Source organism: Alternaria dauci, chromosome 10, assembly GCF_042100115.1.
Source record: "Alternaria dauci strain A2016 chromosome 10, whole genome shotgun sequence".
Taxonomy (NCBI): domain Eukaryota; kingdom Fungi; phylum Ascomycota; class Dothideomycetes; order Pleosporales; family Pleosporaceae; genus Alternaria; species Alternaria dauci.
The window spans coordinates 454,344-1,496,279 of record NC_091281.1 but is presented as its reverse complement, the minus strand read 5'-3'; the positions used below and the strand labels follow the sequence as shown (position 1 = coordinate 1,496,279).

The 1,041,936-nt window shown below is 52.6% G+C and overlaps 329 protein-coding genes across 329 annotated transcripts in view; 169 read left to right on the top strand and 160 right to left on the bottom strand.

The window, feature by feature from the left end:
* ACET3X_009904 (uncharacterized protein) overlaps positions 1 to 938 on the bottom strand; it is a gene marked incomplete at both ends in the record, with an annotated part of 3,062 nt that extends 2,124 nt beyond the window's left edge. Inside the window, 4 exons of the mRNA XM_069456071.1 lie at positions 1 to 56; positions 104 to 350; positions 398 to 749; positions 796 to 938. The exon at positions 1 to 56 is cut by the window's left edge and continues 2,124 nt beyond it. Coding sequence (XP_069302737.1) covers positions 1 to 56; positions 104 to 350; positions 398 to 749; positions 796 to 938 — 798 coding nt within the window. The remainder of the gene's footprint in view (positions 57 to 103; positions 351 to 397; positions 750 to 795) is intronic.
* A 751-nt stretch (positions 939 to 1,689) lies between these two features.
* ACET3X_009903 (uncharacterized protein) lies at positions 1,690 to 4,382 on the top strand. The gene has a single exon (XM_069456070.1). It carries the CDS (start codon positions 2,112 to 2,114, stop codon positions 4,140 to 4,142), a length of 2,031 nt encoding a protein of 676 aa, XP_069302736.1. The 5' UTR covers positions 1,690 to 2,111; the 3' UTR covers positions 4,143 to 4,382.
* A 2,545-nt stretch (positions 4,383 to 6,927) lies between these two features.
* Positions 6,928 to 8,670, top strand: ACET3X_009902 (uncharacterized protein; the record flags this gene model as incomplete). Its single annotated transcript, XM_069456069.1, has 3 exons — positions 6,928 to 7,048; positions 7,095 to 7,747; positions 7,804 to 8,670. 3 exons carry the CDS (start codon positions 6,928 to 6,930, stop codon positions 8,668 to 8,670), a joined length of 1,641 nt encoding a protein of 546 aa, XP_069302735.1.
* A 106-nt stretch (positions 8,671 to 8,776) lies between these two features.
* On the bottom strand, positions 8,777 to 9,544 carry ACET3X_009901 (uncharacterized protein; the record flags this gene model as incomplete). The annotated part of the gene is made up of 1 exon (XM_069456068.1): positions 8,777 to 9,544. The coding sequence occupies one exon, from the start codon at positions 9,542 to 9,544 to the stop codon at positions 8,777 to 8,779; it is 768 nt and encodes a 255-aa protein (XP_069302734.1).
* A 2,288-nt stretch (positions 9,545 to 11,832) lies between these two features.
* On the bottom strand, positions 11,833 to 13,155 carry ACET3X_009900 (uncharacterized protein; the record flags this gene model as incomplete). Its single annotated transcript, XM_069456067.1, has 4 exons — positions 11,833 to 12,331; positions 12,382 to 12,476; positions 12,525 to 12,932; positions 12,985 to 13,155. The coding sequence occupies 4 exons, from the start codon at positions 13,153 to 13,155 to the stop codon at positions 11,833 to 11,835; spliced, it is 1,173 nt and encodes a 390-aa protein (XP_069302733.1).
* A 1,512-nt stretch (positions 13,156 to 14,667) lies between these two features.
* On the top strand, positions 14,668 to 16,550 carry ACET3X_009899 (uncharacterized protein; the record flags this gene model as incomplete). Its single annotated transcript, XM_069456066.1, has 2 exons — positions 14,668 to 14,809; positions 14,872 to 16,550. The coding sequence occupies 2 exons, from the start codon at positions 14,668 to 14,670 to the stop codon at positions 16,548 to 16,550; spliced, it is 1,821 nt and encodes a 606-aa protein (XP_069302732.1).
* Positions 16,551 to 19,830: 3,280 nt separating this feature from the next.
* On the top strand, positions 19,831 to 21,086 carry ACET3X_009898 (uncharacterized protein; the record flags this gene model as incomplete). Its single annotated transcript, XM_069456063.1, has 4 exons — positions 19,831 to 20,044; positions 20,096 to 20,190; positions 20,242 to 20,423; positions 20,471 to 21,086. 4 exons carry the CDS (start codon positions 19,831 to 19,833, stop codon positions 21,084 to 21,086), a joined length of 1,107 nt encoding a protein of 368 aa, XP_069302731.1.
* Positions 21,087 to 22,854: 1,768 nt separating this feature from the next.
* ACET3X_009897 (uncharacterized protein) lies at positions 22,855 to 24,470 on the top strand (the record flags this gene model as incomplete). Its single annotated transcript, XM_069456062.1, has 4 exons — positions 22,855 to 23,081; positions 23,141 to 23,408; positions 23,468 to 23,599; positions 23,661 to 24,470. 4 exons carry the CDS (start codon positions 22,855 to 22,857, stop codon positions 24,468 to 24,470), a joined length of 1,437 nt encoding a protein of 478 aa, XP_069302730.1.
* Positions 24,471 to 25,425: 955 nt separating this feature from the next.
* Positions 25,426 to 26,729, bottom strand: ACET3X_009896 (uncharacterized protein). The gene is made up of 2 exons (XM_069456061.1): positions 26,445 to 26,729; positions 25,426 to 26,325 (listed from the first exon to the last, which is right to left on the bottom strand). The coding sequence occupies exons 1-2, from the start codon at positions 26,513 to 26,515 to the stop codon at positions 25,830 to 25,832; spliced, it is 567 nt and encodes a 188-aa protein (XP_069302729.1). The 5' UTR covers positions 26,516 to 26,729; the 3' UTR covers positions 25,426 to 25,829.
* Positions 26,730 to 28,210: 1,481 nt separating this feature from the next.
* On the bottom strand, positions 28,211 to 34,259 carry ACET3X_009895 (uncharacterized protein; the record flags this gene model as incomplete). The annotated part of the gene is made up of 4 exons (XM_069456060.1): positions 28,211 to 28,336; positions 28,386 to 29,840; positions 29,888 to 33,950; positions 34,015 to 34,259. The coding sequence occupies 4 exons, from the start codon at positions 34,257 to 34,259 to the stop codon at positions 28,211 to 28,213; spliced, it is 5,889 nt and encodes a 1,962-aa protein (XP_069302728.1).
* A 647-nt stretch (positions 34,260 to 34,906) lies between these two features.
* ACET3X_009894 (uncharacterized protein) lies at positions 34,907 to 38,720 on the bottom strand (the record flags this gene model as incomplete). Its single annotated transcript, XM_069456059.1, has 3 exons — positions 34,907 to 34,976; positions 35,027 to 37,812; positions 37,857 to 38,720. 3 exons carry the CDS (start codon positions 38,718 to 38,720, stop codon positions 34,907 to 34,909), a joined length of 3,720 nt encoding a protein of 1,239 aa, XP_069302727.1.
* A 205-nt stretch (positions 38,721 to 38,925) lies between these two features.
* On the bottom strand, positions 38,926 to 40,817 carry ACET3X_009893 (uncharacterized protein). Its single transcript, XM_069456058.1, has 2 exons — positions 40,098 to 40,817; positions 38,926 to 40,043 (listed from the first exon to the last, which is right to left on the bottom strand). The coding sequence occupies exons 1-2, from the start codon at positions 40,806 to 40,808 to the stop codon at positions 39,120 to 39,122; spliced, it is 1,635 nt and encodes a 544-aa protein (XP_069302726.1). The 5' UTR covers positions 40,809 to 40,817; the 3' UTR covers positions 38,926 to 39,119.
* Positions 40,818 to 43,243: 2,426 nt separating this feature from the next.
* Positions 43,244 to 44,105, top strand: ACET3X_009892 (uncharacterized protein). The gene is made up of 2 exons (XM_069456057.1): positions 43,244 to 43,384; positions 43,436 to 44,105. The coding sequence occupies exons 1-2, from the start codon at positions 43,304 to 43,306 to the stop codon at positions 43,967 to 43,969; spliced, it is 615 nt and encodes a 204-aa protein (XP_069302725.1). The 5' UTR covers positions 43,244 to 43,303; the 3' UTR covers positions 43,970 to 44,105.
* A 448-nt stretch (positions 44,106 to 44,553) lies between these two features.
* Positions 44,554 to 45,928, bottom strand: ACET3X_009891 (uncharacterized protein; the record flags this gene model as incomplete). The annotated part of the gene is made up of 4 exons (XM_069456056.1): positions 44,554 to 44,796; positions 44,854 to 45,432; positions 45,532 to 45,694; positions 45,750 to 45,928. 4 exons carry the CDS (start codon positions 45,926 to 45,928, stop codon positions 44,554 to 44,556), a joined length of 1,164 nt encoding a protein of 387 aa, XP_069302724.1.
* Positions 45,929 to 49,070: 3,142 nt separating this feature from the next.
* ACET3X_009890 (uncharacterized protein) lies at positions 49,071 to 52,166 on the bottom strand (the record flags this gene model as incomplete). Its single annotated transcript, XM_069456055.1, has 4 exons — positions 49,071 to 50,750; positions 50,800 to 51,969; positions 52,025 to 52,093; positions 52,152 to 52,166. The coding sequence occupies 4 exons, from the start codon at positions 52,164 to 52,166 to the stop codon at positions 49,071 to 49,073; spliced, it is 2,934 nt and encodes a 977-aa protein (XP_069302723.1).
* Positions 52,167 to 52,362: 196 nt separating this feature from the next.
* On the top strand, positions 52,363 to 54,488 carry ACET3X_009889 (uncharacterized protein). Its single transcript, XM_069456054.1, has 4 exons — positions 52,363 to 52,920; positions 52,969 to 52,998; positions 53,649 to 53,890; positions 53,942 to 54,488. The coding sequence occupies exons 1-4, from the start codon at positions 52,687 to 52,689 to the stop codon at positions 54,201 to 54,203; spliced, it is 768 nt and encodes a 255-aa protein (XP_069302722.1). The 5' UTR covers positions 52,363 to 52,686; the 3' UTR covers positions 54,204 to 54,488.
* Positions 54,489 to 55,796: 1,308 nt separating this feature from the next.
* On the top strand, positions 55,797 to 58,561 carry ACET3X_009888 (uncharacterized protein). The gene is made up of 6 exons (XM_069456052.1): positions 55,797 to 55,895; positions 55,989 to 56,391; positions 56,445 to 57,034; positions 57,085 to 57,404; positions 57,479 to 58,078; positions 58,124 to 58,561. The coding sequence occupies exons 1-5, from the start codon at positions 55,837 to 55,839 to the stop codon at positions 57,598 to 57,600; spliced, it is 1,494 nt and encodes a 497-aa protein (XP_069302721.1). The 5' UTR covers positions 55,797 to 55,836; the 3' UTR covers positions 57,601 to 58,078; positions 58,124 to 58,561.
* A 166-nt stretch (positions 58,562 to 58,727) lies between these two features.
* Positions 58,728 to 60,019, top strand: ACET3X_009887 (uncharacterized protein; the record flags this gene model as incomplete). Its single annotated transcript, XM_069456051.1, has 3 exons — positions 58,728 to 58,821; positions 58,879 to 59,593; positions 59,653 to 60,019. 3 exons carry the CDS (start codon positions 58,728 to 58,730, stop codon positions 60,017 to 60,019), a joined length of 1,176 nt encoding a protein of 391 aa, XP_069302720.1.
* A 2,897-nt stretch (positions 60,020 to 62,916) lies between these two features.
* ACET3X_009886 (uncharacterized protein) lies at positions 62,917 to 64,161 on the bottom strand (the record flags this gene model as incomplete). The annotated part of the gene is made up of 4 exons (XM_069456050.1): positions 62,917 to 63,307; positions 63,361 to 63,829; positions 63,913 to 63,956; positions 64,010 to 64,161. The coding sequence occupies 4 exons, from the start codon at positions 64,159 to 64,161 to the stop codon at positions 62,917 to 62,919; spliced, it is 1,056 nt and encodes a 351-aa protein (XP_069302719.1).
* An 831-nt stretch (positions 64,162 to 64,992) lies between these two features.
* ACET3X_009885 (uncharacterized protein) lies at positions 64,993 to 66,923 on the top strand (the record flags this gene model as incomplete). Its single annotated transcript, XM_069456049.1, has 2 exons — positions 64,993 to 65,244; positions 65,316 to 66,923. The coding sequence occupies 2 exons, from the start codon at positions 64,993 to 64,995 to the stop codon at positions 66,921 to 66,923; spliced, it is 1,860 nt and encodes a 619-aa protein (XP_069302718.1).
* A 1,515-nt stretch (positions 66,924 to 68,438) lies between these two features.
* On the top strand, positions 68,439 to 69,357 carry ACET3X_009884 (uncharacterized protein; the record flags this gene model as incomplete). The annotated part of the gene is made up of 3 exons (XM_069456048.1): positions 68,439 to 68,916; positions 68,965 to 69,123; positions 69,200 to 69,357. The coding sequence occupies 3 exons, from the start codon at positions 68,439 to 68,441 to the stop codon at positions 69,355 to 69,357; spliced, it is 795 nt and encodes a 264-aa protein (XP_069302717.1).
* A 1,957-nt stretch (positions 69,358 to 71,314) lies between these two features.
* On the top strand, positions 71,315 to 72,205 carry ACET3X_009883 (uncharacterized protein; the record flags this gene model as incomplete). Its single annotated transcript, XM_069456047.1, has 2 exons — positions 71,315 to 71,384; positions 71,439 to 72,205. The coding sequence occupies 2 exons, from the start codon at positions 71,315 to 71,317 to the stop codon at positions 72,203 to 72,205; spliced, it is 837 nt and encodes a 278-aa protein (XP_069302716.1).
* Positions 72,206 to 72,665: 460 nt separating this feature from the next.
* ACET3X_009882 (uncharacterized protein) lies at positions 72,666 to 74,260 on the bottom strand (the record flags this gene model as incomplete). Its single annotated transcript, XM_069456046.1, has 2 exons — positions 73,992 to 74,260; positions 72,666 to 73,924 (listed from the first exon to the last, which is right to left on the bottom strand). The coding sequence occupies exons 1-2, from the start codon at positions 74,212 to 74,214 to the stop codon at positions 72,666 to 72,668; spliced, it is 1,482 nt and encodes a 493-aa protein (XP_069302715.1). The 5' UTR covers positions 74,215 to 74,260.
* Positions 74,261 to 76,321: 2,061 nt separating this feature from the next.
* Positions 76,322 to 77,458, top strand: ACET3X_009881 (uncharacterized protein; the record flags this gene model as incomplete). The annotated part of the gene is made up of 1 exon (XM_069456045.1): positions 76,322 to 77,458. The coding sequence occupies one exon, from the start codon at positions 76,322 to 76,324 to the stop codon at positions 77,456 to 77,458; it is 1,137 nt and encodes a 378-aa protein (XP_069302714.1).
* A 4,159-nt stretch (positions 77,459 to 81,617) lies between these two features.
* Positions 81,618 to 82,927, bottom strand: ACET3X_009880 (uncharacterized protein; the record flags this gene model as incomplete). The annotated part of the gene is made up of 2 exons (XM_069456044.1): positions 81,618 to 82,444; positions 82,498 to 82,927. The coding sequence occupies 2 exons, from the start codon at positions 82,925 to 82,927 to the stop codon at positions 81,618 to 81,620; spliced, it is 1,257 nt and encodes a 418-aa protein (XP_069302713.1).
* Positions 82,928 to 85,090: 2,163 nt separating this feature from the next.
* Positions 85,091 to 86,938, top strand: ACET3X_009879 (uncharacterized protein; the record flags this gene model as incomplete). The annotated part of the gene is made up of 2 exons (XM_069456043.1): positions 85,091 to 85,318; positions 85,370 to 86,938. 2 exons carry the CDS (start codon positions 85,091 to 85,093, stop codon positions 86,936 to 86,938), a joined length of 1,797 nt encoding a protein of 598 aa, XP_069302712.1.
* A 179-nt stretch (positions 86,939 to 87,117) lies between these two features.
* On the bottom strand, positions 87,118 to 88,780 carry ACET3X_009878 (uncharacterized protein). The gene is made up of 3 exons (XM_069456041.1): positions 88,385 to 88,780; positions 87,850 to 88,334; positions 87,118 to 87,786 (listed from the first exon to the last, which is right to left on the bottom strand). The coding sequence occupies exons 1-3, from the start codon at positions 88,514 to 88,516 to the stop codon at positions 87,180 to 87,182; spliced, it is 1,224 nt and encodes a 407-aa protein (XP_069302711.1). The 5' UTR covers positions 88,517 to 88,780; the 3' UTR covers positions 87,118 to 87,179.
* A 227-nt stretch (positions 88,781 to 89,007) lies between these two features.
* ACET3X_009877 (uncharacterized protein) lies at positions 89,008 to 90,664 on the top strand (the record flags this gene model as incomplete). Its single annotated transcript, XM_069456040.1, has 5 exons — positions 89,008 to 89,016; positions 89,068 to 89,154; positions 89,211 to 89,369; positions 89,420 to 89,718; positions 89,857 to 90,664. 5 exons carry the CDS (start codon positions 89,008 to 89,010, stop codon positions 90,662 to 90,664), a joined length of 1,362 nt encoding a protein of 453 aa, XP_069302710.1.
* A 442-nt stretch (positions 90,665 to 91,106) lies between these two features.
* On the top strand, positions 91,107 to 93,751 carry ACET3X_009876 (uncharacterized protein; the record flags this gene model as incomplete). The annotated part of the gene is made up of 4 exons (XM_069456039.1): positions 91,107 to 91,188; positions 91,236 to 93,191; positions 93,245 to 93,343; positions 93,393 to 93,751. 4 exons carry the CDS (start codon positions 91,107 to 91,109, stop codon positions 93,749 to 93,751), a joined length of 2,496 nt encoding a protein of 831 aa, XP_069302709.1.
* Positions 93,752 to 94,294: 543 nt separating this feature from the next.
* ACET3X_009875 (uncharacterized protein) lies at positions 94,295 to 96,170 on the top strand (the record flags this gene model as incomplete). Its single annotated transcript, XM_069456038.1, has 3 exons — positions 94,295 to 94,363; positions 94,683 to 94,689; positions 94,861 to 96,170. 3 exons carry the CDS (start codon positions 94,295 to 94,297, stop codon positions 96,168 to 96,170), a joined length of 1,386 nt encoding a protein of 461 aa, XP_069302708.1.
* A 1,431-nt stretch (positions 96,171 to 97,601) lies between these two features.
* Positions 97,602 to 101,909, bottom strand: ACET3X_009874 (uncharacterized protein; the record flags this gene model as incomplete). The annotated part of the gene is made up of 5 exons (XM_069456037.1): positions 97,602 to 98,633; positions 98,861 to 99,953; positions 100,007 to 100,550; positions 101,178 to 101,644; positions 101,706 to 101,909. 5 exons carry the CDS (start codon positions 101,907 to 101,909, stop codon positions 97,765 to 97,767), a joined length of 3,177 nt encoding a protein of 1,058 aa, XP_069302707.1. The 3' UTR covers positions 97,602 to 97,764.
* A 10,733-nt stretch (positions 101,910 to 112,642) lies between these two features.
* ACET3X_009873 (uncharacterized protein) lies at positions 112,643 to 115,835 on the bottom strand. The gene is made up of 2 exons (XM_069456036.1): positions 113,923 to 115,835; positions 112,643 to 113,872 (listed from the first exon to the last, which is right to left on the bottom strand). Exons 1-2 carry the CDS (start codon positions 115,669 to 115,671, stop codon positions 112,814 to 112,816), a joined length of 2,808 nt encoding a protein of 935 aa, XP_069302706.1. The 5' UTR covers positions 115,672 to 115,835; the 3' UTR covers positions 112,643 to 112,813.
* Positions 115,836 to 116,051: 216 nt separating this feature from the next.
* ACET3X_009872 (uncharacterized protein) lies at positions 116,052 to 117,486 on the bottom strand. The gene has a single exon (XM_069456035.1). It carries the CDS (start codon positions 117,207 to 117,209, stop codon positions 116,223 to 116,225), a length of 987 nt encoding a protein of 328 aa, XP_069302705.1. The 5' UTR covers positions 117,210 to 117,486; the 3' UTR covers positions 116,052 to 116,222.
* Positions 117,487 to 120,809: 3,323 nt separating this feature from the next.
* Positions 120,810 to 121,856, top strand: ACET3X_009871 (uncharacterized protein; the record flags this gene model as incomplete). Its single annotated transcript, XM_069456034.1, has 3 exons — positions 120,810 to 120,964; positions 121,011 to 121,525; positions 121,576 to 121,856. The coding sequence occupies 3 exons, from the start codon at positions 120,810 to 120,812 to the stop codon at positions 121,854 to 121,856; spliced, it is 951 nt and encodes a 316-aa protein (XP_069302704.1).
* A 926-nt stretch (positions 121,857 to 122,782) lies between these two features.
* Positions 122,783 to 123,886, bottom strand: ACET3X_009870 (uncharacterized protein; the record flags this gene model as incomplete). The annotated part of the gene is made up of 1 exon (XM_069456033.1): positions 122,783 to 123,886. One exon carries the CDS (start codon positions 123,884 to 123,886, stop codon positions 122,783 to 122,785), a length of 1,104 nt encoding a protein of 367 aa, XP_069302703.1.
* A 6,619-nt stretch (positions 123,887 to 130,505) lies between these two features.
* On the bottom strand, positions 130,506 to 131,292 carry ACET3X_009869 (uncharacterized protein; the record flags this gene model as incomplete). The annotated part of the gene is made up of 2 exons (XM_069456032.1): positions 130,506 to 130,641; positions 130,697 to 131,292. The coding sequence occupies 2 exons, from the start codon at positions 131,290 to 131,292 to the stop codon at positions 130,506 to 130,508; spliced, it is 732 nt and encodes a 243-aa protein (XP_069302702.1).
* Positions 131,293 to 131,846: 554 nt separating this feature from the next.
* On the top strand, positions 131,847 to 133,646 carry ACET3X_009868 (uncharacterized protein; the record flags this gene model as incomplete). The annotated part of the gene is made up of 6 exons (XM_069456030.1): positions 131,847 to 132,141; positions 132,201 to 132,299; positions 132,358 to 132,519; positions 132,571 to 132,735; positions 132,790 to 133,114; positions 133,178 to 133,646. 6 exons carry the CDS (start codon positions 131,847 to 131,849, stop codon positions 133,644 to 133,646), a joined length of 1,515 nt encoding a protein of 504 aa, XP_069302701.1.
* A 2,102-nt stretch (positions 133,647 to 135,748) lies between these two features.
* Positions 135,749 to 137,284, top strand: ACET3X_009867 (uncharacterized protein; the record flags this gene model as incomplete). Its single annotated transcript, XM_069456029.1, has 1 exon — positions 135,749 to 137,284. The coding sequence occupies one exon, from the start codon at positions 135,749 to 135,751 to the stop codon at positions 137,282 to 137,284; it is 1,536 nt and encodes a 511-aa protein (XP_069302700.1).
* Positions 137,285 to 138,401: 1,117 nt separating this feature from the next.
* On the top strand, positions 138,402 to 139,960 carry ACET3X_009866 (uncharacterized protein; the record flags this gene model as incomplete). Its single annotated transcript, XM_069456028.1, has 5 exons — positions 138,402 to 138,489; positions 138,539 to 138,840; positions 138,887 to 139,303; positions 139,353 to 139,814; positions 139,871 to 139,960. The coding sequence occupies 5 exons, from the start codon at positions 138,402 to 138,404 to the stop codon at positions 139,958 to 139,960; spliced, it is 1,359 nt and encodes a 452-aa protein (XP_069302699.1).
* Positions 139,961 to 142,083: 2,123 nt separating this feature from the next.
* ACET3X_009865 (uncharacterized protein) lies at positions 142,084 to 143,602 on the bottom strand (the record flags this gene model as incomplete). Its single annotated transcript, XM_069456027.1, has 3 exons — positions 142,084 to 143,125; positions 143,178 to 143,298; positions 143,353 to 143,602. The coding sequence occupies 3 exons, from the start codon at positions 143,600 to 143,602 to the stop codon at positions 142,084 to 142,086; spliced, it is 1,413 nt and encodes a 470-aa protein (XP_069302698.1).
* Positions 143,603 to 144,111: 509 nt separating this feature from the next.
* ACET3X_009864 (uncharacterized protein) lies at positions 144,112 to 144,837 on the bottom strand. Its single transcript, XM_069456026.1, has 2 exons — positions 144,560 to 144,837; positions 144,112 to 144,471 (listed from the first exon to the last, which is right to left on the bottom strand). Exons 1-2 carry the CDS (start codon positions 144,809 to 144,811, stop codon positions 144,229 to 144,231), a joined length of 495 nt encoding a protein of 164 aa, XP_069302697.1. The 5' UTR covers positions 144,812 to 144,837; the 3' UTR covers positions 144,112 to 144,228.
* A 268-nt stretch (positions 144,838 to 145,105) lies between these two features.
* ACET3X_009863 (uncharacterized protein) lies at positions 145,106 to 145,906 on the bottom strand (the record flags this gene model as incomplete). The annotated part of the gene is made up of 1 exon (XM_069456025.1): positions 145,106 to 145,906. One exon carries the CDS (start codon positions 145,904 to 145,906, stop codon positions 145,106 to 145,108), a length of 801 nt encoding a protein of 266 aa, XP_069302696.1.
* A 378-nt stretch (positions 145,907 to 146,284) lies between these two features.
* On the bottom strand, positions 146,285 to 148,636 carry ACET3X_009862 (uncharacterized protein; the record flags this gene model as incomplete). Its single annotated transcript, XM_069456024.1, has 2 exons — positions 146,285 to 146,401; positions 146,453 to 148,636. 2 exons carry the CDS (start codon positions 148,634 to 148,636, stop codon positions 146,285 to 146,287), a joined length of 2,301 nt encoding a protein of 766 aa, XP_069302695.1.
* A 195-nt stretch (positions 148,637 to 148,831) lies between these two features.
* Positions 148,832 to 151,587, top strand: ACET3X_009861 (uncharacterized protein). The gene is made up of 3 exons (XM_069456023.1): positions 148,832 to 149,154; positions 149,203 to 151,308; positions 151,368 to 151,587. The coding sequence occupies exons 1-3, from the start codon at positions 149,038 to 149,040 to the stop codon at positions 151,542 to 151,544; spliced, it is 2,400 nt and encodes a 799-aa protein (XP_069302694.1). The 5' UTR covers positions 148,832 to 149,037; the 3' UTR covers positions 151,545 to 151,587.
* A 313-nt stretch (positions 151,588 to 151,900) lies between these two features.
* ACET3X_009860 (uncharacterized protein) lies at positions 151,901 to 152,897 on the bottom strand (the record flags this gene model as incomplete). Its single annotated transcript, XM_069456022.1, has 3 exons — positions 151,901 to 152,285; positions 152,341 to 152,560; positions 152,615 to 152,897. 3 exons carry the CDS (start codon positions 152,895 to 152,897, stop codon positions 151,901 to 151,903), a joined length of 888 nt encoding a protein of 295 aa, XP_069302693.1.
* Positions 152,898 to 153,125: 228 nt separating this feature from the next.
* On the bottom strand, positions 153,126 to 153,921 carry ACET3X_009859 (uncharacterized protein). The gene is made up of 2 exons (XM_069456021.1): positions 153,658 to 153,921; positions 153,126 to 153,543 (listed from the first exon to the last, which is right to left on the bottom strand). The coding sequence occupies exons 1-2, from the start codon at positions 153,711 to 153,713 to the stop codon at positions 153,207 to 153,209; spliced, it is 393 nt and encodes a 130-aa protein (XP_069302692.1). The 5' UTR covers positions 153,714 to 153,921; the 3' UTR covers positions 153,126 to 153,206.
* A 3,352-nt stretch (positions 153,922 to 157,273) lies between these two features.
* On the top strand, positions 157,274 to 158,393 carry ACET3X_009858 (uncharacterized protein; the record flags this gene model as incomplete). The annotated part of the gene is made up of 2 exons (XM_069456019.1): positions 157,274 to 157,458; positions 157,508 to 158,393. 2 exons carry the CDS (start codon positions 157,274 to 157,276, stop codon positions 158,391 to 158,393), a joined length of 1,071 nt encoding a protein of 356 aa, XP_069302691.1.
* A 210-nt stretch (positions 158,394 to 158,603) lies between these two features.
* Positions 158,604 to 160,074, bottom strand: ACET3X_009857 (uncharacterized protein; the record flags this gene model as incomplete). Its single annotated transcript, XM_069456018.1, has 4 exons — positions 158,604 to 158,881; positions 159,008 to 159,353; positions 159,426 to 159,697; positions 159,750 to 160,074. 4 exons carry the CDS (start codon positions 160,072 to 160,074, stop codon positions 158,604 to 158,606), a joined length of 1,221 nt encoding a protein of 406 aa, XP_069302690.1.
* A 214-nt stretch (positions 160,075 to 160,288) lies between these two features.
* Positions 160,289 to 162,058, bottom strand: ACET3X_009856 (uncharacterized protein; the record flags this gene model as incomplete). The annotated part of the gene is made up of 3 exons (XM_069456017.1): positions 160,289 to 160,686; positions 160,749 to 161,910; positions 161,957 to 162,058. 3 exons carry the CDS (start codon positions 162,056 to 162,058, stop codon positions 160,289 to 160,291), a joined length of 1,662 nt encoding a protein of 553 aa, XP_069302689.1.
* A 490-nt stretch (positions 162,059 to 162,548) lies between these two features.
* On the bottom strand, positions 162,549 to 166,323 carry ACET3X_009855 (uncharacterized protein; the record flags this gene model as incomplete). The annotated part of the gene is made up of 2 exons (XM_069456016.1): positions 162,549 to 163,234; positions 164,061 to 166,323. 2 exons carry the CDS (start codon positions 166,321 to 166,323, stop codon positions 162,549 to 162,551), a joined length of 2,949 nt encoding a protein of 982 aa, XP_069302688.1.
* Positions 166,324 to 166,866: 543 nt separating this feature from the next.
* ACET3X_009854 (uncharacterized protein) lies at positions 166,867 to 172,383 on the bottom strand (the record flags this gene model as incomplete). Its single annotated transcript, XM_069456015.1, has 3 exons — positions 166,867 to 167,792; positions 167,843 to 167,934; positions 167,987 to 172,383. The coding sequence occupies 3 exons, from the start codon at positions 172,381 to 172,383 to the stop codon at positions 166,867 to 166,869; spliced, it is 5,415 nt and encodes a 1,804-aa protein (XP_069302687.1).
* A 682-nt stretch (positions 172,384 to 173,065) lies between these two features.
* ACET3X_009853 (uncharacterized protein) lies at positions 173,066 to 175,069 on the top strand (the record flags this gene model as incomplete). The annotated part of the gene is made up of 1 exon (XM_069456014.1): positions 173,066 to 175,069. One exon carries the CDS (start codon positions 173,066 to 173,068, stop codon positions 175,067 to 175,069), a length of 2,004 nt encoding a protein of 667 aa, XP_069302686.1.
* A 944-nt stretch (positions 175,070 to 176,013) lies between these two features.
* On the top strand, positions 176,014 to 180,562 carry ACET3X_009852 (uncharacterized protein). Its single transcript, XM_069456013.1, has 2 exons — positions 176,014 to 178,173; positions 178,280 to 180,562. The coding sequence occupies exons 1-2, from the start codon at positions 176,237 to 176,239 to the stop codon at positions 180,231 to 180,233; spliced, it is 3,891 nt and encodes a 1,296-aa protein (XP_069302685.1). The 5' UTR covers positions 176,014 to 176,236; the 3' UTR covers positions 180,234 to 180,562.
* Positions 180,563 to 180,639: 77 nt separating this feature from the next.
* ACET3X_009851 (uncharacterized protein) lies at positions 180,640 to 181,695 on the bottom strand (the record flags this gene model as incomplete). The annotated part of the gene is made up of 1 exon (XM_069456012.1): positions 180,640 to 181,695. One exon carries the CDS (start codon positions 181,693 to 181,695, stop codon positions 180,640 to 180,642), a length of 1,056 nt encoding a protein of 351 aa, XP_069302684.1.
* Positions 181,696 to 183,747: 2,052 nt separating this feature from the next.
* Positions 183,748 to 184,027, top strand: ACET3X_009850 (uncharacterized protein; the record flags this gene model as incomplete). Its single annotated transcript, XM_069456011.1, has 2 exons — positions 183,748 to 183,780; positions 183,860 to 184,027. The coding sequence occupies 2 exons, from the start codon at positions 183,748 to 183,750 to the stop codon at positions 184,025 to 184,027; spliced, it is 201 nt and encodes a 66-aa protein (XP_069302683.1).
* Positions 184,028 to 184,544: 517 nt separating this feature from the next.
* ACET3X_009849 (uncharacterized protein) lies at positions 184,545 to 185,972 on the bottom strand. The gene is made up of 2 exons (XM_069456010.1): positions 185,671 to 185,972; positions 184,545 to 185,619 (listed from the first exon to the last, which is right to left on the bottom strand). The coding sequence occupies exons 1-2, from the start codon at positions 185,675 to 185,677 to the stop codon at positions 184,898 to 184,900; spliced, it is 729 nt and encodes a 242-aa protein (XP_069302682.1). The 5' UTR covers positions 185,678 to 185,972; the 3' UTR covers positions 184,545 to 184,897.
* A 1,516-nt stretch (positions 185,973 to 187,488) lies between these two features.
* Positions 187,489 to 188,937, top strand: ACET3X_009848 (uncharacterized protein). Its single transcript, XM_069456008.1, has 3 exons — positions 187,489 to 187,638; positions 187,695 to 188,052; positions 188,103 to 188,937. Exons 1-3 carry the CDS (start codon positions 187,581 to 187,583, stop codon positions 188,839 to 188,841), a joined length of 1,155 nt encoding a protein of 384 aa, XP_069302681.1. The 5' UTR covers positions 187,489 to 187,580; the 3' UTR covers positions 188,842 to 188,937.
* A 311-nt stretch (positions 188,938 to 189,248) lies between these two features.
* ACET3X_009847 (uncharacterized protein) lies at positions 189,249 to 190,724 on the top strand. The gene is made up of 3 exons (XM_069456007.1): positions 189,249 to 189,447; positions 189,808 to 190,053; positions 190,106 to 190,724. Exons 1-3 carry the CDS (start codon positions 189,391 to 189,393, stop codon positions 190,568 to 190,570), a joined length of 768 nt encoding a protein of 255 aa, XP_069302680.1. The 5' UTR covers positions 189,249 to 189,390; the 3' UTR covers positions 190,571 to 190,724.
* Positions 190,725 to 191,325: 601 nt separating this feature from the next.
* Positions 191,326 to 199,862, bottom strand: ACET3X_009846 (uncharacterized protein; the record flags this gene model as incomplete). The annotated part of the gene is made up of 2 exons (XM_069456006.1): positions 192,948 to 199,862; positions 191,326 to 192,863 (listed from the first exon to the last, which is right to left on the bottom strand). Exons 1-2 carry the CDS (start codon positions 197,602 to 197,604, stop codon positions 191,326 to 191,328), a joined length of 6,195 nt encoding a protein of 2,064 aa, XP_069302679.1. The 5' UTR covers positions 197,605 to 199,862.
* A 980-nt stretch (positions 199,863 to 200,842) lies between these two features.
* ACET3X_009845 (uncharacterized protein) lies at positions 200,843 to 203,303 on the bottom strand (the record flags this gene model as incomplete). Its single annotated transcript, XM_069456005.1, has 2 exons — positions 200,843 to 202,552; positions 202,605 to 203,303. The coding sequence occupies 2 exons, from the start codon at positions 203,301 to 203,303 to the stop codon at positions 200,843 to 200,845; spliced, it is 2,409 nt and encodes an 802-aa protein (XP_069302678.1).
* A 913-nt stretch (positions 203,304 to 204,216) lies between these two features.
* On the bottom strand, positions 204,217 to 206,862 carry ACET3X_009844 (uncharacterized protein; the record flags this gene model as incomplete). The annotated part of the gene is made up of 1 exon (XM_069456004.1): positions 204,217 to 206,862. One exon carries the CDS (start codon positions 206,860 to 206,862, stop codon positions 204,217 to 204,219), a length of 2,646 nt encoding a protein of 881 aa, XP_069302677.1.
* A 202-nt stretch (positions 206,863 to 207,064) lies between these two features.
* ACET3X_009843 (uncharacterized protein) lies at positions 207,065 to 208,928 on the top strand. The gene is made up of 2 exons (XM_069456003.1): positions 207,065 to 208,369; positions 208,419 to 208,928. The coding sequence occupies exons 1-2, from the start codon at positions 207,472 to 207,474 to the stop codon at positions 208,901 to 208,903; spliced, it is 1,383 nt and encodes a 460-aa protein (XP_069302676.1). The 5' UTR covers positions 207,065 to 207,471; the 3' UTR covers positions 208,904 to 208,928.
* A 455-nt stretch (positions 208,929 to 209,383) lies between these two features.
* ACET3X_009842 (uncharacterized protein) lies at positions 209,384 to 211,070 on the top strand (the record flags this gene model as incomplete). Its single annotated transcript, XM_069456002.1, has 4 exons — positions 209,384 to 209,564; positions 209,619 to 209,722; positions 209,771 to 209,842; positions 209,892 to 211,070. The coding sequence occupies 4 exons, from the start codon at positions 209,384 to 209,386 to the stop codon at positions 211,068 to 211,070; spliced, it is 1,536 nt and encodes a 511-aa protein (XP_069302675.1).
* A 324-nt stretch (positions 211,071 to 211,394) lies between these two features.
* On the bottom strand, positions 211,395 to 211,889 carry ACET3X_009841 (uncharacterized protein; the record flags this gene model as incomplete). Its single annotated transcript, XM_069456001.1, has 3 exons — positions 211,395 to 211,557; positions 211,628 to 211,794; positions 211,860 to 211,889. The coding sequence occupies 3 exons, from the start codon at positions 211,887 to 211,889 to the stop codon at positions 211,395 to 211,397; spliced, it is 360 nt and encodes a 119-aa protein (XP_069302674.1).
* Positions 211,890 to 212,339: 450 nt separating this feature from the next.
* On the top strand, positions 212,340 to 213,472 carry ACET3X_009840 (uncharacterized protein; the record flags this gene model as incomplete). The annotated part of the gene is made up of 4 exons (XM_069456000.1): positions 212,340 to 212,438; positions 212,492 to 212,678; positions 212,731 to 213,235; positions 213,283 to 213,472. 4 exons carry the CDS (start codon positions 212,340 to 212,342, stop codon positions 213,470 to 213,472), a joined length of 981 nt encoding a protein of 326 aa, XP_069302673.1.
* A 434-nt stretch (positions 213,473 to 213,906) lies between these two features.
* On the top strand, positions 213,907 to 215,727 carry ACET3X_009839 (beta-tubulin). The gene is made up of 4 exons (XM_069455999.1): positions 213,907 to 213,997; positions 214,116 to 214,139; positions 214,197 to 214,319; positions 214,376 to 215,727. Exons 1-4 carry the CDS (start codon positions 213,986 to 213,988, stop codon positions 215,558 to 215,560), a joined length of 1,344 nt encoding a protein of 447 aa, XP_069302672.1. The 5' UTR covers positions 213,907 to 213,985; the 3' UTR covers positions 215,561 to 215,727.
* A 48-nt stretch (positions 215,728 to 215,775) lies between these two features.
* ACET3X_009838 (uncharacterized protein) lies at positions 215,776 to 218,309 on the bottom strand (the record flags this gene model as incomplete). Its single annotated transcript, XM_069455997.1, has 3 exons — positions 215,776 to 216,486; positions 216,545 to 218,041; positions 218,103 to 218,309. The coding sequence occupies 3 exons, from the start codon at positions 218,307 to 218,309 to the stop codon at positions 215,776 to 215,778; spliced, it is 2,415 nt and encodes an 804-aa protein (XP_069302671.1).
* A 291-nt stretch (positions 218,310 to 218,600) lies between these two features.
* ACET3X_009837 (uncharacterized protein) lies at positions 218,601 to 220,020 on the bottom strand. Its single transcript, XM_069455996.1, has 3 exons — positions 219,404 to 220,020; positions 219,027 to 219,350; positions 218,601 to 218,979 (listed from the first exon to the last, which is right to left on the bottom strand). Exons 1-3 carry the CDS (start codon positions 219,917 to 219,919, stop codon positions 218,929 to 218,931), a joined length of 891 nt encoding a protein of 296 aa, XP_069302670.1. The 5' UTR covers positions 219,920 to 220,020; the 3' UTR covers positions 218,601 to 218,928.
* Positions 220,021 to 220,182: 162 nt separating this feature from the next.
* On the bottom strand, positions 220,183 to 221,759 carry ACET3X_009836 (uncharacterized protein). Its single transcript, XM_069455995.1, has 4 exons — positions 221,481 to 221,759; positions 221,136 to 221,433; positions 220,383 to 221,081; positions 220,183 to 220,331 (listed from the first exon to the last, which is right to left on the bottom strand). Exons 1-4 carry the CDS (start codon positions 221,722 to 221,724, stop codon positions 220,316 to 220,318), a joined length of 1,257 nt encoding a protein of 418 aa, XP_069302669.1. The 5' UTR covers positions 221,725 to 221,759; the 3' UTR covers positions 220,183 to 220,315.
* Positions 221,760 to 222,109: 350 nt separating this feature from the next.
* On the top strand, positions 222,110 to 226,281 carry ACET3X_009835 (uncharacterized protein). The gene is made up of 3 exons (XM_069455994.1): positions 222,110 to 222,992; positions 223,050 to 224,273; positions 224,326 to 226,281. The coding sequence occupies exons 1-3, from the start codon at positions 222,387 to 222,389 to the stop codon at positions 225,412 to 225,414; spliced, it is 2,919 nt and encodes a 972-aa protein (XP_069302668.1). The 5' UTR covers positions 222,110 to 222,386; the 3' UTR covers positions 225,415 to 226,281.
* Positions 226,282 to 226,948: 667 nt separating this feature from the next.
* Positions 226,949 to 229,005, top strand: ACET3X_009834 (uncharacterized protein). The gene is made up of 3 exons (XM_069455993.1): positions 226,949 to 227,496; positions 227,548 to 227,660; positions 227,715 to 229,005. Exons 1-3 carry the CDS (start codon positions 227,123 to 227,125, stop codon positions 228,731 to 228,733), a joined length of 1,506 nt encoding a protein of 501 aa, XP_069302667.1. The 5' UTR covers positions 226,949 to 227,122; the 3' UTR covers positions 228,734 to 229,005.
* Positions 229,006 to 229,157: 152 nt separating this feature from the next.
* ACET3X_009833 (uncharacterized protein) lies at positions 229,158 to 230,583 on the top strand. The gene is made up of 5 exons (XM_069455992.1): positions 229,158 to 229,279; positions 229,340 to 229,379; positions 229,428 to 229,444; positions 229,543 to 229,648; positions 229,728 to 230,583. The coding sequence occupies exons 1-5, from the start codon at positions 229,240 to 229,242 to the stop codon at positions 230,128 to 230,130; spliced, it is 606 nt and encodes a 201-aa protein (XP_069302666.1). The 5' UTR covers positions 229,158 to 229,239; the 3' UTR covers positions 230,131 to 230,583.
* A 70-nt stretch (positions 230,584 to 230,653) lies between these two features.
* ACET3X_009832 (uncharacterized protein) lies at positions 230,654 to 232,428 on the bottom strand. Its single transcript, XM_069455991.1, has 2 exons — positions 231,564 to 232,428; positions 230,654 to 231,509 (listed from the first exon to the last, which is right to left on the bottom strand). The coding sequence occupies exons 1-2, from the start codon at positions 232,153 to 232,155 to the stop codon at positions 230,815 to 230,817; spliced, it is 1,287 nt and encodes a 428-aa protein (XP_069302665.1). The 5' UTR covers positions 232,156 to 232,428; the 3' UTR covers positions 230,654 to 230,814.
* A 396-nt stretch (positions 232,429 to 232,824) lies between these two features.
* ACET3X_009831 (uncharacterized protein) lies at positions 232,825 to 233,969 on the top strand. The gene has a single exon (XM_069455990.1). The coding sequence runs from the start codon at positions 232,963 to 232,965 to the stop codon at positions 233,629 to 233,631; it is 669 nt and encodes a 222-aa protein (XP_069302664.1). The 5' UTR covers positions 232,825 to 232,962; the 3' UTR covers positions 233,632 to 233,969.
* A 1,849-nt stretch (positions 233,970 to 235,818) lies between these two features.
* On the bottom strand, positions 235,819 to 238,505 carry ACET3X_009830 (uncharacterized protein; the record flags this gene model as incomplete). The annotated part of the gene is made up of 7 exons (XM_069455989.1): positions 235,819 to 235,886; positions 235,992 to 236,029; positions 236,082 to 238,035; positions 238,094 to 238,160; positions 238,219 to 238,295; positions 238,358 to 238,375; positions 238,424 to 238,505. 7 exons carry the CDS (start codon positions 238,503 to 238,505, stop codon positions 235,819 to 235,821), a joined length of 2,304 nt encoding a protein of 767 aa, XP_069302663.1.
* Positions 238,506 to 238,803: 298 nt separating this feature from the next.
* Positions 238,804 to 239,618, top strand: ACET3X_009829 (uncharacterized protein). Its single transcript, XM_069455988.1, has 3 exons — positions 238,804 to 239,233; positions 239,289 to 239,391; positions 239,441 to 239,618. Exons 1-3 carry the CDS (start codon positions 239,089 to 239,091, stop codon positions 239,466 to 239,468), a joined length of 276 nt encoding a protein of 91 aa, XP_069302662.1. The 5' UTR covers positions 238,804 to 239,088; the 3' UTR covers positions 239,469 to 239,618.
* Positions 239,619 to 239,680: 62 nt separating this feature from the next.
* ACET3X_009828 (uncharacterized protein) lies at positions 239,681 to 241,334 on the bottom strand (the record flags this gene model as incomplete). The annotated part of the gene is made up of 5 exons (XM_069455986.1): positions 241,226 to 241,334; positions 241,047 to 241,130; positions 240,566 to 240,986; positions 239,755 to 240,513; positions 239,681 to 239,700 (listed from the first exon to the last, which is right to left on the bottom strand). The coding sequence occupies exons 2-5, from the start codon at positions 241,110 to 241,112 to the stop codon at positions 239,681 to 239,683; spliced, it is 1,266 nt and encodes a 421-aa protein (XP_069302661.1). The 5' UTR covers positions 241,113 to 241,130; positions 241,226 to 241,334.
* Positions 241,335 to 241,843: 509 nt separating this feature from the next.
* Positions 241,844 to 243,088, bottom strand: ACET3X_009827 (uncharacterized protein). Its single transcript, XM_069455985.1, has 4 exons — positions 242,827 to 243,088; positions 242,661 to 242,777; positions 241,995 to 242,513; positions 241,844 to 241,946 (listed from the first exon to the last, which is right to left on the bottom strand). The coding sequence occupies exons 1-4, from the start codon at positions 242,887 to 242,889 to the stop codon at positions 241,869 to 241,871; spliced, it is 777 nt and encodes a 258-aa protein (XP_069302660.1). The 5' UTR covers positions 242,890 to 243,088; the 3' UTR covers positions 241,844 to 241,868.
* Positions 243,089 to 243,470: 382 nt separating this feature from the next.
* On the bottom strand, positions 243,471 to 245,354 carry ACET3X_009826 (uncharacterized protein; the record flags this gene model as incomplete). Its single annotated transcript, XM_069455984.1, has 4 exons — positions 243,471 to 243,627; positions 243,680 to 244,790; positions 244,839 to 245,105; positions 245,165 to 245,354. The coding sequence occupies 4 exons, from the start codon at positions 245,352 to 245,354 to the stop codon at positions 243,471 to 243,473; spliced, it is 1,725 nt and encodes a 574-aa protein (XP_069302659.1).
* A 168-nt stretch (positions 245,355 to 245,522) lies between these two features.
* ACET3X_009825 (uncharacterized protein) lies at positions 245,523 to 248,180 on the top strand. Its single transcript, XM_069455983.1, has 2 exons — positions 245,523 to 247,758; positions 247,814 to 248,180. Exons 1-2 carry the CDS (start codon positions 245,548 to 245,550, stop codon positions 247,946 to 247,948), a joined length of 2,346 nt encoding a protein of 781 aa, XP_069302658.1. The 5' UTR covers positions 245,523 to 245,547; the 3' UTR covers positions 247,949 to 248,180.
* Positions 248,181 to 248,650: 470 nt separating this feature from the next.
* Positions 248,651 to 250,296, top strand: ACET3X_009824 (uncharacterized protein). The gene is made up of 4 exons (XM_069455982.1): positions 248,651 to 249,104; positions 249,162 to 249,646; positions 249,701 to 250,074; positions 250,127 to 250,296. The coding sequence occupies exons 1-4, from the start codon at positions 248,775 to 248,777 to the stop codon at positions 250,267 to 250,269; spliced, it is 1,332 nt and encodes a 443-aa protein (XP_069302657.1). The 5' UTR covers positions 248,651 to 248,774; the 3' UTR covers positions 250,270 to 250,296.
* Positions 250,297 to 252,230: 1,934 nt separating this feature from the next.
* On the top strand, positions 252,231 to 255,719 carry ACET3X_009823 (uncharacterized protein). The gene is made up of 4 exons (XM_069455981.1): positions 252,231 to 252,584; positions 252,826 to 253,001; positions 253,048 to 253,556; positions 253,731 to 255,719. The coding sequence occupies exons 1-4, from the start codon at positions 252,340 to 252,342 to the stop codon at positions 255,444 to 255,446; spliced, it is 2,646 nt and encodes an 881-aa protein (XP_069302656.1). The 5' UTR covers positions 252,231 to 252,339; the 3' UTR covers positions 255,447 to 255,719.
* Positions 255,720 to 256,088: 369 nt separating this feature from the next.
* Positions 256,089 to 258,891, bottom strand: ACET3X_009822 (uncharacterized protein). The gene is made up of 3 exons (XM_069455980.1): positions 257,976 to 258,891; positions 256,662 to 257,869; positions 256,089 to 256,589 (listed from the first exon to the last, which is right to left on the bottom strand). Exons 1-3 carry the CDS (start codon positions 258,182 to 258,184, stop codon positions 256,129 to 256,131), a joined length of 1,878 nt encoding a protein of 625 aa, XP_069302655.1. The 5' UTR covers positions 258,185 to 258,891; the 3' UTR covers positions 256,089 to 256,128.
* Positions 258,892 to 259,042: 151 nt separating this feature from the next.
* ACET3X_009821 (uncharacterized protein) lies at positions 259,043 to 261,487 on the top strand. The gene is made up of 3 exons (XM_069455979.1): positions 259,043 to 259,231; positions 259,284 to 260,180; positions 260,233 to 261,487. The coding sequence occupies exons 1-3, from the start codon at positions 259,186 to 259,188 to the stop codon at positions 260,421 to 260,423; spliced, it is 1,134 nt and encodes a 377-aa protein (XP_069302654.1). The 5' UTR covers positions 259,043 to 259,185; the 3' UTR covers positions 260,424 to 261,487.
* Positions 261,488 to 262,364: 877 nt separating this feature from the next.
* Positions 262,365 to 264,780, top strand: ACET3X_009820 (uncharacterized protein). Its single transcript, XM_069455978.1, has 5 exons — positions 262,365 to 262,887; positions 262,960 to 263,024; positions 263,088 to 263,342; positions 263,392 to 264,066; positions 264,125 to 264,780. Exons 1-5 carry the CDS (start codon positions 262,774 to 262,776, stop codon positions 264,552 to 264,554), a joined length of 1,539 nt encoding a protein of 512 aa, XP_069302653.1. The 5' UTR covers positions 262,365 to 262,773; the 3' UTR covers positions 264,555 to 264,780.
* Positions 264,781 to 265,345: 565 nt separating this feature from the next.
* Positions 265,346 to 266,455, bottom strand: ACET3X_009819 (uncharacterized protein; the record flags this gene model as incomplete). Its single annotated transcript, XM_069455977.1, has 1 exon — positions 265,346 to 266,455. The coding sequence occupies one exon, from the start codon at positions 266,453 to 266,455 to the stop codon at positions 265,346 to 265,348; it is 1,110 nt and encodes a 369-aa protein (XP_069302652.1).
* A 589-nt stretch (positions 266,456 to 267,044) lies between these two features.
* Positions 267,045 to 269,438, bottom strand: ACET3X_009818 (uncharacterized protein). The gene is made up of 3 exons (XM_069455975.1): positions 269,277 to 269,438; positions 268,315 to 269,213; positions 267,045 to 268,268 (listed from the first exon to the last, which is right to left on the bottom strand). The coding sequence occupies exons 1-3, from the start codon at positions 269,395 to 269,397 to the stop codon at positions 267,081 to 267,083; spliced, it is 2,208 nt and encodes a 735-aa protein (XP_069302651.1). The 5' UTR covers positions 269,398 to 269,438; the 3' UTR covers positions 267,045 to 267,080.
* Positions 269,439 to 269,766: 328 nt separating this feature from the next.
* ACET3X_009817 (uncharacterized protein) lies at positions 269,767 to 275,044 on the bottom strand (the record flags this gene model as incomplete). Its single annotated transcript, XM_069455974.1, has 5 exons — positions 269,767 to 271,728; positions 271,775 to 274,231; positions 274,277 to 274,365; positions 274,421 to 274,627; positions 274,900 to 275,044. 5 exons carry the CDS (start codon positions 275,042 to 275,044, stop codon positions 269,767 to 269,769), a joined length of 4,860 nt encoding a protein of 1,619 aa, XP_069302650.1.
* Positions 275,045 to 275,280: 236 nt separating this feature from the next.
* ACET3X_009816 (uncharacterized protein) lies at positions 275,281 to 276,321 on the top strand. Its single transcript, XM_069455973.1, has 5 exons — positions 275,281 to 275,551; positions 275,605 to 275,684; positions 275,735 to 275,860; positions 275,909 to 275,988; positions 276,037 to 276,321. The coding sequence occupies exons 1-5, from the start codon at positions 275,479 to 275,481 to the stop codon at positions 276,095 to 276,097; spliced, it is 420 nt and encodes a 139-aa protein (XP_069302649.1). The 5' UTR covers positions 275,281 to 275,478; the 3' UTR covers positions 276,098 to 276,321.
* Positions 276,322 to 276,475: 154 nt separating this feature from the next.
* Positions 276,476 to 277,438, top strand: ACET3X_009815 (uncharacterized protein; the record flags this gene model as incomplete). The annotated part of the gene is made up of 3 exons (XM_069455972.1): positions 276,476 to 276,536; positions 276,588 to 276,748; positions 276,800 to 277,438. The coding sequence occupies exons 1-3, from the start codon at positions 276,488 to 276,490 to the stop codon at positions 277,436 to 277,438; spliced, it is 849 nt and encodes a 282-aa protein (XP_069302648.1). The 5' UTR covers positions 276,476 to 276,487.
* An 84-nt stretch (positions 277,439 to 277,522) lies between these two features.
* ACET3X_009814 (uncharacterized protein) lies at positions 277,523 to 278,418 on the bottom strand. Its single transcript, XM_069455971.1, has 3 exons — positions 278,340 to 278,418; positions 278,207 to 278,287; positions 277,523 to 278,156 (listed from the first exon to the last, which is right to left on the bottom strand). The coding sequence occupies exons 1-3, from the start codon at positions 278,404 to 278,406 to the stop codon at positions 277,594 to 277,596; spliced, it is 711 nt and encodes a 236-aa protein (XP_069302647.1). The 5' UTR covers positions 278,407 to 278,418; the 3' UTR covers positions 277,523 to 277,593.
* A 164-nt stretch (positions 278,419 to 278,582) lies between these two features.
* ACET3X_009813 (uncharacterized protein) lies at positions 278,583 to 279,725 on the top strand (the record flags this gene model as incomplete). Its single annotated transcript, XM_069455970.1, has 1 exon — positions 278,583 to 279,725. One exon carries the CDS (start codon positions 278,583 to 278,585, stop codon positions 279,723 to 279,725), a length of 1,143 nt encoding a protein of 380 aa, XP_069302646.1.
* A 711-nt stretch (positions 279,726 to 280,436) lies between these two features.
* ACET3X_009812 (uncharacterized protein) lies at positions 280,437 to 284,553 on the top strand. Its single transcript, XM_069455969.1, has 4 exons — positions 280,437 to 280,796; positions 280,867 to 281,773; positions 281,823 to 281,938; positions 281,985 to 284,553. The coding sequence occupies exons 1-4, from the start codon at positions 280,765 to 280,767 to the stop codon at positions 284,377 to 284,379; spliced, it is 3,450 nt and encodes a 1,149-aa protein (XP_069302645.1). The 5' UTR covers positions 280,437 to 280,764; the 3' UTR covers positions 284,380 to 284,553.
* A 2,835-nt stretch (positions 284,554 to 287,388) lies between these two features.
* On the bottom strand, positions 287,389 to 287,890 carry ACET3X_009811 (uncharacterized protein; the record flags this gene model as incomplete). The annotated part of the gene is made up of 4 exons (XM_069455968.1): positions 287,389 to 287,393; positions 287,445 to 287,578; positions 287,666 to 287,714; positions 287,770 to 287,890. The coding sequence occupies 4 exons, from the start codon at positions 287,888 to 287,890 to the stop codon at positions 287,389 to 287,391; spliced, it is 309 nt and encodes a 102-aa protein (XP_069302644.1).
* A 332-nt stretch (positions 287,891 to 288,222) lies between these two features.
* On the top strand, positions 288,223 to 289,227 carry ACET3X_009810 (uncharacterized protein; the record flags this gene model as incomplete). Its single annotated transcript, XM_069455967.1, has 4 exons — positions 288,223 to 288,225; positions 288,691 to 288,710; positions 288,801 to 289,024; positions 289,079 to 289,227. The coding sequence occupies 4 exons, from the start codon at positions 288,223 to 288,225 to the stop codon at positions 289,225 to 289,227; spliced, it is 396 nt and encodes a 131-aa protein (XP_069302643.1).
* A 422-nt stretch (positions 289,228 to 289,649) lies between these two features.
* ACET3X_009809 (uncharacterized protein) lies at positions 289,650 to 291,879 on the bottom strand (the record flags this gene model as incomplete). The annotated part of the gene is made up of 5 exons (XM_069455966.1): positions 291,689 to 291,879; positions 291,463 to 291,633; positions 291,168 to 291,404; positions 290,464 to 291,112; positions 289,650 to 290,416 (listed from the first exon to the last, which is right to left on the bottom strand). The coding sequence occupies exons 1-5, from the start codon at positions 291,749 to 291,751 to the stop codon at positions 289,650 to 289,652; spliced, it is 1,887 nt and encodes a 628-aa protein (XP_069302642.1). The 5' UTR covers positions 291,752 to 291,879.
* Positions 291,880 to 292,050: 171 nt separating this feature from the next.
* On the top strand, positions 292,051 to 293,259 carry ACET3X_009808 (uncharacterized protein; the record flags this gene model as incomplete). The annotated part of the gene is made up of 3 exons (XM_069455964.1): positions 292,051 to 292,617; positions 292,678 to 292,909; positions 292,964 to 293,259. The coding sequence occupies 3 exons, from the start codon at positions 292,051 to 292,053 to the stop codon at positions 293,257 to 293,259; spliced, it is 1,095 nt and encodes a 364-aa protein (XP_069302641.1).
* A 779-nt stretch (positions 293,260 to 294,038) lies between these two features.
* Positions 294,039 to 295,541, top strand: ACET3X_009807 (uncharacterized protein; the record flags this gene model as incomplete). The annotated part of the gene is made up of 2 exons (XM_069455963.1): positions 294,039 to 295,238; positions 295,293 to 295,541. 2 exons carry the CDS (start codon positions 294,039 to 294,041, stop codon positions 295,539 to 295,541), a joined length of 1,449 nt encoding a protein of 482 aa, XP_069302640.1.
* Positions 295,542 to 299,939: 4,398 nt separating this feature from the next.
* Positions 299,940 to 302,963, bottom strand: ACET3X_009806 (uncharacterized protein; the record flags this gene model as incomplete). Its single annotated transcript, XM_069455962.1, has 7 exons — positions 299,940 to 300,439; positions 300,492 to 300,525; positions 301,007 to 302,425; positions 302,477 to 302,520; positions 302,568 to 302,640; positions 302,696 to 302,705; positions 302,938 to 302,963. The coding sequence occupies 7 exons, from the start codon at positions 302,961 to 302,963 to the stop codon at positions 299,940 to 299,942; spliced, it is 2,106 nt and encodes a 701-aa protein (XP_069302639.1).
* A 118-nt stretch (positions 302,964 to 303,081) lies between these two features.
* Positions 303,082 to 304,137, top strand: ACET3X_009805 (mitochondrial 54S ribosomal protein uL10m; the record flags this gene model as incomplete). The annotated part of the gene is made up of 1 exon (XM_069455961.1): positions 303,082 to 304,137. The coding sequence occupies one exon, from the start codon at positions 303,082 to 303,084 to the stop codon at positions 304,135 to 304,137; it is 1,056 nt and encodes a 351-aa protein (XP_069302638.1).
* Positions 304,138 to 306,303: 2,166 nt separating this feature from the next.
* Positions 306,304 to 307,512, bottom strand: ACET3X_009804 (uncharacterized protein; the record flags this gene model as incomplete). The annotated part of the gene is made up of 1 exon (XM_069455960.1): positions 306,304 to 307,512. The coding sequence occupies one exon, from the start codon at positions 307,510 to 307,512 to the stop codon at positions 306,304 to 306,306; it is 1,209 nt and encodes a 402-aa protein (XP_069302637.1).
* A 505-nt stretch (positions 307,513 to 308,017) lies between these two features.
* ACET3X_009803 (uncharacterized protein) lies at positions 308,018 to 309,172 on the top strand (the record flags this gene model as incomplete). Its single annotated transcript, XM_069455959.1, has 1 exon — positions 308,018 to 309,172. The coding sequence occupies one exon, from the start codon at positions 308,018 to 308,020 to the stop codon at positions 309,170 to 309,172; it is 1,155 nt and encodes a 384-aa protein (XP_069302636.1).
* A 348-nt stretch (positions 309,173 to 309,520) lies between these two features.
* On the top strand, positions 309,521 to 311,245 carry ACET3X_009802 (uncharacterized protein; the record flags this gene model as incomplete). Its single annotated transcript, XM_069455958.1, has 5 exons — positions 309,521 to 309,529; positions 309,581 to 309,778; positions 309,955 to 310,112; positions 310,188 to 311,136; positions 311,189 to 311,245. The coding sequence occupies 5 exons, from the start codon at positions 309,521 to 309,523 to the stop codon at positions 311,243 to 311,245; spliced, it is 1,371 nt and encodes a 456-aa protein (XP_069302635.1).
* Positions 311,246 to 311,692: 447 nt separating this feature from the next.
* Positions 311,693 to 313,450, bottom strand: ACET3X_009801 (uncharacterized protein; the record flags this gene model as incomplete). The annotated part of the gene is made up of 3 exons (XM_069455957.1): positions 313,126 to 313,450; positions 312,139 to 313,063; positions 311,693 to 312,078 (listed from the first exon to the last, which is right to left on the bottom strand). Exons 1-3 carry the CDS (start codon positions 313,330 to 313,332, stop codon positions 311,693 to 311,695), a joined length of 1,518 nt encoding a protein of 505 aa, XP_069302634.1. The 5' UTR covers positions 313,333 to 313,450.
* Positions 313,451 to 314,565: 1,115 nt separating this feature from the next.
* Positions 314,566 to 315,200, top strand: ACET3X_009800 (uncharacterized protein). The gene is made up of 3 exons (XM_069455956.1): positions 314,566 to 314,714; positions 314,775 to 314,867; positions 314,954 to 315,200. The coding sequence occupies exons 1-3, from the start codon at positions 314,696 to 314,698 to the stop codon at positions 315,049 to 315,051; spliced, it is 210 nt and encodes a 69-aa protein (XP_069302633.1). The 5' UTR covers positions 314,566 to 314,695; the 3' UTR covers positions 315,052 to 315,200.
* Positions 315,201 to 318,821: 3,621 nt separating this feature from the next.
* On the bottom strand, positions 318,822 to 320,765 carry ACET3X_009799 (uncharacterized protein; the record flags this gene model as incomplete). The annotated part of the gene is made up of 3 exons (XM_069455955.1): positions 318,822 to 318,883; positions 319,298 to 320,561; positions 320,607 to 320,765. The coding sequence occupies 3 exons, from the start codon at positions 320,763 to 320,765 to the stop codon at positions 318,822 to 318,824; spliced, it is 1,485 nt and encodes a 494-aa protein (XP_069302632.1).
* A 1,042-nt stretch (positions 320,766 to 321,807) lies between these two features.
* On the top strand, positions 321,808 to 323,368 carry ACET3X_009798 (uncharacterized protein; the record flags this gene model as incomplete). Its single annotated transcript, XM_069455952.1, has 3 exons — positions 321,808 to 321,948; positions 321,996 to 322,779; positions 322,830 to 323,368. The coding sequence occupies 3 exons, from the start codon at positions 321,808 to 321,810 to the stop codon at positions 323,366 to 323,368; spliced, it is 1,464 nt and encodes a 487-aa protein (XP_069302631.1).
* Positions 323,369 to 323,613: 245 nt separating this feature from the next.
* ACET3X_009797 (uncharacterized protein) lies at positions 323,614 to 324,164 on the bottom strand (the record flags this gene model as incomplete). The annotated part of the gene is made up of 2 exons (XM_069455951.1): positions 323,614 to 324,099; positions 324,153 to 324,164. The coding sequence occupies 2 exons, from the start codon at positions 324,162 to 324,164 to the stop codon at positions 323,614 to 323,616; spliced, it is 498 nt and encodes a 165-aa protein (XP_069302630.1).
* Positions 324,165 to 324,304: 140 nt separating this feature from the next.
* Positions 324,305 to 328,606, top strand: ACET3X_009796 (uncharacterized protein). Its single transcript, XM_069455950.1, has 3 exons — positions 324,305 to 324,895; positions 325,020 to 325,904; positions 325,955 to 328,606. Exons 1-3 carry the CDS (start codon positions 324,818 to 324,820, stop codon positions 326,195 to 326,197), a joined length of 1,206 nt encoding a protein of 401 aa, XP_069302629.1. The 5' UTR covers positions 324,305 to 324,817; the 3' UTR covers positions 326,198 to 328,606.
* A 237-nt stretch (positions 328,607 to 328,843) lies between these two features.
* Positions 328,844 to 331,588, top strand: ACET3X_009795 (uncharacterized protein). The gene is made up of 2 exons (XM_069455949.1): positions 328,844 to 331,364; positions 331,447 to 331,588. Exon 1 carries the CDS (start codon positions 329,194 to 329,196, stop codon positions 330,952 to 330,954), a length of 1,761 nt encoding a protein of 586 aa, XP_069302628.1. The 5' UTR covers positions 328,844 to 329,193; the 3' UTR covers positions 330,955 to 331,364; positions 331,447 to 331,588.
* Positions 331,589 to 331,986: 398 nt separating this feature from the next.
* Positions 331,987 to 336,566, bottom strand: ACET3X_009794 (uncharacterized protein). The gene is made up of 4 exons (XM_069455948.1): positions 335,599 to 336,566; positions 335,334 to 335,550; positions 334,530 to 335,279; positions 331,987 to 334,478 (listed from the first exon to the last, which is right to left on the bottom strand). The coding sequence occupies exons 2-4, from the start codon at positions 335,484 to 335,486 to the stop codon at positions 333,090 to 333,092; spliced, it is 2,292 nt and encodes a 763-aa protein (XP_069302627.1). The 5' UTR covers positions 335,487 to 335,550; positions 335,599 to 336,566; the 3' UTR covers positions 331,987 to 333,089.
* An 8,502-nt stretch (positions 336,567 to 345,068) lies between these two features.
* Positions 345,069 to 351,408, bottom strand: ACET3X_009793 (uncharacterized protein). Its single transcript, XM_069455947.1, has 5 exons — positions 350,921 to 351,408; positions 350,533 to 350,856; positions 350,292 to 350,470; positions 346,316 to 350,239; positions 345,069 to 346,267 (listed from the first exon to the last, which is right to left on the bottom strand). The coding sequence occupies exons 1-5, from the start codon at positions 351,075 to 351,077 to the stop codon at positions 345,680 to 345,682; spliced, it is 5,172 nt and encodes a 1,723-aa protein (XP_069302626.1). The 5' UTR covers positions 351,078 to 351,408; the 3' UTR covers positions 345,069 to 345,679.
* Positions 351,409 to 355,655: 4,247 nt separating this feature from the next.
* ACET3X_009792 (uncharacterized protein) lies at positions 355,656 to 359,336 on the bottom strand. Its single transcript, XM_069455946.1, has 3 exons — positions 358,689 to 359,336; positions 357,617 to 358,636; positions 355,656 to 357,562 (listed from the first exon to the last, which is right to left on the bottom strand). The coding sequence occupies exons 1-3, from the start codon at positions 359,058 to 359,060 to the stop codon at positions 356,147 to 356,149; spliced, it is 2,808 nt and encodes a 935-aa protein (XP_069302625.1). The 5' UTR covers positions 359,061 to 359,336; the 3' UTR covers positions 355,656 to 356,146.
* Positions 359,337 to 360,701: 1,365 nt separating this feature from the next.
* On the top strand, positions 360,702 to 362,604 carry ACET3X_009791 (uncharacterized protein). The gene is made up of 3 exons (XM_069455945.1): positions 360,702 to 361,083; positions 361,234 to 361,614; positions 361,669 to 362,604. The coding sequence occupies exons 1-3, from the start codon at positions 361,043 to 361,045 to the stop codon at positions 362,429 to 362,431; spliced, it is 1,185 nt and encodes a 394-aa protein (XP_069302624.1). The 5' UTR covers positions 360,702 to 361,042; the 3' UTR covers positions 362,432 to 362,604.
* A 1,848-nt stretch (positions 362,605 to 364,452) lies between these two features.
* ACET3X_009790 (uncharacterized protein) lies at positions 364,453 to 365,209 on the bottom strand (the record flags this gene model as incomplete). The annotated part of the gene is made up of 3 exons (XM_069455944.1): positions 364,453 to 364,815; positions 364,881 to 365,133; positions 365,202 to 365,209. The coding sequence occupies 3 exons, from the start codon at positions 365,207 to 365,209 to the stop codon at positions 364,453 to 364,455; spliced, it is 624 nt and encodes a 207-aa protein (XP_069302623.1).
* Positions 365,210 to 365,735: 526 nt separating this feature from the next.
* Positions 365,736 to 367,707, bottom strand: ACET3X_009789 (uncharacterized protein; the record flags this gene model as incomplete). Its single annotated transcript, XM_069455943.1, has 4 exons — positions 365,736 to 366,503; positions 366,554 to 367,340; positions 367,412 to 367,542; positions 367,624 to 367,707. 4 exons carry the CDS (start codon positions 367,705 to 367,707, stop codon positions 365,736 to 365,738), a joined length of 1,770 nt encoding a protein of 589 aa, XP_069302622.1.
* A 252-nt stretch (positions 367,708 to 367,959) lies between these two features.
* Positions 367,960 to 368,608, top strand: ACET3X_009788 (uncharacterized protein; the record flags this gene model as incomplete). The annotated part of the gene is made up of 2 exons (XM_069455941.1): positions 367,960 to 368,395; positions 368,440 to 368,608. The coding sequence occupies exons 1-2, from the start codon at positions 367,995 to 367,997 to the stop codon at positions 368,606 to 368,608; spliced, it is 570 nt and encodes a 189-aa protein (XP_069302621.1). The 5' UTR covers positions 367,960 to 367,994.
* A 51-nt stretch (positions 368,609 to 368,659) lies between these two features.
* On the bottom strand, positions 368,660 to 370,275 carry ACET3X_009787 (uncharacterized protein). The gene is made up of 5 exons (XM_069455940.1): positions 369,810 to 370,275; positions 369,153 to 369,756; positions 369,083 to 369,100; positions 368,858 to 368,896; positions 368,660 to 368,806 (listed from the first exon to the last, which is right to left on the bottom strand). Exons 1-5 carry the CDS (start codon positions 370,197 to 370,199, stop codon positions 368,763 to 368,765), a joined length of 1,095 nt encoding a protein of 364 aa, XP_069302620.1. The 5' UTR covers positions 370,200 to 370,275; the 3' UTR covers positions 368,660 to 368,762.
* A 1,412-nt stretch (positions 370,276 to 371,687) lies between these two features.
* ACET3X_009786 (uncharacterized protein) lies at positions 371,688 to 373,173 on the top strand (the record flags this gene model as incomplete). Its single annotated transcript, XM_069455939.1, has 3 exons — positions 371,688 to 372,108; positions 372,163 to 372,540; positions 372,590 to 373,173. The coding sequence occupies 3 exons, from the start codon at positions 371,688 to 371,690 to the stop codon at positions 373,171 to 373,173; spliced, it is 1,383 nt and encodes a 460-aa protein (XP_069302619.1).
* Positions 373,174 to 375,201: 2,028 nt separating this feature from the next.
* Positions 375,202 to 377,365, top strand: ACET3X_009785 (uncharacterized protein; the record flags this gene model as incomplete). Its single annotated transcript, XM_069455938.1, has 6 exons — positions 375,202 to 375,491; positions 375,548 to 375,576; positions 375,718 to 375,940; positions 376,087 to 376,997; positions 377,060 to 377,120; positions 377,185 to 377,365. The coding sequence occupies 6 exons, from the start codon at positions 375,202 to 375,204 to the stop codon at positions 377,363 to 377,365; spliced, it is 1,695 nt and encodes a 564-aa protein (XP_069302618.1).
* A 428-nt stretch (positions 377,366 to 377,793) lies between these two features.
* Positions 377,794 to 379,083, bottom strand: ACET3X_009784 (uncharacterized protein; the record flags this gene model as incomplete). Its single annotated transcript, XM_069455937.1, has 1 exon — positions 377,794 to 379,083. One exon carries the CDS (start codon positions 379,081 to 379,083, stop codon positions 377,794 to 377,796), a length of 1,290 nt encoding a protein of 429 aa, XP_069302617.1.
* Positions 379,084 to 379,686: 603 nt separating this feature from the next.
* Positions 379,687 to 381,747, top strand: ACET3X_009783 (uncharacterized protein; the record flags this gene model as incomplete). Its single annotated transcript, XM_069455936.1, has 1 exon — positions 379,687 to 381,747. The coding sequence occupies one exon, from the start codon at positions 379,687 to 379,689 to the stop codon at positions 381,745 to 381,747; it is 2,061 nt and encodes a 686-aa protein (XP_069302616.1).
* An 884-nt stretch (positions 381,748 to 382,631) lies between these two features.
* Positions 382,632 to 384,467, bottom strand: ACET3X_009782 (uncharacterized protein; the record flags this gene model as incomplete). Its single annotated transcript, XM_069455935.1, has 1 exon — positions 382,632 to 384,467. One exon carries the CDS (start codon positions 384,465 to 384,467, stop codon positions 382,632 to 382,634), a length of 1,836 nt encoding a protein of 611 aa, XP_069302615.1.
* A 335-nt stretch (positions 384,468 to 384,802) lies between these two features.
* Positions 384,803 to 388,327, top strand: ACET3X_009781 (uncharacterized protein). The gene is made up of 3 exons (XM_069455934.1): positions 384,803 to 385,327; positions 385,375 to 388,005; positions 388,058 to 388,327. Exons 1-2 carry the CDS (start codon positions 384,851 to 384,853, stop codon positions 385,978 to 385,980), a joined length of 1,083 nt encoding a protein of 360 aa, XP_069302614.1. The 5' UTR covers positions 384,803 to 384,850; the 3' UTR covers positions 385,981 to 388,005; positions 388,058 to 388,327.
* Positions 388,328 to 388,349: 22 nt separating this feature from the next.
* ACET3X_009780 (uncharacterized protein) lies at positions 388,350 to 390,737 on the bottom strand. Its single transcript, XM_069455933.1, has 4 exons — positions 390,666 to 390,737; positions 389,989 to 390,446; positions 389,360 to 389,574; positions 388,350 to 389,309 (listed from the first exon to the last, which is right to left on the bottom strand). The coding sequence occupies exons 2-4, from the start codon at positions 390,427 to 390,429 to the stop codon at positions 388,505 to 388,507; spliced, it is 1,461 nt and encodes a 486-aa protein (XP_069302613.1). The 5' UTR covers positions 390,430 to 390,446; positions 390,666 to 390,737; the 3' UTR covers positions 388,350 to 388,504.
* A 442-nt stretch (positions 390,738 to 391,179) lies between these two features.
* ACET3X_009779 (uncharacterized protein) lies at positions 391,180 to 393,846 on the top strand. Its single transcript, XM_069455932.1, has 5 exons — positions 391,304 to 391,375; positions 391,455 to 391,663; positions 391,729 to 391,845; positions 391,901 to 393,186; positions 393,239 to 393,846. Exons 2-5 carry the CDS (start codon positions 391,509 to 391,511, stop codon positions 393,673 to 393,675), a joined length of 1,995 nt encoding a protein of 664 aa, XP_069302612.1. The 5' UTR covers positions 391,304 to 391,375; positions 391,455 to 391,508; the 3' UTR covers positions 393,676 to 393,846.
* A 1,043-nt stretch (positions 393,847 to 394,889) lies between these two features.
* Positions 394,890 to 396,641, top strand: ACET3X_009778 (uncharacterized protein; the record flags this gene model as incomplete). Its single annotated transcript, XM_069455930.1, has 1 exon — positions 394,890 to 396,641. The coding sequence occupies one exon, from the start codon at positions 394,890 to 394,892 to the stop codon at positions 396,639 to 396,641; it is 1,752 nt and encodes a 583-aa protein (XP_069302611.1).
* Positions 396,642 to 397,516: 875 nt separating this feature from the next.
* ACET3X_009777 (uncharacterized protein) lies at positions 397,517 to 398,544 on the bottom strand (the record flags this gene model as incomplete). The annotated part of the gene is made up of 4 exons (XM_069455929.1): positions 397,517 to 397,579; positions 397,635 to 398,188; positions 398,241 to 398,276; positions 398,505 to 398,544. The coding sequence occupies 4 exons, from the start codon at positions 398,542 to 398,544 to the stop codon at positions 397,517 to 397,519; spliced, it is 693 nt and encodes a 230-aa protein (XP_069302610.1).
* A 428-nt stretch (positions 398,545 to 398,972) lies between these two features.
* Positions 398,973 to 403,068, top strand: ACET3X_009776 (uncharacterized protein). The gene is made up of 3 exons (XM_069455928.1): positions 398,973 to 401,603; positions 401,863 to 402,372; positions 402,428 to 403,068. The coding sequence occupies exons 2-3, from the start codon at positions 401,911 to 401,913 to the stop codon at positions 402,815 to 402,817; spliced, it is 852 nt and encodes a 283-aa protein (XP_069302609.1). The 5' UTR covers positions 398,973 to 401,603; positions 401,863 to 401,910; the 3' UTR covers positions 402,818 to 403,068.
* Positions 403,069 to 403,237: 169 nt separating this feature from the next.
* On the bottom strand, positions 403,238 to 404,830 carry ACET3X_009775 (uncharacterized protein). The gene is made up of 3 exons (XM_069455927.1): positions 404,742 to 404,830; positions 403,916 to 404,652; positions 403,238 to 403,865 (listed from the first exon to the last, which is right to left on the bottom strand). The coding sequence occupies exons 2-3, from the start codon at positions 404,431 to 404,433 to the stop codon at positions 403,442 to 403,444; spliced, it is 942 nt and encodes a 313-aa protein (XP_069302608.1). The 5' UTR covers positions 404,434 to 404,652; positions 404,742 to 404,830; the 3' UTR covers positions 403,238 to 403,441.
* A 106-nt stretch (positions 404,831 to 404,936) lies between these two features.
* ACET3X_009774 (uncharacterized protein) lies at positions 404,937 to 406,213 on the top strand (the record flags this gene model as incomplete). Its single annotated transcript, XM_069455926.1, has 4 exons — positions 404,937 to 405,005; positions 405,118 to 405,130; positions 405,195 to 405,694; positions 405,743 to 406,213. The coding sequence occupies 4 exons, from the start codon at positions 404,937 to 404,939 to the stop codon at positions 406,211 to 406,213; spliced, it is 1,053 nt and encodes a 350-aa protein (XP_069302607.1).
* A 173-nt stretch (positions 406,214 to 406,386) lies between these two features.
* Positions 406,387 to 407,575, bottom strand: ACET3X_009773 (uncharacterized protein). The gene is made up of 4 exons (XM_069455925.1): positions 407,120 to 407,575; positions 406,932 to 407,006; positions 406,796 to 406,873; positions 406,387 to 406,687 (listed from the first exon to the last, which is right to left on the bottom strand). Exons 1-4 carry the CDS (start codon positions 407,373 to 407,375, stop codon positions 406,473 to 406,475), a joined length of 624 nt encoding a protein of 207 aa, XP_069302606.1. The 5' UTR covers positions 407,376 to 407,575; the 3' UTR covers positions 406,387 to 406,472.
* A 407-nt stretch (positions 407,576 to 407,982) lies between these two features.
* ACET3X_009772 (uncharacterized protein) lies at positions 407,983 to 410,690 on the bottom strand. The gene is made up of 5 exons (XM_069455924.1): positions 410,566 to 410,690; positions 410,246 to 410,358; positions 408,894 to 410,150; positions 408,692 to 408,830; positions 407,983 to 408,644 (listed from the first exon to the last, which is right to left on the bottom strand). Exons 2-5 carry the CDS (start codon positions 410,255 to 410,257, stop codon positions 408,520 to 408,522), a joined length of 1,533 nt encoding a protein of 510 aa, XP_069302605.1. The 5' UTR covers positions 410,258 to 410,358; positions 410,566 to 410,690; the 3' UTR covers positions 407,983 to 408,519.
* Positions 410,691 to 411,087: 397 nt separating this feature from the next.
* On the top strand, positions 411,088 to 412,432 carry ACET3X_009771 (mitochondrial 54S ribosomal protein uL2m). Its single transcript, XM_069455923.1, has 2 exons — positions 411,088 to 412,115; positions 412,169 to 412,432. The coding sequence occupies exons 1-2, from the start codon at positions 411,161 to 411,163 to the stop codon at positions 412,336 to 412,338; spliced, it is 1,125 nt and encodes a 374-aa protein (XP_069302604.1). The 5' UTR covers positions 411,088 to 411,160; the 3' UTR covers positions 412,339 to 412,432.
* Positions 412,433 to 413,610: 1,178 nt separating this feature from the next.
* On the top strand, positions 413,611 to 416,530 carry ACET3X_009770 (uncharacterized protein; the record flags this gene model as incomplete). The annotated part of the gene is made up of 6 exons (XM_069455922.1): positions 413,611 to 413,896; positions 413,950 to 414,250; positions 414,303 to 414,822; positions 414,876 to 415,367; positions 415,420 to 415,742; positions 415,813 to 416,530. The coding sequence occupies 6 exons, from the start codon at positions 413,611 to 413,613 to the stop codon at positions 416,528 to 416,530; spliced, it is 2,640 nt and encodes an 879-aa protein (XP_069302603.1).
* Positions 416,531 to 417,249: 719 nt separating this feature from the next.
* ACET3X_009769 (uncharacterized protein) lies at positions 417,250 to 420,507 on the top strand (the record flags this gene model as incomplete). The annotated part of the gene is made up of 4 exons (XM_069455921.1): positions 417,250 to 417,322; positions 417,377 to 420,227; positions 420,280 to 420,357; positions 420,417 to 420,507. The coding sequence occupies 4 exons, from the start codon at positions 417,250 to 417,252 to the stop codon at positions 420,505 to 420,507; spliced, it is 3,093 nt and encodes a 1,030-aa protein (XP_069302602.1).
* Positions 420,508 to 421,291: 784 nt separating this feature from the next.
* On the bottom strand, positions 421,292 to 424,537 carry ACET3X_009768 (uncharacterized protein). Its single transcript, XM_069455919.1, has 5 exons — positions 424,212 to 424,537; positions 424,037 to 424,134; positions 423,773 to 423,986; positions 422,874 to 423,725; positions 421,292 to 422,827 (listed from the first exon to the last, which is right to left on the bottom strand). The coding sequence occupies exons 1-5, from the start codon at positions 424,374 to 424,376 to the stop codon at positions 421,709 to 421,711; spliced, it is 2,448 nt and encodes an 815-aa protein (XP_069302601.1). The 5' UTR covers positions 424,377 to 424,537; the 3' UTR covers positions 421,292 to 421,708.
* A 1,041-nt stretch (positions 424,538 to 425,578) lies between these two features.
* On the top strand, positions 425,579 to 432,703 carry ACET3X_009767 (uncharacterized protein; the record flags this gene model as incomplete). Its single annotated transcript, XM_069455918.1, has 7 exons — positions 425,579 to 428,290; positions 428,347 to 428,647; positions 428,700 to 428,826; positions 428,877 to 429,813; positions 429,860 to 430,532; positions 430,580 to 431,346; positions 431,394 to 432,703. 7 exons carry the CDS (start codon positions 425,579 to 425,581, stop codon positions 432,324 to 432,326), a joined length of 6,450 nt encoding a protein of 2,149 aa, XP_069302600.1. The 3' UTR covers positions 432,327 to 432,703.
* Positions 432,704 to 435,492: 2,789 nt separating this feature from the next.
* Positions 435,493 to 438,091, bottom strand: ACET3X_009766 (uncharacterized protein). Its single transcript, XM_069455917.1, has 2 exons — positions 437,800 to 438,091; positions 435,493 to 437,745 (listed from the first exon to the last, which is right to left on the bottom strand). The coding sequence occupies exons 1-2, from the start codon at positions 438,061 to 438,063 to the stop codon at positions 435,685 to 435,687; spliced, it is 2,325 nt and encodes a 774-aa protein (XP_069302599.1). The 5' UTR covers positions 438,064 to 438,091; the 3' UTR covers positions 435,493 to 435,684.
* Positions 438,092 to 438,447: 356 nt separating this feature from the next.
* Positions 438,448 to 438,939, top strand: ACET3X_009765 (uncharacterized protein; the record flags this gene model as incomplete). The annotated part of the gene is made up of 3 exons (XM_069455916.1): positions 438,448 to 438,678; positions 438,840 to 438,849; positions 438,899 to 438,939. The coding sequence occupies 3 exons, from the start codon at positions 438,448 to 438,450 to the stop codon at positions 438,937 to 438,939; spliced, it is 282 nt and encodes a 93-aa protein (XP_069302598.1).
* Positions 438,940 to 439,473: 534 nt separating this feature from the next.
* ACET3X_009764 (uncharacterized protein) lies at positions 439,474 to 440,511 on the top strand (the record flags this gene model as incomplete). Its single annotated transcript, XM_069455915.1, has 1 exon — positions 439,474 to 440,511. One exon carries the CDS (start codon positions 439,474 to 439,476, stop codon positions 440,509 to 440,511), a length of 1,038 nt encoding a protein of 345 aa, XP_069302597.1.
* Positions 440,512 to 440,647: 136 nt separating this feature from the next.
* On the bottom strand, positions 440,648 to 441,993 carry ACET3X_009763 (uncharacterized protein; the record flags this gene model as incomplete). The annotated part of the gene is made up of 2 exons (XM_069455914.1): positions 440,648 to 441,612; positions 441,660 to 441,993. The coding sequence occupies 2 exons, from the start codon at positions 441,991 to 441,993 to the stop codon at positions 440,648 to 440,650; spliced, it is 1,299 nt and encodes a 432-aa protein (XP_069302596.1).
* Positions 441,994 to 442,487: 494 nt separating this feature from the next.
* On the top strand, positions 442,488 to 445,865 carry ACET3X_009762 (uncharacterized protein). Its single transcript, XM_069455913.1, has 3 exons — positions 442,488 to 442,636; positions 442,692 to 443,131; positions 443,182 to 445,865. The coding sequence occupies exons 1-3, from the start codon at positions 442,538 to 442,540 to the stop codon at positions 445,235 to 445,237; spliced, it is 2,595 nt and encodes an 864-aa protein (XP_069302595.1). The 5' UTR covers positions 442,488 to 442,537; the 3' UTR covers positions 445,238 to 445,865.
* Positions 445,866 to 446,474: 609 nt separating this feature from the next.
* On the bottom strand, positions 446,475 to 447,122 carry ACET3X_009761 (uncharacterized protein; the record flags this gene model as incomplete). Its single annotated transcript, XM_069455912.1, has 1 exon — positions 446,475 to 447,122. One exon carries the CDS (start codon positions 447,120 to 447,122, stop codon positions 446,475 to 446,477), a length of 648 nt encoding a protein of 215 aa, XP_069302594.1.
* Positions 447,123 to 448,860: 1,738 nt separating this feature from the next.
* ACET3X_009760 (uncharacterized protein) lies at positions 448,861 to 450,814 on the bottom strand. Its single transcript, XM_069455911.1, has one exon. The coding sequence runs from the start codon at positions 450,760 to 450,762 to the stop codon at positions 449,062 to 449,064; it is 1,701 nt and encodes a 566-aa protein (XP_069302593.1). The 5' UTR covers positions 450,763 to 450,814; the 3' UTR covers positions 448,861 to 449,061.
* Positions 450,815 to 451,842: 1,028 nt separating this feature from the next.
* Positions 451,843 to 456,906, top strand: ACET3X_009759 (uncharacterized protein). The gene is made up of 5 exons (XM_069455910.1): positions 451,843 to 452,156; positions 452,325 to 452,526; positions 452,579 to 454,271; positions 454,324 to 456,588; positions 456,640 to 456,906. The coding sequence occupies exons 2-5, from the start codon at positions 452,427 to 452,429 to the stop codon at positions 456,677 to 456,679; spliced, it is 4,098 nt and encodes a 1,365-aa protein (XP_069302592.1). The 5' UTR covers positions 451,843 to 452,156; positions 452,325 to 452,426; the 3' UTR covers positions 456,680 to 456,906.
* Positions 456,907 to 458,267: 1,361 nt separating this feature from the next.
* On the top strand, positions 458,268 to 459,368 carry ACET3X_009758 (uncharacterized protein; the record flags this gene model as incomplete). Its single annotated transcript, XM_069455908.1, has 3 exons — positions 458,268 to 458,500; positions 458,554 to 459,168; positions 459,221 to 459,368. The coding sequence occupies 3 exons, from the start codon at positions 458,268 to 458,270 to the stop codon at positions 459,366 to 459,368; spliced, it is 996 nt and encodes a 331-aa protein (XP_069302591.1).
* Positions 459,369 to 460,531: 1,163 nt separating this feature from the next.
* Positions 460,532 to 462,377, top strand: ACET3X_009757 (uncharacterized protein). The gene is made up of 4 exons (XM_069455907.1): positions 460,532 to 460,962; positions 461,036 to 461,288; positions 461,356 to 461,864; positions 461,922 to 462,377. Exons 1-4 carry the CDS (start codon positions 460,645 to 460,647, stop codon positions 462,261 to 462,263), a joined length of 1,422 nt encoding a protein of 473 aa, XP_069302590.1. The 5' UTR covers positions 460,532 to 460,644; the 3' UTR covers positions 462,264 to 462,377.
* A 1,372-nt stretch (positions 462,378 to 463,749) lies between these two features.
* ACET3X_009756 (uncharacterized protein) lies at positions 463,750 to 464,820 on the bottom strand (the record flags this gene model as incomplete). The annotated part of the gene is made up of 1 exon (XM_069455906.1): positions 463,750 to 464,820. One exon carries the CDS (start codon positions 464,818 to 464,820, stop codon positions 463,750 to 463,752), a length of 1,071 nt encoding a protein of 356 aa, XP_069302589.1.
* A 3,064-nt stretch (positions 464,821 to 467,884) lies between these two features.
* Positions 467,885 to 469,296, bottom strand: ACET3X_009755 (uncharacterized protein). Its single transcript, XM_069455905.1, has 2 exons — positions 468,529 to 469,296; positions 467,885 to 468,461 (listed from the first exon to the last, which is right to left on the bottom strand). Exons 1-2 carry the CDS (start codon positions 468,866 to 468,868, stop codon positions 468,025 to 468,027), a joined length of 777 nt encoding a protein of 258 aa, XP_069302588.1. The 5' UTR covers positions 468,869 to 469,296; the 3' UTR covers positions 467,885 to 468,024.
* A 338-nt stretch (positions 469,297 to 469,634) lies between these two features.
* Positions 469,635 to 471,639, bottom strand: ACET3X_009754 (uncharacterized protein; the record flags this gene model as incomplete). The annotated part of the gene is made up of 6 exons (XM_069455904.1): positions 469,635 to 470,296; positions 470,357 to 470,480; positions 470,532 to 470,901; positions 470,949 to 471,129; positions 471,183 to 471,365; positions 471,486 to 471,639. 6 exons carry the CDS (start codon positions 471,637 to 471,639, stop codon positions 469,635 to 469,637), a joined length of 1,674 nt encoding a protein of 557 aa, XP_069302587.1.
* Positions 471,640 to 473,133: 1,494 nt separating this feature from the next.
* On the top strand, positions 473,134 to 475,260 carry ACET3X_009753 (uncharacterized protein; the record flags this gene model as incomplete). The annotated part of the gene is made up of 8 exons (XM_069455903.1): positions 473,134 to 473,226; positions 473,280 to 473,374; positions 473,556 to 473,713; positions 473,759 to 474,006; positions 474,056 to 474,353; positions 474,414 to 474,646; positions 474,699 to 474,930; positions 475,019 to 475,260. 8 exons carry the CDS (start codon positions 473,134 to 473,136, stop codon positions 475,258 to 475,260), a joined length of 1,599 nt encoding a protein of 532 aa, XP_069302586.1.
* Positions 475,261 to 478,605: 3,345 nt separating this feature from the next.
* Positions 478,606 to 480,300, bottom strand: ACET3X_009752 (uncharacterized protein; the record flags this gene model as incomplete). Its single annotated transcript, XM_069455902.1, has 3 exons — positions 478,606 to 479,072; positions 479,125 to 480,159; positions 480,207 to 480,300. 3 exons carry the CDS (start codon positions 480,298 to 480,300, stop codon positions 478,606 to 478,608), a joined length of 1,596 nt encoding a protein of 531 aa, XP_069302585.1.
* A 441-nt stretch (positions 480,301 to 480,741) lies between these two features.
* Positions 480,742 to 483,058, bottom strand: ACET3X_009751 (uncharacterized protein; the record flags this gene model as incomplete). The annotated part of the gene is made up of 4 exons (XM_069455901.1): positions 480,742 to 481,248; positions 481,299 to 481,305; positions 481,946 to 482,453; positions 482,605 to 483,058. The coding sequence occupies 4 exons, from the start codon at positions 483,056 to 483,058 to the stop codon at positions 480,742 to 480,744; spliced, it is 1,476 nt and encodes a 491-aa protein (XP_069302584.1).
* A 1,251-nt stretch (positions 483,059 to 484,309) lies between these two features.
* ACET3X_009750 (uncharacterized protein) lies at positions 484,310 to 485,281 on the bottom strand (the record flags this gene model as incomplete). Its single annotated transcript, XM_069455900.1, has 5 exons — positions 484,310 to 484,471; positions 484,524 to 484,635; positions 484,686 to 485,071; positions 485,125 to 485,185; positions 485,241 to 485,281. 5 exons carry the CDS (start codon positions 485,279 to 485,281, stop codon positions 484,310 to 484,312), a joined length of 762 nt encoding a protein of 253 aa, XP_069302583.1.
* A 241-nt stretch (positions 485,282 to 485,522) lies between these two features.
* On the top strand, positions 485,523 to 486,213 carry ACET3X_009749 (uncharacterized protein; the record flags this gene model as incomplete). The annotated part of the gene is made up of 4 exons (XM_069455899.1): positions 485,523 to 485,632; positions 485,687 to 485,793; positions 485,846 to 485,941; positions 485,996 to 486,213. 4 exons carry the CDS (start codon positions 485,523 to 485,525, stop codon positions 486,211 to 486,213), a joined length of 531 nt encoding a protein of 176 aa, XP_069302582.1.
* A 148-nt stretch (positions 486,214 to 486,361) lies between these two features.
* Positions 486,362 to 487,305, bottom strand: ACET3X_009748 (uncharacterized protein; the record flags this gene model as incomplete). The annotated part of the gene is made up of 3 exons (XM_069455897.1): positions 486,362 to 486,967; positions 487,022 to 487,245; positions 487,302 to 487,305. 3 exons carry the CDS (start codon positions 487,303 to 487,305, stop codon positions 486,362 to 486,364), a joined length of 834 nt encoding a protein of 277 aa, XP_069302581.1.
* A 204-nt stretch (positions 487,306 to 487,509) lies between these two features.
* ACET3X_009747 (uncharacterized protein) lies at positions 487,510 to 490,399 on the top strand. Its single transcript, XM_069455896.1, has 3 exons — positions 487,510 to 488,128; positions 488,187 to 488,771; positions 488,819 to 490,399. The coding sequence occupies exons 1-3, from the start codon at positions 487,525 to 487,527 to the stop codon at positions 490,348 to 490,350; spliced, it is 2,721 nt and encodes a 906-aa protein (XP_069302580.1). The 5' UTR covers positions 487,510 to 487,524; the 3' UTR covers positions 490,351 to 490,399.
* Positions 490,400 to 496,074: 5,675 nt separating this feature from the next.
* ACET3X_009746 (uncharacterized protein) lies at positions 496,075 to 496,442 on the top strand (the record flags this gene model as incomplete). The annotated part of the gene is made up of 3 exons (XM_069455895.1): positions 496,075 to 496,149; positions 496,210 to 496,319; positions 496,394 to 496,442. 3 exons carry the CDS (start codon positions 496,075 to 496,077, stop codon positions 496,440 to 496,442), a joined length of 234 nt encoding a protein of 77 aa, XP_069302579.1.
* A 2,841-nt stretch (positions 496,443 to 499,283) lies between these two features.
* On the bottom strand, positions 499,284 to 500,247 carry ACET3X_009745 (uncharacterized protein). Its single transcript, XM_069455894.1, has 2 exons — positions 500,060 to 500,247; positions 499,284 to 499,965 (listed from the first exon to the last, which is right to left on the bottom strand). The coding sequence occupies exons 1-2, from the start codon at positions 500,130 to 500,132 to the stop codon at positions 499,397 to 499,399; spliced, it is 642 nt and encodes a 213-aa protein (XP_069302578.1). The 5' UTR covers positions 500,133 to 500,247; the 3' UTR covers positions 499,284 to 499,396.
* Positions 500,248 to 500,397: 150 nt separating this feature from the next.
* ACET3X_009744 (uncharacterized protein) lies at positions 500,398 to 502,967 on the top strand. Its single transcript, XM_069455893.1, has 2 exons — positions 500,398 to 500,543; positions 500,600 to 502,967. The coding sequence occupies exons 1-2, from the start codon at positions 500,421 to 500,423 to the stop codon at positions 502,898 to 502,900; spliced, it is 2,424 nt and encodes an 807-aa protein (XP_069302577.1). The 5' UTR covers positions 500,398 to 500,420; the 3' UTR covers positions 502,901 to 502,967.
* Positions 502,968 to 506,200: 3,233 nt separating this feature from the next.
* ACET3X_009743 (uncharacterized protein) lies at positions 506,201 to 509,459 on the bottom strand. The gene is made up of 2 exons (XM_069455892.1): positions 508,857 to 509,459; positions 506,201 to 508,806 (listed from the first exon to the last, which is right to left on the bottom strand). Exons 1-2 carry the CDS (start codon positions 509,043 to 509,045, stop codon positions 506,719 to 506,721), a joined length of 2,277 nt encoding a protein of 758 aa, XP_069302576.1. The 5' UTR covers positions 509,046 to 509,459; the 3' UTR covers positions 506,201 to 506,718.
* A 1,599-nt stretch (positions 509,460 to 511,058) lies between these two features.
* On the bottom strand, positions 511,059 to 511,996 carry ACET3X_009742 (uncharacterized protein; the record flags this gene model as incomplete). The annotated part of the gene is made up of 4 exons (XM_069455891.1): positions 511,059 to 511,549; positions 511,599 to 511,708; positions 511,760 to 511,824; positions 511,937 to 511,996. 4 exons carry the CDS (start codon positions 511,994 to 511,996, stop codon positions 511,059 to 511,061), a joined length of 726 nt encoding a protein of 241 aa, XP_069302575.1.
* A 600-nt stretch (positions 511,997 to 512,596) lies between these two features.
* On the top strand, positions 512,597 to 514,496 carry ACET3X_009741 (uncharacterized protein). The gene is made up of 4 exons (XM_069455890.1): positions 512,597 to 512,649; positions 512,702 to 512,796; positions 512,845 to 513,114; positions 513,166 to 514,496. The coding sequence occupies exons 1-4, from the start codon at positions 512,637 to 512,639 to the stop codon at positions 514,381 to 514,383; spliced, it is 1,596 nt and encodes a 531-aa protein (XP_069302574.1). The 5' UTR covers positions 512,597 to 512,636; the 3' UTR covers positions 514,384 to 514,496.
* A 322-nt stretch (positions 514,497 to 514,818) lies between these two features.
* ACET3X_009740 (uncharacterized protein) lies at positions 514,819 to 516,781 on the top strand (the record flags this gene model as incomplete). Its single annotated transcript, XM_069455889.1, has 4 exons — positions 514,819 to 515,021; positions 515,079 to 515,186; positions 515,239 to 515,603; positions 515,653 to 516,781. Exons 1-4 carry the CDS (start codon positions 514,869 to 514,871, stop codon positions 516,779 to 516,781), a joined length of 1,755 nt encoding a protein of 584 aa, XP_069302573.1. The 5' UTR covers positions 514,819 to 514,868.
* A 1,835-nt stretch (positions 516,782 to 518,616) lies between these two features.
* ACET3X_009739 (uncharacterized protein) lies at positions 518,617 to 520,592 on the top strand (the record flags this gene model as incomplete). Its single annotated transcript, XM_069455888.1, has 2 exons — positions 518,617 to 518,926; positions 518,980 to 520,592. 2 exons carry the CDS (start codon positions 518,617 to 518,619, stop codon positions 520,590 to 520,592), a joined length of 1,923 nt encoding a protein of 640 aa, XP_069302572.1.
* A 577-nt stretch (positions 520,593 to 521,169) lies between these two features.
* ACET3X_009738 (uncharacterized protein) lies at positions 521,170 to 522,816 on the top strand (the record flags this gene model as incomplete). Its single annotated transcript, XM_069455886.1, has 1 exon — positions 521,170 to 522,816. One exon carries the CDS (start codon positions 521,170 to 521,172, stop codon positions 522,814 to 522,816), a length of 1,647 nt encoding a protein of 548 aa, XP_069302571.1.
* A 461-nt stretch (positions 522,817 to 523,277) lies between these two features.
* Positions 523,278 to 524,716, top strand: ACET3X_009737 (uncharacterized protein). Its single transcript, XM_069455885.1, has 3 exons — positions 523,278 to 523,788; positions 523,852 to 524,160; positions 524,223 to 524,716. The coding sequence occupies exons 1-3, from the start codon at positions 523,520 to 523,522 to the stop codon at positions 524,560 to 524,562; spliced, it is 918 nt and encodes a 305-aa protein (XP_069302570.1). The 5' UTR covers positions 523,278 to 523,519; the 3' UTR covers positions 524,563 to 524,716.
* Positions 524,717 to 525,265: 549 nt separating this feature from the next.
* On the bottom strand, positions 525,266 to 526,591 carry ACET3X_009736 (uncharacterized protein; the record flags this gene model as incomplete). The annotated part of the gene is made up of 1 exon (XM_069455884.1): positions 525,266 to 526,591. One exon carries the CDS (start codon positions 526,589 to 526,591, stop codon positions 525,266 to 525,268), a length of 1,326 nt encoding a protein of 441 aa, XP_069302569.1.
* A 1,788-nt stretch (positions 526,592 to 528,379) lies between these two features.
* ACET3X_009735 (uncharacterized protein) lies at positions 528,380 to 529,345 on the top strand (the record flags this gene model as incomplete). Its single annotated transcript, XM_069455883.1, has 3 exons — positions 528,380 to 528,570; positions 528,630 to 528,763; positions 528,841 to 529,345. Exons 1-3 carry the CDS (start codon positions 528,475 to 528,477, stop codon positions 529,343 to 529,345), a joined length of 735 nt encoding a protein of 244 aa, XP_069302568.1. The 5' UTR covers positions 528,380 to 528,474.
* Positions 529,346 to 529,444: 99 nt separating this feature from the next.
* Positions 529,445 to 530,350, bottom strand: ACET3X_009734 (uncharacterized protein). Its single transcript, XM_069455882.1, has 3 exons — positions 530,266 to 530,350; positions 529,795 to 530,187; positions 529,445 to 529,742 (listed from the first exon to the last, which is right to left on the bottom strand). The coding sequence occupies exons 1-3, from the start codon at positions 530,270 to 530,272 to the stop codon at positions 529,690 to 529,692; spliced, it is 453 nt and encodes a 150-aa protein (XP_069302567.1). The 5' UTR covers positions 530,273 to 530,350; the 3' UTR covers positions 529,445 to 529,689.
* Positions 530,351 to 530,494: 144 nt separating this feature from the next.
* ACET3X_009733 (uncharacterized protein) lies at positions 530,495 to 535,480 on the top strand. Its single transcript, XM_069455881.1, has 3 exons — positions 530,495 to 530,608; positions 530,657 to 530,760; positions 530,813 to 535,480. The coding sequence occupies exons 1-3, from the start codon at positions 530,549 to 530,551 to the stop codon at positions 531,420 to 531,422; spliced, it is 774 nt and encodes a 257-aa protein (XP_069302566.1). The 5' UTR covers positions 530,495 to 530,548; the 3' UTR covers positions 531,423 to 535,480.
* Positions 535,481 to 538,216: 2,736 nt separating this feature from the next.
* On the top strand, positions 538,217 to 539,455 carry ACET3X_009732 (uncharacterized protein; the record flags this gene model as incomplete). The annotated part of the gene is made up of 2 exons (XM_069455880.1): positions 538,217 to 538,516; positions 538,778 to 539,455. 2 exons carry the CDS (start codon positions 538,217 to 538,219, stop codon positions 539,453 to 539,455), a joined length of 978 nt encoding a protein of 325 aa, XP_069302565.1.
* A 5,316-nt stretch (positions 539,456 to 544,771) lies between these two features.
* On the top strand, positions 544,772 to 545,568 carry ACET3X_009731 (uncharacterized protein; the record flags this gene model as incomplete). The annotated part of the gene is made up of 2 exons (XM_069455879.1): positions 544,772 to 545,412; positions 545,463 to 545,568. 2 exons carry the CDS (start codon positions 544,772 to 544,774, stop codon positions 545,566 to 545,568), a joined length of 747 nt encoding a protein of 248 aa, XP_069302564.1.
* Positions 545,569 to 545,680: 112 nt separating this feature from the next.
* ACET3X_009730 (uncharacterized protein) lies at positions 545,681 to 547,374 on the bottom strand (the record flags this gene model as incomplete). The annotated part of the gene is made up of 5 exons (XM_069455878.1): positions 545,681 to 545,776; positions 545,931 to 546,202; positions 546,252 to 546,739; positions 546,796 to 546,880; positions 546,939 to 547,374. The coding sequence occupies 5 exons, from the start codon at positions 547,372 to 547,374 to the stop codon at positions 545,681 to 545,683; spliced, it is 1,377 nt and encodes a 458-aa protein (XP_069302563.1).
* A 951-nt stretch (positions 547,375 to 548,325) lies between these two features.
* ACET3X_009729 (uncharacterized protein) lies at positions 548,326 to 551,663 on the bottom strand (the record flags this gene model as incomplete). Its single annotated transcript, XM_069455877.1, has 4 exons — positions 548,326 to 548,693; positions 548,749 to 548,870; positions 549,019 to 550,799; positions 550,854 to 551,663. 4 exons carry the CDS (start codon positions 551,661 to 551,663, stop codon positions 548,326 to 548,328), a joined length of 3,081 nt encoding a protein of 1,026 aa, XP_069302562.1.
* A 624-nt stretch (positions 551,664 to 552,287) lies between these two features.
* Positions 552,288 to 553,160, top strand: ACET3X_009728 (uncharacterized protein; the record flags this gene model as incomplete). Its single annotated transcript, XM_069455875.1, has 1 exon — positions 552,288 to 553,160. One exon carries the CDS (start codon positions 552,288 to 552,290, stop codon positions 553,158 to 553,160), a length of 873 nt encoding a protein of 290 aa, XP_069302561.1.
* Positions 553,161 to 553,308: 148 nt separating this feature from the next.
* ACET3X_009727 (uncharacterized protein) lies at positions 553,309 to 556,232 on the bottom strand (the record flags this gene model as incomplete). Its single annotated transcript, XM_069455874.1, has 5 exons — positions 553,309 to 553,789; positions 554,022 to 554,381; positions 554,430 to 555,078; positions 555,132 to 555,388; positions 555,631 to 556,232. 5 exons carry the CDS (start codon positions 556,230 to 556,232, stop codon positions 553,309 to 553,311), a joined length of 2,349 nt encoding a protein of 782 aa, XP_069302560.1.
* A 1,175-nt stretch (positions 556,233 to 557,407) lies between these two features.
* ACET3X_009726 (uncharacterized protein) lies at positions 557,408 to 558,669 on the top strand (the record flags this gene model as incomplete). The annotated part of the gene is made up of 2 exons (XM_069455873.1): positions 557,408 to 557,902; positions 557,950 to 558,669. 2 exons carry the CDS (start codon positions 557,408 to 557,410, stop codon positions 558,667 to 558,669), a joined length of 1,215 nt encoding a protein of 404 aa, XP_069302559.1.
* Positions 558,670 to 560,613: 1,944 nt separating this feature from the next.
* Positions 560,614 to 562,612, top strand: ACET3X_009725 (uncharacterized protein). The gene is made up of 3 exons (XM_069455872.1): positions 560,614 to 560,830; positions 560,883 to 561,473; positions 561,521 to 562,612. The coding sequence occupies exons 1-3, from the start codon at positions 560,774 to 560,776 to the stop codon at positions 562,511 to 562,513; spliced, it is 1,641 nt and encodes a 546-aa protein (XP_069302558.1). The 5' UTR covers positions 560,614 to 560,773; the 3' UTR covers positions 562,514 to 562,612.
* A 113-nt stretch (positions 562,613 to 562,725) lies between these two features.
* Positions 562,726 to 563,763, bottom strand: ACET3X_009724 (uncharacterized protein; the record flags this gene model as incomplete). The annotated part of the gene is made up of 2 exons (XM_069455871.1): positions 562,726 to 563,487; positions 563,542 to 563,763. The coding sequence occupies 2 exons, from the start codon at positions 563,761 to 563,763 to the stop codon at positions 562,726 to 562,728; spliced, it is 984 nt and encodes a 327-aa protein (XP_069302557.1).
* Positions 563,764 to 564,389: 626 nt separating this feature from the next.
* On the bottom strand, positions 564,390 to 565,824 carry ACET3X_009723 (uncharacterized protein; the record flags this gene model as incomplete). Its single annotated transcript, XM_069455870.1, has 2 exons — positions 564,390 to 565,593; positions 565,643 to 565,824. 2 exons carry the CDS (start codon positions 565,822 to 565,824, stop codon positions 564,390 to 564,392), a joined length of 1,386 nt encoding a protein of 461 aa, XP_069302556.1.
* A 283-nt stretch (positions 565,825 to 566,107) lies between these two features.
* ACET3X_009722 (uncharacterized protein) lies at positions 566,108 to 567,529 on the top strand (the record flags this gene model as incomplete). Its single annotated transcript, XM_069455869.1, has 3 exons — positions 566,108 to 566,235; positions 566,455 to 566,783; positions 566,835 to 567,529. Exons 1-3 carry the CDS (start codon positions 566,213 to 566,215, stop codon positions 567,527 to 567,529), a joined length of 1,047 nt encoding a protein of 348 aa, XP_069302555.1. The 5' UTR covers positions 566,108 to 566,212.
* A 576-nt stretch (positions 567,530 to 568,105) lies between these two features.
* ACET3X_009721 (uncharacterized protein) lies at positions 568,106 to 570,471 on the bottom strand (the record flags this gene model as incomplete). Its single annotated transcript, XM_069455868.1, has 7 exons — positions 568,106 to 568,198; positions 568,252 to 568,317; positions 568,374 to 568,618; positions 568,681 to 568,893; positions 569,108 to 569,243; positions 570,167 to 570,342; positions 570,411 to 570,471. 7 exons carry the CDS (start codon positions 570,469 to 570,471, stop codon positions 568,106 to 568,108), a joined length of 990 nt encoding a protein of 329 aa, XP_069302554.1.
* A 3,793-nt stretch (positions 570,472 to 574,264) lies between these two features.
* On the top strand, positions 574,265 to 575,596 carry ACET3X_009720 (uncharacterized protein; the record flags this gene model as incomplete). Its single annotated transcript, XM_069455867.1, has 1 exon — positions 574,265 to 575,596. The coding sequence occupies one exon, from the start codon at positions 574,265 to 574,267 to the stop codon at positions 575,594 to 575,596; it is 1,332 nt and encodes a 443-aa protein (XP_069302553.1).
* Positions 575,597 to 575,619: 23 nt separating this feature from the next.
* ACET3X_009719 (uncharacterized protein) lies at positions 575,620 to 577,440 on the bottom strand. The gene is made up of 3 exons (XM_069455866.1): positions 577,136 to 577,440; positions 576,435 to 577,068; positions 575,620 to 576,384 (listed from the first exon to the last, which is right to left on the bottom strand). Exons 1-3 carry the CDS (start codon positions 577,352 to 577,354, stop codon positions 575,684 to 575,686), a joined length of 1,554 nt encoding a protein of 517 aa, XP_069302552.1. The 5' UTR covers positions 577,355 to 577,440; the 3' UTR covers positions 575,620 to 575,683.
* Positions 577,441 to 578,335: 895 nt separating this feature from the next.
* ACET3X_009718 (uncharacterized protein) lies at positions 578,336 to 579,878 on the bottom strand. Its single transcript, XM_069455864.1, has 2 exons — positions 578,740 to 579,878; positions 578,336 to 578,689 (listed from the first exon to the last, which is right to left on the bottom strand). The coding sequence occupies exons 1-2, from the start codon at positions 579,692 to 579,694 to the stop codon at positions 578,337 to 578,339; spliced, it is 1,308 nt and encodes a 435-aa protein (XP_069302551.1). The 5' UTR covers positions 579,695 to 579,878; the 3' UTR covers position 578,336.
* A 355-nt stretch (positions 579,879 to 580,233) lies between these two features.
* Positions 580,234 to 581,707, top strand: ACET3X_009717 (uncharacterized protein; the record flags this gene model as incomplete). Its single annotated transcript, XM_069455863.1, has 2 exons — positions 580,234 to 580,301; positions 580,351 to 581,707. The coding sequence occupies 2 exons, from the start codon at positions 580,234 to 580,236 to the stop codon at positions 581,705 to 581,707; spliced, it is 1,425 nt and encodes a 474-aa protein (XP_069302550.1).
* A 488-nt stretch (positions 581,708 to 582,195) lies between these two features.
* Positions 582,196 to 583,598, top strand: ACET3X_009716 (uncharacterized protein; the record flags this gene model as incomplete). Its single annotated transcript, XM_069455862.1, has 2 exons — positions 582,196 to 582,367; positions 582,421 to 583,598. 2 exons carry the CDS (start codon positions 582,196 to 582,198, stop codon positions 583,596 to 583,598), a joined length of 1,350 nt encoding a protein of 449 aa, XP_069302549.1.
* A 1,952-nt stretch (positions 583,599 to 585,550) lies between these two features.
* Positions 585,551 to 589,920, bottom strand: ACET3X_009715 (uncharacterized protein; the record flags this gene model as incomplete). Its single annotated transcript, XM_069455861.1, has 6 exons — positions 585,551 to 585,571; positions 585,621 to 585,888; positions 585,937 to 586,557; positions 586,611 to 587,137; positions 587,627 to 589,078; positions 589,129 to 589,920. The coding sequence occupies 6 exons, from the start codon at positions 589,918 to 589,920 to the stop codon at positions 585,551 to 585,553; spliced, it is 3,681 nt and encodes a 1,226-aa protein (XP_069302548.1).
* A 1,896-nt stretch (positions 589,921 to 591,816) lies between these two features.
* On the top strand, positions 591,817 to 595,374 carry ACET3X_009714 (uncharacterized protein; the record flags this gene model as incomplete). The annotated part of the gene is made up of 3 exons (XM_069455860.1): positions 591,817 to 591,834; positions 592,042 to 594,040; positions 594,098 to 595,374. 3 exons carry the CDS (start codon positions 591,817 to 591,819, stop codon positions 595,372 to 595,374), a joined length of 3,294 nt encoding a protein of 1,097 aa, XP_069302547.1.
* A 2,148-nt stretch (positions 595,375 to 597,522) lies between these two features.
* ACET3X_009713 (uncharacterized protein) lies at positions 597,523 to 599,073 on the top strand (the record flags this gene model as incomplete). Its single annotated transcript, XM_069455859.1, has 2 exons — positions 597,523 to 597,840; positions 597,907 to 599,073. 2 exons carry the CDS (start codon positions 597,523 to 597,525, stop codon positions 599,071 to 599,073), a joined length of 1,485 nt encoding a protein of 494 aa, XP_069302546.1.
* An 827-nt stretch (positions 599,074 to 599,900) lies between these two features.
* Positions 599,901 to 601,524, top strand: ACET3X_009712 (uncharacterized protein; the record flags this gene model as incomplete). The annotated part of the gene is made up of 5 exons (XM_069455858.1): positions 599,901 to 599,957; positions 600,011 to 600,296; positions 600,356 to 600,933; positions 600,989 to 601,393; positions 601,444 to 601,524. 5 exons carry the CDS (start codon positions 599,901 to 599,903, stop codon positions 601,522 to 601,524), a joined length of 1,407 nt encoding a protein of 468 aa, XP_069302545.1.
* Positions 601,525 to 601,883: 359 nt separating this feature from the next.
* Positions 601,884 to 604,551, bottom strand: ACET3X_009711 (uncharacterized protein). Its single transcript, XM_069455857.1, has 3 exons — positions 604,278 to 604,551; positions 602,831 to 604,211; positions 601,884 to 602,452 (listed from the first exon to the last, which is right to left on the bottom strand). The coding sequence occupies exons 2-3, from the start codon at positions 604,125 to 604,127 to the stop codon at positions 602,364 to 602,366; spliced, it is 1,386 nt and encodes a 461-aa protein (XP_069302544.1). The 5' UTR covers positions 604,128 to 604,211; positions 604,278 to 604,551; the 3' UTR covers positions 601,884 to 602,363.
* Positions 604,552 to 607,403: 2,852 nt separating this feature from the next.
* On the top strand, positions 607,404 to 609,683 carry ACET3X_009710 (uncharacterized protein; the record flags this gene model as incomplete). Its single annotated transcript, XM_069455856.1, has 4 exons — positions 607,404 to 607,971; positions 608,036 to 608,201; positions 608,266 to 608,553; positions 608,609 to 609,683. The coding sequence occupies 4 exons, from the start codon at positions 607,404 to 607,406 to the stop codon at positions 609,681 to 609,683; spliced, it is 2,097 nt and encodes a 698-aa protein (XP_069302543.1).
* Positions 609,684 to 609,739: 56 nt separating this feature from the next.
* Positions 609,740 to 610,569, bottom strand: ACET3X_009709 (uncharacterized protein). Its single transcript, XM_069455855.1, has 2 exons — positions 610,499 to 610,569; positions 609,740 to 610,442 (listed from the first exon to the last, which is right to left on the bottom strand). The coding sequence occupies exons 1-2, from the start codon at positions 610,530 to 610,532 to the stop codon at positions 609,994 to 609,996; spliced, it is 483 nt and encodes a 160-aa protein (XP_069302542.1). The 5' UTR covers positions 610,533 to 610,569; the 3' UTR covers positions 609,740 to 609,993.
* Positions 610,570 to 610,720: 151 nt separating this feature from the next.
* ACET3X_009708 (uncharacterized protein) lies at positions 610,721 to 611,746 on the top strand (the record flags this gene model as incomplete). Its single annotated transcript, XM_069455853.1, has 2 exons — positions 610,721 to 611,674; positions 611,726 to 611,746. The coding sequence occupies 2 exons, from the start codon at positions 610,721 to 610,723 to the stop codon at positions 611,744 to 611,746; spliced, it is 975 nt and encodes a 324-aa protein (XP_069302541.1).
* Positions 611,747 to 611,808: 62 nt separating this feature from the next.
* Positions 611,809 to 613,607, bottom strand: ACET3X_009707 (uncharacterized protein; the record flags this gene model as incomplete). Its single annotated transcript, XM_069455852.1, has 2 exons — positions 611,809 to 612,928; positions 612,979 to 613,607. The coding sequence occupies 2 exons, from the start codon at positions 613,605 to 613,607 to the stop codon at positions 611,809 to 611,811; spliced, it is 1,749 nt and encodes a 582-aa protein (XP_069302540.1).
* Positions 613,608 to 613,983: 376 nt separating this feature from the next.
* On the top strand, positions 613,984 to 614,855 carry ACET3X_009706 (uncharacterized protein; the record flags this gene model as incomplete). The annotated part of the gene is made up of 2 exons (XM_069455851.1): positions 613,984 to 613,995; positions 614,043 to 614,855. 2 exons carry the CDS (start codon positions 613,984 to 613,986, stop codon positions 614,733 to 614,735), a joined length of 705 nt encoding a protein of 234 aa, XP_069302539.1. The 3' UTR covers positions 614,736 to 614,855.
* Positions 614,856 to 618,761: 3,906 nt separating this feature from the next.
* Positions 618,762 to 619,452, top strand: ACET3X_009705 (uncharacterized protein; the record flags this gene model as incomplete). The annotated part of the gene is made up of 3 exons (XM_069455850.1): positions 618,762 to 618,788; positions 619,038 to 619,178; positions 619,384 to 619,452. 3 exons carry the CDS (start codon positions 618,762 to 618,764, stop codon positions 619,450 to 619,452), a joined length of 237 nt encoding a protein of 78 aa, XP_069302538.1.
* Positions 619,453 to 619,823: 371 nt separating this feature from the next.
* Positions 619,824 to 621,965, top strand: ACET3X_009704 (uncharacterized protein; the record flags this gene model as incomplete). The annotated part of the gene is made up of 2 exons (XM_069455849.1): positions 619,824 to 619,920; positions 620,020 to 621,965. 2 exons carry the CDS (start codon positions 619,824 to 619,826, stop codon positions 621,963 to 621,965), a joined length of 2,043 nt encoding a protein of 680 aa, XP_069302537.1.
* A 5,069-nt stretch (positions 621,966 to 627,034) lies between these two features.
* Positions 627,035 to 629,042, bottom strand: ACET3X_009703 (uncharacterized protein). The gene is made up of 3 exons (XM_069455848.1): positions 628,641 to 629,042; positions 628,061 to 628,589; positions 627,035 to 628,011 (listed from the first exon to the last, which is right to left on the bottom strand). The coding sequence occupies exons 1-3, from the start codon at positions 628,936 to 628,938 to the stop codon at positions 627,378 to 627,380; spliced, it is 1,461 nt and encodes a 486-aa protein (XP_069302536.1). The 5' UTR covers positions 628,939 to 629,042; the 3' UTR covers positions 627,035 to 627,377.
* Positions 629,043 to 629,161: 119 nt separating this feature from the next.
* ACET3X_009702 (uncharacterized protein) lies at positions 629,162 to 632,334 on the top strand. The gene is made up of 2 exons (XM_069455847.1): positions 629,162 to 629,388; positions 629,436 to 632,334. The coding sequence occupies exons 1-2, from the start codon at positions 629,187 to 629,189 to the stop codon at positions 632,204 to 632,206; spliced, it is 2,973 nt and encodes a 990-aa protein (XP_069302535.1). The 5' UTR covers positions 629,162 to 629,186; the 3' UTR covers positions 632,207 to 632,334.
* A 7,137-nt stretch (positions 632,335 to 639,471) lies between these two features.
* Positions 639,472 to 640,459, top strand: ACET3X_009701 (uncharacterized protein). The gene is made up of 2 exons (XM_069455846.1): positions 639,472 to 639,706; positions 639,777 to 640,459. Exons 1-2 carry the CDS (start codon positions 639,691 to 639,693, stop codon positions 640,235 to 640,237), a joined length of 477 nt encoding a protein of 158 aa, XP_069302534.1. The 5' UTR covers positions 639,472 to 639,690; the 3' UTR covers positions 640,238 to 640,459.
* Positions 640,460 to 640,805: 346 nt separating this feature from the next.
* ACET3X_009700 (uncharacterized protein) lies at positions 640,806 to 641,737 on the top strand. Its single transcript, XM_069455845.1, has one exon. The coding sequence runs from the start codon at positions 640,882 to 640,884 to the stop codon at positions 641,530 to 641,532; it is 651 nt and encodes a 216-aa protein (XP_069302533.1). The 5' UTR covers positions 640,806 to 640,881; the 3' UTR covers positions 641,533 to 641,737.
* A 2,498-nt stretch (positions 641,738 to 644,235) lies between these two features.
* On the top strand, positions 644,236 to 647,453 carry ACET3X_009699 (uncharacterized protein). Its single transcript, XM_069455844.1, has 4 exons — positions 644,236 to 644,809; positions 644,865 to 644,948; positions 645,013 to 645,175; positions 645,229 to 647,453. Exons 1-4 carry the CDS (start codon positions 644,589 to 644,591, stop codon positions 646,516 to 646,518), a joined length of 1,758 nt encoding a protein of 585 aa, XP_069302532.1. The 5' UTR covers positions 644,236 to 644,588; the 3' UTR covers positions 646,519 to 647,453.
* Positions 647,454 to 648,067: 614 nt separating this feature from the next.
* Positions 648,068 to 649,125, bottom strand: ACET3X_009698 (uncharacterized protein; the record flags this gene model as incomplete). The annotated part of the gene is made up of 3 exons (XM_069455841.1): positions 648,068 to 648,301; positions 648,353 to 648,797; positions 648,896 to 649,125. The coding sequence occupies 3 exons, from the start codon at positions 649,123 to 649,125 to the stop codon at positions 648,068 to 648,070; spliced, it is 909 nt and encodes a 302-aa protein (XP_069302531.1).
* A 1,959-nt stretch (positions 649,126 to 651,084) lies between these two features.
* Positions 651,085 to 651,831, top strand: ACET3X_009697 (uncharacterized protein). The gene is made up of 2 exons (XM_069455840.1): positions 651,085 to 651,391; positions 651,481 to 651,831. The coding sequence occupies exons 1-2, from the start codon at positions 651,188 to 651,190 to the stop codon at positions 651,631 to 651,633; spliced, it is 357 nt and encodes a 118-aa protein (XP_069302530.1). The 5' UTR covers positions 651,085 to 651,187; the 3' UTR covers positions 651,634 to 651,831.
* Positions 651,832 to 652,068: 237 nt separating this feature from the next.
* ACET3X_009696 (uncharacterized protein) lies at positions 652,069 to 657,005 on the bottom strand. Its single transcript, XM_069455839.1, has 2 exons — positions 656,740 to 657,005; positions 652,069 to 656,568 (listed from the first exon to the last, which is right to left on the bottom strand). The coding sequence occupies exon 2, from the start codon at positions 656,527 to 656,529 to the stop codon at positions 652,690 to 652,692; it is 3,840 nt and encodes a 1,279-aa protein (XP_069302529.1). The 5' UTR covers positions 656,530 to 656,568; positions 656,740 to 657,005; the 3' UTR covers positions 652,069 to 652,689.
* Positions 657,006 to 657,542: 537 nt separating this feature from the next.
* On the top strand, positions 657,543 to 659,577 carry ACET3X_009695 (uncharacterized protein; the record flags this gene model as incomplete). The annotated part of the gene is made up of 2 exons (XM_069455838.1): positions 657,543 to 658,022; positions 658,449 to 659,577. Exons 1-2 carry the CDS (start codon positions 657,745 to 657,747, stop codon positions 659,575 to 659,577), a joined length of 1,407 nt encoding a protein of 468 aa, XP_069302528.1. The 5' UTR covers positions 657,543 to 657,744.
* Positions 659,578 to 659,970: 393 nt separating this feature from the next.
* ACET3X_009694 (60S ribosomal protein uL29) lies at positions 659,971 to 660,933 on the bottom strand. Its single transcript, XM_069455837.1, has 5 exons — positions 660,865 to 660,933; positions 660,687 to 660,701; positions 660,561 to 660,625; positions 660,351 to 660,503; positions 659,971 to 660,298 (listed from the first exon to the last, which is right to left on the bottom strand). The coding sequence occupies exons 1-5, from the start codon at positions 660,865 to 660,867 to the stop codon at positions 660,157 to 660,159; spliced, it is 378 nt and encodes a 125-aa protein (XP_069302527.1). The 5' UTR covers positions 660,868 to 660,933; the 3' UTR covers positions 659,971 to 660,156.
* A 189-nt stretch (positions 660,934 to 661,122) lies between these two features.
* ACET3X_009693 (uncharacterized protein) lies at positions 661,123 to 661,873 on the top strand (the record flags this gene model as incomplete). Its single annotated transcript, XM_069455836.1, has 2 exons — positions 661,123 to 661,185; positions 661,256 to 661,873. The coding sequence occupies 2 exons, from the start codon at positions 661,123 to 661,125 to the stop codon at positions 661,871 to 661,873; spliced, it is 681 nt and encodes a 226-aa protein (XP_069302526.1).
* Positions 661,874 to 662,087: 214 nt separating this feature from the next.
* On the bottom strand, positions 662,088 to 663,038 carry ACET3X_009692 (uncharacterized protein; the record flags this gene model as incomplete). Its single annotated transcript, XM_069455835.1, has 1 exon — positions 662,088 to 663,038. The coding sequence occupies one exon, from the start codon at positions 663,036 to 663,038 to the stop codon at positions 662,088 to 662,090; it is 951 nt and encodes a 316-aa protein (XP_069302525.1).
* Positions 663,039 to 663,425: 387 nt separating this feature from the next.
* ACET3X_009691 (uncharacterized protein) lies at positions 663,426 to 665,759 on the top strand (the record flags this gene model as incomplete). The annotated part of the gene is made up of 1 exon (XM_069455834.1): positions 663,426 to 665,759. One exon carries the CDS (start codon positions 663,426 to 663,428, stop codon positions 665,757 to 665,759), a length of 2,334 nt encoding a protein of 777 aa, XP_069302524.1.
* A 254-nt stretch (positions 665,760 to 666,013) lies between these two features.
* On the bottom strand, positions 666,014 to 667,855 carry ACET3X_009690 (uncharacterized protein; the record flags this gene model as incomplete). The annotated part of the gene is made up of 3 exons (XM_069455833.1): positions 666,014 to 667,373; positions 667,427 to 667,742; positions 667,804 to 667,855. 3 exons carry the CDS (start codon positions 667,853 to 667,855, stop codon positions 666,014 to 666,016), a joined length of 1,728 nt encoding a protein of 575 aa, XP_069302523.1.
* Positions 667,856 to 669,453: 1,598 nt separating this feature from the next.
* On the top strand, positions 669,454 to 670,751 carry ACET3X_009689 (uncharacterized protein). Its single transcript, XM_069455832.1, has 3 exons — positions 669,454 to 669,696; positions 669,746 to 669,960; positions 670,008 to 670,751. The coding sequence occupies exons 1-3, from the start codon at positions 669,511 to 669,513 to the stop codon at positions 670,699 to 670,701; spliced, it is 1,095 nt and encodes a 364-aa protein (XP_069302522.1). The 5' UTR covers positions 669,454 to 669,510; the 3' UTR covers positions 670,702 to 670,751.
* Positions 670,752 to 672,196: 1,445 nt separating this feature from the next.
* Positions 672,197 to 673,880, top strand: ACET3X_009688 (uncharacterized protein). Its single transcript, XM_069455830.1, has 3 exons — positions 672,197 to 672,949; positions 673,115 to 673,198; positions 673,346 to 673,880. The coding sequence occupies exons 1-3, from the start codon at positions 672,415 to 672,417 to the stop codon at positions 673,501 to 673,503; spliced, it is 777 nt and encodes a 258-aa protein (XP_069302521.1). The 5' UTR covers positions 672,197 to 672,414; the 3' UTR covers positions 673,504 to 673,880.
* A 314-nt stretch (positions 673,881 to 674,194) lies between these two features.
* ACET3X_009687 (uncharacterized protein) lies at positions 674,195 to 675,472 on the top strand (the record flags this gene model as incomplete). Its single annotated transcript, XM_069455829.1, has 1 exon — positions 674,195 to 675,472. The coding sequence occupies one exon, from the start codon at positions 674,195 to 674,197 to the stop codon at positions 675,470 to 675,472; it is 1,278 nt and encodes a 425-aa protein (XP_069302520.1).
* A 490-nt stretch (positions 675,473 to 675,962) lies between these two features.
* On the top strand, positions 675,963 to 677,564 carry ACET3X_009686 (uncharacterized protein; the record flags this gene model as incomplete). The annotated part of the gene is made up of 2 exons (XM_069455828.1): positions 675,963 to 675,995; positions 676,053 to 677,564. The coding sequence occupies 2 exons, from the start codon at positions 675,963 to 675,965 to the stop codon at positions 677,562 to 677,564; spliced, it is 1,545 nt and encodes a 514-aa protein (XP_069302519.1).
* A 679-nt stretch (positions 677,565 to 678,243) lies between these two features.
* ACET3X_009685 (uncharacterized protein) lies at positions 678,244 to 680,201 on the top strand (the record flags this gene model as incomplete). The annotated part of the gene is made up of 5 exons (XM_069455827.1): positions 678,244 to 678,391; positions 678,445 to 678,897; positions 678,957 to 679,168; positions 679,215 to 680,075; positions 680,136 to 680,201. 5 exons carry the CDS (start codon positions 678,244 to 678,246, stop codon positions 680,199 to 680,201), a joined length of 1,740 nt encoding a protein of 579 aa, XP_069302518.1.
* A 323-nt stretch (positions 680,202 to 680,524) lies between these two features.
* Positions 680,525 to 683,918, top strand: ACET3X_009684 (uncharacterized protein; the record flags this gene model as incomplete). The annotated part of the gene is made up of 7 exons (XM_069455826.1): positions 680,525 to 680,531; positions 680,587 to 681,029; positions 681,080 to 682,005; positions 682,056 to 682,227; positions 682,292 to 682,609; positions 682,950 to 683,275; positions 683,327 to 683,918. 7 exons carry the CDS (start codon positions 680,525 to 680,527, stop codon positions 683,916 to 683,918), a joined length of 2,784 nt encoding a protein of 927 aa, XP_069302517.1.
* A 361-nt stretch (positions 683,919 to 684,279) lies between these two features.
* On the top strand, positions 684,280 to 685,233 carry ACET3X_009683 (uncharacterized protein; the record flags this gene model as incomplete). The annotated part of the gene is made up of 1 exon (XM_069455825.1): positions 684,280 to 685,233. One exon carries the CDS (start codon positions 684,280 to 684,282, stop codon positions 685,231 to 685,233), a length of 954 nt encoding a protein of 317 aa, XP_069302516.1.
* Positions 685,234 to 685,775: 542 nt separating this feature from the next.
* ACET3X_009682 (uncharacterized protein) lies at positions 685,776 to 687,459 on the bottom strand (the record flags this gene model as incomplete). The annotated part of the gene is made up of 3 exons (XM_069455824.1): positions 685,776 to 686,459; positions 686,516 to 687,033; positions 687,084 to 687,459. The coding sequence occupies 3 exons, from the start codon at positions 687,457 to 687,459 to the stop codon at positions 685,776 to 685,778; spliced, it is 1,578 nt and encodes a 525-aa protein (XP_069302515.1).
* A 1,065-nt stretch (positions 687,460 to 688,524) lies between these two features.
* ACET3X_009681 (uncharacterized protein) lies at positions 688,525 to 689,754 on the top strand (the record flags this gene model as incomplete). Its single annotated transcript, XM_069455823.1, has 3 exons — positions 688,525 to 688,777; positions 688,828 to 689,248; positions 689,304 to 689,754. 3 exons carry the CDS (start codon positions 688,525 to 688,527, stop codon positions 689,752 to 689,754), a joined length of 1,125 nt encoding a protein of 374 aa, XP_069302514.1.
* A 454-nt stretch (positions 689,755 to 690,208) lies between these two features.
* On the bottom strand, positions 690,209 to 691,270 carry ACET3X_009680 (uncharacterized protein; the record flags this gene model as incomplete). Its single annotated transcript, XM_069455822.1, has 1 exon — positions 690,209 to 691,270. The coding sequence occupies one exon, from the start codon at positions 691,268 to 691,270 to the stop codon at positions 690,209 to 690,211; it is 1,062 nt and encodes a 353-aa protein (XP_069302513.1).
* Positions 691,271 to 691,564: 294 nt separating this feature from the next.
* ACET3X_009679 (uncharacterized protein) lies at positions 691,565 to 692,569 on the top strand (the record flags this gene model as incomplete). The annotated part of the gene is made up of 1 exon (XM_069455821.1): positions 691,565 to 692,569. The coding sequence occupies one exon, from the start codon at positions 691,565 to 691,567 to the stop codon at positions 692,567 to 692,569; it is 1,005 nt and encodes a 334-aa protein (XP_069302512.1).
* A 197-nt stretch (positions 692,570 to 692,766) lies between these two features.
* On the bottom strand, positions 692,767 to 693,723 carry ACET3X_009678 (uncharacterized protein; the record flags this gene model as incomplete). The annotated part of the gene is made up of 1 exon (XM_069455819.1): positions 692,767 to 693,723. One exon carries the CDS (start codon positions 693,721 to 693,723, stop codon positions 692,767 to 692,769), a length of 957 nt encoding a protein of 318 aa, XP_069302511.1.
* A 632-nt stretch (positions 693,724 to 694,355) lies between these two features.
* ACET3X_009677 (uncharacterized protein) lies at positions 694,356 to 695,276 on the top strand (the record flags this gene model as incomplete). Its single annotated transcript, XM_069455818.1, has 2 exons — positions 694,356 to 695,144; positions 695,232 to 695,276. The coding sequence occupies 2 exons, from the start codon at positions 694,356 to 694,358 to the stop codon at positions 695,274 to 695,276; spliced, it is 834 nt and encodes a 277-aa protein (XP_069302510.1).
* Positions 695,277 to 695,854: 578 nt separating this feature from the next.
* ACET3X_009676 (uncharacterized protein) lies at positions 695,855 to 700,820 on the bottom strand. The gene has a single exon (XM_069455817.1). The coding sequence runs from the start codon at positions 699,794 to 699,796 to the stop codon at positions 695,948 to 695,950; it is 3,849 nt and encodes a 1,282-aa protein (XP_069302509.1). The 5' UTR covers positions 699,797 to 700,820; the 3' UTR covers positions 695,855 to 695,947.
* A 185-nt stretch (positions 700,821 to 701,005) lies between these two features.
* ACET3X_009675 (uncharacterized protein) lies at positions 701,006 to 703,341 on the bottom strand (the record flags this gene model as incomplete). Its single annotated transcript, XM_069455816.1, has 4 exons — positions 701,006 to 701,773; positions 701,829 to 702,050; positions 702,103 to 703,054; positions 703,112 to 703,341. The coding sequence occupies 4 exons, from the start codon at positions 703,339 to 703,341 to the stop codon at positions 701,006 to 701,008; spliced, it is 2,172 nt and encodes a 723-aa protein (XP_069302508.1).
* A 64-nt stretch (positions 703,342 to 703,405) lies between these two features.
* Positions 703,406 to 704,134, bottom strand: ACET3X_009674 (uncharacterized protein; the record flags this gene model as incomplete). The annotated part of the gene is made up of 1 exon (XM_069455815.1): positions 703,406 to 704,134. The coding sequence occupies one exon, from the start codon at positions 704,132 to 704,134 to the stop codon at positions 703,406 to 703,408; it is 729 nt and encodes a 242-aa protein (XP_069302507.1).
* Positions 704,135 to 704,677: 543 nt separating this feature from the next.
* On the bottom strand, positions 704,678 to 706,103 carry ACET3X_009673 (uncharacterized protein). The gene is made up of 3 exons (XM_069455814.1): positions 705,991 to 706,103; positions 705,668 to 705,941; positions 704,678 to 705,620 (listed from the first exon to the last, which is right to left on the bottom strand). The coding sequence occupies exons 1-3, from the start codon at positions 706,073 to 706,075 to the stop codon at positions 704,780 to 704,782; spliced, it is 1,200 nt and encodes a 399-aa protein (XP_069302506.1). The 5' UTR covers positions 706,076 to 706,103; the 3' UTR covers positions 704,678 to 704,779.
* Positions 706,104 to 706,975: 872 nt separating this feature from the next.
* Positions 706,976 to 708,257, bottom strand: ACET3X_009672 (uncharacterized protein; the record flags this gene model as incomplete). The annotated part of the gene is made up of 5 exons (XM_069455813.1): positions 706,976 to 707,325; positions 707,395 to 707,462; positions 707,514 to 707,902; positions 707,950 to 708,054; positions 708,108 to 708,257. 5 exons carry the CDS (start codon positions 708,255 to 708,257, stop codon positions 706,976 to 706,978), a joined length of 1,062 nt encoding a protein of 353 aa, XP_069302505.1.
* A 3,134-nt stretch (positions 708,258 to 711,391) lies between these two features.
* Positions 711,392 to 715,212, top strand: ACET3X_009671 (uncharacterized protein; the record flags this gene model as incomplete). The annotated part of the gene is made up of 7 exons (XM_069455812.1): positions 711,392 to 711,830; positions 711,886 to 712,152; positions 712,200 to 713,177; positions 713,228 to 714,377; positions 714,428 to 714,629; positions 714,679 to 715,084; positions 715,151 to 715,212. 7 exons carry the CDS (start codon positions 711,392 to 711,394, stop codon positions 715,210 to 715,212), a joined length of 3,504 nt encoding a protein of 1,167 aa, XP_069302504.1.
* Positions 715,213 to 715,614: 402 nt separating this feature from the next.
* Positions 715,615 to 717,762, bottom strand: ACET3X_009670 (uncharacterized protein; the record flags this gene model as incomplete). The annotated part of the gene is made up of 1 exon (XM_069455811.1): positions 715,615 to 717,762. One exon carries the CDS (start codon positions 717,760 to 717,762, stop codon positions 715,615 to 715,617), a length of 2,148 nt encoding a protein of 715 aa, XP_069302503.1.
* A 302-nt stretch (positions 717,763 to 718,064) lies between these two features.
* ACET3X_009669 (uncharacterized protein) lies at positions 718,065 to 719,387 on the top strand (the record flags this gene model as incomplete). Its single annotated transcript, XM_069455810.1, has 1 exon — positions 718,065 to 719,387. One exon carries the CDS (start codon positions 718,065 to 718,067, stop codon positions 719,385 to 719,387), a length of 1,323 nt encoding a protein of 440 aa, XP_069302502.1.
* A 3,694-nt stretch (positions 719,388 to 723,081) lies between these two features.
* ACET3X_009668 (uncharacterized protein) lies at positions 723,082 to 724,763 on the bottom strand. The gene has a single exon (XM_069455808.1). It carries the CDS (start codon positions 724,467 to 724,469, stop codon positions 723,543 to 723,545), a length of 927 nt encoding a protein of 308 aa, XP_069302501.1. The 5' UTR covers positions 724,470 to 724,763; the 3' UTR covers positions 723,082 to 723,542.
* A 6,062-nt stretch (positions 724,764 to 730,825) lies between these two features.
* On the bottom strand, positions 730,826 to 733,551 carry ACET3X_009667 (uncharacterized protein; the record flags this gene model as incomplete). The annotated part of the gene is made up of 2 exons (XM_069455807.1): positions 730,826 to 733,336; positions 733,390 to 733,551. The coding sequence occupies 2 exons, from the start codon at positions 733,549 to 733,551 to the stop codon at positions 730,826 to 730,828; spliced, it is 2,673 nt and encodes an 890-aa protein (XP_069302500.1).
* Positions 733,552 to 733,975: 424 nt separating this feature from the next.
* Positions 733,976 to 735,211, top strand: ACET3X_009666 (uncharacterized protein; the record flags this gene model as incomplete). The annotated part of the gene is made up of 1 exon (XM_069455806.1): positions 733,976 to 735,211. The coding sequence occupies one exon, from the start codon at positions 733,976 to 733,978 to the stop codon at positions 735,209 to 735,211; it is 1,236 nt and encodes a 411-aa protein (XP_069302499.1).
* Positions 735,212 to 735,371: 160 nt separating this feature from the next.
* On the bottom strand, positions 735,372 to 736,388 carry ACET3X_009665 (uncharacterized protein; the record flags this gene model as incomplete). The annotated part of the gene is made up of 1 exon (XM_069455805.1): positions 735,372 to 736,388. One exon carries the CDS (start codon positions 736,386 to 736,388, stop codon positions 735,372 to 735,374), a length of 1,017 nt encoding a protein of 338 aa, XP_069302498.1.
* Positions 736,389 to 739,046: 2,658 nt separating this feature from the next.
* ACET3X_009664 (uncharacterized protein) lies at positions 739,047 to 739,654 on the top strand (the record flags this gene model as incomplete). The annotated part of the gene is made up of 2 exons (XM_069455804.1): positions 739,047 to 739,100; positions 739,160 to 739,654. The coding sequence occupies 2 exons, from the start codon at positions 739,047 to 739,049 to the stop codon at positions 739,652 to 739,654; spliced, it is 549 nt and encodes a 182-aa protein (XP_069302497.1).
* A 469-nt stretch (positions 739,655 to 740,123) lies between these two features.
* ACET3X_009663 (uncharacterized protein) lies at positions 740,124 to 741,309 on the top strand. The gene is made up of 2 exons (XM_069455803.1): positions 740,124 to 741,040; positions 741,105 to 741,309. The coding sequence occupies exons 1-2, from the start codon at positions 740,242 to 740,244 to the stop codon at positions 741,254 to 741,256; spliced, it is 951 nt and encodes a 316-aa protein (XP_069302496.1). The 5' UTR covers positions 740,124 to 740,241; the 3' UTR covers positions 741,257 to 741,309.
* Positions 741,310 to 741,497: 188 nt separating this feature from the next.
* On the bottom strand, positions 741,498 to 744,480 carry ACET3X_009662 (uncharacterized protein; the record flags this gene model as incomplete). The annotated part of the gene is made up of 6 exons (XM_069455802.1): positions 741,498 to 742,275; positions 742,325 to 742,696; positions 742,753 to 742,793; positions 743,120 to 743,227; positions 743,279 to 744,177; positions 744,225 to 744,480. 6 exons carry the CDS (start codon positions 744,478 to 744,480, stop codon positions 741,498 to 741,500), a joined length of 2,454 nt encoding a protein of 817 aa, XP_069302495.1.
* Positions 744,481 to 744,968: 488 nt separating this feature from the next.
* ACET3X_009661 (uncharacterized protein) lies at positions 744,969 to 747,201 on the bottom strand. Its single transcript, XM_069455801.1, has 3 exons — positions 746,697 to 747,201; positions 745,576 to 746,646; positions 744,969 to 745,527 (listed from the first exon to the last, which is right to left on the bottom strand). The coding sequence occupies exons 1-3, from the start codon at positions 746,873 to 746,875 to the stop codon at positions 745,017 to 745,019; spliced, it is 1,761 nt and encodes a 586-aa protein (XP_069302494.1). The 5' UTR covers positions 746,876 to 747,201; the 3' UTR covers positions 744,969 to 745,016.
* Positions 747,202 to 747,331: 130 nt separating this feature from the next.
* Positions 747,332 to 750,180, top strand: ACET3X_009660 (uncharacterized protein). Its single transcript, XM_069455800.1, has 6 exons — positions 747,332 to 747,632; positions 747,687 to 747,787; positions 747,842 to 748,526; positions 748,574 to 748,805; positions 748,871 to 748,962; positions 749,012 to 750,180. The coding sequence occupies exons 1-6, from the start codon at positions 747,438 to 747,440 to the stop codon at positions 750,146 to 750,148; spliced, it is 2,442 nt and encodes an 813-aa protein (XP_069302493.1). The 5' UTR covers positions 747,332 to 747,437; the 3' UTR covers positions 750,149 to 750,180.
* A 67-nt stretch (positions 750,181 to 750,247) lies between these two features.
* Positions 750,248 to 751,291, bottom strand: ACET3X_009659 (uncharacterized protein; the record flags this gene model as incomplete). Its single annotated transcript, XM_069455799.1, has 2 exons — positions 750,248 to 751,099; positions 751,154 to 751,291. 2 exons carry the CDS (start codon positions 751,289 to 751,291, stop codon positions 750,248 to 750,250), a joined length of 990 nt encoding a protein of 329 aa, XP_069302492.1.
* A 627-nt stretch (positions 751,292 to 751,918) lies between these two features.
* ACET3X_009658 (uncharacterized protein) lies at positions 751,919 to 754,237 on the bottom strand. The gene is made up of 3 exons (XM_069455797.1): positions 754,049 to 754,237; positions 753,334 to 753,973; positions 751,919 to 753,282 (listed from the first exon to the last, which is right to left on the bottom strand). The coding sequence occupies exons 2-3, from the start codon at positions 753,962 to 753,964 to the stop codon at positions 752,054 to 752,056; spliced, it is 1,860 nt and encodes a 619-aa protein (XP_069302491.1). The 5' UTR covers positions 753,965 to 753,973; positions 754,049 to 754,237; the 3' UTR covers positions 751,919 to 752,053.
* Positions 754,238 to 754,358: 121 nt separating this feature from the next.
* Positions 754,359 to 755,868, top strand: ACET3X_009657 (uncharacterized protein). The gene is made up of 2 exons (XM_069455796.1): positions 754,359 to 754,788; positions 754,840 to 755,868. Exons 1-2 carry the CDS (start codon positions 754,668 to 754,670, stop codon positions 755,826 to 755,828), a joined length of 1,110 nt encoding a protein of 369 aa, XP_069302490.1. The 5' UTR covers positions 754,359 to 754,667; the 3' UTR covers positions 755,829 to 755,868.
* A 663-nt stretch (positions 755,869 to 756,531) lies between these two features.
* Positions 756,532 to 758,998, top strand: ACET3X_009656 (uncharacterized protein; the record flags this gene model as incomplete). The annotated part of the gene is made up of 3 exons (XM_069455795.1): positions 756,532 to 756,917; positions 756,974 to 757,981; positions 758,032 to 758,998. 3 exons carry the CDS (start codon positions 756,532 to 756,534, stop codon positions 758,996 to 758,998), a joined length of 2,361 nt encoding a protein of 786 aa, XP_069302489.1.
* A 1,373-nt stretch (positions 758,999 to 760,371) lies between these two features.
* Positions 760,372 to 761,649, top strand: ACET3X_009655 (uncharacterized protein; the record flags this gene model as incomplete). Its single annotated transcript, XM_069455794.1, has 3 exons — positions 760,372 to 760,875; positions 760,940 to 761,021; positions 761,072 to 761,649. 3 exons carry the CDS (start codon positions 760,372 to 760,374, stop codon positions 761,647 to 761,649), a joined length of 1,164 nt encoding a protein of 387 aa, XP_069302488.1.
* Positions 761,650 to 764,776: 3,127 nt separating this feature from the next.
* On the top strand, positions 764,777 to 768,242 carry ACET3X_009654 (uncharacterized protein; the record flags this gene model as incomplete). Its single annotated transcript, XM_069455793.1, has 6 exons — positions 764,777 to 764,810; positions 764,892 to 764,970; positions 765,036 to 767,541; positions 767,597 to 767,682; positions 767,740 to 767,905; positions 767,970 to 768,242. The coding sequence occupies 6 exons, from the start codon at positions 764,777 to 764,779 to the stop codon at positions 768,240 to 768,242; spliced, it is 3,144 nt and encodes a 1,047-aa protein (XP_069302487.1).
* Positions 768,243 to 768,521: 279 nt separating this feature from the next.
* On the bottom strand, positions 768,522 to 769,577 carry ACET3X_009653 (uncharacterized protein; the record flags this gene model as incomplete). Its single annotated transcript, XM_069455792.1, has 2 exons — positions 768,522 to 769,370; positions 769,500 to 769,577. 2 exons carry the CDS (start codon positions 769,575 to 769,577, stop codon positions 768,522 to 768,524), a joined length of 927 nt encoding a protein of 308 aa, XP_069302486.1.
* A 423-nt stretch (positions 769,578 to 770,000) lies between these two features.
* Positions 770,001 to 771,376, top strand: ACET3X_009652 (uncharacterized protein; the record flags this gene model as incomplete). The annotated part of the gene is made up of 3 exons (XM_069455791.1): positions 770,001 to 770,081; positions 770,150 to 771,172; positions 771,368 to 771,376. The coding sequence occupies 3 exons, from the start codon at positions 770,001 to 770,003 to the stop codon at positions 771,374 to 771,376; spliced, it is 1,113 nt and encodes a 370-aa protein (XP_069302485.1).
* Positions 771,377 to 773,330: 1,954 nt separating this feature from the next.
* Positions 773,331 to 774,454, top strand: ACET3X_009651 (uncharacterized protein). Its single transcript, XM_069455790.1, has 5 exons — positions 773,331 to 773,462; positions 773,532 to 773,571; positions 773,626 to 773,703; positions 773,766 to 773,873; positions 773,924 to 774,454. Exons 1-5 carry the CDS (start codon positions 773,457 to 773,459, stop codon positions 774,214 to 774,216), a joined length of 525 nt encoding a protein of 174 aa, XP_069302484.1. The 5' UTR covers positions 773,331 to 773,456; the 3' UTR covers positions 774,217 to 774,454.
* A 330-nt stretch (positions 774,455 to 774,784) lies between these two features.
* On the bottom strand, positions 774,785 to 776,174 carry ACET3X_009650 (uncharacterized protein; the record flags this gene model as incomplete). The annotated part of the gene is made up of 2 exons (XM_069455789.1): positions 775,626 to 776,174; positions 774,785 to 775,575 (listed from the first exon to the last, which is right to left on the bottom strand). The coding sequence occupies exons 1-2, from the start codon at positions 776,116 to 776,118 to the stop codon at positions 774,785 to 774,787; spliced, it is 1,284 nt and encodes a 427-aa protein (XP_069302483.1). The 5' UTR covers positions 776,119 to 776,174.
* Positions 776,175 to 776,379: 205 nt separating this feature from the next.
* ACET3X_009649 (uncharacterized protein) lies at positions 776,380 to 777,780 on the bottom strand. Its single transcript, XM_069455788.1, has 3 exons — positions 777,564 to 777,780; positions 776,940 to 777,514; positions 776,380 to 776,891 (listed from the first exon to the last, which is right to left on the bottom strand). Exons 1-3 carry the CDS (start codon positions 777,613 to 777,615, stop codon positions 776,526 to 776,528), a joined length of 993 nt encoding a protein of 330 aa, XP_069302482.1. The 5' UTR covers positions 777,616 to 777,780; the 3' UTR covers positions 776,380 to 776,525.
* Positions 777,781 to 778,183: 403 nt separating this feature from the next.
* Positions 778,184 to 779,405, bottom strand: ACET3X_009648 (uncharacterized protein). Its single transcript, XM_069455786.1, has 4 exons — positions 779,256 to 779,405; positions 779,190 to 779,202; positions 779,075 to 779,135; positions 778,184 to 779,022 (listed from the first exon to the last, which is right to left on the bottom strand). The coding sequence occupies exons 1-4, from the start codon at positions 779,324 to 779,326 to the stop codon at positions 778,292 to 778,294; spliced, it is 876 nt and encodes a 291-aa protein (XP_069302481.1). The 5' UTR covers positions 779,327 to 779,405; the 3' UTR covers positions 778,184 to 778,291.
* A 6,207-nt stretch (positions 779,406 to 785,612) lies between these two features.
* On the top strand, positions 785,613 to 788,277 carry ACET3X_009647 (uncharacterized protein). Its single transcript, XM_069455785.1, has 5 exons — positions 785,613 to 786,537; positions 786,587 to 786,928; positions 786,976 to 787,355; positions 787,420 to 787,724; positions 787,776 to 788,277. The coding sequence occupies exons 1-5, from the start codon at positions 786,413 to 786,415 to the stop codon at positions 788,208 to 788,210; spliced, it is 1,587 nt and encodes a 528-aa protein (XP_069302480.1). The 5' UTR covers positions 785,613 to 786,412; the 3' UTR covers positions 788,211 to 788,277.
* Positions 788,278 to 788,859: 582 nt separating this feature from the next.
* ACET3X_009646 (uncharacterized protein) lies at positions 788,860 to 791,463 on the bottom strand (the record flags this gene model as incomplete). Its single annotated transcript, XM_069455784.1, has 1 exon — positions 788,860 to 791,463. The coding sequence occupies one exon, from the start codon at positions 791,461 to 791,463 to the stop codon at positions 788,860 to 788,862; it is 2,604 nt and encodes an 867-aa protein (XP_069302479.1).
* Positions 791,464 to 795,881: 4,418 nt separating this feature from the next.
* Positions 795,882 to 797,266, top strand: ACET3X_009645 (uncharacterized protein; the record flags this gene model as incomplete). The annotated part of the gene is made up of 2 exons (XM_069455783.1): positions 795,882 to 795,956; positions 796,007 to 797,266. 2 exons carry the CDS (start codon positions 795,882 to 795,884, stop codon positions 797,264 to 797,266), a joined length of 1,335 nt encoding a protein of 444 aa, XP_069302478.1.
* A 483-nt stretch (positions 797,267 to 797,749) lies between these two features.
* On the top strand, positions 797,750 to 798,863 carry ACET3X_009644 (uncharacterized protein). Its single transcript, XM_069455782.1, has 3 exons — positions 797,750 to 797,997; positions 798,056 to 798,588; positions 798,677 to 798,863. The coding sequence occupies exons 1-3, from the start codon at positions 797,971 to 797,973 to the stop codon at positions 798,768 to 798,770; spliced, it is 654 nt and encodes a 217-aa protein (XP_069302477.1). The 5' UTR covers positions 797,750 to 797,970; the 3' UTR covers positions 798,771 to 798,863.
* A 566-nt stretch (positions 798,864 to 799,429) lies between these two features.
* On the bottom strand, positions 799,430 to 803,479 carry ACET3X_009643 (uncharacterized protein). The gene is made up of 3 exons (XM_069455781.1): positions 802,563 to 803,479; positions 799,676 to 802,511; positions 799,430 to 799,616 (listed from the first exon to the last, which is right to left on the bottom strand). The coding sequence occupies exons 1-2, from the start codon at positions 803,383 to 803,385 to the stop codon at positions 799,867 to 799,869; spliced, it is 3,468 nt and encodes a 1,155-aa protein (XP_069302476.1). The 5' UTR covers positions 803,386 to 803,479; the 3' UTR covers positions 799,430 to 799,616; positions 799,676 to 799,866.
* A 171-nt stretch (positions 803,480 to 803,650) lies between these two features.
* ACET3X_009642 (uncharacterized protein) lies at positions 803,651 to 806,059 on the top strand (the record flags this gene model as incomplete). Its single annotated transcript, XM_069455780.1, has 2 exons — positions 803,651 to 805,684; positions 805,742 to 806,059. 2 exons carry the CDS (start codon positions 803,651 to 803,653, stop codon positions 806,057 to 806,059), a joined length of 2,352 nt encoding a protein of 783 aa, XP_069302475.1.
* A 570-nt stretch (positions 806,060 to 806,629) lies between these two features.
* ACET3X_009641 (uncharacterized protein) lies at positions 806,630 to 809,371 on the bottom strand. Its single transcript, XM_069455779.1, has 3 exons — positions 809,113 to 809,371; positions 808,523 to 809,060; positions 806,630 to 808,469 (listed from the first exon to the last, which is right to left on the bottom strand). The coding sequence occupies exons 1-3, from the start codon at positions 809,279 to 809,281 to the stop codon at positions 806,894 to 806,896; spliced, it is 2,283 nt and encodes a 760-aa protein (XP_069302474.1). The 5' UTR covers positions 809,282 to 809,371; the 3' UTR covers positions 806,630 to 806,893.
* Positions 809,372 to 809,919: 548 nt separating this feature from the next.
* Positions 809,920 to 815,819, bottom strand: ACET3X_009640 (uncharacterized protein). Its single transcript, XM_069455778.1, has 7 exons — positions 815,743 to 815,819; positions 814,889 to 815,313; positions 814,814 to 814,840; positions 814,687 to 814,765; positions 814,308 to 814,634; positions 810,507 to 814,257; positions 809,920 to 810,458 (listed from the first exon to the last, which is right to left on the bottom strand). The coding sequence occupies exons 1-7, from the start codon at positions 815,747 to 815,749 to the stop codon at positions 810,320 to 810,322; spliced, it is 4,755 nt and encodes a 1,584-aa protein (XP_069302473.1). The 5' UTR covers positions 815,750 to 815,819; the 3' UTR covers positions 809,920 to 810,319.
* Positions 815,820 to 815,962: 143 nt separating this feature from the next.
* ACET3X_009639 (uncharacterized protein) lies at positions 815,963 to 818,617 on the top strand. Its single transcript, XM_069455777.1, has 5 exons — positions 815,963 to 816,180; positions 816,236 to 816,260; positions 816,328 to 816,339; positions 816,398 to 816,800; positions 816,852 to 818,617. Exons 1-5 carry the CDS (start codon positions 816,161 to 816,163, stop codon positions 818,204 to 818,206), a joined length of 1,815 nt encoding a protein of 604 aa, XP_069302472.1. The 5' UTR covers positions 815,963 to 816,160; the 3' UTR covers positions 818,207 to 818,617.
* A 5,292-nt stretch (positions 818,618 to 823,909) lies between these two features.
* ACET3X_009638 (uncharacterized protein) lies at positions 823,910 to 827,371 on the bottom strand (the record flags this gene model as incomplete). Its single annotated transcript, XM_069455775.1, has 1 exon — positions 823,910 to 827,371. One exon carries the CDS (start codon positions 827,369 to 827,371, stop codon positions 823,910 to 823,912), a length of 3,462 nt encoding a protein of 1,153 aa, XP_069302471.1.
* Positions 827,372 to 827,892: 521 nt separating this feature from the next.
* ACET3X_009637 (uncharacterized protein) lies at positions 827,893 to 829,007 on the top strand (the record flags this gene model as incomplete). Its single annotated transcript, XM_069455774.1, has 2 exons — positions 827,893 to 828,111; positions 828,252 to 829,007. 2 exons carry the CDS (start codon positions 827,893 to 827,895, stop codon positions 829,005 to 829,007), a joined length of 975 nt encoding a protein of 324 aa, XP_069302470.1.
* A 289-nt stretch (positions 829,008 to 829,296) lies between these two features.
* On the top strand, positions 829,297 to 830,007 carry ACET3X_009636 (uncharacterized protein; the record flags this gene model as incomplete). The annotated part of the gene is made up of 1 exon (XM_069455773.1): positions 829,297 to 830,007. The coding sequence occupies one exon, from the start codon at positions 829,297 to 829,299 to the stop codon at positions 830,005 to 830,007; it is 711 nt and encodes a 236-aa protein (XP_069302469.1).
* A 2,462-nt stretch (positions 830,008 to 832,469) lies between these two features.
* Positions 832,470 to 833,445, bottom strand: ACET3X_009635 (uncharacterized protein; the record flags this gene model as incomplete). Its single annotated transcript, XM_069455772.1, has 2 exons — positions 832,470 to 833,027; positions 833,113 to 833,445. 2 exons carry the CDS (start codon positions 833,443 to 833,445, stop codon positions 832,470 to 832,472), a joined length of 891 nt encoding a protein of 296 aa, XP_069302468.1.
* Positions 833,446 to 835,683: 2,238 nt separating this feature from the next.
* ACET3X_009634 (uncharacterized protein) lies at positions 835,684 to 836,320 on the top strand (the record flags this gene model as incomplete). The annotated part of the gene is made up of 2 exons (XM_069455771.1): positions 835,684 to 835,788; positions 835,838 to 836,320. 2 exons carry the CDS (start codon positions 835,684 to 835,686, stop codon positions 836,318 to 836,320), a joined length of 588 nt encoding a protein of 195 aa, XP_069302467.1.
* Positions 836,321 to 839,641: 3,321 nt separating this feature from the next.
* Positions 839,642 to 841,281, top strand: ACET3X_009633 (uncharacterized protein; the record flags this gene model as incomplete). Its single annotated transcript, XM_069455770.1, has 3 exons — positions 839,642 to 839,682; positions 839,748 to 841,049; positions 841,104 to 841,281. The coding sequence occupies 3 exons, from the start codon at positions 839,642 to 839,644 to the stop codon at positions 841,279 to 841,281; spliced, it is 1,521 nt and encodes a 506-aa protein (XP_069302466.1).
* A 5,041-nt stretch (positions 841,282 to 846,322) lies between these two features.
* On the top strand, positions 846,323 to 847,097 carry ACET3X_009632 (uncharacterized protein; the record flags this gene model as incomplete). Its single annotated transcript, XM_069455769.1, has 3 exons — positions 846,323 to 846,453; positions 846,520 to 846,666; positions 846,716 to 847,097. The coding sequence occupies 3 exons, from the start codon at positions 846,323 to 846,325 to the stop codon at positions 847,095 to 847,097; spliced, it is 660 nt and encodes a 219-aa protein (XP_069302465.1).
* A 14,217-nt stretch (positions 847,098 to 861,314) lies between these two features.
* ACET3X_009631 (uncharacterized protein) lies at positions 861,315 to 862,810 on the top strand (the record flags this gene model as incomplete). The annotated part of the gene is made up of 3 exons (XM_069455768.1): positions 861,315 to 862,396; positions 862,452 to 862,521; positions 862,571 to 862,810. 3 exons carry the CDS (start codon positions 861,315 to 861,317, stop codon positions 862,808 to 862,810), a joined length of 1,392 nt encoding a protein of 463 aa, XP_069302464.1.
* Positions 862,811 to 864,805: 1,995 nt separating this feature from the next.
* On the bottom strand, positions 864,806 to 866,704 carry ACET3X_009630 (uncharacterized protein; the record flags this gene model as incomplete). Its single annotated transcript, XM_069455767.1, has 1 exon — positions 864,806 to 866,704. The coding sequence occupies one exon, from the start codon at positions 866,702 to 866,704 to the stop codon at positions 864,806 to 864,808; it is 1,899 nt and encodes a 632-aa protein (XP_069302463.1).
* Positions 866,705 to 867,644: 940 nt separating this feature from the next.
* On the top strand, positions 867,645 to 868,661 carry ACET3X_009629 (uncharacterized protein; the record flags this gene model as incomplete). The annotated part of the gene is made up of 1 exon (XM_069455766.1): positions 867,645 to 868,661. The coding sequence occupies one exon, from the start codon at positions 867,645 to 867,647 to the stop codon at positions 868,659 to 868,661; it is 1,017 nt and encodes a 338-aa protein (XP_069302462.1).
* A 965-nt stretch (positions 868,662 to 869,626) lies between these two features.
* ACET3X_009628 (uncharacterized protein) lies at positions 869,627 to 870,917 on the bottom strand (the record flags this gene model as incomplete). The annotated part of the gene is made up of 4 exons (XM_069455764.1): positions 869,627 to 869,974; positions 870,028 to 870,509; positions 870,543 to 870,798; positions 870,861 to 870,917. The coding sequence occupies 4 exons, from the start codon at positions 870,915 to 870,917 to the stop codon at positions 869,627 to 869,629; spliced, it is 1,143 nt and encodes a 380-aa protein (XP_069302461.1).
* A 574-nt stretch (positions 870,918 to 871,491) lies between these two features.
* ACET3X_009627 (uncharacterized protein) lies at positions 871,492 to 872,801 on the bottom strand (the record flags this gene model as incomplete). Its single annotated transcript, XM_069455763.1, has 2 exons — positions 871,492 to 872,275; positions 872,326 to 872,801. The coding sequence occupies 2 exons, from the start codon at positions 872,799 to 872,801 to the stop codon at positions 871,492 to 871,494; spliced, it is 1,260 nt and encodes a 419-aa protein (XP_069302460.1).
* Positions 872,802 to 878,847: 6,046 nt separating this feature from the next.
* ACET3X_009626 (uncharacterized protein) lies at positions 878,848 to 879,938 on the bottom strand (the record flags this gene model as incomplete). The annotated part of the gene is made up of 3 exons (XM_069455762.1): positions 878,848 to 879,282; positions 879,340 to 879,678; positions 879,732 to 879,938. The coding sequence occupies 3 exons, from the start codon at positions 879,936 to 879,938 to the stop codon at positions 878,848 to 878,850; spliced, it is 981 nt and encodes a 326-aa protein (XP_069302459.1).
* An 859-nt stretch (positions 879,939 to 880,797) lies between these two features.
* Positions 880,798 to 882,118, top strand: ACET3X_009625 (uncharacterized protein; the record flags this gene model as incomplete). Its single annotated transcript, XM_069455761.1, has 4 exons — positions 880,798 to 881,065; positions 881,121 to 881,462; positions 881,515 to 881,610; positions 881,670 to 882,118. 4 exons carry the CDS (start codon positions 880,798 to 880,800, stop codon positions 882,116 to 882,118), a joined length of 1,155 nt encoding a protein of 384 aa, XP_069302458.1.
* A 513-nt stretch (positions 882,119 to 882,631) lies between these two features.
* Positions 882,632 to 883,799, bottom strand: ACET3X_009624 (uncharacterized protein; the record flags this gene model as incomplete). The annotated part of the gene is made up of 3 exons (XM_069455760.1): positions 882,632 to 882,942; positions 883,000 to 883,488; positions 883,547 to 883,799. 3 exons carry the CDS (start codon positions 883,797 to 883,799, stop codon positions 882,632 to 882,634), a joined length of 1,053 nt encoding a protein of 350 aa, XP_069302457.1.
* A 1,280-nt stretch (positions 883,800 to 885,079) lies between these two features.
* ACET3X_009623 (uncharacterized protein) lies at positions 885,080 to 886,009 on the bottom strand (the record flags this gene model as incomplete). Its single annotated transcript, XM_069455759.1, has 3 exons — positions 885,080 to 885,098; positions 885,155 to 885,884; positions 885,970 to 886,009. 3 exons carry the CDS (start codon positions 886,007 to 886,009, stop codon positions 885,080 to 885,082), a joined length of 789 nt encoding a protein of 262 aa, XP_069302456.1.
* A 1,519-nt stretch (positions 886,010 to 887,528) lies between these two features.
* On the top strand, positions 887,529 to 889,958 carry ACET3X_009622 (uncharacterized protein). Its single transcript, XM_069455758.1, has 2 exons — positions 887,529 to 887,606; positions 887,972 to 889,958. Exon 2 carries the CDS (start codon positions 887,973 to 887,975, stop codon positions 889,809 to 889,811), a length of 1,839 nt encoding a protein of 612 aa, XP_069302455.1. The 5' UTR covers positions 887,529 to 887,606; position 887,972; the 3' UTR covers positions 889,812 to 889,958.
* Positions 889,959 to 890,419: 461 nt separating this feature from the next.
* Positions 890,420 to 891,675, top strand: ACET3X_009621 (uncharacterized protein; the record flags this gene model as incomplete). Its single annotated transcript, XM_069455757.1, has 3 exons — positions 890,420 to 890,473; positions 890,586 to 891,058; positions 891,105 to 891,675. The coding sequence occupies 3 exons, from the start codon at positions 890,420 to 890,422 to the stop codon at positions 891,673 to 891,675; spliced, it is 1,098 nt and encodes a 365-aa protein (XP_069302454.1).
* A 461-nt stretch (positions 891,676 to 892,136) lies between these two features.
* Positions 892,137 to 894,724, top strand: ACET3X_009620 (uncharacterized protein; the record flags this gene model as incomplete). Its single annotated transcript, XM_069455756.1, has 4 exons — positions 892,137 to 892,777; positions 892,830 to 893,466; positions 893,869 to 893,981; positions 894,055 to 894,724. 4 exons carry the CDS (start codon positions 892,137 to 892,139, stop codon positions 894,722 to 894,724), a joined length of 2,061 nt encoding a protein of 686 aa, XP_069302453.1.
* Positions 894,725 to 897,837: 3,113 nt separating this feature from the next.
* Positions 897,838 to 898,540, top strand: ACET3X_009619 (uncharacterized protein; the record flags this gene model as incomplete). Its single annotated transcript, XM_069455755.1, has 3 exons — positions 897,838 to 897,851; positions 897,902 to 898,042; positions 898,117 to 898,540. The coding sequence occupies 3 exons, from the start codon at positions 897,838 to 897,840 to the stop codon at positions 898,538 to 898,540; spliced, it is 579 nt and encodes a 192-aa protein (XP_069302452.1).
* A 334-nt stretch (positions 898,541 to 898,874) lies between these two features.
* On the bottom strand, positions 898,875 to 900,064 carry ACET3X_009618 (uncharacterized protein; the record flags this gene model as incomplete). Its single annotated transcript, XM_069455753.1, has 3 exons — positions 898,875 to 898,932; positions 898,981 to 900,011; positions 900,062 to 900,064. The coding sequence occupies 3 exons, from the start codon at positions 900,062 to 900,064 to the stop codon at positions 898,875 to 898,877; spliced, it is 1,092 nt and encodes a 363-aa protein (XP_069302451.1).
* A 302-nt stretch (positions 900,065 to 900,366) lies between these two features.
* Positions 900,367 to 901,874, bottom strand: ACET3X_009617 (uncharacterized protein; the record flags this gene model as incomplete). The annotated part of the gene is made up of 2 exons (XM_069455752.1): positions 900,367 to 901,729; positions 901,778 to 901,874. The coding sequence occupies 2 exons, from the start codon at positions 901,872 to 901,874 to the stop codon at positions 900,459 to 900,461; spliced, it is 1,368 nt and encodes a 455-aa protein (XP_069302450.1). The 3' UTR covers positions 900,367 to 900,458.
* Positions 901,875 to 902,159: 285 nt separating this feature from the next.
* Positions 902,160 to 903,837, top strand: ACET3X_009616 (uncharacterized protein; the record flags this gene model as incomplete). Its single annotated transcript, XM_069455751.1, has 2 exons — positions 902,160 to 902,707; positions 902,757 to 903,837. The coding sequence occupies exons 1-2, from the start codon at positions 902,655 to 902,657 to the stop codon at positions 903,835 to 903,837; spliced, it is 1,134 nt and encodes a 377-aa protein (XP_069302449.1). The 5' UTR covers positions 902,160 to 902,654.
* Positions 903,838 to 906,772: 2,935 nt separating this feature from the next.
* Positions 906,773 to 909,601, bottom strand: ACET3X_009615 (uncharacterized protein; the record flags this gene model as incomplete). Its single annotated transcript, XM_069455750.1, has 3 exons — positions 906,773 to 907,534; positions 907,585 to 909,481; positions 909,576 to 909,601. 3 exons carry the CDS (start codon positions 909,599 to 909,601, stop codon positions 906,773 to 906,775), a joined length of 2,685 nt encoding a protein of 894 aa, XP_069302448.1.
* A 2,080-nt stretch (positions 909,602 to 911,681) lies between these two features.
* Positions 911,682 to 912,630, bottom strand: ACET3X_009614 (60S ribosomal protein uL1). The gene is made up of 2 exons (XM_069455749.1): positions 912,364 to 912,630; positions 911,682 to 912,312 (listed from the first exon to the last, which is right to left on the bottom strand). The coding sequence occupies exons 1-2, from the start codon at positions 912,545 to 912,547 to the stop codon at positions 911,843 to 911,845; spliced, it is 654 nt and encodes a 217-aa protein (XP_069302447.1). The 5' UTR covers positions 912,548 to 912,630; the 3' UTR covers positions 911,682 to 911,842.
* A 237-nt stretch (positions 912,631 to 912,867) lies between these two features.
* Positions 912,868 to 914,731, bottom strand: ACET3X_009613 (uncharacterized protein). Its single transcript, XM_069455748.1, has 4 exons — positions 914,163 to 914,731; positions 913,958 to 914,113; positions 913,530 to 913,905; positions 912,868 to 913,480 (listed from the first exon to the last, which is right to left on the bottom strand). Exons 1-4 carry the CDS (start codon positions 914,578 to 914,580, stop codon positions 913,297 to 913,299), a joined length of 1,134 nt encoding a protein of 377 aa, XP_069302446.1. The 5' UTR covers positions 914,581 to 914,731; the 3' UTR covers positions 912,868 to 913,296.
* A 278-nt stretch (positions 914,732 to 915,009) lies between these two features.
* ACET3X_009612 (uncharacterized protein) lies at positions 915,010 to 918,817 on the bottom strand. The gene is made up of 3 exons (XM_069455747.1): positions 917,994 to 918,817; positions 917,261 to 917,888; positions 915,010 to 917,213 (listed from the first exon to the last, which is right to left on the bottom strand). Exons 1-3 carry the CDS (start codon positions 918,465 to 918,467, stop codon positions 915,241 to 915,243), a joined length of 3,075 nt encoding a protein of 1,024 aa, XP_069302445.1. The 5' UTR covers positions 918,468 to 918,817; the 3' UTR covers positions 915,010 to 915,240.
* Positions 918,818 to 919,426: 609 nt separating this feature from the next.
* Positions 919,427 to 921,789, top strand: ACET3X_009611 (uncharacterized protein). The gene is made up of 2 exons (XM_069455746.1): positions 919,427 to 919,732; positions 919,801 to 921,789. Exon 2 carries the CDS (start codon positions 919,902 to 919,904, stop codon positions 921,696 to 921,698), a length of 1,797 nt encoding a protein of 598 aa, XP_069302444.1. The 5' UTR covers positions 919,427 to 919,732; positions 919,801 to 919,901; the 3' UTR covers positions 921,699 to 921,789.
* A 345-nt stretch (positions 921,790 to 922,134) lies between these two features.
* ACET3X_009610 (uncharacterized protein) lies at positions 922,135 to 923,173 on the top strand (the record flags this gene model as incomplete). Its single annotated transcript, XM_069455745.1, has 2 exons — positions 922,135 to 922,168; positions 922,251 to 923,173. 2 exons carry the CDS (start codon positions 922,135 to 922,137, stop codon positions 923,171 to 923,173), a joined length of 957 nt encoding a protein of 318 aa, XP_069302443.1.
* A 1,138-nt stretch (positions 923,174 to 924,311) lies between these two features.
* Positions 924,312 to 929,129, top strand: ACET3X_009609 (uncharacterized protein; the record flags this gene model as incomplete). Its single annotated transcript, XM_069455744.1, has 7 exons — positions 924,312 to 924,868; positions 925,214 to 925,509; positions 925,663 to 926,549; positions 926,604 to 926,730; positions 927,701 to 928,279; positions 928,328 to 929,054; positions 929,120 to 929,129. 7 exons carry the CDS (start codon positions 924,312 to 924,314, stop codon positions 929,127 to 929,129), a joined length of 3,183 nt encoding a protein of 1,060 aa, XP_069302442.1.
* Positions 929,130 to 929,572: 443 nt separating this feature from the next.
* On the bottom strand, positions 929,573 to 933,669 carry ACET3X_009608 (uncharacterized protein; the record flags this gene model as incomplete). Its single annotated transcript, XM_069455742.1, has 4 exons — positions 933,213 to 933,669; positions 931,534 to 933,157; positions 931,367 to 931,483; positions 929,573 to 931,320 (listed from the first exon to the last, which is right to left on the bottom strand). The coding sequence occupies exons 1-4, from the start codon at positions 933,495 to 933,497 to the stop codon at positions 929,573 to 929,575; spliced, it is 3,774 nt and encodes a 1,257-aa protein (XP_069302441.1). The 5' UTR covers positions 933,498 to 933,669.
* Positions 933,670 to 933,975: 306 nt separating this feature from the next.
* Positions 933,976 to 935,386, top strand: ACET3X_009607 (uncharacterized protein; the record flags this gene model as incomplete). The annotated part of the gene is made up of 3 exons (XM_069455741.1): positions 933,976 to 934,048; positions 934,096 to 934,214; positions 934,268 to 935,386. The coding sequence occupies 3 exons, from the start codon at positions 933,976 to 933,978 to the stop codon at positions 935,384 to 935,386; spliced, it is 1,311 nt and encodes a 436-aa protein (XP_069302440.1).
* A 219-nt stretch (positions 935,387 to 935,605) lies between these two features.
* Positions 935,606 to 936,872, top strand: ACET3X_009606 (uncharacterized protein; the record flags this gene model as incomplete). The annotated part of the gene is made up of 4 exons (XM_069455740.1): positions 935,606 to 935,682; positions 935,736 to 936,094; positions 936,145 to 936,552; positions 936,634 to 936,872. The coding sequence occupies 4 exons, from the start codon at positions 935,606 to 935,608 to the stop codon at positions 936,870 to 936,872; spliced, it is 1,083 nt and encodes a 360-aa protein (XP_069302439.1).
* A 5,000-nt stretch (positions 936,873 to 941,872) lies between these two features.
* Positions 941,873 to 942,693, top strand: ACET3X_009605 (uncharacterized protein; the record flags this gene model as incomplete). The annotated part of the gene is made up of 2 exons (XM_069455739.1): positions 941,873 to 942,278; positions 942,329 to 942,693. The coding sequence occupies 2 exons, from the start codon at positions 941,873 to 941,875 to the stop codon at positions 942,691 to 942,693; spliced, it is 771 nt and encodes a 256-aa protein (XP_069302438.1).
* A 479-nt stretch (positions 942,694 to 943,172) lies between these two features.
* ACET3X_009604 (uncharacterized protein) lies at positions 943,173 to 953,055 on the bottom strand (the record flags this gene model as incomplete). Its single annotated transcript, XM_069455738.1, has 6 exons — positions 943,173 to 945,887; positions 945,941 to 946,498; positions 946,563 to 949,534; positions 949,773 to 950,460; positions 950,635 to 951,077; positions 951,294 to 953,055. The coding sequence occupies 6 exons, from the start codon at positions 953,053 to 953,055 to the stop codon at positions 943,173 to 943,175; spliced, it is 9,138 nt and encodes a 3,045-aa protein (XP_069302437.1).
* A 1,954-nt stretch (positions 953,056 to 955,009) lies between these two features.
* ACET3X_009603 (uncharacterized protein) lies at positions 955,010 to 956,282 on the bottom strand (the record flags this gene model as incomplete). Its single annotated transcript, XM_069455737.1, has 4 exons — positions 955,010 to 955,713; positions 955,762 to 955,905; positions 955,998 to 956,026; positions 956,132 to 956,282. 4 exons carry the CDS (start codon positions 956,280 to 956,282, stop codon positions 955,300 to 955,302), a joined length of 738 nt encoding a protein of 245 aa, XP_069302436.1. The 3' UTR covers positions 955,010 to 955,299.
* Positions 956,283 to 959,116: 2,834 nt separating this feature from the next.
* On the top strand, positions 959,117 to 961,437 carry ACET3X_009602 (uncharacterized protein). The gene is made up of 3 exons (XM_069455736.1): positions 959,117 to 959,679; positions 959,729 to 960,239; positions 960,288 to 961,437. Exons 1-3 carry the CDS (start codon positions 959,611 to 959,613, stop codon positions 961,010 to 961,012), a joined length of 1,305 nt encoding a protein of 434 aa, XP_069302435.1. The 5' UTR covers positions 959,117 to 959,610; the 3' UTR covers positions 961,013 to 961,437.
* A 2,659-nt stretch (positions 961,438 to 964,096) lies between these two features.
* Positions 964,097 to 965,021, bottom strand: ACET3X_009601 (uncharacterized protein; the record flags this gene model as incomplete). The annotated part of the gene is made up of 2 exons (XM_069455735.1): positions 964,097 to 964,281; positions 964,334 to 965,021. The coding sequence occupies 2 exons, from the start codon at positions 965,019 to 965,021 to the stop codon at positions 964,097 to 964,099; spliced, it is 873 nt and encodes a 290-aa protein (XP_069302434.1).
* Positions 965,022 to 965,470: 449 nt separating this feature from the next.
* Positions 965,471 to 967,946, bottom strand: ACET3X_009600 (uncharacterized protein; the record flags this gene model as incomplete). Its single annotated transcript, XM_069455734.1, has 6 exons — positions 965,471 to 966,011; positions 966,075 to 966,243; positions 966,304 to 966,968; positions 967,027 to 967,364; positions 967,569 to 967,877; positions 967,935 to 967,946. 6 exons carry the CDS (start codon positions 967,944 to 967,946, stop codon positions 965,471 to 965,473), a joined length of 2,034 nt encoding a protein of 677 aa, XP_069302433.1.
* A 549-nt stretch (positions 967,947 to 968,495) lies between these two features.
* Positions 968,496 to 973,166, top strand: ACET3X_009599 (uncharacterized protein; the record flags this gene model as incomplete). The annotated part of the gene is made up of 7 exons (XM_069455733.1): positions 968,496 to 969,013; positions 969,063 to 969,330; positions 969,381 to 969,650; positions 969,703 to 971,235; positions 971,285 to 971,411; positions 971,460 to 971,612; positions 971,668 to 973,166. 7 exons carry the CDS (start codon positions 968,496 to 968,498, stop codon positions 973,164 to 973,166), a joined length of 4,368 nt encoding a protein of 1,455 aa, XP_069302432.1.
* A 591-nt stretch (positions 973,167 to 973,757) lies between these two features.
* Positions 973,758 to 975,776, bottom strand: ACET3X_009598 (uncharacterized protein). The gene is made up of 5 exons (XM_069456257.1): positions 975,627 to 975,776; positions 975,491 to 975,570; positions 975,148 to 975,427; positions 974,788 to 975,083; positions 973,758 to 974,723 (listed from the first exon to the last, which is right to left on the bottom strand). The coding sequence occupies exons 1-5, from the start codon at positions 975,652 to 975,654 to the stop codon at positions 974,082 to 974,084; spliced, it is 1,326 nt and encodes a 441-aa protein (XP_069302431.1). The 5' UTR covers positions 975,655 to 975,776; the 3' UTR covers positions 973,758 to 974,081.
* Positions 975,777 to 977,103: 1,327 nt separating this feature from the next.
* On the top strand, positions 977,104 to 980,010 carry ACET3X_009597 (uncharacterized protein). Its single transcript, XM_069456256.1, has 8 exons — positions 977,104 to 977,387; positions 977,441 to 977,479; positions 977,526 to 977,558; positions 977,608 to 977,725; positions 977,776 to 977,783; positions 977,839 to 978,592; positions 978,658 to 978,732; positions 978,781 to 980,010. The coding sequence occupies exons 1-8, from the start codon at positions 977,184 to 977,186 to the stop codon at positions 979,962 to 979,964; spliced, it is 2,415 nt and encodes an 804-aa protein (XP_069302430.1). The 5' UTR covers positions 977,104 to 977,183; the 3' UTR covers positions 979,965 to 980,010.
* Positions 980,011 to 980,167: 157 nt separating this feature from the next.
* ACET3X_009596 (uncharacterized protein) lies at positions 980,168 to 980,992 on the bottom strand. Its single transcript, XM_069456255.1, has 3 exons — positions 980,900 to 980,992; positions 980,480 to 980,763; positions 980,168 to 980,411 (listed from the first exon to the last, which is right to left on the bottom strand). Exons 1-3 carry the CDS (start codon positions 980,900 to 980,902, stop codon positions 980,387 to 980,389), a joined length of 312 nt encoding a protein of 103 aa, XP_069302429.1. The 5' UTR covers positions 980,903 to 980,992; the 3' UTR covers positions 980,168 to 980,386.
* A 306-nt stretch (positions 980,993 to 981,298) lies between these two features.
* ACET3X_009595 (uncharacterized protein) lies at positions 981,299 to 983,392 on the top strand (the record flags this gene model as incomplete). The annotated part of the gene is made up of 3 exons (XM_069456254.1): positions 981,299 to 981,365; positions 981,416 to 981,595; positions 981,645 to 983,392. The coding sequence occupies 3 exons, from the start codon at positions 981,299 to 981,301 to the stop codon at positions 983,390 to 983,392; spliced, it is 1,995 nt and encodes a 664-aa protein (XP_069302428.1).
* Positions 983,393 to 986,046: 2,654 nt separating this feature from the next.
* ACET3X_009594 (uncharacterized protein) lies at positions 986,047 to 988,779 on the top strand. Its single transcript, XM_069456253.1, has 5 exons — positions 986,047 to 986,520; positions 986,570 to 986,768; positions 986,822 to 987,023; positions 987,115 to 987,459; positions 987,511 to 988,779. Exons 1-5 carry the CDS (start codon positions 986,255 to 986,257, stop codon positions 988,344 to 988,346), a joined length of 1,848 nt encoding a protein of 615 aa, XP_069302427.1. The 5' UTR covers positions 986,047 to 986,254; the 3' UTR covers positions 988,347 to 988,779.
* A 255-nt stretch (positions 988,780 to 989,034) lies between these two features.
* Positions 989,035 to 990,033, bottom strand: ACET3X_009593 (uncharacterized protein; the record flags this gene model as incomplete). Its single annotated transcript, XM_069456252.1, has 2 exons — positions 989,035 to 989,884; positions 989,939 to 990,033. The coding sequence occupies 2 exons, from the start codon at positions 990,031 to 990,033 to the stop codon at positions 989,035 to 989,037; spliced, it is 945 nt and encodes a 314-aa protein (XP_069302426.1).
* Positions 990,034 to 990,676: 643 nt separating this feature from the next.
* ACET3X_009592 (uncharacterized protein) lies at positions 990,677 to 992,418 on the bottom strand. The gene is made up of 3 exons (XM_069456251.1): positions 992,219 to 992,418; positions 991,388 to 992,143; positions 990,677 to 991,323 (listed from the first exon to the last, which is right to left on the bottom strand). Exons 1-3 carry the CDS (start codon positions 992,219 to 992,221, stop codon positions 991,195 to 991,197), a joined length of 888 nt encoding a protein of 295 aa, XP_069302425.1. The 5' UTR covers positions 992,222 to 992,418; the 3' UTR covers positions 990,677 to 991,194.
* A 316-nt stretch (positions 992,419 to 992,734) lies between these two features.
* Positions 992,735 to 995,786, bottom strand: ACET3X_009591 (uncharacterized protein). Its single transcript, XM_069456250.1, has one exon. It carries the CDS (start codon positions 994,845 to 994,847, stop codon positions 992,808 to 992,810), a length of 2,040 nt encoding a protein of 679 aa, XP_069302424.1. The 5' UTR covers positions 994,848 to 995,786; the 3' UTR covers positions 992,735 to 992,807.
* A 381-nt stretch (positions 995,787 to 996,167) lies between these two features.
* On the top strand, positions 996,168 to 997,010 carry ACET3X_009590 (uncharacterized protein; the record flags this gene model as incomplete). The annotated part of the gene is made up of 3 exons (XM_069456249.1): positions 996,168 to 996,243; positions 996,298 to 996,807; positions 996,865 to 997,010. The coding sequence occupies 3 exons, from the start codon at positions 996,168 to 996,170 to the stop codon at positions 997,008 to 997,010; spliced, it is 732 nt and encodes a 243-aa protein (XP_069302423.1).
* Positions 997,011 to 998,293: 1,283 nt separating this feature from the next.
* ACET3X_009589 (uncharacterized protein) lies at positions 998,294 to 999,387 on the bottom strand (the record flags this gene model as incomplete). The annotated part of the gene is made up of 2 exons (XM_069456248.1): positions 998,294 to 999,142; positions 999,199 to 999,387. 2 exons carry the CDS (start codon positions 999,385 to 999,387, stop codon positions 998,294 to 998,296), a joined length of 1,038 nt encoding a protein of 345 aa, XP_069302422.1.
* A 58-nt stretch (positions 999,388 to 999,445) lies between these two features.
* On the top strand, positions 999,446 to 1,000,264 carry ACET3X_009588 (uncharacterized protein; the record flags this gene model as incomplete). Its single annotated transcript, XM_069456246.1, has 2 exons — positions 999,446 to 999,841; positions 999,917 to 1,000,264. The coding sequence occupies 2 exons, from the start codon at positions 999,446 to 999,448 to the stop codon at positions 1,000,262 to 1,000,264; spliced, it is 744 nt and encodes a 247-aa protein (XP_069302421.1).
* Positions 1,000,265 to 1,000,602: 338 nt separating this feature from the next.
* ACET3X_009587 (uncharacterized protein) lies at positions 1,000,603 to 1,002,246 on the bottom strand (the record flags this gene model as incomplete). Its single annotated transcript, XM_069456245.1, has 1 exon — positions 1,000,603 to 1,002,246. One exon carries the CDS (start codon positions 1,002,244 to 1,002,246, stop codon positions 1,000,603 to 1,000,605), a length of 1,644 nt encoding a protein of 547 aa, XP_069302420.1.
* Positions 1,002,247 to 1,003,267: 1,021 nt separating this feature from the next.
* Positions 1,003,268 to 1,004,579, top strand: ACET3X_009586 (uncharacterized protein; the record flags this gene model as incomplete). The annotated part of the gene is made up of 3 exons (XM_069456244.1): positions 1,003,268 to 1,003,327; positions 1,003,379 to 1,003,958; positions 1,004,014 to 1,004,579. The coding sequence occupies 3 exons, from the start codon at positions 1,003,268 to 1,003,270 to the stop codon at positions 1,004,577 to 1,004,579; spliced, it is 1,206 nt and encodes a 401-aa protein (XP_069302419.1).
* A 54-nt stretch (positions 1,004,580 to 1,004,633) lies between these two features.
* Positions 1,004,634 to 1,005,757, bottom strand: ACET3X_009585 (uncharacterized protein; the record flags this gene model as incomplete). Its single annotated transcript, XM_069456243.1, has 2 exons — positions 1,004,634 to 1,005,522; positions 1,005,576 to 1,005,757. 2 exons carry the CDS (start codon positions 1,005,755 to 1,005,757, stop codon positions 1,004,634 to 1,004,636), a joined length of 1,071 nt encoding a protein of 356 aa, XP_069302418.1.
* Positions 1,005,758 to 1,006,364: 607 nt separating this feature from the next.
* ACET3X_009584 (uncharacterized protein) lies at positions 1,006,365 to 1,008,472 on the top strand (the record flags this gene model as incomplete). Its single annotated transcript, XM_069456242.1, has 2 exons — positions 1,006,365 to 1,008,399; positions 1,008,450 to 1,008,472. The coding sequence occupies 2 exons, from the start codon at positions 1,006,365 to 1,006,367 to the stop codon at positions 1,008,470 to 1,008,472; spliced, it is 2,058 nt and encodes a 685-aa protein (XP_069302417.1).
* Positions 1,008,473 to 1,008,798: 326 nt separating this feature from the next.
* ACET3X_009583 (uncharacterized protein) lies at positions 1,008,799 to 1,009,788 on the bottom strand (the record flags this gene model as incomplete). Its single annotated transcript, XM_069456241.1, has 1 exon — positions 1,008,799 to 1,009,788. One exon carries the CDS (start codon positions 1,009,786 to 1,009,788, stop codon positions 1,008,799 to 1,008,801), a length of 990 nt encoding a protein of 329 aa, XP_069302416.1.
* Positions 1,009,789 to 1,010,845: 1,057 nt separating this feature from the next.
* ACET3X_009582 (uncharacterized protein) lies at positions 1,010,846 to 1,013,142 on the bottom strand. The gene is made up of 3 exons (XM_069456240.1): positions 1,012,461 to 1,013,142; positions 1,011,578 to 1,012,412; positions 1,010,846 to 1,011,527 (listed from the first exon to the last, which is right to left on the bottom strand). Exon 1 carries the CDS (start codon positions 1,012,997 to 1,012,999, stop codon positions 1,012,589 to 1,012,591), a length of 411 nt encoding a protein of 136 aa, XP_069302415.1. The 5' UTR covers positions 1,013,000 to 1,013,142; the 3' UTR covers positions 1,010,846 to 1,011,527; positions 1,011,578 to 1,012,412; positions 1,012,461 to 1,012,588.
* A 584-nt stretch (positions 1,013,143 to 1,013,726) lies between these two features.
* ACET3X_009581 (uncharacterized protein) lies at positions 1,013,727 to 1,015,104 on the bottom strand. Its single transcript, XM_069456239.1, has one exon. It carries the CDS (start codon positions 1,015,071 to 1,015,073, stop codon positions 1,013,763 to 1,013,765), a length of 1,311 nt encoding a protein of 436 aa, XP_069302414.1. The 5' UTR covers positions 1,015,074 to 1,015,104; the 3' UTR covers positions 1,013,727 to 1,013,762.
* A 768-nt stretch (positions 1,015,105 to 1,015,872) lies between these two features.
* ACET3X_009580 (uncharacterized protein) lies at positions 1,015,873 to 1,019,123 on the top strand. The gene is made up of 2 exons (XM_069456238.1): positions 1,015,873 to 1,016,840; positions 1,016,892 to 1,019,123. The coding sequence occupies exons 1-2, from the start codon at positions 1,015,997 to 1,015,999 to the stop codon at positions 1,019,033 to 1,019,035; spliced, it is 2,988 nt and encodes a 995-aa protein (XP_069302413.1). The 5' UTR covers positions 1,015,873 to 1,015,996; the 3' UTR covers positions 1,019,036 to 1,019,123.
* Positions 1,019,124 to 1,019,286: 163 nt separating this feature from the next.
* ACET3X_009579 (uncharacterized protein) lies at positions 1,019,287 to 1,024,235 on the bottom strand. The gene is made up of 2 exons (XM_069456237.1): positions 1,020,513 to 1,024,235; positions 1,019,287 to 1,020,464 (listed from the first exon to the last, which is right to left on the bottom strand). Exons 1-2 carry the CDS (start codon positions 1,024,141 to 1,024,143, stop codon positions 1,019,932 to 1,019,934), a joined length of 4,164 nt encoding a protein of 1,387 aa, XP_069302412.1. The 5' UTR covers positions 1,024,144 to 1,024,235; the 3' UTR covers positions 1,019,287 to 1,019,931.
* A 762-nt stretch (positions 1,024,236 to 1,024,997) lies between these two features.
* On the bottom strand, positions 1,024,998 to 1,026,878 carry ACET3X_009578 (uncharacterized protein; the record flags this gene model as incomplete). The annotated part of the gene is made up of 4 exons (XM_069456235.1): positions 1,024,998 to 1,025,681; positions 1,025,732 to 1,026,159; positions 1,026,216 to 1,026,474; positions 1,026,525 to 1,026,878. The coding sequence occupies 4 exons, from the start codon at positions 1,026,876 to 1,026,878 to the stop codon at positions 1,024,998 to 1,025,000; spliced, it is 1,725 nt and encodes a 574-aa protein (XP_069302411.1).
* A 784-nt stretch (positions 1,026,879 to 1,027,662) lies between these two features.
* Positions 1,027,663 to 1,028,367, bottom strand: ACET3X_009577 (uncharacterized protein; the record flags this gene model as incomplete). Its single annotated transcript, XM_069456234.1, has 1 exon — positions 1,027,663 to 1,028,367. The coding sequence occupies one exon, from the start codon at positions 1,028,365 to 1,028,367 to the stop codon at positions 1,027,663 to 1,027,665; it is 705 nt and encodes a 234-aa protein (XP_069302410.1).
* Positions 1,028,368 to 1,028,917: 550 nt separating this feature from the next.
* On the bottom strand, positions 1,028,918 to 1,031,260 carry ACET3X_009576 (uncharacterized protein). Its single transcript, XM_069456233.1, has 3 exons — positions 1,030,873 to 1,031,260; positions 1,030,462 to 1,030,819; positions 1,028,918 to 1,030,411 (listed from the first exon to the last, which is right to left on the bottom strand). The coding sequence occupies exons 1-3, from the start codon at positions 1,031,219 to 1,031,221 to the stop codon at positions 1,028,965 to 1,028,967; spliced, it is 2,154 nt and encodes a 717-aa protein (XP_069302409.1). The 5' UTR covers positions 1,031,222 to 1,031,260; the 3' UTR covers positions 1,028,918 to 1,028,964.
* Positions 1,031,261 to 1,041,936: the final 10,676 nt, after the last annotated feature.

Here is a 1,041,936-nt window from a genome sequence, read left to right as displayed (position 1 = left end):
TCGGTACAAGTGTAGCCGTCTTTTGACATCGTAGGCTGCCAACAGAAGGGTATTGTCTGCCCCGAGTTAGTTTGGTAGTGTCAGCGGTTGAATTGACACTTACCATTGTTGGACGCAAATGCCGCATGGGTGAATGACTCCTTGGTAGAGATCATGGGCCCAAGCTGGGCAGACACCTCCTGCCAGTGGTTGTCAATCTGCTGGAAGCGAAGCCTAAGTTCGCCATGTCTCTTCAGATAGATAAAGGACGCTTTTCCGTCTATGGGATGATGTGCGTTGTTGAACATGTGTTGTTTAATGTTCCATCTCCATTTGCCTCCTTCTCGTGCAGCTGACCAGGCGATGAGGTTCTGGGTACATGTTAGAATTACACTGCCGAATGCCTGGGAAGTCTTGCCTTCTGTGCATAGGGTAGGATGGCCAGCCAGTGCATCCCAACGACAGCATCTATTTCAGACTCTGGCTGAGCTACTTCGGCTCTGGTGAAATGCATGCGGTCCAAGGCCATGGCGCATGAGAAGACCATGACCCGACCTGCCTCGTCCGTGACAGCGAGGTCGTTGCCTAGGTGACTCCATGACAAATGGGTTAGAGGGAAGACATCGCGGCCTTGCGGTAGCTCGAGAGGGACGCTTTTTCCGAGGTGCCATTTGCCAGATTCAGGGTCGCGTGAGAAAATCTTCAGGTTGACAGAGTAGCCGTCTGGATTTATGTACGCGACGCAGCCATTCTTGGACCAGGATATCTTTCTATCACCTGTTAGTGAAGGCAGTAGACTCGCCCCAGCTCACTTACTGGCAACAGCCGCTAGACGCAAGCTCGTCGAGTCGGCCGTCGAAGCCTTTTACTGGGGGCGTTGTGTTGATGGTCTGTATGTTGACATGCTCCGAGTCTCCGAAGAGATCATCCACGTCCATGTTGTAGCTTGCACCGTCCATGTTGGTGAGAAAACAAGAGATGGGAAGGAGCTTGGCAAACAAGGCCGTACTAGACGGAACGCGAAGGTGGTGACGAGCAAGTCGCCGGGTATCACAGAGACTACAAGGAAAGGAGAAACAAAAATGCAAGAATGCGAACAGAGGCGCAGAGTCTCAGAGGTTGATGAGGCTGCGCTCCAGTTGTCTGGGATCAGCTCGCGGCAGTAAGCGATGAGCTAACGCTGGCTAGCGCGGTCCCATCTGGTGTGCTGTTGGTAAGAGGGTTCGCACACAATCGTCATCTCGAGCCGTCACCATGGTCAGAATGCGGGCCAAGATTACCGCAAGAGCCCAGAACATGGTGCGAGGCGCTCGCAACCGCTATGCGATGTCAGGATGGTCACGGTGTAATAAGCGCATTGCGCCGATCGCTCAGAGCCTGGGAGGGGTCGCATGCGCTGTGGCTGTCACGGTACCTGGGCAGAGCATGATACCGTGCCGTCCGAATGGAAGCATGACGGATGGAGACTTGCTGAAGCCCGCCTTTGTGCTCCATGTTTACGGCTTCGGCACAACACTCCTGAGTGTCTACATGACAATTCTGCCGATCGGACAGCGCAATGCTCGGTCAAGCACAGACATTTCCGCAAGCGTAAACATGTCGAGTGTTTAGGTTCTTTTCTTGGCGTGACTACCCGGCGCCCATGGTTGTCCAGGTCAACCAGCGTTCGCCCGTCATCGCATCCACCGCCAAACCTCTTTACCTCTCCCACCCACCCCTTCACCACCACCCACAGACGCGTCTACCCCGGACGCGCGCCTGCCCTATCGTTGCCGCGCCTTCTCCGAGTTTCACAATGACCTAGCGCGTCTTTTCCATCTGACGGATTTCCTCCACGGGGATCCAAACGGCAGCGACGGCAGCGACGACCGACAGCCCCCCAGCCCACGTTCTTCACACACCACCACCACCACGCACACACACCACGATTCACGCATATTCTCAGCACACGGCACACCTGGCATCAACAGACCAAATTTGATGCGCAATTCGACCACGCTCGCCAAGCTGCACGCAGTCCTGTAACACAGACGCGTCGTGTCCCTGAAGCAAGGCGCTTTGCGTTCACCGTTGAGCCTTCCTCACAAGACGGCTGCCGCTGCCTATTGTTGTGCACCCCGCGCGCCTTCACAATGGCCGGCATCACGCTAAACAACGAGCCAAGCTCGCCCTTGACCGAGATCTTGGATTCGGATCTCTCTATTCTTTCTCGGTCACCCACTCCGCCGCCTGAGCTTAGCAAATCCTTCGCTCAGCGTCGCGCATACATGTCCCCGTCCTCCTCGCGACGCTCGTCCGCCAAGACCTCACCCGCACCAGAAGACATGCCTTCTCCGCCTTCCAGCAACGACGATAACCCGCGCCCAGCAAAGAGGAGGAAGACGGCAGAGCCCAAGGAGCGTACGGCAGAGTACCTGGACCTCTCAGGGTCTACTGTGGAAGAAGACGAGCTACCACAGCTGCAGCGCTTGCTGAGTGTCTTGCACAAAAAGCGCAAGATTGTGGTTATAGCAGGTGCAGGCATCTCGGTTTCCGCTGGTATCCCTGACTTCCGATCCGCTTCGGGCTTGTTCAACACTCTCAAGAAGGAGCACAAGCTCAAGTCCTCTGGCAAGGACCTTTTCGATGCGTCCGTGTACCAGGATGACACGTCCACGTCGACATTTCACGACATGGTGCGCACACTATCCCAGCACACAAAAGCTGCAGAGCCCACCGCCTTCCACCATCTTCTCGCGACCCTAGCTCAAGAAGGACGCCTGATGCGACTTTACACCCAGAATGTCGACGGCATAGACACTTCCCTACCACCTCTAAGCACACAGGTTCCCTTGCCTAAGAAGGGGCCTTGGCCCAAGACTGTTCAGGTGCATGGTGGTCTAGACTACATGGTGTGCTCCAAGTGCCAGGAAGTAACCGATTTTGACGCCGAGCAGTTCAAGGGACCCAGCCCGCCACCCTGCCCGAGCTGTGTGGAGAACGATGAACTTCGTCAGTTCGCAGACAAGCGAAGCCACGGTATTGGTCGTCTGCGTCCTCGAATGGTCCTCTACAACGAACACAACCCGGATGACGAGTCCATCGGTTCATGTGCGTCCTATGACATGCGCATGAGACCAGACGCTGTTATTGTGGCTGGCACCACGTTGAAGGTGCCTGGTGTGCGGCGCATAGCTCGCGAGATGTGCAACATTGTTCGCGATCGAAAGGACGGCGTCACAGTATGGTTGAACAACGACCCTGAGCCAATGGGCAAAGATCTTGAGGACAAGTGGGATCTCGTAGTGAAAGGACCCTGTGATGAGGTCGCACGTCATGCCAACATGCGGCGATGGGACGACCCCATGCACTATAAGACAGTTACGGACGAGGATCTAAGCAAGATCAAAGAGAAGCAAAGAGCAGAGGTCATCATTGGCACTCCCCGAAAACCTGGTGTACTCCGCAATGCAGGACAGCTCACACCTGGACAAAGTCCACGTATGCTACCACTCTCATTTAACAAGGAGGAGCCAGATACGCCCTCGAAGAGGGGCACAAAGAGGAAGGCAGATGCGCAGATGGATTTGTTCGGCAAAGTTGCAGCCAAAGCACCCGCAAGGAAGCCGAAGGCACAGCCAAAGAAGGCAGCAACAGCGACCAAGAGCAAGACGAAGAAGGAGTCCAAGAAAGAGGCTCCCGCCATCAACAATGTCTTCAAGGCTACCAAGGGCGGTGCCAAACCTGCAGGCAAAGCTGCGGGCAAGCCTCAGGCCAAAGGATCTGATCCGGCCCTCACCATCATCGAGTCAAAGTTCAACTCGTCAACCAAACTGGATCCGAATGAAAACATCAGCGACGTGATTCATGTCGAGAAGCGGCGGGCCCCGTCTACTCCCAGAAAGCCAACAAGGCTGACCAAGATAAAGTCAGACTTTGTGTTTCAACCTGTATCCAATGCAGATGGCCGCAACAATCACTCACCAAAGCGACCATTGATGGAGAGCTTTACTCCAACCAAGGACCGCACGCCTAGTGTTCAGATCCAGGAGGAGATGGCTTACGCATATGGGGCAGTGACTAGGTGTGATTCTCGACCCTCATCATCCGGCAGCGCACAGCGGCACGTTATTGAGAGCCCGACAGGTGCGGTGCCCAAAAACATGAATCACCTTCTTTGCTAGCGACCATTGCATTTCTCGGCGTTGGTGGATTACCTTTCACAAGCAGACGTCGCGTTCGTATGCGCAATGCATTGGATAAGAGGCGTTTGCTCGAGTGTGCAGAGGAGACAACAATTGTACCAGTACTTTTCTCATTGTTGGACATGCACATCTTACCTTTTGACTGCATGATACCCAGGAGGACCCCTAGTAGAGGCAGGTCCGGGTGCTTTGGCGTTGTTTTATACGCAAGATAGTGAATCAAATGATAGTTCACGGCTCCGGCCTCGATTGATATTCGCGACAAAGGCGAGATGTTTGTTGTTATGATGTGTTGATGGTATTGATGACGAAGCTCTTCATATTCAATAATGTTTACAGTCCGACAATAGTGTGCAATACCCTTGAATCTGTGATCTCGAGCCATCCGTAGCTCCGATAGGCCTCGGATTGTACCTCGTACAACACGCCTCGAGTGCGCGCCTTCCCAATATGGGGCCTTGGCGCTTGGTTCGGCCTGTGCACATTAGCTGACGACAACTTCTCAACCTTTTGTCTTTCACATAACCACGTCTTAGCGAAACAGGAGTTGCCGTCTACTTCAACTGCAAACTGCGTGCATCCCCAATCACTGTTGTCGGTCCAGATTTGCGAATCTGAAGTGTTTCCAATTGACACCTCAAGCTGGCCAGCACCTACGTGTGACAACGTGTCATGAAAGCCCTCGATCCTAAATCTGCAGTACCAAGGCCATCGAAACATCTTAGCCAAAGTGAGCTAGGGACGACCAATTATGATTCCGCCACTTACCGTTCGGAATCTCACCCCCATTAGCATCACAATCCAGCGTGTTGAGCGATTTGAAGACCCAAGCACGCTTCAGTCCAAATCAAGCGGATATTTTCTCGGCAGTCAGAGTAACACTTTGGCCACACCGACATCACCTGAGCTCAGCGGACATGCGCAAAGCTTCAATCATCAAGATCTCGATGTTCTGTTGCAGCCCTTTGAGTCGTATACGCTGAGATTCCCAGACTCGGAGCAGTCCAGCAGTACGTCTACTATTTCAAATCCAACTCTTCGTATTACGATTCGGACATCGCATGGTGAACGTCATCGTATTGATGCGCATCCCTCATATACGCAGAAATCCATACAGTCTTTCACCCCACTGTCCGGAATCTCATCAGCGACGTACAAAGCCCTTTTCCACCCGTCGAAGCCGGTGCCTCATCTCGCGATTCATGTCAATCACCTTCCGGACTACACCTGTTGGATGGCCACATTGCCAGATGATCTACCTTTGTCAGCTATAAGCATCCCAGGAACGCACAATTCGCACACACACTACCGAGCTCTCCCATCTGTGCGTTGCCAGGTTCACGATGTAAAGACACAGCTAGAGAACGGGATCCGATTTCTAGATATACGGGTGCAGCCAACGCACGCTACAGATGCATCGAAGAAAGACCTCTACCTCGTACACGGTGCATTCCCAGTCAGTCTGACAGGGCCGAAGTATCTTGAACCGATCTTGAAGATATGCTACGACTTTCTTCAAGAGCATCCTAGCGAAACAGTGCTAGTAAGTTTGAAACGAGAAGGAGTAGGAAGTGCTACGGACGAACATCTTGCTCGTATTTTAGAGGAACAGTACATCACACCCAATGCGCGTCACTGGTATACGGAAAACGCGATACCTTACTTGGGATCTGTGAGAAGCAAGCTGGTTCTGGTGCGGCGGTACAATGTAGCGCAAATTGAGAATTCGTATTCGAGTCCGGATTGCAGGAATGGTGGCCTAGATGCAACAGCGTGGCCGCACAACGCAACTCACGCCGTCTTCCCGTCGCAATCTACTTCACCGACCTTTTGTCTGCAAGATTTCTGCGAGGTTATGGTACCGGACATCATTCCAACGAAGGTGCAGCATTGCAACGACCATCTCGTGCGCTCGGCTGCTGCCATCCACCCAATTCCCGGCGTAACAACAGATGTTGCGAACCCAGTACCGCCAGGCCCCCTGTATCTCAACTTTCTCTCTGGAAGCAACTTCTGGAAGAAGTCTTGTTGGCCCGGGGCTATCTCTAAGATTGTCAACAGGGGTATGGAGGAGTGGCTTTGCCAGGGACATCATCTGGAGGTTCCCAACACAACGCCCCGCTACCCGGATGTGACAGACAAAGGGGAAGAGAAGGGGATAAGGAGGGCAAAGAGCGGCGATGGCAGTACGGGCGTTGTTGTTATGGACCATGTGGGCGAACACGGGGACTGGGAGTTGGTCAGGCTGATCGTGGGCATGAACATGGGAGTGTTGGCGAAGATGAAAGCACTCGGGGAGAGCTGATGGAAGATGGTGTGAATACAAGCTTGCGAAAATGTCAAAGTGTATATCCGGGATCCAAGTTGTAAATGTACCATATGAGATAAAACCAGTAATGTGAAGCTTGTACTGTAGGACTGGCGTGGCTGACGGAGCGTCTGTGCATCTCCGAGATGCCGATGCAACATTTTGGCGATGAGCATCATGCATGTGGCGCGCCAAACCCCACGAACGTGCGTATCATGCATTGCGTGCCCCCAGCAAACCCGGCTGGTGAGACGACAACGGAAAGGTAGCCTATACCCAGCCTCGACTTTGAGTGTTCTGATTGTCGTGGGGCGGCGCACCTCACCCAATGTCTCTCCTCCGGCCAACGTGCGCATCACTTGCGCGGCGACTGTGTACTGCGCAACCGCATCCAGAGCAAACCCTGAGGTCGCCCTTGCTAGCCCTCATACAACGCCACCGATCCTCACGACCGCAATGCCGTGCCTTCGTCTCAACACCCCGCTACCGAGCAAGAGTTATAGACACGCCACAGAACCCGAGCGTCCCCCAATCACGCAAGCGCACAGTCAGGATAGGCCCTCTGCCCGACGGTCCAGTCAGTGAAGGGACCATACAACGCATCTTTGGGAAGAGACTATCAGCCCACGATGGCAACAATGTTCTGCGGATACTGCACCACCGACGGACAGCAGGCTCGCTAGCCGACTATGGCGTAGACAACCTGGGCAAGCAATACACACACGTGAGCAGGGACACTGCACTCAAGGGCCTGGAGTGGCTGCGGGAGAAGTACCCCATCGACGAAGCGCGCGCAGCAGAAGAATGGGCAGAGAGAGAGGCAAACCGCATAGCCTACGAGCTCTGGCTGGCCGACCCAGAGACCGAGTCCAAATACAAGGATCCCGCCCGCGCGTTCAAAGAGCAGATGGAAAAGGAAGAGGCCGAGAGGCAGCGCCAGGAAGCCGACGAGCGCAAGATTGGTATACTGCATGCGGGCAAGAGCCAGTTTGAGCTCAACATTGAGGAGAAACGGAGACAGCGACTCGAGGAGATTACGCGGATAGCCGAAGAGAAGGAGCAGAAGGAGAGGGAAATGGAGGAGAAGCTGGCGACTGGAGAGTATGTGCGCACACCGACTGGCACACAGCTTATGAAGCCCGGCCAGACGGCTTATGTTGATATCTTTGGCCGCGAACAAGTCAGTCGGAGAAAAGAGGAAATGGAGAAATACAACAAGGCTGCCCAAGTGACGGATGCAAAGACGGCAGAAGAACTACTGGCACAAACCACTCTTGTCAGTTTTCCTGCTCCCTCTTTTTTCCTCTCTACATATTGCTAACAACACTACAGGCTCAACGTCTCTACCCCATGTCCGCCTTTGTCCTCCTCACGGTTCTCGCCTGCTACGCCTTCGCACACTACTACCTCCCGCCTTCACCCTCGTACCGCCTGTTCCCAGACCTCAGCCCAACAACCGCCACCATTAGCGCGATCCTTGCCGCGAATGTCGTTGTGGCAATAGGATGGCGTATCATGCCCCTCTGGCCCTTCCTAACAAACTACTTCATGCACATCCCCGGCTACCCCCGTGCCATCCAAAGCGTCACCAACATCTTCAGTCACGTGCAATACGAGCATCTGTTCGCCAACATGATGACGTTGGCTCTAGTCGGCCCCGCATGCTGCGACCTCGTTGGCCGTGGAGTCTTCATGGGAACCTACATCTCAGCCGGCGCTGTCGGTACCTTGTTCTCCCTGTACTGGGCTAACCTTGGTCGCGGAGATATTGCTGCGCACTCTGTTGGTGCGTCTGCGGCTATCTGGGGAATCGCGGCCCTGTACTGTCTCCTTACCGATCAAGAGAAGATCAAGATTCCTTTCTTGAAGGACAGCGAGGTGACGTTTTGGCCCAAGATGTTGTTTGCGGCGTTTGTCTTTTTTGAGATGCTCACCGCGTTGAGGAAGGGGGGTGCTCCCTCTACTATGGACCATGCTAGTCATTTTGGTGGCATGTTTGTTGGCATAGCTGTTGCTGGCTATATGCGAACGACTGGCTGGCAGGGCAGACCGTCTTTCTTGGACAGAGAGGGTGGTGCTGTGCAACAGGGTATCCAGGAGAAAGCTGGTGTAGACGGCAAGACAGTTGATGTTGGTGCCATGGCGAAAGAAGGGATCAAAGAAGTCAAGGAGAGTATATCATCGAAAGTCGGAAAGTAAACGTCGCTTCGTTTGGTTAGAGAAATATGAACCATTGGTATTGTATCATAACACGTGTACAACAGAAAGTCAAGGATATGCCATATCCATTCCTCCCTCCCCCTTCCTAAACCTTGGGGAAGATGTAAACACCCTTCTCCAGCGCACTCTTGACAGCCTTGACCGGCTTGAGATACTTGCTTACACCCGGTACCTCCGTCTTGATCAACATAGCCACCAGGTTGCCAAACACCACACTCCCTTCCGCATTCAAATGCGTGCTATCGCCCGCCTTGAGGTCATACGTAGGCGCCTTCTCCGGCCCAATCGCATTCAGATACTTTGTGCTCGCCGCATTCAAATCGATAATGGCAGCGCCCGACTCGGCCGCCGCGTTCTTCGTCGCAGCCACGACATCGGCCAGGTCGGGCTTGATTTTCCCGTCGCTGCCGTACTTGCGCCGGCTCAGCGACGTGACGAGGATGGGCGTTGCGCCTGCGCTCTTCGCTTCGTTGACCAGAGCGACGAGGTTGGTCGTGAGCTGAGCGGCGCTAATGTTCTTGTCTGGCTTCTGGTCGTTGTGTCCGAATTGGATGGTGATGTAGGGTGTATAGTTTTCAGACGCGTTCTTTGCGGACGCGAGGACGGTTGCCCAGTTGCCGCCTTCGCGGAACGAGACGGTTGTTGCGCCGTTGCGGCCGTAGTTGATGCCTGAGGCGCCGCTTGTGAGCGTCGTGGTTAGGAAGCCGGTGCCCCAGCCGCCGCCGCCGGTAGATTGTACGGCTGTGGTGGAGTCGCCGGCGAGGATGAAGAATGGGGCTTTTGCGGCCTTTGAGAGGGCAAAGGCGGAAGTGGCGAGGAAGGAGATGTAGGTGAGTGGTGTGGAGAGATGCATTGTGAAGGGTTGAGATTGATGTCACTGTCAAGTTAGAATTGAAGAGACGAGAATTAAATAGTCGAAGTTGACTCGGTAGGATTGCCTTGTCTGACTTTGAGAAGGACAGGTGTGTGTTACCTTTATACTTTGGAACTTTATCCCCTAGTCTTCTTCTTGTCTACAGTCCCCTCCCTAGTTAAGATGCGTAGCACCTTTTCTTTGCTAATCTTCTCTATTATTTACTATATACCCCTACTAGAGCTTACAAGTAATCTTTATACTCCTTACTAGTAGCGTTTCTACTTAGTTAAGTAAGAGAACTAAGAAATAAGCCCTAATTTAGAGCGTATTCTTCCTTGTAGAGGCTTTTTCTGCACCTCTTTCCTTGCTCAAAAGTACGCTACGCACCTCAACTTGGGAGGAATGTAGATTGCATGCCATCCAGATGACACTTTACCGAAGTGCTACCCCATAATTTCCTTTAGTGGGTGCAGAGTGGAGAGTATGGGGTAGCATGCGACGTTCGTGTTGAAGAATTCCCACCAATCGGTTTCGAGGCAGCATGTCACCCAGCCATAGAAAAAATGGGGTCGGCTATAACCTAGCTATATTAAGTAATCTAAATCTTAAAAAGGGTCTATGCGCACGCTAGTATAGCCTAGTATAGATTATATAATATACTAAATATATTCCTAATATATTCTAAACATGTTCTAGATATTTTTATAAGTTCTTGTTTTCTTAATATCTCTATCTAAAAAAAGATTTTTTATATTTTAAGATAGATAATACTGTCAAACAATAGCCGTGTTAGATACTGGATGCACAATAATCAGCGTGAACAGTAGTATTGTTCTCAGGTAGACTAGAGACGAATCGCTATCGAGCCACGATAGCTAAAGAAGGGGTATTTAAGTCTGCCTCGGTCCGTTCTGGACCGGAAGGCACCGGATGCGTCCAGTTCCTGACAAATACTAGTATTATCTACTATATCTTTATTCTTATAAAATATAATAGATATAGATAAGAGTAAAGGTAAATATATCTAAACATGTTCTAAATATATTTAGAACATGTTAGGAGCTAGTCCTAATAAATTTAGCATAGCTGACCCTATTTTTTTCATGGCCGGGTGATATGCATCCTGATCGGTTTCGTGAAAGCCCACAGGTACGTCATGGATGGTGTCGACGGAAAAAATCCGACGACGTGAAGAACAGGGTCATATCCTAGTGAATGCACGATTCCCGTTCATCCGGCGGCGCAAGGTGAGAAGCACGCACGTTGTCTTTGCATATGAGGTGACTGATGTTCGGGGAATGCCTAGTGCGTTGAGGCTTAGTTTCGCGTTTGGTGAGAATGGAACTGCGCAGCAGGGTAGAACCTTGGAAATCAACGGCGATAGATCTAGATGCAGAGACTTGTGAGATCTTAACTGGTTGCGTGTGCGCTCCAGGTAATGAGGTACATTCATGCAATACGTCGTATATTTCCTCGGTTGAATATGCGATGGAGATGGGAGAGCAATACAGAGGCGAGGCGAGTACGATGGGTACATGACAAAGAGTCTCGTACTCACCTATCGACGTTGTCAAACTCTAAGAATTGAGAAGGGCTGGAACATACCTAGGTGCTGGTTCCTGATCGGAGTAGGTATTGTCGCGGGTTCTGAGAATCCGCTGAGTGAAGAAGGTCCCACCCCCGCACTTTTCTCTCCCCGGAAATAACATCGCTCTACCTAGTGCCATGCTGTTGTCGCAATTTTGCAAATGTGATTACACTCAAAACCGACTCATGATTCATCTAGGAGCTGCGATACGAGCACGGGATGCTGGATTCTTACACTGGGCCTTTCGCTTTTCGTTGATCGAGACGGTGGTCCACAGATTTCGTTTCTGTGAAAATCGCCTAAGCCATCATCAGCTCGAGTAGGCGAGGGCTTGCCAAAGACATGTTCTTATTCGTGGATGCAGCGCAAGCTGCAATAAATGAAGTAGTCGTTCAGGATAAGCCTAAGATTTTGTTCCATCCGGCAGGTGAGTATCAGCGCCCATCTTTAGCGGAGATTTCGTCCTTTCCGTACAGATAGGATAATTTGCTTGTTCCACAGGAGGGAAATGATTGGTATTCGCACATTTTGAACAGTATTGACTTGAAACAAGCAAAGCAAAGCTCATCCAAACGAGCCTGGGCTCCGGTGTCGGTCCGATACCCAGTGCATCAACATGCCAGCCAGCCACAAATAAATCCACGGGTCGCAAGAATACGATAAGCAAGAGTAAAAGGGTATAAGGTATGGCGACGCACTATTGATATCCTGCATGCCTAGACCGCCGAATCCAATCGAGTCGACACACGAGACAGATGAGTTCAAGATCTCGGTAATGCTCATTTAGCGATGGCGTCTGCGAGTGCGCATTCCCCTCCTGAACGCTCACTTGCGTTGTCTTCATGATGTTCACTCCCTGCTTCCTTTCTTCAAGCTCCAAGATATGCCGCTCGCTCTCGTCGTCATCCTTATTATCCAGCTTCGTGCGTCCTCTAGAGCTGAAGTGCGAAGAGGATGCGTGGAACTGGCTATTGTTTTTCCGAGAATTGCCAGCGCCGGTTGCGTAGCTTCCAGGTAGAACTCTGGAGAAGAGATTCAGGATGGTTTTACGCAGCGGTGGTAGGTTCGCGATGATTATGCCGACACAGACCTCGTTGATGCTGCAGATGCTCAAATCGATCGCGTCCCACATCATCTCCTCTGACCGCAGGAACTTGTACGTGATGAAGGTTTTCGCGACGGACAGACCGGTTCCACTTTCTCAAATCAGCGCTTGTATCTGAGTAATGGTACAGAAGTTGCTTACACAAGTGCAAGCAGGAATACGATGCTAACGCCCCACTGCGTCCGTTTGCTGAGCTGTACGCGCCTTAGATATACGATCGGCGCCGCAGCATAAATCTATCGTGTATCAGTCTTTGCCTACAAAGGGGGTATGTAGTTGCCTACCAGATCTGTAAAGATGTTCGACGCAATCTGTACGTACGCCGTCACCTCACTCACCGCTTCCGGCCAGCACTCTCCTTGTACGGAAAAGTCCCACCGAGAGTAGTATGGCCGACAATACGCGAAGTGCAGTATCAACATCATAATGAAGTTGCATATCACCACAACGACTACCGATACCCATATGAGGATTCGGTAGCTGCGGCCGAAGTCCAGAGCCATGAGGTATGCGCAAATCGAGGCCTTGACCAAGAACATGGCGTACACATTCAAACACTGCGAGATGAAGATCAAGTGCAGTTCTTTGGATGTCCTCCCTGGTACGAGCCACCATGGATCTGCCATCAAGCGACCTTGGCCACCTTTTGCACAAAGGACGGAATACGGCACACACCCGAGGAAGTTGAGAATCTGTACAAAGTCAGTTGTCTTTTGATGTTATACTGTCTCGATTCCAACGTACTACACCACCGATCATAAGCCAGTCGCTCATCCCCAACCAAGGCTTCATCTGCATTCGGACAACGATGCGGAAACCCGCCACCAACGTGGAGAGGGCGGCCATAGTTGAGGCAGTCACTATAAGCTCATGCCCCCGATTGGGCCATTCTCCAGTAGAAGGTGAGTCGGCCATTACGAAATGATGGGTAGTTCTTTCAAAGTAGATCACTATAAGGCGTTCATAAAGCAGTGTGAGTGATGAGTACTCGAGAGATAGGAACAAGTGGCAAATATTTCATATCCGCCATGTATCAGAGTAGTTATCGCAAGAAAGACCGACAGAATGGTTCGAGATCCCATAGGAAGAAATTCGCCTACGCGGACTTGCAGATGGGACGGCTCCTGAATGCGCCGGTACGAGGCCTCCACTTCAGTCACTCAATCCCCCACAACTTCCCAGTTTCTCGTCATCTCAGGGACTATGTTGCATGGGATCGAATGAGCTCGGCCTATTCCTTCGTACCAAGGAGCCGGCGCGATTTCGTATGCGGACTTCTGAAAATTAGCCCTTATTCGCGGGATTATTCTTGGAAAGGAATACGACATGTACGGGTCGAGAATACTAGGTAAGTAAGCAGGTATTTTGTAGAGCATAGCAATCTCTTGTCCTCCCACAACCCCGTGCTCATGCAACTACCGTCTCGGCATTGAAGCCACTACAACGCTCAATTACCTGTTCAAGCAGGGGGCTGAATCCTGCAGACGGGATGTCAGCATGTCTGGGCAACAGAGCGAAAGTTCAGTGTATGAAGATATTTCCATCGAAGGAGAAAAGAAGAACGTCATCAGGAGATGATTCAAACCTCACGCTGTACTGCAAGACTCGATTGTGTTGCTTTTGTAATGCTCTGGGCCCACGTATATCCCACTGCGAAGGGGACAAGCGGGACGTTAGCCTCTGTAAATGGAGTTGATTCCCGTACCTGGCGACGCGGCTCGACAGAAGTCTTCGGGTGAGATTTGGCCCGCGTGGGTGGCGACAGCGCTATACCTGATTAGCTGTGGTGGAGAACCAGCCACTTGGGCAGCATACCAAGATCGCGAAAATCACCAATCTCGTAGCAACTATCGGAGGCTCCTGAGCACGACAAAAGATGAACATTGTTGCATCTGGAGAAGCAGCGCCCAGTGGTAGTGCTGAACCTTCACGCGCCGAACCGCCTCGTAGCTTCCGTCGCCCGTTGCGCGTGGACACGGCCCTGACAGACCCGTGGACCCTGATTAAGTCCCATGCCGTTGGTACATCAAGTTATCAATCATCATGACTAGTAATGTCCCGTCCCGTCAATTACCCACCAGCGTTCTCTCCGGTGTATTGCCTCCGATGCTTGACACGCACCATGTGCTGACCCGGCCCTCCGCTCCAATCCATCGCTGGAAAACGCGAGCTGTTCGCCCATCCTTCTGCGAGGCCGGCAGACGAACATGCGTCCGGACCTTGATGGATACCAAAGGCCCAGGCTTTGCCACATGCGAGGATCTTCTTTGGCCACTTTCCTTGAGAAACTCTTAAGTATTGCTTGGACAGCCTCATGCTATCCTCTGCACAGTCAATCGTTTAATTTCGCAATCCGCGTCGATTGGTCCGGTTGGAGAGCGGCTTTCCTTGTGCGGTGTCTATCGTTTTCCTCGTACTTGGCTAAAGATGCATTCGTTCATTGTCCCTTCATTCTTGGGCGCTGCTGTATTGGCAGTCGCCTCAGCCCAAACCACCTACGACTATGTTATTGTCGGTGGAGGCACCACAGGCCTCGTTGTTGCGAACCGATTGAGCGAAGACCCAAAGAGTAAGTACTGAACGATTGGAAGTCGCCTCGCGAGCACCAAAACTGACGACGATGTACCACAGAGTCCGTTTTGGTCATTGAGAATGGCGCTCTCAGCAACAGCACCTTATCTAGCTTTCCTGGCAACTCTGGCGGACTCAACCTTGCTGCCATGTATGACATATACAGCGCACCCGTTCCGAACCTCGGCAACCAAACTTTCCTGGTGACAGTTGGCAATGTTGTCGGCGGCGGGTCCTTCGTGAATGGAATGCAGTTTGATAGAGGTGCCGATGCTGACTACGATGCCTGGGGTCAGCTTGGGAACAAAGGATGGGACTGGAAGGGGTTGAAGCCATATTTCATGAAGAGCAACGACTTCGACGCGCCATCCAAGAAGACTACCAGGGATTTTGGTATCACCTACGACGACAAGGCGTACGGCAACGGACCGCTCAAGGTATCGATACCAGACTACCAATTCCCGGACATGAAGACGTTCTATCACTCGTGGGATAACGTCGATATTCCACATCCGCAAGAAGGCTTCGCACAGCCTGTTGGGCATTACTGGTCGCCGAACTCGATAAACAAAGCGACAGCTATGCGCAGCACATCGCGCACTGCGTACTACGATCCCGTAGTATCGAGGAAGAATCTGAAGCTCCTGACGGACACTCATGTCGACGAAATCACCTTTTCAAAGAACAGAGTAGGTGTCCTAACCGCCACTGGTGTCAAATATACGCCCAAGAGTACCAACAAGCAAGTCCAAGCCATTGCTGCGAAAGAGGTCATTCTCGCCGCTGGTGGTGTGTTTACGCCGCACTTACTCATGTACTCTGGCATTGGACCCAGCGACGTTCTGACAGCTGCTGGTGTCGCCGTCAAAAAGAACCTCCCAGCTGTGGGTTCCAACTTTCAAGACCACATCGCTAACTACATGAACTTCGATCTGCAGAATCTGAACCCCGAGAACCAGGGTGCCCTCAACACTAATGCAACCTTCAACCAGACCTCCTACGACCAGTACCTGGAGTCACGTACCGGCCCTTACTCTGTCGGAAAAGCCCAAGGCCTCGTCTTTATCGCACTACAGCACTTCGACTCTGCCTTCAAGAAAACTGTAGCCAAGATGCGATCTCAAGTGGCTTCCAATTTCCTCCCCGAGCGTTACGCCAAAGACAAGAAGCTCCTCGCCGGCTTCAAGAAGCAGCGCGACATCCTCGCGAAGCAGTTCTCAGGCGCCGACGCCGCCGTAGGTGAGATTGTCATCCAGCCCTGGGGCTTCTCCGGTATCGCCAACAACAAGCCCCTCTCACGAGGAACCATCACGCTCAACAACACACATCCCGCCGCCTACCCCATCGTACAATGGAACACGTTCCAGAACCCTGTGGACGCAGACGTCATGGTAGCTCTTACGCGATACAACCGCGCACACTGGGCGTCCAAGGAACTCGCACAATACAAGCCTGTAGAGACCTCGCCCGGCCCCCAATACCAGACCGACGAAGAGATCATCCAGGGCGGCATTACATCAGGCTCGCTGCAACCGACGTTTGCGCATCCGAGTGGTGGGTGCAGTATGATGCCTGAGGAGCTTGGTGGATGTGTTAGTGACGAGCTGTTGGTTTATGGGGTCAAGGGACTGAGTGTTGTGGATGCGAGTATTATTCCAATGATTCCTGCTGCGCATTTACAGGCTACCATGTATGCGATTGCGGAGAAGGCGGCAGACATAATCAAGAAGAGGGCGTAGGTGAGGTTGCTAGGCAGACACGTGGTAGTTTAGCTAGTCTTCGTTGTGTTTGTATTGGTATCACATTATTCAAAATGCATTAACAAACTTGGTATGCGTCCAGTCTCCTTTTCCGATAAGGCTAGCAGCTCGTCACGTTAGTCGTACACCCTCCCCATGTCTGCCTCATGGCATATCCATTGTGGCACATCTTGCTTATGTCTGTTACTTCCTTTTCCTTTCGGCATCAGCGCACCCGAACCTTGGGGTAGCAAAAACAACGAAAAGAACATGGAGTGAATATTCGAGAAAAAGACGAGACACATTCTGCGCAAGCCTTTGTTGATCATCATTACCACGCCACAGTAGTATAGGTATGAAGTGTGATGCGATCATGCCAAGAGAACAATATCCTTCAAACTACGCATCACGTATGTGTGCAGTTCATTCGGCGATCGTACATACTACGTCATCCAGTTGCAACGAATCACAGGGAGTTTGTTATTCTTAGGCCTGCGTTATTCCTTCTTTACGACGAAGTGTGTGTGATCGGGGTGATCGGGGCGTCCGGGGCAACACCAAGCGCACAACACTGGATCAACACGGGTATGCGAGATTCCCTGGCGATCTTGTGAAGGGTGTAGGATCACAAAGGGGGACGCTAAGCGGACAGATGAGGTCGACAGTATTAGCCATGAGGCCGCAGAAGTATGTACTGTGACAACCGCTTAGAGTAGTCTGTTGTTGGAGTGATATAGCCGCTCGACCGAACGTATCGAGAAGCTAAGAAGGTGCTCAACATAGTCTTTTAGGCAATCAGCTCCATGCCCTTGACGCGGAACAACTACCGATGGCGTGACGACGTGATGAACTGAAAGTCATCGTGGGTACCTGGGTATCGGATAACGAACGCGGCACCAGTGCTCAGCTGCCGATGCAGGACGCCATGGAATATCGCTGGTGAATGTGGCTTCATCATCATCGGCGACGTGGGTGGACTGGCTTAACCAGGGGAGGCGAGATAGGCTGGCGTAGAAGTTCTTAGATATCAGCGAATGACTACACGATGCGGTTTGACGAAGACGAGAGAGAGAGTCAGCACGCTGAGGTACGTGCGGCCTCGCATACCCTTCCGCGTGGCAATTGCACGGGCTAGGGCATCTCGAGCCGATAAAGTTGACGCCGTCTGCGGAGAATTTCATGAGGATGTAGCCAGGTTGCCGACCAAGATTGCGTTGTCGATCTGGCCCGATGGCCATGACAATTCTTGATCAGGGCGAGCACAGTGAACATACTTCTGGCCATCGTGCGATCCTGTTCAGCTGCCACATCCTCGATGAGAGAGGCATCCCCTCGTCGAGGACGTTGTAGTCTTCAACGGTGTGATACTAGGGCCAATAGCTGGTCAATGGGAAGCGGTTCCGCATTGGTATAGCAGTCGAGCCCTATCCGTTAGGATGGGGTGATTGTGGGATGCTCTGGATTAGTCCTGGTATGGTGCAATCGAAACCCTCTTCCGAGGAGTCGACGATATGTTGAGCAACGAAAGCGGATATCAATCAGCTTGGACATGGTGTGAGCATCCAATCGTATGCGATAACCGAGAGCAGACGGGAAAGAGAAGCTTTGTTACTTAGCCGCTGGGGTTAGCGGGTCTCTAATTCGAGACCGTACCCCACACCACTGGACCCACGCATTGCCAATAAGGATAGATAGGAGCAAAACCCGTGTTGTGAAAGTGTTTTTTGGTAGCCAATACTTGGGGAGCTGAAGAAGTAAAACCGTTGCCAACGAGCGAGCACGGAAGCCGTACGCACACCAAGGCGTCGCGTGCATGTCGGTAAATGAGCTGCATACCTCGAAGGAGTGGAGCACAGTCGCGGAAGGAGCATTAGTCTCTTGACTGTGGAAGTACGTAACGGCTGACTGCAGTGGCTAGTCCCAGAGGCCAGGGAATTCTGGCCGGGGAAGCGGTTTGGAAAAGGTGATCTTTGCAAGGAAGAAGGAAGAAGGTTTTGGAAGACCAGGAGCAGGCATCTAAAATTGACAAGTGGAATCGGGGCCTTCGTACCCGTACCTCCAACTCGAAGCTTCTGCGTGGCACAGATGGATGGCGTCCGATTGCGCCTGCGTATGCAAACCCGGTCTTAACATGTCTCATAATGTGGATCGCGTGAGTTTGGAGACCATCAGCCGTGTGTACCTGAGGGTAAGCTAGAACGGTGATACCAGTGACTGTGGCTTCTTACATGCAAGACACAACGTGCTGACGACCAAGCCTGGGTGTGTGGTACCGAAGACGAGACGTCACCACGGAGTAGACGGCTAGCAATCGATGGCGAGTAGGTGTTGTGGAATAGAGGCGGGCGGAGTATTGCAAGCCACGAGAGAGCGGAGACTGGGACTGGCGCCCTTGAGAACCCGCATCCGCAGCATTTCGCGCATTGCGAAGGCGGATCACACATAGGTGTGATGCGGTGAGGTTATTCGTTGTCGAGATAGACGAGGCCGGGGGTGGCCCCTGCTGCTGGGCGGGCGATCCGAGGCGCTTCGCCACGACAGGCAAATCTCAACGCTGGACCCTTTGCGTCTTCCATCCACGACACGCGACAACCGCGTTGGCATGAAAAAAAAAACGGGATCATGGCTGGACAGAATGCGGCAGTCTAGATGACGCCGCTGGTCATCCAAAGTATCGGCTCAATTTGCGGCCTCCAAATCAAGTTGAGCTGCGGCAAAACGTCCAGACGCCGGCTTCGGTACTACAGTCCAGCTACCCCGGCATGGGCAAAGCGATTGGCTAAGCGTCGAATCTCGCTCTATCCACTGATGAGCCGCAGCAACAAGTTGCCTGGACCCGGTCACGTCGACGCTCCACAATCAGCTCCGGGCTACTGGTCAGTCATCCACACTTCACTTGTCTTTTGTGCCAGTCACGGTGCGAGCTGAAGACTGCGGATGTCGCTGGTACCTGGACCCCTGCGGGCGAAACCGACACTATTCCGTACCCGCTACGGAGCTCCCGTGAAGCGCTCCCAATGGTACTGCGCAGATGAGCTTTGTGTACTTTGGCATTCCATGCGTCCCAACCATGGCCAAGCCCCGCTTGTATTCGAGCCTTTGTGCACGGCGCAGCTGGAGCAGACGAGTGGACATCTGGCTCGCCCTGAGTTGATGGTTATATTCCTGTCCATTCCCAGTCCCGTGCTCTTTGGACGCTGGTGACGCTCGTTCCTCAGTCGTCTTATACTCCAACCGATCAACATACGTTCACGGCTTCCGAAACACACACGCCATCACCATGAGGTCCCCGCCGCCCGAGGTCCTTGCGACATGGCCCGAGCCGAACTACGTCGACCCGGTCACAAGAGGTTCGGCTTTGATGATAGTCGAGTTGACACTATTACCGATTGCTATGATTGTTGTATTTCTCAGACTCTGGGTACGGATAGCATGGCTGAAGAAGAGCTGGTACGACGACTACCTCATGATTCTGGCAATGGTCTTCAGCATCGGTACGCAAGTCCATCTTGTGCTGATTCCCCATCATCTAACGTTCAATACAGGCACAACAGTGATTGTCATCATGGCATCCCAACTCTATGGTTGGGATCGCCACGTTTGGGACCTTACACCTCACGAGATGATGGTCGGTAGACAGGTACGACAGTGTGCAACCCGTACCACCACAAGCTGATATTGACGGCGTCAGGCGTCCATGGCAGGTCAGACACTATTCGTCCTTGCTTCGTCCACCGTCAAGATGTCAATCCTCGTATCGTACTTCCGCATCGCACCAGAAAAGTCGCTCTTCCGTAAGCTCGTCTGGGCAACCTTCGCGCTCGTATTCGCTGCCTTTGTGGTCTTCCTAGTGGCACTCTGGGTACAATGCATGTATGTATATGCACGTCTTCAAGTCATTCTAGTGCTGACAACTACAGCCCAATCTCCAGCTACTGGGAGCTCAAAGCCGATCACCGTGACTGCATTCCCGAGGGACCACCACTAGTCGTGCAAAGCGTGCTCAACGTGGTGACCGACTTTATGATTTACGCCCTTCCGATCCCCACGCTATTCTCGCTTTCGCTACCGTGGAGTCAACGCATCGGTCTCGTTGTTCTCTTTTCTGTTGGTGGCGTCATTGTCGTTGCGAGTAGCTTCCGAGCCTACTGGGTCCACTACACACTCTTCGAGACGTACGATTCCACGTGGGAAGGATACCAGATCTGGCTTTGGACCGCGGTTGAAACAAATGTTGGTGTCATTTGCGGATGTATTCCAGCGCTCAAGCCATTACTCTTCCCCCACCGGGCAAGGGCTCAAGGGTCCAAGTACGGCAACAACTCGCAGAGCAGCAAAAGAAAGGAAAAAATCACCCCTGTCCTCGACCAAGTCGAGCTGGATACCCGAAAGCTCACGGACAACGATGAGACGCGGCCCGGGACCGCCATTGCCCCGGCCCATTACCGTCCCCTCTCGGAACGACCGATGAGTGGCGATACCGATAAGAGTCGATTCGATATTGATATAGAGCAGCAAAAAGCTTTCATGTACTGATTGCGCGGCGCAGTACTTTCTATTTATCTCTTAGTCTAATATGCGCACTCGTTCAGCGAGCGATGTTTCAACGGTCATTAGTTGGTAGGCTCACAGAGGCCAATTTATACTCAACTCACCTCAGCTCACCGTAGCACCTTTCTTTCTCTTTATTGTCAATACCCGTCGGACACGACAACTGGGCGGATTTCTCAGATTTAGCGAGTCGCGCTCTTAGCAGCAGCCTTCTTTTTTTTCTTTCTCTTCGATCAAAAAGCGTCGAGCACGATAGCGAATAACACGATTTCAAACACTTGTTTGGCCATTCCTTCTTTTATGTTTGGACTACCATTGGCTCGTTGTTGAGTTGTTCCCACGCGACACGCACCAACCATACCACCGCTTCTTTTGCGTCTCGCGTAGACTGCGCCACCGGTTGAAGGTGACGGTGGACTGATTGTTGCATTGTTGCATCGTCCTTCCTCCACTGTCCGGACCCGAAGCAAGGTATTTGGAGATTGTTTGCCGCTTGCTGCTTTATTTTCGGGCGATTTCATTTCGTGGATGTATACTGCCGAAGCGGTCATCATGCGGTGAGACGGATTAATCGGAGGTTCACTCGTCATGCCGCCGCATCAAACGTTGTCGAGATGAACAGACACTCTGGTGGTGTGGAGCGTCGAAGCATGGTGCGACGAAGACAGCTCGTTGCTTCTATTCTGCCTCAGCCGGACCCTGAGCTCATCTCTTTGTTTTGTTAACGTTGGGCTGGTGGTCGGTCTGTGCGGCGAAGATGATGTCACTTTGCCAACTTGCCTTGCTGTTCTACACAACTTCCATTGCGGTCGCAATCTCGGCCTCCTCAAGGCTTAAAAATGTCATCGCCCTGGGCGGGATGGTGAGTTGTTAGGCTCGCAGAGAGGCCAACGCAGAGGCATCATGGCCTCAGTATGACGTCCACGCCGCAATATGTACGGGCATACGGCGCAGCGGCCTTGGATACCGAATCATGGCCCGGTCGCAATACCGGAACTGCGACGTCTCACACAGCGAGCGCATCCGCAATCCAGTCGGGCACGAGAGCTTTTTCAAGAGTCAGGAACCAGTCCCGATTGTGTGGGCGGCTGGGCCTCAAACGGTGGCTTGGAAACTAGTGGCAGGGCTGAAGGCCAAACCTCGGCACCAATTGAGCGGCTCCAGAGACAGACGGCATACGCTCTGCAGCATGACATCTGCAGACAGCTGTTCACCGCTTCTAGCGCCCTGCAGTGTGATTTTAGCGATCGCGAAGCATCCGATGCATCCTCGAGGCGCCATCTCAGCGGCACTGTGAAAGGCAGCCCTTCGGCAGTGGTGGTTACCTGGACTACGATTATGCCAGGGGTGAATGTTAATGAAAAATCAATGCTCCAAGTAGCAGACCCTCGTCTGAGGCGTCACAGCGGGCGCCAGTGCTTCGCCGCACGACCGTTGTCCGTTCAAACTTACCTCATTGATGCTCCTTCGGGCCTGATGAGGCTTGCAAATCGCCCATCTGGCTTCGAGGTAAGGGTACTAGTCTTGCTCTTTGCCGTTTACTGCCAACGCACCGTGCAGCGCCTGCCCAGCTCGCCCTCTTCATCTTCTCTCGCAAACGAGAAAGTCATGGACCCAAAAGGATGCAGGGACCTGCAGACGCGTCCCTGCCATCTATTATAAGCCGCAACTACTTCGTCGTTTCCCCAAGATTTCTGTTGTTCCCATTGTTGCCATTGCTCGCTCAGCCATCCTCCATTCCAATCTCCCAAAAATGTGGTCGACGCTAGTACTACCATTGCTTGCCCTTTCATTGCGCACAGCATCGGCCCTTCCTCAAGGTCGTCGATGCAATTGTGAAGAGCACCCAGTATGCATCATCGGCGCAGGTCCCGCCGGCCTGGCTGCTGCCGGTCGTTTGGAGGAGAAAGGCATCAAGGCAGTCATGTTTGACCGTCAAGCAGAGGTTGGTGGTAAATGCCAGGCTTGGTACAACGACGAGTAAGCGTTACACAGCATCCGCCTCCATGCGCACTAGACGCGGCTGACCACCCTTCCAGAGGAGTTTTCCACCCACTCGGCGCCGCCTTCTTCTCAAACGCGACATACACAGACACCATCAGCATCCTCAACCAGACCAATGTCTCCATCGAGCCCTTTGCGCTTGCCGGTGCGCGCGAAATGTACCGCTACAACTACACCACCGGCGACATCTCCATCAACCCCACCCTAACCCCGCAGTTCACTGCGCAGGTATCCGCGGAAATTCCGAGGTACATTCAGCTGTGGAATCAGCGCTTTCGACCGATTAGTGTTGTGAACTACAAGGTACGACACCCGTTGCAGTGCGCCGTTGCACAAAGTGCGGCAGGCTAATGCAGGAACAGAATGGTGTACCAGACGAATTCACCGTATCGGGCGCAGAATGGTTCCGCCAGAACAACTTCACAGCGCTGCCAATTCTCCTTGTCAACCCCGTCGCGCTTTACGGTTACGGCGACATCAACATCGTTCCAGCGGTACGTCATCCTCTGAAATTCTTGCAGGGATTGCACATGCAGGACGCTAACGTGTGATTAGCTGTACATCCTGCAGTACTTCGCCCCGGATATCCTCACGGCATTTGTCGGCCTACACAGTGTCTACTACATGGATTTTCACAAGATGTTTGTCGAGTACGCCAAGAACCAGCTGTGCAAGACGCCCATCCACACCTCGTCCGAGGTCCGTTGCGTTGACCGGTCTGGCGACCACCCTATCGTGACATACACTACCCCTGCACCCAACGGCAGCTATGTCACCTGGGAGAAGCAGGAATGCTCCTCGGTCATCTTCGCATTCCCGCCAAGCATGGAGAACTTGGAGCGCGTTGGCGTAGATTTGACAGAACAGGAACATGACACTTTCGCCAACATCACGACCCACCAGTACTACTCTTCCGCTGTAGAGCTGGAGCTCCCCTTCGGCGTCTCTTACATTGCGGAAAGCTCCAACGATACGGTCCCGCCGCCAAACGACGGCGAGCCAGTAGCCGTTCTCCACCTGAGCCGTGAGTCCAACGTCTCCGTAGCCTGGTCCTGGGGCCCCTACGAGTTTCAAACCGAGGACGCTGCACGGGATCTGCTCGTCGAGAGCCTATCTCTAATCAACAAGGACCCACGCAACGCCACGGTGCCACCCCAGCCCTTCTGCGAGGACGACGTCAAGGCCTTCAAAAAGTGGGATTACTTCCCGCATTTCGAAGGCGACGCGCTCTCCAGCGGCGCGTACAATAAGCTTAATAAGCTTCAGGGCCAGAAGAAGACGTACTACGCCAGTGGACTCAGCGGCATGGAAATTGTCGAATGGGCCATTCGCGGTGGACGTGACGTTGCCGATACGTACTTCTAAGGTCAACCCGATCACGAATTTCTTTTTGTTCACTAGATCATGACCAAAAGGCTCAGTCTTCGGATGAATACTGAGCTGGAGAGGAATCTTTGCATGTTGCGACATGCTCGTAAATATCTGGGGGACGACTATTTTTTTTTCTGTTCTATCATTGAGATGATATCACGGCAGCAGGTTTTGTTTTCGCACGCGCTTTAGATGATGATACCTACTACACGCCTTCGATGAGCGTCATGATCACGGTTCCAGGAGGGGTTTGCGACCTGGGAAATGGTTGCGGGACGGAGGAACTTTACGATTATGACCTGTTTTCTGCCCTTTTGGGGGCTATTTAATGGTAATGAGATTATATATGTAGACATGTAGATATGTAGATAATGCGATTTGCACTAGAGTGCAATTGTCTCGATTGATTTCTCCGGCGCTGTATTGTTTCTCTCCTACCTTCTTACAGTTCTTACTGGGTAATATTATACGAACACTTTACCTTGCTTACGCTGTACATGATATCAATCATGCTGTTTCATCCGCATCCCACTAGAAATATAAGGCAAAAGATGTAACGCAATAATCCCTTTTTGCGCCCGGGGGGTCGGATGTAAGTACTTGAACAATAGGCCATATGTTCTTCATACGATTGATCAAAGACAGTGGGCTCCAACAAGAATCGTACATTTCGAGACTCCGTTTTGCCAAACGCAGCATTCTCAACATCCATTCATGGTCCAATGAGCATTACAGAGTCCAGAACACATCTTTGTCTTCCGAGGAGGTGTTTCTATTTTCGGAGCGTGTTGACGTCGATTCACTCAACGCAGTCCTGTTGTGGGTCAGTGGAAGGGGTCCGACATGGGTCTAGGTTCAGCTCAACACGAGGAGGACGCGTGTTGCTTACGCCTCCCCACGGACCTGGGAGAACGTTACTTAAGTACGGTGTTTCAGGCATCACTTCATCACATTCATTCTCGGCCATAAGCCCCGTCCCTTACTGCATCGACTGATTAAATATTAAAGCTATTTACAACCATCTACCAGCACCATCCCCGAACTCGCTCGCTCGCTCGAACAAACAAACCAGCAACCCGGGATGCATAAGCATTACAGTCAGAGTTATCACATGAAGATCCATCAATCCGCCCATTCGGTTTTTCCTCCCCTCATCAAATCCAAAAAAAGTCAAAAAGGTATAGTGCGAATCGTTGCCCAAGAAGAATAACAGCATCGCGTCGTAAAGAAACGTTAAAGTGAAGACGAGCGACAGGCTGCAGCAAGACGCATGACTTCAGATGAACTCATGACATCTTAGTGCAGCCTGATATCACGAACCTAGAATGCAGGACCAAGTAGACAAGTGGACGTCTACAAAGCGAGCATACCAAGAACCAGCGCAGCACCGAGCCCAGCGCCGATAGAGAGCTTGGAAGCCGCGCCTTCGAACTCGGGGCTATCCGGAGTGGAAGAAGCAGTGCCACTGGGAGCCAGTGTTACACTGATGCTGGCACCTCCCGTAGCGCTCATAGTAGGCTTGACCACGGTGCTGTTCATTGCCGTTGGGTAGGGGGTGAGTTGGACGCTAGAGCTCTCTACAACACTGCTGCTGCTCTTCGCGACGTACGCACTGGAAGATGGCGTGGGCGTAGGTGTCGGTGTAGTCTGAACGGGAGCAGGGTAGATTTGAGGCAAGAGGCTCTGGACGTCCGTGGGGAGCGCTTGGTACCAGGTTGGTGTGTTGCCAGCGGAGAGCGACGATGCCATCTCAGCGGCGAACGCAGAGGATGATGCGAGCGCGTATGCGACGCTGTCCGATGGGATCGCCTGAGCGAGAACCATGAGGACGGATTGTTGAACTTCGGGCCTACGTTTACCAGCATGTTAGCAAGGATGTAGACATGATTGTCGCGGGTAAGCCGCGTGGCAGTCGCGTTGCGGGTGAGATCAGGCATCTGGGGGATGTGGGTTGTGGAGATGTCTTACGCAACTGCATCCTGAGCCCTCGCGCCCATGGCAAGCGCACCCAGCGCCATGATCATGGTGTTTGCCTTCATCTTGAACGGTTGTTTCGTGTTGAAAATCGTAATTACAATGAGCGTGATGGACCCGTGTGTGACGTGTGGCGTTGGAAACAACGGACCGACGATGATTAAAGAATGTGGAGAATGCTGACGATGACGGGCAGCAAACAGCAAACACTGGGTCGCAAAATAGCAAGGAGCGTAGAGGTTTGGAGAGCGATGCGGCGAGGAGAGATGAGAAGGGAGGATCCCCGGCTGTATTTGAAACCGGGGGTTCGACTCAGGAACTCACGATGGTTTGCTCGCCTCAGGCCCTCTGAGGGGGTGGAGTACCGGTAGCGGCTAACGGAAGGTGGAAAAATAAGATTGCAACACCAATCTTGTGACAAGGCTGCGGGCGAACAAATGGCTATTGGAATTGGAATCGGCGCGCAAGCGAGAGTGATTCGTCAATGGACTTTGCTCCTTTATGCTGTCATGTTTCTGGTTGGGTGGGCGTTTAGATGCGCGACGTTTGACTGTTCGTTCTTCTACCCGTTTGCTGCCCACTCCACCTCTTCAAACACTCAACACCGTCGGCCATCGTGATGCGCGATATCTTCATTGCCGTGCGATGGCGGATGGCGGCGCTCAGAGCCATGGGCCTCATCTCCTTGAAGCGCAGAGAAGCTCCTTTAGCAGGCCAATCAGAATGGTTAGCGATGTCGCTAGCGGCAGTCAAATTTCCACTTTTTAAACAAGACAGGGGGTTCTGCGAGCCGTCTCCACGGCAGCCCACATGGCCTCAACTCGAGTGATGCAGGGACAGATGGAGTTGCATATGTTATACTTTGCAGCCTCGTTCTGTTGCGTAAGTAGCTTGAGCTGCGTCATAGGTACGCTTGTGGTGATGCAGCGCGTGAGTGCCTTGTATCGTACTGCTCCTCCAGACTCAGCGGCTAGAGGTAATGCTCCTCAAGGTCAATAACTCCGTCGCGATATTCCATGGTAGATGATTGGCGACCTGAATACCGACAAGCGACATTGCACATCGCAATTACCCCGGCAATTCGGCAGTGTTGCCCAGATGGAAAAATATCAAGCAACCACGGTACCACGCCGAGAACCACGGTACAGCAGTGACCTAGATGAACCTAGCGAATTGACAATAAAGCTATACAATCACCTGTTCCTTAAAGCAGAACCTGATGATCATCGCGATGCAATAGCCTCTACCAGGAGACTGACAAGCGACTTTACACACTCGTGGAAAAACATTAAGCGCTTTTTGCTGTTCCTCCATCAAGACATCGCGAACTTGGCCATCGCGTTGCCCAGCATGCGAAATCTCGTTCATAACGGCACAAATTCTTTTGGGTGATTGCACCATCGAACAACGGCAAATGGCCGGGAAGACGACGAGAAGAGACATTGTCGGCGGTCTGGCGGATCAAGGAGCGGGCCTTGCTATCTCACATTATTACGTACACAATCAAGATAACATCATACACCCTTCTGGCGAACCTGACATGTGCTGCGACGACGATGCAGCCATTTACGAGAGAACCACAAGATGGAAGTACAATCTACAGCAAGCTGGTCCATTGGGGTAGTATAGTAACTACATCCCATCAAACGACATTGCCAAAGAGCTTGGACGAGCGCGATTGAGATCTACGGAACCCGTCTACACAGAAAGCTCCACGATCGAGGCTGACGCGATTCACAAAAGCGCCGAATGATTCACTCTCAGATCTCCATCTCCATTGCGCGCGTTACTCCCGCCACAGCGGTATGGCTCCGACCACCAACACGCTCACCACACTCGGGGCAACGCGCCACCTCCATAGGCATGCCACACTCTCCGATCGCGAACTGCGTTGCGTTAGAATATACTTTGTGAGCGTGAAGAGCAGTAACTTACCGGATGTCCGTTGACACATTTGTACCAGTGTCCAGAGTGAGTTGCGATACCGCCGCGCCCGCTGACCATAGCCTGTTTGATGGACTCCAGCTCCTCCTTCGATACTGCCTGATAGAACTCACTGTTCAGCATCTTTGACGCTGCGGCGATGGCTCGACGCAAATCATCTCGACCGCCGAAGGGATGCTCGCAGAGCTTGTCTGCCTTCGCCAACAGATCTTTTGCAGTGTTACGGTACGCGATAGCTTTCGCACTATCATCTTTGTTGCCAGCCTGGACACCACTAAAGGCATGGGCAACTTGGGCGTAGTGTAGTGTTGCCTCAACTGCAAGTTTAGGCAGGCTCTCATGTGTGCTGTCACCGATGAGCTTTTCGGTGTCTTTGAGAAACTGATGCGCCTTCACAAGCGGCGAACCCCCGGAAAATTTAAGAGGCAATTCGCTGTGAAGATTCTTCTGGCCCACGGCACGCATGACCTCAAAGTTGTCTTCAAGCGCCAAGCAGCGAACCTTGATCTCGAGCAGTCTACCCCCGAGAGTGATACGTTGGTCGCGGTCGCGCTTGGCAGACGTCTCCGAAGAATCGATCGTCAACTTTGCGAGTTTGGCATCTAATGAGTCGTCTCGTGATATGCTATGAAGAGTTGCTTGGTGCAACTTGAAGGTCGGCTGATGTCGATTGTCCATCCGACGTTGGAATGCTTTGACTGCATTTAACAACTTGATAGTGTCTCCAGAACGGTTCCTGATCTCGTCGTTGATGGACTGCATGGTAAACTCATGGGCCGCCTGGCCACGTAATTGGACGATTTCAGCCGGAACAACACCCTTTCGCGACGCTTCAAGCTTTTTTCGGACATCTTCAAGCTGGCCTTGTAGTTGCTGCAGTTCCTGTTGACCGTTCACAATGAAGCGTTTGGACATCTCGTCAATGACAGCCCGATTGATGAGACGATTGTAGCGCTGAGTAACGTATTGCTTGATAGGCTCTCGACAGTTCGGGCATTGTGGGATTGACGCTGAAAGCTCGGCGTTCTCAATCAGTCCGGTAAAGAGACCCGTGGTTGCGTCGACACTGTACACATCTTTGAGGCCGACAAGCCCATCCAGTGTTTCAGTCGTGAAGAAATGCCCGCAACTAAGAACGACTATAGGTGATTCGTTCAAGTCAACGTCAGCGTACGGCACCATCATAATCATGTCTGGCTGCTCTTCAGATTTCATGCCACACTCTTGACAGTAATCCTTAGGGCATGCTTCGCCGCAGATACTCGGACATTGGTGACCGCATACAAGAAGCTTGGTACAGCGCTCGTCGCATGGCAAGCGACTGCACGGGGCCGAGCAAGGCATCTTGCAGTCGCCTTGGTGCTCACATGACCAAACACATGGCTCAATGCACGGTGCGCACGGCTCATGACACCTCTGTGGACATCTAGTGTGCTTGCAACGTACCTGGATGGAGTCAGAATGTACTCTGGGGATAGACAGATGTCACTTACTTCACATTGCGCTTGACACAGACCGCAGTCTGTACCGTCATGGCATAGGCGACCGCAATCGTGATTGCAAGTTCCATGCTTTCTTCCACATGTCTTCGTGCAAGTAGCGTGCTCGACAACTGGTTGGTTGGTCATATCCTTGGTGTTGCACCGACCGCACGTTCCAGGACATGGATGACCACAAGACAGAACTGTACTGCACGGAGTGGGGCACTTGAATCCTTTCCTGGATACATCCACTGAGCATTTTACGATTACATCGTGTTTGCAGCCAGGTACGGACTTCGAGACCTTGACGTCGCATGATATGCTAGACATGTTTCTGGTAAGGTGGCAGGCGACACCATGCTTGACATGACCGCATGGAAGCTGTACGTTGTCGAGTGAGACCATGCAAATTCCACAAGACTCTCCGCATGTGGTTTTCTGGCAGGCGTGACCACAAGGTTGATGTCGGCGCTGGCATGGTTGCTCGCACAGGAAGACCTCATGCATCGCTTTCGAATGGCATCGGGCTCCACATTGATGACCACAACCGAGACGATCGGCGCATGCCTCTCTGCAGCCACCTTCAGGACTCAGCCTATGGAAGTCTTCAGGTTGCTGAACTTCAGCGTCCGTATGGGGATGTCGAGGGCAGGACAAAGCCAGGGCCTTGCCCACCGAATTGGTGGCACGTAGCATACCAATGACCCTCTGCCACATTTCGACGCTAGAGTAGGTGTCTGCGTTGCCGATGAGATACATGCCATGCTGAGCGCGACTCAACAAGACATTGATACGGTTTGTTGTCTTCAGAAACCCGACGTTCTGCCTCTCATTGCTTCGAACAAGGGAGACGATGATAATCTTGGCCTCTTCACCTTGGAAGTTGTCCACCGTAGCAATTCTCAATAGCTCCGACAGCTGCTTCTTCTCCAACGGCTTGCCTTGATGACTCTCATGATCGGGTGTCGCAACCTCCGGACTGCTGTCGCTGTCCACTGCAAAGCCATCCCTCTCGAGCGCTTCTCGATCGCGATCGCTGAGACAAATCTCAAAATCGCTGCGCATAGCGGCTCTTAGTTTCTGGAGCTGACCGGTATATGGTGTCAGTACCGCGATATCATCCGGTTTGTAAACACCTTGTCGAACGACGTGTCGTACTAGTGCATGCACCATCTTGACTTCCCACATATTGGACTTGGACTTGGTATTGTGTACATCGCTATCCTTGTCGTTTTCGAGGTTGGTGTGATCAAGCCAGAAGACGTTATGGCGCAATCCGACAACGTCAGGCAGCTCGGTGGTAGATGCATGATCCTTGAGTTTGTCATATATGGTCTCGCGAATCAGCGATGATATTTGCGGGCGCATGCGGCGTTGCACATTGAGCTGAGCAACGGGCATAAGAGGCCGCCCAGGCTCACCGATCGAGAGGCGTTCGAACTGACTCCTGTCGAGTGCATGAAGCTTTCCTCGATCGCTTTCGAGCGATAGGTCGCGGAAATTGCTGACTGAAGGTCGGAGCTGCTCGTGATCACCAATCTGGATCAGGTGCTCAACATCAGGAAGTAGCGCAGAAATCATATGGCTCTCCATGACCTCTCCCGCTTCCTCACAGATGATGACCTTACACTTCACCTGCTGGAGGACCGAGATACGCTTCGCTAGACCAGAGGTCGTAACACCAATGACATCTGCATTCTCTAGCATTCGACGGTTGAGCTCTTCGTGGATGTTACTCAGCTCGAGCTGAGTCTTGGCAGCGTCGTTGACAATTTCAAAAAGCTCGCTGACCTTGTTGTTTTGAGCCTCAGAAATCCAATGAGCGATCAGCGCGCTCCTCTCCTGCATTGATAGGGAGAATACGTTTACGGTCGCTTTTTGTACGACTTGTCGCAAGACTTCCGCTGATAGTGCTGGACGATGATGCGTCTCACTATCTGCAATCCATACATCGAATGGGTGGCGGCCAGCTGTTTGGAAGCCTTCGTCATCGAAGCGACGGAACTGGTTGTAAATTTTCGGGTATTCCTCGTGGATATGACCTTTGAGATTGTGCCACTGCGCACGTTTTGATAAGCCGTGAAGACCTGCAAAGGTCTTTCCCGCCTCCTTCTCAGTCTCATCCAAACTCTTGTACCTCAAAGCTGCCATGTACTTCTCAGATTTAGTCTTGGTCTCCATGTCGCCCAGGGTGCGAAGGTTGTGGTTGGAAAGCTTCTTTGACTTACTCATGCCTCCGACACGGATGAGCTTGTTGACGCCGATGTCCAGCAGATGTTCCAGAAACTGGTCCAAGGCATGGTTCGTATAACATACGATGAGTATAGGCCCAAGGTCCTTCTTTTTCTTCTTCTTCTTGATATCCAGCAGTATTTTCATGATCTGGAGACCCAAGTGGCTCTTTCCTGTTCCTGGAGGTCCTTGAATGAACGCAAATTCGCGGGTCAACGCAGCGACTAGTGCGCGACACTGTCCACGATCAAGCTGCGTCTTGGTCTCAAGCTTGTCAAGTAACGCCTCGTCGTCGCATGATGCGGTTGGTTCGATTGAAAACGGCTCGTCGTTCTTGTCCTTCATGAGCGTTGTAGCTGGAAACCTGAAGCCAGCAGTGCGCGCGTAAAGAGGTGGAGGGATCTTCTGGATCCCACGTGCCCCTGAAGGATCACTGTTCTTTTCTGGAACAATCCACTGCCGGAAGGGCAGATGATTCAGCCGCTGCATAGCCTGTAGGCGCTCCAGAGTTGGTGCGAATGTCGCCGGCATGACCTTTGGGAACTCCAGCAAGAGGCCGCGGGCCACTCCGATGTTTGCATGCATGAGCATCTTAACTGTTGCTCGGTCTTGAGTTACCAAGCTCGTTGTGACGTAAGCTACCTGGTTGTGGTTTGTGAGACTATATTCCTTCTTGGGATCAGTGGTCTTGTCTGAGACAGTGAGGAAGATGTGTTGAACGACGTTGTCTTCGATCCAGATGAACGACAGGAGCGACCCATCATCGAATCGCCGGGACTCCTCCCACCACTTCACCTTTTGGTCTGGATTCTTCTTTCGAATGATCGCAGGTTGCAAGAATTCGATCTGTGCCTGCAGGCCCTTTCGCTTGTTGAGCGTGACGTAGGAGACGCGAGCGTTGGTATACTGATTGGCGCGCATGTCTCCAAGATTGGCATAGGACAGCGCGCTGGGATCTTGGGACACTGCATGCATGATACCAGCCAAAGAACCTTTCAGCTCACCAAAGATGTCGTGGCGCATCAGCCGAAAGTAAGTGTCGATGTGGCGTTGTACTGGGTCTTCCAGGAAATGCGGTTGATCTGGATCCGTGTATGGCAGAAATTCTTTCTCATCAGTCATGATTTCATCACGAGTTGGAAAGAGTACCAGGTCGCCAATGTCCTTTTTGTCGTTATCGAAGCGGCCCGAAGGAACTACCAAGTCTCTTGGATAGGAGGACTTCTGGCCACTCCCGTCGTCGTGGTCGCCGGTGTCATCATCACCTACATCATCGGCAAGCAGTCCTTGCGCACGTGCTACCAGGGCTCGAATGTCGTTGAGGCGGTTGGTAATCCGTGCAGAAATATCTGGAGAGCCCTTGCAAGCATCGCTTGCAGTCTGAATTGAGTCGACCAGCGGGATGACATCGTCATTGAAACGTGCTCTTCGCTCCCGCTTCAACAGCTCAAATAGCGCCAACGCCATTGCCAGAAGCGTTGTTTGATGATCCTCTGTAGACGCTGCGGAAGACGTAGCTGTTCGAGCAGCTAAAAGAGCTTTGGAAACTCGCTGAAGATACTGTACTGCCGTACGCCCCCCGACCCCACCGAAGAGGTTGTAAATGGATCCGACATGTGTGTCGACGGCGAGACAGCGCAGGAGTGCGGGGTGTGTAAGCGTGAGGAGAAAGTTGCGGGCATTATCAAGGAAGGTGCGGTAGTCCGAGCCAACGACGGCTGTGCGTAGAATGGCGAGAATGTGGCGACGAGCACTCTCGTCGTTGGAGTCATCATTGAGATCTTGCGGGAGTTGCTGGCACCAGTCTCTATCTCCAGTTTCGAGTATGCTCAATGCACCTTCCCTAAAGTGTTAATGGGAACAGTCAGTGTGTGTCTCATAAGTAGTTTGGACAATGAAAAGCTTACCAAAGGCGCCGCATATTTGTCGGATCAGTCTCAGCCTCACCAAGACGGCGCTTCCAAGAGCTGTATGACTTTCTGGCGTCTCTCTGCTCGTCCGTCTCTTTGGCTCTAGCGGGTCTCGACTCATACTGTGGTTTGCCATCGCGATTGCCGTATGAGTTTCCGCCACGACCGCGGCCGCGACCGCGATCAAAGCCTCTTCCTCCTCGCCAGCCTCGTCCACCTCGTCCACCGCCGCGTCCAGACATATTGAGTCTGTTCGAGTGTTATCTTGAGTGCAATTTGCGAAACAGTGTGTCGCTACAAAGATTGTGTTGTTGGCGAATCTTGCTAGGAAAGAGCAACTTGTTAGCGTTTGTGTTGACGGTAGTCGAAGACCCTCCTTGCTGTGATGAGAGGTGAAGGTGAGGTATCGGCTTCCTTTTATCGGCAGTGGAACAACGCGCACCGTACGATGGAGAACAAACATGCGTGCATACGGCGTCTGCATGTGTGCGCAATCATCGGCCAATTGTGGCGTTCCAGCTTTTCAGCCTCGCGGGCGCGTACAGGTGCCAATCACAGGATTCCATCTCTTCAGCCTCGCAGCATATCTAGGCAGACACTCTACGCATGATAAACAGAACTGCTTTGGGCAACATCGTATCATCCTTTGTGTCTGTCTTCATGCCTAAGGTATCCGTACTTGGAGAGGCCGCCACTATGACGTATTGAAAGCAAAGAGAGGAAAGAGCGAGTGACCGTAGTTACCACAAGAAGACTAGAACCAGAACAGAACATGTAAAAGTGGATTTGAGACATGAAACAAGCATGATACCAATAGATCCAATACTCCACCGTGGCGCCTACGCAGAACGCCAGCTATGCAATACCATCTCATGCATACCGTTGAACATTACCTCGTACCAGCATCCGGAAACAAAACCTGAATCATCTCATCCAGCAGCGTAAAAGCAATATGCGTACTACATCTCGTTAGCTCTACCCTAAACACTGAAATCACTTGTAAACTTACTTCAGCCTTGTATTATTAATGGTCCCCTCAATCTTCTTTGCCGCCAACTGCGCGTTCTGCCTCCCCACCACACTGCTTGCCAACTCAGGCACGAGTGTACTAAGAACCTCGCTCGCCGCCTTCCTACTTCCCTCTTTGTCTTTGCTGGTCCGCTCAACGCCTGCTTTCATCCTGCCGTTGGGCCACATGCTGTCCTTCAACGTATCAATGTACTTGACGATGTTATTTTCAGACAGCAGGTTGTCAAAGGACTCGCGGACTTTGCGTTCGATGGTGCCGCCAAGGAGTTGGTGGAGGACTACGACCACGGCGCGACCTCGCAGCCAGTTGTTCTCGCGGTTTAGCTCGAAGACTTCCAGGAAGATATCGCAGATTGGTTTCACAAAGGGCTCGAGCTCTTTGTTTTCAAAGGCAAGGAGTTCAGCTTCTGCTTCTGCATCGTTGTTGGATTCGCCGGCGACGAGAACACCGGAGGAAGAGAGATTGCCAGGTTGGGCTGTTGCGCCATTTGTATTTGCGAGCTGAGTGGTAGCGGCGGATATGAGGTTTTGACCTGCGACGGATAGTTGATCGAGCACAGGTATATTGCCCAAGAATTCTTCCATGCCATCAGCGACCGAGTTGTAGATACGAGTCACAAAGTCGTTGGAGTTGGGATTCTGGTTTCTCAACGCATCGGCAGGACTGATCGCTGCCTGAGAAAGAAAGGCGCGTAGTTCACGGCTGCGGCACACAGCTGGGATGAGTAGGAGCTCTCTCAGGTATTTCTCAAGACCAAGCCGCCTCTTGTGGAGGAAGTCTTTTTGAAGCTTGAGCATCATCTGCCGGCGCGGAAATTCTAGATTCCGGACTTGGGGAAATTTCGCTCGAAGTCTTTTGTTGAGTTCGTGGAACTCGCTATACCGTCGTGAAACGACCCAAGTAGCGGCAGGCATCTGATCACCAGCACGTCGTCGAACCTCGATGACATACATGGCGTACTCCTTACCGTCTTCCTCGGTACCGACCATGATCGATTGGATGAACACAGTCGCTCGTCCGTACAAGCTGTTATCGCTCTCTTGAACAATGTACTGCTGACGTTGTAGCTCCTTCCTCTGTATCTCTCGCTGAAGGCTAGCTTTCGATTTTCGTAGGATCCTCAGTTCGGCGGCGTTATTTGTCAACTCGGCCTTCGACGTAAGAGAGTCCACGATAGACTCTTGCGATACAAGACGCTCGATATCTGCAGTAAGCGCATCGATAGCCTCAGCAAGACCCAGATCTCCAGGCGCTGCCTCATGTATCTCTTCCTCTTCGGATTTACTTCTTGGTATGGGATCATCGATCTCGTCTTCCAGGAATCTTTCCTCATCGCCAAAGATATCATCATCAAAGACTCCACGCGTTCTGGGCTCGCCAACCAGGCCTAGTGACGCTATACTTGGCTTGAGGTCTTCCTTGCTTTGATGTGATTGTGCTTGAGGGCGGGGGGACGACACTCGTGGTAAATCGACGGATCCGCGCATTGAGACATTGTCTAGTGGCGACTTTAGACTTGGCTCATAGAACAAGGATCCCTCAGGCTCATCCATGATATCAATAATAGCAGCTTGCATGGCATCGACTACTTGCGTGTTGTTGCCGTTGGTGCGGCCATGGCCGAAGTCCGAGTTAAGGCTTGCAGTCGAGTGTGCAAGAGGGTCGGAGTCGTAATCATCGTCAAAAAGTGGCGGACGTGCAGACGGCGTCTGTACATCTAAAGAGCGTCGTGCGGGCGGTTCGGCGTTCTTGACATTTCCTTGGCTTTTCAAATCTGACGATGATGCGACGGCTCGACGCAGGTCGCTATGCGGGATCTGCAACGCGCTCTTCTGCCGTGACTGTGTCCGGACCATGGTAGGTGCCGCTGCAGACGAGTTGTCGAGCGTTTGCGCTACAGTCCTGGTATTGACGGTGCTATTCTGAGCGTTCGCTGCCTCATCCATGGCTAGCCACTTGTAGTACAGATTGGATTTCTTGAACCTCCGGAAATAGGGTTCTTGTAACTGGTCGTATGCCGCCGTCTGCGCGCGCAACAATGAACGCCGCGCATTATGATATTGCTGCGGTGTCGCCTTGCGTCCAGCTTTGAGAAACTCCGAGACCGCCTGCCGGGCTTCAGGTAGTATCTTCAGCTCCGGTTTTGACAGATATGCATCGTGGATTTGCGCCAGGTCTGCACGGTCAGACTCTGTCCAGGCAGGAAGCGCGCCTATATAGTCCGGCGCTTCTTCAGTCTCTACTTCTAGCGGATTGCGGAAGCCATCGACCACGATCCAAAATTGCACTAGTCTCATCAAGTCTGCCTGATCCATGAACTCCATGAAGCAGGACAAACCCGAGGCATCGTACAGCACCTCGCGCAGGGACGCGTTTGCGAATTTGGACGATGTACGTTTGTGCTTTGGTTTCTCCTGTTCGGCAACTTTTGCCCGAACCGAGCCTCCAGCGCTGAGGTTGGCAACCTTTGTGTCCAGAATTTGCCGCGCTGTTTCTAGACGCCGAAGATATACAGGATCTTGCCCGTCCACCATTGAGTCCTTCCGTAACTGACTTGACACCTCGCTGCGAAATCGTCTCGCATCTGCAAGGGTATTGGTTTGCCGGATGGCTCGAATGAAACGTTCAAATCGTCGCTCGTTGTCGCCAGGTGCAAGCTTCGGGAACTGAACGTTCTTGGGGTTCTTCGGTGACGGCGGAGCGTGCTCGTCGAGAGCAGCTCGAATCTTGCGAACAGTCTTCCGTTCTTGGATCAACGATTTTCCCTACCATGTTAGCTACGTCCTACCGCGGGCGGGTAAACTCTTACATAGCCCTCCATAAGCTGGTTCCACATGTCTGGGTCAGCGAGCATCTGCATCACAGGAAACAAGACTGCGCAGGCTACAAGCTCCTTGATCAGCACATTGACGGCAGGACTGGTGGACATGTTCGCAGGCATGATCTTTGGCAGTAGTCGCGCGACGATGCTTCGTAGATGTTGCTGCTGTATAGGCTTGGTATTCGAGTATGCCAACGAAGCCGCCGGATGCAATCGACCCTCCTTGTATTTGGCGGCAATAGCCAGGTCAAGCTCCTCGGAATCTGTGATATCCCGTGACAGCTTGCGCCCACGAACTATGCGCTCCGCTTCATACGATGCCCGCAAGTGGTCTGTGATAAGAGGGATCATGCGCGATACGACTGTCTCGACCATGTCCACTGCCAGTATGCGTTCGCGCACCTCGCCCATGGAAGCGCGTATCGCCCGGTCCACCTCGTTGATGAACGTCGGGCTTTTGCTGATGCTGCCATACCAGCTCTTCACAAAGTCGCGCATTATCAGTCCGATCAGCACGTCAATGCTGTCTGATATCATAAAGGACGCGGGGTATAGCGGCTCCATCATGTACGTGTTCCTCCTGTCCATGGCCTCCCTCTCAGCCTTCCACCTGCCCGGCGCAACGAAGGCGACATGGCGCGGCCCGTAGTCGACATTTCCGCCGCTCCGTATGTCCCTGTCCCAGGCAGTCGTCAGGGTGAGCCATGCTAGGAGCGCAAGCGTCGCGAGTGCGCCGGCGATAAAGGCGTAGGGTAGGTAGTGTAGCTTGGGCTGCCAGTGCGTCAGGTACCCCCAGGCGATGAAGATGGCGATAGCGGCGAAGACCACATCTCTGTGCTTCACGGGGGCCATAATCGTGCGGGTGCCGCCCGTTTCTGCATCTTGAGCGGGATGGTTGGGAGTGCGGGAGGCTTGGTGTTCTTTGGACAACCCACTTTCAAGCTTAGGCCACTGACGTATCCCGCGTATTCCGTATTCACATGCATCAGGCTGGGCACACTCCGGGGCTCGTTACTGCACAGCTTCATGTTGATTTGAACAAACCTGGGCTGAGGGTTACTCGTGGAACTATCAGTATCGTGCTGAGGCTTTGTATGCGCTATCAACAACCGTGGAAATGGTTGCGCTCTTCGTGCTTGGTATAACCTCCTATGCTAATGATGCCATGATCCCAATACTATTACATTCTTGACGCCAATCCAACTCCGAACACTATGCACACGCTACTTCGTCTTCCCAAGCCAATCTACTCTAAAACTTCCGCCGTCCGAGTGTCGGCTGCCAGTCGAGTGGATGTGTCTCTTGAGTAGCGTCCTCATCCTCCTTCCAAATCTTGATTGATTTGTCCGACTCTCCAGTGATGAGACGCAGACCAGACTTGTCGAACGTCGAGCACATGACACCTGCTTCTGCTTCAAGAGAACCCGGTTGCGCGATGCTTTCTGCGTGTTGGAAGCGGTGACCTGTCTTCCAGTCGTAGAATGAGGCCTCGCCGTTGTCGCTACCAGCGAACATGACGTTATTCTCGTTGACTGACAGAGTGTTGATGATGCTGTCGACGGGCGAGAAGTTCTGCATAAATTTGCCTTCCGGACACAGCCATTGCTTCGCCGATTGTGCAGATCCAGAGGCGAATGTGAATTCTGTTGGATGTGTGGCAAGAGAGCGAACAGACTTCTTGTGGTGGGTGAGTACCGTGCGCGTCTTTCCTGCAACGAGGTCCCAGAGTCGTATTGTGCTGTCCATGCTTCCCGAAATAACTTGGGGGTCGGCTTCTTGACACTGGATGGAAGAGATGGTTCCCTTGTGGCCCCCCAGGACGTGGATGTTGCTGCGCGATCGCATGTCCCAGACGCGGACTACACCGTCTCGTCCTCCCGTGCAGAGCACATCTACGGTCGGATGAAGCGAAAGCGAGTAGACTCCGCTCAAGTGACCGTGGTAATGTCTGATTACCTTGTTGGTCTCGAGATCCCAGCACTTGACCATCTTGTCTTCTCCGCAAGAGAAGAGGTATGGATGTCTCGGGCTCACTGCCAGTCCTCTGACTGCAGAAATGTGGCCTGTCAATGTGATCTTCAGTTGGCCGCTGATCAGATCCCAGAGCTTAATTGTCCTGTCTGCGGCACCCGTAGCGAACCATTGGTTTCCAGGCTCCATGGCCACCGATCGCACCTATACAGAGTCAGCTACTATCGCTATCGCGCGTGGTAATGTCCCGTTGCTTACCCATCCCATGTGTCCGCTAATGACCGTCTTGATCTTCCAGGGCGCATGCCAGTCTGGCTTCGCTTGGCGGACCACGTCCTTCCTCACCAGCGCGCTGGACGTCTGGTCTCTATTTGGGGTAGGTCCTTGAGCATTTGGCGCCGTACCCTTTCCTCCAGCCCTCACTGCCAACTGCATCGACTGCGCGTCGCGCGCCTTGTCCGCCTTTTCTGCGACACCATCAATCATCCTCTGCATCTTAGGGTCAGATGCCTTTTCTTCGGCGTTCTGCGCCTTGATCTTCTTGCGTCGTTCGGCCGCCGTGGATGCTGCGCTAGCCATTTTCGCGGCCAGCGCAGGTGGGAGCTCGCGTACATGCTCATATTCGCTGCGGATGCGCGATGCGACGCTGGCCTGGTCGGCGGCGGCCGAGGGTGCTGGTGTGGTTGGGTGTATCGAGAAACTGCCATTAGAGGCGTGGTCTAGTGCGGCCGGAGACGCAAAGTCGGCGGCGAATATCTCTCGTGTGCGCTTCGAAGAGGATCTGATCAGCTGTTCCGCTGTGCTTTGCGGTCGCGAAGCTGCCGTCTCGGCCATGATGACGACGTGTTGTGGAGCTTGGAGATGGACTGGACTAGCGTGAGCTGTGATTGTTCGCGACTGCAGCGGCGGGTATGGAAAAAATCTACGTGTTGATGTGTTGGGTGACACCAGAGGCCAACTGCTGGTCATCGACTCTCCATCGTGAACACTGGCGGCCGAAGTTTCACTAGCGCGTCTGCCTCACCAAGCCGAGCTAGGACCGAGCGTCATCTTATCTGATGTCTAGCACTGCCATCTTCTGAGCTTGCTCAGCCTCGCACTCGACTTCAGCACGACATATGTTGCTATCCTTGCACCATTTTCTGATTTCCTATATCACCAGTCGCGATATTTTTTCAGTCTTCATTGCATCGAATTGCTGTCATACCCTCTGGTCTTCCAGTGACCATCGGTACACTTCGTCCCTTTTTGCACGGTTCCGTTTCATATCAACTAGGACTCTGAATATCGCAATACATATACATTTGGTTTTTTCCAGAGAGACGACTTCTATTTTGATCACATTCGTTGTCAGAATGGACAGTGTCGGTCGCTGCGCAGATCAGCAGCAGCATCATACTCCAGCCCGCGAAACGAGATGGGCACACATACCTTGCGCGGTTCCTCTATTGCAAACGCCCCTGGTCGTGAACGCGTCAAACTATGGATCTGTTGCATCCTCTGAAGCGCAAGCTCTTATGAACCCAGTTTGAGGAATTCATTGCGTTCAATTGCAGCGTATCGCACAACAGCATCACTTTCGATCATGTCGTTTGCTCATTGTTACAGCTTCGTCTTCCGCCAACCCCAACCTGTGAAAATTCAGGGATCGAAAGATGGCACTCAATAGCGGCCGCAAGATCGGTGCGCAGGCCTCGTACAATACATCTCGATAGGAGGAAGAGCCCGGAATGTTGGGAGCTCGATGAGGTTACATAGCCGGCAACCTTGTACGTAAGAGAGCTGGTGGGCAATCTCCTATGGGTGCCAACACCGAATCTTCCAATATCTGCCATGGTTAAATGGTCCAATGCACGACGCTCGCACATACACACCACATTTCGAGACCTGCAGGGGCAATACGAGACCCCGCGCCGCAACATCGTAGAGCCACGGCACGGAGCTCACATGTCAGATACTGTGAACAACATGTGTGGCGTTCACCGAAAAGAATGTTCAGACAATCACAACTATGACCACGCAATGCGTCGCGAACACGTCAACACGCCCCGTCCATGTCCATTGCTACGATGCTTGTTTCCCCAGATCTCCCGGGTTCTCCACTTTACACCTCATGGCCCCGGCTCCCTGTGATTGCGCAGGAGCAGTGGGTGGGCGCAAGTACAAGCACATGCTGCCGAGGAGCTTGAAGCCAGAGACAGACCGAGCCGCCAAATCCTTCCAGAGGAGGAAGCTGACTCCGCATAATATGACGCAGGAACAGCCATACCCTTGCTCTTCAATAACGACGTCGTACTGGTCTCACGACAGCGCTATACACGTCAAGAAGTACACCCTACAGCACCGCACCTGAAGATACACAAGGCGACTCCCTCTTCTCAGAATGCAGGCATAGCAAGGCCGCCACGCGTACGCCACCCAATCAATCGTCATTCTCTGAGTATTTCACAGCGATCAGCGCTCGGATGGCACGTTCACTCGACGAGTGGGCCAGGTTGCTGGCGACTTTCTGCGCGACTAGATGGGAGCTTAGCCAGAAAGCTGGGGGCATGGATTGCCCCGGGGGTATGGCCGGGAAGGGTCGAAAGTTTGCGGGGTTGTAACAATGGATCCAGCGCCAGCTATCGATTTTGTTTCGCCTTCTTCCTGCCGCCACCCAATCATCATATTGCCCATGCTCGAGAGGGCGTGTTATCGACGGATAACTGCTCAAGCCAGTGAGGTGCATCCTCGTTCAGTTTGCGTTTTGGCATGTGCAAGCGTACCTTCCAAGACTGCCCCGGATTTTCATGCACCGCACTAACTCCGAAAGCGGTTAAATCAGGACGGCCAGCTCCGTCATTGGCTGCAGGATGCCCAATGAGCAAAAGCTTCTAGTGTCTTGGCGCCTTAACAGGTTCTTTCCCCCGTCCCTTGCCTGCGCCTGCCATCGCCTGAGTGCCAATCGTTACCAATGACATCCAACCGACACACCAATAGCTCGTTACTCACGTACTCTCCCCAGTTTTCATTTACGATATGTCAAGAATATTAATACTCAAACTACGCGGGTAATAGGTCCTTCGTGAATCACGACCAAGTATGCGGCGAGGCGCGGCGCGCTTCGTTCCGTGGCAGTGGCAAGCAATGGACTTTCCCATCATCAGTCCAGTCTTGACCAGCCGCCGCTAGCAGTTGGTAGTCTGGGGTAGCGTCATCAAGCTCTACCACATTGAGCAATACCTCCAGGGGCTGCACGCAGATCTTGAAGGGGGGGCGAACGAGATGCCCTCTGCAGTATCCACTTGGGTGCTACAGTGCTAGCTTGTTTCCCACCAGGACTTGGGAGGCCTCGAGACGCGGTTGATATAAAGAGCTTGTGACAGCCGGCTACTCGTTTTTCTGCAAGCTTCACTGTCGTTGTACACATACCAAAGAAATTTCACTACATCCATTACTGTATCAACACCAGAACTTTCGTCAAAATGAAGACCTTCACCATCGCTACCGTCGTCGCTCTGGCCTCCGTTGGCGCCGCTCAGCTCAACAACATCCCGTCTTGCGCTGTACGTTGGCAGAAACTTTCCGTGGGTGTCATGTAAACTAACACTGCACAGCTCAACTGCTTCATCGGCCCACTCACCAGCGACGGCTGCGAGTCTCTTACCGACTTCGAATGCCACTGCCAAAAGGGTGCTCAGCTCCTCTCCCAGGTTCAGCCCTGCGTTGAGGGTGCATGCTCTCCTTCGGACCAGGCCGCCGCCATCTCCGCTGTTGAGTCCACCTGCGCTGCCGCTGGCGTCCCCATCAGCATCCCTGAGGGAAGCGCCCCTGCTGCCAGCTCTGCTGTAGCCTCCGCTACATCTGCTGCTGCCTCGGCCGCTTCCTCCGTGGCTTCCTCCGTGGCCTCCCAGGTGACTTCTATCCTGTCTGAGGCCTCTTCCGTTGTCGCATCTGCCGCTTCATCCCTGTCGTCTGCCCTGTCCGACGACGACGACGAATCCACGTCCGTGACCGCTACCCCTACCGCCACTGGCAGCGTGAGCACGACTCCCTCTTCCTCTGTGTCTGAGTTCACCGGTGGTGCTGCTCAGGCTACCCAGGCTGTCGGTATCCTTGGTGCCGCCGCCCTTGCCATGTTTGCGTTGTAGATACCCTTCAAACTCTGGACGGCTGCATGAATCATTGACTCGTTAGTCATGGTTTGGACATAATGGTACAATGTTGGGACGGCATGATCGGAATTCTGTAACTATACCTAAAATCAAAACGATAATGCGATACTTAATATCTTCACTACATCCTCTTATTTCACTACCCATTTGGGCTATCAATGAAGACCAATTGCGCTAAGTCTCAAGGTCTGCATCCGCGAATGTCCCTCTCTGCACGCTGTAGCTATAAAGGCACTATTTTTGTCTCGAATTGAAGGCTAGAGGTGCAAAGTTGGTTCCCAAGCTGCTGCCTGCACCCACCCAAATCATCTCATTACCGCATGCACAAACATATACGCTTGTGGCGTCGCATGATCCGCAACCGAAAACCAGTCAGCATAGTCTCAGTAAAGACGACTTTGAGAACACACAAGTGGACAGAACGTTGAACTCCATACACCTGCTAAGGAACATCGCCCTTGTCGAACACGATGAAAAATTGTACATACCAGAAATTGCGCAGAAGTCAGTGATACTTCTATTAGTGTGTCCAATTCTCTATAGTTGAGCTGGAGACCTATCTACACATAGATATAGCAAAATGGCCCACCAAGCGTGCTCATCGCATCCTTGATCGTAATGTTCTCAAAAGTATCCTGGAACATCGGACCCAAGGTCAAAGTGTCATTGAGCGTACCGTTGCGACTCGGCGGTGAGTTCAGAAAAGTGATGGTGCCATCGATCGCGTTCCTCCTGTTCTTGAGATCTTGGTTCTGCCAGATCCACCATGTGCGGTCAATCTGGGCGTGGTGGAAGTAGAAAGCCTAATGGAGTTAACAATCATTCTCGGTGAATATGAATCGCGACAAAAAAGAACTTACAGGGTCAGACGGCGAATTGAAAAAGTCGGAGCCTTGATCTCCTCCAACGGTATAGTGACCAGCGCTGTGGACGCCAAGGTAACCGGTCGGGAAATCGCCTTGCATGCGATTCTGGAAGGAAAGAATGTCCTTGCTGCTCTTGATAAGTTCAGTGATCACTTCGTCCCTCGACCTGTAAGCAGCATGCTTGTTGACATCACGACTCAAGCATCTCGGGTTGTAGCCCAAGCCGTCAGCCTGCGGGTTCGGCTTGATTCCCTTGACCTTGGATTGGATAGGCCCAATACCTGAGGTCCAGTTTGTCAAAGGACCGGAGATACAACCACCGCCGCTTCCAGGCTCGAGTTTGATGGGACATCCCGCCGCTTCGGAAGGTAGGCAAGTGTAGTTCCTTCCGGGAACGTAGGCACCAGCATCACCAATACTGGTATCACTGCCGTCGAAGAGCGGAGATGAGGCAGGGTCTTCATGCCACCATGCCCAGTTGTAGTATGGCAAGTAGCCTTTGTAGCCACACTCGTCACGCAGGAGCTGCTCATAGGCCCAGATGTAGTATCGGTGCCAAGATAGGAAGTTGGCCTAATAATGTCAGCACACCATGTCGCCCCGCCCGCTACAGTGTACCAAAGAACAAAACGAGTGGTTTGGCTTGAAGGGATGTTCGAAGTTTAGACATACAGTTGCGTGGACGGCGTACGTCTGTAAGACGTGAGTCACGACAAAGTCGTCGAAGCGGCTTTTGGCACCAGGCGCGACCCCAGCTGGTGTGAGAGCAGGCTTAGAGTGGAGACACTTGATGGCATCAATGTAGTTACGCCTCTCAGGCTTTGTGAGCATGGACCTGGAAAGATATCAGTCAACTCGGTGTACTTCAAATCGCGAAGTGAAGTACATACCATTCACGTCGAACTCTGACATTCTTCAGAGTGCATTGGCCAGGGTTTGGATAGCCATTCTTTGCAACATCAATCCCGACATTTGCTAGGCCAAGAGCAGCCAATTTATCGTGCTCCGTGACTTTGAAAGCACCAGCACCGCTGACAAGCGCCAAGGTCGCAATATCGAAGAAGCGCATATTGGCGAAAAGACTAGTGTCGATGGCGCACCTTTGCTTCTTTAGGTGGAGGGAGGATCAATGAACGAGAGACCTAAAAAGAATATTGGTCTGATGCGTCTGCAGTCTCCTAAACGATGCCGCTCTCCATATATACCTGCCGCTCTCTGCAGACTGCCGCTCTCGGCTTCCGCCTCCCCTGCAGGACTGCGTGTGCGCGAAGCGAGGAACATGCGATGCCGACTCAGGACCTGACATGAAGGATCTACTTTGCCATCCTGCATCGCAATCTAGATGCTTGGATGAAGCCTCATACAATCCGTGGTGCGGAATTAAACAAACGACTGGATGCGGCCTCGGTACATCAACTCAACGGGATGCAGGTAAATCTCCCCAACGTTAGGCAAACCTGTTGGGTAACATGGGCAACCCTTCGTCAACCCTTGCGTAGGATTGGATCTAAAAATCAGTGGGTATTGCTGCTCCGCTGCGGTAGCTTGATGTACATGCGGATGCCGTTAATGGCAATGGCTACAACGCCTCAAGCCCACGGACTTTTTATGTTTCTTTTCAGACGCAATCAGGAAGTCTACTATAGGATAACATCCGGGAGGAAGGCCGGGCTCAGGCCGGGCTGTTATGAATGACGACGGGTATCCGGAGGTTGATGATGGTTAGCGCACGAAATCTGTGGAGGCAATAATTTCGACCCGCGCCGCAATGCCAAGCACGCCGGAGGCGGCTCGGGGCACTGAGCCGCCGCACGTTCATCTTGCTTTCTCCACCTCCTTACCTCTTCTCACCGCGCATCCTGCAATCACCTTGGTTGCATCCGCGCTTGACCAGAAAACTGTTGCGAAACCCCGTCTCGCCTATGTCTTGCCACATAATATTAGGATAGCACCAACAAGTATTACGCTTTCCTTGTCGTTCTCAGTTCGCCATTTGACACTGCCGTGTATCAAATCCAACAACATTCTCAACTATCTTCTCGATACCCCATCATGATGTACATCTGGTACGTTCATCATGTTGCATTGAAAACTCTGCAGCCTCGCTTAGCAACCACGCCACAATCCTGCTGCATGCGACAGGACATCTAGATTGGATCGTGGAAATAAGACATGGTGGAAAAATGCCCCCCGAACCGTGTCCGTTATTTGGACCAAAGGATGTCTATCATGCTTACCGGGTGCCTGGTTCATAGTCTTATGGTCCAGGAAGAATCTGTTATACCGAAGATGCTTGAGTCGGGACACGCATCAGCCCATGCACTAGCACGTTGGTTACTTCCTTCAAGCAGTGGTTCATTAGTTGTGAAAGCAGGTTTCTCCGCGCCTATCTTTGTGACGTCTATGTCGCTTCGAGCTCCTCCTACCGAGCTGGTCCTCGAAGCCGAGTCTACCAAGCACTAGCCTATACATGGGAGAACAGCAAGGGATCTATTACACTGTCAAGTTTCAGCATGAGAGATTGACGACCTCGGAAGCCTTTCGGTTCGTGCCGCATCATAATGAGACGGCGTAAGGCAGTCTGTATTAAGTACAGAACTCCTGGGAGCGCCCCAAAGAATGCATGACTCTTTCTTGATCTATTCACTACTGCTTTTCACGCGCACTTCCCACGTTCATCATGTCTGGTACAAACCCGGCTGATACAGATCCTGATCTCTCGAATCCTGACTACATCGCCTACACCAACGCACCCCTGCTTCTAACACAAACTGGCGTCCTATTCGGAGTCACAGCCTTCATTGTCTTGCTGAGATGCTACGTCCGGACTTTTATGCTGAGATGTTTCGGCAAAGACGACTGGACAATACTACTTGCGTTTGCATTCGCCACGGCGACTTTCGTCGTGTATACAGAACAGGCTAAGGTGGGCCTAGGGAAACACCTCTCAGTGATGCGGATGAACCCAGCAAATGAACGACAATTTCTAAAACTTCGACAAGTGCAGTCGATTATCGTTGGCATTGGGGTGGGGCTGGTCAAGATATCTATTGCTTTTTTCCTGCTGCGGCTGGTTACGAGAAAGGCGTACATATGGTTTCTGCGATGTTTTATCGTGTTCATGATTTTGTTCACTACGGCTTGTGTTGGAACATTAGGTATGTGGTCATGAATTGTAACAAATAGCCGCCTGACTAACAACGTACTAGTGAGTTAGGACCTGAAGACGCCCGTTCAACTGCAACCATAACTGATCTTACCTAGATCTGGCAGTGCATTCCCGTAGCAGCTACATGGGACCTAAGGCTCCGTCCGCCACCCATCGGAACAGGCACTGCTGTGTGCTTCGACCAAGCGACGTTTACCGGCATAGGAATGATGAACACGGGTGAGTGAGCTCCGTCCTTTCAACGACAAACACTCACGCGATATAGCCGTCACCATTAGCACAGACTTCCTCCTTGCCCTTCTACCGGTTCCCCTCGTTTGGCAACTCCAACTCAACGGCCGCACAAAGATAACACTGGTCTGCATCTTAGCTCTCGGGGTATTCACTGGTATTGCTGCTATCATCAAGTCCGAGAAGCAGAAGACCGCCCTCATCGATCCCGATCCATACGTGCAAGACACATTTACCATGTGGCGTTTCATCGAGTACGATGTTGGGATCATTGTTGCGTCGTTACCGTCGCTCAAACCCTTGTTCCAGCATATACTGAACAACGGGACGCGAGGTACGACGGCGAACTCAGGACACCAGGTTGTGAACAGAGTGAGGTATTCGATACGAACCAAGGTAGTGGATGATGATGAGATACCACTGGAAAACCACAGAGAGGTGGGCAACTCGTGTGAGGTGTCCTCGGGAATGCCTAAGACGCCGGTGGAGGGCAGGAGTAGTGAGGAAAGCGTTAGACCGTTTCAGTCAAACGCCATTTTCGTCGATACGAAATGGCGCGTAAGCTGAAAAATACTTTTATCACTATGTTGACGGCCTGATACAGAATGGACATATGAACGAACATGAATGTGTGACACCTATCAGCTATACAAAGCCAGCTGCATGGTTAGTCGAGCTCATCATCCTTGCATTTTTCATTGTTCAACATGGATAAATGAAATGAACATTCCAGCGAGTTACTGTATCTTCCTTTCATTTCATGCATAACCCGTTCGTCAAAGTTCACTTTAGTCAGATATCCCCTTGCCACCTAGTCCGAACCACCAACACCCATAACGCCTCTGCCGAACCACTCACTAATAACAGCAAAACCATATTTACCTCTCTTGAGCGCGTCTTGGAAGAGATCATGCCTCTCTGCGCTTTCCACCTGCGCCCTCCGAATAGCCTTGACTGTCGCATTGTTGGAGCTACAAATTGGACACTCGACCTCCGCATCATGCACGTCCTCATCCGTACTCAAACAACTCTGATGATAGCTATGCTTACACAAAAAGTGCACAACAGGTAACTCCAGACTCTTCATGCAGACCTGGCAACGCGAGTTCTGGAACACGGCAGGCTTGGTGTTTAGGTTCTCGAGCTCGTGCTTCTTAGCAGTGGTGTCGGCGCGGAAGGTTTCGATATTGCGGCGGTTGGCGGCGATTTCTGCGCGCTCGCGCTCGATGGTGGTGCTGAGATATGACTTTATCATACCCATTGTTGCGACGCCGTTGGTGGAAAGGGTTTGGATCACTTGGAGGGGGGCCATCAGACCGTCTTCGTCGATCTTTTGGAGGACTGAATCGAGTTCGTCGCCGGCTTCTGCCAGGATTTCGGGGGTGGAGGTGAAGTAGGCGAGGGCTGCAGGGTAAAGTGCTGGTTCCTCCGGGCCATATTTACGGAGAGCGCGGATGGCGCCTTGGGTGTCGCTTGCTGCGGTGAAGGACCGGAATATATCAAAGTGCAGTCCTTGTTGCTCGCGGACGAGGATCGCGCCATCGCGGAAATTGGAGAGATGGGAGAGTAACAGGACGTTGGATGTATCTATCGGTATGTCCTTGCCTTCGACGAGCTTCTTGGCTTTGTTCTCCCACTCTTGTCGTTCGCCATCCTTCTTCGATGATGCCGTGTGGAGGTACATCTCGAACAACGTTGTGTAAAGATCGACTTTGTCGTCTTCGCGTAGCTCGTCGGATGCGATACATGCCTCGAGGAAGACTATAAACTCCTGGGGATGGTCTACAAATGCGGAGAATGCAGTTCGCGGTTTCGGTACTTTGTATTCAGGGGCAGGCTCATCTGTAGTCGTTTCAATGATCTGAGCTTGGCTCATAGTGCTCTTCTGTTCACCACTGGGAGGTGATGCCAACGCGTTGGTGTTCATGTATGGCAGGGGAAGTAGTGCAGCGAGGTTTTGAACAGCGCTCGATGCAACTCCTAGGCCCATACTCATACCACCACCGCCTCCCCCTGATGCAGGCGCGTTCGGTATGACTATAGCGTCTTTCTTAGGTCGGAACTTTCCGGTGTAGTAGTCGATGAAAAGTTGCGTTGTATCCTTGGGGATGTGCTGCAACAGTGTTGTCGCGTACTTCATCAGGTTGAAATAGGCTACCTCCGGCTCCAACCGCCATACGTAGGCAAGGGCTTCTGCGTACCGCTTTGAATCCTCAATAAGTACATCGACGACCAGCTCGTGTTCACCGTGTTTTCGTGCAAGGAATGCCGCTTGGTCGTAGTAGCCTCCCTGTCGACACATCAAGATGGCGGTATCGAGGTCGAACTTGAGATCGTCTGGTGATTTGATGAACTCTTCCAGCTTCTCTACATCCTTTAGCTTGGCGTAGCAATTCAGCAAGAGAGTTGTGTGGTCTGATGTTGCTTTATGATGATCGTGGAGCTCCTCAAGGTACTCTATCAAGTTGTGTATCCGTTGCGTGTCGAGGAACTGCATCATGTGTTAGCATTAGTCTTATTGCGGATCAACCACAGCATACCTTTCGAATGACCTGGGATGGCTCAGTGTTGTCGATGGCTTTCAGGTATTGCTGCATAGCAGTGTCGTAATCTTGCTTGGAATACAGGTAGTCGCCAAACTTCCGGAGGATGATGTTTTGCTGTGACGAATCTAGCCCGGCTTTCTGGGCCAGATTGATGGCCAAGACGTATAGATTGCGCTGGTACAGTATGTCGAGTTTCTGGGCAAAGGGCTTCTCATGGTATCTGAAGATCTTGCCGTCGATTGTGAAGACAAACAGGTCGCCCCATTCGGAGATGACAGCCTTCACTTGCGACGTCAACTGCTCCTGGTGTGCGACAAACCTCAACTCTGTGTTGAGCAGGGTGAAACTTGACGTATTGAAGACATCGTCAGCGGCGCCGATGCCAAAGGTACGGAGAGTGTTCGACCGGGGCATCGCGTTTGATTTGGGAGGCGCGACTATCGCAACGTAGTCCTTGAATATGGAGATCATCTTCTTCTCGCCTTCGTATGTGTACGGCGGCCCGCGACCATGTTGGCCATAGTAGTATATGGCGTCGCTTCGTGCGACGACAACGTCGCGCGATGCCTTGTCCACGGCCATGCAGCCCACACCACAGCCATACTCGTCCAGAGACTTTGCAGGCTGTCCCTGTCCCCTTCCAGATATCACTAGCGTCATGATGCGTGAAGTTGTCGCGATGTACAAGGTTGTGATGCTCCCCTCTCTGAACTCTATGCCGGTGACGGGCTCCTCCGATTCGAACACGGTCCGTTGTCGAGCGCCGCGGTCGTGTATGAGGTCGCCTCGGACAACGGTGACAGCACCGTTTGCGAAGCCGACGGCAAGCTGCGACAGGTCGTCGAGGGCGGCGAAGGCAGATATGGGGAACTGCTTGCGCCCGTTGTGGACGGTGAGGGTGCTCTGGCAGCGCGGAACGCCAGTCTTCTTCTCCAGCTTGTCCAGAGCCCATACTTTCAGTACCGGCTCCGCAGAGAGATCTTCGGCTATGGTGACGAGAAGAGACGTGCCCTCAATCTGCTTCATGTGCGTGATTGCGCCGGCGTCATGGGCCTTGAACGAGCGCACAACCTTGAGGGCCTGCGACACGATACGAACGACGCCATCTGCGCTGCCGAGAAAGATGCTTTCGGATCCAGATGTTATGCACGTGATGTTCCCGATCTGTTGAGCTTCATGAGACTGGGTGGCTACGCATGTGTGGAGGGCATCGTCATACCTCGGACAGGAAGGAGCTCTCGTCGTCGGGGAGCTTGACTTGCGAGACGTCGAAGAACTTGAACTGCCACTGTTCGCGCATTAGCCTCGCCATTGTGCAGAGGGGGGGTGAAGGGTGCAATACACACCGGAGTGACTGCCATAGTTGCTATCGCTCCATTGTTGTCGCCCGTTGCCTGAATGGCAGGAGCTACTGTCACTCGCGACACCCAGGGAAGCTGCGGGCAGATGCGACCGTGCACGCTCGCCAATCAGCACTCACCAAGCGTGCGTGGCAGTGTCGGGGCTTGGCGCGACCCTCTCTTGTCATCCTGCTGCCTCGCGCTCTCCCTTTTCCTCATCTTCCCATCACACTCCTCTTTATCGAATACTCCACCCATCTGCCCTTCATCATCAGCAGTCCACCACAACCAGCGCTACACTCTCTACTTTCGCGCAAGCCCACTCTGACTCCCCCTCCAGCGAGTCTCACCTCGGCGACGCGACCTGTCATCAAACGCGCCCCTTTGTCCTTGCAGCCTTAGACCGCTTCAGTCACTCCTCCATCAAAGAGACTCTTAGCCGTCGCTACTTTATCTGCTCACGTCGCCCCCTCGACAGCAGCGCGCAATCCCATCAACGCCCGCTCATCAAAGTATCACCATCCCTCAACCACTCATCACCATGTCTTCAAACAAGATGGAGCAGAGCCTCGACGACATCCTCAAGGCCTCCAAGACCTCTCGCCGTGGCCGTAGCGGTCGCAAGTCGACCGGCACTGGACGACCTGCCGCCGCCGCCGCACCTGTCGGCGGTGTGTCCAAGTCCACCAAGCAGCAAGGCAGGCAACCCAAGGCCGCTCCCACCGCACCTGCCGCCTCCCTCGGCGGCGAAACCAAGATCATGGTATCCAACTTGGTATGTCAACCACCGCAATCATGCACAAACACAGCTAACACATTGCAGCCACGGGACATTGACAATGTCCAACTCCAGGTATGTAAGACCGATGCAGGTCTTTGAACCTACTGCAGCTTCGCTTTTGCAAGCATGAACGAGTCCGATACAACGAACCGAGCCATTCCACCGCAAAACCGGTATGGATGTTGAGCCATAGCTTGCGTAAAGTCACGCCGAGATCTGTGTTGGGCACACAAGACCGGTCGAAGACTAGCAGTATGCGAACAATCCAGGGTACCGCAGCGACGAAAGTGGGTGATCCTAGACACATGCTACACTTTGCAAGTGCAAGCAAAGACGGCAGCACACCGGTGACATGTTCCCGGTAGCCCTGCAGCAACTCCCAGCGATCAAACGAGCAGCGAGACGCGAATCCAGATCCAGTTCTGAATAGCCGCATGGCTTTCACATGAGTGGGCAGATAGCACAAGACTGGTTCGCAGCGTTACAAGACGTTACTCGCAACAACTGCTCTCGCGCTGAGTATGCTTTCGTCTCACTGAACCTCGTGTTCGTTGTACTCTGATCAGGACACCCACTTTCCGAGCGTTACCTCTTGACCGTGTGATATGCAATCGACGAATACCCACCGCCGACGCCGGAGCCTCTTTATCGAACCTCTTTGTCAATGATGATCCATTTGCGCGAATTATAACCCCTGGTACGAGGACTAATACGCCTTATAGGACTACTTTGTTTCAGCTGTTGGTGTAGGTCGCCCCAAGAAGGTTCTGATCCAGTACGATGCCCAGGGCCGCAGCGTGGGTAGCGCTACCATCATCTTCAACAAGCACGATCAAGCCGCCAAGGCCACTGCCGCTCTTGATGGTGTCAAGATTGATGGTCGCCCTGTTCGCGTCGAGATGCTCGTCAGCGCTGCAGCCATCCCTGCCACCACCCGCCCCGCTTCGCTCGCCGACCGCGTAACGTACGTATTATTAATCTAGTGTCTTGGTATCAGCAACTAACCAGTTTGCAGCCAACCAAAGAAGGACAAGCCCAAGCCCGCCACCGCCGAGAAGGCAGCCCCTGGCGCCACGCGTGGCCGCGGTCAAACTCGTGGCAAGGGCAAGGGCCGCGGAGGCCGAGATGCTCGCCCCAAGAAGAAGACGGTTGAGGAGCTTGATGCTGAGATGGCCGACTACTTCCCTGGTGGCGAGACCAATGCTGCTGCTGGTACTGCTGAAGTTGCTCAGATCACCGCCGGCGGTGACACTGCGATGGACGACGAGATGCTGTGAGCTGCTTTCGCCTTAAGACGTCCTCCATTTACTTCAGTTTTCACGGTTTAATCGAGCATCAACGACATCGGTACGGCTTTGTTTGCCAGTTGGTCTGCTTTCAATCTTTCTTTTCTTAGAGGCGTCATCTTTTCGGAAACAGCTGGTTAGCACTGGACACGATTTGACTTTTGTACACTACTCACGGACGTTCATGTACGGCTCCCAAATTGCGACGTGAGCCTTGAGGTAACTTCAAACAAGAATGGCTATGGTTTCGGGAACATGATCAACACTTCTCTCCCCAGTGATTTCGCACTGTGATATTCCTTTATTAAAACAACGCCTGGTTACATTTGCATGTCTATGGCCACGTGTTTCGAAAACGAATGGGACACGAATATGATGCAGATGATCGTCGCATATGCCGAATTGATAAGCAGTCATTCCCACCCAAGTCGACGTCAAGATGTGGCAAGGATGGATTCCACGTGGACGCAACATCAGGACTGGCATGCTTGAAAGAGAAGATCGTATGGGAGATCTGCGAGAGCTTGGGAAGCTTGCCAGAACAGTCGGCCATGTACAGCGGAATTGCTCCGTGCTCTTACGTTCGGACGACTCCACAACAACATGAGATATGAAGCCTACCCGTGGCTGACTTGGGCGGGGCGTTCCAGGCACGCATATCACGCCATCATCTGTCCATGTGTGATGTTCCGTCGTCGGGTTCACAACGTCTTCGCCTTTGAAGCGTTCCTATTCGCGCCGCAATTCCCGTTCGTGCGAAAGTATCACACATCATTAGTCCAAATTTCGTCGCACGTTCCCCGCGATCGACTAGGTGATGGGTGTGGAGGCCCGCGGCTATCTTAGTCTCGCGACTAGGATATGGCTGGGCTGGGTGAAAGGAGCATTCATCCGATGCAGCTTACGCATCGGACGAGCTGGAAATTTCGAATACTAAACATGTTCCCAACAGGCGAAGAGCAAATATGCTGGCTCGGTGAATGGATCAGAGGTGGCCGTTGACACACGGGAGCTCGCTTTAAAACGGGCCGAGCTTGCTCGGGGTGCGACGATATGGGCCATAGGGCTGCCGCTTCGGATTTAGCGCTGTGGCTCCGATGGTGGGTATGTTTGGCTTGGTACGTGTCTAGAGCTCCCAGGTTAATATATCAGTAATGCAGATTGAAAACCACGCTGTGTCGAGACGGCCACGCGACGCAGGTGGAGACTCGCGAACTTTTTGCGGATGCGCATGAGTTGCCAATAGGTATCTATTCCAAATTGGATGTCCAGCACGCGTGTAGCAAGGTTAGGTGCGGCTTCAGCGACTCCCAGAGGAGAACTGCGGGGGAGGGGTAGCTTACCACTGGTTGCAAGAGCGGGGCAGGAGCTTCCGCCGTTGCGTCAAGCTCCACCCGCCCATGCATCCACCCTACACGCCATAGGCTATGGAGCGTTCTCGAGACGGGCTCCTGACGGCCGAGGCTGCTTAGGCGATCGTACTGCTGTCCCTTTGTCCAGTGGAGATAATCTCTAGCGTCGTCATGCGGAGCTCCTGGGAGTACTTAAGATTTGCCTACGCCTCTACCCCTCATGCACTGCACCTCTCTGTTTTCTTCATATACCCCAATTTGTTTTCCCAGCCATGACATCTGTAAAGCTCACAACCCCCCAGACGGGCGAGTACGAGCAGCCCACCGGACTGTAAGTTGGATATCAGGCCTCCGAAAACCTTCGGAGGCTGTGCAATGCTTCGGCATTGCCCATTCCATGCGCCCGCACTAATATCCCAATCAGCTTCATCAACAATGAGTTCGTAAAGGCCGTTGACGGCAAGACCTTTGACGTCATCAACCCAAGTACCGAGGAGGTCATCTGCAGTGTTCAGGAGGCCACCGAGAAGGACGTTGACATTGCTGTCGCTGCCGCCCGCAAAGCCTTCAACGGCCCATGGCGGAAGGAGACACCCGAGAACAGAGGAAGGCTACTCACCAAGCTCGCCGACCTTTTCGAGAAGAATGCCGACCTTATTGCCGCTGTCGAGGCTCTCGACAACGGTAAGGCCTTTAACATGGCCAAGAACATCGATGTACCCTCAGCCGCTGGTTGCCTGAGGTACTACGGAGGATGGGCCGACAAGATTGAGGGCAAGGTCGTCGACACAACACCTGACACTTTCAACTACATCCGCAAGGAGCCTGTTAGTGAAATCTCTTCTTCTCAGTATTCAAGTCTCGTAGCTAACAAACCCAGGTTGGTGTTTGTGGTCAAATTATTCCATGGAACTTCCCCATTCTCATGTGGGCATGGAAGATTGGTCCTGCCATCGCCACTGGTAACACCATCGTCTTGAAGACTGCTGAGCAGACACCTCTCTCCGCATACGTTGCCTGCACACTTATCAAAGAGGCCGGTTTCCCACCAGGTGTCATCAACGTCATCACTGGTTTCGGAAAGATTGCCGGTGCTGCCATGTCCGCTCACATGGACATTGACAAGATCGCCTTTACTGGTTCAACCGTTGTCGGTCGTCAGATCATGAAGTCTGCCGCTGGCTCCAACCTGAAGAAGGTCACTCTTGAGCTTGGAGGCAAGAGCCCCAACATTGTCTTTGCCGACGCAGATATCGACCAGGCTATCCACTGGGTCAACTTTGGTATTTACTTCAACCACGGACAGGCTTGTTGTGCCGGTTCGCGTATCTACGTGCAAGAAGAGATCTACGACAAGTTCATCCAGCGCTTCAAGGAGCGGGCTGCTCAGAACGCTGTCGGTGACCCATTCGCCGCGGATACCTTCCAGGGTCCTCAGGTCTCGCAGCTCCAGTTCGACCGTATCATGGGGTAAGTATGATCCTTTTCGTTTGGAACGCTGTCGCTAACCTTCAACCCAGCTACATCGAGGAGGGCAAGAAGTCTGGCGCAACCATCGAGACTGGTGGCAACCGCAAGGGCGACAAGGGTTACTTCATCGAGCCCACAATCTTCTCCAACGTAACCGAGGACATGAAGATCCAGCAAGAAGAGATCTTCGGCCCCGTCTGCACAATCTCAAAGTTCAAGACAAAGGCCGATGTCATCAAGCTCGGCAACAACAGCACATACGGCCTTGCTGCCGCCGTCCACACATCCAACCTGACCACTGCTATCGAGGTTGCCAACGCGCTCCGTGCGGGAACCGTCTGGGTCAACACCTACAACTCTCTCCACTGGGGTAAGCATCCACCTTTATCTGAAGAACCTGAACCACCCGAAATACCTGAAGTACCGTTGCTAACACTAAAGCAGCTCTTCCGTTCGGCGGGTACAAAGAGTCTGGAGTAGGGCGTGAGCTTGGTGAGGCTGCTTTGGACAACTACCTTCAAACCAAGACGGTATCCATTCGTCTTGGCGATGTTCTGTTCGGTTAGCGCAGATAGAACTGCTCTTAGCGCTCCAAATGTTAAACATGTTATGAAACTTGGAAAGGTCCCAAAGATCTGGTGGCTGGAATCGTGTTGAATTACAAAGTTATTGCGGTGGTGGAGAAGTACAAAGGTGGCCCGCAGAGTTTGGATACAGAAAGCATCGACCACGCTGCGGTATGTCATACAAGTCGGTGGTGGGGAAAGATCGAACACCTAACACCAGGGCACGGGCCACACGCATTCGATCATTCCCCATCACAGAGTGCAAGGGCAAAATCGAACGCCACCCCTGTAGTTGCCCAGGTAGATCATCACCATGCAGGGAGGATCAAGTGCTCTTCCTGTAGTTGCCTGGGTAAATTGTTCGATTATTTTTTTCTTGTACCTAGGTATGGCGTCTTCTGAAGAACAGGAACATAAACATAAACATCAACGTCTCGAAACCATTATAAAATTCACTATCCGCACGACTATATTAAGAGTAGGTATCTGAGAGACGCTAGAGAAATTAACTAACAGCAGGCAGTGGCGGGGAACTAGAGAATTGAATCAATAGTGGGTATGGAAAAGCTAGAGAACTGAATCAATAGCTGGGCGTGAAAGAGAGCCTCGGGGTATCATGCCGTCGTTGGAACGTGTGGATCGCAAAGCTGCCGCTATTTTCGCTCTACTCAGTAGACTTGCTGTTCTGCTATGAAATGGTTAATAACTACGCTCTGAGGTACTGTCGATGGAAAACGTACGTCAGCTACGGAAGCGAGCATTGGCGGGCTTTCCTTTCTTAAGCTAGATGCGTATGTATACGCACAGTTGTTATTCGAATAAGACTAGACGCCGTACAGGACAAAAGTCGAATGCTCTCAAGGTCCCCGATAGTTGCCTTGGTAGAGGATCTCCATGTAAGGGGAAGTTTAACGCCCCCTGTAGTTGCCTAGGTGGGGCCATGGCTATCAATTCACTGCCCTGCTTACTCTGAGCTTCAAGTAAAGGCAGAAAGTAGCGTAGATAGATACATGAATCAGTCTCACTGGTTGATTCTATCCAAGTCTCCTACTTCCCACACTCATAATTCAAGATTACTCCACATTCGGGCAGCAAGTTTTCCCTCCAACAACCACATAGTCGACATTATGGCGTCGGTTATGGTATCAGTGCCACCAGAGCTTTACGTGGAGATCCCGCCTACAGTGCTGTATGCTGAGCTCTGCAACCAACGCGATCATGGTGAGAATGACCAGCACTAATGTGCGTCTTCGAATACTGGCTGAGCATTCCTCGTAGCGATCCCCGGCACACCCGCAAGTAACTTCAGCGTGGACGAGCCTGTTTGGCCTACTGACAACGCCACGGCTATGACGAGGGCCCGACTGTTATCCGCCTATTTCGGTGTGGTCCCGCTCGACATGCAGCACGCCGTCGTTGGCGTTGGCCAAAACCCTGAGGCCGTGAAGCTTGCAAATCAATTGTTCAAGAAGGTCCGGAAGAATATCCAAACGGAGAGATACGGGCGCGGCTCGTTCATCCAAGAATTTGTGAAGAGAAAGGTCAGCACGCTCGACTTTCAAACACTTGTTACCAACTGGACTCTCGACGCGCGCATTTGTGAGATCGAAGTTACAGGCGAGACACCGGCTGCCGCAGCGATCCGCAATGCTAACCGTACGGTCTATGAGACTGCATTGACCGAGCTCCGACAACTCTGGAGGGACACATATGAACAGGCATTCCGGTCAGCTTCCGCAAACGTTGACATTGCCGGAGGACTCAAGAAGAAGCGGTATGAGCGCGCTCGTGACTTGTACTACATCATGAAGGATAATCCACCTGCCTCACAGCCAAACATTGGCCAACTGAGCGCACGTGAGTGCGAGCAAGCTAAGGAAGTTCCGTTCGCCTTCCGCGCAAAGCAAGATCGTCTAGCAGTGTTTCGGGGTTACATGAAGAAAGATATCGTGGCGTCTCACTTCAGCACTGTGATGAACGTGGTTGATGTTCGGTAAGTGTTAAGCTTTCGAGTTTTGCGTGGGACTTCATGACTGAGCTAACATTTGCTAGTCGGTTGGCCGTAAATGCGGTCGTACCAGAAGGCCGACCTCGGATTCCAGCATTTTGGACAATGGTTTCAAATCATTGGGCCAACGCGTGCGATCTGATCAACAGCATGATTATATCGTTCCAGGTTGATGCAAGGAGTGAGGAACTGCTCATGGACCCCGGTCTTCGATCGACTGGGTACGCCTGGTCTGACCGCACATTTGAATGTTACGACCAGATACGCGGATTGTTCGACTACCTAGGTTTCTTCAACGAACATTATGGCTCATGGACAGACACCCCCATTCTGAAGGCAGAAAATCGGGGCATCAAGCGAGCCAGGAACTACCACGCAGGGGCGGGTGGTGGAGCTGGAACCGAGAACTAAGTAGGCACCTATGAAGATGAAGGCCGGGTAGTAAGGAATAAGAGTGTAATCCTAGTGGGAGAAGCACCAGTTCACAGGAAAAGTGTGTTACATGAAACATTTCAATACTGGTATCTTCTTCATTGAAATGATACAAATGCGTTTCGCGCAAAGCTTAGCCATTGAATACGCTGAGACAGAGGCACAGAGGCTGCGAGACTCATTTTCCCAGCCAAGGTGGAGACAGCGCATCATCCAAGGATGGCAGGGCACGGTCTCTCAAGGTTTTGAGTGGCATGAGTACCAAAGATCACACATATGGCCTCACTGCTCATGTGGGATCGTATTTTATCATATTTATACTAGATATTAAGAGATATGAGGCTCCAGCCGTGGGCTCAGCATTCTAATCGTATCATATCTGGTCACTCCCACAGTCTTAAGAATGGTCAAATCCCGCTGCCCGACTCGCATCATGACGCTCGCATCTAGACATGCATCCTACGCCTTTTTCTGACGTTTTGGCACACGCGGGACCCAATATTCCAGTGCCACAAACACCTCTCTACAGCTTACTCTATTCCACTCTCCATTCCCCTCTTCCGCCTCGCAAGCCTGATCACCTCCCTGTCGTAGCAGCTCTTCAGCCTTGTTCTTCTTGCTGCTGACCGGGAAATGGTACAGAAGCCAGACAGGCGCACTGTACGGGCTAACGTGAGTGACATTTGACCATTCCCTTGCGGCTCTGATCGTCTCATACGTCGGAGCTTCATGGTTCTTGTGCTTGATCTTCTCCATTTGGATGAAGTCCGTGAGATCCTGGGCATTCATCTGCTCTCTGCTCTCGAAAATAGCTCTGACCTTGTCCTTGCGTTCGGTAGAAAGCAGCGTCGGCGATGCATGAAATATTTTTTGTTTCTTCGCCTGTGTGCTTGTGTACTTGGCCTCGTTCCTCTGCCTCTTCAACCCGCTTTCTTTCTGCTTGCTGCCTACACCTTCTTTCCTAGCGGCATCCAATTCATCGAGCTCGGTCTTTGAAATCAAGATAAGGTTACCTCGCTGTTCCCACACTTGGAAAGCGCTGCTTATGAATTCACTTGGGCGCCAACCTTTCCTCCCCGGCTTGATCTCGGGGCAAACCGTGTCGTAGTCAATCTCTTTTTGAACACGAAGACTCCCCTCAGAGTTTCGGTGTGTAGGTCGTGGGCTCAATGGTTTGTCTTTGACTTGAGCCGCTGAGAAAGTCTTGGGTACAGAACGCGTACCACCCATTCAGTTCGTATCGCGTCCAGACTGGGCAGGGAATGCACAGTGTCCAACCAAGTAGTTAGGCTGCACTCTTCTTCAAACTCGCGTACGCTTTCTATATGGTCCTGAGGTTCGGTCAATGAGGCTCGCTCTTTCATGATGTCACTTAACTTACATATCCCACGCCTAGCCTCACATCCTCTAATCCTCTCTTGATGACGGCATCGATTGTATTTTTGCTCTCCGATATTTGTGCAACCACGTCTCTCATCCGCTCATGCAGTTGGACATGGTCACCAACAAACAGATCGAAGTGACGTTCCAGTAATTCGGCGTCTTCGTCGGATGATGTGTCGGAATCATCGTTCATGATTTCAAGCGAGGGGCTGCAGCTGGAAGCGTAATAGCAGTGGCGTGTTGATGCGAATCTTTGTTGGTCGGGGAACAAAGCCAGGCAGGGATGTCGTGATGAACCAGGCACGTCATACAAGGGAAAAATCGAACGCCACCCCTGTAGTCGCCTAGGTACTATATCGCCATGTAAGCAAAGAATAATTGCTCTCTGTAGTTGCCGAGTCGGGTGTTCGATTTTGCCCTTGTATAGCGTGCAGGGTCACCGACTTCTTCCGGTTCGTGTTCATGACACCAAAGCGGTGCCTTGGAAGCGAGTCTCAATCCGGCTAGCCTCGATCAAGCGGGGCAAGACGCTCGACCGACCTCTGATAAAAAGGAGTGCTGCCTCAGTACTATCGTCCTCAGATGTCGATATCTGCTTGCACTCCAGAAGCGCATGATGATGGTAAGAAGAGGAGGGATGCATGCCCGCATCCGACGCAGCAAGACGCACGTTCTTCCGTTCGCCGACCATGCTGGCAAAGAGGCGCTTATGGTGTTTGATGGCACGGAAACATGTCCCCTTCCGCCGCTGTACAGTTTCTCATTCTACTTCACGCACGAAGGCGTTAACGCGGCGAATGTTCAGGCGGCTGCCTTGCTAAAAGCCATTCTCCAAGACACCCCGCTCGTTTCTTATCGATGTCCATTTCGTCTGGAGATATATTTTCTGCCTATGCCAGGTGTGAAAGTTGAAGAACGCGACGAGGCATGCATCACTCACTACGAAGAAGAAAAGCGAAGCCGAGGGATCTACCACCGCCAGATTATGGCGTTCAAGGCTTCCATCAGGTCTGGCCGCGATAGCAGTACCGACCGTGGACGTCTGCCTGGCTTCGTATCTAGTTACATCAACGACCGGTACTGCGAATATCACCGGGGGCTTCTCTATAGCTATCAAGGACCCGATTGGCATACAGATAGGCAGCCAGCACGTCGGATCAATTTTCATGCCATTCCGCACGCAGAGAATGACTTGTTGGCGGATGAAGTAAAAGAAAACGAGATCTTTACCCCAGTCTACGTCACTCTGCAAGCCATCCAGAAGAGCGATACGGAGTGGCATGATGTAGGAATAGTTGGCGAAGGAATGTTTTACACGGCACATGGCGAAACGGAAAATAGGACGAACGGGCCATGGCAGGAAGCAGAAGAATGTGGGTGGACCACTTGGCAGGAGATCTGATATCACGACTTGGTGTAACTTTTTACATAGTCACCCTCGGATATCTAGCGGAGAACTCGTGCATTTGGATAACGAGAGATCTTCTTGGGAGCTATCTGTAGCTGGCACTACCCGCGTCGCTCTTTGGGCCTGTGAAACCCTGGTAGTCTTCACACGTGATTGTTGTATCTGCCACTCCATCCCCCACGTGGGTAAGCGGGTACTCATCATGTTCCAAGCGGGCCTTATTCCTCAGCTTGTTTTCCAGACCAATATGTGCAGAGTAGCCATCACGGTCCGATGTGCTAGCTTTATTAGAAGTCCATAGGCGGGCAGGTGATACGAGCTTGAGCAACGGCCGCAGAGTCGCAATACAGCAGTTGATGATGGCCAAAGCAGGTTCGGCGACGGACCAAAAGGCGGCGTCGTGCATGGTGTAGGAGAGGTTCGTGAAGTCGACATGAAGGAGGACGTTGATACGAATAATAGTAATGGCTGTGACACTGTGATATGTGTTAACTAACGGACACAAATCTGTTACACCAAGTGAACGTACAAGAGACCTATGCTGAAGATCGCTATCAGCCCAAGCTTCGTGCCAACAGCCATCTGTAAGCTCCTCAGAAATGGTATAGGCAACAGCATAATGATCAAGTCAGTGATCATGTTGAAGATTCCGATCGTTACAAATGCTGTATTGTAACTTGCGCAGTGTCCACCAGGGATGGTAGGGTTCCAATTCATCTCGAAAGGCGCGCAGATGAGAAAGATTTGAAGCATGCTGCCAAGCCAGTAACCACCAACCAAGCTCATGCAGATCCATATCCATTTACGAAAATCTTCCTGGGGGAATATGCGCAAGTAGAACCAGAGGTAGGACAGCTTGACACTAGACATGGCTGCGTAATATACCGCCTGATAAGCTACGAGCTGCTTCGCCATGAAGACTACATTGGCAATCGGGAGTTCGTCGATGTGATAGCGCATCCCATGATTCGCATATGAAATATGCATCACGAGCATACCTACGTCAACGTTCAGCATCATGATCTGGATAAACGACGTCGCACTACATTGTTCGTATGCTCTGTCGAGAGGTTACACACACCTATAGTGAAAACCAAAGAAGTCACCGCGGCGACATCATCCCACCTGCAGTCTTATTAGATCGGCTTGGTGAAACCAGGAAATCAGTTGCGACTTACCATACCTCAGTTTTCCGGACGTGTCTAGCGACGAATCGCAAGGTAACGAGAGCAGCAGCGAAAATGACAAGGAAAAAGTTGGCAGCTAGCTGTTTGGTGACGATATCGAACTTGAATACATCTGTTTTGGTCAATGGATCCGTCGCCAACATAGTATTAGTCTTTTCCGGCAATTTGATGAGACCACATAGGGCAGATAGTGTGGTTATACGGCTACCGGCCATGCGACGAAATGAACATTACGGCATCGAGCAAAGGCGGCAAGCCCAGGGAGGGGAAACACTAATCATTTAATTCTTGCTCAAATCCTTCATAACGAGAGGATTGCATGACGCCAAGGACCTTCGAGCACCCTGGTCTTGACTGTGCCGCACACCTGCAGAACAAGTACTGCAACCTCGGAAACAGATTCGACACTCGGACGCACGAAAACGCCTTGTTTTAAGACATATATATACCAGGGTAGATAATCTGTGAGCCGCGTGCGCTCGTATTGGTAACCACAGTCGTACAGTGAAGGTCTCGCCAATACTTTCAGGGGCGCAAGGACGTGGCTTTGAGGCTGAATTGGGTCTAGAGCGAGCCCGACTGCATACGTTGTGGTCGTCGCTCTAATCAGAGAACTGTTGGTCAAGTAATGCTTCCCGGTGTACGCGCCCGTCATTTGCAGCGGGGAAGAACAGCCGCGTGTTCTGACCACGGTCCGTGAGCGTTGAACAGGAAGGTGGTGGAGGAATACCAGGAACATGACAAGATACCGGCATGCTATACGCGCTGCTGTGGATCCTCTTAACCTGCTTTGGCCTCGCTTGCTGCCTTCCGAGGTAGTAGCTGCCATTGGGCTTAAATTCATCGTTTCTCGTCGAATGAGTGGGTCGGTTTTACAGGAAGATTACTACTACTTCTGTTATATATCGGAGCTGTTGCGGTGCGTTCACGTTTGTCAACCATTCCTAGATACAACAGTCTGATCGCAATCGGCCATGGTCCAGCATACCGGCTGCGTGACATCTATCGATGCGCTCTCCACGCAAGAGCCTGACTTTATCGTCATTGGCGGGGGAATCGGTGGTTTGGTCGTCGCAAACCGTCTGAGTGAAGATGCTGAAAAGACGGTACTCTTGATCGAAGCGGGGGCCAATCGTAGAGGAGACCCCAAAATCGACACGGTTGGCATGCTGTCAACCCTCTACGGAGATCCCGATTACGACTGGAACTTTATGACTGAGCCTCAGGTGAGTTGCGTGTTGCGATGCCATATCGTCGTCTGGTAAAGGTTTGACAAAGACTGACGATTACCTTAAAGTCGCACGTCAACGGCCGGCAGATCCCACATCCCCGAGGAAAGGTTCTCGGTGGGTCTTCAGCAATTAACTTTGGTGCAACTGTGTATCCGTCAAAGGCCAATTTTGAATCTTGGAAGGCACTTGGCAATGAGGGCTGGGACGCCGCCGGGGTGGCGCCATACCTTCGCAAGTTCAGTCGTTTCACAGCACCCAGTGCGGAAACGAAAGAGCTCCTGAGCATAGACTATATCAACGAGGAGTTGCACGGTAAAGACGGCCCTCTTCCAGTAACGATTCCGGACGTTTACGGGCCTTTTCAGGCATCATGGGTCAAGACTCTGGATAGTCTTGGCTGGTGTAATTCGGATGATCCCATTGAAGGCGAGAAGCTGGGCACATTCGCTTGTGGGCTATCCATCGATGCAGAGACAAAGACCCGCAGCTACGCTGCATCAGCCTACTATACCCAAGAAGTTGCAAAAAGACCTAATCTGGAAGTGTTGACGGAAACATTCGTCGAAAAAATACTTACCAATGTTTGTGACGGCTCCGTACAAGCGACTGGTGTGAAGGTACGAACAAAGAGTGGAGTGCATGAGATCAGGGCGAAGAAGGAAGTTATCCTTTCCGCAGGCACCATCCAGTCACCACAGGTTCTTGAGCTTTCTGGTATCGGCCAAAAAGAGCTTCTTGAGAAGCACGGCATTCCGGTAGTTCTCGACAGTCCTGGTGTTGGGGAGAACCTCCAGGATCATGCCATCTCGGCGCCCTGCTTCGAGATTGCGGATGACCAGCTCTCTGCAGATATCATGCGCGATCCAAACATCGTACAGGCCGTGCTTCAACAATACATGTCCACCAAGACCGGCCCACTTGTTGGCATACCGATCAGCGTGACTATGCTTCCGCTTATCGACTCTAATGGCCGCGTCAGTCACGATGAAATTGCCCAGCTGGCGAAGCAGTGCAACGAAGACAAAGACTTGCCTCTCTGGCAAAAGAGACAATACGAGCAGCTCGAGAAGCAGATATTAGGTCCGAAGGAGGCAACTGGATATGCGATGATGCTGCCAATGCAGTTGAACATATCCGCGGGAGCCTCGCAGATGAAGGAGCTGCTTGCGCCATCGAATCCCAAGAACTTCATCACCATAATGGCGGTCAACAACCACCCCTTCTCTCGTGGCTTCTGCCACATTCGATCCGCAGATCCGAAAGAAAAGCCAGTTCTAGACCCTCGGTATCTTTCTCATCCCCTGGATCTGGAGATCCTTGCCCGTTATACGCAATACATTGAAACCATTGTCAAGACTGAACCCTTCGCTTCGCTGCTCAAGCCTAGTGGGCGATTACCCGAGGGCAAGCGAGCCACGGACCTAGATGCGGCCAAGGAGATTGTCAAGGAGCGATTACTGAGCACCTTCCACCCCACGGGTACATGTGCCATGATGCCCAAGGAACTCAATGGCGTCGTCGATAGCAGACTAAAGGTACACGGGACGAAGAACCTGCGGGTTGTTGACGCGTCGATCTTTCCGATGGAGACGTTGGGAAACATCCAGGCGACTGTCTATGCGGTGGCGGAGAAGGCAGCGGACCTTATCAAGCAGGACTGGAAGAAGAAGTAGTAGTGACGTGCAAATGCAACTGGCTGCCTGGACTTGATGAGCATCGGCCCCTGAAGCCGACAGCCCGCAGTTTCGTAGTCCGAGTTGGCGTCTCGATGCCTAGGTAGTCTTCAGCAGTTGGCCAAATGAAGTGCACGTCCTGCTCGTATCTGCATCAGGGATCGCTTGTTAGCGTCGAGTTCAAGGCAGCAGTCACAACACGTGCAAGGCAGTGCAACAGGCAGCAGCTGACAGTCACGTTTTCGCGCCAACTTAGCTTCGCACGGTCCAGCTGCCGTGTCTATATCAACACGGCTTTCCCACGCCCCTTAGTCTTTTGCCAGCTTCCTTTGCCATTACGGCTCAGACCAAGTGTAGTATCTGTTCTTTGTAGTTTAATCGCTATAATGCCACTACGGTGGCTTTCCGATTCTTATTTTTGAAGCACGACCTTGGGTCCCTGAGCCTGCTCACACCCGAGGCCACAGTGCCGCTCCTGCCTGCACTACCAGGAGCTGGCGCGACTTTTTCATTGAGCGTCTTCGCTTGCGAGAACCTTGAGGAAGAAGAGAAACGCTATCCTTCACCTACTGCTCCGGTGGCTCTGCGCGACATCGATTCGTAGCTGCGCGTCCAATATTGGCTAACCCAAAGCGTCTTAGTACAGTGCCTTAGCGTCATATGCACCTACCAAGAAACTTTGACATCGTGCTGGCCATTACTCTGATTCCCCCAGAGGCGTCTCTCCAAACTAACTACCTCCTATAATGAGTGATACGAGGCCAAAAAAGAAGCGGAGAGGCGGGCCTCGTAGTAGAACAGGTAGGTATCACTACGCTTGCCTGCAGTCATGCAAAAATATGCTGATTCCATCAAGGGTGGTATGTTGCTCTCGATGTGGAAATCTCGACTTTGGACTGATTGTGTTGGTCCAGTGCCACCTGCAAACGCCGTCATACACGTTGCGACGAGAGGAAGCCTGTGTGCGGAAACTGTGAACGCCTGAATCTCGATTGCGAGCCATCCGAAGAGGTTGCGTGGGCCGCTTCACAAAGTGATGCAATACAGGACGAGCCAAACAATGAGGCGATGAACGATGCGCCGTTGCTCGTTGATGTCTTCAGAACACGTATGAATGATCTCGACCTTCCCGAGGACTCGTTGTTATTCGGTCAGAATTACATACCCGTGACTGGGATTACACCACCAGGACCGACCGAGACGAGCGGTCGCAAGAAGATACGCTTGACTCCGGAGAGCGCGTTTCTACTGCAAACCTATGTGCGCACTGTAGCTACCTGGATGGACATCTTTGACCATAGTAGCACCTTTCAGCATAAGATTCCACAGCTGGTCCTGGCATCACCACTGTTGTTCCATTGCGTGTGCGCCTTTACCGCAAATTACCTCGCGCTTTCAAACTCGAGCCATGACCCTTCTTGGCAAGTCACGGCTAGGAAGCATTATGGAGAAGCGTTGCGTCTGCTGATAGATGCCTTGAGTGTTCCATCGCACGAACACGCGCTGACCGCAAGTATGCTGCTCTTGAGCTACGAAATTCACGGAGCCTTGCGCTCCGAAGACTATCGCCGTCACTTTCTAGGCCTGACAATACTCATCAAGTCGCGACACGTCACTGCGCAGTCGAGCGGGACTGATCTGGCGAACTTCTGGATCTATATTCGGCACGAGATTGTAGTCGCCATGGCAAGCGAACAGCCACTAATACTGAACCCTGCAGAGTGGGAGGTATCTTGGATCGAGGGCGAGACTAGGGAAGATGTGCTTGGAAACCATGTTCTCTGGATACTAGCAAGAGTAATCAACCTCATTTTCGGACCCAACGGACAAACAGCAGCTGGTAAAGAACAACGCCAAAACTTCTTGCATGAGATAGAAATGTGGCGCAGAGGGCTCTCCGATACCTTTGTAGGCATCGGATATGGTGACAAAGACACGGATGGCTTTCGCAAAGTGTACTTTCCTGTTGCTGCGGCGGCAGCGGCAGCTTTTTGTGCGTACGTGCATGTTCTTGATACTTGATGCGTTCTGACCTATCCAGGGTATCACATAACACATATTCTGCTCTATGCGGAGCCAGAGCTTCAGGATGAAGCCTATATACCTCTAATACAGGAGCAGGCTATGAGGATCACTGACATAGCCATATCGGATTTCCCTCCAGCGTTGATGGTATTCTCTACGCATGGTTTGTTTTACGGTATGTGTTCGTTCATATCACTGGACGTTGTCACCCATCTTTCCAATCGTCTCAAGCTCGGTCTAACTATCTGCAGCTGCAAAACACATCCACGGCATATCTAGGAAGGCACGAATCTGGAACATACTGAACGAAGTCGAGCGTCAAACCGGATACAATACAGGAACGACCGTGAGACTCCTCCAGACTTTGGTTGAAGAAGACGCACAACATCGTAACGGGAGCATCCCGTGAGCCACTTGGACTTCGCCGAAGATACTCTGGTTCGAATGTATTACTTGTCGATCTGAAGTCCGACTGCGCAGGACCCATATCTTCTAAACCCCGTACCAGTGTTCCACGAGAACCACGGTACAGTTGGTGACTCAGACGAATAAGACCCAGCGAACCAAAGCAACACACAATCAACCGTTCCCCAAAGCTCAACTCTAATGATTATCGCGATACAGTAGGCCTCTGTCGCTGAAACAGCGAACTTCACACTCTCGTACCAGGGTTCCATCCGGTATCAGAACACACCACCCAGTCGATCGGCTGTAGGCTCAAGCGAAGCCAACAACTGATTGAACATCACGACAAAACTTTCCAGAGAGATGGGGTGGTTATGGTGCGCTGCTAAGACTTTTAGCCTATCACTTTCCTTGAACTAAGCCACGGCGGTAAAGCTTCGGATCTATAGCGCGTACAGCACATCTGTCAATGGCAAACATCACCATAACCTACGTACTTTCTTAGGCCCGAAACGAGCCCTGATCAAGTAAGCTAGGCGTTGTCGTTATAATAGAATTAACTGGGATGTTCAGTTGACGGATCACTTTTACGCAAATCCATTTATCATATTTCAATTCTACAGAGATTGGAAACAAGATCCGGAACGTGGGATTTGGGATTTGGATGTGGGATTCGATGTGCGACACTGCGAGCTTCGCCACCCGCACAGCCCACAAAGGTGCAGGTAGGCAGCAACACAACTCGTCGAGACATGTTCCCTGTCCAAACAAGCGACTGGGCATCGCAGATCAATGTCCTTTTCGAGCCGTTTGTGAACGTATCGCATGAATTTGCTCAGCTTTTAGACAGGATCTACGCCACAACTTCGTTTATGCGCGGGTAGTCCCTCAAGGCCTCAGTCATGAGCGACAAATCGTTTTGCGCAGCACTGAAGCATCGAAAACAGCTTTTAAATATATTCACCACTTCAGCCGGGTTTCTGCAATGTTATTTCCACTCCATCGTAATTTATGATGGCACCTCAACTCAACTCTCAAGACGACCGTGCGGCGTTCGTTGATGCTTGCATTGATAAGCGTAAGAGGGCGATGCATGTTTGGGAGTCGCTTGGCTTGACTAGTGAAAGGACTGATGATTCACACAAAGGGTATTTTGTCAAGAAAGAAGCCAACGAGCTGCAAGAGGCGATTGAGCAGATAGCAAGGCCATTCGCGACTTCCCATCGTGGCAGGCTGGAGGAGTTGAAGTCCTACCTGGCGGATGAGCATGCCTTCTCCGATGACATTTCCAGGCTCGGAAGGGAGTACGGAGCAAAGATATGGGGTCGTGTGGAAGACGGCGAGATACGCTCGTTGGGACAATCCCAAGGAAAGGGGATTGAAGAACATGACTGGGACGACGCTACAGACCGCAGAAAGTAAGTTTCAGTTTGTGATGGGGTGGGCGACTTTGTTAACTATATTACAGCATTCTCTTTTACTTCCGTTGCTGGATCATATGCACTGTCGTAGCTCCACGAAGATCAAAAGGAAAAGGTCGAGGCCGAGAGTCGGGTCCATCTGAAGACCATCGGAGCCATGTCGTTATCGATCTCTCTGAGCCTGATAGTCCTGCCTCTCCAGGTTTCTCTTTCCGGGCACCCGAGCCACCGAGCATGTACCCAACGTCTGAACCGCGCAGGGAGACGGATAAAACTTCAGGCATTTCTCTGATCTCCGTAACTCAGACTAGAAGCAACGATAATACAACACCAAGCAAGAGGAAAGCGCAGGGCTCCCATGAACGAGCACCTCTGGGAAAGCTACCAAAGCCTTCAAAGAGCCCTCGAACGGTTCCAGTGCTTACACCGCATCAACGAGATACCTACTCGATTCCCGACACGCCCCCGGCGTTTCCAAATCTACTGCATTCATCATTGGAGAAAAGAAGGGAGACCATACTCGATACTGATGCGACGTATATGCTTCGAGGGGCTACAGCGGACACCGAGACCGTGGTCGGTGACGAAGAAATACGTACGAGAGAAGTCGGTGAGTTGAGCGACCCGGGAAAAGACTTGGTATTCAAGCTAACTTGGATATCAGACTCCCGCCTACAAAATGCCATTGCCATGGCTTGCCAAGACGAAATGCAGTACGAGTATGAAGATGAGAACGCCGCTGGCCCATCGGGTACCTATATCAACCCCCTCAGGCAGGACTCCGTCATTCCAAATGACACTCAGATGCAGAAAGACATGCGAGAAGACGATACAGCCACCGATGCATACAACGACGCGATCATCCGCTCTCTCATCTCCGACTCCTCGCATGACACCAGACAGAACCGCACCTACCGCCTTGAGCTTACCCGACTCCTCATCTCCTATCTCGACGGCATTAACGAGTTTGACTCCACTAGCTACGACTTCGCAGCCGAAGAACGCATGAACTTCTTACTCCACCACTTTCAGTGCGCCGAGACAGAGATCTGGCATACCAACCACAGCGACAGCGCGATTCGCTTGGACCTCACGCTGGAGCGATGGATGACTATGCGCCACCGCTTAAGCGCGTTCCGCAACGCAACGGGCTACTTTGGCCCGCCGGGTCAGCAGTGGGAAGAGTTTTTGCGAGGGTTAGATAATGCTCCGCATGCAAAGGCCATCTTAGCCTTTGTGGAGTTGAAGGACGACGGAGAGTTGGAAGACGGGAAAGGGATTGGTGCTGGGAATGGGTTCAATGCGGATCTTATGGTGGTGTTTGATGGACTGACGAGGATCAAGGGGTGTAATGGTCCGGACGCGTTCAAGGGCGTGAAGAGGTTCAATGAGGGGCTGTGGAAGTGGTTTGACGGGTGTGAAGAGAACTAAATGAACGGTAGGACCTGGTGGCGATGACGCTGATTATGACAACATAGACATTTCCTTCTTGTACTAGTAGATCTCCGACTTCCGAATTAGACGTTCCCATGTTCCTCTACGATGTGATAAGCAAGTCTCTGGGTACCCTGAAATGTAACTGGATTGGATGCTGTAGAAGGGAATCTAATATGCAAGTTCCAAAAACGAACAAAAAAAAACGCTTAGACTCAAGGAGACCGCAGCTTATGCTTTCCCGTCGAATCTGCTCCATCCGTGGTATCTCTGATGCCGCCACTTTGTTTCTTCAAACTACCCGTGCCGCAACGCCCTGTGTGAAACTCCATTTTGTGAACCTCAAGCTGCCACATGGTGGCCATCCATGCCAGTATAAACACCATTCGTGAATTTCCTTACAACGCCATGGATATATATGTGTATGTGTGCTCAAACGCCGTATCGTCCATCGTGCTCATGACTGCTCGTTGGCGTGACCGTTTGTCGTAGTCATGACAGGTCCATGGACCTTGACGGTAGAGATGTGGTCTTGTTCGTCGGTCATGGTCACCTCGGTGGTCTGGCCGTCGGGTATCATCTTGTGTTGTAGAGTCCAGCCCGCCCTCCGCGCCAGTTCGGCCACGACGACGTCGCAATCGCCGAGGAGGTTGATGTCGAAGTTGATGTGGTGGATGGGGTCTCGCGAGATGTAGATTTGGGGTACGTCGCGGGGCAGGAAGTTTGGGATTTCGGAAACGGGTGCGACCTTCATGCTCGTGCCCATTACGATGACGAGATCAACCTTGTCTTTGTCGACATCCTTTAGTCGATCGAAGAAGTCGTTGGGTAGGGCTTCGCCGAAGAAGGTAATGTCAGGCTTCATGATGCCGGGCTGTGGGATGTCGAATGCGCCGTCTGACTCGGAGTCTTCGTCGCTCGATCGCTTCTTCCTGGCACCGTTGCCGTTGGACGTCCGCTTGCGCTTCTTGCTTGGCTGCGCAGCAATCTCGTCCTTGCAGCGCTTGCACTCGGCTGGCTTTTGGGCACGCACACAGTCGAAGATGTCCTCGCCGGGCACCTTGAATTTGCATTTTCTGCATGTCGCAGTCGCCCACGAGCCGTGACACTGGATCAGCTTGTCGCTGCGTATGCCGGCATGTGCCTCGACGTTGTCAATGTTCTGTGTGTAGTTTGTGAGCAGCTTCTCCTTGTCCTGCAGCAGACGGATGAACTCGTGCGTGGGCGTCCACTTCTCCAGATCGGGTATGATGTCGCCGGCGAGGGCGTAGAAGGTTTTTGGGTTCTCGTCAAAGTTGTGAATGTCAAAGACCTCCTCAGGCTCGTCGAAGCCCATCTCTCGCAGGCGCGAGTAGAAGCCCGTGTTCTTTGAGCGGAAGTCGGGTATGCCGAGGCTTGTCGATATGCCGGCGCCAGTGATGACCATGATGTTGTTGCGTTCGCGCAGCAGCGTGGCAGCGTCGTCAATGGTCTTGTACTGGGCCAGCCGGGGGCGCTTGTTGAGCTCGCGGTTGATGGCGAGGCCCAGCAGCTGGTAGAAGTTTTCGTCGGGCGCATCCTGGAGGAACTTGGGTATCTTGACGCCAAAAGCGGTGCACAGCTTGCGCGCCGTCATCTTCTCGCTGGTAATGTTCTCCATGACGAAAGCGCTCGCGCCAATCTGGTGGAGGCGCTGGCGCAAGCGGCGTGCCTCGTCGGCGGTGCACGTATCTACGCCTATGCGGGTGTCAATGGTTGTTGTGGCTGTGGGTGTGGCTGCCGGCGCAGGCCAGGCCCGACTCACCATCGTCCGAGTACTCAAAGGCTTCCACTTCGTCTAGAATCTCCTCGTACAGCGAGGCCTGGTCCCACGCACCGCCATCGTCGTCGTCGTGGTCGGGCGCAGGCGCGTCCTCGTCTCTGCACTTGGTCGCGCCTCCCGCCCCTGGCTCCGCCTTGGTGCCGGCGCCAGGCGGCGGGGCGGATTGCTGGGCGACGGCGGGTCCCTCTGAGGCATGGGCAGCCATGGTGAATGTCTCCCGCGTGCACTCGCTGTCGGCCAAGCGATGCGGGTCGAGAGGTTGAGGCGAAAGGTGGTCCGACGGGGCAGGTTGGAGACACAGGGCACTAGCCCCGTTTGGGCCGGACGGACATGGCCGCACCTAGTCTGCCAATCCGGGCGGCGGACTACCTCGGTGCTTGACATCCATGGCCTGCGCAACGAGCTGTCGTTGTCTGCTTCGCCAACCTCAGCACATATAGGTATGCAGTCATCGAAAAGAAACAAACCGCATGCACGAGCTGCATACCGCGACGCAGCCACCCGGAACTCGACTCCAGCAGACAAATCACAGCTTCGTGAATGCACCTTTCGGCATGCCGAGCCAATCCTGGCCTGCATCCTCCACTGCCCGCCACGCCTGCTACCTGTCGCTTTTTCGCCCAACATCCGGTATAAGGCTCTATGCCTGTCGTATGGTCGAGGTAAGGTTTCTGCTCCTTCTCATTCTGTCGCCCTCTCCTCTCCCTCTTCATGGCTTCCATGACTGCCCTCGCTACCGGGCTGGTCCCTTCTTTGCTGCTCACTACGGCGCGATTGCTGGTCGACAGCCATGACGACCTTGTACAACCACCTCCAATTCTAGCCTCGCCTAAAATCCGTCCCCGCGGGGTTCCCTCGTTACCCAATTCGGGTCGATCTAGCAACGCCACATCTTCATTGAGCAAGCTAGAATCCTTTCCCGTCGAGATAGTTGACCAGATATTGTCCCATCTCATACACCCTCGCTGCCGCTTGCCAGGTCTCACCGAGTCCCAGAGCCAGTACGACGTTTCGGAACAGCAGAAGCGCAGCATCAAGAACCAAGAAGACCTTACCCAAACAGCAGACAGCCATCGGTGGGCTGCCGACATTTTCTCCCTGCACTTGCTTCCGCATCCCTTCCATTCTCTCTCCCTCACGTCCAGGCGGTGCAATGAGTTTGTCGAGGGGTACTGCTCGCATCTCGTACGGCATTGCAACATGTTCAATCTACCCTTCGCCCAGTGGGACATGTACGGCATTGTTTACCCAGATCTGAGTCATATCGTATATCGAAGACTATGGCTGCAGCGTGCTCCGCGGAGGTGTATCTACTGCTCTGCAGTGCTAGACAATTATCCCTTTCGGCTTGTCAAACGTGTCATCACGGCTTGTGAAGGGTGCTTCTATCGTCAGACCTTGGTTAGTGGCATCCAACCTTGGCTTCTGCCGTCTATATACATCAACTAACGAAGAGTACCAGACAGTCGACGAGGTACAGATGCAATACCACATCTCCACTGCTACTGTTCTCTCCTCTCGAGACATCAGAGGAAACCAAGGTTCAGTGTGGGTCTTGCGTGTCGATGTGGAAGAACTGGCACTGCAACTTTACCGTACGCGGGAGTTCCACAGCGCTCGCAAGGAGCAGTTTGGTAAGCCGTGCTCTCTCTGTGCCATTACCAGATTCAGACCGGAGCATCACATTGGCAAGCCACGGCCGACCCAAAAGGCCGCTGTCCGCTTAATGGCGAAGAAGCGCTCGACGAGGCGCTCAACCCGATCTTGAGTTGTCGATTTCAGTTCGGGTATTTCGGTTTCTTTGCTGACGTTTCCATCTTCTTGCTTAATTCTGCATCGTGACAAAATAAAGGGTGTGAGAGGACGGTGCTGGATACATAGAATCCGCAGATGTAGCTCGTGTTCCTTCCAAACATACATTTCTACTTTTCCAGTGACATGTTGAAGCATGAATTTTTAAAAGAGGTTTGCATACGGCCTGGGTTGCCGTCTGATTTATCTATACTGGGATGACGCATATCAGCTTGAGCTAATCACAACTTCCTCAATTCCCAATCATCTGAACGAACAGGTTCTCTCAAAATATGAGAATTCGCAAGTAAAAGGATGCATACGGCGTGTGCAGGACCGCAGAATGGACCACATGCTAGCGCGTTGGGGTCTGCGTCATCGGGCTGAACAACGCGTTCCCTTGCCGAAAGCCCACGCGACAAAAGTTCGGTCCGCACGTACCTACTCTTCGCGCAACTCCAGCCCACTGCCAGCCGCACCTGCGCCGAACCCACGCCCCCTCTCGCCGTGACTCGCACAAGATGCTCGATATACACCGTGCCGATTCTGCACCCGATACGAAAATATACTTCTCCCACAGCGTCCTGCCGTCGTACATTGACCCGCAAAATGTCTCGACAAAAAAGAAGCCCTTCTCCGCCTTCAACAAGCAGAAATACAGCCACACCGTAGACGCGATTCTTCCCGAAGAGATATACGAGCTTGTGAAAAATGAGCTGAACCGCGCCGACAGCCCTGCCAGAGCGCAGTACGCGCGGCTCCACATGAAGCTTGGAGAAATGCTCGAGAGCGAGTTCCTAGACACGTACATCAAGCAAGGGAACATCATGATGCTCAGCGAAGGCCGGCCACTCGTCGACGACCGGTTCGAGCTATACGAAGGCACTCTGCGCATGGAGCTCACGCGCCCGACGTACCAACGATGCGGCCTCCAGGGCACCCCAATCGAAGACGGCGGGAAGAAGCACCAGAAGCAGCGGTGGGTGGTGGAATACGACCTGCGCGCAAGTGCAATGAAGCATGGGAAAAAGGGATTCTCGAGACTGGAGTGGGCGTGCAAGAACGTCCTGGATCGGTCGCTCACCTGGCTCTTCTACAACTTCAATCCTTCTTCTGCCGAGTCGCTTGCTGAGGGCAAGGAACCCATATCGAAACACGCGCCTTGGCTACACAGTATAGTACCCGAGGAGACAAGCATGGACAACGTTCTTGTGCCGCAGATCCCCGTCAGCGATCTCACAACCCTGTATGCTGAAGAAGAGGCGCTCGGTCTCCTCGAGTACCTCCACATGCTCCAGCTGAAGTCTCCTCGAGTAGAGAAGGGCGACAGCATCAATCCGCACCTCGCGCGTTACGAGGTTCCAGATCTGGGCAAAGGTGTCGCTACCGGGAACATGGTCACCGTGCGATGGAGAGGCTTCATGTCGCCGGCGTTTGTGCGCGACCTCTTCCTCATGGTGAGAAGAGAGGGCTTCAAAAGCAAGAGGAAGCTCAATGGCACACAAGGCACAGATGTGGATATGGAAGGGAGCAGCATGGTCAAGGAGGAAGAGGCGGCGTGGTTTGCTATGAGCGCCCAAGCCTTCGGAGGCAAGAATGCCTGGACGGTGATGCAGTTTGCAGGACGCGAGACTCTCGTCTGGGAAATGGAAAATTGAGCTGTGCTAAACGGCAAAGCACAACTTTGACCAAGTACACATCACCGTACCTCTCACACGGCACTCCCATCTACGGACCCCTCACTCAGAAGAGAGAGAGCCTCATCCCGAGCACAAGCGCTAGGCTTGCACTCTCCGGGACAGCATTTTCGCCCAGAGTTCCTTGGCATATATGTACCACCACATTGCAACCACCACGCGATACACGCACATGGTCGTGCTTCTGAAGCGGGCGTCCGGGCCCCTGCGGTATGCAGTCCTCATAGGCACAAGGTACGAGGCACGAGACGATCTCAATGCCTATTCTCGGTGGCCTCGTATGCAGGGTGTAGGGCGACAAGATGCACGATGCCACGTACATGGGATCTTGTCACTTGACCATGCGGCGGGCACCATCGCTATCGGTGTGCATTGACGTGTGGTCGCATGCCTTCATGCACGAAGTATGTTAACCTCATCAGCGTGTTTTGATGGCTGCACAACCCGTGAAGAGGTTCGAGACAGCTAAGCCATTGCATTGTCCGATGACATGTTTAGCCTTTGACTTCCAGCAAGCACTATCTCGATACGACGTACTAGTCATCTCTCCTTCAGCCATGAAAAACGGCCGTTTCTACCCACTGTCGTTAGCTATTTGGCAGTCTTTTGCAGCCATCACAACTTGTCGTTCTGGTTTTTACATTATTTTACCCGGTTGACAGAAGTCATGTATGTCAAGCACCCCCTAGATCGCTGTACATCAGTATCCGAGTGTCGCCTCGAAAAAGCCTTTCAACATCTGAAACTCAACTATAACACCTAGTCTCGGATCCTCGTGATGGATGGTACGCTTGCAGTCATCGCTACCAGAAACTTGATGGCATGCTAACTTTAGCATCGAATTTCGTGTGCATGCAGGGTAGCTGTACGAACCGCAAAAGAGCTGTGAAGTCGCCCGACGGAGTGTTATTTAGAGTTTCTCACTACTCAATGGCCAAGGCTTGATTCAATAGCCGCCTCGGCGCAACCCTCGGTGCCGAGGATGCCGAACTTAAATATGAGCTCGTCCAGCGATTCGAACGTTGAGGCTCTTGAGTGCGTTGCGAGAGCTTGCGGAGTGGTATCCGAGACGCGTTTCTGGGTCAGTACGAAGCCACGATGTCACGCCGTCATGCATTGTGACAGACCCTGCATCTGCTTGATACCCTTATCTTGTTATCTCATTAGGCTTTGAGTTCGAGATTTGTTTGGCAGACAGATGTGCTGTGTGTCTCTCGCACGACAACGTGACACCTCCTACTGGACATGATGTATGCAGGTCTTCTGGTCGCCAGATTGTGGATCCTAAAGGCGGCACTGCATCGCTGTATGACTGCATTTCTGCATGGACTGTACGAGCATCTCTGCAACGCGAGTGCGGGTGCGGGTGTACTTGCAGGTCAGACTTGGAAGCAAAGTCATGAACTTTGGGGCTTCCCTTGACCTTGACAATCCAGACATGGTTGCGGCTCTACGTTTGGGCCGACATGAAAGCTGATGCTGAGGCCGCAACTCAGAGTCCATCTCGGTTCTTATCGCCAAGTGGCTGCCATCCCGTATGCTTTGGCTGAAATGACCCTCATTTTAACGGGGTAGAGCGAGGTATCCGCCCTGGACACGAGAGCCCATTTTCCAGTTCAGATCTATGGGGTAGCGGTCAGCGTAGTGCAACTTCGGGGCAATGGTACCGATAACAAAGAATTGTGGCTGTACGAAGAGGATGGACTACACGAGCAAAGGGTCAGCGCCTCGAGTCCAGCATGGTGCCTGGACTCTCATGCTCGTGATCGAACGACTTGACGCGGTGTGTTGGATCAGGCTTCCTCGCGCAGATACGCAGCCGAGTGAGCCTAATCTTGAGTGGCTGATGACTGAGCGGGGATCGAGTACCTGTCCTGAGTCAGACGCTTAGCAGTCAGCCACTGCTGCAGACGTCAGCCAGCACTGTCTTGGAGATATTGATTTTGAAGGGCCTGAAATACTAAGCAGACGAATAAGAGCGCTCAGAGTGGTGATCGAGCAAACTTCAACCTTGAACATGTACATCTCAAAATTTGCACGCGCCCAACAAGGATTCCTCGACTACCAACTCCACGTACCCAGAGTGATGTTGTTGACTCCACGCCTAGGCCTGCACTTACATTGTGATCCGCAATGTTTCCCTAATGAGGTAAGGCTGTCAAAGGATCTCATGCACATACGAGCTCCTTTACTCCACAGTATGGACTGTTTCTCCGTCTGCACCCTCACCGGCCCGGAACCCTTCGGCCAAAGTCTTGGCTACCGTGCCTGGAAACCTGATGTTCGCGGAGCTTCTGCCAAATCAGAGCAACATTTTAGGTAATCGAGTCCGCTTCATAAGCAGAGAGCTATTTCGTTTTTTCGAAGCTACACAGTAATGGTTTCGTTGTTGTATCATTTCTCACCTGACGCTTGCGAAGAACAACTCTGAAGCCAAAAAGCTTGGTACGTTGAGTAAGCCAGCTAGTTGTTCGCCTAGATTTCAAAAAGCCCCCCGTTTGTTTTTCCAGGGCGGGAAAACGAAAGCGGAAATACGATGCTAGGCCACCCGTTTAATGCTTAGCTGCTCGTCTGAGAAAACCGAATGGACATGCGACGCTGCAGATACCAAGGCGGTAGTTGGCTACCGTCTTCGTGTTGTTTTCGTTCCGATCCGCGCCGCTAGTGATTTAAGGTCGGCTAAAAATACGCCTAGAGCTTGTGAACTAGGAATCCACCGCTCCACAACGATACGAAATGCGATCGCAAACTTTCAGCTGCGATGTGGGCTCTCGTATGGCAGCAAGTGCGGGGCGTCCAAGTGACAACCAGTCACTTGCGATTCAAGGCAAGCGACTTGTATCCACACTCGAAGCTGCATCGGACGATAGAAGATATAGTAAATATGTTGTTGGGCAATGCAGGATCCATGCTGCATGCACGGGTAGTGCCTTGTGTCCTTGGTAGCGAGAAAGAAAGGAGAATAGCTGCTACGAACCAAACGCCGGGTTGGGCTCCGTGATCCGCCTCGGAGATAATACGAGAAGTATTATGATTGCCATCAGGCCTGATTCATGACAGGGGATTGATGTGCTGAAACTCCTGTTAGCTGCCTAGAAGGCTGAGGGTCTCTAAGACATACGATCTTTGGGCTTACTCTTCTAGGTTTGGAGGATAATATTATGTCATCTGGGAGGCTCACGCCACACTGTCCATGTTGGGTCGCGGAGATGTGCGATGACGGGGAAGCAGGGACGCGGTGCATGCGCTGTCTCGTCGATGAGCAGTCAGACGGCACGCACTTGCCGTGCCTCTTCTGACGCCACCCACCTTTCACAACGGTACCTTCTGGGCCGCTCTGCGACGGAGGCTTCGAATTTCTCTGCGATGACACGCACACTGGTTCCAAGCGTTCGGACGTCGGAGAGGAGATCCATACCCTGGAGCGATCATATTAGCTCGCATCCCCCACCAAGCTATCAATTAGGAAGACCCACATGGTTCGATGTTTGCCTCGATACTGCGCGACCGTGTCTTCGCTACGACCTGGAAACCTGCACGACCCTTGTGTTCCCACATTCGGGGCTATTGATGTGGCAGAATGCCGGGGATTTGGTTCGTGTCACGTCAAGAAAGGAGGCTGCGCTTGTAGTGCTTGCATTGTGCAGGCAGCAGGTAAGCCAGCCATGAACAGGGGTTGACGACATTGGTTTGCGGGCGTCAGTGTCAGCATATTAGCGCCGCTGCCAGGGCGTCAAGGCGGCTGTCGTGGCGTATCAACGGATAAATTTACCTAAGGTTCCATCTTGGTGTCCGAGTTTGGTCATTGCTCGCATAGCGGGGCAGGGTTCAGAGGATGCCGAGGATGCATACCTAGGTATTGTGTGTGACGTGTTGACAGCACGAGCAATGCAGGTGGGACGACGATGCAAGGCGGCTGTAGGTAGGCGGCAGCGTCAGTGTCACAGAGGCACGGCAGATGCAACAGGTAAATGCTTTGGATAGTTTGGTAGAGAAAGAGTCATGAATTCGTTTGACCGGTGCTATGCACATCAGTCGTGCTACATGAAATGCGCGCTCAAACAACAGCAAATGTAAATCAAATAATTAAAGGCCCGAATCTAGCACCACCCAAGATTCACTACAACCGCCAGAAATGACCACCGTGCTTCTTACAGGCACTCACTGACGCAGAAGGAGTTATCGTTGTTGTCTTGGTAAATGTGCCGCCATACGTAATGACCTTGGTTGTCGTGGCATAGGCTAGCTTGAACTTGGTCTTGGTCGGGGTTGGCAGCGTAGTGGTCAAAGTCAGAAGGCCAGAGAGAACAGTGGGAGGAGGAAGCGTTGTCGTAGCAGAGGCCGTAAGCAAGACAGTCTCGGTTGTGGTGATAGCTGGCGCAGTTATAGTGGCGTTCACTGAGACTGGAGTTTCGTAGGTGACGGTTGTCGTGGGAGCGTCAGGAGCACGGCGCTGAAGTTTTCCAGCCTGCTCCGCGCGCCTCTGCTTTGCAGCCTCCATGCGAGCGCGTGCCCATTCGTAATCAACTTCGCGGTCGCCCTTGCGGAACAAACGATTGGCGTTGGGGATGTGAGTTGGTGTCTCAAGGGCGGCGGGGTGAAGCTTGGTGGGAGAGTACTCGCAAGGCTTGTCCGGCTTGCCAACATGAACTGGGGTAGTGCATTTGGCTTCGACAGTCTTGGTAGTGACACCAACTTTTTTGGTCCAGGAGAGCTTAGTGCGAGTCATAGTCTTCGTGGATGTCGTGGTGACTGCCTTGGGTCTGACCGTCTTTATCTTCTTGGCCGTGCCACTGGGTACGGTGACAGTGGAGAATGGTCCAGCAGTGACAACATCAGTCGAGGTAGTAGTAGTAGTTTGGGTTATTATAGGTGTCTCAGTCATGGATGCTGTCACGGTTGGGGTGTATGTGGTAGTGACCTTTGTACCAACGGTCAAGTACAAATCTGAATTGGTCAGTAAGCCATCCCTGCAGATCAGAGGATTGATGAAAACTTACCTCTTTGCCAGGCAAAAGGTTTGCCGAGTGTGACACCATCAGCTTCATAACCGTTGTTTCCCAAAACAAGAAGTAGCCAGTGTCCTGAAATCATCTGATTCTTTTGGATAGGACATTTCGAGAGCTCGTTCTCATTGTCAGGGGTTGTAGGGATTTGATCGCATATGTATTCCTTCTCTCCAGGTGCATCGTCAGGCGCGATGAGCATGACATCGGCCTTGCCATTTTTGTTGCAGCCTTGGAAGTAAGAGACAGCACTAAAGCCCTCGGTCAATGCTGAGTCAATGAAGTAGCTTCCTTCATCGATAAAGTCAACACCGTATGAGTAGCAGACGGCGCCGTCGCTGGGAACGTCGAATTGGGGAGCAGCTCTAACGAACGCAATGGAGGCAGCAGCCGCCGTGAAGAGTACAGAACGAGAGTACATCATGATGACAGGTCAAGCAAGCGACCGAAGGTGCAGGTATGATACGTTGAATGTGATATGCAGAGTCAGTGGGCCATGACTTCTTTTGTACCCTGTATGATGATCGAGCTGAGCAGGTTCTTCAAACAATACGGCTTATCTTTTGCGCATACGAATGTGCTCCGACCGCCGAGTAAGCCGGCTTGGATCGAAGATGCAATGAAAATAGTCTAATGAAGATAGTCATGGCAAGTGCTTGATCTAACACAGTCAACACGGAAGCCTGGAAGCGAGCTTGTGACAGAAGGGAAGATGTGGGCCGGGCAGGCGGTCAGCACTTCGTAAAGACACTCAAGCAGTGTTCTGCGCCTCATCAATACCTAGTCCTCGTAAGGCGTCACATCGCCTTGCAGAAGGAAGAAAAAATGGTGCTAAGTGGAGGAGGCAAAGGCATGCGGCCGCTATGAAAGCCACTCGGAACTAGTGTCAGCCCGTGCTTGGGTTAGCGCCCATACCCCTGAACCGATCTTAGTGTTCACGTCACCTCACTCGGCCCCAACGTCCGCATATTCTTGCAGCGTCCTGCCCAGTCAGTGGGTTATCCATGGCGATGATAGGCTCGTCAGTCGCTTGTCAGCCTGTCCCGCTGTTTCCAGCGCGTTTCCACAAGCTGCGCCTGCCGATCCAAGCGTTTGTCAACCAAACTATCACCTCCGCGCTCGTGTCTATTCGTGGGCGCACCCCCTTCTACTGAGATAGGCGCATCCATGCATCTATCTCAAGCTTTCCTAGCGGTCGGCTTGTCGGCCGTTTATTCGGATGCATAATTTGGTCGCTGCAGTGTATCGAGTAAGTTTAGTTGTCGGAAGGCCATCCCTGAGCCCTGAGGTCGAGCTACACAGCATGCATGAGAGGCATGTCATACCACCTTGGACGAGGCGTGGAATGGCAAGGCCAGACCGACCAGCCAATTTTCATGGACCCCTTCAAGCTGACAATGGTTCCGATAAGCCCGCGTCTGATCGGGTCAGTACAAGCCACAGCAGGGAAACTGGATATCGACCTCTGATGCTCAACGTCAGCAAGAACATGGTAAGGATACCGCTGCTTCTAAGCTTCTGTCAGCCTGACTCTGATCCTAGATTTCGATGCCATCTTGGAAGAACCAGCAGTCCGGAATACGGCTGGTCCATGTAGCATCGGTTAGCTCTCGCATCTGCCGTGTGATGTTATTCTGGTAACAGAGCTCAACACTGCGTTGGATCCGCTTGTGTAGTTGGCTTGCCTTGGTACCGAATGAGATGGTTTCATTCCCATCTTCCATTCGCGTGGATCAAGCCACACGGTCCGCACAAGCAATATGTGTTCTTCGTGCTTTTGTCACCTCGCAAACAGATTCTGCATCAGGACTAAGACACGCCTTACACTGGCTCATACACCCACATCTGACTATACTGTTCGAGCCCTTCTCCCCGATAAGCACATGGTAGCTCGAGGTAGCGGCATTGACTCTGTGGAGTACCGGATCTGCAATTCAATAGATCTTGCATTTGACAAGGGTCTACCATCTTACGCGAGTTTTAGTATCGTTTACCTCAGAAAGATTTGCAACACGAGTAGGGCCGCCCATCACCGACCGTTCCTAGTAAGTTTGGACTGCCAGTGAATTAGCGCCGGCCTTGTCCCTACACACCGGAAGCCTAATGCGGAGTTATATCCGTGCATCGTCTCATGTCTTGGCTTCATCGACTTCGCCTGACAGTCACTCAGTCGCCGACATGCTCGTAATTGATCCACTACCATTGCTGGACTTCAGCCCACCGGCCTTTGTGTCTACCGACATCGTACACCCGTGTCGATCTGACCACCTGGACCACGCGGGTCTAACTGACATGCAGCAACAAGCGAGGAAAAAGTCGGTGTCACAGCTAGGAGGGCTGGCTGACTTCGCCCTGAGCAATACCCATGGCCAAGCACGCGCTGCCGCCACCGTCAATGACCTGGGCCTGGGGCGTCTTTCGAGATGAACTTCATATATAATGGGTCCTGTACTCTGGTCAGCCCCTGCCTTACATTGATTAACTCCAGGGCCCATCCATCGTTCATTGGCCTGGTCAGCATCTCTTTACATATATCGACCAGAGTTCCATTCTTTCCTCGCATTCCTATATTGCATTTTATACCACCATGTTGGTCCCTTCATTAGCCGTATGGCTCTCCTTTGGATCGCTTGCTCTCGCTGGTCCACTACGGGCCGAACCGCTCTCAGATGACTTTCCGTCTTATGAAGAGATTGTCAAGAGACAAGATGGCGCTTGCACCAACACAGCACGAACAAGAAGCTGCTGGAGCGATGGTTACAGCATTGCCACCGACTTCGATGCTAAAGCCCCTCCTAATGGAAACACCGTGACTGTAGGTATCTCGCCGCATCTGCCACTTGAACGCATGCTGATTGGTTTATAGTACAACTTTGAGATTACCAATGTTACTAGGCCCAATCCAGATGGCAGTGGCACTTCGAAAGACATGATGTTGGTCAACGGCCAATATCCTGGTCCTCTTTTACGGGCAAAGTGGGGTGATACTGTAATCATCAATGTCAAGAACAGCCTCCAGCACAACGGAACCGGCATCCACTGGCATGGTCTCAGGCAACTGAACACTTGCCAGGACGACGGAGTTCCTGGTGTCACCGAGTGTCCAATCGCACCTGGAAAGACCCGACAGTACAAGTGGAGAGCCACTCAGTTTGGTACATCTTGGTACCATTCTCATTTCTCGGCTCAATACGGCGATGGCGTCGTGGGCCCCATTATCATCGATGGTCCTGCCACTGCCAACTATGATATCGACCTTGGCACCCTGCCTATAACCGATTGGTACTACAGGCCGGCTTTCACGCTTAACGAGATTGCACAGCATTCTACGCGTGGGCCTCCCGAGCCTGACAATATCCTGGTCAACGGTACCCACATCAACGCGGCCAACGACAACGGACAGTATGCCAGGATGAACGTGGTCAAGGGAAAGAAGTACCGCATCCGCCTCATCAACACAGCTGTAGATACCACATTCACTGTATCCATGGACGGCCATCCTTTCACCGTCCTGACCGCCGACTTTGTGCCTATCAAGACCTACGTCACCGACCAATTGACCCTGCAGATCGGTCAAAGGTACGACGTAGTCATCACTGCCAACCAGACTGTGGACAACTACTGGTTCCGAGTAGCCGTAGGAGCATGCGGTAGGAACGCCATAACCAGGTCTGGCAAGCAAGTAGGTGCCATCCTCCACTACGACGGCGCACCCACAACCGGCAACCCCACTTCTACCACCACTGTCACCATGCGTACATCGTGCGACGATGAGCTCTCCAGCAATCTCGTTCCCTTTGTCCCCAACACGGTGCCCAATACCGTCATGGGAGACGTCCAGGGCCATAAGATGGAGGTAAATCACTTCTCCGATCCTACGAAGAACAACCTCTTCCGCTGGCTCATCGACGGCACACCACACATCGTGGACTGGAACGACCCGACTCTAGAGACTGTTCTCGCCGGATCCAAGGACTTTGGTCCAAATGGCAACGTCTACACCATGGACGGATCTGGCTGGTACATGTGGTGGATCCAATCCACGGCCACCATTACACTCCCCCACCCTATCCATCTCCACGGCCACGACTTCTACATTGTTGGCCGTGGCGCTGGCACTTGGGACGGATCCACCAACGGTCTCAACTTCAACAACCCTACACGTCGTGACACTGCTGTGCTACCGGCTGGCGGTTACATGCTCATTGCTTTTCCCGCTGACAATCCCGGCATGTGGATCATGCATTGCCATATCGCGTGGCACGCTAGTCAGGGTCTCAGTCTGCAGTTCATGGAGCGCATGGGTGAGATCAAGGGCAAGTTGGGCGACACCAGCGTGCTCAAGAACGGGTGCGACGAGTGGGACTCTTACTGGGCGGAGGGATCAGCTCCTGATGATGATAGGCCGTACAACCAGACTGACTCTGGTATCTAATGGGCGTCCGAGATGAAGAATAATGATTTGCTTGATGATTGGAGCTTGGCGTTTCCTGATTGGGCAGAAGGGGGTATTTCCGCTTCATGTGGCAAGCAAGCTCGAGCTTGTCTCTGCATTCGACTTCTACGTATATATTGCAACGCACACTGTTCTCAAATGAAAATCCATTGAAATAATCGACGCTGTAGATGGCCTTTGTAGGCGTGATGTATTGAGATCCATGCAAGTACTTTCAAGCTTATAGCTCATCCTTGTTCTCGTTTTTCTCCTCGTGCGCTGTCACCTTCGTTCGTGCTTGGTCGATAAGGCCCCTCCGTACCATGCTCGTAAGTACCTCGTAAGCGACTTGTGCGGCTGCCATTCCCGTGGTTTCTGCTGAACCATCATACGCTGGGCTGACCTCAACGATGTCGGCACCAATGACATTCATGCCTTCAATACCTCTCAAGATGCGAATGAGTTCACGCGTAGTCCAGCCACCCGGTTCTGGCGTTCCAGTGCCTGGTGCTAGGCCAGGGTCGATCACATCGATATCGATACTGAGGTAGACTGGCATCTCGGTCCCCACGCGATTCATGATCGAAGTAATGACTCCCTTTACTCCGATCTCATCGATGTCGTCTGTTGCAATACGAATCCAGCCTTGTTGCGAGTCATCAGTATAGTCCTCTGGCTCGTCGCCTGAAAGCCTTGTCCTCAGTCCCGCATGTACGCTCGAGTCGTTTGCAATCAGGCCCTCTGTTGACGCGATCCAGAACATACTGCCGTGGTTGAAGAAAGACTGGGTGGAGGGGTCTTCTTGGTCAATCCAAGCAGACGGGTATTTCGCCGGGTGCCATGTATCGCTAGAGGTTGGGTTTCAAAGTCAGCATACATCTCGTATACACCTAGGGAGGGAAAACGCTTACAGATGAGCGTCAAAGTGCACCACAGCAACCGGCTGCCCATACACTTCCTTCAGAGCCCTCAGGGCTGGGAGGGCGATGCTGTGATCCCCACCCAACGTGAGCAGTTTTGGCTTCTTGAGATATTGTACACCGCTCTCCGTGCTTTTCTCAGTCGCAGGTCGCTTTCCGAGTTCGAGAAAAGCCTCGCTCATTTGTTTCAGCGCCAGAGTATTATCGAAAGGCGTGATTGGTATATCTCCGCAGTCTACAATCTTCGCCCATGATGTGTATGGGTTGAGGTTCGCGCGAGGATTGAAGCCACGGAAGGATGTCTGACGGCTTGAACCTGCGCGGATTGCACGTGGTCCGAATCGAGCTCCCGGCCGGTACGAAACGGCAGTATCGAAGGGAGCACCGAGGATAGCGATGTCGTATGTCGTTTCTGGGTGCGTCAAGCAGCGCGTGTGCGGTAGGTGGGCGAAGGTCGAGATACCCGAAAACCCCCACTGAGAGTACTTGTGAGCCGAGTCCAGAGGCGGTTAACGAAGAGACTTACATCTGTGCCCCATTTCCTCTCTAGCTCATCCAATCGTTCCTGGGAGAAAGCCTGTTGATCGTCGACATGATGAGTTGCGTGTGATGAGACGCAAGCTGCACTTGCAGCAACAGCTATCCAATTCCACCGCATGATGTCTGTGGTGTACCGTCTCGAAGATTGTAGGAAGAAATCATCGGACTGACGCACTTGTGGGTTGGCGTGTAGGGCGGACAATTATGTAAACCGCGTCTTATCATGCGTCGATGTCATTCCGATCCCGCAACCGGCGTGTTGCGGGGCATCCCAGAAAGGCAGGTCCATCCCTCTGTGTCTAGGGACGATGGCACTCCATCAGAATTGCGCTGTAGAAGCTCAGAGGAACTACATCCATGGTGGGTTGATAGCATCGAGAAGATATGACAAGGGATAAGACGGAAGATGAGTGGTGACGTAGCGGGCTTACCCCGTGAGGACGCGTCTCGCGCTAAGCCTTGGACGCGACAATCAGGGTACTACTCTCCAGCTCAACTCACGACGGCGGTTCCATCGAGTGGCGTGTCGCGCATCATATCCTAGCTACTTCATCTTCGCAGTGCATACTCGTGCGACTATACGACAGAGTCCAATCAAGCGTCGAAGCCATGCCCGAGGTCAGGACGCGTCCCAGCCGCACGCGCATAACAGCTGCTGATATCAGGTAGATCGCAGAAGTTGCGCGCATAGTGAGCTTCCTGAGGAAACATGCAGTTGGAAAAACCATCGAGGCCGTCAAGGCACAGGAGGACAACGTAAGCCTTCCACTTCTTATTCTGGCCAGAGAAACTCGACTCACAACAACATTCAGATCGTCTTTGGAAAGGTCGGCACTTCCGCGACCGCCTTTAAGGAGGCCTTGACCGGCAAGAAGATAGTAGATGCGCGGCAACAAGGCAAATACTTTTGGCTGGTCATGGACTCGCCGCCACATCCCTTGATGCACTTTGGAATGGCGGGCTGGATGAAAGTAGGCATCATGTTTCTAATCCATTGGGCCCAAACTGACGATCCGAAAAGTTCAGCAACGACGAATCAGCATACTACCGTCCAACAAAGCCCGAAGAAGCAGAATGGCCCCCGAAGTACTGGAAGTTCATCTTGCAGCTGAAAGACTCCAAGAACGAAGTGGCATTGGTGGATGCAAGGCGACTTGCTCGTGTTAGATTGGTGGATGCTACTGCCGAAGACATGAGGAAGACTACACCACTGAAAGAGAACGGACCGGATCCTGTCATCGACAAGGATATTTTGACAGTGGATTGGCTGAGCACCAAACTGCGGAGTAAGAAGGTGCCTGTGAAAGCATTGCTCCTTGAGTAAGCATAGACACATCGATCCTATTGTGCAAGTGAGCTGACGGTCGAAAGCCAAGCGAACATCTCGGGTATAGGAAACTGGGTTGGGTAAGTCAAACCCCGTCAAGATTCATGTGTTAAGTTTGCTAATCCTTGTAGTGACGAGGTCATGTACCAGGCCCGTCTACATCCGGAACAATACAGCAACACCTTCAGCGACGAGCAGATAAAGCGGCTGCACGATGCCATCATGTACGTCTGCGACACCGCCGTAGAGGCCAACGGGGACTCGGATGCCTTCCCCAAAGACTGGTTGATGAAGCATAGGTGGGGCAAAGGCAAAAAGGAAGCACAGAAGCTCCCCACGGGAGAGAAGATTACGTTCCTCAAGGTTGGAGGGCGAACTTCGGCCATTGTACCAAGTGTCCAGAAGAAGACAGCAGCTGTTGCTGGTGACGTATCTGAAGGTGCAGATGAAGAGGATGCAGATGAGGAGGCGAAGCCTAAAAAGGGTGGCAAGCGGAAGGCAAATACTGTCAAGGAGGAAGACGATGAAGTCGAGGAGGACGCACCAGCCAAGCCAAAGCGAGGGCGCAAGAGTGCGAAGGAGCAAGTCAAGGAGGAGGTCAAAGAAGAATCGTCCAACGAAGCAGAAGAGATGCCAGCCAAGGCCAAGCGGGGACGCAAGAATGTCAAGGAGGAAGTTGAGGGGAAGACAGTGGATGCTGCGGAGGAGAAGCTACCAGCAAGAACGAAACCTGGCAGCAAGAAGGCAAAAGAAGACGTCAAAGAGGTCGAGGAGCAAGTCGACGAGGAAGCAGCTGATGGAGCGGAGGAGATGCAGCCAACCAAGAAACGCAAGACTGCTGCGAATGGCACTGCAAAGAAGACCAAGGCTCCAGCTAAAGAAGTGACCAAAGGCAACGAGACGGGTGAAAAGCGACGATCAGGACGTCTGTCGAAGTAAGACGCTGTCGGAAAAGTGTCTAGATAGTTCCCATAGCTGTATTAAGTATTCTCGGAATGTGTCTCAGCGACGACGATGTGACGACTATATGCCGGCGGGGTGTAGAGATGAGCACGTGCATGACGGACAAACTGGAGGGTGCGGGCGGGCGTTGTGGTCCTCGCACTCGGACATTGAATTTCAGAGCTCCCCACACACGACGTAGTGCCATACCCACCACCAGCCACCAGCACTGCGGCTGCTCATCCAACGATAACTGTCGCGATGATATACTGCGCCGAATAAATCTCCCATTCGTCAGCCCCCAAACTGCCCCCTCATCCCGCCCCAATTGCGTCAATAACAATAACAACAACTTCCTCCTGTCTATTCCGACCGGGAGTTGTGCGTAAACGGAACCTCGCCCACACTTTGCGCCTTGGACACACAGCCCGCCGCCGCGATGCCGCAACTACTCCCCAGCAAGGAGCAGACGCTCTTCCGATCGCTCGTCAAATTCTACGAGGGCAAGCTGTACAAGAAGGGTAGGCGTCAATTGCACGACAAGACACACGGCCGCTGACCCCGCCAGGCCTGAAAGCTGCCGAGCAGATCTTGAAGAAGCACCCCACACATGGCGACACCCAGGCGATGAAGGCCCTGATCCTCAACTCGCAGGGCCAGGGCGACGAAGCCTTTGCCCTCTGCAAGGAAGCCCTCCGCAACGACATGAAGTCGCACATTTGCTGGCACGTCTACGGGCTGCTGTGGCGGTCGGTCAAGAACTACCCCGAGGCAATCAAGTCGTACAAGATGGCCCTGCGCCTCGAGCCCGGCTCGCTGAACATTCTCCGCGACCTCGCCCTTCTCCAGTGCCAAGTCCGCGACTACGAGGGATACATTGAGAGCCGGCGGAAGATGATGCAGGAGCGACCGCAGCTGCGACAGAACTGGACGGCGTTGGCAGTGGCGTACCATCTGTCAGGCAACTATGCCGAGGCCGAGAACATCCTCAAGACGTACGAAGAGACGCTCAAGCAGCCCCCGTCCAAACTGGACCTCGAGCACTCGGAAGCGACCCTGTACAAGAATCAGATAATATACGAGTCCGGCGACGTCCAACGTGCGCTGAAGCACTTGGACGAGGTGGTGCGTGTCAGTCTGGATCGCTGCGCTGCGCTAGAGTTGAGGGCCAAGTACCTCCTGGAACTCGGACAGAAAGAGGAGGCTGAGAAGGCCTACAGGATTCTCCTGGGCAGGAACAGCGAGTACCGCGCATACTTCGACGGTCTGGAAAGGGCCCTCGGGCTGGACCGATCCAACGACGCCGACATCGAGAAGCTGAACGAGCTGTACCAGTCTTTCGCTAGCAAGAACGAGCGCAACGATGCTGCAAGGCGGATACCCCTGGACTTTCTTAGGGGCGAGGCCTTCAAGACACAAGTAGACCAATACCTCAGGAGGATGCTGAACAAAGGCGTACCCTCCACCTTCCCCAACATCAAGTCGCTCTACCGCGATGAGGAGAAAAAGGCAGTCATTGAAGAGCTCGTTCTCGGCTATGCTTCGGAAAAGCAGACCAACGGCGAGACCAACGGCGACAACTCTGATCGCTTCGAGCAATCTGTACTATACTTCCTGGCCCAGCATTACAACTACGTTCAAAGTCGCGACTTGAACAAGGCCATGGAGTACATAGACAAGCTGCTTGAGAAGGATCCAAAATCGGTCGACTACAACCAGACAAAGGCCCGCATTTACAAGCACATGGGCAATATTCAGAAAGCTTCGGAAACCATCAACCATGCGCGAGAGCTCGACGAGAGAGACCGATACATCAACACCAAGTGCGCCAAGTACCAGTTGCGAAACAACGAGAACGAGACGGCGCTGAACACCATGAGTAAATTCACCCGCAACGAGGCTGTGGGTGGACCCCTCGGTGATCTCCACGACATGCAGTGCATGTGGTACCTACTCGAAGATGGCGAGGCATACTTGCGACAAGAGAAATACGGTCTTGCTCTAAAGCGCTTCACAGCTATTGCCGACATCTTTGATATCTGGCACGAGGACCAATTCGACTTCCACAGCTTCTCGCTGCGCAAGGGCCAGATTCGTGCTTACATCGACATGGTCAGATGGGAGGATCATCTTCGCGACCACCCTTTCTTCACTAGGGCAGCTACTCAAGCAGTCGAACTATACGTGCGTTTGGCAGACAACCCCAAGTTTGCGAATGCAGACGAGCTTGATCTGGAGAAACTAGATCCTACAGAGCGCAAAAAGGCTGAAAAGAAGGCCAAGAAGGAGCGCGAGAAGGCTGAGAAGGTCGAGGCCGAGCGCAAGGCCGCAGCTGCAGCAAAGGCAACTGCCAAGGGTGACGATGGCGAGGCTAAGAAGGAGGACCAAGATCCAAACGGCGAGAAGCTTCTTCAGACGAAGCAGCCTCTGGAGGACGCACTACGTTTCCTGCAGCCGATGCTCGAGCTAGCACCCAAGAACATCAAAGCTCAAAACGTAGGTTTCGAGGTCTACCTCCGACGAAGTAAGTTTCTCGAACTCAAAGACCACATGATTGGAATGCTAACGGCCGTCCAGACAAATATCTGCTCGCGTTGAAATGCCTGCAGGCTGCACGGGAAATCGATCCAGAGAATCCTAAACTACACGAGCAGAGCGTGCGCTTCCGTCAGGCTCGTAAGTCAAGTTCAAAAACACCCCTCCAGTCACACAGCTAATCATACAGTCGCCAAACCTGTCGAGCCACTCTCATCTCAAGCCTCAGAAGTCATCAAGGACTCGTTCACCACGCCGCCCGCGGATGCAGACCTCAAAGCTTACAACGACGACTTCCTTGCGAAGCACTCGCAGAGCGCATCCCATCTGCAGTCCGGATACAATGTCAGGTACATCCTCGACAACAGCTCGAAATCCCAGAACGAGCAAGACCTACAGAAGACTCTAGAATTGCCGACCATCACGATAGAAGAAGCCCAGTCTGGGCTCGCGTTGCTCAACCAGTGGGGTAGCGAACAAAAGGTCAAGGACGACTACAGGGCGAAGGCCGCAGATCGCTGGAGCGATGCTACCGTGTTCAAGAACTAAGAGTAATCTTTTAGCTCAAGTGGAATGCTTCTTGGTCGTATGACTGTACATGTGGTTATGTTTAACGCATTGCATCTGATTACACGCCTGGTAGATGCCGCGCAGCATGTGCATTTGCAAGGCGTTTGAACGCTACACAAAAGCAATGAATAGAAATCAGCAGACCACATCAATGGCGAACGTGAAGTCTAGATCGCCACGGGACGATCAACAAGATGTCGAGGGTTGCGTCACACGTAGGAAGATCCGAAACGTCGATGCTTCCGGATGTTCCATCAGCCAATCACAGATCGCGCAGTACGAAAACTACCATTCGTGGCTAGCTCCAGGCCCGGTGTGGGGAAGCCTCACAGCCGCACCTTACGAAACATTCAATCTCGAACTCAATGTCCTTTGTACGCTTCAACAGCGTCCCGTATATCGTGTCAGCGTTCTTACTGCCGTAAATAGACGACCTCAACGTGTCGTGACCTCATCGGGAGCTTCGGCCGCTAATTCATTAATTACTCCTTCTATCTTTTTACGCCACTGTATCCGAGAGCCATGGCAACTAGACGATCACACAACAAGACAAGACTTGGGTGTAAGGAGTGCAAGCGGAGGAGAATAAAGGTTAGTAGTTTATACTAGTCTCTTCTTGCATCGTTATGCACACCGGGCGGATAACGCCGGCTTGATACATCTAAACCATGGTGCTCGCTCAGCGCCAGGGGGCAATCAAGGTGCTGGTCTGGAGATCACGTCAGTCTCGGCCGGCCTTGGGTTCTTTCGAAGAAGTCGAACTATGGCGCCCTAGAATCCAGCAAAGACATGTTACACAAGGCATCATAGATGTTCAACGCCATTATCTATGCGACCAGAGAAACGACCTACTTGCAAAAGAACCTAACATTGACTATCCCATCGCCCATGATACTAATTTGGGTTTCAGTGCGACTGTAAGCATCCGTCATGTGGGAATTGCAATAAGCGAGGAGATACATGTAGCTTTCTTATGTTGGCTCCTTCGTCACGCCTCTCGACAACTTCAACTTCGCCCGCATCAACACAACAGCTCGCTATATCACCATTTCCTACACCAAAGACACCAGAAACCCGAAACGCGCCAGCATACTCGCCGACCAACCTCATCGCATTCAGTAACCAAGTAGCCCTCGCGGCGCAAACACCACGTCACACTGAGGTCTTTCTCGACGACTCGCCACTAGAATTCTCCATCAGCTCAACGGCATCTCCTTGCCAACAAGGATACTCTACAGAGCTTACTATACCACCTTACCTCCGCTTAGACGATGCCTGGAAAGATGTTCGGGAGCTTCTTCCGCCACCGCTGCAAGAGGTCTTGTGTCATTACGAGTTCACGACGTCTCTCACTCTTGCAGGCGATGACCCCGCGAAAGCAGCATGGCAGACCTATGTCCCTGAAATGGCGCAAAATCACGAGTTCTTGACCAATTGTGTACTCTCCGTCGCCTGTTTACATCTCGGTCGGCTTTACGATCGCAAAGAGGACAAGAGGAGGATGGAAACCTTGGCAGCGGCACGGATGAACAAAGCTCTGGTAAGGTACAGGACTGAGCTCGAAACTGTCACTCAGGAGAACGCTGCAGCACTGTTCGCGAGTTCGACATTCACAGCTGTGTACCTCTTCCGCACATCCGCTATAGATATCGAGAATCTACGAGCTTCGATATCGCCAGATACCGTTGTCCCGCCACCCGATATAGTAGACAAGATGTTGTCTTGCGCGCTAAGAACGATATGGGCCCTTCGTGGTCCCCTCACCGTTCTTCTGTCAGGCTGGAATTGGGTCGTAGGAAGTAAAATGCAACCAGTCACAGCACGTGAATGGTGGCCAAAAACCTCTGCGCTAGCGACTCCGCGCGCCCTCGCAGAAGACCAACGTCTCGAAACCATCGAAAAACTATGGATGGACAGCGAAGCATTTTCGGAGCCACACTGCGTCTACCTCTCCCAAGCCCTTCTCTACCTCCGTCAAAGCTTCAGTCTGATCAGTCAACTCACCCTGCCCGAACGCTACCCGCCCATGACAGCCGTACCCTATTCCGTCGACGACACCACCATCTCTACGCTCACAGATCGGGGTGCCATATTCGTCTGGGCAGCCCGCATACCCCGCGAATTCATTGCTCTCATCGAGGCCAAGAATGCGCATGCCCTTGTCATACTAGCCCACTACGCTGTTTTGCCTGGACGAGTAAGGAACGTATGGTGGTTGGAGGGTCTGGGAGCTGACATTGTGACGGCGGTAGCAATGGCGTTGGGTCGCGAGAACTGGGCGTTGATAGAATGGCCTGCTGGCGTTGTGGGTGTGGATTTGAACTGCGCGTTCGGGTCAGGGAAGAGGAGGGACGAGCTGGAAGGGAAGCCCTCTGAGATGCATATGGATGTTATTTGAATGGCACCGCGTGATGGGTTTAACTCTGGGATACTAGAGCTTCTGTGTGTTATGGAGTAGCGAGTGGGTGTAATAAAATAGAACAGATCTTTTAGAGACTTTGCAAAATTGATTACACGCTTTCACACTAAAAAACTACTTTGTGCCATTTCCAAGGCTTCGAAGCGCGCAACACTGGGTGGCCATCGTGGTACGTTTACGTAGCGTACATACTACACAAGTGTCCTCGTTGGAGCATTGTTTGATGTAACCTGATATGAGGACGACGTACGACAGAAATACTGGCCACATATGAGCACTGAGGCTCATGGAGGAAGATTGGATTGAACATGCAAATACGAGAGGATCGACCTTTACTTACTTGATGAGGGTTGACGCGATACACCAGCGAAACACGGCGCGCATTTGTATGCCTCCCAATCCATGTGCATACCTATAGACGCTACCTAGGTACTTGCAGAATGTAGAATATCTTCCGAGCGGAAGTTACTCAAACTAGGCTCATCCCATGTGCAGAGCAAGCGAGCAAGTAAGCCGAACAAGTCCGGATACATCCTTCTTCCTTTCAATACACGAACTCGGCCTTTTTCTCTCTACCTACTTTTGCTGCCTTGCCCGCCGCAAAATACACCAACTCCCAGCGACCACAATTGGCAAACCAATCTGTTGTTGGCTTGCTGCAAAAAGGAAAAAAACGCCATGGGGGTCCAACAAGCGCCCCCGAACGACATTGCATACGCTGCGGATGAACCATCAAATCTCACACGCGCAAACCACACCACTTCGCCGTTCAGCCTGAGGGCGTCGGCGTTACATTGAGGACCTCGCCGTCCATCCGCCCGCGACCATCAACAGCCAATCAAGCAGGTAGCTCAAGGATCTCGCATCCAAGCAGGTAGTGGTGAACAAAGGCCACGTATGCGGCCAGCACAGTGAGGTCCCAGCAAGCAAGCAAGCAAGCCCCCAACAGCGGAGGTGTTACGCGATTGTGAATCCTGCTTCATGCACGCCTCAATGCATAATGTTTGTCCGGCACTACGCCTCGAAGAGAAGGCAGACGGAACAGAAGTTATTGAGGCGCTGGGCTATACGTGGAAAAAGCAGCTGCGCAATCATGGCATTGAATGGCTAGTTCTGCGCTGTAACGGCTTTCTCTTCGAGTTGGTGTTGTACGACAAGGACGTGGGTGGTGCCCGTGGGGCATGGCAGCGCCCACGCAGGCTCATGGTCTGGAACGGCTGGGGACGGCTAAAATATCATATGCAACGATCTGGTTCGTTGGACAGTCCCGATCAGCGGCCCGGAGCTGTTACGATTGTCCGATAAGTCTGTGGCACAGTTCATTGAGCGATGCACTTTGGCTGCAACGTTGATTGGCTTCATCGCATCATTCGCAAGATAAGAAATAAAGTGCAGAATCGGGCGTCAGGCCCTGAGGGATATATTACGTGGTTGCTAAAGGTATACAGATGTTGGATATTAAGAGCGCCGACTGCGCTTTGCTGATTGAATTATGCCATGGACACACCAGCCTTCTAGAATTTGCTGTGGTGGGGTCATGGACAAATGCAAGGAGGGGCAGCGAATGAATGCATCACGCACCGAAACCTAAGCCACGGACGGTCTCATCATCGCCTAGTGCAAGTCGCACTTCATCTTCACCAACGCCAAGCCTCACGCGGCCAACTCGCTCGCCATGTCGGGCCTCTACGCCTATAATGCCAGCCTCTGCGAGCTCAGTGGCTGCAAGTGCAAGACCGAGTGCTCTCGCTGCCTTGGGGTCCGACTGTTTCGAGCCAAAGTTAGCGAGAGCGTCTCTGTTCTTTGACGGCGTAGTAGACTGCGCTACGCCGTTCATCATTTCACTACTGCCGTCTTCAGGGGCGAGTATGTAATCGTGCACTGGCAGCAACTGACTCATGAGCCCCAACCGTTTGGCTTCATCGACAACGTCTCCCAGGATCGCTTCGCCAATGCCCGACCTGCGGATCCGTGCCAAGAGTGCCGCAAGGAATACCTTGGACGCCAACGGTAGAGCCCGTAGTGCTTGCTGCAGGGGGCTACTTGTAGCCTCGTTGATTGCCTGTTTGATCGTCGCCATAGTAACTATACCTTTCCGCCCCGCCCGATCTTTTGACCGACCATCCGGATCTCCGGTACCTTTAATTGACCGAGAATTGTGTGGCAGATTTTCTTTGTCACCCCGACCGGTCCTACTGGGGGTAGCTGGCTGCGCCTCATCGTCCCGGTCCTGCGATATCGTCTCCGTTTCGGCGATTTCTACGGCGCGTCTGCAAATGTCTAACGCGCGTCGCGCATCGCCGCTAACAGCTGCCACCTTGCGTGCAGCGAACTGAACGGCGTCAGGGTGTACAATGTTGCCGGGTACACCTTCAAGTCGAGACTGAATAATTTGCATTAGCTGGTCATGTGTGTAGCCTGGGAAGGTGATGCGTGTTAGGCCTAGAATATGCGTGTTAGCTCGTGTCTGTCAAATAACGGCCATACCGGGCGATTCAAGTCGCACCGATAGCATCAAAGTGATACGCAGATCGTTGGAGGGCATCGGCCTCTCCTTTTGATATCGAAGCGTGATTTTTTTTCTCTTCCTTTCTTTTGATGAGGGGGATCGAAGGCTGCCAAACGCGTGGGGCGTTCCTGAAAGGATCGCTATGCTAGCTGGGACATACCTAGGCGACTGCTGATCTTATTACTCAAGGTTCGCTCGGGCAGGTCCATGGTGTTGGCTACAGCGAGGACGATTAATCTGCTGTGCCGCAGGCTGGGCCAGTTGAAGAAATTGTACATGACGGACTGGTTCTTTGTAACGAGTTGGTCGAGCTCGTCCATCAAGACGACGCAAGGTACCCGACGCGGACTAGGGGTGGAAAACTCCCGTTCTAGCAACTCGAGTGCATGTGACGGGCTCAGCCGGTCGCCGCGCAATGCCTGCCACAGCAGCGAGTATGATTGGTGGGGGTCCGTGACCTTCATGCCATTGATCTCAACAAATATGAAGTCGTCCAACTCCTCGGCTTGAACTGAGGCTTGCAGTTGGGCAACGACCTCGCGTACAGTTGCGGTCTTGCCTGTACCAGGCGTGCCCGAGATGTAGATGCAGGAGCCCGAGCCGTCCGTGATGGCCGCGTCCAAATGGCTATAGACGGTAGAGAACTCCTCTTCGCGACAGGGGAGCGCGGCAGGTACCGAGGACACATGGAGTTGGTTCCGCGCGATCTGGAATGGTGAGTTTAGGGCCGAAGGGTCGAGCACGCGTGTACCAAGCGGTGTGAACTCCAACTGCTTCTTGATGACTATCCGCTTGTGTGTTGGAGTAAGGAACTTCCTGGCAGCCGGGCTTTTCCTGGTCGATGTGGGGGTGGCCGCTTCATTAATTTTCCGGCGCTTCCGTGGAGTCTTTGGTAAGTCGTCAAGGTCTGAGTCAGGGACCACGAACTGGTCCAAGTCGGGCTGCTGTTGCTTGTTAGGACGAGCACCGGCAGTTCTCCTAGTGGCTTTGGTCTGCGTCTCCACAAGATCGACCAATGTTAGGATGTCCTTGGCGTCTTTGTATACGTCTTCCCATTTAAATTCTCGAGTGTAGGTGGTCGTGCGCGTATTGCAGCCCCGCTGGCAGACAAAGACCTTGCCGTAGTCTTTCGAGTTCTTCTTGACGCCGGTCGGATACAACTCCTGAAATCGATCCAGGGAGAAGATCTTGGCAGTGCCGTTGATCGAGGCCAAGGGGTTGTCGTCGAATGCAGCGGATATGTAGAGCTCGTTCTGGCGAATGTCAGTGTGCATAATTCTGGCATACGGCCGAAAAGCGTACGTACGGGAAGAAAGTCGGAACGCTTTTTGCTCTGGTTGCGGATCTCCTTTTCGGACGAGAACCACAGGAACTTTGCCATTTTCTCGTGGTCGTCGTCGTCTGGGTCCTCGTACAGCTCGCAGATGATGCCCACCCATGCCTGGTTGCCCTCTGCCTTGAGCAGCACGGCATCGCCCACGCGGCACTTGAAGCTGCCCATGCGCGCACCGACGATGCGCTTTGCGGGCACTGAAGGCGCAGCTTTTCTCTTTCTTGGCGAGGCTTTCTGCTCTGGCTGCGCATCGTCGATGGTGTCGTCGTCGTAGATCCACTCCCAGGGGTGGTCTTCATAGCCAAGCTCGTCGTCCGAGTCTTCGCGGAACACTGCGCCGCCCGCGAGGTATTGTCGTGCCTTGTCGACACGCGAGCGCTTCGTGGGCGCCATGTGGGAGTCGTGGAAGAAGTCGCCGTCGTCGTCGTGGGTCGCAATCGGGGTTTGTCGCTGACGTTGCCCACGCGGGTCTGGAAGGTACGACGCGTCGCGAGGGGGCTTGGCAGAGCTGGCGGAGCTGGCGGCGGAGCACGCGCGGGAAAAGAAGCTATGATCTCACTGCCCATGGCGCTTTCCTCGCCCTCTTCACCACTCACTGCTGCTTGCACATTGCCCATCACTTGCCCATTTCATGCACATCTCCAAAGTCAGACAGAAACAACGCTCGAGTAGGTAAGAATATATTCATTCCTGTGCGGTCCTACCACTGGCTCGCACTGGCTCGGGGGCTACCTATCCTAGCGAGCTTCGTCCCCAGTCATGACACAACAATCTCAGTGAAGAGATGGGTAACGCCACAAACTCCAAATTCCCTTGGTCAAGCGAGGGACCTTTGCTAAAACACGACCAATCGCTGAAATGCAGAACAAATAAAAAAAATCTCTACTATAAACACAAAAGAGAGAGACAGTGTCTCGCAGAGAAGAGTAGTCAAAGCCCGTGCACCACCGTCGCTGCCTCACATGGTAGAGAGCGCATGCAACGGAGGTGGCCGTGGCGTCGTTGGCAAGTCAAAAGCCAGTGTCGTCTACCGGCGGCCGTCAGTGGTTGCTCGTCCAAGTAGTAGCAGCGGCAGCGAGTGCAAAGGTCGGGCGTTTATGCATAGTAGGGTTGGCGAGTAGGGATCCTTACAGAGTCTGCGTACGAGTGTGGTGGTAGCATGTCGTTGCCGCAAATGGCTGCGTAGCCCACGCCAAAGGGACTCGTATCTTCGTCGGCGTAGTACTCGTTCTTCATGCTCGGCACAAGGCTTGGTAGGCCAGTAGAGTACGACGACGAGTGAGGCGGGGGCAGGTAAGTGTAGCTTGGCATCTCCGGTGTGAGCGTCGTGGGTATTGTGTGGTAAGGCGAAGTCGAGTACGGCATTGAGTAGGCAACCGCATCCGGGGCTGGGTATGCCGACGAATACGACGCTACGGAAAAGGGAGGTGGGCTGGTGGAAAGCTGGCGTGTGTACTGGTGCGAGAACATGCGATCCTCGGCAGGTGGGGTGGTGTACGAGGATTCCGAAGACGACGGAGAAGGAAACTCCTGGCGCGGGGATCGCTGTGGTGGCTGCAGCTCGGCAGGCTTCTGCTCAGGTGAAGCTGAGCTCGAGGCAGCACGACGCTCCTGCAACCCGATTAGTACGCTGTTCCGAGCGGGTACGAGGCGTGGTAGCACGGGAACTCACCAAGTCTTCGAGCCTCTTCTTGAGCTTCTTGCGGTAGTTGCGTTGGGCAATGCGGTTCTGTATCCGCCTGCGCTCGGCGAGATCTGAAATCTTGGTCCAGTCTTCGTTGGGGTTTGCTGAGGCAGAGAAGGCTGACGAGGTGCCCGAGTATCTTGTCGTGGTGGGCGCCGGGTTGGCATATGGGTAGGCAGCGTGTCTGTGCATGGTGATGGTAGATGTGGGAGACATTTACACACTGGAACAAGGGAAGGAGGAATAGAGGATGGAGGAATGAGAGAAGGATGGTGGTTATAGAGTGGGATGTGTCTGGTTATCAGTGGGATGATGAGAGGCTCTGGCACTCGGGGAGGACTGTATATTTATCTGGCCGTCTTGTCTACGTCCGCAGTCGTTCTTGTGGAGCACAGACTGGCTAGTGTTGGTCCCCAGCTTCAGGCCCTCGTATGTACCCTGGGCTACGCGATGCAGGCTCGAGCATTTCTCAATTTGGTACGATTTGGAGCAAAACCCTAGCTGGTGTACTTTCACCGACTGCGGTCTTGTAAATTTAGTATGGGCGCTAGCGCCGAGTGGCCGCGGGCCAGTGAGGGACGGGCAGACTGGCAGCTGAGGGCACGGAAGCGTCGGGCTGGCAGTGTATCGAAACCAAAACCCTCTACTGGGGAGCGGTGTCCTGATCCCATGTCCTCTCTCGACCTCCCCTGTCGCGTCCCCACCAACCCTGCTCCCCCTGCTACCCTGCTCCCCTGCTCCCCTGCTCCCCTGCTCCTCTGCTACCCTGGCTGCTGGCGCATTGCACATCACAGACAGCCCTATGACCCCGGGGCCTGTCGGTGCCCCGTCACTGAACCTCACGCGGCGCCGGGTCTGTCATTAACTCCGTCCCTGCGTGCGGCGTGTGCGTATGCTCTCCCGCATGCGTCGACGTCTTGCGAGGACTCGCTATCATCACGCGTCGGCTCTCGTCCGAAGGCACAAGCTTGGTCAGTCCACTGCGCCGTATGCCCGCCCGCACACGGCATGGGGGCCAGAACTCACGACGCGGGTCAAGATGAGGGCGACGACGACGACGACGACGGCCATGAGCACAGGCGAATGCGATACCCCTCTGCAAACAAATGCAGACGTCTCGCTGCCGTGGGTAAATTACGCCTTGACCGGCTCACACCAGATCATCACACCCGTCCATTGCCCGCCGCCATTGGCTGCTCCCCACTGCGCCGTTGTGCATGCGCAACGTCTTTGACGGCCTGGCACACCGCGACTCGTCCCCGTTTCCCTTAGCATTCCGACAGCTCCGACAGCTACTCGACACCGACTCTCCCGCACTCCATCGTGGGATTTAGGAAGCCTGCTGTATCAGGACCATATCCTGCATCCAGCTAGCACCAGGGCAGCGACCCAGCCGTTCCCACCCTCTTAGTCTGCTTTGTAACGCGGTACCCAAGTAAAGTACCCTGCTGCGACAGCGCCACCACTCGTTGAGCCCCAGACATCCACTTGGAACAACAGCATAGCATCCCACCAGCCCTACGCACTGTCCCATATTCTTCCGCAGCCGCATCAGCACCTTACTGCAGTGTCGGTGAGTTCTGGGCCCAAGTGCGAAAAGAGGCAGTCAGCCCAAAGCTTAGCCATGCATTGTTTCCACCCACGACGCAGCAAAAGCCAATCACTATTGAAACTCTATCCTCTGCAAACACTACCATACACGCCAGACATGCCTTGAACCCGCCTGTTGCTGGCAAAATCCGCTGTTAGCGGTTTGTTGCCGTTATTTCCAACGGTACGCCCTACGCCCGGCGCTCGAGGCTTGAAGGCTTTGCGCCTTCCGTAGCTGCGCCTTCACTGAGCCGCCATTGTAAGATATCCAAGAATACCTTGATACCACCATGGTACCGTTTCATGACTGCTTCTCCTTGTCAACTTTTTATACTCGTCGTCGACGAGTCTTGGATGATGGCCTGGCACTACATAGCGCTATCACGTGGTATCCTTTGACATTGCATCGTCCATCTCTGTTTCACATACACCCACTACAGGCGCCGTGCTTTCGGTCCACACGGCGACTGGCGGGAAATCACTCGCCAGTTCCATGCATGGGGGCGCCATTATCCGCTCAGATATGAACGTACCTTGTCCCGTTGATCCCTGGCTGGTCATGGGCGAATATCAAACATCTTCAGCCCTCACTAGGGGCCAGTCCGCGCGTGCGCTATATGGCTTGGTGCTGTTGGTACCATTGCCATTGCATAGAGCATGGAGATTGCGCGGGCCGATATACAACCATAGGAGCGGCGAATCGAGTCAAATTCGAACAACACGACTGAGACACACGCGTTGGCTCAACGTCGATCACAGTGGCTCGCTTGCGCTATCCATCAAAGAGGAAAGAGGGCATGTCAATATGCTACACGTGTTGCGACCTCGACCTCAGCTACTCTTGTAGCGCTGCTCGGTTCGATTCTAGTCTCGTCATGTGTGGGGCTCTGAGCCTGTCTAGAGCGACACGCCTCGAACATTGGAGCTCATATCCCCGCGCTTTAGAGACATTCCCCACTTTGTTATCAGACGTTCAGCTGTAGCAGTCGTCTAGCATCGTTCAGATACCGACAGGGGACATGTTTACCGACAGTGTTGCAGCTGTTGTGACTGCACGAGTTGGCTCAGAGGGCACTGACATTGCCCATTCGGCTCTCTGATTGGGCATGTCTCAACGAACCTAAATGGGGACCGTTTCGGCTCGTCAGGGCAAATGGGTCGGATATATGCAGAATGTACCTTTTAGCCCGACACCGGGTCAGCAACGTGAACCCAGAAGACAGGCTAACGGTGTCGTGGGCCGCTGGAGTCGCCCACCCGCTCTGATATCCAGACTCGGCAAGCTTTCCTGGTACACTATACTCCCAACTTCGTGGTGCCGGGAGACTCTTCCTTCCCGCAGGCGCTTGCCAATGTACATCAGCATCGCACCAAGCCATTTTCACTCACTCTTCGCTTCAAGCAAGATGGACTGGCTGTCGAGGCACAGCCTCGGAACATCTGAATCATTCTGTCGCTGCAGATGCCTGCTTGGAAATACTCTCTCGTCTAGCATGGCTGAGTTACGCCCTAATGGCGGAGTTTCTCAAACGTGAAGCGGTGCTCTGCGCACTAACGAGCGTCAGGAACCCCAGCTTGACCAGCATTACCTACATGTCTTCTTTTGACCCCATGCACCGAGTCGGCTTGTCGTTGTAGCGCACAAACTGAAATGGTCCACACCGTTTGGGACACTACCATGCTACGGTGACGGATGGCACACCGCAGGAATGCCTGGCAGCACTTAAACCGCGCAGTGCATAGCCAAGCTCATGATCGGTCCACGGTAGCTGAAACGCATACTTTTCTAGGCGGATATTCAAGTCGTGAGAAAGCGACATAGAAGTTGAAGTCGTTCCGACGGTGAGTCTGCTAGGCGGATAGACCCACGCGTACACCCCAGAAGGCTAGCGGCGTTCGGGATCCCTGTTAGCGGTTCTTGACTTGAGCTGTGATTGGTCGAACAACCACTAAGACCAATCAACTTCCTCTTCGGGGCACTGTGCGACCGTTCCATCGGGCATCCCGGGCAAATCTCACCGCTGTACGCAATAACTACCTGAAAGACGTGGATGCTGCAAAAGGTCATGTGATTTCACCTGGAGCCGTAACAACGGGTTGGCTACCAGCATACCTTGGTATACTGCTGCGCTTGGCCGGGTGTATGCCCAAGACGAGTATGTGCTGAGTAATTGTACAGCGAGTGCAACATTACCAACATGAGCATGTTGCTCGATACCAAAACATACTAACCCGTCACTCGCCATACACGCTCTCGATGCCATGTTACTACCCCAATATCTTCAGACGACGATTCTCGGAGGGTAGTCACTGTGCTAATGTTGTCCCTTCCATATTTATCGCGAAAAGCAAGAAGCATTTCTGCAGCATGCAGCCGACAAACGCGCTCATTCGTCGCAGGAGGAGATGGCCTATATTTAGCGGCCGCTGTGCCAAGTCAAGCCACTTTCCCCATGACAGTAACTCATTCACCCCTCTGTCGCAGCCCTACAGCCCTACGACGCACACAGTCCAGCACCTGAAACACCATCATTGGTTTAGCAACCATGCGACGCATGAACCCTTCTCCATGTGCCCACTGCGATTCTTCTAGCCGTGCGCTGCGGTAACACCAGAGCAAAAGACTGTGACAACTGCCGTTCGTCGAGCACACCACAACTTGGTGAGGGGCACTCTGTAAACGTCCGTGTATGCGACCATCTCGCACAGTATCAAGCTCACCGGCAGCAGGGCGTACCCGGTAGCAAGGAACGACCAGCGTGGTGGGAAAGCCTACCGCTACTCTTGCCATTTGTCGCTGAATTCACCGAACATCATTTCCATATCTCATCGTGGACAGCAAGATCAGTGCCGCATTTGTCGCGTATTGCGCAGAATCGAGCATGCTCGCTTAGAGAGTTCCTGTATACCCAAGCGCCCGTTATTATCCACTACCCTGTTCACCGATAACCATTGGTCGCCTTGCACACGGACGGTGTCGCCAGCGCGGTGCTTCCGCACGCAGAGGTCACACCTCGTGGCAGAATGGCAACAAAAGGTCTCGGCCTTTGATCTTTCTTAAAGCAACGTGTGCAGCCATAATACGCGCTCGCTTCCGTCATCATGCAGCTCAAGGCAGACACCCACACTCTGAGAGTGGAGGGTTACAACCAGCCGCAGCATTGTCGTCTCAGGTCCGTGGGTCGAAACACATGCAATCAAGAGCTAGCATCATCTCGACACGCTTCGGCTCAGTTTTACAGCATTGGCGCATTCGAGGCCACAAAACTGCGAAGCGACGCTTCTAGCCCCATCGCCGTCGAGGCTTGAAGGCGTTTCCGTGCCAAGAAGGAGACTTGCCTTTCCTGACCGTTCAGCCGTTCTCGCGGGAACGGTAAGATCCCTGAATGAATCCTTCGAGGCCCCCGTTCACGCCCGTACTGCGAGCCGATCTTCGAAGCGCTCGGGCGTAAAGGTGTGCTGCAGACCAAGAAAGTCTGAACCGAGCAGAACCACAGAAGCGATGTTGGTACAATGCGCACGACTCGCTATGTCTTTGGTCTGAACATGCCCGCCCGTTACACAGTCCTGTGAGAGCAAACAATTCAACTTGTGCGCCTTTCCTGAACAAACAAAAGATCGGCTATGCCGACGCTTGGTATAAGTCGCTACTGAGTGGCTTGCTTCGACACTGGGGGTCATCTCCCATTTGAGTGAGTATGCCGTGATTCCGTAAACATACACTGAAATCATACCATGATCGTCATACGGAGATCCGCTTCCCGACCGCCACGCAGGGACTCTACCGTTGGACTTTGGCATGGCGCTGACCCTGACACACTGCAAACGTGGAACTTGGGGAAACATGCTCTCCACTGCACAGGTCCAGAATGCTGATTCATCCGCGGTATGGACGGAGAGCACGAAGATCTTCCAGTATGACTCCTCTTTCGAGAGTGCCAACGTAGGCAGCATCATTTATCAGCATGTCAGAGTCGGATTTAAAGTCACGTAGCGGACCCGAGGGTGCAGCTCGACACACTGCATGCCCAAATGGCGCAACTTTCTGGTTTTCAGACAAGGGCCCACCACATCACAGCCTATCATTGGACGCTACTCCTAAGCAACTATATAACGAAACTACCTCGTAAGTACCGGAGTGAATTACTCAGCCCAAGCTGTATTGAAGGTGCTTGTTACTTGCTTCTGCAGCACTTCTAGAATATGTATGGAGTGCGGGCAATGATAGGGCTGAACGAAACAGCTGACCAAACGAGGCTGGGATCGCTGCATTGCATCAGTCTTGACAAATCAGTATGGGGTTTTGGTTGTTATATGGGAGATTGCTCAACATTGCTACAGCATCACGGACTTTGAACCGAACACACCACGTCTCTCTCTATCAGAAAGCTGCCATCCGTGTTCATCTCTCCCTTTAAGGTTCTGCACTACATGGAGAAGTAGGATTATTGATCATGCAACGCGCCTCGTTCATGAATGGTAGTTGTAGAGAAAAGATTCCCATTGCATTGTCGCTGCGAATGGATAGATTATTGTTTCCATTTCAAGGGCGCGCACTGGTACACACCTGCGCGTTGTCCCCAACATGCAGGGTGACTACAAAGAACACGGGTACTCGAAAAGAGCAAACACAACGCATACAGCGGCACTAGTCAAATAGTTTGCAAGTTGCGCGTCTTGCGATAGTTGCATCAGTCGCTGAATCTACCAATTCAGGTAATGCGCCGTCGAGTACTAGGAAATGTTGATCTCTGAACAATCGTCATCGCATCTACCCCGCGGTCCCCCAAACAGCCCCGAGTCACCGGATGGTCCGATGGCAGCCACAAGCCTGATTCAAAGCCCACGAACTCCGACTTGATCTCGCCGACTAACATTTTCTCCTCCATTGACATTCGCGCAAACAAGCCTATCTCTCAGCTACCGGTCAGGCTTCCCACCGATGCAACCCTACGCGCCTGCGGCGTAACGATGTGAACCTGAGCCAGCCAAGACGAGTTCCGAACAGGAGCCAACCATATCGCTTCCACACAACGCGTTTATTTCACAAGCTTGCGAGGTGCAGCAGCGTCATAGGTATCGCACATACACCTCAAGGAATCCTACATGCGAGAGCAATTTGCCTTATCCGGAATCATATTGCGACGCCTGCGCCTCGTGGGATTCAGCCTCTAGCCGTGGGGCTGCGTGACTGTGCCTACGCAGCATGACGCCTCGCAAGTCATGTACACATAACTCATATTTGAAATGATACAGGAAAGTATCCACGTATGCTCTGTTATTGTGCACTACAACTGCATATCTAGCTCAAGAAGCCTGTGGATCAGTCGGTACGCATTCCGCGCCACGAGACGCCTCACTACGTCTTCGCTACAACACGGTACGCTCTTCAGCATACTGAAAGCAATCTAGCCACTCACGATAACTGCGGGCACTCGGTGACCGGTTTTTCGTCACGTGCAGAACGCGAAGGAGTCGCGGCGCGGAGTGGAGTCCGACGCTACTTGGTGGAAAGCATTGTGAGAGGCTGGTGTGAAACGGCCAGTGGCACAGGCTTTCTTCGCGGGCCCAACCGTATCTCGTTCTCTTGCCCATTTCACGATGCTATTCTGGGCCCCATGCCACCAGCAGGCAGCCATCCAGCAAGGCCACCAGCTCCGCCTTAGTATTTTGCATGCGATAATTTCAGAACGCAGGTTTGGGTAGCCCCCATCGTGATTCACGACACGTATTCTACTCGCAAAACATGCTCTGACTTTGATTGTTGAAACGCTCGCGCCACTTAGTCGTGTGCAGTAGGGAGTCGCACATCACGCTCGGGCTGGTGCACCGCCCACGAGGATCGTTACGAAAGGTATGCCTCCCTTGCCGCTTTGTCAGCCAAAGAGCAGGGCCCGCTGGACGTAACTAAACGCATAAACTGTCTACTGCTAAAGCTTTGACAGGACGTTTTAGCGCCGGTAACTATCGCAAGCCGCTAAGCACTCTGTCCATCCTTTTGCGCGGTCCCCAACGGTCGTTCTGTCGGTAATAACGCCCTTGGAGCTCCACCACCGTTGATCTTGGTCGATCTTGGAATTGTACGATTAAGTTTGTATTTCGAGTTGAACGTTGTTAACGCTCCGTAGCGTACAGCGCACACCACGTTATCGCTGTCAGCCACTGACCTTTCCAAGGCGACCCCACATGGCACCTGTCGACTCATTTCAATTCAGCCTTGCTTTCGTACGCTAGGTAACCATGGGATTTCACATGTTGACGACCCAACGAATAGTGTTCGTTTAGTGGTGGACAGGCGAGTACGAGGCCGCCTAAGCGCTTTCAGGACAATGCAGAGAAGAAGGAAAGACCGCAATCCTTACCCAGAATGGCAAGGTTTCCAAATTCCCGTGCGAGCCCGAAGCACAGGTATTCGGCGATTTGTGCACAATCTCTCGCACTCACGCAGACCCGTCTCCGGCTGGTGACGGTTCCTTGGAGTCCGACAGCGAAGTCGTCCTCCACCACGTGTCATGTGCACCAAAGACGGACGAGAAACCAGAAACTTGGTCATTCTCGCAGACAAGTCACATGCGACGAGGACTTCAAATCGGTGCAATCGCGTCATGTTGCTCACATAACCATCTTGTGGACGGCAGACGTTTCGTACCCCGGATCTCCCACGTTGTGAAGGTCAGCACTCAAACCTCCTAGGGGGTAACTCCACCGGCGGTTGCTCGCGCAAGGGCTTACCGATCTGACAACCGTCCGCGTGCGTTGTAGGGCTGAAGGGAATTTACCTCCCACGCGGGGTGTAAGAAGTCGTGTCTGACATGTACTCCTCGTCGTCTCCTGGCGTTTTCGGTCTCGCAACACTGCAACCAACGTCTCGAAGCAATACGACGTCAAAATCGCAATCGCGACCTACTTGCTACACATTCCCAGCAGCGGAAGCTTCGGACGCCCGCGCGTCGCGTCCATTACCGCATCCTTGTCGAGGCCCTCAGATGAACAGCACGCGCACGCACGCCGAAAGACTCTCCTTGCCCCCAGTTCTCGTGAAACCCCTATACCGCAAGAAACCTGCGATGAAGCTGTATTTCTCATCGGCCAAATCCAAGGGTCCGAAACCCGATTTTCGCACAAAACGGTACAGTATTGCGAACAACCACGGTTCCCGGTCTATCCGAGGAGATTAAGCTACAGTCAATCCGCAACGATCCGCCCATCAACCCATCAGCCGTCCTGCTACCGGCATATCCCATCGAGACAGATACTTGCTCATCGTGAGTCCGGCAGTCACGTTCAGGACGTTTAGTCAGGATCAGAGAGCCCGAACATGATCAACACAGGCCATAAGCAGCCTAGACCCATCAGTAATGAGATATCCATGCTCATAAATTCGCTCCGAATACTGGTCGCACCGATTAAATCACCAGCAAACGTCCTGCGCACACCGTACAGACTGCAGGGCCAGAGCCTTGGGAGTTTGGTCCCCTTTCTTTGTCCTCCACTAGCCGCATAACGTATCAAGTGCCAAGTTTCATGGGCGGTCAGGTAAAACGCCGCCCATGTCGACTGCTTATCTGAGAAGGGAATAGATTGTTGGGCTGAATTATGATTCATGGGCTCTGAAATGACAGCGGGTGATAAGTAGGGCTGAAGAGATCAGCGTTTGCATGGGTCACTTGACATTGCCCTGGATGTGGGGGCTGGTGGAAAAGGAGGCAGGGCACCGACCAGATGGAGAGTTCCTGGAGGAGATTTGAGGTGAGTCTGGCATGTGGCGAATGGAAGGCATGACTAAGGGTCGCGCTAATTTGTGGGGCGAAGATCTGATTGTCGGATTAATATGGGCGTGCTTTTAAGGTTTGGTTGGAGTTGATTTGGAGTAGGGTGCGAGTTGCACCACATGGACATTCGAATCGAGCTGGCAGCTTGAGCGAGCTTGGGACCTTGGGTCAACAACGTTCTCGCTTGTCGGCCCGCCTTAGGTCATCCCATTCGCTTACCCTGGGTACTCTTGCCGTCAACGATTATTCGAATCTGTCGCTGATTCCCTTCCCATGTCCTCTCCCATACCTATTCTTGCATCGGATGCTGTGTGTGCTCTCCGGGCTGTTTCTGGTAAGTCAAACGGCGTTTTCCATAGGCATCAAGTGCAGCTCGTAGCATCCATCCGAGGTGAACGCATCACCCACGCACGAAATCAGACATACAGCCTGTCAACAGACTATTCAATTACTATACATCGTGAGAGCAACATGTGCTGCTGTGAATTCGCATGTGATTACTTCCTATCCAAGTCTAAGTTCTGAATCTGTTTGTGTGGACCAGTCATCTGCTTGGCTATCATGTCTGACAGCGGGATGCTATTTAGAGACACTTAGGTATATCAACGCTTCCATGGACTTCCAAAGGGGGGCATATGTAGGCCTCAAATCGATGCATCTAGATATTAGTGCGCAATGAGCACCAAACCTATCTACCTAATACCACACTAGCACACTCACTCTCTTTGTCTCAGCAATAGCGCAGCACAACTACCCCTCTTTCAAGTATCACAATGACCTAATTCTCCCTCTGATGACACACCAACATTCCAAATAGAAGATACGCCCACTCACAAAGGCTTGCTACCGCCCTCCAGATGCTGGCGACATCCACACTCGAAACCTCTCCACGGAACATGCAGCGTCGAGTCTGCACCACGCGCATGCATCGTGGACACTTTGCCACGTCCCGCCTTAATTAGCTGCCTAAAACCCAAGCCATTAACCAACAATACATATTCCCACTGGTTTCACTCTCGGATACGAAACGTAGCGAACCATCGGGTCGAATCAGGGCAGATAGAGCGGCGCACTGTGTGGGTGGGCTACGCCTACGCCCCAGCGTCTATGCAGTTGTGATGAGCTGATTACGCCACTTACGCCCCGAGTAGCGTGGGGAGCGCGACTTGTTTCGCGACCAGCAAGCTAATAACGGGGCAAGATGCACTGGCTTGGTAATATATGTACCGTAGGATGCCGCCTTGTAGGGCGAATGTGCTTGTATGCTTGATATAGGTCGGACGAAAAGTGCGTGGATAGTCAGTCTACTGACTCTGTTAAGACCGTGCTTCGAGGGGCGAGTCTTGCTGGATGCCTGAGGAGTAGTAATAGATCTTGCACTGTTCATGGGACTGCGCCTGTTCGAGGTACGATTCGGCAGGATGACGTCCATCCTCCTTCCAGTGCAGTAAGAGCACCAACCCATGACAAGAGTGGTGAGTGACACGTTACTAGACAGGGCGAACGAGAAAGTGTAAAGTTTGAAACCTTACATGAAGTAAGCGGACGCTCGAAGCGAAAAGTGGAGATGGATTTGTTAACCCTATGCTAATGCTAATGCAAACTCCTATTAAATGGCGTACGAAACGGGGTATAACTTGTAGAGGCAAGCAGAATGTAAACTCCGTACCGAAATGCCGTCAAGCTCGATGCCGATCCGCATCCTCTGTCATTCCCTGGCCACTATCTCCCGTACTATGCTGCTCCACCAAGAGCCAGCTTCTTCTTCTGTGCTCTCATCTCTCTAATCGTACCCTCCTTCCCCAAACCCCTCCCCACCTCAACAACAATCATTCGAACAAAGTCTTTATTGATCCAATAACTACTATGTGCACCCAGCATGGTCAAGTACTGGATCTCTAATGGCCCACCACCATACTTCATATAGAAGTCAATCTGCCCGTTGTCATTGAGCAGATAGGCTCTCTTCTCAGCAATCTCCTCGCGTGTGAAGTTGTGGGTCTCGAGCTCGACGTTGCTGGGCAGACGAATGGGCGTTGGCTTGTCGTGCGAAGAGTGATTGTAGCTGGAAGTGGAAGAGCGAAAAGGGTTCAGAGAGGCGAAGTAGGATGTAGATGCCGATGGGATGGTTGTTTGTTTTAGCATAGAGGCGTATACGACATCCACGGTTGGATTTATGCGACAGGCGACAGGATCGTAGGGATTGATGATGTTGTAGATGTTGTCGACAGCGAGACATCCGTACGTGCCTTGTTCGCCAGCCACACCAGGAGCAGCATACGAGTCTGCGCCTGGCTTCTCTTTGTCGCGACGCGGAAGCAGGTTGGCGTTCTTCATGAGGAGGAAGAGGCCGACAGGGCTACCACAGACAAAGAGGTCGGTGGTATTGAAGATGAACTGGTCTTGGGGCAGGTCGGCTTCGGGGAACGACGGGTCGGTAAATTGAGGATCAACATAGGTCGGTTGTTGGCTCAGGATATCGATGGCCATTACCGAGCCGAGCGAATGAGCGATCAAGTGCACTCGCCCATACTCTGCGAACCCCGGGTTGTTGTGGCACCACAGGCGATAGATGCGATTCGCCTCTTGTATACAAGCTGATATCATCTTGGGGTTGTGCATGGGCGAGAGGTAGTATGGGATGTCGAGCATAACGTCGCTAACGATGCCACGAACCGAGGGCAGCGTATCTGGGGTGATATCTTTGAGCGTGTATTTGTTCGCGGAGGGGTCTTCGAGCTCGGGAGTCTCGGTGTTGTCGACGTCGAGGGATACGCGATGCCGCCAGTTGACCTGTTTCATGTCAGTATCCTGGATTGAAAATCGTGGTCATGGTGACTTACTGGTAAACACATGACGCCTCCCATGTCCTTTCGCAGATGTCGCTTTACATCTGGAGTTCCAAGCTCGACGTTCATCTCCCTGCGAAAGGCGTTCATCGCGTGCGTGAAGTGAAATGTCTCCATTCTCTCCGACAACTTCTGCCCAATGCCGTGAATCACCAAGACTAGATCTGACACTTTTGGTCTCTCTGACTGCGCGAGTTCGGGGTCCGACTTCTGTCGTCGATATTGGGGAGCGCCGGCTTGTGACGATGAGACACCTTCGCGCGCGGCTTGTGCCTTTGGCGTGTTCTTGCTGGGATGTAGCTTGTCCCAGATGGCCTGATCAAACCCACGAACGACGTGGACACCGATGGCTCTGCCCTTGCGAATATAGTTTGCAACCGGTCGTCGCCCGTAGTAGTCTGAGGGTTGGAGAGCTGGCTTGAGGATGAAAGCCTCTTTCTCATTGGAGTATATGACACCGGCTTTCAAGTACGTGCGCTTCCTTCCGTCGGCACCGTATTCCAGGTCTCCGGCTGCCTTGTGGTCTGGTCCCTCTGGACCAGTGGAGATGTCGATGAGGTCGCAGGCGTTTTCCACAATCTCACGTCGCTCCTTGTCCGGGTCGTCGTCGTCGTCAGCAGGCAAGGTGCTCTGAACGAGGCCGGCTGACTGCATGATGCCCTGCGAAGTCGAAGGTCTGCTCTCCGATCTCCTTGGCCTCTCGGGCCACAGGTGGTGTAGTATCTTCATCTCTCCAAGAGCACCAACCTCGACAGCACTGTTCAGCTCGTCGGTCCAGGTCTGGGTCCAGGGCTTCAATTCGATGTACCCGGCTTCGAGCATGTTGGCGACCTCGACCTCGACGGGCATCATGCTGTCCTTGTAGAACCACGTGCCTCGAACAATCTGAGCGACATCGCTGAGCGGCGACCAGTATATGGGCTCCATGCGTATTGCGTCAGTGTCCATGACGACGTGGTGTAGCCTGGAGACACCCACGGGCACCTTTGCGGATGGCCCTGGCTTGTGCTTGGAGGACTTTTTCGCGGGCGCCTTGTCTTTGGCAGTGGACAGAGCAGGCTCCATGGCGTCATCCCACCTGTAGCTGTCGACCTCGTGTATAGTGGGCCGGTGGCCTCCGTCCATGGGCGCAGGCTTCCATGACTTTGCCAGGCTGCCTCTCGAGGGGGCTCGGATGAAGGGCGTGCCGGTCGTGGCAGGCTCGAGGGGGGAGATGGAGCCGGGATCGTATGCCTTGAGCGAGGCCGGTATGGAGTGGCCGTAACTGCCAGAGCCCGAGCCGGGTGTCTTCTTGTCGACGAGCTCGGCAGACCTCGAGTACTGCCCGCGGCTTGATGAGCGGCCGGAGGGGATGTCCCTTCCCTGGATCGAGCCTTCGTCACTCGACGCGCTAGCGCCTCTCTTCCTCTTCAGTCGCTCGACGGCCGGGTTGGTGGGCGTGCCACGGCCCGTCGCATCCTTCTCGCCAAACTCCTCGTTGTGCTTCAGAATCTTGCTGCGCAGCTCCAGCCACGACTGCTGGATGGCGTCGTTGTCGTACTGCGAAAAGGGCCGCGGCGGCACTCGCTTGGCCGTCGAGGAGCCCGTTGGCGGCGGCGGGAGCGGAGACAGCGGGTCGTCTATGGCGAGGGGCGACGTGTAGAAGTAGCGGACGTCGATGGCGGGCGGGGCCTCGGTGTTGTGCAGGACCTCGCGGATGTACTGGTTGGCGCGCGACGAGAGCGTGGGCTCGTTGCCTGCCATGACGGATGGCGTCGTTTGGGTGCGTGCTGCAACTTTGCAGAGAAGCAGTCGTGCAGGACTCACATCATATCATGATGCTAGCGTATCCTCTGTCCCCTCACGTGTACATGCGAAGACGACAGCTGGCTCGGACAGGGTGGTAGCTCGAGGATGCTTCCTTGTTGTTCTAGGGCGGTATATTTCCCATCATCATTCAGAGCACTGACGCAACCGCCGCGCTAAGTCGACGCGCGCCTGAGCATGTGAACAGTCCTCCCTCCCCCGCCAAGCCCCCAATGCAATCGAACCCGTACACAAACAGTCGAGCAAAGGTCCGTCGCGACAGTTTGGCACATGGGCTGCGACACGCGCTTTACAGTCAAACATGGTAAATTTCATCTTGATTAGTGATGATGAATGTTTCGGGTATCTTTTTGCGCAACAAGTACTCCTGCCGAAGCTCAATCAAACAACCGCCTTTTCACCTCTGAGCGCCGTATGTATAGGGAACCGAACAGGACTGTAGGAAACTCCGCCCCGTAGCCCATATAAATATCAAGAGCGCCGGGCAACTACCGCGTGTGTGTGCTTGCACCCAGCTCCGCCGCACCCCTTGCTGCGAGCCATTCATTGTCCGCCTCTTGAGAGCTTCCAAGCAGCGTCCCAACATCCACCTCAAACTCCGCCCAGAGGGCCTCCTCGACCTTCTCCTTGAACTCTTCATCCCTGCCATGGCTACCTGACAGCACTATCCTGCCTGGTGGCTTTCCCACTCCACCAACGGTATGAACAACAGCTTCCTGCAGCTTCGACCAGAATTTCGCTCGTGGCGCTTCGAAAACCGGAAGTTCCCACCAACCAAGATCGGAGCGGGCCACGTAGTTGATCATATATTGCCGTGGCTGTGAGGATTTTTTATTGCAAGACGTTTGATGCATGCTCGCGCTGAAGGAGCTGTCGTCGAAAGCAACAACGAGAATGTGTTGGTGTTGTTCCTGTAGTGGTTGCTGAGTACACGAGGCATGTACCAGAGCAGCATGAATAGCGTACGGTTCCGGGTATACGTCGGGACTATCCTTGGAGTGTTTGGGCAATGCGAAGCCGGCAAGTAATAACGCGCTTTGGAACAGCGTCTTCTGAGCCCCGCGAAGCGGGAAGACGACAGCTGATGTCATCTCTCGGACGGGAATTTCAAGCTGAGCTTCGATGGTTGTGTGAACATTTGTGAGAAATGCACCTAGTACAACGCTGTCGTTCCGGTTTCTTAGGATGTCGTAGTCTGAGTATCGAAACATCCACCGCGACATTAGCTCCGTGTAGCCGGCGTCTCCGGGAATTTGTACCACGTCGATTGTTGTTCCATTCGGATATCGCGCAGCAACTACTGTCTGTGTTGTTGTAAAATGGACACCGATGCTAGGCGTGGCATCGACCTCCATCTCTTTCGCGCTTGTGAGGTCCTTGGTGGTTTCTTCGGCCATGGGTACCTGATGGTGGTATCGCACAGGTCGTGCACTAGCCAAAGGCACAAGGAAAAGAAGAAGACAAGAAAATTTCATTTTGAAAGTCGTGAAGTGATTGCTACGAGAAAAAAACGTACGTGCCGAGAAAATCGCTTTTAAGAAATGATGCAAGGAGAGACAAATGAGCGTTGGAACAAGAACAGAAGGATACGTCAACAAAGCATGAGAGAGAGAGACGGCAGTGAGTAAGACTTGTAGGTGTGGTGGATGAAGAAGAAGAAGCAGTAGCAACGACAACGGCGGTACGCTCGTCGTCCCCTCCACCCGTCAACGGGGCGACTCCCGACACCTTATAGGAGTCGTCGCAAAGCACCCCATTGTACCGTCAGGGCTTGGAGGATCCGAGGTTCTGGCAAGGGACATGTGGACCTGCTCACTGTTCCGCAGGAACTAGTCCCCTATGAGCTAGCCTGGTGTGTGGCTGGTGCAAGCTTACCATCTAGAATCTTCACGTTTCTGGTCGGCGCAGGGAGACATGCGCGTTTCTTTGTCCCGACAGCCATATCTTGGAGACGCAATTGGGTTTTCTGGGCCCTCGGCGAGCGACGTTGGGCGCCTATGTGAGGCGGTTGGAAGCGCTGCCCCGGTGGTGTCGAGGTGTCAGTGAGCTGAAAATAGCAGCTCGTGCCAAGACTCGGCTCACTCGGCTCTACTAAAAAGCTTGTCTACCCCTCTCTCGTACTTTTGTGCTAGTTATCAAGGACAATAGCTGGCTCACACGAGCCCTAGGCCGTCTAACCAGTTAGCACTCTATTGATTCATCCCATCTGCTCCGCAAAAGGTTTCGGCCGAATCAAACTACCTCCTGACCGTTAAGCACTGTCGATAAAAACATATACTTTATCGGGCATCGGACACCGAGCGTCGCTAGCCGTGTACCTGGGTGCGCACTCTGCATACCTGTTGCATCCGCCATGGCAGTCGACGAGTCGGTCCCAGCTGCAGTATAGAGGCTCCTGGCGAGTGTCGAGACCTGTTCTGTTGCCCTAGAACATTATTGCAGCCTTTCCGATGTTCAAGGGCGGCGACAAGTCGTGGCCAGGAGCTGTCATCCAAGTCGCAAAATATGGTTGCCGTCGCGTCCGCATTTGGTCTAGTGCGACGCTGCAACAATAAGATTCGTGGCATCCTGCCTGGGGTGTTCAGCCGCACTGCTCATCACCTCTGTCTATGATGTCTGGCAAGTTTCTCTTACAGTGTGACTGCGTACATACGCGGAACTCTGACTGGAAGACAAGCCGAAAACTGCTGTGATCTGGATGGGATTGGGCTCGCCCAAGAACGTCCAACTCGCTCGGAAGCTCGTCAAAGGCATTGGTAGTCGGATGCTTTCAATAACCACACGCCTTTCCGACACGCACCATGGAGTTATTGACGTGCTGCAGTTCCATCTCTACGGATATTTGAGGGATCCTCGCTTCGCTTCGCTTCGCTTCGCTCCGATTTCCTTCCCTTCGGGATCTTGGTACCGTCCAGAAACCGAGCGGCTGTGTGGAAATGCCATGATCAACGTCTAGATAAGGTCAGAGATGGGTTAATGACTTGGAGGTACACCGTTGGCGTGCCCTAGTGATACCTCACTGGCCTGAAGATGGGAGAGGAGGAGACACCAGCCGCGTTCAGGACATCATACCCTATAGCAAGCGAGAACCTGACAGGATAGAGATGAGCAAATCGTACGTAAAGACGCCTGGGCTCACGAGCTTTGAAACAGTTCAGCGCTCGGCAGCGCGATCTTGAAGACACTGTTCCACCTGTGGAGGCTGAGGCCAACATCAGCTAGCATTAGCGATGTGTACACATATGCAGCTCTTGATGAGCATACTACATTTGACTACTCAAAAGGCTGGCTACGTAGCACCGGGCTTAGCACGAACTGTCCGCTCCTACAGGATCACGAATGCGACTGGCTGAATGCGTCGAGTATCGGTACGACGTAACATTCGATGATGTCAATCAGCATCTCGGGGTCAGGCACTAAAGCTCACGAAAACTTGTACCGCGACGTAGGGGTTCTAGCGAGCGATGGCGCCAACCGTCCAGCAACTCTATTGACCTCTTCTTAACTTTACGTCGGCTTGTTCTTCGGGATGTTTCGGACGGGAGTGGTTTATTCGACTCCCAAGTTCCACTCAGACAAATACACCCCAGAGGTAGGCATCTATGTTGGGCACATATTGCTGTGCATTCTCCGAACTGCATTTGGTCATTTGGTGCAGATCAAGTTTCTGGACCACTAAGTAAGATACTGGACACATGTGCAGAGCTTCTCCGCTTGCATATAGGCTGTGAACGAATGAGAGTATCTCTGGGGCTATTTGTCAGTCTCCGAAACCAATTGTTTCGGTTCACTTAGTGGGAACGATTCGATCTGACCGTCGCCACGTAGTGATCCCTACTGATCTTATTAGATCTACGCACCATCTACCTACGCAAGCCCTCTCTCGCATCGCAAAGGAAGGACCTGCAACACTTTGTTCTTAATTTTTCCGCATTATTTGAGAACCACGAGTTCTGCCGTAGATTGTCGATGCTAATGTGTCGGTATGGAGCGGGATTCCAAGGAAGACGATAGAAGGACAACTGCGACATCGGCAGAGCTCATCCTAGGACCTACCGAAACCGGGCATACTTCGAGACGGCAAGAGAAGTGCGCGATGGCGTCCGGCGGAGTGTCGTAGTTCCTGTACGGCTATCTTGGCTCCAAGACGATAAGACCTTGTCGAGTGTTCTAGGATTTGTTGCTCACCGAAGATGGTCAGCAGGATTTCCAGCGTGGAAGCGCGAAGTTTAAGCGGTTGAACACGGCGTCACCTTGGGAACATCAGCGAGCCATGAATTTCGTCAAGAGCTAAAAACGTAAACGAATCAGTCTCCGATGTTGTACTTGCCTCTGACGGAGATATTTGAGTGAAAAGCGCGCACAACAGCCACAGAAAACGGGAGCAACGGAACGCACGTGGATCTGTTATAAGGAATTTCGTGTTTGCGGCACTGTCAACCACACGGTTCCAGCTCCGCCGCCGTTAGTGCGAACCCAATGAGCCTCGCAAAACCATCGTCCCAACGCCACAATACCTAGCAACTCCCGGTCGATCGAGAATTGCCAACATACTTTCCGGCGTTTACGCAAGAAAAAAGGCTGCTTTTGTGGGACCGCAGCGGATGTCATGTTGGGGAAAGGGTCCAGTTAAGGACTCAAGGGTCCCCAATCGTATGATGTTTTCATCACATTTCTCTTCTTACGTGCGTGCACGACTCGTTTCTGCAGCAGCCCCAGGTTTTCACGGGGATGTGGCTCGTTGGTCTCCTCTTGATGCAGGCTCTTACTGCCCAAGGCTTCCCTTTGCATATGCGCGGAGAGGACCTTCGGAATTCCAACTTGTTCATCAACAATGGCGAGCTTCCGCGGGATAGGTCGATCTTCACGATCATATCATTGGTATGCATGATGGTGTTGTCCTTATTATTAGGTAGGCTCACCTCCCGCATTGAATCACATCAGAGTTCAACGATGCACCTGTTATATGTGCTCCAAATCATGGAATTCACCAAGCTTGCAATCACATTTTAACACAGAGCACAGGCTTGCGGTGGGCAAAACTCAGACGAAGCATCGTGGTTAAGCGCAGCCTCATGTCAACGCTTGTTCTTATGATGTACGTCCTGGTGTTGATGTTCATCATCTGTTCGGCTGTTCTCGTAGCAGGGCAAGGACTATATACGTATGGACTATGCGTTGCAGGAACATGGGTTTGTTTGATCTTCTACACATTCATCAAAGCTATCATGTGAGTTTGTCCTGAAAACGACACGAACAACTGCTAACGGTGATAGCTACGTCTTTCTTGTCGAACGCATACACGTCGTCCGCGCACCCTTCGTCAACAGGCGAAACGACAAGATATACCTTGGTTGCATGGCCATGATAGTCATCATGTACAGTGCCGTCGCCATCAACTCGTACTGCAATCACGTCATCGAATTACGCGCATCAGACGGTCGCTGCCACTTTGGTATTCGCGGTGCCGTATCAATACCATTCACCATTGTCAACTTCTTCACAGATGCGGTTCTGACAGGTGTTTTCTTTTACCTGCTTCGTCCTGTCGTACAGGTACCTGGCCTATCTGCTCTCTCAAAAATTTTCAAAGGAAAGTCGAAGCAAGAGGAAGACACAGTCGATGGTGAGAATGATACACCAGCTCGGAAGAACATTAGGACACTGTTGTGGAAGAGCATTATTGGCTCCCTTTTGATCGAGATCCCCATGGCGGCGAATATGATCCAGTTTGTTTTGACGGAAGGCGAAGAATTGGGCATGATTTGTCTTACAATCTGCCTAGTCGATGGTAGGTTGTTTTTCTCGCACGTCTCTCTCATTGGAACTAACAATCTGCAGTATGCTGGGATGCATTGGTACTTCATTGGCTGACCTTCAGTGCCTCAGGCTCGGCAGCCGAGAAGGACTTGTCGCGATCGACAGAGGAGTCATCTCGCGACCAGATACCACCTAGAGGTCGTTCTCGATTGAGTCTTCGTGGCGAAACCAAATGCGCCACGGAAGACACGACCGAGAAGTCGAACAACCTACAGCTCAGTGCGATAGACTTCCGGTGCGAGAGCCCTCGGGATTCAACAACTGATCTAATACGACCTGCGGCTGCGAAGCGATCAAAGTAAACGGTGTCGTCAATCTCATTCCACAAGCAACGAGCAAAATATCAGCCTGCATGTAGACGTAGTCCTCCTGGTCTACGTTAACACCAAAATAAATGTCTTTGCCATCCCAGGTCGTTTCCCAAATGGAAATCAGCTCTTCAGCTTTGTTATCCTAAACAAGACCGAATTCGAGCGCTTTGAGCATGATACTGGTGTCATGCAGAGCACAACATAACTCGTGACGGCGAAAAGCGAACCACTTGCTCATTCCGTCTCCCAGTTGAAGATGTACACAACCTTGGAATCAATCGAACTTTGATCTTCGGAAGGAAGCTGCACGGTCGCGGAACCAGACATTGTCGCCCATCAACACTGCGATAGGCATAATACCGGCCTAATTCGCAGCTTCGATACTGCCAACTATCGCCTGCGAGAATCTAAAGGTTCAACGCTTATTTCGACAAGAGTTTGAAAGCTAGCAAGATCCACTGCGGAATGTGAATACATATGTGCGATAGCCAAGCATGAGCGCTTTTATGAGCAAGATTGCTGGGCTGTAGCCATAAATAAAAGATTGGGCGCGGCGAACTCTCTGATTGCCCATATTGCTCCCCAGAAGTTATGCAGAGCAGAAAAATTGGTGGAAGAAAGCCAGTAGCAGCGACAATTTCGATGTCACTTATATCTACCATCTCAAACAATTGGTCACTGACAACCAAGTCACTGCGACAACGGGTTACTGGATCATACAGTGACAGAAAAAGCCCTATCAATAACCTGACTTTCCTGGGACTATCTTGTAACATGGTCCGCCCTTCCCAAACATACTCTGCAGATCCGCAACGATCACATCCGGCCTCTCGTGCGCGGCGAAATGGCCACCCTTATCGTTGACACTTTCATGGACAAGAGGACCTATCCGCATGTAAGTATAAGCTTCATGCGCATCATCGTAAGAGAGTCATACCCAAGGTTTTAGCCCACAGCCTTGGAACAACAGTTATCTCATTAGGAAAGTGTGCGACACCAAGCTTCACACGATCAACCCACTGAATCGTTCGCTCTCGATTCGGGATCAGGTCCGTGGGGTTATGTTGCGCTTCGTAGTAGATCCTGATATGCGCATTGGGGCCCGCGGTACTGAACCAGTAAACACTAACCCAAGTGAGAACCTCGTCATCAGTCCACTCGTAGCCATCAGTCCAATCAATCAGCTTCTCGTAGATCCATGCCAGCAGAGCAACCGGGCTATCGGCGAAGGCATATGAGAGTGTCTGTGGTTTGGTAGCTTGTAGTTGGCGATACGCTTGACCGTCGTTGAGAAACCATTCAGAGCGCTTTAGGCCTTTAGATTCGGCATCTGTGTAGGGGGTAATTGCGTGCTGGAGAGCGAGTACAGGCTGTGATGCAAACGTCGGCGCGTGCGCGCGTACCATGTTGATGTGACTGGCGAGCACACTATCCGGATAGAGAATACCCATCGATCTGGTTATGTAGAAACCCCAGTCGCCGCCTTGGGTGACATACTTTTCGTATCCGAGGTCTTGCATCAAGCGGTGGCAAGTCTCCGCGTACTGCGACAGTGCAAAACCAGGCTTGAGGATCTTCTGGCTGAACCCAAAGTTCGGTAGCGATGGTGCCACGACGTGGAAAGCGGGCTTGCCCTCCTTCTCGCCTTTTTCAAGAAGTGGAAGCAACTTTGTGACCTCGAGAAATGAGCCTGGCCATCCGTGACTGAATAATAGAGGCACAGCATTTGGGTTAGAGCTCCTCTTATGTACGAAATGTATATCGATGTGTCCAAAGCCTTCAACCCGAACTTTTGTTCGGAAGTTTGGCAACTCGTTGATCTTGGATTCAGCTCTTCGCCAATCGAAGCTGGTTTCCCAATGTTTTGCTAGACGCTTGATGTCAGATAGTGGTGAACCGTATGGCCACTGGTCAGATGTTTCCAGTTCATCGGGAAAGTCAGCATCTGACAGCTTTCTTTTCAGCTTGTCGATTGCAGTGTCTGCAATTGAGATGGTATAAGGCTCGGGTTGCGAAGCCATTGTGAATGGGGTTGGAAATGTTGCAGGTGTCCACCTCGTAGTTGTTCGCTCTTTAGGTAATGCGACCCCTCAGTTGAGTCCAAAGCCAAACAGCGCCCATTTATCTATGTACACGTTGACATCATATGCCAAGCATACGCTCTTACCATGTTTGCTGCGCGTAGTTACTGCCATAACGCTTAGTAATGTCAAACTTGTAGCAGGTACGCCCACCCAGAGCTGTATTAGGGTAATTTCCCATTCGGAGCAATTTGCGTTGCTCCAATGAGGTAAGCATATCTCCGTGTCATATGCTCCGCGATCGTACAATATGCTGCTGATCGTGCTGTCGGGCGAGCTGATAAGTGGGTGGCTGGGTAAGACGACGGCTAGTCCTCTTCGAACGGTCGCCTAGGCGCGTGTCGCCTATGCCATCACACCATCACCAGTGCGTCATGCACGAAATTCACAGTCTGTCCTTGAGCTCGCGAACCAAATCCCCTCACGGTGCCTGCGCGATACTTCCATCAAGCACACATCTCTCCGACAGCACCCCAAGTATTTACGTAGGTAGGCTCCGACAACACCGAGAAAAGCGATTACAAAGTCTGTCAAAAGATACTGCCATTTGCGGCCGATCATATTCTAGTAGAAGCTAAGTGAGCATTTCGAAAAGGTCAGGCCTATGAAGGTCGCATCGCGTAGGACGGGTGATGATCGTGGAAGAGCGCTTCGAAGAGGTTGTCGGCATTTCGGAATGCATCACTCGGAACTGGTCGGAATACTCACGGTGCCAGCTATCGCAAGCGCGGGGTCTCCGTAAGCCACTATGACATTTATCACTATAGTGCATCACGAGAGTGTTGTCATTGGCTCTTGATAGGGGACCCGGAATTATTGGTTTTTGTTACTGCGATTGCTGAGTGCTTCAAATCGCCTGTGTTTAGGTTTGTTCTAAACATTCCGCAGTTCTCACGGGCTTGGGGTGAGCTTGTCGCATTCGCAACACTCCAAGATTGTTGAGTCTGTGATCGAAGAATCTCGCAACCCGAAAACACAATCAATGGATTCAACGAGCGAATCAACATCCAGAACGTGAGTGGCAACAAGTGTCAGGCTATTGTACGGCAAATACTCCCACGGCAAGGTTCCGAACGTCCATCTCGGACCGAAAGATTGGCAGGTCTATACCGGCCCGCTCGGATTGCCAGACTTGCAAGTATATTAGGCGTTGTATTCCGCAGGAATTTCTCGTGCTTTTTTTTTATCGCTCTCTTCTTCCAAAATGAGCTCAATGGCGTCGGCAAACCACGCAAAGAGCGTATATGCTACTACCGGCGAAGCACTCCAAGCAGCTAAGCAACGGTTTGCAGAGCGGAACACCAAAAGCTCGCATCTACACGAAGAATCAAACAAAGCCCTGCCAGGCGGTAATACGAGGAGTGTACTTCACACCGCGCCTTTCCCGGTGTTCCTAAAGAGTGGCACAGGGTATCAAGTCACGTCTGAGGACGGGCAAACCTACACAGACCTCGTTGGCGAATTCACTGCCGCTTTATATGGCCACTCGCAACATCTCATCCAATCAGCGCTAGTCGATACTATAAACAAAGTTGGTCTTAACTTGGGTGGAACGACCACATTGGAGATGAGGCACGCCGCCTTGATTTGTTCGCGATACAAGCTCGATCTTATTCGGTTTACGAATTCGGGCACAGAGGCAAATCTCCATGCCATCCAAGGAGCGAGAAAGTTTACCGGAAAGAGAAAGGTTGTAGTTTTCGCTGGGGGCTACCATGGCGGTTGCTTCACCTTTCCGGAAGATCATCCTGCCGAGAACTGTGTCGATCAAGAGGAATGGATCGTTGCAGAATTCAACGATGTTGAAGACGCGAAGAGAAAGATCGAGGAATCTGGGGACGTTGCTGCAGTACTCATCGAAGGCATGCAGGGAAGAGGCCCGTGTCTCGTGGGTACTCAAAACTTCCTGCATCAGGTCCAAGAATCAGCAAAGAAAGCCGGTGCAATTTTCATTCTCGACGAGGTACAAACAAGTCGTTTGGCGCCGGGCGGACTGCAAGAAGTCGAGGGGTTAAGGCCGGACATTACGACTTTGGGCAAGTTCCTCGGTGGAGGCATTACATTTGGTGCCTTTGGGGGGCGAGCAGACATTATGCGTATATATGACCCACGAGAAAAAGGATCTTTAGGACACTCTGGCACTTTCAACAACAATACACTTGGAATGACAGCAGGATACACTGGCCTTGCCGATGTCTATACGCCCGAAGTCTGTCGCACCTTCAATGCAATGGGTGACAAACTTCGCCACCGTCTGCAAGAGCTTTCACAAGGAACCAAAATGACCATTACGGGTTTGGGAACGATCATGGGTATACACTTCTTGCATGATGGAAAGAAAGAATTAAGAAGCTTCCGGGATCGGCATGAGGACCTTGATCTGAGCATGTTGTTCTGGCTTGAGATGATGGAGGCAGGATTCTGGATTACCCAACGCGGTAGCATAGCCATTATCCTAGGTACACCCTGGGAAGAATTGCAAAGGTTTGCGGACTGCGTTGGGGAGTTTTTAGAGAGATACAGGGAGTTATTGAGCCTTTGATCTCGATGGGTGAGAATATCAGGATACACTGGAAATTGGATTCGTGGCCTCCCGGCCGTTTATTGGCTATTCTTCCGATGATTTGGAGTTCAGCAAACGTACGAGTGAGTATTAAGCCTCTCGCTGCCAGTGTGGTTTTAATAGATCCGTTGTGTGGGCATTAGGCGCACATGAAGATTTTCTTGGTTAGCTGGTGCATTCTAGCATCTTTGTATGATCGTTAACTTGTTGGTGTATGATGAGCGTCTCACTACGCTCCTACAGGTGTGGGATCTTCAGAGTGCTATCTGGTGTAGGGTCGACTTGGTACAAGGTGGAAAGCCGGCTTCTGCTGTGCTGATTAAGCCAAAGCGATAGAAGATGGCATTGGAATTCGTCTCTATTTTTTCGGGGGTACTTGATGGCTAAGGAAGGTGTGGAGAGTAGGCGAGTTTTAATGAGCCTATAGGTATCAATAGAACCACTGACGGGAGTGGAGATAATCATGTGTAGGCCTGGAGGCACTCGATGGATGGCGGAGGAAATTGGCCAGTATGCCGGTTTGAGCTTGGACGCTTGAGCATTATCGCCCGGACGAAATTCGTCCAGCGCTTGACTGGAAGCGATCTGGACAATTCCTCGTATCTGCGTGGCACGACGGTTTCTTGTGTTGGACTGACCGGTGCGTACGTAACACCAATCTGAAAGCACCCGACGAGAACACTTGATCAATAGGTCTGGGTTGGCTTCCGCGTAACGTGAGTCGAGGAGGGTGAAGTGTTCATCTTCCTGGATGATGGAGGTGAGTGCGCTGATAGGAATGATAACAATGGGTGTGCGGGGTGTAGAGAGCAAAGCAGAGCGTTGATGCGAAGCTGTCTGTAGTCTGCGTCAAGCGCGGGTAGTTGCCACCTTGGCTGACACACATCGCTAAAGGGGTATTTGTAGCAAATTGTCGGAAAGAAATCACTCATGGCTCGTCTCGGCACGCCAAGGCCGAGCAACCAATCGTCTCCATTGCAAGTGAGGATTCATGATTTTGTTTGTGCCCAGGTTGAAGAGGCTTGCGCGGCAAATCAAAGATCGCAATGATATTCCAATGTTCTTGGTGGATGTTCTTATGAGCTAGTTTACATTGGGGAATCAACTAGTCTACTTTAGGTCATCGGCACTACTATGGTACCTAGCTAGTTTCTCATTTCTCACCACAGTTCCACTCCAAAAATCACAGTACAACGATGACCTAGATACACCCTAGCGAAACCACTCCAAAGCTATACAATGATCTATCTGTTCTCTAGAGCATAACCTAGTAACTGTCGCTAGACAAATCATGCCTCCTCTATGAAGCCCAAAGGCAATGCTACACACTCATCGATTGAGTCAAGCGCAGAAGATGAAACATACCGTTGTCGCACGAACCAACTTTGAGCACCACATGGCACATGTCATGGTTTTCGATCAATGGTACAGATGTTCATGACCGGATGCCGTTGCCGAAATACTGCAGAGAACGGCCCGAAATAGGTCACCGTGGATACACAGCCGCCCTCGTCTTCACCACACCTGCATCAGACCGCATTGCCACGCTGCCTTACAACCAATGAGCTTTCGTATTCAATATATTCATTCATTATCGGGGATCAGAACTTGCTTGGTCTATCTAACGCAGTTCCATTCTGCCATATGGAATCTAAGATCCCATATGTCGACTTTTGCGAGCGTGTCTTTGCTATTATTTATGTCAATAGCGACACATTCGCAGGATAACCCCGAGGTCTTGTTAAGAAGGAAGACATGACTCTGAGCAACGCTACCTAGTTATAGTACAGTCAAGTACCTTCATTGCGGATCATCTTTCTCCCATCAATGGCTGTTGCAATGATTGTATGGGATGGCAAAGTTCCCGCCAGCCAAACACCGCTCATTTGGGCCACTCGAGTACCCCTGAGGCCTTGATCAAGATCGCGGCCGACGTATTCCATGACTCGTCTACGATAATCTGCCACATCTGTTTGACTGAAACGAATTGGACACCACCGCCAATCATTAATATATAGTGGGTAAATCTGTTCATTCAGATAAGTAATCAGGGACATTGAATCATAGTAGTCGATCTACATAGTGTTGGCAGGTCTAATTTCGGGGATAGCTACAGAAAATATGGAACCCTGCCTCTCGGCATAAGATTGACGGAATCTTGTAGAGCGTTACTGGTTATATAAGGAACACTGAGTATTCGTGCTTGCAAAACAACTACAACATCCTCCCTACTTCAGATCCTTATCAAGATGCAGATCACCATTGTTACTCTCCTCTCTCTTGCTGCTTTGGCTTTGGCTGCTCCTCAACGGCAACTTCCTCCTTTCTGCAGCTCTGCCAATGAATGTGCAGGCTGGTGTGGAGGGGGCCGTATCCCATACTGCGAACTTTACCCTGATGGGTAGGTCACATAACCCTCTCCAGATACGAGCCTTACTGACAGTTTCGTAGCAGTGGAAATCGCTGCGTCTGCAGTGGCTAGAGGGCATGGAAAGAAAGATGGTAATTACTCAACCCTTTGGACTGCAGAATGAAGCTGATTACCTAGTTCCATACCCAGTGCGAGCATTCATGCAAGTTTCAATCTTAGGGGCGATAAGTGGTATTAGTTGATCTGCAAATTACAAGCTTTTACTTCTGCACTTCTACTTTTTACTTAGTTGTCTTAATCATGAACATTGCCTGAATGGAGCTTATTAAAAGCCATGTGCATTATCCTTAAACAAGCCGCCAACCAGCTCTTTGGAGCTCAAACCCACTTAATCCCTTCAGCGCAATGTGTCTTCATACTTGTCTTCCTCGGTTCTCCACAGTCCTTCCTTACTTGCTTATCCAAGTCATCAAGGGGTATTGCTAAGATAGAAGATTTCCAAGCAGCTTTGGCATTCATATGTCTGTAGGCGCTTCTCGTCTTGTAGATCGTCGAGCCTAGAAACCGCACAGTCAAGAGCACCGAGCTAACAGATAAGGACACACGAGCTCATTATACTCGCATATACGCCTCGTCTTATACGGTTCTTCTATTGCGTACATAGCTTGCGTCTACTATCGAATCATAGGTGCCCATAAACGTATAGATCGCTTTTGTAAGCTAGTGAATAATCTTTTTCAGCCGGGACTCAAGAGTTAACTTAGAATAACCAAGAGAGACGGTGTCTCATCGAACGAAACTTAACGGTTGAGAGTTCTTGATGTTTTCATGGAGCTCGAATTGGTCCATCCTTGCACTGTTGGTGTGGATTGTTGGCGAGAGTCTGCAATCCACGACTAAATCAGGAGGACGAGTCCATGAAGATACATTACTCGTGGTCTCTTCATATCCTTCACTCTCTATCTGGACCAAAGCAGTAATATTCAACAACATGATCTCTCGCTCTACGGGCCAAACCTTGTTGGAAGGTGACAAAAAAGTAGTAGAGTCCGTACGCTCACAATTCCAGCACACTCTGTACTAATTATGACGATGTCCGCTTCGCTCGGGGATTATATGTGGAACGTAGATGGTCGTTAGGATCAGATTCAGATGTTCAAAACGGATGCACGGAATTTGAGATTGGTCCACATTACCATCTGAGGTGTCGTTAGAGAATTGTGGTACGGCGCTGAACCGACGACGATACATATACGCCTGACGAAGCACGGAAATGGCCGCTGCGCAAACCGTGCGCACGCCTCCCCGCTTCCTGAGCGTCTCCAGCGTGTGGGATCTCCTACAATCCTTCTTGACTGCGTACGTTGGTCCTTATCGAGAAGAGTGGGATGATGTTGATAACGGAGATGGTTTGCCGAAGTGCAGATCGACAAGGGCGTTATCGCTTGTTTTGGAAGATCATGCATGCTGGCATCCATCAAGTACACAAAGACATCTAGTGGCGTTCTGGGCAAATCCTTCCGCTCCACGTTCACTTGGCACGACCGTTAGATGTCCTGATATCGAGACAGTACCCTAGCCAAGGTACATCTTTTTATATTATTATGCTGTGAATCAATACCACCTTACTTTGAATTGGCATTAGATGCAGATATAATTCCATGTGCCATCTCAGTGAAGGAATCCGCAGTAACGTCCATTTCGCCAAAGAGATTGTCGCAGCGAATATTCTCCCAGATAGTGCAATATGCAGCCTTGAATCTGTTGCTTGGTTAGTGGCGGTAGTGCAAGCATTGATTCGACTGTGGAAACCTACCCATGGATTTTGGCAGCCGCTACATCCCAGTTATGCGCAGCGGCAAACCATTTCTCATCCTTGCCCAGCTTCTCTATAATCATCTGATATACCTTCGGATCCGGTTTACCAATCTTGGCCGTGTCGCATGAGACGAAGTTCTCCTTAGGCATAGGTATACCATTGTAGGTGAAGTAGCCTCCGACGCGCTCCACATCTCCTGCTGTCAACGCCCAGACCGTAAATCCAGCCTCCCTCAGCATGCGAAAGCATTCGGCCACACCAGGTCGCGCCTCGAGCTTCTTGTACTGCTCCAGAACGTATTCCAAATCTTCGTCGCTAGCGAACGTCTGAGGTTCCTCGATCCCGGACATGTACAGCATACGATAGAAGAGACTGCTGAAGATGTCGCGGAACCCAATATAACGGCCATTCATACTGAGGTAAGTATACTCTCTTTCAGTGACTTCGATCCACAGGTAGCCGAATAGTCGTGGTTTGATGCCTTCGGCACGCATCTTGTCGCCCAAGCGGTGATCAAGAGCTTCAAAAATTGCATCGTAGGAGACACAGGTACCGACAATGTCAAACACCACGTGCTTATTGGATGAGGACATTGCGACAGCGTTGTGTGTTCAAGGTGTTGGACTTCCGATCAGGAGTTTGGAACTTTCGAAAATGGGTGATGGTAAAGGTTGATAACGGATCCTACTCGCATGTCAGCAACGCACCATCTGGGCAACTATAACGAAGCAACGGCGTGTGCTGCAACGACATCGGGGCATATCTGTGCGAGGATTTGGGCATGATAAGCGCTGGTCCACTTGAACCTTGGCCAGGTAGGGGCCTTATCTTGGCGGAGTCCGCATCGACCCAGCATCACTGCGGGGAGCGACTACTCACAATTCTGTCCGAGATTCCTGGGCCTGATAAGCACAGATAGGAAGCGGGACTCTGGGTTCATGACTATCTGATATAGAGAATATGGGCTGATACTAAGCTCAAGCCGCTGAGGAGTGCCATGCGAGCAGGCATCCGGGAGTGTGCAGCCGTCAAGATGCAGGTATATGTCTTGAACGCAATGTCTGTCTCTGTCGGCTGAATTCTTTGTTCGTTTGTTGTCACATCCGAACGACCTGTCGCCCATCTCCACATACAGGCGAACATAACCATGACGTCGAGGGATATGGAAGCACCGGGGGTGACGTTGAGAACCCCATCTATGCCAGGCGACGAGAAGAACAGCCCGCACATACAATATGGAGAAGTCGAAGATGCAGTGATCGTAGCCGCACTACAAGGCTATGTGCCGGGTACCACGGAAGAGAAATGTTTGGTCCGAAAGATCGATTTCGTTCTGCTCCCGATCCTTTGGTGGATGTATATCCTTGCCCATCTCGACAGGAGCAACATCGCCAACGCCAACGCGGCGGGTATGAGTGAAGACCTCGGACTATCCGATAATCGTAAGTGTCTGAACGTGGAGCACTTGACAGTGCCAGAAGTCTAAGCTGACAGCACATAGAGTATGCAATGCTCGTATCACTCTTCTTTGTGGCATACGTCATCTTTGAGGTTCCTTCGAACATGATACTAATGAAGGTGAAGCCTTCGACCTACTTATGTATGTATGCTCGATCAGCTGGAATGTGTCATGGCAGGACTGACGAATATCGTTTCAGCCACGATCGTGTGGGTCTGGGGATGCGTTGTTCTCGGAATGTCGCAAACCAAAAGTGCGACAGGATTGCTTGTTGGACGCTTCTTCCTCGGAGCAATCGAGGCGGGCTTGTATCCGGGCGCGCTTTTCATCCTTACTTGCTGGTACACAAAGAAAGAAGTCGGTATGTACGCCGTCATGTGCTTGTAACATGGGTTGTTGACCAAGTCTCCAGGCAAGCGCTTTTGCATTTTCTACACCTCGGGGTGTGTTTCTCCAGCACTGGGCGGCATTATGGCAGGTACGGTAATATCCAGCCTAGACGGCGCTCGTGGAATTCCGGGTTGGCGTTGGCTGCTCGTGATAGAGTCCGCGATTACCATTGTCTGTGGCTTCGGACGTGAGTGATCTCCACGTCAGTTTGTGAAAGCTTCTGACTACCTGCTAATGTTAGTGTATTTCATCCTTCCCAACTGGCCGATTGACTCGAAGATGTTGTCACCGGAACAACGCGTTCTTGCTCACGTCCGCATTCTCCGCGATCGGGACGAGTCTTGGGACACCGAAGAAAAGGCCCTTACGCCACTACAGGCGTTCCTCGCAGTGATCAGAGATGGCCGAACATATCTTTTTCTGATCATTTATACGGCGAACTGTCTGGCACTGACCGTTTCGTACTTCATTCCGACCATGCTCAGAGGAATGGGCTATACGAGTACTAGTGCCCAGTGGATGACGGTACCTATTTGGAGTTGCGGCGCTGTGTTTCAGCTGTTCTGGTAAGTACCTCCTGTGCAAGAACAAGCCAAGAAGTATTCCCTAATTAGACATCCGCTGTGTAGGTCGTGGACCTCGGACAAGACCCAAGACCGAAGGTGGCACAATGCTGCCCTGCTCGGTTTTGCTGGGATCACTGCACTGGTAGCTCTCCTCGTCAGCAACAATGCGGTAAAGTATGCTATGCTGTGTCTCCAGACTGGGGCAATGTACACAACCATACCTCTGATTCTCAACTGGACGAGCGAAGTTCTGTCTCAGCCGACACGTAAGCGATCTATAGCTATCGCGTTGGTGAACTCATTTGGTCACACGAGTTACATTTACGGGAGCTTCCTGTGGCCCAGCGCCGAGGGGCCACGTAATCTCAAAGGATTCGCGGTATCGACTGCCGTCTTGTGGCTTGGCGTCTTGATGGCAGTATTGATGCCAGTGATTGCGAATTGCCTACCCAAGCCGCAGCCTGACGGAACGCTGCATGGACAAGAGAGGTTTGTTGCTAGCGAAGAGAAGCTTGAGAAGCAGAACAAATGATGCTGCCGTACAAGAGCGAAGAGCATGCAGAACGATGCGCACACGGGTTTGTGGAGTAAAACCGAACAACCTACTCAGACCGCTAGCCAAAAGGGGTTCAATTTTATCCTCCGGGTTATCCTCCGGGTTACCCTCCGGGAGGCGTGCGTAGGATGCAAAGATAACCGAGTCACGGAAGGTAAGGCTGCGATCGTGGAAGGGATTGCTAGGCAGGGATATAGTGCCTACAGTGCCCGTGCGCGTGACGAGCCACTTCGCGTGACAAGCCACTTTTTACATATAAATCTCTAATATTAAAGTAGGTATAACTTCTCTAATACTTGGTATTTTAAAAAAGCTAAATACTAAAGTTATAGAGCTTAATAAGCTCTATAAATCTAGAATTTTACTTTTTTAAAAATAATATAAGGTTAAAGAGTTATTCTCTATATAAAAGTCTAAAAAAGTTAATTTTCCTACTAAAAAGTGGCTTGACCCGCGAAGTGGCTCGACCCGCGCACGGGCACTGTATGCCGAGATCCAAGCTTTAGCGCAGAACGCAAGGGGAGAATCTACGCCCTAAGATAGTGACGTCCGTTTTCCCCTGATCTAGACCTCCTAGCTTCCATTTTGCAGCTTTTCTCAACGACCGTGAGCGGTGCGCTGTTGCTGAGCTCGTATTCGGGCTTTGCGAATGAGATTGGCTTCGTTTCAATGCTACAGTACATCTTGTGCTCCCACGTACCACCTGGGCACGTACGAGAATTACGCCCATTACGCGCCGGATTGACACAACCTCCATGAGCGCCCGTACAACGTAAGGCACTACCGTTGGGAGTCGACTCGATCGCCCTTACCTACCTGCTTGGGTCTGCCGTGGCTTGAAATCGAATCCCTGCTGCAACATTGCTCAACGCAAATCTCACGCCCTCACCGCTCCAAGACTACCTACCTAGGTAGCGTAAGATGGAATTGGCAACGCACCGAAAGAGGACCATCTCGGATGGAGACAGAGCTCTCCTCAAGGATCATTGAATCTCGACTACGTGACTAACGTGACTAGAACCCTGTTTAATCGTCTAGTTACAGTATCTCGGCCTAGTAGAGTTAAGCGCATGTCGAGCACGAGTGCTGCCGTCGAGGTGATTGGCAATCTTCCGGTCGGATGCTTCAGAAATTGCCACACCCCCTGTGTCGCCCAACGTTTAAGCGCAGTCTACACGACAATCGAACTTTGCCGTGAACGGTCATCACGCTACGGAGCATTGGAGCAACAGAAGTCTACCTTCGTTGATGTCGAGACTCATGCTCTACCCTGTTGTTGGGCATCAATGATTTTGCGATCCTCAACGGCACTCAACACTTGGGATCGTATGCCGGGTTGATGTCTCCAATATCAGAGGCACTTGTGCCTTACGTTGCTGGCTGGGTCTATAAACACTGACGAGCGCCCAGCGATACAAGTGCTTGGAAGGTCGATAACTACCTAAGTAGGGAACGCACAGCGAGTCCACACGTACGCTAAGGCACTTCGTCTTGGGTTCTCACATCATTCGTGTTACCAATGTCTCCAGACCGGCCTAGGTCGCCGTCGGCCTCGGCCGCCCACTGTGTGCACCTACCCTTCTCATCTGTCGATCGCAATAATCATAGGGCTGATAGATACGAACAGTCTACTTCCCGAGAGAAACATACGATCATGACGGAACAAGCATATACCTTTGTATCCCAGAGAGCCTTTCATACACAGACGTTGCCAAGATGGCGTGTAAAGCGTTGTTGACAAAATAGTGTGCTTCGTCAAATAAGCAATTTTGCATTTGCTTAAACTACATTCAGGGTCGAATCTTATGCCATGCGCTTGGTAGCTTCAACTACCGATACTCTTGTTTGTACAAAGTTTCTAATAGGTCCGAACTTTGAGGCTCTTTTGCTCACGGGTATCAGGGTCCCCCAGCTTCGGGCTGGTAGGGTTCAATACAGGAACGCACATGGAGTCACCCATCTTGGCGAGGAATAGGGCAACGGTAGCACGAGGTAGAGTACCTGAGCGAGGTATATAAAGTAGCTGGAATAATGTGAGTTTCTGTATAACTCATCGAAGACTACATTTTCATTCTCTAATGTCAAACGACACTCTTTCAGGCGGCCTATGGGCTGAGCATCCTTCCGTCGCTCAAGGCATAATAGCAAGCGACTATATGCTACGCTGGAAGCTTGCTGGCGCTCTTTTCGTCATGCTCATCGTCTCTCAAGTCACTAAGATGATCTACCGCGCCTACATCGACCCTTTGCGAGCCATACCGGGGCCTTGGATCAGTTCAGTCACATCAGCCTGGATTCGCTTGCAGCGATGGCATGGCCGATTGTCCTTTGAAGCGGACAAGCTTATGACAAAATACGGGCCCATCGTTAGGATCGCTCCTAATCTCGTCATCCTGAATGATGCCGAGGCAGTGGAGAGGATCTTTGTGAGGAAAGACCTCGACACTTCACCAACATCCATCCGAGCCTTGCGCGTAGGCGGCCACGACTGGACCGTCACATATCCACAACACCCGGTTGCTCGCCAAAGACGACATCCCGTAATGATCGCTACCACAACGAAGAACATGAAGCTCTGGCATGACGTCTTCGTGACCAACATCGAAGCCATGGTTCGCGATCTCGCAAAGTCAGACGGCGGAAGGTCCGAAGATATCGTATACCACCTGCGCATAGCCACCCTGAAGAACTCCCAAGTCGTCATGGGCGGCTCGGGAGTTGACCTCGACTGCAGCGACTTTCCCCGCGTGGTTGGCGAATACAACTTTCTTGTCGTCTGGCGCCTCTGCCTTCCAGAGTGGTTGTTCGCATGGCTTCAATACGGTCCTTTCGCGCACCCACGCTTCCGAGTACGATCCAGTGACAAGCTTTTCGACTTGGGCGCAGCGCTGTGTAAACAAGCAGCTGAAGGGGGAGAAGAACCAACTGATAACGTATACAAATTGTTCACTGCACCAAACGCCAAATATCCCGTCGAGCAATCGTGGACAAACCCGGAAATCGGTGCGGAGATGGCAGGACAGGTACTCGCTGCGACTGAAACGACTTCATCGGCTCTCGCTTTCATATACTACGAATTAGCAAAGAACCCAAGTCTTCAGGAAGAGCTGTATGGGGAAGTAGCCGCCCATGAGGGCTATGAAGAGCTTGACTCCCTAAAACTTCTCGATGCGTGCATCAAAGAAGGTCTGCGTTACCGCCCACCTGTCGCTCTCACAGGTTCGCGCCTCGTCCCCGCTGGCGGCATCAACGTCCTTGACTATCACCTCCCTGCCGGCACTGTTGTGACCACACAGTCCCTTAGCATGTCTCGTCAACGCCCCGATCTTTTCCCCGACTTCGATACCTACAACCCGCGGCGCTGGCTCGTCGAGGACGAACATAGTGCCGAGCGTCGGAAGATGCTCGTGCCTTTCGGCGTAGGAGCGAGGCGCTGCCCAGGAGGCAACATGGCAACCTACCAAATGCGACTCATCTTGGCGGCAACATTCAGGGCGTTCAAAGTTGAACTTGCACCAGAAACAACACCAGAGAAGATGGCGCCATTTGAGGCAAACGGATACCGAAGTAGGCATGATCGGTGTGACCTGATGTTCCAGCCTAGGACGGCGTGATGATGTGGGGATAAACATAGGTCGTTTATTGTCTTGATTATTCTCCTGTTGTTACTTTTGTTACTTAAGCAACCTTTGTTGTTTTGCTTTTGTGTATTTGCAGCTCTTAGACCGCGTCAATACCACTCGTCATCAGTCCTTCCCAACTGTCGTGGAGTACAATTGAAAGACCCGTACGCATGATCGAAGAGGCCATCTGTATGCTATAGATGTTGTGATTATATCCGCGAGAACTTGGGCGAGTAGCATGTTGCGCGATGGCTGGTGACCAATTGACCAAGCTTCCCGACAGGTATCAGTGATGACGCGTGTCTAATGACGTCACCGTCCCACCTTTACCTTTGGAGTTGGGCATTTGGGAACCACGACGTACACACCACGCTATACGTGGACATGGCGAAGTCGAGACAAGACACATACAAGGAACTTCTCTTGTTATCTGCGCCTCGGCAGGGCACATGCTTGCAGCTGCGATTCCGCCTGGTGGAATCCCACGAAGTGGGGAGACGTGGCTCGCGGTTTGTAGCGCTTCCGGTGGGGCCTCAAGTTGCATCTTGACACGTCCATCGAATCAATCAAGAAACCTCACATACCTCTCCAGATTTCAGATCGGCCAGGCTCACGTTCGTCGCATGCGCAGCCGCGCCAATACCTAGACAGCACAATCACAACCGCAACCGCTGTCTATCCGTCCGGGTCCTTATCTTCAAACGCCACAACCGTAATATCCGGCATCATCGTGCGTCTGATCTGCAAGTGCAATGTTTCAGGTGCACCATATGCATTACCTGCAGCCTAACGGAAGCTTGATAAAGCTTGGAAAGCTTGGCCACATGCTTGTAAGCCCATGACCACTGCTGCGACAGTCCGGCCGGTGTGCCCGCCGGTTCCTGGTCGAGAGCTGATAATTGGAGCGTTCCAAGTTGGGCCAGTAGGTTTGCTGCTTCAAAGTGGGTGTTATGCATGCGTTGGTGGAAAGCACGAAGGTATATATGCCGCCTCATCGATACTTCCAGCAGAACAAGTTCGCATCTCCCATTCTTCATTACACTAGTGCTGTAAAATAATTCTCCTCTATCAAGCCTGCAATAACATTCACAAACAGTCTAATAACAACATGGCATCTCTGCAACGTCTTGCTGTTCAGCGTAGCCCGGCATATAAGCCCGCAGGAGTCAAGAGCTATGTCTACGCGATGACAAAGTGTAAGTGACCTATCTGATTCTCTCCTAACGTCTGGACTGACATGCGCAGATGGCTTCCATCCGACCAAGCCAGGCCCATATTTCCAAGCCAAGGTCATGTCACAGCAAGGCAAATTTGGACGAGTCGGCGGCCGCATGCGATCACACTACGTTCTAAGAAAGCGCGAGCAAACATCAGCACCGGGCGGAGTGCAGAGCAAGGTCGCTGCCCCAAGTGACGGAGGCGGAACCGAGGGCGAGGTTCCAGCCGAAGACATCCAGAACGATTCGCTATATCTTTGCGAAGTCGGTGTCGGAACACCTGAACAAAAGCTGTACTTGGATTTTGATACCGGATCTTCGGATCTTTGGGTATGTGAGCCATCCGGGTTCAGGTAATATATGCTAAGACGTACAGGTCTGGTCCACGGAGCTTCCCAAGAACATCCTCAGTTCGGCCAACCCTTCGAACCAGCAGGTTGCTTTTGACCCTTCAAAGTCAAGTACATTCAAAAAGCTCGATGGAGAGACCTGGAAGATCTCGTACGGAGATTCTTCATCAGCAAGCGGTGACGTAGGCACCGATGTTGTGGATCTGGGTGGCCTCAAGGTTGAGAACCAGGCCGTGGAGCTCGCGAAGGAGCTCTCGCAGCAGTTTGCACAGGGCAGTGGCAGCGGCCTGCTCGGATTGGCGTTCAGCTCCATCAACACTGTTTCTCCAACTCCGCAAAAGACGCCAGTCGACAACATCATCGCCCAGAAGACTGCCAAGGAACAGCTCTTCACGGCGTACCTCGGTAGCTGGCGTGATGCGAAAGAAGCTGACAAGGGAGAAGTAAGTTTCTTCTTTCGCATCTCTGCGGTTTGCTTTAACGTACCCACAGAGTTTCTACACCTTCGGCTTCATAGACCAAGACGTCATGACCGCCTCCGGAGCCTCCGAACCCAACTACACTGACGTTGACAACAGCCAAGGCTTCTGGCAAATCCAGTCTACATCCGCCACCATCAATGGCCAGACTGTCAACCGATCTGGTAACACTTCCATCATGGACACTGGTACTACGCTCTGCTTGGTTGATGACGCTTTGGTTGATGCCGTCTACAAAGCTATTCCAGGCGCCCAGTACGACCAGAACAACCAAGGCTATGTCTTCCCCGCTTCCACACCCGCAGACGACTTGCCAGAGATCAAGCTCGCGATTGGAGACGCCATGGTCACATTTCAGAAAGAAGATCTGGGCTTCGCCGACGCCGGAAATGGTAACGTGTACGGAAGTATCCAGAGTAGAGGATCCATGGACATGGACATCTACGGCGATGCAGTTTTGAAAGCCATGTATGCAGTAAGTCATCATGAATATGCTTAGATCGGTAAAGCAGTACTGATTTAGCTTTCCAGATCTTCGATATGAACAACGGTTCGCCGAGGTTCGGATGGGTGCAGAGGAAGGAGGCGACACAGAACACGACTGCTCCCCCGTTGCAGTAGATCGCGACATGCACTCTTGAGAGGCGATGATCACGCACAGAACAGGAGGTACGACTGCTACCGTTTGGTGTTTCAAGTTATGTGGATGTTCGCAATAGGCTTTCATGCGGCAGATGCTACGCTTCGGTGAACGATAGTATCTCAAGATGCATTTGACGAAGTTTCTTTCGAAACCACAAGTTTCCCCACATCCCTCAAATCAGGTACAGCATCTGTGTCTCTATCGTCAGCGTCTTCCACGTTCAGTATCCATTTTTTACAAAACGTCTGCAAATCCCTCTGCGCATCGTTCTGCATCGAGGCTCGGTCTTGAAACCGCTCGCAATCATCCTCGGGGTGGCTGCGACTTCTGGATGATAGTATGAGGCCCATATCCATGGGCCTACGCCACGGCGGACTTCCGATAGTGAAGAGACTGCAACGCAAACGCGCCAACTTTTGCCTACAAGTATGCCGAAAGCAAATGGGTTCGTGTGTTCGGTGGAGAAGGTGCCGAAGGGAAGGCAGTGATGAAGCAATACAACCAACCCCTATTTCGACGTTCGAACAGAGAACAATGTGGGCAGTCCAAACTGTGCATCACGTTAGCCTTGGTGAACCATTTTGCTCAAGGGAGTAGGAATTCAAAGCGTACATGGTACGTCTTTGCCCCCATCGTATTTGTTGATATAAGGGATTCGGATAACAGTGATGATCGACGCGCTGGGTCGGGTCAGGTCAGCCATGAGTACTGGAAGAACATGTTGGTCATTGACCCAATCAACTGACTTACAAGGAGGCAAACGATAGCAATGCTAAAGCTTGTAACTTCTGTTTCCTCTTCATGTGCGTATCCCACAGGATGATGGCTGGCACAACCACGAGTGCAAAGTCCGTTACAATTGTCGAAACAGTAGCAACGTGACCAAGGATTATAAAAGTAGATATCGGTGCGCAATCTCCTTGGCGAGTCCATATCGCACTGACTGGTCGACAGTACAGCAGGACGCCGACGAAGGTTACGAGGAAGGACGCCCATGTCGTGGCTAGTAGCGCGTATACGACGATGCGTAGCCTAGGCTTTGTCGCAGTGACGAGCAGGATTGTCGTGCAGATAGATGACTTGACGGTCGCGAGCGCGGTCACATACACGAGGATCCAGATCATGTAGAACTTTATCGCTTCGCTTGAGTGCCATGCATCGAGATACTCGTCTCGTCTGCCCAGGCCGACGAAGAGAGCTCTTATTGCCAAGGAGGTAGTAGCAGTGTAGAATACCTAGCAACCGAAATGAGCAAGCATTCGGAAGCAACTATACTCCTGTCCCACCCCCTGCGTAAGAAGTGACTTACAGCGCCGGCAACCATGAAGCCATCATCTAGCCTGAAGAGGCTTCTCGAAAGCCGTACATACGTTCTTAGTGAGATGGCAATCAGGGATAGTCCAAAGAAGGTGCATGATATTACCATAATAGCGAGGGGTAGACCATGGAGGCGCGAGTAATCCCGTTCCACAGATACGAATGGCGAAAACATTGGGCAGGTCAACTCATAACCCCCACGAGAAGAAACATGCTGTTTAACATATCAGCTTTCAACAAACTGACTCCCGGCTCTGTGATATTAGGTTTGCGCTGAGTCGGCGGCTCCGCTTCTACGAGCTAGCTTGTTCGGGCGACTGAATTTGAACACAAGGTTTAAAGTTGCAGTAATTAGACCGAATTCGGAAACGTTTGTTAAGATCGAAACCGGGCCGTTGGATCGTTCCGACTATAACTGCCGCGCCGACATGTCAGGCCGACATCTAATCCATACATTTGGGAAAGCAAAGCGTGGAAAGTCCTTCGCGATGACATACTGAAGCGCTGTGATTCGATGTGGTTGCACAATCCGATGCTAAGGTACTCGATCTCACAAGATCCCAGCATATCAGACGATCGTTACCCTCACACCTCTATTCTCCTTCGTCATAGGCACAAACATATCGTGGTCATATTTTACGTCCTCCTCAGTCGTATCCGACAATCGCATCTGCGGCAGAACACGCAGTACCAGTGCAGCCAGACACAAATTAAGCTCACACAAAGCCAAACTGCAAGATCAATGTTAGGAACCGTCTGCCAGATCTATACGGATGTGTTGCACTTACTTCATGCCCAAACAAGAACGACTTCCCTTTGAGAAGGCCAACATACTACGCTCAGCTTCTTTTCTCCTGTTGTTGTTCTCGTCTAGCCATCGTTCGGGAGCAAAGGTGTAGGAATCGGGGAAAGCGCGTTCGTTATGGTGGGTGACGTAAGCTGACATGCCGATAGCATAGCCTTTGGGAATAACATATTCGAGAGTCTTCTTGTTCCACTCTCCGCGGTAGAGTAGGCTTTCTTCAGTCGGCACACGGGCAGTACGGCTAGAGACCCCATAGGACAATCTCAAACCTTCTTGAATGACGGCTCCAAGATAAGGTAGCGTTTCCAGCTCGGCCCACCATAAGTTCCTCGGGTCATCTACGACCGTTTTTAGTTCTGCGGTGAGCTTGGCAAGAATCTCCGGCTTGGTCAATAGATGATAAGTCATAACTGCCAGCGCCCAACTTGTAGTCTCCGTACCAGCACCCAGCACAGCCTGCGCCTCTTCGGACAGACGCTGGGGCTCCTTGTCCAAAAGCTCGAGATCAGATTGCAAAAGACTGGCGAAAATCGTTGGTCGGTCATACGTAATCCCGGCATCCATGTCCTCCTTGGCCTTGCGTACTTTGGCCGGCAGATCAATCTGCAACGTCTTGACCATGAGCGCAATATCCTTGGGCAAGTAATCAACAAACGCCGCCGCCAACTTGGTACTAGCTTTCGTCCAAGGGAAGAAACGGAACACAAAAACAGGACGCAGGATCGAAGCCGTCGGTTCTCTGAAATTAGGGAACCAGCCTGGTTGATCGAGAAACCCGAAGCTCTCGCCGAAACTGTAACCGGATATCGCGTCGGAGGTGAAGCAGCTGTATGCCATGGTGACGTCGAACGGCTTGTTGTCACCTGATTGCCGAAGGAGCTTGTCGCAGAGCTTTTGGACTCCAGCAAGAAGCTCAGGTTCGAGTCGCGTGATCATTGCGCGGGAGAAGAACTTTGCTAAGGGGATGCGGCGGAGACGGTGGATGTCGTGGTCTACGGTTCCAAAACCGGCTTCTCCGAGACTGTGCAATGGTCAGCTGGAAGTCGTGGGTTGAAGGGATATGAGAGACTTGCGCTGACCCATTGATCTGGTGCACAGGCTTATCGCGCTTTCGACCGCCGACGGCGTAGATTTCGTCGGCGAAGCTGATGTCGTCGCAGTGGATTTCGTTGGGGTTGATGCGGATGATGGGTCCTAGATGTCAAATCAGCTCCTGTACCGGCATACACTGTCAACTCATCTACTCACCGTATACCTTGTGCATGCGTGCGATCTCCTTTGTATAGCAGCCGAACCTAATGACATCGTGGTAGAACTCAGGCAGATACGTCGCTGCCGCTAATCGTGGTCCAGGGATCGAGCTCAACGGATGAAAGGGCGAAATGTTGTAGATGGCCTCCAGAAACTTGTATGCCAGCCAAATACCTGCAAGGCCCAGCACGTAGCCCACTGGAGGAATCCATGATCCCGACGTCGAACGAACACCTTCCGAGTCCATTTTGGAGAACAGTACAAGAAAGAAACCTCTGTTCTCACAGGAGAACACATTGCATTTACACTATTTCCTATTCGTACAGAGAGACAACGCTATTGTACCGAGCTGCAGGGTCTGAAGCGTGTCTGCGGCAGAACCTGCGTATCTAAGTGGGGTGAAGTCGCTGGGCAAAGCGGGAACACGGTTAATACACGTTAGACGTTACGGTTATTCGGGAGCGAGCGGTTTCCGCGCGAATACCGACATGTGATAGAGTAGTGAGGCGGGACACGATACGCAAAAGGTTGGTGTAGAGGTTGGAAATGAGGGTCCAGACTTGTGCGTGCGGAGTGGAGCCGGTTTCGAGTCAGGTGAGCTAATGTTTCCGATCTAGACTTAGTCGCCCTCGAGTTGACGCAGCAAAGACTGGTATGTGGCTATTTTCATCTCACGGTTAATATCTGAAGGGCCGTTCGGTAGCGAAACAGTGAATTCGATGCAAGGGTTTGCCAGAAGAAAAACAGTTTTGTTGTCATTCATCATGCTCGTGCGCAAGGCTTGCAAGGTTCCGTGCGTCTCATGCTTCGTCGACCTCGAACGTGTCATCCAGTTTTACATGTCCTGGTCCATCAAATCTCTTTGTTCTGCCTTCAGGACGACCTTGGTTGAGGTGTAACCATCTTTCCTCTCGCCGCAAGCGCAAGCCAGCCTGCGATAAGGCAAGCCCCGCCGATCGGCGTGACAGGCCCCAAAGACTTGTACTTCTTGGCATCCAGCACCAGTAGGTATATGCTTCCAGAGAACATAGTCATGCCCGCAGTGAAGAGTGCCATTGCGATTGTGTTACCCGGTGCGACGACGGAGGTCATGGTCAGAACGACGGAGTGAACAAGCTATTCGAGTCGTTAGTAGGAGTCCATGGGCACGAGGATGCGGTGTGCGAAGAGGGGCATGCATTGGTGAAGCGGGGGGCAAATGTACCTGGTATTGAGCAGCGGTTCCCCAGCTCGCGATGAGCGCTGGATCTCTAATCCGTTGCTTCAGCCCATGCGCCCCGAAAGCGCCGAGCGCAACGCTCGAAGCACCGAGCAGCGTGCCGATTGTCCAGAATGGTGACATGGAACTGTAGGTTGTGCCGTACGATCTGCTGCTGCTGTAGCCGGACTCGTAGATGGGATCGTGCGATCGGGATTTGCGAGATGACGAGGATGAAGATTTCTTGGACGAAGACATAACCGCAAGTGAGTGTTGTATGGGGGGTGGAGTGAGGTGGGAGCGCAGGTTTCACAGAGCGAGAGCCGCGGTCTGCGGAGTCTCGGAGGTGTGCGTTGTCTGATTGGTCTGTGCACACAAAGACGGAATAGGGAGCGCATGAAGGTTGTACATTTGTGTTGGTATCGTAGATGCTGAAGTTTGCATCCTCCTATATTTTCAACGCCATAACGCCGTTCTCATGCAATTGAGTTGCCGCGTGTCGCACGAAAGATGCGACCAGATTGACGCGCACAACGTCCCATCGTCCGGCATCTAGTCCGAGTCGATTTCCATGACTTCTCCGTCTGCCTGTCTCTGTGGTGTTGCCTTCATTGCACTTGTAGTGGCCTTTCTCTTCCCTTTCCCGCTCTTCTGTTGTGCCTCCTTTATCTCCTCTTCGGAGATCAGGGCGCCGTCGACACGCAGGAAACCCTTGCCCTTGCCCTTTCCATCCATTCTACCATCAACGTCTCGTATCCTCACACGCAATTCTCCTTCAACCTTTTCGCCATCTCCATTCACCCACCAGCCTCCTTCATCCGACAATCGCCCATCCCAACCCTTCTTCATGTGACCGGCTTCTTCCGAGTGCCACGACCAGTCTGAGGGCAGACATTCCTTGAGTATGCTAACGGGGAAGGTGTTGAGATGTGCGAGCGTAAGGTGCGTCTTCGCCTGGTCCGTAATATGAGCGGTCAGGTAAGCATTTCGCGTTGGGCGCCACACAATGAAGGATGCAGTGACCCAGAGGAATGGCGCTGCGTACTCGTCGACGTGTCTGAGTAGTAGAGGCTCTGCAGGCGCATCATCGGAGCTGGACTCGCTTTGCTGTGGTGATTTTGACTTTTTGGATTTCGAGGCTGGTGCGGATGGTGGTGTGCTGCTCAACTCGACATCTTCGTATGCGAGGACTACACCCTTCGCAGGCGGGAAGTATGTGAGGAGTAGTGGTGATAGTACGGTCGCGCACACTGCTGAGAAGGGATCTGCGAGACACGACGGCGGGATGCTGACGTATTGCGATATACGCTCAGTGTAGAATAGGGAATCATCTCCGCTCTGTGTTGGAGCCATTTTTGGGGAAGCGTAAGCAAAGTCTGAGGTGCAATGTGGTTTGCGATCGCGTCGTCGCGGATGTGCTGAGCTTGGAAAAAAGTTGGAGATGTCGGCGTGTGAAGATACCGACATGTGGGGTACAGTGCTAGGACGAATTCGGCTAGCGACAACCAGCACGCAGCATTGAGAAGTGAAAGTAGCATAAAATCTAGATTAAAAACGCTTCATGACAGCGTGCATGTCTTCTGGTATGTTTTCCGATCTATAAGCAAGTTCAACGCCAAATGTCGCTACACCAGATCAGGCCTCGTTTGTATGATGTTCATGCCGATGCCAATGTTGAGCTCGCCTAGGACCTTTGTTTTACAATTGATTTCGTAGCAAATCCGGAACCCCTCATCTTCTGGGCTTCTCTGCTTCCTTCCGCTGAAGCTTGGTAACAACACGCTGCAGAGCTGTCTTGATCTCACCCTTCTTGAACTGCGACAAGTCGTAGTAGTTTGGTGAAATGTCCTGGCAGATGTTAGTATCACAGTTAACAACCAAGGTATGAGGACAACTCACCAATAGCCATTCAGGCTTGACCGAGGTCACTGTGCGGATATAGTTCTTGGTTGTCAAAACAAACTCGTTGTAGATGACCCATTCGCTGTCCTCCGCAAGAACAGTGCTAGGGTGCAAGAGAACGTTCTGCTCGTCCTTGACAGTAATGTAGCTCTTGCCGTTGCCATCGCGCTTGGCGACTTGCATGAAGAAGCCAGCCACGAGTGCACGCTGAATGTTCTCGTAGTACTTTTTGTTTTCAAATGGTGTTGACATGAGTTCAAGTTCCTCGCGCTCCATTATGCGCTTGAGTTGAAGACGGACGTTGTCGGCTTGCTGCAAGGCTCGGTAGGAGAGGAAATGGTCGTGGCACCACTGCTTCGGGTTTGCTTGTGCTTCTTCGCTCTTGAATGCGTGGTAGACATTCAGCATGGTAAGCTGGTCGCCCTTGGGATGCGCAAAAAGCTCCTTCATCTCATCTGCTCGCTTTCGGTTGTTGGCCGGGCGGACAAAGATTTGGGGCACCGAGAGTAGCGCAGTAAGCGACAAAATCTCATTTGAGCAGTAGAACTCGGGTGATGTGATGAGCATGACGGCCAATGCGGGGTCCAGGGGAAACTGCGAGGCAAGCGCTCCAAGTGTGGTGAGCTCACCTTCGTCGTCGAGACATGCCAGATAGTTGAGCTCCTCCAAGGCACGCATCAGCGTCTCTGGCGCAGGCGGGTCCATGAGATCGAAGTGTACCAGATCATCGACTCCAAGTTTCTTCAACTCCAGAACGGTGCTTGCCAAGTTCGATCGCAGAATTTCGGGGTAGGTCTGTTCGATGAGCTCCTTCTTGAAAGCCTGCTCAGTGTACAAACGGAAGCATTTACCAGGCCGCGTACGTCCTGCACGACCAGCTCGCTGTTGGGCAGAGGCCTTGGAGATGGGCGAAACCAGGAGAGATTCGACACGGATACGAGGGTTGTACACCTTTTGCTTGCTGAAACCAGGGTCCACGACGTAAACGATACCGTCAATAGTGAGAGACGTCTCAGCGATGTTGGTGGAGACGATGACCTTGCGCCCAGGACGACCGCCTGGAGTTGAAGGAGGAGGCGCAGGGCTGAAGATCTTCTGCTGTTGTGCGGGCGGCAGAGTTCCGTACAGCGGGTATACCACGAGCGGACCAGCACCGCCTTCCCGAGAAAGGTCCTGGGCCTCGAGGTTGATCTTCCTGCATGCGTCCTCAATCTCTTCTTCACCAGTCAAGAACAGCAGAATATCGCCCTCGGGTTCGGTGGCGTGGATCTGGAGGACGGTGCGTAGGGCGGCTTCGACGTAGTCTCGCTCGGGCGCGGGTGTGTAGAAGACCTCGACGGGGTGGGTTCGTCCGGGCACGGCGAGCAGCGGGGCGTTGTGGAAGTACTTTTGGAACTTGGTGGCGTCGAGCGTGGCGCTCATGATGATGAGCTTGAGGTCGGGCCGCCTCAGGACGACCTCCTTCAGCAGGCCCATGAGGATATCTGTCGCCAGGGTCCTCTCGTGGGCTTCGTCGAGGATGATGGTGCTGTAACGAGTAAGGTTGTGGTCGTTCATGGCCTCGCGCAACAGCATTCCGTCAGTCATGTACTTGAGGATGGTGTTGGGCCCCGTCTTGTCTTCGAAACGGATGCTGTATCCGACCTCCTCGCCGAGCTCGACGTCCATTTCCTCAGCCACACGCTGGGCGACGGACATGGCAGCGACACGACGTGGCTGGGTGCAGGCCACCATCTTCGCATTCTCCTGCGGCAGGTCGTCGAAGAGGACAAACTGGGGGATCTGCGTCGTCTTTCCGGAACCCGTCTCACCGACGAAGACGAGGATCTGCGACTCCTGGTAGAGCTTGAGGAACTCGTCGCGCTGCTGGTGGACGGGCAGGTCCCGCCTCTTGTTGAGGATGCTCATGTACTTGCTCGAGAGAGGGCGGCCGGTGAAGGCGTTGTTGGGGCCGTCTTCGGCGGCGTTTGCCTGGGCCGTCGTCGTCGCATGGCGCTTGAAGCCCTGGAGTGCGGTGCCGGTGCCGCTGTACTCGCTCTTGACGGCCTTGTCGTCGTCCCAGTGCGCCAGGTAGGGATTCGCCGCTGCGTCCGTTTTGCCCTGGCCGTTGGACTCGGTCTTGACCCGCTTGACGCGGGCACTGTCGTCGTCGCCGTACTCGCGCTTAGTCATGGCAGTCATGGTGGTGAATGGGCGTTGTGGGCGGCGTCGTGGGCGGCGGCGCGTGTAAAAGGCGACTGCAATGGCCGTCCCAGAAAAAGTTATGCGACGGGCCCAGGGAGCTCCACTTACCGCGACTTCTCGAGCTTGGCGCGAACGACGACAGGCTGCAAGGCACCACAGCAGAATCCACACGCCGCCATGTAGTCGATGATATATTTCTCCACCTCGAGTGGCCCCCTTTCTTCCTGTCCAGCGCCATACCCGCCGCTGTCGTCACCCTCACCCTCCCCTGTCTCGCGCGCGCCCCAGCACTGCATTCGCGACTGTGCTGACCCCGCGGTAGTCCGCAACATCCACCAACTTTTCGCCCGCCCGACCAAAATATTCCCATATTGGCCCGAAGAGCCCCCGGCTCTGATATGGACTACTCGGACGGCATGGACGAGTCGGCCCCCGTCTTTTACATTGGCCAGCACGAGTCGAAGCGGACCCTACAGGTCTCGCCCGAATTGGTCCAGCATGCCCAAGATCTCGGGGTAAGTGTCTCCACGCACTCGGCAGGACCCTGGCTGACAACCCGACAGTATGATATGCTTACTACCACCATCACCAACGACCACTTCCAGAACCGCGTCTTGGGCCTCCTCAACTCCTACACCCAGACCCTCGCCGAGTCGCAAGACCAGCCCCTGCCCTTGATACCGGCCTTGGACAACTTTGACACACCACTTACTCCCAACGACATCATCGGCCAGCTGGTAGCCTTTACCAGCTCCTGGATTGACCTGTCCTCGCCAGACCCAATCATCTCGCATTTGTCCCGCCAAGTCTTCCATCTCGAGGTTGCCTATGCTGCTTTCTGTGGTGTTACCAATCTCGTCATCCCTGGGCCAAGACTCGCCCACGGACAGACGGGCGTATCTCAGTATGCTCGATCTATCAAAGAAGCGCTCGTCACTGGATCCTACATTCAGCTGCACATCCAGATGCCCATGGACGGAAGACAGCCAGACTCCAGCAGCGACGACATGGGAGACCTAGCTCGCTTCGCAAGGCCCGAGTTCGAAGCGAGCAGTGAGACGAAGAGCGTTGACTCTTGGAGCTCATGGGACGCTTGGAACACCATCAGGTCCATCTGCAAGCACCACAACCGATTGTCAGTCATGCTCGATCTCCCGCGTCGCCTTCCATCCTTGGCCGTCCAGTCACGCTGGTTCTCCGAGCCTGTAAGACTACTCAACCTCCTCGCCTCGTCTTTCCTTGTCAATGCTCGCCAATCCTTTGTCCTCTCAAAAGCGCACCAGGTCTTCATCTTCCGTTGCATGCGCTTGCAGCGTGGACCTTGGCTACTCATCTCGGATGTCGGGCCACTACCAGGCATCGATGACCCGGACATGATCATGTCATACTCTACAGGCCATCTGTCTCCTCGTACAGTAGAGGATGCACCGAGCCCCGGGGCTTCACCCATGGCCGCCCCAACTCCAGCTGAAGCAGCCGAGATTGCAAAGAAGACATCCAAAAAGAGCAGTAGCAGCAACGACCCAACTCCTCACCTGAGCTACGTACGCTATCTGCAGCGCAACCAGCCACCCAAGAGCCAAATCGAACGGTTCGGCGGTGGGTTCCAGGACTATCTACAGAGCCCATTGCAACCCCTGACGGACAATCTCGAATCTATTACATACGAGGTGTTTGAGAAGGATCCGATCAAGTATGCGTGGTACGAGCGAGCGATTGCGCAGGCGCTGAAAGATTGGCACACCGAGCAAAGACCCACTAGTTCCGACAACGGCGCTGTTGTTGTCGCCGTTGTAGGATCGGGTCGTGGTCCTCTTGTCACGCGTGCGCTCAACGCCAGCGCGAGCTCCGGAGTCCCTGTCAAGGTCTATGCGATCGAAAAGAACCCAAACGCGTACGTACTGCTGCAACGGCACAACATCGAGACATGGGGCGGACGTGTCACTGTTGTCAAAACGGATATGCGAGCCTGGAAAGGCCCAACACAGCCAGACGGTACTTTCGGCAAAGTAGACATTCTCGTCAGTGAGCTCCTTGGATCTTTTGCCGACAACGAACTGTCTCCCGAGTGTCTCGATGGCGTCCAGCACGTCTTAAACCCAAATCACGGAATCTCGATCCCGTCCAGCTACACTGCACACTTCACTCCCATCTCGACTCCCAAGCTTTGGTCCGATCTGTATACTAGGAGCACCAGTGTCGACCCAAATGCTTTCGACATCCCGTGGGTGGTCATGTTGACACAGTTTGACTACCTCTCGACCGAGTCCCAAGAAACATTCGCTTCTCAACAACTAAGCAACGGCACCAAGATGCAGCACTTCAACCTTGAAGCGCCTCTTACACCCAACGTGCGAACAGCATGGGAGTTTACTCATCCCCTCCCACCTTCTGTTCTAGCACAGTCCTCGCTGCGCAAGGGCGGTTCGGCAGTGGGTGGCGGAGGCGGCTTCAGCGGCGGCGACGGCGCAAACGAGCACAACCTGCGCTACTGCAAAATTGCATTCCCTATCCAAGAACCCGGCGTCTGTCACGGTCTCGGCGCGTACTTTGAAACTGTGCTCTACAGCGGGTCTGAAGGACCTGTGGAACTGAGCACGAACCCTGTGACTATGGAGCAGAAGAGCAAGGATATGATTTCTTGGTTTCCCATCTTGTTCCCGCTCAAGGTATGTTATCCGTTCAGAAATGATGATGCATAGAGGACGAGGACTAACGTCATGCGTAGAACCCCATGCAGCTTCCTGCAAACTCAGAGGTTGAAGTCAGTTTCTGGCGACAGACGGATGATCGCAAGGTGTGGTATGAGTGGCTTGTTGAGAGCTACATGACGGTCAACGGACAGAGGATACGGCTGAGTGTATCTGATCTTCACTCGAGCAAGTCTAATGGCTGCATGATGTGAGGGGGAGTGTTGAAAGTGTTCTCTTAGTGTCCGCTAGATACCACCTCATCCGCAGGACAAAAAGCTGCTGATTACCCCTGCTTTACCAGTTCTATACCAGGGCCATGTCACAGTCACGCGTAACACTACTGCAGTGCCACAACGACAGGCTGGTGCACGAGGAGCGCATTATCAGCGTCATGCAGCTTTACGACGAGATACCAAAGGCGCTCAACGCCAGAGTTCAGGATATCGCTTATGATTCGTGGTATCTCAAACTGAAAATAGTTCTCCTTTGCGCCATGAGGGTCTTCCTGCCGTGCTCTCCTCTGCAGTCATCCTGTCCTTTTTGCAGTCAAACACACTTCGCATCCACTCTACAAGTACTCCTTCTTCCGTCCCGTCCTCGTGTACTGGTTGAGATGCCATTCCACATCTCCCTCCTTGTTATCCAGCGTCCCTGCCCTAATCTCAAACAACCGCATGCTCATCCGCGGTCCCACCTCGGCCAGCTCGACCGACTGGAAACCAGTCTTGACAAAGACGTGATGTCGCACTTCAATCGTATCCTCAATGTTTTTGAACGTGACGACGCGGTTACCGATTTTTGCTGTGGCTTCACGGGGCGGGAAGAGGTGTTTTAGGATCTGCACGCAGCGCTGCCCTAGCTTGGTGGAGAAGCCTTCGAAAATGAGGTGGGGGTAGGATTCCGAGACTGTGCCGCGGGAGGCGTTGGGGATATCGGCGCGGAGAACGACGTTGCTGGGAAATGTGTGTAAGTAAAATGGACTATAGAAGACGCTGGTGGAGTGCTTACTGTAATGAGAAGCTGGCGGTTGGGCCGTGGGGGAAATGCGACACTGTTAATGCCGTGGGCGTTCCTCTGTGCTCGTGAAGCAAGACTATGTCGCTCAGTCCACCCGATTTTGCGCTCTCGACGAGGTTTGGCAGGATCATGTTTCCGCGGTTCAATCGTATCGCCGTGGGCAGCAGTAGTCTGATCTCCTTTGCGAACGTGCCCAGTCTGCTGGACGGGTCTATCTCAGCGTCAGCATGGCCCATGTCTTCCCACTGCGCTTAGGCTTTTGTACCTCTCGAAGTTGTGACCAGTATCCGCGGGTCTACGACGCCCGACAGCTGCGCATATTCATCGTCCAGCCCAAGCTCTTCCTCTGCCGTCCGGTCCGCCCTGCTCTCATCGTATTTGTAGTCCTGGCGCAGGGTCTGGTCCTCGGCGACATCTTTGGACAGAGGCTTGCCGCTGGCGAGGGAAGCTTTTAGCGCTGCTCTTTTCGAAGCGAGCTCGGCATCGCGGAGAGTCAGAGCGCGGCGGTACAGGTAGTCGCGGCGTTCTCGGGCTTGTTTTCGAATCATGGTGTGCGTGTGCGTGTGTGTGTGTGGCGTGTGGTTGGGGAATGAATGGCTTGAGGCGCAATGTTAGAGTTCGCGACGCAGCGAAAAGTAAAAGTGGGTCGGCTGAAGGAGCTTATCGATAACACGGCCAGCGCAATTACTCCAGACCTCCATCGACTGCAAGTTTGTTTGATCACGTCGGGCTTAAGGCCCACTGGAAAGACATGCGCCCTCAGTCACTTGGTCATACCTCGAATCATGGTTGAATTCTTCTAGCTTGTATTTCCAGTAGTTGCCAAATCCAGAACGTTCGTATCTCCCTCACTGCCACTAAAGACGACCTGGAACCACAGAAGCTCTACGCCGACGAACCCGTGCACCAGGAGGCGTGGACCCGAGATCCTCGCTCCAACACTCATAAAATGCCGCCCAGTTGTTGCTGCCAAAGTCCGCGTCGACAGGACCCTGGAACTCGCCGATGAGATATCCAACGCCACGGGTCGCCTCGCTGTAGAAGTTGCAAGCATGTGCAGGCTCTACGTGATAGCTGGTGGGGTTGATGTAGTAGCCATCTTTTCTGTCCGAGGTGATGACGCGGATGTTTTTGTGGCCGGTGATGTCGAGCTGGTAAGCCTTGCCTTCGCTGTCGGTAACATAGCCCACCTCGCTGGTGAAGGTTAGCATTCAGCTGCAGCATTTGTCGTGCATAGCGTTTGTTGTCGATTGACTTCCGCTACTGCCATGGTATGCTTCGACACAATCTTTGAGAGAGGTGACTTACTTGGCTACAGCGGCAGCTGCGAATGCAAGCGCGCTGAGTATGGTGGAGAAGTGCATCGTAGAACTGAAATTGACCTCTTGAGTTGCAGGCTGCCAATAATCACGGAATGACGGTTGGAGTGAGGACAACGGCGTGCGGAAAGAGGAAAAGATGAGGTCAATCACTTGAGAAAGGTATGCACAAACGCCTCTGTCTTGTCGCTGCCTTGCATGTTGTTGAAGCAGGAGCGTTTGTCTCTTATACAAACGGACACTGAGACACGATACTTATCCTGTACATAATGGCGTTCTTCTAGAATGGTCACTACCGTGGGACCGAAGATGAGCTGAAAGAAAAAGGAATATACAGAACACTCTAGTCTGTATTCGGTCCTACCAGAAACTCTTTTCCTACGCGCTCTAGCCTAAACACTAATTCAGAAGGCATTCAATTGGTTGTCGCAGTGTAAAACACTAGACTAGCGACAATGAATCCAAAAGCGTGCTCTAGTTTCGCATCTGGCCTTTGACAACCACCATGTACTGCACCTCTCCGCAGAGCTTGGTACTACACAGTCGTATATCGAGGCTCAGACAGGAGGGTTGTGGCAGCTCCAAAAGTTAGGCGACTTCTTCCATCGCCGTTCCTTCCTCGTGACAACATTACAGCGCCCAAGCCTATCGATAGTGTCGTCGACGCCGCTGTTGCAGGATCCAGAGTCGACAGAACTAGGTAGGCAGAAATTAGTACGTAGGCCTTCAGCGTCTAGAATGGAAATCGAGACCATACGGATGTTCTCGTGTTTTCGGGCACTAACTGGCGCCCGCTGATGATCAACGGGCGCGACGCAGTGATCAAGTGTTTGGTTGGCTACTTACTAGTACAAGTTGCACTCGCAGTTCAACATCTTAATGCCAGTGACATTTTCTGGGTCTAGAATCTTCTGGCACCCGTTGTAGTCCAGCTGCTGGTTGACCCTATCTCCGATCATGACCTCGGCACAGATGTTTGAGTTGATGTAACATTTATCGTTCTTTGCAAAGGAACCAGACATTGCGAGAGAGAAGTCTCGAGGATGTTTTGTGGCAAGCGCGACCGAGAACAAGCCAAGAAAAGCGACAGAGAAAGAGTTGAGGAGACGCATATCGTCAAGGTCGCAAGGATTCGCCTAGAGACTAGTGTGCGGGTTGAGTATCTGTTTCAGGTAGGGTTGGTACACGGATTTGATTTGCGTTGCAGTGTCGGTAGGAGCTTGGAGTCGGTCTTGCTGCCCACTGTCGTTTGACCTGTAGAGAAATAGTGAGAGTGAGACCTTTCGTGCCTGCTCTTATACGAACCCGCGATGACACGCTAGATTGTGCGATGTAATGAATTCGCACGCAGCTCTTGGTCATGTACCGGTGAGAGTGAATCACTCGAGGAATGTATGCCCGAGCCCACAGAAGGCTCGCGCTGTATGGCTCGGGCCGTGCCTTCCACGGAAGTCAAACCGTACGGGAAACGACGAACGCACCCTTCCAGACACCATTGATATTGATTCAGGGTCGCATACATGCGTGTATATTGCCAGCTCATCAATCATGCACTGTTGTGGCGTGAATGGGGGCCGATGCTGCTCCTCGAACGTCAATCCAGACCCCATCTCGTATGCGAGGCGCAGTAGGGTGAATCCTCTTCCTATTCGATCTATTATTGACATATGGCTATGCGGTCTAGACTTGAGAAGATGGACTGTACTATCACTAGGCCCGGGGACTGATAACTCAGTTCGAAAAAGCGAGAACGCGTTCGCAACGTTTTCACACACTCTATGCGCAAGCAACGACACTGCGCATTCATTCGGGCTAACATATCAACACCCGGCTACAAAAGAAAGAAAGAACAGGTTGAAAGAGGCATCTTACCATGCTAGCGAAGTTATGATATAATCTGCCTTCAAATCTATCCAATCCACTCATCAAGTAATCAGCCAATCGTCGCGCACTTGTACCACTTCGGTTTCGGGTCCTCGAAGCAGGGTTCCTTTCCAGGCGTGCCAGTTGGTCCTTCATACATGGGTGGGTGGGTTGCTCCTTTGCATTTCTCCTCGCTCCTAGTAGTTGTCAGTATACATCGTATGGAGGGTGCTTGTTCGCCTTCGATAGTCCAACCCCGATGAGGAGTGCGTCCATGCAAGCAAATGTACGTATGCTACTTACAAGTGGAATGAGCATTGGCATCCCTCATAGAGGCTGTAGGCGTAGGCGTCTTGATATCCAGGGATGGAGTGATTGTAGTAGATCGCCGTGCAATCGGAGTATGCGGAGATACCAGCATAGGCACTGCTGTTCCGGACCGTAAGCACGTAGCCGCAGTTGTATGGCTCGCCATACGTAGGTGCGGAGAGTGCGATAGGCAAGGTAGAAAGCAAGCTCGTGAGAATGGTGGTGAGGTGCATCATGGCTTTCAATCGATAATTTTGGCTTCGATCGAGACGCGGTATGTGACTGATATGGTTTGGAGGATGTAGAAGATGTGGTTGTGCCGGCTACAAAAGAGCTGGAGGCTTTTGAGGACTGTCTTCCAAGTGTTGTTTGGACAATGTGCAATGCTCCAACAGAAAGCAGACGAAGCCTAAATACCACGTATGAGTCGCGATGAGCTCATACCGCATTGGTTTCGACAGTCGTAACCGAGCTGTCAAAATGCAAGTTCCCGTCATCAGCATGGCCTTGGTACTCCCTTCCTTGCCTATCTTGGCTGCTAGCGTTACACCTATATACCGTTTGGACGTCACCTTCGGTATGCTGACGAATGCGCTTGCCACGGTGTCCTATCAAGCACAGTGAAGACGATCAGGAGCCATATGCGCAATATGTCGGTCAGGCCGAGTTGACGTGTTCGGAGGTAGAAGCAGGTTGACCGCTGAACCACGCCTCTCCGGTACAACGTTGGAATATATTCGAGACGTTAGCAGCAGTAGCATGGCGTAATATATGTGTCGATAGCATAGCTCTGGTGTACTTGGCACGGTTTGCTACTTCATCTCTATAGAAGCGCAAACACCGATTGGCCGACGGTAGCGGTGAGTATAGTTGGAGGTGTTACTGCAACGGTATGACGAAAGAGAATGAACTTAAGTAGCGCTCGAAGCGGTCGTACCAGTTCCCTAGATAGATGTGATACGAGCAAGTTTAGCAGCATCAGGACAAATACAGGCGAAAACCAGGACTTTCATGTTACAATGTATGTAGTGTTCTGAAAATACAGTCGTCGGCGTCGAGAAACTGGACATGCGCCATTACGCGTAAACCAGGGCTCAAGACCGCCTAGTCGAGTGCTGATAGTGGTCATTGAAGGCTGTCACAGTATTTCGTGTCGATGGCTTAGAAACTGGTGTGATAGTGTATGTCTCCACGGTGACGTTAGAGATTCGTCGTAGTAGAAACGCGAGGAATTCATGTGGCGTGATGGGGCTGATTGGCCTGTCTAGTGAATGTGGTCAAGGAGATGAGGAGAGAAGACGCGTCGATGCTGGGGATGATGACGAGGGGTGACTTTAGCGTGCACGTGAGAACGCGAGACCTGACGCGTCAACATCGACATAGGATCAAACATCCAGACCCATACTCAGACTCAATACAACTCCCACAAAAATATGAGCAGGGCAAGCATAGAACAAGCCCTTACGGGCTTGATACCCACGCTGAGCGGGCCATTGCCAGCCGAGCTGGTAGAGCTCGCGCTTTCGCTGCTCACGCGATCGCGAAGCGTTGCGACATCGATGAAGCCAGACGAAGAGATCGCACGGCCATATGCATGTGCGCAATTAGCATGCGAGAGGTAGAAAAGCACCCAACCCACGCCCTAACCCCACGCTGACATGCAAAAGGCTGAAGAAGCGTCTCAATCTCCCTACCATCACATCACGACCGCCCTGCCCTCCACGCATATACAAGAGACTCTACAACTACCTCAGCAGCGCACTCCCAGAGAGCACAGCGACCCGCGAGCCAACAACACCACGAAAGCCAACAGCTTCAGCGCCCGCGTCAGCACGCAACACACCGTCCAAAACGCCATTGAGCGCGAGGAAGACACCAAGGAGGGTTGAGAACAATGGCGAAGCACCAGAATGGGTTATGCCCACTATACGCGGCTTAGCAAAGTCATTCGACTACCCCAGTCTGATACCACACGTATACACAGGAGTGGAATCCATCTACCCACTGCTGTCCCGCATGTCCGCCGCCGCCGCCGAAACACCCAGCAAGCGACCTAAGCGAACCACACTATCATCCCATGGAGACGTCAGCGATGCTCGTGTACTAAGTCTCGTCGTCGTCGTGTTCCTCCTAGCCTATTCGCGCATGAAAGACATAGATGTTTCATTACAACAATACAATGAATGGATGGCAACAGCGATCAAGGCTGTCATAGAAGTACCTGCTGCCAAGGACATGACAGACGACGAACTTCAGATCAAGATAGAGGAGACGATGAAGATGGCAAAGGAAGAGAAATGGCTGCAGATGCAGTGGTTCGATAGTGTTAAGCCTCAGGCTGATGGAGATGAGATGGAAGGTGTGGAGATGAGTGAGAATGCGACAGCCAAGGCCAAGGGTATGGGGTTGAGGGCTGGTGGTAGTGATTACATCGGCTTGGGGACTATGATGCAAGATGCGACTGATTATTTGGGTGAGCGCCAGCAGGAGGATTACATGAGGTGGAAAGCAAAGATCTTGGAGAGGGTGCAAGAACTCGAGGGGTCAGCGTAGTTGGGCCTTGTGAAGAGTAGGATGAAACACGAGCGATCTGTCGCAACAATACACGAGAGAGCCAACTCATGGACACACATCACCGAACACCTGCATGGTATGGTCCTAGAACCTCGACGGTATTTGCAGCATCTTTTATGGTCACATCTACATTACAGATTTCGATGCCTCCCCCAGCCATGCCCGTCATTCAACACGCCATACACAACTTTAAGTCATTACGGTATGCACCCGGACCACGTTCTTCCCCCGCTTCCTGACGCTGGCGACTCGGGTTTTCAGCACGCCAATGGGCTCATTTGGCCTGGTTACTTCAACGGTTGGTACATCTTCGATACTGAAGAAGATGTGTAAATCATCCGAAAGACGTCGATTCTTGAATGGCGATTTCTCATTCTTCACTACAGTCACCTTGGTGATCCTCTTGATACCAAGTTCAGCCTTGTGTGCTGTAAGCAGGTGACCGGCCGTGGCGCCTATGGGTGAGCCTGGAGGTAATCAGCACAAGTTTTCAACAAAGCCAGTGAGCTGACAGTAAGGTCAGGAGCAACCCCCTCGGCTCTCTTTGTCAGTAGTCTCAGTCATCAAGCATGAATGTGTACTGTAAGACTTACCAATCAGAGCTCTAAACTCCTCGCTCCCAATGTTGAAGACGTTGCCCGGCCAGACCGATAATCGATCTGCACCGACGTTCTTCAAGGCTCGAGCTACCAAAAGAGTTGTGTCCGTATTGATGACATTGTGAGCGCCATAGACCCGAAAGTTCTTGACATTGGGGTTATCGCGGAACCAGTAAGCCCAGAAGATGTCAGACGCAAACTCGATTGCAGGAAGCTCTCCAGGGTTGGCACTGCGACCCCAAGACATCGGACTGAGAACGGCATGGCGTGGACTCTCAATGTTCTTGGCAATGAGACCTCCATCGTGGTTGATGGCGAACTGGTAGACGCCGGCTGTGGCCTATCGTGTTTTATTAGCATCAAATCTCGCTGCAAGATCCTGTATCTACCTGTGAACATGGATTTGACGTACTGTATACTCCTTGCCGTCGACTTTGTACTTTTGGTCTTTGATAGGGATCGTCTGACCCCATTCGTCATCAGGATCTGCAACCCAGAATTCGTCGTAATGTTGAAGTGAATAGCAGTCATTGCTCCCTTCCTGTGGATCACCCTCGTCGTCGTACTTTGATTGTGAGTTGAGACCGAGACTTTCAAACGTTGTTTTGAGTCCCAGGCCCTCGAAATCACACTCCCAGCCCTTGTCGTACTGCGACTCGTGCCAGAACCATGTTTTGAGCTCAGCTATTCGAGTTTTAGTCTAATTGTATCGGAAATCCGAAGAGATTGTGCTCACCTCGGAGATCGCCTGTCCACTTGCTTGCAGCGGAAGGTGGTTGTCTGGTATCCTGCTCTAGCCATCCTGCGCCTGCATCCGTAGCCTCCATCAAACACATCATGTGGTCTCCCTTTTTGAGGTATTTGTCCCAGAGAGCATCGTCAGCCGTCTTTTCTGGATCGAACACGTCACCGCCCAAAGCAGGCGCGAACTCAGGAGGGTTCAATTGGGAAGGCACCGCCGAGGAGTCAACACTGAAGATCTCGGGTGAGAGCGCAGAGCTCTCGCCAACAGTCAAGGCGGCGACTGCGATAGTGACACCTGAACTAATTCGAAATCTCATGTTTGGAACTTCTGCGGTAAGTTGAGGGTGCGATGCAAATACCAAGAGGTGCGTGGTAGGAAAGGAAAGTGCGTTTGTCCCTCAATATTTGCTAGCAGTACGTAGCAGTAGAGTGAAAGAGCGACCAGTGGATAAGGCACTAGCGCGCGACAGCTGGATCTCGAGATCAAGGGCTCCGTAAAGTAAAATTCAAGACTATGATATAGACACACACTTATTCCTTGTACAGTCCTGCAGTCCTCACCCTCCCTTCATCAAGCACACTGCCCAGGAGGTCACTCCCACTACCACCTCTCGGCACAAGCCTTACTCCAAAGTCCCTTGGTATTGCCACTAAAGCACTCTTGATCGCGTTGTAATCCACGTAATCCGTATTCGGTGGGTGTGTTACGCTGGCCTCAATCCTGTACAGGCTGAGCAAACGGAACAGCGCAGCATAGATCAGCTTGCTCGCTATCAAAGCGCCGGGGCAAGACCTGGATCCGGCACCAAAGGAGAGGTGAGGCGGGTTGGCGTGCGAAGTCGGCGTGTGTAAGGCGTCTGGGGATGAAGGGGGAGTGAGCCAGCGTTCTGGGTCGAAAGTAGCGGCAGTGGGACCCCAGTAGTCGGTATCTGTGACTCGTTAGCCATCCATCACATTCCCGTCAATTGGCTGCAGGTGGATGTTGTCGTACCGTGGTTACCAGCTTGAGCGTTGATCAACACCATTGTTCCCTTCGGGATGACAGCATCCCCCCACCTAACCTCTCCCATGGTCTTACGCGGTAAACTCATATTACTAACGGTGTAGTACCGCCCCGCTTCCTTCACGATAGCATTCAAGTAGGGTACGGTCTCCTTCTCAAAGTCTGTTGCCCAGGCCTCCTTTAACGCCGCATCAGTAGGATACATCTTGCGTATCTCGGCATACGCCCGATCTTGGAAGACCTGGCCCGCGGGTGTAGAAAGAGAGCCGATACAGGATACAAGCGTGCCAGGTATGGTCTCGAAGCCGCCAGAGACAAGGGACAGACAGATGGAGCTTACTTCTACGCCTGTGAGGCGGGTTTCTTCGTCCTTGAGGATGGCGGCACTGATACATGGTTTTTCGGTGCCGTTCTTGATCATCTCGCGGACTTTGTCGAGAAGTTCGTTAAGATACTTGTCTCGTCGATCACGCAATTCCTTGGAACGGCGGTTCTTTTCGTTGTTCGGCAGGTATCGTAAGATGGGCACGTAGTCTTGGTAGTTCTCGGAAGCAGAGCGGAGGAGCGAGATGGCGGATCCCACTTCAAGAATCTCGCGGAGAAGGTCATCGTAGACCGCGTCCATGCGGATGCCGTAGCATAGTGTGAGAGTTGTGTTGAGAGCGTAGCGCTGGATGTACGGTCTGATGCTGACCTCAACTTCTCCACTCTTGCTGTCGCGATGGAGGTCGCGAAGGATGCAGTAAGATTCCAGGTCGAACATGTCGTCGTAGTTCTTCATCATACCCTTACTCAACGTGGTCGACGCAGCCTTGCGCTTGTTCCGACAACTCTCGTCCCATGGGGAGCTTCCAATAGTGAAACCTTGAGTCGAGGAGATCAGACCATGGAAAGTATACAGTTTCGGTCGATCAATCAGTCCTTGCGAGTTCGAAACCAGAATCTTTTTGCAGTCTTCGAAGGAATTGACAATCACAGCGCGTGTGTTACCAAGTCGAATCTGGAAGACGGAGTTGCCGTATTGTCGCCGCCATTTCTCGCATACTGTAGCATGGTCATCGCCGAGCTGGGTGAGATGACCTGTGATAGGGAGGGCGCCTGGTATCTCTGGTATACCACGGATGTACGGGATGTCAGTGCGAGTGAACAGCTGCCAACATTAGCTCATGTCTCATTGGTATCCATGGCATGTTTACCTTGTATATTATGAGGATTGCAACTGCAAAAATCGAAGCCACTGCGACATGACCAGAAGGCAGGTACCTAGCATGTGGTACTATATCCGGTAAGTGATCCATTTTGGAAGAAGCAACACGAAGCTTATCGATCAGTAGCAAATAGGAACAGCCATTGGTAGGGCGTCAAAATGGTTTACTTATACTTGCCATAATCCAGATCTACTAGCATACTGTCCGCACCCAATCCTATCATGCATGATCGTGAGGGGTTTGTTCGGAAGCATTCCGAAGATAACAGCCGCTTATCGGTGCTGCTCCCACCTTTGGCTTCCTGAAAAGCCACTCAACGCGCTGACATCGCCTCTTGACCAACATAAAGTCGATTATCGTGGGCCTAAAGCTCCTTTCGCATGGAGCTTCTAAATCAAGCTAATGGCGTTTGCGCAATGGAGAGAATGTAAGAGTACTGTATACCATCCCACCGTTCGTCGCAGTCAAGCCTGACAGGCCACAGTGAGAGTATACACCGCAGTCTGCGTTGCTGTACTAGGAAAAAAGGGTAACAGTGTACGCCTTCAGAGTACGTTGTCGCGTGACTGTTAGAACAAGATCAAATGTCCAGAAGCTTAGCATGCTTGACATCAATCCCATCGATGAAATCTCCAATATCCCCAATCTCTGCGTATCCCTCTGTCTTGCCAAATTCCAGGTGTTGCTCAACACTTTTCCACGGACAGAAAGCTACAGAGACGTTTTCTTTGTCTCCTTTCCCACCAACACACCATCCACGCCCTGTCTTGCCCTCCAACCCTTTTATATGACCCCGCAAGAACCGCAGCTCTTCATCAAAGGCATCGAGAAACCGTTGTCTCTCATCAGCCTTGACGTTGCAGTGGACGATACTCCATACTAGTTCCCCACGACGCGCTTGTTCGAGTTGCGCCGGAGTTGTTGGTAAGGGGAGCTCGGCGTTGGATACATCGAGGTGTTCGAGGTTGGAGTCTACGGTAATGACGTCTTTTAGGCTCTCCAGTAAAGCTTGGTTATCTGCGCTCGGGATGAAATGGTTCAAGTGCTGATCGAGCGAGTCCCATTCTCCGATGACGTAGATGCACGACGGGTCTTCCGTCTGCTGCATGTAGTAAAAGGTGCGGCCCGTATAATTCTGCAGGACTGTCTTTGCGTGCGACAGCTTCGAGCGAAGGGTGGCATCGTCTATTGTGGTACCGGGTGTGAGATGAAGGAGAGCGAGTTCGGTGATGGGCATCGTGGGCGCGTGCTCAGTGGCTGCAATAGCTATGTTAACGCGTTGTTAGTGTATCATCAAAACGACGTGTCGCTCTTTATAGCATTATGGAGGTGAGCGATGTTCGCATAAGGCAGACATGGCTGCGTAAACGTGTTCAGGCAGAAGTCTGCTTGCGTGGAGAGGAGGATTCAGGTTGCAGTGGGATGCACAACGCGCGAACGCTAGCCAGCCACCAGCGGTACTTTGGCCCCCTGGGCCCGACGGTATCACCATAACTTCCTACGCCGTGTCCAACTAGGAAGCCGAAAGACACCATGCCGCATGAACAAGTTCACAACTTAGGTCAAACATTGTTGTAGCTGTCCGTCTTGAACTACCTTGCCGCCGCCGCACATCACTCTCCAGCCCTGGAATCTACGATAATGCATCGCATACGCGTCCAACCCGTCAAAGACTGCCTCCCTGGTAGCGGACCTGACAATTATGTGTATGTAAAGGAAGGAAAGTCCCGCTATAGTCTGCTTGTATGCGTGTCATCCTGAGCCACCTCTTTATCTACCTAATCATTGGTGGTATCGCATACAGTCCACTGTCTCTACGTATGCCAGACCCGTGGCGGCAGCAACCCTTCTCAACCTCTTGCTTGAGAAGTTCCGTATCTGTTGTCAACAGGTCTCAGCTACTGCCCCATCAATATCTTCAACGTCTCCACCCCAACCCCGAGCACCTCTGGACTTCTCGTCCCCTTCAGCACTTCCTTCAAATCCTCCGTCACACCCTTCGCCTTACACTTTTCCACCCCCTGAGGCACATCCACCACACTCCTCAAACACACAATCCCCCGATACCTGATCCCCTCGTCCTCATCCTTACACAGTCCCACCAACCACTCAACACTCTTCTCCTGCTGCAAAAACTCCAGCACAGCGATATCAACACTCAGCAGCATAGCCAGCGCGCCGCCAGCCGCCGAACGCGTAGCAGCATCATCCACGTCCGTCATAGCGAGCAGAAGGTGCAGCCGGTGTTTTGCGCGGGGGCTCCCGTCAGCGAAGTTCCCGATGCATACTGGTGAGGCCATAAGGTTGCATAGGAGTTCTGTTGCCGCACGCCGTATCATGGTGTTTGAACTGAGTAGCAGATCGTCGACAACAGTATCGAATGACTGGCGTATGATATGGTCTTGTGTGTTCCGATCCAAACTCGCGAGGTTCGTGAGCGCGAGCAGCGCTTCAAATGCGTGTAGTTGCCACGTGCTCGACTCTGTTCGCTGGAGTTGGCTGAGGAGCGGACGGATGGCTGATGTAGATGGCAACGCGGCGTTGAAGACATGGGAGGGGTTTATGCTGATCAAGAGTCGGGAGAGGGCTTGTGCGGTTGTTGGTAAAGCGGCTGGCGGGAACGGCGTTGTACCTGTGGTTGAAAGGTCGTTGGTGGAGGATATGTGGTCCCAGATTTGGATGAGCAGTTTTACAGCGCCTTGCTGGGCCATCAGACCCCGGGACTTGGTGTCTTTCGAAAGTGAGAGAAGGATTAAACTGCTCTGAGTAAGGATCGATGGGGAGTCTTTCTTGCAAACGTGGATGAGGAGGGGAACGACTCCAGCTTCGAGAACGCGTTTGCACCGTATGGCGACATCCTCGTCGTTGAGTAGGACATGTGGTGCAGATGGCTTCTGGACGTTGGCGTAGGCTTTCAGTTGTGCCATGCGTTTCTCCTCTTCCGATTGCAAAGGGAGGTATTGTGTGATGTTGACGAAGACGGTGAGACCGCCAAATATGATGTTCTTAGGTGATGAAGGATCGCTCATGGTTTCGATGAGGCGTTTGAGGAACTTTGGCGATTTGGAAAGATCCTCTCGTACTTTGGGTTGGAGAGAAGCATATGCAAGACCCTCGACAGAATCCTGCTTTGAAGATGTGTCGCCGCCTATAACCATCGACTTGAAGCTAGCGATGAGATCACTCTGATCTACTTTTTCCGCCCTGACGATCCTTGGCGCATCCTCAGACGGCTGCTCCTCGCCCAGCTTGACAAGTATGAGCGCGGCTAGATTAGCTCGCTTCTTGTTTTGGCATTCTGCAACCACGTCCTCTAGCCATTCTCTGCAATGCTTGCTGATCGCTTCTCGGCAATTTTTATCGACACACGCAGCGCTAATCAGCTCCAAAGTCGCTTGTTCGAGGTTGTGCGACTTCTTGCTCTGGACCTTCGGCACTAACGTGCTGACGAAGCCATCTGTGAGAAAGAGGGCAGCTGCTGGTGTGACAGCGACTGGAAAGATGGCTGCAGCCGCTGAGAACGCGATAACGAGATCATTCGCTTCTCCCTTCTTGGTCCGAGCCGCAACAAATTTCGATATCAACTCGCTGGCAGTTTCGGGTGCAAGTTCGAAAAGCTTGATGCTCGCAAGGGTAGCTTGGCTGCGTAGGCTGGCAGGCAGACGGATATCCAGTGAAGTGAGAATCACGTCGAAGCTATCCGCATCGATGATACCCTTGAGATGCTCTGCATAGTGAGCGAGCAGTTGCGCGATGCCTTTCATCGCACGTTCTGGGTGCTCGAGCGCCTCCTCCATCATCATGGCCAGACTGAGCATGAACATGTCCCGATGGCCTTGCTTGAACGATTCGTCGTCGGGCCAAACCGCTCGGTTGAGCAAGACCTTGAGCAAGCCGTCGATAGAATCGTCACCCCGCTCGAACATTTCGTAGTAAATCCGCGTCGGCTGCTCCCGGACAGCTTTGGCAAGCCACATCTGTGCTCCTGGGTTCTGCAGTAGCTCGCCCGAGACCTGGTCCAGGACATCATCTTCGCCCTTGAAGTCGAACAAGATATCCATCGCTTGTTCCGCCTCTTTTTGCTTCAAGCCATGCGACTTTATCGCCTTGAGTGCCTTTTCTCCATCATGTTCATCCTTGCTCTTCACCCAAGCCCGACAATAACCCAGCAATTCGCTCTTGTCTTCCTCTTCCTTCAGCGCCACCCATGCTTCTTTGATGCGCGGATGCTCGGGCGCAATCGTACTAGCCTCACGCAGGTACCGAGCTGCAACGGCTAAGTCGCCAGACTTGGTGCTCTCGTTTGCCTTTTCTACAAGCTGCACCGCCCAGTCTTCATCAGAAGTAGTCGTCATTGTGAGATGTATGGTGGATGGAGATCATCTCGACTGACAAACTTGTGGGCTCATGGTTGCGTACGTGTCACGGGGCCTGGAACGATTTGATGCAAGATGCACGGGCCTCAGCGGAGCAATTTAGTGGAGCGCGGGGGGATGGCTGATCAACTCACCCAGATTCAGTCTGCAGCGATCCTGAGGGGTCATTTCATCGAGAGCACTTGCCAAGTGGGGGGTGTGTAAGATAATGTTCATTACCAAATACAGCTCGTGAAGTCATTACAATAATCTAATCCTCGCTTTTCAGCAATGAAGCCTACGCGAATCTGTTCTGCGCCAAAAAGATGCGCCTAAAAGATGCTCAAATACTAAATGCTTCGCGAAGAACAATGAAACCAGCAGACACAACTCCGAATGTATCGTACAAGACCCCAACCAAAGTTATATGCAAGACGCTATGCGAAACCCAATGTGTGATTGCGAAACGTGCGCCAACCCCACTCCCAAATATCCATGTCCCCACAACGCCGTGCTTATATGTTCTAACCACCGTTGACGCCGCTACTGGTCGTCGTCGACAGCAGTATCTGCTCGTTTGCGCGAGATGACGCCGAGGAACACCAGGCGCTCCCATACGTCGTCCTTGACGAGCACGCGCGTCTTGTCGAACGGCAGTCCGTCTAGCTCCCTTAGGCTCCTGCACATGTTGGCAAGCATCATCTCGGTGACCCGCCGCCTAATGCGGGTTTCGTAGTCCAGTCGCTGGAGGTGTTGCACATCTGCTTCAACTTCCCCTTCAGGTAGAACGAAGCGGTTCGTGAGCTGCTCGTCGGAGGGTTTCTGCCTGAGAGACATGATCCGGTTTTCGCATGTTGGAGCGTAGAAGCGAAGCGTTAGCGGATTGTCTCGCCAGTCTAGCTTCGCAAGTGTGCCTAGCTTGCCCAAAACCACTGCGTTGGCACGTAGACGCTCGAGCTTGTTGCCTGCCAGAAGAAGCTCGCTCAGTCGCTTGATATTGAGAAGCGGCCGAAGATCTGTCAAAGAGTTGAAGTTGAGGTTGATAAATCGAATATTCGGCGTCAGCTGGCCGAAGTTGTCTGGTAGTTCCTTCAGACCCATGGAAGCCAGTTCCAGGCGCTGAAGACTCAGTAGATGTTGCGAGATCTGGAGGCCATAGGTTGGATTGAGCGAGAGATATAGGTGGCGAACTTCTGCATTCCTGACAAGATTGCTGGCACACATCTCCATGTCCGACTCCGAATTGAGGACCTGCTCGCGAGCGGAGAACGTACGCAGGTGCCGAAGATGCTCCAGGCCAGAAACTTGGGTCAAACAGTTGCCATCGACATAGAGAGACTCGAGTTTCGGAAAGTACTGATCGACATCAAGCATCGTGGTTCCGTTCCGACAGATGCGGACAGATCGTAGGAATCTGCAAGGCTTGAAGGGCGTATCAATAAGGGGAAACTCTTCTATCTCGTTGTCGTCTGCGTATTGTTAGTCCTGCCTCAGCAAATGTAGAGAGCAAAAAACATACCAAGATTGAGATGCTGGAGCTGTGGTAGGCAGTGCAGGTTTCGTACTTCAAGCAAGTGGTTCTTCCTCAAATCCAGATCTGTGAGAGATTTTCTATCAAATAAATTAGCAGGCGATGGATAGAGCAGAGCCTGAGCGGACTCACAGACTCGTTCGGCTGAAGTCAATCGTGTCGATCTCGTTGCCACGAACGCTTAGTTCCATCAGGCCATCAAGATGGAGAATGCCCTGAAGAGATCTGATTTTGTTGTTGTCGGCCTTGAGGGTTCGGAGATGCACTAGTTCAGCGAGACCGTCCAATCTGTCGATATCATTACCGGATATGTCAAGGTGTTGTAGGTTGATGAGGGTCGTCCAGGAAGTAAGTCCATTCAGACAGTTGTTCTGTGCCTGCAGTCGTCGCATGGAGTAGGGAATGCCCTCAACCTGATGAATTTTGTTGTCTGAGACGTCGAGTTCCTCGAGCTGGTAGCAGAGCTCATCGAGACGGTGTAAGCTGCTGAGGTCCTTTTTATGGAGATTGACAGTACGGAGATCTTCCCAATAAGGCTCATCAGGCTCGACATCTTGTAGTGCCTTCACAAGCTCAGCAGTACCTTGTGCATACCGATCCTCTAGAGCTTTAGAAAACCGGCTGCCGTTATGTTTTACCACGACCCGATCTGGGAGATCAAACTCATCGACCTGGTTGAGAGTAAACTCAGGTAGGTCACTGAGCATGAATGTGACATCCTTTACAGGTGATGACGGTGCAGTTACAAGTGTATCCCGTCGTCCGTGGCGAAGAGAGGGCGCCGAGACGTTCATCGATAGCTCCATCCGATAATTCTTCGATGGACCATCATCCAAGATCGACAGGTCACCATCTCCGTTGAAGACGGGTAAGCGGCTGGGTCGTCCTTGCGACCTGGAACGGGTCCCATTTGTCTGTCCCCAGGCTGGTTGCTTCTTATCTGACATCTGCTGAGCACTGGAGGGTCCCCACTGTTGGCGGCGCTGTCCTTGAACAGTTTCGGTTTGAGAGTCACACGCTGGACCCTCGCGCTCAGCGATGGAGATTGTAACATTTCGTACTCGCGGACGTCGCACACTTGCAGGAGGGTGATCTCTTCCTTCGAAATACTGGATCTCATGTTCGATGTCGTCTTCCTCCGACTCCGGAATGGCATACGTTGTAGGCACCTGAGGCATCTTGTGTGTGCTGTAGATCCGCGGGGCTTGAGTGCTCCAGGATGTAGCTCGCGTGTCAGTTTTGGGGAAGCTCCAGCCAAAGTTTGAAGCCTTGGAAGGTGCCGAGCTTGTTTCTGTATATGCGACACCCTTGCCTTCACGAGTCACTGGGCGCGAGTCTCCGTCGTCGTCAGGCTTTTCTGTGTCTTCGAGGATGGTTTCTGCTGTAGGCTGGAGGCGGACCGGAGAGCCTGTCTTAGTATCTAGCTCAGTTGTATCTTCTACTGTCAGATCTGGGATGTTGCCGAAGGGATCATCTTCACTAGCGTTCATGGCGCTCTGCTCTTCCGCTTGTAGCTGGTGCTGCCTGGACGGGTTCTTCTGGCGAACCCAAATGTTCTTGTCACGATCAAAACTCATGCCAGCCACTTGCTGAGGGATAAGGTGAGCCACCGCTTCGGGAGCTAGAGTCGCTACACATTCCGAACGACGTGATGCGTTTGTGACTATTGTGTTTCCAAAGGATGAAGCTGTCGACAGGAGAGTGGCGTTTCCGCGAGGTGCGGAGCTAGGGCGATGTTCTTCGTCATCCTCGGTCTGGTGTCTGTTGGGATTGTCCGTAATCCGAATATCATCCTGCTCAACCACAACGCTCTCTCCCTCCGGTGTTGCAGATCCTCTCAGACGCGATACTCTGATCGAGTTGACCGAAGAGTTCAAAAAAGTGTCGTTCTCGTTTTCTTGGTATTTGCGGAGGTGATTCTCGATTCTCGCATCTATGTCTCGCTTATTCGCATCCTGCCATGATGACTGTCGACCTTCCTTGCTTGGGGGCCTTTCAAACGTTAATATGCTGGAAGGCTGGTCGTTGACTTCTTCGAGCAGCTGGGTTTCGGCCTCCGTTTCTTCGAGGCTAGCCAAACCGCTAGTTGGTCGACCCTTGGTGCGGATAAAGTCCATGATTTTGAGCGCTTCATCCAGGAAATCTTGTGTGGTTACAGATCGTTTGCGAGTCTTATCGCGCGCGCCAGGCTGCCTCCTCAGAGTAAACGCTGCAACCTGGTTGGCGACCGCCTTTGCATGGTCTCGTTCTAGGTCAGTATCTGACATGATAGACGAATCCAGGTGTTCGCGAATAGTGTTGAGCTTTGGTGAAGCTTGGATGAACGCCTCTGTAGCTTCCATGATCTCTGCTTGTATCTCCTCTCGCCTCCGTTGACTAGGCGTAGGATTGCGGGGTCTCAAGATGTGTCGTCGGGCTAGCGTCTCCGAGTCGGCAATGGTCTTTGTGGGATCTAGGCTGCCGTCCTTCTGCGTACGTCCAACAACTGCTTGTATGGCTGCATGCGAACGCTGTATTGTGCCTTCTTCAGCCTCATCTGGGATATCCTCGTCGTCTTCATCTTCATCCGCTGCAGTAATTGTTCTCCTACGTTTGGGAGTGGGGTTCTTGAACGGGGATGTCGGACCTCTCTTCCCTTCAGCATATTCGTGAACAACTTCTGAAAAGTCTTCTTCCGGAAAGGCCTCGGTCCTGGAGTCAGAAACTTTTCGGTGCGCCACAAACTTTGGTCGACTGACATTCCTCATCGGGTTCCCTGCCTGGCTAGACACTCGTCTAGCTTTTGAAGGCTGCCGCCGGACTGGTGATTCGTCGAGCTGGAACTTGAAAGGTTGGCGGCTGCCGGGTGGCGCGATATCGGTAGAGGGCGACTCGTCGGGTGCGCTATCATTTTGCGCATCGTAGTCGTCATCGGATGATATTGCGGAGAAGTCACCAGAGAATTCGTGCTGATTTAGCTGGCCTTGGCCAAAAGAAGGGAGTCTGAATGGCAGTTGGGATTGGCTTTGTTCGATGTTCTGCATGCTCTTCTCTTCCACTGATGTCAGTCTCGATTGCTTCGGCGCCGCCTTGCTTGACTCTGCCGTGCCCTCTTTGACACTAGAAGCCTTCTCAGATTTGTACTCGAGCTGGCTAAGTCGTCTCTGTATACGGTTACTTGTGAAGGTGTCATGCGCATCGAAGAGCTTCAACGGGCTTCCAGAGCCTTTTGCCCGGTCTGGACTCAAGAATTGTTCGCGTCGACGATGTGGTGTAGATGGGTTGGTGACCAATGCTGGAGGAGGGGAAGGGTGTTTCGCGGTTGCACTCGACTGGACCGTGCTGGCACGGCTACTGGATGGTCGCGATCCAGCTATCCGTTCTGGCGACGGGCTGAGAGGCTTTCGATGGAAAGATCCGTCCCTAGAATATCCGCCTCTTCGAAACTCTACGTTTCGGTTCATATCCGCCATGTCAGGAGTACCAGCAGGAAGGCCTTCCGGCAGCGACTCGTCTTGCAGTCTGACCAAAGACGAGTCCTCGCGGCTGTATCCCAGTGCGCTTTCTTCTTGCTCAGACTGAAAGTGGTCCGGGGGCGGCGATCCGATCTGGCGCAAGCGGTTGGCGAGTTCGGATCCTCTGAAGTTGGGGGCAGGGTTGGCAGCCTGGCTGGTCTTCATGTTCGCGGTCATGGTAAGATACACCGGGCTGAAGTTTTCGTTCTCGTATTCTATCTGGCCGCTCACGGTCCGTACAGCGTCGCTTGGCGGCGGGATGACGTTTGTAGAGCATTCTGATGGCTCTTCTTCGTGTATTGTCTCGCTCTGGGTGGGTTCCTCTAGATCCGTTTGTTGTTGTTGTTGCTCCTCATCTAGTGTGGCATCCTGGTCCGGTTCCTTCTGGCGCGCGTTCCGTCGCGTGGCTGGCCATGGTGGTGGACTCGAAGGTAGCGGAACAGCAGAAAGCCCTTTCAGCAGCCCGAGCCTGCGCTTCGGTTGCGCAGAGTCGTCCGACGCACCTGCAGCCGGCGGCTGGAAGATGTTCTCAAGACCTGTGGGGCCAAACAAGTCGGTCTGGCCGCCGTAGCCTACCTCGCCATTGACGAGCCTGCGCCTCCACTCGGGCGTGTCATTGGAGCCTGGCTCTTTCGTGGGCGATCTCGCGACCGTGTTGTGTGCGACTGTTCCATAGTGGATGTCTGAGCCTTGGGAGATGGAAAAAGACGAGTACGAGGCGCGACGCGGGGGCTCAATGTGTGACGCGTTGGGCGATGACGGGGCGGGCGGGGTGTTGATGTCGCTGTAGCTACGCTCGAGCAGGGCGCTCCGCTGCTTTGGCGGGCGCAGCTCTTTGGCGATGCTGCGGACTTGGATTTCGGAGAAGGAGCCTGAGGATTGTCGCATGCGGGGAAGACGACTGCGGGCCTTTGCCGCGCTCTGGGGCGTCGCTGCCGCGCTCTGGGCAGTGCGTGCAAGTGTGGCGGGCGATTCCTGGGGCCATTCTTCCGAGAGGCCCTCGAAGTAGCTGGGCTGCGGGGGCATTTTGGCCATGGTGGTGGTGGTGGTGGTTGTCTCGGCCGGGTGCCGCGGTGGCCGTGTTGATGTCTCGAGTTTGGGCGCGGGAAAATGAAGCGGTGAGGAGGAAACTTGCTGGCTGGCGCCGACGCGTCAAAATAATGCTGCTATCTTAGCGCAAACGGGCACATTGCTTCTGCAGCGTTCTCAATGGCGGGCGCAGTGTCGAGGAACGCGTCGACGAGTCGTGCTGACTTGTTATCGGGTGTATATCGATATACTAGCGAGCATCTATGACATCTGATGCCGGATGCACGGCCTGTCCCCGCGTGCGCTAACCGCTCGTTCCCACAGCAACCACATACGATCTCCCGTAAACCGCCTGGCGACAGTGCGCCGACAATGCCTATCCCGTCAATCACGACGACTAGACCGTCCCGAGAAAACGGCTATTCCATCTCTGAGACGGTAGCAGATCCTGGCTTGGCGCTTCCATTCGCTTGTCTCACGAGCTTGTCTGTTGCGCTTGGTCCTCCCTTCACGCCGTTGTGGCAGCCGCGACACAAACACACGCCGACCGACCCATGCGACCTGACCCTGACCCCACCTATTTTTACATCATCACTGCTGCTGGCCCGTATAACCTTGTCACATGTTGGACTCTAGGTAGAGGTGGATTGTGTCCAGGCCGAGCTTCTCGCCACGATTGTCCATAAACATGCCGCTGTATTTACACCCGCACCTGAAGCGGGGACTGGACTTTGATGGGTTCTGTGTCGACCCCGAAGACCTCCTCGAAGAACCGCAGGCGGAGTACGAAGACCCAGAGTACCGGGCAGCGAAGCGACGAAGGGTCGAAGCCATTGCATCCCGGTACCTACGCGGCCGACCACCTGTCATTGTCACAGCAGGATTGCGAGGGCCCTTCAGCGATGGCTGGAAGAACCCATGGGCGAAACCCATAGTGGAGAAGAAGAAGACGAAGAAGAAGATACCAGACAAGGGCAACAACGCCAAGACCAAAAAGGCCGCTGTTGGTCAAGAAGATGCAGGCGGACGTAGGGGCGGCGCAAGACGGAGAAGTACCGAAAGCGTCGTCGTCGAAGAATCCGCGCCACCCCAGACAGAGTCGCCAGAAACATCTAGAGCTGCCAAGGACGATTTGGGCCGCCCCGAACACGACGATAGCCTTGACGAAATCGAAGTACCGCCCGCGACAGCGCCCTTACCAGACGACGACGACGATGTTCCCTGCACAATAGAATCCGTGAGCATATCCACGGCCAGATGCATACAAAGTCGCTCTCCCATGACGAACCCATTCTGGTTGCGTCGCCCTGACTCCGCCAGAGTCGACATGCACAAAGCCACAAACCGCAACACGGATACATCTCCAACACGGTCACGGTCGCGGAACAGCGCCTCACAAACACAAACATTGGCAGAATTGCGACTCAGTCTCCCGAAAGCGCCTTTCCAGGCGCAGACGTCGGCTCCCGAAGTGTTGGAGCAAGAGGAATGGAGATCAAGCGCGTCGGCTTCCATGATGATTTCCTCACCAGTCAGGAGTGCCGATATGGACGTCCAGGCACAAGTCCCAGCCGGTGCAGACTCGTACATCGACACAAGTAACGCTACGGCTCTGACGATAGCAACACCTCAGAGCAGTCAGCTGGGACAACGTTCGCAGCGGACGGTACCGATCATCACTTCTTTGATAGGTAGTCAAGGAAGACCTACAGGAGACAATGCACGGCTGTCTGCGGAGCGCCCTGTCGACCCGACACCAACCTCTCAAACAATAGAACGGCCACGGCGCTCCAGTCGTCAAAGTACACAGAATGCGTCCACGCCTAGGCCAGTTTCGAGAAAATCGAAACTGAGGCCAAGAGCAGTCAATTTTGACTCGTCGCCAGAGAAAGCTCCTTCAGTCAGAGAACCAGTCGTTGAGAAGACAGCTACCCAGGACGAAGCCGAAATTGAGCTGCAGGAGGTCTGCACACATGCAGTTGCCGTCGAAGTGCAAGCGTCCCCGCAGGTGGAAGGACATGTTACCGTGGTCCAGGACGAGAATCCGGACTTCCGCACAAGTCGGGGCAGCCATGGCTCTGACTGGTCTACACAAGCTGCTTTGCTGCGAGCTCAGCTTGAGTTCCAGCAAAGCACTTTTCCCATGGTATCGCCTGAGGTCCTTCGGTTGGATTCACAAACATCGCCTCAAGACACACCCCGTCCGTATTTGGCCGCACCCATTGCAGCAAGCACACCTCTTTCTGGCTTCACGGTACAGCGAGACGAACCGCTCGCACCCGAAACTGTACTCCAGGTTCCACCCATCAGTACGCAGGACCTCTTTGGCGCAGCGTCGCCATTCGCGTTCAGCACAGTGAAGAAGAAGGCTGAAGAATCTCAAAGAAGCAACCTAAGATTCGCTTTCAGCCCTTGTGATGGGGCACTGAAAGCTGACGCGGTCGCTAAGAGCCCCACTCCTGCTACCGACCGTATTCCATTGAAGGACAAGAACAACATTACATCGTTCTGGAGCTTCACCACCGACAAAGCCTCACAAGGATCCCAGGGGCTTTTGAGTGACAGGCCAAAAGGAGGGTTGAAGGACCTTAGACTTCCAGCGGCGGACATGGACACGTCACTGGGTGACTTCGGCCCTACTGGCGATCTGGGTTTTGCAGATGGATTTCTTCGTACTATAGACGACACTTGAATACTATGACAAAGAGGAAAGACCGTGTCGTCTCTAGGCAATGGTGCACGAGCTAGAGCTCGACGGAAGCAGCGGCATGTTCACGCCCCACCAGTGGCCTTGGGCGCCGTGGCACTCTGTTCCTGCCAGATGGAAGCATTCCTGTACCGGTATCACAGCGACGTGCAGCGATAGTCACGTAAGGATGCAGCAGGCGGTGAGAGGCCACGTTCTCGAGTGATTGGCCGTCGACACTTGAAGCCCATGCATAGTCGATGCAAGCAAGAGAGGTTGGGCAGAGCACGGATTGATATCGGCGAAAGGGGTGAGGCAATCGTGATGGGATGGTATAGCCGGAAGCGCATAGTTTGGGTACGGGCCTTTGCTACGGCCACGGGGAGGAAGGCGCGGAGGCGGAAAGCCGTCTAGCTTGTGTCGCAGCTGTCAAGAACTGTGCTTTTCCAATTTCCCACGGAGCCGCAAAGTGAAGCTGCAGCGAGTGACTGCAGCCTATGGTGATGGCATGTGTCGTGGGTTGAACCTTGGAAGCGTCCCAGGTCGATTAGCTCAGTGCGTGAACCGTGCCGACATCGTTCATGTGGCTCTGCTCTGGCTCTTTGTGCACGGACGCTCCTGCCTCGTCTCTCACATGGACCGGCAATCACGACGTTGCACGAACTGCCCGCGCAATTGCCGCCAAGGCCAATTGTCTTTGTCGCCGTGGACAAAAAACTGCCAGGTCAGTTCTTCGGCATTGTGTAAACAAAACATCGCTCTGCACTACACCCATCGCGACACGACCAACCATCTCGGGCCATCTGCTGCACTGACGCGCTTTGTCAACGCGGTGGCAGTCAGGCAGACGTCATTGGGCCGCTCGCTTGGGACAATCTTTGCGCCACTTTGGCCTGGACGCCAAACCACACAGAATTAGAACGTGGACCTTTCGCATCTCTCACTGGTGTCTTGCTCGCTAGCACCCTGCAACCACGCCTGCAGCCCTCCCATCCGCCAGCGCCGCTGCTCTGCACGCTAATCTGGAAGATCCGCCCCTGCTGGCCCTCCGCTGTGTCTCCGCCGCGCCCAAACGACCGCATCCTGGCCAACGACCTGAGCGCCCACCCGGCAATATCAGCCACCCATCCTGCCACGAGGTGCCTTCCCAACGGTCGAATCAATGTCGAGCCCATGTCACCCCAGCCGGACGCCCAAGGAAATACCTCACCCCCCGCATCGGTGAGGGCCAGCGCCAGCCATGGAGTTCGCACGCCGGACCCCGAGCACCACGACCAAGTGACGCCCAGGACGCTCTCCCAGACGGGCCGTTCACGCACGGCTCCCATTGTCCACGATAACAACAACAACACTCTCTGGAAGTCGTCAATTGACCGCCCCCAGCTCGACGAGCGCGACAGCATATTCGCAACCACCTATCTTCACACCGACAGCCCCATCTCCTCTCCACGCGCCACCGCACGCAATGTAGACCCCGCCAACGATGCTCTCGAACACAGTCTGTCAGAGATGGCAGCACCAGCACCTCCTCAGAGGCGATTGATGGACCCGCCCATCATACGCAGGAAGCATTCCACCCTCCCTCCAACTCCTTCGTCCTTCGACCACCAAGCCGTCCTGACTACCCCTTTCAACCCCCGCGCAGCAATTGCGGCCGGCATGGGCTTCGACGCCATTCACCACAGTCCCCCGCCCTTTATGAGTCCCGTCGACTCGCCCGTACAGCACCCCAGCACCCCACCGCGTCCCGAGCTCCAATACGAGGCTCTGCTTGAGAGCGAAGAGAGACGCAGAAACAGAGAATGGCGCGAAGGAAAGCCTGTTCCGTTCAAGGGCAACATCATTCCAGACCAACCTGTCCTGGACGTTGAAATGGAAAAGAAGATCGAAGCAACCCTTGCCAAGACAGAGCAACCTACGTCAGCCCGCAGTCGCAAAGCAAGCCACTATCTACGCGTATTCAAGGATGGCGACCCTACCGAAGAACCGAGGAAGAAGGACACCAAGGCGAGAGAGCGCCCGTCTGCCGAGAGGACTCTGTCCACGCTTTCAGAAGAAGCCACAAACGAGACTGTTTCTCTTATCGACCAACTCCGTCGCGCATCAATGGCGTCCTCCGTCGTACAGTCACCTCTAGGCGGTCCAATTGAGTCATACTTTGAAGCAAAAGCCGCACCTCGCACCGACACCGGCGCTGTCGCGACTCCCCCCGACGGAAGCTCGCGACCGGATGTGAGCACTCCAGACAAGAAGCAATTCCCGCGGCGTCTTCTCGAAGATATCCGCGGCTTCGGAAACCTGACTCCTGGCGCTGACCCAAGGTCGTTGCTCTCACGCAGTCTTCCCACGTCGGCTGTCGAAAAGGTTCACGCGCATGCACCAACGAACGGATCAGCACACTATCACGAGCCGTCCGACTACTTTCAAGTCGAAGATCGAGGCAGCAGAGAACGTACACCGGGCTCGGAGGAAGACGACGAATCGGAGAAAGAGCAAATCTCCTCAGCTCTGTACTTCCCCCACAGGCGTCTCAACGCAGGTGAGCAACTGCCTACAGAAACACAGGACCGAGATAGAGAGGTGAATGATGTCGAGAAGAGGGTTTCGACTCACGAGGTTGCGGGGCCAAAGGGCTGGGCCACAGAGAGGGATGTTCAAACCCCACAAGAAGTAGAAATTTCTCTACAGTCCCAAGATACCAATCAATGCCTTCATGGTGATATCTCTACGGCGACGTCCGCAAAGAAAGACAAAGAACAACCGCTGACGTCCGCTGGCGATGCGCTCTCAGCTGAATCTGAATCTGAGTCGATTGCCGAATCTACTCAGTCACATCTTGGTTATGAATCCAGTGCGACTGATGACCTAGGAACGACGCCCACTGCGACTACGCACAAACAGGAAGTTAAAGCCGCTGCGCCACAGGTAGCTCAGCCACCCGCCCCACTGGGAGCTGTGGAGCTGAAGCCGTACGATCACCAAGTGGGCGGCCATTCCACCGTATACCGTTTCTCAAGGCGAGCAGTTTGCAAGCAACTAAACAACCGCGAGAATGAGTTCTACGAAACAGTAGAGCGGCAGCACCCAGAGCTGTTGGAATTCTTGCCAAGGTACGAAAGATTGCCTCTGCTACCGATCAAAGCTGAGACTTCAGCAAGATATTTGCGTTCGTTCCAAGTTTTAGTCAAGACAATTGCTAACATTGTCATCTTTTAGGTACATTGGCGTCTTGAACGTGACTTATCGGAAAGCACCCAAAAAGAAAAAGGCCACCAAGGACAAGGCGAAATCCGACGCCGCACCTACTGCTTCTGCAACACAATCAGAAAACGCGTCAAGGCAAGCCTCCAAAGCCCCTGGAGACCGGAGCAATGGGGAACAACCCCGCGTAGTCAGCCACTCGCAACAAGTCGGCATGACCATTCCTCAGGTAATATTCGAGAACAATCGGCATATCATCCCAGACAACCTGTTTCGTGTGCCACCACGCTCCACCACTCCCGATCCATGGATGAGTAACTCTTCGATCTTACAGCAACAACATCGGCGAAATCAGAGTGATTATGGACATGTCTCTAACAGTCCGAAACGACCTGCGTTGCAGCATACCAGCAGTTGGGGTGTCACAACAATCAACAGAAAGTTACAAGAAGAAGTGCTCCGTCAAGTTTTCGCACCGCCACCCATTCACCATCGGTCGCGTCACAACCACCATGGCATCTCTACTCGTAAGGCTGGAAGAGATGCACCACAGACTGTGGCTGGCTCTGCACCTACTATTAGGAGGAACAGCACGGATGTGTCTGGGTTGCATCCACCACTCACAGAAGAGTGCACACGGAAGCAAGTTTTGAAGGCTGAAGCACATCGACGTGCTCCTGAAAGAATCGCCGACTCTGCCCCCTCTAGCTCGGCTGGACGGCCAGACATGAATAGCGATACACTAAAGCCGTCGCAAAACGCTATGCCCCGCCGCCGCCATTCTGGAAGCGGACTTACTAGGAGACCTTTGGGAATAGATACTGTCCAGAGACATAACCTGGAATACTACGAAGAGGATGGCTACGGTGGTGATGCCGAAGAGGAGGTATTTGCCATGGACGAGGATCGTAACAACCTCATCGATGCAAAGGAACAGAATAGGGGTCGATCTATGCAACTTCCTGGCGCGCTCAACGGTTCCGATGCCCAGAGGCCGACTGAGGGCACCATGCTACCAGCTCCAGCTGTGTCTAATGGTATGGGCTCTCCGCTCAAGGATGAGCCCTCCAATCCTGATCAGGCGCAACACCAGCCCGACGAGCGCGTTCAACACTTCATCCTCCTTGAAGATCTCACGGCAGGCATGTCCAGGCCTTGCGTCTTGGACTTGAAGATGGGTACGCGCCAGTATGGTGTGGAAGCCGATGAGAAGAAACAGCGGTCTCAACGGCGCAAGTGTCAGATGACCACTAGTGCTCAACTTGGCGTGCGAGTCTGCGGTATGCAAATCTGGAACGCCAAGACCCAGAGCTACATCTTCGAGGACAAGTACTTTGGTCGAGATCTGAAAGCAGGAAAAGAATTTCAGGACGCGCTCAAGCGCTTTTTCTGGGACGGGACGAGTTACAAAGCAGCAACGAGACATATACCCGTCATACTGGAGAAGATCAGCCAGCTGGAACGCATGATACGAAAACTTCCAGGATACAGATTCTACGCGAGCAGTTTGTTGATGCTCTATGATCGCGGGGACGGTGAGTTGAAGGAGAAGGATCCAGCGCCCTCTTTATCGAACCAGACCAACGAAGACGACGCCTCAGCATTAGCATCTGGATCTACATCAGCAGCGCCAACAGCCCCTTCTAAACCGCCACCCCAGAAGCACGGAGAGATCAAACTGAAGATTGTCGACTTCGCGAACTGCGTGACCGCAGAAGACCCTTTACCAGACGATCTACCTTGTCCACCTCAGAACCCCGATGGCATCGATAGAGGCTATCTCCGTGGTCTCCGATCACTGCGTCTCTACTTCCAACGCATTTGGCATGACATCAACGAAGAATGGGTCGAACGAGGCGAAGGTGAGGGCATGGCGCGAAATCATCACCATGGCCCTGGTTTAGGCGAGGTTGGTGCGGGCTGGATGGATGACGCTGGTGGTGAGGATACAGGCTACGTCAGCTTCTAAAGAAGAGGAGGAACACAAAGCTGCCCCCACTGAGCGGAAGTCGGGCAGTCGATCTCGCCACGTCTATCGTTTTTCTCTTCGTTTCATGTTCACGTTCAGTTCGTTTTACATTGTGTGTGCTTTGGGTTGCAAGCATGGCGTTTTGGTGCATCATGGTAAGACAAAGGGGAATGAAATTGGTAACTCTTTTGGCATGCATCGGCGCAGCATCTCGTGGGCGGTCAAGACGTTTGCGTTGTGGCTTTTAGTTTCTGGGTTTGCAGGATTTGGGTTGTGGGTGTTTTGAGGCTGTATATTATGATAAAGAGTAGGGTAGCGCTAGCTCATTAATCCAGCATTTTGAATGTCCATCATACGCTGATCCACACGCGCACGCAGGCATGTAAACCCTCGTCACCCAGAAATCTCATTCAGAAGCTATTTGCCCAAAAACATCCACGCCTTTTCTTCCCAACGCCGTTCCCACCCCTACAGCTCCTGCCCCAACACTCCTCATTCTCTCAAACCCAGCCTTGTCCTCCACACCCCCGATTCCAATGATCGAGATCTCCATCAGATTCTCATGTTTGTCCAGCATATTCCTAATCGTGAACACATTTCCCAGCGCAAGAGGATGCAAAGGCGCGCCTGCTAAACCACCTATACCAGATCCATTCGCCGACTTCAACGTAGGCCTCACGCCTTTGTCCGCCTCAGCATCCGGTACCATGAGTAAACTCGAACCCAGCGTATTGACCGCTGTTATAAAGTCCACTGGACAACCCAGATATACTGGTTTCATGCCCACGCTTTCCTCCAATACACCGAGCAGTCCCTCAAATTGCTCCTGATACGTGTACGGCGGTACCTTGATGCCCACGGCCACACGCTCATTTTCGTCCATGCCACCTGCTTTTACCAAGGCGACATCGATCTCCGTCTTGAGGGCCTCTAGATACGTCCTCAATGCAGCGAAATCGTACGCTGGCGGCGTTTTCCCGGGAATATTCGGACAAGAAAGGTTGATTTCCATGGCTAGGCGCATTTTTACGGATTTTCCGAGCTCGTGGATGAGCTGGTAACACTGTGTTATTTCTTCCGCGGAGCCCGTTACCGAGATGATGATGGGCTTGAATGAGTTTCTGCCGCTGGGCGGCACGTCACCCAGACCATCGCTGATTGCTTTTACGAAATCTAGGTATTCGGACAGTGGTGTGGGTGAGTATCCTAGTGTGTTCAAACTACCAGTCGTGCTTGCGTCACCGCCGAGATCTTTGTTTGGAGTGCTGGATGCGTGGGTTGAGGGATCGAAGAATGCGAATTGGTGATGTCCGGGGTCATGAGGGAAGCCTTGGATGAGCGAGGTGCGGGTGGTGATGGCGCCTGTGTGGGGACAATTGTAAAGCTCTTGGAGCTGGTCGAGAGTTGTACACCAAGGGTTGGCGGAGTTGAGGAGGGGCGGATTAATGGTTAGAGGGGCCATGTTGAAGCTGGTGTCGAGTTGTTGCTGTTGAGCTTCACAGTCGTGGGGGAAAGTAATGTGTCACGGAATCGGGTGATCGCTGCCCAGCACAACTACGCCATACAAGGGAATGATCGATCACCCTATTAGGCAACTACAGAAAGCAATTAATCTTCTCTTATCTAGCAATACTTGACCTAGGTAACTACAGGAGTAGCGTATAACTTTTCTCTTGTATAGCGTGCAGCTTTAGAAGTGGGGTAAGCTGATAAGCTTCCAAGGTGTGCATTGCCGGCTTCGTGATTTCAGATAGTGCACGCTATGCCTGTACAACTGCAGATGGAGCATTTGATATTTCTCTTGTACGCTGATACTCTACCTCGGCAACTACAGGGGGCGTTAGACTTCCCCTTACACGGCGATACCCTACCTAGGCAACTACTATAGGGAACCTTAGGACCTCAAGAGTATTCGATTTTTCCCTTGTATAGCGTGAGTGCGAATGATGCATGACTCATTTTGAGCTTATACTACCTAGGTAGGCGCGGTAGATGGGTCAAAACTTTGACGTATCCATGGATGTAACCAAGCAAGAATCACACATTTCCAAAATCTACCCATCTCCGAGAAGAACCTTCACCAGTGCCTCTCCATTCACAGGGCTTTCAAGTTCACCGCAGCGATCGTCGAAGATATCCAGGCAGCCAATGACTCTGGCATCACCCCTACCCTCATCTCGGTAGGTCTCGACGGCTGGGCCTGTGACATAAGGATGATTCACCCGTGGCTGCAAGCCTCAAACCTCCTGTTTGAACTGGTCATTCGGATCGCGAAGCCGGCATATGGCATGACAGATCAGTTTGTGGAGAAACATGGCAATGTCTACTGATGGACATACCAGTCCAAGGCAATCTGGCAGGCGCTAGAGCAGGGTGCTGGTCACGATGAGAAGGCAGACGAGCTGATTGCCGTCTGGAAGCTCTTCCAATCTAGCAAAGACGTTACTTTCGGCATGTCGTACGGTCGCAATGCAGTGGACACAACCTTGGAACCCCTCAGTTACCCGAGATCGAATAAGCTTACTTCCACAGCACCGTCTCTATCTATCTCCTGCTATTTATTTGTTCTCTTTTCGCGACATGTACATCTATTTAACAGCTATATCTTCCCTGGTCGCTTCTTCTTCTTCTCATGTACAAACGACGTAGCGTCTGCATCTGCACTGTCGTTATATGGTGTTTCATGTAATCCAAGCGGTATCCGAGAGTAGATATTTCTCTTTCTATCTTACTATGTATAGACGGTCACATATCTTTCTTTTAACGACAGACCTAGCGAACCAAAGCTATACGCAATCAACCGCTCCCAAAAGCTCAACCCTACCTAATGATAATCGCGACACAATAGGTAGGCCTCCCAGGAGCCCGAAAAAGCGACTTTACACTCTCGTGGAGCACTGGAATTCAGTGTCCCGACATTTGCAATCTCAAGTATGAAAATCTCTTAGTGCGACTTTCGGGATTTGAACTATGTTGGACAACCTATTTGTGGGACTGAGATCCAGGGATGCGTGAGGATGCAGCGCCAGTCTGGTGGGACAATTTGGGATATAATGTTTTGATTTGGCAAGTTTTTCATCAACAGCATAGTCTGGGCAAGATGGCCGAGTGGTCTAAGGCGCTGCGTTTAGGTAGTTCTAAACATCCTCCGCAGTCTTCACGGGCGTGGGTTCGAATCCCACTCTTGCCAACATTGTTTTTGCACTATATATCTATGCGAGCTTCGCTTTTTTTTGCGTTTGAAGCTGCAGTGGTCGTAACTGTTGCGCTGGCAAGTGCGGGATGCTACTTCTGCCTAGCGTATCTTCTTGTTTGCTCATTTCGCAAGTCTTACTTTTGCAGCACACTCTTGCTTGAGCCTCACGCCAGCCTTACCTATCAACATCCGCTAATACTCCAATCCGGTGCAGACACTGGCGTCAAAGGATCGCGCATCTACTCTTCCTTGCATCCTACTTGGATGCATAACTCAGCGATTGTCCAAAAGTAGTTTCAGTAGCATCTAGCAGGTACTATGCCGACTCAGCCGGACGACTTGCTCATGTCCGTAAGTCATGTCAAGTCCTCGCCACCTTGAAGCAATATTGTACACAGCAGTGAGCTAGCATATGGCTAACTCGCTCTAGCTCCAATCTTCCCTCCGCAACACGCTTGCAACGTTCGGCGCCGAGAGCACACAATATCGCAACACCAAGCTCATCGTCGACGAGTACATGGCCAAGCTCGCCATGGAGGGTCTGTCAATCTCATCAAAAGAACCTCAGCAGGACAACCCAAGGATGCAGAGAGGCTAGGAGGTTGAGGAAGCATGCAGTTGATGCAGGTGAAGCAAACCTGATACCGTTGATTGCTTCATGTACATGGGAGCGCTTGACGCATTCATGTTCTCGTTGACAGATGAGTGGGGTCATGGTCGAGGGGCTTGAAGGCTTTGCACTACCTGTGGGGATACCCCACCACGAACTATAGGTCTAAGCGAGCGGAGCCCACACACAGACCTTAGCAGCTCCCAAACACATAGAGGCGTGATTACAGCATGTGTTGGTAGGGTTGGGGGAACGCAGATCTGCGTGCTCAGCCCTTGTGCTGGATATCGCCACGTACACGCTCAACCTAACCAACATTTCCACCAGATGAGACAATGATTCTGTAGACCATATCGCGGATCATGTCATCGCCAACATTGCGCATATCATCGTGCAACAGTATGGAACATGCACATGATCATCGAGTGTCAGTGTGAGTCTTAACCAACAGTCATTATCTACAGTCACAGTCGGGCAGGGCTGAGTCATAGGACATCACAAGACTCGCGACCACAAAGAGTCAATTGCAAAATCATATATTTAACAAGACTATCCCGCAGGCTTCAGCACGAAAGCGCTCGCAGCTATGAATGCGTCAATCAGAAACGAACAGCACCACATTACCACCTACACCAGGCGGAGTCAATCGAAAACCACAAGGGGAGACTGCACACCGGCGATAACAATGTAAGATCAAAACATGAAAACACCATCCAGCCGAAGACGGGAAGGTGGCAGAAGCGAAAGGAAATACCGCGGGAAGCAATACGGAAAGGAAAACTTTTGCCGAAAGGCAAGGCTGGTTTCTTCACCAGCTCCTTACGACCACCGGGAACCATATGAGAGAGACGAGGACATTCATTGTCCGCTGTATCCATGAGCCATAGCAATGCTCTTCCACTTTTCAACTTCAGCTTCGAGCTCAGAGTTGCGCTGCTCGAGGGTGCTGACATGGTCAAACTTCCGTTGACGCGACTCACGAGCAGCAAGGGTGTTACGTGCTCGCTTCAAGGCAACCTTGTCACTGGGGTCGACGGTGATGCTGGGCAGAGGACCCTTGCGCCGACGAGACTTGCTGATGCCGTTTGTTGCAGGTGAGTTGGTGACAGATGACTTTCGTCGAGAATAGTTGTCCAAAACGAGAGGAGAACCGGTGCTGGAAGAACCGGATCGCTCCATAGACTGGCTGCTCATAGTGCGGTCCATAGGCATGGAGATGGCAGGTGCGTAGACAGTGTCAGGGATCTTGGTCTCCTGTTCCGGGAACAGGGAGAACCAGTCGCTCGTGTCGGAAATAACAGGCTCGCCGTTGAACATTGGAGAGCACTCGAAACTGTCGTTGATGAAAGGAGAGTCACCAATATCAGGGGAAGTGAGGTTGGTAAACGCCGTGGAAGGGGGAGCAGACCCAAAGCCATCGTTAAAAATGTCCTTGGGGGACACGGTGCGCGTAGACCCGGCGGCAACGGAAGGGTCGTTGATAGCCGTGAATGCGGACACCGAGTCCATAGAAAAGCCTCCGTTGTTGAAGTTGGACATCAGGCTTGCGCCCGAGTCGAAGGAGTTGTTGCTGTTCAAGTCTGCGGGGAAGGTGAGCTCGCGACGGAGAGCGGGGAAAGCGCGCGGCGTACCTGCCATGTTTGTGACGTTGTGCAGTTGAGGGGTGTTGTTGCTAGAGCTGGAGAACAGTGGAACCGGAGGACGTTGGCGTAACCGTGGCTGTTGGAATTCTGTAGTCGATGACGGGGCAGAATTTGCGTAAAAGTGCTGGCCGCTGTTAAACGTGTGCCCAGGCTGAGGCGCGCTCGGTGCTCGCAGAGGCCGCTGGGAGACCTGTTGTGGTTCGTAGAGCACAAAGTCCGACTGGGGATGGGCGAATGCGTGTTGACTCGTATTTGGTTGCCGAGAGGCTTGGGGTGCTGGTGAAGAGAGCCATGATGACTGTTGGGAAGCCGTGATGGTCGACTGGAAGTCGAACGGGAGGGGAGACGGCGAACTAAAGCTGCGCGAGGCTAGACTTGAGTTCAGAGGTTCCTGGAAGGAAGTCTCTGAGGTTGTAGTTGAAGAGGGGAGAGTGGTTATGGTTGGGTAATCCAAGGTGTCGGCTGTGAGCGGACGGAGAGGCGCGGGGGAAGTTAAAAGGCAGCCATTGTTCGTGACTGTCTTGTGTATTGCTTTGTGGTGTAGTGTGATGAGCTGGGAGTAGAGGAAAGGAATTCAGGCAGCGAGGGAAGTGGGGGATTAATAGTAAGCCGAAGCGAGCGCGGCGCCAGAAAGGCCCGGATTCTGTGACTCACAAAACGTGCAGCAGTGTCGGTCGCTCCCCAGCCAATGACTTGGCCCTCCGGCGCCATTCTCCATCAGCCCTAGGCTCCAATAGGGCTAAAGAGGCATCACGCTCGCCAACCTGCACGCTCCCTTTTCGTCTTTTGGTGTGGCTGCGCGGCCTCTCCATGGAGTCTCAAGTCTGGCTATGCCTGCTACCGACGTCGAGGAGACGTCGTCGCATCCCACATTTGCCCACACAAAGCAAAGTCGTCAACCCTCGCGACCACGGTCAACTGTGGCCTCTATCCAGCTCGCGGCCACCAGACATCAGGCATCAGCTTTTGTGCGCATCTACCAGTAGGGCGCGCGCCATCGAGCATGGGGCACCCTAGTCAGCTGCACATTGTTCCAACCGGTCGAGCTGATTACGAAGAAGCCATCCCAAGACGGGTGTGATGCAAGAGCAAGGCGGAGCAACTGCGCCCTTTCCATCAATCGTAGATTGCCAGATGCGCGCGGTATGCGCCTCCGTTATCCAGCTTGATTGCCAATACCGTACTCTTCTGCGCTATTGCGCAAAGTCTCTGGGAAGCCAGGTGAGACCCAATATTTGGCGTTTGGGAGCGGTGAACAACTGTGTGAAACATTACGGTTGTCCTGCCACACCCAGCGCATTGGGTCCCCCGGCAACTCTGACGGTCTTGTCGATATTCGGAGCCGTACTCAGCCTCCAACATGCTGCAAAGTGCCCAGTATGACATTGGTCAATGAAGGCGGCTCCGCGTGAATCCTGGCACATCTTGCCTCACTTCAGTGACTAGCCGTCGCACTTGCTTGGTTGAACTTGCGAGTTTTTGTTGTCTTTGGTTCGTCTCTTGACAGCACACCTTGACGCGACCCGCCTGTCACTGCGAGCATTTCCAAGGTTGCAGACTCCTCATTCGGCCCTACATGGCCACTGACAGCTAGCCATGTTTCAGGTTGGAGTAGCACGCCAACGAACAGCTTACCTAACATTCACAGGAAACAAGGGCTCTGGTATTCCATGTGTTAATGGTCGATGATCCAACACGTTGGTATCCCGTCATCAGGTGGGGCTAATCTGCGCAGCCATTCTCTATAGGGATGAGCATGGCAGAGCTGGCGGGTTAGGCGTACTCAGGTCATCATCCCTGGCCCTACGCGGAACCACGACAACATCTTGATGCTGCTTGAGATCCCCACTTTCTGCGCTATTACTTCTCCAGCCTAAGCATTTTTGTGACACGACACAATGGTACAAGAAAATGTGAAACCAGCGGGAAGACTCCATGCGGCTTGCGATGAGTGCCGTGAGTACCTCATGCTAGGCTCCCATCTGCCCCGCGCGACGCTCAATTACACCCAGGGACACGAAAGCTGAAATGTTCCGGCGACACACCGAGATGTGTCCGTTGTCAGAAAGAGAAGGTCGAGTGTGTTTACTCGCCACAAAAGCGGATGGGTCGCCCCAGGAAAAGGATGAGAGAGGACGAAGCGGACGAGCCAACAGGATTATCTGCAGTAGTGCAAGACGAACATGCCGACGTTTGGAATGACTTTCCAGGCATGTCAAACTTTACAGATCTGAACAGCCTGACATCCCCGTCGCTTTTGCAAGACGTGCAATCATCAGACGGCTCGGCAGGGAATGAGATTATTACACCACAACCTCATGAGCTCATCCCTCAAGATCAGTTTGAAGTGCCGTCCGGGTGTAACAATGCGTATATCAGATGCAGCAGATCGATATCGACGAATACTGACACTCTTGCAGGTACACTTTGGATACAACCATGGATCCACTGCTATGGAATCTGGCGCCTGATATTCAACCTGACATCCAGCCTATTGACTCCCACGACACCTTCTCGAGTCAATCAAATACAGGGCAATGCTCGTGCCTTACCACGACGTGGCTAACCCTAACCGAACTTCAAGCTGTCGTCACTTTTCACTTCCCTCAAGTCGTTTTACCGCTACGAAAAGCAATGACAGCCCTCTCGGAGTTGATACACTGTGACCAATGCCCAAGAGAATCATACTCAGCCATCCAGAATGTGCAGTCAATAGTGTCTGTAATGAAAGCGGTAGTGGAACGCTTCAACAGGGTCCTGATCGAAGTCGACCGCGAGGCGGTGCGCCTGGAAGAGACGGGTCAGAAGAAACCATATCGAATTGGCGATAACAACCCAGCTTTGCTGCATCTACACACTGGCACCCTTGACTGTCCAATGGGATTCAACATTGAGATTGAGGGGAAGGATTGGAAGAAACTAGTCAAGACTGCATTGAAGACTGAGGTCTATGGCGGTGGAAGCAATCCGCGACCGTTGTTGGATCTGGTAAAGGAGAGCGAGACAAGACAAGAGAATTGGCATAATAACCGGCACTCCTGGAGCGATGAGATGAAGCAGTTGCATGGTGGAAGGCCTGAATGTGACAATTCCGGGGCCTGTGAGGCATTGGGAGCGCAGCACATACGGAGAGCAATCGACAACCTCAGATGGGGATGATGAGATGAAGATGAACTTGGGCGCTTTATACAGCGTAGACTGGCTCGTCTCACCTCTCCTCTTGCGAATAGCGCCTAGATATGTGGTAATCTTGACTCAATATACTTCATAAGCATCATTGGCAAGTCTGGACCTCACTTCACTGCCAGTTGATTAGCATCTTTTCACTATCGCACACTCACCTACCAGACAATGGCCTGAGGACTGTCTTCGATGCAGGTCTCCAACCGAGACCCTTTGCTCCATGCAAGACCTGAAACAGATTATCAATGACCCCCGTTTGGACATGGTTGGTGGGGAAGTATGGGGCTGTCGTGGTGATGGCACGCACGCCAACCGACTAGCGCCACCGGAGCGGAGAAACAAGGTGGGCTGCGAGCGACTCCCATCCCACTACCTAGGTAGGCGCGCAATTCACTCCGCAACCGCGTCCCGTCCCGTGCTTGCGCCTGATCGCAACGCCCCACCACGCCGGTGGTCGTAGCCTACAAACAAGACACAGAAACGCTCATACCCCTTGGAGCTCGTCGCCGGGAGCAAGCGCGCATCATGGACGACTTCAATAGCGACACGGATAGCGACTACACAAGCTACTGGCGAGATTGGGTGAGTACCCTGGCTTCCTAGTCTGTCACCGTTGGCATCTTCCCCTGAGCGCCCACCATGGCCCTGCGAGGACTGAGCGGAGGGGGCTGGGACAGGAGCTTCTTGGTTGCATGGTATGTCCCATCGGCCTTTCACTGCGGCTCACGTCTGACCTTGCGCCAGCGATGGCTGCGCCCAGAGGGGCTATATTTCCACACGCATGTGCCCACATGCAATCGACTCGGCATATCCACTCATCTTTGGTGCCGAGTGGGGTCCGCTCATGGTCATGCAGTCTCCATGGTGGTCAGACTGGCACGAGAACGATGCACACGTACAAGCAGCAAGCGCGCTCTCAAACACATGCTAACTGGCGACTAGTTCATATCCTCGCGAGGCAACGAATACTTCTGCGAGATTGACGAAGAGTACCTCACCGATCGCTTCAACCTCACGGGCCTGAACACCGAAGTTCAGTACTATCAATACGCACTCGATCTCGTAACCGACGTTTTCGACTTCGACTGCGACGATGACATGCGGGAACAGATTGAAAAGTCCGCACGGCATTTGTACGGGCTGGTACATGCACGATACATTGTCACAACTAGGGGCCTAGCAAAGATGGTAAGCGACTCTGTTCCATGACAACATCATATGCTGACACGACCACCACCAGCTCGAGAAGTTCAAGAAATCCGACTTTGGAAAATGCCCCCGCGTCATGTGCGAATCGCAACCTCTCCTTCCCATGGGTCAATCCGACGTCCCCAACGCCTCACCCGTAAAACTCTACTGCGCTCGCTGCGAAGATCTCTACAACCCCAAGTCCTCTCGCCATGCCATAATCGATGGCGCCTATTTCGGCACCTCGTTCCACAACATCCTCTTCCAAGTCTACCCCGCCATGCTGCCACCAAAATCGCAACGGCGGTACGAGCCCCGCGTTTTCGGCTTCAAAGTACACTCTGCAGCAGCGCTGGCACGATGGCAAGCAGAAAAAAAGGACGAGATGAAAGACAGGCTCAAGACATTGAAGATGGAGACTGGATTCGAGGAGGAGGATGAAGAGGAAGACGACGACGACGACGATGACGATGATATGGAAACTGCGCAAGCTGACGCGGCAGCTGCGCAACTATGACAAATGGGCCTATGACGGCCTTTTCACTATTGTATCGAACGAGTGAAAAAAAAAACACCCCCAATAAGGACAGGATGCAGAAACAGGGAGAGTGGAGGGCTATGAGTAGTTCGACAGCATCTTCGAGGGACTAGCATGGGTACGGCGATAGGCGTCATGGGTGGCTGGGTTGAAGCAGTATCTGATATACCAACGACGATTAAGCAACGCAGAGTTTCACTTGTACATGACTGAATTAGCGAGATCCCGCGTGTGCATCGACATCACCAGTAGGCATAAGTAGTACGATTCTTGGTTGCACTGATGGCTTGTATAACGTAAGAGATGGGGTATCTATCCCACATCCCGTCAGCCCATTCCGTAAGTACCCAGGAAACTCAAGTAATGATATGACAAACCCAGGGGTATCACAAGAATGTAGTAGCTGAAGGAGATGCCGAACAAGATAGAGGGAAGGAAGAAGTAAACTAGTTCTCATGAATAAAAGTAGGTAAAGTAGACAAGAATAGGTTCCCAAGTTTGAAACCAAGAACAAGAAAACCGCGCACGAAAACGCCACGCAATGCGTCAAGAGAGAGAAAAAAAAAGGACGAATCCAAAAGTATCCAAATCCATGTCGCTTCGTTCCGCCCATAATCCAAACATTTCGTAAAAAAAAAACATATACACATCCAAGAATGTCATCTCTTAAAATCCATATTACATCGTGAAATCCAAAATCGGGGATAGAAGAACAGGAAAAAGAGAGCCGTGGCTTAGAAAAACTTCTTCATCCAACTCCCCCTCTTGGCAGCAGGCGCACCGCCATTGACGGCTGGTCTACCGTCCCAAGTACGAACGGGCGGCTCTTCATACGCAGGCGCATAGCTCGTCCTGCGCGACGTCCTCTTCCTCTCCACTTCCTCTTCTGGCACCTTCATGCCTTCATAGTGCGTCGCCCTTCGACTGTGTTTGTGCGACCTATCACGGTCGCGTTCCTTGTCTTCGGCTTTGCGGCGTTCGGCGCGCTCTTTGTCGCGCTTTGGTCCCCGGCGACCGGCGATACGCAGGCGGACGTCTTCGTCTTGAGAAAAGGTCTCTTCGTCATCAAGCTCCTCGCGGGTGCCCGGGGCGGGATCGAGAACTGTTTCGGAGATGGGTGGAGGGAGGGGTGGCTCTTCGGCGAGAGACTCGACCCACGATGAGGTCTTGTCGCCGCTCTTGTTATTGAGGTACGGCATGTTCTCTTCGTCGGGTGCCGGGCGCGAACTGCGATGCTTTGAACGTCTGGCGCCGTTGCGCTCGTCGAAATAATCAGTGATGGGCTCGCCGCTGGCTTGCACTGGGTAATCTGAGTTGCGTCTAGCAGCGCGGCGTTCTTCGTAACGACGACGGCGTTCTGCATCCTCGTCCACATGTGTTGTTCGACGGCGCTCGGTCTTTGGACGGGGCTCTTCGCGCTCTTTTTCCTTGCGGCGCGAAGAACGCTTCTCGCGCTCTCGCTCGTCTCCCCCTCGTGCTTTCTTTCGTTCCTCCTTCTCTGCCATGCGGCGCAGTTGCTCCTCGGCCTCCTGGTTGCGCCGCTCCAATTCAGCCATCTGGCGAGCCTTCTTCTCCGCAAGAGTCGCTTGTTCGTTCTCGCGCTGACGCTCGCGGCGGCGTTCTGCCTTGGCCTCTGCTTCCTCGAGCTCAGCACGTCGAGACCCTTTCTCTGCGTCGCGCTTGGCCCTGCGTTCAGCTCGTCGTGCCTCTCGCTCCGCATCGTAGTCGTCAGGAGTGCCGTTCGCGCCAGACATCATGGCTTCTTCGGGGGGAGGATTGCGCAGACTGCGACGCTCGTGTCGCAGTCGCTTTGCCTCGTCTTCGGTTGCGCCTCCGCGGGTCGTCGATCGCTTGCGATGTCTGCGCTCGTCTTCGGTCTCGTAGGCGGTGCGACGGCGCTCGCGGGGTGCCTCTTCAGCCGGCGCAGTCTTCTTGCGACCCAGGCCAAACATTCCCTTGAAGCCCTTTACAGCAGCAGCAGTGCCTGCGACGCCAGCAAGCGTGGCCATGGCATCAGAGTTGCCGCGCGCACGGCGAGGTCGCTCCCGCTCTCGTTCGCGGCGGGGTCGTTCAGCTTCAGCTGGGACAGGGTCTATGTCCATGGGATCGACAATGATGGGATCGTCAGCGCTAGGCGGTGCAGTGACTGGCTCGAGGGGTTGCGCCGAGTCGCGCTTGGATTTGCGACGCGATGGTTCTGGACGGGTTGCTGGGGGAGGAGACTCATCGTCGAGATCCTGGTCATCGTCCACAGGATATGGGTCTGGAGCAGCTGCCTTGTGGTTAGCTCCGTGTGTTTGCTTACGGCTACGCTGGCCAATTACAGGCGCATCGTGCTTAGCGGGGAACGGCTTACCTCGAGAAGACCTGCCCTTGTCTCTGGCGTCCCTTGTACTGGTCCTGCGCGACGAGCTTTTCATGCCCATGACCTTGGCAGCCTTTGAAGACATCCTCGCATCGGTATCTGTTTGTGGCGGCGACATCATAGCAGCGTCCTGGTCAATTGAGGGCCGGCGCAATAACGTCTTGGTGCGATGCGACTTTGAGCGCGAGGGCGGGGGCGGAGCAACACCAAACATGGCGCCCAGTCCAGTAGCAGCGCGTGTTGACTTGGAACGTGACACTGTCGGCTTAGACGTGTGCGCTTCATTTGAGCCTGATGATCGTGACTTCATATCGTTGTCCCGAGTGGACGAGGTCCGCGCAGACTTTGTGCGTGGCATGTCGGGCTTGCCTACGCCTTCTTCACCACCGGATACTCTCCTAGTCTTGGATGATTTGGCCGCGCCAAAGAGGCCCCAGCCTCCGGCTGTAGTAGCACTGCGACCCAGCTTAGCGCGCTCCTTTCTCGGAGATTCTGGAGGTGGTGTAGGAAGTTTGACGTCTGCGTCCTCGTCGTCCATGTCACCCGGATCTGCATCTTCAGCGGGTTCTTCAACGATCGGTTCCGGCTCAGGTGCGGGTTCAGGTTCAGGCTCTACATGGCGCCTATATGACTTGCTGCTTTTCTTAGATTTCTTAATCCTCTTCTCAGGCACCACTACAACGGGCTCTGGCTCTGGCTCGGGTTCGGGTTCGGGCTCTGGTTCAGCTTCAGCTTCCGGCTCTGGCTCTGGCTCTGGCTCTTCCTCCGGCTCTTCCTCTTCGACAATTGGCTCTGGCTCCGGTTCAGCTTCAGGTTCAGGAGGCGGTGGCGGTGGTGGTGGAGGGTCATCAAAGGTCATGCCTCTTGATCTGCTGCTCTTCTTGGTCTTCTTCAGTTTTTGCAACTGCTGAAGAATGGAAATCGGCTCAGGCTCAGGTTCAGGTTCCTCCTCAATGACAGGCTCGGGTTCTGGTTCTGCAGGCTCCTCTGGTGGCGGTTCCGGCGCATCAGCAAAGTCCATCATATCGTCATCGTCATCAGGAAACGCGCCAACTCCAGGTGATCTCTCGGCAGGTACCTCCACCTCTACCTCTACCTCCGGCTCTGGCTCTGGTTCGGGTTCGAGTTCGGGCTCAGGGGGAGGTGGAGGGGGAGGGGGAACTTCGACTATGCCCTTCTTCCTGAGCTTCTTTAGCCGTTTCTCCTCCTTCAGCTTCTCTTCTTCCAGCTTTTTCTTCTCCTTGGACGAAAGCTTCTTCTTGGGCTTCTCAACCACTGCGACCACCACCGGTTCGGGCTCTGGTTCGGGCTCTGGTTCAGGTTCAGGTTCTTCGACAATAGGCTCAGGCTCAGGCTCAGGCTCAGGCTCTGGTTCCGGTTCCGGTTCCGGTTCCGGCTCAACATGTCGATGTTTCTTGGACTTTTTGAGTCTTCGCTCCTCCTTGGGCGTGAGTTTTGGTGACGGAGGTTCCTCGATGACCTCTACCTCTGGCTCTGGCTCCTCTGGGGGCTCTTCAGGCGCTTCGAGCTCTTCAGGGATTGGCTCTTCTATCTCAGGCTCTGGTTCTGGTTCCGGTTCAGGGTCGAGAATAACGGGTGCAGGGTCAGGCTTTGTCTTGCGGAGAGAGATGCCCCATGCACTACCCCAGCCTGTTTCCGCGGCCTTTTGCTCTTTCCTAGTGGGCTTCTCGAGCTCAGCCAGGAGTTCGCCCGCATCTTCATCCTTGATGAGATCAAACAAGTCGTCATCATTCGTAGGCTCGGCAGGTGGAGGTGGAGGAGGTGGAGGTGGGGGAAGTTCTTCAACAACCCCCCTCCTCTTTTTCTTCTTCTTCTCTTTTGAGGAGATGGGCGGCTCAGGCTCAAGGACCATGTCTTGTTCAGCGGCGATGCGAGCAAACTCGGCTTCCTCAGCCTCCTTCGCAAGACGCTCTTCCTCCTCTGCGGCTGCGGCTGCGGCGGCAGCTGCAGCAGCTTCAGCTTCAGCGGCCTCGGCAGCCTCGGCGGCTTCAGCTGCTTCTCTAGCTTCACGTTCCAGCCGCTCTTTCTCTTCGCGCTCCTTCTTTTCCTTGGCCTCTCGCTCACGCCTCTGTTTCGTGGTCTCCTTCTTCTTACCCAGGCCGAACATGCCCCATCCCGAACTTGCCTTAGCTTCCTCTTCAGCGATACGACGAGCTTCTTCCTCTTCCGCGGCCTTGCGTGCTGCCTCAAGTTCTTCAGCCTCAATACGCTGTCGTTCTTCTTCAGCAACACGCTCAGCTTCTTCTGCCGCGATACGTTCCTCTTCTTCACGCTGAAGCCGTTCCTGTTCTAGGCGTTCCTCTTCTTCGCGCTGAAGACGCTCTTCTTCCTCACGCTCGAGCCGCTCCCTCTCTGCTTGTTCAGCAGCTTCCTTCGCCAGACGCTCTTCCTCCTCTTTCTTCTCCCGGGCTCTCTTCTCCTTGGTCGATTCTTTCTTCTTTCCTCCGCCCCAGATGCTGGCGCCCCAACCTGCGAGCTTCGATGCTGCTGACTCCTCCTCGCGCTTCTTCTTCTCTTCCTCTAGCCGCTCCTCTTCCGCTATGCGTGCTGCCTCAGCTTCTTCAGCTTCAATACGTGCCTGTTCAGCCGCAGCGGCCTCCTCAGCCTCACGGGCGAGACGCTCCTCCTCCTCTTTCTCAGCGGCTTCTCGTTCCAGACGCTCTTGCTCTTCCTGCTCCTTCTTCTCACGTTTCTCTCGCGCTCTTTTCTCTAAGGAAGTTTCCTTCTTCGGCACTTTAGAGCCACCCAAGGAGCCCCACATGCTGCTTGACTTTGAGCTCTCCTTGTCCTTCTTGCTCTTCTTCTTCTCTTCAGCTGGTGGCTCTTCCAAAACTGGTTCTTCAGGCGGTGGTGGTGGTGGTTCGTCAAGCGATATAAGATCTTCGAAAGTGTCATTTGGAGCAGGAGGCTGAGGCTCAAATTTGCTGAGAAGACTGCCCACAGTCTTACCCTTCTTCTTTGTTGATACTTTAGCAGCAGCGCCCCAGATGTCTTCGTCCTCAGCTGGCGGAGGAGCTTCGATTTCTTTCGGTGCTGGAAACTCTCCATCAAACTCCCCTGGGGGCGTGGGCACATTAGGCGGAACGAGCCCCTTCTTACCTTTCTTTGACTTCTTGCCAATGTTGAAGGCTGCACTGCCCCAGGGATCGTCTTCATCTGGCTTTTGAACAGGTGTTATGGTGTCCTCGATGACTTCTACTGGCGCATCCTTCTTTGGATCCTTCTTCTTCTTCTTGCTCCAAGACGGCGCGCCCCAGTCGTCAGATTCGTCTTCCTTGGGCTCTTCGACGTCTTCGGGTTGATGAACAGAAGCGAGCTCTTCGATGATAGGCTCTGGTGAAGCTGCGGGAAACGAGTCCAACTCGACCGATTGGCTCTTTTTCTTCTTCTTCGAACCGCCCCATATCGAACTCAGACCCCAGTCGGAGCCCCTCTCTTCTTCTGGTGGCGGGGAAGGCTCCGGTTCTGGCGGTGGTGGCGGCTCCTCGACGACGGGTTCGATGACTCCCTTCTTGCTCTTTTTACCCTTCTTCGTGATGGGAGCTGCTGAGCCCCAATCGTCCCAAGGGTCGGCTGGCTTCTCCTCCGGGGCAGGCTCAGGCTCGACTTCGGGCTCAGGCGGAGGTGGTGGAGGAGGAAGCGGAACTTCTTCCTCCGCACCTTTCTTACCCTTCTTCTTCTTCTTAGACGTCGTCGGAGCGGCACCACCCCAATCGCCCCAGAGGTCGTCTTTCTTGCTCTTCTCGGCTTCGGCGGCGGCGGCGGCAGCTTCCTCTTCCTCCATCTTCTTCAACTCGGCTTCCTCCTCTTCTAGGCGTATCCGTTCCGCTTCTTCTTCTTCCTGTCGTCTGATCTCAGCTGCCTCCTCTTCCTCTTTCTGGCGCTTCGCATCTTCCTCTTCCTTCAACTTCGCCTCTTTGTCCAACTTGACTTTTAGCTTCTTCGCCTGTGACTTACTAAGCCCTGCGTAAGGATCTACCTCTACCTTTGGAGGTTCAGGTTCCGGCTCGGGTTCGGGTTCGGGTACGGGTTCAGGCTCAGGTTCAGGCTCTGGTTCAGGAAGTGGCTCTTCCTTGACTCCTTTCTTACCTTTCTTCTTCTTAGTACCTGCAGCAGCCGCTCCCCATCCACCACCCCATGGGTCTTCCTCTTTGACGGGTGATGGTTCATCGACGACAGGCTCCGGTTCTGGCTCAGGTGGTGGGGCCTCTTCCTCAACCACGCCCTTTTTCTTCTTCTTCTTGTCCTTTGCGGTGCCGCCAAAGCTGAATGCCCCCCATGAGTCGTCTTCCTCTTTCTTCTCAGGCTCTGGCGGTGGGGGAGGAGGAACTTCAGGTACACTGTCGTCAATCAAGACTCCTTTCTTGCTCTTCTTCTTGATCTTCGTTGTGGCGCCTAAGCTACCCCATCCGCCATCGTCGGCAGGCTTGTCCTCAGCCGCAGGACTCTTGAACGCATCAAAGTCGAAGTCGAAACCATCGTCCTTCTTCTTCTTATCTGAGGAATCCCAGGGGTTGTCGCTTTCTGTACTAGCGTCTTTGTTCGACGAGCCCCAACCAGAAGTCCAATTGCCAAGTCCAGGAAGTCCAAATCCAGATTTCTTTTCACCTGTATTACCGAAATTCATGTCAATCTTTGGAGCGCTTCCTTCGTCAAGGTTGATGTCGTCGAATGTTGTTGGCGGTTCCGCTGGAGGGTCAGGAGGAGGCGGGGGTACGGGCTCGGCCGTCTGTCGTGAGTTAGCGTGCTGCTATGTGTAACTAAAAAGCCGAAATGACCAACCTTCCCCTTTTTGCCCTTCTTCTTCTTGCCGGGAGCGGCCGCACCAAAAGCTGCCCAGTCATCTGTGTTTGAAGCTGGCTCCTTTCCCCAGCTCAAACCCGACGTGGCACTTAATATCGACGGCTTCGCTGCAGCTGCAGCGGCTGCTTCTTCCTCTTCCTTCTTCTTGCGCTCGGCCTCCTCTTCAGCCTCTTTCGCAAGACGCTCTTCCTCCTCCTTTTGCAAACGTTCCTGTTCTTCGTTCGCAAGACGCTCTTCCTCCTCTTTCTTCACACGCTCCTCTTCTTCTTTCTTCAAGCGCTCCTCTTCCTCCTTCTCCTTTTTGGTCTTTTTCTTCCCCTTATCCCCGTCGCCACCATCGCCTCCAGCCCCGCTATCGGCAGGCGGGTCACCCCCACCATTGTCGCCGCCACCACCAGCTCCCTCTCCCTTGTTGTCGTCCGCTGGTAGAGGTGGAGCCGTGGCTTTCTTAGCTGCTGTTGTTTTCTTGGTCTTCTTCGCATGCGATCTGATGCCGGTATCACTGTAGCCAAAGTCGATGTCCACGTATAGGGATTTCACACCTGGGAAGAATGAAGACTTTGGAGATGGACTGTTGTGTTTGCGCAAACGACTGACACTAGAGCATAATGAGGCGCGGAAAGAAGGAAGTCGCAAAGGATCAGGCGTTTTCGCAGAGGCTAGCGCATCGGTCGAAGTGTAGTCTGGGGGCATATCTGCGATCGATTCATCGTATGAGGGTGGTGGGGATCCATAGTTTGGCGGTGCTGGACCCGATAATTCTGGGGAGGACTCAGAGATTGATGGATGAAGACACGACCACTGCGTGTTAGGATTGTGCCGCTAGGTTGTTGTTAGAATATAAGCCAGGAATCAAAAAACGCGAAAAGCGGTCAACAGTGCAGTGTAGAGGGTGGACTAATTGCGAACCAAACATGGGCAAAGGAACCAAACAAAGCAGTGTCGTCGTACCAGAATAAAGCCTCTACTCGAACTCTCGACTCCAGCGCTGGGGCATTCCAGCCGATCCAGCGCCTGGTACATGTCCGTCATCAGCTCAGCAATGGGCCAGTCATTCTCAGACTCCCAAGCCGTTGTGATTCCGGAGGCGTAGCTCGGTGGCCAAGTATGCTCAACTTGCATATTGCCAGTCTTTGTGTCCCAGTCTCTTTTATCCAATCCAGTCCTCGAAAGCAGCGGGATCCTTGGTCTCGCAGATGGCGCGGCGGCGGCGACGCAATGAGAACTGGCGAGAGACATTGTGCGAGTGGGAGACGCGCAAATAGAAGGAGTAGGGCGGAAGTAGGCACATGAGCGCTCGTGCGAAACCGCGAGCGTGGAGCGGCGAGGATTCAAATGCGCGGGCGGTGGGTGCTTTCGTATACGGTACGGAGGCGGGATGGTGCAGCGTGACTTGCTTTGCCGTCTGCTGCTGCAGGGTCTCGATGCGTGCAGCGGTAGTAGTACACGAGGGCAACAAAAAAAGTGGCCCTCAACAAGTGAAGATGGTGATGCAATCCCGTCGCAGATTACAGCAGCCAACTATGAAAACTCCAAGACGAGGCGATCGGCAAACGTCGAATTAAAGAGTCGCGGTCGCAGCAGGTACAGGAGTATGCAGGAGACTGCAGACGCGCAAATTCAGGTTCAGTGAGCGTCAGAGGCGAAAAGCAGGGGAACGGGCTTCGCGAATGGTCACAGGGACTGTGTGGTGTGTATGGATGTGTTTCCGCAACGCCAATCGTTATCGGGGTCGAATAGGCTTTGCTCGTTGCGCGCACCAAGCCTGTTGGAGCTTGCGATTCGTTTCATCCACCTTCGTCACACACACGCGCCCGGACCAGCCGTAGGCGAGATTTCCAAAAATGAGGGGTGGCTCGTCGAGGGGTAGGAATTCAGCCGGAGCTGGCTGGGGGACGGGGGGAGGGAACGCGGGTGTTGGAGGTTTGTCCCAGGTATCGTGAAATGTCGAGATGGGATCAAATGCAGGGAAACTACGACGATGCGCGACGCGGGCGGCAGGTCTGAGTTATTCCGCTGGGAGCAAAAACTTGCGGTTAGGGCCGGGGCGCATTGCATGAGCGTGTGTTGTGGATGATTTCAATGTTGTGCTTCAGTTTGGAGGCGCCGGGTGCAGCAAAGCAGCATGGCTCTTCCGGAACCCATCCTTCTCTGTCTAGCACGCCCCCAGCCACGCCGCAGTGGGCCAATTGCGGAGTGTCTAGTGGGTATCCGTGCTGTTGGCATCTTGTGTTGCATATGGTTACCATGGCCGACTCTACACCGCCAGTCCTCATGTTGCCGCACATGTGCGCACTCTACCCAATCAGAGCCCACGACCGGCACACATCGCAGAGCGCGGCAAACCTGCACGCGTACCAGGCGTGCAGTAGAGCGGCCGCTTTCGCTCACTGTCGAGGTGACGGTACATGTACAACGCAGAGCGGGCTGGATTTTGCATGCCTTTACTGTCAGAGACGGCGAGACACGCCCGTGTTTGGTGGGGCTGTCACCCCAAAGTTGGAGGCAATCCTCCCATGGATCTAGGTTCGCGACCATCTCGGGAGGGGTAAATCTCGCGCCTGACTCCACTCCTCCAGTCGGCCGTCCTCTGACAGCTTTCTCGAGACGTGACTTGACAACCGGTCAGGCCCAATGTGTTGGGTGGGCAGATCTGTAGATTGGGTTTGTAGATCGTAGATTGGTTCTGGCAGCCCTACGTAACTGGGGACATGGGGCTTGTTAGGTTCTAGAGCTAACAAGTACTTGCATTGCCATGTGGGAAAAAACGTGTCCACATACACCGGAGTCCTGTGACCCCGCCACCGCTGCTTCCCGGGTATCAATACACATAAGAGAAATTATCTATAGTCCAACAGTCATGACCTCCTGAGCAAGATACAGAAAATCTGTCAAAAGTAAAGAGAAATGGTGGAATCGAAACAAGGTAGGGAATGTCCCGAAATTACACATGATATCGAGTAAGCTCGTGAAAGTGGAGACGACACGCTAAACCGCTGCAGTCGAGTTAGACATTACCGTAAGTCGGAGGAAAGGAAAATCAAAAGAGCGATTGTGACGCATCAAAACGACTGGTCGTCTTCAATGTCCTCGCCATTGAGTATTTTGCGCGCCTCATCAAGTCTTCGTCGCCATGCCTTGCGTTCGTATGCATCACCATACGTATGCTGCAGATTAGAGCAGACATTCTGAATGCTCGAGGCAAGCCCGTAGATGAGCTGTGTCTCTTCTTCGCTGAGTGCTACTCGTGGTTCGTCCCTGCTGCCTTCCGTTAGGATAGAGAATATCCTCGAAGTTTGAAGTCCGCTGGCAAGTTCTCCAGGCGAAGATGAACCACGTGATAGTGACGACTGTGTTGGAGATGCGCCGTTGCCGCGTCGCATGTTGATCGCCGAGTCGGAGCGCAGTGAGAGGAGGCCATTCTGGGTCCCAGGGCGAGAGGGTGCCCGGTTTTGGCTTGACATTATCTGCTGCGAGAATTGATCCATGTGCTCGTTCTTGTCATCATCGTCATCTTGTTCTTCTGCTGCAGTAGCAAACGTGGCGACAGTCGAGACTGAGTCGACGCTGGGGTTCCGCTGGTGAATTGACACCCTCTTCTCGGCGTTGCTCAGATCAACGCTGGTCTGGACAGCGGTCACAGGTCGGGTCGTCTCGGTAGAAGTACCGGAACTGGTACTCGATCGGCGGTCCTCTAGACTGTAGGTTCCCATTGCACTGTGCAGGAAGAACGTCTCGTAGTCGAATGCATCTATACGATCTTCGTGTCGCTCTGTTACAGGCATCTCGTAAACAGCATCCTCGTATACACTATCCGGGCCGGGTTCTTCATCGTCTCCGTTGACAGAGACAAAGTCAGACTCGGTCTCCTGAGCATCGTCATCTTCAAACGCTGTCGATGCACTCGATTCTTCCTCGGCTTGGTCGTATGGCTGCACTGAGTACGCGTTGGCCCCTTGACCTTGCTTGCTTAAGTTAGCCACAAGTTTCTCGCCGTGTTTTTGAGACGTGGTAGTAGTAGCCGTCAGCGGGCGTTCGTGTTCTTCGTAGGGATCCGTCGTGATGCCCAAGCCAGCGTTTGCTGTGTTTCCTGTGTGCCATGTCTCGGAAGACGTGAAGGGGCTCTGCGCGCGGAGACTTTGCATGCTTCGGCGTCGAAGGTGGTCTTCTTGTGCCTTTAGCTTCAGACTGGAAATCCTGCCCTTGAGGTCGTTCATCTGGTCACGGAGACCACTAGCTGCAGAAGTGGACCGATGTATTCTCGCTCCATCCTCATCCTCTGGCAAGGTCTCCAGCGCACTTGGGGATCTTGAACTTCTCGAGGCGGACCTTGCAGCATGCTCGCGGTCGCTACTGCTCCATGTTGTACGAGGGTTGCGCAGGTGCTCGACGCTTCGGGACTCCTTGATGGGGAAGCGTCCCTGGCCATAGCTTTCAGGCGACCATGGGCCGCTGGTATGGCCAAATGCACTGGAAGATCGCTTGTTGGACGTAGTTCGGGTCAGGTACGAGTACGATGGGGTAAACGGAAGTGGCACCGACGTCTCGCTCATACCCCGTGTATGGCCGGGGCTGCTGCCGTGAGGAGTGAGGAGAGACTGGCGATATGAATGGATCCGCGGAGGTATTGGCCCCATGCCCGCATACAGCCGTCGGTCACGGTCGCGACTGGCAGCTATGTGAGAGGTCAAGTCGGAGGACTGGTTTCTCGGATTGAACGTGGGCGAGACGACGAGTGATTCTCGTGCACCGCGGAGGTTGCCCTCCATTACCTGTCTTTTGTTAGCGAACATCTAGTCCATGGTAGCGTGAAGAGGCGCATACGTTCAGCCGCTTCTTCGCATTAGCCAAGATGATCTCTGCCCTCCTGCTGAGGGCGGCAGAAGAGTAGGGGTCATCATCGTCGTCACTGCCACTAGTGCGGTCCTCGTGCCATCGCTCGTTGCCCATGCCGTCACCAGCGCCGCTGTCCTGGGCCGAGTGGTTGCGCTTTTCTTGCTCTTCAAGGTCTACTCCGCTGTCCTCGAAGCCGTCGTGACTATCGAAGCCAGGCCACTGCTCAAAGTCTTCGCTCAAGATAGAGCTTGCAGTCGGGCTGGTCTTTTGATTGTGGTGGTGGTCTTGCCCGTGCCAATTGCCAGGCGAGTGGCTGTTCAGTGCATTCTGGAGGGTGGGAGATGAGGCAAAAGCATCGTCACGGGCAAGCATACTCTTAGGCGTGGCCTCTGAGTCGGGCATGTTGCGCAGCGTGGAGCGCGAGGACTGTGCTGATAGGGAGGGGGATTGTGTTTGTTGTGAGGCACGGCGGCGGCCCTGGGGTGCGGAACTTAATCTGACTCGACTCGAGTTTGCCTGCTTGTAGAGGTCGGACGGCGAGGGCGGACGCTCTGGGGAGGGCGTGGGCAATGCCTCCTCGTGCTCAAAGTCGGCCGCAAAAGACGGCAGGATCATGCCCGCATCGCTGAGCGTTGGCGAGCGTTGTCCATGGGGCGGCGCAGGACGGGAAGCTGCAGCGACAGCCATGGTTACCTGCAGTTGTCCAGTTGGGTCGGCTACCTTAGCTTGGCTGCAGTACAGAGCATGTTCGGGGACTGAGGTGTGGCGACGCGAGCAGCCGGTGTGACAGTGATACGACTGAGTCGGGAGCGGTGTCAAGGCAGGTAAATCAGGACTCGACAAGTGAGCAACTGCGGGCGCGTGTCTCTGATTTTCATAATTTCAGCGTGATTACGGCTTTGGACAGACGGCAGCATGGACCAACTGGCAACTGGAGGCGTCTTTAGGGGCATAGCCTAAGGGCCGATTTCTGGTGATCCCCGGCAAATTGGCAGCGCGGCCATGGGGGCGCTGCAATCTGATTTGCTGACTCCCATATCCGGCGTTCGGCCTAAGTCGTCTACTGCAAGGGACGCCGGCTCTACATGCGCTACAACGACGATCCCTGGTTCCTCAGGGTGCGGGTACCTGTCGCCTCACACACGATCACACGTTGGCATCGCGTTCCGGGGAACTGTATCTTCCCGCAACAAGCACTGTAGCACCGTCCACGGCCTCGATAACCCACATGCAGAAAGGTTTCTTGTTCCGACCCGTTCTCGCCCAGACCAGATGTCATGACCACATGCGTGCGCTGACCAGAGACTTGTCCACTTCAAGTAAGTATTGCTTGGACTCTATAGCGACACGGGAGCCTGAGCTAGGAGCACACACACACACGACGGGGGGGGGGGGGGCACATATCGGATTGACATGCTATACTATCTCTTACTAATCAATAGGGGAATCATGAACCGTCTAACTACAATGTGGTCTCGTACGCCTATGCAAATCCCAAGATGCTATTCACGCCGCCCAATGCTCCGTTACATGCAAATCCGTCGTCGTACGTTCGCTAACGCAGTTACTAAAGGTATATAAGATATTGTACGTCATCCCATCAGAAGCCATCATCGTCGTCGTTCCACCCCAGGGCATCGTATATTGACGGCTCAACGTTGCCATTGCCCACTGCGGCGAGTGCTGCTGGGGCAAACAAAGGTTTGGTAGGTGTAGCAAAGAGCGTAGGAAGCGCGAGGTCGGTGTCGTCGTGCGGCGAACTGCCTCGAGTTTTGACAGGTGTCTCAAACACATGCGACTCCGCAAGATCTCTGCCGCCCAAAGCAGGTCCCGTCGCCTTCAGTGGAGTTGCAAAGATCTTCCTCCGGACTGTATCCGTAGAGAAAGGTTGGCTGTTTGGTGCCTTGGACGGTGTCTCGGCAATGCCCGACTGCGCTAGGTTTCGAGCCATCGTGTGGCGGTGGCCCGTTGCCGGCACCATCGCAGCTGGTGGACGCACTCCTGAAGACGGCACGCGTAGTCCACTAGAAGAAGGCGCTTCCGCCCCGGGAGGCCTAACGAACGGGTCATAGTGGTGGTGAGTCGGCGTCTGCTCAACCATATTCTTCGTTCTCTTGTTGACCCGGGGCGTTGCAGACACCTGAACATCTTTTATAGTCTTCCTCACAGTGACCGCTGGCTTCCTCGACTTGTTGGGCAAGCCCAGACCGCGTTGCTCGAGGTCGGCAACGTAGCCACCAGCGGCTAGTCCACGGTTGGGCTTCTTCAACGCTAGTATGGCCTCCTGGAGATCTTCCTCGACTCGCTGCTTGTGCTTAATTTTAGCTGATGCAGCAGCTGAGGGCTGGGCGAGATCGATCTGGCGGCCCTGCAAATGTCGGATCTGGGACATGGACTGCCGAGCGCTCTTGGACGGACTCCGTCGAAAAGGTATGGCTGAAAGAGGAACCTCGCTACCCTCTCGTTTGATGCCGTCTAGAAGTGCCGAATCGGTGGCAGATCGGCTCAGAGAAGGTGTTGTTCGCTCAACAGTCCGTCCAGTATTGTCTGTGGCAACACGAGCTAACGAGCGTCTCGACTTCTTCACCTCGGATTCTTTTGAACTTCCGGATTTGCGAGAGGTGAGTGGCGGTCTCACTGCCTTTCGTTTGGTTGGCAAGCTATGTGTAGGCCCACCAAGCTTTTTGTTGACCATGAGCGCCTGCTCGGGTAGTCGATTGATGTAGAAGGGGATTATGACCTCGACGCAGAAACTGTGCAAACGATCACTGGAACCATTTCTTCCAGATCCGTCGGATGCATCCTGTCTTGATGGCTTTGTGTCAAAGTCTAGTATGCCCATTTCTTCCGTAGCATGCCAAATGCAGAGCTTGTCAAGCAGCAAATCGAGCTGCAAGTTAATGTCGTCGAGTTTCCTCTTGCGCTGCTTCTTCGGCTCGCTTTGATTCTGGGTTCCGTCCGCAGTCGACTGTTGGTCTAGAGGTGGCTTGAGTGTGGAGAGGGCTTCTAGTGCGACAATTTCGAGCATGAGAATCAGCTGAGCAAGCGTCTCGCGGACTCGCAGATCTCCAATACGCCTTCTGATGCGCTGATCTAGAGTCTCTGTCGCCATGCTGTCGCCACTTGGCAGTTCTGATTGCCACCACTTCTTGACCAATGCTTCTTCTTGTGGATATGTGCCCTCTCGACTGAGCTTCACTTTTTTCTTTGACTTTTTCGGCTTGCTGGCAACTGCGGCGTGCTCATCATCTGAGTAGCTTCCGGGTGGTATCTCCTTGATCAACGATGGCAGTTTTTCGTGGTACTTCTTCTCGCTGGCTTTGGGGCTGAGCAGCATAGTCTTCAAAAACGCGACGAGTTCATGCGTTGCTGGAGCTCCTTCCTCAGCTGAAGTGAACGTGTTCCGTATACGGGTAATGGGGCCCTTCACCAGGTATGCAAGTGACGTCTTGGACATGTAAACGGCATCCAAGTAGTGTTGGACCAATAGCTCAAGTTGCTCCTGTGGCGATGGCGCGTCCGGCATGGGCTCCATGGGGTGTTGGGTAGGAACCATGTCCAAATGCTCGATTCCCAATGCTTCAGTGGTTATTTCAGGTTGTTGCGTTTGTTCGGTTGTCGTCTCTGGTCGTGATTTCGGTCGTATCATCGTCATCCGCGCTCGTTTCGCTGGTAGTTGTGCAGCGTGCGTCTGCACCGCAGCTTGTTGCCACCATTTCCCTTGCCCGACCGTATCCGCCTCCGTCTCTGTGCAAGTTGGCAGCACTTTGAGATTTGTAGGACTCCACAAATCCGCAACGTCTTTCTCTCTGAGCCAGTTCGCAAGCCTACACATACTGTAGACACGAGGTTGGACTCGCTCTATTGCGTATAGTGTATCCTTTGCCTCGAACCGTGCAACGAGTATCCTGGGGCCTGCATCATGTTGCTCCGTGTCGGCCCCGTATTCTAGGACATCGATGTGAGCGGCGAACAGGCTATTTGGGGCGAAGTTGTCATCGGCGGAAAGGTCTAGGAAGGTCAAAGGCAGCTGAGAACGCCCAATTACTCGTATGGGTCTGAATGTGAGGGGCTTGTTGTTGTATGGTGACTCAGAATGTGCCTTGATCGTAAAGGGCTCGTTGGAGGTTCCCAGGCCGCAGAGAGAGTCTCTCATCTGTTTCGAGGGCAGCTTGGCCTTGGGTTCGTCGGGTTTGGCAGCAAGTCGTAAAAGCTGGGTTGGCGTGTCCGAGGCTGAGCGTAACATTGTCTTCGTTTGCAATGCGTACGTCGACATCGGGACTGCGCATGGCTGGCCGTCTTGTCTAATGTGAGTGTTGACGGCGCTTTCCCTGACAGACGCGTTTCGGCAGTCGCGAAATCACGAAGGGTCGTGCGCCCACTCCATCCGCGCGACAACGTCATCCCCGCACCATCATCTCGATCCATCAGCCCGCGACTAGTGTCAGGGCGATCCAGGTGTCATGTCATGGAAGCACTCTGTTTTAAGCTTTTTCCAACTTTCTGGACTAAGAGTTGCTTGCAGGTCATGAGCAAAGAATTCGATCGCACCGCCCTACCACCCGGGGGAAGCTTTCTCCATGACTTGCAGTCGTTACAGGATCCTCGGATTTCCTCGTGTATTCGCCGCGTACAGCCTATATTACCTCCGAAATACCCCTCTCTGCCAGTAGGGGTTGCCTGGGCTTTACCATGTTTGCACTCAATCAGGAGCCAATAGACATGGGATTAATGTGGAGGTCATGGATATCCGTCGACCCTTTAAGGAGACTCGTGTTGTAATCTTGTGGGCATCTAAAATTACCCTCAAAGCTCTTTCTCGTCTTTACTTGCCTGACAATTCCAGTTCTCATCCATGATTGACAAGGCTCGACGAGCGGCAGTGCGATATAATCTTACTCAATACAAGCTTAACAGTTATCTTACCGTCGGCGAAAGCATTGCTCGTACATCCTTCAGAATGAGGTTCATTGTCCTTAGTATACTGGGAAATATTCCCACGTCATTGGGATCGAGCTACTTCGATACACCATCAGATGGCTATCGTGCTTTCGATCCTGGATACACCATCGGCGCGTACCCCCAGGACTTTACACTTGTGGGACCAACTCTAGAACCTATTCACGATTCTCAAAAGCCTTCCACAGGCCTAGCGGTCGACTCCTCTCATAACCTCTACCTAACATATCCCCGCAACTCTGGACAAACACCAAGTAACGTGGTGCTTTGCACGTCTTTCAACGACGAAGTACCATGGCCCAACGCAGGCATGCAGAACTGCACTGTTGGTCAAGATCCGAGAACCTGCTTCATCAATGTCCAAAACATCGTTCTAGACGGCCGAGGAAGGCTGTGGGTGGTGGATAGCGGGATTCCAGCCAACGCTAGCTCAGACACAAATGCGCTGTTCGGAGGTGCAAAACTGATGAGCTTCAACGAGACGACGGGAGCGCACCTCCGGACCTACGTGATCCCCCAAGATCTCTTATCGCATAGGATGAACATGAATGATATGCGCGTCAACACGACTCTAGGTGGAAGAGATGGGTATGCCTTTGTTACAGATGCCAGCAGGAACAGCTCATTGTTGGCAGTGGATCTGGAAAGTGGCAGCACAGTACGCAGACTGTTTAACGCAAGCGTTGTCCGAGCAGATGAAAATTACGTTGGGTCATACGGCGGCGAGCTCATCTACACTTGGAACGGCACTCAAAAGAGTCATCTCACCACGGCCGCCGATGGCATCGCTTTGGGTGTGTGGTGCTGAGCTAATGTGCGCTCGTATTGCTAACTATACCATAGCATCCGGCAACTTCTACTGGGGCGTCCTGGCCTCCCGACGCTTCTACTATATATCTCAGGGGATTCTCGTCAACCAGAGTCTCACCGACGACGAGATCCTTGCTGCAGTGCAAGATCTGGGGCAATGTGGTTCGGAGCAAGCTGGCTTTACTGCTGACGACCGAGGCCGAATATATATTGCAGCGAGCGAACAGAACGCTATATACTATGTCGACACACTGGAAGCCGAAACCAACATGACTGTTAATGGTAACATACCTGGGGGATCTGGCCTTGTTTCGCCAGAGGACTACGTGGTGAAGACGTTGGTGAGGAATGCGATGATTCAACATGCCGATTCCATGGCCATCTTGGACGGCTGGTTGTACTTCAACACGAACCAGCTCACATTGGGTCCTGGTTTCCAGTACAACAACATTGACAGACGGAGAGGTCCATTCCGTAGCTATAGATTATGGATCGGACGGGGACCAGCAGCGGCGTAGCATTTTGCATCTATACAAACAAGCCTTTTCCACTGAGTTGTTTTCTGAATCCTGAGACGTCTTCTACTTTATATGTTGTAATGTTAACAAAGTCGTTGGACACGCGAAAGACCTTTGTTGTGGTGCGCTTGTAACATCACGACACAATTGCTAGTGCTTCACCATTGGAGAGTCGGAAGCTAGTGAAGACGATGCCTAATAAAATTATCTTCGTATTTTGATACATCAGCGACGACATCGTGTAATTTTCCGATATGACACTCAGATGCCGTTGTACCCACGGGATTGTGAAAACAGACCCCTGTTTCCTTAACCCGCGATCCGCTATACCGAAAACTCTCTAGCAGCTTACCCCAGCTTCCACTTGTGTCATCGGCTGCGGTAACTGTCGGCTTTGGTCCTTCACAATACCACACCTCGGCGGCAGTACATGAATATGTTTCTTTCAACCAAAGAACCTGCACACACATTACGCCCACCATGAAGTCTTTCGCAAGCCGAGAAGTATCCCGCGTATTCTCACGACCAAACCTTCTCCGTCGCGCGTCAATTACCGTACCCAGGAATGCAAACACCCGCATACAAGAGCAAAGAAGAGGGTTCCGGGGGACGAGTCGGCTATTGGTAGTTAAACCATACCTTCTGGCGGATATTGGAGAAGGTCAGTAGGCGAATGAGAGGTGCCGGCGGCGCAGGCTAATCATGCTGTGCATAGGTATCACCGAATGCCAGGTTATCCAATGGTTCGTACAGCCCGGCGCGCGCGTAGAGCAATTCGACCCGATCTGCGAAGTACAGTCGGATAAAGCATCTGTCGAGGTGAATGTCATTTGATATACAAGGAGAGCGCCGGCTAATCCCAGCCAGATCACATCGCGGTTCGATGGCGTAATCAAGAAGCTGTATTATGAAGCGGATGACATGGCCAAGGTTGGGAAGGTAAGCCTGCACGTGGAAATCTCGGTAGATGATGAGCTGACGGCAGAAGCCTTTAGTAGACATCGACATCCAAAGCGAGATCTCAGCAGCCGACGAAGCCCTACTCAACGGAGGATCAGGCAAACAAGACGACGAGGTCCTGCTTACTGGGGGCGGAGGTACCAAAAGAGAACAGGATACGCTGGAGACTGTAAAGCCACAGGAGCAGGAGATTGAGCTTGGGAGAAACGATACCAAAGCTGCGACTGGAGATCTGGCTCTCCCGGATCAAAGCACGAGTCTACCATCTGAACCATCGACAATGCAAAGACAACCAGGAAAACATGCATCGCTCGCCACGCCAGCAGTACGACATATGGTCAAAGAGCATAAGCTCAAGATTGAAGACATTGAAGGCACAGGAAGGGAAGGCCGTGTGCTTAAAGACGACGTGCAACGGCATATCGAAGCAATGAAGCAAGCGACGACCACGCCATCGACAAGCTCAATACCAGCGCCCGCTCCCACACAACAAATAGAGGACCAAGCCAAGCCATTGACCCCAGTCCAGTCTGGCATGTTCAAACAGATGACCAAATCCCTTACTATTCCGCACTTCCTGTACACCGACGCGATAGACTTCAGCTCTCTGACGTCTCTACGCAAAAAGTACAATACAGGCCGTGAAAAGCCAGAGCGGATAACACCGTTACCAATCATCATCAAGGCCGTATCGCTCTCGCTTCAAAAATTCCCGTTACTCAATTCGCATCTGGATACAACCACGAACCCGAACAAGCCGCAAATTGTGCTCAAGGGGAGCCATAATATCGGTGTAGCAGTAGACTCGCCTGCTGGACTGCTCGTACCCGTCATCAAGAATGCACAAAACCACAGCATTGCCTCACTAGCTCAGGAAATTCAACGCCTGAGCTCGCTGGCTCGCGCTGGCAAGCTCTCGTCTGCTGATCTCACTGGTGCAACTTTTACAGTCAGCAACATTGGTAGTATAGGGGGTGGCACTGTGGCGCCTGTCATCGTGGGACCGCAAGTTGGTATTCTAGGTATCGGGAAAGCGAGGGTGGTGCCAGCGTTTGGGCCGAATGATGAGCTGATCAAGAGGGAGGAGTGTGTGTTTAGCTGGAGTGCCGATCATAGGGTTGTCGACGGAGCGTATGTTGCGAGGGCGGCAGAGGAGGTGAGGAGGTGCTTGGAGGGCGTTGAAGAGATGCTCATCAGAATGCGATGAGTGTGTCTAAAAGAATACTAGTCTACCAAAAAACGACGAATACACGATATAAGATATGACGCTGTGCTACTCGAGCAGTCCTCGAATGTATTGATTCTTGATATTTGATGTGCCTTTATCAGCATCGACGACGCAGATCAGCCGTCCAACCTGCTGTTGAACGATACATGGTCTTTTGCTAGCATCCGTCGCATTGCGGCTCGAACAATGGTTCTCGGTGCTCAGCAGTAACGGCAGAACTGCTGACTTGTTCTTTTTAACTCATACAATCCATTGGCATCCTTGTTTTCCTTGAACTCCCATACCGAAGTACACCTAGCATCTTCAAGCAGCGCCTTTGAGCACCTGCTCGAGGCTGTTCTTGCTGTTCGTGTACGTCTTCTCCAGATAATCCTCCTTCTTATCCAAGTTGACCATCTCCTTGTTCAGCGCCTCACTCTCACTCTGGAGTCGCTTCTGCACATCAGGAATAGGTGTGCAGACAAACCTGTTCACCACGAGTCAGTCTCTTCAAAGCATCTCTTGCCTCCCCCGCAATTGTGAGGCGAATGACTTACATCTTTCCAACCCCCTCGTACACCTTGGTCTCTGCAGGTAGTGACGAGACTTCGGAGGAGGTGAGCTGGAGCATACGGCCCTCTCGAGCCCTGGCGGCTTTTTGCTGTTTGACGATGACGAGTTGTTGTTCCGCGAAGGCCTTCTTCTGGCTAATCTCTTGCAGGACCTAGATTTTCGTTATTAGGGCCCAGGCTCTTCTCTCAATTTTAATCATGCGCTATTACTACGCACCTTTTGCAAGGCCTCGTTTGACATGGACATGGTGGGTGGATATTTCTTAAAAGCCGAAGATGCTCGCGCGTCTCGTAAGAGTGGCCAGCTGCGCTGCGCTCTCAAGCTTTCTCGGTTCGGCTGTTGCGAGGCACGCTGAGAGGATGTGATTGGCTAGCGGATTTACGCCGAAAACAGCACCGTCGCTGCTGGCAAGCGTTCTCCCACGTGTGCTAGACAGACGTGTAGTTTAATGGCAGCAGTAACTGCACGGGGGCTGCCCTTTCGCAAGTGTACCCTTGGGTTGCGTGGCGCGGTAGGTGACAGCCGTGACAGCCTATCGCTGAAGCATGGACCTTTCTTTGCGCTGATTGTCGTTCTCCAGTCTTTCCTTCCGCAAAGTCCGGAACTAGATACAAGCTTGATGTCGTGTTCAGACATTTGCAATTCCCTGTTCTCGTCGTTTTTCCCTTTTGCGTTCACAGTTTGAGTAGAGATAGAATGGCTGCGTTCCTTTCCCGCCTACCGTCGATACCGTATCCGCCTGAACAGGACGGATGGTTCTCTCCAGTCACATCTACCCTCGACTGGTGCGAAGAGGTTTGCTAGCAAGACCCGCTATATTGCCAAGGTAGCCGGCTAACGCTGAGAAGAACTATGTAGTAACCCAGTACGCTGCAGAACTTATCAACACGCTCACGAATCTTCTGTTCATGTACCTGGCAGCGAAAGGCATACGCAACTGTTTAAAGAATGGACACGACACTGTTTTTCTCGTGGCCTTTGTTGGCTACTTGATTGTTGGAACTGGAAGCTTCCTCTTCCACGCCACTCTGAAATGTATGTTTGCTGCTGAGCAAGTCTTCAACATGCAGTATCTAATGCGTGCTAGATCCCATGCAGCTTGTAGATGAGCTTTCGATGATCTACACGACGTGTCTGATGAACTTTGCGACGTTCTCGTACGGCAGATCACGGCTCTACTCCACTATTCTTGCGGTTGGGCTGGTGTCTCTCGCCGTCTTCATTACGCTATATTACCACTACCTCCAGGATCCAACCTTCCATCAAAACGCCTACGCGCTCCTTACAGCCATTGTGCTGTTCCGGGCCATGTATGTGATGGAGGTGAATATCCGCCCGCGCTTCCGGTCCAAGGAGAGAGAAGCTGCGAACCCGCGCCCGCATGGAGGTGCAAAGGCAGTCCAAGAGAGGGAGGACGCACGGGACCAGGAGATTCTCAGTAGCATGTGGAAGATGATTGCATTTGGTCTAAGCATCTTCTTGGGTGGTTTCGCAGTGTGGAGTCTCGATAACGAATACTGCTCCAAGTTGATCCAGTGGAGGAGGGCGATTGGCATGCCCTGGGGCTTCGTACTGGAGGGTCACGGGTGGTGGTGAGTACTGCACGTATGCGCGAGACGACGAAAGCTTATGACATTAGGCACCTCATGACGGGAACCGGAGCCTACTACTACATTGTGTGGGGTGTCTGGCTTCGACATTGCCTCAACTACCGGCAAGACGAGTATGAGCTGGACTGGCCTAACTTCTGGACGATGCCGCAGGTTGTGAAGCGACGAGACGCGTTGACCAGAGGCCATGTGAGTGGCTCTGCGAAGAAGGAGCTGTAAGCGGTGACGGTGAAGCATGTATGCTATTGGGGGGGATTTTATGCATGTACCTGCAAGATCAGCGTTGTGCGGTATTCCGCAGCTTCGAGTATGCGGAGGATAGAATTTTACAGGGGTTGGTTGGGACGGGAGGAAGACTTGGGCGGCTGCCCTGGAGTGGCAACCATACCACAAGACGAAGCAACGCCTGCCACAGCATACTGCAAAGCCATAGAAGCACTCGACGGAAAGACACAATGCGAGTGTTTTGTGCTATGCTAGTGCGGTATTGAACATGTCGGTGACTAGCTCCTCCTGGCAAACAGGCACCAGCTTTCGGTCGCGCGCGTTGTTAGTAAATAGCCTTAGCGTCGACGGCCCGTGCAGACGACCCACTGAGATCTTTAACGCACTCACCGCTTCTGCTCCTCCTGCTCTCCACACCAGCACCACCACCACTGTCGACCACCCATAACCCAGCTCGCCGCACTTTGTCCTCAGCACTCCCCATTAACCTCATCCCCAACCGCCAACATGCGTGAGATTGTACGTATCGCCTGCCTTGCCACGTCCCTGGTGGCGCGTCGTGCCCCGCGCCGAGATATCATTCAGGGACACGCGCGAACAAGGGAGAACAACAGCTAACACGTCTTGCTTGCAACAGGTTCACCTTCAGACCGGTCAATGCGTAAGTTCTCCTCTCGTCCTCTCCAGCCGCGCAGACGACAGCTAACAGTATTTTCAGGGTAACCAAATTGGTGCTGCCTTCTGGCAGACCATTTCCGGCGAGCATGGCCTCGACGGCTCTGGTGTCTACAACGGCACTTCAGACCTCCAGCTGGAGCGCATGAACGTCTACTTCAACGAAGTATGTCACTCGATATTCGATACGGCAGATAAAAGACCAATACTGATCTATAGCAGGCCTCCAACAACAAGTTCGTGCCCCGTGCCGTCCTCGTCGATCTCGAGCCCGGTACCATGGACGCCGTCCGTGCTGGTCCCTTTGGCCAGCTGTTCCGCCCCGACAACTTCATCTTCGGCCAGTCTGGTGCTGGTAACAACTGGGCAAAGGGTCACTACACCGAGGGTGCCGAGCTGGTCGACCAGGTCCTCGATGTCGTGCGCCGCGAGGCCGAGGGCTGCGACTGCCTCCAGGGTTTCCAGATCACCCACTCCCTCGGAGGTGGTACTGGTGCCGGTATGGGTACGCTCCTCATCTCCAAGATCCGTGAGGAGTTCCCCGACCGCATGATGGCCACCTACTCGGTCGTGCCCTCCCCCAAGGTCTCCGATACCGTTGTCGAGCCCTACAACGCCACACTCTCCATCCACCAGTTGGTTGAGAACTCGGACGAGACCTTCTGCATTGACAACGAGGCTCTCTACGACATCTGCATGAGGACCCTCAAGCTGAACAACCCCTCGTACGGCGACCTGAACCACCTCGTCTCCACCGTCATGTCGGGTGTCACCACCTGCCTGCGTTTCCCTGGTCAGCTCAACTCTGACCTGAGGAAGTTGGCCGTCAACATGGTCCCCTTCCCCCGTCTTCACTTCTTCATGGTCGGATTCGCTCCCCTCACCAGCCGCGGCTCCCACTCCTTCCGCGCCGTCACCGTTCCCGAGCTCACCCAGCAGATGTTCGACCCCAAGAACATGATGGCTGCTTCCGACTTCCGCAACGGTCGCTACCTGACCTGCTCGGCCTACTTCCGTGGTAAGGTCTCCATGAAGGAGGTCGAGGACCAGATGCGCAACGTCCAGAACAAGAACTCCTCCTACTTTGTTGAGTGGATCCCCAACAACGTCCAGACCGCCCTCTGCTCCATCCCTCCCCGCGGCCTGAAGATGTCCTCTACCTTCGTCGGTAACTCCACCTCCATCCAGGAGCTGTTCAAGCGTGTCGGTGACCAGTTCACTGCCATGTTCAGGCGCAAGGCTTTCTTGCATTGGTACACTGGTGAGGGTATGGACGAGATGGAGTTCACCGAGGCCGAGTCCAACATGAACGACTTGGTTTCCGAGTACCAGCAATACCAGGAGGCTTCCGTCTCCGAGGGTGAGGACGAGTACGATGAGGAGGCTCCTCTTGAGGCCGAGGAATAAGCTGGTCACGGCCGTTAAGCCACTGGGCTGGGCTGGTGTTGGAAACTTTCACGTGTGGACACAACGTTGTAATTCAATTCGTACTTTGAGCGACTCGGTCATGGTTTGACAAACACGGCAAGCGACTCAACTTCTTGTTAGCGAAAAGATGCTATAATCAAATATTGTCCACAAATTGTGTGCATTGTGTTTGCCTGCTACTGGCCGTGTCTACTTTACTCGTCTTTCTCTCCGTGTTCTCTCAGGTGTTCGAGGTATCCTACTAGTCGTTTCTTAATTACCACGCCCACCAGTCGTCCCGTCCCTTCCTCAGTCACCATCAGGTATCTCAGCCCTAGCCTGGCAAACATCTCGACGGCATACTCCAAGGGCGCTTTTGCACAAATCGTCAGTGGTGTTCGGTCCACAAAGGGCGTCAGATCCATCTCCAAGCTGGTCGGACTGGTCGGGTCCTCAATCTCCTGGCCCAATAACCTGACCTGGACATCCTCGTACGTCGACACGAGCGTACTGGGAACAAGTTTCGTCAACCCAAACTCCAGCTCAGACTGTGAAATATAACCCTGCAGCACTTCCACGCCCCCACTGTTCTTTTGCACAAGAACAAGACCCGCATCCATAAGTCCCCTCTCCCTCAACGCATTCAACTTTTCTTGGAGCAAATTCAGCGCTACTTTGTTGCTGGCAGGAACCAAGACAGTGATATCGGACATGGTGCGTTGAGGTGGAATGAGGACCTCGACGCAAGCTTTGTGTTGCCGGACGATCGATAGAGCGGTATCTGGGTCTAAGAAGGGGTGAGAAAGAAGTGTTTGAGCGAGGTCATATACACCTTCTGTTGAGATGGCGTCTGCGGTCCACTTTGCGACCAGGATGGCGAGCATGGATGGGAGAGTATAGGAGAGTTGGCCGGTTAGCTCAAACATCTGTCTTGATGTTAGAAGAGGACGGGAAGGGAAAAGAGAGGGGAGCAAGAACACTTACGATGACAGCAAGCGAAATCGTCATACGTGATACTCCAGCCAGAAACGCTGCAGCGCCTACCATGGCGAAGATACCCGGGCTTATCGAAGTGATAGTTTGACCCACCAGCCGCCCAAAGAAAGCTCCAGCGTCCAGCGCGGGGATGATGACGCCAGAGGGGACTTTGATGCCGAATGTTACGGTAGTTAGAACGAGTTTGGCAAGAGTGCCATAGACTAACCAGCCCACGTAGCTCCAATTCGTCTCTCCATCTCCCGCTATACGCACATTCTCGTTCCGACAGACCCAAGACGCCCTTGAAGCGTCGTCACCACAATCCACGAGCAGATTCTTGATGATGACATCCCCAGGTTCCCTCGTCAGCGGATTAGGGTACTGGAGAAGCGCAGTCGCAAGCACAACCAGTGCGACCTCTAGCACAGGATACCGTTTGATTAGCCCAAAGCTCCTGAACCACTTCGACCACAGGAAGTTGAACTTGCAGAAGAGACCACCGAAAACACCACCGGCTACACCCAGCAGCACAAAAACGAGGTAGTGAACAGCCTGGTACTCTGTCCCAAAGTTTGATTCGAAAAGGACCAATTTACCCGTCCCCGTAGGATTGAGTTCTTTCAGTACCATGGCCGCCGTAAGACTGCATAGAAATGCTCTCCACAGCACCTTTCTTGGAAAGTACGTCGATATCTCCTCGTAAGAGAAGAGCACCCCGCCAATCGGTGCGCCAAACGCAACAGACAGACCAGAGCTGCAGGCTGCACTAAGCAGCTCTCGCATTTTACGTCCGTTGTCCCGGTATTTGGGAAACAACCGGCCGACTAGGTAACCCACACAGGTCGAGATGTGGACAAAGGGACCTTCTTTTCCTAGACACATGCCAGTTGATACGGCAAAGATGGCGCCAAAGGCTTTGACGACGAGGACGCGTAGGGAGAGGAAGGATGGGATGGAGAAACCAGATAGGATCGTTTTTATTTCAGGAATGCCGGAGCCGGAGGCCATGTACATTACTTTGCCACCGGGAGCTATTGTGGGAGTTGTTGGCATATCGTTGCCATGGCCATTGGATTTTGTGGTCGAACCTGGCGTGTCTGAGGCAGAAGGGAGCGTAGTCTTGGTCAACATGGTCGCACCCGAACTGAGGATACCGAAAACCAGTGCCATGGCCACGTAGATGGCAAATCCAGAAGCGTAGTCACCTGTCCATTCCTGCCACATGCCACACTCTTCAACCTGATTTGGATGAAGTAAAGAGGATTCTGCTTTCCTTGGAGTGCAGCAAGCTTCGCGGTTTCGGAATGGATGGCCAGGGCAATATCCAACTTTCCAGTCGGAAACAGTAGCCACGGCGATGTCGACAACAAAAGCGATACACGCAGTAAGGATGCCGATAACCACCACGGCAATCCATCCTGAGCAGGCGTCGAAGAGAGCGAGAGTCTTGTAGCGGATACCGCGTCGGGATTGGATGTGACGGAAGCGATACGAGTCTTTTACCTGTTCTTCACATCAGCATACTCTTGCGATTCTTTTTGGTGAGAACGGAACGCGTCAGCACCAGATCATGTAGCCAGTCAATTGTAGTGTAATCGTTGTATGGGAGTCGTTCTCCAACCGTACTACCTGCCAACTGCTGTTCTTCTTTGGTTACAGTGGACGCGATGATCGACGAAGCCTCCTCATCTTGCGTATGTTGGAGCTGTGATAACCGGCTCTGGTGAAGTAGAGGCGTACGCTCATGGCCGTTCTCTTGGTCAGATGCCATGTCTAGTTGTCCAGGACTGAGGTCAAGCATGGAGGTTCAAGTCAGCATCATGTAGCATACTCGAAGTACATATCGAAAGCAATGTGGCTTGTCCAATGACGCAGGTGAGCCTATCTAGAACGCAAGCTTATCTACCGCGGAAAAAGATCAACTGGAACATCCTGGGGAAGATGTTTGCGGGATGAGTAGATTGCTAGGCTTGGCTGGGGTGTGAAGAGATAAGGAAAGCACGCTAACTGATTGGTGGGCAATGTCACATGTGGTGCAACCATGAGCAGAGAGCAGTTCCCAGGCAAGTCTCGATAGTTGAGATTTGATTTTACAAGGGGAAGGAATTGATACAGGTTGCAGAAGAAGCATTACAGTATCGTGACGAACCTACTTAAACATGTCTTCCTACAGATGTGCCACTATACCCATCCATGAACCGACCGCCTTCAACCAGAAGAACGCCAAGTAAAGTCCAATATCCAGACTGGACAAACCCGGTATCGTTGAGACTTGAATCATGACTAACAAAGGGAAATCGGTATGGCTCTGGGTGAACGAGTTGAAAAGAAGACTGTATCATTACACCTGGGTTGAAGGCAGTCATCGCCAGCGCAACGTCGGAACAGGTTTATGCAGCTACAGCAGTTTTCTTCTGGGCAGTGTAGTTGTCAAGGTATTTCTGTGCAGGTTAGTGGGCGTCTCAGAGGTGTGATGGTTGATATATACCTGCTTCTCGGCAGCGCTTAGACTCTTCCACTCATTAGCGATGAGTTTGATCGCGTCCGTCACTTTGATGCTCTTGAAGTCTCCACTGGCATGCCTTTCTTTCAGAAACACGGCATAGGGAAGGAGGGTCGGCTTGGGGGCGCGATCATCCACAAGTTTCCTAGTATGGGCAGGGGCACCCTTATATTTGTCCGCAAGCAACTTGCGTAGCTGGGCACGTGCTCTGTTTGCAATCGCGATCTGTTCGGGAGTGTGGGTACGGATAAATGCCTGATACTCGGCTCGTCTGGCGGCGGTCTGCTCGTTGGCGACGTGGTTCCAATGCTGCAAAGATTTAGTGCATGGGCGTCTCAAGGTGAAGGGGGGGTTGGAGTTACCTCGTGCTCAGCAGGAGTCAAATTCTTGAATGCTCGGACAGAGTCTTGAAGACTGGTTCCGTCTCCGTCAGCCTTAGCAGTTGTTGCGGCTACATAGGCGTTGAGGCCTGATACGGGACGGGTGGTCGTGGGCTCCTTCAGTGCCTTTGCGCGTAGGTCGCGGATCTTTGCCTTTAGCTTTTCTTCATCCGTCAACGGCTTCTTGACGCGCTTCTTAGGCGCTGCTTTCTTAGCAGCTGGCTTCTTGGCTTTTGTTCTCGCCGCAGTCTTGGTCTTGGTCGCCGTAGCCTTCTTGGGGGCTGCCTTTTTTGCAGTTGTGGCAGTCTTCTTGGGCGCCGGCTTCGCAGCTGCCGCCTTCTTGACCGCCTTCTTCACTGTCGCGGTCGGCTTGGTAGCACGCGTGGTTGTAGCATAGGACCGGCGGGCCTGGCCAAGAGATGCGAAGGCGCGTGAGAGAGGGCGGGCATGAGCGGCATTGCGGGCAATGAGAGAGCGGCTGAGCGCGCCGGCCAGCATGGTGAGAATTTTCGAGTCGTGTCCTGGAGGCGCGTGGCGGTGGGGTCAACGAGTGGCGGCGCAGCTCTGGGCGGAGGGGGGGCAATTGAGGGGAGGAGGGGGCTTGCGAGGCGCGCGAACTGTGTTGATGAGTCGGTGTAACGAGAGGTTGGGGTGGGGAGCCAACGTTAGCCAAGAACGTCATTCAGGCAGAGAGTAGTCAGGCACGCGCTGCAACGCTGCTGCATTGATCTTCTACCCCACCATGGCAGTCTGCCGCCGCATCACCGCCACCCTCACCAAGTCATGTCTCGATATCTATATACATTCCCCGCGTCCTTGACGCCGCTGTCTGCTGAGCCCATCTAACCTCGTCTATACAACGTCTTGCCGCCATGCCGACCATGTGCTTGCTACTTATATCACCTTGTAACTGTGTCATGTTAGCGAGGGAATACTTGACTAGTGAGTGCGAAGCTCATACCTCCACGGGTGGTCCTCGTCGCCGTATTGAATGGCCTCCATCCAATCCTTCATCTGCTGCGCCACTGGGCCGGCTTCGACGTGGTCTTCAAGGCCGCAGTCGACCAGCTGTCCCTTCCAGCTAATCTTTCGCACCGGTGCGACAATGGCAGCAGTACCTGCACCAAAGATTTCCATCATGCGTCCCTCGTTGGCAGCGTCGGCCACCTCCTTCATGGTGAACTTGCGCTCCGACACGGTCCAGCCCTTTGGCACCAACCGCTCGCGCGCAAGTTCAAGGATCGAGTCTCGCGTGACTCCCTCAAGAATCGTTCCGTCCAGAGGCGCAGTGAGCAGCTCTGGCTTCCCCGTCTCCTTGTTCTTGATGGCTGCGAACAAGTTCATGGTGCCGACCTCTGTAATGTACTCTTCTTCCCCGAACAACCACAGGTTCTGGTGGAAGCCGCGGCTCGCAGCCTGCATCTGCGGGACGATGCAAGGCGCGTAGTTGGCACCGAGCTTCTTGTCTCCAACACCTCCAGGCCATGCGCGCACAGCATAGTCTGTAGCCTCGAGCGAGATGGCCTTGAAACCGGTAGGATAGTATGGGCCGACAGGCGAAGCGATCACATAGAGTAATGCAGAAGCCGGAGGACCTACGCCGAGGGTACGCTGCGTGCCAATCATGGTCGGGCGAAGGTAGAGAGAGTAGCCTCGTGCACTGCCATGGTTAGAACAATGCGTTGGTCACAAGACTCGGAACAACTGAACATACTCGGGAACGAAGCGTTCGTCCTCCTTGACAAACTTGCCAATGAGCTCGGTCAGAGCATCAGGGTCGAATGTCGGCAATGCAATTCGTGCTGATGACTTGTTCAACCTCGCCATGTTCTTATCCGGCCTGAACAGCCTAATGTTGCCGCTCTTGTCCTTGTAGGCCTTCATGCCCTCGAAGCACTCGAATGCATAGTGGAAGACGCACGTCGCAGGGTCGAGACTGAGGTTCTGGTAGGGTGTGATGCGTGCCGGTAGCCATCCTTGTGTTGCCGTCCATTCGAGCGAGAGCATGTGATCTTGCAGGTAGGTTAGATACGAGTCGTGGTGCCATTGGAGCTATTACCAGAGAAGTTGCGGCCAAAGACGAGTTCCTCATGCGGCAGGAGGTCTTTTGGCGTCGTCGTCTTGGTGATGGAGAGCTTGGTAGGGTCAATGTCCTGTATCTTCTCCCCGACAGATACATCAGCATGAATGCTGTATGGCCGCTGGGTCCGACATCGCAGCGACGCGCTGAGCGGTGCTACAGGCGAACGCAAGGCGCCACGAGCCAGGGACGAGAGCAATCGTGAAGACCGCTGCTGGAGCATTGTGAGATATGCAGTGTAGGCGGAGAGGGTGGGGCGGGAGGGAGAGATGGTGCAGGTGGTGGATTCCACGACGATAATTATTTTGGATTACAAGACCGAAGCTGACCGCGGCCTGTACACATCGGACCTCGAGACACAGTCACCAACAACACTCATGTCCGATACCGCCCTGCACCGGCCACCAAACGGGGCAGCCCAAGGGCGCAATTGACACCTTGGGAGTCGACATGGCGGATATTTGAGGCTATTCACGTGTTTGGGTCTCCTGTCTGGTGTCCGTGGCCGCATCCACCCACACTGCCTGCGCTCGCCTCACGTCATGCAAGGCGGGAGGGAGACTAGGCAGAGGCGACCCTGACCATCCTTTTCTCCACAACTCGCGTGGGGTTACCAACACTTGGCCTTTGTCGACCAACTGCCTCTTTGGTCCTCGGTTTTGTCGTCAACGAGTCTGGACAATTGTGCGACTCTTCTGTGATTATCGCAAGTCGCCTCGTGCAAAGGGAAACCGTGGCTGATGTGTCTTGATTTCCTCGGCGGCCCCAGCTATCTGTCTCAGATCTCACGCGAATACCAACGCTTCTCGCGTCGACATCACAGTCCATGACGCCCTCGCTTTACACGCACGACTTCGCCGCGCGCGCGAATAGACCACCGCCAACATGTTTTCCAACGCCCTAAAGTCCTTCACCTCCAACATCTCGAGCAACTACACCCTCAGCCCGCAACCCACGTCTCATTCTGGACCATGGAAGATATACGACGCGAAGAAGAAGTCGACCGGCAAGGCAGCCTCCGTCTTTATCTTCGAGAAGAAGTCACTGGAACCACCAGCTGGCGCAGGCTTCGGTGGGCGCTCGGCGGCTTCAGGACTCAAGCGCGCGCATGACGAGGTCGTCGAAAGGCTCAAGAAAGAGGCCAGTTCTTTGGCGCGGTTACGACATCCCAACATCTTGGAACTGGCCGAGCCTGTCGAAGAAACTCGTGGCGGTGGCCTCATGTTCGCGACAGAGCCCGTCACAGCGTCCCTGGCTGGTTTGCTACAAGAAAAAGATGAGCAGGAGAAGGCCGGTGGCGTAAATGGACGTCGCAGCCGATATGTCGTCGAAGAAGCCGATGGCCAGAAGCGAAGACGCGAACTTGAAATCGACGAGCTGGAGATACAGAAAGGCTTGTTGCAAATCGCAAAGGGCTTGGAGTTTCTGCACGAGAGCGCTGGATTGGTACATGCCAACTTGACTCCAGAGGCCATCTTCATCAATGCCAAAGTAGGCAGCCACAATACCAGCCATTCTCTACAAACGCCTTGCTGATCGTCGTGACAGTCTGATTGGAAAATCTCAGGTCTGGGTTTCTCTACTCCTCCAGAGAACTCCACGAAACCCACATCCGTAACGCCCATCTCGCTCTCAGAAGTCCTGAACTACGACGCCCGCCTACCACGACACGTCCAGTTGAACCTAGACTACTCTTCGCCCGACTTCGTCATGGATAACAACATAACCCCGGCAGCAGACATGTTCAGTCTGGGTATGCTGATAATTGCGCTGTACAATTCGCCGCATAAGAGCCCGTTGGAGTTCAATGGAAGTTCTTCTTCATACAAGCGGGCCTTCTCCTCGTCTTCCTCGGTTCCAAGCAAGACGAACAACTTCATGGCGTCCCAACCACTGCCACGAGATCTCGCAAACGGCGTCCTGGATCGCTTGATAACGCGGCGACCCGCACAGCGATTGGATGTACGAGAATTTCAACAAGCAGCATACTTTGACAACATCCTAGTGTCCACAATCCGCTTTCTTGACTCGCTACCTGGAAAGACACCCAATGAAAAGTCACAGTTCATGCGTGGTCTACCACGTATCTTGAACCAGTTTCCCAAATCTGTACTGGACAAGAAGATCTTACCTGCTCTGCTTGAGGAGATGAAAGACCGAGAGCTCCTCACTCTGATACTCCAGAACGTCTTCAAGATCGTTACCATGCTTCCATCTGGAAAGCGAGCCTTTACCGAGAAAGTGATACCCAAGTTGCGAGAGATATTCCTGACTGCCGCAGCTGCAAACACGAAAGCGCCACAACAGGAGAGGGACAGCCTCAAGGAAGCAGGACTTATGGTACTTCTTGAGAACATGCAGATCGCCGCAGATAACTCGAGTGGCAAGGACTTCAAAGATGACATACTCCCAATCATCAACTACGCTCTCGAATCTCCTACTCACTCGCTCGTCGATGCAGCCCTGCGTACGCTACCTATTGTCTTGCCGATTCTGGACTTTTCGACTGTGAAGAACGAGCTCTTCCCTGTAATTGCTAGCATTTTTGCAAAGACTAGCAGTATGGGTATCAAGATTCGCGGTCTAGAGGCTTTCAAGACACTTTGTGGAGGAGGAAACGAACAGCAAGACGACCAAGGAGATGGTCTTACTGGAATGGTAGCAGCACCCAAGGTCAAGAGCTCCAATGTATCGATTCTCGACAAATATACTATCCAGGAGAAGATAGTACCGCTGCTTCGTGGTATCAAGACAAAGGAGCCTGCCGTCATGGTATGTTCATGAGAACGGACAGGTTACAGATGACTTGCTAACAATTGTACAGATGGCCGCATTGGATGTCTTCAAGGCCATCAGTAGCCAAGTTGACAGCGACTTTCTTGCTATGGATGTGCTTCCTATATTGTGGAATTTCAGCTTGGGACCACTACTCAACTTGCAGCAGTTCCAAGCGTACATGAGCCTTATCAAGTCGACGTCTGCGCGTGTCGAGAATGAGCAGACACGTAAGCTACAAGAACTCGGCGCGAACGGCTCCACGGCTACCACACGCAATGAGTTCATGTCCTTCGGTGGCCCGTCAGCAGCTAACGGTTTTGACACCACCAACGGAAACGGAGATACTGATTTTGAGGCACTTGTACGTGGAGGACAGCAAGGCTCTTCTGGTGGTACAGACATGTTAGGCGGTGATCCATGGGCAAACGCTTCAGCATCCGCTACATCTTCTACGGTCCTGCCCTCACGGCCATCCACCAACCGAACAGCATCCAGGACCGCGTCGCCAGCAGCAACCTTCTCCTGGTCCACACCCCCCGTCTCTCCGCCACCAACCACCAACCTCGGCGCTCCTAAAGCGCAAAGCAGAGCAATAACACCGGACAACACGCTAAACACACTCAACTCTTCTTTCCCAGCCCTGAGCGCCGCAAACCCAGGTATCGGCAGCTCCTCCTTCGCTCAGCCCCAACAACAAGTCCGACCAGCTATGAGCATGAACAACATGATGTCTCCCACCTCTGCCACAACACCCTCGTATACCAACACCACGCAAAGCTCGGGTATCGATTGGAGCAAAGCAGGCAACTCGTCAATGGCATCGAGTAACTGGAGTAGTATGGGCACATCGAACACCAATACGAACAACTCTCTATCAAATTTCCCTTCTATCGCTCCACCTCCCTCGCAGTCACGAACGCAATCTCCTTATTCGTCCTTTAGTATTGCGCCTCCGCCTGCGAAACCAATGGGTACGGGATCTTTTAGTATCGCGCCGCCGCCCATGGGTAATCGAACGCCGAGTTCGGGGATGGGGATGAACAGTATGGCAAGTTTGAGGGCGCAGACGCAGACTCAGCAACAGCAACAACAGCAACAGACAAACTGGGGTAGTGGAGGTGATAGCTTAATTTGAGGAACATTAGCGGGCGTTTTAACCTCAGCTGGGAGGTGGTAGAATATGGGAGGCAGTACTGTCATATAACCGTATCTCGCAAGATTCATGAAATTAGTAAATATATGCCTTTCATGCGCGCTACTCCTACTACAGATTGTGGGAAATGGTTGGATCTATGCAATAGTTGTCAGTATCCTATCTTCTTATCCATAGTCACTGAAACGACATTTAGTAAGATGCGCTTGTCTGGGTAAAAAAAAACCCGGCTGTCTGTGATGAGGACATCTCGAACAGAACGGATGACGGCGATGATTTACTCGGGTTCTATAAAGATAGCTGTTGTATTTCTGCTATGTCTATACATTTGTCAGTATCTCGCTCCCTTTCGTTGCGCGGACGCAGCCATCCGGTGAGTACTGGAGTGACAGGCGAGTGTGGGTGCGCACTTCTTTTTCTGTCCGAACGCCAAGTGCAGGATCAGCAGTGCGCATAAGCCATGCAGCGCCGCGGAACGAAATGAGGACGATAACGCAATTTGCGTACAATTTTGCGTTTACTGCTTCGGTGAATTACCAGTCGTCTGGCAAATCGTGCGTCAAGATCTACGGTTCTGCAACACGGGTATTTCGGAGCGCAGACATGGTTGCGTAGATAGCGGATCCGTAGGTGCCCTGCAGGACAGACACCCCTACAACGTGGCCGACACTGTGGTTCCTGCTGTTTTACTGGCTAAATCAAACATTCGCGATGGACCTTGGTTGATGGTCCATACTTTGAACTCGAGACTGGACTTGTGGGCGGATTAGATGAGCACAAGCCGCGAAGGATTTGACGTTGGTGGCTAGGGATTGGCCAGGCATTGGCGAGGCTTGGTCGTGGTAAATCGCCCACGGAATGTCGTAAGCTAAGCAAGCCAAGCCAAGCTTACCGGTGCTGGGAGGCCTTGATATGGAGCTTAGCAATTGAGCTTAGTGGGCGCCACAGTGACATCAAGCCTCGATGTCTGGCTTGTGAGCCAGTACAACGGTGTGGCAACAGGAAGTGGGCGTGACAGAAATGCAGCAATGCGGCAACGCGACAGCGCCATCGACGTGGTTATCTAAAGTCGCTGACGACTGATGTAATGGATCTTCGACATGGGTATGCTCTGTATGAGTGAGAGTGAAATGGTAGATCTGTGCCGTTAGCATGGGCAGCGACAAAACCGACGTCACGCATGCTAGAGCCTGGTCGGTAATACAATTCACCCACAGAGAGCGGCACTCGCGGCGTCAAGCCAAAGGATTTTACTGAGATTTCATAGCGCGAGAGCGGGAGAAAATGGGGAGTGTCGTGGTCATAGCGCGGCAAACGGCTGGTGTTTGTGCGACTCTCCCTTGGTCGCGTTCCCACTCGGTCGTGCCATAGGCAAGAACGGTCCCCACTCTTTCGCCTTCCCTGTTCGCCTTCACCGAACCCTCTCCCAACCCCCGCAAGTTTTGGGTCTAACCATGTTAGCAGTGCACACTAGCTTACGTCTTTCCACTGCAACACTCCATGCACCCGCTATCACCTTGCCCCCGCGATTATATTTAACCATTTTCGCGCCTGGCTCCTCCATCGTTTGATCAACTCACTTCGACCTTGCACACCCCCAGACCCCATATCCGCAATTAATGCGCCTGGAAGCAGCTACCCGCCGTTCTTTTTACTACACTCCTTACAAGAGGTGTATCCGTTGCGTCAAATGGCGTTGAAGTCCCTCTTCGGCGGCAGGGCTTCGCCCACCGACGCCACCAGTCAAAACAGTAATGAAAAGGTCACTTTGGAAAAAGAGAAGAGCTACGACGCCGAGGCAGCAGGGGGAATCCTACCTACTTCCGGTGACACCGACTCGGACGCCAGTATCACCATCGGCAGGCAGATCGAATTGGAAGCCAACAATGCCATCAAGTACCGCACCTGCAGCTGGCAAAAGACTGCCGCGCTGTTGTTCTCCGAGTACATTTGTCTGGCCATCATGTCCTTCCCGTGGTCCTACTCCATTCTCGGCCTTGTCCCGGGCTTGATCCTGACTTTTGTCATCGCCGGTCTCGTCCTTTACACTTCCTTGACTACATGGTAGGTCACATCAACGATAAAAACCCATGACTGCCCATACTGACTATTCAGGGAATTCTGCATGCGCCATCCTCAGATCCGCGATGTCTGTGACATTGGCCAAATGCTCTTCTGGAATCAGAAATGGGCCTTTTACGCGACAGCAGTCATGTTTGTCCTCAACAGTAAGCCGAAACTCTTTTGCGCACCCTCCAACCTAGTACTGACCATGCCTCAAGACGTTTTCATCATGGGTCTGCACTGCCTCGTCGGAGCCAAGTGGTGGAACACCATCACCGGACATGCTACCTGCACCATTGTCTTCGCCGCCATAACTGCCATCATCTCATTTGTGGCTTCTCTCCCGCGAACCTTTAGCACCCTGGCTACTCTAGCGACTGCCTCTGCCGCCTTCACCTTCATCTCCGTTATCCTTGCTGCTGCATTCTCCGGTGTTGACGGCAAGCCTGCAGGCTACCCAAGCAAAGGCGAACTCGAGGTGTACGCCGTACCCCCAGCTGGAACCACTTTCGTAATGGGCATGAGCGCCTTTATGAACATCAGCTATACCTTCATTGGCCAGATTACCCTCCCCAGCTTCATCGCTGAGATGAGGGAGCCCAAAGAGTTCCCCAAGGCACTCTGGGCCGTCACCATTTGTGAGGTCATCATTTTCAGTTTGGTCGGAGGTGTTGTCTACGGTTACACTGGTACCAACTACATGACGTCGCCGGCCTTTGGCTCCATCTCCAACGAAGTCTACAAGAAGGTGGCTTTCACCTTCATGGTACCCACAATCATCTTCCTCGGTGTCTTGTATGCCTCCGTAACAGCCCGATTTGTCTTGTTCCGCATCTACGGTTCTCAGTCCCGACACAGGACCGGCCACACCGTGGCTGGCTGGGTCACATGGATCGTGATCCTCGCTGTACTATGGATTTTCGCCTTCATCATCGCCGAAGTCATTCCCTTCTTCTCCGACTTGCTCTCACTCATGAGCTCTCTGTTCGACTCGTTCTTTGGATTCATTTTCTGGGGCGTAGCGTACATTCGACTTCGTAGGGAGAGATATGGTGTCGACTTCTGGAAGACACGTGGACTCCGTGGATATGTTGGATTCTTTTTCAACATCATCCTTTGCTTGATCGGTCTGCTGTTCTTGACTGCGGGCACGTACGCAACTGTACAATCGATCATCGACGGCTACAAGGCCGATGGCTTTGGGGGACCTTTTACATGCGCCGACAACGGTTTGTAGGATTCAAGCATGTTGGGCGCGACACGATCTTGTATAATTTTGAATGACTTGGGCATTTCGCGCAGGCTACGGTTCTGCCGAGAGCATGAACACACGCTTGAGGATGCATTGTTGGATAGGGCGTTATTGTTTGAATTTGTTATTATGACGAGGCTTAGTATACCCCGCAGTAAAAGCTACAGAAGCGGAACGGATTGTAGGGTAGCAGTGGTGGAAGCTACATTATCGTTCCTGGATAGAAGCCAGACCGATACAATGTAAATCGTAAAAGACGACAAAATGATGCGCTCGGTAGGCGTTCATCCGTGAAGCGCGCCTCCGGAGTTTCTTGAACATGTGGAGCTTATGACGTCTCGCTAACGGCGCAACTGCCGAATGCACATGCTTGACACCTGAGCAAGCTGTCCACATCCCCAACACCTTCTGTATCGTGGGCGCAGAGCTTCATCTACCTGTCTGTTCTCGCAATCTGAAGACTCACGACTCATCTGGACTCGCTTGCGATCATGGCTTCTTACATCGACTTCAGTCAGCCCAGTTTGTGGGGTGAGTACCGAGACCTTGACCCCCGCTGTTTGCCGATGCGACGACTGACCATGATGATAGTATCTGCTGCAAGCATAGTGTTTAACCCTACCTTTTGGAAGTGAGTCATGTTGCTCATGAATTCATGCAAACGCTAACGGGGGTATAGCATCGCTGCGCAGCAAGGTACGCTACCTCGTCATGGCGTTGCGACACCAGCAGCCGCCTTCCACGGCTCGGCTATAGTCGCAACAGCAGGATCGAGTGAAGCTAACAGGACTCAGAGTACCACAACAAGGTCATTACCAAGCTGTTCGGTGGCAACTCTCGACTTGGATGCTATGCGCTCGCCGTAACCATCTTCTCCCTGGGTATCTTCCGAGATTACCTGTACGTACAAGCTACCACCATGGTCTCCAGACGTCAACGTCTACCCGAGTTAGTCGAAATTCTGACCATGACTCTACAGTTACAATGAAGCTCTCGCCGACCAGCCCACCCATCCGGCTCTCGTTTCTCCTGCCGTCAAATACTCCGCGATTCCCCTCTTCCTAATGGGGAACACGCTCGTCCTGACCTCCATGTGGGCTCTTGGTGTCACTGGTACCTACCTCGGTGACTACTTCGGCATCCTTATGGACGAGCCTGTGACGACATTCCCGTTCAACGTCTCGAGCTCGCCCATGTACCACGGCTCCGCCATGTCTTTCCTGGCCACGGCTATTTGGTACGGAAAGCCAGCTGGTATACTCCTCACCGCACTGGTTCACACTGCATACTCTATTGCGTGCAAGTGGGAGGACCCATTCACTGGCATGATTTACCAGAAGAGGGACGAGGAGAGGAAGAAGAATGGCAAGAAGGGTCTGTAGATGACTCGTCTCCGCGTTGGCTAGCACGATGCAAGACAACAAAGCCAGGCAAACAAGCCTGAGACATGGCTATTGCGGCCAATTACACAATGGCGCATTCAATCCCCATCTGCCCGTATACGAGCGGATGATGTGGAGAAGGAGGCGGAGCAGCACGTCTTTTCAACACGACAGTGGAGCAGAGGCGGTAGGTTTGTTTAGGAGGGTATTCAACTGCCAGCTGGCAGTGGAGTATATGTAGCAGCATGCAAAAGTACAGTCGATTTGATATGATATGATAGCCCAACGCGACAACACCCCAAGCGACTTTTACTTTCATCTTTGATTGGCTGGTACAGTATATCCTTCAAGCAGGCTATTTTGGGGTTTCTTCTACCGGTTGGATTCTTTGAAAGGTAATGCTACTCATACACTTCCGGCTCGTATTCAAATCGATTCACGCAGGCTCCCCCTTGCATCTTGGGTGGGACGTGATAAACAAGGCAGCTTACTCGTCATTACGATCATTGAAAGATAGGACATTAATTTCTTGATTTGCTTGAGTGGTATTCTCTTCAAAAATATGCAAAGTTGCCAACCTGGTATACAACGTCGATATTCACAGTTTTCCCGCCTGGGACGAGAGTCCGTCCCAACGCCATGCTTCCCATCGAATTATGTACTGACAAAGGTAAAAAAACAAGATCAAACATCCTGCGGCATGGCACGATATGTCTGCGCTGTACCACTCCTCGAATGCACCGCGCTGGGTGGGTTTCCAGCATGCGGCACGCCATTCCGGTTCAGTACACTCAGTTCACTCTCATCCACACCGTTGGTATGGCTATCAAACTGGCCGTCTGCTCGCCTCCGATGTGCCGTTTGGCTATCTCCCTTGCTGCTCCATCCCTCTGTTCCGACGTAACTTCCTCGGCCAACACCAATGCCCCACGCGCGGTCGTAGCTCCTGGGTCCCCAAGCCCATCCCGCGCCCCGTGTAATGGGGAGATGGTACCAGCGGAACGAAAACCACGCACATGTGACGCCAATCAGCGTACCGAACAGCAGATCAAACCCGAAGTGACGGAAATCGGTAAATCGCGTGCTTGTTATGTATATGGCGGCGCAGACGGGTACCAGGACAAGGACGAGGGTGTAAACGGGGGGTGCGGCGTTTTGGTAGCGGATAGGGACTACGGCATCGTCGTTGTAGGACGGCTTCGAGAGGGTTGAGTCTTGCTTGTGGATGGGAAGCGTGGCTAACTTCTTGAGATTGGAAGGGGCGACGGCGGAGGTGTGAGCGGGGTTTGCGGAATAGGGTCGTGGGGGAAGGAAGGGGATTGCGACGGAGAACTTGGAGGCGAGGAAGAGAGTGAGGTAGAGGAGGCCGGCCCATGAGACTAGAGGAGTGCATTAGCTGGTGGTCAGAGAGGGTGGAAGGGGGGATTGCTTACAGCTGGCATGGCCACTGGGAAAAGACTTGAAGCCGTCCTTGAGTATGTCTGAATCCGTTTGTTGACAGATGTCGACGGTGACGAGCACCCATTCCGGTTGATAAAACTCTCCCAGAGGGCTGATGGTGGTTTCTCGGATACGCGTGAGATCTGGCTGACATCTCGACAGCAGATCAGGTCGCGGCTTTCCGAAGAGATTCTTCATGCCCTGAGTGATGAGGAAGGCCGTCGCGAGGGAGAGGGCGAGGCCCATCCAACCGGTATTCCATTCCCAGAGTTTCCTCCTCCAAATGAGCGATTTCGGTGTTCCGCGTTCAGCCGTGGGCCCGGGGACCCAGATGAGGCACACGATGAAAATGATGGCGGCAGGAGCAACGAGCGCTACAACGGCGAGGAGCCATGTGGGTATCATTTCGCTGGTCTGGTACGGATACGATATGTTGAGGTCAACGGGCGAGAAGGGTCGTTTGAACGGTTCGACATATTCCCAGCCGCCGGCAACGGCTGCAATGGCAACGATGACGATCCAGTCGAAGATGTAGGATGCAACGAGCTTCACCGACGGCACGCCGACTCCTCTGACGGTCCTCATGTTTGCGGGAGTGGATGTCTAACGACGACAGTGGGAGGAAGAAAGAATGCAAGTCAAGTCCCAGGTAGGGCGCCAAACGTCCCAAATTGCTCAGAGGGACAGGCGCATTAAAGGCAGCTAGAGAGGGCCAAGACAAACGCGAGAGTCTAGTGTCGTGTGACGCAGTGTAACGTTGTGAAGATGGACTATGCTGCGGCCGGTGTTGACGTGTAGGATGGCAACGTTCTTGACTAGCTGAGCAAAAGAAAGCAGAAACAAGGCCTTGCTGATGGAGAGGCTACGCCGCAGGAGCGAGTGGACGGCAAAGGGGAGACGGGGCACGCGAGCAATGCATAGCCAAGGCCCGAGCTGACGGTTTGAGGCTGTGTGTGTGATTGACGCTGGGCCTTGGTCTTGATCGTCTCAGCTGGCGCCCAGAGCGCCCGAACGTGATTTCCTTATTGCATCGGCCTGACTTCGGAGCAGACACGACCAAGGAAGACAGGCGGAGTCGATAGGACGGAGGGCAGGAGAGACGGCCGTGTAGTGTATACAGATGCATGATGATGTGTGTCAAGAAGATCTGGGGCCGGGGGGGTTTGCTAACACTCCACTCCCGGCGCCACTGGGAAAGTGGGAAAATGGAAAAGTGGAAAAGTCTCCGCATCCTCCGCCCACGTCATTTTTAGATTTGCTGCGGTCCGACGATCGAGCCAGAGTTGCGTGTACACGGACGCGCAGCACATCAGATCGATAATCACGCCCAGAAAGACGCTGAGCAGCCGTCCGCGCCCTCCCGAACCAACAGCCTCCCCGCCGCAGCCCACCATGGCGCTTCCAGCACCAACCATCGATCTCCTGCTCAACCTCATCGACACGCGCCCCCAGTCCATCCTCTCTTCGCTCGAGCAGCATCCACACCTTGCCTCTGCGCGCGATGCACACGGCTACTCGCTCGTCCACGCCGCCGCCTCGTACAACCAACTCGCCGTCCTGCGCGACCTGGTCCGCAAATACAATGCCGACGTCAACATCCTCGATGAAGACGGCGAGACGCCCCTCTTTGCGTGCGAAAAGCAAGAGGTAGCAAAATGCCTGGTCGAGGAATTGGGCGCAGACACCAGCATAAAGAACCACGACGGCCAGACAGCCGAAGACAAGTTTTTGGAAGAGGAGGATGCGACACACGAAGTATACCAATATTTGACGAGCCTGCGCACCGGCCACGAGCCCGCTGCGGCAGGCATCATAGAGACCGAGGGCGTCCATCCACCGCCGCCGCTCCCCGACGGCGTCAAGGTCAACGTGGGCACCATGGAAGAAGACGCTGTCGATGCGCCGGATCCCGAGATACGGAGACGCATTGAAGAGCTCGCGGCAAGGCCAGACTACGACTCCGAAGAGGTACAGCAGCAGTTGAGGGAGTTGGTGCAGGATGTTGTTGGCGGCATGGGTGCTGCTGACAGTGCGAGGAGTGTCAGGCCGAGAGTAGATTGAGCAGGCATCAAGAACCGCACACATGGTCGAGCCGCTGGATCAGCATCGGCATTGCTCCGTCGCATGTAGGATCGTCGTACACGAGATAACAAAACTCCGAATCGACTCCGACACTTCGGATCCGAGTCGTCTTGAGGGCGCCTCAGCAGACACGCTGGACGTTTGCGCTCGCGAGCCGCCATGTTTGAAGCTGGCATGATTTCTTCGTGGTCCCAGTAGGTACACTTTGATGGTCATGGTATCTGAGGGTAGACAGCAAACGTACCAATACCCAAAACAGCTTCCTCATGCATGATCCACGAATGTAGGTCGTCTCATGGAGCCAAACAATACACCTCTTCAATCTCGTCTTCTCATCCCTTTCTTTGATTTACATTCGATCAGAATGTTTGAAATCTTGACTACAAAATGCCGTCCTCTAGCTGAATCAGCAGCTTTCAATTTTCCACCGATTGTGGAAGAAAGCGGATTTTTTTTCACCCTACATGTCATTTTCTTACCGTGGTTCGGCCACATACGTGTACCTTGGTACCTTGGTACCTTGGTACACTCCCCAGATCTGTCTGTGTTAGGCAATGTTGCCTTTATGCGTAGATTGCAGCCGGCACGATCGGCGATTTTGGCATCATGGGCAATACGATGTGATTTGATATCGACACTCAAACACATTGGGAAAGTGCGTAGCAAAGCATGCATGCATCCGCGTATACTTCCAAAGCTGTTCAACAGGGGCATTCATCACGGCGATATCCCTATCCTGGCCCCCAAAAATACCCGTCAGGTACAAGCATTACCCATCTATCGCATTCCTATCTCCATGCAAAACGTCATAACAGCCCCGAGCATGCTCCATTCATTACTCCAAGAGGAAACAAGTCTAAAAAACCGTGGATTCCAGTCGCTCTTCTTCGGACTTATTATTCTGATCCATCTCCCAAAGCATTCGTCATTTCCGTGTTATTCCCACTTAAAAACCCTGGAATTCCTGGTGGCGTTTTTGTCCGCTTCGGCGGCATCGGCAAGGTATCGGCAGAGACACCCCTTGCAGTCGGGTCATCTACCCGAACAACCAGCCCTTTGTTCAATCTTACCCTTGTTTCACGCCTTGGCCTCGCCACAAACACGCATTTTCACGCCCCCGTTGGTGCTGCAATGGGAAGGAAACGGGCAAAAGTGTTGATTCTAGTCGGTCAAATGCGGTGCTTCTCGGGCCCATTGCGTGAATCCTTCGGTGAATTGCATTGGTGATGGTTGGATGGGAGAATGGGTTCGGGGGGGGGGGGGGGGCAAATAGGCAAGGGAGTGGACTTGTAGTCACAAACTCTGCACCAAGAGACTTTGTGAAGAGCACGACATGTAGAAGGGAAGAGGTGAGATATCGTTGTCTTCCATCGGCTGCTTTCTTTGGTAGAGAGGGGTAAAGCTGAAAAGTATGGCTTCACTATACTCGCGTCGACCCTTTTTCCCTCCTTCTGTTGAAAGCCACATCTCCAGCACCTCAATCTACACTTGCAAATCAAGATATCGATGCTTATACTGTCGGCCCTTCTCTACAATCTACACCCTCTTACCATTTCCCTATTCCGGAAACTTTCCAGTCCATCTCGATGCAAGAGTCTAGACTCGCACACACCCCTAACGACCAAACCCCGTTCTAACATGTGCCGTAAACTCCGAATCACCCACAAGCATGAACATTATCCTGTAAAAGGAAATATTCATTACCCCACCGTCGAAACCAGGCTCCTTATCGCACTTCGCCGCACCTTTGAGTTTTCCCTGCTTCCGCGGAAGCATACTACTGACCCCTGACACATGGCCGCCTACTGAACCGGGCAAACTCTCCCCCTCTGTATCGCCTTGTTGGGAAGGAGAAGAGGAAAATCGTTGATTGTAGCCAAGATTCCGGGCCGCGACGGGTATGTAACGCGTCTGGGTTACTGAAGCAAGTATTGGTAAATGTTACTAGAGCACCGTGCCAGGTCCTTTACGCAGGGGTGATGGAACCTGACGTGCTATAGGAGATACCTATATGAGAAGGTGAGAGGAAAAAGTGTTCATCATAGCGGTCATGGTGGCCTTACAACTCTTGTGTAGGGATGATTTGTTGCAGTGACCTGCTTAGTGCAAAGAGGGGAAGTTGGTGATGTTCCTGCGGTAGCACATCTAGTCTCCACCAATGCCATTTCACAGAACACCAGTGACTAGGGTACCATGAATCTCGATTGGATCGAGCATGGTCATGTTCGTTGTGACTAACCAGTTACGGGTCGTGTATTGATGTCCCTACCGTCTATGTATCCTTCCGTTTATTCAGGTGTTATCCGTCTCTATTTTCTAACACTGCACGCCAAACTTACGCAACGTCTCCTTTCCAGTGGTGATCTTCATGCCGATCCTGAAAACACGTGTTAGCTTTGAACTGCAGAGTGAACAAACTCAGTACGTACCTTGCATCCAAGTCGAAACCACCCATCTTTGTGACCTCATCAAGCCAATCCTTACACTGAACCAACATCTTGGGATTATTCTCTGGATGTCCATCAGCGTCAGCCTCACGCCAGACGTTAGCAGCCATCTCATAGCGTGCACAAGGCGCTGTCCAGTTGTCCCTGAAATTGCCTGTTAGAAGTGCTTTATCGACCGGTAAAACCTCTTTCTCCAGGATATTCTTAGCCTCGGCTGTCTGATCCATATTTCTGAGGGTAGCAGCGCGAAGGACGTTGAGGATGGACTTTTCGTCTACACCCTCCTTGTCCCAGTGTGGATTAGCCGGTGATTCGCTCCAAGCCAAGTTGGCGAGGGAGACTTCGAGATGGTCGTTCCGCATACGTTTATATCCGTTCCAGAAGTAGATCATCTCTTCAAGTGGCGACACACCTACGGCGTCTACCAGGTCGCAATTCCACTCCTTTGCACGTGCTTCCCATTTCTGAATCTTACGAGCGACGAAGATGTCGAAAGGTAGCTGACGTGCCATGAACTTCTTCTTTCCTACGTTTGGCATGACCTTGTTCATGTATTCTTCTGCCTTTGCACCGTACGTCTTTGCCTCGGTTGGGTTGGTTGTCTTGTGTTTTCTGTAGAGCTCGACATTGGAGGCGGCGATGATGTAGTGGTACAATGCATGACTCCAGTTGTTGAGCCCCATGCATTTCTCGAAAGCGAAAGCAGTGGCTTCATAGTCGTGCATGTACATGTTATTCAAACTTCTTTCGAACCATGTAAGCGCTTCCAGCTGCTTTAGCTTCGACTCGCCCATATCCTCCATGAACTTGACAGCCTTCTCCAACTCCTTGTCCGAGGCGAGCATTCGAGACTCCTCTAGTAGCCAGAGGTGGCTTGTAGGATACCTTGCGCGCATGTAGCGAAGCAAAGCTAGGCACTGTTCCTTTGGATACGCTCCCTCACCCTTGGTGGGAAGTATGTCGCAGAAGTTTGTGAACCCATTGATGTATCCCATCAGTACAACGCCGGCCATAGCACCGTGGATGTTATGGAACTTGGTAGCTTGCCATAGCATACGCATGCCCCTTTCCCGATCGCCTTTGAAGCCGACAATTTTCAATAAACCGGCAAAGGACGGCGGGATGAATGAGAGAATGAGCAACAGCATGCCGAAGCAAAAGTTCGATCCGGAGAGGACGAAGACATCCACCGGGTGTTTACTGAACGACGCGATGTCTGCATCAGCATCCCCCTCATCGTTCAAGGTAAGTTGCTCAAAGTATTCGATAGCGTTTGGTAGGGAGTCTGATGGGTTCTCGTTCGTAGCAGGAAGCCCTGGCGCCGAGCTTGCTGCGAGGTCGACCGTCTTCTCAGCACTGTTTAGTTCGACTGAAGCACCTTTATCAGCAGCAACATTGAGGTTCCCCTGGTATTCCGCAGGTGTCGAAACGCCTGTCTTATCTTCCGCAGCATCCACAAAGTCAAAATCGTCATCGTCATCATCTGTAGCCTTCTTCGCTGCCGGTCCAGTTATCGTGGTACTTTGCTTCAGACTAGAAGTAGATGCTGCAGCAGACGGTCCAGCTGAAGTAGGAGGCTGAGAAGTTTTCAGACCGCTGCTTGCCATGTCTGACCGAACCGAGCCCTTCGAAGAGCCGCGTGACCCTACCGAATTGACACTACTTGTGCTTCTCTGGTTCAAGAATTTCTTCTCATTTTCCATAACAGCCTCGAGTGCAAGGTATGCTTTCCTCAACTTGTAAAAACTCTTGATAGCTTCTGTCAAGCTCTCGTTGAGCACGCCGACAACGGCACTCATGAGCTGTGCCTCTGCCTGGCATACCGCGTATTCGGTGCCTGGGGGGTATATGGGTGACTTGTATGCATTCGGGTCTTTGCTAACTTGGCGTTGACGTTCGTAAGCCGAGTTCTCTGCCAGAGACAAGGCATTGGCAGCTGCAGACGGCACCAGTCAGTCGAAATCTGGGATGCTATGTTGAGGACATGTTCAGACCTTCGCGTACGATTTCTGGCTCAAAGCCCAACGTTGCCCGCATGAAAACACACACTCCCGACCCAAGCTGCATAGTATGAGACTGGAACCAAAGTATAGGCCCGTGGGCTGGAATAGGAATGTACCTGGTGGAATGGCGAACTGCCTTTGTTGAGGTGTGCTTCGGCGTTTTCGATGTCATCGGCCATGATGTATGTGACGGCTATGCTCGCGTGAGATTAGTCTCATTCGCGCCACCGTATTTGGCTGGGTTGGAAGTCGTACCGCTCATGGCATCCTCAACTGTGTTGCATTAGTACTTGGCTGCACTGCGTATGTAACAAGACTCACTCTGTGCAATTTCACTTAGAGAATCCAAGCTCTTCGTATGTCCGGGGGTATGGCCCTTGAGCCAACCGCCGACTTTGAACATGCTGTATAGATATTTCCCGCACGGCTGGGAACTGGCGGTGGGGCAGAATTCGCCAGAAGAATCAAGTGAGGAGAGAAAGAGGGTGGCAAGAAGGATAGAAGGAAAAGAAGCGGTATATTCAAACGACTGTGCAGAGCGGATACGCCAGCTAAGAAGCTGAGCGCGTGTCTAGAAACCTACTAAAGCCAACCAGACGGGATGTGCTTACAGCTTCGTCCGGCGACTCGGAGCTAAAGTACGAGTACGTCATGTTCATCGACCGGAGCTTATTCTACAGTCCACTCCGCCGCGCGTTGCAACGCCTAAATACGGTATACGACGATGAAAGCGAAACATGTAAATGCACCCCATGGAACTTTCTCGGGGCCAAGCAGCTACATGTGAGCGACGGTACCCCGCGAACCCAGTTTCCATGAGTGCCACGTGATGTCGCGCTAAGCCCTGCGGACAATCGCCGCCGGCTCCGTTGTTGGAGTCGCATCACAAAGCAAAGCTCCCCAAGTCACAACATCGCGTCATCTCCCACTAGCCCATCCGAACGATTCCACAACACGTTTCCGAGCGTATCTCCACACCCGTCACAATGTCCGGCTCAGCACAAGGCAGCAACGACATGAAGAAGGCCGTAGTCAACGACTCCAAGAACGGCGAGCAGCCACTGGCGCCCGAGAAGAAGCCCGCAACACAACTAGAGGAAGACGACGAGTTTGAGGACTTCCCAGTAGAGGGTATGTTGTGTGTGTGTGGCCAAAGGGGATGTGCACCATACTGATAAGCTTACAGACTGGACCGAGGAAGAGACACAGATCCCCAACGGTAATACACATCTTTGGGAAGAGAGCTGGGATGACGATGACACAAACGACGACTTTGCGGTTCAGCTGAGGTAAGAGAAGTTCCCTGTATCATGGATAGCTAGGGCTAACCTTTCGTAGGGAGGAGCTTAAGAAGCTGGGCAAATGAGCGGTACCTCGCATGGTCGACACAAATGAGAAGCGATTCGACACGAGAAGAAACGACGACCTTATCAACGAACGAGAGCCTGATGCGCTCGCAATACTTGCATGACTGGACAGGTGACCCCATCAAGGCACTCAAAACATGACATCCATAGGGCACAAGGTAGAGATGCGGTATCTCTATATTGAACCAAAAAGAGCTATAGCTACACACAATCATAACTTCGGAGATGTACCTTCCCTGATTTTGAGCCACCGTCCACTTCTTTTTGAGTGACTGCTTTACTTACTTGACAGGGCGGAAACACCGGGCAGGTCCTTGCCCTCGAGCAGTTCGAGCGACGCACCACCACCGGTCGAGACGTGAGACAGCTTGTCTTCTACACCGTACTTGGCAGCGACAGTGGCTGTGTCACCACCGCCAATGATAACAATCTTGCCGCTCTGTGCAGCATCAACCGCAGCATCGAGTGTCGCCTTGGTGCCCTTGGCAAACTTGTCGAACTCGAACACACCGGCGGGACCGTTCCAGAGGATGGTCTGCGCCTCGTCAATGGCCTCCTTGTACAGCTTGATTGACTTGTCTCCGCAGTCGAGACCCATCCAGCCGTCTGGGATACCGTCCTTGTCCTCGGCGTACCCAGTGTTAGCGTCCTTGTCGAACTTGTCGGCGGTGATGTAGTCAACGGGCAAAACAATCTTGACGTTGTTCTTCTTCGCTTTCTCAACAAGGTCCTTGACAGTCTTGCTGCCAGCCTCGTCGAACAAGCTGTTACCGATGTTGACGCCCTCGAGCGTCTTCTTGAAGGTGAATGACATGCCTCCGCAGATGATGAGGCTGTTGACCTTTCCGAGCAGGTTGTCAATCAGCTGGATCTTGTCGGAGACCTTGGCGCCACCGAGGATGGCAAGGAAGGGTCGCTTGGGCTCCTCGAGCGCTTGTGCAAAGTAGTCGAGCTCCTTCTTGACGAGGAAGCCAGAGGCCTTTTGTGGGAGGTCGACACCGACCATGGAGCTATGTGCGCGGTGGGCAGTGCCGAACGCATCGTCTGTATCTTGTCAGTCTTGTACATCTACCAACCACGTCATAGAGCCACTCACTGATGTAAATGTCACCCAGAGCAGTCAGGCCCTTCCTGAACTCCTCGACTTTGCTCTTGTCAACCTTTTGCTTCTTGCCCTCGTCGTCCTTGTAGCTGCCCTCCTCCTCTGCGTGGAAGCGCAGGTTCTCCAGGAGGATGACCTGACCGTCCTTGGCCCCGTTGACAGTGTCCTCGACCGACTTGCCGACGCAGTCGTCTGTGAAAGTCACGCTCTTGCCGAGCAGCTTCTCGAGTTCGGGAACAACCGGCTTGAGACTGTACTCGGCGTTTGGCTTTCCGTCTGGGCGACCAAGATGTGACATGAGGATGACGGCCTTTGCGCCATTTTCAATTGCGTGCTTGATTGTCGGAAGGGCGCCGACGATGCGTTGGTTGTTGGTGATCTTCTTGTCGCTGTCTAGGGGTACATTGAAATCGACCTGATCAAGCAATTAGATTCGCGTTTTGCGTATGATACAGAGCATTGGAGGTTTACATACTCGGATAAGGACACGCTTGCCCTTGAGGTCGACGTCGGCGATTGACAGCTTGTTGGAGAGAGACATGGTGGGCGTATGGTAGTACTGTGATGGGGTGAGTCTGAAGAAGCTATGAATGCAGACCGGTGTGCGGGAGCATGCGAATGCCAGTTATATATCTCAGGTAAAGGTGCACTTACGTCAAGATGTTGGAGGAGAGAAGATGAAGCGTGGGTGGTTTCAATGTTTGTTGTCGAGCTTCAGATCGTCATGGGCAGGCTTGGTGGGGTGTAGCGGGATCAATCCACAGGTTCCTCCCAGCTGCATGCAAAGCTTCTTGCTCCCGCTCCTTATCGAACCACAAAAAAGCAAGCTGACGTGACCGGACTAACGAAATTAGCTGATACAAAACTCTTTTTGCTGCCCACGCGTCCTGGCGCTTCACAAAGTGGGTGGCCGAGGTCCTTGTCTTCCCGCGGCCGAGAGTCCTCAGTCGCGTTGGGGTAGGTAGCTACACGGATCTTCCGACGTCTCTACGTCTCTTGGAGCAGATCTCTTATTGAGAGATACGCTGAGATGCCTCCATTGAACATGTGCAAGGTAAGCGACGTTTACGTACAAAGATAGCACTTTGCTTCTGATCAAATTCGAGGCTGTACATAAACGACATTGATCCGCATCAAAAGTCTACTACCCTGACGCCGTGCAAATGCGCAACCAAACATGCTAACACGCAAAAAACTCAAGGGGAATCACCCGATACATTTATGACCTGACCTGACCTGACTCGGTGTGTACGCACGATATTTATACATGGGAGTTTGTTCGCATCATCGGACGGCCTTAAGCAGCGGCGTCATCGGCGGAGTTGGTCAGGGAAAGGTAAGCTGTCCAAGCTATACCGACGGTTGATACGAACGGCTGGAGTATGTTAGTCGCGATCCTTGTGACATAGAGTGGATTGCTTACAATCTGGAACTGAATAGGCATGATGCGGAAATTGATAAGCTGTACAGCCGGCCAGACCATGTAGTTGGCTTGAAGCGCAGGTACATAGACATCCTGGAACTTGCGCTGCACAGCACGCTTGCCACCACCCTCGGCAACTGTCATGAATGTGAAGAAGGCAGCCAGACCAGCTGGAGCGAACAAAAACTGATCGAAAGCTACGCGCTTCAGTGCAGGCAACCAAGCCGCAGTCTTTGAAACCGGGAATGTCCTTGACAAGAAGCCAAACCACCTGTGCTGGATGGGCGACATGAGGAAACCGTACGACATGAATCTCGTGGTCCGCTCAAAGTCGAAAGGCGGTGGGAGCAGCTTCGAATCGGGGATGAGATCGTTGTCGTTGAACGGGTTCCGTCGGTCGAGTTCGTGAATCTCAATGGCCAAAAAGTCATCTTTGCCCGGTCCGCCCTTCTTGCGCACTGCGCGCTCCCGCACAGCAGTCAGCGTCTGGGCTACTGTGTCTGCGATACCACCCAACACCTGCATTTGGCGTTAGCCTTGCTGTCTTGTCATGTATAAAGATACGTCGGGTCCGACGCAGACGTCGCAACGTTGGATGCGGTGGCGGCGCGACAACGGCTCGCGACAGCCATGGTATTGTGCTCATGTAAAGGGGGTAGCACGTACGGCGTTGGTGATCATTGTGGTCAAAACTGGTCGCGCCGCATAATACTGGTTGTACTTGCGCGTAAGCAAACTGACTGCAGCCATCTGTAGAAGAAATACTATGGAGTGCAGCAGGGGCTGGTAATAATTAGTCGGCCATCAAAGAGCATCAGGACAAGGAGCTCACAAGCTTGCCGTAAATCCAGCGACTGTTCAGCTGGTAGAGCAGTCTGTGTCTGGTGCTGTTCATGTTTAGTATGGGTCCTGTGAAAAGCTCTAGGTGTAGCGTTGCTCGAAGATCGCGATGACGTTGATGAAACGTAGCCGCGAGGTCCGTGTGCGGCTATAGATGGTCCTATCTTTTGAGGCTCTAATGCGCGATAAGGGCTGGGAGCAGGCGGGAATGCTATCGTGATTAAGAGAACAGTCTGTACAAAGTGTCACAGGAGCAGGCGCAGGCGCAGTCGTCACCAAGGGTTCAAATGCGGAGGTGCTGGGAACCGTGGCGAGAGTTTCACGGGCCAATGACGGGTTTCAGACATCAGCTGGCATCAGCCTAGTTCCGCGCGGCTACGGGCGCGTACCATGAGCTATGCTCGAAACGAAGACTCGAGCCCGAGCCAACTTACGCTTTCATGCTGATCATGCTCGATGGCAGCACTTGTACTTTGGCAAGCGGGGTGCCTACTGAGTGCGATACTGATTCTTGGCGCCGCAGCATGGTCAAATAGCCGCGAGCATCCGCATAACACAAAGACTGGTAGTAGGATATTATATTCATTGCGTATCTCAACGACCGAATGCTAGTTTCAGTTACAGTTTGACCCGATCCTACGAAGCCACAGCGACAATACTCGGTAGTTCACGAATATCAACGGCTTCATTAGTAACCAGATCGACGACCCGTATGGACTCGACAGACAAGACACCTGCAGAGAGTGCAAGGAACTTGAGATCGGCTGTATAGCAAGACCCAGGCGACAGTTGTCTACACACGTTAGCATACCTGCTTCATGATAGTCTAGCTCGCCAAAACTCACCCCAGACGAATATCTGTTGTCAAGCAAATCAACTCCGCTGGCTCTGTCCTCCCACTCTTTTGCTTTGCGTACACAACGTTCTCGTCGACTACTGCTGTACCGAGAAGCTCTTTTCTCTCCGCTCGAGGTCCACCTACAGAGGATGTCGACGGATGTGATTTGTGCCTCGCCACGTCGTGAGACCTCTTCGCGATAACGAGAACAGCTAATCTCCGTGTTTTATCGGATCGGTTGACAATGAACACATCCCATGTGAAGATCTCGCCAACCTGGACACTGTGCGGCCCGGATACTGTCAGGGTAACATTAACGTCATTTTTCGAAGCATCCTGTTCGGGCTGATCTTGAGCATCTCGGGTGATAAGAGCGTCAGGGTTGACTGGGTTTGCACTCTGTATTGTAGAGGTACTCTGCCGGTGAATGGCCTTGGTCAAACTGAGCATCTGTTCGGACGCAAAGTCAATGGGCGTCTTCCATTCGATGGCGATATCCGGATGACATTGATCAGACATTGTGACATTGGCCTCAACATTCAGTGTCAAGTAATGACCCTTGCTCCCGAGTGCTGGTGTCCTGTCAGTGCCCAAATCAGGCCAGATCTTGTACAGAAACGTCAGTTGGTCACCAGGCTTGTGACTCGTTGTAGTATCGAGTTGGTCGTGCAACTCTTTGACCTTGCCTCCATGCAGGGCCAAGCTGACTTTTTTGATTCTAACATCGTAAGTAGCGAACTGAGCAACTTCCAGGTCCAAAGAGGCCATCAATGACAAGTCACTCAACGATGCCTGGACCCTCGAATACCTCATCCTCCATATCAATGGTGGAAGCACACGGAACAAGGGTCTTTGGCCGTTTCGAATCGGTCGAGCCATTTCTCTTGCAGCAGGAGCGCTCGGTGTGACTTTGCTGATACGCATTGCCGAAAGCCGTGGATGAATACCAACAAGAGCAGGATCACTCTCAAAGGCCTGAAGCAGATTCAGAGGCGTAGGCATACGGCTCGGGAGATATTCATCCTCGGATGCGTCTTTCTGAGGTTTTTCTGTAGGTTTGAAGGAAGCTGTGGGTTGGAAGTAGACTACGGGCTTATGATATCTGCCCTGAGGACGAGCTGCTCTATTTCAGACATGGTGGAGAAGAACTAGATTGGTTTGCTTACCTATGAAGACATCCATCTTCCAGACAACATAAGTATGCGCACTGTCTCCCTCCCCATGGTTTATAACAGTAGGTTCGTCTGTGTGGTTGATGGTACCAGAGAAGATGACTTCCTTGGGAGGCGTAGCTTTCGTATCTTGATCAGATGGAGGTACCGTGCTGAAGGCGAAGGCTTCCACGCTAATGACCAGTCTCGCGAGATATGACTTCAAGGTCGCTTCTTCTAACAGTGGTGTTTGGAAAACAACATATACAGCTAGGAGTTCATCTAAAAGCCTGTGCATGAGTAAGAGACATGTCAGTCTTGTTGGTTTGGCTGAGACGTACCGAGGAGCAGCACATGTCGTTGGGCTAAGAAGGGTAATATGGAACCATTGTCATCTGGTGCTGCACCATCCCACGAGTCGATCTCGTTCTTGATATCGATGTCGGAACTTGCAGGCACAACGACTTCCAATGTTGAGCTCTCGGCAAACTCGAGACTCCTACGGGGTGACGCTTCCTCAGCCTCTGCCATGACTGCCCGCAAGATTGTCGGAGTGGACGTGAAGGCGAAAGTGCACGTGAATGGGGGTGCCTGAAGCTAGGGGTCCGGCTTTCGCGCTACTGGTAGTCCATGGGTCCGTGCACCAAGAAGTTCCATACCTTCTCTGCATGCGAGCTTCATCAGCCTACCCATCAACCACGCGCCGTCTCCAGCCACCGTCGCAATGAACGGCCCCCCATTCGCACCCCCAGCTCCCGTCTGGTCCAGCGCGAAAGCCGCAGATGGCAGGGAGTACTACTACAACAGGCTTACCCAGCAGACAACATGGGAGAAGCCGGACGAGCTCAAGGACGATGTAGAGCGCGCACTCCCTGGTACTGGCTGGGCGGCACACATGTCAAACGGCAGACGGTACTATGTCAAGATTGGCACGACAGAGACGACTTGGGAAATACCCGAGCCGGTCCAGAAGAAGATCGACGAGTACCACCAGAACCAGCAGAATCAGCGCCCTCCCCCTTCAGGTCCTGCCGGATGGCCAGCCGGGCCAGCCTTGGGCGCACCTGCATACGACAACAGGCGCGAACGCGACGAGTACCGCCCCGACCGACACGATCGCCGTGACGACCGCGACCGTGACCGTGACCGCCGCGATGATCGCGAGTCTGGCTTCGGCGGCGACCGGCCCAACATCAGCTTTACAACGGGAACCGAGCACCTCCAGTTCTCAACCCCGCAAGATGCCGAGGCTGCATTCATGAAGGTGCTCAAGCAGATGAAAGTGCAGCCCGACTGGACGTGGCTGCAAGCTGTGCGCGCCGGTATCCACGACCCCAACTGGCGCGCCATACCCGAGCCAGAGAAGCGCGAAGAGGCCTTCAGGAAGTACTGTGAAGACTTGCGCGCCCAGGAGAAGCACAAGGAGCAGGACCGTCAGGCCAAGCTACGGTCCGACTTTACCGCAATGTTGCGCTCGCACCCCGAGATCAAGTACTACACGCGCTGGAAGACTGCTCTGCCCATCATCGAAGAGGAAACTATCTTCCGCTCTGCCAAGGACGATGCCGAGCGCAGGGCTCTGTTCGAGGAATACATCATCTCCTTGAAGAAGGCACACGAGGAGGAAGAGGCGGAGAGCAGGCGATCTGCTCTCGACCAAGTCATGGGTCTACTGCAGGGCTTGGATTTGGAGCCGTTTACGCGCTGGCAGGCAGCTGAGGAGAAGCTGGAGCAGAACCACGAGTTCAACAGCGACAAGTTCGAAACTCTGACTCGGATGGATGTCCTGAACCAATTTGAGAAGCACATTAGGCAGCTCCAGCGCGAACACAACGACAAAGTTCAAGCCGAGCGACGCAAGAAGCACCGTGCTGAGCGCAAGAACCGCGATGCATTCCTCGAGCTGCTCGACGATCTAAGGAAAAGTGGTTTGCTCCGCGCCGGTACCAAATGGAAGGACATTCACGGCGCCATTCAAGACGACCCGCGCTACACGGCTATGCTTGGGCAGAGCGGATCATCGCCACTTGATCTGTTCCGCGATGCTCTGGAGGAAGAAGAGGGCAAGTTCCGCACCCTGCGCCGAAGAGCGCTTGACGTGCTGGAGCAACAACGCTTCGAGGTTACCACAGCGACCCCCGTGGAAGAGTTCCTTGACATTATGCGCAAAGAGCCTCGCACTGCTGATATTGACGAACAGTCCATGCATAGCATCTACAACTACGTCCTTGCCAAGGTCAAGAAGCGTGAGGAGGAAGAACGTCGAGACGAAGAATACAACGAGCGCTCAGCTGTGGACAAACTTCGGTCGGTGATCAAGCGTCTTGATCCACCAGTGTCGCTATCAGACACCTGGGAAGTGGTACGTCCCCGCGTTGAAAAGACAGACGAGTATCGCGCACTGAAATCAGATACCCTCCGCGAGTCGGCTTTCGACAAGTTCATGTCCCGCTTGAAGGAGAAAGAGAGTGATCGCAGGGACCGGAGCAGGCGCGATGATCGTGACCGTGATAGGGACAGGCGCGACCGAGATCGTGAGTATCGCAATGGGCATTCTGATTCTCATCGTCGTCATCGTACGCGAACTCGCTCACCTGAACATGATACGTACGCTGCAGAGCGCCGTCGTGCGGTACAGGACAGGGAGGCGCGCTACAGGAACAACGATAGCACAGGCTTATCTCCTCCCCGACGCCGTGAGCGCAGAGATGACGATCGCTACGAGCGTCCTCGTCGCAGCCCCGGTGGTGACCATTACGGACTTGAGCGTCGCGAGCGAGAAGTCGAGCGCGAGCGATCCTACGTTAGCAGGGCCGACCCTCGCGAGGCCACCGTTAGTCTGCTGGATTACGGCGACAGCGGTGGTCGCACCTCGTCGACTCGACGCCGTCGGGAAAGCGACGAGAGCTCTTCTAAGCGTGATCGCGAGACCAAGGTACGCAAGACTAAGCCCCGCACATATTTCTAGTACGACACTGACTTTGTCACAGCGTGCCCGCTACTCACCACGCGCCGCCGACCGTAAGTCGAAGACTCCCGTCCCCGATTCCGCCGCCGTCAAGAAGGAGGATGAAGAACGCGCCATCCGCAGTGGAAGCGAGGAGGGTGAAATCGAGGAAGACTAGGAGTTTTCCCTCGTACACCGCTCTCGTAGGACACAGCACATGTTCATCCATCGGCCTGAAGCAGTCTAGTACTGGAACTACTTGTAAGTAAGTTGCGGTACTTTCTTTCTCTGCAACATGTGAATCCCCGGTTGCGTTGCCGCTGCGGCCCTAGCTCGACGATATGTATCATAGTCTCCTCGTAGACAGTGCCTACCGAAAAAGTACCAGAATACGAACATTTTCTACGATGTTTGAAACTATAATGAACTTCACATCGGTGATGATGCGAACAATGTGAACCTTGTTTGATGGTGAAAACATAAGTCATTCCATTGACATGGCATTCGAGTATTTCATATCAAGGTCCAATCAATGGATCATGCGACCCATCACCGGGATCGGAATAGGGTCCAATGCTCTCCAGCAAGAACCAAAGTAATTGTGGTGTTCGTCTGAAGGCGCACGTCTTTTTGCGTGACGCGTAAGCCGTACCTAGGTATCAAAATGCTCTCTACCTTGCTAGAATGCTGATACAGCGCACGACAGGTAATTTCATAGTACGTTTCTTGTCTCTGATTGTAAATGTTTGCAATTGTTAGCCCAGGCAACGCGGCTTTGCGCCGCACTAAGTCGTCGGTACATGACATGACACAAGCGTGTAATTCTGGCCAACCTCGGCTCATATGAAGCTACCCCAGACTCCACTTTCTCCTCCTTTGGCGTTATCAACGCCGTGTATAATATTGCGCACAACATCACCTGCATCATGTAGCCTACGCACAGCAGAGCTCAGTCGCTCCAACTTCCCACTCGATCCCAGTTCGGTCCATCCACCCGTTCCAACATGTCATCCACTGCTTTCGTCCCGTTTTCCGAACCGTCCTACATTGTCGGCTTACCATCCCCATACTACAAGGAGACGCATCTAAGATGGCAGAAAGCGTGTCGCGAGTTTGTGGACAAGCACTTGCTCGAGAAGGCTATGGAATGGGACACACAGGAAACTGTCCCTGAGCATGTCTTCGAGAACTTCGCGAAAGCAGGCATGCTACTACCTACGCTGCCAGCTCCTCTCCCAGTGGAGTGGTTGAAGAAGCTGGGTATCCATGACATCCTTGGTGTAGTGAAGGTTGAGGAATGGGATTACATCCATACCATGATCTACTCGGATGAGGTATGGAGACTTTGACTCCGCCAACACCTCGTTCAGGCGTAACTGACGATTCATCAGATGGCCCGAACTGGACTTGCAGGACCCTCTGGGTCTCTCACAACAGGCATGGCCTTCGGTGTGCCGCCCATCATCAAATTCGGCAACAAGCAGCTACAAGAGCGCTTCCTCCCGGAACTCCTTACTGGCAAGAAGCGAACCTGCATTGCCATCACCGAACCTGAAGCCGGATCAGACGTCGCGAACATCACAACGACGGCTACGAAGTCAGCTGACGGAAAACATTATATCGTCAACGGAACCAAGAAGTGGATCACCAACGGAATATGGTCAGACTATTCCGCTATGGCTGTAAGAACCGGCGGGCCAGGACCAACAGGTCTGTCTATGTTAGTTGTGCCTTTGAAGGGATACCCAGGAGTCAACATGCGTCGCCTGAAGGTTGGAGGTCAAGTCAGTGCAGGCACAACTTTCATCGAACTGGACGATGTCAAAGTACCAGTCGAGAATCTTATTGGAGAGGAGGGAATGGGCATGAAGTACATGTAGGAATGTTCTAAGCCTCAAGAGATATTGCCTGCTAATCTTGAACCTCACAGCATGACAAACTTCAACCACGAACGGCTCACGATTGCCATTGGCGCAACCCGTCAAGCGCGTGTCGCCCTATCAGCCGCTATGGAGTACGTTCTTAAACGCGAAGCCTTTGGAAAACCGCTCATCGATCAACCCGTCGTACGCCACCGCCTGGCGAAAGCCGGCGCTCTTTTGGAGTCTCAATGGGCCTGGGTCGAGCAGTTTGTCTACCAGATGGTACATCTACCAAAGGCATCCGCAGATATAGAATTGGGTGGATTGACCGCTATGGTCAAGGCACAAAGTGGTATTGTACTGAATGAGTGCGCACAAACGGCACAACTGCTGTTTGGCGGAAGTGGATACACAAAAAGTGGGCAGGGAGAATTGATTGAGAGTAAGTATACCAACTGCTCAGGCATCATTACCAGCAGCTAACATGCTTACAGAGATCTACCGTGAAGTACCAGGTGTACGGATACCGGGCGGATCAGAAGACGTGATGCTGGACTTGGGGGTGAGGCAGCTTGTGAAGAATTTCAAGAACAAGACCAAGGCAATGGAGGGACCCAAGGGTTCTTCGAAGCTGTAGAGATAGTCCATATTCCCAACAATGCACCTTACCGTTCAAAGATTGCGTACATGCATACGAACTTGGACTCGATACATGCAGCCACTTCACCAAGCGTAGCACCGATGATGCGCCGACCTAGAGAATCTTCTCACCCCAGATTCAAAAAGTGGAGCGTAGAGCTTGTTCTATGGTGAGTGTCCCGCAGGTTTAGTAACAGGGCGTTGCATAGTCTCTCCGACTGCATGAAGATGCGCTATTCCAGGTGTTCGGACGGAAAAATATCCGTGTCCGCACCAACGACCGAAGGCTCGTACGAGGTTCACCACATGTCAGCCCCTGAAATGATGAGTATACACCAAGGCGGAGTTTGAGTGTGAGCACCAAGTTCCCCGGGTGTCTGGGTCCCTTGTCCTTGCGAATCGTCAGCTATGGCTGTTTTCGGTCGTAAGCCCCATATGCATGCTATACAGCGTACTACGAGTCGCCGGATGATAATCATAATCTCGGACTCTGCATCGATGACACAGGCAGTACTCTTGGGAACATGCAGGTGACTTTGAGCCTCAATCATCGGAGGGCGATCAAGGGCCAGACCGCGTCGTGCAACGGCCATTTTCCCTGCAGATCGGGTTGCGTGGAACCGCTAAAACGGTTGCTCTAGACAGGCAAATCCAAGACTTGACATAGCCCTTGCCATATGTCAGTGTTACAGAAGAGATGAGCGGTGCAATGCCCCAGATATCTGAGTCATCCGGGGGGGCCCTCTCAGGTACCGGCGGGTAGGGACGGACTGCGGCCGCAGACGCTCGATCACGATCGCTGATGCAGAGGAAAAAAAATGTGCGGGAGGTGCATGAGGTTGCCGAGCGTCTAGGGACAATCTGGAAGGATGGAACGTCTGCACTGCAGATTGGTGGCTGCCTTCTCACTGCCACATGCAACGGCATGGCGTCGTCCGAGACTTCACCGAGAGAGGAAAGCGTGTGTTCCCCGCAATTTTGGCTGCATGCCAGAGATCAACCTCCAGGCGTTCGCTAACTCGTCCATTTGGACATAACCGCATCCACCCAGTTGGAAAAGAGCCTTTGCTCCGAACGCCGACTGCATACACTCGCTCAACCGCGTACACTTCTTGTGCACGTCATCATGGCTGCCAACCTTCCGTCCGCCGCACATCGATGTAAGTAATCATCGTTGGAGAGCGGTCAGCCAGCTCTCATCACGTCGCAAAAAGCCGGCAAAGCACCGTGCCCACTAGGGTCAAGGATGCAGATTTTATTGGGGGTTGTGTCGGGGCATTGGACCTGTCTGTACGGCTGGCAAAAAGCCGCAAACACATTTGGACGCCTATGTGTCCTCACGTGCACCCGAGACAGCTAGCACTTCGGCTATAGAATCCAGAGCTGTCTGGCTTGGTCATGGCCTTCCGCTCACAGACTCCAATCGCGCCGTCCCTGGGATGTTCATTTCCGCGCTCAACAGCGATGATCCTACGCCAGGCTCGTCTTTGTGGGACTCTCTGTGGATCGAAGTGCCGTCGACCCCACAACTTTCATGACTCGAGTCTCCGTCAGTGATTTGGGTACTCGCGTGCCAAATGTCGGTGGCAGTCGGGTCGAGCGTGTTCTTGATGGTCACAAGCTGCAGGGCAGAGTCGGCTTCAAGCGAATCCAAGAACCGCGGTATCTTGCCCGTGCACAAGGAATGGACAGGCAGCTGACGTTGCCAAACGCGATTGTATCCAGGAGCGGCCTTTGTCCCGATGACATCCGAGGGGCATCGGCGTCTTTGTTGCCAAGGATGAAGCGCCGACCAGCCGCATCTGGGGGACTGGGGTACTAACTAAGGATCCCCAGTGGGGACGGGGCGGCGTCATGAGCGTTAAAGCGTACCAGGTGAAGCGTGGCTTGTCTGCGTGTCCTAGCACACGACTAGCCCTGGCATGCAATCCACTCTCGCGAATTATGGTCTTTATAATCCTCGGGTGCCCCCAGGCCCCTCGCGTGTGGTAGGAGTTTTTATCGTTATTTGCAACCTATTGTGCTTCCAACTTCCAACTCAGACACCAGACATTGATACCTTGTCACCATGTCTGATTATTCTGCATCCCCGTCCGACCATCATAACGACATCCAAGCACCGAAACGGAAAGCCACCCAGGCCGGCTTTGACGGACATGCAACCGGACGTTCAGTAAAAAGGAGGGCTTCCAAAGCGTGTCAATGCTGTCGAGCTCGCAAAGTGCGATGCAATGTCACAGAGCACGGCGCTCCTTGCACAAACTGCCGACTCGACGAAGTCGACTGCATTGTGTCAGAAAGCAGGCGCAAAAAGTTAGTTCCACATTCCTATGCAACATTCGGCGTCTCTGCAAGCAAACCGCGCTGTTGTTTGGTCAACACTTTCGACATGGCATGTTTCATCTAGTGTCGTCATGCAACATCTGCTGAGGGCTCGCTACTTTCGGCCTAGCCACTTGGAGAGCGTTGGATCTATGATAGTTGCCGAAAGCATCTGAGCCAACGGCAGCCGATGCGCTTACTCCACATGTGCGACTCGTACTAACAGCTGCAGGAAATGGAGCAAAGATGACGAACAACCCATGGAAAACACAAGCACAACTGCAACTGCCACTCGCAAAATCGTATCGCGTGATGCACTCGATGGTGCTCGAAACCTAAAGCGATCTTCGTCGCGAGGATCACATGAGGCGGAATCCAGAAGAGACGAGCACGTACCACATTCGATATGTACGTTCGTTGAATCATTTTTTGACCTAGACTAACCGCAATACAGATCAAAGCCATGGACATCGTATTAGTTCTGTCGCGAGCATTTCGGACATCCAGCGCCGTCTTTCCATCACCTCGCAAATCAATGGCCTACCTACGCTTCCGTTTTCGCCATTTTCCAACGAACCTCGAGCACCTTTCTTTGGAAGTTTACCCCAGAAGCCCGCACCTGGCGAGTTGCCTCGATTCATCAAACCTCTTCCGGCCAAAATCGGACCTGATGAGATTGCGTATCTGGAGAAGAAAGGCGCACTCTCTGTACCAAAGGGGAATCTTCGCGGCGAAATGCTCCGTGCATACGTTGAGTTCGTTCACCCGTACATGCCCCTTTTGGATCTGCATGACTTCTTGTCGATGATTGACAAAAGAGACGGTAGCAGAGGGAAAGTTAGCTTGATTCTGTTCCAGGCCGTTATGTTTGCTGGATCTGCGTTTGTTGACATGGAATACCTGCATACTGCTGGCTACGCTACTCGAAAAGACGCGCGCAAGGACTTTTTCCAAAAGACTAGAGTAAGTTGTGACCCCTTCTCAGAAGACTTGGCAAATCACATTCGGCCGACCGATCACAAACACAACCGGAGCGTTTCGGACATACCGAAGTTCCGCGCACATGCCAACATGTGAAGATCAATGGGCGCACAATGGACCGACAGCATGTGAATATCAAACTAACTGTGCCGCCAGATCCTCTACGATTTTGATTACGAGTCCGATCGCGTGTCACTCGTTCAAGCACTCTTGCTGCTGACGTATTACTACGAGACTCCCGATGACCAGAAAGACACGTGGCACTGGATGGGCGTTGCGACGTCCGTTGCCCACACTATCGGGCTGCACCGCAATCCAGATAACACCAACCTGGATAGCAAACGCGTCAAGCTCTGGAAGCGGATATGGTGGTCAACATACATGCGCGACCGACTCATTGCGCTTGGCATGCGACGACCGACAAGAATAAAGTCCGAGGATTTCGATGTGCCTATGCTGACGTTGGATGATTTCGAGATTAGACCTCTTCCGGATTCAATCACCTGCTTACCAGCTGACTGTCGCATTGCACGAGACGTGGATGCGCAGCGGCAGCTAGCTATCATGTGCATCGAAAAGGCTCGACTGTGTCTATGCATTTCTCATGTGCTTTCAAAGCAATACTGCGTACTGAACAACAACCACGGTCTTCAGAATGACCGCACAACCATAATGTTGCTTCCGAAGAAACTGGATCCCGAGACCAGTGAGGTCAAGGCTTGCGATGAAGAACTGCAGAGATGGGTGTCGGAACTCCCAGAAGAGGCCAAGTATACAGACACGCCCAGCGGCGAGGCAGCAATTGATCTTGCAAGGTCGCTATTGCACATGGTCTTTTTCACTACGCTGTCTGCCTTGCATCGGCCTCAGGTTTTACCAAACGCACACGGCGGACCAATAAGCGGCCCAGCAAAGGAGAATGTCGAATCTGATCTCCTAGATGTTTCCCGCCGGAATGTTCGTCGTGCAGCTTCAGCGATCACATCGATCGCACAACGTCTAGACGTCGGTGGTCTCGTCAAGTACCTGCCAACAACGGGCGTCACCGTTCTTTTACCAGCAATTATCATCCACCTACTTGACATCAAGGCGCCAGAGGAAGAGACTCGCCGGTCATCTCTACGTGGTTTCTGCCAATGCATGGCTGTCATGGGCAAGCTGCGAGATGTCTACGCTGCTGCCGATTACTCTGTGGCTTTCCTAGAAGCCGCCATTCGCAAAGCAGGCATCCGTGTTGCTCCTGTGGCAGCTGCTCAAGCTGTGACAATGCCCAAGCCGTCACCTGTGACGAGCGTAGAGGATCTTGTAGATGCCGGAAGACGACTCGATATGGCCAACACAACGACAGCTGCAACGCAAAATGTGCGGCCCTCAACACTGACTCCGCCGCCAGACCACGGCACTACCAACATGCTCGCTTTGGAAAAGCAGCATAACCAGCCTAATGTCACCGACGAGGAAGTCGCTCGTCGCCTCGAGACTTTCCTTGCATCTACACCGCCAGATTCTGATCACGAGCACATGCCTAGTATCACTATCGCGGAGGAGTCACACTTGACTAGTGTCACGGCTCCTGCATCAAACTCCCACGGAATCTCCAACATGAACTCTTTGAATTTCAACAAGTGGAGCGCGATGGACCTACCATCGAATCCTTTCACCAACAATATCAACCACCACCAGGATGATGAGATGCTTTTTTCTAGCTTACCACTGAACAACGAGTTCGACGATGGTGATTTCGATCAGTTGCTCAATCTGGATGCAGTCGGTGAGGCGTTCAATTTTGACGATTCGGCACTGGACTACAACATGGGCCTTGGAGATGCGGACTGGCTCGGTGCTGGTAATGATCTGACAGCAGGGGCATGAGAAGAATAGCTCAATCATCGAGCACGGTGTCACGAATTTCTCTTGCTTAACGGAAAACTTCTTTTTTGGAATTTCTTTGGATCGGCGGCATGTTTCTCTGCGAAGATATCCATTTCCTTGTCGTATTCTTCTGCGTACGTTTGTTACTCCAGGTGATGGCCAAGGGAATGGGAACATAATTGGAAAAGCATGTTTGTTGGCGACGACGAATGAGGTTGCTTCTGAAATATGCTGCTCAGCATGACGATATGAATTGAATCACGTCCACGACTCTACACTTCAGTCTTACCAAACATGCGCGTGGCAATTTGAGTGATGGTGCTTGTGGTCTGGATACTTCTTCACGCTCACGCGATTGATGAATGTGCTTAATGTGTTGTGCACACCACAACATGAGAATCGACACAGTCTAGCCCGCCGTTGACTAGTGATCAGATGTGGTACACTGAAACCGCCCGTCGGAAGAGAACTGTTTCCTCTCCCGTGGAGCTACGCCCCAAGAACTAGGGGTACGAAGCGGAATCGACAGATGTTAAGGTCCGGTACAGAATAACTGACATGCCGCGGTCATGATAACGCAGCATAAACCGGTCGACATACCAAAATAGCTTATCTGCTACCAAGTGGATAGATGCACTGTTATTGTCTCTCATGTTCAATTCATGAGTACACTGAGTTACTCTTAAGCCAAAAGAGTCTTTTTAATCATCTCCCGAACCTCCATAATATTCCTGAAAGACGCCTGCACCACACCTCTCAATAGACCCTTCACATCCTTCAAACCCAGTCCACTTTGCCACAACCTCCACGCTCCACCAATCACAAGCACGAGCGCGAGCATCCTGACCACTCTGCGCGCCCTCATCCTCGCAATGCCCTTGTTTGTGTACTCGACGTTCCAGTCGTTCCACTTGGGGAAAGTGCATCTCCGCCAAAAGTCGATTTGCGTATATGGGTATACGGTGGCATTCCAACCATTGACTGTAAAGTACCAACTCGAACAGCCACTCTGCCATACGGTGTTCTTGAGCGCATGCTGCAGTTCAGTCGTGTAGGCAACCTCGGCGGAGTGCTTGACATCGACGGTACGGGCTTCGTTTGTGAGAAGGAGGCGGATGAAGTTTAGAGAGTAGTTCACCATATCTGGAGTCTGTGTTAGTATTCATCTTCAGAGCAGCTGGGCGCGTTATGCTGGTAAAGAGGGAGGAGACTCACTCTCGCTGGCCATGACGACACTAGAATGCCCAGTAGCCGTGTTGGGTCCAAAGATCATCATGAAGTTTGGGAAACCATCGACAGCCGTGCCTTGGTAGGCTTGAGCGCCTCCTCGATCTTCCATTACTTGTACCAGATCTTTTCCGCCCTTGCCTATGACTTTGAGCGGATGGAGCCATCGTGTCGTATCGAAACCGTTTGCGAGGACAATGACATCTGCGGGTATCTCTCGCTCTGGGTAGTCCTCCTTCTTTGCGTTGGCTGGATACGTCACACCGGGGCCAATGACAACGCCATACTCGGTGACCCTCTTCAGCGGCTGAGTCGTGAGCTCAATCTTCGGGTCGTTCAAACTGCGCAGCCACCCCTGGTCGAATATGCGGCGTTTGCAACCGACACCGTAGTCTGGCGTCATGATGTCCCAGTACTTTTCGGGCACGCGTTCCCGCATGAAGCGAAGCGTCTTCTCTTCGTAGGCCTTCCTTCCTTTCTCAGCATACGGGGTGTTGGGGAAGAGCCTAAGGAAACCAGCTTCGGCGGAGGCAAAGATAAGGAAACGAAGTAGCTCCTTGAGCCCTGGTACATTCCTCATGATCTTGGAGCCATGCTTCTCCCACCATTCATCACCGCCGGGCGGTGATGGAGCTGGAACAACCCATGGTGGCGATCTCATCAACTGAGTGACTGATTTGGCGTTGTACGGCGCCTTGGGTAGACGGGGCACGAGTTGGGCGCTGCTGCACCCAGTACCAACAACGACAACGTTCTTGTCGGTAAAGTCGACGCTTTCATCCCACCTTGCCGAATGAAACATTTTACCCTTGAAATTTTCAATGCCCTTGATCTCCTTTGGCCAGCCTCTTGGCTCGACCAGGCCCCCGACGCAGCTGAGCACGACCTTTGATTTCACAATCTCAGTCTCCGAGTACACTGTATGTTCGCCCTTCTCCTGTGCGATCTTCATGCGCTCCTTTGATGAGAGATCGCCCATGCCTGCTACCATACGACGAAGAGTGACCTCCCATAGCTGTTCGTCTTCTAGCCATCTGCAGCTTTCGATGTCTGTATTGAGCTCAAATTTGTCTGTGATGCGGTACTTCTCGCATACTTCGTGGTAGTAGCGTACGATTTCTTTGCCAGGGGGATGGAACGAGGTCCAGTTGGGGTTTTGAGCAAAGCTAAAAGAGTAGAAGACGGCGGGCACATCACTGTGTAGTATTAGCCCTGGTTGATGAAAACGGTTGTGGCGGCTGAATCCAAAAGGGCCTGGTACCAGCACGGGCATTACTCGGCAGATTTCAGGGAGTTTCATACCATGCAACACCGGGATAGCGATTTATCCACCAAGTTCCTCCGATGCCTGCTTGACGATCGAAAACGCGAAATTGATCAAATCCGAGTTGCTGCTTCAGCTGACAGGCCATGGCAATGCCAGATGCGCCAGCACCGACAATAATGACAGGATAGTATGTGTAGGCATTCTTTTCATAGCCGTTCACTCGTCGTATCGTTTCTGTAATCATGTTGGCGGTATTGCAACCGGGTAGCTGATGAACAGGACAGGGAAACGATGGCTCTTAAATGATGGGACGTCGACACGAGCTTGGTTGAAGCTAGACTTTAACCGGACGCCTTGACGGGTGGCTGAGTCGCTAGAGAGAAGTGGGTGTGTAAAAGGATGCGGGGTGGTCAAACAGCAAGCCTTTGGTAAGGTGACATGTCGACTGCCAGCAGTGGGCTCAGTCCTTGATGGTGCATGGCATGGGGCGAGTCTGTCTCGTGAGCCTCGGTAGATTGCCAAACTAGCTCTGGTGAGGGCACGTAGCGACGGACACAACAGCAGTCTTGCAGCAAGTCCTGAATCAGGCCATTCGACGTCTCCACGATCCAATTCCAACCCTCGGTAAAGCGCAGCTCCGTCTCTTTCTGTGAGATGGCGTTGGCGAATTTCTAGCACAGACTTGGATTGATTCCTTGGCTACCTATGCAGTAATGCATCCGAGTTGTGGAAGGTAGGAGTCGTTTGTCTTTATATACATATTTGGACGTGCGCATTTCGGCAAGAAGCCTCAGAGAAGAGTGGGAAGTCGTGCTGTTTATACACAGTCAGACTGGGAATACATGGGTCTTGTAAGCCACAAGCCTGTCAATGCACGGATAGAGAGAGAGGTATCCTTGCAAAATATATTCGTAGATGATTCCCGGGACAGAGCAGTCATGTGTGTCGTGTGTAGCAGCCAAGCAGTGAGGATGGGTAATTGCCCGAAGAAACGGCGAATGGGTTGGGTGTCGAGTGCAGCGCGCTCACGTGGGAACGCGGGTGACGCACGGGCGCAGTGTGTTAGGCGGTCGCGAAGTTGACCTCATCGACTGAAGCGAGCAAAGGCTGGTGTTTTAACAGCGCACCACGCGGGCAACGAGTGCAAGCTTGAGACAAGGACGTGTTCGCCTTGCCGCGCCATGTACGGAATCTGAACCGAAAGTCGTCTTCGCAGTGCCCTAGAGAGAAGCACGTGCCGGTACAATGAATACCATTGACGGTTCCGACCGTCACGTCAAGACAGAAGAAGGCATGCAATCGGAACTGCTCGCCCGGGTACAGTCACAGCTAACATGTCGCAGCCCCGCCGCCGTCGCTGCTGGCCATTGTGCTCGATACCAATCCACATGCCTGGGCGCATCTGTCGTCGACGCTCTCACTCTCTGCCGCCCTGGCCAACATCCTCGTCTTCGTCAACGCGCACCTGGCCTCGGCAAACGGAAACGAAGTTGCTGTCATCGCTTCGCACTCGCACAAGACGACGTTTCTGTATCCGACGCCTGCAGACGCGCTGCCACAGTCGCGGCGCGGCGGCACAAATGGCCATGTTCAGACGAATGGACATGGAAAGGACAAGCAACACCACATGGCAGAGAGTGCAAACAAGTACCGCCCCTTTGCTATCGTCGAGAGCGCAATCCTACGCAACTTCGCCAGGCTGCTCAACGAGACAAAAGAGAGCCACCTGGAAGCAACGCCTACCACACTCATAGGCGGTGCTCTCTCCATGGCTCTCACTCACATCAATAAGCAAACCATCCTCCATGCTCCGACCGCCGCATCCGCCGACAGCACAGCTCTGGCAGCACTCGCCGATTCGGAAAACATCCACGTCGACCGCGTGCCCCTCACGTCTCGCATCCTCATCGTCTCGGTATCCGGCGACCTCGCCAATCAGTACATACCCGTCATGAACTCGATATTTGCCGCACAAAGAAAGCGAATACCCATAGACATATTGAAACTGGCTGGCGACACTGTGCTATTGCAGCAAGCGAGCGATGCCACTGGAGGCGTATACATGAAACCGGACCGTCCAGAAGGTCTGCTACAGTATCTGATGATGGCATTCCTACCAGATGTAACAGCACGAACAAGCCTGATCGTCCCTAGCGCTGGCGGTGTCGATTTTCGTGCAGCATGTTTCTGCCACAGGAACGTCGTCGATATTGGCTTCGTATGCAGCGTGTGCTTGAGCAGTAAGTTGGACCATGCTTGTTCCCCACTCGACAGAATGCTAACTGCAAACAGTCTTCTGCAACCCAAATCTTCCCGATAATCTCTGCATGACCTGCGGCTCCTACCTATCTCTACGCAGTGCTGTCATGAACCCGCCGGCGCTGATACCGCGGAAAAAGAAGAAGAAGAAGAAAGCCGGTACCGACCCTGCAACACCTGGGGCAAATACTCCGGTAGGATCTGGCACACCTCTTCATGCTTGAGACATCGTCCGCGGATCTGGAAGCTCTTCCACCAGATGTCATGATTTACCGCGGCTCACCTTTCTCGGACATGTGTGCATATTTACTACAGCCCGACGGCTCGTGGCGCAGGCTAGTTCAACCGAACGACGCAAAATTGCCCACATTATGGAGAACCTGGAGACTATGACGGCAAGGCGTGATGAGCCACTAAAACGGCTGCACCACAACCTTGCCCTTCAAATCGAATACCCTGGTAGCATAATTTGTTCTCAAAGTCTACGCAAGTAGCCATACAGTAGTACGCGCACATGTGGTTACATACAAGAAAAGTCTCTTGGCCCTGTGTTCAACTGCTGTGGGCCGCATCACTTTCACTGCCGTCGACACGGACGTGTCAACAACAATGCATGCAATAGCAGTTCTCGTGATTACCGAGCCTTCAAAACGTTCGGCCGAGGCCACAACATGCATAGATTTTTGGCAACTAAGAGAGTCGATGGAATCAGACAGGAGAACAATACAAGGCCAAGGGATGGAAACATGACCAAGACAGTACTTAGCCAACCTGCTCGAATCAAAGCTCGTAAAGTCCCCCATTTGACAGCCTTGTACCCATATCTCAACAGTGTCAGCCTATTCCCCCTGACACTCACATGCCAATAACCGTACAGTCGGTATTTCTAGCCAGATCGCGCCCACAACAGCTATCATGCGGAAATACTCATGTCAAATGCAGAGATAGGGCAGTGGCAGGGTCCATATATTCGAGGCTGAGCATCGTTCTCACACGCACCTAGCTGCGGCATCCATCGGTGAGTCTCAGGGCTAGCGGCAGCTGGCGCCAACAAAAGCAATATAGATCAATACAAGACGGACGATTGCGGTAGACGAGGCGAACAGCGTATCCAGCAGGATGGTGTGATGCTATTCCAGACGTGAGCAGAAACATGGTGAGATGATGTCAGGGGCGAGGATCCCCGTTGGACCTGCATGGCGCATGTGAAGGTTGTTGGAGGTGGCTGCGGAGCAGTCGCGGGATGTAGGCAGAGTGGCCGTCACGGCTCGGCGTGGGATAAGAAAACGGCAACAGAGATAAGGGATCTCGAGGCCATTTCCGATGGCATCTGGGGGGAGCCAAGTTTGATCGACTTCAGATTGAGCACTGGCAAACTCTAACAGCCTGATCACACCACAAGACAAGAAGTCAAGAGCCCCAGATTCCCCATACAGTACTCGGGAACGACAGGCTACATGGTGTCTCTAATGGCCATGTGTGCGCTAAGCACGCACCTTGCCAAATACGGGCTCGCCCGACACCCGAAGATGTTAGGCCAGGGATGGCCTCGACGTGTTTTCAAACTCCAAGTGTTCGGCGCAGCCTATCAGCCGCTCTCACGTTATCACTACCCTTGCTCACCCTCTTGTCCCAAGCTGTGAACAATGTTTTCGAATCATTTCGCTGATAGCCGTCAACATCAGGGCTCTCCCATGGAGGCTAGCTGGTATCCCAAGGCGAAGCGAATGAGTAATCACGTCGATCAAAAAAGAGACACAGAGCACACTGTAGTCACTGAAAAGCGAAAGATCACCAAGACTGCTCCACTGCATGGTGGAACCAAAAAAAAAAGGGATCGCATCCAGGCCTCGCGGCAATCGATCATACTGTCATCCCACGCCTGTGGTTCGACAGCCGCAACAGGCTCAGCGCCGCGTCCCAAGTGTGGCCGGCACCCTGCAGTTTGGCATTTTGCTTAGCGACGACTCGTAGTCGGACATTGGCTGACAAGGGCCTTGGGGCCATTGCCTTCCATCCCGTCACCAGCTATCAAACACCCCACTGCCGTGGCGTTCGTGCATTCGGGAGAGGGGGATGTTCATGCCTGTTTGCTGGGAGATTACCAAAGCGGCATCGCCTATTCTGTCGCGGAAACGATGAAGCTTTGATACTCTTTCCTGACGCTCAGCCGCCATATAGCCACCACAGACCCCTCGCTTTAGCTGTTGGTTCGTGAGCTTGTCAACCAAGCGACTCGCCTATCCTTTATACTTAGCAACGCCTTTGCACATGCTCTTTGTTTGAGCGTTCCCCCCAGTGGCGACCTTTTACTTTTTGGCTTGTTCAGTATTGGGGCGCATGCCAAGGGTCAACTGCACACTTGCAAGTCCCTGACCGTGTAGCGATCGACCAATCTACACTTTTCCATCCGCCGGCACCCAATCCCTTCTCTTTCTCTACGACTCTCTGGAATTTACATCATTCCTCCCATCTTTTCGGATTTTTCGCCACGAACCGCGCATTGCCAATACATACTAAATTTAAGCCCAAAGAGCATCTAATCGAAAGAGCGACGACCCGGGAAACGGCGAGATGGATCCGGTATCTTCGGGATTGGATCCCACACTCCCTCTGGAGACGTTCGGCAATACCACAGATCCCACAGGAGGCGATTCGAGGCTATACAACCTCAATGTGTTCTACAATGTGAGTTTGGCTACCAGAGACGGAACCGTAAGGTGTGGGTGGTTACGCGGGGCTAACGCCATGTTTCTCTAGCCCGGCGATATCGCTTGGATGCTCACATCAACCGCCCTCGTGCTTCTCATGATACCGGGTGTAGGGTCAGTAACCAAACTCCACTTTGAGACTTTACAACCATGTATACAGGTCTAACGGAACCGCAGCTTCTTCTATTCTGGATTGGCGCGAAGGAAGTCGGCGCTATCGCTACTATGGCTGTCTGTTATGGCGACTGCAGTCGTCTCTTTCCAATGGTTCTTCTGGGGCTACTCTCTAGCGTTTTCGCACAAGGCCGGAAAGTACATTGGTGCGCTGGACAACTTTGGCCTGATGAACGTGCTGGGTGCTCCTTCGGTGGGAAGTCCGCGTATTCCTGATCTCATGTTCTGTGTCTACCAGGGCATGTTCGCTGCCATTACGTATGTCTCTTCACACTTTGATCCTCCAATTGATGCTAATCGGAACCAGTGTTGCACTTGCCGTTGGAGCTGTCGCCGAGCGAGGACGCATGCTGCCTTGCATCATCTACATGTTTGTCTGGACAACCATCATCTATGATCCCATTGCATGCTGGACCTGGAACGCATCTGGATGGGTCTTCCAAATGGGTGGCTTGGACTTTGCCGGTGGAACTCCTGTTCATATCGCATCCGGATGTGCTGCCCTCGCCTACTCGTACATGCTTGGAAAGCGAAGTGGACACGGCACCCAGGAGCTCAACTACCGCCCCCACAACGTCACGCACATTGTTATCGGCACTGTATTCATGTGGGTGGGATGGTTCGGCTTCAACGCTGGTTCAGCACTATCTGCCAACCTACGCGCTATCATGGCTGCTGTATGCACAAATCTTGCTGCCTGTGTTGGTGGTATCACCTGGTGCCTGGTTGACTACCGTTTGGAACGTAAGTGGTCCACGGTTGGCTTCTGCTCCGGTGTTATCGCTGGTCTTGTCTGCATCACTCCTGGTTCCGGATATGTCCCTGCCTGGGCTGCCGTTGTTTTCGGTGTGTGCGGTGGTGTTGCTTGCAACTACGCGACGAAGCTCAAGTATTTCCTCCGTTGCGATGACGCCCTCGATATCTTCGCTGTCCACGGCGTTGGTGGCTTCATTGGAAACATTCTCACTGCGTTTTTTGCTACGTAAGTCGTGCACGATATCAATCTTCCTTCTGAATCCACGTTACTAACTATCACACAGTGACTACATTGCGCATCTCGATGGTTACACTGTTATCGACGGTGGCTGGCTCAACCACCATTGGGTACAACTCGGCTACCAACTTGCCGATTCCTTCACTGGCGGCGCCTACTCATTCCTAGGGACCTGCCTTATCCTCGGAGCTCTCGACTTCATTGGCAAGTTCATTCCCGCCTTCAGGCTCCGTGCCACTGAGGAGGAAGAGGCTGCTGGTATCGATGACGTCGAGATTGGCGAGTTCGCGTACGACTACGTCGAGCTTACCCGTGAGGTCAAGATCCCTGATGACGACGACATGATCGACGAGGGCATGTCAACGCATTCGCTCGAAGGCCACGGTGCTGGCATGGCCATGACGAGCCACCACGAGAAGAACCAAGAATCTGTTGATTCGGCCAACCAGCTTGCTGAATGGGCACACCGTGCATAAGAAGCTTGTGGTTTGCATTTCAGTTGTTATTTTCGCACCATATATCGCTCTATACCATTTTGTTTCAATAAAGTCTAGGGAAGCTTGACGCTGTGTACGTGTATCTAAGCGGTTATCGACGATGTAAATGATTGAATCGGACCTGGGAAGGACAGAGGAAACTTACTATCGAGTCACCTCTTTACCATGGCTCCTCGAATACGTAGCTGTAATCCTCATTGTGTTATAATCACTCGTGGCTTGTGTGGTTCACTATCGCTTTTGATCTTGAATATCCACCAATGATTGTCTCGCACTCAACTCAGTAAATGGTTTTTGGACGTCTCAGAGATCCCCATAGCACATAGCAATCTCCGTGGAACACCACGCTGCGGGGATTTTCTCGTAAGCATCACGCAAATGCAATACTCGAAGCGCAATGACACTGAACGTAGATGTGAACAGGTAAAATTCTTGGATTCTCATTGAGTCATGCTCGGCGAAAACTCCATCAAGAATCAGCTAAAACTCCTCACCTCTTGTACATCTCTCTTTGAACAATACGTAGAAAAGCCCAACCCAATAGTCCCAACCAACTATGCTCCGCTCCCTTGTGTAAAAGTGTGACGGTGTGAAGAAAGAAAAGTGACAAGAATGTCCTTGACTAAGCCAACTCATTTGAACATGGCCTCCCTTGTGCGTTGCGCCTCTATCGCCCTAGCTTTCAGGAACAGTGATATTGGGTTTGTCGACGAATCTGACCCAGATTCGGTAGCGTCAGGATCGAGATGCTCGAATATCTGCGGATACCTCTAGCCTGCAGCTGCTCCGACACCGTTGGTGTCCATTGGGCTGCCCCCACCAGCGTTGGATCCGTTTGTCGGCCGTCTGCGTGTCCGGATAGCTTTTTTCCTTCGGTCTGCTGGCGCACCTTTTCCGCCTTCTGCTACGTCGACCATGTTGAGGTCATCGTCGTCTGGCCGGTCTGCATCCTCATCATGTTCTTCCCAGTATCTTCTCGTCTCGTCGAGCTCGGTAACGTCGGTAGGCCTCATCCGCAACCACTTCATCCGGGGTCCTGATCGTGCGCGCTCGCTGACTCGGAAGCCGTAGATGCGTGGCTCGTAGATGCTGCCTGTGCCGAGACCAGGTGCAAGGTTGTGCGGTGCGACGCCGTTTATGGAAGTGACATTTGAAGGTGTAGTATTCCGCGACTTGCCGTCTGCGCTTTGCGATTGTAGTTGCTGTAGTGCATCGATAGTGTTTGACGTGTTGTTGCGCAGCCCACCACCAATGTCGAGATCCGTAAAGGTCATGAAGAAGAGCGAAGGAAAGGTTGTGCCGAAGAAGGCACCGTCGACGGTTTGGAAGCGCGAGTTGGGTGGGGTGTATACGTCCAGGCAGGAAGGACAGAATAGCTTGACGGTCTCGTGGCCAGGGCTGTCGTTGAGGCCGACGGGGAGGACCTTGCAGGAGTTGCAGTTTACGCGCGGGCAGGTGCCAAAGTGCTGGAGCTCGTACTTTTCAGCCATCTGCTGTATACCTGGCCTGGAGGTGATGTAGCGTTGATGTATGAGTCCGTAGAGGAGTTCGGCGGAGCTCTCTATCACGCTGAGATCGGACGCTATGCGGAGATGCCTGCGGTCGCCTGCCCTTCGGTAGCCCGGTGCTCTCTCGTCGCCCAGTATCTCATCCTCCTCATCCTCCTCATCCTCTTCGTCTTCTTCGTCGTCGTCGTCCTCGGGCTCCACGTCGAGTATCATCTCCAAAGCTTCCTTGTACATGGGCACCTGCGATTGCAGGCCCGTCAGGTTGAAATCATCCTCGATGAAGTCTTCCGACACCTCAGCAAAGTATTCGTGGCCTAAGAGACCGCAAAAGGACGCGATCCACGACTCGGTCACCTGCGAAGATGACGACATGCTGTCTTGGGTGCAGAGACGTTGAGACCGCTGTCGAGACGCGGCTCAGATTATGATGCGCAGCCGCAATGCGTGCGTGATGCCAGGGACGAGGAGGGGTTCGAAAATGCGAATGTGGGGGTGAACGTGTGCAGGCGTGACGGAAGCGAAAGGCGCCGGATCGTGCAAGATGGCTGCGGGTTAGGGTATATTCCTTTTGTGAAGCTGCACTTGCAGCCTTGTTATCGCATGTGTGTTGGCGTTGGGGTAGTGGACAGGGAAGGGCTCGGCGAAAGTCGTGATGCAGGTGAGAGCCGGTCGGGGAGGGGTCGAGCGAGCGCAGAGTCTGGCCAGAGGGCGATGGAGTGTCGTGTGCCGATTCTACCTGGCTATCAGCACGGCTAGTCTCGAAGCGTCGCAGAGGTATGTTGCAAGTTTGTGTTTTGCCAGGTGAAGATCGCAGGTTGCCCTGGCCGAGCTTAGCGATTGGCACGTGATCTAGCCAGGCCCTGCCAGCTTGGTAGGTACCATTACACTAGTCTCTGATTCCGATGCCATGTTGTTTCAGAATAAGAATAAGTATTACAATAACAATATACATGTCCAACATATACCAAAAGATGCGCCCTGGCTCAATAGCTGTACATCAAAACAAGTCCCTCAAAATCCTTGCCAGCTCGTCATTCTCATGTGAGAAACCATTTACAAACTCGCCGTTTGAGCTGGGAAGTTCGTTCGCTGTCCCTCCAAAGCCGTTGAGACTGAAGGTGCCTCCAGCAGCCTCGAATAACGTCGTCAAATCACTAGCCATTCCATGCGGTGTATCGAGATTAGACCCATTACGGCCATTTGAGAAGAGGGCTAGATCGTCCATCGAGTGACCAGCGAGACCTGCCATTGCAACGGCAGCCGATGAATGTGCATCATGGGTATCTTCGTTGCGTATGACGAGTCCAAGGCGGGGTCCGACCTCCTTGATCGTCTTGATCGTCCTCCATAGCCGTTTCGATACGTACGAGTTCGACGATAGGCCACGGACGAGCTCGAGAGCCATGTAGAACTCGTCTCGGGACTGTTGACTGAATTCGGCTGGCGCATGGGCAACAGCTAGGAATAGCACTGCCAGCGCCGATATAAGGAAGTAGTTGTACATAGTCTGCTGGCTTCTGTAGATGTCCGATGTCTGGTTGATATAAGTCAATATGCGAATCGTATCCTTGGCGACCTTGACTACGACGTGTGCAAATTCGAGATTCTCCATGATTGTCGTTGCGGTATGTAGTACTGGGCGGTAGATGAGTATTCGCATCTGGTTGGCTCGAAGGTAGAGCACGACCTGTAGACGGTGGAGGACTCGTGCAGGAGGTTCGACCTGTCTACCGCTGTCCGGGTGAACAAACTTCAGTGACTCGGGTATAGTACGGTGCCAGTTCAGAACCTGAAAGTCAAGGAAAGAGATGTCGTCCTTGTTGATTTTGTCCTGGTGTCCTACATCGGCGACAGATTTCCATACTTTCGAGCCAATGATAGAGTATGATATCATGGCGTTGAGGTACGGTGTAGACTCGTGTGTAGATATGTCCGGCTTCGGCACATTGGTGTCAATATCCGCATCTTGCAGCGCAAAAGGCATCCCCGTGCCAAAGCTCCACCGACGATCGAGCACATAGATTGTCCAGAAAGTCCGAATTGCTGCTGCTTGCTCCTCAGGATCGGGAAAGACAGCCGGATACGTATCGCGACGATGTAAGCCCAACTCTAGACAGTGTCGTGCAGCTAGGCCAATCACGCGCCAGGCCATGGCTTCGTCATCGCGCGTGAAGTGATACATGGCCTATGTTTGTGAGCGAAGTCCAGCCATATGAGAATCTACTACTTACTGTCAGCACCAACAGGCTGATTCCATGGAGACTGACAGGGTCGGTCAAGGCCTTGTCGACGATCTTGTGTACATTCTCGAAGAGTCTTTCGCCCAGAGGATCCTTTCCTCCGCCTTCAAGGACCAGCGTTATTGCGAGAACGAGCTTCAATACGCTAGTCTGTTCGTCCACCATTGCATCTGACCCAGGGTAAGAGGCTTGCATCAGACCCGACCTGGCCGCTGCTTCTACAAAGGTGAAGAGCATCTCGGCATAGCGTAACAATTTGTCCACTTCCAGAATAGGGTACATGGTGCCCATCTCCTCGTGCCAGACATGTACCAAGCGCATCGCCTCGTGCTTGGAGATGGCCCATATTGGGTCTTTATCTGTATGCAAGGGACATTTTGACACCATGGGGTGGGGTAATGGAGGGGATGCCCTGGGTGTTGCGTCGCGGGTCAAGAGGCCGTCGTCTTCGCCTTCCTCGCCCGCGTTTATGCCCATGGTCTTCAGGCTCGACCTAGCCACCCCGACATTGAACGCATTCGACGTCGGACCGTGGAAGCGAGGGTGTTTGCTGAAGGATTTGGATCGCGATCGGGCGGATTGGGGAGGCAACATGGGCGTCTGCTGGTAGTCGGGGTTGAACGGTGTGCCGATTGAGCCATTGCTCTGCACGTCGACCTGGGCCCGGAGCGCGCTGAGGTTCTGGAACAGGTCATCAAGCTGCTGCTGGAGAGAGGTTATGTGTGTTGACATTTGCTTGAACTCGTCGCTGTCCTTGAACGAGTTGCAGCAGTTGGGCGCGTAGGCGCACTCGAGGTTGAGGTTCCCGCAGCGTTGGCATGGTGTCTCGCCATTGCACTTGATCTTTCGTCTTTTGCATTCATTACACGCGATGCTTATGTATCTGTTGCCTAGCCCACCCACGCCTAATCAGCTTCTGGTCGCATGCCATGTCGTGTATCGAGTTTACTCACGCTTCGCGCGCTGTGTGGGCGCGCCATTCTCATTTTTCCGCTTCGAATTACTGCTCGAGTCGTTCGCCGGACTCATCGTATCGCTCGCAGCATTCCTGTCCGTTGGCGATGTCGCGCTCATGGTTAATTCCGCCTGCGCGCGAGTGTTCCGCGAAAGAAGTCACTGTGTGGAGCTGTCTGATGTCTCCGATGTCTGTGCTTTGCGGGGATGCCCGAAAGATCCGCTTAGCGCCAGGTCTGCTATGCGAAGTACGAGGGCACTCGTTTTGGCTAAACCTGTGTTTTCAGTTCTTCGCGGTCCTTCATTTTATTACCACGGTAATGCAGATAGCGTCAAACATGCTGAGGCAGCACGCTATCAAGGTGCAGTCAAAGAAACACAAAACACCTTTTGACTAATCGGCCTCACATGGGCAAAATGCCATCGCATCACCTTCACAAGTATGGTCCACAGACTTGGATATGTCCATTAAGCAGTACAAAACAACTTTCAATCATCATCTAACCCAAAATCATCCCCAATCAAGTCAGTCAGCTTAGCCAGGTGCTCAAATATCTCAACATCCTGCCTAGCTACCCTCGTCGCTCGGAGAAGCAATGGGTACAGCCGGTGCAGATGCTTTCGGTGCTTCGATTTGACTCCAGGGGCATTAGGTATTGCCTGTGGCTCGCCCTCCAATTGTTCCAGTTGTTTCAGTACGAAAATCAGCTCACGCCTTTGCGATTCCGGTGCAGGCATGCGGCCGCGAAGAGGCTGGTCTGCAATGTACGTCTTGAGCGGAAGTGCACATCTTAAAATGAGATATGGAGCCGCTGCTTGAGCTAGCTTTATGCTTTCTGGACTGCCATTGTGCAAAGCGACTAGGTTAAAGAGCTCAGAGAGACAGGCGTAGCTCATGTCTGGCCGCCACGTGTAATCCAGCTCCGCAGTCTGTCCAAGGCGTATTTTGAAGAGTTCTTCGAGCGGTGAAGTAGCCGTCTCGGGTAGTTCTCCAGGCAGAGGGCTGTGGGTCAATGATGTGGAGAAGAGATTGCGAGCGTAGGTACGTCGAAGACTATCTGGCAGCGAAGCGGAGCCGAGCGGTAGTGTGATGAGGTCGCGAAAGTGAGTGAAAGATTGTATATCGAACTGCTCGTCTTTCTCAAGAGATATCTGGCCACTGGGTAATGATTGCGCTCGTGTAATGCAGTACGCAATGTCGACGAGCGTGGTCCAGATATCTTTACTGGATGCAATGTGTGGCAACACCGACTCAAGCATTGTTATACATGTCGTAGTGGCCTTTTGCCATAGAGTTGGCGCTCTTCCCTCTCGCTGCCACACGTACTTTTCCTCTATCGGCCGTGCCAAGCTGGTAAGAGCAAATGACAGTGCATTGCTTGTATACATCTCTTTCACCTCAACATGTCTGATGACAATGTCTTGCAGTAGCGTCATTGATGCTTTTGAAAGTGCGACAAAGGTCGGCCCGCGCTTCTCCGGAAACTCGGCCAAAGAGGTATACGGCAGTGTAATAAACCGGCCCAGTAAACATATCAGATACGACGGAATGTCAGTACCCTCTGTCTTGACCATCGCCAAGCACTCCATGATCTGGCTCTGAAGTGTCGTCATAGTATCCAGATCCGAAGAGTAAGCGACTTCGTCTGAGTTGACAACGCAGGCTTCAAGACTCGTGAGCATAGAAGGCAAATCTTTAACAAGTAGTCGATCTGCGAGCCGATAGATTGCTTTGAAAGCCTCTGCGTATGCTACAAAAGCGTCTTGGTTGCCCTCTTCATGTATGCCTTGCCAAGCATCTGGAGTGGGAAAGTAACTTCTCCAAACCGCCGCAGTCTTGACAAGAGGAGCCGTGCCTAGTACATTGGCGGTTTTGACCTGAGATAGAACACCTGTCATTGTACCGAATACCGAAGCTCCTAGGGCATGTGAGCGGTAATCGAAGTAACGCTTCAGGAGTTCAAGTAGCTCTGACCATGCGTCGCCGAGCTGAGAACTGTCCAGCTTTTCCATGTAGAGTGTATTGAGAACAGTCACTGTTTGGAGAACGGCCTTCGTAGTCTCATCCCATTCTTTCAGGTGGTCTTTGCGTGGTCTTTGCTGTCGACTATCGTTTTGGACGTCCAGATTGGCCTCTACCATACCGAACAAGATAGTGCGAAGGCATAGTAACCACACTTCCGAAGAAAGTTGGTCCGAGCAGTTTTCAAAGATCCGTTGTATCGTTTGTATCGAAGAATGTCGCACCTCCATACGTTCATCTGTTGTGATGGATGAGAGATTGAGCAAAACTTGAAGCCATAAAGCTGCAGTATTTCCTTCCTGCGGGGGCGTATATACGGCTCGTTCGACTCGCTCCTTGTCACTGGCTTGCGAAACTACTTCCGCTAGTAAGGAGAGGTCTGTCCGTGACTGTAAGTAGTCGGACACGTTCCAAAAGAAGGTAATCGCCTGAAGCAGGTTAGGTGTGTATCATGGGCTCGAGACAAGGACTCACAGTGAGTGACATGTTCAGATCCTCTCGTTGTGAGCAGAATCTGCGCAGGAGTTCCAGAAGTGTTGAGAGACAAGCATCCGGAACAGCCGTCAAGAAATCCGAACAGACGAGGTTGGCTGTTGCAAATGCGGATCGAGCAAGAGGCCTTGAGATGACGTCCACAGTGGTGTTGGTACTTGTGCTGAGGTCTGAAGCATCCGCATCTTTTACAACACCCTGTTCTGATGGTGCTTTGTGAGTGAAGACACTCATCAAGCTTTCGATGACAGATGTCCAGCCAGCAACTAGTGACTCTCCACATTGCTCAATCACGTTTTTGAGGGCCTCGAGAGCTATTTGATGAACGCGTATATCTGTCTCGGTGATGTTGTCTTTACTGATACCATCGTAGTGGTGGAGGCCAGTGATTTGTTTTTGCAATGCAGCAAGTATGCGAGCTTGGATCTCTTCGCGCTGCTCATCAGACATGGAAAGCTCGGCGATCTCCTTCACTGTCCTAGCCAGAATATCGGCTGCCAGCAGCCTCGTAGATGTTGCGTTCCGACTGTGGGTAGAGTAACGCACAACTTCTCGAATCAGGATATCCCATCCACTCTCAGCGGGATCGTATTGCGACAATCTGCTTTCGTTCAACGAAGCCAGTTCCCCGATTTTGTTCAGAGCGAACGCCGAATCGCGAGAGTTTGCGTCCGTGTTAAGAGAGATTCCTGATACGCTACCAAGCCGCCGCTGATGCAGAACCTGGGGGCGGCTAGAAGTGGGCGTTCTTTGCCCGCTCTCTGAAGGCGATACGCTGTTTAGAAGTGAGCAAAGAGCTTGCAACACCTCAGAGAAGGACTCGTTGGGAAAGTCTACAGTACTCTCAAAGAGTCTGCGAGCGGCGCTCTGCACAGCCGAAGTTTCTGCTTCCATCTTTTCTGTATTGGTTTCCATGTCCATGCGACTTCCAGACACAGACGCACGACTACTAGTCTGACTGGACAAGGATAGTACTAGATCGGCTACTTGAAGCGTCTCAAAGACGATCGACCAGGCTGACTGCAGTGTCGGTCCCAAGGCGATTGCCAGATTGAGCAGAGCCCGCAGACACAACAGATTGCGGGGTCCCAATGTAGGTGCAGACACATCGTGTGAAGGGCGCCGGTTTTTATCAGTGGACATTGAGGAAGCTTGACTCACGAAGCTGTCTACGCTGAGCATCCCCCTTGCATTAGAGAAGATACCGGGCTTTTCACCCACAGGTGATGAAGTATTAGCTAACAGCAAGTTCGATGGGACTGCTGCCTTGCCCATGGTGGTGAGGAATGCATCTCGCGGTGTTGAGAGTCTAAGAAGACCGGCGACTTGAGTAAATTTCTGTATGGCTCGGACCAAAGCTCGATAATAGTCCGCGTCAAGCGTCGCATTGAGAAATGTTGAACAGGTCGCAAGTACAGCAGGCCAACATTCCGTGACCAAGTTCGTTGAGATTTGCACGTAGGGGTACGCTGGGTGATCAGTCAGGTCTAGAGGGTTGACTGGTATAGTCTTCTTGCGAAAAGAGTGAGTTCTCGAAAGCCTTCGGGTGTTTCGATCTGGAGATGCGTCTGTGTCATTCTCGTTCGTCTCTTCGGCCTTGATTTTCTTCCGATTTCGATTTTCATGATGCACGGTCAGAGGAAGAACAAACTTCGCTAGACTCTCGGAAATGTTGGTAATGCAAGTCAGCACTAGACTATAGATGTATGTTTCGGGTAATGCAGGCGGCTCGGTTTTGTCGAGATGTTCGATGCAAGGAGTTTTGAGAGAACTCCATTGCATGCTGATACCTGAAGGACGAACGTTGTTGCTGCTATCGCTCACGGAACCACCTATGACGCCGGCCAGCGCACCCGCTTCTGCGACAGCTTGGTCTGACACCGCGGTACTGTTGTCCTCAAAGCCAGCGGCAGTTGTCGATTGCTGGCCTAAGCCAATGATCGCTGGTTTCTCGGTCGCAAGACGAACGAAAGCAGCTAGATTGTCGCCGAATATGTTCTTCTTCCCGTTCTCCGCATCGAACAGCGCGTAGATTGCTAGAAGGAGCCTAGAATCAGCGTAAATACTGCGGAACACTTCGAGGCAAAGAGCCCTTTTCCATGCCTGAGAAGCCTCGGGATCCAGCATATGGTTCAGAAGACCAAGCGCAATCTCGCATTCGGAGGGAAGCGTGTCAAGATGATATCGGATGATGAGATGTAGTATCCGGATGATACGAACAGTTACTGCGAAGGACAGACGGTCAGATAGCGAGCGAATTATCAGCGGCATCAGCTGGGATCGCATGATGTAGATCTGCTCCAGATGGGTCGTCATGATCTTGTTGTGATTTGATAAGATTGCCTCAATCAGTTCCAGTGTTGAGGCTGGCGGCAGAGAAGCAAACCGCATGAAGATAGGTTTCTCTCCTACGACGAGCGCAATGAGATCGGTAAACATCTAGCTCGGTCAGCAAAGCTGTTAGCATGGGAGAAGTTTACAGACCTTGTATGCATCGTTCGCTGCTGGCCTGACGGATACTTGGCCATCATCGCCTTTCACCTCGGTCACTGTGGGAATCTCTAGGGCTTTCTCTTTGCACTTGGTCAGTCCACATCACGAATGTACTCTCGGTTCGGCAACAAATACCATCTTCCGATGCGACCCTGTCGAATACAACAATGACTAGTTGCTGCAATGTGGCTGCAGCCGTATTGCTGACAGCGAAGTTCTTCGCATTCTGAAGACTTGAACAGATTTGGAGGACAGCGGATAGTGACTCGCTCCGTATCTCCGCAGGGTAGTTCTGCACCAGTGAAGGCAAAGCCTGCAGTATCTTCAACTGTATATCATGACCTGGTAGTGTTAGCCATATCGAAAACGCTCTGTGCTTGGCCTTCTTTACTTGATGATACAGACGCTCGAAATGCCTCGAGTACTTCTGTCAGCCGTTCTCGTGGCAGCGACCGCGAAACACATAATCTCTGGAGACATGAGATTCCGGTAGATGCAAATTTGGCATTTTGAGTTCCACAGGCAATTAGAAAGGGCGAAATGAAATGAGGCCGCCGGGAGAGATCTTGACTACGGTCAACACATGTGAAGCGACGGACATGAGGCTAGCTCACCAGCCGAGAGTTGAGCCTCGGAAGTGTTGGAAAGAGACCTCAAGTCTTTCAGAGCTGTCTCTGCAGCATTTCGGAGTTCTGTGTTCTTGCGCTTTGCATCCTGTATGAGGTTGCCTAATTCAGCCGCCAAGATTTGAGCTGTCATTCTCTTGGTATAAGCCGGAGCATCTGGACGGCCAATGCAAGCAAAGGAGCGACTCGAGAAAGCGGTATAGTGTTGATGTTGTTGTTGTTTGGTCGAATTGCTAGAGGCAACGTATAGTTGTCGCGTCTAGAGGCGACAGGCCAAGCGATGCACGCGTGCCAGGTGAGACCCTGGCACCTCGTCATAACTATCGGCGCTAGTGGACCCGACGGGCATCTTTGGACAAACATCGAACGTTTTGACACGCATCAGCTCGCAATTGCGCTTGACGTGGATCGTACATAGAAACCGACTTGTGCACTTTCCAGATTCGTCCTCGGTCTTGTCCAAACCCTTGCACAGCCGCCAACAGTTCCCAGCATCGCGTAGCGGGGTCCAGCCCACTTGCTCAGGCGCGACTCCTCCGTTCATCCCTCCCACATACTACCGCTACCATGGGCGCCAAAGTTCCGCGCAACTTCCGCCTGCTGGAAGAGTTGGAGAAGGGCGAGAAGGGTCTCGGTGCCGGTATGGTAGACTTACAACATAGCTGTGGGTAGCAGGTTGCTGAGAGTTCACAGAGGCCTGTTCATATGGTCTTGACAACGGCGATGACCTCCTGATGTCCGACTGGAACGGCACTATACTTGGCCCACCACACGTATGCACTTCTGTCTGCAATCAAGATGCCGGATACTGACCACGTTCCAGAGCGTCCACGAGAACCGTATCTACAGCGTATCGATCCACTGCGGCCCAGACTACCCCGACACGCCTCCCGAGATCAAGTTCACGTCCAAGATCAACCTTCCCTGCGTCGACCCTCAGAATGGAAAGGTGCGATGACTACGAGGCGTGCTGCTGTGTGGGTACTAACGAGGCCAGGTCGATGCCTCAAAGCTGCCGTGTCTGGCTCAGTGGAAGCGGGACTTCACCATGGAGACGATATTGATAGAGCTTCGAAGGTTAGCATAACTGCAGATTGGTATCGTACAAGACTGACTGGGTTCCAGGTATATGGCGCTGCCGCAGAACAAGAAGCTTCCCCAGCCGCCCGAGGGAGCAACATTCTGAGAACATCGAGCACACGGCATGCAACAAGAAGGCAGTCTCAGGCAGAGATGAGATCACCACAGGATATGATTGTATGGCACGCAGGCAGCCACAGTGCATGGAACGGAGTTATGGTCTGCTAGCTTAGCCATTCAATCTGGGAAGACATCGGAATAATCAGCCACTTATTTCATCCCCGGTCTTACTTCTGCCCTAGGCTCTGTTGACAAACCAAGCGCAATGATTGCAGAAACTAAGTAATCTTTCAACCTGGGAAACATCCAGAAACTTTGCGCGCATAATCCCGCACTTGACTCCGAAGACGTGATGCGCACGTGACAATGACATTGCAGTCGAAATATTCCGCGCTGCAGTTCAAGCTCCTCCACACCACCGAGAGCCATCTCATGCATGCCCCGATTCCTGCAGCCTAAAAATTCGACACAGCATCGTGTAGCAGGTTAGACTCTCGAAACACTCAGACCTGCTTTAGTCCTAACATTGCCGTTAGCAATTGCTCTATATCGAGCTTTGCTGTCGCGATGTTCCTCCGCTCCCCTCCCGGATGACGAACGCGTCTCTTTGCGCAATGCTATCCGCAACAAATTCCGACGGAACAGAAAGATACAGAGTCCCTATCAGTTGGGTTTGAGCTTCAAAGCTGGCTATCAGGTACGTTGTTTGTCACGTTAATCATCAACGCGACTAACGGACAGTATGCAGACGCTTGACCATCTCGACGCCTCCGCTACTGGAGACGCAACCAGCACAAACACTCTGACGCGACTGATTACCCAACTACCCTGCGGTCTGACGCGAACCCCCACAACAAATCCACGGCGAGAGACACCGCCAAATCCCCTCAGAGAACGGCTCGCGCGCCTACCACCCGAGAAAGCTGTCCTCAATGTTCGACCGTATACACAAACTTCTGGACCCCGCCACGTTCCCGTACTCGCTTCTGCAAACGGCGTACCCTTCCTCCGTCTTACAAAGCCACAGCCTCCAGCACTGAGCCATATCCTCCACCAGAGGCTAGAGCACAAGACGGAGCTCTTCGACACCAAGATTCTTCTGGACAACTGGTGGCTGCCCATATGTCAGCAAGAGGAGAAGTGGGATGTGCTTGTAAACGAGCAACTGAAGAATCGCGAAGACACTGTGAAATGGACAGACGCGATTCGGCAATCGCAGAGGGAGAACCAGGAAGCATATGAAAAAGATTTGAGAAAGGACAGGGACCTTACAAGGAAGATGCAAAAGATTGTAGATATGGAGACTGAACTTGCGCTGAAGGAGGGGCAGACAATTGTGAGAGGAAGGAGGAAGCATCCTATACGAGTCATGAAGCCACAATCATGAGTACAAAGGGACAGTGTTGTGTTGCTGCATGCGCGTGGTGTAAGATATGCATGACTTTTGATCGCATACCCGTGATACTTGCAGCACACTGCTTCCACCAGCAAATTAAGCGAGATGGGTATATATCTGACCTGATATGCTAATGTCTTGTGTCATCACGAGGTCGCTTCGATCTTCAACTTCCCTACATCCACCTCGTCGACATCGTCCTCGTCCTCGTCCTCGTCATCCACCTTTCCAACCAAGCCCCGCTGCCATAACTCCTTGCCCGTCAGCTTTTTCTCTTCTTTGACAATCCTCTTCTTCTTATCCTCAAGCTCCTTCTCCTCTTCCTTGCGCTTCTTCTCCTCCTCCATCTCTTTCCTGAACTTCTCTCTCCACGCGAGGAACGTCTCTCGTGTGACGGCTTCACCTTGGAACTTCTTGTTCTCTTCTTCCTCGGCTTTGGCGGCGGCTATGTCGGCGAGGGCTTGTTTGGCATTTTGGCGCTCGGTTATGAGGAGCTCGGCGCTGTCTTTGAGCACGGTGACGAGGGTGAAGACCATGGCCATGCCGAGATTCTCTTCTATCGTTTCGGTGAGCGAGTCCAGCAGCCGTTGCTTGTCCTCTTGTATATCAAGGTAGGCGTGTTTTGGCGCGTTGGGCGGTTGTGTTATGTCGAGCCTGGGGGCTTCGTCAGGGTAGTTGGGCGGGTAGGCGACATTCAGGATGATGACGGCTGGCAGTCGTGAGCTTGTATTCGCCTGTAGAGATGGTGCAGTCGCATACGTTGCTCTTCTTCGCTCTCATCGTCTTCGTGGCGGCCATCGTCGAGCGTTATTGCGATTCGGAACTCGGTCTCGGAAACATCTGCGGATTGTCACTAGATGGTCCTAACATGTTGCGCAGAGTTGCGCGCTACCTGTAATCTCTTCGGGGAAAATGGACTCGAGCACCTCTCGCTCTTCTTTCTGGTCTTCGATACCCATTGTGTAAAGCTGAGTGTGGGAATTATGGGAGTGATAGCATCTGCAGTGACGCTGAGGCTGCTTTGGCGGGGCGCGCTTTCCCCACGTTAGCTCCGACCGACTGCCGATCTCTAGAAATAATTTTTGGTAACCAGGCTTTTGACGTCTACAGCCAACGACACACATAGCCTCAAATTATGGCGAAAACAAAACCGACCGATCGCAAGACGAAGAAGAGCGCAAAGAGTGGCGACTCGAAGAAGCCGAAAGCATCGCCAGAAGAACTTTTGATTCAAGCGGCTACACTCCTCCAGACGTCACAACCCGACGAAGCGCTGGTCGCCGCGCGAAGAGCCCTGAATTTACTCTCGCCCGGCGCATCGAAACCCTCCGCTGCAGCCTTGCCTGCACTGAACCTCCTCGGCGAGATCAACGTGGAATTGGGCGACCCAGATTCTGCGCGAGAAGCTTTTCAAGCGGCCATCGTAATCGACCCAGAAGGCGCAAATGACGGGGCCGAGAAGTTCTTATGGCTGGCACAATTGAACGAAGAGGGAGGCGCCGAGAGTGTGCGGTGGTTCGACAAGGGCATTGAAGTGCTGAAGAGAGAGATTAGTGAGTTGGAAGGGAAGCGAGTGAGGAACAATGAAATCGAAGAGTTGTTGGAGGAGAAGAGGCAAAAGATTGCGAATTCACTCTGTGGTATTGCTGAAGTCTACATGACGGATCTCTCGTGGGAAGAGGATGCTGAAGCGCGATGCAACGCTGCAGTCACCGAAGCGCTGCTTTTCGCACCCGAGAACCCAGAACCATTACAGACGCTCGCATCGATACGCATCTCGCAACTGAAGCCGGACGAAGCGAAATCCGCGCTGACACGGAGTATGGACCTTTGGAAAGACCTCGATCCAGACGACCCAAAGGTTCCAGACTACTCGACTAGGATCAGTCTGTCGCGCCTGCTTATGGAAGCTGAAATGGAAGACGAAGCTATCGAAGTGTTGGAGCGGTTAGTGGGCGAGAACGATGGCAGTGTTGAGGCATGGTATCTGGGCGGATGGTGTCTTCACCTGCTGGCCGGGAAGCAAAAGACCAAGGGAGAGGACAAGGTCGCAACGTCTCTACTACGTGCCAGTCGCGACTGGCTGGAGAATTGCCTAAAACTCTACACTATGCTGGAGTACGAGGACGAGCGACTGAAGGAACACGCCGATGAGCTATTGAAGGAGCTCAACGGCGTACTTGGTCCCTCTACTGGCGAGGAAGACGAAGAGTGGGAAGAGGACGCCGAGGAGGGCGACGATGACGCTGACGATGATGAGACAATGGAAGGCACGTGATGGCGAGTATATGTGATGGTGATGGAGTCCGATGGTGACGGCTGTTCGACTAAACCGCGATGGGCAGACCCCTGGGTCAGCAGCAAGTTGAAAAGCGGCTCCGATGGCAATGAGATCGAGATCGGGGAAATTGGGCAGTAAGCTTGAACTTTGACAACTGGAGTAGCACAGGCGAAATCTGTCTGGGACATTTCAGTGGGGCACAGGCTGGTCTGGCAGCTAGCTCTTGAACGTCTTGACATGTACTGTAGATTTTCTTGATACCCAGCGTGCGCAGAGGGATAGCAAGAAGCGCTACTTGAGGCTGTGGACACGATCCAACCCCAATCAGTTGGCACAGCGTGGGACAGTCCCTGCATGTAGGATGCCGCCGCGAACCCACGATGGGCACAAGGATGCTGTCAGTTTTGCCGTGACAGCTCCTGAATAGACGAAGCCACACGCCAATCATTCCCCACTCTGCATGCTACCGCGTTCGCGTTCGTGTCCCGCCTGGGGATGCTGAACAGAGGGGGGGAGGGGAGGCGTCGACTTGATCAGGATGTGTGTATAGGACGAGATGACTTTGCCCGTGCCTGCAAGCCCGCATGTGGACGGTCTGCGCCTGTCGCTTGCAGGGAAGCAAGCCCATTGGCGAGGGGGGGGGAAAGCTGAGGGTGTAACACCAAGATGCGGCCGATGCCATGAGACAGGCCCGTTCTTGGCAGCGAACTCGACGTCGCCGGCGCCCCAACGCCACGAATGATCAATCATGCACATCGAGACCGAGACGGCCCTTGGAACTTGCCGCCAAAGTCAGAGTGACGCTGCGCCATCGCCATCGCCATCGCCATCGCCGGCCGACGTCGTGCCTCTAGAGCCAAAACCAAGTCGCGCCGTCCGGCCCTCTCTCGCGCCTGCTCCGACAGATGAACGAGCCGCCCCACACTCGTACACAGCGCATCCGACGAAGAGTGCGTCGCAAATCCTCGGCCGCAGCTGAGGCGCCATCCAATTCCAGCCCGGGCATGCCCTTGGAGAAGAGGCACCGCAACCGCGAATGATCTGGTATCTTCTCTATCCGCTGCGTGGGTGAGTAGCTGCCCCGCAACGAGCACGCGTCCGACGCGGGTGCCCATGGATGCTAAACGGCCTTGTCTAGTACCACTGAACCACCACGGCTATCCAATTCGCACCCCATACGACGGGCGTTCCAGGCCCACGGCACGGCCACGGCACAGCATTGGCTGCTCTCCATTGTCGTGACCATTACCATCTCCGTCCTCCTCTGCTACCAGGCCGTCTTCCAGGCCGACAGCTCTGCCGCCGCCGCTCTTCGCAACCTCCCCAAGCATGTCTGGACATCGACCACCGAGGTCGAGGGCGAGCGGCCTACCGACGTCGTTGTGCGTCAGGTCTGGGTCCACGGCGACTACATGAACGCAATTGCCCTGCCTGTGCTGCGTGAAGCCATGCATGTCCAGGAAGTCCTCATCAACGGCGGCTTTGATACGAGAGAAAGCGCTGCATACGACGACCAGCACATGCTTGCCCGCCACAGTTCGGGTTGTGTCGTGGCAGCACCGGGAGAGAAGTGGGGTTGGCACTCGCCGCTGCTGTGCTGGGACTGCTCTCTGAGCGCGCTGGACAAGGACACCGACCTCCTCGGAACCATCAATGCCCATACACGAACACGCTCAGCACTCAATGTCACGCTGCGGCCGAGCACCGTTTTCGCCGGCAAGTCCTTCTCCAACACCAAGCTTCGCGCCGCGGATGCACTGGTCATCACGCTGTTTGACCAGACCAATTCGAGCCTGGGAGAGACGTGGGACGCAAGGTCGCGCCTCCTAGCGGAGAAGCTACCTCCAGACTGGACCATTTTCCCACCCGATGGCCAGGTAGGGCGAAGCCGACTCTATGAATTCCGTTTCAAGCCAATGACCCTGAACGACGACCTGTTCCTCGCGGCATCCTACATGGTGACCGCTGCCTATGTCATATGGAGGATGATGCAGTTGCGAGCCGTCAAAAGCTGGTTCGGCCTGCTTGTAACGATATGTGCCAAGGTAGGCTCAGCCCCATACGGCGCTGATGCGACTGCTGACCACCGACTAGATGACTATATGTGTGATTGCCAGTTTTACTCTCTGTACCTATCTTGGAATCGATTTAGCGCGGATACCCCGACCATGGTTTCCTGGAGTTGTTTTTTGTTTTGGATTAGGGAATATGTGCGTACGGTTGCTGCCTCATGTTGATTCTGGCTAACCATACTAGATTTCGTCTGATTAATGTCGTCCTAGAGACACCCCCGGAGATGCCTCCCCAGCAGCGCATCGGAAATGCGCTGGGAGAAGTCGGTCACTTGTCCCTTGCCATCGCCTTTCAGAATCTCGCCCTGTTGTACGTTTGTTCCCGGCTCGTTTCACCTTGGGTAGCCGATTTTTGCGTCTTCGCTGCCGTTACACTCGTGTTCGATCTCGTTTTCCATTTGACTTTCTTTGTCGCGGTCCTGAGTGTGGACGTGCAAAGAATGGAGCTTTCAGACTCGCTGGAGCGCGAAGACCTCAACCAGAGTAATAAGAAAAACCGGGCGGAACGGCAATCCTGGCTTGGGGCATTGCTAGAGGGCACTTTGCCACTCAGCACGAGATTTGCCGGAACCGTGGCCATCTGTTCCATCATTCTCGCCATCAATTGGCACTTTTTTGACAACGATGGCAAGCAGCTGTCTCTTGAGACACTTCGTCAGAACTTCACGTCCAGGAAACACAAACGCGCCACTGATACATGGAGTCCACCACCAATCAATCAGGCTAGGACCCCCGCTGATTGGCTTAGAATTCAGGATCACAACACTGCCCGGGAACTCTTTGGTTTCATCAAGCCCCATGCTCCGAGTTTCGTAGCTCGCATCTATGACCCCATCCTGGTTGTTGCAAAAGGCGCGTATGGACGCGATCGACCCCAACCGCCGTTGTCTTTTATGGATGGGCTTCGACGCTTTGCGCGTGCACATGCGTTTCCAGTAGCCTTGATTGTCGTTACACTGATCGCCGCTGTAACACTGTTTATGAACTACCTTCTCTGGAGTGGACTTCCAAAGACTGCTGAAGAGAGCGAAGATGACGAAGAAGTCACACTGTCAATCAAGACGTTGCCAACGCCGCAAAATTTGGACGTCATGCACTTGACTTCCTGCTCAAGAGGTCATCTTGCTAGTATATCTCTTGACAGGAGTACTGCGTTATGGCTACACGGTCGCGGAGGATACCTGCACACTACACTGCAAACAGCATCGATGAAACCAAAGCTTTGGCCCATCTATGCTACCGCCATGGACGACGGTGGCAACATGCTTGCACTCTGTGCAGAGAGCGGCCAAATTGGCTTATGGGACATCCCAGCATCACGTTTCCTCATGTTCCCGAAAATCGACATCCGCGGACAGGCACCTATTTTGTTTACCTTTGTCTACCTCAAAACACGCTTGGATGTTGAAAAGCTCTACCTCATCGTTATCAGTCGGGACGGGCATCTGACGAAGCTCGAAGCACGTACAGGCATCCACTACACTAGACGTGTGTCATCTAGTCCCATCGCCTGCACCGCAACATACACCTCAATTCATGGCGACACAAGCATTGTCTTCGTGACCAAACCCGGCGAAGTACACATCTTACCGCTGACAGAGGACAATAACACAATGTCTGAAGTAGTCGCTGGACTTGACCCAGGGCCGCCTCCAGGCAGCAATCCCGCAAAGATTCGATGTATAGAGGCCGTTCCCAGCCTAGGTCTTATTTTCGCACTACGTGACGAGGAGGCCGAAATCTTCGACTTCACTAGTCGAGCTCTTGTGCACGCCTTCCAGATCGGCCACATCAAGCCGCATTCATTCAGAGTTCTGTATCCTATGCGACGGACATGTCAATGTGGAGCTCCAACGGTGAACTCGCTGGCTGTGGCATATACAGAATTAGACAGTGGCCACATGATCATGCAGAATTTCACTCTTGACGACAGTACATCGTCACAGATATGTCTCGGAAAGCCGTTGGACAGGGAGAAGCACAGATGTCGGGGGCTTGATCAAGCAAAAGAGGCAGTACATTACGTTGAGCCTGCCGGAGTGTGGGAGTCGACGGATGCACTCAGTGTCATGGGGATCAGGAAATGTGCGCAGTCAGCCACACCATCGTCAACGGCTTCAGGCGCTGACGATGGTAATCAAGCTGTCGATGCATGTGCGCTTGCGTCGGCACTCAAGCAGCGAGCTCAGATCCAAGGCAACTTGAACCCCTTCAAAGCTCTCAAGACGTCGTTCGCCCAGGGCAATCGGAGGACTTATGCTCTTGGCGACAGTGATATGTGGGAGGCATGGACACTATCCAGTACAGGAGAGTTTCGCTGTAGGCCACTTGTTCCTGATAACCTCGACGGCTCAACAGAGGGCTCGTACGAAGACGAGCTTTTCGTGGCAGCTCCTGGCCCGATGACCAGGCTCGGCAAGCGCAGCGTTGCGGTAGGGTTTGGCAATACTGTCAAGGTCATCACTCTGGGCAAGGAATCATTCGATGGCTTGACCAATCTGCAGAGCAGCGCTATGGACATTGGCCTGGGATCATACAAGTGGAGAGCTCGCAAGGGCACTGGCAGGAAGGTGCAATGAGGGTCTGTGTATGTTGGGCGCAACGGTATGGGCGGAATGAGTGCGATCTAGGTTGAAGTTCAACTTTGGTGTTTTGAGTACGGATATACCCTATGCGCAGCAAGCGCGGCGTTTTCAGTGAGGTGGTTTTGGCCTCGGCCTTTAGCAGGGAGAGTTAGCAATGAATAAGATGACAGCTTGTAGCGACTGGCGCATTGCACTCGAACGTCATGGACTGCCAACATGTATACAAGCATGTGCTATCCCTCCATCAAGCAGGTGGTTTGCCGACACCCAATCGGCGGTACAAAGCGCACCCACAGGTGGCATAGTGACACTGTAAGCCCCGCAGCAGACGTCGTTATGCATAGGCAGCCACAAGTTGCGCGTAACAAGCCGGGTATCCGCGTCAGGGACAAAACAAGGCTATCGGGTGTAACGTAGACAAGCTGGATCAAGATGGGTGTGGAATGCAGCATCCGAGTGCATTGATGGCCACGCACGAGGGCGGGGGACGTCATGTGGCTGAGGCAGTTGCACAAGGAAAGGGTCTGTGGCGCTTTGCGGGGCTAGGACAGGGGAAAAGAGCGCTTGAGAGGGCTCGAGAAAAGGGCCCACGCGACCCCCGTGGGTGTCGATCGAATCGGCACATGCTCTGCCTGCACTCTTCCTTCATACAAGACACCTTGACCGCCCCGACAAGCCGGATCATCTCCTTTTTGCTTTTTCTTTCCTGAGCGCAAGCATTGCTATCCTCAATTGGTACGTCATGCAGCTAGTCGATTGCGAGTGTTGTCTGTTTGGATTTTGCCCTTTCACATGCGCCGGAAGGCTCTCTCCACATGTCTTCTTGACTCTCCTGCCGCCCAGCCAGCACCACAACGCACCAAGCGGCTAACCATGGAGTAGTGTCCGAATATCATTATGAGTAAAGCACAATCGCCATACGACTCTCTCCGGAACATACCGCAGTCCTACGACAACTCCGACTCGCACAACTCGGCGCTCAACCTCATACTTGCGCTGCGGCCAGAATGGCGGCAATCCCAGGACACAATTGAGTTTGTGAGGTTCACCGACGGCATTACAAACACGGTATGCATACTCTGGCAGTGCTCTGTTGGCGACGGCCCATGCCCCTTTCTGCACGCAACGGCTAAGACGACGCATAGCTTCTAAAAGCGGTGAACAATCTGCCCGGCCTCTCCAAAGCCGAGGTTGACGACGATGCGATTCTGCTGCGCGCATACGGAAAGGGAACAGACGTCCTGATAGACCGCGAGAGTAGGTGTCGATCCGCAACAGCCACTGCCGAGACTAAACAAGTTGACAGAGGAAACCCGCTCCCACTCGCTCCTCGCGCGCCACAACCTCGCCCCGTCTCTCTACGCCCGGTTTGAAAATGGTCTCCTATACAAGTACATTCAAGGCAGTGTGTGCACGCCTGAAGATCTGCGTCGGCCAGAGGTATGGCGAGGGGTAGCTCAAAGGCTGGGAGAATGGCATGCCACATTACCTATATCGAGTATTAGCAGCACATGTCCTGCGCCCGCACAACTCACTGAACACAACAACAACAAGCGTGCGTCTCTGGCGGCCATGGCCACACTGACGCCAGGCAAGCCAATTCCGAATGTGTGGACTACTATGCAGAAATGGATCCTTGCGCTGCCGACAAGCACCACCGCGCAGTCGGAAAGGAGAGACCAGCTCATGCAAGAACTCGAGAGCTTAGTTGAGTTGCTAGGTGACACGCCTGGTGTTGGCGGCTCCCATCCGTTTGTCTTCGCCCATTGCGACCTCCTCTCAGGCAACGTGATCATCGAGCCCTCGCCCTCGTCTGCCGCTGCTTCGCGCCGCTCCAGTGCCTCGAGCGCTTCAGACGAGCCCGAGGCAGCGGCCGCTGCTACCGTGTCGTTCATCGACTACGAGTATGCCACGCCTGCTCCTGCTTCGTTTGACATTGCAAACCACTTTGCCGAATGGGGCGGTTTCGACTGCGATTACAGCGCCATGCCCACACGCACCATCCGCCGCGCTTTCCTCCGCGAATACCTCCGCAGCTTCAACGCCCACCAGAACAAGTCGTACAAGGAGGAAGAGCTGCAGGAGCTCTTCGACCAGGTCGATCGCTTCCGCGGCGTTCCTGGCTTCTATTGGGGCATCTGGGCTCTGATTCAGGCTCAGATCTCTCTCATCGAGTTTGACTATGCGAGCTACGCTGAAATCCGATTAGGCGAATACTTTGCGTGGAAGAAGACAGTCAATGGTGGCAAGGAGACGGAAAACGAGCGCATGATACAGAGAGAGAAGATTTGGGCGCAGGAAGAGTAGACGAAGGATTGTCCATAGACACACACCACCATGGGAGGGATTTTGAAGAGTGGAGAAAGCTGACACAGCCGAAAATTCAACATGGGGTGTGGTTCATAGGGCGCTGGGGCGCTTCTTTTTTTTCTTGTTCGCTATCAGCTGGAGCACTCACCTTGTTCACCGTTGCATCGCCCGCTTAGTACATTTAATACCAATCGAGAATACATTCGTTATGCTGTTAAGATTCAACCCTTTGATTCACAAATCAGCACGCTGAACAATGAATTGATTGGGTTTGACTCGGACTTTGTAAAGGCAAAAGAGGCTGAGATGCATGGAGACTCTTGAGCAGCGAGAGATGGTCACCGCGACTGTAGAACGGAGTGCAGGCCCATTGGGAAGCACTTCCATTTCATTTTCACCGATACTTTCGTCGGCCTTTAGACTTGCTTGCTTATAGACTACATGGCTCCCGAACTACGCTGTGCGCAGGGCGTCTTCCCTCTTCCTTCAGCCCAAATAGGAGCGCTCCTTGTAGCATATGTCTTGTTCCTCTCTTCCACATCAAGCTCCCGTCTCGCATCGGCGGTTTCGTGGAACACAATTGTGCAAGCGCGCGTGCATGACTAAAACAGCATACCCACGTACTCTGCGTCTTTGCATAAATAGGCGACGGGGAGGATAAACCAGCCTATCGCGGGTATTTCAGTCGTCTTCTCACACTAGCAATCGTCAGCAAGCGCCCCTTCCCGACGCAACTATTGTTAACGTACCATCCAGGTAATCCGCCGCGATCAACAGCTCCAAGCAGAGTTCAGGCGGAATGTCCATGTCGGAGACATCTTTGCTTTCAGCGTTCTTTTGGTTGTAGTAGAGGTACTCGCACACCTTTTCCAAGACTACGCCACTGGGTTGTGTTAACCAGGCGTTCCATACATATCTCGGTTGTCGGGGCTATGGCTATCAGGCAAGGAGAGCGTTCGGGAAGACGTACTTGATCGTAGCGAGATGGACGGTGTTTTCCTCGTTTTCTTTGAAGCCAGCTGGGGTAGATTGTTAGCTTGTGATATGGCATGTATATGAGGGAGGGATGTTTACACAATGGGTCCAGTGCCTTCTTAATCGTCCCTGCTATGCATGCTGCTGAACGGAGGATCTTGAACTCGAAGCCGTCGTTGGAGACTAGAGTGACGTATTCGGTAGGTTTGTCGTCAGCCATGATTGTCTGTAGTGTATGATGAAACTCGGTTGAGCGCCCGGGATGGTCGGAGGGTGCTATGTCGAGTCTGAGATGTGGAGTGTGACGTTGTGTAAGAGAGGTGGTGGGTTCGCGGGGAAGTTGCGGAGGCGTCGCGCTGTCACGTTTTCACGCGTGGGCGCAATATGGCTTACATCATCTACTTCTGTGTCTCCCCCTCTGCCTTGTTCGTTAAAAATTCAAGGGAGTAGAACTATTGCGACCCTCGCTGAAACGAAGACTGTATCCCAGGTACTCTCTCCCCTGACCAACGTACCGACCGCTGTTCAAAGCCGAAAAGTACCAAACCCACCATGGCAAGTCGCCCAAAACACGTCCTCATCACAGGTGGTAGCCGAGGCATCGGTCTCGCAATTGCGCAATTATTCTCCAAAAAAGCATACCGCTGCACCCTAATCTCGCGCTCAGAAGAAAACCTCAAAAAAGCCGTAGCAAGCCTATCGCCTTTGCCATCTTCCGGATCCGACGTGTCGCCTACCGATAGCGAGGCGTCCAAACCATCCGAAACATCGAGCTTGTCATACCAACACGGACACATAGCTGGAAACATATCTGGAGGTTCAAACTTCTGGTCGCTGAGTCCCTCTAGCCAATTTGCTACCCGCCTTCCCCGACCAGACAAACGCAAATATCCCACTCATCCTTCTCACATCGACGTGGTAGTGAATTGTGCCGGTATAACACAGGCAAAGCTATTTTCTACGTTGATTGAAGGGGAAATTGATAGCATCATCAAAACCAATCTAACTTCTATGATGCAGGGGACAAAGTTTCTCTTACGGTACTGCAACCCACTCAGTAGTCGTGTATATACGCACGCTGGCTCCTCTATCAGTATGCATATATGCTGACCATGTTACTTTTGTCACAGAAACGGCTATCTAGGAGGGAGGGGTAAGGACGATGCCGATGTTCCAGTCATTATCAATGTCAGCTCGCTGCTAGGCCTGCAAGGCGGTTATGGGGCTGTTGCGTACGCAGCATCGAAAGCGGGAGTCTTGGGCTTCACTCGCGCTCTGGCTACCGAGTATGCGAGTCACAAATTCCGCGTCAATGCCATTGTACCGGGATACGTGGAAACGGATATGACAAAAGGTGCGTCGAATCATATATCGACGCAGGTTGTTACTTTCTGACGATCAACACCAGACTTGAATGCCCTTGAGCTCCAACAACGTATACCGTTGAATCGTTTTGGCAAACCGGATGAAATTGCTCACGCAGCACTGTTTCTCGTGGAGAACAAATATGCACACAACTGTGTGTTGAATTTGGATGGCGGCTTATCTGCCGTCTGAGTCATTTACTACTGCGATATTTGAGATTCTCCCAATGAGTTGCCATTCCGGCCTTGCAAGACGGCCCGGTGGTATTTCCCAGATGTGCTCCCTTCCACCAAATGCTCCTTAGACTGAGGCATGCCTATGAATCCAAAAGATGTCCATGGCGACAACTTGGAACGGCCGGCTGTTGTACAGTACGGAAAAGGAAATCTATATGCTATGCGCGCACCGAAAGCGCATCGAATACCGATCCGTAGTTCCAGGTGCAGGGATGTGGTAAGATGGGTGTAATCGAACATAAACAATCAGGCTCCAACGCTTACGGTCCAATGTCAGGACAAAAAGAGTCAAGCATATCGAATACTTTGGTAGTCGCCAACGGAGTTAATGATGGTACGCCAACTTGCGACCAACTGCCGAGCATGTCGCTAAGTTGCTCAGTCGTCATCGATGACAATCGCTCCGTCATTCTTGTCGTCTTTGATAGTGACATGGCCATCGTCTTTCTTTTGTGACTCCTCCATGACCTTGCCCTTCTTTCGAACGAGCTCGTCCTGGAGACCTGCTTCGCTGGCTGTACGCTTTGCAGCACCGTTAATGTGTCCATTGCTGGCGTCCTTGACATGACCGTTTGGAACGGTGCCGTTGACAGTCGCATGGTTGTTAGTCTCTGGTGCAGGCATCTTGGGCTTTGTAGCAATCTTGACCTCGTCGGGTAACCTCAGTGGGTTTGCGTTCTCAGTGAAATCTTGGTGTATCACAGAAAGTACTAGATCAACCTTCCCATCCTCTTCCGAGTCGTCGGAGATTGTAAGAAAGGTGCCGCTTTTGAGGCCAAGTTCCTCGAATGTCTTGTCGAGATGCATGTCTTCATCGACATCGTAGAGTATATCTGAATCTCGCTTGACGCTAAATTCTTCTCCATAGCCCAGCTGGTCCTTCAAAGTAGTATTGATCAGATCGCTCAGTTTCGCGCGCGGTAGGTCGACATGCAGTGTGGCGTAGCATACGCCGCAAGTAGCACAGTGGGGATTCGGTGGTCGCAGTGACTCGCTTGAGATGACGCGCTCAGTGCTACGGGTGAGGAAGACCATTTTGGCTGTGTCGAGCTGTTCGCGCATGACTTTGAAAGCTTGTAGGACGCAGAGACTGGCAGTCATGGCGTTTGTAGTCGCAATCGCAGGAATGATATTGCCAGCCATTTCTGTGTCTTGTTAGCAGCCGTTCCGACAGTGTACGTGATCTTCTTACGCTTGATGTCAAACTTGGACCGCATTTGTATGCCGAAGATATGCGAGCGCAGGTTCGCACTCGCAACGACAAAGTCTAGCGTGTCCACATCGTCCTTGTCGAAGCTGAGGATAGGTACTGAGTTCCCAACATCGGCGTTTGCGCGCGTCTCTTCCAGCCGGGTGCTGAGTCGTTTGATGCTGTCGACGAAGACGGCAAAGTTCTCGGCCACACTCCATGTGACTTGATCTTGCTGTGCGATTCCTGTACCCACACCCAGCGATTCCTGCATAAGCGTGTCGTAGTCCAATGCCTCTGGCGCTTTCCTAGTCTTCCACATGTCGTCCATGCTCCGCAACCGCTCGATATCCTCGTTGAACACCTTGTCGAAAACAAGTCGCGGGAAGCCCTGGGAACCCATGGAATCGCGAATTCGCTTCAGCGCTTGTGCTTCCTTTCGTAGGTTGGCGACTTCGCTTGCGTTGTCGGCATCTTCGCTATGGTCTAGCTCGGGCGCGTCGTCTTCTGAGGTGCCAAAGATCTCGGCGAACAGATAGGACTTTGCCCAGACTATGCAGTGGATGGGTTGCGAGGGCGTACTTCGGATGGTACACACGGGGAATGACTTGGGTGCGTCCTTGGGTGTGCAGTCGTAGCATTCGGTTTCGCCCTATGGCGCAGTCAGCACAGAGGATTGACAAGCGAGTTGGGGCGGTGTTGCGCACCCGCTTGATGACCTGAACCTGTCCATTGAAGCCAGTGGTGCCACTCTCAATCAGCGGAACATTGGCCGCGAGACACATCTTGTTGACATGGCGGCGCGCGTCCAAGTTGTCGAGCGCATTGAAGACGAGGCCGAAACTCTGGAACCATGCGACGTTGAATTGGGCATCCTTGATGTTGTCGTGGTACGCTACGATGCTGACGTTGGGGTTGAACTTGCCGGCCGACTCTTTCGCAACCTATCAGGCAGTTAGCGCAAGGCCAGACGCCTCTTTTCAAGGAGCGTCGTCGCCATACCAGTGCTTTGGACTTTTTGATGTGCTCGTTGCGGAACAGGAACTGGCGGTTGAGGTTGCTGAGGTCGATGGTATCGAGGTCTACAATGTGGACTTCGCCGAAGCCGGTGAGAACGAGGTTCTTGAGCAGCTCGCAGCCGATGCCGCCAGCTCCGACCATCAATACGCGTGCCTGGATGCGATTAGCGACTGGGCCATGGCATGTTTTGCGCCGTGGTGCGAGCTACCTCTTTGATGCGCTGATGGAGCGTGCCGCCGAGGCTCTGCCGGGCAAACCTGTCGCGTGCCATTGCGCGGATGAGGGGGGGAGAGGGGGAGAGGGGTGGAGGGGTAGAGATGGACGAAAGCTACGTCGTGTTGTGGGCGAGGCTACGACATGTGCGAAAGTTGGAGAGCGGCCAGTCTCGAGGTAAAGGCGACAGGTGAAAGACGTCAGTGCAGCTGAGTAGCGCCGCTCCACTGGCTGGGCCTGCGCCGCCTGCCTTCAGCCTCCGAAGCTTGGCACCTAAACGAGCCGCCCTATGAGTGGATCGTCGACCTTGAACGCGCTGGGACACACACTGCTCGCCTTTCACTGACCATCATCACCATGTCCGACGACGACGTCGACCTGGAGCTGCTAGACCTCATGCGGAAGCACTGGGGCGGCGCTGCCAGAGATCAAGGTCCTCCCGAAACGGGAGTCTTGGAAAATGCCCAGTTCATCTGCGACAACAGCATGGACGTTGCGCTCGACATGCGATCTACAAAGGTCGCCGCGCAGCTGGTTTTTGACGAGATGGAGAAGCGGAATTACACGACAAAGACCTGGTCTGAGCACGAGCTACACCCAAAAGCAAAGGATGAGACCACCGTGAACTTCATCTTCACCATGGACCTCTTGAATTTCAGCTTCTGGAGTGACAAGAACGAGCAAGATCGGTTCGCGGTAGTGTACAAGGGGAAAAGATGGACTGGATATTGGAGTCTGGTTGCAATCTTGCAGCGAGCCTTGGAACAAGATATCCCAATCACTAGCCCGGATTTTTGGCTCGACGAGGAACAATGTTCAGACCAAATTCTGCGCACCATCTTTACTTCGGGTACCGACGAGGAGATTCCCTTGTTCGAGCAGAGGGTGCGATGTCTCAGAGAAGCTGGACAAATCCTACACGAGGTGTGTTTGTCATGCATCGCGAGCACATGAAAGCACTTTTACTTATGACTAACGTTGCAGGAATTCGATGGTAGTGTCATCACACTCGTTGAAGATGCAAACCACTCTGCAGCCCGTCTCGTGAACCTGCTTGCCGAAAAGTTCAACTGCTTCAGAGATGAAGGTAGATTTGAGAATAAGAAAGTGCGCTTCTTGAAGCGAGCCCAGATCTTCGTTGCAGATCTATGGGCTGCGTTCGAGGGTGAGGGCTACGGAGAGTTCAATGACATTGACAAGATCACCGTATTCGCAGGTATGATTGAGCGTCATCTATATTCGTAGTCCAGACTAAATGACGCTTCTACAGACTACCGCATTCCGCAGATGCTACATTCACTAGGCATAATCTGGTACTGCCCGCCGCTCGAGAACAAGATACGCCGTCAGGGCATCATCGAATCCGGCCATTCTTGGGAGATGCAGATACGGGGTTGCAGCATCTGGGCTGCAGAGCTCCTCCGTCGGGAGATTCTGAAGCTCAAACCAGACGCCAGGGTCAACGCTATTCTCATCGACTTCTTCCTGTATGACCTTGCGAAAGAGAAGGAGAAAGAAGAGGCAGACGTGATACCACATCATCGAACACGAAGCATATGGTATTGAGTACCGAGAGACAGCCATGGAAGCGACACACAAATACACCCTCGGTCTTCACTGTGACCGCCTAGTGAGAGTGTAAATCAGCAGTCAATTATCTTGTGAAGACAACAAAGGCAGGAGTTGGCCTGGAGCGATCCTCGACTCGCGACGCACTCATTCGCCACTTCCAGGTTTGCGCAATCCCTACAGACCAGCACAAATCCTTCTCGGTTGTCGCAGAAAGGTACGTTACCGACCATCGGATTCGCTGTAAATTACTCCATGTGTGGTGGGCCGAGACTGAAACATGCACGGCAGGCGTGGCACCATTACGCCTTGCCAATCATCGTTAAATGCTGGCCATTCACGCTTCACAGACGCCTTGCCCAGAACCGGCCATCCAGTGTCTGTAGACTTGTCGCAACCACGCGGATGACACTTGTAGCGCAAATAGCGCTTTAAGTCGCACAGTTAGACCCTATTCGTAGCTTGGATAACTGGGCGAGTGTTTGCTAAGTATCCGGACGGTGAATGCATTGCCTGTCCACAACATTGTTCTTAATGTCCAGACAGGTTTTCATCTTCCTCGAATCACACCTATTCCACCTAAAAGCAACCGCAATTGCACGTAAGGCACCGTCAGCGGCCTAGCTTGAAAGCAACTTAGAGCCGCATCCATGCACCTTCACATGTGTTCTCAAACATTCAAATTGACAACGCCGAGATATCCCTCCAATACATTCAGCCCCAGCTCAGGATCAGCAAGTAGCTGACATTCTGACCAGAGACCCTCCTGCTATACTATGGGTAATACCTCCAGTTCTCCTGTGCAGAAGTGTCTCGAGAAGGCCATTGGAAAAGACAATGTCGCTTTCAAGAATACGCCATTCTTCCAACTTGCACACGTCAAGCCGTACAACCTCGATATACCGGTACCACCAGCGGCTATTACGTACCCAAAGAGTACCGACGAGATCGCCGCAATAGTCAAATGCGCCGTGAACAACAGCCTCAAAGTCCAGCCGCGGTGCGGTGGACACTCTTACGCCAACTACGGTATAGGTGGTCAGGACAACACCATTGTGGTCGACATGAAGTCTTTCCAGCAGTTCTCCATGGATGAGTCTACCTGGCAGGCTACTATCGGTGGTGGGACGCTTTTAGTCGATGTCACTAAGCGACTACACGACAACGGCAAGCGCGCCATTGCCCATGGTACTTGTCCACAAGTAGGCATTGGAGGCCATGCAACGATCGGTGGCCTGGGACCGACATCGCGCATGTGGGGATCCTCGCTCGATCACGTGGAAGAGGTAGAGGTGGTCCTGGCCAACTCGACAGCAGTGCGTGCTTCGGAAGAACAGAATCCAGACATCTTCTTTGCGATCAAGGGAGCCACAGCCGGGTTTGGGATAGTCACAGAGTTCAAGGTCCGTACGCAGGCTGAGCCTAGTGAAGCTGTGCTCTACTCGTACAATTTTCAGGGCGGCTCTGCTACAACAAAGGCTGAGGCATTTAAGAAGTGGCAACAGCTCGTTTCTGATCCCAAACTTTCTAGGAAATTTGCGAGTCAATACATATTGACAGAACAACTCGGCGCAATCATCACGGGCACGTTCTTTGGTAGCCAGACTGAATTCAACAGCCTGAACATCACCTCCCGTCTTCCTTCGAGTTCAGAATTTGACTCGATAGTACTCAAAGATTGGCTTGGTGTGGTAGGTCATTGGGGCGAGGATGTGGCTCTGAAGATCGTGGGTGGCATCCAGTCCAACTTCTACGCCAAATCTCTCGCATACACAGAGAAAGATATAATACCCGACGATACAGTCGATAGGCTCTTCACGCATATTGAAGAAGCAGATAAAGGCAGTGCGCTGTGGTTCATCGTTTGGGACCTTGAGGGCGGCGCTATCAACCACGTGGCACCTGATGCTACAGCGTACGGACATCGTGACGCGCTCTTCTACCACCAATCGTATGCTGTAAATCTGTTTGGAAAGGCAAGATATTCACAGACATTTACTCGGAGAGGATTCTTGTTGACGATTCGCCAGGTGAATGACCAGACTCGTAAGTTTCTTACCGACGTGAACGCAATCATCATCGATGCATTACCAAATCACGATAAAGGAGCGTATGCAGGTTATGCAAATCCTGCATTAGGCGTGGACAGCGCAAGGCTGTATTGGGGTAGTAACGTCGAGAGACTGGAGCTCATCAAAGCGGAAATCGATCCGTCGAACGTGTTTTGCAATCCGAAGAGCGTGCGGCCAGCGAAGAAACCACTGATGCCGGTGTTGTAAATCGGAAGACTGAAGGTCAAAGTAGCTGCTCTGACCGGCCAGAAGGCTCCCAATTTGAACTCGCCATGTTTTCTCGCCCGCACGTCGTTCCCTCTTGTTGACGGAAAGGACCGCTGATCCTTGCTATCAGAGGATTTGGTGTTAGGTACATGCAAAGTAAGATTCCAAATCTAAATGTGAAGAGTACTCTTGTGGTTAGCGCAATGATTCCAAGGTTACGTGTGATGAAATTGACAGCACAAGAGCTCTCTTCGACTTCGCTACCATACACTAGCGCTCAAAACTAAATCGTCATGTCATGCCATGCCATTAAGTACCTGATGCATACCACCTGCAATATAATACGTGGCACTAGCATATTAAGCGCCTTTTGCAGTTCCCATCGCTACAGCTGCGTTTTTGTGGTTTTTGTAGGAGGACAGATCATGCAGGCAACTTTGGCTTTCAGACTATCCTGCAACCCAGCAACGTCTTCACTCTGTTCGTTGCTTGCATGTCGACAAGCCTACTTTAGAGAATGGCGGTGGCATAGACGGGTCGCCACTAAACCAATGACTTGACAGGGATACAGATGCCGGTTCTGTACATGTTTTGATTACAGTATTAAGAAGGTTTGGCAGCCTTGACAGTGATTTCGCTGCTTCTGCGAAACATTATCAACGTACTAGTTCAGATACGTAGTCCTGGAAGTGAGAGAATCGTCAGGGACGCGAACGTTGGTAACTTCTATACCGTTTGCGTGGTTGCTTGTGTTGTCTTGGGGTAGTTTTTTTTTCGTTGACTTTGACGAGGAACCATGACGTGCATGGTCATCTAAGTGTTGTTGATGGAGCTCGGCGCAGTGCCTAGGGAACGTTCGTCTTAGAGAGGCGGCAAGGATTGTCTGTGCGGGCGATGCACTAAAGATTTTCGTCCATAATATTGGTAGACCCTACATGTCTCTCACTCCTCCTCTGTCATCGACACCATCAAAACCAAGCATCAGGCCCACACATCTTGAGTGTGGCATGAGAAAAAGCATTTCGACTCCGGCATCCGGCCATGAAATATTCGTTGACCACTGAAGTTGCGCCGGTACGTACCATGTGATTTGTACCCTGTCAGCCAATCAAAACGCCGCGTATCTGGTAAAGCAAAGTACTGACATACCTCAGTCTTCCCAGAGTGCAGGTCACGCACCTCTTCCAAGATGCCCTCTAGGTTGCAGATATGGCTTGGAACATTGAGACGTTTTCGTTTCCGCGTACCAGGGAGACTCTCTGGCTGGAATAACCCATTAACACGGGATCTGAAAAAATCCCTACCCAGCCAGAAACAGAATAGCACGCATTCTGATCCAGAAGCTCGTGTTCCAGACCTGTTTAAAAGGAGAGATCAGATTTTCCTGGAGCTTGAGGCCCAGCGGTTGCAGATGCATATACCTCCGCCAAGGATCTATCATGATCTACTTAATGCAGTGGCGAAGGTGGGGCATGTTGAGGAACGTATAGGATACACCTTCAAAAACAAGATGCTGTGCGTCGAGGCGCTGAAGCTCACGGCATCGATTATACCACTATACTTCAAAGGTAAAACTTATTACGTTGACAAAAACGTTCGGCTGGCGCTGCTAGGTGATCGCGTTCTCGGGTTAGCATTATGCGATGTTTGGTATAAAACGGGAAACACCAGAGGTATGTTCGACGCATAACTCGTATATCCAAGCTAAGACGATAGGCAGCGGATTACTCAGTGATGTTGCTAGAATCAGAAACCAGAAGTGTTCTCCATACCAGGGGGCAAGCACTTGGTATAAAAGAGAACTTAATTTGCAATCCATCGCAGTTTAATGTCATTAGCGCAAACCAGGTTGCCGAGGCGGTTGAAGCTATCCTTGGTGCTGTGTACTTGGACTCTGGAGAAAGCATGGACACTGTCAAAGAAGTCACCACAAAAGCCGCGCTTGATACCCACAAACTCTTGAAGGCAGATGCTCAGTCACAGGACGTGCACAAACAGAAAGAAGTAAACGATTTGCGGAAAACGAAAAGTATTGTGGTGGCAGAGCGAGTGAGCACGCAGCTTCCCAAAGAAACATTAAGGGAGAAGATACGACGTAGGAAGGAACGGAGCCGCCTTGCGAAAGAACACAAGAAGGAGCAAGAACGAGTCAAGACGGAGCAGGAACGAGTTAAGACGGAGCAGAAACAAGCCGAGACAGAGCAAAAACAAGCCGAGACAGAGCAAAAACAAGTCAAGACAGAGCAGAAACAAGTCAAGGCGGAGCAGAAACAAGTTGAGACAGAGCAGAAACAACTCAAGACGGACAAAGAGAACAGTCAGAGCTTGAACGAAGAAGCACAGTCAGAGAGCCGCAATCCAGCACTCAAGTCGAAATCGAAACGGCGCGCGGTCGCAGCTGCCAACAGGCTATCAAAGGAGGGCAATCTACTTGACGATGGCTCTGGCCCAACAGCAGACTCTGGACGACAGCTTCCACCGGCATCTCGCATCGAGGACGAAGAAAAGGTAGACAGTCCGTATGAGCCAGACGCCCAAGGTCCGCAGACGTCACCGCCGGAGAAAGAGACGGATTGCAGAGCTGAAGGCCAACCGAAACAGACCGATGCCATGGATACGCATCTGGAGCAGGACAAGCTACCCGTGGAAGAATTGGCGGGTTTGCCCTATTTCCACCAGATAAGTAGAATAAGATGGTGGCAGCAGGCAGTTAAGAAGAGAAACATATTGTTGAGGAAACATGGTGTAAACGCAGACACTTTGCTTCTCTACAACGAGACGAAGGCCAGATTATTAGGGAAGAAAACACCAGTGGAGATGCTGCCCCAGAAAGATGAAGTGGCTCCACTTGAGTCTATTGAAGATAAAACACAAGCACCAGCAAGCTTGTTGCCCGAGTCAACACCTACGACGGCAAAGTACGTGAAATCCATACATGAAAAGTGGGTTCCTGCATCAATAAAGCTCGAACAGGAGAGAAATCCTACCATCGGGTCTGATGGAACTGATCCAGCCACATCCAGCGCTCTAGCTCCAACCCAGGAACTCTCGGATTCCTTTGAGAATACAGGCCTTCCCACGTTGGATGCATCCCAGCAGAAGACTTCTACTGCTCATGAGTCAGCAGAGAACAAGACAGTCATATCTCCAGACCCAGTCTCAGTTCAGAAATTTTCGAGTTCTCCGGAGCAGCCCAGTCCCACTGAGAGCACTCCGGTGGCTAGTAACAACCGTGAAAAGGCTCTTCAAGAGCTCTCAAGCCACTTGGAAGACACAAGCTTTGTGAACGCTTCGGCTACTAATAGTTCTGACGAAGATGGAGAGAAAGTAGTCAGCACCGAGGATGTCGGACAACTAGAAAGAGATATCCTTAAGTCACACAGGGATATATGGCAAGCAAACGAGACTGCAGGTTCATCATCAAAGCCTACCAAACGTCCCTACAACCGTACCGCCAATGTACGCCGTTCACGGAATTCTCGAATTCTCGCGGAGCAGTTGACTGGAAGCGCTCCACTAACTCGTGGAGCCACGCGTGAAGAGTATGCTGGATCAGGTGACTCGTTGCAGGGGGCCCCCCGAAACCAGGACTCCAATGCGAGACCATTCGTCCGGTATGACTATTATGGTTCGGGCATTGAGAGGTCCAAGGTGAATACAACCGAACACGATTCGGAGGCGCCTGATACATTTGATACGCCACGATCAGAGCCCGAGAAGAAACAAACACTATACACTCCGGGCGTTCCGCAAATGTCAAAAAGATCGAAATTTCGTACCAGGCTAGACAACTTCTCTTATCCGTGGTCAGAGTCAACATCGAACACATTTATCAAGAAGGAGCTTGGCTCAAAAGGTCGAAAGCACTTTTATTGAATGGCTAGGAGTTATGTGTCGTTGACAGGCGCACGATGCTATCTGCTCTTGGCCAAAGAGTGTATCTTCAGTCGATGCGAATGCATCATTTCATGTATAACGTTTGAATGTACGATTAGCTGAGGGGGCATAGATGTGCAGTTGTCTATCTGTGTTTGGAAAAGTACCCGTAACATATATCCCAACACCGAGAGTCGAAATACAAAACTTGCATCAGCACAATTTTTCCATATCTCTCTCTCAGCTTCTAACGCAAGATATTAGATGAAGTGAGCGACAATGAGCATGTGCCTGAGATTGTAGACCAACCTTTGGATGCACATGATTGAGAGCATATGAAGGTTACCAAGAGCATTGCTCGGGAGTATGGGTGTCCGGAACAGTGGTGTGGAGAGGCTGAGGGGTTGGGAACGATCGAGAGATGCAGACAAAGTCTTTCTGGCATGATATGATACAAATATTGTCTCTGATGGAGTTAAAAACAATCGTCAGCATCCAACATTGACACCGCAGATACTCTATCTAGCTTCTCATAACAGATGCAGTCGCACTGGCAACGGTAGCGATCGCGGTGATGATGTATCGCCAGGCATTCGTTCTTGCCCACGTCTCAGCAATAGTCTTCATATCCACTTGCTCAGCCCACTGCTTTGCCGCCTGACTCGCCGTATCTTTGTCCGTTCCCTGTCCGACTCCCTTCAACACAACCTGCTCGTCTTGTAATATCTTCTGCACTTTCCATTTCCCTGCACCATTCACTCCAGGCTCCATGTACAGCGCCGTATACGGGATGATACTAGCATTCGTGATTGCGGCGACAACATACAGGAACTTTGCTGAAGAAAAAGAGCCTTTGTAGACATAGGCGAGGAAAGCATTACTCGAAGCGCCTGTCAATATGAGAGGGGCGACAAAGATGGGTGCGAATTGGTAGGCTTGAAGCCATTGTTTGGCTAGGAGTTTGGGTGGGGCATGCGTGATGAGGGGTGGCATGACGACATGGCTGTATGCGAAAGTGAAGCCTGAACGTATGTGTTAAGCTGGTCTTTAGAGATGTCTCAAAGGTTACATTACCTGTGTATACGGCCGGCGCAATGATTGCGATTGCCTGAAGGATAGGTACAAGAGTGTTGGAAGGCTCACTCATGACGACTGACAACGGTGGGTGGGAATCGGAGCTTGTGGTGAAGAGATGGTGTATCGACGTAACGATGCAGGAAGTTGTTGCGGCAAGAGCTCGCAAGACATAAATGTAAGCGCTTGAGACATGATGTTTCCAGCTAGCGCGATAGTTTGAGTGCACCAGTATGAGCCTGCGCTACATACTCGCGAAAAACTACAAAAGTGCTCTCCACTCCGCCTCCGTTGAAGCCATGAGCCTGGAGCTTTGGTCTTGCCGGCGTTCAATTTTTGTTATAACACAGAGCATACCTGCTTGACACACCCACGCTCGAACCTACCACTAATCCTCACTTAGACTCTGCAGGTGTTGTATGGGTATACTACAACTGCTCCAACAGCCCCAAAACTTGCTGTCGTAAATCACCTAGACTGACATCTTTTTTGAAATTTAGTCTTCGGCACTGTACCTCAACTTCCCTCTTGTCTTTCCAACTCCTGCCTAGGACAATGACGACTGGGTATCCGATTAAATCGGCATCCTTCAGCTTCCATCCTATGCTCTTTCCTGACCGATCATCTAGTACAAGATCTACATTTCCATTCCGAGATTCACTGTAAAGCGTATCGTACACCTCTGTCGCATCATTCTCCTCAGTTTGTGGAGATGTGAGAATGACGGCTTCGTAGGGCGCTATGGCCCTCGGCCAATTCAGGCCTTTGGCATCTGAGAGAAGCGATGCTACAGCTCCAATGATGCGCGAAACACCGATGCCGTGACAGCCCATTTGGATCGGTGATGACAGGTTTTGGTCTGGTAACGCAACTACTGCGTTGAGGGGCTTGCTGTATCGGGTGCCGAGGTGGAAAGTGTGACCTACTTCAATAGCCTTTTGGACACTGAGCTTTCCGTCGGAACAACGAGGACATGGATCGCCAGTTTCAATGGTTGTAAGGTTTAGGTCGGAGGATTGAGGGTTGGGAAGGGATTCATCGTGTTTGTCGAAGGCGAGGGACGGGTCGAAGAGGTTGATGATATCAGTGGTCTTTTGAAGCAAAGAAGGGAGCGATGAGGACTCTATGCCAGTATCTAGTTCAATGTTCTCTGGAAGTGCTTTCTTGACAGCATGTAGATTGACATGTCCATGTCCGTGATTCGCTATTGTTGCCGCAGCCGAGGCCGGACGTGGGATCCATACATTGATCTTTGTCTTCTTGTCGACGCTAATTCCAGTGAAAGCATGCCAGCTCTCGTTGTCTGACGCTGGATTTTGGCTGCTCTTCTCCACAAGCTCTTCATTGGCAACGTAGTCGCATGAGTTGCAAGACCATACGTTGTCTTCACCTTTTGGTGAAACAAAGTGATATTCATGGCTTAGCCTGCCTCCCATGTTGCCAGAATCGGCATCGGCAACAAGGTAAGGCAGTCTGAGCTCGTTGAACAAATTGTTGTAGGCATTCCGTACTTCCTCGTATGTCCTTAGGGCAGATTCTGTTGAGTAGTCAAAGGTGTAGAGGTCCTTCATCATGAACTCCTTGGCCCTTAGTAAGCCCTGTCTCGGTCTTCGTTCGTCGCGGTATTTCCGTCCAATTTGATATAGTCTCAATGGCAAATCTTTGTAAGAATGTACCATACCGGCTACAAGTGCTGTGATCTCCTCTTCATGGGTCGGCGATAGCAGGAAGCCGGATTCCCTCCTATCTTTGATGCGTAAGAGTTCTGAGTTGGCGGAGTAGCGACCAGTTTGCCGCCATAGAGCTTCTGTGGTTATGGACGAAAGTGCGAGCTTTGAAGCACCAATAGAGCCCATATGCTTATCAATCAAGGCTTCAAGCTTGTCTTGTACGCGTAGACCTATGGGCAGAAGGTGGAAAACTCCAGAATGTGCCTGCACGTGATAAGTTGTGGTGATCGAAATGGAGAGGTTGTGAAGATTTACCTGGCGCAAAAAGCCACCCCGGACAAGGAGGGAGTGAGACTCATCTGAAATCCATCAGTCAAGATGGATTGGTACTGTGTAATGTTGGTACCTTGCTCGCCGTCTTGTGGTGATATACCACCAGTTGGTGCCCAGAATTTGGATAATCGATTTCTTGAGTCGGACTTGATGATGGTTAGAATTTGGGTTATGGTAAGATTCACAACTGAGCAGACTTACCGCTATATATCTAACATGTCGAGAGCAATGAATTGGTGTTCTTTGTATTCGCGGTTGCCATGCAGCCCTACAGACGGAAGACAACATGCGCGCACAACTATGTCGATGTGTCATCAGAGTCGAGGTGGAGGATTGAAACAGCCTAGTCAAGTTTGGACAGAAAACAAAAAGGTGAAACGTGATATGGGTTGTAGATGGTTCCGACGCGCGCGCGGGAGATGTGCCCTCTCGGAATTGCGCACAGACCATGCTGAATCTCAAGGTGCATGGAAATATTTGGAGACGGGAAGCCGTCTCTCACTTGCTTCACGAGCACATCTCACGTAAGCATTCCAATTCCTCGACAGAGACTGCATCTGCAAGAAGAGGGCTAATTGCCGCACAGAATGCCTCCAAGGATACGCATCAGGCCACGCGCCCTCGGTGCCTGCACCACTTCCAAGCCTGCCCACCCAATCTCTCTACCCGCAATCGCAACCTACGCCTCGGTAGCAACTGCCTCAGCCACGACGCCCGCTCCTCCCCTTCAGCAGACATACAAAGCCGCGCCCCCAGTGCTACGATACCCGCCCACCCAACCGCCCTCCCACAAGCCGCCAGAGGTGCGCAAGACGCAGCTGCACCGGCAGTATCAGTCGCTCCTCAAGTCGTCGCCCTTGCTCCTGATATTCCAGCACAACAATGTCAAGGCGGTCGAGTGGATGAGCATAAGAAGGGAATTGGCCATTGCACTACGCAAGCTGGATGCGGAGAGAGCCAAGAATGGACAAGAGACGCTTGCAGACGAGGTCAAGATGCAGGTCATCCAGACAAACATCTTCGCAAGCGCAATGAGAGTCGTCGAGTTCTTCCACCCAGAGAAATCGACGCTGGACCATGCACAGCACCCCACAGACCCGCGCACACCGACGAGCGCCCAGATACCGCAGATAAGTCATGCCGCAGAGGACGAGCGCTTCACACACGGTCTCTCAAGACGGGCACACGAAATCGCAAACAACAGGAAGCTCAAGTTGGAACTAGAGCCTCTGCTTTCAGGCCCTCTCGCCGTTGTATCCTTCCCCGATGTCGCGCCCCAATACCTCAAGGCTGTCTTGTCCATCCTTGCGCCCTCAAAGCCCGACTTCCCTGCCCCAAGCCGCAAAGCCAGCCCAGACTACTACGAACCAGCGGTACAAGCTGGTCTCCAGAAACTGATGCTCTTGGGTGCCAGAGTAGAAGGCAAGGTCTTCGACGTCGACGGCACCAAATGGGTGGGCAGCATTCCTGGAGGTCGCGACGGCCTCCGAGCACAGCTTGTGCAAATGCTACAAGGTATTGGTGGAAGCCTCACCAGTGCTTTGGAGGGCGCGAGTAGGAGTCTGTATTTCACTGTCGAAGGACGAAGGATGGATATGGAGGACAAGGAGAAAGGACCTGCTAGTGACGAAAATCAGTCATAGAAGCATGTTGAGGTGTGTACATTATGACTTGTAAGAATCAAAGAGCGCCATCTGAAACTATAGGCCATTTTGTTATAATCGCAGTTTCAGAGAACAGCCAACGTGCTAGAGTAGTACTTGGTCGTCTACCATATAGTCATGTGACGTTAGGCCCGCTGCAACTGCCTGCTGTTGACTCACTGAGCTTCTTTAAGAAGCAGCCACGGTCGAGAAACTGCTTTTCTGTTCAAAAAAACTCTTGTCCGCAACAATGCATATACCCAACGAAGTCCATGATCTCATCATCTCAGATCTAGAATCACAAGAGCGCCCCAACTACCGCCTTATCGGCCACTCATTCGCACAAGCTGCGATACCACACGTCTTCAGGCGTGTCAATGTCTCGCCCATGGTATCCAGTCTCCGTCACCTGGCACATATCGCAAGCCAAAAACATCTAAGTCGCCATGTGACACACTTGAGATGGAGCAGCCACCGATTACGCCTCGGCAGGGAGGAGGGTCAGATCAATCCGGGAGACAAAGAGTGGGAAGCCGTGCGGGAGATACTGCACCGAGATGCGAAAGAGAGCGAGCGTCATGCAGACATTGGCATGCGTATCCTAACACTTCTTCTCCGCCACTTCCCCAATCTCAAAGCACTGGGGGTCGTCATCCGGGAAGGCACTGACCCTGCCGAAAGATGTCTCGATCCCTCAGATCCTTTGTCCATGATTCGGGGCGAGTACGAGACGTACACACTTCTTACAGCAGCGCATGCTGTGGGATGTCAGATTACCGAGTTTAAGCTCTCCAGCGTTGGGAAAACGTATCCGCTCTTCCGTTCGAACATCTGGCCCTCCCTCGTCCCCGTGTGCAAAGGCCTGACGTCGTTGAGTCTCCCCTTGAACTTCGCCCTCAGTATCGAGGAGAAGGAAACGTGGTGGAGGGAGTATAGGGAGATTGAAGACAATATCCCAGAAGATGAGCGCACGACAATATTCGCAGAGTTCACAACAGTATATTCAGGTCACAGCATACCGGCCCAAACAGCCTCGTTCCGGGCATTCCTTAGCACACTGACTAATCTGCAGACGCTTGAGCTGAGGCTCAAAGCGGAGCAGTGGAATGAGACTGTTGACATGGATACCCATCTCAACTTGCGGACTCCTCTTCTCGAGGACGTGCTTCCTCCCAACGCCTTTCCACATTTGCGTACGCTGGTGTTGGATCACCCTAGCACGTCGACTGCATATCTCCAAGCTTTGTTGACCAAACAGAAGGAGACGCTGGAGGTGGTCAGGCTTTCCAACGTCACGTTCGCATTTTGTGAAACGGAATTGATGTATACGGGATATGAACGTCAGAATGAAGGGTGTGAGGCGTTGAAGGAGTGGGTGGAACTTGAGCTTGAGTTGGATAAGTGGGAGTTGACTTGTGTGAATTGTGGGTGTGAGCTGTGGCGATGCTGTAGAGCTTCAGGCGGTATGAGGTATTGTTGCTGACGGAGCAGCGACATGGGTGGGATGTAGCCTTGGTTTTGTGAATCATCTTGGTCAGAGAGACAGATGCTTGGAAGATCCCGAATGGATGCTGAAGTCTGGGTGTACAATTGAACACAACACCTTACCAAGTAACTCATATCTCGACAAGCTTCTTTACGACATCCACTGAACTTTTGATTCAGCTCTAGACGTATTCTAGGTCACGTCACAGAAGACGGAGCATGTTTAGACTTTACGATTCGATTCGTTTTATATAGGTATCCACATCTGCTGCGTGGTATCCTAAGGGTATCATGAGGGATCTGCCTGCCCAAATATGCACACTTGGAAATGGTTGATGGTGAGTAAGAAATGGCTCAGAAACCAGGAGAACGAGCGCGCGCACAAAACCACAAGCCAAAACATTCCTAGCGCCCCAATCTGTGTCCTCAAATATGTGTAGGAGGTAGGAGAATGTCGTGGTCGTCATACCCCTCGACCGCTCAATTCGATCGCCTCTGCCGCTCGCATTATGCCAATAAAAATAGTTTGTTATGTGGAGGTCGGTGGGCAGCCTTTCAGTCGAGCCAGTGTCGCCGTCGCTTTCGTCATGGATTTTCCGTAAACGCCAAATTGTGGAGAGAGAGAAATCCGAAACCCCGATGCTGCTAAGTTGATAAGTGCGAAAGAAAAATCCGACGTCGCTATCGTCGTGCGCCGCCTACTTCGACTGAGTGTGATGTTCGCTCGAATTGGAGCTTTCGTCTCTTGTTCGCCATGTTCCCCCCGGGTGTGTCTTCGCCTCCGGTCGAGTCTGCGTACTCATCTCCGAAGCCCTCGCCGTAGCCTTGGAATGCGGCGTCGGTGTAGCCGCGCTTTGAGCTAGAGCGCTCCGGTCTCACCGCGCCTCTGTTCATGTGGCTAGTTGGTGTTGGTGCCGACGATGTGAAGGAATTTGGCCGCTGTGGTGGCATGTCTTGTGGCTTCGGCTTTGCTGTATCGTCTGTGCCGAGATAGGCCTTGTATTTGGCAGCTTCTGCGCTGGGGAGAGTGCCTGGTGCAGTGCCTGCGAATGCGTCGTCGAGAAGTCTGCTAAAGTCTGAGCTCAATGCTGTACCGTCTGGTGTCAATGCCTTCTTCTCAGGCTCTCTGTTCTGCACATGTTGCGAGTGCCAAATCTCCTCGGGCATCAGCAGCAGGTTGCGGAAGACACCGTCCATCTTGGTGGCCTTTGGCTTGCCGGCAATCTGCATCTTCTTGATCTGGCCCTCGTAGGACTTGCGAAGCTTGTTAATCTTCTCGCCTGTTACCGGGTCGTTGCGCGCTACTGAGCTGGCGAGCGGCGTGAGCCTGTATAGTGTAATGAAATTTTCCGAGGGGTGCGGCCGCGCCGTCTCTAGCTTGTCGTTGTTGAGTTTGAACAATTGGCTGCCGCAGATGCCTTGGGCAGCTCGCAGGCGACCGTCGTGGGTGTATGGCGACTCGCCTTGCCGGTTGTGGTTGGACAGCCTGTGGTCAGCCGAGCGTGAAGTGTCATCGTCTACGCTCTCCTCCATCGTCGCATCGCCATCGCTGTCGATGTTGGCACTAGACATGAAGCCTGCAGTGCTCGCCGGGGTGGGAAAGGGGTGCTGGTTGGATGCCGATGTTGCCGACTGTGAGAGGGAGTGAGACATGGGGAGCGAGGACGACTGTGGGGAGCGGTCCGACGACGCTGTCGAGTTAGCCGGGGCGAAACCTCCATGGGATTGCGAATTCATCGAGGAGTAGGGCGGTGAGGTGGGCGTGCGAGGGTGGATGGGCGTCTTTGTCGGCTGGCCGCTCGCCTTGGCAGCGACGTCAAAGGGCGGGCTGGCGGGTGAGAATCTTCCTATCGAGTCCAAACGTTGCCGTTTTGCGCTGTGATCCGACATAGAGGCCGTCTGCGGGGGTGGAGAGGGCGTGGAGAGCTCGGAGGCGGGTGCTGGGGGAAGGAGGCGGGCACGAGTGGTGAGAGTAGGCAGGGCTCGTAATGAAGCGCTTGGCGTCGTCCGCGCGGGTCGACCGCGGCAGAAGGATGGGCGCTCTACTCGATGGTGCGCATTCGACGAGGGCAGGCGACAGCGCTGGCGATGCTTCGGGGGACGGCAGATGTGCGGGGACGTGGTCGTGGTCGTGGTCGTGGCGGGATGCGCGGGTGGGTGTTGGAAGCGGCTGGGGGTGCGAAGATGTGAAGGAGATGATGGGGTTGGCCGGCGGTTTGGGCTCAGCGCTGTCTCGACTGCTCACGTGACGCCCCCCGGGCCCATCTCAAACCGCCTTTATTGTTAGGCTGTGTCAAGGATTCGTCGCCGCCGTCGTCAAACACAACAATCACAACAATAACAACAAAGGCCCCCGTCCGCACCTCAATGCCTGCACCGCTCCCCTTTGACCACCATGGACGGCAATAGGCCGCGCGCCCGTGGTCCTGCCCCGGCCGTCGCAGCAAATGCACCGCAGACTGCGCGTCCCGAGGCATCGTCGAATCCACCCGCGCCGACCAATGCGCAAAAGGTCCAGCAGCCGAAACCCCAAGCACTGCCATCGCGATCTGGCCCCAGCTCCATCCTAGTCTCGCCCCGACAAAAAGGCAACCCCATCCTCAACAGCGTGCGCTCAGTCGCATGGGAGTACTCAGACATTCCCGCCGACTACGTCGTCGGTGCCACAACATGTGCCCTCTTCCTGTCGCTCAAGTACCACCGGCTGCATCCCGAATACATCTACAACCGTATCCGAGACTTGAAGGGCCAGTACAGTCTCCGCATCCTCCTTACCATGGTCGACATTGAAAATCATGAAGACCCACTGAGAGAGTTGTCCAAGACGTCGTTGGTCAACAACGTCACAGTCATGCTCTGCTGGAGCGCACAGGAGGCTGGCCGCTATTTGGAGCTCTTTAAGACGTTCGAAAATGCTGCCCCAACCAGCATTCGCGCTCAGCAAGCAGGGACCTATTCGGAGAAGATGGTCGAGTTCATCACCGTGCCACGCAGCATAAACAAGACGGATGCAGTCGGCTTAGTATCCAACTTTGGCAGCATCCGCACTGCAATCAACGCTGGGCCCGAGGAAATTGGTCTGATAGCAGGATGGGGCGACAAGAAGGTTCAGCGATGGTGCAACGCCGTTAGGGAGCCCTTCAGGGTTAAGAAGGCAGCAAAACGGACTGTCGGACAGGATAGCAATCGAGAGACCATGTCGCGCGACATATCCATGGCAGAAGGTGAAAACCAGACGCCTACAGCAGCCGATGCTGGTGACACAGCACACCTGAGAGTGGACGATGCCGGACCGCTTGCCATGGAAATGGCAAGAACCGCCCCTTTCGCAGCTTCAGGTACGGATGCAGACCGACGACCGGACCATCGCCTCGCCGAGGACCTTAACAATGACGATGAAGAGGCAATGCGCGAGGCAGAGCAAGCTCGTGTCTCGGACGGCAACGAGGCTAATTCATCCGCCCCAAAGCCAGTGAAACGGAAGCAGGTAGAAGAGGAGAATATGAGCGAAGGTGTCATGGCCGCGCTAAGCAAGTTGAGGAAGCAGTGAACATGAGTTTGGATATAGAACCAAAATGTAGTATGTGATTAGTTGACCAGACACGATACTTTCACCTTTCAATTCGAAAGGCTGACTTTCAGATCCTGAACTTCACCCTTTCGAGTTCGCTGTGATCAATACAGTATCGTTTGCTACTTCCAATCGCCAGCCTTCTTCCATGTGTAATCGTTGTCATGCGCTCGCGCCTCATTGGTGACCCTAGTCCGGTTCCTTCCCTGGAGCCTAGTTTGCCCACATGCACTGCACTTGGCACCAAACACCAGCCTTGCTCTTCCAACTCCGCCACCAATACATCACTGTCGATACTTCGATCACCTCGTCTCTCTCAGTGCAAATATGCCAAAGGTCAGCGCTACAATATTGCATCGGAAGCATAGCAACAGCTAAACAACATAGATACAAACCACCCATCAGATAGTGGCCTTCACGCGACTACCCGCCGAACTGCAAATCGAAATCTTCGACTATCTCCCAGCTACTGACGTCAAGGCTGCGAGGGCTGTCAGCAAAACCTTTCGAGACAACGCCACACCTGCGCTGTTTCGCAGTATTGTTGCTTGTGCAAGGTATCAAGCGCTAGGCGCCTTCCAGAATGTAAGTGAGCTTCATGCACGAGAGTTCATGTAACACGAATTATATCCTAAAGGCGACTGCGGATTATCACGTCACTGTCAAGTCAGCGCAACGCACAGCAGAGATCTTGTGGAGATATCTTGGTATCAAGCATATAGAACTTGCGAAGACAAACTAATCTCGGGTCACCAATGCAGGTTTCACTACACCCGGTATACTCAGGCTATGTCAGAGAGGTCATCTTTGACGGAACACTCTACGATGCGGTGCTCGCGAAAGACCATCGCTATTACCAACAATCCGAGCAGAGCACAGACGAGTTCAACTCATCGTCATTTTACGCAATGCGAACCAGGTGTGTAATGCAATGATATGCGAAGGATTTTCTTTCTCCTCTACGTTCTGCCCACTGAAACTAATAATTCGCGAGATGGAAACGATACCATGATATGTATGAGGAGCAAGAGAGTATGAATGTCGATGGCGTTCTTCTGCATTCAATTGCGCGCGGACTTCAAAACATGCAGAACATCTCGTCGATTGTGTACTCGCCACACCAACACGCTATACCCATGGAACGCAAGACACTGCGTGACTTGCTTCCAAGAGGAGCTGTTCCTGGTAGACTCGGCAAAAACCGCACTACCAGTTGGGATCATCCCTTCCGTCAACTCATCGGCGCTATCTTCATGTCAGAGTATACTGGAATTCGACAGCTCACGATAGAAGCGCCTCGCGAAGGACACTCATACACAGCACTCTCTTTGGAAATGTTCAAGTTCCCAGAATTAAACGATCTACCTGCCGCGAGACACCTCTTTCGACACCTAGTCAGAGTGGACTTCAATTTGTCTATCCTTAACACCCAAAGTAGGGATTTACATCCGCTCACCAACAATAATCCAACCATCCAACCGCTCGAAAATCTGGCCACCGTTCTTGGAGCTGCTCAGGATCTGCGACATCTTTCCTTCGGAATCTTGGACTGGAATCATCTTCATGAGCCCCTGTGGGACGGCGGGCTGATTCCAGACGAATGCTCCATCATTGACTTTATTGGTCTTGGAGCAACATGGCCAAAGCTACGCTCGTTGAGACTTGAAGGGATCTATGCTAGGGAACAAGATGTGTGTCAAGTGATTACTCGACACAAGGACACTTTAAGATCTGTCACCTTCGCCAAGTGTACCCTTTGCACGGGTCTATGGATCGAAGTAGTGAACGAGGTCATTTTTAACGCATCTATAATCACTAAGTTTGTGTTGGACAACGTCAACGAGGATACCGGCGCGTGGTCTACAAGATCGAATACAAGAACAAAGCGGATGCTAGGTTATGAAGGCCATCTTGTTGTGAACAAAGATGGAGATCTTGAATTTGTACACGGGATATCAGCTCCTCGTCCTGTTCATACTTTCTGACGCTGTACAGGTCGATACCAATCCAGACAAACCCTCGGTAGAGAACGGCCGGCATGTGGTGCAGTGAGAGTGAGATACTACTATGAGGGAGACTACGTTGGGTTGATGGAACAATCAACGAGCGATGGAAGCGTTGCAATCATGTTAAGAAGGAGTGCTTGAATTTTACGTGTAGTTGTACAACGAAGTTTCTTGATTGAACTGTGTGACCAAGAGATATTCGATAGCGAATTTCCTTCTTTCGTGAGACTTTTGCAGTGCCAATGAAGTATATAGCAATTTAGCATATAATGCAAGTCGAACTCATAACGCGAGAACATACGTCAAGTTGAGCGATGGTTCTGTTAAAGGAGACGAATCAAGCTTGTTACGAAGCACACGATGGGTGACCGTTGTGTGGTGTTGGTTTGAAAGATTTGGTATTCAACATCGGTACTCTCTCAGTACCATGTGCTATGAGACTCCGCAAGCATCGGGACCAGCCATACGATAAGCAACAGTCGTTAAAGACCTATTAGACCCTCTCAACCCTCTCTGAAGCACCCTTAGCGTCGTTATCAACGACGACGCTGTGATGCCTTGCCGGGTCTTTCTCCTCAATGGCGGCGCCCTCAACAACGTGGTTCTGGCCACCAAAGATGGCGTCCATCTCCTCGAGGCTGACCTTCTTAGTCTCAGGAACGAAGAACCAGACAAAAGCTGCGAGCAGAAGGTTGATAGCAGCGAACATGTAGAAAGCGTAAAAGCCCTCGTTCTTGAGAAAGACGGGGAAGAACTGCTGGACGATGGAATTGACAACGTTTTGGGTTTGCGAGCACATGCCGACAGCTTGAGCGCGAATGTTCATGGAGAAGATCTCTGCGGTGAAGATCCACACCGTTGCGCCCCAAGAAGGTTTGTCTGTGGTGGGTGTTAGTAAGTGTTCTTGTTGCGACGGGTGTGGGAGAGGGGGTGACGTACAGAATAGAGCGAACAGGAACATGAGGAACACAATCGCGATACCAACGGGCTCAGTCTTTGCGCCGCTGGGAAGCGTAGGTGTTTGAGTCTCCACAGTTGCGGCAATAAGCATGCAAATGCCCATACCGATACCACCGACGATGAACAAGAATTTGCGTCCAAAGCGGTCGACAGTCCAGGTAGCATTAAGTGTGAAGATGATACTGAAAGTGGCATTCAGGGCGTTGATCAGAGAGATAGTGTCGGCGCTCGTAAAGACCTTCTTGTAGATGATGGAGCTGTAGGAGTTGAGTGTACCCTGTCCAGTAATCTGCTGACCACCGTTGACAATCATCGCAATGTACATGCGCTTCCTGACAGACTTGTCCTTCCACAGAGCAGAGAAGCCAGAAGAGATGGCCTCGGCTTCGAATTCAATAGCCTCTCGGATGGTCGTAATCTCATCTTCGACATCTTGCTCAGTGGCACGGACGCGGCGAAGGGAGCGGCGGGCTTTTTCATAGTCGCGACTCTTCTGGACGTACCAACGGGGAGACTCTGGGATGAAGAAGACCTGGGAGAGGATGATGATAGGTACCATCATCTGGAAAATAACGACCATCTTCCAGTCCCACTCGCCGAGTTTCTGAGGGTTCTTGGAGGTACCGAAGGAGATCCAGTACGCAATGAAGGAGCCGACGGAATAGAACATCTGCCAGAAGGACATGATCTTTCCACGGATCTCAGAAGGAGCAAGCTCTCCGATGTAAATAGAACCAGCAGTAAGAGCAAGACCTTGTCCAATACCGATGAGGACACGGCCAGCGATAAAGACACCGATTTGTCCACGAGGAGCGAATGTTTGCATGATGGTAGCGATGATGACACATATGGATCCAGCAGCCATACCGACTCGTCGTCCAGCGTAATCAGCGAGAGGTCCAGCCTAAACATGGCAAAGTTAGCAAAAGGTTGTGGATTATTGGTGACACTGAAGATGAGACATACCATGAAGAAACCAGCTACAACAGCACCAACAGTATATGATGTGTTGATGGCGCCGATGATGTTCGGTCCAGGCGTGTTGAAGTAGGCGATCCAGTGCTTCGAGTTTTGCAACGCGTTGAAGACGGACGCATCGTAACCGTAGAGCACCATGCATGATGCTGCAACGAGCGATATGTACCAATTGTACACTCTAGTCTTGTCGACCATCTTGACGGTAGTCTCTTGGTGATTCTCCTGAAACGAAGGTAACAACAGTGATCGACTTGGTAAAGGTTGACAAGGGCTTCCGGCTCAATCTTCGCAACGATACAGCGAGAGATTCTGGAGCTCTGGAATGGAGAGCAGACAACGGAGGCTGCGATGGGCATATATACATACTGCATGGGATGCCACCCCGGCCGGGGAGGGCTATCTTGCCCCATGTCAGGTCCCATCAACCCCATGGGCTCGGAGACGCCAGTTCCAGCCTCTGGGATGCGAAGCCAACGCCGCTACGAAACGCCTCCATCCAGAATATCACCACGAATCAAGACGCCCAGAGCGCCGCGAAAGCTTGCTCTAGTGCCAAATGTATCCACGCCCAGCACTCCAGTCTCTGTAGTCCCCAAATCTGGGGAATCTGGGGCTTGGAACTTGAGCATCGACCGAGGGATTCTGCTCATCTGATGGACGGAGAGGCGTCGTGTGGTTTTTCCACGAATGGGCGAGATAGAGCTAAGTGTTGAGGCGCCGTTGTTTTGAGGAGAGGCGAGCCGGATTCATGCCGAGATGGCGTCTAGTGCACCATCTAGCCCGTGAGCAGCTAGGTTTACCGGCGATAATGTCAATATCGGGTAGGTTTCGTCGTCGCCGCAAGCATGCCAAGTCTCGACACAAGGAAGCCGCGGCGAAACAAAGCTTTTGGCTGCCGTCTGGGTTCTCTTGTTTTTGCGTCTCTGATGCTTAAAACCACCGAAGTATTTCCTTGGAAACATGTGTGGTGCGGCTACCACAGTTTCGGCGTTGCAAGCATCTGGTCACTCTGCCACCCCCAACCTCATGGTGACGGTGAAGTACAGAGATGGCATGATTCGTGCTCGAGAGCATCGCTTGATAGCCAGCTGTGGAGTTTGGGTGGGTCGGCGCACTGATTGCGCGGGCGGTGACCATATCGCATCCTTTAGGGACGACGCGGGGGAGCCAGCGCTGGAACGAGCTTAAGCCAATAATTCTTCTACATGAGGTCCACGGAGAACACGACGCGACGCGCTGACATGTCTCGGTGATGAGCTGTTGCAAACGCATATGACATGCCGTGGTATCCCCGGTCATAGATGAATCTCATCAACGCTGAGATGAGCTCCAGCCGTGCCTAGGTAGTACCTAGCGCTAAACGAGCCATGAGGCAATCACGTGCTCTTCCGCCACATGAGGCAGCACTCTGTGGCTGTGCACATCCCGCTTTTCTCGGGCGTCGAGACCCTTTCCCACCGCCTGCCACCGCCTAACGCTTTCGACGCCTCTGAGTAAATCTCTCAACCTTCACCTGCACACCGAAGACCGCACCAACAAAACAACCAAAATCTACAAGATGCCTTCAGGACAAGGAGGTGAGCACCACAACTTGTGCGCAAACTGAGGCGGGGTCAAAGGCTGACAAAATACCACAGCGGGCACCAACCCCATCCACAACAAGCAGAAGAAGAAGAAGGCCGTCGAGCTCGACGAGGATGATATCGCATACAAGGCGAAGCTCGCTGCTGGTGCGTACTGCTCGTGTTCTGCTACCGAAAACCTGGAGCGCCACAATAAGAACGAGGACAACGACAGACGTGCTAACGGCATGCAGAGAAGAAGCAGCGTGAGGAACTAGCCAAGACCGTCGGCAAGGGCAAGGGGCCCCTCAACACTGGTTCCCAGGGAATCAAGAAGTCGGGCAAGAAATAAGCGCTGGGCATACCAACAACCGACCGAGCGACGAAAGAACGGCGATGCGACACGACGACGATTTGACATGAAAGATACCACAAGCCAGGAGTCATGACTTGGCAGGGCGCTCACATACACATCACATTGATGCATGGGAATAAACTATCAATACCTCTTACGTTCTTGGTGGCTCTTCTAGGTGTTCCCACTTTCTCCCAGGCTGCAACCCTACTACTTAGGTAGACTCACCCTTTGCGCATGTGTTCTACCTCTTGCCCCCCTTCGTATTTGCTCCTTTCAGATGAAACACAGTCTCTGCGTTTCCCCAGGCAACTCGTTCCCACTCCACCTGCGTCAAGAACCCACTATCTCTGAGTTCATCCATCAACTCCTTCCCCCTCTCTTCGAACGGGTAATTACTCGCATGCAACACTCTGTCCACTGGGATTTGTTCTAATAGCGCCCTCAGACTCGACATGTCTTGTGCATCCGCCGTCGTGAGATAGATGTTGTGCTGCCAGATATCTAGGAAACTTCGCTTAGGTTTATCCGCAGCGGGAATAGTGGTGAGGAGCATTTCGACGCGTGGAATGAGAGAGGGCAGCACGCCATGATGCGCAAGTATGAGACGTAGACCAGGGTGTCGATCAAAGACGGAGCTGAGGTAGAGGTGTAGCAGTGGGAGAGGAGAAGTAGCATGCGACGTATGAACGTGCGTCAGGAGGGGCGCGTACACAGTAGAACGAAAAGTGTGTTGGTAATCCGGTATCTGTGCATGTCAGTTGACGTCTTCTTCTTCCCTTCCCCCTCTGTCTGGTTGTCAAGGTATAGACAATAGCATACTTCAGACCCCACCGGCCACATTTCCCGCAACAAAATAGGCACTCGATACTTTTCTGCAGTATCCCAGAGCTCTTCCCATTCCGCTCCTTCCAGTTCAATCTTCCTACTAATCCCAATACAACCCCCAACAAACTTCATCTTGCTTACACACCGCGCCAACTCTCTTGCCGCCTCCTTGCCTTCTAGAGGCAATATGCTCACCGCGGAGAACTTCTCCGAGTTCATGAGAACCGCTGCGTGCATCGCGTCGTTGATCTTGCTGCATACCTGCGGCGCAGCAACGAGGGGGACATGACTGATGATTTGTCTCGACTGGCCGAGGGAACGCATATCTTTTGCGCGGCCGGGCCCTATGTTGCGCAGTTTGGTGAGAGTGGGCGGGGGTATTAGATGAAGGGAAGGTTGGGATGGGGATGTTGGCGGAGATGTAAAGGCCAGGGTTGGTGTGAGGTGAGATTCGAGGGTTGCAATCAGAGTCGCTGGTGTTGTTGCAGCCATTGTGTTCTGCTTCGTCTCGGTAGTTGGTGGTTGCTGGCGAAGGGGACGTGGAAAATGATAGGTTGTAGAGATATTGTAAGGACTGTGACGAGAACCACAAGGTATGCAAGCAAATGGTCATTCTGAACTTGTGGGTATGGGAAGTACGCAGCTGAAAATGGATAGTTGCGAGCCAGGTTGGCGCGGTAAGAATGCCACCTGCCAGTGGATACGAAATCAGTCATGAGGATAGTTGCTGCCAATTGTTGACAGAGGCAATCTCGCTGTCGCAGAGTACGTTGGTGCGTCACTCTTTCTGAACATGCTCCAGCAGAATCACCAAGATGTAAATCGAACCGTTGAGAACATATTGGTTTGGATAAAGTATATAATTAATAGATAGTTATACTGAAGTAAATGGTGTTGAGGTAAACAAACATCTTGTGGAAAAAGATGACCTTGAACACTTTGCTGCTCCCTAGTGCAAATGTTCCGACCGGTAAATCCCGTCGCAACTTCCCCTCACAGACAACACTCATCCTGGCTGTGTAACGATGATGGTGGTGCGTGGCGCTAGCGACCACGCTATGAGATGTCGTGATGGTGACGTCCGACTCATTGTCCGGTCGTCAGCCAGGCGATGACAGCTGGTGGTTCGGTGCTCGTCAGGCGACAGACTAGTCTCTTCCAACACTTGGTCAAGAAAGTCTTGATGATGTCGTCATGGTCTGATTACCGTTGTTCATGAATTCGTAATAGATGTGTAGAGTTGTTCCAAGCGATGAACGCGTCGGCTGGCGTTCATGATGTTCGGCGACCCTTCTTGCTGCCAATCGTAAAAGCCCGTTTGAGCTTGCTTTCGGTGGTGATGGGTGATATTGGGCTTGGTGTCGAGCTGCTTCCTGACCGGCGGGTCTCCGAGCTGCCGGATGATTGGGAAGAGGACCTCTTGCGGCTCTCTTCTGCGAGGATGTCATCCAGTGAAACGTTGAGATGGGGATGACTGATTGGGACCTCTTCGAGGTTTTCGACGAAGCGTGATGCCATTGTATTGAGAGTAGTGTTGAAGTGTTGTAGTGTATGGGTGGATGTATGCTCAGTGTGTAGGTGGATGGATGGTTGCGGGAAAGGTGTAGATGTTTATAGCACCGGCAAAGTTTTATAGGCTTGGATGGCTACGATGATCTACAGGTGATGTGTTGCGGGAGGCGGCTTCTGATAAATGGTCCAGACTTGTGTGGCAATGTTCGGATATAGTGCACCAAACTGGTAAGCTGTAGCGAAGACCGGAAGCAGGAGGAAGCGAGGGTAGAAGCACGACAACCGGAAGCGATGGCAGACGATATATGCCGAAATATAGAACAAAGGCTCGATAAGCAAGGGCGGCGAAAGGTTTTTAAACTCACCCAGGGTGTGTGTGGATGAGCATGTGGACAGGTCCGTGTGTCCACGGCAGAGGGTGGCCAGGGACCAACGATTCAGGGTCTGCCCCGTCGATCGAGAGGCCTCGATGCATAATAACGGCGGCGCTAAGGCCAGGATATGACGTGCCGACACGTTCTGGACAGCGTTCGCTGTAAGCCACTCGGTTTTTGTGTGGTAATAACGGGCGCGTAACCGCGTGCGACAAGTGTTCATGTTGCACACTTTCCATGGTTGCGAGTCCTCCCAAAATAGGTATGCTCGCAGGACTGTCATAGATAGCTGTAAGGGTCGCCCAAGCCGTTTGAAAGCGTCAAGCCAGACTTCGGACGTCTTCGCACGAGTGCTGGAGGGATTGCGCATCCGACCCGCCGCCTCCGCCCACTCACGCGGAACCAAACAGCGGCGGCCTTGGAAGCCTTGGGGTTATTGCTGAGCAGCACGCGCAACTCTTTTGCCACAGCTTGCGAAGATTGGCTTGCGGAGTCAAATAAACTCTCGACTAGCACGGTGACGATCAGCACGATCACCAGGCAGTCGCGAGACAAGACCGAACCTTCGCACTTTATCCATACCACCACTGCCGCCATACAGTAGAATGTGTCCCCACGACGGGATCCCGCATGCAGTATTCTCGTCGGGTCCGCTGCGCCCATCGCGAGTATGGCCGGCCTCTCTGACGTAGGACGAGAGCAATCCAATACCACAACCACCGCTTTGGCTATAGTTTCCAAAACACGGCCTTGTTGACGCGTCTGCCGGCTGCGCTTGCCAGCGAACGACTGCGACAACTGTACAAGCTCCAACGAAAATGCCTGGGCGGCATGTGCGGTGTGCACTAAATGCCATGCCCGGCAACTAGTCTCGACATCATCGTGCAGGGTCCGCGTTCAAAACGTCCGGCGCCCGAACCCTTGTGGGTCTTTGACAACGGTAGACCCCAAACCTTCTGTACCATCCGTCATGTCAAATGGTGCACGGAGCAGATTTTCCATCTCAGGTTGCAGATAAAGCGGATACACTACGCTAGCCGCGTGTGCAATGAGTTAGTCTTGGGCACCAATAATGTCAATCGTGTATACAACGTCGTGGTCAGCATATTGTACGACTACACCCGTGTCGTGCAACATGCCGCAAGCCCGTGAAAATTGCGTATGCAATCGGATGGCCTGGAGTTTTCAGAGTTTTGGACAAGTAGTGAGGCTCTCAATAAGCTGGCCTGATGACGAATTCCTTTGCATCATCTTGATTGTTCATTGGCCCAGGCGGATGGTAAGTTGTCATCACTGTCTACCGCGGCCACGGCCACCCCTTCCGCCCCTCCCACGACCTCTGTGCCCTTGGCCACGCCCACCCCTTCCATGTCCACCTCCGCCTCTCCCCCCGCCTCGATTGGACCGCTGTTGTTCCGGTCTCGGACCGTTTTGCGCTAGCTGCGCCCGCTCTTCATCTGACGCATGAAACACATTCGGGATTTGCAGTAAATTGCAGAATGTCTGTGTGTGCGGATTACTATACTCACGCGGAGATTCTGGCACATGAACGCCTAACGCAGGCTCGTATACCGGCGCAGTCTGTGTGAAGTCCTCTGGAATAGTCATCTTGTTGTTTGCAACGACATTCTCTTCAACCCAACTCATCTCCTTCTCCACGAGAGGTCGGTAAAAAGCATCACCTTTGTCTGCAGGGACTTGCGCATATGGGTCCCCCACCTGAAGGTGGTCGGCAAATACGCGAGTAATGGCAAGCCATTCCTTGTCGTACTGTAGCTGCAAAGGTCTTTGCAGTTCAGCAGGTGTATGTGGCTCTATTTCCAACAACTGGAGAAAACTTCGTTTGGGCAAGCACTTGTCGAGTGCGAGGAAGTTGGTTGTCTTATTCGTTATGTCTTCAGGAAAGGGCAGAGTCTGCTTTGGCTCAAACTTTGGGCGTGAGAAAGACTCAGGCAGAAGACTCCGAACATCATCAGGGATTTGGGATTCGCTCTCCGCCTTGGTAGGTTTGGAGGGTTCCTTTGGCTCTGCGACTGGTGCAGGCGGCGCCTCGTCGTCATCCAAATCCATATCAAGATCAATCTCCGCATCGTTCTTGGGCACTGATACGGGCTGCTCGTCTACGTTGTCCAGACCGATCTCGCCGTCGTTTACGGCCGTTGGAACAGGGTTGTCGGTATCGGACGCGGGGTTTGGAGCTTCTGCGTGGTCCCATACAGCCGGGAACTTAGCATGCATATGAGCGCTGAACCAGTGGGGTGGTCGCAAGTGCTGAAGGACGTCCTTTGCGGCAACGCTACCAAGAGTACCGTCCTTGGCTTCTTGTTCAAAGTCTGGCTTCCAGCTAAAGAGCTGCCGGTAGTTGCCTTTCCACTCCATACCACGCGGCCAGTCGTGGCTTAGGCCGATGTCCACCTGTGTGCGTATCTGCAGTAATTTCCGCACGTCGATTTCTCGAACGTGGTAAATGCTCCTAACGTCGTCGCTGTTATAGGGCAAGCGCTCGTAGTGCGGCTTCTTGTATTTGTAGCCTTTCCAGATACCAGACAAGCCAGCGATGCGCAATGGCCCTAGCCGTATTACGTTGGCTGCGCCCATGTAATATATCTTCGGGGCGGCCCAGCCGCCGTAGTATAGCTCCCACATGTAGTTGCTCGCTTCGTGGTTGCCGCCAATGAATATAGTGAGGTATGGGGCTGTGCGCAGGCCTGAGTAGTATTCGTGAAAGTCGTGCATCGCATAGTACTTGGAGGGCATCGACACTGCCTTGAGATCGGACGCATTTCGAACAGCCTGCGAAGTCAGTCGCTGGATGGATAATGTAATCGGTCTACATACCTGAAAGTCACCGCCGATGATCAAGAGATCTACGCCTGGCCAACCTTTCAGTTCACAGGCCTTTGCAACAGACGCATAGATTTCGTGTAGCACGCCATGGCCACAACCTTCTACTGCTATGCGCAGGTTCTGCTGTTCTATCAACTCTGGGGCGGACATGTTCAATGGGTTTGGTAACCTAGTAGTTAGTGAAAAACGCGCGTTATTCTCGACGCGACTACAGAGTCGCTGGCGAAACCTTTGTTGCGCAGTGCATAAGCGCAGAAGTCACGACATTGGCGCAAATAATGTGTCTGCGGCGGAGGCTGTTGTCGAAGAAAGTATGATGGAGGGACCTGCAGCACTAGCGTCGGAGGTCGGAGTTGCGATAAACTAGCGAGCACGTGAAGATACTGGACCTGCAGGAAGCTTTCCAAGGCCTGCACCGAGATCATTCAGGTCCTCTCAACACATGGCTTCAGCAGATCAAACCCAACTGAGGGCAAAGTTCCTCCGAGAAGCTGCTTTTTTCCTCGCAATTCCCTCCCCAACGACGGCAGCTTTTCTGGGTAATGCACGCAACAAGCTAATTGAAGATGCTGAAGTCGACGTAGCAAGCAAAGAATTGGATGCCTTTCGTCGAAGTGTTTGCGGCGCATGTGGAAATGTCATGATTCCAGGATGGTCATGCAAGGTCTCGAACAGAAAAACCTACAAAAGTACTAGCAAAAGATCACCGGAGCCCGAGAAGAGTATTCGCTATACCTGCTTGCGTTGTCAGCGGGAAACACTTCAAATGCTTCCGCAAGAGCGAAGACGTCGCAAGATGACCAAGAGATCACAGCCACCAGTGGATATAGTCCCAGTCCCAGAGGCAACGACTACAACCAACAAAGAGCAGAGCGTCCCTGCAAAGACCATAAACGCGAGCAGCAAGCAAAGACAAAAGGCACGAAAAGGTGGCTTGCAAGCTATGCTTGACAAGAAGAAGACGCAGGACTCGGGCGCGGGCGGGCTCGATTTCATGGACTTTGCGCTATAAGCTCCGTAGGGCTGACTGAAAGCGCACCTGCATGGAAGGGTCTAGCGACACCCCGCTATACAAGCGCGGGGCTCAAAAATTTCCAGAAGTTATGTCATCACAACCTGCGAAAGTCAATCCAGTTGCACGCACGATTCCTCTGTCCAACACTACCTACAACTTTGTTAATCGATTGCAAATATGGCACAGCAACAGAGTCTCGCCAAGGACCTCTTCGAGGACATGGGCCGCAAGGTCGCAGAGGCGAGCGCCCAACAAGGCGACGACGACACAAAGGTTGTCGACGAGATCGAGAGCATGTGCATGAACTGTCACGAAGATGTAGGCACATTCGCAAGACAATGGTAGACCCAGCTGACACTCCAAAGGGTACTACGCGCCTCCTTCTCACTAGAATACCTTTCTTCCGCGAGATCGTTCTCATGTCCTTCTCGTGCCCGCATTGTCACTTCAAGAACTCCGAGGTTCAACCTGCCGGCGAAATCCAGCAACGGGGCATCAAGTTCACTCTCAAAGTCGAATCGGCCGACGATCTGAGCCGTCAGATCATCAAGAGCGACACGGCTATATTCCGCGTCGAGGACATCGATCTAGAGATACCACCTGGCCGAGGACAACTGACAAATGTGGAGGGCATCCTCATGATGGTGGCGCAAGACCTGGAGCAGAAGCAGGAAGAGAGGAAGCAAGTAGTACCAGAGATCTATGAGCAGCTGCAGGGAGTCATCAACACAATCAAGCAGATGGCAAACGGAGAGAGGTTACCATTCAAGGTCACAATCGACGACCCAGCCGGCAACTCGTCGATCGAGCCTCCAACGGTACTTGGCGCAGGAAAATACTCTCGCAACGAATACCCACGAACTGCTGCACAGAACGAAGCGCTCGGTCTCGTTGATACCAGCAGTGAGGCCCCTCCCACGGAGATTCGAGAAGAGTACAAAGCTTCACAAATGTACCCGGAGATGCCTTCCGCCCATGCCCCTATGGTGAACAATGTCGATGAGGACGATATCGTGGAGAACCAGGTCTATTCATTCCCTGCCAGCTGCCCGGGATGCACCAAGTCTTGTACTACGAACATGAAGATGGTCAACATCCCCCATTTCAAGCAGGTAGTCTTGATGAGCACAGTATGCGACCACTGCGGATGTAAGTTCAACTGATCAACCAGTGAGTGTCCATCAGCTAAAGTAGTACAGACCGAAGCAACGAAGTCAAGACTGGAGGTGAAGTTCCCGAACTAGGCCGCCGGATCACAGTCACCGTAGACAGCAAGGAAGATCTGTCACGAGACATTCTCAAGGCCGAATCGTGCGCTATGTCGTGCCTCGAACTCAACCTCAGTGTCGAACCCGGTACTCTTGGTGGCAGGTTTACCACGATTGAAGGTCTTCTAACCCAAGTACGTGATGACCTGAGATCCTCAATCTTCGACGCTGGCGATGGAGGAGATTCCATGGACTCCGAGTCCAAGCAGAAGTGGAACACGTTCTTCCACAACCTCTCTGCCGCCATCAACGGTGAGGACAAGTTTACTCTTGTTCTTGAAGACCCCCTTGCCAGCAGTTACGTCCAAAGCTTTACGGCGCCGGAGCCGGATCCTAAGATCAAGGTTGAGGACTACAAGCGGACAGAGGCTGAGGAGGAGGAATTGGGATTGCTGGATATGAAGACGGAGGGTTACGAGGAGGAGCATGCGGCGAGTTTGTCGAACGGAACAACGACCAACGGCGCGTAGGGTGGACAACTTGGACCTCTCTTAGATTTTCTTGACTCATCTTGCATTAGGTCGGCGCTTCGTAGATACCACGGCCTCGCCAGCCATGATCAGTATGATATGATCTCATAGCCCACTCTTGCTTTGCGGTTTCTTTTTTTTTTTTCCCTAAAATGTCGCGACATGCTTCAAGCTCCAATCACACGGTAGGCTCCCAGCTTAGATGGTGTTGTGTTGCAGCCATTGTCTGCCCACGCAGCCCTTGTTCATCCTGCAAGCGGGTTCGCGTGGATTGTGACGCTCTTGATCTCCATCTTCTCGAGCGGTCTTGACTTCTTGTCCACCTGGACGCTCTCCATGTCATCCAGCACCTCCCACCCTTCTAGCACTTTTCCAAAGACAGTGTTCTTTCCGTCCAAATGCGGTGCTGGCGCGAAGGTTATGAAGAACTGTGACCCGTTGGAGTTGGGGCCCTTGTTGGCCATGCTGACGATTCCCCGCGCATTGTGTCTCAGCGCAGGCCGAATCTCGTCCTCGAACAGCTGGTTTGGCGTGTCGTAGATGGAGGTGGAAGTCTTGGACTTTGGGTCCGAGGCAGGCGCACCCGTCTGGACCATGAAGGAGGGGATCAGGCGGTGGAAAGGCGACGAGTTGTAGAAGGCGGATGCGCAGAGGGCGAGGAAGTTCTCAGCCGTCTTGGGGACGGCCTCGCAGAAGATTTCGAGTTTGATGTCGCCCTTTGTGGTATGCAGCTGGTTGCGATTAGCAGCCGGTCTGAGAATGGCCACGGGCGTTTCGGACTCACCGTGACGGACATGGTCGCGGGTGACGATCGGTCGTGTTTGTGGTTTGGAGGGATGGAACGAGCGATGCTGGCGCACGAATCGGACCCTCGCAGTCGGCGACAGCTCCTCTACCTCGACCCTCGGCCGCGCCTAGAACACTGCGCGGCTATCCGACTGCGTTTACTGCATGCAATCACGCTGCCTGCGCTGTCATCGTCATTCTTCTAGGCCAAATCGCGCTCCTCGCCCGGCCCTCTCTACACTGGTAGACGTTGGACATCATAAGCGCCAGCCGCATAAGCTCCACTCGGGCGGCCAGCCAGCCCTACGACTGACTCTCGAGACGCCAATCCACGACAGTACCCCCGCCGCGCATTCACTCCAAACACGACGCTATCCATATCGCATCCCTAAGCCTAAACGACGGGCCCGCCGCGCATCCACCGGCCTCGCTGCCACCCAGGAGCCCCGCTGGTCCACGATACGAGGCGCCTACATCATTCCACCCCCACAATTCGCTGTCCGGAAGGCTACCTAGCTCCAAGCACGGCGTAGTTGGCCGGCGCACCAGCACACCAAAGCCTCAAACGCGCGACTTGGACGGGGGGAACTGCATCCTGAACGGCCATATTCACGCCCATGCAGCGCTCGCTGCCCTCCCAGGCCTGCGCTGCGAGAAACGAACATGTCGGCCTTCGTTCGCGTCTCAGGACCGCCAAACAGTAACTTTCTGGTTGGCTATCCAGGCATATCAGCAACACTCGTACGTGCCTCTACTCTCCTTCTGTCTTGATTGGATGTCCTGCGCTCCATACACCTCACCTCGAGTCGCCGTATGGCCCACTCTCCTTCAGCAAGGGTACTGGGCTAATGCTGACACACCACAGCCTCGCATAGAAGGCAAGGTCGAGATACGGCCACTCATTGGAGTATCGGCGCCTGTCAATGTCTCTCTCGTCACCATCGCATTGCACCGGCGCGAAACAATACACCCGTCGGCCGACTCGGTTACTAAGAAGCACCTGGCAGCCCCGCGCAAAGAGATCACCGACATTGTTGGCAAGGAAATGCTCCTATATCGATGTTCGCCTGGAAGAGAACATGAGAGCATACTCTGCATGGACCTCCCGTTCGTCATCTTCATACCCTATGGGCGTGGTGGAGAGGAAGTAGCGAGGAGGGTACCGCCTGCGAGTCTACAACTACCTAGTCGGACAGCCGAGACCTTCTACGAACTCGTCGTGACAGTGCAACAAGGCCCTCAAGAACAGAAAAAGTATCCTTTCGCAGTACCAATACAACGCTACGATACCCTCTCAACATTTGGCATGTACAATCGACCAGAGAGCGCCGAACGAGTAACGGACCACCTGGTCACTCTTGGAATCAGCCTGCCGAGATGGAGTTACGGGCCAATGGATCCAGTCTCAGTATACATCAAACTGAGCCCCAACCCGGACTGGCTGAGCAAGGCAAAGAAGGTTACGATACAGAAGATTACTGTTGGGATTGACGAGGAGATCATCTTCAATCACGAGGGAGACGAACCGACTCGCAAGGTCAAAACATTGGCAAAAACACAGCAGCAGGTCGGCGTGAAGATGCCCGAGGCAGGTTACTTCACCAACCTTGGGCTGGTCTTTCCTGCAAAAGATTTACGAGACAACGCAGGTGTCATACCGAGAGGGCAGAAGGAATTCCCCATGTATGCCGTCACTGGATTCACGACAACTGGTACTCTATACAAAATAGAGTATTACCTCACAGTCAAGGTAGGCCGGAACCGGAACTACATGTTGTGAATTTTGCTGACTGAAAGTAGGCACAAATGTCGTCAGCAAGGGATATTCTTCTCCGTCAGCCCATTGTCGTTTGCCCATTTGACCATGCTGGCTGCAAAGAGGAAATGGAGGCTATTGAACAGGCAGCCAAGGACGCCGCACACGTCTCACCTGATAACCCCATGTTACCCGCCAGTACCATCATTCGAGCCAATGATCCAGAAGGCTTGCGCGCACTCGGAATTGCAATTGTGGGAGGCGTGCGGAAACCGCTCATTGAGTGAGGCCTCGGCCACGCAGAAGAGTTGAAGAATTCGACGGATGCGATTTTCCATGTGAAGAACAGTTGTGTTGGACGATCTGCATGTTTTGGCTCGGCCAAAGGAAGAATGAGCCGGATTCGAGCAACATAATCAGTTGGACTGAAGCTGCCGATGGTCAGTTAGACGATGAGGACTGCGTACTCGCACTACTTTCCACACAATGCCCTGGATTGCACAAAACAGGCGCAAGATCGATCACGCAGCCAGCGGAGCCCGGAGTCATTTCGAAGCTGCCATCTGCAGTACGCGTTGAATCTGTTTGAAGACAAAAGGCGCAAGGTCATTATACCCAGTGAGCTTGTGCATTGTATAAGGGGAGCATTTTCTTGGCTTTTACTGGCGTTACACGGAGGGGACGATGGGACGGCCGCGTGTTGTTCAGTTCATGATACCTTCGAGTCGTTCATTCCCATTATAATCATGGTTTCAAGGAAGATAGGGGAAGAACGCCTCGGCGGGTACCGAGAAGACTTGTCTTTTCTGCGAATAGCTGTATGCATGGGAGAAGGAAAGAGACGAAGGCGAGGTGAATTAAGAGCCAGAGTCGTAGTAGGTGGACTGCAACAGCTACAATGAGTTTGTTGGGAATACCACTACCATATCACTTCAACTTGAATGTGTCTCTCGAAAACACTTTCGTGGCAGCCATCCTCACTCCTCATCATCAGGCCATTGGTCCACCAAACCCTCCACGTCGCCTTCTCCTCCTATCCTCCCAACTAAAGCCGCAAGATTCATCCTAACACTATACCTCAAATACTTGGTCTCATATCTTTTCGCGTAACCCCCACCCAATCCCCCAATATCGCTCTCCCCATTGTTTGGATGATGATGCGCAAAAATCGGTGGCTGAACCGTTACACACACCCTCTCATCTCCATTCACACCTATCCCCCCACCCCCCGTCGTAGTAGTATGAGAGTTTTGGGCCTGCCTACCCATGTCAGGATCATTGCCAGCACACCACCGGCCCAACTCACTGTCGAAAATGCCATTCCACCCACTTACGCCGAATTGGTGGAGAAGGCGTCGGGCGCCGCGTTGGGAGACGGCGTAGCCAACTGTACACAGAGTCCCGCCCGTTGCTTGGTGGTAGATTCGTGTGTGGGGTGGGAATGCGGTGCCGAGGGCGTCGGGGTCACCTTGGAAGGGGTGGGCTTTCAGGTGTCGTGGAGAGGGGACCGTGGGGTCGTTGGGATGGATTAAGATGGTCGTGGTAGTACTGCGGCGATGGTTGAGGGGAAGGTGTGGACTGGGTACTGGACGTGGCATACCGGTGCCGCAATGACCGAGCCAGAGTATGTCCCATTGTGTTGGATCGCCGTAGGGTGACGCGTGGGGAGTGCTACTGTGGTAAGGTATGGCAGATAAAGGGAGGGAAGTCAGTGTGCTTGCGAGGTTTGAAGTGTCGATGATCTTGAAGGCGGTGGCTTCTGTCTCTGTATTTGTATGTGTTTCGAGTCTTTCTCTCAAAGTAGAAATCTCGTGGTCTCCTGATAGAAAGCGTGATGCGAGGGCGAATCGTTGCAGGTTTCGACGGATTCGAATGTCCCAGTCTACATCATCTTCGAGGATAAGTGCGGTGGTAAGATTTTGGTCGACTATTCTTCATGCTGTTAGTGTGTTGTCATCTCGTAGTAAAGTGTAGAGACCGTGTACCTTTGTAAAGCGTTCATATGTGTCCTCCAACTTCCTCGAATACCTGCAGAAAGCTTTCTGTTCTCTTCTGGTGGAGGATATGCCTTTTCGTTGATGCTATCGCCCGTGACGCCTTGCACGAACTCGAGTTTGATGTTTGAGGCGGCTGCTGAAAGGCTCATCGCATCGCGCCGGTCGGTACGGAAGGGGAGGTTGAGGGCTAAGATGCTTTCAAACTTTGGTTGTGTTAGCGAACAATATTGTCGGCTGGTGCTCTCCCATACCCCCAATGTAGTGTTCAGGATGTCCCTCAAGCTCTCATCTTGTACGTAGGCAAACGAATCTGCCGGTATTAAGACTTTAGACGTCTTTATGTTGAGCCATGTCCACAAAGCAACGAAGAAGACACATGTCGTCAGCAATCTAGGCGTCGAGCTCCAAGCAATCCTTCTCTTTGCAGTCTCAAATCTCGCGCTGCTCTTTGGAGACATTCGTCTTCTCAAGGTATCGATGGAACGACGTCGCACACAGGGGTAACGTAACAACAGCTTTACTGCGAAGATGTATAGGAAAACATGACGAGCAAGTACGACGCAGCGAAAAAATATGGTCAGAAGTAGGTCGAAACACTATATTCATGTTGCTCGCTTTCCAAGTTCTGAGTCCATCCTTACGACGATTTGATGGCCGGCCTGGCTGGCTAAATCAATCTGCCGAGCAGACGCACCCCGCATACTATATACTCCTATGCTCAGTGAACAACTATATTGCGTCAGCTGATGTAGCCAAGCGTGGGCATGTATTTCTGTTACACTCGACATTGGGATGCGCGAGCACGTGAGCAGCAACAGAGGTTCGCATGCAGGAGAAGTGGATACCTACCGGTAATGTGGCAACTCGCCGCGGAGGTTTGTCATCGGAATCTTTTAGAAATGCGAGCCTATCGATAGGCCGGCGCGTTGCGTGACTGCTTTCTCCGCGACATCGGGGCAAGGGATTTGGACTTTCCACGTAGTGCTGCGCTTTCCTTTCCCTCTTTCCTTCTCCATTGGGTCTTTTTCTCTTTGCTGCCTGTATAGTAGGGAGTTTGCTGTCTTCACATACATTCCTCAAGTCGCTTCGCAATAGCGCCTGTCGCCCCTCTCCCCCCCACTCGAACTCGGCGCAACATGAGCGCCATTCTTTCCGCAGACGACCTCAACGATTTCATTTCGCCGGGTGTCGCGTGTATAAAGCCTATAGAGACGCTTCCGGTGCAACAAGTAGACAACTCGGTATATTAAGTTACGCGATGTGTCAAGGGCGGCGCATTCTAACAAATGTCACAGGATCCATACGAGGTAACGACCGAAGAGAAAGCCGCTGCAGCAGAACCGCCGCCACCCGCTTCGATATCGCTTACGGATTGCCTCGCGTGCTCAGGCTGTGTAACAAGTGCCGAGGCAGTGCTAGTTTCGCTACAATCGCATACCGAGGTCCTCACGACGCTCGATACCTACCCGTCGTTGCGCGCACCATGGCTGGCACATGACGGAACGAATGGGACAACAAATGGACATACAAGTGACGGCTTGGCAAACGGCGTGAATGGAAACAATGTCCAAGGGAAGCTGTTCGTTGCCAGCGTCTCACCACAGACTCGTGCAAGTCTGGCGGCCGTCTTCAATGTTTCCGAGGTAGAGGCTGGAAACATGGTTGCGCACCTCCTCAGCGGACCCTCGGGCTTGAAGTCTGGTGGCCACCAGGGAAGCGACTTCACATGGGTCATTGACACCAATGCCATGCGCGAAGCCTGTCTCGTAGCGGCAGCAGACGAGGTTACAAGGGCTCTATCTCCCGAAGCACTCAACACAACTCCAAAGCCTGGTTCCGAGGGCGCAATAGATACCACGCCCAAAGCGCCCATTCTCACATCAGCCTGCCCTGGCTGGATATGCTACGCCGAGAAGACACACCCATACGTCCTTCCACATCTCTCGCGTCTCAAGTCGCCGCAAGCCCTTACCGGCACGTTGATCAAGTCAGTACTCAGCCAACGGTACAACGTGCCACCCTCTCAGATATGGCATCTCGCAATCATGCCATGTTTCGACAAAAAGCTCGAGGCTAGCCGTGGCGAACTCACATCGGCTGCTTGGTTGCCTGGCTATGATCAATCTCAGGACAAGATACGAGACACCGATTGCGTAATTACAGCTCGTGAGCTACTACACCTCGCGGCTGCTCGTGGTATCAATTTCGCTTCGCTTCCACGAACACCACTCTCCTGTGCCGATCGAACCCCCTTCCCAGACTCAAACATCGACGCCTTCCTATTCCCTCCTTCGCGTCGGAAGAACCAGAGCGCAGCCGCTGGGCCCTCTGGGGGATATCTACACCACATACTACAAACATACCAAGCTCAAAACCCAGGATCCTCAATATCAGTCGCACGAGGGCGGAATGCTGATGTGGTGGAATACTCGGTCGTCCGTGGCTCGGAAACGATAATCAAAGCAGCACGATTCTACGGTTTTAGAAATATCCAAAACTTGGTACGGCGACTCAAACCAGCCAAAGCCAGCAGGCTGCCGGGCGGCAAAACTGGTGTCAGCAGAAGGCCAGGTGGGGCCACAGCTGCAGGAGAGGGCGTCAAAGATTATGCTTATGTCGAGGTCATGGCGTGTCCAGGCGGATGTACAAACGGCGGTGGACAAATCAAGGTCCAGGAAGTAGAAGAAGTACGCGTTTACGAAGGGATTCAAGAAGCGAATAAAGACGCATCCGCATCGAAACCAGGCCCGAAGGAGCAAAAGGAGTGGCTCGCAAGGGTAGACGAAGCCTACTTCTCTGGTAGCGACTCGGAAGATGAGACAGATGTACAAGCAAACGGTCACGGTCTCGAACAAGATGTCGTTGATGGTATATCGAGATCACGTATGAGAGATCTCATGGCACACTGGGCTGATTTGACGAGCGTCAATCAGCAGAAGCTGATATACACATCGTACATCAAAGTTGAAAGCGACGTCGGCAAAAAGAAGCAAAGCGATATGGAACGTGTTGCTGGATTGGCTGTGACCGCTGGCGGTGGGTGGTAAAGCTTTGTTTACGAAGGAACGACAACATTAGACATGTGCATGAGCATCGGGTGGCGTTCTTTTTACACGTATAGAACCGGGGCAGGTCATGCAATAATACATTCACATCGGTTTTGGGTTTTAAAGAAAGTCATACATTTCATCGTTGATTAAGTCCACTAGATTTGGTATCCTGCAGAACGCTTGACGCTGCTCTTCCGATATCGCATGTGAAGGTATGACGTACATTCTTAACCGTAATCTTAGACATCCCGGTGCTTTCCTTTTTTTTCAGCCGGTAATATCCCCCTTTTATGCTACCAACATCGGCGCTCAAAGAAGTAGAAGAAGAAGCAAAAGTGGCGCTTACTCGCAGCCGGAACCGACGTCATTTTACGCCCTATTGGCTGTGGCTGCGGCTACATATGCAGGTGTGTATACGCAGCGGGCCGGCCCTGATGCCCCCCTTAACCCTCTACTGTACTGCGCTCATTTCCTTCTTACCACGACAAGCATTCACGCAAATCAAAACGAGAGAACACAGGCTGGACAATACAAATATATCTACACACGGACTTGGTCTGTACTTGAGCTGACAAGCATGCCGTGTTATTGGGCTGTCCGGCGCTGACGAGGATATCGCTGTATACTCAGCTGCCGTTTTTTTTTCCACCCATGTACCCAACGGGATGCTGTCCAAGTTGAGTGAAGACAATATAAGGAAGGCTTGCATGGTATATTGACGGTCTTGAGTAGGACCGACGGCGGTCTCGGAGAATCAGGGTCTGTGGTATTTATGGGACATGCTTGAAGCCCAAGCCAAGCCCAAACCTAGGCGAAGACGTGATTAGTGTTGAGTCATCGTGAACGCAAGAAGGGTTCATGGCTGCGGCGACAACGCGGGTGATGCGTTATCCAGTCGAGTTGACGCAATATCATTGCGTGTTCTGCTGCGAAAGCACGTACTTCTTGCCGTCGAAGCGGCTCAATACACAAGGTATGGCTGGCACGTATGTTGAGGACAGGATGATATATGGTATTTGCAGTCTGGTGCCGCAATAGGCGCAGGCAAGCGAGCAGCGTTCATTGATGATGAGAGTAGCTAACTAATGTTACATATGAGATATGCGTTCGGTCCAGCCAGAACCGACGGTCTGCAGTAAGAAAACAGAATCCAGGTGGTATCAAACTCCTTCCCATGAGCCGTATGCGAGAGACACGAGGCAAGAAAAATACAATGACCAGCCATCCCGGGCTATATGTCCTATTACATATTACAACAGTTGGTACGAAGGGGTTTGAAAAAGACAAGATGGAGTACGCAAGGAGAGTGCAGGTAAAAAAGGTACGCAAGGAGAGTTGAAACAGGGCCAGTTGATCGCTCAAAAACTATTCTACCCACCTCCCATGTACCAAGTTTTATCCCAAGAAAACAAGGTTACCTCCCTCGATCCTCCCTTCCCTTTTAATCAACAAGGATATATGTAGTAACAATACTGGTGACGGTATGATGTGGTCGCCAAATGCTCAAACTGGGGGTATCCGCCGACGAGATGAAGCACATAAAGGAAACTCGGTCTAGTATAGTACGGGATAGCGCCAGCAAGACGCGCCAAAAAAATCCGAAACAGAAGCAAGGTGTACACAGGGTGCCCCCAAACACGGACAATCCCTGTAGTAGACCCAAGTAACTTGCTGACAAGGTATCGACGATTTCCCGCGAAATGAACAGACGATAATCTCGTGTCGATCCGCCACAAGTATAATGTAAGATGCCGCCCGAGATATTGTCTCAGTAAAAAGGAAATATGTGGTGGTGGTACAGAGCGAATGTGGAGCTGATATTGGAAACGACAACGTTAACGTTGTGAAATGGTAAAACGATGGTGGTGGCGCAAAAGGACAATGGGGTGTGTTACAACGCCAATGATACCGTCCTAAAGAATGCGCTTTGCTTTTGAGGGCTTTGCAGCGCGTAGCGTCTGTGTCTATCTTTCTGTAATCGTGCACCGTTCCAGACGGGAGAGCTCAATGTCGTACGGTCGTATAGGAAGCGACAATGAGCGGGTGCGGTGACCCAAATTACAATTATATGGATGGAAGAGCATGCAGCGAAGGCAAGGCGAAAAGAAGTATGGGTCCCGCGATGTTGGATATCATCGGTGTCGGGTTTGAGCTGCCATAAGGCTAGCAGCCACACTTGACGCCCAGTCTGAACCGTCGTCAGGCGGTGTCGGCCACTTGGAAACAGATTGCTCGTTCTTGCTCTGATGCTGGGAAATGTCCATAGGCTTGCTCGGTGTCATGTAGTCAGATTGTCCGAACCCCACACTGTTGCGGTTCTGTGATGGGGATGGAGTCGGGTAGGACACCGCGGGTCGCGGACCTTGGGGTTTCGGTTGGTCCAGTTTCTTTGCAGCCTTTGTTGCAGATGCAAGAACTTCGCTGAGCAGCTCTTCTTCTTCGTTGGGAACCTCGTACTGATTTGACGGGTTAGATTTGTTCTGGAGCGCTCGTCGTGTCCTAGAGGAGATTGGTGCATTGGGTCCATTCTCTGAGTTGCGGGGCTCGGGGCCGTGAGGTACTGAGTGGTGGCGCTTGAGCATCGGGTTAGTTGCGACACGAGAGCTCCTAGTTGAGGCGGTCTGTTGGGAGTGCGCCTCCACACTGTCTCTGACATGCTGCAGTGCCTTGTCTAGCTCCGAGAAGTCGGATGTGGAAGCTGATTGGGCGCCTTGTGATTGATCCATGATCAATGACTGCCTGGCGCTAGTGGCCGCCCATGGAGCACATCCAGCGTTGGCCTCGATATCCTCCGAGTTTGGCGACATGGGTGTCTGATAACGACCTGAGAGGCGTCGAGCGCGCTTGCGTAGGTGCGAGAAGAACCCCTCTTTCTGGCCGTTGACAGGAGAAGTCACGTCGGACTGTCCGTTCAGGGCTCTCTCGGCTTCTTGGCGGTGCACATCTGCATAGTGGTTGCCGTGTGAGTTGACAGAGAGCTGACGTCCGACCTTGCTTGCGGCCGTGGCTTGTGCAGTGACTTCGGCCGAAAGGGGTGAGATTGGCTTGATGGAAGGCAAGATTGGGATAGGCGCGCCATTGTTGGAAACCCCGTTTGTCCACGTAGCTCGCTTAGTGGCAGCAGGGCGCTGCTTAGTTGACCCACTTACATCAGAATTCGCGTGAGCCGGAGATGGGCGAGGTGACAAGGGTTGCTGTGTGGTGTGTTGTGGGACTGCTGGGGCACTCTCACGAGCGACCAGTGATCGACGGAGCCATGAAGAGGTCTTGGATGTGAGTTTGGGTGATGCATCTGGCGAGTCCTTGCCAGAGATTTCAGATCCTTTCCGACCCAACAATCGAGATGAGGAGGACTTGAGGCGTAGGGGATCAACGGCGTCTTGGAAATACTCATGGTCAAGGGCTTGTCGAGAAGTAGGCCTTGCACGGGGGTCCCATAGCAAGCACCATGTGACGAATTGTGCCAAGCTAGCAGGCCACTGTGTTGATGGCAGAATGGTGTCTATCGAGTGCGGGGCCATCTAAGCTGATTGTTAGCTGCAATCGTACATGAAGAACTTCGAATGACATACCTTGGGGAATGAGAAGCCCAGCTTCTGCGCTAACCTAACACCCTCTTTCCACTCACCACCACCAACACGTTGGCCGTGCTTGTTGACCCAACCGCCAGGGCTGCCCATGATTTCGCACACTCTCCAAACTTGGTCAACCTCGTTTCCACCAGGGAAGAGGGGCTTCAGGGTCGCGATCTCGACGGCCATAGCACCCACTGCCCAGATGTCAACGGGTGCTGAGTATTGGCCAGCACGTAGGAGCACTTCAGGCGCACGGTACCAGCGGGTAGAAACATAGGTGGTGTATGGAAGCTTGGAGTGTGTCTCCCTTGCTAGACCGAAATCGGCGATCTTGATCGTGTAGGCTGGGGGAGTTGAAGGGGGAGTCATCATTGCTGAGTACCGTCGGAAAGGGTGCGATGTGTCGTTTTGCTGCGATGTTGAGACAAGGATGTTCTCTGGCTTGATGTCACGGTGGAAGAACTCGCGATCGTGAATGTGCTCCAGTCCAGACATTATCTGGAACAGAATGCTCTTCACACTGTGCGCGTCCATTGGCTTGTGGTCCCGTGCCTTCATGAGCTGGTACAGATTGCCGTCCATGAATTCCATGGCAATGTGAAGCCTTCGGCTGTAAGGGTCTAGGAAGATGTCCAGGGCTGGTACCAGATGAGGATGTGGCGGTAGTGATCTGAGGAAGATGACTTCACGCAGCTCGAGACAGCTCGAGAAGGAGTCGAAAGTCTTCTTCATGGTCTTGATCGCGACCTATGACGCGTCAGTTGACTCGATATCTTGGCTTCTGTGTTACGTTGTACATACCAGAGTACCACGACGAGCGATGTGAGATCCCGCAGTTCGAACGCGTGCAAGCGCGACGCTGCCGAAGCTGCCGTCACCAATCTCCTTCATCACCTCATACCTCTCCTCAAGCGAGGCCCAGCCATGTGGCTGTGCTTGTGACTCGGGATGCATGTTGATGTGAATGTGCCCTTTTGTGCTGAAGACCTGTTATAGCAGATACTTCGAATGGGAAGGACTGTACACGTTTAGAAATGGGTGATGACCAACGACGGACTGAACAAACCTATTATGAAGTCCTTGGACGATGATGCTCGATGCTCGAGGAGGCTTTAGTTCATCTCATGTGATGGTTGGAGTTGCAGCAGGTAATGTTGATTCTTGGACGTCTTGGGGGTGTGTCGTAGAGTTGAGGGGGAGGGGGAGTTCAGTGCGTATCGAGGGCTTGAGATGCGATAGGAGCGTGTTGTAAGGGTCCAGGTTGATGCAGGTGCGGGAATGTCGAGAAAATGAGAGACGACGGTTGGGAGGGCGTGTGGAGACAAGCCCAGGACCACGGTAGACGGGTAGTATTCCGCAGGTTAGGATGTTCTAGTGAGGTTGAAAGAGGAATGACTATGTGACCATAGCGCAAGTAAGTTAATGATCGGGCTGGGAGATTTGAGCGTGCCTGTGCGCTCGGGGGAGTAGGGATGTGGACTTCCGAATCGCAGGTGAGGGAGGTGAAAGTTGGCAAGGTCCAGTGATTCGGCTTGGGGCACCAGCAGACGGAGCGGTCTAGCGGGAGCAAGATGTGATGGAGGCCAGAGCCACACGAACGAAAACACGCCGGCTGAGGGAGGCTGCTGTGATTGATGGACGGCGCGTGTAATGAGAGACAGCAAGGGGTGCGGTACGGGGGCTTTGCACGAGTCGCCAGGCCAGACCAAGAGATTAGAGTGGAAGCGGCGCTCGGGGAGCGTTGTGAGTCGTAATAATGAAGATCGGGCGGCCCAGACGGGACAAGTGCGGTCAAAGGGCCAGCAGTCGGCCTGTTGCTATGGTGAGAGCGGTCGCTGCTGCGTGCGTTGGCACAGGCGGCAGATGGGCGGAGAGAGTACGCGACGGGTTAGTAGTCGACGAGCGAAACACAATTCATGCGCCGCGAGACTGGTGGGGGGAGCGTGTGGATTTGTGAAGCGGTCAGCGCAGGAAGCATGGCGACGCGATTGTTTTTGGGGGAGATGCGAGTGTGGCGCTTTGGGGGGGAGGGGGGTGGAGTGAATAGGCGCGAAATGAAGACGGGGGCTGACAGACCAGGCTCGGGGCGAGTGTGGTGAAGGGCGGCGCGAAGGTGGTTCCAAGCTTAGCAGGAAGGGGCGGTTCGGCTGACCGAAGCAGCCTAGCGCCCAATATTGGGCATATCTCATGGCACAAATCGTTGCAAGATGTTTTTTATCGTCTCCTTTCATTGGGCCCCCTGCCCTCACTTTTGCGGCCATTTGCACTTTATCCTCCCCCACGTGACGCAATGTGCATCGCCGTGCCACTTTTGTCGTGCGCGCATACATGTGCATTAGCCATGCACGCGTCTTATGTACGGCCACGACTAATTTACCGCGCAACAGAGAGACATAGCCTCACCTGTGTACAGCGCACACACTCCCCTCACCGCAAAGCCACGCTTAGAATATACTCTGTGCAAGTCGCTGCCCTCCCCCGCCTTTGGCCTCTGCGTGCCTGCACCTCATCTCTGTTGCACATGCTGCAGCCATCCTTCGATCGCAATACAACGTCAGGAACGTCACAGGCACAAGCAAGCATCAAGCTGTCATTTCGCTGCGGCCCACGTTTCCACCCCTTTCATCCTCGCTCCGGCGCCGGTTCCTGATTTGTGGCAGGTTCCTGGATGGCCGTCATGCAGCCTTATTCCATTGGCCTTCAGGGGCCTAGCGGCTGCCCTCATTGGCTGCGTCCGCCATGGGCTCCCGTCAACGTGGTTGTGCTGTCGAGGCGTGCCTCTAGTCTTCCCGCGGCAGTCCGGAACCACGACGGCGAGATAGACCGTCAAGCTCATCCCCTGCTTGAGTCAGTAGCGTAGTGAAAGGACCGTCCTTGATGCGCCCATGGTGTGCTCCTCCAGCACCATGGGATGAGCATGTGCGTCGCGCGCGGAGACGACCTCCAAAGCAGCGAAACGACAGAGGATTTCTCCCCACTGCCTCACATGTCATCATCGATAAACTGTCACCTCAAGCGTCTTCGAGAAGCTGCAGGGCACGGCGCGTTGTGGAGAGTCCGACGCGTCGTGTAACCTCCTGTGATCGACGAAACGGCAGCGAGCGCAAGTCCCAACTCTATTTTGTACGGGAACCTTTGCAGAGGTGCGGCAAAGTTGCTTTTGCCCATCAATAGACCGAACCTCTTTGGAGAGAGTTTGCATGAATAATTCAGACTTTGGACGGACACTTTGAGCTGGCCGCTCCCTCCCGACGCGCGCAATTCCGTCGTTCTTGCTGTCAGTCCCTGCGCTATGAGCGACGGGCCCTGAGTGACAATGGAACTGCTGTCCATGCGCACTCGACGATGGTTTCGTCTTGCTCAGGGCGAGCTGTTGGCGCTAGGGAGTATCAAGATTTACTCCGGGGCCCTCATTCTTCCAGAATCTTTCTCCCGTGTTGGGGGCATGTCACAGGCTGTCCGTGTAGATTGCCGGCCCACCCTGAATGCTGCCTGATGGGTATAGAATCTCCGACACGAGCTCTTTTCTCTCTTTCCGAATTTTCACCACGATCGGCCAGCGGCTGTCACCAGAGAGACGTACGACCAATACTGACTAACATGCTTTATTGATGACCATCTTTTTCTCTATTCAACCCAACGAGGATTGTTCGTGCTAGAATCACCAGGACAACAGTGAACATCGATGTCATCTGGCAACCTCCGTGTTATGAGTGTGCATTCAGGCAGTTTGTGAAATTTCAACATCCAGCCAATCGTGCATCTATTCTAGTAACCCGACCAACTTACACTAGAGATGAGTACAGTGCAATGCAAGTCATCTTCCGTACCGGATGTGGTGCGCACCACCGAGCTGTCCTCTTCCTGAAAACCACATTCGTTTTTTCCTCCGCTTCGGTAGGGTCTACCAACGCTTATCGTTCTTTCGGCCCTCCCGAGCAACACGAGCTGCAACAACAGCCGGGGCGTCAGAGAATCCACGCGACACAGCACAAGCATAGAGCAAAGTCCAACACGCGGCAACCCGTGTCTGCTTGCGTCACTCTTAACGAACGTTGTGTCTTTGTGCTTCGTCAAGAAAACCGGTTCTGGTGGCTGCGCACTCAATCCGAAAGACCTAATTCCTGAGCCCGTTCTGCGACACCGAGTTGGCCAAAACAACGGGTGCTGACGCAGGAGAGAGCTGAGAGTGATCTGTTGTCATCGCTCGATCACGGCAAACTTGCTTTATTTCCAGTACCATGTTTCTATGACAAAAGCATGTCTGGCCACAGAAGAAGTAAGGAGCCAAACGTTGGAGAAGCAACGCGTTAGCGGGACAGTGGCTCAGCCTCGAGCCACCAGTTCTTCCGATCACGATGGAGCATCCCGTCGCAGCTTCAGCTTCCTATCGTGGCGCCGTCGCTGCTGCACGACTACGTAGGCGGTACCAAGCTCTGAAGTCAAGTTGCATTTGTCTTTATTGACACTGGAAGTTGAAACAGCCACTCGTGTTTCGCAACATCGCAGCTGCCTAGATCCTATACCACGGTACGTCAGCTCCTCAGCTGACAATGACGGTCCTCGGCGAATATCAAATCGAACGAGCCATAGCGCCTGGCGCTGCACATGTATCGCCGATTTCATCAATCATGCCATCTCAGGGTCTCGAGGTCTTTGTACCGTACGGATCATTGTGTACTCCCCGCTCTCCGAATATCTTATCGGTATCTCCCATCCAACGTCAGCTGAACAGCTCCGCAGGGCTTCGGCCCGAAGCATGTGTGTTAATCATCTGCACCTGCCCGTGGACTACTGTTATAACGATAGCAAATTTTCCCTATGGTACGTGGACCTAGTGTTTACGTGAGCTGAGCAATATATGGTCTGTGTACAGTGGAACTACCGATATATCCCCCGCAAACGTCTGCATGTCACCTGCATTGCATTGTATCAATCTGCAAATCCAGCCTCGCCGGATTTATCTGATAGTTCACACCGCAGAGGCCATAGTTCATATGGCCGTGATTGACTGCCCGTTGTGCATACTGCCCGTTGTGCATACTGCCTCGGTCTCGTGTCATGCCATGTCATCCATGCCCCACCCGATCAATACAGCTACCGCACCACGACACCAATGAACACTCTTACTCAGCTTCTTACCCCAACATCTCAATCATCCAGCTCGATCAATACATGCAAGTCTTAGTCGTGCCTCTAGACGCGAGACGCCACAGATCATGAAAACCCCACATGATATGCACCACGTCATCCCACACCAATACTCTTGAGTGTCAGACTATACTCGTTTCTCGATAAGACAACACAGTACAGCTCATCACAACACGAGACAGCGTAGCATATACTTTCATTGATGCCGAATCAAGCCTTGCTCAAGAAATCATCTGATTAAGCGATAGACAGTCTTTGCAAGCAAAATCGAATGGTGATAAGCAAACCGATCTACACTCCGCAAAACTGTTGTGACTCAGCCTGAGCTTCCCCCACTCACAATGCAAACTGAAGAGAATCTTGGTTGCTCGGGAGATATACAGATACTACTGCAAGCAAGATGGACAAAGGCAAAATGGGTACCTGCAGCTAAGCCTCTCTTGCATTTGACAGCAGCGGACATCCTGTCCTTGACCGCCATTTCATGCAGGTGCGCGTCTAGACGCGAGCCAGGCCAAATGGGGTCTGCATAGGCGCACGCAAGACCCAAGATGCTGGAATCTGCCGGTACAGGGAGTCTTGTCTCGGGGATCTGGCGGGTGCGGGTTCGTGAACATGTTGATACACCGGATGGCTTTGCGGTGAGAAGAGCGGTCACGGTGGGCGATAGGATCTATGCACTCAAACAAGGATGATCAATTCAACAGCATACTGATCTAATAATTGCGCAATCAAGGAATCAAATGTAACATAACGTATGAATGCATTACTATATACACTATTGCCATCGCGAATCTGCTCAAGGATAACCAACAAGACCAAATCACTGTACTTGGTTAGCAAGCCATCTCAACCAATGTGTACGATCAAACGACGACAATAAGGTGTAGGGATCAGTTCTCCAAGGTGATTGTATCTTCAATGTAATTAAGAAAGAACACAGCGAAATCATGTTGTTCATCATACAAAGGGTGGTGTGTGGTGTGCGCGATGGGTGAGATTGAACTTACCAAAAGGTGCAGAATGGCAGACCTAGCAGAATCGGAGTAGAAACTGTGGTCAGGATGTCAGCATTTGTCCACTGAGACATGCGACATCCGTGGTGGATGAAAAAGTACGAGTCCATCAAGAATCAGCCTGGTGTGTGTTAGTCGATGTTCTCAAAAGAGAACTGTAGATTCTGACATACCTCATTAAATCAGATTTTGTGGTAGTGATCAGTACGACGGACGCTCGTTACAACGCCGCCGCTCACACAGTGTGAATATCAAAAGAATCATCATTGGAATGATGGACCGTCTACTGGAGAAAAAGAGCTTGTCATACCTGCGAGGCCTGTCAGTTGAACAGTCCGCAAGAACGCAGTGCAAAATGTGGTGTGTGACGGCAATCAGAGATGCTGTTATCAACAAGTAAAGCCCCTTCCGAACACCCACAGGTTTGTACGCCTGCTTTTGATGGATGCCGGTCAAGGCATACGTTTTGTCCGCCCGACGCATCAAGGTATCATCAGAAAGCCAGGAGTGTTCGCTGGGAGGAAGGTTCGCAAGGGTAGGAGTATGTACCTGCAAGGACCAGAGTTAGCACTTGGATCGCGAAAAACATCTTGAAAGATTGCGGTAGGGTTGAGCAGTGTCAGACAAGGCTGAAACTAAAAGCAAGGGTGTCGACATTGTATATTCAGGTCGAGGAATGCCTTTCCGTGTCGTGTTTTCATCACTCTGCGGGTGGTGGGATGAGGAGGTTGGAGATGTCTTACCTTTAGAGAATTTGTGCAAAAACGAGGAAACTGCTGGCGCTGGTGACTGCGATACTAGAGCATTGTCAGCAACTATTCAGACTAGACATATTGGTAATGCTGCTGCGCTTGGTTGCATCATTGTAATTCTAGAGTTGTGTAGTCCTTCACGGTGCTGTAGGATTTGGATTGTTCGTATGTGATAATCTTCTGCAGGAGTCGCGGGGACGGAAAAAGCTTACCTGAGATGTAAAGCATACGCGCTCTTTGCGTTAGTGTTGATCAAGATGAGTGGTAGGAGGCGCGCATAATGAAGCGCGTTGCGATGTTGGTGATGAGAGTGATGTCTGGAGTGGTTTTGAGCTCCAGAAATTTTAGCTTGCTCCGGCGCCGAGCCTCCGTAGCGCCGCTTATGTAACCAGCTCCAAACCCAGTTTCCTGCCCGTCCCGCAGCGCGATGCATGTTTGGAACAATTGTTGGCGACGCACCAAGCCTGTGTTTTGATTCTTCTATGTCTCCCATGGCTCCGCGTCTACTACCATGTCAGTAGCTTCATTGGGGACGATTTTGCGCCTATATCGTGAAGACAATGAATCACAGTCCAAGAATAGCCTACGGTTCAAAGACCAGCTTCCTCAACATAGACATTTTTCCACCCTTCTGGCCTTGCGAGATTTGCACGGTCGAATAATCGCACCCGCCAGCCATTCGTACCGTATGCCACATCATCTATGTTGGTCGCAAAATTTGTTGGCCGCGTTTATGACTCGGCACCAGCTACCAAAGGCAGCTCACAATGAGCGGCGCAGTGGCTCGTGTGTGCCGTCTTCGATGCGCTGCTATAACCCTAGGCCCACGGAAGTAGCAATTCAAGAGATATATATGCGGACTGGCGCTTCAGCCTTCTGAAGAGGCCGGACGCGGTGAAATTTCTCAACAGTTGCAGCAGCTAGTGGTCCTCGCTTCCTGTGGGTGTTCGGGTGACCTCTGCCTTTTGCCAGGTCTCAGCCTTGCGACTTGTTCTGGTGATATACAAATCCAAGTCCTGAATCGAGCTGGGGAACAACACTTGACAATCGTTGCTGATATTATCATAGTCGTCACTATCTGGTAAACAATACCGTTCTTTGAGCCATGTATATCGATGTCGTAATGGTGCATTCTTCTACCACCACCAGCAGTACTGAGGGCCTCGTCAAAAGACCTCAACCCACTCGGCGTCGCGGACTTGGAATCTTCTGCCCAAGGTCCTCTTGTTCCATTCGCCTTACTCGTCGGAATCAGGTGTATATTTACAGTTGTGTTCTTCGCTTCATGGTTGAGTACAAAAGTCGTTCGCTACCCAGCATGGGCGAGGAATAGCCCAGTGCCTCACCGCACCCAAAAGACTACGGACAATAAAGGGACAGTAAAGGGAACTAAAACCATTATTTATGCCATCGGAGTGGCAGCGTTAGCCTATGCTGCCCACGATTTCTCTGAGTTGGCTTGTGGCCATTGCTGTGTCGACAAAACTTCACACTCAGTCAGATTGACACGTATCTGAAGGCGAGCGGTGGCTCTGTCGCTTCCTCCCCTGTTGCTTCGTTTACGATACTCAGCTTTAACTCCGGTCTGATTCTGCTAGCGACTATCAATGTTGCATTGCTCCCACTCGCCAGCGCTCCGTTAATGGGACATTTGACCGATCAACAAAATCAATCCAGGATCTTTGAAAGCTAGTACGAACGTCTGGGTGGAATGATCAGTCAAGTGTCTATACGAAAAAACCCTCCTAGTATCATACTGGAACGAGCTGCAGTCTGGTACGCCTCGTGGACGTGGAATATGTCTACCGAGCCAATGGAAGACCAACGCAACTCGATTATCAACCGGACGACATTGTCAGAACGCGGCAACTTCTCCGCGGATGCCGTAAGGTTGCAGCAAGATATCAGCTGTATAGAGTAAAAGTGAAGCCATAGAAGTTGAAAATGGGGTCCTAACATTCAATACAAGAATGAACAGTTCTGGAAATGAACAGTCCGAATAAGACCAACGTTATATCGTTGTCAATGTTCGAAACAAAGACAAACCCGCCGTTTGGATAGATAATTACGTGTTTGAAACACCAAAAAAGACCAGAGCGACGGTCGTCTTCGCTGCGATCAATGGCTCAGTCATGGGAGACGACACCGAAACCACGGGGTTGTTCGATAAACAAATCACTAGTATAGCATGTGATATAGGTATCGAGTTCAGGGACGATATCCTCACCGTCGGGACGGCTCCCGATGCAGCGAGAGCACAAGGAGGGATCGTGGCACAGCTGAAAACTTCGAAGAAATTGAAAGAATTAGCGCTCTAGTTTGCTGTACCATCTTTTTCGAACGGTGCTTGCATCAATAGAGCAATGCCGATGTATGATGGCCCTTGGGTCGAGATTCGACTCTGATTTACCTCCACCAACAACGACTTGAACCAGGGTTGGGACATGGAGAAAATTTGACGTCTCACTAGTGATTCCATCGGAGTCGCTGCACTCTGCGCAAGTACTTCGACCTATACATATCCCGTAAAGATGCTTTGGAGCACCTACACACTCAAACTGGATTCAGGTCAGCCAATACTCTTGATTGTGCTCCCTGCTTTGATACTCCCGACGGCTGCATCTTTAGTCCTATGGACAGCAGGTCTACATCAACAAACCAAGATTCTGTATTATCAGCAAGCGAGACTGATTAAGATCATCATGTTCGCCGAGTCCAACTATGTTTTTCTCTCTCCCGAGGTCGATGGTAGAACGTGGATATGCCCCTTTGGCAGAAATACCTTTACACATCCATGAATACCAGCTGCGTCATCGGCGTAAAAACCCTGCCATTCTTCTAACCGTCAATGTGACTGTCCATCTTTCGAGTATTCTTTCGGATCCGCACACAAGTCCAGACATCACACCAACGTAATCTCAACCCGTCTCTCCCGTTCTTCCTATCTTCCAGAACAATGGAACCAACATCGAATGGACATGCAATGCCGTCGCCTTATCCCTATGCCGCAAACGTCCTTCCCAATCTATAGGTACACAACGCCATCGCAAGGGATTCTGGAGCAAGTACCCGACATATCACGTCATCGTATAGATTCTCCACAAAACATCGCCCCACGATCCTGAACCAACACTTCGCCGCATGGATCCCTCGCGTATACACGCCTCACAAAGTACTACTGTGCCGTACACAGCGGCACGGCGATATTGGACATGTAGAAGGATGGAGGCACAGTCAGGAACAGAAGGAAGTGGCACAGAATAATCCATGGATGAGGCACAGTTGATCTAGCGTAAGCCGCTTAAATCTGCTTACCCAGGTAGGCACACTATCGCGATCTGGTCGCATAGTGCGTTTGGGAATCTGGAAAGCGAGATTACGCGTTGCCGATGTGACGTGACGATTGAGTTTCGTGTTTTGTGGTGTGATGGTGTGATGGAGGTGCAGATGATGAGGGTCATGTGATGCAGTATGTCAAGGGCTTGCTTACCAGAGCCCTCTGTTGGTATCAGCGATTACGTTGATGATGACCGAAGTGCAGTGTAACGGATGCACCGCACCCGCGGATCATCACAGGAAGATTGAAGCAATAGCATGTCGTAGATAGAAAGAAGGCATGATATTTTTGTCACAATGGATCATCCATCAAAACCCTCTTATACATCCCATCAATCTGCCTTTGCAAATGTCCCAGACGAAGAAACCGAATTAAAAACAAGAAAAGTTAAAAGGTTGATCGTTTCGCTCTCTCCTCTATGCACACGCAAGCTCTCATCCGACGATAAACATGAAGACAATTCAAAGCCCTGGTTCCATCTCAAACTAAATGCCCTTTCGAGCCATCAACTGCCGAGAAAATATACATTACGGAAGTAGTCGAAGTGAAGTGAAGTGAAGTAAAGTAAGGGGGGTATGGGGCATGCAAACATAAAAGGCAAGAAAGAAGAGAGGTGTCGAACAAGGACCTCTCGGTGTCCAACTGACCATAGCGCGTCCAACGGTAGATGTGTGCCAGAGATGCGAGCATTGCAAATCGTTGAAAGCATAAAGACATGTCGAAGAAAAGATGCTGCTGCGAGCCTCGAGGGTAAACTAGGTAGAGCAGGTGTATCGGGGGTATGTCGCGCGCGGTATGTAAAGATCCCTTCCAGTACGCCGGTATGAGCAGGTAACAAAGAAGCAAATACATGAAGGTTAAAGTTGTGGGTGAGTGGATAAGCGCAGAAGCCTAGAAGCAGTTCAAGGTGCCCTTCTTCTTGCCCTTCTTCTGCGCATTGTTGAGGGCTGCCATACGAGCTTCGAGGTGGGCACGCTCAGCCTCAACACGAAGACGGGCGTTGCGCTCCTCTTCAACGGCTTGGAGAGAGTGACGTGCTGCGCTGCGCTCTTTGCGCATCACATTCAGCTCCTCTTCAAGGGTAGCACACTTCTTCCTGAACTGATCCAGATCAGTCTTGGTCTTGGTGCTTGACGCTTCGAGGTCAGTCAGCGCATCCTCCAGGGTAGCTGTAAGCTGCTTCTCAGCGAACAAGTGCTTTTCGATGGTACGGATGCGAGCCTCTTGGTCTTCGACCAATTGAGCATGCGCAATGTCTTTGCTTTGATGGCGCGAGGTAGGGGGGGAAGGCGCACTGGCCTGAGGTGGTGGGCTGCCAGGAGGAAGAGGAGGGAGAGGGATGGCAGGTGGTGGTGACGGCAGAGACGTGTGCGCGGTGCTCTTGCGCGCAGTGGAGTTGTTCGAATTGGATCGTTGGAGGTCTTCACGAGGATCGATAGAAGCACGAGCAGAGTTTCGCTTCGCGTCAACCAGTTGTGACTAATCATGTTAGCTTGTTGTTCAAAGTCAAGATGGTAATGAGCTTACCTCCAAGAGTGCGATCTTGATGCGCGACTCCTGTACTTCCTTCTCAAGTTCTTCGCCATGGTTCATGGCATCTTGAAGCTCGCGCGTGCGCTCAGTCTGTAGAGCCGACAATCGGTTGTTGGCAGCTTCATGCTGGTCCCAGTTCTGGTTGAGCTGATCTTCAAGCTCTTGTACGAGGCGGGCGCTCTTATGCTCCTTCTCGCTAACCTTCTCGAGCTCCTTCAATGTCTCGGCGTTGATGATTTCGAACTCCTTCATCTTGCCCTTGAGTGTATTAATTTCGTTGATGGCTTCCGTAAGATCTTTCCTAGCCGCCTCGCGGTCGGCTAAAGCCTCCTCCAGTTTGCTAGCGATGGACTTGCGTTCCTGGACTAGTGCCTCGATGTGAGACTGCACGTTGCTGATATCCGTCTCCTCGCCTAGTACAGCCGAAACACCCTCAAGCAACATGGCCATCTCGGACTTGGCCTTGGAAAGATCCGCTTCGAGCGAGGCAGATGTCTCTCGGTGAGTTGTGAGCTCGAGCGTAAGCTTCTCCAGCTCGACTGCATGTGTCTTCTGGATAGAATCCATGCCTTGTTGATGATAGTCAATCGCTGCCTTGTGCTCTTCGATCTGCCTCTCCAAGTTGGAAACAAGTGACCTGTGAGTGTCGAGTTCCTTCTCGGTGAGCGCTCGAGCTTCGGAGTCTTCCTCAATTTGTCGGATAATGCTCGCATGAGACTCCTCAAGCTCAGCAAGGCGAGCAGCATTGTTAACAGCAGTTGATTTGTGCTGGTCAACCTCGGCTTGCAAGGTAGCAATAAGCTCAGAGTGCTTGGCTCTCTCCTGTTCTAGAGCCGCCTCAGACTCCGCACCTCGGGTTTGCTCGATCTCGGACACGCGAAGAGCGTGATCAACTTCGAGTCGCTGCTTCGCAGACTCTAGTTCGCGAACTGTCTCTAGATGTCGCTTCTCAGAGGCCTTGGTAGCTTCAATGGCCTCAAGGTGCTTGGACTGCCAGTGGGCAGCTTCGTCACTGAGCGTGGTGAGCTGAGTGTGGCGAGTGGCGTCGTCTTGAGGTTCATCGTGACCATTGACAGTCGGTGTTGACTCAGGCGTATGGCGCGGGGATGGTATATCATCTGATGGGTCAACGCCCCTGGCAGAGGCCTTGAGGGTCTCAATCTGTTCTTTGAGTTCTTGTTCGCGCTGAGTGTGGGAATCCTTCAATTCCTTGATGTGCTCTTCGTTCTGCTTCATCTGATCCTGCATTGAAGCGACGATGGAAATGTCGAGAGGAGACCCGGCCTTCAAGCTGGAACGTTCTTTTGTCAGGCCACTGATCAAGGTCATCTTGCCTTCCATCTCCTTGCGTACGGATTGCAACTCCATCTCCAGATCCTGTACCCGCTCAGACCGCACATGGAGCTCGGACATGATGGTGTTGAGATTGACCTCGAAGTTCTGGATGGCGTCAGGGTCCTCTTCAAGAGTATCCAAGGCCAAGTTACGAAGCGAGGCGAATGCGCGGTTGGAGCGGTCGTTCGCGAGAACTGCTTGACTGGACTTTCGGCGGATCATATGCACAGATGGGGAGGATGGTCGGTTCGCTTGCATCTGTGCTTTCTGAACCTCCGACTTGAGCTCTTCGACGTAGTCGAGTGTGTCTTGATGCTCTTCCTGGAGCTCAGAGTAGGTCTGTTCAAGCCTCTCTATGCGCTCCTCTTTCTCGTTGTGTAGTAGTTTCAGTGCCTTCAGCTCTTGTATCAGAACAGTGTCAGGAATGTGTTGCTCTTGGTTCATGGAGGCGACTGATGTTCGTCGAGCCTTGGTCTCGTCATGACCAACGTCCGTCTCATCGTCGGGCACATTAGCGTTACCAGACTCCGCCAAGGACAATTCCGCAGACAATGTGCGTGAGGACGATAGCGGTCCATCCTCTGCTGTAACGCCATTTGCGCCTGCCTCTGCTAAGAAGGAGCTTGGTCGAGAGGAAGGCACTGACGTTACTCCGTTACGGCGTGCTTCATCCACAGAATCTTGGAGGGCGGCCAGAGTCCGCAAAGCCTCTTGGTACTTGCTGGCAAGCTTCTCGTAGTCTTGAAGTGTTCCTTCATGTTCAACGCGTAGGTCGAGCAGCTCTTGAGTGACAGTATCGAGTTTGTCATTGACAAAGCGAGTTTGCGCCGGGCTGGAAGGCTCGTCGCCTGCGACTGAAGCCGGCTTGACAGCAAAAAGGTCTTTTTGCTCGCCTGCACCGTCGTGCTGGGCAGATGTACTGGCTGTGAGGGGACGCTCACTCTCTTCAGGAATGGCATCCACGGGCGTGCCGAACTGGTGCATGCTCTCGCTGGTGACCCGCTTCTCCAGCTTAGGGCGCTTCTCGATGAAGGGATCGCTAGGGGTCTTGGAGTGACCGTTGACGTACGAATCATCAGCGGAATCCTTGTGGTCAAGCTCGTGGAGGAGATTGTCCAACTTGGCGACGCTGCGTTGCCTTTCCACGACATGCTTCAGTCGCTCGATCTCACGGCTCATGATCTCAGTCTCTTGCTCATTCTCAGCCAGACGCTCTTCCAATGTGGAGATGTACTCCTCGCTGCTTGTTTCATTCTCACGGGCCCTTTGCAGCTTCTCGCGCAGCTCAGAAATGATGGAGTCGTTCTTCTCAATTCCATTCGCTGAGTTGTCGATCTGGCGCTCGAGCGATTGGACATACTCTTCGTTGTTCGCGTCCCGTTCCATTGCCTTCTGAATGCGCGATTGCAGGTGGTGGTTCTGGCTTTCGAGAATTGCAATGCGTGTCTCCTTCTCCAGAAGGTCGCTCTCGTTGTTTGACAGAGATGATCGTGTGTTGGAAAGGGAGGCTTCCAGCGACTGGATCGTCTTCTCGTACTCCAGCACTACGGATTCGACGGCCTCGGCAAAAGAATTGGATCGTTTCAGCCTCTCAAGTGCAGAGTCACCAATAGCATCCTTGAGCATAGGCGTTTCAGTTTCTTCGTTGTCGCGGGCTTTTGTAATCTCGGAGATTAGCTTAGCGTGACGGGCGCTGAGCGCATTGTAGTTCTCCTGAACGTCGAGCAACTGGTTCTGAAGCTCAGCTTCGCGCTCGTCCTGTCGCTCGTGACGCTCTTGAGGGCTTGCTTTCTTCCTATCTGTACGCTCAGATAGTCGAATCTGGTCTCGGAGAAATTGGACTTCGGCCCGCAGGCGGTCGATGGCCGCCTGTTTATCACTGTCGTCATGGATTTGTTGAATTTGGGGCTTGACTTGGATAGCGCGGGCGCGTTGCGCGTACTGGACGGTGTTCAAGGTTTCGCTTAAGTGGAACTCGGCTGGGTTAACACAAGCAATCATGTAGGTGATGGCGTTGCCGCCAAGTGAGTCCTGCAGCAGGCGCGTGAGCCTAGAGTCGCGGTACGAGACGTAGCCCCCGTGGGAACGTGCCGACAGCTGAGATATGACTTTGCCCAAGCTCGCAAGCCCTGCATTGATGGATATACCCTCCCGAGCCCGCTCGCCCTGCGCTCCAGTGTTCTTCAACCTCTCACTTCCTGCCAGATCCACAAAGTGCAACTTGCTGTCGACCGTCACCCAGCTCTCGCTTGAGGAGCCCGACATCATCTCGATTGGGACAGATCGGCGCTTCTCGCGAGTCGAGGTAGGCGCGGCAGGTGACGACTTCTTCTGGACTAGGTTTAGACTGAAGACAGCATGTGAACGGGAAGATTTGGCGTTGACCGCCGTCGCATCGGTTTGCCGGATTGCGGAGCCGAAGTTGAGCGCACCCAGCATATCATCGACTGAGTTGATGGGAATCTGGGTCAGGCCAGTTAGGAGGATGCGACCGTCGCGGTCCTCGCGGATGTTTACTTGGGGCCTGTCGTTGGGAGCCACGTGCTCGGGGATCAGCAGGTCGCGAAGTTGCTCGTTGTAGATCTGCATTCGTCAGTTGCTTGCTTTTTTTTCACTTGATCAAGGCTTCTGTTACCTCGACGTAGGTCGCCTTGAGCTGCCAGTTGCGATTTACTGATGATGGTGACGACGACTTTGTGGAGATATTGTGCATCCCTGACAGACGGCTGCTTGGTGCGCGGATACCTGACGAACCCCGATTACTGTTGCCCTCAAGCTTCTCGAACAGCAGCGCCGCAGCGCGAGGAATGATGCCTAGTCTGAATTAGCATGACTGTCTTGCTTTTCTTTTTTTGGCCAAGCCATGTCCGACATACCCATGACATCGTTGTCCGCCTGGTCTCGCGGGCCTGTGGTACCCATGGTATACGACTTTCCCGCGCCGGACTGGCCGTATGCGAGGATGGAGACATTGTAGCCCTCGACAAAGGACTTGACGCTGTCTGCGACGTATTCAAACACACCCTCCTGCTCAATGTCCTCGCCAAACACGCGGTCAAATACAAAGACCTTCTTGCCGCCAGGGGCATCTATGGTGAGACTTGAGGGCGATGTGACGTGACAGAGGGCGCCGCGAAAGCGCTGTGGAATGAGTTCGTAGCCCGGTTCGCCGTTTTGCAGTGGCGGTCGCACTCGTACAGCTGCATTGGACTGTGGTTAGAATGGCTGGTGGATGGCAAGCGGAGCCTGAAAGAGTGCACCTACCAACTTTGACTGCGGTCCTGCTGTCTTCGTCTGAAGCCCTACTGCCGCCGGGTTTGCTGCTCACGCTCATGCGACTGGAGCTGCGGTTCGGTCGGATCATTGCGCTCATGGGCCGCGGAACGCCGTTTGCGGGCGAACCTGGTGGTGAGGTGGCCATGGATGCGGCTTACGGCTGCGCCGTTGTGTGCGAGTGGTGTATGTGCGCCGCCTGTTGAATCTTGTGTGCTGTGTCTTGTGTGCTTTTGCGTCGGAGGGAATGCAGATCCAGCAAAGAGTAACTTGGGCGCTGTCGCAGCGGCCTTCATCCGCGGAAGCAATGTTGCTGATGGCAGTGGTAGCGGTAGTGAAGGTGGTTGGTTGGTGCGAGCGCGGTTTAGCCGCCTAGAACTGGAGATGGCACGCGGTGTGGGTTGCGTGGGCAGCGACTTGGGCAAGGGCACACAAAAGAAGACCCTTTGGAATAAAAAAAATGAAGACGCGGATTATTTTGCTTGTGAAGGCCCTTTGAGCGCAGGCAAGCAGGGCTTACTGGGGGGTTACCAGCGCGCCAGATGCCCCTTAGCGTCCCCAGGGGCCGCCTTTGGATACCCCAGCCAATTGCTGCAGGCTGGCGCAGGTAGTGTGCCGTACCTGTGCTGTATCGGCGTCTGTGTGCCTGGCTAGGACCGTACCTAGATAAACCTCGGCGTGAATTCCACTCACTACTGCCTGCGCGCTGCCTGACTCCCGAGTCAACTGCTGCTCGCCGGTCCCACTCGTGTCCGGGGGGCAACGCATGCACGCTGCGAGCGTCCTGTTCCCCTGCGTCGAGAGCGACGCCCTCTGCCCGCGGTATACAGTGGCAGGGCGTGGTGCCATTGGACCGCCACAGGAGCAATATAATGGCTTGTAAAGTTTGTTTTTGTGTCGTTCGCCCCTGCTCTGAACCCCCCACTAGCCCTCGCCGTCTACTGGTAGTCTTGCCTCATGGCCCATCTTCTAACCTGAACAAGGCCACGCAGCTTTGTCATGCCACAAAGGAGCACGCGCAGAGCACGCGCAATGCCATTCATGCACCGGCAGCCCGCTCCCGGCCTTGTTCTCCCCTACGCAGCCATTGCGGCTGTAGATCCCCTCCGCCTCATCTCATTGATGAGGAAACATGTCGCCAGCCTCTCGACAACAAATGCTGGCGCGTTTCAGCTCCGCTGGCCGTAAGCGAACTACCCGTCCCTGGCCTTGGCACAGGTGACGACCGCTGCAGAAACGCTGTGGGAAACCGCATGCAGAAGAGGGGCATCTACTGCAAAGCCGCCTCGAGCTGCATGCGCAAAAGTGCCGGGTCCCTTGCCCTTTCTCCTCTTCCACCGCTGCGTGCATGCATGAAGCCACAGCAGGTCTTCGACACAAGGTGGTTGTTTCTAGCGCCCTCTGCCAACGCCCTGTGGCTTTGGCTGCTCGTCCCGTAGCAGCCCCTTTCTGCCAAAATGACAAACGTACGTGAGCAGCCATGCGTTGGTCTGGCGTAGTCCCTCCGCCGGCCCTTATTGTTGCAATTCTACGCGTGGTGGAACTTGCCGTCCGACTACCACCAACGCCCGGCGCCCAAGTGATTCATGTCCACCGGCGCGCGCGCGCACCACTCCCCAAATAGGAAGTCGCATCGGTTCGACTTCGACTCCATGGCCACTTCTTTATCCGTCGCTTTCCACAGACAGCTTCATTCTACGTCAGCCTCATGCACACGTTGGCCAGGAATAAAACTTGAATTGGCTGCAAAACTTGGTGCAGAAGCCCTTGACGCTCCCACGTCACTTCCTCCTTGGGACCGGACATGAGCGGACCTGTCAATCTGTATCTCCACCGCCACATCTTCGAGCAGAAGCCGTGGCAATAGCCCAAGCACACGCGCAGGCTCCGCCGACACTTCATCCCCACAACAGTAACCGAGCATGGCGTAGGACAGCAGCACGTTTGGGGTGATGCCCAACCACTCGCGTACTAAGCACATCGCCCACAATGTAATAACAGCCGGCTATTATAGCTGCTTAGACACGCAGCTACGGGACCATCTGCACGACATGCCTTGATTCCTCGTCGATCTTGCATGCCGTTGCACGTTATCATCGTTCATGGCCAGAGAAAAGGCTAGAGGCAAACGTCATCAGTAATCGTTGCAACGACAGATTATGAATCAAGAAATACCTAGAGCAAGTTTCTATCGAGCACAAGAAGAGCTACTGTATCCATCGCCTGTCGTTCTTCCGCACTAGATCCGAGCAGGAAAGCCAGGACCCACCATCGTTACAAGTCCCTAGCTTGTGTACGCGAGCCACGAGTTCTCCAAGATGCGAAGCTTAGCCGCATGCCAACCCTGACCCCCAGTTCGTCTCAGATTTGACAAGTTGGGGATGTCGAACATCTCCACGCACTTGCATCATAACACATCGGGGACCAAAGTATGCTGACTCTACAACCTACGCGCCCGATTTCGAAGTTGCAATAAGAATACCGAGTAGGAATACTAAGACTCTTGTCATGTGCTCTACACTTTTCAACCGATGAATTTCAACCGATATCCTCGCTCTTATACGTGGGCCACAAGCGAGATGTTGACTACTGCATGCTGCAGCCCCATGTTGAACTCTATTTCGACTGCAGCTTGCAACTGACTCAAGATTCATTGCCCGCCACTTCGCCTCCCTGTGCCTTTGCCGTCTTTGTTTGATGGGCAATCGATACGTTACGGTCCTTTTCAATGCCGTCCCAGGCCTTTGCCCCCACCCGGCCCTTTAACTCATGGTGTCATCACTGTGATCCGCGGCAGCATGCAACCAACCGGTTTGAACGTCTTTTGAACAAGGATTATACCAACGGCCGTCGGGTACTATAAAACTACAAACTCTATTAAGCCGGTTCATGCAGGTAAACCGTCACTCGATTGTCAGAATAGAGCTAGCTGCGCGGCTCCCTGACACTGTCAACATCGGAAACATGTAACCTGTAACACACGCTACACTGCTGGCCTGTCGTCTTCTAAAGTTGGACTTTCCTGAAGACGCCATCGGCCCTCGCGTGATCATCCGACGAAGCTCGGCTCGACTTGCACAGGTGTATGACATTACAGGACTGCCCCTCAATACACTACTCAGACCTCAACGGTCATACCGCTAGACGCAGCTAATGTAGGTCCTACCATTAGATTCATGCAACAACGCAGCCGCTGTCCATCTCTGGAGTACAATTACGGATTCCGTGTCAGAAAATCCCTGCGGCTCTCCACAGCTCTCCGCTCACTTCAATCGATACGTGTGTTATCCTCTTTTCGTACATCAGCCAGTGTAGGAGGTCTGCCATGTTTCGTAATCGTACACCAGGATCATGCATGCGAAGACTGTCTTGAGGTATGCGCGGCGATGCTGTCAAATTGGCGCCCAAACTAATGGCAACTCTCTTGCATCACCCCGTTGACGATGGGGCAGTCAATACACCCGCTCCAGATCGATGTAAATCAGCGTATGAACCATACGGATGGTCAGTTGGCATACGTCACAAACTTAAAAAGCCAAGTATTATGAACAATGTCATATCCGCACCAACACAACAGCATCTTCCATCACCCCAACGGTACACACATACTGATGCAACTCGATGCACATGTTTTGCCAGTCTCAAGTCTGTGCCTCTTGCCTTCCTATCCACTCCCATTCCAACAAAATCTCATACTTGAAGCATTTAAAGCCCAAGTGCAGCTGACGAATCAGCCATCTGCATCTATATCATGCAAAGCAAATCACACCGAACCTGCAATAGACTCGCGTCAAATGAAATGAAATGACATATCTTCAACAAAGTCAAAGGTGTCTATTGAGTGCGCTTCCTTGTTGCTAAATCAGAAAAAGTTGATCGATTTGATTGAAGTCTTGCCAGCAGGCTGTAAATATGACTGAAGAACTCAGATCAAATCAAAAGCAAACACACGATTCTCGCTCTGCCGTCGAGACCGAATATACAGATCCTATCACGTTGTTTTCTGGACAGGAAAGATACCTAGGTACTCAGATCCACGAACCAAGCAAGTGACTATCAGCCCAGAGTACGTAGCGAAACCAGCTCTTCTGCATGTTTGAAGACAACAAGTCTATATATTCCAAAGTCGTCCATATTGACAGCAGTGTAGTGGCCGTGACCAATGTTCGTCCACTGAGACGAGGAAGTGACATGATCGCAAGGCATACACGCGTGGATCGCCTGACCCCAAAATTATCAGATGGAAGCAATTCGCCACCCATAACCTCTAGAAACGTCCACAGCGATCAACCCCCCTAAAAAAAAAAAAAACTTGCCTAATTAGGTGATGATGTTTGGAGATGCAGATTAACCTGACCAATTTCACCACGTTTTGGCAGATTATGGACCTTCCATCTGGTCTGCCTTTCTTTCTTCTCATCTTGTCTTTTTAGTGTCAGCCGAAGGAGTTTTCCCATTGAAGTATTTTAGGTGCAGGACGTAGACGATATGAAAGCGAGCTTATGTGCTGAAAGCCGCTATGGTCTGCTACATAAAGGGTTCGTAAGGTGACCGTAAACATGTCCAGTCGCGCGAGTATGGTGCAGCTCGGGGAGGTGTCTAGTGTGCAGATGTGAAGGAGGGTGCATTGTTGTCCGCCTAGGCTGGGATACCTTCAACTTCACTTTGATACCAATCGCAGCCAGCTAACTGCAACCGAGCATATAAATGTTACAGATGGCAAGGAGGCGCAATACAGGTAGATCGTTTGTATTTCACAACAAAAGGAGAAAGTGGTATTATCCTAACAAAACAACAGATTACAAGCAGACATACACACGAGCTACCTGCTCGTCAGCCTAACGCAACGGAAGAACGAACGCCTTGGGCTCCTCCAAGGACCTTTTCTCCTTCCACTACTCATCTTCAGGCTTTATACCCACATACTGGAGTTGCTTCCATCCATCCGTCTTTCTTCGGGTATGACCACAATAAACACAACTCTTCTCATAGAAACATAAGGAATGACCCAAAGTAGAAGGGGGTCGTCTCAGACAACAATGTTCTCAAGGAGAGTAACGAAGTGCAAAACAAGAAGATAGGGTCCCTAGGTGTAGCCGATCAACGCCAGGGGTGGGTAACATGGTAAGGAAAAGGGCATCAATGCTAATCTCGTTTCGATCGCTAATGATAAGACAAAGTAGATGAGGAATAGAACAAGCAACAGTGACAATTGGCTCATCGCAGATTGTGGCGTACAGCAGTGTTGGGTCGCTGGAGTGGTGTCGCGTACTTGGACACGGGTATCATGTCAGCGTGGACATCGTTGCCATCCACATCATCATCGTCTTCGATGATACGAGTTGGCACGACGGGAATGTCGTGCGATCGGTGCTGTAAGCTGTGGCGGTCTGGTGTTGTGCTGGCACTGGCCATAGACATGGAGGTGCTAGACCTGTGGCTTAGGTCAGGAGTTGGAGGAATGCTTGAGCCTCGGTTGGGGCGGAGCATGTTGTCCTCATCGCCGTACTCGCTGCCAATGGTTGACTGCGCGCGGCCTCCAGCTGAAGACATCTGGCCGACGCTGCTACGACGGTCACTGTGGTTGTCATCTTCCGTGTCAGCACGCTGGGCGAGCTGAAGGCCCTCTACAGCTGCAGCACACTGTTCAGAGATGTTGCGAATGATGTAGGCGATCGCGTCGGTCTTGTCGCGAAGGACACGGTCGGCAACGTCAACCATGGACTGGTTTGAGAAGCGCTTGGAGTTGCGTGCGGGGTTGTTGAATAATCGCTGCTCCATGTCAGGTGTTACGTCCTCACCGTCGAGATGCTTGCCTTGTGCAGTGCTTGCTCTTGATTCCTGACGGCTCTCAACACCGGCTACGCCGCGGATAGTACCAACCTCAGACTTGTCCTTGATGGACCTGCGGCTTGGAGTTTGAGCCTGTGTCTCAGCATCCTCGAACTCATCCTCGTCCTCCTCGGGAACATCCTCAAAGCCGGCATCCATGTAATTTGACATGTCGTCCTGGTTGAGCGACTTGACAATGTGCTCCATGTGGTGGGTTTGGCCCTCAATGAGGGCACGAAGGTGAAGCACAACACGTTGCGTTTCGTCTCTTTGGCGCATGATGGCACCGTTGGTGTGCTGTAGAGCAGCGAGCTCCTTCTTGTTCTTCTTCCTCTCACGCTCAAGCTCCTCAGCGATCTCTTGTTGAAGCACAAGCGCCTCGAGAGCATCATCACGCTGCTTCTCAGTGCCAGACAGCCGGACGGTAAGTCTTGCGGCGTCGTCCTTCTGTTGATCAATGAGACTGGTGAGGCGGCGGTTCTCACGCTTGTGGTTCTCGATTTTGACCTTGAGATCTTGGGTCTCCTTGGTGAGCTGCTCGGCGAAAGCCTGAAACTTGAGGAATTGCTGCTTCCAGCTCTCGAGCTCCTCGACCAAGAAGTTGTTCCGCTTCGTGACCTTACCAAGCTCGCTGTCCAAGCGTTGCTTGAGGTTGATGAAGTCTGTCCAGGCTTCTTGTGCGTCACGCGAGTATTGGTTGCGCTCGCGGACAATCTCGTTCAAATGGCGCATCGACACCTTGGTCATCAATGGCTTCTTGACGGAGCCTCCAAATATGGCCTTAACTCCAGTGTTCCGGCCCTTGGGTGGTATTAGTATGTGGGCAGATGTGTATTCGCGCGGCTGGGTACATACCAATTTCTCGCACACATGATCCATAACCGACATAACCGCATCTTGGGTCCACCAGTCGGGGTCCTGGATGCTCTCAACCTCGCCACGCATCACGATAATTTGGCCTGCGGGGATGAGCTTGCCACCGCCATACGCTGATCGCAGATGCTGAGGAACACCAGTCGGTGACACTTCACCATTGAGAGCCTGTGTCAGACGTTGGATCATCTTGGTCCTCTGGCCCGCCGTTAGGGCGGTCGGCGGGCTGGAGGTCAGGACGAAGTTGCGGTCCAAGTCGACGACAAGTGCATCTGTTGGAGCTGTAAAAAGCGACCGGCATTCTGAGGTTACACCCAGAATGTATGGGCCCGGCTCTTGGACCAAATCTTTGACGTGACGCGCATGGACGACGGGTACGTACAGACCGCTCCACTCGTAAACCCTCACGCAGAAGCGGATAGTCTCGGCTGCAATCGTGAGCATCGCGGGGTAATGGCTGGTGAAAATGATTCGTCGTGTTGGTGATACAGCAGCCTCTATCACACCCACGATGTTGGGGATTGACAAACACGTGAAGAGCGGCCACATGGCGAAATTTTGGAACCCAGTAGGCGAGGACGGGAACTGGTAGCACAGCGCATAGTCCTTCATGTCGATTCGAACCAGGTCGTTCAGGCGAGGGGCAGGGAAGCTGAGAATACGCGACACCTCTTCGGCGTGGAACAGGTTTGTAGCCTTGTTCCAGTGAATCCACATACCGCGCAAGTAGTCGCCGAGCAAGTTGTACAAAGGGTATCGGGAGAGGAAACTGAGGCAGTATGGAATCCAGTATGTCTCATCTGGGTTATCGAAAAAGTCGGGCTCGATTCGCTTGCGAAGGTCCCGGATAGTCTCAGCCCTCTTCTCATCAGCGCGAGACCAGACGCGCAGTGCAATGCCGTAGAGAGTGTGCGAAGAATCTTGTTGTAGAACGAAAGAATGGTGAACGCAGTGCGGCTGGCTCCTGCCAGTGCAAATCTCGACATCGTGAGGGAAACATGCCTGTAACATCAGTCAGTAGGATGGCAACAATGGCCGTGTTGTATGAACATACTCGCATAGCTGCATGCAGAGATCTCGCGATATCATTGTCTTGCTCTAATCTTGGGCTGCTGCCCAAGATCTCGGGAAGCCAGAAGGTACCCACTGCACCCTTCATGTGCCCAATCTTGCCCTGAGATGGCGCAGGCGCCTTCACCCATTGCGACGGCTCCCGTCCAACACCGCACACCATGTAGGCATGGGTAAGAGTCTTTGGGCTCCTCGCGCCCTGCTTGACGTTTAGAGTCGACGGAAGCGGCTGGGTGATCCTCGAATGAAGCGACGAAGTCCGGCTTGGGATGATGAGGCTGTGGTCGGCATTGTCTCTTGTGGGAGGACGCTCACTGGCGCCAGTACGAGGTCGCAAACTTAAAGAAGGGGCCATATTGGCGGGTTCGTCGACGTCGGTCCTGTCGATTTGGCCGTTCGGGTATGGTTGTAGGGAGCGGCAGGCGGAAGAATCCAGTAATTATTATGACAGTAATAACTGTAAACACATGAGGCTATGCGTGGAGGAGTCGGATAGGCAACCCGCGAGGACAAGAGAGAGCGGACTGTGAGTACTTTTACGCACTCCGTCAATTGAAAGCTCCGAGGTCACCTTGCTGCGGGCAGTAGAGGAGGATAGCAGCAAGGGGGAATGATGGCTTTTGGGGAGCTCTGCCGCAGCGCGCGGACTGGATGCTGGGGGTTGAACGACCCGGAGACTAGCATGGGTGGCTTTCACAAGTTTCGGTTCGAGGAAATGAGAAGCATATCCCTGCTCCTTCGCAGGGTCCGTCTCAGGGCACGGTGCACGGCGCTGTCAGGGGCGCTCTTCCTGAATAACGGCTCACTCGACTTCCTCAAGCGGCGCGACGGTAGCAAGGGCCGCAATCAAAGAGACGGGCGATACAAAGTACATTGTTGTGACTTCTCTCATGGCACATGCTGTGAGTGTTTCTGCGGCCACGTCAAGCACCCAAAGCTCTGGTACCACGACTCGGTCAGCGAGAGCGTGCAGCGGCCTCAGAAGAGAACCCCCGCTGGTGGCAATAGCGCCGTGTGGAATGGTCTTATGCTGAATACCGCATTGGGATGGATTCGAATCATTCGCAAGCCTTGTGCACGATGAGCACGTCTGCAGCGTGCATTCTCGCAGCAGCAGCATGCATGAGCAGAGTTCCCGCACTTGCAGCTCGGACGGACCGCGAATGGAAGTGCTTAAAAATTGGCGAGCCATACCCCTGACGGCCGGTGGCTATCGGTCGCTGCCCAGGGCGCGATACATGAAGATCGCTTTCAGGCCCCCCAGGCACGTTTGGTCCTGCGTGGGAGCTGGCAGGCGGCAGGCCCTTTCTGCAGGAGAGTTGCGTCTAAAATGGACCGTCGAGTTGTCGACCAGATACTCGATCGGCTCCACAGTCCGGTAAAGATGGTGGCCACGTACACACAGTAGTCTCGCGTGCAGTGGACCCTCGAGAGCCAGACATTGTTGTCTGCTGAGGTTTGCGAGAGCAGCTGCAATTCGTGAGGCTGAAACACCGGGCAGTAATGTTATCTGGCAAATCGGGCGCCTTCGCCCAAGATCGGTCACGCAAACAAGGACAGGACTGGCTGCAGCCGGACACGACGAGAACGACTCGATTGCCTCTCAACAGCAGCAAACGAGCGTAAGCGCATAAATCGGCGCTGTCGACGTCGGTTTGATCTGCGCCTGGTGCACCTCGACGTAATTTGACGTGGAGAATACTCCGACGCACTTAAGGAAAGGATTCCCAGTCGACCGAAGCCTGGCGAGTGCGCTGGCGGCGTGCGACTGCTCCGGCCATGGTTCGTTGAAAGGCCACAGACAAGTCGCAAATTTGTGTGTTTATGGGAGGTTTGCGCGTAGAGATACAGTGACCGAGAGGGTGGAAAGCGTCGCGATAGATCTGCACTAGACGAGGGACGAGCAGCGGACAGAGTTTTTGGATCTCGCGCTAGTCCAAACCGCACAAACTTTCACAGCTGCCACCATCTGCAGTCTTGCGTGCAGCTTCCATCCAAGCAACGTTGCGAAATTGCTTACCACGCAGATCTGCGAGGTTATCACCACGGTAGATTTGCATTCTGGTGCCAGCCGTAGCATCTTCAGCCGGGACGATATCTGACTTCAGCCACAACGCCCATGCACGAAACTTTGCCTCGCGACCCGTCATTGCCTCACACGCCACAACACGCGTCGCATCCGTCAACAGCACATACCGCTAGACCTTCTCTGCGCCTGTTCACGCCTACGGCTTCTCCGCAGCCCTAGGTGTGAAAGTGACTTCCCGTCGGCTAGATCTGACGGCCTAGGTATTGGCGATCTAATATCACGTTACTCGTCTCCACTGTTTGCGCGATATGACAGATGCAATGTCGCTCAATGAACTATGCAGCATATGGTATGTCTAGCTGGATTCCCCCCGTACTACGGGTAATACCTCGGAGAAGTCCATAGTCACTGGTAATCGACCTGGTTTCTGCTCTGCTTTCCCGTGACATCAGCCAACACAACAAAACCGAGACCGGACAGAAAGCTAACATCCAATTAGTCATAGCAACAAGTCCAAATACAAATGTCCTGGGTGCAGCGCACGTACATGCTCGCTGCCATGCTACAAGCGCCATCAACAGAATGCGCAATGCTCAGGCAAGCGAGACCCAACAAAGTTTGTCAAGAAGTCTGATCTGGTAACTCCAAAGGGTATTGATCACGACTACAATTTCCTTTCGGGTATAGAACGTAACCTTCAAAAGGCAGAGAGGGTTGCAGGCGCCACAGCGGAGAGCACTCCTCAAAATGGTCTATCTAGCCGCCAGCGAGCAGGCGTCTCGTACAGCAAGCTCGAACATGCTGCCGGCGTCAAGATCATCCAGGCGCCAAAAGGCATGAGTAGACAAAAGGAGAATAAGTCACACATGTCTGCTACAAAGTAAGTCTCCCGGCATTACCATGCTCATATGACACTGCTGATCTCCGTGTTCAGAAAGGCTTCGCGTAACATAGTATGGACTGTTGAATGGTTTGATGAAACCAAGAAACGTGTGATTACTGAGACATCCTCTACGCAATCGATAAAGGATGCACTGCCCTTCGCACAACATGGCACAGACGGTACAAGTAAGAAAAGAAAGCTGAACAGCGAAGCCCCTCAGCATGAAGGTTCTCCAACAAAATCTACGCCACAACCGCAGGACGACGTTGCGCCCGCTTCAGCGGATCAGGTCAACAATGCGGAGCCAGAGGTAATCCCCCCCGCACGAGGAACCCTTGCTCCAGAGCAAAAGGAACGTCCATCCAAAAGACACGCGGACATGGCAGACACACCTACTCGACACAATCGCGACGATGAACCAAGCACCCAATCCATGGGCGATGTGCAACACAGGGTTTTTCTGCTAAAGCCACGCACTAGCACAAACCGCCACGTCCTCATACCTCTAGATCCCTCTCTCACCCTAGGCGAAAGCTTGCATGGGCGCACTATCCTTGAATTTCCAACCATCCATGTATTCCCTGTTGAGATGGAAAAGTTGCCTGACGATTTTATGCTGGAAAAAGAATACGCCTTGTTGGAGGGGGAGCAACAGAAAGAATTTGACGAGATGATGAAGGAGCTCGATCCTGAGATTTTGCAACGCCTGAAAGAAGGTGACGGTAGTGTACAGGTAGACGACAAAGGTAGCGAGGATGTCGATGGTAAGAAGATACTAGACGTCCTCAAGCAGGATCTAGGCGGAAGCTTGTGATTTGCGGACCGAGAAGTGCAGCTACCAGAAAGTAATCCACCCTAGTCAGCATTAAGGATACGTAACGTTGGCAAGCAGATACAGGCATGGAACCACAAACGGCAGGCAGATGGACGATTGGAGTAATTCCTTTTGTCGCAGAAGCGCTTTGCGCCCATGTCATCACAATCACATTGATTCTCCCTCTTCGAGCAGCACCATCGTCCCATTTCCAACTTTCCAATACTCTTTCCAGCCACTAATGACCAGGGTCCTTCTTCCCCTCCTACCCCAATCGGAACGGTACCCTGCTTGTATACTTGCTTTCCCTGATTCGTCATCCTTCGGCCCGGCTATGATTGCTTCTTCCATGCACGTATACGCCATACGCCACCGGTTACGGCCGTCAACGCTGTACCAGTGTTTCAAGTCGCATCAGCAGTCTTGCTTTTCTTTTGGTCACTTTGGTTCTATGGTCTGCTGTCATGCAGGTCGTCAAACACGTGTACAGCAGACCGGTGTCCATCGTCCCGCTACCGAGCCGTGACGCCCTCTACCATTATCCTACCGCCCCACATTACCAGCCGTCGCAATTTCTATCGTCAACGTCAACATTATGAAAACCAACCTTGAGATACCGACCAAGACCGGGGCCGATACCGATACCGATAGGAAGGGCAGTCAGTCACAAGGATCCCCAGTTCGCAATGACACAGCGTCCCCTTGATTATGTATAGCTGTGCTAGGTCCACCCAGCTCCCTCGCGTAGCTTGACTAAGGTTCTCTCCCACGCCATTCCCATCGCATACCCCAAGTCCGCGAAAATATGGGGGAATGGCTGAGTGGCAAACACGGCATCCCACGGAGTCGAAGATATTAGAACTAGAATCGAGGATCATGATCGCTAAAGCGAGACGCAACGCGCCATCATTGAGATACTAGCGCCATTTCACATATAGCACCACATGTGGAGTCGCGCGCAAAATATCGGGTTGATATACCGGTGCCAATGGTTGTCAAATTAATCTACATTGGCGGCGGAGATGATATTTTGTAGGATTTTTTGGACTTTTTCGTGTTCGATTTAGGCTGCTGATTGGGCGAAGGATGCCGATGTCCCACCGTCCTCGGAGGTAAATTTAGGTGCTATGGCATTTCCTGCAAGGTCGAATCCCGAGATTGTTCTTCTGCCTTCGCGGGCTGATGACTGCGATAGCCGTTGGATTCTAGGTCCGCCCCGGGGGATGGATGACGGAGAAAAGGGTTGGTGGACGTGCGCCTGGACATGATGCTAGCATGTTGCGCGATCATAGAATAAGCCAATCTAAATGTTGCTGGGTTTGGATTGGATCTCACGTCTCGAACGGACTCAGATCTGCCCGGTGGTGTCTGTCCGATGGTGTTTGTTTCGATAATATTCCATGTGACACGCAACGTTCCTTGACATGGCTATACAGAGTCTCGAATTCAACAGCATGCGGGACACGCTATTCGGTTCCAGAGCCGACCACTCGGGTTTCGTTCCTCCATACAGGGACCAGGTGGGTTCGCCATCGCGGCATGGAGTGCGATCAGGATCGTTAACGTTGACTGCAACTGTGCCGTATCAATTATTGGAAATTCCTTGCTCTACACATCCCAGTATGACTCCAAACTTGCTTGAACAGACTGATGCAGTAATCTGAGCGAGCAGAGTACGCGCTCTGTATATAGCTGTAAAGTTTAATGCAACTACGGTATGCGCGCGTCGGGCGGCTAGCGAAATAGCTTCTCAGGGCTCTCGACCCCTTGGGGAGAGACTATTGCATGGTTGTTTCTTGCGTACAAAGTCTACATGGTACTTGAAAGTTAGTGTCTGTAACTATCCTGATCCGTGTGAAGAGACGTGATGGGTTGCGAAAGTCATGGTCAGATTCGATCATCCTTTGTACATCGACGTAAGAGTTTGCCACTCTTGTTCAATTATGTATTCAATTCAGCCAGCGATGGAGCTTTCGTGATCCTAGGTCGCTTCAAGCCTTGTTATCCCTCCATCTAGAGACCTACTTCTGGAGCTCCAACAAGCCCTTGCTCTGCAGGTACTCGACAATCTCCTTAACACTGTCCTCAACACTCTTCTGGTCGCTCCTGATGTGAATCTCGGCGTTCTCAGGTGCCTCGTACGGCGAGCTGATACCAGTGAATTCTGGAATCTTGCCTTCCCTTGCCATCTTGTAGAGACCTTTTGGATCGCGCGCCTCGGCGACTTCGAGTGGTAGGTCGACAAAGACCTCGACAAAGGCCAACGGGGAGTCTGAGCCGGTGGTTACAGCGTGTAGTTCGCGAGCCTGCTTGCGGTCGGCTTTGAAGGGAGAGATGAAGGATGTGATGGCGATTGTGGACGAGTCGGCGAAGAGCTTGGCGACCTGTAGAGAGAGAGGTGTTAGCTGGCAAGGTCTCTCTTAGTTGTGTTGTGTGCAGAACGTCGTACCTCAGCAATTCTTCGGATGTTCTCGTTTCGGTCCTTCTCGCTGAATCCAAGGTCCTTGTTCAGTCCAAATCGGACATTGTCGCCATCAAGGCGGTATGCCGCGAATCCGAGGTGGAGGAGATGCTGCTCAAGTGCTGTCGCAATGGTCGACTTGCCAGATGCAGATAGTCCGGTGAACCAGATGGTGAAGCCTTTCTGCTTGCGATATGTGTTGCGCTCGTCGCGCGACAGCGAGGGGTGCCATGTGATGTTGCTGTTCAGTTGGTCAGTTCGTGTTCTCTGCACTGCGCGTTGACGCGGGGTAGTTATGGCGGGGCTCACGTTGACATGTTGGAAGCTGTGATGAAGGTTCAGAACTGGCGGGGTAGACGAGGAATTGAGACAAAGCAGATCCTAACGAAGTTTGCTGTAGGGTGAAGGTGTTTTATGCCGACGATCGACAGGTCAGTGGACGATTAGTATTTCAAACGCGATCTTGGGGCTGTTGAGAAACATCGAATTCTTTTAGCGTTAATGACGCGATACAGGTCCACTCAAGAGCGGGTAGGGCTGAGAGCGGAAAACATTCCTCACACAAGACATGACACTATGTCTAGAATGGTACGGCTAATGCAATGCTTCCATGGAGCCCACTCTATCACTCTAGGTACAGTCAGCGGCCATGAAACAAGAAGGAAACGATAAATCAAAGTACAAAAAAGCTTGTTCTCTTCGCACTGTGCATGCTGATAATCTGCTCTGAAGACAGACACGATTTCTGTTTCATAGTGCGTAAACGTAGAGTACTGCGCGTGTCTTCACATGACATCTGTAACCAAGGTACAACGCATCAAAACCGAGCATCTTCATGCTTGCTCAAGAGAACCCGTTCCCCCCAAAGCTCGCAGCCCTCGCTCTGTGTCTCTTCTCTCTTGCTCTCCCATCGTCCTCGAACCCGTAGGCAGTCTGTACATCCCCCCTGCTCCCGCTCTTCCTCAAGCCTCCGCCAGGCGGAACGGGATCAAAAGGCTTCCTCCTCCTCACGAGCTGGTATCCCCTATCCAACTCCACTTCAATCGCACATCTAATCTTGAGCGCTGTAACCGCCGGCCACACACTCCGCTCTCCCTTCAATATCCAATAGTCAATCGCCTCTTTCGTTGGATTCTCAAGCAGCTTGAAGAAGTCGCTTGGAGTAAGTTCAGGCACCAGTGTGAGACTTGGGCCTGGGATGTTTTCGTCCAAGAGGAAACGACGGATGGAAGCGGGCAACAGACCCAGCTCATCGAGTTGTTGCAACCTGTGCTGAATTTCTAGAACTACAAGACGCAGAATTGGCATACTCAGTCGCCAGCGGCCGTCGTGTTTGGGATTGGGATGATGTGAGTCTGAGCGTAGGAAAGGTGCGAGGTAGGGCCGGGCTTGCGAGACAATGAAGTGGTTCACGTTGAAGAGCTCGCCGATGCGATGGAGGGGAGACTCGCGGTCTCGGTACGATGCGTGTGTGTAGGGGCGGAAAGTGGTCTTCGAAGCTGGAGACCAAGGGACAATATTGCCTTCATCGTCCTTGCACATCATTGTTACAGAATGGTAGAGAGTTGAGGAGGCTGTAGCATTGGAAGCAAGGGCTGCAGACCAGATGAGCTAGGAGAGTCAGTTCCTGCTTGAACATGGGGAGAGGACGAAGTACTTACGACATTGGGAGCCGTCAGGTAGTTCAGAAGGTTCGGTATTCCTCCACCACTAGCTGTCGTGACGGTGATATTCAGCACTCTTTTCGTCCTCGTGTAAGCTTCTTCAAACGTCAAGTCTCCCACGTTTGCTCTCAGGACATCTTCCAGGACCCCAACATCGAGAAAGTGTCCTTCTCTCCACCATCGTCTCGAGCGGCGTATCAGCGTGCCTATCCAGGCGGTTCCTCCAGCGCCCTTCCTGTAGGGACGGTTTGTGAACGCCGTCAAGTCAATCGTATTGCCTGTCAGGAACTCCAATAGCTCATCCTCGGTATGGACACCCACCAGTGCCGCTATCAAAGCACCGGTAGCAGTCCCGGCTATGATTCTGGGCAGCAACCCACGCAAATGGAGCGCTTTTACAACACCAAGATGACACATGCCGAAGACCTGTCCGCCTTGCAACACCAACACGGATCTACCAAACGCCTGCCTTGTGTCATGGAGAACATCCAGTTTGGCCTGGTTCGTTAAGCCCGTATCCGAGTTTCGCGACGTGGGGTATTGAGTGAGGTTCTCGATGGCGTATGCGACTTGCGTGACGTAGTCTTCGATCAACAGCTTCGTGCCGGCGTATGCGCGATTGTACAGGTTTGGCGCTGTTATGTTGCCAAGATTGCGAACGAGCCCGCTGCGAAGAAGGTTGATGAGGCCAAGGATGTCATTGTTCTCCTGAGCTTCGTAGATGGCGGAGAGACGTTGGTGGATAAGGCGATGGTCGTAGTCTTTGCTTATCGCGGTCTGTCGCCTATGTCGTCGTTGTCAGCATTTGTCCGGTGTGAGCATCTCCACCCAGAATTGCGTGAGGGTTCTGCTTACCACATGTCGTAGTCGAGAACCTCATCGAGCTTGTACGCGGCCGCCTCCCATTCCTCGAACAGCCGCGCATCCCCGATGGCTTCCAGTAGCAGATCTCTCTGGCTCTTCTGCACCCACCACGCGTATAGTCTCTTCAACATATCAGCATTCTATCCGAAGACGGAGCAATTGGCCCAAGACGGCCATTCAGTAGCAGAGGGAAGCTGACGCACTCGTTGCCAAAAGAAAGCCACGTCGAAGAAGCATAGGAGGAAGCTCCACAGCGCCCTCGACACGACGCTCAGCGCTTCACTCATGGCGTAGAGCTATTTCGGATAGTGATCGGCTGACGGCGCCGCTGTGTCAATAGTCGCATGTTCATTCGTCCCGTCTGCGGAGATGGAGTGCCTTTGAGCATGTGGGAACGCCTGTCGGACTTGATGCGGACTTTCACGTGCAAGTCAGCTCCAGACGTCAGGGTGTGGCTGACTCGGGCACTAGCCACGTGGCGTTAGCGGCCAACCACAGTGCGGGGCATTTCGTGCCCTCGTCATGCTTGATTTGACATTGCATCCTCCTCTGGTATTCTAGACAATAGTCAAAAATGCCTGGTTCCTCTCTTTGGCTAGTCCCGCCAGCTGACCATCCCTTGAACGAAGTTATTCCTCGTCTTATCGACAGGACATCAAAACAGTTCAACTCACCCCACCGCTTCCTTCCTCATGTGACTCTGACTTCAGAGATATCCCCATCCAAGTATGGAGCAGACCCTCAGGCCTGGCTTGAATCGCTCGATCTACCATCTAGACAGGACGTACACATCAAATTCGAACGTCTAGGCAGCGAGGATGTCTTCTTCCGGAAGCTGTACATCAAGTGCGAGAAGGGCGTAGGTATCAAGAAACTAGCACAACAGTGTAGAAAACACGTCGATGGGTTCGAGGATGAGACAAACACAATGGCTTGGGCTGAAGAGCAGTATATGCCACATCTAAGCCTGATGTAGTAGGTCCATCGAACCTGAACGCTTTCACCGCTGACCATTACAGCCACGACTGTGGCCAAGTCGATGAAGCCGGCCTGGCATCAGTGGATACACTCGACATCAACTTCGAGGGGAAAAAGGAACTGGGTGGTTGGGCAGGTGGAAGGGTGGTCCTCGTGCCCACCGACAAACCAATCTCTCAGTGGCAGCCCATAGCCGAAAGGGCAATTTAACATGGTGAAACAAAGCGCCGTGGGGAACAATCTTTCTCAAGTGTTGTAGTGATTACTTCATTACTAGGCTAATTATACAATGTCATAGGAAAGCTGTCCCTGGTATCTTGCATGCAGTGGTCGTGGTCGCGGTCGCGCATAGTGCAGAATGCATTTATTTCATGAAACCAGCCTTGCCGTCACCGTCGGCGTCAACCTCTGTGGAAATGGTTAGTGAGCGTCGACTGATAGAGTTGTCATGGCACATACTAGGGTTGAGCTTGTCCAGCAGCGAAGGCTTGTGTTGACCTATTGCTTGTTGGCCGTGTTCAGATTCTAATCTTCGCGCTTCCTCTGCAGATGCTTGGGAGTGGGGGATAGCCCTGGAGCGGTCCTCGGTAAGGGCCTTGGGCAAGCTACCATCCTCGTTGGGACGGTGCTCCATGTGGCCCTTGTTGGTACCGCCCACGACATGTCCACTGGGGTCTAGCGTACCTGTAGCTCCGTGTTTGCCTGGAACATATTAGCATGATTTTGCCTGCTTATATATGAAGAGAGTGCTTACCGCTGCGGGCAGGGTCCTTGAGGTCATGGCTGTCAATCTTGCCGTCGTGGTTGCGATCACCCAGACTGCTGCCGACGATTCCTCCCTGATTGGAAGAGCCGGTTAGGTTTCCCTGGCCAGCGATGCCACGGTCGGTGTGGGAGGTGTTGGAGTGGCTTCCGGTGAGGTCCTTGGCGCTGACCTTGCCGTCGTTGTTGCGGTCAAGGGGGTTGTGTGTGCCGGTAGTGGTAGAGTTGTGAGTAAGACCACCCTGGCTCAGGCCAGCACCGCTGTGGTGGTTGGGGGTGGCGTCGTAGTCGCCGTGGCGGGCGTGCTCGGCGCCGTGGGTGCCGTGAGTCTTGTGGGTAAGACCTGCAGCCGCACCGATACCGCCAGCACCACCAATGTTCTTGGGGACACCCTCGAATTCGTCGTAACGCTCCTCACGGCCTGTGAGGGCACCGCCCTTGGCCTTGAACTGCTCCATGGTCATGGCTGGAAGAGCAGTAGTCTCATGGTGGGTAGCCTTGTTATGGTGAACCTCATGGATGGGGACGGTGGTGTGGATAACGTTGGGCTGGATGGTCTCCTTCTGAACCACGGGCTGGATGGTCTCATGGATGTGCTGAATGACGTCAGTGTTTGGCAAGAATGTTGATGTGTTTTGTTGCAACTTACGTGGTGGACGTGCTCTCCGCCGACAGTAGGGGCAACACTCTGGCTATGGGTGGTCTCCTCGACGCGGCGCTCGTCAACAAAGCGAGCCTGGTCCTCGATCAGAGCCCTCTTAGTGGCATCGGCATCGCGGTGGTCAAACTCGCGGTGCTGAACAGCACCGAGCTTAGCAGTGTGTTGCTCTGGGAGAACCTCACGGTCGTGGATGGGCTGGACGGTGCGGTGGTAGTGGTCCTGGTGAACCTCCTTGTCAATGGCAGTGTTGATCTCCTCGTGTACGTGAGGCTTGATGACCTCGTGCTGAACAGCGGGGGCAACTGCCTCGTGGACAGTCGTGTCGTGGTGACCGGAGCGGCCCATGAAGTCGGTGATAGCTGCCTTGGCCTTGTCCATTTTGATTGCTGTATGGTATTGGTATTGGTTTGGGTGGTGAGTTGGTTGTGGGTGAGGTGTGGAAGAGTTGTGGTGAATGTGATGATGATGCTCCCAAGGCGCTGCTTCACTGCCTTCTTATACAGAGAGGACGCTAGTGGGACAGATGCATGACGACGTAATGGGTGAGTTCTGTTCCAGGTAAACTCGGCAGGCGCTGACTGCGTTCCTTGTTCACAGGGCAAGAAGCCATCATCGTGGGGCAGCAACAGCGGACTGAAGCTATGTGCGTCTCGATCGATGCTCCTAGGAGAGTGGATTGGTTGGCCGGGAGCGCGCCACAAACACCTGATGTACGTCAGGGTCGTTAGCCCAGTGGGTAGCGCTCAGCATGGCGCCCCATGCTGGTACGCTTGACAATGCATACTGGCACTATGATGTGGCCGGTGCTGTCGTTCCACGCCTACCGCAGCCTAGTTGGTATGATGTAGTCATGCTGCGCGTCCAAACAGGAATTGGGCATCACGAAGGATTCAAAGCGTCGTAGCACTCCCTGGATGAGTGTCTCAAAAATGCTCAAGTGCTGTACCAATTGGGGAGGAGCGACCCGACATCTATGTGATCGGAGGGATCGGCGCTAGGGTCGTGCTCCTGCCATCCGGCGACGCCAGGCCCGTGCTGCTTCCCGCGAAGAGCTTCAGCACATATGAGGAATCGCAACAATGCTGTTTTCGTCTTCTCCATCAAACACTCCATCAATTCCCCCATCACAGCCCGGTGTGCAGCATCCAACCGTCTCGGAAGTCCCGGTGGCCTGGCTGCGACTAGGTGCATGCCAGCAAGATCGCCATTGTTTTGGTACGCTAAAAGATGATCAACAGTGGAGCCGCCCGCGACCAGACTCCCCTCCCTGTCGTCATGCTGCTCTAATCTCCACTGTGACATACCAATGCGGCAATGAATGCTTTTTGCTTTTACCATGCATGCCTTGTCCGGTACACCGATTTACGAGCCGTACGCTGCGAAACACAAGTACCGCGGGATACGTCATGTTGAGTCGCCACTCGTGTCGTTGTCGTGAATCAACTGCATCAAGCCGTGCCACCAGCTCGCGCAGAGGGAGAGGGAGCTTCACGGGAGGATCGAGTCGAGACCGCTCCGCGGACGCCGCGAACATGGGGCGAGAGCGCTCCAGGGTTACTGTTTGTGAGACTCCAGCCACTGGCTGCATCGTCCGTGACACGGCATCAGTGAAGCTATTATTTCTCGTGGACCGTTTGTTCAAATGTCTAGAAGCTCTGAATCTGCATCCTAGCTAGCTGTATGCACACTCTCCTGGCTTCGGCTTTGTTCCTGCCGGACGGTGCTGAAGGTTTCGTTCGCTTGCAGGTGCTGTGAGGTCATCTAACCTTACTTTTGTCACCGTGCTTCGTGAAATCAGACAATAGATCGGCATCGCACCTAGCTCTCATCTGCGTTTGTCGCTTCCCTATACTCCAAATTACCGAAATGAAAGAAAAGATTGAAGAGAAGCTCAAGTCCGTTCTCCATAGGAGGAAGAAGTCAACGCCCTCGCAATCTCCTCGAGCCTCGTACGAACAGTCCGAGGAGACTAGTCCACGCACCCAGCAGCACCCAGCCTCGCCGCACAGCCGTCGCCAGCATGACGCTGCAATCACGAACGATGCTTTTCACCCGGACACGAGAAGTCAACCACGGGACTCTGCCTACCACGACGGACGAGCGAGTCATGCGGTAGCATCTCCCAACACGGATCTTGATGGATCGATTGCGGATGACTACAGATCGTACCTTCCTGCTCTAGCTTCTGAAGAAGAGCCATTGGCCGAGGCAGACGTACCAGAAAGGCATCTTCGGTATAGACCATCGACTGATGCGGGGCGGTTAAAGCCTCTTCCCGCCACACCAAGTACGCCACAGAAAGCAGTCGAAATATCGCAACAGAGTACTAACGCAGCAGCAGATTCTTCTAGCCATCATCACATTGATCACTCAAAACAATCCGTCGATGGCAGTGGCCCTGGCAGCACAATACGCGCAGTACCGTCTGAACCCTCCAGGCATCAAGTCAGCAACGCTGGCTTCGAGGATGGCGTTCGATCGCACCGAGATAATCCCCCATCTGAGAAGCCTGACCTGTCGAAAAGTGGTCATCCGGCGCAAGTGTCCGCCAGGCATCATGCGCTGGCCGTGAAGCCTGTTCCAGGTCTTGCGATTACAAAGGACCACCAGAGTACAGATGGTAGTCATGACTGGAAGATCAAGCAGAATGCTATGCTTGAAGGCGTTGTGGATCTGAAAGATACTGTGGATACGGATCAGGACATTACAGTCGCCCCGGGTAAGCTTCACTCCGCTCAATGGTTGCGTTATGGCTAACAGACTGGTAGCGGTTGTACACGAAGTTATCAAGCCACACGAGCACGAGATCATACAGCAGCAAATCCACCGCGAAATCCACAACTACACATACTACCACCGGCTGCAGCCTGTTCTTCAGACCGAAGTGCTCCCGCCTCGTCACTTCATTCCCAACCCTGAGGGAGAAGGCTTGATCGAGATTTCTGCCGACGAGTTGCCAACCCGCACTGGTAAGAACAGATGGTGGGATATAGTTCAAAAAGAGCCAGTGCTTCCAGCAACCCCATTCGAATGGCGTACAGAGCCGCAGGTCATTGAGGGGAAGCCGTACATGACCGAAGAAGGCTTCGAACGTAGGGAGACAACTATCATCTATCCACCAACACTAGCAGATATGTCGCACTATCAAGGACTGGTTCAGCCAGTTCATTTCGATCATAAAACAGGCGAGCGCTGGTTGGGAGAACCAACGACGGTAGACAAGTTGAACCGGGAGATGAAGCGCACCGAGGACGAGGATTTCATGACTATGAAGGACATTACTGCAGACCTGCCAAAAGTTTCTTCGAGTCCCTCTGTCAAGCGGAAGCCTGTTGGTCACGGCTCTCTCTAGCGATTCACCCATCGTCGGTTATCAAGCATGCATCAGTTCAGCGAAGGCGCCATCGGGGGAAGGTGGATTTGATAAACTGTACCTTTAACATGTATATCTAGGGTCCAGTGACCACACATTGACTAATTCGTAATTTGCTTCTCCTCATGACCAAATCCCTGCTTCTTGAATACCCCATCTCTTCACAGCGGAGTTATTTCACCATCATGGACTTGTTGAGATCATGCAGTTGCGTTGCATCGTCCCGTTCTTTCTTCATTCACAACCACTGAGGTGTCCGGCGCACCGCAATGAACACCAAACATGCCCTGGGAATCACCAAATTGTCGCCCTAGCACCATGCGCACCACAAGCTCCAATCCTCAGGTCGGTCATTGCGACGACACCATGACCCATGGGCGACGAACCGCATGCTCTCAAAGTAGCCACTCACAGCCTTGGATCTCAACATAACTCCAAGGCTCTTAAATACCTTCTGCGCCGACTCTTGTCGCGTAATTCGCGCCTATGAGCATTTCAGTTTCCCAAATACTTATCGTAGCCTACCAACAAAATACACAAGCGTTGCTGTCACTGTTGCTGTTGCTGGTGCTATCGCAATGTCGCACGATTCCCCGGGTTAGCATACGACCGATCGCCCGACCACCCGTACGGCGGAAGCGCGAGATATACGAACAGACCAGACAACGAAAGCGGACGTGATGTTCCTGGTGGCTTGTTCAGTATATGTAATCCCACGCGTCGCGGACTTATTAAACCTACAGCTATTGTACTGCATAATTTGGAGAGGCGAAGCACGAGCAAGAAATTTCCGCCAAGTGTCAGCGACAGCGTGGGGTGCGTTATTTCGACATCCACTGGTGGGCTGATGCTTACTTGGCGAAGGCATCAGGACTTATGTCTTGGATGGAGAAAAGGCTGGTTCAAGCGACACAAGGCTGACAACCTGACAGCCAGCACGCTATTTCATGGCGCTGCAGCGTCACATCGCATCATTTCAGCAACGCGCCCTCATTCCCCACGGCTTCTAGTCCTTTTCGTCGCAGCGGGGTGGAAGGGCCTGTCAAGTGAGGACTACCGTAGAAGTTGGCTTGGCCCGAGCTAGTGGCCGCCTCCGAAGTATAGACAAGCCTCTGACATACAGCGGAGGCAACGAAGCAAGCCTGGAGCCAACCCACCAGCCCAGAAACGCCAAGGTAGCTTCAGCCGTCCGAAAAACAACGCGGGCTCGGTCATTGGAGAACAGTCGCAGGCCAAGATACACTCAAGAGATGGAGGGGCTTTGTCCCACAAAACTGGTTGAGAATGATTCGGAGAGGCCGACCGGGAAGAGCATGTGGCCCGATAGCAACAATTGCGTGACCGCGACATGCGAAAGAGGCTGTTGTATGATCACAAAAAGAATTCAGGGTCTTGGAAGTACAGTGGGTTGCACCAGCGCTGAATCGTGTACGCAGGCCGTCTGGGGGCTCTTCTAACCAACAACGTCCAGCTAGCAATGCCGGGTACCTCAACCCCTGCTCCCCAAACGTCGTTATCGGGTTTTTTCCCAACTCGCGGCGCACGAGACAAGGATTCATCGGCCCTGAATATTCCCCCAGATGAACAGCCGTTTGGCCAGTGAAGGACAGAGGAAATGTGAATATGCCTTGCTGCAGCCCCACCACTGCAAACGCCAACTTGCCCATCTGTAATTCGCCCTCCACTAACATTCAGCCCGACCCTCGAAGAAGCGGGATAGTTGCGAATGCCCAGTCAGCCTAGCGCGATCTACAGCGTTCACCACAAGGAATCCGCCTATGCAGGGTTTCCACTTGCTTACGCTAGGGTGCTTGAGAGGTATTTAACAGCCCGCTCCGCATCTTCTTCCGTTATCTCACAGACGACGATCAGCCTTGCTCACAACCCATAAGAATATAACCCAATATCCTGGTTCTTGGTACATGGCTTTCGTAGTACAGTATTTTGCTCTGCTTCTCAAAACCATACTCTGAAGTTCAGCCTTGAGGTTTACGACTTTCACACACAATGGCCTCTCACGGCAGAGAGTTTGAAACCGGTGGCGGGCCCTACGAGATGAAGAATCCAGGTTACATTGCCGCCGATGAAGAGAAGAATCACTACAATGTCGACCCTCGCCGCCCCAGTGCGGTCGGATCTGTGAGGGCAGTTACCGATCAGACGCACCGAAAACTCAAGAGCAGACATATTCAGCTTATCGGTATTGGAGGAACTATTGGCACCGCCCTATATGTGCAGATTGGTCGAGGTCTGATGAACGGAGGACCTGCAAGTTTGTTCCTTGCATTCTCGCTATGGTATGCAACTTCAAACTCGCCATCTACGGCGACGGACTAGCGCTAACATTGTACAGGTGTACTGTCATTCTAGCCGTGACGCTCAGTGAGGCTCTCCATCTCCCAATTCCCAAAGCGACAAGCCCTCCCCATTGCGACAATGCCCGAGTGCTTTATCGAATATGCCAAATCACCTTTTTTGCCGCTCGCGCTAGAATGCTGAGCTCTTGCTAATGCAATTTCGCAGGCATCGCTGAAATGGTTACCTATCTTCCCATATCCTCGCCCTTCATTCGATTTGCTGGAAGATTCGTGGACGACGCGTTTGGATTTGCTGCTGGCTGGAACTTCTTCGTTTTCGAGGCTGCTCTCGTGCCTTTTGAAATCGTAGCTTGCAACGTCATTATCGGGTTCTGGTCTGATGCAGTGCCCACAGGCGCCATCATCGCCATCGTGCTTGTCCTCTATGCGTACGTCAATAATCCCGTTTTTCAAGTGCGACTTTTGCATGCTTTTGGCGCTTGCTTTGGAGTAGCTGTAAAGCACCGTGCTCAGCTTTTGCCTTCTAGTAGTCCCTGAGACATTGCGATCGAATCAATTACTGACAAAGTTCTAGTGCGATCAATATGATGGCTGTCAAATGGTACGGCGAAACCGAGTTCTGGGCCGCCATCGGCAAAGTTCTTCTTATCATCGGCCTGCTCATTTTTACCTTCATCTCCATGTTGGGCGGCAACCCTCAAAAAGACCGTTACGGATTCCGCTACTGGAAGAATCCCGGAAGTTTCACAGAACTCTACTACGAGGGTCAGCTTGGTCGCTTCCTGGGCTTCCTTCAGTGTCTGATCCAGGCTTCTTTCACGATTGCCGGACCCGATTATGTCTCCATGGCTGCAGGAGAGACCGAGAACCCACGCAAAGTCATGCCCCGTGCTTACAACGCCGTTTTCTACCGTTTGACCACGTTCTTCGTACTCGGCTCTCTAGCCGTAGGCATCAACGTTCCCTACAACGACCCAGAGTTGATCGGCGCCTTCCGTGACGGCAAGCCAGGTGCGGCAGCTTCACCCTACGTCATCGCCATGAACCGACTCCGTATCGAAGGCCTTCCTCACGTCGTCAACGCGGGTGTTCTCGCATCCGCCTTCTCCGCCGGAAACTCCTACGTCTACTGCGCATCTCGTTCCCTCTTCGGTCTTGCTCTGGAAGGAAAGGCACCGAAAATCCTCACAAAATGCACAAAGCAAGGTGTGCCTTTCTACTGTGTCCTTGTCGTCCTCATTATCGCCCTTCTCTCTTTCCTCCAGCTTGGTGAAAACTCTGCTGTTGTGCTGAACTGGTTCGTCAGCTTGGTCACAGCGTCCCAGCTCATCAATTTCAGCGTAATGTGCTTTACCTTCCTAAAGTTCTACAAGGCTTGCCAGGTACAGGGTTTGGATCGAGACACACTGCCATACAAGGGCATGGCACAGCCTTACGCGGCATGGTATGGCCTCGTCACGACTTTCGTCATGACATTCGTTGGAGGTTAGTTATCTTTACAAGAACTGCATGTGAGACATAGACTAACCTTCTGCGCCCACATCTAGGTTATACCGTATTCTTGAAGGGAATGTGGGATGTGCCTTCATTCCTGTTCTCGTATCTGATGTAAGTCTTCACCCTCAATGCCGTCTCCACCATCAATGTGGCGAAATGCTGATCTAAGAAACAGGGTGTTTGCGTTCCCCATCCTCTTCATATTCTGGAAGCTTCTCAAGAGGACAAAGTGGATCCCGGCACATGAAGCGGATCTTGTGACTGATCTCGCCGAGATTGAAGAGTATCATCGGACGTTTGTGGAGAAGCCAGAGACTAATGCTTTCAACCGTGTTCTGGACAAGTTATTCGGATAGGCTTACGCGGCTGTTGTTATAGCTGCTGTTGGGGTCGGAGAAAACCATGTTCCTTGGGTTGCTCCTAAAACCCTGTGTCTCTCTTGTTGGAGGCACATGTGCCTATTGAGGTAATGCTCATGAGCTTTATGAAGATGTATGATAATCCATGGTAATAATGAACGAGATGGGTTCTGGACAATCTATCCTCTCTGAAATTTATCTGTAAAGTTTGCGTAGAGGACTGACAATGAATCAGATGGCAAAGTAACAGCGTTTACCTTCAGGGTATGATTTGATGTTGAGGACGCCTCTCAACAAATAACATGAGCATCTTCGTACCTAGACAGCCTGCAGAAACTCGCAACCAAGAGGATCAGCTGTATTCTCCAAGTAGCTACGAAACACCACAGCTACGAACTCAAGATCCATCAATCACGGCACGCAACTCAGAACAAAAACGTGGGTATATCATCCAACTTTGCAGCTTTCCGTTTCCTTTCTTTCTCGTCTTTCTCCTGCTGAGCTTTTCGCTTTGCAAGACGATCCGCGGTTTCCTTACTGACACCGCCACCATCACTACTGCTATGGTTTCTGGTAGGCACGTCTTCTTCGAACGAGACAGTCGATCGTCTCACTTTAGCGTCGCCTCGATTGTTGAAAGAAGCGAGTGGCTGTGAGTGTCCGCCGAGGGTTGGTGCGCGTGATATATTCTGTGTCTTAGCAGGTTGCTTCAACGAAGACTGCAACGATGCTTTACTTTTCTTCAGATCCCAGTCGTCGAGCATATCGAAGGGCGTTGTGCGACTCAATTTCGAGCGAGGGTTTGCTGCGGTCTTAGGTGGCGCAGGCTTAGCGAAGGTAGGGCTGGGTGGCCTCGGATTAGGTGCAGGAGACGGGGCAGAATCTTGCCCTCCTGCTATGCTGTTCCTCCGGGTTAGGGTCGACATGGTGGTGGCTCTGCATGATGACTTGTCTGAGAGACGCGGCGCATCTAGATCATCGCTGTCGTTGTCGCTATCTTGTGCCGCGAATCTGCCGGGTGTCCCTTTCGATGCAGCCATAGCATTATTTGTTGAAGACACAAACGCAGACGTCAGGTTGGTTCGGCTAGATAACACCATCTGCTCTTCCTTGTCGCCTTCTTCTTCTTCCTGCGACGCAAACACATCACGAATAGCCTTCTTCTGTATCAAGTCTTGAACCCTAGCCTTCTCTTTCATGGCGCCACTTGTCGATCTTTTCACATTCGCAATAACCGGTCTTGCGATGCCAGCCGCTTCTTTCTTCTTCTCTTCGATGGTCGCCTTGAGCTTCTCGTATTCGGCGATATGCAAGTGTCGCGTGAACAGCTTTGCCGTCTCCAGAAACTCATCTTCGACCATCATCCACTCGTCGTCGCGCAAGTCAAACTTGGATACACCTTTATACATGCCTTCCATGAATGGTTGCTCGAGATCTTCAATGAGAGGTGGCGACGAAGACCCTTCACGTTTCTTTCGCAGTGCATCTTTGGTCCTGCCTTTGGTTCGGGGCGTAGACGGTTCGGCTGGAAGTCTGGGAAGGCTGTCATCAGACTCATCTGATCTTTCTCTTCTGCGTGCCAGAACCGTGTCTTCGAAGAAATCATCGTCTATAACAGTCGCATCGTGTGGCTTTGGCGTTTGCAGCGATGATGCTGGTTGGATGTGTGCCCGACTTCCACCGCTCTTCTTCGCCCAAGGTAGTTGACGCGGCATGGTGCCTAAAAGGTTGATCGATCAGCCGTTCATTGGCGGGATTTGAGGGTGCAGAGAGCGATTAGAACGCGACATAATGTCTGAGAGACACCAGGGTAACGCAGAATGCTATCGCTCCCCAACAGCTGCCCGAGTGGTTGAGAAGCGCGTGCATGCAAGTGAATTGTTCGCGATGGCCTGGCCACGTGCAATGACGCGCTTGTGCCTGCCGGGTCTGCCAGACAGACCCACCCGAGGGCTCGCTTGGGCTTGCGCCCTTCCGAACTCAACGTGACTGCTACTGTGTTCTCCGCCTTCAATTCGGGAGACACGTTTCATTTCCATGGGATTCTCCGACGCTCGATGCTTGCCTAGATATCGCGTACTCATGGGGACCTTGCTGGTACAGCTGGTGGCATCGAGTTGAACTTTACTCGGCGCTGCAGCTACACCAAACAACACACGATTAGAAGCGTCTTGACAACATAACCGCGTTCGCATCTTTTCACCTGCAGATCTTTGAATGCTAGAAAGGCCTGTAGTTGGCCTGGCAGCCGTTGTTTGGCAGTAGCTGGTCTGTATAGGTCTCGTATCGACTGACGACGACCCCTCCTTCCACTCGCGATGTCCATGTTTCGCAGACCGGGCGATTCGTCATCATCATCGAGCTCGGAGACTTCTGACGAAGAAAGCGAATATGAAGAGGCGAGCGAGTCACACCAAGATAGCGTTCTGTCAAGGATCCAGACTTTAGATTCTGCTGCATCAGGACGGCAGCCTCTTCAGCCCCACCGACCTCCTCTGGAACTGCGCCAAAACTCTGCGCAAAATGTTCGAGATCTGCTGCTACATTCGCTTCTGGAGGAGCGGACTATTCGACAGGTTGCGGAGCAATTAGGAAAAGATATCTCCGATCCGGAGGTGCAACGACTGGGTAGAGCCGCCTACAAAGAGATCGCCCGTCAGATCTCCAACAACGTGGACGATGCGTATGCAAGCGACGAGATGCAAGGCCACCGAACAACTGCGAATCAGGGAATCCATCGGCTGACCCGAAGCAACCTCAGCAAACTTGCTGTGATTCCCGAAGGATCCTCACAGGCGCTTGTCGCACACTCGGGGCCTGGAGTCTACATACCTCTACCTCAACAGCCATCTCTTGGCTTTGATGCAATTTCGGGTATATCAGCTCCAGTACAACTCCAATTGCGAGGCTATCCTCATCTTCAGACGGACCGCTACATCCGAGAGTTTGCGGAACTTGAGATTGTAGGAAAGGGCGGATATGGAAAAGTCTTCAAAGCCAAGCATAAACTGGACGGCTCATTCTATGCTGTAAAGAGGATACCAATAAGCCCTTCCAAGGTCGCAAGGATACAAGAGCATGGGCCTGAAGAATTAGAAAGCATGCTCGAGGAGGTCCGTTCTCTGGCTCGGTTCGACCACAACAATATCGTGCGATATCACAACGCTTGGCTGGAATTTACTACAATAAACACGGAGACTGCGGCTGTACCAGAGGTCACAATGTTAAGAGACGACCATCTTTTGGATGACCGGCCCGCATTTCCGTCCTTCTCGCCTGGCTCCGGCGACCTGAACTCCCAACTAGAAAGCCTGTCAGTTGAAGATCCCTTTGCGCGAACGGAAAACAGCAACAGCGCCGGAATCATATTCGAATTTAGCGAGTCTGAACCACAATTGAATGAAATGAAGAGTGAGACCATCATTTCGTCTTACAAAGAAACACTGAAGCAGACCAGACGCACAAAGCGTCGGGGTAGCCAAGCAAGTCAAACAACGATCGCTACGATATCTTCGACGAAGTCACGAATGAGCGCAGTCGAAGATGTTGATGAAGAGGAGGAGGACGACGATGTTGAAAACATACCGAGATCACATATGCCGTATTCACAAGAGCCGCTGTCAGAGATGTCAGACAGCATGATATCCAACAGCGATGCACCCCGCCACTTGATTCAGAACCAGAGCCTCGGACCAGTCCTTACACTGAACGTGCAAATGAGCCTTTGCGAGACCAACCTTGCCGCATTCCTCTCGTCTGACCAGCACTCTCCTAACATACAGGCTGTTGAACAGCACTGTTTCCACCCTTGCGTATCACTGGAGCTACTGGACAATATTGTCTCCGGAGTCGAGTATCTACATGCACAGGGTGTAGTCCATCGCGATCTCAAACCAGCAAATATATTCTTGTCGCTCTCAAGGGCGCGGTATCCCCCATATGGTTCTGTTGACGTCTCAAGCTGCAAGTCTTGCCCAAAGCGTGATTGCTTGCACCTGACGCCACGCATCGGAGACTTTGGGCTTGTGGCGGCATTGAGCAACAGCTATACTGCATCGGATACCTTCAAACCAGTGGGCACGGAATTCTACCGTCCACAAGCAAGTAGCGGCATCAACGAGAAACTCGACATTTTCGCTCTTGGAGTAGTAGCATTTGAAATGGTGCAGAAGTTCAGCACGCGTATGGAGCGGATAGCAGCTTTGGCGGAGCTTCGTCGCGGAGTCTTTCCAAGTGGGTTTGCGCAGAGCTTGGGCGATGTGGGTGTCAATGTGCAGCAGTTGATCAGCGACATGGTTCAAGGTGATGAGGAAAAGCGTCTAGGGTGCGACGATGTGCGGAGGGACATTGGAAAGCTATTGCATATCCTCAAGGCATAAAGTGTCACTAAGCGTAGTTTTGCACTAGAAGGCATACAGTATACAGATACTCACCCAGTTGTGGTGTATCGTTCAGGGATTATTGCATTGTGATATCACAAGGATGGCTGGTTGATCTGTGTTCCGGTCATGTCGCTCTTACCCCGCAGTTCCGCTTCGGCTACAGAACACACCTCGTTCTTACAAAACATGGGGCCCGAAGGCGGCAAAGACGCGACAGCTGAGCAGGTCAGCCACAAGATCAACTGCTCACTATATTATAGTTAATTTTCAAATTTGCCACCTGTAACGGGTCTCCGTAAGAAAGCGCAATTCCGTTATCCCCATTTGTCTTCCTGTGTATACTTCAGCAGGAGCCCGGTTCGAGTTCTGTGGTGTCCTTTAATCCACTCACTTGGGTAACCAGTGATGCTGGAGGGACCTAAGCAATGGATACAACTTGATGAGGGAAGCAATTCCGCAATCAGGTGTCCACCATGGAACGGCGGCGCCGGATTACTCCTATTGGGGTTGGAAGTCGAATGGCGGGCTGGTGTGTTGACTTACATTTTGCTTCTTTTTACTCCCCCCAGGGACCTTTTTGCCCACCGGCTGCGACGACGACCACTGCCACCCACCGACGACTGACCAACCAAGATTCTGCCGCTTTGGCCAGTCTGTTCACTCTTTTGTATGTCTCTGGTCTCAACAAGCATGCACAATTAATTGCTTTGGTCACGTTTGGAGAACTGTAGGGATTGATGATATCCAGGAATGACATCGATGTAGCTAGGAAAGAGGTGTATGCAACGCTATCAGAGCAACTCAGGATCAATGCAATCAACGCTTCATGCCCACAAAACACAAAACGCCCTTCACCATGCAAAACAAAGACAAGAGTATTATCATACAGCAACGCCCCTCCTCTTCCAGCCACCGGGACCCCTCCAAGCCCACAGGAAGAGACCCATGGCAATCCATACGCTTATGGTCATGGCCCAGAAGGTGGACGCATAGCAAGCCTTTCCGTGACAAAGAACATCCTCTGGGTCCTTTTGAACGCCCGCCTCGCCGTTTTCAGCAGCTCTCTGATAGACGGTAGCATAGACGGCACCCCAGAGGGTGGCACCTGCAGCCGGTGTCATGGCTAGAATGCCCCAGTTTGTACCAAAGTTCTCGACGCCCCATACTACGGAGACGACGATGGGTGTCAGCGAGAAGACGGCTCCGTAACCGGCACCGATGAATGCAGACACAACAGCAAAACGAGAGGGGTGGTTCTGCACCCATCCAGTCGCGAGGAGGAGTTGACCAAGGGAGAGAATGAAGGCGAATGCTATGAGGAAGTTTATGCGCGAGATGGTGAACCTCTTGCGCGGCTGTGGTAGAGGTGGGAGAGACGACATGGAGTTTGCGACGGAGTCTGGACCGACGCGGTGCTGGTTTGAAGGAGCGACGGGGGCGAGGACGTCAGAGAGTGTGCCGGTGATTAAGCGAGCGAGTGTGGAGGTAATGGCGACGATGGAAACATGGGTTGCTGGCGAAGTGTCTGTGGAAACGTGGGCGGGAGTGAGGGTCTCGATGATGGTGCCTAGGTTGTTGATGAAGGCTTCACCGGGACCAGTGACGAGGAAGAAGCCTCCGGCGAGCCACCACATGGTGGGATCCATGACATAGCGGCGAGTCTCCTCGTTGAGCAGCCATGTCTTCTTCCGCGCCTCCTCTTCTGCTTTGGCCTTGAGACGCTCAGCCTCGGACTGTAGGAAGTCAAAGGTCGAGTCGGACAGGTCCTGCGTGTCCATGGTTCCGTAGCCGTGATGGCTGGCAGCCTGGGTGAAGAACTCGTCGCGCTGCAGCAGACCCGATCTCTCGAGCTCGTCTACTGCGTCGTCGATCATCTCCTCTTCGTCCATGATGCGCAGGGCAAAGAAGCCGATGGCGCCTACGCAGAGGAGCAGGATGCCGAGGAAGAGGAAGAAGCGGAACACGTCAACGTCCCCCTTTGTGCCGTCCGGATTCCTGACATAGAGCAGTCGGCTTCCGACCTGGCTTTGCCACATGCCACTCAGTCCAAAGGCAGCAATGGGCACTGCCAAAGCCACGCCCTTGGCACTCCCACGGCCAAAGTTCTTTGCGCATGTTGTTACTGCGGACAGGTACATGCAGCTTGTGCCCATGCCGACTAAGGCAAAGGCCAGGACCATGACGCCATGGGGCCATCCGTGACCGCCGGCCGAGGGCGGAGGACCGCTCTTGAAGGCGAAGGCTGCCAGCAGATAGCCCGAGCCGAAGAGCAGACCTGCCAGACCAGCAGGCACACCGGGGCCCATGCGGTCACAGAGGTATCCGAAGATGGGGACGAGGAGGTAGAGGCCGAGCTCGGCGCCGATGGAAACAATGTTGACCTGGACTTGGGTGTAGTGCAGCTTGGACTGGAACAAGTGGCCGTAGAGAGAGAAGGCGGTGATGCTACCAGCGCAGAGGCAGATGACGATGGCCCAGACGAAGCTCAGCCATCGTAGCACGGCGCGCTGCATCTTGACGCGGTCCTGCTCGTAGATGCCCTCGGCCACCTGCTCAAAGAAGCTGCCGGCGTAGCTCGTGTTCTGGCTGCGTCGCTGCGAGTCGGTGTCGCTGTCGGGGGCTAGGAGGGGGCGACGGGGCGAGGTTGGGGGGTAGTCGAGCTTGTCGATGGTGGTGATGCCATTGCCGCTGTTCGGCTTCGAGGTCGGGGGTGACATTGGCGGCAGCCGTCGGTACGTGTGACAAAGGCCGGGTGGCTTGCTTCAGACTACCATAACGCGCGCACTTTGGGAGGAGAGGGCAGGAAGGAAAACGCGGCTACAACAGAGAAGGACAGAGGTATTGACTCTGCACCCAGATGATGCGTTCCCGAGGACCAGCGGTCAGCGGACGGCACTTGGACTGCAGGTTGGTGTTGTCGCGCGAAGTAGCTGCTTGCGCCAGGCCCTGCCAGGGAGTGACGCTGCAGCCGAATGACCGGGGCCGCTAGTTCGCCCGCCGAAACAAATGCGCAACAAACTTGGAGAGCAGCAGCAGCAGCAGCAGCAGCAAACACCTTTGTCGCCGTCCCGCTAGCCGCACACCACTACGCACACCAACCATGGCGCCTCAGCAGGCCCTCGTCAACCTGTCGCCCGCTGAGCTGTCGTTCTTGCGCTCCACCCTCTCACAGTCGCCCCCCATCCGCCTCGATGTCACCAAAGGGCCCCGCGACTTTCGCTCCATGCGCGCCGAGTATGACGTGCTCCCCAGCGCAAACGGCAGTGCGCGCATCGCCCTCGAGGACGGCACCGAGGCGCTCGTGGGCGTCAAGGCCGAGGTGGAGCGGTCGCGGCAGCGCCCGACGCTGGGAGAGGCAGAGGATGTAGACATGGCAGATGCGCAAGAGACGGACGACGCCAAGGGCAAGGGCCAGAACGCGTGGGTCGAGATGAGCGTCGAGGTCCCCGGCTTCCGTGAAGACGATGCGCTGCCTGTGTTCCTCTCCTCCATGCTCACCGAGAGCCTGCTAGCCAGTGGAGAGCTCAAGGACCGGCTGTACATCAACACACGCTTCCACTGGAAGCTCTACGTCGATGTAACAAGCCGCCACGCCCCTCGTCTGAATTGCGCTGACACTGCTAGATCCTGCTCCTGTCACCCCCACTCTCCTACCCGCTCGCCCTGCTGTCCATGACCACCCATCTCGCCCTGCTCACCACGCGCCTACCAGCCCTCAAGTCGGAAAAGGACGAAGACCCCCTGTTCGACGACGACTGGGATGCCGCCGTGCCCCTATACCCCAAGCAGCCCGGCACCAACAAGACTGCGACCCAGCTGGGGAAGCCGCCAGTCATCATCCTCGCCATGGCAGTAGGGTCAAACGTCATCTTTGACCCCGCCAAGGAGGAACTCGCAGTAGCAGACGCAGTCCTCGCAATCGCATGCACAAACTCAACAACCTCGTCCACAGGCGCGCGCATCGTCTCGATACGCTCCATCGACCCTCCGTCCCATCTTACCCCACCCGGCGTGCCCAATTCCATGAACTCGGCGACGGGCGGTACAGCTCCCACCTCTACTGCCGATGCCCTCACCCAGCGCGAGCTACTGGCGACCTCGGGCGTCTGGACACCACCCCGAGGCGGCATGAAGAGAGGACTCATATCCCAAGTCACAAAGATGGTGGTGGAAAGCGGAGGAGTCGCCGAAGAAGTCATCGGCGCATTGGCTGCGATTGAGGTCGGCTGAAGAGAGCGCAATCCATGGCTAACATGTATTGACCTTCAATCACGGACTCGGTGGGCCCTTTTTGTTCGAGACTTCGCGTCCGACTAGGCTCACCGTGTCCACAAGTAAGCCAAGAGGGATCCCAGAGGATCATTGGGACATTTAGCACAGTAGTTGTCTCCAGACGAGCGTGCTTTGCGCCGCTCCACACGTACTGCAGTGCTCTATCATTGCCTCAACAGACAGCTCCCAAGGACAAACGAATGTTGGGCTTACGAAGCCATGTAACCGTAGATCAATACAACACGAGCTACCATCTTGAAACAATCGCAATCTATGGCATGTGGTCTTGGATGCGGAAAGACGGCGTCATGAAGTTTGTTTGATGGTGAACATCGGCAAAATAGTGGGACAACACCCTTGTAGCGTATCAGCCGGACAGACCATCAATCTCGCCTTCCCTGATACGCATCGCAAGCCCATCACACAAACAATGCCGATCCTCCCATGTGGCAGATGGCCGAGTTGCTTTTTGCCGGCCTCCCCATGTGGTTCCCGTGCCCTGCAAGCCACAACAGGCTAGTGGAAATGACCTGTCAGCTGCGGTTCCACGTCGTTACTTCCCAGTTTCTGGGTCGATGCTATTCACACCGCTTCCCATACAATCGATGAAGGAGAGTTTGTTGCCAGCAAATTGTCGCTAGGACACAACAGACATAGACCTGTGCCAGAAACTACATTACACGTCGTCACCCCGCGTCGTCATCGCGGCTGAGATCTAATTATATCTCGTATCGAAGCGCTCAGGACAGCACAGAAAGGAAGCAACATCAACATCAACCCCCAAGCAGAAGCTCAACTCCAAGGCACAACAACCAGGCAGCTAGGAACCATGATGGATCTTCACCATCAATCCCATTTCTCAGCCTTCTCGCGCTTCTCCGATATGCTCAAGGACACGACCAACCGGCGCAAACAAAGCGCATCCGGCCACTCCATCCGCAACCCTTCCATCACAACCCTGCCCGTAGACGCAGACGCCTCTTCAATGCGCTCCTGGGACTCTGAAATGTCGCGAGACAGTCGCCGCAGCAGCATAGGCAACTACGCAGACCGTGTACGCCAAATGTTCGATAGAACATCTACCACCTACCACGGCAACGGACAAAGAAAGGCCATGACAGACCTGCCAGCCGAAGTCTTGCAACACATTTTCATCCACCTCGATTTCTGGGACTTGCTGCGCGCCCAGCGCGTATGCAACGTGTGGCGGCAACTCATTCCCGGCGACTCTCCTTTGCTAGCAGAAATGCTCTACCTGAAGCCGTCGCGTGGTCTGCAAATATATAACATGGTCCCTACGACTTTTGACTTTGAGCTCGACATCACGCCGCAGAGTATAGAGGATGGGTTTCAGCCTTCTGGAACTCGGTTTTCTGTCGGCGTGCGCAATGACATTAATATGATGAGGAGGTGTTTGGGCCTTATACGGACGAGTCAGGAGATTGTGTTTCATCCGGTGATTATGGATTTCAATGTTTGGATCAAGAATGACAAGGTCATGGGGGCGAAGGAGGGTTCGTGGCGGGATATGTTGGTTTCGATGCCGCCATTGAGAGAACTCACATTGAGGCATGGCCGGAAGAGAAGTGTGGTCAAGGTGTTGACTGCGGGAGAAGATGAGGATGGAGTTAGGTTAGGTGCACTGTTTGATACCATGGACGAGTGGATGCGGAGGATGATATAAATGGATGGGAAATCGTAGGAGTGTAGGTGCTGGACATCTTGCTCTGTGACGATAACAGTAAGGAGATATGCTCATACATACGCTGAGTTTATACATTTGGTTAGATTCATGGTAGCAGAAAGAGAAAGCGTTCCATACAAAGATTCCATAGACGTTACGAGCAGAGACAGTCGGACGCGATAAGGAGTATCTGACAATTGAAGAATGCAACATGTTGTATACTGTGTATAGTAATCATCAAGCCGAAGATGCGCAAGATAGTCGACTAGGGGAGAGTTTCAATCTGCAACATCGTTTCGATGGTTCACCATCAGATATGCGGGACCTTGGTTGGCGCTGGGTCTGTGTTACCTGGGGTTCTTGCTCTGGAATACACGAGTGGGATTGAATGAGTACCATATTGAGAGCAGTACTTCCAATGTATCTCCTGCGACAAGCAGGGCGTGAACTGGTCATCGCCTCTGAACAGAGCATGGAGAACACGTGGCCGCATGGTTGTGGTGACGGTGTTGTGGAAAGGTGAGGATACTAGTCGTGCCTTCCACGAAGAACGACAGTACACCAACATCAACACCTGGAAGCCTGCCCTCATCTAACCTCGACCCAACATCAATCATAGTAACAGTGCAATCGTGTGGAAGTATTAAATGTTATATTCCTTCCTCGCTAGCCATATGCGCAAGCAAGGCAGGCGAGGTAATGGGGTTCGTCGAACACTCAACGTTAAACTCTTTGTCTAGCCATGAGCCGTAAGCAGTCCCAGTCTACACCCGCGACCCTAATATACAAAGCACACGCTTAACCAGAGAACTCCTTAACGTCGCTAGTCTTACCGGGGATAAGAGCAAGCGGCACGATACCTGAGACGTGCATCTCCGGGCCGTAGACGTGCATGTTGAGGCCAAGCTCCTGGCCGACACCCTTGATGTTCTTGAGACCCTCCTGGTAGTTAGGACCGGCACGACGGATCCAGATCTGGACGTTGTGCTCGATGAGAAGGGGGGCGACTTCCCTCAGGGCGCGGATGACACCCTTGAAGGTCGAGGCAACGTTGGTGAAGTTGGCAATACCTCCACCAATGAAGAGAACCTTGCCGTCTGGGTGTTGAGGAGCGCGGAGCATGAGGTCGAGGACGGTACGGGCGTAGTGGAAGGTCTGAGTCTCGGTGGGAGCACCAGAGTACTCACCGTAGTTGGCGAGCTCACTAGCGAAGCCAGCAGAGGCAATGGCGTCGGCGTAGACGACGGAAGCACCACCACCAGCGACGAGTGTCCAGACACGGCCGACGGCGTTGAGGATGGTCAGCTTGAGGGAAGCACCAGTCTTGGCGTCCATCTCGGCAATGTATGCCTCCTCCTTGCTCATCTCACGGCCAAAAGGAGCGGGGAACTCCATCGGTGGGCCGACATCGATGGTCTGCTTAGCATCCTTTTGGGGAGCAGCTGGTATGCCGAGCGCTGTCGCGCTGCGGGCAATAGCCCACTTGGCACCGCACTCGAACTCAGCAGTTTGGTCAAGCTTGGCAGCAAGATCCAGGAAGTGGACCTCTGCAGAAGTCTTGTCCTCGTTGGGGATGACAACGAGAGGGTTGATCTCAAGATAGCTACGGTTACATGAGCATTAGGAAGATGAAGACGGGTCGAGGCAACTTACGTGAACTGGCAGTCAACGTAGACGGCGTATAACCTTGAGATGAAGTCGACGAGGACGTTGTGTACACCCTCGGGCACCTTCTTCAAGAGAGTAGCAGCAATCTCCTCATTTGAAGGGTACTCCTTCAGATCGACAGGAATGAGAAGCTTCTCAGCCTTCTCATCGACATCACCGACATCGACACCACCCTCGTGGGTGAAGAGGATCCAGTCGCCCTAAGCGGCAAAGTTAGCGGTGAGATCGGCGAATGATTGGACAAGGCGGTGCAGTAGCCGACTAAGAAGAGCCGCAACACCATGGGCCCGAAAATTGACGATGCATAGGTAGCGGCGCAAAGCGCAAAAAAACGCAGCCACATTGGCATGTGAAAGTGGACGTGCGTATCGCAGAGTAGGTGCTCTGCAGAAGTGGGTCGGGCATCGTTCCCTTCGTCCGGCCGGCCTTCAAACAAAACCAGGCAGTGCGCCCGCAAGTCTGAGCCAACTTCCCGCTCCGCCTGCACTTAGCTGCAGTCATCCACCCAGAGCACACGAAGATGCATTTTGCACGCTTTCGCATGCGCCAGACCGCGCGCTCGCCCGACACGACATGAAGAAGAGAATGCAGAAATAGGTGGAAAATGAACGTACCTCTCGCACCGAGTTGATGTTGATGTAGTACTCGGTGTCCTGGGGGTGGGGAACAAAGGGCTCGACCAAGAACTGCCTCAGTACGCCATCGACAGTCTCGACGCGCTGCTCCTTTCCTGCCCTCGCCTCGATCCATTCCCTCGCCTCGGCCCAGGTCTTGTTCAGCGCGAGCAGACCGCTCTTGCCTCGCCTCTTGATCAGTTGATCTGGCTTTGCGACAAACTTGGATCCGGGGGTGAGGAGCCATGGGTATGTGGCCTCGGCCTGGTCGAGCACGCCCTTGACGTCCTCATCGGCGGCGAAGTGCAGCGATGCGAGCTTGGAGGGGGGGTTGTGTGTGGCCGCCGGGGGGAGGGGAGTGGGCTTGATGACGGGAGCGCGGGTGAGGTGGTAGTTGAGGATGGCCTTGCCGTCGGCCTCGAGGATAGACTTGGCTGACATTGTGGTGTTTGATCAAACTGGACAAGATGAGTTATTGCAACGTCGAGAGGAGGGGCTCGCGTGGAGGCAATGGGCAGCAGAAAGATTCAAGAAGCTCGCAGGATCAGTCCCGACGACAGGCTCGGCAATGGTTACGGGGCCTTATGCGGTGTCCGGAGACGAAGATGTTCGGAGAAGGTGATGAGGGAGCCGACACAAGAAGATGCAAAATAGCAGGCCGGGGTGGAGCGACGTACCTGTATTTGTTGAGGCTTGACACACGGTTGATACGAGGATTAAGAGGAATTGCTGGCAAGACTTGAGTTGTCAGGCGGCTTGGGAAGGAGCTTGAGAAAGCGGTCTGATGTTTTTTCTGCGTGTTGAGCAATGAGGGCGGGCAGCAGATGCAGGGCTAAGGCACTCGGCGAGCGACGAGCCTATCACGACGCGGCCACCCCACCAGGGGTACATGAGCTGCGGATGGCCTACACAACCCACAACGAGCCTTCGACGAGCCGGCGAGAGGCAATTCCGACGCAGATTCCGCCAGAGCAGGACCCCGAGTGTGTCTGTTGCACACATCGAGGCTGCATCAATTACCACCACCCCCCATCCCGAGGTGCGAACTCGCGGTGCACGACATTCGGGTCCCCGTTCACCGCTCGGGACTTGGGGTTAGCGCCACACGGATCTAGTTCGTGCAGGGGACATCACTCTCCAGCTCAACACCGCCAAAAGTAAGGGCCCAATCTTCGGAAAGAATCGCCTTTCCCCCTTCGCAACCTTCTCCTCATCCATCCAAGCACCTCTGCTTTGCCAACGCCGCGGCATTGCACCCATAAGGTGAGTACTCCCCGAGCCCCGAGTGCGACAACGTTGTTGAGCTCCATCCCACCTTGCCCGCCGCTCTCGCGTGCATGCCCCAACAGCTCCGAAGCATTTTTTTCCACGTAGACCGCACCCTCACGTCAGCCAACCATATATCCCCCGACCAGCTCAAAACGTCGGCCAATTTGGACACGAGACTGACCTTGCTGCCTTTTCAGAATAAATTGAAGCCTCAGATAGACAACTGACGCACACACACACACACGGCCACCATGCCTTCCGCAGACGTCCCCTCGCAGGCGGCTACCTCGACCGGCGAGGGCCTCTCCGCAAACGACAACATCCGTCGTTTCGCTGCCCCCAGCCGGCCCATGTCACCACCGGCCGCCCACACACTCTTCCACCCCAAGACACGATGCTTCGTCTAGTAAGAGACCCCTCCCCCAAACGGCTACAATACAAGGAGAGCAGGGCTCTAACACGTGTGAACAGCGGACTGCAGCCCCGTGCCGTTCAGGGTATGCTCGACTTTGACTTCATCTGCAAGCGCAAGCAGCCCTCTGTTGCCGGCATCATCTACACATTCGGTGGTCAATTCGTCAGCAAAATGTTTGTGCCCGGCAAATGCTTTAGCCCCCGGGAATGCCCTACTGACAATATGCAGGTACTGGGGAACCAGCGAAACTCTGCTGCCCGTCTACCAGACTGTAGAAAAGGCCGTTGGCAAGCACAGCGACGTTGACACTGTTGTCAACTTCGCCTCGTCGCGCTCAGTCTACCAGTCCACCATGGAGCTGATGGAGTTCCCTCAGATCAAGTGCATTGCCATCATCGCCGAGGGTGTACCCGAGCGCCGTGCCCGTGAGATCCTCCACGTTGCCCAGAAGAAGGGCATCACCATCATTGGTCCTGCTACTGTCGGAGGTATCAGGCCCGGTGCGTTCAAGATCGGCAACACTGGTGGTATGATGGACAACATTGTTGCTTCCAAGCTCTACCGCCCCGGTTCCGTCTCCTACGTCTCCAAGTCCGGTGGTATGTCCAACGAGCTGAACAACATCATCGCAAACACTACCGATGGTGTGCTCGAGGGTGTCGCCATTGGTGGTGACAGGTACCCCGGTACCACTTTCATCGACCACATTCTCCGATACCAGGCCGATCCCGACTGCAAGATCATTGTGTTGCTCGGTGAGGTTGGTGGTGTCGAGGAATACCGCGTCATTGAGGCTGTCAAGTCTGGCCAGGTCACCAAGCCCATTGTTGCCTGGGCCATTGGTACCGTTGCTGGTATGCTCAAGACCGAGGTTCAGTTCGGCCACGCTGGTTCTTTCGCCAACTCTCAGCTTGAGACTGCGGCGACCAAGAACAAGACCATGAGGGAATCTGGCATCTACGTGCCAGAGACCTTCGAGGAGATGCCCGGCACTCTTGCCCAGGTCTACCAGAAGCTCGTCAAGGACGGCACCATCAAGCCCAAGCCTGAGCCCGTTGTGCCCAAGATTCCCATTGACTACTCGTGGGCGCAGGAGCTTGGTCTCATCCGAAAGCCTGCTGCTTTCATCTCCACCATCTCCGACGACCGTGGCCAAGAGCTTCTGTACGCCGGTATGCCCATCTCTGATGTCTTCAGGGAGGAGATTGGTATCGGTGGTGTCATGTCATTGCTGTGGTTCCGTCGCCGCCTGCCCAACTACGCCAGCCGTTTCCTCGAGATGGTCCTTATGTTGACTGCCGACCACGGTCCAGCTGTGTCTGGTGCCATGAACACCATCATCACTACCCGTGCTGGTAAGGATCTCATCAGTGCGTTGGTCTCTGGTCTTTTGACCATTGGTTCGCGTTTCGGTGGTGCGCTCGACGGTGCCGCTGAGGAGTTCAGCAAGGCCTTTGACAAGGGCCTCAGCCCTCGCGACTTCGTTGACACTATGAGGAAGGAGAACAAGCTCAGTAAGTTGCCTACAAGAATAGCTACATTTGCGCAGCGACTAACGTTTATCAGTCCCCGGTATCGGTCACAGGATCAAGTCGCGTAACAACCCCGATCTCCGTGTCGAGCTCGTCAAGGAGTACGTCAAGAAGAACTTCCCCAGCACCAAGCTGCTCGACTACGCGCTGGCTGTCGAGTCGGTGACAACATCCAAGAAGGACAACTTGATTCTCAACGTTGACGGTTGCATCGCCGTCTGCTTCGTCGACCTTGTCCGCAACGGTGGTGCCTTCACCCAAGAGGAGGCTGAGGACTACCTGAAGATGGGTGTCCTGAACGGTCTCTTCGTCCTCGGCCGAAGTATCGGTCTGATTGCCCATTTCCTTGACCAGAAGAGGCTACGCACTGGTCTCTACAGGCATCCCTGGGATGACATCACCTACCTCCTGCCTTCGCTGCAGGCCGGTGGTGCGCCGGGTGCCGAGGGCCGTGTTGAGGTCAGCTTGTAGAGTCATGTTTGGAAAAGGCAAGGGTATATCCTGTTCTAGTCGCTTGATGGCGGACCCAAACTGGCGTTTTGAGCGTGGTAGACGAAGGCCTCCCACAGCATCCTAGGGCCACTGTAGCAATACCCGCCCGCTGTTGGCGGACATATATTATTTAATGTCAAACGAACAAGCAATTCAATTTCCACGTGCACCATCTCACAACTTCAGGTTGACACGGATACATCGGCAGCGAGTTTTTCCAGCCTGTGGGCGGCCCAAGTGTAGCGTTGTGGTCTATCTTTAGCGTCATCTACGGTTGTCTGAACAAGCAAAACAGTGTCCCTCGGCTCGTTTCGATTTTCACTCAATATGCATCTCAAAAGAATGAGTTCTGGAACATTAGGTCGCCAGCGTTAAGTGAGAATAAAGATCACTCGTCAGAAAGAAAACTTGGATGCAGGTAGCCGTCTCTTATTCTTCCGTTGAGCCGCTGAAGCACCGCGGAAGAATCTCATGCTTCAAACTGTACCTGAACGTGCCGTGTTCCGCTCACCGGTTTCCCGGTGACGACCACGAGAAGAGTTAGCAAAGTCACAGGCTAACCGCGCGTAGTATAGTGGCCAACACACTCGTGCTTAAGGACAAAGTCGTGATAGGGCCTGGGCTCCCGCTGTCAGCTCCCAGCCACCTCATTGATTTAGGCATCGTTCGATGCGCCAAAACTTCTTGTCCTGGTATCCACCATGGTATGGTTGAGGACGGCTGTTACGGATGCTGTGCCACCAAGGACTACAACATGTTGTTCATGCATCGATGATGCGGCGATGATGCATTGCTACGGGTGCTCATCTGCTCGCAATCTTCGGCTCAAAGCAGACGTTGACATGCCATGTCTGTAGAGTAAGGCTTCGTTTTCCGTCGTGCCCCTCTCGAGTATGCGGCGGCGCGTATTGAATCGTGAATTTGTTCGCGCCACTTTCTCGTCAGGCGTTCTGCCGCTATCGTTATTGGGGGCCACGGACTGCTCGCTTCTTTGTACTGGCGGGTAAGGTGCCTTGCTGCTGCCTCAGAAATAAGCATGGGTCTCCAGTTTGTATGCGAGCTGCCGCAGGGAATAAGTACAGATGTGATCCCAGGATTCTGTGGGTTCAGCCCTGTCGTTAGTATTCTGTCCCACCAGCAAGCAACATCGTCACCGTCGTGGTGTTGGGGTTACACACCAACAAACTTTTGCAATGTTTACACGCACCATCGTCGCCGCCGCGGCTTCTGCATGCCTTGTCGGCGCTCAGAGTTCGGATTCGGAACACACACATGCTGCTTTCGCTTTTGTTCGAACAGGAGAGAGAACACCCATTCTACGCAATGATACCCAAGTCCTTACCACTGTTGGCGCAACCCAGATGCATGCGCTAGGGCAAAGGCTCAGAACAAAATATGTCACTGGCACCGAGTCCATTGCGGGCCTGTCAAAGAACATTCTGGACAACGATCAGGTTTGGGTTCAGACACTGGATACGCCATACCTAGTATCATCTGCCCAAGCCTTCATGCAAGGGCTTTACCCACCACAGGAAACTGGAAATACAACAGAAGTGCTCGCAGACGGTACTTCTGTCGACTACCCACTCAATGGGTACCAGTACGCCAGCATCCACGCTGCTAACCCCTACGACCCATATTCGAGACTCGTCTCTGGAACCTTGTCCTGCCCTCAAGGACAGGCAGACGGACTGAGGTATTTCACTACTCCGGAGTTCAAGGCGGCGAAGGGAGCCAACGAAGATCTGTACAAGAAGCTGGATTTGGATTGGTTCGAAGGCTTCGCCGAGCAAGACGAGCTGTCTTACACATTCGCCCTTGAACTGGCAGATTACCTGTCATATCAATACGCGCACAATTCTAGCATCCACACGACGTTGACAAACGACTCCGACTATACGGGTGTATATGACAAGCTGCGACACGATGCCGATGAAGTCGCTTGGTATCTCTATGGAAATACGTCGGCATCTACCACAGACTCTGATAAACGAGCGATTGGCGGCAAAACACTTGCAGGCTCGATCCTTCACTCATTCAACCAATTCCTTCCAGACACGACGGACAGCGAAAATCTGATAGACAACGTTGGGCAGATCAACAAACCCAGCCCGCTTACTTTCTTCTTCGGCGAACAGGACGCCATGGTGAGCCTCATGTCACTCATGATGCTCGACTCTCAATCACACGACTTCAAATCCATACCCCCTTACGGCTCAGCCATGATCTTCGAGCTCTTCAGCACAGGCGACAGTGCGGAGATGCCCAGCGACCCCAACGATCTCTGGGTACGCTTCTATTTCCACAATGGAACAGACTCTGACAACGAGCCACTCCAATCCTACTCCATATTCAACAGCGGAAGATCGATGACAGACATGCCGTATGGAGAATTTTACACCATACTCAGCAGCATCGGTATGCAAGGACTGAGTGACTGGTGCAAAAGCTGCAGCAGTCCCAGTCTCTTCTGTCTCGGCGCGGACGGAAGCGGTGTCACCCTTGTAGTACCCGCACCACTAGAACGACAGGAGAAACCCGCCGTCTCCCCTGTCGTTGGGGGCGTCATTGGCGCAGTCATTTCCCTCGTCATAGCCGGTCTACTCTTCGCACTCGTCATGCTACTCGCTGGCATCCGCTTCCATCGGGTCGAGCAACGTCTTGGTCACAACCCGAAATCCGAGCTCGGCGGCTTCAAGGGATCGGCAAAGTTGGCGTCCGATCCTGATGTTAGTCTGTCGAGGAACGGGGTCCCGCCGGCTTTTGTTACTGCGGGTACTGTTGGCTTTGGTGGAGATTATAAGAAGGGGCATGAAAGGGTTGGGAGCTGGGAACTTAGGCAGAAGGAGTTTGGTAAGGATATTGGGGAGGCGAGTCCGAGGAGCAGTTTTGAGGCGATTGATGCTGTTGCTGCGAGGGGGGTTGAGCCGCATGACCGTGTGTAGGTTGCGCACGTTCTTGATCGGGACAGATGGATATATTTAAGTGGTGTGTTTTTTAGTTTTCCTGTCACGCTCCTCACGGCATGATGGAGGGATGTGTGTTCAGAGGAGGGGAGAGAAGGGGACCCATGGGCCTTAACCTCAGACGGTCTTGATACCCGGTTTTCCTTTATGGATGCCATTGAAAGTTATGCTTTATGATAACGACGACACTCGCTTTACGAATCAAGAAATGCAAATATTGTTAACATGATCAAGCATCTCCTTTTCACTTACATCTGGTATTATATTCTCGCTTGTCTTGCCTCCCACACCACAGGCTCACACTAGAATTCCACGATGTCGAGTAGATGTCAATGTACTTTGCAAAAGAAGAAAAGGTGGTGCAATCATATGAGTTGAAGAAAAAAGGTTATATAATCTCATTGAAGGCATGTACAGATGCAAGCAGACATAGGTATCAGCCGCAAGTCAAGCCCCATTAACTCCCTATGAACGCCGTAAAAGGGCAGAAAGCCACAAAAGCAAGGCTGTGTCGAAGCACATGTCGTATTTTCGTCTCATTAACATAACCACGCACCATATTATCGACAGAGAAACGAAGACCCAAAGACTTGTTCTTGCTCATCTCAAAAGCTGACCCGCAATGCCGACAGCCACACCTGCTGTCATGAGGTAATCGGCACAGCGGGCTCTCATTCCTGCGTTGCCTTGACCGTCAAAAGCCGCACACGCCTCGACAGTAAGCTGCGAGCATGCCTGGCTGCTCAAGCTCGAGCAGATGCTCTGAGCCGACTGGAGGCCGACACTCGGAATCGCAGTAATGGTCGCGCCGGCGCCGTTGGGTGCGGATATGGTGACGCCAGCCGCGCCGTTGGCTAGAGCAGCCGTGCAACTTGCAGCATCACTTTGACAACTTGTATAAGCGGACGAGCAGGCAGCTGCGTTGGAGTAAGTCGTCGGTATGTACGGGAAAGGGTAGAATTGGTTCTGTACCGTGCTTCCGTGGTTTGCGCCATTTGTTTCCTGCACGAAGGGGCCGCCGGTTGTGGATGCGATTACGAAGGAGACGGTTGATGTGGCCGAGGGGATTGCGCCGGTCGCAATGGCGCCAATTGCTCCTGTGCATGCTGCGCCCTGGGGACAGCATGCTACCTGTCCGGCTTGGTCGGCTGAGCATACGGCAGTTCGTGGACAGCAGAGTCCTGGGGCGCCGAGGCCAGCACAGTTGAAGTATTGGTTTGCGCATGCGTTGTTGTTCTGCCTCTTGAGGAGTTCGACGCCGCTGTCTGCGGGAGAGGTTTCCATGGCCTCGTAGACGGCGTTCTCTAACGGCGCAACGGCTGGTTCGAAGTCGGCGAAGACGTCGGGTGCCGCGAGCGCTGCGAGGGGCGCAAGCAGCAGGGGAGCGAAGAATGTGCGCATTTTCCGAATATGGAGGTCGTGGTCGGTCGTGAACGAGAGTATGCGGCTTGCGCCGGAGAGTGGTAGAGCTTGTTCGGGAGCGGGTTGCTTGTTGGGACGGCTATCGATATAGGGGAGGCTCGCAGCTGTGGGTGTGAGAGTGAGTATGGGACCGATGTACGTCAATTGCCAACTCACGCTTGGTAGACACTGGACGCAATGGATGGTTCCGTGCTATGGATGGGCTGTCAAGTGTCGAGGTGTCGTGGGCATCAAAGTCGATGCGGCTGTGCTATGCTGCCAAGCCAGCTGCGTTGTAACGGCAACGCGGTCTAACCGTCCAATCGGACTGTAATACGTCATGCGTCTTGCACGTCCTCACTCAGCCCGCGATGCGGGTACGCGGGCCCTGATGATCTTTTGCCTTTTGACTTTGGCCCTGCTTTGGACCTCACCGCTTACCCAAGTTTAGGCGTGCGTTTAGTGTCGTGATCCCACCCATAGCTCAGCTTCCGAGCTGGCGAGATGCAGTCACGTGAACCATTCATACACTCGCAGCTACCTGGGCGCTATAACGAAGCAGTCATTATACGTGGTTCTGCATTAGATGGTCCTCCAACTTCTTCGTATATTCGTGCGCTTGCCTTCAAGAATGCGCAACTGAAATTGCGCTTGAGATGCCTACCAGCAGCTTTGTCGGGAGCACTCGACAAGAGCTGTTGACGGAGGCAGACTGGAAGACCAACCTCAAAAACAACATCGTGTTGCTCATCTCGACAAGAGGATTATGCGTTGGGGCTAAGGAATAACCAAACATGCGCGGTAGGTAACATTAGGTTTGAGCAAGTTTGCGCATAATATCCGCCCTCGCTACCTCGGTGTGATCATCGCTCAGTGACTTTCTACCCTGATATAACAGCAGACGTGAAACCCAAATGCCCAGTTGAAGTGTGAGCCTCTAAAGCACCCACTCATCCGCTCTCTACGACTCAGCTTACCACAGCCACCACCACCCATACACCTCCAGGTATCGTTCACAATGTCGGCCAATCTGATCTCTGCCCGGATACCAAGTTTCCCATCAGCGCCGTCTTTGCTTCGAGGAAATGAACCCACTATTCCCTGATCAGAGGCAACATTGGGTGTGGTATGGCTTGGTACAAGACTGCATTGTCTCGAGGCAAGGTTGACGGTGACAAGGACAAAAGAGTTGCCGAAAAGCTTGAAGGCTGGAGGGAGTATGGCAGACCCAAGCGTACCGAGAAGCAACGCTACCGGACAGGTGGAAACATAGCCATCCTGCTGGTAAGCAATGCGATACAGCACTGGGTATCATAGGAGCCGGTAACCACTTTGCCGATATCCGGTTCTTGAAGCATCATCACTTGCCAACATGGACAACGGTCCACAACAAGACGACGTCGTTCCCTGATACACTCGGGCTCTCGAGGACTGGGAGGTAGCCTTCTCAAGGAGCATACAACAGAGACGGGAAAAGCTTCCGAGAGGGCAGTGTAGATGCTATCGGTTACATGAGAGAACGTAACCAGGCCTGCGGGTGGGCAAAAGCAAAGAGAGATCCAATCGCCTTGCGCTTCCTTGCATGCCTAGAATCTAGCAGTGAAGATTGGACTTTGGGCAGCTCGGATGCAGGCGACTTGGACGAAAAGGGCATCGAGAAGACAGTAATTTCCAGAAAAGCATGGAAGAGGTAGTCGACGTTTGGCACAACAACGTTGACCGTGTTGCATGGTCTAGGACAGAACCTTGGTCAGCAGTAAATTCGCATCCAATTTCGACAGTATTACTCCTTGTGGGTATGTGTATATTCGCGGGAAACGTGTAGCAACGACGTACGACCCGAAGATTCAATTACCGCTCAGCCTTCTTCCACGGCCCAATCCAGAAGCACATCGATTGTCGTTCTGCAGCCAACATCCTCATTCTCCAACGCAAGGCGTCTGAAGAACGGAATTTCGCTTTCCCACGGTGCAAGACGCGCCATGTCTCGGGCAAAGGCACTATTGACGTTGGCGCAGAAGTACAAACGCTAAAACATATTGGAGCCACGGTCGACAGGCTCGCAAGGCACGTGGTTCATCTGTGACGAAAAAAGACCATGTTTTTGAAGAAGCCCCAGACGCATGCAAAGACGTCCAGGCTGTCGGTCAGGATCTGGTCGATAGCGATGCAGCGCAAGTCGTGGGCTGGTGTGAAGCTAGGATCAGCTACAAGGCCAGAAATGAGACATGTTGAGGCGATGTCTTGCTGGTAAAGGTGGATTCACCGACACAGCAACGGACCGTGCAAACATCCTCACGGATCGACTTCCACAGGACTGATGCTGACCCGCAGAGATGCGGCGCGGCAGAAGAGACGGCTCTTTACGGTTCTGTACGACGTGCGAGGGCTAAAGATCGAGCCGTAATCTCGATGCCTCGACATGACCCTGCATCAGTTAGATGCGCAACCTTGTCGTCTCTCAATTCACCCGCTTCTGTCAATTTCCTCTGCTTCCCGCTCCTCATCCGTCATTCCTTCTCACACCCGTCTTTGCCGTGTCACACCCACCGTCTTGTCAGTCGGGGCTCGCGAAATCCGTGCCTCAGAAGGCCTCAGTAAAACAGGGAACAAATCTTCTCCTACACCCGCCTCAGGAAGACATGTTTGGGCTATTTGCGTCAAGGAAGCGCGACGGCGAGAGTTTTGTGTGGAATGTTTGTTTCCCTAGGACGCGGCTACCGGAAAAGGTGCAACGTGCAAGCGCCATGTCACTGTATGGAGTAAATTTGGATCTGTACCAAGACTGTTGGATCCGACTAGCGCTGCAGTAGTCAAAGCTTGGTACTTTGGCGGCAAAAGGGACATGTGTGACAGTCGAGAGACCCTGGCCTCAGAACATGTGCATCAACAAGCAACTACACGACAGAAAAACACCTGAACGGTTTGCAGCTTCGGTCGCCGTGGCAGTATGACTGTGAATCTCCGGCCTCCTTTCCGCCCGCACCTCGGCGTTGGCGCACACCAGAAAGTGAGCTGGCTGGGGCCAAGTCTCACAAACTCCACACGACGCTCAGCCCTGGCCTCAGGAACAAGGCCCGCCCCCGCCATGATTGGCCGGCAAAGCGCCAATGCGTCTTGGTGTTTCGAAACGGCGAAGCGGGCGTGCATCCTCTAGTGCATTTACGGCAAACAACACATAGTTTCAAGCAATAACGCATACTGCCTCTGTTCCCAGCCGCCAATCAGCCACGCGTGAATGGGCAGAAGAGGGTTCGTAGCGGGTTGCAGTCGACATGACGGCGCGCAGGGTGGAGCTTCTTCTAGCAGTCGTCTTTGGCAAGGTGCGCTGATGGATTTGTGTAGAGGCTTTCGCTGTGTGACGCCCCCAACCACCGGTGCCTGACTGCGCCTCTACCCAGCAGGCAGGAAAATTATATAGTGTTTGCCAGCCGCCGCAGCTCCCTGAGAGGAAGCATCCCTTTGCAAGTTATCCCTTCACTGGTTTTCCTACACTTCATTGTTTGCCAACAACAGTCTCTCCATTCGCTATAATATTCGGTATGTTACCCCCTTGAACTGCTTTGCGCTTTCTTGTCCATCACTGCTGCCCGTGTGACAGCGTTTGTACCGGGGAACTTCCGTTTGTTAGCATTCGGCGCAAGGTTCATATCGCGCTTTCCCCTCTTGCACCTCAAGTGCGCCGCTCTTCATATAAAGACACTTGGCACGCTCACCTCATCTCTGCAAAACACTCGCTTTTCTGCTTTACTTTGTCCACGCCGCTCTCACACCTTCATTCGCTAAACCATTCCCACAGTCGAGTCTCAACCTCGTTCTTTACACAAAGACAACAGCCATAATCAACATGCTCGTCTCTGTCATGTCCGTCTTGGCCGCGGCCTCCGCTGTCGCTGCCCAGTCCTCGAGCATCGCTCCCGTAGTGACCGGTAACCCTATCGGCGCCAAGTACATTGGTACTCTTCCTCCCAAGGAGGGCAGCACCCTCACTGGTTCCATCGAGGCCACTACTGGCGACGAGGGCAAGGGCGTCAAGTTCTCCGTTTCTTTCGCTGGCCTACCCGAGACTGGCGGTCCCTTCATGTACCACCTCCACGCCAAGCCAGTTCCCACTGACGGCAACTGCACTGGTACTGGCGCTCACTTGGACCCGTACCTGCGCGGCGAGGTCACCAGCTGCGATGCCAGCAAGCCCGAGACCTGCCAGACCGGTGATTTGAGCGGAAAGTACGGAAATGCTACTGAGCAGACTTTCTCGGCCGAGTACACCGACTTGTACTCTGCTACTCTGCCTTCCGACCCTGCTTTCGTAAGTCTTTGATCGTACACTGTAAACGGAAGAGCAACTTGCTAATATATCCCAGTTTGGCGCTTTGTCCTTTGTCGTTCACCTCAGCAACAAGACTCGTATCGGCTGTGCCAACTTCACCATGGTCTCCGCCGGTGATGATGGTGGTTACGGAACTGCCCCGGCGTCTTCCCATGCACCCGCATCTTCAGGCTACGTCGCTCCCCCGCTGTCTACTGGCTACCCTATCGTGCCACCCACCACTGCCTCTTCTGGCTTCGCTCAGCCCTCAGGCATGCCCCTCTACAACACTACTACCGTCGCTGGCTCACCAACTGCCGGTCTGCCCATCGCCCCCAGCTCCGCATCCCCATCAGCCCCACCTGAGTTCACTGCCGGCGCCGCCAAGGTCGCTGGTGGCGCTGGCGCTTTGCTCGCCGCAGCTGCCGCTGCACTTGTCTTGTAGATGAGCAATGGCGGTGCTTGGACGAGACAGAAATTCAGACAGCAGGTGGATTGTGGCGTTTTTTTTGCTTCTTTCTTTTATGGTTGGCATTTGATACCAAATGGGTCGCAAAATCGGCTCATCGCTTTCTTCACCAGAGACACAAGAGGATTAATTTTTTTTAGAAACCTTTTGCATGGGTACAGGGTCATGTTCACGGGGTCACTTTTTCGATAATGTAGTTTGATAATGAGATAGATGTGGAAACGTCACAGTTTTACATGACACTGTTTTGTTGACCTCGGTATCTTTGAGAAATCTTCAGACGTAGTGCATCGAGGTGCATATTTCAGCTGTGTGACTTACTACATGGAGGGATGAGCGGATACAGACATGTACAACATCACTGGCACTGATCAGAGTGACAAATGTATAAGATTGGTGGACTGTTCAGTCGCAGTCGAATGCCATTATACTCATGTTGACGAGGGTATCTTTCCCAGCTCAAGTGTTTAAGCTACTTGTAGCCGTATACGTAATAAAGTTAAGAAATATGTCGACTTGTAGGCTATGATCCCCTAGTCCATATCCTACTCCTGCTCAAAGCGACAGCGGAATGTACGCGCGATTGAAAGTAACAAGTACCTAGGCTTTGGCCTTGGCCGCTGGAGCTGGAGCTGGAGCTTCGTCATCACTGTCAGGCGTATCGGAACGGCCGGACTTTTTGAACTTTGGCTTGTCTTCTGCGAGCGAAAGTTGGAGACCGCGATGGTTATATCTCCTGCCCTGGAAGCCGGCCACAAAATTCTCAGCAGGCTCGAACTCGCGGAAGCGGACTGTCACGACGCCCTCGGGCTCCCTATCGTATAGAGTACAGTTGGTGACCTCGCCGTACTGCTCCGCTGCTTCGCGCATGTCCTCCTTGATCTCCAGATATGCTCCCGCATCCTCTTCGAGCTGCTCCAAATCGAAAATGTTCTTAATGATGACGACTTTGGCCCATTTGTTCTTTTTGGGCGCCAAGGTCTCGGCGACGTAATCCTCGTTGTCGGACCACTCGTTGAGCTTTCTGTAGGGCTGTCAGTAATGATACACAAGTTTGCAGACTTGGGAACTTACTGGTTTAGCTCAGCGCGGTTGCGCTCAGATGCCTTCCTGTCCTTGCGCGTAAGCTTGGATGCAATCTTCTCGCCATCTCTCTCTTTCTTGTGCTCAATCTTGGCTGCCTCGACGTGGATGTTGCCGCTGGAATAGTCGCCTGGGCGAAGAGGGAAGTCGTCCATGAGCCTGATGGCATTGGCAATGGCCTCTTTCTTGAAGTACACGACCATGGCAGTGCCGTTGAAGACGCCGTCGGTTTCGTACATGTAGATGCGCGGCTCGCCGTTGGCGCCCTTGTCAATGATGCCGTACCTCGAGCATTCGTCCTCGAGCTCCTTTTTCGTGGTATCAAGAGGCAGGTTGGAAATCCAGATGGCCTTGTTCTCCATGACCTTGGGCTTCTTGTTCGTCTCAGGCTCCTTGACGTTCTTGCGCTTCTTGTTGTTCTCGGTCGTGGAGGCGTCTGCAGCCGGCGGAGTGTCTGCAGCAGACGAGCGACCTCCCGCCTGGTCCATGAAGTCGTCAAGCTCGCCCATGGTGTGCTAGAGGATGGCTGCCTGAAGCTCTGTAGGCGTTGACGTGAAGCTCGAGAGGCTGGCGGCAGAAAAGTTGGGCGGTGAGGTATGTTGCGCGGGACGCCTGCGAAAGGCGCTACGGCGGCGATGATGTTCCGGTGCCGGTGCCGGTGCCAGCGACAACCAGGGCGGTCGCCTGGAGAGCGTTCAGGGCTCTGCGAGTGATGACAGGCGCTGTTGCTGTTGGAGACGCCATGTTTCGTTAGTCTTTCTCAAGGGCAAGCCCTCTAATGCCGCCATGGTCTTTCCAAGGGCGCGGAGGAACCTACACAGCGCTGGGCGAGATGTAGAGCGACTCAGTGTCGGGAGAGGTGTTGTTACGGCCGTTGTGGCGGATTGGGGATCGTGATGGAGGAGACAGATGACGATGGCGGAGGATCGATAGAGGCACGGAGTTTGGAGTGGTGCATGCAGGACGCCGGCGAATTCCCGCCTAGCGCTTCAGGGCACCTTCACAAGCTTCGATGGTCAGGTCCGCCTGCCCCGCCCGCGACGACTTAGGGATCACGCAAAACGCCCACCCGAAGCATGTAGTATGCGACACACGAGACACACTCCCTACACAAGAGGAAACTCGCTCGGCCGCATCGCTGCGCCCCACAGCTGAGTACGTATATCGGCGGAGTATATATGCGGAGAATGTAGCCTCGCGATTCCAGTAATCCTCTCCATCCTTACTCTTGCTGCTGCCGCCCGTAGCCAAACTAATACCATGTCTCTAGTCGACATCCTAACCAGACCCAATATGCGGGACCCTCTTCCTCCACCTTCGCTGCTCGTGCAGGCTAGCAAGTCATTCGCCGACAAGCTGAGCCTCAACACACTTCCCTACCACGTCCACGAGATCCTCCTCGGCTTCTTGGGATACCATTTCATCCTCCATGTCCTGTCCCCGACCATTTCGCAGCTTGTATGTCCCAAGATATATAATGGCTTCAACAAGCGCACCCGGCTCAACTGGGACATTCACTGGGTCTCCATGATCCAGGCCGTCTTCATATGCGCCGCTGCGCTGTGGGTCATATTCAAGGATGAACAGAGGCACGAGATGGACTGGAGGGGTAGACTTTGGGGCTATACTCCAGCCAGCGGCATGGTTCAGGGATTCGCTGCTGGATACTTCCTGTGGGACCTTCAGATCTCTGCCCAATACATCCACATTGCTGGAGTAAGCTCGTTGATCCATGCCATCGGCGCTTTGGCAGTCACCTGTATTGGCTTCGTACGTTGCACGCTTACACATGTGCCGCATATACTGACTACCTCCCAGAAACCCTTTGGAAACTACTACGGCCTCTCCTTCGTCCTCTACGAACTCTCTACTCCGTTCCTCAACATCCACTGGTTTTGCGACAAGCTCAACATGACCGGCTCAAAGCTCCAGCTCTACAACGGCATCGCTCTCCTTGTCATGTTCTTCTGCTGTCGCATTGTATGGGGATCATACCAATCTATCATGATCTACTCAGACATCTACAAGGCGCTCACAATCCCCAAACAAGAACTTATGGGCTCTCTGCTCGAGGCCCAGAAAAGCGATGGAACCGCAAACAGCAGCATGGGTCTCGAAGGACCTGGAAGCCTGACTGTAGGCGACCTGCCCATGTGGCTGGTCTGCGTATACTTGGTTGGTAACACAGCTCTGAGTATGCTCAACTTTTACTGGTTTTCGCAGATGATAAAGGCTGTTCGCAAGAGGTTCGTGCCTGCAGATGAAACAAAGGCGAAGAAGAGCCAGTAAGCTGTTGTGTTGAGATAGAATGAGTCACGAGATCAGGATACGCGAATGTTTTTTGGTGGTTAATACCTAATGCTGTTGATGGGCGGAACGGACAGCTACAAAGTGATGATACCCAGCGTCCTTCGTGATTGTTGTTTCTATTAAAGTCGATAATACTGAATAAGAACCATGTACTGTAACGAAGAGCCCAATGACCTTTATGACCAGATTGAATCGAATAGGGCCACAATCCGCAAACAAACAGCTTGACCCATCCCTCTTACAACTTCGCACCCGTAGTACTCATCTTCTCTACCTCCTCTCTCAGAACCCTCCGCATTTCACCTGCCATCTTGGCGCCTTCCTCGTCATCCAAATCATCTCTTTGGCCCCGCCCAAACATGGTCCAGCTCTTGTTCTTGATCTCTGGCATTGTCTCTGGACGCGGTATGATGTGGAAATGAACATGTGGTACCACTTGTGCGGCACGCGCTCCTACAACTGTGTTAGATGGCGAAGAGACAGCCGAGATGTAACGCAATTCCAACACATCCATCTCCGGAAGGAATGCAAAAGAGACAAAGAAGGGGAAAAGTGACTGACCGTTATTCTGTACAATGTTGTAGTCCGTTACGCCTGTAACCTTGGCCACTGTCCTTGCTAACACTGGTAGCCAGAAGCCTAGTCACGTAGTCAGCATATCGATATTTTGATCCAGTAATGTCATCAGGTGACCTACCAATCTCCCTACTCTCCACGGGCTCCATATCTGCAACTTTGACTTTATGCTGTCGAGTAGTGACTAGTAAATGCCCTGGCACTCGTTAACGGTTGTTCATCAACTCCAAATATACTCGAATCTCCGTGCTTCCATCCCATATAATACCAGTAGGAAGATGGTATAACGACACAAAGATGGAAACTCACCACCAGTCATAGGTAAGATGTCAAGAAACGCAACAACATCTCTACTCCTCAGTACGACAAAACTACTCGGACTAGTCTTCTCAGGGTCGCTTTCCTCGTCTTTTGGTACACAGTCTAGGAGAGAGTCCTGGCTATTACTTTTACTCGTCCATAATGCAGGACTCTTTGACGAAGAGGAGGCTGAGAATGGAAAGGCGGCTGCAATGTTGCAAAACGGACAAGTCTCGGGTGGGTAGTGGAGGTCTGTCTCTTGCATGATTGGTTGTTGATGGCGACGTTGCTGTTATTCGATGATGATTGTTGTCATGTAGGTGTGAGATGGATGCTCAGGTGCGTATGTGTCCGATGAGTAGGTACTGAGTCACGAACCACGATACTCCTGCTCACTTCAACTTGGATGGAAAGTAAAATAAAAACAACCTTGGAGCGGTCAAGGTTTCCCCGTGTTGATGATTGACCGACGGCCGGAGCTGTGGTCGCTGTGCATTCAGCACTTGATTTCAGCTCTCCGAATCCAAGTTAGCGTCGATACTGACGTGAAGAGCCGAGGTACGTTGATCGCAAGAAACGCGACATGCGGCCAAGCACGTCACACGTGTACACTGCGATCGCGAAGCGGGAGCGTGGCATGTTGGCGACAGGACGCGCACGCGAAAATCAGGGAAAGTGGCGTTTTTCAAAAGACACGGTCGTGACGTATCGTGTGGTTTTCGGGATGCAGACGCGCGCACGCGATGCGTCTCGCGTTCTCGTGTGGGTCTGACACGAGATGGCTGGGAGGATGGCTAGCTACGCCATCATCGTGTATAGTCACTTCAGGCGAAAGGGTGGTGTTTGCTTCAAGCTCAAGATGACATTTATGGAATTTCTGCTTCATTTGACGCGAAACAGTGCGCATTCAGACTACTCATACACACTAAGAGCTATCTCACATCCGCTACCCCAATATCCCATTGTTCCACACGACACCACATGCAGATCCACAAAGGAATAACCTCTCCCATATCACACCATTCATGGTATATCAATCGCTAATGTTATGAGCGAGTATCCAGAGCCGCTACAAGGAGAAATGAAGTTAAGAGTGATGTGAAAAAGCAAGCACCCTTGATTTGCGCCTCCGTGCATGGGGGATGAACGCCTGGGACTCCATGTTCCAAAAACAAGACAAGAAACCATCAAAGAAGTGTGCAACCAACTTGCATCCCATGTATTAACGCCGACCGGAAGATGGTATTAGCCAAGATGTAAACATGAAGGGTTGGCTTGGATGCAATCGTAAATTTTTGCTCCCGGTCGGAACCGAACTTCGTCAACCGCTGCTATTGGAGCATGGCGGTAGTGAACAGCTTTGCGACTCCTGAGCCAAAGACCGGGAGTGCCTAGAGAAAACCAGCGTCTTAGCGCTGGCTCTTTGTCTTGGAAGGAACAACGGCAGCCTCTTCTTCTTCTTCTTCTTCTTCTTGGAGGACGTTACCGTAGGCCGCAACGTAGTCCTTAGCCCACTTGCGAAGAACGATTGATGCTGGTAGATATTAGTTTAGTTCATAGAGAACAGAGTGTGTGACATACCCTTCAAGAATTTCTTGCTAGCATACTTCTTAAAGAAAGCCTCGTGGACGACAGGTCCAGAGAGGTAGTCGATCATCAGCTGCAGGACAGGCTGGATCTCCTCCTCAGAGTAGCCAGCGTAGTGTGTAAGGGTTTTATCCTGTGATTGTTAGTGGACGTCCATAGTGTAGAGGCGATGATTGTAGAAGTTATGATGACTTACCCAAGGGCCACGCTCGAGGACAAGACGAGCAAGGTACATGGCAGCAGCGGCAACTTGGCTTGGGGGGTGGGCGAGGAAGCGGTGATCCAGGCAGCCGATCTCGAGGAGGTACTTGCCCAGTGTGCGGGTCTGGATGTCGTAATTGTCGGCCTTTGATATCCGGCGGAGGAAGTTCATGGGGTTCGGGTAGCTCAAGTCGTAGTTAAGAGCAGCAAGGACGAAGCGCTCGGCGCTAAGGATTTCCTCCTCGGTGAAGCCATCGTCAGCGACGTGACGGAAGTTCTGAACGTGAGGTGAGAGGACCTCCTCGTACTTGGAGGCGATGAACATGGCGGTGACACCAACCAACTGGAGACGATCCAGCTGGACGATCTTGGCGGAAAGGAAGCGGTCGATGATGTTGACAGCGAGGAAGAGGGTCTCGGGGAGTAGGCGGAAACGTGTGTGAACTTCGAGTAGCCAGTCGACAAGGATACCTCGCATCTTCCACTCCAGCTCAGTCTGGCTTTCCATGTAGTCTGGGTTGGCCATAGTGGCAATCTCCAGCTCCTTCAAGTATTCGAATATCTCAACGACATACTCGGACACCATCAATGGGTCATCGACATCCTCCTTGTCTAGGTCTGGGCCGTCGTAGAAGACCTCTGTGATGGGTGCCTCGACGTCCTTCTTTGTGCCGTTTACTGGCTTGGTGTCCTCGGTGACGTTCTCCTCAGGCTTGACGTTCTCAGCCTCAGCCTCAGCCTCCTCCTCCTCCTCTTCTTCTTCGTCAACCTCCTTGATGACCTCTTCCTTCTCTTCCTTGACAGGCTTGTTGACCTGAACGCGCTTCTTGGCTGGCTGGCCGGCGATACCGTTGCCGCTGGCCTGGCGCTTCTTCAGTTCGGATGAGTTGAGGTTCTTGTCCTTCTGTTCGAGGATAGAACGCGTCGAGTTCGCCCGCGATGGCTTTTTGATGCCAGTGGGCTGTGCGGCCTTGGACACAGCGCCCTTGGTGGCCAGTACCTTCTTCCCGTCCTTCGCGCCAGCACCGACGGCATCAGTCTTGGTCACATTGCTGACATCACCGAGGGCAGCACGCTTCCTTGTGGCAGCACCCAGGGTGGTAGCTGATTTCTTCGTCTGGAGAGCCTTCTTGGGGACGTCGGCAGCAGACTCATTCGCGCCGAGATTGGCGGCCTTTGCACGCGTCAAGCGTGTCGTGGCGGCGTTCTCATCATTCTCGTTGGTGACGGCGCGCTGCCTGAGAGTTCGAGCCTATGATACGCGTTAGTTTGATGTCTGGTCTGAGACGTGTTGCTGTGGTGGACCGGGAAGACGGGATGATGGCAGGTGAAAGGGCGACAACGTACAGCGGGAGGCATTGCAAGCAATATTATATATGCTGATCAAAGCTAGAGAGGTATCCAGGTGCTCGAGTATATGTGAAGGGTGTAATGGCGTATGTAGGACTTGTTTTGATACACTGTTGTCATCTGTCAGCAGAGCTCGATGGAGCTTGAAAAAGCGCGTGTGCAAAGCTGACAAGGCGGGAGCATCAAGAGGCGCGGTGTGCATGGACAGTCGGACAGGCAGAACCACGGTTGATGCTCGCGAATGCTGGCTGCTGTGCCTCGCCCTCTGGGCTGCGGCAGCGACGGTGACGTGACGGGCGAGATGGAGACGAACGAACCCTTGGAGCGCGAGATGCGTGGTAATTGGGCGGGACGGGGTAGAGGTCCAGCTACAATTGTACACAGGAAGGGGAGGGTTGGGTGTTGGGCGGAGGAAAGGTGGGCACCAAGGTGTGTTGTGGGAGGTAGGAAGGGTATGTTGTGTGTTTTGAGAGCAAGGGCAGGCTAGCTTGGCTTCCACGTCCCACGCGCCAAAATCGCATTCGAGGCTGGCAGAGCGTAACAGTGCACGCCCCACAGGCGCGTACTTGGACTTACCAGAGATGACGCCAGGTCCCAACGCGTAGATTTGTCCGTGCTGTAAGATGGGTCGAGTCGCGGGCACAAAGCAGATGGCAGAGATGGGATTTTGGAAGGTGCAGTGCCCGAGGTGAGAGGTGGTCGAGATGGCGTGTTGTGATGGGCGAGGGAAGCAGACACACGTTTGTTGCTGGGACATCGCGCCCTGCCTGCGAGGACCCACCCCGGGCCGGCCTAGCCAATTGCGGCGGGTTTGAGAATTATTCGTGACATGACCAGCAGCTGCACGCCATCCAGCAGGCGTCCATTGCAACAGCGTGAAGCATCCAGTGTCCCCAGCTGCATCAGACGAGAATGCTGCAGCCGCGGATATGTCATTTCCAGCCCTCGCGACTGGGCCGGGCGCTGCTGTCTGCCCGCACCTACGCACAAGTCCAGGCCATCGACGTTAAACCTCCCCCATCGATACAGCCCACCGTGGCTGCCGACGCCGGTGTCCTGAAACAGGAAGGAAGTCGAAAGGAGAGGTTTATTCCTCTGCGCACATACAAGCCCCGCACACCCGGTCTGCGCCATCTCAAACGACCAGTCAACGACCATTTGTGGAAGGGACGACCGCACCTCAAGCTCACCATCGCCCGCAAGGGACAGCACCTGGGAGGCAGGAACAACACAGGGCGGGTCACAGTCAGGCATAGAGGTGGCGGGCACAAGAGAAGGATACGCATCGTCGACTACAAACGCTATCTGCCCGGCAAGCACATTGTAGACAGAATAGAATACGACCCCAACCGGAGCTCTCACCTGGCCCTCATTACCCGCGTGGCCACCGGAGAGAAATCATACATCATCGCTGCAGATGGCATGCGGGCGGGCGACGAGGTCGAGAGCTACAGGAGCGGTATTCCCAAAGAGCTGATTGCCAGCATGGGCGGCGGCATCGATCCGGGTATGCTGGCCGCGAAGACGGCGGCGCGAGGAAACTGTCTTCCCATCCATATGGTACCCCTCGGTTCCCAGGTCTACAACGTAGGCACCAAGACACAAGGCGGAGGTGTTTTTTGCCGCAGTGCAGGCACATATGCTATTATCGTGAACAAAGAGGAGGTCGAAAAGGGCAACAGCACCGAGATCAAGCATGTTATCATCCGCTTGATGAGCGGCGAGATCCGCAAGGTTAGCGGGGATGCGTGCTGTACCATTGGCGTTGCTAGCAACCCTCAATCACACTTCACATCGCTCGGAAAGGCCGGTCGATCAAGGTGGTTAGGAAAGCGACCAGAGGTCCGTGGTCTTGCAATGAACGCAGGTCAGTCCTTTGATCAGTCTAGCTGTAACCTAAAGTCTACTAACATACCGCAGCTGATCATCCCCACGGTGGTGGGCGTGGTAAATCCAAGGGTAACGTGCATCCCGTCAGTCCATGGGGCACTCCAGCAAAGGGAGGTTACAAGACCAGGCACAAGAGGAACAAGCACACCTTCCTCGTCCAGGATCGACCACGCAACCAAGGAAAGCGGAGGTCAAAGTAGGGTAGCAGCCGGTGTACTATTACGCTCAAGACCGAGCTGTACTATATTTTGTAGTCGCCTATCGCATGCCGACTACCAATGCATCCGTATTCACCCAGCTGGGCTCTCGGAGCATTTGTGCTGAATGTCAACACATGTCTGTTTCATGTCAAGGGGTTGTGCTATGCAGCCTTTCCAGCTTATCCACCTACCCCAGCCTTCTCACCGATCAGCTGTGTGTACCGGTGGTTCTCTCGGCCGCACATGGCCATTCCAGCACATTACAGTCAGCATCTTGAGTCAGCGGCCAAGCTCGGGAGTTGTGACTTTTCATGTTGCGGCCCTTTGCAATCTCGCGACCGCATAGACTACTTGGCGTGGGCGAACCAGATCTACTGGCACAGCTTCACCAAAACGGGAGTTGAGGAAACGCCATGACGGATCAAGTTGGGCTATTCGTATCTTTGAAATTACTTAGGCACTGCTCGACTAGGACGATTTTTTTTTTGATTACTACTAGTGCAACTGCTGACAGAGCGATATCCCGTTTCAAGCCGTCGACCAAATGTTTGGGTTGATGACAGAAGACGCTCCGCGAAGATCGGGCACATGCTGACCCATCTTTGGTTGGTCTCTCGCCCCACATTGCCGCTCTAGCGATGCTGCGTGTCCAGGACCCTGTAGAAACACGGCACCCACACTCCTTGGCCGGTACATACCTCGGAAAGGTGGATTCAGTTACTGAACAGCTGTCAGAATTCAGAGAGCTAGTTGTATGTGTGAAAATGGTCGTGTTTAGGTGCAAAGTACGGGTAGGGGGCGAGCTTGTAGATAATCCTAGCTGAAAAGCTCGGGAGATCCGCCATAATTAGTCCAGATGCTCGACGTCTTGCACGACGCTTGGAGCACCACGATCGCGCGGCTTTGCATATGAGACGACAGCTCAGCCATGGGTCGTTTTATGCCCGCTAGTGAATACACTTCTGAAATCCTACTTTCGCATCCACCTTGGAGCCATACGCACCTCGCTCCTAGTGTTGGCGCCAACCGTCGCTGCCTGCTTACCCGCGTTCGAGATCCCCTCCGACGGCAACGATACCCCAACAGTAAGCGACAGTTGTACCACCGACGTACCACAGTAGGCTTGACCCAATCTCGCAATAAAACCGGAAGCTGTGGGTAGCTACAAGACCCCCAATCCGTCTGAACCGTACTTACGCGGGGGCGGTGTCTCTGGCTCAAGGTGGATCTGCGATCCCTCCTCAACCTCTCAAGTTCGCAGTCATCGCTACCATGGCTTCTAACGGCTCAGAGTCGCCGGATGAGACGTTTTTCAACGACTTTTCCCAACAAGCGCAAGAGACGAATTCTACCAACGGCCACGACACACAGCAGGATGGGACGAGCAAGGTCAAAAGGATCGCTTGTGTTTTGTGTCGGAAGAGGAAGTTGCGGTGCGACGGCGCCCGGCCGACATGCTCGACGTGCAAGCGACTGTCCCACGACTGCGCCTACGACGAAGTCCGCAAGAAAAGCGGGCCCAAGCGTGGCTACGTGAAGCTGCTCGAACAACGACTGCGTAAGTGAGCGCGTAATTCTGCTGCCTACCTCGCGCTGACCCGCCGGCTGTAGAGCAAGTCGAGACCCTCCTCAAGACCCAAGACACAGCGGACTCGAGTAAGGAAGCCCCGCACCAGGACTCCGCTTCCGCATACGTCGCGAACACTGTAAACCAAGGACCACCGAATTCTAGTAACGTTCCCAACGCAACAAGCAATTTTCAGGCAGGAACCAATGCGTCAAGGATTGCTGGCGCGAGCCAGTTCCAAACTGCGGGCACGACAGGAAATGGCGCCGAGACTGAGGCCTCGTGGGAGATGATAGGACTTGGACTAGAGGAGCCTCTACCTCCCCAAGAAATCATGGACGAACTGTACGATGGAAATGCTGCTTGTCATTCCATTGCTTTACTAACACTTGGCCAGATATCAAATATACTTCTCCAAACTCCATCTCTCAATGCCCATCATACACAGACCACGATTCATGGCCGCTTTAAACCTGGCCCCTCACATGCGACCACCGGTCTGCCTGCGATACATCATTTGGACCCTCGCAGCCTCCGTTACGGACAAATACAGTGCATTGCAGGATCATTTCTACCACCGTGCCAGGAAGTACGCGCAAGCGGATGAGATGAAGGGCCATGGAGAGTCCACCATCACCGTTGCACATTGCCAGACATGGGTTTTGACGGCTACGTATGAGTTCAGGCAGATGTATTTCCCAAGAGCCTGGTTGTCGGCCGGGAGAGGCGTAAGACAAGCTCAGATGATGCAACTGCATCGGTTGGATGGTGCGGGACTTGATGTGAAGCAATGCCTACCTCCACCCAAGGATTGGACCGAGCGGGAGGAGCGTCGAAGGACCTTCTGGTTGACCTTTTGCATTGATCGATATGCAAGTATTGGAACTGGTTGGCCAATGACCTATGATGAGAGAGACGTAAGGATGGACAACTCGCTGGTCTACTTCTGCAAGTGCTGACCGTGAACTAGATCATAACAAACCTACCATCAAGCGACGAAGCATTCGAAAAGAGTAGACCAATGACAACTGGGCCATTAGAAGAGCTTTTCGTTCCTGGAGGCGTGGCAAACCTCCAACCACTCGGCGGTATTGTCCTGACAGCTGCCATGTTCGGCCGCAACTTGCTTCACTTGCATCGACCTTTGCCAAATGACAACGACGACGATATTAATGGCGGCTTCTGGAACCGACATCGGCAGATTGAGCGTGTGCTCCTTCAAACCTCATTGAGCCTACCAGATCCTCTCCGTCTACCATCCGGTTTGGCTGATCCTAACGTCGTGTTCACGAACATGTGCATCCATACCTCAGCAATATGTCTTCACCAGGCAGCAATCTTCAAGGCCGACAAGTACCGGCTGCCAGCAAGCGTCAGCAACGAAAGTAAGATCCGATGCGTAACAGCAGCGGCGGAGACTGCTTCCATCATGCGCATGGTCAGTCATATGGACCTTAGTGCAGTAAGTACAGTGTTTGTTACGATGAATTATTGGCATTTACTGATTTGAGCAGATGAATCCATTCATCTCTTTCTGCGTTTATGTCGCAGCAAGAGTGTTCGTCCAGTACCTCAAAACTCGACCAAAAGATGAACAGATGAAGTCCTCGCTGCAATTCCTCTTGCAAGCCATGGAAGCCCTTTGTCGAAAGAACCCGCTCACGGAGTCGTTCTTAGTACAATTGGATCTCGATCTGGAAGGCGCCGGTCTGCAGGGCATGCGTCATCAGCCAATGGTACAACCTACGGGCAAAGTGTCTCAACTTCCAGAGTGTCTCCAATTGGGTGATGGTATCGGGAATCAACCGCACCAAACGCGAAGCCAAGCTTCCACCAAGTAAGTTGCTGATGCCCAATCCATAGTCCACCATCACCTCGATCCATTCTGAGACGCTAATTTGCTGCAGTCCTTTCATCACACAAGAATCGCCGGTTCCTACCACATCCGCCACTGCGTTCGGAGATGGTGGTCCATTCGCCTCGACATCGATTCGCAATACGCAATACTCGAGCAACAGTTCAGGCCCGCCGTTTCAGGTTCATAATACTAACAGTATCGACATGCACACGCAGAATTTGGCCTTCTTACCCTCGCACTTTAGTTCGCGCGCAAGCTTCGCTGCTAGCCAGGACTTCGCTCCCGCCGGCTTCGCGTTCAATGACGGAAATGAGATGGACCTCTCTGGGGGCGATAGAGGCATTGATCATCCCAGTCCTGCAACAATGAGCACCCAATCACGGAATGGCTCAACATCACGGTCTTCTTACTCACCAGGTCAATCAACCGAGCACACCATCCCATATCGAGCGTCGCCTAAGATGACGGGCCCGCCGCCGCCGCCGCCTCCGTCAGGTGCTAACAACGGCTTCCAAGGATTTGCTGCTACCAGCGAGAGCTTTCCTGCCAATAACTTTGGCCCGTCTGGAAACATGGGTAACACGGCTTATAATGATGGGTTCGCGATGGGTAATGAGTGGGAATATGCGGCTTTGAATACCGGGACAGGGCTCACGCCAATGGGGGACGCATCGTGGGATTCGATGCTGGAAAATATCACAATGGCGTGGGATCTTGCCGGTCCTGGACATGAACACGCTGGTCGAGCGAATGCGGCTGGAACATGATGAGGCTTGAAGCTGATGGGGTGGTTGTGTTTGAATAGCAGGATACCCACTTTCGCTCCTTATTTTTTGGAGGGGTTTGATTTGATTTGAATTGGTGTTTGGTGGCACAGATCGATTTGCCTGCAGGGCGGCGCATATGGTTTGGTAGCACCTCAGCTCGATGGTTGTAAATGTCATTTACGTCATTGTAGAGGACCGACCTGTATATTATTACTACCTAGACGATTCGAACTGGCATACCCAGGTGCCATCCTGGGCACTTTTGGTCATCCCCCGGATCCGTGCGTGGGGCCAGACACGTATATCGACGGAGCAACTTCGGATCGAGTACCACAAATGCTTTGGCGAGAATGTTGATCGAGCACGAAAGTCATTGTTTTTGCGCCTAGAACGCAATGTCGATATCTGGCCATGTATTCGATTTTCAGGGTCTCCGGGGATAATGCGGCTGCAGGGATGACGACGTGGGAGCGGTCAACCAGCGTCACACGTCGCAGTTGCCGGGCAACGAGCGGATCGAGAAGCTACGTGCAGCAGCTCAACCACATCACCACCGCTTTTTTCGCTGTATAGTGTCGTGCAATCACTCTTGTCTTGTTCACATCTTGTTCTCTTCCCTTATTCTCCCGAGCTAGAAATTAGCTCTCCCAACTGGTTGCGCCACTACTTGCGACAAAGACAAACAGAGCAGTAAACACCGAGGCCAGCGTGCATCTCCAATGTTCACGTCCAAGGAAAGGGAAGGCGCTTCATCGCCGGGGCCTGGCGCCTACTACTCGCCATCTCAGATGAGTAAGGAACCATCGGGATGCACCCACAACTGCCATACTGACCGTTGGCATACAGAGAGCTATCTCCAAGACCTTCGCACAAACCGCCCCGCCCGTCCTACCGGAGCTCGACCTGCTCCCGCACATTTCAACACGTGGTCGAATAGATCCAGCAACCGCATGTCTGATTCGTCCGGCATATCTTCATTACAACGCACCTTCACGGATCCCGCCGTCGACGCCGATGCGCGGCCCTCGTCCTCGTACGAACCCAAATCGCATAGCCGAACAACATCGAAAGCGAGCATAGACGAAGGCGTAGCCAATGTTGGAAGGCCGCTGGTACAGCCACCACGAGGGCGGGAAAGTCTGAGGTCGTCGTCGCAATCGCGAACACCAAGCGTGCAGTACCGCGAGAGGGAAGAGCGTCAGGCGGAGCAGGGCGAGGCACGTGCTATCCGCATCGCCATGGAGGATCTCGAACTCGCGCAGGAAGAGGGCAGGATATTCGAGGCGGCACGAGACGAAGCTGTCGAATTGGTCTGGAAGCATTGCAATCCCAATGCGGCTGGCGCCAGTCCGACCAAACCGTATGCCTATCCGGGGCTGGCCAGGAAGAACAGCCCGCAGAGGAGTCGGAGCGTCGAGCCGAAGGATCAGGATCTGCAGCGGGCCAATTCTAAACTGCGGAAGCGACATTCGATGGGAAGTGCCGCGTCAGGGAGCAGGAGTAGCAGCTTGCAGAGCAACGGTGGAGGAAGCAATACCGACACATCAGCCGCTGGCAACGCAGCCTTCAGTACATCGCCCACCAAGAGTAGCTTTGACACAAAGGGCAGCAGGGACGAGTCAACAGCACTAAAGAAAGCCATTTCCGACCTCCCAGACTTTAGAGGAAGAAGAAGGAGCAGTGGCCAGCGCCGAACCATCAGTGGGAGTCTCTTCTCTAACCCCAAGGATCAGATCTACGAGGAACCCGAAGAAGAAGCGCCGCCTGCGCCTGCACCCACGCCCGCCACTGCCGAACCACCCAAGTCCGAAAAGCTACCATTGGGCATTCGCCGCAACCCCTTTATGCGCTTCCAGTCCATCAAGGGAAACCCGATGGTAAGGTCCAACACGGATCCCACCATGACGGCCAAACGCCTCGATCGTTACGAGATACAAAAGAACCCTCCGACTCAGTCAAGAAATGCGGCGTATACACTAAACTCTGCAGCGCCAAAGCCATCAGAGGATGTCAAGGCGGACGCAGAAAATGAACCGGAAGTGAAGATGAAGGACGGCAAGGAAATAAGAAGTGAAGAGCTCCGTGCTGCTACAGGGTTTCGTCTGAAGGACCGCAGTCCAAAGCTGCCCACTCCTACGGCAGTCTCAGACGCCCCAGGGCGACCGATCGTTTCCTTCAAGAAGGACTGGAATGTAATCGAGATGAAAGAGGAAATATCCACCGCCCCCGATCTGACACCACGGCCTCTGAACCCAACCAAGTCTGGCAAACCTCCACTCGAGCACGCTGCCACCGAGCCCATTGTACCTACAACGAGTCTCGCACCAGATGTACCCAAGCGAAACACTACTCCAAGACCGCCTGTGATTCCAGAGATCAGCGTTTCTTCAGAGCCCAAAGTCAGTCTCGCACCAGACGTACCAGAGCGAAGCACCACTCCTAGGCCACCGGTGACTGCAGAGGTCAACCACGCGTCGACATCTGCTCCCGCACCTGGGCGTTTTAATCTGAAATCGAAACCCACCATCAACATCTACGAAGACCCCCCAGCCCCGGCGAGACTCCTACCACTCACTAGTTCGTTAAGAAAGGCCAACATACCGACGCGCCCTTCTGTAGCTCCTCTGCCTACTATAAACGTGTCTGAATCGGCTCCTGCGCGTTCAAAAACAACACCAGCACCGCCAGTTCCTTCCATCAACGTGTCTGAGACGCCATCGATTTCAGCCAGGAAGAATATATTTAACCGCAGCTCTTATGTGCCGCCAACTAGTAACACTCCGTCCATACCAAGCATATCAGTCAATGAATCTTCAGCCCCAAGACGAGGTTCCACGACACCTTCAGTCTGTGTGACACCAGAAGTCCCATCGATCTCTGTGAGCGAATCACCTGCGCCGAGCCGTGGGTCAAGAACCAACACTCCTTCGATTCCAAGCATCTCCGTGAGTGAGACACCTGCACTGAGGAGAGGTTCGACAACACCGTCTATCAATGTGACTCCTGACATTCCAACCATATCTGTCAATGAGACCCCAGCTCCTACTCGAGGGCGCAACAACAATCCCCCTTCGATATCGGTCAGCCCTTCGGTGCCTTCGATCAGCGTAAACACACCCAAAGGTTTTGGCCCGGCCGCGTCTGCACGACCACTGCCAGTACCAAATGCTCAAAATAAGTCCCACAGCTATAATGGCACTGCGACTCCCCGCTCGGGCCACTGGACACCAACCACAGTTCGTACAGGCGCTCTCTGCACCCAATGTGCCCTCCCTATCGCAGGTCGTATCGTTTCAGCGTCAGGCTCCCGCTTCCATCCTGAGTGCTTTGCCTGTTACCAGTGCGGCGAGCACCTCGAATGTGTAGCCTTCTATCCGGAACCTTCGAACAAACACGCCGAACGCGTCCACCGCATCCGCGCCCGTCTCTCCGGCGCCGACATTCCCTACCTTCCCTCTCACCCCACCGCAGAGGACATGGCCCGTCTCGAGTTTGACGACGGCACTGACGAATCGCCACGCTTCTACTGCCACCTCGACTTCCATGAGCTCTTCTCTCCTCGCTGCAAGAGTTGCAAGACGCCAATCGAAGGCGAGGTCATCGTCGCTTGTGGTGCGGAATGGCATGCCGGGCATTTCTTCTGTGCGCAGTGCGGTGATCCGTTTGATTCCACGACTCCTTTTGTGGAAAAAGATGGGTATGCTTGGTGCGTGAACTGTCATACGCATCGCTACAGTACCAAGTGTAAGGGGTGTAGAAAACCTGTTACCGATACTGTTGTCAAGGCACTTGGGGCGGAGTGGCATGTTGGCTGCTTTGTCTGCGTGGTAAGCCTTCTTCCTTCTTCCAACTTGAGTTATCGTGTTTACTGACTCTGCTTGTGTAGTGCTGCTCTGGTCCTTTTGAAGATGGTAGATATTTCCTCAGGGGTGAGAGTCAGGATCCTGTTTGTGTGCGTTGTGAGGAGAGGAGGTTGAAGGCATGATTGAGCTGATCAGCTGCTTGTCAATATTATTTTGCTTGGTGTTGCTTGCATACGTTCTGAGCATTCTGGCATTTGCGGCATTTGGGACGGGGATAAAGGCGCTGTGTGGGCGTTTTCTGCTGGCATATTAGGTAGTTGTGGAGTGGGTAGTACAAGAAGAAGAAGAATAACAACGTAAAATAACACAGTGTGCATCCTGTTGGTCTCGCAGCGGTAAAGTGAGGTGAGAACCACATGGGTTGGAGGGCGTCTTGGCCCAGTAACGCAGACGTAACCGCGTACAGCCATGTATCTACAGCTTGAAATGAACTCTTTCCTTCTGCAGGTGGATTTCCAGTTCCTTACTTGATTTCCAGCTCCAAAACACCAACACCACAATTACACGCAATCATGTCTTTGTGAACATCGACGAGGGCGAGTTGTGGACAATCAAGGTTCCTGGACCGGATATAGGCTCGACAATTCGAAGCCGCAGTTTTTAGAGTGTAGTCCTCGATTCAGACCTACCGCCCGCTATATGTACTTTACCTACTGTTGTCAGCTCCCAAGGTAGGACGAGAAGATGGGGAACGAAGAACATATTGAGAACCTTCTGCTACCAATCCGAGAAAAATAGCCTCAAGGTATGCTCGCTTGGGGTGCCGTAGGGCAGTACTATTCCGAAGATCATACGCGGGACTTGTTGGGGTGCTTGGATGGGTACAACAACATCGTCTGCTCTAAGAGTGTTTGAACTACGACTACATCGAACACCTTTATGAAACTCTTGTTTCTACGTCCACGTTGCTATTATCAATTCTTCATTCAATGGTATATCTAGTAATACAAAGATTTCTCGACTCAAAACAAGCAGAGAAAGTACGCTTCAGGTCAATAATACGCCATGCATGCATGCACCGTGTTTTCGTTGCCAAACACATGCTTTCCCTGCCGGAGAAAAAAACAAGCAGAACCAGGCTGAGGAAAATCTCTGGCTCAATCTATATCCGCTACCAAAGCGCCACGAAGTTGTCAAAAAGGAGAAAGAAAAACAACGGCAAGGTGTAATATACTAAACTGTACCTGCAGACAAAACACGCAAGCAAAAGAAAGGAACAAGACAGAGAAGACCGCCAGCGTTGCTAGAAGCAGTCTGCGTTTGTATCAAGAAAATTCGAAGAATATCCCCTCTCTCGAATGAGTATCACAGAGCTCTACTGACTCCTCCAATGACCAACCCCATTCGAGCCATTCATCCTATCAAGGAACCTGTCCGGCGCAGGACTCGACTTTTTAACAGGTGGGTCAAGGATCGTGGGGCTAGAAAGAGGTTCCAGGCTCTTGACTGGCGGGAAGATGGGCGTCTCAGACATCTGCTGACTCGATACTGGCCGCATGCCATCGTGCTTCAGTGGCGCTGGGATGGGATCAGGGAGCATCTGGGCGGGCATTTGAGACGAGGGAGACGGAGCTATACGCATAGGCGCCGGGGCCGGTGACGACATATTTCCTGGGAGAGGTGCGGGCGAACTGTGTTTGGTCGGGGAAAACGATGGACGATTGGCGGAACTGGGTGGGAAAGAAGAATGGGGGCTGTTGAAGTTAAAACTAGGTGGTAGACCGTTGGCTGGACGGGGAGAGGCCGCCGGAGAGTGTTTGACTGGCGAGCCGCCTGGGCCTGCGGCTGACGCTGGGCGACTGAAGCTTCGCGCGTACGGTGGTGCTGCTGGCTGTGATGGCCCGAAGGGATTGGAGTCAAATGGATTTGTGCCTCCAAATGAGCTGCCGTTCTGCTGTGGTTGTGGCATATGGAAGCTTTTGGTTGGGCTGCTCGGTATTCGCTCGAGGTTGTAAGGTGGAGGTGACGACGTTGGATGACCGTTCCCAGTTCTGTGTCCAGGGGATGAGAAGTGAGATCGTATCGGTGATGACATGCTACCATTTGCGCCTTTTGTAGGCGATCCATACGCAGCTTCTGATCTTTGTATGCCCGGCGGACCCAAAGCTTGACCACGTGGAGATAGGCTTGGGCCGTCGACCCACGGCTGTACAGGATGCATAGACGGCTGGAAGGCTTGCGGTGCTGGTAGCCGCGGCATGGAGGGTCCAATGCCATTGCCATTTGCTTGATTCTGAGAGGATGGTGACTGTGATGTTAATCGCAACTTGAGAGACTGAGGCTTCGCCTGATCCGCCTCTCCCTCTTTACGCTTGCAGGCAGTGCAGACGAACACAAATTTCGAATCATCGGCCTGTTCTTCTGTAATACCGTGGCACTTCATGTGTTGCCAAACATTACACTTCTCACATGATATCTGAGGCGTGTTGTCGTTCTATCAACGTCAGCAGAAGTAGGGATAATGGTGCAATGATACTCACCAGGTTAGAGCCATAGGTGCCGCACTTCTCACAGTCGAAGAACCAGTCTTCTTCCTCGTTGAGCTTCTTGAGGTCACTTTCGTGCTTCTTCATCATGGCCTTCAGGTGCCGCTCCGATAGCCTCGCATTGTTTGAGGCCAGCTTCTGTTCGTTCTCTTGCAGCTTGCGCAGTTCCTCTTCTTTGAGAATCTTGGCCGTCTCACGTTCTTTCAGCCGCTGCTCACGAGTCATTCTTCGAGAGTCTTGTGCTTCCTCCATCTTCTTCTGCCTCTCTTGCTCTGCCTTGGCCATGGCAAGTTCTTCTTGCCTTTTGCGTTCTGCAGCTTCGGCCTCCTCCACCTCTTTCTGCTTTTCGAGCCGCGACGAGATTCGCGATGAGCGCTTAGCTGTAGCAAGTTTCTGCAAGTTTTCCAACTCTTTCATCTTGCGGGCCTGCTTCTTCGCTTGCTCCTCAGCCAGCCCCTCCATGACGGGAATGACGTCCTCCTGGAGCCGTTTGTATAGTATCTTCTCATTTGGGTCACGACTTTTCCGGATGCTGTTCATGTACTCCTGATAGTCTTCCAAGGTGACGCAGATGCACTCCCACTTCTTACCACCAAGACCGTCGTCTGCCGTCTCCGGCGGTTGTTCATCAGTAGCTTGCTCGTCGTCATCGGCTTCTTCGGGCTCGGGAGTCGACGCTTTTTGTCGCTTGCTGGATCTTGATCCTTTTGATTTTCTCGACTTTGGTTTGGCTTTGGCTTTGGTAGGCTCGGGCGGCGGCGGTGGATCTGTCATGCGGTACATGCGGTTGTCGTCTAGAACAAAGAGCGATCGTTCTTGCGAGTCCCAGCCTGTGGGCTCCATACGCTGCGGCACGTTAGTCATTGTCCCACGCCAATCCATGTGATGCATACCCAGAGCGTCTGGTCGTTCTCCGTCGCTCCCATCCTTTCTCTTATTGTGTTTGGGTTGTTGAGTGTCCACACGGATAATTGCTGCAACACACGTATCTTGGTGAAGACGTCAAAGTCGTGGAATTTGTTGGGCTCCTCTTCCTCGCCAAAGGGGTTTTGCGCGGGCGCTTTGGCGACATACTGTCGGCGGGTGTATTCATCAAAGATCTCGGGCCTGTCATCATGTCAGCAAGCTGCGGGCCATGCGCACTGGTGGTTTCTTACGTCAAGCCCTTATGTGACGATACGTGCTTCAGCAGCGCGAGGCCAATCTGCGACAGTTTCTCCGACGGCTGTGGGTTGAGGCATTCGGACTCCAGTTCCTGCACGTATGTCAGTTCCTGCGGTCGATGAGATGTGTGCGCGCTGGCCCAAGATGGCGGGCGCAAATGCCATGTACCTCGATGTCAAAGTCCTTGTCGATTTTGACCGCGTCACCAAACAGACTGATGTACTGGGCCAGGTTGGAGAACTGCCACATGTTGCGCAGTTTCTGCAAGGTGCTGGGCTCTTGGACAGGCGCCTCGGCCTCCATTTCCTCGGCGGCGCGTTTTCGAGACGGCATGGCTGCGGTGCCTCGCGTGCGGCGACGCGTGTGGGCAACGTGCGGCGACGGCTTCGAGGCCAGAGGCGAGGGATAGAAGATGCGCGTGTTATGGGATGGCGACGTGTAATGCTGCTGTGGTGCCGGTCGGCTCGGGCGCAGGGCGATGATGTGAGTGCGGATGTCCCTTTTTGGTGAAGTGAGTGATGAATGTCGCGCGTCGATTGTCGGCGAGTCCGGGGGAGAGCCCAAAGCGGCATAGTGCCTGCTCGCACATGTCAATTGGTACAGAGGGCATATCCATTACGAAGAAAGTGTCAAGAAACGATAGCGATTTCAGCATCCAGGGCAGCATGGAACAAGGACTATTTCGTATACATGGTCTGCATGTACGTCGCTTACCATGTACGGTAGCTGTCGTGATAAACTTTGAAGCACTCTTCTCACCGGGCAAATATACGGGCTTATGGGCTATCGGCGTATTGTGAAATGATAGAGGAGTCGACCGACGATTGATTGGCGACGCACCAATTCAGTCAAATCAGCACCACAAGGGTTCGTGTCATCAAGGCCATGACGCCGACCCGACTGGCGATGGCAGGACGCGTCAGCCACGCAGGCGCACAAGCCACAGCACTCCACCAAGTGTGGCTCATTGCCCGACTATGGCACGCCAGGGGCTAGAGACGTTGCATGGTAAGCCGTCAGCAGTTTCGGATGCTCTGCGGTCGGGTTGGTGCTTATGCTCCCGGTAGCGTGTTCTGGTATCAGGAGTAGACAGCGTGCTTTGTACCTGTATGTACAGCAAGAGCGCATTCGCTGTAGCAGAAGCATTTTGCCGTGGACACTGGGCAGCGGGATGCATGCCGCGACACGACAGGTACTGTACCGCAAGCTAGCCGTTAAACTAAGATTAGAACCTCAGCCCTAGTCCACGCTGCGCATCCTTGTCGTGGATTGACCCTTGTCCGTGCTTGGGAACCCGCCATCCATCCCGCATTTCAACCCAGACTTTGCTACCAAAACATACAGGACACGCCTTTGCAACTCTGCGCTGCATCCACCTAGCCCGCCGCCGCCTTCACCGCCGCTCCTTTCACCACGACACTCGTTTACCTTTTGTTTTGGAAGCCTGCATGGTTGCGCGATAGCATCCTGGGAGAGAGAGAGCTGAGTTACATCCGATGGTCGACTGAACGCCGCAAAGCACACAGGACGCTCCAATGTCCTACCCAGATCCCAACCACGGCCAAAGTCACCCCCACCAATCAATACCTCTGCAAGATCTCAACCGCCCGCCCGACGACTTTGAACAAGATGCGCCCCAACAACACCGGCGCACTCTCAGCGACCGCGGACGGAACCTGCTCAGGCAGACGGGCGCGATAGCAACAGGGGGACATTTCCGCGACCCTCAGTACTCGCCCATTGCAGACGTGTCGCCCAGCCCTACGCGCGTGGCCCAACGTCCACACGTAAACACCAATCTGCCCCCGGCGAACCATGGCATACGGAGGGTGGTGGAAGACGACGAGCCTGGCTCGCCCTTGGATGCAGGCGCATTCCAGGCTGCCATCGGATTCGGCATGGGCATGGAGTTCCAAGGCAGCACATCGCCGCCAATGCCTACACCAGGCTCGTCGCAGTTGTCCTTTATCGATACACCCTACGAGCACGAGCCATACGTGGACAGATCAACCTCGGAGGACCACGACTACTTCTCCCCTACCTACGACGACACTGCGCGCTTGACAGATTCGCGCAACCTCCAGCCCATAAGCGGCGCCGCCGCTCCAACTACTCCCATTGAGCAAGACCGATCCAGCTTCCAGAGTGTGCGTTTCCTCAGTCCAGGCGATGCATCGCCCATAGGCCGCCATGACGACGATATCGGGCAGGTGGAGGCGGGGGGCAACTTGCGCGACTCGAGAGGAAGGAAGCGCTCCTTGTCGCCTGGCAACTTCGAATCCCCTCTGCACAGGGCTGGGACCATCATGCGGAACATGTCCCAGCGTGTTGTCAACGTCAGCAATGATTCCCAAGTCGCCGAACGAACCCTACAGCGGAAATCCACCCAACACCAAGGACGCCTCGCACCACCCCATCTGTCCATTCCAACACTGCCCGAGTATTCTACCGATGGCCCTACCTCGCCTGTTCCATCTACGCCAATCGAGAAGCCCCCGTCGCCTATCGTGTACTCAACAACACCAAGTGCATCATGGCAACATCCTCCAAATCCTTTGCGGGGGAAGAGTCTGGGAATCTTCCCTGCTGATAGTAAACTAAGGATCAAGCTCTGCGACCTGCTTGTGCATCCAGTTGTTGAGCCCACGCTTCTTGTCCTCATCGTCATTCAGACAATTCTCCTCGCAGTGGATGCGCGCACCAAGGCACCATACAATGCCGGACACAGCAAAGAGATTTCAACATTCAGCGGTATTGACTACGCTCTGTTTGTCCTTTTCATCATATACACCCTAGAGGTTGTTGTCCGCATCATCGTCTCTGGTTTCATCATCAACCCCGTAGAGTACAGCACCATCAATCGACAGGTTGGCTTGCGCGAGGCTGTCATGAGCAAAGCAAACCAGCTATTTGGCGGTCTCCAACGACAGCCTTCACAGCGAAGAAGTGGCACAAACACCGACCCTGCTCAGGATCCCCACCAGCCTTCGGTGCTCCGGACTTTTACTACTGCACAGATGCACACCGACATTGGGGTAGGAGATGCACGTCATCAACAACGTATTCGCCTGGCACATCGAGCCTACCTCAGACATTCTTTCAACCGAACCGACTTCGTTGCCGTCGTTTCTTACTGGATCGCTTTTGTCCTAGGCTTGTGGAACATTGACAACAGCCGAGTCATTCTGGTCTTCAAGATGTTGAGCTGTTTGCGCATCATCCGTCTCCTGAACCTTACCAGCGGTACCTCTGTCATCCTCAGGAGTTTGAAAAAGGCTGCGCCTTTGCTGGTCAATGTCGCATTCCTTATTGGCTTCTTCTGGCTTCTCTTCTCGATCGTCGGTGTCCAAAGTTTCAAGTCAAGCCTCAGGAGAAACTGCGTGTGGTATGATCCAATGGATCCGACGGGCAACACAAATGTCACGAATGAAGGTCAATTCTGCGGTGGTCACTTGGATAATCGTACAGGCTACCACCCTATGACATACATCCCTGCCCCGGGCATGCCACCTGGGCCTGACGATGGCAAAGGCTTTCTTTGCCCAAAGGGTTCAAGATGCGTCGAAATGGATAATCCCGCTGCAGGCACGAAGAGTTTCGACAACATTCTGCAATCTCTTGAGCTTGTTTTCGTCATCATGTCATCCAACACTTGGTCTGACTTGCTCTACACTGTAGCGGACACAGACTACCTTTTCAGTGCCGTCTTCTTCATCGTGGGAATGCTGATTCTGAGTTTGTGGCTCATATCCCTTCTGATTGCCGTCATCACCTCCTCCTTTCAGATTATTCGCGAAGAAAGCAAGACTAGCGCTTTCACCGGCGTGGAAATCAGGGAGGAAGATGCCGAGAACAGCGACGAAAAGAAACGCGTGAGCGGTCTCAAACGTCTTTACGACAAGACTCTATGGGTGTGGGTGGTTGTGATAGCCTTCGGCCTTGTTGCCCAGATGATGAGGAGCGCCAACATGAGCGACTTTCGCCGCACTTTCATCAATGCCACAGAGATTGTCGTCACGTTTATCTTGTTCGTCGAGATTATCGTACGAATTATCGTCGACTGGAGACATTTCTTCAAGTGCAGGCGGAACATCATCGATCTCATGATCGCTGTCATCACAGTCATCATACAAATACCGGCCATCAAGCATGCACATGATGGAAAAACCTACGCTTGGTTATCCGTCTTTCAAATCCTTCGTGTCTATCGCATTGTCTTGGCTGTGCCGATGACACGCGACCTCATTGTAGGTTTTTCTCCTTGTCGTTGGTAAGAACAATATCCAGCTAACAATCATACCAGATGGTGGTTTTCGGAAACGCAGGCGGTTTGCTGAATCTCATTCTCTTCGTGTTTCTTCTGACTTTCCTGGCATCCATCTTCGCCTCCCAGCTGTTTCGTGGTGAGATTCCCGAGGAAAGCGGCGGAGAGACGATCCGCGTACCGTTTTTCGACATCTACAACTCCTTCCTAGGAATGTATCAAATCTTCTCCAGTGAAGACTGGACTAGCATCCTGTACAACGTCACCGAACATCAGAAGCCGTTCGGTACAGCGTGGATAGGAGCGTCCTTTTGTATCATGTGGTTCATATTTGCCAACTGTGAGTACAATGCTGTTCTTCATCCCAAGACCGTGGACTCACCGTGTACTAGTCATTGTCTTGAACATGTTTATCGCTGTCATTCAAGAGAACTTTGATGTTTCCGAGGATGAGAAGCGCTTACAGCAAGTTAAAGCTTTCCTGCAGCAGAAAGAAGACGGTCTTACCTCGGGCACTGGGTATGTCGAGCTCTATTGCTATTGATAACACATCTGCTTACACATCGTAGTAATCTATCCCTGTCGTCCATTTTCAAGCTTGGACAGGCGCGTCGAAGAGATCCACTTGACTATGGTTCAGCCGCCACCGAAATGTTACTCAAAGATGCGGTTGTCCGCGACTTTCTCGACGAGGGGGATGGCAATGAGAGCCCGCACGATGAAGGACCTCGGCCTGGCATACGTCCAGCCAAGACCATAGTGGGATCCGGAACCGTGTCCACGATCTGGCAACGATTCAAGCGCCGTATTGTGCACCAAGAAGTCAACCCCTTCTACGCTCCTCTTGACTTCAGCCGTGCGTACGAGGACCTTGATCCTAGAACAATGGCAAAGGAGGTTGTCTCCGCAACTGAGAGACGAAAAAAGGCTCAACGCGAGTATTTGCGGAACCATCCGAACTATAACGTTTCCCTGTTCATCTTTCGAGTCAGCAACCCAATTCGCAAGCTATGTCAGCGGATTGTGGGCCCTGGCCGTGGTGGTGACCGTATTGAAGGAGTCGCGCCATCCGTTCCCGTTTGGTATGCGTTCTCTGCATTCATCTACGCTGCCATCATCGCCATGGTATTGCTGGCTTGTATTACGACGCCACTGTATCAACGTCAATACTTTATGACTCACGAGTTCAGCGTCAAGAACTGGTTCGTGTGGGTAGACATGGGCTTCGCCGTCCTCTTCAGTATCGAGGCGCTTATCAAGGTGATTGCCGATGGCTTCTTCTGGACGCCTAACGCATACTTTCGCGGCTCCTGGGGTTTTATAGATGGTATCGTATTGATCACCCTTTGGGTCAATGTTGGCACATCGTTCTTGAACGAGGGCCAAGTCACTCGAACTGTAGGCGCGTTCAAAGCATTGAGGGCTCTTCGTTTGCTCAATATCAGCGACAGCGCACGCAACCACTTCCATGCGCTCATCGTTCGCGGTTGGTGGAAGCTCTTCTCGGTAAGCATGCCCCACGGTATACGTGCTCGAAACTAACTGTGGCTAGGCTGCTTTCGTGTCGTTGAGCTTGCTGATCCCCTTTGCCATCTATGGTCTGAACCTCTTCGTCGGCCAGCTACAGTCTTGCAACGACGGGGGATTCCCTGGAGGCGCCAGTCTGAGAGACTGTGTCGGAGAGTACAACAGCACACCGTTCAACTGGGATGTTTTAGCCCCACGCCAAGCTGCCAACCCTTACTACGATTTCGATAACTTCGGAGATGCCCTCTTCATCTTGTTCCAGATTGTATCGCAAGAAGGCTGGACAGACAACATGTGGACTGCAATGAGTATCACCGGGGTCTATACTCAGCCAGAGGACAGAGCGTCTCAAGGCAACTCTGTCTTCTTTATCGTTTTCAATTTGCTCGGCGCTGTTTTCGTCTTGACCTTATTTGTTTCCGTGTTTATGCGCAACTACACGGAACAAACTGGAGTTGCCTTCTTGACGACAGACCAGCGCTCTTGGCTAGAATTGCGAAAGCTCCTCCGCCAAGTCTCTCCCTCCAAGCGACCCTCGTCCACCAAGCAACGAGAGAGCTGGGAAGAGTGGTGTTACCGTAGAGCTGTCACGAAAACCGGATCTTGGCAGAGAACCATCACTGGCGTTCTGGTACTGCATCTTTTGCTGCTTTGTCTGGAATGGTATCCAGGATATGGACCGTGGGAGACTGCTAGAGGTAAGTTCGGTCTTATCTGCTCTATGGGCTGACACTAACATGACTAGACTACATCTTCCTCGCGCTTACCATCACCTTCATTGCGAATGTAGTCATCAGGATCATTGGCCTCTCCTGGCACCGTTTCCGGAGAAGCGCGTGGGACGTGTACTCAATCTTCTCCGTTGCGGGTACTTTCGTTACGTCGATTCTTGTGTTGGCGAAGGAAGATGTTAGGATAATCGTCCAGCTTCACAAGCTCTTCCTCGTTTCCATCGCTCTCATGCTCATCCCTCGGAATAACCAGCTCGACCAGTTATTTAAGACGGCGGCAGCAAGTCTTGCGTCCATCGCCAACCTTCTTGCCACATGGTTCGTTCTGTTCTTGGTATATGCCATCGCCCTCACCCAAACCTTCGGTCTCACCAGATTCGGAGCTAACGAAACTGGAAATGTCAACTTCCGGACTGTACCCAAAGCACTTGTTTTTCTCTTTGTAACGAGTGGTGGTGAGGGTTGGAACGAGTTCATGGAGGACTTCGCCAACGTCGACAAACCCTACTGCACAGTGGGCGACAGATACTTCAATAGCGACTGCGGCAGCCCCGAGTGGGCGCGGGCTTTGTTCATCACTTGGAACATCTTGAGCATGTATATCTTCGTCAACTTGTTTGTTTCGTTGATATACGAAAGTTTCAGTTACGTGTATCAAAGAAGCAGTGGCTTGTCTGTCATCAGCCGAGAAGAGATCCGCCGCTTCAAACAAGCTTGGGCAGAGTTTGATCCTAACGGGACAGGCTACATCTCAAGAGATGTGTTTCCAAGGCTCCTGGGTGTAGGTTCATCGATGTCTGTACCAAAGTACAAAACTAACAGCACCAGGAACTCTCTGGCATCTTTGAGATGCGCATCTACGACGGCGACTTCACCATCGGTTCCTTGATCGATGAGTGCGCTGTTGCACCTCGAAGGGAATCCAGCCTTCCAGTATCGGGTCGTGAACCAACCAAAGAGATCGATCTTGGCAAGCTGAACCGTCGCCTCGCACAGCTACCAATCGCGGAGATACGTCGGAGACGACAACGCATGAATATTTTCTATGAGGAAGTGCTCGTGTCAAGCGACCCTGATAGAGGTATCCAATTCTCTTCATTGCTGATGATCCTGGCTCACCACAAGGTCATCAATGACAACAAGAGCTTGAGATTGGAAGAGTTTTTGAGGCGCAGAGCACGTCTACAGAGAGTCCAAGAAGCTGTTCGACGCAACGTGGTCGTCGGTTTCTTCGACACACTATACTGGGCACGACGCTTCCGCCGCGCCATGGAACAAAAGAAGCAGGGACGTATGACGGCAGTCCCGCAGTTCACCGTTCCCGAGATCTTCATCGACGACGAAGACATTACGGACGCCCAGCGAGGGCAATCTTCCGGGCCTCCCAGCCCTCTCTTCTCGCCCCAAGATCTCTATGCACCCTCTCCTCGAAACTCGGCTGGTCAGTCAACGTCGCCACCAGCCTTCCCATACGACCGCACCCGGAGCAGAACCAACTCAATACAACAGACGCCAACAGGCTCACCTACACGGGCGAGCCCGCAGCCATCTCCGTTCTCTCTATCTGGAGAGGAGCCAGAATGGCAATTTGCCTCGGCACTTAGTCGGCCACCTAGTCCTCTCGAAGTCGATGCTGGGCAGGCGGGTAGCCGTAGCCGTGAAAATAGCGCAGTTAGTGCGGCAGATGTTTTGGAAGTGCTTGATAATTCGGCATGGGGTGAATCAATTAGGAGGAGTTTCACTCAACGAAGGCGTAGTTAGCGTCCGATGAGATTTGCATATGACTACCGGGAACATGTATGGCGGGTGTCAATCACGTCGATCAAATTGGCTTGGTACGGCTCCGGCAAAGGGTCGAGCCAGAGTCGGATGGTTCAGGGTGGTGGCCTACGACACGAAGCCTGTTGCATGAACGTCTGGAATGATTGGATACGTACACGGCTGGCATCAACCCGACACGCAACGCTGATATGGTATTGATGGGTTGGACCGGTGTTGGGATAATGCTTGCAACGGTGTAATATCGGTGGTGGAGTTAACTTTTGGCATTGCATAGCGTCGGCGTTGAGCGATTGATCAGATCACCTTAGATATTCCCTATCACATAGCTTTACTTCTCTCATGCTAGTGAATGTTCGCATCAATTGGTTGACTTTTAACCGAGGATTTGAGGGTCGATGGTACAAGCTCGCAGTGGCGCACGAGGTTGTCTGGTACACTACTCAACGTATATCGTGAACTTACGCAGGAGCTTGCAATAGCATACTTGCCAACGCGCAACTGTACCATGGTACAGAGATGATCAGACAGCATGTGCTGCATGAACACGCTCAGGTGACGGATGCTAGTTAATCTTCCGTCATGTTGGATTGGGAGGTGGTATCGCCCGTGCCTGGTTTACAGCTAGCCTTCAGTTTCTCCTCTCTCCTGGGCCCAACAAGGACCACGCGAACATAATGCACTAGTATATACGATCGCCCCGCATGTCGATGGAAACTGGATGCGCACCTGAAACGTTGATGTGCTCATCGCTTCTGCCAAATGTGGACTTGAGTGTGGCCTCCACCGGACCTCCCCCTCGCATCAAGAGCCGTGAGCACAATGCATACCAGTCTTTGGTACGTCCACGACAAGTTCCAACGTTGACACACGGCTAGGTAGCATCACACCGGAGCATCACAAATACGTCAGCATCTGTTGAACGTCCGCTGAGTCTGAAACACTGGTCTGCCGTCAGACAGCTCGGCGAACTGGGCCATTCCACTTTCGGGTTCGCTCGCCTGTCGCAGATTCTTGCATCACACACGCAGCACCAGGTCTCGAGACAGGCCGTTTAAGCATGGAGACATTGCGAGCTTCATGTGCTGGGTAATGCCTTCTTATGGCTGGCGGGATGCACGCAGGAAACAACTGCCAGGGTGGTCGTGTCTGAACTGGCCGAACTGGGCACGGCTTGACCGGCTCCAGGTCGATGGCGAGCGGAAACTTGCCCGATGATGGTGCCCACTCAACAAGTTTATGGCTTGGAAGTGATGGCGGACCTCCCTGACGATGATGCAGAGCGCCGGTGCGGATGACAGCACGCGGACACCTGTAGAACGCGTCGCGCAGAAAAGCAACAACAACAACGTCAACAAAAACATAGACTAGCTAATCGCCGACGTAAGAATAGCTCTGGCAACCCTCACAATCTCTCGTGAAGCCGCCAGCGAAACGGCCATCAAGGATTCTCCACGATAAGTGAGGATGATCCTGTCTCTGCACATGGCCATGTAATCTCTTATCGATTGCAGGCCTCTGTGAAATGAAGCCATGCAATCATTGCGCGGCACAATCAATGGGCACAGCACGTCTTCCGCTCGCTTGTTTCTAGGCCGATGATCAAACGAGGCTCTACCCCTCAATTCACGCGTTCCTGACAGGGATGCCGCTGCTCCGGCCGTCCAAGGGTTTAGCTCTGGCACGTAACACGCACTGGCACAGAGCACATGCGACACGCAGCTTAAGGATCCGCGAGCCCGCTGTTTTTCCAGCAGGAATACCTTTGCGAACTTCCTTCTTCATCCCTTTACACACCTTCGCTTTCGTGTATCTGTGCGCGCCTTCTGTTCTTTGCCCTATACCTCCATATATACCTTTGAACAGAGTTGATCTCCCTTCGACACCGCCGCAATTTACTCGAACCTGGTCTATATCACGAGACTTTTGTTGAGCTCTTGCCTCCACGCACGTCCGCTACCTTACACGTCATCCCCTCTGATTCGCAAGCCGACCCTCAGGACCAACATTCGTTGACGTACCCCAATCCCAACTACATTCCTTACATTGTCCTTCCCAAGGACAACTGCTTCTTTCTACACCAATCTGCCTGGTCGGACTCCACAAACTTCACCCACTCAATCAACGGGAAGTTGCATCTTAGTAATTGCCCGGCCAAAGAAGCAAATACTACCATTACAACACCCGCCTAATCACCAATCTACTATCCACCACCGCTCCTACAGGACCTACTCAACAGCCAAAATGCCTTCCCCCAGCCGCACCAACCGCTTCCAGTCCTTCACTCCCCTCCGAAGCACATCCGGATCTCTCCGTCGTCTCAAGACCGCCTTCAGCCCAAACCGCAACTCGATGCGCTCCGCCTCGCCATCGTCCATCATCTCCTCAAGCACTACTCCCCTGACCCGCAACTCTTCGCCACACAGCTACCGCTCCTCAGGCTCATCCATCAGGCAATTGCTCGCCGTCCGTCGCAAGCCCAGCGTGTACGAGTTCGAGATGGAAGAGGAGAAGCATCTATTCGAGCAAGAACTCGACGTCCTCGAGCCACGGCCAAGCATGGGCCGCGGCGCAAGCGAAGTCCACGTCGTCGGCATCTTTGAGGTTCTCGACGGCAAATGCTAGGCTGGCTCCCCCCATGTCATGTTTCGCATAACGTGTTTATGAAAGTTTAATGGGGGCGCGTTAACCATTTTGGAATCTTTGCACTTTTTACTTCGTTTAGAATGGGGTCTATCACGGCAACCGGGAGGGGGGGAACAAGGGCGTCGATTCTGGTGTTTCTTTTGGACATTTGCCCGCCTTTGGGGATGTTTGGATTGGTGCCTTTTCTTTATACCCCAATAGACTGGATTGGACTGGGGTTTTGGTGGGGTTCTTTATCATGGAGATTATGAATATGAACAGACTTGGTACCAACATGACTTGTGACTTTGCTTCGTGTGCGTCTTGCTTCTGTTCCTGTGATACCAATACGATATGTTGTATTGCCCTGACACGAGAGACTTCGGCCCTGATCCTCAGCTGAAAAGTAATATACATGGTCGATCTCGTGGCTAATTGACGTCACATACAAGTTAGCGATCGTGAGCTTGATAGACCCATCGATAGGCGTCACATTTTGTACCAGTAATGAGCACAACATGTGTTGAAGTAGATCATAATAATGACATTGCTATTTCAAGAAGCAGTCTCAGATGTACCTGCCGTGCAATTTCAAACGCCACGCCAATGCATATACGGTCGACGACCTTTCACCACTCATCCAGTAGTGTCAAAACACGGACTTTGACAAAACACCTGCCCACGAAAACGCTTAGTATACACCCTTAACAGACTACTACTGCAAGTTGTCGAGCTCCTCCTTCCTTTTCCTGTACAGCTCTTGTGCCTCCCTCTCCCTCTTAGTGACGAACTGAACTTCGTCGCGCAAGCTGTCCAATCTACGTGCGATCGCAGTCTCCTCACAATATTGTGCCGTCTTCACTGTGTTCAAATCGTCTCTAGCTCTCTCGAGTGCCGAGAATGCGCCAATGATCTTCTCCCGCAGTAGATTAGAACGTTTGATGTATCCTGCGTGATGTGTAGTCAAGCGCTTCTCGATCTTATTCGCACGTTCCGCTGCTTCGATAATGGACTCTTGCGCGTTGTCAAAGGCTTCTACAAGGAGTTGGTGCTCGTCAATTTCGTCTTCCTCGTAGCCTGCAATGCCGGGTAGAATTGCAGAACCATGAAGCGTGGTCCACGCTGTATTGAGATCTGCGTGGAAGGCTTTCTTGTCTTTGTCGGTGGTCATCGCAAGCTCAAGGGCGAGCTCCATCTTGGCATTCCGTAAAGCGTCGTCCGTCATGAATTCAACTCGTTGTGCTGTACCAGTAACTCGGCCATCTCCAAACTTCTGGACGTCATTGGAGATGAGCTTGGCCATTTCAATCTCGATCTCGCGTTCGACGGGGTCCGAAATATTCAGGGCGCGCTTCATCAGAACATCGATGTCGACTAGTGATGGCCTTGGAAGGAACTTCTGCACGACTTGCGTTTGCCTGCCAAACTCTGCAGCTTCTTGGGCTTCGCGCGCCTCCCGAGCTTTTCGGTCCCGCTCAGCAGCATCTTCTTCGCTGACTTCAACTTCCATTTGATCTGCTTGTTCTTCGGGGAGCTCAAACTCCCAGCTTTCTTCTTTTGGTTTCGGCAATGCAGCTAATCTGCTCTTAAGATCTTGACGCTTTGCCTGCTCCCTTAATTTGATGTCGCGAGGCGTCTGTCCAACCAGTTGCATGCCACTCTCTTCACCATTCAGGCGTAGGGTATCACGAGGTGTCCGCATGGGTGTCGCCCCCGGTCTCTGTCGCATAGGTGTGTCCCCGACTGCGCCGTTGGCTTGCCTGAACGGTGTTGCCATGGGATTCGGCGTCACGATTTGGTGTCGTGAAGCGGGTCCAGACAACGAGGCAGGCGTTTCATCGTCCATGAGATCTGGGTTGTCGCCACCTAGTAAAGCGGACTGTGTTTCTGTTCGCATTCGAGCATTTCGTACTTCGTTCGCGACGTAGTCCTCCTCCTTGGGTGCCATAGGTGTACGAATGGGTGTGTTGCCAATCACATTCGAATAGTTTCCAATCAGGCCCTGGGTCGCCATATTATCGCTGCTGCCTGCAGAAATTGCGCGTTGTCCCGTTGTTCCCATCTTGACAATCTCTTCCAGCTCAGCTTCTCCGACCTGTGGAGTTGGAAGCACGAGAGCGCGTCGCTTGCTGCTCTGCTCTGCTTCCCGTATTCTCTGTGCCTGTGCGGCCTTTGCATAAGATGCAGCAAGACCTCCTGACTTCTCGTCTTTCTTCTTCTTCCTGTCACCTCCCCCGTCCTCCTGTGACTCCATTTTTCTCTTGTTCGCAAGCTGTTGCTTTCGTGGATCAAAGGCCTCTCGTTGTTGCTCGTTGCGGTCGATTTCCTCGGTAGTATCGAAGAAGCCTGCGGGAACTTCCTTCTCGAGCGGTACGTCGGCGTTGTAGTCGATGTGATTTCCTTTCTTCGGGGTGATCTTGATGTTGATGCCAGCAGCTTTCAGCTCTCGTCGCTTCTGGAGCAGGGCAAGCCTTCTTGATTCCTCCAGTTGCCGCTCGCGCGCCTTCCGCTTGGCCTTTTTACCGCTGACGTTTGCCAAACGCGCACGCGCTTCTGACAACATCTCCTTGTCTTCCTCATCGATATCAACTGCATCGGGTCTTGCGGGTCGGCTTTCGGCGTATGCGTCAACTTCTCCGGGGCGAAGGCGTCGTACATCTTCTGCTGTGGGAGCTGCCGAATCTCCGCCGTCCGGGCCTGCCAGTCCAAGATCACCGGACTCTCTCGCTTCTTGTTCGTCCAACAGCTTTTGGTAGCGCTCAAGACACTGGGTTGCCTGGGAGATGTTAGATGGTATTTTCAAATCAAGGGGACAGTCGCGACTACATACCGTCCGTCCAACAATGGGCGCAATAGTTCTCCATTGGGTAGGGAGAAGTTTTGCCATGGTCAGAAGCTTTTCATCCTCCTCTCGCGACCAGTCCGTCTTCCGGATGGCGGGGTCGATCCAGTTTGTCCAGCGAGATTTGCATTGTTTCGCGCTCTTCTTCGACAGCAGCGAGGCGCATCGCGACCACTGATTCAGCCCATACTTGCTGATCGCAGCCTTCAACACCTCGTCCTCGACGTTGGACCAGGAAGATGTGACGACCATTTTGGATGGCTTCCGGGGGTTATCGTGGGTTGGCGCGCGTGTCGTGGAGTGATGGTGTCCTCAGTCGCGAAACTGAAAACGGGCTGCATGCACTAGCGTCTTGGCAACCTCAAGCACCGCGTGGGACGAGCAAAGTGAGGTGTGCGTGTCGACAGGATGAGAAGGGAGTGTGTCCGCGAGAACTTCTACGATCCGGGAACAGGCAGCTGTCGCATCGTAGGACATGCACTCATGGTTAACCTACTCAGTCGCGGTTCAGCGCACTCGGCTTTCACGTGAGTGAGGCGACCGCGGTCACAGTGACGTAAATTCACTCTCTCACTCTGCCTACATTTCTGTTGCCACGGTCTCACCACACACCTTCTTGATCAAACTCATTCCATCATGTCATCTCTACGGCAAATCACAGGGCTAGTTCCTATCCGTTTCCTCGCCACACCATCCTCAAGAGCAACCAGTCGACAAATAATACCACCAGTTGTCTATACCAGAAACTACTCTGATGCAAAACCACAAACTTCAACTCCGGTCAAAGACAATGCTCAAAAGACCGATTCCAAGTCTTTGCCAGAGACAACGCCTAAAAAGAAAACGCAAGCTGAGCTCGACGCGGAGGTAATGGCGAAGCTGGCCGGGCATGACAGTGAGGGAGGAGAAGCTGGCATCGAATACGAAGACGGGAAGCCCGCGTCGATGAAGAGAAGCGTGAAGAACAACATGTTCCGATACATATAAACTCGGTATCGCTCAGGAGACTTTACTGAATACGGTGCAAGCCTTCACTAGGTACATATTCTTCGTAGTGTGCCTCGGTCTCGCAGACTAACATTCATAGACACATTAGCCATGAAATTTGCGACGCGCATCTCAGTTTAGGGAGGTCTGTGGACGTGGTTGAAATTACCATTCTGCTTGTGCAGTACATGAAGCCCAAACAGAAGCCCTCGTGTGGGTAGCACAACAGCGGAGACCCTGCAAGGTCCAGGCGACTACCGACCAGGCCTCTGAAACCCTAAACCCACTTGGAATTGTCATCATATATAAGAGAGCAAGTCAGTAACTAGTTTGTTTGGAAATAAATTCAGACTAGCTTTGTGCCCATCCTCCGCTGATAGGATAGGCCGCACAACCATAATAGCTGCGTGGCGTTGGGGCTGATTGCTGGTATATGGAGCGTCATGTACGACAGTATGCTACACCGTAGCATGGAAGTTTTGGCCCTCGGAACGTCATCGTGTAGCGTGAATTGTTTGACTCGACATGGTGGCTCGAAACTTGCCAAATCGAATATTTGCCTACGTCATGATTTACCAATCTAACAACATCGCGACTCACATCCAACGTCCGGCACCAAACCTCAACGACACGACGTCTGTAACATCTTTCTCTTCCTCGTACCAGTGATCCATCATGGAACATTACGCCCCTCACCTATCATCGCAATTTGAAGGCTACTACTCCAAGTTTGACCTCGCATCTGGCGCGCATATTGCTCTCATCATATGCTCCGTGCCCAATGCATCTTCACGCCCGCACATGGTTTCATTTACCTATTACCCTTCCTCTGGGCACCCAATATTCCAGCGCGAACATTTCGTTGACAACATCGAGCGCGTGACAACTGATGAGAAGAGCAAGGCTTTCGAGCTCCGGGTGCCAGGCATAGGATTCATGAGAACCGAGGGCGACGGACGCACGAGCTATAACCTCGAGGGCGATGACGGAAGTTGGAAGCTTGAAGCGCAATCTGAGGAGTACACCGCATGGAGGCAAGACAAGAGCACGCCCGAAGGATGGATGATTAACCTCCCGTTCCCGCTACATTGGCACGTACATTCTCTTTGCTCTCCAGCCACATTCACCCTCGACATACCCGCTCTTGGCGAAGATTTCCCAAGTCAAGACAGGAAAAACCGGGCTACGATCCATCAAGAGAAGAACTGGGCCAACAGCTTTCCGGATGCACACATGTGGGTGCAAGCCTGGGACAACGATCAAAAACGCGGAATTTGTCTGGCTGGTGGGAAGATCATGTACAACACTGCGTATATGCTCGGTTATCGATCGCCATCACTCAACCTCGATTTCGTACCACCGTTTTCGGTTTCCTACCTTAACCTCCTCAGCCCCTTTATGAGCGCCACGAATGACTGGGACACGCGCTCTTTCTCTATATCGGTATCGAATTACTTTCACAAGCTGGAGCTCAAAGCTCATGCACCAAAGGAGCCGGGCTGGTTCGGCCTAGCGAGCCCGTTCCCAGATGGTCATCGGGCGAACTTTTGCAGGGAAAGTTTTATCGCGACCATCGAGGCGAGGATCTGGGAGAAGGAGGGGTGGTGGCCGTGGAGTGCGTGGAAGGAGATCAAGACAGAGAAATGGGACGGTGCGAGTCTGGAATTCGCGGGGGGTTACTATCCAGAGAGAGGAGAGAACAAGCAGGACTGAAGACGCAGGGGTTGAAGTATGTACGTGAATAGTATGAAGTCGGTACCCACGTAGGAGATCATCGTTGTACATGTTTCGATCGAAAAGCCTGCGAAAGTATTCTGGGGACTCTATCGTATTGCTGCTAGATTGGGTTTCAAAGCTTCGGCTTACTCTTCTTTGGCTGGGACAACCTATCCAACTCTTGCACAAAGCGCTCAGGCAACACTATTCTCTCTACTCCTTGCTTTCCCTCCCACTCCTCCTCCGTTAGGCGTTCCCAATCCCAGTATCTCTTCATCTCTTGACTCATCCACTTGCTGATGTGATCCGCACTCTCCTCTACTTTCTCCATGGGTATCAAGTGCCCTGCGCCCTTGACCATGACATTTACTACCCGTCCTTCTGCGCGCCCGCCACTGCCATTTACACCGGATCCGGTCAAGCGCATCTTGTCCTCGATGGCTTTGTCATCAGTGAGGAAGGAGAGTTCGCCGAAGATGTAGAATACCGATGGCCGGATTGATGGTAATTGATTGAAGACGAGGGTGGGCTCGCCTCGGTAAACTGGAGACTGTGAATTGGCTGTAGGTGTCATATCTGCGTGTGTCCTCCTGTTTAGTTTGGGATTAGTCAATGTGAAGTCCGCAGAGGACGGCTCTTTGTCCCCCGGTCTCGCAGCGAAGTTGGGTCGCAGAAACATCATGACCTCCTGATGCTTCGTGGTAGTCAGGGTGACCTCGGGCTTCTTTGCTTCAGGGAATAGTTTTGTTGGTACATCTCTCAATCCGTGCTGCACCCATAGATCGAACACGCGCGGGTCCCACGCCTGGTAAAACTTGCTCTTGGCGAAACTCGTTGCGGCCTCTTCTCGTGATGGCCATAGATCACGTCGTCTAATCGATGCAGCAGCCGGCCCAACATTGCCCTTCAACGAAACCGCGCCTTGGATGACGGGGTCTATGAGGATCAGGGTTTCGAAGAGACGGGGGTGCAAGAGGGAGAGATTGACAAGTTGGCAACCACCCATGCTATGACCAACTCCGATTATAGGGCGAGGCATTTGATCGCGGAAGAGATTGACCATGTGCAGGAGATCTCTGCTGTGGTCAAGCCAGGCCGCTGTAGAATATTAGTACGTGACTGCGTACTTGAAGACATGTACGTACGGTCATTGCCTAGCTTATTTTCGTTCCAAACGCCGCTCTGGCCTTGATTCACCACATCGGCTATCCATATACCTCTGATGCCGAGGCCATGTTGCTGGCTCTTCTTTAGGAGCTCATCCCACAGTGGTTCATAGAGCTCTTTTGGAAAGGCATTTGCATGCGCTGCGATGACGGTGATGTCTCCGGCTTTTGGGTTGGTGTTGTTGAGGGGCGTGTACTGCTTGACGGCTAGATGCAGGACTTCTTCCTGCTTGGTAGATGTGGCGCGCGGCCAGCCACGGATGTGCGATCCCTCTAGTTTATGCTCGTCGATGCGAAAATGCTCCGAAGACATGTTGTTGGCGCGCGCAGGTGCAATTAGGTTGAACGTGTAAAGGGGAAGGGGCAGTACGAGACAGGCGCATGTGCAAATCACGGAACTTGTTGTGTGCAGCGAGTTGAGGTGAGAGAATGATTACAGACAGATTAGCAAGGAGATGTCTATGCTTATGGGCGTATCGTGACTAGTAGCCGGCGCAATCTGGGGAAGAATACCGAGGTCCACCACGGCAGACGGCTTCTCTTCTCCCCCACAACCTCCACATGCAGCCGGACGACAGAGGTGCGGATGTGTTTGAAAAATGCCTGGCGTGAGTGAGGCGAACTTGGATGTCTCTTATCGCGCATTTTGTGCATCAGAAGAAGACGAGTCGGGCGTGAGCTGCGACGTTATGACGGAATCAGCGCCGGAGTGTTTTGGTGGGGGGTCACGTGGAGCCCGACGCGTTCGTGCCTTCCAAAGTTCGCGTTGACCCACGTCGCATGGCGCCTGCCCTGGAGGTCAATGTCGGCAGCCGTCAACCCTCCACTCCCTACAGCACAACACGCCGACTGCAGCCATGGAAGACGCTACCATGCTAGACGGCCCACAGGCTCTGTTCGAGGAGCTTGTCTTTACCATTATTCCCAATGGTCTCTCAGAAGATCGAATGCACCAGGTACGCGACGCGTTCGGCCAATCGAAAAGTGTCGTGGTACTGACAAGCCAAACAGATCGAAGACGATATCAAATCCGCCCACGGAACCGTCGTACCCTTCAGCGCACCCAAAGGTCGCATAGAGAACCTGGAGGAAATCAGCTACATTGTCTCCGAGACGGCCGACTTCCCCGACTACTACCGCGCCCTCGATCTCATGATACATGTCGTCAAGCCAACATGGATAGGCGCGTCGCTCCAATCCAACAAGGCCAAGAACCCGCGGACATACAGCCCCGATCCTGCCTTCATCATGAACGACGTCGTCATATGTTGTGGCGATATACCGAGCGGGGACAAGGAAGCAATCGAGGGCGGTGTACTGGCACTGGGCGGGCAGATCGCCCCAAGCCTCTCCAAGTTTGTGACACATCTCATCGCACTCGACGTGAGTGAGCCACGGTGCCAGCTCGCCATTAGTAAGCGGCTGCAGCTGTCCATCGTGCTTCCACACTGGTAAGTTCTGCGTCGAGCGCATGGCAGTTGACTTGGCCTAACCCTCACAGGTTCGACGACTGCCTCAGAGTTGGCCGCCGCATATCAGAGCGACCCTACACGCTGCCCAACCCCGAAATTCTCGCCGATGCGGAACCAGGCTCGATTCCTCCCACACGAGTGAGCCAGCAGATTCGAGATGCAACCACACCAGATCCTCACCACGACCCCGTGCCACCACCCGCTCACCTAGAAGCACCACGTGCAATCAAGGCCTTTGACGGAAAGAGTGTCAAGCTCGGCGATGATCTGAACATCAGCGGCCGGCTCAAGGGTATCATTACGGGCATGATCAAGGCTGGAGGCGGCAGCGTGTGCTCAAAGATCGATGAAGCAGACATGTATGTTTGCAACTACCGAGAAGGCTCCGACTACATCAAGGCTTCGCAAGCACGGAAAGACGTGGGCAACCTGGGCTGGCTGTATTATCTCATTACTCACGGAATCTGGACGAACCCTATGCAGCGAATGATGCATTACCCACGGCCACGGGAAGGCATTCCAGGATTTGAAAACTACAAGATAAGCATATCAAGTTACACTGGTGAAGCGCGGGTGTACCTGGAGAATTTGATCAAAGCTACAGGCGCTGAATTCACAAAGACCTTCAAGCAGGACAACACACATCTTGTCGCTGCGCACAAGAACAGCGAAAAGTGCGAGGCTGCGACGGAGTGGGGCGTGAACATCGTTAATCATCTGTGGTTGGAAGAAAGCTATGCCAAGTGTAGAGAGATGCCACTAACTGAGAGTCGCTATACGTACTTCCCAGACCGGACCAACCTGGGAGAAGTCTTGGGTCAGACTGAGATTGATCGCGAAGCTACCGAGAAGATCTTCTACTCAAAACAAGCAAAGCCAGCCAAAGCCGTCAAGGCGGCACCGCAGACCGTCGCTGTCCCGGCTTCCAGTGTAGCACCAAGGCCAAGCGAACCTCCAGCACCTCGTAGCCCGCCTGTGGCTGACAAATCCAAGCGTGCAAAGTCAGGAAGCAATGCGCAAACGCCATTGCCACCGCGACACACCGATGGAAAGGAGAATCAGACACCAGGGAGTCGAGGAGCGAAAGATCGCGCATTGTCAAAACTGCACAATGCCGCACCGGATATTGCACAATTTGAGAAGGAGATGAAGCGCAAAGGCGGCGTTATACACGGCGGACGCAGACGTACAGAAGATCAAGTTGACGAGGGGACGAAGCAACCAAAAGGCGGCCGTGACTCCGTCTCAAGCAAGCGCTCTATCGATGAAGTCGACGATGACGACGAGACAGAAGACGAAGCTACAGAGGTTCCAGCAAAGAACAAACGAGCAAAGAAGGAAAAGCTTGCGCCTATCAAGTTCCGAATGCTTATCTCAAAAGATGAACGATGGGCCAACAATCCCGAGAAGGAATCAAAAGATAAAGCGCGCCTCCGAGAGCTCGGCCTCTTCATCACAGACGATTTCAAGAAGGTGGATATGGTTTGCGCGCCACAACCCGTTCGCACGAAGAAGTTCATCGCAGCAATAGCCTGCGCGCCTATACTCGTGTCAACCACTTACCTCGACTTCGCCCTCAAGAACAACAAGCTCCCACCAGCAGAGAAACACCTCCTCCAAGCTAGAGACTTTGAAGAGGCCAATAACTTCCGGCTATCCGAAGCACTCGAGCGAGCCAAGCAGAACAAACACCGCCTACTCAAGGACTGGACCATATTCTGTACAGAGAAGGTCGGCGGTGGCTTCGAAACATACAAAGACATTGTGGAAGTCAACGGCGGCAAGTGTGTGCTATGGAAGGGTCGCCCTACTACAGTGTCGGCATCGAAACGCAAACTCAATGCCTCCGATGAGGTTAGCCAGAACCAAGTCGAAGATGAAGGAGACGTACTATATCTCATCTCCGACGCAGACAAAAAGGAGTTTACCAACTGGACCAAGTTCCGCGAACTAGCCAAGAGAGAAAACATGATTCCCCGTATCGTCAAGACGGAGTGGCTGCTTTCTATAGCAATGGCACAATATGTCCACTGGGACCCGGAGTGGGAGTTGAGTGAAGAGGTTGTCAATGCTGGAAAGAAGTAGCAGTTGCGTTTTTGGTATCTCTTACGGTTGATGACAGGTCAAAGCGACAGGCGTTCAGGTACTGAAACCGGGGTTTCACCACTGCGTATAGGCGTCGCTTCGCGTGGTCTCGGGATAGCGAGCATTTGTCTGGTCAGTTTTGAGCGAGTTCGCACATTGTTTCATATAGCATCATCAGCGATAGGGTAAGAACGGCAGCATGTGTGGCGGCTTCTGTGGCTTCCAATATTACGGGGAACCCTCGTTGATTCGTTTACTGCATACACGCATTCCAATTTACCGAGCTTCTTCGCCATAGTTATATGTGGCTGCGCATCCTCTTCCTGCTTCATATCATACGTTATCGGTATGATCAGTACATCCCTTGTGGCAATTCTTCATGAATCGAGACTGGTAGTGCGTACGGCGCAGTCGGGCCACGCAAGAGGTCTCTGTGCCGCGATTCTGTGTTTGGGCTGTAAATCGGGCGATGGGATTTTGCCTAGAAGATGGCTGATACCTTTGCGTCATGTAGGGAATGAATGATTGGGCGTGGTTGAGTTTGCTGCGCCTTGGAATGCAAGCCAGAAGCTGAATGATTCATGGTGGACTCAGATGATATTCGCTGACTTTTCACTCTGACAATGAGGGCTTTTATGTTTCCGAGCGCAAACAAGGGCAACAACTTTGGGTGCCAACCAGTATAGGCCCCGCTCCATCACGTGTGATGTCATTGAAGGCTCATGCATCTCATTCGAGAGTCGAGACCATGAACTATTACTAGGGCTGAGGATCGATGCGCGTCGCTAGTGCTCACTCCGAGTGAGCCGAGAAGCCAGCACGTCCAACGGATACCAGGCAGCCAGAATAGAAAGTCTAGGGGGCGGAAACAGTAAACGACAAGCCAGACTTGTCATACTCAGCAAGTTGACTACTGCTTGGAAATCTTGCACAGCACGGAATTAGACAATGGACTCAGCAAAGGGGCGAAATAGTTGAACCTGTCTAATTGAAAGATATTGGTTTTCCGCAAGAAATGAGAACAAGGTTGTTGCAAGCTCGACTGCGTGGTATGACAATTGCAGGAGCGTGAATGGGGTATATAGTGATGCTTGTCAGAAGTGTCGTGGAATAGTAAGCAACTGTAATGCAGTTGCCTTGAAAGTGAACAAAAAGAAAGGAAAGAAAAACCACCCGGACCCATCAGCTCCTACGAAACCCATGACCTGATATCTATTGCCAACGATCAAACATTTCTCTAGTCTGACACTGAGTGGACAATCTTCGGGATTGGTGGCATTTCGACGTTTGTAGGCGTCGACTCGTAGTATCGTGCCCGTTGGCTTGCCGTGCTTGTGCTGCGTGCGCGTCCTGATGGCCGTACACCCAAGTCGCCCCCATCTCCACTCGAGGGTGTCGGGCTCAGCACAGGACTCAGCATCGGACTCAGCACTACAGTACTGAGGGTTGCATGGCTTGTTCGGCTGATGGAACTCACACCCGTACCAGAGCTCTCCGCGTTGTTGCTGATCGGGTCCCTGGCCTCCTCCACTGGCGTAACTTGTAGCGGCACGAGGTTCGTAGTCTCCGTGCTTGACCTCTTGTTGCGCGCTTCTGTTTCTGAGTCGACGTATAGTGTAACGCTGCTCGCCCGGACGCGGCTGAACATGCTTGTCCTGTCCTCGTTTGCCAAGAGCCCTGCTGTGTCTGATTTGCGGCTATCAAGCTTCTTCTTTTCGTTCCGTCGATGGAGCCAAAAGGCAAGTAATGCGAGGCAGATGGCTAGGAAGATGAGGGCGAAGACGGCGGTGAGGGCGATGTTGGCATTCGTCCAGTATCCTGAATCAGGCTTTGACTTCAGGCCTGTCTCCGCGACGAGGTTATTGTCCACTGGTATAGGAACCATGACGATGATGTATGTGGGTGTAGGCCAAAGGGTCTTTGATGTGAATTCGGTCGGCGAAGCTTCAGATTGTAGTCGAAGCTATCCGGGTACTTGTAATGCTGGTAACAGGAGGTTAAGTGGCGGTGTGACAAGGATGCACACGTTGCTACGCCTCAGTGATCTGTTGCTCTACCGTTATAGGAGTGTTGATATGGACTTGATCAAGAGATCCCTTCTGTACTGTGAACTGATACCGGGGGCCAGGCAAACATATGTCCGCGTAAAATGAAACCTTTTACGCATGGGCATGGTCGAAACCTGCGCCCACGGCACTAGGTCAGTCAGAAGGCGCCCAATATGCGGCTCCTAAGTGGAAAGAGACGCTCAGCCTCAACACGTTGTGGGGGAATAGGCCATCAACTTCAAGAAAGTCACTGCGCCTCCGTCTGCTTGGCAAAAGAAGAGACGCCTGACGAGTTATGAACGTAGAAGATTGTCGTCAAAGCTTGGACTGCCGCATCTGATGAAGAAGTAGGAAGAGCTGTGTAGCACCCGGCGGTGGCACAGGCTCGTGGGAGATGGTGTCAGGCGTCCATGCCGGACGCCATTCGTTGTCATTCCAGTTGGCAAAAGTTCTATACCGCGTGCGAGCCACTTATGGGCAGTGGTGCCCTTTCGTTATGCAGCTGAAGCTATACGTTCAGCTCGTGGAACGCTAGACACTGGGTGGCTGCTCTCGCAGACGGCTACCCACCCCAACTCTTTACTACACAATATCAACTTGAACTTGCCAGCCTAACATGAGAAACTGTAAAGATGCGGTGATGTACCAAAGGATCGTGCAGCAGGATCAACGTTTCGGAATTTAGGCAGGCACAGCCACCTGCGCTAAAAGAAATGAGCAGCGACAGTCACGAATCGACACCAGGCTGAGCGCCTTACAATTCTCTGCGTGTCTGCCTGAGCCAAGCCCAAGTAGGATTGGACGGCGACTTGGGGCAGATTGTGGGGTGAGAATAGGCGAACTTGTCGTGGTAGAGGAAAGCCATGATGCAAAGTGCCAGCTCCCGCTGCGGTGCGTTGCTGTAAAGATCGCGGGATGGCAGGTACTGGACGCCATCACAGAGTATTGCGGCGCCTCTGCAGCGACCATGCGGCGTAGTGGAGCAAGACCCTAATCGTGTGTGTGTATGTGCTGGCTGGTGAGTAAAAGCTCACCACCAACCAACGAGGGTGGTGTTGAGGACTGCTGGCCACTGCTGGCCTAACAGCGGGACGATGTTGGACCCCAACTACCGGTAGCGTCTCGCCTAATGCTTTGTGCTATTTTGGTATCAGTGCCAGAAGTCACGCCTTTACGGCCAAATTTCGCCAACATATGCGGTTGAAAAAAGTGCAAGGCACGTCTACAAATTCGGCTCACATCTTCAGGAACTGATCTGCGTAAAAGTGACCAGGTCACTCGTCAATCACCTTCGCATGACAACTTGAGCTCAGCAGCTAACCAGTCCCGGTTGAGTTTGAAAGGTCCATGTGGGTCAACTTCGTAACGTAGCCTGGAGGTCCTCGAGGCTTGTCTATCTGTTCAACGACCCTGCGATCATATAGCCTGATTGTCTCCAACCATTCGTCAAGAACCCCCACCATCACAGCAGTGGCTAATTGCCTTTGCCGCTCGTGTTCGTATCAAAGCCTAACTTCATAAAGAGGGACAATATCTCCAAGGGTAACTTCAGAACACAAGACCCATGATTGAGCATGAAAACATTCCATTGCCGCAAACGACTATGACTTTACGTACGTACCAAAGCAACACGAGAAAAGGAAATGACCATGGGTCGTACTGATGATGATGATAAGCGCCGTCCTATGCAAGATTGACACAAGATTCCGAGAAAGAAAGAAACAGATTCCCAAGGAACCCCACGTTATTCCACCTATCTTCGCTCGCCTTTTTTATTCAATCCAAAGAGAAATTCTCCCTCTTCCAAGTCTCGCGGTACACTGCAATGGTACTGGCAGCGTCCTTGCAGCGCTCCGGAGCACGAGCCGGAAGGTCAACGATAGCGCGGCGAAGTACGCCACGCGCAGGTACGCCGTAGAATTGGATGAACTTCTTGTGGTAGTCGCGAATCAGGCCGCTGAGAATGGCAAAGTGTCCAGGCCAGAGTTGCTCGGCGGGTGTGTTGCATATCGAGGAGATGGCGCGCCAGTATTCTGAGATGGCGATTGCAGGCGCCTTGGCGGCGAACGAGCGAAGAGACATTGAAGCAAAGCCAGCTCCAATGCCGCGCATGCGTTGCGAGTACGACTCTGGGGTTGAGTCCTCCTGCCAGCCCAGGCGCAGCCGACCTTCCTTGGTGTCCATAGTACCGCGGATGCCAAACAATGGGGGGCACGCCTTATGGAGCTTGGCCAGTGCAATGTCAATAAGGGGAAGACCCTGCCACTGGTACTTCTGGTCCCCGAAAAGACTGGCCGCAATCAGGCCAATCTCCTGGATGATGCGTCCGTCAGTATTAGCAGCCTCCTTCTCAAACTGCTTTACCAGGAACTTCTCAAAGCAGATCCAGACGTAGAGTAGGAACGCCGGGTAAGCAGCTTCATTGTCATTGGCTAGCTGGGGGATCTGGTGTGAAACGATGTATGGTCGGATGTCGATCATTGGGCCTGGGGTCTGTAGGGCAATGTCGAAGCACTCGGTCCGGAGGCGCCTGATGGCGGCGGCACTATCCTTTCGCTCTACGTTGATCTGACCGAGGCGAGTACGGAGAGCGCGTCGAGCATCGCCAACCGGGCCCTTCAAAGGCGAGGCCGGCTTCTTGTGTTCCTCCCAGAAAGCATTGCGGAAGGCCTTCATGCGCTGGTGGAGTTCGAGGTACTTGGCGTGGATCTGTTCGGCGTTGCTGGTTGGTGCTTGTGCGGTCGTCGCAGACTTTGGTGGTGGTGCTGCTGCCACCGGTGTGGGTGCGACAGCGGGTGCGGGTTGTACAGCGGGCTGCTGCTGTGGTGGCGGTGCTTGCTGTTGAGCCTTTTGTGCAGCGGCCGCAGCCTCGGCAGCCTTCCGGTCAGCGTCCTCCTTTTCTTTCTTCTGCCTCTCAGCTGCGGCTTGTTGGTCCTGCTGGGCCTTGATGCGGGCATTGGCCTCTTCAATCCTCCTCCTGTCTGCTGCTTCTTGACGGGCGGCTTCTTCCTCGCGTTGTTTGGCTTCCAGGGCCCTTCGCTGAGCCTCGGCTTGCTCGCGGGCCTTCTCCTGCTTCAGACGCTCAATCTCCCTCTTCTGGTTCTCTTCGTGGCGTAGACGCGCCTGCTCTTCTTCCAGGGCTATGCGTTCAATCTCGAGCTTCGCGCTCCTAAACACGCGCTCGTGTTCCTCGGCCGCCCAGGCGAGTTGTTGGGCATGGTGCTTGGCTCGTTCGTCGGCAGCTTTGTCGAGCTTGTCGTTGAATTCCCGGTCTGATATGCTGAGGCGGAGATTGAACTCGAGGGCGAGCTGCTTGTTTGGACTGTCATAGGGGTCGCGGACAAGAGAGTCGCGCTGAGAGCGGTGTATGCTTCTGCGATTCGGCGACTGGCGTGACGGGGAGGCGTCGGCGAAACTCGAGCTGAAGGAAGTCGCGGTATGCATGCTCGCGGACGACGTGCCCGATCTGGCGGGCATTCTGGCGCCGGCGTTGTATTTGCAGTCGGGGGCCTTTTGTTGAAAAGGTGGTTGGTGAGAGCGCGACCTTCAAAGAGATCTAGTCGGAAACTAACACAAGCTTCGACTCACGTGACGTCGCTCATCCCTGCAGTAGCTTTCACCGCGCTACCGTGCTAGCGTGCCTGGTGAAGTGGCATCCATCTGAAGCATCGACCGATGGTTTCTTTGTCGAGACACACAGCATCCGGTGCACGCTGACGTAATTGCACCCGCAGCTGTCACGCGTCGGGGGAGGGAGTAAGATGAGACTAGAGCTTCAAGGACGCCTGAATCGCGTCGTGGGCAAACGCACCATGTTGCGCCTTTCATAAACTTTACAGGATTCGTCTGTGCCCCGAGGTTTGGTGGGACTGCCGCCAAGCTGCGTGCGCCCTGGCGCTCTGGTGCTCTGCTGTCCTCCCCAAGATGCCCGTTTCACTGACAGGATGTGACAGCTGGGCAAAGAGGTGGAATTCACGTCTTGGGGTTTCAGCAACAGCCATTGCGAGGGTCACGCACGCCTACAGTTCTCTACCGTATTGTTGGCCATGCATTGCATCTTGGTTGGACATGACAAGCTTCCTGGCCCAACGCGGTGGATCAATATAATCTCCAGACGCGTAGCTGCATGCCACTGTCATGAACCGAGAGCCCTTGCGCCACCCTCCCGAGGCACCGCAAGCCTGCTGTTCGTGATTTGGAAACGGCGGCCGGTTAAGCGTGGGTTGAAACGTGCAGACCCAAACGTGATGCTTCACCTGGGGCTCGCTGAGACGCGCATCACGACAGCAGCAGCAGCAGTCGACATATATAGAGCGCCGTGGCCAGCAGCGCCTCAGTCCCCACGGCCCGGCGCTCCCTTGTCTCTATCTTTAATTTCTTACTGCCCTCTGCTCGGCGCGGGAAGCTACATCTGGCTTCGGTGAGTGACGTACAGGTGCTTAGACCTCTCCCAGGCTCGCTCGTTTGCGGAACAGTAGGCGATCGTTGCCCAAAGTGTCCATCTGGCCAAGTCCCGCCATAGCCATCACCACCTGCATCACGCTGACTGCCCTCTTGCCTGTCCTCTCTCTCTCTCTCTCTTCCTGCATCCCTCCAGCCCACCCTCCTCGATCGCTCCCTCCTTCGAAGCACTCTCTCCGCCCGCATTTTGGTTGTACTGCCCACAACAGCCCGTTCCAGGGAAACCGCGCTCCTTGATCTGGTCTACCCTCCTTATCACTCCTCCTAGGCTACCTTGACATCTGTCTGCACACGACATCCACCCGCTTCGGACTTGCAGAGCAGCCCGACAGTCTTCGTCTGGACTATCGTATAACAGAACATCATCCCCTTCGTCCACGAGCACTGCCTAATCCGCACGCTTACCCAACGTGAGTTCTTCCCCGCTAGCTAGCTCTCTGAAGCATGTCGGTGCCGACCCTGCATCTGTCCCCCGTCTTTCACTGCCTTCACTCTCACCCTCTTGCCAACATCCTCTCTCGCTCTCCTCGCTCGCTGCATACATCACCTGAACCGCGCATGCTAATCCAATCGCCCAGATAACTCTACCTTTTTGACCAATTCGTGTCCGACCGTCTCTTCTCCCCGACAGCACCTACACTGCAAGCGGGCATTGAACCATCCACACTACATTATCCACCATGGATCAGCAACAAGGCCAGCAGGGCCCCATGGGCCCCGCCGGGCGGCGTCTGCACATTGCGCATCGTCGCAGCCCGTCAGAACTGACGCCGCTGATGAGTACGTGGACATGGCTCACCGCAAACTCGGCCATCTGCTAACAGCCCTGCAGTGGAACAGCTCGCCATTGCACAGCAGATCGAGGTCCTCCAGCAACAGCAGCAACAGATTGCCGCAACGCACCAGCAATACGTCAACATGGGCATGATCCAGCCGCAGCAGCAGCTCGGCAACTTCCAGATGCAGGGCCAGATGCCCAATGTCTCGCCCCAAGTCAACAACTACCAGTTTCCCCAGCAGATGCAGCCAATGCAACAACAGCAGCATCTCGCCGTCCCCATGGGCGCGCCGTCCCAGCCCAACCCCGCCCACCGCCGCAACCAGTCCGCTCTCCCCCAAGTCGGTATGGGCCCACCGCCCGCTCCTTCCTCCGGTGCCTCTGGCTTCGGTGAATTCGGTGCACAACAGGGTGGTCCGGGCAGGGAAAATGTCAACCCTCGTGGCCGGGGTGGTGGCAGCGCCGGTGGCTCCGGACATACTCGCCGTCACTCGTTGGCTCTTGCCGACGCGAAGAAGGCCGCTGAACAGGCCGAATCAAAAAGAAAGACTTCGGGCTTCCAGTTCCCCATTCCCGGCTCGACCGAGGGCAGCTCCAACCGTGACGCTAGCCCCAGTGGAAACAGCGCTTCCAACGACGCCCCTTCTGCCCGTGGTGGACGTGGTGGTCACGGCCGTAGCCAGAGCATGGCCGTCGGACGTGGCGGTGCAGGTGCCGGCCGTGGTGGGCCTTCCTTCTCTTTCCCGGCCACCAGCGAGAACCCTACCAACCAGAACAACGGTCAGCAGTCTGACTTCCAACGCCGTGGCAGCCAGGGCCATGGCAGGAGCCAGTCTCGCAACTTCGAGGGCAACTGGAGACAGCCCCAGAACAATGCCCAGCAACAGTCTACCCAAGACAACCAGTCCCAGAACATGGGCAATTTCAACATGAACCAGACCGCCAATGCCGCTCCTTTCCAGCCTGGTCACCGCACTCGTGGATCGGTCAACCAGTCCGTTGGCTCTCTTGGTAACTTCCAATACGGCGGCCAGCCCCAGATGCAGATCAACTCGCCTCAGGCACAGCTCCTTCTGCAACAGCAGATGTTCGGCCAACCGCTAAACCCCATGCAGATCGCTCATTTACAGGCACTTCAAGCTGCCCAGATGCAGGGTGGCGGTCTCGGAGGCAGCCAGCATGCACCACAGATGGGCATGCAGCAACAACAGCAGCAGCAGCGCAAGACGCTATTCACTCCTTACCTTCCGCAGGCCACCTTGCCCGCTCTCCTTGGCGACGGCCAACTCGTTGCCGGAGTCCTCCGCGTGAACAAGAAGAACCGCAGTGATGCTTACGTGACAACTACCGATCTGGATGCTGACATTTTCATCTGTGGTAGCAAAGACAGGAACCGAGCTCTCGAAGGAGATCTAGTCGCTGTCGAGCTTCTTGACGTCGACGAAGTCTGGGGACAGAAGCGCGAGAAAGAAGAGAAGAAGAAGCGCAAGGACAACGCGGACCCTCGCGGCGGTAGTATCGCCGTGAACGATGCCACCACTCAACCTGAGACCGGCTCTGAGGGTGGTATCCGCCGCCGTGGCAGTCTCCGCCAGCGGCCCACGCAGAAGAAGAACGACGACGTTGAAGTCGAAGGCCAAAGCTTGCTCCTAATGGAAGAGGAGGAGATCAATGATGAGCTCAAGCCTCTATACGCTGGCCACATTGTTGCTGTCATCGAACGTGTTGCTGGACAAATGTTTTCAGGGTATGTAACGACATCATCATTGCTTGGAGTGCTTCACTAATCATCGTTGCAGATCTCTTGGACTTCTGCGTCCTAGCAGCCAAGCCACCAAGGAGAAGCAGGAGGCTGAGCGTCAGGCTCGGGAGGGCAACTCTGGTCGCTCTCAGCCAGAGACCCAGAACAAGCCCAAGATTGTATGGTTCAAGCCGACAGACAAGCGTGTGCCTTTGATCGCCATCCCCACCGAGCAGGCTCCACGCGACTTTGTCGAGAAGCACCAAGACTATGCGGACCGCATCTTTGTGGCATGCATCAAGCGATGGCCCATCACCTCTCTGCATCCTTTCGGTACTCTTGTCGAGCAGCTCGGAGTCATGGGCGACCTTAAGGTGGAAACCGATGCACTTCTGCGCGACAACAACTTCGGCCCAGATGACTTCTCTGACGCCGTTATCAAGAATGTAGGCTTCGAAGACTGGTCTGTTGCAAACGACGGCGAAGAGGCGCTTCAGAGCCGTCGCGACTTCCGAAATGAGGAGACCTTCACCATTGACCCCAATGGCAGCAAGGAGCTTGATGACGCTATCCACTTCAAGTACCTTGACGACGGCCGTGTTGAGATCGGTATCCACGTTGCTGATGTTGCCCACTTTATCAAGGCCAACTCGCTTGTTGACCGCGAGGCCAAGAAGCGTGGAACTGCGGTCTACCTCATGAACCGCACAGTAAACATGCTTCCACCCCGGCTGTCCAACGACATCTGCTGCCTCAACCCTGGCGAGGACCGCTACACAGTCAGTGTTGTCTTCAAGGTTGACCCCAACTCCGGCAAAATCTCAGATGATGAGACCTGGGTTGGCAAGGCTGTGATCAAGAGCTCTGGAAAGCTGTCGTACGACGAGGTCGACACCGTTATCAACGGTAACGACGGCCCGGTCTCGGCAGCCCGTGCTAAGGACATCAAGATGCTGCATCACATCTCCCAGAGGTTCCGCCAGGCTCGCTTCGGCGACCGTTCCAGCGACGTGAAGGCTCTGCGTCTCATGTACCAGCTGGACGACGAGAACGTCCCTGTAGAGCAGAACATCTTCGACTCTTCCCCTGCCCACGAGTGCATTGAGGAGCTCAGTCACCTCGCCAATGCGTTTGTCGCTAAGAAGCTTGCCGCTGGCCTGCCCGAGAAGGCTCTCCTGCGCCGCCAACCACCGCCTAACCCACGCCGCTTGACCACAATCGCAGAGCGCATGGCTGCCATCGGTTACGACATCAATACCGAGAGCAGCGGCACCTTGCAGAACAGCTTGTTCGAAGTTGAGGATGATGACATCCGGAAGGGTATGGAGACACTTGTCATCAAGTCTATGCCTCGTGCCAAGTACTTCGTTGCTGGCAGGCTTCCTGAGGATCAGTACCCTCACTACGCTCTGAACCTTCCCCTCTACACCCACTTCACTAACCCGTCTCGTCGCTATGCCGACATCATTGTGCACCGCCAGCTGGAGGCTGTCCTGTCCAACGGTGCCATTGAGTTCACCGAAGACATTGAGGCTCTTGCCAAGACTGCTGAGATGTGCAACACCAAGAAAGACTCCGCTCATGCTGCCCAGGAGCAGAGCGTTCATATCGAGGCGTGCCGCAAGATGGACAAGGTCAGGCAGGAGAGGGGCGGTGATCTCATCGCTGAAGGTATCGTCCTTTGCGTGTACGAGTCCGCGTTCGATGTTCTCATTCCCGAGTGGGGCTTCGAGAAGCGCGTCCACTGCGATCAGCTTCCCCTCAAGAAGGCGGAGTTCGACAAGAACAAGCGTCTTCTTGAGCTCTATTGGGAGAAGGGCGTTCCATCGTCCAACTACATCCCCGAAGACGAGAGGCCAAAGCATGGCTCGCTCAGGTCTGCCAATGCGGCGGCTGCGGCGCGTGACGCTGAAGCGGCCAAGCAGCGTGCGAGGGAGCAGGAAGAGGCTCAGCGCAGGCAGGTCGACACTGGAGCTATGTCGACCAACGAGGAGGCTGCGTTGTTCGACGATGATGATGACGACTCCGACTCCAACGACCTTAACTCGAACATGGCCGGCGTTTCCCTCAACTCCGACCGTCCGACTCAGAGCATGCCTCCGTCGCCTACCCGCCGTGATCTTGCTGGCGCTCCTCACCGTGTCAACTCCGACTCGAAGATTGCACAGAGTGCTGGTGATGCTGCGGAGACCAAGTTGACCAACAAGGAGAAGTACCTTAGCTGGTTCACCCTGCGCGAGCAGAACGGCGACTACATCCAGGATGTGCGGGAGATGACGCGTGTTCCAGTTATCCTTAAGACGGATCTGACCAAGAGCCCTCCGTAAGTTACAGTCCTTCACTACATTCTGAACTCTACTGACCTATTTCCCAGTTGCTTGACCATCCGATCCCTCAACCCCTACGCTTTGTAGAAGAATCGTCTCGCTTGATCCGAATCGGCATCTCGCATTTTCGGTAGCTTCTGTCGACTTGGTATAGAAAATTGAATGGAGGATACATACTAGGTTGTGCGGGAAGAGACGATTGGCGATCTGTGTATTGTTCATGTGCATGCGGCGAATGTATCGACAGTCGCAATATCTTGTTGCAGCTCCTATACACAGTAGTTTTCCGTAGTACAGTAATGTGTTGACCCCCCACAAGAGTGCCCCATACCAGGCGAAGTCCACGGTGATTGCTTCCGACAGCCGTCCGCATTGACGCCTACTCCGCAATTCTCATTCAAGCCTGGGTAAGGCAGCTCCAAAGCCGCACAAGGCGACGAGGGGAGCCGCGTCAGGCATCACTGACATCTTGATTACTACATCGGAAACTCATGCCTGAACGAGGATTGGCTGTTTGGGATGGAAACATGCTCCTTGATAACCTCCTCCCGGCCCTTGTTTGCACGCGTGGTCAAATGTGACAGGTTGCCGCCATACGGCATTGGGCTGATGCTGCAGGCTGGTGCAACCCGAATCTCCACCAGCGGATCTGCGACTTCCCACCCCTGGTAGGAGGCGGCCTGTGTACCTGCATGTGTTTGTCGTAGCGAACGGGAGCCTTGAGGCCTGAACCGCTGCCGAAATAGCAGTGGTTCTCCGTAAGGCTTGGCAACGTGTAGATGTTTTGGGTGCCTCAGCCACCTCTTGATCCATCCCTCTTAACCTCTCGACCCATCTATAGTTCTCTCGGCACAGAACGTAAGCGCTCTCACAACATCTTTATGGGAGACGATATATCTACGACTATGCTACAAAGTACTGTCGAGAGCTTGGTGTTGAAACGTTTCGCAAGCTCGTCACTGCTGGAAACACACCCCACCGGCGACATGAGGGAGACGACTGCTTCAAGCCTCAAGTGGTGAGCCACTACATTGTTCCGGACGGAAAGTCTGAGTACCGCCATTAATCGCCATGCACTATCGCTGTACCCAAGTATTCTCTAGGGCGGCTCTGCTGTCTCCGCGCACGCGTTGGCACCTGTAGGGTTTCATCACTCCCGTTTCGCGTCGCAGGGCCCCGGACCTGCTACATCACACGCCTGCACCACGAGCCCCATCGCTACATGCTGGACGCGCTCAGCGGTTGCTACACTACTAGCGAGCAGTTCCTGGACGATCAATGGGTCGATTTGCCAAGCTTTGAAGCTTGTAGGGTCACGGATCCAACGTGGAAGCCAGGGCGTCGGCGGGATCCAGTTGTCCGCCACACGCTCAACATCCGTCCTCCGAATTTTACTATGGCGTCTCAGATGCCCCCCAGGAGTCGTAGCTGCTTGTATAAGGTCCATTGGCCGCCCACCTTGTTTCCATACTCGTTTTCAGTTGGATCATCGGCGAGCTTCTTCTACCTTCCTACCTAATAATCAACCACATTCCTTACGGTTTACCTTCTCAGTCCCTGGTTGGACTTTAGACAATTTTTAATAATCGAATCCAAAGCGAGTCTTTGCTGGAGGTCCTTCTTTACGAACTTGTCTACTCACAAAAGAAAACTCAACAAACCTAAACCACTCAACATGCCTAGTGTATCAACCATCCTCAAGGGCCTTGTTGCCCTGGCGCCTCTTGTAGCTGCTGCCCCCGCAAACTACGCCCGTCAAGAGATGGCTTCCATGTCGAGCTCAATGGCCATGTCGTCCCCTAGCCCTGCGCCGGCAACCATCACGGAAACTGCAGGAGAGGCTGCCTCTCCAGCTGCGGGTGCACCAGCGGCTGCAGCAACATTGAGCGATGTTGACATCCTCAACTTGTGAGTACCATCAATTCCTTCAACAAAAAATCAGGGTCTGACAATGGATACAGCGCTTTGACCGCCGAGCATCTCGAATCGGCATATTATAAGCAGGGTTTCGCCAAGTTCCCTATGTCAGACTTCATGGCTCTCGGTCTGAGCGAAGGCCAGGTCAAGTCTTTGATGGGCGTTGGACAGACTGAGGCCACTCACGTCACTACTCTGCAGTCCGCTATCGCAGGAGCTGGCGCAAAGCCCGTCGAGCCTTGCCAATACAACTTCGACGCTGCCCTTGCCAGCGCCGACACCATGGTCAAGACCGCCCGTGTGCTTGAGGCTATCGGTGTTTCTGCCTACCTTGGTGCCGCTCCCCTTGTCAACTCTTCCGACGTTCTCGCCGCTGCTGGTTCCATTGTTACCGTCGAGGCCCGTCACCAGGCCTTCATCCGTATCGCATCCGGCGCCGAGCCGGTCCCTGCTGCTTTCGACACAGCTCTTCAGCCCCGCGCTGTCTTCACCCTGGCCGCTCAATTCATCACGGCCTGCCCTGAAGGATCCAACCTCAACATCCAGACTTTCCCCGCCATCGCTCTTCAGAACCCTGAGAAGGCCACCGTTGGTCAGAACCTGAAGCTTGCCGACCCCGCTCAACCAGCCGGTGCCTCTTTCTGCGCTTTCGTCGGACCGTAAGTCACATCATATGGTCCCTTGTGAGATCTACCTTCTAACGTATCACAGTAACGGCAACCAGTTTACCAAGATCGCCGACGGCAACTGCATGGTTCCGCAGGGCCTCCAGGGTGAAGTCTACATGATGATCACCAAGAGCGAGTCCGTAGCCGACGCCGAGGTCCTTGCCGGTCCCTCCGTTATCCAGCCCTCATAGATGCCTTCACCAGCATGACGACTCCACATTGTCTTCCGTTTCAATTTTTCACCAAAGACAATGGTTGAACGACCAGGGCGGGCGGGCGAGCAAAACATCACAGGAGCAAGATACGCGACTGTAGAAAGCGAGTATGTGTATATGGACGATTTACCTTTCCCCACAGTCGTTGAAATACAAGCGTTGATCTCAAGAACGGGGTTTTTTTCCTTTCGTGTTTCTTTTTTCCCTTGAAATGGCTTGTTGTGTATAACGTTGGGCGAGATACCCAAGCATGGTACGAGCGGTAGAGGTATGGAGGAGACGAATGGGCGTGGTTCCGCGAATCAGCTCAGGTAATAATAGCAGGTATAGCATGAACAGGAAAACGATTAACGATTTTCAAAGCGTTGACTAAACATGGCTGCGTGATACAAGTGATATGCAGCTTGCGACGTAGAGTGATTTGACTAGACTGACTTGTGACTGTATTGGGGGCTCCAACGAGATGAGTTTCATCTTCGCATTTTTTCGACACTTTAGGTTTGGTGCAAAATTAGTCGGATCGTGGTGCTCCGTGGGTAGAGGATGCCACGCTATGGATGATTTCGAACGCGCATGTTGACCGCAAACTTGCGACGTACCTAGGTAACGAAGCGTATTCACCTCTTTCATGACCAACCCTTCAGGAGCCACAGGTGTGATGTCTACAGCGTATACAGCATCTCGCTAGCGGCGGTTTACTGGCGGAGAATTAATATCGCCGAAGATTTTCCGCTCGCTTTGCTTTGCGAACCGCAAGCTCAGAGTTGCCGCGTGCTGATTGGCTGCGTACATAATATGGAGACACCTTCGCTTCCCCGCCTTGAGCGCATGCTTCTCCTGGTGCTAACAGAACGTCGGTGTAGGCTAGGAAGTGTCCAAATGCAGTGTTCTCGCAGTGCTTCGCTCCATTGAGTAAACCTTGCGAGGCAATCAGCCTAAGATTGAGCACTGGAGGTCTCAAGGGACCTATCGGGATAGTTTTTGTTGCGCATCACGCGGTTGTTGGTCGAAGAGTTGTTGAGCGTGCAGGAGTAAAACGTCATAGCCTTTGCGTGAACGGTTCATGTTCGTATTGCGCCAATCGCGTCAAAACTCTTATGCTACCTATCCACTAACGTTGGACTTGTTTATGGATAGACCTCTCCTCCCTCCAAGCTCGATCTTCAAGCTTCCTCGTCAATCACTCGCACTTTAAAAGCTCTAAGCGGCAACCAGGCTGTCAACCATTCCTGTCGACCCAAAAGCCCCAACAATGGCGTTCCAGAACGGCACCTCATCGACCTGTCTCGAGCAACCCATTGAGCTCCAAGACGTCTCTAACTACGTCTCTAAGCCCCAAAATGCCCAAATCGCAAACTCGAGCAACATGGGCGGCTTGCGACTTTCAGATACCAAAGGCGCCCAAGAAAGCGATCCGATAGAAAATCTACCGTCTCCAACGACCCAATCAGCAGCCAAGCTGGAGCGATGGAACCATCCGCGATCAAATTTCTTCAAGACTTCGGCGGCCTTTTGGAGTTTCATTGTCATGGGGAGCAATGACGCTGCGTACGGAGCTCTAATACCCTATGTGAGTTTGACATACCTTCGAGAGAAGCCACAATCCACAGGAAGCAGGGAGAGCATGCTGACAATCACTTTAGTTGCAAGAGTACTATAGCCTCACTTTCGTCGTCATATCGCTGGTGTTTTTATCTCCGCTAGTCGGCTACACGGCTTCCGCACTATTAAACAACACCATTCATATCAAATTTGGCCAGAGAGGTGTTGCGGTCATAGCGCCAACGTGTCATCTCATCGCGTATGTGGTTATTGCGGTGCATCCTCCATACCCGGTGCTCGTCGTCATTTTTATGTTGGCTGGCTTCGGTAATGGTCTTGCTGATGCTGCGTGGAGTGAGTAGCTGTCCCATTCCTCATCTCCAAAAGATGGAAGGGGAAATTAGTTACTGACTTGACGCAGATGCCTGGATCGGCAATATGGCGAACCCGAATGAAGTGCTAGGTTTCCTACACGCCTTCTACGGTGTGGGCGCCGTGCTTTCTCCCTTGATAGCAACGACTATGATTACAAAGGGGAACAGACTACCCTGGTATACGTTCTACTATGTTATGATCGCCATGGCAGTCATAGAACTAGCGACCTCGACAACAGCCTTCTGGCGCGAAACCGGTGCCAAGTTCTGTGCGGCCAACCCACGTACCAGCGATACGAAAGACAACAGGATGAAGGAGGCTCTCCTCCGTCTTCCGCATGCACGCGTCACATGGCTCTGCGCACTCTTCTTACTCGGATATGTGGGTATTGAAGTTGCGCTTGGTGGTTGGATCGTCAAATTCATGCTCGAGGTGCGTGACGGTGAGGAGTTTGCGAGTGGAATGGTAGCGACTGGCTTTTGGATGGGTATTACTGTTGGGAGGATTGTGTTGGGCTTTGTGACGCCGAGAATAGGGGAAAAGTTGGCTATTACCGTAAGTCCTTTCTTCGCATATGCATTGTCTCTTCCTCATACTAATTCAAGGCACCAGATCTACCTCCCCATTACAATGGCCCTCGAACTCATCTTCTGGCTTGTCCCCCAATTTTACGTCTCGGCTGTTGCGGTAAGCTTCCAGGGGTTTTTCCTCGGTCCCTTATTCCCTGCTGTCGTGGTCGCCGCTACAAAGCTTCTGCCACGCCATTTGCATGTGGGTGCGATTGGTTTTGCGGCAGCTTTTGGCGGTAGTGGAGCTGCCATTTTTCCATTTGCGGTTGGAGCTATCGCGCAGGCGAAAGGTGTACAGGTGCTGCAGCCGATTATTCTGGCGCTGTTGGGCGTAATTTTGGTGTTATGGCTCGGGTTGCCGAGGATACACAAGAAGGAGGAGTAAGGTGTTGGAAGATTGTTAGACTGATGTCAAAGATGGTGGATAAGAGAAAGACACTGGAGATACCAGGAAATTGTATGTGTGCTACGTGGGTGCGTCGACTGTAGATATACAGAAACATCTATCCTTGAGTATGTATGCCATCGATAGGAAGTATCTTATACACCAAAAAGCCCGGTTTCGCAGCTCACATATACTATTAAAAAATCATTACCACCCTCAGCCCATCCACATTCTTCCTTCTGATCATAACTACCATTCCGTACTCTTTCTAATCGTCGTTTTCTCATTTCCGCTTATCCCCCTACCGACCATCGCACCGACTTTCGTTCCATCTACCAAATTGACATCCGTTAGTACATGACTTTTCAAACTCCATCCATCATTACACATCATGACTCACGAGTCAAAATATCCGCTCTATGCATAACCCTCTCCCACAAGTCTTCTACTGCATCGATCAAGGTATCCGTTTGGCCGCTCTGCTCAACAAGCGTCCAACCACTGTCCCATAGAGGTTGCCTGATGGCAAAGAGTTTCGCTGTATACGAAGAAGTTGCAGTTACTGAGATAATGGCTGATTGGTTTCCGGTGTCCAATTTCCTCGCAGTGAAGACGACTTTGTAAAGAGTGTTCTTGTCAGAATTTGTGGCGGCAACGAGAGGAGCAATTTCTATCCATTAACGCAATGTTAGCCATTCGTTCATCTGCATCTCGCTGAGACCGTCTTTCTCTCTTTCTCCGATCTGGAGCGCCGATACATGGATGATAACACATACCAATAATCCACCCTTTCACCAGTTCAGCAAACTGCAGCTGTCCCAGTTTATCCAATCCAGTTGCTGTTGAGCTGTTGAACGCATGGCTGTGTTTTGTCACAATGTTGACTGTCGGTAGTGGAGTCTGTGTTTTAGGAAATAAGCGCATGGAAGGTTTCTTGATAGGGCATCTCGGTTGGGCCGGCGGCTTGCCACGAGCATTGTCGCCGGCGAATGTGGAGGCCTCAGATAATGAGGAAGGTATGGAATTGGTCTTGACGATCAGGCCATTGATTCGGGATTTGAGGTCTGCGAACTGCGGGGCCAACATTTTGGGCCGATTTTAGTGATTTGGTGATGAGTTCGGAGATTTGAGTAAGATTCTGTAATCGACGAAAGCTGTAGATGACCGTACGAAGTTCAAGAGTAGCAGCATGGCAAGTGTGGTAGGTGCCGTGCATGCTGAGAGCGTTCGAGGAATCGTGCGCTGGGTGCGAACGCTCTTGCTACCGTCACAGCGAAGTAAAGCACAGTCTGCGACCCAATGGTAACGACAGATGTCCAGACTAATGGCCACATCGGGAAGGAAAACTTCTATACTCTTAGAGGAAATTACACACTGTATGTTGAGAGGCAATCTTCGTGCTCTCCAGGGCATTTCGTCTGCGCAAACACCATACATGTGGACACTCCAACTCTGTCGCTCCTTTAGTCACACTCAGTCATTCTTCCTAGTAAGAATTTATTTCTGCCTCATCCTTCTCCCCCTCAATCGTGCCCTCCCTCTCCTCAAAGGTCTTGGAAAGGCTCTTGGCCTTCTCTTGCGCAATCTGCATCCCCGCACCTGCCGCTGCTTTGAGTCCTTCTGCCATAGCAATCGCAACCTGCTTCATCATCACCATAGTATCACCAGCAGCGAACACGCCCGTGACGTTAGTCTCGTTGAACATTGCGTTTGCAATCTTGATATGTCCACCCATCGCTGGTTCCACTGTCTCGACACCGAGCTGCTCGATGAGGTGTTGCGCGCGGTTGACTGTAGCAGGTTTGTGAACGATAAAACCACATTTAAATGGTTCGCCGGTCTCGAAGTGAATCGTTACGCCATCTGTGTGGCTTGGGCCGTTGTTCACTAGGCGCACGATTTTCCGCTCGTCGAGCGTTGCACCAAAGGCCTTCGCCAGTTTAATAGCGTCCTGTAATGACGCTTCCTGCTTGGTGGGTCCGTTGCTGAATATGGTAATGGAAGTAGGTTCGAGTGGAATAGCCATTTGTACGAAGTGCGTGTACATTGGGCTGTCAAAACCCAGTATGCCAACTGCACTTCCGCGTTGCTCGTAGCCATCACAGGCTAGACATTGGTATATATGCGCTGGCCAGTTGTCCTTGTAGCCTTGTATCTCGGGGAGAACATCTTTCGAACCAGTAGCTAAGATGATCTTCTTTCCCTTGTATGAGTGCCCCTCGCTGTCTGTGACTTCGAAGCCATCGTACAGCTCCTTCTCATCAGGAACCAATAATTGCTTCTTGCATGCGTGGGTGATCGTAGTAGCTTGAAAACAAACGGTATCGTAACGGGATTCGATTTGTTCGCGAGCTATGCGACCGAATTCTCGGGGGTTGAAGTGATCGCGAGACGCTACCGTATGCATGTGTGTAACGCCTTCATTACGATACTGCTGACTATCGAACACAATAGCTGTACTACGCGTTCTGGCGCAGGTGAGCGCGGCATTCAGCCCCGCTGGACCTGAGCCGATGATGAGTATGTCGAAGATCTGAGGTCGAACTCGGAGCACCATCTTGTTTTGTCTGCCGTGTATAGCTTTGTGGAAGTATGTTTCGGATCAGCGTAGGGCTTGCGCGAGACAAGGCGATCTGGAAATTCGAGAGTCTCTAAGGGTTGTGTTTCGTTTGTCGTCTGTTCAAGCCAGCCTAATATACTGTGAGCACTGGACTTCTGCAGCACGAAAATCTCCGGTGCAAGTACAGTCTCGGACATGTTTCTCATAAACACACGGCGTCATCTAACGCCTTGAGGTAAAGAGACTGTATTGCGCATGATATTCAACAGTAAAGTCCCCGGTTCTGTGCTAGAAGCGCACCTAGGCAGTGTTGGAATGTCTCCGACAAAGTTCCCGCACTCAACCTTGTATACTCCGCAAAGTCTCCTCTCCCTACCTTGCAGTATGCGTCTGGCTTCCGGTACAAACTGCATCGAATGCGCCGTCTCTGGGATAACGATCGTGTCGTGGCACGAGTGATGATGCCCATGCGATCTCCGAGACGTTAGGTCGCCATTTGGACAGTGGATGAATAGTGCTCGCGCTCATAGTGCGGTCTGTTGCAGCAAATCGTGCTTTGTCGCGACATTAGTAACACGGAACATTTTTTCCCTACAACAGGAGACTTGATTAGATACAATCAGACTATGTGAGTTTATGGCGTGATGGTGGGAGAGTAAGAGCATCAAATTACCCTGAAGGCGTCTGTCACTGGACCGTGCTAGCACGAACCCCGTATCCATCCGCACTTTTTACTTCCCAAACAGGTCAACCACACCAAATTTGATAAGCTTCAAATCCAAGCTACAGTAGGCTATAATAGGCTACAATAGAGGAAGGTCCAGTAAGGTCTTCGCTGTGTAACTCAATCCGCCAATTACTGATCATGTTATGCAGGCTAGGTATGATGGCATCAGCAGAACGAGCGACAGCATACCCAATTAACAGCGCGCTTTTCGGCGATAGAGGTTAACTCGCTAGGAGAAAAGAGCTGTGGGATAGTTGCGCACTGTGCTTATCCGGATGTGAGCGCGCTCTAAGCAATCCAAGGACCTGGATCGAAAAGTGTCTCGCTACACCAACACACCCAGGTGGATTTTATTGACGCTAGTTAGGCACCAGTCCTGTTGTTGAGCTCCACTGCCTATGATAACCTCGTAGGTACTGAGTTGGATCCGAAACTTGATCTCGTATCAACTGGGAAATCTTTTCGTACATTTGGCCCGTGTGATGCTGCTGCCTCCCTTAGCTCGATGCTTCGTACCTTATATCACTGGTTGGCGCCCCTGATTTTATCACGTTCTGTCTCAACACCTAGGTAATATTATTAAGAACCATTCCCTTCCAGATCTTTCAGGTCTTCCAAAGTATCTGCAATCCAACCAAACTACCACTTTTGTCAAGATTTCAATACAAGCGATGTAGGCAGCGACCATGAAACCATTGTTTCGATATAGACATGCTGACTTTTGGCCTAGGTATACCTCAACCGCCGAGAGAATAGACTTCACAGGCGCATACACAGTGGCTCGGGCTGGGCTTTTGAAGGTCAAGCTACAGGCACTGAACAACGTGTTAACTAAAACTCCGTTCGATCGTCACAAACAGCTACAGTTCTATGAAATTATCAGGAGAGCCCCATCGTACACGAATATCTACGGCTCAGAAGATCTCTACTTCTGCACCAAGGAATTGACACGACCGGACGAAATTCCTGACGTTTATGTCAGGGCGTACACTGAAGTACTAGAGTCACGACACTTCACCAATGTATACCGCAAGCGCTGGACACCATTTGCGACACTTCCCTCGAAGAGATTTTCTGCAACGCAGAGCAGACACGTAATTGCCGTACCATACACATGCGTGGATAAGGCTAACTATGCTAAAGTCAAACCTTTCCCATTTCTCCGGCTTCCCTATGAGCTTCGACTCCAGGTGTACGATCGTCTCATACCGCATCTTGCCTATATCCCCATGCTCTCTCCGAAATACGCAAAAACGGAACGGTCGTTTCCGCAGAATCTGGGAATAATGCGTACGAATAAACAGATACATGACGAGGTCGACAAAGATTGCTTCGATCGGCACGTACTCCTACTCAAAGCCAGCAGGGTTACAAAACTAAGAACAACCCGAAATTACTTCACATGCGATAATTCAGAAGATTACGCGGACCGATACACGAGCATCGGGAATTCGAAGGTCGGACGCCAAATAACCCAGCTCGAGATTCAAATTTTACCGACTGAAGAGTCTCGTGAGGACTCGCTTCGTAAGTCCTTTTCAATGGCAGACACAGTTTCTCTGCGACAGATCTGCTCTGTCCTGCCAAATCTCGAGTCCATTCTCTTTTCGTATCCTAAACCGGATCCAAGAAGCACAGCTCTGATCGATGAGCTATGGGAACCAGTCAAACCACACATGAAAGGTTCCCCGTACGATCGCAACCGGAAGGTCACGCTTGAGTGGATCTCTAATCAGCTTTGGCTGATACCAGGAAGACCGCCTCGCATTTTATGGGATCTGACCTACTTTCCGAACGAATGATGAAGGAATTGATCAAGAAGAATGGAGGTCTTGATCTAGCGCGGAGTGTAGCTGCTACAAAGGAAGACTCGCAAAGATGGACTGAGGTCAGAGTGGCAGTCCTCGAGGCTTTAAAGAAGGACTGCGACTTGTCCTCAACAGACAAGCCTGGATATAAGCAAGCGTTCACGAGATCAAGGGATGACTGTGTCAATATGCATTTACTGTATTTGTTTGAACGTTTCGTAGGCGGTGAATTTGCAACCAGATAGTCGTGGCGAACTATGGCTATACCGTACCCCGTATCCGACATTGGTCATAATGCTCTGCGCGTGGATGTTTTGCATGCAATATAGTATGTTGCGTATGGATCACTCCAGCTCGTGGTACATAGATGAGCTGACAGTTATGGAGATGTACTGAGACGTGTTCCCACGGTACAGCCGTGATCTAGGCAAGGTCTGATTTTGTTTGGAAAACGAAAGCTGTTTATGTAGTTAATTGAACTTCAGCATGTCTGTCCCAGATTTTTACTGTCAGACTGCTGACTGCAAGCTCCTCTAAAATAGAAAGATTGAACGCTGAACGTACTATACAAAGACGCGAACTCTTCGCACCTTCACCAATGTTCGCTCTCTACCCTTGCATGCCCTTGTATGGAATTTTGAACGTCCGAATACCCATTGTGGAATTTCACAATCCCAACCGGTGCGTCTCTCCATATCCAAGTGACATGACGCCGTGTTCGAATGGTATCACCTCGTCTACTGATTGCATTGGTGAGCCCCATGTAACAACGCCCCTGCCATCGACTGCATATGCCCCACCAACCTGCCATCGACATGCTCCTTCTCCGATCTGTTGTCCCCAGACACCCTCGTTTCTCCGGAGCATGACCTGATTGTACCCATTCCTAGGATGCAGCACATGGCCCCAGGTAGCTATGCCTAGGCCCCACAGCGCGTATAGTTCCCGGTCTTGATCTACTACCACGTCCACGTTCCAGGCTCCACCGAGCTTCTTGAGCCACTCTGTGGTTGCAGCAGGCGTGCAGTGGGAGACTGCGACGAAGTGGATCGAAGTGTGGCGGTTCGCGAGGTTTCGGAGCGAGAGGAAGAGTTTCTCGGTGACTTTTGTGGAAATTAGTCTATTTCAACCATTGCAGCCAACCTGAGCCTCTGAGGAGATGATACTCACAAGGACACCCGCAGAACCTCAGGAACAGCAGTATAGTCGGCCGGCCATCGGTTGTTGGAAATTTCAACTTTGCGTGTGCTTGTGCTCGATCTCCAATATTCGGTGGCTTGCGCACCGGGATCTGGGGCGGTGGAGGCGTCGTCCAAGATTGTAGGGCTTTTGGTACACCCCATTGTACGTTTGCGAACGGGTTGGCGAAGCCTGCATCTCCTCCATCGGTGCCATTGGCGTTCCCCTTCTTCGTGTTTCCACTGCCAAACAAGTCGTCGGATTTGGGAAGCTTGACGTTGCCCAACCCTGCTTTGCGCAGGGCTATCTTGGTCCCTAGCGAACTGAACATGTCTCCTGACACCGCTGTTCGGCGGCCGTGATTCGGATGCCGATCGGTCTGAAGCCGGTTCTAGGCCTGCCGATGATTGTGTAGGATTCCCGGATTGTGTAGGATCGTGACCGTGTCGTGTGGGAATTGTGCCAAATTATGCAGACGTGGTACGAGCTGGATGGCCGGCTTAATCAATCCAGGAGGGAAGCAGGTCAAAAGCGCCGTCGAGTGTAAGAGTTGTGCGGAAAAGCTTCGGTCGCGCCGACATAGTGCTGATCTTGTAGCCACGACGCGTTGCGGACCATGCATCTGAAACGGAGGCTGTGGCACGGACACCTGGACTGATGTCCGGGGAGGTGGAGCGAAATAGCCCGACGACCATAGTCCAAGTCACGGTGTTGCAGTTGGCAGACTGCAGCTTGTGCAACTCTGTAGAGGAGGATGGCGAACATGTTGGGTCCTGCTGTCACTTGACCAGCAACGGCGTTACTCGCGGCGTCACGTGAGGAGGCGCTAAATGGCCTGGGGCTAGGAGGATTTGGGCAAGCGAACCTCGGAAACCTCCATGGTCGTCAAGTCCAACTATCGATTCGCGCGGCGTATCAGATGCATCGCTATCTAATTACAAATCTAAAGGAGGTATCATCACAGGCGGTAGTAACAGCAACACGCGTCGGGTATCCTATCGTACAGACGCTCCATGTCTCCACCAACGCCAATCCCATCTCGTCGAATCTTCATTACGAACACGCTGCACCAGCCGTCGTGCCACGCGTTTTGGCTCTCATCGCTTGTATGCAAAGATTGTCCTGCACTCAAGCAAGGTCTGGCGCTTTACGCACTCTTGCACAATCTCTTCGTCTTCCCACCACCACTTCGGTTCGTCCGGAGCGTCGTCCACAAAGCTGCCCCAGATGTCTTTCCAGAAGGCCCGGCCAATAATCATCGAGAGCTCATCATTTACGTTGGCCACATCGGCGTCGAGAGCGCATGGCAGCGTCATGCTCTGATCGTCTTCTTGAACGAGCATCTCGAACCCGGCAGCTGTTAGCCAGCCTGGAACCAACGAGCATGGCTTCGAGCATCTGAAGTCTCGTTCCAAGTTTACAGAGAGCCTATCCTCGATCCACACTCGCATCAGTGGGCCGGTCGTCTTGCGTACTGGGGCAGCGTCCATGATCCTGATCTCCAGGAAGCCACCAGGAGCAAGCAGCTTGTGACATTCGCTGAACAGTTCTGGCAGCTTGGCGGATGGTACCAGCGACGGCAACGTCGATGCTCTTATATGCGAGAAGTAGTCTTCTGGGTAAGGCAGTGGAACGGCACCGAGCTGGCGCACTGTCAAGTATGATACGTTGCCCGGTAACTGAACAGGTCGCGGGGGCTTGGTGGTAAGAAAGTGTACTGTTTGCGACGGATGCATAGCCGACAGTTGGTATACCTCAGCTAACGTCGACCATTAGAGCTTGCACGGCAGCGTGACACAAGGACACAACATCAACTTACAGAGATTTCCATATAGTTCAAGAATCCTCCCGGTGTTACATTCGGGCTGCGGCAAGGTCCGTTCCCGACCCAAATTCAGCATTTGGAAACCCGTCAACAACCACAGTTGCTTTTCAAGGACCAACTGTTCAATCATTAGCAGAGCCCGGCGCGCATCTACGGCATTACCACACACCTCTTCATCAACGTCTCCGCCTGCGTTACATTGCCAGTCTTCCTTGAGTCGATCCAAGATAACCTTTGGACCGGCGCCTTCCATCCTACGGATGAAGCGTTGAAACCGAGTGAGCTCTGATGTGGTACCTTGAGTAACTGTGACCTTCTTAAGAGTCAGACGTGACTGCATCTGCATCTCCGAAGGTACACCTCTTGGAGTGAGACACTGCCATTGCGAGAGAGGCTTGCAGGAGATCTCCGAATTTGCGCCACTATTCACTTTCAACATGTGCCTCGCGTCCTCATGTGATTTCTCCTCCGGGATGCTATTACGCAGCTCCAATGCTTCCAGTTTGAGGGTCGCTTCAGTCTCCATGGGCTGTGGCCATCTACGAATAGTAAGCATAAATTCAACAATGGTAAGAATATCACTCACCCACTGTCAACCCTCTTCGTTTCTGGCATTGAGATGGGTATGGCATGCTCATTTTCAGGGCTCGCTGTACTGGCACGAGTTCGGCTCGTTACGAATGACTTGGGACTGACGCGGCTTGCGTGCGTCGCGTCGTCGCTGCTGTCCACTGTAGTAGGAGTTCTCACCTCGTGCTGTCGGTCATCTGTCACATGTCATAAGCACATATTCACATCGACCTTACGCTCCATCACTTACCCGAGATGCGCGACCTGGTGGAGCCCGTATTTCGGGATGATATATCACCTTCCAGCTCTGGTACTTCATGTTGACGCGGATGCAGAGGATCTCCAGATGGAAGTGTCGCGGAGAGAGAACTTGTGTACGTCCAGCCAGGTTGCAGCTCGGGATCCTTGAGACTCTGCGTGCGGGTCAAGTCAACTTCAGTTGTCACAGTAATTGCCGTTCTCTGTAAGTTTGTAGTCCGTCCAGTTGATGGCCGTAGTATCTTTGGTTTCATACTCTTCGCCTTCTTCAGGCCCGACGACCACCATAACTCACGATCAGTTGAGCCGGAGTTTGTCGAACTAATTGAGGTTCGTGAGGTTGAAGTGTTGATGGAGTTCGACCTAACGGATCGCTCCTTGGTCTTTCGTTCCCTCCGCGCTCCCACGGATTCCGCCTCTTTGTCCAGCGGTAAGTCGGTCGCGAACATATTCGATTACAGTGGCGAGTCTAGTGGGGTGCAGCGGGGCCACTATAAGTTGATGATCCAAGGAGTGGGAACGAGGGCTTGCCTGAAGGCTATCAAACCCTCAAGACTAGTCGTACCTCCGGACGGAAAAGTAGTCAAGCACCTGGGTGGACCGTGTCGCAATTGTAAAGCGAGTCACACAACGGTCCCTTGTTTCCGCGGCATCGAAACGCTGTCGCACTACTCAGACCGTGGCGTTATTGACCTTTTGAAACTAATGCTAGGACTTCCCTGATCCGAACACATGCGCTAGCGCTGCTCTGTTGTGCTTCGATGCACAGCGCAGAGTCGCTCGGCGCACCGTGAGCTTTCGGGTTGTCGACCATACTGTTGGAGAGAGATATCGATACACGTGGTATGAGCGTGCAAAGCAACCCCATCTCGATTCGGGTCTTCCCCGAAAAAGCAAACTGTCGGGCTGTACAGCAGTTGCGACAGTCCAGCTTATCAGGCTCTCTTTTGCAGTCCTCGGTCATTCCGTCCAAGGTTCTGCAGGAAACGCTTGTGGCTGGCTACGATTCGCAATGACGGCTGCTAGGGAAAATAACCGATATGACGCCGCCAACCTTGACTTATTTCCGCTGTGAACTGCGAACCTGACTAGAATGGTGATCACAGCTGATCCATACTGACCGGGACTGGAAAGTTAAACGGGAATGCCGGTACCATGGACAGAACAAGCAGCAAGGCCGCTGAACCGACATGGCGGAAAGAGCTGTAAGCCATATGCGCATAGTTGTTGTCAATGTTGCCAGAAGGAATCCACAAGGGTGAGCAGAAGGTTCTACTAAGGCTTTTAGTCGCCCCGTCATTTTGCTGCAGATGCGGGAGGGGCACCAAAGACAACATACCGACCAGTCATGGCCCAGTCTGATCTGCATTGCATGTTCCTGACTAGCGTAAACTAGACTCCCCCAACCCCTGACTCGCTTCCGTCAAGCCACTACGGCACAAGGCTAGACCGCCCACCCTCAAGTACGCTGCAAGATTCTCCGCTTCAGCTGCACGACAACGCTCCTGCCGCCGTGCCATCGACTTGTGCTACGCATGAGGCAGCCGTCCCAGATGGTCATGCCGTCACTCCGTCCAAAATCTTCTTAGGGCGTGCTTTTTACCCTGCTGCGCGCTATGGACCCCCTTGACTTTCCCCGCCCATCCCTTACGCTACATACTACTTCGCCTTGCGCGTACCCTTTGTTTAGCACAGTTCGCCCTACCTTTCATATTTCCCAAAGCATTTTTGCAGGAACTTTGCTTATGGCGCCAATATAACCGATCGTGTCTGCGATTGATTCCAGGCCATATACCTTTTCGTTCCGAATCGTTCATGTTTGCTTCTACCGCACGTGCGTGACACAAATATAGTCGACGCAGGGCTAGTCGGCGTAGATCCCTCTCTCTTTATCTACCGAGCATTGAAACCCCCAACCGGTGGTCATCTTCACGTTTGCAATCATGGAGTCCATCCGTTCCTCAATCGAGTCGCTCAATGTGTACATCGGCCGGTCAACCTTTGGAAGGATATTTCGTCTTCACGGCTGTGGGCATGTATGTTTGATGAGGACATTGGTTACGTTGGATATGGCTGACTGTGTCTGCAGAAAGATGAGATCCTGCATACAAAGTTCACCACTGAGGTGCGGGCGGGACTTACATCCTTCTTCACGATGGCATACATCATAGCAGTCAATGTAAAGTTCTCAATGTGGTGTGTCTTTATACGTATTAATAGACCCAGGCTACTATTCTTGCCGACACTGGGGGCAACTGCGTATGCAACGATGCTGTAGACCCTATATGTTTGACGAACACCGAGTACCTCATCTGCAAGCAGGGTAAGGACTTTCTGGATGCTCAGTAACCTCGTCTGACCCGAGCTCAGATTTAAACCGCAACCTCATCACCGCAACAGCGGCCGTAGCCGGCTTCAGTTCGTTTCTCTTTGGGTTCTTCACCAACATGCCCGTTTGTCTCGCACCAGGCATGGGCCTCAACGCGTACTTTGCTTATCAGATTGTCGGCTTCCACGGAACCGGCCTGATCTCCTACAATCTGGCACTCACCTCGGTCTTTGTCGAAGGCTTCATCTTTGTGTTCCTATCTTTGATCGGCATGCGACAATGGCTCGTCAAGATCATACCAGTATCCCTCAAGATTGCTGCAGCGTGTGGTATAGGGCTGTTTCTCGCGGAGGTTGGACTGAGCTCCAATGCGGGTATTGGTGCAATTGCAGGCTCGAAGAGTACTCCACTTGACATAGCGGGGTGTCCAGATCAGTACAAGGATGAGTTTGGCTCATGCACAAGTCACAAGATGACTTCTCCTACTGTAGGATACACGTTACTTCCTCATAAGATATTACTAATACCTCTCGCAGATGTGGCTCGGTATCATGTGTGGTGGCATCTTAACAGCTTATTTGATGACGTACAAGGTCAAGAGCGCCATGATTCTAGCCATCTTACTCGTGTCAATTATCTCATGGCCACGAGGTACATCAGTCACATTCTTTCCTGATAATGAGATTGGCGACGACCGCTTCGAATTTTTCAAGAAGGTGGTCAATTTCCATCCCATCAATCGCACTTTGAACGCTCTGGACTGGGACATCAATCGAGCACCTGGCCACTTCGCCCTCGCCCTGTTTACTTTCCTCTATGTCGACATCATCGACTGCACGGCTACGCTCTATTCCATGGCACGTTTCTCTGGCGTTGTTGATGCGGAGACTGGAGACTTTCCACGATCAACGATTGCTTATTGCACCGACGCTTTCTGCATCTCCATGGGTGCACTCCTCGGTTGTTCACCTGTGACGGCTTTCATCGAGAGCGGTGCTGGAATTGCAGAAGGCGGAAAGACTGGGTTAACAGCCATGGTCTGTGGTATCTGCTTTCTCATCTCCATGTTCTTCGCACCTATCTTTGCCTCGATACCGCCATGGGCTACTGGTAGTACATTGATCCTGGTAAGTCGCCCTTTATCAGATCTTCAAGACATTGTCATTAACAACTACACAGGTTGGTTGCCTCATGATGCGACAAATCTCGTCCATCAATTGGCGGTACATTGGCGATGCGATTCCAGCCTTCGTAACCGTGATGTTCATCCCGTTCGGATACAGCGCGGCCTACGGTCTCATTGCGGGCTTGATGGTCTACACCGCACTCAATGGCATGATTTACCTCACCAAGATTGTCTCATGCGGTTACATCGTTCCCGACGACGAAGATCACCGCGAATACTGGACTAGTAAGTTTCACCACATTTCCCTGCCTTGTCGGCGCACTTCCTCACCAGGCATCCATCAATGTTACCAGCCACTAACAAACAAACCCAGTCAAACCTGCTGGCAGACTCCCCTGGTTTATCACCGCATCCCATAGCCTCGCAGATCGTGTGCGGGGGACCCACACGCCAAACTCCCGTGATGCAATTTCCATTCGGAGTACTGAATCGGAGTGGAAGTACCACGATCGGATTGGCTCAAACGGGTCCAATCGTGAGCTTGACTCCGTCGTCATACAAGCCTTGCCCACAGATCCTCGCCGGGAGAAGGTTTTCAAATCAATGGGGAGATAATGGCGGCTGTGATTGGCAGGGGAGTGTTTCTGTGCATTAGAGTTTCGCGCTTATAAAATGAATCATCACGAGTCATATCAAATTGCGGACTACCTGATTGTTGCCTGTCATTATTTTGATATCATATTCTTCGACACCCATGGTTACTGACAAAAAATACTTTGAGCACTGTCTTTGGCCGGGTACGTTTTCCGCGTCTGAGGTTGCATCAATTCTGGTTCACAAACTCTGGATCGGGTCAACGCTTTCGCTAAACAACAGGATTGGGATCGCGGCGTTCGTATCCGTCGACTAGTTCAACCTTGCTCTAAACCTCCTTCGGCTCCTCCAAAGGCAAGCACAAGTAACGATACAGCACTCTTGCAAGCCAAGAAAACCCAGTAGCGCACCAAACCGCCCTCCGGGATCTACTTGTCGTCTTCTTGTTTTTCCCTTCTAGCTGGACGTGCCTAAGGTGTGCCAATCGGTGTGATCGACAAACTCTATGATTGGCGCGCCGCCTTCCGAGCCGCGTATTCGCAAGCTGCACGGCTGGGGTGCCGATCGCTATACATTCGGAAGTGTCTTGCAGCGGCACTTGACTCACAAGAAATGGCACTACCGGTGCCTAACATCAATCCGCAACCGACGTGCATTTGCAGTCATGTCATCATCGAGTGTCGACACGTCTCTTATCGATACGACAAAAAGCAACTTGAGCTAAAGATCAGTTCGGTATCACGCCTATATATCTGAGAAAACAAATTGCCGCCTCTTGCCTACAATAGTGTGTACCATACGTGCGGGGCTCGTGTTACGTTGATAACGGTCAGTTCTTCCAACTTTGGTACGGGTCCTCGGCATGCTTATCAATCAAGCTTAACGACAAGACGAATTTCTTTTTGTAAGGCTGAGAAGGATAGCGCATGACAGCTCGGCATGTACATAAGTCTGTTTCGCTTCAAACATCGTCGTCTTCCCAATGGGGTATGCTCCACACACACTCATCAAACCTCAAACTAACCCCAGAGAACGTGTACCCACCATCGCTTCTGCAACATCAGTTCGCCCAGCAGTTTCTTTTTCCTTATCTCAACTCAACACAATGCGCCGCCGTCGACCTGCCACACTGATCCAGTTACGAAGCTTGCGTCGCTGCTAAGCAGGAAATGGATCACTCTCGCAACTTGTTCGGGGCTGGGAGTGCGGCCGAGGACGGCGTTGTTAGGAGTTGTGAAGCCGGTTTCAAAATCGAAGGCGCCCAGGTGTGATTTGTCAACAAAGCTCCTAGAACAGTGTCAACGACCGGCTCTGCTCCAATAGTTCAAGTGTGTACGCGAGGAAGGTATGGAAAGAGAAACAGTGCCTGAGATAGGCCGAAGGCATCACCTACGGTGCAATAGCATTGATCCGAATGCCAGTGTCGGATTGCTCTCTTGCAGCAGCTTTCGTAAGTCCAATGACGGCATGTTTTGACGCGCAATAGATTGAGTTGCCTTCTTTGCCGACCAGTCCCGCTGTCGATGCTGCATTTACGATCGAGCCACCCTGTCCACCTTTACTTGTGGGACGCATGCTGCAAATCTCGGCGGACATGCACAAGAACATGCCCTTGACGTTGACTGCGAAGACCTTCTTGTAGTTGTCATGGTCGTGATCTCTCACAGGCGCCTTGTTCCCTGAGATAGCTGCGAGGTTCACTGCACCTGCATCGCTGTCAGCCAAAACACACATACGGCAATCGATCTCGATAAGCATTTTTGTGCCTCGGAGTACGGGCAGGATCTTTTCACACCATCGATATACCCCAATCCCTAGTTTGAGGGGGCTTGTCTTAGCCAGTCTTTCACGAATCTCTCGTTTGTAACATCCACCAATGTGTATTGGGCATTTGGCCCAAGTTCACTCGCAAGTTTCGCCAGGTCCAACAGCCTGTTGTCCCCAAGGGAGACCATCGCTCCGCTTGCAACTAGCAGTTTAGCTGTTGCACGCCCAACGTCTGATGTTGCCCCAGATATAACAAACAACTTCCCCTTCATAGTCTGCGGAGCATCGGAGTTGCTGTTCGCAGACCCGGGTTCCATCTGCTTCGGCGGTGTTTCAACATCGGAGGCCGAAGGGGTGTTTGCAGAAGCCGGTATTTGGGGTGGTGATATTTGACACGTTGGTTCCTGGGAACCTGGTGATTGCGACGTCGGTGATGGAGATGTTGAAGACCCAGACGTCCGTACTTGAAGAGTTGGCGCTCGAGATGTCGGTGATGGCGCTAACGTTACTGGAGACCGCGAATCTGCATTCTCTGATGCCTGAGACGTACCTCGTTGTAACGTTGAAGATTGAGTCCTCGGGCTTGAATACTCTGGTCCTGCAAGTAGGGTTGTTGAAGACGCATCTGATAGAGGCTCCAATTCCGGAATTTCCGGTACTGAAGTGTAACGTCGGGCCATGAATTCTTCATAGATTGGTAATCGAAATCGAGACCCTTGAGTTGGTGGCATTAAAAGATGTGGCTGTGGAACTGGAGCTGCTGATGATGGAGCCGTTGACACTGCAGTTCTTGATGATGGAGTCCTTGACACTGGAGCTGTTGGCACTGCAGTTGTTGATGCTGGTGCTGTTGGCACTGGGGTCGCTGACACGGGTGCTGTGGACACGGGAGCTATGGGCACAGGAGCTATGGACACGGGAGCTATGGACACGGGTGCTGTGGACACGGGAGCTATGGGCACAGGAGCTATGGACACGGGAGCTGCTGAGAGCAGGATTGTTGGCACTGGGATTGTTGACGATAGAGCGGTTGATGCCGGAACCGTCGATGCTCGAGACACGTATCCCGGCCTCTAGTGGTGATACATGTTGTGGGACCAGCGACGTGACGCCGTGACGGCTTTCGCTCGTATGCGTCGATAACGATCGGAAATACGCGACATCTTGTAATAACCTTAGCGATGGAAAAGTGTAGTCACCGTGATTGGCGAGTTGTTGGTTGATAAGAAGTTGGAAGAAGAATGGAGGGTGATGTGCTCCAGTTTTCTTCGTAGTATGGCAGAGTGCAATTAGGCAGGCGGAATGACCGTGTGGAAGGTGTATGCTAGGTGCACCTGCATAGTATTCTAGTTCGGAGGGCAACGGCCACGCACGCTCTCAACCGCTACAGGTACACTGTGCTGTGCTTTGCGAAAGGGGAATCTGGAAGCCGTGCTTTATCACCAGGTAGTCAGTGCAACAATCTTGAAGCGCAGGATATCAATCGTTGCAGCCGTACTTTTATGTTTCAAGGCAAGTTGATGAACTCAATAACAAATCAGATATTCTTCCGAGTGAATTTGTTTCAAGCTTCGAATTCTCACTCATTACACCGCGACATTAACCCTCGTATTTCTCTAACACATTTCTCACGTCTGAAAACTCCTTCTCAATGATTCCATGTCGCTCCTGCCGAACCCGGATTTCGCATTCAAAGTTCTTCGGCGTCCTCACAATACCATCCATGAATCCTGTTTCGGGGTCAATGTCTACCGGCTTTCCAGGCTTCTCTTTGAACTCGAAAGCCCAAAGCAACTTGGCAATAGCAATGAAGAGACTGCGGTCGGCGAGATGCATACCAGGGCAGATACGGCGTCCCGCACCGTAGGTGTAGTGGTCTCGTGAAGTGATATCGGGAGATGCTGCGTAGTGAGAGGAGGAGCGGGTGCGAGTTGCGTATCGATCAGGATCGAATTCCGACATTGGTGACTCGCCAATATTGGCGTCGGCTGGAGAGTGGTTCAGGCCCCAGACGTTTATGAAGACGGTCGTATTTTTAGGGATGAAGTAGCCGTCGATGATGTCATCTGCTTCACTTTAGCCACTGTCGGTAAAAATCGTGCGTGGACTGAGGTATACCAGCGGTGCTATGGTGTGGCGTGATGCCAGCTACCGGCCTCCATCGCATCACCTCCTTGATGATTTGAACGACATACGGTAGCTTTGCGGCGTCGCTCCACACCGGCGATCGTTTGCTTCCCACCACCTCGTCAACATGTCTATGAGCTCGTTCTTGGACATCCGGATACTTGATCATAGCTTGTATGAAAACCCGTATAGCAGATGCCGTCGTGTCACTCCCAGCATCGATCAATGACCCCGCAAGAGTGTCCAAGTCTCTTCTCGTTAGACTGATACCCTTCTCTCCCTCATCCAGCAAAAAGTCGTACACAGTGCCTGCACGTACCCCACGTCTCCTCCTCTCCAGCACTGGCTCTCCCATCTTGGTGAAGACGGCATTGACAGCCTGTCCACTCTCATCCGCTTTATTCTTCCAATTTCTCCACCGTCCCCGCCACATCCACTGGGGTACGTATACCAACCAAGGCAGCAAGTCCACGGGCGGTGTTGCACCAACCTCAAGCAGTTCGACGTACTTCTCGAACATGACTATGTACTCTTTGAGTTCATCCGCATGTCTAGTCCTTGTCCCATAAACCAAGCTCTTAATAACACTATTACTAAATCGCAAAGTATGCATCATGAAATCTTCTGGTTCGTGCCAGAAATCATATACCATCTGCCTACTTTCAGCTTCCACAATGCCAACGTACTCGTTTTCAACTTTGGCTTCGTTGAAACACTGTGCGTATAACTTTCTGCAAAGCCTCCATTTATCTCCCGAGGGCATGAAGACGACCAAGGGAATATTCGCGGGATCGCGGGCAACATAGTGCTCGGCGAAGAAGAAGGGTGGTCGGCTGTTGTATGTTGCGCCCCGCTTGTCGATGAGCTCGCGGACTAGGCGGCGGTCGCTGAGCACGATGGCTGTGGAGTGGAAGAGCTTGAGGCTGTAGATGCCGCCGTATTGCTTTCCCCATGCTGTGAATTGGAAGTGTGCGTTCTTCGTCGGTACAGACAGGAGGTTGCCGAGCAAAGGGAGGGTGGGAGGACCTGGAAGGCTTAGCATCAAAACAAGAGACGATATGTTTTAGAGATACCAGGTGGTAGCCCTGCTTCTCGGCGACCTAGCTTGATGAGATAGTATAGGCCGACTACCGTGGTGGCAATGACAAAGGCAGCCAGAGTAGCCATGGTCCAAAATTGCTCTCAGGACAGCGTATTGTCACCAACGCAGGCTGGAGGGAACTTGGATCTTGTTATGTATGTTGGCAACCTGGTCCATTGGGAAAACAAGCAAGGTGTTCTGCACGCACTCATTTCATGTGTAAGCCAGGCGGGGTAAACTGTGCTACCGTTGTATCGGTGGGGAAGAAGCATGTATTAGCTATTTCCGGATGCGGGATGTTGGTGGAATCCAATTACAAGGCAAGGTGGTATACCAAGGTGCTGACTAGAGGAACATTGCATGATAGCCAACGCATGCACATGTCCGTCCTACCAAAGGTACCCTACATTCCCTATCCAAGACATATGCGACGAGAACGATCTTGAACGACAACGCAAACGATGCTGTATAGAGCAAATACAATGGAGAGACATGAAGTGTAGAAGGTAAAAAGATATGAAGGTTTTTTACAGCAGCGCACCGGCAAAGGCAGAGATGACGAACATAGCCAGCACGCCCATACCGGCCTTGGTTGGACCCATGGGTGCGGCAGCACCAGTGCTACCTGGCGCATCCGAGCCCGTAGCATCAGGGCCATTGCCACCAGACGTCCGGCTCGCGCTTCCACTTCCACTTGGCGTGCCCGTCGCGCTTGCCGTGTTGTTTCCCGAACAAAAGATCTGACTGGGGTTCACGCCGTTGTCCATGAAACAGGCATTGAGATCACCAACAGTCTGGTCGTAGGCGAGACAGTAGTATCCGCATGCACCGTTGAACTCCTCGACTGGAGCGTCTTTGCAGCATTGCGAGAGCGCGTCGGAGGTGTTGGAGGGGATGCCGGTTGTGCTACCAACGGCGCAGAAGACGTCTTGGGTAGGGAATTGTGTAAAGTCGGCCGAAGTGCACGAGGCGCCCGTTGCGCTGGGGGAGGCGGCAGAGGATACGGCGGAAGACATTCTCGAGGGTTGAGGTTTCTGTATTGTGGTTGGAGTTGCGTCGGATTGTACGGGATGGAGAGGCTTACCTTTGTTCTTTACTATGGGAAAGCAAGTACCTAAGCCTGGAGCGGAGTTGTTTAGCACAACACCAGGGACGATGCAACGGTCAAGAAATATCCGCAAAGGCAATGCCACGACTAAGCGCAACGTCACCGACAATTCCAGCAAGATCCATGACGCCAGCAGGCCTGTCGCTCATGGCCCAGCTGTTGATCTGAGGCTGCGACGCCTGCTTGGGGGCGTGGCTCGCAGCTCCACATGGTTGCTCAGGAGACCCGTATTCAAGCATTATTTTTGGCAGCCATGCCGGATCGTTCGGCAACTGCTCGCCGAATCGCGACAACGCCGCAGGGCCAGGTCTCACCATCGGAAGTGCCATCCTGTACCATACAACGACGATTGAGTATGTGAGCAGAGGCTGTGTTGCTACGTGACGTGGTTGGTGTGCTTCGTCAGATTTCTGCAATGTTAGTGACATGGCGCGCGCGCGCTGGCTTGATGAGGATAGCGTATCGAGACACGAATGTCAGCTGGACTCGAACGTCAAAGTCAATATGATGCAAATTCCCCACTCGGCAATCGATTCAAAGTATATACATTAAATGTCCAAAACTGCGCGCGCTGTCTCTCTCTCTACTCCAATCCAGCCTTCTCCATCTCGGTGGCGGCGTACATGAACGCACCAGCGCCCTTGCCATCGTTGATCAGCGTCTCAACACCAGTGTAGTATTCGTAAGACGCATCGCCCCTCAAACTTCCCACAGTAACCGTGCCGGTAAAGCTGATAGTTCCGTTCTTCTCGTACTGGATGAAGTCGTCCAACAGCAGATCCCACGCCTTGGACGCCGTCTCCTGGTACGACTTCTCCAACAGACCCAGCCTGACACCCTTCATGTATGCGTAGGTGAACATGGCAGTGGCACTCGACTCGATGTAGTTTCCTTCCCTTCCAGCAAGTTCCGGGTCCATGAGGAGCCACCATCCGCCGCTAATATCCTGAACGTCCTTGATGCCGGCCGCGAGAGTGACAAAGTAGTCAACCAGCTTGGAGTAGCCAGCGTGAGTCTTGGGGAAGACCTCCAGGACCTCGGCGAGCGCAACAAAGTACCATCCCAGAGCACGGTCCCAGACGTAGGGTGAAGCACCAGTCTCGGGGTCAGCCCACAGTCGATTTGTCTTCGCTGTAGCCGTGGTACAGCAGGTTGGTTGTCGTGTTTCGGCAGTGCTCCTCGATCAGGTCGAATTGCAACTCAATGTCGTTCCACGCAGTCGTGTTGTCGGGCTCAAAGTATGATGTGTAGGTCGCATAGAAGGTATCAGCCATGTAGATACCATCCAACCACATCTGGTTCGCATAGATAGGGGCCCTGTGCCAGAACCCGCCCGAGGGGGTGCGCGGCCATCGGTTCAGCTGCTCACGGAGACCCTTGGCAGCAACAACGTATTTGTCGTCCTTGCGGCCCTCCGAGTTCCAGAAGTAAAGGATGTTGTTGCCAACCCGGATGTCGTCCAACGTGTAGAAGGTTGCGTTCCAACCCTTGATGGTGCCGTTGGACGAAACGACCGACGAGACGGCCTTGGACGCGTACGCCAGCAGAGCAGAGTCGTTTTGCGTGGTGGCGGCTTTCTGGATACCTTCATGGATGACCGAGGCAACATAGTGGTTGTCCATGGGCTGGCCCTTTGACAAAAAGGAAGAAGCCATCCATGTCGAGTACGGCTTGGTGGAGTTCTTCGCCGCAAGTGCTGTGCCAGCCAAAGCCAGGGTGAGAGCCGGAAGATGCATGATTGCGAGACAGTATTATTAGCAAGGTAACAAATATCACAAACAAATCGAAGACCCTGGAGAGACGAAATTGAAACACCAGCGGATATTCAACTTGGCGCAGTACTCCTGTCGCTCTTTATACGTTGTGCGCTGCGTCCGTACTCATCACCCATCTTCTCCCCTTGCCCGCCACTACTGCAGTTGCTGCAATCAAAATCCATGTTCATGCAGCCTCGTAGCGTCTCAGCCTCTCCACCTTGCGGTCCTGGACAGTACCTAAAGAATTTCCGCGAGCGGAGGATTGCCCATCATCAACCGAATTGGCAAGGTCTAGCCATGGTCTGCGACTTGGCAGCGGAGAAACTGGTGATTGGAGATGTGGTGCCTGAAGCAGCGGAAACGGTCCATAACAGGCAGTAATTTGAACGGCCTGCAGACACGAAATTGCATAGGAAGACTGCGCCCGTTGATCTGAATTATGATGTGCATACAACACTGCAGCGCTGTTGATGCGGCTCTCGTCCATTGCGACGTGGAGACGATGGTGATACTGGCAGGAGGGAGCTCACCCTGAATGTGGGTCGCCCTAGCCGAGTCAAGCATCCCAAGTCCGCGGGAGGCTTCTTGTCTCACTGCGCCAATAAACATCAAGCTGCAACGTTCCTGTCGGTGGTGGGACACGTTGCTTGGGCGGTTCATTGCTACTTGGTCGTTGTGCACGCAGAATATGCTTACGAACGCTTACTCAAAACGTTCTCACGAAACATGCAGCCAAGCAATCCTCCAAGTATATGAGCTGACGAACATGGGCCCAAGCGCTGTACAAATTACCGACGAGCATGACAGACGCCAAAAGCTCTACGGGATTTTCCAACCATACGACCAGCATTCAGTATATCAAGTTGATCTTGTCAGCGCGGATAAGACCTCAGGAGTCCTGCATCACCACCCACAGCCACCAAGTCCGAACCTGTTGGCAGTAACATGCCACCATCTTTTAACAGCATACTCCGACTTTTATTGCGCATTCAGGCATTTTCTAGCCTTTTGAAGAGTTGCATAAGGCATAACATATCATACACAGACCTGATGGCGATATGCGAAGGGAGAGGATCATACCTAGGTGTCATCATATTTTGTGGCATGATATGATGCAAGGATCTCCACCGGACAAAATTATTGTTCTCATCCGGGATACGGTAGTTTCGTCGACTAAACCAACCATTTGCCAAAACTACATTGTAAGCACCAGAATCGTATGTATTCTGTCTAGAGTGTCGGGTTCTTGACGACAGACCACCACCTTCCGAACCTCATGATACTCATATCATATCCTTTCCACCAACAATATCCCCACGAGATGACCCATGCCGAACCTAGGATAACTGCCAGCCCAACGAGATTGGAGTTCTTCCAAGACCATGGCTCTTCCTGACATACGCATTAGCTATCAGCTCGCACTTTGAATTGACTAAAGTCTCACTCTCGTGTTGTTCCCGCTGCCAATGGTACGCTTCTCGACGTCGTGTGGTTGCGCAACAGCCTTGATCGAGTTGATGGTGAGGTCAAAGTCGCCTTCTTGAGTGCCAAAGAAACTGCTTATTTTTAAGTATTGCAATTGCGCGAGTGGTGATTGAGATTTTACCTTCTCATCATGATGCTGAATCGCTTGACGCTCTTCGTATCCAACGGCTTCGGATCCTCCACTTCTCTGCCGCGATACATTGGCTTCATTGCGTGCCACGGGACGAACAGACCGAGTTTGTTTTGCGATTCAAAGTCGTACTCGTGGCTGACGCTCGATTGTTCTCGTCCATCTGGCATAAGTGGCAGAATCTCGTCCTTGAGAGTCAGCGTGTAGTTCTTGCCGTCATGTTTCCCGATATCAAGATAGATGCCATCGTATGCAGACAAGTCCCAGGTGCGGTTCTCGCCAGTAGTGCGTTGACTGGCAAAGCCGGCACCTCCGAGAGTGGTAATGTCAAGATTGCCGTGGAAACGTGCTGATGAACCATTGATGGTGAGGTACGACTTGTTCGAGTACGTTAACATTGCAACTGCTTCATTTGGGGGTTTCAGGTTACCTGAGATGCTCCTCCTCTTACTCGGTCATCACTAGCCGTCCAATCCGAAGCATTCCAGCCTCTGCGTGCAAATTCGTCAGCATTAGATCAGACAATGCATTGTTGGTGCGTCTTACTTGTCACCACCAAATAGTACGAGTTCGCTTCCTAGACCCATATTCGCGGACGTGGAATGTATGATACCTAGGTAGTTACGTGGATGATGTTAAGCGAACAGACGTTGAAACATTGGAGGCGCGTCCGAATCGAGTACCTAAGTAGTGATCTCATGATGTGGCCCGTGCGGCTGACCATCCAAGCACACTCATCCCGAGGTCCGTTCATGCGCGTCCGCACACTCTATCCAAAACGCAATCTCATCGCGGCTACTAGCGATTTGCTGTGGTCCTCCAGAAAGCATGGATTTTCGGCCTGCGTCGCGCATGGGCGATGCAGATGAGTCCATACTAGCCGAACCGTACCGACCGTTGTACAACATTTTCGGAAGCCAACCCATCTTAGTAAAGCAGTACTGTACCATGATCTCGAGCTTGCCCCACACGATCTGACGTGTATTTTTTAGAAGCAATGATTACGACCGAGTGGCCTTCAAGGAGAGACCCTGGTTTGGTGTATTGCTGTTTGATAATGTGTCGTCGGATGCAAGGGACCATGCCGCGAATGAACGAAGTATGCCGAATCAAATCACGTCAGGACATGCGATGGCTAACGGAATCTGCAGCATTTCTGTCCTGGCTGAAGCTTAGTGTGTACATGGCCATCGTGTCTGTAGCCATTGTCCTCTCGTTCCACCTCAAATCAGGGCCCACACCACTTGGTAAATCACGAACCCGATTGTCTACAAAGTGGGAGCCATGCTAACTCGTTGCAGAAAAGCGTTTCGCACTACCATTGGGAATCATCTTCTGGTTGCTGTCCATAGCATGCATGATATCAGGACTGTCAAACTACATCCGTACAGTCTCACGGTACAGTCAGCGGCGGGCGTTGGTGCAGACGGGCTGGAAGACGCAGGTTGTTTTCACAGTGGTTTCATGCGCCATTGTTGCGACGTGCATATTGTTCCTCTCAACGAACGCGGAAAAATGAACGCGGATAAGCAGCAGGGATCTCGAGCAGTAGATGGAATCCATCATAATAAGTCGTCATGTTCGTGCTGATGTTGTTAAAGCAGCATAATGTATCCTGTTCTGCTTGCTCAGTTCCACTCCAGGTCACGAGCCTATAGACATTGCACTTAATTTGCCTCGAGGATTGCCCAGGTCTGGTCGTCAACAGTCGTGTAGATGAGACCACCATCCAGCAAAGCTCCACCAGCCTGTGCAACATCTGCTGTGTCGATGCCGAGTTTCGCAGCGATCTCGTGCTGGTTCAGGCCCTCGTTCGACTGCGGCGCTTCTCTCAGATACCGGTACACCTTCTTGGCTGTCTGGCTGTAGCCACCAAGATCATAGCCACCGTAGCTGTCACCCGCGGCCGCTTGCTGCTGTCCACCGGCGCCATTCGTAGCTGCCGCACCGCCCTGCGCGCCACCAGGAGGCCCGCGCGTGAAGTATAGATGTACGGCGGTGGCTTCGAGTAGGTGGTAGGAAACCTCGTTCATGTCTTCGACGGGTCGGATGACAGTCGCTCCGACCGATCTTCGGTCGTTGAAGCTCTTCAGCTTGCCCCACGCCCTGCAGTAGGCCCCTTCGACGAGTTTGGCCTTGGTGGGGTTGGACTGTTCTTGGGAGTCGGAATCGACCCACTGCTTGACCTCTATGCTGCCAGTGCCGTCATCGAGCCGGTATGTGGTGTTGGTAGTCTGGTTGGATATGTTGCGTATTTGGCCGACAAATGTGAGCTGGCCAGGTCGTCAGTAGAGGCAGAGTGGCCACCGAATCACCGACACGCATACCTGGGTCACGACTGTGCCGTCGATCTTGAAGGCGTCATTGCTGCCGGCTTCGAGCTGAGCGTTGAGTATCTGCTTGATGGTGACGGGGCGCAGCGTGTCTTGGGCACGGTCTTGTCGACCGCCCGGGCTCTGTGTGCTGCCGCCCTCTCCTGGGATGAAGCCGCCTCCGCCAGCGCCGCCGCCGGCGCCGTAAGACGTGTACGAGGTTTCGTAGCCGTTGTAGCCTGCAGCAGTTAGCGCGGGTGGGGGTTGTGTGGGACGTCGCAACGGGGATGCATACTCATCTCGCAGGCGTGGGTTTGGCTGACGCGATGGCAGAAGTTCGCTGAGGACAAAACGCGTCGGACGCACCTGCCTCATCGCGCGGGGCACGTGGGAGCTAGCTGCCCGGTGCGCCCTCCCCCATCCCTGCCCGCCAAGAGTTCGAGAGGACCGTGCCCGAAATTTTCCAACAGACAGAGAGGAAGGCGCGACCTGCAGACGTCAGGCAGGTACAGTGCATCATGTCGCGTCCGAGTCCCACCACCAACCTCACCACCATGGCTCCCCGCGCGAGCTCGCCGGCGCTCTCCGAAACCGAGTTCGACATATTCGATGCCCTTGCTGGCGGCGACGATGTGCAGCACGAGACGGGCTTGGACGCAGAGCTGGGAGTAGACCTCGATGTTGGACACGACGACGGATCCGACGACGAGGCCTTCATCGCCGCGAAACAGGCCGCCTCGAACCGCAAAGCGTCCAATGTGGGCAAGTCCGTCAAGAAGGGGGGAGGTTTCCAGGCCATGGGCCTAAATGCCGCGCTCCTCAAAGCCATTACGCAGAAGGGATTCAAGATACCGACGCCCATCCAGCGCAAGGCCGTCCCGCTCATGCTCGACGGACAAGACGTCGTGGGCATGGCCAGGACGGGTTCCGGAAAGACTGCGGCCTTCGTCATACCCATGATCCAGAAGCTCAAAGCGCATTCGGCCAAAGTAGGCGCTCGCGGAATCATCATGTCGCCCTCCCGAGAACTCGCACTGCAGACACTCAAGGTCGTCAAGGAGTTGGGGCGCGGCACAGATCTGAGGACTATCCTGCTTGTGGGCGGCGACAGTCTCGAAGAACGTAGGTGCACCACAGTGGCTTCAGTTGGGAACAACGGCGAGACTAACAATGTGACCAGAATTCAGCTCCATGACCACCAACCCCGACATCATCATTGCTACTCCTGGTCGCTTCCTGCATCTAAAGGTCGAGATGGGCCTCGACCTGTCCTCCGTCAAGTACATTGTATTCGATGAAGCCGACCGCCTTTTCGAAATGGGTTTCGCTGCCCAACTGTCAGAGATTCTGCACGCTCTTCCCGCTTCCAGGCAGACACTCCTGTTCAGTGCCACACTGCCAAAATCGCTCGTAGAGTTTGCAAGGGCTGGTCTGCAAGAGCCAAAGCTTATCCGTCTCGATGCCGAGAGCAAGATTTCACCAGACCTCAAGAGTGCTTACTTCACAATCAAGTCGGGTGATCGAGATGGCGCGCTGCTTCACCTTCTCGATAATGTCATCAAGGTGCCTGTGGGCGAGACCGACGCCGCAAAGAAAGTCAAAGAAGATGCAGCAAAAGCGGCGAGTAGCAAAAAGCGGAAACGCAGCGACGGTTTCGTCAAGGACGTCCCGGTCGCCGAGTCTACCATCATCTTCGCGGCAACGAAACATAGGGTTGAGTATCTGGCCAATCTTCTTCGCGGTGCAGGATATGCTGTATCCTACGGTACGTAATCGCATGTTGTTGCATTGTGGCGTGACTAACTCTGAAAGTGTACGGCAACCTTGACCAAACAGCTCGCAAAGAGCAAATCCAGGACTTTCGGATGGGCCTGACCCGTATCCTAGTCGTGACCGACGTGGCTGCCCGTGGTGTGGATATGCCCCATATCAACCACGTCATCAATTACGACTTCCCTTCGCAGCCCAAGATCTTCGTACACCGAGTGGGACGAACCGCCCGAGCTGGACGCAAGGGATGGGCCTACAGTTTATGCAGGCATGTCGATCTACCCTATTTGATAGACCTACAGCTGTTTCTTGGAAAGAGACTGTTGCTCGGAAGGTCGAGCGAGGAACCAAACTACGCAGAAGACTTTGTTGTCGGAAGCCTGGCACCATGGCAGCTGGAGTCTTCGGTTGAGCTTGTCAACAAACAGCTCACCGACGATGAGGACCTAGCGCTACTCCTAAGTGTAGCCGAAAAGGGTGAGCGCCAATACCAGCGGACACGCAACCAGGCAAGTGCACAAAGTGTAGCACGAGCTAAGGAGCTGGTGGCCTCTCCAAACTTTGCGGAGACGCATATGCTCTTCAGCGACGATGCACACAATGCCCAAAAAGCGAAGGAAGATATGCTTGCCAGGATCCAATCATTTCGACCCACAGAGACTGTATTTGAAATCGGCAAACGAGGTGTGCAGAGCGAGACAGCCGAAATTATGCGCAAGAGGCGCGAGCAAGTGGAACGACAAAAAGCCAAGCAAGCAGCCAACAAACTTGCTGCCGGAGACGACTTCGACCCACTTCAGCCACCTCCACGGGAATCGAAGAGCAATGAAGAAGGGTCAGAAGACGAAGTGGAAGTTGCTGATGGCGTATACGACTCAGACTCTGATGAGCTTGAGGTGTCCGTCTCACAACCATCTTCCAAGAAGTCAAAACAAGACAGCTGGAAGAACGATGACTTTTTCATGTCCTACCTTCCCAAGGAGAACATGGCAGAAGAAAAGGCCTATGGAGTGAGTGGAGGAGACGCTGGCAACTCGAATTTCGTCACTGCAGCAAGGGCGGCGGAGATGTCGCTTGTGAACGACGAAATCCAAGGCTTCGCAGACGCCGCCAAGTCCAAGATGCGTTGGGACAAAAAGTCGAAGAAATACGTGAACCGTACCAACGACGAAGATGGCTCCAAGGGTGCGAAGATGATTGTCGGAGAAAGTGGGCAGAAAATCGCGGCCAGTTTCCGCAGTGGTCGCTTCGACGACTGGCGCAAGGCAAACAAGGTCAAGATGCCTCGTGTGGGTGAAATGGAAGCCCCCAACAGGTCTGCATCATCCTTCAATAACGCCCCGCGCTACAAGCACAAGGCCGAGAAGGCTCCGAAGCAAGCTGATCGGTACCGTGATGATTATCACGTCCAGAAAAAGAGGGTGGCTGAAGCGAAAGAGAAGCGCATCGGTGCATGGAAGGATGGTGGCGCCAAGAGCGAACTTCGAGATGTGGATGCTGTTCGCAAGAACCGCAAGGTCCAGGAAAATCGCCGGGCAAAGAATGCTCGTCCGTCCAAAAAGCGCAAGTTTTGAGTTCATTGAATCAATACCCGGGCCCTATGCCCAGCGACATGAATCGACTACGAAGTTTTTCTCAAGCACGTGTCAGCGAACTAAATTCCGTGACATCCATTATTCTTCGCGGACCGAGGTGAAAACAATCCGATTTGACAGCTGCACGACGTGGCGACTAAAAAAAACGCGTTAGATCTAGCGACTGGCCAGATCTCGATATTTGTGCGAAGAAAGGCCGTTGAGACCCGCATGGTCAGGCCATGTTTGCTTTTCCAGAGCCCGCGTCCCCGTCGGTTCTGTGTAACGCTCGATGTTGGACGACTTGTCATTGCTTTGCTGTGCCACATGGATGCGGATTGGCGAAAGTTTATCGGGGCGTCCTGCGACATGGTTGTGGGCGAGCATCCTGCCCTCCTTGGACAGCGCGCGTATTGACTCGATAGTGGCTTTTTGTGCGCATCGTCGTGGTCGACGAGATTCAACGGTTAACATACGATTATTCGGTGCGACGCAGTCCCTTTTTGTAGCGACTCGATCAAGGTTTATTTGCTGGCTTTGTGGCTACCATCACTTTGTTCCAATTGGGCCTGACAAGCTGCAAGTCAGTCCGTAGCTAGAACTATGCACACGCTGTCGACGGGGATAGAGTTGCCGGCGTCTATTGACGTCGGGTAGTGTTGACACTGACAGGCGACCGCGCATAGTCCGCGTATTGGGTGAGCGCCTCGAACCTCACGCCATGGAGATTAAGGTCCGAAGCAGGGATAGGGGCCTCTTCGGGTAGACAGCCAATGCTCGCTGCACAGGCACGTCATTCCCTGAGGAGATTTCTTATGAGCCGGGACGAATGTTCCCCACCCATCGCAATGTAAGGGTGCACCAGCCCTGTTTAGTGCCAACGCCGCCAGACTTCAATAATCCTTCTGCACGCGCGCACCTGCGGCTTACCCGACGACTTTCCAGAAGCCGCCACAGTTGTTTTTTCTGCATGGTCGCGCATGAGCGCGTTTTGCCATGCGATGGTGGGATGTGTTGCATGTTGAGGACAGCCACTTCCTTTTTTTTCCCTTTCCCTGCGCCCGGAAATACGGTCGCCGTGCTGCGTCACGCAGGGCACAGCGTCAGGAACATTGTTTCACGTCAACGGCTTTTTGATATTCGAAAGGGCCCAGATTGGCACGAAACCAATCTCGCTGCGAAACTCTTTGTGGGTTTCGATGAAAATCATCCGCCTGGACCAGCCATTTGCGCACCAACGGTTGCGGCGTGGCTTTCTCGGAGAGGCGCAGTCTGGGCTGTGGGCCATGGTCATTCGGGTGGATGTATGCGTAGTCACATTCCATATATCGGTAAACGGCTCTTGGGTATTGATAGAGCACTTTACCGGACGGAAATTTCTCGCTCCGTTGCGGGCCTGATCAAAACTACCTAGGCATGTCGAGGGGTGAGCGAATCCTCCATGGCTCGCTTGCCATACATCACGAGATGCTGCGGGTTGCCTGGAAAGCGAGCCTGAGCCGCATTCGCGGGGATGGGTATGCAGAGAGCACCCCGAAGAGGTACATCATTGTCAGGTTTGAGTTGGACTCCGAGGAGACCTGTTGGGCACTGAGACCAGCCAGGGAGCTGCTCGGCCCGCACCCAGTCGCAAATCGACAATGGGACCAGCGACGGGCAAGCATGCAAGGACCACAGGGGAGACGGAGAGGCCAGCGAGGGTCCCTTGTAGCGACTACTTTGGCACAACGTGTCCTGAGCACCGGTTCGTAGATCCCGCCCGCAGGCCTGTCGTGATACTCGGGTCCTGGCCATGCGGCTGACTCGAAGCTCAATAGGTCAGCATTTTACGACAGCAGTCGAATTGCTCGTACTACAGCTCCACGATACGTCTCCCCATCTGTTCGCCGATTCTACTGCCAGGATCAGCATTAAAACACGGAGCTCTACGAGGACGACTGAATCAACAAAACGGCAGGGCCCGCCGGGAAAGGGCATGAATCCCGAGACCCTGGACAGGCCGTTATGCGCATGCCGTAGCTTCGGGGAGCCGTAATGAGAGATGAGAGTAATCTACAGGTGATATAAGACCTGCTGTTAACGTCGAAATATCCGCTATCTATGATTATTTTTGGACCTCAGCAGCCCTCGACGAGGCTAAATGCAAGATCTAGTCCTGGGCTTCCGCGTTGGCTTGTCGGTTGGATTTATATTTTCCGCAATGGGAGCCAATCACGAGCCTACTCGAAGCTAGGCGGATGCGACACTTCTCACAGAGTGGATTTTCTTTACTTCGGCCGTGATGCTAGTCATTGAGCGATCCGGATGACTTGCCCCGGCGAAGGAAGAAGAAACGCTCGTGCAGGACCCAGTCTTTGAGTCATGCCCCCTGCAGCGTGATCTCGGTTTAAGCCGCAGAGAGCAGAGTGGACGTGTGCAGACATGGTTTACTCGCGAGCACGTTGAGCCCCTGCACATCCAAGGTGATGGGATATGTGCAAAGCCCTGTGGCTGCAGATCGTAAGTATTGAAGTTATTAGACAATTCCAAATTGTCACGACGGGTATTACGGTGGACGATATACAATGCTCTTGCAAGGATGACTTATCCCCAGTTAGTGTAAAGATATACACACCCACCTCTGCCCTAAACGCGGCATTGATCTTCACGGCAGTCGGCTCACCTTACCGCTATTCCGCGTTGGGGACAAGCATCACCGGTGAACATGGCTTTCCTCCGTGGTGCAGCATCATAAGTTTGCCCTGCCGCAGTCGCCGTTCCACCTTCTCAATGCGAATGCACGGCTGGCTAGCCGTCATGAAGAAGAAGTCGGGGGCACTAAGACACCGGAGCCGTTGCTCTTACGCAAGACGGCAGCGTCGCTGATACCTCATCTTAGTAAAGTCGACAGCCCGTCATCACATGCTTGGCTAGCTCAGATTACATTCACACTGCAATATGTGTGGTACCGCCAACCCAGGCTTCGGCTGCACATCGTCAATGCTGCGCACACTGCAATAGCTCGAGCAATATCGGTGGTCATGCCGTGGTGGCTCGGACAGTTTGCGGGCAGATCGTCGACAGCGCCAGCGCGTTCGATCGATATACCCACCGGAGTATTTTATGTGTGCTATCCGAATGCGACACGGCCGAGGCCTATAATGGGTGCATGATATACCTCTGGCTTGTTTTGACGACTGCACTATGACTACGCTTCGCGCTCAGCACTGGATGCCACGTCGAAGCACACCACTTCGGGCGGCTGGAACGCTGGACCGCCCGGCCATGTGCCTGCAGGTCGAGAAGATCGACTCAAATGCACCGAGTCCGCTGTTTGACCTCTGATGCACTCATCGCTGGGCATGCAGAAGAAGGTATTAAGCGTATGCGCCACATTCTAACATGTACAAAAGACATTTTAGCAGCGACTACGGGAGGAGATGCCAGCAGATGCAGCCTACCGTCGCATGCACGTTCTGAACCAGAGCGCATTGCATCCGCCAGATTCATCATCCGCGCCATACAGTACAAGCCTACAAAAGCTAGGCAGCGCCAGCGACATGCCACTAAGGCGTAGCGCATGGCATGACAAGCAGTATACCCCACAGATACGTCGAGTGAAGATAGTTTCCGTCGGACGACGTGCCTGCAGCCAGGGGAGATGATGGCTACTTTGCTTTTAGGGAAAAGGGTGACTTCAAACAATGCATTGACGGAAAACTCCACATCAAGGCGTCGTCGTGTCAGCCATATCCGCAAGAAAGGCGTCGATCTGCAGCATCGGGTGTGTAACCAATTTTTGTTAGCAGCGATAAAGTTTGCGCCAGCTGAGTGCGTCATCAGAGCGCAGTGTGCAGTGGTGCTTTTGTCGCGACAGCAAGACCCTGAGCAAGCTTCCCCCGGCAGTCCATGCAGCGCAGCCGCTACGAGGCGAGATGTTCCGCTGCGACCGTCGGTCGGTGCGAAAAGACCTGCGAGGCGATCAATGCAGTGGTTGGTCTGAAGGGTCCGGAAGCGCGACTGACAGTGACAAGCGTCTTGATAGTGGACCAGAACCGCGGGCCTGTCAGTGGGAGCCACAATTCTTTTTCGCAATGCTCACCTCATGGCTGCTGGTGGCAGGACTTGGGTGGGTGGATATAACTTCCTTCCTTTACAGTTGCTAGCTGCCCATTTTGGTGTCGTCTCTGCGGCGCCATGGTTGCCGGATAGGGTATAGAAAAGGCAATTTCTGGGTCGCACATAAGCGCACGCCGAGGATTAAGGGCGCCGACTTATGCTATGCTTCAATTGAAAGTTTGCCTGGGCGGCTGCAAAACAATGGTGCAATAGCGCGCAGAAGCGCGACCACATCTCGTTAGCACACCCCGGCTCGAGGACGGTGCGGAAGACAGGGGGTTGAGCGGCCTCTGACCAGGCTCCCCAACCCGCACTGCCCATGCACGCTTTCAACTGGCGGCCGTGCATGTGTGATTCCGCGGGTGCATCGACCGACTGGGAAAATCGGCCTAGCAGAAATGTCGAAGAACCATCAGCCGAACGAGGGAAGCATGTAGCTGTCCCCGAGACGCTTCCTTCCCTGCTCCCGTTGCCCGGAACTCATCGTGGCCCCCTTCTCCTGGATGGCCCGCCATGCACCACTCGACAGGGATTTAGCAAAGATCTGTGAGTAGAATCTCCATAACCGATTGTGGTTATTACTGGGGAATGTCCGCCGAATGACAGTCGTCTTCTCTGGTCTTTGACGAATTGCCATCCCAAACCCCCATTGGTCCCACCGCATACATCACCACCATCTCGCCTCTTCTCTTCCTCGCCGCCCCGTCGCCTGCAGCTGCCACCAAGGCCAGCCTGATACTCGCTCGACATCTTGTCCATTCTAACCTCGGAACCATCCAGGAGTCTGAGCAGTCGTCCAACCCTTCCCAAGACTATCAAAAGGTATTTCCATGTCTCCCTTTTTGCCTTCCATCCCGTCTTCTGTGTCGGAGTCTCCATGGCGGCTGGCACAATGCCGCCACCTGGTACGGGGGGGTCTCTTGGGCATTTGCAATTATCGTGTTGTCCAATGTCCAAGCCCAAGGGAATGCCCTATGTTTGGTCATTGTCTTGATCTTTTCCTCGCTTGTACACTAGCTTACCTTGGACGCCATGCAGGCCTCATCATACAGCCACGCCAACATCTCCGTACCGTGCCCTTTCTTGCTTCGCAGTCCGAAGGGTATCGTGCGGGGCCGCAGACTTGTTCGATCCTGCCATACCTCTAACCATTGTGCTCCTGCTGCTGACGCGGCGTCTGAGCGCGCGGTGGTCAAACTATGCAGAGCCTGGTATTGCCTGGTCCGACCTCACTCCTCTCTACGCCATTCGGGCGGCATCCAGACCCCGAAGACGGCCTCAGCAAATTCCGGTCAAAATTCAGTCCTACCAGGCTTGAGCAACAGGGCTACCCGTCTCCGCCCATGTCCGAATCTCATTCCCCTTCTCGTCGACCAGCACAGTCAGCTGAATCTGCGCGCCTCTCTTACCCTCCGCTGGCAGGCACATCCCAAAGGCAGGATAGTTTGACTCAACCGCCGACTCTACCGTCAGTATACGATCCGCGATCCACGTCGAATGCGCATGCTCTTCCTCTGCAGCCACCACCTTACCCAGGGGACACCCAGCAGGGTATCCAAGGACTTCTCTTCCAGCCTGGACGTCCTTACCAGCCCGGACGTCCTCTCGAGCACCAATCTTACCCCCATGCTCTCCCTAACAACTACGGCTATGGCTACCAAAATGCTAGCTTGCCCCCTTATGCTGGAGTTCAACATCAGGGTCCGATGGGGCAGCAAGGCGCAATGATTGCACCTCCGCCGGCAAGGCCTACCAAACCAGCGCGAAGAACCAAAGCACACGTGGCGTCGGCCTGTGTTAATTGTAAGAAGGCGCATCTCAGCTGCGACATCCAACGCCCTTGTGGACGTTGCGTCGCTTCTGGAAAGCAGGTCAGTATCTTTGCTCCGCAACAGAAGGCCAAGGTAGCAAATGGCTCGCAGAACAGAACTAACCCGTCAAACAGGATACCTGCAAAGATGTGCAACATAAGAAGAGAGGACGGCCACGACTAAGGGATGACAGGGAATTTACCAGATCAGAAGACGGAAGACCACCACCTACCCAGCTCATAGGAGCGCCACCTACCTCGGAACCTCACGCACATCAACCGGCGTACCCATTATCTCAACCATATCGAGCCTTCGAACCTCCGCGAGTTTTGGAGAGTAGCACCCACCAAAAAGAGCTGCATTCAGCTGCATCTGCACCCAGAGATACAGCCAGCGACTACGGGGGAGTGCAGTTACCTCCCTTCGGCGCGGGACCGAACATGGCGTACCAAAAGCTGCCTGTCATTTACCTCAATCTGGACCTGGTAATACAAAAAGCAAACCGGGCTTTTGCGGACCTTGTGTCCTTCCTCGGGGACATCAGGGGTAAACATCTTGGTGATCTTCTGGAAGCTCAGGAAAACGAAAGCATGCAGCGTCTGCGAAACGAGCTGCGCGATGAGCGTGACGAACGGGAGCCGGCGTATATGGCGCCCATCACTCCGATCGGACAAGATCCTATGCGCGCAGTGATGGATTCTGTCGCAGACCATGACATTGACCATTTCACCCAGGGTTATACCAACAGGTCCATGTTCCTCAGCTTCCGCCTCCCCAGTAGTGGACAGTACCAGTCGCTGCAGGTCCAGATTCGGCTTGCTAGAACGTCTCTTTACTTTGTCACTCTAGTCGTTTGCTCACCGCCCAGGCACACGGGTCCGGCTCTTCTGACGCAGCAGTCAGCTACTTCAACCGCAAGACATACTTCACAGACGATGTCGGCACCGGTAGTGGCTCCAGTCGCGCAGTACACGCCACATCAAGATCGACGAACATCGACGAACAGCTCTGCACCAAACTCGCCCTTCTTCAACTTTTCGTCAATCCGAACATCTCTTCCTACATTTAGTCCCAGCTCTTACAAGAGCAGCCCATCACACGGCTACTCCCCAACTGGAGGCCCGGAATCAGGGTATTTCCCCACACACCAGGTACCTCCACAACCCACACCAAGCGCATATCCTTCGCCATACACGCAAAATTCCCGGCCATCAGCAGGAACTTCGGAACCCTCACGGGAGCTCAATCGCCCTCCGCGTCTCGAAGGTCTGCACCTCCCACCTATCCGAACAGGGCTGGCACCGCTCGGTTCACCACTACACGTCGAAACAGGTGCTGGCGCCTTGGAACGTGAGCGTGTGCGACCACGCGACTCCCCATCGAGTGGCGCCGAACAGCGGAGGCCTGAATCGCCTGAGACGGGCAAGCGGCGGCGTCTGAATATACACGAGGTGCTGGACTGAGCCGGTAGGACCGAGGAAGATGAGCAGCAATGCGTTCCTGAGACGCAACTGACGAAGATGACATGGTACGTGGGGCATAAGCTGCGGGCGGGGTCTTCGCGGAAACGAAGGGACCATGTGTTTCCAAAGAGGTTGCTGTGGTAAAAGGGTACCGACGGACGGGTTCCCTTGTCCGACTGAAACCCGACGCATTCGAGCGGGATGGCGCATGTTGCACACGGGCGACGACATTGACTGGCCCTTGCTTTCCATACTCATTTCCTCATTGCTCTTGGATGCATTTTTTGCGTGTCTGTCATTTGCGTTGCATTTCCGGCGTTACCACTTGTCTTTCTGTCTTTTCTCCTGCAACAAGCCATAAGCTGGGAGCTTGCCCGCTCAAATTTGTTGCGTATCGCATCTTGATTCTTCTGTTGCTCCCTCTTGACGCCGTTAGCATGTACATCGCACTTGGCCTCGGCTTCTGTTTCAATATAGTCGCATGTCCCGATATCGATCCGTCAAGACCTTGTTCGACCGTTCGGTCATTCAGAGCGCTCATTCTTTTTATATTTTCTTCCCTACGTCGCCCTGGGTTGTCATCGCAATCTTCCATCTCTGCACTCGTTGTATAAATCTTCCACGTATTGTACCACGGGTGATCCGTGCCCTCGCATTGGTGTTTCATCATCATCCGACAAGTGGGATGCCGCTCGCCTTACAATCCGCATTTGTAGATGAAGGACATTAGTGCGCTGGTTCGATTAGCAGAAGTTGGTGGAAGGAGTGTATGTTTCTGTTGGTCTTAGGAAGCGGAGCAGCAAGGGAATTACCCTCGGGCCAAGAGCACGTCATAGGGAAATCTGCTGAGCAGCCCCATGAGCATTGAGTCAACACCACATATATACGGGAAGTTGGACTCTTGGACAGATGACGCCAGGCCTGGGGAAATTATCAGGGACGAGGGTCACATTTGGTCCGAGCATTTCTATTCTTGGAGTCACATTCAACTTTGAACATATCTTTCTCTTTCGACAAGAGAACCACGGATACAAGTCCGGAAGTATATATAAACAGAACCGTGAGCATACGGCAGCCTGGCTGTGCTCTAAAGATAGTGTGTGCGTGTGGGGGTTGGGCAAGTATTGGCTGCTAGGCCAGTGGAGGATATACCCATTTGTCGCATTTTCGTTCAAGGTTGTTGAGAAACAACTGAAGTCGGATGTAGCACATGGGATATACTAGCTATCTTTCCATGTGGAAATACAAGTGTGAGAAAAAGAGCGGCATTCAAGTCCTTCTTTCACGCGTCTTGATTGTTTAGAGTGCGCTTTTCAAATGTCATGTGAAATCGCGTTCCCGTTCCATGATCGGTTGAGGCGTCTATTGTGGTACAAGCCTCGAAATATGAAACAGCTACTACGGGTTGGCCAAACTCAAATGCTGTGACGAATACACTGTTGGCGAGTTGCGCCTACCAGATGCGACGGAACGCGAGACAGGGTTGTGGTGGAAATGAGGATGCTGGGCGTCAGAATCGATGAAATGTGGTATGCACATATTTTGGTGAACAATGCAAGATGCTTATTGATATGCAGCGTTAAGAACAAATGGGTATCTTGGTTGTGAAAGTACAATTGGAACAAGACAGTCTGTCTTGCCAAGGACTGGACGCCGTCAACAGACTGAAAGGGATTATCCCAAAGCCTTGACCTTCTTCTTCTTCTTCTTTGCGCCGTCAGCGGGCTCTGGCTTCTTTCCTTGCTGGTAGTCCCTCCAGCTGTTGATGCGCGTGTCCCTGGTCTTCTCCCAAGCTTCCTCCTGCTCTCTCTTCCTCTTGCGCTCTTTGATCTCCTCATCTTCCTTCCTCTGTGCACGTCCCTCTTCTCTCATGGCAGCCTTCATTTGCCTCTGCTTCCTCATTTCGTTGTCTCTGATGACCCAGATGACCTTTTGCCTCCACTCCTTGGCAAACTCCTCGCTGCGTGTCTCTTCGTCGTCGGCTGTGAGCTTCTTCTCTCGCATGAGCAGCATACGCGCATCGGCAATGTTCTCGTCTAGCTCGGCGCGCAGCTTCTCGTCGAGTAGGACCGTCTGGGCTTTCTTGAGGCGGTCAAAGGCATCGGGGGCGAGCTCGTTTTTGGTCTTGTCGGGATGGATCAGGAGGGACTTTGCGCGGTAGACTTTCTTGATGTCGGATTCGGGGACACCAGGCTGGAGATCGAGGACGGCGTAGGCGTCGAGACTGAACACACTGCGGATGCCTGTGTTTGTTAGTATGCCAGTATAGTGTAAGAAATTGAAATATGGTAAACTTTATTCTCTGGTGGAAGGGAGTAACTCTGGCGTGCAACTTACGGTCTATCTCAGCGTCCTTGTCAAGCTCCTTGCCGAGGCCCGCGAGCTGAGCATCGATATCGTCGTCGGCCATGGTGACGGTACGGAGGCGTTGTCTTGGTTTGGGTACAGAGGGAATTTGGTATGCTGGTGTCTGGAGACAGTAAAAGGAAGAGGTCACGAGTCCCCAAGCTGCACTAAGCTGCTTCCTGGCGTTGGTGGTGCGAGTAACGGTGAAAACAGCAGCACGCGATGGCGCGTGAATCCCCGCGGCGAAAGCGCACGGGCCACACGAGCCTAAGTTCTCCACCAAAAAGTTCTCTCGCGATGCGCCAGCCAGCCTCCACACCGAAGCAAGCCGAAGACGAGATTATGCGCTGAAATGGTCGCCCCTGGATTCACTGGTCGCACGCGACCTACCAAGGTCAAGAAGAGGGAGAACATCAAGAAGAGGACGCGCGACGATGTAGACGTCGCGAAGCTGGACCAAGCAGTCCAGGCACTGGTATGTATGCAGCAACTTGCAGGCGGCATGGAGCGCAGCAAAGTGACTGTGCATAGGACCCCAAAAATGGCAGTTACAAAGACTTCACCGACCTCCCGCTCTCCGACCCAACCAAGCAAGGCCTCAAATCGTCGCACTTTGCCGTCATGACCGATGTGCAGGCAAAAGCCATACCCTTGGCCCTACAGGGACACGACATCCTCGGTGCCGCCAAGACTGGCAGCGGAAAGACGCTCTCCTTCATCGTACCTGTACTAGAGAATCTGTACCGCCACCAGCACGTTGGGCCCGACGCTGGCTTGGGTGCCTTGATCCTATCCCCAACCCGAGAACTCGCTATCCAGATATTCGATGTCTTGCGCAAGATCGGACGACATGGCCATATGTTTGCGGCGGGTCTGCTGATTGGAGGAAAGAGCTTGCAGGATGAGAGGGAGGCTCTGACCAAGATGAACATTCTCGTCGCAACACCAGGCCGTATGCTACAGCACCTGTCGCAAACAGCTGCCTTCCAGGTCGACGACTTGAAGATGTTGGTTCTGGACGAGGCAGATCGAATTCTTGATATGGGCTTCCAGCGGGATGTCGATGCCATCCTCGAATATCTTCCCAAGGAAAGGCAGACACTGCTCTTCTCGGCTACACAGTCAAAGAAGGTCTCCGACCTGGCTCGCTTGAGTCTCCAGGACCCCGAATACGTATCCGTACACGCCGAGGACAAGAGCGCAACCCCAAAGGGACTTACACAAAATTACATTGTTTGCCCGATTGAGGAAAAGCTGGACACCTTGTGGAGTTTCATACAGGCGAGCAAGAAGTCCAAGATTCTTTGCTTCTTTTCGTCTGCAAAGACGGTTCGATTCGTCTATGAAGCTTTCCGTCACATGCAGCCTGGTATACCGCTTCTCCATATCCACGGTCGTCAAAAACAGGGAGCTCGACTTGACACGACGGCAAAGTTCTCTGCGGCGAAACATTCCTGTCTATTTGCGACAGATGTCGCAGCCCGAGGACTGGACTTTCCAGCGGTTGATTTCGTAATTCAGGTCGATTGCCCGGATGATGTCGACACATACATTCACCGTGTCGGCCGAACAGCACGGTACAATCGGGAGGGACGCGGAGTGCTGTTCCTAGCACCAAGCGAAGAGGAGGGTATGCTCAAGCGCTTGGAGGCCAAAAGAGTGCCCGTCGAGATGATCAACGTACGACAAAAGAAGCGTCAATCAATCAAAGAACAGCTACAGAACATGTGCTTCCAGGACCCAGCTCTCAAATACCTTGGTCAGAAAGCATTCATGACGCACGTCAAATCGATATATCTTCAAAAAGACAAGGAAGTGTTCAAGCTCAAGGAGTACAATTTGGAAGCATACGCGGCTAGCTTGGGTCTACCGGGAACACCAAAGATCAAGTTCTTGAAGGATGATGATAGCAAGCAGAGGAAACATGCATCAAGACGAATGATTGAAGTTTCAGACTCTTCGGACGCTGAAGAGGTTCAAAAGGCAGACAAACCTGTGCGAACCAAATACGACCGCATGTTCGAGCGTAAGAACCAGGACGTCTTGGCAGAGCATTACCAGAAGCTGGTCAGGGATGGAGACGATGAGGCCCAGGCAGACGAATTCAGTGGCGCCGGAGCGACGAACAACGCAGCCGACGACGACTTTATGGCCGTCAAACGACGAATCCCAGCTGACGATGATTCGGGCGACCTCGACTCTAATAAAGCTCCGGAAGTTCCACCCGGTGGTCGCCTTGTTCACATTGCCGGTGCTTCTCAACCAATCGTCGTTGACAGTAACCGCCGCGAAAAACTCCTACAATCTAAGAAGAAGCTCACCAAACTTATGGACAAAGGAAAGAAGCTCGTCTATGACGACGAAGGCAACCCGCACGAGGTCTACGAACTCGAAGACGAGGAGCAATGGCGCGCCAAAGGTCTGCCAGAAGAGCAACGCCAAAAGTTCATCGAGGCAGCACGTGAGGTCGTTCAAACCGCCGATGTCGAGGATAAGGCGACCGCGAAGGCGAAGAGAAAGGAGCGAATGCTCAAACGCAAAGAAAGGGAGAGGGCCGAGTTGGCTGGTGAAGGTGGTGAGGATGCGGGTGTCGAACTTCCTGATCCTGGTGAGGACCTTTTGGCCAACTTCAGGGCGGATGCAGAATACAGTGATGATGAAGACGAAGAGGAGCAAGAAGAGCAGCCGAAGAAACAGAAGAAATGGTTCCAGTCTGATTCCGAGGATGAAGAAAAGACCAAGAAGAGGAAGAAGGCAAAGGCGACGCACAGAGTGGAGGAGCCGGAGACACTGGAAGATATGGAGGCGATCGCTGCCGGGTTGTTGGGTTGAACGAAGTTCTGCACCTACCTATATTTAGTTCTCAATATCCCATGTGGATTTCATGTTCTGAACCGACACCTATTTTCACTTTTCCTCCAAGATCTAGCGAAATGTGGATTTGGACTCAGCTTTTGACTTGTTCATCAGAACTGCGATAGCCTTGATCAGTTGACCATCATCTCGCTCTGGACCTGCAACAGATTACCGAAAATCTCAGCCGATCGTTAAAGGCGGCAGGGGTGGCTTACCATGCAGCTGGTATTGCTCGTATACAACACTGTATGCAGCTTCATCTAAAACATCGTGTTGTAACCAGGAGATGGGATGCAGATGCTCAACAAGTGTTCATTTAGCCAAAAGACCCATCAATATAGACGAGAAGAGTGTCGGTGGTATTCCAGGTTGGAGAGGCTTTGATGCGAGAATAGCATGTGATCGGGTTACAAGCTTGGGATAGAGATATACTAAAGACCTAGTTCCTCGAATACTCATCTTCCATGTACTTGGTGGTTCTGATCCATCATTATATCAACTTGTAAGCTTGACTCCGTGCTGCTCTCACAACGAACGACTACGATGCGCATCGCCATCGCTGTCCTCATCGCATCGCCAGCGATCCTCACCTCTGCCACCCCAATAGCACCTCGAGCCATCCCAATGGGCTCTCCAAAAAATGTCTACCTGACCACCTGCACCACGCGGTCCCTTGCTGCCGACACAACCTTATCTTCCGCGATCCTCTACAGCGGCTCCGCATCCACCAACAACCCCACAGACATCGGCACCGTATCTTCTCCGCGCGCTATACAGTGGGCTGGTTTCACTCGGCGCGTAACCCTCGAGTCTGGTGTCTTTGAATCTAGAATTGCACAGAGTGCTGATACGCTGCCAAAGAGCGAACTTGCGGGCTCGGCGATCTTGACAGAAGATGGGAACCTCAAGGAGGAGTTTGTTTGCTTCAGGGATGGAACGAGTACGTTTCGACTTGGTGCTGGAGTGCTGGGAGGAGAGACGACAGTGTGCGTGGCAGATTTCTGGTGTGGAAGTATTGCGATTTAGATGGGGGAAAGATAAGTGCGATGCGCATAGTGTAGGCTGAGTCTTCCAATATGTCGCCAGCTCATTGTTAGCATCAGGTCTTATGACTCCGTAGACATTTTATTCCGCATCTGCAAGGCACATTTTACTCGCTAACTAGCATTCGTCGTAAAAAAATACCTAGTGTTGTAGTAGCAAACCTCAATGTCCCAACCGGTGCCGGTCACACAAAAGTCCTGTCGTTATCCAATGCCATACTTCCTCATGGTTCTTGCGTAGAGTTTACTTTGAAAGACAAGGCAAAAAGAGAGCATCAAAAACATACAACAGCGGGGATTCGCCAGTGGTCACCCACCTGACTACTAGTCCGCCGGTCGAAGGCTTAACGTGTGGAGAGCAAACGGGATCCGGTGTTTGTCCTTCGCCTGTGGTCGTATGTGGAAGAAATCATGGAAATTATCCTAATCAAGCCTGGGGTTGTGATACATTTGACTTTGAGCTTGTCGGAGCAAGTAAGCTAGGCCGGATGGAATCTTGGAAAGTTGTTGGAAGAAGCGGGACGAACACATGGAACACGGCAGGACTTGGCCGGAAAGGTAGAAGAGTTTTGTTTCCTCCCAAAAACAGATGTACACGACTGCATTCTCTGATCACAATGTGACTTCGGAAGTACGCACAATACGTGCATAACTACTTAGCTAGGTTGTAACATTGGGACACTAAATATATTCTAGAAAATCGTAATCAGATAAGCGACGATATTTGCGAACCAGTCAGTCTAGTTGATATTCTGAACAACTTTGTGTTGACCCAAAGCGCTCTCAACAGCACTTGTCCTCGCTTTCCAGTCTGTGACGACGTCTAGCCTGAGCAGATACCTACCTACATCTAGTTTACGGTATCTAGACTTGAATCGCTAGCTCCAGACTAGCATACCAAACTTGACAAATTGCTCCGACGAGATGTTCGGTTGCGATTGCCCATCTCAATCTCGCGTCCCGTCACTTGTCTGGGACCGAAGAAGATCACGAACCATGGTACGGAACTGCAGACTTATGCCCGATCGCGGATACGTTCCTGGCTAGAGTTCCAGACTAGAGTTCTAGGCCTGGCCTCTCACCGATCCAGTTCTTTCTAAGCGAGGGAGCGGTTGCGGCCGTCACGACGACTTACCTACCTACGCAAGCTTGCCGTTTCACGATCTCGCAAGCCACACACTCTGCAGAGTCAGCTACCAAGTGATTGTGTTTGACGGATAACGGTACCTGGGCTATCCGTAAGCCTTACAAAGCAGACTAAAGGCACACGAATCCTAGCCAATCTTCCCAATGTCGTGTCACCGGCCATATCCCCGTTATCACAACGCATTGAGAAGAAAAAAGCCGCGAAATTGCGCCGATGGAAATAAACATAGTGCCGAGGTGCACTCTGCACTGAGTCTTAGCATCTGATTTTCGCGTTGCCCTTGTAGTAAAAGCAAACGGGATGTGACCGGGGGCCTGGGAAAAGCAGTTTTGGATACATGATGCTGCAGCCGACCTTGTGCGGAGAGCGGGTACCTCATCCCATCTTTGCAGTCTTTTTTTTTTCCTTTTCGCAACGATGACTGCTTTTGCCTTCCGCAACTGCATTATGCAGTGCATTGGATAATTCTCCATCAATTGGCATGCAGCGGACGAACGAAACTTTTCGCTCCCGTCTCTCGCTCCGCCCCCTCGTACTCACTATGTTTCCCTCCCCTCGTCCTCTCGGCGCGTCTTCCTGACATATCGATACGGCTGTACACTCTTTTACAACGGAACCGATCGGTCCGCTCGAGTGAAGAACCAGCTATGCTTTGGTAGTTTGGTTCGTTGAGTAATTGCGTGAGCACACAAGAGACACGGCCACATTCAGGTAGCATCTGAGGCAAGTTAGCTCCATGGTCGCGCCATGCAGGGGTTTAGGGGCTGGCTAGTGCGGGCAGACGGTACAGGTCGGGAACGAAAAGAAAGTAGAAAAGGAATGTGAAAGGCAAGCGTCGCGATGATGATAACGTCACGGGTCAAGGCGAGCGGCCGGTAGCGAGGTGTGGTATACGCGGCTAGGAACGTTTCCGCGGGGGTTCTACGATCTTGCGGAGATTTCCGGTGCAGGAGTGAGTTCCAAGTCCTTGGGTCGAGATGGATTACAGGCGTGGCTGGCTGAGCAGAGTGATGTGGATATGGGGGGAATGATTGCGTGCTGTGTAACGTGTAAGAAGAGTACATGCCGAAAGCGGGAGTGAAGTGATGTCAAAGCAAATCGGTTCCATTCGTGAAGTCTGCATAGACAGATTCTTCTAGTCTTATTTGGGTGCTACAACACCCAGTCCCTATGATTCATTATTCCATTACTCCAGCTGACTCCACTTTCCAGTCAGGCAAGACATACCCAAAGATACAGAGACCATATGCCCTTTCAGCAATGACAACGCAGAGACACAATAGGAAAATAATTTATGATGAGCGACAACATTTCGTGATATCCAGTCCTCCACAATCAAAGGGAATCCCTGTGCAGTACAAAAACGCTTTTAACTCCTGATGGCAACGCCTGCGCCAAATTGTGATATCCAAGAGTGTGCCGTATTAAGATTATGCCAAAGAGGCCTCCATATTGGCCCTCGATTGAGAAGTTAATGAGACAAGAGAGAAATTGGTGCCAGATTGCCAGCTCAAGGCTGGCAAAATAAAATCATCGACGAAAAGTTCGGGTATAAGCAAGAAGCGAAGGTCGGCGTAGCAATAAACATGCTTTCAGGACTGAAGCTACTGCCCTCTGAAGTCTCCAGGCCCCTGGTTGGCAAAGATATAGCTCTTAGGCTGGGGTTCAGTCGTTCGCCGTAGTAGATTTCCATGTGGATCAGTACCTTGAGGTGGAGTGTACTGGTGTACTAAAAAGTCGGGCATTGCGGAGACCTGAGGAGCGAACGGAACATTGTGATGAATGCCACTCAATGACACGTCCTTGTATTCATCGTAATGCATGTTTCCAGCCTGCATGTACTGTAAACTACTGTCGTTGCCTTGGGCCTGAGCAGTGTCAGGTAGTGATGGTCGTCTGAAATGCTCGGGCTTTGGTTGCTGGATGGTAAGATCGGTAGTTGAATGGAAAGCCACACGCATTTGCGGTTGTTGCATATATGATGTCCTAGGGAAATGTTGCTGTGTTGCCGGCGCTGACTGAGGAGGCGTGTCGCGATACAAGGCATCGTTAACAAAGCGCGATTGAAGGTCCATAGACGAAGATGGTGGTGAAGTGGTCTTCGCGATAACATTTCCAGCTTGATCAGAAGACCAATTTGTGTGCATGCTCTCTGGACTATTGTGATCTGGCATCGCCGAGTGAGGCCTTATCACGGCTGCGCCACCCCAGTAGTTTCCAAAATCTTGTGGTGTTAGTGGAGTTGGCGGTGCCAGACTACCGCTGTTTCCAACTGTTGTAGCACTCGAAGAAGAGAATGTTCGTGCGAACTTGGGAGAAGCTGCAGCATCCGAGAAGCTTGACACCATAGGTGAGCGCTGCGCAGAGCCTGGTTGCGATTTCTGAACACGGCCTCCAGCGTTTGGGATCCCACTCGATCGGATTCTTCGAATGACTTTGTCGCCGTTGCCTCCTGGTGATGGCATGGGAGCCGAGTACGAAGCGCTCCTCATTGCGCTGGAACTCAGGTTGACTGGGCGCTTTTGTCTTCTTGCGGCAATGCTTGATTGTTGATCTGGTGGCTGGAAACCGTCCGGTGTACTGTTTCGAATGTGTATCGCGTCCATGTTGTTGGCCAGGTTACTGCTTGAGGAATTTCTCCGGGCGAAAGCATCCTCGCGGAAGTGCAGTGGGATATCAAGATCCGACGGCGCCGCACTAAGCTTCCGTGCGTGTTCTGGTGTAGAGAGGATCGCATGCGCCGATGTATTAGGTTGTTGGTAGAAGTTTGACTGCGGGTACATTTGGTTGGAGCCATCCTGGGGCCAGAACGGAAGCGTCTGCTCTGAGGCTGACGCTTGGGCAAGACTGTATGGTGCGAACTGATCCTCGGGCTCCTCAACCTGCTTAGGCTGCGCCATTTGCGATGGGTCTTCTGTCCAACCGGTGTAAACGGAGTTCAACGATGCAATAGAAGGAGGAGTTGGTCCATTTGGTGATTGAGTGGTGCCGGATGACTGTGTACCATCGTAGGGGGACGCACCCGACGATATCGATCCAGTGCCTTGCTGGGCTTCCGCAGATGTCGAGTTGGTAGCAGCAACTGCAGAATAGTCTAACTGGAAGTCGGCAAAGTTGTCGAATTCTGGATGTGAGGGTGCAAGGTCGTTGGGCATGGGTGCTGGAACTGAGAAAGCGCTTAGATCGCTGGAATATGCGTTGGCAAGACTGGTTGTGTCGTAAAAGTCCGGCTCTTGAGTGTTCAAAGAGATGCCACTGTTGTGCATGTAAGCACCGTTGGTCGCTGCCATAATTGAATGCATGAGGTCGTTTGAGCGATATGATGCGGAGTGGTCAGGTCCCGAAACGGAGGGAAGGCCATGCTGCATGTCGAACTGTTGTTGCTGCTGGTGCTGCTGCTGGTGTTGCTGGTGTTGCTGGTGTTGCTGCAGTGAGAGTTGGGGCCCTATGTCAAGAGTCGACGGTCCCTCGCCGATTTGCACGGGAAGACTTGCAGGGCTAATGTCAGCATTCGGATAAAAGTCCGGCTGCATAAGCATGTGCGGGTGTTGCTGCTCTTGTGGGTGTGCGTAATGGTTAGGCATAGCAGAGACATGGGAATGGCCAAAGGGAAGGCTCATGGTCATGTTATACTGGTTCATGAGCTTCTTGCGGTCTTGCTTGACTTTTGCCCTGCGGTTCTGGAACCAGTTCTGCACCCAGGTTAGCGAGGCAAGGCATACATGATCTAGGGACGACTTGCGTTGATCTTGTCCAGTGGCACGCCGAGGCGCGTCGCAAATTCCTTCTTCACATTGGTGCTGGGCTTGTGTTGGGCCAGGAAATGCTGTTCGAGGATGTCGTGCTGGTCCTTGGTAAGGCGGGGTTTGACATCGCTGCCGGGCTGCTTAGGCGCAGAGGGTGCTGTCGTCGAGGCCCCGCTGGAATCCATGGCGGCGCGCACAGCGACAATACACCTCGAGCGGCTTCGGACGGTCACTGGTCAAGGAGGCGACGGGTGGTGCAGTAAAGTTGTCGTCGTCGTCGACGTCGTGGGCGCGTTCGGGTAGTGACAGGCAGTGGCAGCTATGGAAGGTAGACCTGGGGCGCTGGCGAAGGGCAATAATGCGTAGAGCACGGATACACGGGATGCACCGAGACGGGTCGGCGCTGGGATATGGATGTGTGTTGAGGGAAGATGCCAGTAATGGTAGCGAGTGACGGTGACGAAGGGGAGCGCAAAACAACACAGCGGTAGATTCTATGTCTACAAGCGAAAAAACGAGGGTATTGAGCGCGACGGCGCGGTAGGAAAGGCACGAAGCGAACGACGACGGAGAAGAAGAGCAGGAGGAGCGATCAGGTTGCCGGCTGCTGCTTGGTTGGTCGGAGGTGCTAACATGCTAAGCCACTGAACCCCCCAGCATGCATTATGCTGCCCCGGCACAAAAATAGTTTCGTGACACTGGCTTGTCTCCGCTCAGCACACCTCGATCCTGGAGAAGATGGGCCTGGTGATTCGGCCTCTTGTTTCTTGCATCTGCTCGCCCTCGTGCACTGTGGCCGACGACGGGCACACTCTGACAGACACATGGACAGGCAGCACTGGCCGGCAGCCTCGACCCCCCCCCCCCCGACGCGCTTCACGATTGCGCGCACAGGGGCACTCTGCTCCAAGACGCCCATTGGCCCAGCCGTGGAGCGAGCGAGCGGCGGCGGCGGCTGTGATCCGCCCTCGGGCGGGAGACATGTCCCACTGATTTTGAAGGCGATGGATGATGCTGCAGCTTGGGCCTTTGCTCCGTTCGGAGAATATACACGAGCGCGAGAGGGCGAGTCAATGCAATGCCACAGACAGCAGCCCTTCTCAACCACGTTGCACGTCAAAAGGTCTAGCGACGGTTGCTGGCGGCAGGCATGGCTTCAACGTGGACCGCGGGCGCGAACGCTCTTTGGAGCTGATGGCGTCAACATTGCGACTCGCCTTGCTGCCGACGTGCCATGCCTCTCACGACTCGCCGAGCAGCTCTTTGTCAGTAACCGCTTCCGGTCCGAGTGAGTCGACCATGTGTGTGACGAGATGCCCCCCCAGACGCATGGCCAAGGGGCGTCTCGCGCCGCTGATCTGCTGCCTCGGATGTCGGCGCACATGTTCTGGCACCCTACCGACTGTTCCTGAGCGTACCTTGCAGCAAAGGGGCCTCAGTGCGACGAACAAAACTCAAATTGGCCCCGCCTCGTCCTACACACTTTGAGTGTTGACTGACTTGGGCAACGGACAGCCCCGGCCTAGCTCCGAACAAGACTCAGTGCGCGCCCCAGCTGGCGGACCCGCTGGCCCAAACCAAAACATGTCGTGCTGCAAGGGCGTCCCTATCATCAGGCGACGCACCCTGCCGACTTATCAGACCTCGTCGCCAGCCCGTCTGAACTTAGTCTGCTCTCCTCACTCCTACGCCAGCTGGTCGTGTCGCACCACAGAGCCGGCACGCCCAGCTGACGTCTTCGACTGCAGTAGCCTCGGTTGCCGTCATCTTTCTAGAAAGCTGTTCGCTGGGGGGGGCTCAGCCTGCTCAAAATGGAGTATTTCATGCGATGCAACGCGATGCATTCCGCAACTCCCGTTTAGGGAGCATGATACGGCAAGTTGAACAAGGCTAGGACTCCAAGCGGCCACACCTGCATGCTGGGGAAAGGGTCGCCAGGCTGTGCATGCGTCAAGTACACCACAACCTCTGGACATTGTTGCTTCGCCGCAAAATCGGTCCCCGACCTGATCCTCCGTCCAATCTACCGCTTGTCGTGAGCTTCCGTCGTCTGACTGCAGCCGGATTACCAATGTACGGGTACTTTGGGCTTGCAAGCAACCTGAACGTGTCGAGTAAGCGCATCAACGACCCCGGCAAAGCACTGAATCGCCCACACGAGAATGACTAAGGTACTTGTCATTGTCGGCTCTTCTTGCCTAAACCAAGGCATTTTCTATCTGTATTTCTCCTTGCCCCGTCGTCTTATCCCAGGATTTCAGCGTGACACTGCGCATGTCCCCGACGATGTAATCTGCGCCCGCGTCTACCAGCTGTTCTAGCGTATGGGTGGTGTAAAGTCCCACCACTACGAACCCAGCTGCCTTGCCTGATCTAACGCCTGCGGGCGCATCTTCAAAGACAACGATGGAAGGTTCCTTCTCTTGGAGTCCCAGCTTCTTTGCGCCCAGTTGGTAGCATGCGGGATCTGGCTTGCCGTTGAGTACATCTTCTGCCGTTACGAGGTTTCTGGGATGCGCCAGCTTCATGACATCAAGCCAGCCTTGCACAAGCGGCCGCGTGCCCGAGGTGACAATGGACCATGGAACAAAGTGCTTTTCGAGCCGCTCCAACAAGGCTCGCGAGCCGGGTATTTCGACTGCATCTTGCCCAAACTCCTTTGGTATTAAGCCCTCGACATGGTTGACATCTTATCAGTCAGACAACTGCTTTTTCCAAAACAAAGACATAGTGCTTACAGTCCATATTTGCGAGCTTCGGCTCGTAAATCTTAAGGACATCGATCGACCTTCGTCCATGCGATGTGGCGAGGATTACATTGGGATCGACACCTATCTCTTTGCCAATCCTTTGCAGAAGGGTAAGCCTATATATGTGAAGAGTCTTCGCCACGACTTACTTGTGCCAGTGCTTGACTATGGCATCCGTTGAGTCGATGATGGTACCACTACCGAAATCAGCTCTCTGCTAGCTATTGATGGCTTCATGACGAGAACTTACTCCATGTCAAAAAGCTGCAGTTGTTCAGTCATCAGCAGTAGTAGTCTGCAATGCGACCAGGTGTGGTGGTTCTTACCAGGCCATTGAATGTGACGGTTTTGGTAGGCGCCGAAAACGACGGCTCGGGTACAGTCATTGTAGAGATGTACAGGTTTACTTGATGAGTTATCAGTTGACGAAACCAAGATGTTGCTGCGAGATTGAAGACTTGAAGAAGGCCGGTGTAAATAAGATATCTGTAGTAGGGCAAGAGAATGTGTCTCTGTGCTAACCACGTCAGGAAAGCTACCCGGTAGCAGCCAATCATGATGACGACTGTCTTGACAAAGTTAACAGCAACACTGCAGCCATGATAGCCGCAAAGACTAGTATGTGGATGAGGGTCGTATTCAGAAGTATCGGAGATTGATCTGCGCTCGTCTGCATCCTGCACGCCATACAAGGGAAAAATCGAACATGCTACTAGGCAGCTACAGAGAGAGACTCATCTTCTCTTGTAGTACAATACTCTATCTAGGCAACTACAAGGAGAGCAATCAATCTCCCTTGTATGACAGTGATGTACCTAGGCAATGCCGGGGGTGTTCGATTTTTCCATGGTATGGCGTGCTGTCAGAGCATGTTAGAGTTGAGCATGGCCAGGGCCGCGGGGGTGGGGCTGAGGCTAACTAGGCGGACACGAGCGGCAGAACTTTCACGTGCCGAACTTTTTCTGGATCATCTCAAGCTTTTCTGGCGACGAGTGCGACAACCATCCACCGCGTCAACAACTCAGTATGAAGGTCGGGAGTAAGGCTTTCCATGTCTTTGGATTCCAGCGCAGTACTAACACCCGCTGCAGAGCCAAAATCGAAGCGCGTACCCGTGCGGCTACGACACAAGATTGAGAAGGCGTCGGCGGCCAAGCAGAAGAAGGCGAAGAAGCTAGCGAAGAAGGTAATGCAGCTGCGCACGAATGCAGCGCTCGCATGCTGACATGTACAGGACCCAACATGGCGCTCCAAGACGAAGAAAGAACCCGGTATCCCCAACCTGTTCCCCTACAAAGACAAGATTCTCGCAGAGGTCGAGGAGCAGCGCAGGAGAAAGGAAGAGGAGACTGCGCGCCGGCGGCAATTGGCCAAGGAGCAGAGGCTGGGAGGTGCGACTGCAGAAGATGCCATGGACGACGACGACGACGAGTTTGAGCAGTTCGACGCCGAAGGTGACGAACTTGACGCCCAAGACAGCGAAGACGAGGATTCGATGCAAGTGGTAAGTCTGCATGGCTGACATCTGATGCGCGCCTGTACTAAGAACGCGCAGGACAACAACTCGAACCCCATGGCTGCTCTGTTAGCTTCCGCCAAGGCACGCGCCGCCGAATTCGAACAGAACGACGACCCAGACGCCATGGATGACAGTGAAGAGGACGAATCGGACCACGGCGACGGAGTCAAAGTTGCCAAGGATGCGTCAAGAAAACAGTTCGACAAGGTGTACAAGCAGGTTGTCGATTCGGCCGACGTCGTCTTGTATGTGCTCGATGCTCGTGACCCAACGGGAACACGATCGAAAGAGGTGGAGCAGGCAGTCATGGCAGCGGACCGTGGAAGCAAGCGCCTGATATTCATTCTCAACAAGATCGATCTTGTTCCGCCGCCCGTCCTTCGCGCATGGCTGGTGCACCTCCGCCGCTCGTTCCCTACCCTTCCTCTACGTGCATCCAAACCAGCGCCAAACGCAAAGACTTTCGAGCACAAGGACCTTACGATGAAGGGCACATCCGAGACTCTCTTCAAGGCCCTGAAGACATTTGCCGAGTCCCGTCAGCTGAAGCGCTCCGTCAGAGTCGGAATCATTGGATATCCTAATGTTGGCAAATCATCCGTCATCAATGCCCTGACTTCAAGACTAAGCGGTAGGTCTGCTGGCTGCCCTACTGGTGCCGAGGCTGGCGTTACCACCAGTCTGCGTGAAGTCAAGATAGACAACAAGCTGAAGCTTCTTGACTCGCCTGGCATCGTTTTCCCAAACACTGAAGGATCCAAGGAAAGCAAGGTACAGCAAAAGGCACGGCTTATTCTGCTGAATGCCGTCCCTCCAAGGGACATTGACGACCCCGTTCCTGCCGTCACTTTGCTACTCAAGAGGTTGTCGTCTTCAGAGGAACTGTTCTCGAAGTTGATGGAAGTCTACAATCTGCCTCCCCTACTCTCCGTGGGTAATGACAAGACAACCGACTTCTTGGTTCAGGTAGCAAGAAAGCGAGGTCGATTGGGCAAGGGTGGTGTGCCAAACATGCACGCAGCGGCACAGACTGTCATCAATGACTGGAGAGATGGTCGTATCCAGGGATGGACAAGCCCTCCAAAATATGCACCTGCCGAAACCTCCTCTACCAAGACTGCGCCAGCTACCAAGGGTGGCCTTGTTGGTGACCAGAAGGAGATTGTCAAGGAATGGGCTGCCGAGTTCAAGCTCGATGGTCTATGGGGTGATGAACCGAGTGATGCTGCAGCACCAGAAGCTATGGAGATGTAGATACCTTACTTTGACTGGTATGGCGAAACGGCGTTCTTCTCAGAGGCTACAGTGCTAGTCTACTTTACTTGCACAGAGGAAAAGGATTCGGTCAGATATCACAAGTCTATCAATGATATGGCACCTGCTCTTGGAAATGATCCTACGTCCCTAACTCTAGAAGGTGTGGATTCTCCCGATGCAAGCCTTGCGACTGACTGCATGAACCATGCATGTACCGCTACTGACCGTGTGAAGTCTCTGCGATATCGGATCTGCATCAGACCATCCCTACAAGTGAAAAGTTCTCTCCGAGCTGCAACTCCACACCGATGGGAGTGTTCGGCGATATCTTGGCTCCCATAGGTAGGTTTCGCCGCCCCACACTTTCGGCTTCCGTCGGCTCACCCCAGAGCTTCACCACGTTAAGGTTCACAGCTCAAGATACATAACGACAGCTTCCTTTGGAGTTCTCATCGCTCAGAAAAATAACACTTGCATTCACAATGGGTTCCTCAAAGGGTCTACAGCCTCTACGCTCCGCCTCCAAAACTCTGAACGCTCTGCCCGCAGCCTATGCTGGTGCGCAGATCGCATCAAGACGTTATGCGGGGACGCTCGCCAACTTCAAGATTCCCACCATCAACAACGAGCCCAACGTAAGTTCAAAGTAAGACTCTGGTGATCAGATTCAATTCGCTAACCATTTCCAATAGCAACATTACGCCAAAGGCTCAGTGGACCGCCAGAAGCTTCAAGATGCGGTTGCACGTATGAAGAAGCAAGGTCCAGTACAAGTACCTCTTGCCGTAGGAGGAGAATACGTAGGCCTTACCATACACTTGAAAAGTTTGGCGTCGTTCTAACACGTTCCAGATCAACAACTCCTCGATCCTCACCCAGAACAACCCCTCCTCACACGCCGATGTCATCGCCAAGTACTCCAATGCCAGCGCAGCCGACGTAAAGAAAGCCATAGACGCAGCACTAGCTGCTAAGCCAGCATGGGAGGCACTTCCGTTCGCTGAGCGCGCGTCGGTGTTTCTCAAGGCAGCCGACCTGATCTCCACAAAGTACCGGTACGAAATCATGGCTGCGACTATGGTGGGACAAGGCAAGAACGTATGGCAAGCCGAGATTGACGCAGCGGCCGAGCTTTGCGACTTCTTGAGGTTCAATGTCAAGTACGCGGAAGATACATATGGACATCAGCCAACACACAACTCACCGGGAGTCTGGAAGTACGTACAACATGCGATCGTAACGGAAGAACAAGGCTAACTCGTGCAGCCGTGTTGAGTACCGTCCTCTCGAGGGTTTCGTCTACGCAGTATCACCATTCAACTTTACAGCCATTGGCGGTAATCTTCCTGCGGCGCCAGCTCTGATGGGCAACGTCGTTGTCTGGAAGCCATCTCCATCCGCAATCGCCTCGAACTGGCTTCTTTACCAGATTCTCATCGAGGCCGGCCTTCCACCAAACGTGATCCAGTGGGTGCCTGGTGATGCTGTAGAGGTGACTCAGGAAGTCCTGGCTCACAGGCAATTCGCGTCTCTACACTACACTGGTAGCACGGCGGTCTTCCGTCAGCTCTACGGCAAGATTGCCAACGGTGTTGCTGAGGGCAAATACCAGAGCTACCCGAGGATTGTCGGTGAAACAGGAGGAAAGAACTTCCATCTTATTCACAAGGATGCTGATATCCCCAACGCAGCTATCCAGACTGTCCGTGGTGCTTTTGAGTACCAAGGTCAAAAGTGCAGTGCGTGTTCGCGCCTGTACGTACCAGAGTCTGTCTGGCCAGAATTCAAGGAAATTCTCGTACGCGAGGTCGAAGCCCTGAAGATTGGCGAGCCCACAGACTTCTCAAACTTCATCGGCCCTGTCATCCACGAGGCGTCTTTCAAGAAGCTCTCCGGCGTTATTGACGAGGCAAAGAACGACAGTGATCTCGAGCTTGTCGTTGGCGGCAAGTACGACAGCAGCAAGGGCTACTACATCCACCCCACCATCTATCGCACCAAGAACCCCAACCACCCTCTCCTGTCTCGCGAACTCTTTGGTCCCATTCTCGTGACCTACGTCTATGACGACGCCGCGCCCGACGCTTTCTCCAAGATCATCAAGCAGATCGACGAGACTTCCGAGTACGCGTTGACTGGTGCCGTGTTCGCAAAGGACAGGGAGACCATCAAGTATGCGTCAGACAAGCTGAGGGACACTGCCGGTAACTTCTACATCAACTGCAAGTGTACAGGTGCGGTTGTCGGACAACAGCCATTCGGCGGATCAAGGGCTAGCGGAACAAACGACAAGGCTGGCAGCGCGACTCTGCTATCGAGATTCGTAAACATGAGGTCGGTCAAGGAGGAATTCCTGCCTACTGAGAAGGTTGCGTACCCCAGCAACGAGGTGTAAGATAGTCACTGGAAAGAGAGAGGTGGGACCTAAAGGCATGGTAGATTGAGCTAGCATTGGCGTCGGCGTTGGACAGGCACCTACGGTTACGATAAAACGTAAAGATGTGTATACAAAATCACAATGACACAATTTAGATGTCTAGAGTTGTGATGCAAATTCTCGCAAGCAAGAATAGCATGTGACTAAACAAAGAGTGAACTCGGAACACAAACCAACATAGCCCCATCTTCACCAGCGCATAGGCATAACGGGGTTCATGTGCCAAGACGAAAAGAACCCGGTCTGCTCAAATTCATGAAATGGACACACCTAGCATTGTCGGCCGCAATGAGTTACTTGTGGCAAGATGGTTGGCTTCATCGACACAGCAATGTAGACACCTGCATGCTCAGGATCAAACCATTAGACGTGTCCGCATGTACGTCGTCAGCCCAAAGAGCTACTTCAAGCCACCACGCGTTCCGCCCAAATGCAGCCACGTTATATGTGCCTCGGCAAGAATTGCGAAAAACGATGGGAGAAGGGGCTAATCTTACGATGCGGCTCAACGCATCTTCTAGAACTTACATGAGTCGTGACAGGCCCACCGACTTTCGGGAGCCCCGTTCGTTTCGATGCGAAGCTTGTTTTGAGCCGCAACGCACGGGACATGTAAGTGTTTGATTGGAAATCGGCGAGATGCGACCGTTGTGTTATTTGAGTTGTCGGGTTGGCCGTTACTCAGGGAACTGAATGTCTGTACGGTGGGGAGGTTGTGTATGAGCAGCAGACTGGATTTAGTGTGTGTGCGCATTCTGACAAAATGTACAGCCATTGCAACACCGAATTCCGGTTCGGAGCCGGAACAGTGAGGCTTGGTCCGAACAGGGGTGGAGCGGAGCGGATTCTGCTGAAGAACAAACCCGTTCCTGTGCGAAGTTGCGAGGATGAGATAAGATGAGTTTCGTATGCATACGCTAGTAAGGAAGTTTGGTTCGCTCTTTACACACCTCGGCTATGGTGATGGAGTTAAGCAATTGTTCGCCATGGTTGCTTATCCTACACTGTATATTGTAAGCAAGTAATCATTCTCATCCCCACCCTAAGAACACGCGTAACCTCCTCTTTTCCAAGAGGTTTTGGAGTGGAGTGCCGAGGTCGCATGGTTGAGGCCGACCCTCCGCTCAAGTAGCCCACCCTCCGTAAACTCCAGGTGGTGGATCCAGCTACAAATCTCATTTGTCAGGTGTATCCCTGCATTGCAAGCCGCACGGCAACCGCGGCATCTCGGTCCATTTTCACTTCGAGATTGTTGCAATAACCTTGCAAAGCCCTATGACGCTCCGTTCGCGATCTGCAACATGATTGGCTTCAGATGTTAAGCTTTTCAGTGGCGTCACTATCTCAGGCATAGCGTGGTGCTCCGGCCGAGCAAGCTCGAGATTTTTGATCATGGTGTCATCGCCTTATGGATCGCACATTGCAAACGGATTTGGGAGCGTTGCAAGTCGGGATTAGGGACAAATCCAGCTGGTTGGGCAGCCAGAACGTTTGTCGACCGGACTGTTTTGTCCTCGTAACGCATTGCTAGTGGGTCTTCTACCGCCGCGTCGCATGACTTGTACGCCGCCCACCGTGTGCCTGGGTTCTTTATATGTGGCGTGTCCCGCTGTGATCGTCCTGCCTTCTCCTTTGAGGTTAATTGTGTCGCAATTCTTTCGTCTTCTCCCCTACTTTAGATACTCTTTAATTAATACCGGGCATTGTCCCTACCACCCTGCTCACTCGCCCTTCGACGACAGACACCAACCATCATACAACCACAACACATCGAGTTCACAAACATCACTGCGATGGAGAAGGACCAGGAGGTTGCCGCAAATACTGCGGCAAACAGCAACAGCAGCAACATGGACGTCGAGTCAGGAAGAGAAGGCATCTCACACTGGAAGATGATCACAGATCAGGGTGTCGTTACCAAGGAGATTATCAACTATGACTACGAGGGTGCAGGAACCGAGGAAGATCCATACGTAGTGGAGTGGATCGACAACGACCCCAGGAACCCAATGACCTGGCCCAAGACGAAGAAATGGATCATGGCCATTGCAGTCGCCAATTCGGTTCTTGTAGTATCATTCTGTTCATCAGCTTTCTCTGGAGGTATGTTCTGCGCACATCACCATGCATATTGAATGACGTCTGACATGTTCTAGGTATCCAGAAAATCATGGCCGAGTTCAGCGTCAGCCAGGAGGTTGTCACGCTTGGTGTATCACTCTTCGTTCTCGGATTTGCTCTCGGACCACTTCTATGGGCTCCCTTCTCAGAATTGTACGGTCGCCAAATTGTCTTCATCGGAACGTATGTAGCCTTTACGGCTTTCAACGCTGGTGCCGCTGGTGCGCCCAACATCTACGGCCTGCTCATTCTCCGATTCTTCGCCGCCGCTTTCGGTTCCAGTCCTCTTACCAACGCTGGAGGTGTCATTGCCGACCTGTTCTCCGCAAACGAGCGTGGACTCGCCGTGTCAATCTTCTCCGCTGCGCCATTCATGGGTCCCGTTCTCGGCCCGATCATTGGTGGATTCCTGGGTATGACTGAAGGTTGGAGATGGGTCAACGGGCTCATGGCCATCTGGGCTGGAGCGATCCTCGTCATCACCACCTTGCTCGTTCCCGAGACATACGCCCCAGTCCTGCTGAGGAAGCGTGCTGAGAAGCTATCCAAGATTTCCGGAAAGGTTTACCGATCCCGTACTGATATCGACCAAGGCAAGGTGTCGCTCGGAGAGGCTTTCGCGACCGGTCTCAAGCGTCCCTGGATCCTGCTCTTCTGCGAGCCCATTGTCCTTTTGCTTTCGCTTTATCACGCCATCGTCTACGGTATCCTTTACATGCTTTTCGGCGCTTTCCCAATCGTCTACCGTATCGGCCGTGGCTGGAACGAGGGTATCAGCGGTCTGCCTTTCGTTGCTGTCGCCATTGGAGTCTTGTCCGCCATCACATATGTCATCACTGTCGACAACAAGATGTACATGAGGAAGGTCCAGGAGTCTGGCCGTGGGTTTGCTGCTCCCGAGGCACGTCTGCACATGTGCATCATCGGCGGTATCGCACTTCCCATCGGTCTCTTCTGGTTTGCCTGGACCAACTCGCCTGAGCTCCCCTGGGCTGCCAGTGTTGTCGCTTCCATTCCATTCGGATTCGGCATGGTCCTCATCTTCTTGTCCATTATAAACTATCTCATCGACTCGTACACGATCTTCGCCGCATCCGTCTTGGCTGGTAACGGTATCATCCGTTCGGTCTTTGGTGCTGCTTTCCCTCTCTTCACCTCGCAAATGTACAATAACCTTGGTACCCACTGGGCTTCGTCCATTCCCGCTTTCCTGGCTGTCGCTTGTCTGCCGCTCCCGTTCTTGTTCTACAAGTACGGTAAGACTATCCGCGAAAAGTGCAAGTACGCTGCACAATCAGAGGCCTTTATGGAGAAGATCCGCAACCAACATGCCACAAAGGCAGCCCGACAGGCCGCCGGCACCGAATCAGAGGATACTTCGCGCGCCGCCACTCTTACTCCTCAGGAGGAAGTTGAAGAGGAGGCGCACGAGGAAGAGTCAGCACCCAAGTTCGAGGAGATGAAGGCTGAGAAGGAAACCGATGGCGAGGGTCTCCGGAAGGTTCAGACTGGACGCTCATCAGGAAGTCGGAGAACTGTGAGGGATCTCGACTTCAACCCAAACCCGTTTGACATTGACCGCGTCAACACAAGAGAAAGCTTCGCAGGCAGGCCGAGAGCCAACAGCCGAGTGAGTAGCAAGAAGTAAACGTCTGTTTTTGTTGTAGCATTTTTACGGTCGAAAAGTTGTTAGATTTGACGCATGGCATCAGCATAGTATACCCCTCTCCTATTGTCAGTAGGCAATTTCGGTTCAACAATTAATACTCATAATATGATAAGTCGCTTCTTTGTTGTGATGTACTTGACGTTCTAGCTGGTGTCAACCACCCGTGGACTGGTATGCTTCCGGGTGGTATCCAATCGCACGGGTCGGTCCCGGCGATCCTCATCAGCGGCCGGGAACGCATGTCATACCTGCGACCCTCGCCATAGCACTGTTCTAGACACGTAACCCGTTGCGCAATACCCAGTCCCATCGGTCCTTTCCCCGCGCGTCCCGTCAGTCGCGTCCGGCAATGGAGTGCGCCTGTGTTCCTTCTCCAGTCCGTAGCTGCCGTCTATGAGAGCGCGCATCAGCAATGCCACGTGTGCGCACTCGACACATCGCCCTCTGCGTCTCCATTGTTTGTTGGATCTACTACTTCCTTCCCACCGACGAAGCCTTCCCGCCCCGTCATGGCCCGCGTCATGATCACGCCTCTACCGCCGCATTGGCGCGCTACATGAACGACCCATCTCAGACGCCGCATATCGTCGCGACACCGAGCAGCTTCGACTGGAGTTCTGTAAACTTCACCTACCCGCTACCACTCGGCCCCAAGCTTCCTTTGCCCTTCACCAAGCGTCCTCGAATTCAGCACAACTTCACACCCGATCCGAGCAACGTACATGCCATACAAGAGGAGAGACGGCTCGAGGTGAAGCGCGTGTTTGCAAAGAGCTGGGCAAGCTACAGGAGCAAGGCATGGATGAAGGATGCGCTGAAGCCGATAAGCGGACAATATGTCGACCAGTTCTCTGGGTGGGCTGCGACATTGGTAGACTCTCTCGACTCGCTTTGGATGCTGGGGATGCGCGACGAGTTCTATGAGGCTGTCGAAGCAGTCGCGACGATTGATTTCGGCACGTCTACGGCACCGACAGTCAACACGTTCGAGACGTGCATACGCTACCTGGGCGGGCTTCTTGCTGCCTACGACTTGAGTGGACATGAGGCGCTCAAGGCCAAAGCGATCGAGGTGGGCGACCTGCTATATGGCGCCTTCAACACAAAGAACGGCATGCCTGTTGACTTTATCAACTTCGAGAATGCGAAGCAGGGCACTGGGTTGATTGTTGAGAATCAAGTGGTTAGCGCAAGTCCGGGCACCATCACACTGGAATTCAGCAGGCTGAGCCAGATCACGGGAGACGACAAGTACTATGCTGCTGTGTCGAATCTGATGGATGTATTCGCCGAGAGCCAGAACGCGACCAAGCTGCCGGGCATGTGGCCCATGATGGTTTCCATGCGCGCCAAGGACGTTGTCTCAGGCTATCAGTTCACAATAGGTGGAAATGCGGATTCCTTGTATGAGTATCTGCCCAAAGCGCATGCGTTGCTTGGGTCTGGCGAGCTAAGCTCGAGCAAGTACGAGGCCATGTCACGCTCCTTTATGGACACGGCGATGCACAACCTGTTCTTTGCACCCATGATACCAGAGAACGAGGACATGCTGATCTCGGGCAACGTCGACGTCCATGAGGACGGCCCCAGTCTTGACCCCGAAAGCGAGCATCTGTCATGCTTCATCGGTGGTCTTTTCGCGCTCGGTGGGCGGCTATTCGACAATGCAGAATATCTCGAAACCGGAGCAAAGCTTGCTCGCGGATGTGCATACGCCTACAAGTCGTTTCCGACTGGCATCATGCCAGAAAGGTATAACATGGTCCTATGCCCTGGCCCTGATCATCGTCGATCCTGCTCCTATGACGAAGAGCGCTACGCCGTCGAAGCAGCTGCACGACCGCAGTATAAATCCCACCTTCCCAAAGGTTTCACCACCGCCAAAGATCCTCGCTATATCCTTCGTCCCGAGGCCATCGAATCTGTCTTTATACTGTGGCGCATCACCGGCGACCCCGTCTGGCGCGAGACTGCATGGGACATGTTCAAAGCTGTAGCCAATGCAACGGACACGGAGCTTGCGAATGCTGCGATCATGGACGTTTCCGTCATTGGTTCAAGCAAAGAGGACTACATGGAGAGTTTTTGGATGGCGGAGACGCTGAAGTACTTTTACCTGTGCTTCGCCGATACGGGCCTAATTAGCTTGGATGACTTTGTGTTGAACACGGAAGCGCATCCTTTTCGGTTATCCAAGGGGTAGGCGACATGTATATACATTTGCATCTGGCGTCGAGGAACTTTATTGCTGTGTCGGCTGCTCGAACAGGCTCGCAATATTCATGGTTGCAGTTGACGTGACGAGCTTCAGGTGAGATTGTCAGTGCGCGAACCATCGCGACAAGACGCGAGCGGGACGTTAGAGTAGGCGAGAAAAACAAAAGCATGCTATGGTTAAAACCAAGCTGGATCCAGTGTACAACATTCATCTTGCACAACACTGCCAAATCCTCTACACTCATTACGTCCTCAGTGTTCTCGACGCCCGTGGAACACATGCCGTAACTCCGCTGCCCCACTCTTCACATGAGCTCAAGCATGTTCAAGCATGTGGCGCCACTCGCGCTGATTGGTGTTCCTGAGCCCCAGTGTTTCTAATCCAGGACGCTCGAGCTTAGCGTGGGATGCGCGCCCCCTTGATCTTCCCTCTCAAACCCCAGGCACCAAGCCCTTTCTTTTCCTCTTCTTTACTACACTATCCAATCTCCGCGACTCTACGTCACAGTCATTCTTTTGCTTCTCTTGGAAGTAGTTTACACACTCGTTCTTTTTGCATAATTGGCTATTTGGCCTCGTCAGCTCCATCTTTGGACAGCTTTGTGCCATATCGAAGCTTTCTTTCCCGCATAGATCCGTCTTTACCAACACCGCCGTATATCCTACTCGAAGCATTACTTTAATCGAAGATGCGTTTCTCCATTGTTGCCGCTGCGCTTGCCGCTGCTCCTGCCGTCGTCTCGGCTGCTGAGAAGGGCAAGATGGGATTTGCCCTCGGAACCAAGATGGGAAGCGGAGAGTGCAAGACCCAGCAGGATTACTCCGACGATTTTGAGATGATCAAGTCCAACTCTGGCTCAACCATTGTTCGCGGCTACGCTGCCTCGGACTGCGACATGGCTAAGAACGCCCTCCCAGCTGCCAAGTCGGCCGGCTTCAAGGTTGTTCTGGGTATCTGGTAAGCTTCATGCACTCACAAACGACGATCCAGAACCAAGTTTGCTGACCCATGGTACCACAGGCCCGATGTCGAGGAGTCCTTCCAGAAGGATCTCAAGGCCATTACCGACGTTGCCGAGCAATACGCCGATAGCATCTACGCCGTAACCGTCGGTTCCGAGTCCCTCTACCGCGGAAACTTCACTGGCGAGGAGCTCGCCAACAAGATCAAGACTGTCAAGGACCAGCTGCCCTCTGGCATCAAGGTCGGAACTGCAGACTCATGGAACAAGTTTGCCGACGGAACTGGTGATGCTCTCATCGGCACCGTCGACATCCTCCTGGTTAACGCCTTTGCTTTCTGGCAGGGTGCCAGCCGCGAGAACGCTACGTACGTACATTCCTCCCACCACGCATGCCCCCTAGGATAGATGCATACTAACACGCGTGCAGCCACGTCTACCTCGACGACATGTTCCAAGCCAGCACCCACATTGAGAAGATTGCTGGAGGCCGCTCCAAGGCCCCCGAGATCTGGACAGGCGAGACCGGCTGGCCCACGGCTGTTGGCACCGACTACGATGAGGCCAAGGGTGGACTGGACAACGCCAAGCACTTTTACCAGCACGGTTTCTGCGCGCTGCTCGACTGGGGTTTCAACGCCTTTTACTTTGAGGCTTTCGACGAGCCCTGGAAGCCAGCCTCCATTGGCGACAACGGAAAGGCTGCTGACGAGACAACCTGGGGCGCCATGACTGCGGACCGCAAGAAGAAGTTTGACCTCATGTGCTAGATATAACCTAGACAGACATTCGACTTGAGAGACATGGATGTGGTGAAAATAGACGGCGGGAGATGAGTCGCTGGTGTATCTTGATCGTTGCATATAAACAAACCTAGAGTATAGACGCATCGCTTCGGCATATGGAACGGCTGCGGCCGCTTCTTCCTAAACAACTTGTCGCTTGATCCGACGTGGCCACCAAGACTCTTCTTCGTAAGCGGGTTCCATGCCAGTGACCCCACGGAACAAAAATGGATGTTGCTCACAGCTGGAAAAGGAGCCGAGATTCGAGCACGGGACATGTCGCTTCTTGTTAGTAGCACTGCGCCATTCACTCCCTAGTACCACCGTCCCCACGAGCGCAAAAAGAAACCACCTCCCGCAAGAGGAGATGGACGCTTGATTCAGCCGAGGTTTGAACTCGGGACCTTCAGTGTCCGAAACAACTGTTATTTTCGTTGTTAGACTGACGTGATAACCAACTACACCACCGAACCTTTGCTGATGGAGTGACTGCATCCAACAGACAATATATCGCAAAAATTCCGGACCCCTGACGCCACAAACACCACTTCTATCCATCGTAGTCCGAACCAGCCAGTATGAAATATCGTGAGGGAAAGGTACCCACAAGATGAGGTAGGTGCGAATGTAAAGGAAAATTTTCGTACCCGACGCCCAGCCCCACCCAAACCCACATCTCGACCACGACCTAGACTACAACTCTTTCATAAGTTGGCTGGTCGACTTCAGTCTGCGGCGTAGACGCCGTAGAACTCGGTGTTGACCCCCCAGAAAACAGGCTTGAACTTCTTGACCCAACCGGTGACAGCGCATACAAAGATTCGTAGTCTGGGGCAAACTCTCGTGACGGCTCTCTTGGTGTGTACTGCGGGAGTGGCTCAAGGTCTTCGCCGTCTTCTAGTTGTAAAGGCGGCAAGCGGTCGCGGGGTGTGCGAGGTAGAATCATCAGTGCCGTGTTGGAACGGATGGTGAATTGCTGATCGTTGTATTTGATGCCGATGGATATACCGAGTGCGTATCGCCGGGTGATGGAGTATGTTTTGAAGGTCGGGACACACTCTGTGTCATCAATGAGACGGAAGTTGGACGTCAAGGTTGTCGTTTTGTTGAATGGGATCCGTTTGTTCATGTCGGTACGTGATATACAGGTAATGTGCTTCGATACAACGTCCTCGGGATCCATTATAGTGTGCCCGCACATCGTTGTAGAGTAGGTCGAAATGGTCACTGTCAGGGAGTCGATGATGCATTCCCGCTCAGCGTGATTGGCGGGATCTCGTGCGTTCAGTAGGCTGAGCGACAACGGCATGTGTTGTCCAGGAGCGACCTTCTCGGGATGAAACAAGGTAGGAACGATCCGAGGCGTCGAGTTCATAGAGACACCAGAGAACACTTTCTTGACCCGCGATTCTTCCTTCTCTTTGTGTGGTTTCCATGCTTGCGTGTAGAGCACAGAAGATGTAGCTTCGGCTCGTTGTGGCACGTCGACTTCGGATCTTGGATGGTACCGCAGTGTGTGCTTGCACCTCTTGGTGTCCATCGAGCCACTGATAACAAGTCTGGCCTGGACAAAGTATGATATCTGGGCTGCGCCGCCTGGAACACTAGTCTTGAGGTGGAACGAGGGCGGAAGTGGATGCGGCTCGCGAAGATAGTTGGAGCCATGTGCCATCCGCTTGAAGTGTGGTTCAGTAGACTCTGGGAAGACAAACTCAAAGTCCCATGAGTACTTCCTCGGCTCCAGGGTGCGGCAAGAAACTAGTTCTTTCTCGCGGTTGAACAGCCGAATCTTCTCTTCGTAGTCGTGTCTTTGCGCAGGAGTGTCGATTTTGGTATTCACATGTAAGGGCCTAGACGTTTTGGTGACACAACTTCCAGCAAATATAACTTTCAGCGATTCAATTTCTTCCTTCTCTTCTACTGCCAGTGAAATATTCCCAGTGACCTTGTCTCCCCGTCGATACACCCTATTACTGTCGCCATCAACAACGATTCTCAAAGTTGGCACCGTCATTTTTGCAGAGAAGAAGAGGGATGATCAGCAATGCAGGGAACTTGCAAGGCTTAAGAGTGCATGAATGGGCGACAATGATTCGCGGAGGTTCCAGACACGCGGTTATCGGTGCAGACCGAACTAGGAGAACGATTGCCGGGGTAAGACTTATGCCAAGGACGAGCGGATTTGCTGGGCATGCAACTGAGATATGGACAACGGAAGATGAAAGGGCGAACCCGCTTTGGAAGGGAGGCTGAGTGCATTGGATATTGGGCCTATATGTTGCTTACCGTTGGCTTTGCGCGTGCCTTGCCAATTCGAACGTGATCTTGTTGCCAAGGATCTACCATGAAGCAGTTGGGATGGAGGTATGATGTCTTGTTATGTCAGGCCTTGTGGGGAAGGGATGTTCGTTGTAGGCGTAATCGTGGACCAAGCTACCCGTTTCATCCCATTATTGATCATGATCATCCATGAATTAGAGAGCATGCATCGCACAGTCTTTCGAGGCCCAACTGCCCAAAGCTTTCTTTCGCCATTCTTCCGCAAAGTGCTGGACAACGGGATGCAGCCAAGGAGGCCACGAGTTCTTGGCTGGTAGTCTGGATTCAGCCACACTGATACCCCAGATCCGCCCCCGCTACTGGTAGACTCTGTAGCAGAACCGTCGATATGGTATAGAGGAATGTGTGTATCCACATACTCTCCGCAGTGCAAGATCTCGAGGCGAAGTAATCGGTTAGAACGCGTACTGCGCGAGCTTTTGCGAGTCATCAGTGTGTCAAATTTGCAGGGCAAGGAGTGGAATGGGTAGTACGCGGGGTCTCAGCTGGAGGCGTGCCACATTCAGCAACGCCGCCCGGTTGGTGCTCGCTTCGAGACTGGTTACGCTCAGAAGGTCCTTGGCCCTCCACAAGACGACGATTGACGGATCGATTTGCCAGAGCTGCTCGGTGAGAACAAGACTCCAGGTGCCCACGTCTTGGAGAGCAGGTTTATTATCCGCTTCGCCTCAGTTATCTCACAAAGGCGGTGGATTGGGTATCGGGCAGTTAGAGGCTAACAGATGCGAAGCAGATGAGCTAGAAGTAAACACAGTGTCAGCGTTAGGCTGTGGTGGTTATAGATTCGGAGGAACGTTCGCTCCAGGTTCTAGCTCAGTGGGGTGTGTTCGGGGCAGATTGCGCCCGGGCGGGCACGTGGCCAGGTATCGATAAGGGTCCATGCCATTCGCAAGCGCATCTTTGCACTGATGCTTGAAATGACTTAATTGTGCTATCAGATATGCCGAGTGTGTCCTTCAAATAACAAGTCCGCTCGATCTAGTTGGAGAAGGGGGAAATGTTCGACTACAAACTCCCACTCTTTTCACATGCTGTTCCTTGACACGAACCAAAAGACACTTCCAATTGTAAGCCAGATGATGTCTCTTGAAAGGGATAGTGTCAGCATGTCCAAGAGTTGCCTTTTTTTTCTTTCATGTCTAGCAGTTGATAATTTGTTGCTCTATAGAAGATGTTTGCACGCTCGCGGTGTGTTACGAGATTTGTATCCACCCGACACTTGACAAAAGTTCATTTCCGGCAGAGCTATAACTCGTGCCAAAGTCTGAATTTACAGAATACACAAGAAGAAACGCGCTAGAATACATGAAGTGTTCGCCATTGCCTGTAATGTGATGACGACTGTGACATTCGTGATCTAGGGCAGTCTTCGTCCTTTGGTAGCTACAATCGCGCCCAGACCTCAACGCGTGCTCACGCGTCAGGGTCCACTAAAACTATCTACGAGGCCATCACCTCCACGCTCACCACTCACCAGTATACTCATTCCACAATCGCATCTCCTACTGCTCAAACGACTCGGTTTTCTCACCAGAACGTCTGGAACCACACCAAACCATGCCACCGAAGAAGAGTAATGTGTCAGCGGTGTCAAATGAAGACAGTCCCGCAACGCCCAGATCAGCACCGCGAGAGGAGAGCTTAGGGGTCGAGGTTTGTCGCATCATTTGACAGGGTGTCGGGCTACAACATGGCTAATAATGCGATTGCAGGACCTGAATCTGCCAAAGTCTATAGTGCAGCGCCTGGCAAAAGGCGTGCTGCCACCGAATACCCAGATACAAAAAGATGCGCTCCTTGCCATGAGCAAGAGCGCAACTGTGTTTGTCAACTACATCACATCAGCGTACGAGGCCTACCGATCTGTCATACACAATATGGATGTGGATTGCGACAAATGGACGTGTACTAACAATTGTCCAGCGCGGCAGAAAAGGCACTCGCCAGCGGCAAGAAAACCGTCATGCCGAAAGATGTCTTCGAGGCAATGACGGAGTTGGAATTCGGGTTCTTTCTCCCCCGCCTCGAGGCCGAAGTCACCAAGTTCACGTCGATACAAGCCGACAAGCGGAATACGTACAGGAAGAAGGTGCGCGAAGAGAAGAAGGCGACGACTGGCGCCACCGACGTTGCTACCTCAACTCCGGCAAAGTCTGCGGAAAACGGGGACGTGACAATGGAGGGTGCAGATGATGGTGGTGGTGAGAGGGCGACAAAGAGGGCTAGACGGGAGAGTGGGGATGTTGGAGAGGGAGAAGTCACGGAAGAAGAGGTGGACGAGACACAAGACGTGGAGGACGAGGAAGTCGAAGACGATGAAATCGAGGAGGAGATTGTCGGAGATGAATTGACAGAAGACCCGCTCGAGGAGAAGGAGGACAACAAGGACGACGATGACGATGACGACGACGGGAATGAGAGCGACTGAGAAGTCAGACGTGTCTGGTATGGCTGGGAAGATATCACTGCATGGAACGGCGTTTAGGATGGGAGGGGTCTGAGGCATTGATTGAAAGCAGATCAATACAAAATCTGAACTGAATGTGCCGTGTTTGATGAGACACTGTGCTGGGGCTATCTGAGCCCGTGGGCTGTCTCAATGTATACAGTCACTGCACTCGACGTCTCTGTGAGGCTCATAATGTCGGACTGCCTGGACGCCGCGCACATGCTGCAACCACGACACGAGTTGCCCAACGCATATGGTATCATGATTGTAGTCCTTTACGCGGGTGCTTCAGTGCTCATCACGAGCATGTTTGTATACCACCTTCAGCGCTTCGTCTTTGCGGGTATGCTGGCATCGAGCGGATCGCCGTAACGCACTTTGCGCTTGTTAGCATGCTTGTTGGCCACAGGCGAGTAGGAGACACTCACATCTGACCATGTTGCTCTTGTCGACAATGTTGTCCAATGCCCTCGCCTCTTCCTCGCGCGCCCTGGTGTTCTTCCACTCAAAGCCCGGCTGGTCTTCCGGCTTGCTCCACTGGTAACCAGTCTCGGCGTCTTGGTGTGTACCGCTCCCACCCGTACCGTTGCTTGTAGCTGCTTGCGCCATGCCGGTAGACAGCGGACGCTTCCCGTTTGAGTTGACGCCGAGGGTCTCGCGGGTGGTGGCTTGTGAGTTTGGTGGGGAGATTTCGCTTACGCCTGCGAGGTTGGCATTGTGGGGTGTGGCGGGATTGTTGGGGAGAGCTTCGTCGGGGAACATGTCATCGTCCGAGGCAGCATTAGTGGGCGACGATTGCATGGTGGAGTCGCCGTCGCGGTCTGAGGAGGGGGTGCGTCAGGTAAATGCTCAGTCATAGGGAGGCCATGGCGGGTGGCTGGCGCGGAGACGTGACTTACCCGACATGTTTGGGAGCTTTTACGGGCGGATTTGGGGCGTGGTGGTGGCAGTCGGTGCGTTTGCGACGCGGGTTGCTGCCCGCGGTACGAGGCAGCAGTGAATGACATAGGCGTGGAGCTAACCGCGGCCCGCCGCAGGGGTCAAGGTGGGGACCCTTGGAAATATTGGCGACATCATACCTGTGCGACACAAGCCCTTCAACGCGACTCGACCCTCTGAACCAAGACACCAAGACCCCCCTCTCTCTCTACAGTCGACCCACACACCACGTAGCTCTGCATTATGCCGCCCAAAAACACACTCGCTGACGCCTGGGACGACGACTGGGAATCGCTCGCTGATGTACATGTGCCCCTCTGTCCCCTGGAAGCAGTCGCTTACACCCTCTAGAAAGAAGACGACAAGCCTGCACAAGAGCAGCCAAAGCCCAAACTCACAAAAGCCCAGCTCAAAGCTCAGCATGCCGAACTCAACAAGCAGCTCTGGCAGGCCGCGTAGGTTTGCCAATCTCGAACCGCAGACACGACGTCTAACTAGCTTCAACAGCGAGAACCCTGAGCCGCAGTGGTACCCTGAAGTCCGCCCTGCTCCTGTAGCGGCAACCTTCAAGCCAAAAGTCACGATGCTTGCGCGCAAGCCCACCCCTCAAGTCCTCTCCCGCAACATGGCTGGCATGAGCCTCGATGACGACGATAGCGAAGAAGAGCGCCGGAAAAAGGCAGCAGCAGACTTTGAAGAACGCAAAGCACGTGCGCAGAAGGAGCGGGCAGAAAAGGAGCGCAAGTACGCAGAAGCACGGGAGCGCATCTTTGGCTCGCAAGCTGCTTCCGCCGCAGAGGACTCGCGCAGCAACTCTCCCAACAAGGCTACACGAGGCAAGGGTCGCGGACGCGGTGGAAGAGACAGCCAACCTAGGTCGAGCAACGAGCAATCTCCAGCACGAACAGCAGCTCCTGCACGCCAGCTCTTCGACCCTACATACTCCCCGAAGCCCGGCTCCGTGTTTATACAGAAGAAGGAATCTGGAATCAGTCGTCCATCCACACCAAACACACAAGAGAAACCCGTTCGTCAGCCTCAAGGACCCGCAAGAGGCGGCGGGCGCGGCTTTGCACCAAGAGGAGGCTATAGTGCTCAGTCAGGTCCGTCAACATGAGCTTCCCATGGTTTCCGTCATACCGACAGACCTTCTACGCGCCGATTCCTTGGAGCGTGTATGATAACTGAGACCCGTACTGGCAAGAAACGGGGCCACGCACAAATACGTGATAGCGCCGCTACTACCGAGACCTCCTCCCGACGAGCACTAACATGGTGGCTGGGCTTAAAGACACTCGCGCAGAGAACAGGAGCAGCTCCTGACAAAAGGCACGTAGTCGATCTAACGGCGATATTTTGGAGCCCCCTGTATCATCTGTGGTATTGGAACCATCGTCCCAGTCATATCCCAATAGAAGAGTCGCTTCTGCCGGCGACATGGATGCGCGGTCACACAACAAGAACCCACACACTTGTTTGTGACGAGCACGAAAGTCCAGAGCAGGGAGATCAATACCAATGACCTCGTCGAGGAGAACCAAGTGGCAGGTGATAATACGCGCGCAGAGGATCAAGTCGTCGAACGAGGACGCACCGAAAAGTAGTGGACTGCAGATCAGCAACGCAAGGCAGTCGAGGAACGAAATGTACGGAGAAACGCTTTGCAGCAATACGTATGGCCTTGGGCACATGCAGGAAGAAGAATACTTATCGGAACAGACATGTGCTTTTACGCTGTTATGCTCCTTGATTATGCCGAGTAGGTATTGGTCCAAATTCGGGCATATTCGAATATCCAAGTGGAGATGCAGTGTACAATTACTGAATTATTGTGCAAGTTCATGGTCTGAGAACAAAGAATACATAGATACTGCTTGAAAGAGAATCCCGAGCCGAACACCTATCAACTAAACTTACCTCGTTCAAATAATGGCAAGGGTTTGTCCCAACACATCACTACTCACAACATATTCCCATAGGAACACTTGAGCCAAGCAATATCAAACCAGCCAACTTGTCTAGCGCGTATAAAAGCCCCTGCGAATTCAGTCTAAACCTCTTCAACTGACTTGGTGTAATCCACGCAAAATCTATACTCTCCAACATCATTCATCCACTCAAATGAACTGTAGACAAAGTCTCTTGGACCAGAGGATTCCAGTTCGCTATCCAGCGCGAGGTAAAAGCTGGCATTCTGGGTTTCCAAAAACTCGCGCAAAGACAGAGCCTCGACGTGCATGGGTCGCATGAAGCTTGCAGAAGACTCAGCGCCTGCCTTCATAACCGAGGTAATTCAAAAGCCGCGCATGAAGTGATTAATCTTCTCGGCAAATGTCCCGCTGAGCGCAGACAAATGCAACGTATTCGTCCAGTGCTACCTCTTGCCTAACCCATACACGTTTGGACCATGAGCGCACAAATAGAGCTTTGATTGACTCAAATGATGGAGCTGCAGTTATCTCGCAACGAGAGTGCGTCAGATAAGTAAGTAATTCTCCGAAGTCTTCGGAGTATTTCTCCAACTCTTGCAGAGCCAAGCCACTCCTGTCCGCTTCTAATCCAAGCCAGGCAAGAACTAACACGGCAGATGCGAAAATGTCACCCATTCGCTAGGCTTGCATGCAGGTGCTCTTCTTATTCGAGTTGTTTTGGTCAATGCAAACAGCGTCTATCCAGAATACCATAGTCTTGTCCTCTTCTCGGAGGTGCTCCAGGGCTATAGCAAGATTCTCAGTAGCATGGAAAGTCTTGTTGCTAACCATGATCGGGCGACGATTCTCAGGGTTGCCCCAAGTGTATGATAAGCTGGCATATTGGGGCGCTTTCTTGTCAATATCCGAGAGGAGCTCACAGCGAGCAATGGTCTGTCCATTGAAGTCGATACTGTGACTGTCCGGAAGCAGATACAGATACTGGAGTTCTTTGCTGACGTCTTGAAGTGGTCGCTGCTTGAACAAGTCAAATATTGTGGATAACAAAAGGCTTCAAGTCCGTGATGTTGGTAAGCGTCACTTTGGGAGCGATACGACATTGCGGCTGCTCACGCGCTGAGAAGTGCGAGAAAGAGGGGAAGGAGAGCGTACGAGGACTCATAGTGCGTATCACGCAGGTATCTGGCAGATTAACAACCTGTAAACTCTGAGCCAAGCCTTGAAGGGAGCCTGTGATCACCCCGCCCTCACGTGAGAGTCTTCCAATTTGGTTGAATGTCAAGCTGAATTTGGCAACGTGAATGCTAACAGAACAGGCTCCACTTCACAGAACAACAGTGACGAAGCAGCTCATCCTTCCAGAGAGTCTCACATGGACAGTGCAACCAGAAGCCGATTCTTCCGCTCAGAACAGGGACGGTGTGGTAGTCGACCAAGAACTCGGAGAGTGACGAAAGCTTACACTTTGAACTGTATCGTGTACGATAGCGGTCCTACCAAGACAATTGCACTATTACTGCTGTATGACGAACTTGGGCGAAGGAAGGACCTGCACAACGTCTGGCTGCCGTTAAAACGTGAGGCGTAACCAACATCCACTTTGCATCCGAGAGACCTGTTCTATGCTAGAAAACATCAGATGGTAGTGTCACAGACACGGACCGATTTTGGAAAGAATGCAGACGTCCCATGGTATGAAGCGAAAAATTTGATCTTCACCGACTGTGATCGTCATAGCCGCACGGCAGGGAGAAAGCAGGGCTTGAGACGAAGAGTGTTTGGCCGTGAAAGTGAAGCAACAAGCAAAGAGGAAGATTTTGTATACCACCAATGATCGGACATGGAGCCTAGTCTTGCGATGCAGTACATAAGCGTAACTCAATCACCTCACGCGACAGGTCTAGTCCGCCCAGAAAGGCCCGTATGTCGGCGAGTACAGAGCTTAAAGTACTATTCCTTACACATGCATCGGATAGCACCTTCCCCCTCTCTTCCGGTACCGAGTGCCCCTCGGAACGGTCATCGGCGCAGTAAGGACCTGTGCATCTTCAGGTACCAAACACTAAGGGTAGTCCATGGATGCTTTTCGTAGCAACTCAACACCCTCCCGCGGCTCTTTGGACGGCTCTGCATGCATGCAGCATACATAATGTCCGTGTAGATCGTCCTGTCGTATGGTAGGCGTGACGAAACGTTTCAGTTAGCCCATCCGAAGTATCGCGATCGTCGCAAGCCTCGTCATCCACAGTGCTCGTGGTTGAGATAGCCTCTAGGCAGCAGATACAGTACAGCTGAAGCACTGTCCTTTTCGTCCCGCCCGGCTGCCGCAAAAGGAAACAAGACCGTTATACGCGTCCTAGAGGTCGGCAAGACGGTGGTGGAGATCATGAGTCCCGGTGGCGTATTGCGATTCTGCGTAGTCATTGGAGAGTAGACAAATCCTCCTCCACAGTCAAGGCAGAGTCCATGATGATTGGCAGGAGGAACGCATGCGGGTGGAACACCGCCTCACGATACCAGCAGACGGAAGGCGGAAAGGAAGGACCTTCTCACCGACGAAACATACCAATAACTCAACACGCTGATCGGAACCCGTACTCGTTGCCTGAACGACGCACGCATTCAACAGACGATATCAATTTGGGACTGGTACCTGGAAGAGCCTCATGCACCATCCATGCTTGAACCTTGCTGGAAAGTAAACATGGCGGTGGGCGGAAGCTATGACGCAGGAAGAGAGGAGATCCACCTGTCTAAACTGCTCGTCAATGCATGGAGTTGCTGGGAGAAGCCTGGCCTCCATATAGCTCGCTAAGCCTACAGGCTTCTTGCCTATAGCATGACTCACCGCTGGAGTGGTGCTTTTTCGATGAGCGGACGGCTGCGGAAGCGCGTGATCTGTGGAAATGTAAATATGTGGCGAATTTTTTCAACAGCATTCACAGGACAGCGTAGCTAAAGCTGTGCCAGGAGGAGTTGAAGCTGTTTCGGTGGAAGAGTCACTATCCGGGTGGCGAGAGTCGCTAAGTGTTTCAATTGTTCGCTCCGCAACTGCTTTGACTGAAGCGGTCAAATCGGAGCAGCGGTAAGGCCGGCGGCGGTGACCTGGCCGATCGATGGGGACGAAAAGTAAGACGAAGCGGATGGAGACGGTAGTGTCTGGCATCGGACATGAGCCCCATGGCGAACGACTGCGGACCCTAATAGTGATCAGTGACGAGGCGTGTTGCGCGTTGCTTGTAATCATCCGTCCGACGTCCGTGATGTTGACTGTTGAGGCGATATTGCGCCACAGGGGACGGCGACGTTTCGCTTGTGAGATCCCTGCAACGCACATGATTACCACGCATGTGACTCGGAGCGCCCATGCCAAGCGCGTGCACCGCCACACATGGTCGAGTCTGCGCAATACTTACAATTAGCATGTATTGAATTTGCAATACCAGAGCAAATCGTTGGGGCTGGATGGATTATTTTAGGAGGTGCGTCATGCAGCTAGACCGCTCGCAGGTCGACGACAGCTGCGCAGCCTGCAGTCGTGGCAGACTAACGTGATTGTCTGACGAATCCGCAGCGCTGCAGTCTCGAGCCTGCACCCATAGGGCTGCGCAAACCTGTGCGATGCGTCATAGCGATTGTGGTTAGCATCCATGGGTATCGCAGTTGCTTCCATCCCGCTGCGCGTTGGTATCGTCCTAGTGGTCGTCTTGAAGGCAAGAGTGTAGAATCACGGGCGCCTAGCACTGCAAAAAGGTCCACTTGGTAGAGAAGCCTCATTCTGATAGCCGTCCATGACGATAAGTAGCATGCAGGCGCGGAGTGAACAGTTCTGCAGGTTATGGGGAGTCATAGCAACGCATGATGTTGGTGGGTGCGAAGGATTACGCAAGGTGAGTTGTCTGATAGCAAAGTGGGTACCTGGAATTTTGACTGTTTTGACGGAACCATTGTGCGAGGCTCGGTAGGAAGGCAAACCCGATGAGCCACAGCGACAAGGCCCGAGGTAATCCAATAAGGGCCGCGTATCGGGGTCAAAATACAAATGAGAAGTGTGTGCCGAGAGATTGCAAGGAGCGTGTTGACGGGAGATACCAGACGGCATGCGACCAGGGCGCAGGTATTCATGCACAGCACGGATACAGGCGTTCCGCCGGAGCCAGTCAGATTCAGCGTGCGAGGTAGTTGCGCTGCGAACTTGCTTTATCGAGCCGTAGTAGATGCGAGCGGGGAGAGGCAACCATGTAACCGCGACCAGTTACTTTGTAGTCGATAGCTTTGATCGAATCAAAACGGCGCCGGCGCAGCGATATGCAGCCGTAAGTGGGCCGTTTATCGACAGTACCATATGCCTTGGAAGACGAGTGCAGACATTCAAAGTAGCGGTAAACAACGAGGCGCCGCCAGGCCAGCGACCTGGATACGCTGTGAGACAGTCGAAAAAATTTTCACGGGCGGGAAATTAGCTTCGTACAGTGATCAGAGGCAAGTTCGAGAAGGGATCCGAGCGATAGAGTGCGGCTCTGAGCGGACGACAGGGCCAGGGCCCTCCCCTAGCAGTGATAATCAGTCCCAAGCGACGCGGGACGACGTTGAATGGTGGACCTGCCGCTGTTTGGGGATGGAAAGAGCTTCGAGCCATTGTAGCGTTTGGACTAGGCAAAAGGTAATTTTCCCTACGAATGGGGTAGGTGTGCAAATGGTCGCAAGTCTCAAAGAAACGTTGAGGGCGGTGTTTGGAGATCAACAAAGACTATATTGTTCGCTCGGTAGCTGGGTCGGTCACGGCAGGATTAGGTGCGCACGATGAGCGTGTGGGAGCGAGCACGGGCAGAATGGGCCGTGTTGTTGCATCCGCGCTGTAGCGAGCCGCGAGTCCTGCCCAACGACGGATGGGGAGGGTGAAAGGGTGGAGTGGAGCTTTGTTGGGTGCAAGGAGGGCCGTTTGAAGAGAGTTGAGCAGCAAACGAAACACGCTGAAAACGGCGACAGCTGGATGCAAGGCGATGCTGCACAGCATGTGGCACAGCAAATCAAGGGAGCAAGAGAGCGCAGTGGTTGCTTACGCTAGCCACGCTCAAAGGGGGGCATTTTACGATGGTGTGTCGAGGATTACGGGCATATAGCGGGCAACATGTGTTTCCAATATTACACACCCAAAACAGAACAAATACAAAACAGGCCTGGGCGCGCAATGCCCGGCCGTCAGGCATCAAGCAGAGGGACTGGATGGTATGCGTCGGTAAGGCCTTCTCTGGGTGGTCGAAGTCGGCGGCAGTGTGGTGAAGAGTCATTCCGTCAGTCAGTCAGTCAGTCAGTCAGTCAGAGGCGGATGGATGGACAGGTGTACAGTAGGGTAGGGTTCGGGGCTAGCTTCCCAGAATACTCGTGGGCAATATGGGCAGGAGGCACGGCACCAGCATGGTCAATCTGACCCGTAGATGAGGGAGCGCTGCCAGCCGGGGGACCCTTGGGCTGCTTCTAGTCGCTGCATGGCGCGACAGGGGGCGTTGCTAGCGCGCATGGGCACCTGTGGTCCGCGCACGGCTACAGCGACCAAAGAGGGCTCCGTCTCAAAAGCAGGCGCAGCCCGCCGTCGCTTCCTCTTTTGCGCACTCGAGCATCGTCACCACACACGACCCATTACCAAGCAATTCTCAGACGTCAACGTCTGCATCGATTGAGGATCCCATACTCTGGATCCTTCTGGCACCCTCTACCACCCAGCCGACCCCAAAACCCAATGTGCAGTAGACAGACCCGGATTTCCCTTTCTCTCTCCTCCGTCGCTGCTTCCACATTCACCTCCACCTTCACCTCCGCCCGCTTCCAACAACCGCGAACGCCCTCGTTCCGTTTGCACATTCCAAGGTGAAGCAGGCACCGGCCTGGGCTCTCCCTCCCCATCGATCCGCATACGAATCCAACCCACTACCACTATTACCATACACACACACACACATAGACTGCGACATCCTCCAACATGTACGCACCACAGTATCCGACTCCTCCTCCTCCGGGCTACATGCCCTACGACCATTTCCGCACCACGCCGCCAATGTCGCCCGGTCCCGGCGCCAGCTACTACTCACCGCGACACGCGCCCCAGATGGCTACCCCGCGGGCCAGCCCCAAGGTTCAGGCCCACTCGCGACGGGCATCGCACGCCGTGCCGCCACAGTACCAGAGCTCCTACGCCCCCACACCTCGCGGAGGGGCCATGCCTCAGTATGGCGCTGCAGACCCGCGCACATACGCGACGCCGAGAGGCACCCCTGAATATGTAAGTTATTTCGGTTACAATATTCCAACAAGTCGGCATCGCCGCGACACAGACGCCCCGCCTCTCAAGCGCAGCAATCGCGAGAGGAAGCGTCGTCCGTCGCAGCCGGCACGTCACGTCTACACCAAAGTCGTCTACGACGACCGCGGCTACGGCTACGAATGCGATTACGACATTCACGACTATCCGCCGCCGCCATACGAGCAGTATGCGCGCCACGACATGTACGGGAGGGATGCTGATCGCTATTACTATGATCAGGTCCCAATTTATGAACCAGAGCCTAAGCCAAGCCGTCCACGACGCGCCTCTGCCGCCACTACACGACAGCCTGCCGCCTCCCCCAAGAAGCCTGCGCCTCCGCCAACCAAGTCCGCCCCAAAGGCCACCGAAGAAGATGCCCGCCGCGCTGGTATCCCCGCCGGCTACTCGTACAAGAACTGGGACCCCACCGAGGAACCCATTATGCTTCTAGGTTCCGTCTTCGACGCAAACTCCCTCGGCAAGTGGATCTACGACTGGACCGTCTTCCACTACGGCCCTGCAACCCCCCTCGCCGAAATGGCAGGTGAGCTCTGGCTCCTGCTCATCCAACTCGCCGGCAAAGTCAAGAGAGCCGACGAGACCATGCCCAAGATCCGCAAGAAGGAGAACCACGAAATGGTCGAAGACTTCCTCGAGAGCGGCGAACGTCTGTGGGTCCGCTTCGCCAAGCTCCTCAAGGTGTGCGAAGACTACATGTGGAAGGCCGCCAAGAAGGAGAGCGGCAAAGAGAAGCCCGTTTCCATGGGCAAGAACAGCGGCAAGGAGTTTGTCGAATCCATCTTCGGTCGCGACCGAGAACTTGAGAAGACCGAGAAGCTCATGACGGGCATGCGTCTCTGGTCTATGCGCTTCGATGCCAACTGCGAGGACATCCTTCGATACCCATCTGCCTAGGATCTCCTACCTTTCATACCTCGACACTTTGGCGCTGGCGTTCTCTGTCTCGGTATACCCTTTTTCCATTCCCGTCATTGCTTTGCGCATTCTTTGATGTTACCGCGAGATACCCTTTCTTGCATTTCGTAATTGTTAATCTTGCTGCACCTTGTTCGCTTTGCACGTTTACAATGTACAACACACCACTCTGGGTTTTTCGCACGCATCGGGCGGGTCACAGGAAAAAGTCTGCTTTCTACTATGATATCCCCCCTTCTTACTTTGTATTGTTTTTCTAGCCAACTATTGTTACTTTGCTGTTTGCAACGGTTATGCATGGTGTTCAGGTTGCCATTTTTGGGGGGTACTGGGATGCCACTACACTTTGTCTTCTGGGTTAGTCTACTAGATTTGGGAGATTTCTGCCGACATGTCCATGAGAAAGATCGGTACCTCACGGTCAAAACTAGTTATACCCACTTACCACTCTATTGCTATCTATCAATTTATTACACATTACCGGGATCATCTGCTCACTCTTCCTGCTCCGTGCGACGAAAATTCATGTGATTCACTATTCCCATCTGCCTACCACATCCACATGCGTTGCTTTTTCTCCTACACTATCAAAGTTTCCAACGGTGGCGATCTCCCAACGCCACGGCCCCTGCATGGACAAGCCGCACATGGCATCTGAGACACAATCAACCCTATCACACCTCAGATCAGTCTCGGACGTGTGCTTTTGCGTCTCCAACCAATTTCACATGTTCACACACCCTCTTTGCCACGTTTTCAGCCCCTTCGAGCCGCCGTCGCACTGTGAGTCACAGTCCAGCGCTGAATCACCACCACGTTTGTTGAGCCAACCGGCGCTTGCGCATCCATTTCCATGACCTCATTGGGCTGTTTCGACTTGTCCTCAGCCTTACCATGGAAGAAACCCTGTGCATGGAAGCCTGCTGCAGGTTCGATCAAACAGGCAAGGCATATTGTTTGCTTCTTTGGCGCGGGCTGAATGTGGCGGTTGTGCAGCACACGGAGCGGGAAGGATTCACTCGTCCAATCCAAGGCACGCATGTGAGTTCGTGCTGTCTGGAGCCTGGCCTGACCCTTGAGATTGGACGAGTGCAACGACAGCGGCTTGCTATCTTGATATCATACCGTGCCCGGTGTGGGAATGGGACAATGCTCACGTTGTGTGAAGGAACGGTTGGATTTGGGATAAGTGCACAAAAAAGTGCTATTTACGACTGCGCCATGGGTGGTAAGGCCCGGAGCTTTAGGATGGCTACAGCTCGCGCGCATCGCATGCGCCCATGGTTATTGCAGTAAATCTACACTCTCTCGGTGCGACACATGTTCGATGTCATACGCAGTGCAATGATGAGAGGGCCCCTTAATTGCGGCCTCGTATGTGGCTCAACGTTATCAGCCTCCCTCCCTTGCCGTTGTGCAAAGATTCATGCCATCCCACCCGTTCCTTGGCGCAGTGTCCTCCAAAATTAAAGAGGCGTCGCATTCATCCCTGGGCACGGGAGCTCCTTGGATAGACAACCTTGTCGCGTTCCCGGTTATAATACGGGTTGGAACGGGCAAGGGCATCCTTACACGGGTGATTAGGCAACAGTCTGAATGAATAGCAAGACTGGGCATCATCTGCGTTTTGGGATCGACAGGCACGGAGTCGTCGTGCGGATGTTCGGATGGAAGAGTAGTGTGTGAGACACAAGACGAGAGGTTGGAGGAAGGTTTCACGGGGTTTGTTGGCCAGAACCAGAACTATCGCTTCCACGACATCTGCTAAGTTACTGTTATTTGGCTTTTTGGTTTCGGTGGGTGTCACGAGCTGATGAGCGGCGTTGGGTTGCATTGTGTTGATTGGCGAAGATTGCATCTTACTTCTTTTGGAGTTAATGCTTCCACGGCTGAGGGCGTGGTACTCAGATCGTTTGTGGAAATCGTTCCAGTCAACGAGTGGCACGCTCTGCTCCGAGGTACCAAACGTGATCGCTCCTCATCGCCCTGGAAAAGACTTCCAGATGACCCTCTCGGCCCAGCAAACATTTCTGCATCTGGGCCCTTGTCCGTCGCGTCGGATCGCATTCCGATGCAACCATTCGACATGCTTTCGCTAAACAGACAAGCCCATCACATTCCCATGGGCGAGCACTTTGCCTGGATTCTTCCATCGCATCATTGCAGCAGGTGAATGTGGGGTGCATGTGCAATGCTCGTACGACACCTGAGGCGCAAGTTGCGGCTCACTAGCAAACCTACCAGCAGTTCATGCAGCAGCCTGACATATACCGCAGGACATCGGCCAGCAGCACTACGGTGTTTCAAAACACATGGCCGGTGCGAGCATGCATGAACCGGTCCCCTATTCCCCCTCGTCCTATCAAGCAACCGAAGCGAAGCGAGAGGGTTGGCAGCCGCGGCATGACGAAAGCCAGACTAAACCCCGCCTAGACCCACTCGAGCAAGTTTCTCTCCACCCGGTACATCCACTTGTACCCCGCTGCTACTCCGCGTGAACCGCCTTTGCCTATGTCACCGTCTCGCAACTTCCAAGGTTTTTTCACCGCAAATCTGGCGGGGTTACTTCCTGGATGAAGCCGAAGCGGAATCGAGATGGCTGGTAGATGGAGACGTCGTCACAAGATCTGCATGAATCGGTCCATGCAAGATCCTTCATGCCGTGTGAGCATCGAGATCTCGACTGTCAGAAGTTGGCTTCCTTTTCGGAAGTGGCCGACGATAGCTTGTGTAGTGTTACGTCCAAGAGCACAAGGTGAGGGGTGTGGAGGGGTAAAAAGTTCGAGGCAGAGACATGCCACGTCTATACCGCTCTCTGGCGTTCACGCTTCGATACATTGACGAATGAGAGGTCAGCATTTCTGCATCGTGGGTGTGGTCAGCTGCACTTTTCTGTTTGCTGGAGGGTGGGTTTGGGCTGCCAAAATGAAGATTAAGCGCTGTATCCTCAGCGTGATTGGGGTTCTTTTGACAAGTGCCGTGAAAATGCGCGCTGGAAGGTCAGCTAGGATAGGCGGGTGCAGACATGAGTTTTGCAGCGGCACTTGCACATTGGACAACGCAAACTGCCGTTCTACATGAACACGGGACACAGGAATGACAGCTATGATGTAATTCAACGTCGCGCATACAACCTTCTCCCAGGACTTCTCCCTTTCTCAACCTGGCATGGAATCCTACCAAGGACACCCCATTTCCAACTGTAGCAACACCAAGAACAATCTCGACCCAAGCGCAATCGCCCGTCAAACAAGGGTAGCCATCTCCCTTCCGTCCTCCACGTGCCCACCCGCCAGTGTCAACTCGTCACTCCGCATAAGCGCCCGCAAAAACCATCACCCCACCACCACCTACCCCTCCAGCAAGACCTTTTCTCTGTCCCCATCAAGTGCGGCAAGGGCCTGTCAAAATAGCCCTTTGTGCATCATGACATCTTCTCCTTTGTTTGCTCATCGTCGTTATCGATAGCCAGGTAGAGGACCTATTTCTAGGCAACGAACTGCATGCACTGCGCATGCGAACACCCTTCTAGCGCGTGTTGTTGTTGCTATTTTCGATAATTGTGCACGCCGTGCAGTAGCGGGGTAAGACGAGGCTGCTCCGGCTTACATGATGTGTACTGTATTGAACTAACCGGATGGAGATGCAGGGGGGACGTGTGGTTACACAGGCTGTCTGTTGTGTTTGGAATCGATGAGACTGTTGAGATTGGGGATGGACTGGACATTCCATTTGACGTTGCTGTCAGTACATGGTGGGGAGACTTGCTTCACGATAACGTCTTCACCCAATTCCGCAATGGCAAGAAATTTTCCATTTTTATCCTAAGCTAGCAAGTCTACAATCATATACCGTGCAATGCTCCACACATTGAACATTTGTATGCCTTCCGCATTGAACATATGAATCACTCCGACGTCATTACCGGTACAGAAGAACCTCCTATGTGAATTTACAGCCAGAGCTAGAATTTCATCCTCTTCTTCGACAACCTGGAAACATTCGTTCAGGATTGAGATGTTACTTTGTATTTCCCAGTGATCGTTGGATCCATCACCTGTCTCATACAGGTCAGCGAGTGCGGTCGGCTACCAGGCAGTGCACAAAGCATCACGTACTTCGTAAAGACGACGGGACTAGAGTCTGGATGTGAGAGCTCTTGAAGAAGCGTCATATAGCATGGCAAAGCTCTGCAAATTGAAACGGCGAATGCCCCCGTTGTTGCCGCACGTCACAAATGACAGAGCATCAGGACTACATGAGTCAAGCTAGCATGTGTGCGTAGTCTGTCGTTTGTCTGTTCGTTTGGATCATGATCCTTGGACTAGGTTGTGTGACACGAGCCACGTAAACTATGGACAATACTTAAAGAATGACCATACCTGGGTTCGTGAATGACGGTAAGCTTCAAGGGATATATGTGTCTTTGTTCGGGGGTAGCCCTGGTATGAGATACATTTGACACAGTGACAAAGTCTGAAGTAGTGCTTTGCTAGTTACTTGAATGAAATCCAAATCTTATTGAGTTTGGTGAAGGGTTTAGCTTACTGCTGCGGCGGCGCTCCAAATCAGTGGGAGGTGTTGGAATAACCTGGTTGCTACTCTGGAGACATCCCCTACTTCAAGTATCTGTATGAGTTCTTTGCCTTCGGTAACAGGCTAGTCTGAAGCGGGAAGCATCCTACCAATCACAGCCTGTATAACTGTCCCGCGGATGTAGATAGCACAAAGGGAGGGAATGAACAGCGTACGTGCAGTGGTCGCGCCTCTTCGTGACATCTTCGGCTAAGTTGGTGTTTGCATGTAAAAGACAGGTGAATTATCGTACGAGCTTTTCGTTGACGTGTTCGTATAACAAAAAGCTTTGCTCTTAGTCACAGACAGAAAGTCTTAAAAGCTCCACCTTACTTTGCCTGGCATGTCGAAATCAGTACATTCAATTGCGAAGAAAGAGGGTCCGAGCACTGGTATTGAGGGTGACTTTCCTCTTGACGAGGCCGTGGTCCAAGGTAAGCCCTTACAGCAAGCACGATATGCTTGGAGCTCACAGCCTTGTACAGCTCTACCAGTAGGCAGCAAAGTTCTATCCGCACACAGATATGGCTCCTCCCGTGGACTGTCACAGCCCGTCTGAACGTTTTGCTTGTTAGCGGAAGAGAGAAAAAGTTCTTTCTCAAGATTGCGACCGAAGAGCCTGGGCGCGTGATGATGGAGGGAGAGTTCAATTCCATGAGCTCTCTTTACCAGACTTCGCCGGGGTTTGTTCCTAAGCTTCTGACTTGGGGCAAATTCAAAATGAAAGCGCCAGAGACGTGTTTCTTCCTGTGCGACTTCATCAACATGACCAATGACATGCCGGACCCCGTCCAGTTCTGCGCCAAGCTTGCAGAACTCCACAGGACGAGTGAATTTCCGACTGGGATGTTTGGTTTCCACATCTCGACCTGTCATGGCAGGTTCGCCCAAGAAGTGGCATGGAACCCGAGTTGGACGAACTTCTTCACGAAACTGCTTCGATCTGCCCTCGTCATCGAAAAGCAGAAATGCAGCCCATGGCCAGAGTTCGAGGCAGTCGCAGAGCGTACACTTCGCCATGTGATTCCAAGGCTTTTGGGAGCGCTCGAAGAAGATGGCCGCCAGATCGAACCATCGCTAATCCACGGAGACCTATGGGAAGGCAACGTCGGAACAGACCTGTCGAACGGGAACGTCTATATCTTAGATGCTGGCGCGTATTACGCTCACCACGAGATGGAAATTGGCATGTGGCGATGCGAAAGACATAAGATCAAATCGGAGGAATACAAGCGACAGTACCTCTTGAATATGACTGTGAGCGAGCCGGCAGTGGAATTCGAAGACCGCAATCGTCTGTACTGTATCAAGATGAACATCATCCATTCAGCCCAGCATCCTGGATCTATCGTTAGAGAAACGTAAGTCGCAGTTATTGGATTAAATGACAGATCGACTCACCTAATCATAGGGCCTACAACGACATGTGCTACCTAGTCGATAAGTACGCACCGTACCCGACAGGAGAGGAGCCTCCACGGAGTAAATTACAGGGCGAGGTGCCTGCAACCGTATGACAAGGAGGAGAAAGCTATGCCAGGTCGGCTGGTAACCAGAACAACCCAACTATTCCCACGCTGTCGGAGTAGACCTGTGTCATATTGATAGTTACCCAATATAACATCAAGTTCACTGGAAGCCCTCAATTTCACCACTATGATGACTGGCTCCGAGTTCTCTGTCTCCAATTTCTTCCAGCGTGTTGGAGTAGAAATACCATAGGCACTGATAATGAATTTAGGGCTGTCAACAAGGTGAAAGTCCATCTAGTACCTAGCTTTGAGATGATAGCATCTAAGGACGCTAGAGCTGCGGCGGCAAGCAGGCAACGAAACAAATTGGCAGCCGCACTAGCTGTTGCGGGACGAATCGGATTGACATCGACAAGTAAAGTGCCGCAAGCGTTGAATACGCCGGTGATCGAGGCACCGATGAAGAACTGGAAAACCAGAGGTATGGCGAAATGCGTATGCTTATCCAAAGCCCATCCGTACCTAATGGTGGTAATAGCTGCAGCGCCCATGTAGAAGTACGTCGCACGCAAGCGAGCCTTCTCTACGGGAAAGTCCAGAAGGTCGTCACCACGTGTTCGATCGATGGAGAAACCCAAGTTGGAAGCGACTCTACGATACTCCCAGTTCATGATGTAGCCTGCGTTTGTCAGCCCCCAGTCCTTGTGTATATGGCGTGTGCGACTCACCGCAAGTATAAGAAGCCAAAGCGCAACCAACTCCAAATGGAATATATACCAAGCCAGCGTAGAGCTCCTCGAAGTCATAGATCGTTATGAAAAGGGTCGAAAGTGACGCTTGAACACAGCAGTAAGTCATGTAAAACAAGCCGTTGATGAGCATAATCAATGAGTTCTCCTGCTGCCAAACAGCTTTGAAACACGGCTTGAGGCTGGGCAATCTCACCCGCTGAACTTCTGTTGAATCCTCAGAGCTTGCTGTTGATGACTTGTTCGGTTTGAGCTTCGTATGGGTCAGGTAGGACTTGTTAATAAGACATGTAGGCATGATTGACCCGTTCCCAACGATATTTCGAGCAGTTTCTGGGAGCGTAACGGCGAGTATGCAGAAGTTGATGCAAGAAAGTATCGCAAGCGTCCAGAAGATCCAAGGCCAGCCGGCATATTGAACGAGTATGCCTCCCAGGACAGGACCAAGACTGGGTGCTACATTCGGGCTAAGGTGCGATGGTTAGAACAGTACCGTCGTTTCCGGTACGTAGTTACAACATACCCTAGTAGCACTGCTCCGATAAATCCGCCTCGTTCAGCAGGCGTAGCAATATCACTGACGACAGCGTAGCCGAATGCGATTGTGCCTCAGAGGTGTATATATTAGCAAAAAGTATTCTCGCAAAAACACTTCCATGTACTTACCACTCGAGCCAGCACTTTGCAACATCCGCAGTACAAGCAATGCTGGATACGATCTTTGAACAGCCAATCCCACGTTAGCAGCAGTGTATATGAGCATGGCGGATAGGAACATTGGTCGGCGACCCATGGTATCAGCCATATCACCCAATATTGAAGGCGCTATCCCAGATACAAGCATATAGGTAGTAATCGATAGATTGGCCATTGTGAGTGTGATGTCCAGGTCGTGCGCAATGTTATAGAGTGTTGGATAGTAGATGAAGCTGCTGAGAGGGGAAAATAGTCCAGCGTATGCAACAGGGAAGACGATCCAACGCTTTTCGCCACGGGTGAAGATGGAGTATGGTGGTGTGTCCGGTGGTTGGTCCTGCTCTGGAGCGCGGGCGACGACTTTTGCCTTTTCGCTCATAATGGACGGATTTGGGACATTAGACATAGCGACTGCGATGGTAGAAGGTTAGGACTACAGTCAAAGAAGGTGGAGTGCTGTTCCTCAATTGGCCTCCGCGGATAACAATATACCAATTGGGGTCAATGCGCTGCACCTGGCTGGTCGCTATTCCTCTGGTATTGAGCGAGTGAATCATGGACATCTGATACATATCTCTATACCCAGAGCATTTGTCACATAGACGAACTGCTGTGTGTATATAACCCTATCATCGTTGCGACACAATTTAGCAGCACCGGCTCCACCGGGCATGCTCGATGGACGATTAAGAACGAACGACACAAGGCGTTCACTAAGGCTATCGCCGTCGTTATTAGCTGTAGATCGTTGTACGTACCGTTCGTGATCCACGATGTGTAGGTATGGGTAGTCTCAAGTGTACGCCTCATGGACGAGCTGTCACTCCTCAGTCGCCAGGAAGTGCCCCACTCAGTGCCCGCCTTAGCGCATATCGCCAGCACCCATGCCATGAAAGGAAGAGGCACGCCTGCTCACCACGGGGGATGGTGCAAGTACAAGGACAAATTTGGAGAGAATCACGCAAAACTACCTGGCCGAGTTGCAGAGGAATATTCAGAGCATGTGGCCTTTTGTGAGTCGTCAGTATCACATTGTTCATATGGCGCAGCGAGCACATGGCAGGAGCTGCTTATACAAAGAAACACTTTCCTCTATGAGCAGTATGCAAACTTACCTTTTACTTCCTCGATAAATTGTCAACGGAAGTTACCACGTATAGCTTCAGGGTGTGGTATCCTATCATTTATTTATGGTGATCTTTCATCCAACTTCGTATCTATTAATCCTAGCGGTAAAGCATCTCACCCGAATGCAGACGGAGACAAGGAACGTCACTGCTTTCGAAGCCGCCGCAAGTCTGTGCAGCCTAGAGAGATTCCCGGCCCGTTGTGTAGACCACGCGCATGTCAATACTCACTATGCAGCGCTGTCTCTCAGCCGTTGCTGCTCTTCCTCTGTGAGCTGACCAAATTCTTCAGCAAAGCCCTGCGTGGTCGCCGCGCGCTTGAAGAAGTCGACGAGGAAGCCTTGGGTCTCGTCGTCGCGCTGACGCCCACCACCCGGCTCTTCAGCGGCAAATGCCATCAATTGCTCTTTGCTAAAGCCACTGCCGAGATCTACGAATGGATTTACCTCATCCTCCCAGTCGTCATCGCCAGAGTCTTCTTCGGCAAGCTCAGCAGCAGCTTGTGCATCGAGGGGTGCGCCAGAGGCGGACTGAAGTTCGACGACAAGAACCTTGAGAATCTTAAGGGGCGCAGGAACTATGGTGTACTTGTCAGGATCTGATGCGAGTGTCAACAGAGATAGACGAGGTGTGAGAGGCGAAAACAAACTTACTAGCTTTCGCACGACTCCTGGTCATGATGCGACCATCATTGTTTGGTATCAAGTCGCCCTGCACTTGCACCTGTGCAACTCGAGGGTCCTTCAAGTCGTACAGTTTCGAGAGGGCGATGACACTAGGATGCATGGTCAGCAACGGTATGCAATCACCAAAGGAGAACGGGAGAGGGAGAGTTCAACTTATTCCGAACGATCTGAAGCCTTCCAACAGGCATTCTCCGTTCGTATGTGAACTGCTCGATTTCCGGAGAGGTTCGTACGTACTTTTGTCGGATCTCGTCGTAACCGGCAAAGTTGATCGAGTTCTCGAGCCACTTGGAGAGGACGACTTGAAGGCCATTCTGACCTTCAATATCCTGGCCAGCCAGGAAGTCTACTACCTCTGAAGCATGGTTCAAGCTTAGGCGCGCGAACACCAGCGTCAGACTTTGAATGAACTGCGCTTGCTTTGCTTGAGCTAGACGAACTGCAACACTTCGCAGGAGTTGCTCCAGGTAAGGACCAAGTCGTTCATGACCAGCCTTCTCCACGACCTCGGCGGCAAGCGCACCGACCTCGCCCGCAGCGTGATCGCTGCAAGAAGACAACAGACGGGAAACAATGATCAGAGTGACCTCGAGGCCAGCCTTTCCAGTGTCGTCCCGCCATTCAAAGAGCTGTTGGTGGTCGTGCGAGATGATGTTTTTTACTGCAGTTGTGGCGGACTTGAGCAACTCCTCATCGGTTGAGCCCAGAAGCACTCGTGTAAGTTTTGGCATGGTCGTCGCCACGAATCCAGCAGGAAGTGGCTCAGGTCCATGCTCAGCAAGCACGGCAAGGAGATCGGCAGCAAAGTTGCACAAGGCATTCTCCTCGGTTAAACTTCCGACGTCGAAAGCACCCATGAGTGATGGAAGGACCCTTGCGCATAGTTGGACGTATGCATCTCCACCCATTCGCGCAATAGTCTCGGTCACCTCTTCGAATGCCTCGGTGACAAGCATGGTGAGTTGGAAGTTGTTAGCCTGATGACTGGCGACGCGGAAAAGCGTGTCGAGACCGTTATCGGTAATGCATATCCGTGTATCAATGAGTATAGCATCTCGCAGTGTCTCGACCAGAGTAACCATGAGATCTTCACTGTCGGCGAGCTCTGACATGTCCTGGGCAGCAAGGTAGTTACTGATAGCCATGATGATGGTATTTTGTATAGGTTGTGTGGTCGAGTGTGGGAGCGCCTGTAGGTAGTATTGCAGAGCTCGGATGCATGACACTTGGACAACGTCGGACTCGTCAGATGGAATGGCCTGCAGAGATGCCTCGAGGAATGAGGTGCCAAGCTGTTGCAGAGCATCTCCGGATGTTCTTGTCAGACTTCCGGCGACTAGGTAACCGCGTGCCCGAAGGAAGGCGTCGGGCTGCTGCATGGCATATCGGATGAAGTCGACGTAGCCGCTCGCAGTGTCTGGGCTGATCTGCTTATCCACGTCTTGGAAGTCACTCAACAGCTGATTCAGCACATAGAGCGCAGCCTCTTCAGCTTTCCAACCCTTGGACTCGGAGTATAGCGCTCTTGTGTAAGTCAGTAAGCCGTTGACGGTAGGTTCTGTGAGCCATTCGCCAAGCTTAATAACGAGGTCACCACAGGCTGTTCGGGGTGTGTAGTTTGCCGTCACGCTCGTCTCCTCACTCAGGAAGATGTTGACATCCACATCCCAGAGTCCCTCTTCTTCAGTGGTGATTTGCGCGTACGCCACGGCCAGCTTCATAACCTGGGTGACCCACGAGTTCTCGGGCGCCTGGTTCTGGAGTTCCTGTTCGAGTTGTGCGCGGACCGGAGGTGCGCGTAGGCACGCTTGCATAAAGTCAAGCTCTTCAAGGATAAGGAAGTCCAGAGTGTACGGCAGACCATCGCCATCTTCTAGCCTGCTTTGACGATCTTCTTGGATGTACATGAGAGAGTATGCCGGTTCAAGCAGTGATAGCTCTTGCCAAGTGGCCTGGAATAGGACGATACTCTGGGGCGAGATGATGGCAGGAAATAGGGACCGTATGCGCATAAGGACCTGCCAGCTGCTTAGTATTGCAAAGAATGCAGTGCATCATACGACATGACTGACCTTGACACACTGTAGCTTGAGAGCAATCTGCCCCTTGTAGAGCAAGGCATTGGGAGTGTCCTGGTCTTCTTCCTCTTGTGAGGGCGGATCAGGGAGCCTCGTGTTCAGGACGTTGACGAAAAAGGGAATCCATTCCTTGAGTATCTCGTCGGCAAAGCTCTTGACCATGGTCTTGTGATCCTCCAGCACCAGTTCTAGTATGTCGAAGCAGCCGTGGAAGACTTTGCAGGCCAGGGCCCTCATTGTCGGCTTTCTCTGGTTGTTTGCGGCCACATGGTACAGGACCTTGATCATCTGGGGCGCCACGGCAAAGAAGGTCTGTTCGTTGAACGAGTCTTCGACCAGCTCGCCGAGGACCCTGAGAGCACCATGCAGCTGGCCTTCGGTCGCGTTTGGTATCAGTGCGAGCAGATTGTCGAGGAGATCTGGCCATTCGATGGGGTAGTCGGCGCTCGCAATCTTGCTGACGACGAGGCCCGCGGCGGCCTTGAGCTTGCGGTCAAGCTGGTCCGATGTGGCGAGGGTGAGCAGCTGCTGTCGCAATACGGCCTTGTTCTCGTCTGTGACGAGCACCTGCCCCTTCCATTCGTCGATGCTGGAGCTCCATCCTGCCAGCACAATGTTCTTGATGTACAGCAGGGCAGCCTGGCGGATATTCAGCGGGACGCTGTCATGGCAGGCGATGCCAATGAGGCCCAGGGGCAGCTCCTGGTGGCCGTAGAGGGAGAGGAGCTGCTGCTCGGCGTGCTTGCGGGTGTCCTCCTGGGCGGTTTGGGTTGCAGACAGCAGCTGGACTAGTTGGTCCTCCATGTTCAACGTGGGGCCTGCGCGTACAGAGCTAGTCGGCACGTCTAGCGCTCCCCAAAACGGCTGGCAAGCAGGATGGGTCGGTTGTTGACGCGTTTGTTGATGGGTGTTGCTGGGCGATTGAGCACGAGGAAAAAGAACGCGCCCGGAGATGCGGGGCAGCTCCGTGAATGTCTGGGTAGTGGGGGTCGTGGCTAAGCGGATGCTGCGACTGAAGCAACAGGCCGGCCAGGGCTGACAGGTGAATATGCCGTTGGGGGGGAAGGCGAGAGAGAGAGGAGGCTGCTTGCAAGCAGCAGCTGGGTTGCAGCAAGGCACGAGGTGGCCAATTACCACGATGCGCTCCGGTCAATGGGCGGTGACGACGATGCTTCTCCTCCCCGGCCGTGGGAAGGAAACGCGACACCTGGGGGCAACTGCGCCGTCGGAATCAACACAGCATACGCACGACATTTGCCATACCGATCGCCAGCCCTGCTAGAGCCGTGAAGCAGCCAGCCAGCCAGCCAGCCAACCATTCGACGACGATACGCTAGCGGCCTCTACACGCGACGAGACGCGTCTGCGTCATGACCACACGCAGTTTCGCATAGAGAGGCTTGTCCCGTCCTCGGTCACGCTCCGGACATGGCACCAACATACCTCCAGAACCTCTCCCACTTCACCGTCTTCCTCACAGCCTACACGCACACGCTCCTCTACCTCCGCCAACTCTACCCGCCCACCTCATTCGTCAAAGCCCGCTTCCACAATGCGCCCGTCTACCAGTCGCGCCACCCCCTCGTCTGCGAATGGGTCGCCGACGCCATACGAGCCGTGCGCGAAGAGCTCGTCAACGGCATCGTTGCCAAGATCGCCATCGTGGTCTTCAGCTACCCGGACGAGGGCCAAGGGCCAGGCAGCGGGAAGATAGTGGAGCGCTACATGTTTGACGTCAGCGCCTTCCCCGTCGTAGCCAAGGGAGACCGCAACATTGACATTGAGTGGGACGACGAGACGCCGGCGCCCGACGTCGAATACAACGAGGATGGCACTATCAGGCGCAAGAAGACACCGCCGCTCGATGTCCATGTCCATGCCGACATCAGCGAACAGTACCGCGCTGCCCTGGTTGCTCTTACCATGCGCGCTCCGCAACTCGATCCACTACCGCCAAACTGCTCATTCAACATTAGCATGGAACTCAAGGACGAGCCTGAAATTGATCCGCCCCTCGGACACACAGAGACATGGATACCGGTCCAGCCTAGCCTGCAGAAGAAGGGGAGAGGTAAAGGGAAGCAGCCCTTGTTCAGAGATGAACTCGACGAGGAGGCTTTTGAGCTCGGGATAGTGAGAGAAAAGGAAGGAAGGGATCTGGGTGGCGCCAAGGTCGTGCCAATACGCAGTGTGCAGGCAGGTATCTTCAGCTTTGAGAATTGGATAGAACAAGGCAACGCTAAACTTCAGAGCAGACAAGAGGATAGTTCAAAGACGAGTTTCTCTAGTATTTTCAATTAGACGAATCGCTAAGCTATACTCCACTTGCTGCATCATCTTTCACGACTTGCTCGTACAGGTACGCATTGCGCATAGCTCAACCCCCCAATGTCATGCTATGTAGTATTGGGAACGTTGTGAGGTAGAGAAAAACGAACCGCTACAGTCCTCAAGGGGCACGTGGTCTTCTAGCCCTGGGGGCTGGTGCTGGTACTGGCGATGGAGCACGATCCTGGCGCCCCTCAGCCATCAGAGCCCGACGAGCTGCCAGCCGCTCCGCTCTCTGCGCGACATCGCCTTCAATCCCGTGTGGCCGCCCCATGTGTCGTTGCTGTCGTCGATGCTCAACATAACGATGATTGGCCTCTTGAAAGCGAAGCCTGGCAGCAATCGCTCCAGCCTCGCCGTCAGCATCTAAGGCCTGGTGGTGGGCCTCTTCAAGTCGACGAAACACGTCGTCGAGAACCAGGCCGTTGAGATTGCGGTAGTGATCAAGTTGGAGGCGTTCAAGGTTCAAAGGATCAACAGCTCCAGCGCCAGCGGCACCATGTGCTGGTTGAGCTCGTTCGTCGCCTGCTCCGACCACATGGACAAAGTTCTGGAGCGGGTTGGGTGGAAGCATGTTCCGAATGGCGTCTAATGGCCGATGTCTAGCAATGTTGGTTAGGCGGATGGTACAAACGACAGCGTGGACATGGCGCAACCATGGGATGTTGCATCAACTGCCGATATGGCTGTTGTGGTGGGACAGCACCGTAATAGCCGACATGTTGAACAGGATAGAGGGGCTGATAGAAGGGAACCGGCTGGACAGGTTGGACAGGTTGGACAAGGCATCCAAAGGCGGGTACAGGAACAACTCCGGGGTAAGGGTGCACATACCGATCTGGGGCTAAATTCGCCGGTGGACGGTGGCCATGGGCCAGTATCGCAGGCATGGGAGGCACTATGGGCGCACGTCTGAGCTGTTCCCCAGCCATGTGGTAAGGATATGCTTGTGCTGCTACCGTCGCGCGACCTTTGCGCGCCTCCTCGGCTTGCTTGACACGGTCTGATACCTGCACCATCAGATCCGCATCTGAAAGGCTCGGATTGTCAGCCCGAACTCTGGCCATAGCCTCATCGGCTGCCCTCTTAACCTCCTGTTCATGGCGGTCTTCAATGTTCTCGTGTAGAGGACACTTGCCTACCACATCATCACCAAAGTGGTTATAGTCGGTCACATTTTTGGAGCAAACATAGCTGGACTGCAATTAGCTTCAGTCCCGATACTTCCAGGTCAAAACTTACCACTGCACGTTCCTACAGTGCGTGCACGTCATTTTGTTGCAACCAAGATCTTTGATGAATGGATGCTTGCATCTGTTGCAATGTCGTATCAGCGCTGCTGACATGGCTTCTTCGACAGTGTGTCGTAGGGTTATCTGGCCATCTTTCTTGGATTCTTCGCAGCTGAGAGGGATGTGCGACTCTTTCTCACAAAGGCGGCAGCTCGTCTTGCTACACTTGGGGTTTTCACATCGAAACTCCTTGTCAACCTCGACTGGCGGACACTCCATCCTGAAGTCGCAGAACGGGCATTCTGACAGAGAGTCCAGGCCAGCCGCTTCCAAGTCTTCCCTCTGTTGCATGTGCTCTAGTCGCTCGAACGTCGTGTCGCTCAAGACTTGTTGCAGTTGTCGCCGCGTGAACGTTCCGTTGCAATCATCGACTCCGAAACACTTGGGTCTGCAGCGAGACTGACCCATCTGCGTCTCAATCTGCTGACGAGGACAGTTCATGCAATAGAAGTGGATAGTGTCTCCGTTGCAGCTGATCATGCGGTTTAGAGGAACGTCGTCAAAGCAGCATGCACATTCGCCCATTTCGTTATTCATCTCCGCGTGTTTCAAGTTGGCTTCTTCAGCCAACTCGGCGTCTTTGACTTTCTGGCGTTTGGCTGCTGACTGTTAATTTGGTTCATTAGGTGTATCGTTGGGAGATGCGACTTACCCGCTTCAACTTCGCGCTTCTTTTTCGCCGCGTGCAACTCCTTGGGTATCTGGCTGCCTTGTTCAATCAGCTGGAGTTGAACACCGCGCTTGTTGCGCGACTTATTGATCAACGAGAACGTCTTGGCAACGTGCGCGTAGTCGCGCACTTGTTGGTCAATAACGCCGTAGGCTTTGTAAAGAGTCTTTTCCTCCTTGAGAACCCTCATAATATGCCGTACAGGTACGGTGAGAAACTCGTCTTTCAGCAGCTCTGTTCTGTGGAAAGTGATGTTAGAAGTTTGAACCAAGGGGGCAGAAAAGTACAAAGAAGGCGCGACGTTGCTGTTGTTGCGAGTACGGAGATCGTTCCATGATTCCAGGCGTGGCAGAACCTCAGAATAATCCCTTCAATACGAGCAGGAAATGGCAATGTGTCTCAACTTGAAACCGCATCAATGAGCGAAGCCAACAGATCGCAAGCATTGTGCCACAGAATACGTGAATAAGTGAGTACTTACGCGTCATGTTCATAACCACTGATCTCGGGGTCACGCTCGGCCTTCTCGTAGGTGCTCAATTCGCTCTCAGCGTCATCGTCGTCTCTCTTCCTTTTCTTGTTACTCGCGTTATCTGACTCTTTGGGATACGGATCGCCTTCTAATAGCTCGATCAGGAAGTGCTCACACTGTGCTGTAGTTCGCGTAGTGTCTGTCGTTTTTTCTTGAATCAACTTGAGGACATAATCGACCGAGATGTCTGGTAACACGCTTAATACCATCTGCAAACAGGCCGCTTCAGTGACAACTGTGGCGTCCTCTCCCCAGTCAGGAGCTCGTCCCTTAGGCTGTGGCTCTTGGTCTTCTATCATAACAGCGTTGGGTGGCGGAATATCAACGTCTGGAATTTGGGTCAAGTCGATGATGTCGCGGTCGTTTGCCTGGCGTTGAGTGCGGAAATCTGCGATGGTGTCATCCATTCCAGGGTAGTCGTGAGCGAATTCCGCTGCAGATCGTGCATCGAAATCCTCCAATTCGCGTCTCGCGAAGCCTTCATCCTCCGTCTCACCATCAGAGAGCACGTCAATAATTTCATAACCGCGATGGATGCCGGTCGGAGCCATTGAGGATCTTTCAAACGGCGGTTGTAAGGCTGATTGATGGTAGTTTCGACTGCGAAAGGTTGGTATCGAAGCGATTGGGCAGTTCTTGTGGACCTTGGAAGAGAGAGACCAAACATTAAAAATTAATTGTATCTAGTCGAAATCTGGGGAAAGAGTGAGGGGGCGACGGAGACGCGAACGTGTGTAGTGTTTAGGTGGTTCAGACCAGCTTAATTCCTTTGAATTGTAGCCTTGTCATTCACCCCGCCAGTTGCTAGAGGCCTCTCACCGACTGATGGACACTAGCTGAAGGGGGGTAAGAAAAAAAGAAGCAAAGCGAGGTCAGGGAGTAACAGGTGTTTCGCACGGCAGTAGCTATGTGTCACAACAGCGCGTACCTAAACATTGATGAAAAGCCATTACAGCGCCGCCAGTGTTCAGCGAAACGGAGAGGACTTGTCGTCGCGAAGGGATGCTACGCCGCTCTGGAGCGCGGGAGATGGGCGTCTCGCCCAGATGATCGTGCAGTTGGCTGGGCCCGCTAACTAGCCCAACTGCCGCTAACCATTTTGTCACGGGCCTGCGCGCACGTCGTACAAGGCTGAGAAGAAGCAGTGTCTGTGATCGGCATCAGAGACGCTGCCAATAGGTGCGCACAGCGTATGAGTCTACGGAACACAGACTCCTGTCTCGAAGCCTGGCCTGATGCAAGACACGAGCTACTCACGAATCGGACACCCGCACATGACCCGTGGTAAGCTGTGACATCAAACCCTCGCTTTGCCACGGCACACCTCGGGCCGCGAGCAACATGATGTATGCTCGGAATGCCTTTGTGGAGATATGGAGTCAGCTATAAGATCACACGGAGACCAAGGCGGAATGGAGTCGTCAAAACGCGGGGCGTCCTGGACTAGACAAAGAGCTACATGTACCAACTTCCTGTTATTCCTTAGCTATCCGAATCCTGGATCCCTATCGACGTAGCTGGACCCGCTATTCTTTCCTTTGCTGAGTCGTTACAGCCTCTTGACCTGAAAGACTGCATCTGTGCAGGACCGAATCCACGCCTGTCACGCCCTACGACAAGCGTTGTCGAAGGGTAGATATAAGAGCCTCGCTACCGTAGCTTCGCACACGGTCAAGCTAGCCTATCGTACCAACATTGAAAGCCTAGATATACATCCGTCTACAACATGGCTATCACACCTGCTCTCGAGAACCTCAACAAGGGCGACGCCCCTTCCCTAGCACTTGTCCACCCGACAGAAGCCGAAAAGCAGATACAATTCAAACTGAATGGAAGTGAATGGCGCGGTGCACTCTCGCTTCCCGCCTACCTCCGACGCGAGGCTACTCTCTCACAGCAGGCCCTGACACGCGATGGCGGCATCTCGTACTGGATTTTGATTGACACATCTTTGCCAAGCAACCCTCTGGACCCTGATTCAGGCACTCGACTGCCACTAGCGAGCTGCGAAACATACCGGAAGAAGGCACTCGTATGGCAGAACGGAGAACTAAAGGAGGTCATATGCCACGGCATTGGAAGTGTATTCTGTGCACCCCATCTGCGCAAGCGGGGATATGCGCAGAGGATGATGACGGAGCTCGGGAAGGCGTTAAGAACTTATCAGACAGAAGATGGACAAGAGTGCTTGTTCTCGATCCTATACTCTGACATCGGAAAGGTGGGCAGTTCAGACACCCTATAGCGACACACTTCTAACAAAGGCAGAAATTCTACAATACGTTTGGCTGGGAGCCTTTTACTTCATCACATGTCTCTATTCCTGCGACTACTTCTCAAGACACGAGCAGCCTTCCCACCGCCCGTCCGTTGTATGCAGAAGATCTGGAGGAGCTGTGCCAGATCGACATGGCCTCCGTCCGCCGGAGTCTGCAGTCGCGACCAAAGGACAGTAACACGGCAGTCGCTCTGATACCAAACATCGAGACGATCCGGTGGCACCACGCGCGTGAAGAGTTTGTAGGTAATGAGCTGCATGGTAAGCAACCTGAGATCAAAGGAGCGGTTGTCGGTACAGAGACGGGTAAACGCGTCTGGTGTTACTGGACAAGGATGTGGTACAACGGAAATCCGGCTGAAGCCAAGGGCAACACGCTGCATATCCTACGCCTGGTCACCGAGGACGGTAGTTGGGAGGGTTCATCGGGTAGTATGAATGGCGAACCTGCGAACCACGGCCACGAGGCTGCTATTGCAGCACTCCTAGCGATGGCGCAGCAAGAGGCACAGAAATGGAAGATGGAGCATGTAGAAATGTGGGCACCCTCACCAGCGGCGCTAGCGGCTGCGAAGACACTGGAGCCAGCTGCGGAGGTAGTTCATAGGGATATGGAGAGCATCGCGTGCCTGCAGTGGTACCCCGAGCACGATGGACCAGTCGCCGACAAGATTGACTGGATCGCGAATGAGAAGTATGGGTGGTGTTGACAAGTGCGGGGAGAGATGCGATTCTCATAGATTGGTAGATTTCCATGCAATGATGCCACTATTAAAATGGTCAGGTACTGAGCAAGTTCGTGTGGGTGTGGAGCGTGCAGATTCCAAGCAAAAGACTAGGTCGCAGAGCTGTAGAGAATTCTTCCTCGACCAACTGGCAAGCCAGAAGAGATCAATGAAAAACAAGGCCTGTCAGATTGCCATCAACGTCCTGCCTTCCGATGTGACCGAAGTGCACAGCCGGTTAGCACAAGATCATCGCCACGATCGCCGAAGCGATCGTCAACAAGGCCTCACTCTAGGACACCGAGGCTGATATTCATCAACCAGGTTGGAGATTCTGTGGCTACTTAGAGTAACTCAGAAGAGGATGCATACTATTAGAAATGATTCTATGAAGTACTGCGCGGCTGTTAGTGGTGAAATAATGGGGGGTAGGGGAAGGAATTACCGATCGCTATGATTTTGAGAAGAGGAGGCCGGATGTGTTTAAGTATGCGATGAAAATTACGCACGGGCCTCACGCACCGACGAAAAAGGCCAAAGTCTGCGCCGGCAAGCGAGAATTCGCCGCCGACGTTCAGCCGCCCCACCTAAATGTCGATTGGCCGTGCGCAACGCATAGTACGGTGATACTCGCCGCTCACAGGAGCAAAGCACAGTGTGAAGGTATACGCTATCACTTGTTATGGTCCTGCCAAGCAGGCATCGCTGCGACTATTTTCAGAGTACATTTTGGTGCTGTGCACCCCTCTCAGGGAACGAGCCTCCTCGAGGACTGCTACGCACCTGCAGATTACAGTAGCTGATCTTGAGGTCGCGATGAAGCTTTGGCGTCCTTCATTTTAAATTATACCTGACAAGTACAGTCTACTCAAAAGTATACAATAAGTCGGATCTTGCTTGTCCTTCGGAGTGGAACACATTGTATACCTCCAGGGTAAATCGTAACCTACAACCGGGAAAAGAATGGCATCTTCGTAGACGGCAAACACGACACTACGGGTCAGGTCTTCTCACGGTAGCCCGGTCAAAAAGTGTCATGAACTTGGCCGATATCCATCATATGGTCCCTGCGGTTCGTCTGGCCTTGGTAAAGGTCCACTTCAAGATGCACAGGGCTTCTTTGCGAACCGCGCATCGAGACAGATTCCTTTCTGGCAGCGGAGCCTTGGTGGTAATCTCGCAGTGCTTTGCTCCTAAGTGCATGGTCTGTACTATACTCGAAGAGATTTAGCCTCTGCTATTAATACAGAGATCAAGAGGTGCTGAGCTGAAGTATACGTCCAGCGCGGCACATACTCGACATGTTATACCTAGTGTCACACAACGCGGACATGCGGCAGTGCGATTCAGGCTCTATTCTGATAAGCCTCGCATCAATATGGAGAGTCTATGTACATAGCAACTATGTAGCTTGAGCCATGCTTCGGCAAGCACTTCCAACTTTCGATGCGGACGACTTTACAATAAGCTGTATTATAGGCAGATGTAACTTTGGTATTAGACATCATCTTACTGCAAGAGTTCTTCACAATGAGAAAGGATTTGGGCTTTTTGTTTTGTCATCAACACGGCGTAAATGTATTCGCGATCTCCTATATCTACAAACACAGAGCATAGGAGAATACATTTCTCTTCTCAAGTTGTCCGCAATAATGGGAAACAAGATGATTCGTACGGGCAGAGTGTGCGCCGATGTTGGCATGGGTAGGTGCCGACATCGCCATGGGTGCAGGCACAGCGGACGGCGGGGCAGGACATGTGTGCATGGCGGGGCAGCAAGATGAACTCAATTGCCTTGGATGAAGCATAAAACTCTCGCAGTGCGGCTCCGTTCGTAGGACGTCCTCAAATCAAGCTACTGAGACGCCAATTCGCACCATGCAGCGGTCTAGTCCACGCGTGCATAAGATCTGGAATTTGACAGGGCGAGATGTAGTCCCTTGACTCAACTGCGATCCCGGAGCTACAACAACATTTTCCCCCACGGGGACTATTACTTTACATCGCCCTTGATAGGCACACAGCAACTGTCGTCCTTTTTCGCTTTTTACTTCGCGTTGCGCTGGATTGTTAATCGACTCTACTCATCATGGCCTCACACACAGCATCGCAGCGGTACCTCAGTACGCGAGGAGGATCTTATGACGTGAGAAGGACCGGCTGGGGATTGCGCTCAGTCATATGTTAACCACGAATAGTTCTCCTTCGAGGAGGTCGTCCTGAAGGGTCTCGCTTCCGACGGCGGCCTCTTCATCCCCGAAGAGATCCCCACGCTGCCCGACGACTGGGCGTCCAAGTGGAAGGACCTCTCCTTCGCAGACCTCGCTTTCGAGATCTTCTCCCTCTACATCTCCCCGTCCGAGATCCCGTCCGCAGACCTCAAGGACATCATCCACCGCAGCTACTCGACGTTCCGCGCAAAGGACGTCGCGCCCACCGTCACGCTCGACAAGGAGAAGAACCTACATTTGCTCGAGTTGTTCCACGGACCAACCTTCGCCTTCAAGGATGTCGCGCTGCAGTTTCTGGGCAACCTCTTCGAGTACTTCCTCGTCCGCAAGAACCAGGGCAAGACCGGGCGCGACCGGGAGCATCTGACCGTCATCGGCGCGACAAGTGGTGACACCGGATCCGCAGCCATCTACGGCCTGCGCGGAAAGAAGGATGTGTCCGTCTTCATCATGCACCCGCATGGCAAGGTCAGCCCGATCCAGGAAGCGCAGATGACGACCGTCATGGACGCCAACGTGCACAACCTGGCTGTAGACGGCACATTCGACGACTGCCAGGTATGCAGCCCTCAGCGGATCCGCAACACCCAACTAACGCGTCTTAGGACTTTGTCAAGGCCCTCTTCGCAGACCCCGAGATCAACAAGACGCACCGCCTCGCCGCCGTCAACTCAATCAACTGGGCGCGCATCCTTGCGCAGATCACCTACTTCTTCTACTCCTACTTCGACCTCATCAAGCAACCCTCCTTCCTCCCAGCATCCGCCGTCCGCTTCGTCGTGCCCACAGGCAACTTTGGCGACATCCTTGCCGGCTTCTTCGCGAAGCGCATGGGCCTGCCGGCTGAGAAGCTGGTCATTGCCACAAATGAAAACGACATCTTGCACCGCTTCTGGGAGACGGGCAAGTACGAGAAGAAGCCTGTGCACGGGAAGAAGGCCGAAGGCGGCATTCCCGAGGATGGCGCCAAGGCCCACGAGAGCGGAGTCAAGGAGACACTGAGCCCGGCTATGGACATTCTCGTCTCGTCCAACTTTGAGCGCTTGCTTTGGTTCCTCTCGTATGACGTATACAGCACAAACTCTGATGCGGTATCGCAACGCAGGAGCCAAGCTGGCGACCATGTACGGAACTGGCTCAACGACTTGAAGACAAATGGTGGCTTCGCGGTCGACAAGCAGATCCTCGAAGCAGCACAGTCCGACTTCGCGTCGTATCGTGTCAGCGATGAGGAGACCATCCAAACCATCAAAGACATCTTCAACGCAGAGTCGTCAAAGGGCTATGTCCTGGACCCACACTCCGCTATTGGCATCCATGCGGCACTACGCTCGGCCCAGGTATCCAAGCCTCCGTCCACACATCACATTGCGCTCGCGACAGCGCACCCTGCCAAGTTTGCAAACGCCGTGGAGCTCGCGCTTCCAGAGCAGAAGGAGTACTTCCATGAAAAGGTACTGCCAGCTGAGTTCAAGGGTCTCGAGGACTTACCAAAGAGAGTCAGCCACGTCCAGAAGTCAGAAGGCTGGCAAGGCGTACGCAAGGTCGTCATTGCAGAAGTAGAGGCAGAAAGAGAAGCCGCGGAAAGAGGTGCGTAGTTGGGGGTAGATGACTGGGGTATAGACGAGCTTTGTTTACTCAACCTTGCATAGACTAAAAAGGATGCTGGCATGCAAAAGAATCTCAGTTATATGTCAACACTACTGCGCTACCCATTGCTCATCACTAATGACCCAATCCAAAGTAAACTTACGAGCTCGCCATCACTTGATTCCGAGGTTTTATGATTAGTATTTGCTTGCTGGGTGTACTATTGCTTCAACTCCTCTCTCTCCGCATCTCGTTCCTTAACGCAATCCGACTCAAAGTCCAAGCCAGCTCTCTTCCTCACAATTCCATAGACAGCACTGCTATCACATCTCCTTCCCATCTCATCTCCATAGACTTTCGCCTCCTCCGCCGCCCCAACATACATCTCCCCAATACCAAGCGTCATCCCCGCTTGTTTCGCAAGACTGACTCCATGACCGACATCCTTGATTCCCAGCTCCAAGCCCGAAGAAGGTGCTTGTCCAGGAGCAGGTACGTAGCTTCCACTGGTCAAACGTTTCGACACACCATGTGCGTAGGCTCCAAAGTTCTCCTCAACCAGAGACTCGAGCACAGATGCTGACAGCCCCGTTTTCTCAGCTAGTATATGCGCCTCACTAAGGAGCATCATGAGGCCCGCAGTAATAAAGTTACTTGTCGTTTTCAGCAGGAGGGCTTGAGAGGGCTCGAAACCTACTCTGATTACAGCTCGCGCGATAACATTTTCGAGAAAAGGGAGAATGAATTCGACGGCAGAAGGGGGTCCCGCGACGGCGACCAGCAAACGGCCAGCTTGGGCGATGGGTGTGGCGCCGAAGACAGGAGCTGCGATGTAGAAGGCGCCTGCAGAAGTGAAGTTACTGGTGATGGTTGATGTGGTGTTGGGGTGGACTGTTGTCGTGTCAACAAACGTTTTTGAGGTTACGGGACCGCTGCTTAGGATGGTCTCTGTGACAGATCGGAGGACTGTGTCATCGCTAACCTACACGTTGTTAATCCTGAATCCTTTATAGTGTTACTGCACTTGGGTACGTACTGAGATGAATACCACATCACAGTTCTGGACCAGGTCTGCGATCGACAGGCATGGCATGCCTCCGATATCTCTCAAACTGTCACCTCTTGAGAGTGTACGATTCCAATACCCCAATGGCGGTAGATTGTGTTTTTTGAGGTATTTCTGAATATTGGATGCCATGGCTAGGCCCATAGATCCAAGGCCTATCCACCCTAGACGGAGGGGCTCTTGTGTAGACATGTCGTGTGACTAATGAAGGAATCGTTTCTGAGAGACTGTGGCAGAGATTTTGGCTGAAATGCTCATGAATATCCATGAACTCGAGTGACTCAAAGCATAGGTACGCAGTTGGAGCTTACGTGCACACGAATCGAGCATGCAGCGCACTAGCATAGACGAAGCAAGCGAACACCTGATATAAGCGGATATCTCAGGAAGTAGTACGAGGCCTTCCAGGACCCGCAACCCTGTACTTCTCTCGTACATCAGAGTTGTAGATATTGTGTTTGATAGCTTGTACGAGTACAACTAGAAATGACAAGCTATACAACACGGTATGCTGCTGATCTTGCTCAGACATAATAGAAGCTCAACGTGAATTAATACCATCCTCTGTTTAATATATTGATCGCATAACTAATAGATGCAAATGCATAGATGTGTCCAAACTCCTGGCTATGCTGATGACGCCCATATCGAAAGTATACGGATTTCCAAGGTATCCTGAAATGTACATCGCACAGACCGTGCTGTGAAGATATCTGCCATGTCCTACTTGTCTAGCATTTGTGGCTAGATCCGAGCCCTCGTTTTAACAATTGAAAATATGGGAGCCTTCTTGCTCAAGCGAAACCTCTTTAAAGAGCCTACTCATCATCATCATCGTCGTCCACGACACGTCTCCGCTTCGTCCGGCTAACAACGACCTCGTCGTCGTCATCGTCATCTGCCGCAACACCGCCTCGTGCACGCTTTGGACTTGGGGCAATGCCTTCATCTGGATCATCATCGTCGCTGACAATCTCTGGTTCCTCATCACTGTTAACGACAAAGTCATCTTCGGTGTTGTAGCTGTCCTCTCTGTTCCTCCTTGGACCACCGAAATCTTCATCGTCACTCAAGTCATACTGTAGACCGCCCTTCTTCTTGGCTTGTTTACGAGTTGCGCGGTCTTCCAGTCCATCGATGTCGAGACCTCCTGATGCACGGCCACCGCTGCGGCCCATGGTACGATTTGCGCGCTCTCTCTGGCGCTCCTCGTGCTTTTCGCGAGCGCGCAGTTGTCTCTGCTTCTCCTTGAATGTAGCTTCTTCACGCTGTCGACGGAGCTCGGGGTCTTCGTTTACGTCGATGAAGGATATGGCCTGGTCGGCGTCGTCTCGGCCCTTTGCTGCAACCTTGGCAAGATCGTTTTGTAGCTTCTCCAGCGCGGCGTCTTTTGTGTTGGATGTAGGTACAACGTTGAGAGAGGCTGTGAGCTTGTTGGTGACGCGCATGACGTTTGCTTCCTCGTACGGCGCAACGAGGTATGTGTAGCTCTCCTTCTTCGAGCTTGTCTTGCCATTCTTCTCGTCTCGGACTGCCGTTGGGGTGGGAATTTTGGGGTTGACTTGTGGTGGAGCAAGGGTATTCGCGTCGATGTCGTACTGGACCGTTGGGTCGGTCGCAAGCTGGAGGGTCAGGGAGCCGTCCGACCACCTGAGAATGCGAGCGTTGGACTGTAGAAGAGCGTTGTTTGAGGGCGAGCGTCGCCATCGGATTGTGGTCATGGCAGTGTCGTATGCGGAGAAATGTTCGGACGCGGCGACCTTGGAGTGATGGTCTGTAGTGGGTGGCTGGAACGTCTTGTGGTCGAATGCTTTGTCTTCAAAGGACAGGAAGCGCGGGACCTTCAGCAGGTAGAGCTCGTTGTCTGTGGGTTCGGGAATGGGATGCCGCGCCAGGTCCGCGTCCATGTATGCGAATGTCTGCTGCTCGACTTCCTCTACAGCTTCGGGTGCCCTGACGCGGTCTGTCCGTCCCTCGTCATCGCCTGAATCGAGCTCTGCATCGTCGAGTTTTCGGGGTGAGCTGCATGTGTGTCAGTGTGGTACTGGTACTGGGTTTATTCGCGACGTACGCTGGCGCGTCTTCACCGGCGTCGCCGTCGTCGCCGTCACCAAACAGGTCGTCTTCATCGTCTTCGAGGCCATTGCCTTCGACAGTGTTGAGCGGAGTGCCTTCGTCGGCATTCTCAGCCGGAGTTGCCTGGCCGTTGACGTCTTCGTCGGAGAGCGTAGGGTCGTGGCCCGCGTCGGACATGGTCGCGATTGGTGGCCTGGACAGCGCTTCCTGCCGGTGCCGTACTGATGGAGTCTGATGGATGCAGCGATGCGACCGTAGTGCCCGAGTTGCGGAGAAAATTGACGTGATAGCTCTGGTAAAGGCACGCGCAGCAGTTGGTAGCTCGAGTGAACAAAGTGCGACCACCAGAAGATGGTAGTCGCGCTATCCCAAACGGTGCTAGCCCGCCGCCCCTTCTCGATGCAGCCCTTGGGAGGAGTGGGCCCAAAAAGCGTGCCCGCTCGAGACGTATCACCAACACCCTCCCCCTCAGCCCTCTTGCATACCTTCATAAGCCGGCCTCTCTAGGTGCATTGGACGTATCCGACCCGTACCCCCCGCACTAGATTGCCAGAATCCGCAAATCATGGCCTCTTTCTTCGCAAACGTGTAAGTTGCTTGGCACATGCTCCCCTTCCTCAAATGCTCGCGCCTCCCACCCCAGCACACTCCCTGAATGTTTCAGGCCGTTTGCTGCATGTCGTCTCACGATTTCACTTCCTGATATGCACCTTGTTCCGGCGTCACATTGCCGTCCGATTGTGTTATAACAAGCGTCGTCCGAAGGCCTAACTTGTCTTTTCCTCTTTCTAACAACTTCACCGATAGTCGCCAAGGATTGGCTGGTCGATCCAACAAGGGCCAACAGCAGCAGGGCAAAGGCGGCTCTGCCTCACCAACAACAACCCCGTACTCGGCATCACCAACGTCGCAACAACCTTCCGGCCAACCGCCCATGCCCAATTCTCCAGCTCTGTCGTCTGCCATGTCGTTCGAAAGTCAAGGTGCCCCGTCGGATGGGTCCGTGCCATCTGGCTCCCGCAGACCGCCTCTCTTCTTCCGCGAAGAGTACTCCAACTTGATCGTCAAGGGTAACTTTATGACGCTGGCTGCAAAGCCAAAGCTTGTCGAAGAGGGTGAATGGCTCGCACATCAGGGTATGGTTTGATTTTCCCAATGTCCTGATGCGTCGCTAAGCATGTGACCAGTTGTTGAGCAGTACCGGCTACTGGAGCAAATGATTGAGATCATCAAGGTAGTAGACGACCGGACAGGCAAGCCTGTCTGCAACCCAGATACATGTCCCACAATGTCTGCCAGCGGCCATACATACACCTGGCTGGACAACAACAAGAAGCCCATCAAGATCCCTGCAATCCAGTACATCAACCTCGTACAAAAGTGGATTGTAGGCAAGATCAACGACCCCAACATCTTTCCCACAGATACCACAGCCATCTCCATCGGAGCATCGACGTACGCTTCTGGTTCCATGACGCCCACGTCAACCCCACAGCCTCTCCCACCTAGCAGTTCCAATGCTCCACTGTCCCAACTCGCCGGGCGTGAATGGCTCGGCAAGTCGTCCGGTTTCCCCGAGACTTTTGAGGGCGACATCAAGAGCATCTACCGCCAGATGATGCGGTGCTATGCACACATCTACCACGGTCACTGGCTAGATCCCTTCTGGAATGTGAGTGCGTACAAGGAGCTAAACACGTGCTTCATCCACTTCATCAACGTCGGCAAGCTCTTCAACTTGATTGGCGACAAGGAAATTGAGCCCATGCAGCCGCTGGTCGACCTCTGGGCTGAGAAGGGTCTACTTCCGCCAATCACGGCAGCCAAGGAGAACGCACCGCCGAAGAGCTCGCATGGGCAGCAGGCTGCACCCGCATCCTAAACATGGAGAATTAGTGATAGTATTCCACTTCAGCAACGAACATGGGCGCCATTTGATATGGAGTACCCATCAGCAAGCTTTCAATCTTTCTCGCCTTGCATGGGTAGCGCGAGGGCCTGGATGGGGATGATTGGCGTTCTGGCATGTATTACGATTTGCGCAATGTAGTCCTACATGTCGATGGAGCAATGAATCATTTTCAAGCAAGCTGTACTAGTCACTCGACGCACATGCAATCAAAGCAGGGAATAGCAAGAAGAGACTCGAATTTGATAATACCACGTAAAGTAACCAGAGAACTGATTCCCCAACGATCCCAGAAACGAAATGTCATAGTACTTCACACAAACTCCAAATGGTGAAAAGAGAAGAGAAACCATGTGTGTCTCCGCTCCACCATCCGATCTGACATTTGACACCGATGCAAATACATTTCAGGGTCCGTGGTTTTGTAGAGGAGCGTCGTGGCTGGGCTCTGCCACGACGATGGAGCGGGCGTTCGTTATAAGAGGGTCTGTGCTAGCAGACTGTTGGCATTGTCGTGACTCGCTACATTACGGTTCGCGCCCGCCGAACTTAGTTGTGTCCGGCCTTGCGGAGGGAGTTGCTCAACCACTCGAGACCCTCGTAGAGACCGTCTCCAGAGGTAGCGCAAGTCGACTGGATGTACTGCAGGGAGTCAGTGGAAAACGCTTGTGAAGAAGGCGTGGCTCGAAACCTACCCAGGCACGTTGTCGGAGGCTGTGAAGACCAAGCTTGTCAGTGATCTCGGCGGCGTTCATGGCATTCTAGTATTACTTTGTCAGCCGGTTGCACATGTCTGTTCACTGTCGGTGGAACTTACAGGCAAATCCTGCTTGTTGGCGAAGACAAGGAGGAGAGCGTCCCGCAGCTCGTCCTCGTTCAGCATGCGCTGGAGCTCCTCACGCGCCTCAACAACACGGTCGCGATCGTTGCTGTCGACGACGAAGATGATACCCTGGGTGTTCTGGAAGTAATGCCTCCACAGAGGACGGATCTTGTCCTGACCACCGACATCCCACACAGTGAACTGGATGTTCTTGTACTCGACAGTCTCGACGTTGAAACCTGCAGGTCGAAGAATCAGCGCATTGTCCCTGTTTGAGCTTTTCGTGTCCATGACGACGTACCAATGGTGGGGATGGTGGTGACGATTTCACCGAGCTTGAGCTTGTAGAGAATGGTCGTCTTTCCGGCAGCGTCAAGACCGACCATGAGAATGCGCATCTCCTTCTTGCCCCATAGCTTGTCGAACAGCTTCGAGAATGTGAGACCCATGATTGCGGTGGGCGTGTGGTAGTGTGAGGAAGGCGAGTGGGAAGGCGGTGTACAGACTCTCGAACCTGCGACGCTACTTGTCAGAAGAGAGTTGAGGAGAGTGTGGCGGCCTTATCGGCGTGTATTGAGCAACATGGCGGCGGTCGCATGGCCGGCGCGGGCGTACTGAGCGCCCGTTGCGGACTCGACTCGAGGCCACCAGAGCGAGCTGGCCAGGCGCCCGCTACGGGGCTGGGCAAAGCAAGTGCAGAAAAAACAATGCAGCAGCGATTGACTTACGGACAGGTTCAAGAGAGTTCGGTGGTATTGGGGGGATGGGGCGGGTGGATGTGATGTACTCTAAACGATGCACAGGGAGGGCTGCGTTGAAGAGATGTGGTGGAAAGCGCGGCGAAGTCTGGGCACTGTTCGTAAGCTGGCAAGTGCCACCGACACGTGACAATGGCAGCGATCGCTTATCGTTGTTTTGTTGAAGGAGTTGCGGTGAGGGACTTGATGCTTCCCGCTGCTCTTTCACTTGGATCGTCTTTTGCCATGCCTACTAAGAACTTGACACGTTTTGGCTCTCCTGAAGGCTGCAAGTGGAACCCCCAGGCACCCGTCAACTCTTCGGTTGGGCGATCGGCTCAGCTGCCCCAGGATTGCGTGAGCTCCAGGACCCACAGCTATCCGCACTACTGACTGGGCGACCACTGTATATCCACGTCTGACCACGTCCATGTGTCGTTCATGACACTCTTTAGGGACTTGGGTTGATCAATGCGCCTGCTGTCGTGTGGTCCGCCTTGAGCTTTCTGGAACGGACGGCTAAACGCGAACCAAGTTGCATACCCTTACTGGCAAGTACTAGCATCCTTCAGGCCATCACCTCCTCCTATCTTAGGCTCCCGTGTTTCACAGAGGACAACATCACATCACCGAGTGGTCGGCACGATCGCTACGGAAAGGCAGGCAGGACTGGCATTGTTGTCACCTTGGATCTTCTTCCCATGTCCTTGTTGCGACTACATATGCTAGCATCCCGACGCAGCCCAGCATCATTCGCCAACCTAAGCCTCGGCAGCCATGGCTCCTGCAGCTCGAATGATGGTACGGAAGCACAGCGAGACACCTGCGATCCAAAGACTACTGCGGATGAGTGTGGGCGCTTGAGTCGAAGTGGTGATGTAGGCGACCGTGTAGGCGATCCTGACAGCTAAGAACAAAGCCCCAAACTTGGCGAGTTCGTCCTGCGCCAGCCCAGCCATGTTTCCCAGGACGACTGCTCCGACGAAGAGAGGGAGATTCTGTCCTGGTCAGTTCGACAGCCAGCTGAACAAAAGCTCCCCAGATCCTTACCTCCATCCCGTTAGCATGGCAGGCCTCCATACGCTCGTACTTAGCATAGCTTGCAGCGGGCAGTCGCTGCTTGAGCTGGGCTTTCACGTCGCTGGAGCGCGGGTTGCGGTTGTCCCAGGTGAGGACGTTGCCCACAGTAGCAACGTTGACAGCGAGGGCGTGAGGTAGGAATGAGACTGGGCATAAGTGAGCTACGTTGAACGACAAACCGAGTTGAACGTGTCATAGAAAAGATTGTACCTACGCATGAAGTAGGCCGGAATGGCCAGGACAGAGGCGTTGTAGCCGTCAAAGTAGGAGAACATGTTGATTATGCACGTGTCTGGAAGTCGTCTGGGTGGAGTGGGTGGAGGATGTAGGAAATCTCTGTCACGTCTTCGAAGCAAGTGAGTGTTTAGGGAAGGTGAGGTGAGTAGGTGAGCATGGAGGCCCATTCCTTATTAGGACGCGTGCTAGCCCGCAATGATACTGCTCCCTTGGATGCGGAAGTGACAAGTCTCTAAGTGGATTTGCCCCAATCGAGCTCACGTTCTTATGGGAACTCATCATCAAGACAGCAATCGCGACGGGCTTTTGTGAAGCTTAAGAAGTCTCACGCTTACAGTCAAAAGAGCAGAGACGAATTATTAGGATAATGGGCAGATAACCAGACAGGACTGTGAAGTGGTTTTACAACAGTTCCGTCAACAAAGTCGCATGGAAACTTGGGGCTCGTGAATTAGGTAAGCAAATTCTCTTTTGGTGTTTGCAGTTCGTGTCTGCCGCTCACTGACTGTTGTGGGGTGGGATGGCTTTGCTATGCTGTCTGCCCCACCTGTCATCGTACGCATCGCTGCATCTGCTACTCCTTCCTTGGACAACAAATTCCACGATACTGAACAACATTCAGCTGATATTAACAGACATTATGGAACCTGAGCTACGTAAAGCGTGTTCAGTCTATTGGGGTGTATGTGGATTTGGATCAAGTAGAGAAAGCCTTGAAATGGCTAGGAGTAAGGAAGGTTTTACATCGTTTCTTTATCCGAAAGACTTGCTTGCAGCATCGGCCAAATGTCGCATGTGTAACTATCTGGTCAACCGACTCAAGTCCCGCTCGACCACGATCAGCCTAGATGCCAAGGTCGTTGTCAATGTTCGGTACTACAAGTTCAAGCAGGAAGCAGATGCCTGGCTCTCCGTAGACACCCTGGAGATTCGCATCAAGTTCGACGGCGAAGACTCGCCATGGACGGTAACACCTTTGGGCACTGGGTGGTCCATTTTAGCTCATCGTGGTTCGTGCTCCCCACAAACTCCCGTGTGTAGTCTTTTGCCGCAACTAACATTGCCACGATACTCAGATGATCCCGCGGCAACGGAAATTAAATGGTCTCCGGTTAACTACAATATCGATTCTAGCGCCGAGCAAGCCAAAGCATGGATCGAGCAGTGTGAGCTCCACGAACACTGTCCAGAGCTCAGGGTTCCACAGTTGCCAACAAGAGTCCTGGACATTAGCAATGGCAAAGTCCGACTACATGTTCCTCACAATGAGCGACATCATTACTGCGCTCTAAGCTATAGTTGGGGCGGCCCGCAACCAATACGGACCTTGGTTGGGAACATAGAAAACCACAAAGCCGGCATTGCAATCTCAGATCTGCCGCAGACGATTCAGGATGCCATCAAATTCTCGCGGCAGCTGGGAGCCAAGTACCTGTGGATCGATTCGCTGTGCATCGTACAAGATAGCGTTGAAGATAAGCGTCGAGAAATTGCGAAGATGGCAGGCATCTACCAGAATGCACTTGCTACCATAGCAGCGACAAGCACGTCGCGATGCACTGACGGCTTTCTCTCGAAAAGACTCCAACCGGAACGTGAGATACTCATCGAAGATCTTCCTTGGAGTTGTGATGATGGTAGCATTGGTAATGTATCGTTACACTGGCAATTCTGGCATCGTGTGGACCAGGAGCCACTCAACCAGAGAGCTTGGACTCTCCAAGAGCGTCTGCTTTCTCCACGTGTGCTGTCGTTCGGGTCTCATCAATTGGCGTGGGAATGCCAAACCGCAAGATATACCGATGGAGGGAATCCTAGAAGTGTATACGACATGGGCATCAACAGACTAAAGTCGTACATTTTTTCGCCCTTGACAGCCTCGACGATTGAAAAATCTCCGCAAGCCTTATTCTTACACTACACATGGACGGACGCTGTCATGGATCTCAGTAGACGGAAGATTACCGAAGAAAGCGATAAGCTTCCTGCAATATCTGGTGTTGCCCAGCAAATGCATCTCGTCACTGGAGATGAATATTTGGCCGGCTTGTGGAAAGCTTCTCTCCACTTTGAGTTGATGTGGTTACAGGATGCGGCTGCTGAGGATTTCCATCATGCTAAGCGACCAACAGCATATCGTGCACCATCATGGTCATGGGCGTCTGTCGAGGGAACTGTTACTTTCTCTGGGCCGTTCGAGGAAAAGAACATGGTAGCAGAAGTCATACACTGCGAAGTGATTCCAGTGGACCCAAGTAACGTGTTTGGAGCCGTCTCTGGCGGACATCTGGTCATAAGAGGACCTTTACGTTCGCTGGATGCAAACTCAATACCCAGGTATTTCCACGTCAACTCTACCATAGTGCGCGAGGCGTCGTTGGCCAAGATCTACCTAGACGGAGATGAGATTCTACCTTCGTCCGCTGATCTTTCGATACCTAACGACGTGCCGAACAGCGTTCAACCCGGTCAACGTATATGGTTCTTAGATATGGCTCACAACAAACATAGGGATCCATTCGGCTACGTTCTTCGTGAAGAATCTCAGAACAATATTCGGATGTTCCGTCGCATCGGCTGGTTTGAAAATACAACGCGAAGCAGTGATACAGTATTCTGGACCCACGACACCCCGCTCGAAACAATTGCCGTTATTTGAGGTATCTAAGAAAGTTTATCTAGACTAAACTATATCTAGAATATCCTACAAGTATACGCAATAGTGGATTCGGGGGCTCAAAGAGTATGATTACTCCTCCAAAATCTGACCAATGTACATATGCAACTGGAGCGAGGAAAAAGGATCGGACTCATCTCACATGCAGCAAGCAAAGAGATCAATAATCTCGGCAGATGTCCTGCAGTGTGGGGGAATAAAACGAGCGACGTGGATACAAGACACGAACTTATTAGTGATCCTAGCCAGGTTGACCCAACCTCGGAAGGATAAGACGGTAACGTCATCGGCTTGCAAATCGACCGACCCCAAACACCAAATCAAGTCTCCTCAAGACGGCGTACGAAAGGCACAACACAAACACAACAAAAAATCTGGGGCGTGAAGAGAAGATGAGGACAATTGAAAAGAGCTGGTCTTTGCACATGGCGGTCCTTCCGCCGATCGATACCCGCTCCGGAACCCACTTAGTGTAGGCCGACGCACCTTAAGATCAATCTGGCATGGTCTAGGGTGTTTTCTTTTGATGAGATGCAGTGCCCACCATCTACAACGATAACTGTAGTATCTTGGCAAGTCTAATGTACCCGGTTATACTTAGTGGACAGACCTTCAACGTCCCCTCTAGGTGTACTTGGGCTTTAGCGCACGATGAACTACATCAGAAGACCTGGTTTCTCCAAGCGGGGGCTTGGAGACAAGGCTAGAATTTATGGTTGATCACGACAGAAGATGTGTATCTGGATGTTGACGTGGGTGGCGTCCGGGAACTAATGGTTTTTAACCACTATATTCAGGTGCATTAGGACTTTTCTACAGCTTGGCAGAAAGTCTATCGAAACAAAAACTGTGGAGAATCGGACTCACGTTGCATCACAATGTGGAGCATGGGTTCAGTCCGAGGGTTCATCACCGAGATACATCGTTTGGTGGATGACCACATTTGTGCATAGCGCATAATATCGAGTTCGGCTTCGGTGTTACTGAGGTCACATACCTACAATATCTCAATAGCAGACTAGGCTTCAAGCGCCAGGTTTCGCTCTCGACTCTAATATAAGAGGGAATAGACACCCAGCTTGAGGAAAAGAAAAAACAACCATTTCAACAGCCAGCAATCAACCATCTGAATATCTTTTCAACCTAGCACAATCATGCCTAGCTCTTTGGATCAGCCTCTCCGTACTTCGGGCATCTACCGCAATCTGCCTACCTTTGATGCAAGCGTGAAGGATCTGCAGGCCATTGTATGCGGAGCCACTGGCATTTCAGGATACAATACCATCCGTGCCCTTCTCGATACTCCCAATCGCTGGTCCAAGATCTACGCGCTTTCTCGAAAGCCATTCTCCAGAGAGCTTCTTGCATTCTTCACCGACGAGCAGCGAGCCCGGCTCCAGCACATTTCCATCGACCTCAGCTCCAAGAGCGAAGACATCGCCAAGTCGCTAAAGGACGCCGGTGTTCAAGCAGATTACGTCTTCTACTATGCTTATCTACCCCCTGGAAATGGCAAAGATGACATGGACCCCAGCTCAGCAGAAGACTTGATTGAAGCCAACGTCCCACCTTTCAGAAATTTCCTTGCCTCTCTACCAAAGGCTGGCCTCAAGCCTAAACGTATCCTCCTCCAGACGGGAGGCAAGAACTACGGGGTGCACATTGGACGCGTACGCCAACCAATTGTAGAGTCTGACCCCCAGCCCAAACACCTCAAACCAAACTTCTACTACCACCAAGAAGATCTTCTGTTCAAGTACTGCGAGGAGCATCCTGAGACAGACTGGAATATTGTCATGCCCGTGGCTGTCATCGGCGCAGTGCAAAACGCAGCCATGAACACTTTCCTCGCATTTGGTGTTTACGCCGCTGTCCAAGCACACAGAAAACAGCCCCTCCAATACCCTGGCGACTTCCATAGCTGGGAGGCGGAGTATACTCACTCCACTGCTCGCATGACCGGGTACTTGAGTGAATGGGCTGTCCTTGAGGACACAGCCAAATGCCAACGTTTCAACGCCCAAGACGGTGGGCTCCTTAGCTGGGACCGTTTCTGGAACGAGCTTGGGCGCTGGTTCGGCGTTGATGTTCTCGGTCCTGAAGAAGACGAGTCAAAATATGAGACCAGGCATCTTGCTGGCGGTCAAGACTGCCCATTAGGCTACGGCCCTCCAATCGTCATGAAAACGACGTATTCCCTATACAAATGGGCTGAGGAGACAGCGATAGGGAAAGCCTGGGAGAAGATGATGGAGCAGTCTAACGGGCAGCTCACAGTGAATGTGCCTGAAGCTGACAAGCAAATGTTGCGAATGGCCGACTTCAGTTCTGCTTACTTTGGCACGCTGTCAGGGAACAAGGTGCGTAGGTTTGGATTCAACGGGTTCGTAGACACGATGGAGAGCATTTTTGAAACATATCAGGATATGGCCAAGTTGGGCATGTTGCCGCCCATGAAGGTGAGTTCATGCAAGCCGTTAGTGTAAGTGCGATTAGGGTCTGCCTCGACAAAAAAAAATCATTTTGACGATTCGAATTCAAACCACACTACTATAGACATGTCCAAAACGCATCTACATCAGATCCTTCGTTCGCTCTTCACTCTCCTTGATCCACTGATCCAGTAGCTTCCTGTTCCTTGGCTTGAACCCGACCTTGAAGTATTTGGGCTCCATTGTCAGGCTAGTGGGGATAGCATTTGCCTCCAAGCAGTCCATGACAGGTTCATCCCGCGGGTCCACCGGTGGGGTGAACTCGAAAGATGAGATCAATCTTACGAATGCAGTGAAAAGTTCGCGGTTGGCGAGATGCGAACCAACGCACATGCGCGAGCCAGCGCCATATCCATAGTGTGGTGTTCCTGCACCATCTGGAACGTCCAAATAGCGCTCCGGATCAAACTCTTGTGGGTTCTTGAAGTGTTCTTCGTCATAATCGGCGGCGTATGCGTTCATATAGAATGTTGTTCCTGCTGGAATGTTGACACCGTTCCATTCAATATCCTTGATTGAAACTCTGGGTAAGCAGATAGGAATGACGGTCCAGTATCGCAAGATTTCCTTGTATAGCGCAGTGATGTATGGAATCTTCTCTTCGTGGAGACAGCGTTCCCATGCGTCGTTGTTGGGGTAGACTTTCATAATCTCTTCATAAGCGCGTTGCTGGATCTTCTGACCTTTCGGCGTTGCAAGGTATGCAATACCCATGATGAGATTGCCTGGGACGGTGTCGAGACCTGCAGATACCATGGTTAAGCAGATAGACTTGATCTCGGCTACTAAGTGTCAGCGTAAACAAGACAAAAGGCGAGACGCTTGCATGTACCTCTATTCAATTTCGCTTCTGGATCCTTGATGATATTGCCGGTAATGCACGGCTTATCCGTCCCATTCTTGATCTTCTCTGTCAGTGTGTCAAGTAGTCGATCCATATACACATCTCTCCTCTTTCGGAAGCTGATCGCCTCATTACTCTGGCTAGGGAATAGTCTCAGAAGTGGTACGTAGTCTTGCCAGTTGTTGCTCGTCGACCGGAAGTTTCCGACACCACGCTCAACATCTACAATCTCTTGCAACAGAGGCGCATCTTTGTTTCCGTCTATCCGGTATCCATAGTTCAGCGTCAGACTTGTATTCAAAGCATATCTTTGCCAGTATGCTCGCGGATCAATATCGATCTCGCCGCCCTTGCTATCGTATAGCAATTCTTTTATAGAAACGGTAGACTCAAGATCTATGAGTGGCATGTAGGACTGTACGGCGGGGCGGTTCAGAGCCGTAGCAGCGGCCTTGCGACGATTCTTGCACGACTCATCCCATGGCGAAGTACCGATTGTAAAGCCCTGGGAGGAAGAGACAACTTTGTGGAAGGTGTGAAGCATGGGTCGGGAGATCATCGCGGACTGGTTTGTGATCCAGAGATGACGGACGGAGTCGAACGAGTTCGCAAATACGATCCTCTTAATATCTGTATTAACACTAGCAATGCTTTCCGCGTGTACCATGTCCGCAAAGACTACGACTTACTCTATTTCCCATCCTCACCTGGAAGACGGGGCCATATTTCTTCGCCCATCCTTGGGCCACTTTCGCGTGGTTCGTACCGAGCTCGTACAAGCTTCCGAAAAGAGGAAGACCCGGAACTTCCGGTAGTCCTTTAATATGGGGTGTATCTGTTCCATATAGCAACTTATATAAGAAGAACCCCAAGACGGCGACACCAGCGATGTAGATAGGGATAGTCATGGTCTTGGAGAGGCTTAATGTCTATGGCAAGACATGAGAAGAGTAAGAGGATAAAGCTCGTAACCCAGGAAGGAGCTCTAGCCCTCGTAAGCACTTATAGGAGCATGATCCCTCCGATGCCATGCGCTTTATCTTGAGAGGAAAAGTTCCTAGTCTGACGCGGCGCCTCACGACTAGGCTCAGCATGATTAGCTTCCGTTTGACTGGCCATCAGCGATCCAAGCTATGGCTTCAACGAAGTAACTCCGTCGCTGCGGGGTATCCGTCTCAGATGTCATTGTGCACAGAAGCTCACATGGTTTGCAGCGGAACAATGCCGCGAATGATGATGTTTTTGTTAGCGCGAAGGTGCGGAGACGGAACGCGTTGTGGATAGGCTAACTTGTTCGGGACACGGTAGTGATTACCTACTACAAAGTTTGGGTGGACGATGGAGCAGCTTTGAGCGAAATTTAACAGTCAAGGCAGCGGAAAAAGTCCCCAGCTTGCGTGCTGGTGTTGTACAGCTTATCAGAATTATACAAGCCGTTCTTCAGTCCGTACCTAGGTACTTCCCAGTGTGTGGAAACCCGAAAACGCTGATCATGCTAAGATCATGCAGTATACCGAGTGCCTCGAATTTCAAAACCACCTGAGAAGCGCCCTCTGTGGAGGTGTGAGTTCCTCCAGCACATCTGGATCATGTTATGATGTATGCTACATTATGGAGATGCGGAAGGCTTGTGGTTAGCGGAATATATCCTTCTGCATGATACCTCAATGGATCAGCACAAGTGACAATGCTGGCGCATTTCGCAGAAACCTCGGGATGAGAATCTACAGGTTTCCAATATCGATTTTTGGTGTTGACTCGAAATGAGCCTGGCAGAGAAGCCCCAGCATCGGAAGGCAGCAGTGCTCTTCCATCGCATTGGTCGGCTAGGAAGACTCCACACGCTGCAACTCAAGTGTCAAAAGGATAAATTGAAGTATTTTGATGTGCTCAGGCATAGTTTAGCTTCAAAGCAGGCTCAATGCGGCCAACACACTCTCCAAAGCCAACTAAAGCCTCCTCATCCGAACCACATACACCTCGGATAGTGATCTCATCCCCGTCCTCTAAGAACATCCTCTTATCACCACCTGCCAGTACGATAGCCTCTTTACCATTGTTGCTCTGCTCCAAGAAGCTTCCGTACTCAGCTGGGGACTTACCGCTGATGGTACCGGAGCCCAACAAGTCGCCTGGTTGAAAAGGGCATCCTGTGATCGTATGATGCGTCAACATCTGTGGGAACGACCACAGTAGATTTCGTGCATTCACTTTCGATATCGTTGTTGTGTTGCCGGATGCCGCTGCCGATGATTAGCGCGTGAAACTCAAAGCGGTACGCGTGTGAACATACTCTTGACGTCAACTTCGAGGTTGATATCGTACACAGTCTTCTCACTCTTCTCCTTCAAGTATGGTAGCACCTCTGAGTCGTTTTCCAAGCCCTTTGTTTTGAACTGTTCCAGTGCGTCCGCAAGCACAACCCAAGTACTGATTGTGGTGCCGAAGTTCTTCGCGTTGAAAGGCCCCAGAGGCACGTATTCCCATGCTTGGATGTCCCTCGCTGACCAGTCATTCATGAGCACAACACCAAACAAGCTCTCCTCGGCTTTTTCAATTGGTATTGGCACTCCTTGCTCATTGGAGCCACACACAAAAGCTCCCAGTTCTAATTCAATATCCAACTTCCTAGACGGGCTGAACGTAGGCACCTTTTTCTCTGCAGTAGGATCGAGCAGTATCTGACCATTGGGCCGCCGAATGGGAGTCCCCGATGGAACCACTGAAGATGCTCGACCGTGGTAACCGACTGGGATATGCTTGTAGTTTGGTTGCAGCGCGTTCTGGGGACCTCTGAAGATGACGCCGCAGTTGTAAGCATGGTTCATGCCCGCGAAAAAGTCGGTGTAGTCACCAATCTTGAACGGCAAATGTGCTTTGATTTCTTTTAACGGTATCAGGGCTTGCTTCTGAAGTGCAACATTATTCTTCAGGACATGCGGGTATGTCGTGTCCACAGAGAAGACACTTTGGATGTACTTCCGAACCACTGAGTGTATCGGCCGACCAAGTGCTGCGAAGGCGTTCAGCGATGGTTGCGAGAAGACGGATTGATGCGGCTGTATTGTTGAGAGTCCTGCGAAGCCATTGTTTGCGGCAAAGACTTCGAGGTCCAGAGCGTGGTCTCCGATGGCGACTGCGACGCGCGGTGACTTGGACGACGCTGTTGAAACAACACCAAAAGGAATGTTCGCTAGTGAGAAGTGCGACCCTTGAGGTATGCTAAACCAAGATCGCAGTGAAGCCATGATGGTAGTATGTCGTTGTAGTGACAAATGCTCAACGTCTTCAAACGCAATGACTTCACCTCGACAATTGAATGTGATGGCCAAGGTCAACAGAGACTAAGGAGTATTCCAGGCTCGGAATTCCAGTCCCATAGCCGCAATTCTCAGCGGTCAGGGTAATGTGGTGCTTGGGACGCATTCCCGGCTTGTGACGGAAGAAGGATGCAGGCGGGCGCGGGAAGATTCCGTCACTTGCCAACATACAGGGGTCACCCGCTCTCCACTTGTGGGGTAAGCCGACACGAACGCTCTCGATGGCGCATCTCTTTTCCGCTTTGCTCTTGCGACACGACAAACGACGGAATGTGAAGCCGCCCATTACCGCCCATCTCGCGGTTTCGCGCCTGCGCTATGGCCGGGCGAAAGCTTGTTACGGCTACTGCGACCCTGCATGCCCGCATCATCCGTGAGAGTATTTACACATGTAGCACCTCGGTGCGCGTACTGGAGCCGTGGTAACACCTCCACGATTGACTGACCTTGTGTAAATCAACATCACAATGCCGTCTACCCAGTTCGCCTTCAAGGAGAAATATCGATACCAGAACGGCTTCAACTCGTACCATGAGTATGGCTAGATGACCTTTGCCCAAGTAATCTCTGCTAACAACACATAGGACCGAAGCAGTAGAGGGCGCGCTTCCAATCGGCGCAAACTCTCCTCAAAAACCTCCATATGGCCTCTATGCCGAGAAGCTCTCAGGCACCGCCTTTACAGCCCCGCGTCACGAAAACAAGCAAACATGGCTCTACCGCATCCTGCCCTCGTGCGGACACAGCAACTTTGAACCCCGCGAGTCGAAAACATTCAATACAAACCCCGAGAACAAGCCTTGGGAGAAGATACACTACATCCCAAATCAGCTACGATGGGACCCCTTCGATCTCGACGAGACCGTAGATTGGGTGCACTCACTACATCTGGTGGCAGGTGCTGGTGACCCTACAATGAAGTCGGGTGTCGGATACTTCATCTATGCGGCAGGGAAAGACATGGAGGCCAATGAGGCCTTCTACTCGGCTGACGGCGACTTCTTGATCGTCGCCCAACATGGCGTGCTTGACATCCAAACCGAGTTGGGTCGCCTCATCGTACGTCCCAATGAGATATGCGTCATACCGCGAGGCATTCGGTACCGTGTCACGTTGCCAGAAGGTCCTGTGCGAGGCTACATCTTGGAGCTATACCAGGGCCACTTTACACTTCCTGAGCTGGGACCTATTGGCTCCAACTGCCTCGCCAACGCGCGAGACTTTCAAGCGCCGATAGCCGACTTTGATGAAGACACGGAAACAGAATGGAGCATCCTCGCCAAGTTTGCCGGGCACCTCTACGCTGCGAAGCAGAGACACACGCCCTTCGACGTGGTCGCATGGCATGGGCTCTACTATCCGTACAAATACGATCTTGGACGCTTCAACCCGATAGGTTCCATCTCGTTCGACCATCCAGACCCATCCATATTCACCGTCCTCACTGCGCCAACAGATCGGCCTGGCACAGCAGTAGCTGACTTTGTCATCTTCCCACCGCGGTGGTTGGTGGCTGAGAACACATTCCGGCCACCATGGTACCACCGCAACACCATGTCAGAGTTCATGGGTCTCATCGGTGGCCAGTACGATGCGAAGACTGGTGGAGGCTTCCAACCAGCTGGCGCTTCTCTGCACAATGTCATGTCCGGACATGGACCAGATGCTGCGACTCATGAGAAAGCCTCCAATGTCGATCTGCAACCCAACAAGGTAGGCGAGGGAAGCATGGCGTTCATGTTCGAGAGCTGTCTTATGATTGGCGTGACGGATTGGGGTCTCACAAAGTGCCAAAAGATACAAGAGGGCTACAATGCGGAAAGCTGGGAACCATTGAAGCCGCATTTCAAGAGGCCTGGTCCCAAGAAGATTGATAACGGCGTTTCACCGCTGGCGGCAGGGTCCGAGGGCGATAAGGGCCAAGTGCCTCACTATACCTGAGATTGACAAGGGCGGAGTATTGTACTTTTAGCGTTTGGACGTGGTTGATCAGTTCGGGGATATTCGGTGCTTACGAAGGAGCTTACTGCATGGGTACAGAGAAGGTGGCGCGTTGCGAATGCTCAGCAGGGTGTCGTTTCATGCCCCGCAGCGCGAGGTTTGAAGACGGCCTCAACTGGAGCATGTGCACGAGTGTCCATGGATCTGCTGTGAATACCACCAACTAAAGCCAGTCTCTGCTGCACGTTGTTCTCAAGCGCACAAACGGACTTGCCAACGCGTACGAGTCTTGTTCTCGGGCGGTGAGTTGTCTTGATCGAGTAAACTGCCGATGTGGAGCAAAGTCTAAGGGTCCACTAGCGTCAACAACTGCTAGAGCGCGGGGCTATCTCTCCCACTTTTCTCCCTCGAGCGTCTGTTTCTTCCTCCTCCTCACACTCCCTCCCCCTTCTCTACTACCCCCCAACACATCAAAACAATCCGCCAGAATGTCTGCCCCCGCCCACAAGTTCAAGGTTGCCGACATCAGTCTTGCGGCCTTTGGCCGCCGCGAGATTGAGCTCGCCGAGAATGAGATGCCTGGTCTGATGGAGACTCGCCGCAAGTACGCTGAGGACCAGCCATTGAAGGGCGCCCGCATTGCTGGATGTCTTCACATGAGTATGCTGCACCCCCCGCCCTCTACCTACAACCCCATCGCTGACCCGACATAGCCATCCAGACTGCTGTCCTTATCGAGACGCTCAAGTCGCTCGGTGCCGAGCTTACCTGGACATCTTGCAACATCTTCTCCACCCAGGACCACGCTGCCGCTGCCATTGCTGCCGCTGGCGTACCTGTCTTCGCCTGGAAGGGCGAGACCGAGGAGGAATACGAGTGGTGCCTCGAGCAGCAACTCACTGCCTTCAAGGATGGCAAGAGCCTGAACTTGATCCTCGACGACGGTGGCGACCTCACTGCCCTCGTCCACAAGAAGTACCCTGAGATGCTCAAGGACTGCTACGGTGTCTCTGAGGAGACCACCACCGGTGTCCACCACCTTTACCGCATGTTGAAGGGCAAGGGTCTCCTCGTCCCCGCCATCAACGTCAACGATTCCGTCACAAAGTCCAAGTTCGACAACTTGTACGGTTGCCGTGAGTCTCTCGTCGACGGTATCAAGCGTGCCACCGACGTCATGATTGCTGGCAAGGTCGCCGTCGTCGCTGGTTTCGGTGATGTCGGCAAGGGTTGCGCCCAGGCTCTCCACAGCATGGGTGCCCGTGTCATCGTCACTGAGATTGACCCCATCAACGCCCTCCAGGCTGCCGTTTCCGGCTTCCAGGTCACCACCATGGAGAAGGCCGCTCCCCAGGGTCAAATCTTCGTCACCACCACTGGTTGCCGTGACATTCTGACTGGCGCCCACTTCGAGGTTATGCCCAACGACGCCATCGTCTGCAACATCGGTCACTTCGATATCGAAATCGACGTTGCGTGGCTCAAGAAGAACGCCAAGTCCGTCACCAGCATCAAGCCCCAAGTCGACCGCTACCTGATGAACAACGGCCGCTACATCATCCTCCTCGCCGAGGGCCGTCTCGTCAACTTAGGATGTGCCACTGGCCACTCTTCCTTCGTCATGTCCTGCTCTTTCACCAACCAGGTCCTTGCCCAGATCATGCTGTACAAGGCCTCTGACGAGGAGTTCGGCAACAAGTACATCGAGTTCGGCAAGACCGGCAAGCTCGATGTCGGTGTCTACGTTCTGCCCAAGATTCTCGACGAGCAAGTTGCTCTTCTCCACTTGGCACACGTCAACGTTGAGCTCTCCAAGCTCAGCGATGTCCAGGCCGAGTACCTTGGCCTCCCTGTCGAGGGTCCCTTCAAGAGCGACATCTACCGTTACTAGATTTCTTACTGTACAGCGTTTGGGAAGTTTCAACACGACGTTATGATACCACTTCAAAAAGTTCTTTGTCTTCAACGGCATAGCATCGAGCCCGGGGCTCGGCGGGGTTTCAAAAGGCGTTGGTTTGCACATCATCACTTGACCCTTCAACCATGGTCAATACCAAAGATGATACCCTATGTAAGAGTGCGACATGGATGAGATAGACTGCGTTTCTACACGCAGCGCGAGAATAGTAACAGTACACCGAAGATAACGGTGGACTGGACAATGAACAAATAATGGCGGGCCTCCATGCCTACCTCGACAACTGCTTCATGATATCTCCTGTGATCAACGTGCAGCTACGCAAACTCACCCTCTCCGACTTCGACGATATGCAAAAGTATCCCTTGAGCCGTTTCTGACGTATTGACATCTGCAGTACACGTTCAACCTCAAACGCCATTCGTTATCGTCCTCCACATCCATGCTGTGTTGCACGCATACGTCAAACTCAACAGCCGATCGTACACACAACGTTGCCCAACGTCTCAGGGAGACCGCTAGACGCATGTTCCACTTCTGACATCGGATCGGACATCTTGCTGCATGCACGCCCCATCAGATACTTTCCGCTCGGCATACACACCACGCAAGATGTAGTATGCAATGCATGGGATGAAGATGCATTGACACGCCACGCCTATGTGTAGCAACGTGTCGTCCGCTCATACATTAGTACATCTGACACTTTTGCCGCTGTAACCTAGACTTCCGATATGGAAAAGATCAAGTTTCGATGTATCGGATTGAGAGGTATGTTTCTCCACATCGCGATAGGGAGGATACTGGTTGTCATAGTGCATATTGGGCTATCATGCATGAAGATCCGAATACCAACTCAATTTGTCGTACCAGGTAGTATTATTCCCGTTCCTGACGGCGATGTGCATCTGGGATTGCTGTACGTTGTTGGTAGGAGGCATCTGTGGTCATGCTCCTGAAATCATGTACGTAGTTCCCATAAAAAAGGATCCTAGGACTTCCGTCTTCGTCTGAATCGATAAATACCGATTACAAGATAGATGGAGATACGCAGAGCCAAAGAGACCGGTCATGAGGCTACAAGTGCAATGTCAAAATAGCCAAACGATAACGCACCCCTGCCCCTGCATCATCCCCCTTCCACAACATGTCACTTCCCCAATCTATATTCAACTCACATCACACAGCCACGACACAGATTCCACATGCAGCCACCACGCTGTGTCCTTTCTTCCCCACGCGCACAGCATGCAAGGTACGAGGTTACGGTACCAAATTCAGCCTCACATGTCACAATGTCTTAGCCGCCCCCCTCTCTTGTGGCGTCAAAAGCTTTTCCTCCCGCAGACTAACCCCACATCAAGAACTGCTGTGTTCCTGTTGAATAACCGGGATCCCCAAGCTTCTCTTTCGCCATATTTTTTTTCTCATCCGTGCTTGTCGAACCGGGTACCTGGGATCACGACATGGCTTTAGAGGCGGAGTGACACGAAAAGCTGAACTGTTGCCAATGAGTTGAGTCCCAACGAGAAAATCAAGCGTGAGTAGGGTTTGGAAAATGAGGTTTACTGACAAGAGATATTACAATTTACTGCGGACCTGAATTCTCCGCTTGCTGCCGCTACTACTACTGCTATACAAAGCATATGTACGTCTTTACCCGTAGATTATCTTAGAGAAGAAAAAACAAACAATGTAATTGAAGAAACCCTTATGATGCCAACGCTTGCTATGGGATGGAGAGCATCTGCCTTAGTCTCCATAGGTGATGATGAACCAAAGTGGAGAGGTATCAAGAACAATAGGAAACGATGAGCTAGCCGGTGCTTTTCATCGGCGGTAGTGATGCCGCGATTGAAACGTCAAGAGTAAACAGGGGAACGCCACCAAGGTCAAGAAAAGATACGCCACACGTAGCGGGGGCCCTAGCGAAGGCCAATAACGCTCTGGAACGTTGTCAGTGAAAGCTGTGCTTGCGTATCAGGGTACCCATACCATTTCGAGCGTCCAGACTCTCCTTATCCATACCTTGAGCTTGCCTTCGACACCCCTAACGTTGTCAAGCTCAACACCTTCCCACCAGCAGCGGCGAGCGGGTTTCCTCCAGAAGAGGAGCAGCTTCTGCGCCATACCGACAGCGTTGCTGTTAGCAAGGTCGTTGCCCTTGATGTCCGTTCTCAGGCGTGCAAGGGCGATGCTGCAAATGACGGCTTTGTTAGGCTCGCCGGCACGGTGGCCCCATCGGTCGTCATGGTTGAAGCCGCTAGATGCTGTTAGCTGCTAGTCTCTATAACGCCATTGTCGTGCTTACCCTGCGGTCAACATCTCGATGAGGTGCTGCTCGGTCGTTCCTGGCTCTTCACTCTTCCTGAGGCCAGAGAAAATGCCATCTTGTCTAAGCAGTGCCTCACCCGCAGCCCGCTTGACTTCAATCATCTCAGGCTGAGTAATGTCGCGGTGAGGCGGGATAGCGTAGAAGTCGAGGTCCTCGCGAAGGACAATTATACCAGCGCGATCCTGCAGCATGTCCCTAGCGGATCCATGCATAGGCTCAATGGGCACAGCTTCGGCAGCATGGTCGGAGGCGGCGGTCGGCGAGGGAGGAGACGCAGGGATGGTCTGGGCTACAGTGCGGAAGAACTCCAACATGTACTGTAGAGAGTTTGGATCATACTGTGAAGGATAGATATTGTCAGATAAATATAATGCGGGGTTCGAAAGATGGTACAAGATCTTAGCTACTGGAGCCAAGGGAAGGGAAGGGGGGGAAGGAGAAGAGGAAGTGGGGTTACCAACGTCGACTGGGTATACGTCTCCATCGTGGTAGGAGTTCATGTGCCCGTCTGGGAGCAGGCCATTGGGAAAGAGGGAGAGTAGGACGAACTCGGGGAGGGTCAGAAGCTCGTCTCGCGACAGGGTAAACCGCGTGCCCCTACATTTCGAGTTAGCTTCGGGCATGGTGTGTGTGGTGTGCGGAGTGACTACCTCAACTCCAAAGTAATGTTCTCGTCTGATCCACCGAGTGTGTTGATCGGCGGTCCTGCGTTTGTTGTTTGCGATACCTGAGTAATGATACTCGCGGGACCCCCTGCGGATGCCATTACGTATGTAAAAGACTCGAGCGGGCTTGATCCTTCGCTGTAGGGTGGCGGTGGTTCTCCGTCGTCGACGTCTTTGCTACTAGAGCCGTCTTTGGAGTCGGACGGGAGGGCGGCCTTGGTGGCAGCTACAGCGGCAGCAGACGACGAGGACTCGGTAAAGGCAGGCGCAGATGTGAATGCGGGAGGCGATTCGTCTTGTGTGCTTTCACCGAGCTTGTTGCGTTCCTCGGCGTCGCCGGGCGGGAAGAAGAGGGAGGAGAAGGGAGGTGGGTAGGGTGATTCGCCGGCTGTTGTCAATGCTGCGGTGCTGCTGGCGTGTGCGCTGGCGGCGTAGGGTGGACGGGACGAGTCACGATCGGTGGGATTCGGATGCAAATGAGTGACTACGGACAAGCCGTCTGTACTGGAGTTCTGCGTGCGCGACAAGGTGCCGGTGGGTGCGTGGTTGTGTATTGGACAGGACGGATGATGAGCTCGAAGGGGCAAGCGCGCTAGTAGCCGCTGTCAATTAAACCTGAGCGCGTGGGCACCACGAGGCAGCTACGCGCATTGAGGTCGAACAGGAGGCAAGGTGAAAGGGAAGCAAGTGTTTGTTTGCTTGCTGTGCTGTGCTGCGCGGGAGATGTGGTGCGTGTGATGAGGTGCGATGGACGCGGAGAGTGGTTAATGAGTCCAGGCGTCTGGTTTGGAGCTAGCGTGCCTTCCAACTTTCAAAGGGAAGGCACAATCGAGTGTCATGCATCTTGTCACGACCGGCATAGCAACGCAACACCAACGCTTGTGAATTGCAATCCGAACCAAGTGATTGCCTCAAAGATGCTCACGTTTCTCGGGCATGGACAAGCATATCATTACTGTCACATATCTGGCATTCTTGACTCGCATCTAGTGCTTCGCTACCACTCCCGCTTCGTTCGCTTGTGCTGTAATGCGCCGCTTGTAATCTTTGACAGTGCCGTCAAAGTGCTCAATCGTGCCGTTATCACACACCCACAAACTTGTGCATACATTCTGCAACATGGTCACGTCGTGACTGACCATCAGCACACCACCCTGGAACTTGTTCAAGGCATCCGAAAGCGCGTCCATGGCTTCAATATCCAAGTGGTTAGACGGCTCGTCAAGCACGAGAATGTGCGGGTTCTGCAACGCCAGGCACGCAAACGCAACGCGCGATTTCTGACCTCCTGACAGTAACTCCATCTTCTGCAGACCCGTCATACCAGTAATACCAAACGCACCAAGGTGGCGACGATACTCTTCATCTGCCCGTCCGTGGTACGTCTTCGACATGAAGCCGACGGCACTGTCATTTAGATCCAGCGCGTCAACGTGATGTTGCGCAAAGAATCCTACGCGTAATCGTGGATTTTGCGAGATGACACCAGTCGTGGGTTGAAGAGCACCAATAAGAAGCTTCAATGCAGTTGTCTTTCCGGCACCGTTGGGTCCCACAATGCCGATACGGGAGTCGAGTTGCACATCAAGGTCCACGTTCTTCAGCAGAATCTTGTCAGGAGTGTACCCAAACGTAACGCCGCTCATCTGAATGATAGGGGGCGACAGCTTTTCAACCTCCGGGAACTTGAAGTGCACCGAGTATGCTGCCTCTGGGGGAGTCAGGACAGGCATCTTCTCCAGCTTCTTGATCCTAGACTGGGCCTCAGAAGACTTGGCGGCGTTGTACCGGAACTTGTCGATGAAAGCTTGCAAATGCGCACGCTCGGCCATCTGTTTTTCATATTCGCGAACCGCTGTCTTGCGACGCTCTTCTTTGGTCGCGTAGAACGAGTCGAAATTACCGCCTTTGTAGTAGTCGAGTCGCTCAGAGTGTTGATGGATAATATCGGTTGCTACTTCGTTCAGGAAGGCTCGGTCGTGGGATACAACAAGTACTGTGCTTGGGTAACCCTGAAGATAGTTCGCTAGGAAAGTGATAGAGGGGACGTCCAACATGTTCGACGGTTCGTCGAGCAAGAGCAGATCAGGTTCACAGAAGAGCGCACGTGCAAGCGCCAGACGCATCCTCCATCCTCCAGAGAATGTTTTGGTCGCGAATTGCTGTCGCTCCTGCGAGAAACCAAGACCTGCAAGGATACTTGCTGCTCGAGACTCAGCCTTGTCGGATTCCATTTCGGCAAGCTTGGCATGGATGTCGCTCAAAGTAGTATCTAGACCCTCACGCTGAGTGTCTAGCTTGGCGGCATCTGCAGAAGTGTCTGCCATTTTGGCACGCTCCTCTTCAAGCTCAGCTAGCTCCTTGCTGATCTTTTCTTGCTCCCTAAGGAGATGCTTGCGCCAAACGTCGGCGTCCAAGACAGCTTGCAGAGCAGGAGTGTCATCACCAGTAATCTGTATACAAAGTCAGTTGTAGAAGATAGATCATGAGGATGCTGACAAACCTCCTGTTCCACGTGAAGAATCGAAATGTGAGTAGGGATAGCGACCTCACGGCGAGCAAGGGCGCGAAGCAAAGTGGATTTACCGATACCGTTTTGACCTACCAGACCGTATCTGCGGCCATATGCAAGGGTGAGAGAGCTGTCTGTAAGGATACGTAATCCAGGCATGGAGATGTCAAAGCTGTCAATCTTGATATCCTTGCTCTTCGAGGTAGAGTCACCCAACTGCAGCGGGTTAACGGCCATGTAGAACTCCTCATAGCTTTGCGCCTCGTTGGGCTCGTTGAGAAGTCGGGAGGCTTCATATTCAACATTCTTGAACTCTTTACGGTCTTGCTTGGCACGGAGTTTACGTTCAGCCTTCTCGAGCTTCTTGCGGTCGACTCTGGATTCGACTTTACGCGTGTTGGCAGACTCGAGGTCAACGGCGCCACCAGCGAGACCTAGCGTGGAGGAAATGTTCCTGGAAGAGCCCACGTGGATAGCCTGGTCGAGTTTCTTGGCCGAAGGTGCCATCTGGCGACGCTCGCCGTCGGCACCATTGGCGGCATTGAGGCGGGAGACGAACTTGTCAACAAGGTTTTGGATACTCGTCTCATTCTGGCTTGATAGATCTCCAGAAGCTGACAGGAGCAGGGCGCTCACGGTAGCAGCAGCTTCCTTGAGCGGGGAGGGGGCATTGGGGTCCGAGTCGGAAGTAAACTGGCTGGCGGCATGGCTAAGGTACCCCGCTGAATACTCTGACAGGACAGGGTCAATGTTAGGGATTTGGGTTCTGATCTCAGCTTCCATGGTCGCGGGTTGGCGGGAGATCCTGGATGATGCGTTGTCCGACAAAGTCAACGTCGGCCGCAGTCGATGTCACGGTGGCGCTGGCCTGGACGGCGAGCGGGCGATACTATCGTACTATCGAGTCTTTTCCGGTAGTCACAGTGTAATAGCGGGGCAGTGGGCGGTCTCTGCTTATTGCGGTGTTACGGCTGCTTGTCCAAGGCAGAGAACATTTTGACGTGGGGAGCCAAATGTGGCGTGGCGGCGGTTCTGGAAGGAGCGGGCAGTGGCCAATCAGGGCATCGACGCCGACAGCCCATCAAACATGACAACCCGTCTCTGCGCCTGTGGACTGGCAGAGCTGGCGGATCTGCACCACGCGTCTGGAGGCGCCTTAGCAATGATGTGCTTCTAGGATTGTCCCGGTTACTCGCATCTCTGTGTTCCCGCAGGACAGCACGCACTGCAGTCACCTTGGGCTCTACCTAGGTACTGTACTGTACAGTACAGTACAGTACACCGCACGGCTCGCGCAGCAAGCCGGCTGCCAGATGAGCTCCAACGTGCGGCCGCCATGCCTAGAGGGAGGGGCACAACGGCCCCGATGGTCTGCAAAAGCATCTGGAGTCTATCCTTGACCGCGGTAGTCATCCTCCAGCTGCTTTGGGCCGGACACGAAGCCGCCTTGGCTACGACATGCAACCTGCGATGTGGCCATGTCGTTTGATTTGGCGTCGAAAGAAAGAAGGAAAAACTCCGCAATGTACAAAACGGCGGACGGCTACCGACTACAGAGCCATGGTGGATAGATCAAACCGTGCGCGCATTTGCCGGAGATATGTTCCGAGTGCAGAATTTCTAGGATGGGCAAAATTCGCTGCCTCAGTCACTCACCGTTTCCGTGCCATCCTCAACCCATGTTCCCGCTGGGCGCAATTGGTGCCCGAATCAGGCGATTCAACAAACATGTATACGGGCAAGGCCATGCTCGTAAGTACCAAGGTCGCTCTGCCGTTGATTGTACCGGGTGCGGGCGACGAGGTAACATGCGATAGCTCCGTGGCTGCACAGTCTAAGGCACGCCTTCGCTACCACCGATGGACTACCTAGCTACATAAGCCGGTTGACACTTGCGTACGCCGCGATCAGCAAACATCTCCACTGCGCGACAGGGGTCTCTCCAGGCAGTTCAGCGGCCGGCTGCCAATCACCGTGTGTTGTGACGGGCGCCTGGGATGCTCGCTGGTACACTATATTTGGGTAGCTCTGACGGCAGAGGGGTTCTTCCAGCCTCTCTGCGCCATGTCCCTGATTGTTGTTGATTGTTACTCGGCGCTAGAGGCTTGTCCTAGGCCGACTCTCGCAACGTCGTGGTACTGGGCACCGCGCACCGCGCACCGCAGCGGGCCCTCAGCGTCCATGTGCATTTCTTGCTTGGGCACGTCGCATCGCATGCAGCATTGGCCGATGAGATTGACTTTGCACGCAGCGTGGAGCTATGACGGTGCAAAGTGAGGCATGGGGTCTGTGTGCCTCCGTGTTATGTTTCGAGTCGAGCTGCCGCTATCAGCCCTCATCGGCGACATCTCGCTAATCCAAAGAGAGCTGGGTAGCCCTGTACGTAGATCCCAGAAGCAACAAGCAGTGGATTCTCTTCAGTCTTCCGCTCGCTCCTCGTCGAGCTCCACCTCTCTGCTTCAGCCCGCCGCGGTGCTTGTGCCGTCCTTCCCTTTACTACGCTTCGTAATGCAGTACGCCTGCCCCAGCGCCTGATTGAGCCCCTCCTCTCCCTCCGTCCCTACTCGTGCAGCTCGCGATCCCTGGTTCACCGGCACCCTGACATGCCATAATGCTCGACAAGTCGTCACAAGCGCCTCGACGAGTGACCTTTTCCCGGCGGCTTGGTTTCCTACGAGAATGAAAACGATTCCAACGGTAATTACCCTGCATTTTCTCTATCTCACAGTCCGTGGATCTTCTGTCCGCGCTGCAGCTGCCCTTGATTTGTTTTGATATGTCTTGATCGACACCTCCACTGCCTCTAATCCGAGAACGGCTGCACCAAGCCTGTCTTGCCTCGATATACCTCTGTTATAAGAAGTCGGACTAGGCGCCAATGACTGACGGACCCTTGTGATACAGCTCTGTGCCACTGCCGCTGTTGTTGGTACATCCTCTGTCGGCTTGGCTTTTGGACGAGAGGCCCCCTTGGACTCGTCGCACCCCAATAAGAAAAAGGCGACGCGGGCATTCGAGCCGCGTCTTGATCCAATGTCTACTGCTGCCATGACCACGACTGCGCCTCCCTACAGTGCCCCGATATCCGTCGCCCCCGCCTCGCGCATGTCGTTTGCGACTCGACTCAGCCAGGAAGGCCGCTCCCAGTTGCGGATTGTGAGGAGGAAGACGAGCGACGATGCGGCGATGCAATTGCCGAGCAGCGCCAACAACTACTACCCTTCGAGCGAGCAGAGTGTGTCCGACTTGGACACGACAAGATACGTGCCCACGCGGCGAGCCTCGTGGATCAAGCGCCTCTCGTCCATTTCCAACTCGTCAAGCCGGGCTACGAGCCCGTCGCCACTGTCACCAGCAGTCTCGTGTTCCAATGGCTCAATGGCCTTCTCGCACGATGGCTCGACCGTGCCCGTAATCGACAAACGCTCTACGTCAGCAGTACCGCGCAACAAGCTGGTGAAGCGCTCCTCGTCAGTGCGCGGGCCCCGTGAAGCGCCTGCCTTGGGTTCTGCCACTCTCCGACCGTCCTTCCGTCGTCCAGCGACCAGCCACCAACGCAACGCGACACTGCAAAACTACGGCGCGCGCCTGTCCATGACGGCCGAGCACACTTCAACAGACGAGCAGCAGACTTCGACGAGCACTGACAGCGAGGTCGAATACACTCAGTTCTTCACAGCGAAGATCACCAAGGAACGGACACTGGCGAGGCGGAGAGGCTCGGTGGCATATGCGAATGGTTTCAAGAGGATATTTCCCGACGACAAACACAAGCCCATGCTCGTGCTTGCAAGATCAGTCGTAGCAAGCGTAGAGGACACGGAAGACTCGACAAGCGACGATGCCGACAGCGTCTTCCTCGTGAGCCGACCAGAGACGCCACTTAGCATGGCGGCCACGTTTGCTACCAAAGTAACAAACCAAACTCGTGGTCGGCCCTCCACATCACAAGCCGAGAACGCCCCCAGACCCAAACGCTCCTTCTCCATCACTTCCTTCCTATCGTCCAAGAAGGAGCGAACTGGCGCAGTGCCCGGTCCCAGACTCTCCCGCCGCGCAACCCAGCGGGTCAACTCAGCACCCATTCTGCCTACCATGAGCAGACGGCCACACAGCACCTCGTATGGAGAAGGCCGACGAGACGTGACCGACCCAACGCCAACAAGACGCGACATCGCCACATCCGCCGGGCCTGCCGACATGGCACCTGCACGCAATGTTTCTCGGGCCAGGCCTGTGTCGTCGCCCTTGTTCCCTACCTTCTCCTCGACTGATCCCGTTGCTGGCGCGGCCTTGGCGTCAATGCCCCAGCAGCCCGATGTTTTGGCCTCAGCCGCACCGGGCGCCAATCAAGCGCCACCATCCCCTACTCTAGCGCAATCGGGAGTTCGGGCCTCGCGTCATTCCATGGCCCCCTCAGAACAAGCCTCGACATTGGTCGGCTCGTCTGATAATGAAGTTCGCGCCTTAGGGTCCGGCGACGAGGACGACGCTGACGTCCAGAGCGAGACCCTCTTTGATTCGCTGCGCACGGGTGCGACCAGAGGCTCAACCGTCGGCGCGCGTGGGCCTCGCATTGAGACTATATTCGACGAGTCACCCCCCTCCAAGGTCAAGATTACAGCCCTACGAGATCTACTGCCGCCCGGCTCTTTTGGCGAACCGACGGTCAATGGTGTTGCCGGCCATCAGAGCATCGCCGAGGAAGAGGAGAGCATATCGACTCCCGTGCGGACAGTGCGCCCCCAGCGCTCCTTGCAGGACTCGCCCAGCGTCACTCGAACACACAGCGCGCCCCTCTTCCCCAAGGCGATATCGTCGTCTTCCCCGAGCATGCCCAAGCCGCTCTCGCTTGGCACATTAGAATGGGACTCGCGCGCAGGAGACGACGACGACGATAGTAGTAGGTGGTCACTAGAAGAGGCAGATGATGAGGATCCCTGGGTTGATCATCCAACAGCCAACCACAAGGCCAACCCTGTGGCTCTCCTGCGACAGCACACGCATCTACTCGCGCCGGGCTTCGCTACCAACCCGACTACGCCACAACATTCCACATCAGAGTTTGGTGACAAGGACGCACGTAGCAGCATCTTCGATTGGTCTGAACAGCAGATTGCAGACAAGAATTCAGGAGACCGCACACCGCCGCGTCCCCGTACAGTGCACGGAAAGAAGGATGCAGACCGCAGAGGCAGCCGATCTGTTGGTCGGCGAGTACCCAGCGGGTTGCACGCTCGCAGCCAGAGTGTGCCTGTGGTTCCGGATCTGACCGGCAAACGTAACACCGTGGTTACAAACAAGTTCGGCACATGGGGTGTGGGAAGCAAGGGTGTCACCGAAGACTGGAATGACGACTTTGACTTTTCTGAACTCACCGAGGAGCCTGTTGCTGAGGACGGAAGCTCTCCTGGGCTGGACAGTGGCTCAGCCATGATTGTGCCGAAGAGCATACAAGAGCAGCAGAATAATGTTCTTGCAAACATTAGTCTATTGCGCGAATGGGGCCTGTTGATTGAAGAACTAAAAGAGCAAAGAGTACGCGCTGTTGCGCTTGGCATGATACAAGGCCCACCCTCTGGCATGTGGCTCGAAGTGGATGCGATGATTGAGCTTGCAGACCAGGAGGCCGACCACCAGGATGTTGCTCAGGACTCACCACCATCGTCGCCTGATTTCGACGAAGACGCCTTTGAGGACCCATCTGCAAGCCCTAGCCATGGAAGAGGAAGGCGCAAATCATCTTCTCCTCATGAAGATGGCACTAAGAACCCACCCCAATCGGCGCGCCCACTGAGGAAGTCTATCCTCCCTTCGAACAGTGGAATTTTTACCCCGCAATCTTCACCGATACCAGCCAAACCGGAGGCTGACGCCACCCCGGCTACCCAGGAGTCGAAGACCATCGCTACGAGACCCCGTAAAGACTCAGAAGCCAAAGCGCGCTCCGTTATTGAAGCGCTGCAAAAGAGGAGGAGCACGTATGAGCCGTTTCTAGACGCGCCGCCAATACCTTCGACACCTTCGAAGAAAGTCCCATTCGACACATCGACTCTGCGACGCATAGTGCCATATGTCAGCACGTTGACGCGCAAGGTCAAAGACACCATCAGGGACGCAGAGGGCTTATACTCCAGTCCTCTTGCGAGCCCCTTACACGAGGAGCCACCATTTGGCACGATCCACCAACAAGAGGCGGATCTTGCGGCTCAGATGAAGCTCATGACAGTAATGTAGATTCGCAGGATACAACGACGCGACTTACGAGCATGTTAAAAGAAGCATACACTCGCTTCGTGCTGGCCACACGCTTCTGAGCAAAAGTTTGTGGGAAGAAACAAGAGTTTCTTCTAGATGTTTCACCTTTGGATCAGAGCGTTCGAGCGAGGATCAAGCCTTCGTGGCTTGGTCAATCATTACCCTGTATTAATTACGCAGCCGTCGATTATCACGTCAGGCTAAGTACTGCATTTGGAGCGACATGGCATTTGCGATTTCCTTTTGCATACGTTGCAGCATCTCCCGGCCAGGATACACATGGAAAAGAGGAGACATGCGACACGAAGCGCATGTGTTTTGTCTAATGGAAGATTATGGCGCATTCAGGATTGGGGGTTTCCTTTGTGGAGGCGTTGAGCATATAATACTCTCCTGGCGGGATGGGCATACCGCGCAGTTCGCGAGCCGCTTTTCTACACGTTCCAGTCATGTATAAAAGCGTGTTGAGGGTTTTTCTCTTTGTTTCTTTGTTCCTTTGTCTTTCTCGATCTACGATATCTGGAATCACAACGAGGGTCCTCTCAAAAATCATAGCATTGATACCTGACGGCCACAGCGACTGTCTCTTGAGACACGAATCCACAGAATATGGAACATATATTACACTGTGGTGCCACTTGATTCGCTGTGATGTCTACACCTTTGGCTTTCGGGATCTTGACAGACAACGACATCATGCTTAAAGTGTTTAGGCTACTGTGTAGTAGTCCCGAACTATTACCAGTACCATACTGTCTAGCTCGCATACACCGCCTCTTGCTTTTACACGACTGCTACACTGGAAATCATCCTCCCATCTTATGTTTTGGTTGAAGTTGTCTTGTTGGAACTACCATAGCTTCCGAGCCGTTGTTGCGAGGTCAACTACTGCGGGCCCATAGCCGAATCACACGCTACTAATGCATTCCCACACATTGCCTTGTGAGGAGCTAGTCATCAAGGCAGCGCCGAACGGAGGCGCAGTTTTACGCACTGATGATCGCCTGCGCATCTTGTTCATGCCGGACAGCCAGATCTTCGTACAGCAGCGTACCAGACTCGCATTCGCTTCTGCCCGGGCGGGTCAACGAGCAGCGAAGGCACGTGGGACGAACGTTTCCGACAGACGAACAGCGGACAATGCAACGGACGCGGCACACAACTGAGGGATTTACTCTTTCCACTTGTATCGTAATGATGAATTGTGTATATCATGCTACGCGAACAATCTTGGAACAGCACAACAAATAAAGCCCATGCCGCTTTGCAGTCATAAAGCCGAAGCTACCACTAACCGAGGGACGCCCTAATCTACTGCACTGTCATCCACGATGCATATTCCTGTTTTCCGGACGATATAGCTTACCAGATTTTTTGCCATTCAGCTTGTCTCGTTCGTCTCGGGGTGCTTGGCCGCTGTTGTTGGTCCGACTCCCCAGCAAGCGCGCTTACACGCACCCACGGGTGGGAATAATGTCCTCGGCCGGCTCGGCTGTATTGATTGTGCTGTAAACAGAGCCTCCAGAACCCTACTCCACAATTGCATGTCCACATACATGAAAACGGTCGCGCGACCTGCCTTGTTGGAAACATGCGATTGATGCACCAAGACGAAGGCGAGTACGGATTGGCAAGACTACAGTACTCGCCAATTACATCTGCATGCACTTGAGACTGCGACGGTTTGACAATGGGCAGATCGCAAAACCCCGCGCTTTCATCCATCCGAGGTCGATGACGATTGCCTGTCTTGGAAGGCGCAGGCCAAGCAACACCAGGGAACGACACCAAAAGGGAGGCGACTGACACCTGCACTACCTACCAAAAGAGGGGGGATTGACTATATGTGCATCGCTCTGTAGCCCTTCTTGCTGTTCTCCCTCGTCAGCGGTTGGAGACGCTCATTTGTGATCAAAACAGCAAGCTTCCTCCAATCTCCACAACGTAAACACCGAGAGAAAGTCCTTGTTGGCTCGACTACACCCGTACCTTGCATACCGCCCCCCATCTTCCCCGTTCCCGCCAACCAACCACGCATCGGACTGATCAGCCAGAAGCGGTTTTGTTGCCCAAATCCATTCTTCGTCCGAGACTGCCGACTTCTCACGTCATTTTGAGCATTCCAATATGACGCTGAAACACTTAATAGCCGCAGTGGGCCTGAGCGCATGCTCTGTTATGCTGACGGCCAAAGCGCAATCCACCGCTGCAACAGCATGCGCAAGCCCCATTGCCCCACAACATGGTGCTCCTTCGGTGGCGCCGGGGTTCCGTGTCCAAGTCGTGGCTAACGGGCTGAGAGATCCACGCGGCATTATTTTCGATCGGGAAGGTGGGCTGCTGGTTGTGGAACAAGAGCATGGGGTTAGTAGGTTGAGGTTGACGGGTGATGGAGCTTGCGTTAGGGTTGATGGTGACGTGCAGAGTGTAGTTGAGGATGAATCTGTGAGTACTCGCGTCGTGCGGGGCGAGACGTGACTTGAGATGGTTTCTGGTAACTGACTACAACAGTTGAACCATGGAATCGCTTTCTCGCAGGACGGCAATACGCTCTATGCATCCTCCCACAGCACTGTCTACGCTTGGGACTACAATGCCTCACAGGGCCAGACTACATCTGAATCCCGTGATGTTGTCCAAGGCATGGGAGACGATGAAGGTCATACCACACGTACCCTACTCATGTCCCAGGCTGTTCCTGACATGCTACTCGTCTCCCGTGGTAGCGTAGGTAACATCGATCTTCAGACTCTGGATGTGAATACTGGAGTCTCAACCATTAAAGCCTTCAACGTGGGCAACATGACCAGCTCGGCATACGATCATGCGTCAAGCGGACTGCTGCTGGGTTGGGGTCTTAGGAACTCAGTCGGAGTAGCTGAGGAACCCGTCTCAGGTGGTATCTACTCTGTGGAGAATAGCGTCGACAACATCCCCCGAAGTGGACAAACTATCAACCAAAACAACCCAGGTGAGGAGCTCAACTTTCACGGTTACCTCAACGGAACCGCGAGCGATGTACAAGGTGGCAACTACGGTTATCCTTCATGCTTCACAGCATGGAATGTGTCCGAGATCCCAGACTTTGGCGGAATGACAGGGCAGCAGTTTGCCATTGGAGATCAGAACGCAACTGTGAACGACACATTCTGCGAGAATGACCGTATTGCTCCTCGGATCACATTCGACGCTCACATGGCTCCCCTTGATATCAAGTTCAATCCCAATGGTACTGCCGCATGGGTAACGATGCATGGCTCATGGAATCGCGAAGAGCCCATCGGTTACAAACTCAGTTTTGTCCAGTTTGATGGTAACGGCTCACCAGTCGCACCTGCCAATAGCACCACAGCCGCCGTTGATATTGTCTCCAACCCCGATCTCTCTGCTTGCCCTGGCTCTTGTTTCCGACCTGTTGGTCTTGCATGGGATGCCCAGGGTCGCTTATTCATGAGTTCCGATTCTACGGGTGAGATATTCGTCGTTACAAGAGAGGATGGCAGTGGTGTTGCAGATGTGAGTGAAGCGGCGGGTGCTGGAGACAGCGCGAGTCCGAGTCCGACAGGATCTGGAAGTGCGCCTCAGCCGAGCGAGACTACTGGTAATGCGATGAAACGGAGCGTTGGAAGCGGAAGCTATTGGGTTGTTGGTGCAGCCATAGTTGGCGCGTTGGTCTGAAGATGATGAGGAGGAGGAGGAGGAGGAGGAGGAGGAGGAGCACTACAATTATGTTTGCATAGTCACACGGTATCCATAATACAATGCTGTAGCTGCATCAAATACCCCGTATACCGCTCTCCATTGAATCCCGACATTAAGCAGAAACGCATACCCGGTTCGCGGACATCATACCGAGCTCTGGACTGGGCAGTACGTCATTGGCTGTACCTTCCCAGGAAGGCATGTAGAAGACGAGCAACGGCGACCGCAACCGTCCTCCACATCTTCAACCTCGCATCCTCATCATGCAACACGCAGCCATGCTTCCTGTACCGGCACCGCCTTGTGGCGTTCGTGACCCACCTCAACGTAACTACCTTGTTGAAACCTTGCCCTCCGCGTGCAAACGCATCCAGGCACAGCACCGTCGTTTGCAACTCTTCGTCACTGTTGCTGCCAGCAAATCGCCGGGGACAACCTAAGGCACCCTGCCCAATCCGAGTTGCTGGTTCTCAACCATATCCTTGGAGCTCAAAATACTGACATAGCCCAACACAGCCGCTGGATTCGGTATGAGGGTGCTGTTCAGTTGGGCATAACAGGCAGAGTTCCACCTTCACTTCGTTTTGCGACGGCCTTCTACGGTCAGCTGGATCCCTGCTACCCTTACTTCTTATTCTACAATAGGAGCGTGCCTTTACTCGCAGCTAGTGCGGGTGACCTCTCCACCGTATATCGTCCTCGTACACTGCCAGTCCTTGTTCTTCCACCGACCCGCTTACTCTATCACGTTGGATCTCCAAATATCTCAATCTCTTGACCTCGTACCAGTCATCTACATCAACATGTCTTGCTCCCAGGACCTAAACGATGCCACGGCATTCAACTCTCTGCCTATAGAAGTGTGTATCTTCGACATGCATATGAATGCACAGATGCTGACAATCTGTGGCAGCTCAACAAGGCCATCGTTCATGAGCTTGACAACGACAAGGATATTGCGACATATCGACTCATCTGTCACTCTACAAACGATGCCGTCGACGCGGACAACCTTTCCTTCTGGCGCGCCAAGTACCGCGAGAAGTATGACTTCAAGGATGGCCCCAACAACCTGTCCCTACGTCGCGTGTATCAACGTCGCTCCAAGCAGCTTAGACGTGGAATCAAGTATCCATTCTTCCATGGTATTCGTCAAGGAGAGAGACAGGTCGTCAATATGCTCAAGGATATGATCAATGGTAAGTCAAACAATACCCTCAAGACCTAGGCACGCATCTCGTGTCCTAACACAAAGCAGAGTCATTCCAAGGAGCTACCGAAGTCGACGAGCATGGCCGTTTACGCAGCAAGAACCACGCTCACATACTGGACTTTATTCTCAAATCTCGCCTCCTTAACAACGACCGACGTGCCCCTGACACCCCACCCGGCGTATCGATGCACATTGAAGATGGGCTTGCCGCGGTGAAGCTCATGTGCTCTCAGTTTGTCTTTAACCTCGAAGGCTTGAAGCACAACATATTTGCTTTTGAGGAGTCACAGCACGCCGTGTACCTCTCTGCCGCTACCGCTCCACTCTTCAATCGCGATCACACCAAGTTGAATCTCGGGTGGATGTTACATGCCATGAGCTTCTTCCGTCATCACATGATGAATGAGGACGCCCAGACACTCTTCGACAAGATCGAAGGGCTAGATGCCACCCAGAAGCCCTCAGCATGGCGAGAACAACTTAAGAATGGGGTTCGACCTCTGAGCAAGTACTGGAACGGCACATATGCATTTCTTGATAACTCCGAGGTTCAGAAGCTGCGACGGCAAGGCCCAGGAAAGCAAGTGTATATTGACAAGAACGTTGACGAAGGCAAAATTCAGGTACGCTATTCTTGGAGTCTTCGAAGTCGCGCGTACATTGACTGATCACATACAGTCTCTTGAGCTCACTTTTGCACAAGACGGTGTCCTACCTGATGGTCGCCAGCTACCATGGCCCCCCATTTTTGAAGACCGTCTCCGCTCGCTCGCGAACGACACTCGCAAGGAAGGCATCACGACTCAAGGTCGGAGTCTATCTAAACCTACCGCATCCAGCATCCAGTTTGAGGGCAAGGGTGAGGACCTTGACGACGAATACATGGCTCTTGGATGGCTCAACACTCTGCCTCCGCAAGGTGGTATTCCCGGCTGGCAGCGCATAACCTTCATGAAGCACTTCACCGTAGATTACAACCACCCAAACGAGGACAATCTTTGGGCGTACGAGGGCGTTGTTTTGCCTGGTGGTCGGATCATTCTGGGCCGATGGTGGTTTGCTTCGGAGCAGGGCCACCCTAGCGTAGGTGATCACATGGAGTCCATCTTTTGACGAATACTAACTATCCATAGCTGGAGTACAACGGACCTTTTATTCTATGGGCTATCGATGAACCCGACATGGAGGATAACTGCAGCGACGAAGGTCTCTGAAGCACCTGATTGCGGCAACGAGGCGGTCTTGGAGCCCCATCTATAACCTCATGTCTGCTTTTTCACATCTTTTGGTCATCTATTTTACCTTTCCCTACATACTCTGAGGTTCAAAACATGGCGATATATTCATGAATTTGGTATTTCCTGGAGGCAAGGATGCCTGGGGTTTCCTTTTGCTTTGTTAGTTTGACATTACGTATCACATAGTCGCCTCACCATGGTATATGCAGAATTGCAACCGGGTCCACGTCCAAACCAAAAGTTTATTCTGAGATAGTTGATGCTTGATCCTGTCGCCCTCGACGTGCGAAATACCATGGTAGCAGCTACCCGTCATGGCTCTGCATGGAATTGGTGTTGGATTCTATGATGAAGTATCTGGCTGATGTACTACTGCCGAAAATTGTGGTTGAAGAGAGAATTCAGAACAAGAGTATGAGCAATCGAATGAAAAAAACACTGTTTCGCATTTCATATCTATCCCGAGTTCGTAAGTCATGTCATGAATCATTCGTGTTCGGACCAGAAGACCCGACGTCGCAACAAGTCAATGTGCTGTTCTTCTTCTCTCTCCACAAGACCAAGAAGATGCCATGTATCCACCCATTCTCTACCATCATTATCATTCATCAAAAGACCAAAACGTGAAATAGAATGGAGATTGCTAAAAAGAAGAACAATGACATTGGCTGCCTTCTTGCTTGTCCAAGCCCCGCGAAGAAAAAAAAGGTATTCAACAACACTTTCTCTACACAATCGCAACAGTACAATTAACAAATAGGCCGTTTCGAGAAAAAAAAGGGGTAAGGAAACAGAGACGATGGTTGGGTAAGCATCTAATACCTCGCACCCATAGGTGGCGGTGGCACCGAGCTCCCGTAAGGATTCGCATCCGCGTAGGAGGTAGGGTAGGATTGGTTGGCGGCTACAGGATATGCGTACGGATTAGCGGCTGCTCCATTCATGTTGGACCCTAGGGCAGTCTGGCGGGCTTCTCTTTCGCGTCGTTCACGAAGCTTTCTCCTCTTGCGGCGGCGCGTCTCGAGTTCCTTGACGCTGTGGCGTTGCTCGTTCATCTCTTTCCACTCGGAGTAGGCAGACTTGATGCCGAGGGCAGCGATACCCACGGCAGCCGCGTCCTGGAGCATGTTTTTGGACTTGCGTTTGCGCGCTTCTTCGGGTGACATTTCGCCCTCGCCGACGAGCTTGCGGCGGTTCTCCGAGGCAACCATGGACGAATAGACTCCGTGGGCGGCGTGAATGGTGGCCACCGTGGCCAGACCGGCAGTAAGGAGTTCCTTACCTCGTAGCTTCTTGCGCTTCTCCTCCATATCAGTGGACGATTCGGAATCGCTGCTAGCGTCCCATCGACCCCGATCTGCTCCTCCACCTTGTGCTGTCAAAGCACCCGCGCCTGCCCCACCGGCGGCGGCTAGTCTGCGATCTGGGTTAGTCCTGGAAGGGGCTTCGGAATACTGATCGTCCATACCGCGGCCTCGGCTGTACGAGCGGCGGTTACCCCTACGTGAGGGCACATAGCTGTCGGCGCTGGAAGAGCGGGATCGCTCGCGGCGGGAACGAGACTTGGAGCGCACACGGTCGTATAGAGCCTTGCCTGCTGCGAGCACTGCACCGGTACCCGCTACCTTTGCGAGACCGTTTCCTCCCTCACTGGAATGGGAGCGTGAGCGGCCGCGAGAGCGAGAACGCCCAAAGATGGACCTGGACCTGGACCTGGCACGAGAGCGGGAGCGAGAGCGAGACCTGGAGTCGTCACGACCACGAGGAGCACGGGAGCGGGAGCGAGAGCCATTGGCTAGGCGGGAAGCAACAAGACCACCCAGAGCGGACTCGGCGACATGTCTCTTCTCGTGCTTGCCAGGATCTCTGTCGATGAGACCGTCGATACCAGCAGCACCGAGAGCAGCAGTTGCAATACGTTGGCCCTTGGCACCGGTCCATGGGCCGGCCTCCTTGCGGCTGCGGAAGGCTTCGACAGCACCGGCGACGATGGCGGCTTTGGCAGCCTGCTCCCACTTCTCAGACTTGCGTCCTCCTCGGCTGCGGCTGCGAGAACGTGAAGCGTAGCGGCTGCTTCGGCGGTCGCGATCGTCGTAGTAGCCGTGCCTGTCGCTGTCATAGCCACGGTCGTCTCGACGAGGGCGGGAGCGCGACCGATCGCGGCCGCTGCCAGTGACGGCGCCGATGATGCCGCCTAGGCCTGCGGACTCGCCAAAGTCCTTGACCTTGTCGACGATGGACTTGCGGCGCTGCATGTTGGGGCGCTCGGAGTACTCGGAACGGTCATCGTAGTCGCGGTCTCGTCGACGGGGGCGGTCATAGTAGTCGTCGTCGTAGCCACGGTTCACTGAGCGGGTGCGGCGGGGCGGCGCATACTCCTCGCGGTACTTGGTCTGCCTATACTCGGCACCGGGAGGGAAGTCGCGGGGGATTTCCTCGATGCTGTCCTCGCGCGCTGCGGGGCGGTAGACGAGATCTCGTGCCCCGCCCGTGCGACCGCCGCGCTCAATGTACGTCGTCTCGGTCACGTACTCGGGCTCCCGCGTACGGTGCCGCGGTGCGTAGCTGTACTCGGACATGGTGGTGTTGCTCTATACCCGCCGTGGGCGATGTTGCCTCTCCAGGGTCCAGTAGCAGGAAGCGTCGTGTCCGGCTCCCGTCTTCTGCGCACGCCTCTGGTTAGCCGGCATACTAAAAGGCGACGAGCAAGGCGACGACGTTGGGCTTACCAGATAATCGCTTTGGTCAGATGGAGCAGACTTGGCTCGTAGCCCAAGTTTAGTAGATGGAAGGGGCTGTCGCAACAAAGAACAAAGGTGCCTGTGCAAAGTAACGGGACAAGGTGGGTAGGGGAATGGCGTATGTTGAGCGTCGCAGGGCACCGGCAGGCAGTGGTATTTAACAGGATGATCGACTCGGAAGGTCCACGGCTGATGACTGTCCGTCTGGCTTGGGTCCCAGGGATCTATCTCGGCGTAGATGTTGCCGTCTGCTCGAAGCTGGGGTGGGCGGCAGTCTTGAGGGCGCAGAGCGGCAACAATGTGCCTATGATGTCACCGGTCGGGGTGCCCACCGGCCAAGCCCAAACTTTCTCTTACCAGCTGCTGCGCCCAACGAGAAGACAGTTTCCAAACGGGCTTTAGGTCAACTGATTTGCGCAGCTTTTCTGACCGGCAGCCCTCACCGACCGCCCGCTTGGGTGTTTTTCGCTGCGAACATGCTGCTCGCCATAGCCCCCTCTCCAGCCGCCTCCGAGTCCTGACCGGTGCCTCACTTTCGTCCATGTTACGTTGCAACGACGCCTTTCTGACAGCTATCGCATCCTCTCCCCACTCGCCTCATGGCTGCATCTCCCCCCTCCCTCTCCACATGTCTCGCTGCGTCTAAGCCATGATTCCAAGTTTCTGTCCTGCACCCTGCCCACTCGGCACCATTCAGGCCTGGATGACGAAGCCCGGTGCCATTGTGTGTAGGGGTGCTATGTACAGAACGCCACGTGAGTCATCAGCCATTGGCCGATAGCCGTGCGAGATACATGGAACTCCAGCGAACATGCGAGGATACACCTGTCAATGTGTGGTCTGACACTTTGACGCTGGCCCAAACCCTGCAAGGACCGGGGAGTACCTGACAATCTTCAACAAAAGATGCCCAACTACATGCTTTTCTTCCTTGTTTGTTTGCTTCGTGTTTTACACAGTCGATGACGATATATGTTCAAAACGCGAACTTGTGTTTGGTTCGCTGGAAATTGAGGCGCATGCTAATACGAGCATTTTGGGCTTGGTAGCTCAACTTCTGTCTTTATACCTCTGCATTTTTCCAGAGTGACCAAATCTCTACTCATCACGACTGCTCGGCCTTTGTACCACAGTTGGCACGGCATGTGGCGTGTTCCTTTTGTGAGAGTCGAATGAGTCTGATTGCAGTTCAACCACGAGGCGTAAGCTTTCACGCTGCTGCCGTAGTTTGAAGTACTCATCAGTCTCTCAGAGAAATCTAAATTGTTCCCATAAATTGTCATGAGCAGATCCTACCTTGATCAGTCCAACAGCCATGTCATAACACGTATTGGAAAAGTATTGATGATTCCTGCTCCGTCCCGATGCATATGGTACAAGCATATATACACAGCGCAACATCATCCTCAAACCTTGATCGCGTACCGCCTGGACCTATCGCTTTCCACTACCTTCCCTGTCCGTTCCTTTGCCCACAGCTTTAGTCTTGACATGCGCTGTATATTTGCCTCTTCCTGCTCTCTGAGCTTCTCTGCTTCCAAGTCTTCTGCTGTGAGTTCTATCGACATTGCCTTCTTCCTCTGTATCTCGGGGTCCGGCCGCAGGACCTTCTTGTCGAGCAACTTCTTGACCTGCTCTCGTAGCGTCCTGGCTGCGTCCCTGGCTTCGCTCATGCTTGCAGCTCCATTCTGGCTGGCAGCCTGCTTAATCTCTTCTTTCCTCTCCTTCTGGCCCCATGGCTCGAGGTCGGGAACCTCTGGCCAGACGAATGGCTGCTCCAACTCTACCGTCATGTATTTCTTCGATTCCTCACGGAACCAATGCCGTGGCTGTTCGCGCGTATCGCGCACAGGCATCTGCTTTACATACGATCTGATGTTGAAGCATTTGACGTTGTAGGCGTGGTAGAGGTAATCGCGAAGGTCGTACTTTGAGAAGTCGAGCGGGACGAGGAAGCGGGCATGGTACGGTGAGAGGTTTGGAGTGCGAAGAAGTGCGACTGTGAACTTGGGACTGGATTATGTTAGCCCTGAGCGTAAACAGTGCATTGCAGTGACGTACAGGTATATCTTCTTGCTGCCAAAGGCTATCAGTTTTTTTGTGATGGGTACGGCGTTCATGGCGATGGATTGCGACACAGTCCGGAGGCTTGGACGAGATGCGTTCCGCTGGACTGACTGGCGCACGAGCGATGGTTACGGCGGCTTCGACAAGTGCAATGCGCGACGATGCCGCATGAATCGATCTCTAGTGGTGACTTTGGTGACGGCTCAGAAAATGGATCGGAGGTCGCTCCGCCTAACACCGAGGCCCGCCAAGCCTTGCCCCGACTTCTGTGCCTGTGATGCACAACGACTCTTGGTCATCCTGCGTTGACATTTTGTGCATCCTATCTTCGCCCTCTCATCTGCACCTAAACGCCTCATGTAAGCGATACCCACAATCTCTTCACATGATACTAGCAGATCCCGCCGCTTGTATGGGTGAATCAACAACTCCGCTCGACGAATCTCAACTGCATTGGAGGACTGTCTGCTCATATTCGTAACAAGTTGCCACATGTTTGCATTCTCGATTGACATGTCTGAGACCGGAACATCTCTGGTGTTGCAGGTGGCATCCACATGGTCAGCGCCCGGAAGTAGGTACCTAGTCAAAGACAAGCAGTTTGCCCTTGTTGAATGCCGCCTCACGCGACAGTGTCCTCAAGTAATAGACGTTCTCTCTCAATCAAGTCAATTGGACACCGTAGCTCTTCACACCATCAATCTTGGTATTCCATCTTTCTGTTCTCTGCACATATGCCTTCATGAATCCGATTGATATATCGTCTTTTCTCCCTTGAGTGGGGCAACAACTTTTATACCTTGTTGCACACGACTTTCTTATAACACTCCAATATAACACGCTCTGAAGCTTGCTTTTACCATTTGGCTGCACTTATGGCAGGTGTGGATACGTCCAAGCGTCACTGCGCGTTTGCTCCTTCCGACCTGGGTTCACGTCGACCTATCCTTGCAGATGAACACCACAGCACGGCTCCTAATCTCCTCTTCTCGACGCCATTACTTCGATACTGCTTCAGATACAGCACACAACAAAGAAGCTACAGCCATGAACGGAGGCGAAACCGGCCTGGCTCCTAGGCCAAAGCCAAATAGAACCATACCGGTGCCTCAAGAGTTCCGTCGCCCCACTCATGCCAGAGAGTGCGAAAACATCGTCAACGAGGTCAAGATCAGAACGGGTTGTGTAGTCATTCCGCAATGGGACAGTGGGAGGATCTGCCAGTTCGGCATCGCTGGAGGAGGCGCAGGATTGGAGAAGGCGGTCCGATATATCAATCAGTGGATTTCCAACGCGCACGTCAAATCAAAAGATTCCTCAGCATGGGCAAAGATGCCAGCTTTCGATCCGGACAAATGGTACTACGAGCAAATTGAAGAAATGGAGCGTCAGCGCAAGGAGGTGTTCAGAGGAACGGCGCCCAAGGTGTCAGAAGGCGAAGCACCGCTACAACGCCTCATCGTACATTGGCCGGATGATCTAACCAATCAGAACATCACCCCTCGCGACGTCTTCGGTAACAAGTTGGAAGCGCTGGATGCTATCAGGACTAACGATGAAGTTTTCATATCGCTTCTCTCTGGTCGGGGCGACGGCGGGCAGATAGAGATACAAGGTGCGTTTTAGATGTAGAAGATTCATATGGACCGTTCGCTGACTTCTCGCCTCCATCTTCAAAGCCGTAGACGTCGCGAACATAGAGGCGGCCGAGGCGCATCTCAAAACAATGATCGACCGTGTCAAAGCTGGAGCGATGGGACAACAGCAGACACTCAACATGATTCTTGATGATAAAGAGGGCATGGAAGTCGAGCTGCAAGAGGCTGGCGCTTGGTGGCCCAACCTGTGCGTAAATTGCCTGTATCAATTGCGTGTGAGATATGTACTAACTGTGGGTACCTGACTTTAGACAAGACCGAATCGTACCCCGCCTCCTTCCCAATAGTATGATGGAATTTCCCGGAAGTTTTCGCGGCGGTTTCATGCCCTCCAAGCAGCTCTCAAAGATCCAGCGTTCGATTCAGACAGCTCTTGATGCCGTGCGTCACAAGAAAGGTGCTTACGATATGACCATCCGCCTAGGGTCTCTAGCACTGAACTCGAGACATATCAGAGAGAATGAGATTGGGAAGAAGTACAGGAAGGATATCTTCTTGAAGTCAATCAACGGATCTATTGGCCTTGAATCAAAGAAGTGGTAGGCTGAGACGAGACCCCTCACAAGAGCATCATGATGGTAGCTAACAGAAAAGGCTTGTCGACAATGGGTTGGGCTGCCGGATACTGGAGTCTTTCTACATGGCTCACGACTTCTTCGAACCTACAAAGTCTTCAGACTATTTCGGCTACATGCCCAAGTCTCTTCAAGGAACCCGCCCTATGTTCCGAGGAACATGGGTGTTCGCCGACCCCAGCGCTGTGACTGCTCACCCGCCTCAAGCTACAGCTACCCGCCATCCTGGTCGGCCCAATCCATTCAATCAAAAGCCCGTCCCTACCGCGAATCCGACACCAGTGCCGACGGTACAGTCTAGCCTTATCGTGGTTCGAGTTGATTGGACGGACGACGAACAGGGGCTGTACGAGAAGACCACTACACGATTCTACAAGACAGAACAGGGTAGGCCAGGTCCAACGAAGAACATGGACATCAACCTGCTTGAGTTGGGAGAGAGCCGAGGATGGCATTTTGCGCTCGAATCGCTGACCCCCGTGGCATCGAAAAGCATTTCGCCTGTGATAACTGATTTCGCCGAGCGAGTCAAGATGAGGCCCGACCATGATCACCGTTTTAGTGAGAGCTTTGCTGAGTGGGAGCAGACACCGACTGTCAAGAAGTATCTGCGGACCGGTCGTCTAGATACCATCTACTCTTTTGGAATCAAGCAAACATGCTACAAAGTTGGGGTTACCGGCATGTGGTACCCGGGACAGAAGCTACCCGTCTGGGGTCTTTCTGTCCGTCTTCCAGAATGGGCGACTCATCTCGCAGAGCTCGAGCGGCTGCTGGTTGGTCGCGAAGCTGACTGGGGTGACACTATCGCTACTTTCTTACCAGACGACGGACAGTCCCGCGACTCCAGTGCTGCGAGGACCTTCGCGCGGCCTGTTCGAGGAGGGGTGGAAGGGGAGGCGGAGATGGCAGAGCTGACTGAAGGTGCTGTTGCACAGCATCCGGAGGACGAAGACTTCGGACCAAGGAACCTCAATCTCGGCCCTGGCGTCGAGACACCACCACGCGACGGTATCCGCATCCTCATGGACAAACTACTTCAGCTCTCAGCTATCGTCAGTTCAGTCACCAACATGGGAGACGTCTCTACCTAGATAACAGGGAAACGATGAATCCGCACGCAGGATACGTATACATTATATCTGCATGTCACCTTGACATTTGGTAGCCCGTAGAGATCTGAGGTGGTCTGAATGGGTGTTGAGTCTAGGGGTCAATTTTCAAGTAGAACCATGCCAGCAGCATGGTATCTGACTTGATTCTCAGGCCCATGCTATTCCGTTCTCTACTCTCGAAGGCGTGTCTGATTCTCCAGCTTTGCTCCTGCTCGTGTGACACAGCTTGGGCGGCAGTCATGGCAATCCTTCCACAAGCTCATCCTTCAATGCTACTTTTGGGGGCACTTTAGCTGCCTTGCTCCTCGCCCTTGCCTTCCTGTGCGTTCATGACCTTGAGCCTAATAACCTCCTCGACGACTCTTACATTCTGCGCCTTGCCCTGTACAACACCCTCCAAGTCCTTCAGGCTGTCGCCCAGATCCTTGACCTTGCGCTCATAGAAGTCCTTTGCGCTGGCAATATCCTTCTCTACGAAGAAGCCTGTGCCTACATCCACCAGCACATGCTCGTGGTCCGTGAGTTTGCCCGGTACGTATAATGAGGACGTCAAGGGGACGAGCAGCGGTTTCGAGACGGTCGCTGGTGTGAGACCGGTTGAAATGGAGGTCAGGCAGTCGCGGAACTTGGATTGCGCGGTACGTAGCGATTGAAACGAGTTTGAGAGGTGGGTGAGCTCGGCATCGAGTTGGGTTTTTAGTTCTTGGAGGCGGGGGACGGGGAGGGATGTGATTTCGACTGCGAGACGGAAATCAGCATAATGCGCGATAGATTGGCGGTGGGCTACTGTTCACTTTGACCAGGCTGCGCGCCTTGAGCTTGTGCCATGTTGGTGACGCGTGGGGGGAATGGGTGTCGAGCTTCGGGCTGTTTGTGACAATGTAAAGTCTAGGACGGGAAGGTTTTGGCGGGGCGGCGAGCTGCTCGTGTGGGGTACGGTAATGTGAGAGCGTGTCAAGCTCCTCGGCGAGTCGCATCTACGCAACCCGTCATACCTCACCATACTCCAGTCCTCCATGCCGAAGCCAGGCCCTAAAATCCCTCGCCACCAAATCCGCAGGCCTGATCTTCGACCTGTACTGAATCGGCGCTTTCGAGGCTTACAAAAGACACAATACCTAGACAAGAAGAAGCAGCTTAGCATAACCGATTTCGACCTCGACTCTCCCGCCGTCTTCAAGGAAGCTTTCCTCGACATACCCGCAATCAAAAAATGGTTCAAGAAACCTTCTGAGACGCCAGATGTGCCCACAGGTAGACCACGCCACAAATACCAACAACGCAAACTTGATGCACTCTATAGAACCTTCAGATACCCCCAGGAGTTGAATACAGCGTATCTGGAGCAGTGTGGCAATGCGATTGTGCCCTTGGAATTAACGCGTGCTTCCGCCGACGGCAGCGCTCGGAACGATACTTTCGAGCGCTTCGAGGCCCCGCTGTCCCTCCTATTACAGCATATGAGTGCTGCTGAGACGCAAGACACCAGTTTGTACCTCGCGCAACATTCGCTAGCTGATCTTCCAGCGCCGCTGCAAGAGGACCTCCCTACACCCTTGTCCTTCCTATCACATCTCCAGGCCCGCGGCGATATCTATGCCTCAAGTCTCTGGATGGGTAGGCCGCCTACTCGCACGCCGCTGCATCGTGACCCGAATCCGAACATCTTCGTGCAACTGGCAGGCAAGAAGACGATTAGGCTTATGAGGCCCGACTTGGGCAGAGACGTGTATGAGAGAGTGAGGCAGAAAGTATACGGGGCTGGCGGCGACGCGAATATGAGGGGAGAGGAGATGATGCAAGGTGGAGAAATGGAGGGCTTAGAAAACGCGGTCTGGAATAATGACCCGGAGGCAGATGTGGCTGGCGCACGTGGCGTGGAAACAACTCTGAGGAGCGGAGATGCACTTTACATTCCTCGCGGGTGGTGGCATGCTGTTAGAGGGATTGGAAAGGGCGCAAATGCTTCGGTAGGTGCAGCAGAGGATCTTTTCTGGATGTGTCAACTAATCACTGTCTAGGTCAACTGGTGGTTCCGTTGAATCAAGTTTCGACCAAGTCGCACCATCTGAGAATCTGTTGGAGCATTGAGGACATTCAGCCGTCACGACTTGACTTCCACTCTCACAACAGCCTCCGATCCGTCGATCCATGTTCCGATCGACCTCGTGCCAGGCACAATCTCCACCTCCCTCATGATCCGCTCCATACCCATCTCCACCTCGCTGTCATCCGAGTCCCAGCCATCATCTACAATGTCCGTCGCTGATTTTCGTACCGACATCCAATCGCCTGTCTCCCAAATCAACTTGCACTCCATCGGCTTGATCCTGAAGTGTTTTCCAACGATACCAAGCACCGTGTACGCTGTACTGCTCATCGGGATTTCCGTCTCAAAAGTTGTATCCGTCGCTGCCGCGAGGTAGAACTCGATGCGAAGCAAGCGGGCAGCAAGCGAGTTTGGGTTCACAGCGTTAGCAGAACGCTGAACATCTGGCTCGCCGTACTCTTCACACAACCATTCGTACCGCGGATGGCTCTTCAGTATCTGCTCTCGCTGGCTCTCAGGTGCAAACTGCATCTCCTTGGCGATCATGGACAGATAATACGACTCTGCATTCAGCCGCTCTTTCTCGTGAATGGGACTGTGGTTCAGCGTCTTGAGTTGTCCCAGTCGCGCTAGCGTAAGCATGTACCCATCGTCTGCTGTTAAGTTCCTCCCATCTGGTGCTTGTAAAGACTGATACAACGGGTTCTGCGACACGCGTAGGCTCTGGAGACCAGGGAAGACGTGCACGAGTTGCTCGATGAAAGCCCATGTTGAGATTTCATTGAACGAAAGATCGACCTCTCGCACCGTGTTTGAGAAGACGGGCATTGATGAGTCCGAGCTGCATATCTCGGAGATCTTGTTCGATTTGAGGATCAGGCGACTCAGATTGGGCAGCGTTACTAGACATGCCAGCGAGGAGAGACAGGTGATGTGGTTGTCTTCGAGTGTCAGGTCGGTAATAGCGGGGTTGAGGGTATGCTGAGTGAGGCCTGTGTAGAGGTTGCTGGAGGCGGAAAATGTGGTGACAGCTGGGAAGAGGTGGGTCAAGAGGGCGAGGTCGGCCCAGGGGAGGAGGTTGTCTTCTAGTTTAAGGGAGGTGATGCCTTTGAAGGCCTGGAGACAGCGTTCTCGCTCCTCTGCCGATAGAGAAGTGTTGCGGAGTCGTATACCACTGCGCGGTTATCAGTATATGTAGGAAGGGACCAAGTGCGCATGACTTACTCGACCCTCAAGCTTCTCAACCCAGGTAGTTGCTCACAGACCGCAGCTACCTCTCTCCACTCTTCAAATAGATTTCTACTGAGATCAAGCTCAATAGCTTTCGGACATGCTTCCCTGACATCATTCTTCTCACCTCCTCTTAACCATCCGTCTTGACGTGCTTCAGGTCGACACATGCATAAACCATCCAAGATGATAATCTTCAATTCAGAGAGCTGAGCCAACTTCCTCCGGATCTTGTCAAATCCAATTTCCTCGGCTGGTTTACCATTAAAGTGCACAGGTTTCGGCTGTGGAGGTTGATGATTGAAAACAACATGTACATCTGGATCTTGAAAATCCTCCGCAATACCTTCCGAAGCATACTTTGCCTTTAACGCTTGAACAAAGGTGCGTGGCGGATCTGGTCTGCGGGTGGGACGGATGAAGGATGCGGATGTTGGTGACGGGTTCAGGCATGTGAAGTATCGTGTGCCATTATGTTCGCCGGAGTGTTTTCCTCGAGTAGGTTCGTCCCATTCTACGCCCAGCCATTCGCCTTTGGTTCCTTCAACAGCGCCGTAATATCGGACGGTGCAGAGGTGACCGTCGAAGCAGAGGCGCTTTCCTATGTAGATATCCGTTGCCATGAGTGGCTAAGCCGTGGTAACTTCCTCTTTTGTTTGAGTATTATAGCCGGTGAGTGGGCTTGTTCCGTATCATGTGCTGATATTCGTGCCAAGAATTCCGAACAGAGAGTCAAAATGGTTGCACGACGCTACGGTGAGCGTTGTAGGTTGTAGGGTGAATGTTTCGAGGCAGCCACGCACGTGATGTTTGGGGCGACAGGGATTAGGTATCATAGCGCTAGCGTTGCACGCCTCCAGAAGTTCTGCCGCGCGACATCACTCCAATACGCTTAGGTCTACACGGCTCCGCACTTCATCACAACCTACGTAAAAGTCGAATTCATTTCAGTCTGCTCGCGGGAAAGATTGACACAACAGATCGTCCAGATTCTCTAAGATGGATTACCAGGTATGTTTCTCGTCGCGACATTTAAGAACAGCTACCAACCTGTACAGAATCGCGCAGGCTCAAAATTCGGAGGCGGCGGTGTCGCATCGCAGTCTGCGACCAATGCGGACCGACGAGAGCGTCTCCGAAAGCTCGCGCTTGAGACCATCGACCTCGACAAGGACCCGTACTTCTTCAAGAACCACGTCGGAAGTTTCGAGTGTCGTCTTTGTTTGACTGTCCACCAGAACGACGGCTCCTATCTCGCGCATACACAAGGAAGGAAGCATCAGACAAACTTGGCACGTCGTGCGGCGAAAGAACAGAGAGAAGGCAAGAGGGACGACGTCGGCCAGCAAGGACTTCTCGCTGGTGTGCTGCCCAAAAAGAACATTATCAAGATCGGTCGGCCAGGTTACCGTATCACAAAAGTACGCGACCCGAACACACGCCAGAACGGGCTGCTCTTCCAGTTCCAGTTCCCGGACCTCACACCCGGTGTCACGCCCAAGGTCCGTGTCATGAGCGCATACGAACAGAAGGTGGAAGAGCCGGATCCAAACTACCAGTACCTGATTGTTGCTGGAGAGCCTTATGAGACGGTCGCGGTCAAGCTGCAGTCCCGCGATATCGACAGAAGGGAGGGCAAGTTCTGGTTCTGGTTCGACGAGGACGCCAAGGAATTCTGGTGTCAGATCCTCTTCAAGACTGAGCGTGACGAACGCTTCAGCGCAGTGCCAGGCCTCGCCCCTGGAAGGTGATGGCAATGTCAAAGGTCGGTCATTTTTGTTGCTTTTATTGCTTTCATTACCTTGTGCAAATCAACTTCCATGGCGTACTGGCGCATTTACTCGGAGGCATCACGACTATGTTTTGGAAGCTCATGTTGGTGTAGGTAGTCCCGATACAAAGTATTGGATAATGCAAGTCTAACGTGACCCAACACGTTCTTACTACTGATAACCCCGTCTTAAGAAAGGTTTCAGTCCAAACGTGCTCTTTCAAAAGTTGCGCGCCCAGCTACGCGGCCACATTGCGATGCGCCGGACGCGAGCATTCTGTACCAGTTTTCCGCACGGCGGCTTATCGGCAGGACTCGTGACTCACTCCAGACAAGGATCGGCGTAAGCTGGAGTTTCGCCGGGCTTAGGGTGTATGAGGTACGCCTGCTCAGTTATCAATGCTCATAGAGCAAGAGCGATTTCGCCGTGCGTCTGTGCGCCTTCCTCGCTCGACGTCCGGACCAGAAGTTTTCAACAGCATCTGAAGCAACAGCGTTACCTCACCGTCTTTCTCGCTTCTGCACTCAATCGACCACATCTCTCCGTTAGCCCGCCACTACTTCAATTTCAAATTGTCTCATCAGCTAAGATTGTGATCTGCCTGCCGTCTGCGGAAAACCGACCCTTCCGGTACTTTGTTACACTGCTTCGGCAATGGGCTTATCACACAGGCCAAGAAGAATCTACCGCTAGGCTGCTGCCGTTGAGGGTTGCAGTAGTGTGCAGGTGTTGGTGTTTTCGCTTCTGCTCGGTTTCATTCGATCGAGGCATGTTTTGATGGAGCATGACACTGTTTTCAAGGAAGGCTATTAAAACGTTCACTTGATTGCTGCAGCTCTTTGCTTCTAGCCAGGCCTGTTGGAGTTGATTAAGGAAGGTCGCCAAGCAAGCATCGAAGCCTAAGGGCTTTTGCTGCCGAAGATGCCGCAGCATGGATTTCTTTGGACGGCTCTCGTTCAGTACAAGGCCTTTTGTACAATGCATCACTGAGCAATTCAACCCGCCAGGTCAGGCCGTGTTGAGTAGGCCCTATCTTTGAACGCATCGTACGAGGTTCCCTTGAACGCTGTTCGCGACGCAGATGTAGCTGGCAACAAGGGTGTATAGCAACACAACAACAGAACATGGATTCCAGCTAGATGGATGTGTGGAACTCTCCTCACCGCAATTCTCACTTACGCTTACCCCAGCATATTCAACACTGTGAGTGGAGACGGCAATTTTACGAGTCTCATTATCTTCATGTATGGTCAAATACATACATGGGTTTTCTTTAGGTCCCACCGATTCGAATGCGGCACTGGATATCTATCTAACTTAAGGCGGTAGGCGCGAGTTTAGCAAGCTCAACAGAGATCACATTCTACATCGACTCATGTCCGGGTTGTTTTCAGTATCATCTGATGCTCATGGATGGGTAAATACGATAACAGCCCTGGTCTTTTCAAGCCGTCGGCGTAACTGGTAGCACCTGACCGTCTCTTTGTCAAACGAATACTGGATATGGTCTGATGATTGGCCGCAACTACCTCGAACGTTGATGCAGCCTCGCCACGCTTCCCCACTCTGGAGTGGACCGCCTCACCGTTTGAGCGCAGTCTACCTAGCTCAATGCTATAACATGGATGGAACTACAGCGCCCTACAGGATTGGAGATCCAGAGGGGCTGGGGTTCGTCCTCGGGGTGTGGATAGCGTAGCTACTTGCTAGCGAATCTCGTGGGTATGCCGAAGCCACTAGCGCCTATCATCTTCCTGATTTCATAGTCATGGACTGGTCGTTTTGGAAGTCGACCCGCCATTGCTGGCAAAACCCAAGCATGAACAGTGAGCTCACTGTGGACGATCACGTCACCTATTATTGGATGTTTGACAACAGTTCTGCATGACGGATCTGTGTGTGTGTACGTGGTAATGCAGCAACGTTTGTTTTTACTTCGGTGTTCCAAAAGCCGATGAAGAAGAGATGTGCTTCACCGCTGGAATTGTACAACCCGCTGCATGTGGCTTTCCTATGGGAAGCCAAACGGAAGCCATGTACAGAGTTAGCTTGCGGGACATCCGCAGTTGGCTGCAACAACAAGCACTCACCAGTGGGTGGTCCTACCCATCCCATTTCGTCGGATTTCTGAAACGAGGTCTCGACATTAAATGGCCTCGATATCATGGTACGGATACAACCGCCGTACGCCGCGATCTTCAATCTAACTTGAACGTGGGACGACTTTGGCGTCTGACGTCTCCCGATGCTGGGATCCAAGACAGTGGATACAGCTGTCATATGATCAGGCAGCTATCCTAGCCTGCCCGTAGTGCCCCGCCAAGATATCGACTGGGCCTAATACTTGAATTCGCGTTGGAATGTTTCAACGATCCTTGCAGTTAGCGCAGCGCAGGCGTCATGACAGCGGTGAGCGGGTTTGATAGTATGGCAGTGGACGTCAAAGGTCAGTACGGATAGAGGACTGGGAGCCATTCTCGCCCTCACACTGGCAACATATGTGGCAGATGTCGGACCATAGAAGAAGGACGCCATATCCCACATGTGTGGTAATCCCGGTTTACGAAGGGAACGGATATAAGCGACTGCACTCTGTCCACAACATTCTATTCAAGAAGAGTGATCGCCCGTATTGTTTCTTCGTACCCCACTCCACTGGACAGTACCGAGTTCGGACGCAAGAAGGTTTTAGCAAACAAAGAATGGCAAACACTTCTGAATTGGCTTAGACCCTGCAGAGAGGGCGAGGTAGATGACAAACCTTGGGCCCAAGGGTCTAAGACATGGAATAATGTGGCACAGCCTCCCCAAAACGCGTCAGGAAAGAGACGCGAAAGCCTGCGCGCTCCAAGATTCCGATGCGGCTGCCGGCATCAAGGCCTAGAGATGAAGATAGTCTGTGGTCCGTCCAGATAGATTACGTCTTGAACTCGCATAGTTTCAAGAGCATGTCAACGACACGGACGCACGGACAAAGTGAGTTAGACAGCGCTTAAGACAGGAAAGACGAACGGACATGGCGTTTCGACTACCACTAAGGCAGTGGCGCGAGGTGCGGAAGGGATGTGAGATACAGGCAAGGTAGCATGGTGGGGACCGGTTACAGCCTGGGCAGGCCAAGGGTCATGGACACTTGTGCCCTTGTTGGTTCGGCGGGGAACGGGTTCGCTTGGTGGAACAGATCGCAAGCTCTGCGATGAATCTGCTGTCCACACGGAACGAAGAATCAATGTCGAAGCGTCCAAGCGTTGCAACTGGATGCTTGGGCCAGAGGAGAGTAGAGGAAGCGATTCCGATGCTCTGGATGCGCTTGGGAGCTTTCAGCTGCAGCACTGCCCATAGGCTCGCGAAGACGGACGGCGCTACGAAAGAGGACGAGCCTCAACTGGGCCTAGGAAATGCTAAAGGGAAAACGAAATGCACAGGACAAGCAAAGGTCGGCGATCAGCGCATCATCTTTACGGAGTAGCGGGACTGCGAGCAGAGCGGGCAGCAGAAGCGCGTCCAAGACGAGAGAGGACTACTGCTTTTGACGGATGCAGCGCAATAAAGTTGGGCTTCTTTATTCGGCTGCTGCGGCAAGCATGAGGGGGCTTGGGAGAGGGGAATTGGCTACGGGCGCTGAGGGGAGTCAGACGATACGGGTTGATTGATAGAGAGAGAAGGTCGAATGCATGACGACTGCGGCCGCCAATGCAGGCGGCAGCGTAGTCTGTCTTGGGCGGGCTGCAGGCCCACGGGTCTAAAATCAATGATTCGATGGCAGCCTGCTGACACGGTCGCCTTGTCGCGAGCTGCTCAATCAGCAGCAGGCGGGCGTGTGAGTGGTGGAGAATGAGACGATAGGCAGCGCGTCGTGAGCCCGGCCTCGCGTTCGCGCAGACAGCAGACACCAGACAGCATGGAGCAGGAGAGAACAAGGCGCGGCGCGCTCGGGTGCTTGGCTCTGGGGTGGAGACGGAGCATCGAGGGCAAGATCCAAGCTAGCGGTCGCTATCTCGCAGCATGATGCAAGTAATACTGTTCGGCTCCGTGCGCTGCTCGAGGTAGCAGTTAGTGAAAAAGCCACCGGCTCGTGCAGGGCCGCGGGAGAGCCACTTTTTATCACACTGCAGCGCCTCCAAGGCCTGAAGCTTGTCGCCATTGTCAGTGCGTGCCATTTGCTCACTAGACGAAGAGTGTCGACGTCCGCCGCGCGGGCCGTCAGCTGCTTGGGGTTGCAGGGCATATCAGATTGGGCTTCGCTCCCATTTCGTAATTCACCATAACCCGACTTTCCAGTTGCAGCACCCAGTGGTCTTTGCTCCCGCACCACGCACCGCCGCCGCGCCAATTGCCCACACATACGCCCATACGCCCATACATATCTTGCACCAAGGGCTCCTGCTCCCGTCGCTGGTTAGACAGCCTGCACCGCCCAAGGTTCGTTCCCCCCCAACCGTTCGCTCGCGCGCGCGCTCCATCTGTCCTGCCCTGCCCTGCCCTACCCTGCTCTGCCCTGGCCGCCGGCCCTGCCTGCTGCGAGTCACCCTTACCTTACAGCGCCTGTTCGCAGTCGCAGTCGCAGCCCTCACATGGCCGCTTTTCGCGCCGTCACCTGAAAGCTCAAACCTAACCGCGTCCCTAGTCGACGAGCAGCAGCGTCCATCAATCAGCCAGCGCCGTCGGAACATTGCGCGCGCACCTCTCGCCATAACTGCCCGTGCGTGTGTGCCACCTGGTCTGGCATTTCCTGCGACATCCAGGAATCTTCCGTAGTTATTGAGCGCGCGTCTGCCTGAGTGGTGTCGCCATCCGTCCTTCCATCCCCGTCCGTAGCCACCGAACGCGCCTTCCCGGCGAGTCTTGGCCCCACCCGCTCCTGCCGAACTTGAACCTTGGTTCGCCGCGCCGAACACACTGCCCCGTCCTCCATCACTCACCAACCCAACACATGATCCCCAGCGACTGCTGCGGATTCCCGTGCGTCTAGCCCTCCTGCCTGCACCGCGCCCATTGGCCACTCTTTGAGCTTCGCGACGCTCGACGGAAGCTTCCTTCGAGCTCGGTTGCTCCTGTGCCGCCTGAATGTACTCTGTGCATGTGCAACACCCTATACAAATCATGTCGAGTGGTGCTTTTGCCAACGGCATCATGGACCCGCCTGGCACCATTGACCCGTCGCGTAAGTAGTCGCGTCTCTCTCTCGTCCGCCCCCGTCACTGGCGTGCGCGCCTGTTACATCCGACGCAGCCTCCCGCGAGCACTTATTGACCACAGCCAGATGTCTTCGGCGGCCCGACACAGCCCGTCGCACAGCAACAGCAGGCATCGCGCGGCAGCCTGAAGCGCAGTCGCTCGCCAGAGAGCACCTACGATGTCCAGGGCGATGACACGCCCAACAACAAGCGCAGTCGCGGTCGCCCTCCCAAGGCCACCAGGCCGCCCTATGCCGGGTCGCCGCAACAGACCGGCATCGCGCCGCCCGTGCAAACACCGCAATCGCAGACCACAGCGCTGCCCCAAGCATCGCCTCCCCAAACCTCCCCATCCGCCAAAGGAACACCCACCAAGCCCGCCGTCATAAAGGCGCTGCCCACTGTGCGCGACCACACTACCGACCAACTCAATTCCGAAGGCGACGAATACATACCGCGCGAAATCGACGAGGCTGGAGAGCGCAAGGTTACGCAACAGGGCCACCCACTCGACGGCCGCGAATACCGCTGTCGCACCTTCTTCGTCCCAAACAGAGGCGAGAAGCTTTTCATGCTCGCAACCGAATGCGCGCGTGTCCTAGGGTACCGTGACTCATATCTGCTCTTCAACAAAAACCGATCCCTGTACAAAATCATCGCCACACAGGCCGAAAAGGACGACCTCATCCACCAGGAGATCCTGCCATACTCGTACCGATCCAGACAGATTGCCATTGTGACTGCCCGATCCATGTTCAGACAGTTTGGAAGCAGACTGATCGTCAACGGCCGGCGTGTGCGCGACGACTACTGGGAGAGCAAGGCACGGAAGCAGGGGTTTACCGAGGAAGACGCAGCGGGTGAGAAGAGGCCAGGCGCAGCAAAAGCACGAGAGGCAGCCGCAGCCGAAGCGAACCACGCCAGTGCCATGGCCTTTGCCCACCCAGGAGCATACACAGGCAACAACCAAGACTACCTGGGCGCTGCCATCAACCCTTTGCAGCCATTTGGCGGCCTCAACCCCGCTCCAGGAAGCATGCCCTCCACAAACGCAGACACATACAACCAGCGCACGACGGTTGACCTGCAGCCTCGAGACTACAGTGGCGTACAGCGTCCGCGACATGAGATGCAGGGCGCCCCGTATCAGGACATGACAAGGCCAACTCCATCCGGCGAAATCCTCAACGCAGCCGCGCAAACGGCCGAGGTCAACAAGCAGCTAGAGCAACAACGCAAGCACCGAAAGGACTATCTCAACGACGTCTGGCAACGACCCCACGAGCCGCCCGTTCAGCAGAACCGTCCGGGAACCGCCGAAGGAGAGCACGCCCCGCAGGTTACCCAAGCCGTACAGTCTCCACGCATGCCCTCGACAGCTGTCAGCATGCCAGGAAACCAGTACGGAATGCCAGCACAGACGCCACAGAGATCTGGACAGCCCATGGGTCCCCAAGCGTACCGCCCGCAGCCTATGCCTCAGAACAACATGGTACCTTCACCCATGGCTCAGCAACACACACCGCTCCGTACGGACCAGATGCACCGTCGTCCACCAAGTATCGGAATGCCTCAAGGCATGAACGCCGCTAACATGGGCCCTGGAGGCATGCTTCCCGGTGTCCAACAAAACCCAGGTCACGGGTACCCTCCATCACACATGTGGCAAGGAGGACCACCGCAGCCCTCACCACTCTCCCAGCAGCACAATATGCAGCAATATGCTCAACGACCACAGCAGTCGCCGCTTCCACAACAGTCTCCCATGCATGCCTCCCCGCAACTCCACCATGCCCAGAGCAGTGCCTCCATGCATGGCACACCGGTGCAACAGTACCAGACTATGGGTGCTATGGGGGGTTCCATGCCTGGCGGAGATCCTGGGTACCAGACTATGGGACAAAACCCCTACCAACCTAGCCCGAGCCCTCATCAGTTTATGCAACACCAAAGTGCTGCCACTCAACAGCCTGGCATGCCTGGCTGGGCACCTCCACAGGCGCCACAGCAGGGAGGGTGGTCGACATATTAGGAGTGGTCACAGCCCTACCGCGCGTGGTCGCAAGCGGCACTGCCGCATCATGAGCCGAATTTACCCTGGAGTTCACAAATGATGGTCTAATTTGGTGCCATCGTTGGAATTCTGATTGTCTATGCTCTAATCGACATCAGGGGCTATCGGCCACAATTCCCTCTTCGTCGCACTCTGTACGATAGGCTCATCTCGTCTCGCTTTTCACTCCGCTCCTCGCTCCACCAGCAACAATGAAATCACGACATACGAGATGGTGACGAACACGCTAAGCAACAAACACGACAATACGAGAGCACAACGGATGCGGTACACAGTGCCATTCCTTTATTCCCTTAGTACGAGCTCGGCTATTGTTTTCCTGTGGCGGTTTTGGAACGCGTCTTGACTTCGTTAATGAAACCTGGAGGTCCGTTCACCTGCTATCTCTTCGCATCGCATGGATACCCTACAGTACTCTGCAGCTTGGCAGTATTTGCATGGAATTGCGAGCCAGAGCGCATGGAATATTTGAAGGGAATTCGTTTCTTGCATTGCTGGATAACGACGTTTTTGGATCAGATTGTCACATCGTCTTTCTTCGCATTCTTTGTTAGTATTAGCAGATCCCCTTCGCAGTCGTCTCATCCGTGGTGGTTCTAGTTATAGCTTTTTGCACGAGATTCCCCCAGATTCCCCAACACTGTGTTTTGTGTTTTGGTTACTGATTTGCAGTCGTTTGCATCATTGGAAGGGACGCACGTTATGCTCCCGCGAGCTGGTGCTTGAGGACATTGGAGGAACAGGTAGCAATGCGCCACAATTACGCTTCGGGACGCACAACAGGAAGGATCTTCTTCACATATCCTTTCATTATTAATAATATTACCCATCGCGCAAATACGGAATGCATCTATTACACTTGGTGTAAGCTTGTGACTGCACAACACTTGGCTATGCAAAAATGACATTGAGACCAGGCTGGGTCTGCAGACAGCGACATGGACATGTCGAACAGCGGACGGCTTGGTGTCGGAATCTGCACCCCAGCGCGTGAGAATGTGTCACGTCGCCCCATGTACCCCAATTGCTTCGTGCGTATGCATCTGATCGGCACTATCAACTGCCAGGGGTCGATTCACCACCTGCGTGAATGACGACGTGCGTCTAACCTACAGTCTAAGCATGAGAAAAGACATGGTTCATGGGTCCTGCGACACATGGTCGAACAGAGACCGGGTGCGGGAGCGGACGGCTGCACTGGACCGAGCTCAGACCACGATGCATCATCGATTCGCGCGAAAGGGGACTCGATGGCTCGGTTATCTTGCGTCGCCTGTCATGCTACTAAAGGTTTATAGATGCACTGTCCCATGGCTCATAGTTATACGTGATCAACGTTATTGCTGTTGCGATCCATCCATGTCGTTTGGCTTTGCGCTCCGTGACGGGAATAGGCAGACTCAAGGCAAGCAAGGTTTCTTCCACCTGTCGGATCTACTCCGGCGGCTTTGAAGCTGACTACAGTGCAAGTGGCCTAAAGTTGCGGCTCAAGGTATATCGGGTAAGATGGCAATCGTGCTTTCTTCTGCGCTGACAGGGCAAATCATCGGTCAGCATGCATGGTTACGTCTACCCTCCGCAGTCATCTCAACGGTCCAACGATGACCGCTTGTACGCGAGATTGCTTCTCCCATCGCGGATCTCACTCCGCAGACACGTGATGGGCGCAGATGCGTCCCTTCCTACTGCCCTGCGACGTTTGCTTTTGCGAAGCGGGGAGCAGAGGTTACATGGTAATGCATCTCGCTTAGAACCTACGCTGCATCCATACGCGTGGAAAGTTTCTCGGAGTCTTGTCCTACATGTACGTATGCATTAAACGGCGTCGGAGCACGGATGCCTCTTTCGATCTATATCCACTCTGGCCATCATGAACTGGATTATCTGTGGGCACGGGGTATCATCGTGTTACCCTGGAATCCCTCGGCATATGTACGGTACTATGACCTGCATATGTAAATCTCAACAGATTGCCACATGGATTCGCATATAGACGGCAATCATTGCCGTCCATACAAAGACCACAGACCAGTTAGTCCTGCAGTAAGCTGGCTTACAGGACCCCCTGCAGAAACGGTAAGAAGGCTCACCGTACCTCGTAAAGTAAGACAGACCCCGCCATCTGGGTAATTTAGCCCTCTGGGCCTCTTAGCTCTGGTCATAGTCTGTAGGTCGGTCTGGTATCGACATGCAATATGGCTGGACCCTTTTCGTCTCTTCAGCCAATCCCCCGCGATACAGTCGGAAAATGCAATTATCATCGTCGTGTCGCATTTACGTGGACCATCCATACACGGTCCCTGTACGCTAGACCGGTCGACGTGAGTGGCTGGAACGCGTCCCTTTTACTTTTTTCACACATGGATCGCGCATCACCCGTCGCTGGCACTCCGTAATAGGGCGCCATGGGAATCTGTCATGCGAATGTTTGTTGCAGACATTCATCAAAGTGGATACCTACAATGCATGCAGGTGAATCACAGCGCCGTTACAATTGCATGCTGCTAGTCTGGTATTAGTGTCGTATCGCGTGGTCTGGGATCAGTCCTCATCGCGTCGCATGGAAGGCTACTGTATTCGGACCGATATCTCTGAACTCAGGCATTTGAAAAGAAAGGAAAAGAGATTTGAGCTGACCAAGCCAACGGCATCCAACGCCGTCTCCATATAGCGGCCGCGGACTCTGTGAATCTCTAGCCGGGTAACTAATTGGAGGATAGATCCGCGTTCATACGATCGGTACATGCAATCGGATCCTCAGATCTCGAGGATCTACTTGCTTACTTAGGTAGGTAGATCTCAGGATAGAGGTGCGAAAATTCAGCCTGCGTCACTAGGAAATATAGTGGCTGGCCGTACGTACAAGCGACTCCTGTTGCTGCTGCAATTGGAGGCATACGAATCTTATTCTTGGTTTTTCTTCCTCCAACTTCTCTCTTGTTCGCACGCTACCGATAGGTAGCAAAATCACCTGCTTGGCCCGAAAGGGTTTGAATGCTTACACAAACACGACTTGATGACCGCGGCAACCGAGACAACCGCCATCAACGCCAACGTGGCTTGGACGCGTGGCGATCACTGTTCTTCTTCTCGCATTACCTGGCTCATGGGAAATTTATCCGCAATACAAACTCTCGGACCAGTGTCGGATCTCCCTTCGGCTTCGTGGCCACTAGTTACTAGGTAAGCGTGTAAAAGGCAAATATTGAGGGAGTCGGCGACCCATCCGAAATTACCATAGGTGGCGTCACTTTTTTGCCCGCTCGCTTGATTCGGCATCCATAGCAACTCGCTATAATAAAACTTTAGCCTCCTCGGAGACATCTGTCAGAAAAGAACTCTGTCTGCCAAGCCAATGGTTCCCAGGCCCAAAGCTGTAAGGCGACGCAACAAGGCCTCAATGCCTCCAAAGTTGCGTACCAATCTGATACCGAATACGAAAAAGAAGCGACTATAGTTCTACATTGATCTGAAGAACCGGAGATTTACGTGACACAAGCTGAAAGCAAACGAATCAAGCATCACAGCATTCTACGATAGAACCTGGGGAGGACACGGGTGACGCCGTAATGGAAACTCGGTTGCTTCTATCGACACCACAATATGGTACTTGGGACCCGTACCTGCATTCTACCAGATTTTGCCGTAGTTTAACGTCAGTCCCGCGAACCAGAGCTGATAGTACCAAGAATACAGCACAACCCTCAAATGGTTGACCCAAAGACCCGCGACTGCGAATCAAACTTTGTACCTGCATGAGCGTGGATCACTATAGTTTCATTGGGAATCCGGAACCAGGTTTTGACGACCAAACCGATCTTGCTTCCTCTTTGTGATAATCAACACGATGCAATATTTTGGCACAGAGGCTTAAGGGAGAGGCGGAAGACATTCCCCAGCCATACAGAGACCAAAGTTCCCATCTGGAGATTATAAAAGCTATACTAGGATCATACTAAAAGCACAAAAGGACGTTTCGGCTTTCATCATGACCACTTGTGAGTAAATACAACCAACCCCCTATGACTAAGTTTGGTGGAAAAAACCAACATACTAGCGTGTCTCAATTAGCTAAACCTACGAACGCTAGATTCCGCACGACTCACAAGGGAAACACGTCTCAGGCTAGGAGCATACCGAGAATGCCACAGACAAGGAAGCAAGTAGTGTTTGTCTTGTGCGTATTGGTGTCTATGCAGACATAAATTCGAAGAGGCTATATACAGGGAATAAGCAAATTTTCGATTACCAAACTTTTTCTCTCTTTCTAACCAGTCGTTCACGCAGGATGCCGCCGGGGAGACGGGATAACACGCTAGAATACTAGTGATGGTATCAGAAACAAGAAAGACATGGTGGGTGCCGAGATGACGGGCTTGGAGAAGCTTTGGATGGGTTCGAGTTTGCTTTGCGAGCGGGTACTGGATCCGGATCTTGGATATCCACAAAGCTGAGATGGGAGATGCGTGAAGGATCGACGCGACTCGATAGGAGAGCCGAAATCATATGGTTTCGAAGGCCGCGGGTTTAGCCAAAACTGGAAAACGATAACGAGCAAGATCATGTATGTATTATGATGCGGAGCATGCAACCAGTTTGTGAAAATGCTCAGTTTACTGTATGGTACGCTAACAACAAGGCTCATCATGTGGACATTTACTGTTACTTGGTTGATTAATATATTCATGGAGTAGTATTTTATGTATGCCTTTGGGGCGTGACATTGGTGGGTTACAAGTGAAGAAAAAACAGAGCTTTTCCGCAAAGTGCATCGACGTCGGACTGAGCGAGCAGAAGGTCTTGTACGTTTGATCACAAGTTCAATCGACGTGCTCAGTCCAACCGCCTGACTCAGCAGATCTGACATGAAGGATATAGATGCTCATGATATAGTATGCTGGAGACATGCGTGAATTAGAGTGCACAAGAATCGTGTTAAAAGACACTGACTGCACACAATCAAGTTCTTCTTTAGATTGTAACGTTTTGTACTTGTGTGAATACCAAAGAACTTCAGTCCAGTATATCGTTTGGGTGTTTATTCCAGCTTGAGGTTTTATAGTGGTAGTACATCTAGGCCAATAAATATCCAAAACTAAAAAGTTGAGGTTCGAACACTCTTACAGCTTGTATCAGCAAACTCTGTAACACTGGCCCCTATCTGAGTCACCATGATCATAGGCGAGTATGCTAAGAGAAAGACTTTGTCGTTTGCGATGAAGGTAAGAGCATGCAAAGGGCTTTGAGATGATCGAGCATGTACTGGATGGGCCTGACGTTCTATGACAGGCGCTTCATAGATGAGAAAAGACACAGAAAAGCACTCACACGCTTGAGAGTGCTCTCAATCGTCCCCACTGCCAACACTAATTACCTGACTGGAAGCTCGGTCTTCGATTCGAAGCTGTAGCGCAGCCATTCGCCAACTGCCCTCAAGCTCTCCCATCGTACACTCTCATCTGCCTCTTGCATCAGTTCCATAACCCTGCCCTTCAGACCCAGCTTCTCAAGCTGTTGTCGCTTCTCTGGCACCTCCTTGACCAAGCATGCGACGTCGTTGCACCCAATAGCCAGTACCTGCTTATCGTTTTCCCAGCTCTTTGACAGGATCTCGGCAAGTTTTCGAGGTAGTGCGCCCTTGTCCTCTTCCAAGATGCGACGCGCATTGTCCCGCCAGAAGGTAGGGTTGCGATGCGGTGGCGACCAACGAAGGTGACCCGACTGTACCTCGGCAGCGTACTCATCAAAGGTAGTCTGTGTCTTGGTGTACTCGTCGAGGAGCTCGTTCAGGGCCTGTAGATCTTCAAGAGCATCTTCGTCGGTTAGATGTCGCGACTTTAGGCTTGAGAGAAGAGAGGGTAGGCGAGCAAGCACAGCTGTTGGAAGAAGAGTCTGGCGATTGGTGGTCAAAAGGTTGAGAAGGGTGGAAAGAAGGAGACGAGTGGTCTTCTCCTTGGGCGAGACCTTGAGGAGTTGCGTGTAGAGGATGACGATATCGTGCTCCCTGCAAGCTGTTAGTATATGGGAAACGCGATCTGGAAGAGCAAACATACTCCTGAAGTCCTTCGCCTACGAGCTCGCCCTCAAAGCTAAGCTGCCAGATGACGAGCAAGACGTGGTACAGAAGCTGGAGACCAACACCGCCAGAGATGCCACCATCTGTTGTACGGATACTAGCACCGCCACTGTACAGGGTTGAGTCTGTATCCTTGGCGGATCCAGCTGCAGCGCGCAGAATATCAAATAGAGGGCCAAGTGTATCCTTCCTCTGCTTCCAGAATATGCGCCTTGACTTTGTGCTGCGAAGCACGGCCGAATATTCCCGTACAGCGATATCCTGCAGACCAGCGTCGGATGCCTTTGCGAGTGTAGAGAGGTAGGTGAAGAGCTGTACCAAGGCCTCATCGAGCTGGGGTGTGCTCTTTGCAGAAGTTGTGACAGCCTGTGACAGAAGGCCAGACAGAACCGAAGACGTCAGAAGCGGTACGGGGTCCTCGTTGTTGGACGAGGCTTTCAAGAGCGGCAGGAAAGGCTTGTAGGGCGCTGGGTGCTGGATGAGAGCCGATGTGAGTGCAGGTATGTCTGGAGGGGTGTAAGCTTCGCCGTGGGTCTAGAGAGCATCTCGGTTCCTACCCTCAATCATGTCTCCCAGCAAGACCAACATGTAGTGAATAATGTCTTGGCGCTTTGCAGCCGCCTCGAAGATGCTCTGCGACCCATTTCCGCCCACCAACAGCGTCACGAAGCTCTCCACGTCCGACTCGATGGTCTGCTTCCTCTGTTCCTTGCGCACTTTATCGATTGACTTGATCTTCTTGAGGTCCTCGTCGGTGATGGTCTTGGCTCGCACAGCTCCTTCCCAGGAAATGGGCCGCGCGCGGATGTTGTTCTGGATCGAGGTGAGGTACGTCGGCGGGTCGAGCGAAGACATTGCGATGGCCGTGGCAGGGAAGACAGCGTATGGGCGATAGTGCGGCTTCGGTGCCTGGAGTCGTGGTATTGGAGCTCTGCGCAGGTGAGGTTGGTTGCCGTGAGGGCCCACTTGAGAGAGCTCCGTCATGGTGCGGAGCTAGCAAGTGGAGCTAGGATCTTTTGATGTCTTGGCATCGACCAATCTTTCCCACACCACGAACACCGCGACGCCTCCAGTGTTTGTCAACCAACACACCTTGCCCCGACATGGAGTACTTCAGTCTGAAGCGGTCGACAGCTGCCGATCGTGGCGAAACCAACCTGTCCAGCAAGGTCTACGTGCGGTCTACGAAAAGTGGCAAGGTCCAGAAAATTGTCAGAGAGTTGTATCTACGACGCGACATTCCATGTTCCTCCAATCTTTGTAGAGCCTGTCTGGAGATTGCGCCGACCGACTACTCCAAGAAAGGTTCCGTCGCAAAACCCCACGTGCAGAGCTGGACTAATCTTTGTCAGTCGCCCCATTTGTCCTATCAGATACGCCAGCAGGATCCAAGGACTTCCCAAATGGCCAATATCTTGTTCCTGATACAAATGCTTTCCTCACCGGCATGGACTTGTTCGAGGTTGAGACCGCATTCCATGATGTTATTGTCCTCCAAACTGTCCTAGAGGAAGTCAAGAACCGCTCACTGCCTCTATACCATCGTCTGATATCCCTGACTAAGAACGAAGGAAAGCGCTTCTACGTGTTCTTCAACGAGTTCAGGCAAGAGACCTATGTGGCGCGGGAAGCTGGAGAGACCATCAATGACCGAAACGACCGAGCGGTTCGCAAAGCCGTACAGTGGTATAACGACCATATTACAGAGGCTGTCCAGGCGCGGAGCAAAAAGCAGACGCGAATACCCACAGTCGTCATGATCACCGACGACAGGGACAACTTGCGGAAAGCCAAAGCCGAAAAGGTTCCAGGCAAGACTTTGTCAGACTTTGTATCTGGTCTGGAAAACTCGGACGAACTTCTAGATATGATCAGCGCAGCGCAAGAGCAACGAGAAGTCAGGTCAAAAAAGCCAGAAATCTTCTATCCGGAACATTATACGGTCTCGAAGATGATGACTGGCGTAAAAGCTGGCCATTTACACCAAGGCATCTTCAACGTCTCTCCATACAATTACCTCGAAGGCTCGGTCCACGTACCTGCTTTCGATAAGTCTCTCCTTATTCTAGGACGCGAGAACAGCAACCGAGCTGTCTCTGGCGACGTAGTAGTTGTCGAGGTACTCCCTCAGGATCAGTGGAAGGCGCCTTCAACCAAGATCATTGAAGAGGAGACAGTGAACAAGAACGACAACGCCGAGGCTGAAGAAGGTGAAAATGTCATCACAGAGCGAGAACGACGAGCGCTACAGGAGGAAGTCAAGCGGGTTCATGGACAGAGTACAGAAGGAAGGCCACAGCCAACTGCGCGTGTAGTAGGTGTCATTAAGCGAAACTGGAGACAATACGTGGGCCACATCGATCGCGACTCTGTTCGCTCTTCTTCGAAGTCGAGTCGACAGCAACAGACCGTGTTCCTCGTTCCGATGGACAAGCGCATACCCAAAATCCGGATACGAACACGACAAGCCGGAGAACTCTTAGGTCAACGTGTTCTGGCGACGATCGACTCTTGGGACAGAGATTCCCGATATCCGGTCGGCCATTTCGTACGATCGCTTGGCGAGCTCGAGTCCAAGGGCGCAGAGACCGAAGCTTTACTACTAGAATGGGATGTTCAATATAAGCCTTTCCCCAAAACGGTTCTGGACTGCTTGCCTGCTGAAGGCCATGACTGGAAGGTACCAGCTAGCTTGGAGGATCCGGGCTGGAAGGGACGTAAAGATCTTCGCGACCTCTTGGTCTGCTCTATCGACCCTGTTGGTTGTGTTGACATCGATGATGCTCTACACGCCCACAAGCTACCCAACGGTAACTACCAGGTCGGTGTGCATATTGCGGACGTATCTCATTTCGTCAAACCGAACAATGCGATGGACAAGGAAGCCAGCCAACGTGGAACGACCGTTTACCTAGTCGACAAGCGCATCGACATGTTGCCTATGCTTCTTGGAACAGATCTGTGTTCCCTGAAACCATATGTCGAGCGCTACGCTTTCTCTGTAATTTGGGAGGTCACCGAGGACGCTGACATAGTTTCCTCGTATTTCACAAAGTCTGTTATCCGTTCAAGAGAGGCATTCAGCTACGAACAAGCTCAAATCCGGATAGACGATAAATCACAGCAGGATGATCTCACAAATGGCATGCGGACGCTACTTATGCTCTCCAAAAAGTTGAAGCAGAAGCGAATGGACGCTGGAGCATTGAATCTATCGTCACCAGAAGTAAAGGTCCGAACTGAATCCGAAACATCAGACCCGGCAGATGTCCAGACCAAGAAGCATCTTGACACCAACTCCCTCGTGGAGGAGTTCATGTTACTCGCCAACACTAGTGTTGCTGCAAAGAACTACGAAGCCTTTCCACAAACAGCTCTGCTCCGTCGCCACGCTGCTCCTCCCAAGACGAATTTCGAAGAGCTGGATAACCAGCTCAAGGTCAAAAAGGGGATGGAGCTCAAGACTGACAGCTCGAAGGCTTTGGCCGATTCACTCGACAAGTGTGTCGATCCCAACGACCCTTTCTTCAACACTCTGGTCAGGATCATGGCGACACGTTGCATGATGTCGGCTGAATACTTCTGCGCGGGAACTCAAGCATATCCCGAATTCAGGCATTATGGTCTTGCTAGCGAGATCTACACTCACTTCACGTCCCCCATCCGTCGCTATGCTGATCTCGAAGCACATCGTCAGCTTGCTGCTGCCATCGAGTACGAGCAGTTGGACCCTAGCCTACAGTCAAAAGCCAAGCTGGAAGCTGTATGCAAGAACATCAACGTGCGACATCGCAATGCACAGATGGCTGGTCGCGCTTCTATTGAGTATTATGTTGGCCAGGCGCTCAAGGGCAAGGACATCAACGAAGAAGGTTTTGTCATGAAGATCTTCTCCAACGGTTTCGTTGTTTTTGTACCGAGATTTGGTATTGAGAGCCTCATTCGTCTAAGGGATCTTGCTACACCGGAGCCGGAGGCTGACTTCGATGCTGACAACTATGTGTTGAGTATCAAGGGCGACGTTAAGAGGACTATCGAACTATTTGAGAAGGTGACTGTCAGGATCACGGACGAGCTTGAAGAAAGCACTGGAAAGAGAAAGGTGCGATTGAGTCTGGTATGAGGCTCAGGGAAGCTATCCCCAGGATCAAGTCACTAGGCGTTCAGGGCACAAAAATAGGGAAAGTGGCTCTCCTTGGACTGTATAACTAGCTGTCTTCGGATTGGTGATCACGTCCAACCTACTAGTATATTCGCATTTCATCACGTCCAATTGTCTCTGCTGTTAGCGTGTTGTCTCTTTAGGTTCAGAGCGACATCATCCTTCGTCATCGTACCTGCTGATAAAGTATTTACCAATCTACAGAAGACCAGTACTAACGATCGAGTGAACGGCCTTCACTCCGGTACCTAAGCCCTTAGTACGGGCGTCATCACAAAGTCTAGATCTCCAAGCTGTTGACAAATAACGGTCAAAGGCCAGCCAATGTACAAGCGCCCCCATTCGGTACTCCTCCTCCGCTTTCTCTCGCTCTCAAGCAGACTTGCGGCGTGGCGACAAACGACAGCAGCTTCCCGCTTTGTATCAGCATCCGGGTTGGCATTATCGTACTCACACATCAGCCCATTCAAGCACGATTCAATACCTGTCGATCCATGCGTATCCTGTTCGTAACCTGCACCCGCCCCCGTATTGCGCAAGCGACGCTCCAACAAGCTCACTTACGACATGCCGCTTCTGGACGCTCGGCCATGCTGACAAGGTTCACAACAGTCTCCAAATCATCGTTTATCCTTCCCTACAATCGTGCTACTAGTCAAGTGTCTGATCTCGAGGATTCCATCGTCACGTCATTGCGCTTCGAACCGGACCGTTTGTCTGCAGAGCTTTCGTTAATCAGGAGCAGCAATGCTGGTCATCAGTATGGCCGGCGGGAAAAGCTGCAAGGCGTGTTACATGCAAGCCATAACTGATGAGAAAAGGTGATCAGCTCTTTCCTTTCTCGGGCCAAGGTGCAGACCGTGGCGCCTGATTAGCCCGGCAACGGACCGAGCCCGTCCTGTATCTTAACGATCCACAGCGGAGGTTGACGACTAAAGTGGCACTTTGGGGTACGAAGGTTCGGCAAACCTGCTCTCAGAACTCTCCACGAGACCCGCAAACTCTACCGTCTTGGTTGTAATGAGCATCTTCAGACATGACGGAAGAGGGGACGGCGCTTAGAAACGTTCCCGTCACTCGGGAACGGCTGCAAGGCTGGTGGAAGTTGAAGTGGTGAGCGAGGTCGCTTATTAAGGTTTATCGTATCTGGGATGTGCGGGGAGCACTCCGGAGAACCGATGCTGCTAGGAGAATGTGAGAAACAGTGGTTATCCACATACGAGCTTAATTCTGCAGTGGATAGTTAACTGTCTTTCGAGCCGCGTAGAGATGCATGTGTAGAATGGAGTGGACGTGCAGTTGTGCCGCCGGAGCTGGAGTGAAACTTGGTTCAATCTCGGCGATAGAGATAATGGGCGTTCGTGAAGTGTTTGGTACAACATCGGCCCCGATGTCGTAGTGGGTACTTTACAGGGTAGAGTTCCATCCCTTGTTCTCCGACGGATCATCTTGATGTTCAGGTGATGTTGTGGGTGGTGATTATCGAGTTTGTTCTTCATAAGAATACGTACCGCTTGGACGGATTAGTGACAACATGGTTGCATGAGTGAAGGCCATAAATGGAGAAGTGAGAGTTTATTGGCGGCAGTAATTCCCGCGTCGATTGGACCCCTGAACTAACGCCGCATCTGCGGCTCTCTGGAAGCGCAGGTGCTCTCGATCGGACTACAACAGCAAAAGCAAAGCTGTTGACCATGATAACAACGTTTTGCAAAGCCGCACAGCTTGGCCGCTCGGATGGCGGCGGTTGTATGCTCCACCTGGGCAATGTGCGTATGCGATCTCGCTCGGATCTCGGTGGAACAAATAACTCCAATCACCAGGAGACCTTGCCTGCAGATCGTCAACGCTTCACCTTTCATTGAACGACCTCGCATCCTTCGCACAACAAGCGAAGTGAGCCTCAATCTATCTCTGATCATCATAAGCGTCATGGAGCGCTTCATATAGCAGATCCAATATACAGATGCATGCACAGCCGCCCCCACGAACACATGTTGCACAAGATATGCGGGCTATTGGACAGGGTCAATAACTATCTACTGGTCATACACATATTATGTGTACCCAGGTATGAGTCGTAGATGTCGGGTGAGAAGGGCGCAATGTGGATGGATCATGGATGCACCTGCATTATTGTTATCCGGCTCCAAGACGCCTATCGCTCCGACAAGCATTATAACGACTCGTGTTTGATTTCAAATATCGGCTTGTAGTGAACGGTAACGTCAAGCCGATTGAAGGAATACCTGCGCAAGCGTCACCGTTTGCGACATGCGAACGACACATGGTCAGTCCAGCTGACCATATCTAGGTAATACGCAAATGGAGCTTCCGACATCATCCGTTGCTAAAGCCTTTATTGCCGAACCTCCGGTCCATGACTTTTGTTGCATGGGTATAGGAAATTTTTCGTCGTTAAGCACATTCGCCATGGGCTTCCATGGGCCATAGTGTGTCTGTTATAGAGGGTCGGGAACAATCAATACTCACATAATGCCCCACGCAACTCAATATGACCATTGGAAGGACAGGTATGAATCCATGTAGCTTGCAAGAACCTTGCTGAGGCGACATGATTATTCGGATGACACCAGTTCCGAGGCTGCTTCCAGGAGAGCTTTTACTCTGGTCATCTTGCTTGAGTGGAGAGGCTGTGCGGGGTGTCATGAGGCTGATGTGGTGTCGGGCGTTCTGCTTATTCAAGAGGTTCTGCGTGCATCTTCATTTCAACGACTCGCTTGTTACAGGTCATGACGGATGCACTTCGGTGCCGAGATCAAGAACAGCGTAGGAAATGCGCCGTCACTTTTTTACGACATTTGCGAGCTCTGGATCGTGAGGTTGAGGTTGTGGCGGAGCTTTCGCTGTGGATATGCCATATCTGAGCTCTTATTGGTGGTAGCAGGAAATGTTAGATGCAAGCTGTGGTCTTGACACCTTCTTCTTTGGTAGCACCAATGACAGCAAGACAGACACAAGCATTCCCTCCCCGCTGTAGATCAGGAGATATTGAAAAAGCAATACAACAACTGCGACACATTGTGCATCGTACGCAACCATTACAAGTAGTTGCAAAGATATCATTATGTTTCTCGCACAGGCTGCCGAACAAAGTGTCCGCCGCTATGTGCGCGACCCACTACACGACCGTCAATTCGTGGGTCTGGCGTCCCAAGCCTGTTTGAGAATGATAGCCCATGTGCAAGTCGCGCAATTTAGCCGGCAAAACGACAGCGCCAGGCGCTAAGTTGCAGCTGCAGGTACCTGCCGTTTTGTACGGCATGGCGGTACAGGCGCGCTCGCAAACGCGGGACCTGGGTACCCTTGACCCCAACAGCGAGGTTGAAGAATTTGGGACATCCAACCTTGAGTGTGATCTTGTCGCAGGCTTCAACAAAGAAGGATGACCCCTTGAACTTGATGTAAAGATAGGTAGCGGGTTAAGCGACAAGACGCATTGTGGGTTGCGGGTGATGCCTTTTTGGTCGTGGCTTGTAATGAAGGTCTCATTTCGGTTGCAGGATGGGCGCGAAGATCATGATGACCACGGGATCAAGAGCCGACCCTTTGTTCGGCATGGAGAGCATGAGACAGTCGAGACACTGTACTTGGGTTCTGCAGAATTTGAAAGCGTGGTCGTCATGCGTCCGAGGATTGTCGCGTCAGAACGATCCCTTGACAGTACGATCCTTCGAGCTGACGCGCTTGCAATGGTTCTGCGCATATCGGCGACGGCTGTAGTGATGACACTCAAAGGCAGATTATGATTCGGAGACTTTTGGACGTATGCCGCTAGTTGTATAGGCATGTCCCTTTGATCGCTCTAACGAGTCCAGATGATGCACCGTCATGGCACTACCATGGGACTATGACTAGCAGCATTGTGGTAGTGGAGCAAGCTGCAAGGCCCAGTCGACGGCTCTCATGTCACTGTAACGAATGTGCATGGAGGCGTTGAGGTCATTGCTGGGCCAGATGCAGCCAGATTTGATGTATTTCAAGAAGGTTCGGTGTAGGGCCTGAAGCGCTATTGGCGGTTATCGAGACGGCCCCGCGATGAAGCATCGGAGATGATGAACAATGAATGACCTGGCACGCTGGCGACCAAGCAACCGTTCTTGCCAAGGAACATGTCGGTGCGTTTGCGCTATAATGCCCGGTTTGCTGCACAAAACCGTCGGTGCCAGGGTTGTGCGATAGTCAGGAACGCTCGGCTTCTAGCCTATAAGCCAGTTCAAGTGGTTGTGGTATCGACCAGTAGTGTTCAGCATCGCTTACGCTCCAGCTGTCGGCACCGAAACTTGTTTGGCACAGGGGCGAGTCGAGGTGGTGACGAGCCACAGCAGCTATGGGCTTGGAAAGGCTCACACCATCAGAATCTGGATGCGCTCCGTCGAGGGCCTAAGATAAAGAACCTTGACAGGAAGCTATCGCGGGACGCACCTAAAGCCCGACACGGGATTGGCCAGTGCCTGGAAGGGAGCGATGCTAATTGCAGTTGGTGGGGTTTGATAGATCGACGTCGTGTCAGTGCCCTGCTTTGCTCCAAGCGAACTTTCCGACCGACACACGCCCCCTCAGCCAAACCAAACGTTTGCTTGTCCCTCATTCGTACTCGGCCCTCTAGCCATGCAAGAAGCATTTCGACGAAGAAAAAAGAAACACTTCGTTGCGGGTGCGCGGCTGCCCTCGCTCGCAAGCCCTCGGTGTCAGTCTGCTGAGGCTGAAGCCGACTTCTGCCCTTGGATTCGCTGTGAGGTGATGGTGTGCTGTCAAATACCAACATCGTGCTGACCTCGACGACGCCACGTTGCCCGCTTCACGCCTCTGCAATGGCATATACTGGACGGGAGTGTCAGGCCCCTGCTGCAGGCACGGTGGAATTGCCTATCCCGGTACTTGCGCCATCGCCAACGGCGGGGTGTCGTTCCAAGGTTGTCGAAATTAGCCCATCATGGATTGCTCTTAGTGCACTGCTCACCGATATTTCCATGAGTCTGCCGTACTAACAAACTTCGCAACCCACCATCAAGTACGCTTCTGTACCTGCATGTCGCCTCAAGCCAAGCTTGTGCCGTCTCTATAACCCGCAACACTCCTCTCACTCGGTGCGCCATCGTTGCGCTCTACCGAAGGACCGTTCTTTGTCCTGCCTCGTTTTGTGGCGCTAGGTGCATACCATCAGTCCCTACTACGCTGCAGTGGAGCGAGGGTAGTAGACGCATGACCCAGGTTTCCGCTCTCCGAGCCCCTCCGCCGCCACCTTCCCGCATTACTTTATCCGCATCGCCCTCCAAGGTTCCCATCAGACAGAAGTGGGCTCAAGATTAATACCATCGTTTCGTCGACCGCCACCTCTCTGGAGTAGCCGCATCTACCGCAGCCACAGCCAGCATGGTTGTTATCTGATCAACGCCACTCTCTCTCATATATTCCTTTTGGATCTTCTTTCCAATACACCCTCAGGGTCTGCTCAAAATAGCGACAACGACGATCGCAACAGTCCCTGAGTACTTGTCACCAACACTCCCGTTCAGCATTCACACCTCACATACGTACCACCAGCACAACCATGGAGCAAGAAACAAAAGTCTGGATCATCCTCGGCGCTGTAGCAGGCACTCTCGTTCTGACGGCCGTTGCCGTTGCCCTTCTCTTCTGTTGGAAGAGATCTCAAAGACGGATGCGGGGCTTCTCCCTGCGAGCAGTCACACCACTCGACGACGCCGAGTTTGAATCCTGGAGACGGCCTAGCCAATATACCCAGCGACCGGAGAAGTACGGCATGCGGCCAGCTGTCCTACGGGAACAAGTATCTCCTAGAGCCACTACCGTGTTCGAGAAGGAGCTCAGCACATACGAGTTCCCTCCACGGACACCGTCATTAACCGACATGGCTTCACTAAAGTCGCCGACCAGCTCAATAAGAAAGCCTGAGCGTGCACGAAGGAAGTCGAGTGTAGCTTCGTCTATCGCAGATCGACCTCCGACGCCTTACTCACCGAACTCACCAAGCGGCGAGTTTAGTCGGGGCTCCACATCTTCACATCGATCTCAGCCTTTAATTCATTACCCATCCGTTGACGAAACATCTGCTTTCCGATTCAACTTCGACTTGGAGTACGGCACCCAACAGAGAGGGGCCGGACGCTGGATTTGAAGGCTAGTGTCACTTGACATGATTCCAACTCAACCAAGTCATCATCAACTTTGAAACATGCCCGCTCGAAGCGGTCACATGTACCGCCTGCAGCCTGTCCAATGCACTCAAGAATGAGTGATACATAGCTGACACCTGCCTGTGTCACAACGCACCGCTTCCTGCTGTACACCCATCGAGACTGTCGCGACACCAGTCCACACTTCACTTTTACGACCTTCGCTTCGCATACATACTTTACGACTGGACATGATTCTGTCTTTTGGGTTTTGGCGTTGGGCGGCGCTTTGCATCTATGATACCAGACCTTTGTGTCACTACACAGGCCTTGGGCCTCTTTTGTTTCTTTCAGTTGGAGGATGAAGCAAGTTAGTGCCGAACAAGGCGCATGAAGGGGAACCAGTAGATAGCCACACTTGTACTTGAGGAAGCAGTCGTAGCACTGTGAGAGGCTAGTCCTCGATTCCCAGAAGAAAGAAAATATACACATCATCATCTGACACTTTGCCAATACTGCAGTGATGTTCCTTGATTGCGCAATCCGCCCTGCACAGAACCACAGACCACGACATCAGCCGAAGCGGCATCTCGGCAACGGCCGTTTTCCACCGACGGCACCAGTGGTCCATGGAACATACAGGAAAAAAAAACGTGGTCTACACCGCCAGTTCAAGACCCCAGAATTTGCAATACTAGATCTGAAACTTGTGCCCGGCCGCGATCTCCACTCGACTCCACATGGGCTATCGAAAAGCGACGGGGAGGCGATTCATGCGCGATCGCGCCTCCCGTGCACAAGAAGTTGACCGCATTGTCAGACCGGGTATACCCCGCGATATGACGCGCAGTCGTGGTGCAGATGGGGCTGAGATGCAAGACGCAGGGTGGTGGAGTGTCATGTTCGGGCGTGTGTTACTCTTGCGCATCACGAGTGGATTCTGGTGAAAGGTGGTGAGTGACTAAGCAAGCGAGCCGGGCGGATGATGTGCAGCCAGGATTAGGTGTGTTGAGCTGCGTGGCCTGGGTGAAAGCGTTTAAGTGGGTCGACGTGGACAGCTGTCACCGTAACCGCTGTGCAAACAGGCAAAATATTGGCCACACAACAAGAAACTCATCGCGTGCTCGTCTCCCCATCTACCACGCGTCGCTCCAGTCAGCCACTCCCTGTGCGCGCAGATCAGTTGCAAGCGCGAACGCGAACTCGCCTTTTGCACACCCCCCACAACGCGTTCATCGCGTCTGGTACTCGACACCTGCACGTCCAGTCGCAAACCCGCCCAGCATGGACTTTATACAAGGTAAGCCTCGACGATGTGCTTACTGTCATGTCATCGTGTCGCAATGCACTCTGCTAACATGCACTGCCAGACTACGCAGCTCTCATCCCGCGCTTCCTCCCACCCTCCTTCGCAAGCCCACTCCTCCAACTCCTCACAACTTTCCTCGGCATCTCGCGCACCCTGACCACGCACCTCTCGCCTCTCCTCAACAAACTCATCACCCAGCCCGATGTCGCCACGGTCCTCGCTCTGCTCGCCATATTCTTCATCTCGCTCAAGATACTGGACATGATGTACCGAGCCGTCATCTTCTGGGTGAACCTGGCCTTGCGCCTGGCCTTGTGGGGCGGGATCCTCGTCGTGGGCTTCTGGGTATACAACAGGGGGCCTGAGGGCTTTGTACAAGATGTGCAAGGCTTGGTCGAGTACTGGCTGGGACAGTATGAGATGTATAGCCAAGAGGTCAAGGGATTCCAACAGCAGAAGGAGGATCAAATTAGGATGAGGGCGAGTGCGCAACAGCAGCAGAAGAGAAGGGGGTGGCGGTAAACATGGTGTGGGGTGAATCGCAGAGCACGTGTCTACCGAGACATTGCATTCGCATATTTGTCAACCTATCGACTCCTTTTTACGCATATTGTTATGGCGGCTGGGCATCTTGAAGGGAATGAGACTGGCTCTGGCATCTGTTGGCTTCGCCCTCACCGCTGGAGTGTTTGAGACAATAAGTTGTAAATGTTTGAGCATAACGAATAATGGTATCTATGAAAGTATCCCTTACTTCTTACTGAAACAGTGCCATATTGTGCTGCCAGTGGTACCGTCAAGTGTACAAGAACCGTACTCCGCCTTACTGGTCTTTTTTTTCAACAACATGTGATCAAATCAGTAATCGACTTTAACGGAGCTACCCACCATCCTCACATTGTGGTCAGACTTTCCAAGGGCAAAAGGTTCCACATGATTGTTCTGAATGGCTTATTACAGGTGAGGTGCTTGGAAGCGCATGTTCTACCTAGCAGTGCATTACCTATGTTTTGTCGTGGTGCCCAAGCCAAGCAACCAATGACGTCGCAAAGTCCCCGCAGACCTCCATCAACGCGCCCCAACCATCAACGTTCCACACGCGCAACGCAACACAAGTTTGATACCCTCGCATCCTCTGCAAGTCCAGTATTACCGCCGTATCGACCATGGCGGCAGCATCCCCTTACCCTGCCTCAACAACGTCCACACCAACACCCTCGACAGCAACCACCCTCACGAACCCAAACTTCGTCTTCCCACCACAATACTCCTTCCCACCCTTCTTCACCCTCCAGCCCGTTGCCAGCACACGGTCCTCACAATTAGCTTCCTGGTCGACCCTCATCCAATCTTACTGTCGCCACAACCGCATCTTCACCCTCTCCCTCATCGACGCGCTCCCAACTCCCCTCTTCACAAACGCGACCCTTCGCCGGAGCCTCTCCCTCCGCGACGCAAAAGCCATCCTCACGTACATGGCCTCTCCCGAAGGCGGAAATCGCGCAGAGTTTATAAATACCAGCTCGTCCAAGAAGGGAGCGAAGCCGGGCGAAGAGGGTGAAGGAGGCAAGGCGTGGATATATTGGCGGAGACCTGAGGAGTGGGCTGCGGCGTTTGAGGAATGGGTGGAGAGGACGGGACAAAAGGGTACAGTGCTGACCTTGTACGAGATTGTTGAAGGGGACGCAAGCCGCAGGAAAGAGTTTTATGGAATGGATATGGAGTTGTTGCAGAAGAGTTTGGGGGTTTGCGTGAAGAGGGGTAAGGCGCAGGTTTTCGGGTCTGGAGGCGAGGGAGAAGGTGTCAAGTTCTTTTAAGAGATGTCTTTGCGTGGCTGCTGGCTCGATTCGGTATTTCGTATACTAGGAAGAAAGACGCGGCCAAGGATGAGGGATGGAGAGACGCGGAGGACCTGGCGTTGAATGATACCCAATCGTGTTTTGGACGTGAAACTACAAGGCATGGGCTAGAGCTTACGGCGCAATAGACTTGAAAAACATTCTGAGATATCCGAGAAACCGGAATATCTCAACTACTTTATTGAATATTTCTTAATCCAGGCTTACAGTGTTCTCACGCCATCATCTATGCAACACCAGCGGCTTTCGACACGCATCTATCAAAGTGCCCTTAGGCTCTTTCCCCTTGACAGTAACATCTAGCCACTCACTCACCTCATCGACTGTCATGCCATTCTTACACGTATCCAACAGAATGAACACATCGGACCTGCTCCTTTCCGTCTCGAAGGCTCTGAATCAAGCAGGACGAATTGCGGACATCTCAGCAAAGAATTGGCTTTTTGGACAGGCTGTTTCGTCATGTTCTAGTTCTGTTGTGCATACTTCCGAGGTGGTGTTGGTGGTATCTATAGGATGAGTGGCACAGGAAGGTTCCCTGAGAAACTGGAGTAGTTAGGCAATGGCGTAAGGAGGAAATGTGGTCATGAGTTCATACTCTACTCTTGAGACTTGGTCACCTCCAACATTGATTAGGGTGTTTGGGGTACTTGTATCACGGTTACAGGGCTGTGTATTTTGCTGATATGCTGTCGTCTGGAAAGAGTCGTGGAATCACAGCTCTCAGGCCAGAAAATACGGCTTGGATATTGAGATATTTATGGCTACCCCGAAAAGGTCCATGGGGAGAGTCCAAGCACATGTTGTCGGCTCTGAAAAACGCAGGGTAGATGATCTCGCCCATAGTACACATGGAGTATGGACCAGAGCTGAGAGCACATTCGTTGATGGGCGTCAAATTGCCACTGCCTGATAGCTTGACATTGAAGGATTGTGCCATGTATCTTGCAAGCTTCGGAACTAGCAAGCCTGTCTTCATCACTGATACTCCATGTCGGACTTCGTGTGATGGGTGTGCATGCATCACCCACCCTATTAACATCTGCCTAAAACCTAGATTATTCGAGATATCTGCATCGTATATGATTATGCTTGGTATTGGAACTTGAGTTTCGACCTGGGCGAAAGCCAAAATGGCGTCTTCGCGGTTGTTTTGGCGGCCAGTGCGGTCGGTAAACTAATATGGAAGACAAAGTAACTTTTGGTACATCTAATAGCGAGAATCTTGCTGAAGCGTCCTTTGAAAAGGTTTCTTTACTGCGAAGGTCATCTCTGGGGGACACAGTAGCTCTCATGCATTGGCGTATCACAATAGAAGTTCATGGCGATTCTATATTAACTATGGATAGGTTGTACCCAAGTAGACGTTGATATAGTACTTGACTACCTAAAGTTAGCGACACGTGAATAATCACGTACAATAGTTTTCAATAGACTGAAATCCGGCAGTTGAGTTTGCCTAGTCGCATTGACCATATCCCAGCAAAGCCTGAAGTTCAAACAGGCAACGTCAGATGCCCCGAGCCTGGGCGTTATGGATACCATGAGGCGGCAGAGCAATGCAAATGGCGATTGAGAACAAGGAGCCCATGTACAATGACATGTTGACAGACTGGGTGGTGATATCCAAACACAAGGGATCCAGGATAATAAAGAGATGTTTGAAGACGTCGACTCTAGAAGTGGAGACGCACATAGGCTGTTGAGAAATCAAACGTAGTAAATAACGAAGATAGAGTCTGGGTCCAAGGCTAAAGAAGAAGGATGGACGTAGTTTGGAAATGCTTACGGCCCGTTGCACGACTTCAAGGATGGCATGCTCCAAGTCAAGGTCAAAGTCAGCCCTCAATACTCGTGCCGACAGAATCCACAAGATGCAACATGCTTCTCCACATGGTGGGCTGTGTACTAAGAATTGAATAGGGTGTAGATGCAGATCGGGGGCAGAGATCTTCGCAGGCTCGTTGCTCACAAACAATGGTTCAGGGAGGGGAACGGGCCGCTAGCTAGTCCGGAGAAGGAAAGGGCCGAGGGTCAGCGCAGAAGAAGTGCAGTAAACAGAGGCACGGAAGACGCTAAGCAAGTGGCTGGAGGGTCCGCCAGCTCCATGCGCTGTTCGAAACGCGCACAACGACGTCGCATAGACGAAGCGATGGTAGTACTAAGGCGGGACAGTCTCGGGCACAAGCTCGACGTTATGCGCTGCAACATAGCAAGGCCAGCCGAAGCGGACCGGTTGCGCGGTGAGGGTAGTATTTATTGTATATTGAAACAGCGGACCAAGCACATGAGGTTGGCTAGCGCATGCAGTCAGGCGCTATACCGCATGCGCCGTGCTGCAGGCCAGCAGAAGGCCCAGGTGTGGAGAGCTGCGAGCTCCCGTCGACACGTTGCACACAGTGGATATGCAGTGGGTCGACAAAGATGGTGGATGGCATGGGCAGTGTTGGACCTCATCACTCGACCAGCTCGAGTCGCAATCCGCAGCCAGGAACCTGAGACGAAAAGCATCGTCGGAGAGATAATTTTAGGCCAGGAACAGGCTTCGCGCTCATTTCCCGCCGGCAGGGTCGGGCCAATCAAGGGCACAGCCAGAGCGGACCCCTGACCCTGGCGCCCAGGAAGAAGCTAACCGACACGGTAGCTTCGCTGTTCGTGCGTGTTGACCATCCCCCAAGGCTCAAGCGCGTGCCTTCCTCTCTCCACTGTAGAGACCCGTCGCAGCTTCCCTACCCAGTACGCTCTTTCTGCCGCTGCGAGCCAGGCTCTCTCCTTCCCTTCTTAGACCGGCACGCAATCGATACGGTCTCTACTTTCTAATCCTCTTGGGTCCACGACAAGTACATCGATATACACCGCCCGACGCCCCATCTACATGTCGCGAATGGACTCGTGAAGCTGCGCGTCTCCTACTGGCCCGTCATCCTCGACAGCCTTACTCCGCCGCGGCCACATCCTAGGACTGCAAATCATCGACTAGTCATACAGCTTCTGCGCGTACCAACATCATCAGCATGCGCCTGTGCCTGTGCTGCGACAATGCTCGCGCTACCGCCTCCTGTTCTCAAAAGCAATCACGTTCAGGCACAAAAAGGGCCCGCGTCTTTGCAGTTGCTCTGGTCGCCGCCTCTGTACCGGCAACCATGGCCCAGCAGAGTTGCGTATCGCTCCAGGGCTCAACAGCCTGCCCGGCCTTCAGTACTGCTTCCGTCGACACGAATCTGACCGGCAACTTGTACGTCCAACATAACTAGATATGTCAAGTGGTGACTAATCTTGGTCGTAAACAGCCCTTTCCTCCAATTCGTGTCTGACACCCAGTCCTTCGACAAAGGCTTGATCGATTACATTGCAACTGGATACGCGCAGCGACAGTCAGTCTAGTCCTCGTCGTGCCACACGACTGCTCAATGGCATTGGCAGACTAACACATCCCAGGTACCAAGACATATTAGGATGCTCAAGCGTCAACCTCACTAGCACCGCCAATCTCTATGCTCGTTACACAAGAACAGTCCTCTGTAACCTCATCATCCAGTCTTCTAGGACGACATGCGGACTTGGCGACACGGCCGCAGTTCCGCTTTGCGCAGATGCTTGCGTACGTAACCACGTTCCCGATATTACACCGTATTGTGATGCTAACAAACGCAGGCTGACTTTGCTATCAGCGAACAAGTCATCGTATCCAGTCCGGACCTGTGCGGTACACCTGGTAACAATGCGGTTCCAGAAATTCGTTCCGACTTCGCTCGCTGTTCCAACCCTGCCAGCTCACTCAGCAGCAACTGTATCGATGCAACCGAAAACGAGCCCGACGAATGTGGATACCAAGGTAACCTCCAAGGATTGTGCCTCTTCTGTGGCTCAAGCACCGTCAACTCTACAGATTCTTGCTGCGTCAATGCGAACGTCGAGTCGCGCTGCGTAGGTGTTGATCTACCCACAACGGTTTCGATGCCTCCAGTGTTCCCCTCGAGCACCTCATCTGGATCTCCAAGCTCCACAGGAGGTGGTGGATCTGGTGGACGTGATCCCGGTTCTGGTCTTTCTGGAGGTGCCATTGCTGGTATCGTTATTGGATCACTCATCGGCGCCGCCCTGATTATTGCAGCTATTGTCTTCTGCTGCATGCGAAGGCGACACCAGAAGAACAGTCAGGCTGGTAGCGTATTCAACACGCCATCTCCTTCGCGACATCAATCACCCAAGGCGGGTATTATTCCCCCCATGAGCTATGGTGGTGACGGTCAAACGCCTGCTACTATTCTCCCAGGTGCCCGTGTTCAACGTATGTCGGCCTTGGAAGGATCATCATCCTCAGGTCCCAGCGATCGAGGCGGCCGTATGACTGCATATGGTGGCTCTCAACTTGGTCCCTATGACTCACCCGAATCGATCCGTGGCCATCTTGCCGGTAACCTCCCTAAACGACAAGGTTCGCTATCGAGCCACTCCGCTCTAGGAGCAAGCTCGTCACCGCTTTCTGGATCTGACCACACGCGTAACTTCTCGAGCCCAGATGGTATCGCTTCTGGCCAATCTGAGCAGCTGCAATTCTTCAAAGACTACTATTCTCAGGACGATATCCATCCCAACGATACTGTCGCCACTCTTTGGGCCTACCAACCTCGTGCCGGTGACGAGTTCGAGCTTGAAAGAGGAGACATGCTCAAGGTCGTCGGTATATGGGATGACGGTTGGGCGACAGGCGTAAGACTTTCCGAGACGGCAGAGCAGTGGGAGGCACGAAAGGCCGAGCAACGCGACTCGGGCGTGAGCAACGGAGGCCGAAGATCACCTGTTGAATCTGACAACGAGATCAAGGCTTTCCCCCTGGTCTGCGTGTGCTTGCCGCAGCACTGGAGGAAGACCATCGAAGGCGACAGCACAGACTCTGGCGGACATGGGAGTGGAGGTGACCGCATGCCTCCAAGCCCTTAAGATGTCTTGAAAGCCTGGTCTGTTAACGCTCCCTAGTTGCTTCCTCGCCATCCCCTACCCTAGATCGCCCACCGCCTTACATACGGTACGGCAAGAGCAAAAGTCGTGTCACATCCGCACTGCCTTGTTCGGTAACACGGCCACTACTCGCGAGCACACCAGACGTCCACTCACTGGGGTCTAGTACCCTCATCAGCTCCGAATCCGTCCACAAATAGTAATGTCGCCACGATGATGTTCTTTTACGCGCTGCTCTTTGTTTTTGACTTTGGTTTTTGGGTCTCCCAATGATCGGTCCTTCCTACCCCTCTAGGGGTCCTCGTCCCCTGAGCCCTTTGGACCATCGACACGTCATGACCTCCAAAAACGTTCTGCTTCTTTACGATCTGCGCGAACCATAGACTGCCTTCGGGTCTAGTGTCTAATACGCTCCCTCACCGCCTGATTGCGCAGTCCCGCGCAAAAATACCCTTCGACGTCCCAGTAATCACGCCACACACACACACACTCTGGTACACACGACCCTGACATACCTCCGGCTGATTGACTTTGTCTGTTCTATACCCCGCCGCATCATCCGTGCGACGCAGCTTTTTCTTTCTTGTTGACTGTTTTTGAAGGAGAGAGTGCTGGAAGCGATATTGTATATATGACCTTGCTTCCAGGTTACTCGAGGAAATTAGGTTAATGCTCTATCTTGACTACATTTCTACGATATCCCGCCTGTTGAGTAGAAGGGGTCTTATCGAGTTGGGTGGTGGCTTTTGCTGTTTGGATGATGAGGAGGAGAGAGATGAAGTTGGTGGAGATGGTTGCTTGCGTTTTGGATAACTAGGTACGGCAATGGAAAATACGGAATGTATATGACTTGAGTTCTCCGGGGAGTGCGTGCTACACGCAGTGCTACTTCATCATGGCTAGCATCTTGCGCCAGCCCAGTCCGAACCATCACCAGAATACTCGAACACCAACGTTCATGACTCGTCGTCCTGAAAGGTCCGCCTCATTTCTTAGATTATCCATCTTGGAGTATTGAAGTGCCGCCCCACCCCTATCCGCCTTTCTTTCAAACCCAAAATATCGGTACTCTATCTAGTTTTGTCTACCCTGAAACACGCATCGCTGTTGCTATACCAGGCATACGCTATAGCATGAATCCCCAGCACCCCGGTTCCAAACCTCCAAACCCTCGTCTCTTTCGCTTCCAAATCTCCGAGTACGCCACAACCCACGTATGTTGTGTGATAACTACGTAACTGCCAACGGTATGATACAGGGTGCAGTACTGATAGTGCAGACGTATGCTCCTATACTTGGGCGGCGTTGTGGCAAACACGAAGTTGAGCAAGGCAATAGTTGGTAATGCTTATTGTATTCTATGGTATCATGCTCATTCTAATACTGTTCATACTAGTATCCTCAAACGAGTGTTCATCGCCAATCCGTAAATTCATGTTCAAACATAACGTTGTCATGACGCGTCATGGAAGATTTGCCCAAAGACACCACGCCTCACTTTCGGTGTCATATGTCCATCAAATGGTATCGTCTACGACCTGCCCTTCCTTCTACTGCTCTTTCCTAGACCACCATCTTCGTTTTGCTTATGCCAGTCGTCGATTTCACGCCGCACGCCTTCGCGGTAGGACTTGTACTCTTCGCTTGTTTCTACCAAAAGTTGTGGGCAGTGGCCTGAACGACGTAAGTGTCGCTTTAGGTTCTCCCAGCGGCAGTCGGGCTTGAAGGTGCAGTTTGGGTGGGGACATCTATATGGTCGCAGCGTCTGTAAGTATCGTTAGCAAAGGCAGTCCTAGTGCCGTCAATCCATACATACCTGGTGTGTCCTCTCATGCTTGCTCAAGTTACTCGAATCGGCGCATGTAAACTCGCAGAATCGGCATTTATGCGGCTTCTTGCCCTCGTGCAGCGCACTAATGTGTGTTTGTAGCTGTGTATGTGTTGTTGTTGTGTAACCGCAACGGTCACATACGTACGGCCTCTCGCCTGTGTGGGTTCTCTCATGGTTGTCTTTCGCTTGATTGGTGGCAAACGTCTTCTCACATCCCTCATAGCTGCACGCATATGGGCGGTAACCTGCATGACCGAGAAGGTGACGAGACAGCTTGGAGCGTTGCTTGAAATCTTTTGAATGTGCTTCACAGCCTTCCCATTGACAGAAGCAGTGTGTGCAGTTGTCTACGTGTCCGATCTTGATATGTTTATGAAGGGCTTCGGGTGTCTCGAAGACGGCAAGACAGAGGACGCCGGGTGCATGTTGCCTGAGGAGTTTCAATTAGCTTACGGTTCTCAAACAATCACAAGGATATCATAGATTAAGATAATCTGGGGAGTAAGGGATTGTTGCAGACTGACGTACCATTTACATATACAAGCTTGAGATTCAGCTTGAGCACCTGTGGCAGATGTCGAGCTTGAACCTGCCAAAGTCGATGTGTTTGGCCGCAAGATTTCGCTCTGGACTGCCGAAGCGAGGAAGTCGAGTTTGTTTGCACCAGTGAATGAGCTCGCTGATTGAAAAGTGTTTGGAAATGCTGAATCTGTCAGCATCCACGACTGATCGTGGAATGTCTGGTCATTGAAGCCCATCATGGGTGAGTTCAAGCTAAATGGATTTGACGAGTGTAGAGAGTTACGATCGGCCGAAACGGGGCTTGTCGGTAGGCTTGCGTTGAAACCAAAGTTCATGAAATTCGTCGCTAATCCGTTGCCTGGCGCTATTGAAGAGTTCCAGAGATCGAGCTGTTGTTGCGACGCAGACGGGGCGTCACCACAGGCTCTTTGAGAGCCATGACAACACGAGTTATCAATGTGACAGTGATCACCGGCGACGTCGAGGTAACAGTGTGGCGGGAAGATTGTTTGGCTAGGCCCTGGTGACGGCTCTGTGGTGAATGCGCTTTCTAGCGAGGTGTAGTTGCTGTGCGACAGAGCTGGTGTTGGAGCGCTCGACGCTATTGTGGTCAGGTCATCCGCGATAGTATTGTACCCGTGAGTTTGGGAGAAGCAAGGATATGTCTCAAACGACGACAACCCATCATCGTGTCCATGGAAGCCTTCTTGGAAATGGCAAGGCGCGGAATCGTAGCAGTACACGGTACCAGCAGACGAAGGAGCGGAATGGGCGAAGTGACACTCGTGCTGCGTGCTAGGCAGGGCGAATGCTTGAACGTCGCACTTTTGACAGCAGCATACCTGATCTGGACAAGCGACCTTTGTACACTGAGAGTCTATACAGTCGTCTGTACAATGCTCATCTTTCTGAGTACACTGTGGGTCGAAACAAGCGTCGTCTTCGGGGCAGTCTTCGGGGCAGACATCGGGACAGTTATCATCGGGGCAAGGGACTGGTGGGCAGGACGGCTCCAAATTGCATTCCTGACAAAACTTTTCGAAGCAGTCATCTGGGAAAGAGCAATCGATGTCGAGATTGGTGTGTGATTCGGCGGTGAGTTCGTGATACTCGGCCACCTTCAAGGCGGAGGCCCTCCGCTTGGTCGAACGCACGTCGCATGTCTCTGGGCAGCGAGTGCAACATAAGCTTGGATCAACTGGTTGAGTACCATGTTCAAGCTGAGACGGGGTTGATTGGCCCCGGGTTTGTGCGGCATCATCGTTCAGATTGTCTGCAGCACGCTTGGTCCCAGCCACTGGTGCGCCCAAAGAAAACATCGGATTTGTAGTCCAAAAGTCGTCGTCGTCTCCAAAAGCCGAGTCGCGATCGCAATCTGTACAGTTATTAGCCATTTTGGCGTGCTTTTGGGGTTTCAGAGGTGTGTTTCTAACGATATCGAAAAGTCAAGGCGGAGGCCATCACGGTTCTCAGACTTGGGAAAGCACGATGGCGTAATCAGAATGCCAGGCAAGGTGTGGGGGGTAAGTGAAAAGAAAAAAAAACATACAACCAACCATGCCTTGGAGGGCTCTACCCTGACAGCTTTACAACATCAACTACGAGGGAAAGGAACGGACTGACTGAGAAGGTGAAGGTATGCGCTTGGGAAGAGTGAATGGCGCCTAACCGAATGCGTAAAAGCGTGTATCCAACTCCTGCGCCCTAATTGGCCTTTGGCTCCAAGTCACGATTGTCATGTGTATCGTCCTTGTTCCGGATCCTGGCGTCGCCGGATGCATACAACGAGGCTAGGAATGACTGCGAGGCGCTGTTGTCAATATCTGGTAGTAATGCGACTTGTACCGGCGTATGTGCAGTCACTCACACACCCGCGTCGTCGTGTGCGACGGGCCAAAGAAGCCTTCACCCACGGGTTACGGAAGAACTCATTGCGCTACCGCTTTAGTGTACCCACCTACGGAGTGCTTGACGTTTGTAGTCATCGTCATATGTGGCCGTCACCAACGCGACGTGACTATGAAGAAGAAATTAGAGAAGATAAGAAAACGTAGTGTTTGACGCACACTTTTACAACCCTACCTGAAGATGCCGTAGCCGGTACCCGAGAGACGGGTACTTGGCGCCAATCCCACGCGTCGCAATGCATCTTCCCCGCCACAAGGCTGACGTCTCCTCCGCAACCCTCCCTTGTACTCTGGACCCTACCTTCGCACAGCCACAGCGATTATCGCTGCAACCACGGTCACCAAATTTCCTTCGTCCCAACCTCCTACAGCTTCGACTCCAGAGCTACAGATGGGTAATCTCTGCGGCAAACAGTCCAAGGACAACTTTGGAGGCAATGGGCGCACACTTGAATCCGCGCCTGCGCCTGCGACCAGAGCATCCATTCCGAACAATGTTGCACCACCAAAGCCAAAGGTCGGTGGCCCACCACGGACGCTAGGAGAGAGCAACAGGCAAGATGATCCAAAGGCTGCGGCAGCAGCTGCGGCAGAGGTACGTACCTATAGCCTTCGCATTTTCAGGAGCCAGAGCAGAGCAAGGACTGCGCGACTCTTGATTAAGATCGCTGACATGGCTTCCAGGCCCGCGCGAACAAGGCTTCGTCAGGCGACCTCCAGAAGAAGCTCGATGCACAGAAGCGCCAAACGAATACCCAGACCCTGCAGCAAGCCGCCAACGAGAACCGCCTAGCACGGGAAGCCGACCAAGCTACAGAAACGAGAAACTACAACTGAGTCATAACTAGAGAAGAGGAGCGTATAGTAGGCAGGAATTAAGAGGAGGTCTTTGTACATACCAGCACGCGTTATATTTTTCACGATTCACGACATTGGCATTCATCCATGAGGTGGTTTATCATGCATAAGCATGGCGTTGGGGGAGTAGGCCTTGTTTGGACTTTATTGCTACCTACAGTAGTTCGCAATAATGGCATAACATGCATTTTTCAAGCATTCGCTCTGATTGAATACTGAACCTTGCCTCTGGTTTCATCTCAACTTTGAACATGGCGTGTTTGGATGTCAAAGCTAGGAACTCTTCGAGTATACCCCCATCAGCTGCTACAGAACATGTCCATGGACAGGTATTATCGCTTCTAGACAATCTCTCATCGCAGTTGGAAGAGCATACGACCGTACTCGGCTTGGAAAGATCACAGATAAATTCAACAACCTTATTATTACAGTTTCGTTTCGCTTCGTTCTCAACGCAAACGTGTGACCGTTGCGTCTGGCTTCCTGACTACCTACATAATACTAAAGACACCGCACCGCCCACCAAAATCTGAACCTTGGTCTAGAGAGGAGATGGTATAACCCAGGGTATTGTACAGCGAAACCATATATAACGACCGCGCAGATGCAATGACCACCAGAGATAACACCATGCCATGACGAGATGCAGTACGAGAGATGATCACCCTACATCCCAACCAACCAACCCTACAGACCAGGCAGCCCAACTAGGCCTAACCACCTGCCATTACACAGACGCCAGACCCACCCAGCCTACCGGCTCCGTCGCTGATTGCGGGATATCGTTTCGTTTCGCTCGAAGACAAGAGACCCTGGATAATAACGCCGTCGCTGAAAAACGTAGAAGCGACATCAAGGATAAAATATTGATGCCCAGCCACGCCACTAGAAGTGTTACCTTCTAAGCGGCACGGGGGCTGTTTTGAGAAATTCTTTTTGATCGGCCGTCGCAGTAAATCGAATAAAAAAAAGTGTACGATCGAAGTGCTAGGAAGCAGTAAATCTGGAAAGAGAAGAAAAGCTGAGGTTGATCGCTTAAGCAGCGACCTCAGTAGCGGGTGCACGACCGCCACCGACAAGCTCGAGAATCTTGCCAGCGACGGCGGCAGGGTAGCCACGAGACAAACCCTCGTTGACAACTACCATAGCAGCAGCGCGGTCCTCGACGGCCATGTAGGCACGGGTCATGGCCTCGTAAGTGCTGGGCTCACGCCTGCTCTCAGGAACAGACTCGTAGATAGTCTTAGCCTTCTCTATGTCGTGAGCAAGAGCCCATCCATGAATGAGAGAGTTGGCAATGTAAGGAGTCATCTCAACGCCACGAGCACGCATGTCGCGGAGAACATCCTCAGTATCAGCAATCTCATGGTTGGCAACCATGGCCTCGAAGAGTGCTTGGTAGAGGCAGGCCTGAGGGCGGACGCGGCTGTCGGCGAGAACGCTGTCGAAGAGACGACGGGCACCCTCCATGTCGTGCATGACGCAGCCCTTGGCATGGATCAACGAGGAGTAGTGGACAGCTTCTGGGACAGCACCGGCGGCCTTGACTTGCTCGAGAACCTTCTCCGCAGCCTCCATGTCAACTGGCTCAAGCGTAGCGTAAGTATCGATGAGAAGCTTGTACGTGTGGGTGGTAGGCTCGATGCGCTTAGCAAGCATACGTTCGTAATAGCTGAGGACCTTGCTGCGATCACGCTTAGTCGTCAAGAAGAACTGCATCATGCTGTGGTAGGGAGCAGGGCGGGGCTTGTAGTTGGGCATGCTCTCCATCTCTTCGAACAGTTCCTCGGCGAACTTCTCGTCACTGACACGGCAAAGCGCGTTGACAATGGTACCGTAGGTAACAGAAGTAGGGCGAATGCCGAGGTTGCGCATCTCTGAGAAATAGAAAAGGCAGTCGTCGATGCGTCGGGCCTTTCCAAGTTTGCCAATGAGAGCATTGTACAAGAAAGAAGAAGGCTCGACACCCTCAGACTTGGCACGAAGGAAGATCTTGACTGCTTCGGTCGCCTCATCGAACGTCTTGGTGGACTCCTTGAGCGTAGTGATGTAGAGACCAAAGGTGTTGGCGGTCGGAGCGGCACCCATCTCGAGCAGATCCTGGTGGTATCTCCCTGCGAGATCGCGCTGGTTGCAAGTAAGGCAAGCAGCGACCATAGCATCCAAGATGGTGACCCAGCCGTATCGCACAATACGATACTGAGGCAGGAGAGGAACGTCCTGCTTAGCAAGGTTGAGGATGTCATGAGCCAGAGTCAGGCGGTCCTCCTTAGCAGCGGCAGTGATGAGCTTAGCATAGGTGAAGAATCGAGGATGGCGGCCAGCTCGACGCATGTTCTTGAACTTCATCAAAGCCTCGTTGAGGTGAGACGACGATCGTCCATGGGTCTTCTCCAGCAGTTCAGTGATGGCGACGGAGCCCTTGTTGTCGGTAGATGCAGCGTAAGGGTCATATTGGTCCTCGAAAGTAGGAGCCGCAGGGGCAATGGGGGCTTGAATAGGGTAGGCAGCGGGATGCTTGTAAGCGTACCATCGATGCTGGAGATCGCCCCTGTCGAGCTTGGTGAGCACTTGTTCAACGAGACCAGAGGTGGTTTTGTTGACCGGCGTGCCGGTTGCAGCAATGACTTCGAGAAGATGGGCAAACCGTGCAACGTGAGCAACATCAACTTCGGCCTCCTGGAGTAGAATTCCAGATTGAACTTGCATCAGAAGCGTGATGTCGTCGAAGTTGAGTTGAACAACGGCCTCAGGTCCCATTCCAGCAAGTAGGTGGTGAGCAACTGGGGTGACTAGGCCGCCGTTTTCAATCATCGTCCACATCAGTTCCATGCTAGCCCGCGGCGGAAGGAAGATACCACGCTTCATCATGAACTGACCCATAACCTCGATAGCCTCGTCAATGTGCTCTACGGTCTCCATCTTAGCTTGTGTAGAGCCAGACTGAGAGTCCCGTATACGAGCGAACATTTGACGACCTTGACGGAGACCACGCTCCGCATGCCCACTGCCGATCAATGCGATGCTGTGCATGGCAGTAGGCTCAATGAAGTCGGTCTTGGTGGGAGAAAGCTCGAGCATTCTCCAGAACACCTCCGCAGCTTCGATGTTTCCAGTGCGAATGTGCATTGCACCCATCGCCATAGCTGGTCGTGAGAGGTCGACCTCGGCTTCCAGATCGTCGAAAGCCTGAGTGGCGATCTCGACTGCATCGCGATCAGCAGCCTTGATGCAGATAGCAGCCATAGCGATCTGGCGCGCCTGTGGACTGAGGTACTCGACTGCGTGTACATAGGCTTGGTCGAAAGCACCGTTCTTTAACCATTCAGGAAGGAAAGCCTTAAGGCCAACAATGTCACGAACGGATGTAACATCTTCTGGAGAAGATAGTGCGCTCTCGATCTTGGACAGAAACTTCTCAGCTCCCTCAATACGGCCACAGACGGTGTACGCCTTCACAAGAGCGGCGTAGATGTCGTTGTCCTTCCTAGTGATCTCAATCTCACCGTTGTCGTTTGAGATTGCAAGGGCCTTGTATTCGTCGTAACACTCGACTGCACTCTTCAGATCACCAGATTTGCCGAAAGCCTGGATCATTGGAACGAACATGTCGGCGGCCGGGGTTACGCTGTGGGATTCCATGTGCGAGTAAATCCGAACCATATCCTCTACACGATCGCTTTCTGCACAAGCGGTGACGAGCAATCGGTAGGTCTTCTCAGAGAACGTGCGGTTGGCCTCTACGTGGACAGCCGCATCGAACAGCTTGATGGCGACTGAGAGCGACCCGTCTTCGGCCAGAATAGCATAATCGGTCTCGTGAGACTGAAGCATGAAGCTGCCCTCCTCCTCCATACCACCATATCGCAGTCGCCTGTCTTCAAAGCTCTGCTTCTGAGACACAACTTCCAGAGAACGAACAGAAAGGAGTTCAATCAGAGTGGTGTATATGGCAGTGTCAGGAACGACTCGTCGGCGCAGCATGTCCGAGTAGACGTCCAAAGCCTTGGGGACAACCTGATGCTGAGCACGGGGAAGGTGGATCGCAGCGGACAGCAAAGCATTGTATGCAGCGGCCGATGGCTTGACATCTGAGCGAAGCATAGCCTCGAAGACGGCGGGTACTTCGGCATAGTTGCGATTAATCGCGAGCTTCTGCAATTGTACAGTGTACTCATCGTGCGCCTCAATCGGGCTGGTGGCGATGGTTGATTCGGTGCGGCTCAAAATCGTCGAGTTCACAAGAGTGTCCGCGACAGTTGCGGGAGACTCTGAGCGGGCCTCTTCAATTGGCGAAAGCTCTTCCTCAATGGCCTGCGCAACTTCGCTATCGGCCTTGTGTCTTGCCACCTCTTGTGCGATGGCCTCATCCACTTGTGCCAGCGCAATCTTCTCCGCCTCTTCACCACCAACAGCCTTCTTGAAATCCTCCACTTGGCTTGTACTGTATGCGCGGTTGACACCGACATGCGCCGGAACCGGTTCAGCCACCTCTTCAATCGCAACACTGCTCTCCTTGGCCTCGGCTGCGGCCTTGGAAGAGGCCGGGTCCCACTCGATGAGCTTGCGGAACTGGAACTGCGACCACTCCTTGTCCTCGGTCTTTTGCTGGTGTTTCTGCCATGCTGTGTAGTATGCGGCTAGGCCCGAGTCCTGGTGGTCGTGTTGTCCGGCGGCGAGTGCCTTGAGCGCGCTCGTGGTAGACGATGTTGAAGCAAAGACATGTTGGTTTTTGAGTCCTTTGCGGAAGCGGTCGTGTTGAAGTGAGGCGAGAGGGTTGTTCTGGCTAACACCAGCAACTACTGATTGAGCATAACCGTGAGTAAAGCCCTTGGCAAGACTCTGGCGCGCGAGATGGAAACTCTTAAACACCATTTAGGAATTTGGGGAGCCCTCCAGATGGAAAGGGTGAGACTGGTGGCGGTTAGCATACGTTCTCCCAGCGTGGTTTGATGATGGCGATGCCCTGGGCGACTCGGATATCGGCCCGCGACCAATTTTGATGTTAGGCAACAACTTTGTGGCTCGCGTGCACGAAGGCGATGGTGGAAGCAGTTGTTGATAGTCGAAGCGGAGGGGACTTACTATTCTCGAGATCCCTACGCGTCGGTGCAGGTTCATTTGACGATGACCGTCAAACAAACGCGCTTTACGGGTGTAAGGAATGCGTGTGGGTGTGGGGAATTTTGAAGGTGGTGAGGAAACCTTATGTTGATGCCCCCAGTCCAGTCGGATGCTTGGGAGAAGTCGCAATTCTATCCCAGGTAGAAGGGGAATATGGCTGAGAATAAGCAAGGCACACTGCGGCCTGGAGAGAGATATTGGCAGCCTCGAAGGCAAGTTGGTTAGCGGGAGTCAAAAGGAAGCTTCGAGCGCATCGTTTCGTAGTCGTCATGAATGGTAGGACCGATGCGATGAACGCTAAATTGCCGAAAAATTATCGCGCTGCGCTGAACCGCGTTTAGGCAAGCGTTCACACGCGCGCAGCCGGGACGACGTGTCCCTCCGGAGAGGAAGCACCCACCCCGAGCCCGGGACCCAATGAGCGGCTCTCGCTCGCTCTCGCAGCCCTGGAAACGTCGGTACCGGTACGATTCTGACACCGTGCCGTCCAGGACGCCCATCGAAGGCTGGATGAGTCAGACAGAACGGCGAGAAGAACACGGCTGCACCCCGCATGCATCTGGCCTGCTGCAGGTTTTGACTAGCCAGCTGATGGCTTAAATCCGCAGTGCCGGTCCCAGCGGATCAATTGGCGCGCCCCCGGCAGAGGCGAAGGCTGCATGTGAATTGCGGCGCAGTACACGTGCACGTGACTGGCGCATCATGGTGATACCCATCGTAGTTCTGGCCGTGGTGGGTGTTCTAGAAGAAACGGTGTATAGAGGGTAGCTGCAAGAGTTTGTGGCAGAAGCCCAGCGACCCACAAGCGCCTGCACTTCTTAGTTACGCTGCACACACCCCGCAGGACCACCATCTTCAGCTCCCTCCAACCAACATTGCGCGAATACTGCTGCCTGCCATCGCATTATCAATCCAACTAATCCAGATCCCGCTACATCCTGTCGCACCAGCTGCTCCACTTGCACCATGTCCTCATCGGACGCGCCGTTGAGCCCGAAGGCCGTTTCTTGTCCGGCAAAGGTGCTAGTCGCGGGTGGCTACCTCGTACTTGACCGGGAATACACAGGCCTGGTATTCGGTTTAGACGCGAGGATTCACACCGTCGTCGAACCTATCAGAACGAGGTCCGGCGTGACCATCAATGAGATCCTTGTGACGAGTCCTCAGTTCCGTGAGGCAATTTGGGAGTATGGATATCGGTCGCAGAGTGAAGACGGAGGCATCATAATTACACAACTGAGCGTGTAAGTGCATCCCTCCCATCGTCAGACATGTTTTTCATGTGCATAATCACTTCATCTCATTGGCGCTCGTTTCGTCTCCTTTCTTTTTCTCAGCTCATCCTCAACATGCCTGCTTGCATCTCTACCCAATTGGGCAATGCGCTCTCCACGAGCCTGCAACCACATCTTCTGTCAACAGCTGTTGTAAGATAAGGATGCAACTACAATCGTACATGTGACTGCAAGCGTCTGTATGAAGGCTCGGCCAAAACTTTGGTCGTGTCCTCTTTTCCTACTTTAATCGTACTCGGGCGTCTTCTGTTTCATCTTTCTCGGTTGCATCACGGTGCGAGGTTCTCTACTACTGTAGTGGACACCACCCGGTCATGGGCACCGACGTGATTCTCTCTAATCCAGTATATAGAACACGACTAACCCCTATCTTAGCGGCCACGAGCAGTCCATCGCCAGATCCCGCAACCCATTCATAGAAACCGCTCTAACATATGCATTGACGTACATCCACACCCTCCTTCCGAAGACTCTCATCCAACCCTCCAGCATTCGCATTCTAGCTGATCAAGCTTATTACTCCAACCCAGGCGTTACCCGTAGTTCCAACCAAATCTCCAAGCCGCATAAAGTCTCCCGTTTCCAGGACTTCAACGTAAGCCTGAAGGAGGCGCACAAGACGGGACTGGGAAGCAGCGCAGCACTGGTCACCAGTTTCACGGCAGCAGTGTTGGAATTCTACCTACCAAGAGAACTGTTCGACGTACGAACCGAAAAGGGCCAAACCATCCTTCACAACCTTGCTCAAGCCTCTCACTCACAAGCGCAAGGCAAAGTGGGAAGCGGTTTTGACATCGCCTCTGCAGTCTTCGGATCATGCTTGTACAAGCGTTTTTCGCCCTCCCTACTGAGTAATCTACCTCAGCCTAACAGTCCTGGTTTCGCAACACAGTTGCGTTCCTTAGTCGAAGGTCCGACATGGGATACTGAGATCCAGAAAGCTGCCATCAAGATGCCCGAGGGTCTGCGACTGGTCATGTGCGATGTCGACTGCGGAAGTGAAACACCGGGTATGGTTAAAAAGGTTCTCGCCTGGAGATCAGAGAAACCACAAGAAGCAGAGAAGATTTGGAAAGAGCTACAGAGCGGCAATGAGGCCCTAGTTGCTGAGCTTACGCGTCTGGCTACAGAGTCACACGGCGATGATACATCGAAATATGACACTCTGAGGAAGATCATCGATAGCAACCGCGCTTTGATTCGCGACATGGGCGAGAAGTCGGGCGTGCCTATTGAACCGCCTCAACAGACACGTCTGCTAGACTATTGCTCGAAACTCGACGGTGTTGTCGGCGGTGTCGTGCCCGGCGCTGGTGGTTTCGATGCTATTGTCTTACTTGTAGAGGACAAAGAGGCCGTCATTGAATCGCTCAAGACTTCTCTTGCGGAGTACAAAGACCCTGAGGCGATTGGCAAGGTCGGCATTATAGGTGTAAGGGAAGAGATGATTGGCGTCAAGGAGGAGGAATTGAGTTTGTACAAGGAGTGGGAGACAGCTTCTTAGAAGAGCATGAAGAGGGTCTTGTAGCGTAGAAGACAGTGTGGCGATTGAAACTATTGGCTGGTGATGTGGGTGTATGTCTGACGGGCGAGTATTGTCTTCTTGGCTCAAGCGCAAAAGTTCTGTCAATAGGAGATAGCACGTATCCACTAATATAGTAAAGACTGAATGTAGAGCCAGCGCGTTGGAAAAAAAGAAGTACCCTGGCGCTAGCAAAATTGGTCAATTCGTAAGGGTTACATTACCCACTCGCATGCTTTTAGCAGTCATAGTTCGTACTTCAGGCGCATCGGACGTTGCTCATGGAATCGCGGAAACAAGGTAGATTCCTTTCACAAATCATGAGGTATCATTCCGTGCTTGTCTGAACTTTTTATTCATAGATCTTGACATGGACGCCAACCCATTTCCGTTAAAGATCGCCCTGTCCGTCCATTCCCATCTGCTATCCCACCTTCCTCGCCCCGTTGGAGTATGGTACTAAGGGTACACTGGTGAGTCGCTAGCTGGAAAAGCCCCGGCAATGCAATGCTTCATGAGAGACAAAGGAAGAAAAGAGGAAACACCTTCACGAAAGCACGCTTATGCCTTGACGGCGTACTTTCGCTGGGGGAAGTGTGTGTTCCTCTTCTTCTGCTTCTCGGTGACGAGCGAAGCCTCGTGCTTGGTGAGTCTTCGGCGGATGGCGCGGGTCTGCTTGGGGCGAAGGTCGAGGGGAGTGTACCTAGGCGGTGTTAGAAATTTGTCCTGCAGCTTCCAAGTCGGCCTAAACGCACTTCTTGCCCTTGTAGAAGAGCCTGAGCTGAGCCCTCTGGTTGGCGTTGATGACGGTGAGGACCTTGGCGATTCCCTTGCGGACGTCATGAATGCGGGTGAGCTTGGTGTTGGAGCCACCGGTGACCTTGGCGGTCCTGAGCTGGATCAACTCCCTTTACGTCCGTCAGCATTCCGTCTTGCCTGCCAGTGTTCCGTGTTCGGCGACATACGACTTGAGCTCGGTGAGCTGGGACGCGAGCTCATCCTTGGACTTGTTCCACAGCTGGGCGGTCTTCTGCGGTGGTTGTGAGCACGAAATCGGACGGTGGTGTTTGCGCGAGCGAGGGTGTACGTACGACCTTGGGAGTAGACTGGAGGCATCAAGTCAGCACATGTTCTCGCAATCGTAAAATCTCAAATCCTGCGCAGCACCACTAGCGGAGGGTGCAACAGCCTGACCCCTCCACCGTCGGCGATCCATGGCTGCGCGACGCAATTGCCGTTCTGGACAGATAACTGAGAGCATAGACATACCATTTTGACTGTGTGTTAGTAGGACCGGGTAATGTGGATGGGGTCTCGCGTGTCGTCGACGAAATACTTTTGGTGTTGTCTCCAGGTCGAATTCGACTGTGGCCGCTAAACTGTCGGCGCGAACCCCAAGGTGGATTAGCGCCTTGGCCGTGCATTGCGTAGCGTAGCCCGCGCCAGGGCAGGTGCGACCCTCATCATGCCAGAAGTCTAGGGTCCATTGCTGCCGCCTCTGCCTGTCAAGATACCATAGTGCTCGACATGTCTTCCACGGGCGGCGGATGGGCGCAGCTGCGTCAGCAAGCGCGCACTCTCGAACAACAAGTGGGTTCCATTCACTGCTGCAACGGACTTAGTCGGCTTTCGCTGGAGCCCTGCTAACCAGCCACGGCAGACAGAGACGCTGTTCCACACATACTCGCAGTTTGGTTCGACGCCAAACATCCCCGCGAAACCCTCAGAAGAGGAGGTGCGCGTCGAGACTAGACTGCAGGAAATTCTCGAGCAGAGAGATGGACTTGTCGCCCAGCTGTCACGGCTCCTCGACTCCGAATCGACACACGGCTCCTCAGCCGTGAAGCAGAACAACCTCGCCAGACACCGCGAAGTGCTTTCAGACCACCGTCGCGAGCTCGCGCGCTTAAAGTCTACCCTCAACGATGCCCGCAACAGGGCGAACCTCCTCTCCAATGTACGGTCGGACATCGATGCATACCGGTCTGCGAACCCAGAGCAAGCCGAGGCAGACTACATGCTTGACGAGAGAAATCGCATCGACAACTCGCACAACGTGGCCGACTCGGTGCTCAGTCAGGCATATGCTGTACAAGAGAACTTCAACCTGCAAAGGGAAACGCTGACAAGCATCAACCGGAGGATAGTGGGCGCAGCAAGTCAAGTGCCAGGCATCAACAGTTTGATTGGGAGGATTGGGACAAAGAAGCGCCGCGACGGTATCATACTGGGTAGCTTCATCGCATTCTGTTTCTTGATGCTGCTATGGTTCAGGTAGGCTGGGTTGCACATCTTCATTCTGGGCGTTCAAGCGGGCTGGATATCCTCATGACTTTCATTGGCATGCTATGCGTAAGGCGTCTTGGGCCTGTATGATTACAGTTATGTTTCCAGAGGTTTCGGGTATCGTAGGAATTGGAGTCTTCCGTATGCTGTACAAGATATCGTTACATGTCGTCATCATGCCCCCAATACATGTGTTGTAAAAAGCACTACTGGGCTTCAGAGACCATCTTCGCAAAACCCCGGTTCATGTCTTCCATCTCTGTCCCCTCCGCGTCCCCGCTACCCGCCCATCGAATCTTGCAGTCTTGGTCTACCAGGTAGACATAGCCCACTCTGCCGTTCAACAGACCGATTGTCTCCCTTATCCTCTCGCTAACGCCTCTCTTTACGATAAAGTACTTCCCCCAATCCTCCTTCGCTTTGGAGGCCTTCAAGCGCCACTGAAACAAGGATATGATCAGAGCTTTCATGCTGTTCTCTTCGATGTTGATATCCACCATCTGCGCAACCCCCGGATTTTGTGCAAGAATATTGTGCAGCCCAGCATTCGTTTGCTTCCCTGTGAACGTATCCACTTGGCGCATCCCCCAGTCCGAACTGAACACATTCACAACGCTAATCTTGCCTTGGAGCACGTCTGTAGTGTCCTTGTCCTTTCCTTCGAGTGTGTCTCCGTGAAAGTTGGGAAAGTATAGCGCAGCCTCTTTCTTGAAGATTCTCGGGTTTGCCATGAATGTCTTTCCTGACCTGTACTTGCGGATATTCTTGAAATCACGGAAGTAGTTTGTGCCCCACTTCTCCACCAGATCTTTGCGCTTCTCGAGGTTCCGCTCCGACATGCTCATGCCGGAGTAGTCTTTTTTGGTCTTGGGAACGCTAGTATTTTCGCCCGCTTGTGGAGGTCTGCTGAAACCGATGGGACGACCGAGAGGCTTCGGGATGAATATGTCTTCATCTTTGGGATCGGGGGAGGGTGAGCCGGGAGCGGGCTTGGGAGAAGTTGCTTGCTGACGCAGAGTCTGTATAGAGGTAAAAGGTCGAGCGAATGGTTGCCTTGCAATTGGCGATATTGTGAGTCGGCCCTGGCACCTTGCGCATATCGATGAGAGATCAAGGAACGTGCGCCGCAATGGCCTTGTTATCCGTGGTTGCAGCATTTCAGATGTGGAGTATATATTTGTTCCCCCAGACACAAGAAATGACGAGTGCGAGTCTTGAACTAGTATCAATGCGGACAAAATACCACGTGCTTTCGCGTCAACCGACATCCCTGCACGCGCTACTGCCTCGGTCATGTCCCGCACCTCCTTCAACATCTGCACATTGCCGGGTCATCACAAGCATGACTAACGGTACCTGTCCTCAACGTAGAGGGCCCTATAGTGGAGAAATACGTCTTCGGAGTTGCCTCCGATGACCACCTCGCACCCATCATATTCAACATTGAACGCACTCAAGTGGAGCCGTTGTCACCAACGACCCAAATTGAGGCAACATCACTGCATTCGTAAAGACTCAACCATTGACTTCCAGAATTCTCTACAATGTCGGAATCCGAGCTTGCAGCCAAGGAAGCCTATTTCAAAGATTACGACCTCTTGGACATCTCCAACGATGCGCAAGATACCCAAAACAACAACGCGAATAAACTCGAACAAGCACTAGGAGAACCGAGGATCACGAGACCCCCATCTCTCACAAGGCAAACGAGTAGCTTTCTTGGACTGACACCGAGAGAGGCATTCGAAGCGCATGCAAGGAAACTACGCGAGACAAAGCGACAGGAGGGTCGTAAGCCGATGCGCTCATCTACTGCGCCCGAATCAGAACATACCAGAGGCTTCCAAGCCAATAAATCACGCATTAGGACAACGGCAACAGCAGCCGGTCCGAAAACCAAGCTGAAAAGGGCATCATCTCCGCCTGGGACAGCTGACAAAGATCTTACACCGTTCTACATTCGGGTAGGCGACATCCCTCGAGAGTGCGGGAATAAGAGGAACCTCAAACCAGCAACCAACATCCAGCTGGAACCTGAGTACAAGCAGTATTTCAAGGGCAAAGTCGTATACTTCTACCCGAACAACGACATTTTCGGAACTCGGAGACGTCGTATACACAAAGTGATACAACTTGGAGCTGCTTGGGTCAAGACATGGAGAGAAGATATCACACACGTCATCATGGATGGTGAAGAACACATATACATGGATTTGCTGAAACATCTGAACATGCCAGAACTCCCCAAGGATGTTGTACTAGTCAAGTACGAACCATACGTTCCGGAGTGTGTACAATTTCGAGGGCTCCAAGACCCGAGCTGGCCACGCTTTGCTCCCAAAGGCGTGCTAGATAGCAGAGGACTTAATCAGCCGACGCTAACATTGGATACTTTGGCCGCATCGCAGACGTCGCTGCAGGTTAAGTCGTCAACACGACAAATGGCTGCATGCTTGCAGCATGCTGGTTCACTCTCAGAAGAAGAATATGTTCCTGCTACCCAGCTCGCAGGAGATATAGCTTCAATTGGCCCTTGTGACGAAACTGTTGGAGATAGCTTTGTCATGGAGTCTTCGAGCCCTACGAAAGCTATACAGCCAAAGACTATCGATAAGTTCGACGATGATCTTTCTCGAGCTATAATGGAAACCAAAGCCACCGCACACTTACCGCTGGAGGAAGATGAGGAAGTAGAGTCTCCAGTATCAAGCGGTATAGAGGACGTGCAGGACTCAGGTACAGACGAAGAGCCCGAGGCAACGACTCCCAAACTACCGGATAAGTTTAACTTCATTTCGAAAGCATCAGCAATTCGCGACAAGAAGCCCTTCAACAACAGCGTATTCCAGTGTATGGATCCAGGTGCTCAAGGCTATACGTCCCTGAATCCGAATGCCCGAACCATTGAAATTTTGGACCAGATGTGCAAACACTACGAGCAGATGCAGGATACGTGGCGTTCGATAAGCTACCGCAAGTGTATAACTACATTGAAGAAGCAGAAGGTCAAGATCACGACAGCGAAACAAGCTGCAGCACTTCCTGGGATTGGTTTGCGACTAGCCGACAAGATTGAAGAGATTGTGCTCACTGATCGTCTTCGCAGACTGGAAAGTACACAAGATGATCCTATTGATTCGGTGCTTCGCTTGTTCCTCGGTGTCTATGGTGCCGGACTTGTTCAGGCTAATAGATGGGTACAAGCGGGTTATCGTACGCTCGACGATCTTCGAATCAAAGCGAAGCTTACCGAGAGCAACAAGGTCGGCGTAGAGCATTACGATGACTTCAACTCCAGAATACCACGCGCTGAGGTAGAAGCACACGGCGCTATCGTCGCCAAAGAGTTGCAGAAGATCGATCCGAAATTCAAAGCCACCATCATGGGTAGCTATCGCCGCGGCGCAGAAGACTCGGGCGACATCGATATGATGCTTACGAAACCCGGGACTTCGCTTGCCGCCATGCGGAGGACCGTATTCGAAGTCCTCGTCCCTCGTCTCTACAAAACTGGATTCTTGAAAGCATCTCTAGCGACCTCTCGATCCAACGACCCTACAGGGTCAAAGTGGCATGGAGCTTCCTGTCTCCCGACCTCGAAAGTCTGGCGCAGGATGGACTTTCTCCTTGTACCAGAAGAGGAAATGGGAGCTGCTCTGATATACTTCACTGGCAATGACATTTTCAATCGCAGTATCCGACTGCTGGCACGTAAGAAGAATATGAGGTTGAATCAGAAAGGGCTGTACAAGGACGTTCATCGAAGGAGAAGGGGCGAGAAGCTGAACGAGGGTGTCTTGGTAGAGGGGAGGAGTGAGAAGAAGATATTCGAATTACTTGAAGTACCCTGGAGGGAGCCGCATGAGCGAATCTGTTAGCATGCGAGCCGCCTCGTTTGGATACACCACGTCGGTGGTGGAGAAGATAGCAGTAGTCCAGGGACGGCCGAGAGAGTGGTTAGTGACGACTGACTGTCAGACGTTGTTAAAGTGTGGCTTGATGTTGTCCACGGTTATCTTTATGTGGGTATAAATTGTCGGCAGGCGAGACCTAAAGCAAGCGTAGTAGTGACTAAAGGTTGTGTAAGAAAGTCTTGGAAGAGATAGATTACAGTCTTTGTCTATGAAAATCTTCACACTAAGCTATCGACTGCCCTAAACTCTTTCTTCTTTGACGCTGTCGCGCTTGCAATACCATCACGCAAATGTCCTCTTCCCTTCGCCATCTCATCTGAGATGTTGACATCCAGATCTCGCTTTTGCTCCCCAACTTTTCTAGTGTAAAGCGCAAGCATGTAAACGCCATACATAACCTTGCCTGTTTCTGCTGGGCGTGCCGGTTCCCCCTCGTTGCCATTGCTCGCCGATTGTCCAATCCACACATTGCCCAGAAAGCAGGACGCAATAATGGCTGCGGCAACAAAAGGCAGCACGGAAATCAAAGACCACATCACCGCCTTGGCAGCCGCATCCTGCACTTCCGTCTTGGCTGCTGCAGGAAGACTGTTCAAGAGCTGGAGGCTGGGTGCGCCAGTGCCAGGCAACGAAATACCATTTCCGGGGTTGATTCGCGCTAGGAACACAGAAAGCTTATTTGAAAAGACCGATCCCATCATGGCGATGCCAACTGTCTCTCCCAGAGGTACCATGAAGGAAAGCAACGATTGCATACTGGGGATGCGCGTTGACCAGATGCCTGCGGCGTGGAGGGCAATGGGCATGAATCGTAACCCTGTCCCTGCGCCTGATACAGCGAGGAAGACCTTCACCAGTGTAATGTGGCGGATGGATATCGAATAGGTGAGCAGAGCAAGACCAACGCCCTCGACGATGGAACCGATGAGCAGAGGAGAGAAGGTTTGTCTTGGCCAACTATTACATAGGCGAGCTGCAATGTAGACACCTACACCTAGACCGGGCGTATAATAGAGGAGTTGTACACCGGCTTGGCTGGATGAGTAGCCCTCCGCAAGCTGCCAGTAGTAGGACAGGAAGTAGAAAGCCGAGACCATGGAGATACCGGCGGAGAAATTGATAATCATAAGCAGCGCTGTGTCCTTTTTGCGGAAGAGTGTGGAGGGAATCATGGGAACTTGACGAGGGAAGAGTCTTGCCACGGCGCGGCCGGGGCCTAGAAAGTACTCGCAGATGAAGAAAGCGACGCACAGAACAATGCCGACGATGAGAGGGACGATGACCGGAACCGAGCCCCAGGAATACTGTGTTCCACCCCATTGTATGGCCAGGATTATGCAGCCTACTCCGAAGATGAACATGATTAGGCCAGGCCAGTCGATGATGGCCAGACTGGAGATGTAGCCGGAAAGGCGCGGTGTGCCTGGTGCGGTCGTGGCACGTCCCTGTGCGAGCTCATTGCGCATGACGAAGAAGATGATGACCATGGCAATCACTGCGACGCCGATCGGGAGAACGAAGATGTACCGCCAACTCACATCTACAAGATAGCCACCGATGACTGGACCGACAGCATAACTAATTCAACACGATCAGTACCAGTTCCTCGATCGAACCGAACGAGAACTTACCTGCATCCCATGATCAACGATAGGACCGAGGTACTTCTCGAATTCTCCGCCAAGGTCGATCCATCAGACACAATGATACGACTCAAACTCACGATACCAGCAGCACCCAGGCCTTGCAATGCACGGCCGGCAAGCAACATGCTCCAGGACTGGGCGGTAGCACAGAGTATGCTTCCGATCATGATCCAAAACATCTCGAATTGAAGTGCGAAGTGGCGACCGTATATGTCCGCTAGTTGGCCTGATGCAGGAATGAATGTGGTGAATGTGAGCGTATAAGCTGCCACAATCCAGTTGAAGCTTCCAGATAGCTGATCTAGGGATATATGTTAGCACGTGGTTATTGGAGACCGAGTGGTCGGAATGGAACGTAGTACCGAAGTGAGATGATATGAGTGGAATAGCTGGAGCAACGATAGTCACATCCATGGCAGCGAGGAAGTTGGGCAACACGAGTCCCACCATCAACTTCAACTGACGCGTCCTTCTTTGGCGAGCTTCTACCTCCTGTTGTGCTGTCTCTTCAGGCGTAAGGAAATTGATGTAGCTTCCTGTTGAGTCCTGAGAAACTCCATGGCTATGTATGTTTGGATAGTCTTGGAGTTCTTGTCCTGGGGCAGGCTCTGGTACTATGTGGGAGTCATCTGTAGTTGGGATGGCCTTTTGAGTTTCACGTTCCCTCAGCTTTCTCCGGATGAGTTTGAAAAGATATATCGCCATGATTGATAACCGCAAAGATAAAATGAAAACAAGACAAGTGCAGACAGAGCACGAACGGGTGACTTGAACTCGCTCATCGTTCCAGACACTGACACCTTATATGTTGTGCTGTGCTTGCAGTTGCGGACAGCTCACCCAAATAGGACAGTATAGAGGCAAGAGACATGTGTAGCGATGAATCAAATTCCAGGGCGTTGAACATTACATGCAGCCAATCCAGAGCACAGTATAGGCCTGACACAGAATTTTTAGCAATGATCGCTCTGGATGTTACCTGCGCTGAAGGAAATTCGACTATTCCTAGTTGGGTTACCCTCGCGGACCTATCGCATCATTGCTTTCACGTAGACGCGTATAGCCGGTTCCGAGCTGAGTCGCGATTGGCACAAGACACAGCCTCGCTGGACGCCTGTCAGACACTCGCAGAAGGTGTCACCCATCGTACGACGAGCTTGAGCAAATCGGATAATGGTCAAGCTTTCCTAAGCTTTCGCTCACAGCATTCCACTCCTTTTGCTTGGCTAGAGAGGCCTAGGCAAAGCTTTTGCAAAGTATCAAATCTGTTAGTAGGGGAGGAAATAACCACGTGTGTAGCCTAGTAGAACTATGCAGTGAACAGGAGGGGAGAATTGCAAGAAAAGCCACTGCACACCCAACTGTGGAGAGTATTGGATTCGTTAGCTCATATCTGCTGACGCTTGGTGTTTGTGATCGTAAGCGGAACTGCTGAACTCCTATCTTATCCGCAGAGCATTCAGAGACTTCATTATAACGTTGTCGATTTCGATACGCGCTTGACAGGTCAAGTATCGTGGAGATGTACCTGTGCGCGAAAATTCGAGTTACTATTATGTTGAACATCAGTTGCGAGGTCAGGCAACGAAAGATCTAAAAGTAGCTTGATTACCAAAGCTGCGGAGGATGTGCTTGGACCAGCATTCGAAGACACCTTTCAAGTTGCCTCAGATTGTAAGTGGTTGAGTTTATCCACAAGTTTCGCGAAATTCCGAGACACTACCAGGAAATGGGAAACATAAGATTGGAAAGGCTGTTACTGCTTTGCCTGACGTCATGACAGGTGTCGCGAGCGTGCGCGCCTCGAAAGTGCTTCTCGATGGCTGCAGAGTATTCGAAAAGGAGGAGACAGATTCCTGTGTCTCAGTAGCCACATGTAGGTTTGTAAGGTCCACGGGTGGTGAAGTTGATCATTGTGATACCTGGGTGGGTTTAGTTCAAGGCCTACACCTACGACAGACCTGCGGACGCTTGGCCATGGATGACGCAGCATTAATCAATCTCGGGACGGGCCACCATCTCGAGCCACACCTCCGTGCCGCTCCACACCAAGTCCAACACGTCCAAGCATGAGACCCGTGATAGCGGTTCCAGCCACTGCTGCGCTCGTGTATAGAGCGTACTCGCGAAAATCACTGACTCCAGTCGGAATTCTCGCCGCGTTCGCGACAGCAGTTGTACACGCATTGCATCCGTGGAGTGTATTCTTTGCGCTTCTTGCAGTCTTCTTCTTGGCTGGCAGTACTGTGACAAAGGTATGCTCTTCTCCAAGAATGCCGCAGCAGATGATTAACACAAGGGCAGGTCAAACATGATGTCAAGGCAAAGTTGACACAGTCGGCGACGGGTGAATCTGGTGGGGAAAGCACTCGCAACCATGTTCAAGTTATTGCAAACTCTGGCGTAGCCTCGGTGCTAATATTGCTGCACCTCTGGCAGCTAAGGAAAGAAGGGAAATATTTCGAGCAGGGTCTATGTTGGCACAGAGGCAGCGATGCGCTGGTGATAGGCATCGTGGCGTAAGCAAATAACTTCCATGTTCCCGCACATTGCTAATATAGTCTAGTAACTACGCCGCAGTCGCCGCAGACACATTCTCCTCTGAACTCGGTATCCTCTCGAAATCGAAGCCACGTCTGATAACAGCGCCATGGCGCATAGTCCCGCCTGGTACAAATGGAGGGGTGACAGCGACTGGACTGGGTGCTGGGCTGCTTGGAGCTTTCATACTTTCAGCCACATCTACGCTCCTTGTGCCCTTTTGCAAAGACTGGAACTTGTCTCAGAAGACGGTATATACACTTGCGTTGACAGCTGCCGGCTTTGGTGGAACACTCGTCGACTCGCTTCTCGGTGCTCTGGTGCAAGCTAGCGTCATTGACGTGCATTCAGGCAAGGTTGTAGAAGGTGAAGGAGGCAGACGAGTTCTTGTACGCAGCAGTAATCCGCTTCACCTCTCAAAGATGGGTCAGGTGCAAAGTAAAGTCAGCAGTCGTTCGGAAGGCAAGAGCGGCATTGCGAAGACGAGCGGGGCGGACACTGCGGCGTCGGTCAAGGCATCGGAAACGATGCTGAAAGCTGGAGCGAGCGGCAACGCAGTCGCCGACGCACAGCACGAGAGTCGAAAAATCGAGATTGGGAGCGACTTGCTGGACAACAATGCCGTCAACATTCTCATGGCGGGTACGGTCAGTGTAGGGGCCATGATAGCTGCTTGCGTAGTCTGGGATCTGCCCCTGAGCAGCATGGTCGGCATGTAGCTGTTTGTAGCTGAAAGCAATTGAAAGAGAAACATCATCTGCGCTGGATGGTGGGTTCTCATGTTTGTGACATGGTCGCGTTCGGGGACTGACTATCTGCTAGTATGCCAAGGCCGCGCTAGTGGGCGCGTCCCTCGTAGCCTGGAGGGTGAGCTCCCATCGATCGATTACAACAAGTCGACATCCCGCATCTCAACGTCAACAACACTGCAGCCTATCGAGACGATTACTTGAAGTCGAATCGCCATACGGATCAACTCAACACGACTCGACGTACGCTCGGTGCCACATTCGTCAAGATGGTAAGCTCGCAGCACTGTAGCGCTCTTGTACATGGACATGTCCTAACATGCACCGCAGTCTCTCCGCTTCGTCCCTAACAAGGCGCACCCCACGCAAACTGCTCTCGAGACATCGGCGCCCTCTGCTCCCGGTGTCCACGACACGCTGCGATCTCGCCTCGGCCAAACTTCCATAGCACCGACCGCATCATCATCGTCGAAAGCACCCGTCGCTCTGCAGTCGGCCCACCCGCTCGAGGCTCGTCTTACCCAATGGCGAGACACCCAAGACCGGCTGAAGATGGAGATGCTGAGGCGACAGTTTGGTATTGCAGAGCCAGTGCGTAGGGGTATGGAGCTCAAGATTGCCGAGGCAGGCGAGTGGAGGCCGGCAACTCTGGGTGGAAGCAGTGGCGTTCACCGGGACATTCTGCAGGGACGGGACTGCGAGATTGGCTGGGAGGATGTCTTCACTGGCAGCGAGCTACGTGAGGTGCCAGATTTCCACACGGAGATTGAGCACAAGATGAAGATGAACTGGTAGTTTCGTAATGTTGCCATGTCCAAGCAGCAGCCCCGAGGATACTGCGCATTCGTGGAAGCGACAGTTGGACTCGCAGCAGGGACAGTTTACGATATAGACACGCCAAAGATGGTGCACAACCAAGACATGAACGAAGCAATGAAACATGCCACTTACCCGGCTCGACAAACTCGCCGAGAATGGTCCATCCTCTCTTGTGTGAAGTCTGGAGCCGAGCATGTGTGGGAGCGATGCGTTGAAGCACCAAAGACACTTGGTAGACTTGTCATGTGGTACACAGTGCTGCGAGATATGTCGGGACGAAGCTCGGGTCCACCTTGATTACTGTGCATGTGGCGCACAGTAGATGCATGTAGACCAAACTATCGCGATGGGGGCTGGATAGCATGCAGGGGCATACGCTTGAGTAGCGAAAGGCCGGCGCAGTGCGGGTCTAGCAGAGTTGACAGTGACAGGAGACGCCCACGGCAGCTGGATAAGGGTGCGTGGGGAGCAATGGATTGTGTAGCAGCGAATTGTAGGCGGGCAGCATTGAGGCGGTGTTCTCGGCCCAGTAGTGGCTGGCTCTCGTGGTGGAGCCAGCGGGTCGTTGTTGCCGCGTTTGCGGATTGCGGAGAAGGAGAGCAAGGCGGCGACGGCGACGTTCCAATCGCGCACGGCCGCCCGACCTTCCATCACGCACCGGTCAGAAGCCCCGATACATCTCAACACCAAACTATTCTTCGCTGCCGTGCCCTCTGCGACGACGAAGACGCCTCCGCCTCGTCCCATTCCTCTGGCCGCAAGAACCCCCCGCCGTGCATCCGTCGCCCACTCGCTTGGCCTCGATCAATCGCTCGCTCGCTCCTCCTATCGTCGCATCACATCGCGAGTTGCAGCCGACCAGCCATGGCGTCTACAGCGGATCAAGCCCCCACGGCACCACAGAGCACTCCACAACAAGCGGGCTCAGGGTCGCGACCGCAGAGCAGGAGCGACCAAGGCCTGTCGTCGAGCCCCGTCGAGATGAGGACGCTCCAGGCGTCGGGCGTCGCACCAGCCTCTGCAAACACGAGCACGCAGCTTGCAGAGACACCCGCTGCAGCTCCCATGGCGACTTCGACACCACCTGTGCCCGACAGCAGCGCTGCTGACACGGCGCCCGTCGCCGCTTCCCCGTCTGTGAAACCCGCACCGCCGGCTGCGTTAAATCGCGCAGAGACCGAGGCGATTGGGCCGTCGACGGACACGCCAGCTGCGAACCCAGACAACACAAACGGCCCCGTGCTCGTCATAATGCTGCTCCTCACTAGTGGTGCGAGGCATCCGTACAAGATCGAGGAGAAGTACCTGAAGAAGCGCAACATCAACGTCGAGAACATGGACCCCTACAACATCAGTGTATACACGCTCAAGGAGCTGATATGGCGGGACTGGCGAGAAGGTACGCATGCGCCTTTGTTCCTTGCTCTGCCCACAAGACGGCTCGTTGCTTGGCTGGGCAGTGGGGTCTCTCTCTCTGTCTATCTTGATCTGCATAATGCTCGGCCATGCAACTTGGGCACGCACTCTTACACCTCCTTGGACAAACGCTAACTCGCAATCACAGAGTGGGAGACTCGACCTACCTCGCCAGTCTCAATACGGCTGATACACTTTGGTCGCATGCTCGACGACAAATCGCCGCTAAAAGGTAAGAACCTCTCTCCATCAGCTCAGGTCTTGGCGTGGCTTGTCCAATCGCTCGGCACATGCTTCTTACTGGCCGAACCAGCTACGACGTGCAGCCTGCATAGCCCGGTCCTCCAAACTTCATGGTGCAGCTACTGACAACAGACAGATTGCCGGTTCCAGACAGACTCCCCCAACGTGGTGCACATGACAGTCAAGCCGCAGGAAATGGTCGACGACGAAGAAAACGCCAAAACCGGAAAGACTGGGAGCCGAAGAGATACCGAAGATGAACCTACGGCTGGCTGCCGCTGCATCATCTTATAGTTGTCATATTCATGGAAGCTTAAACTCTGGTTACCATGTCCTCTTCCAACGACAACCAGGGTCGGCAAAAGTACGCACAGCGTGTCGCAAGAGATGGTTGCACCGTGTTTCCATTTGTCGCTTTTCTTCCAGCGCACTCTGAGAGTAATTTCTGGTTATCGTAATTGGCCGTCATAGGCGGCTTTGGGTCGCGGCGTTCTCCTGAAGCGAATCCGGTATTTCCTCGCTCAACATATTCCAGCTTCTGTTTCTTTGCGTGCATATGGGGGCTTGCAGTAGTTTGATCGAGCCTGGAGCAGGTTCATTTCTTTGTTCATTGTATAAGTATATACATTCTAGGGATGGTATATTGCTGGGTTGGGATTGTGTTTGGGAAATAGACCATATTGAACCTTGCAACTTTTGACATTGACCCTGTGAAGAGGATAGCAAACTAACGTGAGAATCAACATGAGAATCAACGTTGGCTCTGCGTAAGAGGCATGTTGGGCAACTGCATGGTGCATGGGTGTTTGCAGAACGGGACCCTTGCTCTGGCGGTGGTCCCGACTCCCGAGGCAATGTTCCATGGCGTCATGGTTTGAGTCCAGCACTCGAGGACATCACAAGCTCCGATGGTCCTTTGCGTCACACCACGCAACTCGACTTTACAACCAGACACCAAGACAAGACGATCCCAGACACGTCAAACATGGTGCTTGAAGACGTCGACAAGACAGCCCCGGAAGGCTTCTCAGACAACCCATATCCCTCGTCGGACGACCCATATGCATCCGCGTCGCCGCCATCCTCAGGCGCCCGCTTCGACGCGAGCACCCTACCCAAGCCATTGCCCATCATAGGCACCTTCATGGGCTTCTCCGAACGCGCTGTCCGCTTCAAGACTGAGAGTACGCTCAAGTTTGCCGAGCGCAAGGTTGGCCGTCAATTGAACCCGGAGGAAGCACAGGCGCTCGCGTACCACCTATACCAGCTCGAGCAGACAAAAAGCTACTTCGCCGCAACGGGTGCAGCCGCAGGAACGTACCAGTGGTACAGGACCTGGGACAAGATGAAGTACCCCTTCTACCAGCCGAAAGTCGAGGACATTGACCGAAACAAATTTGGCCCCATCAAGGGCCAGATGGCGCAGTTCGCACGACACTCATGGCGCTTTTGTCTATATGTGCTGGTGGCAGGACAGGTGGGCAACAGCATTGGCCAGCTCCTCGCTCAGCCGCTCGCTGCAGCCAACACGTCGAATGATCCTAAACTAGAACAGTTTGGACAGGAGTTGAAGGCCTCGTCACTCGCCGAAGGCCAAAAGACTGCACAACAAGGACGCGAGATTCAGGAAAGGCGACGAGAGTTCCAGGAGCAGGTGAGGAACCGTGCCGGAGGTGGTCCGTCGCCACAGGCTAGATGGGGTAAGCAACCCCAGGAGAATGGTGATGGAGGGGATGACATGAGCCCGACCGCTGGAAACGAAGCATGGGGCACACAATCCGCAGGAACGGATACATGGGAGACTTTCTCCAACGATACATCGCAGCCCACTCCACAACGCCAGCAGGCCCCGCCATCTACTGAAGCTTGGAATCGCCAGCCATCTCCGCGACGTCAGTCTGCACAGCCGTCATCGCTCCTTTTCGATGACGACGCTTCGCCTACCGGTGGCCTCTTCCAAGATGAAGTCAACAACCCGCATTCGCAGCCCCAACCGCAGGTAAGGCCTGGCGAATCAAGTTGGGACCGTCTTAGGCGCGGTGGTGCGCCAGCGCCCCTTCAAAGGCCACAGCACCAGGCACGAAGAGCAGAGCCTGAGCGCAGGGAGCAAAGAGAAGGCTCCACGCTTGGCGATTCGTACAGCTTTGTCGACGGCGACGATGAGAGGGCTAAGGAGAAGGAGCGCGCACAGCAAGAGTTCGATGCTAGATTAGAGCGAGAGCGCCAGGGCCGCGACTTTAACGACGAAAACAAGAGGTGGTAAGGACCGGCAATGGAAAAATAACCAATCGCGATATGTGCATAATCGGCTGCGAACTTATCTCTCATTTATCGTGGGTCATGACTTCCAGGTATTGGGTGTCGTCACTGCACAAGATGTACCGTGGTACTACGCGTTGCCTTGACCATGAATCACCCGCACTGCTACCGCTTGCCCATTTTTTCTAGCCTCACAGAGCAAGAGGTGAGAGCGCGGGCGAAGAGCCGGTGAGCGCCACTTTGATACAAATGCTAACAATATTTATCTGTCTAATTTCACCCTTTGTGCTCTCACCCTCACCTCCCTATCCCGCTTCAAACTAAACCTCGACCTCTCGAAACAGGGCTAGTTGTGACAACTGTAGTGTGCTACAGAAATATTTTAACCAGCCTTTCAGTCTCACAAGCACTCGATGAGTGGTAGAGACTCACTTTCGCCCACCAGGCGAGGACTTCCTCGTAAGAAGCGCTCGTCGAGCGAGCCACCACTCTCCATGGCCACTGGGTCGCCGAAGCGCGTTCGCATGGTGCGTATCCCGTTTCAAAATCCCATCTTCGTCAGAAATATTAACATATATACACAGCAACTCATCGGCAATGCTCAGCAGCGATCAGGTACAGAAAAGATCGACACAAGTCTCGCTGCTTCAGCACGTCTGTTGCTTTCGATGATGGTGCCACTAAAAAAATACTGCCCGTGTCCTGACCCTGTGACCTTCCCCGATGGAACCCAGTACTGCTACAAGTGTAATACGACCTCTGATGAGACGGAGCAGATGAGTGCAATCACAGCGGCACCCACGACATCTGGAACATCTCCTGCACTATCAATGCTCGACTCTCGCCGTCTGGCGCCTTTCCGAGCGAGCAGGGACCAAGCGCAGCTCTCTCACGACAGCCCCAGAAGAATCTTCTTTGACAGAGAACATGCCAAGTCAAATGACCCGTCAACAGCAATTCCCGATTGGTCGACGCTCTATGAAGAAAATTATATGGATCTTGTAGACTCTTCCGAGGATACAGATCAAGATACGGATACTGATGCACAGCCACCTGCACCCAGTCCTGAGGTCGATGCTTCCACTTCTGAAACTAAAGAGCACGAGATCAATCCCCCAAAGATGGTGTCCAACGCAAAGTTCCGCAAATTTATGGATCTCGCCCGGGAGCTACGTGAACGCATCTACGCCTTCGCGCTCGATACGGGTCGACCCATCAAACCGCATCTGTGCGACTATCCTGCCTACGGTGCCATTCATTTCCACGATGACAACCAGGATGGTCATTTCGCAATCAGCAATCTTCTTGGCATCACTCGCGTCAATAAGGAGACCCGTAATGAGGCCCTCCCCATCTTCTACTCTGCCAACACTTTTGAGGTCGGTCCGGATACTTCGACTTATTTTGACCGCCTGGCTTACTTGGGTCGCTTTGAAATGATCCGCAACGTCCAGGTCAGCATTGGAATGCGCAAGGAGAGTACGTCGCCCGGTCTCCTTCGCCGCATGAACCAGTACATCAAGGAAGCCGACGTTTTCGAAAAGAGATTGACTGAGCCTGTCGGTCGGCGTCTTTGGTCGCTCAAGCACCACCCACAGTATACCTATGGAGGTATCCCAGAGCTCAACACACTCATCGTGCTGATGAAGCTCACCTCTCCCCTAGTGGACAAGGGCAAGGGCAAGAGCAAAGCTGATACCACTGCACACTCGAAGCTGGTCGTTCCTGTCCCCAGCGCATCCGCTTTCGCTTCCTTTGACCGCCTGAAGTGGTTCCCGGCCGTCATGTACGATCTTGGCATCCACATTCATTACGTGGAGAATACGCCCTTCTCTTCTGTCCCGGGCAGTACGGTGGATATCACCTGGCGCCAGCGTTTCCAGAAAAAGGACTTTAGCGACATCCCCGAGTACGTTGATCCGGTCGATAGTACCGGCCAGACGGCGGCTTACAAGCGTGCGCTCGAGTTGGACCCGGCGTTGGAAACGAAGTGTAGGCCGAGAGGATGGGCTTATCTGCGTACCACTTGTGCTGGTGGCATCTCTAAATGGTTTGATATTGCGACTGAGGGTGGAGGTATATCATATAGACTGTGATGGCCCCTTTTTTTGGTGAGGCATCTATGTTGGATAGAGAACGATGATGAATTAGAAGGCTAATGGGGTTTGGAAATGAGCAATGTGGGTTTGATTCAAGCCTATGGGAAAGATAAACTTGTAATGAATGCGACAGACTTCTTGAAAAAAGAAATTTACAATGGAAATCAAATCAGATTGGTAGCTATATCTACCCTGCCACGGAAATACATGTTTAAACAACAGCTTGAAGCACTACACGGTTCTTTGTAAAGAGAATGTACCCATCAAAGGAGGAAGTTGGGTGGGGTGAATATGGAGAAACTAACGCGTGGGAGGCCTAGAGCACCCGCAGGCTGTAAGAAGCGGGTACACCCCACTCATCACACCTCACTTCAGCAAGCCGCAACTATCGCTTTACTTATTCCCTACCCACATGCCGACCATGTCTCTTTGCAAAAGCTGCAGATCGATTCCCTTCCGTGCGCTCCAACGCGGCGAGTACCCTCCGGGCTGGAATAAGGATTCCTGGGTCGATGAAAATGGTCAGTCTTGGGGAGGCGACAGCCACGCCTGGACATGCAACAGACGCCAGACCACACTGCCGAAATTGAGAGAAAATGCCGTCAGCTGTGTGCTGTGCAGCATGCTCATCCACGATTTGGAAAACAGGCCATCGTACATTCGACTTTCACAAGAGATGGACCTGAACGTCGCTCCTGTGTGGCTTCTTCTTCCTGGATCTGAAGGCATCTACAACCAGAAACTTCATTTACATCTTGAGCAGCAAACCCCTGGTTTGGAAAATGCCTTGGAGACGACTGCTGTGGAGTTTCGGAGCAGATTTGGTATGTAAAGTGAGGTTTTACATGGGCTCAGTATGGCAAGCTTATGAAACCAGATGCCCCATCTCCGAACCTTTTTCAGAGCGTAAAACTAGAGAAGTTGCTCGACTCTGTGCCATTGAAACAGCTGACTTCTTGGTTTCATGATTGCAATACTGGACATACAAAATGCTCTGGTCTCCAGAAAGATGTAGAATTACCTACAAGGGTCCTGGACCTGGACACCATGCCTAGCGCAGATATTATGACCAAGCATGTAGATGATTGGGAACATCTGTTCCTTCCGAGCGAATGTAGGCTAGTCGAAACAAACGCAGGACAGTTGGGAAAATATGCCACGCTTAGCTACTGTTGGGGTAGCGGTCTGCCGTTCATGACTACCAAGGAGACTTTACCGTCGAGAAAGAGTGGCATCAGCTTTCGGGATCTTCCCAAAACCCTTCAGGATGCTGTCATGATAGCGCGGTATCTTGGTATTCGGTATATTTGGATCGACTGTCTTGCCATTGGTACGAATTCTAGTCTTCGATCTTGATCTATATACTGATTCTGATATCCTTACCTGTAGTACAGGATGACGCGGCAGACTGGGAGAAAGAATCGGCTGTCATGGCTGATATCTACTCAAATTCATACATAAATATTGCCGCATCAAATGCTTCGCACTGCGGAGCGGGTTTTCTCGGACCACGGAGGATGCCAATGACTAAACGTGTCGAAATTTGCGACGAGGAGGGTGATCTAGAGCTGTACCTTGTTGCTCAACAAACGCGAAGTCAGGTAAGACCGTGTGGGGAGCATCCATGAAATATCTGACATGACTTAGGAACCGGTGAGAGATCCGCTATACCAACGAGCCTGGGTCCTACAAGAGCAACTACTGCCAACGCGTTCTATACATTTCGGAAGCGACAACATGCTCTGGCGGTGCCCTAACGGTATTGAACACGAAGAGCAAAGCAGACAATGGACACATCTGTACACTCTCAGTGCCGTAGTGACCTGCATAGGTCTACCACCAGGGGCATCGTTTGGGCAAGATGCCTGGTTTCAGCTGGTTCGGGACTACACCTCACGAGGAATTACCTACTCCAAAGACAAGTTTCCAGCCATCGCAGGCGTCATGACTGTTTTACGGCGCATGACGGGTGACACGAGTTACGCTGGACTCTGGAAGCACAATTTTCTCAAGTGGCTTTTGTGGATACCTAAACACGATGTTGCACCCTTTAAGCGGCCTGCTAATTGGACAGCTCCTTCCTGGTCATTTATGTCTGGAGATGGTCCGGTAGACTACAGCTTGGGAGCGCTCAGTACTGACATGAATGCGTGGTTACGGGAGTTTTGCGCAACTCTCGAAGAGTGCAGCGTCACGCCCAAGGGCTTGAATGCTCTCGGCGAGTTGACGACTGGCTTCGCCCGCATCACCGGTTCAGTCGTGGCTCTTACTGGCATCTCAAAAAATTCAGCGCAGTACACCTACTTCTCATGCAGCGTTCAAATGCGCGATCAAAAAGCCCACCCTGCGCGGGTTCTTTTCGACGTCGAGATTTACGAGCGCTGCGATGTTCTGGTGATTGCGCCGGCTTTTGGAATAGCAACCATATGCACGAATCAAGAGCGCAGCGAGTATGTGAGGGTTGGGTTGGTGGTGATTCAAAGAGTAGATCTCAATCAGACCAAGGGTGTAAGTAGACATCTTGACTGTGATGAGATAATCGAGAATGAGAACGCTGATGTATTCCAGAATCCGGAAGAATGGTACCCAGAAGCATCAGATTATCCCGAGGCACGCTCGATTGTGCTTCTCTAGATGGAGCTGTAAATACAATAGTGATCAAGCTCTGGGGTCTGCGTTGATCGTAGCGGATTTATCGGATCTTAGTTAGGTACTTCCCCGCATTTGATGTGCAGCAGGTACCCTGAGCCGGACTCCACAGCAATGACAACCTCGGTGCTTTTTTCCACCCCATCTTACTGTCAAACAAATTGCGTCTTGAACGATGGAGCTCTCTAGTTATCTTCGTGTAGCGTCTCCACTAGCTCTGGGTGATTGGGGTTGAGTAGATGAGCCAGGCATTGTGTCTCTTGTTTGATCATTCGAGATAGAAGAATCACTAGAAAGCGAACACCACCATGGCGCGTAAGTATATGCCCTTGCTCTATCTCCATGTCTGGAAAATGCTGAGACATCAGAGTACCCATAATTGCTGGAGTGGCTGGCACAGCAGCAATCGCAGCCTACTTGAACGCAAAACACCAGATTGCCCACGACCTTACGAACGCTAGCGGCGCGTTCATACCAACCCAAGATACTCTAGACTTCATTGCCGATCGCGCCACCAAAAAACGTGTTCTTACCTACCATGTCTTCGAAGACCAGGTTCGCAAACAACCAAATCATCCCTTCCTCATCTTCGAAGGCAAGACATGGTCGTACAAGCAATTCATGGAGGCTTTCACAAGAGTGGGGAATTGGTTGATAGATGACCTGGGCATACAAGTCCATGAGGTGGTTGCTATCGATGGCGGGAATAGCCCAGAGTATCTGATGCTCTGGTTTGCTCTGGATGCGATTGGAGCAGTTCCAAGCTTCGTCAATTGGAACTTGACTGGAACGGGATTGGTGCATTGCGCGAGAGTGAGTTTGCTAAAGTCGCGTTCGTAGTATCGGGCTGATCGTTGCAACAGGTATGCAATTCTAGGTTTCTCATCGCAGACGCCAATGTCAAGAGCAACGTGGAACCATGCCGTGCCGACCTCGAGGAAACGGGCATAAAGATTGAATACTACGATCCATCCTTCTTTGCATCTTTGACGAACTCGACACCTACACCAGAATCACGTCGCGAACATATTACCGTGGAGTCTGTCCGCTCGCTAATGTATACTTCTGGAACTACCGGGCTACCCAAGGCTGTGGTTGTGAGCACCGGTCGCGAGCTCTTGGTTGGTTACGCTGTCGCTAAACACTTGGATCTCAAACCGGAAGCCAGAATGTACACTTGCATGCCACTCTATCATGGCGCTGCACACACCCTCTGCACGACGCCAGCCGTTCATGCTGGCAGTACAATCGTACTAGGCCGGAAGTTTTCACACAAGACCTTCTGGCCCGAAGTAGCAACTTCAGATGCGACCATCATACAGTACGTCGGCGAGCTCTGCCGATACCTGCTCAATGGCCCGACAAACCCATACGAGCGAAAACACAAGGTGAAAATGGCCTGGGGCAACGGTATGCGCCCAGATGTATGGGAACCCTTTCGTGAGCGTTTCAATATACCCATCATTCACGAACTATATGCGGGTACCGATGGAATGGGGGCGTCCTTCAACCCCAATGCAGGTCCTTTCACAGCTAATAGCATTGGCCTTCGAGGTTTGATCTGGAATTGGAAGCGTGGCAACGAGGAAGTGAGAGTGAAGATGGACGTTGACACTGAGGAAATCATGAGAGATGCCAATGGCTTTGCAATTCGATGTGGAGTGAATGAACCAGGTCAGGTCTTGCATAGGCTAACACCCGAGACGGTGGCCACTGCACCGTCTTATTACAACAATGAGGGCGCAACGCAGGGGCGGAGGATCACCGATGTGTTCGAGAAGGGTGATATGTAAGTCTCGGTTGTTAGGAGCTTGATGTGCGACAGGCTGACAATAGCAGGTGGTTCAAGTCCGGCGATATGATGCGACAGGATGCCGACGGTCGCGTCTTCTTCGTCGACCGCCTTGGTGATACTTTCCGTTGGAAGTCTGAGAACGTGTCTACGAACGAAGTAGCCGATATGATTGGCAAGTTCCCACAGATTGCTGAAATTAATGTGTACGGCGTGCTTGTACGTAACATTCCTGTTTGAACTACATGTGAGACAGGTACTGATTTCTTACACCGATCTTTAGGTGCCTGGTTACGACGGCCGCGCGGGAGCTGCTTCCATCGTCATGGCGGACGGCGTTACTGAAGCGACGTTCGATTTCCAAGCATTGGCGAAGCATGCTAAAGCAGTCTTACCGAGCTATGCTGTACCGTTGTTCCTGAGAATAACACCTGAGTTGGAGTACACAGGCACTTTGAAGATTCAAAAAGGCAGGTTGAAGAAGGAAGGTGTAGACCCGGACAAGATTACAGGAGGGGACAAGCTGTACTGGCTACCTGCTGGAAGTGATCGTTATCTGCCGTTTGGGAAGAAGGACTGGGAAGCCATATTGGAGAAGAGGGTACGTCTAGCGTAGCATGAGAATATATTGAACGTCTTGGGGATCGTTCCGAGTGAGATTGCGCGGTACCATGCGATGTGACAGGACGCTCCAAGCTTCCCACGTGAAGGGTTATAGTGAGCAGGATGGCACGTGCACAACGGGTCCCAGTTTTGCGCCTAGCGTTGGCGCGCCCGCGGGTGGCGATCTCTTTAGTCAGCCAGCCCGATGAGTTTCGCAAGTCCAGCCTCAGTCTTCACTTAGCAAACGACACAACGCTTTGCGCCGCCCGTAATACAATACTCCACACCAAGCCCGTAACTTTACACACGATCAGAATTCATAACCGCATCCGCTCCAGCGTCTATCGCCCTTTAACGCTGCCACAACCGTAACAATGGGAAAAGCCGAAGCAGGCAGCACAAAATGGGTCGCCAACAAGATGAAGTCCAAGGGCTTGCAGCGGTTACGCTGGTGGTGTGAACCTTGCCAGAAGCAATGTCGCGACGCAAATGGATTCAAATGTCATGTTCAGAGCGAGAGCCATGTCCGGAACCTGCAAATCGTCGGCGAGGACCCCAAGAAGTATATCCAGGGCTTCAGCAACGACTTCCAAAGGGACTTTGTAAATCTTCTGCGGACGGCGCACAACGAGAAGTGGATTGGAGTAAACAAATTCTACAACGAGTGAGTCTGCCACTCTCCATGCGACAGAGAACACACGCTGACTGTCCTTAGGTACATCCGAGACAAGGAGCACGTCCATATGAATGCTACGAAATGGAGCTCATTGACCGAGTTCGCCAAACATCTGGGCCGAGAGGGCATCTGCCATGTCAAGGAGGACGAGAAAGACGGATTGATGATTGCTTGGAGAGATACTTCTGTTGCGGCTGTAAACAGGCGGAACGAGATCGCGGAGCTAGAGGCTGCTGAGGCGCGAAGCGGTGCTGGCGAGGACAAGATGTTGAAGAAGATGGCAAAACGTGCACAGGAAGAAGCCGAAGCCAAGAAAGCCATCGAGGCCAAACGAGCAGCGGCTCAGGCGGCCGTGCAACAACAGGTCACCCCGCCAGCAGAAGGAGCTTCGCCGACAGGGGAGAAGAAGACCGACTCTCCGGCCGACGAACAGAAGCCAGCGGATGGGAAGGAAGATACGCAAGAGCCCAAAGCGGATGCAGCGCCCGTTAAGCTAAGCTTCGGCTTGAAAGCCAAGGCTGCACCTGCGAACAAAGCTGGGCTAGGTCAGATGAAGAGTCAGAGCATCTTCAAGCGGAAGAAGGACGACGCGACATCGGAGCAAAAGCCGGTGAAGAAAGTCAAGTTATGAGCGATGTTGGAGGGTTGGTTTCTTCATATGCATAGCGCGGCGTTTGGGTCATCATGTTACACATGAGACAGTGGGGCTGGGCGTCCAAGTAACTCACGCACAATATATCGGCACGCGGTGCACCCGCTTTCAGCATGTCCCGCATCCCCGAGGGCTGTCGCGACATTTCGCGTTCGGTGGGTACACGCGTCATACCATGTCTGACTTAGCGTCATTTCTGCGCGTCTACATCATCGAGACGCGTCCCTGCTATTCATCTCCACCAACATCTCCCACCATTTTGAAGAATTTCTCGTTCTTTACTCCTTCACTCTACATACTCGTCGCGAACACACCGAACCGCCCGTCTCCTGTCGCAGACATGTCTCTTCTTACTCTGTCGTCTCTTCCAGACCCGATCCTACATCTAATTTGTGTCTACCTCACGCCCGACCGGCCCACTGTCAATGACGATGAACACGGCCAATGCCCGACCCTCTATCGTCCTATCATCAGCCTCTCTTTGACCGCGCATTCACTCAATCGCATTTCCTCGAGATACATCGCGACCAACATCAGTCTCACAGATGCATGCGCGCGCTGGAATCTGTTCCTACGTACCGTAACGACGAACCCCACTTACGCGTCGAATGTCAAATACCTCAAACTAAACGAAAGCTCGGTCGAAGAAGAGATTCAGGGAACGCCTTCGAGATACCAATATGAATACATCGCAGACATGTTAAGGGCATTGAATGGCTTGGAGGCGCTATACGTACATCACGGCATATCGGCCTACGCTGGTCACATCGTGCACTGTCTTACGCACAAGCCACTGCCGCTATGGGATACAATACGGGTGGTGCGTTTCGATAACACAAACACCTGGGACGAGGAGTGCGTCGTGCAACTCGATCTCAAGCGCAAAGAGAAAGGAGAAGAGGAAAGCACGCACCTCAAATACACTACCGGGACAGAGCAACTCAATGGGAAGTTGGAGGGGTTGAACATGACCAATTTCTTCAAAATACCGGACGTTGCTGGTGTTATCGCTACAACTCGCGACTTCGAGAACGACGGCGATGACCAGAACGACGCGGATTGGGTGGACGAAGACGAGGAGGAGGGTGTGGATGACGAAAGCGATGGGTGGAGTGAGCGTGACTACGAAGACGATAGCGAAGATAGTGACTGGGATTCTGAAGATGAGAGCGATTACGAAGATGATTGGGAGGCTGAGTACGGCTTTGCTGTACCAAAGGCTGAGCCGGTCAAGGGACTATCGGTTCCGAGCACTGCGGTCGTACTTCCCGGCAAAAGTCTTCTGGACTTTTGAGGCTGTGTATGATATACAATTACCTGATCGCTAGGTAAACGGGACTGGGTATAGTCCGTCTGCTGGTTGTATAGTATCTTGTTGTACATTATTAAGTTTTTGGATTTAATCAGGCATCATCCTAAATAGAGTCGTTTAATAGTAAATATTGCTTCCTGAAGCAACACATTCGAACTTGTAGTAGAACCGTCTTTTGAGCCGCCAAATGATTCTAATAGAAGCCGTTTTTGTCCAGACAGCGGAAACATCCAGGAGTCCTACTATTTCTGTTATAGTATCTATGCTCCAATAGTCTTGATACCGTCAACCTTATTGTTTCATCAAATCTATTATCCCATATTCGAGTGGTCTGTCTTTGGGACGCTACCAATCTTCCTGCTCCATTGGTTGTTCCAGGCGTAGCAACGGCCCACAGCGCAAAGTCTCGGACAGGACGTTCAGGGCTGAACGCTTAGACAAGACTACGAAGGCGCTAGCATATACTGATCTTGAGAGTATAGAGCAGATCGGACAGTCGATGTCTACTTTTCTCACGATATGCCTTATCGCGCCCTCAGAAATCTGACCGTCATCGGTGGTGCTCCTGCAGTGAAATGATCCAGAATACCGTCCCAATAGTCGTTTACATCCGTTCCTTCGTCCAGTACAACGTCAAACTCCGCGATCACCCTTCCGATCACACTCCTTAGTTCCATCAGGGACAACGCCTTGCCTGCACAACTATATGAACCAGTCGAAAACGGTATGAACGCCTGCCTATTGAGTACCAACTCGGGCTTCGTTGTCCATCGCTCAGGAATGAACTGATCAGGCGCAACGAAGTTCCTAGCATCGTGAAACAGGGGAAATAGAGGTATGTGTACAATCATGTTCCCTGGGATGAAGCGCCCGTTTACCTCCATGCCTTGTGGTGGTGTGACGCGTTGTGAGCCGAAGAAGACTGAAGGCCACATGCGCATTGACTCCTGAATTACGGCTTCTAGCATTGGCATGGGTCGCTGACAGTCGTAATTGTCAATGTTCGCGAGGAACTCGGCGCGGACGGCGGCCATGTAATGGGGATGTGTGGCGAGGTGCATGAAAAGAAAAGTCAAGGCTGAGGAAGTCGTTTCGCTGCCGGCGGAAATGATGAGGCGTGATTCGCCGTAGAGGAGTTCGCGACCTTCTGGTGTTTTGGGGGTGGAGGTTATGAGGTGTGAGATTAGGTCGGGTTTGGCGTCTCGGACCTAGATGAAGCTGTGAGCATTGGTTTCTGTTGAAGACGCGGTGGGGAAGACGTTACCTGCATACGCGCTTTCATCTGACTGACGCTCCAGTCTCGCCATTCCTTCATGGGTCCCGCGAATGAGGTAAGTACGCCAATCGCGTTCATCAGCCATGGCATGTGATACATGTATCCCAGCGCCTGGACGCTGTTCATGAAAGTAGCAAGGATACTGGCCGCGACGTCGCTTTGCTCGCCTTTGATGAAGCCCATTGGTTTACCAAAAGCCAGTGCTGCCATGACGTCGTAGCTGTAGTATGTCGCGTACTCAAACAGCGGAACGGACCTCCCTTCTTCGCTCCTCAATCGTGCAAGTAGCTGATCTGTGAAGCCTTCAACTTGCGGCGCATAGTCCGAAAGTGATATCTTCATCGCGTTGTCCCAGACCTTGCGGCGCTGACGGTGGAACGCCTTGTCGCGATTGAGGTGTAAAGACTTTTCCATGACGTCAAAGAAAGGGCCCTTCGATGTACTTGATTGGGCTCCCAGAATTGGTTGGATCGCAGCTGCATCAAAGATGGTGAGCTCACGTGGCCCTGACGGTGTTAGCACTGAATCTGGAAGGAAGTACACAGGTTGGACAGACCCGTCCTAACATAATCGCCATACCAACTCTGCAACCGCTGCAGAACCCGATGGTAATGCAGGCCGCTGTCATATGTCTGTTTGATGGTCCACCAACGCGATAGCTTCGCGTTCCAGGGCCCCGGATAGTCGTTAAGTGGATGAAAAAAGGCACGGTACGCTCCGATGTACAGCCATAGTGGAACCCAGAAGGAACTCGTCACCAGGGTCGCGGCGATGAATCCAGTGTAATATAATAGAACCCAGTACACGGTAATCGCTAGTCCAAGGATCTGAAGGGTCAAATGGTCGACTTCCACTCGTCGCAGAATGAACTCGTGCAGGATGACCGCCGATAATGGTGCGAACACAAAGAAAGCGGTGGGAACCGACTCCATGGTCTCGAATGAAACTGTGATCCCGTTTGAGTGTGCTGAAATCCAGTGGTGACCAGCTATCGAGGCAGTGGTGACCGACGAATATTTCTCCGCTGCTCCCTGATTGAGACGTCTTCACCGCTCGAAACGTATTCTGCAATCAAATATGATGGGCACCAGTATTGCACTGTTGCGATTGCAGTGTTTGGTTTTTATTGGGAGTACAGAACGTGGAGGATTTGCAAGTGCGACTTGTTTGCTCGGAAGCAAACAGTCACACGTGGAAAACTGGTGCGAGAACCCGATCGACCAGTCCCGATATTTGGAGTGGGACATGCCCAGCCCCCGTCCGTCCTGCAAACTGCATATTGCGAATTCAGTTGGTGCTCCGCAACAGGAATGTTGCCGCATACTGATTAGCATGCAGGGGTCAGCATTATATTGCTGGGTTCTGTCGCACACTATCGTACATAGCCGGCTAGCGCCTCGGTACAAACTCATCCCCAGTTAGCCTTCCAACCTGTTGATATCGTGGAGTTCTCTAGTGGCTCAAAGCTGTCTAGTTCTCTAGAAGGAATGTAGTGTAGCCTCAATTCTCCGAACACCAACTTGCTAGATGCAGGAGCGCCGTAGTGTGCGACTTTAGTACGTAAATCAGAGTTGCCGCTGCATGCGGCGCCTGCCCTTTCGGGACGGGGATGTAGGAGTCCGTTAGGCGAGGCGGTGGCAGGACCTCCATGCGGTTAGGGCGGACTGGGACGACGGATATAACCATGGCAAAAAGGACGTACTTCCTCTTTTTGTGGTTTTATGAGGATCTTGTCTGGCATTTAAATGGGAGAGCGCATATCCAAGAGCATTGTGCGACCGGAGCGTGCGCCTGCATCTTACGGTTCCACTGTCGAAGAAGCAAGGTTGTACAGAGAGGATCACCTGTGTACCCCCGTGTCGAGCTGGCATGGTAACTCAAGCTGCTCCAAAGATAAGTTCGCTGCGATTCCGGAAGTAAGCTCGAGGTCCTAGCGATCCCGCCCTCTTTCCCAAGTCCTGTCTCTTCCTGCAAGCCCACGGCATCCTCCACCTATCATGACTTCGAGTACGACCGAGTCGGGCGTCTTGCCTGCGCCTCCCGGTGTTAAGACAGACTTCAGTGGTGACCGAACCGATCTTCAGAGTAGGATCATCGTGGTGTATGTGGTGATGACAATACTTTCCACTATCGTGCTCGGACTACGACTGTATACTCGCATCTTCATCCGCCGTATGACGGGGCTGGACGATGCACTGGTAGTTCTCAGTTGGTGCGGCTGCATCGGATGGATGATCATATGCTTCCAATGTGCGTATGCCGCATGGTCACTCTGTGTACGCGACTGACTTCAGGTACAGCCTTCCAATACGGCTTCGGTGAACACCTCTGGAATGTGACCATGGAGCAACTGATGGGCTATACGAAAATGCTCGTTGGCATCATGGTAGTGTATGTTTGGACGCCAGCTCTGGCTAAGCTTTCGTTGTTAGCACTCTACTACCGTCTCAACCCGGACCAGAAGGTCCAAGCATCCATCTACGCATTAGCAGTCCTAGTCACCGGATACTCATTGGCTATCACTATTGTCGCCGCCGGGCCATGTAATCCGCGAACGCATACCGACCAAAAGTGCCTTACGGACCTCAACCTGTTCATGGCATGTATAAACATCATCACAGACTTCTTGATCCTCTGTCTGCCGATACCGATGTTGCGCGCTTTGCAGCTGCCCATCAAACAAAAGGTGTTATTGGGCTTGGTGTTCGCCCTGGGATCTGGGTAAGCATACCCAGTCAATATGCCGTCTCGGGCTACGTGCTGACGGCCTCTGCAGCGTGGTTGTCATATCCACTGTCCGCATCATATACGTCTACAGTATGATCAGTGATCCCGACTCGACTTACAACGTGGCCAAAGCGTGTATCTTCTCTACAGTCGAGCTCAACGGCGGAGTCATTTGCGCATGTGTTGCACTCTTGAAGCCTTTCATACAGCAGTATATGCCCTGGATACTTTCCCTCTCGAGCGGAAGCGGGAGCGGAGACCGGTCTAGAGTTCGCAAACTGAAGATGTTTGTGAAGCGAAGCGGGGAAAAGAGCTACGAACTACAAAGCGCAGACGCAGTCGCAGACGCAGATGCGGCCAAGCATGTCGACAACAGGTTGGATTGTCGGATCGCCGTGACGAGATCGTATAGTGTCTCCGGTTCGAAGACAGGTAAAAGCGATGGCGACAGCATGGAAGACCTCTTTGCGCCGACCGCAGGCTGGAATGGTGGTCGATAGCCGCCTGCCATGCAACTCTTTGAGAGAGGCGTTGTGAAATTATTGTGGGGACATGCAAGAAAACCGAAGAAGTGCTTTGCACGAGCTTCTCTCGAGACAGCTACTAGTGTCGGTGTCATCATAGGCATGGCGCAAGCCTGAAGACGGGGCTACGCGTTGAAGGACTAAAATGTGCCAAAAGCTAGTAGCCCGGCTCAGGAGGCATCGAGGTCATGGGCCTTGTGTATATATTGCTGCAGAAGAGATCACCATATTCCCGAGAATTTTAATGAAGCAGTGATACAAATTTGCTTTAAAGCCTGCCAGACGATCAGAAACATACTGATTAGCGGTCACGTCATGAGAAAGTTCCCGGCACTTACGCAACGAGAGTGAAGCCAGCTTTATCAAGCCAGACTAGGGTATCAATTCACTGTTCGTTAATTACAAGCGCGATAGATCAAACTTTCAAATCTCAAGCGTCAATCTCTGCCCTCAGATTCTGGCGTCCACGAGCGATCGCGTCGCCCAGATCCATATTAGAAGCTTGCCCGCGCATGCTCGAAATGAAGCGTTTTCCACCATCCCTATTTTTCTTCTGCCTTTCCTCCTCCTCTCTATCTTTGATTTCCTGTTGTCGAACACGCTCGGCCCGCTGCTCCTCGAGCGATGTCGCCTCTGCTTGCATAGCAGCGAGACGATCGGCCGCGCTCTGGTGGGCTTTGGCATCGTCGGGTTGTTTTCTAGGCGGCGTACGATCCCGTCGTCGGTATGTGTGGTGGTCACGAAGGTCGCCGCGATCTTCCCTCCTATGCGGTGATCGGGAACGATCTCGCTGGCTGCCGTGCTTGCGGTAAGGTGATCGTGAACGGGATCTTGACCGTCTGCGGTGGCTGTCACGATCGCGACGATCGTCACGGTCATCCCTCCTGCGCGGCGAACGTGATCGATGGCGCCGGCTGTGTTTGTGCTCCCGCTCTCTGCTCCGCTCCCTGTCCCGATGCTTGTGCTTTCTTTCTCGCTCCTTCTCTTTCTCGCGCTTCTCAGCATATTTGGCCTCTTTCTGCGCGTCTTTCATAGCCTTCAGCTGCATCTCCATCTTCTGCTTCTGTATCATGAGGAGCGGATCTTGCAGGACTTTCTTGTGCGTGTCGCGAGCGGTATTCGCGTTCGGATCGGCAGCGACAGCATCGATGCCGACAGCAGCACCTTTCTGTAGACTCTGTGTTTCGTTCGATTTCAACAGATTGTCGATCCTGCGCTTGCCCAGTAGGTAGCCCTCGCGTTCTTCCGTCACGCCTGCATCGCCACTTGGGCCCGCATACATCCAGTCCACCCGTCGCTGCACAACTTTGCCGCCATTCTCAGCCTGTAGCCGTTGGAGTTCCTCGATTTGTGCTTCTTCTTCGCGTTCCTTGCGAAGTTTCTCGATCAATTTGCGTTCCTCGAGCGCAGACTTCTCCTCTTTCCATACCCTCTCTTGATTCTTGCGCAGGTGCGGATGCCAGGATTTCTTCAGGTTGAGGTCGCCTCCCATATTTGTGGATGGTGGATGTGGTGTGGATGGATATGGAGTGGATGTGAAAAGACAAAGGAAAGAAGGAAGGCTGGGCTGGACGATGCGCCACATGTCGCCAAGGCGCTAAATCAGGCCCCACCCAAAAGTTACTCTGCTGTAACCTCCGCGACTTCTCCGCAAAAGTTTCGACTGAACCAGTGCGCCAGCATATCGCCCGACATTGCGACAGACTTTACTCAGCCCAAGCAACGCCGCTCGCATATATTCCTGTCTAACACACCTTCTTTTCACAGCGTTTAGTACGCCGCAGCAATGGCCACACGCAAACGAAACGAGTACCTCGACGTCGAGGAAAGCGAGGATGAGGAGAGAGACTACGATTCCGAGGAAGAGAGCAGAGCGCGCATGCTCCCGGCATCAAAGCGACAAAAAGTAGGCCACGATTCTGAAGACGAAGAACAAGACGAGGAGGTGAATGATTCTGGCGAAGACGACGTGGAAGATGGAGAGGACGATGACGACGAGCAATACGCACCGAAGCGCTTTCCCTCGAAAAACGCCGAATTAGCACACCTCGAGAAGCTCGCCGCATCCCTTCCCTCCGAACTAAAGCTACAATCCACAAAGCTTGGAAAAGCCTTACCACCATCATCACTCAAGAAAGACAAGTCCGGCGTTATATACCTCTCACGCGTCCCACCCTTCATGAAGCCAGCCGTAATGCGCTCTCTCTTGACACCGTATGGAGCAGTGGGTCGCATTTTCCTGACCCCCGAAACCAGCACCTCCCGTACTCAGCGCCTGCGCAACGGAGGCACGCGTCGCAAACTCTTCCTTGATGGCTGGGTAGAATTTATACACAAGCGCGACGCCAAGTTCGTCGCCGAGAACTTGAATGCACAAACAATGGGCGGGAAGAAGAGGGGCAGGTGGCATGACGAAGTGTGGAATATCCGATACTTGAGCGGAGTGAAGTGGCATAATCTGGTCGAGCAGATCCAGAATGAGAACGCAGAGCGTGCGGCGAGACTCAGGTTCGAGATATCACAAGGAAAGAAGGAGAACAAGGCCTTCTTGGAGAATGTGGAGAGGGGCAAAGTTGCTAGTGGAATTGAGGCTACAAGGCGGAAGAGAGGGGATGACGTTGGTGGTGATGATGCGGTGGTGGAGGCAGCAGAAGCAGTGCACGAAGCAGATGGGAAGCCAAAGAAGAGAAAGGGGAGGCTAGAGTTTTCGCAACACACGACTACGAGCAAGGCGATGAAGAAGCCCGAGCCAGGCCAGGATGTGAACAGGGTGTTGAGTAGTATGATGTAAAGTGAGGCGCATGATATCCAAGAATACAATTATATTTCAGACTTTAAGCTATGTCTGGTGTCAAGTCCGAGTGGAACCTCGTACCGTAATGCAACAAGTGTAACGCCAGAATTCCCAATGTCTTTTCGCATGGACAACGCCGGCCCTTGAGAGCAAAATGCCAGGGTATAATAGTACAGTATCGTTTTCTCGCCTTCCTAGATGGCCGTTCCTCGCTCGAAGCTGTCGCGTATCTCGCTTGTGTATCGATTGTAGAAGCGCGAGAGCTTGTCGTTGAACTGTTTGTTCTTCTGGTTAATGTACGTAACATCGCCCACATCCTGTTCGTCGCGTATGCCCCTCGCGGCCCTGGCCTTCAACCTTGCACGCTCGCCCTTCTCCAGGTCTTCTACTAGCCTATCGACGGCTTCTTTGGATGGCTTGTGATCGTGACTATACGCTTCGTCGACTGGTGTGTTGATGCGCCCTTGGCTGTCGACTGTGTAAATCTCTCCCGCATCCGTCTCAACAAGTTGGAGGAGGCCGGAAGAGACTTGCGCCTGCAGTTTCTTTGCTTTCTCCTCTGCGTACGCTTCCATGTCCACTTTGCTCATCTGACCAATCTGCCTTTTGTACACCTTGTTCGCCTCGTTTCTGTAGTCTGCAAACGCGACACCTTCCCTGTTCTTTGCTTTCTTCTTGAGTCTCTTGTCCCAACTTTCGCTCTCTTCGACCGTGTAGTCCCAATTCCTTTTGCGCTCAAAATCAGGATCTTCAGATTTCAAGAGTTTGTACGAGGCTTTCTCGTTGAGTGCGCCGAGTTTGGAGATTTGCGCAAGACGAGAGCTACGATCTTCAGCATCGCGGACCTCGCGCTCTGTCGCTTTACGGCCGTTTACTTTGGCAGTTTGGAGCGCTTTGAAGCGGGCCATTCGCGCGGCAAGGGCTGCCTTTGGGTCGGGATTTGTTGTTTTGGCGACGGAGTTGTCTTCTGGCACAGCAGGTTCCTGATTTGAAGTCGCATCCGGTGCAGGTGTTTCGATCGCGTTCATGGTGGTTGAGGCTTCCGCTTCGTCGATTTTTGGTGGTGCAGACACGGTAATAACATCTTGATCGGCCTTTGAAGGGGCGTCAGATGCATGCGCCACGTCGTCTACTTTTGCTGGGTTGGCCATGGTGGGTGATTGATGCTGTGAGGACAGTCGCTCTTCCGCGAATTGCTGGATTGACGACTGCCAAGACACTAGCGGAACCGCCGTATATGCGAGAGCCTCAACCATGAATGGAAGCCTTCTACTCTTCATCATCACAACGTCCAAGTAAAGTCACATGGGGATGACGATGTAACACACGAAATCGGAATCTAGCACACGGCCGGCTTGATGCGTTAGTTGTCTGTCATATTCCGATCTTGTCTACCATCCATTTCCTTGTAGGCAACGCGACCCTCGTATCTGTTCCTGCATTCAGCAATACCTGTATAGTCCTCATAAGCTTGATGGAGATGTTCACAAAATATTCCACCACTGATAATAGTATTGCAGCTAGCGTTGATCTCAAGGGCAGCGAACACTGAGTAGACGACCCACCCACTACCAAACGTAAAGTCTGTTGTCCTGAAGGTGTTTGTGGGGCTGGATTTCAGTAGCTTCCCTACGACAGCTTCTTTCATATGGGTAAAGGCTAAACGGAGAATACAAATATAAAAAAGCTTGGCTACCACATCTCATAACAGCCAACAATATATCAGTCGCTCCTGCAAATCCCAAGACGCAGTGCAAAGAAGTCGACTCATTAGACTCTCACCATGGCATTCCCTGCATATGTCGTCCTGGCGCTCACGATATTCGCGAGTACATTCGCAGCTCTTCATCCCCGACAATCATCCACCATAGCCGTCGACCCAGCCAAAACCTACCAGACCATAGATGGCTTCGGTATATCCGAAACCTTTCAACGCGCAAACCAAATGCGCGCCCTCTCACCCTCACTTCAACGCTACGCTCTAGATCTACTCTTTAACCGCACGTCAGGCGCCGGCCTTTCTATCCTGAGAAACGGCATTGGTTCATCCCCGGATTCCAGCAGCGACCACATGGTTTCCATTCAACCCAAGAGCCCCGGTAGTCCAAATGCAGTGCCGAAATACATATGGGATGGTAACGATAATAGCCAAGTTTGGATCAGTACGGAGGCAGTCAAGACGTATGGCGTGGGTACTGTGTATGCAAACGCATGGTCAGCACCAGGCTACATGAAAACGAACAACAATGATGCAAACGGAGGATCGCTTTGTGGAGTATCTGGAGCTATCTGTTCGAGTGGAGATTGGAAACAAGCGTACGCAAACTACCTGGTCCAGTACATCATTTACTACAAGGATGTCGGCGTAAACATCACGCATCTGGGATTCTTGAACGAACCTGATCTTACGACGAGTTATGCCAGTATGAGAAGCAACGGACAACAGGCCGCAGACTTCATCAAAGTGCTCAGGCCGACGCTCGATAAAGCAAATCTTACGAATGTCAAAGTCACCTGCTGTGATGCTGAAGGGTGGAATAGTCAACAGGGTATGATGGGTGCCCTAAGCAGCGTGAGTGGTATGTTAGGTACAATCACTGCGCAGTAAGTCTCTTCTTCTCCTCATGAGCATCGATTCCGTCCACTAACAGCCATCCAGTTCCTACACATCCCAGCCCAACAGCCCAATAAATACCCCACATAACGTCTGGCAGACAGAAAATGCGGATCTTCAAGGCCCTTGGGCCACAGCATTTTATAGTAACAATGGCGCAGGCGAAGGATTGAATTGGGCGAACAAAATCCATGCTGCCCTCACAACTGCCAACGCCTCAGCCTACTTGTACTGGATTGGCGTCCAAGGTGGAGCAACAAACAGCAAGCTCATCCGCATCTCTGATGACAAGAAGTCAGTCATACCTAGTAAGCGTCTTTGGGCCTTCGCGAATTGGAGTAGGCATGTGCGACCAGGCGCGGTGAGGATAGGCGCGAGCGGCGGTCCGAGTGGGAGTCGAGTCAGTGCCTTTAGGAATACGGATGGAAGCTTGGCAGTGCAAGTTATACAAGGAGGGACAGCAGCAGGTGTAGTGACGGTCACAGTGAACAGCTTTGTTGCGTTGGCGGCCAAGGCATGGATCACGAACAATGAGCATGACTGCGACGAGATAGTGGCGACGTTGGCTGCGGATGGGAGTAGGGTTAGCGCGCAGGTGCCGGGAAGAAGCATGGTGACTTTTGTGCTTAGTCGATCCATATAGATGAGGTCATTTGTAACTGTAGCAAAAATGTTTGTCTTGAATCATGCCGGACAAAGTACGGCCTCATCGTGAATCGTAGCGAAGCGTGTATCTAAGTTTACTTACCCGACAATGGCATCTAGATGGGCTCGTCTCTTGGCTCAATAAGCACCTCGTTCACGGAAACGTGCTCTGGCTGCTTAAGCGCATACACAATGCACTCCGCGACATTCTCTGGATCGAGCACCTTCGCCCCACTTGGCTCTCCAAACTTCTTCAGTGCTTCCTGGTCTGTGCTCATGCCCAAGAGGTCCGTCGTTACATTTCCTGGCTGCACGGAAGTGACTCTTAGCCCAGTACCGGCAGTCTCTAGTCTTAAACTTTGTAGTGTAGCTTCGACGAAGAACTTAGATGCCGAGTAGACGCCCAGACCAGGAAAAACCTTGCGTCCAGCATCAGAGGAGATAGCAAGGAGATGGCCCTTTCCGCGCTTGAGCATCGAAGGTACGATGGAAGAGATGACGTTGAGGAGACCTTTGCAATTGACGTCGACGGTTTGGTTCCACTGGTCTGTGTATGTATTGGCCATCATGGTGAAGTACATCACTCCGGAGACATTCACGAAGATATCGACAGGTCCAAGTTGACTCTCTGCTGCAGCAACAAGGGCTTCGACCTGAGCTTTGTCGGTAACATCGGTCTTCTGTGTAATGATCTTGCCTTCACGGATGACGAGTCGCTTCTTTAGATCTTCAAGAGCGTCGATGCGGCGAGCTGCGAGGGCGACATGGCAGCCCTCGCGGGCAAGAGCAGTGGCTGTGGCGGCGCCGATACCAGATGATGCACCCATGACTACGGCAACCTTACCGAAAAGGGGACCTCTTCGAGGAAGTCTAGCAGATCCACCTGTAGCGTCCTGTCGTGTAGGAGGCTTTGGTAGCCAACCTCGTGCATACCAGTGCCGTGTGTAAGTCTCCAGAAGTACCTGGTCCACCTTCGGACGCTCTACTGCAAGTCGTAGCGGCCTAGTCTTCGCGTTATCGAGTACGACGACATCTCTAAGGAACTCGATGCTAGGCATACCGCTTCGCAGGATATCAACCGTGAAGGCACCATCACCACCTTTGGCAGAACCTCGCTTGTCATCCCAAAGACTAGTCCACTTCTCAAATTCCACTGGCTGAGTTGGGTAGCCTAGCGCGTTGAGGTCCTCAAAGACCTTACTGATATCGACTGGATCGGGGTCTCCAATATGGAAAATGGTCTGTTCAGTCTCGGTCTGGTTGCTGAGGTGCATTATGGCCTTGCTGACGAAATCAACCGGGGTCATCTCTGCGCGCCAGCCCTTGACATCCGGGTAGTGGCCGATTCTGATTGATTCAACAATCATGGCCGTCAACAGATCCCACGCATTAGCAGCACCTGTCTCGCTATGGCCACTGATAGTTCCAAGACGGTGGATCTTGATAGGAAGACCTCTTCGACCAGCCTCCAGAGCAAGCTGTTCGGCCACCCACTTGGTCTGGCCGTAACCATCAGCGAGTTTGGTAACTTCATCAACCCCAAGCATGGCATCTTCTGACCACCCTTCGCGACCTTTGGCCGGAAGGAGCACTCCGTTAGTAGAAATGTACTGCACGGTGGCACCACCTTGAGCAGCAAGACGAAGGATCTCTCTCGTACCACCAACGTTGGGCTTCTGTAACGCAGCGTAGGGATAGACTAAGTTGACAGTGGCAGCCGCATGAACTATCACATCAAGGCGTTCCGCCAGCGTCTTGAACGTGTCAGGAGCGAGACCAAATCGCTTACGTGACAGGTTTCCTGGAAGAATCTCGACACGCTCCATGATGTTATCGCTCCACAGACCAAAGTCCAACAGATTCCTGCGTATCCTGGCAATACCGGCAGGTATGTCGTCTTGCGAGGAATCGGCGAATCGGACCATGCATACAATCTGAGCTGACGTGCTTTCGAGTAGATCTCTGAGAAGGAAAGCACCCAAAAAGCCAGTGACACCAGTAAGTAGCACGGTCTTGGCATCCTTGAGCGCACACATCTTGGCATCTTTGGGTTGGATCTCCTTGTCCAGTACAGAATCTGCACGTAAAACAGCAGGTAGGTTTTCCTGTACTTCGGCGGTGTGTCCGTCACGAATAGCACGGACAGTGTCCAGGTGCCCATTAAGCGTTGCTGGAGTAGCGAGGCGCGCCACTGGCACTCTAAATCCGAAAGTGTTTGACAAACGCGCAGCCAAGTCGGCAAGTAGGAGTGAGTGACCACCCAGATCGAAGAAATTGTACTCGGGAGTGATGGAGCTTGGGCTGATGCTCAATATTGATGCCCAGATTTCCGTGATTTGCTCAATGGAGATGGGGCTCTGCTCGAATTTTCGTGCGCTTCCAGTTGGAGATGCAGGCCTGGGAGGAGGAAGAGCTTTGAGATTAACCTTCCCAGACACATCGCTTGTTGGAAGGCTATCCATCTCCACCCAGAGCGCGGGTATCATATAATGGGCAAGATATGCCATCAACATACGCCTGGCAGTCGAGCTGCGGCCGGTTCGGTCGATTTCAACTTCTGGACGCTCTGCGGATGTATCCTTGTCTCTCACGATGTACGCGACCAGCTGTCTGTCAATGCCTTCTCCGAAAGGTACTACAGCGCAGTGGCTGACCGCTAGGTGGTTGAGAATTGCGCTCTCGACTTTTCCAGGGACCACAGAGTATCCACGGATTTTGATCATAGCGCCAACACGGCCAGTAATCTCAAGCAACCCGTTCGACAAGAGGCGTGCTTTATCGCCAGTCCTGTACATACGAGCACCGATCTCCGAGCTGTACTGGTTCCGAATGAAAGCCTTGGCGGTAGTCTCCGGACGATTGAGGTATCCTCGAGCAAGCAAATGCCCACCTACGCAAAGCTCGCCGTTCTCTCCGTCATCTACCTTCTGGCCGCTTTCGTCCACGATATAGATGTGTTTCCTATCGATGAGTGGCGGTCCTACAGGACAGTAGGCGGCATCCTTATCCAGTTTGTCAAGCATGTCCTTGATATCTCCAGAAGCAATCTCATGTGTCTCACAAGCGCTGTATACGTTGAGCAGGCGGGTATTGGGTAAAGCTTTGATGCCGCGACGTGCGAGGTCGGTGGTCACAACTTCGCCGTTCAGCCAAACAGTCTTCAGGTTCGGCAGACGCGTTTCTAGCGCTTGGTGACGAGCAAGAACGGCAGAGAAAAGAGTTGGTGTAAAGAGAGTCTCGGTGATCTTCTTGGAGGCAAGCAGGTCCACGAGCATGCGCGGGTCATAGCTTGCTTCGTCCGGTACGGCAACAACTGTCGCACCTCGCAGCAGTGGGCGTATAATTTCCCATACGAAAAAGACATTGCAGGCTACTCGATCGCCTGGTTGTACGTCCGAGAGTCCGAAGCGGAGGTTGTACGAGAGGACTGCTGCTCGATGTGGATTTGCGATGCCTTTCGGCTTGCCAGTCGTTCCACTGGAGTATGCAACAAATGCCAAGCGGTCTAAATCAGTCTCCTCGGGCAGTGGCTTCAGCTGCGACTCATCTACCTGACCGTTCGTGGTTGAACTGGTTTCATCCAGAACAACGAGCGGGGTGCTTCCCTTGATTTTGCCGACTTCGGCACTGATAGTAACTATGACAGCTGGTTGAGCATCCTCGAGAACGTCGGCAAGGAGATCTGGAGGATAAGCCAGTTCCAAGACCAAAAATGCACCACCGGCCCGTAGTGCTGCTAGACAGGCGATTACATAGTCGGCGGATCGCGGCAACAGGACACCAACCAAGCTGTCGCGGCCGACGCCATGGCCCCGCAGCCGTTCGGCGAGGGCAGCGACTTTATCGTGGAGCTCTTGGTAAGTGTACGTATGCTTGTCGTCTTCCAATGCAATCAGGTCCGGGGTAGCGCAGGCCTGTTTCGTGAAAAGTGCCGAAAGGTCCTTGGTAGTGTCGATGACGGACATGGTCTGGAATTTTCCAAAGAGGGGCAGATGGAGAGTCAGAGCTTGCGAGTGACGGGCGCCCAACGTCTTATTTATTGAAGTGCACTCTCCATAAGTCGAATCGATGCTTCTCGCTGAGTGATGTAAAGCGTGGGGAATTTGGCTCGTTGGGGGTGAGATGGCTCGCTAATTCCTTCGCGGATCATGGCACTTTCCTTGTCTTGAGGTGGTGCCGAGAGCGCCTGCCGATAACGTCATTTGCTAGCGTGGGCTAACAATCCCACGAATCCATATTATTGCTCAGTGTTGCGTCTCTTTGAAGCCGTCGGAATGCTCCCTGTGGCTGGTTGGCTCCTTGTGGACAGCTTGCATGAACACCATCCGTGTTACTGCCCATGTAGTGTGGCCGCCTGTCGGGTCGTCGCGCGATAGCCCTGGCCTAGCAAACTCGTAGTGCTCTATCAGTGGACAAAGGGTGGCTGGGCGGTTGCTGCTGGCACTGTCTGGGCATTGTTGGGGACCTGGGGATACGTGAGGCGTTGTGGGCTGGCGTCGTCGCGCCGGGCAAGAGGCGTGGCAGCCCTGGAGACCTCCGTACTGTGCACTACCAGCATTGCTATGTGGTGGGGGGCTTCGCTCCGTACTCTTGTAGGTACTTTAGGAGTCCTGTAGCTCCGAAGTTGTCCTAATGATCCACTGGATGTCGCAGGTGGCTCCGGCAATGAAGCTGTTCGCTTGGGCAGACAGCAGGAGGTTTCTGTCGTTCAAATAAGCATTACAATAAGTTGTCAATTACCGAACCACTGGTACATCCTACACTGATAAGATGCAATCTGCTGCTAGTCGGCCTCATGACGTTGACGCAGGGTTGGCTGAATAGCATGTGAAGGCCTTATACAGCACGTTCGCAGGGTGCAAGGCGGAGCAAACAGCGAGAGCATGAATCATGAATGTTGCGCAAATCATGCCATTGACTGGGCACATAGTGTACGATTAAAGCAACGCTTTGCAAGTCAGAGATGAGGGAAAGATAGTGTTTAGGTCGTTCAAGAGGAATGCGGGGGAGGCGCTAAGACGCGGTAACATGGCCAGACATAAGCCTTGCTCAAGGTCGATCTGACGCATCCGTTGTCGACTGACTAATGCGCCTAACGCACAAGACTACAAACATGCAGGAGTCATGAACAGCTCCTGCGCTCTGACTGCGCTCTGACTGCGCTCTGACTGCGCTTAGCCCTGCCACTTGGTACGCCTCTGCCGGAACATAGATACCATGCCAATGGGCAGCAGCCCGAAGTCTACCACATTGAGGCCACCGAACTTATCAATCATCTCCAGGCCGTACATCTGTGTGATCCACTTCCAGTAGGCTTCCATCGAATCCCAATGGGCGGTGATACCGCGTAAGTTGTTCTGACCCTGGAGTTGCTGCTGGGCGTGCAGCACAGGCTCACTTGCGTCGATGGACTTTTCCTGCGGTTGCTCAAGCAACTCCTTGTAAACATCTACCAGGTTCGCTCTGCCGATACTCATGAATGCCTCAGGATACCTGGCAAATTCTTCAAATGAGAAGAACGTATCAGGGTCTTCAGGCTTCCAGTTCGCATCCTCGGCATTGCGACGTTGATTACGGCGAACACCTTTATCGAACGCGCGCTTAACAGTGTTATAGTCACTGCGCAGGGTATCTTCGTACTCATCCAGTAGGTCGTATGGGTTCTCTTTCACCGAATCCCGGATTTGCAATAAGCCGACGAATGGAGATTTCAGGTCCAGACCTCCGAGCTCGACGGGGAAGAAGAGAAATCCATCCGGGACGTCTTCGACAGAGAAGCGCTCTTTTATCCTCGTCTTTAGGTGCTGCACAATGCTGCCATTAGGGAAAATGCTGTTTTGAATGTGGCAATGGGTGGTGAGCATCATGTCAACGTGATCGCGGCCAAAGCAATTGGCAGCCATCCCGAAGTTGGAGCTGAAGAAGGTAGCTGCGTAGGAGTTCTGTTTCATTTCGTCAGCTGTTTTGCCGCCGAACCAATCGAATTGAACTACTTGCCCACACTTGTATGTAGTCGATAACACTCTTCATTTTGCCTTGCAGCTGAGTGCGTAGTTCTTCCACATGGCCATCGACCATCTTTTGATCGATCTTAAACCTTCCACTCTTTGGATCAAGCTGCAAGAAGCCCCATCGGATATCGCCTTTCGGCAGGCGATCGTCAGTCTCAGCATCGGCGTTGTGCGAGACGCGAACACTGCCTGTTTTCTTCCCATCTAACTGAACCTACTGTAAGCTAATTTGTCATCGTGATTTTTGCTAAACAACTTACCTTGACTCCCGTAATATCAACGAACTTGACAATACTTTCCCAGGCATTAGTGCACGTATTGTGATCCTGGTTCCAGAACCACACGTCGTCGCCGAGACGGTGCAGGTCCGGCCCGCCAGTGGCTTGGTTCACAGCGAAATCCAGACAGAAAAGCACGGCCTCCCCCAATGTATCACTCAGGGCATGGGAACCTGGCATTCCTCGACGACGCAAGCGCGGCTCGGATGACGGATCGTCCATGAACTTCAGTGGTGCCTGCAGGTAACGCGCAAAGAACTTCTGCCATTTGCCCGATACTCCAAGGAAGTCTAGAACGGTGGAAATGGTTTGATGCGGCAACAATGGGTTCCAGGAATCGAAAGTTGTATGCAGACAGTACAGTTGTCCGTGTAATCTTGTATTCAGTACGATTTCAGTGGATACGAGGTGAAGTAGCGTTTGCTTTGCTTGCATCGGTTTCTTGGACTGACGGCGGTATTCCTGATCTCCGTCGCTATACGAGTCTCTATCGTCCTTTGTTGCCTCGAATTCCTCTATAGTTTCAAATTGCTCGGAGTCTGAAGACGCATCACGTAACATCCGATTGGCACCGGAAGGAAGCCTTGCTGTTTGCTTCGCACGACCCGTACTTCGAACCTGAACCGCATTGTAGTGCATTCCCTGTGCTGATGCCTTTTGAAGCTTTTGGACAATGTAATCTCCGTACTCTGCTTCCTCTTCACCTTCACCTGCCTCAATTTGCTGGGTGTCATAGTCCAACAGCTGGTGGGCAAAATATCTGTTGCGATGTACGCTTTCCCGCTTCTTTTCAACGGTCGAATGAATTTGGGTGCCTTGGTCGCCCAGAAAATATGATCGTCGCAGACGGTCGGTCTTTGAAACCTCTGTGAAATTTCTCTTCCAGGCTACATGCTTGTGCGTGTCTAAGAATGCCGATTTGAAGAACACGGACCTAAGTGTTGAGCAGTCAGACATAACACTTGTGTTATTTGGAATGATGACAACTCACCACTTCACACCAATGTGATGGAGGAAGATGGCCTGAAGAAGGTCCGGATCAAGGTGAATGGAAAAGTCACCGTTAATCTTCCTCCTCTGTTCTAGAAGTACAAATGGGCCCCAAGTCCAGCGATCAAGGGCCGTTATGCGCACGTTGAGGATGTCACATAACTCCGCGAGTATCACGTCTGTCGGGTCATCAGCTATGAGAACTTTGCAAACGCCACGTGGATTTACCATTGCTGAGAAAGTCCCTGAGTGCCTCTCGCTTCTCGTTTGTGAGAAGATCGGAGTTCAAAAGCCCCTATATGGTTGAGCGAAGGGTATAGTTGTTGAAGGATGTCGAGCCCTTGAAACTGAGTTCGAAGTCTTCAACCTTTTGGCGCAATTCGAGAATGGCAGTAGAGCCATCCTTGCTATCTGTCTTGAACAACTCATCAAGGTATGATCTCAGAGCTTGCTCGTCTACTTCAGCCGCGTGGAAGACGTCTTTCTCCCACTCAGCGCGGGACGCAAGCTTCTTAGCACCGGGTAGTTCCTCAAAATCCTCGCCCATTTCAACATGGCCATCTTCGCTTGTGTGTCCCTCAGAAGAGAGCCACTCAGTCACAAGTTTGCCGTAAAGGTCGGCATACTGAAATCTGGTAGACTGGATCGAGAGGTATCTCAAGAGGGTTTCTTCCCAATCCGAAAGAACTTTAGATGAAACGGAAGGATCGAATCGCGCCTGCTCGATGAAGCGATCGAGATTCTTGAGGTCAGTCTCGAGACGTGTGTTTTTGGATGATCCGCCGATCACTTGCCCTGTGCGACCGTTCTTGCTCCTTTTTTCTGTTTGGAGGCCAAGACATGTTTTTGATCCGTCAAGAAGGAGACACAGTCGCTTGAGCGGGTCTGTCTCAACTTTCGCAGCAGCGACGAGCGCAGCATACTCTTCTTCAAAGACAGCGCGCTGCTTCGCGAGCTCTTCGAGTTTTGTAGTGGTGATCGTCTGAAGCGTCGCGCCAAACACACTACCCGATGAAGTCGCCATGGCAGATGACGCAAGCGTACACTAGGGGCAGAATCTCGGTAGATTGGCTATACCGGGACGTCTAGAGATGCTCCTCAGTCCTGAACAATAGGATCGGGCAGATAGCGGCAGCAAACGTTAGTACTCGCGGATTTGAGAGTGAGAGGCCTTGAACAGAAAGCCGACGAGACCATCAGGCTATATAGAGATGCCACTGCACCTCTGTAGGCAACAGGCGCTAGGCAAGCAGCCTAGGCGTGCATATATGTCGAGTCTATAATGCGGGGGCCGCCCTACGGGTGTGCTACGTTTTACCGGAGGTTAGGTAAAGCTTACCAATGATATCACTACGCGTTGAAACACAAGTGGATAGTTTGGCAACGAAGTATTGGAGGCATACTGGATAAACAACATCATGTTCAAGCGATGCGTCGCTGTTTGAAACCTAGAGTTTATAGCCGTAGATTCGGGATGCTTCAAGACCTTTGAGTATGGCACGTTAAGAGAATGGGAGAGTTCATGCTGTGGATAGAAGGAATCAGAGCTTGTCCAGCTGCGAAGTGACATGGTGACCTCCTATCGATAAGTGCACGGACCGACCGACCCCTCTCTCGACCATACCGTACCTATCCTCGACCACTCAACCTTCATCTAATATATTCTGACTCATGAGGCTGCAACCTTCTCATACATTGCTCTCTGAAACAGCTCGTGTAGCTTCAGTATACTCGGGCTCATTGGTGGTATGACCTGGCAGAACGCCACGCCACAGACCCCAGCTTCGAAATCGAGATACCAGGTCATGCTCGGTACGCCTCCCCAGAAGATGGTCCCAGGGTTCATGCGTCCTTGTTCGCCCTGTTCAACAATCATGCCAGCGAACGACCATTGCTTCTCGATATCCGTTGGCAGACACATGCCGAGATACTGCGTATGCAGCGGTGAACTCTTGAGGTAGTTGTTGAACTCTTGTTTGCACTTCTCATCACACTGTGGCTTGAAGAGCTCCGTCCAGGAATCTTCCCCTAATAGCTTGGGATCACGCCTTAGAACAGACTGAAGGAAGGTAAAGTAGGCTTCAGCGCTCGCAAAGGCACCAGCACCTCCCAGGCAATCGGTGGCACCGAACAGGACGTCGAAACCACTAGCATCCGCCACTGGTCCTTCACCCTGATCATTTAGTGTGCTGAGAGTCGCCGTCCGATCTGCCATGTCGGGTCTCTTCTTTGGGTAGAAGGTGATGTCTTGTATGCCCAGTGGCGTCCAAATCTTCTCTTTCATGAAAGCATCAAGTGTCATCCCGGACACTTTCTCGACGAGTTTACCCGCCCAATCTGACCCGGCACCATATCTGAAACTGGTACCTGGCTCGTACAGAAGCGGCAGAGTGGACTTTTCTTCTACAGTCGGTCCACACCAAGGGGTCTCTCCGCGACTTGCACGCCACTTCATCAGATCAGGATTGAACCAGTCATACTCATGGCCGTTCGTGTGACTGAGTAGCATCCTGCCTTGGTCAGATGGCAATCAGCTAACAGAATGGTGCAAATTTACCTCAGGGTAATCGGCGTGGTATTGGGCACAGTGACTGCCTCATTCTTTTGATCGTCGAAACTGGTCATGATGCCGTACTTTCCAATACTGGGCAGATGTTTGGCTACGTCTTCATCGAGCGTAATGAGCCCTTCCTCGACGCATTTCAAGGCTGCCACGGCGGTCATGAGCTTCGTCATTGATGCGATGGCGCATATAGTATCAAGTTGGAAAGGGCGTGTTGAGCCCTCTGCAATTGACTGAACGCCTTTTGCACCCGAGTAGAGGATCTTGCCTGCTCTATCGTCAGATACTATTCACATAAGTCGCGTGCCATTACACACCATCTTTGTCGCCTGCGAGTAGAGCATATCCGGGAAGGATTTTGTCTTCAATGGCTTTATCGTACGCCTTTTCAAATTCTGTCATCCTGGCTATGCTTTGATCTGTGTGCTCGTCAACTGCGAGCATGAGAGACGATCTCAAAGGCGATCTTATATCCACAATCGTATGGTCGCGGATATCATAGGCATTGTAGAGTACACTCTAGATCGCGTGCATGCTGACTGCATGCCGCGATGGTAAGACCTGTTACGATTCAGCCAGCCAATGAGTGCTTGGCTGATGACGAGGCGACTTTATTCTCATTCTTCTGAGGACTATGCTTCATACGAGGATTCAGCTCCGTTTAGCTCATGTACTGTACTTCGATTCCAGGTGCATGCACCGAAGCTTACACGAGATACATTGGGGCTACGACGGGTACAGTACCCTGTCTATACATCAGCCGGGCAACGCATCCGACGACACCTGCGACCTCCTGCATAGTCGTAGCACGCTCTCAACTCTCGTACGAATAATTATTCCTTAGTTGTGCAGCTTGTGTCAAGTTCGCCGATCCTTGACAGAAAAAACCAGACAGGTTAGCTGTGCGGAAGGCTAAGGCCCCCTGCCCAGTTTTTTTTGTGGAGGAAATGTCATCGTAAGCTCGGGAGAAGACAATCCCGGGGCCGCCCTTCCGTAACACGCCAAGCGCGTTAGATATTCCGTGTCTCTACCCACTGCGCTTGCGACTTGTTATTTTTGACGATTGTTCACTTTTGTTTTCGTTCAGTCGCAGCTCCAGTGTGGGTAACGCGTTTGGCATTACCAGAGAGCCTCGCTATCCGCGCACAAATACATGTTCTTTGCCGCGCTTTAGCTTGCATCCTCATGCCGTGAAGGAATACCAACCTTATCCTGATTTTTGCCCATCATAAAGGGATGTTATTAAATGCGCTCGTTAGCTTTAGTCAAGTTGTTTTGTGGATGCAGCGTTGCCTTCGAGCCCTAGTCTTTCACCGCGCTGGATCGTTGCTCCACGCTTCTGGTAACCTGGATACCTCCTCCCTTCACAGGCAATATGTATTCTTCACTCCCAACAGTACTTTGCCCATGCACCATATTCACCATCTGACCATCCTCGAGGGCTACCCACTCCTCATCTCTTCCGCTCAATCGACTCTTTATAATCGGACGTTTCGCATAGCCTGCTGCAGGTGTGTGTTGAGGATTGGTGCCACCGCTGCTTCCGAGTTTGAGTACGCGTTGGAGGAGTGGGCGAAGTGTGGCAACGCATCCTACAATCATGCCAACGCCATTCTCGGCGTAACCCCACAGGATCACCTTCGATACACCATCTGGTGAGGAGGTCAGTTCTTTATCCGGTGATTATGACAAGGGGACCACAGAGAGTGGAGATCACTTACGAAGGTAATCGGTCGAGTTCGTGAGATTCACAGTATACACCAGGCGGATGCATGCTGAGAGACTTGCTCTGTGGCGCATTAGACGGCGATCGTGTTCCCAAGAGATAAGCGAAACTTACAAGGCACCGAGGCCGAGAATGACACCGACCGAAAGCTTAGCATTACGGTTCAACTGTACGTTCCAGAGCAGCGGTATAGGCAAGAGCGCGCAAAACCAATCCGTCGCAATGTTAACAGCAGTCGTCGCGTAGTATATATCCGCCAGTGTTTGCGCTGGGTTGCATTTCCCACCAGGGGTCGAAGTATCCCAAGCGTACGACACCGGAGCGCACTGGAAAATGATGTACAGCATCGCAACTAAGTTCATGACAATGAACATGGCCGAAACGGCGTATAGGCTGTAGATGTAGGTGATTCTTCGAGATGCAATGCGGATGAGCATGAATGTAATGCTCATCTTTATAGGGATGATGGCAGCACAATAGAATACCTCGAAAAAGAAGAAGAACTTTGTGGGTTAGCAAGTAGAGATATCGGCACTGGCGAGAAGCTTACCTCCATTCCTTGGACCTTTTCTTGCTCATTGAGCCTGGAGTCGTGGACTCCAACTCCACTGAAAGCACCCCCTATGCATGCTATCGTCAAGCCTGTAAAGGGGACCTATATTACCATAAGTTGGGCTGTCCAGAATGACGACCTAGATGTTTACTTACAGTGGCAGCTGTCATGCTCCAGTCATCCAAGCCCCAAGCATTGTTGTGTAGTCTTGTATAGACTCGCAACCCGAAAAGAGTAAAAGCGATTACTGTCAGCGCGATGACCGAGGCAGCGAGTTCAGGAGCATTGTCGCCGTAGTAGGTCATAGTGATGCCCTAACGCTGACAGCCGCAATGTGGGGGATGAATGAAAGGGATATAAAAGAATGATTCATGCGAGAAAGGAACCGCTAGGTGAGAAACTTGTGGAAACACATCGGGGTGTAATGTAAAGACGCATGCGCTTTAGGACATTACGATCAGTTCTGAAGCAGACATAATCGGAGGGAACAAGCCGAACTGGTTTCAAGAAGGGAAAGAATTGGACGCATATCAACCTGTTGTCGGTGATCTCCCGGGTATCCCTAGTATCCACCCCAGGCCAACGAATAACCTGGCAGTTGTGTTGTGCACAAGCCGTCGGAAAGACCCACGCAGGACGAATTTTCATCGCCTTCTGGCATAGCTCCTGGGGCGGTTTCTAGGGTGCCGCTGGGAGGAACGGCGAGCCTCACCCGAGGTTTATTCCCGTCTCGAGGTTAGACACATATGGCGTGGGTCGCCTGAAGATGTAACCGGTGAAGCTGGCACGGCTGGACCAATTGCTCGGTGCCATTGCGTGTCTGGCTCCTGAACGGCTCTTGTAGCTGGACCCTGAAGGATGCGAGGATTCGAGAGCACGCTTCGCGTACTTCGTGTCCATGGAATGGCCCTGTTGAAGCGTAGGGATATTGGCATTCTGATACAGCGTGCCGTGCGGGCTTCATCAAACTGTGATCCTGCGAAGTTACTTGCCGCGGTACCAAGAGAACATTATCCGAGAAGATCGTCATTCTCTATATTGTAGCTTCGCTGCTATATGGCCGTGCTCAGCGTGCTGTGAGGCTCCTAGCCGCGACGGCTGATGAGCTCGTTGTCGGTAGGGGATACGGGTAGCGCAGGTCGCCGGCGAACCTGCGGTAGTCGAGGCTCGCTTGAGAATGCTCCGCAAAAGGCCCGAATCACGTACCTTGTACCTTGAGTCAACGACTTCAACCGCTGCGCGCGTACATTGGAAACGACTAGTGAAGACGGGCGGGTGGAAGGGGCCCATAAAGGATAGCAGAAAGCATGGGGAAGAGACGCGCATAAGATGATTACCTTGGACCCCTTGAATGGCTCGGGGCACTCATTCTCAGTGGAGCGCGTTGACCGAGCTTCTCGAGGCATGCCGTCTCGTGCGAGGAAGGCAAGAGTGCATGTGCCAACGTCATATCGAACAGCGGCGCATGTATGGTATAGCAATGCCGGCGGTGGGGGCGAAAAGTCAGTGTGCTGTTTCCTTCCGTCCCCAACAGACGCGATTTCCTGTGACGTAAACTTATGGCGCTACTCAGGCACAGGCTTCCCCTGATCCTGCGAAATGACTGCCGGATGGTTCTCTCATCTCTACTCATCTTTACACATGGTAGATCCAATTTACGCATATAGGTGTCAGAAGTGTCACCACAGTTCACATTATGTGCATTGGAGGCCCTCGGGCGCTTTTTGCATCTATCTCCACACCGTATAGTTGATCCCCGAGTTTGGCGACCGACATATCGACAGGCTACTTCTGTAGTACGCTCCAAATAATCTCCCACGTCCTCTGGATCCGACGGAAACGAACACTATTGGTGCCTCTGGGTTAAGCTATGCGTCTAATCCAGTAATGCCTTTGGTTGGTGGGCTTGAGACCAATATCAGATGGGATTGTCCAGAGTATGATTCTTCGATTGTCGACTGTATCCGACTAGCAATATCATGGGGAATCGGTTCGAAACTAGCCTATTGGAATTTGGTTGCCTACACCGGGTTAATTCTTCCTGGCATATGCCTCCAGCGTCCATGATTGGGCCACTTGCTGCGGATTTCATGCATCTGAGGGTTGAGTATTCCCCTCCTGACGTAGTAACCTTTGAGGCGTGACTCGCAAGTCAACCAGGACACTTGACTCTCTCGTCAGTCGCGCTGGTTCCGTACGCTGTAGCCTGGAGAATGACCAAGTTTCTGCATCTGTTGCAAGTTTCCGTTGCTGGCTCAGTATCTGCTACAGCATATAGTCTTGCAAGTACTTTGCTACTCTGACTAGCTGCCAACGGCAAGCCCCGGGTTGTCATGCACACATACACAGTAGACTGGTTCCACCGGTTAACAGCAGGAGTAGTCGGCAGTAACCGTAGATGGATGGGAGTGGGCAAAAGATGCGGGTGCGGGAAAAGCAGTATGTCGAGGGCTAGGCCCACATGTCAAGCTAGTATCGAAATAAGCAAGGAAGACGCATAGTGGACGTGAGCGAACTCATGGGGTAATGCTGAAGAAAAGCGATTGAGATGGGTGCAAAGAGCAAGGATCCTTGTCGAGGCCAGATTGGGGCTGAGGTTCGACGCGTGATGCCTGTTCCGGTGGGATTGAAGTTTCAGAGGGTGGTGCAAAGGGTGATGGGGAAAGGTTTGGGTGCAAACAAGCCTGGCACAATCCGATCAGGTAGCACATGTCAGGGCGTCGGTGCCCAATCGGGCGGGCGTCATGCGCGCACTTGGCGTCAACAAAGATAAGAACTCGGGACGCGGTCGTGGAGAAGCAGGAGGGGAGGGTACATACTGTAAGATGAGTGATCTGAGGGCAAATAGCGCCTGATGCATGGCTGGCGGGCTTTGTGAGACGGGTGTTGTGGTCACCCCGCCATGCCGCCCTGCTGTTAGTCTTTTTTCCCCACCAAGGTTCTGCCACGCCCAAGGCCCAGGCGGTCGCGCTGTCACAACCTCTGTCCCTTGGCCCAGTCACCCGCCCGACGCAGCCAGACAGCACCCGTGGGCTCTTTTGTTGTTGTTTTAATAGCCAGCGGCACTTTGCCCTTTGCCGACGCCACTCGACGAAGAGAGGGGGGGTGGAAAGGTGAAGTGGGGCTCCGCTAAGCCACCCTATGCGTGAGCTAAATCGCTGTTCGCCCAACGACATCACCACAGCACGACGACGTCTCCGCCATTGGCGCCTGCCTCGAACACCTACGCGACCCCTCCGCCGCCGCCGACCAGGACGCGTTGCAACGGCTGTTTCTCGCGCGCACAAAGCAGCTCTCCTTACGTGACGGGCGTCTCCCCGAGCGCCGTCGATCCCAGGTAGCCTGCCTCGCCGGGCACGTTTGTCACGCCGTCGCCTCTGTCGGTGAAGAAATCTCCTGACGCCCGTGTTCGCCCCCAGTCCAGCACACGCCCCTCGCCATGGCAAACGTCGACGAGACCGTTGCCAATGTGCAGCGCAAAATCGACCGTGAGCGGGCCCTCATCAACGCCGCCAATGCCATGCGCCAGTCGACCAACAACCCGGCCGTGCTCTCCCGTCTCGATGGACAGATCAAGGACGGCCGCCGGAACATCGACTACTTCGAGTCCAAGCTGCGGGACCTGGACGTGCAGCGAACGTCGACGGGCATGGAGAACATGAGTCTGCAGCCCGGCAGCCGTGGCTCCAACAACCCGATCACCCCTCCCCCGAAAGACGGGTGGAACGGGTACATGCAGCAGGACCAGGGCGGCTACGGAGGCCCCCAAAGCCAGTACAGCCAGCTCAGCGGAGGAGAAGCACTGCAGCCTCCTCGCGCGCCTTATGCTCCGCCAGCCCCCGGCACGCCCAACAAGCGGCCCAACTACAGCAAGCTGGGTACATATACACATCCATCTCGTGCGACGGTGCCGTGTTTTGCTAACTCGCGCAGACCTCATCAAATATGACACCCCGCATCTCGGCCCCCGCATCCAGCTCATGCTGTCCCAGCTCGAATTCAAGCTCAGCGTCGAAAAGCAGTACAAGGACGGAATCGAGAAAATGGTGCGCTTGTACCAGATGGAAGGCGACCGCAAGAGCAAGCAAGATGCAGAGGCCAAGCGTATCGAGAGCAACCAGAAGATCCAGCTGTTGAAGCACTCGTTGAAGCGCTACGAGGATCTCCATGTCGACATCGAGGGCGATGCTGGCGGCGATGGTAAGCTCCAGCTAGACTGACTGCGGCTACATACTAATCATGCCCAGACGACAGCTTAAACATCCCAAGTCAAAGAAAACCTTTGAGCGGTCAGCTCTCCCTACGCGTACACGCCGTCGCCGATGTCGACCACGCAGCCACTGGGCGCTTTAGTCGAGGCCCAGAAACTTTTGTCAACATCAAGGTCGAAGACGCAATCAAGGGCCGCACAAAGCCCACAAGGAACGACCGCTGGACAGACGAAGTCCACGACTTTGCCATTGACAAGGCCAACGAAATCGAAATCACTGTATACGACAAGACGGGCGACCATCTTCTGCCCATTGGCATGCTTTGGGTCCGCATCTCAGACATTGCCGAGGAAATGCGAAGGAAGAAGATTGAGACGGAGCTTGCAAACTCCGGCTGGGTGGCTGCCGACAAGATGGGAGGCGCAGTTGGCATTCAGCCCGACATGCAGTTCCAACCGCCACCGGGACAGAACTTTGCGGGCGCCGGTGCTGGCCCTGGAGGTGCCCCAGGTGTTGCGAGACCGCAGGGTGGTCCGCAGCCTCAAACTGGCCCCATTTTGATTGACGACTGGTTCTCGCTAGAGCCGGTAGGTCGAATCCACCTTACCATGTCCTTTGCCAAGAACACCGGCAACAAGCAGCCCTTCGATCTTGGTCTTGGTCGCAAAGGTGCCGTTCGTCAGCGCAAAGAGGATGTCGTCGAGCAATATGGCCACAAGTTTGTCCAGCAGCAGTTCTACAACGTCATGCGCTGTGCTCTTTGTGGAGAATTCCTCAAGTATGCCGCCGGCATGCAATGCTCAGACTGTAACTACACCTGTCACAAGAAGTGTTACCCCAAGGTTGTCACCAAGTGTATCACTCAGTCCAACGCCGAAACCGATCCAGACGAGGCCAAGCTCAACCATCGCATTCCTCATCGCTTTGAGAACTTTTCCAACATGGGTGCCAACTGGTGCTGTCACTGCGGTTACGTCCTTCCCCTCGGTCGCAAGCAAACCAAAAAGTGCAATGGTGAGTGATTCCACTATCTCGATTTGCAAACCTCACTAACGATCGTTCAGAATGTGGTCTCACCTGTCACGCGCACTGCGTCCACTTTGTACCCGACTTCTGTGGCATGTCGATGGAGGTGGCTAATCAGATTCTGATGGAAATCAAAAAGGCGAAAAGAGGCCAATCATCGTCAGGCCCAAGTATGAGCCAACGAACCCTACGAGAGAAGCCGTCAAAACCTCTGCCACCAGCGCAACCACAATCACCCGGCCACCCTGGACAGGAGCAGGCACAGTCCGACAGGTACTCTTACGGTAAAGAACAGATGAGTCCTCCACCCGGCCCTCCTCGACAACAGTCCTATCCTACATCAGCAGCGTCGATCGATGCAGCACGGGCCTCTTTCTCTACGTCTGGATCTTCTGCCGCTCCCACATCGCCTACTGCAAGTTCGCGACCCTCATCAGGCCCACGCACTCAGTCTTCCGTGGCTGCGGCTGCAGCCGCGATGAACAAGACTGCAGCTCAGCCTGCCTACGGTCGCAGTAACACCGACTACCAGCCACAGAGCGGAAGATCATCAGGTAGCGGATACCCAGCAGACCAGCGCGTACCACAGCAACAAGCTCCTCAACCAGCTACCTACGATCCATCGGCCTATGCAAACATCCCCAACTACCCACCGAGCCATCAACAACCTGCACCGATGCCGTCTTACCCACAAAAGTCTTCATACCCGCTACCACAACAACCGCCACAGGCACAACAGCAGCCTCCGCAGCAGAAGACGCAAGAACCTCCAGCGCCTGCGAAACAACCTCCATCCGCGGTGATAGAAGCACCAGGAAAGAAGGTCACGCCTGCAGCGAACACACAAGGAACTGGAAAGAGGATAGGCTTGGACCACTTCAACTTCCTCGCGGTCTTGGGTAAGGGTAATTTTGGAAAGGTCATGTTGGCAGAGACGAAGAGCACCAAGCAGCTTTACGCTATCAAAGTCCTGAAGAAGGAGTTTATCATCGAGAACGACGAAGTGGAGAGCACGCGTTCAGAGAAGCGAGTCTTCTTGATTGCCAACAAGGAGAGGCACCCATTCCTACTGAGTCTGCACGCCTGTTTCCAGACTGAGACTCGTGTGTACTTCGTCATGGAGTACATCAGCGGTGGTGATTTGATGTTGCATATTCAGAGAGGCCAATTCGGCACAAAGCGTGCACAGTATGTGTAACAAAACGACAAGACAGGACTCGTTGCTAACCATGGTACAGGTTCTATGCGGCCGAGGTTTGCCTCGCACTGAAGTACTTCCATGAGAACGGTGTCATTTACCGAGATCTTAAATTGGATAACATTCTGCTCACTCTAGATGGTCACATCAAGATTGGCGATTACGGCTTGTGCAAGGAAGAGATGTGGTACGGATCGACTACCAGTACCTTCTGCGGTACTCCCGAATTCATGGCACCCGAGGTAGGTCACACGCTTCAGTATACCAAAGAGCTGCTAACACAATCTGTAGATTCTCCTCGACAAGAAGTACGGCCGTGCAGTCGACTGGTGGGCTTTTGGTGTCCTTATCTACCAAATGCTTCTCCAGCAATCGCCCTTCCGTGGTGAGGACGAAGACGAAATCTACGACGCCATTCTTGCCGACGAACCACTCTACCCCATCCACATGCCGCGCGATTCTGTGTCAATCCTCCAGAAATTGCTCACCCGTGAGCCTGAGATGCGTCTCGGATCCGGGCCAACCGACGCGCAAGAGATCATGTCCCATGCTTTCTTCAGGAACATTAATTGGGACGACATTTACCACAAGAGAGTACAGCCACCGTTTACGCCGCAGATTACAAGCCCGACGGATACTAGCAACTTTGATACCGAGTTTACGAGTGTCACGCCTGTGCTTACACCCGTGCAATCTGGTACGTTGACGCCGTACCCACCGCTAGTTTCTGTGTATATGTGCTTTTACTAATTGACGTGTTTAGTGCTTTCGCAAGCCATGCAGGAAGAATTCCGTGGCTTCTCGTACTCGGCTGATTTTGCCTAAGCTTGCCTTGCCTTACATTTGATACCCTAGGCTTCGTTTGGGAAAATGGGTTGTTCCTTTTGCTTTTGTGTTAGCGTGCTCAACAACTGCCTTGGCGGCGAATGGGCGGTGGGAAGGGGTGCACCAGTAGGTATCGTTGTTAGCATCAAAAGTGCAGTGTGCTAGTGTAATAACGTCTCGAGTGAACGGAAGAAGGGTATAATCACGCATGGATATGTTCGGTTCGATAAGGACTTGTGTATTGGTGTGGTTTAGTGTAGAGCGAGATATTTAGGGAGTGAACGAGTGAGCGGTGATCCAGCAAGGGCAACCGAGATTACAGGATAGACGAAACAAACTCCTTTGATCTGGTGTCGTGCTTTATTTCTAGCAATCGAGCTTCAAGTAGAGGACTTGGTATATTCATTGACCCTCAGTAAGCACCCTCGTCCAGTCAAACTTTCTCCACTGCTTCCTCCAGCCTTCCAACCTCCTGTCCCCCTTGACCCATCTCCCCTGCCTCTTAACAACCTCGACGTCTATATCCAGCATACCTCCCAAGACCTCTCTAGCAAACAAATCGCCCCTGGGCCAGGCTCTCTCGTCTTCAACAATATGTCCCAGCCCACCATCAAGCTCGAACCAAACGTGGAAATACGGCATCTCCTTTGCCAAACTCCGGCGGAAAGCCTGTTTGCCCAAGCCCTCGCGACTCGCCTTTTGCGTATTGATAAGCGGTTTATGCTGCGTCCAGTCGCTGGCCTGTTCCAGGATGGCTTCCTTGAAGAAAGCAGGTGCCGTATCACCTAGCTCAAAGGGAATAGGTACAGCATTGAGAGCCGCATGACCTTTTCTGCCAGGAAAAGCAGCGTTTTCGTAAAAGACGACGTCACGACCTTGTTCGTGGTACATGCGCGTGAGGCACTTCATAAAGTTGCGCAGTTCCTCCCACTCGTCGTCGTCGCATTCAAGGAGGTTGGTGCGGTGTTGGATGGGGACTATGACGGCGCCGCCAGAGCTAATCTCAGGTTCGGTGGGGAGGGTCAGGAAGACGCGTGTTGCCAAGCTGACGATGGGAGCGACGGGTGGTTGTGGGGGGGATTTGTCTTCATGGTGACACAACGGGCAGGAATCGAGTATCTTGTTCATCCTGGTGTAGTCTTGGATTGCGGCGTTGCGGAGGTTGATTGAGGATTTGGGGGCACGGGTAGCGAGTTTGGTAGCGTTTTCGTCAATGTAGTCGAGGTCGTTGTCGAATTTTGAGTCTTTTGCTATCTTTTCGGCGAGGATGGCGCCTTCGCCGCCTGCTTGGTTCTTGGTGCGGCGTTCCTGTCGGACCATGTCGTCGATGGACATGTCTTCGTTTTCTTTGACGAGACCACGCTCAGTGCCGCGTTTGTTGGTCAGGGCTATGACTTCTCCTTGACGGCCGCCAGCTAACATGCGGTTGTCCATGGCGTTCAGTACGACGACGTCGCGATCTTTGGAAGTTGAAGTGTTGGCCAGGGCGGCGTTGTACTCGGCTTCTAGCTGCGCTGCTTCAGGGGCTTTCTTCATCTTCGCCTTCATCATCTGGGCTTTCAGCCTGTTAAACTCGGTCTGGCTGAGCATAACGGTGTTGGTTGTCGGCCGAGGATCTTGTACTATTTCGCCCTGTGGTATTTCTGAAGGCTCGTGCGACTCGCGAGACTGTCTGTGGATGCCTGCCTTGAGTTTCCGTTCTTCGAAGAGCTCGCCAGATGGCTTCTCTTTACCAACATAGTCTTTGCCATACATCTTTCTGCGGTCCAACTCAATCTCCTCTTCGCGCGCCTCATCAAAGTCTCGTAGGTCGCCGTACTTTTCCATTGCTATTTCTTCCACGCTTCGCCCTGATTCCTCGGCGTTTCGGTAGATGCCCTTCAGTTTCGTCATACGCCATTGTGCGCCCGAGTCGCCAAACGTATAGCTGACTTGTCTTTGCGCAGGCTCTTCAGCAGCGGTTTCTTGGCCGTTGGGATCCGCCAAACCACGGTTTAATTCTGCGTGATGTATCTTGAGCGCGGGCTGTGCCTCGTCAGACGCCTTGACGTATGTAGCCTTCTCCTCTCTCTTCTTCCGCTGCACGTAGTCGACGTCCATGGATGACGGCGCCTTCATCCAGTCGTCGCGTTGCAGATCTGCCGTCGCAGCATCCTGGAGCTGTTGGTCGAGAATGTCGTCGTCTGGCGGCGCATAGTCTTTCCTATGGGTATCTTCATCTGCAGAAGACTCGTCTTCCTCGTAGCGTCGCGACTTGCGCTTTCGCGTCAATCGGTCTTCCTCGTCACTTGACGCGGGTTCCTTGTGCTTCCGTCGCGACCGGCTATCCTTGTCATCTCCTTCTTTCCTCTTCCGCCGTGCGCGCTCTTCTGACGTCTCTCGGTGGTGTCGCGATCGCTTGTGGCGGTGGTCTCGGTCGTCGTGGTCATGATGGCGCGATGAACGATGTTTGTGGTGGTGCCTGTCGCGACTTCTGCTTCGATCGCGCTTTTTCCTTTCGTCCTTCTTTTTGCTCTGCGCGAGTTCTTTTTCAAAATCTTCCAGGCCCATGTTCGCGACGGTTTTATGTCGATTGGTGTTGATAAGGTCGAGGCGCGTGAAGAAAGTTTGGAGATAGATTCGGAGCTAGGGCCTGACATCACCGCGGCGGATTCCCTAGCGTGTCCGCCCCGCCTAAGAATTTCTGGACGACTCCAACTAAACAATCCACACTCACCGACGTTGCTCTGCCTGACGCTGATTGCAAGATACCGCCAGTGCACTCTCCATCTACCGCCGCCATCCCGCCACGAATCCTCCCTGCCCTGGCCTCCACTCCCTGTTCACATCCAAATACGCATACGCCATCCGCAATGTCCTCCGCAAAGGCTCCAGAGGGCTCGGCGCCTGTCGCCAACCCCAATACACCCGTTTCGATAGTCTGCGTGGGCATGGCTGGCAGTGGCAAGACAACTTTCATGCAGCGTCTTGTCTCACACCTCTACACCCACCCCGATCCAACCCAAAGTGAACCCTCCGTCTCCAAGTCATCTCCGACTCCGCCGTACATTATCAACCTCGACCCTGCCGTTCACCATGTCCCATTCACGCCCAACATCGACATTAGAGACAGCGTCAACTACAAGGAGGTTATGAAGCAGTTCAACCTAGGACCCAACGGCGGCATCTTGACAAGCTTGAACTTGTTCAGCACAAAGATCGACCAGGTCATTGGTCTGCTGGAAAAGCGAACACAGCCGCCGCCGCCAGCAAAGGAGCCAGAGCAGAGCACGGTCGACTTCATGACGAGTGGAGGCAAGGACAAGCAAACAGCACCAGCTCAACAACCACAAGTCAAGCACATCCTAGTGGACACGCCAGGACAGATCGAGGTCTTTGTTTGGTCGGCAAGTGGTGAGATTCTACTCTCAAGTTTAGCCAGCACATTTCCCACTGTCATCGCATACATTATCGACACACCGCGCACAACCAGCACAAGCACCTTCATGTCCAACATGCTTTACGCCTGCTCCATTCTCTACAAGACAAAGCTGCCCATGATCCTTGTCTTCAACAAGACCGACGCGCAAGATGCCCAATTCGCCAAAGATTGGATGACCGACTTTGAGGCCTTCCAGGCCGCCCTGCGTAACGAGGAAGAGGGAGGTAGCTTTGGCGGCGAAGGCGTGGGTGGAGGAAGTGGATACATGGGTAGTCTACTGAACAGCATGTCACTGGTTCTCGAGGAATTCTACAAGCACCTCAGTGTTGTTGGTGTCAGTGCTATGACCGGAGACGGAATGGATGAATTCTTCAAGGGTGTGCAGGAGAAGAAGGAAGAGTTTGAGCGCGATTACAAACCCGAGCTTGAGCGACGTCGGGCGGAGAGGGAACAAGAAAAGAAGGCAACACGTGAGCGTGAGTTGGACAAGATGATGAAGGACATGAAGGTTGGAGGCGCGGGCACAAAACCAAAGAGCAAGACGCGAAAAGAAGAGCCAGAGACGGTTAGCGATGCGGAAAACTCAGACGAAGCCGGCATGGTGGAAGACCTAGACTACGAGGATGAGATGGACTCAGATGACCCAGAGAACGGCCTGAAGGAGCGATACAGGCAGGCTGTCCAGGATCGCGGGGTCGACCAGAACGAGGATCATAGCTTCGCACGATACGTCAACATGGCAAAATTCTCATGAGAAACGCAACCAACAATGCAAAGATACCCGACGCCATCTACGATGAAATGGTTGGGCCTTCACCTTGCACGATAGGCGGCCTCGTCTCTAGACTTCTGCTTCATGTCGGAAAGAGATGCGGGCACTTACATGTAAGACGACGAAGAGACATGTTGTTGAGGGGATTGCGGGCGACGTGCATTCGTTGATGGACCGCAGCGAGACGCGGTGTCAGTGTTTCGCATAACAACACGACTTTTGCACAGGCATGCGTACTGAGCTCTTTTCCACACACGCATATCGACGCCAAAACTAGTTCGACACGTACAAATTGGTTGTTTTACCACCACATTGTGTTCTCTCGCCACCATGGCTTCATTATACCCTCACGTTGTCATTGCTGTCTTGGTTACAACGCGCGGGGATGCGCTTGTTTTACCGGAAGAGATGAGAGTCGGGAAGCGAAGGTTACACAACAGTGCATGCAGGGGAGACAAAGAAGGGTACCGAGACGATAATTCGCCATGTAGAAGAGGGTATAATTAGTTACACCTGTCAGTTGTCAGCGCGATGCATGCGTAGTGTGTAATACAAATCCAGTATCTGTTCTGTATGCCTTTGGCAGAACTGATTTCAGTGATACTTGTGTGCTCGCTTTTTCCACGCGATCTGGTTGGCCTATAGGCGTGGACCAAGGCCTTTTCGTGTCAATGTCTTGGGAAAGTCTGGACAGAGTGATTCACTTCAAGGTAATGTTATGCAGCATGGTGAAGGATCTGTTACCGAACTCGATTGATCAAAGAGGGAAGACCAGAAACACGCTAAATATTTAGCTACACCTGGTCTTACATTGTATCCTCGAATATATATGCTGTGATGTGTCGTGACCCACGTATAATATCGTGCCCCACGAATGGACATATCCCCTGGGCGCGACATGGCTTGTGTGAAGATGTAGCCATATAGTAGCAACAGCGACACGGATCGAGTCCCCGTCCAGGTCCTGGCTTGCAGGCCAGGACACTCCGTGACTTGCAGATTGTAAGATCGATTCGAGGAATGACAGGTTTGTGAATGCTTCACTGCTGGGTTCTGTTGAGATAAGGGTCTAGATTTATGCACTTGGCAGGGTTTGACATAGTCGTTGTACGTACGGGAAAAAGTTGTTTATTTGATAATGGAGTTGTTTATATTCGTACTCGTCCTTTTGTACCATATGGACATGTGCTTATCATCACCTCTTCAAGTACTGGTCCAGTGTATTTCTTATCATCTTTACCTTGAACCTAGAAGGTTTGCTTACAGCGACATGCTATCAATGTAGACAGGACAAAGAACCCCCCCAGCGAGATACTATGCAGGGCTTGCAGAAGGAAGAGGGCATTTTTGTGTTGTGAGACTGCACAACGTGGAACAAGGCCTTTTCTCCCGCCCACAATTTATGTGTGACGTGGGCACATGGCGTTCATCTGGTGCGACTGTTGTTAGAGCCGACAGTCTGGGTTCTTACAACGTCCTGTCTGATGGGCGTGTCAAAGAGAAACCGGGGAAGAGAAGAGACATGACGTTGCATGTAGCGTAGAGAAGGAAAAGCAGGGGATGCAAAGTCTATCCATGTCGCTGCTTGCTAGTAGCAATTGGATCGAATATGCTCTTTCCCAGCTCCAGCCTACCCTGATTCATCTTGAGCGACCCCATCTCAACGGACGCCTCCTCATCTTCCACGAGCCAGTAGACAGCGAGCGGGGAGTGCGGCAACACAGCCAGTATCCCCTCCCCAGATATACAGCAAATGTGAGGCTTGCATATAAGCCCGCTGTACAACATGCACAACATCACAAGACCCGAGTGTACCGCTCCCCACAAAACTCGCCAGACCATGCTGTCTCACTCATCTCGGGATCTGCAGGCAGATAAACGAACGTCTCACGACCTTGACAGTCACTGCATCCCGTCTTATCCTGCAGCAGGTTCGGCCCAATCCAACGCTGCCCTTTGCGCCCAAGGTCGTGCGGGGACAAGACATGGGCTGTAGGGCTGTTTCAAGGGCGCCCTGTCGTGCGAGTACCTGGAGACAGGAAGACATGGGTGAGTATGTACCACAAGGGTTTAGTGAGGCGTGTTGGGGGGTAGCGAGTCGGGTGGTACGACTTTACGAAAATGCGGTGTTTAGCGAATGCGTGGCTGTTGCGTGACCATACGGGGCGATAGCATAGATTTGCGAGTACGAAAGGACCGTGATAAATGCAGTAGGATGAGATCGAATGATTTGCTGACATGCATAAACAATCGCGGCAACTGCCATGGTACAACTACGAACAAAAGTGAATATTAGGCAGAAGGTGACCGAATAGTTGAAGAAGCTGAATCTGATTGATGGAGAGGCAAACCTTGTCGTTGTATTGTATAGCCGTAGCGTACCGCTACATTCGACAGCGCGAGAGGTGACATTGCGACGAACCTTATCGCACAGTTGGAAATCGTGGAACGAGTATCCCGTCTTGCAGCGGCAGGGCACGGACGAGGACAGCGGAAGCTTATAGTGACACCGAGCTCGGTCCCAGGTTTTTCGCAGCTATCCAGAAGATCCGCGTTGAACTCAAAACACAACCAGCCACAACATCGATCATCGAGTTGGAAACCCAATTTCTTTTCGTATCGCTGCAGGCGACATGGTTCTGAGGGAATGCCCTCTGCTGTCGCATATGCTCACCGCAGATCCGCAAACTTCCGTATGCACCACCGAAGATGCTTAGTACGAAACATGGAACGATGCAAAAAGAAATGGCAAAGGATTGCTGCTGATGCGGCTGTGATGTCATTCGGAGCATGTGCACACCAAATGGGTCTGTATGTCCGCCACGCACAGATTGCGATGCTGAGAGGCTGGCAGGTGAGCCGAGTGTTGATGCAGGCATGAAAAGCGCGATGCGGCGTCAAGTCGGATGTGGGGACCTCCCAAGGCGGAAGTCGCAACCCTGAGGGCCGTTTGCCATGCTGGAGGGCTCGCGACACCGAAAGCCGAGTCGAACAGGTCCCCTCAAAGCCAAGGACATGACTCCTCAGGATGTTGGGAATAAAGTCCCCGGAAAGTGACCTGTTGTTTGGATAGAGTTTGTCTGCGACAATTCCCGAGCCAATGGTGACATGTGGAGGAGCGTCCTTCCGATTCGGGGTATCCGGGCTGAGGGTTCGTGTGCAGATCGTCAAAGTTCGAGTCTAACCTCAAACAGGATCTGCAGGGTCATCAGCGTTGCGAAAGCCTTCATTAGTGGGTCATTAGCGCGTCGACGACCGATGTTTTCGCAGCTGTGAAAAGGTTGAGGAGCCGCTGTTGGACGACGCCCAGCTGACTAGGCGCCGCGGAGCATAAGGGAAACGAGATCCTGGGATAAGCTTTGCAGGTGGTTCTGCCAGCTAGTATGGCTGGGTAAGCAATCGTACCATGGTTGAAAAGCGGGCAATAGTGCGTTTGGCACAAGCTATGCCTTGACGGCGGGGGTCCAATCCACAGTTCGCGACCGTTTCCTGTCGTCACCATTGCATGTGGAAAGCCACAACAAGTCTTGTGCGCCTGGGAGAAATTGGAGATCGGCTGCGCTTTCCATGGTTCGCGCCTACCATTCAAGTCACGCAGGCGCATCACACAGGCGAACTTTGCACATTGCTCAGACAAGTGTGTAATGATTCTTTAGATTGTTTTTGTTTTGCAAGACCGCAGACTTGCATTATGTTGCCATTAAGAAAATCAAAGGTCGATGCACCTTTAGTAAGGGCGGGTATCCATGTTGCCGATTCCGGGCGCAAATCCCTATATTTGAATGTCATGCTCCACCTGCACTGCCCAATGGTGACGAGCTAGTGACAAGGCACAAGGAAACTGGCTGTAATCAGCCCATGTACCGAAGTAAATGCGGCCGATAGTATGTACAATGAAGAAAAAAAGAAAGGAAAAGAAAAGCGTGCGACGATGCGCACCACTCCCAAACGCCCAGTTCCGTTCGTAGCCATGGCGGCATGTGTCTATTATTCCGTCGGACTTTTTGGACTCCGTGATGTCGTCGTCGTAGCCGTAAGCGCCTAGCTCCAGAAATCCGGTGGTCTGGTGTAGCAGACCGAAGTAGTGATCAGAGATTTGATCGGATGAACCGTAAAAGTGAAGTATTAATCAACCAACTATGACTCAAACTTGCGCTTCTCGCCGCTTGCAGCTATGGCGAGCGCGTCCAAGCCGCCGTACTGGGTGGCGGCGGGGTTGTAGCTGTAGTTGACGGGGTCGGGGTACCGGGAGCTGGGAGAAAAGTCGATGAAGGCATCGGTCGACTGCACAGCCGGCGCCATGGAGAAGCCGGAGGGGCTGAGGGGAAGCGAGGGGTCAACCATGGAAAGCGATGACAAAGAGGGCATCGTCGACTGGAGGGGTGCCGGCTTGGGTCGCTTGGCCTGGTGTTTGGCCTTCTTGACGTCGCGGTCTGCGCCCTTGGCTGCATTACGGCCACTTTGGTGAGTGCGGCGATGCTGCTCCATGTTGTCCTTGCGGGTAAAGGCCTTGTTGCACTCTGGGCAAAAGGCATCCTTTTTGCCAGTGTGCTTCTTGGCGTGGCGGGCGGCGTGGCCCGAGGTGGTGAAGAAGTCGTTGCACTGGAACTGCTTAGCCATGGGGCAAGGGTAGCTGTTCTTCTTGGGTCGCGCATTCAGGGCGTTGGGGTCCTGGTGTTGCTCAGACAGCTGCTCGGGCCTGAAGTAGCCAGCCTGCGAGGCGCTGGGGTGGTAAGGTAGAGGGCCAGACTGGTGGTGCATGGGGAAGCCGAGATCCTTCTGGGGATGGAAGAAGCCATTCTGGGAGAAGACGGGCGAGTCCATGCCAGGCTCGTAGGCAAAGTCTGGGGTAATGGGCGAGGGCGTCTGCATGTTGGAGTCTGACGAGTCGCTGCGGACGAGGCGAGGTGGTGAGGGCTGGGGAGAAGAGGAGTAGCTGGAGGTCCGGGACTGGAGGGAAGGAGTGATGGAGGGAAGTCGGACAAGTTGAGGAGGAGGCGCCGGGCCGTCGTTTAGCAATGACACTCTGCGACCTGTCGAGTTCTTGCCGGACAAGGCGTCCATTTTGAGCAAACACGTGCCAGTGGGGGAATGCGACCAAAATTCGCAGTAGGAGCGCAGCGCAAGCACGTGAGAGTGAAGGCTGGGTGGTTGAGGCGCTTTATACAGAGTGATGTGAGGGTGATGTGGGAGCAGTCGGGCTGGTGACGTCGACACGACAGCGAGACTGATTGTTTGGGTGAGGGGGGAGAGGTTGTCGTGAGTGATTTGGGAGTGAGCTTACTGGAGCACCACACGAGAGATGCGGGACTGGGAGCAAGTTATATTGGGCAAGGCACAAGCAGGGCAGAAGCACAGGGTTCTCAGGTCCCAGGATCAGGGCACTATCAGGGACTGAGAATTGCATGCGTGGAGATGGGAAAGTGCAGTCCGCCCTAAGACGCTAGCGCCGCAGTGCAGTGGCAGGGGCCCCGGCGATCAGTCGTCGCGAGACGATGCGCTACTTAGTGGAAGGAAGAGCGACCAGGAAGCGGCATCAGTACATGGCAGGGCGGAACAGACGACCGCGGGCGCCCACTCCCACCCCCCAGTGGGTGATTGCAGTTGGGACGAAGCTTGTGCGGTCCTGCAATCGACATGGGTGCTGGGGGAGCAGCCATGAGTGCAGTAGCAAAAAAGAAAAGCGACGCAAGATTGGGCTGTCCAGGTAGTCCGCGCCAACCAGGAGAGATCGCGATCGTTCGTGATCGTGAGGGCAGTTTCAAGGAACTCTGCGACCTTCGGGCGCCAATGGCAAGAAACAGGCCCTGTGCCAGCTCACACCTCCGTCGGCCTACTTCCGGTGCTTGTCGGCGTCAAAGAGTCAGTTGTTTTGTTTGACGTTGTTGTCGCGCAGGGTGGCATAGCAATGTAGCCCAACTCTAAATCGTGCAATGCGGCGTGTTGTGTTGTTGTGTTGTAGCGCGCTTGAGATGCCGCGGTCATCATCATCATAATAATAATCATCATCAGTATCATCACCATGGCCATCAACTGCTGCCATGTATACCATACGCGCATCTGACGGGCTGTCACACACACACACACACACACACACACACAGCGGGCAGGCTTCCAACGTGCCCAGGGTCAGCGTCCCCCCATCTAGAGGCGCACTCGGTACTCGAAAAACGACGCGCCGGCATAACGTCGCTAGGTCTGATGTAATACAAAATCAGGGTCTTGTCCGCTAGTCGATCCCTGTCCGCCGTTCTGCTCTACCCGCGTTAGCACTAGCGCCCCCACTCGACGTTGAACAGTGATCGGGACAGCTGGTGGGGATCGGTCACTGTGCGCGTTCCGATGACGTCGTGCTGCCGCCTGCCCTCGTCTCCAGCCACAGCCCCTGGCGCTCTGTTTAGCGCCAAAAGCCCCATAGACTCCTCTGGCCAGACTCCTGACTTGGCCGCCGCCCTCGAAACGGCAGCCACGCAGCACTGACCGAGTTCCTCCATCGTGATTTTGCACCCCATCGACCTGATCTTCCCACCTTAGCCCGCCTCGTTGCTTTTCACTTTGCGCGGCCCTCACCCATCCGGTCCTTTTTTAACATCCTGATCGCGATCACTTTCTCCCCAAGCCCCAAAGCCCATCGTCGTTTTATGCAGGGCCCGCTCGACTCCCCCTTCACGCCGCCGATTGACCCGGCCTCCATCTGCTCTTACAAACGCTGATGTCACTCTGCCCCATACCGCACGCCGCGCATGCGGCACCCGTCGCTACTGCCGCCCTGCCTAATTGGGAAGCTCACGATATCCGACTCCCTGCCCGCAACCATTCTTACCAAATTTTTCAAACGGCGAGATCGGCGTACAGCCACATGTGCCAGCCAGGTGGAGCGCACACCGGCCATGCTCGATAGTCGACACCATGCCCAATATTGCGACTACCCTCTAACCAATGCCTATCCTTTTGCTTCGCCAGTTCAGCACTTCAGCAAGGGCGCCAAGCAGCCACGTGGACCAGAGCTTCGGTGCTCCTGATCGTCCCGCTCTCACCATCTGCTAGATCGAGATGGAAGGCCGTCTTAACCACTGTCAGCCTCGTCTTAACCCATAGATGCTCCTGAAATGTTCCATGGTCCAGCAAACCTGGTCCATGTCACTGCTGCTTTTGCTCTGTCAATCTGGCACTTGACGCTCTGCTGCCAGTGCTCATACAAAGTCAAATTGCTTTTGCGACACACCGTCCCTCGAGCAATCTTCTTCGTATACCACTGCCCAGAATGCGTCTCCCGTCATTGGCCCCCTCCAGCGCGCCCACTCAAAGTCCCTGCGGAATGTGTTGATGGCGCTTTCCCAAGCGCGAAAGCTTCAACGCCTTGCGGCCTCGGCCCCCCACAATACCAATACCTATTGCACCTCAAACTGCCCTTGCATCCTCGTCTTTTCTTTTATCTGCAATCCAAACACAAAAGTCGCGCCAACTTGCCCATCAACACTAGCAATTACTGCGAACGATCTCGATCCCGATGCACCATCATCGTGAACCATTGTCGCCAAACAAGTGCAACCCGCCTTAAATCCGGGTAAACACCGTCTCCTAAGCAAGCTGAAATCTACCACATACCCCACTGGGTATCCGTTAGCATGCCGTCTGCCATGTGTCGAATGAGAAGTGGTGGACCCTCCTCCATTGCGGAATTTTCACGGTTGACGCTAAGCCTGCTTGCAGGCGCTCGACAGATTCCCTAACTAAGAACCCATACACGGCGCTCTATCAATACCGAATGATTCTGCCCACGGCTATTCATCTCTGGCTAGCACATCGGTACGGGCTTGCCTCCAGTCGCATCCATTACGACTACAGGTGCGGAATGTCAGCGCGGCGTACACTTCCGCCTCCCTTGCAAGGCCTGCTGCCGTAATTGGGAACACCCCGGCTGCATGGATCGATGGAGACATGTTCCTACCCAGTCACGCCACGCCCAGCTTCCTTCAGCTACAGCTTTCCGTCCTTCCTGTCCCTGATCCCAAGAATGGACCCCTTGAATGTTCTCCGTCGACTTCGATTCGTGTAATAGCCGCAATGCTGTCCCCGCTCTAACCGCAAGGTTGTACACAAACACGTACGATGCAGAAATCGTTGAATCCCATGCTCGGCAGGACAAGTCAGGCGATCTACAATATGAGAATGCGTCATGGGAAACTGTTAAGCGACACGGTTCGCAACCACTTATTCCACAGCGTTAGTGTTTCCGAAGATATTCGGCCTCCTGTAGGAGCCGTGTTTTCGTAGGTTGATAGCCGAACCTAGCAGGCCGTGTTCGCTCAGATGTCCACGTTCGATCTACGGCAGGCGAAAACTTGAAATCTTAGCTTACAGTAGCTTCTACGCCCTATATCGATATTTGCCGTGTTGTGCTCCAAACAAAAAGCCGCTGATTACAGGGTCCTCAAACACTTGACAACGACCCCTCAAGAAGCGGGGAGCAGGTTCCGGAATGAGGGTCTGTTACTCAAACTCCAGCGCTAAGCTTTCTCATTGGTCAGCTCGTCCGGAGTCGTTGTCCGCGAGGCGTCGACCGTTGCCGAGTAACCGTGGCACACCTCTGCCTGGTGACAGAGTGCACTAGGTTATCCCGCCTCCCCGCCAAAGCTACAACGGAGAGATCATCCACGTGGGAACTGGTTGTTGAACCCCTTGCTTTTGTGCTCAACCCCTTCATAGCACTGGGCGGCATGAGGATCCCACCCAGAACTCCGCGGTCTACCGTGTGTAATGTACCGATTCCCGACTCGACTCTAATCAAGGTTCACATTCGCGCGGGGCGGCTCTCCGCAGCCGCATCTATGCTTCATGAAGATCTCCAATCCTTCCTCCCCAACAACACTGGGCTGTGGTTCTCCCAGATCAATTACGCCACCTTTGGACCCTCTGGACATTGTCATGATGCATGTCGGAAGAGGTCCGTTTCTGGTTTGCATGGCATTGTTCGTTTAATGTCGTGCCTAGATCATTAGCCAGATGCACATCTCCACCACAAAGCATTTCAACTGGTAGCGATCCAGGCGTCCGCTGTCAGCCCGTCATATGATGCGACTACGACTCATGGAATCGCGGATATTGACGTGAAACATGCATCACCAATTCATGATCCACAACCTGCAAACTTTTGCCCAGAGTAACTGAGGCGAATATCGACAGCCGCTCTAAATTGCAGAGCCACGCAGCCACATCTTCACAATCTGTGTGTGACCTCATTTCACCGAGCAACACTACCGAGGAAGACCCACTCGCAGTCACGGACATTATGACCGGCATAAGCGAGAGAGCTACAACAAGGACATCGGACATTTCCTTCGTATCACGTCTCCAGTCATATCACATCGCGTCGCATCGCATCGCACTGCGCCCTAACCTCCTTCACTTGCAGCCATCTCGGTGTTTTGACTCGTCGTACTCCACCATCACAACCTGCGGTATACTAACGCACAATCGAGAAACTTACGCGTTCGTTCGCCTAATTCCTGAACTGGGTTCTTTGCTACCCGGAGGGTCCACTTCCAACGTTTGATGTTTTATTGCTGCAACAAGAGGGTAAGTTCATATGTCATAGTCTCCCACTTTTGAACGCTCCAAGACATGCATTCTGACTCGGCATGTCCATTACCGGCAGCTAACTGTTAACGTATCCACGAACCCACATGTCGTCCAACGGTTTTACCAACTCATCTGCCGTGTTCATTCTGGTAATATCCCCCTAGTTCAGGAGTGGTCACGGAGAAGAATGCCGTATCATTGTGCATACCGCTGACTAGCAAGAGACCCTGCATTTCTTACTCCACCATCACAATTTCCCGTCTCCACGATAACGGCAGTGATCTATTTGTGCACCAACAGGGTAATATGTCTAACGCATCATGGCAATGTGGACAAGCTAGTTGTAAACGGCTATCGTACCCCGAGTAAGTGTAAGAGTGACATAGGGCGGAACACGTAAGCAGTCGTCAGCTTCCCTTGGTACGAACTTGGGTTTCGTAATTTTTTTTCACCAGTATCGTGCCCTCGTGATTCGGTTGCTTGAAGGATCTGTTCGATTATGCAATAATATACATTCCCTATACACCAATGGATAACGCAGAGCTTGAACACGGGTAAGTGGATATGCATATATCTCTTTTTGGAAGTAGAACTTCAATCTTCTGGTTGCCATGACACTTCTAGACCATCCTAGAACTCCCTGGCTACACAACCCTTGCGTATAGATGTGATTATGCATTGCGACTCACACACAAGCCGTGTCTTATTGACGTGCTTAACATGCACTCTTACATGCGAGCTAACGGATGGACTGAACGGTAGGCCTAGAGCCGGGGGGCATACGAGCCGTCTACAGGATCATGGATCACCTTAGCTGGGGCGCTTACAGAGTACTAGTTCTTCGTAACCAACATCACCGTTGTAAAGCTCGGATTCGAAAGCCGATGAGGTCTTCACTGTATGGTTCAAGTGGGACAAAGCCAATGGATATCATTGGGTGTTGGAGACTGCCGACAAAGTAGCGAATACTGAGCGGTGTAAGAGGAGATTTTTGGGGGTCTCAGCTGGTCCTGGGTTTCTTTTGTCCTGTTGTCTACTTTCCCTTTCGAAGAAGAGGACGAATTGACTGGACTCGGACGCGGCAAGATGATGTTCGATGAATCAGGTGTGATTCTTCTCCATGAAAAGATGAGTAAGTACAACTATATAAAGAATCCAGGGAGAGGTAAAGATGAAGTTGTAGCAATACTCAGCTAATGCTGAACAGCTACACGAGACAAATCTTTATACAGTTACATGCCCTGTTGAATAAACATACTCGACAAGCTAAGTTCTGTTTTCTGGTATCGATGTCGTAATATGACGATAGTAGCAACTTCTCAGGATTTCTTTCACTGAGCACCAATAATGGTTACTAATGAGTATACAATATGACTGGAACATTCCAGACTATTTACCTCAGCCCATACGCACACCACAAAGACTAATTTGTAGTCACCTTGTCTGTTATGGTGTCGCTGCTGCCCACTCCTTCTCTCACGTTGTCGTGTAATCACTACCGTTTCGACTTGGTGCATACAATATAGCCTGACATGGCCTGTGAACCAAATTGAGTTGATTCGTAGTGCCTTCTTCGTGATTTCAGCCGAACAGGGCGCGCATCCATGTGCGGACCAGAACTTCCAACTTGAGCATTTGTAAAAAATCCAGTAACAACAGTGGACGAAATCAACCGTCTTGGTCTATCAGAATTGTCCATTACAAGGGTATGGGATATCTACAATAAAACTCAAGCCATGGACAAGCGAATAACGCCTCTGGACGGAAAACGCGTCAAGAATACCATACAAGACTCACTCCTGGCACCTGTTTTTCTCTGCAACCAAAGAAGGACCCAGCTACTCGCTATCGTCATCGCCGATAAGCTTCGCGTAGTCCTCCATAGAAGCGAAAGTGGGCAGATTCTTGAGCTTCCTCTTCTTTTTCTTGCTGCCCTCCTTCTCCTCATCGCCATCGTCTTCCACGTTGAGTTCAACTGGAACATCAGCATCGCTATCCATGAAGGCATCATCGTCGTCGAGGTCGAAGTTCTCAAAGTCATCGTCGTCGTCTGCCTCGTGGTGGCCACCGACTGCCTCGTCCTCCTCGTCGTCACTGCCAAGGTTGAGTTCGACGCCGCCGTCCATGCCTCCTGCCTCGTCGTCGCTCATCATGTCGTCCATGTCAAAGTCGCTGAGATCATCATCGTCACCTCCATCGCCCTCAACATCAGGACGACTCTTGACAAGCGCCTGCCAGATCTCATCCTCATCACCACTGTCCTCTTCACTGTCATCCCTCCTGCGATCCTTCTTCTTCGTCTTCTTGTCAGCTTGCTTGGCTTTGCCGGCCTTCTCGAAGTATGTGTGGAAGAAGACTTCGTCGACGCGGACATCGTCGACCTTGCGTCGCCAGAACTGCTCGGAGTTGACTGGGTCATGCGTGCGGTCGCCGTCGCGGTCGGTGATGAGGTAAGATGCGGCCTTGGAAGTTCCAGACATAGGCTGCATGATCGAGGAGCCATGGACACCTTGAGCCTTGGTCTTTGCGTTGCGGAACGAGAACTTATCAAGGAAATTCATGAGGGTGTAAATAGTCGGGTCAGGCTTCTCCTTGATGGGTTCCTGGTTGACGATCTTGGAGGCAAGGACATGAACAGAGGGGTGGTAGTGTGCTTGAAGCGGTAGCAGCTCCCATAGACAAGACAGATCAGCATGCGCGTGTTCCGGGTCTCGTTTCCTGGAGTCGTAGACGACTTGTGCAGACTTCTCTTCCTCCTTCTTAGCCGATGGCTCCTTGTCCTCGTCAACATCCTCGTAGTGCTCGTCGCCGCTGTCATCAGCATGGTCTTCTGGCGTCGACAACATGGACTTGATGGTAGGGAATGTAACAATCAGTTCGTTGACGAGGTACAAGACACCGCAGATGAAAGGGGGCTCATGCATGTGGATGATTTGGAGCAAACGCTTGACGAAAGCCTTGACACGTCGAATGCTAGTATCAGCCTTGAGCGAGCGGTACAACAAGTTCAGGAACATGATATGCTTCGAGGTTGTCATGAGTCGTGGGTCCAAAAGAGATTCGTAAAGAGTTCGGTAGAAGCGATCCGCAGAGTAATGCTTGGTCGCAGAGATTTGCTGAATGAGTGTCATGGCCTGGATGCTGGTGTTGAAATTGGAAGAATGCGTCACTTCGAAGATCATGTTGAGCTGTTCTTCGAACTTGGCGTCGTCGGTTTTGGCAAATGGGAAGGCACGGTTGACACCCGTCAAGACGGCGGATATCAGCTTCTCTCGCGACTCGTCCTCAACCTTGAAGGCCATGGTAGCCGCTTTTTCCGCCTTCTGCTTCGCCATCTTTCCAGGCTGGCCACCACCTCCTTGAACGTGTCCGTACTTGTTTATTCTCTTTTCCTCCTTCTCGTGCTCTCTCTGCTTCTTGAGCAGACCAAGGAAGACGCTAAAGTATATTTCCAGAAGCTTGTTGGCGACTTCAGGCTCCTTCAAGCTGAGAACGGTTTGGTTGAGGGTGATGATGGCGTAGTACTTGGCTATGCCGTTCTGATTTGGCCGGAATATAAGGTCGGACTCGATGGAGCTGATGATGACGTTCTTCATGAGCGGGTGTGTGTTCTGAAGCTGAAGCAGCAGGTAGGATGCCCTCGATGCGACCTTCTTTTCCTTGTCTCCAAGCTTGTTGATGAGCAGTCGCAAAAGGTTTTCTTCCTGTTCCGGCTTCTCCTTCAGCAGCTCCCAGACATAAGTGACAGCACGGTTGCGCGAGTATTCGACTTCGTCGTTGGACCACGTCTCCAGGATCTTCAGCAGCTCAAAGTATTGTTTCTTTAGCCAATCCTCGTATGCCCACACAATGAGGTGAGTTTTCTGGAGAGCGCCCGGCAGCTTGTCGCCTGCCTTCCACTGCACGTTCTTTCCTTGCAGTGCAGCGATCAAGCCTGGCTGTCGTGCAAAAGCCTTCAATTTTCGGTCCGGAGGCAGCAGAACGCCCTGACCCAGCAGATCCTTCAGCGCAGCCAAAGCCTGCATGGCAGCATTTCTGCTCTTCTTTTGCGACAGGCCCATGAGCTGTCCAAAAGCCTTTTGCGTGTGCAGCGGCGACTCTTGGACCAACAAGGTCAGTGCAGACACCTTATCCTCCATGGTACCAGAGTCCATGACGGTCGCCATGAACTTGTGGGACGAGTCCTTGGCCAGGTGCGACGACGCATACTCCTTGGCCTCTGCATCGAGGAGTTGAAGGGCATATTCGTGGATGGCGTCGATGATGTAACGGGGCGGGATCGTGGGATTGTCGGCCGTGGGAAGCTCTGGCAACTCTATGGTATGCCATTCCGGCTGCGGCTTGAGAAGCTACTGCAAATTAGCATTGTGATGGATCAAATCGTGCTCCTGCTCATGCGCACCAGCTGCGACCGCGCCTTCTTGTTGTCGCCATCCTTGCGCTGGTCTTTCTTGTCGTTCCGCGCGCCGTCCCTGGTGTCGTTCTTCGCGCTCATCCGACTCTTGTCCGGAGAAGGCTTCGTAAAGCCATGCTTGGTCTCGGCATGGGTTCGCTTCTTCCCCATTTGAGTCGGTTGGTGTCGCGAAAGGTGGAGCTACAAGGTCCGTCAGAGAAGAAACTCTGACCCGTCATGACCTTGGAAAGATTGCACGCCGGCGAGAGCACTGAGTCGAGATTTTGAGGGCCTTGGCATCGGCGTTTTGTGTGGCTAACGGCTTACGGGCTAGCGTGGTGGAGCCTTGGTCGTGGTGCATGTTGTGACCCAGGTGCGGACTTTGAAAGCACCTCCGTGCGGCCATACTGTGACTCAACTGGTCGCTTGCTTTCAGGGTCTTCTGAAGAACACATCCTTTCGGCCCTAACTTCGTCATACCAAGACTACCAATTGGTATACATTGTCACTGCAAACATACACCCCGCCAACTACCCCGCCAGCTCGCATACACCGGAGCAGGACAAGGGCGCAAGGACCACGACTATCAGCGTACATGATGGCTACCCAGGCTGGCGATGACGAGGACAAGAAAATATCCATCACGCCCCTTCTCAAACGGCTCTGGCATGAGTCACCGACTACCAAACCAACAGCCGACGAGATAGCAGCAGCCCTTGCCTTGATCTTCACAAACAGCCTCTCCGAAGTCCAGACAGGAGCCTTGTTGACATGTCTCCATTTCACAGACCAAGACAGACAAGCCGATGTATTAGCCAAATGTTCCAAGGCGATGCGGGACTATGCCACTGGCATTGATGTCAAGGGCCTTCAAGAACTCATCAATCAACGAGCAAGGAAAGAGGGCGGCTACCAAGGAGGCTTGTGCGACATAGTTGGCACAGGAGGTGATTCCCACAACACCTTCAACATTAGTACTACGTCTTCAATCCTCGCCAGCGCTCTTCTTATGATTGCAAAGCACGGAAACAAAGCATCGACATCTCGCTCTGGCTCAGCAGACCTTCTGTCCTGCGCACCTCCTAAGCCACCTGTCATCACCGCTATCACACCCAAGACCATTCACGAGATTTACTCAAAGACAAACTACGCTTTTCTGTTCGCCCCCATCTTCCATCCTGGAGCCAGACACGCTGCTTCCATACGAAGGCAACTGGGCTGGCGCACTATCTTCAACCTTCTCGGACCTTTGGCAAACCCGCTGCATGACTTGATTGAAGCGCGTGTGCTAGGTGTAGCAAGGAAAGAGATCGGACCTGATTTCGCCGAGTCGCTGAAGCAGTCTGGTTGCAAGAAGGGCATGGTCATCTGCGGCGACGAGGAATTAGACGAACTCTCGTGCGCTGGACCAACGCATTGCTGGCGAATAGTCGAGGATGCTTCCACAGGCGAGGCGAGGATCAACTACTTTACTGTCACACCGGCCGACTTCGGACTTCCCGAGCACCCTCTTAGTGAAGTCAGTCCTGGACAGTCACCCGAACAGAATGCGCAAATCCTGATGAAGATTCTAACGGGCGAGGTTCCGCCAGATGACCCGATCTTGCACTTCGTTTACATCAACACTGCGGCCTTGTTCGTCGTCAGTGGTATCTGCGATGCGGACACGAGCAACATGGGAGAAGGTGATGATGGAAACGTCATCAAGGAGGTTGGCCCGGGAGGTGGACGCTGGAAAGAAGGTGTCAGGAGAGCCAAGTGGGCGATCTCGAGTGGAGCCGCATACAGCGAGTGGCAAAAGTTTGTCGAAGTCACGAACAGTGTGGCATAAGTCAAGGTTACGAAACGTTCTGTTTCGAATACTCGTATCGGCAAAATTTATTGTGAAAGCACTCCATCGTTCCGGTCAAAACAACTGTCTTGTTTGAGATGATCAACTGATGCTAAGAACCCATGATACCATGTTCCTCGTTACCGTTCCCGTGTTTCAATTATTCGTGCTTCAGCTCTGGCCCTTCCAGTCCAACGTTGGCTTCCACCTTGTCCTTGAGTCCATCCACAAGCTGCTGGATTTCCAACGCAATCGTGTCCCAATCTGGCTTGTCTCGAGTCATCTCCTGTTGTTTCAGATTCCAGCACTGGACAGCAGTCGAGTCTTCTTCATTCCATGCAAAGCGCAGTATCTCAAGCTTCTTCGCAGTCCCTGTAACGACCCGAAATATCTTTGCAAGAGCGTTGACCTCTTCGGCAGGGACAAGGCATAAAAACGACAACTGTGTGTGATACGTCAGGTGACGTAGATTGGTAAAGTTCACTGCGATGAACTGGAGAGACTGGCAGTCACTCTCCATCCCGCACTCACAGTTCCAGATAGTGACTGATGTCATGTGTGCCAGTGCCGAAGGGAGGAGATGAATGTGGTTGGTGGTACCAATAGGACTTATCCTGTGCAACTTTAGGATGCGACCAGCTTCATCATGCATCGGACAACGCAATTCGACTTCTTTACATCCGAACACCATGTTCATGACCTCCGTTCGTATAGCCTTGTTGACGCCTAGTAAGTGTCGTCCCATCGAGATGCGGCTACCGTAGTCCATGATATCTCCAGTACTCAGCTCAGCGAATATTCTCCGGAAGTCTCCATAGTAGAGCAAATTCGTAATCTTCCGCCGCACCTGGAATACTCCAAAAAGCGCGTGTGCCCTCATCGGCCACTTTGCATTGGCGTGGAACATGATGTGCGAGGTATCGGTACAAGTAGAGTCGCTGGGACAGTCGATCCAAATATGGCCTCCAACAGGGATGTTGAGGTGTGAGTAGACGATATGGCGCAACTCGGCCGGGAGTCGAGAGACGATATCAGACGAGGTATCTGATGGTGTGCCAGTGGACGGCTTTGAGGGCGCTACCGGAGTTGACGTGGTCATTGACGGCTTCAGTAGCTTTGCAAGCGCGTTCACAGGTAGGTCGTCTCTACTATTCTCCTTACTTGTTTGTGGTATCATGACTGGTGGAGATATGTCTGGAATTGAGAGGAAGCCTTAGTTTTGTAAAAGATCTCGGACGGAATTGTGTAGGGTGAGACCTAGTAGCGTTGTGGGAGGGACGGTGGAGAAAGCGGAAGAGGTCGTTCGTGGATAAAGACCTACGGTGAGCGCAGGCAACAACGTTAGATATGGTCCATGTGAGCTCATTTGATTCGCCACGGCAGCGCCGCGTTTCACTGCTGGTACTCAAGATGCAATTCACTGTGCCTTTCAATAATTTGCCCAGGTTTCCGGACTCAGATACAGAGCGAGGAGGTTTGTAGTAGACATTGCGTTCCAGAGAACTTCGAATCACGGCAGGAACCGTCGTCATGACTTTGTTTTGGTCGGTCGTAGTCGATATTGAATGATGTGCCATGGGAGACTATAGTTTCGTATCTGTCATTAGAGCCTAGGAGCTGCGAGCAATCGATAGATCGTCCCGGCGACTGAGGATGCCCTAAAAGAACAATATCGTCCTAGAACTGATCATGGATTCGAGGGAACGAGGTAGAAGATCGTCTAGGGTGCAATCAAGAACAAATACGGACGTCACCTAGGCTTGGAAGATCTGAAGCGTCCACTGCAGCCATGCGAGAAGTGTCTTGACATACGTTAAGCTTGCCAAGTTTGCAAGTCTTGTACGAAGCTTATGCGTATGCATAACGGGTGCACAGTAAGGTGCATGAACAGGAACAAATCCGGAAACAAGAACGCACCCGTGGAGAGATTCGTGTCCGCCGCGAAGAGAGAATTTACTATGTACAGGACTGTGTCCGGGATGTACTTTTGTGGTCATGATCACGAGCTACTTGGTGCGTTGTGGTTCAGCTAATGGGATGTGTCCTGGCGTATTGCAGCACAATGAGTCCATCGCGTTTGTAGAAGTTTTTGGTGATGGTGCGAGACGATATTGGCGAGGTATGCCGGATGGTTAGAAATATTGATCGAGTTTCCAACTCTGAGCCGTTAGATAGTCTGCGCAGATTTGCCTTGATTCGAGAGGAATGTGTAAGCTCTCTGAAATTTGCACCCAAAGAGGTGGCCTGACAGGTTGAGAGGGACCTGGCTCTTGCGCTGCGAAACATTGTTGCCTACCCGCCTCTTGTGTAGCATTTCATCTTAGACGTTGGACATGTGGTAAGGCAGACCCACACGCAAGGCCCCTTTACAATGTGATCGCACCGGCACCACCGTGCCCATATACGATCAATCGCAGATCATGCGGAGAGCTGAAAATAGGCGATGCGCTGAGGACTGCGCCCTGTAGGGCGTTGCATCTTCATGAGAGTGTTGTAAGAACGTTGGCGGCCTGGTGAGGTTGAAAGGGGCCCACGGCTGCAGTCTTGGCTGTTAATTCCTTGGCACGCTGCATGCAGCAAGTGCGCCATTTGTTGAACCTTGGAATCGCGACATTGTATGCACATGTCAATTGAACCTGCGTCAAAAAGATTAACGTCGCTCGACGGACGTCCCGACACTTCGATCGCAGCCTCCCGCTCGCATCACATCACCATTTCGCTTCCCTCCAGCCTCAGGCCAGACCGACTCCGGGCCCGTTTTCCGTTCCAGGCCCCCTGCTCAGCCCGCAGTTTACGAAGACGCACGGCCACCGCGGTGACAAGACAACGAATCTTCTCGACACGAGGTCACGCCGACAAGACGACTAATTTTAGTAGGCTAACTTCATTGGACGCGTAATTAGTCTTGCCATCAACAACGCGAAGACTCTGCATCTGCGGCATGCTAAACTATAGCGCGTGTCTGGGGATTAGCGTTTTGCGGCTCGGTATCGATTATGTCGATTATGTGTCAGCGTAGTCCAAAGCTGGCGCGCATGTGGTTGAGAAAATGGTTGGGAAAGCAGCAGGTGGGTGGTGGGTAGCCGTTTGACGTTTGACCGCTGCATGAAGCGCATGGGCGTGAAAACGAGAGAAAGTGGAGGATGTGCTAGGGTAAACAGGCGGTTGGATGGGGAAATGACGACGAGATGTGCACTGTTCCTATAGGAACATGGTTTGTTTGGTGGCACCACATGGGTTGCAGGATGCGAATTGGTTTCGCAACCCGGGGCAGGAAACATGGCTGGGAAGAGGCACAGCAGGAAGCGCCTGAAGCTCAGCCGAGTCGGCGCAACCAACAGACAAGCTTCCATCTCGATTCTTACAGCGACGACAGTCATCCAGGCCACCCATGTGAAGGCCGATAATATGGATCACCATCTGGACGCCCTGAAGGAGAAGTCTACTCAATAGAAAAAAATCTCCGCCTCGATCACGAACACGAAACATCCTGGCCACGCAGGATGCTATTATTGGTTGTGGAGGCCGCTAGACGCTTGTCTGGACGACAGTCCGCCTGTTCAGGGATAGCATGGGGCTCGCTTTAGGGCTGGTTGCCGGGTCAAAGTGGCGTTCCAGGGCCAGGGTTAGCTCCGACGCTGGTTCTTGGGTGCGGGTGAAATGGAGCAGAGGCAATAAAAGGAGGACGCGTCTCTCACCAAGCTTGAAGTTTGTTTCCCATCTCGCATCATTCAATCACTGTTCGCATCGTCTCAATCGCTACTTGACACCCTCTCGTCAAAGACCATCGCTACAGAGTTCAATCGTTCAAAACAAACACAGCACAACCGTCAATATGCGCGCCTCCATCTTCGTTTCCGCTGTTGCTTTCGCCGTTGCGTCGGCTCAGGTATGTTCTCGTCCATCAATTCGCGCACTACTTCGAACAATTTACTGACATTCATCCAGGACTCCTCTGCTCCCTCATCCTCCATCGACCCGGCTCCCCAGACTACCTACCTCACCCAGACCAACTCTCTCGGTGTCGTAACTGGCATGCCTGCGGCTGACACCTCCATCGCTTCTCAGCCCGACGCCGTCACCACCCAGCCCGCTGTTGTCACCACTCAGCCAGCACCTGCTGACATCCCTGCCGTCGGCCCTGGTGTCCACACTCTTACTCTTGCTGGAACTGGTACCGGCTCCATGGTCAACTCCACTCGCACCGTCACCGTCAGCGCCAACAGCAGCACTACCGTCGCTCTTGTTGCCTCGCCGACCAGTGCTGACTCCGACGCTACTGCTTCCGACGGCTCTGACAACTCTGACGCTACTGGCACTGACGCCTCTGGCTCTCCCACTGGCTCTGGCGCCGGTGCTGACGCCACTGGTGCTGCCGTCAACGTCAAGGCTGCCGCTGGTAGCCTTGTTGGCTTCGGTGCCTTCATGGCCGCATTCTTGTAAATGTGTCCATCGCATTGTTTGTTCATTTTTGGCTTCGACGTTTTATTTTTATGAGGATAGCGGTCCTTAAGATACCTTGGGTCTTGCATTAGCATTGCGATACGAATTTGCATCGCAGTACCACGGCGTCGGCACTGGCATGTGTCTCTGACGGAAATAATGTCTGTTAAGTTTAGTCATGGCTTGGATGAAAACATCGGCTATGTTAGTAGTACCTTTTTTGTACACGATGTTGGGGAAATATATCAAACATTTGGATACAACACGATTGCTTAGACGTTTTTGCTTGTGATGTACTTGTTAGAGTGGATGGTGGTGCCCAGACTGTGTGATGTTCAAATGTACCAGCATCCGACGGGTCAACCGACTGTCGGGTAGGTTCCGTTCCGATACAGTCAAACTATCAATCTGTATACCGAAGACGAAAAGAAGCCGCCGTCAACACGTTTCTTCGCGTTTACAGAAGTATAAATGTTCCAGATCAACTTTAGCCATGGTTGACATCAATGCCGACCTCGGCAAATCTCAGTGCTTAGCATCTGCCAAACACCCCCGCCAAACATTACCTCACCCAATCTGATTGAAACATGACAGCCACCGCTTTCCCCAGACACATCCCTTCCATCCCTTACAGCGATCCCCCAAGTCGCCTTCAGACCCTCGACGTCTGGCTTCCCCGGCCCCTCGAGGAGACGTCCAAAAATGCCAACAACGCGATATGGCTCGTCTACGTCCACGGCGGCGCATGGCGCGACCCCCTCATAGAATCGCAGAGCTTTGAGCCTACTATCAAGCACCTTGTCACTTCGCACTCTGCGACACTGGACAACATCGCCGGCGTCGCAAGTCTGAACTATAGACTCTCTCCTTATCCCGACCACGCGACGCAGCCAAGTACGCCTGGCGACCCTGAGCGCTCTTCTAAACACCCACAACATGTTCGTGACGTCGCGCACGGAATACGATACCTACAGCGCGAATATGGGATGAAGAGATGGATAGGGGTAGGGCATTCCTGCGGCGCTACACTGCTCTGCCAACTCATCTCTGCTGTCGGTCTCACGGCTGAACTTATTCCCTCCCCGCAACCGGAAGCGTTGATCTTGATATCGGGCATATACAACCTATCGCTACTCCTTCGGAACCATCTCCCGCCTACAACTCCAGAGTATATTTCGGAAATTTACAAAAACTTTGTCGTTGGGGCTTTTGGTGAGGACCAAGCAGAGTGGCAGGCAGCGTCACCTGTTTCGGGCAAATACAATGCGCAACAGTGGCCGGAGGGCAAGCTGTTGATGCTATGCCATAGCTATGAAGATGAGCTGGTGGAGAGGGCCCAGAGGGATGTCATGTGTGTTGCGCTGGATAGGGAGGGGTGGAATATTGGTAAGTTGTGACTGTACGAAACACATGTGGGACATACACTGACTTCATATCTCCATCTCTGCAGTCATGGAAGTTGGAGATGACGAGGACGAGGTCAAGGCTGAAGGAAGAAGGGTGGTTAATGTGCGGGATCTAAAGGGCGGCCATGATTGGATTTGGGAAGATGGAAAGCAAATCGCGATTCTGGCTGCTGAGGCTGTGGAGCGCTTAGTTTAACATTCGAGTTAAAAAGTCAAGTGTAGTTATGTTCGCTATCTCCTTAAGACGTACGAGGAGTCGAGTTCCAAAGTGAAAGAGAGAAGACTCCGCGAATGATGCTTGTTTTTGGGTCGTGCCCATATTCAATAACCATAACCCTAATGCAATCGCTTGCTGGTTCGTTGCTAGTTATACAGCGTGGTATAATGTACAGTCGTATCGCGTTGCCGCTCTGTCATCCCTCATCCAAGGGTACTGGCTACCTCTTAGTCAGCCTCTCGTCCATGACCCTGTTGATCTCGTTGTGCATCTGGCTAGATCCGTTCTCAGCATCGTTCAACTTGCTCTCGAGCTCTTGGATCTGTTTACTGCTGCCGCCGTCGACCATCTTCGACGCCTGCGCCTTTGCTTGGGAGGCATTAACGTTGCCGTATACTGCCATGGCGCTAGCAATCATGCCACTCATATCGCCAACATTGCCTGGAACAACAATGCTTGTGCCCTCCTTGGCCAAGTTGCCGAACGCGTCCACGTACTTCTCAGCGACGGAAAGCGAGATGGCGTTCTGTGCCGCGCCTCCACCCTGAGAAATAGAGCGAGCGACTGCGTCAATGCCGTTGGCAGTCGCAGTAGCCTTCAACAAGATGGCTTCGGCCTCTCCGTTTGCCATGTTGATCTGCTCAGCCCGCAGGGCCTCAGAGGCCAGGATGACGGACTGTTTCTTTCCTTCAGCAATGTTGATTGCAGACTGCCTCTGACCTTCTGATTCCAGGATCTCGGCTCGCTTTGAACGTTCGGCAGTTACTTGGCGATGCATGGCCTCGACGACGGGTTCGGGTGCGTGAATGTCACGGATCTCGTATCGCAGACAGGTGACGCCCCAGTCTTGTGCTGCCTCGTTGATGGCGGCCGTGATGTTGGCGTTGAGGTTGGCGCGTTCTTTGAGGACATGGTCGAGGGAGAGCTGACCAATCTCGGAGCGCATCGTGGTTTGCGCCAGCTGGGAGATGGCATACTCTGCGTCTTCTACACCGTAGCTGCGACATGTCAGATCTGTCCTTGGCTTCTGGGCTATGGCATGCTTACCTGGCCTTGTATGCGTCGAACACCCTGGTGTAAAGCACACCATCGAGCTCCAATGTGACATTGTCCGCTGTGATGGCGCTCTGGCTGGGGATTTCAATGGCATTCTCCTTCAGACTGCGGACATAGGCGATCCTGTCAATGAAGGGAATCAGGACGGCAAGACCAGGCTCGAGTATGCGGTTGAACTTTCCCATGCGCTCTACAATCCATGCTGTTTGCTGCGGCACGAAGCGGATCACGGTGTTTGTGGGCAGACGCTTGCTTGACGAGAAGTAAGAGGGAAGCCCAGACTTTGAGTTGGAGCTGGAGCTGCCGAAAGAGGAGAAGACGTTGGTCGGGTCTGTGGCGGAGAGCGAGTTGAGCTGCGAGAAGCTGCGGGCCGAGCACGCTGTCAGAGCAGCAGTGAGGGGGGATGGTCTTGAGGTTACGAGCCGTCTTGAGCTTCGCAGTAGCCCGGAAGCCGTAGTGGCTGCCAGCCGTGTGCGCGGCGTCATGGTTGTGAGATTTGGTGCAAGCGATGATGATGTCGGACACGCGAAGCTACGAAGCCATCGGCGACTGTCTGCAGCCACCGCCGACCGCCGCATTATGTAATCCACCCCTTGCTTCCTTGCAGCCATCTCCTATTCAACTTTCTACGCGAAAAAGCACCACGTCCATGTTGCGTGCACATGCGTTCCATAGATTTTCCAGGGTCGCTTTGATCTCGTTGGTTGGTTCATAATTGTAACAAAGCTATACAGAATGCTTCCATCCACCCTCAGCTTCGAAGACCTCACCCACCTTTTTGCTTACAGCGAGCAGTCGTCTGTCATGGTAGCGAGGCGCCACAAGTGATACGCCGATTGGCATTCCATTCTCGCCTTTGAATCCTGGAACGTTCACCACTGGTGTATGCAGTGCCTATACGCGTATTAGCCAGGTTTCACTCTGCTAGCTCACAGCATAACTTACCGTCCAGATCAAACAAAAAGCCGCACTTCCCGTCTTCTCAATCCCCAGCGGCGCCTCATCTGGCACACTCGGCGTAAGTACGGCATCGTATTTGCCAAGTATATCGTCCACGACTGGTCTTGCTGCTGCAATCTCGTCAAAGGCTTCAAGTTGCGCTTTGCGCGAGATCTTTCCGCTGTTCTCAACATGGCCCACAAGCTGTTCCGAGATCTTGTCCTTGGCCACCGTGTACTCTGGCAGAAATGCAGTTCGGCCGTCAGAGTTGAGTACTGTCGCGTGCCAGTTCGGCAACTCATTCAAATGCGCTGGGAGGTCGATTTCTTCAACCTCAGCTCCATGCGCACGAAGGAGTGAGACAGCTTTGTCAAGTGCGGCGGTTGTGCCAGGGCCGACATTTGGCCACACCATCGTCTTGAGAAAGGCGAATTTCGCACCTTTCACTGTGAAGCCTGTTGGAGGCGGAGCATCATCGTGAATGGCAAAGGTATCAGCGAGGAGTTCTAGGTCAGCCACGCTGCGTGCGTAAAGGCCAAGTGTATCCAAAATCAGCGAGTAGATCTTTTGGCCTTCGCGGGTTATAGAGTTCCATGTGGGCTTGAGGGCGTAGATGCCATTGTATGAGCCAGGACGAATGGTACTGCCACCAGTCTGCGTACCCAGGCCAATAGGCGCTTGGAAATCGCCCACTGCGGCTCCGGATCCGGATGAAGAGCCACCAGGGGTACGATTCGGGTCGTGCGGATTCCGTGTTTTCGGGCCCGTGGTTGTTGCAGCGAACTCGGTGGTGGTTGTTTTGCCGAGAATGAGTGCGCCGTTCTTGCGCAGTATTGCTATGGAGCCAGCATCTACTTGCGGCGCGTCATTGGCATATATGGGTGAGTTGAACTGCGTAGGCATATCTAGAAGATTAGTCAAGTCGGACGTAACTGTTATCGTAGTACCTTACCCTTGGTGTAGATGACATCTTTTACGGCAATGGCAACGCCATGCAGTGGCCCCCGCTCAGCTGCTGGAATGGCATCAAGCGTTTTCGCCTTCTTGATAACGTACTCGGGATCAAGGTATGCCCATGCTTGAACGGCTTCATCGCGCGATTTAATGCGCTCGAGAAGTGATTTTGCGTATTCTTCGACTGAAGTTTCGCCTGCTTTGATCTTGGCCGAGATTTCGCTGGCTGTGAGCCTGTAGAGATCGGAACCCATGGTCTTGTGAGTTCTGTGACCGAGCTGCCTATATGTAGCTGCTGCTGCTATGTAGGTATGCGACAATCGAGGTCTTTCGCGATGTTATGAAGAGAAGGTTGAAGACGTGGTCTCTATGAGCCGTAAAGGTTGCTGCGTCATTAGATGCCGGAGGCAACAACGCGGTAACGATGCCATCGGCTCAACTGACCCGCACCATAACAGGCAGCTATTACATGTCCCGTGTAGGCCCGCTGATCGCGATAGCCAGATACTTGTCTTACAAGGGTAAGGTACTCACAGCGAGAGCCGATAACGGCATCCCACTTTTTCGGAACGCCGGTTCCGATCGGAACTCCAAGTGATCAGCCAATTGTGAAGCACGGGAAGAAGTGGCTTCTGAATCTGTTAGCCTGTCAAAGAGTCTTACACACGTTCTGATGTGGCTGCAAAGATAGTTTCACGATTGCTTCACAGAAGATGTGATTTGAAGTTCAGTTATGGAGATGCTCGGATACAAATTTAGTTCTACCACATTACTTCTCGCTTCTCTAGATCTAGAAGGTGACCTTGGGTGACTTCTCGCCAATCTCAACGTCGTCTCCCCCATCAGTCATGGGAGGCGTTGCAGCGGCATAAATCTCTCCACCGTCTCTGTCTCCGTCGAAGAAACCCTCGCGGCCCTCATTCGCTAGCCATTCCCGTTTGAACGGCGTGCTTTCTCGTCCGACTGGGAATACTCGAGGTTTGACGACGAAAGTGAGGACGTAATAAATGATCACTGCCGTGAAGAAGGTCAACAGCCAGCCCATACGGTACATGTTTTGCGCAGCTGCCGATATGATCTGCGGCTCGTACTGGCCGATGAGACCTGGGATACCCATAGTAGTACCAAGTAGCCATGCCGCCACGCCGCTCCAGTTCACACCGGACCAGAACCAGTAGAGGCCTGTCTTTCTACCATCGTAGCAAGATGGAACGTGTATGTTTCCCTTTCGCGCGATGAAATAATCAACGATGATGACGCCGCAAAGAGGTGCCATGAAGATGTTGTAGGAACCCAAGAAGCTTGTCAAATGTCAGTATAATCAATACGAAACTTGATTGGGACCTTACCTCAAGAAGGCTGAAGCATTCTTCATCAACTGCCATGGCTGCACGACTACACCAAGGATGGCGCAAAGCACTTGGCCACGACGAATGGTAAGCCATTTTGGGAAGAGACCAGTCATGTCACTTCCAAACGGAATGGAGTTTGCTCCAAAGTTCGTCGCGAAAACTCCAAGATAGAATGCTAGAGCAGCGAAGAAGATACCTGCACGCGCACCAGCGCCGAAATGGCGATCGAGAATAGCCTCGAAGAGGTCCCAGATATTCCAGTAGGCGACGCCGTATGCTGACTGCATGGAAGTCGTCGAGGCCATGCCCAGGAAGAACACGATAATGGAGGACACGAAGACACTAATGCCCTGGCTTACACCAGCATCTCGAGGCTTTTTGCAGTATCGAGAAAGATCAGGCTGGTTGACCAGCATAGGCGAGAGGGAGCCGAAGATGGTATTGATGCCGGCCATAATGCTCCATCCTAGAGGAGTTACCGAGGCAGCAAGCTCGCCTTCGTCGGAAGCAAGGTCCATCGCGCCGAGTCCACCTCCGTTGGCCATGCACCATCCGAACACTGCAAAAGCCGCAATTGGCATAATGAACCCTTTCGCAGTGAAGATGTAGTGAATGTGCCTAGGATGGACCCACATGAACGGGAACTCCATCAACCAGGCCATGAAAAAGGCCAAAAGCTGCTTTGAGGTGACGCTCGCAGTAGGAGAGAGTGTGTTCGTAAAGTTTTGCCAAGAGCTACCGAAGATGCAACGGAGCATCACCGAAAGGATGTTACCGGCGTAGAAGGTTTGAATGCCGTACCAGATGATGCACACAATGGCTCGGATGAAAACGAAGAAGTAGGAGCCGTACATGCCCATCACTGCGCGTGCAATCACAGGAAATCCAATGTGATACTTAACGCCTGGCCGAGCCATAAGAACGACGACGACCGCAGCAAGGAAAGAGCCAATGCAGGCCGATACGAAGGATTGTTGCCATGTTAGGCCGACGGCTACGAGAGCGGAGCCGGTATTCCAGCCGACGAGGGAAAACTGGTTGGAAAACCAGTATAGCGGTAGATTAAACCTTCATCTGTCAGAGGACGCTCCATGTTAGACGTACTTGAGGGTACTCACCAGGTCCAAGTTCTCTGTTCGACTGGCGTTGGCTCAAGATCTTTGTTGGACCATCTTTCGTCGCCAATTGGAACGTGGCCGTCATTGCCTTGTGGGGCTTTGATGAAGTCGACAAAGGCCTCCTTGGAGCGGAAGGGTGCTGCGAACCGGTCCTTGGTCAGAAACTGAACTCTTCCCATAGTGCTGTAGTGGGCTGGTGTGATTGACTACTAGACGTGGACAGCCTCTCAAACCCTCTCCACGTTGGCGGGCCATGGTTTCTCATATGTCGATCGGACCTTGTGCCAACTCCAGATGATTCACGTATCACAAGCATATCGGACCTCGATTGACCAAAGCCATGGCTTCTGGGGAAGCCTCTTTCGGCGAGTTTTTAGCCGACCATATTGCCATGCGCGCATCAGCTCTCCTCAAGCCTTACGGGAGCGCGTAACATGAGGTAAACAGCAGGGGTAAAGATAGGAGGACGCTGTGTAGCTCCGATATGTTTCTTGTTGGGGCGTAGTTCTTCTGTAATCTTTCGAGCCCCGAACCGCAACGGATGATTGCAACCGAGATAAGGCCACGTGATGTGTTGCCCTAACCTGTTCCGGACAATCCGCGATAAGATACACGTCGGCTCATACATCCCATCTCTTCAATGCAATATCGCGCGTGGAGAAATATGGAGCCAGACGGTATGCGTTCGAGCCGAAAGCTGCAGGGCTGTCGTTTCCTTGCCATACTCTCGACGACGAGGTCATGTTGCAATCCTACCCAGAGAGCCCTGTAAGCCCCTCTACCAGCCAGGGGGTGATAGGTTCGACAGCGGATCCAGTACCGATATCGAATTCCGCTGCTCAAGCTCGGTCGAACGCCACGAGCCCTCCATCTGCTGCAACCAGGAAGTCTCGCGTGGCCTTGGCATGCTCAAGATGCAAGAGGAGAAAGCAGCGTGTACGTCACGCCGCACAATGCCTGCTGCGAGAGTATGGGCTAAAGATGATGTAGTGTGATGGTGCACGTCCAGTGTGCAGATCGTGCCAGCGAGCTGGCGTAGCTTGCGCGTACGAAAGGACTATTCGTCCTCAGTACCCTGGCGGCAAGTCTGTGTAGGTTCATCCCGTGGTCATCAGCATACCTACGATCTGCTTCTGACCCCTCAGCTATATCAATGCTTTAGAAGAACGAATCGCCTTTCTTGAGGCCCGCCTCCCCGATCATGCTGAGGACCACTATGACAATGGCCCAGAGACTCTACAGCACACGTCTTCTATGGATGTTGAAGAACCCCCTCTGGTTCTCCAGCTCCAGCCCAGTATATCGCGCAGCGAATCCCGAGAAGACTGTTTCTCTGAGGATCTTGAGGGTGAGGACCGGACCTCGCTCGTGGACGGCGTTGCCTACCTGTCTTTGTGCGCATCTGGAACCACAGATACAACATCAGAGCCTTACTATGTTGGCTCTAGTTCCGGTGCCACCATTGCTCGCATCATCCAGTCCTCCATTTTCCGAAGTTCTGGCAAGAGAGCAGTTACTCAACCCGTGACCCAAACATGCCAGGCTATGGGAACTTCGAGACCACCTGCTCCTCCCGAGTCTACTAATTCCGATGAGACCAGCGCCGACTTTCCGGATCGGCAGCAGGCTCGTATGTTGTTTGACGTCTTCTTCGAACGCATACACACGCGCTGGCCGTTGCTAGATCGTGTGGTTTACACAAAACTTTTCGAAAAGCAATTCGTTCGAGGCGCCCTGACTATCATTGAACGAAGCATGTTCCACTTGATATATGCCATAACTGCCCGCTTCCTGTCTTTGACACGAAAGCCTTGCGGTGTAGATTCTGAGGTAAGGCTGACTAGCACGGACTAAGCTATGAAACTCACAGGTCGCAGCATCATCTTGTCGCAGCTACCGAGCCAATGGACTACATCTTAGATCAGCACAACCTTGCGACGGTACAATTCCTCATCTTGCTTGGAGTACACGGCCAGAGATCGCCTTACGGGGCAGGCGCCTGGTCTCAGATCCGATTTGCAACCTCCGTGTGCATCGAGATGGGCTTGCACAGGAAGAAGACGGTGAGGGACTCACCTGAGCATGCAAGGGATGCAGAAATTCGGCGACGTAAGTAGATTTCTATGTACGAACTGCACGTGAGACATGCACTGACTCCGCACACCTACATCTAGGCAATTTTTGGGCATGCTACTGTCTTGACAGAGTGACTAGCATTGTCCTTGGGAGAGCGTTCGCGATTGCAGACAGAGACATCAACGTCGAGGTTCTGTTGCCCAACCAAATTATGGTGTGCTCGCTGACGTGTTGAAAAGCTTCCCAGCACTAGTCCCGAGTTCTATACTTTGACGCATTCGGAAGTTCCAGATTCGGACAAAGCCCAGTGGTCCAATATCGAGCCTTTCATACACATCATCAAGCTTGACCAGATCCAGTCACGCATCCATAAGGCTGTATTTCGCGTTGATAGAGATGTCTTCAACGGAACACCGGAACAGCGGGCCAAACTTGACCGAAAAATGGCTGCCATTCGGAGCGACCTGGACGAATGGCTACGAACGTATCCACAGACACCGAAGAAGGAAAACAAGATCACCTGGATGTACGACCCGGAAAGCGCATATCTTGACGCCCGAGACTTCTATGGTGTTCAGTACCACAAAGCAGTGCTGTTCCTTTTCACAGTCTTTCTTCCAACACTTGACACATCAGACATGCGCTTTATCACTTGTGCGCGCTCAGCGGCCTGTGTTTGTAACGCATACAAGCGATTGAGTCAGAACCGTACACTGACATACACCATGATCTCCCTCCATTCGTGCTTTGTGGCTGGCTTGACACTGGTGTACTGCATTTGGCGGGATCGATCTCTCTTCTCCTACGATGTTCTAGAGGCGACACGGGCCTGCTCGCAGATCCTGACTATCTTCGGCGAGAAGTGGCCAGGTGCCGTCAAATATCGCGACATCTTCGACGCATTATCCGGAAGCTTGTTCAAGACGATCGTGAACACGGCGCCTACTACGACGATGCACGGTAACGGGTCGCGACCGTTGCAGCTCGACATGGATGCAGAGCCTGGTATGACGCCGCGGAGTCGACGAGAGAGTCGCGGACAAGCGTCACAACTTCCAACGCACAGCAACAAACCTACCATGTCGCACATGGTCACGGACGCCGTGAAAGAGGCTTTCATGGAAGTGGACGAAGAGGCCCCCGGCGGATGGCAAGGGTGGCGTATGTTCAACGAAATGGTAAGCGATGATACGACGTCCGCAGCAAGTGCAACGATGCGATTCGATGGCCTGGGTCAAAACCAGACTCAGGTGAGCTGGGATGCTTACGATGGTTCTGGGTTTTATGGGGTAGATCCAATCCAAGATGCAGCGATGCAGATGGATAGCCGCGGTATGATGGATGGCAGTCAATGGAACTTTGGAGAGTATAGATAGGCAACGTCATAGCCTCTACCTTCATAATCACAACCATCAAATCCTTCCGTGTGTCCAAGATGACCTAAATTTGACTTTGAACAACTTCTTATTGACTATCTATGCAAGCTGACCCTTCTTGTAAGGGAACTGTTCCCTAAACGACTCTGCTATCTGAGTCCGAGTCGCAACCCAAACGCCTTCCTTTTCTGAGATGTACTTCACAAAGTCTTGAAGTGCCTTGAACCTTCCTGGTCTACCAACGATGCGGCAATGCAGCCCGATGGTCATCATTTTTGGCTCACCCGCTTCACCTTCCTCGTACAGCACATCGAAAGCGTTCTTCAAGTGCTCATAGAAAGCTCCGGAGCTACGAAACCCAGTTCCTTGGCAGTGGAATTTGAAGTCGTTGCAGTCGTAGCTGTAGGGAACCATCAGGCAACCTTTAGGGTTTGCGCTACCACGCTCTTGAGGCAGATCGGTCCAGTAAGGAAGATCGTCGGCGTATGTGTCGCTAGCCCACAGAAGTTCTTCACCCATTTCCTCATATACGAGCGGAATCAGAGCTCTGCTCTGTGGTGATGGACGACCATAGTACCATCCCTTTGGTGCATAACCAGCAAGCTTCTTCAGTGACGTGATACCATCTCTGATGTGCTGTTTCTCAGCCTCGACGGAGAGATTGGCGTGATCTATCCAGCGGTAGGCATGAGATGCAATATCATGGCCTTCTTCCACGCTTCGAATGACGGCCTCTGGTTGTTCTTCTACGGCTGAGCCGACAGCGTAGAGGGTAAACTTCATCTTGTAATCGTTGAAGAGCTTGAAGATACGCCACCAGCCGCGACGGGAACCATATTCAAATTCTGATTCGCCGCTGTAGTCGCGCTCGTTGATTCTGTGCTGCGCTGGGTATTCGCGGAGGTTGATTTCAGAAACTCCGTCGCCTTTCATCACAGAACGTTCGCCACCCTTTGGTACGTTAATGACGTTTCAACAGTGGAGAGTAACTAGGCGATAACTTACCTCCTCATAGTTGATGACAAAAGACACAGCAATCTTGGCATTGTTGGGCCATTTCAAGCCTTGAAGACCCTTCTCGCCGTAACCTTTGAATTCGCGTGGAAAGGCATAATCAGGCGGTGCTGCGTAAACTTCAGGCATGATGAGAATATTTGGAAATTGAGAAGTAAGATCTGGTAATAGATAATGTACTAGATTTGACGTAGATAACACTTACGCTTCGCGACGCATACATATATGTACCATCAGCGGAGCATCTCGCAACAGCCATTGCTCATCGCCTACCAAGCTATCGGCCATTCTCATCCGTGACGCCTTCACGTAATCGGCGACATCCCAGGCCTTGCCGTGCCTTACGATGCGATGTCATGATTGCGGCCGAATGCGACCCACTGCAGTGTTATCAGAACGATGGAGTAGTTATCGGCTTGGAAGGAACCGTATGCGGAACATCGCCGTGAGGGGGATCGTTGGAGTGAGCGGACAGGCCAATCCGACGTCGCCGATAACGACCGACCTTTGTGGGGCTGCACACCTGGGCAGGACCTACCTATGTCGGCATACCAAGGGAAAAGCCCAGGTTAATCTGAGGACAAATTTTTGGTAATTTGATTGTGAGTAACGAGAGCTACAGCTAAGAACATTCGTGCCCGTGTTCCGATGTCGCTGCTCCACATTCTCCGGATGTTTCAATGCAATCGCAATCGCTTCACTGGCTTGATCGGGACGAGTTATGGAAGGTGCCGAAGAAGGGCATGATTGAGGGTGGTTTATAATACACTAAAATTGGGGTATCACAGAAACCCTTCGATTTAATACACAAGTGCTTTAGTAATTCGATGCCTAGGCTGTGTATCTCGTTTTTCCGCTATGTAGTTGCTCGACTTGAGCAGATGTTGCTTGCTATACGGCTTCTCCCACCCTCGATTTCTCATCAGACATCTTTTCCTCTGTCTCAACATCTTGGCCATGGATGACTTCTTGTTGAGGCTCATCTGGCGATGTTGTCCGCTGTGCTGCTTCCTCGTCCAGCTTTTTGGGTGCTTTCAGACTGGTGTTACCAACCCAGAATGTCAAAGACAAGCTTAGACCGGAGCAGACTGTGAAAAAGATAAAGATGTAGTGTAGGCCGAGCATATAAGTGTCGAAAACCTCATGCTTTTGGTCTGAAGAAAGACCAAACTGGTCTAGGTCGTACGTTGAGGATGTTAATTGGCTCATCAGATCGTCTGACACAAAAGGCCTGTTCGATAAATCTCGACTGAGCGTATTTGAGAGGATAGCTCCGGAAATGACCAGGCCAAAAGCACCACCAATAGTGCGGATGAAGTTGCGCAAACCGGTCGTCACTGCGCGATCCTCTGCGCGGCTATTGGCGTACATGCCCACAAGCGTCGGTTGAAGCGTCAGACCAATACCCGCACCTTCTATGATGAGGGCGACTATCAATACAGCAAGACTCGTGTCTCGGTCGAATAGTAAGGTAAGGCCATTTCCGAGAGTCCAAAGGCCAAATCCGAGCAAGATGCAGTGCATATAGCTGCCGACTCGGTTCATGTACTGGCCAGATGCAATAGACGCGAAAGACGTCGTGATAACTACCGGCAGGATCAAGGCACCTGAAACCAGGGGCGAGTACCTGAGAACCGACTGGAAGTAGATTGGAAGGTAGAAAAAGTTGCCGAAGTATGCAAGGCCTATGAGGAATGTCTGCAGATATAGTGCCCAACAGTGTGGTGCTCGGTACAATCGAAGCGGCATGATTGGAAGAGCCACAAGTTTCCATTCGTAGAGCACGAATAGTACGCCCAACACTGCACCAACGACAGTGCAAGCGATAAAAAATGGAGAGGCCCATGCGTAGGTTACGCCGCCCCCTGATAGTGGAATGAGTAGTAGCAGGGTGGATGCAATGTTGAGTAGCATGCCGCCGTAGTCAATCTTTTTGATCTTTTCAAGGTGATCGCCAGACCGATGCTTTAGCGGCAGGAAGAATAGAATGACCATGGAAGTGGGAACACTCATAATAGGTATTATCCAGAACACCCACCTCCACGTCGCCCCTTCGACGATGGCACCTCCAAGGAAGGGACCTGCGCCGTTTCCCAGAGCGATGATTGCACCCAGCCATCCTACGCAGAAGTGTTAGTACCATGTGATTACGCATAGGCGGTTTCGCTCACCCTGATATTTGCCGCGATTCTGCAATGTTGTGATATCGCTGACGATGATCATCACAAGACTGTTAATGCCACCGCCACCGATACCCGCAATGGCACGTAGGACAAATAGCTGCACCGCCGTTCGCGCAAAACCACAACCAAGGTCTCCCAGAGCCATCAATGTGAGACTAATCAGCAACAGATTCTTGCGACCAAAGATATCGGATAGACGGCCATTGATCAGCTGGAACGCTGTTGATGCGATGAGGAACGATGTGCCAATCCACGATGTTGCTGTTCCGGTGTTCAGGTCCACAGCGATGGCAGGTGTTGCGGTTGAAACGCTTGTTTGGTCGATGAAAGAGACGAAGAGACAGACTGATAGAGCCGGAATGGCGATTCTGAGTTGGGTAGATGTCATCGTGTTTCTCTGGCCGCCAATGGATGCTGCATCACTATCGTCGTCATTGTCGACTCGTTGGATGGTAGGCGAAGCAGGTGGACTGTGAAGGTTTTTCGTAGGTGTTTCTGGGTCGCATAGCACATCGTCTCCGGATGGCTTCTCAGCGAGGGTATGTCCGACGCATGTGTTGTTATCTTCACCGGGTTGCATCGAATTCGTTTCGTTGACGGAGGCCTGTTGGTCTCTCATTGTGGTATTCTGCCGGGATCACAATGAGCCTCGAAAACATAGCGAATCTTCGGACGTGTATATTTGGCACAAGGCCAACCGTACCAAACATCGCGGCTAGCGTTGAAGCTGGACGTGGAGCTTCGGGAGGCTATCCGGGCGGGACGGAGCCTCGTAATGACGGCCATTGACAGCTGCGGGATCGGTACGTATTTCCCCTCAGAGACAGTGGGAGAGTAGCCAGTTACGGCTGAGCTGTCAACGCGCATTGCAGAAACGCTGACACGCTTCGATGGCGTAAGTGGCATTGCGGATGAAAGCAGCCGGTCGAGGTAGGGGCGCCAAGTGGGTCGTTGTAGCACAATGACCTCTTATCGGCACTTTTTCAGCCGACGTATCTTCAACCCCCAATGCTGCTTCCTTGATTGCAATTTCCGTCAATATCGGAGCAAAATGCTGAGAACGGCACTCCAAATGTCCAGCCGAATCTCGGCATCGTGGCTGAGCCTGACAAACGTCGCGTGTCAAGTGGGCTCTGGGCTGCCAATGACGAGTACAGCAATCCATCGCCAGATTCTAGCCAACGGCCATAATACGTGTGATAGTCCACAGCTGCACAAGGACCAAACGGCAACGTAGTACTGACACAGCGAGCAAACTCGGTCTCAGCAAGAATCGTCGAAGCCTACGCAACTTTCAAACAATATCACCATCGCCTACAGAGATGTCACGACTTTTTCAACCGCTGACAGTCGGGGATGTTAAGTTAGACCATCGTGTCGCTATGGCACCATTGACCCGGTATCGTATGGACGATGACTTCAAAGCGACGCCCATGAGTAAAGGTACATATACTGCCATCATCACATAGATGCGATTCTGACAGAGTGTGCTAGAGTACTACGAGCAAAGAGCATGTGTACCAGGCACCCTCATCGTCAGCGAGGCAACCATCATCTCCAGGAACGCTATCGGATGTCGGAACGCACCTGGAATATGGTTGCAAGATCAGATTGATGCATGGAAAGATATCACAACAGCAGTACACGCCAAAGGCTGTGCGATATACTGCCAACTTTGGCATCAGGGCCGTGCTGCGAAACCCGATACGTTGGACGAGGAATGCATCAAGATGGTCTCTGCCAGTGCGGTCCCCATGAGTCCTCAAGATCGGACACCAGAAGCAATGACCGAGGAGGAGATCTGGGCTACGATAACAGATTATGCCTCTGCAGCCAAGAACGCGATCGCTGCGGGATTTGACGGCGTCGAGATACACGGTGCTAACGGGTACCTGCCGGATCAGTTTCTACAGACGACCTGCAACCAACGGACAGATAGCTGGGGAGGGACTATTGAGCAACGAGCGCGATTCCACCTCGAAGTAACCAAGGCGGTAATCGCCGCTGTTGGCGCAAAAAGAACGGCAATGCGTCTGAGCCCATACAGCGACTTTAACGGCATGTTGATGGATGAGCCCGAGCCGACCTTCAAGTACCTCACAGAAGAGTTAAAGGTGCTGGGCTTAGCTTACCTCCACCTCATCGAAGCCCGCATTACTGGCAACGACGACTCGGAATGCGGAGGACAGAAGACTGTGCGCTGGATGATTGAGCTATGGGATAACGCAAGTCCAGTCATGCTTGCCGGAGGGTTCCTGCCTGATTCGGCGAAGCAGTCTGTTGACGAAACATACAAGGACTACGATGTGATCATTGCGTTTGGAAGGTACTTCGTCGCCAACCCCGATCTGGTCTTTCGCGTCAAGGAGAGCGTACCGCTAGTCAAGTATGACCGCTCAGTTTTTTATACCCCAAAGACACCAAAGGGGTATATTGACTACCCACATAGTGCGCAGTATCTGAAATCCATGGCGAAGGCTTAAGATGGATCTATCGTGTAGGAATAGCATTATACCAATCTTATCGTGTCTCTCCAACTCGTGCGTCACAACCATAGTCAGCTGGGTCTGATTAGCTCACGGGGCTCCCGAAGTTAGCCCACGATGCTGAGGAGCAGTTCTTCGGGAATCTTGTAATCTTATCCATGGTGGAGATGATGATTCGTCGAGTCGAAAGTGTCGGCAGCGGGCGCATCCTTAGATTCCCGCTAAGGCTAAGCGAATAACCATTCTGCTTGCAGGGCTGCGCGTGTACTCGACTCTGATTATAATTGCGGAAGAAGTAAGACACTGGAGACATAGAGTGAGTAATCCTCCACAACTCGAGCTAGAAAGAGAGGTCTAAATACGAGGGTCTCTTTAGTGATTACTGTGCGCACTTGCAGGTACTCTGCGCGGCCACGGCTTTTGGGCCAACCGCGCGGCAGGTCGGACGCAAACCTCCCGCGAGCTTATAGGACAGCCGCTACCCCACGCCCGCCGGGCCCGCTCTCCGCCAATGCATTTCGAGCTCCTTACAGTGGTGGTAGCAACGTACCAGGCGTAAGTTTTGTGTGTAGAGAAGCTAGAAAATCGTCGATTCGGCGCGACTTCGGATAGCACTAAGCCAAGTTTGGGCCTGATCTCACACCTCCTCTTCTCTCCTCCAAGCCCGATCCCTTGGGAGCCCTCTCTCCATACGGCTAGCATGAACGGACCCACGACCCCAACCCACAGAAAGCAGCTGACTAGAGACCAGAGGCTTATGATACATACGCTCTACAAAGCTGGTCACACACAACAGTGGATAGCCAATCATCTCAATTTGACCCTCAGGCAGGTCAACTACGCTGCTTCTGGCCCTGTTACCCCAAAGAAGAGGCCTGGTAGACCTCCCGGTAAACGTTCCTCAACCACCACCAACACCAATACCAACCCCACCACCGCCACCACCAACATGTCCGCCACGGTAGACTCCGAGACGCTCAAGCAGTACCTGGCCGATAGTCCGCCTTCTATCGTGCCTCTGGCCATCAAGCCTCACTTCGATGCGCTGACCGATAAAGAGAAGCTCTATGCCCACCACCTCTCAGTGTAAGACAAGTGCATTCATCAGTTGTCTCTGACATAACAATTGATCCGTCCCACAGGGCCTGCTTCGCCGGAACACGCGTCGTCCTCCGCCAGGTCTCCCCCGAATCCGAGCACATCTACGACTTCATCGTCGCTCTCCACAAGCACGCCAAGGGCGATTATGCTTCCCTCGCCAGAACCACCGGTCTTTCGCAAGAAGAGATGGACGCATACCTCGATTACTCAGCGCAGTTCCTAGGCAATCTAGGCAACTTCAAGTCCTTTGGTGACTCCAAATTCGTACCCCGCCTCGACCCCCGCCAGCTGAAGGCACTCGCGACCGCCTCCAAAGACACCCTAGCCATTTACGAAAAGTTCAAGGACGCCATATACACCGGCAATGATGTAGGGAAGCTGCATTTGGGCTATCCCGGTGCTGGTCACATTTCCACCTACTACCCTGACAGTCCCCACATCACCAGCGAGCAAATCTCCAGCGTAAGCGATTTCCTCGAAGGAAAAGGGTTGCTTCCCGAAAATACAAGGATCAGGAAGATCAACGATGGTTACGAGGTTCTCATTGCTTCGGCGTCCGACAACCCGCCAGCAGAGCAACGGGATCTAAAGGAAAGCGAGTGGACCATGGACGATGGAAGCAGGGTGAAACTGGTCTTTGGCGACTACTCCAAAGAAATGGACACTATCGCACATCACATCGAGCAGGCAAAGCTGTACGCAGCCAACGACCACGAGGTTAAGATGATGGAAGAATACTCCAAGAGCTTCAGGACAGGGTCACTGCAGGCTTTCAAGGAGAGCCAAAAGGCCTGGGTACAGGACAAGGGCCCTCAGGTAGAATCCGACATCGGCTTCATCGAGACGTATCGCGACCCACACGGCATTCGTGGCGAGTGGGAAGGCTTCGTAGCGATGGTCAACAAGGAGCGGACGCGCGCCTTTGGCAAGTTGGTCGAGACAGCCCCCCAGTACATTCCTCTGTTACCATGGGACAAGTCTTTCGAAAAGGACAAGTTCCTCAGTCCTGACTTTACGTCGCTCGAGGTGCTGACGTTTGCGGGCAGTGGGTAAGTCGTTGTAATCTCCACCATCTAACCACTCATCTAATACCAAACAGTATACCGGCCGGCATCAACATCCCAAACTACGACGACATTCGGCAGAACTTCGGTTTCAAGAACGTATCTCTTGGCAACATTCTTTCCGCCAAGGCACCCAATGAGAGCGTTCCGTTCATCAAAGACCGTGATCTAGCAACCTATCAAAAGTACCGGGATCCTGCCTTCGAGGTCCAGGTTGGTCTCCACGAGCTGCTCGGTCACGGATGTGGTAAGCTGCTTCAGGAGACGGAGCCGGGCGTTTTCAACTTCGACACGGCGAAGCCCCCGATTTCGCCCCTAACTGGCCAGCCAATTAAATCCTGGTACAAGCCTGGCCAGACTTGGGGGTCGACGTTTGGTGCTATCGCTGCGTCCTACGAGGAATGTCGCGCCGAGTGCGTTGCCATGGCGCTCTCTTGCGAATTCCCAATCCTGCAACTTTTCGGCTTTGGCGACGGCAGAGCCGATATGAACAGTGAGGCAGGGGATGTTCTATTCACCGCATACCTCCAGATGGCACGTGCGGGTATTGCAGCTCTGGAGTTCTGGGATCCAAAGAGCAGGAAGTGGGGCCAGGCGCACATGCAGGCCCGCTTCTCTATCTTGCGCACATTCCTCAATGCTGGTGTCGAGTTCTGTCAGCTGGAATGGGAGAAGGATGATCTCTCCGACCTTACTATCCGCCTTGAGCGCGATCGCATCCTAGATCTAGGCCGCCCTGCCATCAACGACTATCTACAGAAGCTTCATATCTACAAGGCGACTGCAGATTTTGCAGCCGGAAAGAGGATGTATGACGAAATCACCACTGTTGAGCCCTTCTACGAGAACATGGTCAGGCCAGCCGTTCTGAAGAAGAAGCAACCGAGGAAGGTGTTTGTCCAAGCAAACACAGTCGAAAGGAACGGAAAGGTCGACTTGATTGAGTACGAAGCTACCAACAAGGGCATGATCCAGAGCTGTGTGGATAGGGAGTATGTGTGAACATTCGACAGTGGCCATGAGCATGTTCAAACAACCCAGTTTCGATGCTTTGAGAAGTCGTTTTCATGAAGAGACGAGCAACATGTAAAAGGAAAAAAATTCACAGCCAGCACCAGAGCCTGGACAATACGATTCGTCTTCCGAAGATTTGGTAACCACGTGTAAGTGGATGACGAATATCTGTATCCACCAGAGTATTGCCCGCACCAGTCGTGTCATTTCATTTTAAGATCGGGCGAGCCGCGCGCGTAAGTATTCTTCCGATGTGTGATAGACGCGGGAGGCGGCTTCCGTTATGCGGGTCGCGAAATGAACGATCATGCCTGGAAGCGGTATACCAAGGGCACCTTGCCATGGCTGCAATGTCGCATTGTGAAAGAGGATGCCGTCACTGGGTGATTATGGTAGGGACAGATGTTATGGCTGGAATGCTGGTACCTAACAGACACAAGGACTCCCGCCTGTCATCGGGCAAAACGTTGCCGAGATTTGCTCGGGATTGCTTGTGATAAGTCTTAGTGCCGGCACATGGTGCGCTAGTGTAGGCCAAAGTGCGGAAAGACGAAACGTGCTAGCCCGTCACATATCCGCTCTACCCGTTTCCGAAGAGAACGCCGAAGTTCACCTTATTTTCCACCGCTCAAGCGCCATCTGTAGATGAAGAGAGGTCAACTGACCATAACTGAGCCCAATGCTGGTCACAAAGAGATAAGTAATTACTGTAGGATCTAACAATAAAGTAGTAACATCATTTGGACCGATTTGTGTATGAAAAAAATATGTCTCTCGACTACATCTGCAAACAGGTACGGTCAACAACTGGATCTCATAGTCAAAACTTCCGATCAAAGGTACCCACAAGAAATTCCAACGATGTGGTCCGTCAGGGCTCGAGAACTCATTAAAGACAGAGAGATGCAAACATATCTCCGAGCCCTCAATCGATGGCAGCGAACCACCGGCGATAATGCCTGAAGCGAACTAAATTACCGGGGTTTGGATAGATGTCAAACTGTTCGAGGCCCTGTGGCGTACGTGACTGCGTCGCCGTCATTTAGGGTGTGCGCTAGCGCCATGAGCTGGTGCTTTGCAATGCCCCTATCATCACAAAGCGCTGGTCTTTCTGTCTTGCTAATGGCGGAATTACCACTAACACGCAAAAACTACTCTCATCAAGATCGAATTCATCTCGGTGCGGACATGGGTATTGCAATGCTCTTCCAGTGGGGTATCCTCCAAGTTAGTACGGGAAGTACTTTAAAAAGAGCAGATATCTCCATGGTAATGGGCTATTCACACTATCAATTCACTCCTTTACCACATTCAACCTTCTCCTTCGCTTCAGGCAAGCATCTTCTCGACACAAATTTACTATGAAGTTCTCCGTTCTAGCGCTTGCAAGCGCATACACAGCCAGCGCCGCCGTCATCGGAGAGAGAGCAACATACGCTGTCACGGGCACACCCGAGGGCTTCGGAAAGGGAACCACCGGAGGTGGTAGTGCAGCATGTGTTGTTCCTTCTTCCGTATCAGAACTGAAGACCTGGCTCACTGATAGCACCGCGCGTTGTATCGTGCTCGACAAAGAGTACAACTTCAAGGGTACTGAGGGAACCACGACTGCGACCGGTTGCCGTCCTGCCTCCAACAAGTGCCCTGGTAACGGAGGTCAGGATGCTATCAACTCGGCCAGCTGGTGTACCAACGGAAACGCTGGAGCGGGGGCTACATCGGTTACTGTCACTTACGACAATGCTGGTGTAACTGCTATCAACATGGGCTCCAACAAGTCCATCATTGGTGTTGGCAACAAGGGTGTTATCCGCGGAAAGGGTCTTCGCATTGCCAATGGCGCAAAGAACATTATCATCCAAAACGTATGTAATATTTGTTTACGAACTGCATGTGAGACAGATACTGACTTGGAACGCCATTCTTTAGGTTCACATCACTGAATTGAACCCTCGGTACATCTGGGGCGGTGACGCCATCACTCTCGACGGAGCTGATCTCGTCTGGATTGGTATGTCAATCTCTATTCCACGCTCATTACCAAACTGACGAATACAACAGATCATGTCAAGATCTCGCTCATCGGTCGCCAGATGTTCGTTGCCGGTTACGGCAACTCCAACCGCGTGACAATCAGCAACACAGAGTTTGACGGCCAAACCTCCTGGTCCGCGTCTTGCGATGGACGTCACTACTGGGGCATCTTGCTCCTCGGTGGCGGAGACCTCATCACCATGAAGGGCAACTACATCCACCACACGTCTGGCCGCAGCCCCAAGGTTGGTGGACAAGGAAACACACTGCTCCATGCTGTCAACAACTACTTCTACAGCAACACGGGCCACGCGTTTGATATTGAGGCTGGCGGCATGGTCGTCGCCGAGGGCAACGTGTTCCAGAACGTTGCTACTCCGCTCTTGAACAACAAGGGGAAGCTCTTCTCTGCACCTTCGACCGCTGCGAATGCTGTTTGCCAGAGCTCCCTCGGCCACACATGCCAGATTAATGCGTTTGGAAGCAGTGGTAGCTTCAGTGGCAGCCAGACGGACTTCTTGGCCAACTTCCAGGGCAAGAACGTTGCTAGTGCTGCGGCGGCGAGCTCAAAAATTGCCAACACTGCTGGTGTTGGTAAGATCTAGAGCATTCTGGTGGTGATGATGCAATTGCCTGCATGGCCGATGCTAGGGGCGGGGCCTCTGGAAGTTTGGGGACGCGACATCTATCTTCTCTGTATCTACTTTACCCCCTATTGAAACTCTTATGTAATTATCTTCAGACAGCATCCAGTTGGAGGTTTTGTAACTCTTTGTTCTTACAGGCTTGCCTTATAAATTTGAATGCAAGCTCGCAAAGCTTCTATGTAAATTGAAGGCATTGCAAGTACGCGCATCGGTACTCACACCGCTTCACCTGCAAACACTTCCCGAAAAGCTTCCAGGTTAGCCTTTCCAATCGATCCAGCAGCATAAACAGCAAAAGCGATATGCTCAAACCACCCCTCAAACTCCTCTCTCTCCAAAGCCGCCTTCATCTCCCTCGCAACAACCCGTGGCGGACATCTATAAGCACCGCAACCCATAGCCCCCAGCACCAACCTCGTAACCCCCTCTCCCGCCGCCATCCTCAACACCAACAAAATCTTCCCCCTCAGATCCTCCACATCCTCCTTGTTAGCAAAGTCCCCGCCCCCCTCCGTAAGAGCCGGTAAACACGGCGCCGCAACCGTCATAACAGCCACCACATGCCACTCACTTACCGGCAACTCGGCAAGCCCATTATCTAACGTGTCCCTGAAGACGACGACGTCGGGCGACATGATGCCCGCCACAGACCCTTGTCCTGTATTCGGCCACGGGTACCATTTCCGCTGCAACGTAACATACAAGGTGCTAGAATAGCACAGAGCTTCTTCTTGCGTTTTTGAAAGCGTAAAGCGCCAGCCGCCGCCTGGTTGCTCGTCCGAGGCGAGATTCAAGACGCCGATTTTGCCGCTGCCGGGGAGTGTTGGTGCGAGGGCGAAGGCGTCGCTGTTGTGGATTGTTGGGGGAGCTTTTAGGGTAAGGTTTGGGTAGGAGGAGGATTCTTTGGAAAGGGGTGGGAGTTGCGAGGGGATGAAGTAGCTGGTGAGGGAGCCGCCTGGGGTTGAGGCTGCGATGGATGGGGATCGCGCGATGGTGTCGTTGCAGATTGCACGGCGGATGGCGAAATCTGTCATTGCGGTGCGTTTGGTGAATTAGAAGGCCTGATTGTTTTACCTTCGTGTGTTGGTTGGGGTGGTTTAGGAAAGAATTGAGGTATGGTGAAGTTCACGTGAACAAATAGGCAGCAGTTTTGTAGATGTGGCGCAGCACCATCTAGGTACATGAATCAATTCGATTGCAAACCCCCGCCGTATCTGCCTGGCGACCTCCCATCAGCCAAGAAACCCACCTGAAATGTTTGCATCGCACAATTCTTCTTGTCAACAAGGTTGTTGGACTTGGAAGCTGAATGGTGGGCTTCCGCCTGAACTAGTGCCTTTGTTGGGATCGTGAGACATTTGTACTTGCAACCAGATGAGTTTCAGTTATCGGTGGTAGGATATGTGGAGGAAGGATAGACCTAAGCTTTCTTAGTATAGCTTCATTGTTAGTTAGAGCAGTGGTGTCGTCTTGCCCGCCTTGGCTTCCACTTTCACAGCATGCTTCGAGGCCGCTTGTACATATTCGATACGTTGTTGCCTAAGTTATCGCCTAGTGATTGCAGAATGTATCCAACTGAAGTATTGTGTCAGCACTGCCTCCAGATCAGGAAGGTCGGTATCTGTCGGGGTCACGATCAAGCCCAGTGCCTGCATGGTGCCGTGTTGAGCCTGCAGATCAATGGAAGCGTTGTGTCGTATGGGTCCTCTGAGTCATCGACTACAAGATCCAACATGAAGGGCCATACCATATGATTGCTTGCCCTGTTCGACTTCTGAAGTGTACTGCTCCAGAAAGCTTCTATATGACGACCATGCCACTTCAACTTGATCCAATGTCGACGGAAGACACGCTGTCCTGGACACGAGTTCGCGCACTCGCCTACTACGGTCCGACACACGACGTCATGCACAGCGGAGCCATTAGCGAAGCCTCAATACGCGGTGTAGCGGAGGACCGTAAATGTGAGATCAAGAAGCCAAACACATGGCACTGGAAGGTGGTAGACACGGATCTAGAGCCTAGCTCCGACGACCCTCCAGACAATGGCGGACGCACAATCGCCGTGTCAGTGTGGAGTATGCATAACATGCAAACCAAAGGAAGAGAAGAGGGGAGCACTCCAGGCTTCTTGCCACCGGAACTGCGTCTGGATGCTCTGGGGTCATTGCTGGGACCTCTGCGGGCCGCTCAAGCTTCCATCATGGGCACGTCGACGCCTTACTTTATGTTGAATCAGCTGGCGACGCACCCAGATGATCAAGGCCGTGGGGCAGCGAAGTTGATGCTAGACTGGGGGATGCAGAAGGCGGATGCAGAGGGAATGGTGACATATTTGGATTCGACAATGACGGGAAGGCCGGTGTATGAGCGGAGGGGATTTGAGGTGGTGAAAGAGCTTGAGTGGGATCGAGTGCCGTGGGGCGGCGAGGGCAAAGACTGGCATGGATGCATGGTTCGGCCAGCGAAGGGCGGTTAGGAAAGGAGGAGGAGTTGGTGTGTGTGTGTGTGTGTGTGTTGTGTGGTGGAATAGCGAGCATGGCAATGCAGGGCATGCTGTACCATGTCACTGGATAGCCGGCTAGCCGCCCGAATCAAGCCGTAGTCCGAATGCGAACGCCCGGCTCGTGGGCTGCCAAACCCCGCAAACCTGCGCCCACGTTGCCGGGAAGCCAGCTGGTAGAACGGCTTTGCTGCTGGGCATGGACTTTAATTCAACAATGTGACGGTAGCATGAATACTCCGATCTTGGCAGTCAATGACGTCTTGTCTTTTTTTTCTCGAGGATAGCGACAGACGCGGGTGGTGACGAGGACAGGCGGGCACGAGGCGTGCACTGGTCAGCCTCGCAAGCCTCTCCGCGCCGCAATGGCCCAGTCGGTCCTGGTAACATGTCCGGGCGCAGGCTGGACTATGATGCACTCGGGCAGGGGACATGTCGCCCGCCTTGGATCCTGGTACCAAGCCGCCCTTTACACATCGCTCCCTCCCCCAGTAGCACACAGCACAGGCACCAGCAAGCTCTCTGCCCACCCTCGCACCACTCATCGCCGTCCGCATGTCCGCGCAGGGCTAATCGAGGGGCATGGGACGCAACGCGCGGAAGCGTATCTCGTACGGTAAGTGTCGGCTGCTGCTGCTGCTGCTGCGTGCGCCGTCGCGAATTGATAGAGCTGAGCGCTGACGTGACGTCTCCCCAGTGCTGCCACTTGCCAACTCGGCCGGAGGACACAGACTCGGAGTAAATGGCTTGGCCGTCGACCCCCAGAACTCGATCCTGTACGTGTCGCCGTCGCCGCCGCCGCCCTCTGTCGGAATGCGCCCCCAACACTAACACGCTACAGCTACTCGGGCGGACGTGATGGCGTAATATGCGCATGGGACCTGCATCTCGACCTCGACAAGACCGAAGCCGACGCCGCCGACGATGACGACGACCCGTTTGCCGACTCCAACGTGGTAGACTCCCACGCTGTAGACTCCAAACCTCCGCCCACGCAGTTCCGCAACCAGGTGCAGGCGCACACGCACTGGATCAATGACATTGTCCTCGCCCAGAACAACGACGCCCTCGTCTCCGCCTCGTCCGACATCACCGTAAAGGTATGGCGACCCGCTGCCACGGACAAGCTCCCGCCCCAGACAATCGGCCTGCACACCGACTATGTCAAGCGCGTCGCATCCCCGGGCGGTAGCGAGAACTGGGTGGCCTCGGGCGGGCTGGACCGCAAGATCAGCCTGTGGGATCTCAATGGCGCGGGCAAGAAGCTGGAAATCGCAGTCGGCGAGGACGAGAATACCGCAAAGGGCTCCGTATACGCCCTGGCAGCGACACCAAACCTCATCGCAAGTGGCGGACCAGAGAGCATCGTCCGCGTGTGGGACGCGCGATCAGGCAAGCGCATCACAAAGTTTGTCGGACACACCGACAACGTACGCGACATCCTTCTGGCGCACGACGGCGACACCATCCTGACTGGCTCGTCCGACCAGACAGTCAAGGTGTGGTCCATGACGGCAGGACGCTGCATGTACACGCTCACCATGCACAACGACAGCGTATGGTCTCTGCATTCAGACTCGCCCGAGCTCGACGTTTTCTACTCGTCAGACCGCTCCGGCATAGTCGCCAAGAGCGATGTACGCAACTGCGCTGAGATGGATGAGGGGCTTTCCCTGGCAGTGTGCCAGGAACACGAGGGTGTCAACAAGATTGTCGCAGCCGGCGATTACGTCTGGACTGCCACGTCCAGCTCGAGCATCAACCGATGGAACGACGTCGAAACTGCGGCCGAGGTGGAGCTTCCCGAGTCACACAGGTGGCAGCGAAACAGCGTGTCGACTATGCAATCGCGAATTCCCTCGCCTCCTGCTGGCAGCCCTCCAAAGAACGAAGAGACGTCCAAGATACCGCTCAAGTCTATACTGCGCATGTCCAACACCGCACCCTTCCCGCGAGCGCTGGCGACCAAAGACGCCGACGCATCCACTCTAGCCAGCGCGCGTAAACCGTCCGAGGTACTAGCGGCCCCAGAACACGGTGCCATTGGAACTGTTCGCGCTCTGCCAGACTTTACAATCGAAGGCCAGAATGGTCTTATCAAACACCATCTGCTCAACGACCGGCGAAGAGTCCTTACACTTGATACGGCAGGAGAAGTGGTTCTGTGGGATCTACTGCAGTGCGCACCCATTAAATCCTACGGCAAAAAGCACATGGAAGACGTACTACCAGAGGTCAACACGCAGGACAGCGTCGCACACTGGTGCGCCGTCGACACGAGGATAGGAACCTTGACGTGCATGCTCGAGGAGAACTACTGCTTTGATGCCGAGACATATGCAGACGAGCTGGATCTAGAGGAGCAGATTGACTTCCGAGAAGACCACCGCATAAATCTTGGCAAGTGGATCTTACGCTACCTCTTCTCCAATCTCATCGACGAAGAGATCAAGCGCGACGAAGTCTTGCGGGCAGAGTTGCTCAAGCAAAAGGAGGAACAGCCGCAGGCCAACCGCCCGACCAACATCGAGCTGCCAAACACAAACATCAACGGATGGAAGGATGCGGCCTCAGGGCCTACTTCGGCTTCGACTATCAAAGCCGAGAACGGAATGCGTCTGCCGCACACACCAGGTCTGGCTATCGGTCTGGCCACGCCAATGGCAGCTCCGATGAGTGCAGGACGCAACTCTGCCACCAACCCTCTGACTCCAACAAAAGAAGAGGGCTCGCAACTAGAAAAGACACAAACCCAGCGGAGCTCGACTCAAGAGGGGGGCGACTACTTTGGTTCCGCTTCTGCTGCCAACGGCAACGGTAACGGAAAGCCCGCAGAAGCTTCCAAGGAAGGCTCCACAGATTCAAAAGAAGAAACCGTACAATCACCTGCCGAGGCCGACACACCAGCGAAAAAGGGCAAAGGCATGTTTGGCAAAAAGTTCAACATGGGCTTCAGCATGAAGAAGTTTAGCACTGGCACAGCAGTGCCTGAGCCTGCCAAGCCTGCCGTTGACGAAAAGGCCGAAGACAGCGATTCGCGCTCCACCAAGACGGACGAAAAGACCATCGAAGATAACTTCTACGGCGCTCTTCAACGGATACGGCAGGGCTATGAGGAGCAAGTTGCGGCCGGCGCAACAAAGCTGGATACCCAGATTGCACCCAGTCTGCCCAACGAAACACCTGTACTAAAGCCACCTGCCATGACTACCATTCTGATTCAGGAAGACCGCCCAGACTCTGGCGGTGTGGCTGATCTCTTCGAGGGTAAAGTCGGCACCCTGGGTTTGCAGGCAGATCTCATCGAGAAAGCGGCACCAATGTGGCTAGCTGAAGTCTTGCTACTGGTGAGTCGAACATGTGCATCAGCTTGTGCAAAACAGCATAGACTAACTACGGCAGAACCAACTCCCGCCCAAAGACATTGTCAAAGTATCCTTCGTCCTCGAACCCTTTGGCAATGCACTACCGTCCATCTCTTCCGACGGGTACATTCCCTTTTCCCTCCCCTTCGAAACCGCAGCCTTGGCTAATTCGAAACTCAGCAACAATCGTCTCAACGCGAACCGCATGCTGCGTGCGCGCAAGATATTGGGCTACGTGGCTGAGCGCATTGAACCTGCGCCCACCAAGGAGGAGCTGGAGAGGCAGGCCGAGACGGGTGGCGTGCTGAAGCCTGATGAGTACTTGGAGCTGTACTGTAATGGGCAGGTGAGTCTTCATGCTGGAATTTGGAATCGAAGATTGGTTAATGAACCATGCTAATTTTGGGTAGTTGATTCCCCCAACGATGACGCTGGCTAGTATCCGCGCACACGTCTGGCGCGGCGGCGGCGATGTACTTCTTCTCTACAAGGCCAACGGCCGAAAGGAGATCAAACACGCTCCTTATCCTGGTCCGCAGTCTGGCGCTCCGCCTGGTCCTATACATGGATTGAAGGTTGGTGCTGGCCTAAACTCAGCACCGGGTAGCAGTAATGCAAGTGAGGGGAAGCAGAGCAGCGAGGCGGATAGAAATACCAAGGATGCTGCCATGTTTGGACCTTGATGCGTGTTTGGATTGGGTCGAGTTGGATAGACGCAAGGAGAAAAGGCGGCTGTATTGCGGCCAAGTTGTGAACGTTGGATATTATTCTTGGTTCAGAACCAGAGGGTTGAATAGGGTACATAGCATACCTGCTTGCCAGCCAGTAGACTCATGCATGAGTCCGTGGGCTCGGCCTCATGGGCCCAAGCAAGGATGGAGTTGATATCATATGCTGTCATGGCCGTTCCTTTTGCTTCCCGTCTTTCAGTTCATCTGAACCGTGAAATGAATTGAACCATCTCAGTCCTCGACCGCACCGCCCAAGGCATTACTCGCCCATTGGTAGGAGCCAAGGAAAATGGCACCACCCACACTGATCCAGCCAACACGCGGACCCATGCCCGCAAAGAACGCCCTCGGGCCCGACTCTCTCATAATCGTCGACAGCATAGAAAACATGGGCTGTTTCTCCCTAGCAAGCATCATCCTCGTCTTCAACACATCCAACGGCGTCGTAACACCCGCAGCCACCGCGCCCGCCACACTTCCCAACAGCCCCCCTTCCCACCCACTGACCTCGGTCCTCCCCGTCCTCGCCAAGCGCCACTTCTTCAACGCCTCCCACAGCGGGAACTGGATGACCGTAAAAGGCACTTCCCGGATAATCGTTATCGACCACCCCCGATACAATTCCATCCACACGTGCGCCAACCCCCTTGTATGCCGCTGCCTAAGCACAAACGCGAGTGCCTCGCGCGAACTCGGGTGCTGACTCGCCTGTGCCCTCTGCTTGATAACCTCTGTTGGTACACGTACCGCGCACGCCGCGACCTCGCCTGCACTAGCTGCTAGCATGTGTACCAGGGCCTCTGTCCCGCCATCTCTCACGTCCTCTTTGTACGGCTTGCCCTCGGCGTTGTAACTTATTGTCGCGGGCCTGTTTTGCGAAAAGGAGCGCTTGATCGAGTCGTAGGTGATGAAGAAGAGGGCGGCGCCGGGGGCGGAACCGACAATTGCGCTGCCGACGCCGCGGTATATGCCGTTGAAGCCGCCGGATGCGGCGAAGCCGGAGGCGGATTGGAGGCGCGTTTTGAGCGTGTCGAGGGGGTAGAGGGAGAGGTCTACTGTTGTGCCTGCGAGGCCGCCGGCCTAGGGTGGGTGGGGTGTTAGTGGGATGTTTTGTGGGAGATGCGGAGAGTGGCACCACCAAGCCTGATATTCGGACGTTGAGAGTAATTGCATGGTGATATTATGGTGCTAATTAGAGCAAGTACTTACAATGAGCGACCGCAGGTATGGCGACTCAACCCATGCTTGTGGTGGTGGTGCGGACTTGGAGTCGAGCGCGTGCAGCATGGTGGGAAAGTAATTCGAGACCCATGACGACGTGCTCGAGACGATGAGTTCCAGGAACGAAGCGTCTGTGCGCAAGCTAGCTGCATCTTCGTCCCGACTGGTCGATTCTCTGACACTTGCAGCACTCTTCTGACACAACTCTCAGTTTGCGAAAATACATTATTTTCTTTTCGTATAACGCGGAGGGGATTGAACAAAAGAATATGGCGCGTTGAATGATGAGCGGTTCGGCTATCAGTGTAAGATGTCTGGCTAGCACGAGGGTTTTGAGATGCGGTGTGCAAGAGAAGGACCAGAATGAGGAAGTGCATGGAAACCTAGATTCTGCCGAAGCAAATGGGGTCGAGGACGAACAGGCGAGGGCGATGGCCAGCCATGATGGCGCACAGCAACAGTCGAAGCAAGACAAATCGGAAAGCGAAAATGATCGCCAAGGAGACAGCCATTCATCTTCAGATGATTCAGATTCGTCACCGGAATCAGAATCAGAGTCCGAATACGGTAGTGAGTCTATCGTCTCGGACTCTTCGTTGGATAGCGAACGTCACACAAGCTGCATACAAGAAGCCCAGCTGTCTCCGGACGGTAGCTGCGTCTTTACAGCAGACTATGGCCGTCGATTGTCAGTGTATCCCATCTCCAACGACATTCTGAGCCAGACCAGCACCCAGAATCTCACACATTATGCGGCTCTCCGCTCCTCCGATCCTATCTGGGCTTTTGCTGTCAATCCACTTTTCAACTTGCAAGATGCCAGCAGTACAACTGTCCTACTCAGTCGACGAGACACCTATATCAGTTTACACAACGCGTTGTGGGGTACCCCAAAAGCTCCCAATAACGACGACAGTCACAACGCAAGCGCAGGGCCTGTGGACATATCCACCCCTCTAGCATCCTACAAACTAATCAACGGTCTCACCGAAGCCGTCGTCGCACCCATCAGTCTTGTCTACTCCAACGGCGCCACCCATTTCTTTGGAGGCGCAAAAGACGAAATCGCCATATTCGACCTCAAAGAAACCGACAAACCCATCCACACAATCCGCACCATCCCCGCTAAGCGCAACAAGCTCAAAGGCGGCGGCCGTGGATTCAAAGGTTGGATCTCCGCCCTGGCTCTCTCTCCACCCTCGCACACGTCGCATGACGGCCTCTTGGCAGCAGGCTCACGAACCCGCTACATCGGCATCTACGACCCTGTCGGTGGCAACGAAGTAACGCACTTTTCTCTCCCAGGAACAACAAATGGCATCAAGTTCCGCAACGAGAAGCTCAACCACGTCATGGGCGATGGCATCTCGTCTCTCAAATGGAGTCCTTGCGGCAAGTATCTTTACGTTGCCGAGCGCAGTTCAGACGTCTTGCTTATATACGACGTGCGCAACTTTTCTCTCTCGTTGGGTTACTGCGCGGGCAGGAAGGCGCTCACGAGGCAGAAACTGGGCTTCGATATCTGGAATGCGGGAGCCTCGCCGTATGATGTCGAGGGTCTCTCGCATGAGGTCTGGGCTGGGGGCACAGATGGCATGATCAGAGTTTGGAGAGACCCGTATAGGAGGGAGGGTGCCGTGGAGGCTGATGATGCTATTTCTGTGAGTGATGGAGGGGTGCCGGTCGTGGCGTCGCTTGTACATGCGTCGGGCAGTTTGGCTGTTGCTGCTTGTGGAACTGTTGGGACTGAGGAAGACATGGAGGGGAGAGGTATGAAGAGAGGTGGTGGTTCGAGACCGAGGGTGAGGGAGTGGGGGAGTTTGGATATCCTAGGTTTGGGCTGATACGTTTCATAGGCTGTGTAGAATACTAGAATGTACAAACGGCTGGCTCAACATGTCGTTGAGAGTATTCCAGCATGATGGACAGCTAGAGATTTGGCATTGTTCCATCCAACCGAACGTGCGAGCGGATACCTTAAGCCCCAAGGTCCGTGTTGGCATTGCGCTCCGAACCTTCCAATCCTCAACCGGTTTAAGCACATGGAACAGGCCGCGCACGTTCTCTCAGTGCGCTCGGAGAATACGCCTACGATTCAGTACTGAGTCCAACACCTTCCCTTCTCTTTCCTATTTGGGTAACAGAACGTCTGGGACCGTAACAACACAGCAGTGAAAAGAAACAAGCGGCCTATCGAAGAGCTTGCGCATCTTCTTGCTTGTTCACACATCAAGCCACAAATCACATCTAGAATCGACAGTGAAAGCTCGAATTTCCCTTTGCGGACTGCCCATGGTGTTGTAGTTTGGTAGCGCGTGCCTTGGGCATGGCGGGCGATCGGTAAGTGATCTGACCCGTCAAAAGAAGCTGGCAAAACAAAGCATACCCCAAGTCCAAGGCTGGACGCCTGAGCTGCTTTCGACACCTCAGATCTATGTTGCCTAATCGGGCAAACACTGGTCTTACTCCATGTGCTGAGCCGGTGCGTAAAGCTGTCAGGTGAAAGCTTAGGACATCTGGAACTCTTCAGACGTCCCTAGTGCAAACTTTTTATTCTCCTTACGCCATCTGGAATCGACGCGAGTACTGCGGTTGCCCTTTCTGGCAGTCTACTTCGAGGGGAAGATTTGAGTACGTGAAACGTTTGCTTGGACACAAGACCGAGGTCCATAGGCGGTGTGTGACATGTGCGCAATACGCTCCGGTTCTATGTGTATCGGGTATGGTCCAGAAGGAGATGCGCGCCCTGATCCTCCTAGGCCATCGTGTTGGTATTAGGGCCGTAGTATAGCACGAACGCGTTGTCCTCAATCCAGGCCTGTCCCTGTTCCCCGAGGCAATAACCGTGTATGTCGAATCGCGTGACACAGACGACCCAAGCTCCATGGCAAGACGACGACCTTTGCTTTTTCAGGCGATGTATCCTGTCGCCCGCAATAATCGATGCTTTTCCTTCTTCCTTCCCCTCTCGGCTTCTATGACTGCTTCGCTACCACGTTTTTCAGCAGCCACGTACCAGACTTCGACCCCAAGACCCGGTTTTCGGTCGAAACTTTCATCTTGGTTCGTGGGTCTTTTTCGATAGCGCAATCTACCACAATCGATGCTTGTCTCGACGCCCTTCCTCTTGTGGTATATTTTGGCCGTTGGATGTACGGCAACCAAGCTCTTTGAGTGCTAGACGTGCAGAGGTGGCGCGGGAAACGGGTCTGGCAGCCGTTGACAGTAATCGATGGATGGTAGAGTCTGTTTCCTGTTTCGGACGTGTGCGCAAGTCGTAAGACAAGTCCTCTGCCTGGTCATCGTAGTGTTGAGGAGCCTGTGAATCTTCCCCGACCTGAAGGTTAAGACGTGCATGTTAGGAAAAGAGCACAGTAATCACTGGTGCGTGTGTGCGCTCTCAAGGCATTGTAGCTGCTCTACAACTGTGTCCCGTAGGGCGCCGAAACATGTTGCATGAGCTCGGTGCGGTGTTGTGAGAAAGTCAGTGCAGAGGTTGCTATGCCTCTGACGTTGTGGCTATTTTAACGGCACAAGACTGGAAGAACCTCGCGTAGCTGTAGCGACGCGGTCCTCAGCCTCGCATGCCCTCGTACGGAAGCTTGCCCGTCATAGACACGTCTCACCAATGCAGAGTACGGACGATCCCGATGGGCGAAAGCAGCAATACGCATGGCAAACAAGTAATCCCGATTACGCGCAATGTCCAGAACCAGTATGGTGGCATGTGCCGCGTTCCATGTAGCGCAACAATGACGTAGTGGCTCGCGGATGCTTGCGCAAATCCCGCGAGGAACAAGACATTGCATCACCAGGCCCACGTTTAACCCTTCCTCTCACCCTTCTCAAGAACATCATCTTCACAACTGTATCTCTCTTCAAACACTCGGCAACACTCAAAAAAACGAAACGACACCTCAATTGACATCCAACAACTCTTCCAACATGGATGTACGTATCCTTGCTCCTGGAGAAGGGAGGATGTTTGCTCAATGAGGAGAAGCTGACGATGAATACAAGGTCTACTACTTCTACTCCTACGGCACTGCCGCATGGCTGGGTAAGTTATACACTATCTGCCAGGAATATCGTACAGCTTGCTAACAGAGTGCAGCAACCCAAGCCGCGCCTCTCATCGCGTCCCCAACAATGATAGTAGCACTGTTATCACCCGAGGTGCGCGAAGCCTCCAGTACGTACACGTCCAGAAGTCAGAAATGCGAAAGAGCGTGGAATGCTAACCGCCGCGATCAGCTCTCGAGGTCTACTTCTCCCGCTCGTTGGGCTTTTCGCTCATCGCGCTGGGCATCCTGACTGTTCTGCTCACGGGCTCTGTTCCGCTCTCCAGTAGACTTTCCGAGGGTACGATCATGTTGCTTTTCCTGTCAATTCTACGACTAACACATGTCCAGGTGCGACAACCAACGCTGAAGATCCCAAAGCCCCCTACGCGCTCCCCACCCTCACCATAACCGCCATGTTCCACGCAACCCTCGCCTTCTACGGCTACGCCATGTGGACCAAGACTGGTGTCATAACTTTCGGTCTGGGCACGCTCGGCTCGGGCTTCCTGTCTATGATTGCGCTCTGGTGCATCTTGTTCGCTAGCAGCAATGGCCGCATCAGCAGGAAGACGGGTGCTGACAAGAGGACATCTGGATTTCCGTTCAAGAACCAAGAGGCCGACAAGAGGAAGGCCAGGTAAGCGCGTATACTCTACGTTTGTCGCAACATGGTCGATTGTGAAAGTCGACAAGACATACTTTGGGCGAGGGTAGGGGCATAGAAGGCATGCCTACAGCGCTCAAGCACCAATAGGCAAATAGGGAAATGCGCACACAATGGGAGTCCTGCATGGAAGCGGACATCAAAATTTGGCATCAGGAAATTGCCAGACACGGGTTGAATCAAGCTGTACAACATGGAAGCATCAAATGAATGGGTATCTTTAATCTTGAATGTACCCAGAGACCGTGAACCTTTGATCTATCCCATAGTAATACACGAAACCCGCCAAAAAGAAAAGCACTAAAAGAACGCGCCCGTTTTTTCCCTTTCCACATTAAATCCTGCCTTTCGATTTCCCCGAACTAGATGATCTTCCAAGCCCAACGCTGCATTAGTGTTGGAGGGCCGGTTACCAAATGTTCCTTTCTGGTTGTTGGTAGCCCAGAACAAAACGATAGTGGACTCAGCAACGGGGAGCGGCCGGATGGAAAAAGGACGAAGCAAGTTCTTTGCTTGAACACTATACGGCTCGGTCCTTGTACATTCTAAGCAACAGGGACTTGGGGGTGGAGCTCATCGCGGTGCCGAGCATCTGCTGGAGGCGGCCTGGGAGGGTGAAGCTCATCCTTGATCTGTGGTCGCTGGGCTTGTGCAGTCTCGACTCGCCACCACGGTAGCTTTCCGTCCCTTGGTGGGATTGGGAGGGATTTGGCAGGGATGATGTCGTTCTCGACAGACTGCCAGCCCTCCATGTCGTCTGGCATGCCTTGCTCGGCTCGTCGCCGCCGCTCGGTCGCTGCTTGTGCTTCCATAAAGTTCTCGAAGAGAAGCTCCTTGGCCTGCCATTCCTCCTGGCGCACCTTCTCGAGCTCCTCGGCTTCGGCGCGCAGTTGTTCGCCTTGTCGCGTCGCCCAGAGCAGCTGCCGACGTAGCAGTTGGAACAGGTCTGGGGCGGGTTTCGCGAGTTCTTCGGGCGTAAACTCAATATCTGGTGGAAACTGCACGAGTGTAGGCGCGCTTGGGTTGGCGAGATCTTGCAGGTAGATGACGTTGTTGTGTGCGTAGTCGGCGTCTGGTGTAGGTGCTGCGTTGGGCGGGATGGTGGCGCTGTTGGAAGGGTGGGAATGTGAGGCTGGGGAGCCGGGCGTCGAGGCCTTGTCGTGTGGCAGCTTCCTGGCCTCGTTGTTCAGGACGAGCTTGAGGCGCTGCTTGTTGTTTGTGGGGTTGGACGAGTGGTGCTTGGGGACTGGGTCGGAAGGGCGGAGGGCTTCGGTTTCGTGGACCGTTCGCATGTGCTTAGCCAGCGCGTCGGAGCGTGTGAAGGAGCGGTCGCATTCTAGCAAGGGTCAGCATACTGGACGGGTCGAGACTGGGACTGTGACGTACCTGGAAGTGTGCAGTAGAAGGGCTTCTCCCTGGTATGAGAGCGCATGTGTGCCCGTAGCGCATATCCACTGGCGTGTGGTATGCCCTTCCTCGTACAGTCGCTCCACTCGCAACTGTACTTCTTCTGCCGGGTGCCAATATGATCCTCGTGCAGATGCTCGACCAGGTTGTCCATGTTCTGGACGTCACCCGCCGTGCAGCCGTCCCACTTGCAGACGGTGACCTGCTCCTGGCCATAGTCGTCGTCTTGCGACATGCCCGGGTGGTGGTGTGGCGACGCTGGAACTGAGCCATCCGTGTCTTCGGACAGTTCGCCCTCTTCGTCGGGCGGCATGGTGTTGATGTGAGGCGGTGAAGATGGCGCGCGGATGTTCAGACGTGGTCGCTTGCTTGGGCGCGGGTCGTGGTCAGGAGTGGCTTCGTACTGGCGGCCTTTGATGTCCTCTGAAAAATCGTCGCTGCCGTATTCGGATAGCTCTGAAGGCGAGTCCATGTTCGCCGTGTGATGTGAATGTTCCAGCTGCTTCGGGCGCGTCTGGGAGAAAGAGGAGGGCAAGAGCGTGACGATGGCTGTCCGGCGCGTTGGACGTCTAGCGGAGGTGCATGGACCAGCCGTTTAGCTTCCGTCGCATATTTTGGTCAGCTCTGCGCATCTCACGTCCACTCTCCCACACTTCTCCGCCAGGAACATCTGCAGGTAAGTCGTTCGCTACACTCTTCGCCTCGTCTTCATGATGATCTATTCCAGAGTTCTGCAATTCTCAAGAGTCGCTTTACGGCAGCTCGAATGTGGATTAGCTCTACACTACATTTCTTTCTGATCTGCTATTCAAATACGCACTAAGCTTGTTACATTGCAGCTGCGGTGGCTAACATGCTTCAGACTAGATCTACCGCTATTTATGCGAACAGCAATGCCGAGTGAGACTCGTGATACCGGCCACCGAGTGGGGGAAACCTCTTCAGTATCTCGTCAAGCGCCTTCATGTCCTCATCGGTCAGCTGCGCCGGCTTCGTGTTCTCCTGAATCCTCTCCGACGTCGTAGCACCCGGAATCGGGATGATGGTGGGCATGCCCTTGACACCGCTCTGCGCGAGCACCCAGCCGATGGCAATCTGGGCTGGTGTGACTCCCTTTGCCTTGGCCATGTCCTCGACAGCGTTGAGTAGCTTGATGTTCTCGTCAAAGACGTCGGGCTGGAATCTAGGGAAGTGATGGAGCATAGAGTCTGGCTCGATGTCTTCGTGCTTCCTGTACCTGCCAGTCTCCAATACATTAGCAGTAAGTCTTCAGTTGGAAAAATATGCGCTTACCAGAAATCCGCGTCCAAGAGGAGAGTAGGCAATGATGGGAATACCAAGCTCTGCGCACGTCGCCGCCACGCCGTTCTCCAGGATGTCAGTGCTCCAGAGCGAGAACTCTACCTCGACCGCAGAGATGGGGTGTGCCGCATGCGCCTTGCGGATCGACTGCGGTCCAACCTCCGACAAGCTGATACCGCCGAGCTTGCCCTCCTTGACGTACTCGGCGATGTAGCCGACAGTCTCTTCGATTGGTGTCTTGGGGTCCACTCTAGCACACTCGAACAGATCTAGGCTCTTCTTGCCATCCAAGACCTTTAAGCACTCGTCGATGCTGCGCCTGATGTTTTCGCGACTGCCATCGGGCACCATCTCGCCCTTCTTGAGTCCACCCTTGATGGACAGCACAACCTTCTCTGCGTCACCTGGATACTTGGTGAAGTACTCGTTGAGCAGGTGTAGAGAGTTGCGCTCTGGGGAGCCGTAGAGTTCGCCACCATTCCAGTTGTTTGCGCCGAGCGAAAGTGCCGTGCGCATAGCTTCGTAGCTCTGCTCGGCTGGCGGTGGGTTCTTGCGCCATGTCAGGCCTGTGATGGGTTAGAATAGTGGTAAAGAGGTAGGTGATGGTTTGCATACCCATGAGTCCATAGCCCACTGGACCTACAGTCTTTCCGACGAGTTCAGGCATGTTGGTTGGTTGGTGCTTCTGTGAAGAATCGTAAATAATGGTGGGGTAGATGGAGTTTTTGGGAATTGATTAGTGATGCCCGTTAATTGATCGTGTGGTTGTTGTTGTCGCTGTAGTTTGATGTCCTATTTCGCCGTTCTTCCGCGAGGCTCTTATACCGCATGGTAGTCTTCTCGGGCCCGAAATCATTTTTATGTAACTGGATGTGATGACGCCGGGTTCCACAAGCATCTATCGGGATCAAATCTTAACTCCGCGCGGCCAATCAAAAGCGGGCGTGGCGTTAAAACATGGACTTTGCCCGATAGCTCCAGCGGAATGCATGCGCGACTGTGTGCCATAGGGCATAGTTGGCAATTTGTGTGAGGTCGTGTTGGTAAGCCGAAACGGTTGTCCTATGGTGATACGATTTGCTGAGCCGTGAAGCCGGTACTCCTGATCAAGCTCCCGCAGTTGCGGCAGTAAGAAGCTTGTGTGTTTGCGAACCAATCGCACAATGTAGTGCATGCCGTCAGTATTGACCTTGGATATTCCGGACAACTCACACCACTGTCCATTGCTATTCAATCATCAATCTGGTTCTATTTCGATCACTGTATGGTAGGACAGGTACAACAAAAGAGCCCAAGCTCCTCGCCCATCGCCTCGGCATACAAGCCCACGCTCCAACAAGTTCTCACATCGTCTTCTTGCTCTCTACACCCTTCCGCTCAACACCGTCCAAATCCCTCAGCACAGCCTTGACAGGCCAGACAAACCCCTCCTCAACTGTGTCCGTTTTGCCCTCCTCAATCGTGACCAGGTACTCCACCAATGCCATACCTACATACGCACCGATAGCAGTAAAAATGTGCCACCACCCATGCAACTCAAACAAGAACCCCCAAGGCAGCCCAACATATCGCTTAAACTGCGTAACATATGCGCAAAGGTGGAAGTCAATATTCCAAAGAAAGTACCCAAATAAGCCCGTCGAAATCCCAAACGTAGCCATGCTGCCCAGCTTCTTCTTACTCTCTTCGTTCTTGACTTGCTTCTTGATGAGCGCGCGCGTCTGCTTACTAACTAGGAAAATCATGACTGCAAACGCGATTTCGTGCATGATGATCTCGTCCGCCCAGACATGGTAGATGGAGATGGGAATCAGGCTGCCGAGGATGTAGAAGGTGTATTTCTGGCGCTCCGATTGCGTGGCGCCGAAACAGAGGAGCTGGTGCAGGATGGCGCCTACGGCCAGAAACATGGATAGGTCGTCGCCCATTTGCGAGTGGTACTTTAGGGTTGCGTGGAACCAGGCTGATAGGACGCCTACGCCGATGAGACCCCAGTATGGGAATGCCAGAGTGGAGATCAGTCCGCCATCGGGTTTTGGGGCGACGCGGCGGAGACCGTAAAGGCCATAAATTACTGGAGAGTGAGTTAGTTGCTGGTTTTGGACTTGATCAGATGTTGCACGGACCGTAGGTGATGTTTGTCAGGGTGTTGATGAACTCGCCAATGTAGGGTGTGATGATGTAGTCCTGCGTATGTTAAACTTGACCATACCCATTGAGGTTCCTAATAATTTCGCCTACCTCTTCACAGAAGCTATCTCAAGTCAGTCACTTTCGGTCGAACATGCAGGCACAGCACCAACTCACTTATGGTTCGACGTTTTCGGCTCCCAAGCTCCTACAATGTACTCATTTGGGTAGTCCCATCGCAACTGCATCTTGACGTACAAAGACTGCGGGCTGTGAAGTTGAGGTTCTTCGGATGCTGTGAGGTCGGTGAGGTTGTTGTCTGCAATGCTTTTCTACTTGGAGCAGGTGGTTGGCGCTATGACCCCTGACGGCGACCCACTTCGCACGCTACCCAAGTACGAAAACACTATCTATAGAAACGTGGAAAGCCGAATAGGAGAAGACAAAGATAGTTGAAGGCGTTAACAGAAGAGCGTCGGATGTTTGTCTTTATCAAATGTGGGGTATTGAAATCTGCGGATCTCGCAAGAAACATTTCAAGGTTCCAAGGTTGTCGCAAAAATAAAGGAGAAAAAAACAACTACAAGGTGATCTGCCAGGTATGGACACATGCAGGCAGCGGGCGGTTATAAAGGGTCGAGAGATACTGAGAAATGATTGAGGGGTGTTTACGTTTGCATGTGTTCGTGTGGTATGCCCTGCCTGGTGTGTTCGGAGTTTAATCACGCGACACGAACGCCGGGCCTCTCGCAAGCTGTGCTCGGGCTTTGTAGCGCCTAGAAGACGCCTACCATACCTAGGTAAGCGGCCCACTCCGCACGCTATGGAGCGACCATGCACGAGTGTGTAGAGTTTGCTTTTTGGTCTCGATGGAGGCCTATCTAGGTACTGTATCGCGATAATCATTGGGGTTGAGCTTTGGGGAAACTCCATGCATCAGTACAATACATGGATCGTGTTCGAATGAGGATATCTAAGGCCTCGCAATTGAACACAGTCTATCGTAACTGACTCCTCTAGAAAATCATATGCTTCCTACTTAGGAGTAGTCAAACAGCATATCTTCATCATCGGACTCCTCCACAACGGGACCTCGTCATGCTTTGCGCTTAGCAGTCCTGCTCGAGCTTACCCTAGCATCTTTATCCTCTTCCCTCAACCGTTTTATACCCCTTGACTTTCCACCTGTATTACTCGCGTCCTCGCCGTTGCTCTCACTCGTCTTGTCGTTAGTTATGTCGTCACCCAGGACAACGTCCTGTTCAAGCTGCTCAGGTTCATCTTCGCGGACAACGTCTAGAGGCCTTTCCTCTCCTAGCGTGAGTACTTTCCTAGACGGACTCTCTCTCTTTCCGTTAATCTTAAGATTCTTAGTAACCTTCTTCTTAGTGTATAATCCTGTCAAGATTCCTGCAGCGGTCATGAGAGCGTTGTTTAATATTATGCGCTCATCTTCGTCCATCTCACTTATGTTGGCGAAGGCAATGAAGGCCCTTAGGTGAGGGTAGTGTCAATAGGTCCCTTTAGCGCAGAAGGCTGCGATAAGTATGTACACGGAATTGATAGTAGGGTGAATAGAGGAGTAGAAGAAGTCTATTGTGCTACCACCGGGAATGACTACAGACTGAAAGAATCAATTAATTAGCTATAGCAAGTCTCCTAGGTTAGCTAGAAGGTGCTTGCTAGCTACGAAAATGAGGCTATTAATGTCCTCCTTTTTCGATTTTTCTGAGGAGCTGAAAGGCAGAATGCGCTTGCTTCTGGAATTCTTAAAGAATGAAGCCAGATAATACTTACTAGGTTTGGCCACCAAATTAACAATGGGTAAGTGCCTAGGCAATATTCCGTAGAGGACATCCTCAATCTTAGACCCAGTGATCTCTTCCTAGTGCTTGAAGAATAAGTCGGATCTAGGCGTCTCCCCTAAAGTTATTATCAGACTTGCGATAGGAATCGTCTCTAGCTTTGTGTTTCCCGTCAGTGTAGCCTTACGAGTACCCTAGGAGACTCCGTCGTTATTGTGAATGTTAATGCCACTAGATGAGCTACAGATAAGGTTAGTAACATATCTTAAATCGCTAAGAAAGAAACTCACTAGTGCAGGATAAAATGTTTACCTTTCTTGCCTACATTCTTCACGACTTAAGACGGTAGAATAATAGGCGAGAGCGACCACTTTCGACCATCATCTTCTTGCTATGAAAGACTGTGCCGTATAGAGGTCTTGTTATCGCCAACTAAGAAATCATCTACTCTATAGATCACAACTTCAAACCCATTATTGAAGAACTCTAGTGTCTGTCCTTCCCCGCCGATGCGCTTACCTCCACGACTAGATACGGTTTTACCTGGCAAGATACCCTTAGGAGGCTTCTTAATCTAAGCCCTAGCGGAGTGAACCACTTTTGCTTGTTCATACGCCGTGCGCGCCAAGACAGAGTCTTGTTTCGCCTAGTAGAAGGTTTAGCCAAACATAGTGCTAAGTTAGAGATCACCATCTAAGATCCTAATAATCTCTTTGCATGTCTACTTCCTCGTCCGCTGGACACTGTCCTAGTCTAGCTGTATCGCCAGACTAGCTGCCTTCTAGGCGATAGTAGAGGTCAACACAAACACTCTTAAGAGCTTTTCTTTAGCGATACCTAAGTAACCAAGATAGCCCAGATAGAAGCTCGGTATAACCACGCACTCTTTTCCGACAGAAAGGTAATTGTTACTACCAAAGGCGCATAATTTAGGATGACCAACTTGGTCAGTCCAACTCCTAGTCGAGTTAGAAAGGTGGTTACCCCTAGTAAACTGCCTCTCTATAAAATTTGCGAAGTTCTGTCAAGCAGCGTAGGTAGGCTAATAAGGTTTTAGTAGAATCAGAAGTCAAGAAGAGAAGTTAACATACCAGACAGCCATAGGACAAGATAACGATAGGCTTGACTATACCCATATACCTACGCAAGTACTTGCTACTAGCCGAATAATCGTTTTCGTGCTTTACGAACTATAGAAACACATCCGTAAATAGGAGGCAGGACTTCCTCGCCAGACGTCGCGTGAGCTTCGCATTAAACGAGGTTTGCACAACACCCTATTCCCAGTAGCCAAAGTGATTGTAGACGGTCGAAACAGCATCAGCAGATCGGCCACCAGCGTACCAGAATGTTTCATCATCGTGGGTGTCGCCAAGGTCAGTGCCAACAGAGACCATAACAGCGGAGCCATCAGAAAGTACCACTGTGCTACCCTAAGTTACGAGCATATCCATAGTAGCTTTCGTGAACTTATGTTTCGTCTTGCCTAAGCCAGTTGTTGTGGTTAGGTAAGTTATTATATATTTCATAATACTAGCCGCATATTTCTTAAGTTGTTCCAGAACTAGTATTAGACAGAACGCCAAATTCTTAACTAGAGCCTATTTTTTCGTATATAAAGTCAGTTTATGTCTCAAATTCAGTTCGCACATACGTCACTCACCAGGAAGTCAGTCTTTAGTGAATCGAAGGCGTCTTAGTCTGCCTTTGTGAGGATCATCATATTCTTGCCACCGAACTGGCTATTAAGGACACAGTCTCCGAAAAGTGCGATCAGAGTTTGCTCTCAAAGATCCACTACACTATCATCCAACTTCACCGCCAAGCAGGCTTTCTCAACTGTGTGGACTTCGGAGGTAGACAAAGCTTCAATAGCGTACATGCCCACTGTCTTAACGAACTGCGCATACCATATCTTAAGTGACGTCTTGTATATATCGGAGTGGTGCCTGTCCCAGGGTCGCTCATGCCCAGATACCTAACCGCAATAGCGCAAATGCACGGTCTCTGAGGGGTCGACATCCGGGAACCCCTTATAGTTGCTGAACCTATCCATGATAGAGAAGATGTTCGGGTTACTAAACCACTCATCGTGAGCCATAGCTTGTAACACTGCCATAGCATCTGCAATCGTAAAAGTGAAAGTGCGAATGTAGAAGGTGTTGATAGTTGGAGACGGCCTTAGGCTATTAGCATTGTTGATCTTAAGGGACAACATAAACTCAAGCCACCACGTCAGGACAAACAAAGAGTCTACGAACAGTAGACGCCACTTTTCTTCATTAAGGAGACTGTACAGGTTAGCTAGCAGTTAGACTTAAGAGTAATTTTTAGTGTTATCATACGAGGTGGATAAACACTAGTGGAAGTCGGCCTCAGTGAGAGTGTCTGTCAGGATACCATGAATCTTCAGCCGCTCTACGAGCAACCTGAAGACTGCAGTCTAAAGCTATCTAAGGCTTGTAAAGACAACATCCTCGTCAATACGCCCGGTGGTCTTGCCGCCAACACGAACGATGTATTCGTTGTTGTAGGTGATAGTTCGACGAGCTCGCTGCAACAACCTTGTTGCTGCTCCAGCAGTTAGATCTGAAGCAAACCGACCCAGGGGGTTTGACTGGTCAGGTGCGCTCGATAGGCCAGAAACATTGGACATGTCATGGACGTCGGAATGGCCAGAGCCTTTAGACTTGGGAGTGGCGCTGGATCGGCCAGATCCTTTGGACTTGGAGCGGGCCATACCTAGGTATCTGCGGTGGGCGCGATTGTGGTGTAGTGGAGGGGATGGTCCAAATGGTATATTTCTACGCGATTGTGCGCTTGTGCTTGGACCCTGCCAAGGTTCCTTTTCGCTTCTTCGTCTGGTGTTGGTTGAGGTGAAGTGAAAGAGTGTTTTGAATGCTCCCGCAGTTCTTCCCGACGCGACCACCCTGAAAGGTCCCTCAACAAGCACCCTAATAGCTACTTCTAGAGTCTAATTGAAAGTGTTGCTTGTATTAGTATAATAGATAGCAGGTATAATGGGACTCAAGCTATCGGGATCTATCGAACGATGGATGGAGCTGTTAAGAGTATTCCATATTGCACTCAAGCCGGGGTACATCATGAGCAGGCTTGACTTGTAAATACCTACCTAAACAGTTATAACGAAAGTTCCGTATTGAACAATTGGCCTGCGTCTACCTGATTACTACGACTACAAGGTATTATACAAGCCGCGTTCTTGAGGAAAAACGCAGGTATTCGGCTGACCCAAAAAAGTTAGATGAGACAAAGGGAATCTTTCCTAGACATTTCTCAAGTTAGATGAGCTTGAGTTCGGTTTCTTGAAAAATTAAAATCTTTCACTCATAGTCACAGACAGTTGAGGAACTTTGTGGGTGCATCATGAACGCTAAGAGCGCAAAAGATTGGGGTCCTGCCGCGACTCGAACGCGGGGCCTCTCGCAAGCTGTGCTCGGGTGTACCCTAAGCGAGAATCACTGATGATATGTTAGATGATAAACTGTAGGTGCCGGCTGCAGATAGGGTAACTTACTACCACTAGACCTGTGTCTTGTTAGATTTACTGATGACTGTGAGGGATTGGTATGAACTTACCACAGGACCAACTGTTGTTTTGATGGTGAAATGAGTCATCGTATGATATATAAAGTACTTCACGAATTTTGAGCATATGGCAATGTAAAGCCTCATAATTATCCTAAGCCTGTTTCTACGACAGGTCCCGACAACCCCACAAAAATCGTGGACTTCCAAGGTTCTGGCTTGCATGGTGGCCGAACTTAGCCGCGCAGACAAGGGCGGTTCAGGGGGCGGCAAACCCGAACTCGAACACCGGAACTTTTACCTGAATATTGAACGCTCTTGTCCAACGGCATCGAAACCCAGATTCCAGGCATGCCTGGCATACCATTTGTTGGTGGAAACTCTAGTGATACAGATTGGGGAAACATGAGGTTTCCAAGGTTGTGTCAACGACAGTTCTCGATGCACACAATCTCCGCCGTATTTGCGATTCTTCCTTTTGCGCGAGCATTCTTCCATGAAGCCAGGTTCTATCAAATCGTGTGAAGAAACAAAATCAATTGGTAAAACTCTCGTGTGAGCGATGGCGCGATCATGCGACAAATATCTCCAAGTCCAAAGCCATTGACGCAGACTATTTTACGCATCACAACTTCACGCGGCTTGTACGCCTTCACGTGCATCTGCCACGCACACGAAAGACTGATCTATCTTATGTCATGAATGTAGGTATCGGATCCAGCAACATGGGCAGTGCTTGTCATGATCAATCTCTGAACGGATTTTAGTGGTTTGGTACAGTTGCACCAGATCATATCGAGGTTCACTATTAAAGTTCTTGTATTATACGCAAAGCTTTTCTTGACCTACCTAGGTAATTTGTGCTGCCGGCTGCTTGGGAACTTGGTTTTGTATCGGCCAAGTTCTGCAAAACATAGCCATATATCAGAATTACCTAGGTAGGATCTATACGCGTCGGTGCGTCGAGTGGCCTGACACTTGTGGTCATTGCGCTTCGACGTTCCCACAATGTGATGGTTCAAGGTTCCACATGCAGTTATCTAGCCCGAACACGAGGAAAGGCAGGATTAATCATCGATGAGCGAATGCAACGTTCCCCGTAACCCCGATCATGACTAGGGGTTTTCTGAATCGCAGTTGCGCGAACTACAGATATGCCTGTAACGAGCAGACAGAATTGACTTTGTCAACTCAACTTCCTACACATCAAGCTTTTCACTCTGAATCAACCACAGACAATGCAATCCCATGCGTGCGGAGCTGCAAACCAATAACAACATCGCGATGCCAAGGATAGAAATCGGAAGATTGGAGTCGATGTTGCCAAGTAGAGGAATGATCGCGCCCTGTTTATTCACACTATTCCGCCGCACTCCTGCCCAATCCCCCAGCGACACGCGGAAACCATATCACATCGGGAAATAATTCCAGTTCACATGTAACGTCGTCGCATTTCAGCAGCCTTGCAATGTGCCATCGGATCCCAGAAAGCCCCGCAAAAGAGCCGCCAATTCGGCTGGGGCGCCACTGACGACATCGACACATGCACAACGCGGGTGAGGCGATCTCCACATCCCTCCGACCTCAAGCGCCCCTGTCTCCACCTCCAGTCCAACACCCCAGCATCTCCAGACTCATGATTTTCCACGAATCAACTTGGGTCCGACACTGACTCGACCTCATTTCTCTCCGATGTTCAAGACGGCAGGCTTTTCGGCGTGCGGCCGCTATACTCATAACGGCAAATCCGATTATAACCATTTTACCTGGCTGATCAGTGTGTCGGTATAGGGAGCCTCATGCGGAGCAAGGACTTCAGTGGGGACGGCTACTCAAGTAGGTTCGTCACGTTGAGCGGAACGGCATGATGTGCCGACTGCTTGAAGCTTTATATTCGACTTTCCCCGCGAACGTGGATCGATAGGTCAATAGCTTGCCATCTTTGCATCCACCCGAGGTCCTGGAGAGGTTCAAGTCAAGATGTTTGAGAGATTCCCCAAGATTTACAATGTATACTTCTTGGCAATTGTTGCCACGATGGGAGGTATGCTCTTCGGGTTTGACATCTCATCGATGAGCGCCATCATTCCATCAGACCAGTACATGTACGTCACGACGGTCGAATTTGTTAGTAAACTGACTGATTTGCAATAGTGACTACTTCGATAACCCATCTGGTGTTGTTCAGGGAGCCATTGGTTCTGCCCTTGCTGCTGGGTCAGTAGTTGGTAGTGCTATGGCTGGTCCCATTTCCGACAAGTTCGGTCGTCGCGATGCTCTCATGTTCGCCTGTCTCTGGTGGCTTGTTGGTACCGCTATTCAGGTCGCTTGCACTGGCCGCGGCATGCTTATTGCAGGCCGTGTTTTGAACGGAGTAACGGTCGGTATCACATCGTCTCAGGTGCCTGTATACCTTGCCGAGATCTCGAAACACTCACAGCGTGGTGCCATCATCATTATTCAGCAGTTAGCTATTGAATGGGGTATCCTTATTATGTAAGTGAACCAAACACGAGGAAAGCAGCTTGACTCATACTTTGCAGGTACTTCATCGGTTATGGTTGTACGTTTATCCCTGGCGCCACCGCCTCGTTCCGCACCGCTTGGGGAATCCAGTTCGTTCCTTGCGTCATGTTCATGATTGGCCTGCCGTTCCTTCCTGAGTCTCCCCGATGGCTCGCCAAGGTCGACCGCACAGAAGACGCGATCCGTATTCTTGCCGCCATTCAAGCCGACGGCAACATCGAAGACCCTTACGTTATCGCTGAATACGAAGAAATTGTAACCGCCCTTACTGCTGAGCGTCTAGCTCCCCAGGGATGGAGAAAATTCGTTGTGAACGGCATGTGGAAGCGAACTCTTGCCGGGTTTTCTGTCCAAGCATGGCAACAGCTTTCGGGAGCCAATGTGATGACCTACTACGGTAAGTTCGACATGTACGAAATGCATATAAGATATCCACTGACTTCGTCTCTTCATCCCTGCAGTCGTATACATCTTCGCCATGGCAGGTCTCCAAGGCAACACCAAGCTCATCTCATCTGGCGTACAGTACGCCTTGTTCATCGTCTTCTCGTCCATCATGTTCTTCTTTGTCGACAAGATTGGTCGCAGAACACTCTTAGTCTGGGGCGCAATCACGATGGGCTTTTGCCATTTTGTTGTTGGTGGAGTCTTGGGAGCCCATTATACCTACGTGCCCGATGGTGTCGGTGGCGACAAAAACGTCGTCATGGAGGTTACCGGATCGCCTGCGTACACAGTCATCGCGTTCTCATATCTGTTGATTATCGTAAGCAATTTCTTTTCGCATGTAGTAGAGACCATACTTACCTCACATCAGATCTATGCGCTTACACTTGCGCCCATTTGCTGGGTGTATGCCGCTGAGGTGTGGTCACTAGAGACCCGCGCCTCCGGAATGGGCATTGCTGCTATCGGAAACTGGCTATTTAATTTCGCCATTGGACTCTTCATTCCGCCCGCCTTTATCAACATCAAATGGGGACTTTTCGTAGTCTTCGGAGTACTTTGTGTTCTGGCTGCCATTCAGTTCTTCTTCACATACCCTGAGACTTGTGGAAAGACTCTCGAAGAGATTGAGGTCTTGTTCAGCAAAGATGGCCCACATGCTTGGCAGACCAAGAAGGGCAGCTCACACCTCGCTCAAGACGTCGAGAACGTCGTAGCCGCGCAAGCCAAGGGCGATGCTCTTGCCGCTATTGAGAACATCGCCAAGAAGGAAAAGGGCGAGACTGAGAAGACTGAGACTGTATGAGCGGTCTAGAGCGTGCAAAGATTAGTATATACAGTATCGAGTTACCTAATACCTGGCTTGTTTTCGTTCACTCAAAGATCGCTATTACGTGACCTGTCACATTCGTGGTCAGTGATATGTGGTGCCAAACGTGAAGCCATCGCAATGACGCTATGAGCTTATGGACGACGTGGTTAACCAGTGTCAAACACGTGCATCCCCGTATATAACCATATTTCCATACAATGAACACTTTCCCACGCCCATTCTGAACTTCACCACGACACCATTCTTCGGAACGAACAACCATGTGCCACTTCGTTCGCATACACTGCGTGAGTTGCCAAACACTAATTAGGCGTCACGGAAGCAACTGCAACCATGGTCTCGCAGTCTTAGGCCCTTCAGGTCTACATTTCGAATGTGCCTCTCTGATCAACAACATCGCACCGGATATCGACATTGCAAAGAGCTTGTGCCATGAGTGCGAAACGAAAGGAGTTGAGGATAAGTATGACATCTATAGTGATCTATTTTTATGGCAGCCTGTATATAGGCGTCAACATTGGCAGGATACAGACTGATCAACTGTATCATCACTCGGCAGTAAAGGCCTCAGTGTTCTAAAACTATTCCGTTAACACATTCACTGAAACGTCAAATGCAACTACTAATCCCAAGCCTCATTCCAAAGTCCACACTTTTTCAACATCTCAATGTCATTCCCCTGAGCACATTCTTTCGCCCAGGTCTCTCCATCCCACCTCTCCCACGCACTCTTTCTCCGGACTTCTCCCCACTCTGGCTTTTTCGGTGGATAAGAATCTCCCATCTTCCATTCGCGTACCTTTTCCATAATATCTTTGCGTCCCATGTCGATCCTGTGGTTGAAAAACGTGGATGGTTTGGCGCTCACATTAAACAATTCTTGCTCTCGCACGTTCTGGAGTTCTTGCATGTAAGCAGCTATTTTGGCGTTACGTGCATTGATTGCTGTGGGGAGATGACAGCGTGGGATGGGCACTCGTCTCCTAACACGGTCAAGCGGATTAGTGGGTGACGAACTTGTGGAAGTCGAAGCCGAAGACGAGCTATAATCTTCATCTGAAAGGTCGGGAAAACCTTCGCCGTATACGATCGATTCTTGTATCTTCCCAATATCTGCATTGCGTTTTTTATTCATCTTCCGTAGTCGGGTGACACCGTCTGCCAAGCGCGCGTTTTCTACCTTTGCCTGTGCAAAATCTCGTTCTATTGCTCTACGACTTTCCTCTTCAGTTGCGAGCTTCTTATGCAGACCTTCGACTTCCCAATATGCTTCGTCCTTGATTTTTCTGTAGTAATCCCTAATGTACTTGAGGGTTTCCTGTCTTTGCTGATTGCTACTGGTTTCGAAGGCATCAGTGCGTTTTTCAAGTTGGGACTTTTTTTCCTCAGAGTCTTCTTTCCACCCTTCGGCGACTTTTTCCAAGCGATCGGCTTTGGGACGCAAATTTGCAAGCTCTTCTTGTGCCTTGGCGAGATCAGACTGTAGCTTTTCGTTCTTTGGGTGTAGATGCGACAGTAGCTTCTCGGCCTTGGAGAGCTCCAGCTCTACTTCTTTGCGCTTCTGTCGCTCTTGCTGGTAATAGTCCTTAAACTCATTTCTATCTAAAGTCATTTCCGGCGAAAGTAGCGGGCTCTGTAAACTAGGGATCAGCAATTCCCTCTTCTGTGCGACCAAGGACTTGTCTAGCTGAGTGATCTCATATTTCAGATCCGCAACTTGACGCTCCAATTCTCTGTTCTTATTCTGCTCCTTCTTGAGGTCCTCACCAAACGTTTTAACTAACAGGGTTATCTTGATCTTCAATGTTTCTATCTCGGAAGCTTGGGCAAGCCCCTCGTTGAGGGCCTGGGTGTGAGGGAGGGGGATATCCTCGCCTCGAGATACAGTTCGAGACATCGCGTCGAAAATATGGCAAAGCTGCTTGATAGACGTTACCTGATGGCTCAGCTTTTCCTGAGCATCCCTGAGCTGATCATCAAGATTTCTACAACATGCGTTTGCATCGCTCCGCTCTTTCTCTTTCTTATCGACCGCCATTCGGAGCCTCCGGTTCTCCGCTTCGATTGCTTCAAGAGCCGGCAAGTTTGGCTCGCGCGCGTTGCGCGCTGCGATTAGATTCTGACTCTCACGAAGTTGTGTGATTAGCTTGTTATTCTCTTCTTTCAACTTCTTGGTGTCGTCTTTGACGGTTTCTAAGTCTTGTTGTACTGTCTCACATTGCCTCATTGCCTCGTCACGCTGTGCCTCCGCCTGCGCAAGTTCATGTCGAAGCTCTTCCTTTTCCGCAGCAATTTCATCTAAGGCGGTGTCATTGTTGTCGGCAGAAATCACAGCAGTACCTGTCCCGTCTTCTTTTGTAATGCTTTGCGACATGCTTTCGACCTGGTCTTGAGGTGTTTCGATCTGCGATTCTGGAATCTTGACGTGAACCTCTTCTAATGCCAACGCTGTGCTGTCTCCTATTAGGGTAGACGACGGCTCTTGCGACACCTCAAGCTCAACTTCAGACTCCTCGATATGGTACTCTGGTGGTTCTTTCTTTGGGGAAGCTTCCATCTCTCCAAGCTCTTTCTCATCATGTACAAGCGGTTCTTCCTCTTTTTGTACTTCTTCCTCAACTTGTGTTTGCTGCTCTGGCAATTGCTTCTCTAGCGCCTCGTTTTCTATCACGCGCGGCTCTTCTAGTCTCTCTCCGATCTCTTCTTCTTCTGCCGATCCATCAGACACGGCAGAAACAAGACTTTGACTTCTTGTTTCACGACGCTTCTCGATCCGTGACGAAAATTCAGCTGTACCGGCATGGTCTTTAGCGAGATTAGGCCTAGGGATAGAGTGGCGCTTCAGACTCGGGTGTCGGCCAACAGGCACAGAAGCCGGTTGGAGCGGAATTGCAGAACTAGTCCAGCCAGGCAGCTCTTTGCCCAAAGATCCTTTCTTGATGAACTGAGCAAGCTCGATCTTTTCGTTCTTCTTCGCTTCTGATGCTCTAGTAGGAGCAGCGAACGACGATACACTTGCTCGCAGTGTAGGTCTGGTCGTAATTTGCTCTTCCTTGCGGGTATGCTCTTCGGCGATACGGCTCGACGGTACAACCTCGTTCTGCTCTTTCTCTTTTCCGTGCATAGTATCTGCGTCTTCATTCAGAGAATTCTGCAACGTAGGTTCGTTATCCACACCAATCTCCGCGGGATCATCCCATGGTTTTTGCCTTGCCTTGTCGCTCATATCTAGGGCACCTGTCAATTCGTCACCTGCAAGAGACTTTTGTTCTGCGATATGTTTGTAGGATTCCTATGCTTGGAGCACTGGGAATTGGCTTCCAGCTCCAGTTTGACGGACGTATTCTGTCTTTCCTTTTTCATTGTCCGACAAGACATTGTCTCAAACTGCCTTCTGCATCGCACAAAGCCTCTCATTCTAGAGCAGCTGCCTACCATCTAATGGACATGTGAATCATCTGGGCAACATAGTAAAGCACTTTGAGACACAATGACATAGTGAAGGCTGATGGATGATCACCAGCTCCCCAACAGACGTGGGCTTTCCTCGTCGAGATTCTTACTCTGGAAATTTGCGCAGATTTCAAGCGTCAGCGGACACTTGGCTTTTTTGTCTGGTTTTACGACATCTCTTGATCGCGCAACCACTTTGCTGGACGATGTGCGCGCTACATAATCAGCCTTTTCCCGTTGCCAGAGCCCTGGAACCTTGTAATAGACATAAACTATCCTGTATCGTGCGTACAGTCTCCGTACGGTGTTAGGCTGTTTAATGGAAGTAGGGCCGTCAGAAGAAACACCACCGGACGAAAACATACACTTTCACCACCTCTTGCGAAAGTCACCATTACCCACATGCAGTCTGGTAGCCGTTGCGGAAGGCGCTTGCCCAGCAACTGGGGTAAGCGATGCGAGCGCAGCGTTAGTAGCATCACGTGCTAGCGCGTACCGACTCCATGGCGTGGCGTAACACCGTGCTAGCTGGTTGTAGAAAGACCCATGTCGCTTTTGAGCCGCATCAACGCAACAGGGAAATGAGTCGAGTTGTGATTTGAGTATTCCTGGCGCCTTACCCGAAGGAACAGAGAAGCAAGCAGGATTGACGAGAGGTGGGTGAGGGGTAGAAGTGAAAGGCGTGTCCTAAGGCTGACGGTGGCGCTGGGTCTACGACAACCAGAGGTGAGCCGCTGGGAAGCGATCGCCGAGCGTAGGACCGTGTTTGGTGGATCTTGCACGTGTTGTGACATGTCTCTCCCTGTTCCTCCTGGACGCTGGTGTGCCGCTCGTCACAAACCTACTTTAGCCGGGCGACTACCCGAGATAGGCGCTCTGGCGCCAGAAGCGACGGAGCCTTCTCGTTGCTTGGGTTGAGTGGGGTGTTGGGGTTTGCCTGGACGCGAGAATTGCATGATAAGCTTTTGCTCTGGAGCTACGTAACCGACTATGACCCCTGTGCCGTGTCTTCTGATCAAGCTGGAACGGGTTAACTTCCATTGAGAGGAGTCGAGGAATACCAGGCACATCATGCGATACTTGCATGAGATCCATATCAACCATCATTATGAACGTCGGTACCTCACGGCATAATTGCTCGATTCAACCGAGACCGTTGGCCCACTGCAAGACCACGTACTAGCGTACCAATCCCGTCTCCATGAATCGGAGGCGTATATACTGGATGCGACTGGGCATACCTAGGTATGCGGGGTCTAAGATTTCGCGTAGATGCGGCTCCAGTGCGGGTTGCTGGTGGCGCAGCACTTGTCATGGTGTGAATAGAAAAGGCTTGAAGCTTGAGCTTAGGATGTGTCGAGCTCGATGATGTTGGTAGTTCCGATTACACTATCGACGGCATTCCCGTGCCATGAGCTCGTCCCATGGTAGCAACGCTGGGAAAGTGGAGTAAACCACTAGACCCTTCCTCGCAGGAAAATGAGGGCTGACCTTGGTTCTTAGCCGCCGCGGAATGGGACCACAATAGCTCTTCATTCGCCGTTATTGCAAGGTACCGAGTGTTTTAGGGGGATACGATGGTTGTACAACGTATCAAGAGGCGCGGACAGGTGTGTAACCGGCTCGATTCGGGTCAATGACGGGTAGAGCAAACGGAGCTTATCTTCCTAGCTCTGCGAACGGCATCACGGTATGGGAAGATGGCGGAAAGGCAATCTTGAAATTGCCATACATGGCAAAAGTCAAAGGAGATTTGGCCTGTCTGAGCGATGCGAAGATTGGGTCAGCGGAGGCAGACATTGACAGCTACAGCGTCGATCACACGCACATGTGCTCGAAGGCTCCTCTCTGAACCTGTGACTACGAATAGCTCGAGTCGCCACTGCCGTACCCACTACAAGCACCTTCTATGTCATCTGACATGTGCTTTTGCGGTACTGTGAACACATCCTGTTGTGTTGATAGCATGTTTGGGTTCATTTTTAGGTAGACCGGTCAGAACATGCATGTTCAAACATCATAGACGTATTCAAACCTCCTGATTCAAAGCAATGTCGCAGACAGTGGTTCCACTCATGTTTCGCGCTTGCTCAAACCAATCACTCTCGTCTTTGAGGCTCGGTCAAACCTGGTCGCCCCAAGTCGGAACTGTTTGGTTGTCGAGCCGAAAAGGTGATAGTACGCATTCCAGAGGCAGGTCCCCATGTCAACACGATCGACCGGAAGCAACCGAACTTCTGCTCTATGCATGCAACATGCAGGACGTTGCCCAGCTGTCCGCGGCTTGACGCCCAAGGACGCGGAGGACTAGTTGACCGTAACGGACTTACCGGGCAGCTCGTCGGCGTAGAATATTGGCATTGGTAGCCGAACAGGCAGGATTGACGGAATTACTCTTGGCCTAAGCGGTCAACGAGCCTAAGCCTCGCCGCGGAGGCGCATCGTGACCACTATGTCGGAATTGCTGCGCTGATTCTTTGTCCCGGAGATGCAAAACGATGATAAAGCGTTTGAGATCAAATGTTTGAGATGTGCCTGGTTTGACGCTGCTTGAACATCGATTGTGTAGATGGACATTGACGCACATGGTAAAAGTTAGATCTCATGGTGTAGTGGTCAGCCCTGCCAAGGATGAACAGCTGTCAGGGTACTGGCATGATAGGATGCGGGCGTCCGTAAAAAGCACGCAGGGCCTAGCTACGTAGCGAAAGAACCCAGATTTTGGTCGACCAACCGCGTTGAGCCTAAGGAAATATGTGGTCATGTACCAGATATGTCATTGGTTGCTCGAGAAAGGAGACCGGCAGCCGCCGGTGGTGCAATTGGTGCGAAGAAAGCAGCCCATGCTCTTGTCGAGCACAACTCCAAGGGTCGCTCTAGAGGCTAAAGATACCAATGAGCGTGTGGCTTGCTACAGCGAGCGCCCAGTGCATACAAGTGCTGCAAGCCATCTAAATCCCTGTCGAGATTGGTAGACAGCTTTTTGGGGTAGGCGAGAGTTGACGAAGGGCGCCCGAATCGAGCGTAGCTCCCGTCCATAGCAGTCACTGTGGAGGGGCTGAGGGCCGCTTTCAACCCCACAGCAGTAGGGAGATGGTATTTTCGACTTCGAAACGTGAACGGGCCAGAAGGCTAAGTCTTACGCCATTTTGTAGGTATTGAATCGCTTGGGAGGCCCACGATCCAAAAGCAGCGCGACTTCTCAGTGTGTCAAGCGCGCCCAGGCAGCACCAATCCGGTAGGCCTTTGTCCATATTGAGACGGCCAGGTACACTATACACTATACGTGAACAGTCGACCTCGAGGTTTGGTAGTCGCTACAAATACCTTCGGTGTACTGACCCCGGACAAAGAATCCTTCTTCGTTGATTTGCCCTTCACGCTTTGCTCGAGCTCTGCCTTCGCCACAAAGACACGGCCGAAACAACACAACTCAAACAGTACAGCGGTGTCTGATTTGTAAGTTGGCATCGCGTAGTCGTCCACGTTGATTGTCTCTGCACCAAAACCTTGGTGCCGGTGAGAAGCGGGTAACTGCAACAGGTTCGTTCCCTGAACTCTTTGCGAACTGCTATGCATCATTGCGACGAAGCAAACCTAGCAAAGAGCAACACTGTCGACATCGTTACTGACACATATCAGCACCCTATTTGGAGAAGAGCGGACTGGTTCAGCATCTTCCCAAGAGGCCAGAAGGATCCGTTTCGGTATCCAGTAGCAACAGTTCTCCATTGGTCTTCAGGCTCCGAGACATTAGGCCAACAGAGGACTCATTCCGCCCACACCAGTTACGCTTAGTCTTGTTTTTCGTCAACCGCTGTCGCTTGTCTGTCTCGTGGAGTTCAAAACGAGGCCAATCGGTAGAGGTGAACAGAGCGTTAGCCCGCAATCTCCACCGTCGCAGCAACTGAGTAAGGCGTCAACACCCGCAATGATGAGGGGTGATACGCTCATCCAACAACACCCCCCTACGCCGCCGAATGCTGGGCCGGAGTACCAGACCAGGCTGCACCAGGTTGCGCAATACAACGTAGATCGCGGCTATCCATTTGGTGAGGCAAAGTATGGTTCTCCCAGCTCGGTGGCACGCGAAGGGATCCCTTCACATGCGTCACATGCCGACAACCACTCTCGCGGGCTCGGACTAGGTATACAATATGTAAGAGCCCCTGCATTCTTACACATACAACCATGCTGATCAAAACACAGGATGGGTATGGTCCGCCGGCAGAGTACTACCACAACGACTCGTACAACGGCATGCCGGTGAGCAATTACCACTGATGGTGTTTTACCCGACGACTAATGAATGCCAGAACGACCAAGCTCTGTTCTCGCCGCCAACGCCAAGATCATCAAACGGTGATGATTCTGGACGTAGAACGACCCGCAGCGGACGAGCCACGACGTCGTCCAGCTCTCCACGTCGGAACGAAAGTAGCCCCCGACCAAAGGCGACGCCTAGAGCTAAGAAGGCGAAGGCGCCGAAGAATGAAAAGCACAAGACGCCCAAACTGACTGCACCACTGAGCATCCTGACAAAAGAGCTGCATCATATTCCGGTCAAGAACATGGAGGAGTGGGTGAATAGGCCAGCGGACGTCAGGAGGCGGGAAGTGGAGAAGAGGAACGGATACATCACTCGTCCCATGAACTCGTTCATGCTGTATCGGTCGGCGTTTGCGGAAAGGGCCAAGTCATGGTGTCTTCAGAACAACCACCAGGTCGTGTCCTCAGTAGCCGGAGAGAGCTGGCCTCTGGAACCACCAGAGATCCGTGAGCTGTACAACGAATACGCAAAGATCGAGAGGATCAACCATCAAAACGCACACCCAACATACAAGTTCTCGCCCAGCAAGACAGCAGTCCCGGCGCGGAAACGAAGAAGCGAATGGTCCGACGAAGAAGAACCTAGCGACCTTGACGATGCTGAATGGGCTCCTGGTAGTGGCAGGTCTCGCTCCCGACAGGCTAGGAGAGTGGACCGGTCGTTCAGCTATCCATCGAGTGGTGTTGCTGCAGAGTATTTTGACCACTCGTTCGGTCCAAACGGCAACGGTATCAACCGATCCTCCTGGGAGGTGACGAACGAAGGCAGGCCGATGCCGATGCCGATAAGCCACAACGAGCTCTACAACCAGTACTACCAGACCACTGCATATCCCAACGTGCACATGAGTCCGAATTACGCAGACGAAATGCACATGAGGATGGTAGACAGCCCGCAATCTTCCATGCAATTCCACACGAACCCGTCGATGCTGGGATTGCCCGGAGGCAACACGAATGATCTTCTACTACAATCAGATCTCGGTACACCATTCGACGAGGGGCAGCTGGATCCTATGCTGTTGGCCTACGACGGAGGTAACCGCTCGGATATCGATCCTGCGGCGCTGCAGAACAATGTATACCAGCACGTTCACCCGGACATGCACGGAGATAGGCTTGATCAACACAACCTCGGCGGTTTGTTAGATCTCTCGCCCAACGAGTTCCAATCGTGGCAGTCCGACCCAACCATGGTATCGCTCGAACAAGAGTCGGAGTTCGATAAGTGGATGGGTGAGCAGTGATCTACATCACGTTAGCTAGTGGTTTTGGTGGTTGTGTTGCCATTGTATTTACGTGCGACGTTGTTCCGAAGCGACGACGATTCTTTTCAGCATCGTAGGGATATTTCTGACGGACTCTTACATGGTGGGCAGCATCCAAGGCGTTGATCGGACCAAAAAGTCCGGGGGTTTAGAGCATTTAGACATGGTGTTATCGCGTGTGTAGACTGAGATGTACATATTAGTGTTCCATCAGCCTCGTTCCATCATCTCGACGTAGGGACGTGACGTGACATCGCATCCCATGTAACATGAATCCATCGCGCTCCATGGTGACGACAAAGAGAAGAGCACTAGCGGAGGGGACGATGGTGCTGGCGAATGAGCTTGTTTGGGTTGCTGGTCTTGTCGAAGGGGTTGCCGGAAGAGTGAAGTTGGACTCGACAGAGCCAAGGCCCGTTCTGCCCCACCTGTCCCCGCGTCGCGAACGCGCCTGCGTGGTAGAGGAGGTTCGATTAATATTCACAGCAAGACATATACGCCAATTGCCCTCTGGTTTTCTGATCAAGGAGCCACGAAACCACATATATCACGACGCGTCATCTTGAGAAGCTGACGACTTTGCGTGTTCTACAATTGCAGCGACAGTTGAGCTCACGCAAACTACCACATCTGTCACATTATCAAGATACGAGACGTTAGGAGGGAGGAATTAGGCATATATCATGTATGGAGAGGCGGCCAACAAATTGGTAAAATCCAATGCATCCCCCAACTTTGCTACTCTCCCACCTATCTAACAAAGCCCAGGTGCAAAACGCGAAGCGCACTCTTGCCCTCCCCCATCTCCCACCCTATGCCTCAGAGCTCACACGCTCCATAGTCCGCGAAGTGCGCGACCTTGACAAAGACGTTTCATCGATCCTCGCTCCCTACAACGGCTCCTTCAACCCCAGCGCGTCGCCTGAAACAGCCTGCGCTCTCCTTGTAAACCACCTGTGTATGCGCCGGAACAAGCGGTGTCTACTCGCCTACCACCGCGTGCGTAGCGACAAGCTAGAGGAGTACTGCTGGGAGGGTATCGACGTGCTGGAGCAACAGGGCAGCAAGGACCATAGTGGAGAAGGAGGGAGGGGAAGTGGCATGGGCGCCGGAGGCGGAAAAGAAGAGAGCAGTCTAAGTCCAGAAGAGGAAGAATATGTGAGGCAATACAGCGATCTGCTTGCTGCGTACAAGGGGCAGTGGACTGACATTGATCTGACGGGCAGCCTGGAGCCGCCTCGCGATCTGTTCATCGACGTTCGCGTCCTGAAGGATGCGGGCGAGATACAGACAGAATACGGGTACGTGATGACGATCTCGGCATGCCGAAGGCTGTTCTTCAGCGGGACTACTTGCCCAATGCCATGCCTCTGCTAACTAGACTACCAGGTCCATAACCCTGACCAAGAACTCGCAATTCTACGTCCGCCATGGCGACGTTGAACGCCTAATCACGCAAGGATACCTTCAACGTCTAAGCTAATCGCTCTTCAATATATGTGAGATTGGCGCTCCTTACCCTGCAGCATCACGCAGCACGCCTTTTCAACCAACCAAGTAGCCTGGAATGTCCTCCTGTGGAGATATTGCCTTGGAAAATCCTTCGCGCTTCCGTGACTCTGGCCCCCAGAACACTTTTGTAGGAACAGACCCGAGGCTGGGTTGCTGAGCCGCATCCGAGACCAAGGGATCTCTAGATCCAGAGCTTGGTGGCGGCAAGGCTGTGTTTTCTGGTAGCACGCGCCATCCATCATCACCACTCGTAGGAATACCACGCTGTCAGGGATTCTTGCTGGTGCTTCTTCCCGCAGACTCCCGTAGGATTCCTAAAATAGGCAGAGATGGACGCTAGATGCAGTCTTTGCGGCAGGCCTGTCGGTCGGTCTGTAACTTGAGAGGAAGGATGCATGCGACTATGGCGCCACTACAGGTACATGTCCGACATGCATGTAGAATACCGATGATGAATCCTGGCTGGCGATACCGCTGTTGCTTGGTATCTGCATCGCTACGTCATTCCATACTGGGCAATAGGTTGTAGTCATACCAAGGGTCTGGGTTAGAGAGCATGAGTCGCCGACGTTCGCTTGCATGTATATTGGCACACATGATTTGGGAAATTTTTATTTTTTTGACCATTTGTGGGCATGCTTGCGCAGAGCAGAGATACCTGACACCATAATTGCGTCTCCCGAAACCTAGGCTCATCATCCCTCTCCTGGCATATCGGTGAACAGTGTCCGTGACCCATTAATGTACAATGATGCTATGGTAAATTCGACATCGTGATACCTTTGCCGCGGTAGAAGCTCCTTAGCGGAGAAGTGATCTGTGACAGGGTGTGTAAATCAGAGAAAGTATTGAGGAATGTATCAGGCCAGCACTTACGTTTTAGTATAGCCGAGAGAGATGTGGCGAGTCTGCTACTATCTTTTCAAGCGTAAATTTGTCGAAACCTTCAACTCCATCCAGTGCCACTCCGACCCGTCCAGTATACCATTCCTCCCAATGCAGTGAACTGACGCTGAGGAAAAGAAAGAAAAATTGCAAACAAGCGGACTGTACCTTTATGAAACTTCTCAGACAACTGAGTAACGCCCAGTCGGTCCGCGAGTCGCAGACGCATCCTCAGCTGCAATGGTGCCCTCACGCAAAAGACGGGTGAGCTCCATCATAGCCTGTGTGACAATGTTTTCGGTATCGCCCTCGACGAGAATGTACAACTTAGGGAGATCAGTCTCACCCGGCTGCTTGCCAGCTGGGTAGAAGTTGCCCTTGGTCGTAATGGAAACACCAGTTTGTTCCAAAATCTTGGCGACATTGGTGCGGTTGGTGACGGCCCATCGAGCCTTCTGGGGGAAGTCGTTGATCTCAATGGTTGAGTGGTAGAGACCAGCATCTGGGCCTTTGTTGTCGATGGGCTGGCCTGCATGGATCATACCCTTCTTGCTCAGTCTTCCGTCGACCTTGGAAGCAGCAGCCATTGCTCGCTCGCGCGCAGTCATCGGCTTGCCAGAGGCAGCAGCGTCAGGGCGTTCGGTCTTGCTGACCACAATCTTACTGTTCAGGAGCTTCATCCAGTGTGGTTGATCCTCGGCGTCAGCTGCAGCAGGGTCAGCGGCCTTGACAACACCCGGACCAGCGACTTCGGGCTTCTTGATGATCGGCGCAATCTCCTCGTCGTCGTCGCTCTCATCAACACCTTCGAGCTTGAGTTGACGCTTCTCGCGCTTCTTCTCGAGAGCACGTGCTGCGTCAAGCTTGTCAAGACCCTTACCACCGAAACCACCGTAGTACTTCTCGGTGCCTGCCTTTGCCTTTTCATGGAACGTGTTAGCCATCTCCTGGAGCTCTGGAGGTACTTCTGTACCGCTCTCTTTGAGTGCCTTGACAATGTGGAGCGCGAAGCGCTCTTGGCCAGGGTTTTCGATGAGTGTGATAGCTGTGCCCTTGTTGCCAGCGCGACCGGTACGTCCGCAGCGGTGCACGTAATCTTCCAAATGGGTAGGTGAGTCGAAGTTCAATACCATAGCCAGTCCAGGTACATCAAGACCACGGGCTGCTACAGATGTGGCAATAAGAATAGAAAGAACACCTTGCTTGAAGTCATTGATCGCTTCGTTACGATCCGTCTGGTCTTTGGCTCCATGAATCGTGTTGACAGAGAAATACTTAGACTTGTAGAGCTTAGATAAGAGGTCTTCAGCCGTCTCCTGTCGCTCGGTGAAGATCAACACCTGGGCGTTCTCATCTTCGGAGAACAGCTGACCAAGGTATAGCAGAGTCTTGTGGACCTTCTTCTCATAACTATTCGGGACGACCGAGATGATCTGAGTGATCTCGGGGGCAACCTTGCTCTTGCCACCAATAGTGATCTCGGCTGGGTCATGCAGTGCCTTGCGCGCCAAGGACTGCATGTTCTTTGGCATAGTTGCTGAGAAGAGGACAGTTTGACGGTCAGGGCGTACATTCGCAAGAATTTTCATGACTTGAGGCTCGAAGCCCATATCGAACATACGATCAGCTTCATCAAGGACCACATAAGTGATACGTCGGAAAGAAAGCACTCTGCCTTGGTTGACGTTTGTCAGATCAATCATTCTGCCTGGAGTTGCACATAAGATATGGATGCCTCCACGCTTGATCATAGCGATTTGGTCGGAGATTGGTTGACCACCATAAGCACACTTGATTGTGACGCCAGATGCAGCGAGGAAAGGCTTGAGCTCATGGACAATCTGCAGCGCCAGCTCTCGCGTTGGAGCGAGGATCAGTCCAATGGGCCCATCAGTAGGTTTAAGAGGGCGCTGATCAAGGACATGGCGAATCATGGGGATACCAAAGGCAAGTGTCTTTCCGGAGCCAGTCTTGGCTACTCCGATAAGATCCCTACCAGAGAGGATTGTAGGCACACCTTGAGACTGGATACCCGTGGGCCTCTCATAGCCGATCTTGGTGAAGACATCCATGGTAGCTTGTAGCAAGCCCATCTGGGCCCACTTGGTGACGGGACGGGGTACGTCGTCGGGCTTGACCTTGATACCATCAAGTTCGTGGCGCAGATCGGCAACTTCCTCAGGTGTCATCTGTGCAACTTCGGACGGTTCAGTGTAGAAGTTTTTCCTGAATGGCTCGTACTCAACTTTATCGTGGTTGACAGTAGGTACCTCCTTCTTCTTCTTCTTTGCAGCACGAAGGGCGAGAAGGTCTTCCGCCTCGACAGAGGTCTCGACAGGCTCAAGCTCGTCAGCAAACATGGCTTGACCCGAAGGAGCCCCGCGGCTTGGCTGTGGCTCAGAGAGATCAGCCATGAAGGCATCGAGAGGGTCGATTTCATCTTCTTCGGCGCCTGCATTTTCGTCAACTTCCATCTTGTCGTCGGCGGGGGCTTCGACAGCAGATGCTTCTCCCATGGCAGTGTCCTGTTGGTTCTCGTTGGCGATCTCTGCGCGACGCTTCTCGAGGCGAGCCTGAAGCTCGGCGTTGTTCTCTTCGTCGTCACTGCCGATTCCACTCATCTCGGAGTCGTGATCAGCGCCGTCGGCCTCGGGCTCAGGTTCGTCGTTGGAGGTGAACTCGGGGAGGGCCTGGAGCTTGCGCTTCTTGGTAGGGCCTTCCTCTTCGAGCAGGGCTTTTCTGGAAGTCTCCTCTTCGGTCTCGGCAGCCGTCTTGGTCTTGAGGCCGAACGCACCAATGTTACCATTGGCCTTGGCGATGGGGGGTTCTGCAAGAGTAAGTCGGTGGTCCGCGGAAGAGCATCTAGAGGAAAACTTACTGCTAGCGGTGACGGTCTTTCCAGCAGGCTTGGCCATGTCTAGTGGGCGTGCTGCGGCGGAAGCATCCAGCTTGAAGGTCGACTTCTCGGGCTGCTTCTGTTTGAGTTTCTCAGTAGCGCTCTTCTGTGCAACAGCTTTGGTCTTAGCGGTATCAAGCTTGGCTTCAGCTACTGGGGCTGGCGGGGGCGTCGCAGCAGCCGAGGGGGTTGCAGGCGCAGTAACAGCTGGTGAAGCACCCGAGCCAGGCGTGTCCGTCTTCTCCTTGCCCAGACGCTCAGCGTTGAGCTTCTTCCACTCGGCCAGCTTGGCAGCGCGGTCAGCGAGCTTGTCCTTGACCTGTGTCTCGGGGTCTTTTCTCCTCTCGTCGCGCGAGGAGGGCTCCAGTCGCTCACGCCTGTCATCGCGCCTGTCGTCACGCCTGTCGTCACGCCTGTCGTCACGCCTATAGCTATCGGATCCGGGTGCAGGTGTGGCAGAGGAACGAGACAGAGGCCGGCGGGAAGTAGAGCGGCGACGCCTGTCCCTATCCCTGTCGCCATCACGGTCGCGCCTGTAGCTGTCTCCTCGGTCTACGCCACGGTCGCCACGGTCTCGAGATCGGTCGCGGCGGCGAGGTGGTGGGGACCGCGAGCGTCGACGGTACGTGTCGCGATCGCGCTCTCTCCGGTCTGGCTCCCTACGGTCATCGCGGCGGTCCCGGCGGTCACGGTCGTCTCTGAAGCGTCCTTCGCCATAGCGGTCTCCACGATCTCCGCGGTCGCGGTCACGGTCTCGGCGCGGGGAATGGCGTCTACGATCGTAATCAGTGTGGCGCGTCGCCATCGTGAGTCGGTGAAGTTACTGCTGCAATCAGTCTCGATGTGGTGTCTTCAAGCAGCCGATGCGGGCGGTTGCAATGGCGTGGGGTATGAGTGAGTTGCGGAGTTTGAGTGTTGTAACGAATAGGGACCCCGAGTATGTTTCCTTGGCTGATGGCCGCCTGGCACGTGCGACGCGCTAAAACCGAAATCTTGGACGCTAGCGATAATTTTTGGGAAGTTGCGACAGTCCGAGGTCGACGTGACAAGTGAACAGCAAACACCAAATCATGTCTGTCAATCCGCGCAAGAGAAAGGTAGTTACGCGCCCGGCGCCTGAGCCCAGTGACTCAGAGGACGAACTGGGCGACGGACTGCTGGAAGGCATCCTGTCGCATTCCGAGGACGACTCGGACGACAGCCAGGATGAAGACGCCGATACCGATGCCAGCAGTGTGATTGAGGGTCTGTCGGACGAGGATGAAGAGGAGGATGAGGAAGACAGCGACTCTGAGCAAATTCGTGAGGAAATGCGCAATTTGAACACCTCAGACGTTCCGCTGCGCAAGAAGAAGGGCGTGCCGACACACGAAATGGACCTCGACGCATATGGCAATGGAACAGAGGAATTGGACGACGATGAGGATCTCAAACCCAACTACACCGTCACCACGGACGCGCACGGCAATACCCGCTACATCTACAAGGAAATCGACCCAGTCTACGAGTCGGACGATTCTGATGTCGAAGCTACCAACACGATCGGAAACATCGACCTCAAGTACTACGATGAATACCCGCACATTGGCTACGACATCAACGGCAAGAAGATCATGCGCCCAGCCAAGGGCGAGGCACTGGACGCGCTGTTGGACAGCATTGATATACCCAAGGGCTGGACAGGTTTGACGGATCCTCAGACAGGAAAGCCGCTGAACTTGACGGACGAGGAGCTGCAGGTGCTCAAGAAGCTCACAAGGAACGAGGTGGTTGAGGATGGATACGACCCATATCCAGACATGGTTGCCTACTTCTCTGGCCACCAGGAAATCATGCCGCTCAGCGCTGCACCAGAGCCCAAGCGACGATTCATTCCTTCCAAGCACGAGGCGAAGCGTGTCATGAAACTCGTCAAGGCGATCAGAGAAGGCAGGATCCAGCCATACAAGGCACCCGAGGAGCAGGAAGAGGAGCAGGACGCTTTCACTTTCGATGTATGGGCGGACGAGAAGCCACGACCAGACAACTCGATGCACATTCCCGCCCCCAAGCTGCCACCGCCTGGCTACGAAGCGAGTTACCACCCACCGCCCGAGTATCTACCGGATAAGGCTGAGGAGCAGGCATGGCTGGAACAAGACGAGGAGGACCGGGAGAGGGACTTCCTGCCCAAGGACTACGCTGCGTTGCGCAAGGTTCCTGGTTACGAAACATTCGTCAAGGAACGATTTGAGCGAAGCTTGGATCTGTACTTGGCTCCTCGTATCCGAAGAAACCGACTCAACATTGACCCTGAATCCCTGCTGCCTAAGCTACCCAACCCGGAAGAGCTGAAGCCTTTCCCGACTACTTGCGCAGCGATATTCCGTGGACAAGAAGGACGCGTCCGCTGTGTGTCGATCGATCCCAACGGTATCTTTGTTGCGAGCGGAGGTGACGACGGCTATGTGAGAATCTGGGAGATTCTGACAGGTCGCCAGGTCTGGAATGCGAAGCTGTCTGATGAAGAGGCCGTGGACGCTGTACAGTGGAGGCCTACCAAGGACGCCGCCGTAGTCGCCGCCGCTTGTGGCGAGAACGTCTACCTCATCGTACCGTTCACGCTTCTGTCACCAGACGTAGAGCAGGCCAGTCGCGAGGTCCTCGACGCGGGTTGGGGTTACGCAACGTCGAAGCCGAAATCAAATGACGGCGAAGCACCCAAGCAAGCACCCGGCAAGTGGAGCCGTCCGGGAGCTCGCCTTGAAAACAAGGGCGTTCTCGTTCAAGTCGAAGTCCGATCAGCTGTCAAGATTATCAACTGGCACCGGAGAGGAGACTATTTCGCCACGGTATCGCCTCGTGGTCAAAGCACAGCCGTAGCCATCCACACCGTCTCGAAACATCTCACTCAACTGCCCTTCCGCCGCCTAAAGGGTATTGCTCAAACCGCACAATTCCATCCTTCCAAGGCCATCTTCTTCGTCGCTACCCGCAACACCATCCGCAGCTACGACCTCGCCAAGCAGGAACTCGTCAAAATCTTGCAACCAGGTGCCAAGTGGATCTCGTCTATCGATGTGCATCCTGGTGGTGACAACATCATTGTCGGAACATACGACAAGGTAAGTTCGAGTCACACTAGACTATTAGTAAAACCACACACTGACTTTTCCACACAGCGTCTCCTCTGGCACGATCTCGATCTCTCCAACAAACCCTACAAGACTCTCCGTTTCCACAAGGAAGCTATCCGTGCAGTACGCTTCCACCAAGGTGGTCTCCCTCTTTTCGCCGATACCTCCGACGACGGCACCATTCAGATTTTCCACGGAAAGGTCGTAGGCGACCTCATGGAGAATGCGACGATTGTGCCATTGAAGGTACTGCGAGGACACAAGGTCAAGAGCAGGTTGGGTGTTATGGGCCTAGATTGGCATCCTAGAGAGCCGTGGTGTGTGTCGGCTGGTGCAGATGGGACGTTGAGGTTATGGAGCTAGATGTTGTGTGTTAATATGCCCTTTTTTTTGAGATAACATGAACTTGCATTCTGCATGGCGTTGGAGCAGTTATGGAAAATGTAACAGATTCTATGCCTTTTTTTCATACTTTGTGTCTACAGATTATCTGCGGTCTACTGATGATAACATGTCCTGTGGTGAATCAACTATCAAGTGTGCTGGTGAGGGAAGATCAGACTTGGGGCGTAAGCACCAACGCGCCTGCGACCACAACTCTCATGTTCTCTTCTATTATTCCAACTAGTGCATTTAGATTTTCTCACTCTAGAGAGATTGTTCCGCTGGAGCGATCGGTGTGATCAATCTTGTTTGAATATCTGGCGTTGCGCGGTGATGAGGTTGGAGGGTAGGGGTAAGACTTCCGGTGGAAAGGGTAACAGTCCGCCGTCATCAACGGTTTCAGCGAAACCTGCCGAATGCGGTACATTCAGACTGTCCGTCAACGCGCTCTCTGTTACATTCGACGCACTTGGCCACTATTGTGCAAGGGCTTTCGCATCAGGTCTGCAGAAAGAAATCATGGTCGTACTGGCATTGGGATAGATTTGTACGCGATTGTATGTGTATTCTTCTTATTTGGTTCTCATTCTCTCATACTACATATTCAACCATGTCATGACATGCTATGCGACGAAGCAATCCTCGCTATGCACACCAAGACTGCCAATATCCCACCACCCGCCAGTTACATATACACATCTCCACTACAAAACCGACCAAAAGGGAAAAAAGAGCGGCCATCAAACGCCAGCAGGGTATCAATGAGCGGTGCCTCAGCAACAGCTCTTCTAATGCATCCCATCAAACAACCACCTACAACTCCATAATCTCCTGCGCCTCTTCTAATGCTTCTGATGATGCTGATGATGCTGATAATCCCGCGCCGAACAATTCCTTGATCTCGTGAGGATCCATGGTGCCTACAAATGCTCGCCTGACGAAAGTGAACCATTCCCTTGACGCCTTGTGTTTCTTGTGATGCTTTCCCTTCTTCCCCTTCTTATGCTTGTGCTTCTTTCCCTTTGTCGTGTCGAGTTCGTCTTCGTCGTCTTCATCTTCGATCACATCGGCCTCCTCCTCTTCTACTTCAGCACTTTTCGATGCAGATGATCCAATCTTCCTAGCATACTCCACCCACCGCCTTACTGTGAGATCGGCAAATCCCCTGTCCTTCTTCGTATCGTATTCAACCTCGAATACAAACTCGTTGGGATGTGGTTCTGGCCTGGGTTGCTTGCCCTGGTGTTTCTTGTGCTTGCCTTCGTTCCACTTCTTGTTCTCAAGCTTGCCATCCGGACTGACTGCGAAACCAAAAATGGTGCTTGCAGAGTCTTTGTTTATCGAACTTTCGGTGGCGGCAGATCCAAGAACCTCTGGCGGAGGCTCGACAAAGTCGTTGTTGATGTGCGTGAGGTTTGCAAAGTATTGAACATGTCGCGTCCACGTCAGCGTCTGCGGCGAGTACGCTGGGCCAGGCGGGGAGGACTTTGAGGGACCATCTGGAACCTTGAATTTGTACTTTCGCGGCTTCTTCTTGTCCTTCTTGCCTTTGTGTTTCTTCTTTCGCGCAGTCTCCACGTCCCGAAGGTATTCTTCGTCGTCATCGAAGTTCGTAGCGGTGATCGGCAGCTCCTCAACGGGTGGATCGATCGTTTGTGGACTGATGGGGCTAGAGGCTACGTTGAGGTGTTCCAGACCAGTGATGTTGTACTCAATGATGCGCAGGGTGGGGAAGTAGTTGGGTACTACACTGGGTGCGACGTGTGTTACCGCATAGCGCTCAGCGTATCTCCCACCAATCTTCTCCAGATACTTCTTCCTCTCTTCCTTTCGGTCTTTCGAGGGTTTCGCGAACTGGGATACGAGCCATGTCCATACAGAATCTTCGTCCTCGCCTTCATCGACATTCTTCGAGCGCGACTTCTTGTTCGACTTGGCCGGGGGCGCGGGCAGCTGAGCCCAGGCATCCCGCAGATTGAGCAGGTAGTCGGATGCGGATGCCACTGTTACCTCTCCGTCCTCGAGAAGCTCGATATCGTTGGCCAGCGAAGGCCCGTTTTGGATTGCCCCCATTTTCCCGTTTTCCGTATCCTTTTCGATGTGTTCGAAATCCTGCAGCATGAAGTGGTCGATATTCATGTGCCCATAGAGGCTTCCTACGATGACGTCTCGGAACTGTCGGACGAAAAGTGTATACTTTTGCCAGCATGTCTCGTCCCAGCTTGCTTTGCTGTCGACCCGAGCGGGTGGGACATGGCCGATGAGTATAGCCTTCATGCCGCGATCTCGCAGGATTTGAAGCTGGATGCGCAGCCACTCCATGTGTTCGTAGCCGGGTTCGTGTTTCTTTGCACAGCCGTCGACAGCCGAGTTGGAGGTGAAGAAGTACCTGCGCAAGTTAGCTCCTGTCCCGAAGACCGCGATCCTTCTTTCCCCGCTTACATGGTGTTCAAGCTGATGACAGCCAACTTGCCCGGGATCACCTCGACCGAGAACCATCCTCCTTGCTGGAACTGATGCCTTTGCGCCTCAGGTATGAAGCCGCGCCATATGTCGAGATACTTGAGGGTCCATCTGTTCGGGCCGGCAGTGAAGATGTTGTGTGGCATGATGTCGTTGTTCCCCCATGTCGGCACTATGGGTATGGCGAAGCTGTCGGGGCCATGGCCCCCGCGGCTCTGTCCAAAGACTTGGGCAAACTTGGAGACCATGTACTCATTCTGCTCGATGATCTGCTGCTGCGTCCGCGGTATCCCCTCGTCATTGTCGTGCCGCGCCGAGTCGCCGGTCCATATGACGAAGTCGATTTGGTCTTTTAGGTTGTCTTCTATCCATTGGAACGTCTGGTTGACGAGCGCAAAGGGCGAGTCGCAGCCGGTAGTTTCTGCGCCGTAGAGGCCGGCGGGTCCATGTCTGCGGTGGCACGCGGCGTCGGCTTCTGTGCTGGAATATGTCTTGTAGAATGGGTCTGGATGAAAGTCTACGTCATGACGTTAGCTGCGACGCTGCCCTGAAGATCAGATAAGACGTACCCGTAATATGGAGGAACCTGCCCGTAAGCTTTCGTCGACTATCCGCGTCAGTGGTTCCAGAACCCGCAACGCGGCTGTTTTCTGTAGCACCTGCCGCATTAGCTGGAGCTGCGGTCGCGTGCGCCCAGAAGAGCAGCCCGCATAAACATGCGTCCCGTACGCGCAGCATATCTATGGTGGTGGAGAGTCAAGACCAGGCATTTGCAAGCAGACCTGGGGGAGTCGTGCGACTGTATATTCGAGAATGCTATGCAGAAGCGCCGCCCGCCGAAGACAGGATACCCTGATGGCCCGACGGCGACGGGAGCCACCGCTGCGAGCACGATCCTTCAGCGACCCTTGTCATTGGCGCGTCATCGCACTCGCACTAACACTTTCTCCCACACATCCCCCAGCCAGAGACATATGTACACATGCCCCTTCCCCACAGCCGCATATGTCTCGCTAGCCCTACGCGTCCCTTGATCGTGTGATCTTCCAGTGTCCGACATTCGTCGCCTTTGAATTCGCTCAGTGTCAGTTGCTCCATCATGCTGCTGCCACCACCGCCCCGATCATCACTCACCGCTTGGCCTCCAAGCCACGTGTGGGCCGTCGAATACTCTAGACAACCGAGAATCCAAACCCCCGGAGGACGGCACATGTGGAAGATTGGGCAGCAGATGACTCGCGTGATCAATTTCCTTCCTCCACGTAGGCCAAGGCTGCAGTCGGACAATAATAATACCTCACCATCAGCATGCGTGCACTAACTCCACATCATGCAGTGAGCCAAAGACGCCAAGTGTGTAGTTCGTTGCATGTTGCAAACCCGCAGGTGCTGAATCTACATGTTGCTAAAGATGAATTCCCTCCTTGCAAAAATACCTTCCCTTCTTGAAATATCGTATGCACTATCCCAAGTGCCGCCGCCGATGCGTGTTCAACAACCTGTACGCTAGTTTTTATTTGCGCCGCCCAGCTAAAATCATAAACACCGGGACACGCCCTAACTGGGCAGTCCATGCAATACAAGAAAAAAGACGAAGAAGCAAACAGTGCCCGTAACTAGCCATGTCTTGAGTAGTCAACCGAGCCGAACACCTACGCTATGCTGCAAATATACATGGCGGTGTGCCGCCGTAGAAATCGAAAACGCCCATATGTCTTTGATGGAAGTGGTGGACTGATGCATGGGCATACTATGCACCTGCACAGGAACGCATCCTCAAGCGCCGTTCTTTTGTCCGTTCGTTGGAGTCGCATTCGCCGCTGGCTTCTCCTGGCTCAGCATCTTGTTGTACATGCCCTTGACTGCCGCGACGGTGACACCGGGCCGAGGCCAATGGTTGTTGATCGTATAGTTCCTGTCAAGAATCAGTATACATCTCTACAACATCGTCGTGAATGCTTACCATAGACGATCCTCGAGCTCCGCATTGTCGCGAGTCTCTGCGCGAATGAAGTTGCCGATAGCGATCAACTCAATCTTGAGCACCTTGACCATCGTCTCCTTCTGTGGGTAGTTCTTCGGTGTCGCCTTTTTAAGGCGGCCGAGATTGTCGCGCACCGGTCGAAGCTTTCGCTCAAGGAAGTCATCCGGCTTCTTCTCCTTGGGCTTAGGCGTCTCCACACTGCGGTCAGGCACTTGGCTCTGACTGTGAGAGCGTGGGCGGTCCTCAGAGAGGCGTGGTCGATCATCCCTAACACGCTGTCTATCCACGTCGCCGTTGGTCTTTTTGCGGTTTTCTGGCGTGCCGTTCCGATCAGACGTCTGCACACGACGATCAATGCTGCCTCGGTCGTTGCGGTGCTCCTTGCGGTGGGCGTCAGACGGCCTGTATTGGTCGCTATGCCTAGGGCGATCATCCCGGCTCCGATCATGATGACGACCTTCAGTCCGGCTGTCAGGACGACGGATCTCGCTGCCGCTATGGGCGCGATGCGTGGGACGCTCCGAGTCCCGTCCTTGTACCTTACGTGCTAGGCCAGCTGGAGCAGGACTAGCAGAAACACCCTTGTCTGCCCGTCGCGCAATGTTCAGCTGATGCTTCTTGTTGTTGCGGTGATGGTTTTCCATCAGGCGCTTGACATTGGGGTCCGACGTGCTCTTGTCTTTGAGGACAGTAAGCAAATAGTTGGCGCGACGAACCAGATGCACAGCACCAGGGGACTTGGCATTCTTCTCGTCAGCTTTGGTCCGCTCTTCCTTCTTGTCGACACGGTGCTCCTCAAGGTAGAACTTGTCAGTCAGACCAAGCTCTGGATCGTCGCGGATGGGGATCCACGCGCCGTAGCCGTGGCGCTGGATGCCGATACAAAGCATACCATCTTCGCGTGCACCCCAGGGACAAGAGTAGCTTGCGGGCTTGATAGCGTCCGGTACCCGGAAGTTGCGCCACTCGGGCGTTGCCTCAACCGCTTCCTTCAGGACGCGCATCTCGATGGGTCGCTCCAGAATGGTCTCTGCATTGACCTTCTTGACGTTACCGAAGTCGAAAAGAACGGCTTTCTTGTCCTTCTTCGTGATTGGGCGCTTAGTCTCAGCCTCCAAGTTCTTGAGCCTAGTCTGCTCGTCCTTAACAAGCTGCGTGCTCATGGCAATGATTTCATCGAGAGTAGCTTTGACTACGCCCATGTCCCGACCGACAAGCCTTGCCGCGCGGAGCATTTCCTCGCCACGCTCCTCGAGCGAACCATACCGGCAGTATGCGCCAATAAGATTACGAGCCTCCTTCGTGTTGAGAGGGCGCTTCGGGTCGCGCTTAACGCTATCGTCTGGCTCGGATTGCTCGTCATCATCGACATCGACTTGAGAAGCCTCGAGTGCTCGCTTCTTTGCAGCTCGCTGCTCTCGTGCACTTGCTGAGGCTGCCTTGCGCTTTCGTGGAGCATTCTCTTCGAGCAACTTCTGGGTCTCTTCTTCATCTTTCCGCTGCTGGATATCGGCCTTGACTGCCTCCAGCTCTTCTTTCGGAATGATGTCGTCCCATTCGAGATCGATCTTGACATCAGTGTACTCAAAGTTCCGGAGGAACTCTTCACCACCGTCAGATGTAAGACCAGCAGCCTGCTCAGTCTTGTGCTCTTCAGCATTCTCCAAGACGGAGTCAATGTCGAGCTCCTCAAGCTTCTTCTGGTTACCAGACTGCTCGAACATCTTCTGTCCACGACGCTTGAGGATATTGTTGATATCATCGGCGGAAGTCGGCTCTGCTGCAGCGCGACTCATCTTGTCGTTGAGCTCCTTTTGTTGACGATCGGTCACACCACGCTGGATTGTGATGAACTCAAGCATACGCTTGTTGCGAGCACGCTCCAGAATCTCCTCTTCGATGGTATCTTTCGAGACTAGACGATAGACGCTGACAGGCTTCTGTTGACCAATACGATGAGCTCGGGCCATGGCCTGCAGATCTGCCTGAGGGTTCCAGTCGGAGTCGAAGATGACAACGGTGTCAGCAGTCATCAAGTTGATACCGAGACCACCCGCCCTAGTCGACAACAGGAAGCAGTAATCCTCACTACCGGGAGAGTTGAAGTGGTCGATAGCAATCTTCCGCTCTGCCGCTGGGACTGTGCCGTCCAGACGCTGGAAGGGGTAGTTGCGCAGCTTGAGGTAATCGGTCAAGATGTCCAACATGTGCACCATCTGACTGAAGATGAGCACACGGTGACCGTCGGCCTTGAGTTTTCCGAGGAGCCGGTCCAGCAGCATCATTTTACCACTGGAGGTAATGAGGGCCTTGAGAGTCTCTTCTTTTGACGCACCGGGCTTGACGAGCTTGTTCTCAGCGTTGGGGAAGAGCAAAGCATGGTTGCTAGCCTTCTTGAGCTCCATGACAATGTTCAACAGAGACTGCTTGTGGCCCACACCACCCTCATTAAGAGCCTCGTAGTTGCGGGTGAGGATGTTCTTGTAGTACTCCAGCTGAATGTCGGACAGTTCAACTCGAAGAATCTTCTCAGACTTGGGAGGTAGGTCGTTCTCCACCTTCTCCTTGGTGCGGCGAATCATGTAGGGCTGAATGGCTGAGCTGAGTTCGGCAAGCTTCTGGCTGGCGTCTTCCGAAGCAAGATCAACGTTCTCGTCAACGGAGATCTTTCCTGGCATAAGAAAGTCCATCAGGGCGGCCAGCTCACCCAGTGTGTTCTGGATGGGAGTACCCGTGATGAGAAGTCGACATGGTGCTTTGAACTGTCGCAGCCTATCGTACAGCTGCGACTCGCGGTTCTTCAACCGGTGGGCCTCATCGACAGCAAGGAACTGCCAGCTGATGCTCTGCAGAAATTGCCAGTCCGCAAGAACGTACTCGTAGGTTGTCAAGAGGACGTTGAACTTGATCTTCTTCACGTTGCCGTCAACCAACAGCTCCTTGTCTCGGATGATGCTGCGAGCCTCTTCTCTACCGGTATAGATGACATAGTTGACATCTGGTGTCCAGTTGTTGAAGGTGTCCGCCCAGGCAGGCATGGTCGATAATGGCACAACGCAGATCATGGGGCCATCTTGCCTCCGATCATGCCTCAGCCAGTTGATGAAAGACACCGTCTGCACTGTCTTTCCGAGACCCATCTCATCGGCAAGGATGACGTTTGTGCCTCGACACCAGTTGTGCGCAAGGAAGTTGACACCTTGAAGTTGGAAGGACCTCAGCTGACCATACTTGATGTAGTCAGGCTGCGCATCCAACTTGACAAACTTCCTGCGGGTATTCGGGTTCGCCTCGCGGGCGTCGGAGGAGGGTCGGTTCGACGAGCGGTCAAGGAATCGGTCGATCTCGGATTGCGACAAGCGGCTGACCAGCGACGCAGGTTCCCATGTGCAGAACTCGTATGTCAGACCCTTCCACTTGACATAGTATTCCAGCTCATCCTCGCCGTCTCGTGAGTCGATGACGCGCTCTACGACGTGGAAATCGAGCTGGCTCTCGCGCTCAGCTTCGCGTGCGACCATGTGCTGCTCGTACTCTTCTGGGTCGGCGTTCTTGCGGCTGTAGACATACATGTCATTCTGGACAGGACCCTTGTAGTAGTTGTCCAACTTGCGGTAGCCCTTGTATGTTGCAGCCGTCGTGTAGTCTTCCCATGTGGAATGGTAGTGTGCCTTGTCTTGCCATTTGACCAGGTACTCGAAGTCGCGTTTGTCGAACCCAGGATCCATTTCTGCCATCAGTTAGCACATGGCAGTATATCAGACCAGTAGTCCGCCTTACCTAATCCGTTCTTCGGTCGATGGTCAAGGATCTTGTCAATAACGGGGCCGGTATCTTCTTGCGCGGTCGCCCAGTAGTTAGGAGTCGTATCGTCATCGTCCTCCACAAACTCGTCCTCGTCTTCTTCCTCGTTGTAGTTCGCGACTTGGGCACTGCGGCGAGCAGAGAACCGGACCTCGGCTTGCGATGGAGGCTCGCGACCCGCAGCAACGGCTTGCTGACGCTGGCGTTGCTTCTTGGTTGGGATGTTGCGACGAGCGCCCACGTAGCCGTCCGACTCGGAGTCGGAGTTGGCTGAGCGATAGACTGGTGTGGGTACGTTCGAGGCTAGGCAGGCGGATTAGTACGACTTCAGATGGCCAGGATGGGGTAGACAAACTCTTGCGCGAGGCTGTCCTCTGTCGCTTGCGAGGCTGGTCAGAGCTGTAGTCTTCATCATCTTCATCATCACTATCCATCTAAAGCGAGTTAATAATGGCTTCTTCCGTCATCTGGGAGTCACTTACGATGCGACGACTAGGGCGGGCACGACCCTGACCTGCGGTTAGCTCATGTGCAAAGAGACTGGAGATGCCACGTACGCTGCGACGCAGACCATAGAGCTCCGGGTTCTGTTCTATATAGTCTTCCTTCTCATCGCTTGCCTTGCGTTTGCGCGGTCGAGTTGACTCCTGTGATGAACTCCGGGCGCGGTCGCTCTCTTCATGCGCAGACGGCGGTGACTCAGAGTCGTAGTCGCCGTCTGGCTCGCCCTCGGCGTCAACATCGTCGGACGAGTCTGAATCCGCAGCCACCTCGTCGTCTTCATCATATTCCTCGCCCGGCGCGTCGACGTCGGAGGCTTGGTCGACTGCGGCGGCCTCTGGTGAGTCGGACTGTTCGCTGTCGCTGTGGTGGGAGGAGCTTTCGGCGGTCGTCGTGTGAGCCGCGAGAGGCGACAAATGGCCGTTTGTGTATGGTACCGAGGCGACATGGCCTGGTGACGAGGGCATCATGATGGACGTGGCTTTGGTTGATGGTCAGCACGATATTTCAACCTTGTGTGGGTTGCAGCGGCCCAGAGCGGGTGCGTTGGATAGAGCAGAACTACGCGATCCAGAATAGCCAGAAAGCGGCCAGGAAGCAGGGTGAAGACTTGTGCAATGGAAGTGTGATGGAATGCGGTGTTGGTGGATGAGCGCTCGATGGAAGAAGGGCGGTGGAGTCGCGTGTGCCGGTGGGTGGGCGGATCAAGTGTACACGGCGGGGGAGAGCTCATATGTGCGCTCTTTACGCAGCGACAGAGCGTGTTATGCGTGAAAGGCAAGTTGCTGGATGCGTGGGCGTGATCTGGCGATGGGATTGATGGACACGGACAGGGCCGACAGCAGGCAACGCCGGCAGGGTTCGCGGGTGAAAGTTACGCGCCAACAGAGTCAAAAGAGAATATACGTACAGTCCATGTCCAAGACACCCTCGAAATGGGTAGTGGGGGTTGGTGGTCTTGGGGGTGAGGTATAGGCTAGGTAGGGTCGTGATCTCTGGAGCGCGGAGGTTCCTTACAGCGTTCAGCGCTAGCCCCGATTTCAGCCCTGCCCTTTGTATACGGCGAATCAGCGGCCAGTGAGTAAGCGCACCTAAAGGCCGGCAACGTCAGTGTCCACCTTTCTTTCACGTTGTTTCTTTCTACTCTGTGCAGTCGTCGTCCGGGATACTTCTTTCACCCTCTGCCTGCAGACTCCGCGCGCGCCTCTAATAGCAGTGACTCTCCCCGAGTCCACGCACGCACTGCTTTAGCCGTCAACTTCTTCACAGTTTGCGACTCCTGGGCAATCCACACCAGCAATCGCCAGAACCACAAAGCCGCCGCCAACATGTCTGACAAGCTCACCCGGTACGTCACATGTCTTTGTAGCCCTCTCCCATGTGTATTTGCTGACACGCTCCAGTATTGCCATTGTCAACTCGGACAAGGTACCCCACTACCCCTCCACACACAAAAATTGATCACCGACTAACGCGAGCGTGTTCGCCGTGACAGTGCAAGCCCAAGGCAAGTCCATACCCCCATTTGCGCCTTCGCGCCTTCTCTCTTCTAACACGCGTCGCAGAAATGTCGACAGGAGTGCAAAAAGTCGTGCCCAGTCGTCCGCACGGGCAAACTGTGCATCGAAGTCGACTCGTCCTCCAAGATCGCCTTCATCTCTGAGCGCCTCTGCATCGGATGCGGCATCTGCCCAAAGAAATGCCCCTTCGACGCCATCAACATCATCAACTTGCCCACCAATCTCGAGACCCAGGTCACCCACCGATACTCGGCCAACAGCTTCAAGCTGCACAGGCTGCCCATGCCCCGGCCGGGCCAGGTCCTGGGTCTGGTTGGAACAAACGGTATTGGCAAGAGCACAGCGCTGAAGATTCTCAGTGGCAAGCTTAAGCCTAACCTCGGTCGCTACGACAACCCGCCAGACTGGGAGGAGATTCTCAAATACTTCCGTGGTTCTGAACTCCAGAGTAAGAAGAGCAAATTTTTGGTCAGAGGAGTGACTGGCTAACGGCGCGTAGACTACTTCACAAAGGTTCTAGAAGACAATCTCAAGGCTGTCGTCAAGCCCCAGTATGTCGACCAACTTCCAAGGGCCATCAAGTCGACCGACCGCTCCGTGGGCAAGCTCATTGGAGCCCGCTCGCAGATGGAGAACCTCGATGAGATGATCGACGAGCTGGAGCTGCGCCACATTTTCGACCGCGACATTGGACAACTGTCTGGTGGAGAGTTGCAGCGTTTCGCCATTGCCCTCGTCTGCGTCCAGCAGGCCGACGTATACATGTTCGACGAGCCGTCATCTTTCCTCGATGTCAAGCAGCGTCTCGCAGCTGCCCGTAAGATCCGCAGTCTGCTCCGCCCCGACGACTACGTCATCGTCGTCGAGCACGATTTGTCTGTCCTGGATTATCTCTCCGATTTCATCTGTGTCCTATACGGAAAGCCCGCTGTCTACGGTGTTGTCACGCTGCCAGCATCTGTCCGTGAAGGTATCAACATCTTCCTCGATGGCAACATTCCTACCGAGAACTTGCGTTTCCGAGAGGAATCGCTGCAGTTCCGTATTGCGGAGGCTGGTGATGAATACATGGTGGACCACAACCGTGGCTACAGCTACCCCAGCATGACCAAGACCCTCGGAGGCTTTGAACTCAACATTGAATCTGGTTCCTTTACCGACTCCGAGATCATCGTCATGATGGGTGAAAACGGTACTGGAAAGACGACTTTCTGTAAGATGCTCGCCGGTGCTCTTCAGCCTGATGGCGAGACCAAGATCCCCAAGATGAGCATTAGCATGAAGCCTCAGACCATCACTCCCAGGTTCCAGGGTACCGTTCGCCAACTCTTCTTCAAGAAGATCAAGGCCGCTTTCCTGAGCCCCCAGTTCCAGACCGATGTCTACAAGCCGCTCAAGATGGACGACTTCATCGACCAAGAAGTGCAGAACCTCTCTGGTGGTGAATTGCAGCGTGTCGCCATTGTTTTGGCCCTCGGTATTCCGGCTGATATCTATCTCATCGACGAGCCCAGTGCTTACCTCGACTCCGAGCAGCGTATTGTTGCGTCACGTGTCATCAAGCGCTTCATCATGCACGCTAAGAAGACTGCATTCGTTGTCGAGCACGATTTCATCATGGCTACCTACCTTGCTGATCGTGTCATTGTCTTTGACGGCCAACCTGCTGTCAAGGCTCGCGCCAACAAGCCCGAGTCTCTTCTTACTGGTTGCAACACCTTCCTGAAGAACCTGGACGTCACCTTCCGCCGTGACCCCAACTCTTTCCGTCCCCGTATCAACAAGGACAAGTCCCAGCTTGATCAAGAGCAGAAGCTGAGCGGAAACTATTTCTTCCTGGAGGATGATAGTTGAAGAGGTTTTTGAGAAACGAAACACGCCTCCCTCCCAGCGGCGCCCGCAAGGGCACGTCAAGACCGGCATGACTAAAAAGGGCAACAAGAAGCGTGGCTTGAGAGGACGCGCTGTGAGCCTACTAGATGATGGGGAAGGTGCGGACGAGGAACTCGAGGAAGATGGCCGTCTTCTCATCGGCGGTCGACCTCCTGCGCTGGTCATTTCGAATAGCGTGTAACGTGGACAAGGAAACGTGCTATATCAGCCAGCCCGGGTCAAGTTAGGTGACCGCCGAATACCTGGAGGATGTTGCAACACGTGTTGCCGATGACGGAATGCGAAGCGTTTTGAGCCCAAAATTCATCTAGTCATTAATTTCTCGAACGTGGTAGAGAGCATACAATGACAGTAGAAATAAACTTCTCCGCCACAACCAATTTGCCAGCTCTCCTCTATTGCCATCGCGTGAAGCCCAGCAATCTCCACATGCTTTCCTCTAGTCGACGTTAGCATCCAAGGTAGGTATCAATGAACTACATGTATTCACTCGCTCTTTTAATCACAGAAAGGTTCGCTTAGACAAAGCAGTGCTCATTTCGACGGAAAAGTCGTGTCAAGAGCGCCCTATCGTGTTCCGGACGGCCTGATATGTTCCGAACGCCCTACGATGTTGACGCTAACATACAGAGATATTAGGCACGCGAATCTGGTGCTGTTTACCAACTTTACAAAATAACACGAAAAAAGAGGAAATTCCAATCAATCATACAATACTCCATCGCGGCTGCTCCATACGCTGATCCAATGGAAACTCCGCCTCCACGACCAAAGGCTGCCAACGATGTTGATATGGAACCCCATGCCATCAACCTAGATCTTGATGAGACGCGTGCAACAGAACCAGAATTTTCGCTCCCTCCTGTCGACGGTGGAAAAGATGCATGGATCTTCCTGTTCTCAGCCTTTGTTCTAGAAATCCTTGTCTGGGGTAAGTTCTCCGTCTTCGTCCACACCCAACCAGATCAATGCTTACCCCCAACTAACACTTCACAGGCTTCCCTTTCGCTTTCGGTATATTCCAAGAATATTACACCTCGAACCCGCCATTTGCCGGCTCCCGGAATATACCCATCATTGGGACGTGCGCAATGGGCCTCATGTACCTTTTGTCACCGGTCATCTTCAGCTTCTTCGCGTGGTATCCTAATTCTCGACGTCGATGCATCACCGTCGGGCTGATCATCATGTGTCTTTCCCTTGGACTCAGCTCGCTGAGCCAAACTGTTCCGCATCTGATTGCCAGCCAGGGGATTTTCTATGCGATTGGAGGCGTGCTGTGCTATAGTCCGGTCGTGGGGTTTATGGATGAATGATTCGTGAAAAAGAAGGGCTTGGCTTTTGGTATTATGTGGGTATGTCTGCTCCCACGAAGCTCTCTCATGTATTGTTTTTCTCCTTGGTATATGTGCTCGTTGCTTTTCTTCGTCAGCTGACTCTGCGACAGGCTGGCACTGGTATCGGTGGCATTATCATCCCCTTACTACTGCAATACCTCCTCGGTAGATACGGCTTCCGCACTACTCTCCGTGTATGGGCAGCTGTTCTCTTCGTGGCTACCGTCCCTTTGACTCTATATCTCAAGCCGCGCCTTCCCGTCTCGCAAGCCACCCACCACCGGAAGGTCGATATGGCGTTCTTCCGAAACAAGTCGTTCCTCCTTTTCCAGCTCGGCAACGTTCTTGAGGGCTTCGGCTACTTTATCCCGTCCATCTACCTCCCCAGCTACGCTAGAGCTCTCGGCGCATCGAGCCCTGTGGCTGCTCTTACTCTCATCTTGATCAACGTCGCCGCTGTCTTTGGTTGGATATTTATGGGTGGAATCGTGGATCGCTGGCACATTACGACATGCATTCTTGTATCCACTGTTGAATCTACGCTCTTTGTTTTCCTTCTCTGGGGGTTTTCTACCAATCTGTCTCTTCTCCTCGTCTTTTGTGCTGTATATGGGTTATTTGCGGGCAGCTATTCGACGACGTGGGCGGGTGTCATGAGAACGCTGAAAGAACAGGAGCAGGGCACAAACTCAATGATGGTGTTTGTGGTGCTTGAAGCTGGCAGGGGTGTTGGAAATGTTGCTTGTGGGCCAATGAGTGAGGCGTTGCTCCGAGCGGGGGATGTTGGAGGCAGGGGGTTGTATGCCAGTGAGTATGGGCCGCTTGTACTACTCACTGGTATCAGCGCTGCATTGGGGGGTGTCAGCTGCTTTGGTAGGACTTTGGGGTGGTTTTAAGCTCTGGTCGACAATGGTCTTGCAGTGCCAACGGCCGTGCTGATACATGTACCTTAAAGCAGTCATGTACGTGCCGCGATGTACGCCTATAGAAGCAATATCCTCGGTCAATAAACTATATACTATTGACTTGCGAGAGTACTAACAAGATAGGCGTGCGTGAGATCAGCGATGGAATGGTGCATGCAAAGGACAACATCTCGTCTGCATAGGTTTCAATGTCCTCCGCTCGAGAACTAGCAATGTCCTTGGATTCTTGTTTAGCCGGAGGGGTATTCAAGCCCACCAGAGCCCAGGCTATCCCAGTAATCGAATTTCCAGGCGGTACTGATCCGTCACTACCATCTCCAGTTATTCGCTCAACATCTTCCCGATCGTGACGAGCGTCTCGGTCGCTCTGAAGCCTATCTGTCATCCATGTCCGTAGCCTTCAACCTGGGATCCCCACCTGTCTCTTGAAAGACTCTAGCCACTCCACAAAATCTGCAGGCGTTTGATTCCACGCATCTCCTCCATTGTAGAGTAACCACCTAGCCTGATGCTGTATCTCTGCATCCGACGGTATATGGCAGTTTGGGTTCTGTGGGCACATGGTAACTGCCACCCAACGTTTCAAATTTGGCACAAATCCACGAAAAAAGTTTGCATCCTCTGGATGGTAGTTGGCCAGGTTCTGTTGGTCGAATGAGTTAGTCGAGGGTGTTGGAACGGCAGGCATATCATCTGCTTGGACTGGATCTATTACAGATGAGTTGGCTTCATAGTCTGTTGGGAAGAACGCGGATGGCGATAGTGAAGATGGCGGTGACCATGGAAGATTGTGATTCGAGTATGACTCCAAGCTCAGACCCGATACCAGATCGTTCGTTGCGTTCTTCTTGGATATGCCATTGCGCTCTTTAAATCTGGAAAGCCAACCTGTGCTGGAACGCATAAGTGTGGTAATCCAACTCGCGAAGTTCTCAGACGGAGTGAGCGAATCTTCCTCGATGCGCCGGATAATCTCACAAGCCTCGTTCTGGATGTGCACGTCGTCTACGTGAACATCCATCAGTCTTTCGAACTCGACGAACAGCCGAAGCTGCGATTCAAGTGGACATTTTGCAAACAGATTATGCTGCCCATGGATCTTCAAGCAGGAGATTTCACCATCACATGATAGCTCCATTGGCCTCGATCTTGCTTCCCTGGCCAGATCCTCAGACGGCATGATCAAGTCGCGGAGCCAAGAGTCACCTTTTGTCGAGGTCAAAGTCGGACAGTCTTCTCCGGCCTTGTGTTCGCATGCGGTGATGATTCGACAAGCTTCCAGTTGCATGGCGTCATGTGTCGGCATCATGCCGGTTCTGCTATACCAGTCGTGCCTAAAGATCTCCATTTCAGATTTGAGAAGCTCATATGCGTCGACGGGTAGGCCGTGAAAGGCATCACTGGCCTTGATTGGAAATGGTAATTGACGCTCCAAGTGAATGAAATCTAACATGGCAAAGTCAGTTCTCACAAACGTTCACAAGTTAGACAGGCGCAGGACTCACAAGGCGGTATGGAGTTCTCAACCCACTTGAGAACATCATCGTCGAAGCCCCATTCGCCCTGCCATTCTGCCATTGTAGAACCCGACTTGAAATGCTCGGCTAGATGATCGATTCGCTCTCCCCACGAAGTCATCCATGTATTGCAGAATCCGCATCGTGATCGCACATCAAGCCTCGATATCTTCCAGTGTTGCATAGACCATTCTCGATATTTAGCCTCATGGACAAGTCTCAAGTGTTGAGTGAGGTGGTCCTTGCGCAAAAATGTTCGCTCCTTCAAGTCGCGTCTGCTGCACGCCAGAGGATTGTGCATTTGTATATGCGCATCATCGGGCGACATCTGGCCACAGAACGTACAAGATAATCCTGCAGTGCCAGGTTTTTCCGCCAATGGATAATCTGATCCACAAACCCATTGCTCGAGGGCTAGGTGCATCGACTTCTCATTGCGCTGCCAGTCATGCTTTGTCTTGAACGTTTCGGTGCAGAATGTGCATTGGTATGTGTATTCCACAGCTTGAACAGAACTGACTTCTGCCCGTGGGCGGCGGCGTTTTCGTCTTGAGGCGCGCGTACTTCTGTGGGAGGAGAGGGATCCCGAGTCGGACGTGCCAACACTGCTCGCAGAGGATATGTAGTAGGGAGATGACCAGACATCGTTATCGTTGGACCCAGGGCTTCGGATATCGTAACAGACTAGATGATGATGTTAGTGATGACTAGAAAACTGTGTAGCAGCGTAGTAAACATACACGAAGAAGCTCCTGATCCCGACGCTATCGCTTGCGCAATATGTCTCATCGCCGCCCCTTCTTCTTCTGGCGGCGAGTCAACCTACCGTTGCAGCGGACCCTTGAACTTCGTTCTATGTCTTACTGCTGGCGTCCCAGGCCGAGGAATGATATCAACAGGATCTGTCTGCGAGCCACGCACTTGCGGAGAAGCCGGCCTCACACATTGCATACGGCCCCTGCGTCTCGTGTTTGCGAACAAGTTGGTGATCCGTTTTCGACTCAAACCAGTCTGGCTTTGCAAGACATGGAAGTCATCGTCGTTGGGGTATGGGTCCTGTTTATGCTGCGCAAGCCAATTGTTCAAGATCCGAAGTACATTTCTGGAGAAACGTCCACCAAGCTTGGGCGCAACGGTTGGTACCAATGTGCCAGTTTGAGAATTCAACGTGTCTCTCCACTCATCCCCAAAGGTAAAAGGACCATTGCAATCGGGGTTCATGGAGTCCTTGTCCGATGATCTTATTGGTCGGTCAGACGAGTCGAACTCAGAATGAGAAGGTGGATATGTAAAGAAAGGGAAAAACGTTTAACGGTTCAAATGCCTACGCGATGTAATCGGCTCTCCATGTGTCAAAGAGTGTCTGCGTTTTGAGTCAAGGCATGGAGTGGATGTGAGCAACAACGGGGGATCGTAGGAGTCAAGATTCCAGATAGCCGCTAACCTGAAACAGAATAGTGCATGTCATGTACGCCTTTCGACCTTTCCGCAATAATCCAAGCTTCGCTCTCGAATCTGATAGAAAGGGAACAGATGCGGCCACCAGACGTCCAGCCATCGGGGCATTCTCAGACTGGAGAACTTTGACATTACGGATCCACAAGACAAGGATTAAAAAGTATGTTCTAGAATTCATCTTCGTATCTATGGCTCATCTCACGCACACTCGCAACCCAGGTCCACGCAACGATAAACCCGCCAATTTTGTTAAAGAGGAGATGCGCTGAGCGAAAAGAAAGGAAAAAGAAAGGGGTATCCATGTCCAGAATATCCAATCTCAGCGGTTCAGCAGCGGGGGGTATAATGATGGTGCCCAGTAAACTCCAATGACAATGCAATGTGTAGAACAAAAGAAAAAAGACGTAATGTGAAGACCCAACTGTTTTAGCCGCGCCACATGAACTCCTCGTCCATGGGCATTGGTGTCCGATTTGTCAATTCCAGAGTCTGGTTCATGAAGTCGGCGTCCTCTTCCTCTTCAGAGCGTCTACTCGCATTGCTAAGCGGCGTGGCCATGGGGCTCGTCCGCATCGACAACTCGGCATCAAGACTAGCCGAGAGAGACTTTGTCTCTTCTTCTGGTTGCGTAGGCAGCGGTGCACTATCAGTCGAAGCCTTACTAGCCCTCTTCTTTGCGCGCTCCTGCCTCGCCTCTTCTCTCTGTCGCATAAGTTCTTGTTCATGTGCAACCGCTTTCGCACGGCGTTCCTCGACGTCTTTGCGCTTGATGACCTTTCCGAGAGCGTCTGATGCTTGAATCAAGCCATCAATACTGATGGCGTGGTTGGTCATCTGATGATTGATGTAGTGATATACGCCGGCTGGAGTATCGCATTGGAGAAGGGCTTTTTCGTTTAGTTTGAGCAGTGCGAGCGCGATTTGGAAGAGAAAGGTAGATCCGTCGTGCATGCAGAGGACGACGTCCCAGACGCGGAAAAGTGCTTCGGCTGAGAGACAGTCCGTGAAGACGGAAAGAAACCATTGGAAGGTCAGGGCCTCGAGCTCGATCTCTAGTTCGTCGAGATGAGCTGATAGCCGGGGTAGGATCTCGCTGACGTAGGAGCGAAGAACGGATTGATCGGCGCGGGAGGTGAGAAGGTGCTGGTCATAATAATGCTGTGGCAGGATTTCTTCAATCATCGCAGTGAGAACCCAGAAGGCATCTTCTGGGGTGGGCATGATGAGCAAGAGGCATGCAGCAATCAGATTCATGCCCTGGCAGTAGCCAACCTCTGGATTGCGGCGGGAGTAAGCGAGGAGTACTTCCTGGAGCTTTTGTACACCAGGACCAGTGCGGAAGAAGATATTGTCGGTAAGGGTGCGGGTGATGTCCATTTGAATCTGCGTTGCAATGGTAGGGTCGTCCTCGCCGTTATTCACCAAGTCTTCGTAGTAGCCCGGCATGCGCAGATGCAGCGCACCGCTTCCCTCAGCCCAGATCGCAGCTCTCATGTTGACGGGTATACCACCCAGAACAAGGCGACGGAATTCCAACCACTTGGCACGCCCGATCTTGCCTTTGTTACCCAAGCCTGCGATGCCTACCAACTCACCATCGGCGAGGAACTGTTCAGGCATTGCATTGGCTTTGCCATTCTCGCCGGTGCTGGCAACATCGCCTTCGCGCTTATTTTGCGCACGTACTTTTCGCAAGAAGTCATTCCACTTGACAGTCCTTTCTCTCTGAAGATTGTCGTGTAGCTCACTCATCTGCTCCAATAAGGATTGGACGGGGTCGAGCTGCGGCGGATATTGGCTAATGGGTGTTGATGGGGCTGGCGAGGTACTTGTGACGGAAAGCTCTGCGTTGCCTGACACAATGCGTGATGGTGATGGCTCCGGGTTGACGCTTGTTGTTGGCACGGATCCTCGCTTCATCAATGTGATTTGGTTCTGGCCAATCTTGAAAGACGTCTCGCCTTCAGCAGATTCTACTGTGGTAATGGCAGCTGCAGCTGGCGTGTGTGACAGCAGCTCTGTTGGATGCGTGGCCAGCTTCAGATAGTCGGCCCAGGTCTTGCTAGCTGGCTGACTCGGTTGGTTGTCGGAGTCGGAGCTGGATGGGCGTGTGGTGCCATCGTTCTGGTCGACAGGAGCGGGACTTGCATGTTCGGGATCTTCGTCCAGGGCAAGATGGTTGAGTGCAGTCCTGCCATCGCCGAGTGATTCGACATTGCTGCTGCGCTTCTGCCTAATGAGCTCAGCTGCTGCCTCGCTCTGCCTCTTCTTGCGACGCTGGTCGTAGATGAAGCCGAATCTATCAGTCAAATACTCGCTGCTGCCGACGAATCTGTTGTGCTGCTGTACGAGTGTCGGCGGGCGTGAGTCCTCTGGTAGGATTCGGTCCATTTCCACAGGCCCCAGATTGCTCATTCCGCGGGTGGGCTGAGTCGGACCGAGACCGTTGGATGTATTTTTGGGTTGCTCCGACGTGGTGCTTTTGATAGTTCCATTGGGGCCCAAAGCACGGCCTCGTCTCTGTGTGCTTGCTAGTGACGACTTTGCCGACTGTGCAGTCTTGGTCGAGTCGATAGAAGGCGCACGGTCGACAGCATCAGACACGGTGGATTTGCGGCCTCGCACAGTATTGGCCTTGTTGGGGCTTGCAGCGTTGTTGCCTGCCACCATCTTCAAGGCCCAACTTGCCAATGACGTCGTCGACGACGATCTACGCGACGCGTCTGTAGCATGCTCCTGGCTGTTGAGTCTGCGCAGTGCAGGCACAGCACCCGTGGGAGGCACGAAGAGGTCGCTGGCGAGGGCTTTTCGCGGCGGCTTTGCTCCGCTAGATGCGCGCGAGCGGGTATAGCCCAGAGTCTCTGCCTCTCTGTCCACATTGCTCGCCACAGAGGGAGCGCGGCTGCTCTTCCTGCTCGTGCCAGTCCAAATGAAATTCTTCCAGTTCTGTTTGCTTGGCGTTTCCGATACGGCTGAGGTGATGGACATGACTTCTGCCTGTGGCGCTGAAGCGCCCGTGTCCATGCCCAGCGCGTCCGGATGCTCAGCTAGTTCGTCTTGCATGGCTCTGGCCAGTCTGTCCTCCATGGGGTCGTCGGGGTGCAGTCCAGTCGCAGCGCTGTCGCCCCTCGTGCGCGTTTTGGTGAGGCCATTGCCCTGGTCCTTGCTCTTCTCCAGCTCGCGCAGCCGGCTCTCAATGTCCATGTTGGAGACCTCGCACTCCTGCAGCATCTTCCTCAGCAAGCGCTCGCGCTCCTCGGCTCTGCGTCGCAGGGCGGTGATTTGGGCATCGCGCTGGGCCAGGTCCCCAGCGAGTTGCTTGACCAGGGCCACGGCGCCCGTCTGCCGCAGCGCATCCTGTATGCTCTCGTCGCTCGCAAAGTGCAGGTTTCCAGGGACCTTGGCCGACTCGGTGGGCGTGTCGTCGAAGAGGGCTGAGCGGTCGTTGGTGGCAGACGAGGCAGCGACCAGACTGCCTACGATCTGCTGTGTCGACTTGGTGACCTTCCTGACGGTCGACACGGGCGTAGTGCTCTTGGTGAGGTCTGGTGGGGGGATTGCCTTGACCGTATCCGGCGATGCAACCGTCTTGTTCTCTGCAGCCTTGCCACCTTCCTCGGGCTGTGGTGTTGAGCGGAACCAGCCGTTTACGCGCGACTGTGCCGGCGACGTCCCCGGACTAGGCGACAGTGAGGGGAATGACGTCAGGCTCTTGGTGTCGACTTCGGGCGAGGGCGCTCTGCTGCGACTCCGGCTGAGAGACGTGTTTGAGGTGCGCTTCGAGGGCCGCATGCGCTGTATGCTGCGGTTGCGTGGGTTCGACATGGTGGAGCTCTGCGAAGCTGTCCGCACCAGATCAACAGCGCGTGGGGGGTCGATGGCCGCCATGTTTGCTGAGTCGGACCACAAGAACGCCCATTCGTGTAGTGGCGGAACAAATATTGTGCGGAGAGGAGCAGTCGTCACCGTCGTCGACGAAATATGGCTATGTGTGTGAATACGTTATGCGTCGTGGACGTCTGTTCGCGTGCATGGGTTCCTATGCAAGTGGAGATGCTGCGTCATATGGCGAGATGGTGCCCTTGTCGTGCTCGTCGCCCCACGCTTCTTTGTACGCGTGGGAAGCTGCAAAAGACGACCAAAAAATGCCACGTCCTCAGGGGTAGACAAAGCACACGGCGGATATTGCAAGTTATGAAGACGCAAGGGGCACAGACGACAAGGCTCGACTCTTGGGTGTGGGTGGTATCAAGCAATCAATCATTCCCGAGCCGCTAGGTCGGGTTTGTGCTTGTGCATTGCAGCCCTATCCGCCACACTTTCACCCGAAACACGTTCCCTGGCGATCTCCCTTTTGCTCAAATGACCCTGGCTTGCTAAACGCGCCGGGCCATGTTTCGCGTGTGGCCATGCCCGTGACCGACGAGGACGCTGCATTGGCGGCCGTTGCGACGCTCGACGCCCTGTCCTCTGAGCAGGCCGAAGCCCTGAAGAGCATCAATGCCATTCTGCACAATGGGGAGCCCTTTGTCGACATCCACGAGCTGTTCGCCCTGTATGATGTTCTCTACTTCCGAAAGCTGCTCCTCTCACGTGTACAAGTCATCTGGTCGCCGCGCTTGACTCTGGTAGGTTTTCTTTGCGCTTCATCATTTGCTTTCTGCGACCGTCTCATCCACGACTTCTGAAGCCGGCCCTGTGTCTGGACCGTTGCCCCACACGCTTCTAGACTGCCGTGTCAGACAGCGGCGGCTAACAATAGACACAGTGCGCTGGCATCTGCGAGCTGTCCAAGGACCCCAAGACCGCAAAGTTCACGCGCATCCGTCTGAAGCTGTCGACGCCTCTGCTGCAGTACCGCCCACGCTCCGACACCATCAACACCTTGCTACACGAGTCGATTCACGCCTACTTCTTCATCACCACGTCGTGGAAGCACTCGCGCGGAGACGATGGAACGGGTCACGGTGCAGGCTTTCAGCTACTCGCCGATGCCGTAAACAACCACGGCAACTACAAAGTCACCATATACCACACCTTCCACGATGAAGTCGACAGCTACCGAACACACGTCTGGCAGTGCGACGGGCCTTGCAAGAGCCAGCCCCCGTACTTTGGCCTTGTCAAGCGAAGCATGAACCGAGCTCCCGGCAAGGGTGACACGTGGTACTCGAGACATCAGGCCGAGTGTGGGGGGACGTTCCAGAAAGTCCAAGAGCCGGCGCCGACCAAAAAGCAATTAGAGGCCATGAGCACCAGAGAGCGTGCGGGAAGACAGAAGAACAAGCTGGATAGCTGGATCAAGAAGGACGTCAAGGCGGAGGGTAAAACCTCTGCTACGCCCATTGTCATTGGAGGAGAGAGTGAAGCCTCAACGTCCCCCCAAGCTGGTCAGAAACGGCCGCGAGCGAATGAGCACCATGATCCCATCGTCCAGAAGAAGTTACTTGTCGACTGTCCGATCTGCAGTATGAAAATGGCCGAGTCCGATATCAACGAACATCTGGACGTAGAGCATTCTTGATTCTACAAAGGCATCCGCGAAGGCGAAGTTGTTACGTCATTGTGCATTTGAATTGTGCCACACCTCGAATGCACATGTTATCTCTCCTCTGTTGAAGAGGACGCCATCTCGCGCATCCAATGACTCTTTCCATCTGTCGCTAGCGTGGTGCCTAAATCATCAGCATCTCCATAGAACTCAGTCCATCACTTGTACACTTCACCATCAACCACGTCTGAATATCATTGTCTACATTCCTTTACCAAACGTGTCTCGACTCCGTTTGTCGCCTGTTCAGCGTTTATTCATCATGGCATCCGACGCTCCATCGTGTCCGCTCCTGCGACTTCCTATAGAACTGCGCTACGAGATCTACGATCATCTGTGTCGCTGGGACTTCAAAAGTTATCCATTCCGCACGATGCCGATCGCGTCCATCGATAGGACCGGCCCGCCAACGGCGCTACTTGCTACCTGTCGTTTTCTTTGCGACGAGATTCGCGCCTACTTCCTCGCAACCGTCACCTTGGGATTCGTTCAGCAGCAAATACCATGTTTCCAGAGCATCGACCCACTCTCGCTCAGCGCCGTTGAGAGAGCAAAAAAGATTCATGTAAGGATGAGCTGGTGGTTGATCCCATCGGCTGCTACAGAATCCCGTCGCTGGCCGTATCGAGTCAACGGATGGCTTGCAGACCTGGTCAAGCTGCTGCTAGAAAACGCCAAGAGCTTGGAAGTCATCACATTATCGTTTGATGAGCCCGATTGTGGTACTGAGTGGGAGCAGAAAGAGAAGACACTGGCCCCGCTGAAGGATATGGCCGGGCGAGTGGAGCTCCGCTTGGGCGAAGTCGAGGCTGGAGAGGAGGTCACCAATGAGGACGAGGCAGAAGCAGCCAATTTGAAGGGATTGCACAGCACATCGACCAAGGTGATTGGAAAGGAAGCTGAGTTGAAGAGACGGCTCTGGGCATACCTGGAAGTGCTTAACGTGGTTGCCTTGCCGGCAGTCAGCTCTTGAGATGGAGTGGAGCCTTTAGCATGGTTTAATCTGGAGCTGCACTCCTGCTTCGACTCGAATCGTCGGTTGTCCCGTATATATCGTTATATCTCAACCATGGAGTCGATGGTAGTGCAGAAGGAGTGAGTAGCTCGTTGTCTATGAGTCGTTTGCAGTACCACGGATGAGATGGGCCGTACCACGGTATTGCTTCTCGGTGGCTTGGTGGATCAGCGGCGAGGATAATATATAAGGTCACTCTCCCGGCTCCAAGTCTTCTGGCAACACAGAATTCTGCTTTTCATTTTCTTCACTTTGTCGCATCTACTGGAGCGTTTCGTTAATTCTGCCGCCTGTTTCCTTGTCTGTCTATCGCTTCCATCCTCACTGTCACTTTCATATCCATATACCCAGTACCTTAGTCCAGATTCTTCGTGTTCCTCTTCGTAGGCGAGTTTCCGCTGACATACATGCGTGCACTCGGCTCACCTTCTGTTATCCTCGCTCACCTCGGAGGTCATCAGGAGCATCCACCACTTTCGCCTTCACCACGCACTTTAATATCTTAAGCCGCCGTCACCACCGGTCTATTGGAACCTTCTCGCCGCCAGTCCGACCCCGCAGGCCAATCAGATGCCTCGCTGTCGTACCTCGTGCTCCAAAAGCCGCCTTCACCTGCAAACGCGCCAACACCGCCCACCAAATCGCGCGCCTGGAACCTTCTCCAGGCAACGAACTACCCACAGACCACGCCGCTTGGTTAATTCTCCGGGCCCGTTAGCCGACTGCCGGGGATCTGCCGGTCCCCCCTCCTGTCTATATAAACCCCTCCTCCCACCCCCTCCGTCGCTCCTTCTCCATACTCGCTCAACTCGCTCCATGAGATCGACCTTCTCAACCAAGTCGATTCTCAGCATCATGGCCGCATCTTCTGAAGCATCCATTCTCTCCTTCACTTTCACCTTATGCTTTTCTACCACCTTCAAACATTGGCCAAGATCTCATGATGTATGACATCATTCATCATCAACTAAACCTCCACCTCCACACTACTGTCGACAGTCTCGATGACTCCACTATTCCTCCACTACTCAGCCTCGCCTCACCTTCATCAACATCAACATCACCGCCTTACACATGCCTCACATACCCGCCTCGGTTCAACATCCATACCTCACTTCGATTCGACCTTCAACTTTCCTGACACACATGTCACCTTCGGTCTGTCTCACTTCAACATCCGACACACATCGCACCGACGGCAATCCGGCATAGGCACCAACCTTTCTGGCACCGGCTCCGCTTCGACTGTCGACTGTCTCACACCACTCCCGATACCGATACGATACACTGCGCATGGAAAGTCAAGTTGTGGCACAGGGATGCAGGTCAGGCTGCATGGATGGCCCTTGAGCTGGTTGCGGTTTGGATCAGAAAAATAAAGTGGTGTTGGATTGGTGTCATTGGAGGTCAACACTTACACATTGGGCGTTTCAACCATTTCGACATGCATCGAGCAACAAGGTTGGAGGAAAGACGGTCAATGGTGCTTTGCGCTAAACCGGGCCTCTTGTTGTCTTCTCTGAGGGTGTTGCGGCCCCTGGGATGGTTGAATGTCTTGGTGTGGTGTTGGCTGAAGATGATACTGCTCAACTCACTAGTTGGATGGACTTTGGATGGGCCTTGGTGGTATCTGGAGGTCTTTGGTTATGTTTGAGTTTTTTGGTGGTTGGTCGGTCGGGTTGGCAAGTCTTTTAGCTTGATGGGTTTCCAAGCTTGGTGGTTACAACAAGTGTCTCTCAAGGAAAGGTTGGAAGGGTGGTTGGCAGTTGGATCCTCAAATCAATCAAACTCACTTCGTCTCTAACATTTTGTTCATGTTCTTCTTTGGTGATGTGAATGTCTTTTGGTGATTGCCTATTGCTTGATGCTTCTTCTACAATGTTTCCATCTTCCACGAGTGCTTACTACAGAATGCTGCCTATGTCACTTTCACTTACTGAATGCCGCAAGCAGATGTGTAGGAGCCCTGAAGAAGTGACTTTACTTTATCTTCTTCCTCATCACAACGTCAAGGCAATGTATGTCTCAGCTAAGTAGCCTCTGTTGACTTTGTTTAAACTTCACTGTAAGCAAAGTACTACAGCAAGCCAGAGTTGAATCAAGATTAAGAAGTGTCGTTATGCCATGTGTACATCCATAGTTTCTAGTCTATCTAATTCATGCGTTCATAAAAGCCGGGACCGTTTCGTATAGTAACGCCATCATCTGATAGGCCAAACACATGAACGCCAATATGAAGTCGATAACGTTAGGAAGACCGTTAGGAGACACCGCTAATGTAATCATAAAAAGGAACAGGTACATCTGCGCATAATCTGCTACTCAAGTCCTCTTACACTACTCCGCAGTACGCGTCCAAAGCCACAGCGACACACTATTTTCCACCATCGTCTCCCCAAACATCCCTAGAACCGCCTCACTCACTCAATCGCAATCGCGCTCTCCTTCGAATCACCACCCTTATTCTTCCACCCTACCCCCACCCTCCCTTTCCTCCTCTTCACCCCACTCATACAGTCCTCATACGCCCCCACGCCCAAATCCATCCACTCCCTCTGTAACCACCTCCCCTCAACAAGCTTCCTCCTTTCCTCCACACTGTGCAGGCTATACGGCCCCGTGGGCCTCCACCTGCCCCCTCCTTCTCCATTATCCCCGTCGCGCAATTCCTCGGGTTCCATGTGCGGCGCTGCCCACCACCCGTCCCCTTCAATGTACTGAATGTTCAGGCCTCTGATGATGCGCTCGTGGATGGAGGGGCGGGAGCGCATGTATGTGTTGTCGCGGACCTTGGAGCCAAGGCGCGCGTGGATGTAGTCTTTGCGTGCTTGGACGTGCGGCGTAGAGAGCATGGTTGCGACGCCGCCCATGCAGGGGTAGAGACCGGTTGGCAGGGGCGGGAGCGTGGGATGGAGTGGGGATGGCGTGAAGAGGTCGAGTTTTGAAAGGCGGGTTTCTTTGATGGCTTGGGTCATTGTCTGTGCGGGTGTGGGGGGTTAGCATTACTGTCTTCTTCTTGTTCTGGACAAGTTGGAGAGCAAGAGAGAGGCGGTGGATATGTACCATTTTTGGAAACTCGACTTTGTCGCATTTGAAGCAGCATGCGAGTGTCTTGTAGAGACAGGCCTTCCTTTTACTGGCCTTCTTGCAGAAATAACATATCTCCGCTAGCCATTTGCGGCGGCATGTGAAGATTCTTGCTTTGCGCGGTGGCACAATGTCGGCATGGCGTTTGAGGAGGTTGCGCGCGTATTCTTCTACCACGGCGTTGAGTTGCTTGTTGGTAGCGGCGAGCGCATTAAGCGGGTAGGATGGCAGGGTGAGGTTGCAGATGGGCTCCGTGTAGGAGAGGATGTTGAAGAGGATCTCAGGTGGCAGCGTATCGAAGCGGCTCATTTTGCGGGGTATGATGGACGCGCGACGATGTCTAGGTCGCGACGCGATTAGCCATGGGGTCGGGCGGGGTTTAAGTGGAGATGAAGCTAGCCGCCCTTCCACGCGAGCGATACGGCATTCGACGCGTTCTACCCCTCTCACCCCATCTGTGGATGACAGCGAGCTCAGTGAGGGAACGCTACTAGCTTACACTGCTATCCAGACTCGATGTGCCTTCTTGAAGACCCTTCGCGTCCATGTGCTGCGTGAGCATACACGCGCTGAGTATCGTCAAGCGCGACCCTTTCAGAAGCAATTCGGCCTCTTCGGATGCCCCTTACCTGACTCTCACGAAGAGCAGTCACTTACGTCTGGCGAGAGCATAGGAAGACGGCTCAATCGGTGGAGTAAAGCTAGGGCTGGTATCAAAAGCCCAAGGCGAGCTTCGTTGCCGCCTCTACTTGTCTTCCACCTGCGTTGAATTGCTTGGAACGTGCTCTCTGACCTGTTCGTGCTAACACGTACCAGCCGTCTGATATGTCTGATATCCAAGCTCGAAACGAGAAACAACCCTCGATGTGCAGATGTCCCCTCCCACCCCGACGGGCCCGCCCAAACCTGCCCAGATGACGGCATGGAGAGAATTACAAGTTCAGAGCCGCACTTGAGCTGGGAGACAATGCGGAAACGTTTGCGAAGGCATTTGCAGCATCGGCAAGTCGGAGGAAAGTCAACTATAGGCTGACAGCAGGTCATGTGTCAAAGCAAGACGGACAGGACTAGATCCTGGGTGAGAAGCGGTCAGTTTCTTGAAAATCAAGCTCCAACGGGTCTTTGAACATTCCGAGATCATCCGGACGTCCTGTGCGACCGAGAAGGGAGCGTCCACACAACATGATATCCTGACGTGGACCTTGTCTGAATCGAAACCCACACAAAGAGTATGCCTCCAGCTCAGTCCACTGAAGGAGCATCGCCACCTCAAATACTCGACCGTTAACCTGGTCAATGCGGCTGAGCGAATGGAGATTGTGGACCGAATGGGCCGGCTCGGTTTGCGGAAGGCTACCGGCAACTAGCTTCTACAGTAGGGCAGAAGGGCCGCCGCCTTACACCCCACACCCACATGGTTCCACTCCCAGCTGCCGTGGAGTAGCTACACGGCGTAATCTCAAACGAACTTCTATTTTGACCACTCAGCTGGACGATGGAGGCATACGCACTCCTCACCACGTTCCTGTCTGTGATTGGTCACCGCTCTCCCTCGACCATTCATTGGCTTATCTTTGTAAGCCCTTTTTTCACCACGCAATTCCAAATCTAACAGTCGTTGGACGGTCGAACGTACGCCACTTGGCCAACGGTCGCTTCATTAGCCTTCAACCCTGTGGGTCGTAAGGTGGGCCGACCAAGCATTGACACAAGTAGGCTACCTGTAGTGTACCAATCAGTCGGTAGCCAGATCCTCTTCACGGCTCGGTTCATCATCTTGCACCATCGCAATCTGACTTATCCCAAAAGCTTCATGGGCACAGTGTGTCAGTTTAATCACCTACGTGTGGGTATCTTGCGAAAGCGCCCTAGCTACCCCGCCAACAAGCTAGCTCGCCCAGCTTCCAAGACCACCACGCCCTTTTCCTCGCTGGACTACGCATGTGCGCAAAAGAATCATCCATTCCGGTTGCCACCAGCGGGATTTGTTGCATTATGTGGAAGAAGGGCCGAAACCCTTTCCTGGAGAACTGCCATGCAACCACTACAGGTTTCCTGTAGGATGTTTCCTGTCACTCAGAGGATGGACCGTTGGACTGAAGAAACTAAACGGAGATTAGAATCAGAAGCCACGTAACATTCGCCATTGCCAGAGGCGTACTAGATACCAAAGGGCACGGGGCACGTGTGCCTTGATGCCTGGCGCGCATGGGATCGTGAGGAACAAGACGGAGGACTCTGCTGCGCGGTTAAGGGGTCGTCATAAACCGCGTCTGCCCACGAAACAACGAAACCCTCTTTGTTCACACTCCAACTAACCATCATCACCATTGTTGAGACACATTGTCTAGCATTTCACTTGTCCCGTCTGTGTTTAGTGACATAACCAAGACCCCTTGGCCTATCGATCGTCCTAGTGCCTGTCGAAATCCTTCTGGCGCCCCCTAGTGACCTAGATTACCCTTTTGACTCTTCAGATTCCGTTCTTGGAGGTCACTCGCTACACATAACGTCCCTACGTGCTCTGTTAGTCCATTCCAAGACAAGATGAGCGGCTCCCAGAATTATCCTACCCGTACCTCAGGTGCATCACGTCGTAATAGCGGCGGCGGTGGAGGTGGCGGCAGCTCTCGTAGGAACTCACATCAAAGCGTACGGTGTCATGATCTTTGTATTGGAGCTCACTACTAACTAAACGTAGTCTGCCTCCGGAGTGCCTGCATTGACCTCACCTCCACAAGTTTCCACCTACGATCCGAGCAGAGACCCAACGTACACGCAAGTCCATCGTTCTTCAGGGCTCGTGCAGGTGTACCAGAATGGCGTGACCAACAACCAAGGTTCCAATGCAGCACCTTACCAGACACATCCTCAAAACCAAACACTGAGCCCCTACAACCCACCACATCAGTCATGGACAGCTTACTCGTCAACTCATCTCCAAATCACAACGCACGATACATCTGTCGGCAGTTTCAACGCCTCTCGAGCGTTCCAAGCAACATCGCCGGCGGGTGGCTTTGCACAGCCACACCAAGTGCCCACTGGCGGCGTCCATCCCAATCAGACTGCGCAACGACCCCGCCCTTACGACGCCGTCGGATACATCAGGAGCGATGGAGAAGTGTACGACAAAGATGAAGTGTATGAGGAGTACAGGCCGTACGATCCGTATGCACGTTAGTGCACAAACCAAGGATACCACAGAAGTAATGGACTGTCGTATTGACGACAACACGACGGAATGATGTAAACAGGCGTTTGGCTTTCTTATGGTTATATACACGACTGTCAAGGGCGTTTATGGATAGGCTACGGTTTTGGCCCCAAGTTTCTTTCTTTCGACAGCGATGTATGATTTCGTATGCACCTCTCAGCCCGGCGCTTATGGTGTCATTTCTTACGCAAACGAATATGCTGAGGGATATGTGTCGCAGCCTTGCTTATTGGTTGGCTCTCCCGACCTCCGTTGATGCCTTCTACAACAGCCGGCAAAGCCATTGTTTCTTTGTACCTCTATCACCACATTTGTTGCGCATTAGCAAGCACGTAGTTAGGCGTTTGGAAAAATTTTCCATCTAAATTCCTCTCAATCGCTCTTCTTACTCGTGTCCGAGTGCTGTGAGCCCATTGGCATTTTTTTCGAAATACTTCCACGTGCTCAGGTTCGCCTCCGACGCGATTGAGCCGCATGATGCTGACATCTGCCCGTCGGCGAAGATGACACATGCACCCTCACCGGAGCTTCACCGGAATCACAATCGTCCATCAGGACACGGCGCTATCATTCACCGGATGTTGATAAGGTAGTCGCGGAGGACTCTGTCGCTGGAAAGGTATGCGTTGGCCGGTGAGACATGTTACTGTGTTGGGTATGGTTGCAATATCCAGGAGATGAGGACCGCCATGACAGAGAGCTCTGACAGCCAGTCGATGACAGGAGGACTTGCGCGCTTCTGCAAGAATGTATCAGGTCCTTCTTGCTTCGCCCAGCACGTGCCATAGAAGCATGTCGTTCAGACAAGGAGGCGTAGATCTACCAACGTGCATACCAATGTCCTGCGTTGCGGCTGCTGTGCTGCGACGTTTACTAAAACAAGTCCCGGCATGACATTGTCCAGTCGGAACAGCAGGCATACGAATTGGTACTCGGTACACATTGCCTCTATCGACGGAGGACCATGAGGCGATCATCGCCTCATATGCAAGAATGCAGCGTGATGCGCGCAGGGGCCAGAACGGAGGCATGTCATCCAGTCGACAAGCTTGAGCGCGCAGCTGTACGCCCGACGAAGCTTCTGATGCAGCTCCAGGTTGCTAGGCAAATCGTCTTGGCACAAAGGACCCGAGTACGCGCGGCGAAAGCAAATCTCGCAGGGCGCTTAATTTCAGGCGACACTCACATCGCGCGTCGAAACTGATCCGCCGTCGGCACCTGGTGCAAAGTACGGTACGGCTTTTGTAGTGAAACAAAATCTGCCAGAACCGGAAGCATACGCCGAGTCCTGGTCCCCGCAGTTCGGTCCTAGGTTGTGACAGGTCGCGCGGTAGGCAGACAGACCCCATACCCAGGTCGAGGGCACGGACCGAATAATGGGTCGCTGTGATCATTGTGCGGGTCTGATATGCACGTCGGTTAGACCCCAGATCTTTGCATGCTTATCGCGGAGCGTGTTCGTGGTATTCGGCAAGAGTCGTGATGCTGGTGGTCCGGCTTTCACCAATTACGATGACGGGTAGTGACATCATGCCCCATGTCGTTAGCGCAGACCCAACGGTCCTAGCGGAAATCAAAGGCGGGGCATCTGGGCAAAGGCCGAAGAACTTCCAGACCTCTTTCAAACCCGTCTTCCTGATTTTGGCATCTTTTGCGACCTTTGCTTCATTTTCTTGTTCGCCCAAAGGACTCCATGCATGCATGGAAGTCCGCCGCTAAGACGCGTGGTCCCGCGACAGTGGAGGCCGTCTGGAGGCCGCCCGCAAAAATCGTAAGATGACGTCTGGGCATTATCTCGATGCCGTTAGAACTGAGGCTCGACTTGGGTTTGAGGTCCCGCACGATAATGGACAGCTTCTTAGGTGCCTGGGAACGGAAGCGCGTGCCGTAATGCGTCCCTCTAGGACACCATTCGCTGTCCTCCTATCGCGACCGCCCTCGCCTGATGTTGAGGGTGACACATGGTTTCTTGACGAGCCAAGGTTTCGCGAAGCGCCGCTAGGATGAAGCGCGTCTACGTCGAGATACTCGTTGCTGTAGCGAGCCGTGCGAGAAAGGAATGCTATCGACTGGTATCCGATGTGACAGCAGGTGTGGATCACGAATAGGGCTCGGCATACCGATTCTCGATCTCTGTAATCTGCTGAGGCTATTGGCTTAGGTCGAGGGTATTCAATACCTACGTCGTCTCACCGGTCTCAATTACCTTGGCAATACTATCCACCATGTGGCTCAGCCTCCCCTCAAGGCGAACTCCAAGGCAGATCTGTTTCTCTCGTTGAGGTTCGCGTGTTTGGGCCCATGCCGATGGCTGTGCTGTCTGGAGACTGCTATTGTCAAGGCGAAGCACAATATATCTGAAGCTATGCCTCTTAGCTTTTTCCAGAGAGGGTGGCACTTTGAGAGTGTGATAATACCCCCTTTTTTGTTCGAACAGAGCCGCATCATTCTACGACAGGTTCCGATGGCCGGTTGACCCCCACACCCACCACGGAAAAGCGTCCACATCAAAGCATATTCCTTCTGGACTCTCAGAATCGCCTGCAAACGATATGTCAAAGTGGTCAAATCCCATCTTCCAGATGCAAGTCCTATCGCCGCCGCCGGTGTCCGGAAATAGCTCCGCTTCATTTCAAGGACTTTAGCATCGCCTACGTTGCCGATTCCGTTCTAGAGCACAAGATGACCAAAGGTCATACCGACCTCGATCGACGAATCCTCCCTCCACATTCGCAAAGATGACCTTGGCGTCGCTTGCTTTTCTTTCATGCCCATGCGTGTCAACGCGTCCAATGAGCCATCACTGACTCAATAGCCTGGGATGCCGGCGGTCATTGGCAACACAAAACGATGTTCGATCCACCTGCATTTGCTTGGCCGCCACGGTATCCGAATAAGGGTGCACCCCGGTCTTGGCGTTCGCCGGAGAACCCTATACGCCCATGCATATACGTTGAAACTCAGGGCTGTCTAGTACGATGCGAAGTCTTCGTCTGCCTTCTGCCTTCTTTCAAATGGCCCTGACCGAGGCTGCTGTTGGCGACATGGTGTGTTGGGCTTCAATGTAGTCCTCCTGCTGGCTTGGAGCTCTCTGACGGCAGCTATTCGTCGCGCCACTGGTCGACAACGTGTATTCCTGCTGCCAGTCAGTACAGTCCTGGAGGAACTTACATATTCGCCGCTAGCCATGACGTCCATCGGTTTGACAGAGCTTTGGGGTTGAAAAGGTCCTCCGGCGTTGTGAGGGCTCGTTGCCACATAATCTAAGACCGACCCCGCGCTCTGAAGATGCTCATTCACTTCGAGACGAAGCGTCGCTGGAACATCACGTAAGTGAGTTTGAAATCCAGGCGCAGCTTTCTTGCAGCTAGAACATGTGCTGATTTGTTTGTAGCATTTCCACAACTCGGCACAAACTTGTTGAAGAGACAACGGGGCCAGGTGCTCGGTCGTGCACTTGCCGGAGGTCAACCTTCGCTGGCCAAGTGGACAGTGATAAAAACTCATTGGTCGGGCGGTATCCAAAGGATCTTGCTAGAGACGAGTTTCTCACCAGAGATTGTGTCCCCGTCCTTAGGTGTCGAAACTTCTTCCGCAAGATACATCGATTCTCAATACAGATCCACCGAATGTATCCTCATCAATACGCGGATGCTACCCCTGACGAACCTCCACCGCCTTACGAGTATCAGCAAGTACAGGAACTTCCTGCCTCGTCGATTCACGAACTTCCAGATTCGCGCATCCTTGCGCCAGAGCTTGAAGGTCAACACGGGTTCGCAGAGCTCGAAAGTCCTATGGAGCAAGCCAGCGATGATGCTCTCTATGTCGGACTAAGTCCAAGGTTCTACTCATGTTCGAGCGAGTCGAACGAGCATGTTGTAACCGCAGATCATATGGTGCTTCGCCAAACCCCATCTTTCGAGTTGCCAATGCTATCCTGGAGTCAAGGTACCCAGCAACACTTCGGTACAGCGCCCAGTATGACCAGCAGCGAGCAATCACACAAGTCGTCGCCCATATCACCTCTCACACCCGTCGGCAATGGTGACTATTCCACTCAGCTTCATTCCACTACCGATCTTGCGCCTGATAGCATATCGCCGCTAGACAGTATCTCGCCATTGGACAATTCTTGGGGGGTACCGGATTTGTTCGGCATGGGATGCGATTACGCTCCCCACACCAGCTCTTTGACACTTTCGGACGCGGGCTCTTTGGAGTCTCTTGGAGAAAATGTACAACACTCTCAAGCGCAACGGTTCGATGTTCAACCTGATAGTCGTACCCGCTCCGCAGCGCAATTGCCGTCCGCAAGTCAAGGATCGTATATCTCCGACGACCAACGAGATTTCGCAGGGGACGATTCTTTACCAGAGTCTCGCGCGCAGTATTGCAATACCCAAAACGTCCGCTTGGGCGTTTACGAGTACGGTATTAACCTTGGATGGCTATACCGTGGAATTTGCGGCCAAGATGCGGCGGAGGATGGAGATGCCGAACACATGGAGTCGACGGCAGATCCGCTAGGACTGTCGCAGAATACTCCACACTCCAATGAAGGTCACCGTCCATTGTGCAAGTACATTGAGCTCTACGACCACCAAGCTCCTGAGGTTGACATGGGATCGAGAGCCGATAAGATCAATTATCCGCCAGAACATTGCGGCCAATGTGGCAAAATGTTCAATGGCAGGTACGCTTTGTCTCCCTATGTCTCACTCGTACATCAATATTGACTTGACTACAGGTACCGTAAGGGCAATCTGCGAAGGCATGTCCTCTCCTTCCATAGGACCATGGCAGCCGTCGTGGGAACAGCGTGCCGGATCTGCAAGAAGGCGTACAAGCGCGCGGATGCCACCCGTAAGCACGAGTGGAACAAACATAGCATGCCAGATGCAAAGCCCAAGAAGCGGGGAAAGTAGTCACGCCAGCCGCGACACTATGGTCGACTGCGACGATCAATGCGTCGTAGTGCAGATCGGAAGCTGGTATTCTTCCCACCCTGGTGGTGCAAATAGCTGCTTGCGGCTTCGATTCTTTCACTTGTTCCAAATGCACCCGTTGTGCTCTTATCGCGCTGGAGCGCTCCTAATGTTTCTGGCGCATATGCGCATCTTTCATTCCCATAGGTGGAAAATTTATGTATAATGGGCATCAACGCTATCCAATCATTGACCCGATGACTGTGACATCATGATCTACCATGCCGAAGAGTAATATGGTAAGCCTCGTGGATTTCGCGTCCTCACTCCTGGGCAAGCCGAAGTCGGCCTGTTTTGAACGTGACTCATTCGTACGCGGCTCTTTGAGTCCACCAGTACGTTTTAAGAAGTTCCAACAGACGGTGCTGTAACAGGCCAGCAATCTCATACACCGGATTCTACTCTCACCGATCAGACCGCTCCACTTGCGCTAAAGTAAGATAACGCCCTGGAAATCTGTACCTCCCACGTGGAGCCCTTGCCCTGCAAGTCCAGTGAAACCAGTGAATCCTGGCAGTGCAGCGAGACACAGCATGTTATTGGATCAAAACGCAAGCAGCAGAGCCGCAAGTGCACCCAAGGGCTTATGCTCCAGACCATACGCACTCTATTATCCGGTGGACCAGCAGGCGATGGATTGTGATCGGCTCTGGTTTCGTCATGGCGTATCAGGTGCTTTCAATCTGGACGGCCCGACATCTAGCACTTCAAAGTTCTAGCTGCATGACCCTCGTGGTCAATTTAAGCTTTGAACTATGAGTGCCATAGAGTGCCCATCGACAAAGTCTAGACCGGGCCCGTTGAGCACATCCACTGTCAGTGCTTTAGGTGGGAGGATCGCGTCGTGAGTAGAGGTACCGGGATGTCGTTCAGCATCATGCTGATGTTGCCAGCGCATCCACCGCTTGTAAGGTGACGGCGATCATGACGGCAAAGACTAGGTATACGCAATGTGTGAAGCTCTCACTGCCGTATGAGAGAACCCGGAGGATCGGTGCCGTTAACACGTGCTATACGTATTAGGTATTCGCAAAGATGGGAACGTAAAAGTGTGGGCGGCATTGCCGATGCACCTCTTGCTGTCATGCCAGGAGAGTTGCACATTAAGGTTTGAGGGCTCTGCAGCTGGTTGATTCGGCTGTACAACTAGGTGCTGCGGCAAGGCGTTTACCACGGCGAAATCTACCCAGGGCTTGACGAACGGCTTCAAGAGAAAGGGGTGAATGCTCCTTCCTATTTGGTAGCGTTAGAAGCCTTGCACTAGCCTTTGCCTAGTACTCAGTGACCTGACAAGCATGTCGAGACGGCGGTTGTACACGGAAGGGTGAGTCAGTAGGAGGTGGTACGGATAGAGACTTTTTGCGACATCCGATACCTTTCCATACATGACCAGTATGCTCTCGAATGAGTCACGCGCCTGTTGATGGCCGATCCGCACCATATGTGACAGCTGTATTTGCAACAGCATGGCACCTAAACCCCATCAATGACAGGATGCGCGATCGGTATTGAAAACCGGCCAGCTAGATGGGTATTGCATCCAGGTCATGGACTGACGTTTGAGAAGGGTTGTTCATACGGCGGTTGAGCAATACGCCTACCGGGTGTCCATGGTACAGGGGCCAAGAGGGGTTGGCTCCGCTTCCTACAGTCCAGCTGGACCAAAAGCTGTATTGTGCCAAAAACCATGGCCGGGATCGATGATAATGCTCTTTCGAGTAGCAAGTGCGAGTTTTGAAAGCGGGAAAGCCGCTTTGCGTCGCGCTGTCAAAGACGTTGTAGCATGGGAGCTAAAACCGGGCAGCGCCTTTCGGTACCGCTCTCCGCTCCTCATCTACTTTAAGGCGAACGTGGCGCAAGGTAGTGGAGACTACACGGATCTATTCTCAGTCGCTGCGACGCCGTTTCAGTCCGGGCCGAACACGCACGGGTCCAAAAACTGACATACCAAAGCTGCCGAGTTTCGCGACGCGACGGTAAAGATGCAGCTCAATTACCAGCTTTTGGCGGCCTGGTCTTAGCCACGGTTGCGGAGGAGGCTCAAAAGAGACAGGGGTGATCATTGGCCATTCCTGATCCGTCCTTACAACCGAAGATGGTGCCGCCTACTGCGTGATTGCAGATTGCTTGCACAGAGAGTGCATATGCGATGTGGGGCCGAGTCTTGTGGCTGCTCAAGATCGGCACACTCAGCTGGGTTCGCAGCAGCGGTTACCCAGAGCACAACCCTCTGTTTGAGTGATGCACGGGTTCTGGTCGTCCATGCCGTTGTGGATAACGGGGTGCGCATTTCTTCGACGACTTTCGCTAAAATGATGCGCGATGCTCCATGGACGCCCGCATGTTCGGGGCGCGTATGAGCGAGGGGCACTCATTGTCTAGACTATCCTGCTGCAGGTCGAAATGCGCCTGGGTGTGCCACGGACCGTCAACTAGTAGAGCGCATGAAATTGGTCTGTGGTGTAATCGATTGGCTTCAAACAAGATGTCGCAATGTTCAGGGATGTTAGAGAGTCGTGATCAAGTCTCCAACTGTAGAACACGGTCGTAGGCTGATGTTGGCTCCTCCCTCGACCGCAAATGTCAACAACGACTGACTGAGACGGCGGAGCCTCTAGCTCAGATACGAAGTGTCCAATCCAAAGTTGGAGTTTGACGTGAGGATGGTACCTAGCACTGCTGCCCAACAATGGCGAAAAGCACACGCAGGCGCCTGTGTTTACATCTCTCATGGCTGTATCTCCAAGTTGGCACCGAATGTTGTAGGTGTTCTTCCAAGGAACGCCGCTTCGTTTGGCACCCCACTTACGCATTTGCGTGTGTAGGTGCGGCAGGAGGTGCAGCAAGCCACTGCGCGCGCACACAAGTGTGTCTGCAGCTGTCATGTCGGTGATAATCAGCGCTTGGTATGGTGCTGCCGATTAAAAGCCCCCGGGCGCCCGGACGTAGCGGCTCAAGTTCCTATGAAGTTGTTTGCCAGTCCGGGGGGTTGGTCTTGTCACGAGTCCACTCTACGTGTTTTGATCGCCCTGCTGTCGCCACTCGTATCGTTCTTCGCTCGACTAGCCATACCCTGTGCGTATTCTATGGCAGGCCATGAATCTCCGACCTGCAGCCACTCAGCGTCACGCGTCGGAACATTGGAGGTGTACTGGTTGTGATAGCTTGGGCATCTCCGTTGATGGTCCGAGGATATGGATGCGCTAGCAGAACAGAGTCGGCCGTGCTGTAGTGAGCTGAGCGAGAGTAGGCAACAGGCAGATGGCCAACGTGGCACAGTCGTCAAGGCCAGACTGTGGGTATAGCAGCTCCAAGGTATTACCAAAGCTCCCGAGTACTATCCTGATCAGCCAAGACTCTTCTACCGTGTTTTGAAACGACAACAGTCAGTCCCTCCAAAGGCTGAATTGCTGATGGAGTTACACTGATTTCGTAGTCATTTCTTGGCTCTTGGAGGTCCTCCAAGACGAATCGCGTCCTTGATCCGTATGGACCCATCATATCCATACCTCCCGCCGCACCACGAGCCTCACCTTCCGAGGTCACCACCACCACCACGACCGCCGCCGCCGCCGCCGCCTCCGCCTCCACCTCCCTCTTCTTCCCCTACCCGTCCGCATAAAGTTATCGTTGCCCCGGTAGACCGCTCTCAAGCTCGAAAGATCCCTTTCTTTCGTCTGTAGTCACGCCAGTCGAGACCGTTTACGGCTGTCCGGCGACAACAGTCTTTATTGTGGAGCACAACTGTCCTTGCAATATCCAGTGTCATCGAGACAGTGCTATACTCCATTCGTCGTTGTCATCAGGGAAAGGGCCAAAAGCCACCTCGTCCAAGGGAGGCTGCCATACCAAGTCGGCACACGTTAGCCATAAAACAACCTGACCCTGGCGATCAAGTGCTCTCCACAACGTGGCACGTCGTCAAGATATCGAGTAACAACAAGGCCACCGGTTACCAGTCCCCATCCGAAACCCGCCATCTTCGAACCAGGCGTCAGGTCGCCCCTTCTCTTTCACGCATTCTTGTCACCAACAAATCCGACGTTCCTCGTTGCCAAGCTCGCGTTCTTTTCAACCTCGTGTTCGCAACCCGTCTCTCCCAACGTTCTTAGGCACAGCCGCAGCTCTGGGGAGTTCCAGATCCAACCATCAACTACGCCACGAACAGAAATCGAAGGACTCATCTTGTCGCTTTGGTTCCTGTACTCCAGTCGGAAGAATGGCAGGCCGTAATCGCAGGGCGAGACAGCCCAACCCAGCGGACCTAAGCTCTACTCAATACAGAACTCAAGAAGTTAGTCCCTGGTCGCAACCTTCGCAGAATCCTGGCAACGACGGAGGCGTTTCGTATTCCAACACATGGATGAGCGACAACCAAGAGCCGAGCGAAATAGCCTCCACGTATTCGGACTGGGATGGGGAGATGACAAAACAGCTTCTCTACCAACCTATGTCCGAGGAGCGAGATGCGACGGACATAAGAACATTCATTCCTCAACAAGATGGGATCCAACCTGGGATGCAACAATCCATACACTCGCAGTATGCCGAACAGATACCCCACGATGCATTGCTGTTGGACACTCGAACACAGCATAGGTTTGCTACTTCGAACACATCCGAGGCCGAGCGCCACTGGAGTGGGCAAAACGACACGTATGACGGAGAGGACGTCTTCGGATATACAGGATACGACACATCGCATCTCTACCGTTGGCCACACAATCAGCACGCGATTGAAGACATCTCGCAGAGCCCCGATACTGATCCCAACTCTTCCTCGTTTCCAGGCTTTACCACAGCACAGCAGTTCACACCAGACGCAGATCGTCCTTACGTACTTCCAGGCATGTCGTCAATGCTTGCAACTCAAGATATCGGGCATCTTGGCAGTGGCAGCATTGAACCTCCCTTGATCGGGATTGACAGGACACAAACTGGCGCGAATCCAGATCCTTGGTCTCCTTACCAGCCGCCCGAGATGCCTTATCCGGCCCAGCAAGGTGACACGATCCAAGAAGCATATCCTAGTAGCATCTCGGGTGCCACGCCATCAACGTTCGGATCTGACAATCTAGAGCCAAGTCGTCAGGTCGTGGTCGGCCCTCAACCGTACGTATCATCCGATGATAAGTATAATGAAAGTATGGATCAAAACATACTCACTCCGCATCCCAGGTCCTCGTATCGACATATTCCTCAAGACGGGTCGAATCTTAGCTCGAAAAATCCGTTGTTCACTCGCCTGGCTTTTGTCGTACGGCCAGCGACACCGCCGATTGTTTCCTTGAGGGATGCCACATATCCTAGTGCATCAGATACTGGGTAGGTCTGGGGATTACTGTTTGTTGTATAATGTGGCTGACCTTGTTAGGTCGAGCATCCTCGGTCGTGGCCTCTTATCGCCGAAGCCGGAAAGCATGACGTCTGACACACATTCTTGTGCATCAGATACCTCGTCGCCTGCAGCACCACCCGAAATCTACTGTGACATTGACGACTGCTGCATAGCCTTCAGTGGCAGACACAGGAAAGGTAACTTGGCTCGGCACAAGAGGAACAAACACCGCGGTAGAGTCTACGTCTGTGAAAACGCATCGTGCGAGAGAATGTTCAACAGGCAGGATGCCAGATTGAAACACTACCGAACACACCATCAACGACTTGCCACCCCATACATTGCGCGACCTGAGACAAGGCACGCAAACCGTGACCGTGACCAGTATTCCGACTTCATGAGTAGCACTTCCGGTTGAAATCCAGGACTGCCGCGATCAGCATGTAAACGACTCTGCCGCACCCCAAACAAAACCACTCATGCCAGCAACGATTAGACCAAGACTATCTCTTACTTTCTGTATCGATGTTCCTCGTTTCTCTCGTTTTGCGATCGGTGGCCTTTCGAGAAGTCGCGCAGGGTTTTCACATCATCATCCCAACGTTGTACACCTCCAGGTTTCCATTATGTTGTAAGCACCACAGGCTTTGCTCAGTATGCCCATCCAGCACCTTTCCTATGTTGTCGTATAGTGCCGACGAACGAAGCGAATCGAACGCCGAGCACACTCACGTCCTGTATAGCCCTTCTCTTTTGTATTGTTTCTTTTCGGCGTTGGGTATACGTTCGCGGTGTCCAGTCTTGGTGTCGTCGCATGTCTTGATGGGATGTGGTTGAGGAACCGCCGTGCCGGCAGGCTAAGTTGAGGCCCACAACGCGTCATCGTCTAGGCAGTAGTTGCTTTGCCACAATCGTGCATGAGGACAACAAAGAAGCCAACGGTGAACGTGATCCTTCCGAAAGGACGACGATGTCGACGGAGGACCGCTGAGGACGAGCTGGGCCGATAGTTGAGCGCGTCGTAACCGGATCGCGGTGACTAGGCAGAGAGGTGGGGCAGACCGGGTACTGCCAACCCAAACTGCAAACGTTTCGCGGTTAACACCTGAGCAGGCATCTCTCTGACTTGGCCTACATGATGCGATGAGCTCCATGTCGACGGCTCGGTGTGCTGGTCGACCAGGGAAGGCCTCTTCCACACGCCAGAGCAGCCTGGGGTTTGCGCAAAAGATGGAAGCTTCGGCCCGACCCGTTAAATTGACAAAGGGTGCAACGGTGTCGCACGGGAGGTTGCGGACGGACTGGTGGGCTCCGTGCGACAGGGCGTACCAACGGCTACATACATGTTTCTTGCACCTCTATACCTCGGTTTTCGGCAAAGATGAAGCACGAGTGTCGATCCTTGGAAAGTGAGGCTGATGCGAAAGCGAAGGTATGTGATAGTCTTCTGGTTTCCAGCTCGCGAAAGTCGACTGACGCGTTATTGCTTGTGTTACTAGGTCTGCAACAAGCTTCGGGTATAGATGTAATCGTGTGATCCTCTCAAGCGTAACGCGTGCGATGGCAGCACATGCTACCTATATATCGGTCGAGACAGAAGCCTGCCCGTCAGAGCTCGTTGCCTGCATAGGCCTAGATCGTTACGTGGTCGATGTCATCTATGTTGCCTAATACCTATCACTCGCCACGCTGCTCTACCATCCCGAGGTCCCTCATCCCGTCTTGATATCCAATGAAGCTGGTGTATGTCTCTTGGCTGCTTTCACTGGCTGTCTTTGAGTCAAAGCTCTTTGGTTCTCCGGTCAGGTAGTCAGTGTCGAGTCGAAGGATCGCCACGAGCGTCGCCATATCCAGCCTACACGCAGTAGGAGTACATGGTTTCCGTTAGGACAGCTCCTATCGGCTCGAGGATCTTGGTTGCACTGGACTGGACTGAGCTTGGCTTTTGGGCTATCGGAGAAGATTACGTACCGAACATGGCTTGGATATATGGAACTGGATGGCGTCTATTTATGCAGCCGAGCCCCTTTCTTCGAGGCACACCTTTCATGTTCCATCTCCAGCTGACATACTGCGTGCTGATGGCTGTAAACGCATGATCATATTCCTAAATAGGAATCCTTTCTTTGCTTGAAAAGAACGGGCTCGCGTCGTCCGATACGAAAGAAGGATATCCTAGGGAAAAAAAAGCTTTTAGACGCAAGTTCTGTGGCGATTGATTTGTAAAGATAGTAACGCCACCCAGTGGCGCAGCGTTGCTGCATCCTGAGATCATCAGGTCTAGTGTACACCCGGGCGCGCCGAGAACTTCAACACAACATTTTCTAGGAAAGCAATAATCTCACAAGTTGCTGTGTTTGAAGTCCCGGTTTGAGGAGTTTTGATCCATGATTGTGGGTGAAGCTAACACTAGTGCCAGAGATTGTGGCATCGTGCATACATAGTATGCGCCTCTGGTGGCCTATCGCTCCAATCCTTGAGAGAACACAGCGACGATTTTGATAGGCTCCTGCTTTCTCGGACATAGTTTCAAAATATGATAGTGCTGGTATGAAAAAATGACTTGTCATAATACTCCCAAAGTGCCTCCCACATACTGTCAAAGTGTTCCAATTGAAGCAGCCCTTCATGTCCATCCCAAATCGGTGAATTTTGATGCCCAACGCACAAGGTTCCTATCTCGAAGTGCAGCTTCTCATATATAGCCACGGAGCCAGTCATTCATGCATCTCATCGTTTTATCGCGTTACAGCTGGCATTCTTGAGTGGTCCTGCATGCTAGCTGCGTCGAATCCGAGTAAGAAGCAAAAGCCATGTGATTGACTTACAGCGGTCATACGCTCCATTTCCACAACTGCCTATCCTCTTGCACCTCATCGCGTCAGAGCATAACACCATCAGACATTGTTGACCGATAGTACGGTGTCATAGACATACCGTACGAACGCGGCAGCCCTAATGACGCCCTGTTCTATTGTCTGGCGACGCTGTACCACCCCAACGCCCGAACTCTGACGTTGCATCGATGTTTGCGGTCAAACCCATCAAAAACGGTCGCACTGGTGTTGCGGACATCGAATCTCGCGATCCTAGCAATTCTCGCGATTCCAGCAAATCTCACGAACCCAGTTCTCGACCGGCACACATCCAGACTATTTTCGCGATTCAATGAGGTGCTGTACACCATTCAAAACTAACGCTACGATACTGCGTTGTCCATAGGATATCGACAGCTCGGATCTCCGCTGTCCGATGACAGGTGTGGGGCGCTGGGATGTTGGAGGCGTTGGCGACGTGTCGTCGAATGTCGAATTTGATCCCACGATACGTCTTGAAGACATCTTGATGCATTCGTTGGAGTATGCATCATGAATCGATGCTCACCGAGTGGGTAAGGCAATAGCAAGGCGCACCCATAAGCCCTTTGGTTAAGCTATGGTTAGCCACCTTTTGAAGTCATGCGTCATATCTGCAAGTCATCCCAAACCATACCATTGGTAAAGCGCGTCCGAAAAACTCGTAATGTTCCTGCATACCTAAGCTGGCCTATTGCATGAGACCCAACATGAGTCACACATTTGTAGCTCTTAACCGGCATGCTTGAAGTGCGTAAGCGAATGCTAACCTGGAAAACATGGCACTCAATCTCGCCTGAGCTTTGTTACAAGGTGGACTCTGTCTCCTCCAATGGATCTTAGTCCAATCTCTACATCCGAAACGGGATGTTTTTTGTCTTCTGTTTCTTGGTGTTCAGGGTCCCGAAATGTTGGGCTCAGATTGTAGCCACCCGTCGGATTTCCTCGGCAAGCGGGAGGCGACGAAATCGACCTCGGGAGGCTGTGCACATCAGAATCCGCCACAACAGGCGAATATGACTCGAAATGTGTCGAGAAGCTGGCAGAACGTCCGTTCTGACATGGTCCGTGCGTGCAGTCCTTTGGGTGTCAGGTCGATGTGGTGATTGTTGGGCGCTGACGGTGGTTGAGATGCGCATGTGCACCCACAGTTGATTGTGCCTCAATCAGATGACGTAGAATAGAGAAATTATAGTAAATATCGCAGGTGCATATGCGAAGCCATAGGTTGCTGCGACAGGGTATGGCGATGTAACACATCGCAGACAGCTTGAGCTGATGCCATCAACTACGCTAGAACGAATAGTAATCTTGATGGATGCTGTGCGGTAAGTGAAGCTAATGCGCAGCAGTCTCAGCTGGCATTGCCACCTATATCGATGACATTGCAGATGCCATGACTGGATTCTGCCTTCCTGCGATAGTCGAAATACAGACGAGACGCAGTCTGGAGAATCGTTCTCATCCTGCACTGGCCTCTCTAAGCTACCTAGGTATACTCGAGCCGCACAGAGCACCAAGGGAAGTGAGCATGGAGCTGATGGGTTCGGGTTGAGAGCGCAGGTTTAAGATGAAAGGGGTTGGTGATTACTCCTTCGGGTAGGAAGCTTCGTATGAACGGTCGTGCACGCCATGTTTTTCCTCACACGATCACGCTTGCTCTGCCTTCTTGCCTGCTACCACAGACGACATTCATCCAAGACGACCCAATATTGGCGATTCCAGGAGGCCATCCACTCATTATACCACTTCGATCTACACAGCTTGGTTGCATTGTGCAAGGTATTCTTGAAGTTGCCTGAATGGCCGAGGGGCGGCATCATCCCCGATCGTGAAGCAAGCGACTGCCCCTACGCGGATCGGCTCTGTAACGCGTTATTCCCACCCGGTACTGGAATGAGGCAAAAGGCCATGGCACGCAGATGGCAGCCTTGAGCCCTTACAAGGCTCTCCTTCGATGAGTCGATGAAGACCGTCAAGGTCCTGGAGATGTTGCTTGCCCTCTTGAACCGAGCGGCCCCCAGCAACGGCGAGCGTTGATGCCCCAGCCTCCCGAGGTCTTGAGTCTCAACCACCCTTCACAAGCGCTTTCGTACCGAGCACGCCTAGGTACAGCGCCGCCATACTGAGCTTCTCTTCGAACTCGGCTCATTGCCAAAGGTCTTCATCTTCTCTTATGACTTACTCGACATCATTCCGTCTTCGACCCTGCCTTGATGTCTCAACTTGTCGCGCCAAACCGGACTATGTGCACCAGGACGATCTAGGAAAGAAACTCCAGATATATTGCTGACCCTCGAGAGCTTTTTGACACCGGCGACCGATCAGACGTCAATTGGATGAGGTTCACGGCTCTGCAATTACAGAAAAGAAGCCGGTGTACCTGTCGCCGCATGATCATAAAGATCATGCTTACCACGCGACAGCGCTGGGTCGGGAGCAAGATGATGATGGTGCTTGCGATAATGCTTTACACGTGCATCCTGGCGCTTGTAAATTTTGGTACACCCGGGTTCTTCACAGTTGTACTCCCGCGGTCCCTCGCCTTGTTGGCTTCCATGCTTTAGTCGTCTGTGACGGGCAAGGTTGCCCTTCGCATAAGCTCCTCGAAAGCTGGCATTACAGCCGAAGACGTGGCAGAACACACGTTTATACTGTTGTACTGAAGACACACGACTCATAGACGTGGGTGACAGGTAGATCGATTCAGGCTCACGGATGGCAAGGCCATACTGGACTCCTCGGCCGGTTACGCTGTATCTTGTTCAGCAGTCGCCTTTGGCTTGCGATCAGCATTTACTTACTCCAAAAGGTTGTTGTGGTTTGGCCTGTCGGGACTCTCTACCGGCATCGTCGCACAACCCTTTCTCCTCTTGGAAAACTGTCTTGGTACAGACTTGGCCGACTCCCATAGCCAGTGTCGAGACGGGGGTGGCTGGCCATAGCACGTTGTACAAAGATGCAGCGTCGGTTGATCCTCTACCCTTCCTTGAGACGGTGATGGATTCCACTGTCCGTTGAAGAAGTTGTTCCCCATCCACAACTTTTGACCATCGTACGGTGGAGGTACTTGGTTGTCGTGAAGAGCTGAGTTATTTCCATGAGGCTGACTGCATGGCTTTGGGTCTGGGCTCCCAGTATGATGCCACTCTAGATTGTCCAATCCGTCATACGTAGCGCCGGACTGCCATTCCCTGACCATGCTTTGGCCATCGATGCCGCCATGGTTATCGTGATGCGGCATAACCGACATTGTCTCTGGGTTCTTGAAGCCTTCGATAACTCGTGGATATCCTGATGCCGGTCGGTCATGGCCGTGACTGAGTGTCGCGTGGTATGTGGTTGTTGGCCTCTTAGGACCGGCAAGCGCGCAAAATGCATCAGTGCTCGGGACGTAACATCGGCATACATGGACGTCATCTGTCCACTCTGGATCATCGGGTGCACCTTCATGTGCCATTGTGCGTTTCTTGGTGGGCATCCTTGGTAGAGAGGGCGGAGGGGCGAGTCTTATGCGACACAAAGATCCAAAGACTTGAGAGTATGCCAGCGAAGGGTGCGCCTCAAGGCAGCTTCTGCTAAGCTTCGTGAGCGAGGTACAAGTAAGGGTGGCGCTTTCAGGCAAGGGTCAGCAGTACACAACGCTGAACAAGCAGCGTGCAATGAATGACGACTGGAAGGTACTGCAAATGCGTACGTTGGCGAGCCGTCACCTATGACATCGGGATCGACGAGGGGTTCCAGTAACGAGGGATGCCTCTAGTACATCGACAGCATCTAACGACACTTGCGTCGCGACCCCTTCTTCGTCAATGTCTGGAACCTGGAACAGTGCCGGTGGCCTCACTTTCCTTAGCTTCGACGCAGGCTAGTGTTGATTCGGGCAGTGCTGACAGGCATGGAACAAAAGGTCTACGGGACGAACGAGGAGCGTGCAGGCAGTCCGGGTGATGCCTGAAGACGACGACTGCAAGACGGTTGACGTTGCTCGACCGAACGAAGAGGACGACACGGCACCGTGGAGTGGCTTGTAGAGGACTTGGGATCTGCTCGCCTCATTCTTGCTCGTACTGGCGACGAGTGGTCGATTGCGGTACCGAGGTGCTCTCAAGACGAGCCTGGTGTCAGGCAGCTAACACTGCGTGTCAGCGAGAAGGCGATCGATCTCAACCCTTCGAACGAACACTAGCGGCAGGCAAATCCATGTACAAACGATACTTCATGACATTAATGCCTGGACTGTGCCTCAGCGGCTGCGCCTGCGCCCTAGGCCGTCTATAGCCCCGCGTTGTGACGATTTCCAGTGAGGTGATATGGCTGAACGAGATATGTATCGCCCCATCTCGAGAAGTCCTGTCACTGCAATTGCAAGGCAGATAGGCGACAGAATTTTCAAGGACTTCAAGGGCGACACATCGCTGGTTCAATGCAGTTGGCGACAGACTTGCACCTCGGTGAGACGAGACAAGCGGCGGGCACAGGGAAAGAGTATGCGACATCAAAGACGGAAGAATCCAGAGATAACCAGCGTCAAGTCGAGAGCAAGGCAGAACGCGGAAAACCCGCTATGCTTATAGCACGTAGAAGGCGTATTTTGCCGTCATTATGGCTGCATCGCTATTTACGCCTCCTGCTCTCAACAGCTGCATGCGGACACAGAACAGCAGGTCGCAACCATTCTGGTCACCACACAGCTACACCCAACAGTCAAGACTTCTCACCCTAAACTGGCCGATACAGCGCCATAGGATGGAAATTAAGCGCCCACATTGTCCATCTGTCATCGATGAACGGTAGCCTTGCTTTCAAAGTCACCTGCATGCTTACCTAGGTTCCTCACGCGTTGTTCAGAGCGTGCAACTATAGAAGAATGCACAGTCATTCGGGAGAAACCGACTTCCAGGACTCTTGGGTCTTCGATTGGAGCATGTTCGGAAGCTTGATTTTTCCAAACTCTGAAGCGCTTGGATATACTATCAAGTCTTGGATGTGATCCAGTCACTTAGTAGGATGCAGAGCGCGTAGCGCGCACGCTTCTATTATATCTGTACAGATCGCCGCTGATCTGATGTATACAGCGCTTCGAAGGGGTGAGAAGTATAGATCTCGCAGCTGATAAGCCAACTGCCTCTCAGCTACAGAGCTGTACATGTTAGTACAAAGCCGATGGTGTGCAGATCAGCAGTAAAGAGATCAACACAATCCATTACAGGCCCTTCCTCAACTGAAGTGCGGGGCTTCCGGTTCCATCTATTGATTTCGGTATCGGCTATAGTGGCTTCCTTTGTCTTGTGACTTGCGTGCATGGCGGACGGTCTGCGTAAAGTCACACATCTTACGCGATCAGTACGCGCTTCCTGACTACCCTCTTTGCTCATATCGCCACGACCTTTGCACCAAACACGAAGATTACAGTCCAGAAGGGAATGATACTTATTCTCGAACTTCTCCGTTCTCAACAAGACGGTGCAATGAACCGCTTCTAAACACATGAAGCCAAACTACCTGTGTTGAGCGAGGTGGCGTCGACGCCAGCGGAGTTTGTGTGGGCTTGGGTGCAGCCACACAACAGAACCGTCCCATGTGCGCTCCTCCAGGATCGTCACCCCTCTCAAGCTGCGCAAATTCGCTTGACACCTACGCATGACGCCAGAACGCCTCTGCCAACTCCATATTGCATGAGCGCATGTTCAGATGGCCCCACACGATAGGGATCGTGCACCAGATCGTTTATGGATTAGCGCAATCGAATCAGTGTGGGGGCCGGAAAGACGATGGGTGTCGCGAGATTGACTCTATTGCACCGAATCCCTTGGAGAAATCTACGCTGATCGCAGTCTGAAGTTCGCCAAAGATACGCACATCAATCACCAAAAAAAAACATGGGAAAAATCGATGTTTGATAGCTGAGCTTGGATGCGCCGACGCGAAAACATCCAGTCGCGAACAGCACGGCTGATATTTTACGGAAGACTCCCAGTCCATCTGCCCGACTGTATCAAGGTAGACAGCCTGCTTCTACTCCTTCTCAACCATGGGCATAGATCTCTAGGTGTTTTTGACGCGCTGGCATGCTCCTCATGTCTTGGTTCTGTCGGTTTCATCCGGGTTCCTCTCATTTCCGAAACCGCCGAGGGACATCTGGACTCTAGTATCTCCTCCTTCTCCCCATGTACATCCTCAGTCGTTTGGAGATGGTACTCTTGCTCCACCATGTCTCGCGACAGACATGCCACGAGCGTGTCAGCATCTTCCAGGGTATTGACTGCTCCAATCGTTAACCTGACTATACCAATAGGAACTCCATCCAGTATATCAGCCTCCTTATTACACCGAAAGCCCGCATTGAATGCTCCACGCAACCACTCGTCATCCACACCTAGCGCGCATGCCGTACCCGCGGGGTTACATACGTTGCCCGTACGAACATGGATCCCGCTAGCTCTCAGCGACGCGCCGACATGCCATGGGCCAACGTATGTTCCGTCACTTCTGCATACATTGAAAGCTATAGTCGGTCCTTGCGTTAGCGGGTCGTGATAACTGGAGTGTTTAGACTGGTACATCCGGCATACTGGCGCGCCATTGTCATGAACCATTCTCGCCAAGCGATTGTGTAGGATTTTGGCAAGCCAATTGGCATGTTTTGAAACCTCCTCGAGCCCACCAAACAGACTGCGGTGAGTTGCTATGGCACACTTCAGAGCAAGTATATTCCGGAAAGCGATTGTTCCGTCCTCTAACCGTGCATGTAGGCTCGATGCTTTGCGAACTACCCACGACTCTTGGGTGCACGTCGTCATCTCCGTCGTTCCACCACCGAAATATTTCCGCTTGTCGAACACATGGCCAGCCGCTTTTCGAATGATCAAGGCACCAAGGTCGGGAAATCCAAAGATCTTATAGAAGGAGAGTGTGATAAAGTCAGGGGCAAAGAGGTGGTTGCTCAAGTCGATTGGAGTCGTAGATACCAAAGCGGCTACGTCGAGGAGAGAGTAAGAGCTCGGATGGTGTAACGAGAGTCGGAGCCTAGTAGCCCACTCAAGTGGAAGTCGCTCACCGTTCATGTTTCTGTCGTAGGGCAAACGTCAGTGCGGACTCTCATAGCGCACGCAAGGTCACTTACGACTGTGCCGGGTAAGCAAATAACAACGGCCTTCCCGACAGGTGCTCTGCGTTGAAGGTATGATTCCTGCCGGCAAGCCAATTTTCTGTCTCTTCGTTTGATGCGAGGCAATGGCTACGACGGGCGAGTTCACGAACGCCAACAAGGCTTGTGTGGCTATTGCGATGGTAACAGTAATCGAACCCCTCGTCCTGACCCGAGAAGCCTTCGATGACCAACTTGATTGCGGCAGTTGCATTGGCTGTAAAGACCACATCGAAGTACGCTGGATCGGCATTGAACATCTTCAAAACCGCAAGCCGCGTTTGCTCCACCATTGTTGCAGTCAGGCTCGGATTGGAAGAGTCAGAGTGGGGATTGGCGAGAAGAGTAAGTTGCATCTCATTGCAGAAGGACTCGAGTAATGACTTTGGTGCGAGGGTTGTGCCGCCATGGTCGAAGTAAGTCAGGCCTAACAACAGTCAGCGATACGCGAAAGGAGAGTGATCAATCAGCATACCTTTAAGCATCGGATATTCTGACTTTCGTATACGACTGATCCGTTCATTGTAGACTCGTCTATCATGATCGTCGTGCCTGTGCTTGCCATCGCTGACATCTATGGGTCTTCGACAGATACGCTGGAAGCAAACCATCTTCTTATGGGCCTGTCTTTTGAGTTAAGCGTTAGAAGAAGCCGTATGGCCGACGGTCTCGAGGAACCAAAGCGGTTTGCTGGATGTGGTTTCAGTACGGGGTAAGCATGGACTTTGAACCACACACCACTGCTGACTGTTCCTGCTGGAGACCGCAAAGACGACCGAAATCGCTTTGTCTGATATCATCCCATCCCGGCCCCGTTCGACCATCGCTATCCTTGCCGGTTGCGGGAAGTCACAGCAATCTGCAAGAGTGCGGCACACCTTTTTCGGGCGTGACCTTGATTGAGACCAGTGGTCTCGAGTCTCGACGCTGGTTCACTGTACAATGACGAGCTTTCATGTCGGTCATCACATGCGACTCTGGCCACTATTCAATACGGGAAAAACACTCAATGCAAACGATACAGGTGGCTACAAATAGCAGAAATCTGCGCTCCAAGGTACTGTCAGCAACAAGTAAACTCTCCTGATCGTAAGAATCTGACCCTGAGCAATTAACATTAGTAGAACTCGGTGAGGCTGAGCGAACTAGAAGTACATAAATATTTAGAGACGGACCAATCACTGCATAGGTGTCATGATCGATCTCATCTCTAAGCTTACTATCTAGCGGGCAACGGGCGTAAGGCCGATGGTGGTCAGCGACGGGTAATAATTTACAGCACAATGCTCGATCCCGTGGATCCCAGAACGAGAAGAGTACGATGACGATAACGGAAGAACCTTTGAGTGTCGGATCCGGAGTTGTACACGTTCAGTTACAGAGGAGCCTTTAACATCGCCTCAACACTATCTGCGGCTTCCCATAGGTGCGCCTTACTCCGCGGAGTGCTAGCAACTTCTTCAAAATGGTGTTTGATCACTTCGTATGCATCTTCTAATTGCGGCACACACGATTCCGTCTTCACTTGGGAAAGACCTCCGTCAATAGGCATGGGGCTCTTTGTTGCACGAACGACTCTACCTCTCCAGCTGTGCTCTGCTCCAACGACGGCAATTACATCGCGCATAGATGGGGCGGCCCGCAGGTCCAATAATCCTGCGACCTTCGTAGGATCTTTGCGACTGTGCAAGGCTACTCCTCACGCAAGATCTCCTGACGATTTTGGCGATGCCTTATACGTCTTTCTTTGTCGATAGTATTTGCCATCATCATTTTGAACGTTAACCCAATTCCCCGCCGAAGCTATTGTGCTGTTGTTCACTGTCATAGAAGGTGGAAACCTCCAACCTAACCTTGGGTTTACATTGATACCCAAGCAGTCTACGCATACAGAATAGCCTGTTGTGCACACCACCACCACCACCACCACGTGGTTGCGGATGCATCATCACTTACTATCTGAATCACACCTTACAAAAGCTCTCACGTTGGTAGTGGTTCCGAATAGTAAACAGGTTATCGAATCCTTGAAGCAGAATTCCGCCAGCTTGGTCATATAGCGCACAGTCCCACCCCCATTACCCATCGCCATGAGCATGCCGGCGCATTGGATCCGCATGCGATGTCGCAATGACTTCCCGTCACGTTGGTGGTGTCCGCCCCGGTGGTTCCCGCCCCAGTGGTACGCCTAACACTACCCACGACACCTTGAGCACCAAATGTTTTGCGTGCATTGTATGGATATTCAGTCATATAGAACGCTCTCAACGTGGTATCTTAAAATGGAAGACATGCTACTTCCCACTGACTGGATCCACCCATCGAGATCACAATGGTGGAGTGACAGATATGCTTGCATAAAGTGGGGTGCGAACTACGCCCCATCTAGGCGCTCACCCGTCGCTCTCTGGATCGAGGTAAATTTGGCGAAAGAATCCTTCAGCTCCTGGCAAATCACCAATCAACTCACCCAGTAATCGGTCGAGGCCCGAGCCGCATTTGGATCGAGTTCAATGACTGTGCCGCAGTCTACGGGGGGAACTAGAGCATGATGATGTTCGCAGCAGGCACTCCAAAAGAGTTGAACGCATCAATCAGTGCGTCAGAAGAGGTGTTCCCGCACCAAACCATTAGTTCTGACGGCTCGTTCGTACGCAAAGTCTCGGCCGGCAGATGTATTGCAGCGCTTAGTTTCTGCAAGATATTAGTCAACACACTTCTTCACAGCGGCTGCAATGTCAGTGGAGAGCTAATACGAGGGAACTAGTATGAGATACGGCCCTAGCCCCGTGGCGCAAACACAGATGACTATTTGCAGGTGGCTTCCTTCGGTGTGAGGGCGCTTAGGTAAAGATAGCGCTCTCCTAGGCGCAAGAACCTAACCACAGCTGCGTCAGTAGGCACCCACAATGTAGAGGTTGCAGAGCTCCTCTCCAAGGCTGAATAATGTCATTGTCAGAATACCTTTGCGCAGAAAGACCGACCCTTGATGTAAGCCGGGGACCGATGTGTTGCTATTTAGTATTCCCGATGCATGAACAATAGAAGACGGAGAAGCGTTGATTAGTTGGATGAGGATGTCGCTGGAGTGCGAATACAGATCCTCAAAGGAAATTTGCCGCTGCAGACGGATCCCTCCCTCCACTTCATGTGGCTGGTATCATGTGCCGCAGAAGAACGGGCCCTGGCACACACCAAGGGACAATCGGTGAAGGCGTCAAAAGGAGCCCCTTCGTTGGGGGCGAGCTTCCAATCGGCGTTTGATAAAGGCTGTCCATCTCTTCTGTAGCTTGGAGCTTGATGCTGCTTTTCGAATTCCCACGCAGTCTTACTACACGCCAAACAACTCCGGTGCACCGAATCTTGGGCATGTACCTTCTATGTCGCTGTGATCAGCCTGCACTTTCGTTCTAGAGAATCCACTTCCCGTCACAGCAGGTCAGCCAAACGTATTCGCGAAGTAAAGTGGTCAGGTAGCGTTGTGCTACATACGACCAATATCATCGTACCTATCTGCCCTACAGTCTGCCCTGCTGTCCACCACGACGTTTAGGCTCTTACGGCGACTTCGACGCCGACAGGACCCCTCGAGTGGGTCGTTGGTCGACCCAATGACGTTGGTAGCTCAGCGACAAGGGGCTATACTGCACAGCACTCACGCTGGGCGACGATCATGCTCGACGAGATGAAATCCTGAGACAAGACAACTTCCTGCCGCTGACAGATCGTTGCAGTTCGCTCTTGAGATCCTATACCGTCAGATGCTTTCTGTCATGCCTCCGAAGATGATGCGGATCATTGAAGATAGATAATGATGAGGACCACCGGGTCGCCGCCGCCGCCGCTAAGTGCAGGACCGCACCTAGCATGGCTTCACACCGCTTCTGGCACCTGGGGCATATCCTGTTCCCCTGAGTGAGCGGCTGGTGTACGATCCGGCGCACAGGCTGGAGGCACATCATCGCAACAGATGCAAATGCATCTGTTCTTACTGTAAGAAGCCGCCGCCTCGTCGCCGCCGCAGTTGCACCTTGTAGCAGTAATGCCATATTACTTCAACGGCGCGACGGAAGTAAGCCGATTGAATGCCCGCTCGCATACGGTTTAGGTCCATTAGCTGGAGGACTTCCGCGTGTCGCACCTCGCTCCGACACATTCGTTGTTGTTTTCGCAATCCGTGTCGCCTTTCTACAGCCGCCGCCTTGAACATCGACAAAGGCATTACACCCCACAACGCAGCCTATGCCCCGTCACAACAGCTAACCTCATCATCAGAAGTCAGTATTGCCGAAGTTTGTAAGAGACCGAGACCCCCAGAATTTCAGGGCAGCAAGGCGCAGACGTGCGGAACCACCCCCCTGCCGCCAGCGCGCGCGTCTGCGCTAGGCCAGAGCTCCATCTTCTAACACCCAACTCTTAGCTCCTCCCATCCCAAGCATCCTCGTCATCCTCATTGTCGTTATATCACCCCCAAATCTTTTGCTCGAATCTCAGTTCGACGTGCTTGCTCTTCATATCTGGACCCCGCAACCACTACCCAAGGAGAATCCCACCTGGACAAGAAAACCTCCACACTTCAGCAGAAGGGAGATATCTCGTCTGTGTCAACAGTCTCATCACAGCCGCTGCCATGGAGCACTCGGACTTCTCGAGATCTGGATACTACCCATCCGACTCCACCATGGATGACAACGCCGGCGACACCGGGAACGATACAAGTGCCCTTACCAGCCTCGATGAAGATCCCTACGGCGGTTCTGAGAGTCTCGAGAATGCTGACTACAGCAATACTGGTGACGGTCATGAAACTTTCCAAGCGACGAGCCAGTATGATCCCGCACAGCACGACTTCGAGATGTCCTTCATAAACCAAGTGTTTCCACAGGAAGATTCATCAAGCATGCCAGAGAGTCTACATGCTGGTCAGCTGAATCAATCACAAGAATCGATGTCGGTCTACGATGTCCAACCTGAAGCTGAACCCTCAGATGTCAGTCAATACGACGCTGGATGGCCGCCATCGCAATACAGCGATTTCCACCATGCTCCGCATTCGCAGTTGTCCTACCAGAGTTATCCCCATCAACCCGTGTTTCCCACGTATGGCGCGTCCTACCACGACCACTTCCAACCCCAGTACGCCGTGCCATCTGCTCAGGAAGGCCTCGGCTCCACTGGACCAGGACTCGGAGAAGATAACGCTACACGCAATGTGCCACATGTTTCTCATCAAGACGACTTCGGAGGCGAATCTGGGAAACATTATGGTGTTCATCTCCACCAAGGAAGATACAACATGGTCTTCACGCCACATCAGTCCATTGTGAGAGGCAGAGACGATCCATGGTCTACCGAGTTAGAGCCCAACCACCACCAAAGGGATTTGGAGCAGCAGGTGGAGAGTATAGTAGGTGTAATCGACACGTCGGAAGTTAGCTACACCAATGATCCGGCTGACAGGGTTCACGGCTTCGACATGTCGATTGCGGCTCCGAGTAGTTATCCTGGGATTACCGAATCGGAAGAAATTAGTGAAGGCACCATTCCCCTTGTTGAGACGTTCCAAAGCAACTCGATTGCCTCTCTTCAGAACTCAGGATTTGGCTCCCATTACAAAGGCCTCGAAGGTCTCGCTGTGCCTTGGCCACAGACAGGAGGACAGCAAAGAGCTCCGCCGATTCGCCATCGTTCTGGAGACAGGTATGACATAACGTGAGTCCTTACCCTTAACCCGGTACTGATGGCGGAGGTATGCTAATGTTAGTAGACCAGTTGCTCGTGACAATTACCTCGAAACACCTGCGCACGGTGCGCCGATATCTCCGCCTCGCCCTGAGGTAAACCCTACGCCATCGAGTGTCCTTCGCTGCCCTCTTTGTCCTGCAGAATTTCGAGGCCCTTACGGCCGAGGTAATCTTGGACGACATAGAAGACAGAAGCATAACGGCCCGCCAAGAATTTGGACTTGCGAGGAAGAACAGTGTAGCAAGGTCTTCGCACGAGGCGATGCTAGACGGAAGCACTACCGTCAGTGCCATCCCGAACTTGCTTTGCAACCGTAAACTGCAGGTGCCTGATCAGCAAAAGACGACACTGATAACAAGTCTGCCCCAACCTGGACACTAGGCCGGGCTCGACGGTGCTCTCCGGGATGGTCTGACGACTGGAACCGATGAGACTTTGGGTTTCTGGCGCGCTTCAACCTCGAGCATGTTCATCATGCTTCTTTCTATTGTCTTGTTGGACCGCTTCCTTTTCTCCCTTCTCTTTCTTCACACTCAGATGTGTATGTCCTACAATGTGGCATTTTGGGAATTCTTAGGAGCCTCGGTCGACTTATTTCTTTTTGCCCAAGGCGGTTATCCACTTGTTTCGTACTTTTCTATGCCTTTGGGCTCTTTCCATTTCTATTTCCAACAAAAAAAAAGTGAAGCATAACGATATGAGATGGCATTGCGTTGTAATGATGGTTCGGTGCTGAGTGCGGCATGTGGAATTGGCCATGCAGGGCGAGGCCTGGCAACGTTTCTTTGGTTTGTCTCGGGCGTTATGGGTATGGGTATGGGATACGTATTCGTCAGCTCAAAGCGCTACGGGTCGATGGGAGTCAAGGCGATTGACGTGAAATAGAAGGATGGGCGTATATGGGCGAAATAATCGGTTGTTGTTGCATCGTCGCAGAGATCGATAGTTTGACGGGCAGGCATAATGAACTCCTTGATGTACGATAGGTACGCGTCGACGCGATTGACGATGATGTTTGGCGGAGGTGTACGAAGGTCAAAGGGGAGGCGGAGTCTAGGTCTGAGCATCTGCAGTCCTGCCTGCTGGAGGTCCGCTGCTCAGGGATTCCAGCACGGTCCCAGCACACTACCGTACCTAGCTTTCCACTAGTAGTATTGGAGGCCCTGACAATCGACGCCTCCAGACGTCTACTAGATCATTAGCATCGTTGGCGACTCATGGCCTCGATTCAACATTGCTTCTTACCACATGGCTTTGCTCCTCTTCGAGCCGTTTTGTCAACCTCTACCTAGCGTGCTCCCCTGAATCTCCGCCCTAGGCAAAAACTAGCAAACGACGTAGGCGCGGCATTTGTGCGAATAGGGTAACACTGCATCTAGTCACAATGGCAGACTTGCTGTCGTTCAAGCTGCGTTTATGCATCGCGTCTCAGGATGTGAAGGGTGTGAAACTTGGAGGAAATCAAGGCCTGTTTGATCTGTTGCAACTACCTAGGTATCGCCGGTGTCTTGGCAAACCAACGTCGAGGTTCAATACAACGTCTTTCAGCGAGCACATCAAGTAGTCCAATTCTGTTGAGTGTGTATCAAGATTCAGACACCGAACACGAGAACATGTCGGATACCAGATGTGTTAGCTGTCCAATAGCTGGCTTGGTCAACCCCTCAACAGAGAAGCAGCGGGTCCGAACATTCTATTACACCGTTGTACAGTTGCCTCGAGTCATCGATTTTATGTATCCATTGGCCAGTAGTGGGCACGATTGGCGTGCAATGGGAAGCCACAGCAGGGACTTTTTGCGATGATGGTGTGCAGGAACTGACCGCTCATGACAAGTCAACTCTACCTAGGTACAGGCGGAGCCCAAGTCTTTCTGCCTAGCAAGCCATCGTATCAAGATATAGGACTAACCAATCGCAGTATAGAAGCAGTTGCCCCTGTGCATTTGAGGCGACTTCGATTACTATCTTGTGTCGATGTTACGCTGTGTTTACTATTCTCATCAACCGGTATGGTCATCCGGACATGAACGGGTATACTCGTAACGACTGCATTGCTTTTGTGGGTTCCTCACCGATGAGCTCGTTCTAAATGCAAGTGAAGGCCAGTGGCAAGGCCTGCATGCTCGCATGGTGGCTATGAAGCGACGCGTCGCATCCTTCAACTGATCAAATTTACCTCTGCGCGCCACATCGAGGCGCTTATCGACGCTAACCAAAGATAGTAAGCGTGCCCCGATCGAACAGCCATCTCGGCCCCTCCGTGAGCCTGCGTGATATTCTACAACACGATTGTTTAACGACACAAGTTCATGATGTTGTTTCTCTTGATTCATACGGCGTAGTTGCTATGTAATCTGCAACGAGACCATGACTTTCACGACACCTCGAAGCCCTCGATGTCGCCCTTCGCATCGTATTCGCGGACTATGCGCTCGTACATAGCGATGCCCCCTCCATGAAGCACCCTCCGCATGGCCTGTCGCCGCTTCTCAGGATCGCCTCCAGCAAGGCGTAACGTGGCGCCTTCGTGGTTGAAGTAGCCCGGCGTGCAGGCTATCACGACCGAGTACCACAGCGACCACTTCTCGATCTCATCCACCCACGCATCCTCGGCCTGCTTGGTCGGCTCGATGACCAGCTTTGTAGGGTCCGGAGACCGGCGAGCAGCCTCCTTCAATACATTGGCAAGATGGGTCGACTCGATGTCATAGACAGCAGTGAGGTTTGGCGAGCCTGCTCCGTTGCCGAGACCGGGATAGAGCAGGTTGGGGAAGCCATTTGTGGCGATGCCATGCATCGTTCCAAAGTCGGCAGAGCCGTACTTGTCCTTGAGACGGCGGCCGTTGCGGCCAACAACGGGTATACCAAAGAGCTCTGCAGGCGCTGCGTCGGCACCCGTTGCCAGCAGGAAACCCGTTGCGAGAATCAGCACGTCCAGCTCGTACTCGACTCCGTTAGCGACGAGACCCCGCGGTGTGCACCGCTCCACGCCCTTGCCATCCGTGTCTACGAGCGTGACATTCTCCTGGTTGAAGGCGGTCAGGTATCCGTCCTGGAACGTGGGCCGTTTGCACCACATCGGATACCATGGCTGCAGCTTCTCTGCCGTGGCTGGGTCCTTCACCACGGTGTTCCGCACATGCGCTCGCGCTTGCTCTGCTAGCGGCACGTCCATCTCATACAGCGCACGAGCGTGCTCTGCTACGTTGTCGGGCGTGACAAGGTGTGGGCCTCCAATAAACCCCGCAAAACCGCGCGCCATCTGCGTCCAGCCGTCACTGACAAGGTCTGGATGATCTGCTGGATGCTTCTGACCGTCGAAGAAGGTGTCGAAGTTGAGTCGGCGAGCGCGTTGCCAGCCAGGCCCCGTCGCCACGTCGCGTGTCCATGTGCTACCATATGTGGCCTGCTGGCGGTGTGGTATACAATACGAAGGTGTGCGTTGGAAGGCATACGTGTGACCAGCCCAGCGTGCTACCTGTGGTATCACCTGCACCGCCGTTGCGCCGGTACCGATAACGCCGACGCGCTTGCCCTTTAGTTTGGAGAGAGTAGCATCTGTCGGCGAGCCACCAGTGCAGTCAAAGTCCCACCGTGCTGTGTGGAAGACGGGGATATTGGCGCGAAGCTTGTCGAAGCCTTCGAGCTTGGGCATTCTGGGCTCTGTGAAGACGGTGCTGGCTGGGATCAAGAACTGTGTCGAGATGGTCATTTCCTCGCCATTGCTGTGCTCCTTGCGCATGCGGACCACCCATCGTCTCCGCTCCTCATCCCATGTCGCACTGAGCATCCGTGTCGAGAACTGACCGCGCAGACCATAGTGCGATGCCACGCGCTCGCAGTGTTCGCGAATCTCGTTGCCCGATGCGTACTTGTGCTTGGGCACATAGCCCGTTTCCTCTAGAAAAGGCATGTAGATGTAGCTCTCCACATCACATTGCAGGCCTGGATACCGGTTCCAGTACCATGTTCCACCGAAGCCGCCCGCCACGTCCACCAGATATATACCCTTCGCTGAGAAGCCTGCTTCTACTAGTCGTCCTCCTGCTAGCAGCCCTGCGTGGCCTGCGCCGATGATAAGGAACTGGATGTTGTCGCCGTCCTTGAGCGGATCCTCTCCCTGTTGCGCATATTGTAGCCACGGGTCATCGGCGAGCGGCTTGTCATCTTTACTGGGAAGCCGTGTATACTGCTGAAATCCGTCAGGTCGCAGTCGCTTGTCGCGCTCCTGCGCATATCGGGCTTGAAGTTCTTCGGCGTTAAGCGTTGCCATTTGTGCTTCTTTTCTGTTCACTACAGAGGGAAACTATGAATGATAAGTCTGTGTCTGGAACGAGGGGCTTTGCACCAAAATACACAGTTTTATGTCAATCGACAATCCAAGCCTTTTATTGCGCCGCCGCTCTGCATCTTAATGCCCTGCTTCAGCCTTCTCCTCTTCATCTGCCGTGTCTGTTCCTCCTTCATCCGAGCCGGCTTGACCGGGAACGAAGTGAGAGCAATCTTGCCATGGTGTCGCGTTCGTGTGGTCGGATTCCGACTTTAACCAAAATGGTCCGAGTTCCAACTCCAGGTGTGGGGACGTGGGCTAACATCAACGGTGGATTTTGACGCTATAGTCTGCCTAGGAACGAGCCCCTCCTCACCTCACTCAGGAAGCTGGCAATCGCGATTAGGTTACCAAATCGATGGACGATCCTAAAGCCAACATACGGGCCCGCAGTCCTGCGGCCTATCGAACATAATCATCGTTGGGCACGAGAGGATCACCAATCTCCCGCCCCTGACATCGCCGCCCTCTCACGAAAATCTGCTTCCTCATTGGTTTCGTAGGCCAGGATCTGGAAAAGGGCTCTGACGATGGATCGGATACCAAGAGCTGCGTTTCTGTCAGCGGCAATCTGGCAAGGAAATAGCGAACTCTGCAGGAGAGATGCAATGTGCCTATGTCTCTTCTCAACATTGTACAACAAATGCACCGATTACCCCAAACCCCCCGACGAATCCCTTGTATGCCGAATACGTGACGCGTTGAGGCACCAATGACCTGGCGGTGAATTCCAACTCGAGAGCCTAAGAGCTTGGAAATATCAGACAGTTTAAGAAGTGCTTAACAGTCGAAGGACAGAGATACCCAGAGGCAATTCGTCCCGAGTCTTGTCTCCTCCTGAACTACATCAAACTTCATACATTGTAGTTGAGCTACACACATCATGTCGACCCTACGCACTATCGTGGAGACGGCACCAGCCAAACTCTCGTCCATTTCGTCAAGGCCAAAGGACGCAGCACCGAAAGCTTCTTGGGGGCCTTATTTGGAGCTCACACGCTTCAGCAAGCCCGCCGGACTTCTGGGCGTCTACTTCCCCTACTTCATCGGCTTCCTTTACTCAGTCAACTTGACCAACCCGAAAGCCCTCTCTCCAGAGGACTGGGCCAAGCTGAGCGCCGTATTCCTGCTTGACGGCCTCATCTTGCGCAGCTTCGGCTGCGCGTGGAACGACACTGTCGACCAAGACCTCGATCAACAAGTCGAGCGCTGCAAGAAGCGGCCGCTTGCCCGCGGGGCCCTATCGACGCCCGACGCCCTCTTTACGACTCTTGTCCTCGCCATCTCACGCCACATCCTCTTTTACGCTGCGCTACCAGCCCGCGCCGGTCAGCAGGCGCTCCTCACAACCATCCTCGCCCTCTTCTACCCCTTCATGAAGCGCTTCGGCAACTTCCCGCAGCTCTGCTTGGGCGCAGGCGTGGGCTGGGCGGTCTTCTTGGTTGACGCTGCCGTTGTTGATGGACCGTACCCAGCCGCGCCGGTTCCCATGCTCAATATCGAGGATCGCAGCAAGGCTATGATGGCTATGTGGGCCTGCCAAACTCTTTTCAACATCACTTACGACACCGTCTATGCTTTTCAAGATATCAGAGACGACCTGAATGCCGGTGTGGGCTCGTTGGCTATTGCCGTGCGTCACTACCCCAAGGTATTTCTGCTGTCGATTGCAAGCGCCATGGCCGGCTTCTTGTGGGCTACCGTGTCGTGGGGCGGTCTCACGCGCGGCCCATTCCAGGTCGGTGCCGCCGTTTCTTCTTTTGCCGCCTTGTTCATGTTGGCCCGGCTCGACGTGTGGGATCCTAAAGCATGTAGGAACTTTTTCGTGTACAGCCAGTGGTGGGTCAGTGGGGTACTGTTGATTGGTCTAGTGGGTGAGCTGTTGATGGCCAAGATGTAAATTTGGGAGTCGACGACGTGAAAGACTTTTGGTCAGACCATTACGAGGACGTGTCTCATGAGAGGACATGGTACTGCGAGGATGCAGAGATGACGAGAACTTATGACAGGATATGGGGTAGTCAAGGTGATCGGTAGCTTCTGTTTAACATAGAACAATACAAATTGATCCAGACCATCAGACATGTAGAACCTCTGTCTTCTATGAGAAATTGGCTATTAGTGTTTGAGTCGTGCATCAAGCAACATGAATGCGCATCCCAAGGTGTTTGAAAATGTGCATCGCAAATGTGAATACCTCGTCGGGTTGTTTATCGGGAGAATAGGAAGCAGGGCGTTAAACTTGACATATGAGAAAATTGTTACACATGACTCGGTAAGCTGCGTTTTACAGAGAGCCTCAAAGTAGACCACCGGTGATGAGTAATATTGGTGCTCTGATGCTCCCTCATTGTGATCCCAGGCGCCATGCACGCGCCGGAACGGAATGCCAACGATGACGCAATTCTGACTAGTGTCTTGGCTTCCGGATGTCCCGCGATGCACAATATCACCCTTGTCCAACGCGACTCGCGATGAACAACGCGCCTCTACCCGCAACCGACAATACCTTTCGCCATGCCCTTAATCGGGCCGCACGGATGCGTGAATCAGCCCACACAATACCGTAAACCTTGATCCGATCGCTAGCGCAAACGAGACAACGGACGGAGCGATGATACCGATCAGTGCGGTCTCACGGAACGAGACGGAAGTGAAGAATCATACACAATGTCATAAAGATGGGGTTGTACGAAGCGCATCGGAACTACCATGTATGCATTGATCTGTGCAGATGCATGACAATGCGCTGCAGCATGATATCTAAGCTTCTCAACTGTTCCCCAAGGCTCAACCCAATGATTATCGCGATACAGTAGGCCTCCACCAGGAGACTGAACAGTGACGCTACACTCTTGCGAATATCTAAGCTTCTGGGATTGGTACTGGCCCAGCAGGAGGCTTGCCGCCGGGCAACCAACCCTGATGCACCGTCCTGACACCCCAGCTGGCTGGATAATCAATCTTGGTGTGGAAGAGGCCATAATTCTGGAAGAGGAGAATGTCATGCTCCTCCTCCGGACCCACCCAAATGTGCTCGGGCTTAATCATCCTCCCCTGGATGTTGTCCAGGAACTTCCTGACTTCACCCAAGTCATCGATAACCTTGGGGGTCTCGTTCGGGCCGTTACGGATGAACAACCGACGAGCAAGGTTGTGCTGCACCTGAAACGACTTTCTGCCGGTGACGGGGTTGAACCAGACCAACGGAAGCTACGGTTGCGTTAGTGTCCGACTGATTAGGCGTGTTCCCAGGTCGTACATACCTTCTTCTGCCAATCCTTACTTCCTTCCTCATGCGCCTCTACCTCCTCGTCTGGCAGTTCCCTGCCCTCGTTTGCTACGCCTAAACCATTCGGAGCACCACGGCAGCCCTTGATCTTCTCGTAAGGCCAATACATGTACTCGACCCAACTGTGGTCCACCGTCTTCTTCTCGTCATCGCTCAGCATGTCATACAATTGCTCGACATCTACAAACGCTGTTCGTCCTGGCTTGACTTCCATGCTCTGACCCGAGCCGTCAGCCCACTCCACTGTTTGCGTGCTCTTGCCCTCCGTTGGGAACTTGATGGGCCGGAGCATGGTGAAGGTCGGGGGATCGTATTTCCAATAAGTCCCGTCCACATGCCACCAGTGGAAGCGGGTCTTTCCGGCTTCAAAGTCTTCGTCTGCGAGCGGCTTCTGGTAGTACTGGTTGAAGTTGGTGTCCCCCATGTTCAAACCTGGTTTGCCGTATCTTGGGTCGTCTTGAGGGCCTTTGCCGATGAAGACGAAGGCACCCGCTTCGGGAACTTCGACATAGTTGATAGCTGCCACTATGCCATCTTTCGGGTAGAAGGCCCTGGCAAACGTGGTGTTATCTATCTTCTTGGAATCTGGATCAAGCTTTTGCAGCAATTCCCAGCCACGCTTCGGTTCGAGGTCCTTTTGACCTTTGATGATAAGAAGCTTGTGCTCCCAGGTCGCTTGCTGCAACTGTGCCACTGTCTCGTCTGTGAACTGGTTCAAATCGAGGCCAGTGACGACGGCTCCGAACTGAGGACAATATCGTAAGCGAGGAACAGCAAGAATAGATAGAACCTCTGGTTGGCGCGTACCTTGCATGTCTTTCCCGAAGGATGTGCCAAAGGCTTGATCTTGAAGTTGCTCGCCATGGTATTGAGGATGAAGTAAAAGTGTGTGAGTTGACGATTTCTGTCTTCGCTCGTACGTTATATCTATTGCAATGGTATACCGAAACAGGAAACTTAGTCGCTTGCCTGTTTATTTCCACGTCCGGCCTCGCGGGGGAAAACATTGTTCCTGTGAACGTCGTGGACCAATCTGGCAAGTCGGGTAATACAAAAATCCACCGAGCCGCCTCGCCCAGGATCAACCATGAAACAACATGTCTATCTTCACTCAGGCGTCTCAGCATAACCATTGGCATTTTTTCCAGGTCAAGATGAATTGCGAGGGAATGTGCCGATGCTGCAACCAGCGGTCGGGACACGAGAATGTTCGGGTGCGGCAGTTGAGATCTCAGAACGAGCTTGCTATGTGAAGCCGATGAGGCCAATCGATAAAAAAAAAGAAGCTTTGGCCAGGAAGCTTTGGCCAAGAAACACCAGAACTCCAGCAAGACACATTTGTGGCATTGAACAAAATTCCATTTCAAAGGCTTCAAAAAGAGCAATACATCGCACGCCGTTCCCGTGCGCCGAAAATCAAAAGCGGAAACGAGCACATTTACAGCTTTTCATGAACTGTTGCTCGAGCACCCACCACCTGGATGCCATCTCCATGCATGCTGTACGGTACAAACGTTTTCCGTTCCAGCCCAACCTTCTCAAGAATGCGATCCCACTCCGCCAGTGACCTCTCCCGCGCCCCGTAGTTGGCCATCATCAGTAGATCAAACGAGGCTCCGTACCAGTGTGTGCTCTCATCGCCAAGCGTGAGCTCGTCGAGCAGGATGACCGAGTCGGGAGCAAGTGCATCCTTGAGTTGGGATAAAATATTAAGGCAGACGTGATCGGGCCAATCATGCAGGATGTTGCGCAGGTAGTAAACGCACGCCCCTTTGACTGGCTGCGCCTTGTTAAAGTCATGATAAACTACCTCCAAGCCTTTGATGCTCTTGGCAGAGTCGATTGCAGCCGCGTGTGTATCTTGTAGCACGACACGGCCTTGCACCCAGGGAAATCTCCTGATAATCTCTCTAGATTGGTGACCGTAACCACCTCCGACATCCACGAAAAGCGTCCGGTGCTCAACATCTGTGCTCGAGGTGTGCAAGTACTTCTCGAGCGGAAACACATCGAGCCAGCTTTTTTGCCCCACCCGTTGGAAGGACATGTACTCGTTGAACGCCTGTTGGTGCCGTGGCCGCTGCGACAACCATTCGAAAAAGTGAAGGTGGGTATCCTTGCTTAGGTTGAAAGGAAGGTTTTTGTTGTCCTGCGGCTGCTTGTAGGAATTGTCGGCTAGCCACTTTGGTATCGCGTTGTACAGTGCAATGTTCCTCTCTGTTCTGCAAGGAAAGTCAACTATAGTTGTCAAGGCTAAACACGAATTACTCACACGTGGAATATCACAGACTCCAGCCCTGACATGGATAGATATCGCGTAATGTTTGTCGCACGGTATGTCTCGACGCCGACCTGCTCCACCATCCATTGCGTCGCCGCCCAACGCAACACTCGCACTAGCAGTGCTTTCTCCGCACTCAGCTCCGCTGCCATCTCACTCACGCTCATCACTGCGCCCTCTCGCTTAGTGAGTAGCCTCCAAAGCCCGAGATCGATACCCACTTGCACCATGTTAGGTGGTAGTGCGCAAAAGATTAATCGCTGCATGGTGTCCCACGGTTGCTCGAGCTTCAGAGAGGCCATTCTGGCGGCTTCCAGAAATCGCAGCCGCTTCTCCTCATTTTCACGGAGAGGAGCAGGAATGTTGCCGGCAGCAAGGGATTCGAGAACCTCAAGGACAGTGTCGGCTGTGACACCCTCTCCAGGGTTTGTGTTCAAAGAATCAGGATAGAAGGGTATGGTGGACATGATGGTAACTCTTTGCTGATGGATTTTTATGCAGGTCTGTGGATAGATGTATGCAACAAGTCGCGACAAAGAGATGAACTTATACAGGAGAGCGCGACAACAAGGGTTCAGGCTCAGATCGACGTTATGCATGTTTTGGTCGGTGCATTGTACGTTATCAAGAGCTGCTTGTATCATCGGTGGCCGAGATTGAGGTTCCGGAAGATCATGTGGAGTTTAGCGATGGTCGCGAGGATGAGGAGTAGAAACCACAGTGCGATCATGTCACTAATTGACACGAGTAGTATTGCCCGAGCTAGAAAACAGGCCGAGCTATCGCTAAAGACCAAAGACCCCTATATCTCCACTCTGGACCCTTTCCAACTACATCTTTAACCTAATAACCTCCGCCCTTTCCGCTATTTTCTTCGTGAACTCCCCAACGACATCTGCACACAGTGCTAGCAGCGGGTTCTTCATTGCGACGTCCCCGCCGACTAGCAGCCCTGACAGTAGGGCATCTCGTAGCTGCTCCAGCACGCGTTGTGCCTCCAGTACCCGCTTCATTAGTAGCACGCGTACTACAGCCCGTCTGTCGGCGCCCTGGATCGGCATTGATCCACAACGCAACGGTTCGCACTCCTCGTCTACCACAGATGGTGGAAGCATGAGGTCATTGCCATTGCCATCGCTCATGCTAGATAACGACGATGGTGATGAGGATCCCCGGTTCTCATGACTCGGGCTGGGTGTCATTGTCGGTGTCCAGAGGGAGGTGCCGCCCAATTTGAGTGACACAAGCGCCCGATCAATGGCTTCGCAGATGAGAAGTGCAGTTGAGGGGCGTGTAGAGCACTCGTTAGCGCAGGTTATCGTGGTGCAACAACATGTGATTAGCGTTCTGGATGTGGATAGAGCGGCTGATGTGGAGGCGAGGGATGGTGAGGACGGTCCGTGGGAAGGCGTGGATAGGTAGTCAAGAAGGTTGGAGACGCAGTTGCATGATTTTGTCGAGTGGGGGGGTTGGTCGAAAGACTGTGGATATTGTGGCTGTACTTGCTGTTGTGGATGGATCGTATAGCTGCCATTTTCGAAGTCCCTACTGCTCGTGGTCGGTATTGGTATGTCGTTCTGTTGCTGATCCAGATGCCGCGCTTGATGACCGTCCGGTGTAAGCAAACCAAAGTACGGTAGCGCTTCGTCGAAGAGCAGAGGCGTAGAAAGCGATTGGTGTTGTTCCTGATCATGTTGATGTTCCCATGGTGGTCCGCAGAAGCCTACACTGAGAAGCTCTGGAGCGATGTGGAAGTCGGGAGACATGGTATAATAGCAACCGGCGGATTGTTTCGGTGTACCGCATTGTGAATCCGTAGACTCCGTAATGCCTTGCATGAATTCGCCTTCCGAATTTCTAAATGAGGAGAAGTCCATGTCGTTGGGGCTCGGGAGCGGCATAGTCTGCGCCATGCTAGGGATGGTGGGTGTATTGGAACTGGAACTGGAACTGGAGCAGTCTTCGGGGGCGGATAGCATGCTAGGTGGTCCAAAGGGTGACGTCTGGTCTGTGACCGAGATTGCGATTCCGTGCTCCGTCGTGGGCGTCAAATACCCTTTCAAGTTTGCAGATGTACTGCTCTCAATGCTAGATGTGCTCTTGCTGTGATTGCGAGTGCGTGGTCGTCCAGCGCGTCGTGCTGGACTGTAAACGCACTCTATGCCCTTCTTTGCACATCTGCGACATTTTGGCCGTTCTTGGTCGCATCGGATCTTGGAGTGTTGGCAGCTGTCACATGCGAGGCGGTACTTTGTGGGTTTTGGCATCTGGGCACTGCCTTTTGCACTTGAATCTTTCTCCTGCATGTTTGATTTGACGTTGATACTTTGGATGATAGTCAGTAAGTAGTAGCGATATCACGGTACATGTATTCATGATTATCTCAGGCCAAACTGTCGTATGTGGAGACGCTAACGTCTGTGCGCACCCAACGAGCCAAGTCAGCCAACGAGCCACCTCAACAGCAAGTTGACGATAGAAAAATGAGGCTGTAGACGCCCACCAAAAAGCTATTATCGTGAGATTTTTTGGTGTATTGCTATATAGAGGCTTGCGCATCGTTTACACTACTTATATCTCGCTGGCGTCTTGATTTGGCGGCCGCGCGCGCTGTTTTTGGGTGGGGGAGACGCCGCTGGCGGACCAGCGTCAGCCCGACTTGATGCAGCAGCAACACGACGACGCTTCGTTAGATTTTTTGCTGCTTTGTGTGAGGCTTTTCGCTTGCCTTTATTTGCTGTATCGCGAGATTTTTCTGTGGTTGCAGCGTCGCGTTGCTGTTTTTTAAGCGCCCGTTGCGCAGCTAGTTCCTCAGCCCGCGCTTTTCGCTCGCCATTACGCTGTATTTTGGCCTGTTGTCGAGCAACCCGCGCTTCTTGTTGAAGCTGCTTTTTGTATGCTGTTGCCGCCGCTTTCAGCTGTCTATCCTGGGTTTTTTAGAGTTGTAGTTGCTCGGCTTCGTCTAGTCTTACGCGCTCGCGCTCGCGGGCTTCGCGAAGCTTTCTTGGAGACTAGAAGACGGCGCCGCCGTGGTACTCCTCGTGCTGTTGAAGGTCCATAGTCTTGCTCTTCTTGGTGCGCTTTTCTCTCGCTGTAACCGCTTGTTGCAGACCTTGGTTCTCGTGGTGGAGTAGTTCGTTTTGTACCTGTAGCGAGTGTAATGAAGCCTTAAGCTGCTGGGCTTCAAGAGTCGCCTTGTCAGGTACCGCAGCGTCGTAAATTTTTCGCAGCTCTCTCCAGCTATCGCCGTCGCCGTGTTGACCAATTTTTAAAGCTTCATCTTGTCGCGAAGTGCGGTTGTTGAAGCGTTTTAGAACAACCTCTGCATCCATCAGCCACACGCCTGTAGCTTGAAAACTCTTCTTGATGATCTCCGGCGTGGTTGCAGAGGTCCACGCGGGCCAAAAGTTCTCAAAAAAAATCGCGTTTCGTGATTCTCGTGATGCCCTGCGTACGCTGGAGGTGACGATCGAGTTCACGGGAGTAGTACTTTGAAAGAGGCGCGAAGACGACGACATCTAGCGGCTGTAAGCTGTGGGTTGAATGAGGTGGAAACACGGCCAAGAGGATGCGATTGCTATCGCAAAAATCTATAAAGTCGGTCGTGAGATGACTGCCGTGGCTATTAAGGATCAAAAGCCGGTAGTTACGACGCGCTTTTTGCTTCGTGAAGCGTTCAAAAACCTGTTTAAGCCATGCCAAACCTATGTCGTTGTTGCTCTATCCCGTCTCCGAGTTTGAGAAGAAAACCTCGTGTTTCCCGGCCTCTACAGCGTCCACCCATCCCGATTGAATGCCGGAGGTGCCCTGGTACACAAGAGCTGGCAGTAATGCCTCTCCAGAAGCGCATACGCAAGCTAGCAGCGTTATCCATTCACGATTGCTATCTTGTAGAGCTAATTTGGACTTAATTGAGGCCTTAGAGAAGACACGTTTGCTACGCTTTACTACTCTAACATAGAAGCCTTTCTCATCCATATTGTATGTGTTACGCTCTTCAACACCGTGTTCTTGCATCTTTGAATAAAGCATGTCGAAGTATAGCTTGTACTTAAACGGCGAGTCAGCTTTGTGCCTGTCACGATCGATTCGGGTGCTCTATTTGATGGTAAGCTCGTCGGCGTGGCGATGGAGAAACCGGGTAACTTAGCTTTAGGAAACCTCCTACTTCGCTATCGTCGCCGCGAAATTTTGTATCATCTCTCGCGTTGGTGGCAAGCCTCGCCTTGCGCATCTTTCTATGTATAACACAAGTTCATGCTCTTGTTGTGGGTTGAGCAGTTGTCGCTCGCGCGCCTCGTCGTGCCGGGAGTGTTGTGATCCCTTGTGCCTCCGCGATAACGTCGTTCGATCAACTCCGAATTTTTTCGCGACTTGTCGGTACGAAAGTTTATCACCAGACTCTTGCGAATCCAAATATTTAATCGCTTCTTGAATTGGGTCCATGGTGGTGGAGTTATGACGCGTTGAAGATGGGACGACACACGATGATGCGCGGTACGCGTGGCTCGTTGGCTGACTTGGCTCGTTGGGTGCGCACAGACGCTAAGACCTGACAATATGGAGGGACTTCGGAATGGTTTCTGGCTGATAACAAGCGCTGATACTAGTAATCTTGCTATGCAGCCACGTGTTGGTCATCCGATCCCCAACTGCCGCGGTGGTAGGAGGCAAGAGTTTCGTATGTGGCACTGAGATCTCGCGATCTGGGGACACTTCGAAAGGAGCCGACGCATTGCAACGTCCAAGGTTGCATGCTGGAGCGTAATCCTCCTAGCTCAGATTAGGTGCTACAGCCCCTTGCTAGTGGCCCACTCACGATCCTTCCTCCCTGCTATCACGGGCAAGTGAAACATGCTCTTGCTAGCTGCCTCCAACACCAAACCATTGTCTTTTACCACAGTATTGGAACCGCACAACATTCAATAAGTAATCAAGTCTGCACTAACACAGGGCTCGGAACGACGCACGTCTTACGCCGCAACCGTGCCTGTGTGTTGGAAACGGTCGCTTGGCCCAATGACGGGGATGTACCGATCGGGAAGCACGCATCGGCTAGGGTATAGACAGACCTTCCACATCTCATACCTTCCAAGGTGGGTTGCCAAGGTCTGCGGGGTCCAGGTTCACGCAGGGCTCGGGCTCGTGTTGCGACGATCCACGACAAACCTGGAGTTAGACATTGGTCGGGCTGGCTAGGGGACGCCATTGGCTTGTTGGTGGCTTCTGGAGCCGCCAGCAAAGAGCATCTCCGTACACACGTTTCCTTGTTGTTCTCCCTCATCTGTAAGTGGGGAAGTACGGATCGTTCGGTACCGAAGACGAGTACCTAGGCTTGGCTTGGCTTGCAGTCGGAGGCCGTTGCTCCAACTTTCCGAGACAGATTTACGGCCGAATACACCAGGGCTGAAAACACGATCATCAATAGGCAGTTTACTGCGTTGTACGATGAACAAGAAGAACGGCATATTCGGAGGTTGGCACACCTACCTATTCAACAAGCAAGAGAGCGGTGGACAAAGCAGGGTTTATTGTTCAAATTGCAGCGTACGTATCACGTCAACCAAAGACACTTGGCTAGTGATATGCAACATTTCTTCCTCACGAGTATCTTTCCGTATGGTTCGGTATGAACTACAGAGCTCTTGAGTGACTCGTTGGTTCTGCAGTATCGCTTTACCTGGACAAATTGAATGGCCACCGGGATATTAGCTAATGCTACATACCGGATCCGGGCGCTATCTTCATGCGCTGCCCCTATTCTGGTGGGCTTGCGTGGAGACAAGCGATCCAAGGGGATGTCCTCAAAAGGGCCTTGTTCGGTTGCACCCACAAGTCCTTACGATAAGATATATACAAGCCTTCGGGCCGAAGTGACAAGCACGCCCAATAGCTAGCACGATTGGAACCCGTGGTATTCCGTAAGCTCCTTGAAGCGCATTGTTGGTCAAGAGCCTCGTGTTTCCGCCTTAAACGCTAGGCAAATATTGCTTTATAGATCTGTTGACTAAATTATGTGGATGAGCACTTTCGCGTGGAGGCTAGCGGACGAATGAAATATGTCCGAAAGGGCCTTCTTCGGATGCAACCACCTACGCACATGTTCCTCGTCAAACGATACAGATTACACCACCTTGAGACCTCGATACGAGCTTTTCCACGGGATGCAACAATATCTTAAAAATTAAAATTAAAGAAGAATTAATTCTGATTCAATTCTGAATTGATTCGCAATTAATTCACCCTAGCTGCTTGGCATGCTATCTCTGGGCGCGACCTTGGTCAGATGACGTGTATGCACGCTTTTCCAGAATTCTGACTCCCTTACGTCAAGTACAAGTCATGTCTTGGTCGAATGTAGAAGAGAAAAGTGGAGACACAACCTGCATTCGAGCACCAGCAACAACGAACGAACGATGGATCGAACATTGCTTCGACCGATGTTGTTTGCAATTCAGCTAGAGTCGGTATCACATGCTAATTCCATGTTAATTAAATTTACTAATGCGGCAATCAGCCCAAGAACTGCTTTACCGCCTCAAGACTCTGTTTGAAGTTGGACACTTCATCCATCGAGATGCCCAGCTCCTCCTTTGTGACAAAAAGACCTTGCTCTTTGATGTGGCCAAACCAATCTGTTACTGCCTCACCAAACAACACTCCGGTGACGGCCTCTTCTCCTGCCAGGCCAAACAACTGGCCGATTACCTCGGGCTTGACTTCAACATATACACCTTTCTTGCCTGAGACGATTTCCCACTGATGCAACGCCTCTCCCAGAGTGATTACCTCTGTGCACACGCCGACATACTTCCCATGTGTTAACTTGGGGTTAGCGAGAACCTGGCGTGCCCAAACACCAGGGTCTTTGGCCATATCGCCGGCCATGGGATAAACGGTCGCTGGATCCGACGGAACCATCCAAACATATGTCCCTGGCGCAGTGGCCTATTCGCAAATTGATCAGTCTTGTGATTGGGGCGCATTGCGATGGCATTGACTTACTATTGGCTGTGGCTTCAACATGCCAAAGAAGGCGAAATTGGATGGATAGAAACCAAACATCAGGAAGGTTGTCTTAGCAGCCAAATCTGGCATGTTTTTCCGGATATGATCGTCGACCTTGGCCTTGTAGTCGAAATGAGGAACGGGATATTTGCCTTTGGTGATTACATCTGCCGCAGGAAGTGTGCTCCAGATGTAATGCTCCAACGTCGGCACTTCGGCCGCCAGCTTCGCAAGCATGATACCCTGACGCTCTTCCACCTCACCAGCTCCTTTCTGGCCGGCGCCTTTGAAGAAAGCCTCCCACCATTGAGTCACCGCAAAGATGGCTTGCGCACCCTGTTCATGTCAGATACTGATCAACCAAAGAGCGTAAACAGTAAGTGACTTACAGCAAATGCCTTCCTGACAGACTCTTCGTCTTCATAGCTGGCTTGAACTACTTCCATACCCTCTGCAGCAAGTTTCTGCGCCTTTTCTCCATTAGGATTTCTAGTCACAGCGCGGACATGCCAGTCTCCTGTCTTCAGCAATCCGCGGGCGATAGAGCCACCCTGGTTGCCAGTCGCACCAGTAACGACGATAAGTTTCTTAGCCATATGTGGAAAGTGAACGCTATCTCTCCAAATTTTCGATACGGTAGGGTGGGAGATAACAGAAAGCTCGATTGTAGAACAAGGTGTGCACGTCCTAAGAGGGCAGCACAAACTCGAGGGAAAAGTGTTCGACTATGAATAGGAAAGATAACTCTCGAATACACGGAAAAGACCGGACGCACCCAAAACCAATTATTGTATGCTAGCCTTTTCTCGGTGTCTGAGAGTTTGGCTGAAGCAGTGTGGTATCATTGTTCACTGATTAGCCTTAGCAACTGAACTTTCGGGGAGTAAACGAAGCAGTAGCATCGTGTATCATCACCACTCTCAGAACTGAGGATCCGGCAGTTCAATCTTCGGGAGTATACTCGTAAATGTCCCGCAGAGTACGTGGGTAGCTCGGTCCGATGTTTCACAAATGCCCCGTTTCAACATATGTGACCCACCACTATGGGTCTTCATGCATTAGCTACGAAGGAGGGCGGTTGTTCGCATTGGTACCTAGGTAAACTGTACCCTAGAGGAATTCGCTGTATTCATGTGATTGTGAGAATACCGTAGACCTTAGCCGACAAGTATAGAACACGATTTACCTGTGTACAATGCGAAATAGCCAAGCTTCTTTACGCAGCCACGTAAGACGTTACGTTTGAGATCGCTCCTCACAGCTCGTACCACCGTGAACATATGCACCGCATACTACGTTGGTGAGATCGAAATGCGCCGACTTTTCGGTTTCCCGGTAACAAATGGACTTCCTTGAGCCTGTTATTACAGTAGGCGAGATCACTTCCAAATGATCAAGAACCACTTACATCTTGCCATCCTTTGCTGCTAGTTAATAGTATCATCATCTACCATAATGTCGAGAACTGCCAACGCCTTAGTGTGCCGCGCTGCACCAGCACTGCGCTCTACAGTACTGCAACCAGCTCGCTCGCCATGGCTTCGCAGGGGATTTGCCCAAGAAACGAGCTTCCCAAAGCCATTGAAGCTGAAGGGCGTTCTTAAACCTCTGAAGCAGTTCATGGTGACGCCCACTGTGGGCACCGAGTTTCCAGAGGCTAATCTCGTTGAGATGCTCAACGCACCTAACTCCGATGAGCTACTAAGAGACCTTGCAATCACAAGTAAGTACGCAAAAGACTCGCCTGTGGAAGACGGAGCTGACAGATGTCTCTGTAGTCTCCCGACGCGGAGTCGTCTTCTTCCGAGCCCAGAACAACATGACCAATGATCTCCAAAAAACACTGATCCAGCGCATGGGCGAGCTGGTGGGAAAGCCGAAGGAATCAACCCTACACATTCACCCCGTTCTCAACCCCCAGAGAGCATTGGGTGGCGACGACCTCCACATCAGCACCATCAACTCCAAGCAGAGGATAATGGCTCAGGGCAAGTCTGTGCCTCGTGATCTAGGGAACGCAAGGCAGGCGCTTGAGTCGTGGCACAGCGACATCCAGTCTGAACAAGTGCCTTCCGATTACACATGCTTACGACTCGTGGAGCTGCCCTCTGTTGGAGGAGGTATGTGTTCCTCAAATCATACCTTCATGCATCGTCCTGATGATCTTCTCAGACACATTGTGGGCATCTGGCTATGAGGTGTACGATCGCATCAGCGAGCCCATGCGAAAAATGCTGGAAGGAAAGACTGCCAACTACACCGCACCGTGTAAGTCAGATCGAGCAAAAGTCATCAAAGTCCTTACCCACTGACACGTCTCTCCGCAGTCTTTGAGAAGATCATCAAGATGAAGAACCTTCAAGTATACACCGACGCCCGTGGCCACCCCGAGAACGTTGGCAACCCTCTGAAGGCGGTACACCCGGTCATCCGCACGAACCCCGTGACCGGATGGAAGAGCGTTTTCGCCATCGGCGCCTACCCAGGCTCTATCAACGGCCTAACTCCTCCAGAGAGCGAAATGATCCTGAACTGGCTGATGGACATGGTACTCCGCAACCACGATCTACAGTGTCGCTTCAGGTGGCAAGGTCCAAATGACATGGCTATCTGGGACAACCGCAGTATGGTGCACAATGCTACCATGGACTATGATGAGTATGGCGATCGATTCGGATACCGTGTATGTGGCATCGGAGAGAAGCCCTACTTCGATCCAAACAGCAAGTCGATGCGCGAAGCATTAGCGGAAGAGGCCAAGGACGAGTCTTCGTGAGCGAAACAGAAGTTGCAAGGATTTATTATTTTGTCAAGCGATCTGAACTCTCTTTTTCTGTCAAAACTTAGTTTCGTGTAGTTGTCAAAATATAGCACCTGATTGTTGTCATTGGGGCTCTCCACTTCCTGTGCCGGGTGTTCGGAAAAATTGCCATTCGGTGAGACGCACGTGAAGAAACTTACATCCTGGCTCCAAGGAAGTGCTTTCGTTGGACTCCTGGCCGTGGCGTATCCAGTCTGCTGCGACGAGATCGGCTGAGATGTCGATAGTCGCGCGTCGTCATTATCAGCGCATCTGGAAGATTTGCCTGTGATCGGAAGAAGTCCTCGCGATGAAGCTTCCTAAGGGGCACGCTAACTCCAGCGCTAGGGCCGCCCCGGGTAGGGCCAATGTACGAATACGATGAACACAAGCCCAACATCAAGCTCCGATCTGCTCGAAGCAAGCCCACACTGCCTAGCGAAGCAGCACTCCGAACATGGTACAGATGTTCATTCAAATCTATTGAAGCTACGAAGACGTGTTTATACGCGATTGAATGCTGCTTATGATGGTTTCCTCCAACCCCGCAAATCCAGGTTGACCCATGTCCTTCAGCAGCGCTTCCGCCTTTCCTCGGGGTCCAATTTCTGCCAGCGGAAAATCTAAGCCCTCGAGTTTCTTTTGGGTTTTGTGGCCCGAGACAGCTTTCGCGAAGATGTCGAAAAACTCGTTGATGGAATATGGAGCGGCAAAAGCGAAAATGCGCTCATCGGTGGTAGTCGGATGGATCAAGCCGGCTACATGAAGCCGAGCGACGTCCTGCACGTGCACATAGTAGACTGCTCGAGTATTAGCCGCCGCTTAAGCTGCACAAACGAATGACAGGGATTACGTACAACGCTGGACGTGTTTGATAGAGTCGACATCGCCGTCAAGAATCTGGAGCGGGATTCTCGCAGTAGACGGAAAGCCCTGGTGAGCCACATCCAATGGACTCCCGTAGATAGTACAGGGTAGCACCGCGTTGACAGAAAAGTGCGGCTTGTTGGTCCTCACCCACTCCCAGAAAGCTTTTTCTGACGCTACCTTGGAAGCAAAGTAGGCGATCATAAACTTATGCATGGGCGGAAGAGCGTCGGGAATACTCTTACATAAGGCCAGTGTTTGCTCGTCATATTCATCTGCAGACACTGTATCGGTTCCACGGTATGCTTGCAGCGAGCGGACTGCAGCGGACGACGACGTCAGAACGAATCGCTTCACACTGGGTTCCTTAGCCGCGGCCTGCAGACAACTCAGTGTTCCGGCCACTGTGGTTCTAATCAACTCGTCTGGTGTCACATCCATGCTCCGCACTGAGGCCACGTGCGCGATGCCGGACACGCCTGAATAGTGGAGTTTCGTCAGTATTGGAGCATTGCGACCTCGAGACGGGGATCATACCTGAGACCGCGTCATCAAATGCGCCAGGCTCTCTCATGTCCTTGACGGTGATGAGTTCAAACTTGTCCTTGCCATACTTTTGCGAGAAAAGATCTACGAGCCATTGATGTTTGGCCGCGTCTCGGACTGTGCCTCGCACTTTGTAGCCTTGTTGGAGAAGCTGGTCTGCAACGTGAGCACCAACGAAGCCGTTTGACCCCGTAACGAGGACGGTGGAGCCTGGAGTGATAGCGGGACTATCAAAAACGGCCATCGTGGAATAAAAAACTTCGCAGTTGTGTTGTACACTCACTAGTTCTTTGGTAAACTCTATGGAGTGGTGTAGAGAGATAGACGGCTATCTCATCCTGAACTACTTCTTGTTGTGAGGACACCATTTTGTAAACAATGGCACAGTAAGACAGTTGCGGTCATCAGTTGTCCTCGGGGGATTAATCATGTCGTGCATCCAAATGGCACTATCCGTATTCAGATGTCGGACGATATTACAATGGCTGACATAGTGATCAAACTTGTTCTGTACTGGTTTAGCAACCCCCTCTCGGGCACCTAACTCTAAAACACGCCGAGCTCGGTAGTTCCTGACACTTTGAGAGCCCCTGACTCGACATTCGATATTAGATAAGTTGCAGCCATCTCTGCGACAATGGAGGGCAGGAGCAAAGATGCATCGCGTTGATTGTGGTTGTGCTTTTCTTGCGTTACGAACGCTTGCACGCGTCGAAGAGGTTACCACGTCGTCGCAGGTACCACTCGAAACCGCAATCCAAGTCACGTCTTCTGCGGAACAACCCTGCCTCACCGTATTGAGCTGCGAACGATGCCGCCAGCAGCGACTCCCTCTTACCGCTGTCACTATCCTATGCGCCCATCTGGTTGACTGGCTGTGTCGGTTATGGAACCTGAAGGACAAGGATGCTACCGATACCTCCACGGATGCCAGCAGCGCCAATACGACTACAACGACGAACAACACCAGCGAAAGTCAACACGCAAATCTGCCCTGGAAGTTTTCTCTCGGTAGCTACGATCTCGCGGACGACGAAGCCGATGCGCTCAGTAACGAATTGATGACATTGCGACTCACTGGTTTCTCCGCAGTGTTGGGCTCCCTTGAGGCTGCGCTCGTCACATCTGGGCACGCTCCCTGTGTTCCTTCTTCACCCGGGGGCACCAACAGCACGGCCAGCGACATATCGGCTTTTGCGCCAGCTTGTCTTGAACTCATCCGAGCGAATCTCCGTCTGGTGCGCGCATGCATCCGACGCCTCAAAGCGCGCTCGCTACTGAATAACGACGGGACCAGCGCTTCCTTCTAGCATCAGTCGCGGCCACATACCAGACTTGGAGCCTTCAATGAGATGATCTGTGATGGCGTTTGCCGTCATGGATTCGAGCACGCCCTGGGGCATGGCAAAGCTCACATTCAGCACACGTCGCGCCATAAACCAATTCTGAGACCGGATTTGAAGGTATGTATGCATTACATGTCCATTATTTCATCAGATTTATCAAAGTTCTATATCATGGCTCTCATTGAGCGAGGTATCCCCTTTGTCTAGTTAGCCTTTCATGCGCTTGTTGATATCGAAATTGAAGAGAACATACCCATCCAATACTAGTGACTGACCAAACATGTAGCTGCTCATGGGCCCTGCCAGAAACGCCACTGCATCAGCAACCTCTTCCGGCTGTCCCAGCCGGCCTGCAGGCACACGTTCGCGCACAAGGTTACCGATGAAAGTCTTGATCTGCTCCGAAGAGTCGATGGTAGGAGACGCAATATAACCAGGGCAGAGCGCGTTGATGCGGATTTGCTGTGGCGCATACAGCACACCCTCAGAACGTGTCAAACCAAGAATAGCGTGACGACCCGCTACATAGGCACCAGCAGCGATTCCAGGTGGCGAAGCAGCGAAGGCATATACCGAGCAGACGTGCACGATGCTTCCACGCCCATACCGCCAATCGCGAGGCTCCTGGCGCAGCATCTGCCGAAGCTCGGCCCGGTGCCACAACCACAAAAGTGTCACGTGGTCTTTAAGATGAGCTTCGAATGCGGCGGGCACTGTGTCAGGACTGCCGCCCATCGGCCCACCGAAGCCTGCATTGTTGATGGCAAAGTCGATTCGCCCGAAGCGCGATGCAGCTTGCTGAACAGCGGCCTCGACGGCCTCTTCGGTGCTGCATTCGGTGGACACGCTCAGCACGTCTGTCACTTTGTACTGCAATGCTAGCTTCTCGATGGTTTCTTGCAGGCCGGCTTCGTTGGTATCGACGAGCGCGAACTGGCGAACACCATGCTGGGCCAGCGAGTATGCTGCGCTCTGGCCGAAGCCTGCCACTGAGTCAGTCGTCTTTTTCCTTGGTTGTACGATATATCTCTGAGGACCATGATGGATAGAAAACAAAACTTTACCTACCAGACCCCGCTTCTGTGATGAGAGCTGCTCCTGAAAGCATTTTCGATATGATGATCTTCGTAGCTGCATCTTCATCCCGTGGATCTCAATGTTGTTTTATCGTGATCATGCATCGTCGTCGGGACTTTCTGACTCGGTGAATTCATAAATGCACCGATCGAGTTAGTCGATTCCGCCTCAAAATCCAAACACTAGCGCGGAGCCGGGTGGAGAGGAATGATCTCGGGAAAACACCCCGCATGAAGTGCGGCACGCTATTCTGTCAGCTTGAAACGCCGGATATCGAGCCGCTATCGCTCTGTTGAATTTGAAACCGACTCATATGTAATGGCCTTGCTTACGACGCTCTGTCAACGCGTTTGATTGAATTCGGGCAACCTGTTTTTGGCAGCCCCTAAACGCTATCCGGCTGATCCCGGATTGATCAGAGGAAAGGTTTCTAAGCCGCCTAAACATCCTTATTGATCGATAACCCTTTATGTTATTACCCAAGAAGGCAACATGCAGTTGGTGAGTTGCTTCAATCTGATCTTTTGGGGGTGTTGATGTCTCAGGAGGTTCTGGGCGGCGGTAAATTTCTTCCATCTGATCAATCCGGGGCCAGCCGAATAGTGTTTGAGGCCTGCCAGTAAAAGTTTCCCCTTGAATCTTGAATTAATATGTCGCTTAAAATTCCAAGAATTGCGCTGACGAAGGAGGTCCTGCATATTGCGGTACGCACCGAGACCGCTACGATACAACCGGGCTGGTCCTAGTATAGACTCGATTATCATGAGTATTGAGTTTGAACTGTGGAGTCTTCGATGACATATTCCTAAAACTATTAGCCAGCTTAGTGAAACACAGGTGTGAACGAAAAGGTCGGACGAGAGGAGAGATTTGCGCGACTCTCGTAGCATGTTCGCATACAAAGATCGCAAAAGTTGACCTTCTCCAGACCATGCAACTGCAGGTTCGCCATGGATGTGGTCAAATCCGAATACCTATTCCCACTGCATCGTGTCATGTTACAATCGACAAGTCCTTCGTCGACGCTCTGATGTTGACTCTCAGTTCAGCGTGCATTTGCCTTGATCTTTACGAACTGTCGAACGTCGTCTTTCGGTTCGTAGGGAAGCAACGATAAGAAAACCGAGCGGGATCAGAACACTTCATCACTCTCCACGCTGGCCCTAAGCGTTATTATCCTTGAGATCCCCGATTGCGGTCCTCAATACTGCACGTTGGCGAAAACATGGGGTATCGTTTCGCGTTCGGTTACTGGACGAAGGGATGCGAGTACACCTGGCATCATGTCACTCGTGCGTGCGCGGAGAGGTTTGGGGGGTAGCAGTGGTCGCGACGGCTACCATGTCTTGCCAGCATTAAGTCGCAATCAACGGAAAGGTGGTGGCGCGTCTACAGTTGGAAGATGACAACACGTCCAGGCGTCGTCCAGAGGCGTGAAGTGGATCGGCCGGTGACGAAAAGCTAGCGCTGCTGTTTCTTGGCACACTAGCGCTAAACAGCTCACACCGTCCTCTTGCTGATTCACGATCTCAACGCTACCTTCGTCCCTCATTATTATCATCTTGGCTCTGTGTTTTGGATAGACCCTTTCCTATCGCTTAGCGGGCGTTGACCGCTTCGTCGACTTAGTAAGACATACCCCACTCTAGACTCCCTTCAACAGCAGCCGATACACCATACCTACGCTGCGTAGCCAGGACAGGTGAGATGGCAGGTGTTAGACACTTTGCCTCTTCCCTGCGACACAGCGGGCTCGAAGTGCGCATCATTACCAGCGGCACGTACAAAGAAACATTGTTTCTCAGCTGATGCAGCCACGAAACGCCCTGTTACAAACCACCAAGGCAGCCTTATGAGTGGATCATCTACGGCTAACTGTTGCCTACTTCTGACGCTGTCGCCTGCTGCCTGCCGCTCGTTTGAGTGTGAAATTGGAGCGACTTTGCAAACGATCTACCCGACGCAATCCTTCCAGGATACTGACGGCAACCAGAATGGACCCCTTTAGATACCGTAAGGCTTATGAGGCAATGGTACATACAACACAACTCATCGAAGAACGTCTGAATCAAGATGTGCAGCTCAACGAAGAAGGCGCAGTCCAAGGCGACGCACCACAGGTTGCTTTCCAGGACCAAGATCCGGACAGCATGGATTGGACACCTACGGAATCGAATACTCCGCCTCCAGAGTGTGGACCACCGCCAGGTCTATCTAAGAGGATGCGCCACCTTCTACCTGGTGGTGGCGATGGGGACCTCCGGGCTGAAGATCGCGGCGAGAACGCAGTTCTTATACACAAGCTCAAAGAAGGAAAGATAATGGATGAATGTATCGATAAGCTGGTCCACGATCTACCGGACGTCTTGAACTATCAAAAGTCACTTTCATTCACACCTTCTACGATTGAAGTGCCGAAAGATTTTGGATTACAGCTCAGTATCTCGATAAACCACCACCTCGCTCAGATAGAGGATCGCAAGGCACTGGAGAAATACCGCAGACTACTTGGCCATCGTAAGGATGTGAATAAGAAGAAAGCTGTGAAGCTTGGATTTGATCCTGTAGACTTGATCAAGAAGCAGGCTGTAGCCTTTGGAAAGGATACGCCCAAACCCGTCTGCACACTGGATAACGACATACATTCTATCTTCCGCCTAGAGAACTGGCACGGATGTCCAGATGGGATCTATGAGGTCTTGAGACCGGCTCTGCAACTAGCTACTCTGATGTTGACATCTCGAGCGACTGCTCACTTCTGGCACACGTTGGTGTTTGGCAAAAGGGAGCATTGTGAGGAGACGTCCGCAGCATACGGCCAGCCTTGTTTTCGTATCAAAGAGGACGTAGCATGGTCTGAAGAACACCATGCGACGTTCAAGGGTTTCTTGGACAACCAGGTTGACACGGTTCATTTTTACTTCCACCACGATCCTCTACCGCCAGAGACGGCATACGCTTCAATGGGCCTCGTCAAGGACTACAAGGAAGGATTGATGCGAAAAATCAACCACAAGTGTCATACAAGTCGTATTTGTCTTCATTCAGACTTCTACACTACCGCGAAGAAGCTCAGCTTACTACGATATCGAGAGCCGGCGATGGTGCTGCGATACAACATGTTTCTCGCCACTTGTTTGGCGCACGAGGTTGCACACTTTTGTGAAGTGTCTGGGCCGCACCACGATCATCCACTTCTCTCCGAGCCCGAGGTCTTCTTTGGCGACAACATGTGGACGGAGAGTGGAATCGCTTTCGAGCTCAAGATTTTCGGTGGACGCATACATCCTCTGTCAAGCCGGATCGATTGCAAGTTCGGGTTAGCTTGTCTCGACTACCCGCTCAAAGAGCTCTACGATAAGGACGACAACGTCCTATATGCGCTGCCAATGGATTACATCCTTAAGCTTCAGCAGAAAGAAACATGGGAACAAGACTTCAGCGAGGCTGGCCCCGATGTCTTCTTCGTTCCACGCACTGGTGGCCGCTCAATCGAGATCAACGGTACCAACCTCATGATCTGGGAAGATGAAAACGATGCGGATATCTCTGATCATATCGACAACGAGGAAACGGAATGGATGCGCATGGACGATGGATCGATTACGAAGAACCCCAAAGCAAACAATCGCAAACCGCAGCGACAACCCGTAGTGCCACGATGGAATCCATACAGCAACCAAAAGAAGAAGCATAATGTCGAAGCGGGAGGCCCTTGTGTCTCGAAAGAAGTTGTGGAAATTGAAGATGAAAGAGGGAAAGCAGAACAGGGGTTGCAGCCTCCTGAAGATGGGGAGTTAAGCAAGGGTGCTTCTGATCAAGATATGGTATGATTGAATACGGCGTTTATGACAGAGGAAAGAGGAGGGATGGTTGCATTCGCATTTAGCACCAGCTTTTGGATACCACTGCATCTGTGTAGGGCGTTGTTGCTTTGTACTACATTATCATTAGCATGACTTGTTTGCACGCACCTGGGGCTTCAATTAGAGTGATGTTCGCCAACGCGTCCGACTCTTGATTCGTGTCTCTTAGTCAACGCCAGAACTTGTCTCCTTATGGCGTGTCTCATCACTGGGCTCCGTGTAATCTAGTGTTTCGCGCAATCATTATAGAATCCCAAGGCATGCGGACTGTCTTCCATCAAGGCTTATCGCATCGCCTTCGATTCGCTGCCCATAGAATCCACCAGGGAGCTTGGATCCGTTGCGATCCTGATACGAGACCATTTGTGATCTTGATCCGTGAGTTGGCAAATGGTGGTGAAGCGCTGAGCCTATGTCTAGGCTAGTCGAGTTAGGCTAGCGTGATGAATGATGTCCTAAGCGAGGTGAATCTTGGCAGAGTCACTGGAGCCCGAATTCTGCTTCCTACAACGACGCACGCCTATCGTTTCCTACCCTCGCCGAACGTTCACCTCCACCCTTTCGACGACTTCACGATGGCGGACACCCAGAAAGATGCGCTGTTCAAGAAGGTGCAGATCGACGCCCTGGTACGTAGCAAAAGTGCAAAGCCAGTACCCCACTGTGCGCCCCGCCATTGTGCTAGAAGGACAGCTCCATAGAGGGCTGTTGTGACTACGGGAGACTGACTATGGCCCGCAGGTCGCGATCAAGATTGCTACCGCAAGCGGCAAGTCCTTCCCCTCGCTTGCGACTGGCAGCATAGTCGGCATGGAGAAGGACGGCGTACTGGAAATCACAAACTCGTTCCCCTTCCCCGAAGTAAACGCTGCGGCACAGGCGGATGGCCAGAACGACACCGTCGCGAACCTCGCTGCTGGTGCCCCCCGCGCCAAGCAGAACATTGCATACGGCAACGAGATGATCAAGTTTCTCCGGGAGGTCAACGTGGACGCGAACAACGTGGGCTGGTACACGAGCACAAGCATGGGCAACTTTGTCAACTTGAGCACCATCGAGAACCAGTTCTACTACCAGAGCCAGCCGAACGAGAGGACTGTCGCTTTGATCTACGATGTGAGCAGGAGTTCACAGGGCACCCTCAACCTGCGCGCATACAGGCTCTCGCCCTCGTTCATGACGGCATACAAGGAGGGCAAGTTTACGACTGAGAGGTGTGTGCAGGCGATTCTACGGTTTGGGCGAAACTGACAATACCAGCCTCCAGAAGAGCGGCCTCCGATACCACGACATCCTGGTCGAGCTTCCAGTGACTATCCGCAACTCGCACCTCCTCACCTCGCTCCTACACCAGCTACCCTCGGATGCGCCCAAGGAAGAACTCAAGTTCCCACCCAACCTAGCCGCCCTGCAGCAAGACCCAAACACGCCCCAGCCTCCCCTCTTCCCCAACTTCGACTCGCTCGATCTCTCAATCGACCCCTTCCTTGAGAAGACGTGCGACTTGCTCCTCGAAAGCATCGAGAACCACCACACCGAGATCAACAACTACCAATACTACCAGCGATCGCTCGCCCGTGAGCAGGCCAAGATCACCGCATGGCAGCAGAAGCGCAAGGCGGAGAACGCGGCGCGCACGGCGTCAAAGCAGCCCCTCCTTCCCGAGGATGAATGGCAAAGGCTGTTCAAGCTGCCGCAGGAGCCCAGCCGACTGGAGACGCTCCTCAACTCGAGACAGGTGGAGCAATACTCGAGGCAGGTGGATGGATTCACGGCAGGCGTCACGTCCAAGATGTTTGCTGTCAAGAGCAATCTTCTTCCTGGGGAGTAGAGGGTGGTAGATGCGGTTGTGTTTCATGATTATGCTTCTCTTCGTCACGGCATGGGCATGGCGTTGCGGTTTAGCGGTCCCTTTGACGGGACTGGATTTGATCTTTAGACGGAAGGACGAGGATGATTATGCAAAGGGGGCATTTGTAGCGTTTGCCCATGTGTTCCGATGCCAAAAGTTGCAAGTGCTGCAAAAGCAGTCAAGTTCAAGGCTGCTCAGCTGGGCGGCTGAATGCTGTTCTAAGCGTGGGAGGCTATCGCCACGTAGAGTCGAAACAGACAATGAAGTAATCAACACCCTTTTGCAACAACTATAGCAGTCCTTTGTGCAGGCAAAAATGTGTGTGTCTACGACTGTCGTACGCGCCAACTCTGATTAACCGGACATTGGATCATCGGAGCATCTGCCTCTCTCACGAAAACGGCTTGGGGGCTAAAGCAGCGTCCACCACCGGCGCCATCATGCAACAGGCCTCCTCACCTGTCCTCCAGCAGCTCCGGTCGCTGCACCCTGGTGCTCTTCAAACGCTCCACCAGTCGCCCGACGGAACGCTATACCCCCACAATCACGTCCTCCCGGAGCTTCAGAACCTCGACGCGAGCGATGTATACCAGCAACAGTACGCCCTGAGCGCACCACAGCATCCCCAACCGCCGCCACATGGCCACGCCCACGCGCATGCCCACGCGCTGCCAGTGCATTTCGAGCAGCATGCGCTTCCGCCCTCAGGCCCGTACCCGCCTTTTCAGCCGGCGGGCTATCAACATGGCGCAAGTCCACGATTCATGAACGCGCCCCCTCCCCCGCTGCAAGACCACGCGCAGCCATACCACGCGTCTCCTCCCCAGGCGGTCCAGCGCCCAGTTCAACAGCTGCCTCTGCCACCGCCTGCACCGCCGATACTCGCAGCACCCCAACCGCTGCCACGGCATGTTGACCAAGCGCCTGTGCCGCACAAGCACGAGAGTCGGGAGGACGACTCTCCATTGTCCAACCATGGCCAGTTCCAGGGCCTGAAGCTCATCCCCAACCCGCCAGACTTGGAGCAGTGGAGAGAGAGGCTATTCCACGTGGATGACATGATCACCCTGACTGAGGAGCAGTATGGTCTCTCTCGCTCGGCACTTGAAGCCACGCACTAATCTTGATTGTAGATTCCAGACCTACTTCCCCCACATCGACAACGTCTACTCGCATCGCTCGACCCAGCGGCATAAACGCAAGCGCTTCGTATCACACTACTGGGACTGTCGACTCAAGGGGCGGCCACCAGGAACCAAAAAGTCGACAGACCCAGACAAGAAAAAGAGGAAGAGAATTGCGAGAGAGCGGGATCTATGCGATGTCAAGATCAAGATCACCGAGTTCTTCGACCGCCGCGAGTATGAGGAACAGCTTGGTCGGCGACCCCCAGGCACGGAAAACGATCCGCCTAGCCCGATAGCATCAAACATGCCAACAAACCCAGGTCGTGGTGGAAGCCAGAATCAGAACCCGCACTTCTTCGGACAGCCACCGTTACTGCCACAGCAACCGGCTGGAACTTGGGATGTACCTCCAAACATGGCTTCTCAGTCAGGGATGAACATGCAGGAATACCCAACACCATCTGGCCCTTCGCCCAAGAAGTTCTACACATTCCAGAGAGTCAATGGGAATGGCGGGAATGGCAAAGGCGATGGCGTTGCCGGGCCACATAAACACACACTCGAGGAGAGTGATCGCGTGAAGAAGAATAGCGTCGTCAGGTGGCAGGCAAAGATCGACAAAGACGATAGGAGGAGAATGCAGGTAAGCCTTCATGATCTCGTTCGATTTCAGACTCCATGCTCCTGTTGTGCCGACCCATCTGGCCATGACCATATGCAATGGCGATCCACTCAGCGTGCATCAAAATGACGTATGCACTTGATCTGCGGGCAAAGAACATGGACGACCCCCAGCACTCGAATTTGCACAGTTGTTTATGACCCCTTACTCGCTCCATGCCCTGATTCCCACATTCTCACATGGTTCATGAACTCTGTATCCAAATTCGTTCGCACATTACCCCGCCGTTTACCCTCTCCCTGCACCCATCATCCCATCAGTTTAAACACTACATCCCGCTCAAGTCTTGCTTCATTCCAATCACAGTTGTCGCTGCAAACTACTAGTATACCTGCTCGATACAAAATGACCGACACCAACCAGGGCGGAGATCCTTCCAAGAAGACGTACCACAAGAAAGCGACCGGCAATGCTTTGACGACAGTCAAGAACCATTCGAAAGAGGACGACCTTAAGTTATATGGCAGCGCGTTCTGGTAAGCAATGTCCTCTTGGTGCACAGCAACAAAAGCGCTTTGATTTCACATTCACGGTCCTAACATCAGTCAGCCCCTTTGTGCAGCGCGTGTGGATATCATTAGAGCACAAGCAGATACCCTACCAATACATCGAAGTGGATCCCTACAAGAAGCCCCAAAGCCTCCTCGACGTCAACCCACGCGGTCTAGTACCCGCCCTCCGACACGGTCCAACATGGTCAACTCACGAATCCACAGTCATCATGGAGTACCTCGAAGACCTCCAAGCCGGACCCCAACTCCTTCCTCCAGATGCACAGACGCGCGCTACCTCGCGCCTCTGGTCCGACCACATCAACCGCCATATCATCCCATGGTTCTACAAGCTCCTCCAAGCCCAAGACTCCAACGACCAAGTCTCCCACGCAAAAGAACTGCGCGATCAAATCGGCAAGCTAGTCGATGCCGCACATCCGAACGGGCCTTTTTTTCTCGGCCCCCAAATCTCTTTTGTGGATGTACAGATTGCGCCGTGGGTGCTGCGGTTGCGCAGGGTGTTGGGGCCGTATAGGGGCTGGCCTGAGGCTGAAGAGGGGAGTAGATGGAAGAGGTGGATCGATGCGATTGAGGCGGATAGGAGTGTCAAGATGACGACTAGTACTGATGAGCTCTATTTGGATAGTTATGAGCGGTATGCGGAGAATAGGCCGGGGACGAGTCAGCTTGCGGATGCTGTTAATAGTGGGAGGGGGCTGCCCTGAGTGTGTGTTGGTACATGTTGATGTTATGGTATTGGTGAGACATGCTTGTTGTGTTGCCAGGTATGGTATGGTGGATGGTGTAACTTGAGACTGGGAAGCTAGGTGGAACTTTCCAAATATTGTTAGGTAGTCAATGCATGCTGATTGCAATGTTCTGGTTGTGACAATCTGAGAAATACTCGAATAAGTAAGATGGATACTCGTTGGATCGAGCGTGACCTAACTTATCTGAAGTATTGGTTCACAATTGTTGGTGCACATGAGGTTCTCTACTCTGAAGTGTGACGATTCACAGCTGTATGTACCATGACGGCCAGGACTCAGAAATGTTTATGCTGGAACCAAAGGCCATAACACAACATAGGGTAGCTAGAAGCAGGAAGAGACTACAGAGGTATCAAAACACCGTCAGGACAGTATCCCCGAACCGCTTCAGTGCTTTCTCTGCGTCTCTCTTGGAAATTTCCATTACTCCCATCCCGATTCTCACAAACACGAGCCTATGTTCCGCTGCCGCTGCCGTTTCTTGATGACCCTCTTCAAATCCTTCAAACGGCTTGAGCAGCAAACCTTGAAGCTCTAGTCTGCCATTCACAGACTGGTAATGCCGCCATGGATAAGCGGTACGAATGACAACAAAGAAAAGAGGTGTGTCGAAGCCGTCGGCCAGAATCGACGATGAAAGTCTGACCGTATCATCGAGCAGACAAGAACAAATATCCTCTTCGGTCCACTGATCTTCCTGGTCCCAGCCGGGACCACAACTGACGTGAAAGCTTTTAGTAGTGTATAAACGGGGAAGTTCCTTTCCAAATATACAGTATGGCAGGTCTTTTCTTTCCTTGTATGCTCTCCACATGCCGTCGAGTGGAAGCAATGGTGCTCGCAGCGTAATGTGTCCTCCTGATACCATGCCCCTAGGATCGTCTGTAGTGGGGTAGACGCGGGCGTCCAACATCACGGCCACTTCCTCCATGTCGCATAGAGCCTGCGATCTGGTTGCAAAGTCATGCACCATGCCTTCGAGAGATGCCCAAGACCAAGATGATGGGTTTGATTGAGAGCTTTCGTGCGAATCTGGACGGGTCCCGTGTTCGGTCCACCAAAGTAGGCTCGTTGGCATATGCGATTCCCAAAGCCCCGCAAGGTAGTTATCTTGGTTGCTCTCGAAGAATCGCGTCAAGCTGGATAGTGCGGGTAGCCTGTCCTTGCAGAAGCTGATCTGACGCCGTGTGTAGTGCTCAATGACGCTACCCCAAATAGCATTTGGAGTGCGATGACTGGTACCGATGATTGGTGGTAACTTAAACCGGGATGTCCAGCGAGTCGTACATTCGCACATAGTCGCCTCACGGCAGACGAAGACAATCTCGTCTTTTGTAAAATGAACAACCCGTCTAGAGAGGAGTTCTTCCTGGAAGCACCAGGCACGCTTTCGCAATGTCAGTTCCGTTTCTTCCGGAAAAGGGGCTGAGTCTTTCTGTCGCATCTCATGGCGCTCTATTTTGCGGAAATGGAGAGAATAGGCTTTGCTGTTGTGTTCTATGTTGATCCTTGAGAGCTTGTGACGGTTCAAAAGGCCTTCCTCTCCATTCTTTGCGGCAGATGCGGCAATCGTGAGGTATGCATTCGAGAATATGTCGGCCATTTGAGCAGACTGTTGAGCCCAATCGGCTACAGAGTCCTGTACGATGCCTGCAAAGGTAAAGAACGTCAGCGCTGGCAAGATGTAGTCTGAGGCTGGCTCGGACTTACACAACGAGTCGATCCATATGTAGTGGATGTGAAGCTTGCGCGTCAACAATATTGCTTCTTGGAATGTCTTGGGCAGATCCGTCCACTCGATACCGTCGTCCATGTAGTCAGGTAGTGTAAGTGTTGTAGTCTTGGTGATTGGAGTAGAGCCCCAACAGTGAGTCAGGGCTACATATCGAGGACTCTTCCCATCCGGTGTCATGTCTCTATCTGCTGGATTGTACGGTCTTGTCTGAAGCACTATTTGTTGGTCGCCAATGTACAATAAGCGTTTAGGAACGAACATGTCCGTATCTGGACTTGGCGAGTTAGAGTACAGCCCGCGAGATGCACATGATTTGTGCTCTAAATCGCAGCTATGTAGGGCGCTTGTGACGAAACGCGCACAGTAGCTGATCTTTGGATTGTCATCGGGTGGCACAGAAGAGGCGAGGAAAGGCCATTGGCTTTCATGTGCTGTATCACATGAGCTTGATACTAGTTTTGCTGTTTCTTTCGGTAGTAAACATGTACCTACCGGCTGTAAGATAAAAGCTTGTGTAATTGAAGGCTGTGTTGTCATTAGAGTCGGTCAAATGGGGGCAGTGAGGCAAGCAAGCTGGGACGTACATAGCTCTTGCCATGCCTCCACGAGGGGTATACTGAGTTTTGGTGCAGTTCCCAACACCGCCCTGCTCCATGGTGTGACCTGTATTCTAGCATGTTCCCAAATATTCTCTCCTACAGTACTGGCGGCCGTCTCGCTAACCTCGCGAAGAAGTTGGCACAGCTCACATCCCTTTTTTGCAGCATCTTTCAAGTCATGATACAGTACGCTAAAATATTCTGGATTCGACAATCGTAACTTCGGGCAAAACTCGCACTCTACACCATTCTTCTCGTGATCCAGCTTTTCTCCCAATGACTCAGTTGGATGTGATGAGGCCGCATCTGCAGACTGGGCGGCACCAGACATTCTGGCCCTACTCAGACCATTGACTAATGCTTGAGAAGTGATTTGCAACAGCTGAGATGGAAATAAATGTAGACCACCCAAGTAAGGCTATGATGATGAGGCAGCGCGGTGGAGAGATAATGAATGAGAGTTGATGGTGCGAAGGAGCGGGCTGAGTCTCAGGCTGATGACGTCAAGCCCGGTAGCGGGTAGCAAACTCCAGGACCCTGTTGCACATTGGCCCGTAGAGTGTCAGCGAGGGTGGAATGAAAAGAAGGAGAGAAGCGCTCAAGGGAAAGTGCACGCGATCCCTGACAGCCCACTAGCGCGTCTTGCGAGGGGCAATGGCGGGGCACTATGCACACAGCAGCAGTCTCAACACCAAACACGCTCTATACACTCGACCACGTACACAACCGCCACAATGTTCAAGAAAGAGTACGTCTGCTACGCGTCATGTTGGGCAGGGATGGCTGACAAGAAGACAGCATAACCTCGGGCGCAAAGTCCAAGGTGAAATCCAGCGCCCAGCGCGCCATTCGCTCAAAAGTGCTCGAAGAGTACCCAAAGCTAGAGCCATACATTGAAGACATACTGCCCAAGAAGGAGCAATTGGATCTCGTTAAGCTGTAAGTCGCCAGCCAAAGCTGCAGCAAAGATGCACAAAGTTCACCAAGCCACGTACTAACACTCCAACTCACAGACCCGACCGCGTATCCCTATACACACTCAACTCCACCCCCCTCTTCTTCCAACACATGGACGACGCGCTCCTGCCCCACCTCACTCTCGTACACAAATACCCCTTCGCCTTCAACCGCCTACGTATAGACCGCGGCGCAATCCGCTTCGTGCTCTCCGGCGCTACACTCATGGCCCCTGGTCTCACATCACCGGGCGGGCGCCTACCAGGGCCCGAGCTGAGCGACGAGGACAAGGAGAAATATGGCACCGAAGACTTGAAGGAGGGCCAGGTTGTGGTTATTGAGGCCGAGGGCAAGGAGACGGCGTGCATGGTTGGTGTGCTCAAGATGAGTACAGATGAAATGAAGAAGGTCAAGAAGGGGCAGGCGTGCGAGGCGGGTCACTATCTGGGAGATGGGCTTTGGGGCTTGAAGCTCGATTGAGCATGTGCAGAGGGGGGAAACCATTCGAGGTTACAGGTTTGGAGTCGGGAATCAGAGGCTGAGGCTGCGCACGACCGCAGAGAGCCATCTGAGTGAAGGAAGGGGTGATTGAGACGAATAGGCTCGGGTCTACAAGCCACTCGAGGCTGTAATGGCAGATGTGCCACGATGATGCATCCCACAGCGTAAATGATAGTCATGGATCCCAAGACGGGATCCTCATGGATACAAAACGAATTTGTACATGGTATCATAATTCTAATCGTAAAGACTGCTTTTTGGTGGGCCACTGCTCACGCCAATCATCTACTCATTGCAGTCAGGTTGTATCATCTTATTGACCCGCTCCACGGCCTGCTCCAGCGCCTCCGCCTCCCATGAAGTTGCGGGCCCTGTGTTTCGTTAGCAACTTGAGGTTTCTAGATGGCTTTTTCACTTACATCTCGGCCAGGTTGGGGTCATTCATGAGATCCTGCATGTTGGGCATACCGCCACCGCCACCGCCTCCTCCGCCCCGGCCTCCTCCACCGAATTGTTGAGCCATCTCGGCTATCCTGGGGTTGTTCATGAGATTGCTCATCATATCTGGGTTGCTCATGAGGTTCTGTGCCATTTGCCTCATCATGGGGTTCTGCATCAGACCCGCGAGATCAGGCATTCCTCCGCCACCGCCGCCGCCTCCACCGAGCATGCCAGCGAGTGCTGAGAGATCAGGCATTCCACCACTCATTCCACCAGGAGCTCCTCGAGAAGCTTCAGGCGCGCCGACGTCGCCGCCCTCCTCTTCGACCTTCCTCTTGGCGGTCTCGTAGCCCTTGCGCATGACTTCGGAGCCGCCGCCCTCTGCGTCCATGCCAGCCTTGTATGCCTCCATGGCGCCCTTTGCGTCGCCAAGAACGTACTTTGCAAGACCGAGACGCGACCAGGCCTTGGAGTAGTTGGGGTCAGCAGCGACTGCCATCTCAGCATCCTCCTTGGCTAGCTCGTGCTTGCCCTGGCCTGAGTATGCAGCGGCGCGGTTGGAGAGGTAGATGGGGTTGAGCGGGATGACGTCGAGGGCGGCAGTGTAGTGCTTGACGGCAGCATCGTAGTCCTTCTTCTTCATGGCCTCGTTGCCCAGGCCCTTGAGCCTCTCTGCTTCATCCTTGTTGGGTCCGCCTGATCCAGAACCGGCGGCAGGTGTCTGCGGCGTTGCTGGCCGGGCCTCTTTTGCCGACGACGCTCCCTCGGTTGTGGCAGTCGTCTTGCCCTTGAGCTTCTCGTAGACGTTGTAGATTGCGAGCAGGTTCTGGTCGCCAATGGCGTCCTTCTTTGCGGCCTCGTCGGCGGCATCGACCTTGAAGGCTTCGGCGATGCAATTGGCGGCGACTTCGAGCTGTTCGGCGTCGTCGGGTGCTACTGAGCCATCCGTCTGCGAGGTCTGGAGGAAGTCGAGGATGGCGAGCGCGAGCCGCTTCTTTGATTGGAAAGCCTGTGCTTGTGCGTGAGCGACTGTTTACTTGCCCAGGCGGGGCAACTTACCATGACGGCGTGATGTGGACTGTGCAAGCGTGTCGCAGGCTGGCTGTAAAGTGTACCGTGATGGGTTTCCTGGCAGTAAGCTTGTGAACAGGCGTTCTGATATTTACAAGATTATGGTTGGTTGCGAGTCTGAGATCAATTGCAGCGATGCTCGAAGCTTCCAAGGTTCCTTCGGGCAATTGGCGGGGCAGCCAGCCGCCTCGTCAGTGCCAAGCTGCTACCACCAGCTTTTGGTATTCACTGTTGCAGCCGCCGAAGGAATCATGATTGGCTCTTGACGTCTGATTTGTTGAAGTCTCATTCAAATCCGTCCAGGCGCTATCATGTACACGTCTACTCTTACACCCCAGCTACTATATAACACATGCTAGAAGGTGAGATGGGTATCTACACGTCTTTACTCGTCGCTCAATCCTTCCCAAGCACCCTTGGGCTTCTCCTTCGGCCACAGCGAGCTGAACCATGATCCTTCTGATGAGAGAGACACGCTGTTTGCGCGCGCTTCAACCTCAGCATCCAGTGCAAACTTCCTCATGCGCTCAGCGATTCTCGGATCCAGCACCATCTCGTCCAGCCATACCCTCTCCTTGGTGTCGCCTTCTTCACGCTTTCGTGCAGTCTTGGACCAGTCTGGCTCCTCATGAGCGAGCAGTCGTTGCTGTTCCCACTGTGCGTTACTGTGTCCATCTTCCTCGTTTGTAACAGGCGCTTCGCCTGCAGTCTCAAATGGTCGGTATGCACCAAGGACAGCAGCCGCAGTTTCCCTGCCAATGATATCCGCCGCTTGTCGCCTGTTCAAGAAACGGTACATACGGATGGGGAAGTTGAAGAATCCGAGAAGGTGGGGAAGCGGTACTACGGCGGCGGGGCCAAGTGCTTGCGGGCAGTTTGGCGAGAGCACGGCGTTTTGGTATTCGGCCGTTGAGATGTATGGCGGTGGTTGCTTCTTCTTCTTGGGCTTGGCCTCCTCCTCTTTAGGCTTCTCAGCCTCTTCTGGTTTGGGAGCTTCGGTAGCGGTGGGTGACACATCGTCGGTCGTAGCAGGTGTGGTGCCGTCAGTGGACGCAGGTGTGGGTTCAACCGCAGCGACTGGTACCTCGACAGACGCTTCTGCGGATGGTGGAGCGTCCAGAGGTCCTAGCCAACCCTCATGCAGTCCTCGCACATATTCTTTCCATGTGTATCTTCCAATGACAATGTCTCCTCCTGGTCCATTCCACCCATTGACACCTGCTCTTTGCCTTAGACCTTCTAGCTCCTCCTCAAGTCCTGATTCCAGTGGCTCAGCGGTCGCCTCGCCCCTCTTCTTTCTCAGCTTCCGTATTCGCTCTGCTAACCCAGCTCTTACATCTCCTTCCCTTCGGCCCTCTACCGCGTCCCAGTCCAGCGCCGCAGCGACAAGAATGGGCTTGACGTATTCGTGGAAGTGATCGCGTGCGGGCACTATTCCATCTGCTGGCGGCGCAGACAAGTATATGGTAAGTTTCCGGGGCAGCTGGTGTACGTCCAACGGCTCGTGTGCAATGTGCTCGACAACGGTTGCCCATTTCTTTTGTATGCGCTTTTTCTGGCGACGATCGTACATGACTGCCGCAGTCCATGATCCTGTAATCGAGAGAAATATCATCCAATTGCGCGAGGGGAGCCTGAGTCGCAAGTTTGGCAGGCCTGCACTTGTTAGTCGTTGTACTCCCACAAGATGGAGGAACCGCGCACCCATCATCCTCCACACGGGATTCGGAGGCTTCTCAGGTTTTTTGGGCCCGGCCGAAGCCTCGCCAGTAGGCGGTGCTTTTGCACCAGGTTCGGCCATGCTGGTGTTGACTGCGATGGTGGTAGCAATCTTGGTCGCGCGCCCAAAAATTTCCTGGGGCTTGTCGGCGAGCGCGGGCGGCGCTGAGTCGGAGGGGGCTAGTCACCCGTCCCAACGACCTGATTTGGCGAACCATGGTCTCCACTGCAGCATCCCGCCCCTCATTGCGATACGTAAAGTGTGGAACTACATTTTTGATCAAGAGGCCGATGTGAGCTGCAAAAATCAGGGTTATATTGCGATTTATTTTCAAATTTTCCATCAAATCAGATCACCAAGGGTAAGCATCAGTACACTTACACCCTCAGCATACCAGCTAACAATCCTATCGTGGTATGGTCTAGTGGTATGACGTCGCGTTGTGGCTGGCGGACACCTTGTGTCCCGATCCAGATCCGCGCCAGCCTGGGTTCGAGTACGTTTGATCCCTCATACATGGCGGTCCTGAGACATCTTCTAACATGTCTACAGTTCCCAGTACCGCCAAATTGCGACATTCTTTTTTTGCTCTGAAAGCTGACCCAGGTCTCTCCCAAGTACAAAGAAGATTTTTTTGCTCTCCTTCACTATATAACGCAGAAATTAGAGTACTTTAAGCGCACTGCCTTTACTGCATCTACTACCCGACTCGCATGCTTGTATTTTGGTGACGTGAGTCACCTCGCGTGACGGACGAGGCCTCGCTTCCCGGCGCCCGCCCTTCTCGTGTCACCACCAACACGGCCCCATTCTCAGCTTCGTGAAGCCCGCGATCGATTATCCTTTTCAAGCCTTTCAGGCATGCCTCAGAAATCCGAGCAGAACCAGGCAATCAACGAGCATCGTCTGCGCCTGTAAGTATCTCCTAATCTGCATTCTTTCCAATAGTAATAACAAGCACAGAGACATTCTCTACCGTGCATCACAACTTGTTGGGGTCACTTCGGGAGGAGATAATTTACTTGCCGCAGCTCAATGCTACACACACGATGCAAACATGGCGATTGTCACGCGAGTTTTACAACTGCCCCGGGAACTGCGGGACACCATCTACATGCATCTGTGGGAACTGAACAACAAGCACGACCCGAGCCGCTGTCTGCTTTACTGGTGGGACTCCTTCGACGAGCCTTGGTTCTCCAAGGACGACGATCTCAACAAGTCACAATGGCTCAGGACACCGCTGATGACTCTCCGACCTCCGCACTTTATCGACAAATGCTTTGTAGGCCCTATCTTCGCTAAAGAGGCTCTCAAACAACTTCAAGACTCTGTTGGTAAAGACCTGCGGCCAATCGGCGAGAGGAACCCTGTCGCTGAGTGCGGATTGCTCGATGCATCCATGGAGGACTTTGTAGAGAAGGACGTGTTTGGGGTAGGGATAACGGTGGAAGAGTTGGTAATGAACTTGGATTTGCGGGTGAACTTTCAATGTGATGCATTAACCGACGACGAATTTGCCGAGATCCGCAAGAGCAAGATACAAAACCAAGGATCACTCGCGACAAATAGAACCACATACACACGGGACGACTATCTCCAGGAACTCAATGACGGTGTCACGGCTCTACTGAACATTCCACACACCAAACGTGTTACTACTCACAACGAGCATGGCCGACATTTGAATACCAGAACCAGAGTGGTCACCTTGGCAATCAGGCAAGAAGACGACTTCATACGGAGGGATCATTCCGCCATGCTAGAACTTGTCGCCCGTGCCTATCATGGCCTGAGAGCAAAGGGCTTCACAGTCAAAGTACAGTACTACAGCGAAGAGATTGAATTGAGACTGTTATTCGAAGACGACGTCTGGGAGTGGACGAGGGATGACTGGGACAGGAATCTGATTTGGAAGAACACGTTTGGATTAGCTGGCGGCACCTCACCCCAAAGATACGTTTGGGCACAACTCCAAGACCATCTGTTCCGACGCCCAGACAGCGACCACCTCGTCGGGGGCCAAGGAATTGTACACGAGTAATCTTAGTACGTATGAAAACGTATCAGTAGCAGCTTTGGACACTTTGAACGTGATATACCGGGTCCAAGCATAAGATAGCTTTGGGAGGGAGTCCTCTGCAGGTCTCAGATATAGTTGCCATCTCGGATCAAACAGTTGATCAGCTAGGTCTGGACTCTGCTATGTTGAATCCGGCACATGCCAGTTGGTCCTGAATCCGCTTCCTCAGTTACCACCACTGCTGCCGACACCGCCATCGGCCTCGCTGCCCATGCTGCACACGCTATCCCTACTACTTGACTTTGTCGAAGCAAATTGTACAAGCATGTTACCATGTCTCACAGTGTCCACAATCTCTTTTGGTTCCACGCCAGCTCTGATTCTTGTTAGAAGCTCGCCCGCTTCCTCTTCCGGCAGCTTCTTGAGCAATTGGAACAACTCCTCGAGATACATGTGTCTGCGTCTGGTCTGTGTGCTCTCCGTCTCGGAATAATGACAAGGGCTGTCACGGGACACGCATTCACTGCAACTGGGCCGGTCGCCGTTACACTATATATTTTGAATAAATCAGAAGGGCTGCTCTCGTTGGCGCTTAAAACAAGATTCTGATGCATGTAATAGGTCCCGATACCTTAGTTTTACGACTTCTGCACGCTGCACAAGCTAGAGGCACGCGAGCTCGCTTCGACTGTGTGGGTGGAGCCTCGTTTCTTGGTGAAGTTGCGGGGAGGAGAGGGCGCAGAGGGCGTGTCGTAGCATTGTCGGCGGGACTAGCTTGGTTTGGCTGTTGCTGTTGCATGCCGCACGAGACAGTACTGGGGTAAAGTTCCCTTTTGATCTCGAAAGCAACTCGGAAGCAGACTGCCGTTCCCAGACGCTGGGTTCAATCAAAGGCTTGGAATGAACCTCTAGGAGACCATGGAGAAGGGGGTCGCATGCAAACTTGGCAAAGAGTGTCAAGTGATCAAGAAAGAAAGAGTCTGGACGGGCGACAACGGGTATGTAGAACTGCAGGCCACCACAGAAGGAGGGAAAAGGACAAAAAAACTGCACTCATCTCCGCTTCCACCATTAAGTAATACGACTAAGTTTGTTTGAGAACTTGGCTCAGTCAAAACATCAGGATTACCCAACCTTCCGCCTCTTAGAGCAGACGTGCCTCTCGATTCGAGTTTCCTAAACTCGTAACGAGCTTTGATCGGCATGGATGAAGAGCCGCTAACGGCATCTGCCAATCGCGTTGCACGCACCATGCTATCGCCACAGGGTTTTAGGACCCTGCATACGTACGGCTGCTGATGTACTAAGGCTCGAAGGTTTTACTCTGGATGGTTTAGCCTTGCTACTCAAACGCCATGTCGGAATGCGACTTGGGCGGGATGCAGTTAGTGAATATCTCCGATGCTTTCATGTTAGCTTCTACTGGTACGGTAGCCGATGCGTCATAGTGGGCTTCGGCAGCGCTAGGTGTTGGGAGTCTTGTTTGTATTGCCGACTGGCATCCAGTACTGCGATTTGTTGTACTGGAGAGAGAGTGTCGGCCCAAGGGCTAGCTTCCTTGCGCCGGATAAACACTCTGGCTTTGGGCTCCCACTGTCTAGTAATCGGCATGAGATGCAACAAACTTGTATTGTTCCCTCAGCGATGTCTGTCTAGCCCTCTCTTAGCCTCAATACGAATCCTACCAGACAACAGCTGAGTTGTTCTAGACTTTTTGGCTCGAGTCCAAGTCTCAAATGAGGAATACCCAATGGTTGCGCAAGCAGTGACACGAACAACGACAAAACAGTATGCACAATAAATTGGGACAAGTTTCGTTCCAATGATGAACAAGCGAGATACAAGGAACACAAGCCAATATTGCCACTACAGCATCTTGCTCATGCATGAAGAACATCACCTGCGTATGGACCTGCCTGCAAAGGATTCCGCCCCGAACCAATACTACCTAGGTACTCTAGGAACCCCGCCCATGATCAGAGTTGCTTCACAGCAAAAAAAGCAGTGACATTCTACCTGTATTCTAGCGGCCACCAGGCTCCGCGGAGTAATCAAAGATGCCGACCCCTCCCAAGAGATTTGTACGTACGTACAACAGGGAGATTGCAGACACGACTGCGCAAGCCGTCAACATCGCATAGGTACAAGGGGGCCTGGAACCAATAAAAAAGCCCAATGTTGCGTCAGAATGAGTGCTTGTTGGAGAGCGGATGTCTGTGCCGCTCATTGCTAACTGGCCCTGGGCCGGGTTTTGCTTACAGCTGCGGGGGGGGGACTGTGGTGTGTGTGGGTAGACGGGTGAGCTGCCACTAACGGTTTCCCACTTGAAGGATATCCGGGCTCCGGAGATGCAGACGCAGCGACCCGCAGTGGGAAGTCGCTGCGCACATGTCGCTATCGGAGTAGTCCAGGGTCTCTCGTACAAGCCTGAGAATCTTTTTGGGGACCTCAGTGCGAGTGGACTAGTCGGTACCAAGCACGAATCAACTCAGCTTGTCCATGAACTCAATTTTGGTTGCGCTTTCGATTCTATGACAGTACAGCGTCACAAGATTCGCGTCGCATTGGACGCCTACAAAGATCCTTGTCTTCCAGATGTTGTATGTGAAACCTCAGACAGAGATACAAATTGTCATAAATTCTGTTAATTTGTTTATAAAATGCACAATAAGTACCTTTGGACAGCCGGTTAACGGGCACACGAGCTTTTTCAGCCTCTGGCGGCGGTACTTCTGTAGTCTGCAGATCGCACCCCCGCACACTGCCCAGTTTTCAGCTGCTACGTAGCCATCACACATTCTTTTCCGAGGTAAAAAAAAGCACAATTCCATAAAGGGCGCAAGCCAACGTCTGAGAAAACTGGGCATTACTATACTAAAATAACTTCGTCACGAGATTGGACATGTGCTCGTGCAACACCATCCCTCGTCGCGCTTAACCCGAATCGTCGACTACCTCAATACTCAAAGTCATCATCAGCACTTGGTCCCTTGTTTTTACTAACACTCTCCTGCCTCTGATACATCTCAGCAATCATTCGGCTCGAGCTGGCCTGGTCTGGCTTCTTGTCATCCCTCTCCTTGATAAACCTGGGGAACCTCAAACTGACACCCTTACCACCACCAGAGACCTCATCCGCAGCAGCCCTGTACCGCGGTGACAAAGTCAGATCGGCCGTTTTGACTTCCCAGACATAACGCGGCTCGAACCAGACGTCGGGCTGGTCTTTGTTGCCGGTGGAATGTGTGTAGAAGGGCTTGGGGCGGTCGATCACAATCTCGGATAGTGTCTTGTGGAGGGTTTCGAGAATCGCTTCAGAGAAACCGGTACCGATGTTACATACTGTCTCGTACTTCTCGGTCGAAGGATTGTAGCAGGCGAGAAGGAAGGCACCATACCAGCTTGTGCGCTTGCCCTTGCCGTAGTACGCTCCTAGGACGACGAGATCCAGAGAGTCACCGACGCCAGCAAGATAATCTTTCTTGACTTTGAGCCAATTCTGTGAGCGCTTGGATGGCTCGTAGAAGGACTCTGGTCCGTCCAACATCTTTACCATGAGTCCTTCGCAGCCTTCCTTCACAGAGTCTTCAAGGAGTGTTTGAATCTCTTCCAACTCGTTGGTGTTACCGTACTTGGCGAATGCGAATTCCCCTTCGACAGGTACAAACGCCTCGTTAAGATGTTCACGACGCTCACGGAAGGACTTGGTCACAAGGGCCTGTGGATGTTAGCACTGATACGACAGGGAACGAAGCCTGGAACACTTACTTCGCCGTTCAAGTAGAGGATATCAAAAGCGAAGACGCAGACCTTGACCTTCACATCCTCAACCTTGACATCTTTCCTCTTTCGAGTCATGAGCTGTTGGAACGGCAACACTTTCTTCTCGACCATGTCCCAGGCCACTGTCTCACAGTCAAGAACAAAGCTTTTTGTACCCTCCTTGACCCAAGTCGGTAGCTTGGCGAGGATATCAGGGTACTTTTTCGATAGATCCTCAGAATTCCGAGAGAAGATATTCGCCACACCTCGGTCACTCTTGCCAGCGCTTGGAGCTATAGTTGCCAACTCCATCTTTGCATCGTTTTGCCTTGCGTCATGCGCAACAAAGTGTATTTGTGCCCGCTCACCATCGTACTTGTATTCGCAGGTGAAGTCTTTGCCTTCGAAGCGATCAAGCACTTCTGTAATGGACTTTGTAGGTTTGGCCAACATAGGCTTGAGTGGTACACCGGGCTGTAGGCGACAGTTCTCTCGTAGGTTCATGATACCATGTTCGAGCATTGCGGGGATAATGACTTCGTAGCTGGGAAGCTCACTGTAGACTGTTTTCAGCATGGCTTCGGCCTTTCCCAAGTCTGCTGTTGATGGCGTCTTCCCCTCCTGAGACATCTCATGGAATATCATAGCTTGCGCAACGGCGACCACGACAGTCTTCTCAGCAAGACCTAACCGAAGCTTTCCCTCCAGTGTTCGCACGATGAACTTGGCCTCGCTAGGCCCACCCTTGTCCTTTTCAATATCGATATGCTTCCCAGCGTTGTGCGCATCGGCTGCTGACAAGAGCTTCTTGATGCCGTCGACCTTGCGCCCCTGGGCTCCCTGTCCTTCAATAGTAGCAATCCCCATCAGTCCCTTGCGTACTCCTTCTATAGTTAAAGCCTTGGGCTTGAACATGGTGGGTTGTTTCGAGCGACTCTTGGCCGCAACGAGCCCTAGATCACCGATCTCGTTCTGATCGCTCTTGATCTGTTGCAGGTTCCGTCCAGTACTCTCAGAAATGGCCTTCATGATGAGAGACTCACCGATGCCTAACTCGATGCCTGCATAGTCGGCTGCGAGTTTGTTGACCATAAGCATAACAGTCGGTAGCATATCCGATGGAGTTAATCGTAACACTTGACGGAGGAAGAGTGAGCAGTGGGCGAGGATCTCGAGACGTTTCGTCGTCATCTCGATTTTCGAGAATGTTGTGCACAGTGCGGCGTATGGCACTGGCTCACCGGGTTTCCAATCAGGATATGGATCTTTGGTGTTAGACGAAAGAGTAGCCTGAACCTTCTTCCTCGCCTTGGTCTTGACCTCTTCCGGTTCCTCCTCTGAGCTCACCAGCTCGTCCTCATCTTCCTTGCTTGATCCAGCATCATCGTCCGCAGGCACTGGTGAGGATTTCGCGTCCTTGCTCTTGACCTTTGCAGCCTTGGCTGGCGCCGACACTTCCTCATCGTCATCTGCTGGTGTCGGAGCTTTCGGTTTAGCAGCCCTCTTCTTCGCCTTTTCTGGTGCTTTATCGGCCTTTGGCTTCGCAGAAGCTTTCTTTGGGCTGTTCTTTTGTTCAATGGTTTTCCGTCGTTGGCGTTTCGTCGGAGGCTCTTCTTCAGGCTCTTCCTCTTCTTCCTGCTTGACTTGCCTCTTCTTTCCCGTGTCAGATGCTGTGCTGTCGACTTCCATCGCGTCGTCGTCTGCCTCTATCTCTTCCTTGACCGGTGCCCTGACCTCTGCATCCGAATCGACGTCGTCATTCTGCTCCTTTTTCGCATTCCCTGGCGATGAATCAGGCTCCTCCTTAGTCTCTGCCTCTTTCTTTGCCGGCCTGGGTCTTGTGGAGAAGGAGAGTTTCGACTGTTGCTTCGTTGCGTCACCGTTGGGTTTTCCGAAAAACTTTCTACGGACACACTGTCAGTATCACAGAATATGTCAATGGATACAGTCGGGTGCTGTCGCCGCACCCTAGAGTAGTTTGGGAAGACTTGACGTACCCCAGAGTAGCCTGCTTAGGAGCCATGGCTACGAACGTGCAGATGTCGTGTACGCCGCCACGCTGTTGAGAGTGATTGCGACGCAGCAAGATGGATGAAGATTGCAATGACCGAACTGAAGGCAGTAGCGTCAATTTATAACGCGGCGTGAAGGGGCAGCAGGCAGCATTGAGGCGGAAGACCATGCTCTGAAGATGGATTGAGACGGTGGTCTAAGCGGCAGGGCTGGCTCAAAGCGCGACGCGCCTGCCTAAACGCGAAAGTCGAACGGAAAAACTGCTGACATCATTAAGCCGACATGGATTAGGCGGCATCTTGAGCATCATCACTTTGGACACGTACAGTTTCACAACCCTACAAATCGCCTCGTCTACTACTGTCAACTGTGTTCAAGCTGGCGAACTACTTCTGGAAACGCTCGGAGCCGTCTACTTTTATAACGCCCTCCCGGCCATCACCGCCGCTCAACATGTCGAAACCCTCTGCGCAACCTCGCCTCACACCACAATTCTGCTTCAACGAAACCGCACTGCGAGGTCAGCACCCCACCTGATTTGCTAGCCAGCTCACTAACTAATACGCAAGCCGGCTGAAACAGACTTCCTCCGTATATCACGCGGCGCGATTGATGACTCCATAACACAGAACCTCAACGCTCTCCTTACACCAGCGCAACGAGGCTTCGATCCTACATCCACGAGTACACGACAGCTGCCGTTACCCGGCCACGGACGGTCGTTGGAACCAGAACAATGTGAGGGCTTCAAAGACAAAGTGCTGTTCCCAAGCTGGGCAGTACGATCAGATGTATTGGACTATTGTGCAGGCGTTGCGACATCACCAGATCCCGACAACCCGGATAGTGTACTGCGGCAGATTGAGGACTCCAAGGCACGAGAACGGACTGTTGATGAGCGGCTGGATCCATACTCGGGACGTTATTTCCCACAGGAAACGAGAACTGAGAGCTTGGCTATGCTGATGCGCAACGAGAGGGCAGTCGAGAAGATTATACGAATGAGGACGTGGAGCATGCTGGGCGAACGGTGTGGCATGACCAACGAGACTGCCGAGGAGGCGTTTGACAAGTGGAGAGAGACGCAGCGCCGATGAAGTAGTCCTGGTCGTTGGTCTCTGTATATATCAAAAGATAGACAGCATTTCAGTATGGCATATAATCTTCTCTCCTTGCATGTTTGGAGCATGCAGCAACGGCGTACGCGTGTAAGACATGGTATGCTGGCAGCTTTCCGGTGGCCTTAAAACTGCAACTTGACCAACATCAAAGTCGTATGCAGTAGAAAGCGCTCACTCTAGACCGACACATTGTCGCAGTGAACACAGGAACTTCGTACGGGAGCGACTGGTCCATCGTACATGAGCTGCAGGCGTCCACAGGTTCGCGATGCTCAGTGCTGCCCCACAAAAGAACGCCGAAAAGTCTCTGCGCGAGACATCCAAGCAGCACTTCAGCACTTCAGCAAGAACAAAGAAGCACGCAAGCCTTCAGCCAACAGCTTTCCGCACATCTCACTCAGAAGAAAAAAAGACACCATGTACTATAAAAACAAAGAAATGTCCCACACCACCCCACAACTCCAATCCATCTTTTCACGGATAATTGCAATTGGTAGGAAAGGCAGGCGGTATCAATCTACGGGGCCGGGAACGGAGAACTATCCACAGGAGAAAAGGGGATAACTCTCAGCAAGCCGCTTTCGCGGAGCCACGATTTTTTAGGTATGTAGATTACCAACTGATGATGGAGGAAGGAAACGAGGGACGGAGGGCGACGCGGTTTTGTATATGACGCCAAGACGCTAGCACGCAGTGTTAGTCAGCGGCGCGCACAGAGCTGAAAGAGTCTGCGGGCTGGGAAAGTTCGGCGGTGGGGCAGCGTGCGGAAGAGAGGTTGGGAGCGTCATGTTGTGGCCGTGCGAGACAGAGAATTACAGAGACGACCGGACGTAACCCTTCATTGGGGTAGCAGAGGCTCAAGACGAGGACTCAGTGCCGATGCACGGGACAAATTCAATTCAAAGGCGGAGGCTCAGAGACGTGATTCAAGTTCACAGGACAACATTCAGTCACGCACGCACAGACAGACGCAAGGGTAGGTATGGCAACGGGTTCATGCGTGCATTTAAGCTAGCTAGACCCATTGTTCGGTTTTCATTCCATCGAGATTCCGTAAGATCGTAATCCATAGCGAGTCGTCTTCCGACAACCCGCTACGACATAACCCAGCAGAAGTAACGACCAACCCTCTAGTAGAGGCGCTTGGGGGGGCTCATGGTGGCCTTGATGGTCAAGGAGCCCACGTTCTGCCATCCCTTCTTAAGAAGAGAGACGAGGTAGTTGATGGCCAACATGATGTTACCAATCAACTCGTCCTCAGTCATGCCAACGTTGCCGATAGCGACACCCATGCACAGAACCTTCTTCAACTGGAACTTGATGGTGGACTTGACTTCGTTCATCTTGTTGGCGAGGTCCTCGGCGTGGGAGACGGGAGTGGGGAACTTTCCGGCCTTGGAGAGACCGGGTCCGAGGAGACGGGGAATCTGCTTGATGAGGGCGTCGGAGGCGATGAAGGCGTCGTACTTCTTGGCGAGCTTCTTGATGAGCTTCTTGTTCTTGTTGAGCTTCTTCAAGTCGTCGGTGCTCATGGCGTCGACGCCATGGTGCTTGGCACGATCAATGTCGTGCTGGTCACCAAGAACGCAGAGGCTCATGCCTGGAGTCTGTTAGCCTGCGCTCTTCTGCTCGCACGCTGACATTTACTTACGGGGACGGGGAAGGGTAGGGAGCTTGATGGTTCCCGAGAAACGCTTGTCACGCTGGGGGTCGTAGTTCTTGAGGCCGATCTGGAGCTCGACGGTCTCGAGGAAGTTCCTCTTCTTGGTCTCGTTGGAGTACTCAAGGAGCTGTTGCACGTTCGTGCGAACGCCGGCGACAGAGATTTTCGACATGTTTGCTGATGTGTCTCCCAGAGGATATCGTTTCCTTTGGTGGCTCTGTACGGTGGTGGTTGAAGAAAGGAAGAGAGTGGCGGCGGATTTGAGGTATTGTGGCCGCGAACGCCGCTAGCGAAGGTCGCGCTAGGCCGTTTTGGCGCGTATGACTGTTGCGCAGAACGCCCGATTGAGGAGCACAGGGCGGTGCACTCGGGACTTTCGAACAGGCCCTCAATATTTACTTACGTGCATTGCACATCTGCAGATTTGCTCACTGTTACTATCACACATGTCTCACAATATCATCCACCATGAAAGTCTCCAATACGAGACGACGTCGTTCTAAAAGCCCGCTGGCATTGCTCATATGCATGAAGAAAATGATATATAATACAGTACACTTGCTTTTCCTCCTAGAATCCGTGCATTGATGAGTGCACTACGCCATGCAATGCCCGCAAACTCCTCGCCATGACCATGAGTGTTAGAAGAAAGTAACAAGGCAAGTGAAGGAAGTAGCACCTGCAAGAAACAGTGTTGCTACGGGTACCCCGTGTGAGAAACCCTAACGCCGTAACCGCACCGTTTTCGTAAGCCAAATCCGATCGAACTGGGGGGTATGTCGTCCACGCGTGCTGCCGCGCAAAATGAAGCAAAGCCGAAGCCAGAAATACACAGAAGGCGAAGAGGGGGTATTCAAAAAGGCTGAAGTGACCCGGCCAGGTTGTCAATGTTGAGTGTAGGAAGCCGCGCAGCCGGCCCCTCTAATGCATGAGTTGCTGATTGTTCGCGGGATCGACGACGTTGTCAGAAAGGTTGATCAGGAGTTGCGCAAGACAGCGCTTCGTGGCCGCATCGTCTCGAAGAACTGAAGAGAATGTGGCATCACGAAGAGGCTCTGGCAGGCACTGTCGAAGCGCTTCACGAGCACGGGCGTTGTCGCTCAAGCTGTTCAAGTTAACCACATGTATCAAAGACGGAAAAAGGAGGAACATACCGGAGAAAGCAGCGCACAACGTGCTTGAGCAGGCGGACAGTTTGCTGCTCCACAAGCTGGTTGACCATGTTACTAAGTACGGTGCCTACAGCATAAAAGCGTTCGTAAGTCTGACAGATGTAGGCAAGACCGATGTCATCCAACAAGATCTTCTGGACGATGAATATCGCTACAGTCTTGCTGAGCTCTGAACCGGTCTCCATGATACGCAGACAAAGCGGGATGATCTCAGTGGTTAGAAGGAAGTTGATGACTTCGGAAGAGTCATTCTTGACAAGGGCTCCGATGACACCCAGAGAGGTCAGACGGAGGTATTCGAAGGGCCGCGACTTGGATGTTGTGTTGAGGAACGGGTAAAGGAAGAGCGGGATATGTGCTACGGGTACATCAGTCACGTCGCCTCAGTGCACAGTTGGTATATGACCTACCGCTCAAGAACAAGCCACGGGTTTCGGTATGAGACGCGACACACTGGAGAAGCGCCAGAGCGTTACAAACCCTATTTGAAGCAGCGGCGGTCAATTGCGACGGGTTGAGCAGCGGGTAGACGGAGATGATCTCTTGGAGGAGGGAGGCCATGACACCTGGGGTCGTTAGTAACCTGTCGCACGCTCCATCATACAGCTGTCGTACCAAAAGAGTGCCAGAGAATCAGAGCCAGCTCTGGTACCTGCTCTCGCTTCTTGCTCAATTCCAAAAGAGCGGCTTCACGCGTAGCAGGCTTCATAAGCTGAGCTATCCACTCCAAGACGCGCCTGTTCTCCTCCGTCATTCCGATATCGGATGCCTGGACGTCGTTGGCGGGCCCGCGGGGAACGGCGTTGTTGCCGGGGATGGTGGTGCCATTATTGGCGGCGAGTTGTTGGTGATACTGTCGTTGGGCAGCCGCCTGGACGGCCTGGGCTTGTTGCTGGGCGTGCAGCTGGGCGGCCTGCGCTTGGTGTTGTCCGTGCTGGCCTACATGGTGTTGTGATTGCTGATGATGGGCGTGCGTCTGAGCGGGCCAGTCGCCGTACTGCTGCTGCTGCTGATGCGCGAGGAAATGTTGCATTGGCCGCGGTTACCGACAGGTTCGTATTGATTGTGGGTGAGGGTAAGGTGGGAAAGTCTGCGCGGCTATATATGGTGGGCAGCGATTGCTAGGAAAGGGCACGTGTGTTCAGGGTCAGACAGTGGACAATCGGTCGTGGTGAGTTCGTTTTGGCGGCCCTCGAGGGATGAGGTCGCGAAACACCCCACTGGATCCAGCGCCTTGGCGGCGCCCGCGGGAGCTCGAGCTTTCGACCGAGATCGACGCCGCCTCCGCATCAGGTGAACCTTAGGCAGCCGCCCGTGTACAGCAAGAGAGCCCTACAGTAACACCCTCACCATGGTGAAGGCGGGAAGGCAACAGCGAGATGCTTCTAGTGGCACATCATGCACCGGAAGGGCCCAGAAAGGGCACAACTCGGCGACAGCAGCCAGAAAACTAATCGAGATGTATAGTTTGAGATCTAAGACCTTCCGTCTCGTCGGCTACCAACCACTCGAACGACTACAGAAGGATGACAAATGAGATTCGTGGGTGTTCTTACCCGTAAACTGTGCTTCAGCCATACCTCCGCACCAACGAAGAATTACAATTCACATAACAAAGCTCGTAGAAGTGAATATACCCCACCGATGCCGAAAATGATCAAACGCTCCTAAACACCCACCTCAGCCTAGCCCATCAAAGCCTCAGCTCCGACAGAATAGTCTGAGCCATATTCTTGTACTGCCATGTGCCTCCGTCCACTTTCTTAAATTGGATGCCGTGCAGCGTTAACAGCGGAACCTTGACAATCAAGATTTCAAACACAAGACTCATGCTTGAGCCCATGTCGCTCTGCACATGTGTCGATGTTTCGCCCGCGGGCACTGCGCGTCGCGGCCGTCGTTCATCCCGTTCCTCGCTGCCATCCGACTCGTCAGTATTCGTATAGCTCTGATCCGCAGGTGATGGTCGTGATCGCGATTTCGGTGTCTGTGGTGCTCGATTATGCTCCCGGAACTCGTCACGGTCTCTCTCGCCGCCACCCATGAGCCCCCCAAAACTGATTTTCCTCCTGTGACTCCCGCTTGGTGGAGAAGCTGGGGAATCCATCGGCTTGTTCATGTCGATACTGGGCGCATGTCGGCATCTGAAACCACCTTTGACCTCACTCCACTCGACCCCAAGTTGGTCGAGCACCCTAATCAGATCATCCTGGATGACAGGCAGTGGTTTGGTGCTTGTCGTAGAGACGCTGAAAAGACCTTTGAGGAACACAGGCTTCACAGCATCTGGACTTCGACTAGCCTCTGCTTGTGCTTCTGCAAGCTCTGCGTCCGTCTCTTCGGGTACGTTTGCTTCCTTCGCTTGCTCTCGCTTTGCCCTTCGTGCTTGGATGCTTTCTCGCCGCGCATGGCCGAGCGATTTCGTCCGCGACGCCTGCATAGGTCGCGGGCTCGACGAAAGGTCATCGGAAGCAGCATCGTTGGCTGGTCGAACCTTGTGCGCGCTCAGCTCGGATCTATCTGACCCGCTCGTAGGAGGAGGGTTCCCAGGGTCTTCCGAAGATCGTCCACGGCGACTGAGTCGCCTCCGGAGATCAGCCGAGTTGACGCTTGTGGAGCGACCAAGTGCTTTCAGCTTCCGAGTGGCGCTGTTGCCGCTTTCAGGAGGGGAGAGTAGTTCGGGTTGGTTGTTTGCGCTGTTTGTGCTGTCTGGAAGATGCGGGACAGAGCCTTCGTCGCGGCCACGTTGCCTTCGAATGCTGAAGCTTTTTCTTGGTACAGAGGCTGGCGCCGGGGCAGGCTCGGCGGGACTGGAAATTGCAACGGCCGGAGTGGGTGGAGGCATAGGCTCAACGGTCCGGTCTTTGTCATGACTTCGGTACTTTCTGGTACTGAAGCGGCGTAACAGACCGGCAGCAGCACCCTCCTTCTTTGGCTGTTCCGCCTGAACGTGAGGCGGCAGCACTGGGGGTGGATTGTTCAGATCCACTCTTTTCAGACCCTCGGTGAGGTCATCTTCTCCATGTGTCCTTGCTCTTGGTCGCGACCTTCCACCCGTGGGCTTTTCGCCCGCCATCTCGTAGGCAGCTGAATTGGTATACGCTGCTGGTGGTGGTGGAAGATCCGGCATCTTCAATGGCTTCTCGTCTGGCTCCTGAGGCATGGCGTCAGGACCTGGGTTTGCTTCTTGTCGTTCACGGTCTCTCTTCTCCTTGACGAGGAAATAGACTGAGAGAAGAGGACTGTATGCGTTGACCGGGTCCAATCCGCGTTGGATGTCTTCAGACGATGAAGCAGTTAGTTGCTCCCGACTGCCAATGGAAGTGCGTCTTTTGTAGAAGTCGAACATGCCCCTCTTCTTCTCTGCTTCTGGTGTTTGAGCAGTGGCCCTGCGAGCGGCTGTTCGGACGGCGCGTTGGTACTCCTCCGACTGTATGACATTGGTCAACTGTGCGGTGATGTACTCAGTGGTACCAAAATCGAACCCCTGCATCTTCTCGATGATCTCGCTGTCCAGGGGTAGTTGCACGGGTTCTCGATGAGGCAGGTAGTTTTCCGGAGGACTGTTGAATCCCTTGGTAAGCCAGGGATGGCTCATGATCTCCGAGAGAGTCAATCGCTGAGTTGGGTCGGTCTGGAGCATTCTGTGAATCAGATTGCGGCATTCTAGGTACGGTTAGCTTGGCAAGAAAATACTGTCTTTGGTAGCATACCCGCAGATAGCCATGGGGGATAGTCGACATGGCCCTTCTTAATCTTGGCATGGAGCTGGGGCATGCTCTGGTCATCGAACGGCACCTTTCCGCAGACGAGGACGTACAACACAATGCCGAAACTCCAGATGTCAACCTCGGGGCCAGTGTATTGCTTGGCCTGGAGCAGTTCTGGGGCGGCAAAGTACAGACTTCCACAGAAGGTCTTGAGCTGGTTCCGGGGTGAGAACAAGTTACTCAATCCGAAGTCAATGATCTTGATATCGCCCATCTTGCTGATAAGGATGTTCTCGATTTTGAGATCTCGATGCACAATGCTGTTTCTGTGGCAGTAGTCGAGCGCACTGGCAATCTGTCGAGCGAACTTGCGCGCCTGCTTCTCCTTCAAGCGGCCGTGAGAGATGATGTAGTCGAGCATCTGCCCGCCGTTTACGAACTCGAACATCATGTACCAGTGGAAGTTTGTGCGCACCACATCCTTCATGCCGCATATGTAGGGGTGGTTCAGCAGACTGACAATGGCGGCCTCCCTGGCTGTGCGGACTTCTTTGGAGTGGTCGGCTCGTTCGCGGTCGGCAGCGCTCTGGTGCTGGTCTTGGGACTGTCGGGGTACGATCTTGACGGCGGCCTATGGGTGGTTAGCACAAATTCCTGGCTGTCGCCGTGTTCCCGCATGCGCGAGTAAGCATATGCCCCTCCATCTGCCAACAGGGCGACGAGCAGAGATACACACCTGCTCCCCAGTCTCGGTGTTCTTGGCCAGCTTGACCTTGCCCATGCTGCCAGCGCCAATTGTCTTTCCTAGCGCCCATGTTCCTGTGCTGGGCGCGGTGATGGTGGTCCTGCGCTTGTTTACGGCCTGAGGCTGGCCCGGCCTGGCTTCGGCAACTACGCCATTGATGGGCATCGCGGAAGTCGTCGACGCGTCAGACGCATACCGCGAGTGGCTTCGTCTGCTGGGTTCGGCGCGGGCTGGGTCTTCGCTGCGACGTGAGGGCTGCTCCTGGGCAACGTTGCTTTGTTCGTAGTCTCTGCGGGCGACGTTGGGGAGGCCGCTCTGCTGCTGCTGCGGCTGCGGCTGGCGGCTGGGCGCGTGTGCAGAGGGTCGGCTGTGGGTGCTCTGCGAGCGTTGGGGTCTGTCTATGGATCTGCGCGAGGAGGACGAAGTGCGCACGACGGCGGGCGATGATGGAGCGGCGGCCGACATGGTGAATGCTCTCTCTACTACGGTACGCGCAACGCAGGGAGCAGATGCAGGCCTCGATCAGCACAGACGCACAGGGCGTGGAGCGAGCGCAGAAGCGACCACCAGCAAGGCTATCGTGACAGTGTGACGAGATTGCTCTGTCGCTCCTCGGTCGGTAATGCGGCGTAAGTGTCCAACAGGTTAGGGGCCGGTCGACGGTTGTGGTCGCGAAACTTGGCACCGGCGGCGTGTTGGGTATGCCTCTGTCTCGACGTATGCAGGTCCCAGCGCAGCCAGCACCGGGTTACAGCAGGTGAGCAGATGCAGGATCAAGGTCGGAGACTGCATGTATTACGGCCACCGCGAGCAAGTGTGTTGTTTTGTCAATGTCTATTTCTGGCCAGGCCAAACACGATAGCTCCCTCCTTCCACGCCTAGCTCGTCTACCAAAAGCCGCCAGGTTGGGCCGATACGGTGGGGTAGGCATAGCTTCGGGGCCATGCATTCACCCTGGCTTTCAGCCCAGTTACATGCCTGTTCCCTTCATTGTTCAGACAAAGCCAGCATTGCCTCCTGACGGCTTCATCTCCAGAAGATTGGGTTGCCGCGCCGTATCAGGGTCCCTGGCCGTAGCCGCAATACCAGCCATGCTTTTATGCTCATTAGCCTGCTCGACCCAGACGCGGCACGACATCATCGGGGCCCACTCCAGCTCACCAACTCCTTAGTCCACCGGGAGTCGAGTTGACAAGAGCTGAGTAACGTGCGGTGAAAATCATCCATCGCAGACGTTGAGTCTGGTAGAGCTGTGCACTGGCTACTTCGAGGCGCATGCCATTCATGGCTCTTACATACTTCGTGGCTGCATTTCGTTGGGTAGACTGACCTGGCCAATGAGACCGCGCGCGGCTGATTAGTCACCCACAGCCCGCTTGCTCGTGATCGCGCGCTCCGACTTTCCTTCACTAGACTCAAGGGCAAACCAAGTCCATCGATTGCAATAACCAATCCCTGCACTGAAGAAAGTGACTCGCCCCCAACAACCACGGATTACGCGACCCTGTTGCTGCCGTCACAATGGCATACAAGCGGCCTCGCGCGCCTTCTCCGACCAACGCCCACAAGCGCTCCCGCGGTGGACAGACAGCCTACATATCCCTCGGCACCGAGCTCCCTGACGAAGATGGAGACGACGGGGCTTTCGTCCCCGTATGGAAGCAGACTGTAACCGACGAAAAGGGAAGAAGAAGACTCCACGGCGCATTCACTGGAGGTTTCAGTGCAGGGTAAGTTTCCGAGCCACACCTTTCACGAGCATAAGGCTTCTTGACTATGCTAAGATACTTTAATACAGTTGGATCTAAAGAAGGATGGACCCCGAAAACGTTCGTTTCCTCGCGCGCAAACCGCATCAAAGACCAGCCTAACGGTCAAACCCAGCGAGCCGAAGACTTCATGGATGAGGAGGATCTGGCAGCAGCAGCAGAGTCACGCCAGCTGGAGACTGCGCAGACCTTTGCTGGTATAGGCGGAACTGGACGCACAAACGACGATGGACTATTTGGCCTCTTTGTAACCCAGGAGGAGACAATGGGAGTCAAGCTCGCGCAGAAGATGGGCTGGCGACGTGACCAGGGCATTGGTCGCAAAGTGCGCCGGGATGCTGACCTTGGGGATGGAGCATCCGGTTCCAAGGACGACTCAGCTCATTTGTTTGCGCCTCAGGATGCTCAGATCATGACCTTGCCACAAGAAGAGGTCCGTCGCAAAGGCTTGGGATACACGCCAGGAGCCCGCATAGACGTCGTGGAAGAGAACGTTGGAGACATCTCATCCAAGTTCGATCTGCACTATCTTGAAGGACCGAAGAAGGGATCAACTGTAAAGAAGCCTGGGCTGAAGAAGTCTTCTTTCGGTGTTGGCGTGCTCAACGACACCGGTTCAGACGACGAAGACCCGTACGAGCTGGGCCCAAAAATTACATTCAACAAGACCATAGGCAAGGAGAAGAAAGTGAAGAAGCCCAGCAAATTCGCCAAAGCAGGAGCGGGAGAAAAGCTTCTCTTTGTTCCGAAGAAGAGTTCTTCGAAGGCTCTGGTCTCACTCAGCAGGCCGTCTATAGATGGAAGGTCTCCGTTACCTGGTTTCACGTTTGCGACTGGTGCCACAGACATTATAAGCAAACCCAAATATCCTCCGCCGAAGATCCCACCCGGCTGGAAATCTTCCAAGAGCACCACTCCAGCTTCAGAATCGAAAGAGTACCAGTCCGTAGCCGATGCGGCGAAAGCATCAACACTGGATACAAAGGGTCGATCGGCACTCTTGGGCGAGAAGGCTTTGCCCGGAAAGTCCATTTTCGACTTCATACCCAAAGAAGCCCGAGACCGTCTGGCTGCAGTATCCGGTAGAGCCGATCTACCCCAGGGTTTGGGAGAGGCTGCTCCCGAAGGGCATTTGCCTGCAAGCAAAGCCCAACCAAAGGATCTCTGGAGCCTTGTACCCAAGCTCGAGAAGAGCGTGGCAGCCGCAGCATTGGCCAAGGGGGTGACTGGCTGGATGCCGTACGAGGAGGACAAGTCGAAGCGCGCACGCTATGTTAGCTTTTTAGAGTTGAAAGCAGGACTGAAAGAAGATCTGCCAGATCGAAACGATGGCGTGTCAACCACAGACTGGGTCAAGGAACTGCAGGAGTTTGCACATGCTGCAGAGGTGTTCAAGCCTACGACCGGCATCATGGCATCCCGATTCACGTCTTCTTCGTCCTCTACCCTCAACGGAAGTGGTAGTGGAGCATCGACTGACAATCTTCTTCGACAACCAGCCGTCAAGCCAGAGGATCCGGCAGAGCAGGCTGCGAGGCTTGGCATGTATGGTCCAATGACTCGAAGCAGCTTCCCCTTCTATCCGTCGCGACTCTTATGCAAGCGCTTCAATGTCAAGCCGCCGCCGGACATGCCACCTGAGTTCGATGCTGGTGAAAGCCACTTCAAACCTCAGACGGAAGAAGCCGTGTCTAAGTCGGCCATGGAGAAGCTGCAGCATGAGTTCCTGACCAATGGCCCTGCTCTTCAGCGACCTGGCTGGATGGGTCGAACGCCTGAGGCTTCCACTCCTGCTGCTGCTACAGCGCCTCTGGAGGGCGAACATGCGGTTGTGGACGTGGAGAAGAACGATGCTTTGTCCATTGATCGTGCCTCTGAGGATGTTTTCAAAGCCATCTTTGGAGACGATGATGATGACGAGGACTAAACCTGAAGGGCATACCATGCTTTAAAACTATTGCATCGATGCATTATTTACTAGACATCTTTTACTCTAACTGAATGATTACTGATAAGACATGCATGTTAACCCGTCTTTGCCCATCACAAGTGACAAGTCTTGGACATACAGCCTACGAGAGCGTGACCGTTTTTGCAGTCTCGAAGTTGATGTTGAACGTGGTACCTCTGATAGGCGCGGATGCCAGACCCAGGCGAAGGGATGGTGCCTCGGCGTACCGACACGCCGGTGCTCGGAACATGTCTTCAAAACGTCATGCACTTTTTCGCGACACGAGTTTGGCTGACACGATACTACCTCATCATACACTCATATCTACGGCCATTTTCCAGGGCTGTTACGATGATGCGTAGTGCAGCTTTGATACTCTCCATATAGCAATTGAACAACTGACGGCGCGGCAATGTCAGATGGCGGAAAGCGCTCGTCGTCTTACTGTAAGTGCAGAAGGGGCATTCGCCATAATTGCTGCTGCATCGCAAGAACTGGGCAAATGCTAGTTACTAACGAGTCACGCAGTCCACTTCTTCGCCGGACTCAACTCGGGTATTCTATCTGCAGTCCTTCTCCAACCTGCCGACCTCCTCAAGACTCGTGTCCAACAATCGCGCTCGAGCACACTCTATGGAACCATCCAGTCGATAGCCAGCGGACCGAATCCGATACGTCAATTCTGGAGGGGTACACTTCCGAGCACTTTACGGACAGGATTTGGATCTGCCATATACTTCTCAAGTCTCAATGCGTTACGGCATAGAGCGAGTCTGGTCGCAGTGGGGAGCGGGGATACAGCGGCTAGGGGAGCGGAGCACTCGAGCTCTCTACCAAAACTGAGCAATACTGCAAACCTGGCAACTGGTGCCGTTGCGCGGACATGGGCAGGCTTCATCATGATGCCGATTACCGTTCTGAAAGTGCGGTATGAGAGTAATCTGTACTCGTACAACTCGCTCTTCACAGCATCAAAAGATATTTTTCGAACGGAAGGACTCAAGGGGTTCTTTGCTGGCTTTGGCGCAACTGCCGTCCGCGATGCACCATACGCGGGGCTGTACGTTCTGTTCTACGAGCAATCGAAGAGGAAGCTTTCCAGTCTTGCAACCAAGATTGAAGAAACGTCCGGCGCATCCACCAAGCTCTCCTCAAGTACATCGGCAGGCATCAACTTTGTCTCTGGTGTCGCAGCTGCAGGACTGGGAACGACTGTCACGAATCCGTTCGATGCCATCAAGACGCGGATACAGCTTATGCCTGGCCGGTACGTGAATATGATACAAGCAGGCAAGAAGATGCTTGTGGAGGAAGGTGTACGGAGCTTGTTCGATGGACTTGGTATCAGGATTGCGAGGAAGGCAATGAGCAGTGCACTTGCCTGGACCGTGTACGAAGAACTGATTCGACGAGCAGAGAGCTTGAAAGAAGTCGTCGAGGAAAAGATATGATTATGAAGTATACGATATCTGCATGGCTGGCGTTCGCCGGCGCCGAAAGTTGGTTAGATACCTCTCCGCTCACATTGAGTTGTTCAACGAAATGACGATCTGCTGCCAATGTCTTCTGCGGAATGTCTGTATTGTCCAAGTTTGCAAGTTGGGCACCGTCTGCAGCAAACCATATGTTGGGCCATCTAGACTGCCGACTTTGAGTGTTAAGGTGCGGCTGAACATGGACTAGATCTATCGGGGAAGATCTCGGGGCAGCTCTAACCGGAAACGCTCATCCCGGATATATGAGGGCTTTCTCCGATGGGAGGTGGTCACAACACCTCGGTGGGTCGCACGCGAGTGTCACTGTTTCATGAGGCGCTTCTCGTGTCGAACATGTGTATTGGAGCGCGCGAAGAAAAAGAAACAATGCGGACAGCGAACCCGTACAGAGCGCTCATGTCCAACGATTTTTGGAGACAACGGCATTTTTTGGCCGACCAAATTTACCAGGCTGTCACGTTGTTGCGACCCCCGCGGCTGAGAGAGGATAGAGGTGTTAGGCGCCTTGGTTAGTATACTTTTCTGGACGTGCCCCACCAAACCACCACCATCTCGCGCCGCTAGAGACTGAAGGATGCAGAGCAAAGCGGCCGCAAACATGGCACACGACAGTATTACAGCGTCGCAGAGCGGAGCGCAGGTGTGTGTGTGTGTGTGGACAGCAGTCTACACAGACGCCCGCAGATAGACATGCACTACAGGCTGATGTGTGTATGCGTGTTCAGCAGACCCAGCGCATGAGAGACCCCGGCCTCAGCCCTGGCGGCAGCTGCCTGATGACTAGCTGCATCGCGAGCATTTCAGCCCCCAAATGTAGCATGAAGGCGGGTTCTTTCAAATTCCACTGCAGCCGCACTTTTGTGCTGACAATTTCCTGCCTTCTTACGTTACCTGCTGCTTTCTACCGTGTCACATCTGCCACTGTGCCGCCCCTCAGCGTCTCTTCGTCGCCCCGCCCTGCGCTGTCCACGCCGCAACTGAGACCAGACACAAAGGTCTTGAATCGATTGCTCTGTCGTGTGATCTCTTTATCACTGAACGGTACACATACTTTGTTTGATCCTCACTCGACTTCCCAACTCATACGCCCACCATGCCGCTGGCGAACGAGTGGGACAGCTACGAAGAGGACGAGTGGTATTCCAAAACCACAAAGGACCATCTGAACATCCGTCATGTCCGTCCACCAGCACCTAAAACCCCGCCACGGAGAACTCAGGACGATGCACTTCATCGTCCCGACTATGGTCGCCACACGACCGAATATTTGGCCCCGGAAGTGCACTTCACGACCGGTCTCCATAGGACTCGCTCACAAGGTCACGCGCCCGCCCCCAATGTGACAATCTACAACACCAGCCACTTGGACAACGATAGCCGTCCAGTCTTGCGCTCTGAGCAAAAGAGTCAAGAGGCTGTTCCTCGTGGTCGGCTCGAACACAAGATCCCTGGTGCATTTGAGGATCTGGAGGATGAGATCGCTGGGCTGAGGGCAGATCTCAAGAAGGAACACCGTTCGCGCTCTAGGCACGAGTATCATGAGCGCCCACGCTCACCCGAGCCAAACTATGCGGACAAGATCAAGTTGACACTCGCTGAGCAACGTCTCAAGGATCTTGAAGATAAGCTTGAGAGGGAGCGACAGGAGCGGTACCATCATCACTCGCCGGACCGCAGCTACGAGGACAAGATGAAGCTCGCACTCTCGCAACAGCGGCTACGCGACGCCGAGAAAGAGCTCGAGAGGGAAAGACGTCATCACTCACCGGACCATGGCTACGAAGACAAGCTGAACTTGGCACTGTCTCAACAGCGACTCCGAGACGCCGAGAAAGAGCTCGAGAGGGAAAGGCGTCATCACTCACCAGACCACGGCTATGAAGACAAGGTGAACTTGGCACTATCGCAGCAGCGACTCCGAGAAGCTGAAGAGAAACTCGAAAGGGAACGACGAGAGGAGGAAATGGATAGACGGGCAGAACTGGTGAGACGCAGGGTGGAGCTTGACTTCATCCAGGACAGAAGAGAGCACGAGGCAGAAGAGGAAAGAATCAAGAAGGCAGAGGAAAGTATGCGTCGCGAGTGGGAGTTGAAGCGAGAGAGGGAGGAACGAGATCGCGAACGACACGAGATTGAAGAAGAGAAGAAGCGTGCTGCTATCATCGCTGAAAACAGGGCGAAGATGTCTAGGGAGCAAAGGGAGGCCGAAGAACAACGCGACAGGCTTCTGGCTAAACTAGAAAGGGAGCAGAGAGATCAGGAGGACGAGCGCAAGCGCATTCTTGCTGAGAGTAAGATGAAGCAAGCCAGGGAGCAACAGCTGGCTGAGGAACAACGCGATAAGCTCCTAGCCAAGATTGAGAGGGAGCATAGAGAGCAGGAAGACGAACGTAAGCGGATTCTTGCTGAAAGCAAAATAAAGCAGATCAAAGAACAACAGCTAGCCGAGGAACAACGCGAGAAGCTCCTAGCCAAGATCGAGAGGGAGCAAAAAGAACAGGACGATGAACGCAAACGCATACTCGCCGAGGCCAAGTTGAAGCAAGCGAAGGAACAACGAGAGGCCGAAGAACAACGTGACAAGATTCTCGCCGAAATGGAGAAGACCAAGAAGCGAGAGCAAGAAGAACGCCAGCGCATCATTGACGAGAATACAGCCAAACTTGAGAAGGAAGCGCGTGAGCGTGAACTCAAAGAGAAGGCTATGGAAGAAGAGCGCAAGCGCATCATCGCTGAGAACGAAGCCAAGGTAGCTAAGCAGGCACAAGAGGCAAAGGAAGCTCAACAGCGGGCTGTCGAAGAGTATCAGCGAAAGAAGGCTAAAGAAGAGGCCGAAGCTCAAGCAGAGCATGATCGCATCATCTTCGAGTACGAGCGCAAGAAGGTCTTGGATGCCGAAAAGGAAAAGAGGGCACGAGACGAACTCATGATGAAGATTAGACTCGAAGAAGAAGCGAAGAAGCAGAAAGACAAGGAGGAATACGAAGCCTTTCTGCGAAAGCAAAAAGAACAGGAAGAAGAGGACAAGAAGAAGAAGGAGGCACAGGAGAAGGAGCTTGAGGAGACGATGCGCAAGAGGCTCTCTCAATTCGGCTTCCAAGACAACCAGATTCAGGCGCTCGTCAACCCTGAGAGGGAAAGACATCTACAGGCCGGCATGATGCCTAGCCATCCCCTGCATCAGATTGCTCCTCCCCCTCCACCTCCACAGCATCACCATCACCATCAGATCGCCATTGCACCTCCGCCGCCAACATACGCCAAGATCCACAGGAGCCATCTCGATGTCGAGACGCTGCATTACTACGATATTCCATACGAATATGATGTGGTAAGTCTTGACTGACTGACATGACCCAAGATTAAATACTGACATCTGCTGTAGAACCCCGACTACATCATCGTCCTCCGCGAGATGTCCCAACGCGAGACGGACATCCTGTTCGAGCACACTCGTCGTCTTCGCACCAATCATGGTAGCAAGCTGTTTATAGAATCAGAGGGTCGCGATAGCAGGGGCAAGAAGGAGTACGCGTTTGTGAGGAAGAAGTCTAGGTCTCGGTCCAGGAGTGTTGTTGGTGCTCAGTCGTCAAGCAGGACAAATGTCAGCTTGGGGGAGATGTTCTTCAGGTAGGTCGGGATCGGGGAGGGTTGTGGTAGGATGCGTTTCGCTGGTTCATGAGCGTCTGTGTGGTGTTTGACTTTACGATTCTTTCTTTTCTAAGATATACCAATCTTCCCTCTTATCTTTGGTACATGTACATGGGCACTCCGGTTCAGTCTCTTACTCAGCCCTGGATGGGAACTTGGCTTTTTTCAGAAATGTGATGACGAAATATACAATACGTTCTATCCAAGCTGTGTGCAGCGGTGTGTAACATTTTGTGCGTGTTCGTACGTCTCAACGGCATGGAGCTCTTCACCGGTCTTGTGCTACCTCGTTACAGCTCTACAATGATCGGTAAGGACGTATTTTAATTACAAAACTCTCCCCGCTTCAAGCTGTGCAACGCACGTATCAGGAACAGGCTTCCGCCGGCTGCCGTTCCAGGAGTGAGGAGAGAATGGCTGAGCACGTGCTTATTCGTCATGGCTCTGGCTGACATCTGACGCGTGGGGCGACGTTCGGTTCGCATCAGCGATCGAGCCTCGGCTTCTGGTCATCGGGACGTGACGACCAGTCGCCGCAGCTCAACTCTCCGACAATCTCTCTCTCGCATATTTCCTTTCAGGCACGCGTTGATACCCCTTCTGGCTTTTCTTCTTATTTGATTCATCATGGCCGACACGCTTTGCGGGCCGTCCAACGCCCTCCAGAACTTCCAGAAACACACGACCGTCGATCGGACACTGCAACAGGATCGCCTGGTCGGCAAACATTCACCGGCGCAAGTATGTAATCAAATCCGAAGCTTGCACTTGCAACATCTAAACGACAACAGGGCTTCAGATCATCACCGGGACTGAATGCAGGAGCACTAGATTCCGAGTTTGATGCATTTCAAGCCGGTCGACCTGTGCCGGCGCAGGACTTCCAACACTTCGGCCCGCGATTCGCACAACCTCCTCCTCCTCAGTTTGCGCAAGCTCCACAGGCACCCGACTGGGCTGCTGACTTTCAACGCCTGAACGTCAGCAGTCCACCTCCACAGGCCTTCCAGCAGCAGCGGCCGCAGCAGGCGAACGCGGCATCAGCATGGCATCAGGACTTCCTGAGGCAGCAGGCCCCGGTCGCGCAGGCGCCTGCCCTGCAGCAAAATGCATACGGAGGCATGTCGGGATACAGCTTGGGCGGATTCGGTGGACAAGCATACATGCAGACACCGGGTTTCCAGGACGCCCAAGTATCCGAGATTGCGCAAGGAAAGCAGCGCGCGCAAGAGGATGTCTTAGCCTTTGACGAGGCGGCTTTTGAACAAGCTTTTGCGCAGGCGCAACAAGACATGATGGATGTCGCAGAAGCAGACCAAGTACACACACAGCCAGCGCAACAGGCGCTGGACCTAGACCGGCCGGGTGAGATGGATCCTCTTCTTCAACGGATACGAGAAACGCGGCCAGGTGTGTAGTGTCCGTCAAATATGCTACGAGTGCTGACTGTGTCTCTAGCTGTCTACTCTGCCATTCAGGTCTGGAGCGAAACCGGCCTTGGACGAACCGACGAAGCGGTCGCATACCTCGAAGACATGGCGAACATGGAACAGACCGGTACTCTAGTGCAAGATGCAAATGAGGGCAAATGGATTGTCGACTCTCTTCAAAGAATTGTAAACCGCGATGCCCCTCAAGAAGTCAAAACTCGAGCCGAGAAGCTCATCGTAGCAATCAATCAGCGCCTCATGTCGCAATACCCACTAGGCTCACGGGTGGCGATGAGTGAAGAGCAGATATGGCAGGAGCTGGAAGCGGCAGGCTATATGAGCACACCGGAACCGGTAATGCAGCGGATGGAACAGAAACCCGAGGAAGAACAAAAGCAAGAACAGCCCCGCAAGAACGACGATGACGAGATGGCTGCGACAGCAGGGCGACTGCTAGAGCGCGTTGCAGACAATACAAGCGAAAAGTTCCAAAACTCCCAGTTTCTGGGGCTCATGCGTCGTCTACGGGACCGCGAAGTAAGAGTGCAAGAGGACAAGATTGTCGAAGTCGATGGGGCCCAACAGCAGACGGGAAACACCACGTCCACACCACAAGCCAATCTCCACCAACAACCATCATCACAACCCCAACAAGCCCCTTCGACAACGCAAATTCCCCCAATCGATCCCACAATCCTCTCCCACGCAGCCACCGACTTGGAACAACCACTCTACTCGGGCGATGAACCACCACAGTATGCCCACACTCCTCCCCTAGCACCCATCAGTGACGAGTCTCTAATAACTGATGAGATTTCAGAACAATATAGATACTACAACTTTAATGCTACATACCACAACCGCCAGAGGGGAGGAGGAGGAGGAGGAGGAGGAGACTACAACACTGCGGATACCGCGTCACGAACAGGATGAGGATCTGTATCGGAATGAAATACCGGGGAGGGATCCGGTGACGCAGGTTAGGGGTTCTGGATGAAGATAGATACTTTGTGATGGAGTGATGGGCAAGAGGAAATATATGAGGCTTGGCCTAAGGTGCTTGGGCGTTTTGGATGGTTGAATCATTGATGAGGCAATGCATGGGTCAGGTGATTTGCACCTTGGTGCAAGTGCACAAATAGAGCCTGGTTATCATGAGTTTGACTAATATCGCCTGCGTATAGAAGAAAGCATGATTTCTACACACCCGAGCTACGTTCACCCTACTTGTTCAGAAAAGACTTCACTCTTCCTACAATTCACCTAGTACCACTCACTCACCCTTTCCTTCCTCTCCTCCCTTTCCTCCATCCTCAGGCACCCAAATCCCCACACCCTTCTTATCCACCCTCATCCCCTCCGTCCCCTGTACCTTCAACGTCTTGTTAAAGTACCGATCCGTGACCTTTAGATTCGGAGTGATCCAGTCACCCTCTATATTCGACAGTAAATTGTACCGTACAGTCTGCCGGCTCATAGGCAACAGATGCAGGGTCCGTAGTTTAGGTCCGCTGAAACCAAAGTCCTCGCTGGCTTCCATGGCGAGTTCAAAGGTGAGGAAGTGCATCGTCGGGTTTTCGAGCACATAGTCGAGATGGATAAGTGAGTCGATTGTGGGGGAGAAATGGGAAGAGGCGAGGACGCGGGGTTCGGAAGACGGGATTTGAATGCGTGGGATGGGTAGGGAGGACGTGACCGGGGAGGCAAGCGGATCGGAAGTGCGCTTCCACGTAATATTGAGAGTGGTGTCAAGGGCGGTGGAGCGACGCTCTTCGAGATTGTTTTTCCGGATATCCAGACTGAAGCCCCACTCGCTGAGGATCTGGGGCTCCATGGCGGTTTCTTCGATATCGAATTCTTTTGTCACGTCGCAGGTTGCGCCGCCGTGGATGCTGTGTACTTCGACGGCTAGGTCGCTGACAATAAGCTGTTCGTCGGCAAAAGACGCGACTTTCGCTCGTAGACCCCATTTCTGTGCTATACCAAATGCGTCAGGCGATTCAGGGTTGACGTTGCTCTCTGCTTCTTGTAGCTCGAAATAACTGGGCCATGGATCGGGGTGCACACGTGCGTTGAGATCGTAGCTTGCTTCGAAAGGAGCGTTGAAGACAAGGTCTGCGACCATGATCTTGGAGATGGGTATATCGCGGTCGCTGAGGAGATGATATAGCACTTTGACTTCCAAGGCATAGTCTGCTGGATCTGCAGGTGCAGTGAAACGGATTCTCTCCGTTGTTCTTGCTCCTTGGGCTAGTTTTCCTACGACATGCCCTGGAAGATCCACATCAGTAGACCCGTCAAGCGCAGGCGGAACTTCCTTCATCGGGGACTCTGCTGGACGCTCGACCCACGTATAACTCAGGGTATCTTTGGAGCGGCCTAGTAGTCGCACCTCGAGGACTGCCTCGGTGTCTTCTTCTTCTTGGTTCAAGATCTCTATTGCCAACGTTACTGATTCATCTGTGTAGTACTGGTTGCGAACGTCCGGTAGATTGATCTCCATCTTGGGTGGTTTGGGTAATATGTGAACAGACATGCTAGATCCATGCTTCAGCGTCCTTGACTTGATCTTGGCATCCGACTTGATCCACCACACGGGACGAGCTGGAGTCTCCGGATCCGTGTCTGAGCAGGCAAGTTCAAATTTGTCTGTGCTGACACCGAAAACGCATGCCGCAATGTCTACATCTCCTGACTCACGGAAAACGAGTGGGAAGCTGTAAACCTTTGTCTGTCCTGGATGAAGCGTCAGGTCGGCTGTTCCAGCCCAACGTGGCTTTCCAGTGGTGGAGTGGGTTTCCTCTAATGTGCAAGATTGCATTTTTGAGGCACTCCCGGAAGATTCTCCATCGGCCTCGTGAGTCAGCCGAACTTCAGCCAAGCCGCCGTTGAACTGGTATTGGATAAACGACAATGTGACAGGAGCAGAGCCTGGGCGAGCATTCGAGGTGATTGCGAGCTGTGAGCGAAGTGGTTCACCGACATTACCCTCAGCTTCGGCAAAGGCAAAGGTTGTCGACACTGTAATGTCAGTGTTGCACGTATTCGACAAGAGTTGCGTACGTACAAGGAGACATGTGGTCTTTGGCGTTCAGACTCACGCTCACCTTGTCAGCTGCTGCGTCTGGGAATACGTCCAGACATGTCATCAAATCGTATTTATACTTTGTCTTGCCAGGAATTGCTGGTTGGTGTTAGTCAATGTTGTTATATACGTAGCTAAAGAATACTGACTTTGACTGTAAAGTTCCCATTCTGTTGCAACATATGTTTCTCGATCTTGTGTTCGCAAGGCGCATTCATGGAGGGCCCATACTACTTCTGAGGCTAGGCTCCACCAACCTTCTTTCCGCCAAGCCATCGTCTCCCAGAGTGGCCGTAGTACTTTGAAGGCATCGTCGAACCTCCTTACGTGTAGCAACGTCCGAGCCACCTCAAGCTGCATCTGATCTACTTTCCGATGCTGTCCTCGAGCTTTGAACTCGGCAATTGCATTATTCAGCTTGCCTGAGATGTCTTTCCAATGTTCAAATCCATTGCCAATACCAGGTATAGGATACTCTTCATGAGGATGTGGTACGAGATAGTGATCGTATATCTGGTTCCGGGCAGACACTTTAGCAGCAGGCGACATGCCCGGCGGCGTTCGGTCTTCTTCTGGCATCTCCCTGGCGAGAATATAACGCCTCTTCGCATGGTCGCTAGCAATCTTGTGCCAATACCCAGCATGATGTAGCAGTTCCCATGGCGGCAGCCTTTCTCCTACCGGAAACTGTTTCTCGGGCTGGGAGTATAATGCGCCCGGGAAATCTGTCAAGGGATCCGGATCTGATGAAGGGTCCCTTATGTTGAAGATCGGCAACTCTGTCCGTCTAACAATCTCAGCCATAGCTTGGGCCCACGTAGACTCCCAGGCTTGCCATCCGTAGTTGTTGCTACCCTTGCCGCGGCGATCGAGCACGTCTTGCAGCCTGTACTTGTATCGCAACCATGACTGGACAGCAGAGGTGGGAAAATTGTTCCATAGCTGGCACCGGATGTGTCGCAGTGCAATGACATCTGCTAACAAGCGTATCTCATCCCACCTTGGAGACCAGCTCGCCGTGGTTTCAAACAAGCCTTCTGCGCCGAACAAGGCTTCCAAAGCAGTGCTGTAGTGCCGCTGGGCAGCATCCATCTCCTGGCGGAACTCAGCGAGTATACCCAGCTTGAAGTCGTAGCGGACGCCCCACCCGGGATACGACAGCGTCTGTGATGTTCCGCGCGTAGGCGGAGCTGTTGGTGGAGGGATGGTGCCTCGTCCCTTCTTCCTTCGCGCATGCTTGGTAAGGTCTCGGTAGTACTCGACGCAGACGGGTTGTAGTATGGCCAGAATGGACGTAACGAAGGCTTGGAGTTCGACGCGCGACGTCCTTGGAGGCAGGAAGAAGAGTGAAGTCTTTGGATCCAGGCCAGTAGCCCGCCGTATCACCGCCAAGCGGTCCTCGATATCTGGTGCCTCGATGATAGTCTTATCACTCAACAATACAACGACGTATCTTGTGCGATGGTCTGACTTTTGTATCTGGCCCTTGATCTTGTTGATGTCCGTCTTCAGCTGGTTATCGTGCAGGCTGTTTGTAATGGGATCGGTGGTGAAGTTGAAGAAGGAGATGAAGACGGAAGGCACGTAGTGCTGGTGCTTTGCGACCCAGGCAGGAGCGATGACACCGTCGGGGAAGGAGGAAGATGCCGGGGAGAGGGGTGATATGGGCGAATGCAGGACCCACGATGTTGCGGCTGCGATGGTGGGACTGCCTGGCGGAGTGGTCTCGGAGATGGAGGGCGCATCTGCCTTTTTCGGTGGCAATTGGAAGTTCTAGCAAACATCAGCCCAAGGCTCCTTCCCGTGGCATGTTCGCAGGCGCCTGTACCCTGCCTACACTCCGTATTCTGAAGCCATGTGTGATGCCCCGACGGCTAAAGTCGCGCGCGTTCCAGGGCGCATTGGTTCCGTCTGCGCTTAGGAACTCTTGGAGCAGCTCGTTTGCGCGGTCGCCTTGTACGGGGGGTAGGTCTGAGCTGATGCTTGTGACAGCTCGGCCGGGAAGCACATGGTGGACGGGTGGAGGGGGGTCGACTTCCTTGCTAGTTGCTAGGCCCGAGAGGACAACAAAGGGCAGGTTGTGGACTACAAAGTCGGATGGGTAGGCGTCCATGTCTCCACGCGCCCAGGTTAGCGCTCCATGGGGAGGGGAGGGCGGAGGTGCTGCGGGATTGGATTTGCTCGTTGCACGTCAGACAGCAAAGCGAGGCGCGAGTTTGGCTGCGAGTCGTCGTCCCGAATTGGCGGGACCAGACGTGTTTGTGGGCGTGCGAAGACAGTGTCAAGATTGCTGGCAGGCCCATGTCATGGGCAGTCGACACATGCCTAGGCGTGTGAATCGCGGGAGGGATGACGCTAGCTGGAACCCTGTCATGCATCTTCTCTCCGCCAAACGATTCCTCCACACAGGCACAAGCTCTCCAATACCTCACTTCCGTACTCGAGCCGTCTCGCCCTGTCTTCACGCGTCTTCCTACCCCGCAACCCCCCCAGCAGCCCACCGCGCTCTTGTGCCAGCTGGACGCGCATATTCTCCACACTCCGTCTCTCCACCCACTTTCCGCTCGCGCTGGCCAGACGCCGTCGACGCCATGGCGGGCCAGCAGCAGCAGATACTCGACACCATCTTCAGCATGAAGCGGAAGATGCTGAACAAGGACGATTGTACGGTTGCATTTGCCTCGGCACAGTGCCCAGCTAACACCGCGCAGCCGACACAGAAGACTCCGAGACGCCCTTCAGTAGCAACAAGCAGGATTTGAGGCGCAAAGTCCACTATGCGCGCGCTAGCGACCCGGACTTCCTGTCTGACCCGCGACCCTACAAGAAGGTGCGTTTCGAGCTATACTACGTGGGCGCCCATCGCAGACTGACGCCTCCCAGCGCATCGAGCACGCCGGCTACTACAGATCTATCCTGCAGCGCAACCCTCCGCGATACGATCCGGACGGCGACATTGTCGAAGTCGACGACGAGTACGACGACGAGGAACATGTCGAGCCTGTCGAAGAGAATCCATACGGCAACATACAGCTGGAGAGTCTTCTTGCGCCGCTCACGTCGGCCGCCGACCTACCCAACCATCCTGCCCTGAGCGTGGCATATTCCTCTCGACACCTCACAGACCTCGCCAACGAAGCCGGAGCTCTCTCGCGAAAAGAGCACGTCACCAACGCGCGGGCAAAGAGTTTATTCGTAAAGCTTCAGGGCGACTCTACATTTGCGCCAGATGCTCTGTCGGCTATGGCCGGGGCGCCCTTCCAAGAGTCGTGGATCGATAGCGCAAACGGACACATGGATGAAGAGGAGCAGCAGCAGACGCATGATGCCGAAATGCAGGACAGCACAGAAAGTCTCCATGACGTAGACATGGAGGACGCAGGTCAGCTAAATGGCACTAGCCGACAGTCTGAGATCAATGGCGAGAAGGTCAATGGCGCACATGCTGCAACAAACGGAACACACATTGGCGACGCAGAGCAGGCGCAAGAGAATGGAGACGGAACGCCCGACGACGCGTCTGATACCGCGTCGCAACAGACGGCGCATAGAATGACGACGCGAAGACGAGCTCAGGCGGCAGCCTCCACCCCTTCCCCGCCTCATTCACCCGCGAGTGGTGTTGGCGCGATACATCCTCACTTTATACATCCCTCAGACTCGCTGCCGGATCGCGACTTTGGTCTCCCGCCCAACGAGGCCGAGGAAACACGCATGCTTCTCATGGCCTACGTACAAAAGCAGGAGGAGGTTGCACGCATAACCTCAGATCTGTACCAGGGTCTATTGCAGGCCGACCGCATGCGGCGAGACGTTTACAAATGGTCCAAGGCGGAAGCACATGTAGGAGAAATGAGCGATGGCGAGGATTGGTATGACAATGAGGAGTGGGGTCTCGAGCAGGATCTTGCAAAGGGCCGGGATGAAGAGGAAGATGACACAGCCGTGGCTGGAAAAAAGAGCACAAGACAACGGCGGAAGCCTGACAAGGATGACCGGTAGTCCCAATTGCGAGAGTAAAGGCGGCCGTCATCATACACTTTTGCTTGTTCATTGCGTGCGCAGCGAGATACCACATTTCTAGGATATGAAATGCACAAACTTTACACTGGGGTGGGTTGCTCTTGCCTCAGGGAGTCGTCCACGTGCTACCGCGTCAACATCGTGCTTTCTCCATCCGCCCGATTCGAAACTTCCTACACCCAACAACGTCAGTACGCCATGGAGTTCGTTCTGCGGTGCAACGACCTCAAGTGTCGAAAGCGGTTGCACGAGCGTGCCGTAGTCACCACTTGCAGGTTTGTTCACATCACCCGCTTCTTGCCCTCTGATCGCTGACGACTGCAAACAGCCATGTCTTCTGCAGCGACTGCGCGGATACTACTGGGCTGTCGAGGTCTACGAATGCGCATCGAACCTGTCCAGCATGCAACGCATCGCTACACAACCCTGACGATGTGGTTGTTGCAGGCCTCAGCCCATCGGAAGACTACAAGACGTCGGTACTCAGTGGTCTAAGTCCGACCATCATCATGGAATGCGCCAGCCGCGCCTTAGCTTTTCATAGCTATCAGACGTCGCAAGAGATCATCTACCAAGAGCACCTCGCCAAGGGCTTAACTGACAAGTATGATACGCTCAGCCAACAGATGGATCAGCTCATCCACGACGCAAACGCGCAGATCAAGGCTTTGCAAGGCAAGATGCAGAGTATACAAGCCTTCGCCCTATCTTCATGCCTCATACTTATAGTTGTGCAGCTATGCAAGCCGAACAAGAGGCTCTCGAAATCAAGAATATTGAACTTGCGGAAGCTTACACACAAAAGACCAAAGCGCATCAGCAATTACAAGCTCGCTATCAAGCACTAAAGGGGCAGGTCAACTTGACCCACGTAGCCCAAGCTGCTGGCGACGAAGCCGCGTACACGCTCCGGGCTGCCCGAGGAGACCGTTTCATCGACCGTCTCCCCGGCACGCGGACGGGAACGGCCAACTACAATCAGATAAACATGTCCCAACAAGCCGGGGTTGGCAGGATGCACAATAGAGACGTCAGTAGGAGTTCTGAAAACAGTGGACGGCATCAGCAGGGTGGCATCCACATCGGGCCCCCATTCAATCCACAATTACAGAGACGGGGTTTAGGTGGCAGGAACAGTACCGGTCGTGAGTCGCTCCCCTCTAGTTGCATTGGACCATCCTACAGCTACGGCTACCTTGAAAGCATCACACGCTAACGAAGTGAAGATTCTGCTGCAGTCGGGACACCTGCACAAGCCCATAAAAGTCAACTTCCGGTCCTTGGCGGCTCACGTCAACCTCCATATTTGAGTCAGGATATTGGTTCCTCGTACCATAACTCACCGATGACTAGACAGCCAGTTGCCAGTGGTCTTGGTCCGCGAGGCCTGGGCAACTTTTCGCTCGGAGGAAAGTCATCAAGGAGGACTGGCGGTGCCAACAGCACTGGCCCGGTGGGACGATAGACTGGAGAACACTTACTCGCGAATGCCTCAAACAAGGGTTGGTGACTGATCATGACCGAAAAGTGGTTGGCCACAGCATGTGCCAATGCAACAGGAGGTCTGATGCTATGTCTACTACAAAATCGCAAATAGATGATAACATTTCTGATGGAAGGATATGTAGTCTGCCTCAGATATCGTGCTTTGTGAACCAGTTCCTTTTGTTGGTCCACCTCCATCAAACACACTCTGGTCAAGATCCCAGATATATCAACATGGCATAAGCGATGACCTTTTGTCACTTCCTCTCCACTATTGATGCGAAGCGCCACTCAGGTCTACGAGTTCCTTCGCGTCGCACAGCATTCTCAAATATGTTTAGCGGCACACCAGGACGTCGGCGAGGCGGAACCAGGCGTACCACGTTTCTCCACATCTCCAGGCCCCCAGTCTCATAGTTTGCAACTGGATGTTCTCCACGACGCGGAGATATCCGTATTAGGCGTTCAATTCTCACCCTGAATAAACAAGTAGAGCATTGTATGATAGGACAGTAGGTCTGACTGCTTCGGCGCCGAAAGCAAGATCTTGCAGCGATTGCGTAGCTTTTCTTACAAGTACAAGTGTTGATCACGGGCTTGCGGCATCCAATGTACCCACAACTCACACGTACAACTTCTTTTAGGTGGCATTAAGTGCATCCTTCGGGTCCTAGATGAAAGAACTGTTCCACTTGGTATGCCTGTGCTAACGTCATTGCATGACTTTGACAGCAATCACGAAGCAGTTGATCGATCGCGATGAGCTTTGATCAAGAGAGTGGATCAGGCCAGGGAGAGAACAAACACATAAGTAGGTCACAGTGATCCAAAAAGACAGAGAGACATACGCATCAACGATAAATCTTTTCTAGGACTTGTCAACTTTGATATCGAACGAATTATCGAAATATTCACTTTTTGTCCGACTCTCACCACTCCTAAGATGAGGACTTCACAACTCAAAGCTTTTCCCATATTGGGTCTTTTCTCTGCGCCTGCCGTCGCAGACTTTGTCATAGGAAAATATTCTGGTCAACAGCTTGGTGGTACTTTTCAGACACCAGGACAGCTAGGAGTAACAGGGACATGGATTAGTACGAGTAAGTTTCATCATCATCGCGAATCCAGCACAAAGCCGTTCGCACTCCCATCTCGCCACTTAAAAAGTCACTGTAAATAACCACCTCTATCCCCACAGACATCCCCGGACAAGATTCCGGCTTCACAACCTCCGACTTCTGCAACGCAGGCACCTCAGCCGACGCCAGCGTCTCCGAATGGAAAGACTGGACCAACAACAACTTCTGCGATCTACAAGTCCCCGGATGCCCCTCCACCATGCGCATTGTCAAATCCGCGGGTACATTTTCTGGCGACTGCGGTGCCGAAGTGAATAACAAGGACTACACGGGCGACTATGGTGTTCTTGTTGATACGGTTACGAGCCCGAATGCGGCGATTGGGAATTGTTATTATGCGGGCGGGGATCTGTATGAGAACTGTGCTAGTACGGGGAGTGTTTATTATCAGGCGTTGGTTGTTTGTTTGACGGGGGTTTGTGGAGGGGTCTTGGAGAGTGAGTTTAATCCTTAGGTTTAACCAGGGAATGGAATGGTTTCCTAGAGTTCATCTCATAGTGGCTACAATCAGATCTTCAGGATGCGAGCGCAGATACAGGAAGAAGGATGGAGAATCAAAGACGAGAGTGGTGGCTTGGTAATCGCAGTTCGCATTCGGTGTACCTATTGATCCCTTACAAACATCTACGTATGTGGTCGGGTTTGCTCTCATTCGAGCGATCCGTTTCGTTTGTGTGTCCTTTTAGATCGCAAAATTAACGAGCGATATGGTACTTTGCGGTGTAACATCACAAATAGATGGAGTACATATTGGCCAAAGTATAGCATCATGCGCCAACGCAGATGCTCGAATTTATAATCAGAACCCCATCGGGATAGAGATCTTGGATGGCCGAAGTCAACTGACTGTATCGGACCGCTACAGTGCGTGAAGATCTTTACTATGCGCATCCTCCACATCTCTCGGATGTGTCTTTCCAGCCAGAACCCAGTCCCGTCGCAGTTACCGTATAAGTCATCCGGCCGTACGAGTTTGTCAGGTGTGTTTCCCACGATGCAAATCGTAATTCACTTCCGTTTGGCCGGGTAGCGATCAGCGATTAAACGCAAGTCACCGTCACCGCATGCAGACATGCGCTATCCGATGGTGTCATTTCGTGAAGGTAGCTCCGGCAACGCGAATGGCAATGTGGGCATGCTTCGACTAAGTTGAGTTAGTGATTGTACCAGAAAGGTGTATCGTTGCCTTACCTGGATCTTGGTTCGGGCGGAACCTTCCTTCACTAGGACGGCCAAGAGGTTCTTGCAGTAATTCGAGTTAGTTCGTACTGAGCCCATGATCCACCCAGTTGCGCCATTCTCCAACATCGTCGGATCTGTACGGACGTCGACTTTGGTCCTCCACCACGAAAAACTCACCGAGAACTACAGAGCGTCGTGGCAGCCGCGCATTCGGCGACCAAGGGTTTTGTGAGGACGTCTACGGATTTGTTTCGGATGGCCAAGGACAATCTGCCAAGCAGGTGGATCGGGGAGAAGACGAAGCAGAGTAGCCAGTCGACAACAATATGTTTTCTCGTGTGTTCGACATCGCAGATACGGTCCTGTATAGTGACACTGTGTCAGATTTGATAGCGACAACTCAGCCGACAGCGCTGAGTAGAATTGAGTGAGCGTGGATGGCACGCCTGCCAGAATGATTACTTTGAGAAGTTTTCATCGGATCCCAAGGGACACAGCCACCAGATGGCGCGAATGGCATGACTGCAGCCGAGGCAGTAGGGCAGTCGTTTCCGCGTAGAACACAATTGTCAAGAACAGTCAGACTTCTGAAATCCGCAGCATGCGGCCGGCCCACAAGTCTTAAGGTATTGCGCCGTGCCAATCGACTTCGGCGCTTCATCTCCGTAAGTAGTATGACAATGACGGCACCGGGCAATCTAGAGGTCTAGATGTCTTCAACAAAAGGCGCCAAACTTCATTTTCCTTTTCCTACGCACTGCCAACGGTCGGGTCGTAGACAAACGTGCATAATCTGGAGAGAAAGCAATGGTGCTTGTAACGGTCAGAATAAAGCCCCGATTAGACTCGATTAAAGCGGGGCGCACGCCACTTGCGCCACCTCAGCCACGGCCCGAGCCACGCTTGTGCTGCCACAGATCGTCTCACGTACCACATTGTGGTCTTTTCCAGGAGCTTGTGGCTTGCCCATCGTGCAGTGCATCGGCAATGCTTGACGGAAGAGCAATTACATCCGATGGTTCGATATTTGCATGCGCTAACTCTATGGAAATGGTGTTCTGGAAAGAGTAGAGCGCGCCGGCATTCTTCGCCGTTGATGGCGGTGTCAGGAAGGCTACCCACAGCCATCGAGTTTGGGAGGCGGCATGTCGGGGGTGGTCCGTTTCACCACCTTGGAAAAGGTCTTGCCCGGTGGGCGTGGCGCCCAAGATCCCACCTCAACAATGTCAAACGATTGATTCATGCATGCCCTCTCATTTCGGTGTGCTGTTTGCCTCTCGAATTTGCTGCGCCAGGTGAGTCGTGCCTCTCAGGCCATCGATGTTCGCTGTACGGTCCAGAGCCTGTTCGAGAATAGAAGAGATACGCGTCCTCATCTCTAGAGGCGTTGTCGACGAGGTGGTGTGGACCCTTCGAGTCAGTGGGTTGCACTGCAGCCTCGTTGTCAAAGTCGCACACACAAGCTTTCCCACCCCTTGGTTCACACGCCAAGCAATCGGCTTACGACACACCCGCATCCTTCTCTCCACTATCCTCCCTACCGGCGCCTCAGCTGCGCTACTAAATCTCCGCTTTACCTGATTGAAACCAAGCCCGGACCTACTTGTGGAGCAGAATCGCGTTTTGACGGCAGGGACAACGCCCAAAACCGCGCGCATTATCAGGCGGCTTGATGTCACCGGTCCTCTCGCGCTCATGGATGCACGTAGAATCAATACATTAGAAACGTGACGACGTTGATCACAACCAGAAGCGCTTCTACTCCTTGTGCTTGAATAGCGGCACTGAATCGTTGTTTCCACCACTCAAGCACTATCCTGTCGCGCCAGGATACGTCTACAGTGGAGAATAAACAAGTCTACCAGTCGTGCTATTTGTGTTCCAATCATCAAACCCAGTGCATGTTGTAGATATGACGTCCGACAAGGCTCACTGCTTCATGCTTTGGTTGTGCAAAGAGGCTCTACCGACTTGACAGATGTAACCGCAACCTTCTTAGATGTCAAAAACATTAAACCGTTGACATGCTGTAGAACACGATTAGCGTACACAAATCTCAATGCTAGGCACACGCACGCTTCTGCGGTACCTTTGCGATTGGAGGGAATTCCGGTCCACTCCTTTGAAACGCTTCTCTCTTGGCACAATAAGGCGAAACAGGCACAAACCGTGCGGATCACGATAGGCGAAGTCTGGGACTACCCCAGTGTGTCGTGTTTCGAACAAATGAGCATAATCGCCAAGACCGGGACCCAGAAACGTCCGATGGCATGGCGATCGACCCTTGTCTTTCCCATCTTGGTGGCAAACCACAGTTTCATGCATCCGCGAGGCTGGACAGGACCATGTGGGTTCACTCTATCCGCGATTTCGCCTTACTTGCATGGTGCATGATTCCGCGGTTCACCCGTTGGCATGCATCGAGAAGTTGTCGGGTATGGGGCTCTGCGGACCTCGGGTTTGTATAAGAGGGAGTGGAAGACGCACCCAGAAGACGGCACTCAACATCGAGCCAACAGTCTTTCACAGTCCTTCCATCTTTCCACTTCTTTTACAATCTTTTGCTTGAAGCATCACATTCGCTAGTCGAACCCAACGTTACACTCTTCATTCACCAACTATCCAGCTTTTTTCAGCCCCAACCAATCCAACCATCAACATGAAGGCCTCCGTCGCTGCTTCCATCATCGCTTTCGCCGTTGCCGTCTCGGCCGGCCCAGCCAAGTCCGCTCCCAGGAACTTTTTCAACGTGAACAAGCGTGCTAGCCTTCCTATCCCAGCCTCTGCTGGCACTGAGACCCTCAAGGAGGCCCAGGAGATCACTGGCACTTTTGACGGTGGTCTTAAGACCTACGGTCGTGGCGTCTCCTGCACTGGTCAAGCTGAGGGCGGTGACTCCGATGCCGTCTTCATCCTCAAGGATGGTGCTACTCTCAAGAACGCCATCATCGGCGAGGACCAGATTGAGGGAGTCCACTGCGAGGGCAGCTGCACCATCGAGAACGTCTGGTGGGTCGCTGTCTGCGAGGACGCTCTTTCTCTCAAGAAGGACGGTGACGCTACTGGTAAGAACTTTCGAGATACATCTGCTCTGAGCTGTGCTAACATCCTTTAGTCATTGGCGGTGGTGCTACCGGAGCCGAGGACAAGGTCATCCAGCAGAACGGCGCTGGTACCGTCACTGTTGACGGCTTCACCGTCGACGACTTCGGCAAGCTGTACAGGTCTTGCGGTAACTGCAAGCAGTCCGCTGAGCGCCACGTCATCATGAAGAACGTCAAGGCCTCCAACGGCAAGCTCCTTGCTGGCATCAACCCCAACTTCGGTGACACTGCCACCATCGACGAGACCAACTGCGCCAGCTCCGTTGAGGTCATCTGCGAGGAGTTCAAGGGTGTCGCCTCCGGCAGCGAGCCCGAGTCCGTCTCCACCGGTCCTTCCGAGGCTTGCATCTACAAGGAGCCCCTCGCCTCTTGCTAAGCGGTTTCGACAACGACACGGATACGCTTGGGAAATAAAATGGTGGATGCTGAGGCTATCATTGGATAGCAGTGGTGTGGTGCATTTGTAGCGCTGGTAGCATAGCCTGGTGCATTCAGTTCTTTCTTGTAAATACTCAAAAATCGAGTACACTTGTTTCCAAATACTCTGGTTGACCTGTTGTGCTGTGGAGTGTTGTGAAAAGAGAGAGAGCGACTTCTTCGCATTGTCAGCGAGATTACTGATGAGGTACTGCGAGTTGGCTTAGAGAAGTCTGCGTCAACAAGCATAGTGTTTCACTCACCCTCAAGGTACTCGCTGTGCCATACACTTATAGACAACTAGGTTTCAACCCAATGTGTGTCTCTATCTAGAGCGGACGATAAAAGCTATCATAATGGGCCACATCGCAGGCGTCTGACGCGGCACATATTCCTTCATCCCAGATAACGGCCCTAGAACGGAACTCCCAGACCCAACTATTCCTCCTGCTCAACAAAGTCGCTCTCCTCTAGCCTGACCCCACTCAAAACCTTGCCCATATGTGTCTTCTCAACACCCTCTCCCTCACGGCGAATCTTCATGAGTAGGACTCGTAAGAAGGGTACAGGAGACTGCTTCAGTCCCCAAATACCAGCTGGCGGGTCGATGAAGCCGTCGGCATAGACTTGCTGGCCATCTTCTGCGCTTCCCTTCAGTAGACCAAGATGATCGCATAGCTCTTTATATTCGACGACGGAACGAAGATAGAGGCTTCCAGCAAAAAGATTCAGCTGTAGTGTCAAGCTGCGCGAGACCGAGCCAGACGAGAATATACGGCCAACATTATAGAGCATGAGTTCATCGATCGACGCGTAGCTGGTGTTCGAGCGCGGCGCAAAGATGTGGAGCGTAACCTTCTCCGACCGGCGAATCAGAGGTAGCAAGTGATTGGCTTCATGGGGACTGATGACCATAATGTGCTTGATAACTCCCGCATTGCCGGAACCGGGTACAGTCAAAAGGAATTGTACTGGTCGCTGGTATGAATCGGAGATGAAGGACGCTTGAGTCGACCCAGGAGGTACTTGAACGGTGCGCATGAAGTCTGCCGTAACCAGCAGCTCGTCTGGTAAGCTGCTCAAGTCAATGAGCTTACCGGCACTCGTTGTATTGAGTTTTTGGAAGGCCGGCCCCCACGCTTTCGAACCAATGACGACTTCTCCGGTGTTGATGAGGTGCTTGAGGTCGGCATGAACATTGTGCAAATACGCTTTCAAGCGCGGAGGACGCTCAACTTGGCGTTGCTCCTCAATCTCCGGAGCAAGCTCACGCTCCTGTTCCTCACTCAGCGCAGCAGAGGAGAAGCCCATGGCCTCAAAGTCGCGGCAACGCGATACGATAGTGACGATGTTCTTGTTAGACATATCCCAGTTGCTGAGGAGTGCGGAATTGTCGTTGTCTGCACGTGGCTTGTAGCGGGTCTCTAGACTGGCAGCTTCATCCTCGAGAAAGGCTTCGGCTTGGTCTTTCGTCGTGCTAGCACCGCTCAGTAACAGGTGCTTGTGACTCTCGAAACGGTTGCCCTGGACGGCCCAGAGTGGCAGACTCTTCTTCAAATCGGACCAGGTCTCGCCGATCGCCCATGCCAATACGTCTTGAACCTCGATTGGGGTACCGGTTGGCTTGCCAGTCCGTTCGTATATTTTCGTTCGAATCTCCTCGGGGATAACAAAGCACACCGATTGGCCATGTCCCAGCTTTCGTAGGCGCATTGCAGCTTGAGTAAGGCGATCTTTGGTCAACTGGCTGCCCAACGTAAGCGCGGCTCGGTAGTGTCGCGGCAATCCAGCTATGTCCGTTCCCCTCGTATGACTCTCGTCCAAGTAGACGACGCAAGAATCCAGCATCTTTGCGTACGGAGAAGTCTGGAAGGACTCAATTTTGCCACTGCGGTCGAGCACCGAAAGCTCCTCGTCTTCAAAGTACAACACGGCCTCAATGTCGGTGGAACGCAGCTTCAACCATGTCTCTGCCACTTGCCGGTTATTCTGTTCAAGAATCGAGGCTCCACAGTCTAGTATGACCCTGATGTCCGAATCCAACTGCTCAATGAAAGCAATAAGATGCTCTCCATCACTACCTGCAGTGCGCACCGGTAAGTTTGCCACTGAAGTCTCGTCCATCAACAGATATGATAAGACCTGGGCGTTCGTATGGTGCTGGCTGGGCAGATCTAGGTGTTGAATACCGAGCGGAAGTAGATGCAGAGTGTCATTGGTACCGGAGAAGCCAGTGCTCGGATATGGCTTTGGAATTGCTAGATCCCAGCCGCTTGCACTCAGCTTGGAGGGGAATTGCTTCAATTCTTTCGGAAATACCAGATATGAGAGGTAGTAGTCAATGGCTTTCCTTGAAAATCGCAAGCCTGGGAACACTTCCGTGATGCACTGATGTCGGTCGCGTATGCTGAGTCCAGAGAGCTGCCTGAAAGGCTTAGGTAGGTCTGAAGACGACGTACTGACAAACTCGTCGTAGTGGATGACCGCTTGATCGGATTTTAGTACATGTATGAGGGTGTCGAAGAGAGCATCGTCGCTTAGGCCAGTGTAATAGAACGTCAGAAGGGTCAGGATAATGACGACATCTGGGTGAGAAAATTCGCTTCTAGGTGAAGGAGCATCTTTACTGCGGTATGGGACAGCAAGGCGAGTGCTCGGGGTGCGGTAATTGTCCAGACCAAAGTTTACGCGATAGCGCTTCTGAGTGTAGATGAAATGTAACACCCCACCAGCGAACAGACCGCGTAGGAGAAGGAGTGCTGGCTTGGTCGTCTCAGTCCAGAACTTGCTTTGTTCCACTGCTGCAATCTCACTTTCTCCCAGTTCCAGGACTGAGATGTAGCGCAATATCGCTGCTTGCATGGCAGGGGACTGAGAGCGAGAAGGACTTCCTATTCCTGAATCAACAACTCGGGTCGCAAGTCGATTGAGGATGCGATCAGTAGCGTCAGACCGTAAGAATCTGACCCTCGGATACCGTCCATCTCCATCTCCCTGTATATCAACGGCTTCCGGAAGTTCCCTCTTGACTTGTTTGGCCACGAGCGGAATCAGCGCTAGAAGATCCTGAATGATCAACCACCGCTCAGGGGCGAGTTCTATCGACTGTTGGGAGCCCATCGTGTAGATGAGCTCGAATTTGACGGAGAAGTTCTGCAAAAACGTTAATATATGTCTCGCAAGAGTGTTAGATACCATGAGCTTACCTCATCACTCTCGTCGATGCAGTCACAGGACACATTGTCAAACCACTGCTGGGTTGCCAAAAGTGATTGAGCGGTTTCTGACTGGTCGATGAGAACACATTCGACCGCCATTAGCTTGAAAGATAAGATGTGCTCCGGCTGAATCAACAATATACCGCGCTCGCGGATGCACTCTTCGTATATCTTGCGGATCGTGCGGGCATCCTGGGCGCTTAGTCGGAGGTTACGCGAGAAAGGCATCTGATAGATCCTTCGATTCAACAAGCCTCCAAGCTTAGCGATAAGCATTTGTAGCATCTGTTTACTCTGGGGTTTTGCGACGACTACCCGGACAAGCTTCTTCTTGTCACCAAGAAAAGCACTGAGAATAGGCAAGATGGTTGTAGACTTGCCACCACCCATTAGCAACTGGAGGACGACGTTCTCTTTCGGTGATCGCATCTGACTAGCGATGTACTCTTGCTCTTTCCGAACGAGGATACCACTCTCAGCCTCGATGAGAAGGGTCTCTGGATATTGGTGTACATCCCAGTTTGAATGCCCATGATGGCGAAGTTCCTGCAGAGGTGAAGGCACAAAGTTAGTGTATGTCTCGCATGCATCTCATACAGTCATAATTTACCTCGATGAGATCGACCGGTTTGTTGGATAAGCGGACCAGCCTCTGAGCCCGTTGTAGATTGGTGACGGCGAGTGCATACTGAACCATTGTCTTCTTCCACGATGCTGACAGCTCATCGAATCGGTCTCTGTGGAGCTGACTGAGCCAGAATTTTGTGCAGATACGCGGTGACAATCGCATCTGATAAGCGACTTCATTGTCGAAAAGGTCGTTCAACGCGGTACTGAAGGTTTCCAGATATTCCGTGCAGCTACGTAGATGCTTTTGTAGCAACACTTGAGCATCTGGAAGCAACCTGTCGTGCCTGTTGTCATTGATGGTATGGTTATCAAGGGCAACGCAACTTGATTGCAGACTCTCGACATAATCTCGCTCGCATTTCGACTTGGCGAGTAGCATGTTCCTCTGACAAAGCTCCTCAAGCCGCTCTTTCGCCTGTGAGTGCTTTTTGGGTACGTGTTTCATCGCAATGGTTACGTTGGGTTCGCAAGGGGGTACCAGTGACGTGAGGCCAGAGGATGGGGGCGGAGTTGTAGCAAATACATCCAGCACACTAAAATGACGACTAGTGTCCTTGACGTAACCCTTCTCTTGTGGCACGTTGATAGCATAACGTGCCGCAGGCACAGGTGCCACTGGTTGTCGCGCCAGGATCTCTGATAACTGTCCAAGGTAGTGCATGAACAGACGGTTGTTGAACCAATGAACAAACTGATTCCGAATGGTTGTCGCTGCAGAAAAAACGTCGAGGTAGGCAGTATACTCAGTCCCGGACGGCACGCTGGGACTCTGCCTTGGCCACTGGTTCTTCAGATCTTCCACGAACGAGTCGATCGCCCTAGTTTGATTCTCCTGAAATGCGGCGTACATCCTGTTGTGATGCTGCTGTTCAGTCTCCGATTCTCGCTTTGGTAGATTCGCTTCATTGGAATCTGCAAACGCCTTGGTGTTGCACAGCACCGTGTTCCGAATCGCATTCTTGTTGAAGTCGTGTCCCTGGTTTAGCTCGTATTTCACTGCAGTAGGTGGCTGTACCGCCGAGAGCTTATGTACCCTATAGGCTGCAGCTAGAGCCTGTATCGCATCCATGTCTGACTTTTCGGCGTAAGCCATCGTACAGAGCCATGTCATTATGTCATAACGATTGCAGTCAGTAGCTGCGCTGGCCAGACCTCGTTGTAGGGTACACCAATACCCCTTTATTCGCTCCGATGCAGCCCCCAGCCACTTTGAATCGTACTGGAGGCTTCCAGGGTCGAAAGAGCTGTCTACCCCTGAAACAGTAGCATTGGCTAAATGCTCTCGGAGAAGCCCGCTTTTGAGGTCTTGAATCGCGCTGTGAAGAGCGAACCGGTTTCGTAACACCATCTTGGCTGCTATATGCACCTGGTTGCTTCTATTGCAAGCTCCTTGGTTGTCACGCGCGTTGTAACATGAGTCTTGAGAAGAGGTGAATTCCTCGGCACCGAAGCTGGCAACCTGATATGTGGCCGTTCGAATCGAAGACCGCTGATCTAATTGAGTGTTTGAAGAAGCCGCTAGCATCTGTTGAGTCTGACTGATCTTCTCGAAGATCTTGGGCTTATCTGGGTGAAACAGACTCATCTTAGCTGCTTGATGCAATAGGCTTGATACAAGGGACCGCAAAGAGGCATGCTGAGACAGCGACGGCAAATTCCTATCCCACTCGGTACTCTGCATTACCTTCAAATGCTGGGGATAGTACGATCTCGCAGCCGAAACACTTGCAACACAGGTCAGAAGATCTACGTCTCCTGGCGTGAGAAGGTCGACCGACCTCACCGCTGCTGACCTGAGAATCGATATCGCAGACTCCGTGCCCGTACATCCAGTAAGGGTATCGGGTAGGCAGTGAGAAGTTAGCGCGTGTAGATAGCAAAGAATCAGGCGGCTTCGAAGACTTCCGTCACCCGTTATCTGACCGAGAGTTTCGTCGATGTTGTAGGCACGAACTCGAGCTGCAGAGGCTTCTGAGGTGCTGACTTCAGGATGATGTATGGAAACCCTCGTGAACTTGAACGATCCTTCCGGAATGAGAACTGTCCGCTGACCATCCGCTGACCTCAGGATCAGTCTACTCCGCATGCCTACGAGGGCACCCATTGTTTGATCTGAGTCGATAATCATATCGCGAAATTGGCGAGAGCGGACATCATGATGGGTTTCGCGAAACTCAAAGGAGATTTGGAGGCGAACGAGCTCGATTTGAACATGTGAGTTCGGTGTCTGATCTGAGCCAACAACGCTTGTATGAATGTGTAGCGGCTTCTCAAGTGGTGCCAACATACTGGATATTGCACGAGCCGTAGGGCTACGAATATTGATCATCGTCTTCTCGTTATTGACCAGACGCCACAATGTTCCACGTCGTACAAGACGCCATCGTGAATCGTCGTCGTTGGTTGACCACGGAGAGTGCAAAGGTCGAAAGATTACCTCTTCAGCTTCCGAATCATACCAGTGTACGGAATCTGTAACCAAAGACTGGGGTAAAAGTTCTTGGAAAAGGCGTGATGGAACCATCTCAAGTCTCCGCTTATCTCCGACAGCACATAGAAGCATATTGTTGTCTTTCATACCGAAATGCAGCTTATATCCGTGATAGAGAGTCTTGGCAGAGAAATTGAATCCAATCTCATCCGTCGGTACCACTTCTAAGGCTGACTTGTGGAAAAGTGGTGCATACATCTTGTGACGCATGTAATCAGCAGGAAGACGAGCGAGCGGAAGACCGTTGACAAGCAGCTCTCCACTGAGCATATTAAAATGCACGGACAGGGACCCAGAAGTTGTGAGCATCCAATGTTGTTGGTTGCTTCCATTGAGCGGAGTCCAGGGTTTACTAGAACTCGATTCGAAAGCGGCCCAATTGGCTTTGACGGCATCAGAAAGACCGCTGTCATTCGCGAGGATGCAATTCCTTAGGGTTGGAAGGATGCGCAACTGCCAAGCTGTTAGCATGGACGTTCGTCTAGAGTAAGGTATTCGATGCGTTGTCTTTGAGCTTTGCCTCCTGCATGAGCGAGACAACTTCCAACGTTACTATTGGACTACCTAGGTAGGCAGCAGAAGAATAGACGCTGTCGCTGAATTTCTGCTCAAGCTCATATAAAGAACACAAAGGACGGACGTACTACGAACAAGTTAGCGGATATTTCGGTAACATAGTGTCCGTGATGGCTATCTTACCCATTAACGATTTCCACGACTGCAGTGTGATGCTGAAGAGTTCGGGGAATTCCGACGGCATAGAACCACAGTGCTCCTGCACTACTATTGATGATTGGAGCAATATCGAAATTGCCGACGATTGCTGAAGAACAGCCCCGAAGTCAGTCTCCTCCACGTCGTAGGTCGAGCTGCACAACAATGCTACTTCTGTAGCACGACTATAAAGCTCTGTACGCTGACCGTCATCCGTTGAGGCAGCCACTCTCTGCTTCAGTCGTCGTAGCCATCTCAAGCAGACGTTTCGCAAACCCTCGAGGTAATTCAATGCGCGGGAGCGGACGTCTGAAGCTGATGCCAGGCTCAATAATCGTCGGGCGAGCAAGGAAAATGTTGCTGCAGCTCGCCACGATTCCCAGTTCTCTCGGATACGATCCAAGTTGGTCTCAAGCTGCTCAAGCATCGCACGGCCGAAGGACGGCTCTCGAAGGATAGAGTGGCTGGAACGCTCGATGCTCTGGCTTGAAGGACCAGTCTGCTGTACCGTCTGGAGGACAATGCATTGTGTCTCAACTTTCGTCCAGTCAACTGAAGGAATCGCCAGCTGAGCAAGGATGTTTGAATAGATGATACTATGCCCAAGAGGCAGCGCACTCAGCGCCTTGTATTCATCGATCGAGAAATGAGTGGGGCAGTCGAACAAGCTAGCCTGGTGGGCTTGTCAGCTGGATTTGTATTATAGATCATGAAGGTGCAAAGCGTGTTTTAGGCCTCTAGCTATAAGCTGCTAGTCCATCCATGTAGAGCATCGCAGATACCCTGAGGGACCTTTATAGCTAGAGCATCTTTCGCGCATTCAACGAGGATAGGGAATGGAACTTACAATAACTTCATTAGCCGGTAGGCCATCGAGCGAAGAAGGTGGTCGACACATGAATCGTTCAAGAGCCTTGGATCGCTTCGGCATCGGGTAGTTACACTTCTTCGGGACTTCCAATGTGCAGTTTGGCATGCTTGTGTTGAAGATACGAGTCGAAGAGTCGTAGTAGGCGTATCTCAATGCGTTTTTCAAGCACACGTCGTCGTCGTCAAGGTAAGGAATGGCTTTCTTATGCTTACGGTGGGTGACGGTGTGGCTCTTGATGTCCGACAGCGGGATGATTCGCCGCTCTGAATATCGGGGAGGTAGCAGGTGAGACAGGCCGTGATGCATGTCAAGCGTGTAGAAGTATGATGGTTGTGATTGGCTCGCGTCCTTGTATCCGAGAACCGTGGTGATGAGGAACGCTGAGGCGTCGCGCCAGTTGCTGTAGGATTCCGGCACTACTAACTCAAATACTGTAGCTTTTGCTACAGATGCCTGGCTTGAGACAGGCCATTCGAAGATTTGAATGGTAAGATTGTCTGCATGTCGTTTCGCTGCACATCTGCTGCAGCTTCCTGAGTGTTCCTCACGTGTGTAGCCATACCTGTGGTTGTAGACCACCGTTCGGGTTTCGCATGGGGTGCTGTGGTAGCGGTCCATATACTGCTGATACTTACGCTTGAGCCTCGCGAGCTCCTCACATTTCGCCTGGCGCTTGGTGGCGGCGTCGACTTCGATCTTTGACAACATGGCCTGTAGGGTCTCTTGTCGATCAAAGTACCTTACAGCGAATGACGAAGAGTGTCCCAAGTCTCGGTAGACAGAGGGCCTCTTCAAAGCTGTGTGACGCCGTGACTGTACGTAACACTCTGCGACGTTCAGACGATTCAGATGATTCTTCAGAGGTAGCATGAGGCATTGCAACTCCTTCAAGTCAACCTCAGGGTCGTACTCTGCCAACAGAGGATAGATGGTGCAGGCAATCCTGTCACACGCGATCCAAAGCTCAGTAGTTGCCAGATACATGATGGACATACCGACAGGCGCGCCAGCGTAGGCCCTGCTGGCGATGTCATAGTACGTGGTCATGACTGCACGTAGTTTTGCACAAGCATCTTCATCGTGAAGATGAGACCTAGTCCAGTCGGTAAGATGATACTCGACCCACCTCTCGAAAGCCGCCAAACGAAAGTACTTGTCTTCATGTGGATCAAAGGACTGTAGGCTGCTCGGTAGCTGAATAGCTTCATAAGACGGATACCTTGAGGTGGGCGTGAACGTGGACAGTGAGACTTCTCGCTGCCGGTCTTTCATGCTTGACAAGAAGGCATCTAGGCTAGAGAGGTCTATGTCAACATCGGCCTTGGGCTTGAGTTTAGCAATAGTGCTGAAGTCTATATTGCCTTGGCAGTTGCCGATCTGAGCCTTCCACTTCTCCTCAATCAGCGTGTGCGCGTCAGTCATCTTGTCCTGAATATGCGGCGCCCAGCCTGGCTGTAGGTAGTCTGTCTGCTTGAGAAGCTCGAGCTTGCGCAGTCGCCGCGTCAGCTTCGCTAAAATGAGCTGGATGGTCTCGCTGCCCATGTCTCCCACGTGTTGTTGAGCCCGATCGAGTAACTCTGCAAGCATGAAAATCATGAAGGCTTTGTAGATATCATCTGCATGAAGCGTATCAGCCCTGCGAGCGAAGAGCAGCTGGAGTGATACGCGTAGCAGAAGCCACAATGGAGATCGCCGCCATGGTGACAGGCAGTTACTCCACAGAACCTCCTCACGGGTATGCTTCTTGATGCGCTGTACATTCGTCGACTCGCCAAGAGCAGTGATGATGTTCATCAGGAAGTCGGTAACCATACCCGGATGAGTTGTGTCGCGCTCTTCGACCATGGTCTTGTTGTTCTTTTTAACCTGTGGTTGAAAGCCTGGAGCCGTTTGAGTCGCCATCGTAGCTATAGTCCTGGAGATCGATTCGATGAGATCCGGGTTGACGTCTTCGGTCGGTATCTTTGACGCGTAGCCTGGAAAGTCTCGCACAAGCCGCACTGACATGGCCGCCGCATTTGTTGGTGATAGCTCAAAGAACTCAAAGGTCAAGCTGTCTGAGGAATGGCTAACGAGCACTCCCGCATTCTGCTCTTTGATCTCCAGTGGTACGGCGCCGGCAGTACTGTTCCTGGTCTTCTTGAGAACTTCCTGTAATTGGGATTGGCTGATATTACCGTGATGGTCGCGACAGGCTCGGAGGTTCTCAACCGTTGTTATGGCAGCCGTGATGGATCCGACATGTTCGTGTTTGACGTAGCCCTTCAAAGAGTCAAGTGCTTGGATAACAATCTCGAGCAGGACCAGGTCGTGTGCCGTGTCACTATCGTCTTGTTGTGGTAGCTTCGGTGGAAGCACGACATGATGAAAAGCGTAGGCCGTAGCCTTCGCCGACATTATGGCGTAGAGGCCCTTCGGGAGCGAACTCTGTGGTATGATAGTTAGTGTATGTGGGTCTTACTGTCCGTTGTACTTGTGCGGAGGATATATCAGAAGATTTGGATCACGTACCTCACAGTCTCAGCTATTGCGAACCTCTATCAAGGCAGTCGATGATTCTCGAAATAGGTTTCTTGTTAGAAAAGATGGTGTCGTAACAAGCGCGACCAACGTGAGGCGCAAAAGGTATTTTGTCGTTACGAGTACAAAGAAACGAGAAGACAAAAGCTGACGGATGAAAACTCTGCAGGTAGCAAGTTGTGTGGTCGTATAGAAATACAAACGGACTTGTCTTTCGCTTGGAGCGCTGTGCGGCGATTGTCCACCGCCCCACCACCTCGCCGCTACACTGCTGGTTCACCGGTTGCAATCCATCAAGGCTGAGTATATTGATATACCCAAGCCACAGATGAATGCGGGATCAAATTCATGCGATGCAAGCATCGACATCGTTCCGATAACTCCATGACGAATCGATTGGCAGTGTGGCGCGCGCGCGTAGCACAAGGCCAGCATGTGCAAGGCAACAACTCCAGATTGATCCAACCCAAGATCTGATCTCCCGCATGCCACCGTCATTCCTTATCTGCGGCACAGTCGATCATCCTTCTCTTGCGGGCGAACGATGCCTGAGGAACACATGCTTTCACAAGGCTGTAGCGTTACGAATTGCGAAGCCGCCGAGGCGCTCGAGGCTAGGCAGTCACGATTTGCGTGCAACAGCATATCGTATGATCTTGGTAATGAGCTGTAGTTCGACGCCGCAAAGGTGGATGTTTGATGCGAAGAGCGTGAAGTCAGAAGCGACAGAAGGTTAGGCGCAAGGCGTCATCAATCTCGCGCTAACCGTTTTTGCTCATGATGATCGTCAACAGACACCGTGGGCGTCTCTTACTTCATCCTTTTACTTGCGAATTCTCTCACTTGAGAGATCCTGTTCGGTCAGACTATTGAGGATTGAGGATGTTGTGATCAGCTCAAGCTGATATGCGTCATCGCAGTACCATGGGATGAAGTGGATGAATCAGGTCTCTTACTTCAAAGCACACGAACCGCAGCATATGCAGTATGTCTATGAAATCCTAGGTAATGTTCGCGCTCAAACACTAATGAAGGAAGCCACCATCGCCACCATAGCCAATGACCATATATGATTCATATGTGTCCAGAACCACGATTCTCTAATGAAGGAACATCCCTTTTACATTCCGTGATAAGCGAAAACCATAAGCCCGCCTCCAGATCTCGGAGCAGCAACTTTCTTCCAGCCTCGTCTCTACAGCATGTCACACTGCGAAGGACCTCGGGAGCTTTTTTACTCTTCTTTTACAGATCACTACTGAAACCTACGCTAGATGTGAACAGTTTACTTTTCCATCAAAGTCACGACAGAGAAATCTGTATACATATTAAGGATATGCTTTGATACGAGGTAGAATTAGTGAAAACGAGCTCCTGCGCAGCCGCGGACGCGCATGCCACTCCCGTTCTCCATCATCCATCTTACCCGACCACCCATCCCATCACATGTCATTCAGGGCCCCCTCCCAAGCCACTACCGCCATGCCTCTCCAACGGCGCGCCGCAACATCCAACAAATAAAAAAACCCCCCACCCCAAAATCTCGATCCCGATTCCAAAAACCTTTTCTCGCACTCGCGGCACCCCCAACAAACAACGATCTCTTCCTTAGCATGCCCGCGCACACGCCAAGGCACGAGTCAAAAAGCGGGACTCAGGACTGGCAGGTGACATCATCGGAACGAGCGAACCGCGGATGTGCGCGGGTTCCGGTGCCGGCCCAGTTGTTCCAACAAGGAAAGTGGTAATCACCGGGCGATGGGAAATACAATGTTTGAAGATACGAGGTTTTTTGGGCAAGTGAGAATGATGATGATTATAGGATTGTGTGATTATGATGAGTTGTTTCTCCCCCGTTAAGGTCTACAGAAAACGCGTAGTGGTGGTGTGACCCGAGAGTCGTCAAATCTCGTTTTTCTCGTAAACGGCGAGCATCCCAATCTTGCATGCGATCCTACATGTTGGTTATGCAGTAAAGGGAAAAAAAAAAGACAACGAATCCTAAACGCCCCCCCATAACCGGTGCGGGTATCCAACGGTCTTCCAGAGCTCAAGCAATGGCTCAGTCGTCGGTGTTGGGTTTCCCCACAATTCATTAAGTGTCCTCCTGTACATGATGTATCACCGCGCCTCGACAGACGCCTCCATTGCTGGCTTTGGCATGGGCTTGAGCTCCGAGCCCGCGCCGCTCTCAGCCCTCTTGCGACCCGTCAGCGAGAAGTGATGGCTCGAGCTGGGGCGCTCTTCAGCCTTGTCACTCGCATGGTTGTTGTTGTCGCCAAAGCGCGAGAAGATGCTGCGTTTCTTGGGCTGGGGCTTGGGCTCGTCGTTCAGGCCCACGTCCTCGAAGCCCTCCTCAGGCACTTGGTCGTGGCTTTCGCTGTGGCGGGGTTGCTGCATCGACGAGCGGGGCGCGGCGCGCGAACGGCGCACGTCGAGAGAGCGTCTGGTGTCTACGGAGCGGCGCGCATCGAGCGATTGGCGAGGATAGGTTTCGTGGACATTGTCTTGGATGGGGGAGCGCGCGGAGATGTCCTGTGCCGTTAGCGGGGCGCTCTTTGCCACATTGTGGGCGATACGTACAAATGACCTCCTGTACGAGTCGAAACTCTCGCGCGAGATGCTAAACGGCTCGTTTTCGCTGAGCAGACTGCGGTGATTTGAGGAAGTGGTCGAGACGTTGGACTTGGAGTGCCAGAACGTGGGCTTCTCGTGCTGTGGGGATGGCTGTCGCAACGTTAGCCAACGTCTCACAAGACGATTATCGCGCGAGTCGCTCTACATGCAGCCGTCCGTCACATTGGCTAGACATTTCTTACCGGTAGGTACATGCCGCTGTCGTTTATTTCTATCACATTGTAAGCGCCCATTTATCCGATGCGCTGATGCGACCTCGGGAAACATGTATAGACAGGAACATGTCTGTGCCGAGGCGCATTTTGGGAAATCTCACCACTCAGTTTGTATTCAACAGGGTCCTTGACCTGCAGGGGCGTTGCGCCCGAGACAGCTGTGTTCTTGAAACCGTTGTCCGGCGCGCTCCGCTGGGGCTCATCGGCAGTCTCAGGCACACCCGCGCGGCGAAAGGGGTTGCGAATAGGCATGGTAACAAGGCACTAAGGTTCAAACAAGGCGGTACGAGGACAGAGTGGAGAGTTTCAGTAGGCTGGTGTAAGATGGATAGTGAGCAAAGAGGAAGTCTAACTAACATCATGGACTTTGCCCAGCCAATCGGGCAGGAATCAAGGGACTAGCCTCTCGGTGCCACGCTATCCGATCCATCCTGTCGCGCAAGAGCAGGGCAAAACGGAAGACGTCATGTTGTAGGTGTATGCAGACTTGATTGATTGATTGATTGATTGACGGATGCACGCAGGACAAATGTTCTTCCTTTGCGACCTTTCGAACGCTGAGCGGGAAGGATTGCGCCTCATGTTCAAAACGTTCGAGGTTCACATGCCGAGACTGGCACAGATGCAGGCAACTCCACTTCTGTCAAACGAGCCCCTCCTTTGCCCGATCTCTGACAAGGATATTTCTGTGCGGGACCTGAGGCTGTGTCCAGGTAAGCATGGCATGCAACGGTCGAGATGCTAGACCAGTGTTGCGTGAGGTATTTTGAGTATGGACACTGCAGGCAATCCATGTGATGCGCGCGGTAGTCCTGAACCTTGAGACGGACCTACCGGGGTGAGTAGGGCCAGATTTGTGTTTAATCCCCCCGGTAACTCTTTGTGTGTTTTGTGATGCCGTTTGGTTACTACAGTCTTCCCAGTAGCTGCATGGAAAAGAAGAAACTAGCCTACATGAACCACTCTTTGGGTGCAGTAGTCGGCAACGCGGGGTCGAAAGACAAAGGTGGTGGTAGTCGGGCCAACAGACTTTTAGCGGAGTGTAAGAGTTGTAGTCTGCCTATCGCCAATGCCCACGCCTTTTGTTCAACAGGATCGCACTAGGTGTAGACAAGCAATGACAGCGGCATGGTGGTCAGTGATCCAATAGACTGAGTTGTCAGCAGCTCTGATATAAGGTTGTCTCTGTGAGGCTGGGTCGCTGCAAAGCCTGCATACATGCAGCCAGAAGGCCCCCGCACATGATGCATGAGGAGGTGCCTGCAGCTGTGAATGTCGACTACTAATCGACTTGCAGTCCTTTCACGTTTGGTTCCGCTGCGAACTGGTCGTAGCACACCACTCATATACCTGCGCTGGTCTGGTGAGGAGCATCCCAGTCTTATACGGCGCGCATCTAATCTGCCCGAAAAGTGGAAAGCGCCGAGGCATAAATTGAAGTTTTCGGATCATGCCACGGCGTGGGTACGAGAGGATGTGCGGATACGAGCAGCACTAGGGCCGAATCAATACTTTTCTGTTTACCTGGTGCATCCTTGGCCCAGGCTGGGGTACCGGGACCGAATCAACATCATCATCTCGTCACGTTCTGGGGGCAATCCGGTTATTCTGGGTATTCAGGTGGATAAGAAGTGGCTTCCGAAGTTGCTCCAAGCGGATCGCGATGCCTGTGGCTGGTGGGTCTGCCAGTCGCCCATCATGGCAGCAAGTGGTAGAACATCAAGGCGACCCTGAGTGAGCATGGCTAGATTATTTACACATTTGCCATGGCAAGAGCTTTGGTTGGGTAATTGATATGGTATGGTATGCAATGCATGGTGCTTTTTCGGCTCTGGTGTTAAAAAAGAACATGTGGTATAATGAATGATGGTACGGGTACGGGCGCATGTTAGTGGGCGTTTGGAAGTGGTAGGAGATTTGACCCACGTGCAGGCAGACAATCGATAGCCCGGCTAGGCCCGACTCGGGGGATGCACTACCGACACGGCGGCGAGCAACGAGAAAGAGGTGCCAAATGGGTAAGCGGAAGAGATGGGCTTTGCGACGGGGAGCGGTGTGTGTGCTGGGACTGGGACTGGGACTGGGCGTGGCACAGATGCAGTGCGCTGTGGCAGGTGACATCAATATCGCTCACCCCATGTTGTGCGCTCCGCTCGAGGCAGAAGCAAGGACAGGCCCCCCGCTGTCATGGAAGCGTCCAAGGTCTGTGCCTGGGCATTCCATCATGGTGGAGCAACGTGCAAAACCCATCGCGCCGGTGGAGCCCTTTGGAGGGAAATGAACGTGGAACGAGCGGCATGTCGCACCGAATGGCGTAGGGCCTTGGGTAAGAGGGACGAAACAGCGCCTCAACGAACGACGGCCGGCACGTCGACGCCGCGGGCGTGCGTGAAAGAAGCGCCATTGAGGGTTGTCCTTGTTTGTGTGTGAGAGGGCGCCCGTGTCTCGAAACCCGAGCACAATCGGGCCTGGGCAGGATGGTCTTGCGAGCTATATCAAGGCGAAGACGCAATTGAGGTGATGAAGAATCACGACGTGATCTGGTGGCTCGAAACACGACCATGTCGGAACAGGTGCCTGAGTGGGCGATTCGTCACCTGCCCCTGCCGAGAGGTGCGAAAAGCCACGTCCCCGCCCCGGGCGCGCCTTCCCTTCTTAGCCTACCAGCATCGCCCGAACCAGCGGCTGGAGGGAAACGACTGCAAAACATTGTTGATGCTCCATGCCATGCCCGTCCTACCCACGACGACGGCGCCAGCGACTGCATCTTCTCTCACGTCGCACTGCAGACGCGCCCACGCCCCAAACGTATGCGGCGGCGAGGGCCCCCGACGAGGTGGCTTTCGTTATTGGGCTCTGCCGCAGGTTGCTCGTATAGCACGCCGATCCAACGCTCCAAACACTCGCGCATCGTCGCTTGCTATTTTGAGTATGCACCTGCCGTCCGCCTGTGGCCATCCATGACGCCCGGACAAGGGTGGCGGCTGGTCAGGGCGTCGCAGCAAGCCGCCCCGATGGCATGGATACCTTGCAAGGCCAGCTTTTCCCTCGTCTGCCTCTGCATCGGCACACCTCCTTGGCCCGTGGTTTTCGTGGGTCCGTGACGGCGGCGATCGACCAGCACTTCCAAGCCGCTGCATGCCATAATATAACTCGTCTCCCCATGCCCTCGCTGCCCTCCCTGTGCCCTACCTACACACTGCCCAGACAAGCCACGCTGGATCGCCCGTGACTCTTCGACACCTCGGGCCTGTATGACCATACGTCTGCTTCACTAGTGACACCCCGTCTCTACGGACGTTCCACACTCGCTTCAAAAACACTCCCCCCCGCCAATTCCACGCCTGAGTCCGCTGTCCGGCTCTTTCGCTCGCTCACCTCTCCGTCCAAGCTTGTCACCTATCCATATCAATCTAATCAGGAACACCCCATTCGCCCCTTCCGCGTCCCATCTGCACCTCCCTTCCTGAACGCCTTGCATACCAGCCAGGCGTCAACAACAAGCGCGCCTGCCTGCATCTCATCTGCCCCACCCGTTATCCTTACCTGCATCTGAACCTCATCTCACCCAATCGCAAACATGGGCTTCGGATCATCCGATGGCAATGAGTTCTTCCAGAGCTGGGCCCTATGGCAGAAGATGACTTTTGTAAGAAGTCCAACTCGCTGCCGACTGCGTCCCTGCTAACGCTGCCCAGGTACTGGCTTGCGCCATTGTCGTGACCATCTTCCTTGGCCTGCTCAAACTCTGGTATGACAAGAACAAGGTCCGCAAGTACACCAAGGTCGAAAAGGGCAAACAGGCGGCCACGCCCGAGATGCTCGAAGCGCAGCCAGTGACCCTAGTCCAAGAAGAGTCAAAGGACGAGATTCCCTTTGGTATCCGTGCCATTCAGAGCGGTATCGAGGTTGACGGTGTCTGGATCTCTCGCACCAACACTCCTGTCGGCAGCAGCCGTGCTTCCATCATCAGCGAACAACTACCCCGTGGCTTCAACAACTCCCAGCTCGAGCTGCCCCAGCCAGTCGCCCAGGGCTCAAGCCGCAACAGCTCTCGCGCCCCCAGCTCTTTCGACCGCGCCGTCTCCGCTGAGCCACTCCCAAGCCACGACTCCCGTGCTTCCTCGCCTGGCCGTGGACACAACCACGACGGTCCCCGCTGCAGCAACTGCAACCACCACGTCTCCCGCAACTCTGCTGCTCCTTCTCGTATGTATAATCTTGCACACTCTGCCGAAATACCCTAACATTCCACAGCTCCTCTCAATGCCAAACACGGCCAGTCTGCAAGCTCATCCAGCCGACGCACCAGCGATGAGTCCGACTACATGCAAATGAGCCAAGACGTCCGCGCATACGAGAGTGCCTACTTCAAGCCCAACCAACCCATTGACCCCAAGACCGACCTCGAACTCCTCCGCAGCCACCGTCTCTCTCACGTCGCTGAAACTGGACAGCTCACTCCCAGAGTGCGCAAGCCAGGTAATAGCGGAGAGTGGGCCAGCGTGGCGGACAACCAAGTTTCTTCGGTCAACGGTGTTAACTATTTCATGCCCCAGAAGTCACCCTCTCCTCCGCTAGCTACTGTTGCCGACCAATACGAAGACGTCGCTCTGTCAGCCTCTGCCGGACCCAGCCACGACGGCAGCGCTGCGAACCAGGCTAGGCAAGCAGTTCCTCTGACCGAGTCTTACGCGCCCAACGCTCCCTACTACCCTGACACATACGAGCCTCGTGGACCCCAACACCAGTACAGCTACGACCAAGTACCGTACGAGGTAACCACGGAGCAGAACCAGGACCGCGATGACCACGTCCTGCGCAGCGTCAACTCTGGCTTCCAAGTCCTACGGCCAGGCACCTTCCAGCCACCCACACCCGACGAGGTTGAGCTTGCCGAGCGGAGAACGTCCAAGAAGCTCCAGAAAAAGAGGAGAACATCCGGTGATTCACGCAAGTCGGCCTTCACCGAACAGGTCTAATTCTGCATTGCGATAATTTCACCACGGCATTTTTCCTCGTCGCCTTTTCCTCGCGTCCACGCCGTCACCTGTTCTCCCACCTCACCTACGTGCCGGCACCAACAACTGCATTGGAAGTTTTACAGCGTTTAATTTTGTATCATCTGGCAATCTTTGGGGCTTCTTTTGGGCAGCATGGCAATGGGCACCTTGCATGTATGTTTTGGAGCATGGACAGAGCCACCTCCTGTTGTTTTTCGTAATTACTCCCTCCGCCGCAACTGGTTGTTTGGCACCAGGAATGCGAGTGGCGTTGTAGTAAATCATCATAATCGGGCGTTATAGACACAAAATGGGCACAACTAACGATCACCACGTAGCATGAGAACCGGTCATTACTGGCTCATTGCATAGCATATAGTACAATCATGAACTTTTTACTCGCACTACATTCCGTCTTGGTTCGTGACATTAGCTTTGCGCAGTGAGCTTGACTTGGTACTCGCTCTAATCTACTTGTTACGAACTACGGCTATAGTGGTTTGCGCCAAACCTCCAAACGACAGGAAAGGGAGACGAAGGATTAAGGTTCTCACCCCCTGGGCGCCCGCAGCCCGTGGCTTTAATCTGACCAACACGAAAGCCAAGCCGTAGTTGCCGTCCGTCATCAAACTGCCACCACCCAGCTGCAGAGCTGACACACGGAGAAAGACAGCCACGCCCAGCGTCACTACTCTGTGATTGGGCGCACCCTGGGCGTATGCAGAGTAGGCTGGGAGGAACAGAAAAAAAAATCAAGTATTCCTTACACGTCCTGCGCAATAAGGCTGGCCTACGCTAGACGGCCTAGGCTTGACATTCAAGTAGTACATGTACGCCACGGGGCACAGGCGGGGTGTGTGCAGCCCGGCCGGAAGCTTAGAAGCGTTGGGTTTTAGGTAAGGAGCCAAAGTTTAGACGACGACATGGCTAACCATTGTACGGTAAGTTTGAACCGCTAGAGGATGGATGAACGCATGTTTGTTTGCTTTTTTAGCGTCGCGCCCAGCTGGGGGGGAAACAGAAACACGATGGCAGATGGTTTGAAGACAGGAGCTGGGAGGGAGATCACACATTGTGATGTCCAATCACATCACGGGGCGATGTGAGCTGGAAGGTAGGCCATGTTTTAAGAACCGGTCCAGGTAATAAAAGGACGACGGTTCACGTACCCGCTTCGCTCGCTCATTCAGCTTTCTCGAGGGCAAGCTCGACTGCAATAGGGAAATGCGATGGAAGGAAACCCGGGTTCCTGGACCGGTAAAGTCGGCTGATAGTTACTGGTTTCGAGTACCGTGCCGTATACTAGCTAGCTGCCGCTACCGACCCGTGTCCCTGTTCCCTATGATTCCTTTCTCTTCTTTTCTTTTCTCTCTCTTCCTTGTCTTAGGCGTGCTGCGTGCATTTAAATGTTTTTTCTTTATATGTGGCTTGTTGAGGCTTGACGCACATATTGCTTATGGTTTTCCCCCACCTGCCGCGTTCATTGGTCAAGATTCATGCGCTCGGCCAGCGTTTTTCGGTCCGGCTGGCTTTGATGAGAGAGAGATTGAGGGTTGACTTGCGCAATTTGACAGGATATGAGTTGGAAAGCATGGACTGTAGGAGAGACTGCGAGAGACAATGTCAAGTGATGTTGAGCCAGCATGTGCTATAAGCCATGCTATTAAGAGCTAGAATAACCAGGGTCATGCTCGTCGATGGTAGGCAGGTAGCCCGGTAACTTGCATAGCAAAAATCACGTCTTTTACATGCTTGTAGACGGCGGTCGACGGCGGCCGAAAGAATGGCATGGTTCATCGCCAAGGCTCGGTGTTGCTCGACCGAGGACGTTCATTTCTTCCGCCTTGTCACATTCCAGAACGTCGTTTCCATGATTTTCCCTCAGCACCTGCACTCATTCACCGGTCGCGTCACGCCTTGCATACAAGTCTCCCATCGCCCCGACTTACTCGCCGCGCGCGCTACTAGCATGCGCAATCCCCCGAGAATAGATCATCGAGCCGTGTGGCTTGCATAATTGACCGCGGGTGGCTTTTCCACGTCGTTCGCAATCGATAGGTGAGTGTAGCGAGAGGTGGGGTTGAGCGGCTTGCCTTGCTCCGACAACCTGATTTGCGAGACGAGCGTCCTGGAAAAGCCTCGCCGTCATCCACGACAACGGTGTCGTTTTGTCTTGGCTCGTTGATTCGCTGCACTTTGCTTATGGCGACGCGTGGAGATGGAGGTTAGGTTGGCCTCGAGATGCAAGATGAGAGGCGGAGGCTTGGTAATAATGTGCTGGCCTCTAGGCGAGACGGCCAGGGGAGGAGATCGTGGATACTGGTCCCCACAGGTGCAGAGGGGCTCGATCTGTAACCTGGCCCAGTCGTACGAAATCGGTATCTGATGCATTGGTGTGTGGTCTGTGTACTCCAATCAGTGTGATATCCCGACAGATGATTCTTTACCATACACTGTGGCTTTGTCCTTTGATCTTCCTGGCTATCCGTCCAGCGTCTACATTGCCATGTTTTGCAACTGGTCGATCAAGCATTGCAGATCTATTGACAGTCGTCTAGACGCGATCATCCTTCGCTCATGCCGACTAAGACACTGCGAGTCAGACGGGCGAAAGAGGGTCCGTCAGCCTTGCATGCCCAGGTGTACACGTGTTTTGCGTAAGAGCGGGATTTTCATCAAATCTTGTAAGACGGCTACAGTATGCAACATGAAGGGACATAATAGTGCACTCAGTGGTGGCATATATGAATGCAAGTTTAGGGGCTGACTTGGTGGAAAGGTGGGGAAGATTGAGAGATGACTGGTTGAGATGCACAGCCACTTGAGGCTTGCATGACTGACGGTGTCGACAGTCCGCTCCGGTTCTAGAGCATTTATCGTCGACTAACTTAACATCAGATATAGTGCAAAAACGGAAGAAAAGGCAACGATGAGGAGGAGTTGCTTGCAAGGTTCGGCGGAGAGTATGCAGGGGATAACATCACATCGCGTCGCATACGCATGCGTGCTAACTATACTAGTATACCTGAGTATGAGCGACTGTGGAATTGATCAATGTAGCGGCTACTTCGCAGCAGCAGGGCTGTAGGGCCATCCCACAGTCCCAATCGTCATCATCGGACTCCCCTTGATCTCGTCCTGGCGCGCTTCCAACTCCTCCACATCCCAGTTCGCCCATACCATCTTTCCGCTCAGGAACTTGGTCTTTGGCTGTGACAGCCAAACGAGAAAGTTTGCGCTTAGTTCCGCTACGCGATGAATTAGTATACCTCCTTAAGACTCCTTGTTGTTACCACTTACCAGAGTCCATAGGCAGCTGTGACGGGTCCGCGCCAGAGCCTCGGAAGATACCCGTATCCACCATTCCAGGATGTACAGCGCATGCGAAGAGATCTGGGTTCTCAGCGGCAAGGAACTCGACAATCTTTGTCTGCGCCGTCTTTGATACAAGGTAGCCCGATAGACCAGGTGTGTATGCTGGCGGCAGAGCGGCAGCGCCAGCAGCGAGCGTATACAAAGCAGCACCAGGCTTTGCGCTTGGGATGAAGGCTTGTGAAGCAATAATGATGGACTTGACGTTCGTCTCGTAGTCCGCCCATATATCCTGCAGAGAAGCCTCGGCGATCTTGGACGGCGGGGAAATGTGTGCTGCGGCAAGAATGAGCACATCCCAAGCGCCAACCTTTTTAGCAATGTCATGTATCGCAGTCTCATCGGTCGCTGAGACAGGATACACCGTACATTCTGACTTCTTTCCTGCGAGTAGCTTCTTGGTCTCTTCGAGGGTCGATTCGGTGCGTCCAATTAGGATCAGACGTGCTGCGTCTGCTGTTGCAAAAGCCACTGCTGTGGCGCGGCCGATGCCGCTGCCTGCTCCTGTAATGATTACCGTTTTCCCTGCTTGACTGAGGTCTGCATTCGCTGGGTTGATAGCATCATACGATTCGTTGTGCCAAGTGGCCGTGGGTGAGGGAAATGGAGGTTGCATGGCCGCAGAGAATGATATGATCGCACAGATGTTAGGGAGAGCATCAATCCAGGGACATTCGTGGCTTTTTAAGCCAGCAAGTGGGCCAGGGCGAAATGTGGCACGATGTCTGAATGTTGGTCTGAATGTTGGTAGGATTCAGTATGTTTCCCAATCCATCCGCCTGTGCTGACCGACAAAGGTACTGGATGTAACAACGCATCGAGAAAGGTAAAGTGGATAATAAGCGCTAGTACTGAATAGCAGAAGCGGCTGGCCGTGGTGGGCCTAATCCAACGTTACGTGATCTGCACTTCACCCGCTGTTGCCCTTGTACATGCCAAGTGTGCAGTTCAGTACCAAAACAATAATTGCACAAGGTTGCGAGTAGCCTCTGTCCACCTCTCAGAGACATCATCGCGTTCCAGGGCTCATCCAGTCTCTACATGCTCATTGATCCTCTGCCATACTCATGTATTTGGTGCTTGATAGGGAAACTCTGGTGGATGCGCATCTGGAATCTGGCTCATCGTGATATCCGCCCCACCACCGAGATCCCACCAGTCGGTTTGCCAGTTCCGTGCTACGAAATCGTTCTCTATCGCCCTGAAAAATCCCAGAGACTGGAAGTCACCGTCCAAGTTTGTAGTGTAGTCTGGCATCGACAAGAATGTCGACATGTCAATGTCTGGGAGTTCACTAGCCATCAGGTTCTGGATCGTATCGAAACTTGTCGGAGGCAGATTCATCTCCTGTGCAAAATGCTCTCTAGTCTCGGTAAACGTCGATTCCTTCCGCCTCTCTTCTTGTAGAGTTCGTGAAACGCGATTCAAAGCGTTGATCGTCCTCTCGAATGGCACCAAGTCCCGACGTTGTGTACTGCTTTGAGCCATCGCAGCTCCGATGTTTTCAAGGATTTGTATATCGCTTTCGCAATCCTCGGGTTTGTTGCAAGCTAGTATATGCTCGTATAGTGTAAATACGACACAGAAAGGATACAATGTTATGAAACTGACACCAGGTTAATAGCTGCATCGACGAAACTTCTGGAGCAGATAGGGCGTCAAAACTTACTGATCGGTTATGGTCGTAAATTTGATGTTCAAACTAGGCGTATTGTAGAAGTTGAGGATGATGTTCAGGACACGTCGAGCGGCTCGGACGGCGATGTCCTTTGATCCGGGTCCTGCTTGGTGATGACGTACCAGTCTTTGTAACCCGATTATCGTTGCGTAAATGTTCACTGTGTAAGGTCAGCTGATGGTTGCTTCTCCTTCACACTCAAGATACTGGATCCACTCACTAATGTGATCTGCGACAAGACAGCGAACGCCATCTGATGTATCCGTCGCATTCATCAATTCATGCAATTTCCATTCGTCCATAAGCGCCTCCATCTGCAAGCAAGTCTCATCTGTTTTCTGGGAGACTCTTCTGTCCTGATCGGTTGTTTGGTGATTATCGACGTAGCTGATCATTTCTACAGTCAAGAGTGTATACCTTATCCATACGGCGCTGATCGTGACATGAAGAGCCGAGGGCTGCATGTTATCGGAACGGAATAGCAGTGGTGGTCGAACCTTGTTTGGTACATACTGCAAGACTGTGGGCTTCCCATAGAACAGACGAAAGAAGGTGTCAATAGACAGGATGTACCAGTACGTAAAGCGCTCAATATCCTTCCTGCTTTCTTCTTCGAAGGACTTTGCCGGCACGACATCCAGCTGATCTATTCTATTTGATTTGATGTGCTGGCAGGACTTGCAGTGAAACTTCCACGCTAATTGGTAGTCGTGGCAGGTCAATGCTGTCCACGCCGAGAGGGCTGCAGCGTGTACATCCAGGCTTGTATCATTTGAGGATTCAAGCCATGCAGGCACGCTCTCTAATACCTTCATATATGCCTTCTTGGTCCGGTCCTCTCCTGAGCCGTGCGTCAATTGTAATCCATAATACATGGCATTGTAACTTGGCATTGATATTAGTCAAGGTCAGTTCTCATGTGACTTGCGTAGAAATCACTTACTACATCACACGCATACCAGGATCCACATTGACGAAAGGTGAGTCAATGATTTCGGGTAATGCGCGAAGTAAGCCGAAATCCATAATCGAGTTTGCGAATGCGTCTGGTACAAGCATCGAGGACATAACGTCGAAGAATCCGTCGATACATGATCGTGCCTCTGCCGTAGAGAATTTGAAGTCTACACTCAGCGCCTCAGTGCGGACCCTTAACTTTCCGAGGTCTTCTAGGGCCTCGTTGAGCGCCGACATTGCATTGTCGATATTTGATGTTGGTGTCGCGACTGGAGTAGCCTTGTCTTGAAAGCTGCGCCTAGTGTCGGTCGCAAGCCGGTAAATCTACAGAAGTTAGCTGTTGTGACCGGACAGGACTTTGAAGGATGCTTGTGTCCTCTGAGCTGTGCCCTTGAGTGCTTTTGGTGCACCTTTGCACATAGGTGCAGGTCGTAACTGAACGAGCAGGTAGCAAACATTCTGTAGTACATTCAAGTCACTCAAGGCCTAACTCAACGAACAAGAACTCCTTCGGCATTGTTTCATTACCCATGACTCCTGACCATCAGCCACGGTCAGCGAGGCATCTGGAGATGGCACGGGTGTGCTTTTTCTCATCGATTCGCGTCTTGGTGCCAGCTCTGATACAGATGATGAACGATCGCCCGCAGCATCGCTAATCTGCCTCTCGAGCATCTCTAGTCGCTGGCTCAGATGCTGCACAACAGCTTTTTGTTGCGCGTGGCGCGGCCTCTGTCGCCGTTCTACATACTGGCATTCTTCTTTGACAGCGATACATTGGTGGCAAACTGGTTCCGCTTTGTCGCACTTAATCTTTTTACGCTTGCACCGAAGACACTTGAGGGGCACTTAGCAATCTGCGCTCTCCGATCGGTGTAGTTGATGGGTACCTACGGCAAGCTTCATCGTCATGCTGTGGCTGCAGCGACTTCTTGGACGCACTGCCGGGCTCCGGAAAGATATGCACGCGCAAAAGCGGTCTGGTCGACTGGCGAATCACCAGACGTTGTGTAAGAGTGCGCATCGAGAGAAGGATGTAGATGAGGAGGGCGTAAGGAGCCCGCGGACATTCGGGGAAGCGCGGTTTCCGGATAATTACGTACTGCCGAGAATCACGAACATCATCCATAACACTCGGACCAGAAACGCCAAGTTTGCCGACAGCTGTTAGACATAGTTGCGAAGACATATTCGCTCATTATCATGGTTCGTTTAATAAAACGAATATCGATGGCCGGAGTTTTAGAGCTGTTTCGACACCTCTATCTAGTCTCTTCCCTTTCTATACCTGGCTAGTATTGCTCGATCCGCACGAGGACTCCCTACCGTAAGTGCATTCTCTTGTACATTCGTGCCATAGATCCACGAACCCTGGCTAACAATACTTCTAGTAATATTTCTACATCCTGTTCGTGGGGTTGTTGAAGTTTGTCGAACGCGCATCTTTGCTTGAGCATGTCTGCTGCACTCGGCTTCACTGAGACACAAGAAGTCAACGAAGAAGCCCACGTTGACGACTTGAATTTGGAGTCAGACGCTAGCTCTAAATCTACAGGAGTCGAAGACAAGACCAAAGTCCAACAAGAAGCGCAGCGTGAAAGAGACGTCCATGAGCTTGTGCGCAAATTCACAACACAGTCTGAGCAGCAAAACATTGGCTCACCCTTTGCCGACGATGTGCACCACCGACTTGACCCTAAGAGCGACCATTTCCGTGCCAAAGATTGGGCCCGATCATTCTACGACTTGCGTTACAGTAGTGAAGAGACAATTCCCCGTGTTACCGGCGTCGCATTCAGAGGCCTGAGCGTTTGGGGTAAAGGTTCACCAACCGACTTCCAGTCGACTGTTGGGAATACCTTCCTCAAACTACCTGCTTTGTTTGGAAGAGGAACGCAGAAGATTGAGATCTTGCGGGATTTAGATGGTCTACTCCTCCCGGGAGAGCAACTATGTGTCCTTGGACCACCTGGGTATGTTTGAATACTGTAAAACACTGCTGTACGATCTAACATTCGATAGATCGGGATGTTCGACGCTGTTGAAGACTATAGCTGGTGAGACGCATGGTTTCCAAGTCAGCCCTGACTCGTACATGAACTACCAGGGTGTGTCAGCAAAAGATATGCACTCGGTGTTCCGTGGAGAAGCGATCTATACCGCAGAGGTTGACGCCCATTTTCCTCAGTTGAGTGTGGGTGACATACTGTATTTCGCCGCTCTAGCTCGAGCACCCCGTACCATACCCGGTGGTATCAGTCGCCAGCGCTACGCCAAACATCTACGAGATGTAAGTATACAAACTCAATCCTATATGGACTGATTACTGACGCCTAACAGGTCGTCATGGCTATGTATGGCATCTCGCACACGTCAAACACACGCGTGGGCAATGATTATGTCCGTGGAGTTTCCGGTGGTGAGCGCAAGCGAGTGACGATTGCTGAGGCCTCTCTCAGCTTTGCACCTCTCCAGCTGTGGGACAACTCCACTCGCGGTTTAGACTCAGCGAACGCGGTGGAGTTCTGTAAGACACTGAGGATTCAATGTGACGTCTTTGGTGCAGCTTGCGTGATCGCTATTTATCAAGCTCCACAAGCTGCCTACGAGGTTGGTTTCCAGTAAGATACGATCAGAGAGTTATGCGGCTAAACTTGCACAGGTTTTCGACAAGGTTACTGTATTGTACGAAGGCCGGCAAATCTACTTCGGACCGTCAAACGAAGCGCGCGCATATTTCGAGCGTCTTGGTTTCGAATGCCCTGCCTCTCAGACCACACCCGATTTCCTCACCTCCATGACGTCCGCATCTGAACGTCGCATCCGCAAGGGTTTTGAAAACACCACGCCCCGTACCTCCGACGACTTCGCTCGGTGCTGGAAGGAAAGCCCCGAACGTCAGCGGCTGTTGCAAGAGATAGAAGAATACAACAACACCTGTCCTCTCAAGGGCGAGCAGCATGAACGCTTTGCACTTTCTAGGACAATGGAGAAGTCCAAGAAGCAACGACAGAAGTCGCCATATACTCTTTCCTATTGGAGGCAGATCCGTCTTTGCATGTGGAGAGATGTACAGAGGCTCAAAAACGACCCAAGCGTTCCTCTGACTATGCTCATTGTCAACTTCTTCGAAGCGCTTATCATAGCAAGTATCTTCTACAACCTACCTCAGTCGACCGCATCCTTCTTCAAGCGTGGCGGAGTATTGTTCATGGTCGTACTGCTCAATGCGTTCGGATCAATGTTGGAGATTATGAATCTCTACGCGAAGCGCACTATCATTGAGAAACACAATCGCTATGCCCTTTATCATCCCTCGGCGGAAGCATTGTCGTCAATGATTGTGGACCTACCATACAAGATCACCAATAGTCTTGTGGTCAATACAACATTGTACTTCATGTCCAATTTACGCCGAGAGCCAGGTCCGTACTTTTACTTCCTGCTCGTCGGTTTTATGACAGGTCTCTCTATGAGCATGTTCTTCCGGCTCTTCGCTTCGATGACGAAAACCCTCGCCCAAGCGCTCGCTCCCAGCTCTCTCATCCTGATGATGCTCGTACTATACACAGGGTTTGCTATCCCGATCCAGTATATGCAAGGATGGGCGGGTTGGTTCCGATGGATCAATCCGGTTGCGTACGGCTTCGAAAATGTCATGGTCAACGAGTTCCACAATCGAACATTCGCCTGTTCGTCTTTCGTACCCTCCGGACCATCGTATGAGAACGTTGCGCCCGAACAGCGAGCATGTGCTGTACAAGGCTCGCAACCAGGTCTGGACTACGTCAGCGGTACCGCATACGTTGAGACTGCTTTCCGCTACAACTACAGCGAACGATGGTCCAACTATGGCATTATCGTTGCAATTACGGTTATTCTCTTCCTCGGTCACTTGATCATGAGCGAGTTGGTTGCTTCCGAGCGCTCCAAGGGCGAAGTCCTTGTGTTCCGACGTTCCAAGATGAAAAAGACGACGAAGAAGCACAGTGCCGACGAGGAAGCTGGTGGGGCAACCGTCCACGAGGGCGAAAAAATCAGTCGTAACATGGAGCTGAAACCTGAAGTGCAGAAGCAGGTGTCTATCTTTCACTGGGAGAATGTCACCTATGAGGTCCAGATCAAGGGGCAAACCCGTACTATCCTTGATGGCGTGGATGGATATATCAGGCCGGGTACCCTGACCGCTCTCATGGCAAGGGGAACAAACAACTTCTTCGTGTCCCAAGCTAACAGTCCTGCAGGGTGTATCGGGTGCAGGTAAGACTACACTCCTCGATGTGCTCGCGAGTCGAACGACCATGGGTGTTATTGGCGGTGACATGCTTGTGGACGGCCGTCAAAGAGACGAATCTTTTCAACGACAGACCGGCTACTGCATGCAACAAGACATACATCTGGATACGTCTACCGTACGAGAAGCTCTAGAATTCTCCGCATTGCTCAGACAGCCGCCGGAGTATGGATGTGGGGAGCGGCTCGCATATGTCGATCATGTGATTCGTCTTCTGGATATGGAAGAGTACGCAGATGCTGTCGTTGGCATCCCCGGATCTGGACTCAATGTCGAGCGTAATTATCCCAATGCTTCCAATCATGCACCACGAGCTCTGCTGACTTGATTCAGAACGCAAGCGCCTTACCATTGGCGTCGAGCTCGCCGCCCGTCCCAAGTTGCTGTTGTTCCTCGATGAACCCACTTCTGGTCTCGACAGTCAAACTTCATGGTCCATCTGCGATCTGATGGAGAAGCTCACCCGAGACGGCCAAGCGATCCTGTGTACGGTGCATCAGCCTTCGTCCCTTCTCTTTCAGCGCTTCGATCGACTCCTTCTCCTCGCCAAAGGTGGAAGGACCGTATACTTTGGTGAAATCGGCCGCGACTCCGAGACCCTCCTCGATTACTTCACTCGCAACGGAGCGCCAGCATGCCGTCCCGGTACCAATCCTGCCGAGTATATGCTTGCAGCAATCGGTGCCGCACCCGGTGCACGAACCGAGATTGACTGGCCTACTGTCTGGAAGTCCAGCAAAGAGTACGCGAATGTTCAGGCTGAACTAGCTAGTCTCAGAGAACTCGCCAACAGGCCCTCTGCTGTCATGGACTCATCCAACGCCAGTCATCAGGCGTTTGCAGCCTCTTTCCAGGACCAACTCCGCGCTGTAGCCATGCGATGCGCACAGCAATACTGGAGGACGCCGTCATACATCTACGCGAAGGCGATCTTGACTATCGGTTGTTCCATCCTGATCGGATTCTCGTTCTTTGACAGCAAAAACACCATGCAAGGCCTGCAGAACCAGATGTTTGGCGTTTTCATCTTCTTGTTCGTGGTCATCCAACTCATCTACCAGATCATGCCAATGTGGATATCGCAACGGACTCTGTACGAAGCGCGAGAGCGACAGTCCAAGACTTATGCTTGGCAAGCGTTCGTCCTCTCCAACATCTTCATCGAGTTGGCTTGGAATGCTTTCATGGCTGTCTTTTGCTTCCTCGTTTGGTACTATCCTGCCGGCTTGTACCGCAACGCAGAAGCTACGGATACGGTTAATATTCGCGGTTTCCACGCTCTCCTCATTGTCGTGGCCGTCTTCATCTTCGCAAGCACCCTCGCGCATCTGCTCATCGCCGGCTCGCCTAACGAGGAGATTGCTGGCGCTATTGCTACGCTAGTAACCATCATGCTATACGCATTCTGTGGCATTCTCGCTGGACCCAACGATTTGCCCGGGTTCTGGATCTTCATGTATCGCGTCAATCCTTTTACCTACCTAGTGTCGAGCTTCATGTCGACCACGCTAGGTCAGGCGCCCGCTTATTGCGCCGACTCTGAATTCCAAACTTTCTTTCCTCCGCAGGGTCAGACCTGCGGCGAATACATGTCCAAGTATATTGAAATGGCCGGTGGCTATCTTCGAGACGCGCAGGCGACTGGGCAATGCGGGTTCTGCCAGATGGACTCCACGGACCAGTTTCTTACGCGTATTCACGCAGATTGGAACACCCGCTGGAGAGATTTCGGTCTATTATGGGTATATATCGCGTTTAACGTAGCGGCGGCGATCTTCTTGTATTGGCTTTGTCGCGTTCCGAGGACGAACAAGGGGAAGAAGAGCTCGTAAGCGATCAGACGCGCTCTGTCATAGGGACGCGTCGACGAGTCCTGCGGTCATTGCATCGAAGATGTTCAAGGGGTTTCGTTACTGAATAGCGCGTGTGGCAGCGTCGGGATCACGGCTTTGGGGTGTCAAAAGCAATCATCTGTTTGTGCTGACATCACGAAGCCCGTGATGTCTTTTTCGACCATTGAATCATATAGTTCTATTCAGCATAATACACACAGGTTTCATTTCATGATGTTGGCTTCAGACAGCTTATTTCTCTTTATGCCGCATGTGAATCTGGGTCAACCACATCTTTCACATCTGCCCTGCGCCATGTCAACCAATGGAAGGAATAGCTCGAGAGAACAGCAACAACATTAAAAACGAGATGGTGTCACACCGACACGTGAGCTAGCATGGTCAATTGCGATCATAGAATTCAGCCCACAATGGTATTTCATTGAAGCAAGAAATTCATCGCCGCACTAATCATGATCATTTATCGTCCAATGCTCGTTATTCGCTTGGACTGGATACGATTAGCTGATCTTGTCAGTGGTTCATAGTTGATCAGGAATATTTGGTAATGTTACAGGTCCTGAAAGAATAGTGCTCTATATAGATAAGATTGGAGCATTTGAACGGTGTATTTTAACGGCGAAACTGCGTAGCTACTCTTGTACTCACTGCTCTCTTACAGTATAACGTTCATTTGTCCAACGCGCTGTCGCATACGAAATACCCTCGAGGTTTTCCTTTGCGAGTTACACATGCACCGCCATTTCAACAATCCTCCCTAGCCATCTACAACACACCATAAAAGGCACCAAACTCCGTCAACGCCAAGGCTAAACTTCAATATCTATCCCTAAACCGCTCTGGCCAGCAGCAATGCAACAAATCGCTCAGAAGAAGCTTTTTTCAAGAATTCGCTCATTCGAAGGCACTCAAATCCAGTGGCACGCTGCTGCCTCGTCCAGCGCGGTATCTCTTTGGCGTGCCGGTAAATTCTCTCGGTCGCGGAAATTGCGATTCGTCCTGGAATCTCCACCTCAAGTCGTGAATTGGCCTGATCCTACCCTTCTCTCTCCCACCTCCGGCATGAGAGCTCGTCGGACTCTTAATGCTTGATCCGCCGTTTGTCAACGTGTACGAGCTCGGGTCCATCATGGAGCGCAGGGGTGTTTGAGACGCAGGTCGGCTGATCGGGGCACTCGGCGGAGGAGAAGGCGCAGGTAGACTGGGCGGTGCTGCTTGGGGCGGAGGCGGTGGCGGCGCAGCAGGTGATGTGCGACTGTACGCATTGCGCGCAGCTGTTTCGGCGAGAGAAGGTGTGTGTCCATTCGAAGGAGGCGGCGGCGGTGGTGGGGGCGGAACGGATGGTGCGCGATTATCATATTTGTACGGGTCGTAATCGTCTTCGTCTTCGTCTTGCGTGCTCGGTGGAGGAGGCGCAGCGACTGGAGGCGGAGGCGGAGGAGGAGGAGGCGTCGATCTCGAAGGCGGTAATGGTGGAGGTGGGGGAACAGAAGGCGGTCTAGGAGACGTTGAAGTGGGGGGCAACGGTGGCGGTGCCTAAAAGCCGGTATACGACGTCAGTATGTGTTTCACGCGCAGTTTGTACAGGGCCAATACGTACCGGAGGAAGCGAAGGGGGTGCCGGGGATGATCGAGGGCCAAGATTAGACGGTTTGCGAGATGAAGGAGGAGGCATGGGTGGTTTTTTCCCAATCGGCGGCGGGGGCTTGGGCTTGCCGCTTATGCTTGAGGCCACAGAGTTAGGCCGCGAGTCTTGCCCCCGGAGGGCATTAAGTGGTGGTCGGGCATTCATGGCTGGCGGCGCAGGTGCTGCTCGTGGTGGTTTGGGCACTGCTCTATTCGACTCCGGATCGGATGCATAGGACGTCTGGTCTTCTGCACCGGTCTTGACGCCCCCTAAAAGTTGCGTATACAAGGTCAGCGCATGTCTCACAAGGGGTTCGTATATGGGAGGTTTTACCTGACTTCCGTAGCTTTGGCATTCCCCCGGCGAAGATACCCGCCAGCGGAGGGGGCGCAGCAGACGCATCTCCAGCATCGCTATTGCTTCTTGCTCGATTCCCGGGCGGCGCAAGGCCTGGCACTGCTGGTGCTTTTCCCATGGTCGGTATCGCAGGCGCGCCCATGGCGACTGGAGCGGGTCCGTCGCTCACTTTGCCGACTATGGGGGCGGATCGATCGTTAATCTGCGTAACTTTCTTCAATCGTGCGCCCTTTGTGATGTCGCCGAGGAGCGCGCCCTGTCATATGTTAATTACGGCTGCCTGCACGCTGGGCCCATCTCTCGTGAGAATGCGACATACTCGTCCTGCACCTGACGCTTGCTTGCCACCCGGTGGCTTCAGCGCAGGTGGCATGCCTCGTCCCATACCTGGCGGGGGAGCTGGTACAACAAGTCAGTATATGTCTCGTATGCAACCCGTACAGGGGACAACTTACGCGGCGGGGGAGGCGGTGGAGGGGGCATGTTGACCGTTTGTCTCACGCTTCAATGCTAGATCTTCAACTCTTGCTGGTGATGTGTTGGAGACGAAGTATATGCAGCTTTGCTGCCTGGTCGTGTGCGCGGGCATGCAACGGGTGAGTGGAGTGTCCAAGTAAGATGATCATTCGTCTTGGGCTTCGTCACTGCTTGGCACTCAATCCTCGACATTCCGCCTTACGTCAGCAACGGCTTGTCACCACTTCTTTCTTCTCACCGCTTCCATTCCTTCTATATCTTCTTTGCTTCCAAAACACAAAACCAGCAATGGCTTGATGTTTCCCATCAATTGCGATGGTCTTATGTTTTGTGGAGTCTGGACGTTCCTACTATTCAAGCTCCAATGAGTTCAAGATATCCTGCTCTTGCCATCTCTTCTTACGCGTCCTCTCTGGCCCATGTCTTTTCAAGTCTTACCTTTTCAATCCTACTTTCACAGTTCGCTTTCCGAACGCCTTACTCCTTGTCCTACCTAATCTCTCTAACATTGTCTGCTTCATGCTGCGTTTTCAAAATCCACACTCTGACTCCCGCCATTCCATTATTAGTTTCGCGATGTGATATCTCCGGGTTATGTAGACTCCATTTTCGTGATGTTCGTTCTCTTATCAGCATATGTGTCGAGTCGTCGAAAAGAGGGTCAATAACGCTAGCGCGATTGATGCCTAAGCTTGCAGACCCTTTTGGGCAGTCATGGTATAATAGTGAACGTAGTTGGGCAGATGTCGTGCGCTCTCTCCTGGATCATCGCAGCCGTTTTAGGATAGCTTACAGTTGTCGACTTGGGAACGCGCTCAAGATTGCGTTTACAGCTTTGAATGGAATTGAGAACAACCCCACCGCTTTTCCTACTTAGAAAGACTTGCCTTTGGCGGATCTTCTACGGAAGATTGGTTGTGATCACCTCGTCTATAGATCTCCACACACTTCTCTCTCCTTTACCCTCGAGGAGCAGCTGAGGTTTTCTCTTCACCACCTGTCAGCTCTTAGGTGATTGGGCCTTCATGCAACCTTGGTTTATGCAACCTTGGAACCTTCGGGCATATGCAGCAGGGCCCACCTGTTTACAGCAGCGTTCCGTCATGTGTCGACTGACGATGGCTGGGACGGGCACTTGAAAGCACGTAAGCGAACGACTGGGCGCCCTATGCAGAGAAGAAACCTAGAAAGGGCCAAGGTGGTAAGCCTTCTCGCGGCCCAAGATAACATGGAGGAGCAAGACGTAGAAGAACTCTCAGCTTAACAGATCCCTGGATTATCTATTTATGGATGTAGCATTCCGGTTACTTCATATTGTGGTAAGCTGAAGGAAAGAACTTGCGTCATGCGCCAGCCCCTCGACCAATTCGTCGCACACGAAGTGGGGCAGGTGTGGCTGCGTCATTTTGCACAGCCGCTTATCCGTAATCGAAGACAGCTGACTGAACCGTAGAGAAATAGTCACTCTCAGACTCTTATTGCGCTTCTCTAAGATAACATCTTACTCCTAGTCCCACCCTCCTAGTATCACAACCATGGGAATCTCCTCGCAGCACGTCCTGCTCATCGCTATTGCGATCCTCGTGCTACTGCCCACTAGCGCCGAGGCCTTCGGCGCGGGCAACATCGCGAGTATCTCAAAGATTGAAGGCAAAAACTGGCGCCATGGCGACATCGAAGACATGCTCGCGACCGTCGCTTGCTTGAAAGGACACAAGTGGAAGAGTAACATGATAAAGGTATACCCAAATGCCGACATTACCGCGACTTCAGCGACTAACCTTCTGCGTAGCGTGTGTACTTTGGCAACTGGCTACGCGATTACTCACAGGTAGTTCCAACAGGTTGCGCGACGCGGGACTGCGCTGACTGATTAGGCTGTTGATGTTGGCACGTTGGCCAAAGTTCAGGTATGTCAGCGGTAGTTTTCGCTTGAGGCCATAAGCTTACGAAAAGTAGGGCGAAACCATTCGCGTTCTAGTATGGGTCTTGTCTTTCATGTCATTTGGCTACGCAACTGGAGAGTTCGAGGTCACAGCCGAGAGACTAGGTGTATACAGACCGGAGGAACATATCGGTATAAGAAACTTGAGCCTTTTTTACTTGTTCGTACTAATGATAGTCTAGATAATCCTGTAGGCAACCTCAACCTGCAAACAGATTTATGTTTGGATACTAACTTCCTCAAAGAAGGACTATGCCGACAATGAAGACGCCAGAAGATACGACCCTCGTCTTCGAGGACCAGTATCAGAAGCTGAGCTCGCAGTGGATCCAAACACCGGCATGAAAAACTACATCGCAAACGAACATGGTAACTGGGCTACATCAAGCGGATACGTGAAGTACTCGTTTGCGCGCGCCATCCACTTCGGCCGCCTTTATACCCACGGATCATCAGGCCAGCGCGGACGAGACGAGGATCTGTCGGAAGCGCTTCGCTGTTTAGGCCAAGGACTGCATTGTCTCGAAGATTTTGGAGCGCATACCAACTACACCGAACTTGTGCTACGCGAACTTGGTTACCATAACGTTTTCCCTCATGTTGGCGTACAAGCTGGCATCAACCTCCGCGGAAAGCACACATATCCGCTCGTAACTGGCACGTTTGGAGGTGTTGACTTCTTCCACTCTGTGCTCGGAGAGGCCAATGACCACATCACTCAGACTGAGATTGACGAAGTGAACACAGCTCTTGTAGATGCAGTGTCATGTGGAACTGGTGGGCAGAGAAGCGGACCTGGAGGCCAGTCGAATGCCTGTGGGAGTTTGATCGACGTTCTTAACAAAGTACCTGGTACTGGTGATCTCATCAGACAAGCACAGGATCTGCAGGCCTCTTCAGACGCCCAGGCTGCAGCCAACGCACGCGAGGGCTACGGTGACTACAGTTCTTCCAGAGCTGGCCCTAACAGCTTTGATGCGCCACCTGGATCTATGGGCGGTAAGAAATACTCCTGCACGAACTGCATGTGAGACATGAACTGACCTCGTATGCGCATCTCTTAGGACCCCCAGGACCAGACATCCCGGGAACGAACACGGATCCAGCCACAATCATCCCCAAGATTTACCCCATTCTAGGTAAGCCTTGGAGACGCAACTTCAGAGACGTGAGCTAACCTGTCCAAGTCTTCCGCGACAACGTTGTCCGCAGTATCTCGGCCATCATCTCCAAGATCCCTGGACTAGAGAAACTAATCGAGACCATTACTGAGCGCGTCACTCTATTCGTGCTGTCGCTGCTGGCGCCGTTCATTCTACCAATCATCAAGTCAGCATCAGCACAGCTGAAGAGCGGTTCTTCCGCTGTCATCGATTCAGCCGCGAGGCATCAGTTTGAGGTCTGGACTGACCCTACATCTACCAACCCGACCCACAGCATGTTGTCCAAAGACCACTTCTCGAACGTCTTGAACCCGCCAGCCGGCCAAGTCGCTGTCGCGATCTTGCAATACGTCGCGCCTCGCGTGATCTACGCCTGGGACCACCTAGATGTTCCTGTCGACGAGGTTCTGAACGACTGCATGCGTGTTTTCCATCACCCAGCACTTCGAGACCCGCACTGCGAAGTACACAATGAAATGTTCAAGGTTGTTGAAAAATGGGCCCGCAACTACCACGGCAAGGACCTGAATCAGGTTCTGTCTTCGGAATCTGTCAAGGCCGGACACAATCACAGTGGTGGAAACGATCACTCCACAGGTCACAGCCATGGAGCGGTAGATATGTCGAGCTTTGGAGGTCACAGCCATGGCAGTGGAGGCAGTCATGGTGGTGGCCATCACAGCCAAAAACCTTCCAGCGGATCCAACGACCTTCTTGGTTCCCTGAGCAGCAAACTCCCTGGCCCTCTCGGCGGTATGCTCGGTAGTCTCGGCAGTAGCTCTGGAAAGACTCGCGACGTGGACGATAACTTCTCTGGTTCCTCTTCCACAGCACCAGCACCATACCAACCGTCGCCTTCCCCGCAACCTAACCAGTGGGCTGGTTTTCAACCGTACCAGTCGTCGTACTCGGGTGAAGCTTACCAGCCACCCGCCGAGTACAGCAATGCGGTACCCTCTGGCGGATACGGATGGGGTCAGGGCCAGTACTCGGGAGGCCAAGGTGTGGAGCCTAGCTATAGTATCCCGACCAACTACCAGCAGGGTTACGAGAACTACAATGCTGGGCCCGGAGGCTATGCTCAACCACCAGCTCAACAGCCACCCCCAGGAAGCTATGGCGCGTGGGGACAGGGTGGTGCATATGACCAAGGTCCGGCAGAGGGCAGTGCCAGGCAGTGGGGCAGCGGCGGGAACTCAGGATGGTAATTGCTAGTGCAGATGTCTGGGTGTCGAGTAAGGCCAGGGTGCGCAGAGTTCTCGGAGAAGGCTTCCTGATGGATACGTGATTTCGCTTTGGTTCCATAGATTTACGAATAATGCAAACATGACCTTTCAATCTTGTCAAAACGGCAAAGGCAATAGAGTAGAGATTCTTGCTTGAGTGTTTCCTCCTCACACTCCTTCGGCAACCTCATATCGTTGAATTCCGACCTCTTGTAAATACATGCATCGAAGAATCGCTTTTCCAAAAACAGATTTCCCCAAGCCAGATGGTATGCCAAATGAACGCCGGCCGTTATGCTAGCGTCTCGCGTTTCGTGAATATTTGGGTTGGTGTTGGTACAAGATAGAGGATACAGTCGTTCCGACACTTTTATTTGGCAGATGATGACTACTAGGTACCCAATTTACTCGTTGATCTTAGCCAGGAGCCTGCACATCAAACGTTAGCCGCTATGCCGCAATATGCAACCGCATTCATATGTGTGGTGTAAACGTACTCGTGGTCCCGGAAAAGGCTCAGCTCCTCGTCGCCGACCTTGATGGGGCTTCCGCCGAATTGCGGGATCAAGACCTTGTCGCCGGGTTGTACGCTGGGAGTGACGCGCTTTCCATCTTTGTCGAGCGTGCCAGGGCCGACGGCAATGACCTTGGCTTCGTTGAGCTCCTTGACGGCGGTCTCGGGGAGGAAGATGCCGGTTGCGGTCTTGGCTTCAGGCTTGATGCGCTGGACGAGGATGCGGTCGAGCAGAGGCGCAATGCTGCGGATCGACTTGATTGCGGACTGCGCGGGGGATTGGTTAGCTTGGAGCTGCGCGAGGATGTGCGAAAGTGTGTGTGGTGGGGTGAAAGTGGTCGTCATGCTCGATGCTCGTGTAGAGTGTGCATGGGAAATGCATTGGAACACGGTGGGAACATACCATCTTGACGGATTACAACAATGGGGTATCACAAAGAATTGAACAAGGATAGAGTTGCGCTGGCTTGTAGAGGAGAAAGATGTTCGACGAGAGCTAAACGCGAAGGATGAAGATGTTGTGCTCTGCCCTTCCAGAAAATTCCATGTCCGTGCACTTGCGGTACCTCGGAACAAGCTGCGGAATGCTTCGCATCTCGCGCATTACCAGAACCAGTAACTTTTTGCTTCGGCTTCCGTCTTCTGTTAGTCGCCAGTACATCGGCCTGGAGTGCTTCATATGTGGAGAAGCAATGCCCTCAGATGCGGGCATTGTCACCATACTGCAAGACGGCGCCATGTAGCTAAGATATTCCGACGCACAAACTCAACAAGCACCTTGCCAATCAGCAACGATGAGTTCATGCTGGCTATGCGAGACGGGGTCTTCCAGGAGGGACGGAGCGATTATGTAGCCAGAAATCGTTTGGGTAAGTGCTACCTGCACTTCCTGCAGGTATGCTTCACTAACAGAACGCAGGTGGCATTGGCATTGCTATCAGTGGTGGTGTCGACTCAATGGCACTTGCCGCCCTGTATACACGGTCCCGAGAAAAGAATCCCGAGCTACCCAGTGCTCATGGCTTCATCGTGGACCACCGAGTGAGGCCTGAGAGCACCGAGGAAGCCGAATGGGTTGCAGGGCAATTGCGCTCCAAGTGTGAGATACAGAGCATGGCCCTTGCCGTGTAAACACTAACGCGGTTCAGTCGACATGGTGTCCACCATCCTTCCGCTCACATGGCCCGACGGCTTCAATCTCAAGGACGCGAGGCGATTTGAAACCGAAGCGCGCACACTCCGCTACCAAGCACTAGGTCAGGCATGTAGAGACATGAAGATCACACGTCTCATGGTGGCGCATCATGCAGACGACCAGGCCGAGACAGTCATGATGAGGTTGGCGAATAACAGACTGCGGTCGGGGCTCCAGGCAATGCAGCACAAAGAGTGGATACCAGAGTGCGAGGGCATATACGGTGTATATCACAGCGGCGGATATCCAGAGTCCAATCACAAATCAGACATACCCTTTGCTGTCGAGCGCGGAGGCATACGTATTTTCCGGCCGCTGTTGATGTTCGAGAAGACGAGACTGATCGCAACGTGTAAAGAGATGGGTGTGGATTGGGCAGAGGACCAAACGAATCAGATAAAAACGCTAACATCCCGCAACGCTATACGGCATATTTACAAGAACCACAAACTACCAGAGGCTCTGAGCGTCAAGTCGCTGGTCCATGTTTCGCAACACATGCAAGAGCGCATTAAGCGACATAAAACCCTTGCGAACGAACTCTTCGATAAGTGCCTGATAAAGCTCGACATACGCACAGGCGCTCTGGTCGTCCGGTTCCCTCCATTCTCTGACCTGCTACCCCAGCGAGGCTGCACCGAAGCTGACAATACAGACAAGACCTATGCAAAAAACACAGCATATTGCCTGTTAGAACGTGTGGCGGAGCTAGTCACGCCCAGCTCCAAAACACCCCTGGGGCCACTCGCCGCAACCGTCCACCACATCTACCCCGAGCTTGGAGATCCGGAAGAAGACGAGCAGCTCAGACAATCGAATGGGGCGCGAAAGAACAATTATTGCGTCTACAATGTGTGGTGGCGCTTCTGGGACCAAACTTCGCCGTTTGGCGAGCCTGAGCACCGAGAAACGGGCGTCGATCCGTATTTACCTCATCCACGAGAATGGCTGCTCACCCGGCAACCCTTCGACACACACGAGACCGCAAATGCCAAGTTTCAGATCTTCTATCCCCCACAGACACCGCCAAAGGATAATGTATACAAACTGGTCGATGGTCGTTGGTGGATCCGGGTGCACAACCGTCTTACATACGACACGATCATCCTGCGCATCTTCTCGAAAGAGGACATGCGCTACTTGCCCACTAATCAGCAAAACAAATCTCAAATGCTGGAGCCTCACGCCTCTCGTCCGTACCGCTACGTCATGGCTGCTTTTGAGCTCCTGAAACCAGTCGACGTACGTTTCACCCTGCCTGCCCTTTTTCGAAAAGACAGCGAAACAGGCGAGGAATCTCTACTGGGGTTTCCAACGCTCGACGTGGGCATCGACGGCTTAGGACCACCGTCAAGCTGCCGGTGGGACGTGCGCTATAAGAAAATAGACTTTGGGTCACGGTCAGCGGGCGATATCATTGTTCGGGGTAGCTCAAGCAAGGACATTGTTGTTCAGGACATGAAGGGGAGGATGGTCATCGAACGTGCGGGGAAGGCACGGAACAACAACGGCCGAGCGGCAGAGAGGAAGCAGTACCGTGAAAAGGACCATAGGGACACTCCCACGAGATCCAAACGCAAGGTACATGTTGACGGAAGGGACAACAGGAGAAGAGAGTGGGCAGCAGCTGCCGAGGATGTGGAGAGAAGCATGGACGCAGAGGAGAATGGGTTTACTAAGCGTGCCAGAGGAGGAAAGTGAAGAGTAGGATATGTACCATGAATTTAGCAATTGATACCCCACACAATCCGATACAATGTATCTTGGCTAGACTGCTCTGCTCAGGTACGGTGAGGTGTAAGAAATGTCCTGCAAGGCTAATGCGATGACGTCGTGGGCATAGGCTCGTAAAGTGCATCCAACCAAATGGGGAAGGCAGATATCGTGGGTGCCGTCTCCACCAACGGGCATCGCGTTCCTTCCCCGCCCTGCCTGCAGCGGCACTCGAGCGCCATTGCTTTAAGCTTATTTTGACCGCTACTACTTTGCAGACGGCCTGTGACGCTGGTGCTGGCTTTTGTTGTCTGTTTTACATGATGCATGGTTAGCTCATCTCGGCTGGTAGCCGTGGTGCATCGATCGTGAAAGATGGAAGACGGATGGCCCCACGTCTCGTTGATTCGGTAATGAAAGTGCACCATCCCAGCACCGCGGGGGGAAGATTGCCAGACTAGGGTGTGTGTGGAGCAGCCTCGATGTATGTGGTGCTGCAGATTTACTTACACCGTACCTACCTGATGACACGTGGTGCAAAGTGTGGAAGAAAACCACCAGCCTCAACAAACGCTGTATGGCTTGCTCGTGGTAAAAGTAGTTCTACACGCTATTGACATTGACTCATGCAGTGGATCCCGGCCGGGAAGTCTGCAAGTAGCCACGAGCTCCGCGCTCCAGAGAGAAGCGAGAGTAGTCAGGGACAGGGCGATCCACATTTTTTACGATCCTCAAAACCCTTTGCCATGTTTCGATAAATTGTTCAACTGGGCTGACCCGCGGGTCAAGAGCGATAGAGATGGTGGCTTGTCGGGCATTGATTAATGTGTGGAGTCTGTTCATGGCAAACTTCTCAATGGCATGTTGGCGTTTCAAAGTCATGAAACGGAGCGCAACATGACTTGGTGGTGGTAGTAGTAGTAGTAGTGGTGGTGGTGGTGGTGGTGGTGGTGCACAAGGTCGCTCGCGTCAGGCACAAGGCCGCACGGAAGAGGTCAGCCTCTTGTCGCCAAATTTGCGCCCGTGTGCCTGTGGCGGTGAGCGAGACGCGGATTGGATACGGTCATAATTATTGCCAGGGAGATCGTCTGCGGAGCTTTATCGAGTAATCTGTGCGTACCGTGATGTTGGGCAACAACCGCTGATGACAGGATGCAGATCTCAGCGGAATTTGTTTTTGCGCGTCTCAGGTTCGACAGCCGTCGACACGTGTGGAGAGGTGCTGTTGAGCTGCAAGATGGGCGACTGTCTTGATACGACAGTCATGTAACAGACGGCTTTTAGATGTGGGAGCTAGTCTATGGTGCTGCTGCCCGTGGTCGACGCCCCTTTCACGTGAGTGGAGTATTGAGCCGGCATTGCCCCAGCACACTGGCCAGGTGTTTTCGGCTGATCTGAGATGAAGGTGACAATTCTGAAGAGTCAGTCTGGCTTTAGGCAATTTTCACTTTGCACGCTGTTGTGGAAGGGCGGTGTCCAGCAATATCGATACGGCGATCAATGCTGTGATGGTTTGTGCAAAAGCGGTAGAGGCGTACCTAGGTACTGTGTCGACGCCGTCGATAGATACCAGCCTCGTGAATTATTTGGCACATAAATAAGAAAAGCAAGTCAAGCGTGCGTGAACGCCAGGAAGACCAAGGATGGCGGCACGTAGTCTCTTCGGCTGCATACACCAGCGTACAGTAAGAGTTAGCAATTTGGGCGCCAGGGTCTTGACGACTTTTTGTAAACGGGGATCACGCTTGGAGGGTGGTGGCGTGGCGCGATTCGTTACGTGCAGGCCGCTAGAAGTGTCTAGCCTTGGATGCTCAGACGTGCTTGGCGTGGCGCCAAAGGTCGAGTTGTGCAGAGTTCGCGATGGCGCGACCAGGACGGCTGTTGGTGTAGCACAGCATTTGGAGAGGTGGTGACACGCGTGTCCACAGCAGCCGTTGAGCCGCCCTTTTGTGTCGAGTGAGACTCGAGGAGAGCACTGGGAGGGATGATGTGCATGTGTTGTGGGTTGGCTGCAGCATAGGGATGCCGATCACGGTTATACTGATCGTGGCAGATGGATATACAAGAGTAGTGAGTGGTGCTGACGGCCGATGGATGATGACAACGGCCAAGAGAGCAGATGGCCTAACAGAATAGCTAAATGGCGACAACGACGGCGCCGTTTAATCGTGTCCCGTCGCCGGCTAGCCGTGTCTCGTGAGCGAGCAAAGATAGCAGAGCATCAGGCTCTTTCCTAGGGTTGGCGATCTCTCGAGCAAGTGGTGAAGAGGGGCAGACAGATCATGCGACCAGGCTCCCAGGGTCTGTTGACCACGAGCTTATCAGACGCGTGGGCGCCAACCGCAACAACCCGCCATGTGCCGATGACAGAGAAGAGGGCAGCTTCAGCTCATTCAGCGAACGGCGGGTTGATGCTGGATGCACAGTCGGTGTTTCAGAGGCGCTCAGTGCATAACGTTGGTGAATGGTGCTATTCGGGCGGGCTAGGTGCAGGCGGGACCGTCTAAGTGGACGTGCAGCCGTGAAAGCCAATTTCGCTGCCAGCATCCCTGCATGGGCGAACCCCTACCTAGCAACAGCCCTCACCTTAAAGTTCTCCCATTCCTTGATCGTCTGAGATTTCCTATCCTTCTTTCCTCCTCACCGCCCTTCGCATCTTTAACAAGGTCGTGCCTGCTCCTCTACCGCTGCACTTTTGCAAGCGTAGAACTTTCCCTTTTCCGTACATCTTGTAATACCCAACTATTGAGCTTGCCTCGGTCACACTCCTCTCTTCGAACCCACTTTCGCCTCCACACACACACAAATACAAACACTTGCGCTCCCAACACACAAACAGCCATACGCAACATGTCTGCTCCCGTCGACGCCCCCAAGCCGGTTGAGCACCCCGAGGTTGGCACTGTCGGTACCGTTGAGCCTGCGCCCGCACCAGTTGTCGCTACTGAGCCTGTTGCCGCGGCGCCTGTAGCAGAGGAGGCGCCCAAGACGGAGGAGGTCGCCAATGCTGAGGGCGAGACCGCGGCCGCAGCGCCAGTAGAGGAGGCCAAGGAGGAGAAGGTGGTTGAGCCCATCTACAGCGGCGCGCTTGGCTACAAGGCACCTGGTCTGAAGAAGTGAGTGCCTGAGACTGTCACCGTCGACGTCCTGCTAACAACCCGCCAGCGCTTTCCGCTTCGCCAAGAAGTACTTCTGGTTCGGCGAGGAGCCAGTTCCCGCCGACAACCTGAGGGAGTACCTCCGTGGCGAGAAGCCCGAGATTGCCCACCCCGTTGTCGCGTGGTCCAGCCAGACGGGAAAGGGTCTCCTGTTCTTCGTCAAGCACGCTGACCAGAAGGAGCACCCCGCTGGTGTTCTCAACTTGGTACGACTCAATTCCTTCCCCACGCTGAGAAGGGCACGACTAACACTGAACAGGCCTATGCCACTGATCTCGCCAAGGACGGCGCTGTTGCTTTCTCCCTGAAGATCTTGGGCCACAAGCACACCTTGGAGGCTACCAGCGCTGCTGAGCGCGACGGATGGTTCGTGGCCGTGGAGAAGGCCATCACAGAGGCCAAGGCGTCCAAGGACACGATTGAGTCGAGCGAGGGCTACAAGGAGAACAAGGAGAAGATTGGTAAGTTTGCACACTGTCCACGTCGCGTCGCGTCGCAATGGCACTAGTGGACGATCTGGCCGTGCTGCTGCAGTAGGCTAACATCCCGCAGGCAAGCCCACCGCGCTAGCGGGCGCTACATCCTCCGCCCCCAAGAAGAGCATGGATGCTGCCCCCAAGCTCGCCGAGGGCGAGACTGCCGCCGCCGCCGGTGAGCCCGTCGCTGCTCGTGCTGGCTCTTCGTCGAGCTCCTCTTCCGACGAGGAGAAGCGCAAGAAGGCTGCCAAGAGCAAGTCGCGCTCCGTCTCGCGTGGCAAGCGCGCCAGCCTCTTCGGCGGGCTGCTCGGAAAGAAGGACAAGGAGCACAAGGACGAGACCGACGCCGTCAAGACCGAGCCCGAGGTCAAGACTGAGGAGCCTGCTGCTGTTCCCGCCGTTGTTCCCCACCTCGACGAGAGTGAGTGCATCTTTCCTTTTTACCACGTGCCTCGTACTAATACGTTCCCAGTCCCGGCCACCACTCCCGTCAACGCCAACGATGTTACTCACCCCGCTGAGACCACCACTGAGCCCACCGCTGCCGTTGTCGCTGCCCCTACTGAGGAGGCTGCCAAGGTCGATGAGACCGCTGCTCCCGTAACCCAGGAGAAGCCCAAGCCCCAGAAGCGCGGTTCCATCTTCGGATCCTTCGTTGAGAAGCTCAAGTCTCCTACCACCGAGAAGAAGGAGCACGAGGCTGGTCTCGCCGCCACCCCCGTCAAGGAGAACGAGACCATCCCTGAGGCCTCCAAGCCCCTCGAGGAGGCCCAGGTCGCCGCACCTGTCGTTCCTGAGACCACCACCGCTGCCACTGAGCCAGCGGCCAAGCCTGAGGAGGCCAAGGGTGTCTCCACTCCTTCCAAGGAGAAGGACCACTTCAAGTTCGGAAAGTTCTTTGGCTCCAAGGACCGTGCCAAGTCGCCAGCTCCCGAGCCCAAGGTTGACGCCGCTGCTCCTCAAATCGCGGACACCACCGCTGAGCCCGTCCAGGCTGTCGAGCCTGCTCCCATCGCCGAGACAAAGGTTGAGGCTACCCCAGAGGCTGAGGCCCCCAAGCAAGACAAGCGCAAGTCGTTCTTCGGCAACCTTGGTCGCTCCCTGTCCAAGGCCACCGGCAACAAGGCGCCCAAGGACAAGAAGGAGGCCGCCAGCCCTGCTCCCGTCACCGAGGAGGAGACCGCTGCGCCCGTCGCTGAGGAGAAGAAGGAGGAGACTGCTGCCCCTGTCGTTGGTGATGTTCCCGCTGAGACCAGCGTGGCCGACGCTTCGAAAAGCGCCAACCCGACTGTCGCTACAACTGCGTAAGGTGTGGTGGGAAGATGTCAGCCTTTGCAACGACAGCCACGACGGAATGACGGAAAAGCAAAGACAACGTAAATCCCTTCTTTGACCGCCCGGCCAACTCTGATACCCCCAAAAAATCTGCTTTGGATCTCACCCATGGATTCAGGCGTGTTTATTTGGATCAAGTTTCTTCACATATCCCCTCTCATATTCGATTTCTCCTTGCATCTGGACCAACTCTTTGTCACTCTCTTTTGTGGATGGATGGATCGCGATGGTTTAGACTGATACCACTTTAGTTGTTTCTCTCGTTTTGATACCACTGGCGGATCTCGGACGCACCTTGTTTTATCGCGCAATACCCCGGATACCCTCTGTGTACCGCCTTGTTAGAAGGAGTACTCAAGCGGCCACTAGGGCACATCGACGTAATAATCTCTAATAAACTGTCGTTGCTCTTACTCTGGTTGTCTGTGCTATGTGATGTCCTTGTGTACTTGTGTCTTTGATGTGCTATGCTAAACGGCCTTGTTCAGGATATTGTGTCCTGTCTGTTGTGTAGCACTGGAATACGCTTTCCGAGACTCATCACGGCGGTAGTTGTGTTTGTTACTGAGCCAGTTGAAGAAGATGCGGTCGACCGCTTATTGCATGTATGGATATCGTTCCTATTGACGGAGTGTTTTACACGGCACGAGATACTACTACCTCATTTCTTCTTGCCATCCAAGTCCGAGTAGAAATTCCACCCAAAACTAGCACTCGGATCATTGAACCTCATCTTCTTATCAATCTTTGCAATCTCCTCGACATCCTCCTTGGGCAACGCAAAGTCGCCTTCTAGATTTGCCTTGATCCTCGACTCGGTCTTACTCTTTGGAATAACAGAGTGGCCCATGGCAATACCCCATGCCAGCGCGACCTGCGCGCCGGTCTTGCCATGCTTCTTTCCAATCTCGACGAGGACTGGGTCGTCCATGAGTTTATTCATATTCTTTCCCGCGTCGTAGATTTCATTCTGGTTTCCGAAAGGCGAGTACTGTGTTACATGAATACCTTGTTTCTTGTGGTAGTCTGAGAAGGCGGTTTGCTGGAGATAAGGGTGGCATTCTATCTGGTGGACAGCAGGTACGACGCTGGTTTCTTTGATGAGTCGCTCGAGCTCGCCTTTGCTAAAGTTGGAGACGCCGATTGCGCGGGTTTTCCCGCTCTTGAAGCACTTCTCCATGGCTTTGTACGTGTCGACGTAGTCGCTGTCGCCTGGCTTGGTCTTGCCGTTGGCGTCCTTGGGGAACATGTCGGAACTGCGGGCAAAAGGGGAGGGCCAGTGCATGAGGTAGAGGTCGAGGTAGTCAGTTCCTAGGTCTTTGAGCGAAGCGTCGAGAGCAGCTTCTACGTCGTCGGGGTGGTGCGAGTTGTTCCATAGCTTGGTTGTGATGAAGAGCTCTGAACGGGGGATGCCGGATTTCTTGATGGCGGCGGCGACGGCAGGTTCGGTGCCGTAGATGCGTGCTGTGTCGATGTGGCGGTAGCCGGATTTGAGGGCGATGGTGACGGCTCTGATGCACGTGTTAGTAATTGTCAGGCTCCTTGGTGATGAGCGATAAGCTTACGGCTCCTGAGTCTCCTTGTCCTGCCATGTTCCAAATCCGACGGCTGGGATCTTTGCGCCCGTGTTGAGGGTAAAAGTTGTGCCACTGTGTGCCATTCTGACTTGTTGCGGGTGGAGTTGTCGCGTTATTTGCGATGGTCTGTTTGTGGGCGTTGTGCGTAAGGAACGCGAGGCGGATGACGCGAACATGTTGGCGTTGTTTGTGCTGTAGGAATATACAATGCTGTCCTCTTAGTGAGTCTTTATGGTACTCGCGTTGGGAGTAGTTCGTCGTCATGGCGGCCCATGTTCCCTCGGGGAGAATGCCGATGATGTCACAGGGTCAACTGCACCCATCATGGTATCGGCAGATGATGTTGTGACTTTTGAGTTAGATGGAACGATAGTGAAAACGTGAAGAACAGTTCAGAGTCAGATCAGTTCCCTCTCATCAGAATAGCTGAATCAACGTTCTGTTAGATGAACGTGGTGATGTTGCTGACCCAGGGTTAAGCACAGACCGGAGATACTGATCTAATATTTGTGTGCGAATGAACTCATTGTCATCTAACATGTGCATTGTTGAAGCACTGACTAGTGAAATGAGGACGCCACGGATATCTTGAGCGTCTGCTCTGCCATAATGCAAGACTCAATGGTACGTGCTACCTTACGCGCTGTAGCCCAGCCATCTAGAGCACATGCTCTACCGTTGTCATCTCAATGTGTTTTTTTAGATGAATTGTGGACGAAGCGTGATCAAGGTAAAGATTAAGTTTTATTCCAGTGGGGTTCAGAAATATTTCAGACCTAAGCTGGCCAATTCAATTACAAGCTCGCAGTAGTGATATGCCAAAGAATTTTCAGACATGCTGGTAGAGGGGAGGAAAAATGGGGAATGAAAGGAAAGGGTATCAAACAAGCCACCGACCAAACTCACTCCAGCGAAGAGTACATCCATCGCTGAAAGCCCAAGTATGCGCTGATCAAGCTGCACAAAAAGGTCAGACACCACGCAGCAGGTGTCTCACCATCGCTGCTGCTGTCCGGCCGTGTAGACTGAAGAAAAGGAGGATCAGTTTCGCTACCGCCAGATGACACATGGCCAGAAGCGTCGATATTAGGATCTTCTATGCCCAAGTCCCGGAACGAGAAGACATGTGCTTCAAGCACAAAGTTCAGGTGCTCAGTGAGAGACCTAAGAACCCGCGTGAGCCACGATTCCCATACTTTTGGATGGACAAGCGTAGGGATGCGGACATGCAAGGGAAGTGTTGTTTACTGGAATACGAGCGCAGTGAGGGTGAAGTTGTTAGCAAAGTCCCAGTAAGAATGAGATTCCAGCGTGTCGGTGTCCTGGTAGACGCGTCCGCCGTAGACGAGGCGGACTATGACGGTGGGATCGAGCTATGTGTTGTTAGCCATGTGGTTGCTTTGCGCAGGCTGTGTAGCGAAGGGCGAGAAGTCGTACCTTTGCTTGGCCCTTTAGCTTCTCAATGATGGTTGCGACAGTGTCTCTCATCCGAATGACGACCAGAACATCCTTCTGGTCATGGCTCGTCCTTAGTCGCACACGTACAAGGCCATTGGAATCGTCATCGACCAGGTCGTCAGGCGTGTTCTGCTGCATAGCGTTGGAGCTGGCATGTCCAGCCACGTCCTTGTCGTCCATGTCGCCCTCTTCCGCCAGTCCCTCTGGTTGCACCACGACCCATTCGGGGACTTTGTACTGGACGCCGGTGGGATCGTATACACCTCGCCAGAGTAGTCCCGTCGGACAGGTGCAGTCATTGGCATCGAGCATCGTCTGGGCCTCCTGCAGCTCCCCGGCCTGTAGATGTTGCGCCACGAGGCGTATCGCGCGCCATGTCTGCTCGGAACCGGTCACCTGTGTGTCCCACCAGTCTCCACGCTCCTTCTCAAGGCGCGATGGCGTCCATGCCAGGGCCGTCGAGGCAGTCAGAGGTTTGGCGCGGCTGCTGGTCTTTGTAGCGATGGAAGCGAGCGTCGAGGGCAGGCGCGAGCGCTGGGCCGAGGGAATGGGCTTCAGGGGCGTGTTTGGGCGATTGTCGGCTCGCGGCGGGGGCACATTGCCCTGCGAGGCGTGTGAGGCGCGTGGCGAGGGAATGGAGCTCGGTCGCGTCGAAGGCGCTGTGATGTTGCGCGACGACGAATGCGCGCGCACAGCAGGCGGACTGTCGTCGCTCGTGCGTGAGGCGCAACAACCCTAAATGACGTAGGTTAGAGTGTGCGCGACACAGCGGAATGTGCGCTGAGGCATTGCGATCTGCATCGAGCATACCATTGTGGAATCCTGCTACCCCTCAACCGTGGGCTGAGCCGACATGTGTGGGCGAACAATGCGCGGAGCGAGCGTACGACTACACCAGCAATACGAAATGGGTATGGATGCAAGTGAAGGATGATCGCATGAGCATAGTCTTGGTCGGGTGAGGGCGTACGAGGCGAGTCGAGTCAAGACGAGGCTGTAGGGACTCGGGCAAGTATCAATCGATAGCAGCAAGGCGCAGTCTACAACCTCTGTATTGGTTGCATGGCTGCCGCGGTACGCCATCCGCTCTTCCCGTCATCAGAGTAAAAAGAAAACTTGTATGAATGGCTCGCCACGCATTTCCATGTGCACAAGCATGGCTGGGCCGGTCCATTTGGGAGCTGTGTCTAGTCACCTGGCCAGCACGCTGTCGTGGTCAAGTGAGCGTCATGCAACGGCTCGATCCACCCAACCATCCCTTCCGAGCTGCGCCGCCTGCCGTGTACTGCATGCAGCACATCATCATCACCATCATCATCATCATGTTTTACCAAGTGCAACAACAACACCACTCTGAACATATGCGTGAAATTCAAGACGCGTACTGAGTACAGCCAAGCTAAGCATAACTCCCCGCCGCCCAACTCTTCCTACTTTCCCGCCGATCTTCGCCCTCAAAGAAGATGGCGACGCGATTCGGCTCCCCCTTCCCTCCCTCATGGTAGTCGTACTTGATCTTCTTGAACTTTAGTGCCCTGGTCTCTTTTATCTCGTCCCCACTCATCACCATGGCCGACTCGCCCTTGACCCGACTCACAACCGGGTTCAGCAACATAGCCATACTAAAGTAACTCTCATCCCGCACAATCGTACGATTAGCGAACACGACCAACATGCAGAGTGCCAGGAATTGGATAAAGCAAATCCCACCCAAAATACTCAAGATGTACGACCAGTCCACGTTGAGTTGTTGCCCTTGCGAGGGAACAACCGTTTGGTCTGTGACGTGGTAGCGGATGCCGTGGTCGTCAAACCCCGCTACTGCACCAATCGTGAAGCGCATTAGCAGGTCTTCAAGATCTTCCTTCTTGAGCTCGTCCGCTGGTGACCATTTGGACCCTTGGCTGTAGGATCGCGTCTGTTTATCGTACCAGCTGTTCCAGGGGAAGCCTGTCCAGCCAAGTGCCCCAGCGGCTATGCGTGCAAAGTCGTCGCTGCCAAAGACTGCATCCGAAGCGTTGCGACCGTTTACTATGATGTCGTTTTTGAACTTGCCAGACTCCACTTCTCCGACGGTATTGTTGCAGAGGAACAGCGACGTGTCGTTCACACGTATGTCATCTGGTAGTCGGACCACGGTAAAGTTTGTGCACCTCGGACCACAGCCTTCATACACAGATGCCATCCAAGTCACGGACCCCCAAGCTGTTTCAGTGACATTGTGCTGCGTATATTCTTCGGTCCCTGGCTTCCTTCCCATGAGATATATACCACGTTCGTCGTCCTGCAGCGTGCTATTCTGTAGCTCAAGCTTTTCGCATGTTGCCTGCACGCTTATAGTGCGGGAGCTAGCTACATAGTTGATCCACGGATGCTTTGGGTCGCGGTTGAAGAAGCGATAGTGCCAGGCGTCGTCGCCTCTGTAGATGGGTGCGCCTTGTAAGCCGGATGGATCGGTTGTCATTTCTTCGATAGTCGTAAAAGGGAAGTCCGGGTAATCCATGGCCTGCGTGCCGAATACCCAAGCCGTCTCGAGCGAGTTCTCGGTGAATCGGGGCTTCCCATCGATCAGCATGGGTGAGGTGTCATTAACAGACCACCCATTCATGTCGGCAACAATGACAGTGCCATGGGAGAAAAGGGGAAGGTCCGAGTTCTCCATCGGCCAGAACAAACTCAGCAATGCAACCAAGATCTGAGAGCCAATGTTGATAGACAGCCAAGCTAGGCACGCCAGCCACATCCACTTGGTTCCATCGTCTCTGACGTCCTTGAACCAGCCAAACTTGCGTAGCCACTTCTTGCCACGAAATCCAGGCGAGCTGAGAATCATCAACTTGGTGACCTTGGCAAGCGAGCTCAGGTGCAATATGAGGTCAAACACCTCCAGACTAACATAGCGTCTGGTAAGAAACGACCACCGAAACACGGACGCGTAGTGTTTCAACGACGCTAAAATGTTCAGACCCAGACACAGCGAGATACCAATTGTGAGCGAGTTGAAGATTCGGACATCGAGATTGGAGAGGACGATGCGGCCGCGGAATCCTTCCCACGATTTGAGTGTGACACACATGGCTGCACTGAAGAACAGTGTCACGAGGAGCTTCATCGCTCCAGTCTTCAGGAGCGTCATCCGAGCCTCATGGTGGTCGAAACGCTTAACCTTTTTGTGATGTTTGTTCTGGAATGTTCCGTCTTCTACGTCGAATATGGAGCTGGGGGTACGGGGGGTGTTCAGGGTCGTGTATGCACCACCTTTGGAGTCTATGATTTCGGGCGACAGAACCATCGGGGGCGAGTACGACGTATCGTCGGGTGCGTACGATGTATCGTGCTGCATGGCTACATCTCCACTGTCGTAACTTGGCGGTTCGGCTGAGCTCATCAACGGTGCAACGTCCGAATGCCCGCCACTGACTGTGCGGTTGCGGTCCATCGCTATTTGCTTCGTTTCGACAAGTTAATGTATCGGAGCTTTACTCCACAGCTGTAAAGGTGGGCTTGCTCAGCTTCAGCTCCCGTACCCAGTCAGACGGGAAGGTGCAAGCGTTCCGGATGGATCTAGCCTAACCAAGTAGCGAGTAGGGCTGCATGCGTGTGCGTCGGCAAGATCGGAATCGCTGATACAATGGTAGTGGTTGCGGTTACTGGATATATGAAGACAAACAAGAGCTATCGCGGGGTAGATTGCAAGGCTTTGCCTAGGGAAGTCGCAGGAGGTATGATCCAAGGCAGAGGATATGGAACGATTTCCATGAGCGCACATGGCGTTCTTATCGCTTCCTCCCGACGGGTTCCCGCGCAGCGATCCAGGAAGCATTGAGGGCTCTGGGGGCTGAAAGTTTGGGGGCCTGAACAAGCGCAGCTGCAAGCCCCTTGAGCTGCACAAGGCAGGCGAAGCAACGAGACAACCCCGCTGGAAGAACAGACGATGAGAGGCATCAGGGTATAATAATAGAAGATGGAAGAATCGTTCTGCTACTCACCATGCGCCTATCGTGAAGCAGCCCCCGATACAAAAGCGTGATTCAGCTCATGATCCTATGCGTCCTGCATTCTACCGAACGGAAGGCTGAGTCTTACACTAGAGCCAATGAGTGTAGTGACCGGTCATCCTATTGTTAGCACCCGTAGTCTGTTGAGTCCACATTGTTTTATCGAGGCGCATCTAGCGTTTTGAGTGTGCAGGTGGCTTGAAGCCACGAGGGGGCTGAAGTCCTCACTCGCCTAGAATGCAACGGCGGGAGGGTACTTGAGTAGCGCGGGAAGCGTAAGGCGGAAAGCTTGTACTGTAGGATGTCGCAGAATACGCCTGGATTGGCTCTACGCTTGCGAAAATTATGCGAGGATGCAAGAGGGCCCAGATCAGTGTTTTGTGAATGTTGTTGTAGATGTTGTTGTAGGCGACGTGACTGTCCGCGTGGGAGGGGAGTATCTGAACTTCGGCCGCGGCTCGCACGCCTGACGACTTTGTCAGCTTGCACTCACCAACCCCGGACGGCGAACAGGCACTGCAACCATTCTGTACTGCTGTATGCAACGCATCCGTCACCACGATGCTACGGAGTGGTGGATTTAGCGATGATCCGCGGGCGAGAGCTCCACGCCGACCATTCCCACATGGCACTACTGGTAGATGACAAATGATTGTGGGGAAGATACCTCGAAGGGCGCGACAGCAATTGACATCGACACGTTCGTTGTCGTATTTATTCTCGTTTTGTTTGCAGCTATTCAATACCACAACCAAGCAACAATGTTATCGTCAAAGGTAATCCTATTTGACCTCCCTAGCAGAGACGGCATCGCGTGGTCGTTGAACCCATGGAAGAGTACGTTCCTTCCAGATCAACTATGTTACATCGGGAACACTGACAAGCTTGTAGCTCGCATGATCTTGAACTACAAGAAGATTGACTACACGACCGAGTGGGTGGAGTACCCCAACGTAGCACCAAAGTTCAAATCCCTCGGCATTCCCCCAAATCCCAAGGACGCACCTGGCTATTCCTCCGACTACACCATTCCTGCTATCAAGCATGCAAACGGAACCTACCAAATGGACTCATGGCCTATTGCTTTGGAGCTCGAGAAGCAGTACCCAACCCCTTCTTTACATCTCGACGATCCAATCGTCGTGAGGATCAGGGACCATATTCCCAAGATAATAGGTCCGCTCAGGCCCCTACTGATCCCTCAGGTACCAGTAGTGATGTTGAACAAGCCGAGCGCTGATTACTATTACGAGACGAGGGAGAAGATGTTCGGGAAGCCACTGGAACAAGTAGAGAAGGATGCTAATGCGGAGGAGTGCTGGGAGAAGGCTGCAGCGCCGGCAAAGGAGATGGGCGATCTACTGAGGAAGAATGGCGGCCTGTACTTTCTCGGTCAGACTGGTAAGTTAACACGTCCCCAGTGGAAGATTTTCACCATGTATGCTAATCAGGAAGCAGTCTCTTATGCTGACTTCATCCTCGTGTCTATGTTGCATTTCATCAGACGCATAAACGAGGATTATTTCAGGAGGGTTCTGGCTCTCGATGATACCTTCCCAAACGTCTTTGAGGCGAGCAAGCAGTGGTTGGAGAAAGAAGATTAGTTCGTACGTTGCACGTAACCCAGAGGCCTATTCTACTCAATCAAAGTATCAACAAGTACCTTGGCCTTGCGCAACACTTCTCGATCCGTTTCGTAAAATAGCAACTGTTCAGCTTCAAGATAGGAGAACAGGCCTGTCTCAACACCCTCTTCACCAGGCCCTTTTGTTTCACCAGCAACTTCATACATCATCGCGACATACCACCAAATAATCTTGACGCCCTGGCCCTCCCTCACATTTCTGACAGTAACCATGAAAGGCTCCACCGAACTATGCAACATGCGCGGCACATCAGGAGCAGCCGCCGCATCACCTGCCAGAGGCGTTCTAGCAACCATGTCCACAGGCAGGATCTGACATCTATACCCAGTTTCCTCGTATACTTCGCGCAGTGCCGCTTGTCTATGCGCTTCTCCAACGTTTCGCCGTCCTTTGGGTAGCACCCACATGTTTGTTTTAGCGACGTGGATGAGGCAGATCTTCTGGAGAGTGGGGTCGTGAACAACGGCGCCGCAGCTCTCGATGAAGTTTTCCGAGGTGTATTGGCGTGTCGGACAGGGCGATTGTGCCATGTTGTATGCGAAGAGGCGCCTGGTATCAATGGTGGGGATGTGCATTATCATGATCGATGCCTAAACTGTAGCTTGATGGTAGTCGGGTTAGACCAATGAAATCATAGCCAACGCAAGGATGCGAGGAACCTCATTTTTGGTGAGTGCAGTACGCTGGTGCAAGTTGTACGAGAGCGCAACTCATTGTAAACAAAAGGTACGATTACACTAGCCTATGACTCCCAGCCTAGAGTAGCCTGTCTGTCGCAAGGAAGGCGCGGTACTTTGAAACGCGGAAATATTTCCACTTGGCTCAATACCGATTCTTCTCAACATGCTAAATACCCAAACCATCCTAATGTAACCAGTTCCTTTAGACCACCCAGATAGCGTCTAGCTCCGTACAACCCGACAAGCCGAGATAATGCCCCATGAGTCCTAGACTGCAGTATTCCACCGTCAGCTGCCCACGTGCCAGCCCTTGTTCCGCAACACGACGGCGTACCAACAGAGTGCGATGGCCTTCGTCCTCTATTTAACTCTGGAGACTGCACGCAAGAGTTCCAACAAAATGAGGCACATCTATGATAGATGCGGATTCGCCCAGCAGTGATGTTTGGGAAATACTTGTGGGCCGACGGGAGTATCTGTTATGAAAAGTGGCTTGGTGGTCCCGTGGTGTGATTCTGTCCTGGCCAAATGCTGATGTGGAGAAACCAAATCGTGTTTTGCTCAAACGTGTTCTCCGCGAATAAATAAGGGTGAATGGGTTCTCTCCAGAATGTATACAAAGTTGCCCACCTTTGGTCTATGTGTTACCGCACCATCTCTCTTGTCGTTCTGTACTTGCCATTCGGCGCCCTCAATCTCACGCTTCTCCACGACATGCCACAGGTCACCTGGATGTGGGAAAGCTACACCTGGAGGTATGACGTCCTTTGCGGATGCATCCAGGAAATAGAAACGATCGTTAGAGTATGATAGAGAAATCCACCGCGCCCCGGGTTTCGCCACGAGCGCTAGATGCACAGTCATGACGGCCAAAGGATGAACAAGTTCCGGAGATTGGGCGGCATCCAAATCTAGGGGTTCATAGGATCGAAGTGCTACCGGGTACGGCGAAGGAACAAGGACGTCCTCTGCACAGGCAATGGAGTCGGATGTTGACTTGTCAACTATAACAGAGTAGGCAGCACGTTTGCATACGCGCATCAAAGACTTGTAGTCGAGCAGATCTACCGCGTCCCAGCGCATGCACGCGACATTGGCTCTCGGATCCTGGTATATCTCCTGTTCACGGATCTTGCCCACCTCAATGGCCACTTCCGAGTAGTCCAAATTGTGTATCTGTTGCGGGCTGTCTACATGGGCGCGCAAGTGATAGGATAGTAGCGACGTGCCGCAACCTATGTGGACAAGTTCAGGCTTGGGCGTGGGTGAAGCGTCTAAAGAATCGACAATGTAGGGATCCAGGGCATTGGGAGCCTCGAGCCATTCAAAGGGATCCGTGTTGGAAGCGAAGCGATCATTCCAGTAGGCCTGCGACCCGAAGGCAGGCGGTTGCTTGGACGGCATTGCTACCTAGGACACACTGGGGTCAATACTATTCTGCCATTAGTCGTCCTCTCTCCACTAACAGATAGAACGTAAGTGATGTAGACAACAAAGGTCCTGTATTTGCAGCCGAAGCGCGTGTATCCGCGCGATGTCAGTAAAAAGAAGCTTGTTGCGGTGAGGAAAGATGTGAGGAGGTGAGATGATGCCCAAACGATTAATTGTACCGTATGCGCCGGCCCGGGCTTTCTCCGGCACCTGAAGATCTTCATCCTATGATTCTGCGCAACCCCGAGACGACGACGAAGATCGCCATCACCACCCACAGCCATGGCCACGCTCCAATCGGTGACACGCTTTCTCCTTCCCCGGGGTCCTCTGCTCTTGCGACCCCAAGCCCGCGCCTTTCTCCCGCTGCCCTCACCCACAAGTGTCCGCCATGCCTCCATCACTCCCAAGGGCCTGTCAGAAGAGTTCCGGAGACGGCGAGAAGCACAGCAGCAAAGGGGAGCGCCCGTGATTCCACAGCCTGACAAGTACCGACCGCCATCACATAGCGCGCGACCCCCAAACCGCAATGTACAGAACAGAATCTATGGCCCGACCATCACCGAAGAAGACAAGAAGCGCATGGCACAGAAGAAATACCCAAACATGATGAGTCCAGAGGGCTCCTTCTCGCATTGGTTCTTCCACACTCGGGCAATTCACATATGGATAACATTTGTAACACTCCCTCTACCACCTACCCCACCTGACTCTCCAGACGTCCCCTCGTGCTAACCCCACCTTGTTCAACAGGGCATACTCATCTCCCTCGCCATAGCAGCATGGTACATGGACTTCATGGCCAAGACCATCTATGGCCACCTGGTCCCTACACGCAAAGACTTTTTCCGCCACCCCATCGAGTCAAGCTCGCGCTTCATCGAAGTCTACAAGATGCACATGGAACACATCTCGCAGCAGATCCAGCAGCAGAGGCTGAGGCAGGCTGAAGAGGTCGAGAAGAGGAAGCTGTACCGGTTGGAGAGAAAGAAGGAGGCTGAAGAGAGGGGCGAGGAGTATGTTGAAGACCCGAGGTATTATGTTGGTGAGGATGGCATCAGGAGGAGGAGGGTCAAGAAGTGGTTTGGTATCTGGGAGTGAGGTTATCCTTGGATGAATCAATGATGATCACAAAAAAGCATACCAGCGCCAGGTGTCGTGGCCAGGATCACGCCGCGTCATATATGAGGGCCGTGTAGGATATAGGTCATGGGCGATACCAAGCCGTAAGACGAGGGTGGCAGAGAAGGTCAAGAACCCAGTGTTCGAGCCCCATGTTTGACATAAAAATTTGGGCCATTGGTGTAACGAGACATGTACATGACAGTATGTATACTAGAGGTATTGATCCTATATGTTAACAGGAATGAGAAAGCAGGGACATCTCCAATCAGTTCAGCAACAACAATGCTGCGCATTCCAAAGTGGTACCCAGACTGCTATGGTAATCTCTCAATCTCGCCTCTCCTTTCGTCTTCCCTCCTACCAACCCAGATCTCATCATCCGGTGCCATACCCCTCTCTACTCCCTCCAGCCCGCACAACCCACCAACCTCCTCGGGTACCTCCCAACCCCTCATCTCTTGCGTCCTAGTCGCAAACATCATCATCAAGCCAGCCTCGGTATGCCAGCCGATATGGCAATGGAACGCCCATAGGCCTGGATTATCCGCCACAAATGATATCAGCAGCCACCCGTATGCTTCTACACTCGCCGTGTCCCTCCGCAGCGGATTCGTCAGATTGAGGTAGCTTCCAACATCGTCAGGTCCAAGAAGTGATGAAGGTGGGTACCCGTGTCCCTGAGCGAGAACGAAGAACTTGTAGCCATGGAGATGGAAAGGATGGTTTCCGTCATCGAGATTCTGAATGAGGATTGTTACGGTCCGCGTCGTTTGCGTCTGATAAATGAGTTGGTGCAACGAGTCAATCGTGTCCGTGTCTAGTATTCCCTCGTGGTCGCTAGACTCTACAGTCTGTGTCGAAAGTATCGTGTTTAAGATTGGCGAAGTTGCGTTTACGCGAAAAGAACTATCGTTCAAAAAGCCTCGCGAAAGTCTCCAATCTCGGATCTGGAATGAAGAGCGGAGGTAGAGGACGTGTTGGGTATCGATCTCTGGTGCTGGTATCGCGATGACAGGCTCCAAGGTCGACGTGTTCAGATCCCGACACTCGACATCGATGATCTCGGGCCAATCTTTACTCAGTGGTACAAGATCCTTCGTCTCACTATCCGTGGTAGGATAGTACAGTATACCCCTGACTTCTTCCTGCAACTCTGGCTCTTCATAGGCAAAACAGTGCGTCACCATCCTCGCACGCATCCAATACGCCTCCTTGTTGCTATCCTCGCTCGGTGGGGTAAGGATTATACTGTACCGCTGCGCAGGGTTGATGTTCAACCGATGAATCGACTGAGGCTGCACATCCGTGCCATCTACTTCCGTAACCTGGAATTCATGTTCATCGAATTGCACAGCAAATTCTGCAAAAGCCCCGACGTTGATAATGCGAAGTCGTGTATTGCTTGTGCGTGACAAGCTGAACACGGCGTTGCTAATGCCAGATGATGAACAGTTTCGGTTCGGTAAGTCGGTGCAGTTTCTCACGTTTCGTCCGTTGATCAAGGCAGATGGAGGAACGGGCTCATCGTTCTCACTGCCGGGTGAGAGGTACTGCATGAGTAGGTCGGAGGAAAGATCGTAGTAGTAGTCCGATAGCAGAACTACGCGGTCTTGTTCATACGGCATTTTCTGCAACTCCTTCTTCTCTTCTCCGCTCCGAGCGTGTATGATGAGTGGTCCAACGAGTCCATCTGATGCCTGCATGCTAACGTGAGAATGGTACCAATACGTTCCCGTCTGTCCTGTGACATTGAATCGGTATGTGAATGAATGACCTGGGGCAATTGGACATTGCGTAGCTCCCACTGTTCCGTCCATCCAGTTCGTGCCGTTCTGGTAAAGACCGTGCCAGTGGATAGAAGTGGCGTTGGTGGCTTGATTGCGGACATGGACAACAAGCTCGTCGCCTTCGTTGCACTCGATCAGAGGTCCAGGAAAGGTGCCGTTGATGAGTATCATAGGGCGATACACTCCGTCAGGATTGAGAATGTGGTCGGATACTACCCATGTGTACTCCCGGGTCGTAGGTGGAGCGTTGAAGTTCCAGCCTGAGGAGAGTATGTAGTCTTCTTCCGGTCGAAGTCTTGCAAGACTAGAGATAGTGGATGGCGAAGGAGTGCGCCCGCTGCTGGTTGATCCTCGAAGCACCAAGACAATTACTGTGCAAATGAGGAGAACAACAATGGTGGTGAATCTGATCCACCGCCGCCGGGGTTTGTGGTGCTGTGCGGTTTCGTGCTTATCGGCCCAGCGCGTTTCCCGACCATTTCTTGGGTCTTCACTATCGTCGTCTGTGGATGCATGTAGCAAGCCAACTTGCTCCTCGGGTTCACGCGCATTCGACTCGGTCATGTCTCTCATGCGAAAGCTCTGGTCCCGGCCCATCGCGGCTAGCTTCCACAGCCCTTCAATGACTCGACCAGTGCCAGGAGAGTGTTACACAGGGTGTTTGTAGCTGTAATATTTTCGACATTCGATGTCACTCCTATCCAACCCCCGATCGTCCCTGGATGTTGGCGTTGGCCGTCACTAACTGTCATCTCATCCAAAGATCTTTTGAACGCCATCGCCACCATCAGAACTGCTGCACGAGTGCAAGAGATCATCCCGCCACGCCGCGTTGCCTGCAGCGCGTGTTCATGTCCGGCGTCCGCGGGTCGTGCCATCCACCAGCGCAGATTTGCCGAGTTCAGCCTGGCCCAGGGTGTGTGTCCAATCGACTTCGCACGTTCATCTCGCGAACCCATCCAAAGCTTGTCCACCTTCCCGAAAAGCTTATCCTCCCGCAATCCAGTCCATCGATGTGCAAGGCACGTATTCCAATAGTGCGCACATGTGCAATACACATGTTGCAATTGGTGGAAATGTGGCGGTTTTGCTGCAGGTAACCTTCGTGTAATGTCCAGACCCCTTAGGTAGTAGCAAAAGCGGCACCGCATGACCCTGAAAGATGGGATGAAAAGCCCCGCTGACAGAAGCTATGCGTGTCTGTCTGCATACATTGCACTTGGGTGTCTTTTTGTTGTTTGGACGTTCTTTGGTAAGAAGGCATCGAAAAGTGCACCATCAACAACACTAACTGAATCAACAGTGCGGTAAAACCATCATGGTCACTCCCCTCGTTTTATCGCTAGCACTGCTGGCAAGCTTCAACCCCGTACAAGCCATAGTAAAAGGCAAAGCATTCGACCGTATTGCCATAATTTGGCTTGAAAATACCGACTACGACCTCGCAGCTGGGGACCCAAACCTAGCATGGCTCGCAAAGAAAGGCATCAGTCTTACAAACTACTTTGCTGTAACCCACCCTTCGATGCCCAACTACGCCGCAGCGATATCAGGCGACTACTACGGCGTCAACCACGATGACATGGTCGCCATCCCCTCCAATGTATCCACATTGGTGGACCTACTCGAAGACAAAGGTGTTAGCTGGGGCGAGTACCAGGAAGACATGCCATCGGTTGGCTTCCAGGGGAAATCCTACACGAATCCCAGAACGGGAGCCAACATGTACGTCCGCAAGCATAACCCAGCTGTGCTGTACGATTCAGTAGCGAAGAACACGGAAAGATTGGCCAAGACGAAGCCTTTGACCATGTTCAAGGAAGACATGGACAAGAACCAATTGCCGCAGTGGATGTTCATCACGCCTAACATGACAAGCGATGGTGAGTATCCCAAACGCACTGTGCATTCTTATGGGAATATACTCATCACGTACAGGACACGACACTACGGTGACAGTAGCAGGAACTTGGACGCGAAAGTTTCTCGAACCCCTCCTCACCAACAAGAACTTCATGAACAACACACTTGTCATGGTGACCTTCGATGAGAACCACACCTACGGCAAACAGAACCGCGTCGTAAGTATTCTTCTCGGAGATGCCGTGCCTACTAGCCTGGTCGGTACCACAGACAACGCCTATTACAACCACTACAGCGAGATCTCCACTGTAGAAGCAAACTGGGGTTTGCGCACACTCGGCCGTTGGGACGTAGGTGCCAACGTATTCAGATTCGTAGCTGCCAAGACTGGGGATACTGTGCGAGCGTGGTCTGGGAAGGTTCCTCTCAGCAACATGTACTTCAATGCGTCCTACGCTGGAAAATTGAGCAACAAGAATACGTCGGTTCCTTGGCCTGTACCAAACACCAATGCGGTATTTGCAGGAAGGAGTGTGTTGCCAGCTATTGCGGATACGTGGGGCAAGCAGGTCGGACAATCAGCGTATACGACTGCTTTGGAGATTCCGGATGGCATGCATCCAGAGGCCGAGTTTAAGTAAGGATATAATAAAATTCATTGAACTGTGAATGTCTTCTTGATCTCGTGGTCAATATCATACTGCCCATCGTCTGCGCGTCTCAGCCTCTACCTCACCCATGCTCTGAGCGTTCCGTCGCAACACAGCTCCAACGACTTGTATCCTGCATACATCCGCGTAGGCACCCTTTCCAATCTCCTCTGGCCACATGTCCGGATGCAGAATTGTGTATTCGGCAAGCTCTGCACCTTCTACTTGTTGGAGCTTCTCTAGGAAAGCATCATGGCCAGGGTCCGCTGTGGGTATTGCGACGCCAGTGTAGACCACAATGACGCCGGCCGAGGACAAGAGTTTCATCCCTTCTTCCACGATACGTATGGATATGTCCAGACCAAATCCGGCGCCACCATCGGCGTATATGGGCAGGTCTTTACCATCGGTGCTAGATGCGATATACGGCGGATTGCTTACAATGAGATCGACGCCGTAGTGCTTCATTTCCTTAGGCACGGCTGCATAAAGGTTCGACTCGGAAAAGCAAATCTTCACGCCAGCCAATTGTGCATTGATATTGCCCATGCTCAGCGCACGTGTATTCAGATCTAGCCCCAATGTCTTTGCCTGAGGATACGTCCTTGCCATGTGTATCGCGCCTGCACCCGACCCGCAGCAGACATCTATGATGCTACCAGGCGCTTGCGGAAGATGTCGCGTTATGTTTTGTAGAAACGAAACGAAGAGGTATGTATCCGGTCCGAAGAAGACGGAATCCGAGGACGCTGGGAAGGATGAGTGGATGTAATATGGCGATGCGGCGTCGGTTCCACGATTCGGGAGCTTGGGAAGGTAGAGGTTGGACACGCGGACAGTGGAGCGGTAGCTTCCGTCGTCACCCTGTGTGATTACAGAGGACTTGTGGAGGCTTTCGAAGACATCTTCAGGTATTATTGACCGTAGAGCTTCTCTGTCAAATTATTAGCATGGTAGCGGGAGAAATAGATGACATGTATCGCGTACCTGGTACATGGCAGGTTCCATCCAAAGAAATCGTGCGCGTTCTGGGCATCTTCTGTCGAAACATCGGAACGTCTCTTATTTAATACTCTGGCCTGTGTCTCTGGCGAAGGGCATACAAAGACATAATTCTCCTTGGTCAGATGTTTCGTGAGAGCCTGGTAGGCAGCCGTAGTGTCTGTCATGATCAAAGAAGTGCTACAAGTTTGGCTCCGCGGGTGGCTCCATTGCGCAACGCTTTCTGAGACACAGCCAACAGGTCTGGCTGTCAGGGCACATGACACCAAGAGTTGCGTGAGCCGCGGAACAAACGTAGAGGTAAGTGTGACGTTGTTGTTAGTAATACTAGCTCGGTAAGAGACATCGCCTATGTCGTGCTCGAGCCTTGGTATCCACAATCGGAGGCTGACCAGATGAGCGATACCAATCAATGCAAAGAGCCGTGCACTGTGCCTGTGCATCGCTTGCGTGGTAAAGAACAGAATGATGTCGTGAAGACGTTCGGTTCCACTCGCGTGGATCTCGCGAACTGTGGGGTACGCTTGGCCTAGCTGAAAGCAGTCTAGTCTTAGATCTCGTCTCATGAATCGCCCCCTGAGCGATGACTTTGACATTTCAGGTACCGACCATGTACGCGTGCATCGTCAGCATGATTCACCGCCTATGCTCACGCGGGTGTGGCTGCTTTGCCACGACTGCGCTAATGATGGTCAAAACGGCTGCGCTCCCAAATGGTTGAACATGGGCACGTAGAACGGTCTGCACCAAACGGACATTACTATTTCTCCCATCATGTTCATCCTACCGACAACCACAGCGATATTGATCGCGTTTCTTGCGATTATCGCATATAGCGAAGTTAAGAATCGCCTCGCGAAAGGCCGGTCAAGAAGGAAAGATCTCGAAACTCCAGGTAGTCCAACAATACCCGCCTCAAACGACATCAAACCAACACTGCAAGATGCGAACTTGGAAAAGGGTCCTGGTTTCAGGACGACACAGCCGATTGACGAAGAGCTAGAGAGATACAAACAAATTTACTACAAACTACATCATCTCGAGAACCACTCCGAAATTTTACCAGAGTGCCGCGAGCTCCTTCTCAGTTTACTCTCCTCAACTATTACCGACGCAGTCAAAGAACCCAGAAGCGGCATCCTCTCCGTGGGGAGATTCTCACGCGACGGACTAGAGCAATTCCTCAAAGTCAAAGATGTCAACGTCACTAACCAGTGGGAGGAGTATCTTTCGCGCCGAAGAGCTGGGGGAGCTCGAGAGATGTTTGCCAACGAGGAGGAGTCAAAGTGGTGGCTCAAGCAAGCAGCGCCCGTCAAATACGTCGATGGTGCATGGCTTGGACACATCAACAAAATTACCACACCATTCCAGTACCGTCGAATTACCAAGAATGCATGGCAGGTCATGTCTGAAGAGCTTGGCGATGGCGATCTTGCAAAGAACCACGTACATGTGTATCGAGAATTGATGGAAGATATCGCCGCCGGACTTCCTGCCGCCGATGCGGAGGATTTTATCAATTCTCGCCATGGATTGACAGAAACACGCTGCTGGAAAGCTGCCATGGCACAGCTTAACATCTCCTTGTTCTCTCACGATTTTCTTCCCGAGTCTTTGGGCTTCAACATGGCTTACGAGAGTCTGCCACTTCACTTGCTGAAAACTGTCAAAGAGCTTCGCGAACTTCGGCTAAACCCATACTATTTCGAACTCCACATCTCCATCGACAATGCCGATTCCGGTCACGCTGCTATGGCAATGGCTGCCGTCACCAACTACATCGAGTTAGTAGCCGAGAAGGAAGGCGAGGAAGCTGCAGATATTGTGTGGAAACGCGTGCAGGCTGGCTACATCCTCGCTGAGGGCTTGCCTACAACCCCAGAAAGTCCGTCACTAAAGACCCAGCCTGAAGAACCCTTTCCTCACACCAATACTGAGGCGGCGCTGATCGAAATATTTGCCGCAAAAAGCTTCGTCGCCCATAAGATCCATTGTAACAGCCGTCTCAAGATTGGACGCCGTTCTTTAGTGGATTGGCTGGAGCCGGAAGCTTTCAAAAATGCACAGTGGCAAAGAGAATTCCTACAGGACCTTAGCAACTGTAAACCTTGGGTAGTCAAGGGTAACAGCGAAAAGAGCAGATTGGTGAAAGAGTTGTCCTGGGAAGGCAAGATGTTTGGAAGTTTCACCGAGAAGGAGGTGGAAATCGTGAAAGCGTGGATAGACCAGCTTGGCTGGCCTATGGAGGGTCCAAGGTCAGACCCAAGCGCATATTACGAGTTTACAGGACGATCTCCTAGTCCTCCACTGGAGTCGATGACACAGCATTTGGACATCCTTGTCAACTACCCAGTCCTTGCGACACCCGAACCAAGTAACCCATTCACAGTCACCGATGCGAGCGATATGGACATCGAAGACACGCCCACTCTTGATCTGAGTAGGATTGACATCTCGAATTTCCTCCCTTTGTGGCTCACTTCACCTACTCTACTCGAAACGCTCCCTGCCGTACCCGTGCGAGCTGCCGATGAATTCGGCTCCGCCATCGTACGCGTACTGCGCGCTCAGACTGGATTTAGTGCCGAAGGCCCCGGCGTAGCCGGTATGGATGAGGTTCACCGTACGGACGACGGTCAAGCTATCGGCCTGGTCGAGCTTGGTCTGGAAATGTGCCGTCGTGGAGGCATGCGGACGCCCTCGAGCTTGAAGGAAGCAGTTGCTATGGGTAATGATGAATCAGTTTCGTTCTCGCAGTGGATGATTTGGATGGGTATGCGGTGGCTGACTCATCGGGATCTGCTTGTGGGTATGACTTGGGCGTTTATGAATATGCATGAAGCGATGGCTAGAGGTCAGGGAGATATGGCGTTATTGAGTGAGGAGAGTGGGTGTGTGCTGCAAGAGATCGCCATCAGGGAAAGAAAAGGCTTGGAAGTTTGCAAAGAAGAGATATATCGTGATCAAGAACGTAAGCGGGAGTTTTGCAAGGGACTTTGCATAGCGAGAAGAGCGATTCAAGCATGTTTCACGAATTAGCCATTATAGATGGAATTAGACATCGAAAGATGCCTCAAAGATTTATTTGTTGCTAAAAAGAACCTCTGTGTCAAAGGAAAGAAGAGAAATCAAACTGGCCACCTATGTACATCGTCCAGCTCAAATTTATGTACAATGAAAGACTTTCAGCAAGTCAAGGAGTCTCACTCTACTTCTTGAGGGTAAGGAGACCGGGCCTGTAGGGGAGACGATCATAGTCACCACCGGAGTTGGGGTTGCGGCCTTGGTACAACAACTGCAGGTTGCAAGGGTCGACAGTCATGGTCTGGTCGTTGGTAACTTTGACCAAGTCACCGTGGGAGATGTCGTTGGTCCAGGTGGCACCGCTGTTGGCCTTTCCAGCGAAGGGGTTGCTCTCAGTAGCAGCGTTGGGAGTCCAGTTGCCGCCGAGGCTGGAGGCAGTGAAAGAGCGGAAGTAACGTCCCTGAGAGCCGACGGCCTCAACAATCATGAGGTACTTGGCGGTGGTTCCTCCCTTGACGGTGTAGACCTGGACAGCCTCGAAGAGGTTGTTCTGGCTGTCGCTCATGACGACGGTGGACGCGGTGCCGAAATCGCCCGGGAAGTTACCAATGGGCATGCTGGCGCGGTAGATCTTGCCATTGTCGCCCGCGAAGAACAGGTACATGTTCTTATCGTCGCCAATGACGGTCTGGTCAATCGGGCCAGTGCTTGAGCCAGTGATCTTACCGGAGAAGAGAGGCTTAGCCGCACTCCAACCGTTGGCGTTGGTAGGGTCGGAGGAGGTCTTGTAGGAGAAAGCAGTAGGTCCCCACTGGTAGGCGATGACCCAGGTGTTCTTGGGCTTGAAGTAGAAGAGGGTAGGGGCGACGAGACCCTGGTTCATGGCGTTTTGGGGAGCAGATGCCAACTCATTGAAATTGGAGACAAGACCGAAGTTCATGGAACCGTAGCTGCTGCCAGTGTCATGGTTGGTGGCGTATACGAGGTGCTTGCCGTTGACCATCTGGGTGGTGAAGTCCTTGAGGTTAGCCCATCCTGCCTTGGGCTGAGCAAGCGCATTGGAAGAAGTCCACTTGTAGCTGGTGGGAAGCTGGCAGCTCTGGGCTGAAGCAGTCGATGCCAAGAAGGCAATCGCAGCAGCGGGAAGGCTGAGGTCGGTAGGAGTGAAACGCATGGTTGCTGATGTGAGGGAAGAGAAGCTTGTGTTGTTTGGAAGAGAAGCTTAGCTGTGTGGAGTGAGGTCTTGGAGATGGATATCGACAGGATACTTATATGTTTAAACCAGCATCAGCCTGACCAACCATATCTACAAGGCACTGTCACGCCGTCTCCACTCTATGAATCAACCCACTGTCTCGACCGTTCACATTGGCCTCGGTACCATAGCTCGTCCTAGCATTGGGAATTGATCGTCCATGCCATGCGACCGTCCGGAGCCTGGTATATTGTCCCGTTGTTGTGAATATATTAATGACATGATGTTTCAAGGGATTTTAGGTACAGGCACGGACACCAATTCTCCGTAATGCGGGGAGTACCCGGCAAAGGGGTGCTATGCCGCACAAGAAGCCCGGCTGGGGAAGACTTGCCAAGTCGCTATGGGTATATGTTTGAATCCTACGAAGGCTTGTGCGGCAACTAATGGTATAATCGCTCGGGATAGTAGCTCTATTTCAACGTCAATTCATCCTCTGCTGTAGATGGAGTGATTGCATCTGGTAGTTTTTATGTTTCAACAACTCGCTGTCGCAGCAGGGTGGACTGATGCATTGGTTGCTGGAAACAAATTTCGGCGATATTCCCTGAACGGCGAGTGGTAGTGAGGTTTGTGATACAGAAACTCCCACCGGGTGTTTACCAGAATCCACCATTTCGACCCCTTAAGGTTTAGTGCCCGCTATGTTCATATGTCAAAACGCTTTGAAACACCCGGTGGCCGGATTCTAGAGCAGATTCGACAGGAGTGAGAGTGGCGCAAATGTGTTAGCGGTAGAAATACCAATGTTTAGACGACCGCGAGTAGTGAAGGCGCGATCCTCGCGAACTTGAAGCTGATATTGTTTGTACTGCAGCGCATTGATACCCATAGTTGTGAGATTGCTAGTACGTCAATTGCAATGGATCTCTGTTTCGTTTCTCGTCTGCTTTGCCCAGTAGAAGACATCAACCAGTTCCGCACCGCCCTGGAGTAGGTAAGTGGTCTCGACCACGCATAGACCACGAATTTTATTGTCCGATTGTATATTCTAGAAGGACGGGACATGGTCGGCGAATAGACCTACCACAGACGCCTACCGCAATTCATCCAAGATTCGTGTGGAGACAAAATGGTAGGGCTGGTTTCTCAATCGACTCGTGGAACTTCTCCGCCCGCTGACATGATGGGTGACGAAAGGGGCGCCGCCGAGCACTGTTCTCAGCCACGTCAACCAAGACCGTTGCCGAGCAGCCAAAGTTAACCGCCTACCTACTCCAGGTGACCTCGGGACCTACTCAAACTGGTGTAGTGGTGACGCTTGAAAGCTGAGCGCAATCTGCAGTGTGAGGAGTTGAATCTGGTATAGATTGGACAAATATGATCTCATACGCAGTTCAAACACACAAAGTGAGCATTCGGACGATTAGAAGGGATTGCTGCCATGTGAAGATGTTTCCACATAAACAAGTAACGTTCACTTGTAAGAACAAAGAACCGAGTCGATAATATCGGCCGGGATCCCTTCCTAACCCACTTTACCCCATACCAAGCCTTGTAAAGCTGGACGGGAAACTGGGCGTCGAAGACGCTAAACATTTCCCGAGACTGCCGGAGAAGTTCCCAAGACGACTAGTAGCACGTATAAGGCGCGCATGCCCCCCCCCCCATGGGGCAGTAAGAAATATTGTTGGCGGTGTATGCGTTGGTCATGTCATCTAGTTTCTGCTCAGCGTGTGACGTCTTCTGATGATTGACTGGTACACACACTGGTTGTTGAGTTCTTTTCGAGGTCAGCGATAGATCCTTGACGAAGAATCCAAAGAAGGTAGCGTATCGGACAATACTCTTGAGCACCAGCACATATTGGTTCAGAGCACCAAGTTCCAAGGAGGATCTGGCTGTCGTAAGGCTGAATTGAGCGGTAGAGGACCATAATCTGCCCCATGCGGATTGAAAGTACAGATATCAAGGGTCAAATATTACTATATCGCTGAGTAAGAACGTCGTGGTTGAGGTAGCACTTGCCTTGAGTATAATGGTGTTGTGTTGTGGACGAGGCGAGAGCATATTCAGCCACTGCTCATTCGAAGAAACATGCTTTGCATCTTCATGCACTCGGTAGTATGAACCATCTTGATCTCGTACTTTTGTGCTGCGAGATCCTTGACTGAACGCCACATATCACGAATTTTGATCGGCATGGCCATCGTATTGCAAGCACGCACAACCGAAAAATATGTGTTGCAGGCGTCGTAAGATCGTCAATCCAGCTATATGAGCAAATTTCTCTCTGCCAGCTACTCCTGTCTATAGTAAATCGGCCATGATCATAGAACGAAATAGTCGGCAGGTACTATCATTACCTGAGCATTGCAGGTGCACTGAAAACAACCAAATGCATCTGTCCGGTATACTACGTTTTTCCAGGGTACTCTCAAATCCACATGTATCCCAAAGCCTGGGTTGTCAATCCGCAGGTGCTTTTGGGAACGTTGCAAGGTATAGATGCTGTCCGTATTAACCATGTGTAAGGTCTTCATGCTAGTCGTGCGCTATTCTTCCATGCGAGTCCGAATTCGTTGAAGGTGGTCGCGTGTATACTGCAAATTTATCAGTGGGGAGAAACCGGCAGGAATGGAAACACGTACTCGTGTTAATCATTCATTTCGTGGTCCATTGACGTTATGGCAGCTACCCAAACACTTGCTTGTGCGTCACCATGACTCTCGGGTAGCTAGTCCGCATCTTGTAGATGGCATCGGAAGCCTGGACGCAATCAAAGATACACGCCATCGTCTGCCTCACGCGCAGATGCATCACCGTTCCTATGCTCTTCCGCCGCTGTACCGTTTGTCGCCGTAGCCGCATGGCCATTCACCGCAGCACCATCAACCTTCCCCTCTTCCTTCGGTCTCCATGGTAGGCCCCTCACGTCCTTGACCTCGTTCTTGATTGCCTCTCTCCTCTCCTCAAACCTCTTTATAACCTGCTTGTTCTCCAGTAGTGCCTCGTAGCAGTCGCGGTCATCGTTCTCGCGCGCAAACTCCTCGAGCTGCTTGTTGCTGGACTCAAGGTGGGTGAGTTGGTTGGTGAGCTCGGAGTATTTGGCGTAAAGCGATTCGACGGAGAGGTCTTCGAGAGCCTTGGAGAAGCGCGTGAAGGTTATCGGAGCGGCGTCGGCGGACATGATTGAACCGTGTTCAGCGTGTCGGATCAAATACAGATGCTTTTGTATCCGGGGGTAGTGCCAACAATGCCGAGTAGGTTGTAAAGTTGAGAGCGTGCAAGGCTGGGTGGGGTGGATTATGGCGGAAATCAGTAAGCAAGACGCGTTGGAGGGCTTTGAGTTGGCGGGGTAGCTCGATAGCTTGCCCCGCCGCCGTCACGCGTTAACGACAGGCTGGCGCCTAGCATGACCCCACTGGCAGGATTGTGTGAAGCTCTATCATTGCCATGTCTCAATGTCTGACATAGATATGTAGCTATATTGTTAAAATTCACGAGTTTGTCAAAACAGCCTAAAACAGCTCAGCAGCTGCGAGTCTTGGCACTTTGGCGGGCATGTCTTCCTCCCTCCTAGAGTACCGAACTCTCACTAACATGCCATTCAGAGTGGTTAACGCGCTGGCCTGCTAGTCCTTCATTGGAAAGTTAGCCAGTTCCTTCGGGAGCGTGTGTTCGAATCACACAGGTGTCGCACGAAAATTCTTTTTGCCCATGTAGGACACCTGAGGTCCACACATCACACATCCAGAAATTCTTTTTGCCAACCTCAACCACATATCTCATGTGCGCGAGTCTCCACAAAGTCTAATTAATGTCTTTGCAGCATCTCTTATCCCTGTGCTACTTTTTGATATGATGTGGTGTGTGGCGCGGAATTCACGAGCGGCTTGTACACATGGTTTGTCTATGTCCAGTGCTTTGGTACTACTGCTACTAACGCTAAACTATCTTCCAGGGTTCATGCCGGGCATCAGATCTGGCTTGTCGAGAACCATACCCCGGAGCAAGGTCCACTGCCTCAGACCCTCCCAGTCGTCACCCTCTTCATCACCTCGCCTCCATTCTTCCTTGAAACCCCATGCGCAGGCTATGCGGTCCAAGGCCGCCCGCTCATCCTCCTTCATGTATCGATCGAGCAGTGGAACACCAGGTCGCCAGACCACTCGGTCGTGGTGGTCGTTGTATGTCGTCAAGGCGACGAATCCGAGCGTTCCCGTGCACAAAACATACGTGCTCATGCCCATGAAAGTGTAAATCTTGAACGTCCGAGGGTCGATAAAGTTGCTGTACACGGACAATTCCTGGGCGATCATGTAGAGAGCAAATGGGGTGATAGCCATCAAGACAGCGGGGAACCCCATCTTTGTGATCATGCGATTCCGCACCCATGCAGGGGCGCGGTACGTGTGGTCCACAATACTCAGGGCCAAAGCCATGTCTTTCGCGTCAATTGCCGCCGTAAGCGCTGCGTCGGCGATATCGGCTGGGACGGCTTGCTTTGCTGACTTAGGAGAGGGGTATGAGTACTTGGGAGGCGAGGAACCTTCGACAGGAACCGGCTTGTGCGCGTAAAGGTAGAGCGCTTCTGGAATGGTCTCGGGTCGGGCGAGAAGCCGTTGTAGGTGGACGTAAACCGAGAGGACGTTTGGTGATAAGAAGACTTTCTCGTGTCTGAGAAGGTCCTCCGCGAGCTTCGAGAGATATGCTGGCGAGGGTAACGCGTCCAGTCCTAAAGGTTTCGGATTCTTTCTCACTTCCGTGTTCGACTTGTCTTCACCATCCAGTCCAGAAAGTATAGCCCCAGCACTACTTTGCCTGAGTGGCGCCTTCGTTGCTGGAGGCTGTCTTGACCGTATCGCGATCGCTTCCTCTGCAACGTAATTCAGTCCTAGAAATGCTTCTACGATGACCTCCTCCTTCTCGACTTTGGGTGAAATATATATATCTTGTATCAGAGCCTCTACGTGGGCAAGTTTGGTGTTCAACGACGCTATTCTCTCCGAAGTTTGTCGTCCGCCATCTCCGCTGTTGTCCACGACTGCTGCTTTCCGAGTTGTCGTCGTGATGCCTTGTGGGCGGGCTGCAGACGTGTTGCGATATGCATTCGGGGCTGACGCGGTTTGTCGTGGGATCGAAGGCGCGCGGAACGATGTGGACAGGAAAGTTCGGCGACTTCCAGGCTGTTGTAGCAGATGGCTGCACAGTGTGCATACCGACCGCGACTGAGCGCGCGCGGGCAGGCTGCCGGGCTTCATTTGTGCTTGTTGAATTGGCTGAGGTCCGACGGTCGGTCTCGCGATTCGATGTTTGGCGATGCCTCTCGTGCAGTCGACAAGTGCGAAACGGGTTTAGTGCGGCTCGGCACATCTCCCCCACCAACTCTCACCATTTATCTTCTGTTCAACTTTGACTTTGTAATTTTGCATTCATTGTCCTCAGGCACTTTAAATGTCGGCACCTCGCACATCGCAACTCATCTCAAGGATATAGTACGGCACTATGAAGCGCAGAAGAGAACTTATCACCAACGAATCTTAGCCGCTGATATCTTCGTGCAACTCGTTGGTACTATCATTCCCTCTATGCCTTCTTCTAGAGTACACAAACGATACTATCGAGCTTCTTTCATTCCCTGTGCTCACTGCCACGAAAAACGAGTGTCATTCTCGACACCCTGAGCTATTCCGCGCTACATGGTCCAAGGGGAGCCTTGGGTAGAGTCCGCTGTGCTGAGTGTACATACAGTGACGATTCATAGACTCCAGGTGATAGAGTGAAACGTCTTGGCCGCCTAAATATTACATGCATCCAGTGTACTATTGTGATTCTGGGCGAAGACGAATACGCATTATCACTTCGCTGATCTACTGACCTGAGACCTTGCCACATGACGCGAAGGTATGCGCCACACTGCTCCGCCAATCGCAGCGGACTCAGCTTACGCCTGCGAAAACGCTCGACCTATCTCGTGTCGGTTACGCCTCTGATCTCAGGCTGCCGACAGCTGTGCTGCCTAGCAGCTGATAAAATCAGCATCGACTCGCAGCGCGAGGCCGCCGCGTTTTGCATCACACATCCGGCAAAGCAGATAAAGGCGGTTTGACCACTCCTCCGAAATATTACATTCTTTCTGTCACACAGAGTTGATGCTCCAGCATACACCTGCTATCTGGCTGAGATGAGTGTGAAGACTACATCGAGTTTACGCCAAGCTGCAAGCGTGTTTCCGGCGGACGACGACTGCCCCGACAATGACGACTCCATCGTGGGCAGCGACCTCGACAATTCCATGACCGAAGATTCAAACGAAGCTCCGACTCCAGGTTCAACGATAGCAGAACAAACAGGACATGAAGAAGTGATGGATACATACATGGAAACTCGACGTCCGCCATCGAGCCACGATCGTTTCCACAATGCGATCGAACGCAGAGACTCCGATAGCGTGAAAGAGAGGCCAGGTTATGGCGCAAACGTCGAAAGTTTCGCAAATGAGAAAGGATGGGAACTCGTTGACGCGATCCGCAAGCATCAGATTGACACGATAGCACTTTTGCTGAAAAGAGGAGTCGATATGAACTTCCGTGTCATCGGGCTGCCTCTGATATTCTATGCAGTCACACAGAAACACCACGCACCTCAGATCATTCAACTTCTCCTTGATCACGGCGCCAACCTCGAGGAAACTAGCGGGCCGACTTACGTGACTGGTGAGGACGACATAAACGCTTTGCATTGGGCTGCTGGGAAAGGTATGATACACGCTGTTGATTTTCTGATCAGTAAAGGCGTGAAAGTCAGCGGGGCCTGCTCGAATGGGAAAACGCCTCTCATCTTTGCGGCAGAGCGAGGACATCTTGTGGTCGTCAAGCTACTGCTTGCAAAAGGAGCACAGCTGCATGAAAGAAGTGCGAACGGTGGTTCTGCTTTGATGTGGGCAGCGAGCCACGGGCAGTATGAAGTCGTTGATTATTTGCTGAGCCAGGGATCCGGAGTCGATGATTGTAGTCAAGATGGTTTGAGTGAGTCTCAACACTTGGGAAGAACTCATGCACAGAAACTGATACCAGCAGGCTGCCTGTCCGTGGCCAGCATGTCGGGTCATTTGGCAGTTGTAGAATTACTGATCAAGAAGGGCGCGAACGTCAACACAAGGAGTGTGTCGCCGAAAGACTGGACTCCGGCAATATTCGCGGCAGAGGCGGGCCATACCGAAGTACTACAGGCTTTGCTATCACATGGAGCAGACCCCAATGTCTCCACTGGTGATGGCGACACTATCCTCGAACTAGTCATGGAGAGGGGCCTCCTGGCTGTTGCCAAGGTCCTCTTAGAAGCTGTTGGTGGACCCGGATACCCGAAGGACAGTGTCGCACTCCAGATAGCAACTGCACAATCCGAGAAAACGGTGAAGTCCTTGATGAACACCGCCTCTATCATGTTTCGGTATATTGATCCCAAACACACAGGATCTGAGCGGCAGGATTGGATTCAATGGGTCTTGGATCAAGGCGGCGAGCTCGTTAGGTCACAGGCTACGATCCATATGCTACACGCCGCACTGGCATATGAGGATACTGAAATCACTGCACAGTTACTTGAATTAGGAGTGGATCCGAGTACAGTCTTCTCCACTGGATACACGCCGCTCACAATCGCAGTCCTCAAGCACAACTTGAAACTCATCGAAATACTCCTTGAAGCAGGCGCTGATCCAGCTCAGCTCTCGCGGGATGCCTCAGACCTCGAATTTACGCCACTACATCAAGCGATAATCAACTGGGGAAATTACAACACGAAAGGGACGTCCGTCGTCAAAGTCTTGCTAGCGAGTGGCCGATGCACAGTGATGGAAGGGCAGAATGCTCAATCCAGCGCTTTCGCTCGTGTAGTACGCAGATTTGACCGTTGCGACGACGAAGTCGCCCTGGAGGCCACAAACATAGTCCGCCAAATGCTTGGTTCCACGAACGTGAACGAAGATCGATCTGAGGACGGGTCTACCATGATGCACGTTGCTGTCCATTACAAGCAAAAGAGTTTGGTAGATCAACTCCGAAGAGCCGGGGCCGACATTGACGCAAAGGACAATGATGGCAATACACCTTTTCTTATAGCATGCCGGGGCGACGTCGAGCTGGTCAACTTCCTGGCTACGCGCTGTGCAGATGTAACCGCCATAGACAACCATGGCCACGGGGCTCTGCATGTCGCTGCTGCTTATGGGAAAACTGACGTGATTGAGTTCCTCCTCGACCTAAACGTCGCTGATGAGCAACCACTGATGGACCTCAATCTTTGCGATTTCGCCGGTCATACGCCTTTGATCGCCGCGATATTGGCGGGTCATGAAGACGCAGCCTTGTATCTGCTCGAACGGGGAGCGAGCACCTCTTCTCTTACGAGAGACAAAGGACGATCTGCGCTACATTACGCAGCAGAAATGGGAATGCAGCATGTGGTCGAAAAGATATCAGCACAAGGCTGGAGCCACATTATCGATGTACAAGACAAAAAGGGCTACACACCTCTTGCACTTGCGTGCATGGCACCTTCTCCAACAGTTGTATCCGTCCTTCTCTCTCCGTCTGTCATCCATCCTGCTAACGACCATTCTCCACATCGACCTAGCGCGAACGTCAACATCGCAAATCGCATAACAGGTGACAGTGCTCTACATATTGCGCTCAAACGGCCTCTGCACATGTCGCGCATGGACGACAGATACAGCCACCCAGCTCTCGACCTGCTCAATGATGAATGCGTGGACGTCACAGCCCGTGACGCTAATGGCCGTACACCGCTTCATCTCGCAGCCGAGTTCCACAGCGTCTGTGCAACAAAACTCCTCTTATCCAAGGGCGCATCTCCACACTGCAAGGATGGGAAGGGGCGAACGCCACTGTGTTTGTGCTCAAACCCTAATATTGCGCAAGTACTCATCGATCACGGTGCGAATGTCAACCACGGTGATGAGAATGGGTGGACACCATTGCATCACGCTGTATCGAGGTGTTGGGTCAAAGCTTTTGCGGTGCTGAGTCGAGCGGGGGCTGATATGGAAGCGAGAACGCGAGATGATGGCTTGAGCGTGAAGGAACGATTGGACAAGTTTGGTAGGTGGGAGGATTGGGTGAATTTGGAGTGGCAGTATATGTGCGACGACGCAGAGAGAGAGAAAATTAGGGAATTCGATATGAGGGCGGGATATGAGTAATTGGGAATATGTGTCAAACACAATTTGGAACTAGGGCACCCCCTGAAGCGTCTGTCTTATGAGCTCATGTTGTATACGGACCCGCAACTACCGTCCGAAAGTAATTGATCTTGATGTTAGCACATGCAATGATGACAAAGCCATGCTGAATGCATCGAAACCTACCAGAAACACTTCACCATGATAACCTCCGGTATCAGTCATTTCTATTGCAAGAGTATATGCACACGTGTCAAAAGGTGTATAAGCCTCGCAGGGCAATTGTTGCTTGATATCTACCCCATCGTCATCATCATCTCGACGATTAGACAATAAGGTCAAAGGAAAAGTGCTGCTGCTTGGCAAAGCCACTCCAAGTAAGCATAAGTTAGAAAGACGATGACCAAACCAATGGAAAAGCCAACATGGACAAACGCCCTCGCTAATGCAGAAACACCCACAACAGAATGCCCAACCAACCGGTAGTGGTTATACGCAAAAGGAAGCCTTGTTCGACAAAGGGAAAGAAATAGGTGGGATGAATACCCCGTGTTAAAGTCCTGTTCAAACTTCCCAAGAGACGCTGGCGGGAAGTGGAAGGAAGGAAGAAGTGTACAGTCTTTGGGTCGTGAAAAGCTTGTAGTATGGGCCGTTATATGAGGTGGAAGAAGAGCGGATCATCTCTAAGGTTCAGAGATGTTGAATGGTCGGAAAGTTGGAGCTCCTGTACTCGAGCAGCCAGGCGCTAGAGTGAAAGGACTGATGCCGGAGCCTATGGAAGAGGTGCCTGGGATGGGCGCACCGCTGATGATAGAATCAAGACTAGCTCTATGCATGGAAAGCCGACGAGCCACTATACACCATCAGCCAACATTGTCAATAGTTTTGACACAGCATGACGATGTAGGCATCAGGAATTAGTTGTAGTTGGAATTTTGCCTACTACTCTGTGGTGTTCCGCTGCTCGAGTTGCTGTCACTTGGTGTTGCTGGCTCCAGACTGAGCTGGGCGCGGAGCGTCATGATCCATTCATGTTGGAGCAGCTCGACGGCGCTCGCTCGCTTGTTCGGGTCGCGATCGAAGCACTTCTTGAGGAAGTCGATGCCAGTATCACTTAGTTGCTCCTTGGATGGCAGTTGTGGTGGATCACCCTGGGCAATGTGGTACATGATGGCCCACTCGTTGTCCATGGACGCCCAAGGGCGGCGACCCGTAGCCATCTCGAGAATGACACAGCCGAGCGACCATATGTCGACAGCGCCATGACGACCTGTGCTTCCACCTCGAATGACCTCGGGTGACATGTACATTGGTGTTCCGGTCATGGAGCGCTGGCGACCCTGGCGTGTAGCGTTGTGTTCTGCGGCGAGGGTTCTACCTTGTCGAGCAATAAGTTTAGCAGCGCCGAAATCGACAAACTTGATTACTCCATTGTGGTCGAGCAGGATATCTATGCGTGTTAGTAAGAATCAACCATAGTATATTTTGATAGACTCACTCTCTGGTTTAATGTCGCGATGCACAACACCAGCGTCGTGTAGGTAGGCAAGACCCTCCAACATTTGGAGTGCATAAACCATGATGACAGTCTCGTCTTCGATTCTTCCATGTTCAAGCAGTCCAGCGAGCGAACCGCCAGAGCAGTATTCCATGAAAATGTACACCTTGTCTCGATGTGGTTCGATACCATAGTAGGACACAATGTTCGGGTGGTCGAGCACTTGTAGTACGCCCATCTCGTCTCTGATCTGGGCAACGATGGTGGGAATGAGCTGAGGATCTTGTAAACGGATTTCCTTTACTGCCATAAGGTGATTAGAGTCGAGGTTCATGGCTGCATAAACAGATCCAAATGTACCACCACCAACGAACTGGCCTTGTTGCCATCGAAGTGTGACGTTTGTTGCAGAGGAAGACAGGTAGGTCAAAGCTCGATCGGCTTCGTTAGAGTCTTCCAGCACCCTACCAAGAGCTTGACGTTCGGCCTCCTTGTCTTTGCGGAAGGAATCAATCTCTTCAAGTCTTTGCATCCATTGCTGTTGCGTCATCTCAATTGACTCGTCATCGTCCTTTGCATTTTTGGGGTCGAGCAAGCTCTTGCCGGCGATGGCGTTCAGACGCTGTCGCTCGGCCTGAGCTGCGATAGTGGATCTCGCGCCCATGATGTCGAAATGGGAGATGAGAACGGACATGCAGCCAGCAACCTTGAGTCGTAGTTGCGAGTACTCTTCATCGCTGATGGAAAGGATGTTCTGACCGCGAGTCATCATCATGGCAAACTCCAAAGCGACGACAGCCCATCGAAACGTCTTGCGATCCGAGGCAATGCAGTCATCGCAGATGAAACTGACCCAGTCAAGTGCCAGTCTCGTTAGCTTGATATTGTTCATGGCCCTTCGATTGTAGTCCATGTAAAGAACGGAACGTTGCCCGAATTCGGTTGCGAAAGCGAAACAAGTTTGGATGAGATCCTGGCAGTCAAGACCAACTGTCTGCCTGCGCACAATCTCAACGCTGTCCATGATGGTGTTGGATAGCTTGTATGCCGTCTTCTTGATCTTCTGCAATTCCGCATTGACGCGAGGAAGGTTGGCACGCTGATCGATCAGAGTGGTGAGTTCGATGCCTATTGAAGACAGGAACGACATGTTTGCGTTTGCTAGACGTTGCTGGGAGCCATCGGCGACGAGGCGTAACCGCCCGGGCTTGAGGTCGAGATGAGGTTCGATGATGTTTTCAGACATCTTCTTGCCAGGCCAGTACAGGGGCTGCTCTGGTCGGATGATCAGGACGTATGGGTTGGAAGGATCCTCTGGTGCTTCTTCGGCGTGGTAGCAGGTTGTGAGGAGTGACTGAATATCGTTGGGTCGGTCCAGTGCAGTCGGTGATGCAACAATGTAAATGCCAGTGTTGTTGCCGCCGGTAGTCTCGACTAGGAAGTGGCCGGTAGCGACGAGCGATTCGTACAGTTCTTGCAATTGCTCCTCATCCAGGTCGATATTGTTGATGTTGAACTCGGTACAGTTCTCGAAACGCTGTGTGAGGATCCTGGAGAAACGGAATAGCTTACGCTGTCGAACACGGACAGAATCTAGAATCTGCTTGTATCGCTTCTCCATCTCGGAACCTGTGAGCTCATCTGGTCGACGCTGCAGTTCTCGCTCAAAGTGAGCGCTGAGGCGGGTGAGCGACTTGGATGTGAGGACACTGAACTGCTCTGCAGTCTCGACGTCACCCCCTTGGAGCTGTCGGCCGAGCTTGTTGCAAAAGTCCCACTCCTGTTCCAGGATTTCAGCCTCCTTGAAGGTGTTCTTGTTGGCTGCCAACTTCCAGTTGAGCATCTTGAAGTAAAATTTGAGAGCATCGAGGACAACCAGGTCAAAGTTCTCCTCGATGCACGGGGGCAGGTCCCAGCCAGGCTCCGGTCGGGAAATGATCATGTAGCTCTCCTTGACTTGGCCGGCCATGGCAAGCAGAATCTGGAACTGGGCAATCATTTGCTCGGCCATCATGACGCCCTGTTGTGACGGATCCTTGATTTTCTTGGCATACGAGAGGCGAACGCGGATAATCTCCTGGAGGAGGCGGGAGGGGAAGTTGATGAGGGTGAGCAGCTCTTCGATGTAAGGGGGAAGATGCCTCTCTGCAAAACCTTCGGCATTGGCGATGAGCGTGGCCTTTGCCTTTTGGATGACCTTTTCGAGAGGAGCCAGCAGATTGGTGTCGCCTTGCAGAGACTTGAGCCCATCCTCCTTGAGAATCCGGTCGATAAACGAAGAGTCGTCGGTCAGATGGTGGTCCTGAGACGAGCGCGGGCGGGGCTTGGTGAAGTCGAGCTCCTCGTTGCCGACCCATTTCTTGAGAATGGACATTTCGGTGTTGATGAGGGCAATGGTGTTGTGCCAGGCGATGACGGCGTCACAGGCGTCCTTGTAGGGCTGCGAGGCCGCGCGCGGGTAGGCAGCCTCGAGCGCCTGCCTGGTGGGGTAGACGCTCTCGACCTTTTCAATCTTCTTGACAATGTCCTCGACCTGCTGGGCAGCCGTCTGGCCAGCCTCAGCCTCGCCGCCGACCTCGAAGGAGATGATGTTCTCGAGCATGGCCCTGATTTTGCCGCGCGTGTCGTCGACAATGCGGCGCTGTGCCTGCAGCGAGCGGCCGCAGACTTTTGCGCGGATGCCCATCCAGATCTCGGCCTTCATGGTGCTGTCGCCCTGCTGCTCGGTGCTGCCAATCAGGCGCTTCTTCTCCTGCTTGACCACGTCGCCGGTGAGCACGCTGGCCAGCATCGAGTGCCACTCGAGGCGCTCGCGGTTGGCGGGGATCTTGAGCTCCTCGATCGAGGGCTGCATGTCGTCGTTGCCATAGTAGAGCAGCGTCTCCTGGTCGTAGAGGTCGTTGTCGACATAGTCGGCCGTCGAGGGGGATTCGTCGTCCGTCTCCGAGTCGGTGCTGTAGCCCAGGCTCGGGGTGCGCAGGGCCGGGTCGAAGAAGTCGTCCTGCTGGTCCTCCTGGCGGATGCGCTGCACGTACGCCTTTTCCTGGGCGCGGTACTCTGCGTTTGGGTTGCGGCGCGAGCGCGTGGCCGAGTTGTTGCGCTGGCGGTGCGCCGAGTTTGAGTTGAGGGAGAACTGCTGCGGGCGGCGGGCGGGCGCATATGCATTGCTTGGGGTGCGGACAGCCGACGGTCGTGGGCCTCTGGTGCTCGAGTTGGGCCCGCTGCTGCTGCTGCTGCTGCTGTTACCACCGCCGCCGTTGGGCTGCTGCGACTGCATGGCAGGCGGCAGGTCCGTCATGATGGCGGGACCGCGGGCGCGCGACGACGACGCGGCGTTGTTGCTGTTGCTGTTCCACGAGTACTGGGCCTCGCGCAGAGGAGCGACCTGGTCGACGCGGCCCTGCGGCTCGCCTGGCGCTGAAACTGAGTATTCTTCTCCCATGGCAGCGCCGCCAAGGTGGCCATCGTTGAGATCGGAATCGCCTGAGGAACCGCTTCCCGAGCTCTCGAGGCCAGGGCGCTGCGCTGGCTCGGGGGCATTGACTACTACTGGCTTCGTCCCGTCGGCCATGGCGTCTGGCAGCAGTGGGTTGTCGTGGGCTTGGAAGCGCACTCGAGCCTGGCTGCTCATGGTATACGTTAATCGACGACGACGGCCGGCTTGCTTTCCCTCCGCGGAAGAGATCAGCGCTGGAACCGGTTTGCGGGATGCTGTGGCGGTGCAGCACAGACTGAACGCTGGGACCAGACAAGACCAGGGAGGAGAGGGCGCATTTATCCATTCCCTGGGCTCTGCACGACCGGTGAATACTGGGACGAACCTAGCGCTGCCTCCGCCTCTTGCGCGCCTCCTTCCGCTGCCTTGGACGCGCGCCGTCTCATTCTTTCCCAGCCCATGTCATCTCTGCTACCACAACAAGCGTGCAGCCTGCCGTTCATGGAGTTGCCACTTACGCGACGCTATGCTGCACTAGCCCCGTCCGGCTTAGCGTTCCTCTCTGCCGTGGCGTCCAGGACTCCCCAGCTGCTTCCACCCTGCAAACCCGAAAGCAGCACCCTCCCGACATCTTTTTCTTGGACATTTGGGTCCAGCCAATTCTACACCTCCTATTCAGCGTCATGGGCGGCGCAAAACCGAGTCGAACATGTCTAGACCACGGAGCCTCCAGCACACTACCCAAGTAGGCCGCATTGTGGATAGCCGTTGGAGCCTCGGCAACCTGCATCACACTCACGTTGAAATCATAACAACCTCTGCTCGAAAAAGCATTCCGTTTTTGCTTATCCCGAAGGAACACACCCTCTCGCAGGCCCACCCATGCGACGCATATGGCGGAAAAAGCAGTATGCGGCGCCCGCCATGATGACGTCGACCATGTTTCAAGCACATCTGGGGAACACCATGCTTCTTTGAACAAATAAACATCGTCGACCCATAGGATCTTGCATTACCATACACACTCGTATCGCACACGCCAACCCCCCCTAGATATCTTTCCTCGCCAACTTGCTCTTGTGTCTGATCTGCTTGCCCCACTTGTAGAGCGCGAATGGAATCGGGATAAACGCAATGCCCAAGAACGCCAATAAACTACTCGCCCAGTTGATGCCCAAATTCTTGTACATGGCCGTGGCAAACAGCGGGAAACCAGCGCCGAATGAAGACCTCATCAAGTCGTTGCCCGCCAACACACTAGCGACAGAGTCCGGGTAGGCGTCCGATAGGTAGGGTAAGACTGCCTGGAACAGCGTAAAGGACGCGATACCAAAGAAGCTCGATCCAATAATCGGCACAATCCAGTGCACATCTGACTTAGACGTCCATCCGAACCAGAAGAGACAGATGGGTACGAAGAAACAACCCACCATAGCTGGGATTAGGCGCGTCTCGGGCTCAATGTTGCCGTTCTCGTCAAACTGCTTCTCCAGATAGTAGTAATTCCACCCAAAGAGCACCGCGACCGCAATAAAGGTGCCGACGAGTATGCCAAGGAATGCCACGCCCTCAAGGCCAAGGTTGAAGCCGTACAGCCCTTCAAAAACCAAGGGGAATGATTCAAACCAGATGTAGAGGAGACCGTAAATGAGCGCAATGTACAGGTTCAGTAGGAACACGATGGGCTCCGTGAAGTTGAGGGTAATTGGCTTGAGCAGACTCATGTTGACAACCTATGACAGTATTAGCAATGCATCAACAGTAGGGTGCTTTCAATACGTACATCCTTTGCTGACATCTCCTGGGACATCATGTCTGCCTCACAGGTAAGGCGGTCGTCACCAGTCAACTTCTTCAACCTTCGTGTCCTGCGGTGCAGGATGTTTGGTGCGCTCGTCTCAGGCAGGAAGAAGAACAGGAAAACCCAGCAGAAGCCGGATAGCCACATCAGCTCCCAGATAGTCCATGTCCAGCCCTTTGCCTGAACAGCGAAGCCGCCCACAAGGGGACCGAGTACAGGACCGCAAACCGCTCCGATTCCCCAGACAGCCAAGCCATACACTTGTTTCTTGGGTCGGTACATGTCGGCAATGGAAGCGCCACCAGTCGCAAGCGCTGGCGAACCGAAGAATCCGGTCAAGAATCGGAAGGCAAGAAGCATGCCAAAATTGACCGAAAAGACAGTCGGCAGCTGAAGAAGGACGAACATTACTAGTAGCCGTTGTGTTAGCATATCTCTTCTTCCTGCAAAGAAATGCTGAACTTACACAGGGTGAGGATGTACACCCAAAGACGACCAATTTGAGGAATCTCGCTCATGGGCGACCAGATAAGAGGCCCGAGACCGTATCCAGCAACATACAGCGTCAATCCTAAAGTTGCGGGAACCTGAGCGACGCCAAACTCTGCCATCACGCCCATGAGACCGGGTGTGTAGATGGCTGAACCAATGTATACGGAGAAAGTGAGGAAGCAAATTTCAAAGGTAACAAAGTACCGCTTTGCGCGCGACCAGTTTCGCGGATTCTGAAGACATGTCAACGACAGTCGAGCATTTTGACGCGCAACAAACATACCTGTGGATCGTCTGGTCCGTACCAATCGATAACGTGGAGGTCTTTGCCCTTTTCAGGATCAACTCTCACACCACTGGCCTCGTTGACACCATTGCCGATTGTGCGTGACGATGTATCAGAGTCGTTACCATCCTCACGGCTTCTTACTCCGTGCGCCTGAGTGAGTTCGTCGATCTCATGCGCGTTCTCTGGTGGTTGTGTAGACCCATGGTATGCGGCGTATCCAGATTTCTCATGACTGACATACTTCTTCCAGATCTCGGGGTCCTGCTCCTCTGGATATTGAAGGTACTTGTTCCGCGTCACAAGTCGAACGATGTGGCCAAAAGCCGAGTCGCGAATGAGATCAAGCATGATGCTTACTCACGGCAGAGAGTTGTAAACACCAAGAAGCTTGGAGGCACAAGAGATATAGCATCCTCCACCAAGACCTGTCATCGAATGCTTAAGTTCGATACCTGGATGTGACATCATCGTCGACATCAGTGCTTGCACAGAAGCCTAACAAAGCTTACCCGTCCCCTAGCGCCGCGAAGGGAGCATACGGATGCCGAAGATGCTCCTTGTGGTAGCAAAGCCAAGAAAACAGCGGCTCAAAAAGCTTAGCTTGACACACTTTTCGCGTCGATGGGTTTTCAGATGAGAGTATCGACAAGTCAATGACGATACTAGATCTTCATCGGTTGTGGTGATCGGCGCCAGCCGTGCAGAGATCTGGCGTTTTGCCTAACTCGTCCGGACACTCGCGGAACGACGTCGACAGTGTATGAAGGGAAGCCGAATGCGCTGGCCATGGTCGAATAGGTGTTTAGAGAATTGTTGTATTCTAATCCTCAAGGTTGATTTGTGGTGTTCTAGGCTCACAGTCTCGATGTGATGACGTCGATCACTCAGGAAATGGAAGTGGCTGGAAAGTGACTCATGCGCGCTGCAACTCCCTAGATCCATGACTAGCGTAGTCTTGCGCAGGCAATCCTCCTAGACGCAGGTAGGATGTAGATATCCGTAGGGCTGTGATGACAAGACCCCGAACTTCAAACATATCCTTACCATGACCAAAATCCATCGCTGCATACTCATGATCCATGTACCCGGACACAACAGCAGAATCTCTCCATCGTGGCATCCATCAAGCGTCCTAGACTATCCACTGGCTCAGGATCTCTTCCTCCACGTCACGCACCAATACGTGCACATGCTCCAGACTCCTCACGCTCTGCAAGTTTGTCGTGTTCTTGAACCATATGACCTTGCTTCCCTCTTCCTGCTCCCCCGCCTTTGTCCTAAACTCCTTGTTCACAAAGTCCTTGACCATATCCCTGCCCACATCATTCAGTGCGCCCCCGGCATCCACCGGCAATCGCTGCTTGAGCCAAACCACAATGTGCCGGATACCAGGCTCGAACGAGTAAGTCCAGTCGTTCCTTAGGATCTTGTAGTCCTCTGCATCCGCAAAAGGTGTGGGATTGCGTACGTCGAATCGCAGCGCTCCCGTCTCGTCTTCGATTGGGTTCCAAAACAGGCGCTGATCGAGAAGATATGTCATGACGCTGCCATACTTTTCCTTTACATGCGCCGTCCAAGCCAGATAGGCTTTCAGTGAGCTTGGCCAGCGTTTCAGCTCTTCAAGCTGGTTTGTGGAGATGAGATAATGTAGGTTTGACCACGAATGCGGCGTGAAGTCTGCATCTCTGAGGGACAGTTGATGCCAGTCGATGGCTGTGAGCGGGAAAGGTGGGTTCTCACGCGGGAAGGGAAGTGCCGTCGGGTCTGGGTTGGATCGCCATTGAGCTTGGAAGACGGACGGAAGTGACGCTGCGTCAATGACAACGTCTCGCGACATTGTGTTGTGCGAGCGACCGAGGTCAGGTGCACGCTGTAAACACTGCGAGCTGTACGTGTATTTTGAATGCACGAGTTTTACTTTTGTGCAGCAATGATGAGAACACACCCACAATGGCCGAAAATTATTTACGTAAGCAGCCAATGGATGAGTGAAACGATGTAACGTGGTGAGTGCATACATCAAGTGGCGTGGTTGGCATTTGTGGTAAGAGCGAAAGGCGCATGTTCGCGAGGGTGCTTACCTGCTCCTTGTTGGGATACTTGGCTCTGCAGCATGGCCTTACCGTCTCCACCCCGTGATCTACCAGCAGACCTCCACTAGCGATTTCAACCCGCTGCAATGCAGAACTTGATAGTGATAGCTGCGCCTGTTATCCCGTAGTATCTCTTGACTTGTACGAAGCATACGCCAAAACGTAGTATATGACTCCACCTTCGTCTCCTCGGGTGTCCAGAGAACGGAAAATCTACAAGGCCATGTCGCCGATGCGGCCTGTGGTCTTCAGTGAGAATGTGGCACGTCTGCAACAGAAGATGCATAGAGGAAGCCTGGCATGGGTATCATCATACACGTTCGGATAGTAAATGCGCTATTCTACAATTTTTCAAGCAAAATCTTTGCGCCCGCGTTCCCTCTAGGAGCGCTTTCCGATTTATCACTCTTTTTCTGCTTCTTGCCCTTTGATTCCCCATTTTGTGCGCCTGTAGGATTGGCAGCCGCCTCGAGTGCCTTCTTCTCCTTCTTTAGCGCCTTTATTACTTCGTCCTTCTTTGCAAAGCCCTCGGCTTCGGTCAGGGCAACCACCACGAAAGATCCCGGGCCAGTCGCCCAATCCACAATGTTGGTCTTGATCTGAGGCCAGAGCAAGTCTGCAAAACCAAGAGCAGGTTCTACAGGGATGACTTTTTTAGTGACAGGGTCGAATTTGCCGCCTTGTACCAACATCTTCAGCATGTTCTTGCCGTGGCTGGTAGCCTTGTTGTCGCCTGCGGAGGCAGGAAGAGCGGAGTCCAATATCGACTGGGAGAGGCGAGCGACCTCTGTCAAGGCCTCTTTACGCTTTGCTGGTTCCACCTCTGGGGCTCCAACGAGAACCTCGCCCATAAACTGCAAGCCGAATGTGAACGATGCAAAGTCAGCAGCGCGAGCAGTGACCGCAGTCAGTAGCTGTGGCTCGATGTTCTTTGCAATCTCTTGTAAACGGATGTTTGGGTCCTTCTTTGATGTATTCTGGCGGATGGCGTACAACTCATTCAGTCGCTCGCGCGTGTTGTCGTCTAACAGCCACTTCGCGTCCGCAGCGAATGGATACAGCAAGACTGTCCGTGCGCGAGAATCATTGACCAGGTTCAACACCTTTTCGGGGAGGGCGTCGTTGTTCGGTAGAAGCTCGCCGAAGATGGATTTGGCCGAAAGCTTGGTATCGTCAGTGACTGCCATGGCAGCAAGAAGAACATGATGAGCGTGCTGATCGAAGGCCATTGTCTCTACTGTGTCTTTGTACGGTCGCAGGAAGAGCTTGCGGTCTTTGGCAGTTCCGTATGCGAAGCAAAGCGACATCAGCCGCGATCCTGATTTGGTGAAAGCGAGGTTCTTCAAGAGATCCACGTTATCGGCCTCTTCACCCTCTTTGGTTGTGGGGTCCGGCTTGAGGTGTTCAAGGAAGTCGTTCGCTTGCTCAGTGCCGGGCTCGCAAACTAGGAAGTATTGCAACATAGCATCGTGCAGCATGGTGAAGCCAGTGAGCTTCTTCTGGATGAGTGAGTTGATCTGGTTTTCCAGGTAGCCCATGATGGGCTTCCTCTTGTCTGGGGAATCTTTGAGGATGACCGATAGCTCTGCGCTGTCGGTACCCTCGGGAGAGAGACCTTTGATTGAAAACTCGGGCCCGTACCATTCCCGAAGCAGACGGTTCTTCTGCTCTGGCGTGGCTACGGCTCTGTAAATGTCGTCTACTATCCAGGCGGCTTCGGGGTGGTTGATCATGCGCTTGACGTGGCTGTAGAACTCGGTGATGACAAGGTCGCGGATTTCAGGGTCACTAAAGCCGGTTAGAGGCGTGATGCAGTCGTGTATGATGGTTGTGCTTACCCCTTCTCCACCAACTTGGCAATCAAGAACTTGGAGTACTTGCCCTCGGCCAAGACCTTGAACTCTCCCTTTAGTTCCCTCGCAATCATGCGCCTCTGCTCCATTGTCGAGTATTTGATGGCCGTCTGGATAACACGCACAGAGTCATGCTTGAAGACGAAGTCCTTGACCCTGCCGGTGATGATTTCGAACAGCTCCTTGACGAGGCCCTTTCTCTCCTCCTTGTCGACGTGCGACTTGAGCCTCAGTTTCTCCCACAGCTTCTTGGATCGTTCGATGATGTCGGCGTTGGGCTTGGCGGCTTTCCGCTCTCTAGCGAGAGCTTTCTGTTTCGCATGCGCTTCTCGAGAGTTGGTCGCTAAGAGGAAAGTTAGCAAGAAACCACAAAGTACGCATACTGATGTGCTTTACAGTTGAGGCCGGCCAGCTTGGACTCTGCCGCGTCGCTTGTGGGCTTCTTCGAGGGCTCCTTCTGTGTCTTGCCGTTCGGCTTTGCTGACTCGTCGCTGCTTTCGGCGTCGCTCATGTCGACATCGGCGCCATCAGCCGCGGAAAAGCCGTAGAATCCATTGTCCTGCTCGCTGGTATCCGACTCCTCGATGTCGGAGCTCTCTTCCTTGGCCTTCTTTGCCTTCTTGGGCGGCTTGACGTCGTGCTTGGTCTCGCGCTTCGTCGAGGGCTTGTCGACCTTGACCTTTTTGCTCTTGGCCTTGACTTCAGGCGCACCTGCGCCCGTGGATTTGCGTTTGATTCCGGCCATTGTGAGTTGTGCTTGGTGTGTCGCAATCGTCGAGCTCGAGATCGCAAAAGTTCGCGACTTCCTGAACTTTTTCTGACAAGTGGCAGGGGTCTTGCTTCTCACCTTGCCTGATCAAGACTAGCCCCGAGCCGTCCCACATGCGATGCGCGCCATCTCTCCCATCTCATATCCACTCACCCTTGTCGACAGAGCCAATGCACACTGTTCCCGTATTTCATCCTAACCAGGCGGATGCGCACACGTATCGTCTCTCGCTATAACATGCCTCGCACGCACAGTTCGGGATCACGACACATATACTTTTAACGAGACTCGCAAATCCAAAATTGTTCAGAGCACCAATGAACAAAGCATAGGTCGATCTGAGGCTTCTTCGTTAATCGGATACCCCACGCCATACAAGGGAAAGAACGAGCACCTTACCAGGCGATTGCAGAGAGCAATTCATCTTTCGTTATATGGCCATACTCTACCTAGGTGACCACGGGGGTAGCGTTCAGGTTTTCCCTTGTATGGCGTGACTTTGGCCACAATCCAGGGCCAAAACAACTTCCTCGCATTGCTCTGCAGACTTGCGTTTTTGACCTATCCTGTCATCGCATGCTCATCAGTTGCTCCGCACAATCTCGCCTAGTCACCCATTACGCCAGATATCACACTCTGGCGTGCTAGCTCACAAGTCAGGTATGCTTATTATTCCTATTCGCACGACATGCATCCGCCAAATTGCAGCATACGCGTCTCTTTACCCAGGACCTTGATGAGATCACTGGGATTGGCTCATATGTGTTCAGGTCACTCTGCAGGACATACCGCAATATTGTGGTAATCGGCGATCAATTTGTTGGTAATGTGTTCGATCGCTCTGCAGCATCACCGATATCACCAGCAGCTTGCATCTTGACTTAATGGGGCACGTCTGTTGTTGCATATCAATCGCGATCTCCTTGCGCCCGACACAGGCCTCTCCGCAGTTTCGCGGATGACTGTCGTCCAATCATCCTGTGACAGTACTTTGTCGATGCGTACCAGACTTCGGCTAATTGCTTGAGAAATGCTTAAGTCTACGTGTCCAGGCACACAAACACCACACAAGGCACAGCTTGGTATGGGTAGAGTCAAAAGCGAGTTTTGACATTCCCCTCACAGTATCCTTGTGGGGACCGCGCATTGTACGAGTAGACATAGACCAAGCTTTGTCTGAGCTCAAAGCATCACACGTCGTACGAGAGCCCTGCTCAGTATACTACCAGATCGAGATGCTGCACCACGGATCAAATATCTGGTAGCCACAAGGATGGAGCCTCGACCGGGCTTTTCCCAGGGAATCTGGAAACACTCTAGACAGCTTCGAAGATCCGCACGACCTGTCTTCGGAGTCAGGCACCGGTGCCCAGGGCTCGCATGCTAGAGAGTATGCGAACCATGAATTCAGATTTCACGTGTGTGATCGTTGAGAGCATTGGTCGAGATTTCGTGACACGCCCGCTATCTTGGGAGATCATCAGGTCCCGAGGGTCCTAGCTCTTTGATCCTGGAGGTATGTTCTGACCGCAGTCCTAATCTAGCGATTCAGGTTTCCAGACCGACACTAACGTATAGAGGGGTGACATAAAAAAAGAGTAATTTTAAGAGTTACCCTTCTTAACGCTTTATATCTCTAGAACTAGAGTAGCTAGAAAGAAGATTTTTAAAGTTTAAGAAAGAGAAAAGCTAGCTCTATAGTTTAGTAAGCTAAGGTATTAGCTTCGTAAATACTCTAGTACTAGTAAAAGGTAGTAAAACTAGGGGTTAAAAAAAGATACTAGAAAATCTAATATATCTTTTTAATAGTATTATTAAATTCTCTTTAAGTCTAGTATATTATAATATAGACTACTAACTATAGGATATATATATATATATAAAATGTATAATTTTTCTTATTTTCTATAAGTATAGGGGTATTATTAAAATATAACTTAAAAAAAAATAAAAAGTAGCTATCCCTCTACTTATTAGTTATAAAAGTTAATAAAAAAGGTAAAGTAATAATATAGTTTAGATATAGGACTAATTAGTATTTTATAAAGGTAAAGCTCTAATATCTATATATAAAAATAAAAGTTAAATAAATTTACTAAAGGTAATAAAAAAAAAGATACGTATTAGAAACCTTACTAGAGGTCTAATAAGGATTACTAGCTATTAGCTAATAATATAATTATAATATATTATAAAAAGGAGAGAGGATATAGTATATTTACTATAACTAAGAGGAGGTTATATAAAAACCTAACTACTTCTAACCTTTATACTAATACTAACTTATAAGCTTTAATACTATATATAATTATTATATACGATATATAAATACTATAATCCTTAATATATTATACTAAAAGAGTAATTATACCTTTATAGAGGAGGTCCTACTTATACTATTTAATAATATAAAAGATCTAAGTATTATAAATATTAGTAAACTACCCCTAAAAGTCTTCTAAGAGTAAGAGGAGTATAAACCTAAGGTCCTTTAGTATTTTTACTACACTAAACCTAATAAGGACCTTATAAGAGAGACTAGGGTTAGCTATATTATAATAGAGGAGAGGGTAGAAGAGACTATAATAATAATACTAAGGAGGAAGGGGTTTAAGTTAATATTTATTATATATACTAATATATATTACCTTATTAAGCTTATTAGGTATAGCTACTTAGCTATAGTAGCTTTAGGTATTAGTAAAGAGACTAAGGAGTAGCTATACTAATAAATCCTAGATATTAATAAAGTAGTTAAGGAGAAGGATCTAAGTATTATAAAGAGGGAGTTTAAATCTATACTATAAGGAGAGTAAAATAAGGTATAGATAACTATACTACTAGTATCCCTCTAGCTAAAGTTAATTATCTAGTAGTAATAGTATTATAGATAGCTATATTTAAATAAGGCTATAACTATAAATATAAAAGTAGTAAAAAGGGGTTATAGTTAGTAGTAATATAGATATAGTAAGGTTAGGAGTAAGGGTAAAAGTAGCTATAAAGAGTAGAAATAGTAGTAGAGGATAGTATATAAGTTAGAAAGTTATATCTTATCTTTAGTAGGTATATAATTATTATATAAGGTTAAGCTATACTTCTCTAATCTTAGTCTATACTAAAGTAAGATAGGTTTAGGTAATAGTTTATAATTTTTTATTTTCTATAAGTGGGGGGTATTAATAAAATAAAACTTCAAAAAAGTAAAAAGTAGCTATCTCTCTACTTATTAGTTATAAAAGTTAATTTTAGCCTTTATAGACTTTTTTTATTATTATAGTATATTTAGAGACTTTTTTTAAGATAAAGTGTTAACTAGGTAACTCTAGGCTTATACTTATATTTAGTACTACTAGTATATATATAGTATATTATAAATACTAGATACTAAAGATATATAATAGTATTATATATAAACTAGAGACTATAAGACGTAACCTTCTAATATATATACTATCCTCTACTATTTCTACCCTTTATAACCTTTATAGCTACCCTTTATAACTACTACTACCTCTACTACTACTACTACCCCTTCCTAAGAATAACTAACTAGCTACCTATAGTATAGCTACTACTACTACTTAATAATTAGCTTTAGTTAGAGGAATATTAATAGTAGTTTAGCTTATACCTTATTCTCTTATCCTAATAGTATCTCTTTAAACTCCCTCTTTTTATACCTAGAATACTAGTCTTTAAGTACTCTTATAATATTAATTACTTAGTTATATAGCTATCTCTTTATTATATAGGGGTTTACTATACTTCTCTAAGCTTAGTCCTTTCTAAGGCGAGATAGGTTTAGGCGATAGTCTGTAAAGTAGCGTATAGAATAATTAGATAGAAAAGAGTTATTATTATTAACTAAGAGTATAACGATACTAATTCTATAAATAATAGAATAACTAGTTAATAATCTATATAAGAGATAAACTATTTAAGTTAACTATAATAAGTGTAATAATAAGATCTAATATATTCTTATACCTATTACCTTAGGTCCTGTCCTCCTTACCCTCCCTTCTAAGAGGGAGGCCTAGGAGGGCTGTAGCCTCCTAATCCTTACTAGCCTCCTAGAGGCTAGGTCTTAGCGGGATACTATTCCTTTTACGTAATCTAGGCCCTACCCTAGATCTACTTTCGTCTATTATGTCCGCCTAATAGTCTTCCTTCCTATAACCTATATAAAAGGGAAGTAATTCCTTATTACCTTATAATATTACCCCCCCTCTTAGGCGTATTATCTTAATACTCTAGATTATTATTTTCCCGCGCTGTGTTTCGTAGCGTTAGTTACATATAAGGTTAGTAGGCCTTAGGCTCTTATAGCCGCCTCTTCCTTCCTTTAGCGTCCCTAACTATGCCTAAAGTTTAGAAGTCCTATAGTCCCTAAGTTTAGTCTTCTACTAAGTAAAAGCGTACTTACGCTATACGTATTAAGTAGGAAGGTCTAGAGATAGATTTTTAGTATAAATATTATAAAAATAAAAAGCTTTACTACTTTATAGAGATAACTTCTAGTTACTATACTAGTTATATTTCTAATAGAGCTAAGTATAGTTTATTTATCTTAGAGGATAAGTAGAAGAAGGTATAAGAAGAGTATAAAGAGAAGGAGCTAGTAGTAGCTTACTTAGAGGCTTAGTTATCTTAGTAAAAGTTAGAGCTCCTTAAGGTGCGTAAATAAGAGTAGGTATATACTTATTATAATTTAGTAATTCTTATAGTTTAGGATCGTACAAAAGAGTAAGCTAAGGGGAGCTCTACCCCTAGTATAGACTTCTTAGCTATTAAACTATTACTACCTAGACTATTAACTAACTTAGGCTAGTTATAGGCTAATACTTCTTTTAATCCTTTTTCTAACTTCTTTTCTTCCCTTAAGGATCTAGTCCTCCCTTCTCTAAGTGTCTCTAATAGTACTTATATACCTATAACTTATAGTTTATTAAATTTTCCTTTAGTTCCTAAGTGTTCTAGCTCTCTAGCTATCCTAACTACTTAACTAAGTATTTCTACTAATAACTAATTTTCTATAGGTCCCTAATTTCCTTAACCTTATACTCGTCGTCTTTAAGCTCTATATTAGTAGCTAGCTTAGTATCTAGAGGTACTCTTTCTAGGAGTTTCTTATAAAAGATAGGGTAGATACGTATACCTAGTAGGAGTTAGAGTTTATAGTTTACTTTACCTATTTCCTCTAGAACCTTAAATAGTCCTACTTAGAGGTTATCTAGTTTCTTACTTAGTTGCTTAGTTTTTAAGTTTTATTATAATAGGAAAACTTTATCCCCCTTCTTAAAGGTTAGTCCCTTAATCCTTTACTTATTAGCCGCTTTAGCTATTATAAAGTTCCTATAAATAATATTCTTACTTAATTCTTTATATAGTTCTCACATTAAGCGGGCTTTATTGTCTACCCCTACTATAACACTTTCTATATACTTTAGATCTTAATAAGTAACTAGCTTATATCTATAGTTTATATAGTATAGTAAGTACTTTATTATTACAGACCTAGTACTATTATAGGCTAGTTATACTATTAGTAAGAGTTTAACTTAGTTATCTTATAGCTTATTAGCGTATATCCTTAGATACTATTCTAGTATCTAGTTTATTCATTCCGTCTAGCTATCTATTTTAGGGTAAAAGCTAGTTAATAGCTTCTTCTTTACACCTAACTTTACTAGGAATGTATTCTAATACTTAGAAGTAAATAGTTTATTATAATTAGTAATAAACTCTTTAGGTATCCTATATTCTAATATTAGTGCCTTACTAACCTTATACGCGTATTCTTCTACTATAATAGTTTCTTTAGTAGGTATAAACTTTACTCCTTTTATATATTAGTATATAATAACTAGGATTGTGTTATATAATCTTCCGGATCCTAGTTCTAATAATTTTAGGAGCTTCACTATAAAGTCTATTATTACGCTACTCTATAGTCTTATTAGTAGTAGTAAAGGTTATAATAGGCTATAAGGCTTATATCTCTTAGGCTTATTTTAGTAATAAGCTAAATAGTTACCTAGGACGTCCTACACCTTTACTTATAAGCGTAGTATTATAAACACCTTTACTAAACGTCTAACTATCTCTTCTAGTAATATATATCTATATTCTAGGGACTTATATAGTTCCTTAATAAGATTCGCTCTTATGTATAGAGGTATATATATTTAATCGCCTTAAATTATATCTTAGTACTCTTACTCGTCTTATAATAGTTTATTAGAGCTGTTCTTATCTAGCTTAAACTACTAGCTAGCTACTCTCTACTACTATTACTACTAAAGTATTTCTACCTACTTAGCTACCTTAGCTATCTTAGCTAGTTCTAGCTAGTTGTAACGTAGGGTACTATTAGGTATCTTCTTAAATATAGTATTATATAGTTCTTTATAACTATCTTCACGTAAATCAGATCTCCTACTTAGAGTATCTATAGCTCTATTAAGTATTCCTACGTAGTAAGTTATCTTAAAGTTAAACTAAGCTAGCATCTTAGCCTATTAGACTTATTATTAATTAAGTTTCTTTATTATTATAAAACCTACTAAGTTCTAGTAATTAGTAAAAACCTTAATCTAGTATAGTAGTCCTAGTAAATAGACTTCCTACTATTTAAAGGAATTAACTACTCCTAGTAGCTCCTTATTATAAACGTCGTAGTTAAGTTCTACTCTAGAGAACTTCCTTAAGTAGTAGAACACTAGTCTCTACTTCTTATCTAGGCACTACTATAATAATATAGCTCTAAGTGTATAATCTAACGCGTTAGTCTTAACTTACGTCTCTTATTTTAGGTTATATATCTCTAGTATAGGTGCTTTAAGGAATATCTACTTAATTTAATTAAAAGCTTCCTAATGTTCCTTATTCTATTTAAAACTAATTTCCTTCTTTATAATCTTAGAGAGGGGTGTTGTAATCTTTAAGTAATCCTTAATAAACTTCTAGTAGTAGTTAGTAAACCCTAGAAAGGATTGCACATCCTTAACTATTTTAGGCGTTAGCTACTCCTGTATAGCCGCTATCTTCTTTAGGTTTATCTTTACTCCCTCTATAGATATTATAAAGCCTAGGTATTCTATTTCCTTTGTATAGAATTCGCACTTCCCTAGCTATAGGTATAGCTTATATTCCTTAAGCTTCCTTAGCACTTTCTTTATATACTCTATATGTTCTTCTAGTGTCCTACTAGTATAAACCAACATATTATTAATATACGCTATAATAAAGATCCTAAGGTATTTATAGAGCGCGTTATTAATAACTAACTAAAACGTTACTAGGGTATTTATTAACCTAAAAGGTATTACTATATACTTAAATAGTCTATATTTCGTTTTAAATACTATTATCTATTCGTGTCCTTCCTTAATCCTAATTTAGTAAAATCCTTCCTAAACGTTAAACTTTGTAAACTACTTAGCTCCCTAGAGTTAATCTATAAGCTTAGTTATTAGTAGTAAGGGATATTAGTTCTTCTAAGTAACGCTATTTAACCTACGGAAGTTAATATATAGTTACTACTTCCTATTAGGCTTCTTTACAAATAAGATAGGTAAGGCTATTAGGCCTAATCCTAGTTAGATAAATCCCTTCTTTAGATTCTTCTAGATATAATCCCTTAGCTTAGCATCGTACTTAGGCGATATAGGATATATAGGTCCTAGGCTTAGCTTTACCCCTTTATTAAGGATAATCTTATAATCCTAATCCTAATAGTCTACTAAGTCCGTAGCTTCGTTTTCCTTAAAGAGTTCTCTAAACTTATTAGTTTAATACTCTTTTAGTATCTCTAATAGTAAGGGTCCTTCCTTTATAGTTATAACTTATCTTATCTAGATAACTCCTACTCTCTAAGGGTCCTTCTTATAGATTCTCCTAATCTTATAAGGCGAGATCTTACTAAACCTCCTATCTTAGGTTAAGCTCTAGTCCTTTAGGCTTACTCTTCTACGTACTCTAGTAACCTTATATATAGGTTCTCTTCTAAGTATTATTTATTTTTACTAATTAATAGTAGGGTTATAGGCATCTAGCTAATTATAACCTATTAATATATCTAGTCTACCTAGATCTATAATATTAATATTTATTTAGCACTCTATACTAGCTATCTGTAGCTTTATTAATTTAGTTTCTATCTATATTATACCGTCTCTATATTCTATAGGCTTTTCGTCGGCTAGCACTACTAGTACTAGATTCTTCTTAATCTAGTAGGGTACTCTATACTTCTCTACTACTTAGGGTAAGATTATCATTTATACGGCCCCGCTATCTATAAGTGCCTTAATATTCTGTCCCTATATAGATATAGTTATAAGCAACTGCTTTACCTAACTATTAGTATCCTATACCTTCCTAAGGGTTATTTTAGGACTACCTTTACTAGTATAACCTTATCCTTAGTAGTATCTTAGTTTTTTTTTTAACTACTTACCTTTCCTATACTTAGGAAAGTAGCTAGTATTATTTTTTAAGCTATAGTATATTAAACACTTATTATTATAATAGAAGCTCTAATAGATATTCTAATATAGGATCTCCTCCTTAGTAATCCTTTCTCTTAGTTAGGCCTTCTTAGCCTTATATATTAGATAATCTATAACCTTATAGATATTTAATAATAATATAGTATAGTAGTAATTATCTACCTATTATACCTTATTAAGTTATTCTTAATAGAATATATATCTATTCCTATATTACGTCTATAGGAGTCTATAGTAGATTTCTACTTTTTCTAGTTTATATAGGTAGTAGTTATCTACTAGATATTTATCTACCTAGAGGTTTAGGTAATAGTACTAGTCTTAGTCTATTCTATATTCCTCCTTATCTTACTTATAGAACTTATAATCTATCTTATAGTTATACTAATATAAATCCTTATAATCCTTAGTATCTTCTACTTTAGAAGCTTCTTAGTCCCTAACCTTAGCTAATAGATCTTTAAAGTAGGGTTATTAGTATACCGCTTAGTAACTAATATCCTTAGTATTCCTACTAGTAATAATAACTTATCCTTAAATATTATAGTTATTAGCGTAGTATATGTTACTACTACAAATCTAGTATTAGTTGTTAGCTAGTCAGTTTAACACGTCTTAGCCCTTAATTTTCTAGTTATTATTCTTTAATTCTTCCTAGGCTAGTACTTCAGGCCGCTGAATTATCACGAATCTTTCCTAGGTTACCTAGCGTGCCTCATTATAGAGGTCTAAGTCGCTTAGGTTGTTATCTAATTCTACTAGAGTTAGGTAAGGCGTGTCCTATCTAATTATTCAGATCTTAACAGCTGCCTGTTTTACCTATTCTTCCCTATAGTCTTAGGCAAAATGTCCTATTTTGCTACACCTAAGACATACTTTATTATTATAACACTTCTAGCGTTCTTCCTTAGAGAGAGTGTCTTACCTCTAACTTTTATTCTTCTTATCCTTAGGTTTCTCTTATACCTTACTAGTTATAATAGTATCGCTATCCTTATTATACCTATTACGCTACTTCCTAGTGTTAGCTATTGTTAGCTAAAATTATCCTTTCTACTAAGACTATTCCTATAAGCGGTTATCTATACGCGTAGCTAGCTCAATTAGAGCTTATAGCGTTCTAGGCTTATTATAGTGTATAAGACTATCCTTAACATTTTCTTTTAAGCCTACTTTAAATACTATTTAAAGTGCTGCGTCGTCCTAATTAATCTATACCTATAGTTACTTAAACTCCGCCGTATATATAGATACAGACTTAGTTTACCTTAGGAGAGTAATTTTCTTCTCTACCTAGTTCTTAGCGTCTACTTCTCTAAAGATATATCCTATCTCTTACTTAAATTTACTCTAACTAGTAAATATAGCTTTAGTTTCCTCTCTAGTTCCCTAGTGTTCTACGTCTAGTAGATAGTCGTCTATATAGGGTTATATCTAGTTTAAGGCTTATCCCTTTATATATATACTTACTATAAGGATCTTATCCTAGTTACTTAGTACTTTATTAAATTCGCAATAGAGATTAACTTAAGTAAGGAATATACGTAACTCCTCTTATCCTTTATTATATTTCTTAGGCGCCGCTATCTTAGGTTTCTTAATAGTAGGTAATCTTTTATTAGGTGTAGCTATTAGCTAACTTGTAAGCTAATTGATTATGTCTTATATTCTAGCTATCTACTAAGCCTGGATATAGGCTAGCTGCCTAAGATTCCTAAGTTCTCTAATACTTAGGCTATCTTCTGTCTTAGAGTTAGATGCGTTAAGCATCTCGTCGTTATGTGGCACCTACGTTAAGGGTCCTAGACCCTAGGCTATATTGTTCTAAGTAGTCTTATAGGATGCTATTACTAAATCTTAATTAGGTAATACTGTTAGTTAAAACGTCTACTAATATCTAAGGTGGTCAAAGTGTTATATAGGGGTTTACTATACTTCTCTAAGCTTAATCCTTTCTAAGGTAAGATAGGTTTAGGTAATAGTCTGTAAGGTAGCGTATAGAATAATTAGGTAGAAAAGAGTTATTATTATTAACTAAGAGTATAACAATACTAATTCTATAAATAATAGAATAACTAGTTAATAATCTATATAAGAGATAAACTATTTAAGTTAACTATAATAAGTATAATAATAAGATCTAATATATTCTTATACCTATTACCTTAGGTCCTA

Bases quoted from the DNA above. Each gene is read 5' to 3' on its own strand.
- ACET3X_009903 (XM_069456070.1), top strand. From the start codon at position 2,112: ATGGCCGGCATCACGCTAAACAACGAGCCAAGCTCGCCCTTGACCGAG.
- ACET3X_009896 (XM_069456061.1), bottom strand. From the start codon at position 26,515: ATGAAGGCAAACACCATGATCATGGCGCTGGGTGCGCTTGCCATGGGC. The intron at 26,326-26,444 runs GTAAGACATCTC...TGGTAAACGTAG, and splicing joins AGGGCTCAGGATGCAGTTGC to GCCCGAAGTTCAACAATCCG.
- ACET3X_009893 (XM_069456058.1), bottom strand. From the start codon at position 40,808: ATGACCAGCAGTTGGCCTCTGGTGTCACCCAACACATCAACACGTAGA. The intron at 40,044-40,097 runs GTAAGCAACGGG...GACTCTGTATAG, and splicing joins TTAGCGGACACATGGGATGG to GTGCGATCGGTGGCCATGGA.
- ACET3X_009892 (XM_069456057.1), top strand. From the start codon at position 43,304: ATGAAGACCTTCACCATCGCTACCGTCGTCGCTCTGGCCTCCGTTGGC. The intron at 43,385-43,435 runs GTACGTTGGCAG...AACACTGCACAG, and splicing joins ACAACATCCCGTCTTGCGCT to CTCAACTGCTTCATCGGCCC.
- ACET3X_009889 (XM_069456054.1), top strand. From the start codon at position 52,687: ATGTCTTCAAACAAGATGGAGCAGAGCCTCGACGACATCCTCAAGGCC. The intron at 52,999-53,648 runs GTATGTAAGACC...TACGCCTTATAG, and splicing joins TTGACAATGTCCAACTCCAG to GACTACTTTGTTTCAGCTGT. The intron at 53,891-53,941 runs GTACGTATTATT...ACCAGTTTGCAG, and splicing joins TCGCTCGCCGACCGCGTAAC to CCAACCAAAGAAGGACAAGC.
- ACET3X_009888 (XM_069456052.1), top strand. From the start codon at position 55,837: ATGACATCTGTAAAGCTCACAACCCCCCAGACGGGCGAGTACGAGCAG. The intron at 55,896-55,988 runs GTAAGTTGGATA...TATCCCAATCAG, and splicing joins TACGAGCAGCCCACCGGACT to CTTCATCAACAATGAGTTCG. The intron at 57,405-57,478 runs GTAAGCATCCAC...ACACTAAAGCAG, and splicing joins CTACAACTCTCTCCACTGGG to CTCTTCCGTTCGGCGGGTAC.
- ACET3X_009878 (XM_069456041.1), bottom strand. From the start codon at position 88,516: ATGCGGTGGAATTGGATAGCTGTTGCTGCAAGTGCAGCTTGCGTCTCA. The intron at 88,335-88,384 runs GTAAGTCTCTTC...AAGTACTCTCAG, and splicing joins AGAGGAAATGGGGCACAGAT to TGGGGGTTTTCGGGTATCTC. The intron at 87,787-87,849 runs GTAAGCGTTTTC...CCCAACCTCTAG, and splicing joins GTGCACTTTGACGCTCATCT to CGATACATGGCACCCGGCGA.
- ACET3X_009873 (XM_069456036.1), bottom strand. From the start codon at position 115,671: ATGGCAGGCAACGAGCCCACGCTCTCGTCGCGCGCCAACCAGTACATC. The intron at 113,873-113,922 runs GTAAGTCACCAT...GACATGAAACAG, and splicing joins GAGGCGTCATGTGTTTACCA to GTCAACTGGCGGCATCGCGT.
- ACET3X_009872 (XM_069456035.1), bottom strand. From the start codon at position 117,209: ATGAAATTTTCTTGTCTTCTTCTTTTCCTTGTGCCTTTGGCTAGTGCA.
- ACET3X_009864 (XM_069456026.1), bottom strand. From the start codon at position 144,811: ATGTCTTCGTCCAAGAAATCTTCATCCTCGTCATCTCGCAAATCCCGA. The intron at 144,472-144,559 runs GTACATTTGCCC...CGACTCGAATAG, and splicing joins GAACCGCTGCTCAATACCAG to CTTGTTCACTCCGTCGTTCT.
- ACET3X_009861 (XM_069456023.1), top strand. From the start codon at position 149,038: ATGGACTACTCGGACGGCATGGACGAGTCGGCCCCCGTCTTTTACATT. The intron at 149,155-149,202 runs GTAAGTGTCTCC...ACAACCCGACAG, and splicing joins AGCATGCCCAAGATCTCGGG to TATGATATGCTTACTACCAC. The intron at 151,309-151,367 runs GTATGTTATCCG...CGTCATGCGTAG, and splicing joins CCATCTTGTTCCCGCTCAAG to AACCCCATGCAGCTTCCTGC.
- ACET3X_009859 (XM_069456021.1), bottom strand. From the start codon at position 153,713: ATGCACTTCTCCACCATACTCAGCGCGCTTGCATTCGCAGCTGCCGCT. The intron at 153,544-153,657 runs GTAAGTCACCTC...AACCTTCACCAG, and splicing joins GCAGCTGCCGCTGTAGCCAA to CGAGGTGGGCTATGTTACCG.
- ACET3X_009852 (XM_069456013.1), top strand. From the start codon at position 176,237: ATGTCACCCCAGCCGGACGCCCAAGGAAATACCTCACCCCCCGCATCG. The intron at 178,174-178,279 runs GTACGAAAGATT...GTCATCTTTTAG, and splicing joins CTGTTGGAATTCTTGCCAAG to GTACATTGGCGTCTTGAACG.
- ACET3X_009848 (XM_069456008.1), top strand. From the start codon at position 187,581: ATGGTACAAGAAAATGTGAAACCAGCGGGAAGACTCCATGCGGCTTGC. The intron at 187,639-187,694 runs GTGAGTACCTCA...AATTACACCCAG, and splicing joins TGCGGCTTGCGATGAGTGCC to GGACACGAAAGCTGAAATGT. The intron at 188,053-188,102 runs GTATATCAGATG...ACACTCTTGCAG, and splicing joins CCGTCCGGGTGTAACAATGC to GTACACTTTGGATACAACCA.
- ACET3X_009847 (XM_069456007.1), top strand. From the start codon at position 189,391: ATGGACGACTTCAATAGCGACACGGATAGCGACTACACAAGCTACTGG. The intron at 189,448-189,807 runs GTGAGTACCCTG...ACTGGCGACTAG, and splicing joins CAAGCTACTGGCGAGATTGG to TTCATATCCTCGCGAGGCAA. The intron at 190,054-190,105 runs GTAAGCGACTCT...GACCACCACCAG, and splicing joins CTAGGGGCCTAGCAAAGATG to CTCGAGAAGTTCAAGAAATC.
- ACET3X_009843 (XM_069456003.1), top strand. From the start codon at position 207,472: ATGATTGACAAGGCTCGACGAGCGGCAGTGCGATATAATCTTACTCAA. The intron at 208,370-208,418 runs GTGTGTGGTGCT...ACTATACCATAG, and splicing joins CGCCGATGGCATCGCTTTGG to CATCCGGCAACTTCTACTGG.
- ACET3X_009839 (XM_069455999.1), top strand. The intron at 214,140-214,196 runs GTAAGTTCTCCT...CAGTATTTTCAG, and splicing joins ACCTTCAGACCGGTCAATGC to GGTAACCAAATTGGTGCTGC. The intron at 214,320-214,375 runs GTATGTCACTCG...GATCTATAGCAG, and splicing joins TGAACGTCTACTTCAACGAA to GCCTCCAACAACAAGTTCGT.
- ACET3X_009837 (XM_069455996.1), bottom strand. From the start codon at position 219,919: ATGCTGGCCGGCGCGCTCAGCCGCTCTCTCATTGCCCGCAATGCCGCT. The intron at 219,351-219,403 runs GTAACTCCAACC...AAATCTTTGCAG, and splicing joins TGACTCCTGCTGAGCACGAG to CATTGGAACCACGTCGCCAA. The intron at 218,980-219,026 runs GTATATATCAAC...TAACCTGCACAG, and splicing joins TAAGCGCTGCCGAGAAGCAG to AAATACCTTGACAACTACAC.
- ACET3X_009836 (XM_069455995.1), bottom strand. From the start codon at position 221,724: ATGCTCCAGCAGCGGTCTTCACGATTGCTCTCGTCCCTGGCTCGTGGC. The intron at 221,434-221,480 runs GTAATAGCTCCA...CCTACCTGCAAG, and splicing joins CTTTGGCCGCAACTTCTCTG to ATCACATGCTCTCGCTCGAA. The intron at 221,082-221,135 runs GTATGTTCAGTT...TAACCATGGCAG, and splicing joins GACGAACGCTTCGTTCCCGA to TGCACGAGGCTACTCTCTCT.
- ACET3X_009835 (XM_069455994.1), top strand. From the start codon at position 222,387: ATGTTTTCCAACGCCCTAAAGTCCTTCACCTCCAACATCTCGAGCAAC. The intron at 222,993-223,049 runs GTAGGCAGCCAC...TCGTCGTGACAG, and splicing joins CCATCTTCATCAATGCCAAA to TCTGATTGGAAAATCTCAGG. The intron at 224,274-224,325 runs GTATGTTCATGA...ACAATTGTACAG, and splicing joins CAAAGGAGCCTGCCGTCATG to ATGGCCGCATTGGATGTCTT.
- ACET3X_009834 (XM_069455993.1), top strand. From the start codon at position 227,123: ATGGCGTTGAAGTCCCTCTTCGGCGGCAGGGCTTCGCCCACCGACGCC. The intron at 227,497-227,547 runs GTAGGTCACATC...CTGACTATTCAG, and splicing joins TACACTTCCTTGACTACATG to GGAATTCTGCATGCGCCATC. The intron at 227,661-227,714 runs GTAAGCCGAAAC...CCATGCCTCAAG, and splicing joins AGTCATGTTTGTCCTCAACA to ACGTTTTCATCATGGGTCTG.
- ACET3X_009833 (XM_069455992.1), top strand. From the start codon at position 229,240: ATGGCTTCTTACATCGACTTCAGTCAGCCCAGTTTGTGGG. The intron at 229,280-229,339 runs GTGAGTACCGAG...CCATGATGATAG, and splicing joins CAGTCAGCCCAGTTTGTGGG to TATCTGCTGCAAGCATAGTG. The intron at 229,649-229,727 runs GTACGTACAAGC...ATGACTCTACAG, and splicing joins GGTATCTTCCGAGATTACCT to TTACAATGAAGCTCTCGCCG.
- ACET3X_009832 (XM_069455991.1), bottom strand. From the start codon at position 232,155: ATGAGGACCGTCAGAGGAGTCGGCGTGCCGTCGGTGAAGCTCGTTGCA. The intron at 231,510-231,563 runs GTAAGCAATCCC...GCACTCCTCTAG, and splicing joins TCCCAGTGGCCATGCCAGCT to TCTCATGGGCCGGCCTCCTC.
- ACET3X_009831 (XM_069455990.1), top strand. From the start codon at position 232,963: ATGGCGCTTCCAGCACCAACCATCGATCTCCTGCTCAACCTCATCGAC.
- ACET3X_009829 (XM_069455988.1), top strand. From the start codon at position 239,089: ATGTCCGGCTCAGCACAAGGCAGCAACGACATGAAGAAGGCCGTAGTC. The intron at 239,234-239,288 runs GTATGTTGTGTG...ATAAGCTTACAG, and splicing joins TGAGGACTTCCCAGTAGAGG to ACTGGACCGAGGAAGAGACA. The intron at 239,392-239,440 runs GTAAGAGAAGTT...AACCTTTCGTAG, and splicing joins GACTTTGCGGTTCAGCTGAG to GGAGGAGCTTAAGAAGCTGG.
- ACET3X_009827 (XM_069455985.1), bottom strand. From the start codon at position 242,889: ATGAACAGCACCAGACACAGACTGCTCTACCAGCTGAACAGTCGCTGG. The intron at 242,778-242,826 runs GTGAGCTCCTTG...AATTATTACCAG, and splicing joins GCTGGATTTACGGCAAGCTT to CCCCTGCTGCACTCCATAGT. The intron at 242,514-242,660 runs GTACGTGCTACC...CGCCAAATGCAG, and splicing joins CCACAATGATCACCAACGCC to GTGTTGGGTGGTATCGCAGA.
- ACET3X_009825 (XM_069455983.1), top strand. From the start codon at position 245,548: ATGAACGGCCCCCCATTCGCACCCCCAGCTCCCGTCTGGTCCAGCGCG. The intron at 247,759-247,813 runs GTACGCAAGACT...ACTTTGTCACAG, and splicing joins AGCGTGATCGCGAGACCAAG to CGTGCCCGCTACTCACCACG.
- ACET3X_009824 (XM_069455982.1), top strand. From the start codon at position 248,775: ATGTCATCCACTGCTTTCGTCCCGTTTTCCGAACCGTCCTACATTGTC. The intron at 249,647-249,700 runs GTAGGAATGTTC...TGAACCTCACAG, and splicing joins GGAATGGGCATGAAGTACAT to CATGACAAACTTCAACCACG. The intron at 250,075-250,126 runs GTAAGTATACCA...ACATGCTTACAG, and splicing joins GCAGGGAGAATTGATTGAGA to AGATCTACCGTGAAGTACCA.
- ACET3X_009823 (XM_069455981.1), top strand. From the start codon at position 252,340: ATGTCTGATTATTCTGCATCCCCGTCCGACCATCATAACGACATCCAA. The intron at 252,585-252,825 runs GTTAGTTCCACA...TAACAGCTGCAG, and splicing joins TCAGAAAGCAGGCGCAAAAA to GAAATGGAGCAAAGATGACG. The intron at 253,002-253,047 runs GTACGTTCGTTG...ACCGCAATACAG, and splicing joins GCACGTACCACATTCGATAT to ATCAAAGCCATGGACATCGT.
- ACET3X_009822 (XM_069455980.1), bottom strand. From the start codon at position 258,184: ATGATTACAGAAACGATACGACGAGTGAACGGCTATGAAAAGAATGCC. The intron at 257,870-257,975 runs GTATGAAACTCC...AATACTACACAG, and splicing joins CGCTATCCCGGTGTTGCATG to TGATGTGCCCGCCGTCTTCT. The intron at 256,590-256,661 runs GTGAGTCTCCTC...CACAGACTCCAG, and splicing joins TGTCGTCATGGCCAGCGAGA to ATATGGTGAACTACTCTCTA.
- ACET3X_009821 (XM_069455979.1), top strand. From the start codon at position 259,186: ATGAATACCATTGACGGTTCCGACCGTCACGTCAAGACAGAAGAAG. The intron at 259,232-259,283 runs GCATGCAATCGG...AACATGTCGCAG, and splicing joins TCACGTCAAGACAGAAGAAG to CCCCGCCGCCGTCGCTGCTG. The intron at 260,181-260,232 runs GTAAGTTGGACC...AACTGCAAACAG, and splicing joins ATGCAGCGTGTGCTTGAGCA to TCTTCTGCAACCCAAATCTT.
- ACET3X_009820 (XM_069455978.1), top strand. From the start codon at position 262,774: ATGGATCCGGTATCTTCGGGATTGGATCCCACACTCCCTCTGGAGACG. The intron at 263,343-263,391 runs GTATGTCTCTTC...AATCGGAACCAG, and splicing joins GGCATGTTCGCTGCCATTAC to TGTTGCACTTGCCGTTGGAG. The intron at 264,067-264,124 runs GTAAGTCGTGCA...ACTATCACACAG, and splicing joins CTCACTGCGTTTTTTGCTAC to TGACTACATTGCGCATCTCG.
- ACET3X_009818 (XM_069455975.1), bottom strand. From the start codon at position 269,397: ATGAGCGCGACATCGCCAACGGACAGGAATGCTGCGAGCGATACGATG. The intron at 269,214-269,276 runs GTGAGTAAACTC...TGGGTGGGCTAG, and splicing joins GCCCACACAGCGCGCGAAGC to GCAACAGATACATAAGCATC. The intron at 268,269-268,314 runs GTAAGTAGTAGA...TCACAAACATAG, and splicing joins TCAGCCTGTTGGTGCTGACA to GCCATGTATCACTTCACGCG.
- ACET3X_009816 (XM_069455973.1), top strand. From the start codon at position 275,479: ATGGGCGCCAAAGTTCCGCGCAACTTCCGCCTGCTGGAAGAGTTGGAG. The intron at 275,552-275,604 runs GTATGGTAGACT...GAGAGTTCACAG, and splicing joins CGAGAAGGGTCTCGGTGCCG to AGGCCTGTTCATATGGTCTT. The intron at 275,989-276,036 runs GTTAGCATAACT...ACTGGGTTCCAG, and splicing joins ATATTGATAGAGCTTCGAAG to GTATATGGCGCTGCCGCAGA.
- ACET3X_009814 (XM_069455971.1), bottom strand. From the start codon at position 278,406: ATGGGTATCGAAGACCAGAAAGAAGAGCGAGAGGTGCTCGAGTCCATT. The intron at 278,288-278,339 runs GTAGCGCGCAAC...GACAATCCGCAG, and splicing joins TTTCCCCGAAGAGATTACAG to ATGTTTCCGAGACCGAGTTC. The intron at 278,157-278,206 runs GTATGCGACTGC...CACGACTGCCAG, and splicing joins TGAGAGCGAAGAAGAGCAAC to CCGTCATCATCCTGAATGTC.
- ACET3X_009812 (XM_069455969.1), top strand. From the start codon at position 280,765: ATGATCTGGTATCTTCTCTATCCGCTGCGTGG. The intron at 280,797-280,866 runs GTGAGTAGCTGC...GGCCTTGTCTAG, and splicing joins CTTCTCTATCCGCTGCGTGG to TACCACTGAACCACCACGGC. The intron at 281,774-281,822 runs GTAGGCTCAGCC...ACCACCGACTAG, and splicing joins TTGTAACGATATGTGCCAAG to ATGACTATATGTGTGATTGC.
- ACET3X_009800 (XM_069455956.1), top strand. The intron at 314,868-314,953 runs GTGCGTACTGCT...AACGGCATGCAG, and splicing joins CAAGGCGAAGCTCGCTGCTG to AGAAGAAGCAGCGTGAGGAA.
- ACET3X_009796 (XM_069455950.1), top strand. From the start codon at position 324,818: ATGTCGGCCTTCGTTCGCGTCTCAGGACCGCCAAACAGTAACTTTCTG. The intron at 324,896-325,019 runs GTACGTGCCTCT...GACACACCACAG, and splicing joins CAGGCATATCAGCAACACTC to CCTCGCATAGAAGGCAAGGT. The intron at 325,905-325,954 runs GTAGGCCGGAAC...GACTGAAAGTAG, and splicing joins AGTATTACCTCACAGTCAAG to GCACAAATGTCGTCAGCAAG.
- ACET3X_009795 (XM_069455949.1), top strand. From the start codon at position 329,194: ATGTCACAGGATCCATACGAGGTAACGACCGAAGAGAAAGCCGCTGCA.
- ACET3X_009794 (XM_069455948.1), bottom strand. From the start codon at position 335,486: ATGCATCCCGAGTCACAAGCACAGCCACATGGCTGGGCCTCGCTTGAG. The intron at 335,280-335,333 runs GTATGTACAACG...GACGCGTCATAG, and splicing joins TCGCTCGTCGTGGTACTCTG to GTCGCGATCAAGACCATGAA. The intron at 334,479-334,529 runs GTATGTCATTCG...CAATCAGCTTAG, and splicing joins TGGGCTTCTCATTCCCCAAG to ATGGCCCCGCACTCGATAGA.
- ACET3X_009793 (XM_069455947.1), bottom strand. From the start codon at position 351,077: ATGGCCACCTCACCACCAGGTTCGCCCGCAAACGGCGTTCCGCGGCCC. The intron at 350,857-350,920 runs GTAGGTGCACTC...AGTCCAATGCAG, and splicing joins CAGGACCGCAGTCAAAGTTG to CTGTACGAGTGCGACCGCCA. The intron at 346,268-346,315 runs GTAAGCTCATTA...TAACATGATTAG, and splicing joins TCAAGATCGCACTCTTGGAG to TCACAACTGGTTGACGCGAA.
- ACET3X_009792 (XM_069455946.1), bottom strand. From the start codon at position 359,060: ATGGCCCCTTCTTTAAGTTTGCGACCTCGTACTGGCGCCAGTGAGCGT. The intron at 358,637-358,688 runs GTATGTTCATAC...CTGATGTTACAG, and splicing joins CTCTGCATGCAGCTATGCGA to GCATGTTTCCCTCACGATGT. The intron at 357,563-357,616 runs GTATGTACCCAG...ATACCACCCAAG, and splicing joins ATCATGTGTGCGAGAAATTG to GGCCGGAACACTGGAGTTAA.
- ACET3X_009791 (XM_069455945.1), top strand. From the start codon at position 361,043: ATGACAGATGCAATGTCGCTCAATGAACTATGCAGCATATG. The intron at 361,084-361,233 runs GTATGTCTAGCT...ACATCCAATTAG, and splicing joins AATGAACTATGCAGCATATG to TCATAGCAACAAGTCCAAAT. The intron at 361,615-361,668 runs GTAAGTCTCCCG...CTCCGTGTTCAG, and splicing joins TCACACATGTCTGCTACAAA to AAAGGCTTCGCGTAACATAG.
- ACET3X_009787 (XM_069455940.1), bottom strand. From the start codon at position 370,199: ATGGACAAGGCCAAGGCAGCTATCACCGACTTCATGGGCCGCTCCGGT. The intron at 369,757-369,809 runs GTAAGTTGCAAC...GACGTCATTCAG, and splicing joins GCGGAGAGCACGTCCACCAC to CACATCCATGAGACCATCCA. The intron at 368,807-368,857 runs GTATGTGCCATG...CCATTTCCACAG, and splicing joins GCTGGACAAGCTCAACCCTA to AGGTTGACGCCGACGGTGAC.
- ACET3X_009781 (XM_069455934.1), top strand. From the start codon at position 384,851: ATGGCGCCTCAGCAGGCCCTCGTCAACCTGTCGCCCGCTGAGCTGTCG. The intron at 385,328-385,374 runs GTAACAAGCCGC...TGACACTGCTAG, and splicing joins ACTGGAAGCTCTACGTCGAT to ATCCTGCTCCTGTCACCCCC.
- ACET3X_009780 (XM_069455933.1), bottom strand. From the start codon at position 390,429: ATGTCAGCCAAGTCTATCCTCGAGGCCGACGGCAAGGCCATCCTCAAC. The intron at 389,575-389,988 runs GTACGTTCATTT...TTTGCCGCTTAG, and splicing joins ACATCAACTCGGTGCGAGAG to GGCGACTGGATCCTCTTCAC. The intron at 389,310-389,359 runs GTAAGTTGCCTC...ATGTAACCGTAG, and splicing joins TACGTTGACTGCCAGTTCAC to CTATCTTGAGATCAACCCTC.
- ACET3X_009779 (XM_069455932.1), top strand. From the start codon at position 391,509: ATGCCTTCCGCAGACGTCCCCTCGCAGGCGGCTACCTCGACCGGCGAG. The intron at 391,846-391,900 runs GTTTGTGCCCGG...GACAATATGCAG, and splicing joins GGTCAATTCGTCAGCAAAAT to GTACTGGGGAACCAGCGAAA. The intron at 393,187-393,238 runs GTAAGTTGCCTA...AACGTTTATCAG, and splicing joins GAGGAAGGAGAACAAGCTCA to TCCCCGGTATCGGTCACAGG.
- ACET3X_009776 (XM_069455928.1), top strand. From the start codon at position 401,911: ATGCTCGTCTCTGTCATGTCCGTCTTGGCCGCGGCCTCCGCTGTCGCT. The intron at 402,373-402,427 runs GTAAGTCTTTGA...AATATATCCCAG, and splicing joins TGCCTTCCGACCCTGCTTTC to TTTGGCGCTTTGTCCTTTGT.
- ACET3X_009775 (XM_069455927.1), bottom strand. From the start codon at position 404,433: ATGGGCGAGCTTGACGACTTCATGGACCAGGCGGGAGGTCGCTCGTCT. The intron at 403,866-403,915 runs GTAAGTTCCCAA...ACAGCCCTACAG, and splicing joins AACCGCGCTGAGCTAAACCA to AAAGCTCAACGAGTGGTCCG.
- ACET3X_009773 (XM_069455925.1), bottom strand. From the start codon at position 407,375: ATGCAAGAGACAGACCTCCACTACCCACCCGAGACTTGTCCGTTTTGC. The intron at 407,007-407,119 runs GTGAGTTTCCAT...AACGAGTGCCAG, and splicing joins CATCTTACCTATGACTGGTG to GGCATTTACTAGTCACTACT. The intron at 406,688-406,795 runs GTCAGTCACTTT...ACACAGTTGTAG, and splicing joins CAACATTGTACAGAATAACG to GAGCGCGTGCCGCACAAGTG.
- ACET3X_009772 (XM_069455924.1), bottom strand. The intron at 408,831-408,893 runs GTAAGTCATCAT...TAACAATCACAG, and splicing joins TCCTCGAGCGTGGCCCTTGG to GATAAAACCCTTACACACTA. The intron at 408,645-408,691 runs GTATGTCACACA...AATATCTACCAG, and splicing joins TAGCAAGAAATTCTTGAAGG to CATCAATCGTTCTTCGCAAG.
- ACET3X_009771 (XM_069455923.1), top strand. From the start codon at position 411,161: ATGCTGCAGCCGCGGATATGTCATTTCCAGCCCTCGCGACTGGGCCGG. The intron at 412,116-412,168 runs GTCAGTCCTTTG...AACATACCGCAG, and splicing joins TGGTCTTGCAATGAACGCAG to CTGATCATCCCCACGGTGGT.
- ACET3X_009768 (XM_069455919.1), bottom strand. From the start codon at position 424,376: ATGCCGTCTCGAAAACGCGCCGCCGAGGAAATGGAGGCCGAGGCGCCT. The intron at 424,135-424,211 runs GTACATGGCATT...ACATACGTGCAG, and splicing joins ACAAGGACTTTGACATCGAG to GAACTGGAGTCCGAATGCCT. The intron at 423,726-423,772 runs GTATGCATCACA...AACGTGCCGCAG, and splicing joins AGAACGACCAGACGCTCTGG to CGTATGGAGCCCACAGGCTG.
- ACET3X_009766 (XM_069455917.1), bottom strand. From the start codon at position 438,063: ATGGTCGTCACATCTTCCTGGTCCAACGTCGAGGACGAGGTGTTGAAG. The intron at 437,746-437,799 runs GTATGTAGTCGC...AACATCTCCCAG, and splicing joins CGCCCATTGTTGGACGGACG to GCAACCCAGTGTCTTGAGCG.
- ACET3X_009762 (XM_069455913.1), top strand. From the start codon at position 442,538: ATGGAAGACGCTACCATGCTAGACGGCCCACAGGCTCTGTTCGAGGAG. The intron at 442,637-442,691 runs GTACGCGACGCG...CAAGCCAAACAG, and splicing joins CAGAAGATCGAATGCACCAG to ATCGAAGACGATATCAAATC. The intron at 443,132-443,181 runs GTAAGTTCTGCG...TAACCCTCACAG, and splicing joins TCCATCGTGCTTCCACACTG to GTTCGACGACTGCCTCAGAG.
- ACET3X_009760 (XM_069455911.1), bottom strand. From the start codon at position 450,762: ATGCCCGCCAGATCGGGCACGTCGTCCGCGAGCATGCATACCGCGACT.
- ACET3X_009759 (XM_069455910.1), top strand. From the start codon at position 452,427: ATGGATCAGCAACAAGGCCAGCAGGGCCCCATGGGCCCCGCCGGGCGG. The intron at 452,527-452,578 runs GTACGTGGACAT...ACAGCCCTGCAG, and splicing joins AGAACTGACGCCGCTGATGA to TGGAACAGCTCGCCATTGCA. The intron at 454,272-454,323 runs GTATGTAACGAC...TCATCGTTGCAG, and splicing joins GCTGGACAAATGTTTTCAGG to ATCTCTTGGACTTCTGCGTC.
- ACET3X_009757 (XM_069455907.1), top strand. From the start codon at position 460,645: ATGGCGTTCCAGAACGGCACCTCATCGACCTGTCTCGAGCAACCCATT. The intron at 460,963-461,035 runs GTGAGTTTGACA...CAATCACTTTAG, and splicing joins ACGGAGCTCTAATACCCTAT to TTGCAAGAGTACTATAGCCT. The intron at 461,289-461,355 runs GTGAGTAGCTGT...GACTTGACGCAG, and splicing joins TCTTGCTGATGCTGCGTGGA to ATGCCTGGATCGGCAATATG.
- ACET3X_009755 (XM_069455905.1), bottom strand. From the start codon at position 468,868: ATGTTCAGTTCGCTAGGGACCAAGATAGCCCTGCGCAAAGCAGGGTTG. The intron at 468,462-468,528 runs GTGAGTATCATC...TTTCCACAAAAG, and splicing joins GAGGTTCTGCGGGTGTCCTT to TCACCGAGAAACTCTTCCTC.
- ACET3X_009747 (XM_069455896.1), top strand. From the start codon at position 487,525: ATGTCGCGTCCGAGTCCCACCACCAACCTCACCACCATGGCTCCCCGC. The intron at 488,129-488,186 runs GTAGGTGCACCA...CAATGTGACCAG, and splicing joins CGGCGACAGTCTCGAAGAAC to AATTCAGCTCCATGACCACC. The intron at 488,772-488,818 runs GTACGTAATCGC...TAACTCTGAAAG, and splicing joins AGGATATGCTGTATCCTACG to TGTACGGCAACCTTGACCAA.
- ACET3X_009745 (XM_069455894.1), bottom strand. From the start codon at position 500,132: ATGGCCGACGACGATATCGATGCTCAGCTCGCGGGCCTCGGCAAGGAG. The intron at 499,966-500,059 runs GTAAGTTGCACG...TAACAAACACAG, and splicing joins CAAGGACGCTGAGATAGACC to GCATCCGCAGTGTGTTCAGT.
- ACET3X_009744 (XM_069455893.1), top strand. From the start codon at position 500,421: ATGGTCGCCCCTGGATTCACTGGTCGCACGCGACCTACCAAGGTCAAG. The intron at 500,544-500,599 runs GTATGTATGCAG...GACTGTGCATAG, and splicing joins ACCAAGCAGTCCAGGCACTG to GACCCCAAAAATGGCAGTTA.
- ACET3X_009743 (XM_069455892.1), bottom strand. From the start codon at position 509,045: ATGGATTCCAGCGGGGCCTCGACGACAGCACCCTCTGCGCCTAAGCAG. The intron at 508,807-508,856 runs GCAAGTCGTCCC...ACCTGGGTGCAG, and splicing joins TGCCACTGGACAAGATCAAC to AACTGGTTCCAGAACCGCAG.
- ACET3X_009741 (XM_069455890.1), top strand. The intron at 512,797-512,844 runs GTAATGCAGCTG...TGACATGTACAG, and splicing joins CGAAGAAGCTAGCGAAGAAG to GACCCAACATGGCGCTCCAA. The intron at 513,115-513,165 runs GTAAGTCTGCAT...AAGAACGCGCAG, and splicing joins ACGAGGATTCGATGCAAGTG to GACAACAACTCGAACCCCAT.
- ACET3X_009737 (XM_069455885.1), top strand. From the start codon at position 523,520: ATGCGTTTCTCCATTGTTGCCGCTGCGCTTGCCGCTGCTCCTGCCGTC. The intron at 523,789-523,851 runs GTAAGCTTCATG...ATGGTACCACAG, and splicing joins AAGGTTGTTCTGGGTATCTG to GCCCGATGTCGAGGAGTCCT. The intron at 524,161-524,222 runs GTACGTACATTC...ACACGCGTGCAG, and splicing joins GCCAGCCGCGAGAACGCTAC to CCACGTCTACCTCGACGACA.
- ACET3X_009734 (XM_069455882.1), bottom strand. The intron at 529,743-529,794 runs GTGAGTGTCTCC...ACAAGCGCAAAG, and splicing joins CAAGAGCAACATGGTCAGAT to TGCGTTACGGCGATCCGCTC.
- ACET3X_009733 (XM_069455881.1), top strand. From the start codon at position 530,549: ATGCCGCCCAAAAACACACTCGCTGACGCCTGGGACGACGACTGGGAA. The intron at 530,609-530,656 runs GTACATGTGCCC...TACACCCTCTAG, and splicing joins ACTGGGAATCGCTCGCTGAT to AAAGAAGACGACAAGCCTGC. The intron at 530,761-530,812 runs GTAGGTTTGCCA...TAGCTTCAACAG, and splicing joins AAGCAGCTCTGGCAGGCCGC to CGAGAACCCTGAGCCGCAGT.
- ACET3X_009725 (XM_069455872.1), top strand. From the start codon at position 560,774: ATGGCCTCACACACAGCATCGCAGCGGTACCTCAGTACGCGAGGAGGA. The intron at 560,831-560,882 runs GTGAGAAGGACC...AACCACGAATAG, and splicing joins CGCGAGGAGGATCTTATGAC to TTCTCCTTCGAGGAGGTCGT. The intron at 561,474-561,520 runs GTATGCAGCCCT...AACGCGTCTTAG, and splicing joins GCACATTCGACGACTGCCAG to GACTTTGTCAAGGCCCTCTT.
- ACET3X_009719 (XM_069455866.1), bottom strand. From the start codon at position 577,354: ATGACTATCCCTATCTACATCGCTGGTGTCGCCGTCTTGGGGTTCTTC. The intron at 577,069-577,135 runs GTAAGTCGTAGT...ACAGATATTAAG, and splicing joins AGGTGAGGATGGGAAATAGA to AGGATCGTATTTGCGAACTC. The intron at 576,385-576,434 runs GTACATGCAAGC...GACACTTAGTAG, and splicing joins AGAAGCGAAATTGAATAGAG to CCGAGATCAAGTCTATCTGC.
- ACET3X_009718 (XM_069455864.1), bottom strand. From the start codon at position 579,694: ATGGCTTCACTGCGATCTTGGTTTAGCATACCTCAAGGGTCGCACTTC. The intron at 578,690-578,739 runs GTATGTTCACAC...AATCATCGGCAG, and splicing joins CCTCGAAGTTGACGTCAAGA to CGGCATCCGGCAACACAACA.
- ACET3X_009711 (XM_069455857.1), bottom strand. From the start codon at position 604,127: ATGTCCGAGTACAGCTACGCACCGCGGCACCGTACGCGGGAGCCCGAG. The intron at 602,453-602,830 runs GTAAGGAACTCC...CATATCCTGTAG, and splicing joins GAAGCGCAAGAAGCTACGAG to CCGCCAACCAATCCTACCCT.
- ACET3X_009709 (XM_069455855.1), bottom strand. From the start codon at position 610,532: ATGGCACAAGCTCAAGGCGCGCAGCCTGGTCAAA. The intron at 610,443-610,498 runs GTGAACAGTAGC...TCCGTCTCGCAG, and splicing joins AGGCGCGCAGCCTGGTCAAA to TCGAAATCACATCCCTCCCC.
- ACET3X_009703 (XM_069455848.1), bottom strand. From the start codon at position 628,938: ATGTCTTCGCTCGACCCGCCGACGTACCTCACCTCGATCCAGAACAAC. The intron at 628,590-628,640 runs GTAGGAACCGAG...ACACCCCTCCAG, and splicing joins GCTGGGAGACATGATTGAGG to ACATACCTGCACTCACATCG. The intron at 628,012-628,060 runs GTATGTTTGCTC...AACAGCTTGCAG, and splicing joins GTAGGCGAAGGACTTCAGGA to GGAGCACGATATCGTCATCC.
- ACET3X_009702 (XM_069455847.1), top strand. From the start codon at position 629,187: ATGGAGTACTTCAGTCTGAAGCGGTCGACAGCTGCCGATCGTGGCGAA. The intron at 629,389-629,435 runs GTTCCGTCGCAA...AATCTTTGTCAG, and splicing joins GACCGACTACTCCAAGAAAG to TCGCCCCATTTGTCCTATCA.
- ACET3X_009700 (XM_069455845.1), top strand. From the start codon at position 640,882: ATGGCGGCAGCATCCCCTTACCCTGCCTCAACAACGTCCACACCAACA.
- ACET3X_009699 (XM_069455844.1), top strand. From the start codon at position 644,589: ATGCGCCTGTGCCTGTGCTGCGACAATGCTCGCGCTACCGCCTCCTGT. The intron at 644,810-644,864 runs GTACGTCCAACA...GGTCGTAAACAG, and splicing joins ACGAATCTGACCGGCAACTT to CCCTTTCCTCCAATTCGTGT. The intron at 644,949-645,012 runs GTCAGTCTAGTC...AACACATCCCAG, and splicing joins ACTGGATACGCGCAGCGACA to GTACCAAGACATATTAGGAT.
- ACET3X_009697 (XM_069455840.1), top strand. From the start codon at position 651,188: ATGGGTAATCTCTGCGGCAAACAGTCCAAGGACAACTTTGGAGGCAAT. The intron at 651,392-651,480 runs GTACGTACCTAT...CATGGCTTCCAG, and splicing joins CGGCAGCAGCTGCGGCAGAG to GCCCGCGCGAACAAGGCTTC.
- ACET3X_009696 (XM_069455839.1), bottom strand. From the start codon at position 656,529: ATGGTGTTTAAGAGTTTCCATCTCGCGCGCCAGAGTCTTGCCAAGGGC.
- ACET3X_009694 (XM_069455837.1), bottom strand. The intron at 660,504-660,560 runs GTATGTCGCCGA...ACGGACGTAAAG, and splicing joins CAGCTCACCGAGCTCAAGTC to GGAGTTGATCCAGCTCAGGA. The intron at 660,299-660,350 runs GTGCGTTTAGGC...AACACCGCCTAG, and splicing joins CTCTTCTACAAGGGCAAGAA to GTACACTCCCCTCGACCTTC.
- ACET3X_009689 (XM_069455832.1), top strand. From the start codon at position 669,511: ATGAGACCCGTGATAGCGGTTCCAGCCACTGCTGCGCTCGTGTATAGA. The intron at 669,697-669,745 runs GTATGCTCTTCT...ACACAAGGGCAG, and splicing joins CTGGCAGTACTGTGACAAAG to GTCAAACATGATGTCAAGGC. The intron at 669,961-670,007 runs GTAAGCAAATAA...AATATAGTCTAG, and splicing joins CTGGTGATAGGCATCGTGGC to TAACTACGCCGCAGTCGCCG.
- ACET3X_009688 (XM_069455830.1), top strand. From the start codon at position 672,415: ATGGCGTCTACAGCGGATCAAGCCCCCACGGCACCACAGAGCACTCCA. The intron at 672,950-673,114 runs GTACGCATGCGC...TCGCAATCACAG, and splicing joins ATGGCGGGACTGGCGAGAAG to AGTGGGAGACTCGACCTACC. The intron at 673,199-673,345 runs GTAAGAACCTCT...GACAACAGACAG, and splicing joins CGACAAATCGCCGCTAAAAG to ATTGCCGGTTCCAGACAGAC.
- ACET3X_009676 (XM_069455817.1), bottom strand. From the start codon at position 699,796: ATGTCCGTCATCGACACTACCAAGGACCTTTCGGCACTTTTCACGAAA.
- ACET3X_009673 (XM_069455814.1), bottom strand. From the start codon at position 706,075: ATGACAGAATTTGAAAAGGCGTACGATAAAGCCATTGAAGACAAAATC. The intron at 705,942-705,990 runs GTGTGTAATGGC...ACGATAGAGCAG, and splicing joins ACTCGCAGGCGACAAAGATG to GCAAGATCCTCTACTCGGGT. The intron at 705,621-705,667 runs GTAAATTTGCAC...TGACCAAGGCAG, and splicing joins ACCACGCCGATTACCCTGAG to GATGCTACTCAGTCACACGA.
- ACET3X_009668 (XM_069455808.1), bottom strand. From the start codon at position 724,469: ATGGACGCCTTGTCCGGCAAGAACTCGACAGGTCGCAGAGTGTCATTG.
- ACET3X_009663 (XM_069455803.1), top strand. From the start codon at position 740,242: ATGACAGCCACCGCTTTCCCCAGACACATCCCTTCCATCCCTTACAGC. The intron at 741,041-741,104 runs GTAAGTTGTGAC...CCATCTCTGCAG, and splicing joins TAGGGAGGGGTGGAATATTG to TCATGGAAGTTGGAGATGAC.
- ACET3X_009661 (XM_069455801.1), bottom strand. From the start codon at position 746,875: ATGGGAAGAGTTCAGTTTCTGACCAAGGACCGGTTCGCAGCACCCTTC. The intron at 746,647-746,696 runs GTGAGTACCCTC...TGACAGATGAAG, and splicing joins GAACAGAGAACTTGGACCTG to GTTTAATCTACCGCTATACT. The intron at 745,528-745,575 runs GTAAGGTCCCAA...ACATTTGACAAG, and splicing joins AATGCTTCAGCCTTCTTGAG to CTTCTTGGGTTCCTACAACA.
- ACET3X_009660 (XM_069455800.1), top strand. From the start codon at position 747,438: ATGTTGCAATCCTACCCAGAGAGCCCTGTAAGCCCCTCTACCAGCCAG. The intron at 747,788-747,841 runs GTAGGTTCATCC...CTGACCCCTCAG, and splicing joins TACCCTGGCGGCAAGTCTGT to CTATATCAATGCTTTAGAAG. The intron at 748,963-749,011 runs GTTCTGTTGCCC...CGTGTTGAAAAG, and splicing joins ACAGAGACATCAACGTCGAG to CTTCCCAGCACTAGTCCCGA.
- ACET3X_009658 (XM_069455797.1), bottom strand. From the start codon at position 753,964: ATGAGAGACCAACAGGCCTCCGTCAACGAAACGAATTCGATGCAACCC. The intron at 753,283-753,333 runs GTGAGCGAAACC...ACTTCTGCGTAG, and splicing joins GAATCGCGGCAAATATCAGG to GATGGCTGGGTGCAATCATC.
- ACET3X_009657 (XM_069455796.1), top strand. From the start codon at position 754,668: ATGTCACGACTTTTTCAACCGCTGACAGTCGGGGATGTTAAGTTAGAC. The intron at 754,789-754,839 runs GTACATATACTG...AGAGTGTGCTAG, and splicing joins AGCGACGCCCATGAGTAAAG to AGTACTACGAGCAAAGAGCA.
- ACET3X_009651 (XM_069455790.1), top strand. The intron at 773,572-773,625 runs GTAAGTTATACA...AACAGAGTGCAG, and splicing joins CGGCACTGCCGCATGGCTGG to CAACCCAAGCCGCGCCTCTC. The intron at 773,704-773,765 runs GTACGTACACGT...CGCCGCGATCAG, and splicing joins CGAGGTGCGCGAAGCCTCCA to CTCTCGAGGTCTACTTCTCC.
- ACET3X_009649 (XM_069455788.1), bottom strand. From the start codon at position 777,615: ATGCCTGAACTCGTCGGAAAGACTGTAGGTCCAGTGGGCTATGGACTC. The intron at 777,515-777,563 runs GTATGCAAACCA...AACCCATCACAG, and splicing joins AGTGGGCTATGGACTCATGG to GCCTGACATGGCGCAAGAAC. The intron at 776,892-776,939 runs GTAAGCGCATAT...AATGTATTGGAG, and splicing joins CTCTTGGACGCGGATTTCTG to ACTGGCAGGTACAGGAAGCA.
- ACET3X_009648 (XM_069455786.1), bottom strand. From the start codon at position 779,326: ATGCAGTTGCGATGGGACTACCCAAATGAGTACATTGTAGGAGCTTGG. The intron at 779,023-779,074 runs GTCCGTGCAACA...CTCACTCTCCAG, and splicing joins CCTGACAAACATCACCTACG to TAATTTATGGCCTTTACGGT.
- ACET3X_009647 (XM_069455785.1), top strand. From the start codon at position 786,413: ATGTTTGAGAGATTCCCCAAGATTTACAATGTATACTTCTTGGCAATT. The intron at 787,356-787,419 runs GTAAGTTCGACA...TCATCCCTGCAG, and splicing joins CAATGTGATGACCTACTACG to TCGTATACATCTTCGCCATG. The intron at 787,725-787,775 runs GTAAGCAATTTC...ACCTCACATCAG, and splicing joins TCTCATATCTGTTGATTATC to ATCTATGCGCTTACACTTGC.
- ACET3X_009644 (XM_069455782.1), top strand. From the start codon at position 797,971: ATGTATGGAGAGGCGGCCAACAAATTG. The intron at 797,998-798,055 runs GTAAAATCCAAT...AACAAAGCCCAG, and splicing joins GAGAGGCGGCCAACAAATTG to GTGCAAAACGCGAAGCGCAC. The intron at 798,589-798,676 runs GTACGTGATGAC...CTAGACTACCAG, and splicing joins GAGATACAGACAGAATACGG to GTCCATAACCCTGACCAAGA.
- ACET3X_009643 (XM_069455781.1), bottom strand. From the start codon at position 803,385: ATGGCGACGCGCCACACTGATTACGATCGTAGACGCCATTCCCCGCGC. The intron at 802,512-802,562 runs GTAAGTTTTCCT...TTACTCTTGCAG, and splicing joins AAAGACCGTCACCGCTAGCA to AACCCCCCATCGCCAAGGCC.
- ACET3X_009641 (XM_069455779.1), bottom strand. From the start codon at position 809,281: ATGCTGCGCGTACGGGACGCATGTTTATGCGGGCTGCTCTTCTGGGCG. The intron at 809,061-809,112 runs GTACGTCTTATC...GTCATGACGTAG, and splicing joins CAGGTTCCTCCATATTACGG to ACTTTCATCCAGACCCATTC. The intron at 808,470-808,522 runs GTAAGCGGGGAA...TAACTTGCGCAG, and splicing joins GTCATCAGCTTGAACACCAT to GTACTTCTTCACCTCCAACT.
- ACET3X_009640 (XM_069455778.1), bottom strand. The intron at 814,841-814,888 runs GTACGTGGCATC...ACCGCAGGTCAG, and splicing joins TCTATGGTCTGCGTCGCAGC to GGTCGTGCCCGCCCTAGTCG. The intron at 814,258-814,307 runs GTAAGGCGGACT...AACTGATGGCAG, and splicing joins TCGACCGAAGAACGGATTAG to AAATGGATCCTGGGTTCGAC.
- ACET3X_009639 (XM_069455777.1), top strand. From the start codon at position 816,161: ATGTCTGACAAGCTCACCCG. The intron at 816,181-816,235 runs GTACGTCACATG...GACACGCTCCAG, and splicing joins ATGTCTGACAAGCTCACCCG to TATTGCCATTGTCAACTCGG. The intron at 816,801-816,851 runs GTAAGAAGAGCA...AACGGCGCGTAG, and splicing joins CCGTGGTTCTGAACTCCAGA to ACTACTTCACAAAGGTTCTA.
- ACET3X_009622 (XM_069455758.1), top strand. From the start codon at position 887,973: ATGGACCCCTTTAGATACCGTAAGGCTTATGAGGCAATGGTACATACA.
- ACET3X_009614 (XM_069455749.1), bottom strand. From the start codon at position 912,547: ATGTCGAAAATCTCTGTCGCCGGCGTTCGCACGAACGTGCAACAGCTC. The intron at 912,313-912,363 runs GTAAGTAAATGT...AACAGACTCCAG, and splicing joins CCCTACCCTTCCCCGTCCCC to GCATGAGCCTCTGCGTTCTT.
- ACET3X_009613 (XM_069455748.1), bottom strand. From the start codon at position 914,580: ATGCAACATTTCCTCGCGCATCAGCAGCAGCAGCAGTACGGCGACTGG. The intron at 914,114-914,162 runs GTACGACAGCTG...TAACGACCCCAG, and splicing joins GATTCTCTGGCACTCTTTTG to GTGTCATGGCCTCCCTCCTC. The intron at 913,481-913,529 runs GTATGTTCCTCC...TAACTTGAACAG, and splicing joins GTTGTGCGCTGCTTTCTCCG to CTTGAGCGACAACGCCCGTG.
- ACET3X_009612 (XM_069455747.1), bottom strand. From the start codon at position 918,467: ATGTCGGCCGCCGCTCCATCATCGCCCGCCGTCGTGCGCACTTCGTCC. The intron at 917,889-917,993 runs GTGTGTATCTCT...AACCACCCATAG, and splicing joins ACACCGAGACTGGGGAGCAG to GCCGCCGTCAAGATCGTACC. The intron at 917,214-917,260 runs GTATGCTACCAA...AACCGTACCTAG, and splicing joins TCCCCCATGGCTATCTGCGG to AATGCCGCAATCTGATTCAC.
- ACET3X_009611 (XM_069455746.1), top strand. From the start codon at position 919,902: ATGGATGAGGAGGATCTGGCAGCAGCAGCAGAGTCACGCCAGCTGGAG.
- ACET3X_009602 (XM_069455736.1), top strand. From the start codon at position 959,611: ATGGGCTTCGGATCATCCGATGGCAATGAGTTCTTCCAGAGCTGGGCC. The intron at 959,680-959,728 runs GTAAGAAGTCCA...AACGCTGCCCAG, and splicing joins TATGGCAGAAGATGACTTTT to GTACTGGCTTGCGCCATTGT. The intron at 960,240-960,287 runs GTATGTATAATC...AACATTCCACAG, and splicing joins CAACTCTGCTGCTCCTTCTC to CTCCTCTCAATGCCAAACAC.
- ACET3X_009598 (XM_069456257.1), bottom strand. From the start codon at position 975,654: ATGCCCCCTCCACCGCCTCCCCCGCCGC. The intron at 975,571-975,626 runs GTAAGTTGTCCC...TTGTTGTACCAG, and splicing joins TCCACCGCCTCCCCCGCCGC to CTCCCCCGCCAGGTATGGGA. The intron at 975,428-975,490 runs GTATGTCGCATT...AACATATGACAG, and splicing joins AAGCGTCAGGTGCAGGACGA to GGCGCGCTCCTCGGCGACAT.
- ACET3X_009597 (XM_069456256.1), top strand. From the start codon at position 977,184: ATGGGAATCTCCTCGCAGCACGTCCTGCTCATCGCTATTGCGATCCTC. The intron at 977,388-977,440 runs GTATACCCAAAT...CCTTCTGCGTAG, and splicing joins GGAAGAGTAACATGATAAAG to CGTGTGTACTTTGGCAACTG. The intron at 978,593-978,657 runs GTAAGAAATACT...CGCATCTCTTAG, and splicing joins GCCACCTGGATCTATGGGCG to GACCCCCAGGACCAGACATC.
- ACET3X_009596 (XM_069456255.1), bottom strand. The intron at 980,412-980,479 runs GTACGTTTACAC...TTTGATGTGCAG, and splicing joins AGCCTTTTCCGGGACCACGA to GCTCCTGGCTAAGATCAACG.
- ACET3X_009594 (XM_069456253.1), top strand. From the start codon at position 986,255: ATGTCTGCTCCCGTCGACGCCCCCAAGCCGGTTGAGCACCCCGAGGTT. The intron at 986,521-986,569 runs GTGAGTGCCTGA...ACAACCCGCCAG, and splicing joins AAGGCACCTGGTCTGAAGAA to CGCTTTCCGCTTCGCCAAGA. The intron at 987,460-987,510 runs GTGAGTGCATCT...ATACGTTCCCAG, and splicing joins TGTTCCCCACCTCGACGAGA to TCCCGGCCACCACTCCCGTC.
- ACET3X_009592 (XM_069456251.1), bottom strand. The intron at 991,324-991,387 runs GTACGACTTCTC...AACAACACATAG, and splicing joins AGCTAAAGGGCCAAGCAAAG to CTCGATCCCACCGTCATAGT.
- ACET3X_009591 (XM_069456250.1), bottom strand. From the start codon at position 994,847: ATGGACCGCAACCGCACAGTCAGTGGCGGGCATTCGGACGTTGCACCG.
- ACET3X_009582 (XM_069456240.1), bottom strand. From the start codon at position 1,012,999: ATGTCCGCCGACGCCGCTCCGATAACCTTCACGCGCTTCTCCAAGGCT.
- ACET3X_009581 (XM_069456239.1), bottom strand. From the start codon at position 1,015,073: ATGAAGCCCGGCAGCCTGCCCGCGCGCGCTCAGTCGCGGTCGGTATGC.
- ACET3X_009580 (XM_069456238.1), top strand. From the start codon at position 1,015,997: ATGAGTGTGAAGACTACATCGAGTTTACGCCAAGCTGCAAGCGTGTTT. The intron at 1,016,841-1,016,891 runs GTGAGTCTCAAC...TGATACCAGCAG, and splicing joins TTGTAGTCAAGATGGTTTGA to GCTGCCTGTCCGTGGCCAGC.
- ACET3X_009579 (XM_069456237.1), bottom strand. From the start codon at position 1,024,143: ATGAGCAGCCAGGCTCGAGTGCGCTTCCAAGCCCACGACAACCCACTG. The intron at 1,020,465-1,020,512 runs GTGAGTCTATCA...TAACACGCATAG, and splicing joins TCGCGACATTAAACCAGAGA to ATATCCTGCTCGACCACAAT.
- ACET3X_009576 (XM_069456233.1), bottom strand. From the start codon at position 1,031,221: ATGGCCGGAATCAAACGCAAATCCACGGGCGCAGGTGCGCCTGAAGTC. The intron at 1,030,820-1,030,872 runs GTAAAGCACATC...CTTTCCTCTTAG, and splicing joins CAAGCTGGCCGGCCTCAACT to CGACCAACTCTCGAGAAGCG. The intron at 1,030,412-1,030,461 runs GTAAGCACAACC...AACCGGCTTTAG, and splicing joins GCCAAGTTGGTGGAGAAGGG to TGACCCTGAAATCCGCGACC.